This window comes from Callospermophilus lateralis, chromosome 10 (assembly GCF_048772815.1).
Source record: "Callospermophilus lateralis isolate mCalLat2 chromosome 10, mCalLat2.hap1, whole genome shotgun sequence".
Classification (NCBI taxonomy): Eukaryota; Metazoa; Chordata; class Mammalia; order Rodentia; family Sciuridae; genus Callospermophilus; species Callospermophilus lateralis.
This window is the reverse complement of record NC_135314.1, coordinates 19,380,189-20,533,621: the sequence shown is the minus strand read 5'-3', so window position 1 is coordinate 20,533,621 and position 1,153,433 is coordinate 19,380,189. Positions and strand designations below refer to the sequence as shown.

The following is a 1,153,433-nucleotide window of genomic DNA, read 5'->3' as shown; positions in this document are numbered from 1 at the left end:
AAGAATACATTTTATAATTATTCTTTATCCATGAAAAATAAACTGAAAAATTCCATGATGGATCAGTGTAATATATAGTATTAGGCACAAAACTGAGTAAGAATTGTATTTTCTAAGTATAAAAATTTTAATAAATTGCACCAGGTTGTATTTTATGTTTTGGATTTGATAAATTAAAAATATATGGTTTTTGGTATTAAGGTAACATATTTTCAAGGTCAGGACATGTAAGCATCAGCTTAGCAGATTCTAACGGTAGCTAACATTTTCAATAGCCTGAAAACCATTTGATTTATAGTTTTAAATACAAAAAAGAGTATTTTATATATTGATTTTTATTGATTTCCTTTTATGAAATGAACATAACTCTTCCTTTAAGACATGATGAGCAAAATTTCCTCCATGCAAAATGATATTTATAACAGACCGAGGCCTCTTACTGAATTATAGTTTAGGTAAAATACATTTATTTTAGCTCAGAAAGGGGAAGCTCTCTGATCAGATATTCTGAAATGTTTGATATGTTATTCTCCTCTTGCAATTTCTAAGGCTCTCTAGCCTTTACAAACCTCTGAAATAAATACATGGTTGTTGAAATTGCAAATTCTGTACAGGAGTTCAATTCGATATTTTTTGCCAACTTTTTTTGTAAAATCATGAAATGCCTAACACCTGAAATACCAACAAATAAAAAAGTTAAAAAGCATTGTCCCATTTTATAAGCTACACAGATTAGCAGGATAGGACATCACTGGGAAGCAGAACTTGAGCAAGCATCTGAGGAAAGCTTAGACGTTGAGAAGGGAACATTGGGAGTGGTATGTGGAGGCAGAGTGGTGCAGCATGAAGGTCAAGATAATATCTTGGGAGTACAAACATTGACTTTGATATAAATGAGGTGTTTTTCTGAAAATAAATAAGCAAGAATGAGAGTTAGGAAGGAAGTGGGTTGTGTAAGTCATGGTAAGAGCAGCTAAGCCAGCAGAATGGTGATATGGACAGAGCCCCTGGAGTGGATATCAGAGGTTCTCTTCCCTTTTTGAGGTTGATGAGTAAGAATGGTCTGCAGGACTGTTTCTGAACTTCATTGCCAGTCATGGTGCAAAACAGTAATGCCAGTTATGACAGGTACTTGTACTACTTCGTGATTCTGAATAAATTCCAATTAGTTCATATTATATTATAAATTATATTTATCTTTGTATCTCACCAGATATGTGTAAATATGCTGTTATTTCTATATAGGGAAATTTCATTGAAAACTATTCCTTACATGCTCTACCTATTAAATAAATTCAGCAATGTTACCAAAAGCATCCTGAAAGGTAATTAACACTTATTTAGGAAAAAAAATCATTTTTACTTAAAAAAATTGAGTTTAGTCTTATGATTATGATAATGATATATTCACTGTTATAATATTTTAATGGAAAATAAAACAATACAGTAAAATCATGTTTTATAGCAACATGTTCAATGCATGAAATTAAAATTTAAATCATATCTATAACTGCATGAGAGTTATGCATTAAAAGAATAAATAATGCATTGTAATAAAATGTTATTTTGATTGTTCTAAAATATATTATTGGCAAACTGTATTTATTTCAATCTTTTACAATTATATAATAGAAAATTGAATGCTTTCATTATCAAATAAAATAAATTAAAACAATCCAGAACTACCTGACACTTCTTTTTGTGGAAAGAAATCCATTATCAGACTAATGCCATTATTAGATTAGCTACAGACTTTTTGTATAATAGTGTATATGGTGTATATATTATCTATATATCTACATCTGTCTGTCTCTCTCTCTATATATAGTGTGTGTGTGTGTGTGTATATATATATATATATATATATAATATATATCTACATCTACATATAATATATATTATATATATAATGGAAAGTAACTTCCCAAAGAAAGGATGTATCTGATTTTTTTTCACTACTGCTTTCCTGATACCTAGAAGCATGCTTGACACAAAATGTGATCAATGAATAAATTAATAAATAGAAGTAAGCGCAGAGAGAGCCTAATGGTGATGGGACACAGAAGAAAAAAATCTCCATAGATGCAGAATATCTGATCATACATGGAAAATGCTGAAAACAAATTTCTAATACCATGAACGAGTGTCACACATTTTAAAAGAAATGGGCTTGAAGATATGATACAGGAGGCATCAATATTGAGAGGATACAGCTTCTATCCCCAAAGTGGTCTGCTTGGAAGATGTAGGCATACTTTGTACATGGTACTGAGGGAAGAAAGAGATAGATGATGGACATGAAGAAACCAAAAGCATGATAAAAATGAAAGCAAATCAATCCCCAAATGCTACCAATTAATCACCTCAGACTTAAACCTGGTAAAAGAGAAAACAGTATTTTATGTGATCAAAATACAAATCTGAAATAAAAAGAAAAGACTAAAATTTAATGTGAAACAATGAACATAACATTCAAAGTGATATTGTTTTTTTACTGAATAGAGAAACAATAAATTTAATTCAGTTTATGGTAAAGTACTCTGATGATATTCCTTTAATGAAATTTATTTGAAAAACAAACAAACAAACAAACAAAAAAAACTAGACAGTGATATTGAATTTTATGTAAAAGTAGATTTTTTTCTGGGGGCAGGGATGGTACCAGGGATTGAACTCAGGGGCACTCAATGACTGAGCCACATCCCCAGCCCAATTTTTGTATTTCATTGGAGACAGTGTCTCACTGAGTTACTTAGCACTTCACTTTTGCTAAGGCTGGCTTTGAACTTGCAATGTTCCTATCTCAGCCTCCCAAGCTGCTGGGATTGTAGGCGTGTACTACTGTGCCCAGCTAAAAAAAGTTTTTACAATTATATTTGAAAGTCGACTTGCACATGGGTTCTCACAGTCTCATATGATAGTTATATAATACATATATATGGAAATACATTATGTATGCATGAATATATATTTATCTATGTATTTGTATATAAAATATGGCCATGAGGGGTAAGAATATAGCTCAACTGATAGAGTGCTTGCCTTGCATGCATAAGGCCTTGGGTTCAATCCCCAGCACCACCAAAAAAATTAACAAAAAATAAAATGTGGCCATGAAAGTACTTTAAAATGGATGTTGTTAATGAGTAGAAAAGCAATATGAGAAAATTAAAAAGCTGGAGGATACTCAAATATTATTATACTCATTTTCTTTATTTTCCTAACATAAAATTGAAACTTGAATTTTATGCTACTGGACCACAGTCACTCAGCCAGTTAAATGTCTGAGTTGCAGTCTCACTTCTTGTTTTATGTTCTTTCTATGTTACAGTGATGATTCAGGATTTAAACTGAAGATATATAAGAGTATTAGAATATTCAGGAAAGAGCACTTTATTTATAGAATTAGGTTTATTATCATTAAATTTCTCTGAATTCATGCTGATCTGTAATTGTTAATGAATTCTATTTCTATACATGTTGATTGAAGTTTTCTTCATATTTATGGTGTAGACATAGGATATTCCTCTTCAACAGAACACAGTGAAAGTCATTCTTAAGAAAAACATAAAGAACTAAGATGGAAATATTGTCTTACTGTACAAAATAGACTTGTTTTAAACAAGTATTTTGATGAAGGGCTTTGTAGAGCAAGTTACATTATTCACTTTTAAGAAACGCCTATTCATGGTTTCATGTACTAACTTATTCCTTTCAGAATTGTTAATTTGGCATTGTGATGAGGCAAGCTGGGAGATTCAACACTTTTAAAATTAAATGCCAAGAAAAGAGAGGGGGGAACGATTATGTAGTGCTTTTGAAACTGAAGAACATGAGAATTAAATACAAATGTTGGAAGTTTTCACTGCACATTTTGTTGGAAACATTGCACTTCCTAAATGTAGAGACTATAGAAACCTACTTTTGCTCTGAAGTAGTCTAAAGGAATGTTAAGTTTAATTTGTTTTATTTTAAACTAAAGTATGTAGTTACTAAGTTGTGTTAAAAATCATATGATTATTAAGGTAAACGAAATCAGTTTTCACAAATCAGATTATGAATGAAGTCCATTCACCCAAATCAATCTATCTTCTATCTATCTATCTATCTATTTATCTAACTATGTAATTTAAATGTAAATAACAGAAAAAAAAAATTGAAACCTAAATCTATTCATGGTACCCTTCATGCTGAACTCAAATAGATTTTTTTTGTAAGTTCATGGGTACATAGATGAAGGAAGAAAGAATTGTCTTGAAAAAGGATGGGTTTATTAATTCATACTGAAAAAAGAAACAAATTTGCTAGGATGATGAAGCACAGGCACTTATGGGGGTGTTTGAAGAATGTGCTAACATTTTTGTCTAAATTAAAACTCTTGCTGAAACCAGTTGAATATAACTTGAAGCCTGTTCCACACCACTCTATTTTTTTCTACCAGTATGCTACACAAAGCTTACTTCAGTGCTTAATAAATGCCTTATTTTTAATTTCAGTAGATAATTATTGAAGAATTTACTAAAATACAAAAGGTTTAAACCTTTTAGAAAAAGATTTTTGGGGATTTAAAAAAAAAATTGCTCAGTCAATACTATAATCATAAGATATTATAAATTTCCAGACCAGTTTAATGTCAAGAAGACAACCAAAAGTTTCTTAACTCATTTTCCACTATGCTACAAAAGTCATATATTAGGAAGGAAGAGAAATTCAGCTAAATTCCAGGAATAAGGGATTCTTCTAACTCTTTTTAAAGACTACTTATCCTCCCTTTACTTTCAAGATATAATACTTTTAAAAGTTTATTCTGAATTCTATGATGTACAATTTTCACCTATCCTTCTATGTTACATTTGAATGTTGGGATTTCATCAGTCTTCTTTCCCTCTCTCTCTCTCTCTCTCTTTGGTGATGAGTATATTCCATGCTGTTAAGTGCTATGTAAATGTTGAATATTAACATACTTAAATATGATCATTTTAGAGCTGCCTCACATTTAACACTTTTAAAACAAATTCCATCCACCCACAAAACTGGTGCTTCCTAGACCTTCAAAATTGGTACCACACTCCTCCAGTAACAGATTCAAATATAATTTTATAAAAGAAATTGAAATAAAATATTCTTATTTTCCTCTTGGCCTCTCTCATCTGTTCTCCATAGGTCATCTACAGATATCTTTAAAAACTGATTAGCCGGTGTTCACCATCCTATTGCATAAAATCCTTCAAAGATTTCAATTGCCTTCAAATAAATCCCACACTTGTTACTGTGATCTGGAAACTGTTTGAGCTAAACCTTCATCAATTTCTAAACACATATTGTTGCACTCTCACTTGGTCACACCATGTTTCAAACTCCATAGTCTCATTTTCTAAAACACACTGAGTACTACATTGGTGTAGGGTTTTTTAATCTGTGACTTTTCCTTTATGTGGAATATTTTAAGAAGTCTTCACCATTCTGATCTAGTTATCATATATATCTACCTACCAATAAATATTGCCTTGTCAGAAAAATTTTCTTTTAAACTTAAATTATTCAAACATCATTAATATTCTTTACATCCATAATCTATTTTTATTTTTATGGGATTAACTGTAATTGATTATCTGTTTTTCTTAGTGTAAGCTCCATGAGGATAATGTCTAGAACAAGTGATTCCCCACTGATTTTAGTGACTAGAATAGTTTCTCACACTTTGCCATTTGCATAATAAATGTCAGAGACATTCTGTAATTTTTCTTGTACAATATCCATCTCACAACAGTTAATGGTATTTTTATTTATTTCATATATATATATATATATATATATATATATGTATGTATATATATATATTACTATTTTAGAAATTACTACTGATATATTGACATAACCTCAAGGAAACATTAAAAGATGACTTTTCACTCCTGTAATCAATGGGTAGACACAAAGCTAAGGCTGTGGTTATTATGTGTGCTCTTTCTAGCATTTACATTTACAATAAAATGACAAGTAGAAAATGAATATATTCCATTTTATTCAGAATATTATCATAAAATTGCTTAGTACCTCCTCTTTCTTGTGTTACCCTCACTTTTCTTCACACTCCAAGGTTTTTTTCTTGGCATTTGTGATCATTAGGTATCCTGCATTTAGCCTTTTTGTGTGAATTTTATTAACAGTGTCAGTTCAGATGACTTTGCTTACAACACAAAACCAAAATGAAGTGGAATTCTTAAAAAATAATTACTCTTTTACCTTATATAAGTTTCTGAGATAATGAATATACATATTTATTTAGTTTAGTGACTCAGTGCTACCATCAAAGACCAAGGTATTTTCTTTCTGTTTTTGTCATCCTCCTATTACTCAGCTCTCAAGGTAGTAAGATATCTGCTACTGAAAGGAATATTATATCTGTCTGTTTTTCTTTCACATTTCATTGTTCAGCATCGCATCATACATTACTTTTTAAGGCAATCAGTTTATGAAAAACAAATAATTTGATTGGCTTAATAAAATTATGGTGCCATAAAATTTTTCATTAGGCTTAAGGAAGACTGTGAAGAGATGAAAAATGAACCTCTTGAAATGGAATTTCTCCATAGATTTCACTACATATCTCCTTTCAACAGTTTTATATCCCAATCAAAATAAATGGAACTTCTCAGCTTACAGGGCATAGAAGCACTGGATGGTGTTATATGATGTTGAAACCCCATGGATAAACCAGTTGAAATAATTTCTAGTTCTATTTTTTTATAAGTGTATGATATTGAAAGGGTTATTTAATCCTTTGGTGGTCTCAGTTTTCTGATTTGGAAAATGAGATGGCAGTAGCAATTTTATAAGTATCCTTTCAGTTACAACATTTTCTAAATCCAAAGCTCAATCCTTATACTGAAGTACAATTTCCATTTTTTATTTCTTTATTCAACTTCTTATTTCTTATAACTTTGCCATTCAACATTGCCTAACATTAAAAATTGAAACTATTCATATTCATTCAGAACCATAGTTTACATGATAACATATTCCAACATTTTTATAGATGAAGAAACTATATATGGAACAACAAAAAATAAGATCTTGTTCAACATACAGATGCTACAAAATTAATGTTTATAAGAAGAAATCTAAAATCTACTGTCATACTAAATCCAAAGGAGTTTCCTTTATTCTGAAAGCCAAAATATGTTACTTTTATTTACTTTCTACCAAGAATGATTTTTACAATCTTGGAAGATAAACAGGAAAAAAATGCATATACTTACTTACAAGGATACATAATGAATTAGCTCCTCAAATGTCACCTTTAATCATTTAAATGACTTTGTTCACAGACTGTGTCTCATGTCTTATGTGAAGTCTTGCTACAGATCTTTAAAATTAAAAACAATGGTTTATTCCTATTTTGATGAACAAAGTCATGTTAAAGATCTTGGAATATATTCTGTAATTCTTTAGGTAAAGACATAAGGTAATTAAGATTCTTTTCTATTTTCCAGAATGAATCATTTCTGCTATTTGTTTCAGAGAAAAAGCTGCTTTAACTTGTATTCAAATGTGCTAAGAGGTTCAATTTAGAATCGATATATTAACTCCCATAGTTTTGAGTAGTGAAGTTAAAAGTGCATAAAAACAAAGTAACAATAGTTTCACAGATTTTCAATCAGCAAGGGAAGGAAATCAAAATGGAACTTAAAAACTCATCTGCTGATTAATCAGCAAACTGTCAGATAAAGAGAAGGTGACTTAGATGAGGCACCAAGAAAGTCTTGAGGATGCTTGTTATCAAGTTGATTATGAAAGTGCAGTTAGGGAAGCAATGAAAAATAGAAGAGTTGAGAGATGAATCTATAACAATCCACTTAGCCTTATCAGCATTAGTTGACTTAAACATCACAACAGTCTTATGAATTAATGTTGCACAAAAGGATAAGGTGATTTTCCAGTTAATATTTCATGAAATGGGAATTTGCACCCAGTTTTTCCTGTTTACTAATGCTTATATGTCCTTTAAGTAACTACTAAACTATTGCATGGGAGAATCAAGAAGTCAAAAAATCATATATTTTAAAAGAGAAAGGCAATTTAAAAAATACTTGTGTAATACAGAACAGTTAATTCTTAAGCTTTTGTGATATTTGACTTAAATTATCACCATTCATTATTTACTATGGTTAGATATGATTAGAGTTTTTTTTTTTCTACAGAAGTTGAAATTTAATCATTTTGTGAGATATTAAGAGGATAGTAAAACAATTCTGTATTTACTAATTTTAAGGGAGTTCTTTAGGAGGTGTTAAGGATTTGATAATATCAACAAGGTTGTGCCCCATGATTGAATAGTAGAGACATTTAAAGAGGGAGGGAAGGAAGGAGTGGGGGGGAGAAAAAGAAGAAGGGGGGGAGAAGGACGATGATGATGAGGGGGAAAAAAGCATGCTCTCTTGCCAAGTAATACAATGCATTCTTTATGACTCTGTCAGCAAGAGGGTCATCAGCAGATCATCAGATATGAGCCCTTGTAACTCCAGAACTGTGAACTAAATTCACACTTTTTCTCTGTGACATTTCCCATATTCAGGTATTTTATTATAGTAACAGAAATAGAATAATTCAGAAAGTTGGTAATTATAACTGGGGTTGTACTAACATCCAATACCTGAAAATGTGAGTGTAACTACAAATGGGAAATGGACAGAAGTTGGAAGTTGGAAGAACAGTACAGAGAAAGCAATAGGAAGCTATAAACACAGTATTAGAGGCAATTCTAGTGAGACTTCCTAAGGTAAGGAGACAGAGTAACAAGTCAGAGACTGAGATCAGGATTCTATTAAATTCTACTAGAAATTTTACTGAAGGCCAACTTTGTTGCTGAGGAACCACTTGGAAAAGGGATGAATGTGGATTAAAGGGACCCAGTTGCTTTGTATTGAAATATTCTCAAAGGTATCTTAAAATTATTCATGACCATCCCTCCTGTCAGAGGCTCAGAGACTTTGCAGGATAGAACTGTTTTAAAAGAAGCACCCAGGATCCCCTAGTGACTTGCTGCTTAAGATGTGGATGTGTAACCCACGTGATTCTGCAATCTGTACTTGGGGTAAAAAAGGGAGTTCATAACTCACTTGAAGCTAATGTATGCTAATGTATGAAATATGTCAAGAGCTTTGTAGGGTTTTGAACAACCAATAAAAAAATAATAATTATTAAAAAAAAAAAAAGATTTACTTTCCTAATTTCAGTCTCAACACTGCATAGCTAAACCTATGGTTCAAGCAGGCCAGGGGCAGACCTTGCTGGTGACAGACCCTGTCATCCATGTTGTGCTGGATTTGCAGGTACATAGAAGACAAAATTTATAGGGTCATGGAGGCTGCCCCTGAAATTTAAAGAAAAGTCTGATAGGCTGGGCAGAAGTTAGCACCTGCAGAGAGTCCCTAATGAGTGATGCCTACTTTGCTCATAATAGTGGAATTATAGAGGGAACCCCAGAAAGGTATAGCTACCAGCAATGTGCAAAGTCTGTCAAAATCTGTCAGGGAAAAGCCTCAGACAGTAGATACAACCAGCCTATGAGAACAATGATAAATTATGTGACCAGCAAAGCAGAGAGGCAGGGCTGCTTAAGAACATGGAAGGCCACTTCTCAGTCCAGTGTTCATGTGATGTTGGAATAGAAATTTAAGATATAAGGCCTGGGTTTTGTTCTTGTTTTGGACTGGTTATGCCTTTCTACTTTCTTATTTCCCTCTTCTGGGAAAAAACATGTTTATCCTATTTTTGTCTCATTATTATTGTATCTTGAAGATATATAATGGATTTCTTAGTTTTGCAGAAACTCACATCTGAAAAAAATTACCGTTATACTAATATCGGATTTTCTAATTTGTACTCTTGAATTGACTTGGACTTTTGGAGATGAAATGATCATATTGTGCATTGTGAGAAGGACATGAAACTTGGCCAGGGGTGGATATTCAAATTGGTGATAGCTTAAGTATGTTTCTCAAGTGTCCATGTGTTGAATTTTAATCCACATTGTGAAGTATTAGAAGGGCAGAAACTCAATCCAACTATTTTGTTTAGTGGTGGAATTTTGTGGAAGCAAATTAGGTTCGATAAAATCATCATAGTAGAACCCCATAGCTGAATACTGATGACTTTATAAGAAAAGAGAGAGAAATCAGCAGAGAAAAATACACACCTATCTTTTAATTCTTGTCTTATTTATGATTCTTGTTTTACCTTGTCACTTTGCCAACAAGAAGGTCACTATGACATTGTGACCTTCAACCTCCAGAGTATGAACCTCAAAAAGTTTTCCTTATAAAGGTTCCCAGGTTCATGTATTTTATAAAAGTTACAAAGAAAAGAAAAGAAAAACAGACTAATATATCATCAGAATTATGTTAGAAAATAAAGATTCATAAATTGATGAACAGAAAAAATATAGCATCCTTAAAGTCAATCAAAAAGTCAAATGTCGTTTATCAACGACATAAAGACTGGAGAAAATTCCCAGAAAGTGATTATTTGTTGAGTGATTAGGAGATTGTTAGTTATTTTCAATACATCTTTTTAGTCTATATTAGGTTAACCAGAAGCTCAACTTAAAGTTTAATGAAGTACTTGGAGAAAAATTTTAGAAACAGAATAAAATATATTTTGAAATACTGTATTTTAGAAATTAATTATGTGAATTAATAATATTTGACATTGAAGGAAGAGTGCAAATTGAGCCACTTGATGCATGAGAAATAAGAAAGGGTCTGCAAACCCTTTTGGTGAGAAGACATCTTGAAAGAGTAGGAGTGAGCAAATACCATTGTGAATGTGAAAGAAAATATAATATAATTGGTGAGAACAAAAAAAATAATAATTTTGTAAGATAAATCATTCTTCACATTAAAGTAGATAGCATGATTGTCAGCCAATAAGAGGGAGAAGGAAGTGCGAGTGTATTTTGAGCAGAGCAGTGGTCTGAAATTGTGGTGTAGAGCATTCAGCTGCCAATCAATGCAAGATGAGAAAGGCACTGCTAAGCAGTTTTAGAAACCTGCATTGTATATGAACTCGTCTGGCTTCCAAAAAGTAATACTAAATTTTTCCTGATTTCACTGTAAACTGTTGAAATATAATATATAAAAACAGGAAGAAAAGCAAATATAAAAGGTGATTCAGTCTCAGAGGGGCAACGCTCAACAGAGTTAAAAACAAGGCTACTTCCAGATGAAAAAGATTCCTTTGCTCCCTATTTCCCACTGATTGAAAAATATGTGACTTAATGCTGATCCTCCAAGCAATCATAGTCTATCTCAATATACTTGATTGTCTTCTTCACACTTTACCTGTCTGGATGCCCTGAGCTCCATTCAACTTAAATTGTCTGACATCACCTAATACAGTCCATGAAACACTCATTTGCTCCTGCCATCCACAGCATCTAAAAACCTCTTTATATCCAACTCCATCCATCAAACACCATATTAATTTTCAAGAACTACCTCAGACAACTCTAAATGATGCATTAATTTCTAACTTAACATAACCTCCTTTTGAATATTAACACCACTTTATTCTTCATATATAGTAATCATTCTAAACTCAGGGGTTTGGTGATGAGTGAATTTCTGTTCCTTCTCCACCTTCTAACTTCTTCCATGTTGCTAAGCACCTGAACAGTAAAGTGTCCTGATTACCTCTGAATCCTAAGTAAATACTCTGGGAATTATTATCTCTATATAACTGAACATTCTTCACTAATTGAAATCATATTTATGCCTCTTGCATTTATTTTCTGTCTCCCTGAACATTTCCTTCTATTTGTCAGTCTGACAAATGAATATGTTAAACATGAAAGAAAAACACCTTTTCTAGGATTGCAATGTTTTCCCATAAATGTTAGGATAGAGTTTGTTTAAAGGATCATATTAGCTTTTTAATGGGTTTTAAAAGCTTTTAATTAAAGTAATCAGGTTTCATCTGGACCATTAATTCTAAACTACCAAGTTTCATTCTCTACTTCTGAATTATTTATATTCAAGGAATATGTTAGTAACACTATTGGAAATGATTTGTTGGTAGAGATCTTGAAGTCTGGGTGAATTTATTAATTTCCTAGACTTTTTTTTTGAATTAAAAAGTTTGCTACTTAATATGGAAAAAATATCATTATTTATTTGAAATAAATAATCCTCAGGTATGTGATACCAATAATATATCTTTAAAAAACACATAATGCCAGAGGGAAATGTTTCACAAATTTCTTAATGTATGCAGATTGAGCATCCATAAACCGAAAATCTAAAATCCAAAATCTCTCCACATCTGAAGCTTTATAAAGGCAACATGATGCCACAAGTAGAAAATTCCACCTGGTATCATGCTCCTGGTTATCTAGGATCTTTATAAGTGTCTAAGGTAATTAGAAAAGGTGGTTTGTGTCAAAGATTCTTTGATCTTTTTTCTTGTGCTTTTTCTACAAGCAAGGTTTGACCAGTGCATATTGCCAAAATCCAGATGCACTAAAAATGTTTAAGTATTTGCATAGGGTGTATATGAAACAACAACAACAAAAAAACACTTTTGTAAAGACTTGGGTTTATCTCTCAGAACAATCTCATGTATATATTCAAAAACTCCAAAAAAATCTTAAAAATTCAAACTCCCGAACACTTACATTCTCAAAGATTTGGGTAAAGAACAATTATAATTTTATTTTCATGTCTATTTTTGTAATCAAAAGCAACATATCAGAATGTGAGTTTTAGAAATAATTTTATGCTTAATGAAAATTTCTATCAGTATTTTATAGTAAAAAATATACATATACATAGAAAGTTTCTTTCTGGTTTGGAAAATTATGTTACAAAGGTGTGTATATATTCAAAGTTAAGGTTGTAATAATATGTTATACCTTTGAAATATTTTTGACTAGAAAGTGCTACTCTTATCTTGAAAAATATTATCTATCTGATTTATCTATGTCCTTTGTTTCCATAATACTCAAACTATTTATGTAGAAAGTAGAATCAGAGACACAAGGACATCTTTGTGACAAATGTTATTCCATAATTACCTTAGACCCTTGATTCTAAAGAGCCTAAAATATGTGGAAAAGTGTGTGCCATGTTTTATGAGACTATTTAATTCTGATTACCAGAGCTGTCTTTATTATTTTCCTGGGGGTCTATGACATTTTATTCATACTTTATAGTTTTCTATCAGGTTACCTTAATCAGAAATGTTTAATTATTAATGCTGGCTACATTTTACTTTAGATACTGACATTAGGATAAGAGGAACTCCCTAGTTAACTTATAAGCAAACATATCTTACATGTTCTATTTTGGTGTTTCTGGTCAAAGTTGAAACAAGGAAAACATATACTTAAAAAAAAACTACACTTTTTTTTTTAAATAGTGCTTTGAAAATATCAAGATGAAATAGGATGGTATATCTTTATGGCTTATATGATTCCTAAGATTTGCTTCACATTATTCAACTAAATAAATAATTGAGAACAATTGGAAGTTCTGTATTTACAAGAATGTCTGAGAAAGTTGTTAATTCAAAGATACTGAAGAGATTACCTGGAAGGCTGCCCAGTTCTTTCTAACTTGTGCCACTTTGGAAATATCTTTCTCCACATATTCTTGTTATATAATAATCCTGTCTATTGACCAAATATCAGACTTATATTCAGACAACCTTTATTGATCACTCACTTCCGAACAATGATAAAGTAATAGTTTTCCACATCTGTATTCATGGAACAACTCATTCATTCAGTAGTTTGATAAATGTGTACTCTGGATAAGACACTTGGGATGAGCATTAGGAAATATGTGATCTTTTTGAAGTTTGTTGTTAATAAGAGATTTTTGCACCAAAGTCAAAGCCACTCAGCTCACTCTGGTATTTATCTGAAGTAGGCATTTTTAAGCACACTGAATCTTTGACAATTCATAGAAATTTTTTCAGCTGTGGCGTAGAAGTCAGAAAACGTTTAACATTTACTTGTACCTAGGCCCCATGGAATGAGACAATTGCACTTTAACAAAACAAATAGAGCAGTGTACATCATTGTCCATCTGAATTTGTTTATTGTGACTTTTTAAATTTGGTCCATCTGACATTTTGATTGATAAATATACTCATAATTGATAAATCATTATGAAATTGTATGTTATAACATTTCATTTATAATAACATAATTTCATTTCCACAAAATGAAATCTGGGAAGCCTTTTCAAAATGAATCTGGGAAGCTCAAAAAACTGCATTAACAAGTCTTCGTTCCATTAAAATTTAAATGATTTACAAATCAAATAGTAAAGATCACAGGAGAGTTCCTCAGTGTCACACAGTAAATAGAACTGTACTCCTTTCCTCTGACTCTTATTCCAGACCTCTTTCCCATGGCAGAGGGAGTGAACGCTGACACACTAAAGATGACCCTGATGACCATTAAAATAAGTACTCATGTATTATTATATGAGTATATATGTATATTTTCTAATGCAAGTTTTAATTTTTATATTCCAAGTCAATTTTTATGTGAAACTGAAATGCAATAGTCAATTTCTTCTAACGGTACAAACACATGGTATGCAATATTATGTAAAAAATACCAATTAATGAACCAAAAATAAATTTTAACTTATATAATAATCTTTTTTCACCCAACTGGTTGAAATAACCCATGTCGTAACCAAATAATTCCCATTATTTTGTTATATATATATATATATATATATATATATATATATATGTAAATATATAGAAATATATGTATGTAAATATATATGATAAACAAGTACATAATCAAAAACCTATTTTGATAGAAAAATATATTAATCTATATCTTCCTAATAATTCAGTTATAAATGACAAAATGAATGACTTGCCCACATTTCAACCAAAGCTAAACATGCAGTATGAACATTGATAATGTTGATTTTTATCTGAAAACTAATTAGAATATTACAAGGAATCTCATCAAAATCATCCTTGCTGTCTTGTGTTTTTTACTCTCTCTGAGCTGGTAATTACCCATTAATCAACTTGACAATTCTAGATGTTATAACAAAGATCAAAGTGACACATTATTTATTTTTAATGTTTTTTTTTCTTTTAATTCTGTAATTAGACAACCCTTATCTTCAAAATGATGAATTTGCTTTATAGTTAAGTAGCTAATAAAGACTGAGAGAAAACGCTATCATACTTTAAACATTTTTTCATAGTATACATGAGAAAAGTTATCTTAATTGTTACAGAATGAAATTTAATATAAAAGTATTGTATATGTACATCTCACATAAAAGAAAAAAGTAAAGGTTAATTTCATGTTAATATTTATTTATTTTATTTATTTTATTTTTTTATAATTTTTATTGTTGGTTGTTCAAAGCATTACATAGTTCTTGATATATCATATTTCACATTTTGATTCAAGTGGGTTATGAACACCCATTTTTACCCCATATACAGATTGCAGAATCACATTGGTTACACATCCACTGATTTACATATTGCCATACTAGTGTCTGTTTTATTCTGCTGCCTTTCCTATTCTCTACTATCCCCCCTCCCCTCCCCTCTTTTCTCTCTACCCCATCTACTGTAATTCATTTCTCCCCCTTTTTTCCCCTTTGCCCTCACTTCCTCTTGTATGTAATTTTGTATAACCCTGAGGGTCTCCTTCCATTTCCATGCAATTTCCCTTCTCTCTCCCTTTCCCTCCCACCTCTCATCCCTGTTTAATGTTAATCTTCTTCTCATGCTCTTCCTCCCTACTCTGTTCTTAGTTACTCTCCTTATATCAAAGAAGACATTTGGCATTTGTTTTTTAGGGATTAGCTAGCTTCACTTAGCATAATCTGCTCTAATGCCATCCATTTCCCTGCAAATTCTATGATTTTGTCATTTTTTAATGCAGACTAATACTCCATTGTGTATAAATGCTACATTTTTTTTTTATCCATTCGTCTATTGAAGGGCATCTAGGTTGGTTCCACAGTCTTGCTATTGTGAATTGTGCTGCTATGAACATCGATGTAGCAGTATCCCTGTAGTATGCTCTTTTTAGGTCTTTAGGGAATAGTCCGAGAAGGGGAATAGCTGGGTCAAATAGTGGTTCCATTCCCAGCTTTCCAAGAAATCTCTATACTGCTTTCCAAATTGGCCGCACCAATTTGCAGTCCCACCAGCAATGTACAAGTGTACCCTTTTCCCCACATCCTCGCCAGCACTTGTTGTTGTTTGACTTCCTAATGCCTGCCAATCTTACTGGAGTGAGATGGTATCTTAGGGTGGTTTTGATTTGCATTTCTCTGACTGCTAGAGATGGTGAGCATTTTTTCATGTACTTGTTGATTGATTGTATGTCCTCCTCTGAGAAGTGCCTTGGCCCATTTGTTGATTAGGTTATTTGTTACCTTATTGTCTAATTTTTTGAGTTCTTTGTATATTCTGGATATTAGGGCTCCGTCTGAAGTGTGAGGAGTAAAGATTTGTTCCCAGGACGTAGGCTCCCTATTTACCTCTCTTATTGTTTCTTTTGCTGAGAAAAAACTTTTTAGTTTGAGTAAGTCCCATTTGTTGATTCTAGTTATTAACTCTTGTGCTATGGGTGTCCTATTGAGGAATTTGTAGCCTGACCCCACAGTATGTAGATCGTAGCCAACTTTTTCTTCTATCAGACGCCGTGTCTCTGATTTGATATCAAGCTCCTTGATCCATTTTGAGTTAACTTTTGTGCATGGTGAGAGAAAGGGATTCAGTTTCATTTTGTTGCATATGGATTTCCAGTTTTCCCAGCACGATTTGTTGAAGATGCTATCCTTCCTCCATTGCATGCTTTTAGCCCCTTTATCAAATATAAGATAGTTGTAATATTGTGGATTGGTTTCTGTGTCCTCTATTCTGCACCATTGGTCCACCCGCCTGTTTTGGTACCAGTACCACTCTGTTTTTGTTACTATTGCTCTGTAGTACAGTTTGAAGTCTGGTATCGCTATACGCCTAATTCACACTTCCTGCTTAGAGTTGTTTTTGCTATTCTGGGTCTTTTATTTTTCCATATGAATTTCATGATTGCTTTATCTATATCTACAAGAAATACCGTTGAGATTTTGATTGGCATTGCGTTAAACCTATAGAGAACTTTTGGTAATATCGCCATTTTGATGATGTTAGTTCTGCCTATCCATGAACAGGGTATATTTTTCCATCTTCTAAGATCTTCTTCTATTTCTCTCTTTAGGGTTCTGTAGTTTTCATTGTATAAGTCTTTCACCTCTTTTGTTAGGTTGATTCCCAAGTATTTTATTTTTTTTGAGGATATTGTGAATGGAGTGGTTGTCCTCATTTCCATTTCAGAGGATTTGTCGCTGTTATACAGGAATGCCCTTGATTTATGCGTGTTGATTTTATATCCTTCCACTTTGCTGAATTCATTTATTTGCTCTAATAGTTTATTTGTAGACCCTTTTGGGTCTGCTAGGTATAGAATCTTGTCATCTGCAAATAGTGATAATTTAAGTTCTTCTTTTCCTATTTTTATGCGTTTAATTTCTTTCGTCTGTCTAATTGCTCTGGCCAGTGTTTCGAGAACTATGTTGAACAGAAGTGGTGAGAGAGGTCATCCCTGTCTTGTTGCAGATTTTAGAGGGAATGCCTTCCATTTTTCTCCATTCAGAATGATGCTAGCCTGAGGCTTAGCATAGATTGCTTTTACAATGTTGAGGTAAGTTCCTGTTATCCCTAGTTTTTCTAGAGTTTTGAACATAAAGGGATGCTGTACTTTGTCGAATGCTTCTTCTGCATCTATCGAGATGATCATATGGTTCTTATTTTTAAGTCTATTGATGTGGTGAATAACGTTTATTGATTTCCATATATTGAACCAGCCTTGCATCCCAGGGATGAATCCTACTTGATCATGGTGCACAATTTTTTTGATATGTTTTTGAATCCGATTCGCCAGAATTTTATTGAGGATTTTTGCATCTAGCTTCATTAGAGATATTGGTCTTTAGTTTTCTTTCTTTGAAGTATCTTTGTCTGGTTTAGGAATCAGGGTGATGTTGGCCTTGTAGAATGAATTTGGAAGTTCTCCCTCTTTTTCTATTTCCTGGAATAGTTTGAAAAGTATTGGTATTAGTTCTTCTTTAAAGGTTTTGTAAAACTCTGCTGTATACCCATCCAGTCCTGGGCTTTTCTTAGTTGGTAGTCTTTTGATGGCTTCTTCTATTCCTCAATTGATATTGGTCTCTTTAGGTTGTCTATATCCTCCTGACTCAATCTGGGCAGATCATATGACTTAAGAAATTTAGCGATGCCTTCACTATCTTCTATTTTATTGGAGTATAAGGATTCAAACTAATTTCTAATTATCTTCTGTATTTCTGAGTGTCTTTTGTGATATTGCCTTTTTCATCCCATATGCTAGTAATTTGAGTTCTCTCTCTTCTTCTCTTCGTTAGCATGGCTAAGGGTGTGTGGATCTTATTTATTTTTTCAAAGAACCAACTTTTAGTTTGTCAATTTTTTCTTTTTTTTAATATTTTTTTTATTGGTTGTTCAAAACATTACAAAGCTCATGGCATATCATCTTCCATACATTTGATTCAAATGGGTTATCAGCTCCCATTTTTACCCCAAATACAAGTTGCAGAATCACATTGGTTACACATCCACATTTTTACATAATACCATATTAATGACTGTTGTATTCTGCTACCTTTCCTATCCCCTACTATCCCCCCTCCCCTTCCCTCTCCTCTTCCCTCTCTACCCCATCTGCTGTGGTTTAATTCTCTCCCTTTTTTTTTCCCTTTCCCCTCACAAACTCTTATATGTAGTTTTATGTAACAATGAGGGTCTCCTTCCATTTCCATACAGTTTCCCTTCTCTCTCCCTCTCTTCCACCCCACTCGTCTCTGTTAAATGTTAATCTTTTCCTCATGCTCTTCTTCCCTGTTCTGATCTTGGTTGCTCTCTTTATATCAAAGGAGACATTTGGCATTTGTTTTTTAAGGATTGGCTAGCTTCACTTAGCATTATCTGCTCTAATGCCATCCATTTCCCTGCAAAATCCATGATTTTGTCATCTTTTAGTGCTGCGTAATACTCCATTGTGTATAGATGCCACAGTTTTTTAATCCATTCATCTATTGAAGGGCATCTAGGTTGATTCCAAAGTCTAGCTATTGTGAATTGTGCTGCTATGATCATTGAAGTGGCAGTATCCCTATAGTATGCTCTTTTGAGGTCCTCAGGGAATAGACCGAGAAGGGCAATAGCTGGGTCAAATGGTGGTTCCATTCCCAGCTTTCCTAGGTATCTCCATACTGCTTTCCATATTGGCCGCACCATTTTGCAGTCCCACCAGCAATGTACAAGTGTACCCTTTTCCCCACATCCTCGCCAGCACTTATTGTTACTTGACTTCCTAATGGCTGCCAATCTTACTGGAGTGAGATGGTATCTTAGGGTGGTTTTGATTTGCATTTCTCTGACTGCTAGAGATGGTGAGCATATTTTCATATACTTATTGATTGACTGTATGTCTTCCTCTGAGAAGTGTCTGTTCAGGTCTTTGGCCCATTTGTTGATAGGGTTGTTTGTTATCTTATTGTTTAATTTTTTAAGTTCTTTGTATATTCTGGATATTAGGGCTCTATCTGAAGTGTGAGGAGTAAAAATTTGTTCCCAGGATGTAGGTTCCCTGTTTACCTCTCTTACTGTTTCTCTTGCTGAGAAAAAACTTTTTAGTTTCAGTAAGTCCCATTTGTTTATTCTTGTATTTAATTCTTGGGCTATGGGCTATGTGTTCCTATTAAGGAATCTGGAGCCCGACCCCACAATATGTAGATCGGAGCCAACTTTTTCTTCTATCAGGTGCAGAGTCTCTGGTTTGATATCTAGCTCCTTGATCCATTTTGAATTAACTTTTGTGCATGGAGAGAGAAAGGGATTCAGCTTCATTTTGTTCCATATGGATTTCCAGTTTTCCCAGCACCATTTGTTGAAGATGCTATCCTTTCTCCATTGCATGCTTTTAGCGCCTTTATCAAATATAAGAAAGTTGTAATTTTGAGGATTGGTCTCTGTGTCCTCTATTCTGTACCATTGGTCCACCTGCCTGTTTTGGTACCAGTACCATGCTGTTTTTGTTACTATTGCTCTGTAATATAGTTTGAAATCTGGTATCGCTATACCGCCTGATTCACACTTCTTGCTTAGAATAGCTTTTGCTATTCTGGGTCTTTTGTTTTTCCATATGAATTTCATGATAGCTTTATCTATTTCTACAAGAAATGCCCTTGGGATTTTGATTGGCATTGCGTTGAACCTGTAGAGAACTTTGGGTAATATTGCCATTTTGATGATGTTAGTTCTGCCTATCCATGAACAGGGCACATTTTTCCATCTTCTAAGATCTTCTTCTATCCCTCTCTTTAGGGTTCTGTAGTTTTCTTTGTATAAATCTTTCACCTCTTTTGTTAGGTTGATCCCCAAGTATTTTATTTTTTTTGAGGATATTGTGAATGGGGTAGTTTTCCTCATTTCCATTTCAGAAGTTTTGTTGTTGATGTACAGGAATGCCTTTCAATTCTTTTGTTTTGATTTAATTGATTTCAGCTCTGATTTTAATTATTTATTGCCTTCTACTTCTTTTTCTGTTGTTTGCTCTTCTTTTTCTAGGATTTTGAGATGAAGTGTGAGATCATTTATTTGTTGGTTTTTCCTTTCTTTAAGGAGTGAACTCCATTCAATGAATTTTCCTTTTAGAACTGTTTTCATTGTGTCCCATAGATTTCGATATGTTGTGTCTGTGTTTTCATTTATCTCTAAGAATTTTTTAATTTCCTCCTTGATGTCTTCTATAACCCATTGATCATTCAGTAACCTATTGTTCATTCTCCAAGTGATGCATGATTTTTCCTTCCTTCTTTTATTGTTGATTTCCAGTTTCATTCCATTATGATCAGATAAGATGCATGGTATTATCTCTACTTCTTTATAATATCTAAGAGTTGCCCTGTGACATAATATATGATCTATTTTTGAGAAGGATCCATGTGCTGCTGAGAAAAAAGTGTAACTGCTTGATGTTGGGTGGTATATCCTATATATGTCAATTAAGTCTAGGTTATTAATTGTATTATTGAGTTCTATAGTTTCTTTTTCAACTTTTGTTTGGAAGATCTGTCCAGTGGTGAGAGAGGTGTGTTAAAGTCTCCCATAATTATTGTATGGTGGTCTATTAGACTCTGGAATTTGAGAAGAGTATGTTTGATGAGCATAGCTGCACCATTGTTTGGAGCATGGGTAAAGTGCTGGTTTTGAGCCTCAGTATCACATAAAAATAAATAAATAAAGTTACTGTGTCCATCTACAACTAAAATATATTTTAAAAAAGAAAAGCATTTAAGCATAAATAAATAAGTTTAAATAAAAGAAGAAAGGAAAATATGCATTATATTTTTTACAGATTATATAACAACAAAACAAAATTCTTTTTATCTCATTTATATTTAAAAGGCTGTCTCTTTTTCATTTTAATAAACATAATAAGTTAAATTTTAAGCATACCAAATTTCTTACAGTGACAAAGCAAAAAGTAAAGGAATTCCATGTATATAGTTTTATAATGCTTACCAGATATTTATTGATATTTTATAGTCTATTCCAGCAAAATGACAATCCTTTGTTAACAAAAGGCTTTCAGAAAAACTAATAGAACATCAAAACAGTAAACTATATTCTGCTTAACATTCAGATTTTTTACCACCAAAGACACTGCTCAAATAAATATCAATTCATACAAACTCAGAATTTTCAATAACATTGTCATCTTAAATAAGTTACAGGCTCAGTAATATACCAAGCACAACTATGAAACCCATAAAGGATATTCCTTAAAGACAGATCCTGCTGTCAAATTGCTAGGAGATTAGCAAGGGACATAGTCAAGTTAGCAAGATTTCCAATAGCTTGTGACTTGTTTAGCAGTGAAATCAAGATATGCTCACATTGCCATAAAAAACAGAAGAGTGATGACCCAAAATTAGAGAAGAGAATGACAAAATTCCCGATTGAATAACATGTAAGGTGAATTTTAAATAATAAGAACCATTTAGAAAATCTTAAAAGAGCAAAAATGCATATCAGACAGCACGAGGGGTTGGATTCAAAAACTGGATGTTCAAAAAACCAGCATTTGTCAATCTGAAAAGTTGAAAATTGTTCAGAGTAAGTGGAACTTAGTCTGATACATGAGATTGCAGTTTTGATTGACCAGATCAGTAAGTCATGTATGTGCTATACCATGTGTTTCTCTTATTTGAACTTCTTATATTTTTCATTTTATTTAATTTTCTCAACTGCCTCATGTTAATCTGGCATGTATAAACAGATAATATTATAGGACTGTGATTCTGAAGATCTCATTTCAACTTTTCCACTTATTCACTGTGTAATACTAGCAGACTGACAACCTATATGAGGTTCATCTTTAATTGCACATAATTTTGTGCATGTCAATAATACAGAAAAGTCATTTATTGCAGCATAAGAAAGTGATCTTGAGAAATAAACATGAGTTTAAGTGGTACTCTGATTACTTAATATTTTGCTCAATAATTATATATATACATAAAAATGTATATATATATTATGTATATATATGCAAGTAATTGAATTAAATATGAAAATGAACAAAGAGTAAGGTTTCAAATCTTTCAAGTAATATGTAATATAGAGTTTATATTTATCGAGCAGCTACTATCAAGTCTTTATAAAAGTGAAAGAGCATTTCAGTGTGGATGATACATTATTTTAAATTGCCTTTTGTCAAATTAACCAGTTGTTTGGGATTACTGGGAGAAGGGATCTTTCCTAATTAAAGTTAGACCCTTCATAGATCTCAATCAGATAAGTGTCTTCTACATTACACATATTTCTTTGCCGCTGTCTGGCTGGGCACAAGATCACGAGCCACTCAAACAGGAACAAACTTTATTTGAAAAAACTGCCAATACCACGTCCGTGCCCGGGAAGCTTCCCGATCCACCCACGCGGCATTCCGCCGGTTCCTTTTTTTTTTTCTTCCCGGAACTCCAGCGCAAGCGCCTCCCCCGGAATTCCCTCCTACTGCACTTTCCCAACCAATGGGAACTCTCCAGGAGTCCCGCAGCAGGAGTCCGGTATCCATATGAATGTAATTTTTAACATAATCATATCATCTCAATGGCTAGCTGGCATCACCTTTCAATCAAAAATGCCATGCATCATATTAATTGGCTGTGGCTCCCAGCATTTCTTGATTCTGTTTTCCAAAGAAACTGTTAATATTTGGATTCAATAAACAGAATATCTCCAAGTCATGAGATTATTTTTACAATTTTAATTTTGATTAACACACAATTATTATACATATATATGAAATTTAGTGTGATGCCTTGATAGTACATAAATTTTATAATCATCAAATTGGGGTAATTACCACACATCACTTCAAACATTAATCATTTCCTTGTAATGTTTGCATTCATCTTCTGTTCTGTCTTAAAGATATAAATATTATTGTTAACTCTAATGATTCTACTGTGTAATAGAATATAACATAACTTATTTTTCCCATCTAACTGCAAGGTTGTGCACATTGACCAACCTCTCATATCTTATCCCCCCATATACTTTAAGCCTGTGATGTGCACTTTTCTATTCTTTGCTTCTATGAGACCAGAGTTTTGGGGGTTCCATATATGTGTGAGATTATGCAGCACATGCATTTCTGTGCCTCTTGTTTCACTTAACATATTATCTTTCAGCTCATCCATGGTTTTCCAAATGATGAGATTTCATATTTTATGAAATATAATGGATGTTTTATGCATTCATCAGTTGATCCACCCTTAGGTTGATTCTATATCTTGGCTATTATGTATGATGCTGCTGTAAAGAAGGGAGTGTAGACATCTTTTCCACATATTTATTTCATTACTCTGAGTGTGTAGATTGCTTTGGGTAGTATGGGACTTTAACAGTGCTAATTTTTCTAATTCATGAATCAAGGAAATATTTCATCTATTTCTGTTTTCATTTACTTTTATCATTGTTCATAGTTTCACACAGAGGTCTTTCACCTCTATAGTTAAATTTATTCCTTGGTATTTTATTTCATTTTATAGTAGTTTTTGCAAGTGAGATTTTTATCTTGATTTATTTTTTACATAGTTTGCTAATGACATATAAAATCATTAATGATTTTTGCATGATCATTTTGTATTCTGCATTATTATTTTTGTTATTACTTTATTAATTAACTTGTTAGGTCTGACAATTTTCTGATGAAGTATTTAGGGTTTTATACATATATAGGCATGCATATAATATATATGCATATAATCCATATATATGCATGCATATATATGGATTATATGCATATATATTATACATACATGCATATTTATATGACATCTGCAAACAGGAATATTTTCATTTCACATTTTCCCATTTGAATACTCTTTGCTTATTTGCCTGTCTAATGGTTCTGACTAGGGCTTCAAATGGGCATTCCTTTTTCTTGATCCTGGAAATTTTTAAATTTTCCTGTTCAGTATGTACTGACTATGTCCAAACAATCACGAGAAACATTTATAAGTAACTGCATACCAACAATTGTTTTCAATTTTATTTGAAAACATAAAGAAATGAATTAATTTCTTCTTACATATATACTGATATTGAAATATGAAGAAGTAGGAAGCTTGAACAGACTTAAAAGTTTCAATATTAAATCAATGTGAAAACTTCACATCAGATGGCTTTGCTAGTAAATTCCACCTAAGAATATATATCATTCTATTTGAAAAGATTGAAGAGACAAAAATCATCCTAATTTTTCCAACATTACCCTTTTATGGAAACCAGGTAAGGACATTCCACCCCTCTCCCAACAAACAAACAAACAAACAAAAAAACAGAAAAGCAAACAACTCAAAAAAGCAAATAAACAAACCAAAATCTGCAGCCAATAGGCTTTATGAGGTAGGAGGACATGTCCTCAAAACAATCACAGGACACTAGCAAAAAAAAAAAATTATTCATGATTAAATTGATCATCCATTCATTCATTTGTTCTAGGGATGCAAGTATGGTTCAACATATAAATTCAATAAGCATGATTTCACATTAACACTATCAGAGACAAAAACAATATGATCATTCAATTGATACAGAGAAAGCATTTGAAAAAATATCAATTTTCAATAAAAACTCTTAAAATTAGGGTATAGAATAAACATAAGATAATATAAAATAGATTTATTTCATATGTAGAAATAGAAATAGATGTCCATTAAGATGATAAAGTCATGAAAAATATCACAAGCACATTATTGTTTAATGCAATTTGCCTTTGCTATAAAACATTAAGTTCAAAGCAAAGGTTAAAAGAAGTGATATATATTTGAGCCTGCTTCATTGAATTTATCTTTTCAAGTATAAACATAAATTTGTGTTGTAAATTTGTGTAAACAAATTGAAAAAGGAGAAAAAATTCAAGCTACTTAAAAGCACTAAACTTTTTTTGTGTAAAGAAATTTTGAATTTGAGGATACAGAACAGAATGTTGGGAAAAATAAGAAATTTTTAATTATAAAAATACTAATAATAAATTTGCATCAAGCAACTGTATCAATCAGAATTTCATAGTACATAGTTACAGGATTATTTTTAAATGACTTAGGGAAGAATTTGAATCAAACAACCACAGTTCTTCAGAAAGAAAAACACCAACTATTGCCAGCAAAAAGCTCTCAGCTCTGCAGTGATTTCTATATGTGAAACTAGATGAAAAATTACCTAGTTTCCTTTTTAAAACAGAGACATTTTACATAGAAATCATGTAACTAAAATAGAAACAAATGTCTAAATTTAAGATTACTGGAATATTTTAAGATCAGTTTCAATTTAACATCTTAAACTTGTTACAAACTGTCAATTTTGATGCTAGCTTAAGTTTATGTAGACATCCCTTATTGGTTTGGGAAAATTGCTTTCATTTTAAGTCCTCACAGTTTTTATCATTAATAGACACTGAGTTTTCTCAAATGATTTTGTTCATCTATAAAAGACATCCTGTTCTATAAAACTAATATTGTGTGCCTAATTTGTTAAAATAGTTTTCAAAATAATAATTTTACTTAGAGACTAAAAGTTTCTTGCCTTCTTCCTTGATTTGGGTTTACTTATGAAACTTCTTCATAGAAGATAAAATTATGGTACTTTATCCAAATTACTTTTCTTGTAATCCCCTCAATCTTTCTATCGATCACAGAATATGAGGGAAAAAATAGAGAGAAAATTGAGTTAATATATCACCATATTTTCCCACATAAACTCTTCACTTTAGAATACTTTTAGATTTGCAGAAAATCTCAGAAGATAGTACAAAAGGATCACTTGCACACTTACCCTAGTTTAGATTCTTGTTCACATATTATATTAACATTAATCATTTGCCAAATTTATTTATTCATTTGATGAGTATTCTTAGCTCTAGGAGTATATTCTAAGAAACTAAAATTTAATCACCACATTTTAATATTCAGTTAACATTTCTGATAATATCAGATACTTATTCTTCATCCCCTTCCCAGGTAAGTTCTGAGAATTCACCTCAGTGAAGTGAAAAATACAAAAATAACAAATTTGACTTCATTGAAAGTAAGAATTTATTATTTTGGTACTGGAGACTAAATACAGCGACAGTTTACTACCCAACAACATCCCCAGTTCTATTAATTAATTCGATTAAATAGCAGGTTCTAAGTTGTGGAAGGTCTTGTTAAATTGCTGAGACTGGCCTTGAATTTGCAAACCTGTGCCTCAGTCTGCCAAATGCCTGGGATTATAGATGTACACCACCTTATGGACTACAAACAGTATTTATACCTAAACCTGTGGTAACATTCTAGTTCTAAGAATATAAAATTGAAAAAAAAAATATTCAACATGGGATGTACATAATAATAAGCTCAAAAGAAAGAAACTTGAAACATTCTATACCATTCAGATTATCTGGTATTGTAGTGCATTGGAAGATAATAAATGTTACAGAGAAAGCAGGCAAGGGAGACAGAAAAAGGAGCTAGTCATGCAGTAATGTTAAAGAGGGTGCCTACAGGAGGCCATGTTTGGCTGTCACTTTTCTATTTTACTACATGTATCTTTATGCTTTACTAAGGTATCTACATTGTATGGAGATAAACCAAACTGTTAATTTGTAGACCAGTCTGGGATTTTCAGTATATTTCTGATAAAACTTAAGTACATGCTCTGATGTCTCGGGTGTGTGTGTTTAACATTTTACTTTTTTTTTTTTATAAACTCAATTTAGGATAAAAATTAATTTCCTTTTTCACGTGTTGCTCTTTCTATGAAAATTATTTTGGGTAGTGAATTAGAAGGAAGATGTTTTAAGAAATTTCAGCAAAACTGCAGCTGCTACTTAGGCTGGAAGTTGATCAACTGAGTGGAATATGGAGAAATGGTAGCCCATATGACTGGTTCCTCTGCAATGCCCTGTTCCTCTCTGTTCCTTTCATATGAATTTAGAGATGCTGCCAGCCAATTCCTTCCTACTCCCTTAAATAATTGGTAGTCATTTATTCTCCAACCTCTTCCTATCTGCCAAAAATTATTCCTCAAAACTTAGTGGATGACTACCCTTGAACAATTTTCTATAATCTTTTTAAAGTAAATTTTCATCTTCATCCCCTGTGCACATAGTTTTTGAATTGATATGGCCATACCTATAATCACTTAGTAAAGACACTTTTTCTTCACTGTATTTGTGATCAGACAATACAATTTTAGCATTTTGATAATGGCTTCCAATAGATATAAATTTATCCTTTTTTCATATAAAAGTAAGCAGTTCAGGTCAGATTCTGATTTTATCAAAAGAACAATTCTTCTACATTTTTACCCTATCATTGCTAACTTCTACAATCCCATGTGGTCCAAGATAGCTTTTAGTAGTCATACCCATATTCTGACTAGTAGCAAGTAGGAAATGCTAAGCACATGTTTTTTCATTTAGTGATACATTTTGCATGTTGCACACTTAGACAATTTTATTCTTCTACAACAAAATGTCAAAGACTGGGTAATTTATAATAAACATTAATTGATTTATTCACAGTTATGGCGACTGGGAATTTTGATATCAAATTGTTGGCATCTACCAAGGGTCTCCTTTCTGCCTTAGTACACAGGGGATGGTGATAGCATGAGAGGACTGGAGGGAGCTGAGATGGTTCCCTTATAATAATGGCACCAATCCATTCTTAAGGATGGAGATTTCTTGATCTAATTACATTTGTAAGTTCTCCCTCTTAGTAATGCTACAGTGGTTATTACATTTTACCAGGTGTTTGGGAAGGGGCAAACATTCAAGCCATATCATACATTGAATAATTAATACTAGGTTTTTATTTACATGGCTACTTCTTTTAAAACAAAACCTGAGAAATGCAATCTATAACCCACCAATAATGTAAACTCCAGGAGAATGGACACTAAGAGATGAAAAGCAGCTTCTGTGAAACCTTCTACACCTTTATCAAATTTGTATGCCCATTAATAGTTAATAAGAGTACATGTAAGAACAATTTGAAAATATTGTAATTTCTCTTCCCTTTCCAATTTTACATTTTGGGTTATGGTTTTATATTTAAAAGTTTCAGAATGTTTTAAAAATATTAGAACTCTTTATCATATGCATGCCCCATTTGTGACACCTGAAGGAGGTTTAAAAAAGCTTTCGATAATCCTCTATATTTCTAACTTTACTTTCCTGATTTGTATATTTTATATGTAAATGCAAACACACATATATATGTCTATTAAATTTATTTTGAAGTACGAGACAGGGATTCAACCTCAAATTTTATTATTTAGCTTGTGCCTACAATATTTAACAGAAAACCACAGGTTTTTTTATAATTTAAAATTGTACCTTAATATTTGTATTTGCATTTTTTTGTATTTGGTCAAAATGTTCAGTACTTTTTAGTTTATTTTTTATTACCTATTTCATTTAATTATAACATTAGAAAATATGTTGTAATCTTTACGTTTTATTTACTTTTCAAATAAATTTCCTCTTTATTCTTCATTTTTTTTTGTTTTATGATAATTTTTCAATGATGATTATCTTTCATGTTTTGTAGAATTTCCAAAGTTTAAAGGTGAAAGGTACAACCATGGAATAATTTAAAATGTTATCTTCTAAGCAAAGTTAATTTGGGGGGAAGTTGGGGGGTATCAGGGATTGACCCCAGGGGTGTTTAATCACTGAGCCATATCTTGGGCCCTCTTATACATTTTATTTAAAGACAGGGTTTCTCTGAGTTGCTGAGGGACTTGGTAAGTTGTTGAGGCTGGCTTACAACTGGTGATCATCCTCCCTCAGCCTCCTAAACTACTGGGATTACAGGTATGTGCCATTATGCCAGGGCTAATGATTTTTATTTAAATCTCCCTTGGTACTTCTCAGTACAGAATGCCCATTTAGGTGGGACACCTTTCTTAGATGTATTCGTGCATACTTTATTCTTATTTTTGTTTAATATTTAGTGATAGTTGAATTATTTTGCATATATAGAACTGCACATGGATTTCTATTTTCATAGTATATATAATCATGCTAGATCCAAATGTTATTGGTATTCCTATTATATTTTGTCCTTTTAGGAGTTACAATTATCAGTATTTTCTATATAAATTGTAACTTTTTTTATTTTCTGCATTCTTTAAAAACAGACAACTTTCTTAAATTCAGCAAATATAATTTATATAAATAATTTTACAATTACTTGTGTCTGTAATTTATATTACTTTGCTCTTTATAGTTTTGTGAATATTCCTATTTTATCATTTTTATGGGTTTTTTTTTTGTTGTTGTTACAGAGAGAGAGAATTTTTTAATATTTATTTTTCAGTTTTCGGCAGACACAACGTCTTTGTTTGTATGTGGTGCTGAGGATTGAACCCAGGCCACATGCATGCCAGGCGAGCGCGCCACCTCTTGAGCCACATCCCCAGCCCTCATCTTTATGTTGATATAGTTATGTAATTTTAATATTTTCCAGGTTATGAATAGTTTGCATTAGTCATGCACTTTAATTTTTCTCCTAAAAACCGATTAACTTTTCAAAAATTATGAGTTAATAATCTATTTAATAAGTTAATTTATTTTTGTCTCTCTAGCCTGGCTTTCCAATAGGAATATTATTTTAAAATAAGACATCTTTTCTTCCTGAGTATTCTTACACTCAGAATGGATAGGTTCTGAGTTTCAATGGTTTTGATAATGAATACTATTTTTTTGTCTTCTATAGTTTCAATGTAACTCTTCTTGCATAATAGGGTGAAACTGAGCTAAGTTTTTTAGTTTAACCTCTTTTTTGTTTTTAATTAGTCCTAGACCACGCAGCTAGTAAGTGGTAAAAAAGTATTTTCATCTAGAGTCTAACTTCAGAGACCATATGCTTAAGTATTATACTAAATTGCTTGTGGTGTCATTTAATTGTTCTTAACTGAGAGTTTTTGGGTTTCATTACATCTAACATGATCATCTAAGAAAAAATTGTCATTGTTTTTGAATTGCATAAAATATCAGGCTAGATATCTTAATCTTTTTTCAACAAAGATGCCAATAATTTCAGTTTTTTATGTTCCACAACTTGCTTATTGTGTAAAACATTTTAAGAATTGGATGAATTTAGGCTATTCATAAATATTTTGGGGGAGTCACCAAAAAACACCTTGCAACAAAGAAATATGAGACTTAATTGCTTCTTACTGAGCACAAGCAACTTATATTTGGCATAACCCTATAGGAATTCTAGGCAATAACAAGGAAATGGAACACTTGGAAGACTTGCACTAAAGTTCATTATACAAATAGAGTAGCCAACAGTTTCCCAGAGAGTTTCTAAAGATTAATTTAGTAATTTCCTAACTATAATTCTGGTATGCCCCATTTGGCTCTTTGCCAAGAAATGCAATGACCATCATCTAGGCAGGTTAAAACTTGATAGAACTGAAGATGCTGTTCATGTGAACAGCTTTATCAGTCTAAGCTCTCAGATAGAGAAGAAAGATCCAGATCTAGGGCAGCGAAAGGGGAGGTATTAGAGATATGGTCTCAGAAGTAATAAAAAGTACAAGAAAGAGCAGAAGGCATTTCTAACTCATAGCTTTCATGCCCACTCTGCATTTGAAATTCCTTTTGAAACAAAATATACATCCTGTTAATACAATTTTCATGTCTTCGTGGTTAAGGTTCTAAGATCTGTGTAATAAATTTTATGCTTCTGGTACAAAATAATTCTGTCTGTGACCCAAATTTTCCAAAGTCACCTGCTTCCTGTTTTGTTCCTGTCTCTGAGTTGATAAGTGAGGTTCTTTCTCTGATTTTTCTTTCTGAAGAACATTTTAGGAAAACACAGTAGCTTGTTTAGATGATGTAAAAACCAAAATTTCATCCTTATTTTAATGTCTGAATCTTTTAGTTTCTTGAATATAAGAAACAATTTTTTAAAAATGTGGAACATTTTATCACATTACAAGCTGCACATTCAGTCAAGGAAAGCAATAATGTTGCAGCTGCCATGTTTTTTTTTTTTTTTTTAAAGAAACACTTTAAGCCATCATTGTTTACATTTGAAATTGAAAAAACCATCAAAATCCTACAACCACCACCAATTAAAAAAAAAAAAAAACAGGACCAGATGGATTTGGATTCTCAATCAGACCATTACAGAAGAACTAGTACCAATTCTCATGAAATTTTTCCATGGAATAGAAAAAGAATGATCTCTTCCAAACCCATTCTATGAAGCTGATAACACCCTCATACCAAAACCAAAGGAAGAAACATCAAGGAAAGAAAACTTCAGATCAATATCCTTGATGAATACAGAAGCAAAAAGAAATTAATAAATTACTGGCAAATCACATACAAAAACACATAAAAAATAGTACACCATGATCAAGAAGGTTTCATCCCAGGGATGTAAAGTTGCTTCAACATGCGGAAATCAATAAATGTAACTCATCACATGAATAGACTTAAAGACAAGAATCACACGATTATCTCAATAGATGCAGAAAAAGCATTCAATAGAAATTCTTAATTTGCAATGTAGGTAAAGAGCAATTAAATTGCCTTCTTAACTCATTATTATTCCTGTAAATTTTATTTTTATATATTTCCTTTGAGAATATTGCTCTTTTGTTTTCATAACCTTTTAAAGACACATTCACAAGGGTTTTATTGCCTGTCACCCATTTTCTTTCATTAGAAAAATCACAGGGTTGGTGTCTTGATTTAATAATTAACTGTATTCATTAAGGCAACTGACCAACTGAAGAATCCCTGCTGATTTTATTCACTGGAAAGAGTTCCTGGAGTTTCATGTTTAATTCACTCCACTTTTCCTGCTTCATAAAGCATAAGAACATTTATTCAGTACTTATCTTGGTCTTCTCACTGAATCTGTTTTCAAGGAACAACATACATGTATATTTTTTCTTGCAAGAACTTATTTTTTAATTGCTGACATGAGGACTGACTAGGCTAAGTGCTTATGTGTGCCATTTGTGCATTTGTATTTTATTATATCACCTTAAATCCTCATGATTCTCATAAACATCTATGAGGAAATGAATACTGGGAAAACTTTTAATTTTTTTAAATAACTATTTTATTTTTTTTCACATTTTGGTTGGTGCACTATATTTGTACATATCGATGTGATTTGCTTTTATATATTCATGAATGTGCACATTATAACAATAGAATTTGGCCAATATTATACCTCAGAATTTCCCTCTCCCTTCCTGCCTCTGCTTTACTGGTCTCACCTTAGTTTTTAGGAACTCCTTCTTCACCTTTGTTTCCCCTTTTCCTCTCTAGCTTCCACATATGAGAGAAAACAGATAGCCATTAACCCTAGAGTTTGACTTAAAATATATGTATTTTAAATATATACATTTAAGGCTAATTTGTTTTAATTAATTGTTGCAAGTAAAATCATATCAAAAGAACTTTAATGAGCACTTTAACAATTTTCCTTTTACTATGCAGTCTATTGTGTTAGCTTTCCATCACTATAACAAATACGTGAGATAATCTACAGATAAAAAATATATATTTTGTCTCATGTTTTTGCAATTTTAATTCCATAATCAATGAATCTCCTTACTTTGCATTTATGGTGAAATAGGACATCATGGTGGAACTGTGTGGAAGAAGAAAAGTGCTCACCTCATGGCAAGTAAATGAAACAGAAGATGAAAGGACTTAGGGTTAGTTTCTACAATCCTGATCAAGGGATCAAGGTCACATCCCCAGTGACATGAAGCCTTCCATTAGAGGGTTTACCTCTTAAAGATTACAACATCTTCCAATAGTGAGACTTGCTGGGGACTTGAGTACATTTGGGAAACAATCAATAAATATCCTTAGGTGTGGCTCTATTTTGGACAATTTTAGATAGCACTCTAGATAGAGGAGTGAGTCAGGGGTGTAGGCTAGAGGGAATGAGAAATCCAGTTTTGTTAGTAGCAATTATCTACTTATATTAAATTGAAGTGTAGACTAACTTAAATAAATGTAAACAATGAAGAGTAGCATTTGAGCATTGACCTGTAACTTATTACCAATTAAATTTCCATTTTTTTAATATCATATTACAGTTACTGCTGTACTGATTACATTGACTTTAGGACATTTCTTTGTGTGGTTTTCAACCCACCTCATTACTTTTCCTCATTTGTTGTTCTCAAGAACTCCATGTTGCAGCAAGGAGCCTACGGAAAACTTTTGCTTCCAGCTTTGGCTCTGAATCCAAAACTATTCTATAAATATAAAGTCTATTAATTGTATTAAAAGAGAACAACTCCAGACTGTTCTAGGAATGTCATGTCCTAAGATAAGAACATACTGCTTGGAAAAGTCTGGGATCTATTTTAGTGATCTCCTGGATAAAGTTTGTTTGTTTGTTTGTTTTTAAATCAATGTGATCACAGAGCTCTAAGGTATAAAACTTGAGGTATTGAGGTATGCTATTTTCCAGGATCCCTCAGTTGTGGTTTAAGTAACACACATTAGACTCCATGAATCCTGTGCAGCATTTCTGAGCTTTGGGGTACTAGCTTACAATAAACATAAGGTTTTTCTGTTGTTCTTACTGTTTATCTAAAAGTAATGATCCTATTTCATGTAAGTCATTGTGTGTGCTTATTCAGTCTCACTGGACTCAGACAAAGTTGGAACCAGTGCATAATGAACCCACCTCATGTTTAAAATCATCACTACTATTGTATATTTATACTTCTGTCACAAGAATTCATTATTGTTGCACATATAACTGTATTTTAATATACAGCACATATAACTGTATTTTAATAGTTTTAATAGTTGAATATATTTCAAAAGAGGTGTTCTTTGTCATCCTACAAAATCAAAGTGAATAAACAGATGAGAAGGATAAATCTAGACTAATATAAGAATATGAAACCTTAAAATTTTTCTTCATCAAAGGCTAAAATCAGGAGAGAAAAGAATATTTCTGGAAGCAATTTGCAAATCATATAACTGAGAGGAAGATGATATTTATAATATATAAAGAACTCCTACAACTCTACAAAAATCAGACAGCACAATTAGAAAATGAAAAAGAATTTATGTACACATTCCTGTTGAAAATGCTATGCAATTGATTATCAAGCATAGGAAAAGGTGCTCAATATCACTAATCACCATAGAAATGCAACACAACTGATATTACCTTGCACCCATGTTAGAATGGTATATCAAAAACCAATAACAGAAAAATAACACGTGTCAACAGAAACGTGGGCAAATTGCCATTTGTATGCATTGTTGGTGGAATTATAGAATTATACAACCACTGTGGAAATTGTATGTAGGTCCTTCAAAAAAGTTTTTAAAAATAGTACCATATATTATTTATAAATTTTATTCAAAAGAAAAAAAGGAAGATCTCAAAGGGATATTTGTATATACATATCTATAACAAGACTGTTCACATCAGACATGAGGTAGGAGAAACCAAAAGTTCTTTAGTAAATGAATTGATAAACAAAATGTGCTATGTAGATACAATGAGATATTATGCAGCTGTAAAAAGGAAGAACATTCTATCACAAGTTACCGAATGATGACCTTCAGCATATTATGCTGAATAAAATAAACTAGCCACAAAAGAACAAACACTACATGAATCTAATTTTTTGAGGTATCTGAAGTAGTTAAATTCAGAAATACAGAAAGAAAAATAGTTGTTACTAGGGACTGGAGAGAGGGTGTTGCCACCATTTATGTTAAGGAGTCCTTGCTTCCTCAATGCTGAAGAATAACACCAGAGAAGCACATAGGCTTTATTAAAGGATTGCAGAAAAGATGTTCCCACAGGAAGAAGGCGGAATCTACGGAAAAGGGAGGTCTTCTCCTTTTTATATCTAAGGTCTTCTGTAGTTCTTCCACATTTCTGTCCTTTATTTCCCTCTATCTTGCATGTGATGGTGGATGCTGGTAGGAAGGCCAAAAGGTGGAAAACCTGTGGATCAATGGGGTAGGGAGGAGTGATCTGGGTAGGAATTGCCTAGGGTGGTTTGATTAGAATCTCCCAGCTTTCCTTTAGAATGGCCAGGGCATGGGGACATTAACATTTCAATTTCCCAGGTTTTGTTCTGGTTTCCCAGGCTCAGATGGGACTCCATTTTCCTTATTAGACTCATATTAGACCAGATTTACCTAACTACACTAACTACCTATCTTTAAGTCTGGCTTCAAGGGGACAGAGGAAAGTTTTGTTTAGTCAGTGTAGCATTTCATATATGTAAGATAATAGTGCTCTGGATGTCAGTTTTATATGGTAAATTTAACTAATATTCCTGAAGAATACATTTTAAAAAATGATAAGCTGTATGGTATATGCTTTACCCCAAATAAAAATATAGAGAATGATTATCTGAGCTTTATAATATTTGAAATAGTTTTACATTCCTAGAGTTCTTAGAATTTAATAATATTGGGAAAATATTATTTACATGTTCATACTATTTATTATGCAAAAAGTTTATTAAATTTTGTTCTGGCATGAAGATACTTTATAAAATTATCTCAGAGTTTATAAAATTATCTCAGAACACTATGGATTTTGAAAAGACTATGGCAAGATAGTACCCCTTGTCAACAGAAACCTAGACTGTCAAATATACACATCTGGAAAATATTTGGAAATAATCAGAAAAAAAAATTAGAAATCCCTCTTTCTTCATACTGATAAAGTATTTAACTGTCTTCGAATTTATCTCTCATTTTTTTTTTTACTTCCACAAGAATTTTGAAATCCTAGTTAACCCACATTTTAGGCAGAACTCTCTTTTATCTTTTAGAAAATACCAAGTATGTGGACAAATAATATGACTATATTATTAGAACTGAGTTTTTGTTGCTGAGCTTTTGAATAAACCAAGATTTAATGTATTAATGAACTCTATAAAGCATTTTTGTACACTGACTCTCTCCTATTTTTTTTTTAAAAGGCACATATTTGGAAAGTAGTTTATAAGTTCCATCTCAGATACCAATACTAACTTGCAATATAGGGCAAATTGATGGTTCCTCTGTCTAGATTCCTATATATATTTAGTACTACTATTATTGACAATGGTGATCCTAATTGGAAAATATTGAAGTATGAGTAAGTGGTTGTAAAAACTGAAATTTCAACCTGATGATTTCACATGTGATAACCTATATTCATAGAACTTCCCAAAAGGACAGAAGTGGCAATTTTAGAGATCATATTCAAACAGATTTGGCCTGTGGATTTTATGTTTGGAAGCTACATTTACACAAAAGGGCTCATTCAAAGAAACGATTAACAGAACCAAATAAGGTTTTATTTTTTGGAAAAAGAATGTCTAAGGATCAATTCTCTTAACCTTTGCTACTAATTACTATAGTGAATGATGAAATGTTATAACTTTTGAGTTTGATTATGTTCTGACACGAAATAGAAATTTAAGGAGGGCTTGAGACCAGTCAGTTATTTTATTTTATTACAGAAAGCCACTGGGATTTGTAGAGTAAGGCAAAAAAAAAAAAAAAAAAGACAATAGAACAAGAAGAAAGACAACAGAAATCCTGCTGCAAACAATAGCAGTGCCATGGGAAGCTGATTCTTTTGGTGCCTGCCAAGTGGTGCTGTTTGTCTTCTTGCATGACAAACTGAAAGGAAGAAGCTTGGGGCATTGGTTCAATGTTTCATGTCTCTATTAGATGAAGTTTCTGAAACATTTTCTCCTCCACATTATTGGATTGTGCTTATATTCATGATGAATGTGCTTCTACACTAATAAAGGGTCTATATGACAAATAAGGGATAAAAGTAGTGGTACACACATAAAGTGATATTTTGCCAGCATGAAGAGAATCTGATGCAGACCAGAGTTGCTTGCTAAAAAGGGAAATGTACAAAGTGCAGGTTATATAGCAATCTAAAACTTTCTGGGGCTGCCCACCCCTCATACTACTTAAAGTTACGCAGTTCGTTCTTTCGGTTAGTCTACGAGAAAGTAACAAGCAGTAAATTCTCTGATATTTACAGTTCTAAATGATATTACTGATGCTAAAGGTCATAACTGATAATCATCAACTCTGTCCATTAAGACTCTCTACTTTTCCCGTATTGGTTGTTGTATCTGGTGTGATTCAGTCTTTTCTTTTGCCTTTTGCAGGCCACAGTTGTTGGAATTATTCATTAATGGTTTTCTCAGAGCCTGAAAACGCCAAAAGGAAATATATCTTTTATAATTTTTTCCTTTGCTACATTTTTGTCCTTGTAGCCATAGCTTTGCTTGCTGGGAATGAGAACTTTTAATTTAGTAGAGCTCAAAACTTCAAGAGTAGGAAGATTAAATTCACCAATTTGGTTCCGTAGCCCGCCCAATCCAGCACGGGCTACGGAATCAAAGTCACTCTTGTGAACTTGGGGTCACATGAAAAGACCATGCAGACATGGAATACCTTTTTCTGAGATTCAGGATGGCTTCCTTGACTCCTGGCTCAAGCTCCCACAAAGTGGGGCAAGAGGCTGACAAGGAAGAGAGAGAGAGAGAGAGAGAGAGAGAGAGAGAGAGAGAGAAGAACTGGAAGGGAGAGAGGACAGGAGGGAGTGGGGGAGAGAGGGACAGAGAGCACACAGTGTGCACATGTTCTGGAGCTGGATTTTATTGGGGAGTGCTGTTTCTTAGAACATTCTCTCTGAAAAAGGAACAAGTGAATGTAAATCAACCCCACCTTGTGATGCCTACTCCTAGAGTCACACCTCATTAACTGATTGGGGGTGGTGAAGTACAATATATTGCCAGGTGCAATAATTATTTAGTACCTCTTTACTCAGGACTTAAAGGTGTATACACAACTACAGTCCAGTGTGGCTCCCCACAACCAATTTGAATGCTACAGGGCAGTAAGAATGTTCAATCTTGTCTTCCCATTTATTCTGCTTTTGGGGGCATACATTGTAATCAGCAGTTAAATGAATAAACTACATCATAAATTACAGAGCCTCAAAGGTATTGTCCCCAGAGATGACAGATTATCTGTACCTATAAAAGGACATTCTGTTGTTCCATTAATCTGGCCATCTGAAGATGATATGACATGTGCTTCTGTCAGTGGACTCCATGGTAATGAATCATATACTGTAATTTTTTCAAACAATGGCACCCTGGTTCTGAGATGATGATGTACACAATCCTGTTTTATTAAATCAAGCCTTCTTAAGGTTTTGAATAGTGGTCTTGGCTTCTATTATGGTAAAAATAAATAGTTGTCATTATACATTATAAGGTACAGTGGGTTGGATAATATTGTTTCCATAATCATGTCTATTTAGATGGAACTACCTGGAATGTGGTTATATTGTAAATAGAGACTTTGTAGATGTCATCAGTTAAGGATCAAAATAAGGTGACATTGGCCTATTATAGGCTTCAAATTCAATGAAAGGTTTCGTTATGGAAAGAGGAGATGATACAGAGGCAGACAGAGAAGGAGGCCACAAGAATAAACATTGAGAAAAAGTTTGAAATTATTAGCTACAATCAAAGAATACCTGGGAACGTCTGAATCAGTAAATGACTAGTAAAGACTCTTCCCTAAAGCTTTTAGAAGAAAATTTCAGTTTTGCTGAAATTTTGATTTCAAATTTCTGGTCTTCAGAACTATGAGAGAATAAGATTCTGTTGGGTGAAGCTAGCTACAAAACTTTTGACAGTTTTAAACAGCAGTCCTAGGACAGTAATACATGAATGATCTGATGTTACTGATATCGGGGGACTGTAGAGTGTCCTTATCAACTTGGACTCCCCCAAATATTCTGCAGCTGGCAGGTATGTAAACCAAATATTTTGCCCTCCAATTCTTACTGTCCACATTCTTTATATCCTTCAGTGCTGAAATATGTATGTAGGCATGGAATTATTGGGTCATATGGTAACTTCATCTTTGGTACTCTGAGAAGCTACACAAATTGTCTTCAAACTGGCTTCAACATTTTATGTTCCCAGTGACATATGGAGACTCTATTTGTACTATTGCCTGTTATTTTATGATAGGTTCTAGGGTTGAGGAAGTAGCACCTCCTTGTTTTCTTCTGCAACTTCACAATGAAGAGTAATGCAACTGAATATCCCGTCTGAATTATTTTCTTTGTTATTTTTTCAAGAACAACACCATAGACCTTAAATAATCACATTATCGGTAGTATTCAAGTAGCTTTATTTCTTTAAATTATGGAAATTTGTTTTATATAGCTAAATTTCTTCTTCTCTCTTTTCTGCTATTATTCTCACATAAATTAGATCTATGTATGCTTTAAAACAACCAATACATTATTTTAATTTTAATACAATCTTATTACTTACAACCATTTTAGGGAAAAAAGATTAAATGTATTTTTTTGGACTTTCATATTTATTTACATATGTACCTTCATGGTGATCCATGTAATTATTTAGATTTCTAATTTAACTCCATTATGATGATCCTTGTTTCAGATAACAATAAAACTTTCCATTTTTCCTATCTGGAAGTATATTTATTCGGTGATTTTGGGTTCCATTATAACTTTTTATTCCCTTAGTTTACTAAGATACAATTGACCCGTTTTGTATATATTTGCTATATCTAATATGATGTTTTGAAATATATATACATTATGCAATTATTATCAAAATCAAGCTCATTGATTTTGTTTAGGTTTATCACCTTCCATGTCATTTTTGTGGTAAGTGACGCTTAAGAACACTTAAGATCTAATTTCTGAGCAAATTTCAAATATGAAATACAACATTATTAGCTACATCTTGAATGTATATCGGATCTTCAGAATTTATGGATAAATTCTTTGATCAATATCTTTAATCAATATATGCTAATTTCTTTCACCCCAAAGCACCTGGAAGCCATCATTCTACACTCTTTTCTATGAATGCAACTATCCTAGTTACCATGTTTAAGTGAGAGCAGATAATATTTGTCTTACTTTGCTTGGTTTGCTTTACTTAACATGATAAGTGTGTCCATGTTGTGGTAATTGAAAGGATTTCTTTTTTCTTTTTTTTAACACTGCATAATATTTCTGTGTCTCACATTTTGTTTATCTGTCCTTCTATTGAGGGACACAAAGATTATCTTGGATATTGTGAATAATGTAGCAAAAACATGGAATACAGACATAATTTATTGATCCTGCTTTTATATATTTATATACCTTTGCATATATACATAGAGGTGGGGTTACTGGATTATATTAATTTATATTTATCTTGTTGAGTGTTCTTCATAAAATTTTCTATGTTTTCTGTCCCCATTCAAATGCACACAATTAGAGCACAAAGTTTCCCCTTGTTCACATCCTTAAGGATACTTGTTATATTTTATCATTTGAAGTGACTATTCTACCATGTACAATTTATATCTCATAGTGGTTTGAATTTGCATTTCTTTGATGATTATGAATGTTGAGCACTTTTTCATATGTCTATCTCCCATTTGAAGATTTTATTTTGACAAGTGTTTATTCAGGTCCTTTATCCATTTTTTAGGTTGTTTCCCTGCTGTGGAGTTCCTTATATATTTTGGGTATGCATCCTTATCAGATTTATGACTCATAAATATGTTGTCTTCTTCCATAGTTTCTCTCTTCACTCTGTTGATGGTTCCTTTTGTTTTTCAGAAGCTTGAATTGGTTGAAATCAGATCTCTCTATCATGCATTTGTTATCAGAGCTTTTAGATTTCTAATTTCATTCCATTATGATCTGATGGGAATGCAAAAAATTATCTACCTTTTTATTTGCTAAGACTAGTTTGTGTCCTAAAATAGGGTCTATTTTAGAAAACATTCTATGTGCAGCTGAAAACAAAGTGAATTTAGCTGTTGACAGATGGAATGTACTATAGATGTCCCATAGCTTCATTTGATTAATAATATTGTTTTTAGTTATGAAGAGTTTTTACTTTGTTTATGTTTGAATGGCCTATACATTGGTGAAAGAGGTGTATTAAAATCAGCCAGTATTATTTTATTGAGGTTTATTTGATTCTTTATATTGTATAGGGTTTGTTTCAAGTATATAGGTACACAAATGTTAGGGGTATAAGCATTTACAAGCAGTATGTCTTATTTTTAATGATTCCCTTAACCAGTTTACAGGTACCAAGTGTGTCTCTCCTGATAAATTTTAGCTTGAAGTCTACTTTTTCAGATATGAGCATAGTCACTCCTACTTGCTTTTATCTCTATTTTCATAGCGTATCTTTTTTCATCCTTTCAATATCAGTCTGTGAATATCTTTGCCTGTAAAGTGAGTCTGTTATAATCTCTTTTAAACAGTATGATTGGGTCTTGTGTTTTGATCCACTTTCTGTCAATCTGTTTTTTGAATGGAGAATTATTATAGAGAGATGATTTTTCTTTCCTGTCATTTAGCTTTATTTCTGATGCTTTATGGAGACTCTGTTCTCCTTTAATTGATTATACTTCTAATGAGATTTATCCACATGCTTACTTTGATATTTATTTTTTATTCCTTTTGCATAAAACATCTCATTAAGTATGTTTTATAGTACTGGGTGATTTTTTTCTCGTTCTGCTATATTAATTATCGTTTGGAATCAATTTACTGAATTTTTAACTTTAGGTTTTTGCTTTTTGACTCAAACATTTCTATTTTTGTCCTTTTAGATAACTTCTTTGTATTTATTTATACTATTTTTGAGTCACCATAGTCACATTAATTATTTAAACATGGTTTTCTTCAAATGTATGTTAAATTTTTTTGATTACTGAATGATTATTACTGAACATATTGTATTTATTATATGAAACTATATATAATATATAATTACTATTATTCTATATATGATTCTTCCAAATTTTAATCAGAACAGACCAATATCTATGTCTCTTTAAGGACACTTTTTATTAACAATTTTTTTCTGAGTATTGTTCATATTTTTTGTTGCTTTCCATCTATCATATTTCTATCTATTCTGTGGTTGTGGTTATTAAAACTATTCTTTTAAGAAACTATTTTTGTTGAAATTTGGATATTATTTTTCACACCTGAGTTTTTTCCTTTTTATTTTTATTTTTGATGTTATATTTTATTTATGTTTATTCTAACTAATTTTATTTTATAAATTTAATTGTTTTACTCCTGGTATATGTTTTCTGATATATCGAAGATGATGGTTGTAAAACCTTTTTAACTTTTATTCCTGAGTTTATATGGTATACTAGTTAATTAATGATTATTCAAAAGTTGTGCTCAAATACTTCAGGATGATAACCTTTTTTTCCCCTCTAATAATAGTCTATGTTTGAGTTATACCGAAGTTTCAGATTCTGTTCTTTTCTGAGCCACCCCCTTCTTTTTTCTTTCTTTTTTTTTTTTCCAGAACTGTCTCATATTTTCTGTACATGGCACCAGTCACATGGGACTTAACTGATTAACTACATTATCCACTTTCTCCTGTGTCTTGATGATTTTTCAATCAGACACAGATGTCTGTCAAATAGAAAAGCATTTTACTGTTGTCATATCTTCCAGATCTTTCCAATAAATAACTGCCCAGCAAGATATTAGCTTGCTCCATTCAAGACCACAATCTCAGATTCTCTGAGTCTCTCCCTATTTTCATTGCTTACCATGGAACTGCTACTATTACTAATATCTCCTCTGCATACAGAGTGTTTTGCACTCTGTTCTTACTGAATGACATCCCTCATTAATAATGCTGCTGGTTTTCACATCCAGCCTGTCATAAGTAGACTATAATGCCACAGAATGGGGAAGAAATGGGACTGATTTTAGGCAACAACATGCCAGAAGGCCATCGTGCTTATCCAAAATTCAGAACTTTCTCAATAATAATAAATTTCCAAGTTGTTACATATCTTTGGTTTCCATGTAAATTCAATATTTGTTTTGGACTTGTCAGATTTTTATGTTTTTTTAAGGGGGGGAGTGCAACAGGAAATATCAAAATCCACACTCTGCCACTTTATACCATATTTTTCAATCCAAAAGATTTTGGAATAAAAATTCTTGGTCTTTTTTGTTTAAATCAATAATAAAAGAATTTTGTTTATTCTTTCATATTTATTCTTAAAATGACAGCATTTGAAAAGAAACATTCATTGGACCTAGGTGGTAAATAGTGATGGATATTTATCCAGGAATTCTAAGAGTTAGTAAACGTTTTGGAATAAAATGAATTAATTCTGTAGATAAATATCTATATATGAATAGTACTATTGTCAACATTGCCACAATTTATAAATGATTTTAATCATTTTATCAAAGTAGTAAAATTTTTTGTTTATTCTGGTGATGGTAATTCTTTTCTCTGATTGAAGTATTTGATTAAAAATGGGGCATTAATTCTGGATTGCTATGCAAAATGTGTCATTTTTTTCTGGAGACAAGACTTCCATGCTAAGTATATAGATAGTTGGCTATGTTGAAGAACTACACCAGAAAGCCTTCTTCAAATGAAGAAGGTTGTTTGATGGTGCATGTGTTAGAGAAAGAAATGAGCCCAGTCAAAAAAAAAAAATGCCAATCTCTTTTGAAAAACACAGTGAGTTATTTTAGTGATGCTTATTGTGCAAAAATGCTTAGTAACATGAATACTTAGTAGTGCATTCTTTCAAATGTATTGTGCTATTAAATGTGACAGATTTGAATCATAATTTCTACATATGATTAAAAAGCAGCTGTTGTATTTATTTTCCTACAAAATTCCTCTTATAAATATACAACATTTATTTAAAAATCTGGCATAATCATTCAGAAGAAAACTCATTTCAATATTATTTTCACTTTATGATTGCAGGTGATCAGATTGGTCACTTTTCATTACTTTGTGAATGTAAGTTTCAAAAAGCCAAATGTCAATAATATGCAGCAAATGTATGTAAGAGTCTTAGGATAAGTACATTGGTACTAAGATGCAAACATCTTAAGGATCTCTGTTAAAAAAATTATGATATAAACTAACAATATGTGAATTTAAAAAACAGAAAACATGATTACAAAAAATTTTTATTTTAAAAATAAAGACATAGGTATATAAGAGCTAGATAGCAGATTGTCTTTGTTCCTGTGGGAATCATAATTTATAGGTGGAAACTTCATAGTGTTAAAGAATACCTTCCACAGAGATAGCCACAAAAGAAAAGCACAACTGGTTAAATAACATGACAACAGGCATACACAATCATGGGAAAATTGACTATTTAAAATAATAGCATCATTTACATATACAGCTTATATTTTAAATCCAAAATGAGCATGGGGTAAAACTGTTTGATGCAATAAAATATGCTCAGTAAATAGGACTAGGAAAAATAAAAAAGGGAGAATATTTCAGAAATAGGCAAATAACCTGAAAATATAGGAAGATGTAAGCCAGAGTAAGTTAAAGAAGTACCTAGAAAGCAGTTTATTCTTATATAATTTCCAATTTCAGGAGATTTTTAAAATCTTAGACATTGATAGAAAGACACGAAAAGTAGAGTTTAGGAGAGCAAGCAGAAGGTCAGTATAGAACAAATAAAAAAATATTGCCTAGAGGTAGTCTTCCAAGTATTAAAGAAAAAAAAAAGTTCACTTTTGCATATTATTTTGAGGTAGAGCAGACAGAACTTTTTGATTGGTAGAATACTGAGATTTATACCATAATATGAGGGAAAGAAAGGTACCCAGTCTGACACCTAGGTTTTGGTTTTAAGCCCAAAGTTTACCTGGTGGTGTCAATTATAGAATCAGAACTGCTGCTATTGGCATATCAATTTTGAGATTCTTTTTGTTTGAAATTAAAACTGAATTATTGGATGTTGGCTTTGATATTTAAGTCAAGTTCAAACAGGAGATATGGACTAAGTAAAATAATGTGTACATCATAAGGTTATATATAATTTAAAGACATTTTGGAACATGATGTCTAGTGGGAGTGAATGCTTTTAGAGAACACAATGTGGGACTAATTCTTGATACAATGTAATACCTACAGATTGGTTGAAATATGACATATTGAATTTGCATTATTTTACTAACACCAGTGTTATGGTTTGTATGTGAGTTGTCACCCAAAAGCTCATGTGTTAGACAATGAAATAAGATACAGAAGACAAATGATTGGATCATGAGAGCCTTAACCCAATCAGTGAGTTAACCTGATGGGATTAACTGGGCGATAACTGAAGGAAGATAGGTCAAGTTCAAACAAGTTCTCCTGTTTGAACTTGACTTAAATATCAAAACCAACATCCAATAATTCAGTTTAAATTTCAAAAAAAAAGAATCTCAAAATTGATATGCCAATAGCAGCAGTTCTGATTCTATAATTGACACCACCAGTCATTGGGGTCATGCCTTTGGGACATATATTTTGTATCTGGTGAGTGCAGTTTCTCCATCTTTTCCTGGTCATATGTGAGTTGCTTCCCTCCACCACACTCTTCCACCATGGTATTCCACCTTACCTAGAGCCACCCTTCTGTGGGCTGAGACCTGTGAAACCATGAATTCCTCAAATATATTTTCCTCCTCTACAATTGTGCTTCTCAGGACTTTTAGTCACAGCAGTGCAAAGTAACACCAGCAAAGGACAGAATAATCATTTAAGTGAGATGGCTATCCCCTTCTTTAGATACTCAGGTGATACTAAACTCTCACTTCTCAGCTGAGTAGATCAGACAGAAAATGCCAGCATACATGTTGCTCCTGATTAATGATTTCAATCATCCTTGCTCATCACATCTACCACTATGTAAATGGACTATCTCATTGCCTGCTTGTTTTTTGTACACAAATCTTTTTTTAGTTCATTTCATTTACTTTATAAAATTTAGTTCTTTGCACCATAAACTAAGGTGTTACTGCTTTTATTTTTCAGCAGAAATTGTATGCATATATTTCTCTTTCAGGCATTTTATCCTGATACTTCCATTGTGGGTTTTCTTTAGCTTCTTGGACTTTCAGTGCAAAAGGGTGTAATACTAACTGTGTTCTTATCCACCCAGTGTTTCTTTCACATCATTGATCTATGATCTCTTGTGAACATTTGAACTCAAAACCTTGTATGAATTTTGTTCATCCTTTTCCATTATCCTGGCTGACTATGCTCTGGTGAGGTCTTGTCAAGTGGTACATATCAAGATGTAGAATCTTTTTCTTCACAATGACCTTGACATTCAACTGTAGTATTTTAGTATATACATTGAGAACTATTTTGAGTCTTTGATTTTAAAATTCCTCAAACTCCTTAAAAGTATGCAATTTAGCTTTCTTTTAGATCACCATGACCTTAATTACTACATGGAGCAGAATTTTAAGTGGTATTTCTCCTTTCCAACAGTATTAATACTATATCTCTTATTCCAATTCCCATCCATATACTAAGCTTGCTTTTGTTTTCAAACTAGTTTGCTAATTAGATTCTGTGAATTTTCTAATATTTTTTAGTCCATTCAAATATTGCATTAAATTCTAAATTTAATTGTCATTGAAACATAAATGCGAAGAAAGGGCATGAAAGTGAAAAAAAAAACTCTATGGAGAAGAAGTGTTATAATATACAATACCTGTATTTTCTAGGGCAGAAATCCCTGCCCCAAGGAACCCGATATTTGGTTTAAGTCATTCTCTCTCCCTATTGTAGTAATACTTCAAAAAGTTAATAGAAGAGATCCTCAAAGGAATAAGTCCAAGGAACTTATGTCATAAAATTGGAAAAATTGTATATTTTATCCTCTATACATAAAACATCAAAATATAGGTTTTTCCAGGGATAAACTGGAGCTGTCTGGAGAGTCGGGCTTCTCCAACAGGGATACATAAATATGCCACATGTACAAAGTAGAATGCCAAGGGGACACTTGGAGGTCCCTTTTGTCTAGTTTTAGTTTATTGCAAACAGCATATATTCTAAGGCTTAGGTCTTTTTTGATCAATTATGTCACTTCCACTTCTTATCAGCTAAAGGTAAATTATAATAATGCTTGTCATATCTCTGTTGCAGTAGTATTTCCACGATCACACTGCTATGGTTTTGAGGTACCATAGGATCTCTTCCCTTTTGGTTATTCAACTGAAAATATAGATCTAAACATTTAATGGAATGGAATGGGAGCTTTGTTTAGAAAGTCTTGTAACTCATAACTCCTAAAATGTCCTCATGGTATTTTGGAAAGAGGAAGAAGGCCTCAGGCTGAAGAATGCCCTTCTTCTCTGCAGGTCCACTTTACCTAAATAGCTGAGAATGAGGAGATGTAAGCTTGGCCTTGCCTTTCATTTCTGGTTTCTTCCCACACAGCAGCCAGTGTGCCACCATGAGAACTGCACTCAATTTGGATGTTCCTCTGTTAATAGAAGAGGAAAATGTAGTTCCTTCAATGTGGAAAGAAGGTGAATGCCTTATCCACTAAAATATCAGGCAAAAATCTGATTAATAGAGGTATCCCATTCCATGATATAGGTGAAATCATATAGAGTTTTTACAAACTGGAATTTACTAAAAATATTAATAGTGTTTATTCTTTCTTGATGATTTTCTATTACAGAAAGAAGACATTATATGTAGCACTTAAAATGAATGATATGGAATATCTTAAAAAATAGACAAAGTCATGCTGCAGGTATATACATATAAAAACACAAATTAAAAATGATATGTGCTTAATTGACCAGTTTAAATAATCACTTTCCCCTAAATATATTGACAACATTTATACATTAAAGTCTGAGTCTTCTGAGTCTTATATTTTCATTTATAAAATCAGAGGATTATATTTGATGAAATCTGCATATCAGTTTATTTCTTTTCCCCTTGAAATCTTAAACCTTGCAGCTGTTTCAGTAGCTGGAAATGTCTCAGAATACCCTGCAACCACAACTGATGTTTAATTAAGTGGAAGATATCATACTACATTTCTTCTTTCCTCTCTTTTCACAATGACAAAGTTTTCTAAACACTATGGATATTTTCAAAAAGGAATTATTAGTAGAAAAACTGCAAAAATGAAAAAAAGAGAAAGGTGCAGAAGAAATTCAAACCACTTATCGGGTTTATGTTAAGAAAAATATTAAGCTTTTATTTTCATAGAAATGGCTGAAAGTTTCTTTTTCTGGTACTCAATAATACTCTGGGAATAACTAAATTAATATCTAGCTATAGTTAATTTGCAGAAATCGCTTAGTTATTACCTATCTCATGCTATTACTTATTTCTTCTAGCCTAAAAATCAACTAAATTTCAGCAGATGATTGCAGATGTGGAATACAAGGAAGTCTAGGTTATTCTAGTGTTGGGTATTCAATATATTAAACAAACAAAATCATCCAGAAAAACTGTTGTTCAAACATTTAATTTCTGTGTTATCCATTCAGTATATTTAAAAATAAAATCTTCCAGAAAACTTTATTCTTTGTAATTGGTCAAATCACTTGATATTTTTTATACCATTTATGGGTAATAAATTACATCAAACTGTTATAAATGCTTAGTAGATTTTTAATTCCTTGTCATTTCCATGAAATTGTTCCAAAAATGTTTCCTATTTATTTATTCTCATAAAATACAATGAACTTAGTCAGATAACAAATATTGAGTGCAAGTGAAATTTCAGGTATTGTGTGGGTACTTAAAACATATAAAAGCTTAGAATTATAGATTTCAGTAGTGAAAAGAAGAAATAGAAAAAAAGGAAACAACAACAAAAAATATGTTCAATTTAAGAACCTCAAATGTTATGGTTTTGGGTATGAAGTGTCTTCCAAAAGCTTATGTGTGAGAAAATGCAAGAAGGTTTAGAGGAGAAATTATTGGGTTGTGAGAGCTTTAGCCCAATTAGTGAATTAATCCTTTGATGGGATTAGCTGAATGGTAACTGAAGGTGGGTAGCCTGTGGCTGGAAGAGGTAGGTCATTGGGGGCATGCCTTTGGGGTATATATTTGGTGAGCTGAGTTTTGTCTCTTTCTGCTTTCTGGTCATCATTTGAGCCCCTTCTGTCAGCTACACTCTTCTGCCATGATGATCTGCCTGACCTTGATTCCCAAGGAATGGAACCTGTTCTCTATGAATTGAGACCTCTGAAATTGTGAGCCTTTAAATAAACTTTTCCACCTCTGCAATTGTTCTTGTCAGGTTTCTTAGTCACAACAGTAAAAAAGTTGACTGTAACATCTAATTATAACTTTGATAATGACTAGTCCCAAAATGCCTGAATCCATTTTGACTTTCTATTGAAATTATTTTTAAGTAAATGTGTAGAATAATTAGTTGTTAGAAAAATGAAATATTTTTACAAAAATGAAATCATATTGACACACCCATTTTTGTAGTATAGTGTAACTGTCCTTGAATAAATTTCTAGAGGATATAACATAATAGCTAAATTAACTAAAAAAGTAAATACTACTTCAAATTCTTTTATATTTTTGTGTAGAAATTTTCTCTTTTTTTAAGGTATTGGTGATCTGACCTCAGATTTTTATTAATGTTACCTTCTTTTTAAATTAATCATAATTAAAAATATAGCACTTGTTTAAATCTAGTCTATTAATAAAAATACTTGTTTTTTAATTGAGTGCATTTGCTCAGAGCATTATTTTTTTTCTAATATTTTTACTGACTGATTAGTTAAGTCAAATGACAGAATTATGTCATTACCTGACATTATAAAGTCATATCCTGAATCCTCTAAGGAATATATTGAGTATATAATCACCAGGAAATATTATTTCTTTCCCATCTGGAACATTGCATTTTGCATGTCAACTAAAGAGGCAGAAGAAAATTATACAATGAGATTACAGTTCTCTTTTAGTAAAGGACCAGTTTGGTTTATTCTAGTTCCTAGTCATATCAGTTATCTAGTTTCTTTAGTAAAGAACAATAGCTAAATCTCACCTGCATTGCTTCTGCAATTTACTGTTTTTTTTTTCATGAATTGAATGGACTTCTAATAGAAACAGCAACATAAAATTAAACAGCATTTAATCACATTTTGATACATAATTTATCAGCAAAGGGTAGAATAAAGTGTGTTTACTAGAATGAGGTCCTACAAAAAGAACCAAATGAATTTCATGATAGATGTGCACTTACTGTCTGGCATTCTTTAGGACAAGAGTCCTTGGTCAGTGAAGGGATCTACTACTTGAAAATTTATCTAGTGGACCAGCAATCAAAGCAGACTATATCATAACACACAGCAATTTTTACAGCTTCCAAGATTTTCCTTTAAGGAAAATAGTTTTCTTATCTCTCATATGAACTCCCTGAAGAACATTAATATTTAATTTTTAATATTTCATAAGATGATTTCTTAAATTCCTGTTTAAACTAGATTTTTAAAATGTCTCACTGAATATCACATTTTAATAAATGGTGAAGCCACTGTTTGAACTAATAGGCTCTGTTTTTCTACTTAAACTTTCTGCTTGTTTCTGCTTTTCTCATGTTGTATTAATTGATCATAGAATTCGTTAATGTCTATTAATAGGTTTGAAGGTCATGTTGAAATTCTAAAATACTGTTTATTGCAAATGATGACGTGACATCTTCATAACTCTCTTAACTCTCGTTTAATTCCCTCTTCATGTATCACTCATTTCAAAGAAATAAATCGAGTTTACCTGGAAGTAAAAAGTCACTTACATTTCTCTGGTATCTTCTGCCAAAGTAAGTACTGATGACATCCTGATACATATCCTACATCAATTAAAAATCATTTTTGATTCAAGTCATGTATAATGCAATATAAGTTTATATATATATATATATATATATATATATATATATATATATATATTAAAGAACACTATCTTTATACACGAATTGAATACATATAAGGATACACAAATGGAATAAATTTAATATATTGGTTTTCTATTGTTTTGTAATAAATTATCACAAAAAAAGAGTGGTAAAACAGCATTTTGTATGTTATAGCCCTAGAGGTCAGAAATCCTACCATTAAGCTGTTGGGAAGTCTAACTTCCTTCTAGACGCTCAAGTGAAAAATCTGACTAACTTTTTTTCTACCTTCTCAAAACTGCTTGCATTCCTCAACTGAGGTTTCATCCCCATCTTAAAAGCAAGCAGAATAGCATCTTCAAACTTCTGCCTGACATTCAGTTCACCGTTTCACTGCTATAGGGACATTTGAGTTGACACTGGACCCACTGGAATGTGAAGGGTTGTGCACAGAGGTAAGTGCAGTAACTATGTGGATCCTGATTTCTAAGATGAATGTAGCAGAGAAAATACACATATAAATGTTTACAACACACACACACATACACACACACACACACACAGAGGCTACCATAGAAGAATAAAGATAAACTGTTACACAATTTCTAAGAATATATAAAAATATTTCCAATGAGGCAAAAATCATGACTATATTCATAAACTCATACTACAGTTGAAGAATAGATAGACTTATGATTTGCCAAAGTAGAGCAGTTGCTAAATCAGATTAAAGAATAGTTTCCCACAATTTTGCCAAGATCATGAATGTATTAAAGTTCTGATCATTTTGGAAGTCTGCTTTGGTTTGGAAGTACATTTCAGGGTGATTAGGTCTTATATTCCCTTTTTATAAATAAATAGATATGTAGGAATAACTTATCTTTGATACCATGTATATCATATATTCTGGATAATAGTGCCCTTCTAGTAGAGGAAATTGAAAAACTTTTCTCCCATTCTGTAGGCTCTCTTCTCATGCCCTTGTTTCCTTTTCTGTGCAGAAGCTTTTTGATTTGATGCCATACCACTTATTGATTCTTGGTTTTATTTCTTGAGAATTAGGAGTCTTATTAAGGAAGTTGATGCCTGCACCAATATTTTGGAATGTTAACTCCACATTGACTCCCAGCATTTGAGGTATTTCTGATATAATTACTAAGTCTTCAGTCCACTTTGATTTGATTTTTTCTTTCTCTTGTTTATTTTTATTTTACTTTATTTTATTTTTTACAGAGTGGTAGGGATATGGTTTCATTATTCTTCATATGGATATCTAGTCTTCCAGCCTCATTTGTGAAACAAAATGGACAAAGAGATTAACTTGGGCGATACCTCTAAGAAGGTAATTTGTGGCTGGAAGAGGTAGGTTATTGTGTTGTCCCTTTGGGATATATATTTTTCCTTGTCTATAGGAAAAGTCTCCCTCTCTGCTTCCTGGTGCCATGATTACAAGCACCACCATGCTGGCTAACATCAATTTTTTAGAGTCTGTGTTTGTGAGCTAATCTTATTATCTGTGTGTTGGAGAAAGCTTGAAGTAAAGATTTGCAAGACCATCTATGAGAGCTTAAACTCTGGACAGTGCTAGAGTAGTTGATTACCAGGAAGGACTGCATTGATATTAAACAAATGTTAAATTGCAAAGTCTGACACAATGTCTCTGAAATCAGTAATTTTTAAAAGTGAAGAATAATACTTATGGACTTTATACTAGCAAGTGTCAGGAGAGCTCTGTTACATTATTTGTATATTCTGGATTCTTTGTGAATTCTCACAGGTTTTCACCTGGGTAGTTTCTGTTTCTGAGTAGTACTTCTTTATTTAATGTCTCCCATGCCCCTTTTTTATGTTTCTCTTTCTTTCTTTCTTTCTTTCTTTCTTTCTTTCTTTCTTTCTTTCTTTCTTTCTTTCTTTCTTTCTTTCTTTCTTTCTTTTTCTTTTTTTTTTTTTTAATTCTGGGGATTGAGCCCAGGGTCTCACACATGCTAGACAAGTGCTTTATAACAGAGCTATATCTTCAGCCTAGTCTCATTAGTTTTTAACTGTATCTCTTAGATGACCTATAATGATCTAATAGTTGCAAGGGCCCTGGCCCTGAGGGTCTAACAACCTCATTGCTGTTATCCTTTCCTAATTAAGAGAAAGTAATTTCAAGAAGTTCAATTAAACCTATCATGGGGACTTTCTGTGATCTATTTACATGAATATAATTCTTTCCTTGCTTTTTGCAGTAGAACCCTAATAATGAATGATATCCAAGATAGTTCCTCTTATTGAAAGCCCTATTGATTTCAGTTTCCAAATATTTTGTTAACAGTCAATTTCATTTGTGATGTCCAGGCTATGATTAGCAAAGCCTAGACCCAGTAGGCAAATATTGTGGCCTAGTAAAAAGTGGTGATTTAAAAAAAATGTGGTCCTATTAGGTGAGGCAACATTGCTTTTCATGACTTATGAAATACAGTAGTGCTTTAACTACCTCTAATATATGAGGGAAAAGAACATCATAAGGTACATAATAGGTTAAAAGGTAGGCAGGGACTGTCATCTGCTCTTCAGAGAAATTGACGTATCAATTTTATGCAAATATGCCTTCTCTCTCCCTATTTTGTGTGCTGTCTCACAAAAAGATTTTAGGACTAATTGTTGTATCTGCCACTTACTAAATCTGTTTTCTAAATTACAAATTCAGCCTTCACTGCGGGTGTACTGCCAGCCACTTCTTTCACAAAAGATCTTTGTACTAATTGTTTTATCTGCTGCTTGCTAAATCTGTTTGCTAAATTATACCCTTCATTGAAATAACACCAAAACCTACTCAGGAAGCAATTAGTAGGTATTGACATTTTTTTTTTTAAAGCAGAGCTTATATGCTTTAGATTGTGTGGGAGGGCCTGAAAGATAGATGTACAAATAATGTATCATTCAAGAAACTACAAGGTTTTTAGGAGGACATAATGTTATTTCACAAATGCATTTTCAATGATATTTGCTAAAAGTAGGTCTCTTGATACTCAGTGTGCCTAAATCTATGTAAGCACCATGTAAGACATCTTCTGTGCTGTTGTTAAAAACAACTCTTTTATATAATCTGTTCTGAATTTAAAATATGAGGTTCTGCCTTTATTTTGAAGTAATCATATACTTAGTTCTTTAAATGTCTGAGTACATTGCAGTATTGTGTCAGGAACAGATATACTAAGAAATATCCATGGGAGAGTTGTAAAAGTCATAAAAATGAAGCATAAAAATAATCTTTTATGATAATTATTATATATTAGAATGTTTAAATTTCAACTCTTAACATTATACTATTTTTTCACTCTTTATGAAATCATTCATTCTTGATATTTTTAAAATATGAGGAAAACAGTGTGTACCAACAATTGGTAAGTGAATGTCAAGTGAACTATCTGTAGTAGGAAAGTGAGACTTTCATTGATTCCACAAGTCAGGGTCAAGTTTCTAAATTAACCACATGATTTATTCTACTTTGTGCATATTTCTCAAATGTTTCACATGAAGGCATACAGAGATAATGTGGATTTTCTCAGTCCAACTGAATTTACCTAGTAGCAGAAAAGCTTGGTAATTTCACACACAAAAAATAATCTTTATGTGCTTAACTTTCTCAATAGAAATATCTTTTAAATTCATTGCACATATTTCAATACTATATGAGCACTGATTTTAAACCTTCTTAAACATTTTATTTACTTATTCTTTTATCTATTTATTTTAGAAACTGTAGTTCCTTTTATTAATGACTATACAGAAACCAAGATTTGGAGCTATATTTCCTCATTATTACTGGAATGTTGGCTATTTTTTCAAAGATGGAAAATACCCAGAATGAGTGAAGGCATGGATAAGAAGCATACCTTCTCACTTGATACAAGAGAAATTGCATCAATATAGGAGGGACATTTGCCTATACCTATAGAACAGTGTCAAGCATGGACATGCACACAGCCATTCCCTTGTGGGGATCAACTCATTATGAACTAGCCCCATATACAAAACACCAGCACACTAGAAACCACCACAGTGTCCATTCGCACACAGTCAGTTAAGAAATCATGATGTTCTCTTTCAAAGGAACACAGCATATTTGGAGAGTAAGGAGTCAGATGAGTTGATGGTAGAAATTACTATTGTGAAAGAAGCAATTTGCACAGTGGCATCACAGTTTGATTTCTTACAGATCAAATAAACTACGTGAAAGTGGTTTGCATATGTAAGGGAGTTTGTGTAATATGTGGGTCATACATTCTTATGTTTGTGCAGAATGTTGGTCTTCCCAAACTCATGAATGTGTTTGTATAGGGAAAATTATAGGATATATGCCCATCTTATGAACAAAGTTATCCTTCTGAGGTTTGGGGTAGTTGTGGTTATCAAGGTGAAAATATGGGAATGGAAATGTATATTTTGATTTTATACACTTCTCCACAATTTAAGGATTTTACACCATACTTACATTTATTTTACAATAATAAAATTAATAAAATTGTTAAGACATAACACATCAAAAGAGGCAATTGCCTCCCCCAGGTTATATGTTTTTTTAAGTTATTTTTAAATTATACAGAAAACCAAAGAAATCATACATTTTCATTAGATACTGTGTGATAATTTGATACATGTATACATTGTGTAATCATGTTAAGCATATCTATCTCAAACATTTATTACTTCTTTATGGTGAAAACATTCGAAAGTCTTTTATCTTTTCTTTCTTGCTTACTTTTATTCCCCCTTATGAAAAAACAATACAAATGTCACTATCAATAGTCACCTTACTGGCCCTAAGTGTGATAGCATACAAGAACTCCTCTATACTGCAACTCTGCCACATCCACTCCTCCACATATCTACCTAATCCTATTCTTACCATCATCTGGAAAACACCATTATACACAGTTTCAATTCCCTGCACTGGCTTTGTACTTGGTTTGTTCTTAGTTTCTAACATCTTGTGATAGCTCATTAGATTATTTGAGATTTTTCATATTTTTTAAAGCATGCACCCATAGTTGTAAATCTCCCTTTCAGAATTGCCCTTTTGTATCCCACAAATTTTTGTATATTGTGTTTTTATTCTCATTTGATTCTAAAAATATTTTAATTTGTTTCCCAATTTTTTAAATGACCCACACATCACTTAAGAGTGTATCCTTTCATCTCCATGTGTTTGTAGTCTCTGCAGTTTTTCTTGCTGTTGAAATCTAATTTCATTCCATTGTCACCTGATAAGATACAAGGGAATATTAATTTTTTTATTATATGCTTTGTCTTGATTTGTGGCTTACTATATGATCTGTTTTGGAGGAAATTCTGAGCAGTAGAAACAAGTATGCATTCAGGTGTTGAATGATGAAACATTTTCTAGATGTCTATTTAATATTTATCTAAAGTACTGTTTAATTCTGTAGTATCTTTTTTGATTTTGCATTTATAACTGCATAACCTATCAGTGAGAATCTGTACAAACTATACCTGCAAAAGCAGCCATAGACTGAAAATGAAAAGATGGAAAATTATAATCCTTTCAAATCAAATAAAATCCCCAAACAATACTGGTGTATTGAAGTCAACCACTATTATTACATTTGGGCCTCTTTGTTCCATTAGATTGAGCGACGTTTATGAAATTTGGTGCATCAATATTCAGGACACATACTTAAAATTGTTACATATTATTTTTGGTGATCCCTTTACCACTATGAAGAAACCTTCTTTGTCTTTTCAGATTAATTTTTCCTTGATGTCCGCTTTGTTGAATCTAAGAATACCTAATTTTGCTTGCTTTGGGATTCCATTTGATTTGCATGTAATATAATTTTTCATCCTTTCACTTTCAGTCTATGGATGTCTTTGCCAACGAGGTGAATTTCTTGAATAAAACATAGTGTTGGGTCTTATTTTGATTCAACCTTCCAGTCTATATTTTTTAACAGAAGAATTGGGACCATATACATTCAGTATTATTATAGATAGAAACATATTATTTTTTGTCATTTTGCTTCCTTTCAAATATTTAATTTGTTCTTAGTTTTTATTTGCTTACATATATTTCTAATGATGTTTATTTTTTTCCCATGCTGTTTTAAAAAATCTTCTACTGAATATAGAATTCCTTTAAGTTATCTTTTGCAATATTGGCTTAGTAGTAATAGATGCTTTTAGTGCATGTTTATGTTTGAAGGTTTTAATTTCTTCTTTGATTCTGATAGATTTCTTGGTGGATATAGCACACTAGTTTCTCTGATGTTCTCTTTCAATGCTTGAAATAAATACATTGTTAAAAACCCTCTGGCCTTCAGCGTTTCTGCTAAGAAATCTATTGTTGTTCTGATTATAAATCACTTGGCATTTCTGTCTTGCGGTTTTTAAAATTTTTTGTGTGTTCTGTATTTTTGACATTTTAACTATCAGGTATGAGAGAAGGTTTCTTTTTTCTTTCTGTTTTTGTAAATATCTAAAATACCCCCAGTGTCTGAATATTTATCTCATTTCTAATGGTTGGGGAATTTTCCGTTTTTATTTCATTGATTAAATTATCTATTATATTAGTCTGTACTCCTTCTTCAAGACCTATTAGTCTTATATTAGGTTTCTTAATGATGTTGCAGAGTTCTTGGTTATTTCGGTCAGTTTCTTACATAATTGTGTTTTTTTAAATTTCTGTGTAAATATTAGAGCTCACCTGCCTTCCTTATAAATTCTAAATTCATTAATAATTTAAAATTTTTAAAAGTTTTTGACTTTTTAGTCATTCAATATCCATCCATGTATTCAGTTTTGAGGAAGTTATAAATAGTTATAGTTATAAGTTATAATTAGTTTCTGATGATTCTACAGTGAGATATGCACATCTGTGGGGATGAATTTTTATTCCCCTACTGTATGAGAGTTATTTCAGTGAGTGGTTATTACATTACAGTGTGCCCTGGGGTGAAGATTTATCTCTGCATATATGTACTCAGTATGATCTAAGTTCTAGGTTCAACTGCCACTACCACTTTGAGAGGAGAGAATAACCACTAGCAAGAGTGATATTGTAAAAGTAAAACAAATACCAGCATAGGGTAAAATCTACAATTCCAGTTATACAAAGAAAAAAGAGGATGAATAATGTAGAATAAGCTGAAAAATTAGACATTAATTTAGTATACTTATTATATAGATGGAAAGGAAAAAATAGAATACAAGGGCTAAGGGAAAATAGATGTTAAAAGAAAGATAGAAATTAAAAGAGAAGAAATAGACCTGAGAAAGAAGAAAAGAGATATCAAGAAAAAGATCTAATTAATTGAGAAAATACATAAAATTAGATTAAGATATTAAAAACTAAAATGATGTAGGAAAACAAAACAAAACAATTTACAAAACAAAAGCCAAAACAGCAACCAAGTTTGAAATTTCTCCTTGTTGAAGTCATTTAATAATAAAATGTCTGATTCCAGGATTTAAGTTTTAGGATAAACCAATTCTGGGGAGGTTTGTAGAACACAATTATCGATCAGTTTGTTCCTTCTCAGCCCCATTCCAAACAGGCAAAAACTTGGCTGGAATTCCATTCCTCCTTGCCTTCAGCACAGAAAGTCACAGAACAAACTCTTTATGAATGAAGTGATGCAAACTGGACGTACCAACCTCTATTTGGGTGTTACGTTCACTTTGAAATTCTCCTTTTTGCCCCAACCAGACCCTGAACATGGCCTCTCTTTTTCAGAAAAGAATAGTTGGAGCAAATTTCTCAGTTCTTTATTTGTAAAGTTAAGTTTTTGTGTGAACTAGGTTAAGATAAAACTTACATGTGCTAGACACTCTAGACTTACTTAGAACTTTATATTGGAAGCCCCTGATGTAAAATTTCACTTCTTGGCAGGGAGAGATACCAGAGTTGTTGGATTCCTTTGACAGTATTCTCCCTCCTTCCCTATCTTTCTTCCTTCCTTTCTTTCCCTCTCCCCTCCCCATATCTACACAGAGAGAAGGGAGAGATTTATTTTAACAACACAGTCTGTTTTAGAGAAATATTTACCCACAATAGCTCTATTATTTCACTCCTGGAGATGGGACATGGCAAATAGTAGGCGCCTCTAGCCCAGTCTTCTCATATTTGGAGCCCCTGACAGATCCAATGTTTTGTATCTCATGACCCAAGTACCTCAATTTATATGTGGGGGAGGGGGCATAGCAAGTGTCCAAGTTGTAGTGTGGAAACTCTTCCAAATGCCTTTGACCATGGACAGGGCCATGGGGACTGTGACAGTGCTAGTGTGGGGTGTCACAGGACAAAAGCTTTTTGTCTGATCCAGTTTTGGCACACCCATACAAAACTTATACCATATCCAAAACAGCTGCTCTTGGACCTTTTCACTAAGCTTGGACTGCCAATTTTAAAAGACCTACAATCATTCTACTACAGTCCAAAGTTCCCAATGGACTCATATCACAGTTCATTCCTAAGACTTCAGTGATTTTTGAACTGGGCATCTGTTAACCAAATGAAATTAAAGAGTGACCATTGTATAATAGAGATTAAAAAAGTAAGACATACAAAAGAATTCAGGAATTTATGATCTCCTGTGCAGAATGCATATTCAATGAAGACCCTTTTAAGATGGTTCCCTTTCCAGCTCTCACTGAATACGCATGGAAGTAAATGGAAATGCATGTAATCTCTTCTTCTACACCATCTTTCTATGCATTATCTAGTCACCCTTTAGCTCTTATTGTAGATTTTCCTGTAAGTGGAGTCTTTATTTCTTGAAATCTTTATGAATCCTTATTTTAACTCCCTGGAGGGGAGCTTTCCCTCTTGGGCCAAATAGTTATATGTCTGGTGTTGGTGCATCCTATTTCTTTTTTTCTAAAAAAATATTTTTCCTAATTATATTTTTATTCTAAAAATAAATCCCAAATGACAAACAAATGAAAAAGTATTTGTGGATTTCACCCAGTGGCTGACTTTCAGCCACCAATATTTCTAGTATCTTTCTGTCCTCCTTTCTTCACCTCATTGAGCAGCTATACATCTGATTTGATTCATTCCCAGGTAGCAACCAGTATGCACTGGATGCCACTTGCCAATCTCATTATTTGCTGTGTAACATGGGATTAGGTATTTATTCAGTCTTTGAGGACTTGATTTGTTTATGCCAGTCTTTTCAGAAATTCTCAGCAACATGCTTATCTTCTCTAAGCCTATTCTTCTATTTCAGCATTAGGTAGCACTCTAAATCCAGTTTTCTCATGTCTCTTTTGGTGTGTTGTCACAGTTTTAGCACTAGAGGATAATCTAAGACCCATGTTTGTCTGCATTTTGAACTTTTTATGATTTTTTTTTTTTTTTTTTTTGCAGGAACAGGTAAAATACCTAGAAATGTTGGCCTCTCTCTGAAGCTATGTTATGCACATAGATCTTATGTTAGGCACATAGATCTTATCCATAGTTATAAGTTTGTGTTTAGTATCGTGAATTTCTGCTTAGCTTTGAGCAAATACACTGGGGAGGTTCTAGTCCCAGGCTCTTGTGCCACGCCTGTGGCTACCAAAATCAGAATGCTGTGTCAGACCTTGATCCCAGTCCACCTATTCTTGTGCAACACAATGGCAGGACTAATAACTATACTACTCTGTGCTGCGTATTGCTGGATTAACCTTGTGGCCCAACACTGCTATAACCAGTCAGTGGTGATCCTGGACCAAATAGAAACCTAATAAAAACCAGAAATAAAAATGTTACAGATGAATAAAAGAGAATGAAATTGGGCATTTTCAAGTAAATGAATGGAGTTGGAGAATATCATGCTAAGCAAAGTAAGCCAATTCAGAAAAACCAAAGGCCAAATGTTTTCTCTGATAAGTGAATGCTAATCCATAACGGGGGTGGGGGGGAATGGCATGAGTGGAGGATCTTTGTATTGGGCAAAGGGAATGGATAAAAGGGAGGGGGGTGGCATGGGGATAGAAAAGATGGTGGAATGAGACAGATGTCCTATCTATAGGTAAGTGTATGATTACATGAATGGCATGACCCTATTTTGTGTACAACCAGAAAAGTGAAAAATTGTGCTCATCTGTGTACAATGAATCGAAGAGCATTCTGCTGTCATGTATAATTGATTAGAACAAATAAATTTAAAAAAATTAAAAGGAGTTAAAATGAGACTTTTCCCACAAATGTTAATGCAAAATGGAATTAAATATTCAAATTAAAATCTCTTCTCAACTTTTAAGCCAAAACATAAATTTTAAAATAGTATTAGTTAATGTGGCAGTACTTCTTTTAGTTGAGTATATAAGAATGCAGTAAAGTTTATCTAACCTTCAGCTAATTATATATAAATGATATATTTAATAAAAATATTCAAAACACTTTTTAAAAGTTTGCTTGTAATTTATTATGTTACTTAGTTGAAAAATAGTCTTACATAAAAATTCCATTATTTTAAAATTTTACTATAACATATCTTAATTTTGACCTGGTTTATCATTATTTTACTATCTGCTCGAAAAGCACAGTGATCTAAATGTTGACTTGTAATTGTACCTTTTCATCCTTACTTTTATTGTACATCTTAATTTTATTTTATATTCACTTTTTATTTACCACCTGTGACCAGGTTAATTTTTATTTTAAATTGCCAACACTTAAATTTTAGGCTTCTCTGTTGATATTGGTACAATGTTATGGTTTAGATATGAGGTGTTCCCAAAAGCTCATGTATGAGACAATGTTAGAACATTTAGAGGTGAAATGACTGGGTTATGAGAGCCTTAATATAATCATTGCATTAATCCCTTGGTATGGAATTACTGATTGTTACCTGCGGGCAGGTAGGGTGTGGCTGGAAGAGGTGGCTCATTGGGGGCATAACTTTGGTGTTTATATTTTGAAGGGAGCTTGCTCTTTTGAACATTCTCTCTCTTACTCTCTGCTTCCTGGTGCCATGTCCTTAGCCTCTATTTTCCACCTCACTCTTGTACCTTGAAGTCCTGCCTCCCTTAATCCCAGAGAAATGGATTTGGCCACCTGTGGATGAAAACCATGATCCTCAGACCAAAAATTTCCACCTGTAATTGTTCTTTTGATGTGTTTTGGTCACAGCAGTGAAAAGACTGACCAGAACACACAACTTAAACAATACATATTTTAATTAATATTTTTAAATTTTGTTCCTGAATATATCTCTTAATAACCACATACTCTAATAAGAGTTCTCTATACAGATAGGTATCAGACCTTTCATGCATTTTCTCATGTCTTTGAAATCCACTTGCTTATTACCAACTGCCTATGAACTTAGAATGCTAAAAATAGAAACTATAATCATTTATTCAGACAAATCAGAAAACTTATTTATGTCATTAATAACATTGTACACCTATGTCTTTATTTAATTGTTTCAGCAACTGAATTGTTTATAGGTCTGGATTTGTTGACTATTTTCAAACCTGATTAGTATTTTCTAGTTCTTAATATTTAAAACTATTTTTTTTAGATTTTATGTTTAAGATTGTATACAAATGAATCATAGGTTATTTATGCTTTGAAATAGGCCTCCTCTAAATCAAAACCACACTGAGATTTCACCTCACTGCAGTGACAATGGCAAATACTTAGAATGCAAAAAATAGATACTGTTGAGTACACTGAAAAAAAGGAACACATAATAGTGTTAGTGAATTCTAAGCTAGTACAACAACTATGGAGATCATTATGGAGATTTCTCCAAAGACTAGGAATGGAGCAAACATATGATCCAAGTGTATATCTTTTGAGTATTTATCCTAAAAAGTAGGTCATCATTCTATAGTGATACATGCAAACCCATGTTTATAGGAGAATAATTCACAATAGCCAAATTGTAGACCCAACCTACGTGTCTGTCACAGATTAATGAATAAACCTATTAAGACAGGTTTTCTGTCCTTAATTGAGTCACTATAGGCTTTGTTTGTTTTCTGACAAAAGGGCTTTAAAAAACTGATTGGGCCTTGATGCCATTGTCCAATTTAGAGTCCTATCTCAGCTCTTTGTCCTGACCTTAATTTATCTCACATGGGCTCTAAGGTAGAAAAGACCTCATAAGTGAGTGTGAACTCCCTTCTGCATGGGGTTCCTAGAAATGCTAAATTGTCACTCTACATGATATCTGATGAATTTGTTAAATATCACTTATTTTCTGCTTTCACATTTCCCTCCATTCTTGTTTTGTCATTTGTGTCTATTATTGTTTCTTCTGAAAGAGACATGTTATTTGACTCACCTGTTAACTCTGAACTTATAACTCTCTGATTAACTTGAGGAAAGTTAGGACACTATTGATTCTCTAGTTTCTTATTTTAAGGATGGAGTGATGTTCTCTTATGGCTTCTACACACTAGGAGGAAGCAAACTTTGTTTGCATGCCATTCATTCATGAGGTTTCTTTTGGAAATGCCACTGAGTGGACTAGGAGTTAAGCAAGGAGTGAAAGAACATAACACAACTTTAAGAACAAGCTGTAACTAAAACTGATTAAACTCTGAGAGACTATACAGAAATATTCTCAGATTTTCCGCCTCAAAAGTAAGAAATCTGATGTGTTATCAACCTAGTATTTTTCTTCATCATTGTTTAAGGATTATTCACATAGCCATATATTTGGAATGGTTCTCTGTTTTGAAATTTCCTGCCTGATTTTCCCAAAAAAGAAATATATATAGATACACAAAAATCATACTAAAAATCACTGCTTATAACTGATTGCATTCTGAAGTTCCCAAATTGGAAATATTTATTATAAAACATTCCCATCACTTTTCTTCTTGAATTAATGCACAAGTATTTGGGGAATAAATTCATTATGAGAGAAACAAAAACTAAAATATTTGTGTTTTATTTAAATAAAGATATATTTTATTTATGAGGTTAGGCATCATTTGAGAAAAATATTTTTTCATTTTCACTTCCAAATATACAATTTTGAGAAATGGCTATCAGAATGTAATTTTTAAATACTTGTTAGCTGAAATTTTTAACAATCTTGAAAGATTTCTGTGTTTTTCACTTAACACAAATCAATGTATTTTTTTTTAAAGAGAGAGAGAGAGAGAGAGAGAGAGAATTATTTAATATTTATTTATTTATTTTAGTTTTCGGCGGACACAACATTTTTTTTGTATGTGGTGCTGAGGATGGAACCCAGGCCACACACATGCCAGGTGAGCATGCTACAGCTTGAGCCACATCCCCAGGCCACAAATCAATGTATTTTTAAAATTATTCTCATAAAAAATTGATTTATTGAGAAGGAAATATCTCTAAACCATTATAATTCTCAGGTTGATTTAAATAGTATTTTTCCATTTTTATTATTAATCAAAATTGTTAAATTATTTATGCTTTTAATAAATTTATGTATTTTAATGCCTTTATGATGGTACCATGTTTTTGGTAAAATTAATTTTAATTAGAATAAACTAGATATATTTTTAGTATTTATATTATAGTTGTTCCATCTTATCCATATGGAATATTTTGGAAAATAATCTAATGTTTGTTTGAATACACAAAGAGTACCAAACCCTATAGAAGATTTTTTTTAACAACTTCAACATATAATTTTATTCTTTTTAACTTGAAAAGTTTCAGTTTTTCATCCAAATAAAGCATTTTATAACTTTTAGCATAGTCTAATTGCCATAATTGCCATTACTTCTCTTCTTTGGTTCCATGATTCCATAAACTAAGAGTTACTTGAGGATAAGCACTGCAATATGTCAATAATGGGATAACTGAGATAGCCCCTGAATGATTAATAGGCGGGTAGTATACACAGACAAAAGGATTGCTGATCCCAGGATGAACTTAGTATGATAGTGACAGATTTCATCATGCTACTCAGAATAGTATGAAATTTAAAAATTATGAATTATTTATTGCTAGAATTTTTCATGTAATATTTTTTGAAAGTGATTTTACATAGATAAATGAAACCACATAAAGTGAAACAGCAGATACATGTAAAGTACTGTATGTATTATAGAGTTAAACTTTATTTGAGTTTTTTTAATTTTATAGAAAATATGAGATTTTTTATTAATTTTTGGTGCCCATGTACAAATGTCTTTTAGTATGTTATCTGTGTATCAGCTTTAAGAATAAGATGAATACCTCTGTAGCACAGTAGAGTTTTTAATTTCAATTTTGTCTGTTATTCACTTAGTGTGGCAAATGGATACAACAGGAATTGCAGTCATTGCCAAGTGTTTAGTTGGGAAGAGGAATAAGTTTGTTTTTCATACTGTAATAATTTAGTTTGATGAGATCCTATGACTGCTCTTGCTTGAATGTGTAGGTATATTCTTTAAGTAATTAATATGTTATGTTACAAGACTTCTAGGAGTTTAAATATTTTAATGTTAAAATGAGCTATTTCAATAATAAATAATACAAGACCTATAGTAGATAATTTTAAAATCAAGAACTTAAATGAATTGGCTAGGGATATGGCTCAGTTGATAGAGTGCTTGTATCACATACACAAGGGCCTAGGTTCAGTCTCCAGCACCAAAAATAAATAAATAAACAAACAAACAAATGAATAAATAAATAATAAAATGAATAATTTTTTTAAAAAATAAAAAGAACTTAAATGACAATGATAGTTTTGTAAGATGAATCTAGAAAAAGAACACTTGCATTTGGTGATATGTAGGCCACACAGAAGAGATTTTTCATGCATTGATAGGTGTAACAATAATTAGAAATGCTTTATGAGAGAATCGAGTCAGATGATGAAGTAGAAGTAGCATTTATTCTTTTCCTGTGAACAGGAAGACAGAATTTAGTGGCAGCTAGTGTAGGGTGTTTTATGTGTTTGTTACTGCTTTTGGGAACAACATGTTCTAATATTGCAGTAAAAATGGGCCATTGATTATGCAAGATAATCCAGTTTAAGTGTTGGAATTATGATCTTGCAGAAGATAAAGAGTGTGAAAACTAGTAAACAATATAACAAATGGGTTGTTGTTCTGTAGGAACAAGACCAAAATAGTTAACTATTGCATCATTTGTAGATATTGAAAAGGGATACATTACCGGGCTCAGGATCTGTTGTGATGATGAACACAAAGGTTCTGTTGACAATCCTTACTTTCCTGTCAAAGTCAGAAGCAACGGGAATAATTAATGCAAACAAATATTGACATATTCAGAATATTATTATTTTTAAATTAAAATGTATATTTTTTGTTCTAGTTCTACACATGGTCAGAACTTTAAAATGGCTAACATTAACTAATATAACTAACTGAATTTCTTATTAAATTAATTATATTATTTAGTACCCTGTGAAATCATTTCTTCTGAAATCTGAAAAAGACATAATTATGTCCCAGTATAAAAAAGATTCCTTATTCTTATATTAATGTAAATAGAAGACTTCCAGTGTATCAGGCTGTTTTGATTTTTTCCTTTTAGAGAAAAAAAAATATTTTTTCCTAGAGTTCTCCTGCTGTTTAATTCTAGCATTCTCATGATTATAAAAATAGACAACTTTGACATATAGAAGGTAAGCAAAGGTCATTTTTTTCTGCAGGCACGAATGCTTTAGAATATCTTATGAACTGTAAGCTGCAAGCATAGTCATCTATTCATAGGAAGCAAAGTAGGTGAGAAATATGTGCAGTAATATTTTCAATTAAAATATCATGTTGTATAATAGTTTTTGAGTAATTATCAGAGACTGACACAAGGGAAACGTTCTCCTAATCAAAGACTTTTGATTAATCTAATCAGTCTTTCACTCTGCCTATGCAAATAATGTCCCACTGGTGTTCTAATTTGAAACAACAGGTTTCTTTTATTAATGAATAAAAGGAAGTTACCAGTGGTAATGACAGTATTATGACTGAATGTTGTGATTTAAGAAGCAATATGACAGAAATAATAAAGTTAATGACTAAAAGAGGACACTGATAGTACATTGTTAGTATTTACAGAGACAAAATTTTAGTTACCATTATCCAGGGTTGTGCAGATAATTGAGAAAAGCATTCTCCAATTTGGTCTCCTGTTTCTAGTTCTGAATCATTTGCATGCTAATCATTTCATTCCATTTATAGTTAAATGACATTTGGAGTGTAAATAAATCCCTTTAAAGCAATTTTAAATATTATTAAAGATACTGTTATTATTTCATAGACGATACTGTTATTATTTCATAGACTGATAATTTTATCTCTCTCACCCCACATCTAGAATTATCCATGATATGTCAGTAAATACAAAGCTGATTGAAATAAGTTAATTCCAAAAATGTATTATAGGCATATGACTAGAATGTATAATAGTTTATTTCTAAAAAACGATGATTTCGATAAATCTACATTTTGAAATATATAGGTAAATTCAAACCCAAGATGCATCTAAACTAAGATGCAGAGATGCTTTATACCATATAAGAATTTCTGATGCTCCATCTCATGGCCACTGAAACATGATGTGGGAAAGATACTAACTATATTTGAGTGGATAAGTGAACATCATTAACATGAATTTGGCATTATACATAGAAAGAGGAGGCAAGAAATGAAAACTTTACCATTCAAAATTTCTTGATTGCTATCACCCCTTACATTCTTCTGATATTTTCCTGTCCCATTTGGCATCACAAATGGCAGAGTCCTTACCACCTGTGGTGGTAATATTACAACCAGAAGGGGCTTTCCCCATCTTAGCCAGGAGGACTTTGATTCTTTGCAAATGGCTTCTAAAAGTAAGTACCTTCATAATTCAATTTTACACAGTTTGCCTTATGCAGGACACAGCATCCAAATATTTCATATTGTGTGCAAGGCCTTTATCCAAACCCATTCAGACAACAATTATGCTAAAGTTTGATAGCTTTGACATTCTCACCAAAGTTGTATGCAGTAACAAAGTCAACAGACTTCACATCATCTTCTCACTTCTGGACATTAGTTCCCTCTTCATCTAAACATGGAGGTATAGATCTCGATGTTGTTGAGCATCTTAAAGAAGGTCTACTCTTTCCACCTCCAGGAGTCATGTCATGACTTCACCACTATATTGATGATCAGCTGGCTCCTCTGCAGACTCAGCCATACTACAGAGAGCTATCAAGGATAGCTCTGGGATCTACAGAGACACATCACAGAAACTCTTTAACATGGAAAGCATGTTCATCCCTACCATGAAATTGACACAGTGAGTATTCTCATAAATATGTTAGAGATAGAAATCCCCCAGTTTGAAAGTAGAACTGAGAATGCTTCCACTCTAGCAATTTCACTTTATGTTTCTTTCTGAGAGCATCTTTGCTCTTTGCTTATCACTCTGCATAAAAACAGAAATTCTCCAGTATGATGATAAAAAAGCAGCTAAGTCAGTGTAGGCTTTTGCCATTTCTGAGCCAATCTGGTCCTTCAGGAGCTGAACATGCTGCTTAGCAGGAATTCCAGAGCTATAGCAACTTGTTCTAGAGAGCAGTCTTCTGGCACAGACACACCATCAGTCTGAAACAATAGGTTCATAAGAATACTAACCTTCATTTTATTGACCCAAAATACTTAGAATGGTAGCCTTTAAAAACCAGTTGTAGGTTATAATGATTAATTATAGAAAACTGAAGCTGGATTTTATAATTTTCTTGTGTCCCCTCTAAATATATTAGAAGAGACAACTAGACAATGGCAGAATCTCTGTTGTTCATTTAGAACTTAGTATTTTTTTTAATTTATGTAATTCACATATGTTTTTATATGCCTATAAAATTCTGTCACTGATTTTCATCTCTTCATATTGCTTATTCACTGGAGATATTATTTGAATGCTATATGGTTAATGAGGAGATGAAATTATATACTGATTGAGAGGATGTTACATCTCTTATATTTGGAGATGGATCATTTTATGAGAGAGCAGCCATATATTCCAGGGTGTCCAGTATGATATTTATTCATGCCTATTTTTCTCTCATAATAATTATTAGTGTCTATTATTACCTGAAGTGTCTTAGCATGGATGCACAAGATAAGTTTAGCTGATATTTTGCAAAATGTGACATGGTGAATGATGGATGCATTAGAGTTCACCAGAAGTTTAGGTTTTATTTTTCAAAGTATTACATTGTTCATGATACAGGCAGAAAAACAAAAAAGTGGCACTATATCAAAGTAATATGTGTATATACAGTAAAAAAAAAATGTGAACAGATAGAAGAGACCACCCATAGAATTCGAGAAAGTATTTGCAGACCACATATCATGTTAGAAATAAATATCCAAAACATTTTAGGAATAACTACAACTCATTTTCAAAAATCATAGATACTACAATTAAAAATGGAATGAAAAATTGAATGGACAACCCACTAAAGAAGATATACACAAAATCAAAATATTTTAAAAAAATAACATTAGTAATCATAGAAAAATGAAAATCCAAGCCACAACAACACATGATTTAACACAGCTAGAATGGCTATACAAAAAAATACATTTTGGTGAGCTAGTGGAAAAAGTGTAATCCTTCCATATGTTGGTAGAATGTGAAATACTATGACCTCCACTGACAATGATATTGAGTTTCCTCAATTAAAAATAGACCTGACACATGATCCATAATGCCATTTCTGTATATATGTCCTGTTATGGTTTGAAAGTGAGGGGTCCCCCAAAAGCCCAGGAGACAATGTAGTGATTTTTCAGATATGAAATGATTACATGATGAGAGTTATAATATAACCAGTGAGTTGATCCAATTGATGGATACATAATTTGAAAGGACCATTATACAGGATACTAACTACAGGCAGGTGGGATATAAAAGGAAGAAAGTAGATCCTTGGAGGAATGCCTTTGGTCTTTATATTTCGTCCCAAGTGCCTTGCATGCATTACCTCTCTCTCTCTCTCTCTCTCTCTCTCTCTCTCTCTCTCTCTCTCTCTTTCTCTTTTTCCTGAACAGCTTTCCTATGCCATACCCTACTGTCATGATATTCTGTCTAACCCCAGGATGGATGTTTTTGCATGTAAATCTGCATTAACTGATTCTGCTAGCTTTCCATATCAACATATTGATATCACTTCAGGGATGGTTGACTGTGGAATTATTGATGGTACATATATATTAAGTTAATGTTGTCCAAGTGAGAAGACTATAGCATTATTCAAAACAGAAATTGAAAAATCAATGTAATGATATATTTGATCCCAGGAGAAGAAAAGAGAAAGGTAAGAATACTTCTTGCAGCTGGCCAAAATCTATACTTATGTAATGCTATGATAAATTTGAAAGAAGAATAATAATGTAGGAGAAAGAAATAATACTTAACCTCATTAGATAAATTAATGCCATATGCATTTTACTAAATACCACACTGGCTCCCATTAACATGTGCAATTAATTCATGCTACTCAAATATTCTAAAATGGCAGAAATGTAGGACAGCCAGGAAAGTGATATTGTATCAGAGTAAATGTTTAGAAAGATCTTCCTAATACAGTGTGCTTTTGGTCTATAAGAGTTGCTGACATGATGAAACCCTTGGTATGATAAGACTAATTCCTCCTTTGCAAATAGATGTGTTCAGTAAAGAGTATATTCATGTCTATTGCCTGAGAATGTTCTGATGAATCAGAGACAGAATATGAATAAAAACCCAGTTTATAGAAAAGTACGTAAACTCTAATGAAGTATCTTGTTTTCAGAATAGAAATAAGGCAGATATTAAAAAATATTTTCCCTTCTTACCTTTTTAATTTCTTAAATTTTAGTTAATTATAGTTATTATCACATATTAATTATACAGTTAGTGAGACTCACTCATATTTTCATACATGCATAAATTGTGCAATGATCATGTTCGTCCATCTACCCATCTTCTACGTTTGACCCTGCTCCTTCTCTCCCCCAGCACCCTATCAGGCTCCAGAATTCCCTCTTAATGTGTTTCTATCCACCCTGCCCTTTACACTTTTACATCTCCAGTGAACACTGTTATATTCTGTATTTCTATGGAGTTGATTTATTGGTTTCCAAAAACGAATGAGAACATATGATATTAGAGAACTTTATGTATGTTCAGTGAAACAAGCCAGATACAGAAAAACAAATACCAACTTATTTTTAAAATACTATCTTATGCAAAGGTTTCTTTGAAATAGCAACTTATGCAAAATTTTGGCAAAGGTGTGCAGGGTTAGGGAAGTGCTGATGAAAAACTACAATATTGAGAGCAAATTTTTTGAAATAAATAAGTAAATGTGGAAGGACAGAAGTCCATATCGTTACACTATTAACTACAGAAAATTACTAAATGAAATGCAGAAGACAGAAAACATCATAAATTTAGATATTCTAAGTAAAATTAAAAACACAGTTTAGTAAGCATTAAAGCTCCAAATTATGCACAGGTATAAAATCTTAAAGGCATGCTTTCTAACAAAACTTTGCATAAAAAGCAATATTAATTCAACTTCTAATATTAATTCAACCTCTAAATTCAACTTGTAAAACTACATTAATAAGCAAAACACATGTCTTTTAAAATGTATATGAATCCATGACTATATCAATATTGATATGTGAAAGAACTAACTTATTAGACGTTTGTTTCATAGAATAGTTTAATATGCTAAAATGCTTCCCTTGTGTATTTGCAAGTTAACACTAAAAATATATTTTTATGATTTATTTTTTAAAAAGGAAGATTTAATTAAATTTAAAAACTCATTTTTAGTTATACCAAAGAGATATCAACTATTTTATAACATATTAAAATTTTACTGTTCAACCATGCCTATAAATCCAACCAGCATTGATTTAGAAGAAGTAATAGTCAAATTTGTAGTTATAAAGAAATCCAGATTTCAATATATTGTAAAATGTGCAAAAATATTTTCATTCAAAGAATTATATGTCTAAGCAAAATTTATAAAAGATAGTTACTTATTTTCTTTTCCTGCAACATTCTTATTTGTTCCTCTTACTGGTATTAGCTTTTACCAAGGTTTTTTGATGTGCAAGCCATTTAACCTCAGCTTTTTCAATAAAAAATTTTAATCTGACACCATTAGCTGTATTATCATATTTGCATGTGTGTTTTCCACAGTTTAAACTGGTGTCAAAAATTACAATTTCACAATTTGATAATTTTTTACAGAAAATGTAGATTTATTTAAATTTAAAGATCACATCTTATTTTTATCTAATTTTATGACTTTATTCTTTGTTCTGATAATTTTTTTTTGTTTTTTTTCCTTTATTTCTTTTAGATATATATGACAGTAGAGTATATTTTGACAAATTATGTATACATAGAGTATAACTTATTCTAATTAGGATCCCATTCTTAATCCCATTCCTATTTATGAAAATAAGAAAGTTTTGTCTGATTCATTATACTGTCTTTCCTAATACCCCAAATAACATGGCACATTTGGAGATTGGTTTTCAAAATTTAAGCTATTGGTAGCTTTGTTGGTGGATAAGAAATGACTTATCTGCAAGGCATATTGGCACAGGCCTGTACTTCCAGCAATGAGGAATGTAATGTAGGAGGAACACTTAAGCCTCAGAGCTGCCTCAATAATATATCAAGACACTGTCTCAAAAAACAAACAAAAAATTGGTCATCATTATATACAGTAAATTAGAACATCAAAAGTAATTAGTAAGTAGTAAATCAAACTAATAACAAAAATATTTTTTTCATTCTCAAACACTATTAAAAATACATACACAAACAAGACAGGTGTGCATGTTAGGTAGCAGTTAGATATGATCATTTGGTCAGCAGTTTAAGAAAATGGTTGACACAGAACAAATAAGTCAATGAACAGACTGCCTCAGTGGCACCTCAAGGTTTGACAAGATAGTTATTTCAGGATTCTGTCTGATCTCAACCCTATATAAACCATTCCTTTTACAATAGCAGAAAGTGTAAAGGCACTTTTGTTTAGAGCACCCAATTGTTTGGACATATTAAACAAGACTCTATGCAAACCACACAGAGCAGAAATTTCCAGATCTAAAAAAGCAAGATGATTAAGACTGAAGTCTACTCATGAAAACTTTTGTGAAACCACTTCCATTTAACATATGTCAGCCAAGACCTGTCAGGCAAAACAGACCAAGACCAAAAGTTGCCCTTAGGCAGTAAACTAATATAGCTTGTCAAACCAGTATCAAGAAGTGGTACTTGGATGAGAATTTCTAACAATCTCCCTCTTGACCCAGTAACAACTGGAACACATAAAAAAGTGCTCTCTTCTTTAAGACCAGTTATCTCCCTTTAGGATGCTTCCTTCCTTTCTTCTTCTTCTTTATTTTCTATTAAACTTTGCTATTTGTTTTTTTTTTTTACTAAATCTGATATCTTGCTTGAAATATACTATGCAAAGACACAAGAGCCAAGAACACAACACCATCTCCAATAAGATCTTAAATATGATCTCACTATTGTTATCACAAAAGAGAGTATATGTATGTTTGATTTTCATAAAAAACTGTGAAAAATATTGATAGCATTGGAAACATACCTAGAAATTGGAACTATTTCTCCATATTGAATGCTGTTGACTCTCCAAAATACATATTTTATACTGAGAAAGATAAAATTCCAGTTTAAGATGATGATGGACTGATCAGATGAATTGATTTTCATTATTTGTTGCTTCAAAAATTAGTAACATAATAATAACATACAAAGTGGAACCCATTCATAATGAATGAACAAGTTGACTCAGTTGCCCAGAGTTTGATGAATTTTGGGAAAATAGCATAAAGATAGAATCTCATGAGAAAAAAAAAACTAGTGTTGAAAAGGTCATTTCAGAACATATAAAGAAGAAAGATATGCAGCTGGGGAGTAAGGTTTTAGAAATGAAGGTATTGACTCAATGATTGTCGGGAAATTTGTTTTAACCTAATCTGTTTGGAAAGTTACTTTATAGGTAATTTGAAGAGATCTATCTTATATTGGCATTTTTTTTCCTATAAAATTGATACCCAAGCATTATTCTCCTTTTTTTGACACATCTGTTGGTTTGTGACCCAATTTACACCCTTGAGTGAATAATCATGAAACATGGCCCTTGGCACATGCACAAGCTGAAAATGAACTCTGTAAGTGGAGGAAATTGGCAAAGGAATGGAAAAGGAAGCTGATACTTCCAGGAATAAAGAGATTCTCTTAAGTATAAATAAAAATGAAGGGACCTACATGTTACAAAATATACTGAGAAAATAAGGACCAAAATAGAGGAAGTGGCAAAAGAAATAATTTCTATAATATTGAAATGTAATTCAAAAGTGAGGAAATAAAAGAATATATATAAGTTACCAACAAAACCGAATGGAATGGGATTACCAGTAGACCTTTTCTCAGCAATAGTAGATTGCAGAAGTTATTGCAAAATACTGTCAAAGTTCTGAGGGAAATACTTTTACAATTTTAAGACTAAAATAAGTATTTTTAAATGTATATATCACACATACTTTCTGGAAAATAGTTCTTGTGTATGCACTCTAGCAAACCAAAAAAGTAATCTAAGGTAGAAGAAAACATGAGAGGAATTAGAAAATGTGAAGCAGAAGAAAAATAAATCTATGATATCAACTTTAAGAAAGTTCAACCTGATAGTCAATCTAGTTTGAATAGTTAGAAAATAGTATGAGTAAGAAACTGTGTAGTAAAACAGTAAAGAAATTTATCATTCTCTTATAATAATGATAAAGGAGAGAAGAATTTAAAAAGTCAAGTATGTGAGCATGAGAAGAAAGACTATAAATTTATTGAACTAACTTGATATTGGTCAAGTGAAGATTCATCAGTAGGAGGATTGGTTCTTATTCTCTGAGATCCTGTGTGTAAAATCTTCTCTTAAAAACAACAAAATAACTTGTTTTAGCTGTGAATAGTAATGTATAATCTTTCAAATATTTTGGAATATGTACATGCTTAAACTGTTACACTTATTTTTTTAATTCACTAAAATCAACCTACACACAGATCATGTATGACAACTGAACTTCCAAAAAATATATAGTAATATGTGTGGTAAATCTACTGATAGTGCTAATGAGAAGAAGACAAACTGTATGCAGAACATTTCCTTAATGTATATGATAGAGTGTTAACTTGTATGTCCTAATATTATGAAAACATGATACTAAGTTTTAGGATGTGGTTTACAAGTGTTAAAAGTATCACAAAATGTAAACGTGCATATATTAAATATTTAATTAGTGAGACAGGCATGGTGGTACATTCCTCTAATCCAAGCTACTCAGGAGACTGAGGCAGGAAGATTGCAAGTACAAGGCCAGTCTCAGCAATTTAGAAAAAAATCTAAGCAACTTAGCAAGAGCCTGTGTTAAAAAGAAAAAAATAAAATAAAATAAAATATAAAAAGGCAGGGGATGTGAATCAGTGGTGAAATGCTCCGGGAATAAATCCTCTGTGCCAAAAAAAAAAAAAAAGAAGAAAGAAAGAAAGAAAAGAAAGCAAAAAACTAAATTGAGAGTGTTTAAAGTTATTATTTAAATAAGCAATATTTTTTTGTCTTTTATGTATGGGGCAGAACTAGAAGTCTATTCGAAAAATAAATGAAAGCAGTAAAATGGTATCCATCAAGAAGTTTACTGTCATTTGATATATTAAAAATGAAAAAAGTCAAAAGTGTTCTTCTGTAGATAGGAAAGAGGAAAATGTTGGGCATTCAAAAAATTTTTTCTTGGCCATTGTTTGATTAAATAACATAATATTAATAAGTAATATTAATTCAAATATAAAAAAACAAGTACTAATTTGTACATAAAAACCTATTAATATTACTTTATAAACAAAATTAATGAAAAGGTAAAATTAATAACTATGAGTGTGAGACAAGAGACAAGAAATAGGAGAAATTTTAATCACCATTTATCTTTATCTTTTTCATGCTTTTAACCATATTAAGTAAAAATCACAGATAAAATATTAAATATGGATATAAATATCAAAATCATCTAGGCAAACAAAATGAAATAAAGTTTATTTGTTAAAAGTACTAATTATTTCAATGAATAAAAATAGTACAACTTACACATTTCTACAATTGTTACCTTCAGCTAGAATCCCATGTCTGTCATCTCTTTCATGTTTTTTAAAGCTTGGGGGGTTTTTTGGACAAAGCTCATATACTGTTTTTCATAATTCTTTATTTAATTGGGTTAGGCACCTAAGTGAAAGATATTTTTACAAAGGTTTTATCTAGAAAAGTAATTTCTGTCTCTTTAAAACATGCTTATATGTTTAAGGAACATATGAATTATGTTATTCAGAAATATACTCAGAATAACACATCTAATCATGTAATTAATAGAATGAGGTTCTTATTAGAAAGAGATATATTCCATGCTTGTATGATTATTTCAGAATGGATTTTATCATCATGTGTAAATAAAAGAACCAATATTATAAAAACAATGATAATAAATGAAAAGGGCCAGCAGAGGTAGCTTAGTTGCAGAGCACACCTGGGTTTTATACCTAGTACTGCAAAAACAAACAAAACAAAACAAAACAAAAACCCCACAAAGAAACAAGAGCAACAAAACATTAAGAAACAAAAACAGCAACAACAGAGAAAAACCATTGTCTGGCTGGAGAATAGCTCAGTGGTAGAGGGCTCGCATAGCATGATTGAGGCCTTGGGTCCATCCTTAGCACAAGCAACAAAATAAGACTAAAGAGTATTGCTAACATCATGTTTTCCAGTATGGCATTTCCAGTCAGTCTCTTTGATCCAAATATTTGAGGAGTTTTAAAACATCAAAATGTCTTTGATTTGGAAGAGACTTAATAGTTACAAGTTTTAACTCTTAGAGATGAAAAACAAGGTAACTTAGAACTAAAACAAGTACTTAAAGATTTACTTATTTTTTTTAATCTTAGAGCTAGTTTTATTTTGTATCTTAATTCTGGACCATTTAACATTCTGGATGTATCATAATCCATTTGCTTATATCTTTCATAACAGACTTTTAAATTGCATACTTGCTTGATACTCTTAATACTTGCCGCCTAATAGGAATGAAATATAAAATATGCCAAGTTTTTTTTGCCAAATTGCTGTGATAATTTACACTCCGAGTTCACAAGAATTCACATTTACAATATGTATGCTGCAGGAATGTAATGTTAAATCTGTACAAAATAGTATTTTTTATTCTATTTTTCTTTTTCCTAATTTGTAGTCATGTACAAATTTTAATATGCTATTACCAATTTAATATATAATCTTTTGACTTTCTGATTCATGATGCTTTGAACATTTTTTTTCCTTGAGTTCTATTTATATTTTGAAAAATTTTAATATTTATTTTGTTAAGAGTTTTGGGAAGTTTTGTGTTGAAAATATCTTTGGCAGTTTTCAGTTTGTCTTCTAATTTGGCTCATGATTGAGTTCTATATTAGTTGAAATACTTCAGACAAATCAAGCATTACTTTTACTATATTATCATGTTCCATTTAAAACATATAACTATCTTCATACTAAAAACATTTTCATCCAAAAATTTTGCTTTTTATATCTACATCTTTAAATGTATAGAATATCAATATCTAATGTAACTTATGCAAAATATTGTCACATAAACTTGACAGCTATCAAGGCATTATTTTTTCTACCCTTTTCTGAACTGACTTGTAATGAAAACCTTGTCATATCAAAAGATTCTGTGCATTTTTGATCATCTGTATAAACTTTCTCTTCTGCCTAATTCATATTTTGTTTACATTAAACATTTTTGTCCATATATTTGTATTATATATTATACATTAAGTGCTTATAATATATTTTAATATTAAAGAATATTTGGTGGGACACACATAGTATATATTAAAATCATTTCACATATATTTAATTTCATATGTTATATATATGTATACATATATATAACCATAAGTTTAGTTGTAATTGGCATACCTATGTTTCTCATATAATTTTTTAAATATTATTTTTTTTCAATTTCAAGGTTACTATAATTTTTTCATTATAGTCACTAAGCTTGTTTATGTTGGAAACTTCCTCATATCATTCACATATTTTATTTATGGGATACAAGTATAGCTCTATTTAGAAAAGAGTCTGTTGCACTGTAAGTATGTGTTTAAACAAGGTTAATATTTAAAAGCAATAATCTTACCTTCTACTTATGAATATGGATAAAAAAAGTAAATCAGGGGCTGGAGATGTGGCTCAAGCGATAGCGCGCTCGCCTAGCATATGTGCGGCCCAGGTTCGATCCTCAGCACCACATACAAAGATGTTGTGTCCACCGAAAACTGAAAAATAAATATTGAAATTCTCTCTCTCTCTCTCTCTCTCTCTCTCTCTCTCTCTCTCTCTCTTTCTCAAAAAAAAAGTAAATCAAACATAAGTAGAAGAAAAAAAAGAATAGAACTCAACAAAATAGAGACAAGATGGACAATGCAGAAAATCAGTAAAATCTAACTATGCTTAAGTGAACAAAATAAATGTTAAAAAAATCTAATTAATATAAGAAGAGATACTTTGAACTACAAAAATTCAGTAACAAAAGAGGGTCCATGAATATATACAAAATGTATACAAAATTTAGTGTAAATAAAATTAATTACTTTGGCAAACCTTATACCCAAAATTAACCTGTGTGAAATGCAGAAATTACTAAACTTTAAAAATTAGAATATATAATATCATATTTCTAATTGAGACTGAATTCATTGAAAATATTTTTCCACAAACTACTGCAGATTCATATGACTTCATTGATGACATTTACTAAACCATTTAATAAGAAATAATACCAGTGATGTAGAAGCTTTATCAGAAAATAAGAGAAAATAATACATCTTGACTCATTTTTAATATTTTAATTTGAAACAATTTTTCACATGATTCTTGCAAGTATAGTACATGAATTTCCCATGTGTTCTTCATGCAGTGATCCTCAATATCATGATGATAATGCATCGTCAAAGGAAAGAAATTGACATTGCCTGGCACCTCAAGTCAGATAATGAAGACTAGATTTTTGTATTTCTCAAGTTTTTACATGTACTCCTCTTTTAAAAATTTTTTGTGTATAGGTTTATGGAAATTTATCACTTGTGCAGTTGCATATAGTCATCAGCACAAATCCTACACAACATTGGTTCATGACATGGAGAAATTCCTTTGTGTTGCATCTTCAGAGTCATGGATTTTCCAAATATAATGCCTGAAACCATTAGACTATTTTTTATAATTTTGATTCTCAGAGAACATGATGTAAATTGAATAATATATTATCTAACCTTTTGTAATTGGGTTTTTTTTCACTCATTAATTCCCTGAAGTTTCACCCTTCCTGTCATATATGTCAAGTTTGCTTTCAATCATAAAATGCAGTTTAAAATCTCTAGAGGAGAATTAAAATCTATTCATTTATCTGTCCATTTCTTTCTTTTGAATTTTTTCAGACATCCCAAATTCATTCTCTTATCACTAACTCTGTCTATAGCTTCTTTTGAGCCAGTAATGCAGCTATTTAATTTTATTTCTATTACTTCCTCTAAAAATATATCGTGTCACCCTCATTTCTGAACATTTTCCTTGGCATATACATCTAGGTTGTCAGTTACTTTCTTTTACACTTGAAAAATATTGTGCTTCTTCCTTCTGGCATCTGTTTCAGAATCCACTGGCATTTGAATTATTCATTCCCCTATAGATTGTGCATCACTTCTTTGATTGTTTCAATATTCCTTTCCTTGTGTTTAGCTTTCATACATTTGATTATGATGACCCTGGACATAGATTTCTTTATGTTTACTCTGTTTGATAATCTTCCTAAGTTTGCACTCATTTCTTTTACCAAATTGGGAGCTTTTCAGCCATGTTCCTTCACATATTTTAAATTCCTTTGGGTCTTTGATCATTTGCTAGTGCCTTCCGTGTCCTGAGGTGCATTTTATCCATTTGGTAAAAATCACTCATCTTCTTTACACTGGCTAATTTATATTAATTTAAATTCAAGTTCACACATTCTTTCCTCTATCAACTTCTTTCTGCTAATGAGTCACCTAAAGACATTTTTGAGTTAGTGTGCATTGGGTTTGATTTCCACTCCATTTTTCCCATATCATATATTTCTGTTCTGAGATTCTATATTTTATCATTTATCATGCTCATACTTCTTTCTTGAAAAATTTACTTATTATAACTGCAATATAATTTTGTTCAGTAGTTCCAATATGTGTCACCTTGATAATATGGTTCTATTGTCTTTTCCTCATTCAAATCAAAATTTCTTATATCTTTTTTTAATTCTAAAAAATATTTTTAGTTGAATATGGACATATAACTTTATTTTATTTATTTATTTTTATGTGGTACTGAGGATAAAACCCAGTGCCTCACACGTGCCAGGCAAGCACTCTGCCACTGAGCCACAATCCCAGCACCCCTTTTATCTTTGGTATATAAATAACTTTGATTATATACACAATATATTCCATGTATTATATGAATCTGATTACTATTAAAACATTCTAATTTAGCAAGGAGTCATTGTGATTAAGTTTCAAATACACGTTCTGGCATACTTTTGTTAGTAGTGGACTAAATAAAATTTAAAATAGATTTATATTTTATTGTATTCTGTCACAAGTTTAAACATATGATAAAACTCTTCCCCTGGTCTCCACAGAATCATTTGAGTAATGGAATAGGCACTGCTACATTTCTGGAAGGTTATAGAGAAATAAGTGTTTTCCTTCTAGGCACTGAGAAGCTGGCCAGCTCTTACTGCATGATGGGTCTTTGCCTACAAACTTGGCATGGGAAGTGCAAGGTTTTGTCACTGCAGAGTGTGGGTGGAAGTCAGGGTTCAACCCATGCACTTGGTTGTACAGGGGTACAGCTTCAATATTGAAAGGGAGAGTGAGAAATATATGCTCTGCCATTGGAGAGGTCTGCAATAGAAAACCACATCCAAGAGCCAGCTTTTTCTGACAAAGAACAGCAAGCAATACTTACTGATGATGTTTTAAGCATTTTAAAATAAGACATTGAGAGACAAGTTTTTGAGTTTGCAGGAAATTTCCATTTTTAAGAAAAGTTTTATCTTGTCTTCTTAAGAAGAGAAAATTGAAGATCCTATGTCAATCTGAACAATGCAAAATAAAAGGCAGAAAAAGGAACCCAGATGTGAGAAGGAATGCAAATCACCATGCTAAGAAGCTGAGAAAATTACTCAGCAGGATCCAAAAATAATTAGGAACTGAGTGAGCATATTGGTAAAATATTAAAAGTACTTTGAAAACTTTTATGTGACATTGAATTTAAAAGATATTTTCTTCTTGGACATTATTATGAAACTTTTCTGAAAATAGGGGGTTGACAGCTGTTGCAACATTTATTTTTCTTTTAAAAATAAAACAGAACTAAAATGTGAGGTTTATGTATGATAAGTCTTAATACAGAGAAAAGTTTCAATGTTTTGGAGTGATATATATATAAAATTTAAAGGCTAGAAAAAATAGAATTTCAGGCCCAAAAGAATTTTTTTTATCCTTATAAACATGAGGAAAACAAACAAAAATATGAAACACCAAACAACCAAACAAAACTTCCAAGTATGAGTATACCTGGGCAGAGTTGCAGAGCATTTTGCTGCCATTATGGATTTTTGATTTGATGGAAAATGGAAATTAACAATATTTTTTATCTTAGTAAAATATCAAGTATGTATATATCGATTCTAGTGGGATAAACTTTTACTTTGTTGGTGGATTAAAATTTGGAATAATAGGCCTGGGGATGTGGCTCAAGCGGTAGCGCACTTGCCTGGCATGCATGCAGTCCAGGTTCAATCCTCAGCACCACATACAAACAAAGATGTTGTGTCCGCTAAAAAACCAAAAAATAAATATTAAAAAAAATTCTCTCTCTGACTCTCTCTTTCTCCGTCTCTTTAAAAAAAATTGGAATAATATTAGAATTTGCACTAATATTTTAAAATTATGCATAATATAAATTTTTAAATATTGAATATTTCAAAGGTATTAGAAATAATTTTCCTCAATTTTGAGGAAAGGATAAGAAGTAAAAAATCCAAATAAATAACCAGAAAGTAAAGATCAACTAGATAGATATACCATAAGAGAAAATGTATAACTAAACATAAATCATAGGAGGGAAAATAGTTTGCAGTTGGTCACTGAAGGATTTGAGGTAGTCCATGAGTAAGTCGAACAGAAAACAGCAATGAAATAGCCAAACAACATTTGGTATTCATAAACCTCAAGGTCCTCTTGAATGCTCAAATTGAAAATTTAAATGCATAATAGCCTATATTTCTCTGTTCTACTCACATATTCAACCTTCATTTCTTTTTTGAAGAGAAGAGAAGAGAGAGAGAGAGAGAGAGAGAGAGAGAGAGGGAATTTTCTAATATTTATTTTTTAGTTTTCGGTGGACACAACATCTTTATTTTATTTTTTATGTGGTGCTGAGGATAGAACCCAGTGCCGTGCGCATGCCAGGCGAGCGCGCTATCGCTTGAGCCACATCCCCAGCCCAGCCTTCATTTCTTTACTTAATTTTATATTATGGAATTATACAGTCACCAGATGTATATAGTATATCAATTTATCTCCATTATTTCTCAGAATACCTTTGTTGGTATTGCCAGGAAAGCCTTCTAGAATGGACTCACTGCTCTTTTGGATAGTGTTGTTTCTTATGGCCTCCGGCAGCCTTCAGAAATAAAATTTTAGCAGTATTACTTTATGCTAACACTGCACAGTTAAGGTATGAAGAGTAGTTTATTCTACACACACTCAAAAATTGTGTGTGTGTGTGTGTGTGTGTGTGTGTGTGTGTATTTGGTGTCAATTTGTCTAGTTAGGTGAAAAAAACAATATACAGAAATCTCAAATATCTCTGAGTGAATGCTTGTTTCTGTTCATAAGCACTTAGTATATGAGACTTAGGAATATATGTTGGGTAGTTCATTAATCAATTTCACAAAACCTATTATGACCCCTAAATTCCTCAAACCTGTTGTTTGAATATTTTGTCAGGTGCTTGGGCTCCTTCTTGTCAAGAAATTCCTAGACATCTTCTATGTTTCCATATACCCTTAGGTTATGTGCTTCATTTTAAACTTTCATGATACTAATTTATTTGAGCCTGCTTAATAACCATTTGTTCTAAAAGTCTATGATAAAGCAGAATAAAAACATGTCTTCCTTTTGGGTTTCCAACCTGAAAATCTGTGATTACATTGCCTGCATTATGATAAAAAAGTGGTGTAATTGAACATTATTCAACAACCACAAATATTAAGTGATAAAATATCATCTTTCTTACTTGCCATGTGACTGCAAATTTATAAAAAAAAATAAGACAGCAAAGTACTATATGTCAGTATAAATATTTTGAATCTGTTTATATACAAAAAGCTTGTTTCTTCACTTTTGTTTACATGTCTACATAGTATGTTCATTTTATACTATTTTTACCTACATTTTATACCATTTTTTTTACCTCTGAGCTTATCAATTTTGTAACTGAAAACTCTGCAATCGCTTGTTATAAAAGTAGTACAAATAAAATTTGTAAAACCCAAATTGCTCAATGCATTGGCTTTAATATACTTACTAACTATTTCATATTAGTTGAGTGCAGAATTCAGAAAAATACAATGACACAAATTCAGTTTGTAAATTATTTTTCCAACACAAACAGGATTAGAGAGGGAAGAATAATTCAATTCAATAAGTCATCATCTGGGTGTAGTATTTGTCAGTCAACTTTCATCTATATATCTCTTTTTGGGGGTGGGGTACAGGGGATTTAATTCAGGCATGCTCGATCACTGAACCAAATCCCTAGCCATATTTTGTATTTTATTTAGAGACAGGGTCTCACTGAGTTGCTTAGTGCCTTGGTTTTTGCTGATGCTAACTTTGAACTTGTGATCCCCCTGCCTCAGCCTCCTGAGCTTCTGGTCTACAGGCATGAGCCGTCATGTGGGACATTCACATTTATTTTCGTGCTATTTTTTTTTTTTTTTTTTGGTTGTTGTTGAATAAACTACTCATTTGTCATGTTGATGGTCTCACATTCTTGACTTGGCAATTGTCACCATTGTGATATTCTCTATGTCTCTATCTCGAGATTTTGTAAAATAACATTTAGTCCTAAAGTTCATAGTATAATCAGTCAGGTCCAATTCATTGAAAATAAAAATGTATAAACCATCTTTTAAACTTCTTGTATCTTTCAGGAGACACATCTTGTCCAGCCATATTTACTTTAGTGATGTTTATATGGATCAGTGCACTTTGGTGTTGTCATCTTTATTTATTGGCACTTTCCTCATTAATCTTTCACCTATCACTTCAAAAGTGATTGATGATAGTTGCTTGGATTCATTATTTCATTAACATTTGCAAACAGGGAGGTTTTAATTTTAAAATTATTTTATGTTTATTGCTTGGAATTCTTGAACAAAAACTTTACCTCATTGGCTATTTGGTTACTTTGTTTATCAAAACTATCAAACCTTATAAGAAAAACAGAATAAATTATTGGTTGCTTCTTTCTCTGCACTTATCAATAATAATTAGCTGAATCTCTAGAAATCTTCAAAAATGATAAATTAGTTTTCTAAAGTATAATTAGAATCTCCTGTATTTTTTCTCTATGTATATTTAATGCATTTGAATCCATTATAGGTATTTTTTTTTCTTTTCAATTTCTAACAGGCAGTTTTATTAGATGGCTCTGAGATTCTTGCACACCAGTATTTATGCCTTATATAAACTCCTGCCCTTGAGAGTGAGTGATACTCAGACATATGATGGGATATCAGACATGAAATGTTAAGTGGGGTTTTACAAATATATCTGAGGTCCAAAATTAGTTGACTAAGATTATTCTGATGAGGTTGTACCACAAGGGAAAACAACAGCAGTAGACACTTTATGACTGAAGGAAAGAAGCAAACAACACTATTTTGATTTGCTTTTGATACAGAACCTGGCATGAAATTGAGAAAAAAATTTAGCAGCTGATAGGATTTTCTCAGTGAACAAACAGCAAAGAACCAGGGTTATCAATTATATAACAGGAAGCAAATTAATTCTGTCAACAACCTGTGAATACAAAAGAAATCCTCAAGCCTCAGATGAGATTTGAGATCCAATCAGCACCTTGATTTCTGTTCATAATGAACTCTTAGGAGGGGACACAACAAAAATCATGCATGCTTTACTCCGCCACTAAATTTGTGATATTTAATAAAAGATTCGGACTGAATGTTGTAATGCAAAATGGCCTTTTATCCCTTGACATGTATCCCAGGTCTCCAAAAGGCAGTATTTTCAATGTGTTTTGGTACTGTATTCTCTTTGAAGAATGTTGGAAAAAAGAATAAAATTGTACTTAGGTGAGATTTGATATGCATATGTCTACTTTATGAGAAGTATGTCTCTCTCCATCAGAATGTTGATATAAATGATATACATTTTTAGAATTTGGTGTGTAGTTTTCCTCCAAAGACTCATGTTGAGAGCTCACTCCCCAATTCAATAGTGTTCAGAATTGAGAACTTTGTGAAGATGATTACAGCGTGGCTTTAACCTTATCAGTGTGTTAGTCAATTAATGAATTCATAATTTGATTGCATTACTGGAAAGTGGTAGAAACTGTAGGCAGTAGGACCTAGTATTAGAAGAAATTGAGTCCTTGGAGACATGCCCTTGTTGATGATATTTTGCCCTGGCCCCTTCCTCTCTCTTTTTTGTTTCCTGGCTGCCATTGGATGAGTAGTTTTCTTTTCCAATCTCATTTGCCGTGATATTTCTGCATTGTAATCAGCCAGTCATGGTCTGAAACTTCTGAGACTGAGATCCAAAATAAACAATTCCTCCTCTAATTTGGTTTTTATTTGTGTGGGAAAAAAAAAAACTAAGCCAAAAACTTAATATCAGAAGTGGGGCGGGTGTTCTAACTATACATGATGAAGTGATTCAGAAATCTTTGGAATTCATTTGCAGGAGGAGATTTGAAAGGTTCGGTGCTGCAGTATAAGGAAGTCCTAGAATGCTATAAGCAGAATTTTGTAGACAATTATGGTGCAATCTTGGAAGTCTAGCATTTCAACAGGATTATTAACAGTAAAGAATGCATTCATGAAGTTTTAGATGAAAACAGGACTTTATTGAGAATTGGAAAAAAAACTCATTCATATTATATTCTGGCAAAAAATGTGTCTATATTTTTAAACTATTTATTAATTGAGTTATTTGTCTTTTTAGTATTAATATTTCTGTGTGTGCGTGTGTGTGTGTGTGTGTGTGTGTACTAGGAATTGGACACAGTGAGATTATCCCCAGCTCTTTTATTTATTTATTTATTTATTTATTTATTATCTAACTGCGTAATAAGATTGTTCTAATTATGCAGCATACACATATGAATATATGACAGTGAGTTCTACCTTTGTGTATATCTATAAAACATCAATTTAAAACAACTAAATAAATAGAACTAAAATCAGTAGAGAAAGGGGAACAAGGAGAAATAATAGGGGGAACAAGGAGAATAGTAGTGGAGGTTAAGAGGAAGTACTGGGGATAGAAAGAATGCAAATTATATTTCATGCAAGCATGATTATGTCAAAATGAACTCCACTATTATGTATAACTATAATGCACTAATTAAAAAAATTTAAAATATTGTGTTTCAGGAAGAGAAAAAAATTCTGTCTGGTAATGGTGGCTCATGCCTGTAATCCCAGGGGCTGAAGACGCTGAAGCAGGAAGATTTTGAGTTCAAAGCCAGCTTTGGCAAAAGAGAGGCGCTAAGCAATTCAGTGAAACCCTTTCTCTAAATAAAATATGAAATAGGGCTGGGGTTGTGGCTCAGTGGTTGAGTACCTCTGAGTTCAATCACTGTACTCCCTGCTCCCCACCAAAATAAACAAGTTCTGATTATATTTCTACGAAAAATATAAGTAATGCGTAATATTAATAACCATAAAAGTTTCAAATTTGCAATTTGTAAGACATTATCAATAAGGAAGATTATATGAAATTATTGTCTACACTTTTTTTCCAATATAAGCGTATTAAAAATTACTCTAATTTATTCTATAAAGTAGTATATTTCTAGAAACTATTAGACAAGATATGAATGTGTTGAACAATGCTTTAAAAATTTGGCTAAAACAATCACAACACATTTATTTCTACAAACTGTGTAAAATTTGAAGAATCGTGTATATATAATAAAGAATAATTGGTTTTGAACATATTCATATTAAAAACTTACCCATTCTGAATTTCAAGAACTCCTAAGTCCAAATTTTCAGCCTCTAAGTTTATAATCAGAGATGATTATTTAATATTGTCTTTTTATATTTTCCTTTTGCATATTTATATTAATTCATTTATCTCTTTGAGTCTTCACATTGAATTGTTACTTGAATATAAGGAGACAATACATGTTAAATGATCAATTTCTAGTAAAGAATGACATATTGTGTGCCTCTACTGTTTGAGTTCTACATATTAATACTTATGATATTCTTTAGTTATATATATAGTTATATATATATATATATATCATTCATTAAAAATAATTAAAAATAATTGGTATTGGTATGGATTTTAATTTAAAAATTTATTTTTTGGAGCAGTTTTATGTTCAGAGCAAAATTGAACGGCAAATACAGAGTTTTCAAATATTCACTGTCCCTAAGTACACACAACATTATGCTCATAAGTGCTTCATTTGTTAAAATTGAGGAATCTTTAATGATACAACATTTTTATCCATACTCCAAACTTTACATTATTGTTTACTATTAGGGTTGTACCTTCTATTAATTTTGACACATTTAAAACTATGTATGTGACTGCTACTGTTGTATCATACAGAGATGTCAGTTTTCCTAAAATCATTTGTGCTCTACCTTTTCATTCCTTCTGCAACTTTAAGCCCTATCAACCACTAATTTTTTCATCATCTCCATAGGTTGTTTATTTTTCAAGAAATTCATGTAGAGGGAGTCAACAATTTGTAGTGTTTTTTTTTCTTTTATTTTGCAGAATGACTTCTTTCATTAGTTACATAAATTTAACTTTTCTCCATTTTTTTTCATGGCTTTATAGCTCTTTTGCTGCTGAAAAATATTCCTTTATCTGGATGAACCACAGTTTATTTATCTGTTCATCTATAAGAGGATATTATGGCTATTATAAATATAACTTGTAAAGCATCTGTGTACAGATACATGTATGGACACAAGTTTTTAATCTTTTGGGGTAGATATCAAGGCACATGATTGTTGGAGCATATGGTAAGATTATGTTTTATTTCATCAGAACCTGCAAGCTGTCTGCCCTTGTAGCTATGTTTTTCATATGAGAGTTATGTGTATTCTATGTCTTTACTAAGATTTAACGTTTTCTGTGTTTTGGAATTGAGTCATTTGAATAGATAAATAATGGCAACTTGTTGATATTTCATTTTGTGATTCTGTAGTAGCATATTATGCTGATCACCTTTTATAAATTGTAATTGGTTTTATTCAGTCTTTTTCCCATTTTAAAAATATGATTGTTCATTGTGGTTCTTTATTCTCTTATTGTTGATAATTTTTAAGAGTGCTCTGTGTGTTTTGGTCAATATTTCTTTATCAAATAAATATATTTTTCTTTCAACATGTGGCTTACCTTTTCCTTATCTTAAAAAAATGCATGTTTTAAAATTAAAAAATCTACATTTTTTTATCCTTAAAATTTTAAAAACATGTGGTTCTTTTGGGAGACCAACCTTGCAAGTGACTGGGTCACACTCCCTGGCTGGGTGCTGAGGCTGGCAGTATCTCTTTTCCATTTATATTCTCAATACCCAATGTCTTTCACATTATTTTTCTCCAATGACTACCTCTTTACTCCCTCTTTAAATCAAGATTTGTGGAGAAGAGTATCATAAACAAGTTAGAGAGATCTGTTCCTTACTTATTACTTGGATTCTTAAAAAACCTACTTGCCATACAAATGGTTCTTGTTAATTTATGAGAAATTTTTTGAAATTGTTTTAAGCCATATATTAAAAAGGAAAAATTTACCAATAACCACTGAAGTATATTACTTTTAATTTTTTTTTTACTTTTTTGTTTTACTTTTGCTTTCAAAACTTATATCTAAGTGGAAAGAACAATTTTTGAAATGTCATCTGGATACACTTTAGAGGTCATAATATATACTATGTTATGATGCATAAAAATATTCTTTGTAAGCACATGCATGCACAAATAATTTGTGTGACATTTAGCTACCTCCTTGTCCAATAACCCATAGCAATTATTCCACTACAACTACCAATAACAACAGTATAATGTAAAGGTCTATATGGTTAATGAACTGCTAAATTAGTGGTAGCATTTTTCAAAAATTTTAAACTCAGTTGAAGGTACAAAGTGTAAACAGTATTTTCTCATCAAAAGATTCTGTCTGAATTTGTATAAGTAAACCTAAAATATACACATGGTTACATTTTGCACTGTGAAATTTTCATTATACTATTTCTGCTATTGTGTAGCAATCATGGTTTTAAATCTAGAAACTATGAGAGATGATTTGTTTTTAAACATTATTATTCTTAAATACTTTTGTGTTTCATTAGTTCTTTTTGGTTTTTTAATGTATTTATAAACAGATGGTGACCATTGTGATCAAGAAAAAATGGAACATAATTTAAATGTGAACTCTGTTATGAATATAGCTTAATTCCACATATTAAATTACTAATTCAATGTTATTAAAATATCAAGTCCAATGGAAATACCATTATGTAAATAGGAGTAGGATGAGAAAAATGATATGAGCTGTTTAAGCTGTTGCCTTTCCAGTGTTCTATGTTAAATGGTATTTGTCACCATATTTATTTTTCCTCAGTCCACATCTCACATGGCCCATTGAAAGCATTGGAAACCTTATTTTCTCTTATCTTTCACTTTCTTCACTTAGCTATGTAGAGACCATGCCATCTTGCTTATTCTCTCTTTTCCACTAGTTTCTCCTCATCATCATCTTTGTGAACCCTAATATTGAAGTGTCTCATTGATAATTCAACAATGACTCCTTAGTAAATTTAATTAATTACTCATGTATTGCAATTATATAAAGCATCTATATACTGATTTTTTAGAAGGTAGTTCTCCATAAACATTTTCACCTTTACAGTCTAGACTTTCTGGGAATGAAGTATTGGCAAACTTGGTTCAAGATGATTGAGGAGTAAACATGTTTGTGTGGTAGAGAGATAATGACTCCCAAAGATTTCTATTTCCTAATTATAAATAATCATAAATAATGTATAATACAAGCAAAATGAGAATTAAAGACAGAATTGAAGTTGTTAAAAATTGATCTCAAAATATTGATATTATTCTGTATTATTTACTTGGTTGGATTCAATATAAACTTAAGTGTCCTTAAATGTGTAAGAAGAAAACTGAGAAGTAATTGAGTGAAAAGAAATACTATACCAGCCATTGCAAACTTTAAAGATATAAAAGCTCATGATCCATGAACCATGGCATATGGGCAGTTTCTAAAGCAGAAGAGGCAAGAAAATTAATTCTTCCCTAGAGTCTCCCGAAAGGAGGGTAACCCTGCCAATGCCTAGGCTTTTTGCCCAGTGAGAACTGCCTCAGACATCAGACTTACAGATCTGGGAGATAGTTGGGTTTTTAACTTTTAATGTGTGCTCACTGATATAGACACAAGAGAAAACTAATATACCTTGAAATCTAGAGATGACATTTTGCTTCAGAAAATTTAGAGAATTATATTCTCTCAATCCATTGCATCACATTGTATATTGATGAAACCATATAATCTCCTCTATCTTCTTTCCTCCTGAACTTACATTTGTTCAGTTTCTAGAATTAAGCATTCCATTTCTTCCTCTTTTCAATGAGAAGGGGAAGGTGTGACTGTTGATTTATATGAGCCCTATCTTAGAATTAGGAGATTCTCTATATTTGTGCAGTTCTGATAGATATAGATTGTGACATCATGTTTTGATTACATGATCCTGTGAGGATTGAGGCTCAAGAACCCCACGTTGAGATCTCAGTGAGTAATAAATGGTTTCTTCTCTGGCCTAGTGACTTCAAATCATGTGTATATGAATGTGGAAAAAAGAAAAAAATCACCAATTTATATTGAGGACTCCAGAGGAACTGCTTTTGTCATATGATAAGAAAGTCAAATTATTTTCTAAATTTGCATAGCAATCCCTGGATGTTCTCAAGTGCATTGGCTTTTCTGTTCTCTATTCAGAAATCTTAACATGGGACTTTTTACACAGTTGGTTTTTCTATCTCTAGCGACTAAGATTTAAGGATAAAGATGATCACTCTAAGTAGATGGACTTTGCTTCTCCACCAGGAATACAGTAGTACTTTTTTCACACTCTGAACATTATACCTAACATATTTATCACTGAGTTCTATCATTACATATTTTTATTTTATCAGAACATTTCACATTTTAAATTCCACTTTTGAGAACATACAGAGTTTAAGAAAAATGTTGGGTAAAAACAATCAAGGTCATGTGTGTAACTTCAGAGTTTTATTTTACTTTCATTTTCTGTGTCATGATGATTAATAGCTAAAAAATGAATAGTATTATTACTTTTGATAATAAAATCAAGGTAGTTTGATCAGAATATGGAAATGTGTGACATTTTGTGACAGACATTTTGTCTAAGAGACTTTATTCTTTTCTCTTTCAGAGTGTATTACATTATTTGCATATTTAGTGTAAAGATAATAGGTTTCTCTATGGCAAAACACTTTTGGTAATTTATCCATAATTGAATTGGGCTTGGCATCTCATGTGCATGTGAGTTTATGTAGTTTAGCAACTTTGCATTATATTGCATGGGTTACTGCTTTACAGCATTATGCACCAAGGAGATAAATGTCAAGCTCAAGAAGTTCAGATTCATAATTAAATCATCGGCCGTTCTCCTCACATGTGGTGCATAGCAAATTGCCCTTTCACTTTTAACTAATGAGGAGTTACTCTATTTAACTTGACTAGCTTTTCTTAGCTTCAATATTACTTATCTGATTGGAACTTTTGGTTTTCAAACATTTTAGCAAAAGCATGTTGCATTAAGTGTTCATTTTAAAAGATGTGATCATCTTCACTCCCATGATATTTTGTAGGGTTTTGTGAGTATTGCATAGTAAAAAATGACAGGAAGCTTCAGTTGAGTGCCACATTATCTCATGAATTATTTTAAAATGGGGAAATAAATATAAGTTGACAAGCATCAATATCTTTGCAAAGCAATGAAGAAATCATTGATATGTTTTATGAAAATTTTAGACCCCCATTAGGTTTCAATATGAGTCTGTTTGAATGACTGAAATATTACATCTTTATCTTAATCAGCTCAGATTAGAGAATATAAGAAATATAGAATCATTACCTTTGTGCTAGAGGATTAAATATTTCAAAGAATGAATAACAATCATTTTTAAATAGCATTAATAGTCTCATCACACCAATTTTGGAATAAGCTATCCCTATAAACACTGAGAAATTAAAATAGACTTACAAATTTATGAATATTATGTAACATATGAAATTGGGCAACGAAAACATGAGGATATAGGGTCTAATTATTGTTATCCCTACAACCTTTCAGAAACTGTCAATCTTTAACTCTATGTAGTTAGAGTAAAGTTATCAGTTCCATGTTCCTGCCTTTCATGCCATAAAAATGCATACATCTCTAGGAATTAGAGAAATGCAATCAAACTATTCTAAGATTTCATCTCACTCTTGTCAAAATGGCAATCAAGAATATAGGCAACAATAAATGTTGGAGAGGATGTGGTGAAAAATGTGCACTCATACATTGCTCATGGGACTGCAAATTGGTGCAACTACTCTGGAAAGCAGTATAGACATCTCTTAGAAAATTGGGAATGGACCCACACTTTGACCCAACTATCACTCCTTGGTTTTTATGCAAAGGAGTTAAAATCAGCATACTACAGTGATGCAGCCACATCAATGTTTATAGCAGCTCAATTCACAATAGCTAGACTATGGAACCAACAAAGGTGTTCCTCAATATATGAATGGATAAAGAAAATGTTGTATATATACTCAATGAAATATTACTCAGCTTTAAAGAAGAATAAAATTATGAAATTTGCCAGTAAATGGTTGGAGTTGGAGAATATCATGCTAAGCAAAATAAGCCAAACCCACAAAACCAAAGGTTGAATGTTTTCTCTAATATGCGGATGCTAATTCACAATAAAGCAAGGGGCACTAGGGAAGAATAGAGTTACCTTAGATTAGGTAGAGTGAAGTGATGGGAGGGAAGGCGAGAGGATGTGGGGATAGGAAAGATATTAGAATTAAACAGACATTATTACTGTATGTATATATGTAACTGCATGACCAATATAATTCTGCAACATGTACACTCAGAAAAATGAGAAACTATATCCCATCTATATATGATATATCTAAGTGCATGAATGTTTTCTACTTTCATGTAAAACTAATTAAAACAAATAAAAAATAAGTAAAAATGCATACAAGACCCAAGCTGGATTAAACCTACATAAATCTCTTTTCCTTATAGTGATTATGATGGGTCATGGTTAAATGACTCAGCACGAACAATTTTTTTTTTTTTTCTGATTGAATGTTGCTGATAATATATGCTTAAAGTGAAAAAACATAGTTTTTACATAGTGGATTTAATTTCTCAAGAAAACAGTAAAAAAAAACAAGCAGAATCAATCAATGGAGAAAGATGTATAAGGATGTGAGATCATATATGTATGTGCATATATATATATATATATATATATATATATATATATATATATATATATATTTGGATGGGCTGGGTGTGGTGGTATACAGCTATTGAGAATTCTTAATATGAGGATCATGAGTTCAAGTCCATACTGGGCAATACAAGCATAATAAAAGTTAAATATACAAAAGCTTTCAAAAAAGTCAGTGTAGTTTATTGAAAAAAAAATGTTTTGCAGGTATTATCACTGGTTTTTACAGTGGTTTGAGGAAAATGTGTAATTTTTTGTATATGAAGGAAAAAATTTGTGGAAATTTTACTTTTTCATCTTAAAAGTAGAGTTATCAGGAGCTGATAAAGCCAATAAAGTGCATTTTAGGACCAGGTGTTCTCTTAGCTTCCTATTTAATTACCTATTTTTATTTTTCCACTTGATAGATTCTTTCTTCAAGTGCTTTGCCAAGTACCCAATGGATTTGCAACTTAGATTTGGCTCTTGATTATCTCCTGAGATTAGTACACTATAGATTACCTGTAACAAAACTTGCTTTCAGAATTTATTGACATTGCTATCTTCTCCACTTGCAATTAAGTCATTTCCTGACATTCAGGCTGTTTTTCTAGCCAGTAAAGATAGTTTTAAAAGTGAAACTAATTTTTGACTGCATTTATACAAAGTGAACAACTACCAGTCATCATACTTGAATAAGGTTTTCAATATACCAGGGGATATTATCATCTATCCAAGAGGATACATTTCATAAATCAAAATGTTTAATTGCCATATTCAATTTCAAATGCCAGAATGATATGGTCACTGAAACATAGGATCACAAACAACACACTTTATAAAGCCTCCTTTATGTTGCAGGTTTGACAATAAGAGGAGACTGCAAAGGATAGCTAGCCACTTTGAACCTTCTCTCAAAGCATCTTTGCCAAAGATTTGCTGATTAAAAAAAAATAAAATACAGAAAATTATTTATAATTATGTATAGAAATTTGCAAAGGACATATGCACAGGACAGGCATCAAGAAAGATTCATCTAGAAACTGATCTGAACCTGGGGAGGCACATGCAGAGGCTCTGATTAGGCACAGGTGAAAGGATGGGTTTTTCAGGGTGTATGGAATATAGCACTAAGTTTCACATCAGTGGCAGCAGATTCCCCAAACACTTGGCATTAGAGCTGCTGGAAGGATGTAAAGTTGAAGCATGGTGTGTATTAATCAGTATTAACCTCCTATTGAATTTTCCAGCTCCACAGATGGAGTTTTACAGGAGAATGTGAAGCTGTCTCACCATTGTGGGGAGGCGGCTGCTATTTCTTAACCAAGCAGGTCTTAGCAGAGAGGATGTATATGCAGCTTCCCCAAGATTGCTGGAAGCTTCCAGATTTGCATGAGAATAGTCTTGCACATTAACAAAGGTATGTGTCAGAATTCTACTACTCAGATGTTCCAAAAAATGAACTGACAGAGCAAGATATAGAAAGTAGTGAAAAGACAGAATCATAGTTACCTGCTAAAACTACACCTGGGGGGCTGGGGAGATAGGGAGATAGCTCAGTTGGTATTGCCTCACATGCACAAGGCCCTGGGTTTGATCCCCAGCTCTCACACACACACACACACACACATACACACACACAAAACAATAACAACAACAAAACCACTACACCTGGGCTTCCATCTGAGATTATTTCTCCTACATCTGGGATTCATCTTACCCTTGGTAGGACTTGAGGGCCTTCAGACAGAATCAGTGTATCAGTTTGATTCACTGATTTTACAAATGACGACATAAACATGAAACAAGCTACTCAGAGTCAGATTTCCAACCAATAGCGGTGAGATGAGGTTAGGCAATAGAATTGAAGTGTTCAGTGAGCTGCGTTTTTGTATGCTTCATTAAAACCACTGGGAATGTTGTTAAAAGTATAGGTTCCTCAGCTTCAGAAAGAAAAGGTCAGACTATGGGAACAGGGACATTTTGTAAACCTGTGTGATTTTTATACACAGGAATTTGAGAAACATTGGTCTGAGCTTTGCTTCCACTTGACATGGTGCCACAACAGTGTCTAAAAAGAGAAGCCATCATGAATGTTTTGTACCAGGCACTGTGGCACACAGCTGTAATCCCAGTGGCTCAGGAAACTGAAGAAGTAGGATCACAAGTACAAAGCTATCTACAGCAATTTGTCGAGGTCTTTAGCAACATAGCGAGAACCTGTATCAAAATAAAATAAAATAAAAAATTAAAAGGGACTGGGGGTATGGCTCAGTGGTTAAGCACCCCTGGGGTCAATTGTTGGTACCAAAATGAAAAAAAAAAAAAAAAAAGAAAAAGAAGAAATTCACCAAGCACAGTGGTACATTCCTGTAATCCCAGTGGCTCAGGAGGCTGAGGCAGAAAGATTGTAAATTCAAAGCCCGCCTCAATAAATTTGAGGTGCTAAGTAACTCACTGAAACCTTGTCTCTAAATGAAATACAAAATACGGCTGGGGATGTGACTTAGTGGTAGAGTGCCCCTGAGTTTAATCCCCAGTGACCTCCCCCACCAAGAAATAATCTCTAATATAAACAAATATTTATCTAATCGAAATTCTAAATATTTATATCTGGCACTGTTAAGATTGAAAGAATATACAGATTAACTCTCCCTTTTTCCATTCACCTGCTTTCTAAGGATTTCATAAGACTGTGGCTTTAAATGCGTTCATTGCATTAATAGCCGCTGTTGCTAGCTTGACTCTAACCTCGTCTTCTTCACTCTGAAAAATGCCATCCTTGTAATTCCATCTACAACCTTTTATTTCCTATCATCTTGAGCATTGCCCTATTTGCTTATTTATAAATTCTATAATATTCCTTCACACAGGTCAATCCAATTGCACAGAGATTATGCATTTTTATCTTGTCCCTTTATGTGATTTTTTTCCAGAGGAATATTACTTTTCCAACATACTCTACAACCAGTATTCCCAAACAGTAAGACCTAGTCAAATGGGGACACGTGCTCACAAGTTATCACAGAACTGGCACTGCCTGAAACACAGGCACACGGAGGGCAGGCAGCCACTGTCATTGACTCAGTACAGCTCCTGAGGTCCATAAAAACAACATTGATGGCTTCAATGTAGGTAGGTACATGCCCTATAAAAATTAATAATATGTAATTACATATTTTAATGTGTATATATAGACATAAATGTATACATAATTGTATATGAATTTATTCACATACAGAAAAATAATATATATTATGTATATATATTACATATATTAACATCTTAATTATATAAAAGCACTGTACAGATTTAATGCAATTCCAACTCCTGAGAGAGAGCCTAGATATATATATATCTCCTAACATCTACCAAAATAGATAGTCTTAGTAATATATGTTAAGGACATAATTGGTGGTGGACATTATATTTTAAGTAGAGTTGGGAGTTGATAGATTTTTAAAAAATACTGTTTTCACAACTACTTGAAAAAACAGAATTAAATGACTTATGTAAGTGAACAGAAAATTTTAAAGACTATAAATGTAACAACATATGTACAGGCAGGGGTAATTTCTCAAGTTGTGATATCTAGTGCAGACATTTCTAGTGCTGGTATATGATAGAAAAATCCTGAATTTGAGTAAGTGATTTTTGATCTTGATCCCCACCCCCTCTCTCATTTTCCTTCATCCTTTGCTCTCCCTGAACACATATTTCATCCCCTCCAGCAAAACAAATCTCTTTGCCCCTTATCTATCATTCTTGCTATTGGAAGTAGTTGTTTCTTATGAAGATTAGGCCATATCAAAAACTGTTTTTTGCCGATATATTCAAAATTCTATATTTTCTGAGTTAATATTATCCAACCTTCAAAGCCCTAAATCTTATTTTAAAAAACTCAATTATCATTTATTCTCAGGTGTCAAGGCCTGGGAATTATCTGTTACTATCGCCTCTGCCTCTAGGCCAGAGGCTCTACCCACATCATCACCCTTTCTTTTTCATTAAGAATATTGTACACCGGCATCTGTGTAGCCCTTGTCAGCCTGTTTCTGCCTGGAGAGTTCTGGATGTTGACCATGTCTGTTTTTTCTGAATCCCTTTCAGTGCAAATTGGCAAGTATAATGGTATAAAATTCTCATAAACTCTTTGGGTTTCCCATATCTGTCACAGAGATACAATCTTTTAAACAAGAGTCTTTTCCACATATCTTTCTGAGATATGTGCCTCTCTACTCTCTAAAGATTTCTGAGAGATCTCTGTCATATGGCTAATCTCTTCAAAATGTCTTCAGTGCAACTATGTACTATCATTATCTATTGCTTCTGAAGAACTGGGAAAGATTTTACAGCCATATTTTTAGTTTTCCCTCCAGAATGCTTCTTTGTGAAAGAAAATCTTCTATTTTAGTTTTTCTTGCAATCTTGATAGGGTACAGATTTTCCTGAAACTTTAATTTCTGATTATATATTACATAATATTTCTCTTTTAATTTACTTCTTTCCTCTTTAATTTCACTAGAAACAGCATACATACACAAACACACACAAGTTGTGTCTTTAATGCTTGCTTAAAACTTTCCTCCACTAAACATCCAACTTCACACCTTAAACTCTGCTTTCCACATAATAGTAGAGTTCAATACAGTTTCTATCATAAGTATGATACCAAGCATGTTAGAGATTTAATATTTAAGAAGCAGAAAGAGAGTTGAAAAAAAATTATGTTCTTTTGTTATCAACTTAGGAGTGAAGCATATAAAGCAATTTTTTTTGAAAGGATCATCTCCACATTTGGAACAAATAATCAAGAAAATAAATATATAATGCATTTTGGGGGGTTACTCTTTTTATAAGGTTATAAGTTGTACTTTGAGTTATAGTCTTTCCAATCACCTGGATAATTAAAATTTTAATGTCTTTGATTACTTTTGACTCCTTTTTGAACTTTTTATTAAACAATAGATATTTAAACATGTATTTACAGTCTTCTGGTGATGCCCTAAATCTACACATATATGTCAAACAATAGATAAACAGAATAGAAAACTAGGAATTCAATCTTTCCATATCATTATAGTATAATCAAATTTGCATCATTATTTTATTTTTTAATTTTTTAAAGAGATTATCAGAAAAGTTTGGCATAAGCATCAGTCATTAACATAATATTACATAGTCCACAAAGTGAAAATTCAACATAATTTGTTCTGAATAGTATTAAAAATTACACAGCACAGGACTGCCCCACCAAACCAGCAGACCCATTCCAGAGCCCAGGCCCAAGCCTAGGACTGTCATTGCCAACCTGAGAGAGAGCCTAGGCCAAGGTTTGGCCCAAGACTGCCCTGCTAACCAGCAGAAATACACTGGAGCCCAGGGCTAGCCAATTTCCATCTTGGGACACAATAGCCTCCACCTTGGGACAACAGATAGGGCCTGGAGGAAGCTGCACCTCTGCACAGGCAACCCAGCCCTTCAACCCCATCTTTCAAAGTGGTTTCAACCTTCTTGGACACCTCCACTGCTATTTTGAGTTACCACCACTATTTCTACCGTCACCTTTAGTTGCAGTAGTGTTTATTGTGGGACACCAGCCAGGGAATAGAAGCCCAATGCCACGATGAGGTACAGGTCATCTGCAGAGACACTACAAGATTATAGGGTACAAAGTGTAATACCTCAGATCTGCACTGTAAGAAAGGGAGACACATAGAAAACATGAAAAAACAAGGGAGGAAAGTGCCCCCAAACAAATGAAGATACTAAAATAAAAGAGTGCATGGACAGAACAGTTGATGAAATTTCAGAGAAGGAGTTCAGAATGCACATAATTAAAATAATCTTCAAATTAAGGAATGACTTAAGTGAGCAAATACAGGCAAAAATTTATCATTTCAACAAAGAGAGAAGAGAGCAAATACATGCAACATCTGATCACACCAACAAAAAGAGAGGTAGCAAAAGACTACTTTAAGAAAGAGAGATTCTGGGGGGAAAATGAGAAATACTTGAAATGAAGAAAACAATAAACAAAATAATAAAACTCAATAGAAAACATCACCAACAGACTAGATCACTTGGAATAAAGAACATCAGATAATGAAGACAGAATATACAATTTTGAAAATAAAGATGACCACATAGTGAAAATGGTAAGAAACCATGAACAGACCATCCAAGAATTATGGGATAGCATTAAAAGACCAAATCTATTTATTTATTTATTTATTGGGATAGAGAAAGGCACAAAGATTTAAAGTAAAGGAATGTGCAATCACTTCCATATTTTCTTTTTTTTTTAAGAGAGAGAGAGAGAGAGAGAGAGAGAGAAGAGAAGAGAGAAAAAGAGATAGAGAATTCTTTTAATGTTTATTTTTCAGTTTTCAGTGGACACAATGTCTTTTATTTGTATGTGGTGCTGAGGATCGAACCCAGTGCTCTGCGCATGCCAGGCAAGCACATTACTGCTTGAACCACATCCCCAGCTCTCCATATTTTCAACTTAACAAAACAGGTTAAAAAGAAAAAAAAAAAACACGAAAACTACAGAACACTAAAGAAAGAAATTGAAGAATTGAGAAGATGAAAAGATCTCCCATGTTCTTGGATAGGCAAAATTAATATTGTCAAAATTACCATACTACCCAAAGGGCTATACAGATTTAATGTAATTCCAATTATAATCCCAATGTCTTTCCTCAGAAATAGAAAAAGCAATCTTGAAATTTATTTGGCAAAATAAGAGACCCATAATAGCCTCAGCAAACTTTAGCAGGAAGAGTGAAGCAGGAAGCATCACAATACCAGACCTTAATCTATGTTACAAAGCTATAGTAATAAAAACCGCATGATATTTACACCAAAATAGACATGTAGATCAATAGTAAAGAATATAAGACACAGAGAAAAACCCACATAAACACAGTTATCTCATATTAGACAATGGTGCCAAAAACATAAATTGGAGAAAAGATAGCCTCTTCAACAAATGATGCTAGGAGAACTGGAAATCCATATGCAGCAAAATGAAAATAAACCCCTATTTCTCACCATGCATAAAACTCAACTCAGAGAGGATCAAGAACCCAGGAATTAGACTGGAGACTCTATGCCTAATAGAGGAAAAGATAGGCCCAAATCTTCATCACATCGGATTACGCCCCATTTTCCTTCACAAGACTCCTAAAGCACAAAAAAATAAAATCAAGAATCAATAAATGGGATGGATTAAAACTAAAAAGTTTCTTCTCAGTGAAAGAAACAATCAATGAGGTAAAAAGAGAGACTACATTTTGGAAGCAAATATTTGTCTCATACACATCAGATAGAGCATTAATCTTCAGGATATATAAAGAAGTCAAAAAACTCAACACCCCCCAAAAAACAAATAACCCAGTGAATAAATGGGCTAAGGAGCTGAACAGACACTTCTCAGAAAAAGATACAATCAATCAACAAATATATGAAAAAGTGTTCAACATCTCTAGCTGTTAGAGAAATGCAAATAAAAACTACTCTAAGATTTCATCTCACTATAGTCCCAATTGCAATTATAAAGAATACAAAAGAATAGTAAGTGTTGGCAAGGATGTTGGGGAAAAGGCACACTCACACATTGCTGGTGGGACTGCAAATTGGTGCAACCACTCTGGAAAGCAGTATGGAGATTCCCTAGGAAACTTGGAATGAAACCACCTCTTGAACCATCTATCCCATTCCTCAATCTATACCCAAAAGACGTAAAAATCAGCATAGTATAGTAATATAGCCACATCAATGTTTACAGCAGCTCAATTCACAATAGCTAGTCTGTGAACAAACCTAGATGCCCTTCAATAGATGGATGAGTGGATAAAGAAACGGTGGTATACATACACAACTGAATATTGCTCAGCAGTAAAAGAATAAAATTATGGCATTTTCAGGTAAATGGATGGAGTTGAAGAATATCATGCTAAGCAAAATAAGCCAATTCCAAAAAACCAAAGCCCAAATGTTCTCTCTGATAAGAGGATGTTGATCCATAATGAGGTGGAGCATGGGAAAAATGGAGGAACTTTGATTGGACAAAGGGGAGGATAAGGAGGGAAGAGTGTATAGGGGCAGGAAAGATGGTGAAATGTGATGGACATTATTATCCTAGGTACATGTATGACTACACATATGGTGCGATGCTACATCGTGTACAACCAGAGAAAATGAAATATCGTTGGTTATTGATTTCTACTTTTACATCATGCATTTATGTCTATATTCTGAATTGTTACTATATATAAGATTACTAGATATTTCTAAATAATATAATGGTATATCTCTAGAACATGGAAATTAAAAAAGGTGCATAAATAATTTCTCATCTTGTGAGTAAATGTTAAATTTAGATGACTTGTTTATGTCTTTTGATTTTCCTGCATTGTAATTTCCAAAAGTAGGGCTAATACCCACTAAGCATTCTTAAATGTCATAGCTAAAAGGATAAGTTTGCAGTTTTATTTTCCTTTGTCTTGATGTATGCTTCCTGACTGGTTCTTTATCTTTCTGCATATTTAAATTTACCTTCAAATGATAAACAAATTTTACCAAGGTAATATTTATTAAAATATTGAAAAATAGTTCTGTGCTACTTGTGTTGGTTTATGGATATATCTAACACAAAATTTAATAAATGCCAACACGTATGCCAAACAACTTTCTAGGCGCTAGACACAAAGTGGTTGTAAAAGAGAAAGAGAAGATGTTTGTTCTATTAAACTTACTGATTGGAGCAAATTACTTACAGTAAGTTGACTTTAAAATATATTTGATATAGTCATAAGTACTATAAAGATTTTTAAAAATTAAAATATGATCAAGAATAATTACAGTAAAACTTTATATGGTGGTTAAGGGAGATATTTTGAAAGACTTTTATTTAAACAGACCAAAATAAGAGGAGAATACAGTAGTGAATATTTGGGGAAGAATATTCCATTAAATTATAAGAAATTTTGAACAAAGGAGAATTATATTCATATGTATGTATTACATGAGTTAATATGATTTAAGAAATAAGAGTTCAGTGTCAGAGGAATGTGGTAGAATATAAAATGGGAGAAAGGTAGAGAGTGAGTTCTAAAGGGAGAAAAAATTTATGGTAAGGATTTTAAATTATATTTGATGTATGAAGACACTGGGATGTTGAAACAATGATAAAAATTGATACACTTGAAAAAGCTGCTTATGTGGAGAATATAGTGAAGGAAAAGTAGAATCATGAAGAGTAGTTTAAAATTATTGTGGTGGATGCACTGAATTATTTTATTGAGGGATGAGAAAATATATACATTTTACCCAAAATAAGTCACCTTGATTGCAAAGATTGTTTTTAATAAAATTTTCACAAAATACAAAGAAACACGTGCTCTTTTCAGATTTAATATTTACCCATCATTTGAAGAAATACAGGATGAAAATCTTTGGGCATAGTGTTTTTTGTTTGTTTTGTTTTGGGCATAATGTTTTTTAAATAAAAAAACTATGGATGATAGATACGGGAATCATACACATCTTTTCAACTTCAAAGACCAAAGTTTTTTTTTTTTTTAAGTTGGTTGCATTACTGGCTATAACACCCTTTGCCATTTCTTTTATCTATACTCTTTGGCACATAACTTTAAGTGCAATTTGTAATGGACAGGGTTTGCTACAATGTACATGGATTCTGAATTCAGTCATTTGATTCACTTTGAAAGGTTAAGCATATCACAGAGCTAAAAGATGATCATTTGATTATTTCTGCTTCTGCTTTTGCTCTCTGCTATCAACAATGTGCCTAGGTTAGTCTAAGATGAAGTATTAGAAATACCTGCACCAATCATGATTCCCTCGTGTCTTAGACAGAGCCACCAAATATCAACAAAATTTTAACCAACAACCACTTCTGGCCAATCTTGCTTACATTAGCTAAACTCCTTAGATTCCTGGGCTAATAATTTATTTGTTTATTTCACTAAGGTTTCAGGATTGTGATGCAACATAACTGTGGAAATACTTAATCAATAGCTATGGTAAGAATATGTGATTATAAAAAGTTTAATATATGAAATTTCTCTTAAAGTACACTAATCCATTTTGAGAATTACAACTTAGTATTTAGAACTCTTAGGTATTAAAAATATCTAAACCACTATATGCATATGAATTAAAATAGAAAAGAGAATAACTTTCCTACTTTTTTCTTGGAATCCTGGGAAAAGTCTAACAACATGAGAGAGCTCTAGTATATAGAGAGATCAGGAAAGATTAGTACAAAAACAGTCTCAAAGCTTATATACACCCCGAACACCCATTTAATGCCACATACCCATGAAATGGAATACAATCGTAAATTTAAAGAAATTGAAAATTCTGGAAAAGCAAGTATAAACTAATAAGAAGAGGTTGAGTAAATCTATCAATGAATTAAATCAGAAGTGATTGTTAGCTGGGCATTGTGGTTCACACCTGAAACCCCAGAGGCTTGGGAAACTGAGACAGGAGGATTGCAAATTCAAAGCCAGCCTCAGCAATTTAGCAAGGCCCTAAACAACTTAGTGAGTCCTGTCTCAAAATAAAAGTAAATAAATAAAAAGGACTGGGGATGTGGCTCAGGAGTTAAGCATCCCTGTGTTCAATCCTAGATACCCCCCAAAAAGTCATTTTTTATTTAAATAGATCTGAATAGGTATGATGGTTGCTTTCTGAGAACTGAATATATATATGAAATGGTAAGGAAGTTGTATAGTTAGAAAAAAATTATTTCTGCATATATGAGTTAATCATTTAAAATTCAAAACAGTATCAAGTATAAATACTATATTGCATATATTTAATGATATTTATTGTCTTCCTATGATGAATGGCTTTTACATTATTATCTCTATGTAGATATCTGCATTGGAAAGAAACTCTACAAAAGCAATATAAATTTAGAGACTAACAGAACATTTTCCATTACTAGAACATACACTTTGTCACAACATTCTTCTTTACCTGTTTTTCTTAATGAAACATCCATTTCATTCACAAAAATACTGATCATTCATTTCAGTTTCATTATCCATGTATGACAATGATAATATGATATAACTTTACAAGCATTTAAAATGTGTGAAGATCCATAAAATTGGGCTTTGTTTTTGCAAAGTTCAGGATGTCTTTTTTAGTGATACTTATATGTTGGATATGGCAGAACCACAGTTATATCATTTTTAATGAGAACTAACACATAGTTACTGTTGTCCCAGAGGAACCCTGATCGATTTTGTTTTTTCTCATGTAGACTCTCACTTTTGTAACTACAAGCAGTTATTGCTAGCAAAGCAACTCTAAGAAAACATTATAAACCATTAAGCAATAAGTGTCCCTGAGCTTTTATTTTAATACATAGGGTAATGTGAAGATTGAGTTTGAATTGAATGAGTCAAATTGCCAGATCTGTTACAAACAGAACTTTAAACAATTAGATCAAAATAGAAAATACATATAAATATCTCACAACTTCAGATCAACAAATACATAAATGTTTTGTCCATTAACCTGGGAAGTGGAATGAGTCAAGCATTATCAGAAAGCACCTAAGAATTGCTTGTTTAATATGTACTTACTGCCTTCTATGTTATGGATCTAGACTCCAGGGATAGAGAAATGATGTTTTGTTGTTGTTCTTTTGGTACTGAGGATTGAGTCCAGGGTGTTTTACTACTGAACTACATTCCCAGACCCCTTTTTTATTTTTACTTTGATATAAGATCTTGCTGAGTTGCTTGGGGCTTTACCAAATTGCTGAGAATAGCCTTAAATGAATTTTTTTTTAAAGACAAAACTTTGTTCTTTTGTATATTTTAGTATAGTAAATGTTTTCCTTCTTTATTTTTCCCTGTTTTCTTATCTATTTCACTATATTAAAGACCAATGATGAGACAATATTATACTTGTACATCAATCTATTTTAATAAATAGGACAGGTTTTTTGCCCTCAAAATACTGCCAATTTGGAATATTTGCATGGTATCTAGAGTTATGCAAAGATAAGTCAATTGGCTTTTCCTTTCCAAAATACAGTTGCTTAAGTTTTGCATTCAGATTTGTAAAATGAGAGATAAATTTAATGAATCTAAAATTCTTAATTGTGAAAGTGATTTGAGTGTTGGGAAGTAAAAATACTATGAATCTCAAGTCTATAGTAACTCTCTAATATATCTACAATTTAACATCCATATGAAAATGATAACCTCTTTTGAACTCCTTACTGCATATAATAGGACTTGATATTTGTGCTTTTAAGAGAAACATTAGTAGTTAAAATAACTTAATTCCCTGCATCAAAGACAATAAACCTACTGCTATTTATGAAATCTCTCTGGCTGAATTATTCACTTAATTGCATCCACAGGATGGACAGGACTGTAAGGCACAAAGAAGCACATTTAGTGGAGTCTTGACCCTGGTCCAGTTAGAAAATCTCTTCTTGTTTCCCGTTCCTGCCACTGTATGCATGGACAGTTGACCGACTTTTACTTAGAGACTTCAAAATTGTTGCAGCTATCATCAGTTCACAAATTGCTCTTTTTCCCATAGCAAAGACAAGTTCATTTTCTGTAAGTTTGCAGAGACTCTTCACTGGAATATAAAGTGGGGCTGTCAGAGGTGGAGGGGGGGGGAGCATGCTTTTCCATCAATCAGAATCAATAGAAAATGAAGTCTACTGTAAAATTGTGCTTCTGTCATTCAAGGTCAAGGGATTGTTAAATAACATCACTCAAAGGATTCTGAAGCAAGTCTTCTCCCTTATCCCTGTTCCTGAATCTATGAGATGGCTTCTTCCTCTTAATGCACTTTACCTAGAAAAGTGGGAGCAAAACAATGTCATAAAGGAAACTTTTATTACTTAACAGGAAAATTACATTTTCATACTACAGAATATATATATATATAAAGCATTAACAGAAAGCACCTAGGAATTGCTTGTTTAATATGTACTTACTGCTTACCTTCTACACTTGAGACAAAGTATTCATCTTTCCTCCACCCATCTAAATTTTCTCTGATTCTCCCCTTCTCTATTCCGTGCTCTGGGACCTTGACATTTATATTCTGTTTGGCTTTCTTGTCCTCTTACTATTGTTTTGATACAGTCATGGAAGTGAACATTGGGAGGTTGTTAAAAAAAAAAAAAAAAGCAATGGGGGGGTGACTATTTAGTGTTGGCTGCATTAAAGATGAATCCAAGGTAGAGTACCTATACCTTTTGGGAAATTTTATAGCTATTATTCTGTCTACTCAAACTCAGTCTGAAAAGACTGTAGCCATCTGAAACTAAAGAGCTATCTGAAGTATTAGTGTTCTGAGGCTAATAGTGCCAAGGAAACATAAAAGGAAGGAAGATTTTTTTATTGGTTTCAGTTCACCTTGGTTCCTCAGGTGGAAAGTACTTTGGAACAAAGTATGGGATGATTTTTAAAACCTAATTCCACCAAAAAGAATACACATAGAATAAAAGAGAGTCCATAACTGCAACTGCCTTGTAGAACAATGAACTAATTTAGAAAATAAAATATAGAAAAAAACAGACACATTGGCTAAAATAGTTTTATCTCATCATCATTATTTTTAAGGAAGTCTAATGCAAATTTCTCAGTTTTAATTTTATTTATTATCCTTTTTTATTATGATAAGAACACACAATATGAACTTTTCCCTCAATAAATTTTAAGTATTATTCACAATAAAAACAATGTTCCAAAACAGATCTCTAGAGGGTTTCCGTCTTTGTTAACTAAAACTTTATAGCCCTTGAGGAATAATTCCCATTCCTCCTCACTGCATTCCTTGTAAACCACCATTCTTCTTTCTGCTTCTATGAATTTGACTACTTAAAGTATCTCACATACAGTAGCATATAGGATCTGTTTTTCAGTAACTGACTTAACTTTATTTAATATAATGTCTTCCTGGTATGTCTATGTTGTGCATATGATTGGATGTTCTTTTGTTTTTAAGCCCAAATAGGATTCTGTAGTATATAATCCATTTTCTTTATTCATCACCTCTGGGATATTTCAGTTGTTTGAACAATTTAGCTTTGTAAATCATGCTACAATGGACATTGACATGGTCCTGATTTTAATCATTTTGGCTATATATTGAGATGTGAGATTACTGGGTCATACAGTCATTCTATTTTTAATTATTTGAGGAAACTTTATACTGTTTTTCATAGCAGCCTAACCATTTTACATTTACAGCAGTTCATAAGGGTTCTATTTTTCAATAGCCTCACCAACTCTTTTTGTTTTCTGAGTTTTTGTTTGTGTCAATAGTGACCATCCAAACATGTATAAGGTGATACCGTTGGGATTATAATCAGATTTCCTTGACTAATGTTCATGTTGAGAAATTTTTCATATGCCTATTGGATATTCATGTGTCTTATTTAGAAAACTATTAATTCAAGTTGTTGGCCTGTTCTTTAATTGGGTTATTGGACTGGTTTTGATAATAATTTTTTGTCTTGTTTTGCTATTGAGTTGTAGGCCTTTCTTACATGCGTTGAGTATTAACTCATTACAAATAAATGATTTACAAATACTGTCTCCTAGTTATAGATAGCTTTTACATTCTGTTCATTATGCTTTTTGCTGAGCAGTAGATTTTTATTTTAATATAGTGCCATTTTCAGTTTTGCTCTTGTTGCTTATGGTTTCTTGTATTGTAGCCAAGAAATCATTGTCAAGATCAATGCAAGAAACTTTTTCTTTATGTTTTCTTCTAGGAGTTTTCCAGTTTAGGTCTTAAGTTTAAGTCTTTAATCCATTTGATTTAGTTTTTGTGTAATGGGTATGATAAAGTTTCAATTTCATTATACTTCATGTGGCTATTCAGGTTTTCAAATATTATTTGTTGAAGAGATTCTCATTTTCCTGTTGTGTGTATTATTAGCACTATTTATACAGGTCAATTAACTTTACATACATGGGTTTATTTCTAATACTTCCATTCTATTCCATTGATCAATATTTCCATCTATAATAGTAACATACTGTTTTAAATCTTGTAACTTTGTTATATGTTTTAAAATCCACAAGTGTGACAGCTTATCTTTGTTAAAAAAATCAAGTTTGTTTTGACTATTAAGACTATGATTCCATATAAATTGTAGAATTTTCTCTTCTATTTATATAAATGCCAAATGTCATTGGAATTCTGATAGGATTTATTCTTGGATTTGTAGCTCATTTTGAATAGTATGGACATTATTACACTATTAATTATTCCAATTCATGAGAACAGGTTATCTTTTTTTATTTATTTATAACTCCTAAAATTTTTTCCATCAATATATTATAGTTGTACATTGTATATAACTTCCTTATTAAATATATTTCTAAGTATTTTATCATTTTTAAGCACTATTTTATAATTTATCTTTCAAGGTTTGTCATTCATTTACAAACAACATTTATTTTGTATATTGGGCTAGTACTCTGCACATTGACTGAACTAGTTTACTGGTTTTATTAGTGTTTAGGTTAAATTCTTAGTTTTCTTTACATATGTATGAACATGTTACTTGTGAAAAATGACAATTTTATTTCTTTCTTCCTAGTTAGGATGCATTTTATTTCTTTTTCTTGTCTAATTGCTATAAGACTTCGTAATATGTTGAATAGAAGTGCAAATATAGACATCTTTGTTTTGTTTCTGATTTTAGAAAAACATATTTTTAGTTCTCCTTTCAGTATACTATAGCCATAGATTTTTCTTATATGGTCTTCATTATTTTGAGACAATTTCCATCTTTATCAATTTTGTTGAAAGATTTTAGCATAAAAGAGTTACAACATTTTTCAAGTGCTTTTTATGCTTCTTTAAAGAGAATCATGCTTTTTCTTTCCTTTTATTTTGTTAAAGTAGTAAATCACATTAATTAATATTTTGATAATTAACCTTCTTTTCATCTAAGCAATAAATTGTATTTCATCATAATGCATACTCTAAATGTGCTATGGAATTTAGTTGACTAGTATTTTGGTATTAATGAATTCATGTTCATCATCCCTACAAGTTTCTTTATTGGTAGTGTCTTTGTCTGGATTTGGTGTTAGAGTAGTGCTGGCTTCATAAAGTTTATTCAGAAGAGTTTCTTTCTTGTTAGTATTTTGGAAGAGATTGGGAATCGTTATCATTAATGCCTGTTTAAATATTTGGTATAATTCATCATTGAAATCATTCACTGCTGGAGTTAGTTTTCTTTGTTGAGGGGTTTTGAATAGTTATCTAATCTCCTTAACAGTTACAGCTCTCTGTATATTTTTGTCTCCTCCTCCTCCTCCTCCTCCTCCTCCTCCTCCTCCTCCTCCTCCTCCTCCTCCTCCTCCTCTTCTTCTTCTTCTTCTTCTTCTTCTTCTTCTTCTTCTTCTCCTCCTCCTCTTTAAGAATAAAGTAACATGATTAATTAGTGTAATAGAAATGAAGAAATCACAGCCCTCATAGGGAAGGTGTCCCAAGAGAGGGATACCTCTCTCTTTCTCTTTATACTCTTCATTTTCATGATTCAATCTTGGTAAGTTTCATGATTTTCTAGCTTCTATAATTGTTGTCTTATAATTTTTTGTTACAATTAGTGAATTGTCTATAACTCATTTAAGCTCTATCAATGCTGTGATGAACAGTAAATATATATTTATAAATGCTATATCTTCCTGATAAACTTACTATTTTATCATTATGTAATATCAGTTTTTGCCCTTATGATATTTATTGACTTAAAGTCTGTTTTGCCTAAGTATGCCCATCCCTATTTTGTTTTGTTTACTATTTCTATAAAATATTTTTTCTAAACTTTCACATTTAGTCTATGTGCCTTTAAATCAACACTGAGTATTGATAGGCAGCATATAAGTTTATATTTTTTAATCTTTTTAACCATTTTATGCCTTTTCATTTGGGCCATTCAATTCAATTACATGTGAAGTAATTATTGATAGGAAAGTATTTTTACTGTTGAATTGTTCATTTTTTTCTGTCTTCTGATCTTTTTAAAATATTTTTTTAGTTGTTGATAGACCTTTATTTTATTTGTTTATATGCTCTACTGAGAATCAAACCTAGTGCCTCACACATACCAGGTAAGTGTGTACTGCTGAGCCCCAGCCCAGCCTTCTTTCTGTCTCTATTTCTTCAATCCCTCTTTTCTTTTGTTGTCTTCTTTTGTGTTTCCTGATTTTTTTTGTAGTCACAGGCTTTTTCCCCCTCATTTCTTTTTGTGTCTCTTATTTAAGTATTTTCTCTATCATTGTGATAGACTTATATAAACATTATATAGTTATATTAAACAGATAATAATGTCAAAGATATTAAAATTCTATACTTTTTCTCCCTTACTCCTATTTCATATCATTGATGTTAAATCTTGCATCTTTTTAACATTTTATTCATATATATATATATATATATATATATATATATATATATATACTTTAGTTTTTAGTTTTGCCTTTAAATTTAAATTTTAATTTAGTTTTGCCAGAATGAAAAGTGATTTATATGCTACTTTCACAATATTTTGCACATATCTATATGTTTACCTTAACCAGCTTATTTCGTAAGCAATTGTATTGCTGTTTAGTGCACTTCTGTTTCAGAGCTTATAAATTCTTTGTTCCTATGTGAGTCATTGACAATATTTCTCATTAAAAAAAATCCCCTTTACTAGTTGTTCTAGTATTTATTCATTAAGAAGAAACAATAATAAAAGAACAACCACCTCCTCTCCCTGTCTTCATGGTTTGACCTTACAACAGAAGACACCAATTAGCTAAGCTAGAGATTATGGACCTCTCTACATTCTCCATTTATATTTACCTTCTTAGTGTGTTTTGCTGCTTCATTTTCTCAGGAGTTTGTCATCTTTTGTTTCATTCTATTATCTGTTTGGTGTGCATGGGTCTTCTGGACTAGCAACATTCAGGAGATCTGTTTTTGTATGTGTGTATGGTGGGAATGGGGGGTCAATGACCCCTGGGAATCCATCCATACAACAAGATGGATAAGAATGAAGTCAGTTCCTGGGGCAGACATGTAAAAATAGTAAACATCTGATAAAGGTATTAGTCTTCTCTTACTTCTCCAAAGTAAGTTACTGGGAATTTTCCTGAATCTGTCATGTTAAGCTGACAGAAGTTCTTTAATAGGTGAATGTACATTATCCCATAATTTTGTCTCTGCTCCCAGCAGCCCCTGGACATCCAGAGTATATCAAGCCTTTCCAAGAAACACATCAGATGAAGGCTTGTCACTTGGAAATTTTCCTAAAATGTTGGAACATTACAGAATGGTCCAAGTCTTTCCCTCTTCCAGTAATCATCTATGAGCTTGGGATAACGTCTCAATCATGTGGCATTGTGCAGGGGGTATATGTCCTGGCCAGGGAATGAATATTAGTTCAAGTTCTTACCATTTCCTATTCTTCTGAGGCTTGTGTACTGTGTCTGATCATATCAGCAGCTTGAGACAAGCAAGAAAGAGCTCAGTTCCTAGGACACACCTGAAAATTTGAAACACATAGCCTATAGTCTCACCTCTTTCTCCAGGGAGAAATTGGGATATGAGGATGTAAGGTTTTCTTCTAGCTAACCCTGTACTGATCCAGGAGAAGAACCTCTAGCAAATTCACATGTGCAAGTAAAAACCACCATATATGTTGTCATCGTTTTCAACATGGAGTCTTTTGTTCTCAGTGCTCAGGTTCAGTAAGACAGAAATATCATTTGGGTCATATGCAGAAAGTCAGAACATTTGACATATATAACAGTATTTTCTTTAGCTTTTCAAAGAGAGGTTTTTTTTTTTCTGGGGTTTTCCTCCTATAACAGTATGTTCTGCAAGGGAGTGGGGTTATGGTGACAGGGTGCTTTGAATTTTCCCATCAGCTTTGGTGCCTTTGCCTTTGTGCTCCACCTCTGGTACAGGAGGCTTTGAATTGATTTCTGGATTTCTCACAAAGGGAATTATTCTATGCATTGTTGTTGAACTGTTGCATCCATCTGGGAAAAGAAGGTCTCTATTCTACCTTTTTGTTGAAAGCATTTTGCAAACTTATTTTTAAGGCCTATTTGCTGTTAATAAAATTTCACTCACTTCTGAAATATTTTATTATATAAAGTATGCTTTTTATTACCTAGTGTATATTTTTAATAAAAAGAACAAAAATTAATAAGTGATGATGATAATAATTTTTCTACAATTATTGTAATGACCTGTCATCCTTAACAAGATTTATCTTCAAATGTTAACTAAAAGAACTAAGATGGTTATTCCAGTTACAGACATAAAGTACTAAAAGAAAGTAAACATGATAGAAAGAGACAGCAGTAATAGCAAGCTTGAGATGTAATAACCTAAATGCTGCCATTCTGATAATGTATATTCTGACTAAAGAGACTACAATCTGTTTCTATTAAAAAAAAAAAAAAAACACGTATGATGTCATTTATTTTAGAAGATAGACATATGTACTTTAGGATCTGGCTCAGATAGTTTCTTTAAGGTTCTAATAATATTCATTATGATGATAGTTTATGTATAGAGTCCTTGTTTGTTATAAATATTTAATATGAATGCATTTAATAAATATATGTAATTGAATATTGATATGGTAAACTTTATACAAGGAAAGACTATTGAGAGCCACAGCCAAGTCGGGATGGCGCCTGGCATTTTGCCAGAAGGAGTGGTTGGGAGGTGACATCAGCAAGCCATTGGGATGAGGGTGATTAAGTTAAGCTGTGTATAATTATTGGGATGGTGACTGATTGCTGTAACTGGATGATGCTGGATTGGGGCAAGCTGTGTATTCAGTTGTGTATGTGGACCTCTGCTGTCCAGCAGTGGGACGGCTCCTGCTGCCTCTGGTGCCCGCTACTGTTGAGTTCTCGTGGAGTTTCCGTGGAGTTCTGGAGAGTTCCCATGTGGTTCTGGCAATAAAGTAGTTCCTGTTTGAACTTACAAGTGGCTCGTGACCTCCTGGTTATTTTGTGCCCAGCCAGACTGTGGCAAAAGACTTCATATTTTAAGATGTATTAAAGTGATTTAAAAGTTTTGGAAAGTTCTGATAAGCTCATAAAAAAGTTGGTTATAGTTTTTAAAGTTTTCATGAATATTTTCTGCATTAAATTTTTAAAATATTGAAAAAACTAGAAATAATACACTTTATAGCAAACACAATTACATACATTTAGTTTGTCATTCAACAATATGACTCATTTTTTTTTTTTTTGGTAGTTTCAATATATAGCAATGGATAAAGCCTGTGCTGAAAATAACTGACACTAATACCTCTTTTCTCAACAAACTCAATCAGAACCCTGCCATAAACTCCCACTGAATGATTTCTTACTTTAATAAATATTGCCTTTCTCTTGCAGGCCTTTGCAAATAAATGCAGATATGTCATTTGTATTATTGCTTTGGGAGAGGTTGTGTGGATCAGCAAAGAAAAAATAAATAGTACAAAACGTGTTGATTTGTAAAATAATAATAATAAAATTAGAAAATGTTTGTTACCTTTCATAAATGTTTATTATTTCTGGAAATAAAAACTTTGTAATTTACATGGGAACCAAAAAACACTCTCTTTTTGTTCTTTCATTATCAAAAGTCCATAGGTGTGGTAATTCTTCTCTCTTTACATCCTTAAACTTATGTACCTTATTTTACCTATTTCTTAAAATCTCTTGAGTTAAACAAAACATGGAAAGAAATGTCTTATCTGATGCCATTCCTTGAGTTACATTACAATAATATGCACACAATAAAGCAGTTTGCTTACCAAGCCATGAAAACTGCTGCTCAGCTAGAAATACAAATGTTCTCCTTGATTGAGTTTTAATGAAGATAGATCTATACATCTGTAAATGCAGAGAGGGAAAGGAAGAAGGGGAAGGCTGAACATGGACTTCAAGTGAATGCATTTACGAACAAGCAGAACCTGCAGGCTCTCTTTTGTCTGATAGGATTGTGACTCCTGAGTTTGAATCTAAGTGAGGTGCTAGTTTTCTAGGGCAGCTTTTCCTACAATTCTAATTTCCTATCTTGCCTTCTTTTCGGGCTAGCATAAAGCTTTCAGACTAAACCCTCTTTTTCTGATTTTTTTTTCTGGTTTAATTATAACAGTCTTTTCTCAGCAATGAACATCAGTGTTATACTCCGTGAAATTGCCTTGTGTTTTAAAGTGTAGCAGTTGCCACCCTTATTCACTTTCTCCATTTCACTTAGCCAAATGCAGCTATTCTTGTCTTTTCAGAGGACCTACATCCCCTGACCAGGAATGGATAGATTTAGATTCAGGTCTTCATCAACACAGCAACTTTAATGGCTTTTAAATCTGAAGATGTGCATTGAAAACAGCACATGAGCCTGGCAGCCAAATAGAAAATAGTTTCTAGTCTGTAAAGTGATATTTCTTTTTACCTTCCTCACACACATAAACCTGCACAAATGGATACATGTATATATTTCAACATCTTATATCATTTTAGAATTTTCTTTATTGGGTTCAAAATTTTGGCTAAAGTATAATCATCCATATCATCATTAGTTCTCAAAAGAGGGAATAACAATATAATATTTAAAGCAGATACCTTTTATCTTTAGCATTTTCTATTTTTTTTTCTTGATAATCTAATTTTCTTCCCCACAGTTCACCGAGGCTGTAAACTTTAAGTGAAGTGGAAGGGCAGGGCGATCAAAATACAGAATACTGAAAAGGTTGAAGTAGTAAAGCACCTTTCCCAGGATATATAAGACATTAAGATTTTGATATTTTATGTTAGTGCAGAGATTACACTAAGAAAAGAAAATGGCACAACAAAAAGTCAGTATTTTTAAATGATGATTTCATGAGGATTCTATATTAGAAAACTGACCTTTTTCTTTAAGTTTCATCTTGAATAGTATTTTAATCATAATTTGAAGTTAAATCTAATTTAAGCAACCTAATACATATATGATGTATGTTAAATTTGTATATAATATAGTATTTATATACAAATAATAATAATTAAGAGTTCAAAGTGCTTTTTTTATCAGAGTGAAAATTCTTCTTGCATATTTGTGTGGGAGTTTTATCTCACTTATTGTTTCAGCCACCTTCTCTTAGTCTAAGATTGAAACTGTCATGGCAGTGTTTACTCAGTTCTTTCAATGGCTGTCAGCTGAAGACTTCTGATGAAAGTGAGTGTCTGAATATAGGGGTTTTTCTAATTATTTATTTCTCAATATGGCACTTAGTACAGTATCAGCACAAACTTTTTCTGGCAAGTTGTAATTGAAGTGCACATTAACTCATCCAAAAGCATTATTTTGGCATGTGATTTTCTTCTGGGACTTTTGCTTTACAGTAGCAATTATTTGAAGCATCAACTTTGCTACAATTCAGGAGTTTGGGAGGTAAAAAATATTCATACTAATACCATGATGGTATCTACCTTTTTCACTCTCAATATCTCAGATGTATATGGTAAAGCTTTCTAGGAGGTACATTATATAAAATCAATATAAGAATCCAGTCATTTCTTTAGAAAGTTAAGAAATGTACAAAAATATAAAGTTGCTTATTTTCAACAAGAATTTTTACTTTGAAAAATGTAATCTTTTAAATAAGCTACTTTTGTTAATATTAACTAATGCATATGATAAAGAGAGTACCTAGCAGAAATAACCAATAAATAGTGATGTTTTATTGCCCTGACTCACTTATTTCCAATTTTTCTATTGAGATGCAAAAGATCCATGATTATACTTTTTAAAAGTTTTCATCATTCTCTTTACTCAGATGCTGTGTGATTATACATGTGTAAAACCTTAGCCCCAGATGAAGGACTAGATATGTAACTTTTTGTAATTGTATAGCTTCTTTTTTATTGTACTCCTTTATTATTAACAGTATTCTCACAGCAAAACCTTGAAATATATCTGTTTACTGGTTAATATTTTAATGATCTTCATGTGTTTTCTAAATATTTTCTATTAGAGGTGAAGGGATCTTGATAATGGTATGCCTTTGTTTTATAAGGCATTTAAAGTATCTTAGCAAACTAATATAATCCTCATAGCACCTATGGAAGATAAGCAATATTAACTATCTACATGTTATAGACAAAAAAAGGTTCAGAAAAGTTGTAATTTTCCCAAAATCATAGACACAGATAGGAGCCTGATAGGACTGCAGTCTAGGTGTGTCTAATTTTAAGACAATTGTTCTTTCTGCTCTACCTGGGCTAACTCTTGAGTCAAATATCACCAAAGATTAAGCAAAATTATTTGGGTAACTGTTTTAAGGAGTATCTATTGCAGATTAAGTAAATTAAAGCTTTTCAAATGCTTTCAGCATTGTTTTCAAGGGACAATCAAATCTTACTACTCTTTATGTTCCCATATTTCGGTGTCTTTTTAAGTTCCACTTCAACTCAAGGTACTTTACAGCATAAGAGGCTAATAATAGAAGGATGATTAAGTTTCTTCATTTAACAAATTTTCCCCAATTATCTTGCCCAGATATGTAATCAAAAGGTTTGTAACATATATATCTAAGACGCTTTAAATTAATCTATATAAATATTCACTTTGTTTTTGAAGCTGTCTTGTATCTACTATACAAAAAGACAATATCTATCTACATTATATTAAACAAATTATATCACTCCAAGTCTCCTTTTCTTTTTCACTTTGTTTATTTCCTTTTTCTTTTGCTCTAAAAGTGAGCTGATTTACTTTTTTCTCATAGGAATTGATTTATAATGGCTAGGATTGTATGTTTACCCCCGGCTTTGGATACAGACTACTTTGGTTGGAGGTTCAACCTTCTCACATGTTACTTATTTTAAAATCTCTTGATATCTGTTGTTTTAAATCAATGAAATGGTATAAATATAGGTTAAAACATAAAATGTTTGCATAAACTTACTGGCACAAAATTTTCAGCAAATATTTGCTGTGATTTCCTTATTATATTCTTAAGCTCCAACACCTGATCCTCATTTCTTCCACGGAAAATCTCATAGTATCCTAATGAAATATTTTAACCTAACATATGCATATATTTAAAAAATATATTTTAAAAAATCACTCATGAAACAGACACTGACTATATAAGACCAATTGGTATTGGCTTTTTAAATGACCATTATTATTTTAGTATTTTAAATTTCAGTTCTTAGTTTGCTATTTTAACTGACATGCAAGAGATATTTTGTTATTTATTTTTTAAACTTGAAAACAGACTATGATCAAGATATTTTTAAGCAAGAAATAAAAAAAAAGAAAATAACTATAGCAAATCAAATAAAATCAAACATGATCTAAATGTGAAACAATTATATTTGAAAATTTTTAGAAGGTGTATATCTTTTACTAAAAAGGTTTGCTCTTAAAATATAAGTGAATTTACAATTTAAAATTTACAAAGATGTCTCACAAAGCAAATTCGGGTATACCTTTTACTGTTAATCATGCCACTAATCACTCACAAATGCTAACCTTAAAATAAAAATCAAAATCATCTATTTGCTCTTTGCTTATTTATTTACTTATTTTTAATTTGTTAGTTTTAAATTAAGGTCAGTTGAACAAGTAGGTGATTTTTTATAGTAGGAGATTTTGGCTGAGAACTGACCTAACTTCTTTGAGTCTAAGCCTTTGTATGTTCAAAAACAATATATGTTACTTTTACATCTTTACATTGGGAATGTAACAATGGATTCTGTTTTATAGGTTCAGTTAAACAGATAAAACATTGCTCATACATAATCCTAAGCCCCTTCAACTCTTCAATTTGTTTCTTAAATGCCAATTTCTTGGAGGACTTATTAACACCCTGCCCATTCAAGCTACCTCCCATTCTCTGTCTCTTGTGTTGATGTATTTTTTTTTCACAGCAATTACAATTAACGAAAAAACATGTTCCTTAATTTTTCTCTTGTTCATTACCTATCTTCATTAGAGTGTATTCTCAATGAAAACAAGCACTTTTTTTCTATTCTCTGTTGAGTATTTCCAGGTTCTAGAAGCCTTCTTGGTACACACTCATTTCCTAATAAATATTTGTCCAAGAGTCAGTGAATCAGTTTGCTTAGAAGTGGCAAATTGAAAAAAAAAAAAGTTATTCATACTTAATATGTTTTAAAAATTCATTGTAATATATATTTTTTATTATATCAAAGTACAAAAATAAAGAAAGCAATGAATATATTTATATATAATCTATATATCTAAACAAATTATGCATAAACTAAAATGTATGATCTGCAGGATGCAAGCATAAATGTGCTTCAGAGTTACTCTCTAAATAAATATATTTCTCATAAATTGCTATGGATTATATAAAGGAGAAGTCTATATTTTCAAATTCTTTGGAAAGATTAAGAAAGTAATTTTATTCATCTGTTTTTTGGTAATTTATTTTCCAAAAATTCAAAATGAGTATGCCCCATTTAATTAAGCAAATATGAGTATTAGTGATTAGTGATTGGTTATATTTTATAGCTTAAAAATTATACCAGAATTTTTAAAATAGACATCATTCTACCAGTTGTTTGGCTTCCCGATAATTGTAGAATAATAGATACACATGTTGTTTTTATTGATAGCACTATCTAATAACTGTAAAATTCTAAGATATAGTTTTGCTCAAAGTATTTATGAATACAATAATTTTGCTTTTCTTTGATACATCATTAAATATGATAATCTTCTATAATTTTGCGTGTTATAGTGCTATCATCCACTTCAGTTCATAAGATAAATGAAATGTTTGAAATAAACTTAAACTGAATAAAGAATGAGCATTTTATTAAAAGGAGCAGACTTCCTCCAGCACATCTTAAAATGGATTATAAACGTCCTGATTTGTTAAAAAAAAAAAAAAAAAAAAAAAAAAACCAGGAAAAATGCCAGAAACATGTAAATACCTCAGCAAGATCAATTAAGAGACAGTTGCAAATATGAGATTTGTGACAAGGCTGCCAGATGTCCCACCATATACATGTATTTCTTTTTCTCTAATGATATAAATTCTACCTAGTATTAACTAAAATTTGATGAAAGCTTACATTTCAAGCCTCCCTGCAGTTTTATGAAGCTATTTGACTATAAACCGGCCAACAAGACTGGGAGGAAATACTTTAGGCAACATAAGAATCATGTCTTACAAGATCTATGGCCTCCCTTTTCCCTTTAATCCTTCTTGCCATCTAAAAATAATTCTTGGTGAGTAGGTAGAATATTCATCTCAGACCAACTTTTGAAATTACAGGTTGATGCGAGTACACTAGGAAAGAAGTGCCTTGGCCCCTGGATGGCCTCATAAAGTGTGTACCATTAACTTTGGTTCTCAGTCTCTGAACTTCAGAATGTATAAAAGCAAAATTCTGTCTTTTGATGTTCACTAGTTTCGTTCAGTCCTTGTTATGTTATCATCAACTTTGCTATTAACAAGTTTCAATCTAAAATTCATAAGCATAGATATTGCTAATTGGGTGAAATAAAGCTTTCTTTTCCTTTGGTAATGTGGTGAATTATATATAAAAGTACTAGCAATAATGTATTTTTTTTCACATGATCCATGGGTCACTACAAATAAAAATCTTATATGTTGATATCTACATGCACTACATTTATTAAGACTGGTAATGATACCTTTTGGGAAATGAGAAAATTGGGTTTGGGCAGAAGGAAAAATTGAAGTAATTCAGTTACAGGAGAGACCTTAGTAGATATCTCTGGCAGTTCTGGTGTCATTCTGAAGTCAGGTTAGTGAGCCAGACATCTGTGCTCTTATAACAACCATTTTTGGATCCAGAATGCCCTCAGTAAGCAATTTGCAATGAGGTACCCCACTTCTAGATGATATCTCACCTGGCAACACGAAATGGAAGTAGATCTGTTTTGAAGGGTGAATCTGGTTGTTACAGAAATCATAGAGTCCACCATTTACACTGCTCAGATCTACCATTTTCAATTATTAAGTATATTCCCTTTGAGAACAATTGCACCAAGATTATTCTTTCTCATTTTTCCTGTATGGAAAATAAAGAGGGTAATGAACTAACAGCACTTGTATCTGCAATAGTAGATTGTCTTGAAACCACAACTAAAAATCATCTTCTTAGATTGGCTTATGTTTTGCAAATGCTATAGATGGCTCATTTGTTAAGTATCTCAGACTTTTTTTTACCAGGAGGGATATGAGCCCTTGTACAACATTCCTTTTCAAGTAATAACTCCTGCACTTCTCTATTCATCATCAACATTAAATAAAGTAATCCCAAGAAAGATTCCAGTGGGTTAATTCATAGAAACCATCATTCCTTTGGCCAGTTTTATAATAGCAATTTTGCCCACAGTAATTAATCTTGATTAATTAGTTGGAATCAACACCCCTGCCAAGAAGAGGACTTTATACTCTGTTGTTCTTTTAGAAATTAAGTGTCTGAAGAAGCTGAGTGGTAACGGAAGCTTAATATTCAATGGAAATTTTACCGTTTATTTATGATTGTAGCTTTATACCTGCCATGCCCCCCAAAAATGCATGAAGATCACAAATTCTGCACATAAGTTACTAAGAGTGGTGATTAACAGAGATTCTCTTTCTTCCACTTTTTATTGGCCCTATATTGTTTACCCACTTGGATATGCAAAGTTACATAAGGAAAAAATCAAAGATGAGGGCCTAATTTTTATTTATATCACTGGTTAGTTGGTGCTTAAAGAGAAAATGGGTATGGGGATTAGGGAATGGAAAATGGTAAACTGGATGTGACTGTAAGAACTATATCCAATTAGAGATTACAATGAGAGGAAGGTATAAATGCCAGACTTCAGGAGAAGTGTGTTGTATACATAGGTGCTTATGTTTAAGTGCATGAGCAAATTGATATAATCAAACATGTGCTAAGGTAAATATCTGGCATTTTTAGTCTTTCAATAGTATATTGTAACTTTCATATTATGTTTTATTGATTTTTCATGCAACTTTAAATATTTTTACATTATTATTCTTTTAAACATATTTTTCTTTAATCTGCCACATTTTTCTATAATCCACCCAAATTCTGTGTATCTTAATTTAAATTTGCCAACTTTTTCTGATTGATTGTTGAGTTAGCATTTCTTAGTGAAAGAGAACAAAAACACCAACATATAGTGATACAGATAGTACCACAGATTCAAATATAAAAGAGGGACAATTGTTGTAGAATTGGTTCACACCATGATGTAGACCAAAAGTTTCATGATATTTGGTCTTCAATCTGGAGAAACAGAAGATTGTGCTACTTTTCCGTCCAAATCAGGCCTGAGAATTGATGGCCAAGAGCAGGAGGTACATACTAAAGTTAAGGAAAGAGAATTATCACTTCTCCATGTTTTTATTTAATTTGATCCCTCAGTAGAATGGATGATGCCTGCCAACATGTTTGAGGATGGATCTTCTTTAGTTAGTGCACTAATCGAAATGCTAACCTCTTCTAGAACCACACCTACTGACACATCCATAAATAATGTTTTACCCACTTTCTGCGGAACCCTCAGCCCAGTCAAGGGGACACAAAGAGTAATAATCACAGCTGGTTTTAATTATTATTTATCATTTAAAATATTATAGTTACATTTATTTACATCATAGGAGTTATTTTGACAATGAAAAGAATCAGAACTGGAATAATCTCTATTATTTATTCTTAGATTCAGTGTTTTAGTGACTAATGTGACTGTGTTGCAATTTGCTCAACATTTTCCTCTCATCTATGTCCCATGGATTTTCATTACTCTATTACCCATCCTATCACTTCACACCACATCTGATTCTAAAATGTTTTGTAAATGTTTGTTTCTCATTCTCTAGAATTGTAATTACTTTATTTTAACAATAAATTCATTTTAAAATAGATATTTATAGTTTATAACTATTTAAATTTTGAAGTATTAAATTAAAAAATAGAAATATTTTATTATATCTATTCTATTAATTTTAATAAACTTTGAAGCACTATTCCATCAAGATTATTTTAAAGTATTATTTTTTTACTCAACCAAATTTTTTCATTGTTATAAGTAACATTACATATTAGATAAGACATGTTATACTACAAATGCAAAAATTGTGGATACAGGGTTCCTGCCTTTCTGGAGCCCAGAGTCTTGTACAGAATCATTGAATATTTGTCTCTGTAAGGTTTCTATTCACTTTTTTTTAATGAACACAAAGGATAATTTTAATCTGTTAGAACTCTCTGTGAGTACCTTGGATATACCTTTCTAATGCAGCTGTGTATGTACCATGAAGTCATTTTGTAATTTTTCTATTTTCTTAGGCTGTGTATGCAGTTAAAGTAATTATTTCATCCAGAGGAATAAATCAATTCTTGTATAAAAATTTAAATGAGGGGCTGGGGATGTGGCTCAAGCGGTAGCGCGCTCGCCTGGCATGCGTGCGGCCCGGGTTCGAACCTCAGCACCACATACAAACAAAGATGTTGTGTCCGCCGAGAACTGAAAAATAAATATTAAAATTCTCTCTCTCTCTCTCCCCCCCTCTCTCCCCGTCTCTCTCACTCTCTCTTTAAAAAAAAAAAATTAAATGATTTATATTGTATTTGGCTTCAGAAGCAAATCAAATACAGCAAAATGTTTTTTATAGCAAATTAAAAATAAATCCTGAAACAATTCAATATTTATTCAAAAAACATATATATATTTTACTATATACCATGTGTCAAACAGAATTCCAGCCACTGAGAATAAAGCACCTAATAGGACCAACAGCTTTCTGCTCTTCTGAAGCTTGTGTTAAAAGTAAACAAAAGCAAGAACCTGTAATACTACCAATTGTAATGAATGACACACAAAAAAGCAGGGCACAGGAAGCTGAGAAAGACAAGGGAGCATTACTTTGACCAAGGTGGCTTTAACAGTGACTTGAGAAGATCTATTTATAAAGTGATATTTTAGCACATAAACAAACCACTGCACCATGTTAAAAAACTTTTGCAAGCAGAAAGAAAAGCACATGCAGAAAGTCCGAGGAAGGAGAAAATCTGGTATATTTCTTAAATAGTCAGTGGAGCAGTATGACTGGGTTAGAAAAATATTAGGAAAGAAGAAGTTAAAAAAAAAAAAATGCTTAGCAGTGTAGGAGGAATGGGCAATGTAAGCCATTATAAACTTGGACTTTTTGCTGGGTGTATGACATGTCATGTTACCCCAGTGATTTGGGAGGCTAAGGCAAGATAATTGCAAGTTGAGGCCAGCCTCAGCAATTTAGGGAGTAAGACAGAGTTTCAACAAACGAAGGGAACTGGGGATATAAATCAGAGGTAGAGTATCCCTGAGTTTGATTTCTAGTATCAAAAATAAAAAATAAAAAAAAATTGTAAAGAGAGAGAAAAGAACAAAAAGCTCAGACTTTGTCTGAGTGATATCTAAGGACACTGGATGGAAAAAGAGAAGAAAAATGCTCTGAAATTTATTTTGAAAACATGATGTAGAAATTAGACCTATAATAGACTTCAGAGAAACAGGAGTTTGTCTTTTAGGAGACATCATTATACTTGAGGAAAATGACAAAGGTGCCAGGACTAAAATAGTGATGGTGGAGGTGATGGGAAGGACTTCAATTCTGAATTTGTTTCAAGGTAGACATCACGAGATTTGCGAATGGACTCAATGGCCTGTGAAACAGAAAGAACAAGTACAAGAATGACTCTAAGATTTTGCTGCAGGTAAAAAGAACAATGAAGTTGTTATTAAAACAGGAACAGCTTTACAGGAGATAGGTTTGTGATGGATGGTGGGAGGAGTGGTAGAGCAGGGGTTTCAAAAGTCCAGTATGGAAAATGTGAAGCATGAGAACCCTGGGAGATTTTCAAGAGGATATTTCACTTCCTCAGATGAATTGAGGGTTTAGTGTTGAGAGAAGATTTTATGACTAGTAATAATTTTTTTCTTCATCCACACATAACAAATCTGTGTACTCACATGCATTCCTATGTAGACAAGCATGTAATATGATACATGACATGATAGTTATTATTCATCAAATGTCACTTCATATGACATAATTTTAACTTACAAACATAATCAGAATTAGAAGCAAATTTTAAAGAACCTGGCACTCAGTTTATTTAAAAAAACCAAAAGATTATAGTGTATTTCTTCTATTAAAATTGTGTGTTTGTGTATATGTATGTGCAAATGTGTTTTGAGGAGAGTGCTAAGAAAATGAAAACATTTGTGTTAATAAAACACTTTAATACATATAGCCATCTAAAATCTGTTAATTAATGCTCTGTTGGACTTTGTCATTCTCCACATACATTGCCTAATTTTTTCATGTCTATAAATATTTTATATAGATATAAAATCTGTATTAGTTTTATTTTATTCACATTTTTAAATAAATGAGTACATTTGATGTAATAAATTTAGTCCATTCATTATATGTAATACTCCTTCAACAATTTGAGCTTTCTGCTAAGTTCTAGGAAAGCACTTCCTCAATTCAGTTCAATATTTAATTTTAAAGTTTGGTTTAAGCTTGGTAACTCTTTTTTTCCCTTGAAACATAGACAGTTTAACTAGATTATTATAAATTCCTCATACTTTTGAAATATAGAAATCCTATTATTTTTCCTGGAATTTTGAAAATAGGTGAATAGCAGTGTGGGTGATGTGTTTGTGTGTGTGTGTGTGTGTGTACGTGTGTGTGACAAGCACAAGCATTTGTGCATATTTGCATGTCCCCAGACTTTACTAAAAAGGAAACAAGAATAAAACTTCAGTAATATTATGTATTTTACTATAAAGCTTCTAGATAAATCTTCATAGCACCCAATTTTATGACTTTTGACATATTGAAATGCTTACTTAAATAAGCAATGAGAAATTATAATACTGAAGTTCTTATCAGTCTAAACAAGGCATATCAATACTTCCTTAGTTTAAAATGATCTATAATCTTTTGATATCAAATGGATCCATAAAAATCCAATTTTAAAAAAGAAGCCCAACATTTTTGCCAGTACAGATTCATGCAGCCTGTGAAACAAGAGAAAATTCTTTGACTCAATAGGTCCCAAATTGAGTACTTTAGTGTTGTTCTATAATTTCTTTGAAGTTATTATATTAGCAGTTTTAGTATATATTATCCCACATAGAGACACATAGACAGGGATTTGATGACAGGAGTGGTGTCTGAATCACTATCACTCCCTAAATTTACAGAATAATTCTGGTTTTTGATAAATTCATCAATGAAAAAATGAAGAAAACAAGTACTTATTCTATTAGTGATTGACATTGTGGGTTCTTTATTTAAAATACTTTTAAATTCAGCCAGCTAATACATCTACCACTACAGTTTGTTTTTAGGAATATTTAGTTTAAAATATGTTTATTTGTAAGGCCTAAGTATATTTTTTCTAACTGTTTTTGGGAAAATTAATTGCAAATAATAATAAATTTTTCATTTTAAGACATATCTACCTTTGAAAGAATGATAATTCCAATATTAAGATACAGTAAAAAAATATAAAGGAATTGTCAAGTTTTATGTGTGAAAATAGCATGACTTAAAGACAAAAAATAAATAAAACATACTCCAAGTATTAAATCACTCTAAGATCTGTAAATAAAAAGCAAATATTAGAAATTAAAATTGGGAAATATAGTATTTGAAAGAAAAATAGTCTCTCACTGACAATGGTTCATTGTATATATGAAATGTGATTTAATATCAACAAATGTAATGTACATAATTCACTTTATTATCAATTAGGAAACAGGAATATGACTATGTCTTTACCTCATAAAGAATTTTTTAACACTCCTAAGGCATTTTTTTCCAACCAAAGTGCATATCATAAAAGGACTTTTAATATATAGATGTTCTTTCCCACAGAGGAATAATTCCTTAAGGTTGTACACATGATATGTCCCCTAAAGATTCAATCTAAAAAGTTTTAAGAAATTATTGGACAATAAGATTACTAATTTTCCCAAAGGATTCATCTCTCATTGCTGAATGGACTGTGGAAAGATAGACAGCATCATAAGAGGTGGAACCTACTTGGAGGAAGGACACATTGTAGGCATACCCTTGAAGACTATATCTGTTTTGCATTCCTTCTCTCTCTCTCTCTCTCTCTCTCTCTCTCCTACTTCACAATTTTCATGAATTGAGTAGCTTTCCTCTGTCACACCCATCTCCTATTATATTTATATCTTGGAGCCAGCTGACCTGGGCTGAATCCTCTGAAACTATAAGCCAAAATATTTGTTTCCTACTCAAAGTTGTTCTTTTCAGCTATTTTCATCAAAGTGACAAAAAGATAACACAAAAATTGGCACTGAGATTGGGGCATTGCTATTACTATATCTGAATATGTTGTTCGGAAGTTTTGGATCTGGTTTATGGGAGGAGTTTGAAAAAATTAGGGTTGCCAGTTACAGAAGCCTTAGAATTTTGTAAGCAGAGTTTAATGAGCAGTTTTGGAGAAAGCATGGAAAACCGGAATGCTGATAGAAATGCAGACAGTGTATACTGTGCTCTTAAGGATTCAGATGAAAATGAGACCTCCACAAAGAATTGAACTATAGAACCTTCATGTTTCATTTTCTGAAAGAATTTATCTACATTTTGTCCATCTCCTGAGAATTTCTGGGAAGTTGAATTTAAAGGTGATCTACTAATTAATATGGTGGAGCAAATTTCCAGGCAGCAAAGCATTCAGGCAATAGTGTGGGTGTTGCTGGCACCTTCTAGACAGGGTTACTGTTAGAATCAAGACCAAAGAACAGAACAGAAAGACTAAAAATCTGGAAATTTGGTCAAAACATCTTGTTAAAAATTGGGGCCAGGAAAATTGTGGTTGTTGAAGTTTCTATTCCTCCCTTTTGGAATGGGAATATTCACTGTGTGCCATTGTATGGTGGAATCAAGTAGTTTTAACAGTTGCTCACAGCTAAGAATTTGTCTTGAGTCTCAAAGTAACCTTGGAAATTGGATTTTTAAGTAATGCCCAAACTGTTTAGATTATGGGGACACTTGGGAACAAAAATCTTTTGCATTATGAGATGGACACTATCCTTTTGGAGTCAGGGTTTGAATAGTTTGGATAGGAAGAATCCATCAAAGTCTCATTGTGGGATTTTTAGGAATGATTGGATCATGGGGGTACTAACTTCATCAAGGATGAATCCAACGTAGCTGAATGGACTTTGCAGATTTAGAATTGAAGGAGGTGAGACATAATTGGGGGAAGTGGTTAGCTTAGGGCATATTCTTGGGCACCATCTTTGTCTCCTCCCCATCTCTGTTTCTTTTTCTCTTTCCCAACTGCTGTGAGTTAAGCACTCTTTCTCCACCATAGCCTTCCACCATGATGTTTCTGCCTTGGAACCAGCTGATCAAGGACTGAAAAGGTGGTCCAAAATAAATATTTTTTCTTCACATTGTACTTGTAAGATAATTTGGTCATAGCAATGAAAAGCTTAGTAATACCAGTAACTTAAAAGACAAAACACTGTAAGTATTTCTTATGTTTATGATTATAAACATAAGAAGGATGCTCAAGAACTAAATTGTTCATTTTGTTCATGTATACTGTAGGTAATCTGATAAATTCTAGAACAAAAGCATATATTTGGAAAATTATGTGATTATTGTAATTTTTCTATGATGATATAGTTTTCATTGAAAATCTGACTCATGTTAAAAAATCCATTTTGGAAAAAGTGAATGGAGTAAGACAGGCACATTGGACAAAAATAAAAGTACTTACTATTAGCAACACAAAGAAATAAAACAAAACACAGTTAAAATGATAAAATATGAAACTATTTTATGCCTTTAATAAAATACAGTATATTTTATGCAAATCAATTTTTGTCATTACAGCAAATAATAGTATATTAAAATGTACATTAAAATAACATATACACAATAGAAAACAACTCAGTTATAAAATGATCACATCATATAATTTGCAATGATGTACACTGAACTGAAGATTATTATGCGAAATAAACCAGGAACAAAAAGACTAAGTACTAAATGATATTATTCATAGGCAGTTTCCAAAAATGTGAGTTTCATAAAATTTGAGAGCGGAATGATGATCACTACAGGGCAGAGAGAGTAGTGTGGTACAAGTAATGGTAAATACTGGCCAATGGGTACAGTGTTATAATTACAGAAGAGTAAGAAGTTAGGGTATTGTGTTGATTGGTAGGATGGCAACATGACCTGTACTCTTCACAGAGCTAGAGAAAAGAATTTTGAATGTTTCTACCATGACAAAATGGTAACTTATGTGGAGATAGATACATTTAACCTGATTTAAATTTAAAAATATATACATGTATCAAATATTATATCATACCATGAATACATTTTTTGTTTTATTTGTCAGCTAAACATGTTTAATTTAAAAATTCATCTAAAACAGTAAGTATTATTGAAGAGAATAATAAAGACCTGAAAAAGAAATGCTGAGGTTATTTACCAGAATAAATAAATAAATAAATAAATAAATAAATAAATATCCTCCCAATGCTAAACAAAAATCAATTTTGATATTGGGCTAAAAATAGCAAATAATTTAACAAAACAGAAGAGAGAATTCAGGGATATAATTATCAGCTTAAATGTATACTGGGAATATGTGTGTGCAATGTATATGTCTATTCATGTGTGTGTGTATGTGTAAATATATATATATATATATATATATATATATATATATATTTCAAATGTGAATTTCTGTGTGAAAATGCTGTTTTGATTTGATTTGTTAAGAAGAATCTAATAATAAATATAATGCTGGCACAATTGACTACATATAAGAAAAAAATAAAGTGAACACAAACACATTATAAAAATTAGTTTCAAATGGATTAAAATATTTAATGTGGCGTGGCATGGCACAGTGTTGAACACCTTTAATCCCAATGGCTCAGAAGGTTGAAGCAGAAGGATCACAAATTCAAATCCAGTCTCAGCAAAAGCAACGTTCTATGAAAGTTAGTTAAACCCTGTTTCTAAATAAAATACAAAATAGGGCTGGGGATGTAGCTCAATGGTCAAGTACCCCTGAGTTTAACCCCCTGGTACTCCCCAAAATAAAACACTTAATGTACAAACAGGGCTGTATCTTTAAATTATGCAGAGGTTTCAATAACAAGAATTAAGGGACATTCTTAAGAATACATAAATACTAGAGATATATAAAACAAATGTGAGACATATATATTTAATTTAAATGTCAAACTTTCAATAGAAAAAGAGAACCAGCTGACAAATAAATGAATGATTTTGGGGGAAACACTTTAAGTAGAAAATAGAGGTTAATGTGTATAAATAAATATCAAAATTTAGCAAAAAGGGACCCAAAATTTAATATATATATATATAAATAAAGAGAGAGAGAGAGAGAGAAGCAAATCATGCAATAAAAAAATAAAAAAATAGCTGAGGTCTAAAGTCAGGAGCAAAAAAATCATGCAAATGTATATCAACAAATTAGATGTAATTCATATTCAACAGAAGTATGACTCTAAGGAATAAATGAGCTAAAAAGGCTATCACTATAGAGTAGTGGTACTATAATGTTTATAAAAAGCATAAAATTTAATATTAAGTTTCTACATGACATTAACTTAATGTTATGGTTCGGATCTTGTCCTCAAGATCTCATATTGTGAAACTATGATCCCAATGCACCAAGGCTCTGAGGTGGGGCTTTTAAGCAATAATAACTCTTATCTCACCATTGAATTAATCTATTAGCTGAATGTACTTTAAGGTGGTAATTGTAGGCAGATGAAATATAAGTAGAGAATGTAAGTCACTGGAGGGACAAGTATCTGTCATTTGGATGTTTGTGTCATTTGCTCCTTCCTCCCTTTTTCTCCTCTAGGAGACTGCTGTGAGCTGCATAGCTAACCTCTGTCAGGTTCTTCTGCCATCATATCCTGCTTCACCTCAGATCAGAGCAATGGAGTTGGCCTACTATGAATCAAAACTCTGCAACTATGAGCCAAAATAAACTTATCTTCTTCTAAATTGTTCTTGATAAGCATTTTAGTCACAGCAATTAAAATATGACCAACACAGAAACTGATACTGTAAAATGCTGTCATTCTTCTGACATACCTCATCATGTGGTTCAAAAACCTTTGAAACTCTTCTTTTGGGAGGAGTTTGAAAACAAGTTGGTGATCCAGTCTGGAGAAGCCTTAGAATAATGTAATTAGTGCTAAGTGGGCTATTCTGGTTGGAGCTCAGAAGACCAGAATGTCAATAAGAATAGGAGATAAAGACTGTGCTGATGATGTTTGAGATAGTAATGAGGATTCTATTGGAAATTGCAAAAGACATGTCACATTCTGGTAAAGAACTTGTACACCTTTCATCATTACCCTGAGATTTCCTGTGAGGATGAATTTAAAGGTGATTGGCTAATAAATCTGTCTTAGAAAATTTCAAGACAGCAGAGTATTCCAGCAGTGGCATGGGTATTGATGGGTCAGTTTTAAACAAGCTTATTGAGAATTGGGAGCAAAAGGAACAGAAAGACAAAACAAAACAAAACAAAAACTAGCAGTTTGACCTGAAAAGCCCATGTAAAATTGGGGCCAAGAAAGTTGTGGCCACTAAAGGGAAAATGATTACTTCTATGAAAGGGAAGCTTAGTACTTTGCACTCTAAAAATAGGAAGGATGCCTTGATAGAATCTCAGGAATCAGCAAGGCCACAACTGTGGCTGTCACAAAAGTGCAAAAAGCAAAGTACCTTTGAAAGCCTTTATTGTGAGGAGCAAGTGCAGGAGCACACTGCTCATAAACAGAATCCCAGGAATTTGTTTCCCAGAATTTGTTTCACCATGATCAGCTGCCTAGAAACTCAGAGGTCACTGCAGTGATGGTTCAAGAAAGCCTGACTGCATCTCAAAACTATCAACAAGTCCTTGGCTTTGCATTTGCAGAGACAGTCTTGCAGGAATGCAGAATGTTGGAATTAAGTGGTCATGAAGACTTCCATTGAGATTTTAAATGAAGGTCTGAGAATTCAGATAAAACATAACAGGGTCACAATTCATGCAGGCAAGTCCTGAGAGAGCAATGAGTGAACCTGTGAGAGAGTATCTGAAGTTAGAATGTAGAGGTCAGGGATTAAAAGATGTCAATAATGTGGACCATCTGTCAAGGAAAGCTGCTTCTTGTAGACATAACCAACCTAACAGGGAGACCACATGGGCTGCAATCTGCAAGACCATAGCGGTGCAGCTTTCAAGCCCTTTAAGGGTCCACTTTTCACCACCATAGGCCCTAGATGGTGGATTTGGAGCTATAAAACTTAGTATTTGCCCAGCCAGGTTTTGGTCTTGCCTTGGTCACACCCCTTTTTTTAATGCCCCTTTGGGTGTGGGCATATTTACTCTTGCTATTGTATATTAAAAACTTCTTTAAATTTTTACATAGACTTTGGGGTAAGGGTTTGCATTGGGTCTTGGAAGAGATGTTGAATTTGGACTTTTGAGCATTGCTGGAAATGTTTGAACTATGGGAACTCTTGGAAATGGACTGAATGAATTTTGCATTGTGAGATGGGCATGATCATTTTGAACCAGGGAAAGATCTGGTTTGAATCTCTAATTGTGCCCAAACATCATATATTGAAAGCATGATCCCCAGTGCAGCCAGGTTCAGAGGTTAGGCTTTTAGACAAAGATAAGATTAAGTTGCTTGATTAATCAATTGATAATTGAAGGTACTACTGGGTCATAACTGTAGGCGTGTTGGACATAGAGGAAGAAGTAGGTCACTGAGGATACTATCTTGAACTACGTTTGTCCATCGCCCATTCCTCTCTTTCTCTGCCTCCAGGCTTCCATGATCTGTACAGTTTTCCTCCATTAGGCCCCTCCACCATGATTTTCATCCTTACATCTGAGCAGAACAATGAAGTCAGCTTACCTGAACTGAATCTCTAAAACAATGTGCTTAATATAAACTTTTCCTCTTCTAGTCTTGTTAGATATTTGAGTCACAACAATAAAAAGGTGATTAATTCCTTCAATAAAACCATGCTTGGAAACTTTGAAAATAAAAGAGCAATTGCTGCTACACATATCATGGTAGGAAAAAGAAAAAAAAATAACTGGTAACTCAGCATATACCAAATGATAGAGGAGTAGTTGAAAAAATATAAATACTATTCACCTGTAAGAAATAATGTACAAAATTTATGGAGATTATGATGACAGAGTAGAAAACAAGCTTTAAATACTCCCTCTTCTGCAGTTCAGAACGAGAAACATCTGGAGAATGGTGAGGTGGATGACTTAAGGAATAAAATGAAGTCCAATGTTAGACTGAAAAAGACTTGGAGAGACTCAGAGATTATGGTTACTGAAATATGGAGCCAAAACACAGTTCTTTTGACAAATAGTGCTAAGGAAACTAGACACCTATGTTTAGAATAATGAATTTACACTCCTAAGCCTTAAGTTGTACAAAAGTCAACTCAAATTATATCAAAAACTTAGATAGCATATATTGCCAGTTGTACTGCAAATTGATGCAACCACTAAGGAAAGCAAGATGGAAATTCCTCAGAAAACTTGGAATCAAACCACCATTTGACCCAGTTATCTCACTCCGGAACACATACCCAATGGACTAAAATCAGCATCCTATGGTGACACAGCTACATCAATGTTTATAGCAGCTCAATTCACAATAGGTAAACTATGGAACCAAACTAGGTGCCCTTCAACAGATGAATGGATGAAAAAAATGTACACACACACACACACACACACACACAATGGAATATTACTCATGCATAAAGAATGAAATTATGGCTTTTGCCAGTAAATGAATGGATCTGGAGATTTCATGCTAAGTGAAATAAGCCAACCCCAAAATACCAAAGGCCAAATGTTCTCTCTTATATGATGTTGCTAATAGACAATAAGAGGATGGTTAGAATCGAAGTTCATTATATTAGACAAATGGAAATGAAGGAAGGGGAAGGGGGAAAGAAATAGAAAAAACAGTAGAATGAATTGAATATAACTTACTTGTGTTCTATTATGAATAAATGACCAGTGTAACTCCATATCATATATAACCACAAGAATGGAAAGTTATATTTCATGCATATATAATATGTCAAAATACATTCTATTGTCATGTATATATAAAAAAACAAAAAATTAAAGAGACTTAAATAAAACAAAATATCAGAAATAAAATAAAATACCAAAAATTTTGCAACCTGTAGAAGAAAACTGTGGAATCATCCCAATATATAGGTATAATGATTCCCAGAATTAAACTCCTATATCTCAGGAAATAATAGCAAGAATTGATTAATGGAATGGAATTTAATTAAAAAGTTTTAACACAGAATGATACAATTATAGTATGAAGAGTGAACAAACAGGATTGAAGAAAATATTTATCAGATACTCTTCTGACTGAGGATTAATATCCAGAATATATAGTGAACTCAAAAGACTTAACACTGAAAGGATATAATCTATTGAGTAAATAGATTAACTGAACAACACTTCTCAAGAGAAAATTGACAAATGACCAACAATTATATGAAAAATGTTCAACATCTTAGCCATCTGGGAAACACTAATCAAAAGTATATTGAAAAACATCTTGAATTTTAGAGGGAATGTTATTTGGCACAGCAACTGTGGAAATTTCTCGAGAATCTAGAAATTGAACTACCATAGGATGCCATTCCACAACTCCTCTGTTTTGATTTGAAATTATTGAAGGAAATCAGCATAATTTGGAGATGAATGAATATTATTGTTTATTGTAGAACAATTCTCAATATCCAGGTTATGGGGTCAGCCTAGATGTTTGTAAACAAATGAATGGATAGATACAGAAAATGTAATATACACACAATAAATTTTATTTTGCTGTAAAGAGAAAAAATATTATACCATTTGCAGGAAAATATATAGGAATGGAATGCATCATATTAGTCAAAGTAAATCGAACTCAGAAACACAATTATTGTGTATTTTCTCTCATATGTGGCAGCTAAAAGTAAAATAAGAATAAAAAAGGATATTATAAGGGTAGAAGGGAGATTATTAGGATAGAGAATTGAGACCATTGAGAGGGAGGTTTGAAGAGTGTGGGAATTATTGTGGAATGAGATCAATCAAATCATGATCTACAAATATATGGATAGGCCTTGATGAAGCCAATTATTCCAAATAATTAATAAGTACAATTTTAAATAACCAAATTTACATTTCTAAGCCACTCTTCTTTAATCTGCAATCTGTTATTAAATCTATAGTAATCAGAATTGAATAACTAATACATGTGACTTTATAAGATACACTGTTATTATTAATAATCTCTTGAATCTTAGCAGATGAACATTTCTAGCTTACTTTAGTTTTATATATAATTAAACACCAAAAAATTAACGTAAATTCATCTGAAGCTAGATTTCTCACACCTTGAACTTTCTTTTTTAAATTAATTTCTTTAAATTTATATATGAAAGTGGAATTCATTACAATTCATATTACACATATAGAGAACAATTTTTCATATCTCTGGTTGTATACAAAGTATATTCACACCAATTTGTGTCTTCATACATGTACTTTGGATAATTATGACCAACACATTCCACCATCATTGCTAACCCCATGCCCCAGCTTCCCTTCCAACTCATCTGCCCTATCTAGAGTTCTTTTATTCCTCCCATGCCCCTTCTCCCTACCCCAATATGAATCAGCCTCCTATATCAGAGAAAACATTTGGTATTTGGTTTTTGGGGATTGGCCAACTTCACTTAGCATTATCTCTTTCAACTCCATCCATTTATCTGCAAATGCCATGATTTTATTGTCTTTTATTGCTGAGTAATATTCATTGTGTATAAATGCCACATTTTTATTTTATGCATTTGACTGAGGGCATCTAGGTTGGTTCCACAATTTAGCTATTGTGAATTGTGCTGCAATAATATTGATGTGGCTGTGTTTCTATACTATGCTAATTTTAAGTCCTTTGGGTATAGACCAAGGAGAGGGATAACTGGATCAAATGGTGGTTCCAAGTTTTTCAAGTTTTTCTCAGGAATCTCCATACTGCTTTCCAGATCAGTTGCACCAATTTACAGTCGCACCAGCATTTTATGAGTGTGCCTTTTCCCCTATATCCTTACCAACATTTATTGTTGTCTTTATTCTTGATAGCTGGCATTATGACTGATGTGAGATGAAATCTTAGAGTAGTTTTGATTTAAATTTCTCTAATCACTAGAGATGTTGAACTGTTTTTCATATATTTGTTGATACTTGCAATTATTGCTTATCTATTGCTATTTGGTATGGATATTGAGCTACCATTTTTTTACATTTGCTATCCTGAAAACCACTGTAAAATCTTTATATATCTATCTTGCTCTCAATACATTTTATGTAGTACCTGCCATGTGACAGATAGTAAAATGGGCATCAGAAACTCATGAAATAGAAAATTTAAACTATTAATGAATAAAATATTTGACAAATAATATATGCTGTCTCCCAAACATAAATTAAATTCTTTCATCTAGAATTGTGTTCAAAGTCTCTGAAGCTTTATTTTATTTAATATCCATTCCAACCTATTAAGTAGGAATTATCAACATATCTATTTAAAAATGAAAACCATGATTCTATCTGCCTGAATCTAAAACTCTCTCTCCTAATTATGAAATCTACAGAAAAGAGTTTAAATTTCCACTGTTTTATGTAAGATAAATGGTATTTGTGGCATATACTTGGAGTACCAACCTTACAATTGGTTTAAATTCGCCTTACTTTATTTCAAATCAATTTTCTTGATCTAAATGATATTCTCTTGGTTTATGATAGACGTGATAATAAATTGCATTGAGTTTCTACGTGGAACAAGAGAAAAAATAAATAACATGCATCTGACAAAATAATAATATGTAGTTTTCAAGCCATAAATTTGACTTTTTTCTAATTTATTTAAAATTATAAGCACTTTTTTGGGGAGGTCAGGCTACCCGGAATGTTGCTGAGAGTGATGGAAAAAAAGTCTGCTCATAAAATATACTATTGCTATGTTATATTAATACATTTACATAAATTTTAAATATATGCATATAATTTGTAACACACTTTTAAAGCAGTATTAAGTTCATAGGAAAATTGTACACAAATTACAGAGAGTTCTCACATATTTCCATCACTGATGGTCAACACACACAGCCTTTCATCAGCATCCTCAAACAGAGTGGTATACTTATCACAATTGATAAACCAATATTGACACATCATCTTGCACAGTCCATTTTTCATATTAGAGTTCATTCTTGGTGGTGGGCATTGAATGGAATTGAGTGAATGCTTAATGGCATTTATTCACCATTACAGCACCAAACCAAGTAGGTGCATTGCCCTCAAACTTCTTGCCTCTACATCCTTCTCTCCAGTTCAACCAATAGTCTTTTTACTTTCTCCATAGTTCTGCTGTTTTGAGAGTGTAATATAGTTTTAACATTATACTTTACAGCATTTTCTGAAAGGCCTCTTTCATTTACACACATGTATTTAAATTCTTCATATCTTTCCAAGACTTCATAGCTCATTTCTTTTTAGTACTGAATAATATTCCATTGTCTGTGTACTAGCCAGGTTTTGTCTCTGTGACAAAAATACATGACAACAATAAATGGTTAAACTGTTATTTTACTTCACAGTTTCTGAGGTTTTAGTCCATAACCTGCTGGGTCCATTGCTTTAGGCCTGATGTGAGGCACAGCATTACATTGGAAGGCATTGCCAGAGAAAAGCTGCTCATCTCATAGTGCCCAGAAAGCAAGGAGAAAGGAAGGGTCTGGGGACAAGATAGAGACCCCAAGTGAACTCCACCAAGTACTCATCACTCTAACAATGTTCCATCTCCTACAATTCCAACCAGCTCCAACTTTTATTATCAAATTATTAATCTGTCAATGGATTAATCCACTGGTAAAGTCAGATCCATCAAGATATAATCATTGCCCCACAACCCTTCTGCATTGAAGAATACATGAATCTTGGTGGGGTGCTTCATACTGAAAATCTAACAGTTTGCAGGCAGTTTATTTCTTCGTTCGTGTGCTAAAAAAGGCACATCTTGGTTGCTTCCAAGTTTTGGAAATTGTCAATAAACCTGTATGAATACTACTGCATCACCATATATTTATCAGCTTTTGGTGTGGCCAGTATTCTGAATTTTGGTCATTGTAATAGATTTATTCTAGCATTTTGTTTTAATTCACAACTTTTGAAAGATATGTAATGTTGAGCATTTTAATGTGCTTATTTGACAGATGTAGATCTTCTTTCATGATATAGCTCTTTAGCTTTTGTTCATTTTTTAAATTGAGTTGTTCACGGTCTCATTGTTGAGTTTTGAGATATTTTTGTATTCTTCTGTATTTTGGATAATTGCCTTTATAAGATAAGTCTTTTGCAATACAACATTTATTAAAGATAATATATACTCTTGTTTAAAAGGCAGGGATTGAAAACATTCAAATATCACTTTTTCATTAACTTTCCTCAATTTACTTAAGCTACACTCAAAAAAGCTGATGACTTAATTCTTAATCATTCCCTGAAAGCATCTTGGAAGAATTGGAACTAGTTAATCACATAGTAGTTTTCACACTGGACCACTTTAGCATCATGGTGAAAGAAGTCGTCATTAGCTATTTTTTAAAAAAATGACATAAACATAGTACTCTTATGTTCACCAAAGCATAAAGCTCTGGAAAATTATTAATTTGATTTGTATTTCATTATTTTAGAACAAAGAGAGTTAATTTTTATCTGATAAATAATTTATGATTTTTAAAAATGGTAGATAACTTCTGAGTACAGTTGATCATTTGAAGACAAGTCTGGATAATTTCTTCTGCCTTCTTATTATCTTTTATCAGCCACTTGAGTGTGATTTGATTGAGTAAAGATACTTTTAGACAGATATATATAAGTCTCTTTTACATAATATCTTACAATACAGATTATCAATGCATTGAAATTTTTAGTTTCCCCAAATTTTGAAAAATATACTTGAAAAGACATGATTCAGTGTTGTGAAATTCCTTGTACTTTTAGCAGTTTTCTGATGTGTAATGAGATATGATGTATGGTATATTCATATAAAGAGGTTGCATTTCCTTAGCTAATCACATAGTAGTTAATCACATATTAGCTTTCTGGATCAAGTATGTGTTGGCATTTCTTTACACCATGAATTCAAGAGTGAAATAAGAATGCTGTGAAGTTGAGAAACTTTTATTTTCGCACTTACTTTTACTTTTGATATTCAGAATACTTTTATGTCTCTTTTTCCTTCTTTCAGTCTCTCTTTGATCCATCCTTTTTATCCTTTATTACATAAAAAAGAGAGCTTCTTTTGCAGAAATATAATTAAAAATAAAATCCCCTAAAGAACATATCTAGAAATTTAGTAGAAAAATAGTTTTGTCACTGAATAAACATTGAACCAGAATGTGATGAGCAATACACACAATCCTCTGAGATTGCAAAGAGAAATCTCACCTTATATAGCTAGCAGACATGTCTATCACATAATTTTCTTATAACAAACAGTAACTAGTCCCCAAGTAAGAAGACCTAACAGTATATACTAATTTTCATACATATTAAATTTTCATGTAAATTAGGATGACTGACTTCTATGTTAGCTAATTGTCTTTTACAAATGAAATCAATTTCTCACATTTTTTATTAAAAAGAGTTAGATTTGCAGCTTGGCATGAGCCACCAGATAGGTGGGCTCCTATCCTCCATCAGAATACAGTAGGCAGGGTACCATCTTCTCTTATGAATACATTACAAAGATAGCATTTCCATGTCCTTAAGAAAGACATTACAATATGTTAGATCTAGCAAGAGGCTTATCTAGTTTTTCAAAGTATTTATGCTCATTTTTAAAATATAGAGATAGAATTTTCCTAAAGTAAATATTATTAGAAAAGGAAGTATGGAGAAATCTTTTATTCCATCAAAGACAATTCAGCCTCCTACTTTAAATTTAGGTTTTTACTTATATACTTAATCTCTGTAAATGTATTCCAGGAAGATTTTATTAACCAATAACAATTAGTTGGCCTTGAACACTATATTCCATATAAATATAAAAATGGTATTTTCTGAAATCCATGAGTTAACTTTATAAAATATCATTCTAGATGCTAATATTGAAGGAAAATATAAGATATTTATTTTGTTTATTTAAATATGATCATAGATGGTCAATATGCCTAATACAATATTCACAGAAAAAAATACTCTTATGGTTTTTATGTTAAATATCCCCCAAAGTCCATGTGCAGAAGGCTTGCTTCCTAGCTAAGGAAGATTTTAGAAGGAGGTACAAATACTAGCGAATGAAGCATAGTTGGAGAAAATAGGGTCATTGCAGGCATAACTCAGTCCCACACCCACAACCCCTTAGCTACAATGAGGTGAGAGGATTCCTCTGCCATACCATTCTACTATGATATTTTTGCCTTGCCACAGATGGATCAAGCCAAACATGGTATGGAATCTCAATAAAAATAATCTAAAAAATAATTTTTTTCCTTTTATATTGCTTTTCTCCATTATTTTTGTCACAACAATGGAAAAACTAACAGAGAAAATTGGTACCAAGAAGTGAGTCATTGCTATAATTGTACATTACCATGTGGGTTAGAAGCATTTGGAACAGGTTTATGGATAGAGTTTAGAAAAGTTTGAGAAGCAGTGACAGAAGGATTAGAGCATTATAAGCAGAGATTAATGGGCAATTGTGATGAGGATTCAGAAGGAAAAAATGCTAACAGAAATGAAGAGAGTAAATACCAACTTCATGAAGTTTCAGATGGAAATAAGGACTCTATTGGGAACTGGAAGAGGGGGCAAGTGACTTCTCTACTTTTGTCCATGCGTTGAGATTTTGTGTGAAGCTAAGTTTATACAAAGTTGAAAGTGACAGAATCTGATGAAGAAAAATTTAAGGGAGTACGATATTCAGGCTGTGGCATAGTTATTTTTATCTTATTTTAGCCAAATTCAAAATGGGAATTGGAAACAAAAAGAAAAGGAAAAGAGGATTTGGGGAAAATGGACAACAAGCAAACAACCTTGTAGTCTGGCTAGAAAAGAAGCATGTAAAGTTGTAGCCAGGGCTGTGTGTAGTTTCTGAAGAGATTAGTGCTATTAAAAAGAGACCAAGTTCTTTTCACTGGGACAATAGAAAACATAGCAAGAAACCACTCCCTTGCTGAAAGGTGGGACAATGTAGAGTCCTGTATAGGATTTTTTCTTTGATAAGAGAGCCCGGGCCTGTCTTGCCTGAACATAGTTTTTTTCTAAGGAGTTATTTTTCCAGGATTGATTTTACTTTGTTTAGTCACCCAGGCACTCTGAAGCCTCTGTGGCCATGTTGCAAGTGGGTCTTGAGACTAAGACAGAATTTGTCATCATCTTTATAGTACTGGTTTTGCAGTTATGCTGCTGAAAGAGTCGTGGGGTCATGGGGGTTTCCAATAAAATTTCAAAAGAAGGCCTAGGAGGCAAGGTAGAATCTTCCAAGCTCATTGTCCCCAAAGATATCCTCTGAGAGAGCAATGCATAAAGCTATGAGGATGAATAATGCTTAATTGGAGATCCTAGGATGTTAGAGACTTCAAGAATGTGGAATATCTGCCAAGAAAAGCCACAGGTAATGAGAAAATCCATCTCAAGAGAGAGGTCACGTGGGCTGCAGAAAGCAAGTCTGTAAGAGTTAGGCTTCCCAAACTGATTGGAACTCATATCATATCACTACATGTCCAAGTTGCCAGATATGAAGCTGTAGGATTTAAAATTTACCTGACTGAGTTTCAGTGTTACATTATTCCCATCTTTTTTTGGTCTACTCCTATTTAGCTCCTATTTATCTCTTTTGAAATGGGAATATTTGCTCTAAGCCATAGTAAGAAGTTTACAGATTGTGTTTTGATGTTTATGGAGGATTATGTTAAAAAGTTTGCCTGGAGACTCAAAAGATACTTTAAATTTGTTATTTTGGGCAATGGTGATTTTAAGACTGTGGGTACATCTGAAGATGAAATGACTGAATTTTGCATTGTTAGAAGGGCATAATCCTTTAGGGTCGGGATTGGAACGCTACAACTTAGATCTGGAGTGTCCCTCAAGGGCTCATGTACTGGAGGCCTTGTCAAAAGCTGTGGGTGCTACTGGGAGCTTATGAAAAATTTAGAGTGTGAATCCTGCTGGCAGAATGTGTTCTAAACAGCAACTCTCTTCTTCATCATGTCATAATGTTATGCCTCATCAAAGACACAAAGTGATAGGCCAAGTGACCACCAACAGAAACATCTCAAACTCTCAGTAAAAGTAAATCTTCCTTATAAGTTGATGTTCTCTGGTACTTTGTCACCATGATGAAAAGGTGATGAACATAAATACTTTGTTTTCTAAAGTAAAAGAATACAAACATCTTGGAAGATAATTAATGACCTCCTCTGAAAATTTTTCTTGTGTTTTCATTAGAAATCTTAAGGATGACTTGAAGGCAGAACTATGATGATAATATGATATTTAATTAAACTGTTTCTAAAGAATGATAATTTTAATCAGTGATTTTTATATGTATGTAAGGATGTTTAAAAGGAAGCATAAAAACATATGAAAAGTTTCATGAAACCACATATTTATACCATTCTTCTACTTTATGGTGCTCTCTGTCATTCAATGAATTTCTGCTAATTTGACTGGCATGCATACTTATCATCAGAGTCTTTTAGAAAATATGTAAATATTGAAATGCTGAATTTTATTTTTTATTGAAATTAACTGATATTCTGTGCAGTGCATACCATAAAAACAATTATTGCTAGGGAACAAGAAACAAATTCAGAAATAAACCTGAATAAATATAAGAAAAAAATACTTTTAAACATCTTTTCTAGATACCTTAGAATTTAGTAGATATTAAATCAAACACAAGAGAATAAAAACTTTGATTGAGAGACAAGTGCAAAATCCTAATGTCAATAGAGTAAATTAATAAAATGAAGAGAGAGAAACAATATGTATGAGATACGTTGGAATAGAGTTTTAAAGAAAGTAATATGGTTAAATTTAAAGAACTTGACTCTTCTCTATCTTCATTGCATTCATTCCTTTCATTCTTTGATTTTCTTACCATAATCCATGTCACAGCAATAATTTCTACTGTGGACTCTGTGATGGCACATGATGGAAAGCAGAGATTTGCCAAGGTTTTTGTCAGGCATTTCCCACTTGAAGAAGCACCAACATTGAGCACACTGGTCACTGTGTCAGTGATACTGTTATCTTCTCCAAGGGTACTACTTCAAATGTGGGAAATTAATGGCTTTCATATGGAGCATACTTAATGTACTTACTGTGCTTTACGCTTTTCCAAAATCTCCCCCAAATATCTCTGAGACACTGGTTGTATCATCATTTTTTATCAATATATAGGTGAAGTAATTTGGGATTACCCAAGATCATTGTGATAGCAAGTGTCAGATCCATGTCTTGGGTCAATATGTTGCCACACCATGTGCACTGTGCTGCTTTCACAGGAGTTATATTTTTAAAGTCTTCACAGGCTGTATACACATATATCTTGAAAACTGATAAATCCATTCTCACCTCTTTTGACACTCCAGTTCAGTGGTGCTCTCCCTTGAAGTACATCTGACCCCACTGATCTAAGTCCCAATACATCAAAATGTTAATTACTTCCTAACCCAATAATTTATATCATGTATCACTAATGAAGCACCTCATTTGATTTGACTTTCATTTACAGTGTTTATCCTTCAAAGTGAGACATTTAAAGTATACTAACAACAAACACGTGAGATATCCAATATTCTCCCTTCAAAATTTATTTCCTTTATTTCATTTTTCCTAGAAAAACTCTATGTACTACCTAAAAGAAGAATAGAGGCCCTTACTCCCCTAGACCTGTCTGAATTCTTATGAGAATTCAAGCATGTTCAAGCAGGTTGCACAAAATTTTTGTAGATCTCCAAAATATTTTGTAGTATAATATTTAATGTAATGATTGTACTACTTTAGTTATAAATTGCTACTTAAAGAATATTTATCTTTAATAATTTTAATTCACAATTAAATAAATTATATAATTCTCAACATTGTGCCCAGTATTTGATGAGAATCAAGAGGATTACAAATATATGATTTTATTTGCTAACAACCTCTTACTGATCTCTGGTAACTGATGGTCTAATTTCACCTTTTATGAGATCAGAATTTTTAGATTCTACATATAGTAAGAAGAAAGGGTTTTGAATACGCTGACATAAAGAATGATAAAACTTTAAACTGAGCTACATGCTAATTATACTGCTCTGATAATTACCCAATGTATACGTGAATCAAAGTATTGTATTGTACTTCATACATTAGATAAATTTGCTACATGTCAAACAAATAAATTTAAAAAATGTAAAGTGATATAGATTTGTTTTTAATCTTTTAAAATGTAACTATACACTTGTTTTTGTTCAGATATAAAAGTGTAGTGTGTACAACATGTTTTTGTCCAAAACATGAGTAAAAGTACTAGAAATGCAAAAAATTTAAACAAGTCAATCTTTCTGTTTTGTTAACTTTTTATAAAACTTTATCTCTACACAAAATATTATTTTATCCCATTTCCATTCAACCAATGTTAATTTTTATTGTCTTATTCCTACAAATTATCCTATGCTTCTTTTGCCATGAGTGTTATTATTTAAGTCTTTGCAGACATGATGTTTAGACAGAAAATGGAGCTAAAGAATTTCTGTTTAGCTAAGACAGAAAGAAAGTTGATATATAATTTTTATTATCCATATATTTAGAAAGAAAGTGAAAGACTTCCTTGGAAGCTCACCTGGTATGCTTTTAACACCAAATTATCTAGACTCCCAGAATTTAGGAAATGTTTTACCTGCCTTTTTTTTAGGATCATGAGATAGGAATAGTAATTTGTAGAACATGAATATTTAGGTCTTAAAATTTCACTTCAGGAGAGAGAAAAATAATCTCCCCATATTTTTTGTCATTCAGAGTTAGTTTGGCGCACATCCTAAGAGATGGCCAGAAAGAAGTGAGACATTTCAATAGTGGTGGTGTAAAAATTAGGGGTGTTATCCTTTGCTGTGTGGTAAGATAATAACTGGCAGACATAAGGTTATCTGAGAAAAACCTATGATGGTTTTTATACAATGCAATTCTTATAAGTTGCTTTTCATTGAACTTTCTTTCTATCACTGGCTAATGCAAGTCTTTAGTATTGTCAGCAACACTTACTCCATGTATATGTGTGTGTGTATGTGTGAGTGAGAGAGAGAGAGAGAGAGAGAGAGAGAGAGAGAGAGAGAGAGAGAGATAAATATCAGTGGTACTTGGGGACCTAAATGTGTAGTAAATTATAAGAAGAATCCAACATTCTCTACATCCAACTTTTAGCTCAGCAAACTGTCAACTGCATGAGGGCCAAAAATAAGTGTGACATGGGTTGAAATAAAGAAGCATTGCACCAAAGGACCACAGAAATTTTGTTGAACATTGATGAATCAGATTACTGGTAAATTGTCAGCACTGGTTGGCAGATAAATCTAAGGAGATTACTTTTTTTTTTTTCAGATGAAAATAGGGTGGGTGCAGTGGAATGATGACTTCATGATTTGGGGGAGGTACATCTATATTTCAAGAGATTCAACATGGAAAGTATATGCAATCACTTTCTATAGTAATATTTTTGTATCTTCCCTGTCTGGAAGGAAGCTAATATGATGAAGTGGCTGAATTAAAACAGCATGAAAAGATGCTAAATAATAGGATTATAACAACACATAATTCATTCATTTATAAGGTAGTTTTACCAATGTGTGAAGTAAATTGGGTAAAAAAGTTACCTGGGGAAAAATAACACCAAGCCAGTGAATGAACATCAAATATTAATATTTAGTTATTTTGTGACACATTTTTATTTATAAAGCATCAAAAACTTAGATTTCAGTGGCTTACCAGAGTTGTTCAAATATTGTCTTAATTTTAACAAAAGATAAAAGATTTAAATCCATATGCACTATTTATTTTTCAATAACTCATTTTATTTAAAAAAAAATCAGCACCAATTTGTATTACACTACATACAAAATCATGGAACAATATCTATAAGAACATTTTTGGCAAACTGAGTTTGAACTTACTCAAAATGAGAATAAAGGGGAAGAATTTATTTTGTCATTTACTGATATTTTGATTTATCTAGGCAAAGCCCAAGATTACTTTTTAAATCTAAATGTCTAGATTACTAAGTGGTAAGAAGTGAGACAGGTTTAAAAAAAATGACTATCAAGTTTGAATGAAATCCAGCACCTATTGAAATTGGCTAACCAAAGAGCTCAGTTTTTTAAGAATAAAGCAAATCTTAAATATACCCCTACTGGAACTATTGTCATGCTCTCTTTTGGTTTTTCAGCACTATTTTTTTTAGGAAATTTGCCCTTTCCAATTTCATGCAATTTATCTGTAATAGACAGTGAGGACATCACAATTTCCTTAAAGTCAGATGCACTCAGAGGAAGAGAACATGCATGTTTGCAATGTTTCCCACATAGTCCAAGAGGAGACAATTGGATATTTCTGTGAAAGTTATGAGTATATATATATGTTATTTTACATTCCAATTATGTGACCCAATGAAAGTGTTTCATCAAGGTATCATGAAACTGAGGCATGTTGTCAGTTATCAGTTATACATGGATATTATACTTTAATACATACATATTCTTTCCTATTGCCATTCATCTACTTATTTGAATTGTGAGATACTATTCTACCTTTCTGTCCACTGGAACTTCTCAAAGACCATTTCTGTTATTAAAAGTCAGATAGCCTTATCCAACAGAAGATACATTATAAATATGTTGCCAGAATGCAGAAGAATAAACTTCAAGTATGTTAAATCTTTCATGCACTTCTTATGAGTTATCCTACCAGCAATGTATTATCATGGAAATGCTAACCAAAATCATAGTTTCAAAGCAAGTATGAGATGAGACTTTATTGAAAGCAAATGATTGATATATACATGTGTTTATCATTCGTCATATACATATGAAAATAAACATATTATTTCTCTTTAAAAAGAGGATATAGCTTTATAATACATTGGGAATTGAAAAGTAATTCAATTTTCTTAAGTGGAGATGTTTGTGTAATCTGAACAAACAGAGAAACAGACTCAGAAAACCTTGCACTACTACTAGTTTTTTTCTTATTCTAGAGGACTTTCCAAGGTAGGGTATCTCATCTAACAACATTTAAATTAATAAATTTTATATATTTATTTAAGAAAATACATTTAAACATTTTTATTCTGAAATAATAATGTATATAGTAAAATGTAAATCTAAAATTTTGAGGAACTACAAGTAGGAAATTATATTATGAAGGCATCTCCTATATGTACTATCCTAGTCCTAAAAGAAGAAAAAAAATTACCTTTTCCCAATTAAATTGGGCAGAAAATTTCTTTTATAATGATTTAAAATTTTTTCCATACTTACATTTTTTCCAATTTCTTTACAAGCTAATGTCATTATGGAAGAGTGATGTATTAAGCTTCTCTTCCAAGGCCTCTTTCAGGCAATTTCTTATTTCATGACACATTTTTATTATAAAGTATCAAAAACTTAGATCTCAGTGACTTACCAGAGTAGCTCACATATTGTTTTAATTTTAATACAAGATAAATATTTAAATACAAATGCACTACTTCTTTTTTAATAACATTTTTTGAAAAACAGCACTAATTTCTATTATACTACATTCAAAATCATGGAAAATTAATTATAGCTGCATTATTTTATTTTTTATTGCTGCTGTAAAAAATTACTATAAACTTAGTATCTTAAAGTACTGCAAAGTTCCAGAGGTTAGAAATCTTCAACATGTCTTATGAAATAAAATCAAATGTCTGCAGATCTGTTTATTCTGAAGACTATAGAGGAGAATCTGTATTCTTCAGCTTCTAGAGATGCTGGCATTCCTTGTTTTCTGTACCTTTTCTTCATTTCAAAGTGCATTATTCCAACTCAAATCTTTTAATAAGCTCTCCCCATTCTTATTCTGATATTTTTTTCAAACTTTCACAAAGATCCTTGAGTTTATATTGGGCTCATTCTTCCAAACAAAAGGTTCTCATTTTTTAGTTGGTTCTTTTTAGTTATACATGACAGTAGAATCTATTTTGATAAGATTATACATGGATAGATGCTATCTTATTCTAATTAGGACCCCATTCTTGTGGATGTACATGATAATGGGATTTGCCTAGGGTTTTTTATATGTGTATGTAGGAAAATCATGTAAGGTTCATTCCACTGTCTTTCCTATTCCCTTCTCCCTCCCTTCCCTTCTTTCCTTTTTGTCTAATCAACTGAATTTCTATTCTTCCATTCCCCCTTTTATTGTGGATAATCACTTCTAGGGAATCCCTTTTTAAAAAGTTCACAGTTAGTGGAGTTTAAAATTAATTTGAGGAGACATTACTAAATTTGTGCTTTTTATCAAACTTTAACAAAATGCATAGCAAAAAAAAATTATCAAAGAAAAATTCTGTCATTTTAATTCCATTGAAACATCTGTTTTGTTTAAGCTATATAATATTAATCTTTGTAGGTAAGAATGTTCCTTTGTGCAAATAGGGCTGTTGTAAGGATCAATGGCATGGCTATTGTAGACATCAAAATAACTGAAAGAAAAAACAGAAAAGTTAATATGCACATAGATAGAGAAGACATCACATCTTTCCTTAAAGTCAGATGCACACATAGGAAGAGAACATGCATGTTTGCAATGATTCCCACACAGTCTGAGATGAGTCAATTGGACTTTTTCTGTGTAAGTTCTGAGTAGATATATGTTATTTTTTTCAGAAATTCATATAAAACTAAAAAAAGAAAAAAAAGTTTCAGTAGTTGCTAATATTACCCAAAGAATTACTAGAGAAAAAAAAGACTGTATTTCTAAGTGATAAGACAAAAAATAATAATTGCGAATCTAATAGGTACTTTAAAATATAAAGTGAAAATTTATTTTTAAGAAATGAAAATGAGTTAGGTTTTTTCCCTTGAAATTAAAGACGTAAGTTAGGCATATTATCATTCAACTTTAATTCCAGTGATCCAGGAGATTGAGACATAAGGATCTCCAATTCAAGTTCAACCTCAGAAAATTAGAGAGACCTTGTTTAAAACAATAAATTAAAAGATAATTCAGTGATAAAGTGCGCTGAGTTTAACTCCCAGTACAAAAAAATAATATATATATATATATATATATATATATATATATATATATATATATATATTAGGACAAGTAGAATTTTTATAAAATGAATTATTTTGCTCTACAAAATACATACAGAGGACAGAAAGACAAAGAACAGACTGAGAGAAAATATTATCAAGTCACCTAGCAAGTAAAATACTTGTATTTAAACAATGCAAAGAACTCTTAAAACAACATTATGAAGCAACTCTTAAAAAAATGAGTCAAACATAAGAAAACAACTAACCAAAAGATATTTGAGCATCTAATAAGTTTACAAAATATGTCCAACATAAATTTTATGAGGATCATAAAAATTACAATAACAATAAGATATGAGAACATGCCCTCTGGAATGATGAAATCCACTTCCTCAAACCTGAAAATCCCTATTGTGGTCAAGACTGAAGAAGCACAGATTTTTGTTTGTTAAAGGTGAAAATTCAAAATTGTACAATCATTTTGGCACATAATTTGTTTCTTGCAAAGATAACCATAATTTCACAACATGATCCTGGAATTGTATTTCTATATTTAGCCAACTGACTTGAAGACTTATTTTGACATGAAATTGTGCACATAGATATTTATACTAGATTTTTTTCATAGTTAATAAAACTGGAAGAAAACATGATGTTCTTTAAGGTTTAAATGATAAAACACACTTTGGTACATTAATACACTGAAATATTAACTAGAAATAAGAGAGCTGAGTACCAAGTTAGAAGAAAACTTATGTAAAATTTAATAAGTACCAGAAAGTGGGGGGTGGGGAATAGTATAAAGGTTGTAAACTGTATGATTACATTTAGATGACATTCTCAAAATGGAAAAAATGATAGCTACATTAATCTAAGCAGTAGTCATCATGAGTTTGGAGAAAAGGGTAGTGGACTTGTTAGTACTACATGAAAGATTTGTTTGTACTACTTGAAAGATTCTTGAGTTCATATAAGTGTGATTAAAATCTATATTAGTGTGTCAGTGAGCTATTGCATAGTCTCCTAACTAGTCTCGTTGCCTCTGGACCCTTTCATTTTTCATTTTTCTTACATAGGTAAACATTTATAGACAAATATGTGATTGTTTTAGTGACATGATTATGAAGTCACTAAATCTGCTGCAGCAGATTCTTGGTTGTACATAGAATCAAATCTCAACCTCTCCATCCATAACACTCTATCTCCCTTTCCTCTATTACATTTTGCATTGAATTCACTTTCAGAGATGTTAACTCTTGAACTTCACTTAGATTGTTGCATTACTCACTCTTTCTCATTTCTGTCATTTTACCCAGGATGTTAATCAACTCCAAGTCTTCCTGTTGAAATACTGTGTTGCTTCAGCATTACTAGTGCAATTTTGTTCCATTAATTTTCTTCCTGTTCTGAAGTCTTACATGTCCTTGGTGGTATTCTTTTGACAATATATAATCATTGTATTACCATTCTTATTGGTTTATAATCCTTGTGATTATGAAAAATGCACATGGAAAATAGATCATTCTTTTGTACTTTTCAGAAAGAATCTCAAATGGAAGAGATACTGAAGAAAAATTAAACAATATTATGAGAGTTCCCATTTTTTAATTTATCATGTTATGAAGTGAATTAAACTGTGGATAAAAATTGCTTCTATAGCAAGATGCTTTATATTGGCTTTAAGAAATGTTTATGATGAAGGTGGCTCTGATGCATGCTGTTAAAGAAATAACAAAATAGAGTAGTTCTGATACAAAAGAGATTTCATACATATGTATGTATATGATTCATTTATACTAAATTTTATCATGGGTACAAGGTTTTCATTTGGAAACATCTTTTGCTTGTAAATGTGTTGATGTTACTATATTATTTGTTGAGTAAATTTTATTTGCTTGATTATATTGCCTTTTCACTTTGTCAAAAGTCAATTGACTATATTTATGTAAATCTAATCTGTAATCTGTTCTTCTGCTCTCACCTATTTATTCCTGTCCAGTTCCACATCTTTAATACAAGAGCTTTATAACATGTCTTTAATTTGGAAAGTGTCTGTCTTCCAAATTTGATATCCTTCAGTATTATGCAGGCTGTTATGGATCTTGTGCTATTCCATATGAACTTTTGAACAGTTTGTTACCATCCAAAGTAACTTGCAGAGATTCTGATTCATATTGCTTTGGAGTCTATAAACCAAGTTGGGAAGAACTGACATCTAGATGATATTGATTCTTCATATTCATAAACCCCTTTTCTACTTATTTCTTTTATTTGTATCATCAAGGTCTTTTAGTTTTCCTCATTTTCCTATGCATATTTCATTATATTTATACAAAAATAATTTTTTGGGGGGGTTACAATGTAAAAGGAATTTATTTTAATTTTTTTAACTTTCATTTTTTCATTGCTGCTCATAATTACATTTAAATTCAGAACTAGGAGATAATTGATATTAAACATAAAAAAGAACATATTACCTATTTCATAGAAATTATCATGCTTTACACTTTTTCTGATGCATCAAATATATATTATAAGTAATTTGCTGAAAATAGTAAGAGTATCAATAAAATCAACAAACAAAACATTGGTAAAACTTCTAGTATCTCCTGTAGAAAGCATTCATGGATATTAATGATGTTTCGTGAAGTTCAGCACCAGCTATGCAGTACTTACTGAGGATTTGCTGATAATTCTTTCCATGATGGCATCCCTCAAAGATTTCAAAATATTTCCAAAATAGTTTTGTAATTACTTATAGAATAATACATATTTAATTTTTTGTTGCTAAATTTTTAAAATATAGTAGATATATTTTATTTAAAATATCATTAGTTTTTAATAAAATATAGAGATTTTTTTAAATTATAATTGCCTAATCCCTAGGTCCATTTCATCTGGTGCTGATAATGATCTGTTAATGTGAATCTCCACATAATCGTAGGGCATTTTAAAAAAATATTGGACTTTTAAATTCAATCACTGTTTTAATCAGTGATATGTTTTTATAACCATATTCATATTGATTTGAAAAAAATGAAATAGTATGCCTTCAATTTGTGAGGAATCTCTGTGGGGTATATGTTAGTGGAAAGGAGGAAACAAAATAGAATTTTTTTCAGACTATGAGCCATAGTGTCTGCATAATGAAAAAAAATTTTCAAGTAGCACAAAAAAGAATAAAAATATTAAACAAATAAATGTACAATGTAGTTCTAGGTATTAATGAGGGATTTTAAAAAAACACTAAAAAATGCAGATTAGTTGGTAAGATTTTCAATTTTGTGGAATGTTAAAATAGAGATTTTTGCATTGTCTTTTTAAACAACTAACATTGTACAATATCTATATAGTCAGTTCAAGAATAAATGGAAAACTTGAATTGTCTAATGATTAACCATAGAATTGTTAATTTACCAAAATCTCACAAGATAAGCCCATCCCATATAGCTTCATCAAGGAAAGAAGACACTGACAACCAGAATGTAATCTCACTCCATCTCAGGTTTATACCATAAACTCTAAGAATAAATGAGCTTGTGGTTGACATAAGACAAGGCTCTTGTTAACATTTACTGAGTAATGATGGAAGAATACACCTGTCAAAAATATTCCGTGGCCTGTCAGCATAGGTTATTTTACTTCTGTACAGTTAAAATGCAATTAAAGAAATGGCTCTAATCTAACAGCTCAAAGGCTGTTTCCTGCTTAGTGGGGAGTGGAAGAAAAAGGGAATAGAAATGAGTATTTTTTTCCAGAATTTAGGGGGTTCATATACCCTTCAAACCTTTTGTTATTATGATAACAATGTATATCTGCCGCAGTTCGGCTGCAGCAAAATAAACAGGGGGTGATGAGCAACTTGTGCACATTGATACAGCAGGAGTGGGAGCCGTTTATTGTAGGACAGGAGGGGTATATATACATTCCACACAGCTTATCTTAATTAAAATAAACTAGATACAGCAGTCAACCAATAAGTAATCTCCACACTTAATGGCTTGCTGGCATTACTTCACAAACAACTCTCCCTGGCAAAATGCCAGGCGCCAACTTGACTTGTTTACAGACTCTAACATATATCCTTATGGGTTATTAAAGATATAACAATCCATGTGGGGGAGAGTTGCAAAATATACAATATATTATTGCTGAAAGTTAATCAAATTTGCTGCTATGTGTAATCAATTGTTCTACAGGTTACTATATCAATATGAATTAAATAACTATTTTGATGATTGCACAAATGCCAAAAATATAAGTAAAAAAAACAAATATCAATTTGAATCAAATTTTTACAAGCAATGAATAATAAAGAAATATTCTATAAATTAACATAAAATCATCAGAGCAATTAAAATAATATACGAGACATGGAAATTGAAATATTGAGATCAATTATATGTTTACTAATTTAAATATTTCAAATAAAATGGTAAATGTAATGAAATGCTATGATGGGAATGCAAAAATGCTAGGTTTATAACAAGAAAATAAGGTTACTCTAAATTAAAAGCATTGATTGGTTTGCTACATTGATTTTTACCAAGATTAAAAAAAAATCCTAATGAACATATAAACAACATATGAAAAAGCTTATATTTTATTAATATAATTTTGTAGATCTTTCTTTTCAATTCTTCTTTTGAGTATAATTAAGACAGGAACATTTAAATGACATTTGGAGTAATCAAGAAAAATTGTGCCAAAGCTAGATTAGAGGTGATTCTGAGTTATTTTCACAATGATATTGTTTGGGGATGTGAGAAATTAAATAAAGATTTAACAAACCAATTCACAAGTGAAGAACCAAGCATCAAAATTCAGTGCAAACTACACTTTGATACCTTGCCCATCTTTTCTTCCCTGTGCTGGACCTGCATTGAGGAACCTTAGTTTGGTCTTCTACATGCATTGGCCATAGAGTTCTGCATTCAATGAACTTGAAAAGGAAAATGAACTGAGATTGGATCCCAGCAGTTGCTGAAGATTGAGAACCTGATAAAACAGATTCAGCTCTGAATGATGACAAGAGTCTCTGCACCAGGAATATTTGTGTTGACTTTTCCTCTTCAGGTCACCTAGGATATCTGGAAACAATAAATCATGGCTATAAACTGCTAGCATACTTCAAGTTGGTAAGAGAAAATGAAAAGCTCTGAAATAAAATAATTACAACTGATGTATCAAATTACATATGTAAGTGATTGTTTCAGTGCATTGTTCTGAGCAAAATCAAAGACAGCTATATAAAACGAAATAAGTCAAAATGAGAAGAACAAGTTGAAGACAGAAATAGACCCTAAGGCACTTTAGTTCACAAAACTATGAGATGCTATCTATAAAACACATCATTATAGTGTTTTCCAGTCATTGTTAGGAAAAAACTAACCTTGTTATTTAATCTGAGTCTTTGATTTAGAGATTTTATTTTCTAAGAGTGAAAACCTACATAGAGTAAGTTATATTCTATGTATGTATCAAAAAATGAATATTGTAAAAAATTTCAACACTATTCCACTGACAGAAAGAAGCTGATAGCATACAGAAACTTGAAGTGCAAAAACTTAGAAAGAGGAAATCAATATCAGAGTAGCTATGAAAGTCAAGTAAACACACAGCAATAATGATATCTATTTCATTTTATGGCTGTGTATATATGCGTGACTGCATGACCAATGTGATTCTGCAACGTGTACACTCAGAAAAACGAGAAATTATATCCCATATATGTATGATATGTCAAGGTCATTGTACTGTCATGTGTAACTAATTAAAACAAATAAAAAAATTAAAAAAAGAAAGTCTAATAATATGTTACTCATTTATATGAGTAAATATAAATGAATATCCATTGTGAATTAATATTAATTGTAATTAATGAATATTAATCAAAATAGTGTATTGGATTTAAACATATGCATTTATAGAATTAAAGCATATAACATAATTGGCATATAATTTGTAGGGTATAAGTGGAGTTAAGGTCTTCAAAACAACTAACAATTTTGGAAAGGAAAGTCAAGTTAAGGAAAGTATACTAGTAATTCAGAGATTTGTATTTTAATTTTGTGGTAAAGAAGGGTCACAAATAATCGAAAGAAAATATCCTAATGAAACAGGAAAGCTTTCACTTGAAATTTGGATTAAAAAAATAATGGCCCATCCTTCCATTTCAGTTCAACCTGATAGCTTAGAGAAGAATGGCAAGAATATGAAATAAATTATAATGATGAAATGAGAAAAATATTTCGCTATTATCACTGACACATTCTAGGCTACTAATAGGTGATAAAGAAAGGATGGATTCTTGTGGACTTTAAAAGACTAATATATAGAATTTGGCTCATTTCCATTGGTTTCTGTGGAAAATAAGATTGATGTTCCTTTTGCAGCTTTTCCTAGGATACTGTTTTACTGTGTCACCATCAAAAATGGTTATACTGTGACTAACTCACTGAATTAGGAATTAGAAACAAAATCATTTGAAGAAATTAAAGTCACATTTTCAATAAGTCTCACATTTAGCTATTGAAACACTTAACACAGTTAAAGAGAACAAAAGAAAATCAAGAACTCAGAAGGGGGCCTGGGGATGTGGCTCAAGTGGTAGCGCGCTTGCCTGGCATGTATGCATCCCGGGTTCGATCCTCAGCACCACAAACAAACAAAGATGTTGTGTCTGCTGGAAACTAAAAAATAAATATTAAAACTCTCTTCTCTCTCTCTCTCTCTCTCTCTCTCTCTCTCTCTCTCTCTCTCTCTCTCTTTTTCTCTCTCTCTCTCTTTAAAAAAAAAAAAGAGAACTCAGAAGGTTTCTGTATGCTGGAATTATTTATTTTTATAAGAACTACATAACTGGGCTGGGGATGTGGCTCAAGTGGTAGCGCGCCCGTCTGGCATGCGCGTGGCTTTAAAAAAAAAAAAAAAAAAAAAAGAACTCCATAACTATAGATAAGATAAAAATGGCCACTGAAAGAGAAAACATTACCATTTTTATAAAATATCCTATATAGGAAAGGAATCAAGGTTCTGTGAATCAGGTTATAGTGTTGAAGATAAAAGGGACTTTCTGTTGAGGTAGCCCATGCTGTCTGGATTAATGACCCTTTGACCCCATTACCTTATGGAAAAGCATCAGCATGGCTCCGTGAAAAATACAGCCCTGTACATATACTTTTATTTTATTAAAATAAAAATAAAGTTGAATAGTATTAGACTGGAGTAGAAAGTTGTAGGTTGGTTCCTAATTTTTCTACTTAGTGTTCATGACAGACACAATTTCTGATTCTCAATTCCTGTTTGTTTAGGGATGAAAATTCTTCAAATGCCTAATGTGCAAGGAATATCAGGGTAAAAATTAAATAAAAGAGTAAGTGCTTTATAAGTTACATGATTTTATAACTGAAAATATTAAACAATAAAACTTTTAAATAAGACTAAATAAAACACTGTACCTTTTATTAATTATTACTTAGGTTAATAATGTTATTAGTATAGATTTTATTAATGTAGAACTATTAATATAGCTTTACCACGTTAAATGTTTCTTATAATGCTTTTTACCATTTCATGTCACAGTTGTGATTTTTAAAGTTCATTGATTCTCTATACAGAATGTCTTAGAAGTGTCAATTTTTGTCATTGAAAATACAGGTTGTGCAATGAAACCCATATGATATAAGTGATATGATAGGGTCAGTTGTGAATTCTAATTCAAAAACTTTTGTTTGTTTGTTTGTTTGTTTTTACAATAACATTGCAATAGTAGTAACATGGTTAAAACAATAAATCAATATAGTTCAATACTTTTATGCAAAATTATGATGGTCATTTGTATTTTTGTGATTTTTATTAGTAATAGGTCATTCAAACCTTTAATGCTTTAATATAAAAATGAATTACATATAAGTTAATATGTAATATATAAATATTATTGTTATAACTATAATGTTATAGTTAATAGGCATGTAAGCTTATTTACTTTAATTAACTTAGTTAATTAATAGGTACATAAAATTATTCTAGTCATAGAAATGTATTTTATGACCAAGATATGATTCCTATTATTTCCTATCACTGTTTAAAAACATAAAAGTTATTTTGGGGGAATTTAGATAGGAGAAGGAAATCTTAAAAAATAAAACTGACTTCTGAATTGGCATTATGGTAATTTAGATATTTTTATAACTAATTGGAGAGGAAGAGGAGATGGCTTATTAAGAAGAAAAATGAAAAAGTAAAATTGTAATACTATATGTTGCTTAGAAATATCAATTTATATATCTATCACTTATCTAATCTAACTTTTTTCTATCATCTATTCTTATCATCATTTGGCTCCATGCTAAATCGATGATTTACTAAATAATTTCTTCCCATTTACCCATGATCAATTTCATGTACACCATGTTTTATAAATACACTCTTAAACATGTTAATTGCTGTCACTACCAAGCTTTGATCCCAGTATAATTTGGGATACAAATTGTATTAGGAAAAAAAAAAGTTGTATTAGAAAATACCTCTGTTACGCTAATCTAACTGATTCCTCATGACTTTTCATGAATAATAAAACAATTTAGTAGTCTGATCTTATTTTTTGAAGAAATATTTTATGATTCTAACATAGTGAATAGTTATAGGACTAATTTTGAGGTACTTAAAGCAAATCATTAATTAAAAAATTTGTTCATTCTTATTTAACTAGAGATTGGGGAAAGAAAAATATCAAAGGAAACAATAAAATATCACTTGACATCCAATTGCAACATATGAATTAATGAAATTGCATTGCTTATGACTGAGGTCAAAATTGTAATTTAAAAATTTTTAAACAGAGTATTTGCTTATTCTCTAGCATATAGTTGTATCACATTTTCATTTGTAGTCCATCTATAAGTTTGTATCTCTATAATGTTTACACTATGCTGGAAAAATTTCATGTTACCCAAAAATACCATTTGAAATTTTAAGTATGCTTTTAATGATGTTACTACAAACAAGACAAAAAATAAAATAAATCACAAACGTAAAGAGAAAAATTTAAAGCATTATATATTTTATATATTATGTGCATAAATTTTGGAATAAATGTATTTAAATAATAAACCAATATTAGAAAATTTTTTAAAAACATGAATAGATTTTTGTTAAAATACAAATAACTGTGGAATAAACCATATTTATTTCAATAAAGCATATTAACAGATTATAATAACAGAGCTAAATAATATATAAGAAATGCCTTGTATATTAGATAAAATGAAGTCAAAAGAAAAAAAATGACATTATTATTTGAGAGTTTCCAAATTTTACCTATCATCTTTTAAATAAGTTACAAAATGGCATGTAGATAAAAAAACAAGTTACAAAATGGCATGAATTATGATGCATACTTTATAAAATTCCTTGTGCATTTGTGGCCATATGTGGCAAGAAGAATCAAACATTTATTAGCATTAACTTCTCTCAAGAAAAATTAATCAGAAGAATAAAGACCAGCTATGTCAGAGTTGTCTAGGGTACATGGGTAAAGGACAAGTAGCAAAGGTGCTTTTATTCTGAGGGGAAAAAAAACAAGGTTTGACTTGGGAAATAATTCTATAACTAATAATTATGGAACACTTGCCATATTATTGGCATTCTATTCACTCATTTCAATTCTTATTTTTTTTCAAGTTTTAAACAGAAATCCTGCCAATTGAATAATAATAAAGATGAGAAACCAAATGCAAGCAGATGTTGTATAACTTACCCAAAAATACAAAAAGTAGTATGGAGCTGGGATTCAAAACAAGTTTTTTGTTATTGTTCCAAAGTCTTTTAAACATATTCTTAACAATAGCAGGAAGGAAAATAGCCAAATTAAATAGATCTGTAACATAAGCCCACAAAACATTAATATAGCAAAATTTCTAAAATAAGAAGCGGTTTTATATTTCAGTTTTCTGGAGTTTAATTTGCAAAGTAAGTAAAAAATTTTTTTTTGAAAATTAAAACCAAAAATAAAATTGTATTGTGAATCATAGTTACTGAATTTTACAATTATTCTTCATTAGCTATTTACTATATTGGTGAGACAGATTTTCCTATATGTCATATGTGTATTGACCAAATGAATGGTGATTAAGTTAGAAAAGAAAATAGCAATATTTATGCTAATTACTCAAAAATAAAATTAGAAAAGTCTTGATTCATTATACAACTTATGGAGGTAAAATGTCCATCTCTGTCACATTCTATGTAGTCTTTGAAATGAATTGGTTGCTTTCCAATTTTACCCACAAAGTATCAGGTGCACAAGGAAAAACAAGGCAAGGCAATTATAAGAATAAAATATACATAAATATATGCATGAAAAACTGTCACATGTATCAGATAATATATTAACCTTTTAAATATGTAAATTCATAATCATACCAATAGTCTATGTCGTATAAAATTAACTTACATTTCCTGTGAAAATTATTGCAGTCATTAGCCTAATAACTTATTGCATCAATACACTTATTACTAAAATTATAAGTGCATTGAGGATACTCTAATTTTTAAAATCAAAAAATCAATTATTTAGTAGTTACTTATATTTAAAAGTGATATACCACAAGAGTATCATGTCAAATTCTCAGGGAAATAGTAATAATAGAAAGATGTTTCACGTTACACAAGACAAGGTTTTTATAAACTGCTTTCATCAAACTCATTAAAAATTCACAAGACATTAGGGAATGTACACTATAAATGAGTACACTGGATTATTCTCAAAAGTAAAAAAAAATATTTCATCATGAATAAACACAAAACTGTGTATCTTTTTGATTACTTTATGTTTTATTATTTTGAATTTCTCAGTGTTCTGAACATAAAAACATTCTGAATAATTATTGTATTATTAAATGTAGTTCCCTGGTTTTAAACAAACAAGAAAAATAACTGTTGAGTATTTGCCAATGAACCAGCAAATATTTTTGTGGTAATATACTTGAATGTTTTCTTTCTCGACATCTAAGATTTTTCTAGGATATTTAAACAATGAAAGAATATCATGAACAACCGGTTTAAATGATGATGCTTACTACATAGTCACTAAATCTGCAAGGGTTTGCTGGCATTAGATCTCTGACAACTTGGTCTTTTGAGGCAAATGCTTCAAAAGTAGTTAATGATTAAAGATCAGTACAATTAGATCTATGGAAGTTTAAGCATTTACCACAGAGAGAACATGATATCAGGTCTTAGATTGCTCACTCTAGGAGAAAATAAATGAATGAATAAACCTTAATACCTTATGCTTCAAACTACAATGCTTTCAATGATTTCCTCTGCTACAGTCTTAATATATGTCCTCTAATTCATGCATTATAAAGTTGATCACTAAGACAATAATGTCATGAAGTGAGACCTCATGAGGGCTATGGATTAATGCCACTATAAGAAACATTTGTGCTTCTTTTCTATTTCTGCTCTTTCTCCTGTGTAAGAAATTGGCATTTATCCTCTCTTCCCCTTCCAACTTCCACCATGTAAAGATGCAGTAAGATGGTCTACACCAGACGTCAGTGCTTTCAACTTGAATTTTCTGCCTCCAGTGATGAAAGAGAATAATGTTTTTTTATCCTTATAATTTATCTCATCTTTGGAATACCATTTTTAGCACCACAAATGAACTAAGATACTTAGCAAGTGAAAAGAGGTGACATATCATGTTAGCCTCCCATTTTGCAACTTAGGGAATTGATATCAAGCATAAAAATATGTATCTAAGATCATGTTATGTTTTAGATAAGTGCCCTCCAAAGGTTCATTGGTAAAGTTTGAGAGGTGGGGGCTAGTGGCAGGTCTTTAAGTCATTGGGGAAGCCCTTAAAAAGACTTTGAAAACTCAAATCTCCTTTCAAATATTGCCCATGAGGCAAGCAGTGTGCTTTTGCCATACATTCCTACCATGATGTTCTGCCACAAGCACAAAGCAAAAAGACCAACCTATCATGGACTAAATTGCCAGCCAAAACAAAAGTCTTCTCTTTGTAAGTTGATTACTATAGGTATTTATTAAGTAATATAAAGTTAAACAACACAGATAATTCAGCCAACTAGTAGTGGAAAATGTTGTAGAACTGATTTCTTTCCAAACTAATCTGTTGCATTGATTATGTTTTGCTCCCTTAAAATTCATAAATGAAAGCTCTAGTTACTAAGGTGAATATATTTTGATATATATGGTTTCAAAGGAAAATTAAATGAAGTCATAAGATTTCTCCTTCATTCAACATGGCTGGTGTATTGACAAGAAGAAATATGAGGGATGTGTAAGGACAAAGAAGGACAAACACAATGAGAAAATTACCATCACAAGTAATTTGATTTCTCCTGAGAACAAAAAGAGAGGACCCATATTATCTGTGAATGCATATGCATATATCCTCTCTCTAAGCATATATCTGCAATATCTCTCTATATTATATCTATGCATATTCTCTGTATGTGTGTGTTAGTGTGAGGGGGTATTTGTTTGCTTTTACAAAGAACCATAAGCAGATATTATCCATACAGATTCATGAATAAAAAGGAGGCTTTAGAAGTTTTAGTTATTAAAGAGATGAATCAAGATTTGGTGACAAATTTGATGTAGAAAATAAATTAGAAGAAAGAGCTGTTTTAGTCAACTATTTCAGGGGCATCATTAAAAAACCTGACAAGAACAGTTTTAGACGAGGGGGGAAATGTATTTGGGGCTCACAGTTTCAAAGGTGTAAGTTCATAAATGGCTGACTTCATATTTCGGGGCGCTAAGTGAGACAAAATACAATGGTAGAAACGTATGGAGGTGGAAAGAGGAAAGTCAGGTTATGGCAAAAGGAAGCAGAGAGCTTCACTCACCAGGAACAAAATATAAACCCCAAAGGCACCTCCATGGAATTATTACACCATCTACACCCTGCCTGCCTATAGTCATTGCCCAGTTAATCCATAGCAATGGGTTAATGCATTTATTAGATTAAACTTCTCTTAGCCCAATCATTTTGCCTCTAAGCTTTCCTGAATTTTGTCATGTATGTGAGCTTTGGGAAGACATCTCATGTCTCAAACATAACTGGAACCAAAGATAACCCCCAGGTTCCTGTCACTAATCATTTGGTGGAGTCACTGGTAAAGAAAAGGAGGAAACTTAGAGATAAAGGGCATGAATATTTCATCATGCACAATAGAATTCAGCTCTCCCACCATACTTCGAATTACATCGTATTGTAGAATATTCTAGATTAGAAAAATGCCAAAAAAATAGCATTTCAGAATGTTAACATATGGTAAGAAAAAATGACATGTATATACCAATAACATAATTAAATCTAAAAATATTTCACAACATAGTCCTAATATTTCAGTGAGTTTCATATTTTCCAAAAAGATTTATAGAACATGTCTAAAATTATAAAACAGAAACTACATTTAATGCAATCCAGTAAACAGGATTTTTTTTTGTAAAGCTACTCATTACTATTTTTTTTAATGTGAAAATAATTTCCAGTTAAGTCAGTATTCATAAAAATAGTGGCTTACCCTGAATTACCCTTTCAATACTTAATGAAATGAAAACAAAAATAAAAAAATCAGATTTTTAGCAAAAAGAGAATGATAATTAAAGGCTCTAGGGGTATAAACTATAATGAATCTGAATGACAAAATGGATTTTGACTGTTCGGAACTGGCTTAGAAATCTATCTATTAAAATATTATCAGGTGATTACTCTGTTAGAGCTGGAGAAGAATAAGAGATGTGAACACACAAAATTACAGCTTTGAAATTTCAGAGTAATTTAAATTTGATACATTTCTTTTATTTTTTTCCTTCAAATGTTTTTTTTCTAGCTGAAAATTATTCTAAATGATATTTTTTAATAGTGACCTCAAGGCCTTGAAATTATATGAACCCAACCATTTATATCCATTATTTCTGAATTTATAACACAACCAAGAAACAAATTTAAATCACATATTGTCATGTGAAGATATCTGGTTTTGCTATAGTTTTAAAAATTAGATTACAATTATTATAATACATGGTTTCTATCTTCAACCCACACTCTAAATTCCTGTATCTGGTAGGCACAATTAGATAATGTGTACTGAATGGCACTAACAGTAAAATATTCAGAAAGATGAATTGCTTCATATAAATTAAAGATGGTAAAGCCTGATTAGTTCACTTTAGGTTAATGCATCTTGAGAGTCCCTCTGAAATTCTATGAGAAATAATACCTGTAGTTATACATTAGAAGTAAATTACAACAGAAAATGAATAGCTTAGAAAATAATATGTCACTGGTTCATATCCCTTAAATATTGTGTTGCTTTAACTTGTCAATATGGATTTTAATAGGTAATTTCAGCTCAAATAAAGCCTTATTTTTCCATCTAAATATTTAGAATTAATTTAAACTCTGATTAGTACTAATTTTGCATACCAAGACACTTCACTAAGATAATTCAACATTTTTTTTGTAAAGTGCTGTTCATATATTTTATTTTTATTTAAGTTAGTATTAATATTAATATTATTACCAGCAAATGTTGTACAAAACAAGCAAAATACATTTGCAAATGTATGCACTATTCTTTAGCTGCATAATTAATATCATTTCCCTTATGGCTTGTCACAGAATAAAGTCTTATTTCTTTTTGTAAAAGTTTGAATTTTGAATATGTTTACCTGCATAATTTTGTTGTGTGTGTATATATATATTATTATATATTATATGATACTTTAATTTTAAGCTATATTATGTCATTAATTATTAACCTATATTCTATTTTTGTATTTATATATGACAGTGAAATGCATTACAATTCTTTTTACAGATATAAAGCACAATTTTTCATATCTCTGGTTGTATACTCAGTATATTCACAGTAATTTGTGTCTTCATACATGTACTTCAGATAATGATGGCCAACACATTCCATCATAATTAATAACCCCATGCTCCCTCACTTCCCCTCTCATCCCTCTGCCCTATGTAGAGTTCATCCATTCCTCCCATGCTCCCCCTCCCTATCCCACTATGAATCAGCCTCCTTGTATCAAAGAAAACATTCAGCATTTGGTTTTTTGGGATTGGCTAACTTGACTTAGAATTATCTTCCCTAACTCCATCCATTTACCTGCAAATGGCATGATTTTATTCTTTTTTTATTGCTGAGTAATATCTCATTATGTATATATGCCACATTTTTATCCATTCATCTATTGAAGGGCATCTAGGTTGATTCAACAATTTAGCTATTGTGAATTGTGCTGCTATAAACATTGTTGTGGCTGTGTCCCTATAGTATGCTGTTTTTAAGTCCTTTGGATATAGACTGAGGAGAGGGATTTCTGGGTCAAATGGTGGCTCCATTCCCAATTTTCCAAGAAATCTCCATACTGCTTTCCATATTGGCTGCACCAAATTGCAGTCCCACCATCAGTGTATGAGTGTACCTTTTCCCCTACATCCTCACCAACACTAATTCTGACTAGAGTGAGAAAAATATTAGAGTGGTTTTGATTTGTATTTCTCTAATTGCTAGTGATGATGAACATTTTTTATGTGTTTGGTAATTGATTGTACATCATCTTCTGAGAAGTGTCTGTTCAGGTCCTTGGCCCATTTATTGATTTAATGTTTAGCTTTTTAGTTCTTTATAAACCCTAGAGATTAATGCTCTATCTGATGTGTGAGTGTTAAAGATTTGCTCCCAAGATGTTGGCTCTCTATTCACCTCACAGATTGTTTCTTTTGCCGAGAAGAAACATTTTAGTTTGAGTCCATCCGTTTATTGATTCTTGATTTTAATTCTTGCACCTGCCACAGGAGTCTTATTAAGGAAATTGGAGCCTCATTCCACATGATGGAGATTAGGTCCTACTTTTTCTTCTATTAGATGCAGGGTCTCTGCCTTTATTCCTAGGTCCTTGATCTATTTATTTTTATTTTTATTTTATTTATTTGTTTTATTTTTATTTATATTGATCCATAATTTTTTTGAAGTGTTCAATTAAAATGAAATTGGAAGAAGATCAAGAATTATAAAAAGCTGCAAAATTTGGAATGTATTTTTTTAAGTCAATTCTGATATCTAGAATATTTTCCTGGTTTAGAATACCAATTCATTTTGTTATTGTTGTTATTGAAACAGTAATAAATAAATTTGTAAGCAATTATTTAGAATTATACATGATGTTGTAAGGTTTAAGGGTTACATATATGTGCAGCTGCTAAATTTGACAGGTTGGATCAGACAGACAGTGGCAACACTCTTTATACAAGATAGTGCTTATTTTAGTAATAATACAAAAACAAGGGAATAAAGCAAAGGTAAAAGGCAAGAGAAAAAAAAAAGAAAGAAGTGCATCACTGACCAGGAGAAATACACCTGTGGTCATGCAGCTGGGGAGTCCTGGGGCAAACCTTCAGGGTTCAAACTGGAAAGGCCCTGGCAGAGGGTCCCCTCCACCCTGAGACTCCAAAGTCTTATTCCCAATGAGACTTAAATTTAGAACAAAGAAAGCACCATTCCAACAATCTATGTAACCTAGTAATACCCCCAAGGACTCTTCATCCCCCCAGGGACTGACTAGATCCCCAAAGGGATAGTGAATGACTGTGAGTTGCCCTGACTGAGGCAAACCCACCAAAAAGTCTGCATTATTTTAGATGTTCTATCAAGGATGTGCAGAGGTCTTGGCAGGCATATGAATAGGAAAAACCTTTAAAATTTTTTTAGCTTTTAGATGTAGAACTGAGAAAATAAACCCAATAACTTGATGTAGTTCATGCATAAATCTGGAAGTAATTTTGAGTCTTATATTAAATAAATCCTATTATCTTGTCATGAAGAACAGATAAGTTTATCTCCCTGAAAACCCAGTTCTTCGTTTTTGCTCTTTAGACACTGGGATACTGACTAAAGATATTCCCATATGTATTAATAATTATTTATTGGTGGGATTTTTGTTTATTACTAAATTTCACAGGCAATTATAAACTTTAAGTTGACCACTCAATTTAAAATCTGTGTGTGTGACTTGTGTTTGGAAGGAGACTTTAAATAATGATTTTGCAGAAAACAGTGAAGTGGGGAGAAAAAAAATGTTTGGCCACAGAAAAATATTTACAATATTTTTGCTTTCTTCCTATCCCAAAACTAGGGATGTCCTATCAAGAAAACAGAACATGGGATGTATCCTGGGTGCAGTTGGGGACTCATGGCTTGGCTTCAGATGATGGGATGTGTGGCAGAACTTACTCTTTGAGGGAGTCATGACTGTCCAGAAATACCTGCAGATACATGCCATGGCCACCTACAGAACTTAGATCTAAGACCATTCCTGGGCAAGTGAAGTTTTCTAGTGAGGTTCAGACACATCTATACTAATTTCAATAATTCCACTAGGGGCCTGGATGACTATTACTTAACCCAAATCTTTTATGATGGTCAAGTACATGCATGATCACTACTTGGAAATATAAGAATGGTTTATGAGAGCGGATGATGATGTTAACATCAAAGGAGATCGTCTGGAGTTTCCTGATGAGTTGAAATAGCAGTGAGTCCCTATTTCTGGAGAAGACAGGATGGGGCACTGAGGAAGAAATGGGGAGACAGGCCCTTGAGCCTGGTGAGAAATTCTGCATGGGGGGCCGGTGCTTCAGAGAATGTTATCACACATTGGCAAAATATCTCTGGGAAATGGACACTATGCACGCAGGAGCATGAAGGAGAGTGAATTGTGTCCCGAGTTTCATAGGCGTACATTGTTTAGGATCTTATGAGATGAAACAGTTTTTAAAATGAGAATTATGAACAGAAGAAGAAGGATTACATCAGAGATATCTGTAACAGTAAGATTTAACAAGCTATCCTGTTCCACTTGAACAAAAACCCACCCTACCAGTATGGACTGGGTAGCTATATGCTCAGTTGCAAAATTGCAAGGCTAAGTCATTGCACAGTACAGCTCCACCGAGAAATCATCCTGATGTGCAAATACGGCAATACAGGAAATCAAGAAGAGGACCTCCGTTGGGGAATCCCCCCTTCTTTCCTAAGTTTTCAGGCCCTCCAATGAGAGGAGATACTGGAATGGGAATTTCTGACAGGGAAGTATTTGTATTTGGCTGTGGAAAGTTAGCAACCCTCCTTCCCTGCACTCTCCTGAGAGGTACAGACTCAGCCCAGAGGAAAGACAGGGAAGCCTTGAATGGCCCCATTGTGCAGGTGATGGAAATGATTAACACCAAAACCTGGAGGTGCAGCATCTATTTCAAGGATACCCAGTATGGCTATTGCCCAGTGAATCCCAGGTATGAGATACAGTGCATTTTGGACCTGCTGCTTCTGTACAAGAAGCACAAAGTGACGAAGGTGACAGTTCCCATGAGGAGGCATGGTAACTACACAGACTTTCAGTAAGATCCAGTTTTTGGAGCATAAGGAACTAGACATACAGGACATGGCCAATGGAATCAATCAACCCAATCTTTTCTCTTAAATTTCCTGAAGAAGCTTGTTCCGTTCCAGCTCCCTGAGTCCAATAATGAGCACAAAAAGATTTCATCATGTGTACATTTTTGACACGTTGGTGAAATTTATGGTAAACTTGGGAAGACATGTCTCACCCCAAATCAGAATGTCAAACACATTGTCCTTCTTTTCAATTCTGACTCCAACCCTGGTAAGACAAAACAATTTGAACTGATGAGAGATTATTTCATTAAGTACTCTAGAGCTGACGTGCAGATTTTGTTGGGTCCCTAGAATTTTCAAGAGCACTGGCCCTCGCAGTGAGATCTTCCCATTTAATAACAAATCTTTGCTCTTCTTCTGTGACTTTGACCTCGTATTTACTATGGAATTCCTGCAACAGTGTGGAGCAAATACAGTTTTGGGCCAACATATTTCCCAATCATTTTAAGCCAGTATGATCCAAAGATTATTTATTGGGAAAGTTCCAAATGACAACCAATTTTTCCTTTTACTCAAAAAACTGGCTTCTGGAGAGATTATGGGTTTGACATTACTTGTATTTATAAGGGACATCTTGTCTATGGGTGGCTTTGAGGTTTCTATCTAAGCTGGGCATTGAAGGATATGGACCTCTTCAAACAAAATTCTCCATGCAAGTTAAGATGTTCTGAAGCCAGGAGGTAAGAGTAGTGCATACATAATATCCTGTCTTCTTTGACCCCAATCTGGATCCCAAACAATACAAAATGTGCTTTGGTCTGAAGAATCAAAAATGGGTCCATATAGCAGTTAGCTGAAATATGGCTGGAGAAAAATGTTCCAAGTTGCAGTAAAAGCATTAATAGTGGTTCTGTGCATCTCTCCTGGAAAAAGAAAATATTTTAATTATCTAATTTATTTTCAAAAACAAATTTTTGTATGATAACTTTTTGAAGTCTATGCTAGGAGTCTATGCTAGGATATATTTTCCAAGTGGTTTTCTTACATAGGACTTCTTTATGATTGAGCTTTTTGAAGAAAATTATGACCAATATTTGTCTTTAAAAACATTTTTTTGACATTATGTATCAGACCTGATTAATTCTGACTTGAAACATCCCTGCTGAACAAACTTCTTTGTGTTTTTTGTTTTTGTGTTTTCATTTCCTTTCCTGGCCTCTTGTTTATAGTCCTATGGCAGAAAACATGACCATTCTTATGAGACATGATTGTATCAAAAGAAACAGAAAACCAACTCTCGTAAGTTTTGTGTTGTGACTATTAACCTTTCATAGAGTCTTTCATCTTTTTTTGTTTTTACAGGCGTTTTTTTTCTTTTTTTAAGCCATCTGACGTTCTACTTATAAAATAAGTAAATGTGATAATATCTGTGTCATCATCATCTTCAGCATAGCTTTCCACTGTTTTTTCTTTCCCCCATACTATACTCTACCCACTGAGGTCAAGTAAGATTTTATAAGCAAGGAGAGTGAGGACTGCATGGCAGAGCCAGAGCTTTGGAAGTTCCTGTTATGCCTTTATCTAAATAGACCTGGCACCACATTACATGAAGCATTTGGCATTTCTCTCTTGCTGACACTCCTTTTAGAGGGCAAAATATTAATATTTAGGACAACAAAGAAGAATTACTGTCATGATTCTAATGTGTGCAAGCTAATCCAACAGAAACACCCTAATGAAAACTTTGGGGGCTGTGTATTTGGTTTCATTCATTTTGTCCTATCTGTGTTGTGGAGATGGTGAGTTCATTCTTTAATTACTGTTTCCTTTAGCTTTGGTATCTGAGTGCCTCTAATTTTTTTTAATAGCAATTGTTTAGAGCTCTGCCATTTCTTGAGTACCTGTTAGTATGAGTATTTATGTATACCAGGAGAGTGGTTAATATGTTGTATTTGCAGTAAACACATTGCAGTAAAAAGAAAAGAAAAAAAAAGAAAAGGAAACAGAACATGTGAAAATTAACTTGTATGCTAGAAACCAAAGTAAGGATCCATATGATGAAATAGAAAAGTATGGAGCTGACTCACATGTAGTTTTTAAACATTAGGTAGAGACAATGTTAATAATTGTAAAATATAACAAAATACATCAATTCTGTGGTCCTATGAAGACTTCTATAAACAATAATTATTAGAGTGTGAAAAAAGAATGTTTCAAAATATAACTATTCACAAAGCATAAAGAAATAAGAGAGTTTACCTTGAAAAAACTGCCACTAAATTGTCGGTTGTTGTTTTCTTGACTCAGGAACTTTCTACTCTCTCTGACCAGGCCATGAAGAGTCAAATACACACAGTCCAAGGAATAACAATTGGCAGAGCAGAGCTTGTAGTTTAGAAATTAAACAAAGAGAGTTCAATAGAGAAATCCTGGAAATAATTTGAATATAACTATACTAACATGTAATACTGAACAAACACTAATGCTCAGAGGAATTTCCAGAGGTTAAATCAAAAACCCAAAAAACAGTCAAGAAATTGCTGCTGACAAAGTGATACCAGGTATTGGTGGTTGGTCTTTGTTGTGTTTAAATGCAATACATTCTCCTATGCTGTTCACTTTGTAAAACTTAGAGGACTTAAGTAACTAAATTTTAGAAATATAAATATTCCTAAATCCAAACAGGAAAAAAAAAAAAGGAAAAGACGACTAATAATAAGTAAACAGTCTTAAAACATTTGTGGAATAATGTCATGGAATCCAATGAGAAAAAGTACTCATGTTTTGAAAAGAAAAGGTACGTAAAGAATAGACAAATATTTAAAGAAATATTGCCCTAATAATTCCCAAATATCGTGGAAAACATTGATATTGAAGGCTGATTTCCAGAAAGTACTGGAATATGCATTATGAACATAATCTTCTTTTTATCTTGAAATTCTGCTTTTTTTTTGTAATTTGGTAAGCAAAAGTCATGTCTTTTCATGCATTGTATATAGAAGGGGGAAATGCAAACTGACTCAGAAAGCCATGGTCAGGTGCCAAACAGGCTAATTATGAGCTTGTTAATTTTGAATAATAAACCAGAAATCTTATCTACAAGAGGACAATAAATTGTTTGTGCATGAATGTCCTATAAATTATATGTGGGTATGTACTGAATCAGGTATGCTGTGAACTTTACATTCAGACACTTCTTTAAATGTAACAGGTCTATAATGTTTAGCATTTAGTTCAATTTGGTCTGTTTTTAGTGGACATAAATATTGTGTGCATGTGTGTTTAAATTTTAAAATCCAGGTTAACTATTGATTATAATTATGTTACCATAAAAATATTTGCTGATGCATTGGCAAATACCCACACAAATTATTTACACTGTGTGTTTAAAACCAGGGAATTAGTAGTGCCTAGTATTAGATCCTACTGCGACAAGACCTAAGTGCCTTCTATATACCCATTCCCTCCTCTGTGCTTTCCTAACTGGTTTTGCTGGGACAGTCAGTGGACTAAAACTCTTCACCTTAACTCCATCACAAATCCTGGTGGCTTGGCCTTGTGTAGAATTTTGCTAAAGGAACACTACTAAATGGTTTCAAAGAGAGCACCTGCTTCCTGTCAAAGGCCCTTGTTGTTTTATGTTCTTACTTGGAATATATGTAAACGTAAATGATATAGCTATATTGAAGTCACAAAAGAAAAATAAAATCTAACATAGAAAATTAACAGAGATAATGAAAAATAGAGCCTGAACCTAATTCTGTAACCAGGTTTGTAGAATTTCTAATTATTTGCTACTAATTAATAGACCAGAACATGCTGTAGTGCATTTATCTTTACAACACAAAGAGTCATCTTGTTATAAGTAATTTGCTCACTGGTTAAATCTGACTTTCACTTTCTTAAGTTTACACACTGATATGTTTTAGGAGACAAGAATATTTTTAAGATTAGTCCTTAGGCTTTCCAAAAGAATAGTCCTTTCTTTGCTCGTTTCCAAGGGTAAACCATTTCCACTGTCATAGCACTGAGAGATAACTGTATTTAATCGCAGAAAAATCATGACTCAGAGAATATGTCAAAAGTAATATTTTAAACTAAAGTTTCACTTTAAGCTTTCAAAAATGTCTGAAATACAACCTGTCATTTGAAAGAAAAATAAAATTAACTTTCCTTTTTCCAGAAAGGTAACAATTTTAATATGAGTTTTCCCTGTTTATGAAATTTCACAATGACAATGAATACTAAAAATAATCCATTTTTTCTTACCAAGTAGTACAAAATTTATTTTAAGTCAAAATTAAGTCAACATTAAGAAAGGTAACAATTTTAATGTGAGTTTTCCCTGTTTATGAAATTTCACAATGACAATGAATACTAAAATAATCCATTTTTTCTTACCAAGTAGTACAAAATTTATTTTAAGTCAACTTAAGTCAACATTAAGCTCTTGTTTTTATTTACTTTGGGCTAAAAGTTTAAAGTTCAGTATAATTTTAAAAAACATTGCAAATTAATTTGAAGCCTTGTTTAATAAATATAATCATTGCATTTTTTAAAAATATGGGTTTGAATAGTTTTTATATCATAGATTACTACGATTCTGGAAATCCATTTTGGAATTAACATTATAGAATTTTCTTACTCTCTTATATAATAGGATATTAAAATCATCCTATTTTGGTTATGAAATTATAGCTATCTCACATTTAATAATCAGCTCTAACATGAATGTAAACTTAAAGACTCTCTAGTGATGCCAAAAAGAAATTAGAAAGTATATATATATAATTATATAGTTCATTCATTAAGAAATTATCTAATGATCAATGATGATTAAGCTATGTATTATGTTAGTATTTTGCAGTGCCTTATTACTGAAATTTTTTATCCCATGATATTTAAATTGTCATAATAGGAAAAAATCATGCTACACAGAATTTAGGTAAACATTTACATTTTTAAATTATATAAACTTTTACACAAAGAGCTTTTTCTAGAACAAATGGAAACACTAGTTCTGGATGTCTCTGACAGATAAAATCAAATATAAAATAAAATCATCTAAGACATCATTGTAAACTACATAGATATAACTTTGTACTGCCTTATTCTCAAGATTATTTTGTCTACGATCCCTTTAGTTTTTCTTTAAAATATTTGTTAATTTTTAAATGTTAGAGATTTATAGGATAACAGTGTAAAATAGGTAGATAAGTGAATATTTTCATTCTTTATTATTTGTATGTGTTTTAGTAAGTCCTTTACACATATGTGAGCTCATTCTGCTTTTCCCGATAGTAACTGGGGTGGGCATTATTCTGATAATACTCATATTACATATGAAGAGACAGTGTGTCACCAAAAGTGAATACATTGTGTGTAGGCTGATAAGTTAATTAAGGGAGAATATACTATAAAGACAAGTTTAAAACATAGGCAATCTAACTTCAAAGATATCATGCTAACTTATTTATATACTATGACTTATTTGGGCATAAGAAATAGAATTACATTTCAGAATAAATTTTCTCATACCAGATCTGCTGGATATGTAATTTATTTTTATTTATTTATTTTAATTTTTTCTCATACCTAAAATTATTTTTTGTATGTTTGAATCATAGTGAATAAATGTGTTACTATATGTTATATATGTAATATTATTACATGTGAGTAAGTAAACATCTATAGATAGATGATTTCCATTACCACTCTCTTTCACTATTTTAGGAGAACTTAGACTTATTAATTAACATCTCTTTGATTTATCCCTATTTCAGTTTGAAATTGTTGGTGATAAAATAGATAACTCTGGTGCTTCTGTGTTTTGGTTTAGATATTCATTGTCCTCCAAAAGATTATGTTTGAGATAATACAATAAAGTTTAAAGTTTTAACCCAGTGCATTAATCCCCTGATAGGATTAACTGGGTGGTAACTGTAGGTTGGTAGGGTATGATTGGAGGAGGTGGAACCCCAAAGTGTGCCTTTAAAATTAGTTTTTTGGTCTTCATTGAGCAGAGCGCGCTCTCTCTGTATCTCTCTCTCTTTCCTGATATCATGTTCCCAGCTGCTTTCCTCCTCCACACTCTTGGACCATGATATCCTCACCTCGTGCCCTGAAGATGGAGCCAGCTGTCTATGAACTGAAATCTCTGAAACCCAAAGCACTGAAATCAACTTTTTCCTCTACTTGTTCTTAACAGGTCTTTTGGTCACAGTAGCAAAAAAAAAAAAAAAAAAAAAAAATGGCTGAAACATTGTGAGGATAAATGCACTATGTGCTTAGTTCTATTAATTTACTACAAATAACAGAAAGCCTGCAATACTGATTTATAAAATTGAACTCAGAATCTATGATATATCTCACTATAACATTCAATGTTAACTTCCATGATGGATATTTCATGATCAAAACATGGCTTTAGTAGCTACATTTTTTGAGTGCCTGTATCAGGATTCAAAGACTTCTCAGAAACTCTTTAATACTGCTTGACCAAAACTGTGTATGGGGCCAATCCACCATGATATATGATGGAGCCAAACAGGTAAATAGTTAGGATGAGTTCACTGTCCTTCCAGAACTCTGTTAGGAAAAAGAGAAGAGAGAATGGGAATTTGGAAGGGATAATACTGTTTACAATGAATCACACAGTAAATCAAATTGATTGCTAGCTATTTTTATCTGGTTAAAATTTGGTGATGGAGTAATTAGAAACAATTTAATATTTAAAAATCAATAATTACAAAATATTCACATATATCTTTGGAAATTTTAAATATGTTCAACCTTTGATCATTGATAAGAATTTTAACTGGGATTCAGTAAAATTTAATTTTTACATGTAGGATCAAATTAAAAGGATTCTGATGTAATTTGAGTGGCTCCATAAGATCAATGTTAGAAGAATATCACTTACCTAGCTGTAATTAATACTATCAGTTTATTCTACCTTTGTGTTAGACAATCTAAACTTGTCATATGCCTTATAGAAAGGAAGGAATAAATTTTAAAAAATATTTGAAGAATTATTTTTAATATAAAACATTCTGCTTCTGTAATTTGGTAGAAAAAAATTCTTATGTATTTTTTCCAATGTGTAGAGAGAAAGGGAAAGGCAGACTTTCTCAGAAAGCCATGGTCAGGTGCCAAACAGGCTAATTATGAGCTTGTTAATTTGGAATTACAAACTGGAAATCTTATCTATAGGAGAAAAATTAATTAAAGCTGAGTGTAAATGTCATGTACATTATATATGTGGCCTTGCAGGCTGAACAAGGTATGCTGTGACTTCACATTCAGATACTTCTTTTAATATAACAGATCTATAATATTTAGCATTTAATTCAAGTTGGTCTATTTGCTTAAAACAGGAATATTGCATGTCTGTGTTTATACTTGTATATGTGCACATAAATATGTATGTGTGTGTGTGTATATATATATATATATATATATATACAGAATATCTATCAACACACATTATAAAGATATATATCTGTCAGAAAAATGGGGATATACCTGTTATGCAACCATATGAGAGTAGATTAGAAGAGAAGGTGTTAGGTTTTGAAAGTACTCTGGTTTTGTTCTTTAAGGAAAACATCAAGTAACAAGTTGCACTGTGAATTGATCTATTGATTAGCTTGTGGAGGTGGTATAGAGAGATGGCACATTAATTAAACTTAGACTATGTTAATTAATCTTATTGCTCAATTTGGCTTTGTTTGTGTGTATTCATGTCTGCCACTGTGTGAGGGTGTGTGTGGGTGGGTTTACAATAAGAATAGAAAATAGCTCTATTACCATTATTGCGGTTAATTAAAATCTGAGATAAGTTGAAATGATTATCTCTCCCTCTATCCTATTTTTCTTTTAATTTGTTTTACAAAGTTATTTACCAACCAGTAATGAAATAGTTGGTGGTCGTTTGAATGTACTTACCTTTCATAAACTAATGCTGTATAGTCAGTTATTTTTATTAAGTTTCCAATCTTATTTATTTATTTATTTATTGACTCAATGTCTTTATTTGTTTTTTGTGGTCCTAGGATTGAACTCAGTGCCTCAAACTTGCAAGGCAAGTGCTCTACCACTCAGCTACAACTCCAGTCCATGTTTCCAATATTCTTGAGATAAAATATTCTAATTCTTACATTAAAAATATAAAGCAAATACAATCCTAAGAACAGGATTTATTTTGATGTTGAAGAAGAGGTATTTTATTATATAAGAATAGATTAGATATAAAATGAGCAAAATTATCCACTATTATTCTTTCATATCTGGAGAGAAAAAAAAGAAATATTAAAAATTAATTATGCTTTTCAGTTGATTTTCTTGTAAAATCTTTCTAAATATCCCACTTTAATGACACATTAAAATGTCTGAAATTAAATGTTAAACAGACATTGATTATTGTAGGGCGTGGCTGCCCGCTTCCTGGTCTTGAGGCCACACTTGTGGCTGGGACAGCTCCTGGTGATCAGCCAGGAGGCGGTGCTGTGGGCAGTGATGGAGGAGGTGGACAACCTCCAGGATAGGTCCAGGACTCTTCCGCCCTTGTGGACAGCTTGTACCTTCCCTTATGGACTATGAGATGGGTGTACAGGTGAACTTGCTCCACCCCTCTGACCTTTATTCTGATTGGCCCCTGTGCAGTATATAAGCTGTGTGTACTTCCTTATTAAATGAGATCCTGCTTTGACTGTTCTCCCTGGCACATCTGATTGTCCTCCAGGGAGGGAGGGCTGGGTGTGGGCGGCCAGTTGACCTTTACCTTTCTTGGCTCCTCTTGGTTGGGGCGTGCTTTTCCCGCTTCTCCCACTGGTCAGGAGGAGACAGGGGCTAAAAACCCTGACAGATTATCCACTGTATTATTCTCATTTTGCAAGTAAACAAATACAAAGATTTTAAAAGCAGAGCTGAGAACTTAATATATATCACCTATAGTCTTACCCAAATCATCCTAAGGTGATCTCTTAAAAATGATATTTAATTATCTAAACCTCTTTAAGACAACATAAATCATCATTTTAATTTTCTATCATATGAAGAAATAGAAGAGCATGCTGCCAAGACTTTATCATAATATTTTTGATACAATTTTTAAGGATATTCAGAATTTATCATAATGATAAGATTTTATTTATCCTAATTTTTCCTAGATTAAAACTTATATTGCATTTCAGTTTTTGCTTTCCCTATTTAAAATAATTTATTCAATGTAACGTCTTTAATAAATGTGATATTTACATTTTCTTTCCTCCAAACTTAACCATATTTACTCCTCTTCTCATTCTGTGTCCCACCAAAATTTAGTGCTTGGAAAAAAGCACTAATTGGATTCATAAGTGTGTTGTTTGGCAGTTTAGGTGATTGGTCTCATCTGGGGTCATCAATGCTCCTGGTAAGACATTGGTCAACTCAGGATCTCAACTTCTGGCTCTTGAATAGTTACTGAGGTAATGATCTCATGTAGAAAATTATCCTACATTACAGCACATGGTAGTGATAAATCAAGTGTGAATAACACCAATAATTAGGACAAGGCCTAATGTGTAAGTGATTGTCAAGTCTGTGTTTATATGTCATGTTTGCGATTGCTTTTTCAGATCACATGAGATAAACAATCCCATAGTCAGCACATAAGAATTCAATTCTCAAAAAAAGACTGGATAACCAGGGAGCCATTAGTGAGAAAATCTAATACAGTCTGCCTGTAACACCAAAAATATTTTTTGTTTCCCACATGTAAACTGCATTTTTTCCACAAAATCAATAAATAAAATTATCCTGTACTCAAAATATCAGGCTCTGCATTGTAAATCTTGATACACTGTGCTACTAGAAGTAGAGGAGACATCATATTGACAAGATGTGTTTTCTCCTATACGAAAACTTATCTTATTATGGTGAGAGATAACCAAATAACACAAGAAATGGTACCATTTTAAAAGGAGGAAAGGGGGAAAAAATCAACTCCTAAATAAGCAATTCTGGAATATTTTGCACATTTCAGGGACATGAATGCTCTGATCAAACCCCCACGGTGTTTTGATAACTCTTCCTATCTTCATGTACCCTAGCTCTATTGCCTCAGGATTTCCATTGTTTTGCTTTTTCATCCTCCTTAATTCTTTTTGGAGTACTGATTAGAAAATGTTCTGTTAGAGCAACTTTCATTACATATTTCTTTTACATAGAGATGTGGTACCAGCAAATTTGGGGAGTTTCAAAGTCTCAATACCTTTCAAGAAAGACTGCCAACATGTTTGTTGGCATAATTCCATTAAACATTTGGTGAGTTTTCTATGAATATTATTTCTAGCACTCTGTAAGTCAAAAGACCTGTTAAAAATCCTTTTGGAGAATTGCCAGTTTTATTTATTAACTGAAGATTTATTAGTTGAAAGATGTTAATTTAGGCTGCAGAGAGCCACATCTCTTAAATCATTGGATTATTGTTTAATTGACAGTAAGAAGAACTGATTTTATTCTTTGGTAAGTCTTAACAAAGGATCTCACAGCCTTATCATTGGTTTGATGTACTCTTCTAGGTTGTATTTTTATTTAGTAATCTTTTATACATTTATTTATCTTTGTATTAGTTTATTAGGCATGCTTTATCAACACTAAAAACTGTGTAGGTTTAACAGTAGAAGTTTATTTTCTCACATCCCTCCATATTAGAAATCTGAGGTGGACATATTTTCAGGGTTGTGTTCTTCTAAAGTCTCTCTCCTTGGCTTATAGATGACATTCTTCTTCATGAGTTTTCCTCCGTGTCTAAATTTCTTCTTCTTAAAGTGAAACAAGAAATACACGATTCATTCCCAACATAATGACCTCTCTTAACTTCATTATCTCTGTAATGACTTTATCTCCAAATAGATTCACAGTTGAAGTATAAAATGCTAAAATTTCAAAATAAGATTTTTGGGAAGACATAATATAGATGATTAAAATCTTCATGTTAGAAAAACTGAATAAAGGATTTTATTGCTTAACCCATCAGAAGTGATATCATAATATGCCTTAATTTTGTTTGCAAACTGCCTGTTAGATTTTCTTTTTTTTTTGTATTTAATCATAAAAATTTTTTAAAAAAGTTTCCCTTTTTAACATTCTGCCTAGTGATATACTTGATTAAATACAACAATTTAGATGATACACTTAAAAAAATCTTTCAAATACAGCAGGCAAATGGTTTTTTAAAGGTTTCACCCCTGTGTATCAGGAGTACAAATTTTACCAGATTGCTATAGCAATGTTATAAATATTTTGCCAATCTCTGCCTGCCACCTTGATGCAAAGTCATCACTCATAGTAGGATTTATTTTAAGTAGCAACTTCTAGGTGCTAATGAGTAAGTCATCTAAGGCTGCAAACCAACATATCCTGATATTTATTTACTTAAATAAATAATCAATTGTTATGATTATGATTCTTTCATTGTGGCCATTCTTTCAAGCTGTATTCAATTTGTTCGTATTCTTTTTGAGTTGGTTAATTTATTTATCTTAATTCTATGACAAGCTGCATGTTAGCTATGTTTCTTGTGATTCTCAGGTATCGTTTTAGGGCATAGAGAAATGGGACACTTCTCTAAAGATTTTACAAAATTCTGCTCATGGAGGCAGAATCAGAGAAATTAGAACAGCAAGGAGAATATCAAATGCCAATGCCTTAGCACTTTTCTGCAGTTTGATTGTGTGATGTTTGGTATTGTACCAGTGAACAAACAGAAGAGTTCATGAGGGTAGTACAAACCAAAAAGAAGACAAAGAAGGATACTAACAAATTGAGATACTTTTGTGCAACATCTTATTGAATTAATTCCCAATTGATGATACTGCTTTCTATATCATGAGGGAAAAAAAACAATTGTACCAAAAATAAAGCATTTCCATAAATAAATATCATCAAATCAATGCAATATCAAACATATTTTATCATTAAATATAAATGATAGAGAACTTGGAAAACTTGAAAATCAAATGACGTTCTATGGTTGCAGCATTCAGCCCATGTCAATTTCTGCAAGTTTACTAAGGATGCCTAACATATACATTTTGTCTACTGTAGGACAATGTATCTAACTCCAAACATCTGTTCAAAAGACATGCAAAAATTTCCAGAAAATTGAGTATTTCATATTCAGCACTTATTTTTTTTACTCCTTTACTTTGTTCTTTACTGAATTTCCTATTAATTTGTAGTGATTTTTTCCTAGTTCATAGCTCAATAAATTCTGACTACTGATTTAAACTATAATCAATATGCAGTAATAGGCATCTGCTAATAAGGACATGCATAATCATAGGGGATGCTAAATCTGGTGACAATATGGCTACTATGGAAACGTAGTTTAGTATTGCTTCAGGAGTTTTTTTTTTTCTGTGTATAGCTCTGTGGGAATCTTTAATATCTGTTTTATTTTAAAATGGCTATAACTAAGAAAGAAACATCAATAAGAAAACAGTTGATCTCATCACTTTATGTGTGCAATTTTTTGTTTACCTACTTATTATTTTTATAATGTGTCTAGACAAAGAAATTAAATACAATATTACCATAAGTATGGAAACAGTATTTTACCATAAGTATAGGTTTTATGATAAGTCTACATTTCAATAGATAATATGGATTCTCTCTATACTTCTTCCTAGAACCAAAGATGTTAGCATAATTCATAGGAATGATTCTTTTCTGAAGGACATATAACAATTTAAAGGTAAGCTTTAAAATCTTTTACCTATCTCATTAGCAATGTTCTAACTCCATGGATAAGAATAATAAATCAGAGAAAAAATCTCTGTGAGACTGTTTTATGATAATCCTCTCTTTCAAGTATAAGTTTTTCACTAGCAGAGCTCCTTTCTAAGGGTATAGATAAAAGTATACAGTACTAATTCAAAATAGATATACTTCTATATTAATGAGTGACAGATTGTAGTGACTAAAATAATCTACCATTGGGATGGTTATGTTCTTCTGTTACTGTTTCTTGTGGTCAGGGCAGAAGTGGATATGCTGGAGGCTTGCGAGTAGCCTCATATACAATTGGGAGTTTTATGCAAATAAGAAATCAAAGAGAATCTGGTATGGTTTAGATATGAGGTATCCCCCCAAAGCTCATGTCTGAAACAATGGAATAAAGTTTATAGATAAAATGATTGGCTTGTGAAAGCCTTAACCTAACCAATGGATTAATTCACTGATAGGGATTAACTGGTAACTGTAGACAGATAGGGAATGGCTGGAAGGAGGTCACTGGGGGCATGCCTTTGGGGTTTGTATTTTGTCCATGGTCAACAGGGGCTTCTTTGCTCCCTTGTTGCTGTGTCCCGAGGTGCTTTCTTCTTTCAAATATGACCTTCTGCTTCACCTCAGTTTTGTGCAGCAGTCAGTCATCTATGGACAGAAACCACTGAAAGCATAAGCCCAAAATCTTTTCATCCTCTTGTCAGGTCTTTTGGTCACAGTGGCAATAAATGCTGACTAAAACAAGAACCAAAGGTCCAAAGTCAGGTATTTTATGGAGGAAGTGATGGAACTCTTTCATGTCAACCACCTTAAAATTAAAATGAGTGGAAAAAATGTCAATTTATCAGATTACCAAGAGCTGTTAAATTGTAAAGCAACATAGTAATATCCACACTTAATTTTGATAGTTTGAGTATCTTTGACAACAGTGGAATTCTATTCACTTAGTTATTAGATATAACACCATAAAATGTTGGAATAAATTGCTTGTAAAAGAATCTGGCATTTTTAAAGTTGCTTAAGTTTTGAGAAGGAAGGATAAAAGAGGAAGAAAAAAACTATTACAAAATATAATTGCAACTTGTGTATTTCTTATACCTGTGAGATTGTTGAGTGCAAAGAGTAAAATAATAATAATAATAATAATAATAATAATAATGACTATTATTAACAGAATAAGGTAATAATTGGTATAATTATCATATATCAGTAACAACAAAGTGGTACAATAGAAACCCAATTTCTGATTAAAATATTTCAAATTTCAGGTGGAAAATTATCTTTGCAACATGATAAATTGGTTTGGAAATGAGAAAAAGCTCAGATCAATTAAACAATACAAAATATGCATAATATCAGACACTGAGTCAATTGTCATTATCATTCTGATCTTTATGCACCTTCCATCTATATATTCATGACTAGAGGTTTTATGGTGTTGATTTTTGTGACTGATAAAATCTTTTAAAAGAATTTAATTTCCTAAATTGATTCACTGTTTGACTGAACTCATTGATTGTTTCAGAAAATATTCTCTACATACACTCTGCCCGAATTCTGCTGTTTTGACTTATTGTCTCAGAGATTCTGTGCATATTTAAGTAGCTGAAAAAATCATAGGGCATGTCCTTGTTTTCAGTCAGTGGCTCTGCACCCTTCTCCCTCCTTGTCCTCTTCCTCCTCTGCCTTTTCCTCTTTTGTTTTGAGTCTAGCTTGTCATTTTTTTTTCACTTATTTTTTCTCATTCAACTGTGTTATTCCTTTCTTCTATTTATCTGATAAGCTAAGATTTTGTTTCAATGGCATTGGTAAATGAAGACAGATTATTTTGAAAAATAATTATTTTATAATTATTGCAATTGAGATATTTGACTTTGAAATCTGAAATCACTATTTAAATTTTAATGTATATTTCATAATTATTAATATGATTTGCTTTATTGTGATAGTTTAAATAGCTATAATACTTATTAAGAAAGTATGTGCTAAAACAAATTGCATTCACTTAATCTGTGTTGGAAAAGTAATATGGAATTCGTCAGATCCCATAAAAGGTGTGAAAGATGCCATCATTCCTTGGAAGAGAAATTTTTCAAATATCATGCTGTGCTTTAGGAAGGTGATTCCTTGTGGAAATCAATGTAAGGACTGAGTTTGACATTTACTTAATAAAGGAAAACAGTAGTATGGCCTGATATAGAATCAAGGAGACAAGAGGTAGCATCAGCAGGTAATGTATGCTGGCAGGCGTAGGGGATGTTCTACAGCTTCTTCAGTGTCTAGAGTTCAATAAGGGCCCACTGAGTCAGGTTATACTTATGCAGGAATATCAATCATATAAAACTACTAATATTATGTTGATTCTCATCATAAACATCCTTATTTTGCTCTGGGATAACAATAGAATTTTGGAATTAAAATGTGAATCTAGATTGCTTTATATTTCCTATAATATCCAAAAGGATTTATACTCAACCATTATCTATGAACTCACAATTAAAATTTCTGTGCTTTAAATATCCACATGCTCTTTATATTCTTTTGTGCATATAATTATTACCAAAACAATGATTCAATAATTTCTACTGACATTTCTCTCATTATATCTATTTTACAAGAAGCAATTAGTTACCTTATATATATTTTAAGTTCCTACTGTGATACTATAAGAAAACTCTTTAATATAATTTAATTAATATAGTTGAAATGTATATAAGGAAAATTGATGATAGGTCAGAATAGAACTATGTTGGATGTGAACTGCATTTGTATTTAAGAAATGCAAATCAAAGCTAAAAAAGTTTATCTCATGGAAGTTGAGAGTAAAATGGTGGTATTTTGGTCTGAATGTGAAGTGCCCTGTAAATGCTCATGTTTAACAAAATGAAAGAAAGTCCAGTGGTGAAATTATTGAGTTGTGAAACCATTAACCCAATGAGTAAATTTATCCCCTGATAGGGATTAACTGGGTGGTAACTGTAGGGTACAGCTACAGGGAGTGGATCTCTGGGTGCATGCCTTTGGGTCATATATTTTGTCCCTGGTCTTCAGTCTCTCTCTCTGCTTCCTGGTTGTTTCAAGCTGCTTTCCCCTGCTACATCCTTCCACCATGAAGTTCTACCTCTCCTCAGGCCCAGAACAATGAAATCAGTCATCTGTGCATTGAGACTTCTGAAACCCTAAGTTCCCAAATAAATTTTTCTACCTTAATTGTTCTTTCAAAGTCTTTAGTCATAACTGTGTAAAAATTTGACTAAAATGGGTGATACAGAACATGGGGGTTAAAAGTGGGGGAATATATGGAGAAAGGTTGATGGATGGGTAGTAATTCATAGAGAGAAATAAAATGTTCTGCTGTGCTGTTGCACACAAAGAGTTTGGCATGGAGGTGCACATTTATAATTCTAGCTTCTGGGGAGGCTGAGGCAGAAGGATCATAAATGTTTAGTCCAGTCTTTACAACTTAGCAAGATCTTATTTCAAAATAAAAAATAAAAATGATTGGGTATGTAGATTAGTAATGGAGTACCCCTGGTAGTGTATTTTATAAAATTAAAACTCTGGGAAAAAGGATTTTGAAAAATTTTACCATATAGAAATAACAAATTTAAAACAGATAAACCTAATTACAATGTTACAAAATATACATGTCTTTTTAAATATCATATAGTACCCCAATAATATGTACAATTTTAATGTTTTGATGTATCCATATAATTAATTTTAAAAATACAGACAAAAAATAAGCATTGTTGTTTGTTCTGGAGGTCAACAACTACCATGATTTGTTTTTCCATCCTAACTAAGTAAAGTAACTGAATAATTAAATAAAAAATAAACTATTTAACAATAGAAGCAATGAATTTTAAAAGTAAACATGTTCTTTACTTTTATCAATATGGAATTTATTTTTTAGGATGTAATATTTTTAGGTGCCCTTTGAAAAGAGCTTTTTAGCCTTATACACTAAAACATTTGATTTCTCATTTGAAAAAGAAAAAAAAACTGTTAATTTGGGATTTTCTGTTCATTTAATGAATGTCTAGTTTGGGACCAATTATTTTCATCTGCAATGTATACCCTGGTTTGATCAAAGAGTTTTAAAATATATCTTCTTTTCTCTCTTATTTACTTATTTATTTTTAGTATTAGGAATTGTACCTAAGGGTACTTTACCACTGAACTACATACTCAGCTTACTTTACTTATTTATTTATTTAGAAACAAGTTCTTGCTAAGTTGTCCAGGCTGGCCTCAATTTGCAGAGTCTGGCCTTAAACTTTTGACCTTTGGGACAGCCTGGATTAAAGGTGTATGCAATCATACTGACCCCGCTATTCCTATTTCTCAAAGGCAGATGGGGAAAAAAAAGCAGTGGAAATACAAGTAATGAGACTGAAATGCTTTCTAGTTTACATATTACAAAACTCGAACCTATGTTTTATAACTATCTGGTGCTTACATAATTTATAAATAAACATAAGCAAGCTCTCCTGGCTTAAAAAAAAATTCTAGAAAGTAGAAAAGTAAAATATTTTCCAAAGAAAATCTTTTAGGTTTAAGTTTAACAAATTATGAAAACATGATTGTTCATTTAACACAATTTTGGTTCTTACAAGTAATTTATATGTACAATCCAATTATTTAAAATTCCAGAGTTGAATTTCTTAGAAACCATATCACAATATCAGCTTTAAAATATTCTTACATGAAAAAAACATTGCCTTATTAAAAAAACACAATAATAAATTATCTAATTGGTTAAATTAATGACTTCATTTCAGTTCTATTTTATTTTTCAGCATCTAGATGATTTGATTATATTTAGCATGCTTCAACAAAATGCTCTGAAAAACTCATTAATATTCTTCAGATAAAGCTATACTAATTCTGAATATACTGAATATTTACATTATAAAAACTGAAAATTATATTCTTGATATTTTAGCTAATGAACAAGAAAGACCTAAGATTTATTTGCTTATACATATTCAATTCAATTATATGCCATGCCAATAATTGATATGCAAATTGTTTATAATCTTAGTTCATAATAATATTTTTATCATTTGGAGTGCATTCCTTTGGTTTTAACTCATTAACATGAGTTTAACATAATTGTACATATGCATAATGTAAAATTTAAATTTACTGATCAAATAACCACAAATATTCCTTTTGACCATTTTAACTTTTAAGAAGTATAAAATACTAAACTTAAATCTTTCTGAAATATTCTTAAAATTTACATTTCTAAGCTTGACAAGGAGTTATTTATTTTAGAAGCTGCAATTCACAGATGTTTAAGTCATACAATTGTTAACACTACTACACTTGCACAATACAATTGTCTTAAAAAGTACAAGTGACTATTGAATAATTTTCATATAATAATCCGTTCAAGTTACATATCTTTCTTTACCTATTATTATTTAAAGGAATAATATAGCCTTTCAGCCAAACCAATAGCACAATCGTAATTTACACACTAAACTCTATAATATTTATTATATTATAAACACTTTTCTTTTCTTTATTTTAGTAATGAGTATTGAACTCAGGGGTGCTTAGTCACTTAGTCACTTTGCTACATTGCCAGCCCTTTTTAAAATTATTTATTTTGAGACAGGGTCTCTCTAAATTTTTTAGGGGCTTTGAGGCTGGCTTTGAACTCCTGATCTTCCTGTCTCAGTCTCCCAAGTCAATAGGATTACAGGCATGCATCACCATGCCTGGTACATACCATTTACTGTGGTATTGATACTAAAATATGAAAAACAATCTCTTTTGTTTTTATCATTCTTTGTAAATAATCTAATGGTAATAGATACAACAGGACTATGCCATGGTGCAGCAAGTACAGTACTTTTTAATCTTAAAAACCAAATAGGAAATAAAGATAGAATTATGAAGATAAATGAGGCAAAAATAAAATTGAAACCTCAGTAAAGTAGAAAACTTTGTGTCAAAATCATGACAATAATAATAATGTTTCTTGACTGAATAATTACTGTATGTTTGGGGTTAAAAAATGATTAAGAAATAGAATTGATAAATACTTACTAAATGCTGAGACATCAAGCTCTCTCCCCATACTTAGTTTACATAGCTAGTAACAGCCAGTTCTACATATTCTTTGAACAACGACTTGGATGAAAATTTTCTTGGAAATCTATTTAGTTCAACAGAAAATAACATCAGAAATAGCCCAGTATATTACAATAAATAGTTTGGCTAACAAGCCAAACTCATGATTTCAGAGCCTTCTTTTGGCTTTTCAGAAGCCCACCCTTAAACACATCAGAACCCATCTAAGTACTAACATGAGAGAGATGGAAACAAGAGTTAAAATGAACAGTAGCCATCCATGCCTTGGATAACACTCAGTAATAAAAATCAAACCATTTATTGATATGTACAACAGTTTGGACAATCTCAGAGAATCACTTATGGAAAAAAAAAAAAAAGAAAACATCCTGAAAGCTTATACATTGTGTGACTCAATTTATATGATGTTCTTGAATTTATATAATGCTCTTAAAAATCCATGAAAAACATAGATATGGTGATAGATAAGTGGCTTCAGAGTTTGGGGACAGAAAGGCAGGGTCTGGTTGTGGGTGTTCAGAGGTACCACAAAAGAGCTCTAATGATCAACATTTGGGGATCATCATGATAATCAGGGTTAGACAAAGCTACAAAAATGATAAAATTGCACAGAACAAAGCATACACACATTTATGCACCCACAAATATTTGTAAAACTTGTTAAATATAATAAACTCTGTTGATTATGCATGTAACAGATTACTATTTTTATAGTATATTATAATTTATGAAAGATGTTAATCAGGAGAAACTTAATGAAAGGTGCATGAGACCTCTTTATATATTTTTAAAGCTCCATGTGAATTCGTAATTATTTCAGAATAAAAATTTTTAAATATAGTAATATATTAAAAATTAATTAAAACATTTGGAAAATATATTTATATGTTCTCCAGAAAAAAAGAAAAACATGTATGGAAAACAGAAAAAGAAAATTTAAAAATTAGTTCAGGAAGTTTAATAAGTGAATAAAAAACTAATGTAACGAGAAAAAAAATAAAGAGAGGAAGATTATTTGAAGGAAAAACCTGCACAATATTTTAGATTTTCTGGTCCCAGAAATACTTTAAATCTCTGCTCTCCCAAATTAATTCTAAATTTAACACATAGTGGGTACCAGTAAGTTGTTTGTTCTACATAAGTTGTGGTAGGCAAATGTTGTTCTGGGGACCATATCTGGCCCGCCCTTTGTCTTTGTGAAACCTTCAAAAATAAAAAAAAATATTGAAATGTGATTTTAAAATAATATCAATTAAAACCATGCTATAATCTTAATATTTATATAGATACTTTATATAGTATCTTCAATTTTTCATTTGGCTTTTGGTTTATCATCTGGCTCTTGAAGAAAGTATGTGTTCCAATGTATGATTTTTTTTTCTCATAAAATCAAACTGCCATTTCAAAATTAAATTCACACTAGTAGCAGAATTTGACAAATTTATGACAACAACAAAAAATGAAACTTGAAAATTTCTTGGAAAGTGAAATAGATAGTAGTCCTGAATCACTAAATGCTACAAACTCCAACCCAAATTGATAAACATATATAGTTAGTTATATGAACTCACAAAAAATTTGGTGTGAACCAAATTCATACGGGTCCTTAAAAAGATCTTTTTTACCATATTTAGACACATCAAATACATCCAAAGGAAAATAATCTGTTTCAGTTTATTTTATATGGGGTTATATTTTAAATGCACATTATTTTATTATGCTAATATATACTACACAGAGCTAATAGATTCTTTTTGGTCAAATACAAATTTGTTTTCTTAGTATTAATAATTTGGAAAAATTGAGTTACAGAAAACAACTAAACACATTGATATTTTATCAAAATACATTTGTGTATGTGATATATATTGAATAATATATGATGTAAATATTTGTAGTGATAGCAAGTGCTTTATCATGTTATATTTTACAAGACAGTTACCCAGAGCAGAGTTCCAGAAGTAGATGATAAAACAGGTTTTGGAATACACAATGTTTAGTATGGATGAACACTTATGAAAGTAAGAGTGGAAGCAGGACAGGGAAATGAAAAAACTTGAATTGCAATGAAGTGCAAAAATTGTCATCTACCCTTATACCAGGGTTTCTAAGAAAATTTGGTATGAAATAGAAAACTTATAGTGGTTCCTCAGCCCAGAAATATTTTTCTGGATATGATTTCTTAACCTCAAAGAAAGATTTAATGCTTCATTCAAAAATAAATTTGGTATGAAAAATATATTTTAAATAGTTATTAAAACATTAACACCAAGATTCTGTGAGCTAGATAATAAAATCTCAGAAAAAGAAATATTTTTTCTTAGAACAAATAAATTATGTGCACAAAGTGGAATTGGGACAGTTAATAAAGCTCAGTGTTTTGAAGCAGACTCTTCTCTTGATAAATCTACGAATAGTTTTCTCTTCCAAAGTTAAAGGGAAATTGAGTTTATGTATTTTACTGAAATGTTTACAATTATAGCTAATAACTATTATAGATATGTTGCTATAATTTTTATTGACTGGTAGTTCAATAAGCCTGAAAAGAACATTAACCCAGGTTTTGTGGAAAATTAACAAAAGATCATGTATTCACTAGCATTTTGACTTAAAAAATCTCAAATATTGTCCATATAATTATGGAGCTTTTCATTTTATACCAAGGATTTTGAATAATTCTATATAATAATACTATGAAAATTTTTTCTTTGAAAAATTCTATCTGTAATTCAATGCTTAATTTATAGATGTAGTATCATCCCTACATTCTACTTAAAAGAGTTTGCTGAAGTACTTTGATGTTTTGTTGTGAAACGTGAACATACTTTCTTTATAATTATGACTTGAATAAATTCAATCAAAAAAGGGTCACACTAGAACTTTTTATTTTAATATTCCATGATATTTTCTTTTGTTCCTTTTAAATTTTACTTCATGTTCCTCATATATATGGTTTGTGATTTTTTAAAAGTCAAATAGAGTTGTTTAAAAGTCAAGTAGCTCGACAAGCATTCCTTCTTCACTACACCCATTTCTACTTCCCAGAGACAGGGCTATTCTATTTGCTCAATAATAATATCAATTTTATTTTACTTTATTTTGCATCAAATAATTTACCAATTTTATATTCATAATGGAACCTCTCTTTTAGCTCTGACATTGACTGGCAGTTTCTTGGTTAGCACATTATGTTTTATTTACCTCCATCCTAGCTTGAATCTTATGCTTCCTTTTAGCACATATTTGCCTCTTCTATCACTTCTATTGTTTCATCTTGTGAATTTTTTTCTGTTTTTTTTTTTGCTATTAATAATTAAGCAAAAATTATTTAACGTATTAAACCCAACAAAATGCTTCTTTGATTTCTTCTGATGAGTCATCTAATAAGCAGACACATTAATCCCATCCCACCTATTATGTAAATTATTTGGGGGATGCAATTATGGAAGAGATATTTTGCTGTAAAAAATGATTAGGATGAAAATAACTAATCTTTGTAATTAAAGCAAAATCTTTTCAAACCATTCTGTTCCTCAGACCAAGGCTTCCCACTGTTAAGAAGTAAATTACTTTGGAGACATTTTGGGGATCTAAAGTCTTCTTTGAGATTCATTGGGACACACAGAGTTCTCCATCACATGGCCCCAGGGAGAGCTTCACTTCAGAACAGATGCTAATGTTTCATGCAATTTAGCAGTGGATATGGTAATGAAACAATTTTATTTAACTTCAGTCTGTAAGGGAGACACAACCTGCAGGATTTGATAATGTTCAAATTGAAACTGCCTTAAGGGTATGGGAATTGACACATTTCTAAAGTTGTTTAAAATTTACAAAGTACTCAAAATGTCTTTTTGTGAATAAAAATGTTCTTTACTCTTACCTGTATTTGAACTAAAGTTTGTATCATTTTTTGCCATATTGTAATTAGTGTTTCAGAAGCAAGAGGTATTGTTTTATCCTTCTGTATGTAGCATGTGTTTTTATAAAGTAGAATTATCTGATAACAATACATATTTTATAATGAAAAGTCACCGCAACTGAGGAAGTATGAATATAATATGAAATTATCTAGAAAAATGTATCTCGAAAAATTAGTGGTTTTAAGTGACTGATGTTCACTTTTCGTGAGCAGTAAAATTACCTCCAAAGTTGCATTACAGAATAGACTAGATTTGGACTTCCAAAAAACACCAGCGTATGATATAGCTATCATCAATTATCAGCATCTCATGACAAGAGTCCAAGTGTAAGAAGGTCACACTAGTTTTTAGGAAGATTTTACAGTTTCCCATTGACACCATATATTTAATAAACATGATTAGCTTATTAAACCAGATCTTTAAACAGTTATACCATCATATTCTGTCAGTTACTCAAACTTTTATTGTGTTTGCTAGCTGTGGTGCAGTCTAAATATTTTCTCTGTCATAAGAATAAAAAGGGTATCCTGAAAGGACCTGAATGTTATAATTTGATTATGCTTTAATGAGGAGAAACAGGAACAAATTGTCATTTTAATTTATCAACTGGCAACAACACAGATGGCTCTCTAATAAGCAATCATGAAGAGTTTAGAGGGACTGTTTAGTTACCTGAGCAGCTAGGGTTAATCAAATCAAGAGTGATGTTACCATCTACTGGACAGAAGGGAAAACAAGTGAAAGATAAGGAATAAAGAAAGACAAGGAGCTAGAGCTATACTAAAACCCCACAACACTTTTAGATTTCTTTTAGAGACAAGAAGCCACTTTTAACCCAGACCCATTGTAGTCCTGAATTTTCTCCCAAATGGTGGCAGAACATGACACCCCATGTATGCTACTTTGGTGTAGGAGTTATTTTGAGATAAAGGCACTAGAAAAAATTAAAACATGCAAGAAAACAGGAGACGAAACTCAGGTGAAAGATGCCCTTCTTGTAACAGGAGCTAAAAAACATTCTTGTCACCAGAGAAGGGGTGTTGAAGACCAGAGAAATCTCACCATTAACCCTGCTTAACTAAACATTGTCTTCTTATCTCTTTTCCTTTATTAACCACTCACGTCCAAGATCCTCTATCTCTTCACAGTATCACAATATACTAGTCTTGTCTCAGTATATATTTGACTCTACCTGTTTTTTGGGGGTCTGCCTTTACAGATGGGGCTTCATTTGCCTATAAAAGATGTACATTTTACTCCTTTTAATATATAATGACAACTTAATCTTCAGGCCCCCGGAGGATACATGAAGTGGGTAAAGTAAAGTTGTACCTCTCCTATAGAATCCCATTACACAAACACAGTGAGACAAAGAAAAAGAACCTTGTTGACTTAGTCTATGAATTCAGCCTTCTGAGATATAATCAGGATGAAGAAGGTTAGAGGCTGAATCTGGTTAAAGAAAGATTCTGTAAGGAGGGATTGGTATTTTGTCATTTTCAAAATTTCTTCCAACTTTCCTATTTCTGCTTTATCCCTTGTGTAGTTAAAAAAAAATACAGTTGTCCCCTTTTATTCATGGGGAAATGATTTCAGGACTCCATCTACATATAAAAATACTAAAATCTTCAAATTCTCAAGATACAAATAAATGCATGGTATTTGATATGTACATGATAAATTTCGTGCATGTTCCCCTATATTTAAAATCATCTATACATCATTTATAAGTATGAAAATGTTATGTAAATAGTTGACAGTACTTTATGTGTTAAGGAGCAATGATTAGAAAAAAACAACTTAGTACATGTTCAGTACAAATGCAATATTTTAAAAATAGATTTGATCCATGGTTGGTTGTATCCATTGATGTGGAGCCCACAGATAAGAGAAGACAAGTTTATACAATTTGAAAATTTGGCATGAGTAAAATAATGCTGCTCTGTCCTCCAAAGTTCTAACTTGGCCATGGACAATATGTGCTCCCTATTGACCATGCTGGACTCCAAGCCTTCATGACCTACACCATTGCAAATCCTGAATGTTTGCCTAAATTTTTCTAATCCTGAATTAGAGGTTGCAGTATTTTGGAGGGTTAACCTATGTTTTCTTATCTGATTCTTTCCATGGCAAAATTAATATTTTGAATTATTCAGGGTTATAGAGAGAAAACAGAAATGATCTGTACTGAGGATCTCTGGGAATCTCTCTTAGCATTCACTCTATGTGGTACTTCATTGTTATAATTTTTGTTTTCTTTATAGGGATTCATAACAGCCTACCTAGGAGTATGAAAAAAATGTTTCGTCTCACAAATGAAATGAAGTTTATGATAGGGGGTAGATACCAGCCATAACCCCTCACAGGCACTGAAATCAGTCCTCAGAACAATATTGCTATCCCAAAATGTGGTATCTCATAACCATCATCAATAGAATATAAAATAATATGCTGACCTTAGAAGAGAAAGGAACAGAAAGCAAGATGGTCCAATTCATATCATATTGTAGAAATACCTAGAAAAAGCTAGGAGACCATATAATTTGTAGTAGTAAAATGCCACAACACTCAACTAAATCAGTCAGAGTCACTGCAGGTGAATTGGGCTGGCACGAAATAATCACACAGACACAGAGAGTACCTATTTCTTGGGGTTCATTGATGGCTTCTTTGCCCCAGCTCCCACAAGGTAGGCAAGAGAGGCAGGCAAAAGAGAGCGAGCACCCCTAAAATTATCCTATTTATTGGGAGGAAGATATTCGAGAAAGTTCAACCCAAATAAGTCATGGTATTGGATTTCAGGGGGTTGCTTGGTGATGTTTTGTGGTCATCAGATTTGACTGACATCTTGGAAGGCCACGTCCATCTCAGGTGCTGTGTGGGATCAAAGACAGAGCAAGCGAAAAGGACACATACGTCACATAGCCCAGTCAGAGCAGCGTCAGTCCAGTCCCCTCTTGTGCTCAAATGCTCATAGATCACACACACAGTACGTGGCTGGCTTGCAGAGCAAAAATCGGAAGGCTGAAGTATTCATAATTTGCCTCATATAAAGAATTTTCTATTCTGTCAGATTCACTATCAAGCCCACTTCTTTCTCATCCTTCATGTAGCAATAAACTTTAAAAGTTATATTTTCCCTTTAGTTAGTCTTTAAACTTGGTATAGTCCTACTTTTTCATTTATTGGGTTTTCTATCATACATAGTACATAGTATGGTTTAGATCTGGAATGTCCTCAAGTCTCATGTGATGCAAGCTTGGTCCTCAAGGCAACAACGTTCAACAGTGGGACTCTGGGGAAATATGTAGATCATGAGATCTGATCTCACTAACAGATTAACACTTGATGGATTAATATGATGGATTAAAAATCTGATGACATTATTGGGAGGTGATGGAAACTGTAGTAAGTGGGGCAGAGTTAGAGGAAGTAGGCTACTAGGAGTGTGTCTTCAAAAGGTATATTTTATGTTCTCTCTCTCTCTCTCTCTCTCTCTCTCTCTCTCTCTCTCTCTCTCTCTCTCTCTCTCTCCTTCCAAGCTGTCAGTAGGTAAGTAGTTTTCCTCCAGCCTACATTTGTGCCATGATGTCCTGTATCATCTCAGGCCCAAAGGAATGAAGCTGGTCAACTCTAGATTGAAACCTCTGAAATCATGAACCAAACTAAATAATTCTTCCTCTACGTTGTTTTATTCTCAGACTTTAGTCCCAGAAACAAACATCTGACTATCATAGTACAAGTTACATATTCTGGTTTACAGACCTATTAATTTTTTTTCAAATGCAAACATACTCATGTTATCATGAACAAATATCAGGACAATATATTTTGGTTATAAAAATTATACCTTTGTTTTTTATTTCCAGTTAATGCTTATCCACTCTTGGGCTCAGGCAAACAGTGAACTTCTTTTTGTTACTATACATTTGCTTCAGTGTTTATAATTTCATTCATATTATTGTACAATATGAATGCAATTGAATACATTTTTTGTCCAGTTACTTTTCACTGTCTTTGATACTCATATTGTGGGTTATATCAGTAATTTATATCATATTTTGCTGAGAATCACATATTTTCATGTTGATGTGAATTTTAATTTTTTTTACAGTTTTTCTATTACTTTGAATAAATCCATTATGAAATTTAACATGTAAATATTTTTGTGGACTAATGTTTTCATTCATTTGGGGTAAACATCTATTATAGAATTGAAATGTCAGGTGGTAAAAGTGAGTTTAGCTTTACAAATTTATAAGTAATTTTCCAAAATGCTTTCTCCATTTTATTATCCCACCTGCTTTGTAGGATATATGGGTGGCATTGAAAACATAACCAACATAGGATATTGACAGCAGTTACTATTATAGCTATTTTGATGAGTCATTAGTAGTATCTCATTGACTTTCATTGATTTTAGTAACATTTAGGAAGCAGTTTTTATGTATTTTGCAAAGTATAGGGAATTGTTCTTATATATTTATACAATGTATTTTAAAATAAAACTTCCTTGGTTACCAATGAATGATGGTAACTCAACAATCTACAAAATAATGCTACTGTGTGTGAATTAATATTTCATTTTAATTGGGGTAACTGTGAAAACTAATCCCTAACTTATCATGCTTCTTGATGTTATACGACACTTATTCTTGTTAAATAAGAGTTGCAACTTATTTAACACTTAATATATCTTACATAATTTTATAAGGGAATGTATATATATATATATATATATATATATATATATATATATACTCACCTCATTTTCAAATTCATCCTAAAGAAATTGAGAAAGGTAGATAAATGTGTTTGTTTCACTCCTGTATATGCGTGATATCTACATATTTACACACACACACACACAAACAGAAACACACATACACATATACAACCATCTATTTATATTTATTTTTGAATATCAGAAAATCTACTAACCCCGGCATAAAATTTTCCATATAACCCATTATAAATTTACCCTCATTCATAAACGTTTGTGTTCCATGTGGTCTAAAGACACTATAAACCACTCTACTTTTCACTCTATTTTGATAAATTTTAGAGAAAATATCTCAGCAATATCTATCACATTACTGTTCTAAAACCACATTGATGGATCAATGACAGTTCTTTCTTTGACTTTCACATATAGACTAAATGCAAGGAATACTCAATTCTCTCTGGAGATGAAAACAAGACAAAACACAAACAAAGTGCAAAGGGGGCACAAATCTGAAACATTCTATTATCATACTTTCCATATTTTCCCTTCCCTCTGTTTCATAAAGAAAACCAATTTATAGTTAATGAGAACAAAGTTAACATACAATAAAATCCAGTTATTTGTACTAGAGTAGATTAGTTTTTATGGCTGCTGTAATGAAGAACCATAAATTGGGTGGCTTAAAACAAAATAAATTCATTTTTTTTCACAGTTTTTGAGGCTGCAAGCCTGAACTCAAGGTGTTCTCAGGCTATATTGCATTTGAAGCCTACCAGGTACTGTGTCCTGGTCTTGTCCTAGATCCTAGTTATATGTAGATTGAACTTGACTTTCTTTGGTTTACAGCTGAGTGACTCCAATTTCTACCTGTGCCATCACTTGGTATTCTTCTTCCGTGCATCTGTCTTATATAGAACTCTTTGGAGAACACCAGTCATAGTGTAATAAGGGCTCAACTATTCTTTGCCTTAACTAGTTACAACTGGAAAAGACTCATTTCCAAATAAGATCACAATCTGAGGCACTAAGGGGTAAGAGCTTTAACATATTTGTCTTACTTGGAATAAGGGGTGGAGGCACAGTTCAATCTATACCATGCAATGAGAAGAATATTAATTAGTTTTGAGAAAAAAAATATTGGAATTACTAGATTCATTATGCCTGTTGCCAATGTTATGAAATATATAGTCCCTGAATATCCAGCCATAAACATTATAGATATGAGATCTAATAAATACAACTTTTGGCTTCAGCTAGCTTACCAAAAATAAACTAAGATTAATAAACTTCTAGTTTTAGGCATCCCTATTGCTCATAATCAATATTCATAATCAATAAACTCTTGGCTTTCCACAGAAACAACCATATGTTGCCCAATGCAAGATCTGTTATTAAATGATCCAACCTCTTAAAGACTATTCAAGAGTTGGGTACCTTCTTAGTACATGAGACTTATATCAATAAAATGAGTGTCCATTGTTCCCTGAAGGTTCTGTCAGACTAGAAATACACTACCAAAATTCTTAACTTTTTATTCCTTTTATCATGTCTGTAAATCAATTAGTTAGGGGAAGTTTACTTGTGTCTAGTTCAGGGTTTCTCTGATATATTCTAAACAAAGTAGATGAGATCATAACCAAGAAATGGAAATTTTATATATATATATATATTGTGTGTGTGTGTATATATATATATACACACTGTTCAATGGATAAAGAACACGTGGAACATATGCACAATGTAATACCATTCAGTCATAAAATGGAATGCAATTTTGTCATTTGAAACACCACAGATCAAACTGAAGATTATTGTGCTAAGTTGTATACACCAGGCATAGAAAGATAGTATGCAATCATTTGATTCTTGTAGAAAACTAAGAGTTAATCTCACACAAATTGGGAGTAGAATGTTCATTACTAGAAGCTGAGGAAAGTAGAGATGAGATGGAGAAAAGTTGATCAATGAGTACTCAATTACATTTAGATAGAAGATCTAGTGTCCTATTGCAAAATAGAGGCAATTATAGGAAATAATAATATACTGTACATCTCAAAAACCTAAAAAAATAATTTTGAAAAAAATAATAAAAAGAAAACATTTGCAGAGATAGATATGCATCAACTAACTTAAACATCACATGATGAATATTTTGAAACAAGACGTGCATGGTACCCACTAACATATTCAATTTTTATGTTTTCATATATCTGTTAAAATAAATTTTTAAAAGTCATCTTATTCTCCTTAAAATTCCATAATATTTTTCTTGATTTGGATATACATTACATAACTTTTAGAAAAAATAAAATAAAATAATCTCTTATCCAAACAAGAAAAAGGATTCTAATCTCTTGAGCGTCACCACTATGAATCTCTGAACTAATTTATGGGACCAACTTACATGAGATTTGTGTCCACAATGGCAACTATGTGTACGCAATAATATGGGGAAATCTCAAGAGACTTTTCTACATGAAAGAAGCCTTTATTAACAGACCACATATAGTATGATTCCATTTTCATGGTATTTAAAAACGGAAAAAACATATGTAGAAGGGGTTGTGGTTGAGCTCAGTGTTATAGCAGTTGCCTAGCATATGTGAGGCATTGGGTTTAGTCCTCAGCACCACATAAAATAAATAAATAAACAATGATAAACAAATAAAACATAATATATAAAAGCATATACAGAAAAAATCAGATTGGTATTGTTTAGAGCTTCAGCTGGTGGAAAGGGTTGGTTACAAAGCAGCATGAGAGAATGAACATGAATCTTACACTTGTTCTGCACCATGATTGGGATGATTGAACTGGTGATTACAAAACTATGTGTACTGAGAAAATTCAGAACTATGAATGGACTTAAGGAGTCTATTTCCCAGCATGTAAGTTCTCACTCGATTTTTAAATAAATTCATTACCTGAATGTTTCTACTTTTCCCTTCACTTTCTGAATTTAATGTTGCTGCTGCATACTTTGATGTAGATAATTTATTGTATTTTTATTTTGAGATGTTTCTGTTAACATTACAAAGTGCCTGTCTATTTTGTATTTCATAATTTGTCTCATTTCATAATTTCACCTTATATGATAATAAATTTGTAATTTATGTTTTAGTTTTGCTTGGACTTATTTCATATTACATTGCCTATAGATTTCTATGCAACTTTACATAATTGTTTCCTTTCATATATTTCTCTCTTTTGGTGGGTGGGAGGAGTGTACTATGGATTGAACTCAGGGGTACTCAACCACTGAGCCACATACCCAGTCCTATTCTGAATTTAAATTAGAGATAGGGTCTCCCTGAATTGCTTAATGTTTCACTTTTGCTGAGGATGTCTTTTGAATTCATGGTCCTCCTGTCTCAGCCTCCCAAACTGCTGGGATTACAGTCATGAGTTACCACCCCTGGCTACATATTTATCTTATATTCAGCATTTGGTTAGGAATATTAACATAACCAATATACAATGCTTGTTCTTTTTCTAGGTAAGTTTAATGTCTTCCCAACACTTATTGTTATAAAATGAAGAATGCAGAATGATATTTAGTCTTGGTAGAATTTTGAATTCAAAATGGTAAGAAAATGATGATTATTCCACTTAGGATTTCCCCAATGTATCAGATAAAAATAAAGATAAAACTTTCTACCCTGCTGCAATTGCTTATGTCCATTTGACCGTCTTCCTGAATGCATTTGACAGTCTTCCTGAATGCATTTGACAGTGTTGATGATCTGCGAGCAACATTACCATAGCTATAACCTCACAGAGATTTGTGAAAATAGTACCCAGATAGTTAAGGAAAGACCCACATTTAGTTATGTAGTCCCAAACCATACATTTTATTTAGTGCATGTGTAAGAAACCATATGCTTCAGTGAATGTAATGATGAATTATAAACCACCCATGAAAATAAGCACGAACGAGAAGGCAAGAGGAAATGAGAAGCTAATACAAATCAAAGTGCAGGCTGAAAAAAAATTGAAACTGTTGCACTTTCATTTTTAATACAGTTTGTATTTTTTAGCAAAATCTTATATTGCAAAAGTTAGCTAATTTTGTATTCTACCTCTGATTTGGTTTAAAGAAGAGCATGAACATTATTCTAAGTATTCTGTTTTTTTTTTCCTGATTTATATCATATATTTCAGGTAAATGCTACTGTTTTTTAAATATCTGATGATTATTTTCTAACATTGTGGGATTGTTTTCTGATAACATGTTACTAGGAAATTAAGAATTGAAAGATTGTCACTCTTTGAGATTTTTATAATGAACTTTATATATTCATTTACAGCTATGATTATGATATAGAAATCTTGCCAATTCACTGTGTATGTGTCTTATACTTAGTGGGAAAGGTCTAAAATTTTTTATGACATTTGCATAGATTTCAGATCTGTTCTGAATAGTGGTAAAAATTTTCGTCTTTGTTTCCAAGGACGAAAGCAAGAAGAAATTAAGAAACACACTAAAGAAAATCTGCTGGCATATAAATGAGTATTGGCTTAGTCTATTATATCTTTGTATTTATGTCATAATCCCTTTAGTTTCCTTGGTAAATTGAAGTTGATAATAACTCTTGCAAATATAATTTAGAATGAATTCCATTGTTAAAGTAGACACACATGGAAAAATCCATGTGAAAAAAGTTATATACTCTTCTTATGGATACTTTGTATTGCACCATTAAAATTATACATCATGGCTGCATCTAAATGTTTCTAATTCAATCATATTAATTATTTTCATATTTAAATATGCTCTATTAAAAATGAGAATAACAAATATATCATTTTTAAGATATTGATATTTGAAAAGAGAACATAGCAGATTTTAATTGACTCAGAGTTAATATGGGAGGTGACCACTGCCCTAACCTGCATTGCATTCCCTTTTGGAAACTGTCCAGGCACTAGAGTATCTGAGAAATGATTGCTACTGAAATGAGCCAATGAAAAATCTTTTTGGTTGTTGAATATTGGTTGCCAATCATATGTAATTGAAGTGTCATATCATTAATAATAGCATAAGCAAAATACCCAGAGTCAAATACAACATTTGTATTCATAGTGGGGTGAAATGGGAAGATATTCGAAAGAAGAGATGGGGTAAGCCAGTTTAAATTGTTTTTAAATGTGGATTTCTTATGAGAATATAGGTATAAATGTGCATACCTCCTTAATGCAAGTTTAGTATACCCTTGTTTTTAAGGGTAACATCTTATTAATAATAATATCTACAGAAACTTTCAGGGAAATCTCTTTTGTTTAAATAAGGTTTGAAAAGCTGTGTGTCTTCACAAGTTAGGAATTTTCAATCGAGTCTGAAAAGTTTTTATTTTCAAGAGTAACACAGGCAAGTTTCTGACTTTATGACAACTCTACAACCCTATAATTTTTTTTTTAATAACTAGTAAGAGAGACCTGGGCAGCAGTAACAGGCTTGCAGACTGTCTGAGAACACCTCCATATTTCTTTTCCTACAAGGGACACAATTGACCATGTTCTCTAGCATAGTCCTTGGAAATCCTCATGCTGTCACTAAGGCCAAGACTCCTATGAGTAAGTGCAGCAAAGGTCCTGGAGTCCACACATTCCTTATCAGCTAGACTACTCTGTAAGTTAAATGTGGCTCAAGAAATTTTTTAACATTGAAACATAGAAACATAGAAAGAGGCAGTGTAAGATAAGTTTGTTCATTTATTTGTTTTTCTCTCTTACTTGGGGTCAGATTTGAATCGTGCATTCTAAAGTCCTCTCTCCCTAATCCTTTTCACACAAGTCTTTCCCATGAATGATCTCTGGGCATTTCATTTCTTCTGGCATCTGTTTCTCAAAGGACCTAGATTAAGAGTGTTGGATGATATATCTGTTTGTAAGGAAGATATGAAACTTTTATGCTATTCCACTGATAATATATTCTCCTGGAAATTCTGCATATGTGATACTATACAATTGGACATATTCTCCATCACAAATCTATCTTGAGGGTTTATAACTTAAAAGAGAAAAATTATGTATATCAGCCCAAACTTTATCTAGAATTACTATAATAAAATGTATTGAGATAAACATACACAGACACACACACACACACACACACACACACACACATTTTTACCAGTATATGAATATATAAAGTGAGGACTTCTAATGAAAAATTTTATAGATAAATAATACAAATTGGAATTTCCTAGTAGAATTGAGAGATACTTTAGAGATCATAGAGACCAATTTTCTCATTCTACATCTGAATAAATGGAGAACCAATAAGGGGTTTACCTGTATAAAAAGACTTGGTACCTTCACAAATAGAAAAAATACATTGAACATTTACAATGTATAAAACACAGTAATGGGTACTTACAAGGAAATTATAGCATTTCAACTGTAAAGCATCTCCATAAGGAAGCCATTAAAATATCATTACATACACTTGATTATCTGAAAAAATATTTCTCAAAGTTATTGAAGTAACTTGCTTTTAGTTTCACATTAGAAAGTTCTAGATAAAATTTAATTCCCATATTACAAGCTAAGGCTTGAACAAATTCTTTGCCTGGTGGTTGTAAACCTCATTTAACTTAAAAACAAAATAAAAGAAAACGAAAACTTCATATCAAGTGTACTACTTTCTGTTAATTTATTTCGCTGGTATTATCAAATTTAATTTAAAGTAATGTATGTGAAAATGTAAAATTTCTCCATAAAATAAATACCGCATACCTCCTTAATGCACGTTTAGTATACCCTTGTTTTTATGAATCTTATCTGAATCTCCTAGGGCAAGAAGTGACTCAGACTTTCTTTTTTTTCAGATATTGTGATATTTGCAAATATATAATGAGATAATATTGGGGATGGGATGCAAGTCTAAACATAAAATTGTTTATGCTACTTACATACCTTATACATGTAGCCTGAAGGTAATTTTATATTGTATCTCTAGTGTACCTGTGTTTTGTCTATGATACATCTTGTGAGTTCAAGCATAGAATTTTGCACTTGGTAATAACTGGCACCCCAAATGTTTTTGGATTTTGAAACATTTCAGAGTTTGGATTTTCAGTTTAATGATGCTCACCTTATATAAAATTTGATTGCTGTTATAAAATTCCCATTTTGAAAATTATGTTAATATGGACCATGGAATGACTAGAATTTTATGAGATAAAATGTATTGCTTTAAAAAGTATAGGCAAACATGTCTTTATGTAGCTGTCACAACATGCTGTGAATATAACAACTTGTCATATTTTCACTACTCATTTTTTAATTAAATCATTTTTATTTTCTTCTTGCTATATACTGTGTCACATAGACAGACATGAGAAAGAAACTGTGACCAAAATATTCATAAAAATTACATGGACTTATGGTCTATGGTTTAGTGTTTCTTATAATCTGACATATTAGTTGTTCTATCTTAAAACCATGAACAGTTTAATCAAACTCTTCAAAAGGTGGATATCACTGTCAAAATAAAAGAATTGTCTATTCACACTATTGATCAACGTTTTTTGGTCTCTTTTTCACTCAACTAATGCTACAGAATTAGACCACATATGGTGTAGAAAGAGCTTCATAGGTCCCTTCAATGAATCTATGAAGAGGTTGACATAATGTGATTCTAAAGGCAGAAACTAAGTAGAATTCTCTAGGGAAAAGACCCTTATGAACTTTGTTAAGTGGAAAAAGAATGGTAAGCAATCTTGTGTGTGTGTGTGTGTGTGTGTGTGTGTGTGTGTGTGTATGCACATGCATATGTGTGCTGGACATTGTTCCTAGAATAGACTTTTAAGCAAGGTTTAAAAGGAGGATTGTGTGAGATCTTGACATAAAGAGAAGCACCATTTCAAAAATTTCCCTAATATTACTCTTGCCAGTTCTTTGTCCATATGGTCCATCAACATTCAAAAGTCATATCACTCAGACCTACAGGAACTTGTTAAATTAATTTAACTTTCTACAAAACCTAGATCCCTGAATAACTGATTGTTTGTTCTTAATATTAAGCTATTTTCACGTAAATTGCACACTACTGAGTTATTCACACTGCCAGATTTATTACTTGTAACAAATGTATGAGGTAGGTACTTTAGCAGCATTTCATAGACTGAGAAACTGAGATGTGATACTTAGCAAACTGCACTATTATTACACTTTGGTGAATGTATACCTTGAAATATGAGTTGCATGAAAACATAAGAGAACAGAATTTTTGTCATTCTTACCTTCATTTTATATTAATGACAATAGATATGCAGACTGTAGGCCTAGTGTGGTTGCACATGCTTGTAATCCCAGTGACTCCAGAGGCTGAGGCAGGAGGATGGCAAGTTTGAGGCCAGACTCAGAAACTTAGGGAAGCGCTAAGCAATTTAGTGAAATACTGTCTCAAAACAAACAAACTGAAAAATAAAAAGGGGTGAGGATGTGGTTCAGTGGATAAGTACCCCTGGGTTCAATTTCCAGTACTAGAAAAATCAATCAATCAATCAATCAATCAGGATGCGATAACTCTTAGAAACAAGCTCACAATTGCAAAACTTTGCTTATGCAAATTAGTCTGTTTCCACATATTCCAGATATTTTAAGGCTTTTCACTCATTTGGACAAAAATAGTTCTGTTTTCACATTGAAACATTCCGGTTTCTCTTTTCTGTTTTCCTATTAGAACTCCATTTCCTATTATGACTCCACTTTAAAAAAAAAAAAAAAAAAAGAGAGAGAGAACATTTGCTTTATACTTGCATAGATAAAAGGTACATTTAGTGGTTTCATAAAAAAGAACGTTATAAAAGGTGATTTCTTCATATCTTGAAAGACAGAAAAGTTCTCATAGCCTTAGTGGCAATGTTAAACATTTTTAATGTCTCCTCTAGGTAAAGAACTGAGTTTTGCTAATGTTGATCCTCATCAGGAAATAGTGTTTGTCTGGTTTTTAATTTTTATAAAAATTAAGGAGGGACTGGGAGTGTGGCTCAGCGGTAGAGCGCTCACCTAGCACGTGAGAGGCACTGGGTTCGATTCTCAGCACCAAATAAAGATGAATAAATAAATGAAGATATTGTGTCCAGTTACAACTAAAAAATAAATATTAAAAAAATTAAGGAAATATTAGAATTTATTAGAATCAAAAATGTCAAGTAGAACTGCAAGTGCTTGGTCCTGAATATACATTTGTGTTTTCTCCCAGCATGGATAAACTTCCAGGTGATAAAAGACACATTCCTATGGCTGGAAACTTAATTTCAGCACCCATAAAATTGTATTAATTTTTGTCTCAGAGATTAAAGTATACAAAATCCTAGTTTGTTGGATGGAGTTTTATAGTCTTACTTGAAGAGAGAAAAATAAATGCTAGATTATGTGGCTTTCCAGGTAACAATCTTTTCTGCTTTCTTTAATCTTTATTTTGTTGATTGAGTTTAATTGACAAATTAAAATTGTATGTATTAGTAGTAAACGATATGATGATTTGGTATGTGTGTGTGTTGTGAAATGATGGACTCAAGATATTTAACATAGTATTACCTTCCCTTAAAACATTTTCAAGAGCAGAAAATGCACTAAATACTTAAGTGAATATTCCTTACATCCAATGAAATTCAAGAATCAATGAATTGCACTTCATGATATTGCTGAGGTTTTAATATGGCTTATCTGGTCTGATACTTACATTGACAGGTGTTCCCCAGTATGACAGCATTGAATGTTGGTGAGTCCCTTAAGCAGTAATCCCATCATTAAGAAGAGTTAATGTGTTTCTTGCAAAATGTGACTAGTTACCATGAGATTAAGTTGTTATAGGGTTGCATTTTCTCTCTTTCACACGTGCCTGCTTTTCCTTCTGCTTGTCCACCATGTTATGAGGCAGATGAGGACCCTACCAGATGCAACTGACAGATGTTGGATTTCTAATCTCCAGAATCATAAGTCAAATAAACTTCTTTGCTTTTTAAATTAACCAGTATCAGGCATTCTATAAATAGATTTTACACTAAAACAGGCATACAAAATTAATGAATAAAATGTAAACCTAAAATAATTCACTATCCTGAACTGATCCTGGCAAGTGTAGACTAATCAGTCCCACTTCTTAGGCTAATTTCCATTCCTTAAACTGAATCATTTCTACAAAGAGTGGATGAATTATATTGGAGGAAGCAACTACTAAATCTGCTTTTGTTCACTATTAAAACCCAAGAAAACTCAGAATTTATGCATTTAAATGTATCTCACTCTTAGAAAACGGATTGACATGCATGTCCAGTGAAATTTAATTACAATTCTCCTTTTAAATTAACACATTTCTATGCATTATTGTAATATTTCTATTTCTATCATGAAATCAATGACTGTGTGGCCTCTGTATGAGAACAAAGTATGCACAAAACATTGACAATCTTCTAGAAAATATGACATTATCATTTATTTATTGGCAGATCTTATGAACAAAGAAGTATTACCTTGAATGCAAAATAATGTGTCATCTCAACAATACTTATCATCTATCAGTTGAGTAGTAAGAGTCCATTCATAAAAGACTGCCAAAAACTGAAAACAAATAAGTTTTAAGTAGAATACAAAAATTTCTGAATGCTTTAAAAAAATGTGGGAATTTCTTCACTTTCAATAGAAATCAAATCATATAGAACAGAATGAGAAACTTTAAAATGACTAATACTTCCAACAGTGGTTACTACTCTGACAGAAAACAAACAAGGGGCAATAGCAGGAGTTAAAACAGAATAAGAAAAAAGCCCTTGCTGATTCTTATGTCCAACAGTCAATTGTCACTAAAATCTGAGTTCCAGTAATACGTCAAAATTACCTATTTTCAAGATTTGAAATTATACATGGGAAAAAAATAGTTTCAGAACCTGAGGAAATAAGTGGAAAATGTGTGGATGTAAATTATGGGAGAATAACCTTAAATCTTGAGGTTACCATGTGATGCCACCAGTAGATCTCAAGCAGAAATATTAAAAAAGAATTTACATGAAATATCCATCACAACAAGATCACAGCAGTAATTGTTTTATGCAATCTGCATTGGGAGGAATATCTTAAAAAGTGATAGAGGGAATCTCTGTGACATTCATTAGATGCCACCAGCATAATCCTGGTAAAACTATTGTTTCATATAATAACATATCGGCTGTGTAAGTTGACCAAAGAATGTCATAAAAGTCTCTTTGTTCTCATATCTCTTTAAAGTCAATGGATGGAGACTTCATTAACTCAATGACTTTTTATCAGTCTTTGACATTAGAATATAAGTAAGAGTCAATTTACTTGTCAAAACACAGTTCTCAGGAAGTGAAATTTTTATCCAATATGTTTACTGTGCTTCATTTTAATTGTGCTTAATGAAAGATAAGATTTCTAATGCACTTTATTCCCCTAATTTTGGGGTTCCCTGTGTACTTAACGAACATAATAAGGTCCTTCTTTCCTCTTTCTGGCCCACTCCCCCCTCACTCACTATATTTGTTTCATATCTTGCCTGAGTTTAAAAATGGTGGCGAGAGATGGGAAAATGAAAGTGAACAACGAAGTTCTCATTTCACCTTTGTTCTTCAGTGGACATTTGCATGGGTATTTCATATGTTCCTCTGAAGTGGAGCCTCTTCATCTGGCTTCTACTCCCCTCTCAGTGGACAATATTATTTAGGTTTACCTCACACAGATTCTACTTTATGGTCCTGCCTATGTATAGCAGGTAACTTGAGGTGAGATTCCTTTTGAGATGAGGTACTCATAAATAGCTAGATAGAATTTCTTAACTAATTTTTAGAATTCATGTTTCAAATACTATTTACAGTTGTTACAAGGAATTGCAGTTAAATATCAAGTCAACAAAATATCCCACAGCCACCAGCCAGTTCTGTTTTCTCTCTTCAACCCATCTAGTCCTTGAAAGACATGTCACCAATGACTGATGTCTTTATTCTTATTTATTTAAAAAATATTTTTTAGTTGTCGATGGACCTCATTTTATTCATTTATTTACATATGGTGGCAAGCATTCTACCACTAAGCCACACCACCAGCCCTGACTTGTGTCATTAGATATCAAAATATGCTTAGCTAAGCCCAAGACTGCAGGACACCTGGTTCCAATTCTCTAGATGGTCCCCTGGAAAGCCCTTTCATTAGGCCTGGGGAAATCACCTTAGTCCTTCATTTCCTGTGAATGACAAATGATCAAGAATTTGGAGGGTCATTTGTAGAAGGATGATAATTTTCCCCATGGATATGTCTTCAGAAACTCTCAGTTTACAACCTATTCTTCATTTTTTTTATCACCTTCATAAGTGAGGGTTTTCAAAAGTTTTGAAAAAAAATTACTGAACTGTTTCCTTGGAAATTTGTATTTTGGCTTGATTCCCAACTCAATTTAGAAGCTGACATCTATTCTATCACAGCCATTCACAGGAAATTTCCAAATTAACATCCTGTCACAAATGTTTCAGAATTATACTCTTGGGAGAGGAGGGGTGGGGAACCTGACTGTCATCAGTTTAAAAAAAATGAAAGAAAAAAAAATTAAGTGAAGGTGGGAATACATTTTTTATTTCTGCAACTCATTATCAGCTTATTTAACAAAAGGTAATAGATTACCAAATGAAAAATAAAGTTAAAATATGTAGGGATACTGTATTTTAAAAGGTATTTATTAAAGATTTTTCAAATAACTTATAGCAATTACATGCCACACCCACAATGGGAATGCATAATAGCTGCTTTTTAATGGTAAAGGCATCCATAAGTAATAAAAAAAAATCTGAATAAATATTTCAGGGGCTTCTGCCTTTATATTTTTGCATTTTCAGTTCTCACAAATCCTGCCAACCAGAGACTGGAGCGCACTCATGTGTCCTACACAACATTGCTACAATATTAATATTAAGCCTCTTTTGAAGTATATTGCTCTGAATGTAGAATTAGAAATGCATATTTTGGTGTCACACTCTATACTCTTTGGTCCTGTCACTAAAGTTTAAATGCCCTCAGACATTAGAAAGAGGCTTTTTAACTTTTTTTCTTTTTAACCTCATTTTCACTCTCTGAAAGTCTAAATATGCCGAACTAACGTCATTTGTTAAGGTTGACATTTTAAAATGCCATCAAATCCTCACAGTGTAAAGGATCTTTCACAGTTTAAGAAAACGCACACACAGAGTAGATTTGTTTTTGACCAATTAGTTAGCTTAGATATCTCACAAAACACAGGATCCCTTCCAGGCAGCAAATACCTAGTTAAGATGCAGTCCAGTGACAAGGAAATGCAGGGTTCCTGAATTTTTCCAGTGTATGTATATGTATAACTTTAAAAAAATTCAGTAGACACACGTCTTCCAAGATATTTCTTTTATAAAGGAAAATGTTATTTTGGTATCATGTTGACTTATGTCTAAGATGTAAAACCACCTAGAAATATATGAATGAAGACCTGCTAATTTCTTATCACAACTCCTGTTGAGAAAGAAGACTGTATTTTTATAATACATGTTATATTAACATAATTTAAATGATGTAACACTGAGCCATTTACATGAGAACAGTTTGCAAACTTATGAGATTGGCTTAAATTTTATTGATAAAATGAAAAAAATGCTATAATTTTCTAATTTTATCATTTTGCCCCTTAAATGAAATCATATTATATCAAATTCTAACCAGATTTCAGAACTCATTCCAAATGACAACTCCATCCTGAGATATTAAAAAACTGTATTAGTAATCCCACTAAATGTTAGGTATTTTCTGAATATCTATACAGTTATAAAGGGTAAAATGTTTTTGTGTCGTGTCCTCTTTTTTAAGACTATCTTTCTGTGATATTCAAATCTGTATCACACCATTTCCATTCTAATTTTTATTTAATGATCATCATCAAAATTTCATTTATGCTGCTGAAATATGTGTAAATATATTGATTACTCAGTGAGTAGTGCATAGACGTTTTAAGTGGAGATAATCCTGTATACGCTGACATATATGCAGCTTTGATTTCTTCCTTTGTCTGATTTGAAAAATCAGGATTTTGAAAGCAATATGCAAATTCAGTGGAAAAGTTAATCCTTAATAATAATTGAATTTGGGTAATTTTTATTACCTGAATTTATGACTATAGTTAAAGCACTTGTTGATAGTGTAAAAATGCCTAAGCTCAAAATTTATTTTCAATTTGAAAATATAAATATATAATTTTCTAAACCTGGTTTTAGCAAACTTTCCTGTAAAGAGTCTAGAAGTAAGTATTTTAGAATTTGTGGTCATCCAGACTCTATTGCATCTGCTCATTTCTTAAAACTTTAACATAAAAGCATTTTAAATGATAGTATGTCTTTCAATTCAATTTTATTTCAACCTCAGTCACAAAGATGTCTTGGTCTATGAGCTAAGTCTGCTACATTTAATGTAATACATTGTTGTAGGAAAAAAAAATCAAGTTCTATCATACAGAGTATTTCTTATGCTATTTTTAAATTGTATCACATTATTAAACAGGAAATAGAGGAAAGCAAAGGATTTGGGGGGATTTTACTTTAAATTATTTTTCATTAATGTCCATTCCAATTTGTTTATACTCCTTTTCACAGTCATATGGAATTCCTAGTCAAAATGTATTTGTCCTTTAGAATGTCTTTTGGAAATTTCCTTGAATTAGAATTTCAATTCTACAGGCTATTAGAGAGGTAGAAAAAAGCTGTTTCAAGCATGCCTTAGGGTTATAGGTTGTATTTAGTAAGGACTTAGAAGAAGTAATTAAGTTCAGACAACTTAGTCTAATGCATGATCAAAGATAACAGAGAAAAGAGAATCTTTATTTTCCAGAACTTACAGATTGATTGGATATCAGTGTTTCTTCATCTATATCAAATTATAGTTAAATTTAATATGCAAAATAAAGGCAAATAACTACCCAATCTTAAGTGTTATTCACGGATTAAGACAATCACATTTTTAGTTTTGAAATAATGGCTCCCAGAAAATTTTAATGGGTTTTTGTTAATCTTTACTTATGATAAGTTTTCCCTATAAAGTCTCAGAAACATAAAATGGCAATTCTAAATTCATATAGAATAACAAAATCTTCTGAATAATCAGAGAAATCCTGAAAGAGAACTAAGCTGGAGGAGAGGCATCAGAGTTTCTTATTTAAAAATGTATAACAATGCTACAATACTTAAAACAGTATGGTACTGACATTAATACAGACTTACAGACCAGTGAAATAGAATACAAAGCCCAAGAAAAAACCCTTTGATGAGGGTACCAAGAACACACAACAGAAAAAGTGTAGTGTCTTCAACTAATGTTAAGAAAACTAGATATACACATGTAGAAAAATTGGGCCTTTTCTTATACCATTACACATAAAGCAACTCAAAATGTATAAAAGACTTAAACATAAGAACTGAAACTGTTATACTACTATAATATACACTACTATATACTCCCACTATAAGATACGTGGGAGAAAATCTTTTTCATATTATTTTTTTTTCATATTTTAAAAAAAATTAAAATGTTGTGAGGATGTGACTCAATGGCTAATTGCCTTTGGTGCCCTTGGCATCAAAACAAAACAAACAAAAAAGAAACCTAAAAAGTACCCCTTTCTCAGTGCTGAGACAGAGGCAAAGGACACATAGCCGATTATCAAAGACAAGGAAATGGGTAGATAGTACTTCTCCATCAACTGAGAGAAGGGAGGATTATTCTTTCCAAAGCAGACAATTACCCCCTGGATGACTCTTTTCCTGCCTTTTGTTTTTTTTCCTATCTTTTGGTCATGTAGTCATGAAAAGAAAGGGAATCTAAAACCTATAAAGGGGAAAGACACCCCCAATCCCATGGGCACTACCTCTGTGTCCCAGCTCCAACCTGGAGGGTGCAGGTACGCTCTCCCTCTCCCTCTCTCTCTTCTCTCTCTCTCTCTCTCTCTCTCTCTCTGCCCCCACTCTTCTCCCTCTCTTTCTCTCTCTGCTCCCCCTCACCTATCCCTTTAGTTTTGTACTCTTGCCTTTGAGTTTCTTGGGTGTTTATACTTCTTGCTGAACCTACCTTCTTTAAAACATGTGTACCATACAATGGGATACCATTAGTTCAGCTGGTTTGTGATCAGATGATCAAATGTCAGCAATGCCACAGCAGTATTCATTTGATTAAAAGGTATGAGACAAGTTTGTTTGGGGAATATACACAGGAGGTGATACTCGGATGATTAGGAGTGTTGGAAAGTTGAATTCAGGTGTCGTGACCATTCCAAATGAACTTTATCCATAAGTTGATTTTGATTTCATATATACCACCTGATGTTTCTGTTTTTATTTTATGTGTTACGTCTGCATTTTCACTTGATTTTATTTCTCTTCTTTCTCTTCAATATGAATGCCATAAAAAATGCTTAATTAGTACCACTAACAAGTTTTTTTTTCTAAACCAAAAAACAAATAATAGAAATTTCTTTTTGCAAAACCTCTGATCATTACAAAAATATAAGATCTGTGTCTTTCAGTTGGCAAAACCTTGGAACTTTCCACATGATTTTATACACACTCTACAAAGGCCAAGCCATCTGACCTATTCAAAAACCTTTAACATGCAGCCTCTGAGATTGTCTGCCAACTTTCTCTGTTTCTGTATCTCAGAAATTAGCTGGTATGATAATAATATTGGTGGATTCATAATTTGCTATTTTCCTCTCCATTTTCTTACAAAAAAATTCCACAGAAACATTCTCAGTTTCTCCTTGGATGTGGACCAGTAAATATGGGGGAATTACATTTTGACTAACTCTATACTCATGTGAATTGTTTTAAGATTTACAAGAAGATCATCAATGCAAAAAGTCCACATATGTGGAGACTGAGATGAACATTAAAAGATGGGTACATGTGAACCCATCAGATTGTATGATGAACGTAATGACAAAATGACCTCATTTTTTTAAAGCAGCTGTGACAGAGGATATGGTATTCATTTGATCAGAGCCTAATTCTCTCTGCTAAAAATTGAGGCTGTAAGTTAATTCACTAGAACAGTTTATTGAGGCAGGTAATAGTTCATATGCAAATGAACTCAAGGGAGTTAGCTATTTGCAAATAAGCATGATACCTAATACTTCTCTAAATTCATGGTCCAGAAACTCAGCATTATAATAATTAATATTTTATTTCTTAGACATTTACTTAAAAAACCTTACTATATGAAATTTTTCTTCCATGAATCTTCTTTTGTTTCAAAGAATTTACTCTTTACTTCACTGAAGTCATAGAAAACATGGTCATCAAATAATTGCATGTTGCTAAATCCATAGGAACTTTGCAATCCTCATGCGCCTTGATATTTCACTCATTACTGACAAAATGGAGCAGTTCTACCTTAATAAAAATTATCTGTCTCATATGACATTTAATTCCCTTAGGTTTCTCTGTATATCTCTGAACAATCCTTTTATTCTTCATTATGTAAGTTCTTACTCGTCCATTTAATGTTAATTCTTGGAAATCATTGATATTTTGAGCTTTGCCTTTGATTCTCACTCAAATTTTTTCCTAAAAAATTTTTCAATTACTATGAATTCAATCTATTTATAAGCTATCAATTCTCAAATATGTACCCTCAAATTACTTTTCTTCTCCTAAGATTAATATAAATAGAGCCATATTCCTATTTTAAAATCCTAAATGAATGATCTAAATTCTTCTAAAATTGAACTTGAGCAAACATAGAAATATAGACCTTTATTAATTCTAAGATGGCTCTTCCTATTATATTTCATGTTTTTTTTCCTATTCAGTTTGTAGGTCTACTTAGAAATCTAGGAAAATTTAATAGTACTTAACTCCTCTTTCATTCCAATGGTAAATTGTTAGTTATATATTATAAAATAATTCCTAAGTCACTTTTAATTACCTCTCCTATCAAACTAGTTCAAACGACCTGAATTATGTATATATTTTCATGACAGGTTTTTTATGTGTTTATATTTTTTTCTTTCAAACTCATTCACAACTCAGAAAGCAGTATTATCTTTAAAATCCAACATTAATGGTAATAATAACTATTATAAATACCACTATGGTTGCCAGATGTTTTTAATATAAAGGTGATGTCCTGCACAATCTGATAGCTCATTCCTACTTCTGCCCACATCAGATATGTACTGAATGCCTCTCAAAATTCAGTGCAGGCTCTTCACCTGGCCTCTCCTAGGCTTTGCACAATTCATTCAACTTGTCTCTTTTTCTTATTTCAAAGCACTATTTTAGCCCTGGTTTGGTATGCTTTCTTCGGGGAATCTAAGAATGTCTTTGAAGTTAAGACCTTGAAAACTGGTACTTCTCATAAAGTATTTCTGTCTTATTAGTTAAAATTATTATATTTCTCTCCTGATATGAAACTTAGCACATGAAAAGTATTGAGTGATTATAAGAAAAAATAGTGAATATATAAAGCGTTAATTTCAGGATTGTGATTTGTGTTATTTTATTTTTTAGCTCTTGAGATGTTTTTTATCTAATTCCATTTTATAAATTTCATGACTATTTCACAGAAACCCATGTTTTAAATATGCCTATCAACATCAGGTAGTGCCTGAAGCAAGTTGAAAAAATGAGGTTTCTTTGTTATTTTGATCTTTTAAAGGATGACTTCTTAAGACATTAACATCTTTTTTCTTAATATCTCATCTAGTGATTTTTAAATGTAAAATATTAGAAAGTTTAAATAAGTACCAAACATGAAATACAGATTTTCAAACTGAGAATTTGTTAAGTGAAATGAAAAGCAAAATTACTTTAATAAAGGAATATACCATTTGTCTCAATTTACTTCTCTATTCTTTGAATCCTATAATCAAAGTCAACTAGGAAACTTGACTAAAGAAGATAGGGAATACACATGTCGGAATGATGAAGTTACCTACTCAGTCTCTGTTTAGTGTGTTTCTTTCAGAATATAAAATTTAAGAGGTGCTATCAGCTATTTAATAGAAATTTGAGACTTTCATTGTGTTGCAATGCATAACAAATATATCAATAATATTATAGTTTCACAATTAATTTTATGTGAAATTGGAGAGCATTAGTCTTATCATGTAAATAATAGCCCAGTTTTTCATATTTTAGTATTTCCTGAAATTTATTCCTCTGAATTTTTCAAAATCTGAAAGCTAATTCAGATGGATTATTTATTGCAAACTTGGCAAAACTATTCATCTTATTGTTCCTCTCCAAAGTCAGTAGATTTAATCTAATAGTTGCTAATAATACACTAGCAACAATGTCTTACTAGGTTTTTAAAGTGACTAATGGAGTAATATTTGAAGGATTGTCTATCACCTCCCTTTCAAAAATCATTCTTATAAGAAAATGTTGTATACTGGTTTTGGGAACTCTGTGGTAGTACTACTATGGAGAAGGCAGAGGAGTATGTTAGATGTTGGCCTTTGAGATATAAAAGATTATTAAAGCAAAGAATAAAATAACTGTTTGAAAATGCATTTGAAATTAATTAAAGCCAATCACTGGAGAATATTCCCTGTTGACATAGCATGTGCCTCATGAAAATATGTGAAAGTCACTTCTTTTATAATAAGAATATTTTACATTTAATTAAGAATTTTAATAGAATTCAACAAAGAAGTCCTATTTTTAATACAGTAAAGTAAGGAGTGTGAAAATTTACATGTTAATATACATTGGCCTGGCCATCTAGAAACCAAATATCAAATAGAGAAAGGAGAGTAAAGAAATGGCAATACCTAGTGAAAATTTCTCAATACACCTATGAAAAGGAGACTCAGAAAAGAGAAAAGGAAGGTTCATTATAAAAAGCAGCTCAGCTAAGTAGCCAATGTCATAGAGACCATCACACTATCCTTCTAGAAGAAGGAATTTTAGGTGAGCAGCAAAGTTGAGCTGGGTTATTGACTCAGCAGTAGATACAAATGCTACAGGACACAAGGTCAAGCCCAAGTTTAGAACAGTAAGAAATACAAGGCAAAGTGTAAAATTCTAATCTAAATTGGATGTGACTATTCTCCAAATACTGACTAAACATCTTTTATGTACCAAGCTATGTTCTTGTTACTGAGGATTCAGTCATCACCAAAAGAGAAGTCATTGTTCTTACAGTTTATTATATAGTAAGGGTAAAAGTGGAGGATGGTAGAAAAAGAAATTTTAAAATTTCAAAAGCAATAAAAACATAAAACACAATTTTAAGAACAAAAATGGGATGAACTGCAAAAATTTTCTGGGTGTGAAGCCTATGGTATGTGTTTACTTTGTGTCATGTACTGTATTAGGTACTTTATAACAGGCCCTTTTTCTTCTTTCACCTTCTCTCCAAAATGATTTTATATTATGTGCACACATATACATCTACAGGTACAAATGCATTAATAAAGGAGAAAGTATCAGGGGACTTCTAAAAAGAAAATTAAGGAAAGAAAATCTATCACTTAAATTCTATCACTAAGTAACTATAAGCCTATAAATTATGCATTTTCCAATCTGTATTCATTGTATGTTTGGTGTGATAATAGCAGCTGACTCATGCTTAATCTGTGAGAAAAATAAAATAAAATAAAGTGTACTTTGAATACTATAGAGGAAAAAAAGGATATGTAAAAACATATTCACTTTTAAATCACCCATTTGGACACATGTCTACAGCTCATCAAAATGAGAATACTATTAACAGAAATTCCTAGTAATTAAACTGGTATCTTTAGCTATACTACTACAATGAAAGATTTATCTTTCATTGCAACCTAAAATGTGATTATGCAGGAAATTAAGTGAATGGGAAAATTCTTACTGCTTATACTCAACACAGAAGCTAATTTTTTTCACATAATAATGGGTAGCAAAAATAACATTGAATTAAATTATAAGCAAACATTGACATATATACATACATGTGAATATCTATATGTATATATATACATATATACATACACATATAATCATTAGTTTTAATATGTACAAGTAGGTTAACAGAGTACTTTGTGCATACAGGTCTGTTCATTCTTCCTTCTTTACATTGTACATTGCTCTAGCTAGAGCACTGGCTGAAATAACCACCAATGGTTGACTGAGAAACTAAGTATTACAAAGTCAATATTTTTTTAACCTTTTTTATGGATTGGAATTATACAACTAAGTAGTGGGCAATGTAAGCATAAGTGTCATGAAAAAGATTATTTTTAAAGATAGTTAATAGCACATACTTTGATACTTTTACCCATGATGCTAACGTCAAGTGTGACTGTTGGTAATATGATAGGAAGAACATTGAGATATGGTTCTCAGATATACTATTTCAATATTTTTACATCTTTTTTGTTTCAATGTCTGTTTCTGACAGAAGAATAAAAATATAATAAAATGTATCTAGAAAATATTTGAGAATAATTAAAGAATAATTATGTAATTAAGAATGCAAAATCTTGAGAAAAGTATGCATATTTTTTAAAACACCCATTGGGGAGAGATTTTTAAAAGTTCCATATAAATTCTATGAAAGATTATGGAGTGGCTACTATCCTATTTTCCTACCATGCTGAAAGCTATGAAGGAGACCAGGACTGGTTTCTATTTTGATGGTAATAATTAAGGATAAGTCACAAAACTCTATGTCAATTTGGACAGTAAACAAACTACTACTATTTTATAGAATGAGGTCTATCTTTATCCCACTGCATGTCCTGCAATAATGGGAACTGAGAAGGTACTGCAGAGATAATGTTCCTGGACTCAATCAGGAAAGACCACTCCTGCAAATAGTCACAAAAAACACACCAAAAGTTCCTCAGTATTAGATAACTACTCATCATAAGTAACTTGCTTTTACTTTTATTTTATTTGATTATTAGTACAAGATTTTTTCTTGCTGGTGGTGGAACCCTGGGTCTCACACATGCCTGGCAAGCACTCTACCACTAAGCCACACCTCTACAAACAGCCTAATTTTAGAAAGTAGGATTAAAAAAGGAAAGCTACATCAATTATGTTTTTAACTCTGTCACATCATTCTGAAGAACACTTTTTAGTTTTTGCTTGTTCATTTGATTAATATACCATAAATGAAAAAAATCTTCAAGGAGATAGTCACATCCAGAATAGTGAAGATGTTAGTATTCAGGACATGTCCTAGAAACTAGAGGTTGTTTTTTATTTTATTTTATTACATTATTAGGGGTATCCAAAATATATGAAATAACAGAAAGCAATTACTAAAGCAATTTATTTCTAGAAAGTACACATTTCAATAAAAATTCAAATAATATAGTCTCTCCTATATAAAAATATGTTATTTAATCAGATTATATATTTACATATATAATAAATAAAAATTATGAAACAGAAAAACATGTTTGATCTAATGCAGTTCATTTGTACATGACCTACTTCAAAATTTTGACAGATTTATTATGCTTGGAATGAACTAAGTTTTTTTAACAGGAAGTTTTAGGTGAAGAGAGAGGCTTTATTAGGTGTACATGGGAGCAAATTAAGCACATTTAGTTTATCCCAAATCTCTCCAACTGGGAAGGTTTCACTGTTACGTTAGAAAAACACGATTTGGTGTTATCTAGAAGAGGCAGTAGACAGGTTTGGAGCAAGAATCTGAAGAAAATATGAAGAACCCCTGGGTTCATTGTGATTTGTTACAGCTAAGGAAAGGATTGATGTGTTGTGTTGAAATTTAATTCCTGTATGCAAGGCCACCTCCTTATGCATCTCAGCTTGGAGGATTTTAGCAGGCCTATTAACTTATAAGCCCTGTGCTTCCGTGTTCTGCATGAATCTTTCAGTGTGAATTTACATTCAGTGAAGAGACATAGAAATAAAATGTGCTATTTATGCAACTAAAGGGAAAAAAATAAAGGTATTAAAGTTGGCCTAAGTATACATGAATAGAGAGAATCATCAGATTTAAAATGGGATACAATAGACTCACACAGAATGCATGGAATATATGAGAAAAATAAAAACAAGATGTAAATCAGAACAAGATATTTAACAAAACACTAACAGGAGTTAAGAAATTCTGAACAGAGAACAAGAAGCAAAAGATACAATCAATAAGTTAACCTATAAATTGTATTTTCTATTATTACTAGCTTTAATATATAGTAATAATAATCTGGCTATTTCTACTCACCTCCATTGCCACTAACCTTTCTTGTCTGTACTATTAACCTTCTAATTGTTCTTTTCCTATTGCAAACATATTCTTCCTTCTGTGGTCAGTCCCAAGAGGGTAGCCAGTGGTGCTGTTAAACACAGAATTGCCAAGACCTTAAGACACTCCTTGTCTATCTAGTGTCCCTCAGATCAATCAAGATACTATCTAACTCCTCTCAATGTCTTGTACTTCCTTCCCTTCTTATTCTGTCCTTGTCTCTTACTAATCTTTCTCAGATCATTTTGCTCTGCCACATAGACTATGTTCAAAGATCTCTGCACCATTTCTTTTACCTATTTTTCAAATATTACATGACTCACTGCATTACACATTCTCTCTCTCTTTTCCTACATTTCTATTGGTGCACTGTAGTTGTAAAAATGATGGGATTTGTTGTTACATTTTCAAACATGCACACAATACAACAATATAATTTGGCCAATATAGTCTTTCTCTTTAATTTTACTCTCCATAAAGACTTTCTGTGTCTTCTCAACTAAATGGAGCCCCACCCTATGATTGTACCTTGTACACTTTCTTTCTGGATATTACTTTCATCTAAAATTCTCTAACTTGTTTGAATTTATTTATTTGTCTATAATTTCTTCTTTCACTCATTAGAATGTGAGCTCCCAGATGACAAGATTTTTTTAAAAAATTGATTACTATATTCCCAACAGCTTAGCAGTTCCATAATGAATAAATGTATGCTTGATAAATTATTTCAAAGATGATGCTTGGATAAATAAATCAATATTAGCATATAATAAATGCAAGTGTCATAATTAGAAATATAATTAATATTTTAGAATGGAGTTTTATAAAGAAAATTTTAAAGTATCCAGAAAGAATTGAGAAAGAAAAATTAGGAAAAAAAAGTAGTAGTTATTGATTAAGGATATCTATTCAGATTGCCTTTTTATCTTTCATTTGCAAAACATCATCCCATTCCTTAGGAAAATCTATGGACATATAAGCAAAGAAAAATATCAAAATTGTGTAAAGAAAGAATAAAGGTATAACCTGCCTGGTATTCAAAAATTTATAAAATTAACTAAAATTAAATACTAAAATGCCATATTTATGGCATATCCTATATAATAATAGTGTTTTGTTATCAGGATATCTATAAAATAATTAGCAAGACTGTTGGCTTCCCACTTTTGCAGTACATTTAGCTTATTCATAGTAAGCACATCTTTTCTCAGGGCAGGAAACTGGAAATTCAGGAGTGATTAATCCATATAAATTCTAACATTATTGACTCTTCTAATGCCCTCTAATGTATCCTTTCATTCATCAAAATAACAAATAAATATATATTTCATAAAAATAAAGGAATGACTGTATGCCAGATATTAATTATGGTCCCTGAATTCATAATTGCTATTAGAGCTCTGAGGAAAAAGACATGGTTTTAAAAATAATTTTAAGGTACAATTCTTATCTTATACCAGGAGTAGGGTTCCTTGCAAGAGCATTTCACTTAGGAAGGCTGATTTATGCTTATTCACTTAGGAAGAAAAGAGGTTAATAAAGATCACTGTTTTATTAATTAACAAAGTCAGTTGTCAGACACATTATATAACCTATATTCAAGTGCAATCAAAGGTTCATTTGAATGAGCTACATTTTTTTTTGTCTTTTCAAATATTCACAATTATCCTAACACTTTGCACTTGGCTCTTTGCTATTCATACACTTTTGACAAGCTGTTCTTATTTCAAAACCTTATATCATCAGTAATGTTAATGCTGCTGAAACATGAAATTTGCTATTACATGGTTTTAAGAAGACAAAAGTTGTACCAAATACTCTTATTTTTATTTTATGCAGCAAGAATTATTGTTAAAATACTTGATGGCTCAATATATCTTCTTATTTATAAATGGACTTTAGATAATTAGTTATTTGCATCAGAAGAAAAACAAAATTAGAAGACAGAAGCTTAATATACTCTAACCAATACAATGTGTATAATGAATATGTTTAAAATATGCCCTCTTGCAAATATATATTGACTCAAGCTAATTATATATATTGCCACAAAACTCTAAATAAAATTAGTCTAATGAAATTTTTTTTGACACTGTGAGCAGAAAGAATAGGATAAATAAGGCAGAAGGAATATGTTGAGTCCAAGAGATGAATATATAAAAATATGTGAATATGTACAGAATATGTACATATCATTTTAAGTGTCTATCTATCTATATATCTATATATGTGTGAGTGTGTGTGTATGTTTGTGCAATGACTTCATTGATATTTGTGTTTTAAAAGATTTTGGCCCTTAACTTTCAAAAAGGAGAACCTTCCTAAAACTTTTGTAAAATAACAATTATTTGATACTAGGAAGATAATATCCATTCTTTTTGTACCAGAAAGCAATTGTGGGATGAGAGTATACGCCCTATAAAATATGAAATTTTGTTAATGTAATAACTTGATTTTTACTTGCAAAGAATACTCTTGAAAAGTTAAAAATGAAAATAAATAAAAATACAAGTATGATATAATAAATTTAATTAAGTAAATATTCTTAAATATTCTGACCTTTTGGAATTACTCAGATGTCATCTGTAACAAATATTTTCATTTAATAACTAAAAATCGAATGCAAACAATCTGAACTTTAATTCAAATTTTCTGGTAAAGGGCTAACATAAGCTTTCCAAGTAGTGATTGTCTCATTTATTTCAAATGTTAAAATTACAATATCTATTCCTTGAAATTATTTTTCTCATTATCTTCACCCAAAATATCTTTATGGTTTTCAAATTTACTTTCATTTTTATTGCATTTCCTTAATATCTCCTTTTCTTTATATCTCCATTCTCTAAATATTCACTAACTACCCATTTTAGGTTTGTGTGTGTGTTAGTGTGCTTTCAAAATAAAAAGCAAACTTGAGGGCCCACGCACGAAGCAAATACAATGTTAAATGAAAGAACTGGGGGAAAAATACACACACACACACACACAGGAGATGAGAATATAATTTTTCTTCTCTTTGTTTATGTTCTGGTTGATAGAGAACATCTATGTGTAAAATTATCCATATCTAAATATGAAGGTTTTACATTTCTTTTTGTTAAATAAGGAAGAATATGAACATATTGAAGACATTCTCAATTCCATATAAGAGGACATCAATTTCCAAGTATTATCAACTGTTGGCAACTGCTGGGAAACTGGTAAAGGACTAGAGTGTCCACAAACTTTGAGCAATGGGGTCACTATTTTATGCAGCGAGTCAAAGGAAACCAAACAATAAGAACATATTCAAACAAAGATGCCTGAAGTTTAGAAATAAACTATAAAGACTACATTTTCATTTATCTTCTAATATGTACCACTCCCACACATAATATTTTGAAAATGCTGTGTTTTTTGGTAAATATCTGAAAAACATAACATAGTCTTAGTTGAACTACAAAACACTCATTATACTTTCTATTTCTATATCAAAATATAAGATATATAATTGTCTCTAAGGAGAGAATAAGATTTTCGTCCTCGCTTCTTCCCTCCCTCTCATGACTGCTCTTCTTTAGCTCCCTTAGCAATTTAACTTTTATCAATGGTTTTAACAAGAAACTACTTGAAAATTAAGTCATGAAACATTTGGGCTTAGAAGAATTTCACTCAAAGTGTATTTATGTTCAGGTTTTAGGCTTAAACTTGTTTTCTGCTGACAATTTGTGTTCTCCTGCAGAGTCAACATTACCAGGACCTATTCAGCAGAAAAAACTTATCTGCATTTCCTGACCCCAAGGAAGGATGCCCAAATATAATAGTAATGAATGCTCTTAGTAACAAACTCTGGTGCCTTAATGCATACTTTTTAAAAAAGTCTCATTGTGAATAGAGCTTTTTAGTAGGTGACTAAATCAAAAACACTGCATGGGTCTTCTTCTGAAAACCAGGATTTTCCCACTAGGGGTGTCTCATGCTATTTGTACTATATGGGTATTGGAAAATTCATATTAAATTGGGAAATCATGCTCATAGAAAAATGTCATATACTTATGTTTAAAATCATATTCATATTCCATCAATATAACAAATTCTTTAAAAGGTGATGGTACAAATAATAGGAAACAAAAGTACCTAAGGCTCAAAATAGAAGCTAGTTCTTTGTGTAAATGCTTCTCAATGGCTGCAGAGAATTTATGTATTTATATTTACACTCTCCAAAACAAAAACACTCATACGGGAATGACTGAATGGAGGATGATAACAAAGAGTCAAGGTAATGAAAAGTGAAGGATCAATGAAGCCATAGGTTCAAACTGGCTTACATAGTTTCCCAAAAACATCTACCAAGAGCATTAGAAAGAAAGTTTAAGGTAACACAAAACTCACCAGTTTATAAAAATATATATCTACATAGATGTAAATATAGATAAAAGATATACATATATATGCAAAAATATTTGAGTAATTCAAAGATATGGTTTTAAATGTATTCAGTTGAATAGCAGAAAAATTAAAAGAAAATCCTAAGAATAAAATATTTAGAAGAAAAATTTATTTCTGTAGTTTTCATTATTATCATGTGATAAAGAAAATTCTCCTTCTGTGTCAATGTATGTATGAACATGTAAGCAAACATGCTTCAAATACCAACATTCTATGCTTCACTCAATTATTGAAGTGCTACACTAGATCCTTAAGATAAAATGTGAAAAAAAAGCAGTTCCTGTCCCTAAAATAGTGTGTTATAGAAGCAATTGCAATGTGGTATTCTACGAGAAGTTTTCAGTTTAGTTGATCATGGACCTTGTATTTGTCAAGTATACATACTTTTAATCTACAGACAGAGTGTTTAAAATATAATTTAATTTGTAGGTAACATAATTCGCAGCATTTTCTGAAAAAAAAGGAAAGAGGGATTAATATCCCAAGTTTCTTTGCGTGTGTATATTTAACTTATGCATTGAAAACTCACTCTTTTAATTATAAATTTGTGAATTTTATGAAATTTTATAAGGACACTAAGTCATGTAACCACAACCATGATTAAGATAGAGAAATTTCCATCATGTCATCAGAAAATTTCCTTGTGCTTTCCCTTTGGAGTTAACCCCTTTTCTCACATTTTACCACCTTCACTCATGGGTATTTTCTCTCTCAATAGTTTTATCTATTGCTAAATTGAATACAAGAAGAATCATGTAGTTTGTAGCCTCAGAGAGCTTCTTTAAATTAGCACAATACATTTGAAATTCATCCTGGCTGTTTTATATTCCAGAGCTTATTCCTTTTATTTTATTGATTGATATTCCATATTATATGGCTGTGGCATATTCTATTTATTTTTTCACCAATTGAAGGACATTTGAATTGCCTTCTGATTTTGAGATTGTGAACAAACTTCCTTTAAGCATTCACATGGAGATTTCTTTTTTTTTTTAATTTAAATCTTCATTTCTTTTGAGAAAAGATCTAGGAAAGAAGATGTTGAGCCATTTGCTATGTATGCTTGCCTTTTTCTTTGTTCAGACTACAATAACAAAATACAATGAACTCGGTGACTTTTAAAATACAGAGATTTATTTCTTGCAATTATAGAGGCTGAAAAGTCCAAGTTCTAAGTGCTGGTGGATGTGGTGTTTTACACCATGTCTTCATAGAAGGGAAGGCAGCTGAGAAAGCCCTCTGGTGGCAGATTATGAGTCTTAATCCTGAAGCGAGCTCCATCTCACACATTTATTTTCTTCAAAGTTCCTGTCTCTTGAAACCGTCATATTTGGGGTTAAAATTCCAATATGTAAATTTTGGCTCCAACAGTTTCACAATTCATGTACACCTGTTTCATGTATCATTTATGTCCTTTTTTTTTTTTTTTTTTAGATTTTACATAAAATTGTAATTGCTTTTTAAGAGAAGTACTAGGGGAGCTAACAGGAGGGGCCCTTAGGTAACTGGAAGGAGAAGAGGTACCGTAGAAGCTATTTTGAGATAAATCTTTTAGAATGTATGGATATTATTAATATATCTTATTTACAATATTTCAGGAAGAAAGAACCATACTCTAAAAGAGATAGCAGGGAAATAATAATATTTGAGTTGTAGAGATTTTATCCTGGCTTCTTTCACCCTTATTCCCTGTCAGGAAGTATTTTTCAAAATAAAATCTTCAAACTCAGAAAACCTCTCCATAATAGTAGAAGAAAAATCAAATAGATTCATAACTGAATACACAATAAACTGGAATACTATGTGTATCACTACCAATCTGAGAAGGGATTGCAATGATAGAAGCAATATCAGCTTTTTGTATAGTCAAGTAGTTACAGGTCATTACCTACATAGTCCCCAGATAAATTATAACTAGTGCTCAAGTAAATGGACTTGACAGCACTATTTATCATACACATTAGGCATGTGGTTTATCTTACACACATCTGGTAATTAGGCCAGATATCTACTCATAGGATTTATCCAAAGAAAAAACAAACTCAGATCTTCATGAAAGACAGTAGTTTCACAATTTGGAACAAGCTCCCTCTTGAAGTTAGACACAAGTTTTCAACAGAAATAGAAAGATGGGGCTGTAACTTCTTTTATGATTATATAACAAAAATGATGGTTCCCAGATCCTAGAGAAGACATCCCTGAGTCCTCAAGGTGTCTAGTGTTTAATTCAGGTTTAAAAAATATTATATACATTTAAAAAAGACAAATAAAAAACTTGCAGTTACTTAGAACAAAAATTCTTAAAGACTCTAAGAAAAACAAAGAAGAAAAAGTCTATTATGTATTGGCAACAGGGAGAATTAAAGCTCCTTTTTAAAATTCATATTTGTCCTTAAATCTCTTAGAATGATGTTGTAGCACTCAACCAAAATAATCCTTCTAAAATTGAAGTATTATCAAGTCATTTCTCTGACTGTAAGTCTCACAATCCACTCACAGGTAAAAGCAAAACTATTAATGAGAGAACTCAGTTTTCCACTCTTCCTGGAGTCACATTCGTCCAGGTTCACTGGGATCTTTCCCTGGGAGTACATAAATTTGTGTACAAATTTCTGTTTCTTACTGAGATTTTTCTCACATAGTTTGACTGTTCTAGTTAAAATTTCAAATGCTTTTCATCATATATGTCCCTTGATCCAGGCTACTTTATTAGTTCAGCATATTTAAAATTATTTAGGTGAAAAAAACATAGTGTCATAGTTGATAAAAAAATGTTTGACTTCAAGGCATGCAGTTTACATTCAGTAAATATTTTTGAAGTAATAATTGAAAAACTGCAGTAAAAGATTTCAATAATAATAAAGGGAATATTTTTAAAAAGCTATTTTAATTCTTCGGACAATACAGGCTTGTTACTTGAATTTTAGCAAAAATAAGAAGTTGATAAAATATAAATGGATCAGAGATATTGTGGACATGTAGAATTAGGTAGACATGGTGGTTGCCTGAAGTTGGGAAAAAAGCAAATAAATAAGTCAAGGTACATATTGTGATTTTAGAATGAGTAATAAGACAAGTAATAAAATCTCTCATTGAAATACAAAATGAAGGGAGATTGAGGGGATAATACCAACTTCTACTTTAATTATGAGGTTAGACACAGATGCTGCCACTTATAAAGACATATTCAAAACTTCCCATATTTCCTTGTCCCTCAAGGTCCTTATGTAAAATGAGTATAAAAATAGCATTCACCACAAAGAGTTCTTGTTACTATTATAATAATACCTGTAAAGTACTGAAAAAAGTGTCTGACATAGAATAGGAATTCATGTTCACTCAATATTTTGAAATTGTTATTATATTATTCTAATCATTATAATCATCTTTCAGAGAAAAACTTGATTTATAGACATTGTGTGTTTGACAAAATGTACACTTCTAAGGCTGAAAAAATATGACTGAAGAACATAAATAATAATTGAATCATTGACTAGTTCATATGTAATTATCATTCAAGAACAGGTCCAACAAATAAAATATTTCAGAAGATTAAAAACTATAAATGAGGTTGAGATAAACAGCTACTTGAATTCATATAATCAAGAGGAGAATGAGGTTTCATCTAAGATGAAAGAAAGTAAAAATCCCAATGTCAGTTTGGGAGGTTAGTGACTATTTTTGCTTGTGTACCCATTCTTCTTTTCTTAACTTAGTACATATGTTAACTTTGTGACACAACTTTTATGTTGCTTGTTTAATGAGATATACTTTAAATCACCTGTGCAGGATTATGACATGTTGAACATTCACTAAGGAGCCTATCAGGACTTAGATCAATGTGTTTATAGATAGGCTTATAATTCATGTAATTCTGTGAGCTTCTTGTAGTCAGAGCCTTTATTTACCAGCTGTTAACAGAATGAATCATGTTCCTCAAAAATTCATATATTAAAACATAAATGCCTCAGAATGTGATTGTATTAGGAGACAATGTCTTAAAGGTTTATTGAGTTAAAATTGAGGCCATTCAATAGGGCCATCATTCAATGAGAATTGTGTGTTTCTAAGAGGAAATGTGGTCACAATAAACACATCAGAGATGTGTGAACTCAAAAAGATCATGATATATTCTTCAGAAAGATGGGTAGATATAATAAACCCAGGGAAGAGGCCTCATCTGATCTTGAATTTCCATCATCCAGAACTTGAGAAAATACATTCCTATTGTTAAAGTCGAGTAGTCTGTTTTTTTTTTTCTTTTGTTATGGCAGTCCAAGTAACGTAATATATTTAGTTTTAAAATGAAATGGTGATAGAAATATTGGCCAAACTCTTTTAGAGTATAGGTAAAACATTAAACTATGTGAATGTTTATATCTGCTCTAAGACTGTAATTTAGCTAAATTTTTATTTGTACATATAGTTGATTTTAGACATGTGGCTTGTCTGTCCAACTGAATAGAAGTTTTGCTTATATTTGGCAAAGATCACATTAACATTTGCCTCAGCTTCACTAATCTTTGGACTGGAGTCTTCCATAATGTAGGACCATGACTTCCCTTTTCTTATAGCATTTACTTTAGAAATATTACAAGTATAATTTATTTCTCTGTCTGCTTGATATTTAAATAATTTTTTCTAACTGTTCTCAGTTTTACAACTGAGAAATGTGTTCTAAAAAACCTGGAAGCCATTCCTTGGAAATACATTCATCAACAAAGAGACCACAACGAATTCTGAGACTTGAGGAAGAAGGAGCCTAACTCTGATAATCACCCATTGGCAAAAGGGTGTCTGTTCACATTGGCCAACCTTCCCCCAATGTCTTCAATTCATTTCTACTAGCTTACCCAAATTATTGGAAATTTTTCTAAAGTAAACCACAGTCCTCTATCATAAGATTCTTGAATAAAATCTTCCAAGCTTGTTGAACTTTCCTGGTGCAAATTTTTACTGGTAAAATAAAAAATTGAACAAAAGAATTTATTAAGAGTTTATTTTTATTCATTTATTTATTTTGTTCCTAGGGATATGTAAGCATATTTGATTAAATAATGTGAATAGAAATATTTTAAACATATTTTACCATATACTATGTTTATATCGTATCCTATATAATATTATTAGCATTGCTTATATTATAAAATATTGAAATATAAAAGAGATTATTTATATAATTGAAAATATTTTTTTTAAATCTGTTTGGTTAGTACTTTCTTCCCAGAAGAATAAAAAATAGTGCTTTCATGAAAAATGCTAAAAAGAAAATACTCCCACAGGATTAAAAATTCATAACCCACTTGAATCAAATGTATGAAATATGATATGTCAAGAGCTTTGTAATGCTTTGAACAACTAATAAAAAAAAATTCTTTGCCAGCATTCTAGTTCTGAAGACTGGCTCCAGAGGTCCCAACTAACTAGGTCGAGCCACTCACTCTAAACACAAAACAAAAAAGTAATAGTGAAAAGCAGGAAAGTTGACTTTAATGGATATGACCATATTGGAAAGGCAAATTGAAATCCAGCATGTTAGCGCTGTCTTTGGGATCCTGACATGGGCTTTAGGTTTGGAGTGGAAGAAGAGTTAGGGCAGGGCACAAGATGTACATGTAAGTGTAGAGTCTTTGTCAAACTGGGGTCCAGTTAATCACTCTCTCAGTTCTGGCTTTGCAGCTTATCTCTGGAGAAATTCATATATAGTTGAGAGGGCAATTTCCCCTTACTGCTCAGGATATTTGTCAATCAGACCTGTGATGCTGGAAGGAGCAAAGACTGGAGACTACTATGCACTACTTCAGAGGTCTTAAATAGAATGGTGTATTTATTAATAAAATCTATTTTTATAATCCTAATGCTAGCATTGTGCATGGCATAGGAGGCATAGTAATTATCAGACAGGAAATATAGTATTACAGAGAGTGTTTACAATATACTGAAGGCTAGAAGCATTGTCAGTGCTAAATCACAAACATGAAAGGTGAAATAATCTAGGTGAAAGTGACATTAAAAATATGTCAAAATTTCATTAAGAATTTCAAGATATAGAACTAGGTAAATGACACTGGCTCAAATGTATAGAAACACAGAGTCTGAGAAAACTTAAGGAACATACATTAAGATAAAGCATCCCAATCCTATTTTAATGATTAAATTACTAAAGGTTAATATTCTTTATTGTATTATTTTCAAGTTTTAATAAGAAGAACTTACATTTGTAAGTGTGAATTGATGTAAAAATTCTAAAAATACTAAGTTTCTTTTTATCCATTCATCTACTGAAGAGCATCTAGGTTGATTCCACTGTTTAGCTATCATGAATTGTGTTGCTAAAAAAATGTGGCATATATATACAATGGAATATTACTCAGCTATAAAAGAGAATAAAATCATGACATTTGCAGGTAAATGGATGGCATTGGAGAAGATAATGCTAAGTGAAATTAGCCAATCCCATAAAAACAAATGCCAAATATTTTCACTGATATAAGGAGAGTGATTCATAATGGGGTAAGGAGAGGGAGCATGGGAGGAATATAAGAACTCTAGATAGGGCAGAGGAATGGAAGGGGAAGGGTTGGGGCATGGGGTTAATAATGATGGTGGACTGTGTTGGACATCATTATCCAAAGTACATTAATGAAGACACAAATTGGTGTGAATATACTTTATATACAACCAGAGATATAAAAATTTTAAAAAATACAAGGTTTATTCTCTGATATAAAAGAATAATGTATTAACACTAGAAAAATAAATTTAACAATCACTGCACACAAAAAAATACAAAAATACAATTGTGTTTTACAGGCAGAAGTAAACTTATGCAAGCTCATCAAGATATAATTTATTAAGACAAATAATAAATACTATTGATTTATTATAATTCATTTGTGAAACACTCCCTTCATTTTCATACATTTATGTTGTTTATAATCACAGTTTGTAACTGGTAAAATAACACCAAATTACCCTTTTACATATAAATTAAATTATTTCTCTGGTAAAAAATGAAATTCAAAGTTTCTTATCATTATTTAACAACACTAATAATTTCTCTCACTCTCATTATAGTAGGAATATGTTATTCAGGACAACTTTGTCAATTTCCAAAAGTATAAGAAAGATTTAATTATAATAGTGCATTGGGAAATGATTTAGTAGCATTAAGGAGTCCAGGGTATAGATTGTAGGTTATATATCACAGTGTATAAAGCTTAACTTGTTTAGAAATAAAAAAATATATACAGATTTTACCATCCCTATATGCCTGTCTCTTTGCAAAAAGACTTTCTTTTTGTTCTGATTGAGTTAGAACGTGTGGTGTGTTTCCACCTTGGAGAATGACTGCTCATCTTGTCATTTGTGTGGAACAGAAAAATGGAATAGAAATACATTATGGAAATTCTTGATACTAGTTCTGCAGAAGAATGGAGTTCTCCATTTCACTCCCTAGGCAAATTGTTCTGAGGCTTTCACGTAAAATATCCTGATTCATTCTATTCGATTATTAAAGATCACATAAAACAGAGCTATAAACATTGAATTCTTCTATAATTGCCATCTGATTTCCACTATACCACCAGAACAAATAATATTAGACATGTAAACCCATCTTGGAACACCAATCACAGAACAATCAAGAGATGACTAGAGCTTTGAATGTGGCCCCCACAAAACTTAGAGGAGAACAATGCAAGTCCATTCCAAAAAACTGACATATAGGATTATGAACAAAACATAATATACATAAAATTAATTGGTTGTTTAAAGCTGAGGAATTTGTGGTTGTTTATTATGCAAAGAAGAATAAATGGTAAATTGCTGAGAAATGCTTTCTGAAATAAAATCTCTCCAGGAGAACATGAAATAGTCCTTTTGAATAATAACTAATAGTAAAATAGTAAATAATATTTATTTATTGTTATGAATTGTGTTATTTTATATTTATTACTTCCAAAAATCCCTAAAGTAACAAATTAGTTCTTTCTTCATCTCTTCTTTATGGATTCTAGAACTTTGAGAGATATTTAAAATTTTGCCCAAATTTCCACAAGAAAGATATACAAAAGAATTCAAATCAAATATAAATTTTAAGGCAATTTTCTTACCTATTATACAACACCCTCTCTTCTTCCTCTTTATTGCTTCATAAGTTCCAAACACATTGCCTAAGGCAAACAATAAAAATATCAAAAGAGAATGATAGTGCATATTAGGATGAGAGACAAATAGACAATGGGATTTAATCAGGATTTTTTTTAATGTTTTGTCTCTGTGCTCAGAGATTGAGAATGGCTTCCTCAACAAAATTTCAGTAGCTACTCCTATACTAAAAATGTATTATTGTGTGTGACTAACTGAATATTTATCACTTTATAAATATCAAGTGCCCAAATTCAACTGGTCCAAAATTAGAGATGGAAATAATTAGTGCTTAATCAGGAATAAAAAATCTTTATATATTTGTGATTTATAAGTTTATAATTTTCTTAAATTGTATTTTAACTTCACCTTTGAATTATTCTTTCTTAATGCTTAAAAATAGCACACACTCATGGAGAAAAGCTTTCCCAGTCTCTGACTCTATCTCCCTCTCTGTCTCTCTCTTCTCTATTCACCTGTATCTTATCTCCCTCTGTCTCTATCTACCTACTTATAAACATACATACTTATTTTTTATTTATACAGACTTATTTTATATATATATACCTATATATTCATGTATAATTATATATAATACATTTTATTTCCATATTCCATAAAAAGCAAAAGTTGAATAAATAGAAATATCTTAAAATGCATGTAAACAACACAATAATATAAATATTAAATGTCTAAAATAATTGAGTTTACGAAGACACATTAAAAGATACACCATGTTCATGGGATAGACAACTGTATGTTATAGAAATGCCAGTTTTCCTGAAATTCATCTGTAAGTTAAACATATTCTATTCAAAATTCCAACCAATTTTTATATAGAAATAGAAAAGCTGTATCTTAAATTTACATTCAAATTCAGGGAAAGCTGAAAACATTGCTATACCAAATATCAATGAGAACATTCAGCTGAATAACCATTATGCATTCCTGATTGGAATATAAAATATTACAGATACTTTGAAAACAATTTAGACATTTATAAATTAAACACATGCTTATATTATTGCTTAGTAATTCTGCCTTTTTATATATTATTTTGTTATGTCCTTGAGAAAGTTGTGGAAAACAGCATCAATTATGGCTTACATTTTTTCTAAGAACAAATCAGAAAAAAACACAGTATCCATCATGTAAAATATGTATAAAATAAAATTTTAAGAAAAATACTGATGATAATGGTTCTTGAAATATCAGATTTGCCCTTTATTTCATTAAAATTGTAAATGACATGTTGAAATATGATTTGTAGCTACAAACAGGTTGTTAGGTAAAGCTATCATATTAAAATCCATATTAACTTGTATAATGGAAAACTGAAGTATATAAGGTGAGTAATTTCCTGATGATTTATTTCACTAGTCAAATCACAGTAATATAAAAAAGATTTTTAGTATTATGCTTATTTTTTTGCTCACAAGAAACATTGCATTTGAACTCTAAATCATACTTTCATTGTAGTTTTCATTTTAATTTTCACTTAAAATAAAGAAATATTACCTTACAATTTTATCTAAAGGGTTTTATGTGTATGTCATATATTTTAAAGTGGAATATTACAATCCTCAATAATATATAAACACAAACATAATAATTTGCACTTTTTTTGATTTTTAGAAAATCTTAAAACTTTTCACATGATTTTTTCAGTCTAATGCACATGATGGAAATTATCTTAAATATTCACTTAAATATGAAGTACTAAGTAAATATAGGTATTTATAGCTGCATAAGTACAATAGAAATATAGATATTTTAAACATTTTCTACAAGTTAAAAGTAGTTGAATATACATACAATAAAATAATGAAATACTGTAAATTCTTAAAATGGCATTAAACATGAATACAAATATAAATAATCCAAAGGCTGAAGGTATCGTCAATTGTATTTTAAAAAATAAATCATGATTACATCTCATAAAAAGATGTCCAGAAATAATGTGATTCCCAATGTTGCATAGGTGTTCTATGAATTAAAGCTTGCAAGTGCTTAGAACCAGATTGACAGATCTCTTTTCTGAGCATGTAAAAAAATTTCTTCATAAAATATTTGTCTCCACTATGAAATCAACTTAATAGTGACTTGCCTATAGAATTGTATGTATGTGAAATAAACAAATCGCAGGAAATCAGGTGGAAGTGATGCACACACATTAAAGTTCATTATATATTAGCTATTACATTTTTAATTAATAATATTAAGAATATTAGCAAAAGCTGTTAGCATTATAAGTAGCAGCAGCTGTAGCAGTAATTAGCAGTCTTCATTGTCTAAGTTAAGGTTCTTCTGTTCTTTCACCCTTTCATCTTAAATGTTTCCATTTTCTGACTGGTGGCAATATACTAAAGAACACCCAGGAATTGCCTTCATTAAACATAGTTGAATAAATACAATGGATCATCCTTTTGCTAAAATCAATTTTGCCTAAATATGTTATTTTGAGATATGAAAGGTTGGCATTGTTTGTTGTTTTGTTTATCCAAGGTTATGTTTTTTGTCTTTATTTCTAACACTTATTTTTCTTGTCACCATTAGTATTACTCATTCAGGTATGGATATTTGTTTTTAAGAATATAAAAATTAGGGCTGGGATTATAGCTCAGTGATAGAGTGCTTGCCTAGCACATGTGAGATACTGGGTTTGATCTTCAACACTACATATTTAGATACATAGATATATAAGTAGATAGATAAAAGTATTTGTGTAAAAATATAAAAATTAAATTTATTTATTAGTTTGTGCTAAAGACAGTAGAATGAATCCTACATAACTTTCCTTTGCTAATATATGAATACACGAGCAATGTAACTCCATATTATATACAACCAAATAAAGGGATTTTAATTGGAATGAGTTTTACTCCATGTATATATAATATGTCAAAATGCACAGTACTGTCAAGTATATCTAAAAACAGCAATAAAAATAAATAAGTAAATTGTGCTTATTATACTTAACAATGAAAATTTATCTGATTTTTTTAGTGTTAAGATAATTTTAAATGAACATTATGAATGACATGTATTTACAATTTGGGTATTTATTTTTGAGTGTTACACACTTCTGAAAAACAGTAAAATATATATCATAGAAAGATTGTAATGACCTCTGCCTCTGTTTTAATGTTCACTTTTTGTCTGAATTGGACTTTATGCCTTATTTTAAATGAATTCAATACAAATAAAAGTGATAGAATCTAATTTTTGAAATAAATTATGAAAACAGTTGAATCATCTCCCTTCCCCTCACCTTTTTTCTCCCCCTCTCTCTCATGCATTCTGATTATTAACTCCTATTTTGTGGGGCAACAAGTTTCAGGTTTGTTAGAAGTCCTGTGGAGAGGATCAGCTTGGAAGGGACTTATATTTTCAAGCCAAAAGCCTCTAGGGATCTAACCTCTGCCAGCAGTCACCTGAGTGAGTTTGGGAAGACCCTCAAAGCCAGGAGATCATGAAGCAACATTTAACAAACTCTGAAAGAAAATGGATGCCAACCAAGAATTTTACATCCAGCAAAACTAAGCTTTAGATTTGATGATGAAATAAAAAACTTCCACAATAAACAAAAGTTAAAAGAATTTACAACTAGAAAGCCTGCATTACAGAATATCCTCAGCAAAATATTCCACAAAGAGGAAATGAAAAACAATAATGAAAATCAGCAGAGGGAGGTATTACACTAAAAGAAAACCTAATCAGAGAAGAACCCAAGTCACATTGAATACCAAAAATAAATGAAAATAGCTGGGAATACAAATTATGTCTCAATAATAGCCCTGAATGTTAATGGCCTAAACTCACCAATCAAAAGACATAAACTAACAGTTTGAATAAAAAGTAAAAAAAAAAAAAAAAAAAAAAGACCCAACAATATGCTATTTCCAAGAGAATCATCTCATAGGAAAAGACATACCACTTGCACAGACTATGGAAACAAGCAGGGGTTTCCATCCACAAATTTTTATTTCTTAGATTTCCAATAAAATATTTGGGCAGGTGTGATTCTTTGTGGTTTTGTTTTCATTTTATTAATGATTAATATATTTCTTTGTTTTCCATATATTTCACCTTGTTTGCTTATGTCTGTCATTTTTAACATTGCTTTACTGAATTTGTTATTAAATATCATGTATTCTCTCTCTCTCTCTCTCTCTCTCTCTCTATATATATATATATATATATATATACATATATATTTATAAATATATATATATTATTTATATCTGTGTATCTATCTATAGATAGATACACTTTTGTAAATGCATTTTGGTATCAGATTCATTTTATACAATTTTTTGTCAGCTTTAAGAATCAGATTTTATTAACTTGATAAAGTTCAATTTATCATATTTCAATTGATTGGTCTTTTGATGTAATATCTAATTAAACTTGCTTTGCAAAATTCAGATTTTTTTCTGTTTACTTCTGGAATATTTAGAGTTTAAGTTAATAATATATATTGAGTTATTTCATTTTATGAAACTGAAAATGGATTTGAGTAGAGAATAAAATATATATGTGTATATATATATACACATATATAAATACACAGACACATATATCTATTTATTTGAATTTAAGTCATATTTTGGTCATTGATCTATTTTGAATTCCATTTTTTTAACTCAAATAGTACTTTGAATACAGACTGAAATTATTTAATTTGCACAGCATTTATTTACTACTTGATTCGTGTGTTTATTAAATATCAATTTGCCATATGCATATATTATTTTCTTTTCCTGTATTCTCTATTCCATCCCAAATATCTATTATTTTTTCCAATAAAAATCTATCTTGAATAATGCAGTTCTATCAAAGACCTAATAATCAAGTAGTGATGTCTTCCAACTTTGGTCTATTAAAAAATTGTTTTGGTTTCCAATTTTTTTTGTCATGCCTTGAATGTATTAAGAGGAAGTTGAAGATATGAGTACAGTATGTATCTACTGAACTGATGTTAATCATAATGATTCAAACTTATACATTATTATGACAATTAACAACATTTACTCCTGTAAATATATATGAATACACACACACACACACACACATACACACACACACCCCTCTACTTAGAGTTTTTAAATTTCTCTTTACTTTCTAGATTTCACCATACTTATAGTGCCCATGTATAAAAATAATTATAAAAAAGGTGGTTTTCCTCATGCTATTGTACATGTGTTTATCTTTATTTTGTTTTCTAATTTTTTATTGCTTTGTAGAAAATGAAATTTAGTTTTGTACTGATACCATACTGAATTTTGTATTTCCCTTTTATTGTAGAAACTTTCTGTTTATGTTTTGGAATTCTTAGGAATTTTAATATATACAACCAGAATGTCAGGAAATAGACTTTTTATATCTCTTTTAAATATTTATGGCCCTGTTGGAGGATCTTCTTCCATATCCTAGGAACTTCAACACAATATTAAATAGAAAAGGCATCCATACTGTTTCCCAATCTTACAGGGAAAGTGCTCAATCTGTCCATATTACATGTGAAATTAGCATAAAGTTTTCTCAGATGTACTTAATAAACTGAGAACATACTCTTTTACTCCTAGTTTACTAAATATTCTTATTGTGGATAGATGCTGAATGTGACCAAGTTTTGTTGTTGTTGTTGTTGTTGTTGTTGTTTTTTCCAGAATGAGATGGTTGCTTTTGGTTAATCTGTTTACATTGAGAATTGTGTGTGTGTGTGTGTGTGTGTGTGTGTGTGTTTGAATATTGAATAACTCTTGCTTTCACAGTATAAAATATACTAGGTTTTATTTATTATCCATTTTACATTTAATTGAATTGAATTTTCGCTTTTGTTGTTGTTTGCTTGTTTGCTTGCTTGCTTACAATTTGGGAATTGAACCCTGGCCATCACACTTGCCAGGCAAACACTCTACCACTGAGTTAGTGACAACTCCAAACTTCACTAAATTATTTAATGAAAAATTTTGTACATGCTCTTACAAATAATATTACTTTAAAACTGTCTGTTCTTGTAATATCTTTACACACTGTCTTTTTGAATGATTTGGAAGTATTTCCTCCTTATCTATTTTCTGAAAAAGTTTATGTAGGATTTGGTACATCAATGTTTGATAGAAATCACCACTAAAACAATCTTATTTTAAAAATATATGGTTTAAGGTTTAATTTGTTCATTATATCTAATGTTATTGCACAAAGACAGGGTTTGTTATTCTCAAATATGTTCTCTGATATAACAGGATAATTTATTGCTTCACAATTTTCCAATGTAAAATTTAGAATGCTTACCTGTTAAAGTAAACCTTGAGAGACATATTTATTTAAACTTGAAGCTATTATCTTCAACATATTTAGTTTTTTTTTATTTTTTTGTTTTTATAGTCTTTAATATTTCTAAGAATGTAAAAGCCAATTGGTTTACCTGATATTTTCTTCTTTAGTAGCTTATAACAATTTATTGCTATTATTATTATTTAAATTTTAATATTGGCAAAGAAAATTCCAATGTTGAAACAATGTTTATTATACTGTATGACTTATGTTATTTTTTTGTTTTATAAATGTATTGGATATATATACTCTAAATGGGACTGCTGGATCATATGGTATATTTTTTTACTTCCATACTAATTACATAATGGACTCATCATTTTATATTTTTATTAACAGAACATTAGACTCAAATTTAATTGCATCCTCACCAAAACTTCTTATCTTTTGGTTTTTGATAATAGCTCTTACAATCTTATGAGAGGGTATCACATTGTTACTTTGATTCGCATTTCTCTGATGACTAATGTGGAAGATTTTTTCAGATGTTTATTGGGCATTTATATGTTTTCCTTGGAAATATATTTGAGTCCTTCACCCAGTTTCTATTATATATATATTTTCAAATACTTTCTCCCATTATATAGTTTACATTTTCACTGTTTAACTGTAAATATATTCTTTTGTGGAGCATTATAAGTTTTCAAGGCCCAGTTGTTTAATTTCACTTGTTTTGTTCATTTTTTGGTGTCAGATCCAAGAAATCTCTGCTGATATTAACCTCCTAAGTTAGTGAAACAGTAAAATAGGAAAGTAGTAATTATGTTTATAGTTATTATTACTCTGTAATCAGAGATATATTAATTTTATTACCATTTTTCTCTCCTCTCTTTCTCTTCATCCCCTTTTCAGTGGAGATTGATTAATGATAGAAAACATTTGATATCTAGAGACATTTTTAGTTATAGTGGTATAGACATATATGTATATACATTATTATTTTATAATCCAAAATATGCTCAATTAAGGTTATCTGTAGTCTGATTAACTTGAAAAATCAAACTTCAAAAGAATTGTTCTGGTATGTGAAGTAAAATGTTTACTGCAGGAACAGAAGAGGATTATTTTCTGAACTTCATAAAACAGAGTTCACAGACCATATATAACTGTCACTTTTAAAAACTTAGTCCATTCCCAATTTTTATGAAAGCCATTTTGACACTTTTTAATATTTATAGTTAGAAATACATAAATACAATCCAATATATAAATGAAATCTTATAAAAAAATATAAAAGTTAAATCATGATAAAAAAGCTTGGTAGGATTTAATTTGATTTGATATCTTTGTTGGCACTTTCACTTTTTTTCTTCCAGGAAACTACATCTGTGACTGATAATCCCTAACAGTTTTAATGTAGCACTGACCAGAGCATTTTCTATTACTTTCTAATTTGTCTTTATCTCCTAATACAAGTGTCTTAAAAACAGAAACCATATCCACTAAGTCAACACTTTATCTGCAAAAATTAAGAAAAACTGTACTTAAAAATTTAATACCCTAGATCACAATATAACCAGTTATTTTTTAGTAACTTGTAGGGGAAAATTGATGCTGATTTAGGGGAAAAAATCAGCAAAATACATACAAAAAGTTTGTGAAAATATAGTTAGAAATAAAGAATGCAGCATATGCTCAGTTTCAAAGACAAACAGAGATGGAATGATTATTGATAAAGCATGTAGACCAATTTCTCCTGCCACTACTCCTTGTGAGTCAAGGCTGAAATGTGAAAAAGTAAAAGCTGCTTTTAAATTCCTATGTACTGTTTATAAAACCATTGTTTGTTTAAAAAAAAGTATAAACAAAGGCTTCTATCATAAAAATGGAAAAATAATTCATCATAAAATGTAAGGAGCTGGATTTTATTTTAGCAGAAAACTTTTCAATGTATTAATCCAGTCAATCAGTGGTAATAGCAGAACACGGTGTCAGTTTCACCAACAAGATGCTTTTTACTTCCTTTGGGTGGCTGTATTGCAATTATAGTCTCTAAACTCTTTGTGTGTGTGTGTGTGTGTGTGTGTGTGTGTGTGTGTGTATTCCTGTAGTTCAGTCTCTGTGGTTCACTCTCAAATACACCATTATATATTGGATATATTAAATCAAATATATATATATATATATATATATATATATATATATATATATATATATATACACACACACAAACACACACACATATATATTCTTTACATATATATTCTTTAATACATTTTTGTGAAAATTTCTAATGTATGTTTTACTTGAAGGACACTATTATTTTTTATTTTGAAGATAATAATCATGAAGTTTAGATAACTAATGTTAAATTTCAACATGATATGTCTCTTAATTTTCAAAGAAAGCATTTGATATACACATATATCTATTAGAGATATATATTACAATTGCTTATAAACCTGAAGAAATTTCCTAGGGATAAGAAAAAAATATGTGCAGTCTTGCAAAACAAAAGTCTTCCAAACCTTTTATAAAAGTTTAATACAAATGTGTAACATAAGGGGCTGGGTTTGTGCTTCAGTGGTAGTGTGTTTGCCTCATATGTGTGAGGCTCTGGGTTCAAACCTCAGCACCACATAAAAGTAAATAAATAAAGATATTGTGTTCATCTACAATTGGAAAAAATTTAGAGAAAAACAAATGTGTAACATAAGTTTTATGTTATAACTTGGCAATTTTTTTATTTTGATATTTCTCTAGGATGGTTTTGTGAAAAAAAACCCTCTGATCTCTTTCCATGATTACTCTTTTTTATAGAAAGATTAATGCTAGTATTTTTTTAATCCAACATATATACATTATTTTCTCCAATTTTTACAATCTTTAAGAGAATATAATCAATCTTAGAAATGAATTAAGACCATATTAAATTGCATTGTTTTTATGTTTTTTTAAGTAAAGTTTGCAAAATTGGCCAAAATTAGGTATGTAGAAAATCAGATTCCATGGTAAATCTAGGTAAAAAGCTCAAAGTTTTTGGCTTCTTAAAACAAACACACAACTAATACTAATAAGCATCTTTACAAAGATAAAAACATTGATTACTCTTTTACATAAAGTTCATCAGCGTTAGATCAATAACGTGTTTTTATTCAATTTCTCTTCTCCTTTTTCCAGATCTTATTAAAAAAAGAAACTTCTGATTTTCTGTGTTTTATTTTTGTTCAAAAAGTTACTATTAGTCAAAGCATATTGAAACAATAAAATATTGTTCTTTGTTGTAATATAAATGAAAAAAATATGCCATATAGAAATCATTTAAAAATATACTAAAAGTATTTGTTCATACTATGTATTTTCTTTATTAAGCTATCAATATAATGTTTAACATAAAATATTATTTATTAAACATATTTTGTTACCAACTATGTATCACATATATTTGCATTCCCTACTCTATTTTTATAGACAAATTTGCAGGGCACTGTTATTTTTTATTCTGAAGATTATATACATGAAGTTTAGAGAAGTAATATTAGTTACTCAACATCATATTGTTATATATTATCATAGAAAATATTTGGGTTAATATTTGATGGATACTAAAGTTTGCATCTTTAACATTGCATTGTTCTCTCATAAAGACATTTGAAGACAGCATATTCAGTTTGCCTGACCTACCATCGTGATTTATGTGTAATAATTATTTTGTTCCAGATGCAAGGAAAGCCATACTATTTTACTAGGTTGGGTAGAATGTAATCAACACTCATCAGATTTCTTCTTCAAATTCCCTGACATCAGCTACTTGATGCAGGGATTCTCAGTAGTTTTGCTGGCATATCTTTCTTGATGAATATAGTTATTGATATGAGCATTGTGAATGGTTTCTATTGGATAAAGACTTAGCTGAAGCATAGGTTTTTTTTTTTCTTTTTTTTCCTAACAATGGTAATTCTTTGACATTAGCATTACACTAGGCAGATAGGATTTCACATTGAAGTCAAGTAAACATGATTAGGAAAGTGTTGGAAAAACAAAGGTGTTGGTAAGTAAAGTCCAAAGAAATAAAACTGCCAACCAAAAGTAAACTTTATCTATGTACATCACATATATTATTTATTGCCTATGACAGGGTTTCTCAATTTCAGCCCTCTTTATATTTTGGGCCAGATAATTCTTCCTTGCAGTATGGTCCTCTTTATACAGTAAAAATGTTTAGCATCATCCCTGATTACTATCAACCAAATGTAAATAATGCTTCTCCTGTTCAGGTAAAAGCAATCTGTGAAAATCAGAAATGACTCCAGGTGTTTGAAATATCTCCAGGAGTTCAGGACATCTGAATTTCAGGTGTCTACTTAAAAATTATTTTTTACTGGGCTGGGGTTTTGGCTGAGCGGCAGAGTGCTCGCCTAGTGCATGTGAGGCCCTGGGTTTGATCCTCAGCACCACATAAAAATAAATAAATAATACAAAGGTGTTGTGTCCAACCACAACTAAAAAATGAATATTTTAAAAAATATATATTTTTCACTAAAAACATTGTATTTTGATGTAAGAGAACTATAATTTATTATTATAATATGCTATACTAACAATTTTTAGAGATGGTAGGAAAATGACTCAAAAAAGAAATAATAATACATGTATCTTTCAATAATTTTCTGATAATTACAAAAAATTTCTAGTTTACCACAAAATTGTCCCAGGGCTTTACAGAAAACTCACAGATACACTGAAATTTAAATTTTTATTGAAACAAAATGTGCTCTTTTGGAATTTTGAATGTTCCAATATTATCCATAATCACTTTTTTTGTATTTTATTTTTTAATGAACAAAAAATATTGTACATATTTATTGGGTATAGATTTAATTTTATCCATATATAATGCATAATGATCAATTCATGGTAATTCAAATTCTTTAGAGCTACCAGTTATTTATTTTGTCTTGGTTCACCAATTAACAAAAAGTTTGGCACCTATATCTAGTGATTTTATAGCTTCGTGCAAGAGCTTAAAAATAATACACTGTTGAATTGGCTTTGAAATTAATATTATCATTTATATTAAAAGAATATTTTTATGACTTAAATCAATTAATTTTATTGAGACACGAGAAAAGAATTATTAGATAATAAATACAGATTTTTTACAGAGGAAACTTTTTGCAGAGGAAACGTCATAATTATTCTAAATGTGTGTCTAAACTTAATTTATATATATTTTAGGAACAATAAAGGGAAAATTTTGACAAAATTTATTTTGAGTTTTTTTAAATTTTGTTAGAATCCTAACTTCAGTACTTAATAAATTTATTAGTAATAAATTTATTGCTGTAATTTTAATGTTACATATTAATGTGATGCAGTGTTATGTTTCCAAATGGAACAAAGGTGTACTTATCAAATCAGATTAAGATTTGTATCTCTATGATATTTGGAAACTGAGTTTTTCTCTTCTAGTCATTCATAAAATATATCAAAGATTATTGTGAACAATAGATACACCTCTGTTCTGTAGAACACTAGAACTTCCTACTACTATCAAGTTGTATTTGGATAACCATTCAGAACAATTTATTTATCTTCCACATATCAGTGGGAACATACAGCATTTTTCTTTCTGTGTACAGTTCACTTAAAATAAGGCCTTTAAGTTTAATCCATTTGGCCTAAAATGATAGGATTTAACCATTTTTAGCTGAATATATATTTCACACATACACAATGTAGTACAAATAACATATTTCCTTTATTCATTCATTCACCAATGGGTACATAGTTTGTTGTCATATCTTAATGTGGATAGTGCTTAACTAAACATGGGAACACAGGTATGTTGATTTCATTTCTTGGGCTATATACACCCATAAGTTAGATAGCTTGATTGTATGTTAATTTTAAACAAGGTATTATTTATTCAAAGAAGAGAAATCCCGTTGACCCACAGAGTAGGGTGTCATGTAGAAGCTTGGGAAATAACTTAAGGAGGTTTACAACACAGAAAATAAATCACAAGGAAGAATGATCTTAAAATTAATTCTAATAGAATCTATTTAAAAGTATTAAATTATAAACAGAGGACACCATATGGCAAAAATTCTGAAGGTAAAATGAATATTTATTTGGTCATCATACTATTTGACTATAAAATTAATCACATGACTTTAGTGCCAGTAAGCAGCATTTTCATAGTGTGTTAGATGCATCCCACATCAGTTTAGCAACATTTTGAAGTTGTGTTAAAATGTTTTTTGGTGTTTTTTTAAATTAATATTAACTTCAACTAATTAATACTTTAACTTTTTGTAGTAGACCAATGGCATACTATGTTTACAATGTGATAACTTAATGAAATATGTTTTTTGATGATCATCTAAAAATTGAGCACAGTCAGAGATCAATTTTCATAATTCTTTTAAATTATGAGTGTACTTAGGATATTAATACAGGGTTGAAATTGCAAACCCACGGATTAAGTGAGTATCTAGTACCTTTCTGAAACTATACATAAATACCTCTTATGTATTATTCTACCATTACTTGCCTCATTTTTTTTCTTTTCTTTCCTTTTATTTTCTTTTTATAGTTTTTTTTTTGGCACAAAAGTATCTATATATCAAAACTATAGTTTTGTTCCCTAAACCTAGATAAATGTTTGCCTACCCCATCCATTTCAATGCCTCCTCATTTGAAAGACGAGAAATAAAAGACATTTCATATAAGGAACTTCAACAGCAAACTTAGGTAGAATAATTCTATTCATAAAATTTCCTGTACAAAACATGGTCCCTAATGCACAATCAGGAAAACGTATTTCCTAAAATGGAGGTAGACTCTCTGCAGAGTTTCTTTTGATTAGATTTCCATGGGCAATATTTCCCCGCATGATTCTGAGATGGATAGATTAAGCATGACTTTATACAGGGTTCATTTTCTTCTACCTCCAACTAGGATGATTACATGTAGAACTGCTCTGGTCTCACTTTAAAAGAAAACCCATATTTCAATAAATAAAAATTTTAAAAAGCTTTAAGCTCTAGAGGGAAAGTAATCTATCTTTCAATACGAAAAAATAAGGATAAGTAATTTCATCATTTATGAAATATTCCTGTTAATATTAATATCCAACCTTTAATTGGTTCCTCTGGACATTCAATCAACTCAACATATTCAGCTTTACTGAGAACACAACTGTGAATGTACTCAAAAGTTTCAAAGAGTACAACTGTTAAAAGTGCAGACAGGAAATTATGGTCATTAAATCTCATACAGCTTTAGTTACTTTGAATGTATTTTGACATTCTATAAATATATTAAGGAATCATTGACGTAAAAATTGTATGTTAAGTTAAACTGTATTATTATATTTTTTAGGAAAGCATTCATCTTTGACAGGAATTAGTTTCAAAGGAAACTTGCTGATATGATTTAGGATACTTGTAAACATATGTGTGCTGTACCATTCATCTGGAGTTTTTAGGGTAATATTCTACCTAAAGGTTTTATTTCAAAATTTGAGGTCCTTTTAAAATTCTGAAAAAGATATTATATTGCCACCTCTGGTGTTTGACCAAATCCATCCCAGTATGCAATGAATAGGGACATAACATTACTCAGATTCAGACAACAAAATTGTTTCCAGGATATCATTTTCTGTGAAACATTTTCCATTAGAATAAATTCCATTCATATGTCAACACAATTATACAAATATCACCATCGTATGAAAAACTGTCTGCACTATTTTCTACCTCCATTATGTACTTTTTAAGAAAACATCTTTCAGTCTCCTATGTTGACTACTAGGATGACTCTGCCTTCACAGGAACAGGATTGAGGTTTGAGTAGGTTTACCTCTCTTGCTATAGCTTGCTAACCTCAGAATTGCTAAACAGTTAAATACAGTTTGTCCAATTTTTCATCATTTAAGTTTTCCAATTCAGAGTTTCTAACTTTGAAATATTACCAATATCATTTAAAATTTATTTTAAAACAAGTTCAAAGAATTTTTTATTTTGAAAAAAAACAATTAGAAATATTTCTAAAGATCTATAATATTTAGTTTCTATTTGAATATTCATATATAAATTATTAGTGTAAAGAAAATTACTGTGAAAATGTATCTGAAATAATTTACCTTATTTTGAAGCTCATCTAATAGGCCTAGATAGAATACAACCCAAAATTTTAACAGATGATAAAATATTTCTCCACATAATTTTGGGGTTTCTTTTTAAAATAAGTTATAATATGGTTTTTACAAGTTTTGAACATAATATATATTTGTTTTACACTCATTAATATTTCAAAGTGAAATTCTTAAGATTACATATCATATATTACTATTCATATTACAATATTTCAATTTGAAAGTTATTTTTTCACAATATATTCACTTGGATATGATGGGATTTTTTTTTAAAAAGCATTGAGCGTTGAAATATTTTACCTGCATAATATTCCATCCTATGAATATACCATAAGTGGTGCAAGATCAGAGAGTCTGTGGCTTTAAATAGTTTAAATAAAAAGTTAAGCTTAAAAGAGCCCAGCATGTAAATTGGGTTTTATGACCTTCTTTCTTGGATTTTTGTTTGTTTGTTTGTTTGTTTTGTTTTGGCTATAAACCTGTTTGAGGATTTTTGATTATTTAGGCAAAATACATAAAGCAATCTTGATTTATATCTACAAATTATGTTCTAGAAAAGATTTTTGCATAGATGAGAGCTTGAGTAGTACTGTTTTATTTGTATTCTATTTATACTTAAATTATTGTTTCTAATTAATATTTTAACTGCTACATAGAAACATAAAAACTACATACATAACAATAGAGTAATTTCTGATGTCATGAAACATGCCTGGTTTCAATTTGTATTATTTTATAATGCAGTTTTTGGGATTTAAGATTTTCAGTATAGATTTTTTTCCCATTTAAAACCAGATTACTATGAGAAATATGATTTGTAAGGTATGTGAATTGCATTATTTCATAATGATGAGATAAAATATTTTTCACATTAAAACATCATACAAGATAAAAATTAACTGTGACATTAGGGGACAGGTGTACTGGTCATAGCAGGTCACAAGTTTTAAACTGAAAGAATGAGAAAAAAATAAATACTTTTAAAATTATATTTTAAGCATATTTGAGAGATATGCACACTCTTAGTGAGAGTCTATATTCAAATTATGAATTTAATAGTAATGAGAATATTTTAAATTATATATTCCTAATTTCTCTTTCATATTTTGTGGCCTTTTATTTTTATATACCATATACTATGACAGTGCATTGATATCATTTTAAAATGATCAGTAATAATAAAGTGTCATTCATTTCTAACTAATTGCACTAATTTTTTAAAAGATATTTGCAAAGAAAATCAAAAACCACAAAGATAAAGCTGAAAATAATTATCTTGGATCTTTTTAAAATTATAAAGGAAACTTCCTGTGTAATCTTATTTATATAAAACTGTAAAAAGAACAATCTTATCTACAGTAACAGAAAGCACATCAGTGGTGGTCTAGGGTCAGCAGGTAGAAAGTGGGGATGAGGGATATTTGAAAGAGATGTGAAGCAAAGGAAACAATTTAACAGGGATGGGATGTAGGAGTTGGGAATTATTTTGTATAACAACCTTGAACTAAACATGAAGTAAAATAAAATGAATCTGAAATTGTTCTTTCCCTTTCTATTTCATAGAATAAATTGAGAATGACTGGTACTGATTCTTTAAATTTTGTTAGAACTTGGATGAAAATCCCCCTGATTGTGAGCTTTTCTTTGTTGGAATGGTTCAATTTCTTTGGTTGATATGGATCTGCAGGAGTTTTCCATATCCCCATGGTTCAATTTGGTTCATTCACAGGTGTCTACAAATTTCTGTATATTGTCTGGGTCTTCCTGTTTATGTAGCAAAAACTTTTAAAATAGATTCTAATGATCCTTTGGATTTCAGAAGTGTCTGGAGTCATAACTTATTTTTCATCTCTAATTTTTATTTCTCCTCTGATTTCCACTATGATCTATTTTTCATCAAAATGTACATTATTTAATCTCTAGGTGTCAAAATGTTTTCTGTATTTTATCTTGTTATTGATTTCTATTTCATTTCATTATAATTTTATAGGATGGAAAAAATATCTCAGCATTTTTGTTTTTGCTAAGACTTGCTTTATGCCCTACAATATATATTTTCATTAAAAAATTGTAAAATTTTATAAAAATTATTAAAAAATAGAGAAGGTTTTGTATGCAGCTGACAAGAAAGTAAATTTAGTTGTTGATGGATAGAATGTCCTACACATACTTATTAGGTCTATTTGAATAATGATGTTTTTTAGTTCTAAAGTGTCTGCACTTAGTTTGTCTGGATACCTATTGATTGTTAACAGAGATATATTGAAATAACTCAGAATCATTTAGTATTATTATATTTGGTTCTATTTGATTCTTCAATTGAATAAGGTTTGGTTTATGTATATTGAAGCACCAACTTTAGGAGCATATTTATAAATATTATGTCTTGTTGAATGATTTCTTTAAGGAGAATAAAACAAACTCCTCTGTCTCTTCTGATTAATTTTGGTTTAAGTTTTATTTTATCAGATATGGAACAAGCTATTCCAGCTTGCTTTTGGTCTCTATTTGCATAGTATATCTTTTCCCATCCTTTTCCGTTCAGCCTGTGAATATCTTTGCCTATAAGACAAAGCCTCTTGTAAACAATGTGTTGTTGAGTCTTTTTTTTTTTTTCTCTCTTTGGTACTGGGGATTGAACCCAAGGTCACTTGAGCCATATCCCCAGCCCCTTTTTATATATTTTATTTAGAGACAGAATCTCACTGAGTTGCTTAGACCCTCAGTGAGTTGCTGAGGCTGGTTTTGAAGTCATAATCCTCCTGTCTCAGCCTCCTGAGCTGTTGGGATTATAGGCATTTGCCACCATGCCCAGCTAATTATCCACTACTTTTATTTATTTCTAATATTTAATTCAGAACTGATTATCAGTTAGTTGTTCTTTCTAATGAGATTCATACATACACTGGCTTTGATATTTATTTTGCATTTCTTCTGCATGAAATATGGGTAATATTTTATAGTGATGACTTAGTGCTTATGAGTTCTTTTAGTTTCTGATTATTATGTAAAGTTTTGTTTGTTTCTTTTTCAATTTGACTGGATATAGTAATTTGTTTGGCACCTGTTTTCTTTCAGGGCTTGGTGCATATTACTCCAAGTACTACTGGCTTAGTAGAATATGGGCTTCTCAGCTTTGAGGTTTTCCAGTACTGTATTGCTGTTTTGATTTACTCTTGTGGAGCTGTCCCCAGTGTGATCACTCCAGTCTGGAAAAATCCCCCATCCTTCTCTTCTAGTCTTTTTTGAGCCTCAGGGCTCAACTGGAGAGTGGGTTGCATTCTCCTCTGTACCTGCCTTGAAAACCCTTGGATCCACTAATCCCTACAAGTGCTTTGGGATCATGATTTTATAGGTGCACTTTAGATGTGTTGAGCATAAATGATGGCTGAGCAGAGTGGAAGCACTTGATAAGTATTCTGCAGTTCCCTCAGGATCTAGAATCAGCATAAACTCTTGGAGGTGGATCTCAAGCTCAGTTATTGACATAGAGGCTGAGAAACACAGAGTATATTTTGTGTGCAAATTTGTCTACTGTGATTCCCTTTCTCTTTGTGTTGCCCCTTAGTATCTGTGATGACTGTTGCTGCAAGGTTCAAATATACTTTTTTATATGCTTTGTTCATTATATCAGAATCTCTGGGCTTCTTTGAATCTCTGACAGAGGTAACCACATGGTTAGGAAGACGTTTTTCTTTTTTTCAGATTCCAAATAGCCGAATAAGTGAGATGTGCCTCCTTTTTCTACTCCATCATCTTACAATCTAGTCAGAATTTTTTTTAATCATGGAAATGGTGAATGAACAATTAGGATAATATACTACTATTAGTTTTAAAAATTCAATTGTTTTCCCATACTTCAGAAATAAACTGTCATAATTTGAAATTAAAGAGGGGCAAAATATCATCTATAAAACATATAAAAAATGAAAAAAGACATATATCTAACAAGATATATATTTTATGTACAGATATGTGTAAAACAATGAAGAAATGTATCAAAGAATATCTAAATAAATGGAAACATATTTTATTATGTGAATCAGAAGGATTATTAGATTAGATAGAATTGATTAGATATCAATTCCCATCAAAATCGCAGTGGTAATGTTGTCTACATCAACAAGTGGATTCTAAGTTCATGTAAAAAGACAAAGACGTAATATATTCAACACAATATTAAGGAAAACAAATGTGGAGAACACACTACTCAGTTTCAATATTTTAAACCTACATTTATCAATATAGCATCTTAATGATAAAAGAGAAAGCACATATGTTATTGTTTGGGTGGGAGATAGCCCCTAAAAGCTTATATGTGAGACAATGCAAGAATGTTTAGAGGAGAATGATCAAGTTATAAGTGCCTCAACCCAATCAGTGAATTAATCCCCTGATGAGATTAACTGAGTGCTAACTGAAGGTGGGTAGAGTGTGGCTGGAAGAAGTAAGTAATTGGGGTTTACCTTTGGGGTATATAAAGGTATATAATTGGCATGTTGCAAGTGATGTCTCTCTTTCTACTACCTGATCATTGAGTGAGCTACTTAATACCAGCACACTCCTCAGCCCTGAAGTTCTGCCTCACCTTAAACCACAAGGAATGGAGCCACTGTCTATGGACTGAGTCTGCTGAAACCATGAGCCCCAAAACAAATTTTTCCTCTTCTAAAATTGTCCTTGTCTGGTTTTTAGTCATAGCAGTGAAAAAGCTGATTTAAACAGAAATAGGTACCTAAAAGTGGGGTGATTGCTGTGACTAAACTGAACATATAGTTCAAAGGCTATTAGAACTTTTTAGAATTTGTTCCTGGAATTTTGAAATATGTAACACTGCAAGCTGGAAATGCTTTAGATTGTTGTAAGTGGAGCTTAATGGCTGATTCTGGTGGGAACTCAGAACACCAGAATGCCAATAGGACTATGCACAGTAAAGACAGGGCTCAAGAGGAAAGGACAGTATTGGAATTTGAAGTAGAGACCATTCATGTTAAGTTCTAGTTGAGAAGTTGTCTATGTTTTGCCTGTGTCCTGAGAGTTTCTGTGTAGCTAATTTTAAAAGTTATGGACTTCTTAATCTGGTGGAAGAAATTTCTAGACAACATAGAATTCAGGCAGTGACAGGGATATTGTTGGCAGCTTTTAGTCAAATTTATTTTGATAATCAGGAACAGAAAGCAAATTAGAAAGATTAAAAAAAAACTTACACTTGAAAGGTGGGAGTAAATCTGGGGTTAAGGAAATTGCATTTGTTAAAGATATTAATACTAAAAAAAGAAATATTAAAGGCTTTGCCCAGAGCCAATAAGAAAGATGGTCTGAGGGTATCTCAGGAATTGGCAAGATCTTATCCATTTCAGACTCAAGGTAGTAAAAGTAAAAATTTTCTTGAGACGAAACCAGCGGGGTACTCTTCTTGCACAGGAGGTTTAGGAAATTCTTTCAATATGCTCAGCTACCCAAGCACTCAGAGGGTCCCTGAAGGCCTGGGTACTACTGGAGATGGTGGCAGACCTTGGCATCAACCACATGGTGCTGGATCTGCAGGAATACATGATGGATTTATGGGGTCATAGCGGCTTCCACAAAGATTTCCAAGGAAAGCCTGGGAAGCCAGGAAGGGTTGAACTCCCTATGGGCACCCCCTGAGAGGGTGAGGCATAGAGATGTGAGGAGGAAGCCAAAGCTGCAGTGGAGACACCCAAGATTACGAAATGCCAGTAGTGTGGAATGTCTGCAGAGGAAGGCTGCAGGAATTGAGCTAATAAGTAACAGAAAGACCACTTGGGCTGCAATCAACAAGGCAACTGGGGTAGGGCTGAACAAGTGATTTGGATAAAATATCACCATGTCATTTGCCCTAGATGATGCCAGACAGAGAACTACAGGACTTGTTTGCCCAACTGTATTTCAGTTGTGTGATGCACCCCTTATTTCTATGTTCTTATTTTTTTTCTGAATAGAAATGTTTACTCTGTGCCTTTATATATTGGATACTTGTAAATCATTTGATTTTTATAGGTACTCACAAAGGAGATTTCTCTGAGTCTCAAAGACTTTAGACTTAAACTTTGGGGCAGTCTTGGAACTGTTGAGACTATGAAGACTTGCAAATGCACTACATGTATTTCCTATTGTGAGATGGTCATGAACTTTTGGGGGCCAGGGTGGAATGTTATGATTTGGATTTAATGTGTCCCCCAAAAGCTCATGTGTGAGACAATGAAAGAAGGTATAGAGGAGAAATGATTAGGTTAGGAGAGCCTTAAACCAATCAGTGAACTAATTCCCTGACAGGATTAACTGAGTGGTAACTGAAGGTGGGTGAGGTGTGACTAGAGATGGTTCACTGGGGGCATGCATTTGGGGTATATGTTTTGTATCTGGTGAGTGAAGTATCTCTCTCTGTTTCCTGATCATCATACTGAGCTGCTTCTTTCCATCTGCCACACTCTTCCTCCATGATGTTCAGCCTCATCTTCAGTCCTGAAGAATGGAGCTGCTTTCTATTGACTAAGACCTCTGAAACCATGAGCTCTCAAATAAACTTTCCTCCTCTCCAATTGTTCTGTTCAAGTTTTTTAGTCACAGCTACGAAAAAGCTGGCTAAAACAAGATAGATTAATGGAGTATGGCTGAGAGAACAAAAATACACCCATGCATATAGTCAACTGATCTATGACAAAAGAATAAAGGTTATTAAAATTTTTAAAAATCATATATTTTTTAAAATTGGAGCAATTGGCATTTATATTTTTTAAAAATTGAACTTAACATAAACGCTATGCTCTTACAAAAACTAAATTAAAAGGCTCATAAGCCTTAACATAAAATAGAAATTATAAAATTTATGCTGAACATAAGAGAATATTTTATATATATATATATATATATATATATATATATGTGTGTGTGTGTGTGTGTGTGTGTGTGTGTGTGTGTGTGTTTGTTTGGTTTTAAATTACAACACCAGTACTATGATCCATTAAAAAATACACTGATGTTTAATATGACTAACATGTAAAACCTCTTCTGCAAAAGACTACAGAAAGGATGAAAGAAAAAATGAACCAGCAAACTTAAACACAGTTTCAAATATATATATATATCTAATAAAATAAACTGTTAGAAAAGTATAAACACATTTTAAACTTAATGTGAAGACATAAAGTAAGGCACCTCAGGAAAGATAAGCAATAATGCCAAATGTTAACAGTAACACAGAGCAACAGGAATACTGATTCATGTCTGAAAAGAGTGGTAAATTATACAGACAACTGAAACACAATTACCCCTTTTCCTAAAAAGTTAAATATTCTTACTATGCAAACCAGCAATTAGGCTTCTTTGTATTTACCCAACTGGGGTGAGTACATAAGTTCACAAAGAATCTACATGCAAGGTGTTTATTGCAGCTGATTCATAAATGCAAAAAACAAACAAACAAAAAAGAGATACAACCAAGACATCCTTCAATATATGAACAAAGTAACCCTCCATGACTCATCTGTACAAAGTAATATGATTTAATTATGAAAAAAGACATAAATTATCAACTCCCCAAGACAGTGATGCAACTATAATGCATATTGCTAACTGAAAGAAGCCAGTTTGGAAAAGCTCCACAATATATAATTTCAATTATATGAGTTTTTGGAAAAGACAAATTCATTGATTTAATAAACAAATCATTGCTTTTCACAGATTCCATGCACAGAGAATTTTTTAGGGTAGAAAACCTACTCAGTAAGATATTAAAATGGTAAATCAAAGACTGTTAACATTTTTCCAAACATGTAGAATATTATACTTACATTAATTTAGATCTGGAATATCCTCCAATGTCTATGTGTTGAAAACTTGGTCCTCAAAGAGAAATGATTGGATTATGATACCTCTACCTCATTACTGGATTAATCCATTTCAAGGATTTATAATTTGAATGTACTACTGGGAGGTGATGGAAACTATAGGCTGGTGAGTCAAATTTGAAGGAATCAGGTCACAGGAGACATGCTGTTGGAGACTGCATCTTCTCCTTTAGCCAATTCCTCTGCCCAAAGTGATTAGTTTTCTTCTTTGCAATGAGCTGAGCAGCTTTCCCCTGCCATGCCCTTCCACCATGAGGTGTAATTTTGTCTTATGGCTTGGAGTAATGCAACTATGGTCTAAAATCTTTGAAATCATGAGCAAAAATAAATATTTCCTGATCTAAGATGTTTTTCTCTGGTATTCATCACCGAAACACACAGCTGACTGACACGACACTCTGATGAATAATCCTAGAATACTGAAAGTTAAAAAAAAATTAGAGGATAAAGATTTCAAGATGAAATGGAATGAAAAATAGTGTGACAAATTATCAAGATGTGCTTTAAATTACTAAGACAAACTTGCTATAGGAGAGGGACAATAAAGTAAGACTTTAACCAATTTTGGAAAAAATATTTTATAAGATGAAAGGTATCTCTAATCAGTATATAAGTGCTATTTTAGCCATTGGTGTATTATTAGCCATTGGTGTACTATTGTGAAACTACAATACATATGTATATTGAAATTAAACAATTAAGTAAATTGATGGTGGCTATTGGGGGCTAGGTTCTCTAAACTGTTTGGGAGATATCATGTGTAAAAGGCTAACATAGCTAATATTTCCTGGGTTAGCATTGGAGACACTGGTATGAACTAATTTTAGTTTAAGATAAATACAGATGGTTTTATATAGAAAAATTTACACATTATATAGATAGAGTGCATTACTAAGCAATACTCTTTAGCACATGAAGAATACCATTTTACAAACATACACACACACACACAAACATACACACACACACAGAGTCATTTGGGAAGAAAATATTCCAAGAGGAATTAGAATGTGTCTTCTAGTATAAGAAAGTAACAAAAAATTTAAAAAAGAAAACAACTAACTGATAAAATATCTAAAGAAAAAAATAAATAAACTCCCAATGACCAAAGTTGGAACAATTAAAACAGTTCAATAAATAAAATCATGTTGAATTTTAACCTAAAAATATGAAATAATTTTCCATGAGTCCATAATAACATAGTAACTAATAAATGGCAAAATAGATCAATACATTGAAGAAAAAAAAACAGACTATCTTCAGTGTAGGAAAATTCCAAATAATTAATATAGATTTTCTACTCTTATCAAAGAGGACCATAACTCTCCATACATCACTTCTGTGAAGCACATACCAATTGTCATACAGAGAGGACCATAAGGAAAGAGGAGCTAAGAGTACCTTGACATTGGAGAAACCTGCCAAACACACTCCAACCAAGAGATCAAAGACAACATGGAAAGTGACAAATAATATTTATACTGCATATGCTTGAAATGAAATGATAACAATAGCACTTTACCTAGATGACTTTTCTCCCCATGACAGGAGGACAAAGCCCAGTTGAAGAGCATTCTGGAACACACCTAAACAGTTCTTGAAAATATCAAGATCATCCAAGCAAGGTAAGTCTAAGAAATTGTCATATCTGTTAAGAGCAAAAGAAGACCTGATAAATAAATGTAACAATGGATCTTTCAGCAAAACAATAACAAAAAGAAAGGATTTAGAAAACATAGGAAATCCTGAGTTAAACATAGTAATTAAAAGTAATATATCAGTGTGTCACCCTTGAAAGGAGGACATCAAAATACCATGTTTTTCAGGTGTCCCTTTCTATTCCCAAAAGTCTATTCAAGTCAAGGGTACAATGAAAGCAAGCCTGAACCACTATGTCCAGGTAAGTAGTGTCATAAAGGACATGGACTCTCTCTCTTGTGCACTGAAAACTATAGCTTTATGTAACAGTGAATAAAATGAATCTCAACATTGTGTACAACCATGATCATGGAATCCTAATTAAAATAAGATATGTTTCATGTTTGTATAAATATATCAAAATTACAAATAAAAAATGCCCAACAACAACACTTAGAGGTGGATAAGGTTATTCTGACTCACAGTTTAGGAGATTCAGTCCATAGATGACTGATTGCTTCATTTTGGGCCCCAGATGAAGTAAACCATCATGGCCTAAAGGCGCAGCAGAGGTAAGCTGCTAACCTTATGGTGCCAGAAAACTAAGAGAGAGAGAGAAAGGAACTTCAGGGAAGATGAACCGGCTCAGGGCAGCCCCCAGTGAGCCACCTCCTTCAGAAATGCGTTAGCTGCCTTCAGTTACCACCCAATCATTCCATTCCAACTGGATGAACTGCTTAGGTTACAGCTCCATAAGCTAATCATTTCACCTCTGAACATTCCTGTATTAACATAGAAACATTGGAGAAACGTTATACCTTCAGCCTATATCACTATGGGAAACTAGTGATATAGTTATACCTCCAGCCTCTATCACTATGGGAAACTAGTATTATCTGTGGAAATTTTTTTCTTACATTTATGTTCACATCTTGTCCTTTGCAATGCTGGTCATGAAATGAACCAAATACGCTAATGATGTCATTGCTTTTGTAGGCTCACCTATAAATCCCTTCTCACTATGATAAATGACAGAAAACAGAACATTATGGAGAAAATAGGTGCTCATTCATTTGGCTTCCTCCACGTTTTGCACTAAGATGAACAGAGGTACTACTTGTATAGCCTGTCACCTCTGTGTCTTCCTTAAAAGCTGATGCCTTACATGCTGTCCCTGGGTATCTGCTTTGGATATTGGCAACATATCCCACTGCCTATCCCAACTGGACTGTGAAGAGTACTGTGAAAAATGTATTAATATAATATATAATAATATCCCTTGTACATAATAGTAATATAATAATAAGAGAAAATAAATGTGGCATATATGAGGACTCTATACAATCTTCTCAATAATACTGCATTTCCACAATTGTTCTAAAATTAAAAAGAAGATTTTATCCAAAGCAATTTGACTATCTTTAGAAGTACAATGATATGAATTAGTAGTGCATACATTTAAATGTAATCCTCTTTTTTGAGTAACTCATCTCTATTATTTCCACATTTAATGTCAAGGAAATATTATTTCCTCCAAATCTCTCTTCATTTTGCATTGTAGATAATTTTCTCTGTGTCTGTTGCTTACTAAACAATCTTGAACTCTCTTTACTATATCTAATATATCCACAAAATGATGTTATTTAGTTTTTTATCTTGCCCATCAATTTTTCTAAGGGTTTGAGAAAACAGTAAGTCAAAATAGATTTAATAAGAATGGTGATTCATAGTGATCCAGAGATGTCATTAATATAATTAATAATGCATATTTGCTGTGATAAAGAATGTTATTAAAAATAAAAAAAAATTATCTTGAAATTTGAACACAATTTGGAATTCTATTTTTAGTTCTTTAAAAGTTTGAATGTGTAGGGCTGGGGATGTGACTCAAGCAGTAGGGCACTTGCCTGGCTTGCGTGCGGCCTGGGTTCGATCCTCAGCACTACGATCCTCAGTACTACATACAAAGATGTTGTGTCCGCCGAAAACTAAAAAATAAATATTAAAATTCTCTCTCTCTCTCTTAAAAAAAGTTTAAATGTGTAAAGTTAAACTAATCAATCATGTGATATCTTCCCTCCAAACCTGTAACACAATTGATAAATCCAAATAATTGATAATAAAAAGTCATCAAAATTTAATGTGAGAGGAGGAGGAATTTTGTTTAGGTATATAAATATATACATTTATTTTTATAATTACATGGACAAGTAGATCCACAAAGTGATATTTTAAAAGTTTAAATATTAAAAGTTGATTAAAGAAATCTTATATGGACTTTTTACATTGTAGATGTGTTATATTGAAAGGTACTCAAAATACTTAAGCAGTATTTCAGTTAGTTTTTTTTTAATTTTTTAGACCTATTGCATATATAGTAACTAGTAGATAAATATCAGTAATACTCTAGTAGAAGATATAAAGCTAAAAATGAATGAAAATGTCTGCCTTTAAAGATATCAGATAAGTGATAACAAACAAAACTAATGAAAAACCATATGGCAATATTGAATAGCTCAGTCTTATTAGAGAAGAATACTAATTAGATGTTTGTGAACTTTGTGGCAAAGAGTTCCTGCATGCATGCCCATACATACACACAATCACAGAAAGATACTATGTTATTCATTTTGTATTTTACATTTTTGCTCATAATTTTTCTACCATGTAGATTTTTAACAATCCTGGATACATGACTCTCCTATCTATCTATACACATTTTTACCCACATACCCATTTATTTTGATAACTGTTGGGTACAATTCTACTATGTGCCAACTATAATTCTAAGCACACTTGGTCCTCCTTTCATGGAAATTTTCTGATACCCACTTTAGCAGCAGAGGCTTAAGTCATTACTGAAACTTTGATTTTTGATTGAAGAGAATATACTTCCTAAGTTGACAGATAATCAGAAATGGTTTTCAATATCTTACATGGTCTCCATTCTTCAATTAAGAACCTTTTCATAGATCATTGCCCCTTCTGGTAGATGCAGTGGCAGTCCCAATAAAACCTAGCTACTTTAAATTCAAATATTCATGCTCATGTAATTCAAAAAGATAAAGCTTTAGGGTACATCTTTCACCACTTAATAATAAATAATAGTACATTAGTTGTAGAATTTACACTGGTACATAAACTTATGAAAGGACTGAGGCATCCACATTTTGATAATAAATGATTAAAACTAAGATTTGTTAAAAGTGGGAAAAAATAAGAATTTTATTTTTTAATTAACCCAAACTTGGACTAAGACTTGCTTTTAGAATGGAAACATTCTCTAAGAATCTAGATTTGTATTTAATCTATACTCCATTGAGTGAATTTTCAGGACGATAAGCTCCTATGCATACCAAAGTTATTAATGACAATATTTGTCAGAACACTGTCATAAGAAGGAGAAAAAATGAGTATTATAGAGTGAATTTAAAATAACTCTCAAATTGTTTATGTATAAATATATATATATATATATATATATATATATATATATATATATATATCTTCAAGAGTGTCTTGAAATAACAAAACAAATCTTCAGTTTCTCATTACGAAGAAGTGAAACTTGATCTTAAAAGGAAAAGAAATTGTAATATCATTTGAAATGGTTATGCTGAAGAGAACTAATGTTTATAAAAATGTACGTAATATTGTTTAGGATTTTGTTCTGTAAGTGCCTATTGATAATTGAACCCTCTTTATTGGAATCATTATGCACAGGAGTCAGAATAATAGAATATGTGGCTTTGATACTGAGTATAATATAGACCTTTGTTAAATCAGTGCCTCTAGTACACTAACACTTGAGGTCTTTTCAAACAATCTGGCTTACAACAATGAAGAGAAAAATAACCCCTTGATTGGATATTATAATCTGGTTAACAGAAACCATCTGCATGCAAATTAAACAATGAGGTAAACAAGAAAATTTGAGTTTTTCTTCAATAAGCAAAATCATATACTAGAGGTAGAGAGATCAGTAGTACTCTGCATTGAGAAGTCTGCAGAGGTCAGATGGCAAAAGGAGAAAATAGCATAAAAGAATATGTGAGAAGGAACAGGACATTTAAGTAGAATAACTCTTAATAGAAAAAAGAAATAAGATGAGAAATCAGTAGAGCACCTGGAAAAAAGGCAATGTGACTTTTTGGTTTAGCAAGATATGGATGCTTAAGTTATGAAGAAGCAGCTCAGAATGATATTAAAATTAAGTATTGGTCTAATACATGTCAGATTTCACAAACAAAAATATATTTTACATTTTATTATGAAGGTATTTAAATCCATGCTTATTGTGTTAATCAGCTTTTCATTCCTGTGACAAAATACAACCTGAGAAAAATAAGTAAAAGGAAGAAGAGTCTATTTTCAACTGGCTTCATTGTTTCTTGGCCTGTGCTGAAGCAGTGCATTGTGATAGGAGGGCATAGTAAAGAAAAGCTGCTCACCTCCTGGCAGCCCAGCAGCAAACAGATAGAAAGTGAAGGCAAGATATAGGTCTCAAGGGATAACCCTCAAGAACCCATACCCTTCAACTATGCCTCATCTTCTATAGAGTGTACCACTTCCCATTAGTCCACTTAATTATGAAACTATCAGTGGATTTTTCCATTGACAAGATCAGTATTCCATGATCCAATCATGTTCTGAAAGGATTACCTCTGAAAAGTACAGTATGGTGGACAAAGCCTTGGGAAACAGTCGAGATCCAAATCATAACAGTCATGGATAGTAATTAAAATACTCCAACTATCTTTTTTAAAATGTCCTTCTAATAGTTATGTGAAAAATGTAAAAATGGAAAGGTGGTCAGTGGGTACATTCAGAGCCTAGATGGTTTTTAATCACAGCTTGTTCAAGGACAAGTGTAAAAGAAGACAAAAATGTGAACTTATATTCCTAGTATATTTTGGTAGATGGATAAAATTGTTGCTGATAAGTTGGAGGAAATGAGAGAAAAAAGTAGAATACATGCTAATTCCTTGCTTTGTGGTTTATCCAATAATTATAAAATAAGGAATTTGGGAAGTTGCAGAACTTTATAGATTTTTTTTTTTCTTTTTGGGCATGCTTCTTTGTCATGTGACATATAGCTGAAATATTGATTGGGGGATGCATGATTCAGAATGCAAGAATATTCTGTTCAGTGAGGCCAGGCAACCTGAATTGGGAACAAGATCATGTATAATGATATTTAAAATGATTTCTTTGTGTGATTAAATAAAGAATAAAAATGCGGAACATTAAGTTCAAGAACTAAACTATTAGACATTCCACTGTGAAAATTTTTATAAAGAAAAAGAAGGTAGGGGAAATTATTTAAGTCATATGGCTAGTGATCTGAAGACAGAAACAAGAGAATACTGAAATGTTATGGGATAAAGAAAATGGGGTGCTCAGTATTACTCTTGGTTCAGGTAAATTGTACTCTGTACAGAAAAATAATGATTTCAACTCAGAACCTGTCTTTCTTGACAATAGATGAACAATTTACTGAGATGGCGTGAAGGAAAGAATGATTTATTTGTCTTGATAGAATTCAAAGGTAGAAGAAAGAAGGAAATGTAAGCCCTGGTTACAAATACCTACTCATAGAAGTTTCCCTATGAAAAGGAGAAAACTAGAAGTAATTCCTGGAGGAAATGTTATGCACATTTCTAGAATTGTGAAAAGGTATAGAGATAACATGTTGATGAAAGATGATCTTAGAGAAGAAATTAGTGGGTAGAATCCGTGACATGTGTTAGGAGTTAGGATTCAAATAGTAGTAGATATCCTTCATTTACAATAATAGAAAAAACAAAGCCCAGAGTTTGAGTTCAGATTAAGCAGATTGAGTGATAAGGAGATTAGGAACACTCAACCTCAAATTCCTTTTATCTTCTAATTTGCTGTGTCAAACACAGGTTAAGTCTTATAACATTTTAACACTTGATCATTATCTTTTCAATCCTGGCCAGCACATGTATTGCTTTTCTGAGAACCAGAGACCTTAAAGGGGAAAAAAATATTTAAATTGATGAACACTTTTGATATAAATTTGTTATTGAAATTGATACAAATGAAAAAAAAGATAACAGTTGTGAAGGATGGTAACAACTCTTTCATCCTTAAAAACCATTTTCCTTCTGAGAATAATAGGAAGCTGTGTACTTTCTGAATTCGATTTGCCGTAAAATTAGTACAGAAAAAAATCGTAAAGTTTTTGTATTCAAATATCTCTCTTTTCTTTTCACAATGTCAAAGTAACTCAGATTTCTCTAGGAATGTTTAGGCAGAGAGACTGAACTTGGATGAATTGTATTCCTGTAGGGAAAGGATCACTGAATTTCCCTAAGATATTACCTATGAGAATTTACTCTTTTCCATTGACTTTATTGAACCAGAGAATGAGACTTAGTGTTTTATCCATTTGCATTCTAGTCACTGAAGTAATAATAGCTATATGGTACCTAAAGTAGAAAATGTGCTTCAAGATAAGGACATTCTCTCAAATCATAATAGTTTCCACTATAAAAACTAAAGATGGTTCTTCCTCAATCCACTGTTTCAGAGAACTGTTATTAGTGGAGTCAAAACTTTAAATGGCTTTTGTTGTAAAATAAACAATTGGTATATGACATTCGATGAGAGGGATGGTTTATTGTGACAATGCAATCACTTTTAAGTATTAAATTTCAGAATGAAAACCATAAATCATTCACCTTGCCATAGTGAAGTTTGACTTATTCCTGTGGTCAACATCACTTATGGACACCAAGGACAAATGAGTCAAAATGACTTGAGGAAAAAAGTTTAAGCAATAACTACATAGTTTTCATCACTTGCATAACTTTAAGTATCAAATCTTCTCTGCTGTGGATTCATTAATGGTCTATTGGCAATGATTATTTTTTCTAATTCAAAATGGATATTACTTTATGGTATAATATAGATTGACATATGATATAATTAAGGCCAGATAAACATACCATGATTGTATTTGCATACAAAAGTATATGCTTGAGTTTTACCACTAAAAACATTTTAGGACTATCTGCAATGAACTAGTACATTCTTAATAACATGGAAATAAATTTATGCTTATGTTACAGGTGTAAAGTAGTTTATTCCACACACTTTATTAAAATAAATGTGTCAGCTTATACTTTATTTTAGTATTAAACTTAATATTTATGCTGAGTGTGGTGGTTCATGCCTATAATCCCAGCAGCTTGGGAGGCTGAGTAAGGATGGTAAGGAATTCAAAGCCAGCTGAAACAATGGTGAGGCACTAATCAACTCAATGAGACCCTATTTCTAAATAAAATACAAAATATTAAATAAATATGTAAATAAGTAAATAAAATACAAAATAGGGCTGCAGATGTGGCTCAGTGGTTGAGTGCCACTGAATTCAATCTCTAGTACCAAGACAAACAAAAAATATATATATATTTATTTAATTCTATTTGTTCATGATGCTCTAGAGTTTCTAAAATTTTAATTTGTTTACAAACCACATCAGATCGTATTATAAAGCAAATTCTGATGTATGTGAGGGAGAGGCTTAGAATTTTGTTTCAAACACCATTGTATTACCAGTTCTGCCATTCTGCTGCTCACAAGTATCAAACTAGTGTAAGCTTTTAGATATCAATAGATAAATGACATAAAATATTTTCATGGCTAACAATAGTTAATTACCAATATGACTTTGCCTTAAAAGAAGAGGCAAGAGGCTAAGTACAATTTTTAGCTCTTCTTGTTTCTATTTCTTATTTCAATTTTAAATAGCTACTATTTCCCAATCAGAAATACGTTTATTAATTACTCATCCTAACATAAAAATTAAAAATACAGCTAAAAATATGAGCATATTCAGTATTAATGTCCTTATTTTGGGAATTTGTGACTTTTTTTTTTTTTTTTTTTTTTTTTACCATGCTATTAGTCATTCTCACTTCCTGCTGCATAAGAATTTGCATAACAATTTGCTTTATCTGCACAAGGCCCATCCTTAGTCTTGTTTTTCTAAAAACAGGAAGCATGGTAGATGTTAGTGCTGAATGTCAGGAGATTTTAAAGTCACATATGATCTCTTTACTCTTTCACTTATTTATTTCTTTGGGGCTAATTACTGAAATACCAATATTAAGTGTCATTCAAAGTTTTTCTTTCAAACATGCAGTATCATCTAAAAGATGGATTCAAAACAGACATCAGAATGGTTAAAGATGCATCATTTGGGGATTTTAAAGGAAAACACAAGTATTCTGATTGTACATTTTTATTCAGTATTTTTCTATGCCAGAAAGTACAAAAAAAATGTGAAATATACATATATGCATTTTAACAAATATATAGTTCTTATGCTTACTATAAAAATGTTGTTATATAATTCTATTCTTCCTAGACTTAGAGTTTTCATAGTACGAACAACCACATGTAGACTTCACAGTAATGGAATTTCAGGTCAGTGGTTGCAAAAACAACAGCTGTTAGATGATTTTTAGAGGAGTTGGAACCACATCTCACAGGTTCATTTAAAATGGGAACAAAAATTAAATGCATATTGTCTCAACCAGATAAATAATAGTGATAAAGATAAAATATAATACAGAGTTATATTTATCACATTTGAATGTCCAGTCTTATGTTTTGTCATGATCTCTAAATATGCTATTTAAACTCAATTATATTTATAAAAATAAATCAGACTTGATAGTGAGAGAAGAATTCAGATAACAATAAGGTATAAATATGCCTTAATACTTTCTTTTTTTAGAATGCAGCTTAGGGTTTCTAGATCTTCATATCTAGTGACCCATCAATAGCATATCACTGACCTAACTGAAATAATTAATTTCTATGTAATTAAAGTAGCTTATCTTTCACTTAATATTTCCAGTTATATGAGTTGTTCCAAAAACTCAGATGTCTATCCTTTAGTATTGTAAACTTTTCTTTTTTATTGACCAAATGATAAGTAATTATGCTTAAGGGCACAATGTTTTGAAATAGTTATACATTATAGAATAGCTGACTGTGAAAGACCCACCGATTCCCTGTCCAGGAAAGACGCACGAGGCACTGGCTGCAAATGCATGAGGTTTATTCAGACACAGACGCCTGTGGGTGCTCAGCGAAACCTCAGCCGGAGCTTCGGTGAGCTGGCACACCGGGCTTTGGGGTACAGGTCTTTTATAGGGTCAAGGGGCAGGTTTCGCGCGCGCGGTAAGCAACAGGTTTCTTATTGGCTATTTTGAACCCAGCATATAGGTTACCTAAAGGGTAAAGTTATTTTTCATTTTATGTTCCTGGAACAATACCACATGACAGTTACATATGAGCATTCTGATTTTTCTGTTCCTGCTTATTAGCCCCTGTTTATTCAGGCATGCCCTGGAATCTGTTTTTCTGCTCTTTCCCAACCATCCTGTTTTTCCCTTTTCAATCGGTCACACTTAACTGATTATCTGAAAAACACATTGTCTGCAGGTTTGTGACGTGCCCTAATAATTTTTAACTAAGCCTAAGATTGCTGGGCTGGGGTCTTTCAACTGAAGCTAATTATATATCATCTCAAATAAATATAATTTTTTTCTAATGTAGACATGAAAAATCTATATTCTTGAGAAACTTTCAAGGATACAATATATTATTTATACTTCCAAGCATTAGAATAATGATTTTTTTAAATAATTTGATTTGTTAAAGAGACAAAAAAATATAGCTATGCATTCTTTGCTCTGGAAAAGGGAACTTTGAAGGTGCACATTCACTTAAGTGAGAGATGTTCCAGCATCTTGCAATGCTCTCCGAAGCACAATCACAATTATTTCTCATATGGAGAAAATCTTGGGCCCAGAACCATTCGTAAGCAAATTGATTAGCTTTTTTTCAATCATATTACCAAGCAACAAAAATAGAAGTCAGATTTTTTTATGATGATAATATCATAACAACAAAACAAAGTAAGGAAAATAATACATTATTGATTCAATCTAACTTAATTATTATAAATAAATGAAAAGTTGTAAATATGAGCACATACATTAATGACTTTGTAGCTCCTACTTATTTATTATACCCCATTCCATCTGATTTTGATTCTGAGAACTATCAAAATTTTTCCTTCTTATTTTTCAATTTAGTAATTTAGTTTATCCTTAAGTATAATTATTGTGTTAAATATATCTGAATTAATCTTAACATATTAAATTGTTTTATTTTTAACTGACAATTTTTCAATAATATATATTATTTTGGTTATTAGCTAATTTACAGCTTATTAGCCTAGAGCTCTTAGAAAAAAATCACTATAACTTTATCATCAGATAAAATTTCATCAAAAATAAATTGTAAGTACTTTTTGCACACTTGTTGAAACCAATTGGACAAGAAAATGAAATATTGCTAATCAATGAAGTGCGGCTGGCTATATGATCATTTTTTGTCTCAACCTCCTTTCAATTTGAAGTCATTATCCATCATGTAATCAAATTTACTTACTTTTAATCTTAGTCTAATCAAAATTTTTATGCTTAATATTCTTTATAATATTTTAAGAAACGTTACACATTTTTCATCTACTTTAGATATAAATATACCCTCTAAAGGAAAAGGTTAAAAACTGCTAAATAATTGGAGAGATGAAATTCTTGTTCAGTTAAGTAAATAGTATATATATAATTGTAAGTGAAAAATATTTGTAATCATCAACTTTTAATTTTATTTTACTTACCACTTCAACTTCAATTCCCAAATACATTTTGTTAGGGAGACTGTAGTAGCCATAATCATCTCCAATATTTTCTTGTATAAAATATGCCATTTGAAAATCAGTCAGTTTCTACAATTGTCAGGGAGAATTTTACTTCAGGGTAGCTCATGAGTTGTTATTTTCTCATTATGAAATGCATGAGTTACAAGGAGTACTTTACAAACTAAGACTGATGTCAACTATAAAATTTAAATTCTTATTAAAAAGCATGAAATTTATATTAACCAAATCATAGTGGAGTCTGTAATGAACAATTTGTTGTCTTTTAGGCCACAAGAGACTAAACAAGTAGCAATGCAGTTGATGTTTAAAAGACAAAAGGTGTAAGACAATCATATCTTTCATGGATAAATTATATTCCATTCACTAATTTTATGACCTTGAAGTATTTACATAACCTTAGTTATCCTCTTCATTTTCTGCATGCATTTATTACATAACATTTACTATTATACTACATTGGCAATGGAGATATTAGGCTATTTGTACATATCAAAAACAAAATAAAACATTTATGCACCTTTGCATGATTCTCTACATGTTATGCTTTGTATGTGAGGTTTCCTCCCAAAACTCATGTGTGAAAGAATGGGAGAAGGTTTAGAGAGAAAATGATTGGATGATAAGAGCCTTAAATCAATCAGTGAATTAATCCCTTTATGGGAATTAACTGGTAACTGAAGGCAAATAGGTGTGGTTGGAGGAGATGGGAATTTGCGGGCAACCCTTTAGGGTATATATCTTTTATCCAGTGAGTGGATTCTCTCTCTGCTTCTTTATCATACCATAAAGTGAACCCCTTCCCTCCACCAGATTCTTCCAGCTGGATGTTCTGCCTCACCGTGAGCCCTGAGAAATGTAGCCACTCTCTGGACTGAGATGTCTGAAACCATGAGAACCCAACTAAATTTTTCCTCCTCTAAAATTGTCCTTGTCAGGTCTTTTAGTCATAGCAGTGAAAAAGCTGACCAAAACAAGACATAACCTCAGGAAGTACTATATTTTGACAGATTCCATCATGTTCCAGGAAGTTCAGAAAGGCTATTAAGTAAGATGGTAAGGAAACTGCACTCAGGAAGTATATAAGCAGCAGAGTAATGTTCTATTTCTCTCATTTCAAATATTGAGTTTGAAGTTAATTTTCCATCCATTTACAAATTTATAAAATTTATTTAAATATATGGAAAATCATTAAAGTAAGTCAGGAAAACTTGAAAGTTTGCTCATGTCAATTTAATTTCCATTCTAGGCAATTTTCTAATTAATCTCTTCTCTCTGACTCAACATTCATTCTTCAATTAATACAGTTTTGGATCTGTTTGCTAAATAGAAACCCTAATATTCTGTATGCACAATATAATTAGTTTGTGACTCTTAAGTCCCTTAAGTGATATGTCCTATAATGGAGAAAACCCCCAAACCCTTGCAGTTACTAGCACAGTTCCTAAAGGAATATTCAAATACAAAACAATTATTATAGTGTTCATTTTGTGAAAGTATGAGGGTATGACAGTGTTGAGTGTGAGTAGTGAAATATGTGTTAAATATTTCTTTGAAATAATAATAGCTCAAATTGAAAACTATAACTATAAATTGTTTATTATTTTTTCCTTAGGAATTATGTGTTTCACAGATATCAAAAAGCTTTTAGCTTCAACCACATAGTCTGACATTACTTCATGTTATTGGTTTTGAAATTTCAAAGTTTCATAATTCTTCTAGCTATTTCTCATGTGAGAAAGAGTAACTGTTTACATGACAAATGAAACCAAAATATATACCAAACAGTGGTTGAATTTCTTCTGTTTTTTTTAATAAACCTTTAATTAAATTTCAGAAAGTTAACTTTTTCCTATGTAATTTGAGTCTGTAAAAAATGATAGCACAGGGTAATTGCATAGTCCCATGTTCTCAACCATACTAAACAGAAAGCAAACACACAGGGCATATAACACAGGTGTAAATTAAATCTATTTTTATGTTTTAGAGCCTAGCAATTTTCTTAATGCTATTTAACCATAGTATAATGTGAAAACTCTACTAATAAATTAAAGGGCAAAAAAAATGTGCTTCAGGTGTTACTCTAGAATTTATGCTAGTGATAGACATTTTCTGCATTATTGAGCAGCAATTATCTTGCTTCACATATTACCACGATATTTTAGTTTTACTTTCATCCGAAATGGCTTCCAGTACCATGAGACCTAGAAGTAGATAAAATTTCATGGCATAGTGCATTTTTTAAGAAAACAGAAACTGATCAAGCCATTAATCCAGAATTAGATGATTCTGTATAGATAGATTTGTTGCTAGAGATATGAAGGCACAGATATGTTTGTACATCAATGTAACTTTGTGAAAAGCATGCTGTACTTTTTTTCCCTTGCAAAAACATAAATAGTGAGTGAAATTACATTTTGCTATGGCTGATTATTGTTAGTGCTTGCACAGTACTTGCAAATGCCACTTTAGATTTAAAATTTCTATCACATGTAATTAATTAAAATACATAAGTTATGCAATGCTATTTAATTGTGGTTTTGTATTTTTATTAGAATATATTATTTTATTATCTACAAGATGCTTTTTGTAAAATAATATGATATATATGTAACTTTCACATGCATACATGTATGTAGTGGGGAAAGTGACAAAATATATACAAATATATATATTTAAACTTGGTAAATTATGAATATCTTATTACATAAAACATTTTACTGATTACCTATATTATGTATCTTTATATTTATGCTATATAATCAAGATTGTATATGTAAAATGATATACATATGCACATACAGAGAGATATGTACAGGGATATGGTGGAATGGTGCATATATGTATATTGTAATTATTATGGTGTTTTCTCCAAGGTTTCCTTAAGGCACCACCTTATGTTGTTATTTTTATTATCATTTAACCAATCTTGAAGTGATAAAACAAAGTGAATATGATCATTGTGTGTATATAAATGACTAAGAATTGAGCAAGATGAACAAGAATTAAAGAAACAAGAGAAATCGAGGATAATTTCTAACTACATGATTTCTATCCTACCTGAGTAACTGTGTGGATGATTTAGAGATACATTGTTTTCGGGAGTAAGATACTTTATGGGTAACTCAAGTGGTCATATTTAGAATTGCTAAAATGTTGAAATATTAGTATTTCACTTATTTGGGTTGTTATTTATTGTTGAGTTGAAGGAGTTCTTATGTTCTGCACATTAATCCCTTGTCAATTATATGATTTGCATATGTTTTCTCTCATTCTTGTAGAGTAGATTTCCACTGTCATTTGTATCTTTTGAGAAGTATAAGTTTGTAATTTTGTTGTAATACAGTTTATCTATTTTACTTCTATTTCCCATGCTTTACTTATCATATTGAATAAATCAGAATATAAATCATAAATTTAGCAACTTAAACCTTTTGTCATGTTTTCTTCTAATATTTTTATAATTTTAGATCTTAACATTTAGGCATATAATGGACTTTGAGTTAATTTCTGTATACAATGTAATAGAAGAGTACAAATTCATTCTTTTGCATGTGGATATTCAATTTCCCCCAAAACAATTGTTAAAGAGATTATTCTTTATTTTAGTATCTTTGTCTTACTACCTTTAACTTTGTTAAAATTCATTGACTCCATATGTAGTTTATTTATGTGCACTTCCAGTGTTATTTAAAAATCTATATTCCAGTGATTTATTGCTAACAGAAATATGATAAATATTATGAGATATGTACAGAGTGAACACATGTAATTCAACAACAAATATTCTTTTGCACAGTTTCTGAGAGTTTTTTCTATATATTCAATGTATTCTGCACATTTTTCCTTTTTCATATATTGTGAAGAGAGCGAATGACTTTGCCTTGTTCTCAATCATTAGGGAAACATTTAAAAATTGTTAAATAGCATGATAACTGTATGTATTTGTGCTTTATTAAATCTGATATTAATTCTTTCTATTCCAGTTTGCAAAGAGTTTTTATCATTAATGAATTCCATATCTACTTTTAGATTTGCACTTATTCTACTGAGATAACTATATTACTTTTATACAAGTATTTCTGTGGGTTCAGAAATATGATGATTTTTTATTATTATTAAACCAGTTGATCTAATGGAATAAAATGGGCATGATCTTGGTGTATTACCGTCTTTATATTTCAGGAATATACTTGATAATATTTTGATAATGACTATTGCTGTAATGTTCATGAAAAATTCTGGCCTATATTTTTTTCTTGCAATTTCTTAATCATGTTTTGTTTTCAGAGCCATGCCTGTCTCAAAAAAAAAAAAAAAAAAAAAAAAGTAGCTTCACCTTATTTCTCATATTTCTAAAGATTTTTTTCCTTAAACATTAGGTAGCATTCTATATTAAGATTTTTTCTGACCTGGAAAGGTTTTTGAAAAGGTTTGTTCATAAGTTCAATTTTATATTATAGAGTAAGTGCTACTTAAGATTTTTTTTTGTTATGTCTGTTGGGTTAGTTATGCTTTTTCAAGAAATTTGCATTTTTCTTCAGATATTGAAATTATTTTAAAATGTCAAGTCTGTCTGTATATTTCTTTATTCTCATTATTTAAAATATCTATAATCTAGTGACAACTATGTCTTCACTTCTGATTTGGGAAGTTCGTTCTCTTTCTATTAAACCTTGATAAAAATGTTAGGGTATATTTATTTAATTTTATTTTTAAGAAATTAAGCTTATTCTTTTTAAAATTACCCTTTAAAAATATTTTCTGTTGTTTTATACTTTATTGTCATTAGTTGTCTCTTTATGATTTATTACCTCCTTACTTTTATTATAATTTTTCTTCTGTTTCAAACTTGTAAATGTGAAAACATGTTATTGATCTTAAAATTATTTACATAATTACTATTTTCATATTCAAATCTCTGCATAAAAATTGATATATTTTCCAATGCAAATTTATCCATTTTCCAATAAGCACTGTGTAGTTAGTTGCCTTACCCATATTTTAGTATATGTATTTCCAGGTCATTGAGTTGAAAATACTTCCTAATTCCACCAAGGTTTCTTATTTAACTAATACATTATTTTATATTGCATGTTAATTTGCACTTTGGGATTTTTCCATACAACTAATTGATAGTGCCTTTTGTTTCTTACTATGATTGTTTTATTTCAGTACTTTGAAATGTTGGAGAAAGATTTTAACGTTCTTTCTTGTACATAGTCTGTTTTGGTGAAGTTTCCATAGCTGAAGTGAGCAGGTGACAAGAAGTCTTTATGTTTAGAATTACCTCAATATGAATTGATTGAGGTCCTAAGAATATTATTGATATCCTGTATTGACTAGCTTTGTTTTTGTGCTTCTATTTTTAATTACTTAAGGTAGTTTATTAAAGTTTAAATAAATATTTATGAATTAATTTTATTCATTTCCTTGAAATTTCTTGCTTTGATAACATCCGAATCTTCCTTTCTACAATCGTTTATTGATTTTAATAACAATTATTTAAATAATTTTGTAGTGTTTGTACTAGAGCAGTCTGTGAAACTGTATCCCATCAAACTCTTTGTGGTGATGAGAATTTTCTATATTTTGCACTGTTCGATATGATAGCTACTAACTACAAAAGACAATATTTTTACCAGGTGTAGCTGGTGCATGCCTGTAATCCCAGCATCTCCACAACAAAAGTGATGCACTAAGCAATTCAGTGAGACCCTGTCTCTAAATAAAATGTGACTCAGTGATCGAGTGCCCCTGAATGCAATCCCCAGTACCCACAAACAAAAAGAAAAACAAAACAAAACAAAAATTTAAAAGGCATTTTTATATTCATAATGTGACACATGCAATTCAGCAACTGAATTTTACAAAGTATTACGTTCTAACTAATTGTAACTAAAAGAGCTACATGTAGCCTGTGTATACTACAGTCTACAGTATATAATATGGATCAGAACTGAAATCTCTATTTTCAAATGAAATACTGTTTCACACGATAGTATCCCATTTCAAATTGAATGCTGTGATTGCAGATTTAAGGTGAAACTGCCATGTTTAAAATAGGTTTTGATCAAACAATTTTCTTACAAAATTGCATGGAAGAGTGTTAAAAATATTCTACAGAGTAAAAGGTTTTCTAGGTTGTGAAGAAGTTGAGACTTAAAAGTTGATATAGTTTTTGGTAAGACAAGATTTAATGTGGGACATTAGTTTAAGGGTCTAAAGTGAACTGGATGTGTTAGGTAGGTTAGTTAGCGATGAACAGGTGGGTAGGGAAAAGGACCATGATGTGCAAATAAAAAATACAGGGGTATAACAGACAAGCATCTGGAAGATGGGGACTGGTATGTCAAGAGCTCCACTAGGTTTAATTAAGAAAAGCTACAGTTTCTGGACCATGTTCTCAGTATCCAATCCTCCAGAACTCTCTTTTATCACCAAAACTATATCACAACTCCCAGTTACCCTGCTAGCCCAAACATCAAAACCTTCAAAGAAACTCAATTGAGGGACTTCAAAGGTAATAAATTAATTAAGGAAAGGACTTTACAACAAACCCATAGAGGGAAGAATAAACTCATTAAGGGGACCGAAATTGAAACAAAAACTGGGAGGACTAAATTTCCTTTTTTCTCCAATTCTGTGAGCACCACACCAATTCTCTCTTTAAGGTTGTACACATAATTATTATGCTATATATTACACTACCTTCTCACTTCCATTATTAAACTTTTGTTTACTACTCTGTGTTTCAATCAAATTCTTTCCAGTGAAGTCACAAGAACTGGTATACAAGACTCAGGAGTACCCTGGCTCGCTGGGGTAATCTCTTACCCTATAGCAAAAGCAAGTATTACTATATTTTAAAAAAGTAAAATAATATAAACCTAAGAGATAATTTTTAAAATTTATTTTTTTCACAACAATGTGAACTTTAAGCATTTATGGCAAAAAGAGTAGAAATTGCTTAGACACCAAATAATGGCTACATTATCCTTTTTACTGCAAACCACAATTTCTGAAGGGTTCTTGTAAGAATAATATAAAAATATGACTATAATACATATATGTCAGGTCCTCTAAAATGCGATTTAAGTGTTATTTTTTCTATTTCGTATTTCTAGTTTGCAAAAATATTTGGTTTTTTAAAGTGTATTGTTAATGATTTTGATAATCATGATGGTAATTGATACTGGTGGTGTGTCCAATTGGGGTTCAGGTTCTTGGCATTCTTAACAAAGAATCGAGCAAGATTTACAGGACTTAAAACAGCACAGATTTATTGAAAGTGAGTGACACTTCATAGATAGAGTGGAGTGAGCTAAGCTAGAGAGCAGCTCAAGGCCTGGAAGCCTGGGCAAGTCTTCTCTTATATGCTGTTCCTTGGTCCCCTCTCTGTACAGACCTGATCGAAGACCTTGCTCCATTTGTTCCCATTAGTTGCTTTATTTTCACCTCATTAGAATCCAGCTTCAGTTGGTTACCTCATTTCATCTGATTAAAACACATAACCTGTGGCAGAAATTTCCAGGGTGATAAGCTGTCAATGGTAGAGTTGTCATGGTAATAGGACTTATCCTAAACAGGACATGAGGATTCATCTTTCTGTCTTGTACTCCAGCTGACATTTTGCTTCCATTCTCCTTCTGCATTTTGACATCCATAAACTCTTACCTCAATAATGACCATGATGGTGATTACTAATTAGTAACGGTTAAGATTGTAAGATCCAAAGAGAACGCCCCTAAACTCAAATTTTTGCATTCTTTCATAGTCACAGTACATAAAAACTGAGGAAAATAAGCAGACTCATCTTCTTAGGAATCTTGTGACAATGAAATAAATTCAGTAAGTATAGCTGGTCCTAAGAGACATTAAACTATTTCAATTTGTTATTAATCATTGATAATTAGTATTATGTACCTTCTCTTGGTTGTCATATAAGAATTTCTGAGGTAGTATAAATAATGCTGAGATATGAAAGATGTGAAGAATAAAAGTTAACTAGAAAAGAAAATGAGGTAGAGGTGGTTCAAAGATAAGACTAGAGCAGTTTGTAATGCATAATAGGAAAACTAGTGGATTTTAGTATGGCAGAAACCTGGAAAATAGATAAGAAATTGAGGCCTGTGGAACAGAGATCAGACTAGCAAGAGAAAAAGAAGATGTACAGTTTTGCCAGAGAGCAATAGAGATGTATTAAAGTTTTTAAAATATGGATGTATTGCTCATTTACTCTAGAGTCCATACGTTCTATTGTCTATGTAGTACAGGGAAGCAGCACAGATGTGTGAAGCATCAAGGGTAAGACTCTGGAATGAAGTAAGAGGAGTCACACCATTTACAATATTTCACACTCAGAAGAACACATCTAACACCACCATATTCCACAATCCAATTTAAGATAAAATCTACCACTTTAACCAGGTAAATATGTTATGAAATTAATAGGTAAGTAAAAATTTCAAGATGATAATATATATCCTAAGTGCCATGGCATGAATATTTGTGCCCAACCCTTACTCATGTTGGAAATTAACTTGTTGAAATCCTAATCCTCAAGGAGATTGGATAGGAAATGGGAGTTTTGTGAGGTGATTAGGTCCTTAGGGTAGAACCTTATTAATGCAATTAGTACCCTTATTATAGAGGTCCCAGAGAGCTGCCTCATCTTTTTCCACAATAAGAAGTTGCCTTTCTTCCATGAAACAGAGAACATGTCCCCACTAGACACTGAATCTACTGATGCCTTTGTCTTGGAATGTTATGTTTTCACTAGTGAAAAAGAAATATCCGTTTTAATTCAACCACACAGTCTATTATAATTCCCTATAGGAGCCTGAATGACTGATAAAATTTTGATATATGCACATTTATCCTCTTTCATAGATTTGTATATACATTTAATTTTAAGAAACAGAAATAGTTGAGATATAGTTAACCTCAGAAAACAAAAACAACAGAGAAATACATAGAGGATGTTAATGTGTAATTAAACACCTTATTACTTGTGAGTTTTCTCTTTCAAGACGTGAAGTACTAGGAGAGAAAGAATGTGGAATAAACTATAAAAGTGTGAATACTCTGACAGTGGATGTTATGGATCAAATGTTTTTGTCCTCCCCAAATCCACATGTTGAATAATATTTCCCATGAGGTAGTAAAAAGGAGGAAAGACTGTGGGGAACTGGTTAGATTCTGAGATAGAGCCCTCATAAATAATTAGTTCCCTTATTAGGAAAAACATAAGAGCTTTCTCAGCTTCTCTCTCTGTCTTTTTCAGTCCCTCTCTTTTGCCTTGTATTTTTCCCTACCTACTTTCCTCTTCCCCTACTTCCCCTCTCTACCTTGTATGGATACAAAGCAAGCAATCTGCAAATCAACAGGCAGGCCCTTACAATATATAAATCAATGGAAGTGTAACTGATGTGATTCTGCAATTTTTATACGGGGTAAAAATGGGAGTTCATAACCCACTTGAATCAAAGTGTGAAATATGATATATCAAGAACTATGTAATGTTTTGAACAACCAACAATAAAAAAAAAAGGAAAAAAAAAGAGTTTTTGTAGTTATTGCCATCTGCTGATTGAGTTTACATTTAAAAAAAATTTTTTTTGAGGAGTCATATCCTCCAGGAATTGAAATTGCCATATTAATATTGTTCACTGAAGGTTTTGGATAATAAAAATAGATAGGATTTTTAACTTGTGACTTCATAACCTCAAGGTGAGAGCTTAAGAGGAAGAAGGATAGAAAATATGAATTATTACTATTGCAATAGTAAAATCAACAAACTTTTAAAAAATCATATTTTAAGAAAAGTAGACGTGTTAAGATACCAAAAGGAGAAATAAAAACAATACTCATTATTATGGAACTTAATATCCAAGTAAATTACTGCTGAAATAATGCTTCAAGCAATGAGAAATTAAATGTGAGAAATTTTGTCTCAATATCTGTCTCAGACTGGAGAATTTAATTTCTTCCTAATGCTTTGAATTAAGAAAGTGGACAATGGTTTAATTTTATTTTTAATGATTAGTTATTGAAATAGACATTATTTGTTAGACTGAAGCTTATTTTTAAAAAATAATTAAAATATTACAGTTTTTCTGGGTCTTTTTTGACATAACTTAAACTCATTATTATCTGTATGACTCTCTAAATTGAGAACATTTTGTACTCATAACTATTTATGATCAAATGATAGTTGTTAAAAATTTAATTTAAATTATTTTGTTTATCATAGAAAAATAAGTTATTGCCTGAGCATATATAAATGCACATTGTCACATATACTGTAGTAAATATTTGTACTGTGTACAATATCTTGAATGTCAAAAGAATATTCAAATTGTTATAAGTAATATTTCTCAATATGGTTATACTTCCATGGAAAACATTCAGTGATTACACTGGTTGGCATTTGAAAAATGGGTAATGAAAAATGTGAACTATCATAATTAATTTTAAATATTCTGATTGCTGTTGCTTTTAAATTTGGAAAGGAATATAGCCTGACCAAAAACAAATTAATTAATATTCTCACCCAGAAATATATTTCCTTGTTTGTGCGAAAATATGCTATTAAAACAAATAGGCTTTACATGCCCACTGAGCTGATGAATCCCATCACTGACTCACTTTTCCTTATGGCATATTTTTATGACTGCTATTCTGACACTGTTAATAACTTGCACAATAGTAATCACAAGCTTTCCCCCATTTTTATTGTGCTAAACATCCTGTTCTTTATGCAACAGCTAACAAGAAAATACTGATGGGGAGCCTCATTTTGATAGTAACTAGAGTATTTTTATATAGAAATTTTACTCTACAGAAATGAATAACATTAATGTGGGTTTGGGTTTAAGATGCACTTTCAATATACTTAATACTATTATTTTGACCTCAGAAAACCTTTGGCAAAGCCTGTTTAAGAGATAATGTTTGCACATGAAAATAGAGGAGAACATGCAACATGACATTGAGCTGCTCCTTATAGAGTCCTATACTTACAAAAGTAAAAGCCCATAAAATGGCTGAGGTGATACATGTAAAAATAATCCTGGTTCTTAATTTTATCATCTGGAATGTATAAGAAAATTATATTCATTTGCTGAATCTAATTATAAGACTAGGAAGACAAATTTGATCACTTGTCCACATTTCTTAAATGAAAATCTTGACTCAAATTATGCTTATGTATTATTTCAGTGTTAGACACAAATTTGAATTAAGAAAACATAGTGAGAGAAATTGATAAATAAAAATAGTCATTAAACAGAATAGAAGAAAAATTGTTTTCTATAACAGGTACTGGGATTATTAACTTTTCATATGTATGAAAAATAAAGAGTAACTCGTATTTTCTACCTGAACAAAACTCCATTGTATATTAAAATTTAAATTGAAATCATATATCATAATATATTAAAATACATTCATGATGTGCAAGTAGTATTTCTAAACTACTACACACAAAATCTCTTACACAAATGAACTGATTAATTATTTAAACTATTAATATTAAAAACATCAACAAAGGAACAAAAGAGAATAAAATTGAAAAGTGTCCTTACAGACAATATTCACAACTTATATAGTTAATATGTTATGAATAAAATATTGCACATATCAGTAAAATATTGTGCATATTTGCATATGCAACTATAGGAGAAAAAATAAACTATAAATTTGGTAAGACACTTACTTTTAAAAGTAGGTTAAATAGGTTTTCCTCAAAGTCCAATATGAAAAGACCCTCCCTCTAGTTATCAAGAAATTTAAAAAGCAATGAACTTATGCTTATGACTAAATTTCTAAAAAAGAAAAGGATTTTCAAAAAGAAAAAAAATATATATATATCTCCAGGGAAATATGCATTTTGAAGTGAACTCACCAAGCTGATACATGATTATAATAAAACATTGTTCAGTATTACAGATGAATTTCTGGTAAATGTAACATAAAACTTTAAAATTTGCTTTTGTTTAAATAAAAAAATGTTGTTTCTAGTTTTTCAATAAAACCAGTTAAAATTTTTAGCTTCATAATGATTTAAAATTTTATTTTAACACTTATAATAAACTTTTAAAAAACAAACTTTAAAAAAATAGAAAATGATATGGGAATTGACCAAATTTATTATTATTTTTTTAATTTTTGAAAAGGCAGCTCTAAAATTATTATAACAGCAGCTTGAAGAAACCATATTCAGTATTGCCCTAGCATGTTTATTAAGGTACTTCATACAGCTCTGATTATTCACCTATAGTCCCATATATTTTCATAAGTAATTAAAAATAATAATGATAAGTGCCCATGGACCACTTAACTCAGTACAAACATAGTTTTGAAGTTTCCATATTGGTAATCCTATTTAACCATTGCATTTGCCCTGTGATATAGATATTATTCTAACACATCTTTGTTTTTCTCATGCAAAAATGTATGACATGAAAGGTTAATTAACTTGCCTCCAATAATTCTTAAGTGGTAGAGCTTGAATTTTCCTTTAGATATTTGCTTTTGCATCTGGGCTCTCAAACACTATTTTGAACTCTCATCACTATAAGATATTGTGTTATAGCACAAAGCTATAAAGCAAAAAACCATAATATAACCAGTTATTTCCAGTTCTTTTTTTTTTTACCATCTTCTCTTCTGCTGAATTTTCCTTCTCTGGAGAATTTTAATTTGCTGAATTAAATTGATTCTTCAGGGAATTTTCACTTCATTTAGGAGCCTGGTGTAAGATTACAAAATGCCAGCAGAGACCTTGGACAGTAATTATCTTGTGGTGGAGCTTTTAGTCTCTCAGTGGAGAAGGGCAAGTCTTTACATAATTCACCTAATGTAAAACATTCAACATTCTTATTGTAGGACTTCAGAATACAGGTAACCAGAAAATTCAGATAATCCTGAGAAAAAAATAAAGTAGATCACAGATAATGGATTGGAGTATTATGTCCCTTTTACATAGGCAGCAGCATTAGAGGAATGTTGCTATGAAATAAAAACAATATCCAGTCTCAATTCCCAGATATCTAATTTTTCAAGAGATTCATAATATACAAATGTAAATCAGAATATAATAATTTATATGAAAAATGTGATGATTATATTTAGCAAAGAATGCCTATAATTTCAAGTTATAACATTATTTGATATAAAATATATTTACAAGCTAATTTGACATGCAAGCAATTTTATTAAATTTCTGAATATATAAATTTCTACAGATCTCTTTTGTGACCAGAATATACATACTTAAATCCACAGACTTTTTCATATACATATATATATACATATATATATATATATATGTATGTATTTACACACACACACACACACACACACACATATATGAAATGGTCTGTGGAGTTCACTATTTATATTCTTGTCAAAAAAGAGAACTGTGGAAATATAAAAATATTATATATATATATATATATATATTTGGAGGGGTATACTAGGGATTGAACCCAAGGACATTTTACAACTGAGCTATATCCCCTGTTCATTTTAATGTTTCAGTTTGAGACAAGGTATCACTGATTTGTTGAGACTATCCTTGACTTGTAATCTCCCTTTCTCAGACTCCAGAGTTGTTTGTAAATTAGGCATATACCAGTGTCAGAAAGTATTTTAAAGTGTCTTGTCTGATCAGGCCAGGTTTATCTAATAACTAATGTTCATTCAGTCCCTTAAAAAATCTCCACACACAGATAAGCATATAGGATTAAATTTATTATTTAATCATCTGAATATATTTATTAATAATACTTATTAATTATTTAATACAATTACTATAATTTAGAAAAGAAACTGAATCAGTACATTTAAATTATTCTCTGTGTAACACTGGGCCAACTAGTGGATCAGAGAGTCAAAAATTGTTTTAAAGTCATATCGTATTTGCTCTACTCAGAAAATTCAACCAATAGTTTTGTTTCAACTTCAAAAGTAAACAAACTCTACAAAAGGAAGTATGAATTAGAGAAGTTTATTAAAGTATATTTTACTACTATTGGTCATTTTCTAATTTCTCAGCAATAATTAGTTCCTCATAGTATCACCTAAAAAACTTTGTAGATTATAAAACAGAAGTGACAAATTTAGATTTGTGATTTGGCTTCATGTAAACACATACTTGAAGAACAATCACAAAGCCCAGGTTTCATTGGAGAGATGTCAGAATACATTAGGGGCAGATGTGAAAATGAACATCTGCACACAGATAAGCATACAGGATTTCTAAATTGAGTTTTGTTTTATTTTCTTATGCTTAATTTTGTTATCAATATGAATTATTTTAAAATGCATGGGTAGGGTGGAGATATAGCTCAATTGGTAGAGTGCTTAGAGTGCTTTCCTCACATTCACAAAGCCTGGGGTTAAATCCCTAGCAACACACACACACACACACACACACCCACACACACACACACACACACACACACTGCATGTGTAGGCTGAAAGTTTTATGTTTCTGTATATCTAACTGAATGACAAATGAACAGACTTATATCCCAAACCACTATTTTTAGCAAATGAGCTAGATGAAAATATCTTGAAGAATTAGTAACAGAGAGTAAGTTTGATTTAGGGGGAAAAAAGACAAGAAAAGAATATGTGAAGTCTGCTAAAATATATAAAATAATTCATTAAATATTTAAATTAAAAGTAGGTGATATCAGTGAATTAAGTGGTTTTTACATGTTATCCATGAGCCAGTAGCATTGACAAAACATGGGAAATATAAATTATTATGGTTTGGATGTGAGGTGTCCCCCAAAAACTTACAGGGGAGACAATGTAAGAAGGTTCAGAGTAGAAATGATTGGGTTATGCCCTTAACATAATCAGTGAGTTAATCCCTGATGAGGGACAAATTAAGATTATTATACCCTCATGCAATTAACTGAGCAGTAACTGGATGCAGATGGAAAATGTCTGGAGGAAATGGTTAGTTGGGTGCATGGCTATGAGGTATATATATTTGTACCCAGTGAGTGGACAGCCTCTCTCTGCTTCCTGATCATTTTGTGAGCTGGTTCCTTTTGCCACACTCTTTTGCCAGAATGTCCTGCCTCACTTTTAATCCCAAGGGATGTAACCTGCTCTCTACAGATTGAGACCTCTGAAAGAATGAACCCCCAAATAAACCTTTCTTCCTCTATAGTGGTTTGGATCATTTTAGTCACAGAAGCAAAAAAACAACTACAATAGAAATCTTTACACTTCATCCCAGACCTATAAAAAATTAGTCTGAAGATAGGGGTGAAAAATCTGTTGAAATTAGATTTGTCTGGCCCTTCTAATGGTCAGATTGCAAATACTTCCTTCTATTTACATTAAAGCATGAAAGAGACCATAGGCACTTTTTATGTTAAAAGTATCTTTGCACAAGTGAACAGGTGAGACTGGTCTTGGATTTTTGATCCTCTTTTCTGGGTCACTGGGGATATGTTTTTGGCATACATATTTTGTTCCTAGTGAGCCAGAGTTAGTCTCTCTCTGCTTCCTGATTGTCATGTCCTGAGTACCTTTCCTCTTTCCATCATGTTGTTCTGCCTCATGTCAGGCACAGAACAGTGAAGCCAGCTCTCTATAGACTGACCCCTCTAAACTGTGAGCCCCCAAATAAATTTTTCCTCCTCTGTTCTTTTCATGCCTTTTTGATCACAGTAGTGAAATAGGTGACTAAAACAAAGACCATTAATTGACATGGGGCGTTTCTCATTGCCTCTTTGTGCCATAAAATTATTACTTAATCAAAAGCAGCATTTCATAGGTGGCAGGGCAGTGAATAGAACAGGTGATAGGACACCAAGTTCACATATAAGTGTATAAAAAAACAGTAGCAACAAGGAAGAGAAATCCATATTAAGAATAATTCATTCATCTAATAAAGAAAAAAATATCTCTTCTTTAATTTTGTAACCAACCTGCCACTGATAATAAATTTTTGTTGCTGTTTTTTTTTGTTTGTTTTTGTTTATTTTGTTTTTTATTCATGTAAAATATCTTATTAATGGATCAGCACAGGTCTGCACATTTGACAGATGGTAGATGTCTCATGAATGCTGGTAGATGTCACAGTCAGTCATAACTTAACTACCAGGTATAACCATGGCTGAGCAAAGAATCTGATATTCATGATAGAGCTGGCTCTTTGGTTTTCCTTGTTATCAAGATCCTCTTCTATAATGGCTGAACTTTGTGAGCATTCAAAGAAGATACAAAATATGATCAAAATGTCTACCTCACTATTAATGTGGAATATCTTCCTATGCAAAACTAAAACTTACTATTAAAAAATTAATGCAAATTTTTTGTCCAGACATATTCAATACAAAGGAAGATGAGCATCAAGAAGCATCTTTGACTTTGTGAACACTGAAAGAAATTTCTCCAATTTTTCTACATACTCACATAAATATGAGGTTTAATGCTAACATCAGATTTCTTCAGTGGTGACAAAAGATATTGAATTTGTTTATTGCTTTTGGTAATGTAGTCATTTTAACAATATTGAGTCTGTCTATCCAAAAACATGGGAGGTTAACCCATCTCATAATAGCTTCTTCAACTTATTTCTTCAGGGTTCTATAGATTTTGGGTAGAGATCTTTCACCTCTTTAGACAGATTTATTCCTAGGGTTTTTATTTTTTTTAAGCCACTGAAAATAAAAAGAATTTTCTGATTCCTTTACAATCAGGCTGATTTTTGATTCAGAAAAAAAGCTTTCACTTTGAGAATGTTGATTTTGTACTCTGCTTCTTTGCTGCAATATTTTTTTTTATCAGATTTAATGTCTTCTGTAGGAGGTCTCTGGGTCTTCTAAACATAGAATCCTGTCATCAACAAACATAATTTTACTTCTTATTTTTCTATTTATATCACTTTAATTCCCTTCTCTTGCTTGAGTACTCAGCTAGAATTTGAAGAGCCATATCGAATACATTTGGTGAGAATGGACACCCAGATCTTTTGCCTAATTTTGGAGAAAATGCTTTCAATTCTTCTTCATTCATTATTGTGATGGCTTTGGGTTTGTCATGCATAGTTTTTATAACTTTGAAGTAAATTCCTTCTATCCCGTACTTCCTCTATATTTTTAACATAAACAAATAATAAATTTTGTCAAACACATTTTTGTGCACCTAGTTATTGTTCTTAATTCTACTGATGTGTTAAATTATGCTTCTGGATTTGTAAATGTTATCTCTATCAAAATACTACTGGTATTTTTCAACAGAATCATGAAAATCAGCCTCAAAATTCACATGGAAGAACAAAAAACCTAGAATTGCAAAATAATTCTGAGCAAGAACAACAATGCTGATGTCACATTATACTACCCAGCTATAGGAAAAAAAATGCTATAATGTTGACCTAAAAGCATGTATGAAGACCAATGGAGTAGAATATAAGACACAACAACATATCCACATAGATATAGTGAAAACAAAAGCGCCAAAAATACAAATTTGAAGAAAGACAGCATTTTAAACAAAAGGTACTGGAAAAACTGGATATTGATATGTAGAAGAATGAAATTAAACCCCTATCTCTCACCCTGCATCAAAGTCAATTCAAGTGGACTGAACACCTAGGAATTAGAGAAAAAAAAAAAAACCCTGCTACATCAAAAAGAAAACAGGGATAACATTATATGATATAGACACAGACAATAACTTTCTTAAAAATACTTATAAATCTCATGAAATAAAACCAAAAATAAATAAATTGAAGGGCATCAAATTATTAAGCTCCTGCACAATAAGAGAAACAATTTAGAACATCTCAAGAGTGAGCTTACAGAAAGGGACAAAATCCTTGCTAGCTACTCTTCTGACAGAGGAGTAATATTCAGAATATACAATGATCTCAAAAATACAAAAACACAAATAGCCCAATCAATAAATGAGTATATGCTCTATACTGACATTTCTCAAAAGAGAGTGTGAACAAATGAATGAAAAAAAGTTTCAATATACTTAGCAATCAACAAAATGCAAATCAAAACTGCATTGAGAGTTTTGTCCCACTCCAGTTAGAAAGGCAACCTCTAAGAATAAAAATAATAAATCCTAGTGAGAATGTAGTGAGAAACACATAAGTATACATTGTCGATGGGACTGTAGATTAGATAACTACTGCAGAAATCAGTAAAGAAATTTCTTAAAAGAATAGGAATAAAACTATCATATGATATAGCTATTTTTCCCCTGATATTTATTCCAAAGAACTAAAGTCAGCATACTGTAATGAATACATGCACATCAATGTTTATTGCACAAACTTTACAATAGCCACATTATGAAACCCACCTAAGTGTCTGTCAATAGATGAGTAAAGAAGAGTAAAGGAAAGGTTGTGCATACACGCATGTGTGCCGCGCACACGCGCGCACACACACACACACACACACACACACAGGGTCTCACTAAGTTGCTTAGGGTTGGCTTCAAACTCATGATCCTCCTGCATTCGCCTCCAAAGTTGCTAGGATTACAGGCATGTACCACCATGCTAGGCCAACAATTTTTTATAGGGAGTAATTTTTTTTCTCACATTACTGATGGAAATGTAAAAATTACAACTACTTTAGAAAAAAATATAGAATTTTTTTACAAACATAAATTAGCATACAATTCATCCATTCCACTCCCATCATGTTTGCTACACCTTACCTATGCAATGGCTTTATAATATTGGAACAAAATCTCTCTAATATATATTTGAATTCAACCTCTGAATAATTGGTTCCTAATTCTACCTGCATATGAGAGCTCTCTCACACAAACCCATTGCTTAGGTATATCAGCAAACTGAATTAGGATCTCTAGGAATAAGTCTAGCCATCATTGTACTTAATGAAGCAAACCCAGTAGGAGATCAGAGCTATGCCACACATTATCACAAGAGACATTATTACAACTTGCATCAATTTTTCACTCAATTAAATAGCCATAAGAACATTCTTTGGCATATTTTGCAGGCAAATCTTAAGATCACTTATTTCAATTGTAACAATGACCAAAGTACTTAATTATTTATACCAATACAATATTTGAAGTATAAGAAATTAAGAAAACTGATATATTTTTATTTGAAATCTAGTCCCACCAATGACAGTTATTTATCATTTAAAAGGTGAATTAGAAATTCTATTTCACATGTAAAAATACTGTTTTCTAAGAATACTCAGATAAGTGTCACAAAATAAATGTAATCTACTTAGAAGAGTACTTGTTAGTTTTAAATGTGTTATAATAATAATAATATCTCAGATTCTTATTAGCATCAGTATCATTTTTTGACTGTAGCCCTTTCATTTATTTATTTTTTACTTTTAAAAAATTTGTTTGTTCAAATTATTTATACATGATAGCAGTATACATTTTGATTCGTAGTACACAAATGGAGCACAGTATTTCACCTCTCTGGTTGTATAAAATGTAGAGTCACACCATTCGTGCAATCATACATATATCTAGGGTAATGATGTCCATCTCATTCCACCATCTTTTCTACCCCTGTGATCTCTCTTCCTCTCCCTCTCCTTTGCACTATCAAAATTTCCCCCATTCCTCTCATTCTCCCCCCAAAAAACTGCACCACATTATGGATCAGCATCCACTTATCAGAAAGAAAATTTGGTCTTTGATTTTTGGGGGATTGGCTTACTTTGCTTAGCATAATATTCTCAAACTCCATCCATTTACCTGAAAATGCCATAATTTTATTCTCTTTTAATGCTGAGTAACATTCCATTGTGTATATATACCACAGTTCTTTATCCATTCTTCTATTGAAGGGCATAGAGGTTGGTGCCAATACCATGACATTTTTGTTACTATTGCTCTGCAGTATAGTTTAAGGTCTGGTATTGTGATGCCACCTGCTTCACTCTTCTTGCTAAGGATTGCTTTGTTTGTTTTGAGTCTTTTATTTTTCCAGATGAATTACATGATTGCTTTATCTATATCTATGAGGAATATCATTGGGATTTTGTTTGAAATTGCAATAAATTTGTATAATGCTTTGGTAGTATAGTCATTTTGGCAATATTAATCCTGCCTGTCCAAGAACAAAGGAGAGCTTTTCATCTTCAAAGCCTCCTTTAATTTCATTCTTTATCATTCTGTTGTTTTCATTGTAGAGGTCTTTTATCTCTTTAGTTAGGTTGATTCCCAAGTATTTTCTTTTCTTTTATTTTGTTTTTGAGGCTATTGTAGATTGGGTAGTTTTTCTAATTTCTCTTCCAGAGGATTTATCATTGATGTATAGAAATGCATTTGATTTATGGGTGTTGATTTTATATCCTACTACTTTGCTGAATTTATTTATTAGTTCTAGCAGTTTTCTGGTAGAATTTTTCAAATTTTTCAAATCTTCTAAGTATAGAATCATGTCATCAGCAAATAGTGATAGTTTGAGTCATTCTTTTCCTATTTGTATCCCTTTAATTTCTGTTATCTATCTAATTTGCTCTGGCTAGAGTTTCAAAGACTACGTTAAATAGAAGTGGTGAAAGAGGGCATCTCTCTCTTCTTCCAGTTTTTAGAATAAATGCTTTCAATTTTTCTCCATTTAGAATGATGTTGACATTGGGCTTAGTATAGATATCATTCACAATGTTGATTTATGTTCCTAGTATCCCTAGGTTTTCTAGTGTTTTGAACATGAAGGGGTGCTGTATATTGTTGAATGCTTTTTTTTTTTTTTGCATCTATTGAGATGATCATGTGTTTCTTATCTTTAAGTCTACTGATGTGATAAATTACATTTATTAATTTCTGTATGTTGTACCAACCTTGCATCCTGGAATGAACCCAGAATTTTATAGAGAATTTTTTCATCCATGTTCATTAGAGATATTAGTCAGAAGTATTCTCTCTCTCTCTCTCTCTCTCTCTCTCTCTCTCTTTTTTTTTTTTTTTTTTTTTTTGATTTGTCTTTCTTTTCCTGGTTTGGGAATCAGGGTGATATTGGCATCATAGAATGAGTTTGGAAGTTTTGCCTCTTTTTCTATTTCCTGAAATAAATTGAAGAGTGTTGGTATTAGTTCTTCTTTAAAATGCTTCCATATAGGTCTTGTAGAACTTTGCTGTGTATTCATCAGGTCCTGGACTTTTCTTGGTTGGTAGGCTTTTGATGGCATCTTCTATTTCGTCACTTGAAAATGATCTGTTTAAATTGTGCATATCATCCTGATTCAATTTTAGCAAACTATATGATTCTAGAAATTTGTCAATGTCTTTGATATTTTCTATTTTATTGGACTACCAGTTTTCAAAATAATTTTGAATTATCTTCTGTATTTCTGTAGTGTCTGTTTTTATGTTACCTTTTATTATCATGTATATTAGTAATTTGAGTTTTCTCTCTTCTTCTCTTCCTTAGCATGGCTAAGGGTCTGTCAATTTTATTTATTTTTTTCCAAGAACCAACTTTTTGTTTTATCAATTTTTAAATTGTTTCTTTTGTTCCAATTTTATTAATTTCAGCTCTGATTTTAACTATTTCCTGTCTTCTGCTGCTTTTAACTGTTAATTTGTTTTTCTTTTTTCTAAGGCTTTGAGATGTAGTGTTAAGTCATTTATTTGTTGATTCTTTCTTCTTTTAATGAATGAATTCCATGCAATGATCTTTCCTCTAGAACTGCTTTCATAATGACCCAGAGATTTTGATATGTTGTATCTGTGTTCTCATTCACTTCTAAAAATTTGTTAATCTCCTCCTTGATGTCTTCTGTAACCCACTGTTCATTCAGTAGCATATTATTTAGTTTCCAGATGTTGGAATAAATTATATTTCTTATTTTACCATTGATTTCTAATTTCATTCCATTATGATCTGAAACAATGCAGAGTAGTGTCTCTACTTCTTTATATCTGCTAAGAGTTGCTTTGTGGGATAGTATATGGTCTATTTTTTAAAAGGATCCATGTGTTTCTGAGAAGAAAGTGTATTCTCTCATTGAAGGATGAAATATTTTATATATGTCAGTTAAGTCTAAGTTATTGATTGTACTATTGAATTCTATAGATTTTTGTTTAGCTTTTGTTTGGAAGATCTATCTATTTATGATAGAGGTATGTTAAAGTCACTCCAAATTATTGTGTTTTGGTCAATTTGGCTTTTGAACTTTAGAAGAGTTTTTTGAATAACAAAGATGTTCCATTGTTTGGGGCATATATATTTATAATTGTTAAGTCTTGTTGGTGTATAGTTCCCTTGAGCAGTATGTCGTAACCTTCTTTATCCTTTTTGATTAACTTCAGCGTATAGTCTACTTATTGATATGAGGATGGAAATCCCTGCTTGCTTCCACAGTCCATGTGAGTGGTATGATTTTTCCCAACCTTTCACTTTCCATCTGTGAATATCTTTTCCTATGAGATGAGCCTTTGCAGGCAACATATTGTTGGGTACTTTTTTGGGTATCCAATATACTAGTCTATGTCTTTTGACTGGTGAGTTTAGGCCATTAACTTTCAGGGTTATTATAGAGACATGATTTGTATTTCCAGTCATTTTTGTTTATTTTTGGTATTTAATGTGATTTGGTTTCTTTTCTGATTAGGTTTTTCTTTAATGTAATACATCTCTCTGTTGATTTTCATCATTGTTTTTCATTTCCTATTCATGGAATATATTGCTGAGGATGTTCTATAGTTCCAGCTTTCTAGTAGTTGTAAATTATTTTAACTTTTATTTATCATGCAAAGTTTTTATTTCATCACCAAATCTAAAGCTTAGTTTTGCTGGACATAAGATTCTTGCTTGGCATCCATTTTTTTTTTTTTAGAACTTGATATATGTTGTTCCATGATTTCCTGGTTTTGAGGGTCTGGGTTTAAAAATCTGCTGAGGTACGCATTGGTCTCCCCCAATATGTGATCTGATTCCTCTCTCTTGTGGCCTTTAAGATTCTATCCTTATTCTGTATGCTAAGCATTTTTATTATAATGTGCCTTGGTGTAGATATGTTGTAATTTGGTGTCCTGTAAGCCTCTTGTATTTGTTTTTCCAATTTGTTCTTCATGCTTGGGAAATTTGTTGATATCATCACATTGAAGAGATTGAGCATTCCATTGATTTGAAACTCTGTGCCTTACTCTATCCCAATAACTCTTAGGTTTAGTTTTTTGATGTTGTCTCATAATTCTTGGATGTACTGTTCATGGTTTCTTACTATCTTCACTGTGTGATCAACTTTACTTTCCAGATTGTATACTTTGTCTTCATTATCTGATGTTCTTTCTTCCAAGTGATCTAGTTCGTTGGTTATACTTTCAATTGAGCTTTTTGTTTAATTTATTGTATCCTTCATTTCAATTTTTTTTTCAGAATCTCTATCTCCTTATTGAGGTAATCTTTGCTTTCTGTATTTGCTTCTATAGCTCTTTATCAAAATGATATTTTTTTTGCCTATTACTTGCTCTCTTATATCATCCTTTAATTCTCATAAAATTGTAATTATTTACATCCTGAACTCTCTTTCTCTGACATTTCTTCTGCTGTGCTGGCAATGGATTCTAATACTCTAGTATTTTGGTTTGTTTGAGGGCTTTCTTCCCCTGTTTTTTTTTTTTTTTTTTTTTTTTTCATGTTGTTCATGTTTCTTCTCTTCTAGTACTGAGGATCTGAAGTGTTACAGTTTTTACCCTATAGGTTTATAGTGTCCCTGCAGGGTTCCAATACCTCTCTTTTAAGTGGGAGATCAATATTAAAATATCCCAATACAAACAATGTACAGCCTTAACCAAATAGCTCCTATTAAGGTATTTAGGATTTGGTCACAATAGACAGAAATGTTGAGTTTGATTATTATCTACAATATTAATAGTAGGTTTGCAAAAGGCATGACAGTTTATAATGGTGGATAATAAGAGAATGGGGAGTGTTGAATGAGAATCTAAGAAGGTAGGAGGTGAGCATAAAGAGTTATTAGATCCTAGAAATTATGAAAGAGGAATCAATAGAAGTTGACTTACTAGAAAAGAGACTTTGGAGAGACAGGTAAGTGAGAAGAGAAAGAGAGAGTACAAAAAAATTAAGTAAAAGAAAAAAATGTAAAAGTAAAAGATAAAAAAAATTAACAACAAAACTGTAATATATTATCCATACATCCCAGTTCTCAGTAGCCTAATGCAGTAAAAAGCACTTGGTTTCACAAATGTTGGGGATGTGAGGGAGGAGGGGGGGGGAGGGAGTGAAAACTCAAAGGAAAATTAAAGGATTGTTCTATTGGAGTTCAGTATCTTTCCTGCTTCCTTTTTCATCTGGTAGGTGGGGTTATCTGTTGTTTGCTGGAGTCTCCACTCTCAGGATTGTGAAGGTTCTTAGGTGAGAGTTTTGGTCTTGAAGGTGAAATTCCTGGAGGTGGGGTATAGCGCTTTTTGGTTCCTGTTGGAAGACTACACCTCAAGAATATACTTTGGGCCAGCTCGTGTATTGTGGGTACCTGGTCCTATCCCCTTATATTGTCTTTAGACCTCACAATCCCTTTTCTCTATTTCAGTCTCTTAACTATTCCTCACTCACCCCCTTCTTTTCTACTTTCCAATCAGGAAACTTTCTCTCTAGAGGTCTTATGGACTGCACTCTGGAGAACTGTTTTGTATCTGGCAGATCAGGACCAGGCTTTGTGAGCTATGGTTCAGCCACATAGCTGCAAGTACTATGCAGGGTTAGTGCCTGTGGTTGGCAGGAAAGAAGTTGGGAGACTATAGGTACCTTGATATTGCTTCTAGGCCTCAGCCAGTGTTCTAAGATGGGAGTTGCCCCAACTAAATATGATGATGGCGATAGCAAGTATAGCCCAAAATGGTGACCAAGGTGTCCCAAGATGGAGGAGAACTTTTTCAGAGATGGGGCATTGGGGGGGCAGGAGGTGGTTTTGGGAAGCTTGTTTGCAGATGCAGCTCTGTGCTATGTCATGCTGTGGCTGGTGACTATCTCCAGACCTTTTCCGTGTCTCCAGCTGCAGGCTACTTACTGCATGGAGGGGACTGTAGCAGAGGTTGCAGTGTATCAAGATGGAGGCCACCAGGAGAACCCCATGTTGGTAGATAGAGGTCTGCTTGAGTTTGGCTGCCAGGAATCCTGCAAGGGAATGGCTGTCAGGAGTCCTCTAACAACTTGCAGAGAAAGTATACACACTGCTTGAATCCCACGTCACAAAGCTATAAGGAATGGAGCTTCCCTCTATTCTGCTATCTTGAATCCTTCTCTAGTATCATTATTAATAGTAATATTTTTCTGAAATTTATTGGTTTCTTTTCAAAATCAAGATAAAATGAAGTATAATTCACCTGCAATTGTTAAACTTATTTTATTTTTAATTCTGATTTTTGCAGTAAATATATGTCACAAGAGTAACAAAAACTGATTTTAGCTCAATCTCTATATTTCTTATATAAAACAATGATATAGGCTGAGATATCAATGATGTCCTATATTGAGTTGAGAAAATTAAGTAGAAGCTAACCAGTGAATGAAGATATGAATTATTTAATATGTATTTAAAAACTCATGGTAACAAAAAGATGGGCTGTCCTCATATAATGTGAATGAAAGTTTCAGTCTCATAGCAGTACTTTGTATTTGTGATACATACACACACAAACACACACACATATATTTTATACACACACACACACATTAGGAATTCAACCCAAGGATCTTTAACCACTGAGATACATCCACAGCCCTTTTTAAATTTTATTTAGGGATAGGGTGTCTCTGAGTTGCTTAGAGGATCCACCTGCTTCACAACAGAAACTCAATTTGCATCTTCCACAAGTGATTTCCAGGCACAGAGATCCATGATAAAAATTACTTTGTGAAGTACAAGTGTGTGTGTGTGTGTGTGTGTGTGTGTGTGTGTGTGTATGCATGCTGCAAGCTAGTTATCTCCATGGTCAATTATAACTAACAGTTTTATTTAGCTGTAAATGAATAGATATTCAGTTTTTAATTTAAAAGCTATAGACAAAACAACACTCCAATTCTTATTAGAATCATGGACCTGATTATGTTTATATCAACATTGTATTTTTTTGTTATATTGAGCTGTTCATTAATGTAGCTAGAGAAATAAGAAGAAAAAGTAGTTGAAATGTGTAAAATGTTTTTCAGAATGTATATGTCACTAGTTTCTATTTGTTGCTACTGAGATTTATATTATGAGCAACAATTAAGTTTCAGGGTTGATGTTCACAAGCTAAGTTTAAATGATCTTTGGTAATATATAAATTATAAAGGAAATAGTTTCTGTCTCTGTGTATCAACAGTGATATCAGCCACTAAATCCCAAATATGGTAGTTTTACTTTTTATGTGCCAATCCTTTTTTTTTCCCAAAATACTGTTTCCAAAAATCAGAAAATTCTAGTGAATTTTTTTCTTTATTAGATCTCATATTGATTGTCTCCTGTAAAACATTACAGCTCCATAATAACCTAGCTGGATTCCTCCAGTGGATAGGTGACTTTTTTTTTCCTCATCATCAGTCTCAGCCAGTTCAACTTATTTCACTAATAGATTGACAAAATAATCTTCATAAAATATATCATTCTGATGTGAATATGATTGTAGAACTGTAGCATCATGTGCAAATTATCCTCTTAGCCTTTACTCTTAGGACAATTTCTGCCACCTGGTATAAACAAGAATCATTTTATTTAATTCAAAATATTTTCCAATTATTGCCCCAATTTTCTTCATAAAATAAGTACTAAATCCATCAAAGACCTTTAGGTTGTGCCATGGATGTTTGTATGAAATATATGAAAATCTATTACAGAGATAACGTCAGAAGTATTCCAAATAAACATATCCATGAGAGAGAAGGGAAATTGCATGGAAATGGAAGGAGACCCTCATTGTTATACAAAATTACATATAAGAGGATGTGAGGGGAAAGGGAAAAAAAACAAGGGAGAGAAATGAATTACAGTAGATGGGGTAGAGAGAGAAGATGGGAGGGGAGGGGAGGGGGATAGTAGAGGATAGGAAAGGTAGCAGAACACAACAATCACTAGTATGGCAATATGTAAAGACGTGGATGTGTAACTGATGTGATTCTGCAATCTGTATAAGGGGTAAAAGTGGGAGTTCATAACCCACTTGAATCAAATGTATGATATATGATATATCACGAGCTTTGTAATGTTTTGAACAACCAATAATAAAAAAAGAAACCCATTTTAGTGTTCTATGTAAGATGTCATATGGTCAATACAACTTATGTTTTGAGAAAAGAAAACTAAAAAATTATGTTTTGCTAATTTTAATTTATTGTTGCTAACAAGAATTCTAATAGCCCTATTTGAGATGGCAGTTATATAAGTATGGACATCTGGAGGCAGATATAAGCTAGAGCTATATATGTGTTTCCTGAATTAACCTCTGAATCTCTGTGTTAACACAACAATATTCATCTCTTTAGCCACATTTCAGTACCCATTGCATGACTCACTAAGAAATGCACTATGGAAAGAGTCCCCTGTCATTCTGTGATGTCATCTTCTTATACATGGTCTCTGTAGCCCACAGACGACAATAGATAGCATATCATATTAGGTAAGGGTAGTTATGCCTAGTCCTGAAGGGTTCATAAACTTATTTCCCCATGAGATTGACTAGAAGTCAGTCATCTGGAGCAAAATTAATTGAAAAAAAAAGGCTGAAAAATGTTTTAGTCTATCTGTTCTTGAAGATAAAATGTGAACAATAAGCCCTTGACTTGGCAATATCTAACAACCTGTGCATTTAATGGCAAGTGATGAAGGATCTCTACCAGATTAGAGTTCATTGTGGTTAGTTGTTTCTCCTTTACTCTGTAAGGAAGGGAGGATTTATTTTGAAACAGGTGCGTTTACCAGGGCACAGATATCTTATATAAATAGACTATAATTACTAAGAACTTTGTCATAACATAGAAAGCTTTCAAAAAGGAATTTTGAAAGAGTATCTTATGCCACAGTGTCAGACTATTTAAACATGAGTATCTATGTCACAGGGGTTTTTTATAGGAACATTTTATATTAAATTGCTGTGTTGTCTTAATTTAGAAAATAAATTTTGACAAATGTTACTTATAGGCTAAGCTGACTTCTGAGAAATGACCCCTGAACTCAACATTTAGAGGCTAATTGCTCCTTGAGAAGATTGGTGGGGACCAAGTCTGTTCAGAGTGAATTCAAAAGTGAACAGAAATATCACAAAAGGAAAAATAAGAAGAGAAACAATTTTTAGAGGAGATAAAGGGTCATGCAAGGGATTTATTTTCTTTCTTGTTTCTTCATGTACATTTATAGGACTGATTCAGTGAAGGGGTAAATGTCCATCATTAAAAAGTAAATGGAAATAAACGCTTATGTATTGAGATTAAATAATGAAATATGTATTCCACCCAGTGCACAGAAGGACTTATCCTTCCACAGGAGAGTAAATGTTGCATCATTCAAGGAAGGCAGGGAAGGAATTCTCAAAGTTTTCACTATAATACAATTATAAATGTTTGAGAAGAGTGATAAGATTAATTTGAGTTAAACATAATACAATGCACACATATATATTCAGATATTATATGTTACCCCATTAATATGTATAATTTTTATGTTTAGGTACTAATTACAAATGATTAAGGAAAAAGAGGAATACAGCTGAAAGTTTTATGCATTTTAATTGGGTTTTACTACTTACAACCAAAATTCTCTGAAACTGAAATACTAGAGTACTAGAGGGGATGTGTTTGTAAGATATGAGTGCAGGTGGGAGTGTGGAAATATTAAACATCTTTGAAGGTTTCATATTACTGGTAATGGTTAGTCCCAGGATTTCACCATGAAATGCACTGAATAAGTGAAAGGACAGATATTGGGTCATGAAGTCAAATAGTTGAAGATGCATAATCTGTGTAATTATATTAAATATAACTTTCTTTGTTCAGGCTTTTCCCAAAGACAGGAGAGTCATAAAAATAAACCAAAATTATTGATTAGGAAACTTAGCATTCAAATATCTCCCTAGATTGTGTGGGCTCTCTCTCATCCATCAAGAAGGTCCATGGAACTGGGTAGAGGAAAGTGTGGCTGCAGAGTTGCTACTCAAGACCTCTGGAGACCAAGCAAGAAGCAGTTCTAATTTGATTGTGCAGTTACCATGTACATATACTCAGGCAGTATCTAAGCAGGTTGTAGGTAACAACCAATGCAATGTCTACTCCATGGCCCAATCGAGGAGTGGGCCATGGAGCAAGCACAGGGACTGCAACACATGGCCTCATGCCAAGAGCTGTGCCTCTGGGGTAAGTGGCCTGCCACTAACACGCCTAGCATGAGGGAAGTGGCCTGCCACTCAGACGCCCTTAACATATGCCATGTATGCAGTACTCTATGCACTTGTCCCCACACTAGATATTTTACTGTCCTGATTGATAACAAGCATAGAGAACTCAAATTTAAAAAAATTAAAACTAGAACTGAATGATTAAATATCTTATTTTTTTTCTGTCAATTATCATATTGATAATCAGTATGTTATAATCAAATGGAAAAATTCACTACTTGTATTGTCAATGTCAGAACATTTATCCATCTGAGATACAAAAAGTAACAGCAGTAAATATTTTCTAAGATGAAAAATTTTAAATAAATAGGATTAAAGAAAAATTGAATGTGCATAAGCAATTCTAAACCAGAATTTATTACAAAGTAAAAAATTTGGAGAGTATATAAATTGGTCCCAAACCTTACATTTTATTTAAATATTGAGCTTTATACACTGGGTCAATTATCAAATTACAAATATGTGGATATTTTAGTTTATAAACCAAAAAACAATCATATTTCATACAGTAAATGTGAATTGCTTTTAATACCAATATATGAGTTACTCGTATACGTCCTAAAAAAAACATATAGCCTAGAAAATAATGAGATAAAAACTAAAGTACAAAAATGTTCACTAGTTGAGGTTTTTTTGTGTTTTTTTTTGTTTTGTTTTTTTTTTTTTCCTGCAGTGTATCCCAGCAGTTCAGGAGGCTCAGGTTTGAAGTCAATCTTAGGAACTTAGCAAGACCTTTTCTCAAAATCAAAAATACAAAAAGAGCTGGGGATGTGGCTCAGTTGTTAACCACCTTTGGGTTCAATCCCTGGATCCCTGGTACCAAAAACAAACAAACAAGCAAACAAACAACACCAACAATAAAAAACCCTGCATTGCAATATGTAACAGAGTGGATGGCAGAGAGACACAGGGAAGGAAGATGTGAAAAAGAGAAAATCCAAAGATGAATCTTGCAGTTCTAAGAGCAGTGATAAAATGGTACAATATAAATTTAAAATTGAAGAAACGAAAGATCCATTCACTTTGTTTCCATTATTCTGTCTGTCTGGAGTCATGCCAAATGTCATTGTCAAGGCAGCTATTTACATATAGCACCATAACATGGCAAGCTTAAAGGTTAAAGCCAGTAGTAGAAAGAACTTCATTAAAAAGGTCATATTTTAGAAATAGGAAGGTCCTTTTACAAGTAATGTTAAATGAGGAATTAAGGCAATGACCCAAATAATTAAAGTAAAATAAACCCTATGTATCTGAGAGAAAAATAGAACTTTGAGCCTTAAATCATCACGAATACTGTCTACATTCATCAAATTAATGGGATAATTACTCAGCGTGCACTTTAAATAGGATCTGTATCTTCAGACTGAAGCAGTCTCTATATGCAGACAGTGATTTACTTATATTTTTTTTCTTTCTCAAAATTTCCATGATGGATCTCTTTTAATAAAATGAGCTAATTCTGATATTGACAATAGAAAAATTCTATAGTTAATTTATACTACTTGTGTTTGTTTTGGTTTTAGAAATTCATATAATAAATGGGTCAGACAAATGTCAAGCTTGTAGCAAAGTTAGAAATTTGATAATAATACTTTACTCATTTAACTTCTCTAAAGTGTGCAGATTAGAAGTACAATACCGCAAAAAATTCTGCACACCTGTTATTTCCTGATACCTTTTTAAAGTCAATGTTGTCACCGACAACTATGTATCTCAGTGAACAGACAATTGCTACACAAAGCAGTATTCGAATTTCTCTGCTTGAATTGCTGATTTTCCTTTTCTTCTTTCTTCCCCTCATCTTCCTCTCTCCTCTTCTCTCCTCTCTCCTCTTCTCTCCTCTCTCCTCCTCCTCCTTTTTCTACTTCTTCCTTCTTTCTTTCTCACCCTCTCTTATTTTTCCTGTCTTTGTCAAGAGAGAAAAATGGAAAATAAGAAAGAGCAATAGTTAAATGAAATGCTGGCTAAAATTGATGTACAGCCTTGGAGTTTGAGTGTTTTATGTCCACATGATTTCACAATAATTTTTTAAAGGAGATTAAAAATTTAAATTACATGAGAATTTTATGTGTTCTCACTACAAAAAAAGAAGATAATTATACAAGAGTATGCACATGCTAAAAAGTATCATTTTACCATTCTACAATGTATGCCTACTTCAAAACATATGTTTTGAACCATAAAATATGTAGAATTTTTCTTGTCAATTAAAAAATGGCAATTTTTCAAGGCAAATTTGGAAACAGAAGAGAGAAATAATTATACAAGGACAAAAATATTGTAGAGGAAGGAAATAAATTAAAACATAATTTGAATAATGTGAGATTATGTGAGTCTGATCTGGGTGTGAGGCAGAAGTATAGAACCTTAATAAAATACCTAAAAATATTTTGAAAATCTCTACAAGAGAAAGTTACAGTTTTGAAACTAACTGAATTTCTGGGCAGGTTTGCATTCTGTACCTCCTCTAAGTCCCCAAGGAAATTTGAACGACCAACAGTCACTTTACTCTTTGAAAGATACTGAGGCATATAGTGTCATTGAGGTAAAAGGCATGAAGTTAAGCATTGATAAATGTAAGTATATTCCCTTTTCCAGGCATGATGAATTAAGGAGGATTCAAGGGATAACAATTCAAATCTCTTTAATGACAGATTTAGTAACATGATTAATGCTAGTATTGTGTGGTTGTTTTGGGGAAACTTTGTAACTTGGAGGTGAGGTGTCAGTGTGGAAATCGGAAATATGGTTAAGTTAAAACTAACAATTATTTGCTATTCTTCTGTCCTAAAATACCTCCTGAATGATAACTGTTCTGGGAAACCTCATGTAACATTTAATTTTTGGTGAACACAAGAATACATGATGAGCTTATTGTTGTGGATAAAACTTTTCAATGGATAGTATAGGTAAGATTTTTCTCAAAGGAAAATAAGAAAGATCAAGATTTAAAATGTAAGGTTGGTATCATTTATGTCTAAAATTATATTAATGTTGAAAGAAGGTTAGAGAGATTATCTATATTTAATTTTAAATGATGGGAGGAAACATTCAAGCAAGAATTAAAATAGCACTTGTATGTCAGCAACTGAGAGATACATCTACCTACCACAAGCAACAGTTTAGGAGATGGAAATGAATTTCAGGATATCACATGAGATTTGCCTAATTTGCTAGATAATGTTGCATCCAGTCCAGTTCCTGATTTGTTATTTGTGAAAGTTAAAAGAGAATGTTTGGAGAAGGAAAGTTAGCTCATTATTCAGGTAAAGTTAAAGATGGATTGTCGGATTCTTATGCAGAAGAAAGGATGTGAGAAAGACAGAATGGCAGAGAAAGTTGGTGTTTCTCAGAAGTGAAACACTATGGAGCAAGATGCCCATGGTGTTTAACTCTGCCACTACTCTTGAAGCCAGAATGAGTAATTAATGAAATTAGGTATGATGGGGAATTATTACTTATTTGAAATGAAAATTAGGAATAGGAAAAAAAGATAACTAGAAAAAATGTGCTTATAACCATTACCTGTCTCTCAATGATGCAGAAATTACTTTAGAATGTGCTCATTCTTAGCACTGAAAAATTTTTATCTTTTTTCCTTCTTTTGGTGCTGGGGTTGAACCCAGGGACTTCTACATCCTAGGCAAGCATTCTATCACTGAGCTACATCCCCAGCCCTACTTTATTTATCAAATGATGCCCCCCAAAACACATATTTACACTTCTTTGCCACATAAACTATGATCAGCAAAAGGGATCATTGGTATCACAAGAGTTTTCAAATGAAAAATCTTATCCCCCCCTCACATGTTAAATCTGAATTCATGCATTTAAAAAGATCTCACGTGGTTCATGTAGACATTAAATTATTCAAACGCTTTCGGCAGTACCATGAATAAATGTAATTGAATAAATATAAAATTGAGGTCAGGCATGGTAGTGCACACTGGAAGTCCCAGCAGTTTGAGAGGCTGAGGTAGGAGTTTAGGGAATTCAAAGCCAGCCTTAACAAAAGTGATATTCTAAGCAACTCAGTGAGACCCTGTCTCTAATAAAATACAAAATAGTGTTAGGGATGTGGCTTAGTGGTCAAGAGGCCCTGATTTCAAACCCTGGCTTCTCACCCCAAAATGTAAATAAACAAATTAATAAATAAATAAATAACTTACAGCTAAAATATGGAACTATCACACAAGTGGGGTTAATTTTAGGGTTTACATTGTATAGCAATTACCATGTAGTTATGTGATGTATAAAATATAGAGCCAAAATCTTCTCTGGCATGTATGTGTGGATTGAAGTCTGAAACTCATGTATAAGGGAGATTTGTGGAATTTCTTCTTGACTTTATTTCCATTTTATATTTTAAACTTAGGAGATAGACCTAAATTTCATGCTTCATAAAAACAAAATTTACATTAATTAATAATATTCAATGATCATGCAAACATATTCAATTTTACTACAACAGACATTATGCTGTAAAAAAAATGAAAAGATACTGATGTTGATATTGGAAAGGAGTTTACCAAATGGGTAAATAAAATGTGAGTGAATTAACTATAATTTAGATAACTAATAGGCTTTCTACTTCACGAATTTGTCCTCACATTCACAGTCTTAATAAATAAATAAATTTGAACTCTTACGGTCCTATGTTTTTTAGATCTCTCCAATATCATTCTTATTTATGCCACACAAAGTGAAATTTAACTTAAAAGGCAGAGTCTTGAAACACTCATCTTTTAATAGTACCTCTTAAATCTTACTGCTAAAAATATATCAAGAAACAAAACAAGACCTTTTGCTTTAATGGAACTCAGGCCTTAGTGGGTGGTTTGCATGTGATAAAAGAACTAAGCCACTTTATCTAGCTACATTCAATTAAAATAATGACAGCCTTGTTAAGCCAAGGTAATTATAAGATCTGTAAGGGTTTTTTGTTTGTTTATTTTTCAACTGATGTGTGGCATATATGCAGAAAGCACATGAATCTTAAGTGAGCAGTTTGATGTTTGATAAATAACCATGTAATTAGCCACACTGCAAAAGACAGAGCATTACAGCATGCCAGAAGGCCATCTCATAGTTTCTCTATGGCATTATCTAGTACCTTGGTGAACAAAAATCACTATTTTTGTTCTGGAGATTACTTTTGTCTGATGTGGAATTTCTTACAGTGTGCTTTTTTTTTTTTTTTTGTTCCCAATTTTTACCACTCATCCTTGTATCTGAGAGATGCATTGATGTTTGTGTGCAGTTTTCTTCTATTTGTTGCTACAGAGTATTCACTTATATAAATGTCATAATTAATTTCTATATTCAACTGTTAGAGATCATTGGGGTTGAACTCAATTTTGTAACTATGTAAATAAAGCTTCTAAGACTATGTGAGTTTTGTCTGTTGAAGGGCATACACATGGCATTCTTGTCTGCTGGGTGCTCACCTTTGAGAAATCCTGGGTCATAGGTTATGTGTCTATTTAATGCTAACATGATTTCTGATTTTCAATCCCACCCATAGTGCATGAATGTTCAGCTGTTCCATAAACATTAAGTTTCTCCACACTCATATCAAAACTTGAAATGTTTTTTAAAATTTATACAACTATGATATTTGCACAGTAGTATTTAACGTTGTTTTTGATTTACATTTTTTTCTAAAGAAAAATTAATTACCATTAAAATAAGTTTATATAATTTTGATCTCTGAAATATTATTTTTGTATAAATTATTTTTATTAGATTTGTCTTTTCTTATGAATATGTTACTAATAAGTTTTGACACAGTATCAGATATACATATGGCAAAAATGCATGCACTTTTCAAGATAATAGTTTTTATAGCTTTCTAGTTTTGTTCTCTCAACTGAATCTTTTAATGAGCATAATTTCTTAATTTTAATATAATGAATATGAAAAATTTTCTTTTATGTTTGTGTTTATTTTCTGTTTAAGAAAATTTTACCCCCAAGGTAGCTTAAGTCTATTAGGAATTATGGTTTAGGATAAGTTGTCCCCCAAGAGCTCCTGTGTGAAACAATACAAGAATGTTCAGAGGTGAAAGGATTGTGTTATGAGAGCCTTGAACCAATCAGCGCATTAATCCAGTTGAATAGATTAATTGAATGGTAACCATAAGCAGGTAGGGTATGGCTAGAGAAAATAGGTCATTAGAGGCCCTTGGGGTATACATTTTATCCCTAGTGAGCTGAGTCTGTCTCTCTTTGCTTCTTCCAGATCCATCTAATGAGTTGCTTTCCTCTTCACCTTTGGATCTTGAAGTTCTGCCTCTCTTCAGCCCCAGAGCAATGGAATTGGCCATCTATGGACTCTGAAACTATGATTCAGGTAAACTTTAATCCTCTAAAATTGTACTTGTCAGGTATTTTGGTCACACTAGCACAAAAACTGACTAAACATAAAGATAATATTTTACGTTTATTTCTAAAAGTTTTATTGTATTACAATCTGGATTTGGGTTTATCAATAGTTGAAATTGAATGATGTGTGTAGTGTGAGTTAGGGAGAAAGGGTAATATTTTTGAATCGAGGGTAGACAACATATCCATCACAAATTAGTATAAAGATCTTAATTTCCCTGTTTGAAATGTTGTGGTAGCTTTGTTATAAATTAAATATCTGGTCTCTATTTCTGTGAACCATTGATTGATTTAGACAAATCTGATAGCACCCTGACAACAGTGTTTTATTTAAAATAATTTTACTTTTTTTTTTTTTGTCATGTCAACCTGGGTTATTTACATTTTACAATTTTTCTGTGTTTAAGATTGTCTTTGAGCAAAAAAAAAAAAAAAAAAAAAAAGATTGTCTTTGAGGGCTGGGGATGTGGCTCAAGAGGTAACGCACTCGCCTGGCATGCGTGCAGCCCGGGTTCGATCCTCAGCACCACATACAAACAAAGAGGTTGTGTCCACCGAAAACTAAAAAGTAAATATTAAAATCTCTCTCTTTCTCTCTTTAAAAAAAAAAAAAAAAGATTGTCTTTGAAATTTTAGCACTAGTTTGTCAAATCTTGGAGTTATTTTAAATATCTAGACTTCATTGTCATTTTTTTCTCTCCACTAGGCAGATAGAGTACAGAATGTATTTAATTTTAAGTTTTATTCAGAATGGAATGCTAATTTTGTCTAGATTAAATTTAAAAATCTCTTTAAATGTTACATAACAAGAGGTCTTTTATGTAAAAATATTGTCCAGTCATGTTCTATATTGAAATTCAGGAGGCAAACACAAAGTCAATCAAAATATTATGTATTCATTCTTCTGATGTAATAGACATCTATATGTGTGTATCTACTTGCAGCCATCATTGGTGGATAAACCAATTTTCTCCACTTCATTGTTGGAAATTTTAATATAATCTCACATTATATTTTTAGGTTTTCTTACCAGGAAGTGATACTTTCCTATTCAGGGAGAAAAATATAGAACCGTTTATATTCTCTCATGCTCAGGAATGAGTTAATTATTTGTTACAATTCTAAACAAGTAAATATGAACATTTAAATGTTGTTTGAATGTCTGCAAAAAAAAATTAACATTCAAGCTAAAACCACAGCACTTTAATATTCTCATCAGAACTGGTCAGTTAACAAAAGTGGGTCATTAGAAAATAACAAGCTAGGCATTTCATTAATGCATAAATAAGCCAAAATAATACTTACAGTTTCTACACTTGCCTGATATGCATATCAACAATAGTGTTCAAATACTGATTCCTTTTTTCCATGTTACTGAATTTTTTTCATTATAAATTATATTTTTATTCATGTGTATAAAAAGACTAAGGAAAGAGAAAATAGTAGAGCCACAAAATGAGTACTTTTTAAGTCTTTTTTATTTTGATGTAGATGTCTTTTTTTCTTCCAGAAAACATCCCCATTTGGTGGCAAAGTCCTTAAATCCTCCTAATTTTCTTTCTTCTTTTTTTAAAAATTATTTTAGGCGATCAATGGGCCTTTTATTTTTATTTATTTATATGTGGTGCTGAGAATTGAACCCAATGCCTCACACACATCAAGTACTCCACCACTGAGCTACAACCCAGCCCAAACCCTCCTGATTTTCTTGCTGCCTTTCTCGTTTTCCGTATTGTGTATACTCTCTGCTTTCTTTGAATTATTTTCAATTTTCAGTCTCACCAGTGATCTCTAAACAGAGATAATTTTAAAGTGCATTTTTTAAATACAGGTGAAAACTTTTAAGATAATTCTGAAAATAGCTATGAGAACAATGGTAGTCAGGGTTAATGTTCCACATGAGAAAGTGAAAAATCCATCTCTGTAACAGTCTTAAGAAAACAGACTAAGGGAAAATTTACAAGTACTTCTTGTGCTGGTCTCTTTATTGTGATGGTCTGGATAGGTAAGTCTCTATTAAAATAAAAAACAACAGGTTTCATCCTTATCCACAGAGCTTCCAAACACCTTTGAAACTATCTTAATCTTAATATGAAGACAGAGTCAAATCTCTCCATGTAATTGCAGGAAATTTCTTACATGAAACACATATATCAAAACAAGAAAATACATAAAAGGAAGCAGAGGGTAGGGCGGGGGAAGAGAATATTCAGGAAGCAGGAGAAAACAAGAAAACAGTAAGTAAATAAATAATATAAATAGGATGAAAAAAAAAGAATATGGGGGAGTCCATGCAAAATACCAGTAGCCTCTTCAAAGAAACAGTGAGAAAAAATTCAACAGAATCTTCTCCAAAAAATTAATGAAATTCAGCTAAATCAGCTGAAATTACTTAGAAAAGTCTTTTCTTATGGAAAATTAAGGAGCATATTTTATTGTTGATACACAAAGAAGTAAACAGAAAAAGAATATATTATTGTAAGAAAAATCAAATTCTGCATGGCAAATAATATGATCATAATATAATTTGCATCCTTACATAATAATTATCTATTTTTGTAACATTAGTATGTAATTCTGATAACACAAAATTATGATACATTAGGTAGAGGAAGTGGTATGTACACCCATATGAGGACAGATTTAGGAAAGCTAATCATATTTTTTCTAATTTTTCCCTTAGTAGAACTATTTTAAAGGAGAGAAATACTTTATGAATTTTTTTAATAATGGAGAAAAATCCAAGGAAAAAAGCAACTAAAATCTGTAAATCCTTTATTTTTGAAAGATAAGAATTGGAGAAGTGAGAAATGCATGTGGGGTAGGTAGGTCATTATTTATAAATATCTGCTGGATAAAACTCTATTTATACAATGTACAACACTGATAGCTTTTATGCAAATGACACAGGAAGACATATACTAGTGATCAGGTATCCTTGAAAGACTTGCACATAGAAGCAAGCATATATTAAGTAAACATATTAATTATTTAGGTAAGGAAACCAGAGAGCTTGGTTTGAATACTACAGACTAGCTATTTTGTAAAAATATTTCTCTGCAATGATTTTCGAAATAGTAACAAAAGTTTTACTTTGCAATAGCTGACTTTAAATAAAATCTTAGAACTAAACATATTTGAAAAGGAGAGTACAATGAATTAAATTAAGGTATTTTTTTCTAATATAGATCTAATTAAACATATGTGACATGTAATGATTCAATAAGGAATGCACACATGATGAGATCCCATAAGATTTTATCACTTAAGGAGGTAATAGCCATCTTACTTTAGCTATTTTCTATGATAGTTGCACAATGGCAAAATTACCCAGCACCTTTCTCAAATGCATTCCAATTTTTAAGTAATGCAGGACTATACTTATTTTCTTTTCGAAAGATGATGTGGTGCCATAGAATTTGGCATAATCTGATGTTTTGAATACAAAGCTATACATTTTTAAAAAGTAGCATGCATCTTTTTCTGTAAATTTTGGCAAATATATCACTATACATGAAGTTTTACCCACTATATTTATGATTATAATAGGATGAATTTTAAAATAATATTTCAAATGTTGTCTTCAGTGTCTAGTCTCAGACCAGATGGCACTAATCAATTTTTCTTTTCATTTACCTTCTAATACAAATAAATATTCTGGGAATAATTTTTTAAATAGCTATAAAAGGACTGTGAGATGGAAAGAAGAGACTACTGACTAGCAAGCTCCGGACATGAAGAATGGCATGTGGTAACTCACCTCTTCATGTTTGTTTTTTCCTCCTATTTTTATCACCCACATATATAAAAGTGTGCATCTGTGAGGCCTCCAACCCAAGACAGCCAAAAAGAATATGTTAAATCAAACAAACAAGGAGACACAACAAATCAACATGATCCTAGACTCTTCTTTCTAAACATTAGAAAAGAAAAAGTCTAGTAGATCTAGCAAGGAGACGCATCTCATGACCCACACCAATGATTACAGTAGCCTGATGCACCTACAAAGACTGATGGGAACAAAGAAGAGTAGGCCAGGATGACCTCTCCCCTGTGCTAGAGCAACCATCAGAGGTCCCTGACCTGTTTTAAAGTGTCTTTAGCCAATATCTGACTTTCCCCTATACCTAATAATGGTGGTGGAGCTGATTAGTCTGCACTGGAATCTTGATGTGCTAAGGTATGATCTGTCCAACAAAAGGTGACAATAGCAGGCTTGATCTGTCCTCAGGAGTAGGCAGTATACTAAAAACAAGGTGGAGTGACCCATCTTCCATCCATATCATAGTGAATGCGGTAGACTTGATTCAGGACCCTTGCAGAGTCAGTGATCCCAGGTAGAGGGAACCATACATTACTCCATGACATGCAGAAACAGGCACATCACTGAAATTGAACCTACATTACTATAAAGTGTAGTTTATTTTGATTCATCACTTTGTGGGAGAAGACAGCAACAACCTTGCATATTCCAACTTCCCTTGTCATACATAACAAAAGAAAAACCAAACCCAGTGTTCCATGAACTTCCACACAGTGACAAGAGTTTTTTTAATGTAGATATTTTTTGGCCATCCACACAAAAACAGAATAAAACCAAAGTCACTGACACTCCCGTATCAAAAAGCATCTCAAGTGAATTCTTGGTTTCAAAGAGATACTAGGAAGCCACAGACATACCATACCACAATAGATAGATTGGGGTCTATCTATTCTGCAAGCTAACCATCTGCCTCCTCCTCCATCTGGTAACATCTGACAACTTTGCCAACAAGATAGATGAAACCAGCATGGATCCAGCAGATTCTCTGCTGAATCATTAAGAACAAAAAAGAATAGTATTACCAGGGTTCAGATTGCTGAATTGGAAATACAGCTTATGAAAGCATTCTGGAACTTATGCACTGAATTTAATAAAGTTATTATCTACTAACACAGATTTGAATAGAATATATATATTACCTAACATATTTTCTAAAATGTACAGGATACCACCAAAAAGCATTTTTCATACCAAGAACGATTAAATTATAAATTCATTCAGGAAAGAAAATCAACTTATATTCATACTTAAATGTGTGAAATATTGCAAATATCTGAAAAAAGTACCATTGTAAAATTTCTTTGATTATCAAACACAAAACTGTAGAACTAAGGAGGAGATTAAGTATTCTATAGCTTGTAGTAATGATGTCCTTGGATGACAGTAAAAAGAAATAGAGTGTGTCCAAAAAAAAAAAAAAATTTTATTGGAAAAAATAAGGGCTGCAAATTCACAAAATCTAATTGAAGACATAAACCTACAGGGTTATGAAAATGAGAAAAAAGTAAAAATAAGACGAGTACTCCCAAACATGTGCCATATCATACCACATCATAGCAAGACTAACGAACTCTCCCCTATCAGGGAAAATCTCTTAAGGATGATCAGTTCCACATAAGAACATGTGGGTAACATAAGGAAGTGGTGCACAGTTGTTCAGCAGCTGAAATCCAACAATTGTCATCCAGAATTTAATACCAATCAATTTCTTTTTCAGCATTGAATGGAAAATCAATACATTTCTAGCTTGGGGAAATACTGTCTGAGATTATGTTACAAAGAATATATTCTTAAATAATAATTTATCTTAAATAGTATCATAAGTAACCTCTCTAAACAGAAAATAAAGGGCACCAGAAGGGGCTTGGGTCTTCAGAAAAAAATATAGAAGAATAAGTAAAAATAGATCTAAGTATAATTTTTCTCCTTTTACTTAAATTATATTTTATGTTTAAAACAAAAATTATACAATCTCAAAGGTGTCTAATGTACATAAATACTTTTTAAAATTAAATTTTAAAATGGTGCTATATAATTCTGTATCTTCATTGTAATGATGGTAACATGAATAGCCACATGTGATAAAATGCAAATAATTGCACACTCATTTATGACACATGCATGAATGTATGTATATTTAAATGATGAAATATGAATAATCTATTGATTTGTTTCAATTTTACTAAACTAGTTTTATTGTAGTACTTTAGTTGTGCCAGATATCAATAATGGGGAAGTACAAGAAGGATACATCATACCTCCTTATAGTTTCCTTTGTAATCTCCTGTACATTTTGTAATTACTTCCAAGTTTAAGAAAATGTATGTAATAGTTATGTGATTTTTAATATTGACCTAAATATATATGTTCTTGGGATGATGAGGGTCAATATTCTACTATATATTGACCAGAATCACTACAGACTAAGCAAAAATATAAAATGGTAAACAAATTCTCCAACTAAGTACAGTACTTCATTTATAAACACAAAACTTCATCATGAGCACACTCATGTTCTGTTAAAGTTTTACAGAAGAAACGAAAATAGTGCCACAGTGAAATTGCAATCTGCAGCAATCAAGAGACTACTCCTAAGTGGGAAGTGTATAAATTGGTTAAAACAGATATTCATTTTCTTCAATAAATTTCTTCAATAGATGATTAAATTATAAAACAAAGTAATCATCATGCATTGTGGAAAATTAAAATATCTGAATATGATTGCAAAAAGAACCACAAAAGGTAGAAATATCATAAGGTACTTAAATTATAGTACAATATTCTAGCTGAAAATTCTATAGTATAATATTAATCCAATGATAAGTATAACAATAAAATTCACCTTCAAACCAAAATAAGTACAATTCTTAAGGCTAACATGAAGATTAAATGAACTTAAAACTACTCCATTCTAAAAATGCAAAAAAAATTAAAAAGTTTATCATAGTATATCTAAATGGGCTGCACAGAATCACCTTCATGCTGTGCACAAGAAGCAATTTTTTTAAACTGTCACATAGTTAGAAAAAAGGGGAAATTATTGCATATATTTTCTATGCAACTATAATTCACTAGAAATTTGATGAAATTATATTAATATTAGATAATCTGAGTATCAAAACCAGTTTTTTGATTATGAGTAAAGAGAGAAGAAACATAATGATAGAGGGTCCAGTCCTGGATAAGCCTATTCCTAACTGAAAACTTCGGTTCAAAAAGAAAATAAATAATGATATTTCCTTTATGTTTTTACACTCCTATTATCCCAACAAAGACTGTTCTAGCACATGCATCCCATATCACATTTCTTCTAGAGCTGGTAGTGCTTTCCATTATCTATAGGATAAAATTGAATCCCTAAGACTAACATATAATATGTTCCATATTTTATTTATCTTTGTTTTTTTTTAGAAATTTCCCTACAGGAATTACAAACTGATCTTCAGGAAACATATAGCACCTTGCTGTTTTCTGAACATAATATACATTGTCACATGTTCCTGTGTTTGCACAGTATTGAGAATAACTCAGGAGACAGTTCTTTGAGTGTGTATTGATTTTTAAAATATATTTCTTGTTTATAAAGTTGTTTAATTATAACAGCTAAGATACTATTTTCAATTAGGCCATAATGTCCTAGAAATATTTTTATAACTTGAGGGATTTTCAATAAATATCTATCATGAAATAATATTTTTAAAAAAAGGTAGAAAGACAACTCCATGAAGCGAGTAATGCTTTGGATTAATAGTGATAAGACAACTAGATATATACATCAAAAATAAATTTAATTGATTTTATATATCAAAATTAATTAGATATCTAAATATAGAAGCTAAAACTTTGAAATTCTTAGGAATAAATCTTTGTGAGTTTGGATTAATGAAACCAAAGTTTTCTTAAACAATGCAAATAAATAAACTTTTATCAAAGTTAAAAAAAATGTTTCTCAAAGTTCATCATCAAAAGCAAATGAGGTAATAACTTGGAACAGCAAAATGTATTTGTAAATTACATATCTGAAAACAAACTTGCTTCCAGAATATATAAGGAACACTTCCAACTCAACAACAACAAAAGACAGGTAATCCAGTTGAAAACAGGAAATAAATCCTAGACATTTTCTCATAAATGATGACCAATGACCAATCAGCCACAAAAAGGTACTCAATGTCAATAACTATCAAGGAAATTCAAATCAATCCATAATGAGATTTCTTTTGAAATTTAAAATGTCTACAATTAAAATGATGATAATATCAAATATTAACCTGGAAATGAAGAAATTAGATCCCTTAAAATACTATAAAAAGGTATACTACCTTAGAAAACAGTTTGATATGAAATAAAAAATGTGTGTTAAATTTGTTCTTATTTTTATAATTGATGCTATGAATGACCTGACATTAATTATAAATGTGGACACCCAATTGATTCAAATTTTAATATAGTTCATTATGTTGTTTAAATAGCTTTTGATCCTCATGTAAATTCTAATAGACAAAATAGTTGCTATAGTTTCCATTTCCTTGTTTCCTTCCTAGAACAATGTAGTATTATTCTCCTCGCTCTTAGCACTTTATTTGAAAATCAATATTTCATTAAGTATGTTGTAAAATGTGACAAGTTAGTACTTAGTCCTAACTAAGGACTAAGTACTATTATTTGAAGTACTAATATTTGAAGACAAACTCTATTTTCATATAAAAATACATTCAAAATGAGGTTGAGTAATTAGCTTATAATAAAGTATTATTAATATTGCCCTTTCTTTATAAAGTGGTATGTTTGCCACATATTTCCAGAGAAATTTAAGTTTTTATATTCAAGATAGAATATTTTTATTTCACTATAATTCATTTTCAACTATTATTTTATGTCGTTCTTCTAACACTTTATTTTTTTGCCCTAAGATGACAGCTAAAACTGAAGAATAGAATACAATGGCATTTCCTTCTTAGATTTCCTCAAATGAAAAATTCACTCTAAGCAATTCACCAAAAAAAAAAAAAAAAACTATAGATGCTATGCCTAAAGAGACTAGAATTAATTTCCAGTTTGCCTATGAAAGAATAAAATTGATGTGAGATTTTGATTAACTTCCTCTACCTTCTGATCATTAATATCTATATATGTAAAATGTTGATGCTGACCCTTCCTTTTAGGGTACCAGGAACTAATAACCAGTTGAAAAAATAGAATAATTAAAAAAATATCTGACACTTGGAATTTAGCTATATATTATAATGATTTTGTTATTGTATGTGTAGTATTCCATAACATTTCAAGCCACTGAAAAGCATACAAAGAAGCTTATTTTAGGAAAATTGTATCAGTGAACAACTCTATTAAATAGTAATAGTTTGAATGCACCGATAAAGGGTGTCACAATCAATTTTACATTTAGGTATAATTACAAATTTCTGTGGATGTATTACAACCACATGTCATTCTGTCCTATCTTTATATAGATAACAGATGGTAATGTTCTAACTCTAAAAGCTCATTTAAAGATGAAAGCACATGAAAGAGAATGCAAAGAGAAAAATAAAATGGGGGGAGACCTTAAGGACCTGCTTTATTCAGCCTCAGAGAAACATATCTTCAGGGGGAAAATGGCAGGGCCACCATGATGAGGGTCTGGCTTTTATAGGGCCTTAGCAAAGCCATGTCATGGGAGGAGTTAGATACTTTTGGCAGAACCTGTTTGTGGGCAGGGCCAGCTAATGGGGGGAGTTTAGGTGGGGCAGAAGGAAAGGTAGGCAACCATATACTTCAAGACATTTTCTGTGTCTGCAATTTACTGCTTATTTGACCAGATAGCTTTGATAGTTTCCTCTCAATATGTTTATATAGATTTGAATAACTATATTTAGCTTATTATTCTCAATTTGCTCTTTTCTGAGGTTTCAAAGGGATATACAAAAGACCAAAACTGATCTTTTCATGGAGAGGTATGAAACTTGAACATTCAACCCGTATTATATTTTGGTTAAGCTCCCAGTTAAAACTCTGTATTCTATTCAGCTTCTTCATTTCCATTTCTGCTTTACTTTTCCAAGGAGTTGCATACCCAACAAGGGAGAAATCAAAAAGACTCTTTCTATACCTGGCCTAGAAGCAATTGCATTTGCAGAAAGAGAAGTACGTCAATAAACAAGATAAAAAATTAATTTGAAGTTTGTATTTAAGATAACAAATATCCCTGTATTTGTACATTCAAAAGAAAATATTTAGAGGTCTTGAAATTTTCTATGAGTATCAGGAAGAAAAGACAACATTTAAATCTAAAGATAGTGTTTTACTCCTACAATTTTATTGTCACCATTTTTAAAAATATTATTTTAATAGTATGTTGATTAACCTGATATTCACAGTATACTTTTTTGCCATTTATTTAATAATACCAACATGAACTTCTGAAAAACTGGAATTTGTATACCATATTTCCTATGTACTATCCTGTTTTCAAGAAAATATAATGCTACATGCCAGAACAGCACAACCAAATAAATATAGTCTCATTTTAAGTTACATTAATCACGATACAATGTCAAAGGCTTTGAGTTCAACAAACAAAACATTCATTATATGAATATCTTCGAATTTTACAATGCCTACCATTCAAATTCTTAAAAGAAATGGGCAGAGGATCTACTCTTCTTGATAATTTATACTTAACTAACAAATTATTATGAAGAAAAACAAAATATTTAAGTGAATCAATACCATATAAAAATATTATCATTTTATACTTAAATTCTCAAGTGTTTTACTAGCAGTGTTTATCTCATTCATTATTTCTTTGCTTCCAAATGCAATATGAACAGATGAGTCAAAGGTTCTATGATGTACTGTCTAGTAATATGAAAACACATAAAGTTCAAAATTCCTATTAACTTTCCAATTCAGTTTCCCAAATTGCTACTTCTTTTATTTCACCTGATCATTGCAGAGTTAGGTCTGAACTTACACTCCCAGTTAAATGCCAGATTTAAAATTTTTATCCTGCCGGAAAAAGGAAAGCATCCTTACCTGACAGACCTAGCATAAAAGATAGTCTAATAAGAAAGAGATGTCAGCTAGATTGTCCAAATAGAACCACTGCTTAAGATGATAGGGAATGTGCTTAAATATGCCAACATTTGAAAATATTACAGATGATATTTTAAAAAGAAGACAGGTTTTTTGTATTTCTTAAAAAAAAATTGCATTATTGTAAAAACTACATGTTTTTGTACAAAAGCATCTAGCTGTTTTTCTACAATTTAATTTCAAAATTTGGGCTAAGGAAGTCTAAATTAGTTGATTGATTTTATAAAAAGTTTAGTTTTCTGTTATATATAATGTATATATGTGTGTATGTATTACATGTTCATACATGTGCATTAAATTTAGATTCATTTATTTTTGTTTGATACGCCATTACGATATTAAATGCTAAAATGAGAATTACTGTAGTCAGTAACCAGCAAAATATTCTTTGTTGTACAATGTATCCCTCAGTGGTTTTTGGAAAGAAATAAAAATTTAGCTAAATATTAGAGTAACTTCTTTTTAAACATTTAATTCATACAGAATGGATGAAAATATTGTTTATAGGATGATTGCTGGGAGTGCATGGCACGAGTTTGTAATTCAGTAACTCGGGAGGATGAGACAGGTGGACTAGGTCACCAATTCTAGTCCAGTCATAGAAATTTAGGGATATCCAGTCCCAAAATTAAAATAAATTAAAAAATGAAAATATTATAATATGGTCAATATAAAATAAAATTATCATTTACATTCATGATATTGATACTTCTTTTAATTTGAATATTTTCAAATGTATAGTATGAAACTTTGAGTTAAGTAATCAGTGTTATAGGAGTTTTTTGATATTCATGTATTATTTTTATATAATTTCTGTTAAAATTAAACTGTCCTAAAGTGTTTCCAAGTTTATTTTACAAGCTACTATATCCATGGCCATTTTGTACCTTTGAATTTTAGAGTAACTTAATTATTTGTATAAACATAAAAAATTTCGTCTAGAAGTGTACTAACAGTATTCTTTAACAATGAGATAGTAATAGGATCCTTAAATAATTTCATGAAATTCTGCACCTTTTGTTTGAAAAAATAGACATTACTATATTTTATATCTTAGGATTTCTTTTAAAAATGCTGAGGAAATTGTTAAAAAGTAAAACATGAAAATATTCTCAAATGAACCATACTTATAATAAATCATCAATATTAAGAAATGTCTATTAGCATTTGATTTAATGTGTTTTTTTTTTTGTTGTTGTTGTTGTGAAATAAATAACTGGTGAAGATAAGGTTTTAATTATACAATACTGGTTTTCATTGCATTTAGTCTAGGCCAGAAAGTAAGATCGGAAATTATCTGTTAGCCATAAACACAGATGTTGCAAAAGAAAATCTGAAAGTTATCTTATTATCTGCAAACACTACATTCAAAAATTCCAAGGTCATGGTGTTCAGGATTCTGTAAAGAAAAATTAAATTATTGTTTTGTGAATTATGGTCCTAAACCATTTTGCTCAAAGAAAGTCAATTTGTTCAATTAAACCTCTGAATGGATTAATTCAGCACAGATTCCAACCTCCTCTTACAAGTAGGTCTTCTAAAAGATACCTAACCACTAACAAGAAGTGTCTAAGGGCAGACAGAAATGCTGTCAGACTTGGCAATCTAAATCTGAGCTTCCATCATGGCTTTTCATTTAGCTCTTGAATGTGAGTTTAGATTTTTTATTGATACATTTTAGTTATACATATTAGTGGGATTTAATTTGCCATATTCCTGCATGCAAATAATTTGATTAATCTCATTGCCCAGTACCTCTCCTTTAATATTACTATTAATGTGAGCATTCAATTCATGTTGCCATAATCTAGGATAGAATCAAGGCAGAAGGCTGATTTGTGTCTTGAGAATTGTAATATGTAGACTGCACGTTGTGCATTATAAAGTTCCAATTACACTACTGTGAATTCTGACTGGTTGTGGAAGGTATATAATAGTGATTCCTACAGCCTATGAAGGATGAGGGGAGAGCAATAGAGGGGGGTTGGTTAACGGGTTTCCAAGTACAATGAAATAGAAGTAGTAAAGTAGCAGTCTATTCACAATAAACTATAGTATATTTTATGAATAACTAGAAGAGATACATTCAAATGCTACAAAGTAATAATTGGGAGATATTATTATCAGATCACTGATTTGATCAGTATATTTTATGTACATTGCGTACACATCATGCCCCATGATTGTGCATAATTATTACATATTTAAAGTATTAGAAAATGTTTAAGGAGGTAGAAGTGTTAACTACCCTTTCTTGATTATTACATTGTGTGTGTGTGTGTGTGTGTGTGTGTGTGTGTGTGAATGTGTATATATGTATGTTTTAGGGAAGAAGGTAGGGATCTCACATCATGTCTCCTAAGTTCTTCCCTGCTACCAACTTTGTGAGTGAATTAGTATCTCCTACACCACTCTCTCACCTAAATATGGTGCAGCCAGTGACTTGCAATTTGACCCTGATCACTACATTGTCAGTTATTTTTGTTATTACTATCTGGTGCTTTTGGTTCCTATACAATTTTTAAATGGCTCATATAGACTGGAGCTGTTTTTTATCTTCTCCTCCCCACTATCCTCTTCATATTTAGAGGCTGCTTCTTCCTCAGTTATGTTCTGCTACTCTATCAGTGCACTCAGTCCCTGCCACCATCCAGTCTGTCAGGACTGGTAAGTGACCTAAGTTGGAATAGATAGACACATTGTTCAATCTTCTCATCAAAGTCATTGGTTCAAGGAGTCAACACAAATCTTAAAGTTAAAAATTATTCTCTAGGATTGTGATATAAATACTGAATTATTTTGTTGTTCTACAATGTAGAGAATAATGCAGAGAATATTTATTTATAGAAAAGAAACCAGAGAAGAAAAAGGACAGGGACAAACTGAGGATAAATGTCAGTAAGAATTATGATGTTCAGGTTTGGTGAGGTCCTTAGATTTGTTTTACAATGACCTGGAATAAATCATTATACATTTTTCCATTCTGTGAAATTCATATAAGTTTAAATTATTTTTTCTTATTGAGACAGTATAACTACTTTCTAAAAAAAAGAGTTATTTAAGAAGTAATAATGACACTTCTATGTCTTTTTAATTTATAGTTTATCAGCTACTTCTGTGTAAAGTAGCCAATTTATTTTGATGGAAATTACTTCTTCCTTCATCTTAAATAATTTCAGCAATATGTCCTCTGATTAGGAGCTTGCTTTCCTCATGTACAAGATGTTAAGATAAACATTATTCTTTCACTTTCTTATGTCAATTTTACAAACCAAAGGCAGTAACATCAATAGATCTTTTATTTTTTAACTTCCTGTTCTATAGAGATGTATTATTCTTGTTTATCAAATGATTTAGTAAGAAATATTTACTAGGAAAATTATTTGTTGTTCATATTTAAAAGGCCATGAAAAGGACTTTCTTTAATTGTTATAAGGAATTAGAAATACTTTGGTAACACTCAGACTATGTTTTGTATTTCCAAAGCATATTCACATTATTCACAAATATTTGTGTCATGAAATATTTATTTTAAGCTTAAATCCTACCTCATGTGGAATGTTTTTTCTCTACATTATGAGATGTGAGAATTTACTGACCACAATCTTGAATACTTTTAAATGATTCATTATTTATGTACTTCATTAAAAATGTGCTAAGGTAAACAGAATCTTAAACTAAGTGTTATTAAAAAATAAATAAATATTAAACAATGCCATGTTTTGGGCTAAAATAATATTTCCCTTCTATAATTTTTAAAAAATATTTCTTATGGAGTAGGAAAGGAAACTAGGTGATCTGCAACTTAAAATATTATTATTTTTAGCTGAGAACAGGTGGTGAACACATATAATTACAATGACTCTGAAGCCTGAGGCAGGAGGATCTCAATTTTGAGGCCAGCCTGGGAAACTTAGAGAGATTCTTATATGAATTACAAAAACAAAACAAAACAAAACAAAAACTTAGAGAGATTCTGTCTCATATTAAAAATAAATAAAGAAGAAAATGGGTTGTTGGATATAGCTCAGTGGTAGAGTACCCTGGGTTCAATCCCCAGTAACAAAATAACAATAATAATTAATAATAATAACAATTAACAAGATTAATATTTAATATATTATTATTATTAAAATAATTATTTTTATCAATTTTATACTAAAGAGTTATGTTTATATCAAGTGTCAAGGAGAGTCATCAATAAATAATAATTTGTTCCTGAGAGTTTGTCTAATGAATAAATCATCAAAAATCACTCTCTAGTAACTAATTTTACCTTGTTTAATACCCATATAAAAAGAAGAAATGCAATCTGGAAAGACATAGGTTGATATACATCATCATAGCTCTACCCTTTTCTTCATATCTCTCTTATTTACTGTTCTAGATGGCCAAGTATTGATAGGCAGCCCTGTCATGAGTGGCGAATAATTTATCTTTGACTGCCTAGTATCAAGGTATCACCCAGAGGGGATACCTCTCTTGGGAATTTCTCAGTGAGAAGACACCCTTGCATATTGTCTATTTGTATGTCTGTTTGTTTTTTTCCTAACCCCCATCTCTGCTTTTCTGGTTTCCTGAATTAACTATCATGCAGGTTGGTACATGTTCTAAACAAATGTTTCTCAAATGTGGCTCATCACTTTGTTCCCATTATCATTGTCCAAAGCTCTGCTGTATTCTCAGCAGCAACATAGTAACTCTCCTACAGGTGTGGGAAATCATATGCATCATATGCATCACTTGATCATATCTATCCTTATCAAATGAAGAAAACTGGTAAGTAATTATGCAATATATTCATAGGTACATAAAGACATGTCACGTATTCCCATGTGTGTGTGTGTATATGTGTGTATGACCCTCTTTCAATGTTTCCTCATACCCTAAAGGTATAAAAGCAACAATTCTACATTTGTCATGCAGGGACTTTTATAATCCAATGACTGTTTAGTTTTGGAAACTAATAAAACTAGTTTATACAGTCAGATTTTATGTATATATATATTATATATATAAAGCACTCTCAGCATATTCATGATTTGTACTTCAGTCCTGTTTTTCTGAATATTCTAAATACAATGCACCACCTAAGTAATTCTTGTACATGAACATATGCTCACCTATTTCCTTTTCTCTATCACTCTCTTCCAAAGCAAGTTTTAATACACACTGTTTTGACAGTGTCTGTGTACATGTGTATTTATGTGTATACACTTCTGAGTGTATTTATGTTATTTTTTGTTTCTACACAGCTCTAAGTTTCTGATCTCCCATTTTAATTTTTACTCTGTTTTCAGAACCTCTTTACAATGTATAGAATATTAAATTTTCATAAATGTTATTATATTTAATGAAATAATCTCATTAAAATATACTCAAAAGATTGTTTTAAAAATAAAAGAATTTATATAAAATGTATACTGTAAACTTTAGGAAATCATGGAATTTTATAGAAAAACAATATAATGTACATATATCTTATGGATGAAAAATAATTTCAAATTCACTTATCCTTCTGCTACCCTACTATTCTCAAACTGAAAGCTTCATGAGTTTGAGAAATAGAAAATATTTATGCAGGCGTGCTGATTGTTTAATGATGAACTGATTTGCATTCAAAAAAGGTCAGATGGTTTTTGAATGAAAATCAGTGTGCTTTCTGATATCCATTATTAGGCTTCATTATGTTATGAAGGACTTTTTGTTTAGTTGTAAGTTTCAGATCCTCATTGTGTTCAACAGTAACACTCAATGATTGTTCATTAGCAAAACAATTTGTTGGGATTTTAGAGTGAAGACTGTATTAATCTTTGCAAGCATGGTTACAAGTCATACAATAAACTATTTAAAAATAGAATTTTTATTATAGCACAGTTCTACTATAAAAAACAAAGAAGGTAGAGACATATATTTTATATGAAGTACAAAACCTTTTGATTTTTATAAATGAGCACTTATTCCAATCATCAGATGAACAATTGGGTATATCAATGTAGTACAGCATTAAAATGTTGTATGTTCTAAAATATATACAGAATTAAAAAAATTTATTGAATAAAGAAGTTATAGATACTTTCATCAATAAGTACTTTATGCAATTTTTATGGTTTGGATCCTGAATGCCTTCCAAAAGTCCATGTGTTGAAGGCTTGGTCCCTGATGAATGGCAATATGGGAGGTACTAGAAATTTTAGGAGGTGGGGTGTACTTGGAGGAAATAGATCACTAGGGCTTTGCCGTTGAAGGATATATTGGGATTTCTGACCCTTCCAGTCTCTGCTTTCAAGTTGCTGTGAAGTAAGCATCTTTGCTCCATCATGTTTTTTCCCACTATGATGATTTTTCTTTATAGACTCAAAGCTATAGAGCCAAGTGACCATATATTAAAGTCTCTGAAACTGTGAACCAAAATAAATTATTCCTGTTTTTAAGCTGATTTTTCTTAGGAATTTTGTCATAGTGTCAAAAGCTAACTAACACAGCGATCATCTATAATGTAATGTGATTTTACTTCTCTAAATATACACAGGCATACCAAAATACAAATTTTGTTGGGCTATACACACGGGAATAAAATAAGTTAACCATTTGTTAATTTAAATTATAGAAATTTAACATATATTATTATTTAATGTTAATACCCTCCAATCGAACTATTCTGTGATATACCAATGGTAGCAGCCTTAACTAGGTTAGATCAGTGGCAGCAGCCTTGGCTAGGTTGCTAAAACTTTGCATATGAGACCAGGACAAAGTGTTTTCAAGGCTTTAAAAATTAAGCAGATTTTTATGGGAAAATGTGCATGAATTGCACTCATCTAAACAAATATAATTCTCTGAGTAAAATTATTTTTTGTACTTTTTATTTTTTTTTTTACTTATGTTGAGATGCAATATAACATAGCCTTACTTTACCAAACAAATTTTACTAATGATTTACTTGAAGGACAGTACCATGAGAATGTTACAGTTATATATTTTTGGAGTCTGAATATCTGAAAACAAATTCTAGCCTCTCTATTTTCTAGTTGTGTGAACAAGGTTATGTCATTCAATTCCTTGGGTCTCAATTTCTTCATGTGTAAAAATGGAATGGCAAAGTATCCACAGAGATATGTTATGAACGTATCATAAAAATAGTTCAAGTGTTTGCTCATATTATTCTTATTTAAAATAATAATTTAGAACATGCATAATCATATTATGCATTTTTATGCAAAATTTCATATTCTGAAGTTTCAATTGTGACTGGTTGATTTATATTTGAAGTAGTATTTTACTTAATATAATTTGTGTCTATTTTGTTAAGTTTCAAACTTGTTCTTGTTTCTTTGTTTCCATTCTGTTTGATATGCTTGCTTAGTCAGCCTTTTAAACCATCACCAAATGCAAGCAGGGACTCAGCCATCCATTATGTTAGCTCTGTTATTTAGGATCAGTGGTTAATGGATTTCTCATGTAGATGGAAGTTTTTGTGTAACTGAGATATCACTTTGACAGATGAGGTCACGATAGCTTTAACTGATGTTCTTTCAAGCCTAAGGAGTGCTTGCTTGCATGGATATAGCTGAAGCATTTGAAAAGTAAAGTGTGGTATCCAGCAGCCTAGATTAGGACAAAGACACATATATTACTATGACTTAAAAATTTATTTCAAGGGTTATAACAAGCTTTATAAATTGATAAAAGGAAAAATCTTGTTAATTAAACATAATATTTCAATGGAACATTTGAAAAGGCTAGACATCCTCTGTACAATGAAATGCTGCCTTTGAATTTAAATGCATTAAATCCAATGTCTTTTATCCAAATAAATCCCTGCTGTTTAATTTATATGGTTATGTTTTTTGAGTAAAAGATATTTTAAAAAGTTATTAAAAATAGAATTTATTATAAAGCCTCTTTTTTTCTCCCTTTTAAACTAATTGCTATTGTCACAGACAAATTAAGGTATGGTATTATTTTGTTGAGAAAATTATGGCATTAAAAGTTTTTAGAAAGTTTTCTTTATTAAAAAATAGCGCAAAATTGCAAAAATACATTTTAATATTTTTCATCTTAAGTAGCAAAAATAAGAATTTATGGTTAAAATGAGACACATTTAACATTTTTTTTTCAATATTGAAAAGAAGCACCATGAATGTTTATACGTTGAAAGCTGAAAATAATGTCTTTTCAGGCAAGTGGTCCAAAAAAACAAGCAAAACAAAACAAAACAAAAAAACTATATAAATTTTGTAGAAAGCAATTAATTTTAAAGCACATTATGTTCTAAAAAGATTCATACATAAAACACCACAAAAAATAATTTTGTATGGATTTTATATTCAAATTAGTGTATTTCATATTGTCATTAATAAGAAATAAAATAATGTTTTCTTATTTGTCTCTCAAACTCACTTGACAGATTTGTTGAAAATATAGATTATATTGAAGATTGTTATTTTTATTATTTATTTTATTTTATTTTTGCATTGCTGGGGATAGAACCCAGGGCCTTGCACATTCTAGGTAAGCAATCTATTGCCCATAACCCAACCAGTAAAGATTTTCTAAATTTTTTTTAATTGTAGATGAACACATACCTTTATTTTATTTGTGTATTTTTATGTGGAATGCCTCACATTTGCTAGAAAGTGCTCTGAGCCACAACCCCAACCCTGCAGCCAGTGAAGATTATTGATTGCTTGGAGATCTGGGTTTACTAAAGACTAGTGTGGCATGATCACCTAAATCAGAAAAAAAAACACATTTGAATATGAATTTTTTTGTTTGATATCTTTTCTGTAATTAATATAGTAGATAACACATGAAAATAGAATGGTTTTGCCATGTGTTCTAACCATGGGAGAAATGAGCTTAAATACCTGCAACAACTGAATTTCAAATATAATGAACAGTAATGGAAATCAACCAACCATAACTCATGCATATGTTAGAAGAATTCAGATGAGGAAACTTTTCACTAAGGATAGATTCCTAAATATTTACAGAACAAAGGATAAAGCTTCAATTCAGTCTTGAAATTTTGTTTTGTATTGTTTTGTTTATTATTAAACATTCACTAATGTGAGAAGGACAGGAATGCATCATATGAAGAAACCACCTCATTGAAGGCAAGGGGAGGAGGATGCAATTCATTTTTAGAAAATAGATGAATTTCACTAGAACCACTTTCTTGCAAAGGAGCATGACAGATAAGAAAAGAGAGTTTAGGGTATACTCAGATAGTGTGTTTGTTTCCTTCATACAAAGGACAAAGAATTCAAAGAAGAAAACAAACAAAATAAAGATCTATACCCAAGGAGTTTACAATTTTGCGTGGAAACACACTACCAAGTGTTTTTTGTCACAAGAAAGTGAAACACTGGAAGTACCCTAGTAGATCATGAAACAGCACCTCCTGTAGTCTGGTGAGGAAATGAGGAGTTCAGGGTTAGGGAAGAGTTTCCTACCAGCCTGCATATAAATCAGAACCTGAAGTGGAAACTTCACAAAATATCATGTGATCATGTGTGTGTGTATGTGTGTGTGTCTTCCTATACATGTGTATTCGCATATGCAACTGTGAGTTCAGATTGGGCTAGGCATTCTAGATAGAGCAGTCCACCTGAATCCAGTCCTCCCAGATGTGAACTGATACTCCCACATTTGAATTTCAATGATCTCAATATAACTGAAATATGAAAGAATAAATTTCTAAGACTATGACATAAACAAATAATAAATGAACAGAGCAAGTACACATAGTATCAAATTTTACGAATGGCAATCTCTATCAATGAACAGAGCAGTTTTCAGGGAAGGTGACTATGAACTGATCAGTGAGAGTCTCAGTCATGGTGAGGTTGGGAAAGAGGTTACAAGAATGCAGTTGAGGTTAAGATCCTTATGTAGAAAACCTTGAACAGCTTGTGCAACAGCAAAAATGGTAAAGTGTGAGCATAATATGGGTAAAGGGGAAATTGTGAGTGAATGAGAAAAGTAGGCACAATGATTGTGATTATAAATAAATATCATAAATACACATAACTATGTCTTTTATTTATAAAAAAAGTAAATATCAACCAGACTTAGTAACTAATTCTGTGTGGAAAAAGAATTAGAGGCATTCTTCGTCTTCATCATCATCATCTTCACCACAATCATCATAATATATTTTTGACTGGTAAATGCTGTTTTCACTAATGGAGCTACAGAATTTCTGTGTTGCAGGGAACGGTGAGATGTGGAAGAAGCATTTTCAGTATAAGTGATGGAATGCACTAAACACATTTTTTTAAAAGAAAACAACAATCAAATATATCTTATATTTACTGAACAATGTACCATTTACAATACTCTCCATTTGTTGTTGCAGGTCTAAATTTCCAGGCACAATAAATTTTCTTATGTCAGAAGAACTTCCTTTCACATTTCTTATAGTCCATGTCAGTATATCATGGTTTTCTATGGAACAAATTGTGTCTGTCCCTCCAGAATTCATATGTTAAAAATCTAACAACTGTGAAATGGTGTTTGGAAATGGAGCCTTTGGGATGTAATTAGGAGGATCCAATGGGGAAATGAAAGTACAATCCTTGTTATGAGATTAGGGTCCTTGTAAAAAGAAGCCATGTACCACATGAGGGTACACCAGAGAAGGTCTGCAAGTTTGAGAAGTTCAGGTCCATGTGCAAGCCAGACTAGAGTCTTCATGAGGTAGAAAACCAGCCAGCACCTTGATATTGGACTTCCCAGGCTCTAGAACTGTAGGAAATATCTGTTGTTTAAGTCACTCAGTCCATAGTATTTTGTCATAGCTACCAGAACTAACTTATGAATTACTTCAGCTTTAATACCCCAAAATATTTTGAGCAAAAAAAAATTTGCTTCCAATTAATCAAAGTTGACAGTGTTTTTCTTTCCATGTTTTAAAAATGCCTGTCCTCTTTCTATGGTTTGCATTTTTGACAAATTGGCTATCATTCTTTTTTGTTTGTTTGTTCTTCTAATACCTAAGGTATAAATGTTTCAACATTTAAATATTGTTTTCAACATATTTTAATCTTTTCAGTTTGATTGTCAAGTATATCAGCAGACCTTTCTTTGGTTGATGTTGATTTGGGATTTTTGAAGCTTTTAAAGGTATAAAATAGGAGACATTCATCATTACATAAAATACATGTATGAAGATGTGAATTTGGTGTTAACATACCTTATATACAAACAGAGATATGATAAATTGTGGTATAAATGTGTATTAAGAATTGTAATGCAATAATAATAATAATAATAATAATAATAATAATAATAAGAGATCATGTATAATACCATAATTTGGTGTGAACATACTTTATATACAGAGTTACAAAAATTGTTCTGTGAATGGATAATTATAATTGTAATGCACTCCACTATTGTCATGTATGTAAGAAATAAAAATTGCTTTTATAAATAAAAAAAGCTATAAAATAATGTTTTATCATTTTTTAGAAAAAGTACGTTGTCATCATTATTATTATTTCTAGTCTTATTTTTTATTACTACTCCTCCTGAGATGCCAAATACTCATATTTTAGACTGCTAGATATTATAGGTCACTGATTTCCCCCTCTCTTTTTTCCTCAGGTCCTTATTTTGGATAACTTTTAATTGTATATCATCACATCCAGTGTTCCTTTTATCTGAAGTGTATACATCTGTTCCTACTTATGTAAAGTATCATTTTCATTTCAGATATTGAAATTTCAATCACTAGATGTTTCCCCTGAATTTTTATTTTTCTATTTCTCTCCTTAACATGTGTATTTCACCCTGTTTTCTGAATCATAAAATATATATCACATTTATTGTAATTATTTTGAATTTTTTTCTGCTAACTCTACCATGTTTGTTATTTCCTAGTCTGCTCTGGGGACTTTTTACAAGTACACGGGTCTTAATTTCCTATTATTTGTACAGGTGACACTTTTGCTTGGGTGTTAAATACTGAGAGTTTTATGCTTTTGGTTTGTAAGTTTTGTTGTAAAATTTTAAGTGATATATTTATAACTGAAGTGTTATTAAATTATTTATAGTAATTGGATCATTTAAGGCTTAAGTTTTTTAAATTAATAAATATTTTTAGAATGGTATTAAGCTCTCACATATTTACTATGAACACTGTTAGGCTTACAGATATTTCTGAGATACATTATAGTGCAGGTTAATATATGAACAATTTTCTCATTTTTTCTGCATATATTGCTAATAGAGTAAAAATATAATTTACAGGGGGCAATGAAAAATAAACTGTCTTCCTATAAAAAAACAATTAACCTTAAAAAGAAAAAAAAGCCTCATCTTTTTGAATGTCAATGTTATCTGTGAAATTGTTTTTAAAGGTAAATAACACAGCTTTATGACTACTCCATTGGATATCCAAAAATTTTGAAGTACATTGTTAACTCAAATAATCACATAGAATTCTAAATGATAAGTTAGTAGAATCTGGAGATAAATAATGCACACTTTTCATGTTTTATCTATTAATTGCCAGAAACTTCTATGATTTATTCTATTGCTACTCTCTCCCAAAACTTATTTAGTGCTTTTGAAAGTGATCATTTTGTTCTAAAACAAACAAACAAACAAATAACACAGCAAGAAAAGAAAAACAGATTACCTGTATTTTCTTAATTTTAGTGTCAAAATGTTATCAAATAAACAGGTAAAATTCACTGTCAAATCAACTTAGAAGTTTGCATTTTCAGAACAAATTTTCAAATATTTGTTAAATGAAATCCTTAGATAATTAAACAAGATTTGTGGATTTTGTCCATATTTGACCATAGTATGAACAAAGTTGCATTGTTAACACATATAGTATGTATACCTGATATAGATACAATGTGGAATACTTAAGAATAAATAAAAATAGAAAACAAATGTCTACACTTTTTGCAATATGAATTATTTTCCATTCTATTCATAGTCTATTCTATTTCATGTATTTTTAATTAAATAATGAGATTGCAATTCATTAAATTGATTCCATAACCATTAACAGGGTTTGACTTATATTACAAAAAAGCATTATTCCTTGTAACCCTCTAACACTGTATATAGCAAGGCAAAGCAACTTTAACTCACCATTATTAGAGAATGAAAGCAGTTAACGGCCAAATATGATTTACCACTCAATGCCAGGCATACTTCTAAGCACTTTTCATTTATAATTTTTCAAAATGAATCCTTTAAGGAAAGTAGTAGAGCTAGGTTTCATTTCCTGCATTTTTAAGGCTGTATTTTTTCATCTCAGTGCTGGGAATTGAACTGAGTTCCTCAAGAATGCTAGGTAAGTGGTCTACCACTAAGCTATATCCCTATTCTAGTCTCTTGAGTTTTAAATAATATATTTCCAAGGTCTAGGTCATTGTTTATTTTCCATTTTTCAGAATGTCTTATTGATTTTTTATTATTTTTCCAAATATTTTGATAGAAAAGCATATTTTAACACAGAAGAAACACACATTTATGGCTTGTAGCTTGAATATCAAACATGAACTCTTATAGTGAAGAACTAACAGTTCTTCAGGGAGTAATTGTATTTATTTAGAACACAGATGATAATAAAAATTATAGTTTTATAAAGTTATAATATGCATAAATGGTTTTAAGAGGGAATGGAAGATTGATCTCATAGGCATTTACCTGGCAACTGGGTGTCCTGTATCTATATCTGCAATGCATAAAATTATGGTCACATTGATTGAATTATATGAGTAGTCTCATCACCAACATACAGACATTATGTAAAGTGAAGGAAAGCTGTTTCCAGACTCATAAACTCTTTGAACTGGAGGTATTGGTCAGTGGTAGAGTGTTTGTCTAGCATGTTCTCTGGGTTCCATCCCTAGCACTGAAAAAAAATTATTGTCCCATATATAATATTATTATGGTTTATGTATGAGGTGACACAAAAACTTGTGCGTGAGACAATACGTGAAACACTTGGGATATGAGCACCCTACACTAATCAGTGTGTTAATCCAGTAGAAAGGATTAACTAATGGTAACCATAGGCAGGTTGCATGCAGCTAGATGAGGTAGGTTTCGGGGGGCATGCCTTTGGGGTTTATATGTTGTTCCTGGTAAGTGGAACTCTCTTTGCTTCTGGATTATTATGTCCAAAGTTGGTTTCCTCTTCCACACCCTTATACTGGCGATGTTTTGCCTCACCTCTGGCACACAGCAATAGTCTATGATCTGAAACCTCTGAAACTATGAGCCACAGATAAATATTTCCCCCTCTAAAATTGTTCTTCTCAGATCTTACAGTGGTGAAAAGCTGATTTAATATTGGGAAAGTAATTTTGTAGTTGGTTATGAATTTTAAAATGTAAGTAAACACATATCCTGCATATTTTCTTCCCTTCGAATGTTTGTAAAGTTCCTAAAGCTGTTACTGAAAGAAAGCCATTCCTCAATCCTAAAGCCACATCTTTCCGGCATCTTGAGAACCACTTGTCTCGTTTTTATTCAGTGCATCAACACATATTCAATAATACCAGCTCCCAAGAGTATCCAGGAAATATTCAAGATAATCTTATTCAATTGCAGCATCCTGTAGATGGGAAATAGGTTCTGGAAAGAAATAGGCATCTTACATTCCAAAATTTTCACTCCTATCTATGAATATATCTACAGTTTATTACTTTCAGATGCTAAACTTTCACTCCTGCCTCCTGGCCAGAGTTCCTGTAAGATTATGCCAAAGTATTCTCCAGCAAAGCAATACAAAATTATGCTCATATTTTGTTTTAATGTTACAAACACTGTCTCTCTTGATGTTAAAAATAATTCTTTGACTGACTTGTGATTAGCAACATTTTAAAAGAGCAGTGTGTGGAAATTTTGACTGATATTCCTCCATTGGCTGTTTTACACATTTTTCTATGAAAAAACTGAGAACATTTTGGGTACTGCTTTTCATCTAAATAATTGAGAGGAGAACTAGTCAATGAAATGTGTAGGACAAATAAGCAAATCTATTTGGTAGTATTGACACATTAACTGGGTAAAATGAATGTGTAAGATGCTCCCTTGATTTGCAAATAGTCAACAAGGTTTTCTATGTAGGGCACCATTAAATTTGAGTTAAACATATAAGTCTTATTATAGATAACTCACATTATATGGAGGAGGAATAATATATTTTCACCTTCAGAGGATGGGTACATAATTCAGGGGCAGAGCATGCAGGAAGCCTTGGGTTCAATGCCCAGTACAACAACAACAACAACACCAAAAAGGATCATCATACTGATAAATTTCAACTTTACACATTATGTGTATGAAGTATAAGCGGAATGAATGTTTGTATAATCAATATTTGCTACATAAGTACAGTACAACCTTAATCACATACTTCTTTTTACATTAATTGGTGTCATTTGAACAACAATATCTACTATGGGTCAAACAAGATTCTAAAATGAAAACATCAAAATTTTCTGATATATCTGCAATCACTACAGGGCAAAATAAGAATCTATTTTCTGCTTTAAAATATGTTGCTTGAAATATATTCTTAAAATGATTTAGTAGGCGACATAAATTTGAAGTCAAAAGAAATTAAAGTGAAAAGAATCTCTATTGATGTTGTTACCCCCTCAAAAAGAGACACATGGTAAAATATAACTAAAGTTATACGCACTTTTCTTATATTAACAAATAAATTACACAAGCTATTACTACTAGAGCATTTTATGAATAAAATTAAATTATTTTATAGTAAACCACAAGAAAATAATGTGTTGTATGTATAAACAATAAACTTGCATTAGAAAAATAAAATTTAGATTGTTTTTGTGTGTGTGTGTGTGTGTGTGTGTACACTATATATATGATGTATAGTGATTGAACTCAGACACACTCTACCACTGAGCCACATCTCCAGCCCTATTTTGTTTTTTATTTAGAGAAAGGACCCCTCTGAATTGCTTAGCGCCAGGCTTGTGCTGAGACTGGCTTTGAATTCATGATCCTCTGCCTCAGCCTCCTGAGCTGCTGGGATTAGAGACCTGTACTACCATGCCTGATCAGACTGTTAATTTTATTTCAATGTTAAATTCTTTTTATAGTGATTGACCAACTAATGTGGAGATGAACAAAATTGTAAGTCATTAATGAATCTAGCTTAGAAGACAGAAGCAGAGTTTTTAAATTATGTCTTGTGGCTTCATATTAGCTCACCACTCTTGGGTTATTTTAACTTTGTTTTCTGTCACAAAATGCACAGCCAAACTTTTTCTCATTGGTCATGAAACAAACTCATTAGTCATGAGGCTAGTTTGAACTCACAATCCCCCTGCCTCTGCAATGGTGAGGCACTAAGCAACTCAGTGTGACTCTGTCTTTAAATAAAATACAGTATAGGACTGGGGATGGGGTTCAGTGGTTGAGTGCCTCTGAATTTAATTCCCACTACCACCCCCCCAAAAAAAATATTATTCCAGGGATCTTGTTTTTCTTCATGCCTTCCTTTTATTAATGAATCTATCTTCTAAATGATAAGTTACATAAATTTCAGCTTAATCAAAGACATTTAAAAAAATCTCTAGTTAGACCAAATAATAAGCCATATTGTACATGATAATGTGCATTATTGGGGCACAAATTGTATGAAATGTTATAATTAAGATTTTCAAGTATAATAAACTGAATGGAGTAAAACTCATGGAAACAAATCCTCATAATAAGTCTCTAATTAAGAATGATTAATTGAAAGATACTAAAACAGGGTTCCTGTGAACTCTGTTTATGGTCAATACTTCAGGTGAAATCATACTGTTGAGATTTTTGTTTGTGGATTTATAAATAACTTAATATTTGTAGTATCCATATTCATCTGTTTAATAAATTTTATCTAAGTAAATCATAGGGTTACCCTTATAATACTTTTTAGTTTTCATTATATAATTTCTTTCTTTCTTTTTTCTTTCTTTCTTTCTTTCTTTTTTTTTTTTGTTACTAGGAATTGAACCCAAGGGAATTTTAATATTGAATTACATCCACAGCTACATTTATTTATTTATTTATTCATTCATTTATTTTATTTTCAGACAGGGTCTCACTAAATTGCTTAGGGCCTCACTATAATGCTGAGGCTGGCCTCCAACTTCCAGTCCTCATGCTTCAGGTTCTGGACTGGATGGTTTTCCTGCTGAATTCTACCAAATATGTCAGGAAAAATTAACAATATCTTCCTTAAAAAAATAAAAAAAGTTTTCAAGAAATTGAAGATGAGGAAATATAGCATTACATTCATACAACATCCAAAAACCTTAAAAGGCCATACTGGACCAATGTTTCTGATAAGGACACCTGCAAAAATCCTCTGTAAAATAACTACCAAACCAGACTCAGCATTGAATTAAAGAGATTATTTACTATGAGTAAATGAGATTTATTCTTTGAATGAAAGGATGGTTAAACTTATGAAAACCAATCACTGTAATACACTACAAGAAGAGAATGAGAGAGCACTAAAAGTTTTAGCCAGAGCAATTAGGCCAGAAAAATAATGGTCATCAAAATTGTAAAACAAGAGGTAAAATTTACTCTGTTTACAATTGATTGATCTTATATATAATCTTAGAGTGGAAAACCTGAAATATCACACACTCCCACACACACACACACAAAAAAAATTGGAATTAAGAAGTGAATTAAGCAGGATACAAAGATTCAGTATACAAAATTCTTTAGCATTTTTACACAATAATAATAAATAATCTGAAATTAAAAATATCATTTGTAACAGGAAAAACTAAAATAGTTTTAAATTAACATAAGAAAGAAGATACATGAAAGTGACAAATATAAAAGGATAAAAATATAAAAGGATGTATAAGTTCTTATTTCAATACTTACCACAAAGGTATATATTTCCTGAGTTGGTGTTGTGGTTTCTGGAGCTGTATTTCTAAATTGGTTAGGCCAAAATCTGCTAAATAAAAATCCCTCTTTTTTTGCAGTAGGGAGAGCACTGGTGATCAGTGGTGAATTTGTTTAAGTAGGTATGTGAAGTGAATGCATTGGATGATCCCACATCTCCATTTGTGAGAGGAAAGGGGTCTAGTAACTCTATACATGGTACTTTTGAACATTTCTGGAAAACTAAGACATATGATATTGGCTGGTTGCTCCACATTTCACTGAATAAAAATATCAAGAATAAAGATGAACTCAGAGATTTAATTTCTTAGTGCAAGATGGGCATAACCAACATAAAGGCTACTCAGTGTACTCTGAAGGTGAATCTTCAATTTAACACCAGGTAAATTGAGGGCATTGCTTATAAAATACTGGGACACTATAATTTGAGGTGGAGATTTGCGAGAGGACCCTGATTTTGTCACAGGAAGTGACCTCCCCAAGCTTATTGGAAAAGGCATCCCCATCTTTATTATCTGTGCTATTGGCTTCTCCACTGTCCCTGAGGGAAATAATCCGGCACTGCCTGTGGAAACACTAATGAATTACTTGTTCGGTTGCTGAACAAGTAATGCTGGTGATCCTCAGAACCCATGCTTACCTCCCAAGTTTGCCTCTAGACATTTAACTAAACGTAAGACTAAGCAGGTCCCTAGAGGTAAAGTACACAGCATGACACATGAAGAGGTGTAGGGAGAGAACTGGTGATCAGTGGTGAATTCAAAGAAATTCTTGAGTTTTCTAATTTATACAAGCAGAGATAAAATGTATGGAACTAAATTTTAAAGGTGTGGGGCTGAGGATGTGGCTCAAGCGGTAGAGCGCTCGCCTGGCATGCATGCAGCTCGGGTTTGATCCTCAGCACCACATACAAACAAAGATGTTGTATCTGCCAAAAAATAAAAATATATATTAAAATATATATAATATATATTAAAATATATATAATATATATTAAAATATATATTAAAATTCTCTCTCTCTCTAAAATAATAAATAAAAAATAAATTTTAAAGGTGTTTGATAATGGTTGATGAAACATAAAATTAAACTATGCTGATTTTATTAATATGGCCTTAGTAAGCAGAAATTCTGAATTTTATTTAGTAGCTCACATTTTCTCTCTCTCTCTCTCTCTCTCTCTCTATATATATATATATATATATATATATATATATATTTTTTTTTTTTATTTCAGTTAGTTGGCTAAAGTGTGTATCAAAAGTTAGCTTACTGTGAATGAACTGAAAATGTCTGATATCTCTTGACTCAGAGAGATTGGAAACTGGAGTGGATTTGCAACTTAGGATATCATTTGCACTTGGAGGCTCCAGAAGATTCTCCCTCTTCACCAATACTTTAAGAAGGATTTGTGAGCATCTTTGAAGAGTTCTATTATTGCACTGCTCTGTATGGCAGACTTTACTGTGAGAATCACAGTCACTCAACTGGGAAAACTAAACGTGATGGATACAATTGGATCCTAGAGTGACGAGGCCAAGTGGTGGCACTCAACCACCCAAAGCAAGGTGGTCATGCTTACCCTAATGGACAGCCAAAGAGAAACAATGAACAGAATGGATCTGACTCATGTAGATTTGTGGCATTGCCTAATATATCATGGTGTTCCCAGTAGTGAAATAAACAGGAAAACACACTAAATTCTTAGTTTACCTAAACTTAAAACTTCCAGGACAAATGTACAAAAGTATGCTTTAAATCATAACAACAGTGAATAATGGTCTGTCAACCAATTTCAAGACTTGTGCTAGTTTATGGTCCAGAAATTCCTGAATGGAAAATAAGTTCAGGTCCCCTTGTGGAACTACCCTGGTACAATACCAAAGTGTTTTATTCTTAATTATTCTTCTGTCTTTCTCCAAAGGGAAACTATTTTACCAGGGTAATTGTTCATTGGGGGAAAAGGCTATGAGCAAACCTTTTGGGGACAACTAGACATTGACTCTGAACTGATGACTTTTCAAAGCATTATTATGGTCCTCTGAGCAAAATAGGGAATTATGAAATTCAGGTGATCAGGTGCATTTTTAGGCTGACTCATGGTGCATCCAGTGGGTCCTCAGACTTATTCTGTGATTATTTCTCCAATTCTATTATGCATACCTGGAATAGATAGACCTAGTGTTCAAAAAATTCCCCACACTAGTTCACTAACCTGTTCAGTGAAGGCTATACGATGGACAAGGCCAAATGCAAGTAATTAGAGCTGCCTTTACAGTTGAAAATAATAAATCAAAAATAATATCATATAACTGGAGGGATCTCAGAGACTAATTCCACCATCAAGGACTTGAAAAATGTAAAGTGGTGTTCCATTTAACATTATAAGAAAGAGCTAGATAGAATTCCAAAGCAGTTGCCTTACTTTAAATTTCTATATGAAAGTTCCAGTTGTAAAATGTGCTAGCCATTACGTAATATTATTGAAATTTTTTAATATTAGATTTTGTAGTAAGGGTAGAGAACTATTTCCATGTATTACATATTTTTTAAATAACCGAGAATGTTTATTTTCATTTCTTTGTGTCATATATAATCATATTAGTAAATTATTCAAATATTTGACCTGCATATGTTTTATGACTGAGTTAAAAGCGAGATAGTAAGAAATTTTATATTGATAAAGACCTTCATGGAATGTTAAAATACCAGGTATGTAAATAAATCCTTCTTGAATTTATTTTAAAAAGTCACTATAAATATGTCTAAAGACACATCTAAAATGTTACATATTACGGTAATATTTTGTTTAAATTTTTATGAGATAAATTTTTTTTCTGAGATAAATATTTTTAATTGTAAATACTTTATGCCCTATGTTGACTTTAAATTTCTCATTTTAAGAATATCATCTTAGTCCATTTTTTTCTTCGTACAACATAATAGTTGACTTGAGACTGTGTATAAATAAATTTCCCATGATTCTGGAGTCTGGGAAGTCCCAGATCTATGTGTGACAGAAAGGGCTCGCTCCCTACTTCCAGGGTGTTGCCTTCAATGCTGTATCCTCTGAAGGGGAAAGACACAGAACCTTCTCCTTATATGACAGATTAGCGTGAATCCCCAGAAGACCTTTTAATTTTTTTAATTAATTGTTTTCCTGAAAGTTCTTTTTATACTTGCATTAATGCATTTATGATGGCAGAAACTTCATGATGAAAACAACTACCTCCCACCTCTCAACACTGTTGCACTAAAGATGTTTCTAAACATAATTTTCAGAGAAGACAAAAAACATGCAAACCATAGCAAACACATTCATTCCTCCTTATAATACTAAAAATGTCTCTTCCACCTTCAAAATGGCAATAACTTTGAGCATATTTGCCATCATAGCTGGCAATATTGTGATAAACTCAGATAATCAATTATGCAAACTTTCACATAAAATATAAAATCCAAATGAAACATAATTAATTATGAACATAGGTATAGTCATCATAGAAATAAGTTAATCTACCACTAGAATACTAAAAATAATATTAAATATATAAATGATACATCTGATCCTTTAAATAAGAGTCATCATGATTTAAAATATGATGTAAATAAAAGGGTTTTAAAGAATTTCAACAATAATCAAGGGAATTTGTACCAATACTCTAAATGTAACATGTTCTTCAAAAAAATACATATCAAAATCTGTATGTTTTCCTAGGATAAAGTGCACACAAGAAAAATCTCATCTAAAATATGCCTCATAATAATTGTCAAACATAATGTATTTGGTTTACAAACCTCTGGTCTTAGGCCTCAGTTTCTAGATGTAACACTTTTTTATGATTTATATTCTTTATTCAATGCATAATTTAATGTAGATTGACACAAACTGATGCAAAACTAAAATGTAAATATCCATGTTGAAGTAAATTTGAAAAATAGTCAATTTCCAACATGTAAAATTATGAGACAGAAATGTTTCAGAGTAAATATTTTTATTGGAACATTTGTGGTATAAACAGTTCTTGTACAATTATATAATAATCACTGAATTGTGGCTTAATAACTAACACATAGAAAAGGGCCAAGAACTTGATCTTTGTATTTTTCAGCTTGTTTCTTATAAAATAAGAAGGTACATGAAAAGTGTAGTTATTTTCAAAATGAACATGATTTTACCTGGTAAATGCACTTCTTTTATTGTTGCTCTGTGTCAATTAATAATGTTATCATTCTTACAATTATTTATAGGTCAAACATTGAAGAGGTTATTTTTGTAGTGACCCTTTAAATATCTGTCCTCATAGAGTTAGTTATAAGATTTTTAGGTTTATAACTGAAAAGCATTACTTTTGCCCTGTTTTCTCTGAAGTATTGTCACTGGAAAGTGTTTATGTAGGAATATCATTAAACAATTAAAAATATAAGTCTGACTCACAGAATGACAAAGAAATTTACTACTTGAGTGAAGATAACAGCAAGAAGACAGGAGAATAATGTACTTCCATACCAAAACTGACTGCTCTTAAGATAGGGATGTGGATGTGCAAACAGTTCTCCTTTCAGAGAGTATAAGGAATATATAAAAATACTCTGAATATTAATTAACAATAATGTTTACAGAAAATAGAAAGGATTGCTATGAAATTACAGCCATATGATATTATTCATAAATGTAACTATTTACACATACACAATAACTGTTAGTAAATTTAAGAATCAAAAGCAATGTTTCAACATACATCTAAGAAAAATTGTATGCTTCAGAAACAAATAGGTATATGTTACATTGTTTCCTTATAAGTTCCATACTTAATATTAAAATACTAGAATGTTTCATGAGTGCCAAATTAATAAATCAACATTGATAAAAATGAGCTTTGAAATTTTCTTTGTAAAATTATGCAATTTCAACAGTATGAAAGAGAACTAAATGTTTTGGAAGCAAAAAAGAGAAAGTGTACCAATATTTTTTCCTCAGGTCATTGTTCATTTCATTATATTTAAATCACAGGTTAAAATTACTGTCTTTGTTCTGAGGCATGAAAAAAAATAAAGTGAATTATGTAGCTATCAAGTCCTAAATCTCTAAATCTTTATAAAATATTTATGGTAGACTGAAAAAAGAATCATAGAATAATTGTATTAATATATTCATTTAAAAAATAGTTTGAACTCTGGCCTGGTTGGGTGATACAAGCCTTTATTTGGTGACACATTATTTGAAGCCCATATCACACAATTAAAACTACCTCCATCCAAACTTGCATGTGTATAATAAACTGAGACTAGAACTTAATGTGAGAAAGAAGCAAGAAGAAAGTGATTTTACTTTACCCACTTGTGTTTACCGTCCTGAACTTGTATAATTGGCATACATCACACACAGAAACACCCCGTGCACAGAACCAGGGCCTTTTTAAAGCCTCAGGAACCTTTAGCTGTGAACTGTAAAAGTGGGAGATCTGACAGTTCGGTAAGCTTGCTGCTAAACTACCAAGTTGTTAAGTTTGTCAGCATGTCTTCTTCAACATCCTTCTTAGTTTCATTTGTTAAGACATACCTTATTTCTCCATTGAAAAAGTTGCTTTAGTGTAGTTCATGAAGTCATTTAGACTAACTATTTATTATTCCTTACTTCCTTACCTTCAAATATGACCTAAACTCTTTAACGCATTTATTTTGTAAAATGGAAATACTTGCACACTAAGTTGGCATAAAATCATACTTATATTGAACCCACAATGTCTTTTGGATTGCAAAAAATAATTGAAAGACTGATTCCTAAGAGGAAAGTTGATCTGTTTATTCTATATTTATCAGAGGAATTTTTATTGTGGTACAATGTTTGTTCTCAAATTAGATGTCAGGTTAGAATCATTTGTAAGTTTTTAAAATTCAAATACTCAGATCATATTTCAGGCATTTAGTATTTTGTAAATTTGTCTATCCAGTATCCTGGATATGATCATGCTAATGTGCATAGGTTTTGCCAAAGGTTAATGGTTTCAATAATTTTTAATGGTGGATAAAATATCTATGTCCACATTTCAGAATTTACTTTAAATTACTCAAGTTACATGGTAAATTTTATGCCTAAGAAATGGCTAGTTATTAAGTAAATGATGGGTTACTTAATACTATATTTTGCAAATGAGGGTTTTGTTGAAATTTATTATTATGTAATTAATTGCTTAAAAACTTAATCTGAATATTCAGAGACATCTGAATAGATCCTTAAAAAAAAGCAGGGGTGTCAGTGGAAAAGTTGCTTTTTGCTTGTAGGTAGGATAAAATCTCCTACAAATGCAGAGTAGTTTTGGACAAAAAATAGAAACTCTATTCTTATTGACTGCGCTCAAATTAATTAAAATTTCCCCTTAGGCACTTAATGAAAAGCACAACATTTCTCAGATCTAGATCAGATATCAAGGAGTAATTTTCATTTATTTTTGATCAAGTTTATTTTTGATGAAGGTATAATTGAATATCACCTATTTACATGATCAGTTAGGATGAGGATCATTTCTTGACATTTACAGAGTCTGCACAGAATTAAAGATCAGACATACCATCAGTGCCATTCCTCTGCTTATGAAGAATGGATGAGAAGAGTATCATCAGTCTTCATTTCCATGCATGCATCCTGATTGACAATCTTTCCTTCTGATTATATCCAGTAAAACTATTTTTTTCCTTTGCCCTTTGGGTAACTGTAAGGTGGATAAAGCCAGAACTATATTACAGAATCGAAAAAGAGGTGAAGATCAAGGAATGCTTATGCCTTTGTCTGCTTCCCCATTATATAATAAAGCACATTATCTCAAAGGAATCGAATAGTTCTATTTCAGGAGTACCATGTCTATTTGGGGAGGAAACAGTGTTAGATAGTATTGCAGAAAGAAGCTCTCCTGTGTAAGTGAAGCAGAACTGTCCATGGGTACCCTGATACAGTTATTCAGACTGATGCCTAAGTTCTTCCCTGTCATGGTATCTAAACAAGAATGATTCTGAGACAGTTATTGCAATACACAATACATATGACTACATGTATGTATCCTTCAGTGTTCCTTATAAATATACTAAATCGCCAATGGTAAATTCTATAATGACAAAGGTTGTCATCTATAATTAAGCTGAAACAAAAATACATATTAACTTAATTTCAAATTTCACACTATATATTGCAAAACAATTAGAAACATAAGATGTATGTTTGAAAAAAATTTAATTATAAATTCAGTGTGCTCATATACTCACTGATGTAAAGAATAAACTGCGTACTTGATTCAAAGGAGTTTCCAATTAAAAGTATATCTGTTTGATTTTATTGTCCATAGTAGCATACTTAGTTGTTTTGTTCTTTTAATATAAAAGTGATAGAAAATTTTTAAAAAGAAAAAAAATATTCTCAAATTATTTTTCTTCTTGAAAAGTTTCTACAGAAGTGTTAAGGAAAGTTTTCTACTGTTATTTATAAGTTAAAATAAATCTGAAAGTTTCACAAGTTAGTAACTTTATGTAAATCAGCCAAATGTTTGGCAATATGAAATATTTGAAAACAATGTCTGGAAGTAGAAGTCTGACTTTTCAAAATACTGAAAATAATTCACCTATAAACATTTTTATTACTAAGATGTACTACCTATGAATACTCTTATTGTAAATATAAAAATAAATATATTATCTAAATATACTTACATATATATATATATATATATATATATATTCTACACACACAGTTCTCCTATATATTCTAATAAAAATACATGGTGTTATAAAATATACAGGTGTGTAGGTGCCAGCCACATACACATATGTAATATGTCAAATCATTTTTTAAATATTATTTTCATTGAAGTTATACTTGTGGAATCACTAAATTTTACAGATATAATTAAATTTATCATTCTTACTTTCTATTAAAATTCCCAGGATTTTATGTATGAATGTAAATTTATTTCATTATTTTATAGCTAATTTTGTTGTTGTCAATCAAGTCTATATGGTTAGTTGATATGTATAATAAAATGGATACAATGAAACCAGGGGTATTAGGACTTGCTGCAAAATTACATGTGCACTTATTATACTAGTTTGCTTGTGCAATTCACAAGATCATTGAATTTAAAAATGGGAACTGTTTGAATCAAGTCCATTTAAAATGCCCTGGTTAATCTCTCTCTGCACCAGTCCTCATCAAGGGCAACCTTGCTGATTATCCATTACAGCTTCACATAAATCCACTGCAAACACCCAGTGCTGAAATTGACCCTTAACCACATGACAGCCTTGATCCCTTTTAGTGATCTAATAATTCTCTGGTGCAAATATCATTCATTTATTTTAATGACTATTGCTAAGACATTGTTTTGTGTGAACATATAAAAGCAGATGAACAAGAATAGATAGTCTTACAAAAATCAAATTTTTTTGGTATTAATGAGCTATAATCTGCTATTACTTTCATCTTTTAAAATAAAATGTTTTTTGTATTTATTCACATGGGGGAGAATGGGAAGACATTTGAATGTGTCTGACTATGTTATTTGTTTCTTTTAAAAAACTGGCTGACTTTATTGGGAGAAAAAAATAATAAATTTACCCCATTCTTGTTTAAATGCACTATTTATTGTTATTAAATGAATTCATAATCTTGTGAAACCATCTCCATTGGTCATCTCCAAAACTCTGAAATTTTGTACCTATCAAATAATAACTCCCAATCCTCCTCTCCCTCAGCTACTGATGACAACCATTCTACTTTGTGTATTTTCTGATTATGACTACTCTAAGTACATCATATAAATGGAATCATACAGAATTTGACTGGCTTATTTCACTTAGTGAAATGTCCTCAATTCATGTACATTCTCTGTTCCCTTCCTTCCTTTATATAGCCACATTTTACTTTTCTGCTCATTCATCAATGAATATTTGGTTCACCACATGTTTTAGCTATTGTAAACAATGCTGTTGTGAATATAGGTGGGCAACTATCTCTTTGAGTCCCTGCTTTCAATTCTTTTGGGCATATACCAAGAAATAAAATTTCTGGTTCATGTTGAGGGTTAATTTTTAATTTCTTGAGGAACTGCCATACTGTTTTTCATAGTTGCTGCATTGTTGCTTTAATCAGTTTTTTTTTTTTTTTTTTGATGCTATGATCAAAAGACCTGACAAGAACCGTTAGAGGAAAAATTTATTTGGGGACTCATTATTTCAGAGGTCTGAGTCCATAGAAGGCTGGCTCCATTCCTTGGAACTTGAGGTGAGTTAGATCATCATGGAGGAAGGGAATGGTAGAGGAAAGAGTATGGGGACATCACACCAGGAAGCAGAGAGAGAGCTAAGTATATACCCCAAAGGCACTCCCCCAGTGACTCCAGCTACAACATATCAGTCTACATTACCACTCAGTTAATACCTATGAGGAGATTAATTTACAGATTGGGTTAAGCCTCTTATAACCCAATCATTTCACTTTTAAACTTTGTTGCATTACCTCACATATGAACTGAGGGGAAACAACTAATATCTAAACCATAACAATTATTTTATTAATAATGCAGAAGTGTTTAAATTATTTCACACCTTACCAATATTTATTCTTTTTTCTTTGGTTTTAGATTATAGACAGTCTAATGGGTGTAAGCTGATATGGCAACATGCTTTTGATTTTCATGTCTCTGAGTATTATTGATGTGAATAACCTTTTCATATGTATTTCAGACATTTGTAAATCTTCTTTGCAGAAATGTTCATTAAAGTGCTCTGCCCATTTTGAATTGGGATTTTTGTTGTTGATGAATATGAGTTTTATAAGTTCTCAATATACTCTGCTTGTTAATTTTTATCAGATATATTAGTTGCAAGTATTTCCCTTAAGTCAGAAATTGCCTTTATTCTTTGTTGATACTGTCTTTTGATATGTTATTTAAAATTTTTATGAAGTCAAATTTGTCTATTTTTTCTTTTTTGTCTGTGCTTTTGTGTCTTGTATATAATAAAATTGGACTGTACATAGCAGTGTAGAATGAACACAAATGCTGATAATTTGCCAAAATCTGTAAAACTTTAAACACATGGAGGGAACATTAATGTGTGCATATTTTTAAACATAAAGAAAGAAGTAGGATGATCTCAGAATGGAATGCAATCTGTGCAGTAGAATATACCTAAACTAAGAATACATGAAATAATCTCATTAAAGAATATTGGGGGAAAGGTGATGAATGAAGAAAGTTTGGACAAACTTTAGATAACATGGCTTATTTTAGTAAGACTAAAGACAAAGAGAATCATACATACAGTTTTCTAGTTAGTAAAACCTTTCTCACACAAGTAAATGTGAACAGTTCTAAAACAGCTGTGCACAAACAGAGAAACTGAACAATGAGTAAATGGATGGCAGAAAGTGGGAGCCAGGTTTCTTTGTGTTTAGAAGACTAAATGCCCTGTGTAATACTAGATTAGATTCAATGGCATAGACAAGTTTTTTTTTTTCTCAATTATTTTCCCTTTTTTAAAATTAAAACATTCTTATTATCTATTTAGTAATTATGAAACACTTTTTAATGTGAACACTTTTTATTTTTCTCAATCATTCTAGCAGTTTATGAATTGTATTACATTTCACAAACCAACATTGACTTGTTGATTCTCTGCTGTGCATTTATTTCCTATTGCATTGATTTCAGTTCACAACTTTATTATGTTATTTCTAATTTCAGAGGTGTTAAGTTATTTTTTAATTATTTTGCATGAATACATTATTGGTTAGCTCTTATTCTAATATGCTTTAAAGTGATAAACTTCTTTCTGAGTAAAGTTTAGCCTTACCCATACACTTTTATATTGTTGCAAGACTTGTATTTCAATATATTTATCAATCTAAAGTATTTCTGATTCCTTGTCTGATTTCTCTGACATGTATTATTTTCAACAGAGTTGCAAGAAAAATGAATATTTAGGAGCTCTTTATTACTTTCTAATAAAGCCCCATTGCAGTCTGAAAACATGTTAAATAACCTTGGGCATCAATATATATATATATATATATATATATATATATATATATATATATATGGGGAGCTATGTGAGTGTTCTCAATTAAACTGAGTTAAAGATTATTAAATTCTTTACCTTCAGAGAATCAGCCCATGTCTCTTTAAAAGTACTAGAAAAAAAGAATAAAGCCTTTCTGTTTATACCACACAAATTATTTTTGAGTCCTCATTGGGAATAGAGATAAAAAGGAACATGTCATTCTATTTGTACTAATATATAACCATTAGTCTTCTCCTGACTATAAACTTTGAAATTAAATGTGACTCACACGTAATGATAATTTACAAAATAAAGTTGAGTCCTTTAAGCGGTTTTGCATTCAATTGTTACAGTTAAATTCACTTTTCCCTCCATAGATATCTTTCCATTCCAATATGATTATATTTTTACTATACTTTATAAACAAGCAATATGTTCCATTTTGATTTTAAACATTAATCTTCTTAATAAACATCTAATTATCAAGGATAACTGTTTTAGTTTGTTTTTCATTATAATGATGAAATATGTAAAGTATACTAACTTTATAAGAAAAGAGACTTACTTCAAGTGCTCTCACTTACTTGGGTGAGAGGCCTGTTAACTGAGCCACACCATGGCAGGAGCCCATGGATAAGGAAGAAATCACATCACAGAAACAGGAAGCCAGAGGAAGATTCAGTGGTTTACTGCCATATCAAGTCCCTCTCCAGGAGACCAGTTTCCCTTCTGAAGATAGCACCCCCAAAACATGAGGACCATCAACTAGGTCTTAACTCTCAACATTCTATTGTCTCCCACATCTAAGCTCTAAGCACCAAGATTCTGACACAAGGAAACTTTGGAAGATGCACAAACCAATTCCAAACCACAGCAGGAATTAAATATACCTAACATGACATAAGCTAGTTTCATATTTCATAGTACATTTTTACATATAAGCTTGTAGTATGTTATTATTATGACTGGTGGTCAGAATAATTCAGAAATCTTTTCTATAAATCACTTGTTTGATAATTTGGCACTATAAGCATTTATACACGAATTGATAGTCATTACTTGAATAAAAGGGCAAAACACTATAAAAAGCTTGTTTTTTAAATCAAATCTACTGAATTATTTCAGGGGATTCAAAAGTTAACTCCACTGTGTTAAGTTATATTCATTTAGTTAAATCTCTTTTTTCAATATAAAGAGAGAGTTTTTGTATCTCTCTTTAATGTTCAGATTTCTCTTCAAATCAAAATGCCCTGAAAACCTTTATAACAAAAATTGTCAAGAAATAATACATTTTATTTTAATAGCAAATGGTATCAAGTGAAATAACAGCAAATGCATTTTTTTAAATGGAGCACTTAAAATAAACCATGGGAAGTGATAAGTGGTTGCAAAACATTAACATCTTTCATTAAAAAATAGGTGTCACATTGTATCATTTCCACCATTTGTATTAATTATCAATGACCCAGTTGTCCTTTCCTCAAAGTAGAAATGCAAGTTCTTCCAATATTCACAAAGACTTTGGACAACCTTGCCTCTGCTTATACTCTCATCCATCAGCTACCACTTGTCTGCTTTACTTCATCCTCCAGACACACTATTCTGCCTGTCATTCAAACCTGTTCTTCCCTTGGATTCAAGTACTTGCTGTTCACTTAATCCCCACATAGCTCATGCCAATGCCCTTTCAAACTTTTTGTCAATGCTAACTCAAAGGATGAGGTCAATCTGGATGATTTAAAATGTTGAATTGCCATCGAGAATTATGGTATCTTCTATTTTACAAAACGAAATGGCCCCTTCTATTATATGTATAATTCACATTTAAGTTTTATTTAATTTTTGTGTTTTTTTCTGTCTACTAGAATATAAACACTGTGTTTTAAAATATATTTGGCTCCTTTGTTCACTGATAAATCTCATGATCCCAAAGTAGCACCAGATTCAAAGTTTTATATTGTATATATGTTTTATTTAAATGAAGGAATGAATGTCACCAAGCTTAAGAATAAGAGAAGAGATATGTTTATGATAGTACTAGAAGAAATTTCTTCAGCTTTGTCATTTTGATTGTAACCAAGTTAATGCTGGTAAGTTCATTGAGGTCCCCACATTTATCATAAAGACATGTGTGACTTAATGATAAAAAGTAAATGACTCACATAAAGGAGGAAGTTATGCAAAGTTGCATTATTATTTTCAACAAGTTGAACTATTTATACATATGACTTGCACAGAAACATGAAAAGATTTTTTAATTATTTCTGATAATTAATTGAGGTAAAAAATAATTGATTCAAAAGAGATGACAGAATCACAAAGTGTTGATTGATTCTATATTATAGAACAGTCTTGATAAAAACAAAGGTAAAATAAATGAAAGGAACTTTCAAGAAGAATAGTTTATTGTTTTCCATATCAAAACTAAACTATTACTAATTAAAACTTATTTTGCAATGATCTGTATTGTAAAATTCTTAAACAGAATCCAGGATGCAGAATCAGACTTTTATTTGAAGGACTTAGATTAGGAACTTAATGAAAAGAATAAACATTATCTGAGCAATTGAATTAAAATATTTTAATCATTTAACAAAATGAAACACTGGGAACCAAAAATAGTTTAGAAGACAAGCTATCCTTATTGTGAATAACAGATGGAAATTTTAAATGTCCATTTTCCCTTTAGGATTGTGACTTCCCAGTGCATTATTATTTCAATGAGCTTTGCTCCAGACTTCTGTAATTGTCTTGTGTTACAAATGCATGACTTAATGCACATGCATGTAAAATTCATTCATCATTGCTTGAAATTAGATAACTGTAAAATAAATTATATAATGCTAAATGATTCACAGCTAGAAATATAAAACAGGTTTTATTTGCAGTCTTTTTTTAAGTGCATTTTCATCCTTTTATTTTTAGTTTAATGCTAATGTTTCCTGACCTGTGTACTTTGTTTATCTTGGGAAGGTGAAGTTTCTGTATCCTCAATAGGTACTAACAAGGGACTTAATTACCACTGCAATCTGGATTAATTTAATTCCATTCAAATGAACATTGATTGGCATCAGCATTATAATTAGGACATTTCTCAAAATGACTCAACCTCAAATATTTTCTTTGTTTATATGCCCTACATTTAACCTTTTCATAAAACTAGACAAACTGAAATATAAAATAATAATTATTTATCTCCATAAAGTAAAAATATTCAGAATTTTTATGCTTTGGCAAATGGAAGATTTTAAGGGAGAAAAATCTAAAACAGTTATGTTATTTTCTTAAAGGGAGTTGACCAGTAACTAATTGGGCTAAGTGAGATGATCAACAACCGATTGCCACCTTTGTAAAAGCTAATAGGTCTATAACATAATATTAGTATATATGAGCATGGGGTTAGTGATAGCAGCTATAGGTCTAACAAGTTAATATTAAAACATCATTCCATAAAAGTAAACATGTCAATCTGTCTTGATATCAATGTTCAAGCAGAAGCTCAGGAATAAGCTAGATTAAAAGAGATAAAAAATATACCTAAACATACAACATCAAAGAAAGAGAGAAGTGGTTCTCTTTCTACCTCCCATGGTCTTTCTGTTCTTGTAGTTTGTTAGTAGAAAATATAAAAATATAAACAAACATACAGCTTTCAATGTATTTTAGCTTCATTCAAGCCACTTCTGTGCCCATGACATTTATTATTTACTTATTTATTTGTTTCTATAGTGCTGGAAATAGATCCCAGGGCCTCACACATGCACTTATGTATGGTGTTCTACCACTGAGTTACATCCTTAGTACTGCCACTGACATTTTATCTGATGGAGATTTGTAGATAAATTTGATAATACCATTCCATGTTCCATTTTATGTGAGATTAGAGCCATAACTTGGGTAAATCTGACACTCAGTTACCTATTTGAAACTGTAATGCTTGTTTTGCTTTGTTGCCAAATATTTTCTCTCTTCTTTCTTACTTGATGATACTTCATCATTTACTACTTTCAGTTTTTGTCTGCCATCTGTCCAGTTTAGGACACTTAATTTTACGTGGAAATGATGCGAGACTCTGACAGCCTAGAGCATTTAATTGTCAATAGGAAAACCTACTGACATCTCTTTTCCCTGCCTTAGTGACAGAAAATTTCAACTAATAGCTGCTCTAATGGCCGGCATCCTGGTGTGAGGAGATCTGGAGTACAACCCCTTGTTGTACTGAAATGGACATGTAACAAGAGAGAAATTAACCTTTGTTGTCAATTATGTAGGAGCAGGTGACTTTTAGTCTGGGATTGTATTTTTACCACACCATAACCTAACCTAAATGATACCTACAATAATTTAACAACTATTTGCCGAGGAAAAAATGCCTATATGCCTAGTACTGTTCAAGTCACAGTACAGAGGTGAGAGAGATTGACAAACTTTATGGTGCAGTCAGCAAGGCCATAATGAATGGATGACTTTTGTGTAAGTTCATGGCATCTCTACAACTTGGAATTAAAGAAGTACCAATATGAGCATTGGAGAAACTATATATTAGAGATATATACAATTTCTTAAAATGTGTATCATCATGGTAAATTCAGAAAATGGAAGAAAATCCTTTATGGTTGAGGAGGCCCAGAAGAATAGTTTAAAGTTATTGGAGAGAGAGAGAGAGAGAGAGAGAGAGAGAGAGAGAGAGATATTGAGAGAAGGAGAGCAAGCACACTTAAGACCATGTAGTACAGCATGAGAAGCAGCATGCAATCTAAGTTTATTGGAACAGTACAATGAGCAGGAGAATCATTTGACTTCAACTATATTTTGAGACTGACTCGTTGTTCGAGAAAATTAACTTTGGTCAGGAATAAATGAAACGAAAAACTCTATGGGACAATAAAGTGTGCAGAAGGCTGTTTTCTCATACTTTATCAGTCTTTTGAATGCCACTATGAAACAGAGTCAATCAGCCTTAAACTACAATTGAGAAAACATAATCACAGTATTTTTAATAAACAATGTTGGTAGCAAATGTTATAAAGCTTCAAAATTTCCACTAATAAAGTATTATGTTTAATATCTCAGCATACTGTATTTTACTTAATCTTTTTCCATGAAATACCATCATGCGCTGGAAATTAGAAGGTGAGGTCAAACGAAGCTGAGCTCCTTATGTCACAAAAGTGATATTAAAAGTAGATATTTAAATCATAGTAGGGGGCCAGAGGAATATGAATATTTTTTAGAGAATATTCTACAATGTGATCCTTTTAACTTCTCCATTCTAGAGATAACAGATTAAGGGAATTAAAAAATAACTTCAAATTTCATGTGATTGTTTCTAGTGGCCATGTGTAAGCCAGAGAATTGTGGACCTAATAAGAAACTTTCTCAATTTATTTACTGATAGTTGCAAAAAGAAGGTCACTTTGTATGAGGAAGCAAGAATAGTGTACTCTCCTCTCTTCCTCATTTGCCAGTAAAAGGATTTGGTGACTTTTCCATACCCAAGGCCACTTAAGACTATTGTTGATCTTGTTTTGTTATATCACAGTTCAATGTTTCTGAGGTATTTAAGGTATTGTCTCTTAGTATCAGAAGTATATTTTCACATGTTATGAATACTGTTTGAAATCTTTGAGAAATCAGAATTACCAGGATAAAGAAACATTACATTCACCAAAGGGTCTGCTCAACTTCTCATCTTTTACTTTTCCCAACTTATTTAAAATTCAGTTTCTATCAATCACTACCAAACAGGAGTAATTAAAGTGAATTACATAGGACAAGCATTTTTATTATGGTATTTCAACAGGTAAAAGTACATTTCCCAGGAAGTTAAGTGTGCTATCATTAGCCTCTAGCCCGTAACATTAACTGTCTTTGTAAATAAAAGTAAGCTTGATTGCTTAACCCCATGATCAGGAGGAACAAAAAGTCACACATTTTCCTTTAAAACATGAACAAATTTTATTATAATAACTCTACTTCTGTTAACATTTAAAATGCTATAGTAACTTGATTCTTTAAATTTCCATTTAAACTTTAAAATCAGACTATAAATCCCTTTTCTGAGGAAATATACCTTTCTGAAGATTTGCTGTGGATTTTATTAACTCTAACATAATGTTTCAAAATAGAAATGTTTTCCAACATGCAAAGCATTTTCTTATTTTGCATAGAAATTATTTATCACATCTTGCTTAACTTTGAAATATTATCTCATTCCCTCTTACACATATTTTACTTTTTTCCTAATTTAAATCCACTATGGTCATTGCCACATTTCTAAAATTTATTGACATCTTGTGATCTGAGTTGAAATTACTCCCCTAAGCAAGGACAATTTTCTTTTCACCAAAGGCCCAACTTGACCAATACTGAGATAATGATCAATCAGACCAGAGTGTGAAAAGTCAGTATCCATAAAGACAGGGATGGAAGCACTGTTTGCCCTGTGTAGCTATACTGACTAAAGTTCCTTTCCTGCTTTTACCATTACGTTATCCAGGTTGGAAGACTAGAGGCTAGAACTATTTTGTTGAGAATCTCAGTGTGAGGTTTGTAGTGTGGGACTCTGGTAACAAAGGAAGATAAGAAGTTTGGAAGCATTGGGAGAAAACACACTAAATAAAGGGCAAGAGAGGCTGTAAAGGAGACCTTCCTTGTTCCCAGTAATAGCAACCTGGGTCTTATTAGCAAATTCATCTCTCAATAACTAAATTTCCAAATAGGTGAACAATGAGTAAATTTCCAGATAGATTTCAAATACTAATAAGAAATCCAAAGCATAGAGAGAAATATAATCATTCCTGCCAATGATTTTGAAATTAGATGGAAAACTAATTATAAGAATAATCACAAAAATTGGTTGCAAAATCAACTTTTTATTGTAAAATTTGATATTCAGGTATCAAAAGTGTTGTGAATATGCTGGAATAAGTGAACCTGATGAATCAAAAAGATAGTGCAAAGGTAATGAAGAATAATTAGCAAAAAAAAAAAAAAAAACCTGTGGGCTTAGAATTGTAAATTCTTCTTTCATTTGATATTATTCCCTGCATTTCTCCTTATTTTCTAAAGTGGTTAACTATTAATTATTTTATTAAACATATACATGTGTGTATGTATATATATTATGTAAGAATTTTAAATATGGAGAACTTCTTATTTCATATTTTAAAAAAATTTAATGAACATAATCTATTAATATATTTAGTAGCTAAATAGATATGAACAGAGGTATGAACATATCTATAAATATATTTAGTAGTTAAATTTTTGTCACTTTAAAGTCACAAAAAAATGATATACTTTATTGCCAATTACTAAGTCATTTACTTTCTCAGCTGGTTTCCTTTTCCTTTTCTTTTAATATACAACTAGTTGTGCTATACTGTGATCATCTAATTAACACTTCAGACACATATAATTAGCAAACTATTTATTGCTTTTTATCTAATTACCTATTCAAAAAGTTTAACACTTTATATTATGTTGTAGTAACTGAAGATTGTTAAGTGTGTTTCTTTGAAATTTTAGAGTATCAGCTTATCTGGGGACAAGTAATGTACCTAATTGGATTTGTAACTGTATAGAATTTACCATAATTTGCAGAAACACTAGAATATACTTTCCAAAATCAAAATGTTGAAATTGCAATGAACTACGTTCTTTAAAAACTTAAGGAAATGTTTTCTTTAAAACTGTTTTCATCAAAACTTAGCTACATGCCATTTCAAGTTACAAAGAAAATTGTTAAGAAAAAGCAAAGTCTGGGGAAATTTTGCCTAAATCTTTGTCAGATATTTATAATTAATTTTAGCATTTCAGACAATCTGAAGCATTACAATGTTACACTTTGCTCAAAAGACCACTGTATTTTGACAAAAGCCCTTTTGCTGATGGGTGATAAATTCCTAAGTATGGATCACCTTCAGAGTTAATTGTCATCCATATATGCTTTCCAAATATACTTGATTGAATTCTTTGTAAGTAACTCAGCATTTATTTACCTTTTTTAAAAAGAGTTTTATTTTACTTAATTTTATTTTACTTATTTAATTAATGATTTTCTTAATGTTGTATGATAAGATGTCAAGATAGCATATTTTTGAAATATATCTATTATTAATATTTATGGTACAAACCCTACTATACTATTCAAACTTTCAGAAAAAAAATTATTTTGCTAGTTTTGAATAGTAAAACATTAAATTGAAAATTTGCTTTCAATTAATGTGGGGAAGAAAATGTTTCTGTGAAAGTTAAAATGAAAGAGAATAAAGAGACAATGTGAAAATTATTAGAAGTTGTCATTTCCAGTTAGAGAAAGTTTTATAGGAGCAGATTTTATACAGGCAATTTTTCTTAAAGAGTTCTTTTTAAATTTTCTTTTTCTTACACATATGATAAAATAGTTTAGCTTCAGTTCTTATTAGTCTGTACTCAATTCAGATACAAAAGAAAAAGAAAGAGGTAAGAAAGAAGAAAAGTAATGAGTCACCAGGCAATATTTTAAATTTAAATTAAAAATTTAAGTAGAGTTTAAAAAGTTAAGAATAATCCTTAAGAATTATAAAACAGGAAAAAAGGGAGAAAACTGAACAACAGCAGAGGAGGTAGAGAGGGAAGATGGGAGGGGAGGGGAGGGGAGGGGGGATAGTAGAGGATAAAAATGGTAGCAGAATACAACAGTCACTAATATGCCATTATGTAAAAATGTGAGTGTGTAACCGATGTGATTCTGCAATTTGTATTTGGGGTAAAAATGGGAGTTCATAACCCAATTGAGTCAAATGTATGAAAGATGATATATCATGAGCTCTGTAATGTTTTGAACAATCAATAATATATATATATATATATATATATATATATATATATATATATATATAGAATTATAAAACAATGAGAATTATATAAGAAAAAATAATTGCCTCTAGCTAAGTAAAATGCTGATTAGAAAGAGAAAGTTGTTTATTTTCTATGAATAATAGCTCCTAGGAATCAAGAATATAAATATTCATCATTTTTTCCCTACAACATTTATATCACTGGCATATTCAGACTTAATAAATTATCATGTCACATGTGTGTGTGTGTGTGTGTGTGTGTGTGTGTGTGTAGAAAAGAAATTTGAAATATTTTAGGATAAAACAATCTAGTTTCCCATTTCTGACTCAGAGAACAATGAAATAACTGAGTAGTAAACATTTTAAGATTTACATAATTATGTATAGATTAAATAATTCTGTCTTTAAAGTGATATTGTGTGTGTGTGTTTTGTTGTTGTTGTTGTTGTTGTTTAAGCTGGATAAGGGAAGAGAAGCAATGATGATAGTTCAGTGTCAAATAGTGTTACCAAGTCTCTCTTAGAAAATTTGCAATTTTCTTTTGAGGAGGTAATTAGAAAGTATATTAGATTGAAATTTTACAGTGGATTCCAGAAAATTTTGTATTTGCACGAAAAGACTAAAAATGCATTCAAATTGGTACATTATGAAAAATAGCACCATAGAAGATGAAAAATATCATTTTTTTGCAGACTTGGAGGAGATTGCATAGAGAGAATCATATTTTCTCTCATAAGAAACCTCTTAAGGAAACTCTGTTCCACTCAAACTATTGAGGGTACACATTATATGCCTTGTTTAAACTGTGCTAGCTTTGATACCCAAATAAACCATTGTTATTTCTACATAGAATAACTAAAGCAATCAGACTTGGTATCAAGGAATGATCAATTCTAGGTGTCAATGAGTTTATGCCTTTGAAGAAGTAGAGTACAAATAGCTACATCTATATTGAAAATACTGCAGTTCTTAGAGAATTGAATGATGGGAACCAGTTAGTGTTAGATATGATTCAGTCAGTTCTCTAGGCTTGGAAACTTCACATCTATTTATGGATAAATTAATTTAACTTACATAGAAGGAAAAAAATGTAAATATGTCACCTAAAATGAACCAGGCCTATCTTATGTAGATGTTGGGGCTGGAGGTATGATTAAAGATTAACATCTTATTTTCTTATTTTTAAATTAATATTTGTTAGGGGAGATAAAACTGTATTTCCAAAATCATCTTCATTTCTTCTCTTCTCCTTTCTGTTTCTCTCTCTCTTCCTTACCTTCTACAATATATTTAATAATGTTTCTATTTTCTTAATTGCATCAAAATTAGTTTTCTCTCTTTCTACTAAATTATTTATAATAAAATAATTATAAGCATTTTGACTTTTATAAAATAACGTCTTTCTTAGGGCATTACCTATGAAAATACCTTTTGAATGACAACCCGCTGAAACATACCCAGCTTTTGAAAGTTATGTAGTTAAGAAAAAATAATATAGCCATGATGGAGCAGAGAGAATGAGTGACATTCTCAAAAGCTGTCCTCTAAGTGATCCTTGCATGATTTTTGCATCTCAGGGGTAACAGAAACAAACTGTGTCATCTTGGAAATGATCAACAGGGACAATGATCATGCCTTAGCACAAAGTAGTCTATGGGAATTTTTTTTTTTTTCAAATAAAACAAGAAGATTGATGGAGTGGGTTTGTCTCTTGAGTGCATAGGTATGTGTTCTGTATGTGTGTGAGAGAGAAAAAGGAATAGATATAGAAACAGATAGTGGTGAGGGCTTCAGATGTGGTCCTTTAAGTATTGATATGAATCTCCCTTGTTTTCATATTATTATCCTCTCTGCACTCCTCCTTGGCTGAGCTTTTTATTAGCCATAAACATTCATATCTGACATATTAAAAACTGTTGGTTTTAACATATTTTTAAACACACTTTTATTAAATCACTTTATACTCATTGTTTTTTTCAGTTGGACTTGTGACTTCTCAAGTCAATGATTATAATCTTAGCAAGTTATTTTAGTTTTAGATGTTCCAAAAATATTTATGCTTTATCTAGATAAATCCAAGATTAGAATGGGCTACTAAAAGAAATCTGGGACCAATTTTTTTTGAAATGAAAGAAAGCAAATGGGTTTACTTTATATACTTCCTTCTCTAAACTTAAAGTGGCTTATTATAGTATCTGCATTTAAACACCTTGTTGACTTTCATGGATTATGTGAAAAGACTGACAATATCAATAGTGACAGGTTCTGAAGAATCCATATAAAATCCTAATAGCCATGTAAGACAGAAGTCTAGTGAGCAGGTGCTAAGATACAACAGTTAGATGTGCATCTTAAGCTCATTAAGAACATCTGGGGGTGGGAAAATCAAAAGAACAATTTTACTATTCATATAAAAACAAGGCCATGAGCTGGACCTCTTCTCAAAAGACACCACTGTGTTTTTATTAATGTAGAAAATTGTTCTATTCTCAAATAATCATGCTCTTAAATAAATGTAAATGTATTCACTATAAAATAAATCAATTGATTCTATTCCTCTGTACATATATGAAAATACCTAAGTAAATCCCACCACCAGCTACATCCACAAGAATGGGGGTCCAAATTTAGAATAAGATATACTCAATCATGTATAATTTTAACAAAACGGATTCTCTTGTAATGTACAACTAAAAAAAGCAACAAAAATTTAAAAATAAGTTCTAAATAATTATTGGTAGCTATTTTTTGTTATCTTATATATTCTGGTGTTATATATTCTAGAAATATGATGCTCTAATAAAATTCTCAATATTAATGAAGCCTTGCCTCTCAATTCAGAAAACATAAAAAATATTTTTTAACATATAAGAAAAGCATTGAAATTAAACAGAAAGAAACTAAAAACAAAGAAAACAACACTGGATGGCTAATTACCAGAGATAACCATTGACAAAAGTTATTTTATTAGTAGCAATCCTAATTTTGGTTTCCATTTATAGCAATGTTAATTTATGGCATGTGCTCTGATTGACTCAAGCTCTATTTGAATTTGTATTTATGAAACACATTTTCCAATTTTAAAATTATCATATAAAATTACTTTTCATTCAGTTATTTTAGTGGGTTGTATTTGCATTAGGCAGGTTTTTTTTTTTTTTTTTTTTTTTTCAAAAAAAGCAGTACCTGAAGAGGAGGGATTGGAATGAGTGCTCCACATTCTTATTTACATATACAAAAATACTGGGAAACCAAAGTAGACATAATTACCTAGAAACTATTGGAGACTCATACAAATCTACAATAGACTGATGCTTTCAGTCATGATGAAATAACTGAGAAAAAATGTACTTTTCCAAGCTGAACAACCACAAAACTAGAAAACATAAAATGAGCATAGGATAACGCAGCACAGTGATCTGTGACAGAAGAAGTATTCTGAGCACCAAACACTATTCCAGCTTGCTGTTAATAGAGTTCAAAAGAGCTCCACAGGTTAGCAGCAGTAGAGAGCTCCCAGGAGTTCTCTATGCTAAATAGAAAATTTTCAAAGGGAGGGAATGCAAAGAGAGCTAGAATTTGAAGGACAAACTATTAGAAAGATAGTAATTGGGCTGAGAAAGAGAGTTCTTGTGATCTGAAGAGACAGCTCCTTAAGTATTTGGCTAACTGCATATGTACAAATTGCCTGAGAAAATAATATAAATATGTTATGGAGTTACTTGAAAGGAGTTAGGTAAAACTACTTCTTAAATTTAAGCAGAGCCAAGAATGGCTGGATTTCTATAAAAGTCATAGTGAAAAATTTTCAAAATGGATAGTGCATTTTTGGTTTTGCACTTTAAAGTCAATCTTCAAATTAACTTCAAATTACTGATTTAAGTAATTTAGCTATTACAGGATAAAGTTCAAATATAATGAAAAAATTCCACTGTCCATTATTGTAAAATATACCATATCCAAAATTTAATCAAGAATTAACACACATGCCAAACAGCCAGAAATATTACCACAAATCAGGGAGAACATCAACTTGAAAGGGTATTCTAACCAGAAAGTAGCAAAGATAAGAATATAGAATATGTGTCATGAGACAGACAGCAATGGAAAGATATTGCCAAGCCTGAAAAATAAAGCTGAAAACTACAATTTTAAGGCCCCAAGTAAGTCCCCCAAACTATATGTATCTATGCATACGTAAATAGTTTTACACAACATATGTGTGTCCCAAATTATTTCTGAACACACACAAACACACACACACACACACACACACACACACACACACACCAAAATAATTTCCATTCAGATATATAAAATCTGAATTAAGTCAATGACAGTTCTCTTAGTACATTTTTTTGGTTGCTATAATAGAATAACTGAGACTGGCTTATTTAAAAATAATTGATGTTTGTTGGGTATCATGGTCCCAGGCAACTTACAAGGGACTCATACTGAATAAAAACATGGCAGAAAAAAGCAGAAGGCAAGCAGGCAATGAGAAGAGAACTGTGTGTGTCTATGAAAGAGAGAGAGAGGGAGAGGAAGGGAGACAGAGATTGAGTGAGAGGAAGAAAACAGCAGTGCCAGACATGTTTTGTAACAACTCTAGTGGCAATCAATCCAGTAGGTCAAGCAAGGACACATTCTAGGGAGAACAGCATTAATCTATCTCAATGACCTAATGACCTAAAAGATTTTAACACCCTTCAGTGCTACGGCATTGGGTTTCAAGGTTCAACCACAGTTTTGGTGAGGATAAACCATATTTAAACCATAGTACTTACTTGAACAAAATAATAACTACAGAGTTAAGACAACATTCATAGGAATATTTTCTATATCAGTCACTTATATTGGCAAGGAAGAGCACCTCACAAAAGATAATAAGCAAGGGAGAAGAGAAGACCAAGCACAAAGCAAATAGGAGAGAAGCTACAATAAAGACAAAAGTAGAAATCAATAATATTAAAAGCTTAAAATTGATGAAACCAAAAGCTCATTATTTAAAGATCAATACAATTGATAAACACCTGTCCAGGTTTATAGAGCAAACAAGAGATGAGACACATTGTCATTATCTAGAGTGGATGAGGACATATCCTCTATCAGATGCTAAAATGTTTTCAAGAATAAGTTAAGAATGATTCTATATGTATGAATTTGACAATATAGATGAATTAATTTACTTGAAAACCACAAATAACAAAGATCACACAGAATAAAATAGATAACATAAAAATCATTTATATACGAAAGGGATAAAAATGTGTTAAATTTTGCCTATAAAGATAATCCAGGAAATATAAATAAGCATCAGGTCAAAACATGAACATTTCTACCTAAATTTTAGCAAAATGAAATGCAGTAATATTTAAAAATAATTCACAAATTTAAGAAAAGTTCATCTCACATTCTACATTTGAAATTCAATCAATGCAATTCAAGATATTAACAGAGTCAAAAATACTTAATCACCTCAATAGTATGCAAAGAATGTTCAATAAATTTAAACATCCACTCTTGCTAAAAATTTTACACAATTAGTAACAAGAGAAATATAATTTAACCTGATAAAAATATCTATGAGTATCTATAGCGAAACTCAAACACACACACACACACACACACACACACACACACAAACACACACACACACATATGTAATGGCCTATGAATAAAATGTTTCACACTTTCAAAGGAAACATATAAGAAAATGATTTTAACTTGTAATTAAAACCAAGATTTCCTTCACATGATATCCAATAAAGCACTCTTGGAAAAAAATACATTTGTTTAAAAAATTTTGCTAATGATTTTGAAGAATTAGGTAAAATAAACAAATTTCTTAAATGATGTACATAGTTAAATTGACAAGAAATATATAATCATATTGTTCCAATGTTTATTAACATATGTTTAAAAATAAAGCATTCTTGGAAAAATAAAACAAATGTATTTCACTAAAATTAAAATGTATGATTCTCTAAAGATGTTATTTTTAGTTTTTAATAAATTTTCCACAGTACTGTGAATTGAATGCACAGGTACTTTACCACAGAGCTCCATTCCTAGCCCTTTATAAATTTTTTAAACTTTGGTACATCTTGTTAAATTGCTGAGATTGTCTTCAAACTTCACTCCTGCATTAGCCTGTTTAGTAGCTAAGATGCAGCACTGATTAATAAAATAAAACATCTGAAAAATTAAAAAAATTTAAAGGACAACCTTATCTTCACAAAGGGCATTTATAGCTAGCACTATTTAAAATGATGAAAACAAAAATAGCTCTTTATTAAATCAAGAGCAAGGCAACAATATTTATTTTTCTCAATCTTTTTCAAGATTTTTACTCAAGTTCTAAATTTATTGAACAATGCACACAAATTTTTACCAAGATCATATACACAGATAATCACAGAGTTTGAAAATACACTTCAAACTACTGGACAAGTTTAGTGGTATTTTAGAAAATAATTTCAAAATATAAAAACATACTTCAATTTGTATGTGCTAATAGGAGTTAAATATAAATGGAATCAAAATGAAGTAAAAAACATACCACAGGCAGTAGTGCCAGATATTTCAAAATATTACATATTAAACTATAAAAAATGTAAAAAATGATAAAATCTTTAAAATATTGAAGTCATAAAACTCTAAATAAATGTAGTCTCTACTGTTATAGACAAATATTTGGTATCATTAAAATGTGACTTTTCTTCATTTTCACCTCCAGAATTAGGAAACTTCAATCAATGTGTCAGGAGTATTTCCTTACTTTTTGAACAAGGTGATTAGAATAGCAAAAGTGTTAGAAGAAGAAGAAAGAGGAGGAGGAGGAGAAACATAATGTAAATGTGTATTGGTGACTTGTCATGATTTGAAGAATTATTGTAAAATTAGAAAAATGCAAACAGGTTAGTACTGACAAAAAGATAGGCCCCTCTTTTTTAAAGAGAGAGAGAGAGAGACAGGGAGAGAGAGAGAGAGAGAGAGAGAGAGAGAGAGAGAGAGAGAATTTAAATATTTATTTTTTAGTTTTCGGTGGACACAACATCTTTGTTTGTGGTGCTGAGGAACAAACCCGGGCCGCATGCATGCCAGGCAAGCGTGTTACCTCTTGAGCCACATATCCAGCCCTGAAAAATTATCTTTTTACCTTATCTGTCCTATTTTTAAAGTACAATAAAAACTTCCTTAAAGACTGACCTTTCTTTTGGGCCTTTAAATCATTTGAATTTAGTGAGATGGATTCAGTATTTTATTCTGAACATAAACCGCATAATGTTTCTCATCTCTCTTTTATTCCTCATTGCCCAAAAGTAATTGACTAAAATAAAATTAGTTCAGCAGATTTTTCTTCAGATTGTTGAAGTTGCAGGCATTGATTCCTGAACTAACAACATTTTTTATAATAATGATATAGATAAAGATCAGCATCATTAGATTATGGAGTGTAGTTCCCTCAATATTCTCAGGAAAAAATAAATTGAAAGAAGTTATTAAAACTATCCTCAGCACAGTTCCTTGAAAATACACAGAATATCTCTTGCAAACTTGGATACAAACCATTACTTTGCTATTAAACAATTTTAGTCTAAATGTCTATAGTTTAACACAATTATTATCTCATTACACAGGATGTTTACTTTATGTACTATACAGTTCAACTGGTTTTCCATTTCTAAAATGGAACATAAATTATAACTTCAATAGAAAAAGTATTCACCAAATTAAAAGGAATTAAATCTTTGTACAAGCGAAAGATAACTTGACAAAGAACTCTGTAATACTATCTACTAAAATAATTAAATATTCAAAATAACTAAAATAACTATGCTTACCACTGAATCAAGGCTCAGTTAAGAAAGCATGAACATGAATAAAATACTTTAAATATCAGCATGTTTGTTGCAATCACTGGTGAATCATTTTAAGTATTTAGTGTTACCAAGAGAAAATTCTTAATTTAGTTGAGACGCTAAAGTGTGACTATACTGAACAGCAATATGAAGATTGTATTGTAGTTTTTCTTCCATTCAGGGACATCACTACAATTTGTGGCATAATTAACGTGATTTTACAAGCAGCAAGTCATTAAGTTATTTTAATTTTCTATCTTGAATGAGAGAGAAAAAGCTCTGCAGCATATGTATTGTGCAACTATCAAAACAGTCTAAATCTTCAAAAGTGCCTCAGGGATTTTTTGTATAAATGATCCTTGAGAACCAATGAAAAATTAAACAATTTCTTCCCAAGCCTCTTTAAATGTTTTATTGAGTAAAACAAAATCTTTTCTAAATATGGCTGGTGATGTGAATATTTCCCTCACTCTCCCAAAGAAAAAATGTTGAAATTCTGACTCCAGATTCTTATCCTGTGACTTTATTGGGATATAAGGTCAATGCAGATGTAATTTATTGAAATTGAATGAGGTTGTACTGTAGTAGATGGGCCCCTACTCCAAGTAACTCATGTTCTTACAAGACTACATGTAAATATGGAGAATGCCATAGGCCGAGATTATATTCATGCAGCTACAAGCCCAGGAGTGTCAGTTTTGCTGTACAACACCAGAAGCTGGGGAGAGGTAAGATAAGATTCCCCTAAGGGCTTCCAAATGAGCATGGCTCCATTACCTTGGTTTTGAATTCATAGTTTCCAGAACTTTGATAAAATAAATTTCATTTTATTATGACAACCATTTTGTTATGTCTTGCTTCCAAAATTAATAAAAGTGATATTTTCATATTTTCAGTCCTACTTCTACTGAAGTAAAAAAAGAAAAGTGATTCCAAATTATTGTTAGCAACAGATATATAATACATAGTGATAAAAATATTTGTTATGCTTATATATGTCTTCAGAAGCAAATATATTTGTTGTTTTCATTGTACAGATATTTACACTAGATATTTATTTCAATGATATCTCTTTGTGTCTATTACTATCAGGTCTATATAACTACCTTCCAATGCTGGAAGTAAAGGAATTCATATGGTTTGAAATGGTTGATAATCCTTCAAAAAAATGACTATCCTGGTCCCTTGTTATTAAGCAGGTGTTACTAATTGCAGAAAAATCAGTTGGCTGCTGTTCTTCTAGACTTGCATATATTCTTTTATACTATCATCTACAATTTTTTAGAAACTGAATTTCTAACCTACCTCTGTGTTTTAAAGACAAGACTTATAAATGGATTTTCTAATTAGTATCATCTCTTAAGCATTCAATAGACCTCTCAGAATAAACGTTAACAAAATTAGATTCTAAATTCCAATCGCATCATCACCTCCCCTTACCTCTTTACACTATATGGCGGCTCTGCCCTTTTTATTGCTCAAGTCTTGAGAGCAAGTCTTTTTCCTTTACTTCTCTTATTTCCATATTTTTAGTCTATCAAGAGAGAGACTTTTCTCAATTTGAATAATGTATCCAAAATCCAAACACTTCTACAATGAGTATAATGTACCATTATATTTCCCTAAAAAAAATAGCAATATTCTTCACTTGGTATCTCTACTTTTTTCTCCACCCTTATGTATTCTCAACATATCCATGAGAGTGAGCCTTTAAAACTTAAGAAAGAGGGCTTCCAATCTGGATAGATGTCATAAACAGGGTGTTGTCGCATAGGCCTTTATTTACAGCTATTCAAGAGACTGAGCAGGAAAATTTCAACTTTGAAGCCAGCTTTGGCAATTATACAAGATCCTGTCTCAAATTAAAAATTAAAAAGGGCTGAGCATATAACTCAGTGGTATGACACCCCATGGTTCAATCTTCATACCAGGAGAGAGAGAGAGAGAGAGAGAGAGAGAGAGAGAGAGAGAATATGAATGAATGTAGGTAAATTTTTAATTAAATAAATATATCAATATCAGAAACAATAGATCTTGAAAACCTGGAAAGGAAAAGGCAAAACAGTTAAGGGCCCCAGAAATAAAGGAATAGATTTCTACCTTTTGGTCAGGCTTCCACAATCAAAAGACACCTTGGCTAGGTGTCACCCTCCCCACAGGTGCCCAGCTGGGAACTACAGATTCTTTCTGAAAGCTAAAACTTTGTTTGTCCATCTAAAGACAAATGATGAAGCCCCACTGGCCTTTACAAGCAGCAACAGAAGATAGACTAATTGGATCTTAGCAGCATAAGATTTAAAAAGCTTTAAAAATGATATTACACAGACTATTAGAGTGATATGGTCCTTGGGAAAAGGTATCAAACTGGAGTAGGATCTATATGCTAAGCCAAAATAATCATAAAAAAAAAATGAAAAAAATAAACAGGAGCCTAATAAAATAACTAAAACAGGAAAAAAATAGAGAATATCTATTAAATCAAGGGACAAGAATCTCACAACTTAAATAAGAAAGTCCAATGACATTGACCCAAGGGGACTTAAATACTATAGTTATGAGAAAAGGATTTTAAAGTTACCATTGTAAAAATAACTCAACAAGTAATAAAAAGCTATCTTGAAAGTCATGAAAAATAAAAATATTGCAAAATTGAAAGTTAAATAAGATATTTAAATGGAAATTACAGATCCTAAAAATAAAGTTTCAGAAATAAACATTAATATAGATAATATTAATGGTCAATAAATAAATTTAAAAATATAAAATAAATAAAATCATAAAAGGTAATAAAATCAAACTGGAAATAAATAATAAAAGACAACAGTAAAAGCAACATTCTTGGCAATTAAGTAGCAAAATAGTGTTCTAAATAACCAAGGTGTCAAAGAGGAGGTATCAAATGAAAATTTTAAAAATCCACAAAATTAAATGAAAATGAAAATGCAACTTCTCAAAGTATGTAGCTTATATAAAAGAATTGCCAAGATAATCACCTATATTAATAAAAATATATGCACATATACTGTACTTCACAAATTTGGACAATAATTGTATGTTAATAAAAAATAAATTTTCTGATTTGGAAATATTAACTATCTTGATTTGATCATTACACATTGTACATGTGTATAGAATTATCACACTGTACCCCACAAATATTTACAACTAAATAATAATAATTATAATAAAGGAAATGGGTCCAAAAATCAGTGTCTTTTTACCACATCATTAAAATGAAGAGATGGAATAAAATAGTTAATAATGAATGACTAAATTCTTGTTCACAAATATGAGAAGGAAGGCAAGAATGTTTATTCTCCAAAATCTTATTCAACATCGTGCTGAATTTCTAGGCACTGCACTAAGAAGAAATAAAAGGTGGATATATGGGAAATAAGAAATAAAATTGCTGTCATTTGAAGATCATATGATTGTCAACATAGGAAGACCCAAATAAACTACAGAAAAATATTTTGGAACTAATAAGTGAATTCAGTAAACTTGCAGGATATATAATCAACAAATATATTCACACTTCTATGCACTATGAATTAGCATGTGGTAAATAAAACTAAAGGCTCAATACCAAGTACTCCAATAAAAATGAAATTCTTCCTTAGGAATACATTTGAAATGCATGAGACTACACTCTACAAATTACAAAATTCTGATTAGTTTTAAAAATGTAAATAAATTAAGACAAATCATATTAGTGTATTGGAAAATACAACATAGTTAAGGTTTAAATTCTCCTAAAATTCTCTGATAAGTTCAATGAATTCCTAACAAAATCCCAGCAGAATTTTGTAGACATTGAAAAATTTACTCTAAATATCTACATGAACAATTACAGTCCCTTTTAATAAAACTATGTTAGAAAATTAACAATAAGGCATGAATCATTTTACCTGATATCACAAACATATTATAAAGCTGGGCACAGTGGTACATGCCTGTATTCTCAGGAACATGGAAGGCTGAGGTAGGAGGACCATAAATTTAAGACCAGCTTCAGCAACTTAGCAAGAGTGTGTCTCAAAATAAAATATAAAAGAGGTCTCGGTTGTATCTCAGTGATAGCCTGGTGAATAACTAAAGAAATCAAGACAGTGTTGCATTGGTGGAAGAACAGAAATGCACATGGATATATATCAGACATAGAAAAACAATAGAAGGCCATTTCCCTACCACAGATTGATAGAGACACTGCAAGTAACTACAGTCTAAAAGATGCTGTATGTACACAACCTAGGTTTAGTCAACTTGGAGGTGGAGCTACACAAAGCAGTCCTTGAGGGAGGATCCCATTCCCAGATCACCTAGTTTGATTAGGGCTTCCCAAAGCTATGGAGGCAGGATTTCCATTCTATGGAGAGACTGGATTTCCACTGCACTGTGTCCAAGAGTGGGAGCACCTGACCTCTGTAGGTCTGGAAGGCAGAAAGACCATCAAGGTAAAAATTATTTTCAAGACTTCAGATTTGATATTGCTTGATATTTTTTGGGGGGTTCTCTAGAAACTGTTTTTCCTCTCTTTTTCCCCCCATTTTTCCTTTTTGGAAGGGGAATGTCTATCCTAACACCTATTGAATGTTGGAAACACAAGACATTTTTACAATTTCACAGGTCCAAGCTACAGACAAATTTGGCTCAGGGTGAATTTACCTTGAGTCTCACCTGTATCCCTTATAATTTTTTTTTTAATTGGCACTAGAGGAGTTAAGATTATTGAAGAAATTGTGATGGAATGAACATGTATCTCCTCAGCAGAGTGTATATTTCATAAATCATGTTTTATTCTTCACTCACTTCTCTGTGCCAATAGTAAAAAACAGATGAGGAGGAGGGCAACTGGAAATCTCCTCACCACTGTTTTAGGCATGATGCAGCAAACAGAGTTATTGTCACAGAGAGGTTTGTGTGCAGAAAAAAAAAATGAAATGTATTGCAATGAAAAAAAAAGAAGCCACCAATATAAAACCAAAATGTACAAAAAAGCAACAAAATAAGTCACTTTTACAGACTTCGACAAATAAAGACATAAAAGTTTCCATTAAAGGAAAGCCATTGACTTAAGAAACAATAAATAAGGTGCCATTATTTTCTCCAGTAATAGTTAATGCCAGGGGGAAATATATTTATGTGGATAGCTTGATTGATTGATTGAATTTATAGGCAAGAAAAATGTTCAGAATTGTGAGAGACGAGTTCAATCTATGCCCTGAGTCTATGGCAATAATAGGTAAGTTAAACCCTATGGAACTTAAAGAAAGAAGTTCTCACTGAAGAGTTTTTTTAGAAAGAATAGGAAATTATATATCTGAATGTTGTTACATAAATTACAATAATCACATATAACATTTTATGACCAGTGGTTATATTAAAACAGGACAGTAGATTTGAATACAGAATTCAAATAGCTGGACAGAAATAAAACATTGTGAGAGTAAAGAATTAAATAAATTTCCAAAGTAGATTTCTTTTATCAGAAACATGATATTATTGCCAATATATTTTCAAATAAGTATATATTTATGATATTATATTTTTCAATATTCATACGATATATACTTAAATTTCTTCTACCAATTCATAAAGAAAAAACTGCACGAGTCTCTTTCTCGTAGAAAGCAAATTATTGAAAGAATATTAAAGTTCAGGGTTTTTTATATATTCTGGAGCCTACTTCTCCTCATTAAGTAGGATCAAAATGAAATCTCAGTAAACTTGTGAACTTCCTAGAATGGAAAACACTTTATGTCTAGACATGAAGTGTTTTTTTTTAACTATGTGTCATCTAATTTTCACATATATAAATTAACTAACTTAGTGATTATATCTATGTATGGCTAAATTTTGCTACTCAAAGAACATGCAAAATTTAAATACATACTTAAATTTACTAAAATTCATTACTTACATATGTAACATAAAATACTTATTTTCTGAAGTAAAAATATAAGCATTGTTTAATGTAAAATTTAGTGAATTTCAACAGAAGGAAATTATAACCATCAAAATGTATGACAGAATATGAAAATATATGATACTTCACTAGAGACAAAATGTGAGAAATACTATCTGAAGATAATGTAATGTGGATCTAAGAAAAGCAAAAATGAAATGCCAATTCCTCCTTCTACCTGCAGAAACTAGATTTGAAATCCATTATTGGACCAGTTATCCCACCCAGTTCCTGGTATATATCCAAAAGAACTAAAACCATGAAAATTTTGACTTTATTTTCTGACATATGTTTTTCTTTCTTTTTTGATCAGGCACTTAATTGGGAATCAGATGAGAAAGAAAGGAGCCATTAGTAATAAATAGAGATGAAAACTTGAAATTGGGAATCAATTATTAGTACTTCCACACTAATTTTTAATCTTTCACCTAATAGAGAGATTTAAATCTCCAAAATTGTAACTGTTTACTTATAACTACAAGTATAGTTTTTGCACTCTATCAATGAAATCATATTACATATCTTAGAAAATTCCATCTGCTATCAAATATGTGACCTTATGAATTCAGAAAATGTCAGTTAGAAATATTGTTATAAATAGAAATGTGCTGTGATTCTGATGTTAAATTTATTTCTTCAAAAAATCATTAACAGTATAGGCTTAATGGAATTTGTGAACTAATCTTGTAACTTTGGTAATTATTAATTAACACTGATTACATTAAAAACCTATATGGAAATATTGGGAAGCTTTACACATAAAATCCATGAACTGCATCAGGCAAATTTATTTTTGGTTGAAGAAAATAATGCTTTGTATGTAATCATTATGAATTAATTAGTACTTAACACAACTGAAGTGAATACATTGACTGTAAAATTGCATTTTCAGGAAATAAGCTTAACTATTATAGACAATTTTGTTGCTATTAAATTTCCATTTTACTTCCAAAATCCTTTTTAAAAAATGCTTTTTAAAACTTAGTCTACAAGTAGAAACAAAACGGACTGTCAATTTTTTCAACTAGCACAATCCGTATAGCTATAATGAAAATTTTATGAAATAAGTATAAGGAATACAAGCAATATGTTCTAAGGTCTAAGTTCTAATTCCCCAACTCTTTATACTTTTTTCACATTTGACCTTGACATTGTCTTTCAATTTCCTTACATAGAATCACCCCTGCTCATTCAACATAGCTAAAAATATTCTACTTAATTTTCCTAATCATTGTTTTAAAATATATTTGAGAGTTTGGGTAGAATGTTTATCTGATAGTTTGCTGATAGAATTATCTCTCTTATTTGTAAACCAATACAAAAATTTTCAACAATTAGCAGCATATTCTTCTTATATTCCACAGCAGCTTCAGTTATTTACAATAAGAAAGCTCAAGATTCATGTCATGAATTGACACTGGAGTTCAGGTATGTAGAAATCTTCAGTTCAGCATTGTTGCCCTAATGTTTCACAGTTTTGTCCCTACCAAGCCACAACTTATCAGTTATGACCAAACTATAGCAAAATTAGGGTCTCTATATTTACAGAATGTACCATGATATAGTTCCACCAAATTAAACAATGTTCATGTGTATGAGTGGGGTATTATCTTTGGCTTCAATGAGTCATGTCTAATACAATCAGAGCCTCAATATTGTACTTTGAGAGGCATCATCACAAAACAGTATTATTTTTAGGAAAACCATTTTTTCAAACTGGTTAGACACCAAAATAAATGTGGAATGAATCCTTGTCCCTGTTGCTTAGGTTCTCTGGACTGTAAGCTTTCTATTTGTTTTATATATATGTATATTCATTCATTCTTGATTATCTCCAAGACTTTTTAAAATAAAAATCATGCATTCCATGTTTTATGGCAGTGACTTTAACCCCATCATTTAGGATGCCACATAGAGTTTATCCATGTCAGCAATGTTGTTATATAATTGCTGTTTCAGTTTGAAACACAACTCAATAAGAGAAAAGAGGCAGTGAAAAGTAGAATATGATTATATTAATGAAGAAATATTTATTTTAAGTCTACTAATTCCTTTATTGTTTTAATATTTGTATTATTCATCTCTAACATTTCCAGAAGGATTTAAGCACTCAGATGTGTTTAGTATTTTATTATTCTTATAATCATGCTTTCAGTGGTGTTTTTAATATGGTGCCATATATTTTCATTTCTTTCTGAGTTACAAATCAAATCACACATTGCAAACAGCCAGGTGAATGTTGGAACCGTTTTAAGCATAATAATTATAGCTCATGTCTTTTACTGTCATCTGAAATGGAGACTAACAGGCTGTCTTATGAAGAGGCCTGTTTATTGATTTTACAAAGACTTAACAGAAGAGTCTGTGGTCCTTTTGGTAACTGTAACAGGTTCTACTTGCCTACATTGATTACTTACTCTTCAGTGTTATAGTAAATTGCTATTGTGGAAGCATAATGATGCTGAACATTTGTGGCTCAGATGATAGGGTAATGTTTAAACACTGCGTGCCCTGTTCTTTGTGAATTTACTAATAACCTATTTAATCATTTCTGCTCAAAATGCCATGGATTCTGAAGCAGAGACTTGCTTAATGATACAACTAATATATGGAGCATACCATTTAATAATTTGAAAAGAAATAACATCAATTATTTTTTCATCCATTAAACAATACTACATTTTTTTCTAATATAGAATATTTCTCATAGTCCTAAACTAATTCACAGAAACTTTGTTTCTACACTTTTCTTCTTAAACCAAAGTAGCTTCTATTTTCTAACAAAAATTATGTACTTAAAGAAGAGATTCATTAAAAAATTACAAAATTAGCCCATTTTTAATTTAACAATCTGAGAAATCATGGTATGGTGAAATAAGGTATCACATAAAAATAGTTTACTGTGAAGAATATAGGAAGATTATAATGAGAAATGTTACATCTTACTCTAAGTTTTAAAATAAAATGCTCCAATAATATTCATTAGTATCTCATCTATTATATAGATGGAATTACAGATATTCTTTGACTTAAGATGAGGTCACATATCATCAAACTCATTGAAAATTTCATAAGTCAAAAATGCATTTAGTATACCTAAACTATAGAACATCAGAACTTTGCAACACAGTAGACTGTGTGGCTGGCTGGGAGCTCAGGCTAGCTGCTGCTGCCCAGCATCACAGGAGAGTGAGGTATACCACTAAATTGGGAATATGCAAAACTTCAAAATTTAAAGTTCTGTTACTGTCAAATGTATTTTTATTTTGCATCACTCTAAAATTGAAAAACTGTCAGTCAAACTATCATAAATTAAAATCCATCTTGAGTTCAAATAAAATTAATTATTTGGGATAAAAATCTTCAACTTATAATGAATTTAAAATGCAATATAGATGAACTTGAATAATGACAGAAGAGTTAATAAAGACAAAAAAAAAGAGTTAAAGCAAATGTGAAAAATGAAATAAGTATCATGCACATATATTAAAATAAGAATCTTAACATATTAATGTCTATGTTAAAGCAATATGAACATGATTTCATTTTTTCTAGGAGTAGTAGCCAGTACAATTAGATTAGCTGCTGTTTATTTATTATTAATTTTATGTTAATTTTTCTTATTCTTACTTCCCCTATTCTGTAATCAATCTTGGAATGAAGAATGTCTAATTACATCAACTGGCAACCAACCAAACAGCCATTTTGGAAAAAAAAATTAATGATGGGACATGCTTTAGTTTTTTCAAAGCATTTATTACTTCTCTATTTTATGTATGATGATGATGAAGTCACAGACTAGATCTACTAAAAAAGAGAACCCAAGCTTTAAAACTTGTATGTAAATGTATTTGTAGGGACAAACAAAATGTATCTATATGGAGAGTGTTTAGAATATTCAGATCAGGCTTCCATGAAGAGGTGTCAATTACATTGATCCTTATTGGGCTTCTTCATTTAACAGTGACTTGATTTGTTATGTAGGATCAAGTGTTTGTTAAATATCAAAGAGAATAAACTTAAACTTTATAAATCATAAATCAAAAGGTACACAGAAATGACCTGTATAAATGTATTTCTTAGAATATTCGATATATTTTAAAATTAATTTTGACACCAGGCATGGTGGCACACACCTATAATCTCAGCTACTCAGTACACTTTGGCACAAGGATCTAATGTTCAAGACTAACCTGGGCAATTTAGGGAGACCCCATGTCAAAATAAAATTTCTTACAAAAGATTTAATGATGTAGCTTGGGGATAGAGTGCTTGCTTAGCATGTGTAAGGCCCTGGATTCAATTTCCAATAACATACACACACACAATTCATTTTGATATAAAATTTCAATATAGTAATAAAACCATGTGTAAATATTTAATATGTAATGTACATAGAAATCATTCTTTTTTTTTTAAAGAGAGAGTGAGAGAGAGAGAGAGAGAGAGAGAGAGAGAATTTTTTAATATTTATTCTTTAGTTATCGGTGGACACAACATCTTTGTTTGTACGTGGTTCTGAGGATCAAACCCCCGGGCCACACGCATGCCAGGCGAGCGCGCTACCGCTTGAGCCACATCCCCAGCCCTAGAAATCATTCTTAATTCTCACCCATTTTCTGTGCAGGAAATGGAAATGAGGTTCTCCTTGGTGAAATGGGCTGGCTAAGATATAAAAGCTAAGAAAAACAGAATGACAAAAGAACCACAGGACACAGAAAGTAGTTTCAAAAGCTGAGGCAAGACAGGCAAGCTGATCAGACAGATCTAGCTTCTAGATTCTGGCAAAATGTAGCCCACACTGGACATCAAAGGCAGGATTAAGGTTTCAAGGACCCAGTTTTGCTCCTTGATGTCTTGCAGTCAGCAGGTTGATTTGCCGCAGTCCCGCTGCAGCAAAATAACCAGGGGTGACGAACAACTTGTGTAGATTGATACAGCAGGAGTGGAAGCCATTTATTGTAGGACGGGAACGGTATTTATATATTTCATATAGCTTATCTAATTAACATAAAATAGATACAGCAGTCAACCAGTAAGGAATCTCCACACTTAATGGCTTGCTGGTGTTACTTCATAAACCACTCCCTCTGGCAAAATGCCAGGCGCCATCCAGACTTGTTTACAGACTCTAACATTTCTCTGGCAAAATGCCAGGTGCCATCCTGACTTGTTTACAGTCTCTAACATTGATTGACATCTTAGTGGGTCACATCCACCTCAGGTACTGTGTGGCATCTCTGGCAGAGCTTGAGGAGGAAGTTCCTGCATCAGGCAATCAATCCCTGTGGGGGTGCCATGGAAGGTTCCCAATGCCAGACTTATCCTCTCATTAGGATATACACACCACATACTCCACACACAGCCCACAGATGGCTTGTGATACTTAATGGTATTTGTGAATTAGTTTTTAAATTTTACATTTTATGATGTGTCTAAAATTTTTTTTCTAAAGAACTAATTGGTTTTCATGATAATCAGCAGAGTATCTACAAACCTAGAAACTATTATGTTTAGTCTTATGAGTCCTTTAAGAGCATACAATATTTCTATTTTAACTGTCATCAAAATATGTAGACATTACCTTGTTGTATTGTTGTTGTTTTTTTTTAATTGACAAACTATTTTAGAGTAGTTTCAGGTTCACAGCAAATTTGAATGAAAACTTCAGAGAGTTCTCCACACCAAACACAACCTCCCACACTATTGATTTTTCTCATATTCTTATAATATACTCAATTCCCTAGATGTTAACTTTAGAAAACTCGATTTTTTTCCCTGAATAATCAGAAGATATATGTAACAGGAATTCTAACTTTAAAAAATGATTGCAACATTATATAGGAATAAATTGTACATAGTTGTATTATTATTCAAGGCCAAAGTGAATATACTTAAACACATTTTAAAATCTTTACCTAGATAAAATATTAAGATGCCAATTGCCATTACATATAATTTTCAAAGCTATATGTGTTTACGTCTATCAATAGTTTCAAGATTTCTCCTTTTTTTCCTACATATGTGTTTTCACTACCACTTCTGTGTACTTCTTGAGAATTTAAAAATCTATAATCTATAGTATTCTTAATATTGCTGAGAATCAAATATAGAAGCTTTAAAGTTTGTGTTAAATGGTAAATGAGTTTGCCTAACAAATCACAAACTATTCATTGTTTAGAAAACAATTTTTTTCTTTGCTCTATATCTATACAATGTATTATAACTAATTTAAAAATTGAGGTCTTATAATGATCTGCTAATTTGTAAGGTACACTTCACACCATTCTCAATGGATTTTTATTCTTTTTGTTTTTATTCTTTTAAATTTTTTTCATATCATTTTTTAAAAAAAATGACTGAGAAGTCCTCACTTGAAAAATAGCTGACTGATGCTACTATGTTCATTATTGTCTACACAACAAATATTTAATGAATATTTACCTATACTTTTAACACTCACTACACTACCTCTACTCCAAGTCACATTTCATTCCATTGCAATACCATCTGGTTTGAATTAGTCCCTGGAAGCAGTTCTCAGGAAGGCCACTAATAAATATCCAGCTTCCGATCTTTGTCTGAATTTTAAGCTGATAATTTATAGTCTATTTTTATATCTTCAAATGATCTCTTCCCTAGTTTTTCATGTAATTATTTGGTTGTCTGCATATAAAAAAAAAATTTGTTTGTCTGGGAATATAGCTCAGTTAGTAGAGTGCTTGCCTCACATGCACAAGGCCTTGGGTTCAATCCCCAGCAACAAAAACCAAACAAACAAAAAGTCTTTTGTTGATAGGAATTCTCTGGCTCCAGGACAAGGTATAAATACAGTTTGACTAAATATATATCTAATCGACTACATACTGTATTATGTCACCACTAAGCAAGTTAAATTATATATACAATTTGATTCTAGAAAGAAATCTTTGTTATATAAGTCATATATATATATATATATATATATATATATATATATATATATATGATCTTGTATTTAATGTTCTTCAATTTTGTTCAACATTCACCAAAGATTATGTTTTTATATTTTAATAGTGCTGGCAAAGAGTTAAAAATATTGTTCCTCTTCTGTATGAAAATTTTAACTTCAGTTAAATTTCCTAGTTTAGTTTACCTAGAACAAATAAGATGCACTCTGTCAACTAAGTTACTAAGCAACATTTCCTATGGGAAAATGACCCTTAACTGTAGGTTGGATTTAAAACAAGGGAAACAATAAGTGCTTGATAGGAAGGACTGTGTTTGAATTTCCCTGAGCGTGGTAACTTTTGAAACTGGGCATGATAGTGTAGGGTCCTTGAAAGCTCTGTGGAATTGATAAAAAAAAAAAAAAATGATAGCTTCTTTGGAACATGAGGCTCTTAAGCAAGGGTGGGTTCCACACCTGTGGATTGTGCTCTTGACACTTGAGCTGTAACCTAATGGGAAAATAGCTGACAATTGGAGTTATGGGTCTTTACAAGAACTGTTACAGGATTGCCACTGAGAGAAACACACAATGTGGCCCTTCTGGCGAGTCAAAGTAGCTGCATGGAATCCTTTTTAGTATATTGGTGCCTAATATCACTTGTTGAAGTCATGTGAGTCTGAATGCTCAGTTTAGCCTAAGAAGAACTATTACTTGGTGGCAATGCTGATGGTACTTATTTAATAACTAACAATGGCAATCTGGAATCAATTTGCAGATACCTGTACTCTTCCAGAATCTCACCCTCTGTATAAAATCCATTCTGTGATTTTTCTCATCTATGCACAATATTTATAAGTCAAAAATTCTATGAAAATTCTTAATAAAATAGCAGATATATCGTACATTTAGACTTACACACACTGCTAACTATGTTTTTTTTCTCAAAATTTCCTTGTTTTATAGTTTCTTTTATGACCATTATGACCTAATTATTATTCTATAGGGGATATATTGTGATCTCTCTGTTATAGAGAGAAATTTCAGATTATAAATTGGAACTTAGAGGAAGCAGGATAGGAAACAGAATAGTATCACATCCACCAACACAGTATAACTGTGGAATAACAGAGTATGCCACGACTTGTGTGTTTTATGGAAATAGAATCAGATTTTAGTTTCACAAAGAGTACATAGATGTTGGAAAAAAAGTGTACTCAGTAACCTGAATATTTTATTCAAAATATACATAATGAACCATCTTGTTAGTTCGTCTTCAACTGTAATTTATTGTTGAATAAATCATTGATTCAATTTTTATTGATATTTATTCTTCATTTCCAAATTATAATTGGAAGATATGACATATGCATAAAATCATTCATGTTTAGAAAATATTGGATAACAATGTCAGAAATAATCTTAGGCCACAAGATAATCATAATTAATATTACACAGGGTGCATAAATTTCTCTATTTTTAAATTGAAGACAATCCTCTGATGCTCTAATTATAAATTAAATCAATTTTCAAAATGCTAAATGCAGGGCTGGGGATGTGGCTCAAGAGGTAGTGCGCTCGCCTGGCATGCGTGCGGCCCGGGTTCGATCCTCAGCACCACATACAAACAAAGATGTTGTATCCACTGAAAACTAAAAAATAAATATTAAAAAATTTTCTCTCTCTCTCTCTCTCTCTCTCTCTCTACCCCTCTCTCTTAAAAAAAATACTAAATGCATTGTAATATTTAATATAAATGTCCTTTATAGCACATTTGAGCATTATAGTGCAATTACATATTAAGCAGGTAATTAATTATTTTATTAAACATGCTTCACACAATTTTAATGTTTTCCTCTTATTTGTTCTCAGTTATTTTTTTTTTCTTTTTTCTTCTGTTAATAGCTTGTTTATTTTCAACTTGTGGACCATGCCTAGAAGAAGTATCCATAAAACACCTGCTGGGTTTAGTTTTGAGTGTTTAATTCATAGTTAATTATGATAAATATTTGGTTAGTGTTTGAGTTGCTTGAACAATGCTTATTTCTATTCATTTGGTGAATGTTCCTATAATTATCATCTCAATGTTTTTGTGTCCTTCCTGTGCCTGTGTTTTGAGATATTTATTTACATCTCCAATTATTTTATAGGAAAAGAATATATTCTGTGACACAACTGAACAAATAGCAAGTACAGTAGCTTCCAAGTAAAGTGCTTTCTTAGAATATCAGATGGTTTTTGTTTTTTTTTTGGAACTATAAAACAGCAATTTGTTCCATCATAAAATCATGACCTATGTGATGCTAGCATGTTTGGTAGTTAAACAAATTTCAGTTTTGAAGAGATTAGAATTGGATTTAATTTTTTTAATTTAAAACTCTAAGCATAGATTTTATGATTTCTTTTAAAAGTAAACTTTTTTTAATATAAGAAAAAAAATGAGTGTCATTTATGCCAGGGAATGCATTAAGCTCCTGGACTACTTAACTAAGTATGTAAATAAATGCCTTTCAGTTTGAATGAAAGTTAAATAAATATATTTGTGAATACAGGGGTGGTAATTATAGTCATCTGTGGCATGCTTAACATATCATAAGCTAGATTTGTATTTTCGCTCTACCAGGCTTGTAGCATCAGGTTAAACACACTTCAGGAAAACCTACATTCATTCTCCTTAAGAAGGAAACAATTCTTGAACTCAGTATGATAATCATACCTCTATGATGATAATAATAATAGTGGCAGATCAAGACATGTGAACAGAAAATAAGATACAATATTTATTCTTCTCTGCTATAGTTCAGACTGATTCTCTAGAGTGATAAAAATTATAGTCAGATTGCCTTCATATGTTGTACCTAGAATGTAACCAAATATTCAAACTAAAGATATTCTTGTCAATAACTGAAAAATGTGAGAGTTAGACAATTATATAGAAAGAGGCTGAATGATATAAAAATATCTCATTTTCTGAAATAAAAATCATACAAAATGTGAGCTAAATATTCAACAAAATGCTGGCATCACCTTATGTAGAACAATACAATTATCCTACATGACTTAGAAATGTAAATAAAAATAACCAGAAGTTTAACAAATGAATTGTGATCTAACTACATCATGCAATTAACATATTCTAGATTCATATGATTCATATTCCAGATTTTAAATTGAAAAATAAAAAGACCCGAGATACCTCTGGGTTTTCCCTCAGCATGAGAATTGGAATTTTCTCTTCCTAACCAAAAGAACAAGATGGAAAAGGTAAACTGACAGAGAATATTGTACCATAACAGGATTCTTGACTAAACAAGACACGTGATTCACATTAGTCTGAAAAGAGACCTCCACTGTGTGGTCCATGCTTGTATACTTGAAGGTATATTTTTGAAACATTATTTTTAAATATTAAATAAATTTTTAAATATTTTCAATATTTTTATGTATATAATTACCCATTTTTGGTAATTATTGGTTTCCAGAATTTCAAAAGAAAATACATAAGTACTTAAATCACTAGTTCTTAAAGTTTGAAATTGTTATTATGTCTCATCCCTAAGACACTTGAAGTCCAAAAAGTCAAAACCATATTCATAACAGTACTAGGACATTATTTGCTTCTTTTGTTCCCACTCACACTTTAGCTTCCATAAACTTTTCCAGGGGATGAAAATTTCATGAATTAAAAGAAAAAGAGAAAGAAAGAAAGAAAGTAAGAAAGGAAACCAGCTTTCTTATTTTAAGTAATATATAAAAAATATATGAAAAATTTACAATAATATTATTATTCCAATTAATTTTTTGGTAAAATATAGACATTCTCAGGGGAAAAATATTTCTTATGTTGATATTAATTTATTATTATCTTTAAATCATTTAATAAATTAATAAGGCAATAACCCATATTACTTTCAAATTTAATAATTATTGATATATATAATTCATATAAAAACCCTTTAGTATGCTCAAAATATTTTTATTATTTTAGTTCCTAAGAAATAATGTCTGAGGTCAAAAAGTTTGACAATAAATTAATAATTAGATCACAGCTTTATGATTTGATCTTAAATATCAGTAATATGTAAAACTCAATTATAAAGTACAAAAATTATAATTATGTAATTATAAAGTATAAAAACAGTTACAAGCAGTCATGCTACACAAAAGGATCCTGAATGTATCAGAAATATACATCATCAGGTGTATCTTTTGAATTATTTAGGGCCTCACAAATTTTAAGTAATGTCTTAGAGAATTTGTATTATTCATCTATAATTGCAAAAAAATATATACAATTAGCACCTTAAGAAAACACATATTCATCATCTCATAGTTTCTGTGAACCAGGAATCCAGGCAGAACCTAAATGTTTCAGGGTCTCTCAATATTTACAGTTAGATTACAACCCCAGGCTATATTCTCATAAAGTGATCTGTCTAGGAAGAAATCTCTTTCAAAGTTCATGTGATTGCTGAGAGAATTCAGTTCCTCAAGGACTATTGGACAAATGGCCTTGGTTTACAGCTGCTTCTGGGCTGACTAATGCCACCAATACCTTCATAGGGGGCTGTATAACATGGCAGCTTGCTATGCCAAGTGTGGTAGATAAGGTGCAAATGGAGTTTGTTAAAAAGACAGGAGTCACATCTTATGTAACCTCATCATGGAAATGACAATTCATCCTTTTTGCCACATTTTATTGCTTAAAAGCAAGTCACTTGGACAGCCCGATTCTACTCAACAGATGGGGATTACACCTGGTACAAATTCCAGGAACTTGGAACCATTGAAGTTCGCCTTTTGTTTGTTTGTTAATTTTTTTTCTACTGCTGGGCATGTAATTCAGGCTCTCATGCGTTCTACCATTGAGGTACATCCTTAACCTAAGAGCCAACTTAAACCTGGCTTAAGATACCATGGTTAGAGTAAGACTATCACACCTAGAAAAAAATAAAGTGGGCTGATCAGAAAAAAAAAAATATTTCACTCATCATGAATATTGTATTTAAGACAAATTCTGTTGATATGAGTTAGCATGAAAAAATGACAATTACCTCCTGTTTAGAATAAATTTAAATTTCCAAGAAAAGGGCAAAAAATGATTATTTTCTGTGTATAATGGGTACACTGAAGAATAGTGTTTCAGGTTTACTAAGATCATTACTCAGGCAACAATAGAGTAACTCCCAGGGGATTGGGGAGCATCAGCAAGGAATAAAGGATCTTTTAAAAATAAAAGGAACTCATGGACATATAAAATACCTTGAAACTGGGATAATTAGGTCTTAGGGCTAAATCATGGAATGGGCTTTAAAAGTTAGTAAGAGTCAGATTATAAAGAGATGTGTTTACAAAAGAAGTCATTTTGGGGAAAGTTATTTAAAATATATAATCTTTATAAATGGTAAGTTGTACTTACACCAGGTAATAAATTAGTTAATTTTAATATTTATGAATATCATGCTAGCATTGATGGGATTAAATGACTAGGGGAGTTGGATTTTTATTAGCATAACATTGAAAATCTCCTATAATTATCTAATAAGAAGTTTTGAAGATTTAAAAACGGACATAATATTGAGAAACAAGCAATCACAAAAGAAAGATATTCAGAAGGCATACTGCTAATTGATAATTCCCTTTAATATGACATGGTGATAGAGAAAGAACCATGCAGACAATTTTCCTTCCTCAACACATGGTTTAATGTGAATTCCATTCATGTTCAGCCTTTGTTAAAATCTGGTTTTGCAGGTATGGAGGAGAGACTGATATTCTGCCTTTGTAATAAGCTCCCAGGTGATGTTCATACAAATTCTACTTTGAGTAATGCAAGACTAAATTACTCAAAGCTGAAAGTTTTCATGATTAGAAAATAGCAGGAAAGATTAAGGTAAAGCACACAGGGGACAGACATATACTCATACAGATGCATGGCATAATTGTAATGTGAAGGCCATAGTATGAATAAAGACACATAAAGACTACAGCACCAAAACAAAAAGAACCTGATGTTTATAACTAAAATTATAGTTACCTACAACCATCAAGGGAGAGGGAGACCTCAGGGATTCTTTATCCATTGTAGAATAATTTATAAGCTCACTTCAATAATATAGTCTGTTTTAGTATTTGTTAAATTTTGATTCAAGAAAATAAGTGCCCATTAACTTACACAATTGAAAAGGAGAAGGTTAATTTTTGGAGCTGTGTTGAAAGGAGAGAAAAGGTATAACTGGCAAATGGCACTCACACTTGAACACTTTTGCGATTTTCTCCTCACTTTCTATAAAGTAGGATTCAAATCAAACTCCAGAATAGAAATGAAAATGTCAAATGAATCAAAAGGAATGATTTAAACATTTATCCTCTGATGAGAATAAAAAAGAAAATTTCTATTCAGGCCAATAAATATTACTACAATAAACTGACTTGTGTAGTTGACTCCTGGGACTCAACTTGAAGAAACCCAGATGTGCACGACTGTGTACATATCCCCCTTCAACACAAATGCCGTTTTTTCATCTAACCTACAGACCTTCTTTTCCTGCAGGAGCAACACTCTTCTGTATGATAACTGAGGTTTCTTCCTACTCCAAATATGTTTTCCACATTATTTCTTCTTCTTCATTTTTTTTACTTGACTCTCTACTTACAGGTCATAGTTGAATACAGGAAGTATAAGAATCATTTTCCTGAAAACCATTAAACTGAAGCAATATTTGTATTAGTCTCTGTTGGAATTTTTAATATTCCAATTAAGAAAGCTGGTTGTTGTGAAAGAAACATTTTCAGTTTTTAGAAAAATGTAGGCATATGAAATGAAGAAAAAAAATGTTGGAATCGGAATCTCTATGCTGTATGTCCCTGTCACTTACTGGTTTTTCTTATCTCCTCAGAGATGCTATCATCTAACATACCACAAATACAGTAAGCAAATAATCACTACCTCATCTTAAGAGTCTATTCCCAGGCTGATATGAACTCCCTTTGCAATGAAAAATACATGACAAATTTATCCTCAAATAGCATTACTCAAAGTAAAATGCAAAACAAGAAAGACATGTATTTTCCACCTGTATTTTTTTCAGATTTTTGTCATAACCACTACTCTGTAAGGTTCAATAAAGTTCATTTTTATGTCAACCAAACTTTATTGATTCAGTTCAGCTTCACGAGTTTGCACTGAAGTATTGCTCACCCTAAAAGAATGCTAATCAAGTAATTCTATGACATCTATATAACCTTGCAGTAAAAGGCATACCAGTGTAAAGGTGGGTGAATTACAGTCTATTTGATGCTTGATTTACTCTACAGCTGTCTCCTGCAATGAAATATAGGAGCTAGGAACTAAAGCCTCTGTGGTTTTCAAACAGATTAGGAGTTATTTGGTGAAGAAAGTAGATCCCTAGGGTAACAGTGGGAATGGTCTGTGTTATTTTAAAGCTTCTCCCCGCCCCCCAGGACCCGGTCAACATTTGGATATACTTCTGAATAAACTACGCAGTAAGGTGATGAAATCACATATATTTAATCTTTATTTGCTAAATTATGATACTGAGAAATATTTCATCCAATGTACTGTATTTAACCTAAAAAAATTTATTAATATAAAAAAGAGGAAAGAATGAAAATCAGGAGAAAGCCTATTTCCACATCTGCCACCTCTACTTAATGTTTGTTCATTGTTCACATCCCCCAAGAGACACATGCTTTGAGTATTTACTAAAATGCTGAGCTAGATAGCATGTTTCTGAAGGAGAACAATACTGTCAGATTATTATAAAAATAAATAAGCTTCCATTATCTATAAGACAAGTTCTAAAAATTTAGCAGAGGCTTAAGTTTCTAATGTATTTTTTATAGAACTGCCATCATGATAAAAGGACTATTATGATAGCCTACCTATATCTTTAGGCACATAATTTTACTTTATGAGCATTAGGGAAATAATACTTTATCTTATTTACAATACAGGTGCTTAAACTTTAGTCAATAAAATATCTAATATTTACGATTTCATGCAGCGAAATATACTGGTGAAATATTTCCTTTAAGTGTAGTGTGTGTGCATGAAGTTATTTTATTATGTTATTGCAAAAAGGAATACTTTATGAAAAATGCTTTAATTTGAAAACAATAGCACTTTTTTCCTGTCTGAACTGTCAATTTAGAAACAGTATTCATAATACTTCTACAAATTTCATCATTAAATACATGGAAAATCTTGACAATCGTAAATGTTTTAATAATATGAAGTTCATAACAGAGGTGGAAAAATTTAAACATTAAATATTAAAAATTTGAGGTAAAATCAACTTTTAATAGATTTGTGATTTTACCTAGATATTAGACAACATAACTTTGTGAACATAGAGAATATGGAAATTGCTATAACTTGGGATTTGTCCTTCAGCAAGAAAATAATAAAATATATTTAATATAAATTTTTAAGAAAATCTGGTAAAGTTTTTAAGATGAAGAAATAAATGATATTTTAAATTTTGATTCCTTTATCAATAAACAAAAATCTAACTTTGGATATATTACATGGTCTGCAATATCCTCTGCCTTGCTTTACTAATATCACTTTTTGAGGATATCATCTAACATTGTTTTCATAATGTATTTTCTTTTTAATATTAACAAAAAATATAGCAAATATTTATGTTAAAAGTAGTTCACAAAAATTTTATTAAACTGATATTTCCATTGTTCTTTCCCATATACCATTGATTTTCTACATATATTTCATAATTTTATTTCATAATTATTAACATTGGTTTAATGACTCAGAGTTAATGTTTTGCTAATATATTCTCATTTTTCATTGCTTTTGTTTAAAATAATTTTGAATTTTACAATATGTTTTCATTCAAGATCACGATTTTCCAATTTATTGGGCAATATGTTTATATAAATACCTTTCATTAATAATGGTTTCTACATGTGTGTTGGGGGCATCAAACCCAGGAGTTTACATATGCTAGATAAGTCCTCTGCTATATAGAGATATACCCACAGATATCCCCACATAAAAAATAATAGTGGTCTTTTTTAAAAAACAATTGTCTCAATGCAGGAGTATATGTAACAACTTAGTAGGTAATATATATCCCCATAAAGGAATGTGATTCTGCCAACACCTTTAGTTTGCTCATTGCAAAACATTTCAGAATTCTGATTAACAAAAAGCTTAACTCACTGAATTAGTAATAACTTATACATTGTCAATATAAAACCAATAAATAATGGGAACAATGGTGATAAAAATAAAATGATTACAGATTTATTAACTTATTAGGGGTGTTATGTAATATAGATAACAACTGACATAATGGTTTGACTTCAGATATACTTCATGTTGGTGCAAAACTAACATGCATTCAACAGAAACTATAGTTGGAATTTCAAATTTTAATGTTTTCTCTAACTACTGATATGTTTTATAGTACTTTTTTGGTGGGGGGGATTTAACTCAAGGGCACTTAATCAATGAGACACATTCTCAGACCGTTTTATTTTATTTGTTTTATAGGTTGTTTACAGTCTCGCTAAGTTGCTGAAACTGCCTTGGAAACTGCAGTTCTCCTAGCTCAGCTTCCCAAATTGCTGGGATTACAGGCATAGGCCACCCATTGCTATACAACATTTTAATATAATGCTAGACAATAGCAGTGAGCCTCAGCTCCCAGTCAAGCATCTGATCACTAAAATAAACAACTGGTGTTCCACAATATACTGTTGCTAAGCTCTGATGTTCCATTTATGTATAAAATCCAGTTTCAAATTACAATGAGTTTATAGGATGTAACATCATTGTAAATAGAGGAACATTGGTAGTGCCAAAATTACAGAAAGCTAATTTCCTCATTAACTTCAGTTTTGTTTTTTCACGTAGAGACTCTCCTATTCTGACACTATAAAATCTGAAAAAAACATATATTTTAATATCACTCCATCTATATTATAATATGAGATCATGCTCAAATATTTCCAGTATGTAGATAATATCTTGTGAAATATTTTAGTGGTTAAAACATCAGTTTTTATTATTATTGTTCATGTTAAAGATTAACTAGAAAGAGGGAAGTAAATGACAATCCATCATAGATATTAAGGTTTTTAATACTTTATCATTCAAAATGACACTTTCTAAAGTACATATCAAGAAATTTTTATCAATTTACATTTCCACCAGCCATTATCACTGCCAGCTGCTTCATACATTGATTCTAATTAATATCACTGATTTTTTTCAAACTTTGCTAATTTGGAAAGTTTAAAGAAAATATTAAGTGCCATTCTTTTATTTTTTTATGTAGGCCATTTATGTTTTATTATTGATTATTTGAAAGTAAAGTTTTAAACTGCTTTATAAATAGAAAATCCACATAAAAGATTATAAACACCATATTCCTCATAATTCATGGTTGAAACATGTAAAACTGTCATGAATTACATGAGATAAAACAATGGCCAAAATATTTTTAATAACTCAGCTGTTTTAAAATACTGCATTAACGAGAAGATATATGAAATTTGAGGTAAAGTTTACAAAGTGAAAAAGATGTTTAACACAAGTTGAATATGAAAACAATGTAGTTTTAGAGAATTGGAATATTCACAGGTTTATATAAAACATTTAAAGTCAATAATATATCACAAGAACTTGGGGAGATATTCAACTTATTATTGTCCTTATGAATGTAACTCAGTTTATATAATGTGTTTATTAATAAAGATTATATACAATTTACAGATGTATAAATTGTAAAACTTTAAATATTCCCCAAGGTAAGGGATTTTTTTTTAAAAAAGCACTAAAATCAAAATTTCTGAACTTATAAAAGATACATATTATTAACGTATTAACTCTATATCTATGTAAATCAAGAACATGCATCCTTATATTTCAGATAGTGATTCCTGAAATTAAAATACTGATGTTTAATAAATTAATAGCAAACGCTAAGAAAAATAAATGAATAGTTGATTTAATATTTTTAACATTTAGTGACTTATAATGAAAAGATTGACATAAACGACAACTTTACTAACATTTGAACATTCTATGTTTTCTATTGATTTTATGTTTTTCTCTCTACATGGATTTGCTTAAAACAAAAAAGGAACATTTGGTTCATTTAACATTCTTCTCATGAACAAGCTCTGAAACTGTAATTACAGAAACCTTTTTCACATGGGTATACAAGAACCATAGGAAAATATAAATAATCAGAAAAGCAATTGAGATGCAGTCATTAACACAGTAATGATAAATTTTGTAGTTTCTTAACTTTCAGATTTCCTTTACATTGTAAATGATGAATGACATATTATGATTATAGTTATCCACTGTCGTACATGGAGAGATTATTTAATTAAGCTATCTTCTACATTTTCACATGAATGAAATAAGAAAGATGTTATGAACAAATTCACAGCATTTCCCACAAGCTACTTAAATAAGTAAATAAATCAAACAATTATTTCCTAATCACTTTAGCAACCATGAATAGCTTAAGAAAAACCATGCAGTAGTAATCACCTCCTCAGGCTAGCTATTTAATTTATCATGGTGTCAGTATAAAATGCAAGTTTCTGAAAAAAATCTCAAAAAAAGAGCTTGTAAATTATGGCCAGTAATAGTCTACTATTAATGGAATATAACCATAGAAGAAATTTAAAATGTTTAATTAAAATATTAATGAAGCACTATTGGTGATTAAGTGTGCATGATAGTGTAGTACAGAAAGTTATTTCTGAAGTTTTCAATGGAAATATCTATGATTGACTCTATAGAGAATATATATTGTCAACATAACACCAAAATTTTATTTGTATTAGCTCAATCCTCCCATGATATGGTTTTCTTCAAAATTACTGCAGTTAGATTAATATTAGGTATAATATAGTTATACAAGATAACGCATATCTAGCATGCTCTTATCACATATTAGTCTTGAAATTAAAAATTGTATAAGACTATCTGGAAAAATGTACTAGCATGCTAAAATGTTTTATGAGATTTAGCAATGTTCCCAGTGTGAGGAACTTGAAGAAATTATTACTATTAACAATGAGGCACTAATTGTACTTATATACTATGCACACATTCACTGTCTGTTTGAAAAAGTGACCATGACCATGAGGTGATATTTAAGAAAAATGATCAAACTGAGTATGAATATGAGGGTTTACCATAGATTTTTGAAGATTCCATGTAAAGCAGATTCTGAGGATATAGGGGTACTAAACTGCTTCACACCTTTAACAAAATGTTAATTCACTAATGAGATTATAAGATGAAAACATGCCACTGGTTGTATTATTCAAACCATGTGGAAAGACTATAAATGACAGGTGATAAAGAGTTGTGATCTAAATAAAATCCTATCTTGTAAAAATATGGTAATAACAACTTCATAATTATTGACCTTGAAAAGTAATATGAATATTTTTTAACTGAAACATCTATCTTAATTGGAATGTTTAGAAATATTTTAATACTTTTGTGTACAATCCATAATGAATTCATGCTGATTCCACATCTAATTTGAAGGAATGTAGAGAAAAATTATAACTCTATGAACTACTTCAAAAGCATTTAAGTCAGGTGTCTAATGTAGTCAGCTAAAGCATTCCTAACATGAAGTCGCAAACTCACAAATGCTCCAAAATGTGAAACTTTTTGAAAAACTACATGATGCCATAAGTGCAAATTCCACATGTGACCTTATATGATGGATCATAGTTAAAACACAAGATCCCCAAATTCTATAAATGTTCTTCAAACTATGGTTACAAGGTATGCATGAAACATTAATGAACTTTGTATTTAGAACTTTGTGTTTAGATTTTGTGTTTCTCCAAAATATCTCATTATGTATATGGAAATATTCTAAAATGTGCAAAGCTCTGAAATTCAAAACACGTTTGATCCCAAGAGTTTGGAATAAGAGATATTTAAGTTTATATTTAAAGTCAAAATCATAGATGATTCTCTATGACATTAATTCAATATTCACAAAAATAATTTGCTTTATAATTTTATAGTCATATTTTCAATAGAATTCAGGAAAACATTGTAATTATGAAAGGAAAACAAGTATTTGTGAAAAATAACCTATTTAGGAATAAGTATACAGGGATAAAATAAATGAACAAAATTTCTGATTCCTGTTGAAGGTAGTGAATAAAAAGTTATCTCTGACAAACATTGACCAGTCATGATGTACTCTAGGGTAGGAGTAATCGAAAGCCTTGTATTCTAAGCATGGTCCTGAACCCAGAGCAGCAATAATTTCTTCTAGAAATTTATTTCAAGAGTTAAATCCTGGGCTTCACTCCATAGAAACAAAAATCCTATTTTTCTTCTTTTTAGAAGTTTCACTTAGTCTCATACGAATTAATAATCGTAAGCATTATCCTAAAACTGAAGGTTCTAGAGAAGCCGGCTAGATTATTATCCAAAGTCTTGCAGCCAGTAAGCACAGGGAATAGAAGCTGTGAGAAAATATGGAGGAGAAATTATTACTGAAAAATTTGTGATCAAATCTGTTGAAAAATAATAATGATATATTGTTTCTAAAGGGTTTTTTTTTTGTATGTAATCTAAATTATTTTCACACATGCTCTAATTGGTATAACACCTTTCCACACTGTCTTTAAGTTTTTACAATGTAGATCTTCATAGACCATTTTTTTGTTATCCTTAAAAATTACTTCTTAATTGTGAAGTAATTATCACATTAATAGGGGCCTCAAAGTTATTCTTTAAGCATCCCATTTTCTTTTAAGTCTTTATCTTTTTTATTGGCAGAATATAATGTTCTGAAATTTGTTTTCAATGTCTTCCACTTATTTTTGTTTTTTATTTGCTTATTTTAATTTTATGTAGATAAAATTAATTTTATCTAGTAGTTTACAGAGTTTTTGAAAAAGACGAAGAATCAGTCTTACAAGATACTTATCCAGGAATGATACTCAAAGTCACATCTTACAAATGATTTCTTAGGGCACAATTGCCATTATTCCTGCTGCTAGAAATTCTGTACTTTGACACTCTTTTTGTTTTGTTCAACTTTATACATATCCAACCCTTTTGTACAGGTCCTGGTGATTTGAAAACTGGCCTCTGGTTTCTATGACTTACTCCATTTAGCTATAACAATCTGCAACTTTCTATTCTCAGTAAAACATTTAAGTAAATATCCTATTAAAACATGAGGAAGCAGATATATAAAAATGGAAAAAAATTTAGAGATGAAGTATACTGAGATGCAGGGGGAAAAAAACCCATTAGAGGCAATATATGAATTATAAAAAAAATATATAAAAAATGATAGGAAGGTATAAGTAAAATTGTAATTTTGCTATTATAAATCTAAAAGATAGCTATTAAGAATATATTATAAGCAAAAGTGATAAAACAACAACAAAAAATAAAAAAATAAATAAAAATATTTCCATAACCAAGAAAACAAAATGAAGCAGAACCATCACCAGATAAAAACAAAGAGAGAAAAGTCCATAGTAAGCTGCAGAAGTAGTTTGGGTTCTATACATAAAAAAGGATATGAAAGACTAAAGAACCAGGTAAATTTTTGAAACTAATGACTTTACAATAATAAGAATATTACAAGAGAGTTTTGAGATTTTTTTTAAACATGAGAACAGTAAGTATTAAATGCAACAGAATGTAGAATTTTCTAAAAACTGCTTAGTATATAGTTGACTGAGATAATGGAAGAATTTCAATGTTGAGGAAATGACAGAGAGATTGACTTCATAATTTCATAAATGGGTTTCAGAAAATTGAAAACTCAAACTTACATTTTTAGCCAGGCTTTTTCTTTTCTTTTCTTTTTTTAATATGGGAAAATCAGAAGTAGAATTTGAAGTATATTAAAGAGGCTATTCATATGAAAATATTCTTATTATTCAGAAAAAATAAATTAAATCAATGATACCACACACATTAAAAATAAAATAAGATCTTCTTCTACTTCTCTTTTTAGGGTTTTGTAGTTTTCATTGTATAAATCTTTCACCTCTTTTGTTAGGTTGATTCCCAAGTATTTTATTTTTTTGAGGATATTGTGAATGGAGGATGTGGGGAAAAGGGTATTCTTGTACATTGCTGGTGGGACTGCAAACTGGTACGGCCAATCTGGAAAGCAGTATGGAGATTCCTGGGAAAGCTGGGAATGGAACCACCATTTGACTCAGCTATTGCCCTTCTCGGACTATTCCCTGAAGACCTTAAAAGAGCGTACTACAGGGATACTGCTACATTGATGTTCATAGCAGCACAATTCACAATTGCTAGACTGTGGAACCAACCTAGTTGCCCTTCAATAGATGAATGGATAAAAAAATGTGGCATTTATACACCATGGAGTATTACGCAGCACTAAAAAATGACAAAATCATGGAATTTGCAGGGAAATGGATGGCACTAGAGCAGATTATGCTTAGTGAAGCTAGCCAATCCCTAAAAAACAAATACCAAATGTCTTCTTTGATATAATGAGAACAACTAAGAACAGAGCAGGGAGGAAGAGGAGGAAAAAAAGATTAACACTAAACAGATACATGAGGTGGGAGGGAAAGGGAGAAGAAAAGGAAATTGCATGGTAATGGAGGGAGACCCTCATTGTTATACAAAATTACATATAAGAGGTTGTGAGGGGAATGGGAAAATTAACAAGGAGAGAAATGAATTATAGTAGATAGGGTAGGGAGAGAAGATGGGAGGGGAGGGGAGGGGGGATAGTAGAGGATAGGAAAGGTAGCAGAATACAACAATCACTAATAGGGCATTATGTAAAAATGTGGATGTGTAACCTATGTTATTCTGCAATCTGTATTTGGGGTAAAATTGGGAGTTCATAACCATCTTGAATCTAATGTATGAAATATGATATGTCAAGAGCTTTATAATGTTTTGAACAACCAATAAATAAAAAATAAAATAAAAATAAAAATAAAATAAGCCTATAAAATACATAGATTGATGAGAATTAACAATTTTGAAAGTTCAAATATGAAAACTATGAAATGATTTAGCCACTTTAGAGAAGAATTTTTCACTATTTAATGGATCTCAAATTCTGGGAATATACTCTGTAAAACTCTATCAGGGTCAAAACTAAAGGACATGTGTGATAATATTAATGTTTATATCATATATAAGGGCAAAGTCTGGTATTAACATACATGCTTGTGAAATATGGCATATCTCCACAAAGTAATACTAAAGTACTCAAAATAAACAGATTATTTTTTCTCAGAGCAATGTTGACAGGTCTAAAAAACATTGAATAAAATAAATGAGAAGTAGAGGAAGTGTTCCAGGACAATTCATCAATGTATATTACAGCATATTTACAAAATTTAAAACAAAAGATAAAATACAACATATTCACTAATTCATTACTATATAAGTACCAACATGAAAGACTGATTATAGAAACACAAATTAATTACAGGAAGCTAGTTTCTGTTTAGAACAAGGCATATATGGGTTGAAACACATGCAGATTAAAAACCTTGTATTACAGTGTTAAGAATGAATTTGAATTTATGGTAATCATCGTATAAAGTGGCCTTTTATTCTTCCCTCATTGAAAGGTTTATTTTCATAAAGGAAAGATACTTTATGGGGGAGGAAATTTCAAAGAGCTAAAAAAAACTTAAAATATCTGAACATGGCATCATTTGCTGATGCCTCAGGTGAAGTGAGAGTGGATCTCAAATCTTAAAGGGATGTGAACAAAATGAGTGTTAGAATCCCTGTGGAGAGTTGTGAAAAAATTAAAGGTATTTGAAATTTTTAGTAGCTATGAAAAGGGATTGCTATGGTGAAGCCTGCTGTTTTCTCTTAAAACATGGCAATAATGTGTAAATTAAATTGCAACAGGAAGTTTATACTTCTAGAATACTATCCTAGTTGTTTTTCTTGCGGATGTGGATAAATGGAAAATATATGATAATTACATGATAAAAGAGTAAAAATTATATTTAATCAGCTTAAACCTTTTAAAATTAACTTCTCATAAAATACAGACTAATTTAAAAATCAAACTAAAAATACTGTTTTCAAGAAAACAGAGATAAGAGAAAGATATATTGTCCTAATATATTACTAAATATAAATAATTACTAAAATAAGGTATATGCTATTAATCACTAATAAATGTTTCTTATGGATTAGAAAGGGAAAAAAGAGCAGCCAATTTGGAACTTAAAGTTCCAAACTATTGGAACAATTTGAACATACATGGATATGAACTTTTTTCCTTATAAAATAGAAGTTACAAGATTATACTCTGTGAAATATGCCAAAATGAAAATTACTTCTTTCCTAAAATACAAAAAAAAAACTTAGTAATAAAACAATAATAAAACTGTTCCCCAAATTATGTTCTTTGAGTCAAAGTATTTTTGATCAAGTAAATTAAGCCTTTAGAGTTGACATTATGTGATAATAGTATGATACTATGTGATAATAGTATCATATGATACTATGTGGTACTGTGATAGATTGACTATGTTATTGCCCTCGTTTTTAGATAGCAGATTGATGATAATGACAAAATTGGACATTGTTCTTTAGAAAATCTAAAGAGACCAAAGATTATATCAGAGATCAAACCATAACAGTAAAGGCAAATTTCCTTAGATTTGCTGTCGAATGTCTATTGTCAGATCCAAATGAAAAGTACAGCATCTTGATTAGCATCCACTTTCACACCTGTGCACTTCTTGGTGCTCTCCATGCTACTGTGACTGTAGATGCTTACTAACATTATTTTCCATTGTGTTCGAGATGATGTTTTTGAATAGAGCCTACAGAACATGAAGGGACAGATCATTTTCTCTGCTCATAGTTGAAGCTTTCCTGATGTATTTTCTGTGAAGAATTGCAACTCTTCTTAGCAGCTTCCTCCTTTCTCCTTCTTATAGTCACGACCCAGACAGAGCAGTTTATAACTGTTTTAAGATATTGCTGACCTGGGAATAAACAACAGATTCTGGGGCTGAAAGAAGGGGTAAAAATGACTATCGTCCTCAGATATTTATTTAGATCAACAGAGATCTCTCTTCCCAAAACTATTTCATAAAAATATTAACATGTCATTATGTTATATGCTTTTATTTCAATGATGACAAATGTCTTAATGATGTGAAAAAATGGGACAAAAGTTTCCTCAGCTTACATTTGATAATGGCAACAGTTGACCTAGTAGATGTATTCTTCAATACTGCATACTCATGGGGGAAAAAAGGCCCACTTAAATGGAAAATTAGAGAAATCATTAATTTAATGTTAATAGTTTAACATTTTAATGTTATTTTGGTGAAATAGTTAATTTTCTTGCATCTCAGTGTTTTTTAGTAGTCTCTGTAATGCGATTAGCAATGACATGAATTTTTGCTTCATGCCGATGTAATATAGTTATTAAAAAAAGCACTTTTGAAACAATATTTAACAGACAAACTGTGGTTATTAAGAATTGGGTATTTGGCATACCTTCTCTTGAAAATGAATGAAGTGAGACTCTCATTTCAAAGAAAATGAAAGATTTATTTCCAGTAATAAAATTTAAGCTTTTAAGTACTGTAGAAAACTAGCATCGGCCACTTTAAATTTGATATGTTCTCAACATTTAAAGAATTGTCTGATGACATTGGTCATGATGTTAATAATGCATATGACCTTGATGTTGTTGAATGCAGTATATCAGTTTCTGGAAGATCTGCAGAATCATTGCACCAAGATTATTCAAATGCCAATGCATGATACTGTAAAATCATCCATTAATAAAATATATATATTGAATATGCAAGCCACATCAGTAGACTTTAAAAAGAAACAGAACAAAAATATTCTCATCTATGGATTTTAGTTCAATATTGTAAAAAAAAAAAAAAACTTTTAAACTGCAACTAGTTAAAATCTGGTAATAAATTAAAATGAAATATTTACAATTACCTTTAAAAGCAATTACAATATCACACCCATATGAGACCAGGTTTCATTTTGTTTTTATTTTTTCATATACTTGTAACAAACAGCATGTAGCAATGTATTTCATCAAGAAAGGGATAAGAAAATCTAGTTGTTTTCTATATATTTTAAAGACATATATTGATCATAATGCATAACAATGTTACTATTTTCATACTAAATATTTATTGTAGAAAATATATCTTTTACTAAAAAATAATATAATGTTTATATTAATAAATATCAGCATGAGTTAAATAATTTTTTATATTTCTCCTTTAATCTTCAATGTTGCATTTATTTATAGAAATACCTGACATAAACAAGAGCACTCTGTAGTCCTGAATAATTTTAAGAGAGTTTTAAATCCTGAAAACAAAAATTAAGAACTGTTATTGTACTACCTGGTCAGTTACAATTCCTTCAGGGAATGCTCTGCTAACTATATATCAATTAACTGACTTAGTACACTATTTATATTTTCTTTATCCAATAAGTATATTATAAGAATCTTTGAGTTCATATTTATATCCCTCACAGTGAGGATATACTGGCCTGTACTGACGAAATGTTAATTTTAGAAGTAAATGAGGGGAAAAAAAGTAAACTTGGAACAAGTAATGTTTCTTTGGTATTAAATTATCCTATATTAGCATTTTATACATTTAATACAATTGATTTTGTAATGTACTTCAATAAATTTTATTTTTTTTTACTTAAGGATTTCCAAGTTTATATCTTCTGATCAGCAAAAATGTAATGCTTCTATTACATGTATTTTTCAATTTATTTTTATTAATTCATTTATTTTTTTGAATTGGGTAGTACTAGAGATCAATCCAGGGCCTCCCACGTGCTAGGCAAGCCCTCTACAGACCCAGTCTCCCTTTTATTTAGATGCATATTATTGACACAGGGCAAAGAACAGGTAGCTGATTATCAAAGAAAGGAAATGGGCAGAGATTACTTCCCTTCACCATGTTGCTAACAGCCTCCAGGGGAGGGATTGCACTTTCCAACACAAGCAATCAATCCCTGGACAGCACTCTTCCTGCCTTTTGATTGCCTTTTGCTCCTGTAGGTATGAAAAGAAAGGAAATCTAAAATCTATAAAGGCGCAAGACATCACCATTCACTTGGGCACCACCTCTGGACCCCCTCTTCTCCAAAGGAGTCTCTGTCTCTGTCTCTGTCTCTGTCTCTCTCTCTGTCTCTCTCTCTCTCTCTCTCTCTCTCTCTCTTACACTATTTTGTTTTTTAAATAAACTTTACTTTTTACTCTTGCCTTGGTATTTCTCAGGTGTTTAATCTTCAACCACAGGGGAATGAGGACCTGATCCTGATTCTTTGATAGTGGCTGGTATCATTATCACAATAGAAGAAAATGTGACTTTTCAATATGTGTCTTTTATTTAACCATATTGTCAAAATCCCTATATCAACACAGAGAAATACAAAATGAAATTTGTATTCCTCTGTGTTAATAAAGGCCTTTCATTAGATATTCTTGGAGTCATTTCAATTTAATTATTTTTTCCATTAATTGTACTATGGCAAGTGTTACTTTCTAATATTTGGTATTCATGTATTTTTTTCATATTTTATGTCATAGATAAAAACAAAAATCACTCATCTTGAGTAGCAAATTATATTTATTAATTTTCAATATTTATTAGTTTTCTCTTTTACTTTATTAAGAATTTGTGCAAAAAAAAAAAAAAAAAAAAAAAAAAAAAACGTTTCCCATAGCTAGAACTTGAAATTCTTTAAATAAAATGAAATGGTTACTTTTTCAAATATACAATGAAACTTTAATTCCTAAATCATTTTTAATAGGAAATATTTTTCACTTTTTCAAATTTTTCTTTTTAACAGACATCTAACTTTATTAATCTAACCAGTTTTACTTGGATACAGCCACTGTTTTCAACTCCCAAACAACTTGAAACAATACTAATTACTTTAATATTCACCTTTTAAAAATATAATTTAAATATTCGGCTCTTTACATTTTACTATGTATATATTCACTTAATACCTGAAATTCCTCTTTTTGGTCTGTTTTTCTTTTGGTTGCCTAAACTTTTATATTAAAAATATATGTGTACTTAAATATATATGTGTGTTTATATCTCTTTTTTCCTTTCCTTTTGATTAATATAAAAATATATTTATACTTTTTATAATTTTATATTTATAGTTTTTAACCTATTAAGACTATTTAGCATATATGTATATTAGATTTGAGATTTTTAAATTCACTCTTAATGTCTTTATTTTAATTTATATTTTAATTAGCATTTCCTGTAATCGTGGATATGTTTTGATGCCTCCATTAGTAATTATAAAATGTATAGAAGGTAACTGAGCAAGGAGAATGGAACAAAAGTCACTTCAAATACAAAATTGAGCTTCAAAATTATTTATTGAGAATAAATATATGCCAGGGAATGAAAAGTTATGTTTAAAGTTGATGACAATGATAATATGGAAAATAATATCAGTATATGTAGAGAGTTCACCTTAAGAAGTCAAGGTGATGATTTGTCTCTCTATATAGACATTTAAGCCTTCATGGACAATGAAAGAATAGAAACTAAAGCTCTGAGCTAAGTGCCACTGAAAAAAATGGAAAAATACAGGGTTGGATATTAAGCAATTAAATATAATAAAGCTGACAGACTAAACATAAATGAATCATTCTTGTTTTGGGATATGATTTTATTGGCAACATTAAGCAAAATTTTGAATGCTTTTTATCATTTTCAATGGAATGGATAGACTTGTTCTTGAAAAAAATTCCACATTTAAAGAAAAAATTATTTATTATACTTATACTAGTAATTTTCCATAGTTCATCCATCTTCACCGGAAATTTCACTTGTTATTTTGGAACCCTCCTTTGTCAAATAGGAGAATCTACAAAAATTATAGGACTTGGTATGATTGAAAATGCAAAGACCTTTGTTTAAAAGTCATTAAAAACATTGACAGTGGAAAAAATACCATTAAACAATGCATGGATTCTTTCTGATCACAGGTTTTGTGTGACCACACAAATGACATACCCCTGGAACCAGCTCTGATACCAAGATAAAAACATAAAATATCCTCCAAAGAAACCATTTTTGTGGTGCTGTGAAGCTAATCCTAGGCATCACGCAGATGCTCCATCACTGAGCTAAACTCCAGCCCTGAATTTTGTCTTATTGATGCTTCAGGAAGTTTTTGTTTTGAATACTACAACTTATGTCTGGAGCCCACACATACAGCACTTGTCACTTATGCTTAGAGAAAAAAATGCCATAATAGAATGACATAAACAGAGAATTAAAGGGTCAAAACTGAGAATTTTGCTGCTTAATCACCTGTTACATTTTTAGCTATCACTTCCCCTGATTATCCAAATCGTGTAAAGAATCCCTACAGTGTGTTTTGGATATTTAGTTAATGCCAGATCTTCAAATGTTGGCACGAGGTACTGTTTCAAATTCCTCCATTTACTCACTGGTTTTAAATTTGGTTTAAAGTGAAAATTGATTTTTTTTTCTTTTTGGTTTCTCAATCTCAGCTTATGTCCATGCCTAATTCACTTGGAAATTTTATCTTGAATTTAGTAGATGTTTGTATTTTCCATTTCCTATTTTCTGGGAAGCCCATAGAGAATAAGTGTGATTAATAGGTACTTTTATTATCTCTATATCCTTAGGTAAATATGACCCAATGACATTTGATTTTTCATATATCCTTGTCCCTTAAAGTGGCTAATCACTGTCTAGATCTTTGAAATACTTCAAAAATTTCGTGGTTTAACTACAGAATGAATTAATCCCATCTCTGACATCAAGAAGCTATATATAAAAAAAATATATATTTCCTGTGCCAAGTTTGCAGGAAAAGGGCATTGCAAACAATATCATCTGTCTTTTGAAGAGACATATTCCCAAGAACAGAGGGAGAGACCTGGTTAAAGTCAAGCATACTGTATTAATTCATAAATGGGTAACTGACATTTCAACAGAGGCCCCACAAGCCTTTGCAGCTGCAGCAGCAAGCCTTGAATACATTTTAGAATTGAGAATTTATGAGTAGAGAATGAGGAGATGAGGTAGCTAAATCATCTTATTATTATTTTTTTTACTTCTACTCCTTCCTATATAAATAGTCTTAAATTTAAAAAGACCAGATGTCAAGAACAGCTAATTAGCGTAGACCATATGTTGAAATAAGAAGGTCTAAAATAAACTACCCATCATGATGGAGCAATTATAAATTTCATTTTTACTTTTTCCATTTAATTTTAATATACTATTTGATTTAATGTGTAGGGCTAAACATTCTTTAATTGGAGCTTTAAGGATTTAATCATCAGTTTCTATTTTGTTCTTTGACTGAGAAAGTCTTAGGGAATGTCCCTCATGCCACACATATATTTTCTATAAGTTAGTCTATCTGACCTTAAGTTTGACTAACCATGTGTTCTAAGGATCAAGGGTGCTAGGTGCAGATTCACTTAGAATTTATGAAGAAACTGACACCAGACAAAGATATCTGATGTAAGGCAAGTTTTAAGTGATAAGTGATAAGAAAACCATACCAAGAAGGATAAGACTGTGATATTCGGGTGAAGATGGAGAAGTGGAATATTACAGGCATTGAAATGGAGGAAAAGTAGAAATCTAGAATAAAGTGATGAGTTAGCTCTGGATCACTGTTCCTCCATCAGAAGTAGGTTTCGACCTGGTCTCAGCTTTATCTCTATAAGTGTCTGCATGTCTTTCTTAACAACCCATCACTTCTCTCGAGTTTCTAGGGTTCAGCACACAGATTGCGGCAAGATAGTATAAAGTGTTGGGTATAAAACAAGAGAATATTCAATAAATATCTAAGAACAAATAACACATGAGCTATGACTGCATGTTCTGTTATATAATATACCAATTTAAATAGCATTGTCATGGGTTAATTTTTCATCAATTTCTTTTTCTCTTTGTTTAAACAATGTCTCCAAATTTAAAAGGTTTTAAATCATACTAAGTATGTTTGTTTCCTATGAAAGAATTATATTAGAAATCTGCAACAGAAAGTTTAAGTCACACATATGTGTAAATTAAATAACAACATGCTAAATAACTAATGGACCAAAGAGAAACCACAAGAAAAATCGGTGAATACGTTTGGGAACATGAGAAAAGAAAGAAAGGAAGGAAGGAAGACAGACAAAAGCCAAGCCTTATGCAGTACATTTAAGGCAAAACACAGAGAGATCTGTATAGCCATAGAGAACTATATTTAAAAACTAAGAAAGACCTCAAATCAATGACCTAATTTTACACTTTAAGACACTAAAAATATCCTCTAGAAAATAAATTCTAACAGTATTTCAAAAGGATTATGTCCCATGATTGTGTGAGATTTACCTCGCTATGAAGGAAAGATAGGTTGCACATAAATAAGTTAATTTAATATACCATATTAATTGAACAAAGGAAAAAAACCACCACATACTCTATTAAATAGAGTAAGAGAAGCCATTTGGAAAAAAATCTCATACTTTTCATAATAAAAATACTCAATAAGCACAAAATAGGAGAGAAGTTCCTCAACCTGATAAAGCACATTTATGAAATGCCTACAGCTAACATCATGGTTAATGGGGATGTAAATAAGTAATGTAAGGAGATGTGCTCTTACCACTTGTATTCACAATGGGAATGAAGGTGCTAGTCAGAGCAAACACACAAGAATAGAAACAAAATACAACCAGATTGCAAATAAAAAATAAAGCTGACTTGACTTTTTATATGAGTCTAAGAACTCCACAAAAACATAGAACTAGATTTCAGCAAAATTAATAGCTTAATGTAATAAAACTTACAGCCCAGAAATAACTTGAAGCCATTTCTTCTTTAATTTTTGTATTAATTACTCATGCAAAATCACTACAATTCTATAAAACAGCTATAACCAATGCATTTGTTCTATATAAAGAAACTGAAGTCTACAGCATAAGGAATATGTCCAAGTTAAAAAATTGACATTCCTATCTGAGGTATAAACCAAAAGGTTACAAAGGTGACTTTTAAATATTATGACCTTCCAGCAAACAATGGTAAATTATTCACTTATAAAAGGCAGATACATCCCATTATATAATGCAATATTCAAAAAAAGGTAGCAATAATAAGTAATTTTTAGAATGGCAATTCTTCCATTTTATATTTCTTCCTATAATTGTCATATATTTTTCAAAGAAGCAATATTTTTAGTTTCATTTTGTTAAGTAGACAAATGAATGTTACCTCAGCTATTTCATAGACAAACAGGAAGCATAAAACTAATGCTTGAAATGTTAAAATAATGCTATTCCTATTATATCTTATTTCTTGAAAAACTCACAATAACTGTTGGACAGCCTAAAATCACAATGATGCTCTTATAGAATATGAGATAAAGGATACTGAAGTTTTCTCTGTTATATATAGAATTTTTACACAACTCCATACTTTCAAACCCAAAGTTTCTCTTATTTTGTGCTGATGTGACAATCCATTCATAACAAGAAGTTATAATTCAAGGTATTAGAAGGGTATTAATTCACACTTATATTTAGGTCAACCCTGGTCTCAATAGTGACAAATTCTAGTAACAGAAAATTCTCAGCTATTCTCAGTTTTAAAATTATATCATGGAACTTGGCAATTCTTTTTTTTGAAAGCACTTTATAATGAAATTAATAAAATAAACTGAACTTTTCCTCCCCCAAATTTCATGCAAATAATTTTAATTAAGTTCATTTTGTTAGTAGTAATAATTGACATTGTTTTCTTGGATGGGTAATCAGTACATATTAACTATTTACTGATGTCAGGTAGTGTCAACAAACTTCTTTGTGGTAAGAGAGCAGACATTGTGGTAAGAAGTGTGTGAGGTTTCTATTTCCTAAATAGATAATATATTTATAACTTTGCATTTTTATTATTTCATTTTAAAATCAATGAAGTACAAAGAAGTTTATGGATTCTATATTTTCACTTTAATAGCAAAATTTTAAGTAATATAGCTACATTTCCCTAAATTTAAAATGTATGTAGTAATTGATGAATTGTATATTTATTTTTAAATTAGGTAGATTCTTATTTTTATTTTACAAGCATGTATTAACAATATGTTCAGCATTATGTCATAGTTAAATAAAGTAAAAACATTAATTTTCAATCATTTATTGTATGTGTTTTGCAAATCAGTATTTACTACATAAAATTTATTTCTTGTAAATAGACTCATTTTTATCACAAACCCTGTGAGGATGACACTCAAATCTCAATAGTTATTGTGAAAAGTTGCCCTTCATTCAGAAAAAGAAAAAAAAAATACTGTTTCTTCATAAATTTATTTCTTTAATGTTTAGAGCAATTATAAAAGGAAAAAAAAGGTCAGTTATTGAGTTCTACAAAATATGTTAATTGTAGCAAAATTCAGTGTATATGTAAAATATTGAATGGAAATCAAAACTTGAACACTTTAAAACTGAAAACAGCTTCTTAGGTTTGAGTTCATCAGCACAATAACTTATATAAGCCCACTAAATGATAGTCACTATCATTAAAGCATGTGTAAATGTGGAAGTAAGTACTGCTACTCTCCTTCTTTACCTTTGTCCTTCTTGTCTTCCATCCATGAATAAAAAATTATTTCTCTTTACCTTGTGCCAAGGATTAGGAGAAACCACATTTCTTAGTTTCTTTTTTATATGTTCAGTATGAGAAACCATTAAGTAGATCTAAGAGAAAGTTCTACAACAGTAACTTAACTAGCATCTAGAGCAACTATCCCACTTAGAGATATTCATATGTAAAAATCACATCAAGCTTAATTTGCTATTTTGCTAGGAACTGAACTCCTGCATAATTCTGTTTTTCTCTCTTTCTTTCTTCATGTTGGGAGAGTGTATTTAATCAATAATTTTTGAATATACGTTCCTAGGATATTTATGGAAAGAAAAAGACAAAGAGGATGAGAAAGGCAGATGGCAGAGGAAAGAATATATGTGAACAATTCTGTAATTTAAATGGTAATTGAACTGTTCACTCATAGCAGCTTATTGTCTCTAGCAAAAAGAAATTCTAATGAAGAGAAAGACTAAAGAAATTCTAACAAAAGGAGAGACTAGCTGGGCATGGTGGCTCATACCTATAATACCAGCAACTCCAGAGGCTGAGGCAAGAGGATCACTACTTTGAGGCCAGTTTCAACAATGAGGAAAGCCCTTAGCAACTTAGGGAGACACTGGCCGCCCCCCCTCCCCAAAAGGATTAAATTAAATATACCTAAAGATAAACTCAATGTTAATTGCAAGTGCTCCTAGAAAATAAATGCAGGTCCTTTTAGGCACGATTTTAATTAATTTCAAAATTATAGAAATAGCATAGATAAAACTGTGTAAGTATATCACACTAAAATAAAATGTCAATAATATAACTATATTTTTAAAAAATGGGCCAGGTGCAGTGGCACACACCTGCAATCCTAGTGTCTCTGGAGGCAGAGACAGGAGGATCTCCAGTTCAAACCAACCTCAGCAAAAGTGAGGCATTAAGCAACAAAGTGAGAGCCTGTCTCTAAAAGAAATATAAAAATAGTCTGGGGATGTGGCTTAGTGATCCAGTGCCCCTGAATTCAATCTCTGGCACCCCCCAACCAAAAAAAAAAAAAAAAAAAGAAACTAAAAATAAATATTGCATGATACATTTAAACCACATTAATTATTTGTAAATGTCAGAATCAAAATGAATCATTTACTTTAGATCCTAAACAAAATAAATAAATAGATAAACATGAAAGATCATGAAGGAGGGGTCTTCATGCAAAGATTTCTAACAAAAAGAACTATCACAATAGACTGCCAGAAGCACTGTCTTGCAACCTTACACCAAACATGGTTCTGCAAGCACATCTGCTCTGCAATTGCCTGTTCTAACTTGGATTGACATAATTTTTATTATTGATCCTGTATCCTAGGATACTAATTTCAAAATAATTTATTATCTCTGAGAACTCCTGTCTCACTTTGCCTCCCTGAATGCACACAAATTATGCCATGCCTTTCTCTATTACAATGTTGATTCTTGAATAAATTCATTATTTTTGTAGAATCACTGTGCATTTCTTATGTAGTTTGACAACTTTATACACCAAAAACATATAAGAATATCTAGAATAAATTCATATCATACACACAGACAAAAGACTAGTGAAAAAATGACATTAGTCTTAGTGGGACATAACGGCACAGAATAAGAATAATAGAACTAAGTATGTGTTAATTTAAAAATTAAAAAGAATGGGCTCAGGTTGTGGCTCAGCTGTAGAGTACTCGCCTAACATGTGTGAGGCCCTGGGTTTGATCCTCAGCTTCACATATAAATAAGTAAAATAAAGGTGTAAAAAATTTTAAAAAATTAAAATTAAAAAGAAAAGATATATTCATAAATTTAAGTATTTAGTAAAGTAAAATACAAACAACTATGACCTAAGGAAGACTAGGAAATCAATAAAAAAATGTAAAAGATAACTTATTAAACAATAATATGATGTAAAATACAGTTGCAAATTTAAATGTTATAATACAAATAAAATAACTATTGATAAATATATTGAAAATGCAAACACTCAAAATAAGAGATATTTCTTAGGATATTTCATCATATACAAATAACTAAGGAAAAATTTAATCAGCTTAATATTACTATTCAAAAAATTTATGGATAAGAATAAAAAGTATAAAATTCTAGGAAAGCAGAAAGTACCTAGAAAATTAGCATAGAAAAATTTGGTAAAAGAGCTCCAATATTGAATGGTCTATTGTGACAGCCTATAATGTTAAGCCTAATTCATTTTCACTGACAAATGCTCTATTAAAAAGTATCTTAATGTTACTGCATATTCACAGAGAAAGATCATTTAAGAAGGTTTTCCCTATTTCCCTTAACACCTTTGATGTAATTTAAAATTTAATTCTGATTTATTATTTATAAGTGTTTTATTTTATGATATAATATATTTTATTGTGCTATATGGTTGTAAATAATTGATTGCTATGGCCTGAATTCTGCCCCTCTTCATAATTTATATGTATAAGTCCTAATCACCAGTGTGATTGTATTTAATTTAAACAGGTAATTAAGGGTAAAAGAAGTTATAAAGGAGGGGCCCTAATCCAATGGGAATGGTGTCTTTATTGAAAGAGGGAGAGACATTAGGTGTGTGCACATGGGAAAAAGATCATGGAAGGATACACAAGAAGGCAGCATTGGTGAGTCAAGGAGAGAGGGTCTAAGAAAAAACAAATGTATACAAAATGGGATCTTGGACTTTCAACCTTGGAAGCTATGAGAAAATAATTTTGTATTTTTAAAACCGCATTGTGATACTTTGTCATAGAAGAATTACATTTCATGAAATGATGAATAAAATATTGAGAGATGTATTTTTATAAGACAATAGACACTTTCTCTGTATTTTTTTTCAAAATTATCCTTTCTCTTTCTAGTTGAGTGGATTTCTACCTTTGTCAAGTCATCTGAAGTTGCATTCAGTTTTAGATTTTAGAGCTTTTTTTTTTCTTTTTTGGTGAATAAAGGCATATGAACGTTCATTTATCTAACAGTATTTATTTAGTGCCTTCTATAGGCAGACTTTGTTCTAGTCACTAAAGATACAGAGGTGACTTGAATTGAACCAGTCTCTGCCCCAATGAATTTATAGGTAAAAGGAAGAGAGCAATAACAATTATATGACATTTGGGTGCATAGCTAGGAAGGAGAATTTGTTGGGATAAGGGGAGCATTTGAGATGATGTTGCATAGTTTCTGAGAGAATCTTCAGAGGAGTTGGCATCTCAATAGAAAAATAAATTATTTCCTTAAATGATATCATTATTTGAAGTGCAGTATTTGTTAGGGGGTAATTCTGCTTGATTCATGCAAATATGACAGGATCAATCAGAATATTTCACCTTCCTGGAAAGTTTCCCCAAATTTTGGCATGGATTAAGCCCAAAATTGTCAAGTTCATCCAATGTCACCTATTTTAAGGAGAAGATTTGAAACAAACAAACAAACAAACAAAAACCCACCTAGTCTACATCAAGATATCCAGGACAGAAGGTCAATACCTTGAGGCTAGAGGTTGTGTTTATATCTTCAATTCTATTTAAAATTTCTTCTTCTTGAAGAGATAAGAGGGCTTGAAAGATAAAACAAATTAATTACCTGGATGATGAAGGACATGATATAAACTTCTCCACCATGTTTTTAATAATGTTTTAAATTGTTTTTACATAAACCTTCTGATAATATTTTTCTGAGAACTTAAGAAAACAGAAAAAAATCAAAATAAACAATAGGTTAGGTGAAAAAATAATTTTTGTACTGAGAAATTTAGATTAGATGCAGCTAAGAGATCTTCCTCTAAGAGTCACTACATTTTTTTCTCTAAATTTCAAACTTAGTATAGGTTCTCAAGGGCAGAAAGGTCAGCAAATAAAAGGGTGTCTGTTTATTCTGCCACCTGTAGATGAGAGAGTGTTTAAACAGGACACAAATAAAAGACTGGACACCAATTTTAAACCAAATTAAATCAAGCTTATAGTGTGTACACAAGAGAGAGCTGGCCAGTGACTCTCTCACCCAAAATTGCAGGGCCTGAGATCAGCACCCCCAGCTCTCCAGGATAAATGTTTTATAGCACAAAAAGCTACAAAGGTTGGGGAGGGGTGTCTTGGGAACTTAAAGCTAGCAGGTTTTTACAGCAAGCATAATAGAAAGGAAGATAGCATGTTAATGATCTACATGGCTTAACATTTCAAGGTAGGGAGTAAATTGAGATTCTAACATCCAAATTTATGAGGGGCTGCTAAGGCTTTAGGAGGGTTGTTATCTGGTCAAGGAGAGCTAGGCATGGGTGAGTTTAGAGCACAGGGAGGAATTCCAAAGGAGATTAACCCTCAGAGTATTGCCAGGCCAAACAGACATCTTAGCAAAACAGAAATGAACTTTTCATCACTTTGTGATGAGATGGCTCCCAACCTTAGGATTGAATTAGGTTGGGTTCATCAAGAGTTTTTGCTCACAGTACGGGTCTATGATCCAGCAGCTCCTCCTTGTTGAGACTCTACCTTTGTAAAATACAGGGTATGGGTGACCATGTCATTGGGTATCAGCTCTTTAGCTTGGTTACCAAAGTGTCTACATGTACATGTCATTGGTTTAGAGATCTTTGGAAACAGAGACTGCAAAAGGCTAAGATTAGCTATTACTTTTATGCTTATCACTACTCACCTATGTTAGGTACAAGAATACATTAGATTAGATACCTCCTAAAATTATATGTATATACATATGTGTGTGTTTGTAAAGCTCATACATTTAAATACTGAAGTTGGATCTAATTTACCAAAGCTAAGAATATAAAAATACAACATTTAAGAGTCTACAAATTAAGAAACAAATTGTTTTATAATTGCAAATTGTCACTGTTCTAGTCTAAAAACAACTTGAAAACAGTAATTTAAAAAATATAAAATGTACCTAAAATTATGTGTAGCATTATTTGCCATTAAGGAAATAAAATTAGACACAAAATTGCAGCCACACTGAAAATTAAGAGTGCAGGTTTATATTTTGAGCCACCTGGATGGAATTGACAGAATGAAAGTTTTGTTACATTATAATATCCTTGGAGGTACAATTTTCTCTCAAAGTACCCTTTCATTTTCAGTATGGGTGGCTGAGAAATATTACTCTAGTTCTAATTTAATAGGCACATATTTTAAATACCTTTGGAAAAAAAATACAGAAAATAATCTCAAAACAGTTTACTAACAGAGACTGTCACACTGCAGGAACGTAAAGAGATGTAGCCAGGGGAATCAGAAACCATGATGAGCAGGACAAGAACTGAACCTCAAATAAGTATTGGGGTCAGGGTGCTCATTTCTCTCTGTGTCTTGTTTATAATCTTTGTTTCTGACTGCATTCTTTCCTCCTGCTGGTGATTTCTCAATACATTTGGAAATATGAGCACCAAAAGTAGCAAATTAAAGCATTCAGTTTCTGCCATGACAGAAGAATTCATGATATGGTCATACAAAAGAAAAATATTATACTGGCAAATGAATTGTTTTTTTCTGTTGAAACACACAGACCATTGAACTGTGGTGGGCTGTGTAAGCAAACACCTTCAGTAATTATATTCAGTGTCCACTTCAGACTCAAATTGTATCTACAGTTGTAAAGTTAAAAAGAAAAAGTTTACCCCATTATGCTACTTGTTTGGGAAGAAATTAAGGGTAGTTCTGATAAGAAAATAACTCAAAGAACAACATGAAAATCCTGCATAAAGGACCACTATGAATATTGTGGCCAAATCATTTTATTTGACCAGTTCAAAACATTGCTTAATTATAAGTAAAAATCTTCCAGTTACTCTCAGACCTCAACTAGGAAACATTGCCAAACAACACATTAGGTTGCTCTCAATATCTTTACACATTTGAAAATGCATTCCATGTTATGCACCATAGTTCTGTGTTATTGCATTTACACCTCAAAATCCTGCTTATTTTCTTCCTGAATGCACTCTTTCTTGATACTCCTTCCTTTAAAATTGATGCTCAAAATTGGACAATATTCCCTAGCTATGGGATAATAAATACAATATATTGGAAAAATGTAGCTATTAATTCTGTATTGACACTACTTATCTATTTTTATAATTAGAATTTACATGTCTTTCTGGCCATTTTAATTTCCATTCCCTTTTCATTTTTTATTTCTTTGGTGGTACTATGGATTGAATATCCAGAGTCTCACTTATGGTAGGCAAATGCTCTATAAAGAACCACGTTGTCAACCTCTGTATTTCCAGTCTTAAAGTTCAGAAATATTGGCATATTTTATACATATCAAAATAATTTCTTTATTTTTACTATATGAAATATTATCAAACAAGATCCACATAGATAATTCCAAATATTTTTTCTTCAAATGAAGACTATCACTCATATTTGTTTGAATCTCTTACTCAATTTTTTAGTTACCTATTAATTTATTTTCATTTCATTATTTAATCTTTTTCTATTATCAAATTTAATGAGCAAGAATTCTATGAATGCATATCTCATTTGACTAAGGGACATACTTCAAATTCACAACCTCTTATGTAATATTTGTTGTCAGCTACATTACAATAAGCCAATTGCAACTTTGACACAATTCTACCCATCTTAGCATATTAAACACTTTCAAATATCTAATGCAGGTATAAACTTGTATATGTATAGTATTTTGAGTAAAACCATTAGGTAGTATTTGGTGGTAAAAACTACATATATAACTTGGTCAAAAACACTCTCTGTTTCTAAATACATAAATAATGCATTGTCATAATATATAATTGAACATTGATCACATTAAGCTATATTTAAATAATATTCTGTGTTCTGCTCTGTGTGCAGCACTGTTTGCTTTATGTATTGTCTTGCTATGAAATATTCCTCATTTTGCAATGACATTTGTAAACTATTTCATATGCAAGTTAAGTGAAATTTAATTTAGAAACAATGACTTTTTAAATAGTGATGTAATATTTTATTGTATTCTTTCTTGACAATATACTAAATACCTGTTTATTATGCTTATCTTATTCTCCTCTGATTTCAAATATTTTTTGCCTTTGTAAAATAAATGGCATTATTATTAGTAGAGAATTTTCACAGTAGTGAGCTCTCTGTTGATACACAATGCTCTTCTCAAACATTAATTATTTATATTATACTCACATAAATTATTTTGCTGAAGGCACAGTGCTGTCTTTATTTTACAAATCCATTAGTCTTTATATATTTTTTGGACATAGTAAATTTTCTGGAAATTGTCATGTCTGGGATCTCTAAAATTATGCTACTATTTATGACTTATATCAAACAATTCAAATATATCCAGTAAATTTTCTTGTAAACTTCTGAGCTCATTAGTCATTTTCTTTTAACATAATGATCTTTAGAACTTCTGAACATATAAAAATTGTAGAGACACTTAAATTTAACTCTTGGTTAGATAATCAGAAGAATTACCTCTCATTTTTATTACTGTCAATGATCCTTTTCTCTATATTAAAATTTTAAAGTATGTTTATGGATGATTGAAAAGCCCCCAGATAGGCAGCCTAATAAGACATATGTGCTACTAAGAAACAGAGACACATGAATATAGCCTCTTGCATCAAATAAGATGATAAGCAATTCTAAACACAGAATTATGTTCTCTTTAGAGAAAGTGTTATTAGCATCCATATGGGAAGCTGAGCAATTTTATGGTTGTTCAGTAAATAGCATTCAATTTTTCTTTATATCATAAAAAGGTGAAACAACAATATCATTTACCTTTCTTTTTATAATGCTTCATTCCTTTCTTCTAAGACTTTCCTCCCAAGCTTTTGCAAGTATTTTAACCACCAATGATGTTCACATAGTACTGTAGTTCCTTTTACTTGCCAAATTGATTCAGCTTTTAAGCAATCTTTATAATTAAAATAAAATTCACTATTTTGCTGACTCTAGATAAATGCTATTCTCATAAATCAGTCAAATCCACTATAAATCACATTTAAAAAGAATCTGCACTATATATAGTTGCTAAAATTTATATCATTAGTGTTTATTTATGCTCTTATTTTAGATTACTCATTTTAATAAAAAAGTGTTTGTGCTATAATAGTTCAACTACCTTAGGCTGTCTTTTAACCTTCTAGAGGTCCATATGGGTAGCATTTAAGAAAAAATATTGTCAAGAAATATTCTCTTGGAGGTGAAGAAAATTGTGTGCCTCTATGATGATGCAATGGATGTCATAAAAAGCTTTCATTCACATGTTCACTCAGATCTTAAAATAGATTTGTTGTAGCAAGCCATTTAGGCTTCTTCAGTTTGACAAATGTGAGTTTAATTTTTAAATCTGTCACTTATTAATTAGCTCTGTGGTTTAGTTACCAATTTACTTGGCTGTGAAATGAAACTCTATCTTCCGAACCAAATTATGAGAGTTAAATGGTATGTACATTAAAAGTTTGGTATTTATAATGTTTTCAATAAGTGTTAAGTTTATTCTTGGTAATAATTGAAAAAAACAACAACATGAAAAGAAAAAAAAAAGAAACAAAGGAACAAAAATACCTCCATCACTGGTTGGAAGTGCACCCAAACCTTTCTCTTTCTAATTTAGTTGTTATGGTGGCAATGACAAAGCACCATAAACTGGAGAGATTCAAATAACAGAAATACTGGTATTCATTTTCAGATTTGGAGGCCATAAATTTGAAATCAAGACATCGAAAGGATCACATTTCCTCTCATGCCTTTAGCAGAGAATCTTCTTAGTACCTTTTTCTTGGCTTCTGTTGGCACTTGACGCCCTTGTTAATCTTTGATTTAAAGCTACATGAACACAGTTTCTGTCTGTATCACAATGCGGTGGCTTTTCTTCTGTGCCTGTGTCTCTGTGATTTCACAAGGGCTTCTCTTCTCTGATAAGGGCACCAGTCGTGTTGGATTAGGACACACACCAATCATGTCATTTTAACCTGACTACATCTTCAACGACACTATTTTCAAACCAGGTCACTTTCACAGGCACTGGGGATTAGGAATTCAACATTTGGGGGGTGAGAGTGGACAGTATACAACCTACAGTATATTTTATTTCAAGAAAAAATATTCCAATTTCATCCTCTACAGTAGTATTTCTCTTCTTAATTTATATATTCTCTGCTTGCTCTGATTTAAAAATCAGATGAGGCTCAACCAATTATAGAAATAATATATTGACCTTTTTATTATCAGGTAGAATGCTTTTCTTCTTTATTCATTTTTGTAGCACAAAATATAATTATGTGGAGAAGAAATCTTAAATCGTGACTGCAAATTACTAGTTCATTAATCTGTAAGGTATATAAGACACATTATATTAAATATTATAGAAACTAAAACTTTGGCCCTTTCCATCAATTTTTCAGAGGAAAATAACAAAACTTCTCCCTTCTTTGATATATTTTGTCCTTTGAAGCTACAGTGAACTGAACCATTAAAAAGTAAAACACTCCATTGAACTGAAAAACAAACTCTGATTGGGAAAGCTAATGCCTTAGGATAAAGTAGGTTTTGTAATCTCTGCTTTCATGTCTCCTTGTATCTTTGATGGATGATGACAAAAGTTAAATTCTAAACAAAATACCACAGTGACTTAAATATGTTTGTAGATTTGCATATGAACATAAATTTTAAATATCCACACAAAACAATTCTAAGGGCAACTGGACAATAAGAGAAATAATCACATTAAGTTTACTATTTTATAGTTAATTTCCTAGTAGAAAATAAGACTTATATTTTATGGGTCTTCAACTCAATTTGAAAAAAAAAAAAAAAAGGAAAACAAATATGCTAACATGCTCTTGAAATTTCCCACAAGTTGATTTTTTCCAAGTTTTCAAAAGTAAAACTAATTTTATAATAACTCACATTTAATATGCTGCTTCATTTTATGTTAGTTTAACAATAGAAATTGATATGACATTCACTAAAAGGTACCTTTCTGAAGGAGATAATTTGCTAATTAATTAAAGGATTCATTTTAGAGAGTGTTGTTTATAAAGAACAAACTCCTAAGCAATCATAATTTGAAGGCAGATATTGTCTTAGAATATATATTAATAACCCTAAATGTGTGACTTAGACATGAAATTAATAAAAGAAATAGAGCAATGTAAATAGGAATTGACATGTCAAAAAGGATAGGAGTAGGTGAGAATATCAAATTGGGTAAACAGGGAAAACGTTAACTGTGATGGTAAAGTTTGGTTAAATGCATGAAGAGGTTTAGGTGATTTGGCTACACTGATATCCAAGGCAAGCAATTCCCAGGTAGAGTGACCAGTTAGAGCAAATGCCATAAAGCAGGAGTTCCTGGTACACATAAAGGAAGAAAAAGAGGCTACAATATAAGCAAAGCAGAGAGATGTAGAAAATATCAGGGAGGGCACCAGTCTCATGTATGTGAGACTATAACTGTGAAAGTCCTACAATTTGTTACCGTGGATTTTAACATGAGATGTTTTGCATTAAAATGATTATTTTAGTTGCTATGATAAGATATATGGAGCAAGTAATATATACAAAAACTGATGGCATAAAGGAAATTATCTTAGAAAGTAGAAATGATTGACTGTATTACCAGAGTAGCAAGTGAGAACCTGTAGGTTTTTACTTATTTTGAATATAGGTTTGGCTTTGCTTTCTGATAACATAGATATAGAATGAAAGAGAGAATAAAATTGACACGTGTTCTCATCTATGTGCTTGTGTGACAGCAAGAAAGGCACAGAGAAAGACTCAGTGTTGTAGTTTGAATTTTTAAGATTCTCTAAAGGATTGCAAGTCTGTGGTTGCCATAGTCCGGCTGCAGCAAACTAACCAGGGGATGACGAGGAACTTGTGTACATTGATACAGCAGGAGTAGGAGCCATTTAATGTAGGGCAGGAACGGTATTTATACATTCCACACAGCTTATATAATTAACATAAACTAGATACAGCAGTCAACCAATAAGAAATCTCCACACTTAATGGCTCACTGGAGTTACTTCACAAACCACTCCTTCTGGCATTTTGCCAGGCGCCATCCAGACTTGTTTACAGACTCTAACATTAACCACTCCCTCTGGCAAAATGCCAGGCACCATCCAGACTTGTTTACAGACCTTAACATGTGGTGTTATTGGAAAATGCTGGAACCTGTTGGAGGGAAAGTGCTGAGAGCCATAGCCAAGTAGGAATAACGCGTGGCAATTTCCTTGTCAGCCTACCCAATGTTGCTTAGATGGAGGACTCTCCATTGTGGAAATGGGCTTGCCTTGGACCCAGGTCATTTGCAATGACATTGCATGAACGTTTGAGAGTTTTGATTTGAAAGGTGACTTTGCTCAGGGATTAGGGTGGATCTGGATTTAGGGTGGATCCTCCTGGTAATAGGGCATATCCTGCTGCCTCAGGCGCCTGCTCCTTGAGTTCCTGTTGAGTACTCGTGGAATTCAGAGGGTATTTGGTACGCAGAGCCTGGTGGAGGGTGTATTTTCCCAGGACGTGCCTGTAGAGTGCAGGTGACGGTTCGGGAATAAAGAGCTGCTGTTTGAATATACAAAGTTTTTGTGGTGGCTCGGTTATTTTGTGCCCAGCCAGACTGCGGCATTTGGTGGCCCGTACGGGGAACGTCTAAAACTTGGAGGTAATGAAATTTCGCACCCTTGAGGAAGAGAGAAAGAATGGGTGACCAATTCAAAAAACAATGTGTTCTTGTTTGATTTATTTTGTTTTTATTTCAAGTTGCCTATCCCTAGAACTTTCTCAGGCAAACCTGGGAAAATGGTTGACTCAAGGTTTGAAGTTGTTCACCTCCGAGGAAGAGAAATTGTTAGAGGAAGGAGGCACCCCAGTAAGATAAGGGCAAATACAAAAATGTAGCCCCTGGATTTTTAAAGATGAGTTATTAAGTATATCAATGGGACCATCATGGTATCCTGTAGAAAGATTTTTCTTCAAGAAGAAAAAGATGGCTAATTCTGTTTACTACACTTGTCTAAGATCTTGGTTTTTACAGACATTTGATTAATTTACAAAGCTAAAGTGTTAAAATATCAACCACTAAATATAAAATCAAGTACTCTTTACTTATTAAGTTCCATAAGGTAATATGTTTAAACATTATGTGTGTTTTCATAAAGTGGTAAATGAAAAAAGGTTTAATATTGCTTTGTGTCTGTGCCTTTGCTAAAAAAATGGTTACTAAGAGTTAAGATTCTATCAGGTGTAATTTATATACAAAGAGTAGAAGAATTTTCAGTTGGGTTTCAATTATAGTATATTAGTACCATAAAAAACATGAAAATATTTCATCTTATTAAAGTGAAGTAATTTGTCTAAATTCAGAAATTTTATAAGGGTTGTTTCAGAATGTAAATTTATAAAAAGGGTTAATGGTTAAAAAAGAGATATAAAAAGATTCAAGATGTGGATATATATTTTAATATAAAAGGTTAAAGGAAAAAGAAATATTTCTAGATGAGATAATCTCTGTGTGGTAAAGTAAAAAGTTGTAAAATGCCATTCAAAAGATTTTGAGGAAACTAGGCTTACTTTAAAAGCTTGAGAAAGGAAGAAAGAAGAAAAAGGTATTTGTACATGGCAGATTGAGACAAAGCTTCTTAATGGAGTAAAAAAAAAAAAAAAAAAGCCTTTAGTTGAAGGGCAGCCATGTAAACTAACATTAAGCGATTTAAACAGAATCTAAGTCTCGTTTAAAAGAGTGAAGCTGTAGGTGGTGAAAAAGTACATTTAAAATTTCAGTAATGTGAATTTATACAAAGGGTTAACAGCTAAAAAAGAGATATAAAAAGATTCAAGATGTGGAAATATATTTTAATATGAAAGCTGAAGAAAAAAGATTTTTAGATGAGATAATCTTTGTGTGATAAAGTAAAAAGTTGTAAAAAGTCTAAGTAAGTTGCAAAAGGCTTTAAAAGGTTAAATTGAAGGTGGTTAAGATGCCTTCGTGACAGCGGAAAGATTGCATCATTTGAAGCCTAGTTAATCTTAAAAGCATTACTTAAAAAAAACATGAAAATGGGAAGATAATAGGATAAAAGCAATTTGGAGAAAGAATATTAGAAATTTGAAGTAAAAAAACTTTGAAGACAGAAGTACAGGAAGGTGAAAAAAAAAGATAGAAAAAATGTAGGAAGATAGAGAAGATGTAGGAAGACAAAAATTTTAAACCCACAAAATAGGAAACAAAAGAAAACTAGGAGAAAAAAAAAGCAACTAAGGGTGAATGTACAAACCTTAGGAAATAAATAAAAACTAGAAGATAGAAATAAGATAGAAAATGGTTGAAAATGTCAAGTAAAGGTATTTCAGATACAAAATTCAAAAAGCTAAGACAACTATTAGATACAGACATTCAAGATAGAAAAAGGTAGAAGAGAGAAGTTTAAAGTCAAATATTGAATATTGGATAAAATAAAAGAACAAGGAGATTATTAGTAATTTTTTTTCAAAAAGCCCATCAACTTTAATTTCTGGTGGTGCAGAAATTAGAAGTCTCAGATGAGGGTGTTAAAATTTATAGACAAGAACCAATTTAGAAAACATTAAACTAGAAGGAAATTGGTTTAAAACCACATCAAAAAATTAAAAGGACTAAAGTAATTCTAAAAACTAAGGCAAAATGCTTTTGGAAGACTTGAATTTAAAAGGATCTTTAAATTTCCAAAGAATGAATATAGGATATTTTGGAACATCATCCCTGAAGAAAAACCAGTTAATTTTTTACTTAACAGGAATCCTATACAATCCACAGGGACAAGGCGTAGTTGAAAGAGCTCATTAAACTATTAAAATGTTCTTATATTCTAACAGGACAATGGAAAGGTCCTGACCCAGTGATTGTCTGGAGTTGGGGTTCTGTTTGTGTGTTTCCACAGGGAGAGCAACAGCCGATTTGGATTCCAGAGAGACTAACCAAAGCGATTTCTGCAGACCAAAAAGGAGATGATTTGACTCAAATCCATAAGAGCTGATATCCAGAGCTCCAGCTTGGCTACTCTTACATCTGTGACAGTGATTAACCATGATGCTTTTTTCAATATCTATTTTATTATTGCATTTTTCCACATCATAAAGTTCTATTTTATTTTTTGAGCTCATACAGACATGTTAATGTTTTTCTGATCAGTTTTATTTTTTGACTGTGGAGTTTTTAAACATTACAATGGAAATTTCACCTGTGTAAAGCTACAAGGCCTTTACTATTGTCTTATGTGTTGTATGTTTGTGTGTGCGTATGCCCATATATCATATATGAGGAGCGCTCATGAAAAAATGGATCTGAATTTTTTATTATTCACGTGATTTAAATGGTTTAATTTAAATTGGGTAAACAGCTGTTTAGGATTGCTATAATATGTGTACAAATAAGGAGGTTAACAGACCTGTTTGTTTATTTTCACCTTTCCTTTTCATTATATTTAATAATTCTGTTCAGGATAATGTAAATTGTTCAGAAAATTGTTTTCTTAGTACCTGTTGGAATGTTACATAATTTCTTTTTAGCATCATTGCCAGAATTCCTATCTTCATCCCAGTGCCGGTGAAGACAAAGATAAAACCAAACTACAGCTTCTATGATAGCTATCACAGTAAACTGTATAAACTGATGCATCAATGAATAATAACTCAACAAGTAACGCTCAATCAAGGAGTTGATTTACTTTGGGAGGAAATGGACATATTGATAGATTCCTCTGCTTTGAACTGCTTGCAGAACTTGCCTGGACTATGTATCACTTGTATACATTGTGAACTATTGTTTGTTGTAGCGAATTGTGGTAATGCTGGAGTATCTTTGCTGATGGTGTCACCGGTGATACAATTTTTCCAAAGGAGCTGTCAATTGGCTTGGTGTCATGGCATTTCTGTATCCTCCTCCCTTCTGCTAGTGATGGTCTAAAATTTGGGGGCCAACAGAGGTGAGGCAAAGAACCTCACCCCCCCACTGGCACCAAGGCCAAATTTGGGGGCCAACAGAGGTGAGGCAAAGAACCCCACCCCCCCCATTGGTGCATAGGCCTATCCACAAGTATGGCTGTATGCTGGACTGGTAGTCAGTGATGGGTATGATCCAATTGCAGTGGTGCCAACCTAAGACAGGAGGCTGACGCCTAGAGGTCAGCTCATCTGATGATGGGAAAGAACCATATGTTGAATTGGCAACCTAACAGGCACAGTGCCTAAGCCATATTGCTTGTTGTTTAATTAATCAGAAGTGGGGAGATGTTGAGAGCCATAGCCAAGTAGGAATGATGTATGGTAATTTCCTTGTCAGCCTACCCAATGTTGCTTAGAGGGAGGACTCTCCATTGTGGAAATGGGCTTGCCTTGGACCCAGGTCATTTGCAGTGACATTGCATGAATGTTTGAGAGTTTTGACTTGAAAGGTGATCTTGCTCAGGGATTAGGGTGGATCTGGGTTTAGCGTGGATCCTGCTGGGAATAGGGCGGTTCCAGGTTTAGGGTGGATCCTGCTGGGGATAGGGCGTGTCCTGCTGCCTCAGATGCCTGTTCCTTGAGTTCCCGTTGAGTTCTCATGGGATTCAGAGGGTATTTGGTATGCAGAGCCCAGTGGAGGGTGTATTTTCCCAGAATGTGCGTGTCGAGTGCAGGTGACAGTTCAGGAATAAAGAGCTGCTGTTTGAATCTACAAAGTTTTTGTGGTGGCTCGGTTATTTTGTGCCCAGCCAGACTGTGGCAGGAAAGCCTAGTGGAAGAAAGTTAGTTCATTAGGGAATGCTCTTGAAATGATGGAACTCAGCACTTACTTACTTCTTTCTTTCTTTCTTTCTTTCTTTCTTTCTTTCTTTCTTTCTTTCCCTTCCAACCTGTCTATTTTTTCCCCCTGGTCATTATAAGGTAAATAGGTAACTTCCTGCCACATGCTTCTATGATGATATACTTCCTTACTGCAGGTCCAACGCAAGAGGGTCAAGACACCACAGATAGAAATCCTCTGAAACCCTGAGTCAAAATAAACCTTTTCTCCTTTTAAGTAGATTTTTCAGACATTTTATCACAGCAACAGAAATCTAAACTTGCACTGACAGAGAAATTCAAGTCCACTTCTAATTCTAAAACTTGAATCTTAGCAAATGGAAAGATGAAATTATCTTCAACCCAGAAGGAGAGCATGGATGGATCAAATGAGAGTATATGTATGTGATTTTGCAGTGGGGATATTACAAGTTGAGCTTTGGATCACTTCAGATAGAAAAATCTATTCACCAGTCATCTAATAGCACTAAATGACGTCATAATTTTGTAATTTGTACTCATTCTCTTGCTTGTGTCCTTATGCTGATGGGAGAAGATTAGAGGACAGAATCAGACTTCCTTTTCTCACTTCAGATTGTAAATTGAGCCATTAGTCCATCCAAACCTTACTAGAGAAAATGTTCTCAAATGAAATGAGAGAGATGAGATATATATTAGACCAGATTAGGTATTTATATATCTCAAAGTAACTGAACATTTTTTTATTTTGTTTATTTACTTATTTATTGACATATAATAATCATACTTATTTATTGGCTAGAGTATTGTAAATTGACACATGTAAAATGATAATTTAGCTAATTTGCACTTTCATATCTTCAAATATTATCGTTTCTCTGTGTTAGGTGACTTCTGACTCTTTCCTAATGCTTGAAATATTATAATTAATCATTCTAGAACATAGTTACCCTGTTGTGCTATAGAACATTAGAACTGCTTTTATCCTGCCACCTTTAGATAGCATTGCAGAGCATACCTCAGAAAAATCTTAAAATAAATACAGTATTTTCCAGTTTTTAATCCCAAGAAGGTAAGTCAAATTTCCAAATCACTTAAATATCTTTAAAATATATAATTACAGGAAATTATAGAAGTAACTTGAAATTATATATATGTATATACACACATACACAGGTGTGTGTGTGTGTGTACATATGCGTGTGTAGAGGCATGCAGTTTTAATTATAACATAACCAGAATGAAAAATATTAAAAATAAAATATTTCTATTTCAGTGGGACAGCAAGCTCTGTTTCTTAAATGTATGATAAGGATAAAGAATGGTATTTTATAGTTAATGAGAATATGATTTTTAATGTAGAATGAAACTTCTTACTTCATTAACAGGAGACATTTCACATATTTTTTTTTTATGTTTTTAAAACTATAAGAAATTTAACTTGTGTTTAATAATATATAAAGTTTATGGAGAAATATTTCACAGTAAAGTAACCTAAAAGCATGGGTTTGAAAGTTTTTAAAAAATTAAGTATAAAAAGGCTTATGGTAGAATAAAATAAGTGGTAAAATACAAGAGAAGTTAACAGATAAATAAAAGTAACTGCTGTGGGTCATGGTTTTATTGAAACAAGATTCAGGGAATTTCACAGGCAACAAAAAAATATCCCTGAGAAAAAACAACAGGGTGATAACTGAGGGACTAAAACCAGAACAAACAGCAAGTAGAAAAAAAAAAAAAAATACTTGTTTGCTTTGAGTTGAAAGAAGGCAAACACATAAAAGGTTCACCTCAGATAATTATTTAAATCCTCATCCTTGATTTTGGGTTATGCTTAACTGAAACTTGGATTCAAAAGCCTGTTAATGCCAAAAAAAGAAAAAAGAAAAATCAATTATTTTACACAGGAAGGTCTGTCAGAACCATGTGTAAGTACTCACTGAAGGAATTCATTTTTATATAAAATTATACTCAAAAGAAATATATAGATAAATTTCTAAGAAATAAGAACTCAAATACATGTAACTAAAAAACCAAACATCATTAGAAAGCAATCCAACATGGGTGAAATAAAAGTGAAAAAAAAAAAAAAGTATAGAATCAGAGATTTTGTTTATTAAACAATAAATAATTTAAATATGAGGAGAAAATAAGAGGTAAATAAAACAGACCAAGAAGACTTAAGAATTTAAGAATTTAAGAATTCCTAAAATTGAATAGGTAGAATCTATATAATAAATAGATAAAGAGAGGCAGACAGATATACATATGCTATGTAATGAAGTTCCATTTATTGCTATGATACAAAAGGATATGAAAATCTTCTACTCCTATTAAAAACAAACAACAAATCATGAGGTAAACAAAACAAATACATCAATGTACTATAATGTGGTGTGATTACCTACAAGATGTAAGTTACGATCTAAGTTCTCAGGCAGGGTTGGAAAGTGCAATGGGCTCTCCAGTGCTAGAAAGCATTTGTTCAGCTTCGGAGGAGCCAGGGAAACTTTAGATAAACCTGTGTGCAAAGCATCCAAAATGATTCTGAGATAGCACAACAGGGTAACTATGGTCTATAATGATTAATTATAACTTAACAAAAAGAAAACACCTTTAAGTAATCTTTTTTTTTTTTAGAGAGAGAGAGAGAGAGAGAGAGAGAGAGAGAGAGAGAGAGAGAGGAGAGAGAGAGAGGGGAAGAGAGAGAGGGAGAGAGTGGGGGGGAAGAGAGAGAGGGAGAGGGAGAGGGAGAGGAAGAGGGGGAGAGAGAGAGAGAGAGAGAGAGAGAGAGAGAGAGAGAGAGAGAGAGAATTTTTTAATATTTATTTTTTAGTTTTTGGTGGACACAACATCTTTGTTTGTGGTGCTGAGGATCAAACCCGGGCTGCACGCATGCCAGGCGAGCGCACTACCGCTTGAGCCAGATCCCCAGCCCTAAGAATATAGGTAAATAGAAGCCACCCTGAGAATCCAGTTTCACAGTGTCCTGGGGATGGCCTCTTATAGCTGTGTGGGTTTCAATATTTCTCAGTTTTATGATGTCTGGCTATGGTCTGCCAAGGATAAATTTTTGTCATTTTTTTTCTTTACCTAGGAAGTCTCAAAATCCTGCCAGATATATGAGCAAAAGAATTCAAATATTCTGTCTTCAGGTCTTATTGAATAGTCTAGATTTAATGGTCTTTTGTTTTTAGAGAACCGTGACCCAAACCCTGAACTTTGTGGGATTCAAGTGTTTGTTGCTTGAATATCCTAGTAACCATGCCTGGCCATATCTTTAACATAGTAGAAACCTAGCTTCATGCAATTTAACTACTGATGAAAACAAAGATATGATCCTAATAACAACAAAGAAAGCTGGGTCCTAGGGTGAAACAGGAAAAAGTATTTCCTTGGACTCATGATGTTTGAATCTCAAAACCCTACGGGAATGATTAAGCAAACCTATCTGCAAATCTGATTGATCCTTTACATCAGTTCTTCTCCTTTGAAGTCCAGCAGAGGAAAGGACACTTTCCTTCTCCTAGAACTGAGGAAAGTATGGACATACACCTGCTTGAACTTCAGAATTGCTCTGGAGTTACTCTAATATTTCCCCCATTGCTCCTCTCTGCTTTTCAGTGGGGGTATTTACTTTGATTACCCTGTTTCTGACTCACAATTGTGTGTTAGATATATTGTAGTAGAGGACAGGAAGGTTATGTCTCCTGTCCCTTTTTGTGAATAGCTATTTGTACCTTTAAAATCTTGTGTAAGAAGCTTTCCTTAATGGTCTAAGTATCATCAGGATGTAATTTAGATAATGAAGTCTAAGATTGAGACAAAACATGGAGGATCTTGGGAGAGTGTGATTTTGCATGACAGAACTTACTTATTGTGGAAATGCAGTTTTGAAGGAATTAAACTGGCCATGAAGTACACTACTCCCACTGCAAAGACACCCCTTTTCCTTTCCTTCAAATCTTGGCTGGATGTGTGCTGTGTTTGCAGAGTGGAGCAGAAGCAGCACTATGCCAGTTCTGGATCTGGGTTTCAAGAGCCCTGGAAATGTCTGCTTTCACTTATTTGGAAATACGATTTTTCTGAGAAGAGTGAAGAGTGGAGAGACAAAACAGATACATAGAGACAATGAGAGAAAAACAGAAACAGACAACACAAATGAATATTACATGAATTATAAGCACTATTTTTTTTAACTCAGGCAGTAATCATAATAATGTAATTTGAATATGCAGTTCCAAGAATCATATGACAGAAAAACATCTTCTTACCTGAACTCAACCCATAATGCAGATTTTGAGCAAAATAAATGGTGGCTGCTTTAAGCCACTAGGGTAATGGTTCATTTTATATATATTTATTGATAATATAAATCACAGTTTTGCAAAGTTAGGAAATACTTGAGACCCCAGAGTTTTGATTTCTATCATACAAATTTTGAAAGAGTCTTAACCATTTCTTATACAAACCAAGACTCTGTACTATCTTTCTAAATTCTAAAAAGTTGATTCTTTAAAGCTAAGCATTTAATCAGAAGTTTTTTTCCTTTATTACTTTAATAATCAAGGCAACAATTTCACTACAAAATCAAGGTAAATTTGTATGATTGGATACAGTAGAGGATAATCATTCTGGTATTTTAGCCCATGGGTTAGATTCAAAATCTGGTGGTATTACTTCCAGAAGAATACCAGGGGCTTTAGTAATGCTGGAGTGCTTATTAGAGGCTTGCTTTTTTACTTTCAAAAAGCTTTTTCTTTCATTGTTTTGATTTTTTATTTGCTCCGTGTTTCTTTTGGTTTATGTCTATTGACCTTGAATCCATAAGCTTCTTTGGAGTAAACATTTAAACATTTTTTAAGAGGCCAGGCAAGAGTTGAACTTCTATTGAAATTTTGACTATAATTCAATCATTCACTTGTTTCCCGAGTTGGGGTAGATACACACTCACAAATCAAGAGAGCAATCTGTCTGCAGACTATCTTTTGAGTCTAGTAAATTTTAATTGCACCTCAAACTTTAGTTGTTGTTTTTGTTGTTATTCTTAGACAGTTGCGGTACTTTAAATTTTATGGAGAATAATTAGAAAGTTATAATATTCTACCTATTCAAAGACTTTTTTTTAATAAAGTCAATAAAGGTAGAGTCCTATTAATGATATTGAAAGTAAGACCACCTAAGGAAGAAAGCTAATGAAATATGGGAAAGTGACAGAAATTCATTGATTGATCATAGGAGAAAACATTCAAGAGTCATAAGGCTTGAGTTATTGTGTGTTATGGTTGAGATATGAGGTGTCACACCCCCCCCCAAAAGCTCATGTAAATGCATGAATGTTCAAAGGTAGACTGATTATTAGATTATGATAGCTATAACCTAATCTGTAGATTCATCTATTTGATGAACTAATAATTTGAATGTACTAACTGGGCGGCAATTCTAGGCACGTGGGACATGGCTGGAGGAATCACTGGGGTGTGTGACTTTGGGAATTATATATTATCCTTGGCTCCTTTCTCTGTCCTTGCTTCCTTGTTGCCATGAGCTAACAGCTTTCCCCCACCACGTCCTTTCACCGTGATCTCCTGCCTTACATCTCAGGCTCAGAGGAGTGGATCAGCCTACTATGGATTGAACCTCTAAATTCATGAGTCCAAAATAAACTTTTCCTCCTCTAACTGGTTTTTGTTTGTTTGTTTTTGTGTTCTGGTACTGAAGATTGAATCCAGGGACACTTTACCTCTGAACTACACCCCCAGCCCTTTGTATTTTTTATTTTGAGACAAAAATCTCATTTAGTTGCTTGGGACCTCACTAAGTTACTGAGGCTGGCCTTGAACTTGCAATTCCCTGCCTCAGCCTCCCAAGTCACTGGGATTACATGTGTGCACTACAACATCCAAATCTAACTTGTTCTTGTCATGTCAGGTGTTTTGGTCACAGGTATAATAAGCCAAAACACCATGTAATGATATTTGTCCAATAAAGTTTACAGAAATTTATCAAACACATTATTATTATTATGTAGTAATAGCTTATTCAAATGAGCACACACATTCACATAATAAATCTTTATGCATATTAGTCATATATATTATTTTTTCCTTTGATTTGTGTGTTTGTGTGTGTGTGTGTGTGCAAATTTAGGACAAAAAAATATCCAAAGTATCCTTAGGAATTTTAGAGTCAAGAGTAATTCAATTTCAGTGTGTACATGTACATACACATACATATACACATGCACACACACATACACACACATATATATATATATATATATATATAATTAAATATGCATATTCTCTTCTTATTGTCTTGAGGATATAAAGGAATGAGGTAGGGATCTGAGAGAGTAGCTCACTTGATTGGATGGTATGTGGATAGGGATACAAAAGTTTTGCACATAAATTTGAAAGACAGCCCTAAAGAATCTCAAAAGTTTGGTTTAATATTTTATTCTTCCAGAGTTCATTTGTGTTGCCATTCTAATTTATGTAAAAGTTTTGTGCCCTCAAACCAACTGAACATCAAATTAATTATGCTATAAATTATGGCCTGCGAGGTTGAGCTCACTTAAAAAAATCCATAACTTTTTCAAAATTCACAGCTATCATGATTGAAACTGTTAGAACTGCTTCTACACATCATATTTTATGTCTTTTTTAATTTCTCAAAAAGTTTAAAACATTGGAAAAAATAATGAAAATTTGTCTAATTTGTAGATATCCATTTATATAGAGAAGATATATCCTCAGAGGATGTACCTCAAATACCCCAATTGTGAAAGGGTTTCATAAAGCAGTGTAGGTTATACAAGAATATAACCCAAAGTAAAATTAATGGTGTAGGATAAATTATTTTTAAACTCTCATATAAACAAGAGATTATAAAATGATTGTCTTCTTGCTGTATACATTTTCTTCATTAAAAGTGGATTCCATTCAAGCATAAAGCTGTTTTCAGTCCTCCTAAATGTCTGGCCATACTAACAAAATTCCCTCTTTCAAAGTTATTCCTGACTGGACCATGAATGTGTTAGCATGACTTCCTATATTTATTGAACCATGTCATGTTCCAGCAAACCAAATGGACTGAGCCCAGATACGGGAACTTGTTAACACATAGGGCCCTCCCTTACTCAATACATGCTTTCTGATAACTTAGAGTATGATTTTGTAAGATATAATGCACATCTTTAACATCAGCATGAATTCTTGCTTTACATATGTCTAATACTTTTAAATAATTTTGGTAGTAATTTGAGAGGTAATTTAAGTGAAGTCAAACTTAAGTTTGAACTGACAGCTGGGACATAATGACACTGGAAAGTCTTACTGTTAATTTTTATATTTCCTCCTGTATGTAGGTCTTTACTCAGGATTCACGGAAGAAAGATACTAGGAGAATTAACACTAGTAACATCCTGTCTCCAGCAGAACATTATATCTATCTTTGATTTTACATTCTCAAGGGAGAAAAAAAATTTCCTTTAAAGATAGCTCACAGGACTAGCAAATAGAATCCTATTAAAGACTTAGAAGACTTTCAATCCACAAATAATTTTACAAATTCCCTGGGGAGGCATTAGAACTCAACTCTCACACACAACACATGCAAACTGAATTAATTATTCTTTGCTCTCAAGAATCTCAAAGCAGACAATACCTGGACTTTTTTAATACTCCTTAATTCATGCAATTTAACTTTTAATAATTTAACTTTATGCATACACTCTTACTCTTTATACTGCAGTGGAAAAAATATAGACAAAAAAAAATAAAATTAGTCAAATAAAATAGGTAGTTCCATCCTAAAAATCATACTTTGAGATATACTGCTCTTTATGTTAGTGATGATGAAAGTTATGGTTAATAACCCTTATACAATCTCTTGTTGAGAGATATAGCATGAGACACTAAAATATCAAATTGTGGAAAATAACTTATTTACTTTATGTTTTTTACTTTATCATAAGAAAGAGAAGATAATGAAGATTAAAATAAATATAAAATTTGTGGAACCATTAAAACACAAAAGACCAATGGAACAAAGTACAGAGCCTAGAAGCAAAACCACACATTCTAGTTAATAATTTTTTTTATGAAGGTGCTAAGAAGATGCATTGAAGAAAGGCCAGCCTTTCAAATAAGTAGTTTTGGCAAGACTGGAGCCTAACATGAAGAAGGATGAAACTGACCCTCTGTCTCTCACCAATAACAAAGATCAATTCAAAATGTATTAAAGTACTATACATAACAACTGAAATTATAAAACTATAAAAAGAAAATAAAAGTAAAATGCTTCAGGATATTAGAATGGGCACTAATTTTTTTGGATGAGACCCTAAAACCAAGCAAACAAAAATTAAAATAGACAAATGGAATTATATAAAACTAAAAACTTCTACACAACAAAGCAAACAAACAACAGAGATCAAAGACAAATGATAAAATAGGAGACTGTATATGCTACATATGCAGCTGTCAAAGGGTTGATATCCAGAATATATAAGGTACTTAAAAGTAACAAAAAATACAATATTTTCATTTAAAAATGTGCAATAAATTTTAACAGACATTTGTTAAAATAAGATATACAAAAGAAAAACATGTACATGAAAAAATAAACAAAAGAAAAATATCAGTAATAATAAGGGAAACAATAGTCAAAGGCAATAATTATATATCACACTCCACAAAACACACACAGAGTAAGAAAAACTGTTACCCAAAAGACTAAAGATAATGTATTATTCAGGGTCTCTAGAGGAAGAGAACTAACAGAATATATCTATGTCTAAATTTATCTATCTATTATATATTATATGATTATAAAATTGAATTTATTTGATTGACTTACTTGATCTGAAACTGGATAGTCCTACAGTAGCTCTTTGCATGCCACAGAGATAAAAGAACCAGTAGCTGCTCAGTCAAAGAAGCTGTAGTCACAGAACAAGAAGGAAAATTTTGCATCTCCAGTCAGAAAGTGGAGGTTTAGGAACTCCCTAGAGAATAACTGGTCAGAGTTCATGCTTTGGATTTTAAAAGTTTTCGACATAAAGAATACATATTTGAAGAGATAACATTTAATCTGATCTAAACATTACATAATATATGAAAATATCTAACATTTTCTAGTACCTCATTAATATGTTCAGGGTTTAAGCTTTTATGTAACATTTAAAATAAATTAAAATTTAATAAAAAGAAAAACGTGGGAAATGCATAAATGATACATCAGTATGAAGGCTAATATTTAGAAATTCACTAGATTATGTATTTTCAAAGGAAATAAAAATTTCAGAAAATTTCATGTGTGTGCTAAAGGATAAAAAATGTACAAAGTAATACTTTCTGAAAATAATAATGTTATTATTCATGTAATTATTTAAAACAGATCTATATATTGTCAATACTTATATATTAGATGTTTGCATTCCAAATCAATAAATACTAACCTTGTAATTTTTATTAAATAACAGAGTAAAAATTAAACTTTTCTCAGACATTTGCCTCAGAGTTATTTGGTAGTTAATATAGTCTACAAATTTTAGCAGTTTTTATGTTTTGTTTTAATTGTGTGTGTGTGTGTGTGTGTGTTGCTGAGGATTGAACCCAAGACGTTTACATGGTTAAGTATTCTACCAATGAAGTACATACAAATCTCCAATTTTAGCACATTTAAAGGATACAGCAGGAAGTATTTTCAGCTTAATAAAACTGTTTTTTTTTAAAAGAGAGAGTGAGAGAGGGAGAGAGGGAGAGAGAGAGAGAGAGAGAGAGAGAGAGAGAGAGAGAGAGAATTTTAATATTTTATTTTTTAGTTTTCGGCAGACACAACATCTTTGTTTGTATGTGGTGCTGAGGATCGAACCCGGGCCGCACGCATGCCAGGGGAGCGTGCTACCGCTTGAGCCACATCCCCAGCCCCATAAAACTATTTTTGTCTGTATAAATACCAACAGATGGGAATAATACCAACAGATGGGAATGGAGTAGTACTTCCACTCCATGCAGTATTTAGACACTCAATAAGATTTTTTTTTTTTAATGTGTCTCTCATCTTCAACATGGGCATTCAAAAATCTCCAAAGGCATCATTGCACAGCAGGGTAAAGAGGAAGAGAAAGGGAATGACTTGTAGAATAATTAATTCATGGACCGGGCGTGGAAAAAGCACACAAGACATTGGTATCTATGCATTGAATAGAATTTATTTACATTGTCATATTTAACTAATACAACCTGGAAAATGAGGTCTTGCTACATTTTCACAGGAATAAGAGATGAGTTTGCTTAATAGCCACTTGGTCTCAATTGGATTATCTCTGCTTTCATACTTTCTATATTTTAAGTCTACTTTCAATATCAGTAATACCAAATTTTCTCTTAAAATACAGCACCAAACTTGCTAGCTGGCAATTTCTTAGTATTGATCCAAAGTATTTGTTTTCAAACTCTGATAATTGTAGTTCTATCAAATCAAAGAATTGTACAGATCTGCATATTTTCATTTTTTTTATAAAATGTTGAGCATTATAATGGATTTTTCCAGTTTTTTAAATATAGTTTAATTTTTAACTTAACATTAGGATTCTTCAAAAGAAGACTTCATAATTTACTAAAAGATCAGAACTACTTCATATAGGAAGATATTTTTTCTTTTTCCCCAGTGAGTGACAATTTAAAATAACACTTAAATGCAAATGGGTTTAAGAATATTTTCACATAGATGCATCTATAAATATATTGTAAGCACAAAGAATCTTTTACGAATACAGATATCCCTAGTTTCTCAGATATTGGAAATCCTTTCTTAAATCAATAGTTTTTTGTCATATCTAGTGTAATCATAGAATGACACTAAGGAGATCTAATTGGAAATTCTTTCTACTATCTTTCTTTTAAACTTCTTCAGTGAATTTAAAACTATTGTAAATTTGGAAGTTTTTCTTAAATTATAAATGAAGATTTTTGTGAAAGATGGAGGAAAGAGAAGGTCACGTTCCTGGCTGTTCCATAGCATGAAACCAGGAAAACAGAGAGGCAGCTTCACTGTAAGATGGATGAACAAAAAAATCTGGGGTTACTTTACTGGAATTTGCAACTAGACATTCATAGCAGACTGGGGACACAGGATGTTGGAAATAATAAAATACGGAAAAGATCCTCAGCACACAGCTGCTGCTTTAGTTAGACCATAGGTACCCCACAGAGTTGTCCCTTCATGAGCATAGTAGAGGGATAGGAGAATTAAACCCACTCACATTTTTGGGAGGACCAAGGCATGCCTTGGTACAGAGCATTTAGATACAAAGGACATTGCCCAACTAACCTGAAAGACATGCTGCACAATATCTGGGTGCAGAGAAATATTTTGCCATCTTCCAGGCAGCATGTAGAGAACAAAGGAAGAAACCATGTGTAGCCCCAGTGCAGGGCCAGCAACTGGGAAAACCGATTCCTGGCAAGCCCAAATTTGGCCCAAAATGCAGGCCCAGAAAACAAACATAGCACAACATAAAATATGCTTAAGTGACCAGGAGATTGTCAAATGTAAAGAAAGATTTAAACAGAGGACAATAGATCGTAGAAACCTGCCAGGCTTTACCCCTCCCCCTCCAATCTGACTGTTTGCAGGACCTGCTAGGACAGATCATCTGGCCAGGAACTTGGAAGGGTAGGGGTGGGATAGATTGTTTCAAAACTGAACCTGAGACCAGATAACATGGGGCCCACAGGTAATATAGGGGACTAAAAATTAGCTCCCCAACCACATGAGTGAACCCCAGGGGAGATACCTGGGGAAAAATATTCCAGCATGGACCAGAAAGTACTAGGCACTGGAGATGTGCTGATTTAAAATCTCCAGACCAATTCACATTCAGTGAAAGGCCTGGAGCCCACCTAAGCCTAAGCCCTGCTTCCAGGAAATCGGTCTGTGGGAATACCTCAATCACTCCAGCAATTCACAGGGTGGAGCATCATACTCCAGAGAACCTCACCTAAAACTGCTTCAAAGAGAAGCTGAGAATTCTCTGAACTCCAAGGGAAAGAATCCATTAACTTTTCATTAAAATTTTTTCTTTTAATCTTTTAAATTTCTTTTATCTATTTAATCTTTTGCTTCTATCTTCTCTTCTTCTCTCTCATAAACATCACCTCCTATATCACTTCTGTTCTCTCCCTGTCCACCATTTGAAATTGCAAACCCTTTGGCAAACTTGTTATTTTTATTACAGGTAAAAACTGATTATATAATTTCATTATTAACATTGTGATAATTAACATTGTAGATAAAATACTGGGAAATATTTGGTTTAATGCTATATGTTTCTTGCTTTGGTTGTTATTATTTGTCTCCCCCTAAACAGTGAGGTAATGGAAACCTTCAAGAACACTATAAATCCACAGGGTAGAAACTCCACTGCCTCAGATCCATACTCTTAGATGGGCAGACACACAAACAACATGAAAAAGCTTGGAAAAAAATTACCCCAAGTAAACCAGGATACCCCAATAACAGAATTCATCAACATCAGGGTTGAAGAAATGTGAGAGGAGTTTAGAATGTACATAGTTAAACTGATCTGCAAAGTAATTATACATCAACAAAGAATTATACATCAACAAGACATAACAATCATAAATATTCATGCCTAACCAATATAAGGAATAAAAACAGACAGGAAATAAAGAAAGTGAAAGATCACTTTAATAAAGAGACAGAGTTTATGAAGAAAGAAAGAAACAAGCAGAAATCCTCAACATGAAGGTAACAATAAACTAAATTGATAGAAATTATCACCAACATACTAGAACACTTGGAAGACAGAAACTCAAGAAATGAAGACAAAATATATAACCCTCAAAATAGAATTGATAATGTAGAGAAGATCCAAGAATTATGGGATAACATGAAATGCCAAATTTAAAATTTTGAGGGAGGGATAGTTGAAGACACAATGATACAAACCAAAAGAAAGCACAATCTTTTCTATGAAATAATATCCGAAAATTTCCCAAATCTAAAGAATGAAATTTAAAATCAAATATAAGAGGCTAACATGACCCCAAATGTAGAAAATTACAACAGATCAACAGACTCACATCAAGGCAGATCAAAATGAAAATGCCCAGCATACAGAATAAGGATAGGATTTTAAAGAGAGAAAAATATCAAATTACATATAGGGGGAAATCGATTCATATCTCAGCTGATTTCTCAACCCAGACCCTCAAAGTTAGGAGGTCATGGAATAATATACTCCAAGCTATGAAAGAAAATGGATGCCAACCAAGAACCCTGTATCCAGCAAAATTAGGTTTCAGATTTGAAGATGAAACAAAAACATTCCAGGATAAACAAAAGTTAAAATAACTCACAGCTAGAATGCATGCACTACAGAATATTGTCAACAAAATAAACTATTCCATGAAAATAAAATGTAAAAAAAAAAAAAGTGAAACTCAGTGAGGAAAGAAATGATACTAAAGGAATAGTCAATCAAAAGAGAAACTATTTCAAACTAATAGTAGAAATAAACCAAATTGACCTGGAAAAATCATATCTCAATAATAAACTTGAATATTAATGGCCTAAATTCATCAATCAGACATAGACTGACAGATTGGATCCAAAACCAAGACCCAACAATATCCTCTCTCCAAAAGACTCATCCCATAGGCAAAGACATCCACAGACTAAAGGTGAAAGCACGGTGAAAAATTCATCACTTACATGGATCATATAAACAAGAAGGGGTTTCCATCCTCATGTCAGATAAAATGGACTTCAAGCAAAGTTAATAAAAAGAGACAAAAAAAACCCCCACATTTCATTCTGATTATGGAATTATACATCAACAAGACATAACAATCATAGATATTCATGCCTAAACAATGTAGCATTTTTGCACATCAAGCAAACCCTTTTCAATTTCAAGAATCAAATAGACCACAACATAGTAATACTGGGTGAGTTCAAAATATCTTTCTCATTACTGGATAGATCCTCCTAACAAAACTAAACAAAGAAATTATAGAACTAAATAATGCTATCAATAATTTAGATTTAACTAACATATATAGAATATTTCACCCATCAATGGGTGAATATACTTTCTTCTCAGCAGCACATGGATTTGTCTTTAAAATAGACCATATCTTATGCCTCAAACAACATTCAGCAATTACATGCACACAAAAGAGATAATACCCTGTATTCTATCAGGTCATAATGGAATGAAATTAGAAATCAATGAGAGAATAAACAGTAAAAGCTAGTCTAATCCCTAGAGAATACATAATACACTATTGAATGATGAATGTATTACATAAGAAATCAGGGTTGTAAAAATACTTAAAAGTATAAGAGATTAATGACACAACATATTAAAATCTCTGGGATACTATGAAGCCAGTGTTAAGATGAAAGTTCATTACATGGGTTCATTCATAAAAAGAATAAAACATCAATGAATAAATGACTTAACTTACATCACCAGTAAAAGACAGGAAATAATTAAAATCAGAGATGAAATTAAAACAAAAGGAATAATTTACAAAATGAAAAATTGTTTCTTTGAAAAAATTAATGAAATTGATAAACCTTGACTATGCTAATGAACAGAAAGAAAGAGAGAAACAAATTACTAAAATTTGTGATGAAAAGGAAATATCATGACAGAAACTACTGAAATGCAGGAGATAATTAAGCATATTAAAAATTTATACTCTAATAAAATAGAAAATTTTGAAGACATTAACAAATTTCTAGAGACATAAGACCTATTCAGGAGGACATACAAAATTTAAAGAGATCAATTTCAAGCAATGAAATAGAAGACACCATCAAAAGCCTACCGACAAAGAAAAGCCCAGGACCAGACATATTCTTCGCTGAGTACTACAAGGCTTCAAAAAAGAAATAACACTAGTACTTCACAAATTATGCTATGAAATAGAAAAGAAAAGATCCCTCCAAACTTGTTATATGAGGCTATAATCATCCAGACACCAAAACCAAACAAACACATATCAAGGAAAAGAAATTTCAGATCAATATCCCTGATGAACTTAGATACAAAATTCTCAATAATATTCTGGAAGATAGCAGACAAAAACATTTAAAAGATAGTGTACCCCAATCAAGTGGGGTTCAGCCCAGGGATGCAAGGTTGGTTCAACCTATAGAAAACAGTAACTGTAATGCATCACATCAATAAACTTTAAGACAAGAATCACACACATGATCATCTCAATAGATGGAGAAAAAGCATTTGACAAAATGCAGCACCCTTTATATTCAAAGCACTATAAAAACTAGGGATGATAGGAACATACCTCCACAGTGTAAAAGCTATGTGGGCTAAACTAAGGCCAACATTATTCTAACGCAGGAAAGCTAAAAGCATTCTTTTTGAGAACTGGAATGAGACAAGGATGCTCTTTCATCACTTTTATTCAATACCATCCTTGAAACTCTATCCAGAGCAATTAGACAGACAAAATAAATTAAAGGTTTACCCATAAGAAAAGAAGAACTCAAACTATCACTATTTGTCAATGACATGATTCTCTATTTAGAAGAACCAGAAAATTCCACCAGAAAGAATACTAGAACTAATAAATAAATTCAGCAAAGTAACAAGATATAAAATTAACATCCATTAATCAAATGTGTTCCTATATATCAGTGATGAATTCACTGAAAGAAAAATTAGGAAAACCAAATCATTCACAATAGACTAAAAAAAAATTTAAACATTTGGAAATCAATCTAATAAAAGAGTTGAAATACCTCTACAATGAAAACTATAGAACACTAAAGAAAGAAATTGAAGAAGGTCTTAAAAGATGCTCATGGATAGGCAGAATTAACATTTTCAAAATGGCCATACTTATATAAAAATCATTATACAGATTTAATGCAAATCCAATTAAAATCTCTGTGACAATCTGCTGCAGCCCGGCTGGCTGGGCAAAATAACAGGGGGTGAGGAGCAACTTGTGTAGATTGATGGAGCAGGAGTGAGAGCCCTTTATTGTAGGACAACAGAGGTATTTATACATTCCACACAGCTCATCTTAATTAACATAAACTAGATACAGCAATCAACCAATAAGAAATCTCCACACTTAATGGCTCGATGGAGTTACTTTATAAACCACTCCCTCTGGCAAAATGCCAGGCACCATCCAGACTTGTTTACAGACTCAAACATTTGCCCCTTTTGTTTAATTTAAATAACGACCATAGTGGTTTTTACACAAACACCATAAATAATCTGCTACAAGCAGAAGGGGAGGATACAAAATGCCACAATATCAAGCCAATTGATGGCTCCATGCAAGAAGCCCTTGGAAAAATTATACCAGCAATGACACTGTTTGCAAAGATACAGTTACAATTTGTTGTAGATTACAGTTTGTTGTCTCAGTCCAGGTAAAGCAGTGTCTCAATAGATTAACTCACAGTCCAGGTAAATCACAGTCCACTTAAATTCTGCAGGCAGCTAGCTTGAACCGAAGTTTCCTCTGGTTCTTAGTCGAAGTTTCGTCTGGTTTTCAGCAACACTGGAAATTCTTCCACCTTTGTTTTCACCAACACTGGGAGGAAGGCAGGAACTCTAGATGGCTAAAGAAAATCTTGAGGTATTCCAGCAGGCGCTAAGAAAACAACCTTCTGAACAATTTAGTACATTATCTCAAGGTTTTTTACACTTGAAATAAGCCTTAATAGTACTCATTACTCATCAGCCTCCAGGTGTGGGAGAGCCCTTGTAGTTGTTGACATTGGATATTATCAAACTTCAGGGATGCTGGTAGGGTCTTCTGGGGCTGTAGGTTTCCGGGCAGCCCCAGATGGCCCTGGAGAGAGTCCCAGTCTCAAACTGCTTCCGGGCACAGGGAGCAAGAGCCTGGGAGACTATGCCTAGATTTGGGCTCTCACAGTGGCATCCCGCTTGCTCCCCCAGGCAGTGGGGCGGGGAAGACCCAGCAACTGTCGCTTGGAAAATCCTTGCTGCACCATGACCAGCTTGGGCAGGTGGCAGCTGCTGCGCCAATTTATGCACCCTCCAATAATGAAAAGTATTCAGTAATAGCCTTTTGCTGCAACTTTTTTCCTGATAATCCTTCCTCCTCTGAACTTTCTTCTTTCTGACTAGAGTTCCTGGGCTTCTATCAACACATGCCCTAACTATTCTTGGTTCCACTGGGGTGCTTCCTTCCCTTAGTAATTTACTTCTCATCCCTTCCATATTTTCGTCATAAAGACAATACAACATTTCAAGACAAAACAAGACACAAACATACTGTATCAATCTTCTCCATTTTCTCAAAATGGCCATTTTTCCTCTCGCCCTATCTATCTAGGGATGAGCAGATTTGCTCCCGTCCTATCTATGGACAGGCAGCTTTTTTTTTCGTCACTTACCCCCAAGTGTCCCGGGGCTCCCCATAATGGGCCACCATCTGTCACAGCCCGGCTGGCTGGGCAAAATAAAGGGGGATGACATGCAACTTGTGTAGATTGATACAGCAGGAGTGGGAGCCCTTTACTGTAGGACAACAGAGGTATTTATACATTCCACACAGCTTGTCTTAATTAACATAAACTAGATACAGCAGTCAACCAATAAGGAATCTCCACACTTAATGGCTTGCTGGAGTTACTTTATAAACTACTCCCTCTGGCAAAATGCCAGGTGCCATCCAGACTTGTTTACAGACCTTAACATTAACCACTCCCTCTGGCAAAATGCCAGGCACCATCCAGACTTGTTTACAGACTCTAACAACATTCTTCATAGAACTAGAAAAAGTAATCATGAAATTCATTTGGAAAGTTGAGACCCAGAATAGCCCAAGCAATCCTTAGCAAGAAAAATGAAGTGGGAGGCATCACAATACCAGATCTTAAAAATACTACAGAGCCATAGTAACAAAAATGATATGGTATTGGCACCAAAACAGATACATAGACAAATAGTACAGAATAGAAGACACAGAGTCAAACCCACATAAATATGTTATCTCATACTAGATAAAGGCACCATAAACATATGTTGGAGAGAAGATAGCCTCTTCAACAAATGGTGCTGGAAAAACTGGAAATCGATATGAAGCAAAATGAAATTAAATCCCTATCTCTCAACCTGCACAAAACTCAAACTGAATCAAGGACTTAGGAACTAGAACAGAGACCCTGTACCTAATAAAAGAAAAACAAAGGCAAAAATCTTCACTAAGTCAGCTTAGGAACTGACTTCCTTCACAAGACTCCTAAATTGCAAAAAGTAAAAATCAAGAATCAATAAATGGAATGGAGTCAAACTACAATGCTTCTTCACACCAAAGGAAACCATAATGTGAAGAGAAAGCCTGCAGAATGGAAGAAAATGTGTGTCTAGGATAGAGTATTACTCTTTAGGGAGTAATACCTAATATAAAGAACTCAAAAACCTTAACAAGCAACCAAATAATCCAGTAAATAAGTGGGCTAAGGAACTTAACAGACACTTCAAAGAAGAAGAAATAAAATCCATCAACAAATAAATTTTAAAAATGTTCAATATCTCTAGCAATTACCAAAATGCAAATCAAAACTACACTGAGATTCCATCTTACTTTAGTCAGAATGGCAATTATAAAGAATATAAGCAACACTAAAGTCTGTGAGGATAGAGGGGAAAAGGTACACTCATATGTTCCTGGCTGGACTGAAAATTGTTGCATCCACTATGGAAAGTAGTACAGCGATTCTTCGGAAAACTTGGAATGAACCATTCATTTGACACAGGTATCCCACTCCTCAGTTTACACCCAAAGGACTGAAAATCAGCATAATACCATGATGCAGTCACATCAATGTTTATACCAACTCAATTCACAATAGCTAAACTATGGAACTAACCTAGGTGCCCTTCAACAGGTAAATGAATAAAGAATTATTGGTATATACATATATACATATTATACACCTACAATGGAATATTACTCAACCTTAAGGAAGAATAAAATTATGGCATATGCCAGCATATATATGGTAATGGAGAACATAATGCTAAGCAAAATAAGCCAAAACCAAAGAATGAATGGATGAATGTTTTCTCTGATATGCAGATGATATTTCACATATTAAGGGTTCAGGGAAGAATAGAGGTACTTTGGTTTAGACAGAGCAGAGTGAAGTTAAGAGGAGGAGGCATGAGGTTAGGAATAATAGTAGAATAAATCAGACCTATTACTCTATGTGCATATATGATTACACAACCTGTGTAACTACATCATGTGCGGTGAGAAAAATGAGAAGTTTTACTTCATTTATGTATGAAGTGTCAAAATGCATCCTACTGTCATATGTAACTAATCAGAACAAATTAAAAAAATGAAAACACTTTTGAACATGTATCCATAAAACTTTCCTCTGATAAAATGTGCCAAAAATTTAAGATATGACACACAACCAATAATAACAAAGTTTATAATATTATTTAATACCACCATCATCTTCAAGGTCATAATAGAAGAAAATTAAACTAGCATTAAGTCATTTCTAGAATTTAACTAAGAGTGAAAAAGATTGCCTATACTGAAAGCCAATGGTACTTTCTATAGACTCCTGCAGAAAAACTTCAATATCACCCTGATGCTTTAACCTAGAAGTATTTGTTTGGTCTAACAGAAAAGCTTATGTAATTAATAAAAAATTGTTATTTTAATAATGTAAGAAAGTTTCCACTTATTTTTTCTTAACTTTAAAATAACAGCTAATTCTAACTATAGGATTAAAATATCTCAGGCATAGAGATACACAATGCTGAGTGAAATTCTATCACCAGAATGTCTCCTAATGCCTGAGCTGACTCAAGTGAGTAGCTGGTAGAAACATGTATAGCAGATAGTGCATTAGTGTGAGATGATAGGAGGAATACAGCATAAAAATGGATGTTCTGAACATACACATATGATGAGAAATAAAATTGCAAACTTTTGCTATGAAATGCCTTGTTTCCTTATTTAACCTGTCTTTTCCTAGTTTACCCAAACATTTGGCAGTTTGTTTGTACTGTGGTTGATTAGGGAAAACAAGTTATTGCAAGTTATTGAAAGAGATGCATATCAGAAGACTAAAAATTTTAAATATTACAACAAAATATTAGAGAAGTTGTGTTCATTTTTGAAACTATTCAGGTTTATATATATTTTTTAAATTAATTTTTATTGTAGGTTGTTCAAAACATTACATAGTTCTTGATATATCATATTTTACACTTTGATTCAAGTGGGATATGAGCTCCCATTTTTAGCTTGATCCTCTGTGTCAAACTCTGTAATAGCTTCTTCCATGTTCATTAGCATATTCTACCTTTCACCTGTAGTTGCTTGAACTAGTTCCCATTCATGCTAAAGGTTTCCTATCTCAAGTACTTGGTCCCTCTTTTCGGAATGTGTCTCTCAACCTGAGGGACAGATTTGAATTTCAAGGGATTGTTAGCATTCTGTGGTCCCCTTTAATGAGAAAGGGAAGCAGATGTATAAATATTCCAACAACACTAAGCTCTAATTGCCCATGGCAATAACATTCAAATTAACTCAAACTTGACTTCATTTCTTCCTTCAGGGTTTCTTTTCCCCATCTTTCAGTACTTACTGGGATTACTACCTAAATAAACTAATTAAAGCATAATCCTTCCTGTGGGGTCTGATTTGAAGTAGACATAATTTTTGCTATAGCTATAGCCCTTAGGGAATGAGAGGGTTTAGATTTATAAAAATTATTGCAATGCATGCTATAAAACTTAATGTTATGTATTTTTTGTACCTTTATTTTGTTTGTTTGTTTGTTTTTATTTTAATGTGGTGCTGAGGATTGAACTCAGTGCCTCCTATGTGCTAGGCAACCTTGAAACCAAGGAGCCAGAACCCCCGTCCCTATGTAATGTATTTTTATATTTTGATTTATGTCAGAATCAACCATTAAGTAAAATAAAGAAATTAATTAAAAAACCACGAAGACACTGAAAATATTACCTAAGAATAAAGGTAATAAACACTATAAGTGATTTCTAAGACAGAATTGAAATTGGTTTTTCATTTGTCTATAGTATTTATTTTAATTTATTCTTTCTTATATATAATTGTTTTATGTTGTGTTTGTTTGTTTGTTTGTTTTGGTACTGGGCATTAAATTCAGGGATACTCAACACTGAGCAATATCCCCAGCCCTATTTTGAGTTTTATTTAGATATGGGGTCTCACTGAGTTGCTTATTGCCTCACAGTTGCTGAGGCTGGCTTTGAACTCAAGATTCTCCTATCTCAGCCTCTCAAGCCACTGGGATTACAGGTATCTGCCACCATGCCTTGCAGTTTTATGTTTTTTGTAAACAAACATAGGCAGACAAAAAATAATTAAGTGAAAAGATGTCTTCATTTTTCCCTAGCTTTTAAAAAGAGAAAATTTTCATAAAACAATATATGGCATTAAAGTAAAATTGTAGTTATATACATATTCAAACAGGTAAACATAGATAATGAAAACAATATATTTCTATTTGTAATATTTGAAAGATTATAAAAAATTGAAAAACTTAAAATTGCTTAATAATTCATATTATCATCTTCTATCTTTACTTTTCTATTATCAATGATAATGTTCACTTCCTCCAGATAAAACTTTTACATTCAACACCTTTCCTTTCAACGTTGACCTGTACAAAGAAAACAATCAATAATGTGAAGAGAGAGCCCACAGAGTGGAAGAACATCTTTACTATATGCACATTAGACAGAGGACTAATTTCCAGGATATATAAAGAACTCAAAAAACTTAACACCAAAAAAGTAAATAACCCAATCAACAATTGGGCTAAGAAATGAATAGACACTTCTCAGAAGAAGATATAAAAATCAATCAACAAATACATGAAAAGATGTTCAACTTCTCTAGTTATTACAGAAATGAAAATCAAAAATAATACAAAATTTTCTCATTCTAGTCAGAATGTCAATTATCAAGAATACAAGCAATAAAATGTATTGGGAAGGATGTGAGGAAAGAGGTACATTCATACATTGCTGGTTGGATGGTGGATTGGTGGAATCACTATGGAAATCAGTGTGGAGATTGCTTAAAAAAACTTCTAATGGAATCATCATTTGGCCCAGCTATCTCACTCTTCCATCTGCACCAAAAGGACTTAAAATCAACATAATATAGTGATGCAACCACATCAATGTTCATAGCAGATCAATTCACAATAGGTAAACTGTGAAACCAACCTAGATACCCTTCAATAGATAAATGGATGAAGAAAATATGGTATAGATATATAATGGAATTACTTCCATTATATATCTATACCATAGCATTGAAAAAGAATGAAATTATGGCATTTTCAGGTAAATGGATGGAGTTGGAGAATATACTCCTAAACAAAGTAAGCCAATTCCCCCCAAAAAATCAAAGGCCAGTGTTCTCTCGGGTAAGTGGATGCTGATCCATAATGGGGGGTTATGAGAATAGTGGAGGAACTCTGGGAAAAGGGGAGAGAAGAGAAGGAAGGGGTTATGGGGATACGGAAGACAGTGGAATGGGATGGACATCATTACCCTAGGTACATGTGTGACTGCACAAATGGTGCAATTCTACATCTTTCACAACCAGAGAAATGAAAAGTTGTGCTCCATTTGGGTACAATGAATCAAAATGCATTCTGCTGTTATGTATAACTAATTAGAACAAATAAAAGAAAACAACAAAAAAAGTGTTTACCTGAAGTTTTGTATTTGCTACATGGGAGAGTAGTCACAGGGAAGATTGGATTTCAGGAGAAGTAGAAAGTCTGGTTGGTTTTCAAAGGAGTAGCAAGCTTCAGTAACTTTGAACATTCTTGCAAAACTTCCAGAAAATGACACATTTCAGAAGGGGAATATGTTGAAATTCAGATTTTGTGTGTTTGTGTGTGTGTGTGTGTGTGTGTGTGTGTGTGAGAGAGAGAGAGAGAGAGAGAGAGAGAGAGAGAGAGAGAGAGAGAGAGAAGGGAAAATAAAATAGGATATATGAACAAAAGTGTGATAAAGCAGGGCCATGTCACAGATTCTACTATCCAGAGGCCCTAATTTAGCATTACTCCTCATATAAATGACAGATGATTTCCACATAAGAGCTCAGCAAGAATTTTTTTTTTTAAATATCAACTTTAGAGAAAAATTATGAGAGAAGTTTATGGAAAAAAATGTGACAAAGAAAAATGAGAACTTACTGAATTTGTAGTGACTTCATATAATAAAACAATAAATGTTTTTGATGCAATTTTCTTTATATTTCCTGACTAATATAATTGAAAAATTGAAGACACCAGTAACTCAGCTGGCTCACTGCTCATGCATAGATGATAAATACTACAAGAGGTAAAAGCTTATCTGGAAATGAAAAATACTAAAAAAGGAACATTGATGAAAGAAATAGCTTTAAATTATACAAAGCTCACATTTTCTGTATTACTATTCCCCCTTTCAGTGGTTTTCTGTAAATGACTTACCATGTAATTTAGGAACCCCCTCTATATGTTGTATTGCCTACCCCATATTTAATCTAAAATCAGGGAGCATCCTAATATATCATAGAGAAAAGAAATTTAAAGGAGAACTGCACATAAACTTCTGAGATTTCTCCAAGAAAAATGCATCACCTATTTGTTGTGTAAATAAATTGGACCTTGATCTTAAGATCTATGATTAAGATCTATGATCCTGGCTTGACAATTTAAACTTCTGTATCATAATGTTCTGATTTTAGGAGTGAGTTTTTGTTCAACTAAAGTAGAATAAGACACTTAAGACTTGGTGATTCTTGTTCAAAATTTACATTTTAATTATTTGCTAGTAGAAATATATTTGAATGCTAAAACATATCTAGATGTTCTATAAAAAGTTATAACCTCATGGCTTTCAAAATTAAGTGATTGAGTTAGGTACTAAACATGTATAATAAGGCACAGGTAGAGAGCAATGAAGGCACAGCAAGTGCTGGCCAGGTCAAAGAAAGGCTGCCGTAAAGTAGATATTTGATTGAAATTCTGCATAAATTGAAGCAATAAGAATTCCATCTTTCTGTGTGACAGAAAACCAGGTAGAAAGAAGAAAGAGTCCATCAGATTGAGACATTGAAATGATTACGTTGCTTGTGCTTCAAAGATAGAATGCTATTGTCTCAGTATTCAAAATATTTGCCAGAAGTCCTTCAACAAAACACCCTGAGACAAATTTTTACCTGCAGATTTGCCTACTTTTGGAAGTGATTCACTGTCAAATGTGGGAGTCAAGAGATAATAAAAAATTTACATAAGTGAAGATAAATTCAAGTGCATTATGAAGCCTATCTCAGCTACAGCTTAATCTTAATTGAGTCTCTTCTGGGGAATCATGTATATTGGACCTCAGAATTTCCCATTAAAAACAAAGAATATATAATTTAATCTACCAGTAGTCATACCTCATTGGTTAAGATTTACTTCCTTGGAACAATTTCTTCACATTTTTAGGTTTTCAAATGCCATACTAGCGATGTTTTTCTACATGGAAAAATAATAGAATCCCCTTGAGCAAACATCAGGGTATATGTATTAAATCTCATGCAAGTGCTCTGGGTGTCTGGGTGCAGCTATTTGTTAAAGCAATGGCAAGGGTAGAGAGGTGAACTAGATGCATGGGTAGGATATAATTGATCAATATATTCTACCCTTCTCCTTAATCAACTTCAGCCCATATTTTTTTTTATAAATTCTGATATATTTTAGAGTATTAAAGATTGTGGCTTGCTTCATTCTCTTGAAAATAGAGCAAATGATTTCTGACAATATTTAGCATTCATTTACTTTAGAATTTTTACTTCTTTGGGCAGACCTTCAAGGCGTCTAGATTTCTGGAATAGTGGGATGGTTCTTAACAAACAGTAGTTATCTTTATTTGCTTATACTTGTTCAGGTATTTTTTATCACAATTGACTATTTTTCTGTGAACATGAAGCAATCCTGAACATTCTTGGGAATGCCCTGGAGTCATAGTTGTTTCTTATAGTTTAGATAGGAGGTGTACCCTACAATCTCTCATATGAGACAATGCAAGAATGTTCAGAGATAAAATTGATGTAGGGCTGAAGAGGTTGAATGCTGGAGGGATTTTTAGGAAGACTGTTTATTGACTGCAGAATCCAGAGAAGCTATTGCCTAAAACATTCTCTGGACAAAGACTCTGGGAGGAGGGGCTTGAAGATTTACATTTTTACAAGAGTCTACATAATAGTATCATATATGTATTCTTGAGTACACAGAAAGTACTTTTTGTTCCAGTTTTTAGATTAGTCAGAGTTTTTTTTTTCTTTTTAAGAATTTTTATTGTCAAATGGACCTTTATTTTATTTATTTATATGCAGTGCTGAGAATCGAAACCAGGGCCTTACACATGCCAGGTAAGCACTCTACAACTCAGCCACAACCCCAGACCCAGATTAGTCAGAGGTTTTACAACAAAAGCAGAAGTGATTTCATCAAGTCTGTGGCCAAACTTTTTGCAAGACCAAGTTTTTGCAAGACCAAGTAACTTAGTCCTCAAAAGTAATCAGAAGTCCTATACCACATTGAGGTTTTTTTTTTTTTTTTTTTTTTTTAATAGAAATTTTTGCTGAGATGCTGTTATAAAGCTTTTGGACAAGAAGAGGAACTTACATGTTTCAAATATGGTGGGTGTTTCTGCTTAATTATGGTAAGAATCTTTGGGATGTGGGTCTCTTGTCTGCTTCAAAATGATGGATTATGAGAACCTAAACTTAATAAATGCATTAATCCACCTTAAAAGCTTAAGAGTGGTAACTGTAGGCAGGGAGGGTGTGACTGGAGGAGGTAGATCACTGGGGGCATGCTTTTGGGGTTTATATCTTGTCTCTGCTGAGCAGAATACTCTCTCTTTCCTGTTTGCCACATCCTGAGCTGAATTATACCCCTGCAGACTTCTGCCATGATGTTCTGTCTCACCTTGGGCCCAAAGCAACAAAGTCAGTCATCCATGGACTGAGATCTCTGAAACCATGATTGCCAAATAAACTTTTCCTCTTCTATGTTGCTCTTGTGAGGTCTTTTGTTCATAGTCATGAAAAATATGAATAAAACAATGTATTTTTCTCTCCACCATTGTGTAGTAGCAATCTTATGTCTTTGAATACAGTTGAGCTTCTTTCTCAGTGGTAGGAATTTCTGTCTTTGATCTGAAAACTGGGTATAGATATCAGTTTCTACTATGGCAGCTGAATTAGACATCTGTTCAGCAGCTTTAAATTTTTTTCTGGTTGTAGAAATTAATTAACACTCTAATTAGCTTCCCATCTGTCCCAACATTAAGAATATTATGATTTATTAGTCATTACTACAGATCATTGTGGGTAAAGGCACTGGTTGATTCTCTAATCATGGTACTTATTGTTACATTTACATTGAGGTTATTCCTGATGATAAGTGTTGATCTCCTGACTTCTACAATTCTATAATCCATACCCAGTGGAAGTAAGGATTAAGTTCTATGCCAGCATCTTTTAATATTAACACTGGCTTAGATAAACAAGCATACCCGGTTTCCTCAGAAACTACAGTATATTTCTTAACAGTTTGTTATTGGGAATGAAATAATATCTTTTGGGATTTTTCATGGAATTAATTTCATTTGTAGATTTTCTTACTATAAATATTGAATTCCTTCTCTACATTTTCCTCCCTGAGACTTCTGACATGATTCAAATATTAAATCGCATTTACCATAGATCATCATTCTTTTCACAGTATAAGAAACAATTTAAAGCATTGTCTCCAAGTGTCTCTGCCAGAATATTAAACACTGAATCACAATACAGTGTCCACAAGCCAATAATAAGCCAAATATTTAGTTGTTCTTGTCCAAGCCCTTCCTTCCATATACATGACTATGTGTGCTCCATAATACCTTTCAATATTTATTATTCTGTTATTTTATTTATTTAACATTTTTTGTCTTTGTCTTTTAACTTTAGAGAAATTAATACACTATTTTGCCTTTACTTCTTCAATTTGTCCTATTTAGAGATTAGGAAACAATGAGAAGGGAACAAGTCAGACATTGAACAACATAAGCATAATGTTACAGAACATATGAGTCAGGTAAGACTTCTAATAGGATTTTATGTGAATAAAGGTTTACTATGAGGAAGGGACCTGTTTTATTTCAATCAAGACGTGGTTTTGATGTGAGGTGTCCCACAAAAACTCAAATGTGTGACAATGTAAGGAAGTTCAGAGGAGAAATGATTGGGTTGTAAGAGTCTTATGCTAGTCAGTGAGTTAAGTAGCAATTGAAGTAGTAAGATCTGGCTGGAGGAGGTGGGAATTAGGGTGTGGCTTTGGGGTATATATCTTTATGGGAAGAATGGAGTCTTTTTCTCTCTCTCTACTTCTTGGTGTTCAGCCTCATCTTGAGCCCTGATAAATGGAGCCAGCTTCCATGGACTAACACCTCTGAAACCATAAGGCCTCAAATAATTTTTTCCTTCTTTAAAAGTGTTCTGGTCATTCTAAGATTTCTAAGAAATCTCCATACTGCTTTCCTGATTGGTCACACCAATTTGTAGTCCCACCAGCAATATATGAGTGCACATTTTCCCCCACATTCTTGCCAACATTTATTGCTGTCTGTATTCTTGATAACTACCATTCTGACTGGTGTGAGATGAAATCTTGGTTTTGATTTGCATTTTTCTAATTACTAGAGATGTTGAACCTTTTTTCATATATTTGTTGATCAGATATTTATCTTCTTCTGAAAAGTGTCTTTTCAGCTCCTTGGCCTATTCACTGATTATGCTGTTTGGTTTTTTGGTGTTAAGTTTCCCATTTGACCCAGCTATCCCACTCCTCGTTCTATACCAGAAGGACTTAAAATCAGCAAACTACAGTAACACAACCATATAAATGTTTATGGCAGCTCAATTCACAATAGCTAAACTGTGGAACCAACCTAGATGCCCTTAAATAGATGAATGGATAAAGAAACTGTGATATATATATCACAGTTTCTTTATATATATAAAGATATATCTATATATATAGATATAGATATATATATACACACAGTGGAATATTACTCAGCATTAAAAGAGAATAAAATTACAGCATTTTCAGATAAATGGATGGAGTTGGAGAATATCATTTTAAAAAAGGTAAACTAATCCCCAAACCAAAGTGCGAGTGTTCTCTCTTATTTCTAATGAGGGGGTCATGAGAAAAATGGAGGACCTTTGATGGGGCAAAGGGGAGGGACAGGATAGGGAGGGGTCCTGGGAGCAGGAAAGATTGAGGAATGAGATGGACATCATTACCCATTGTACATAAATGACTGCACATATTGATGCAACATGGTGTACAGAGAAATGAAGTTGTCCTTCAATTGTGTACAATAAATCAAAACACATTATGCTGTCATATATACTTAATTAAATTAAATAAATTAATTAATAAAAAAGGTTCTGGTCAGATCTTTTACTCACAGCAGCAAAAAAGCTGACTAAAACACAAGATGTTCATAAAGAATGTAGGAATTCAAAATTCATAGGCATTTTCACCAACTGGTCCACTTCTGGTAGAACTTATTTGATTGATTAATTAGATAATTAATTAATATTTGTGTAGAATATTTGAGGCTCTTCAGACAGGGTCTTAAAGCTATAGAATCTTTATATTTAAATCCTGAATCAATTTTTCATCAAGGTCTACTCTGTTCTAATAGAATGACAACAATATTTGTTTTTGATAGTTTATTAATTTAAATATACCATTTTCTACTATCCTAGGCATCAATAACAGTCAAAAATATTAGCAATTACAATGATCCTACATGTCAAGAATTATTATCATTTACCACTGGCTTTGGAAAGCTTTTTGGAGCATTCTGTCACTTGACATCTGTTACCAAAGCAATACAGATAAGCATTATTACTAATGTATTAGAATGGCTTACAGAGGAAGAAAAGTCTGATAAAAAGGTTGGCATATAACTAGAGCAAAAATGAGAGACCAGAAAAAGTACAGTAGTGACAGAGGAAAGAAGGAAAAGCCAGTCCAAAGGTGAGCAATTTTTTTTTCCACAATCACAGTGAGTAATCAAGCTATAATCCAATTAGTAATCTCGGAAGAACAGTGCAAATTACATTTCATAATTGTCCCAAAAGAGCTAGAACAGAGTAATTGTCAACTTCCATCCATTGGTCATAAGTTATAACATGAGGTCTTAAAAATCTTGCATGCTACTGTGGATACACATCCTGAATTAGTGAGCAGCTTCCTGTAGGCATCTTGGTGATAGTAAAATAAAAGTACTTCTTCATATAGTGAGAGATACATGCTAAAATTGAGGTAAGTGGTTGACAGATTATCCCTGTATGTAGCTGGTTGCTAATGAAAGAGAGTTCCAAGAAAGTGGGTGTGATTGGAACAAGGCTACCGACCGAAAAGTATCAAAAATGTAACTTTTATTTGAAGCTTATAGGAAGTCATTATTAGGGTGCTATAAGAAGTAAAATAACATGATCTAATTATATATTAAAATCTGACTCTTGATAGCCTGGAGAGGAGAAAAAGAGTTAGCAAGGGAGACCAACAGAACCTGAATAAGTTGTCCAAAAAATAATGTGACTAGTGTTAAGGGAACTAGTGAAGTTTGACCTAATAAGCACTCCATTTTGACAGTAAGCTCAATATCAAATATAAAGACAAAGTAAGACCCCAATGGTGACTTTGAGTCTTCCCTGTCAATTAACTGAATAATATTGTATGTAGTAGAAGAATTGGAATATGCAAATACTAAAAATCAAGATTTGTTTTGGACATGTAAAGTATGCTTTTTTGGCATCTAATTATGAGTCTTTGATACAAATGTAAAACTTGGGGAGAAATGTAAACTGGCTATAAATATCAGGGAGAAATCAGTAAACATAAGTGACTTGAAGCAATAGAATATGAATTCGCTAAGAAGGTTGTGGTGTGGTTTTAGGGAGAAAGGAATGTTTTGAGGAATGCTTTTAAATCATTTTAATGTTTACTAATTAGGAAAATTACTAAAATTTTGGAGATTAATAGCAATTACAAATGGGGTAGTGAGCAAATTCTTTGGAAACCAGGAGACTTTCATGTCACAGAATCAAGTGATGAGCTTAACAAGGGAAGCGTCATCTATGTTTTCAAATCTCATTTTTAGAATCCACATGTACTATAGGAATTTTAAAATGTTGAGATTAACAAGAATGGTTTCAGTTACTTGACTTTGATAGATGTTTAATTGCTGAGGTCTAGAGAGAATGCTATGATAGTTAATAAGTGGTGATCATATATCTTATAACTATATACACATATGTCTATGTCAACATATACTGTTTTAGTTTTTTTTTTTTTTTTTAATGCTGTAACCAAAGACCTGACTAGAAAAATTGGAGGAGGAAAAGTTAATTTTGGGTCTGAATCGTTTCAGAGGTCTCAATCCATATTTGGCTGACTCCATTGCTCTGGGCCTAAATTGAGGCAGAACATTGTAGAAGATATAGTAGAGGAAAGTAGTTCGGGACATGGAATCAAGAAGGAGGAGAGGGTGAGGAGCACTTCTTCTCTCACCAAGGACAAAATCTATACTCCAAAAGCAATGCCCCAATGACCCACATCCTCCAACCATACCCTACCTGCATACAGTTACCACCCATTTAATCCCTACCAGCAGATTAATGCACTGATTGGGTTAAAACCCTCAAACCAAATCACTTCACATCTGAAGTTTCCTGCATTGAATTACACATGAGCTTTTGGAGGATACCTAATATCTAAACCATAGTATTCATATATGCAGGTATCTTTAATAGCTTTTTAAATGAACAATCAAAGGCAGAATTTACTTTATATTAAATTTACTTAGTGTCATGTAGTGATAAAAAGCTCCAATAAACAAAATATGTCATGACAGTAGAATAGAAAGCACATAGGGAAAGACATTGATTAGGTATGTTAGTATGGGAATCAGTGTACAAACAAAGGAGGTAACTTTAGATGTAAGCAGTGGCAAATGCACCTATTGGAAATAAATACAAAGGACTGATGGGGCTACAAATTTCAAAAGATAGTAATTTGATTATAGTATGGTCAGTTTTTCACTTCTAATTGTTTCTATAATCTCACTGAAAAAATAATGTTAGCTTAGAGTGAGAAAATAAAGAGAGGTGAAGAGTTCTCTCTCTGAGTGGCTAAGTAATAGGCTTCCACAAAATCCTGAGGGTACAGCAGATGTTTGTGTTGATAAATGTAAAGTGACACTAGACCATATCTTTGTGTGTTCATTTGGGTGCATTTTATTTGCACTTAAATACACTGTTATAGTCAAAAAATTATAGAGAAAAGATTTGGAATTTGCTAAGGGTAGACATAAGACTGAAGTTGTGTGACAGATAACAATCACACCTCAGTTAATATACCATGGAATCTAAAGCCATGCAATAAGTGGGAATGAACAGTTGAAAAAGTGGTAAAATTAATGCATTAGAGTTCTAGATAGTTTTAAAGTTTTTTTTCTTTTTTTTTTTAATTGGAAAAATTAAACAACAGTACTTTTAATGTAGAAGCAGTGATTCATAGAAAAGGATGCATGATTCCAAATTTTTCTAGGTGATACAGCACTTGATAATGATAAACACTAAGTATAAGGATATAAGTGTAAAGAGCATGAAAGAAGAACACTGTATTATTGATAAAGAAATCAAGAGACTGGAAAGCCAGAGAGTTAAAAGTGTGGAAAATTAGTGAAAGAGGTTTCAGGTGCTGCATTTCCTAATTTTTTTGTGGATATTTGGCCTGACAGAAAAAAATACAAAAGTATTAAAGCATTAAATTTATTACAACCTATAAGAGAAATAAACATGATTATACTTTCAAAAAGAAATGTATCTTTCTGTACTAAACGTTCTGTGATAGAAAAATGACTGCAAATTTATTCATTCTTTTTAAGAAGTGAAGTCTATTTCTCTAGTTTTTGAATCTGTAGTGGCTACGAGAATTACTTTAGCTAATATGACATTAGCAAATATAATAAAAAATATTTTTAAGTCCTTGAACATTGGGGTTTACCATATCTTGCTATACTTTTGACCTTTGAAGGACCATGTGAAGAATGCCAGACTATCTTTCTGTAATATGAGACATATGACCAATAGATTCTAGTTTTCCAAGAAATTGTTACTCATCAGTGATATGATCTTGTCAATTACAAACCATCATGCTAATTCCTGACAGCAGGGAAAGGACCCACCAAGTTAAGAAGGCCTAACCAAGTTAAGAAGGACTTTCTTATTAACATATAGAATTAGGAGATACATTCATGATTACTGTGTTAAATATTGCAATTTGAAGATTGTTTTTATATAACAATAATTGAAAGACATATTTCACTTAGAAATGGTATTTACATTGAGAATGGAAGGCAGTGATAGCTGGGATTAGCTATTTATTAAGTAAAGGTGGGAAATGGTGCATAATATATTAAAGGGGAGGCTGAACTACCAATGAAAAGGTTACTGTGGTAATCTAGAAAAATGGTGACCCATGTTATTTTGTAGTAAAACGTGGCAAAACTACAACCTTCTTGGAAGGTTTCAATAGATCTGTCATGTGCATTTCTAGCACATCTTTGAATACTGCATGTTTATGGGAGGAGGAATATTTGAATGAAGAGGAATAGATCAAAGATGGCCTTTTAGAATGATTTTAGATCATGGAAATTTGGATTTAACTCTAAGGGCAAAATTGTATAAAACAGTTTGTATCTGAGATAAGAGGAAGCATATATCCCATGTGATAAAAATATAAATAAATTGCAGTTAGAGGGTAATTGTGATTGATTACCAATTTCCCACAATTTTCTTCCTTTTGGTGAAGGTGGAGAAATGTTTCCATCTCTTGAATCAGGAATGGTCAGGTAGCTTTCTTAGTAACAGGACTTTATAGTGAAGTAAGACTTGAAAAGTGCTTCTGTATTATACATGGATTTTCTCAGCTTTGGTAAATATGCAATCAGTATTTGAAGAAATTCAGTGTAGTTTCCTGGATGATAAGAGAAATAAAAATTAGGTGTATCACCACCTTATAAAACATCCTGTGAAAGTCATGCTTTGATAAATGATAGCCCTATTTTCCATATGCAAGCTGTACTACCCATCAGTACCAAATGAGTGGGAAAATTGAATAGCCAACTATTGAGTTCTTCCCAGCTGAGAAATCAGACAGTGGGTTTACTTAACTGTGAGCTGAAAAAATGGATAACCTCTAGATATTAGGATGCTTCTTTAAGCTGTAAGAAATAACCATAACACTAATACTTCTTATCTTTAGGAATCACACTGCTGCCAGTGGGCTTTGAAACCATCTCTGTATTTAATCCAAACATAATCATATAAGAACATTCCCATAACATGGTAATGACATTGTCTTTTTAATTTACCACAATGATATGCATTTAGAAAACTAAACATAAAACATAATTATCTCAATGTGTAGGAAGCTTATGAGAAATATAAAAGAACCAAATCTATCCTGGCCCCTTTTTTGTACTATAAAAGAGTTGTATTTTTGTGGAAATTGTTTTAAGTATAAGCTTCTAAGATCTGATTATACACATAGTAATTACAGTATTATCTGTTAGATTCCTTCTTGCTATGTGCTGAGTTTTCTCTTAGTAAAAATAATTTGTACCCAAGAAACTATACATTAAAGATTTGTAGCACCTTTGTTTGTCATAAATAAGAGAAACTTAAAACCCTTGAAATGATTTAAATGATTATATTTATACTAATAATTTTGTCAATATGTGAAAGAAAAAGACAAAATGATCATACATAGAATTTAACCACAAACAATGTGAGAAATAATGCACATAAATGTTAAATCATCAAAGATTTAAAAAATTATCTAACAGATTCACTTGAACTTGCTGATATATATTTCTAACAATTAGACTTTGAATGGACACAGAATATATTTCTTTTCCTCTTACAATGCTATTCAAAAGATATGCTATCAATTTTATGTCACTCTCCCTGGAGGAACTAACATTATCTTAATTTCATATTGAATATAAAAGAGGCACAATGGAAATAAAAATAGATTTTGACATGTTTTTCCTTCCAAAAGAATTCAGACATTAGCAGTACTGAATCTCCTCAGAGCAACACCCTGAAAAAGGCTAAAGTGCAAAATTGGTCCAGAATCTGTATACTCTATAAGAGTAAGAAAATAATATTAAATGGAGTTTACTAAATATATTTTTACTAAGTTATGCATGCAACGAATGTGGGTCATCTCTGGTTTTAACTAACTGTACTGTAAAGAACTGCATAAGACAAGTTGCTAAATATAGAAAACACTTCCACTATCCTTAGAAGTCCATTAAAACTATTCAATCAATTTTACTTTATTTCCTTTGGATGCATAAAAGTATTTATGTCACTGTATCTTCATTTTTAACTCTTTGAAGAATCTCTATACTGGTTTTTATAACAGCTGTATTAATTTACATGCACACTAACAATATAAAGCTTTCCTTCTCTCCACATCTTTGTCAGAACTTCTTTTGCAATTTTGATAATTGTCATTCAAACTGGAGCAAGATGATATCTCATTTTAATTTACATTTTCCTGATGACTAATACTAATGAGCATTTTTTTCATATACCTGTTTTCATATACCTGTTTCATATACCTGTTTTTTCATTTTCATATTGAGAAATATCTATTAAAATCTATTTCTTACTTTAAAATTGGATTACTTGTAATTTTGCTATCAAATTCCATTCATCATCTACAACAAGCTGATTGTTGAGAACAAATATTTGGGGAAAGACAGTCTATTAAACAAATAGTGAAGAAAAATTGAATATCCATATGATGAAGAAACATAATAGAACAATGTCATTCACATTTAAAATTGGATTGAAAATAAACATTTAAGAATAAAACCCAACATTGTGAAATGGCTAGAAGAAAACATAAAGAAATAGTTTCATGATGTTACAGTATATATGTATTTTGTTGTATATACCCCAAAAGCAGAGGCAGCAAAATCAGTAATGGACAAATAGGATTACATTAAACCAAAACCTTCTTTTCAGCAAAAGAAACCATTTAAAAACTAAAGAGACAGCCTACATAGTGGGAGAAAATCTTTGCAAACTATCAAGCTGTGTTAAACAGAATTTTATAGCCATGAACAAAATTTTAGAAAAATTTAAGAGGAGGGAAAATTTAATTTGGACTAATAGTTTAAAAGGTTCAGTCCACGGTCAGTCAACTAGATTGCTCTGAACCCACAGCAAGCCACATCATTGTGGAAGGGCATGATGAAGAAAAGCTGCTTATGTGCTGGGAAGTAGAGAGAAGAAGAAGAAGGAGAGAGAGAGAGAGAGAGAGAGAGAGAGAGAGAGAGAGAGAGAGAGAAGAGGTTAAGGATATTAGCCCCAAGTCATGTCACCAGTGACCTACTTCCTTTAGTTACATCCCACTTGCTTATAATTAACACCCAGTAGTCCATTCAAATTAGCCTGTTAAATGTATTAATCCACTCTTAAAGGTATGGTGCCCATCATTCAGTTTTTTCAATAAAGTCTTACCTCTGAACCTTGCTCCAAAGGGGACCACGCTTTTAACACATTTGCTTCACAGGGAACAGTGCATATACAAACAATAACTTTCACCACTGGCCCATAAAAATCTCATGTCTAGCTCACAATAAAAAATGCGTTCAACCTATCTACAAAACTTCCCATAGTCTTCACAGTTTCAGCTCTGCTCAAAAATCCAAGTCCCAAGTCTCCTCTGAGATTGAAGACAAACTTTTGGCTATGAGCCCCTGTAAAATCAAGTTACATATACCCAATGTACAAGGGCACATAATAAGCATTCATATTCCAAAACTGAGGGGTAGGGACATAAAAAGCAAGAATGGAGTCAAAAGAGATAATATGTCCTATATAATTATGTTCAGCATCAGAAGCACAGGGTAGTAAGATGTCAGCACCAAAGGACTTGGTCATTCCAGTGCTTTCGTCTTACTGGTTGTAGCCCACATGGCCTCTCTCTAGACCTAGATTTTATTACTCCTGTAGCTTTCTTACACAGATGTTCCATATTACTTCCATCATTTAAAACCCGGGGTCTTCATTGCATCTTTAGCTTTATTCTCACAGTATCATGCATCACCTTCATGGAGGATGCCTACATGTATTCCAACCCCCCTACATTTTGTCTAGCCTCCCAAGCCTTTCTTTAAATCTTGGTGAAGCTTTCATTATCTCTAACTCCAGAATTTCTTCCTAAGGAGTCAGTCTGATGTGGACAATGACAAATTATGCTAATAGTTCAAGCAGTTGCCAAGCCCTTTGGAATCATACCTGCAGAAGCCTGAGTGCCAGGGCGACTGAAAACAATGAAAATAGTCCTAGAAAACAACTTCCTAGATAGCCCTGTTGGATCAGGTGCTCTCTAGGATCTCTTAAATGAGTATTCAATTTTACACCATTGAGTCTGTCTTAGGTATGGTCATGGTCCCATTGATTCCTGAGAGGCCCATAAGAAATCTCTCCTCTTGCATCTGTGCAAAGTACTCACCTACTCTTCATTAACTACAACTTCGTATACTCCAATTTTACACATAGGCTTTTCTGGACAACATACAAGTTTTAGAATCTTTTTCTTTCTGATTTCTGCTCCAAATTATCATAGTATATCTGGATTAAAGATACCTGAAGTACCCATGTAAATTCTGTGTTAACTTGGAATTTCCTCTGCCAGATTAACTAGTCCATATCATTCAAACTCAGTCTCACATACATGAGAAAAATGTGGAAATGTTCTTTTCCAGGATGAAACATGAATGGCCTCTAGTCCAGTTATCAGTAGAGCCCATGATCCCATCTGAATCTCATAAGCACAGTCTTTCCTGTCTGCAGTCTTTTCAGCATACCCCAGAATTGGTCATTAAGCTCTGCTTTAAGAACTGTAACACTTCTGCAATCTTCAAACTTCAAAATTTTTCCCTAAATCCAGTTCCAAATATTTCTGAACCACTTGTTTAGGAATTGCCACTCAATGTCCCCACACAATAGGTACCAGTTACTGTGCTCATCAACTTTACATGACTGCAACCAAAATACCAGCAAGAACAATTTAGAGGAAGAAAAGTTTAATTTGAGCTCACAATTTTTTATTTTTAGTTGACAGTCTGGAGCTCCATTGCTCCCTTCCTGAGTTGATGCAGAATATTATGGCAGAAGGATGTGGTATAGAAAAGTTGCACAGCTCATGGCAATTGGGAAGCAGAAAGAGAGAGGAACTGTAAACAGAGTTTCCACTTCCATGCCCCTGGTTACCTATTTCCCCAGTCATGCCCCACCTGCCTAAATTTACCACACAGAGTATATTTTTAATTATTAATCCTTCAAATGAATTATTCTACTGCTCAGCTTGCAGCTGTGATAATTCAATCCTTACCTCTGAACCTTGGTGCAGTGAGGAATCAAACTTTTAACACATGGACTTTTCAGGGGATACTTTATATCTAAATCATAACAGCATTAATTAGTGTTTAATATTAGAATACAGAAGGTGATATATTTTCTATACTCACTACCATTCGGAGGCTTAGGCCCTGTTACTCAAGAAAATTTGAGAATGGACAAGTCATCAGTTTCTAAAATTTAAGGCAAGTTATAGGAAACATGAAATTTTTCCCAATTTATTTTTAGGCCAAAGATTCAATTTAACAATTTTAGATTATGTACTTTCATATACAGACAACTTCTGAGGGAAAAGATACCTCCTGTACACTGATTTTCATGCTAATTTATGTGAGAACAATATTCTTAGTACCTGCATGAAAAAGAACTATCTGATTGTAGTCTCCAAATCCCTGTTTCTACTTTAAACATGCTACTGAAATGAAATAGGATTCAGAGCAGGGGCAGTAAAATCAACAGAACCAGTAAGAGAATTTTCCAAGTGTGCTTCAAATGCTTTGTTTTTTATTAACCTTCCATTCTTATTCTAAATAAGCTATATGTGTTTGATCCTCCTATTTCACTAGGCATTGTAATTCACTCTTTCCTATAATGATTCTGATTTCTAGATTTTAAATCCCCTTTTCACAGTCTTCTTGCAAATAAAACTCAATTTTATTCACAACTAGAATTCAACAAGTGAGGTCAAAAGGCAGTGTTAAAAGGGTTGTGAAAAGCAAACATAAATGATCATACAGGGAAGCAACTCATAACAAAATGTTTATTAAAGAGCTTTAAGTAATTAAAAAGCATTATTAGAAACCATAAATTTTACAGATGAAAAAAATTTCTTTGAAAATCTTGCATTTTCGTATTTGAAACACTGTAAAATATAAAATGAATACATCAATGCATAGTTAAAGCAAACAAAACAAGAATAAAAACCTTCACACTACAGAAGGCTACAAATTCAGAATAGCAGTAACCTTTTACAGCATAAAAATTAGAAAATATCAAAAAATTCATACAAAATACAATAAAATTTTATTGCACTAATAAAGTAATACTCAGGGAAGTAGAATATACAATGTTTCTAAGTGGGAAGGCTAATAAAGACAAGCTGTCTAATAATAGCCACAAATTGATTTATAAATTGAATTCAATTCCAATAAATCTAACTAGACAATCTAATTGTAAAATGAGTTTTGAATACTCAACATCCAGTAATACCCAAGATAAGTTGTATGTGTGTATGTATATGTGTGTGTGTGTGTGTGTGTGTGTGTGTGTGTGTGTGTGTATATATTTCCCATGGCTTATCAATATATTTTGAACTCCAAAGCCTTTACAAACAGTATTGTATTGGCATAGAAATAAAAGGAGATATAAAGATGAATGAACAACAGATGGATCTGGAAATAAAATGATTCCAAATAGTAATTTGGCATAGATTAAATGTGGCATTAGGTATCAGGTTGAAGATACATTCCAAAGAAATTGTCAGTAGGAATTATGATATCATATATAGAAAAATAAAATAAAATAAATACATCATACAAAACTCATACATAATTAAGGCTACACAAAAGAAAATATACACACACAAACTATTTAAAGAGGATTTATTTGTCTCCCATTAAAAAGATGAAAAGCATTCATACTCTTCTTAGCAGCAATAAATCTCCAAACAGATTTAAAATGCATAAGCATATTTTTTTCTTTAAAGACATTGAAGAAATATAAATGCAAACAAAGCATAAAAAATAAACCAAAATCCAGTCTTTGAAATAAGCCCTTTTTGGGTGAGCTAAGTATGTGCAGAATGTTGATTGCTTATACCCCTGGTACCAGAGGCTTATAATGAAGAACAAAGAGTTGCAGTGGTGTTGCAATCAGCATTTTTTACTACTGTAACCTAAACCTGATAAAAACAATTTGAGGAGGTAAAGTTAATTAGGGCCTCACAGTTTCAAAGGCCTCAGTCCCTAGATGGTTTACTCCATTCCTCAGGGGCTGACATACGTGAGGACATCATAGTGGAATTTTGTGACATAGGAAAGCAGCTGAGGACATGGCACCAGGAGAGAGAGAGAGAGAGAGAGAGAGAGAGAGAGATATCCTAACCAAGAACAAAATATAAACAAAATATAAATATAAAATATATAAACAAAATATAAACCCAAGGGCGTTCTCCAGTGGACCCACCTCCTCCAGTCGCCTTCAACTTTCCTACAGTTACCACCCACTCAATCCCTATAGAGAATTAATGCACTTATTAGGTTAAGGCTCTCATAACCCAATAATTTCACTAAACTTTTCACAGTCTTATACATGAGCTTTTGGGAGATATCTCATTTCTAAACCATAATGAGGGGCATGTATGCTTAATAGGAAGTCTTTGCTTGCACTTGGAGAAATCAGGTTAATGTTGGCTAAACCATGATACAAGCTGGTAGATTTGTTATCAAGAATTTCAATTCAGAAGAAATAAAGAAATCAAAACAAAACAAAAAAATAAAACTAATATGAGAGAGAGAGAGAGAGAGAGAGAGAGAGAGAAAGGAAGCTAGAAAATTTAGTGAGAAACAGGATTAGAAATGGAACTGAAAATTATTGAGAATTCACAGTTTCAGGGCCCTCTGATCTTCCAGGTAAACTATTTTAAATTTTCACAAAAGGCCATGTTCATGGTTCTTATTTCTGTTTGACCTTTGCATCCAAGAAATCCTTGGTACCAATCTCAATAAGATTGGTTTTTTCAGATAAATTGAAAACCTTAACTTGCTAGACCTAGAGACTGCTGGAAATTTGAACCTTCAGCACACATTAGGATTATAAGGTAGCAAGTCTTCAAGGCTGAGAGCTAATTAAATTTTGACCTTATGAGACCATGATACTGTAGACCAGAGATATACAATATAATTTATCAATAAGTAATAATCAATGACATACTGCTGAGTTTTGTACTATAGTAGTTTATATCACAAATACACAAACACATATAGTAGTGCAGCATTACATGGTAATAGTCATGCACTGTATAATAATGTTTTCAGAAATATATGTATATATAATGGTGGTGCCATAATTCATGGGGTAACATGGTAGCCATCTTTTTTTTTTTCCTGTAAGTACAGACTATGATACTCACAGAATAAAGAAATAAACTAATGATGCAATTCTCAGAAAGTTATACCTGTTGTTATGTGACACAGGACTATTTTCTCAGAAACAAAATGTGGTAACAAATCTCCAGCTATAAATGTGAATTTTGTGCATTTAAATATAAACCAAATAAATCATTTCTCTGACTTTGTTATTTTCATCTTGATCTTTAACATGTAAACTCCATATCTTTCTACCTCTCTGAGTATGCCCCCTGTGTATAATCCATATAAGTGTGTATTATGGCAAATAATTGCTATGTACTCTCTCTAGAGTCCTCTTATTATTTGTATTTATTGCTTTAATATATATATATATATGTATATATATATATATATATATATATATATATATATATATATATATATATATAATTAGAGGCAAATTTTCTAGAGGGAAATTGTAAGTGTATAATTTTACATTTCATTTTTATAAGAGAAAATTATGACTTAGACTAATTATCTAATAATTATTCCAGGAAAACAATTGTGTGTGTGTGTGTGTGTGTGTGTGTGTGTGTGTTTAGGAGTGGTTTTGGTCACTTAACTTTTTTTTTTCTTCTATAACACTTAAGGTACACATTATATGCTCAACTTTTAATTTAAAAAAGCTCAACATGTATTAACTGAACTAAAAGATTATTTCTATTACAGGTGAGCAGTTTAAGGTAGATCCTATCACCCTTACCTCTTTGTATTATCTCAAGAAGGAGAAAAGAAGTTCAGGCAAGTATTTTAATGGAGTCAACAAAGAGGCTTTAACAGCATTTCCAGTCACTTAATAATGGCCAGGAATAATGATCATTTGCCACTCAAAATATTTAAGATACTGAAGTATAATTTTGAATGATTTGGCATTATCCTCACCAGTAGTCCTCAGTGAGAGATGTTCTATGACTTAAATAAAGAGGGAGTGGATATGGAGGGCAGTTAGCATTATTTGATACAGTTAGTTTTACTTAGTTCTACATATGGTTCCCAGAGTGGTAATATTGGGTAGTATTTTTTTTCTTATTTTATTCTTTTAAGCTCAGGAATCTGTTAAAAATCACTCAATCATTATCAAGAGTATTTCAAGCCTTTGCCTGAAATTTACCAAATAAGCCTGATTAAATCACTTTTTCATAGCCTTATATAAAATCCTGGTTACAAATTATCTTTTCTAAGCTAACACAAATGTCAGAATGTATGATCATACACTGATAGCATTCCTAACCTGTTGATTATTAAGCATGTGTAATATAAACATCATGGAAAGGACAAATGATCTAAAAATGTTTCTTTTAAATGCAAATTTGCAGTAAAAAACTAGATGACATACTGTCTTAACATTTTTTGTTTTAAATTATAAAGAAACAGGTAAAATTTGATCTAAGTGAGCTTCAGTGACTTGATATAGATCTGAAATACTAGATATTTTCATAGAAAATGGATTAGATTATTTCCATAATATAGGCTAATTTTTTTGATGATATGAATTATTAACATTAGCAGGTGAGGAATTGTAGTTTTCTAAATATATAGTACATGTGTATGTGTAATATTGTATTTAAATATATGAAAATATATAGTGAATTACCTTCTTCATCAGAGTTACTAGTAAATATTTGTATAATACTTGATAAAAACAGCATTATATGAACAGAATTAAATTTTACTTCCAGTTATACTTTTAGTTTTTCAAGTACAGATAATTCCATGCATAGCTAGGATTGATTTAAAACAATACATTTATTTAATAACAGAAAAGAGGTTATAACAAAATATCAATTTGTAATAAAGAGGATAAGACTACCTAATTTTGTAAAAAAACATGGAACTCAGCTTATTCTCCTAATATTTGACAATACAAAAGAAAATATTTCCTATTATGTCCTATGCCTCAAATTGCATATCAGTCTCAGTGTAATATGTTGCTTGAAAAGAAACAAAGGGTCAGAAACTAATAATGTAATCTTGATTTAAAAGAAAGAAAACTTGGGGCTGGGGATATGGCTGAAGTGTTAGCGCGCTCGCCTGGTATGCGTGCGGCCCAGGTTCGATCCTCAGGACAACATACAAACAAAGATGTTGTGTCTGCTGAAAACTAAAAAATAAATATTAAAATCTCTCTCTCTCTCTCTTTAAAAAAAAAGAGTAAGAAAACTGATGGTACCTTTTTGACTATTTTAACCAAAAATGTTCATTGCAATTCTAACATGCTTGTACCATCTTTGATAACTAGGCATATGCTGTGACTTTGAATAATAAAGCAAGGAACAGCTCTCAACATGGAGATGAGCAAGAGGAATGACAAACAACTTCTACCTAGAGATAATGAGAATATAAGGCAAAAATACTGATGGCAAAAACGAAAACTTGCTGTGAGGCATTATGATGTAAACCTTACTTATATAGTTGATACTTTTTGAAATTTTTCTCATAATGACATGATCTATAAATACAGACTGTTCAATTCCTTCAAACTTTATTGTATTTTCCTATTGTGTGCTGTCAAGGACTTTTGGGGAATGATTACACAAAACTACATTATTCCTTTGTAGAAGCTGTTAAATAAGTACCACCATAGAAACATCGTGCTGGGAATACCTATATGGGAAGTTTTTTGATTTGTTTTGTTTTAATAAAGATAATACGTCTTTAATGAGATTCAGATGATAATGACTATGGTTTGCTTCTCATGTGTTTTTCAAGGTATTTGTCTATTTAGTCTCAATTTTCAAATTTATTGGCCTAAAATGTCTGTGATATTTTATTAATATTTTAATATAGGTATAATTTTTTAGTGTTATTGACCATTTTATTCCTGAAATAAGTAATTTATGTTTATTTCATTTTTCTTGGTTGATTTTGCTCTGCATATAATCAATTTTTTTTCCTCCCACAAATTTCCCTGTCATATATGGCAGCCATATTTTATTTTGAGTTCTTGAAGATATTAACAATCATTGCTTTAAAGATTTTGTCTGCTAATTATAACCTTTTGATTATCTTGAACCAATTACAACCTCTTGATATACTTGTAGTGGCTTTCTATTGAATATCTGTATTGTTTTCAATGGGTCACATTTTTTTTCTATTTATTTATATACCTAGTAATTTTTAATCATGATTATATTGTGTGTCATATACTATAGATTGTCTGATTCTATTATCTTCTCTCCATTAATTATGATTTTTCAGCAGACAGTTAACTTTGCAGGTTTGAATGCTAGATTCTTAGTGCTCTGAAGTGAACAACAGCAGCAACTGATCAGTTATTTTATCTGCCCAGTGGCTGTCCTTAGCTGGGACTTTGGATTCTTTCCCAAAGCTGCATATCAGAAGGGTCAAATAGAAATTTGGAAAGACTATAAGCAGACATTCAAGTTTTCTCTATGTGGTTTCATCCTTTATGAGATCTCACTTTTCATTTTCTCGATGCTTCTCTTACCTCACAGTTACTGCTGGACTTCTCACACCATAAGGCTGTGATGCTGTTCATGTCCTACAAAGCTCACTGTGTGTAGTGTCCCTTAAGTAAAAGCCATATGCATGTAAATTTTTGCAGTGCCCTACTTTTAATAGTTAACTCCTTTCCAATTCATAACTTTTTATTGTGCTCTCATGCGTTCAAATAACTTTCATTTTAATATTTTGTCCAGATTTTTATGAGTGTTTACTGCAGAAAGTTAATGAAACAAAAGTTGCTCTCTCATTGCAGGAAGCAAAATAACATAACGTTTGACCTTCATTTCATAATTCTATTGCTTACATAAATATATGAGTTATATACTTTAGATATTTACATCATATAAGATGTGTGGACATATCTGAATATCATTGCACTAAAATATGTATGCTATGACACTAAGAGAGCATGAGATGGTTTTTTATTTTAAACGGAATGGTTATATACTCATTTTGTAGAGAAAATAGAGGATGAAAACATTCTCTTATGATTGTAAGAGAATATTTTTTGAAATACAAAAATTTGCACTCAAATATTGATTATTTAATTTTGTGGATACATCATCTGAAGCAAGTCACTGAACTTCTGACTCATTTTTTATATTTGTAAATTAGCAGAATAAACATCTGTGACATTTGACTCATAAACTCTAATGAAGGTCAAGTGACTTTGGTATGGCAATTTTAGGTTTGGCAAATATCTCAAACCAGTATGTCATCTATTCCAAACTTCCTAAGTTGACCATGACACCATGACTTTTGAGTAGCAAAAAGGTGAATGGAAATAATTTTTCTGGCTATAACCCTCACCATAAAGAGTTTATGACAGAGTTCTCATGCATTGCAATCATTTAAAAAATCCACACTGGGTAATGTGCTTTAATCAGGAGGGATATTGATGGGAGTTTTTGTCATCTTTTCACCAAAATAAAATGAAACTCTGAGGAGACTAGGCTGAATGTTTTATTTTTACCTTCTCTTGACCATGGTGGAACAAACAAAACTAGAAATGTTTCTGGCTATTTCTTGAGAAGACCATATCCATACTTTTCACTTGTCAACCGTGCTTACAAAGTAAACTCTAAGGAATGATCTAAATCTTTTGGAAACTAGGGGTGTATAGCTCAGTGGAGGAACACTGGCCTAGCATGAGTGAGATCCTGGGTTTAATCTTCAATACTGCAAAAAATAAATACATAAATAATAGCTATTTTCCCCAAATAACACACCTAAGTTTTGTGATACATATTTGAGATCAAGAGATTCTAAATGTTTAATTTGACCACAAATCCTTTGTCTTCCATCATTCCAACAGCAGTGGCTATGAATAGTTCCGCCCCTAGTCTTCTTCCTTTTACAGTAGGATTCAAACATGACTCACACCACTCTGAGTACTGCTTTTAAGACACCCTAAGTTTTCCTGGGCCTCCATGTACCCAAGAACCACTATTGAGAAAATTGGAAGCAGCCTCTAGGACTCTAAGTTCCTTCCACCACAATCTTAATCACAATACTTACCCCTCTCTGTCTGATCTGAATCTTTCAGAAGTACTATGCATAAGCCTACCCCTTCAGAGTTTCCATATCTTAGAAAAATGAATATTTCGTTCTTCCAGTTATTAAGGACAAAAAAAATTGAAGTCAGCCTTGACTTCTTTCTTTTTCTCATACTTCCTATCTATTTCTTTGGCCTATCCCCTCAAATCTCCTGTTAGAACATATTCAATAACTTCTTCTTTTCCACCAACATCTGGAACCAATACACTGTCATCACTATGGGGAATTTTATTGCCATTTAGCTAGTCCCACCATTCTATCCTTTACTCCTTAACATCTATCATCAAAAACAATAACAGAAGTGATACCTTAAATTTAAATGAGATCACTTCTAGTTTCTCAGAGCAAAAATACCTTGCAGCGCCTTCGATATGGTAACAGATCTGACTGCAGAGTAAAATAAGTAGGGATTGCAAATATTTTCAAATTTATATTGCCATCCTCAATAAAATCAGAATCTCTGTAACCCTGATTATTTTTCCTTTACTGCAATCTTAACCTAGTAAACCTACTGCCTCACTCTGCTCCAATCACACTAGCTTCCTTGGTGCACTTGAAACTCTGAGGCACAATTTAGGATGAGCTCTTTTGTTCTTTGTTCCTCTTTGTTATTGCAATAACTCTAGAGCCTTGAAATTGTCTTGACACATGCTAGGTTCTTATAAATAATTTATAAATGAAAAGAAGTACAAGTGTTTTTTGGATAGGGTGTTTTAAAAAAAGAAAATCTAGTAATATTCCCATAAGAAACAGTATTCAATATCTGCCAACTCCTGAGAAACTGAAACAGTTCTAATTTTGTTAAGTTTAAAATTTTTGTTCATGGATTCTGTTCTTCACTTTCTCAAAGTTTCAACATCAGAGAAGGCATAAGTTAAAACTAGGGGAGATAGGTCAGGGTGTGGAGGGGTCACAAGTTAAAGACACAAGAAAACTACAGAAGGCTGTCAAATAAGTGGAAAGGAAGGGAAATTCAAACTTGATAAAGTTTACAATTTTTCTTATTTTAATGGATATAATAATCACTAAATTAAGACTATTTCTTGAAATATATGGCTGAAGAATGGTAGATTGGTTGATTGATTGATTGATATCGGGGAGATTGAGCCTGGGGCACTTAAGCACTAAGCCACACTCCCAGTACTTCTTTTATATTTTATCTTGAGACAGGGTCTCACTGAGTTTTCTAAGGCCTCCCTAAATTGCTGAGGCTGGCTTTGAACTCATGATGTTCCTGACTCATCCTCCTGAGCCCTTGGGATTAAAGGCAGGTGCCACCACACCTTGATGTTTTAAATTTTTAACTTATAAAGAAATCTTGTGGGGCTTATTGAAGATCTCATCTGACGGATCACAATCAGTTACAAGAGCAGTTGTAAGAAAAGAGTTGCTGTTTCTATTTTACACTCCAAAACCAATTGAGAAGTAGAATATTTAATACTAGCTAATATTAGTAATTAATAATACTATATTTGAAGCTTGGGTTAAGAGAATATAAAAATAAGCAGACATTATTATTTATTTAGTTAATCCATTTTAAAACATTCTCACATAGCTAATTATTTTCTATTTTTTTTTGTTTATTGTGTAAGAAAAAATATATTATCAAAACATGTCCACCCAGTAATAACCAAAGATTTTTTTAAATTATGCAATTATGGTCAGACATTTATGAAAAGGAAGAACAGTTTTGAGACATAATTTACTATTACAGTTTCCCAAGTAACTTTTTTCCCATTGCAGTTTTTCTCTACTCCATTTTTATTTCTTCTCACAAAGTGCTTTCTCAATTTTACCTTAATATTATAAAAGCAATTCCTGGTGTGAAGGGTGATTTCACAGCTAAAATTCTCATCCACCAGTACTTTCTCTTTTTGCCCTAAATGATGATCTCTGTTTCTCCGTTTAACAATTTCGAGAAAGCAACGGACCACATTCTTCTGTCTTAACTGCTGTATGAACCAAGTAGCCAAAGGTTTTTCTGATTATAAATAAGGACAGTTTGAACTTAAGAGGCTGTTTCCTGGCTAATACCAAATAACAATTGTATAAATTGTTACCTATTTTACACAGGTAACAATTAATACTTTTTATCTGCATAGTAATGTAAAATCATCATCCCACAAAATAAAGTTTTAATAAGCAAAGTCTTGTGGAACTGTCTTAAAAAGCAAGTCAAAATTATTCTTCATTTAACTCTTCTTGTGAGAAAAGAATAAAATTTGGTCATATATGTATGTACACATGTGCATGTGTGCATATTTGTATGTGTGAGGGTGATTTGGTTACTCATCTAATGAGAATTATACCTTCCTCAATTATTCCATATGAAATATGAAATGTCATATAGATGCTCTTCCAGAAATGTTTGATAAATTTTAACTGCCTATTACTGTTCTTCTCAGTTTTTCTGTGAACTTTGCCAAGGAAAGTATTTATTATGCTATAGGACCTTATCTCACAGATGAAGGAGAACATATTGCACATTCTCCTGCATAAAGTTCATAGAGTTTGCTGTCCTCACTAGTGTTGACAGATGAGCTCAAGAGGCTTTGTAAGTCCTAACAAGAGTCCTCAAACCAGTGGATTCAGCATTCCTATATATATTTAGAAGAGATGTCAGAGTGCAGATATATTTTTAATGAATTTTTTGTAAAAGATAATAAGAAAATAAATTTCTTCTGTTGGTCATTGAGACATTAAACGTGTCTATCATCAGTCAGCAAACTGCAGGTGACAAAGTTGTGTTTTCAGTCATATTTTATTTTAATGTTATGTCCCTACACTTTGACATTTCCAGCAGTCTGCGTTTGCATTGCCTCCAGTTTCCTGGGGCAGGTGCATTCCTCCTAGGTTGTATCATTTGGCAGGCAATTGTGAGCTTATAAATTTTCAACAGATGTCTCCAATCAGAAGCATATGCATTGTGTAGTCAAAAGCTGGATCTGGAAAAGCTGTTCTCAACAGCTGAGGGAGGGATATCCAATTCCAATGTTATTTTATCAAAAATTTACATCTGTTTTTATTTGAAAGTGTTTCTTTTTATTTCTAGGTGAAAAATCCAAGTAAATTAAACAAATAGGAGATTATCCTCAAAATGCATTCAACTGAGAAATATACTTTTAAAATTTAATTCTTTTATTTGTCTCCATTTTCTTGATAGGATTAAGAAAAATGTTTATTTACAAATAACTTTACTTCTGTGCACGGATAAGAACTTTTTATACAATCTGTGGTAATCACTCTGAAAAAAAAAACCATTTTTAATGCTTTTATTCTTTCCACAATAAAGCAAGCTTATGAAGGGAGATGACTACTGGGAGAATGAATAATTGGAATGATTGGTTAGTTAAACTGCAATTCTTAAACTTATTTTTTCCAAATTGTTAGATTAATGTTTTATTCTGATTTCGTGATTTGAAGATAAATACTTTCATTGTGGCCACCAAGACATAAAATGTATTGTGCTTGAATATTGTTCAAGCATATTTAGTAATATAATCTTCACAATACTCATTTATGCAGAGGCAAATGTGTGTTATTTATTGCTTTATATGACTCTAGATAGTTTTTCTAATGCCTGTATCTTGGTCACCACTAGTATATACTGGCCTAAGTCTATGATCAGTACTCTATACATCCCACTTTCTTCAACCCCATTTTTTCACCCTATCTCTATATTGTATTATGTTTACCACTCCATTTTTTTTCCTACATGACAACCCATTTCAGTTTATATAATACCTATTTCACACACATACTCACCACTACATACACATATATCCATGAAACCATTATAAATATATACACAAATACTCAGGAATTCATATGCATGCATCTGGGATAATAGAATGCATACCAGTTTTTGCTTTATTGGTGTTTTATTTCATTATTTTGTTCCTATTCTCAATCTCATCAAACACTCAGACATGCTTGTCAATAAACAAATATATCCACAGCAAAAATATGAAAAATAAATGTTGACACATTTGTACTAGGTATGATAATTTGTTGCTAATGTCATATCATGTATGATCATAGTATTGTTTATAATATACAATATTATGATCTACATATGTCTATTTTAGTATTTTAAAATAAATCTTACCATTGTTCATTATCCAATCAATATTAAATAATGTTTTCCTGTATTTTGACATTTTTACCCTCATTATTTGAACATTAATAATGTGCTGAATATCTAGATAGTGTGGATATAACACTGAGCAAAAGAGATGCCATGTAGTTTACATTAATGAAAAGTTCTGTACCTGGAAAAGTATCCTTTCATTATGATTTTCTTTCTTTTACATTGAAGAGAAAAATATTTTAGACAGATTTGATTCAAAAATATTAGAACCACTTTTAGTTTTGGTTCTCTTATAGTATAATTTTTTAGCTATTCACACATCTGCCTGAACACAAAATGAGCAGGTAGAGCCCACTAAATCCTAAAGCATATAGTTATTACTGCCAGTATCATCTTATCATTAGCATATTAATTGCAGTATTGTGGCAAAGAAAATTTAAATGGTTTGGTTTGGCAAGAATCCCAAAAGATCAGATGGTTTATATTATTTCCTGGAATCTATGTTTTATTATCATTTCATTTTTGTCTCAGTTCAAAAATCACTGGAGAAATTTATCTAATGATAGGGATTTTTTTTTGTCCCTCAGAAAAGAATATTGAAAACGACTCATGATTTGAAGTTTAACTTTAGAGGAAATTCTCTTATGTATTTATTCTACTGCTCATATTTTATTATTGAAAATTTTGGTATAGTATGCCAATTTCTTTAAAGTTGGGTCAAATATAAATTATATCAACATGTGTTTTTTAAATTAAAAACATTGAAATTAAAAAATATTGATTTCCTAAAATTCACAAAAGAAAATCAAATGTATTCATTCAAAGTTTTTAACTATCAAAGCCTTTTCTCATTAACCTGAACAGCATCTTAAATGTTTCTGTTAAATACTCCTCCTTTTCTAGTGCCCTTCAGTCACTTTGCAATTTTTGAACTGAAATTGAGATATTACAAATCTGTATAAGTATAGTGTGGAAACTAATGCAGGAGATATAAAAGGCACTGACTGGCAGGATAAATTGGACTTTGCACTTAATAGCATTGCAAAGAACTCCTAATGTCTCAAAATGTTCCTCATTGCCACCAATATTGTCAAAATAAGAGGCTGAAGATATAAAAATTTGCATGTTTATTTAATTAATAATTGGTAATTGGGGGAAGGAATCATTATTCTATTATCAACAAAGCACAACTATTTTTATTTGTTTATTTGATATGCCTTAGAAGAGAGAAGTTCCCTGATGAAATAGAGCACAAGACACAGAAGTTTGACTGAGATTGAGGTGAGTTGAGTATAGTAGAAATTGGTATGGATAGAATACAGCAGAACTTTCATATTGTTATATGAAAATGAAAATGTAAATGTCTTCTTCTATAGATATTAGCCAGGAGCATGCCATTTATACTTAAATATAAATTCATATTTTTTGAAAAATACTACTTTCATGGGAGTCCAGAAAATAATTAAGTAGATGTGCGATGAGTAGGAACTCAAGTGAGAAAAAAGAAATATTTCAAATAAAAGTAATTATAAAAGCTAAGATAATAACCACATATATACACACATAACATATATGGCATACTTAAATTTATGTTCTCATGTAGAGAGAGCCATATTTTGACTTTCACAACTATTCAGTATAAGCATGATTGATTGTTCTTAGCTCCATTGTTGGCAGCAAGAAAAAAAATGTTGAGATATATAATTTTAAGTAGAAAATGCTGAGAACCAATAAACAATGTGGAGTAACTCGATTCAAAATATTCTAAAAATTAATGACAATTTCCAATTTTATAAAATTTCAGTTAATGTTTCCTAAAGATATAATTCGTATTCAGTATAATATCTTTAATGATAAAACCCTGTAAAATCATAACCAAGAAAAATAGTACATGTCATCTGCTTACCAACGTTTGAACAATTCCCCTGATAGAAAATCTCTTAGATTAAATTAATAGACTGAGTTGGAAGTTGATACAGGATTTATCATTAAAAGAAAAAAAAACAAACATGAAAAAATCTGGAGGACTGAAAGAATATAGTGTGCTGATGTTTTGTTTATCTGACTGTCTATACCACAATTCTGTCATGTTGGATTACTTTATCTTTTTCCACGATTGCCATTTTTCACAACTCATTTTATAGCTCTTTTTATAATATATCTCCCATATAAGGTAACAACTGTATGTAGCAAATCTAGGGATCAGTGGGTAAAAAATTTGGATTTATAAATTATGAAGGGATTAATAATCCAAACAATTCTGTGTATAAGTATACAAATTGTGGAACACTGTTTATCATGACAAATACTATTGCAATTTTAGAATATATATTTTTGAAAAGATTATCAGAATATAGAAAGTGAGAGAATATTCCATCTTAGTAGCACCAGAGTGAATTTAAACTATACAGTAGGCAAATAATTGCATTGATTGATCTGTCTAATTTTCATCTATTACACTGAGAAATCCAATGACAAAGATAAAATCCACCCCCTATAATAATTCCTGCAACTAATTGACACATTATTGTAATTAATTATAAATATAATAGTTATGAGAGAAATATATTCTTTCTTTGATACATAAAGTTCTATAGCCATGAAACTTTAAGTAATATGACTGAGATCAAATAGTGTTTGTCAAAGCAAAGGAAAGAAAACATATAAAACATTATCCCAATACCAAAAGAACAAAGTTTACTAAACAGTGACAGGATTATTTAAATAGTAGAAGGCATATACAAAAAAATGTTCAAGGTTTATTAAAGAAAAGGAATCATAGATCAAATTTGCCCAAAGATGTCAAGCACAACAGAGAAAAGAAGGAAAAAAAAAAAGAAAAAAAAAGAGGTGACATATAAAAATTAGCAATGATAAAAAAAAAACATTGAAAAAGTAACTTTATAAAAAAATAGAAAATGTGTTTATGCCTACAAACAGAGCTTCAATACTCAGGAGGCAATAATTGAGAGAGATGAAAGAAAAAGTGATTTTTTTAACTCTCTCCTCTTAAATCTGTAGAGCAAGTATAGAGAACATCAGTAATGTTAGAGAATTTCTGACTAACACCATTGATGAATTGGTTTTGGACTGGGATAGAGCCAGCTGGTAGAGCACTTGCCTAGCATATGTATTGTTGATGCCCAACACTGGGGAAAAAATAAATATATATATATTTTTTGCCCTTTGTAGAACACTTCTCCTCAACCACAGAATATAGTTATGTTTTGATCTCCTAGACCATTTATTGAAATAGACTTATTTTAGGCCCTAAAACAAGCCTAAAAGTATTTACAAGAAAATGATGAAATTATAAAAATAAATTATAAAATTAAAAAAGCATATTTTTAGAATGCAGCACTGTTGCAGACGTAGTCAATTAATAGAAGATATCAGGAAATTGTGCAGATGTTTTGAATTTAGACATGTTTCAAACACTTAATAACTCTAAATCCTGAGTCCTAGTATAAGCTGCTCCTCACATAATTTAATAGATATTAAAGTTAATAGAAAATCAGTAGGGCAAATTAATGCAATAAAAAACTTGTTTGGGGAAAAATGAATATATTTAATATATATTGGGTGATTCTTATCAGGAGAAGAGAGAAGATAGAAATATTAAAAAGCAACAAATGAAACAGATGATTTTGCTATAAGAAATGCAAAAGGGTAAATAAGAAACATTATTAACAACACTATTCCAACATATTTGATAACAAAGATGAAATAATTAGATTGAAAAAAGCACATGCATATCAATATATATTAAACAATGTATATGCTTCTCTGTATATAATATTACAGATAAGTGATTATAGTAGAACAGTCATACACTTTCGAAAATATAAGGATTCTTTACCTCATTCCTTACAAAAATTAAATGTAGGTTAATTACAGATTACCATGTTGTCTAAATTAACCTAATTTTGATTTAAAATCCTAATGATTCACAATCAATAAATTGTAATAAATTGTCATCTGGTTTTCATCTCTTTTTGAATTGTTTCCTGGTAAAAAACAATGATTTTTCTTTCAGTTTGCATGAACTATATATTCTCTTACTTGAACACTCAAAAATTAAATTTAAAATTCTCTATTTTTTTTTTTACCTAAAGCATTCTCTTTGCTACAACTTAATGAGTTCTTCTGTGTTTAAATTTGTGTGTAAATATCAACTGTGATTTTTAATAAATGAGACTTTCTCTTTTGGAGCCATAAATATTTTGGTGCTTGATATTCTTCAGTGTAAAAGTTGAGGAAAACATTGACTCCTTCCAGCTGAGTTCTCTGGGGGCAGACTGGTGCCTCTGGAGTCAAGATTTCAGAAGCACCAGAAATTACACCTGACTTCCCAGGAAAACAGACAACCCAGTTGTTTTCAGCATCATCACACTTCAATGTGGGGAGATCTCAGTTCCCATTGGAGAATATCACAATCACTGAGTATATTGCTAGATGAATTTAGTCTCCCTCCAGCTTATTCTTTTTCATTTATCCATGATGACTTCCTTATTATTTCTATGTTAAAAAATAATGGATGAATATGAAAACTCTTGTACATAATACAAATAGTATGTATGAGAAAGTGAAAATAAATTTATTTTTTTTCTGAAATGGAATTTTTATTTAGGGAAAATTTTATATGTCAAACAAAGTATAAATAATGTGTGGAACTGAATAAATAAATGAATCCATGCAAACAAGAGTTGAATGGTGGTTACCAGGGGCAGGACTAGGAAGAATGGAGAATGTAGAAGAAGTCTTTGCTTTGTTTTATTTTGTACTGTAGATTGAACCTAAGGTTGCTTTGTCACTGAGCTCTATCCCTAGTACTTTTATTTTATTTTATTTTATTTTTAATTTTGAGACAGAGTCTCCCAAGTTGCTGAGGGTCTTATTAGCTAAATTGCCCACACTGGCCTTGAACTTTTCATCCTCCTGCCTCAGCCTCCTGAGTCCTTGGAATTAGGCTGGATGAATAAGTCTTCAGATCAAATGCACTAGAGTTAACAATATTGTAGCATGCAGTGGAGATTTGCCAAGAGAGTAGATTTTTTAGGTATTCTTGCTATCCACACACACAAAAAAAGTGTTCATGTGAAATGATGAGTATGATAATTTTTTCACTATAGTAGACACTTCACAATGTATATGTATATTTAAAATATCATGCTTAATGTTTTACACATAAATTTATATAATAAAAATAAAGAATAAATCAATCATGTCATGTTAATTAAAACTTTACATATGTTGCTTGAGTTTAACTTGATTTGAAAATATACATTATTGCTATGATAATATTGAAAAATAAACATTGAATGTTTGAATCCATAAAATTTTCTTATCTTAAAAATATCTGATGAGGACATAAATAGTAATTTATTATTATCACTAAATAAATTCTTATGTGCATTACATATTAAGATTAGGACTAAACTCATAATGTATATTTATTTGTGGATTTATGAACATTCAAAGATACTACTATGGCGAATTATTTTGTTTTTCACCTACTGATACATAAGTATTAAAGCTTAGCTATAATTTTTTACATATATCAAACATTTGTTAACTTGATAATGTTAGATTAGTTGAAGTATTAAAAAGTTATATCAGTTTGAAATTCAATTCTTGAAATTGATTTTGAAACTTGTGTGTTTGTCCAACACTATTTTTATAAAGTAAGATTATAATTAGGTAAACTTCCAAATGCTTATTATACTAATTTCACACATGACTGAACAATTTTTATTTTAGAAAATACTAAAAATTAAACATAATAATACTTTTTTCAGCTAATGAACTTTATAAATTGAAGTCTGCAAATATTTAAAAAAAAAAACACTTCCTTTCGATCACTATTTTGATGTTAAGTAAGTAGGCTCTGTGTAATTTTTAATTCTTTTTCTACTATTAAGCACCTGGGCATTTGACAATAAGCAAAATATATATTAATTCTGGTGAGTAAAATACTACTTTTGATTTTTCAATTGAGTTTTCTATAAAAATAAAATAAACAATAAATAAATTCTGCAGGTTAGATTAGCTAGGTCCTAAGGATTCTTGGTAATATCTGCAGATTTGGAGACAATGAGAGTAAGTACTCACTTTTTTACAAAATCAGATTAAAAAATAATGGAAATACCTTCTAGGAAGAAGATGAGAATAAATGAAATGAAAAATAAATACATCTGACTTGAAAGGACATATGTAAATTATTAATCACCATTCAATGAATTAAAAGAAAATATAAATCTTTGGCTGTCATCTTATTAATTTACTTCAAAAGCACTTGATAAAATTTCAGAAGAAGAGCAAAGGCTGCTTTCTAATAAGTAGAACATCACATTATTATATTTTTCCTTCATTTATCAATTTCTCAGTTCAGTTTATGAAAAGTAATGTACATAGCAAAACATTTTCATTTCTTAAATATTAACAGAGAAAACAAATTCATCTCTGAATGTTTAAAAATAACCACTGAACATGGAAAAAAAAAAGGAAAATATTTAAAAAACTTTCAAATATTTAAAAGCATCAATTTCAGAAAAACAACTCAAAAGAAGAAAAAATTAAAAGTGGCACAAATTTTTGAAAATTAACATGAACATAATAACATTTTTGAAAAAGCAAAAAATAATACTGTAAACAATGAGATTGAAATAAAACTGTGAACCTATGAAATAAATTTTAAAACCAATCAACATTGGAGAAGTAATTAATGAACTGTAAATCATGATGAAAAGAATAATTATTACTGAATATCAAAAGGCAGATGCTATATAAAAGAACAGTGTTAATTGTAGTGAAAACACTAAGAAATTTAAGGAAATTAAACTAAATTAGAAGAAAGTCAATAATAATCTAACAAAAAGCAAAGCATCAAACTAACAGAAACCCATATGCATTACATTATCTAGTGTAAGAACATTTTCCTAAAATAAGGGAAAAAAGGTAATGTCACAGAAAATACTATGCTTTAGACCAAAAAGAAAAAAAAAAGAAAAAAATGGAAATAAAGAAAAAGAAAGAAAGAAAGAAAAAATATAAATAAATATATATGTATATATACACACACAGGCAGATACATGCATTTAATATTCTTCAGCACTTAATTCTTTGAATACTTAACAATATGATTTAAACATTTTAAAGCAGATAAACTAATTTTAAATTTAAAATAGAATCTGTCAAAGCAGTCAGTTATTAAGTAGTTAACAACTCCAAATGTTTATGTCCCTAATATAAGAAACAAAATCTGATAGAACTATCCAGAGAAGTTGGCAACATCTCAAAACTGAGATTTTAATGCATGATATCAAAAATTGATAGTCCAACTATACCAAAAATTAGGAGACTAGAATTATCAATCTCCTAGATCTTATTATGACTGTTATGGGCCAGGCAACTAAAAAATAGAAGACTACAAAGTTGTTTCTAGTGATTACAGAATATTTACCATACTAGACTACGTTCTGGGCCATAATTTGTCTCAAATTTATCATAATTCATACCATTTCTCTGTTTATACTGAATTAAATTAGAGATTAGTACCAGAAACATTTCTGCTTTTAAATTAAATCAATAGGAAAAGAAGAGTATTTTATAATGAATAATTCTGTAAACACAGTATGTTGAAATTTCTGGGAGGCCACTTCAGCAATCATTTGGGGGAAACCCATGTACTAAATCTATACTCATATTTCAAATAAGAAATGACCTCCACTTAAACCAACAAAAAGAAAGCAACAACAACAAGAAAAGAAAGAAAAAAATCCAGGTGTAATTTCTATGACCTGAATATAGATCATTGTGAAATTTTTACATGGTGGGTTTATGAGGGAGAATGTATGCAATCCACACCTGTCTTGGTGCAAGGCCAGTGCCTTGCCTTGTTTCTCTAGAGTTCCACATCTATGCATGTCTGCCTTCCTAACACAGATGTCTTTCTTTAGGTGCTACTTCATGGGTGCCTTTGCTGAGGCCATATTCAGGTAGTTTTTTGGGAGAACTGTTTGAGGAAAGGAAAGGGAACTGAAATTTCACAGTTCTTAACTCTGATTTTTCCACTCCTGGGACTTCCCCTTCCATCCCCTTAATCCAGGTCCACAAAACAGCAGAAACATTTTATTTGAGTCTACTACAGCAGGGAAATGACCTTGACCTACGTGCTCAATCACCTGACTCAACACAAGTGGCCCTTTCATAAATGGGGACTGTGGAATAGGAATAAAGTGGAGTATTTTCTGGTTTATTATCTTGTTTATACTGAATGGGTAAGTGAATAAAGGTGTGAAGGCTACTTTCATTTCAGATTGGCCTGGTTTATTTGGCTACACTGACACTTTGCGGCTCAGCATTCACCAGCTCGGCAGAGCTCCTGGCAAAAACAGAATAACACACTCAATGTACATAAAAGAAAGAAACTAATGAAAGTCAGAGTCAAAATCAATGTAATAGCAAACAGAAAATGGATGGAGAACAAAAATAAAACCAAACCAAAAATGAATCCATTTTCATAAAGATCACTGAAGTTCATAAACAGCTAAGTAAACTAAACCAAGGGGGAAATGAAAAGGAGAGTAGCAATGAGCAATATCAGAAATAAAAGGAGTGATTTTATTAGAGTATACAAACATCAACAAGAAAACAGATGTATAATAAAAAACAATATGGCAATGAATTTGATAGCTAAAATGAAAAGAAGAAATTCCTTGATTAGACTTTCTAACCTTATGAAGAAGAAATTTACATGAACATAAATACTTCTATATCTATTAAATCTGTTAAATTTGTAGTTGAAATTGTTTCCCCAAAGAATTTCTTCCATGCTCATATGACTGCACTACAACAGTAGTAATTTTATAAAACATTGAATGCAATAATGATGTCAATTCTAAACAAACCTGTCCAAAAGATTGAAAATCAGAAAATTCCCCTATCATTCTGAGACTGATATTACACTCACACTAAAAGCAGAAAACAGGATTACTGAAAGCAAACACAAACAAAACTACAGGTTGATATCCCTTATGGAAACAGATGCAAACATTCTAAATAACATTTTAGAAAATTGAATTCAAGAATAAAAAAATAATGCATCATTATCAAGGGGGTTTTGTCTGAGGAATGAAAGTAAATTAGAATACCCACCTATCAATTTCATTAAATTAACAAAAAGATATAACTCAACTGTGATCATCTGAATAAATTCAGGTTAAATCCAACATCTGTTCCTCACAAAATGTTCTTACAACTAAGAATACAAGGAAAATCCTCCACATAGTCAAGCATGTCTATCACAGTCCACGAGTTAAATAACACCTAACAGTGAGAGGAGATATATATATATATATATATAGTTACCAGCAAGATCAGCTAGAAGATAAGGATGGTCATGTTCATCAATTCATATTCATCAATTTGACATTTTAGGATTTAGAGAGATTGTAGCAAAAAAAAAAAAAGGAAAATAAAAGGCAACCAAATTGAAAAACAAGAAATAATACTTCCTTTAAACACATATACCCATGTTTTAAACATATCAGGAATGATAAGTGGTCTTCAACTATTTTTTTTAATTTTAGCTATTTAATAGTGTGATTTCTTTATTTAAAACTAAAAGCCATTTAATGGTAGCAAATGTCACTTAATGTTCTAGATAAAACTTTCAAGAAAGGTACTAATACAAATTATTCTCTTTTAATCTGAAATTAAAAGTATTACAGAGACACCTATAAGGTATTTCATCAAAAATATTTTTAATTCTACCAAGCACAAATTCTGCATTGTGAAAGAGATAAGAATTGAATTTTCTGATTTCATATTTAAATATTATATTGTTAACTGTCTAAGGTTTATACTTACATACTATTCAAAAAAATAGTCTGAAATTTTCAATGATCTGATATTCTTTCTAGTATAGGCTTTATTCAAAACAATCAGTTTTGAAGTCTATAAAAAAGATCTTTCTTTAATATAAGAAACACAATTTTATGCTAATTGTTGACTAATAATACATTTTCAAATTTTATGATCATAATGTATGTGCTAGTATTCTTCAGTTAAAAAATGAGAAAGGAAATTTTAAGCAAGTAAGTATTCATTCTAGGAATAATTTTTTAATTGAATAAATATATCAACATTACTATCATACATTAAATTATGCCTACATTAGTGAATGAAATCAGTATTTAAATAATTTCACAGAATTAGCCTGCAAATGTTATTACTGTATGAGTAAATACCATTAAACAGGTTTTCTTTAATTTCAAAACTTATCTTACAAAAGAGACTAAATTTTTCATGCCAATAGCCTTATTGTAAAACTATTCAGAATGTTTGACAGATATGCATGCAAAATAGTTTATAAAAACATGCAGGGAATGCTTTCCATATTGGTTGCACCCACCAGCAGTGTATGAGTGTACTTTTTTTCCCGCATCCTTGCCAACACTTACTGTGGTTTGCATGGATAATAGCTGCCATTCTGACTGGAGTGAGATGAAATTTTAGAGTGGTTTTGATTTGCATTTCTCTAATTGCTGGTGGTGATGTGCTTTCTTTCATATATTTGTTAATTGATTTTACATTCTCTTCTAAGAAGTGTGTCTTCAGGTCCTTGGCCCATTTATTGATTAGGTTATTTGTTTTTGCGGTGTTTAGCTTTTTGAGTTTTTTATATACCCTAGAGATTAGGGCTCTATCTGATGTGTGAGGGGTAAAGATTTGCTCCCAAGATATAGGTTCTCTATTCACCTCACAGATTGTTTCTTTTTCTGAGAAGAAACTTTTTAGTTTGAGTCCATCCCATTTATTGATTCTTGATGTTAATTCTTGTGGCACAGGAGTCTTATTAAGGAAGTTGGGGCCTAATCCCACATGATGGAGATTAGGGCCTACTTTTCTTCTATTAGATGCAGGGTCTCTGGTTGTATTCCTAAATCTTTGATCTGGTGGGACTGCAAATTGATGCAGCCAATATGGAAAGCAGTATGGAGATTTCTTGGAAAATTGGTAATGGAACCACCATTTGACCCAGCTATTCATCTTTTTAGTCTAAACCTAAAGGACTTAAAAAGGCATACTACAAGGACATAGCCACATTAATGTTCATAGCAGCAAAATTCACAATAGCTAAACTGTGGAATCAACCTAGATGCCCTTCAATAGATGAACGGATAAAACAAACCTGGCATATCTACACAATGGAATATTACTCAGCAATAAAAGAGAATAACATCATGGCATTTGCAGAAAAATGGTTGGAGTTCAAAAAGATAATGCTAAATGAAGTTGTCCAATCCCAACAAACCAAATGCTGAATGCTTTCTTTGATATATGTAGGCTGATTCTTAGTGGGATAGGGAGAGGGAGCATGGGAGGAATAGACGAACTCTAGGGCAGAGGAGTTGGAGGGGAATGGAGGGGTATGGGGTTATTAATGATGGTGGAATGTGATGATCATTATTATCCAAAGTACATGTATGAAGACATGAATTGGTGTGAATATACTATGTATACAACCAAAGACACGAAAAAATTGTGCTCTAAATGTGTAATAAAAATTGTAGTACATTCCGCTGTCATATATAAATAAAAAATATGCAGGAACAAAACTGGAAGCGATGACATCAGTGAACATATTGGAAGTTGGTTTCTTTATGTTTACTATTTCAATTCATTTAGAGATAACACCTCTATTGAAGTAGATTTTGAAGTTTAATGGATCCATTTTCCACAAGGATTATCTACTTTTTGCTGCCTGGTAACACTCAGTCACAGCAGAAGTAGCTTTTGATTCCAGTAATCACCAACTAATTTCATTTACCAATTTCAAAACATTTTATTTTACTTCCCAAGAGCAATTTTTATCTTTTGCTCTAAAATTTTTGTATAATGAGAAATGCCAAAATATATTCATATACTTTTTTTAACTTCATGAAACTTAATATGTATATATGCTATTCTATTTTTCTGAGGCCAGCAGGAAGAAAAAAAAGAAAAATGAGAAAAAAAGAAGCACTCAATTAGTAAGTCTTTCTTCATGTATCCTAAAATTAGTCCATAAGTCTGATAATTTCTAGTCCATCTTATCTTTATTTCATGAGTTTGGCATGGTTAAATGGTACCTGACATGTAATATAAATGAAATATGATCTCTTTAAAATAGTTTTCATTTTATGTTATTAGAGATAGCATTAACAGTACTCAGTTTATATGTTCTTAGCCCAAACCTGAAGATAGGCAAAATTTTAGTATATGTATAAATGGACACTTTTACCTCAGTGTGTTTGGTCCGTATATATGGATAACCTAGAGTCCAGATTGGTAATGATACAAGGTGACTCCATATTAATGAGAGGGAAGAGTTAGCAAAAAAATATTAATATATCTTCAACCAATAGAGCTATAACTTGAATTATAAACTTAATAATTTTTATTATCCCAGAAAGTTTATAGAAGAATTGACCCCTAATAAGAGCCATGCTCCTGTGTTTATTCCTTGTAGGCTTCCTTCTTTTTCATCCTGCCTTCTCTCCCTCAGTCATCTAAAAGGTCTATACTTTAGGATTGCCTTATGAGTGCACTACTTGTCTCAGGGCATACATTTAGAGACATAACTAAGCCTGTTATGTGTAAAACAATGTATGTCAGAGAGTTCTACAACTATTATGAATCTGATACAATAATATTGGAATCTGATTGTTTATTTTGAAATACAAAGTATACAGTTTTGATGACTATTCTGACAATTTACTTATTCACTATGCACAGATTCTTGTATATACTGCAAAGCACAATGGAATATATAGAAATATTGAAATGTTTATATAAACTAAATAATCATGAAAAGCTTAAAACTTCATATAATATAAATGATACTTCACAAAAAAGAAAATAAATTATCATTTTATTATATTCCTACCTTATTCTTATTTCCCAAGAGTAGGTACACTTCACGTTTTGAAGCAATATGTGTTGGTAAGATTTGAAAGCATTCAGATTTAAAATTAAGTGCAGTGCATATTACTAAGCATTCTCTCCTTTCCTCAACTATTCTCAGACTATGATGAGCCTCAACTTTGACTTGTATACTTTCAGTATAGATAACCACATCTGATCTGTTCCTTCTTCCTCTATAGACTTGTACAAACATTAGTATAGTTTCTAATGGCTCAAGGTAACAACCATAAGGAAATGCATATAGTACCCTAAAATTCTTTTCTGAGGAAGTTTCAGGTTGCCCAAAGAATTGATTACTATTTGTTCCAGTTAATCCTTAATGAGAGATCCCTTGTCTCCCAATCTGTGGGAAAGTGGTACCTTAATTTTAATAAACTCCATTTAGCAAACTATATGACCAAGTCACATTAAAAATCTTCCCTTCCTGATTTGAATAAATGTCCACTTAACTGACTCTGTTTAAATTTCTGCATTCCAGCTTTCTATTCCTTCATTCTCCCTTGAAAACACTTTGTCATTTATGTACAAACCCAAGTTATGTTAAATTTATGCTGGATCCACTTCCCCATGAGAATCGTTTTGGAATAAAATCTATCTGCCTTAATCAATGTTCAGCTTTTTCTACTATTACAGTATATTTTTTGTGATTTTCAATATTCTGTTTTATCCCAGATTTTTGATGTATTCAATTAACTTTATTAAATGTACTCTATATGAAAAATTCTATCGACACTGGGATATGGACATTATTTATGATCTCAAAAAAGTGTTATAGTATACAAGCAAACAACAACAACAACAAAAACCCCTGCAAATTAAAAAAAAAAAACTACTACAGGTTATCACACCCCTTCTTTTAGGAGACCTACATATTCTGCTTGTCTGATTGGCTATCCAAGAAACATGTCAGAGCATATGATACTCCACATGACATGTAGGAAATCAGAATAAGACATACAAAAATTTAAGGGGAGGAGTGCTTAAACCACAAAAGTCAGTAACAGTAATTGTAATAAACTAGGCAATTCCCTCTCCCTCACCTCTAAGCTTAGGGACCCATCGGAGCAATAAATTGGTGAGAGAATTTACAAAGCAAAAAGAAAAAGATCCAGGTTAAATTTAGGACATAGGTACAGACAAATTGAGCAAAGACTTTTAGCCACATGAAAAGTTTTGTATTTCTTTGTCAGTGTGATGAAAAACAACTGGAAAGTTTTAAGCAACAGGATTAATGTGATTGATTCATACTTTAAATAAATAATATGAGTGTAAATATATTGAATTTGCACAAATGAGTATGGAAGCAAAAAGAATAAATAGAAGACAATTGTAGTAATTCAGGATAGTTGGTAACACTCAAATTTCATCTCATCCTGACTATGATGAACTCAGAAAGTTATAACTCAAGAATTGGGGGCTGTAGTTAAATAAAGAGTATACCTTAGGTTGAAAAATACCAGGAATGGGTATGATGAGCATGACTTTGGAAAATTCTGGAAAGGTGATCAATTTGCACTTCGTAATATTTATAGGATGCAACAGTATTTTATTTATTTGTCACTTCATAGTCACCTTTATATTGGTCAGGGTACAAACTAAAATATCTGCTAATTTGTATGAAATGGTGCTATAATGTTCATATTCAATATAGGTTGTAAGTAAAAATTTATGTCCTTCAGTTTAGCCACTAAATTTTCCTTGTATACATATAGTTTTCAATATAACTATAAATTAGAAATGCAACCATAAGGTTTACTACTATGAAGTACTTACAATGACAAAAACATGTATCTGAAATGTGTTCATGCAGAAAAAAAGACTTCTATGATTAACTTAATAATTATCATGTAACAGGTAACCTCAGAAAACATTAAGTCACAGAAAGCTGTATATTTTATATCGTATTTCCATCATGAAACATAAAGATTAATTGTGTATTCATTAATTGGGCTTCCTTGCATTTCAGAGCCTATGTCTATTAAAAATCACCAATAAGATATGAAAATAACTGCTTGAGATTATAATACATCTATCCAACAAAGAACATCTTCATAGAAAATATAATAAATTATTTAAATAAATAAAAATTTAAAGCCTATTACAAATCAGTGAGAAACAGACAGTCTATTTAAAAAAAATTAAAAGCAAACAAACAAACATGAGTAGTCTTTCTCAAAGTGAATAGCAATATGGTCATTGAATGTAAAAGAAATGCATAAATTTCTTCTTTTTGAAACTGAATTGAAATTATGACAAAATAAAACTATATACTCATGTAAAGGCTAAACTATAGACAAAATTAACATCTAATAGGGATCTGAAACATAAGATATCTTATATTGTAATGGTCTAGATATAAAGTGTTTCCCCAAAACTCATATGTTTGAAAATGCAAGATTTTTTACAGTTTAAATGATCAGGTTATAAAAGCCTTAACCTAATCAGTGGATTTAACTGGGTGCTAAACCTAGGGAGGTAGTGTGTGGCTATAGGATGTAGGTCACTAAGGATTTGCCTCTGAGATTTAGATTTTTCCCAGGTGAGTAGAGCTCTCTCTCTATTACCTGGTTCCATGTCCTGAGCTGTTTTTCTCCTATACTCCTTTCCACCATGATGGTTTGCCTCATCTCTTGTCCAGAGCAATGGAGTTGGCCTACCATGAATTGAACCTCTGAAACCATGAAAGCCAAGCAAACTTTTCATCCTCTAAAATTGTTCTAGTCAGGGCTTTTTGTCACAGCAGAAAAAAAGTGCATTAAAACACATGTTTTTAGTAGAAGCTTGAATTATTTTAATTACTTTTAAAAAACTGTGTGATAGCATTCTTTGAAACTGAAGTTAAAGAAGAAATGACTCAGAAGCTCTAATTCAGGGCCTATTCTCAAAAGAGTGCTTGTGTCAACAATATTAACATAATTGGTTGTTATGTTTTATCTTTGTTAAAAGCTAGAAAAGCACTAATATATTCTAACTAGTACATTTTATAAATAAATCATGTTAGATTCATAAAATGAAATCTTCAAAGATTAAAACAATTGTTGTTATATAAAATAATATGAAAAAATCATCAGAAGTTAATTTTGATCACATTAAGACAATTACATAAGTCAACAGTTCCTATTACTCCATTTGTAAGACAAAAGCCTAGATCTTTTAAATAATCAGAACAGTGGTTATCTTTGCATGTCAGGTAGCATTAAATACAAGCAGAAGAAGAAATCCTTGAAGAATCCTAAAAAAGTTCTAGTTTTTACTCTAGATTTTATGCTACATAGATAGATAAGTAACTATTCACTAAACTTTCTGTGAAGTTATTATATAATATATGTAAATTGTGCCAAAACTAAAAAAAAATCATGCATAAATATGTACTTAGAATACATTTTTAAATATGTACATATAATTATGCAAAGAAATGAACATGAGCAAAATTTTAATTATATTCATATCATTAAGGTTATCCAGTTTTATGGACTCCAAGAGAACTTGGTCAATCAGCATTAGAGAGGAGTTCTATTTCTGGTAAATGTGTATTTTAGGGTGGTGTAGCAGAAGAAATGCACGTGTGGTTGGGCAATTTTAAAATTACAATTAGGTGAAAATGTAATTTTTAAACAAATATAAAGAAATTATGAATTAAAAATTAAATCTGTAAGATTCTTTTCAATAGGAATTGATGGCAAAATCTCCCAACATATGGCTGACCTTTAGAAACCAAAGTGAAAGCTGTCTGGTTGAACTGTTTCCTACATCTGACTTGGGCATCAAAATACAAATTTCTCTAAAAATATTCAAATATAAGAGCTATTTTGTTGTTGTTGTTTGTTCTGGGAAACACTTGTATTCTCTCACCTGAAGTTACATATACATTGAAGAGAACTCTGATTCAAATCTTACACTTGATAATATCTAGCTATTCACCTGTGCCCCTTCTTGTGTTAAAGTGTTTGCTGATAATAGAAGCATGCCACTGTTGGGATTAAAAATGGAGACCCTACAGTGAGCCTGCCAAGTTTCTAAGCCTGATGCTGCCACTTTTTGTCCATTGTGCTTTAGAATTTTTTTTAATCTTTCTTAATATTTTTTTTCACTTCTATAAAATGAAGGTATACACAGATTGTGTCATAATGTTTTTCAATATTAAATGAGCTAACATATGGGAAGAAATAACCAGAACATTCAGAAGTTAATGAATATCCAAAATATTTGTCTATTTTAGTATTATTTGCATAAAATTATTATTACCCAAATGGAGATAAAATAAAATTTTCTAAAACCAAACAAAGGAAAATAGTTATGTTTTTCTTTAATAGGTTCATTTAAGTATAATTATAATACAATATACCATACACAATTAAAATGTACACTTTATTAAAATGTGATATATACGTGTGAAAAATTGTGAAATAAGTTGTAAACATATCCATCAAATCCCAAATTCAAATACTTCTCTCACACTTGTTGATAGACTTTTTCTTTATTTCCTGTATAATTTTACAATCAATTTTAAATAGATGGTATTGCAATTCCCAAATATAATTTTGTTTGGAGATTCTCTTTGAAGCACAGAAATAATTTGCTGCATCTATTTTGAAATTATGTTAGTAGGTGCACACATATTTAGGCTTTAATGTCGTCTTGAAGCATCACTAACCCATTTAACAACATGAAAAAAATTTATTTCCATCCTGAATACTTTGATATTCACTAATGTCTAGTTTGTCTGATACCAGGTATATGCCATTTTAATGCAATTTACTTTATTGAATTTATTTTTACAAACTAAAAATATGTGACAACCCTGTAATAATCAAGTCTATTGGTACCCGTTTTTTCAGCAGCATGAGCTTACTTTCTGTCTCTATGTTAACCTTTTGGTGATTCTCAAATTGTTCTGGACTTTTACATTATTAATATATCTGTCATAGTAATTGGTGACCAATGATCTTTGATGTTATTATTGTAATTGTTTTGGGTCACTAGAAGTCATGCTCATATGGCAGTTAACTTAATTTCTACATGCTGTTTTTTTTTTTCTTATTGTCCCACTGAGCAGTCATTCCCTATATTTCTTCTTCTCCTTGGCCCTCCTTATTCTATGAGACATGACAAAATTGAAATTAGACTAATTCCTCATTAAGGCTTTTATGTTTTCAAGTGAAAAAAGGATTCTCTTGTCTCTCATTTAGAAATGGTTAGACATAGTAAGGAAGACATATTGAAATCTTAGATAGGTCAAAACTAAGCTCCTTGCATCAGTTAGTCAAGTTGTGAATGCAAAGAAAAAGCTCCTAAAATAAATGAAAAATTCTACACCAGTGAGCCCATGAATGATAAGAAAGCAAAAGAACTTTATTACCAAAATGAAGAAACTTTTAGAGGTTTGAATAGAAGATCAAATGATTCATAATACTCCCTTATTCAAAAACCTAAACTTGTGAAAGGCCCTAACTTTCTTCAATGCTATGAAGGTTTGAAGAGGAGAGAAGCTTGCAGAAAAAATGTTTAAACCCAGCAGAGATTAGCTTTTGAGGTTTAAGAAAGGAAGCCATCTCTGTAATGTAAAAGTACAGTTCTAGATTAGCAAGTAGTGCTAACATAGAAGCTATAGCAAATTATACAGATAACTTATGATAATTGATTATGATGGCTATATTAAACAACAGATTTTCAATATAGATGAAATAGCCTTCTATTGGAGGAAGATCCCATTTAGGATTTTCATGGCTAGATAATCAAAGTCAATTCCTAATTTTAGAGCTTCACAGGACAGGCTGACTCTTTAGTAAGGTACAAATGCAGTTGAGGATTTGAGTTGAAATCAACACTCATTTGCTGTTCTGAAAACCCTAGGGCCCTTGAGAATTATACTCAATCAACTCTGCCTGTGCACTATAAATGGGACAACAAAATGCGAATGACAGTGAACATATGTTTATTACATGATTTATTAAATACATAAACACATCATTGTGATCTACTGATCAGAAGAGAAAGAAAGAAGAAAAGAAAAAGAGAAAGGAAGAAAGATTCCTTTCAAAATATTACCCCACAATTATCTCCTCACACAAAGGCTCTGTACAATAGAGATGTACAATGAGAAATATTAAGGTTATTTTCATGCCTTCTAATGAAATATTCATTCTGTAGCCCATAGTTCAAGAAATAATTTGACATTCAAGTTTTATTTAAAAAATACGTTTAGTCAGACTATAAATGTTTCACAAGGTGGTTACTAAGATAGATCTGGACAAAGTAAATTTAAAAACCCTTCTGGAAAGGATTGATCATCCGAGAGGACATTAGGAACCCTCAAGATTCACAGGAGGAGGTTAAATTACTATTACTAACAATAGTTTGGAAAAAGTTTATTCCAACCCTCATGGAGGACCTTGATGGGTTCAAGACCTCATTGAGTGTGGAAGGAACTGCAGTGTGGTAGAAAGAGCAAGAGAACTGGAATTCAAAGTGGAGACTGGAGATGCAATTAAGGTGCCCTAATATGAAAACATGGTAATGGATCCTGGGTTACTTATGGATCAGCAAAGACAGTAGTCTATTGAAACAGATACTTCTCACTGAAGAAACTGGTAAAGGGACAACAAAGAACTTAGAATGTATCATATACTTATTTGAGAAAGCACCAGCTGAATTTGAGAAATTGGGTTTAAAGAAGATTTACTGTAGGTAAAATGCTATCAAACAGCATCATACACTACAGGTTTATCTTTATTAAAAAATTTACTGTTTATATAATGGATGTACAAACTTCATTGTTATCTTGAGAAATTGCTACAGTCACCCACACCTTCACCAACTACAATCCTGAACAGTCAGCAGCCTTCAATACTGAAGTAATACCCTCTACCAGTAAAATATTAAATTTGCATAAGGCTCAGATGATTACTGACAATTTTTTTTAACCCAAGCATGCTTAACCACTGAGCCACATTCTTGGCCCTTTTTATTTTATTTTATTTTATTTTATTTTATTTTATTTTATTTTGACAGGGTCTTGCAAAGTCATTTATGGCCTCACTAAGTTGCTAAGTGTAGCTTTGAACTTGTGACCCTTCTGCCTCAGTCTCCTGAAACACTTAGATTATAGGCATATACCATGGCACCTGTCTTGATTACTGACAATTTAAATTAAAATAGATGAATTGACTTTTTTAAACAGGATGCAATTGCACAATTATACTATGGTATAATCAGATCTCTTATATGCACTGACAAGTTAAAACATTCATGTGATCCACTTTATTGACATATTTGGTTCATTGTGGTGAACTGGTACCAAATCCTCAATGTCTCCAGAGTATGCATTTATTAACACATGCTCCTACAGCATTATTTTTCGTACATTTAACATGATATCATATTTATATTCTCTGGTTTAGAACTTGGTTATGTTTTTGATCAGACCTTATATCACAACCAGTTTTTAATTCGATTTTCCAACCTCTATAGTTTAGTTGATTTTTTAAAGTTTACTGATATGACTAGGTTTAAGTCAATCACCTTGATAATTGCTTTTGTGCTTACCTTTTGTTGTATCCTTTCACATCTTTCTGACATTGTTTTTGAGTACTTGTAAATTTTTTTTCAGTCTATATTTTACCTTCTTAGCTATTGTATTGTCTATACACCTTGAATTGTTTTAGTTGTTAATTTAAGATTTATAGCACATTTCACTCCTGATCATAGCCCACAAACATGCACAATTTACCACTTAACATAGTATGTATCCATTCAGTTCTTACCAGACTTCTTGTGTTATCACACATTATTTTTCTACTTAAGAAGCCCAGATGATGATAGGTGATGGTATTTTTTGTATAGTAATATTTTAAAATATTTAAATAATTAGAAAAATTTGCATAGCTACCTATTGCTACAACATTATCTTGACACTAAAATAATAGAATTATGGAATGGGAATAGAAAACTTTTAACTGACTCCATGGTGAGAACAGGTGGGTAAGAACAGGGCCTGTTTTGATCATATATATAGGGATTTAATGTAGAAATCTTATACCAAATGATATTGTTATGTATATGACAGAGCCTAATATTCACCATGATACACTGTAGAGATGAAATCTGCTTGTAATACTTAAACACTTCAGTCAAGTTGGTAAATAGCTGTCATTAATCTTCACCCTCAATCATCTGAGGACTCAGTAGCTAAGTCTCTTTCCCTGGACCTATAAATGCAGGGAGTTTTAAAAACCTCATGTAATGGGGATTTAGAAAGATCCTTTATCTCTGAGTCTGAGGTCTTCTATCACTTTTGATTAAGATGTCCAGTGCTATAATTAATGTTGAAAGTATCGTGTGTCCCCCAAAATGGTTCTTTTTTTTTTCCTTTTTTTCCTGATTGCTTTGAGTTCCACTGAATTCTTTCTTTGATGTGTTTTGTTAAACCTTTGTAATTATCAATTATCACTTCTTCCTTTAGCAGGCAAACTTTGCTAATAACCATTTCTACTAAATATAACTTTCCTCTCAACTTGATTATTTTACCCATGTTGTAATGAAATATTTTCAGGATAATGAAATGGGAACCAACCTGACATGAGAAATCAATACATGATGTTTTCTCTGCTGGAAAACTATAAATAACAGGAAAGATGATGTGAATATTTTATGACTAAATTTTAATATGAGAAAGAATAATATAGTAAAGAAGTAAAGTTCCTTTTGAAGACCTCTTACTTCCATTCCACCTCCCTCTTTCTACTTCAAAGTTTTCTAATTTTCCTAGTCCTATACTATGTCTTAGTACAAAAGACATAGTTACAGATAATTATATTTTGTTTTCCATTAAATAATTTTAATATTTTTTTTCTGATAGAAGTTTTATATTATGTAATATTTATATTTTAATAGTAGTTTTTGGAAATGAGAAATTTTATGGAGCCTAGAGAAAGTATTAAATATTGCATTCTATACATGAAAGGAGTTTAAAAATTCACTTGTGTACATGTAACAAATTGTTTTAATTTAATTCTGAAAAAAATAATTTAATATAATTCTAGGAAACAGACTATCACTAAAATGTTTCTTTATACAGGCAAATCTCAACCTGTGAGTTTTATAGCATCTCATGAATCAGCATAGAGGGATTCAAGGTGTTAAATCTTTGTGAATCTTAATTATAAATGTGATAGTAATTGTTACTTAAAGTGTTTCTCTAGTTTATTAATATTTTCTGATATACTTGGGGTTTGACTTTTTTGTTTACTCTTATAATTATAATTTAAATTTTATTTGGTAGGTTTGGTTTTCCCAAATTACTGTTTCAAATTGTTTTTACGATTATTTTTTTCTTAACAAATCAATGCTTTGCAAGAGAAGAAATAAATGAATAAAAACATATTCAAAACCAACACAAACTACTTCAACATTTTAAAAATTTTTTTTCAGTTAATTTAATTTTGACCTTCAATTTGCAAAGAATTTCCTCTGAAGTTTTTAAAATTTTAAATTAAACTGGTAAAACCTAGCATATTTAACATTTGTTAGGTTCTTAAAACTAAGTGTCCTTTGAAAGTGTAAAGTCAGCACAGTGTTTGAAGTTTCAGACATTTTTGTAGTCATTTCAAACATATTGTCGACCATATAAAAGGTTATGCTTTGCCCTCAGTCCATGCATATAGAATTCTGATTGATGTCAATGGAAGCCATGTGCAAAGTTTTCAGACACTGTACTTTGAAACTTTATGGTGTTTTCAGAATATCTTTGAAGTCTAGTTTCTGTGGAAAAATATAAAGTCGAAAGAGTAGCTCTTCAGGGCTTATTCTTATCCACTGAGAACATGTTTAGATTGCCTGTTTAAAATGCAGAGCTAGGTTGGAATTCTGTAAATGGAGTATGCTTATAAACGAGTTGATTACTACAGGATTATTTTCATCGAGTTCAATTGCTAGACTTGGAGACAATAGTGACAAAATTTGTACTGCTAACCTGAGTGTTTTACGTATTATCTCTGGGTATGCTTCTGCTGTAATGGTGAAAGGTACACATCGCATAGTTTGCATGTGTATGTATGTGTGTGTGTGTATAAAATAGACTAATGTTAAAATTAAATTCATCACTACCATTAATTTTATCTGTAAATATCTTGAACAAAACAATGAATTATCACTTTTGCATTGACATATCCATTGGAGACTTTGACTTTTACATTATGAATACAGAAGATACAACTTTTTAAGAACTTTTTTAAATTTAGATTTATTTTTGTAAATATAGTCAAATGAAAACTGTTAAGTTGAGGAAGAATAACAAATTCACTTTACTAATATTTAAAATGCTTCATTGGGCTTGCAGTTTCAGAAGTAAAATTAATTTTATGTAGAAATTTTTATGAATTTTTTTCCATGTCAAGACTCAGAGGTTATTATTCAAACTCTAATGCCCCAAACTGTACTTTCTAGCTAACTATTTTTGTTTTGAAGTACAATTAACATACGTTTAAATTTTCTGAATCTGTGAGATTTTTCTGAAGCAATCTATGACTCCTCAATACCTAAGACTAATTTGCACAATTCAGGCTTAATATCCTTGACAGCTCAATAAACATGAGACTGATAATCTATCTCATTGTAACTGGAGAAAAATGCTGAAACAGCACTCAACAACTATAACTCTTTTTGAGAGAAAAGAAAGCTGAAGTGATTCTTCCACAGGAAACAAACCTTCATTGTGTTGGGTGTTTAAGGCTGATTGGAGTTCAGTATTAAAACAACTGAAGACACAATTCAAAGATTTAACATGGAAATATAAATGACATATTTTATTTGCGTTTCATTATTGTATTACATGGAAAATTAGATTTTCTGTGGCATTAACTATTCTTCTAATTACCTGTTGGTAAGAAGTTGCTTCAACAGTGCATAAAACTTTACATCTCAGTTTTCCTTTAGTTTTTCAAACCCTTTCTAAAGCCATATTATCCACCATAAATTTACAGGTGATCAGTGTCTTTCCTGATGCTCTAAAGACCTAAGAAAACAGAAGTTTTGGAGTGGATAGCTTCCTCAAAATATTACAACCTTGAATTATATCAGCTCCTAAAACCATGAGACTATGTTCTCTCACTATTGCTACTTGTAAAGGCATAGTTCTTTTTCATCTCCTTCTCCTGGATATCAAATGAATTATTTTAAAATTTTCTATTCTTTAAATTATTTAAAACCATGCACTTCAAGATACCTTTTTTTCCCATGCTGCAAAACATCTCTTGAATCAAGAAAATACAATATCTTGGTTAGAATCCTGTAGTACATGGATCATAAAAAGAAAGCATAGAATAATAAAAATTTTCATCTTAAATAATCCATCCATAGAAAAGCAAAGTAATTGATCTAACTCAAACACACACACACAAAATGCCTCCTGAATTATTGTATCTCATGATCCTGAAATTTCTATTTCCATGTTTTTATGTTAGTACTGAACATGGGGACAAAACTTGCAAAGAAAACACATGGGAACTAATTATTACAGTCAACAGTGGTGAGCAATTCTTTTGATGTGCTTCTGTATTATCAAATTTTAAGTTTCTAAACATAAATTCTGTGACATCACCCACCCTCAATTCCATTTGTTTCATTTTTATAAAAGACACTACCAAACACGCTTTAGTCAATATGTGCTGTTCTGGTATGTCTTGTCGATTAGTGTAATAATACTTAAATTGCAACTTAATTTGAACCAATACTGTCCAAAATAGGAAATTCTGTCAGATTGAAAATATAAGATTGTGGAAATAAATAAAGTTCAACAAAATGAGAGCAAGCAAGAACTATGCATTTGAAACATGCTATGAGTGAGTAAGTGACAATCATGTTTGGCATATTCAAAGGCAGGCAGAGGAATTCACAGTATAACTTTATTGTGGATAAAGGGAAGCTTCATGTCTGTCCTATTGGAGGCTGTGGGTACATATTTTATGTAGTCTAATATAAAAATCTAGTTCCTTTTTGCAAACATTACTAGCAAAATAGAAGCAGCCTGATCTAATGATTGAGACATGATCTGGGTATTTATAGCCACCTCCTGTGTGATCTTGAAAAGATCATGTGACTTACATTTTCATGGGTGTTTCATTGAATAAATGCATTACAGTAGCAGCTGTGTATTATTGTTGTAAGATGCAAATAAATTAATAACACTATGCATTTAGAATATTGTCTAAAATATTAGAATTGCTCTAATTAATGAGTAAGAAAATGTTTATCACTTAAAGAAATGGACCCTAGAAAAGGAGTTAGGAGATATTTATTTATTTATTTATTTATTTATTTATTTTCGGTACCAGGCATAGGACTCAGGTGTACTCGACCACTGAGCCACATCCCCAGCCCTAATTTTTTGTATTTTATGTATAGACAGGGTCTCACTGAGTTGTTTAGTGCCTCACTGTTGCTGAGGCTGGCTTTGAACTTTCAATCCTCCTGTCTCAGTCTCCCAAGCTGCTGTGATTAGAGGTGTGCATCACCACACCTGACCCAGGCAATTTTAAGTGTAACAATAATTTTATTTCTTGGGGGAAGAAAAATCACAATTCTTTTTTTTTCCTTTTTTTTATTGGTTGTTCAAAACATTACAAAGCTCTTGACATATCATATTTCATACATTAGATTCAAGTGGGTTATGAACTCCCATTTTTACCCCAAATACAGATTGCAGAATCACATCGGTTACACATCCACAATTTTACATAATGCCCTATTAGTAACTGTTGTATTCTGCTACCTTTCCTAAAAGGGAAATTGAATGGAAATGGAGGGAAACCCTCATTGCTACACAAAATTACATATAAGAGGTTGTGAGGGAAATGGAAAATAAACAAGGAGAGAAATGAATTACAGTAGATGGGGTAGAGAGAGAGGATGGGAGGGGAGGGGAGGGGGGATAGTAGAGGATAGAAAATCACACTTCTTTCAGGTTGCTTAAACAGACATAGAATATATCAAAGTTCTGAGTTTTTGTTCATGTGTCTAACTTTAATCAAACTTCTAGACCAAAAAAAAAAAAAAAAAAAAAAAAGCTAAGTCTTTATCATAGATTGGTCCAACTTTAGATATATATATGTAAGTCTTTGACATAGAATTGTACCCCAAGGGCTCAGATACTAAAGTTATGGCTAGAATCTTGGAGTGATATTGGAAGGAGGCAAAACCACTGGGGGGAGGGGTATACTGGAAGTAAGTTAGGTCATTGGAGAAATGCCACTGAAGGGGACATTGATATTCAGACCATTTTTCTCTTTTTTTTTTTTTTTTACTTCTTGGCTTCCAAAACTTTTGAGTTGCTCACTTGTCTACATGTTCCCCTCCATGGTGTTCTTTCTGCCTCACCCCAGGCCCAAAGCAATAAGTCCAAGTGGCCATGGACTGAAACCTCTGAAAACATGAGCCAAAATAAATCTTCCCTGCTTTTAAGTTAATTTTCTCAGAGATTTTGTCACAACATGAAAATCTGACTAACACAAAGTATGAATAATTTCTAGACACAGCTGAACAAGTCTTAGATATATTTACAAGTGATACACTTGGGTTGTGTCATTTGGTTTCATTTGCCCTAGCAACCATGACTCAGATAAGCCAGCTGCTCTTACTTCTGTTTGAGATCCCCAACTTAAAAATATGCATTTGGCAGCTGAATTGCCCTCCCACTTTTTGGGTGTTTTTGGATTTAATGATTTCTCAGAGAAGTTATAAGCCAAAAAGAGAAAGAAGTAGTAAAGCTACAGAAATGAACTTACGAATGGCAAAGTGACTGTGCACAAGGAGTTTGCTAAGAAAATTTAAAATTTACAAAATAGACTATAAACTCTTGAAATGACAAGGAACTAGTTTAATAATATTCAATATATTTTCAGGTGAAACAGAACACTGCTATTTCACAAGATTATTGAAAATATATAAAGAAATACAGGGTAGATCAAGTAATCTGATGACTTGACTACACATGGGAAGGAAATGGTACATCAGTTTCAAATGCCTCTAACAGAAGTTACAGAATCATTTCACACTATATGGATGCAAGTCAGACCAAAGGCAACTTTCCTTTTAAAGAACATGGGAAACAACTTTGAATACAGAAAATTATTTTAAGTTTGAAATATCAATAATCATTTTGATAAATTTAATGTTTTTTGTAAGGAAAATAAAGGAATTGATACTATATTAAAGCCTGCAGTAGAATCTACCAAATAATATAAATCCCTTGGTTTTGTGCTATTCATGCTATTCAGGAATGAGAGTAGACTATAGCACCTCTTTCTACTTAAATGTATTATATTGATTATTGTTATCAGAAATATTTAAATATTTAGTTAAAATGTTTTGCTTGGTTCTTTTCCAAAAGCATTCTATCTTCAAATATTTTGTACCTATTATAGTTCATAGTACTTGCTGCATTTTTATTTTTTGCTAATGTGAATTCCTGCATGCAATTTATAAACTTTCACATTATATATTTTTTCTGACATTGCTGTACACATATACTTACTAAAAATGGTTTCATAATTAAATCTCAATTATTTGTCTGAAAATATATTGTCTACCTGGTAATATTTGCATTCTAGTTGTGCATGCCTTCACTTGCCTATGGGGGTCCCAATTAACATATTGCCCTACAAGGATCAAAAGAATATAAAAGTAAATATGAATTGTGCAATAATGATTGTACTTAATTTATTCGATAATAGTCCTGTATTAAGTACAATGGGATACTGGATAGTATTGGATACTACTGTCTCTATACACAGGGTTTTATATCTCATTTCTTTAAATAATACTTTTTAAATTTTTATTTATTTATTTCAGGAAAGAAGAATGTAGCAGTCCACTTTTTGTTTAGTGATTCATTATTTATTAAAATTATTATCATATGATTTCTTGGTATTTGCTGCCACAACTCTTATTTTGCCAATGAATTTGCAAGTGGAATTATTAGTTAATAACTTTTAAAAATGTATAAAAATAAAGGCTTAGGTGCATAAAAATGCATTTGAAAATAATTTAGAAAATTAAACTTACAATATATATTTAGTAGAATTTCCAAGTTTTAACCAAACTTCTTGAAAAACTTGTCTTTTATTCACATAGAGATGCAATTATTTTTCTCATGTCTTAGGGTAATCTGCATTCTTGTTTAAAAATTTATGAGACGTGGTGTTTAGGTTTCCCAAGGCAAATTAAGGCTCCTAAGAATGTATGCACACACACACACACACAAACACACACACAATCTCCAGGTTTTTAATGCATCTATAATCTTATATTTCATTTGAATCAACATAGACCTTTCACCTGCTTTTATCCTCCTTCCTCAGTTATCATCTTGCAGAGCAGGGACGAGGTCTCCTCATTTTCTTGTATAGGACTCTATATTCAATGACTTAACAGTTTTGAACAAACATTCTAGTTTTGATTAAATATAGTAATTCATCCATATTTAGTGTTATTCTACAACATATCTTGTTAATTTTGAAAATAAAATAAGTCACCCGGTGTTTCACTTGAAAATGTCTCAACAGAAGCCAAAACTTTTATCCATCTCAAAATAAGGGATATTTACATATCTTGGTTAAATTTTCCCTATAACATTTTAACTTATGTTTTAACTTTAAGTCACAATGGGTATTTTTATGATCTTTTAAGCTTTTCAAGATCATGTAAGAAGCAGAGATTTCAAATAAGTTTCATCTGTGATCCTTCCCAGCACAACAATGTGGGTAGTTTTAAAATTAAAACCCATGATAAATCTCACTGGAAGTCCCTCTATTACATTCACTGACATTTCTGCAGTGCACAGATGCATTCATAAGAGAACTTAGTACAATAAATTGAATTAGATTAATGGAAGAGAAGAGGAGTCCTAATTCCATATAGGCATATTTTGTTGAATCTATTTCTCTGCAAGTTCTTCTTGACAGAAGGAATTCTTCTTTAAATGTCATGCCAAAAACTATTTAAAAGAGGACTTGTTCTAATTCTAGGTATGCTCACAAGAATGCTTTACTCATTCAATCATTAAAAACATTTAATGATCATTTATAGTACATTGAATTTTATTTTGGGGATATCAAATTTCAGGTGGATATTGGAAAAGCACATAAAATCAAACATCTATTTTTGTTGTTGTTGTTTTATGCAGTACATTAAGCACATTCCTCTTTTATAAATAAGTACTTTTCCTCCCCAAGACATACAGTTCTCAGAAGCAAAGTTATGTGATTATATTACCAAAATTGTTTTTCATAGCTTCAGAAACTTTTAGATGGAGAAAAAACAAAAATATCTTAAATGATGAGTCTATGGTACTTAACTAATTATATCAAGACTAGTATTATGTAGTTTTATAATTAATATTTTATATTATTTTTATAGCCAATTATGAAAAATATTTTTGCAACTTGCTCAAATACATATTAAAATATATCATTTGTGACATATAAATACAGTTACCTCTAAATTATTTTCTTATTTGTCTTTGAAATTCTTTGTTACATAAGAAATAAAAAAAAACAGAAATAGATATATTTTAAGTGTAAAACATATGAGATTCTTTCATCTGGGTTAGCAAGAACATGATGTTAGTAGCTGTTTGTAGAAATTAATAAAATTAAACAGGATAATAGTGACTGAGTTGGTGAAGAAGGGGGCTATCCTGGATAGATAGCTACAAATTTGACACAGAACTATCTAATTCTCAGACACCCTCTAGGTGATAAAGCTCCATTTTCAGAACATGCTTTTCGAATAGCTTTGAGTTAGAGTTTACTAATGAGAGAAGGAGGCCAGGTTGAGAGGCTATAATTTGGGGGAAGGTGTAACTGGCAAATGATGCAGCATTGCCATATCTCAGTGTAATAATGAAAAGGGTCACATAATTGGACATTGTGATTTATTTTAAACAATTATTTCTCAATTTTGGTGGTTAGATACAGTGACCTTTTAGGCCTCTTCTCTAACTTCTCTTTTGTGCCCATGACAATCAAATGCAGTAGTTAATTGGAGCACCATTTCCAACTTCAACTTCCTCAACTTTGCTATAGCCCAGCTCTTTAGCTATTCCAGTGTTTTCTGGATAAAGTAATAAAGGCCTGCAACTTTTATACTGTCACTCACTCATCATCTCCCACCTTCAAGTGAACCCTAATACTTATAATAAATCAATGTATGATTGGTCTATTTACCTCATCAATCAAATCTAATAAATTTGTTTATCTGTGGATATTATTAAATACTCCACAGTCTAAAATGTAATTTCTTTAAATTTTTTTTTTTTTTAGTTGCTGATGGATGTTTATTTTATTTATCTGTAAGTGGTGCTGAGAATCGAACCCAGTGCCCCACACATGCTAGGCAAGTCTTCTACCACAGAGCCACAATCCCAGCCCCAAAAGTGTCATTTGTTAATAAAGACAATTGAGTAGTCAAAATTTTCTGATACAGAAAGGTAAAATACTGTTGTTTACCAAAAACATTTGTAAAAGCATTGTAGCCCTCTGAGTTATTCAACCTCTCCAAATGTTTGAAATAACTTTTTATTTTGTGTGGGATATTATTAATAATGTCCAAATCAAAGTTTATAAAAGTCATATAAATCTTCATGGATATACCAGTCACAAATAATGACACAAATAGTTGAAAATTAGCTGTATATCTTTTTCATATCAATCATACATGCACAAACACATACTTTATAATTATATATACTGGTATTTATAGTTTCTAACTATGTATAGATATCATTTGTAATTATCTATTAATACTCCACTAGTTGCTCACTAGTATGACTAACAAGATAGTTTTCATATCACTTTTAAAATTTTTATTTTGATGAGAACCTTATAATAAAAGTAACTGAAAGGTCATTAAATGGATGAGAATGAGCACACTGAGTTCTCCAGTAGCCATTTTTTATTCTAGAGGTACAAATTATTTTGTGTATCTTCACATAATTTCATTCTGTTTTACATTTTCTCCCTTCTTACTTTCTTAATTATGAGTTTCTTGGAATACAAATTTAGGCCTATAAAAAAATTCTCTGTAAATTATCTCTGAAAAAAATAGACATTTGGAAGTGTGTGCTGTTAGAAGAGTGTGAAGCCTTAAATAGAAGATAAAATTCTATTTTCAAGTTGAAAAAGTACCCATGTATCTTTGAAAAAGATTTCAAAACATTCCCGATCAACTGATGATTTAGAATGTATTTATAATATCCATGAAAATATCATTTAGCTCATAATTTACTTTTTTTAAAATTGGAAATGTTATAGTACTTACACAATTTATGTAAATTTACTATTAGTATAATGATATAAATGATATAAGGAATGAACTTTTTATCATATGTAACCTAGAAATCTGTGGCTATCTAATTAACACAATGGCAGCCAGTATGCTGCTTGTATTAGCTCTAACCTGAGAATCTCATTTTATTGCTGTCAACTTAATCAACCAGTAGAATAATTAAAAACAATACATTGCTCATACCATGTCCTTTGTATTTTACTTTATATCTTTGTTAATATAAAATTAACATATTATGTCAATGATTACATATTACATTTAATCATAACCATATTATTCATCTTTTTGTCTCTGAAATAACTCAAAAGAGAAAACAAGTGATTATAGATGACCTTGTCTACATCAATTTCTCATATACATTACATATATTGACTCTCAAATAATTAAACTTCTCTTTCTTTTTCTCTCCTTTTCTCTCTTTCTTTTATTCTGCAAAGATAGTGACAGGAGGGCTGGGGATGTGGCTCAAGCGGTAGGTAGCGCACTCGCCTGGCATGCGTGCGGCCCGGGTTCCATCCTCAGCACCACATACAAACAAAGATGTTGTGCCTGCCGAAAAACTAAAAAAAAAAAATAAATATTAAAAAATTCTCTCTCTCTCTCTCTCTCTCTCTCTCTCTCTCTCTTCTCTCTCTCTCTCTCTCTCTCTCTCTCTCTCTCTCTCTCTCTCCACTCTCTCTTTAAAAAAAAAAAAAGATAGTGACAGGAAAATTATAAAACAGACTCATCCAAAGTAGTTACAATTAGTTGTATAAGGACTTTGTTTTCTAGTACCATCTTTAAGTCATATCTTTTAAAATGTAATGTGGCTGATTTTTATTTGTGAAAATTAGAAACTAATGCTAAAACAGGTTAAAGTAACTGTAGAAATCATAGTTCTAACCAAATTGCTCAATTAAGGTAATTTTCTGGAAATTACATCCTATATGATGGTTACATTTCTAATTATTGCCTAGTTCAATCCTGTTTGAGAGATTATTTTTTTTCTTTAAATGCTCCAAATTAAAAAAAACTTACACTTAGTCTAATTTAACAGTGGGAACTATAAAATAGCAAAATTGCCAAGATATTAGAAAATCCTAAGGATCTTTTACAAAATATCCTGTACTTTATTTTAGTGGAGTTACCTAACCCAAAAGGAGAAATGAAATATTACCCAGGATTCTACTGGTGTGTTCATTTGAATCACAAATTGAAAGGTGGAAAACTATTTACCATGAAAATCTAAAAGCAATAGAGCAACAATCATTTAAATTAAAGAATGACAAAGGTAAGAGTCTGATGGAGACCATAGGAGCAGAGATCCCAAATCCTAGTTTAACCACACTTAATCCAAAATTTATTTCCTGTCACAAAGCAAATCCAATGACATAAAAATACATAAAACTCATCTTTCTTGGACAGAGATATGAAACTTTTGGCAATTTATAACCTTTTTTCACTTTCTTCATCTTTCCACACATTCACATTTAGAGACTAGAAGGTAAAACTAGTATAAAAATGCACTGAATAAATAATACTACACAAGTGTCTATATCAGATGTGATCAGATGTAAAGTAGACTGGGAAAATTTCTGAACATCTTAACTGTCACGCAGAGAAATTTGTATTTGTTTTCTTTATTTTTTGCTAAAGAGTAGTACTTGTGGAGGCACTTAGTGACACGGGAAAAGTAGTGAAGCCAAGTCTTAGTCATGGAGCCACGCAGTGGTGCCTAGGTGAACTGGAGTATAGGCAGCAAGTACAGGCCACCTCTGCATGGAGCCTCCCATGCTGGCCTGTCACCTCCCTATGGCCTGGCTCAGGCCCATTTAGACACTTACTCCATACATTAGGGCATAGCTTTGAACTACCAACCTCCACCATCCACCATCCAAGGACCTCATCCTTCTGCTTCCCAAGAAGCAATAGGAAATGGAAGTGGGTTACATGTGAAAGAGATTGCAGGGCTAACAATAACATTTGTACTTTTCCAAATCCTAATTAGAATAGATTTAGACCAACAGTATTGACCCAGTACTATATAAATGCCTTGACTAGACCCTCAAGTGCTGCCCACTCAACTGAAATATGTCACTCAGTGGTAGTGGAGCAGCAATGGCTTTCAGACTGCAGAGAATTGAAGCATATGCAGACCACCACCTGCCAGAAGAAATGGAGAAACTCCAGTTTTCAAAATGTTGTTAGTAAATCTATTAAATAAGTGATTAAATGGTCTAATGGTAAAATCTTAAAATTGTTGATGAGGTAGGATGAGAGGAGTAGAGGATAGTAAGAAACAAAAAGATGCTACAATAGAGGTTGAAGTAATATCAGTTGCTTATTAATTAGATATAACAGATAAGAAAGAAGGATGGATTGATTGTAACTACATTTTTTATAGCCTAGGTAACTTGGAGAAAGATATCATGATGAAACTAAGATGATAACAAGGAGGTTGTATATTAAATTGTTGGGTGATTTTTATCATTTTCAATCATATTAAACTCAAGTTAATACTGAAAAACAAGGAAAGGAATGTTGAAAAATTAGAGAAGAAGCACAAGAGAGAGCTATGGAGTAGATAAAACCTTAATATGTATTGAGAACATAAATGCTAACAGGTCTTGGGAAATATCACTCTGACTTGAATACAGAAAAGTATGGTAAGGGCAGAAAAGAAATAAGCACAAGAAGAAACAGGTTATTTTAATTTCTACACACCAAAAAGATAGAGTCTCAGGAAGTTCATGTTTGTTTGCTCTAAATGCTTCTGCTGTGAATGAAAGAGAATTAAAGCACATAGATCCAAAACATGAATTAAGTGTAATAGTAGAGTATAAGCTGGGAATAGAAAAAGTGTTGAGTTACACTTACTTTTATACTGAAACATTAATTTCCAAATTAGCACTGTTTTATTTTTAAATGCTAACTTGTTAATGTAAAATTAATAAACTCTAAATTGTTTCCTTGAAAAAATTTTGAGAAATAACTATAATTCTTATGGACATTGCATGTCTAGGAAACTAATACTTATTCTGAATGTCAATTTTTAATATTTGTTCACTTTTGGAAAGAAATACACACAAAATTAAATTGTAATCTATACTGATTCTAGAAAATAGTATACACTTTGCAACACTTACTTTATCTACTCTCATCCCCTTTATATTTTGATGAATATTTTAAAGATATCATTTCATTTTAATGGATCTTAAATACATTTTCCTGCAAAACCATAGGAAACCTGTCACATCTAACAAAAATAATAAGAATCCATCTTTGTAACCAACGTAAATTTAAACTGTTAGAATTACTTTTAATAACTCATTTTATCATTAACTTTTTAACTGTATTTTCAAATGTTATTATTAGGGCTCTTATCATGGCCACATAGTAAGTAACCCTAATACATCACTCAAATACAATAATTATCATCACATTCCAAAATATGTTTAATTTATACTTTCACCCTCTCTATGATTCTCTTTGAAAAATTTTAAAGTTATAATCATATTTCTAAATATTTCTATAAATATGACTACAAAATAAGGTCCCAGGCCACATAACCAAATACTTTAAAACATTTTAAAACATCTAGCTAATATTCTAGTTGTTAATTGCTTCATAAATATTGCACACACATAGAGAGTGTTGTCTGTATAATGTTTCAAATTAAGCTCACATGTTGAAATATATTTGTCTTTTCTGTTGTTTTAAACACAGAAAATCTTCTCTAGTCTTATATTTTACTTTATAAATTACTTGTTGAAAAAACAAAACAAAACAAAACAAACAAATAAAACCTCCATGTGTACGAAAGCAGGCCTAGGCTACTCCAACCCTCAGAATGGCCATAGTCTTTACAACTGGCCCTTCTTTGGGTTTTTGAAAATAAATATTAAAATTTTTAAAATATTTTGCCTAATAAGAACGTTTTTGTCTGGCAATTTTAGGCAAAGGGCACTAGTTTTTTAAGAGAGTTTATGCTAACAATGTTGAATTTCCATTTTTGCTCTAGTTAGCTGAAATCTGAGTGACTGAGTTCATGGATGTGGATGCTACATATATAAATGACTGATCCCAGTGATGTCGTTGGACAGATAGGCTCAGGAGAGTTGGGAGTAAGAACACTTGGCATGTGTTGTCATGCATAATTTCTGGAAACAGTAAACACCTCTGATCAATTCCACTGGGGGAGGACACCTGGAGTTTGGTCCTCAGTTCCCCAGACTTTATGCCACATGACATTTCACTTTCTGATTTTTAATTTGTTTATTTTACTGTAATAATACTGTGGTTCCTAATAAATATATCAAATTTTGTTAGTTCTTCAAATGAAGCATAGACCTGGAGATGGTCTTAGGAACTTTTGAAAAACTATGTTTTCTATGCTTTAAATTTCTTTGGATCTGGGCTTTGCCAACCAATTGATAATAAGGGTCTGTCCAGACTATCTTGGCTACTGACTAGAGAGATGCCAAAATCTTCACAGTTAACATCTGAACCCTTGCATCCCATCCTAGCCATGATTCATTGAGAAAACTTTGTTAAGTCTCAATTTAAAAATTAGAGTCCTGTGGGAATAACAAAGACTCCAGCTCTCAGGGACATGTCTTAGATGTTTTCATATTTACTGCAACATATGTTTTGTCTTTTGTATAGCACAATGAACATTTGTTAAATCCTTGAGTGACAATGTTCTGTGAAGTCTTGTGAATTCTCCCAAATACATGAATCTAAGTAATCTTGACTTACTAGGTCTACTCCTAGATATATTCCTAGTAATCTTACTCCTTACTAACCCTAATATTAGAACATTTAAATGATAGTTCTAAGTACTTATGATCTAATATTGATCATACTGAATACCAAAAGAAATGAACTTGATAGAAGTCTGATCAGATGCATATAAATCAAGACAATTCTGTTGTCATCTACAATCTGTTTATTTTTAAGTAGAAAAAAAAAATAAATTTACCTGTGTCTATAACGATTGAACCCAGAGGTGGAACAAGATAGCTGTGAAATATAAGAACATTTATGTCTATGGGAAAAATTTCAAAATTTGATTATCATAGTCTCATGTATAAAAATAAAAAGCCTAAAATATTGCAAAGCTAAAAGGCATTTGCTATGGAGGCTTGAATAATTATATTCTCACTAGAGCTTTGTCAACCCATATTTTAAATATTGGCTAAAGAGCATAAAATAGGATTGAGAATTTTTTAAAATCTTAATTATAATTTGTTTTCTAAGATCACCCAAAGCAGCTGTATGTGAAATGGAAAGTAATTAAGGAATTTCATACTATTCCTGCCCATAGAACATAAAAGCATCAAAAATTAATTGAATAATAAATATCACAACAGGGAAACAGCATTATTTGAATAGTACCATACTCCTGGCATGAGTCCCAGAAAAAAGTGAACTCATGGTTTGCCAAAAACAGGAAACAAGTCATAGGTTCTCTTTCAATTCTGCATGTGAAAAACATAGGTTGTTCAAAAATGTCAGTGCTAAAGTTTAGAATACTCTCAAATCACTTGGATAATTTGAAATGTGTAAAATATTAGAATATGTGTATTGATACAAATATTTATACTTGATTTATACATAATTGCTTTAGATAAAAATGTTCTATACTAATTTTTGAAATACTTGTTATTGTGCTTGCTTTTTACCACTGTTAACCAAATACTTGACCAGAACAACTTAGAGGAGGAAAAGGTTGTTTTGAGTTTACATTTTCAGAGGTTCTGTCCATGGGAGGCCACCTCTGTTGCTCTGGGCTTGAGATGAGGCAGAACATGATGATGGAGCAGTGTAGCAGAGGAAATCTACTCCACTCATGGCAGTCAGGAAAGAGAGATAAAACCCCATCTGATTCAAACGTATGGTATGTCAAGATCATTATACTGTCATGTGTAACTAATTAAACCAAATTAAAAAAAAAAAAACGGAAAGGGAGATGCAAGGGGCAAAATGCACCTTGGTCATTAGCCATTCTTCATATTTCCACAAGCACTTTGTCAAAGCTTATTGTTAGTCAAAGAGAGCACTGCCAGATTTGTAAAGGGCTCTTATGGCCATTTCTGTTTTCTCATTGCTACATGATAATCATTCACTCTTTCCATGCAGTATTCTCAAACCTATAGCGTTCATGTTCTCCTTGACATGATCGTTTGTTCATGGCTCAGATCTGTATTTCCAAAATATACTAACTGATTGCACCTTCTCCAGTTTGTGCCCAGTTTCTTTATTCAGTCCTCTGTTTCACACTAACATTTGCAATCAAAGCATGAGACTAATGTTATTGGACTTGCTTTTCTATCTCTCATCATAAGATAAAAAGCTTCCTGAGAAAAATGGGAAAGTTAATTTTATGCTCCAATGTAAAGTTAATGTCTCACACAATGACTAGAATTAAGTAAATAACTACTAATTATTTAATTTTGAAAACTAAATGTTTTCATATTGTTTGACTTGCCTGCCTATTAGAAATCAGTTCTCTTTTTCAGATATTTTTCTCAAAATTACTATTACTCAATAGTTTTTTCTGTTGAGAACATAGATTTTATAATTTCTTAAATATTTATTTAATTTCTGCCTACCTAATATAAAATCCTACTTTATATACTCTTATATATTGAAAATTTCTCAGGTACTCTGATGCAAAAACAAATTAATTATAGATTATGTTTTCCTTACTACTTCTAGAAATGACCTTTTGCGCCCATGTACCTCACAGGCTGTGGAAATGGGGTTCCTCTTGGTAGAATGAGCTGGCTGCGAATAAAGGCTAAGAAAAATAGAGCAATGAATAAAACACAGAACACAGGATTTTTTTTTTTTTTTTTTTTTTTTTTTTTTAAGCAGAACCAAGACCAGCTAGCAGATCACATGGTTCGAGCTTCCACAATAAAAGAGCAAAATGGAACCCGGCTTGCTTTATTTACCTCTGGCAGAACATCAAAGGTTTTCCATGGAATGTTCTTTGCCAAAAAAGATAGAATGTGTGCCCAATTCCCAACAGGTTACACCTGTCTCCAGAGCCACTGAGAGATCTTCCTAGTAGAGTGGAAGTAAAGATCATATGCCTTGGGCAATCTATTGAGTGGGAGAAGCCACAAATAATTTCCAAGGTTAAACCTAATTTTCCTTGGCTTCCGTATGGAGTGAAGACTCTTAAGTAATTCACAGGTGGTTTCCAGCAACCTGTTTCATTTAGTTTTCTACAAACATTGTACATCATATATTATTATAGATCAATCCATGCAATTTATTAAAATTAAAAAATAATTAAAAATTTCATAAGTAACAAAGTTCCACCAGTAATATTTATCATTCTATAGTTTTTCAGTGATCTCAGAATATACAACCATAATTTCAAAGAGATTCTTGTCAGTAATCTGAAGGTACAAAGATCACCCTAGCAACAAATTTTTAAGCCAAAAAACAAAACTTACAGAAATTCTTCCTATTTCTTTTAGAGTCTAGTCAAGTCAAAATTAGTTCTACTAAAAGCAAAACCAAGCACTCTTGACAAGAAAAATGTATCCTCAAAATCTCTATTTATTCTGTATTTGACATTGTATAGCCCTTGCAGTTAGTATCATATGAATTAAATTTTAGCAGCTAAATATTTAGAAAAGGATTTCCAAAGTAGTGCTACATATGTACTTTATAATTCCAAGAACACATGATTCTAAGCAAAAGCTTATATTTTTTGACCAGCTGGTATGACTCATAGTGTCCCAGTCAGCCTGGTGGTTAGAAAGCAATATCATATTTCTTATGAATTTGTTCCTAATGATGCACATCTTTTAAGAAAAAAACATTTAATTGACCCATAAATGAAATTTAAAACTTCAGGGATCATTTTTGGCAGCTGAAAGTTGCTATTTGCTATCAAGGAAGTAGCAAAGTTCTAATCAACTTAGAATCCTTAAAATGAGTATTTTGTTCTATATTATTACCATGCGACCATCCTATAAATATGTGACCACTGACATAATAAATATCCTGAAAATAAAAATTTCGTGAATAATAAATATCAATGAAAATCAATTGCAAGATTTGGATCACTACAGTTCGTTCAGACTAATGAAAATTCAATAGGCAGCAACAAATATGAATGTACAGACTGCAGGGCACGATATTATGCAAAGACATCTTTTGGCTCCACTTGAAACATGAGGCTGTAAAAGCCACTCTAAAATCATACTAGAGCACATTGAAGTGTGAGAAACAGTTACATAATGTGCATCTAGAGCCTGAAAGATTTCTGTGAAATGTAACACTTTTTTTTTTTAACTTAGGATAATTATCAAAACTCTTCTTTAGATACTTCTCATTTAAACTCATTAAAAATGCTACTATCTATGTCTGGTGTCAGAGATGTGAAGTTTAAATTTTTTTTCTGGGAATGGTTGAATACAAAAGAATTGTTCACAGTATATTTACATTAATGATAAAAGTCTGGTATTCAGACTGAAGTAATAAATTCTTTACATTTTAAGGAATATCAGAGGACATTCAATGCAAAATATATTGAGTAAAATAAGAATTATTTGTGCTATAAATTGAAACCAATTTCTCACAAGGCAAACCATCTCAATTGGTAATTTTTTTTTTCATTTAAAAAACGGTCACTACTGTCAACAGAAAGATGTTTCAACAACATCTTCCTTTTGATCCTCATAATGCCCTCAGAATTATGTAGAATATTACTTCTTCCTGATGTGACAGCCCTTCAAATATATGAAGATACTTAATCACAGTTTTCAGGGTTTTCTCATTTTTTTAAAGCTTCATCTTGCTTATCTACTACTTACTATGTGAAGGGATTTAGCTCTCTAACCTTCTAGGTATTTTCTCTCTGGAAATATCCCATTTTTAAAATTATCTTCATAAATATATAGTTAAGACATTATTCTGGAAGCGTATCTTGGATTTCTATAAATGCTAGACTTTTATTTATTATCTAGCCTAGATTGCCACTGTATTTGTGGAATGATAGAGATTGTAAAGAACTAAACTTTTGCTGGCCAATATTATACAGACCACATTATTTTTTGTTCAAACAAATGGGATTCAACCTTGATTCATACTAAATTTTAATTTTATTTTTTATTCTACTATCTTTGACATCAAGATTCTTTTAAATCATTATATTAACTTTTATTTTTTGGAATATCTCCTACCACACACACCTTCTATGTATTTTTCCTTAAGAGGTCATTGACAGACAACACTTAACTCTATTGATAGAGAAAAAGCTTTAAAACAACAACAATAAAAAATAAACACAAGCAGTTATCTTCATTTTTTGAATACTTTTTTTAGTTGATGGATTTTAGTTTGTTCATTTATTTATATGTGATGCTGAGAATCAAACCTAGTGTCTCACACATGTGAAGAAAAGTGCTCTACCACTGAGTCACAAACCTAACGCTGTTATCTTCATTTTTAAAGATAATTTGTCACACTGCCAACTGAATGTGTTCTTAAAATCCTTTGGCTTAATAAACTTTTCAAATAAAAACAGGATTGAGGGCTGGGGCTGTATGTAGCTCAGTGGCAGAGCACTTACCTACCATGTATGAGGCACTGGGTTCTATTAGCACTGTATAAAAAACTAAACAAATAAAGGCATGCTGTTTATCTACAATTATAAAGATAAAAATTTTAAAAAAGAGGATTGAGTTTATTATAGAACAGAAAGAAAAAACAAACCAACAAACCAACAGACATAGACCTTTTTCATTCTCCATCTAAATTTTACCTTGGATGCTTGACCATATTATGTGTTTAAGAAATGTCTTATCATTTTTTATTTCTTTCTTATGTACACTATTCATTTTGGTCTCTTCTATTTGATATTTGGAAATAGGTAGCAGTCGGAATTATGCATGTGTAATTTAGACTCGGTTAATCTCCAAAAGTAGCCCTTCTATAAAGACAGTGCTTGTAACTAAGACTAAGTAATTAAAATTTTCCTAACATTGTGTAGAAATGCAATTTTAAGAAAGGTAGTCAGGAAGTCATGCTATTTTAAGAGATTTGTTTAACTTCTGATTTATTGCTTGTACAATTTCAAAAACAATCTGATATTTTTCTGTTATTAAAATTTTTACATGTATAACTCAAGAATAAAGTATAAAGATATAATCTCTCCATAATCATTTGCTTAATAGAGCATTTACATTTTTAAGAAAAAGTGAATAAATGGGAACATTTATTAATGTTGAATTAATTTTGAACAACAAGGAATAATAAAGTCACTATTTAAAAATAGGAATTTGGAGGGTCTAAATTTTTAGTATGAGGGACACCTCTGTTTGTTGTGAACCAATGAAAAGGGAGCTTCTAGGACCCATTGATCAATTTCTTCTTCAGTCTTACCCTCTTAACATAGGTCATTCTTAAAAATGTGACCTCTTCTGGTTATTTGTCATGTAAACAGATGGATCAAGATATGATGACATTAATTGGAAAAATATATACATGCCTTCTTCCCAGAGATATATTTTATGTTGTTATTTTTTTCAGAACAGCAACCTTAATCATCGCCTACAGAAAATACTCACCTGCTCATTTCCTGAGATGTATTCAAAGTGAACAGGGACTTATAATGCTATTTTTAAAACAGGCTGTCATTTTTAGACATATTAATCATGTTTATTGATTGTAAAAAGTCAAGGTGCACTAGGGCAATTTAATGAACACCATTAAAGTAGAACAAATTAGGATATGGTCTACACATGACAGACTCTGTGAACATTACACTCCATCAGGAGATCAGGAGTGGTCATAGTGAAATTTACCAGGCCCAAAGGCAAAAATTCACACATTTGGCATCTGATGAATGATTCATTTATTGTGCTCATGAGCTTAAAATATAAAATCTACATGTGCTTTTGTAATAATATATTATTAAGATTATGAATTCAATATGAAATTTTCTATCTCCAACCCATACAAAGTTATAAAATTATTTTATTCTAAGCTCTAAAAAAACTATTCATGTTACATACCAAGTCTCCATTTGTCTTCATTGTAAGTCTTATGCTTTGATCCCTGAGACTAAAGTTGTCAAATTCTTAATAAAAATGGAAAGAGAGGAATTATTCCTTCCCCAACACAATTACATATACATGCTCAAGCATATTCCCTGATAAAAACTTGTTTTCAAGTACAGTGCAACTCTGCTTAATTACATGTCAGCAGAGAGGTTTTAGAAACTTCCTGAAATTGTAATCAGAAGTCATGATTTTAAGAAGTTTGAAGAACAGAGTCTCATGTTCTAGGGCAGTGCTTGACAAAAATTTTCAGTAAAGTATCTAATAGCATCTGTTTTGGTCTTTTTTTGCATATGTAGTCAAAATTACTAAATTCTGTTACTGAAGTATATAAGTAGCCAGATAAATAGATGTGGTACAATTGGTCCAAAACCCCAATTACAGTAGAATTAATTAGCACTAATAAAGGTGGAAGTTGGAGTTTAACCAGGACCCTTAATATTCAGATCACACATAAGACTAAAACATCAAAACACAGGAAGAGTTTCGAACACTGAAATTATGGTTGCAGTGAGACGGAGACCGTAGCCAAAGAAAGGTCTAGTTGAGACCTCCTATTTTAAACATTTATATTAATAACTGTTTTGATAAAAGACAGTGGTACACACACATATACCCTGACAGCTGCTTGCTTAGGTGGAAAGTTAATATAACTAATTGTTCTTATCTATATTCCAATCTCTGAATGTCTGTGTCCCTCTCAAATTCATATGTAAAAATCATAACCACAAAGGTAATGATATTAGGAGGCACAGCCTATAAGAGGTGATTTGGAGGGAAAAGAGCCCATATAAAAGAGACTCCATAGAGTTCATTTACCCCATCCATTATATGAGGACAATGAGGACACAGCAAGAAGACACCATTGAGGATTCAAAATTGGACAAAATCTACATATTAAACCAGCTGGCACTTTTTTTTTTAACTTCCCAGCAATCAGAATGGTGAGAAATAAATTTCAACTGTGTATAAACCACTCAGTTTATGAGGTTTTGATATATTGTTCAAATGGACGAATAGGGTAAATTTCTGGCCAGAAATTTCTATGCTCTTAAAATTTGATATATGGATGATATGTGAATGTGATACAGATGTTTACAGATTCCATATTTAGTGTTTTGTAAATCATAAATCTTACCATACTTTTCTGTTTTAGTCAGCTTTTTCACTGCTGTGACTAATGGACCTGACCAGAACAACTGTAGAGGAGGAAAGTTTTAGGTAGGAACCCACAGTATCAGTGGTCTTAGTCCATAAGTGGTTGGCTCCATTTTTCTGTGCTTAAGGTGAGGCATGGACATTTCTGCAGATGAGTATGGCAAAGGGAAGCAGGTCACATGATGATAAGGAAGCAGAGAGAGACTGCACTCTCCAGATACAAAATGTATACCCCAGGGTTTAAGCTGCTTGCTTAGGTGGAAAGTTAATATAACTAATTGATCTTATCAGGGACATCACTACAGATGAGTATGTCAAAGGGAAGCAGCTCACATAATGATCAGGAAGCAGAGAGACTGCACTCTCCAGTTAGCCATGCCCGCAATGTCCCACTGGCTCTAGCCACACACAACCAACCTTCAGTTTCCATTCAGTTAAACCCTATCAGGGGATTAATTCACTGATTAGGTTAAAGCTTCCACAACCCAATTATTTCTTCTCTGAACCTTCATACATTGTCTCACACATGAGTTTTGGGGAGACTTCACCACACCATTTCACCTCTGGACCCCAAAAGCTCATATTCATCTGATAATACAAAATATATTTAATTCATTCTCAATAGTCCCCAGAGTCTCAGTAGTTCTGAAGTTACTCAAAGTTCAAGTCCAAAGTCTTCTTGGAGGCTCAAGGCAATCTCACATTTTAAGTTCCTATAAAATTAAAAGCAATATACAAGCATTCAATATATGATGGTACAGAGTAAACATTTCCATTCACAAAATTAAGGATACAGAAAGAAGGGATAGGACCAGAGCAAAACTGATATTCAGCTGGGCAAATAAGTCTTGTAGCTCCACTTCTGGCATCTGGGCACATTGCATCATGTTCTGTCCAAAGGTCTTATGTAGCTTCATCCCTGTGGCCTTGTTGGTTGGAGCCAAGTGGCCTTTATGTTGGTTTGTCTGTGCTCAATTCCTGCAGCTTTCCTAGAATAATGCCCCATGTTACTGGCATTTCTTAATCTCTGGGAGTCTCCACTGCAGCTTTTGCTTCCTCTTCAAATCTCCATACCTTGCCTTCTCAGGGAGTATCCATAGGGACTCCGATTGGCTGAACATATTGAAAAAGCTTCTTAGACACCTTGTGCAAGAAGGATACTCCACAGTCTCTTCTCATGGGAATTTTTACTTTTATTCCCTTGAGTCATAGAGCAGTATAGTCCTGCCTGCTCCTGAGATGCCCTCAAGCCATCTTTTTTTAAATAGTCTCTGAGCAAAGTCTTTAGATTTCTTTAGTGGCAATAAAGTCTTCCTTAGTCCCAGTTTTATTCCTCTCTTTCAAGTCCAAGATTTTCAAATCTTTTTATTCGGCTTTCTGTTCCTGAATATCACAATAAACTTAGCTAAAAGACTTCAGCAATATACAGTTCCTCTGGTTAAATGCTATGCTGTCTAAAAATTTCTTCTGCCAGATTAATAAGTGCACTGATTTTAAAGTCAGCTTCACAGAAATGTCTCAGGACATGGGAAAAATGCAGACAACTTCTCAGCCAGAACATACCTCCAGTGGCTTCTAGTGGAATTACCAATAGAGTCTTCCCTTTCCTCTAAACACAGTGAGCCCTCTCTTCACTGTTCAGAGTCCTGTTATCATTCTGGTCTTCTAAGCTCCCACCAGAGTTGGTCACTAAGTTCCACTAAAAACACTCTAAAGCATTTCCATCTTGCACTGCTAAGTATCTCAGAATTCCTCCCACCAATTTCACAAAGCTTCTGAACCACAGGGTCACATTAGTCACAGCAACGACCCCATTCTCTGTAAAAATTTCTGTTAGCTTTTTTAATTGCCATGACTAAAGAACCCAACCAGAACAACTGTAGAGGAGAAAAATTTGTTTGGGGGCTCAAGGTTTCAAAGATCTCAGTCCATGGCCAGAAATTTCCTTTCCTCAGTACTTGAGTTGAGGCAGAACATTATGGCTGAAGAGTATGGTAAAGGGAAGCAGCACACATGATGATCAGAAAGTAGAGAGATAAACCACTCACCCGATTTAAAAAAAAAGGAATTTATCATGTAAAATATTAAAAGAACATTCACAGTTAGCCTTATGGCCAACAAAACAAATCTGAACTATGCAGGTATGCTCAACACAGTAGGAAATCTTCAACTTTGTATGGCTTACATTTTTCTTAATATGTAAATAGTGAAGCTGGCAGGCAAAAGACAGTCAATATAGTCAATAAATAACTGGGTCTGATCCAGAAAGTGGGGGCTGGTTGAAAAGGAAAGACAATCAAATTCTGCCCTTTCCCCTTCTTCTTTTCAAAGCCCTTCTCCTTGCTCCTGCTCTAACCTGTTACTAAGGTAAACTGCCCCAGAATTGCTCTTCCCTGCAGGGATTTATAAGAATTTTTAATGTTCCCTGACTATTACCTTAGTGTCTAGATAACTCCATTGCTTGGCTTTCCCCTTTGCCTGTTTGGCCCTTTTGGCTCACCATTAGGTCAAGTATGCAGAATGGGGAAGGATAAGGGAGAAGAATGGCAGAAGTACAAAAAAATCTAAAATTTATAAAAGAGGCAGAACATTCCCACGTCTTTGGATATCAATTCTGCTCCCCTTCTTCCTCTTGTTTCTATTCTTTAAATAAAACTTGCTTTCTAGTCTTGCCTCGGCATTCAGTAATCAACATATGGGAAAATGGAACCCCTCATCAGCAGTAAACAGCAGTATCAATAAAGAACATATTGGTATGAACATACTTTATATACAACCAGAGATATGAAAAATTGTGCTGTATATGTGTAATAAGAATTGTAATTCATTCTGCTGTAATTTTTTTAAAAAATCAATTAAATAAATAAATAAATATAGCATATTTTATTTATTTCTTTTTTTAATTCAAGATTTAAAATCGCTACAAAGAAGTTAAGTGTTCCTTAGTCTTTCATTGAAAATTAAAGTCTAAAAATTCTGAACCCTTAGGGAGTTTAAATATTAATTTCCTTTTATAACCACCTGCATTTAACCTTGGTGAACTTCAAGGCATAGGGCAATACTTACTGCCCCATTCTTCGGTGCCATGTAGATTAGAAGCTCTGATGTCCATAAATAGCATGAGAGGGGCTTTGAAAGATCACGATTTTGCAAGCCTTTACCTAGTAATTTGGAAATAGTACATCTGTAATAGGACCCAAGGAGCCTGCTTTTTAAAAAAGCAATAAATAAATAACTTTAAAAAATTATAACCTATAATTTCATGATTCATAGTTTGAAAAAAATGAGAAAAGATATAAAGAAATGGAAATAAAGGTTATTTAAGTTTGTGATTAGAACCACTTTAAATATATAACATTTCTACAAGTCCAAGCAAAATATTACAACCTAATATGCTTATTTTGTTCCTTTTGTCCTTGTTTTCATTTTCTAATCAACCTATCATGACCAATCAAATAATTTGGAACATAACCACATTTCAATTTTCAAACTAATAAAACAGTATGTGAAATTTGGTATCAAACAGACCTATTCTCTTATGTTTGTTTTGTAGGGAAAAAAAATTTTTACCTCTTTCTTCTAGGATTTTTGACTGAGTCTAAGAATTAAATTGAGCTTAAGAATTAAACTGACATAAAGTAGATTAACAAAGGAAATATATACATATTGTTATAGTTAAACCTTCCTCCCAGGGTTTCATAAACTGACTTCCAGACCACTCACATATAATCGAATCAAGCCTTTATTGAAGCACAGCGGTGGTGGCTGACCACAACATAAAGCTGTTCCCCTGATCAGCCCTGAACAATTGCAAGAGCTCTCCTTATAAGCCTGAAAACCGCAAAAGGGATGTTCAGGAGGCCTAGCCAATGCAAGCAAGCCAGGTTACAGAAGCGGGACAGTGCAGTCAAGCGGAGGGAAGCCTAACCAATCACAGTTAGCCCAGTCACCCCAGTACAGAAACAGAGCCCCGTTACCCTAGTTTCAGAAACAATACCCCATTAGGTAGTTCCATGTTCTTAAAGGTTTCTATAGCAAAAGGAAAAGAACATCTTGCTCCAGTCATGACTCTTCTACTTGGCATGGTTGTTTTACAGGATGAAGTCGTAAAACAAAATGGAGTCACATTTGCTCCTACTATCACACTATTTATTTAAGTTTTACATAGCATGGGATGATCAAATGGAAATGAAGACCTAACGTAAAAAATATAAAGGCTTTTATATTAATATGAAATAAAAGAAGCAATTTTAGAAAAGAAATAAAAGTATTGGGGGAGGCTAAAGTTGGAATACATTTTAAACAAGATTTGTTAGTACTTAATTTGCTCAACTGTTATTTGCTATTGAACAGTTTTTATTTTCTATGAGTACAAGGAGGGTATCCTCACACGGGAGTTTTTAGGTTGAATGTTCCCTCTGATATGTGGATGCTAACATACAAAAAAAGTATCAGTGGATTAGACAAAGGGAAATGGATGGAAGGGAGGAGAGACAGGAACAGGAAAGACAGTGGAATGAATCTGACACAATTTCCTATGTTTATATATGAATACACCACAATGAATCTCAATATCATGCACAACCACAAGACTTGGATCCCAATTAGAATAAGATGTAATCCATGTTTGTATAAATATGTGAAAATATACTCCACCGTTATGTCTGTCTAAAAATAACAAATAAAAAAGTGGGGGAAGGGGGTTAGAATGCCCTTTTTGTAACTGGTGGTTTTCAAATGGCTTTATCTCAAAATCTATATACTAAAGAATATAGGTGTAATTTATGGTGACTTACCCTGCCATCTGTCATTTTAATTAGTGCTATATTAAAAGATGGACTATTTTTATAAAGCAGCAATTGCACAACACTCATTGTCCCAGAAAATGCAAAGTGCTTATATTTCACATTTTATCTCCATAAGAAAAAAAAACTACCTGTAATACACTTTTTCCTTCTTCTTTTTATCCATACTTATTTCCCCCATCTCCCACCTCAACCATTTCTTTGTACCTAATTTATTAGACATGTGATGTAAAAGTCATATTAAGTTTCCCTTTATTGAGCTCAGTTTTATTCATCTTTATCTTTCTTTTTTTAATTTTAGTTTTCATGTAATTGTGTACTGTATCCATCATTTAGAAAAATCTCTCAAATTTTATTTTTACCGTTTTTTTATATATAAATTTTAAAGATGAGTCATATTGTCTCTAGGCTTCTTTTCACTTCTCAAATTCTATATAAATATTCTGCTTCAGGGCCTGTGCATGTAAGTGGTGATACATTTTGAATTGAAAAAGAAATTTGGGATCCTACTTCCAACACTAAGATGGAGTTCCAAACAATATAATGACTATCATTTATTAATAAAAGCGGACTCAAATTATTTTTTTCTGATATGAATATAGTACTAGGGTTATCAACCAATAGCCTATAAAGCTAGGCAGTAGCTATTCTAGATAGGATCTGCATAAAATACACAATTTTTATAATCCCTGCTAATACAGAGATATCTCTGTGTTATACACACACAAACAATACGTAGTTTTTGTCATTGCAAAACATAATCTGGAAATATAATAAATTTTCAATGTAAAATTATGGTTGAAACCAGATTACATTATGTCAAACTTGCACAATTATTTCAACATCTTATTAAATTCTGGTGAAGTGGAGAGTCAATTGTTAATTAAATATTTTTGGTTAACATTAAAATTAATTTAGATTTTATTATATGTTTATTATTTTAGTTTTATTTTTTTCCATATTGGTCATTAAGACTTTCTCCAGCCACAAAAGTTGATTAATCTTTTCTTTATTATATTTATTATATTATTAATCTTTTCTTTATTATATTTTATGTTTGTAAAAGGAATTGACCATTGGTGTTCTATATTCTCACAAAATTCTCTGATGTTCACATAAGAAGTTTTACCTGAACAGTTTTCCACTGATATTTCTATCTTTTCTTGATAAACTCTCCCTATACCATTTTACATGTGCTTCAATATATTTTATGTCAAAATACTAAATCCTAATATGGATCAGCAAGGTAAAATTAACACAACACTTTTTACTCATTTGCCACTTATTATGTAGATTGGTACATTTAGGATTGAGCATTTTACTCCACTATAAATTGTTTTCCCAGTATTGCTTTCTGATGGCACTCTTTTTAAATCTTTGGGAGAAAAGCTTATTGTGCCTTTGTGTGCGTAGAAAACATTTCAGATAATTACTGTGAGTCAAATAAAATGAACTAATGCAAAAGGAAGTTATTTATAGGCTGCAAAGTGCATTGAAAATAAAGTCTATTACCATAACTTAAATATGACACCAAATAATGCTATTGGTTTGTGTAGTGTCTATCAAGTTAGCTGAAATCACTTATTATACTTACTGTTGATTTAGTGTGAAAAAACTACAAATGATAATATAAATAATAACATTCTAATTCATAGTATACAGCTTATTATTAGCATTTGAATAAAGTGGATATAAACTGTAATAAAAATACTTTTTATGTGACACTACAAAGACAAAACATATTAGAAATTAGAATTTAAAATATCAATTAGTAATATTTGCCTTGAAACGTTACAGTTAGTAAGTATAAAACGTTACTAACCCTGCCAATATTTGTGTGTTGAATTAATACCCAGTGTTATGGAATCTTAGTTTGTTTGTATCTATCTCAAAACACTGGGACTAGGTAACTAATAAAAAGCAGAATTCTTTTTCTTGCAATTATGGGGGCTTGGAAGTCTATGCCTAAGGTGCTTGTATTGGTACCAGGTGAGGGCTTCTCTCTACTTCTAATATGATACCTTGTTGCTGTGTCCTCACTTGTCAGAAGGTGGAAAGTCAAGGGTGTGCTCTCTTTCATCTTAAACTCTACTATAAAGTGCTATTCCAATTCCTAAAGACAGAATAATCAAGATTTTTATCACCTCCCAAATGAAACACTTTTTAAAAAGATTTTTTTTGTGTGTGATTATGTTTTGAAATGAATTTTGGAGGACATGATATCAAAGTAGAATAGATGATATATGGAGGTGGGATATTTGTGAGGTTAGAGGTCATGAGGGTGAAACACTTCTGAATGAATTTAGTGCTTTTATGAAGGAGATGCCAGATAGTTACCTGGTTCTATCTACCACATGAAGACACAGCAGGGAAATAATTATCTATAATCAAAGAAGAAGCCCTCCTCAGAGAGTAAATATATAATTGCCTTGCTCTTAAATTTCAAGTCTTCAGAATTTTGAGAATTAAACTTCTCTCATTGTATAACACATTTAGTTAATTGTGTTCTGTTATACCATCCTGAATGCCCTAAATTAGGTATAATTTGACACAATATAATAAAGCCATTGTATTTTAGCTTCACATCTACACAGTTTGCACAAGTATTGTTGATGGTGCTGTGGTTTGGGTTTAAGTTGTCCCCCCAAAAGCCCAGAAATGTGAATTGATTGGATTGTGAGAACAGCATCCTAATCAATCCATCTTCATTTGAATGGACTGTAGGGAGGTCAAATTTGGCTGTAGGAGACGGGTCACTGCCTTCAGGTGCCCGGGAAGGGTGCATCTTCCTATGGCCCCTCTCATCAGTTCTTTCTAACAGTGCCATGACTGAGACATTTTCCTCCATTGGTCCTTCCCCCATTATGTGCAGCTTTACCTTGGGTCCAGAGCTAGAGAGCTTGGCATATGAACTGAGATCTCTGAAATCATGAGCCTCAAAGAAACTTTTCCTTCTCTAAGTTGTTCTTGATAGGTATTTTGGTAACAATGGTAGAAAAATTGACTAAAACAGAGAGCTCCAACAGCTCATGCATTCAGAAAACTGAGGGAAATTAGAACAAATATATTTTACAGAAATCATTTCTAAGATTTTTTTAAATAAAGAAAGCTATACTTAGTGTAAGAATGTAAGAATCTTCCTGTAAGTGTAGCCAATTTTCATAAAAGGGAAAAAAAATAAAAAAGAAAGGAAACGACAGAAAAAAAAGATGAAAGAAAGGAAAAAAAACAAACAAGATGTTTGTCTTTGAATTATAATAATTGTCAATTACTACATGTAAGCAAAGATTATACACAAGTACACAATAAAACCCACTATTAGCAGCAAAATAGATGGAATTGAAGGACATTATGTCAAGTAAAACAAGGCAGATATAGAAATAAAAAATAGCATTTCCTGCCTCATATAGATGAAGAAAATTTAAGCAGATGGTTTAATAGTCATTACCATAGGGTGGAGTAGGTGGGATACTGGCAGGTTGAAAAGTAGGTGCCCAAATAGAGTTAGACAGAAAATAATGTTTCAATATTATGCAGAACTGTGTACTATAGTTCACAATAAACTTTCATGTAATTTATGAAGAGGGGAGCTTAGAATCACAAAATACAACATATTTGTAAAGGGATGGTATTACCTGATCTTATCATCACATGTTGTATACATATATTTAAATACCCCATAACAGTGTGCAACTATATCTTAGTTTTCCTTAAAAATATTTGAGATAGAAGTGTTAACTACCTGATCACATGCACATATTAAATTATCACTCTCTAACCCACAAATTTTTATAATTAATTGAAGTTTAAAAAAATGATGCTATTGTAACTAATATAGCTATTTTATAGATGCAAAACCTAAGTGGCTTGTCTCAAGTCCTACTGCTAATGTTAAACAAAGCCAGAAAGATCTTTGGAAACAATAATTTTTGTGATCTTCACATGCCAAGTGTCTAATATTGCCTACTGCCCCATAGCTGATTATACATGAATGTTTGTTAATGAAATGGGTTATTCTTACAGATTTTGATGTTTTTACTCCACTCCCACCCCTTTTTAATGTCTTTTTATGAGGATTCATCAAAAGTCGGTTCAAATTTTATTTAATTTTTAGATTCACCCTCAGTCAAAGCCTTATCAAGTCTCAAATAATTTATTATGTCCTCCTCAATATATCTCAGAATTCCACATGTATTTCAGTACTATAATTTAGTGTTTTATTTTGTTTTATTTTTCCAAATCAACATCCTCACAAGTTTCCTTCAGTGTATTTATATTGATTAATTTATTTTTGTGTCCAATGTCTAATAAGTATTTAATTGATTAAATGATCTAAAAACATCAACCATCAACATCTTAAAAATTAATTCTTATTTTGTCTTAAATATTAAGCAATAATTTAATATTGGCCTGGTGTAGACTCTACATGTCAGATAATTAAATTTATTTTAAAATATATTATTAATTTTAATACACAAAAATCATACAGATAAACAAAAGTGCATTTAAGAGTCTATGAAGGACATTTAACCCTTCAATGCATTGTAAGTCATAACAATGTAGCTTTGCACAATTTAATGGTGAAAAGAACAGATTTTAACATAATAATTTGGTGCTATCTCAGCCAGTTGTTTGAAAATCATGTCTTTCACCACATCACCTTACCTTTCTTTGCATTTTGTATATAGCTGTGCAAGTATGTAAAATCACTTTAAGAATGAACTAAATTGAGGGAAGATTCTTGTAAAGTCAGTACAGTTTGAATAAAATTATGTAAAGTGCAGACCTAATTTGTACAGTATTCTATGATTTATCAAGTTCGTGACAACCCTGTGTTGAGCAAGATTATTCGCACTCTTTATTCCAATAGCTTGTGCTTTGTTTATATCTCTTGCACATTTGATCATTCTCAAAAAGCTTAAAAATTTTTCATTGTTATTATATCTGGTCTGTGAATCTGCAATCAGTGATCTTGAAGGTTACCATGGAAACTTCAATCAATAAATATTATGCTTCTTCTGATAATTCCACTGACCAGCTGCTCCTTCATCTCTCTTTCTCTCCTCATGTCTCCTTATTCTGTTGGATGCAATACTGTAATTAGACCAATTGGTTAATCTACAATGGCCTCTAAGGGTTCAAGAGAAAGGTAGTCACATGTATCTCATTTTAAAAGATAGAAATGATTAAGCTTCTGAGAAAGTCATGTCAAAAGCAAAGATATGATTCAAGCGAAGCCCCTTGCACCAAAGATTTAACAAAGTATTGAATACAAAAAGAAGATCTTGAAGGAAATTAAAAGTGGTACCTTTGAAGACATGAATGATAAGAAATCAAAACCATATTGCTAATATAAAGTAAGTTTTAGTCATATTGGTGTAAGATCAAACCAACTACAATACTCCCTTAAACCTAAGTTTAATTCAGACCAAAGTTCTAAATCTTCTCCATTCTATAAAGACTGAGAGAGGTAAGGATGTTACAGAAGAAATGTTTGCATCTAGCAGAAGTTGGCTCATGAAATTTAAGGAAAGAAGCCACCTTTATAACATCAAAGTGCAGGTGAAGAAGCAAGTGCTGATATAGATGTCAACTATCTGGAAGACCTAAATAGGATCATTGATTTCGGTATTTACATTAAACTACAGATTTTCAAAGTACGTGAGACAGTCTTATATGTGAAGAAGGTTTCATACAGGATGTTAAAATCTAGAAAGATGTTGATGCCTGGCTTCAGATATTCAAATGACAGACTGACACTCATGTTAGGTGCTAATGTAACTGGTGACTTTAAGTTACAGTTGATGTTCATTTAAAATTCTAAAAATCTGTGGCCCTTAAAAATCATACTAAATTTACTCTGTTTATTTTTTTAAAATAAATGAAACAACAAAGCCTGAATAATATCTCATTTACTTACCTCATGTTTTATTAAAATGTTAAGCCTATTTTTTAGATGTACTGCTAAGGAAAAAAAGAAAAAAGAAAAAAAATTCCTTTCTAAATATTACTGATAACTGCCCATCTGACTTGTAACTCAAGAACTGTGAAGGAGGTATATAATGATATTATTTTTGTTTTCATGTCTATGAACATACCATCAATTCTGTAAATATAGGGTCAAAGTGTAAATTTGAATTTTGAGTGTTATTATCTAATATAATAACTAATAACCTTTTGGTTTTCCTATAACTAATTTATATTATTTAACTTATAATCTTTTAGTCAGGTTATACTTGACATAAGAAATGATTTATCAGAGGATGTAGCTGAGAAAAGTCAACTGAATTCAGTATGTCATGAACATTCATGCTTCTTGAGAAAAAGTAAAATAGTGACATTGACAGAAATTAATAAAAGTTATTTCAAATTATTATGGCATGATATAAGGTGTCCCCTAAAATTTCATGTGTGAGACAATGCAAGAACATTCAGAGGTGAAATGATCAGATTATAAAAGTTGTAATCTAATCAGTGGATTAATTTACTGATATAGATTAACTAAGGTGACAACTTTAGACAGGAAGGTTGTAGCCAGAGGAAGGAGGTCACTGGGGTAGTACCTTTAGCATTTATCTTTTTTCTCTGGCGAGAGGAGCTTTGTCTCTTCCTTGTTGCCACGACCCCCACCATGCTCTTCCGCCATGATGTTCTGCCTCATCTAAGGCCCAGAGGTATGGAGTTGACTGACTAGTAACAGACCTCTGAAAGCATAAGCAAAAATAAGTATTTCCTTGTCTATGTTTTCTTCTCAATTCTTTTGATCCCAGCAATAAAAAAAAGCTGACTAAAACACCAACACAAATGGAAGATTTTGAGGAGTTTAAGACTTCATTGGAGTAAGCAACTGCCAATGTGGTAAAAAATAGTTAGTACTAGAGCTAGTATTGGAGTCTAAATAAGTTATTGCATTGTTGCAATTTCATGGTAACACTTTAATGGCCAAAGAGCTGCTTCCAATAGATTAGGAAAGAATCTGTTTCCTTGAGATAGAATCTACTTGTGGCAAGTTGTGTGAATATTGTTGAACCAACATCAAAGCATTTATAATACTAGGTAAACTTAGCTAGTAAAGTAGCAGCAATGTTTGAGAGAATTACATCCAAATTTGAAAGAAATTTTACTTGTTATCAAGTGACATGTCACAGAGTCATCTTTAGGGAATGAGTCAATTAATATATCAAAAGTTATTGTTGCTTTATTTTACAAAAATTCTCCAATAATCCTGATGTTCATCACCACCATTCTGAGTAGGCAACAGACATCAATATTGAGGTAAGACCTTTTACTAGCAAAAGGTTTACAACTTACTAAAGACTCAGATGACAGTGAGAATTTTAAGCAATAAAATATTTTTAAATTAAGGTATGCTCATTTGTTCAGACTTAATGATATTGTTCACTTGGTAGTTTACACTATAAGACAGTCATAGCTTTTACACACACTGGAAAAACAAAAATATTGCATGAATCATTTATTGTCATAGTCACTTAATTTTGATGGTCAGAAACCAAACCATCAATATCTCTGTATCTCTTCAAAACCAAGTAATTTCTATCAAAAATTATATGCATTACTTTAGATTGTATAATTAGATTATGTCACTAGAACAGTAGGTATAGTTTTACTATTTTTCAATTGTCTGAAACAATTGGCAAAACTGACATAAAAACTTGTTTGAAATTATTATAGAATGAGTACACAGTTATAATAACAACGCATCACCCAGATAGAAAACTGGGCAAGGGATAGATGCCAACTGTAATTAAACTATTGAGAACTTTATGAGCCTGAGAGAAAAGATTTGTTTCCAGCATTCTTCCTAATAGAGACCCATTCTCAGACAATGGAAAGCACAATTTGTAAAAACTATTGATTCAAATGAAACAGGGGGAAAGCCTAATGAAGAAGATGTAATGTACATGGAAAGAAAATAGATATATGCTTCTGAGTTTTAAGAAGTAAACGAGTGGATGGTAAATCAGTAATTTTCTCTAAGAGAAGATCACTGGAGTAGGCAAATGAATCAGTACATATTTTTAAGGAAATAAACATGTTCCCAATGCTGGGAAATGGAGAAGGCTAACAGTAATATAATCACATTGAATTCAGAGATATAATCACATTGAATTCAGAGAAGCAGGAAAATATTTTTGACTGTATGAAAAGAATAAATACAAACTCAAGAACACAGTGAGTTTTAGTGAAGCGAATTAAGTTTGATGAAAGTTCCAAATGCTTGATTAAGTCTTAAAAATTGGAAACTAAACATAAAAAAGAAAAATATAATTAGATTGGAAATAAAGTAAAAGGTGGTATTTCTGTGAAATGTATACTTCATGTCTATATTTTCTAAAAGAAACCAAAACAACAGAACCAATTAAAAAAATGATCACATAAATCTCAGCTCTGAAAAAGTGATAGGTGTCAAGAGAAAGGGAAAGGTTGTTGGTGGGGTAATGATACTTTGAGACTGTTGATTTATACTATTGTTGGTAATTGGAAGTAATTAAGTCTGCCATCTTGGCTGAAATAAGTCTTGATAAAACCACTAGGTGTCTGAGTGTTTAAAATATCTCATAACTGAACATGGGCCTATCCTGGTTCTTCAGCTTGCCCTACCTTTATTACGATCCTTTCTTCTTCTTCACCCATCACTTTGCCCAGAAGTCTGACTTAAATGGACTTTACAATCTATCTTTAGTGCAGTCTGCTGGCTTTGGGTTGGTCTTGGCCAGCAAGGAGCCCTAGTAAGAAATTAGAAGAGTGTGAGTTCATTTCATTGTCTGTATTACCACCTGAGAGTGAATGAATCCTCACCTACTCTCCTTTTACATTCATTAACTACTCATAGTCTTGATTCACCAGACCCAGGGTTACTAATGGTGTTGTACTGTCAGTGGGTCTAAAATATTGTATTGCATCTGTTACTGTTTCCCCACAATCCATCCGCATGGCTATGTGTAGTATTTATTAATCTTTTCTAAAATTTTTCAGTTTATCTGTGTTGTCTACTTCATGTTATACCTGGATTAGCACATAGTCATGAGTCATTGAGTTAAAATTTCATAGAAACTTAGATTTTTATTTTAAAAAATAAAACAATTTAAAGAATAAAACTATTCAAAAAGATTGGGCTCAGTAGAAAATAATAAGAAAACTTGTGAATTCTGAGAAATATTTTTGTTCCTTTTCATAATTTTTATCATTATATATATATATATATATATATATATATATATATATATCTGAAGTGCACATTTTCTTTAGAAAAACAAAATGTTACTTTTTCATTCCAAATATCCTAGTCTACTTGGCAAAAAGCCTATTCATAAATATCTAATTTTTTCACACAATCTCTTTGTCATCTTTGGCACTTGTTATCAGCTACCTTATGTACTGTACTGGCACTTCTAGACAAAACTGAGGTTCATGCATAGTTAATTACTATCTACATAGATTTATCTAGCTTTAATTAGGAAATAAAACAATGTGCTTCCCATTTAGAAAAGGAATGAGTTAATGATATAAATTCAGACCCGTAAAATAGGGAGCAAATTGCTAAATAGGAAATTAATCATCAAGTTAAAAAACTGATATAAATATCCCTGAGAACTACAAACCTAAAAAAAGCATAAGAATTATCCCTTGGGCCAGTCCTCCAAGCTGCTGAGCGTACAAGTGGCTAATGTGGTTGAAAGTTGGCCTTGGTAGGATGGTAGGAACCAAATGAGCCTACATAGGAAAGGTGACTACAAAAATCCCTAGAAAACAGTGTGGTTGGTCCCTGTTAATATGACTATATTTTGGTAACTGAAATAAAGAAGCAACTTAGAACCAGTAAATTTGAATCATTTAAGTACTATATTGAAATTTTAATAAATATTAAAGCAAATTTGATATTAAGGAAAAATAATATATAGAAGAGGAAATATTTGGAAGTATGGTAAGTAGATCTAAATAATTAATACGAGTTTCTCCTTTGCATTATTTTCCAGCATTCTTTGTGTAATATATTGAGAATATGGTTAATTAGATAATAGAGTTATGGAATTTCAGAGCTAGAAAGGGCATGGCTAAATAATTTGATATTATACATTTATAGATCTGTTACGTCTGACACATGAATAAAAATTAAATATCTTTTCCAAGTCCCACAAGAAATTAATGAAGAAGACACAATTGCTAATCTTTGGATACAACCTCCCTACTTTCTGCAGAGATTATGTCATACTTTCTTTAATTATACTGGCAAGTAGATACTTAAAAGAGTCATTTCTCATTTCCACTGCATAGTTTTTTTTTTTTTTTTTCAGTTTCTAAAAATTCAATTGTTAGAGGAAATTTTTCAGTTCCCAATCCTAAATCCTAAATGTATGGTACATCATAGTACCTATGCGAAACATTTTTCAGAAGTTTAAACAAACAAGATTATTTTTTCTATTTTTTGGAGACTGCATCACTAAAAATGGATCAGCAAAAATAATTCATGAAAACTTTTACTTGTGCATTTGTCATTTACTTATAAGAATTTATAAATTAGGGGCTGGGGATGTGGCTCAAGCAGTAGCAAGCTTGCCTGGCATGTGTGCGGCCCGGGTTCAATCCTCAGCACCACATACAAACAAAGATGTGTGTCCACCGAAAACTAAAAAATAAATATTAAAAAATCTCTCTCTCTCTCTCTCTCTCTCTCTCTCTCTCTTTAAGAAAAAGAATTTATACATTAGGTATGTGCTTGAAACAGACTTAAAGACTATTGACAAAACATTGGCAGAGGGAATTTAAACATAAGATAATTTCAGATAATGGTGAGCAAACTGTTTTAAAATAAGTTGACAATGAGCCAGACTAAATCCTAAATCAGAGAATACTAGTTTAGTCAGCCAAAGCATTTTCTCATTTATTTGAGACAGGTGATTTATAAGATCATAATCAAAAGGTTAAACAAGACTTACTATTGAGTAAAAAAAAATCTGTAAAAAATTAAGTAGCCTAAAAATAGCAATGAAAACAGTATGTATGGTGACACACACCTGTAATCCCAGTGGCTCAGGTGGCTGAGGCGGGAGGATAGCGAGTTTAAAGCCAGCCTCAGCCAAAACCAGGTGCTAAGAAAGTCAGTAATCCCTGTTTCTAAATAATAATAATAATATTAAAAATATGGGGCTGGGGATGTGGCTCAGTGGTCAAGTACCCTTGAGTTCAATACCTAATTACCAAATAAAATAAAATAAACAGTATTTGTGAAGTAGAATAGAAAAAGGATGGCAGAATTTTGTAAATATGAGACTATATTAAGGTATTTAGGTTTTATGCTATGAAAAAAAGAGGCAAATGTTTGGAATTTTTCAAGCTTATTTTCCTAAGCAAGTTTGGGACAATACATGGTTGGGGGTTAAGAACACCACTTCTTATTACATATTGAAAAAAAAAATTCAGTCAATATTAAAAGAAACAATTCCCGACTGCACATATTGTGATATATACAAATTGCCAAGAAAGTTATGAAAGATGTATAGTGATTTTAGCCATCAAAGATGAAAATTTTCATAAATATTACAGAATCAGTACTCACAGACATGGTTGGTTTTAGTAAATTCAAGCACTTTGCAAAACTACCACTGTATATGAACACTGCTCATTTATAAAACCTATACCTTGGCAGGAAACTACTCCTACTTACATTACTTACATGCTCAGAAAAGCAAACACATATGTACATTAGTTGACGTATTCATGAATATTCAAAATAGCCATACTCAACTCCTATCTAAACTCTACCTCCATATCCATCAACAGCAAAATAAGAGGAGTATGAAAAAGAAGAGTTGAGAACAAACTTTCTATCTCAGACCATCCAAAGCCAAGTTCTTTTGATTCCCAAGCAGCTAAGTACCACCTCAGTTGCCCCAAGGCCAAAAATAAAGGCTGAAAGGAATGTTAAAGAAGATACAAGATAAAGCACAAAATACAAAGAAGATCCAAAAGGTTTTCTTCTAAACCTGCTCCTCCAAAGTCAAAGCCCAACCCTAAAATGGCCCCTGTGAAGAAAGAAGAGATGGAATCCACAGAAAAGTGGGAAGAGCTGATAATATTGGTGAGAATGGCCAAAACAGGCTGGGCATAGAAAGGTGAAAGTGTTGCAGATGCCAAGTTTTGTGTGCATTCTTATTTTGCTTTGATTTTTGGTACTGGGAATTGAGCCCAGGGACACTTTACCAAACTGAACAACCTCTCCAGTCCCAGTCTTTTTTCTTTTTCTTTTTTTCTTTTTTTCCCAGTCTTGAAACAGTGTCTCATTAATTGTTCAGGCGGACCTTACATATGCTATCCTCCTGCCTCAGCCCCCTAAGTGGCTAGGATTACAGGTATATTCCACTATTTCCAGCTAAGTGTGTGCATCTTAAAGCAACTATGTACTTCTGATTATTGCACTGTTTAAAATTATACTTTTACTAAGTTATATAAAAATGCAGAATTTTTTAAAACTATGTTGTGAGCATACAAAGCAGTTCCTTGTTGTTTTGGAGGAAGGAGCTTATGTCAATAATAGAATATTTCCAAAGCTGGATTTCTACATGGGAAACTAACTCCCATGCTAGATTTCAGAGACTTTTCTTGGGTTTCAGGAGGAAGAATCCCTGACCTTGGCACACATAGCCAACTTGGCACAAATGCCTTGTGGTATGGAAAAACTCAAATTCATCTTTATGTCTTCTCCCTGTCTGCCATCAGCATAGATATATTTAATTCCCCTAAACCAAGGATGTGTTGGAAACTGACCATCTAAAATTGATTTTACTAATATATTAGGCAATCTGAACTTTCCACTGATATCACTGATATGGTGTTCCTCAAAGGAGCAGCAGTTATTTTTCTAGATTGTGGATCTTTAGATTGATAATTCTGTCATTTTCATTTCATTTCCTGAAAGCCAGTTGTTAAACAGCATGCTAATTGTGAAATGTCAACCCTTGATCCAAGCTTTCCCTATTCAGAGCATCAAATGAAGAGTTCACTGGACTTTACAATGACTTTCTGATTTGAATACAAAGTTATTGTATACTGCCTGAAATACTATGATTGTTTATTTTTAAAAAGTATCTTTAATAAAGCTTGGTGCAGTTTGGCTTGGGGGAATAAAAGAGTTATTTAGATTCCTGAGTTTTGCTGTAGTAATGCAATGAAGAACAAGAAACTGTAAGTATGCCTACCACATTTGGGATGATGCTCACAAAGAAAGTTGTATGGAAAAACAAAAACAAAAACAATTACAACATTAATTTACAGAGTGCTTAGAGATGGGGAGTGCTTTCTGATCATGGGATATTGACTATATCTGAGATCATGCTAGTATTTTATCTCTTGGTAAAGGATATGTCTAGATAGGTATTATAGTTTGAAATTTAAATATCCCCCTGTAGGTCATGTGTTGAAGGAAAGGTCCCCAGCTGAAAGTTAATTAGATGGTAGAAAATTTAGGAGACAGATCTTAGAGACAGAAGTTTGGTCACCAGAGTTATGTTCTTAAAAGGTATATAGAGATCCTTACCCCTTCCCTGCACCCCCACCTCTTATGTTTTAATTTTCAGCTGACATGAAGTAAGCAATTTTCTCTGCCATACAGCATGACCATGATGTCATGTGTTTCCACAGGCCCAAAGTAATGAGGTAAAGTGAAAATGACCATGAATAGAAATTTCTGAAACTATAAGCCAAAACCAATCTCTCCTTATTTTATTTTCTCAGTGAGATGGAAGGCTGACTAGCATAATATGTAGATACAATTTTAAGGACTTCATCAATTCGCACACCTATGATTTGTGCATATTTTGTAGAGAAGTTTTTCACTTTAATAAAATACTGAAAAAGAGAAAGTTCATTATCACCTCCATGGGAAAAAAGATTATATGCAGACAGAGAGGAAAAAGGATACTGCTGAAATTGATTGCATGATTATGGTGGCTTGAAAATATTGGAGGATTGATTAGATTCATCATAAGTTTTGGAAGCAACACATTCTGTATCAGGGTAAATACAAATATTTGTAAAACCCAGTATAGATCTTATTTCTATTTCTGAGTAGAAGTTGTTTCAGTAAGAACATAAAGAAAATGCAGGATTTTTTTTTGACTTATAAACAAAATGGCTTCTATGGAAAATGTTCTTTCTTGTTCTCAATTATTTTTAAATTAAGAAAAATAGCATTATAATTCCTAATCTTGCACGACTAATTCGTTAAAATGTGCTTTATTTTACCCTTGTAACTATTTTAAGAATACGGTCATTCTAATTTTTTTCTCCCTTCTTCAATAAGACATTTTAATTTTGCTTTGCATCTCCTCTACTAATTGTTTTCTAAATCAGGCAAGTTAATATATCTCAATAGTCCAGAATTTCCACTTTTGGAACAAAAGAGTCTGGAATAATAGCTTAGGTAATAATCTAATGGCTATATTTATAGTACAAAAACATTAGGAAGTTGCCAAATTGCAGCAATTTCTGGAAGAATGTCAGTGGATTAACAAAACACAACCTAAGTAGCTTCCTTTCCTCTCACTTCTCATTCTCTGCCCTTTTCTACCCTATTACCATAGACTTGCAATGATAAAGGTTATGTCAAGCTGTATTAATTTTTGATGAATTAAATTTTTAAAAGAATATAAATTTAGTAGTTTCAATAAACATACATTAGTTAAGTCAAAATTTCTGTAAGATTTCTGTGCATGTTTTAAATTCTTCTTCTACAATGCTACAATCAAGGTTAGACTACATTTGGAAGCATAGTCCACCATAAACAGACCTCTGTCCTCCAAAGATTCACATCTGTCTCACAAGTAAAATACAGTTATTCTCCCTGCCCATAAAATGTCATCAAGAGTTTTAACCCAGTATAATATATACTCAAAGTCTAGAACTCATCTCTGAGATTACAAATGAATAGGTTTATTATCCTGCTGTTGGAAATAGGATTTAGAGCATTTGACAATCTCTCTCTCTCTCTCTCTCTCTCTCTCTCAATTTTATTTTGTGTGGTCTCCAGTACTAATTAACAGTGTTTCTATTAAAATTATTTTCTTAAGAACTTTATATTTCTCCCATGGAATTAACTAAGTTTTACTCCATTACACAAAACACCTATCCATAATAATTTTAAGATAAAGTCTTCTTAATCTGGAGTTCTGGCTCAGATGGCTAAAGGAAAAGAACCCAAGTTGGCCAGATAAGTTACAGTTTGACAGCAGGTTTCTGCATACCTTTAATCTCTTTGTAAAGCAATTTGAATGGCTAAACACTCTCATATTTCAACCTTCCTGAGGATTAAGAAAAATTTGTAACTTAATCTTCTGGTCTTTTTCTGTAACTATGTTTGTTGGGAGTTTTAAAAAGACACCTGTAAATTTTAGCGTCATTTTCCATCTGGAGAAACTGAGAATATCCCAAATCATCACATGCTGTTGTTGTTTTACAGAACCTCCTGAAATTTATCTCATTCCTATTCTATTTTATTACAAATACCAAGAAGAAACCAGACAGTATTTTTCCACTCTGTTTGTAAATATTACACTCATTAGGCATAATCTCAACTTTCAACATTATTGCAGCCAATAATGTAATTAATTTTTTTCTAATAACATGCCTGTTATTTACTTTGGGGGTTTCACCTATAGCATCCTTCAGATCCAGATATGTACAAGCAGTCATCTTGCCTTAATTGCAGCCTTAACATACAGATTTTTAACAGTGTGTCCAAGTTGTTCTTGTTGATCTTGTTCTTCAAAAATTTTCCCATCTACATCTGCTCCCCATTTCCAAAGTCATTCACACATTTTTAGATATTTCTTTTAGCAATATTCCACCTTCATGAACTAGAATCTTTATTAGTTTTAATTTTCTTAATAACAAATTATCACATGCTCAATACTTAAACACATTTTAATATCTCATAATTTCTATGGGTCCTAGTCTTGGTCATGGCTTATCTGAACACTCTGCAAACTGCAATCAGAATTGTGGCTATAGGTAGGTTCATTTCTGGAGACTCAAATGGAAAGAAATCTGCTTCTGAATTTGCATTGTTGTTGACAGTATCACTCATCTGTATCTCCCAGAGACTACTTCAGTTCCTTGTTATTGAGACTACTCAATGTAGTTGTTTTATCAAAGGTTTTAAGGGAACAAGAGACTCTAGTAACACAAATGCAACATTTCTATGCAATATATACCCCTATAGTCAGGTACAAATAATTATTCATGCAAGAATTTATATTTGTAATTTCTTTAAATTATGAAAGTAAAAATATGACTTTCATACTTGAAACCTTTGTAAGTGTACAACACAGCATTGTAAATTATACATGATTTTGTACAGCAAGTTCCCAAGAGTTTCTCATCTGGTGTGGTTATGACTTTTCACTCATTGAAACACAACTTCCTATTTCCTCTCTCTCCTTTCTGGGAAATCATCATTCAAATTTCTGAATTGATGAGTTTGGTTTCCCTCATGTAAATAGAATCCTACTGTAGTTGGTTTATTTAATTTAGTACATAATCCTCAAGTTTCATTCTTCTTGCAACATAAGACAGATTTTGCTTTTTTATTTCAATAATATTTCATCATATGCTTATGCCTTAATCTCTTTACCCATTCAACTATATGTGGACTTTTAGGTTATTTCCACCTCTAGACTACTGGGATTAGTACCATAGTACACTGGAATGCAAGTACTCTTCAAGATATGTTTTCAGTTTTTTAAAAAAACCATAATGGGTTATATTGTTGGGTCATATGTTAATTCTATTTTTTATTTTTTAAGAAAAGTTACGCTAATTCTATACCAGCTTTACTAATTTAGAGTCTTGAAACATTGCATAATGATTCCACTTCCTCCCCATTCTTTCCTACACTTATTTTCTATTGTTTTCTTTCTTGTGTTTTGAACAGTAAGATGACTATATTTAAAATAAGGTTTTGTATATCTCAGAATAATAAGAAGAGGGAATTTTTTTAATGTTCCCTTCACAAAGAAATGATAAATATATAAAGCAATGGATATGCTCATTATCCAGATTTGGTAATTGCACATTGCTTTTGATTTCAATAATTGTCATCCTAACAGGTGCGAGTTATCTCATTTTAGTTTTGATTTGTATTTTTCTGAAAATTAGTAATGTTTTATATTCTTTCATATACTTGTTGGTTCATTTCTATGGCTGCTTCGAGAAATATGTATTCTAGTCCTTTGTCCATTTTAAATTGGTGGTTGATATTTTTATTTGCTAGTGAGTTAAAGCAGTGCCTTATATATGTTGGAAATTAACTCCTTATGAGATATAGGACTTGCAAATATCTTCTCCTATTTGTTATCTTTAATTTTTACACTGTTTATTGTTTTCTTTTTTTAAAACAGAATATTTTGCACAGTATTAATTACTGAAAGGGGAGTTCCCTCCACCAGTTAGTAATTGGAGAAAGATTTGGGAGAACTCTAATTTCTGCAGAAGTTCTTAAGTCTGTCAGAATGATTTGCACAAATCCATTTACCAAAGTATGAGACCCTTGAAAGAGAATACTTAAGCACTGTTACACAAAACCACTGTATTATTCACAGAAAAGCATCAAGATTCAATAGCAGAATAGGAAGAAGGATGAGCCATTCCACCTTGGTTCAGGAATTATGCTGCTATGGTTTGGATAATAAATATCTCTTAAAGGTTTCTGTGGTAATGACAATGACCCTAAAGTGACACTACTTGGTGATGGTAGAATTTTGGGAGCTGAAGCCTTAGGAGAGGTCCTCTGCATTGCTCTAATTATTATTATTTTTTCCATAATACAAAGTCATTAGTTGCTTATGTTATTTTATTTATCTTAGAATTGATAAGTTATTTTTTATTACTAATTTGTTTTTCTTTCTTTACTTTCTTTTCTTTTTTGAACTTTTAGCACTTTGATGATGATATCCCTTGTGTGTGCATTTCTTTTCATTTATATATTAGATGGAGTTGATTTAGTGATAATGGTTATTATTTTTCATTAAACTTAGAAAGTTTTCAGCCATGTTGATGTTTAATATTTTCTGCCTCTTTTCTCCCCTCTTTTTATACTTTACTTTTTATGGTATATGTTGGTGTATATCTTTCCTGTTTTGTCCACTTTTATTTAAATGTGTAATTTTCATTCCAGCTAATATTGGATTTTCTCTTCTCAGTCTGACTCATTTACGTCTTTTGGTTAGTTTATATAGATAGGAAGCTTAAAATGCCTGCCCATCGGTTAGCACTCACATTATTATGTTTTGTTTTGTTTTGTTTTTGATACTGGATATGGAACCCAGATGCAACACAACTGTATCTCCAGCCCTTGTTATATATTTATTTATGTATGTATTTATTTAATTTTTGAGTCAAGATATCATTAAGTTGTTCAGGCTGATCTCAAACTTGTGATACTCTTGCCTCAGCCTCCCTTGTAGCTGGAATTATAGATATATGCCACCACACCTGGCTCATGTTGTTTTAAACTTCCTAACATACAAAGTTAATACAAATTTCTACAAATCTCTCTTGCATATCTGTTAGCCTCACAATGTGTTCATTGTAATTTTTTGTAAGTATGTTTATCACCCACATTTCCCCTTTTTATTTTGGTACTGAGGATTGAATCCAGGGGCTCTTAATCACTAAGCCACACCTTCAGCCTTTTATTCATTTTGAGACAGTGTCTCCCTAATTTGCTTATGACCTTGCTAAATTTCTGAGGCTGGCTTTGGACTGGTAATCCTCTTGTTTCCATCTACCTCCTGACCACTAAGATTACAGGCATGAGCCATTGTATCAAAGTTTCTTTTTATTTATTACCTATACAGCATGTTTTCTTTTTTACTGCTTTGTAAATATTTAATTTTCTGGATTAAGAATATCAAAATTAATTAAGATTTATTATTAATTAAAAGTATATAAGTGAAAATAGATCATTATTTTAAAGTATTATTGATTTAATGAACAGGGGTTATTATATGTATATATCAGTTAATTTGGAATGCTACCACAAACTTACACAAAATGAATGGATCAAGAAACAAATAAATTGAAGCCAGTGACATAATATAATCTCCAAGGATAAATTTCCAGTGACCTATTTCCTCTAAGCACACTCCACTTGCCTAAAATCATTACCTGATAATCCTTTCAAATTATTAAATCTATCAAGTCAGTTAACCCACTGATCAGGTTATGACTCATAATTGAATAATTCCACCATGGATCATTGCTCCAAAGGATAATACATGAGCTTATTGGGGGGATACCTAAGATACAACCAAAACACCTTCTTTAATAATAATAAGATTTGTTGTTTTTAATCAAACAGATTTTAATCCTCTTTAGAACATAACTTATTTTGCACTTTATTTTTGTATCATCAGTACTTAGTGTAAGGAAAATAAAGACACAGAGACAAGATGCAGAGGAAGGAAAAATGGCAAAATTGCAGGATGCAGAGGAAGGAAAAATGGCAAAATTGCAGAATGGCCAAGCTGCCAACTTTATTTGTATCAATAGATTAAGTCATTGTCATCCTCAGTACATATTGTTCATTGTATTGCTAGGCAGGTTACAGACTTAGTAACATTATTATGTAGCTTATTCCTCAGTTACATACTAAGTTGCAATGTGCAATGTTAGGAGCTTTGTGTAGCTTTCAGGAAAGTCCATTGTATAAAGTTACTGTTATGTGGGTAGGTTTAGGCTCAATGAAACATTGAGGTTGTCTAACAATAGAGTTCCTTTATTCCCAGGAGCTATGTTCCTCAGATCAAGGTGGAGGCTGATAAGACTCTAACACAGTAATTTAGCTAGGACCTAAACAACTTAGTGAAAGCATATCTCAAAATAAAACATAAAAAGAGCTGGGAAAGAGCTGTTAGGTGCCTCTGGTTCAATTTCTTGTTCCAAAAACAAACAAGCAAAAAATTCTTCACATTAGATTTTTATTTAGGTATATGTTGTGTTTCAATTATATTTGATTGGAATAAAATATTCAGATTGAATGAACAGCTGAATTGTTACAGATGCTGGACTTGGAACTCCAAGCCTAAATTTCTGGGGAAACCATAGCTGGGGCAGAGTAGGGATTAGGCCTTTGTTACAGAAAAGAATGCTGAATGTAAATTTCTTCTTAAGTTAATAATAGCTTCCTGAATTTTATCCATCCCCTGAAGTCCAATTCATGTGTTACTATTGAAGTATCATGTCTCCATATTGTTAAGATGACATTTTTCATAACATTTCTGAGTTATTTATAAATTGAATCTATTTGTGGATATTTGTGTACTCTTTGAACAAATGATAAACTTTGCATTTAAAGTCCACTTGTAATGTCTTTCATACTTTGCTGCTTCCTGATAAAGTTTACCTAGAGTGTCAAAAGGGAGCCTGTAACCAAAAAAAAAAAAAAAAAAAAAACTAAACTGGAAAATCTTTGCACTTGGACAGAAAAGGAATTGATATCAAAGTTCTGTTCCTATTGTTCTCTCATGAGAACCTTATAGTTACAGGAAAATCTAATATGTAAACAATGTATCTCAATGTAAGAACACCTACATGCACATACAGTTATACACTCATGTATATACAAAAGTGCACGTCTATGTTTATGCATACAAATAGAAGTCTTTGAAACCTTAGGTGGTGTATTTCATATAGAAATAGACATAAACAGTTTATTATTCATGCAAAGATAATAGTATTTGTCTGTAAAGAAATGCAAATATAAAATAAATGCTTAGAAAAACATTACAATTGTATGGAAACCATCATAGTTATTGAGATTAAGTGATTAGAAATATGAAGTGCAATTTTTGATATTAAAAGAACTACAATCACATTTCTTAAATAAATTTCAATTAAAAAATATATATTTTTTAGTTGTTGATGAATCGTTATTTTATTTGTTTAATGTGGTGCCGAGAATTGTACCCAGTGCCTCACACATGTTAGGCAAGTGCTATTCCACTGAGCTACAACCCTAGCCCTATTATAATTTTCAGTTTTTTAAAGATTAATTTTGACTTCAGTTTGCATTCATAAGACTCAAAGATATATCTGCAGAATTGCAGACATTCTCTGTGACAAAAATTAAGTTTGTGAAGGCATTTATTTGTATATTCTTAGATTAGTGTGCACATTTTGCAGAGTTCCTTACCTGTTTTGTTTTTGTTATCATGCATTTTTATTATTTTGTACTCTTTGAACAAATATAAAGAGTAAATATACCTTTTAAATCACTGAAGAAATACTATGTGGATATATTCAATTTATAGTTTAGGAAGATGTTAAGAACAATTACTCTTAGATGCTAGGATATATCATTGAATGTAAAATAGTTATATCATCACAAAATATTTTGCTTTTTAATATAGAGAAAAAAAAATAAAAACCTAGTTTACCTGTATTAAGTCACTATTGCTGCTCATTATAACTGTTTATGTATACTTTTTCAATCTACAAAATGTCTTGAAAATTTTCTTGCAAATATCTTAAATATGATTCAGAAATCAGATTTACTTTATGCTTATTTTTATGATGATTGCAAATGGAACAGATGGCATTTTATTTGTAGAACACTATGCCAGAAACGACACTTAGAATCATTTAATTTGAAGTTCAATATTCTTGTTTAAAATAGAAAAAAGTTAAAATTATTGACATAAATTATTTACTTTTTTCTTTAAGATATTTCATCACGATTATTGTAAATTTGGTATTCAAAATATATATATATATATATGTGTCACTGCAATTTTTAAAAAGTATACTTAGTTAATATTTAAGAGATATTTTAACGTAAACACCACTTCTATGACCCATCATTTTATTTGAAATAAACACAGGAACCATCATAATTTGAATTTTGCTTAAAAAACTATGAATTTTAAACAAATAATGAGTAGCAAAGCAAATCTCTTTGTCTCAATTTGACAATTCAAATAGTCAAATGAGAAGCTAAACTTTCTTTAATGGTACTTCCTTTTGTCAATCCACAATCACGTTTATATACACAAATCTTAAATAATATTTTCTTCTACATACATGAATTGAATTATTTTCTTGCTATTACAGATTTGACCTTTTCCTAGAGACTGACCAAGGTCAACTTTAAATCAAGTTGTTGATGAATTGGACAACTAATAATTAACAAGCTTTTTGATAAATTGAATTACTTAAAGAGGACAAAGCAGGAAACAGAGTAACTTACATTTTTGCACAAACAATATAATACCCAACAGGGACGAGAAGAGTCCAAAAGATCTCCTCCATACACTCCTAAGCCTGGCCATGTATTAGTACTCCATGTGGGTTACTCCTAAAATAAGGTGGAATATCAGATCTTTCTCACTATTACCAAGAGATGGGATACCATCTTTGGATGACATTAAAAATATATTCACCATCTCTGTTGTTATCTTTACTATATGATCCTCCAAATTATTTCATGTAGATTACTACAAAAGACAAGAGTCTTTTAGGAAAACTGTTTCTAGCTTCCACAACTATTTCCTTAAAGCCTATTCTTAACAAGGAAACAAATATAAAACAAAGCTGTCTTATTTTTTCTATTTTTTTCCCTCAAAAGTCTTTTTCTCAGTGAGGAATACACTAAAATTCTATTATTTTTATTCTCTTTCTTGGAACTTCAGTTTTCTTTAGTTTGCTCTATTCTATTTATTTTTATGTATAAAATTTTTCAGCTATCATATTAGCTAACATGATTCTGTTTTGATTCATGGTCTGTTTAACTCTGATAAGATATAACTGTACAAACATAAAACTCAGCTTTAATCACTGAACTTCTTGGTATATAATAACATGAATTACATGTTGAATAAATGGATGGGTGGATGAAAGACTGTGATTGGTATGTGAAGAGTCAGTCTTATTCCTGCTTGAGTATTTGTTGAGTAGACAAAAAGGAATCTATGCCAAGTTTGTCATTCACTGGAGGGGTCAAATGTTTTTCTTGCCAAAATTGTAATTTTGTAAGGAGTTAAATTGAAATAATTTGTAAGATGTTAAGCCAAAATAAATCTATATAGTCTTGTAGTATAACCAAGATCTGAAAAATTAAATTTAATCCAGACATACTATAAGATGATAGAGCAAGATGAGAAAACTGGAAGATGGAAATAAAATACTACATTCTCCAAAAAACACATTTTATATCACTTTTACAACTCTACCTATGTATCTAATTATCTATCATTATATGTAATCTTCATATTAGTTTAAGATCTACAAAATTCTGTAAGTAATATATTATACCCCTTCTTCTCATCTTCCAATCTAATGACAAGATCTTTTGATTTTGATTTGCAATAGAGTAAGCAAAGTCATTACTCAAATACATCATTGGACTTTTTCTTTTGTGTTATAACATAGGCAGAGGCTTTTTTAAAAAGGCTATTTTATTTAAAACATTTTATTTTTTATACCATTCAAAAGTTATTGACTATTATATGCCTAGAGAAATCTATGATATATGATTATATAATATATAATATAATATGTAAATTAAAATGTAACTATTAAATATTTAATGTTATTGAACATAATAAAATGTTAGGAGAAAATGAGAGTTAGCTGGCTAGAAATAGATATAAAATGATGACTATAAAATCATAATTATCTTTTCTATATGAAATAAATTAAGTCTGAATTTAGGAAAAAAATCCCTTTTAAGAACAGAAATTCAAAAGTCATTATAATCATTATCAAACAAATATGTTAGGCCCTTGACAATACAGTTCCTCAACACTAAACAATTAAATCACTTCCATCCCAAATGTATGGAAACCAAGAATAATGGTGTCCTATCGTTAAAAAAAATATATTTTCTATGTAAACAAGGCAAAATTGTAACTCTAAATCTATTTAGAAGCCTGAATATATAGTAAAACAGTATAGACCCTTGGATATTTGGGATTATGTTTCCTTTTTGTTCTAAGGTAGAGTTCAAGTGAATTGAAGAGCTAAATTGTTCATGTATGTGCTCACCTTATATGATAAATCTGAAGTATTCTTTTTTTTAATAACTCAGGAAGATGAACACATCAATTAAAATTATACTGTGAAGACTTGCAGGATACATCCATCAGTTTCAGTGGGAATGCAGATTTGGAGATGATCCAATGGATCCATTGAGAACCACAGTATTCAGTAAGAAGGATGTTTACACAACAGTTTAACACTGGAATGGGACCAAATACCAACAACCTTCAACTTTGATTCTCCTTAAAACCACAGTTCTAAGCAATTGAAACTATAAAAATGAAGTTCTTAGGGGGAAAAAATGCATGGAGGGAAGTTCTTAAAAGGGATTGAAACAATATTTGTTCTAAGTTTGTCCCAAGTATGTTGCTCTGGAGTACCTTGAATTTATGAGCCATTAGAACAGAAACGAAGATGAAGATTGAATCAGTTCAGTCTGTGCGCATTTCTTTTCCACAGACTCCTCTCTCTCTCTTTTTTTTTTTTTTTACAATCCCTTCACTTTTATTTTAAATCTGCAGTTTGTTACAGAGGGACCTGTTATTCATCCATTTACTCATTTTACAAGCAGGGAAACTGAGTTTTTGAGAGGAGCTAGGTCCTGGATGGAATCACGTATGCTGGTGGTAAAGTCAGACTCACAGACCAGATCTTCTGACCCAGCTATGGTCAGCCTGCTAAAAGATTCCTTCTCCCTCCTGGTTTCCCTTTCATCTCATAGGTAGAGAGGGCCTCACTTAAACATTCTGGGGTCTTAGTCTTTTCCCCACCCTTATTTGAGTGGAGGATTTGAGTAAGAAGACAAAAGAGCTCTAAGTTGAATGAAAGGTCCATGTGTGAGGAAGGCATGAACTTTGGAGCATGTTGGGGGCAGAGTGACCCCTGGACCTTGCCCTCCTGTCTATAGCATTGTAAAAGGATGAGCATTTTCCCTTGCATCCTCTCAGCTCTCACCATATGATATTTGTCCCAGCTCCCAATGGTCTGTGACCCCAAGTCCTCTCTCAGCACATGCCACCAAGGGAAGCAGCAAGAAAGGCTTGTAACGGAAGTTGTCAGAAGACCAGTCAACCCCCAAGATCAAGAAGAAGCAGCAGCCAGAGATCAGGGAAGGCTTAGAGGGAGCTATTTTATCAGAAAAGCCCTCCATGCCTTCCAAAGGGACATCAAAGGCAGACAAAGCAAGTGGCATCCAAAAGGAAAAGAAGGGGAAGGAATTTTGTGACCCCCAAGGGGCCCAAAACAAGCCAGAGGGGAGCTGCGGATGGTGAAGGTCAAGGTTGGAGATCCAAATGACCCAAGAAGCAAAAGCAAGAAGAAGAAATCTGATAAAGATAAGTAAGCCCGTGTCCTTAGACCCATGCTGAGTGTGTCCAGGCCCCTCAGAAAACTGTTGGTTTTCCACCCATACAGAGGAAGATCCCTGGGAAGTGATTTGTTCAGGGTCTTGGGGGCAGCTAGTGGCAAAGCCAGGAAAGAATCCAAAGCACCTGGTTCTATGGGGAATGCCAGCTCCTCAAAGCCCAGAAATCTCTCTTTGCATCTGGTAGTCACATTCATTTCCAGCTTCAGGCTTCTAGTAGGTCCAGGCTCAGGCTGCATCCGGACCATTGCAGAGAATGGTATCCTCTACCCTTGTGGCCCATGTCAGATTTTGGAAGAGCCTGTTTTTTCAGCCAGCTGTGGGGTGCTTATTGGACCAGAACGCCTGAGTCCTTTTCATCTCTCTAGACTTCATTTTCTCATTTATTGATACCTCTGCTGGAGTCTGCACTCAGTGGGTCCTTGTAAGTCTTCACGCCAGCACAAGTCCTAGAGAACTGAGGCTCAGAGTAGCAGTCTTCTCATGGTCACAGGTCTTCACTGGCTCCAAATTGGCCACCCTTAGCACACTGTGGGCATTGGAGTTTAACCAGTTTGACACAGATTCATTGTGAATCTCTTCTTCTTTCCTCAGGATTATTTGTGGGTGTCTTCCATCGAATGGCATCTGTTAGCCTGGGAGGGTTCATCTTTCTGGGTGCCTACGACCAGACCCACTGCCGGCTGTCAGACATGGGCAGAGAGTTCCTGAGTGGATGCCAGTCGTGCACTTCCATGAAGAAAGGGGCCCCCGTGAGAGCCCTGCCTTCTGGGCAGCAGCAGAACCTGTGCTGAAGCCCAAAGATGCTGTGACTGTGACCCTGGTACCCAGGGTCAGACTGGCTGGAGTTGTCATCAGGGTGCCACAAAGAAGAATGTGTGTCACGGTGGGACTCTGAACAGCCCCTCAGAACCCCTTAATAAATGTGCCTGCAGTGCCACAGCCAGCCTGGCAAAGCTTGCATTTGATCTGTATATGATGTGTCATTTCCTACCACCTGGTGGTGGATGCTGTAGAGAGATTGTTACAATTTGAAAAGAATGACAAGGGGAAGGGGGAAGTGGGGTGTGGGCACAAAAGCTGTGCATGTGGGCATTTCTCCCTGGGGTCAGTTCCTGTGGTGTAAGGTTAGAGCTCTGTCTAAAAAGCACCTCCGGCAGGTGCAGACAGGCATTCTTCCTGTTAACCAGGCGCTATGTTCAATGACCCTCAGGTGGCACCTAACAGCACGTGGTCCAGTGACCCATGTGGTGTGTGAGAGGAAGTGGGCATCTGCAGCTTCAGTGGCTAAATAGGGACATGAAGTCCCTGAGGAAGGCTTATTCCTGCTCCACTGCGCTGCCTCCAGGCTTAGACGCGACCTGGACCAGTGCTGGAAACAGCAGTGCTTCGTCTTCTTAGTGGAGTCATCCCATCACTCTCGATGTCCTCATTGGCCCGATGGCCACCATCAGTCCTGACCACAGTTTCTTGCTGGTCAGAAAGGGTCCCCTGAGAAGAGAGGTAGCTTGGAACACCTGGTGGCACAAAGGTTTCACCTGTGTTGGTGACGCTGTGCTGCTCGCTCTTCTTCCTGATTTGGTAGATGATGCACACCCACACCACAGACGTCAGAATGATCCTTCCTGCAGCCAGGTGTGGGCAAGATGCTCAGCTGGCTGTGAGTGCGCTCTGTGCCAAGGAGTTAGATATCTCACAGGTGTAGGGGCCTGCATCCTCCACCACCATGTTCTAGACCACCAGCAGCTGGCTGCCAGGGGTGAAGTGGCGCCTGTGGGTAAGGCTCAGTGGGCGGTCACCCTTGAGCCAGGTGATGTCGGGTGAGGGGCTGCTGGCCACTTTTCACTGGAGGGCTACCATCTCCTCAACAGACACCACACAGTCTTGCAAGGGAACCACCAAGGATGGGGTCTCTGCCAGAGGTCAAGAGACCTCACGCTCACTCGGGGGCCTCAGCGCAGTGGGTCTGCTTGGTTCTCTAGACATGGCACAATCCCACCACAGAGCTTCTGTCAGAGAAGCAGATTCCCTATCTCAGGTCACAAAGATGCTCCTGTTCCCAAACTGGCCTGTGTCCCTGTTCTCGACTAAGACCACACCCCTCCTGCATGCTGTCTGGTCTCCAGTTGCTCAAGGCTCTGGCATTGCACTGTCCTTTAGTATTTTTAAAGAGATAGAGCCAGATGTGGTGGCACACGCCAGTAATCCCTACAGGTTGGGAGGCCGAGGCAAGGAGGATTGTGTGTTCAAAGCCAGCCTCAGCGAAACCAAGGCACTAAGCAATTCAGTGAGACCTGGTCTCTAAATAAAATACAAAATATGGCTGGGGGTGTGGTTCAGTGGCTCAATGCCTCTTGGTTCTATCCCCAGTACCAAAAATATTTTTCTTTAAAAAGAGGAAGAATCCTAAAAGCAGCCCCAAATTTTACACAGTAGAAACACCTTCCATTAACCCCTAGGCTCCAAAGAGCAACTCCACAGCGTTTGCCCTAGGTGCTACTTAAGACCCCCCCCCCCCCCCCACACACACACACATACACACACTCGGAGTACATCAGGGGTTGAACCTAAGACAGTCAGGGTGACATTCGCTGACACAGAGCCTGCTGAGTTCTGGGCAGTGCAGCTGTAAATGCCCATTTTCACATCAGTGATGAAAACACACGTTGTCTTCTGGAATGACATGCATGTGATGTTTCTGAGCCGCAGGGAAGACTCAGCCTCTGTCCTTCTGCCAGGCAATCTGGGGTTTGGGATGGCCGGTGGCAGCACACTCAAGGGGAGCCCTGGTGCCTGTCCGGATGGTGATGTCTTGGGGCCTTTTGGTAAATGATGGCAGCACGTTCACCGTGAGCCGGGCCTTATGAGAGTAGGCGGAGCCAAGGTGGTAGGTGATAAGACACTGGTGGTGGCCCTTATGCCACGACGTGACAGGCCGGAGGTGCAGGATGGTGGTGTACTCCATCATTCCCCATCCTGCACGCGTTCATGGGAGAAGTTCGTGTCTGCATTGACCAGAAGCTCATTGTCTTTCTTCCAGGCAAACGTCTGGGGGAGTTGCTGCTGCTGACTGCTGAGCACGTGAACTGGATGTCCTTGCCCACTTTGGCTGTTGTCCTCTTTGGCTGCACGATGATCTGTGGAGGTGCTCCAGGCCTTCCAGCCCCATGAATGCTCTCTTTGCCATGGACTTGATCTTGTTCCCAATGAGAGTCAGCTTGCTGAGGCTGTCAAGGCCTGTGAAGGTGCCCCTGGTGTCCTGTATTGTGCTTGAGATCTCATTATGGTCCAGGTTCCTGGCTCCTCGTCGCCCTCCCCTCTCCGGGGCCTGCGGGTCAGGCCACCTCTTCTCCTCTGAGGTCGCGGCGCAGGCCACACGGCTGAAGCCACCGCATCCTGAACAGGACCCTGCAGATCAGAACCCACCAGCTGTGACCAGCAGCTCCGCTGAGGAGAGCCCTCAGGTGAGGACCAGGACAGCGGGGTCGGGGTGGGCGCTGTGGGGACCGCCCTGGCGGCTCCGGGGACAGGCAGCCGGGACCGAGGCTCCAAGGCAGCGGCAGCGTCCTCCCGGGTCGCACCCTCGTGTGGGCGCCTAGACCGGGGCCGCTCCTGGCAGCGCACCTTCTCCTGTCACGGACCCCTGGAGCCAGACCCGACATCCGGGACCTCAGCCCCCACCCCAGACTCCTCTCTTAAAGATGATAATTCAAGACATTGAGCAAACAAACACCAAATAAATAAATAAATAAAAATTAAAAAGAAAAAAACAGATAGGTAGTTGGAATTCTATGTTAGAATGCTAGCAGTTAAATTTCACCAATAATACAGCCAGTAGAATTCAAGGTATTAGAAGCTAAAGAAGTCTAGCACTAACAGGCTCCATGGAATATTCAGAGCCTAGATTCAGGGGGAAAAAAGTTACCCAATTTAAGTCCAAGCTCCATAGTTTTTGGGGGCTTCATGTGAAATAAAAATCCAGGTGCTTTTGTTCAAACATCAGAAAATATGTGCTCTTATAAGTATTAAAATATATCTATCTATAGTTTGTCATGATTCCAATGTCATTCTAATTAAAAAAAAATTAAAAATGAATAATTAGTATATATTTTCCCATTTATATTTACATTATGCAATGTCAGTATTATCAGTTCTCTCTGGTTAGGCTGTAATAATAACAAGATACCATAAACTGGATGGCTTAAGCAAAATAATTCTTTTTTTTTTTTTTTTTTTTTTTTTTCAGTTTGGAGGCTGGAAGTCTGAGGTAGGGGTATCAGCATAGTGCCTTACTGGAGAGAGCTCTTTCACTAACATTTAGATGACAGACTTCTGGTTGTGTCCTCAAAGAGAAAAAGAAACTGAGGCAGAGATACAGAGATCTTCCTATTCATCAAAAATCATAATCTAATCAGGGCAGTGCCCCATCCTAATGACTTCATATAACCTAATCACTTTGTGAAGACCCTTTCCCCAAATAAAGTCACCTATATAGAATTGGAGCATTAACTGGATTTTAGAGGGAAATGTAGGACTGTTCCCTTTAGAGGGAAATGTAGGAAATGTAGGGAAATGGTAATGTAGGATTGTTACCTTGCACTCAGAATAAGCCTACTGCTAGTGGATGCATAGGTTCTTAATACAGTAGTGGCAATGATGCATAAAACTCACCCAACTGTCCTTCATTTCACTTCTTGGTATGTACAAATCTATCAACACTGTGTTTCGCCTACCAATGAGCAAGTTAGGACTGAAAGGAAAAGGATCTATGAGTTGCCTGTGTTTCCCATCCTTTCTGTATCAACACTTTGGACATATGGTTGGTTAATTTACAGAACCAAGATGAGAAAGAAGTAATTTGATTAAGTTCCTTATTAATTTTTTCTCCAAATACCATTGTCTTTCTTCTATGCTAAAAATCAACATGCTGTTTCAAGGGGATGGTTTGACCTTCTAAGCTGTTAGCACCTGCACAGAATCTTAGAAGTAACACATAACTAAGAAGCCCTTTCTGATTCTAGGGATCCAATCAACCACTCTTTTCTAGGAGTATTTAGTGTTTTTGAAAATTCTTAATTACAAGTTTTATTCTTCCCCTTCAAGATATAAATCTTTTAAAATTTCTCTTTCAAATTTACAACCCTGATCTGGCTTTATCAAGCATGAAGAAGCTGTTTCTTTGAAAATAATCATGAAATAAAACAGTGCTCCTATCTTCCAGTCATTATAAGAGAATAGGAGTATAAATATGGTGGGTTACTTGATACAAGTTTTAAAAGAATCCATTGCCATGAAGGTATAAAAATGCTTACTTTTCTTCTCAGTAAGACTAATAAATAAGTATGGATGACTCACAAAATTCTTCCCAACCAGCCTTAAAAAAAACTCTTCTTCCTCTTCCCCTCCTCCTCCTCCTCCTCCTCCTCTTCCTCCTTCTCCTTACTTCTTTTAGCAGAGTTGATTTCAGAATACATTCTTGTTTTTCTCCCTTACATTAAAGTTTTCTTGTTTGATTAACTCTGTCTGGTGCAAATTTTGCCTTGACCCTCTTCCTTATTTTAACATTCATTGGCTGAATTTTCATTAAATATACATCCACTGGGATTTTGGTGCTAATGGAGCTTGTGAATACAATACATGGGTGAGGATGAATGCTGGTCGCCTATATTACATATATCTTCTCTATCCACACGTATGCTCTATGTCCCATCAGATATTGTGCTATAAAAATGAACTTCCTGATGTAAAGCAACTAAAATTTTCAGGCTGGCTCCTGTGTACTATTAAGTCACATTCTGAAAAAAGATTCTCCCTACACTTGAAACTCTATGTAATGACAATGGGTCACATGCTCTTGAGAGTACTAAATATAGAACTTAGTACTCAAAGCAGGATTATACATAGTGGATGGAAACTCAAGAAATTTCAGATATGTACTATATTATCAAATCAGGAACAGAAGTGAAATTCTCAACCAAACTATGTAGAATTTCCATACTTTTTAAAGACCAATAACAGCTCACCTATGCACTTATATTTATTTAAGCTTACAGCAAAGAAGAAGATAAACCAGAGGAGCAATGAGCCATAATGTTAGAAGGGTTACAAGAACCTTATTATTTGATGGGTCTTGTTTTAAAGGTGATTCTAAAGAGGGTATATAGAAATTGAGGCCAGTTGTAGACTTAATGCTGAATTCAAATGATGGATAATTAGATGACTTGAGATTTCTATATATATTTAAATGAGGATGTAGGAAAATTATATTAAGAATGGAGTTTCAATTAAAAAGGTATTCACCATTAATGTCAGATAAAATTTGAGACATTTAGTTATTTTTGTGATTGTAAAATTTCCAGGGGTCTTTTTCCACTATTGTTATAGAGTGACCTTGACTGATTATATCTTTATACCACTAGAGTTTTTAATTTTTAATTGTGTGTATATTTATGTATAAAAATGTATTTTTTCTAAGATAGAAAAAATCTATAAGGTTGTTTAATATTTATCTGTAAGTCCTTGGGCTTATATTTTAAAAATAGGAATGGATGGATAAATTATTCAGTGTATTTTTTATTGCTACAGACTACCCAAAAAAATGTATATTTAAAAATCAATGATTCTATAGAACAAAGGGGCAAAATGATGAAATACTTTACATCTGGACACTTCAATTAGCTACTTAAACTATTGGAAGTAATCTTTTTACTGTTTGCCTAGATGAAGATACTACTTTATGATTACAATTGGGCCATCAAATAAAATGACAGTAGAAAGTCACCAAACTTACCTCTGCAACTAAAATGTACCTGCATAAAGAATTGTCAATGCTCAAGGGAAAGCTTATACAGGTTTTGTAATGATATCCTATTTAATTAGTGAATTTTTACTAGTTTCCAAACATGTGGATACTTCATAAATAATAAATGACTTAGAGTTTCTTAATGGTAGAAAGTATTTCTTAATGCATCTTTTAAATAGTATTTTATTATTATTTTGTAGATATTTACAATAGGAAAATCATAGCCATGGACAGTAGGTGAAAATAGTAGAAAAGTTTTATGAGGATGTGATTAAACATTCCATAAAATAGATGTTTCACAATGGTCTCCATTAATATTTAAATAGTGTCTAAGATGAAAAGTACATCCTGGCACAATGATTATGAGCAGTGCCTGAAAATGTTATTTAAATTTTATTTTTCTTATGAATTTCCCCTCTAATAGAGTATATCAGAAAATTTTATTACTATAATCTGCTTATCCCTACACCCCTGAGCATATCTGTAATCTATTCAACAAAGTAAACACAAATTATATTAATTCAATATATTAAAAAATTACTATACAGCACATCCCTTAAGTGCTTAATAGGTAAACTTTATGTGGTAAAGTACCATTCCTTAAATACTACTATAAACTAAAAACACAATTATGTTTTACTAATTTCCTAATTGAAATATGGATTTTTTAAGATTTTTTATTGTTATTAATTATTTTTTATCACATTATTTTACCTATACCATTTATTCTCAGAATGTATGTCTGACAATTTTCATTTTCATCATAACATTTTAATTCATAATTCTACACTGACAATCTTAAATAGAAATTAATTGCTTTATTTCCTAAGAATGGACACAGTCAGTTTCACTAGATCATAAAAAATGAGAGAGTGTTTATTCTCCAAATGAAAATTGATGCTTAGTTACCATTGAGGTGTAAGTGAAATCAAGGCAGCAATACTAATATATGCCCTAGTTTTTTTCTGCTGTAGTAAAGAAAGATAAAAGTATTTTCAAAATCAGTAATTATATAGAATTAAGAATTTGACTTTTTACAATTGAAAAAGAAAGGAGATGCTAACAAAAAGGATTATTACAAAGTGGCACATGCCTATAATTCCAGTGTTTGGGGAGACGGAGGCAGGAAAATCTCAAGTCTCAGAAATTTAGGGAGTCCCTAAGCAACTTAATGAGACTCTGTCTCAAAATAATAATAATAAAAAAAATCCATGGGAATTAGTTCAGTGGTAAAAGCATCCTCGGGTTCAAACCTCAGTGTATTCAGCACTCCCACCACCAAGCCCCCTCCAAAAAAATTATATATATATAATTTTTATATAATTATAAAATAATATAATTTTCTATAATTATATATATAATTTATATATATATATATATATATATATATATATAGAGAGAGAGAGAGAGAGAGAGAGAGAGAGAAAAGGGAAAGAATTGATTTTTTGGCTATCCTACAATGCATGAAAGGAAAAATAGGCTTATAGGAATAAAGTGATTTTGTTCAACTTTTTTGATGAGTTTGAAATATTGGTGAAGAAAAATCTTGAAATTGGGAGAAATATTACTCAAAGACTGCTGTATGTATATATTTTATATAATATTTTTAACATTTAAAATGATGGCAAAATGATTATTATAATCAACCAGATAAAATAGTATGTATTATGATATAATAAATAACTTATTTTAAAAATAAAAGATCCTGGTGCTGGGTGGATACTACAGAAGTAGTTTGATTTGCGTTGGGGGTAAATCATGCATATCCAAAGGATTTCAAAATTTTGTCACAAACTATATGTTGTGTCTTTGCATACTCATGTTGCATATTTTCTTCCTGTGGAGTTACACTGGTCATGTATAAGTTCTGTTCTGAGACTTTCTTTACACTGAAAAATGTAGATCAAGTTCCAATATAATTTCCATTAAATGAGTAAATGAGTAAAGCCAATCCTGCAAATTATATGTAACAGAAAAATCAACCAATAATTACTAAGTATGTTCTAAAGGGTAATAATGTTTATCAGGGTGAATATAATCTGTTCACTCACAACCTACAATCTGTGGCTCCCTGCGTTCAATCATTTCCATACTTCTGCATTTTCTTAATAGAAGCTTAATGAACTGACAAACGAAAAAAGTTGAATTTTAGGTTATATCTCAAGAGCATCTTATATGTCATCTCAATTATGAACATAATTTAGGTGTAAGAAAATTTTTTCTGTTGTGTCTTGAGACTTGGTACATATCAGTTAAGAACAGACAGTTCTATGAAGAAAGAAGAGTCCAGGTCTCAGCTTGTATACAAGAAGACAAATTCGATAATTAATTAAGAAATAGAAACTAAACTACTTGATGATTAATTACTGTTGGTAGAAATAAAGAATTTGAGGACAGTTTATTTATTTTTTTATTTGAATAATTGCCTGAATAAGAACTCCACTCACCAAAAAACACAAAACATCAATGGTTTGGAAAAAAGAAGAAAAATGAATGTAAGATGCAAACAGTACAAATAATTTATACATTCATTTATTCTTTCAACATGTATATTTGTTTTTTATTTGTTCTTTTTAATTATACATGATCATAGAATGTTTTTTGACATATCATACATATATGGAATATAACTTTCCATTCTTGTAGTTATACATGTTGTGGAGTTATACTGGTCATGTATTCCTATATAAACATAGGAAAGTTATGTCAGGTTCATTCTATTGTCCTTTTTTGAAATGTACTTATTTTATATGGCATTCTTGGATTTCTAAGATTTTTTTCGTATTTCTAAGATTCACACAATCTGAGGTCTAGAGATGTGGTGGGGGAGTAATGCAGATATATGATCCCTCAGTGGGAGAAAGGAACTTTTCTCCCAACAAAAATTTAGGTATAAAATCATATACAAAGATGACTGCCCAAGAAAGTCAAAACTAGAGCTCTGTGTGCTAAGTGAAATGAGCCAATATCCAAAAAAACAAAGGGAGAATGTTTTCTTAGAGATGGCAAAGCTAACCTACAATATGGAGTGGGGGAGAATAGAAATTCAGTGGATTAGACAATGGGAATGAAAGGAATAGAGTGGGGATAGCAAAAGGAAAGAGAGTGGAATGAATCTGACATAACTTCCCTATGTACATAAATGAATACACCATAGTGAATATTACCATTGTCCATATCCACAAGACTGGCTCTAATTGGAATAAGATGCATTTCATGCATACATAATTTTATCCAAATGGTCTCTACTGTCATGTATAAATACAAATAACCAATAACCTAAAAAAAATAGAGAGCTATTGTAAAAATCTGGGAAAATATGTGTGAGTTCAGTGGCACAAAAGCATCTGAAGTATCAAGTAAATATTGTCCTTGTAAACATACAAACACACTTAGTAATTAGATGGTTACTAATGACTTCAGACAAGAAGAGTAAGTTAAGGATTAAAGAGAAGCTCTAGTGATTTCAATTAGGTTCCTATAGGAGAAATGTTTTTATTAGGTAGAAAGACAAATGAGATAACATAGTGCAGTCATTTAAGGGTAACATAGACTGTCTTGGTAGAACCAAGAAAAACTACAGAGATAAACAAAGAACAGCTGAAAGAGGAGAGATAGAAATTATTTTATTCAGAGCTTGCTATAGCAAGTAATTCAGTAACCATCATTTGTGTGTGCTGAAGACTCCAAGGCAGGCACAGTGTGAGAACATTTTCTAAGAAGGAAAAGAGAAGAATTCAGGTATGCTCTATTGCAATTTTTAGCACAGATGGAAATAAACACTACCTAAATGAGAAGAAAGACTATATATTCAGAGTTTGCTATAACATTACAAGCAGTGGTCACCATCACTTCCCTTTTGCAAAGAAACAGGGTGAGGAAAGGAAAAGCTTCATAGCGGGAAAAAAAGCGAAGGGACAGGCAAGGTCTCATTAGAAAATGTAGGCACGCAGAAGCCGAGGGGGCTAATTGGAAGTAGTTATTTTATGTTCTTGGTGTGGTGAGCATGTTTGCCTTTCTCTTTTGTTCTAGAACAAAAAGCAAAACAAAACAACAACAATAATGACTTAACTGATATTGACTAAGTCCTGATTCTTTAAGTAAACAGCTGTAGAGGTCCAGCCTTGGCTTCCTAGGAGTGTTGCTATAGAGGTTGGTGATTACATCACATGTAATCTTGTCATTCTTCATTATCAGTCTGTCACTTGTGCTGTTACATTGCTCTAATTCTCTTTCTGCAACTGAAGGAGCTATTCCTTCAGCTTCTGAAATTGCCCTCTAATAGACCAAAACCCATATCTCCTTTCCTAAGAGCAGATTATATTCACTACTTGGATGACATTCAGCTGTAAATACCCAAGTCACTCTCTCCAAATTCAGGAGACCATTAAAGAACACATCAGCTCTGGAGTGGTTCCAACGTTTTGCAAAGGCTTGCTATGACTACCTTTCACCTCCACCTTTCTCTCTGCCCAATTTTGATTCTTTCCCTTGTCCCACAGTTGCTTATCACGAGACTATCCCCTGATTGATTTCCTTCAAGCTTCTATTATTCCAAAGGAAGTTAACATGCCAACTTTAAATAATAACATTCATGTGTAAAAGTTGATAGTTAACATACTTTTCAACAAAAGATATCCCCATCTCTTGGACCATGCCTGCATGCACACAAGTAGTTATCTTTAAAGGGGAATTTTTTAAGGGTTTAAATTTTTACTTAAAGTTATTTAAAATAATGACGCATCAATGTATTTTTCAATCTAGAGAAAATAACTTTGTAAATGGGAAAATTTTATTCTCTGCCAAATAAGGTCTCAATTTCCCATCCTTATCAGATTCTAAAATTCCAGGACAGTTTTTATGAGTTATTCATTGGTTTCTCTATTTCACTATGCTCTGTTTTCCAAATTCTAGTACCCACACTCTGTTAATTTCTTAATTCCTACCTTTCCATCTTTCTTTTGTGATGCATTAATATGTGACAACATTTGTTTTCTTAATGAAGTACAAAGTAATCAGTTGTGCTACACTGAAAGCTAGTTAGTTTGCCCTCTATCTCTCTCTCTCTCTCTCTCTCTCTCTCTCTCTCTCTCTATATATATATATATATATATATATATATATATACACACACACACACATAAATACATATGTATGTATGTATGATTTTTACTTAGTTCTTGTTGTCATTTTTTTTTGGTTGGTTGATTATTATTATTATTATTATTATTATTATTATTATTATTATTATTATTATACTAGGGATGGAACCCTGGGGCACTCAACCACCGAGCCACAACCACAGCCCGTCTTTTTTTTGTTTTGTTTTGTTTTTTTAATTTTATTTTATTTAGAGACAGGGTCCCACTGAGTTGCTTAGCACCTTGCCATTGCTGAGGTTAGCTTTGAACTTGCAATCCTCCCATCTCAGCCTCCCAAGTAGCTGGGATTACAGGCTTGCACCACCACATCTGCTTCAAATTTTTACCCTAATATATTCTAGGTATTGAAGGCAATGAATGTTAAGAAGTTATAAAATTACTAGTTTCTACATAGGCATAAATATATTTCCAGGTATTCTCCTGAAATATTCATAGGATCGATGTTTACATTTGTATTATGGTTATTCAATAGGAATGAGATTCCAAGTCTGAGGAAATAAAAAATACATAGTGAACCATTGTAGAGCTCATTGGAGACAATGATTAAAATTATATTAGAATATATAAATACTATAGAATACCTGATCAACTTACTCTTTTTGTTACATATGTATCATTTGATTGTTATGAAATAAACAATGGTAATTGAAAAAACAATAATATAAAATAGCTAATAAATAGACTCTATTCTTCATATTTTATCTAGGAAAGTTTACTGTTTGCAGCCATGACATATCATTTGCCAAACACTTTCCAGAAAATTTCTCATTTAGATCAGCTTTCTTGAACAGCAGGCAAACATCATTGTGCAGTTTTGCAAATGCAATACCCCAAAAGCAGAGTTTTACCTAGTTATCATGCAGTGCACCTGGGAATAAAACCAGTTCTTTCTGTTGGCAAGGATTGTGCTTTTTATCATTTCCACCACATTTCCTCTCAATATATTATTGAATATTTTCATGTATTGGTAACATTTTTGTCCTACTATTCTATTATTAATACAAATCTAGAAATGAATAGAATTTGTAACCATGCATTATTTGTTTACTATACTGGAAAGCAAGTCTCTAAGACTATCAAAATCATTTTTTATGCACTTTGCTGATGCCAAGCAATGAATTTCAGTTGAATTCTCTTGAATTGGTTTCAAAATGTAGTAGCTTTTAATTAATCTCGCCTTTACTATTTTTTTCTACTTTATAATACCCATTAACTTTAAATAATGTGTCCCAGGCCATCAACTTTTATGCTTTTGTTTTGTTTAAGAGTTTGCATAAATTTAATCACTGAATGCTTTCCCAAGGGTTCATAGCATTGGTGGATACATTTCTTCCTTTATTTATTTATTTTTCTTCAATGTATCATGTTGAAGAATGCAATTTCTAGTATATTCTTATGTTTTCTTCCATGGGATGTGTAAAAATAGGTGTCATTATTCTCAGCAAGCACAACAATATACAGATGAAAATATTCACATGTCAGGCATTCACGATAGCAACCACCATTGTATTCATTTTGATTATTTATGAGTTTGCTTATATGCATATGATCTATGATCTGTCAATCTTTTAGCTCACCATAAATAATGAAAGCTTCAATAATTTTTCTTAAATACAAATATGTATATTTTTATCATATATAAAAAATATAGTAAAAATATAAAAATCATATAAAAAAAAGAATAAGAGAGAAGAAAAGGACACAGAGAGACCAGTACCTGTGACTTCTGTTCACTTTAATAACTCACAATCATTTGCAGAGCCAAAAATCTGAAATTGAACTTTTTATATAGTAAAAGCAGTTAACATAAGAACTGTCTTTTCATTTGTCTGTCTTCATGAAATTTTCCTACCACAACATGCATGCTTTTGAATTATAAATCAAACATTAGTACAAACAAGACAAAACAAAAACAAACAACAATAACAACAAAAACAGTGTTCTGAACACATAGAAAAACAATGAATATCTAGAGCATTGAACCTATAAAATAGTATATAGAGATACTCATTTCTCTGACCACTATCTCCTATTTAATTTCTTCATTTTGATTCTTTGTCTACAACTTCTCTATGTAAAATGTCCAGTCCCTGAATATATTTTCTATCACCATCTGCCAAGTTTAATTTACTTCTCTGTTCAGCTGACATGGGACATAAGTGATTTTAACTATTCACAAAACATGTGAAACATTTATCCCATTGGTCTTTAATCACATTGGCCTAGTAAAAACACAATTCCTATGTTGATCCAAAATTTCTCTATAGTATTTGCAATATAAAAATTACACTGTAAATAAAAGGACACAAACCCTCCAAACATTTTTATAAGTTTACGGTTTCAAAGCTGCATTAAGTTGGTAAGACCACAGGAAATATTTTCATCCTTCCCAATTCAGCTCTTTCAAACTATTACTCTACTGCATCCATTTAAATTCTATTTAGATGATCTCAATTTCTTCTTCACAGATATATTAAAAGCTAGAGAAATGAATTTTCCAAAATGTTCCTCTCTGCATTACTTTTCATCCTTTCTCTTTCCTGCATGTACAATGAATGAAATGTCACTCCTATTTCTAAGTCTAGTAGTTATATCATAATCCTTACTTTTCTTGGATTCTTTTCAAGAATTATTCTACTGCACACTCATTCCTTTCTGAAAAATCGTCTTTTCATTTTGTAACACTGTGATGTTGTGATTTGGGGTTTGCCTCTTTAGTCATTCGTTTGAAATATTTTCCTTTTTATAGAGTTCTCTGACAGGCTTTATATCCAGTGATTCTGAACAGAGTTCCTCATTTTCATCACTTTAATTGTCATTATATTTTCACTTTCTCCAAATTGATATTTCTAGGCCAGATTTTTCTTATGTGAATATCTTTGATTCTATTTGCAGACAGAGAAAGCAAGAAAGAGAGAGAATGAGAATGAGAAGAAGAAGAAGAAGAAGAAGAAGAAGAGGAGGAGGAGGAGGAGGAGGAGGAGGAGGAGGAGGAGGAGGAGGAGGAGAAAGAAGAGGAGGAGGAGGAGGGAAAAAAAGAAAAAAGGAAAAAATCCAAGAAAGCTCAAGTAGGTAGTGTACCACTATAACTGCCTCCACAAAACTTGTAAGTTGTCTCTGCTTCAATTTGACTTCCCAGGCCTAAAACTTCTCATCAAGAGATTCAAAGTGGTTAGTAAATTCTGTTCATCACACAGTCCATTCTTATTCATTTGTAGTTCCACTACTCTGACCCAAGAGAGTATTATCTTTCTATTATTTTGCTTTTTTTCATTCTTAATTTTTCTCCTTACTTCAAATTTTACTCATATGGGAATCCTGCTGCATCCTATCCATTTCTATTCTCACCTTTCAAAATCATTCTTCACATTATGTCATCAATCATTTTAAATTCTAAAATAGTATAAAAAATATTTAAAAGAGTTGTAATTACATGTGAATTGAGTTGTCTATTCCTCAAATTCATGTGGTAAACTCCTAACACCCAGTCCCTCAGAATTTAACCTTTTTTGCAGAAAGGTCAATTTCTATGCAATTTGTGCTTGCAGTTTAATACAAGGTCACAGGACAGTAGACTTGACCCTAAAAAAAAAAAAAATAGTGTTGTTACGTAAAGTAGGAATTTTGAACACCATGCAAATTTAGCAGCAGAGATTGGGATGAAACAACAGAAATAAAGGACCACCAAAGATCATCAGCAGACCACCAGATACCATGATGGAAGAACAGAAAGTTTCTCTTTCATAGCCATTAGACTGAACCAACCCTCATAGCCCCTTGATCTTGGACTTGTAGCCTCAAATATTTTGAGATAATGCATTTTAGTTATTTTAACCCACAGTATGTGGTACTTAGTTACAGAGATTAGTAACGTTTATTAAAATATTTTAGGCTAAATACCAAATACTGAAAACTTTTCACAGAGACAATAGGAAAGATGAATTGGAGGCACCTCAGAAATTTGCAAAACCACATTCATTGCAAGCTCAAAGGTTTCGAATGGAAAATTACTTTAGAAAAAATCATGGGGCCCTGTTTTCACAGAGAGGCCTAAGAGGTTATCTCATACTCAGTCACCTAGGTACTCAGAGACCAATGCAGCCATGACATCAGGGATGTCACCATGGCATAATCTGGCAGTAAACCTTGGTGTCATCCATGCGTTTCTGTTTCTGCAGGAATGCAAGATGGCAGAGTTAAGGGATCAGGGTGGGTTCCACCAAGATTTTAAAGGAAGGCCTTAGAATCAAGGCAAACTATATCAGGGTATAAGTCCCTATGAGCTGTCACTGAGAGGGCAATACCTGAAACTGTAAAGATGAAAATGAGGCAGAAACGAAGAACCAAGGAATTTCGAGATGTCAATAACTTAAACCATTGGCTGAGGAAATCTTCTGGCTGTGGAGAGAGCCAGGCTAAGAGAGAAGTCTCTGGCAAATCTCACCTGTATGGTGAGGAAATAAGTAACCATGCAGAGGTGTAATCAGGCTGGAAATAAAATTCTGAAAAAAAATAGTATTAAGAAATAAAAACAAAGGACACAAGGAATATATTGAAAGTGGGGCTTGATGGGTAGAAAAGACCTAATCCTAACAAAGGGAAAATGCTAATAAATGCTGTATTTATAGTGAAACACACCAAAGGAATTTATTGTGAAAAAGGATTCTTTCAAGGTAAGGAGAGAGGCTGTGGGGAAGTTGGCCTGGTTGGGGACTTGTCACTTGTGCAGTAATTCTTCCTCCTCTGGGCAGCTGGCTCCTCAAGGTAGTTGGATGCACTGGTATCTCTTTCCAATTCTGGGGAGTTGCATCTGAACCTAGGACTATCTGAACCAATAAATTCCCTGCCATTACAGAATTCTCTTTGAGCAGGACTTTGACTTTATAGGCAAAGCCAAAGGGACAAGGCCACCCAGTCCCTTTGTAAATAACATCTCAGTGTCATGTGTCCTAGATGCTGAATATGGAGTTTTGAATGGAATTATGTGTCCAGATTGCCTGCAGGATTTTGGTCTTGCTTTGACCCCATCCCTTTTTTCTATGTCCTTATTCCTCCCTTTTGGAATGGGAATGTTTACTGTTTGCCACTGTATATTGAAAATATGTAACCTAGTTTTTGTTTTTACAAGGGCTCAGCACCAAAAGTTTGCATTGAGTCTCAGAGGAGACTTTGGACTTACAACTTTTGGGCAATGCTGGCACTATAAAACCATGGGACTCTTAGAGATGAAGCAAATGCATTTTGCACTGATAGATGAACAAGGGTTTTGGGGAGCCATGGATGAAATGCATATGAGGTGTCCCCCAAAGCTCCTGTGTCAGTACATCAATGTTCAGATGTAAACTGATTAGACTGCTGAAGCAGTAACCTAATCTTAGATTAAGTAGAATGACTTGGTAATAACTATGGGCAGGGCAGTTCTGAGCCTAACCAGAGGCCACTGAGGCCACAAGACTGTAAAGGGTGACCTTCAGAGTGGCCCCGCTCTGCTTCCTAGCTCCCATGAATGGAGCAATGTTCTTCCACTTCCCCCTTCAACCATGATGTACTGCCTCACCTTGTGACCACATCAATGGATGAGACCATCTTTGAACTGTGACCTCTGAAGCTATGCACACCAAATGAACTTTTTCTCCTCTAATTTGTTTTTGTAGGATATTTTGGACACAGTGATAAAACTGACTAAATCTATGACCTATTAATATATAAAAAAAATTATGTTTTTATGTATTAATTAAGTTTTAAAAATAAATTTAAAAATAAATTTTCTATTATTATTTTAAGATCTCCTGAGAAACAAAACTAGTATATAGTAACACAATATGGATATACAAATTGGGTTATAGTCACACAATGGGTTATTTTACAATTAGAATAATTAATAAACTATATAGAATATGAATGAGTCATGCTAATTAAGGTAGTATCAAAAACTTGTACAGGGCTAGGGTTGTGGCTCAGTGGTAGAGTGCTTGTCTTACCTGTGTGAGATACTGGGTTCGATCCTCAGCACCACATAAAAATAAATTAATAAAGATATTATGTCCATCAACAACTGAAAAAATATTAAAAAAACAACTTGAAATATGAATAACTTCCTTCATACAACTATGAAAATAAAGTCCTAAAATGTATATGAAAGAATAAATAACCCAGGATAGCCAAAGCAATTCTAAACAGTAAAAGCAATGCTGGAGCTAACACAATACCTGACCTCATATCATACTACAGAGCTGTACTAACAAAAAACAGCATGTTATTGTATAAAAACATACTTGCAGACCATTGAAATAAAACACAAGACAGAAACAAATCCACAAAGATTTGTCATCTGATCCTTGATAAAGATGCTAAAACATACATTGTAGAAAAGATAGCTTTTTAACAAATGGTGGTAGGAAAACTGGATATTTGTATGCAGAAGAATGAAACTAGCCGCTGTCTTACCATAAGCAAAAAATCAATTCAAACTAGATTAAAAACCTGGAAATTAGACCAATTACAGTGAAACAGCTAGAGGAAAATGTAGAATTAATACTCCAACACAGGTATTCACTTCCTCAAGTTTCTGCATGGAAAAAAAGAATGTGAGTGCATAGAGAAATTATACATTATAGGAGAAAATCTTTACCATTTGCTCTTCTGACAGAGAACTAATATTCAGAATATATAAAGAGCTCAAAACCTTAACACCCAAAACAAAATAAAACACAACAACCCAATCAATAAATGGAAAAATAATTTAAAAAACAGTTCTCAAACAAAGAAATACAAATGGCCAATAAATATAGAAACCAAATGTTCATCTAAGTGCAATTGTATACCCCTGTATTCCCAACAATTCAGGAAGATGGAACAGGAAAATTAAAGTTCAAGCACAGACCTGGTAACTTAGTGAGACCTTGTATCAATACAAAAATTACAAAGGTTTGGGGATGTAACACAGTGATAATGTGACTATGACTTAATCTCTAGTATTCAATATCTTTAGCAATCAGGTAATTACAAATTGCAAGTACACTGAGATTTTATCTCACTCCATTTAAATAGGGAATTAACAAGAATAAATATAATAATAAATGCTGTCAGAATTTGGGAAAAAAGAAACACTCATACCTTGATGGTGGGAATGCAAATTAGTACAAACATTATGGAAACCAGAATGGAGATTCCTCAAAAGACTCACCACATGACCCAGTTCTACCACTCTTTAGTGTTTATCCCAAAGAGCTAAGAAAATTTGCATAGGCCAGTGATACATGCATACTTATGTTTATAATATTACAATTTACAACATACAAGTTATGGAACCAGTCTAGATATCCATCAATAGATGAATGGATAAAGAAAATGTGGCATTTAAACACAATGGATTTTTACTTACCCATAAAGAATGAAATTATGTCATTTGCTGGTAATAAATGGAACTGTAAAACAACATGCTAAATGAAATAAGTGAAACTCAGAAATTCAAGAATCATATGGTTTTTCTAATATGTGGAAATTATAAAGAAAATAGAAATAAATGAGGATTGTATAAAATAGGGACAGCAGTAGAATAGAGAAATTTGGTGGCAGTGGTAGGGAGAGGGAGAAGTAAAAGAAGAAGCAGGGCACTGGAAAACTAAATCAACTAAATTTATGTGCATGTACAAATAGATCAAAATTAATCTCAATTAATCTCACTTTTATGTATGATTATAGTATACCAATAAAATATTAATTTTTACAAACATGTATCTTTTATGATTTTTTCAGTTTCATATCAGAAAAACATTCTAGAGGTGACCAAGGTCATAATTTTGGCTACATGTGGGGCAATAATCAGAAAAAGGCAGAGGGAAAGTTCTGGAATAATATAATTTTATGTTTCTTGATGAGGAGGTAAATTATATAATTTGGTCCATTTCTGAAAGTTCAAAAAATGGCAAACTTACATGTATTCTATATATAAAATCAATGAATTTTAAGAGCAAACATCAGCATGAGAAAGATAACATATTTCATTCTAGATTGGAAAGATTAAATGAACAGAATTTGATGCAATTCAAAAGAGTAAAATGATTTATATACCTTCATCAAAATTGGCTAATTTGATTCAGTATTAGCAGGACTCAGGGAGCTCTGAGTTTTGCAATGTATCAAATTCTGTTCTGAAAAGCACTGAAGTATTAGATGAATGATGGGCTTGTTCCAAAATATAATACACATAAAATATATTAATTTAATTTTTTAGATTTAGTCTTTTAAATAAATGAAGTTGGAAATTTCATTAGAAATCCTTTTTTTTTCTAGAAAATTTCAATGAAAGATTCAAATATCTAATTTCATAAAATATGACTTTCTTATTTGTTAACTTTGTAAAACCCTGGGATTTTACCATAGAAAATGAAGAGTGATCCTCAAGAACATTTTGAAAGAGAAAGACAAAGAGAAAAAGATCTTTGTGACCCTTGATAAATCATGATAACAAAACAGTCTTTATGGAAATTTAAAAAAAAAAATTGTCCCTCTAACCAGAGATGATTAAAATAAAAGTACTTCCTTTTGTTGGACCAAGGAAAAATGTCCCTTTATGCTGAATAGAAACACAAGTGAGAAGGAAGATAATGGGTTGCTTTTTATCTTCTCTTGTTCTGTTATTGATGTTCTATATCACCAACCTGTGAAGCTATCCTTTGAGGATAGCAGGAAAACAAGATGGAAGGAAATGTCTGTCATAAAAAGATGCTATCAAATCTTCTTGAAATGCTGAAATTAGCTTCCTAAAATCTTGTAAAAAAAAAAAAAAAACCCACCTAATTTATTTAATTAACTAGTGTATTTTGAGTGACTGTTACTAAGACCAAGTCTGTAAAAATACTGTTGCTTTTTTGCATAGGAAAACAAATATCCAAACAAATGAACAACTAAAACTAAATTCTCAATAAGAATGATAAAATACAAAGAATGTACAAGGAGGAAGAATTCATGTTCCTGCTATCTCTGGAATTGATCTGTTCATTTTTTGAGAGAATATTTCCAAAGATATTTTCTTTGTTTAAACATTGTGTGTAATATCACCCTGGATATCTCAAAGTAAAGCAATCAACATACTGGAGTGTATACATAAGGCTCAAAGTTGGTCTCTAATGATAATCTTTTTGCTATGTAATAGTGTAGTAAAAATTTCATATTTAGATATTGACAGCCAGGATTATCCTTTTGTGAAAGTTTGAATGATCCACATTCATAGTAATGATAAGGACTGTTGTATAATATTAGAAGATTATATATATATATATATATATATATATATATATATATATATATATACACACATATATATAAATCTCCATGAAAACAGCATGAAGTGTAGGTGGATACTAATGAGTTAATTAGAAACCTGAAGTTCAGTATAGACATTCTGATTGCTTTTTCTTTCTCTAGAGAATAAAACAACTTCCTTTAGAATTACTTTTTCTTTTTTGTGAAAGTATTGGTTTTGAGACTGCCACATTATCTGCCAAGGTCATGACAAAGCTTGCCAAATGCTTCATCAGCATTTCTGAAACAAGCTGAAAATTCACTAATGGTAGTGTTATTGTCTAATGTTATTGTGAAGATGAGTCACCAATTTACTACTTGCCAAAAGGTGAGCGCTAAAGAGCAGAAGAAAATTAACTTTGAGATCAAAATAATTATCTTTAAAAGGATTTGAGAAACAAAAATAATAGATCAGGAAAAGGAAAAAAAGAGAGAGAAAAGAAAAGGAATTTAAGAATAAAAAAAGTGATCCATCAACTATAGCAGTCCATTAACTTAAAATGTTAGCCTATGGTGCTGTTTAAGGTGGTGATTTATATTTACAACTAGAACCAGTTTGAATCACAGTTTACTGAGTTTTCTAATTACTCTGTCCCCGACTTTTTCTTTTTTGAAAGGCTTGGGATCTGCCATGACTGCCTCAGGTTTAATTAATTTTGTATTGCCAATAAATATTACTGTTTACCCATTTGTAAACATGGTGCCAAACTGAACATAAACACTTCCTGTAGAACCAGTGAAATTGGGATATTTTTAATAAATTTAATAAATTTGTTTTACTTGCTTATATCCAATAGTTTTTTTTTTTTTCACTTATTTGTAACAAACTGTAAGGTTCATATCTTACACAGGAAGAGCTGTAAGCTGATTTAAACAGATTTGGGAAGATGAATGTGTTTCTTAACATTTCAGTGATTGTTTCTGATCTAAAAATTATCTCATCTACGTTTCAAATGAGGAATTGTTTTGCCTCATAAAGAAGCTCAGATGCAGTCTGATTTCCTCTATCTGATGGTTTTTTAAAACTCTGCTAATGAGGCTTAGTGGGAAAGAAATGGCTTTCTGCAGAGTCTGATAAACCTACAGGAAAAAGGGAGAATGCCAAGATTATGGGAATGTACAAAAATGAGTTTTTGAAACTATGCCCTGCTTGATTTTCTGATACAGTATCAGAATTCAAGGTGGCCATGAAAAGAGGTACAGATGGCAGGGGGGAAATATGGTAATTAAGAAAGCTGGTAAATTTCACAGTTACTTCTTCTTATAGGCTGAATGGTATGGCAGTGCTAATGTTCTTCCCATACCTGAGAATGCTGCCCTATTAGGAAATAGTGTTATTAAGAAGGAAATTTAAAATGGGGTCATTCCAATGTGACAAGTGTCTCTAATAGAAGAGGAAATTGAAACATATAAACAACAGAGACATGTGTGCAGAGAGGAAAAAACAAAACAGCTATGCATCAATAAGCAAAGAGAGGCTGCAAAGGAAATCAAATGTACTCACACTTTGACTTTGGATTTTCAGCTTCCAGAAATGTGGGAAAATAATGTTTATCATTAAGCCACCCATTCTGTGTCATTTTGTTGTGTCAGCCTGAGCAGACCAATAAACCCTTAGATTCTCATGAAGATAAAGTCATTTAGGAATCCACATATCAGAATAGAGAGTGATGTATTGAATCAAAGAATTGTCAGGATCAATTTTTCCAGTAGCAAAAATAAATAAAAAAGAGAGTTAAATAACATCTTACTCTTCCTTCCTGTGCAATGTGATATATTCTGTCCCTGGGACTGATCTGATTTTCGCTTTGTTAAAGTGAATCCTAAATGTCTTTTCTTTTCCTAATTTTTGATTTTTTAAATTCTTTAAATTGTTGATTTTTATCTTGAATTGTTCATATGTGTTCAAGTGTGATAATTGCGTACGAGCATACCCTGTGTAATGACCAAATCAGAGTAATGAGCATTTCTCTTTCCTAACACACTTTTTGTTTCTTTGTGTTGAGAAACTTTATGTTCCTCTCTCCTATTTCTCTAAGAATATTGTAAGATGTACATTGTAAGATGTGGGTATTCTGTGGTTCTGCAAAACACTAGAACTTATTTCTCATGTCCTTTCAACTGTGCTTTGGCACCCCATTATCCCAACATTTTTTGTCCCTCCTTCCTACCCTTGCTAACCTCTAGTGACCAATATTGTACTATGTTTACCTAGTGATGGTACATATAGTAAAAAAAAAATAAATAAACTTTTACCACCTAGTGCTATTCTTTTAAACACTACAACAATAACATTTAAGAAATACCAGGTAAGACAGAATTGGGTGTGAGTCTGAAATTACTAAGAATTATGTTCATGTCCATAAAAACCCAGAGTGGCCCTGACCAATACTCTAGTAGTCAGCTAGCAAAGATAGGCAAGGTCATACAGCAATTATTCTGTTCCACCACAGAATGACTGTAAATATATCTGAGAAGTCAGGTTGATCTAGCTATCCCCCCCATCACCACCATGTCCTCCCAGCAGGGGATCCCATATGGGGCCTTCAAGATTTTTACCCTTCCTCTTTTACTCAGTGCTTATGTCCTGATTGGCCAGCAAAGATGAAGACCCCTGATTCTTTAAAAATATAAATTGCTGTTACTAAATTTGTTGGAAAATATATAAAGTATTTTAAATCTTACCTTGGATTTTTAAACATTTTTACAAATCTTTGTGTTAGCACAGAAAGAAGAGGCAGGATGAAAACTTCATGAATCAATGCAGCTCTTTTATTCAGGAACAAAGTTTCACACAAAAACAGGGGATGCAGGGATGGAATGACCCCTTGGACTCACTCTCCTGGTGGAAAATAAGGCACTGGACCAAGGAAGGGGCTGGGCTTATACAGGCCATACTGAGATTTGACTTAGGAATTTGGGGTCTATCTTACTGGGCAAGATGGGGAGGGGACTAGGGTCAGTGGTCAGTCTTCGACACTCAGGAAACAGATTTGTGAGAATTTGAAAATTTGTTTTTACTGGGCAATATGTTTACTTGGAGAAGAATGGAGGATCTTGGGTCAGCATTCAGAGATTATCTTTGCCTTCAGGGTTCCATTGTACTGTCACTGAGAAAGGATTTATTTGGGGAAGGATCAATGCTTTGGCTTCCTTTCTAGGGATTGTTCTGTCCCTGGGAAAGAATCAATACCATAAATGTCTGCTTTTCTCTGCAGTCCCACTTCTCAGGCTATATTATTTTGAGGTTTGTCATTTTCCATATCTAATACTTTGTTAAACCAAACTTTGCGTTAATTAACAAAACAAGGTCATAAAAAAAAGTAGTGACATTGAGAAAAAAAATTGCTTTTTTTCCCAAAATCCTGGAGAAATTTGGGGAAATAAATAGAAGAAAAGCAAAATACCCAAGTAAATTTTCTATCAGTAAAGAAAAACAGGACTCCAAACAACTTAGTTTGAAATGTCATGTATGATAAAATGTCTTGAGGTGGTTGTAGAAAAAATTAAGAAAAATTAACTGTTCACAGATTAGAATCACAAGGCAGTCTTTGTAGACTAAATTGTTGTTTATAATGGATTATTTGACTATTCAGATGCTGATTTTATTTTAGTCACATAAAAGAAACATGAGGATGTATGTAAACTTCTAATATTATAGAAATGTAAAACAAAGTTATTTTAACAGTAATAATCATTTAAATTATCATTTTTAATATGTAAAATCTATTATTTCTCTAATAGTTCATTGTTTTTACCTTTGTAAGGATACAGCATATCTAGAAGTTGTGTACTGTTAGTTCAGACTTGTTCTTTTTTCAGTGTCATATTGACTCTTCTGGGTCTTGTTTTTCAGTTTGTTAAAATCCACAAAATAATATGCTGAGATGTTTTTTGTTTGTTTGTTTTTATTGAATCAAAGCATCATTTTGGAAGAAATGATATCTTGAAAATGATGAGTATTGCTATGTCTCCATTTATTTAGGTAACCTTTCACTTCATTCAAAGTTTTATTTAAATCTTATACATATGTTTTTAAGTATATACATAAGTATTCCATTTTCTTAGGGCTAATGCATATGATACTATGTTTTTTTTTTAATTCCAAATGTTCATTACTATTCTATGGAAAAGATAATTCCTTTTTTGTTAGTTATTTTGTTTTGTTTTGGTACCAAAGGTTGAAGCCAGGAGTGCTTAACAACTGAGCCACATCTCCAGCCCTTTTTACTTTTTGAGGCAGGGTCTCACTAAATTTCTGAGGCTGGCTTTGAACTTTTAATCCTCCTGACTTGGCCTCCCAAGCTGCTAGGATTATAGGTATATGCCACCACACCTAGTTAAAACAATTTCTTTTTGTATATTAACATTTCAGCCTTAGCTATAAATTTTTAGTTCTAAGGTGTTTTCTTGTTGCTGCTGTTGACTCTTGGAGATTTTTCTACATAAACAGTCATGTCCTATGTTCAGAAATAAAATTTATTCTTTTTCAATCTGTGTACATTTTATTTCCTCGTCTTACCCTATTCCAGTATCATTTTTAACAGAAATAGTGAGAGGAACATACTTACCTCACTTGTCATCTTAGTGGAAAATTATCTAGCTGCTCACTACTCTGTAGAATATTAGCTATATGTTTTCTATAGATGTTCTCAATCAGTTTGAGAAAATTTTCCTGTATTAAGCTAAAATTGTTCATATTGGGGATGATTGTTGAGCTGCTTTACAAGTGAGTTACAACCCCAGACTTTTTGTGTTTATTTTTTATATTGAGAAGGCTGGCCTACAACTTGTGATCCTCCTGCCTCAACCTTCTAAGTTGCTGGGATTACAAGCATGCACTACCTTGCCCATCAAAAGTTAAATTTTAGAAGACTAAAAATTTAGTCTATCATGTTAATGAAGCAGAACTTATAATTCCTCACAGTGGACACAATTTCAGTGGAATAATTTTTGGGTTTCTCTTTTCTGTGTGTGTGTGTGTGTGTGTGTGTGTGTGCGCGTGTGTGTGTTATTTTATACACAAACGTATGTGTATGTATATATATATATGTATGTGTGTGTATATACAAATATATATGTTCTTTTTTTACTTTATTTTTCGATTTTTTTGAAGCAACTAGCTTCAAGTTATGCAAGATAATCCTATATAATAGTGAATATTCGAGAAATTTAAAGGAGAATAAGTTATATTCAACATTGGCCATTGGTCTTTGCCCTAAGTCAAGATCTTTTAGATATTTTCTCATCTTGTGACTCTTGGTCATAAAAATGTACTCTTACTATAGATATGGAAAATGTAGACCTTCACTATCTTGAGTTGCTTTGGAGGTAGAATATTAGAACTATATAAAGGCTTCAATGGTCAATGTACATATATTGTACTTAAAAATTCAGACATAATATAACAACAATAACAAAAGAGCATACATAAATAGTAATTGCAGAGGCAGCAACTAATTATAAGAGCATCAATACTAGGGTAGCAGTGTTGGTGGTTCTTGTTCCTTACAAGTGGGTGGTGTAACTACTTATAAACTTTTAAAGCTTTTCTTCAGTTTCTTCCAAATTCTGACAGCATCTTACATTTTTGCTTTTGGTTTTCAAAATCCTCCTACTTAACTCTTGGAGGAGTTATGTTGAGTTTTAACTTCAGTTTTGTTGTTGTTGTTGTAGTTGTTGGTTGTTTGTTTCTGATGTTTAAGATTCAATATGAAGTTACCCACTGAAATTTTAATCATTGTACTATTCTATTCATATATTTAGTTTTATGGTTTAATGAAACAGAGTCCTTTTTTTTTTCATTTCAAAAAAGATTCCTGTCTAGTAGACTGGCATTGATAATATGCTTAGTACAAAATACTAAAACAATAGTTCTTTGAAATTAAGAGTTATAATGGACAGTTCTTAATCTTAATCACTGTGATTTAGATGGAAGTGTCAATTAAAATGGCATGGGTATTTAATCAAAATTTTACCAAAATGTAACTGTAAAAAACATGTTACATTGACTTATTCCTAATTCATGGATATTATAGACTAAACATGAAATAAACAATGAATGGATATCTTTGATTTATGACTACATATGAAGATTTCATAAGACATGAAGTTGAGGCATTTGGGTAGGAAACACTTGAGGAGGCCAAATCCTATGAGGTCAGTCTTCTGTTTGACTTTTTATGGTCAAGATACAGTATTGATTATATTCATATTCATTAGAAGTTTGCTGAATGAAAGAGTAAATTTAAGAATGAGTAGATGAATCAATCAAAACAATTTTAATAGTGAGGAAAACAAACATCAAAATATATCTAATTTTTTTCAGTAGATATTATATTTGTCTATTTGGGCTGAAAGATATAGTTAGATGGACATTAAATATTAACCAAAAAAATCTAAGATTAAGTCACATTGAATGAGATTGAAGGAAAGGTCCAAAGCTTTCAGTTTTATCAAGTGAGAATCAGAGAGTAATTGAAAGTGATTAATGTTATATTTCAGATATTAAAATTAAAATTTAAATCTGCAGGTAGTGAAAGTAAATTGAGATATTTTGTATTACCTACTTATGGTATATGCTAAAGAGCATAATCTTCCATTATTTCAAATCTCCTATCACATGTAGGTTTTTTTTTTAGTTGTAGATGGACAGAATATCCTCATATTTACTTATATATATTTTATGTGGTGCTGAGGATTGAACCCAGGGCTGCACACATGCAAGGCAAGCACTCTACCACTGAGCTACAACTCAGACCTCACATGTAATTTTTACACATTCACAGAGTCCAGTGTGTGTGTGTGTGTGTGTGTGTGTGTGTATAATTATATATGCAGAGAGAGTGTGTGAGAGAGAATGTTAGTTGAAGATTTTTTAACATTGGACAGATCAGTAACATTCAAAAGTATTGATAGCTGTTAATAATTTATACTAAATCTTCCATCCAACTCAAAATGATTAATAGACTACAATTTCTTTCCTTGTGCCTGCCTTAAGGTATAATTGTCCATGGAGATGTAAATATTAGATATATCGGCATGATGTCAATGCGTGTGGTTGATCAGACAGACACACACACACACACACACACACACACACACACACGTGCATACCTTCATTATTTTTCTTTGTCAGATTTGTATTTCCCTGATTTGTTCTTTTTATTTTCATTAATATGCTTGCCTTACAACATATTTCATATAATGAAAGCTTATTATTTCACTATGGATGCTGTATCTATATTTTAGTCATTATTTTGATATTAAGTACCTGGAATCAAATCATAGATAGAAATTAGAAAATATGAATAGCCACAATTGCATATTTATTCTAATTTACAACGTAAACTATATTGATTCATAAACTCCTAAAGTCATTTTTAAATGTAGAAACATTCCAAATTCACACATTTAAATAACTATAAACTCTAGGGCTGGAGATTTTAGAGTCTTCATTTTGATGTCATTTGTTCTTATCACCATGTAAACTTCCCACATAATTTGAGCTTTACACTGTCATATTTTGGCATATCTTAAAACATAGATACGCCAAACAGAATGAAGAAATAAACATATGAAAGACATGACAACTTAAGTGGTATATACATAGTACTTCACTGTATAAAAATAAAAACTCATCAGATACTTCATGAAAAGTAAAGTAGCATAAGATGCTTCTCAATGGGAATAGACTATGTTGGCTTTTTGAAAAAGGTCAAAGAAATGTTGAGTGTTATGACCCCCATTTGCAAAAAATAGGTGCACATTTAACATTGTCAAGAAATTTAAATTCATGCATGATAACTTCAGTCATAATATATATTTGAAAGACACTGGTGCAGTTTAAAGATTTCTTATTCTTCCAGTAACTAAAGCAATGATAATATTCCAACGGATGTCTGCTTCTGTTTGCTAACATAGTACTTGTTCTTTGAAAGTTACATATTGGGGATAGTATTATTTATTTTTGGATACTCAAGAAAATTGTCCTTGCTATTAAGTTTATGATAAAGTCAAGTACAGTTGTCGAGGGTCGCATTTAGATTTTTGACCAGGAAGAAGGGTGAAAAAATATATTTTGGAATTTTTGTTTGCTTTCTAGACTCAGGTAAAGATCTTTGTGTGGGAGGGTACTAATTAGCAAATCATAGGATCCCTCTGTCCTAGTTTAACCCTCTCTTACCTTCCAGGTATGGAATCACTTTTTTTGATAGAGAAATATTACTAGCAATTTAAAGGAGTCAAATCACAATATCAAATATTTACTAAGATATTTTGACTGACTCACTCATAAAACTTACACTACTTTTAAATAATTTTATTGCAACCAGCCAGTTCCTGTGACATAGCTGGATTCATTTCAAATGAAATGTGTGAAAAGATATTGCCAAATTTACTTCAGTTAATTTGATATGTAACTTTAAAAATATGATAGAAATTTTTGAACAAAATTGTTTTCAACAAAATAAATATAAAATTACCTGCATATTTACTTCATGAATACATTCCATAAGGGTGAAATGTGTCTTATTAATTAGAAACCATTTCATTAGTGTAGTAATGGCTTTTAAAACCATTAATACTTTACTTGCAAAACCTGAATAAAGATTGGCACTTGTATTTTATACATACTTTTCCCAACATTGTTAAAAAATTCCATTTTAAAAGAATGTTTTATATGTACAGTGACACAAGTCTGTAACCTCAGGAGTCTGAGACAAGAGAATCTGAGCTTTGAGTCCAAATTAAGCAACTTAGGAAGACACTGATTTGAAAAAAACAAACAAACAAAAAGGCTTAGATATAGCACCCCTGGCTTCAATCCTCAATACCTAAATAAATAAATAAATAGAAAAGGAACAAAAGTTTATATATGGTTATATATAAAATGTATCATTATGTGTGTGTGTATACACACACACACACACACATACACACACACACACTCACACACACAGTGATACCAGCCTTGGAAATAAGGAACAGGTCCTCATTCCCCCATGTTGAAGATGGATCACATTGGGCGATGCCAAGGCAAACATGGAAAGCAAGTTTTATTTAAGAGAGGAATAAAAGTAGAGGTAAATTTCTCCAGAAAGAAGGGGACCCAGTGTTGGATGCCAGCAGGAGTGTGTGTGTCTTACTCTTTTATAGACCCCAGGAATGCCCCCACCTCCTCTTTCTTCTTCAAGTACATGCCTAAGGGCAGGAAGGAGCTGCACAGGGATAATAAGTTGTGTTGAGAAGTGAGAGCCCTGGAGATGTTAGCAACCCTTTGGTCCCCTAAGGTTAGCAACTCTTAACCTCATGTTCCCACCTTCTATCCTCATCTATTTATACCCTTACATTAGTTCTAAATAATATTCCCTTCAACGCATGCATAATATTTATGTTAAAATTATTTTTGAGGGAATACATTTTCCATTTTTACCATAGATCATCGTATTAATATCATTAAGCATTGTTTGAGTTGATTTATATTTTGAATATTTGAAAAAAAATCAGGGTCAAAAATTAATAATGCATGTATAACATTTTTAGGACACCTTATTTCAAAACCCTTTTGTTGCTTTACTTATTTCCTTTTGTTATCAAAACAAATGATGAATTGAAAATTTCATGAGACAGTACATTAAACATTTATTCCCTACCCTGACTGTTCTTTTGCCGCCCTGGTCTCACTAGTACATGATTAATATTCAGTATATGTTGAATGAAAATGTGAACGAGTTAATATATAAATTCATAAGAAGGAATATTACTCAGCAGAGTAACATTGCTACCATTTCAACATTAACACACTAATTTACTATCATTAAATTATGAAACAAATATATTAATGTTATTAATGTTGGATTTTTTGCTTTTTTATTTATGATGTCCATTCAAATGTGTATTACCTGGAAAGAAAATTTGAAAAAATGTTAAATCAGAACATTTAATTATTGGAAATTGTTTGACTTAATTTATATATCAAGCTGCCTGTGTTGCTGGTAGTTATATGAAACTGTAGCTCTTGAGATGGAGAGATTAAAAATATATCACTTTTCTGCATGTGAAATAAAATATACCTAATTGATGTCTATAAAGAGGGTATTAGATCATTATGATAAGTAAATCTATTACCTTTGTAGAACAATAAGAAAATGTGATTAAATCACTCTCTCATCATTGTACAAATTGTTTTCACATCATTTATCTCATAGTACAGTGTTAAACACTCAGATGGTCTTTATTCAAAAGCTATTTTTTCATAAATATATGAAGACAATACTTGATTTAGAAATTCATATTACTAGAGAGAGAGTAAAATAATAGTGAGCTATCAGTGTCTGTAATTTTCAATAGAATACCAAAGCCACAGGAAAATTAAAAGCCTAAAACATCTTTGTCAAGTTTATATGACCACTTTCTATCTGTATAGTCTAATTACAGCATAAGTTCTTTGAATTAGTTTATCTCTATATAAAGCACATTTATAATTTAAAATTAAACCATTTCAAATTCAATTAAAAACATTTCATGGAGATGTTCATTTAACAATGCAACATGAGTGCAAGAATTAATTTAGTATTACAGTGGCAATAAAATATTTTTTCTGAAAAATATTAGTTATTAGTGTCCAATAATTTACATGCATCAAATAGGAAACCTGGAAATGAAAAAAAAATGCCATTAATCTCTTTTTTCTACAAATATACTCCTAAAGCAGTTATATGCCAGATATTGTACTAGCACTAAGTAGAGATTAAAGAATGTAATTTCTGTTCTCCTGGAGCATAAATGATGGAATTAAGTATTTCAAGACATGCAAGTATTATCAAAAGGCCACAGTACATAGCAAAAACCATCACAAGTAAAATTTGATATGGAATTATGAGTCAATGCTCTTCTGATTGAAGAAATAATAATGTTAAACCACAAGTTTGATGAGCAAAGAGAAAAGATAAAATCGTAAAGTATTTTACAGAATCATTAAAAAAATTTAGAATTAATCATGTTTAAATTTTATACATTATTGGAAGGTAATTTACATAGTATCCACATATCAGACCAATATGAGAAAAAATTAAATAGAACATTTTATTATCATATTTTGTTAAACATGAAAATGAATTTTTACTTTATATTTTTAAGATAGATATTTCTTTTATTTATTTTTTTATTTGTTCTAACTAGTATACATGCCTACACAATGCATTTTGACATACTGTGCACAAATGGATCACAACTTCTCATTCCTCTGGCTGTACATTATGCAGAATCACATCAGTCATGTGATCATACATGCACATAGGGTAATAATGTGTGACTCATTCCACCATCCTTTCCTTTCCACCCCAACAGTCCCTTCCCTCCCTCATTCCCCTCTGCCCTATCCAAAGTTCCTCTATTCTTCTCTAGTTGCCTTCCCAATCAATATCTGCATATATATATACATACACACACACACACACACACACACATACACACACACACACACACACACACACACACACACATATATATATATATATATATATATATATATATATATATATATATCAGTATCTGCATATCAGAGAAAACATTCAACCATTGGTGTTCAGGGATTGGCTTATTTTCCTTAGCCTGATATTCTCCAGCCTATCCATTTACATTTACCTGCAAATGCCATAATTTTATTCTTCTTTAATGCTGAGTAATATTCCGTTATGTATGTATATATGTATGTATGTCTGTATGTATATATATATGTGTGTGTGTGTGTGTGTGTGTGTGTGTGTGTGTGTGTATATATATATATATATATATATATATATATATATATATATATCAAATTTTCTTTATCCATTCGTTGTTGAAAGGCACTTAGGTTGGTTCCATAGTGTAGCTATTGTGAATTGAGCTGCTATAAACATTGCAGTGACTGAATCACTTTTGTATGCTAATTTTCAGTCCTTTGGGTATAAACCTAGGAGTGGGATAGCTGGGTCAAATAGTGGTTCCATTCAAAGTTTTCTGAGAAATCTCTATATCACTTTCCATAATAGTCACACCAATTTGTAGTCCCACCAGTAATGTATGAGTTTACTTTTCCCCCACGTCCTCTTCACCATTAATTGTCACTTGTATTCTTGATAATTGCCGTTCTGACGGAAGGGAGATGAAATCTTAGAGTGGGTTTGATTTGCATTGTTGAACTTTTTTTTCGTGTATTTGTTGATCAATCATATTTCTTCTTCTGTGAAATGTCTCTTCAGATCCTTAGCCCATTTATTGACTGAGTTATTCATTTTTTTTTGGTGTTTTTTTGGGGGGTTCTTTATATATATCTTGGATATAAGTACTCTATCTGAGGTGCATGTGGTAAAGATTTTCTCTCATTCTGTAAGTTCTCCCTTCATGTTATTGTATCTTTTGCTGAAAAGAAGCTTTTTAGTTTGAATCCATACCATTTATTGATTCTTGATTTTATTTCTTTCAATTTAGGAGTTTTGTTAAGGAAGTTAGGTCCTAGGTTGACATGGTGAAGATTTGGTACTACTTTTTCTTCTATTAGGCACAATGTTTCTGTTCTAGTGCCTAAGCACTTGATCCATTTTGAGTTCAGTTTTATACCTGGTGATGGAAAGGGGTTTAATTTCATTTTGGTGCATGTAGATATCTAGTTTTCCTAGCACCATTTGTTGAAGAGGCTATCTTTGCCCCAATGTATGTTTTGGGCACCTTTGTCTAATATGAGATATTTATGTGGGTTTTTCCCTGTGTCTCCTACTTTGTACCATTGATCTACATGTCTATTTCAGTGTCAATCCCATGCTGTTTTGTTTACTATTGCTCTGTAGTCTAGTTTAAGACCTGGTATTGTGATGCCTCCTGATTCACTCTTCATGCAAAGGATTGCTTTGATTATTCTGGGCCTCTTATTTTTCCAAATAAATTTTATGATAGCTTTTTCTAGATTTATAAAGAAAGTCATTGGGATTCTAATGGTAATTGCATTAAATATGTATAATATTTTTTGATAGTATCACCATTTTGACAATATTAATTCTGCTTATCCAAGAACAGGGGAGAACTTTCCATCTTATAAGGTCTTTTTTAATTTCCTTTTTAGTGTTCTGTATTTTTCATTATAGAGAACTTTATCTTCTTTTTTTAGATTGAGTCCCAAGTATTCTATTTATTTGAACCTATTGTGAATGGGGTAGTTTTCATAATTTCTCTTTCTGTGGTTTTATAACTGATATATAGAAATGTCTTTGATTTATGGATGTTGATTTTATATCCTGCTATATTGCTGAATTAATGTATTAGTTCTAAAAGTTTTCTGTTGAATTTTTTTTTGGATCTTCTAAATATAGAATGATTTTATTGTTGACTTCTTACTTGATTCCATTAATATTAATAGAATGCAGGTAGAATATCTCTCTCTCTCTCTCTCTCTCTCTCTCTCTCTCTCTTTTTGTATTTGTTGAAAGTTGCCTTGTGGCATAAAATGTGGTCTTTTTTAGAGATGGATCCATGTTCTGTTGAGAAAAAAGTTTATTAGCTTGTTGATGAATGAAATATTCTATATATGCTTGTTAAGTCTGGATTATTGATTTTATTATTTAGTTCTGTAGTTTTTTTATTTTATTTTTTTGTGTGTAGAACATATATCCAGTGTTGTGAGAGGTGTGTTAATGTCACCCATGTTGTGGTCGATTTGGTTCTAGAAATTGAGAAAGGTATGTTTGATGTACATAGATGCTCTATTGTTTGGGCCATAAATATTTAAGATTATTATGTCTTATTGATGTATAGTTTCCTTATCCAGTATGAATTGTCTTTGTTTATGCCTTCTGACTAACTTTGGCTTGAAATCCACTTATATGATATAAGGATGGAAACCCCTGATTGTTTATCCAATCCATGTGAATGATGTGCTTTTTCCCAACCTTTCACCTTCAGTCTGTGGATCCCATTTTCTAGGAATTAAGTCTCTTGGAAGACACCTGTTAAGTCTCTTTGTCACCCCTGTTCGGTACTAATTTTCTTCTCCAGGTCTCAAGAAGTCTTAGCATTTATTTCATAATTCTGATACCTAGAACTGCAATATAATTTCTAGGCTGACAATTTTAAATGGGAATTTTATAGTATAGGTGTATATATGAATTCTGTTATGTGTTCTGTACATTTTCAGTTCTATTTATAGAGCAGTGGGGGAGCTTCCCATTTATAGATTAATTCAGTCAGGGACTTATAGATTATTGGAGTGACCAGAACACTTGCAGCCAACTCTACTTATTACTGACAAGTAATTTCCTAAAACTAGCAATGGAGGTTTGTGGTTCTTTTGGTTCAGTTGGGAACATAATGCCTGCATTCTCTTGTGGAAAGGTAATAAATAAGATGAGGGGACACCACTATGTAACACATTGGTGATAATGTGCCTCGAACTAAGTGTACCTGGGTCCACACCCCTAGGAAGAGAGCAAAAGGAAGGCAACCCAACTGCAGACTTTTGTATGGGCTACAGACTGGTCATGTGCCTGACCTTGGTGAAGCAAAATGACAGGAATATTATTGCTCATGGGGCAGTGGGCAAGAATTTAGAGGTTTAATATAGTTTCCAATCCTCTTAACAAGATCATATTTTTCTCTCAGCTTCATGTGTTCCCTGAATGTAACAGTTACAGTTGTATGTTTGATTTCCACAGTAGACTGTAAGCTTGGTGAATAGGAGCTTATTCAGCAGTGTAGTGTCAGTGCCCAGTGCCTAGTGGGTACAAGGCTGTCTATAAACATTTGTTTAGTTGAACTGTACCAGTCCTAATTATTGGTAAAATCTGGCTCATTTAGGTCACAGATAGAACCTTTATATATTTTTATATAATAGCTATTGTTGTTATGTATAGCTTACAAATAAGAGCTCTTCTACATTTTTTCTTTAGTCTATTTAAATTAATACATCCAAAAAGAAGAATAATAATAATTCCTTAAAATTTATCATTGTCTTTCTAATCATTAATTTTGAGGGAAAAAAAGAAACTGTTGGTAATATTATAATTAATTGGCACTTGAGATAATATTTCTTATAATAAATTTCTTAAAAAATAAACCAGTTATATTAGAAAATATGTTTAGCAAAATCTGCAGGGTGATATTAATTTTGAAATGAAACAAGATATTTCAGAGTCTTCCAAAAAGTTTCCTTACTTTCACAAGGGCCTATTAGCATGTTCTATTTAATTGCATTGGATTGAGAAGGTGGATGTGGAGACATCTTAAAATTCTGTCTAGAATTAGTTTTGGTGTTCAGTAACCGTAGAAGTTAGAGGGTATCAAGAAGAACTGATGATTCAAAATCTGTTATGTTGTAGGACTTAAAGTAGCATATAAAGCCCTTTGTTATATTTTGAAATTCAGAATTTGGCCTTCACTAGGGGTGAATTTCCTGACCGTTAGAATGTCATCAATTTCAACTACATTAATATACAGTTGCTGGGGGGCAGAAAATAAATTTATATTGAAATGGAGATCAGAGATTTCTAGGTGAGATATTTCTTCTCAAATGCTAGAAATATAAATTATTGGATAAATATTTATGGCACTGATTTTAACAAAAGCTTTTAAAATAAGTTAGCTTTCTGTTTTGTGAAGACAAATATTTTCACCAAACATTACCTTATGTATCCTTTCTAAACTGGAAAAACATCTCTCATGGCTCATACTGTTCTATATATTCACATGCTTATAGATTATAGCAAAAGAAGAAAAAGCTAATGGACTAATGTTTAAAGAAAAAGGGTAGAAAAGTGAGCACATTTATGTTTTGTGGTGTACTCTACCTTGTGCTTCTACCAGCTCCTGTACTGAGTACTGGAGCTCTTTTCTCTTCATTGATCATTAGTGTCAGTCCATATGTTATGAGTACATGAACTTCTATGTATTAGTGTAATGTTCCTACCTTTGGATTCCTCAGCAGACACCCACACTTAATTTCTATTTTATAAACTAAAACTTATAAATAAGGCGTGATGCCTCATTAAACTCCTCTGTAGTGAAAAAGTCAATGAGACAGAATTTGCTGGTTGTCCTTATAAAAGTAGTTGTTTAGCTCTGACCAGTTATGTACCTGCATCTTTCACATTGTATACATCTTTGTTTTCCTCCTGATAATTCCAGAGAATGCTTTTATTTAAAGGTATCATTCTAATTACATGAATTTATTCACCTTGATTTTAAGCCTTGTATCCTATTTTTCAGACCCTATCCACACCAAAAAAAAAAAAAAAAAAAAAATGTAATACATTCTCTCTTTGGACTTATTCATTGTTTAAGCACAATTCCAGATGATCTTGCTTTTGCAAAATTACATGTTCCATATAATGGTAAGTTACCTTAAACCACTAAGGTTCAGGGTTGTTAAAAGCAAAAGCTTTGGGTCTTTTTAAGAAATCTAATCTGTCAATTACGTCTTTTGATTGATGAGTTTAGGCCAGTAACATTCAGGTTTATTATCATTATTATTTTTTAATTGTTTTAATTCTTCATAGAACTAAAAAAATCAATCATGAAATTGATTTGTAAAAATCAAAACAAAACAAAACAAAAAATAAAATAAAAATAAAAACACAAACACAAAGCAATTCTTAACAAGAAGGGAGAAGAAGGAAACATCACAATACCAGACCTTAAATTTTTCTACAGAGCCATAGTAAGAAAAATGGCATACTATTAGCACAAAAATAGACAGGTAGAACAATGGTACAAAATAGAAGACACAGAGAAAAACTCGCATAAATACATTTATCATATACTACACAAAGGGACCAAAAACTTTCATTGGAGAAAAGATAGTGACGAAAGTAACAAAATTAAGTTAAACTTCTATCTCTCACCATGCATGAAACTCAACATAAAGTGAATCAAAGACTTAGGCTAATAAAGGAAAAAAAATAGGCCTAATAAAGGAAAAAAATAGGCGCAAATTTTGACCATGTCAGCTTAGGATCAGACTTACTTAACAAGAGTCCTAAAGCTCAAAAATTAAATCAAGAATCAATAAATGGAATGGAATTAAACTAAAAAGTTTCTTCTCAGCAAATAAAACAATCAATAATGTAAAAAAAAGCCTACTGAATGGGAAAAATCTTCACCTCATGCACCTCACATAGAGTATTAAACTCCAGGATATATGAAAAACAGAGTTATTATTGAAATATGATTTTTGCTCCCAGTCATTTTGGTTTTTAACTTGACTTAGTTTTTCCTTTGATTGACTTTTCCTTTAGTATAGATTCTCTCTTGGCTGGTTTTTGTTTTTATTTTATTTTATTTTCATTTCTTCCTCATGGAATATTTTACTGAGAATGTTCTGTAATTCACTCTTTCTAGTTGTGAATTCTTTTAATTTTTGTTAAAGGAAAGTTTTTATTCACCTTGAAATTTGAAGCTTAATTTAGCTGGACATAAGATTTTTGATTGGCATCCATTTTATTTCAGAGCTTGACATATATTTTTCTAGGACCTCCTAGCTTTGAGGGTCTGGATTAAGAAATCCTCTGAGATCCAAATTGGTTTTCCCCTATATGTAATCTTATACTTTTCTCTTGTAGCTTTTAAAACTCTATTATTATGCTGTAGGCTTTGCATTTTCAGTATAATGTGCCTTGGTGTGGGTCTGTTGTAATTTTGTACATTTAATATCCTGTAAGCCTATTGTCTTTGATTTCCCACAATAGCCTGTCCCATCTATATTTGTGCACAGCTCTCTCCAGCCTGTTGCAAGATGATGGCTATTGGCAAACCTAGCAGGAAGACCTCAGGTATAACCAAGCCTAAAGGCAACTTGATGATGGTCTTCCAGGCCTTGGTTGGTGTTTCTAGATGGAAGCAACTATGACCCTAACTGGCAATGATGGAGTTAGTTGCATATTTTTCTATGACCTCCTAGCTTTGAGGGTCTGGATTAAGATAACCTCTGAGATCCAAATTAGATTTTCCCTATACATAATCTTATACTTTTCTCTTGTAGCTTGGGGCAATGATTGTGGGCAACACAGAGACAGTGGGGAGCCAGTTTGGAAACAAAGTACTGTGGTGGGTGGTACTATGGCAGGTGACTACCTCTAGGCCCTATCCAGTCACCATGTTTGTAGAAGGGGAGTCTGCTGCAAGGGTGTGTGTATGCCTGGGCCTAGTTATTTCTATATGCTATTTTTAGGTCTCAAAAAAGAAAATAATAAGAAAGTAGTGTGAAAAAATATAAATTTCCAACAATTATAATAAACAGATAAAATTTTAAATATTTCAATTTCTTTTACCACTGAGAAAATTATTCCTATACAGAGAGGTTTTATTCTAAATTTTACATTTTTACTTGTATAGAAAATGCAATCATTTTTTCTTTGAAATATCCTTCAGATTCTAATTCTGGATAAGATGCATTCACTTCCAGCAAATCAAGAACAACTAGAAAACCAAGAGATATATATATATAGTTTTAAAAACACGATTGCAGTATAGGTTACCAGGATTGTAGGGGCTAAGTAATAAACTGACATTTTGTGAGCTTCCTTTGTTTGTGGGGTGTTTTCCTCACTTGACACACACACAGATTACAAATAGGAACTGGACAAAGCAACACAAGTTTTATATTACTACACACCCAGGAAGATGGAATTGAGGGTCAGAACTGATGAAGCCACCAGGACCTGAATGACCAAGAAAGGAATTGAAAAATGAAAAGAGGTGGGGACATTGCAGAGGGATGAGTAGAGTAGCATGCATAAGATGAATGAAAATTACAACTAAAACTGATAAAATTCAGTATGAGGAACCATTGACTTTAAATAAGAAATTTTTTCCATACTAACACAAAAAATTAAATCAATCTATAAGCATCAGCACTGCTTTGTTTAATTTTGAGCATATTTCAATAATTACATATTAATTTTAAAATTCTATAACAAATCAGGCAACTCTGAAAGCATGTGTAGTTTCACTAATACAAAGGGTGTATATATGTATCAATGTGGAAATGGTATTTTTAAACTTTTTTTACTGTTTGAAAATATTTTTTATTTATTTATTTTAATTTTTAAAAATTTTTATTGTTGGTTGTTCAAAACATTACATAGTTCTTGACATATCATATTTCACACATTTGATTCAAGTGGGTTATGAACTCCCATTTTTACCCCGTATACAGATTGCAGAATCACATCAGTTACACATCCATTGTTTTACATATTGCCATACTAGTGTCTGTTGTATTCTGCTGCCTTTCCTATCCTCTACTATCCCCCCTCCCCTCCCATCTTCTCTCTCTACCCCATCTACTGTAATTGATTTCTTCCCCTTGTTTTTTCCCTTTCCCCTCACTTCCTCTTGTATGTAATTTTGTATAACAATGAGGTTCTCCTTCCATTTCTGTGCAATTACCCTTCTCTCTCCCTTTCCCTCCCACCTCTCTTTCCTGTTTAATATTAATCCTCTTCTCATGTTCTTCCTCCCTATTCTGTTCTTAGTTGCTCTCCTTATATCAAAGGAGACATTTGGCATTTGTTTTTTAAGGATTGGCTAGCTTCATTTAGCATAATCTGCTCTAATGCCATTCATTTCCCTACAAATTCCATGATTTTGTCATTTTTTAATGCAGAGTAATACTCCATTGTGTATAAATGCCACATTTTTTTTTTATCCATTCATCTATTGAAAGGCATCTAGGTTGGTTCCACAGTCTAGCTATTGTGAATTGTGCTGCTATGAACATCGATGTAGCAGTGTTCCTGTAGTATGCTCTTTTTAGGTCTTTAGGGAATAGACCGAGAAGGGGAATAGCTGGGTCAAATGGTGGTTCCATTCCCAGCTTTCCAAGAAATCTTCATACTGCTTTCCAAATTGGCCACGCCAATTTGCAGTCCCACCAGCAATGTACAAGTGTACCCTTTTGCCACATCCTCACCAGCACTTGTTGTTGTTTGACTTCATAATGTCTGCCAATCTTCCTGGAGTGAGATGGTATCTTAGGGTGGTTTTGATTTGCATTTCTTTGACTGCTAGAGATGGTGAGCATTTTTTCATGTACTTGTTGATTGATTGTATGTCCTCCTCTGAGAAGTGTCTGTTCAGGTCCTTGGCCCATTTGTTGATTGGGTTATTTGTTTTCTTATTGTTTAATTTTTTGAGTTCTTTGTATACTCTGGATATTAGGGCTCTATCTGAAGTGTGAGGAGTAAAAATTTGTTCCCAGGATGTAGGCTCCCTGCTGGGAGCCATCAGCCAAGTAGGTATGACAAATTCCTTGCCAGCTTACTCCCATGCTGTCTAGTGGAAGGACTTCTGAAAGGTGACCTTGCTCAAGGACCAGGGCAGGATCCGTGTTTAGGGTGTTCCCCCTTTAGAATAGGGCAGTTTAGCATAATAGGAGAGTAGGGTGTTTCCCCTTTAGAATAGGGCGGTTTAGTAATAGGAGATTAGGGTGTTCCTCTTTTGGAATAGGGCGTATCCTGCTGCTGAGTTCCTCTTGAGTGCTTAGGGTCAGACAGTATTTTTTGAGAGACAGAAGCCCATGCGGTGTGGATTTGGGTGTGGATTTGGGCAGAGTGAATTTGGGCAGAGAACGTGGATTCCCCCAGAACGTGTTTGTAGACGGCCGGTGTGAGTTCGGGAATAAAGAATTGCTGTTTGAATCTACAAGTTGTGTGGAGACTCGTGATTTGTGCCCAGCCAGAGACTGTGGCATTTGGTGGCTCGTACGTGGAACATCTGAAGCTTGGGGGTAAGTGAAATTGCTCGCACCTGAAGGAGAGCGAAAGAATGGGCGACCATTTCAAAAAACAATGTGTTCTTGTTGTGATTTATTTTGTTTTTATTTCAAATTGCCACCAGATGCCGCAGTCTCTGGCTGGGCACAAATCACGAGTCTCCACACAGCTTGTAGATTCAAACAGCAATTCTTTATTCCCGAACTCACACCGGCCGTCTACAAACACGTTCTGGGGGAATCCACGTTCTCTGCCCAAATTCACTCTGCCCAAATCCACACCCAAATCCACACCGCATGGGCTTCTGTCTCTCAAAAAATACTGTCTGACCCTAAGCACTCAAGAGGAACTCAGCAGCAGGATACGCCCTATTCCAAAAGAGGAACACCCTAATCTCCTATTACTAAACCGCCCTATTCTAAAGGGGAAACACCCTACTCTCCTATTATGCTAAACTGCCCTATTCTAAAGGGGGAACACCCTAAACACGGATCCTGCCCTGGTCCTTGAGCAAGGTCACCTTTCAGAAGTCCTTCCACTAGACAGCATGGGAGTAAGCTGGCAAGGAATTTGTCATACCTACTTGGCTGATGGCTCCCAGCAGCTCCCTATTTACCTCTCTTATTGTTTCTCTTGCTGAGAAAAAACTTTTTAGTTTGAGTAAGTCCCATTTGTTGATTCTTGTTTTTAACTCTTGTGCTATGGGTGTCCTATTAAGGAATTTGGAGCCCTACCCCACAATATGTAGATGGGAGCCAACTTTGTCTTCTATCAGATGCAGTTTCTCTAATTTGATATCAAGCTCCTTGATCCATTTTGAGTTAACTTTTGTGCATGGTGAGAGAAAGGGATTCAGTTTCATTTTGTTGCATATGGATTTCCAGTTTTCCCAGCACCATTTGTTGAAGATGCTATCCTTCCTCCATTGCATGCTTTTAGCCCCTTTATCAAATGTAAGGTAGTTGTAATTTTGTGGATTGTTCTCTATGTCCTGTATTCTGTACCATTGGTCCACTCGCCTGTTTTGGTACCAGTACCATGCTGTTTTTGTTACTATTTCTCTGTAGTATAGTTTGAAGTCTGGTATCGCTATCCCGCCTGATTCACACTTCCTGTTTAGGATTGTTTTTGCTATTCTGGGTCTTTTATTTTTCCATATGAATTTCATGATTGCTTTATCTATTTCTACAAGAAATGCCGTTGGGATTTTGCTTGGCATTGCATTAAACCTATAGAGAATTTTTGGTAATATCACCATTTTGTCGATGTTAGTTCTGCCTATTCATGAACAGGGTATATTATTCCATCTTCTAAGATCTTCTTCTATTTCTCTCTTTAGGTTTCTGTAGTTTTCATTGTATAAGTCTTTCACCTCTTTTGTTAGGCGGATTCCCAAGTATTTTATTTATTTATTTTTTTTGAGGATATTGTGAATGGAGTGGTTGTCCTTATTTCCATTTCAGAAGATTTGTCGCTAATATACAGGAATGCCTTTGATTTATGCATGTTGATTTTATATCCTGCCACATTGCTGAATTCATTTATTAGCTCTAATAGTTTCTTTGTAGACCCTTTTGGGTCTTCTAGGTATAGAACCTTGTCATCCTCAGATAGTGATAATTTAAGTTCTTCTTTTTATATTTTTATGCCTTTAATTTCTTTCATCTGTCTAATTGCTCTGGCCAGTGTTTTGAGAACTATGTTGAACAGAAGTGGTGTGAGAGGGCATCCCTGTCTTGTTCCAAATTTTAGAGGGAATGCCTTCAATTTTTATCCATTCAGAGTGATGCTAGCTTGAGGCTTAGCATAAATAGCTTTTACAATATTGAGGTATGTTCCTGTTATCCCTAGTTTTTCTAGAGTTTTGAACATAAAGGGATGCTGTACTTTGTCAAATGCTTTTTCTGCATCTATCAAGATGATCATATGGTTCTTATTTTTAAGTCTATTGATGTGGTGAATAACATTTATTGATTTCCATATATTGAACCAGACTTGCATCCCAGGGATGAATCCTACTTGATCATGGTGCACAATTTTTTTGATATGTTTTTGTATCTGATTCGCCAGAATTTTATTGAGGATTTTTGCATCTAGGTTCATTAGGGATATTGGTCTGTAGTTTTCTTTCTTTGAAGTGTCTTTGTCTGGTTTAGGAATCAGGGTGATGTTGGCCTCATAGAATGAATTTGGAAGTTCTCCCTCTTTTTCTATATCCTGAGATTGCTTGAAAAGTATTGGTATGAGTTCTTCTTTAAAGGTTTTGTAAAACTCTGCTGTATACCCATCCGGTCCTGGGCTTTTCTTAGTTGGTAGTCTTTTGATGGCTTCTTCTATTTCCTCAATTGATATTGGTCTGTTTAGGTTGTGTATATCCTCCTGACTCAATCTGGGCAGATCATATGACTTAAGAAATTTATCAATGCCTTCACTATCTTCTATTTTATTGGAGTATAAGGATTCAAAATAATTTCTCATTTTCTTCTGTATTTCTGAAGTGTCTGTTGTGATATTGCCTTTTTCATCCCGTATGCTAGTAATTTGAGTTCTCTCTCTTCTTCTCTTCATTAGCATGGCTAAGGGTCTGTCAATATTTATTTTTTCAAAGAACCAACTTTTAGTTTTGTCAATTTTTTCAATTGTTTCTTTTGTTTTGATTTCATTGATTTCAGCTCTGATTTTAATTATTTCTTGCCTTATACTTCTTTTGCTATTGTTTTGCTCTTCTTTTTCTAGGATTTTGAGATGAAGTGTGAGATCATTCATTTGTTGGTTTTTTCTTTTTTTAAGGAATGAACTCCAAGCAATCAATTTTCCACTTAGAACTGCTTACATTGTGTCCCATAGATTCTGATATGTTTTGTCTGTGTTTTCATTTATCTCTAAGAATTTTTTAATTTCCTCCTTGATGTCTTCTATAACCCATTGATCACTCAGTAACCTATTGTTCATTCTCCAAGTGATGCATGATTTTTCCTTCCTTCTTTTATCGTTGATTTCAAGTTTCATCCCATTATGATCAGATAGGATGCATGGTATTATCTCTACTCCTTTATAATTTCTAAGAGTTGCCCTGTGATATAATATATTATCTATTTTTGAGAAGGATCCATGTGCTTCTGAGAAAAAAGTGTAACTGCTTGATGTTGGGTGGTATATTCTATATATATCAATTAAGCCTAGTTTATTAATTGTATTATTGAGATTTATAGATTCGTTATTCAACTTTTGTTTGGAAGATCTGTCCAGTGGTGAGAGAGGTGTGTTGAAGTCTCCCATAATTATTGTATGGTGATCTATTAGACTCTTGAACTTGAGAAGAGTTTGTTTGATGAACATAGCTGCACCGTTGTTTGGGACATATATATTTATAATTGTTATGTCTTGTTGGTATATGGTTACCTTGAGGAGTGTGTAGTGTCCCTCTTTATCCCTTTTGATTAACTTTGGCTTGAAATCTATTTTATTTGATATGAGTATGGACACTCCTGCTTGTTTCTGAAGTCCATATGAGTGATATGATTTTTCCCAACCTTTCACCTTCAGTCTATGTATGTCTTTTCCTATCAAATGCGTCTCCTGTAGGCAGCATATTGTTGGATCTTTTTTTTTTTTTTTTTTGATCCATTCTACTAGCCTGTGCCTCTTAATTGGTGAGTTTAAGCCATTAACATTTAGGGTTATTATTGAGATATGGATTGTTCTTCCAGCCATATTTATTTATTTATGTTAGTAAACATGGTTTGTTTTCCTCTTTGATTATTTTCCCCCCTTTACTGTACTACCTCCCACTGTTGGTTTTCATTGTTATTTTCCATTTCCTCTTCCTGTAATGTTTTGCCAAGGATGTTTTGAAGAGATGGTTTTCTAGCTGCAAATTCTTTTAACTTTTGTTTATCGTGGAAGGTTTTAATTTCATCCTCCATCCTGAAGCTTAATTTCCCTGGATACACAATTCTTGGTTGGAACCCATTTTCTTTCAGCATTTGAAATATGTTGTTCCAGGATCTTCTAGCTTTCAGAGTCTGTGTTGAAAGATCAGCTGTTATCCTGATTGGTTTACCCCTAAATGTAATCTACTTCCTTCCTCTTGTAGCTTTTAGAATTCTCTCCTTATTCTGTATGTTGGGCATCTTCATTATCATGTGTCTAGGTGTGGATCTCTTGTGATTTTGCACATTCGCCATCCTGTAGGCTTCTAGGATTTGGGATTCTGTCTCATTCTCAAGTCTGGGAAGTTTTCTCATATTACTTCGTTGAATAGATTGCTCATTCCTTTGGTTTGGACCTTTATACCTTCCTGTATCCCAATGACTCTTAAGTTTGGTCTCTTTATATTATCCCATATTTCTTGGATGTTCTGCTCATGGTTTCTTAACAGTCTCGCTGAGCTGTCTATGTTCTTTTCAAGTTGAAATACTTTGTCTTCATTGTCTGGTGTTCTATCTTCTAAGTGTTCTACTCTGCTGGTAGTATTCTCATTTGAGTTATTAATTTGGTTTATTGCTTCCTGCATTTCTAGGATTTCTGTTTGTTTTTTATAACCTCTATCTCCCTGTGTAGTTGATCTTTTGCTTCTTGGATTTGTTTATGTAATTTATTGTTGAAGTGATCTTTCATTGTCTGATTTTGCTGTCAAATGTCTTCCTTGAGAATCCAGATCATCTGAAGCATGTATATCCTGAATTCTTTATCTGACATTCCATCTGCTGTAGATATTACCTCTTCTAAAGTTGAGTTGACCTGCATTGCTTGTGGTCCTTTCTTTCCTTGTCTTTTCATACTGCTCGCCTTTCTTTCTGCTTGGTGAAACTGTTGTGTTATTGAATTTTCCCCCTATATATTTATATTGCTCTCGTATAGTTGCAAAGTCTCCCTTTTGTGGAGAAAGACAATGTTAAAAGATCTCAATATCAATAGTACATCATCTAAGCACACGTTTTCCTTATTACTACATTTATAGCTAGACTCTATGTCTACAAATGTTGGTTTCGATTATCATTTACAAATATAGTCATTAGTTTCATGAAAGGCATACCGTTTCTGGTAGCTTGAAGAAAACTGAATTTCAGGTGTAGGATGTTATGTTTATGGGGAAAGGAGTGAGGGTATGGGGTTAATCTAACTTAGTAACTTTGGAGAGCTCTAACAGATAGATGGGTAATTTATGGAAGAATGTATAGATTCAAATTCCTATCTGTATTTATAAGATTAGCCTACTTTTGAATCGTAAAATTTAGGGGGTTGCAAGTGGGATAGAGGGAGTAAGAGGGAGGAAAACAAATAACAAGGAAAGGAAGAGAAAAAGAGAGTGGGAAAATGAAAATACGAGAAAAAAGAAAAGAAATAAAAACAGGGAAGGGAGGTGGGGCATATGCAATTCCTCTATAGTATATTATTCTGGTAATTCAGTTGTTAAAGACCTTTTTCGTGCACAATTTTTGGTTTCACATATGTTGAGGTTGTGAAGACCTGAGGGGGAAGGGTTGAGGAGACTGGGTGAATGGCTGAAAAGAGAGTGAGAAGAGAGAAAAAGAAAGAAAAAATAATGTCTCTCAGAACTCTGTTTTCATTTCTTCCAGTTGGTGGCATTGCCTATTCCTAGCTTGAGTCTCTGGGTTCAGGATGGTGGTGGTAGTCAGTGTGAGAGGACTTGAGCTTCCACCTGTCGCCTCTCTACTCTTATTTTCTGAGATGTAAACCAGGTACCTGATCCTCTGCAGAACCACACTGGTAGCGGTGCCAGCCAATCAGTTGTTGGGTTTTAAGGGTTGGTTGGATTTTCCAAGATGAGTTCCATCAGTTTTTCTCATAAGGTGTTTGATGAGGTGGGGGTGTTGTGGATACCTTATGTTTGTCAATAGCTCGGTTAGGTGACCTCACTGGCGGGCAGCAGGGCCCCTCCTCCAGTTGGAGTGGTCTGTCTACCGCACTGGTGGGAAGCTGGGCTCCTCCAACTGGGGAGGACTGTCTATCGTGCAGGCGAGCTGCTGGGCCTGTTCTCCAGGTCGCAGGTCTTCCTACCATGCAGGCGCAGGCGGCGGTTGTGCCCCTCCTCCAATTGGGGTGATCTGTCTACCTCGCAGGCGGGCTGCTGGACCCCTTCTCATAACTTCTTTTAATAAAAGAGGAGAAGGCTCATTTCAGAGGCTGTCACAGCAGGAAGGTGTACTTCCATCACTGAGGCAGTGCTCTCTGAAAGCTTTTTGTGGGTTTCCTTTAAACAAGCTTCAAGACAGTTTCTTCACTCTTGGCCTCAAGCTCACCAAATTGGAGAGCAAGAGAAATTCATGAGAGGCCTTATCATCAAAAAGGCCCAGATGTCAGGTTGGTGGAGGTGGCTGAGGAACAAAGCACCAAGCAACCTACGTGCTCAATCAGGCACTCTGAAATTATTTTTTAAAATTAAAAGAATGCTATAATTTGCTGCTTGTATGGTTTTTATCTGTTATTTACTCTCTTGTAATTATGTGTATATAGTTCTTCAGATTTGTTTAGCATTTCCTTTGAAGCTCCCAACTCAAATACTGAACCATGACAAAGGAATATGGAATACACAATCATGAAGTGAAAAAGTATATGCTAGAGGCCTTCACATATGAGATGATAATTTATTGATAAATATGTGACTCTATAGCTAAGAAAGCAGGCATGTTCTGGACTGGTACAAAAACCTCAAATGTATAAAAACCAAGTATTTAAATCTCTATTGGACTACAAAGCATAGAATTCTCAATTTATGAGTTATTTAAGATGTATTAAAGTTTATTAAAAAGGGGGTGGTGATGAAAACTGATAGGGATTTAGAGAATCATCTTAAAAGTGAAGAAAACATAATTTGTGTAAATTTATAGGATTGTTTCATATATCTTGCCTCAATGGTGACATTTTTATTTCTAAATATTTTTTTTAATTGAATAATTAATATTGGATGGTTTACATAAACAGTCTCAAATAACATCTTCAAACTGTGCTATCAAATTTTCTTTTTATTATTTGTTTGATTATCCAAATCTTATTATTAATCAGTAACCATTGCAAACTCTTGTGAATTCTAAACAGAAATTCTATCTTTATTCTCTGTTTTCCATTATTGACCTACAACTGGTATATTTTCCAGAGTAAATACCCATATTACAAATAATAGTTCAAGGTATGGCCATTGTGGATATTAGGAAGACAATATAGTTAATATTATGTAGATATTTCTGAGTAACTTTGGGATAACTGTCAAAACTAGACATATCATTCTAAAGATCCTACTAAGGAAAGCATAATCAGTAAAAATGGGCCTACTTTTCATTTGAGAGGACTGTACCATAATGCTGAGATGAATTAGTTATTCCCTGCCTGTCACAAGCTCTGCCCTGCTGAACTGAAAATACCCAAAGTCTGACAGCTGTCACTGCAGCCTGTAGTCAATGGACTGAGTCAGTGCATGCTCTGCTTGGCAAGGTTGGCAGCAGCACCAACTCTGGAGTGCTACTGTGGCTAGACTGGTGGAATTACAGTACCACGTCCTAGGGTAGATATAAAATTTTAAGGGTCATATCTACTCCTCATGTTTACCTTTAGTCATGCCAAGGAATTTCAAGGAAAGTCTTCAAAATCAATTCAATTACATTAAATGCTATATTTGATCTCTCAAAATTTTCTCAAAACTCTGTCCTGGCAGAAAAGCACATCATATTACCATTATTACATAATGAACATCAAAAACTTTATCACAGTCAATTATGAGCAATATTTATCTAGGTTAAAAATAATTATTATTAATATTTATATCTTAATATATTTATATCATATATGTTAATATGATATAAATAAACTTGTAGGAGATTTACATTTTCATTCTATGTAAACATCATTCCCCATCTTACAGTATCTAATGGACATAAATTTTAATTTAAATATCATTGACCCAGTAAAGAAAGCCTGAATTACTCCTCATTCTCATGAAACTTACATAGATTATTTAAATACACATCTTCAATCATGGATTCAAGCTTGAGGATTAAAAAAGAACTGATGAATTTTATAATCAATTTACAAATATTCTGATTCGGATTTTACTCATGAATACATTGCTAAATGTTTAACAATTAGTCTTCTTATGGTGGAGAAGACCTTAATTTTATTTGTTGATTCCCACAGTGTAAGTACACTTGTCACAGCTAATTATAAACTACCTGAAAATTTAATAATAAGCTTCCAAGAGTAAGCATGATCTGTCTGAGTACATTGTTGCTTATAGCTTTCTATAGAGAAAAGAGATGACATTAATTGATAGTTTATTAATTTGTATATTTCTTTAGTCTCTATAAATTACCTAAGAGATGCTCATTTTTCCTCTTTCTATTGGTCATTTTTCCAAGTTCTAAATATTATGCTAACTTTTTTCTTGTGTATTTTATTTCCATATAATATCGGGTGATCCTGGAAGGAAATGACCGAATGCTTGACTTTTTTGCATCTTATTAACATCTTTTAGTATGCACATGGTGAGAGTTAAAACATCGCAAATGCTGATGGTGATAATGACCAAACACAAGTTAAGGTCTATTTATTTTAGGCTAAATATCAAAAGACTGAACTACAAAATGTCAGGATTCATGGAAATTGGCCAAAACCCGACTACTTATCATAATAAATTTCATGCAACCCTAGGATTAGGACTGGACATCAATACATGGGTTATTCTAGGAGACGAACAGATTCTTCCTGAATAAAAGATAATCAACTGATAAAAAGAAGGCTGGTGTATAGCTTCTATCATATCATAATGTGGATATATTTTAGACAGTCATCCCACCAGGAGAGAGTAAAACTTTTTATTAATTATTCGGCTTGAAAGCCCCACATCCTTATGGTTGTGACCTTTCTCTCTGATTCACAGGACCTGCCTACTATGTCAGGCTTTCTATTCTGTTCTCCTGTGTGATGGAGAAGACAGGATCCTAAATATTTGGCAATAATTATTTCTATATTGCTGTGAGAACAATTAGTTATTTATTTGTAGGTAGAAGAAACCTAAATGTATGTTATCAAGGGGGCACTATTATGCTTTTATTTGAAAGAAAAAATTAAACACTTTAAATTACATTAAAACAATTTACATGATAGTAGTAAGAAGAAGAATTTTAGGAGATGCATAGTATAAACTATGTTTGATCTAAATAAATAAATAAAATAAATAAATAAAATGTATATGGATACCAGCTGATAAGCTTCAGAACAGAGCACAAAACTAAAGATATATGGTTTAATTGTCAGTTTACCCTGCCACCTTAAATATTAGCTTTGCAAAAGTAGCTTACTAATCATTAGTGTAGTGTAAGGCTCATGAAATGAAATGCTAGTCTACTTTATTTCAATGTTTATGAACTTTATCCAGTCTGCTTTAGTAGATTATCACTATTTCCCAAGGAAATTAAAACAAATATTCAATAATTGGCTTAAGTTAATAACATTAATAAAATCACATTCTTGAATGGAGCATTTGTAATTTTTCTACCTCAGAAATAGCTTTACTTGAGCACATAACTGACTTTGAGATATGATAAAAAATATTAATCCAATAAGCACATTGTACTTGGTTTTGTCCTGTGAATTATATTCCTGTGTTTGGAATGTGTAGTGCTATTTAGCCTAAAGGCATATTTTCTTAATTGTTCCATTTCTATTATACCTATTTATGTTTCATTGGTCCATGGGATATATTTGCATGTCCTGAATTACTGTAATTATTCAGGAACTACCCAGCTTATCTTTTTGCAAGCACACTCTGCACCTGGATAATTTATTTGCATATTAGGTACATCTTTCCCTTCCCTGATGCTGTAAATAGGAACAAATAGGACTCCTTATGACAAGGGGTGAGTCATTCCCTTCCCTCTACATTAAATTCTGTTCTGTTAAACAGTTCACTGTTTTGTCTCTATAAAAATGATATTTTTCACTATAATTTGAAAAAAAAGTTCTGTGTTTGGCCCAATTATTTGTTTGGGGCTTTTATCCAGAAAAATAGAAAAGAGAAAGAAGAGAGGAGAAAAAAGAAGAGAAGAGAGAAGGGGAGGAAGGAAAGATTTAAAAGAGAGGTGAGAGAAAGTGAGAGCAATTTTGAGCCCAAATGAACCCTTAAAAGATTTATTTTGTTAGATTGGCTCCTGATACAATTGTATACAATATATATATATATATATATATACACACACACACACACACACACACACACACACACACCTTAGTTAAACCTATTCTTTAAATCTATTCAAACTCATATATTAAAACCTATGTAAACTGATGTTATATATATATTGATATATTGAATATATTAAGAATATATTGAATTGGTTTACCTAAGATTTAACCTTCAAAATAATATATAAATATTTTAATTTTTGTATGTTCCAATTGAAACTTGAGAAAGCTTTGCAGATAAAAAGAATTAATATTCCATAAACTTATTTTATTATCTCAATTAAATTTATTTTATTATCTCAATTAATTTTTTCTTTTGAACTACAATCATATATATATATATATATATATATACACATAATATATATAATACAATCATATATTATAAGATTGTATTATATATATAATATTCTAAATAAATACCAGGAAATGATACCTTATTTTGTCAAGCCTCTTTAATCTGTCCATCAGCACAGGTCAGGCTCCTGGTGCTTAGTGCTGTGTATAGTTCTGCCTTTATATGCATTAGTGTGAAGAGGTCCACATGAAATGAAACAATAATTGACTGGGGCTTTGGAACCATAAACTTCTGATCTTGAAGTCTGAATTTCAATTATGTTTGAAATTCACTAGCTAAATGGTCTTGGTCTCAATTACATTATATCTCTGGTTTTAAACTCATGCAACACAACAAACAAAACCAAATTATTTATCATCAAGTAATATTGGACATATGAAGAGAAATAAAACATAGCCTCAAACTCCACAGAAAATGTACGACAGAGCACCGTAAGGCAAGGCAAGAGCCTGAGTTGGTTGGCATGCCAGAGAAGCCCTCTTCACGTGGTCTTCCTCCATCAAATACTGCACCTCCGCAGCTAACAGTCTGATGGCATGATGTGTCTGCCAACATGCTTCCATCTAAAGTGCTGGGTATCCATGATTCTAAAATGTTTTCAAACACTCCTAAGAATATGAACAGGCATACATTTTCCTCTGCTTCAGTTCTCCCAAAGGCAAACTGTGCTACTCATGTACCCACACAGACTGACAGTAGTTGAGAAGCTGGCTACTGAACAACTCAATAGCATACTAGGGCTCTGCAGAGAAGGAAGAAAACAAGGTCAAGAGAGAGGGGGCTGGAACTTGGAATTAAATTTAATCTAGTGTTAAAGTCTTTGGATTTGTATTTATCAAGAGAGATGGACATAATAACTGTGTTACAGCAGTTATTTGCTTGACTTGTCATCTTTTTAAAAAATATTTTTTAATTGCAGGTGGACACAATACCTTTATTTTATTTTTATGTGGTGCTGATGACCAAATCCAGTGCCTCAAGTATGCTAGGTGAGAGTTCTACCACTGAGCCACAACCACAGCCCATTGATTTATTATCTTTATGTGTTGCCACACATGACATAGTTCTCTTAGGAACTTTTATTACATATTAATCTGTAAATCTGAATTGAAATCCTAAAAGTATTCAACAAGGATCTGATAAGAAGAATATCTAACTCTATTTAAACTAAAGTAATCAGAAAGACCATTTTCTTTCAGGTAGAATCAGTGCCTGGATTTAATTTACAAGGATAAATAGAAAGGACCTAGTTAAACTAAAGAGACTAAGAGAGTCTAAATAGATCCAGATGCTTGAATGGAGCTTTTGAGGAAGAGAGCCAAGATGATGTTAGAAGTCTCTGGATGAATAAAGGCAGGCCATAGGTTTTAAAGAGAATTTGCCATTTCTATTTGCAGCACCAAGATTTCTTTGAAAATTCTAGAAAATGTTATCTGCATTAGTGGTTATTTCTTTTTGTTCAGCTTCAAAGCTTTCTTTTTGCACTTCAAGGAAGACAAAGAAGAGAACCAGTGTTTTTGAAAATATATATTACTGAATTTTAATTATTTTATAATTTTGTTAGTGAGATTATCTAAAGATCACATATCCATTAAGGTTACACTTTTAGAGGTCTATCAAGTTTGGGGGCCAAAGGCTTTTATGAATAAATGCCTTTATTAATTCAGTTTTTCAATATGAGTGAAATGTGATCTTACAATTTCTGTGCAAGCAGATTAAAGTCATAAATCTGCGTTTATCACACCACCTTGGATTAGGCAAGAGAGCAAGAACTCCCTTTTCAATATGTGTACAAGAAATGGAAAAGTTAAACATGTCACAGTCCAGACAGAGATTTCATAGAGGAGATTTTCAATCTTTAAATCTACGTAGTAGTGTGGAAAGAAGAAATAGAAAACTTGGCTAAATATTCTCCAACCTGAGTGGCCAATTCAAAGCTGAATAATTATTAGCCAGGTAACTTGACTGTGCACTAAATTCAATAGATTCTAGAGTCTCAAACAAAGACCAAATTCTATAGATGAAGATGTGAAAGATAAAGTATATTTTTACTTAAGAAGATGAATGTAAACAATATTTTTGTGTGTGTAAAATATAAAATTTTAGATTTATTCTTCTTTTACCACATTTCCTCAGATAATCATTCCTATCTCTGAACACGTGAATATTTTAGCTACATTGGCTTGAATACAGCTTAAAGTATTAGACTAACTCTATTCTTAGCAATTTGTTTAAAATTTAGCACAAAGTTAACATTCAAAATCAAGGAAACAAGCAAAACAAAATGTTCCTTCTCAGTCTCTAACAACTGAGAATTAGAAAGATAAACCTGCAATCTTTTGCTTGTTTTTCGATTTGCTGATGAGGATTTTTTTTAACCTGAGTGAAAGTCTGAAATTTAAATCTCTCTGCCAGGAATTTCAGAACTTTATTGATTTCTTCAGCACATTCCTTGTTTTCTTTATATAAATTGGTGTTATTGTTTTACAAATAGATATCATATGTTCAATGTGATCACTATCATATAATTCATATAGCAAAAAATGCTGATTAAGCTGTTTTGAAGAATAGATTTTTTAATAATAAATGGTTAATTTATTGTTTGATCACATTCAAAGAAATATATTTTATACTGAAATAAACAAGAACAACAAAGGAATACATTTTTTTTTCTTGTGCAGCATCTTCTAGGACATTTTCATTAGGATTGATAATCAGGGCTGGGGTTGTGGCTCAGTGGTAGAATGCTCACCTAGCATGTGTGAGGCACTGGGTTCAATCATCATCACCACATAAAAATAAAATAAAGGTATTGTGTCCACCTACAACTAAAAAATAAATACTTTTTAAAAAAATATATATAATCAGTATTTGTTTCTTTAAATGAATTTGTGGCATGCAATATGCTTTCACATGTGGAACAGCCCGAGTAGTGAACTAAAATATCAATCAGAAATATCTGGGTAAAACACCTCTGAACACCTGTATGTTTGGGGGAGGATCTTGTAACTTCATGTATCAGGTGAAAAGATGCATATTCTCTCCTCACTCTTTTCTATGTAAGCTGTGTGCAGGAATCTGAAGCTAGGGAAATCGTTATTCTGTCTGATTTTTAATTGTTAAAAAAGCAACACAAAGATTCTACATAGTTGGTGGTTACTAATGGCTGGCCTGAGAGTCCAAATTCAGGAAGAGGATGTACCCAAAGAAGCAAAAAATGACTAGGTCAACAGTGAAGATGACTGAATATCTTGGAGAACTACTGGCAGCAGCAGCTCTAATTCCAAGAGTTCTTAATATTTGAGATGATATATTCTAGATCTCATTTAGCTCCTGGTTATTTCGCATGCATTTATTGTATTGTTTCAAAAATTCTGCTTCTGCTTAACTAGATTGCCTTTCAGTTTGTTTCTATGGAAGACTGATTTATAAAGCAAAAGAGCAATTTCTTAGCACAATATTTTCTGTGTTATGATACATTGCATTGTTATTTTTGCTGCTGTATGTACTTTTGCCTTGCCTTAAACACAATAGTATTATTCACCTTAGCTCACATTGTTTCCTCATTTTTTATAGATCTCATGCTTCTTTTGTGTTCATCTTGAAGAAAGATTTAACAATTGCTAACTCAGTGACATTCCTTCATTTTATTGATCAAATGGAGCAAGTCTCTTGAGTCAAGGTAACATGAGGAGGCCCCTATAAGAGTCTTGTTTAGACACCTGCAAGTATGGAAGCCTACAAAGGATGAATTTCACTGGATTTTGATGCACAAGGATCCAAAACATAGTTTGTCTTTTTCATAGCATACAAAACAATAATCTTGCTTTTACACAGTAGGACTAAAACATTAAGAATTAGAATGAGATTAGAAAATAATTGGACTAATTTATTAATAATTTAATAAAGAAATTAAGATATACTTTGTAGGTTTTGCTACATAGTTTTTGAGATAGCCCTTGAATTTTCAAGTTTTTCTCCTCCTTATAGCTATGTTTACCTATATTAAAATGAACTTGGAAAACATATTCTCCCTATTTGATTTATTGAAAAATCACTGGGTGAATTTCACATAATTTAGTGAAGTCCCTTTGAATCCATACCAACTCTGATTAAATTTTATTTTCTTGACCTTATTCATCTCTAGGTTCATGCACACTGTAAGATCCTTAATTTAGAGCACAACTATACTTGAAAATAGACACAGGTATATAAAATGCATCTAAAACTTGTATATCATTTTAGATATCCTATAAAACCATTAACTGATTAAGCATGCATGAAGATTTTACACTTTCAGTGGAGAAGATAAACTTTGGCTAACATACTCATTTAAGCTCTGTCAGCAGGAAATTTTGTGCTGAAATAATGCTATTATCTAGATGAGCAATTATAAAGTTGTTTTAAATATTGCTGGAGTGTATTAGCTCCAACATACCAGAGATATATTACAGCAATCCACATGAAAGACCATCTACACCTATTTTAGTATCAGCTAAAGCTGTTGCCAACATTTGTACAAACCTATTAAAACATAAAGAAAATTCAAAGATGAGAAAATAGAAATTATACTTTAGATATTTTTATCTGCACTTCTGAGAAAACATTTTTTTCTAGAATGAAATTAAGTATGATCTTTCAGAAAAAATTATGATTCCAATTTTTTATCATGCTTGATTAAAATGGATGTATATCTGATATTCCTAACCCAAAGTATGATTTTAATAACAGTGCAACCACTAAGTGGCGGTGGTCTTTACTTTTTAAAGGTTTTTTGTGTAAACACTTGACTAATTATGGCAAAAATTTACGATGTATCATTTTACATGAGATTATGCATGTTCTTGTTTTACTAAGCCGTATTTTATTTTTGTCATTGCTTTGTATAGTTAATATCCTCTGGTTGAAAAGTGTTTATTTATTGGGAAAAAAGTGCATCTAGAAATTCAATAGTTCTATGAAAAATCAGACATCTTTTGAAACTTACTATAGACTTTTAAATTGCCATTTATTTTTTCACTTCATAAATTCTTATTGATCTATAGTGAATTAAATGTATAAATTTGGTTGCTTGGACACAGGCTATATTTTCCTTTCTAAGAAAATCTATAGAACTTACAATTTTTAAAATAAATTGTCACAAAAGACTGTGTATTTTCATGTTAAGGGTTTTAAATTGTTCTTTTGTGCATAAAAAATTTTGTTACAATTACTTTTAGAATAAAAAAGCACTATATTTACAAAATACTGTGACTTCTAATTGTTTTCCTTTTCTAATAGGGGAATTCATGAAGCCACTTGTTTTGTATGATTTATGCCACAGCATTGGTCAATTGTTTGGTAGTGATTATGTGACTTTAAAAAGAAAACATAAAAAATTATGTGATGACTTTCATGTACTTTATCTTTGATCATAATAACTTTCATAAAATTGCATGTTAATCAGCAATTCTTAGTCTGTATCAGGTAACATTTATGACAAATTAAAGAAACTATAACATTATGGATTCAGTCCTAGTAATTCCTAACATTCCTTGGGAAATACATATGGATTGGTTGATATCTTCGTTAGTGTGAGCGTTTAAATTAATTTTTGGTAATTTTTAAAAATAACGTTACCCAAAATATACATGTTATTCTGACTTCCTAAACCTAATATTAAACCTAATATTTTTGCTCTTCCATGATTAGGTCATGAAGGTGGAACCTGAATAAATAGAATCAGTGCTTTTATAAAAAGTGACCTCAAGTCAGTCTCAATGGAACCTGCCTGTAACCCAAGGGACTCAGGAGGCTGAGGCAGGAGAAAGGATAGGCAAGCCTGGGCATCTTAGGAAGACATTGTCTCCAAAATTAATTGATTAATTAATTAATAAACAAACAAATAAATAAAGGCTAGAGATGTAGCTCAGCAGTGAAGAACCCCTAGGTTCAATCCCCTACTACCATGAAAATAAAAATTAAAAAATAGGACTCTCTCATCCTTTTTACACTTTGTGAAGATACAGCCAAGAATACCAGCCTGCCAAGTGGACAACTACCTTCACAGAACATGCTGGCACACTGATATCAGATTCCTAAGCTCCAAAACATTAAGAAATAAAGTTCTGTTCTTGTAAGTAACCTGTTCCTGGTGTTTAGTCGTAACAGTCTTAACTGTTATGAAATCTCAGTGTAGTTTTGATTAACACAGCATTACATTTAGTTGTAATCTCTCTTTAGCCTTGTGGCATTCTCAAAGACTTTTCTTATTTTTGCTAGTCCTGATGAGTTAAGGTGTTCTGGTCAGAGAGTTTTAAAACACATTAGCCTGTTTACTTATTAGAAAGGCAGTTATGTGACGCCTTTCTAATAAATAAACAGGCTAATGTGTTTTAGGGAGAAGGACCATGACCACGAGTGTCATTTTCTTAATATAACTAGGGTACATCTTTTGGCATTAATTATAGAATCATTTTTTAAGGTCAAATTATCATTAAGTTACTTTTTGAAGAGATCTTAAGTAGCAACAAGATGAAGAAATTGTTTTTATTCAAGCAGAGTCCTTATCTGCCTTATTAATCTCTTTTTAAGAAGGAGTATTAAAAATTACTTTGTGCATATTAAGTCAAATATGTAGAACTGAAGAAAAGAGAAAAGAAAGAACAAAAAATGGAAGAGAGCAAGATAAAGCAAGCTGATATAAAACACTTGAAGAAAGTTCTCTTCATGATTTCGAATTGCTTATTCATTCACAGTTGATTTTTTAAAAAGTTTTATATTTTTATTGATTTCAGACACAAATTGTATTTTCTCAGTAAGTTATCTAATTAAGATTTTGTGCATTCTTTAATAAATAAAAACAAGTCATTGGATTCATTATATACATATGCATATTTAATGCTGTTTAATAATATGTTGTGTGACTACTGTCCCAGGCCCCTTCCTAAGGACTGGAAATTGCACAGTAGATAAAAAAAAAGGCCAAAATTCCTGCCCTTCAGGTTTCACATTTTAGTGAGAATCTGAAGTAAGTCATATAGATGCATGAAATATACTATATGGTATTTAATAGCAAAAGTTTAGGAAGTATAGGTAGCTTAAGAGGTATGTAAATGTATACATGGAATTATGGGGAATGTTAATGCAAAAGCTGAACTCAATCAAGAGGGATCACAAGGAGTGTCACAGAGTCACTGCCTCTGCTGAGCTGCCAACTTTGGAAACTGATCCTGGAATGAAAGGAGAATCCATATATGCGGTTGAATGCCATTATAAGTCTTTCTATCAACATCTTCCAGTAACCACAGACTTCCAAGAACAGTGGCTGTAGCTACACTTATGCCTTCTAAATCTTTCAGTAACACTGACACATTATTATATGTGTTCTTGAAAATTACCACTCATACTAGAGTCAGGTGAAATCTCAGTGTAGTTTTGATTTGCATTTCCCTGGTTGATAGAGATGCTGAATATATGTGTGTGTCTGTGCGCGTGTGCATGTGCGTGCGTGCGTGTGTGTGTGTGTGTGTGTGTGTTGGTCATATGTATTTACTAAGAAGTGTCTGTGCACTTCTTTTGCCCATTTGTTAATTAGATAATTTGTTTGTTTGTTTGTTGTTAAGTAATTTCAGTTCTTTTGATGTTCTGGATACTAATCCTTTGTCTGAGTAGCAGGTAGCAGATATGAGCTCCTTTCATTTTGTAGTTTCTCTCTTCATACTTAATTAAATGAGCCCAGTGGTTCTTAGCTTAACCACTGAACCACCTCCCCAGTCTTATTTATTTATGCATTTAAAGACAGGGTCTCACTAATTTGCCTCCGCCTCCTGAGCCACTGGGATTAAAAGTGTGCACCACCACATTCAACAGAAGCTTTTTAACTTAATGCTGTTCCACTCATTTATTCTTGGTATTATTTCTTGTGCTTTAGGAGTCTTGTTAAGGAAGTCATTGCTTATACCAATAAGAACAAATCCTGGAGAGTATATGGGGAAAAAGGTACACTCATACATTGTTGGTGTGACTGCAAATTAGGAAAACAGCATAGATATTTCTCAAAAAACTATGAATAGAACTATCATAAGATATAGCTATTCCACTTTTTGATATTTATCCAAAAGGTCTAAAATTATCATACTATATGGATATAGGTAGATATCAATGCTAAGTTATGAAATCAGACTAAATACCCATTAATAGATTAATGAAGAAAATAAGGTATATATAATGTATATAAATGAAGTATATATAAAGGAGTTCAAATCAGTCATCAAGAAAAATAAAATTATGGCATTTTCTGGTAAATGAATGGAAGTACAGAACATTATGCTAAGTGAAATAAGCCAGACTCAGAAATTTAAGGGTCTGATACGTTTAATAACATGCAGGGTATTCAGAGGACCACCCAATTGCAAGAGGCCACTGTTAATAAAGTATATTTCATGCCTGGGATGGTATTTGTGAGTTCCTAAGCTGTGAGTTCAAATGCCAACTGCCTAGGGATAGAAGATATATAGGCATGCTCATAGCTGTCAGGCACCAGCTGCCCAGAGGTAGAGAAGATATCCCACATATAAGCCCAATTAGTCTCCTTGCTCACAAACCTCATTTTTGTTTACCTTGAAGAAGTTTTCTCACAATAAATCCTTTGGCTATTTAAACCTATATAATAAATATGCAGAGCCCCTCTCTTTGTTCACCTAGACCCCATCAGGGTTGGTTCACCAACAGGGTCCCACTTTCATGTCTCCCCCCACCTTATTATCCCTATATTTTCCATCCACACATCCTGGGCCTTTGGAGGGCTGTTTTGTGCTGTGTGGTTCACACACAGGGAGAGGGATGAGGGAATAAAAATTGGAGGAATAATGGAATGAAATTAAACAAACTATCCTATGTACATATATGAATATATACCAAAGTGAAATTTGACTTTATGTTAATCTATAAAGCATTAATTTAAAAAAATAAGGTAGACAAGTAGAAGAAAGATCAGTAGAGCAGAGGAAAGAGAAGAGGCGGGGGGAGGAGGAGAAGGAAAGGGAAAGTACTGGGAAATGTATTAGGGAAAATTATATTCCATGCTTGTATAATTATGTCAGAATGATTCCCAAACATTCCATATAATTATAATGCACTAGTACAAAATGAAAAAAACTACTTACACATTGACCCAATCTAAATTGATACTGAACGAAAATATCTAGTTTTAGTCCAAGGTATCAAGTCAGTATTCATACATTACCTTTTAACTCTATTTAACTTCTAATCAGACATCAAAAATATCATGTCCATCAAATATAATGCAATTACTGCTAATATCAATGATAAACTAATTTTCATAAAAAAGTTGAGTTAATCACTCAAATTAGTTCACTTTTGAATATTATTTTTTTTACTTCACTCATAATTTTCTTATCATAGTAAGTATTTTGAAATTAAATATTAAGATACACAGGGTAAAACACACGTAACATTACTTTATATGGTATTCTATTTTGATAATTAAAGAGAGGAGGGAATACAATTTTCACATCAAATCAAATAAGATATACTCACATATTTTCTTTTCTTTTACTCTTCGCATGGTCATAGCAGGTATTTATAGTTTTTTCCAGTGCATAGTCCATATCTGTTTTGCTCTCAGCAAGCATGCAAGATAATTGTGATTCTATGCTTGGTGGGTGACAGCAGCCTTCATTCCTGTAGAGCTTGTACCATTAGCAGCCATGCCCTTAATATATTGTTGAATTTTCTATTAATTTTACATAAGCTTTTGAGTAGTAAGCAGTACTCCTGAGAACATTCTGAGTTGTAACTGTATTTCTCCCTGCCCCCATGGTGTAGTAGCAACCCAATTTCTTTTTGATAAAAGAATTTATTACCTTAGCCAATACAGTAACCCTTAAATGTCTGCTGTCTCATTTAAAGGAGGAGTCCAGAGTTCTTAAGTGATGATCTCCACGTGCAGTTAAATATAATTCTGACCTTTCTTGCTGACTTAGACCTCTAACCAGTGGACACTAAAGGTCAGTGATGGCAACATGAAACACCATGTAGTGGGGCCACATAAGAGCAGTTCTCAGGAAGCAGGATGAACCAAGCACTTGAGGCATTTGTACAGAATATGGAACAGAATGTGTTGCAGGACAAAGAGGAAAGTGAATTTACTTAGGGTCAAGATGGAGCTCACAAGCAAAAGGGATGAGGATATTTCTAATGTATTCAAATGTCACTAAGTTCCAGTTAAAAGAGAGCAGAAAGTTGAACCTGTGACATCACATATGATGTAGGGTCATAACTGATATGACAATAGTGTACCTAGTCACCTGGGTAGAGTAGTCACAGCTGGTTCACTGAGATGTTGTGTCAATGTTAACTTAGGAAATTGTAAAAATTTACAAGACACAGATGTACTTCTCACATCCCTATCTCTAGAAACATTTCCTTTCACCACTAAACTTCAGGGCTGATGTTGGGTGGGATTATAAACCAACATATTTCATTCACAGGTGAGTCAAAACATCTGAAAATTCCCCCTGATTTCTTCTTCTTAAATTAAATGGCAAGAAGAATTTTTCTTGAGGATACAGGTAGAGGTTAATGAAGAAGTACATACAATTATTTTAAGCCACAGGAGGCATAGGGATTTGTTTGTCAAACATTGGGACCTGATTTATATTGAAAATAGATTACACCTGTCTCAGTTGGGCAGTGTTGCTATTGCACAGTTCATAACAGATAATTCGTGTTGCAAGTTAATTTGGTGGCATATGTTCACTTAGCTGGCCTCATCTAAGGTTCATAGAAAGATTGATAACTTTTCTTGAATGAAAATAATTTGCTTCACATAATGAAATAAATTTGTACCTAAATTCTATAATTATGTACCAAGAACCATCTATAGAAACTGTCAAAGCCTTTATCAGTAGGATTATCTGTCAGAGATACTTAAGAACTATTGAATCTACTTGGTACTCTGTAGCACAACATCTGTCTTCTGAATTGGATACTCATTAATCTGGCAATAGTTAAGGTTGCCTGATACATGTTGCCTGAAAGTTGAAAAAATATTACTAGTGTTGTATTTCTTTTACAGTTCAAGAAAGAACTAGATGCAACAATTGCCCTTTATTTCAGAAGGTATACCTTGCTATTATCTAGATAGAAGGACGCTCTAAACACTTCATGAGATGAGATTTCCACTTCATGAAATCATTCTTGGGTTTATTCCCTTTCCCACCTTTTGAAAATTTGTCCCTCTTCAGACGCCTGCATTATTTTCTGCTTTATTTTCTCCAAGTCTTATCAGCATATCAACCATATAATGGACCTGCAGGATGTCACCAGCATGTATCTCACACAGGTTACTTGTAACAAAGGAACCCATTGCAGAGGGTGCTTCATGAAACAGACTATAGAAGTGACATGATCAAATTCCTGTGAGCCAGTTCCTAGCAAAGGCATACAGTTTATCTGCTTCCATTTTTTTTTTTTTTTTATTTTTGAGTAATGGGGATTGACTCAGGGGCACTCAACTACTGAGCCCCACCCCCAACCCTATTTTGTATTTTAGTTAGAGATAGGGGTCTCACTGAATTTCTTAGCGCCTCACTGTTGCTGAGGCTGGCTTTCTACTCAAGATCCTCCTGCCTCAGCCTTGTAAACTGCTGGGATTATAGGCATGTGCCACCAGGACCTTCTGAGATTTAACTGAGAACATGAATTATTATATCATACAAGTGCAAAAAAGTGGTGTTAGGGATTTTGCCTGGTGGTTAAGTATCCTTGCGTTCAATCTCCTGGTAACAAACAAACAAACAAAAAGAGTAAGGAAAAAGGGCTTCTGTTAGTCTCATTATTAAAATAAATTAAGAAAAAAAGTTTGTCATTTAAGAATTGCACTTAAAGTATTTGGACCGCTATTGATTGTCTTCAAAACATGAAAACAAAAACAAACAGCATCTGGAACTTCAAATATAATTGGAATCACTACTTAATTATATTTATTACAAATTGCAGGCAACTCTTCAAGACCATTCTGTCTTCTATAGAGTCCAAATAAGTAGCTTGATTTGAGATTTATGATAACCATCTGTGATCTTCAAATATTTTGGTGGTACTAATCTCTAAAATTCATCAACAAATGTAATGCTGATATATAGAAATGCCACAATGAAAACAATTAACTTGTACAATTAAGACATGTTAATAAAAAAGAAAATAATTGCAAAAGTAAAATGCAAGGCCAAACCAATGTTCTAGAGGTCCTTTTATGTATTCTGTTATTTAGGACTTCTATCCCATTTTATAGAGTCTCCCTTACTTCACTATATACTGCTCCAGAGGTGAAGGACAAAATAGGGACTCTGTCATTAGCTAAATATGGCTATTTTAATTATACTTTCTGTAGCTGAGAAACTAACGGTATGTTTGTATCAAGATCACACTTGTTTCACTGTGAAGAGGACTTGAGTCAAAATGTTATTAATGATCAAACTTTCAGAAGTCCAAAATTTGCCTACATTAACTGGCCGTAAGACCAGGAATTAGTCACTTCACAACCAATTTCCCGTAGCCCATTTATGGTACTTTCATTTCTCTAGTTTTCTTATTAAAAGATAGCATGCACCTTTCAGAAAGACCAGAATAAATGCTTTCAGTAAACAACTGGCAAGTGCAGCAGAGTTCATCCTCAACTAGTCCAACAAATCTTCTTCATTATTCAAGAAATTTTGAGACTTAGAGTTCACTCATTTCTGGGAATGTGGTAGGGAACATGAATCTCTACTGTGTTCTATATTTATTAGATCTAAATATTGTGTCTTATGCACAGTATGTTCAATTTATTAGTTAAAAAACTATTTCATGGGCTGGGGTTGTAGCTCAGTGATAGAGTGCTCACCTAGCAGATGTGAGCACTGGATTCGATCCTCAGCATAACATAAAAATAAACAAAAGTAAAGGTATTGTTTCTGTATACAATTAAAAAAAAACTATTTTACCCTAAGGAACACTATGGTAATATAGCTACCATAAAATATCTATCTTTGTACATCTACTCCAATTATGCTGCCCATTCTGCTAGCCAGCCATGTCCACCATGTCTTGGGCAGTGAAATTCCACTATCTCTCCTCTGATGTTCTCTATGCCGTCATCTTCACTGAATTCAAGGAATCTACATGGATATCATCATCTCACATGCTTTTTCTTGGCCTGCAGAGAGCAAATATCACAGAGTACTTAAGGATAATGTTACTCTTCTAAACAATGTATTTCCAAAAATATTTATGAAAGAGTGTTTTTTGAAACCTCTTAGGGGTGGTGATAAAGTCATGCAAATAAGTTCATGATACCTATAGAACACTTTCTCCAGAACTATACCAGATAATCTCATATTTCACCTTCATTTAATGAAGTCCATTATTGTGTTTAGAATTATAGCAATTTTATAATGATTTAAAAAATTGAACTGATATAGCATTACAGCTTTCACCTTACTTAAAATTCTTTTAAAACTGATCAACATTTTTTTCAATAAAAGAATGAAGAAATTTTGCAATTTAATTGGTGATTATGGTAGCTTATCTTATACCTGAAATGAATTAGTCTGCCTGTAGTTCTAGAAACAATGATATAGTATCATCTTAAAGGACAACAGCAATCATTGGGATATGTGATAAAGGAAGGAGATATAATAATAGAGATACTAAAAAATGAAAGAAAAAAGATAATAAAGACTGCAGAAATTGTTCCTTTATCCAAGCTGTGAATAGTCCATATTTCTTCAGTGACTATCCAAGAATATATCACAATTTTATGCAAATGCAACACAAATTCTTACATGTAATCTGTAGCTGTCATATGTTGTTTGGTTCCCAGAAGGGTAGGCATCCAAATATGGTCCATGATGAAGACTGTAATAAAAATTTGTTATGTCTAGAATGTTTATTTTTCCTTGATCTTTTAGAGGAATTATAAAAAATAATTATAAAATCATATAAATAAAATAATCATAAAATTATTCTGAGAATTTTAAAGTGGTAGGTATGTGAATTATTTATTTTACTAACTTGTCTGCTAAGTACAAGCAATATTTTTTTCTTTTAGTAAAGATTTTTTAAACATGGTTTTCACTGATGTTTGACATGTTGTTGACCAACATATGAAAGTGCAAGATCACATTTCAAAGAACATTCTGTAAGCTCTGAAGCTGGAATGAGAAGTGATCACAGCAATCCAATATCTACAATTTAATGGCATTTAGAAAATGACTTCTTTACTATCCATTCTTTTCTTTCTTACTCTATGGGAAGAAAAAAGCTGAACAGAGGGAGTGGAGTCACTATACTATACCACGTATGCTTGGTTCAACAATTAATAATGTATGATTCCTGTGGACAATATAGAATAAGAGCACAGATTTACTCACAAAACGAACAAAAAATGACTTTAAATGAATAAAAATTTTGAATGAAAACCATCATGCCATTGGTTATCAGGCAATAGCTACCATTGACTCAAGGGAGAAAGCAACCAGGTCTAATGAGGGTCATGACTGTATTTCTAGAGGATACTTAACAGACCACAACATGGCCAGGAGGAGAACAGGCAGTCAGTAGAAGGCTACCTGAGGGGAGGAGACAGAGCTGGAAATCCAGGGAGGTGACAGAGTTCACCAGGAACCACAGGGGAGAAGAAAAGCAGAAAAAATGAAAGAAAACTCTGGAGATCTCTAAGGACTCTGCACAGAACACTCAAGTCAGTGCAAATCAGTGGTTGTGTGTGAGGCCAGCTCCAGAATCCCTTAAATTCTCTCACATTTGAGAATTTCTTTTTTCTTTTAAATTATATCATTGGTAATTAATAGTTACGTGTAATAGTGGGTTTATTATGTAATATTCACATAAGCACATGACACAGTTTGGCCAATTTAACCCCCCAGTACCTCTACTTGCCCCCTGTCCTCTGTACCCTGATCCCCTTCTTCTACACTAATGATCTCCTTCTATCCAAGTTAACTGAGTCACTATATTTTAATCACACTTTATTGCAGGCATGTTGAAAATTGAGGATCCAGATTCAAGACTGACTTTATTAGAACGTGGTCTTTTGTAAATAGACAATTTTCATTATTTGTAGCAAAATCATCTATATTTTTCAGGGACTCTGTGACTTGTGATTTATTGAGATTCTGATCTTATTTATGCATGGCTTATTACAGTAGATTATATTGGTATTTCGTCTATATCACTTTTGTTTCTAAATTCAGTCTCTTTTCTAATCCCCCTACATTAATTGTAATAATAATACTTTTGATTCAATTATTGGGTACTTCTAAGTTTCTGTGTATTTTACTGTACTGAAATCTGTAATAGTGTCTCATTTAGTTGCACTGTAATGACACCCTGTTTGGGTCTTGAGCTCAGGTTAGCATAAAGATAGAATGTTGCAACATGAGACCTTTCAGGAAATATTTCTGCCACTATGTTTTTGAAAATTATTGCATTCTTAATCCTTTTGCAAGTTCACTCTTCTTCTGTAAGAAGCTTCTATAATTGCTGTATTATTTTTTCCAGTGTATTCATTGTTAATCTTGAATTTTTATTAGATCAAGCAGAGATATAGTATTTGTCTTCCTATAGTATAAATGTGTTAGTATTTTCCACGCATAATTTCTCTATGTACCTATCTTTAGAGCTACTCACTTTGGGGAGGGTGCTGCTGTTTGATTTTCCTATTGAGTGTGATTGGAAATAAGGTTGGGAAAAACTTACAAGAAGGTATCTATGTATCTTGTTTGAAAACAGAGTTCTATTCTATATTTTTATATTATTAAATTGCCTTATGCAGATAAATTTCTTTCAGTTTCATGGTATTTCACGTGCTTCCATAATTCAACACAGTGTTCTATAAGGTACTTATGTGTATGTGCTTATACCTCTTCTTTGGTTACCTTTAGTTATAACCAAAGAAATAACTAGAGCCTTGAAACTTAAACTTATAAATAAATAGATATTATTTTGAACATTTGGCAATATGGAGAATGATAATATATTTGTAGCCAAATAATATAGTACAAATTAGAAATACTTGCCTCAAGGAAAGCCATAGTAAAAGTGGATAACTGCATAAGATAGTTCACGCATGAAAATGGAAAGAAATGAATTATATAGTTTTCATTATCAGGCACCCATGTAAATATAATTAAGCTCTTATTTAGACATGAGTGGCAATGTATTTGTGTCTTCCCTTTGGGTTTTAACCGGGTGCTGATGCTGTGAACCATATGTACACATTTATAAATAGCAAACATTAACTCCCTTGCTTTGCAGAAAGTATCAACATAATGTTAAGTATAATTTTTATTAGTTCAGGCTCATTATCCTAACAATTTCAAAGAGAACAGAATTCTCCAGGAGATGCTATAAGCCTTCATCCTGTTATAATCAAAACCTTAACAAATTGACATATTGGCTGTCCAACAGGACTATAAATATTTGTTTGTCTTTCCTACTGAGAAATATACCCTCATATTTTCCATGTATAGTAAAATAGTAGTCAAATAAAGAGCATGATTTATAGTCTCTAATTTACTAGTAAAGTAAGTATACATATTTGAAGTTACAAAAAAATTTTTGTAAAAATTTTTATTAGTACAGGGCAGTGTCCCACCTTTTTGAACCTATATATGTTTTGGGGTGTGATGAGCATATATTTAAAAGGCATTAAATGAGATAAACTCACAAGCCAGGCATGGTGGTCCATGCCTATAATCCCAGTGGCTCTGAAGGCTAAGATAGGAGGATCATCAGTTCAAAGCACTTAGAGAGGCCCTAAGCAACACAGAGAGACCCTGTTTCTGAATTAAAAAAAAAAAAAAAAAAAAAAGCAAGGGCTGGGTTGTGGTTCAGTGGTTAAGTGTCCCAGCATTTTAATTCCCTGCATCAAACAACAACAAAAAGTTAAATATACACATATATGTGTGCCTACACATGTGTATATTCCATACACAGACCACTCTCATTTTTGGAAGATAAATTTGTATGATCATTATTTGTATGAATTTATAATCTACTTGAAGAGCTCGAGCTAGGAACTATAAAGGTTTGGATTCCAGAAAATCTAATATAGAGTATAAGATAGCATGGAATCAAATACTATGTGAGTATAATAATCTATTGTGAATGTGATAATAGAGTTGTCAATGCTTGAGTTAAATGCTGATATACAAACAGGACATTTCTGAATAGGTAAATATTGAGGATGAAAACACAGTTTCTGGTATCTGGGAAAAGACTTGACCCTAGCTGGGAGACTTTGGTGCTGCTTAGAGGTACATGACTCTTCTATATAGGCTTCAGTATCCTTCTGTTGGATGGAAACATGGCAAAGAACAACAGTGAAGTTCACAGTATGCTTGTGGTGAGGTGAGACCAAAAGCTAACTAGACAGACAAAAAAAAGTTACCATTTCAACAACCCAAAATATCATACAGGCCCTTCTCTGGGTTGACTTGCTTTTTGCCAAAGTAAACTTCAAAATGTCCTCATGTTTTTATCAACATTTTTTTTTCTCCTTGGTTACATGGATTAAGATTTGTAATCTCAGCCTTCCACTTCTTTCCTGAAAACACACACCCAAAGCAAATCTTGCTTCCTGATTCATTCCCCAAATCATCTGACAAGCCCATTTTCTCCCCTAACATTTTAATGAGAGGTCTCCTAGTTCTCAATGATTCATTTTCTCTCACACCCAACTTTGTTTTAAAAAAATCAAATACAGGTGTCTTTCCAATGTTTTTTTAAGCTGGACAGCATAGACATGTTCTGGTTCATACAGCAGTTAGAATATTGTTGGCTTCATGAACAGCATGATATTACAAGCTCTACATATGGATCATAAAAGCAGAGGAATGGTATAGTTGAGAATTAATGAAAGTTGAAAGGATCCTTTACAAATCTTGAGAAGAATTAAGAGAATAAATGTGTTGGCAAAGCACACAAGAATAGTAGTGTCAGAGACCATATATCCACTCAGTCCTAATACACCAAGGATGCTATTCTGCACCTAGAACCAATGCTACAAGAACTCTGCTCTGAAACTTCAGTCTTTCACAGACAAATACAATTCTTGCCAAGCATTTTGGTATGTAAATTTTCATTATCAGAGGTTTATAAAAATTTGGACAGGAGTAGAGATTTTGGAGACTGGATGCGTGAGGTAAATAGAAAATATTCAGTACACTAACTGTAGATGTCTTGAACAAAATGTCCTCATGTTTTTATCACATGTATAATTCTGAGTCATTTTAGGGTATTTAAAATCAAAGCTGATTTCATGGTTGTGTAGCCTGCGAAGTCACATGAGTTGCCACCTGCTAAGGTTTAAGGCTGTGTCCTCAGCATCTTATAATTTTTAATGTTTATCTTGGAACTTGAAGGTAAAGTCTTATAGACAATTGAGCATGTGAGCAGGGCAGCCAACAGCAATATGCATGTTGCTATTTCTTTCTCCCATATTCTGCTGCTCCTTGCAACCCATTCATGTAGACATTCATGATAATGTCATGAACACAAAATTTTCGTGGATTCATAATGTGCAAAAGTCACTAAAACTCATAGCAATATAAGGTAAACATGTTACAAAAGTGGGGGCACTAACAGCCCCAGAAGGACACACTTTTGTTCAAGCAAGAACATGCTTCAGTAGCTAAAAAGAAAGTACTGGTATTCCAAGCAACATGAGCCTTTATGGAAACTTGTCACGTCTTTTGTATTCCAAGTATTAACCAACTGCCTACACTAAAAAGGAAAAGGCAGTGTGACCTGTAGGTTTTTCTTCTTTCCATTCCTTTCTTGCTCATTAATAAGATGAAGGAAGACAGTTTTGTAAGAATGCATCTATATAGAGACTGAAATGAAAGCAACTGAGCTAGTTTTAGCAACATTTTTCTGTTTTGATAAGAACAAAGTACATGAGTATACCAACTAGAGAACATGAATTGTATAATTTCAGTGACTCTATGTGCATGTTAAAAGCTTTTATATTAGCAATTAAAATGGAAATTATACAGTGGAAGCTACATTGTAAAATGTTGGGAAGTATTAAGAGAACAAATGAGATGGTGAGGCACACAAGAATAGTAGCTTAAGAAACCATTTATCCCCTCTAGTCCTGAAACAACTTTACTTACAGATATATTAAACAGAAAATAGGAAAAAAATGTCAACAGAAAATATGGACAGAAGAATATTTTATTTTAAATATTATAATTTAAAATGTTTATATATTATAGTCATTATTTTATCACTTTTAATAACACTTATATTCTGTTTTATGGTGAAGTAATCTAATTTTTAATTTAATTTTAATTTTATATTAAGCCTTCAAAATTTTGTACCCTGCCCTCTCAGCAGTTGCAAAAATGTAAAATATCTAGATTAGCTTTATTGTAAATATTGAGACCTTCTTTTCTCCCAAATTTATATCATGGCTAGGGAATTTCTAAGAAAACATTCTTATACAGTATTGGCTAAACCCCAAAGTTGATGAACTTATCCACATGAGACTTTCTTTTTTTATCAGGAAGAAAATTTAGTCTCAGAAGTCTCCCAATCACCTACAACATGGCCCTAGGAGTTGATTTGTGTTCTACTAAAAAGAAAGACAACTATTTGAGGGTCTGACATTGTTAATTTCTTGAAAGGGAGACAAGGACAGGAAGATGAAGCATGGGCAAAATATTTTCATAGAATCAACAATGTGTGTCACCTCCATGATCATCTATTAACTTACATAAACTGATAGCAAGTGATTGCCAAAGGTGTTCCAGCTATCTTTCAGTTAACTTTATTTCTCTTTACCAAGCATTAACCAGTGTCTCTATATATGTCATTTAAGTATACATATACTTAAATGACAAGAAAATGTCCTAATAGTAGTAACTAATTAGAATTTTCTTCATCCAATGCGTAGCTATATACAATGCATAAACAGGAAAATCTTCCTAAAGGTATAGACTATCCTGTTTTTCTTTTAAATATTTTAATTTTACATATAAATTTATAAAATACATGTTTTAGTTAATAGAATTTTGAATCGATTAAAAAAGGCAAATAATATTTTTATTTTCTTTCCTAATGCCTTTGTCAAAATAAATATATAATATTATACTATAAATCACAAAATAGTGCAGGATGTTTTTCATGTAAGTTTCGTATATTTTGTCACTTAAATGCCAGGTAAGTTCAAGCATTTTATATTTTAAATAATGATCAGCTACTGCCACCTCCTGTTTACTCAAAATACCATTTTATTAAAATTGAATGTGTCCTTGTTTCACTGAAAATTTAAGATATGTAAAAGCAAGCTTTGCATTGTTTAGGAGTTTTTCCACATGGTGAGAAACACCCATCATCTTAACACAATTTGCTGCCCTGAAGATTTAAAAAGCATTATTATCTTTATAGAACCTTGAGATTCTTAAGTTACAAATGTTTTAAAATTGCTTTATATAGAATAAATAATTTGCTTTCTTGTGAATATACAATGCAATAATAAAAATGATTAACTCTAATTTCAATCAATAGCTAAGCATACCCTCTTGTTTTCTGTGCTGTGACTACTGACAGTCTGCCTACTACATAAATATATCATTAGAGTCTTTAAACATACTCAATGTTGTATTCTTTTGTCTACAGAAACATTTAGAATAATTATACTATTAAAATTACTTAGCCTAATCCAACATCCTTATTTCTTTTTTCCCCACTACTTATCTTATTGAAAATAAATCTTCATCTGTGATTTGCTTGCAGTATTTTCCTTAATATCATGAAGAATGAAACATAATGGCCATTTTGTTAATTTTGACATACACACAAATTATCTGGAGTGCTTAGTTTGAATAAACTCTGTTCATTTATCAAAAGTTATTTTTTCTTATTATAAAGCACCTTGTGAAGTAGTAGCAGAAGACATGATTAATAAATTAGTTAATGTATATTTTGTCTCCATAATTTTTCATTTTTTCTCATAAGACAATCACTGTATGTTTTCCTTGATCTAGTTTATTTATTTTCTTTTTCACTTTTCCCTCCTCATGGCATTTTTTTTCTCTTATCAGATTTTATGTGTTTGACTCTTCCATCTGGTGATCATATTTATTTTTAGACTTCAATTAACCTACCTATGGTGCTATAAAATCTACATTTATTTCCATGTGTTTAACTATTAAAAATGACCATCAACCATAAACAACCAATCAATAGTAACAACAATAACATCCAATCTTAATATAACCAGATAAAAATAAAGACATTTTGCACCATATTCTAAGTATAGAAGATACAGCAATGATGAAATGAGAAGGTTGCTACCGGCATGGATATTGCTGCAGTGAGGTAAAGACAGATCATTAAAAAATACACTGTAATTGCCAAGATATCTGGTTAAACATTATTTCATTCATTTAGACTCATTTAAGATTAAATTTGTAAACTTATCAAGTTCCCTTCCAATAGTTCTCTTTCAATGTGGTTGAGTACCAACCACATCACTAAGGGTCTGAAAGAAGTAGAAGGCAGAGGAAGATTTCTCTCACTTCCTGGATGAGTGGTTGGGATGTTGTGTCATTCCTTTCCAATGGAATTTACACCATCAGCTCTGAGTCCTCTCAGGTCTAGTGGACTTGGACTAGAACTGTTACCATTGTTTTTTGTTTTTTTTTTTTTGTTTTTTTTCAGTTCTCAGGCTTTTGAACTCACTATAACTATACCATTGAATTTCCTGTTGCTCCAACTTGCAGATGGAAGACAGTGGTTCTTCTCAAACTCCATACTTTCATAAGCCATTTATTCAACACAAATCTCTTTTTCAGTATCTGTTTCTTTTCCTCTTTCCTTTTCTTTCTCCTTGAGTTTGTATAGACATATAGACTGTTCTACTGGATCTGGAGAACTTCTGCATATATATACACACACACTAAGAGATAAACTTCAGTTTCAACATACCAGCCAGAGAATGATGAAGGAATAGGAAATGGTGGAATTTGATTGGGACCATAACATGGGCAGATTATATATTTATTTTTTTCATTTAATATTAAGACAATTTTGATATAATTACCATCATTTTTCTGTTTTATTTCAATAGCTTTTGAAATAAAAAGGGTATGATCTATAAGAGATGGAACAAGAAAGTATTTGATTGTTTTTCACATATATATAGTAAAGGTTATCAAAAAAAGCTAATTGAAAATGTGAACATAATCATAAAATAAACAAAGACAAAATAACTTACATGTTGGAGCAGGAGAATTGTAGAGAGAGGAGGAAATCTTCAGGGAAAATTTGTGTTAATGTGAGTGAAATAGGTGAAAGTTCATAGATAAAATATAAAGAGACCCACAAAAAGAGTGGTAGCAAATAATAAAGCTATTGTGATAATACAGATGGAAAATTATGGTAATTGTATCAATTTGGGTAATTGATCTTGTCAAGAAATTATCAATTTTTGGATATGTCTTTAATTTCTAATAAGAAAAATGCACATATGTACATGAAGAACAAATAGAATAAATTTATATATTATATATTAGAAATAATCTCTATACACACACATCTATAAATTTCAGTAGTAAAATTATCTTAATTTAATTTTGTATATTAATTTATCTCTGTCTAATTTATGGCAATTATTATTGAGTATAGTCATATCTTTCTTTTACGTAGAATAAAGGCTATAAGAATATTTGCAAAAAGTATGATTACATATTAATAAAGAATGATGAATTAAGTATAGACCACAATATTATTCTAGCTGGGAGTGGAGGCACATGCCTGTAATTCTAGGTACTTGGGAGACTGAGGCCAGAAAACCACAAGTTCAAGCCTATCTAAACAAATTAGCAAGACCCTATCTCAAGATAAAAAGATGTAAAAAGAACTGTGGATTTAGCTTATAGGTAAAGGGTCCCTGAAATAAATCCCCAGTATCAAAAAACTAAAATAAATAAAGATAAAATGACACTTTTTAATTAAATTACAGTTTTGCTCAGAACATAAAAACATATTAAAGAAAAAATGAAAATATTGGTACATTTCCAATTCACTAATAATTTTGTTTTGATGACTGGTCATGTCATACAAAAGTCTCATTTTTATTTTTTATTTACACATCCTTATGCTTTTTAATTTGATATGTAAATGTTAACTTTTCCTATCAATTTTGGAACATTTTTGATTTTGATAATGAGTGGTATTTCCATTATTTTCTTCATAATCCACATATAAAATAAGAAATCCAATTTTATTTTTCTGAAAATAGATAATTACTTTGTGCTAATTTTTTTATCAATTTCAATCTGCATTTTGTAATATTGTAAATATTCACTTGTATTCAGATAACTTACTTAATTCTTCTTTTTGGCAAATATTATTTTACTCTCCTTCAGCCACTAACTTATTATTTTAATTGCAATTAATATTATTGTTCTTAAAATTAAAATCATATATAACTATTTTTTATTAGTCATTTGCTTTAAAAATTATTTATCTTCAACAGTGTTTCAACTGAATTATTAATTTTAGAATTTGCACTTTTGATTATTGCTTTAATGCACACAGTATTGTGACATGAGTGAAGTTCATTGACATTTTGATGGGTATTATCTCCCACAAAAGGTGTAAAAAAATATTATTGTGAGTTATTAACAACAATATGACATAATTATACTTCTCAGATTTGGCAGGGAATAAACAGATAAAATGTATTAATTAGGAGGTAAGTCATTGGGCTGTCAAATGAATACCAAAGCCTAGAAGTTCACTTCTCTTTGTGTCCAGGATTATTACTCAATGTTAAGAAAAGGAAATTTGTAGACTTATGAACCCACAATTTTTCCCTCTTGTTGCTCTGTTACAGATAATATATAGTCCCAAATAGCTCTTTCTTTGTCAGAACAATTATTGTACTAGAGTTTATTCAGGACATGTAATTTTTTGTTCCTTGAAGGCAAGGATTGGAGCTTTAGTCATCACTTCTACCCTAATCTGCTGGTCACACTCTAGGTCTAGGGCAATACCTGCAATAAAGACTAAGAAAAATAGCTATAGGGAGGTGCCCATGGGTTCATCAGACACTTATACAAGTATAGAAAATGCAGATAGCATGTGCCATTATTTATTTCTAATAAACAGTATTAGAAAATATTAAAATTTTAGCATTAGAGTTCATTTTTAATCCATGATTCTAATATCCTACAATATTTTTATTCATACATTGCTGAGAGACACAGCTGAGTCGGAATGGCCCCTGGCATTTTGTCAACAGTATTGGTTGACAGGCGAGGCATTACTATCCGCCTTGGCCACTACTTTGGAGTTCTCGTGGGGATTCCCGGGGATTCCCAGGGATTCCCGGAGAGTTCTCATTGGTTGGGGAAGTGCAGGAGGAGGGATTTCCGGAGGAGATGTTTCCGGTTGCTGGTTCCTGGACCAGCCACATGGCTTTGGGCAGAATTCCCGGGGAGCGTGTGTGAAGTGTGCTGGTGGAGTTCAGAAATAAAGTTTGTTCCTGCTTCAGTGGCTCATGATTTGTGCCCAGCCAGACTGCGGCAATACATTTTTTAAAAATGATCTTGTTTATTTGGGGTAATGAAGCCTCGTGTATGTGGATATCCATCTCATTCTGAAGGCTTAGAAAATTTTCTGTTATTATTTCTCTGAAGATGGTATGCATGCCATTAGCCTGCATCTCACAAGTTTACTCAATTCTGATGATTCTTAAATATAGTCTCTTCATGTTTTCCCAGAATTCTTGTATATTGTGATCATGGTTACTTATTTTTTCTTTAATATCGTCTGAATGTTCAAGCCTGCTCAATTTGTCTTCCAGCTCTGAGATTGTGTCTTCAGCATGGTCTATTCTATAAGAGAGTCTTTCACAGAACATTTTCTTTGATTTATTGTGTCTTTTATTTTCAAGATCTCTGCTTGATTCTTTTTCAATATTTCCATTTCTTATTGAATTTATCATTCATATCCTGTACTGACTTCCTTAATTACTAGTTTTTATGTGTTCTTCTGGAATTATTTGATCATTTTTGAATGATACTTCTGAATTCTTTATCTATATTTTATCTATTTCAATATCTTTGAGGTCAGTTGCCTCTAAATTTTATTAGCTTTAGGACGTATCATGTTACCTTGTTTTTTTTCATGATACTTGGGAGCTTTATGTTTATGTATGGGCTTTCATAGGACATAATTTTCGTATGCCAAAAAGTCCTAAAGTGATCTGGAATGAAACCCCCTTGTAGGTGTGGTGTGTTATTTCTGATTTTGCTATAGCAATGGATGTCTGTAGGTGCGACCTGGGATCTCACCCCTAGTCATTTCTAAAATTTGGGGGCTTGATTATTAGTTTGGGTTTTGTCTCTTCTATTCTTTGTATTAAAATATAGCCAAAGATTGAGTGTTATTAATTTGTATGCAGAGCAAGGTGCACTATCTTTGGCTTAGTTTAGTTAAGCAGGAGAGTCTCTACTCTGTGTGCTTGTAGAGTCCCTGCAGGTTCCTAGGGAAAAACAAACAATAGCAACAAGTGAAGTAAACAATACACAGAATTAAAATAAATTCGTGGTTTCTATTAGGACATCTAATCAATTGCCAACAGTAAAAACAGTAAGTAACCATAAACAGGACCTGGCATTAAGAGCAGGTGTCTATTGTGTCATATATAAGTTAAAATTGCCCCAGAATAAATGATGAGGACAGGAGTTTTGTAAACCAATTAGTTCTAAAATATGGTAAAAATGCAGTTAATTAAGGTAAAAGAAAATGTGATAGAAAGGAAGAAAGGAGTTCATGACTTTAAAAGGTGTCCAGAGAATGGAGAAGAGATGTACTAGGTGACACTTATAAGGAAGGAACACTCAGACAATATTAAAGAAAAAAATAAGTAACCATGATCACAACATACAAGAATTCTTGGAAAACATAAAGAGACCATATTTTAGAATATCGGAACTGAGTAAAGTTGTGATATACAGGCTAATGGAATACATACCATCTTCAGGTAAATAATAACAGAAAGGTTTCCAAACCTTCAGAATGAGATGGATATCTAAATACAGGAGGCTTTATTACCCCAAATAATAAATGGGAAATGAAAAAATAAATGGGAGAAACAAGGTAACGGGAGAAAGAAAGAATAGAATTTGGCTATTATCAGGAGAATAAAAGAGAGAAAGAGAAAAAAATAAATGAAAACAATACAAAACAAAACCAAATTATACCAACCAAAAGCCCTAATCCTCAAAAGACCAGGCAAGGAAAAATAACTACATTTAAAAAAATGCTGAAAATGAGAAAACAAATAGGTATAAGTATATATGTCCCTGAACCAGTCATCAAACTGAGAAAACACAGACACACAGACACACACACACACACACACAAGCACACACACACAGGAAGAAAGAAAGAAAGAAAGAAAGAAAGAAAGAAAGAAAGAAAGAGAGAAAGAGAGAGAGAGAGAGAAAGAAAGAGAGAGAGAGAAAGAAAGAAAGAAAGAAAGAAAGAAAGAAAGAAAGAAAGAAAGAAAGAAAGAAAGAAAGAAAGAAAGAGATTCTTACTGAAAATCAGGAAAACTTTTCCACAGAGGTGGTTGAAATTGTCATCGAGACTAGATGTTCACTGTCTGTGACCAACTGCCTTGTCTCTATTTCTTCTTAACCTATGTACTAAGTGCAAGAGCCAGGGCTGGGGTTGTGTCCCATTCCTCTTTCAGTGTTGCTCTCTGAGCTGCCAGTTGGATTAGCCTAAGACTGAAGCTGGTTGAAGTAAATCTCAACTACCCTCTCACCAGTAGGAGGTAGGAAGGGATTCAAAGTGTGGTCAGTTGAATTTTTGTTTGCACAGACCAGACTGGTGAACTTCCAGGGTGGGGCTGCCACAGAGTTCTAGAAGGGGAGTTCCTGTGGGTGGGACTAAGGGCTAATCAGGCCTTAATCAGGCCTCCATCTCTCAACAGAGGTCTAGATTTCAGGAGCCTCAGAAGAATTTTACGCATGGAACACAGAAGCAGTCCTCCAAACACTCTGCTGCCCATGAATACCGCCTTCCTACGGTTAATCACAGAGTATACTCTCACCCACCTGTTCAGAGTCCCAAACCACTTCAGCGGGTCATGTGAGCTACCAGACTCAAAGAATAAGTGAGTTGGGCTCCCCTTATCTTTTCAGACTTTAATTCCCCTGGGTACAATCTTCTTTGGGCCTTCTTCACTCACACTCTGCTAGATACACCCTAGGGGGCAGGGTAGGTTCCTGCCAGAACAGCCTGACAGTGTTTGCTCTGATCTCCTAGCTTTACAGCTACAGCTGCAGCACAGCCGCCTCAGCTCTTGGAAGCCAGTTGGGAAACACAGCACCAGTGCAGCCTCTGGATGCACTAAATTCAGGCTGCTTTTCTGATCTCAGGTTTTCCCACACCAAATCTGGTTCACTAGGTTCTCCAACTTGTGCTGAACCCCACACTAATATTTCTGCTGCTGCAATCGCCTAGGGTCTGATTTGGTCTGTCTTCTTTATGTAATGTACCCAAACTTTTGATTCTTTAAGACAGTCTGACTGTTCTATATTGAGTTTTAGTAAAATCCCTTTCATCCACTGAGCTGAGAAGGAATACTCCAACCGCTTGAATCGTGAGCAACTAGGAATGCAGCCTTCTTCCAGAACACTATAGTAAATCCTCTCAAAACTTATTTTTATGTCACACACACACACACACACACGCACACACCAAAAAAAGAAAAAAAAACTTCTCATTGTTTTATCTATTTATTTTACATCATAAAAACTATTCACAGCCACATCAATGTTTATAGCAGCACAATTCACAATAGTTAGACTGTGCAACCAACCTAGATGCCCTTCAATAGATGAATGGATAAAAAAAATGTGGCATTTATATACACAAGGGAATATTACTCAGCACTAAAAAAATAACAACAACCTGGCATTTGCAAGGAAATGGATGGCATTAGAGCAGATTATGTTAAGTGAAGTTACCCAATCACTAAAAAATAAATGCCCAATGTCTTCTCTGATACAAGGGGGAGGGTGACTTGAAATGGGATAGGGAGGAAGAGCATGAGAAGAAGATTACCACTAAATAGGGAAGAGAGGTGGGAGGGAAAGGGAGGGAGAAGGGGAATTGCACGGAATATGGAAGGAGACCCTCATGGCTATACAAAATACATGTATAATGTGTGAGGGAAAAAAAGAAGTGTGTCCATTAGTTTGAATAGAGAAAAGTGATGGGAGGGGAGGGGAGGGGAGGGGGGATAGGAAGGACAGCAGAATAAAATAGACACTATTATTGCTGTATGTATATATGTGACTGTATGACCAATGTGATTCTGCAACCACTACATCCAGAAAAATGAGAAATTATACCCCAATTGATTCAAATGTAGGATATATCAAGATCATTGTACTGTCATGTGTAACTAATAAAAATATTAAAGTAAAAAAATTATAACTATCACTTTTGTCCATTAAAACAATGGCAATTTGATAGGTTATGCAGCAATCTATTTATGAAATAGTTTAAAATTATTTATTCAAACACATTGTTGAGATTTTAAAAAGGAAAGAAAACCTTGTACATAATATTAAAGAAAATTTCTTTACAATTTGATTGACTTAATTTATTTGTTACCTGAGTTCCTTATTTCTATTAAATACTTCTGAGGTAGGTCCTGTGTTTTAGTGACTTTTCTGTTCTTTGCTTTTCAAGATTTATTTTGGTTTTAATTGACAAATGATAATTGTATATATTTGTGAAGCACAATGTGATGCTCATTGTATGATTCAAAGACCTTTAAAGTAAAATTGAAATCTTTGATTTGCAACTCTTCCTTACCTCACTCTCCCTCACCATATGAAGTCTATATACTCCAGTAGGATTAATTGCCTGATTACAGGGACAAAAAGAAATGCCTTTTCAAAGATTTAAAATTTGTTTTTCCTGCAGTGGAGATTTTACCTGACCACCTGATCTCCACAGTTTGTACCTATTAAATAAACAAAATAAGCATGTACTTGGGAACACAATTTTAACCTTATAATAAGTGTAACACAAATGCACTATAATTTTAAGTCATTTTGTATTCTTAGAACTAAGTCTGAAGTCATTATAGTGTTTAATCTCTATCCATAACCATTTACCCTCTCAGAAATAAGCTTCACCTTTATTGTTTTAATTGTTTTCTTGGTACAACTTAGATATGTAACAGAAAATTCAGCAATAAGAGAAACAGTAACAAGTTTAGATCTACAGCACCCCATAGGAAATTTTCCAGCCATTAAATTTGATCAATTTTATATACAGATCTCTGGAAATAAAAGGTCTTGTTTTAATATGCCTGGTAAAGAATCATATTTCCTCTTATTAACTGATATATTATAGGGTATCACATGTGCTTTACCTTTGGGATAACCTGTTGTGTTCTGACTCATTTAGATTAGAGGTGCATGCAAGATAGCACTGTTGGTTGTATACAAGTACACCTGCAAATAGTCTCAGAAATAAATGTTATGAACAAATATGTGAGATTACTTAAGCAGTCTTGTGTGATGTTACTGGAACTATCATAATGTTGTTATTTTCATGTATATTTCCATGAAGTATACATGGAAAATATTTTACAAAAGACAACATTTGAAGGATAATTTTAAAGAGAAAGAAATATGAATGAGTGCAGGGAGGAATCAGTCAAGTTCAAGCAGACATTGTGTCTGATAAAGTTAACTGATTAAACAAATTCTTTATATATAATAAATCAGTATAAAAAAATTAGTTTGGACTATATTTTAATTGGCTTGCTGTTTTCTTCAATAAGCATCACTACGTGGGGCCTTCTTCCTTCCTCTTCATGGAAGAAAATAATTTCATGCTCCTGGTCACAATGAAGGATTCAAATGTGAGAGAAGAAAAGAAACATATCTTCCTAGATATCTGTGTTTCATAAATATAGAGCATTCATTGAATTAAAAAATCTTAAACAAAGTGCTTGCTGGAAATGGATCTGACTAAAGTAGGAAATCGCCTTCAGTAATTAAGGTGGAATAATGTTCTGCTCTGGACATACACATCATGATGATAAGTGAAATAAGCCAAGCATAGAAGCATGATTTCACCACATGTGAAATGTAAAATTGTTGATCTCATGTAAGTTGGGAGTAGAATACTAGTGACCACAGGCTGGAACAATTAGGGAATGGAAACAAAAATTATTTATCTATTTATTTTAAAAAACATTTTTTTAAGTTATAGATGGACACACTACCTTTATTATTTTTACTGTTGTGCTGAGGATCAAACCCTGTGCCTCACAAATGCTAGGCGAGCACTCCACCACTGAATCACAATCTCTACACACACACACACACACACACACACACCCCGATTTCCTTCCTTCCTTCCTTCCTTCCTTCTTTCCTTCCCTCCCTCCCTCCCTCCTTCCTTCCTTCCTTCCTTCCTTCCTTCCTTCCTTCCTTCCTTCCTTCCTTCCTTCCCTCCTTTCTTCTTTCCTTCCCTCCCTCCCTCCCTCCCTCCTTCCTTCCTTCCTTCCTTCCTTCCTTCCCTCCCTCCCTCCCTCCTTCCTTCCTTCCTTCCTTCCTTCCTTCCTTCCTTCCTTCCTTTCTTCTTTCCTTCCCTCCCTCCCTCCCTCCTTCCTTCTTTCCTTCCTTCCTACCTTCCTTCCTTCCTTCCTTCCCTCCTTCCTTTTGCAGTTATTACTAAGTTGATCCACTCACACCAGCCTGAGCGGGACCGAGGCTCACCTTATGCTTGGTTCATCCTGCCACCTGCAGATATCCTTTAGAACCCAGCCTCCTGCATGGGACCGCCTCTTCCAACCTGTGCAGGACTCAGGTTCACAGTAGGCTCTGGCTCATTCCACGAGGGGCAGACACCCACCAGAGCCCAGCCTCAGGCACAGGACCGCCTCTTTCTACCAGCAGATTACCACTGGAGCTGCAGCTCTGACCAGATCTACCCTCAGGGACTTTCAAGGGACTCAGGTCTAAGATCCACACTGCAATATTTCCCAAATTCTGAGCCATAAAATGCCTCGTTAATTCTCACATGATAAATATCCTGTGTAGTTGGCATTCCTAGTGTAAGTGTATTAAATTATAAACTAATTACAAGAAGTTGTCTGTGAATTCCTATAGCTTAAAAATTAGGCAACACATTGATAAAATCTGGGATGAAGAAGAATAAGACACAAAGAATATTAGAAAATATAACATGATTAAAAATGTAAAATATTATATTTCAAGTTGTACCCTAAGCAGTACTTAGATGGAAGTATAGATATTCACATAATTGTTTTAGAAAATAATTAGTGTATGTAAATGATTTAAGCCTTTATATTAAGAAAGAATAAAAAGATGGTTAAATACCATTCATGAAATTAAAGATTCTTAAACAAAGTGCTTGGAAGAAATGGATGGAAAAATAAACAGTAGAAATCAATAAAAGATATTGCACATGAAAAAAATTAACAAAAATTTAGAAAGACTTGGAAAGATTAATGACACAAAAGAGTTATATAGAAAAAATACATAATACTAAATATCAATGTAGCTATTTGAAAAGTGTAGAAATAAAAATAAGATAATATGAATATAAGCATTCTAATGCCAGTAAGGTTATCACAATAAATGTAATGAAGGAAAACTACATACTATACTACTTTATAGTAACACAGGAAGAATCAGGAAAAAAGAGTGCGTATCTGTATAGTAAAAAAAAAAAAAAAATTTATAATTCATTCCAACCTCCTTCAAAGAAATCTTCAGGCTTAGTGAGGCTCACTGTTGAATTCTATCAAATACTATAAGAAATAATAATCACATAATGCACAGTCTCAGGCAATCAATAATGAGGTTATAATTCCCAACTACTTTTATGATAAAACAAATCAAACAAATCCTGATAGCAAACATGACAAAAAATATTACTGAATAAAACCCAAATAACTTCCACTTCAATGTAATACAAAAACCTTCAAATAAATAGTAAGACTTTAAATTTAAAAATAAATAAGTTAAGTAATATTTCATGGCCATGAATATTATTTAAGGAACTAGATACTCTAAATCAGAAAAGAGTAATAATAGTATTGACTATATCAGAAGCATAAAAAGTAAATTATGTCAGAGATGCAGAAAAGTTAAAAAAAAAGTTACGTAGCTATTCACTATTAATTTCTAAATCTCAGAAAAGTTTGTAATAGAAGTTGCTTTAATTTTCTAAAATGCTATTAAAATGTACAACTATGGAAGTTAAGAACATACTGTTTTAGAGTTCTGGAAGCCAGTCTGCAAACAGTGTGTCAGCATGTTTTCATCCTTCTGAAGAGATTAGAGAAGGGTATGTTTCAGCCTTCATGATTCCGGTGGATTTTTTGTTGCTGTTTATTTTTTGTTTGTTTTTTGGCCCGTGGTAGCAAACTGGAATCATTACATAGTATTCTATTTGTTTGCATATTTCTGTCCTAGTTTCCCACTTTGTAAGGATACTAGTTATATTTGAATTAGGAGTCCATACTAATCCAGTGTGACTTCATCTTGTCTTAACTGATTCCATCTGCAAAGACTCTATTTTCAAATAAAGTCACATTATGAGGTAAAGAGCCTTAGGACTTATGCATTTTAAAGGAAAATTATTCAATCTGCAACACAGTGAACCTCTTCTTTTTATTAAAAAGAGTCTATAAAAATGCCATTTATGTCATAATGTTCAAACTCTAAATATCATCTTTGTATGAAAGAGATAAAAGAAAAGATATTCAAGCTTAATGTTTCTCCTTAAAAATATGCAGTAAATTCTAAAAAGTAAGATGAAAAAGAAGACAAAATATATATATAAGTATTTTTACATTGTAAATGTTATATTGTAACCTCATAAACATTACATTGCAAACATTTGCATTACAATGTAAACATTCACAAAGACTGGGAAAAGAAGATCTAAAATTGTTTCTTTCATTTATAGATACACTTATTTATTCATAAAGTCCTAAGGAATACTCAAATACAAGTAAAGTTGACAGTAGATTACAGGAATGTCACAGGTGAAAAAATCATTTTTTGTGTGTAACAGTAACAAATGATAAGTAATTATTTTTTAAAAGCCCACATATGGTAGTATCAAAGAGATAAGATACATGATATTGTCTGGTTGTGTCTACACAAAATTTATAATTGGAAACACTTTTCAATGGGAAAATATTAACAGATTGGACATTTAAGAAGTCATAACATCATGACAATGGAGCTCTCATGAATTCAATTATGAAAGGGATGGAGAGAACCAGCCAGTTCATTTTACCCTTCCAACAAGTGTGAACACAGCAAGGTGCCATATTAGAAGACAAACCAAGCCCTATCAGACTCTGAACTTACTGTGGCTGTTATCTTAGATTTTCAGGACTCCATAATGGAGAACAATAAATTTTTTTCCCATTTATAAATTACCCAGTATAAAATATTTTCTTACTTAAACAGGAACACACTAAATAACAATACCCAAGAATAAAACTGATGAATGATGTACCACATCCAACCTTGAAAAAAATAAAAGAAAAACAAGGCATTGCTCTCATAAATTAATGAAGACACAAATAAATGGAAATGTACCATCTATATTCAATAGAAAACATAGATTGATATATCCATTTTCTCCAAATCAATCTAATTCCATGATAATTCCAATTAAAATAATAGTAAATAACATTCACTTTTAGAGCATATAGATTAACAGAAATCAGAGTTATCCTACTTCATGTATAACCACAACAAAACAATTAAACAAACCTAATTCAAACAAAATATATTATCCAGTGTTGTAAAAGACAGTGGACATCAGGTAACAAATGTCAGTGATCACTGATCAAAAAGAGGTGAAAGACCTCCTTTTCACTCTAGCATCATTCTTGCTTAGTGTCCTAAGGAACAGCACTTAGTGATGGTGCGAGGTGGTGAACAGGACTGAAGTTGAAACTGTGTTTAACAAGGTACAGCTGAAAGTCAGGGAGACCAAGGAAACTGAACATTACAGAATGAGCTATCAGGAATATAGAGCTGTACAGAAAGAATCCCAGAGTTAGTCATAATTTTCCCCTCAGGTATGGAGAATATGATCAATGTATCCATGTGATAAAAGTTCCTCAGGCTTAAACTAACACCATTCATTTTAAGGCTGTACACATTTTAATTTACAGGTTAATTTTACTCAAAGTAAGTCCATCCTCTGGCAACTTATTATTCTAAGAAAAATTATATTTTAAAATATTAAGTGTTTAACTTTAATATCACAAATATATCCACCAACGGGCACAGACAACAACCCAACATAATGCCACAATATTGAGTATGTAAGAATGTAAGATCCCCAGATATATTCAAATATAGATACTCTAACACACAGTAAGGAATATTGCCATCATCAAAGTATGTGTGGTTTTATTATTGTTTAATCATTTTGTAAAATATCATAGATAATTCAGTATCCAATCATGATGTATAATATATTTATCTATAAAAGGAACTAAAATGGAAGACATGTGAATGGGTTTGTTGGCTCAATTTTTCATTGTTTTAAACCACACTGTAAAGCTTCAGTCAAATGCATTAGACCTGTGGTTTTCTAACATCCTCCCAAAGTAAAGTTCTTTATTATTCATGCTCTAGTGTAGCATAAAGGAAGAACTCATGAGTGATGGTCAGACAAAACATAAGAACATGCTCAATTTCTCTAGCTTGTTTTTCTTTACACAACTTGTGAAATTGTGAGTAAGCCCTAACAATTCAGAATAATTACTGCATGGAAAATTAGATTGGACAAGATTTACTTTGTGTATGTGATTTTCTTATAAGAAAATAATAATAATCATCATGCAAGATGATCTTAGAAAAACCACAAGATTTTGTTTTGGTCATTAAAATGCATGATTATTGGTTTTAATTGTTATTTTTAAGTTTTAAATCATCTTTTGATTCTTCCCCATTACAGAAATACTCATGATGTATCATCCATATTTGTCATTAAATAAGCCTATACTTATCTAATTAAATGAATTTGTTGCTAAATTTTATTTATTATTATCTTTATTTCCAAATTATCATTACTTTCTTTACTTTTAATACTCTTCCAAAAATCTTATATATTTGCTCATAGAGTGATCTCTGCAAAAAAATCCACTTGTTCAATTAGAGTTGTATGTTGCTTAATAATGGGGATTTGTTCTTGGAAGTGCCTGTTGGGCAATTTTCCCCGTGGCCCATTGGATAAACAACAAAAACTGTACTTATCACAAATCTGCATTGTGTAATCTAGTGAACATATAGGTTATAAGGCATATGCATATAACATAGCCTATTGTTCCTATGACCATTGTGAACAAAATCACTGTAAACTAAATATAGCACAGGAGAAATTTATGCTACCAAGAGACATAGCAAACACTGGAGGTAATAGGATACTGCCAGCATAAAACAGCATACTGAACTTTATTTTTCTTATAAGAAGCAGTACACTCTAAAATAACAATAAAGAGTATAGTATATGTCTTACACAAAACAGTAACTTAATAGTTTATTATCAAGTACTATGTACTATACATATTTGTTTGTGGTAGATATTTATACTCAGCATTATTAGAAATATGTGATTAATATATTGCATTGTGACATTATCATGATTACAACTGCAGTAGACCAAATGGATTTTTTTAGCTCCATTATGCTCCATGGGACCACCATTTTATATACAATCTGTCATTAACTGGAACAACATTATGCAGTGTGTGACTGTATTTCCTGGAACAATCTTGTTCATCCTGCAAAACCAGCATAAATTGGATTTTTACTTTTGAAAATTTGATGGTAGTACCAGCTTGCTATAATCTTCCTTATACTCTACAAGTATCAGTATATTCAAGGAAAACTGACTGTGATGCAAATTGGATGAGTAAATTGCTTAAAGCTAGAGGTTCTGTGTCAGAAGGGATTACAAATTTAATTTAGGAATAAAACATGCATGCATAAACAGGTTTTTAGCTAAATATTTTTTATCTGTAACATATGGGGTGGCATTTTATACACCATATAAGCAAAAGTTGTGATCTGGATGGTTATTTGAATGATAATAATAGTAGACAGAAACAGGTGTACTTTTTGTTTCAGTATCTCAACCAGAAGACTCAGGGATCTGCAAGTTGAAGTTCTTTTATTCTTTTTTCTCAACTGATTGAAGTACTCACTTGTTGATGAAGCTCATTTTCTTGGCCTCCTTCTCTCTGCCAGTTCTGTTTTTCACAATATTACTGGACCTTGTTTCCAAATCTTAGAAATTCTTTTGCTTTTAAAATCACTTCCCTGTGGTTGACATCAGCTACTGATATTGATTACATGCATCTCTGCTTCTCAATCTTTGGCCTACATTACTGAAGGAGAAAAATATCATTCACTCCAATTTGAGTTCCTTCATGCCAAAGCGTGGAACTGATTTGTTTGTCTCAAACACTGCTGTGTTTATTAGCTTTTTTTTTACACTGTGACCAAAATATCTGAGAAAAACTATTTAAAGGAGGAAATATTTCTTTTGATTCATGGTTTCTGAGGTTATAGAGCAAGGTTGAGCAGCTCCATTTCTTTGGGACTGAGATGAAGCAAATCATCATGGTGGAAGGGCATGGCCGGGGAAAACTCTTCATATCATGGCAACCAGGAAGCAAAGGGAGAGAGAGTAAGAAAGAAACGAAAGATCTGGAGACAAAATATAATCTTCCAAGGCATGCCTAAAGTGATTTACTTCCCTCAACTACCACCCACCAAAATTTCCACCACCTTCCCATAATGCCACCCAGCTATGGATCCCTCCATGAATTAATCCACTGATGAGGTCAGAGCCCTCAAGATATAATCACTCCTCAAAAATTTCACCTCTGAGCTTTGTTGCATTGAGACTCTATCATTGGGCATGTAAGTCTTTAGTAAACATTTGAAATCTAAATTTAACAAATGTCATTAGTTCACGTTTTAAAAAATTATTACTTAACCACACTTAACACAGTGGTTAATTATGCAGGTTTTACAGGCAATTCATACAAAACATTGGATATGATCCTGAACTCTCTGAATTATAGTTTGTAACATTTCTAAAAAATTATAATTATGTACTCATCATTGGGCATTGAAAATTGTTAAGATCATGTTAAATAGCATAGATGAAGTGCTTATCTTACAGCTAGACAAATAGCAAGCTTTCAATAAAGTGTAGGAATACATTATTAGTAATATGAATTAATAATGTACATTATTTTCACATTCATTGAATGGACTTTATAAACTAAGTAATAGTCGAATGTTTTCATATAAGAGAGAAGTGAGGATCTAAATTTAACATAATTAAGAAAGTTTAAGGTTTGCTGAGCCACCCTATGATCAGTAGACATTATCAGATGTGCAACTCCTGCATTAGACCTGGTTGAGTACAACTTCATACACCATTCTTTGTGGGTAACTTCTAATAATCCCAAAAGGTTAACATGCATGATAAAGACTGTATTATAAAACAAAGAATCAGCAAAATAATATTTTATTTTTTAGAGAAAGCTAAAACCTAAGTGTGAGTCTAATACATTAAATAAATTTGCATTTTAAAATGAGAAAAAATGGCATTTTATAATCCTAAAAATTTAATCTCAACGAACATAATACCAGGAAATAAACTATACACAGGGAATGGAAGACAGAGGAAGAATGACAGAACGGAAATGTCCAGAAGTCAAGAATCTGTTTTAGCCCTTATTAAATAATTGTACTTACTAATTTAACTATATTCATGAGAATTATACCTTGTTTCTCAATTTCACGTAACAAAAACTCTATACTGTAACATGATCATAATTTACTATGAGAAAAAGCTATAATTTTTTTCAGGTCATTTTTGAACTATCATCAAATATAGAGGCAAAAAAATTATTCACAAGTATAGCATTTAATTTAGTTAATTAAAAAAATCATTCTTAACCTGGAAGTCTTCTATGCAAAGGTAGAAAGAAAACAATTTAATGGAACAAGTATCAAGCTATACAACAACGTGCACCACACAGGATCTACTAAACAACTGAAGAAGCAGATAGTTCACTCTTTTATATAATCAAGGAGATACTCCATATTCCATACATGTTCTAAGAGATGAAATGACTGGTCTTCAAGTGACAGGACACTTCTGAAATTCACTGGGCAATCAGGCTCACCATCTGTTAGCTTACTAGTTTACTCAAAGGTAAAACAAAACTTCCATGTTTTTATGACAAAAATAGTTTTGCTACTTGAAGTGAAGTATCCCTGTAAGTTAAACTCACCCTCCCACACAAATAGGAAGAATACTTGAGAAAACTATAAACAGTATTCAAATGTTGATTTTTTTTGTTCTAATTTAGATATATTGGAAAAAATTAGACAGTGTGGTTGCAAGTTTGAGAGTTAAGCATTTCCAAAATTTATAGCATATATATTCTTACATTTTTATATTAAAGAAATCACTCAACTAAAGTAGGCAGATTAAAAAACAGTGAATGCCTTTATTGTAATAATTTATTTAATGATCTTAACTAATATAATAAAAACATAATCATTGCCTTGATTTATAACTTCAAAAACATGAAGAGAAAAAGAAATAAATGTATCAGTGCACAGATTATTTTCTTGCTGAATTTTATGTTGATTTCTTGCTGATTATTATGCTCTTCTGTAAAACAACATAATTAGTAATTCTGTTACAAAATTAAGTGTCTTTTTAAATGTCAGAGAATTTTGCAATATCTGTGCATATTTTAAATTAAAATGTATGAATAATCTTTTTGATATAGTTAAATTTGGTTTTCTAGTATTTCATTGAGAATTTTGTAACTATAATAATTAAAGCTATTAGTGTGTAATTATTTTTATTAGTTTTATCCTTGTCTGGTTTTGATATCAGATTAATAATTGCTTTATAGAGTTCAGAATTCCTTCTTTTACATTTTTTTTGAAGAGCTTAAAAAGAATTATCCATACTTCTTTTTAAAATGTTTGATAGTATTCAGCACTGAAGCCATCTGTTCTAGGATTTTCTTTAATTAGACAGTCAATTTTATTACTAATTTATCCTCATTATTCATTGTTGGTCTTTTCAGATTCTCTATGTTTCCATTTTTTTTTCAATCTTTGTGAGGTATGTTTTCAGGAATTTGTCCATTTCTTCTACTTTATAAAATTTGTTAGCATGTAGCTGTTCATACTATTTTCTAATGATCCTTTGCTTCCTATAATGTTAATTATAATGATTCCTTTCTGCTTCTAGTCTTATTTATTATATATTTTTACTTTTTATTTCATTCATGTTTGCTCCCATTTAAATATTTCTTTTCTTACTCTACTTTGGGGTTAGTTTGTTCTTTTCCTAGATCCTGAATATTTAATGAGAGTTTGCTTACTTGAAATCTTTCTGCTTTCTTGAAACAGGATTTGATTTCTGTAATGTTTCTTTTTAGTTATAATTTTGTTATAACCATAGCATTTGTGTGTTGCATTTCACTTTAATTTCTTTCAAAAAACAATTAAATTAAATGTCCTTGACACATTAATTGTTCAAAAGTAAGGTTTTTTTTATATGTTTGTATAGATTTTCATATGTTTGCATCTATGAAAATGTAGATTTTTTTTCACAAAATTCAGTATTTCTTCACAATAAAAACACTGATCAAATTGGTTGTTTTTCTTCTATTGCATTGTGGGAAAATAAATAATCTCAATAAAAAGTAAATTATTTAAATTTTTTTTACTTGTTTTGTGGAATATAATGTAATCTTTTCTGGAGACTGCTCCATACAATGTTTTGAGGAATATGTATTCTGTAGAGATGTCTATTAACTCTATTTAGTCTAGAGTACCTTTTAATTAGCTATGTCTTTGTTGATTTTCAGTTCATATAGCCATTGATTCCATAAAGTGTGGTTTATAGTCATATGCTATTGATGTATTAGAATCTGTCTCTCCCTATAAGTCTACAAATATTTGCTTTATATATCGGTGTGTTCAAATACAGAATGTATACACATTTACAATTGTTATTTATTCTTACTTACTGAATCTGTGCTTTTATCATTTTTAATGACTTACCTAGGTTTTTTTACTCTTTTGAATTAAAGTCTATTTTATTGATAGAAGATGGTGATTCTTGCTTTCTTTTCAATGTAATTGATTGTAAACCCACACATCTTTTGTTTAGGTCTACATTAATTATCATTAATTATGGTGTGGTAATGATGGCAGTAACTTTAATTTCCTCTACATTTACATTGTATGTATGATTCAAAATTGAAGGAACATTTAGGTTTAGCCTACAATTGGTTTTATATATTGGAAGGGCAGTAAAAGTCTATCCGCTCAGTAAGGCTTGGCATCTGAGCAACAATGGGTCTTTGGAAGCCTGTATGTTTTAAAGTTCAGAAAATGACTTTGTGATCTGTAAATCTTTTCTTTTTACAGCAAATTTAGAGAAAACCTTTTTGATTTTCTTCTCACTATGCTATTCATCCTACTTTCTAACTTCACCTTGTGCTTTCTCCAACCACAAATCGTCTCGACCTTACTACCCTGTGCCCAGCATTAGTGATGTACCATGGTCCAGTAAAAATAAATCCCGGGGACAGTGGTGACATTTCTGAGCTCGTCTGTCTTGTAGTCAACGTGTCATTGATGAAGACTTCATGTAACTGAGAAATATTCCTGTGATCCTCTTTACCTGCCCAGAGCCTTCTTCACATTTTTGATAAATACCTGGAAAATGCTTCATAAAATAGAAATGGTGCCATGACTGAGGAACACTAGAATTGCATTCACACCAACACACAGCTGCAGGTGAAAGCCCAGCTCTTCTCCTGATTCTTTTCTGTGGCAGTTTGTTTTCTCTTTGCCACAGTTCTAGAGCTACAATCAACCAAAGATTCCTTCCTTGTTAGGTAAGCGCTTATGTGGTAGTTTTCCATTGTTAAAAGGCAAAGAAATATCTCTCAGACCTTTTACTGTCTTATTGGTAAGTAGAAGAGTCTTAATTGAATATTAAACCAATTATTTTGCACCCAAAGTATAAACATTTCCAAGATACTGAGATGAGAATGAAGCTCAGTTATGGAAATTTCTTGCCTACTATGTGTGAGGCCCTGGGTTAAATTCCTAGCACTATAGGGAAAAACATTTCCAACGTCTTGATATATATATATAAATATATATATATATATATATATATATATATATATATATATATTTGTGTATTTTTTTGTTGTTGTTGTTTTACATGGGGCCATGGATTAAACCCAGTGCCTCACACATGCTAGGCAAGCACTCTACCCTGAGCCACAACCCTGGCCCCTCCAATGTATTAAATGATATTTTCATCTGCTTATATTAAATTTGCCTCCAAATGCTAGAAAATTTCATGCCACATGTCTAATCTTCAACATGCTGTTACAGTTAAATACCCAAGGAAGCTTTGTAATAGCAAGACAAAGCAGAAGGTACAAACTATTCTGATGTAGTCAATGCCTTCAATTCCTCAGATATATAAATGATATGGGACATATTCTTTGTTGGTTACTTTACATCTAAACTTAAGTTTATATTTAGGTTATATAAGTATATATAAATAAATAAAATAAATTTCTGTGAAAACCCCCTTTGAAAATTTTCAAGCTATAGCCATAATTTCTGTATTCTATTTTCTATAACAAAAGTATGCACGAACCTGGAGGTATTTTTTTTTTCAAATATGCATATCGGCCTTAATTTTTGTACTTTTTCTGGCACCCATGACTACTTCCTTTAATTTTTTTTTATATTTTTATTGTTGCAGTGTAGTTGTGCATAATGTTAGGATTCATTGTTACATATTCATTCATACATACAATATAACAATATAATTTGGCCAATATCATTCCTGGTATTAGCCCTTTTTCTCCCCACCCCTGGTCCCTTTACTGATCTCCCCTGCATTTTCATGATATCCTTTCCACCTTTCTTTTCCTTTTTCCTCTCTAGCATTTCCACATATGAGAGAAAACATGACCCTTGACTTTCTGAGTTTGGCTTATTTTATTTAACTTAATGTGCTCAATTTTCATTTATTTTCCTGCAAAATGACATAATGAATCTCCACATCAAGTACAACCACAAGACTGGGAACCTAATTAGGATAAGATACACTCCATGTTGGTATAAATATGTCAAAATATACTGTACTCTCATGTGTATCTAAAAAAAAGAACAAGAAGTGCATATATATCCAACAGACTTTGTTCATCCACATAGGAGAATAAAATTATGTCACTTCCTTTATTTATAATAGTTTGCTTTTCTTCAAGCTTTTACAAAAATAACAAAAGCAAACAGGTAAAACGAAATATAAAATTTTTTGCTGCTTTAAGACAGATATTTTTTTAGAGCAAGTATTTATCTAATGTTATACAACAGATTACAAGAAAAATACCTCATGGATATAGTATTTAATAGAGTGCAAGATTGTTTATAAAAAGCAGTTACCTCATTACCCTTGGAAATCGTAGGGAACTGATATAATAAGATATCTAAATAAATATCCTCTCTCTCTTTCTTTGCAAAAGACATTTTTATTTTATAGGAAATCCAGCAAACTTAAAAAAAAGTCTCATGAATCAGTAAAGCAAGTTGTTTCTGGGATAACTTAATAATTGTAGTCAGGTGGTCTATCGCTGATTTATTAGAAGTTATTTTGAAAGAAAAGAGGGAGAGAGAAATAATGAAGCACTTTCATTTACGTTGTCAGGACTGTCATGAAAAATGCATAAATTATGGCCATGGAATAACCTATTCTTCAGTATAAATTTATTATAATTACTCCTACTTTACAGATAGAAAGCTTGAGACTATTAAAAATTACTTTCTTGCTCAACCAATAATAAAATAAGTGAATGGCTATTAAATGAGTATCAAAGCATAAACCTTATTCCATTGTTAAAACCTGATAATTTACAAATTTTTTCTCTTACATTTTCAGTAGAAATTTTTCTAACAAATGTATATAATAAAATCTTCACAGTATTGATAATTGACATAAACCTTACATATTCTTTTTGCTTTCCATGTATTTGACTATGAATTACTAACAACTTCAACACTTTTGGCAGTAAGACAAAGTGGGAAAGAAAAAGAATGAAGTCTTTATGAGGTTGATCAGATGCTTTGAAAAACAGACTCCTAAGAGCTTGGGGAAGCTTTAAATGAATGAAGGCCATAAGAAAACTGTCAGTGATGCAAGGTAGACTATTAGATAATGAAAAGTGGGTTTCTCGGGAAAGAGAATTGGTGTGACTTCTAGAGACATTCATTCATGGATGTCAGTAGTGTTCTTGAAGACATGTTGAGACTGTTTCTTCCTTAGACATCATATTGCTTGCCCAGTTTCATCCTGATTATTCATTGTTATCAAATGGACCCCAATTTCAACAGAGACATCTACATAAATAATTCAGATTCAAATTTTAAAATATGGCATGTTCTAGTGTTACGTCAAATAGAAAATCTCAGGATTGCTTCTCATTGAATAAACAAATAAATTATAATCATTTATATTATGTGCAAAACTATGATGGGAGGTAGGAGATATGATTACTATATCTCAAGGTGTCCCTTCCTCACATTGAGCATTCAGCATGGGTATAGGAGACATTGAGCTGCGATTTTATCACGGTATCATCTTTTAATTCCAGGAGTTGAACCCAGTGGTACTAAACCCTGAACCACTTGCCCAGCCCTTTTTATATTTTAGTACCAGGGATAAAACCCAGGGGTGCTAAAACACTGAATGTCATAAACAGCCCTTTTTATTTATTTATTTATTTTTTTTACTTTGAGACAGGGTCTCGCTGAGCTGCTTAAAGCTTTGCTAAGTGGCTTAGGTCCTCAGTAAGTAGCTGAGTCTTGTTTTGAATTTGTGATCCTCCTACCTCAGCTCCTTGAGATGCTGGGATTACATGTGTGCATCATTGTGTCTGGCCATAATCATCTTAATTAAAGAGAAATAAACAAATGATTTGTCCTTCCAAATAACTGGGTTTTAAACTGTTCTTATAACAATTTTTCATTTATAAAATATGATTACATTGGAAGATACTTTATCATAAAATTTTCTTCAAAATATTTGTGTGTTATAATATTAAGGGGCATCACACTCATTTATAATATGCAACTTCTAATATATATATATATATATATGTATCTAGTTGAAAAATCAACATTGGTCATTTGCCCTACAAAATAAGCTTTTAGCAACTTCATCAATTAAAGCCTTATTACAATCCAATATCATTTCTAAATCATGTATCTTGGGAAAAATATCTGAAAAGTGTCTCCATTTGAAAACATCATGATATGTGTAAGTCATAGCTGCTTGTTGTGTTCAAAAGTACCTTTTCTGGAATAACAATGCCTATTTTGAAAATAATGCTTTTTGTTGAAAATTAGAATTTTTTTCACATCATTGCATTTAATAATGAATGATTTTTATGTATAACCCATTATTACATAATTTATTTTATAACAAAATAGAGCTGTAACGGTTTACAAACTTTTATTCTTTTTATTTTTAATTTTTTATTTATATATGAAAGTGAAATGCATTACAGATTTATTACACATATAGAGCACAATTTTTCATATCTCTGGCTGTATACATAGTATATTCACACCAATTCATATCTTCATACCTGTACTTGGTGTAATAATGATCATCACATTCCATCATCATTAATAATCCCGTGCCCCCTCCCTTCCCCTCCAACCCCTGTGCCCTATCTAGAGTTCATCTAATTCTCCCATGCTTCTGCTCCCTATCCCACTATGAATCAGCCTCCTTATATCAAAAAATCATTCAGCGTTAGTTTTTTTGGGATTGGCTAACTTCACTTAGCATTATCTTCTCAACTCCATCCATTTAACTGCAAGATAACATGGATTTTATTCTTTTTTATTATTGAGCAATATTCCATTACCACATTTTTTTTTTATCCATTCATCTATCTGCAAATGACCTGGGTCCAAGGCAAGCCCATTTCCACAATGGAGAGTCCTCCCTCTAAGCAACATTGGGTAGGCTGACAAGGAAATTGCCATGCGTCATTCCTACTTGGCTATGGCTCTCAGCACACATAGGAAAAGACAAACTCAAATTGGCACTATTTGCTGATAATATGATTCGATACCTAGAAGACCCCAAAAGTTCCACCAGAAAACTTCTAGAACTACTAAATGAATTCAGCAAAGTAGCAGGATATAAAATCAACACCCATAAATCAAAGGCATTTCTATACATCACTGACAAATCCTCAGAAATAGAAATGACCCCATTCTCAATAGCCTTATTAAAAAAATTGGGAATCAACTTAATGAAAGTGGTGAAAGATCTAAATAATGAAAACTACAAATTTTTATTCTAAAAAGGATATTGCATCTGAAAAGAGAAAGTACATTAGTAATTGTTATGGCATTAAAATAAAATCATGGACTTTAAAATGTAGCCACTCTGAAATATACTATGAAAATTCTCACATAATATCTGACTTTCAGCTGTAATTTTTATATCAAATATTGCTAACTCTGTAACTTTTATCAAAACTATAATTTGAAGGTTATAACATCATATTATAAAATGTGATTGTTCTGTTCATTTGATAATTTTGAATACTTTATTAAAATAAATATCTTGACAGTAAAAGTGGAATTTCTGGATACAAAAGGTAAATTCTTTCCTTTCATGTGACAGGTCCTCATATCTCTATTTATCTCAATATTCATGGAATGAAAGGGAAAACTAGATGCATGTGCACTCACTATTTGGGCATTTGCACTACAGGGAACAAACTAGAAAATCATGAACCTTAGCATTTAAATATGGCATCTTACATACCTGCCTTACTCCGCTGAGAAAAAGGGAAGACTTTATCAAGATTCTAAGATTGCTGGGAGCCATCAGCCAAGTAGGTATGACAAATTCCTTGCCAGCTTACTCCCATGCTGTCTAGTGGAAGGACTTCTGAAAGGTGACCTTGCTCAAGGACCAGGGCAGGATCCGTGTTTAGGGTGTTCCCCCTTTAGAATAGGGCAGTTTAGCATAATAGGAGAGTAGGGTGTTTCCCCTTTAGAATAGGGCGGTTTAGTAATAGGAGATTAGGGTGTTCCTCTTTTGGAATAGGGCGTATCCTGCTGCTGAGTTCCTCTTGAGTGCTTAGGGTCAGACAGTATATTTTGGGAGACAGAAGCCCATGCGGAGTGGATTTGGGCAGAGAACGTGGATTCCCCCAGAACGTGTTTGTAGACGGCCGGTGTGAGTTCGGGAATAAAGAATTGCTGTTTGAATCTACAAGCTGTGTGGAGACTCGTGATTTGTGCCCAGCCAGAGACTGTGGCATTTGGTGGCTCGTACGTGGAACATCTGAAGCTTGGGGGTAAGTGAAATTGCTCGCACCTGAAGGAGAGCGAAAGAATGGGCGACCATTTCAAAAAACAATGTGTTCTTGTTGTGATTTATTTTGTTTTTATTTCAAGTTGCCTATTCCTAGAACTTTCTCAGGCAAACTGGGGAAAATGGTTGACTCAAAGTTTGAAGTTGTTCACCTTGGAAGAAGAGAAATTGTTAGAGAAAGGAGGCACCCCAGTAAGACCAAGAACAGTTAGGGCATATGTTGATACAATACAAAAATGTTGCCCATGGCTTTTTAAAGACGAGTTATTAAGTATATCAATGGGATCATCATGGTATCCTGTAGAAGGATTTTTCTTCAACAAGAAAGAGATGGCTAATTCTGTTTACTACACTTGTCTAAGATCTTGGTTTTTACAGACATCTGATTAATTTACAAAGCTGAAGTGTTAAAATATCAACCACTAAATATGAAATCAAGTACTCTTTACTTATTAAGTTCTATAAGGTAATATATTTAAACATTATGTGTGTTTTCATAAATTGGGAAATGGAAAAAAGGTTTAATATTGCTTTGGTCTGTGTCTTTGCCAAAACAAGGTTACTAAGTGTTAAGATTCTATCAGGTGTGATTTATATACAAAGAGTATAAGAAGTTTCAGTTGGGTTTCAATTACAGTATTATAGCACCATAAAAAACATTAAAGTTTTTCATCTTATTAAAGTGGAGTAATTTATCTAAATCAGAAATTTTATAAGAGTTGTTTCAGAATGTGAATTTATAAAAAGGATTAACGGTTAAAAAAGAGATAGAAAAAGATTCAAGATCTGGAAATATATTTTAATATAAGAAGTTAAAGGAAAAAGAAGTATTTCTAGATGAGATAATCTCTGTGTGGTAAAGTAAAAAGTTGTGAAATGCCATTTTAAAAGATTTTGAGGAAACTAGACTTACTTTAAAAGCTTGAGAAAGGAAGAAAGAAGAAAAAGGTATTTGTACATGGCAGATTGAGACAAAACTTCTTAATGGAGTAAAAAAGGCCTTTGGTTGAAGGGCAGCCATGTAAACTAACATTAAGCGATTTAAACAGAATCTAAGCCTCACTTAAAAGAGTGAAGCTGTAGGTGGTGAAAAAGTACATTTAAAAGTACAGTATAGATGATAATTAAAAGGCTTTAAAAGGTTAAATTGAAGGTGGTTAAGATGCCTTCATGACGGAGGAAAGATTGTGTCATTCGAAGCCTAGTTAATCTTAAAGGCATTACTTAAAAAATATATATATAAAAACCATGAAAATGGGAAGATAATAGGATAAAAGATATTTAGATAAAGAAGATTAAAAATTTGAAGTGAAAAACTTTAAAGACGGAAGTATAGAAAGTTAAAAAGAAAAAAGATAAAGAAGATGAAAAAAAGATAGAAAATATGTAGGAAGATAGAGAAGATGTAGGAAGACAAGAATTTTAAACCCACAAAGTAGGAAACAAAAGAAAACTAGGAGGAAAAAAAAGCAATTAAGGGTGAATGTACAAACCTTAGAAAACTAGAGGATAGAAACAAGATAAAGAAAATGGTTGAATATGTCAAGTAAGGTATTTCAGATAGAAAATGCAAAAAGCTAAGACAACTATTAGATACAGACATACTTATTAAAGCAAAAAGAGGGAATTGGAAAGGGGTATATATCCCCCAAAGATAAACTTAAAATAACCCTTTTTACTTTAAACTTTTTAAATTTGGATTCATCAGGACTTTGTGCTGCAGAAAGGCATATGTATCCAAAAAAATGTTCATAAGCCTAAGGTACTTTGGAAAGTGCTGGGAGCCATCAGCCAAGTAGGTATGACAAATTCCTTGCCAGCTTACTCCCATGCTGTCTAGTGGAAGGACTTCTGAAAGGTGACCTTGCTCAAGGACCAGGGCAGGATCCGTGTTTAGGGTGTTCCCCCTTTAGAATAGGGCAGTTTAGCATAATAGGAGAGTAGGGTGTTTCCCCTTTAGAATAGGGCGGTTTAGTATAATAGGAGATTAGGGTGTTCCTCTTTTGGAATAGGGCGTATCCTGCTGCTGAGTTCCTCTTGAGTGCTTAGGGTCAGACAGTATATTTTGGGAGACAGAAGCCCAGTGGAGGTGTGGATTTGGGCAGAGAACGTGGATTTCCCCAGAACGTGTTTGTAGACGGTCAGTGTGAGGTCGGGAATAAAGAATTGCTGTTTGAGTCTACAAGCTGTGAGTGGCTTGTGATTTGTGCCCAGCCAGACTGCGGCATAAGATAAACAGATCTTTTCTGCATCACAGAAGAAGATCCCTTTCTTCACTACCATTCAATAATGTAAACATGTGTCTTGGGAAAGATAAAGTTGTAAACCTTTATAGAGAAATGTATAATCTCTACCTTCCAAGTTATTTAGCCTTTACCCCTGGTTGCCAGTGATTTTATTATTTCCAAAGTCCAGAACCAAGGATACAAAAATATTCATGTAGCATTACTTCCAGACACTGCTTTTATGCATAAGAGCCACATGGCTCTAAATTATCAACCACAAAATAACCAAGACAAAATAAATAGACAAAATATAGGAAACGTTCATTTTTGACATTGATCAACAGGCAGTAAAAAACTATCATCCAAATAAGATATTATCACACAGGCTCTTTGGTTCTGGCTAAATATATCACCTGAAGTTCAAGAAGAAAGACAAAAAGAGTGCAGCATTTTCATTGAATTGATGAAATAGATCAGAGTTGAAATACTGAAAGCAGTTATAATTTGAGGAGAAAAATTATTTAAATGGGATTCAAGGAGTAAGTAATTTATTTGAGATGATTCAAGAGGAGCTCTTCCAGAAAACAAATGAAAGTCTCACTGGGTTTTTAACTGGTCATTTATTTGAGCATGTGTAGGTTAAAATACTATGAGATTTTAAAAAAAAAATAAAAAACAGATTATTTTTTCAGGAAACAACAATTACAAGCTAGCTGCATGTTTAGTAATTTAGAAGAGCTCAAAGAATATCCTGTCCATATTGAAATATTATGTTAAATGCACAGAAAATTCATAGAAAACCCAAGCTGGTCATACCTAAGAAATCTGGTTAATTAGGCCTAGTGGGGGAAATGCAAAACAAAAACTGGTTTAAACCAGTTCTGAAAGCACTTACAAATCAGCATTTAAGGGTTTAATCTGACCTTCATGTATTTTAACTTTCAGAATAAATCTCAATCTTACATAAAGAAATATGACTGAATTCCAGTCTATACTGTATAATTCATAATATCTAATACCCAAAATGAATAAAGAGAAAAAAAACTATGACAAATAAAACTTATGGAAAATCAGTCAATACATAACAGGAAGGGAAATGATAAAGAAAGCAGCAAACACATATGCTAAAACAGCTTTTATTTATGTCACAAATTCATATTTACTCAATACATATAATAAAATGTACATATAAGGAGAAAAAAAATGAGGCTGTAAAGAAGAACCAAATACAATGTTTTGAGTTTTAAAAAACACCAATTTTGAGAGTAGATAAAATTGTAGTATATTCCATTAGGTTTAATTGTTTGAATAATTTTTACTAACTATATTTTAAAAAGATGTCTTGTCTGGCTATGGAATTTGGGTTGACTTTTTTATTTTATTTATTTATTTATTACTATTGTTAAATAGAATACATAAAACTAGAAAAAAAGATAGGCAAAGAAACTGGGTTGATCCTTCTTGACATGCAGGCAATTACCAGTCAATCTCTTTCTTGACTATGTTAAAGAAAAGAGGGTACAATAAATAGTGAAGCAAGAATTGCAGCAAATTTTTGAAATTTGATGGAAATTTTAATCACACTGTTCCAAAAGTCTCAATAAACCCAAAGCAAAATAAATAAACATAATAACACTTTAGAGCACTAAGCACCCCAAACCAAACTGTTGATAGCAAGAATTAAAAAGAAAATATTAAATATACAGAAAAAAGACACATTATAGATTATCAGTCATATTCTACCTATCAGAATATGGCTGATAGGATATGGATTAAGAGATAGGATAATACTTTTACAATAACCAAAGAAAGCCATTGTCAACCATAGCCAGAAAAATATAGGTGGTAAAATCTATAGCCAAACAAATGTAGGTGGTTAACTTTTATGAAACAAATAAACTTGACAAAATATATGGATATTAGTTGGTAATTAGTATAAAATTATATGGTAATTAGTGTATGAATTATAGTTAATCATGAAAGACTAATCACTGTCTCCTAAAATTTGACAAAGAAAAGAGATGTCAATTCTATTTCTAATTGTACTGTGTCCCATTCACTACAACAAAGACAGAGAAAATGTAGAACAGAGATTGTGAAGAATGACACAAAACCATGCTCCTCTTCAGATATCAGTATCATTTACTTTAACAATCCAACAAAGCTGTAAGAACCATATTAGAACAGATGAAGTTAATAATTTAAAAAGAATTAGGACCAATAACCCAGATCTTCTCTTTTAATATGTCAACATAGAAAATTTAAAACATTAAAATTTAAATGTCACTTGTAATTAACAAAACATAAAATATTTAGAAATATGCTTAACAGGACATTGCAACTAAAATATAAGCATTTAATAAAGTACTGATGATATGTACTATAAACACACAAATAGATGAAGAGATATACCATATTCATGAACAGAAAAAATCATTATTGTTAAAGTATTGATTCTTCTCAAATATATCTATAGATTGGATACATACATTTATTTTTAAGTATTATTATTAAAAATAAGTATATATGTCAAATATTTTAAAAATCACATTTACTAAAGATTAAAATATGTTCCATGTAAATAGTTATGTAGATTGTTATTTTCTCTGCTCTCTTCTATATTCATCTCCACTCATATCTGTAGACGTTACAGGTATTTTTTGGCAAATTTTCTGAGATATGGACTTTTTCTAGAGAGAATACAAAATGTTTTATAATCTGATAATTTTACAATTGAAAATACAAAAAAGAATGTAAGTTAGAGATGAGATCTGTAATTATTTCTTAGTAATATCATTAAAAGAAAATTTAATAACAGTGGATTTGGATTAATTTAGCACTTTTCAAATGTCTGATTAGTTATATTCTCTTTTAACTGATTATATAATATTTTCTGGGTAATATAAATTGCAAATTAGCATCAAACTTGATAAAAATATCAAGAAATTAATTTTTTTCTTATAATTAAATAATATTTATACACATTTAATTTACTGTGGGAGATTATTAACATTACTCTATTCACTTGAGTCTCATTCAACATATTTTCAAAACAAATAATCTGGAAACAAATTCCATTAGTTTCTATGGTAGTTAATTTCTATTCACTGAGGACTACAAAGTTCAGGTAAGTCATTACAATTAATATCACATAAGTCCAGTGCTGCAGAAATATGGATTATTTTGCTTTGGCTATTCTATTTAATCTTAAAATGAAGATATAATTTATAATAGATGTAATGTGCATATGCAAATGTAAATATAAAAATTTAAGTAGAATAAGTCATACAGATTAGGAGGTTTTCTTAAATACATGAACTATGAATATATTATATGAATATAACATTTTTGACTAAAGAAGGTAAAATTTCTCAATTATAGTCTGTGAATTTCCATGATAATTTATACCAAAAGATATTTAATTGTTATTCAATTTTTTTATTAGTTTATCATTAAAGATTTTATAATTTTATATTAGAGGATATTTACACAGTATTAAATTTTTCACTGTCATGAATAAAACTGTGATAAATATCTTTGCAGCTGAAATGTTGCAAACTTTCACAAATATATTTTGGAATGCCTTTATAAAACCATGATTTCCATGATTTATTTATTTATTTATTTATTATTGATTTTATTATTTTTTTAAATACATGACAACAGTGGAATGCATTACAATCCATGATTTATTTTTCTAACACTTTTAATAGCCCCCAGATATGTTTTGCCAATTTTGACTCCCAACAACAGAATAGTAAAAGATCAAATTTCCTATTTTCTTTCAACAATATATAAAATACTATCTTATTTGATATACAAAATCTAGCTGTTACATGAGCTAACAATTTCAAAAATGTGTCTATGTAAAATTTATGTAGATTTTTGTGTAAAATTGAAAACAACATGAAACTAATCTAATCTACTTTACAGTGGTCAGAATAATCTATTTGAGGAAAGGACAAAGGAAAACAAGTATATATACAATGATATCACATTTTAAGTGAATCACAGTTTTTAATTGATTTTTTTGTTTACTTGAATGCTCTAAAGGAATAAATGGAAATAGCTTCCCATTAATGAATATATCCACAGTAAATCAATTCCATTCATACCGTTATGATGGATGAAGAGATTCTTTCCTGTAAAATAAAAGCCAAATATCTAAACTATAGACTGGGATAAAGTACAAAATATGTTAATATGTGATGATAAAGATGCCAAAACTTGTTGATTAAGAAACATGTTATGCTTATATTATCTGGAAAATTTAAAAAAAAAAAAAAAGGTAAATAGAGTTTTGTGTGTTTTGTTCATAACCAAGGTACAAAATTGAAAAAAAAAATCATTTGGAAAAACCTAATATGTAAAAAGGGATTAATATAATCATAGAACAGTTCTAAACTTACTTTTGCAAATAAAGTACTGAATCAATTTTTACAACTAAATATTTAAAAGAATAAACTGAAATCGAGTACATTTTACAAAATAAGAAAGGCCATACTACCACCTAGTGGTTAATTGTGATGCTCAAGGGTAATATTTCTACCTTCAATTATTAGAAACTGTGATCAAGGGAGGTGATGGCAGAATATTCTATAGTAAAACAAGTTCAGTAGATACCAAAGTTGATTATTACTCAGTAATTATTATTAAACATTTTATATTTTATTGACTTTACCTTATAAATTTGAATAAATTATAGGAAAAACATAGTTGATAGGAGGGGTAGAAGTAACTATAAAAAAATTATTATGACATCTTAACTTCCTAAGAAACCAGCAAAGAAAAAAATTGCTTTTGTGAAAAATATGCCAATTAACTTTTAGAGAATACTAAACTTATATATGCTACATTTAAGACTTACAATGTTAAGAAATAGACCTATACTTTTTTCATATTTTGCCATATATGATGTATATTTGAATAAGCTATATTAATAATAAAATTGAACTTTAAAATTGTATTTAATGTTTAAAGAAAACATATTTTGAAGATACTTAAGAGAATCATGCAAGAGAACAAAAAGAAACAAATAGGAAAATATTTTTAATGAATCAGTTTATATATATATATATATATTCAATTGTGATCTTTTCCACTTCTTTATATTTGCCTTCTGGTGTATGCACATATGTTTGAGAACAAGTTCATTTTGTATGTATTAGGTTATGACGCACAAAATTTAACATAGGTTAACCATAATATATCTTCAATTCAATTCATAAGCCATTACTTTAAGTATTAGACATAGAGTGATTATGCTTTTTAAAATAATTTTTATCAAATTACTTAATTATTAATTTAACTAAATATTTAATAACATTTATTATTTAGAAATCATCTCTTTTCTTAGTTGTTTATGTTTACTAACTTTGAGTACTATAACAGCATAAGCAAGAGATGTTGGGGCTTTGGGGGGGAAAAAAACTGTGTACAAAAGTTGTTTTATCAAAAATCAACATCCTGCTACAAATTCACTGAAGTATAGAATGCTTTGTTCTTTATAGCAAGCTACAACTTTTACTCAGTACCATGGTGCTAGTTCAAGAAAAGGAGACACATTGATTAATTTATTCATTAATTCATCAAATATATAATGAATATATTCTAAGGGCCATCAATGTGCTAGGAGCTGGGGATGTCAGAATGAAAAACTGAATCAAACTCGAAGAGTTTCTGTTCTTCTGGACTTACTTTTATTGGAACAAAGAGACACATATAAGAAAAATGTAAGATTAAAAATGGAAAACCTTAGAATTGGGGGAAGAAACAATCATGAAATATCTAGAGGAAAAGCATGTTTCATTAGCCATACTGCAAATGTGTTAATGGAAAAGAAATGGGCCTGCAATGCTCAGGTACTGTAGAATATCTCTTTACATCAGTAAGTGGAGGTAGGACAGGTGAGAATGACAGCCTGTGGTTCAGTTAAGTAGCTGCAGGGGCTGAATAAAAAGATCATTTTCCCTTGCATTGTCTCTGTGATGATTGTTAGGAAGTGACATACAAAACAGGAATATCATCTGTAGTCATTTCAAAGTATCATTTTACATTTATTTCTTAATATGAAACAGTGTAAATGAATCTTTGTTGCGGATAGATATGGCAATTGCCACCTTGTTCAACCCATAAATATATCATTGGTGATAGTGAGATAATCTTATATTATGCATTTTCTGACATGATTTTAAATAAATACACTTACAAGTTATTCTTACAACAGTCCCCAAAATACCCCAAAATGTTTATTTTATATAGAAATGATCACACAAACCCAGAATTGTAGAATGACAAACAAGGGATCTGATTTGGATATGGCATAATAATCTATTTCATGTAAATAAAAAAATCAAAGAAGCGTATCAATAGGGGAAGGGAACTGGGATTCTTTTTTCTTTCTTTCTTTTTTTGCACTAAGGATTGAACCCATAGGCACTTAACTACTGAGCAAGATCCCTATCACTTTTTTATTTATTTATCTTTGTTTTGACACAAAATATTAGTAAGTTGCTTAGGGCCTTATTAAGTTGCTGAAGCTGATTTTGAACTTGAAATCCTTCTTCTTCAGCCTTGAGAATTCTGTACAGGCATGTGCTACCATGCCGGGTGGGGATGGGATTTTTAAGATTTAATAGAAATCTAATCTAAGTAGTATGTGAGATAAATAGATTTTGAAGGATGCTAAATTAAAAGCAAGAAAAAAAGAAATTCCTTGAGATAATTAGGAAAATATAAACACATAATAAATATTTGGTGATATTTAAAATTAATAAAAATTTTGCAAAGCAAAAACAGTAAAGGATTATCTCTTCATTATTAGGTAATGCATGATGATTTTTTTGATGATTTTTAATTATGATATTCTCCAAAGGCTGTAAATGACATATGGTTGATTTCAAAAACATCCAAGAAAGATAGTGGAACTTCTAGTAGGGAAAGATGGAGTGGTTGCACTTTACCTGTCCCTAAGCAGAAAAATCTGAATATTACTGTTTGTTTATACTTCACAAATTTGTTGGTATCTGTTTATTTTTTAAGACTATTTTTCTTTATGTTTTATTTAGTTATCTATTGCTGTGTTCTTAATACATTGATTTTCTTTTTATTTGCTTGGTTTCATTTACTCTTCATAGAAAAATACAAGAGGTACAATTGAACATTATTAATATGAAATTTTGGTAGACATTAACAGTTCCTCCAAAATGACTGTACTGATTTACTGGCAGTTTACAGAGAATCCTCTGAAGCATACCTTTTGCACAGCTCAATATGCTTCACATTTGCTTTGTCTGATTTTGGCTACTTTGAACTTAAAATATTTTAAAAAATATGCAGTATTATTATCTCAGCATAATTTTATTTGTATTTCTCAGGTGGTGAAAATTTTTATTATTCTTTTGCATATATCATTTATGTGTGTGTGTGTGTGTGTGTGTGTGTGTGTGTGTGAGAAATGCCTTTTCAAGAATTTGGACCATTTTAAATTAACAGTCTCATTTTTATTTTTTTGTGTATGAGGGATATGTGTTTATACATGTATTGTAAATATTTTATCCTGGAGAATTTGTTACTAGTATCTTCTGATAATGAGCAATTTTGATAAAACTAATAAATAAATTAATTAATTGAGTACACTAACTGACTTTTATTTTCCTTTTATCATATGTGTTCAGTATCATTTAAAAAGGTAAATGTTGTTCATTTCAGATTTAGATGATATTCCCCATTGCTATTTCCCACTTTATTTTTTTGACATAACTTCCCTATTTACATATATGAATACAACATTGTTTACATACACGATTGGGATCCTAATTAGACTAAGATATACTCCATGTTTCTACAAATATGTCAAAATAGATTCTGCTGTCATAAAAAAGAATAAATATTTAATTTTAAAAATAAATATATTGGATGGTAATTAATACTTTTGTTTAAATCAGCATATTTCAATAACAGGTGTTCCTTTTGCTTACTATCTCTTCAAAGTGTAACCCCTCTCTTGAAGTCTCATAGAACTCTGGTTGGTAACCACTACCCTGATATCTAATATGTGAAATATGTCTGGGAAATGCAATCAATATCATATCTACACTTTTGTGTCAGGCTTCTTTTTATTCATGATTTAAATGACATTTAGTATGCTCTCATCTTTATACAGAGTTGTACTGTTTGGAAATACCAGAATTTGTAGACCATTCAAGAGTAGAACACTGCATAATTTACAGATTTTTATTATTATGAATGTTAATAAATTTGATGATTTTGGGTGACAATATTCCAGTTCTGTTTCACATACAAATATTAATAAAGTGGTTGTGACATAATATATATTTTGTTTCATACTAGTAGGCATAGCCAAGTTTCCAAAGTAATTTAGTAATTTATATGCTCAAAGCAATGTAGGAGGAATCCAGTTGAACTAAATTCCCACCAACTTTTGACCTTCCTTTTAATTTTAACCTTTCCACTACAGGTGTGTGATGATATTTTATTATGGTTTAAGTTTGCATAAATACTGATGCATAATGTAGTTACATAAAATATTAATTTGTTATTTTATCAACTAAATTTGTATGCATACGTGGACTGAGTGTTAAAAACTTCCTCCATTTTTCTATCAGATTGTCTTACTGATTTTTATGAGATTATGTAAATATAATGTTAAGTCTTCAGTCCTAAATGGTTTAAAATATTTTGTCTCTTTAGAGTTTCTTTAAATCTTATTGTTGGCCATACTAAGAAATGATTTTTATTATTTCATTTTCAGGTTGGGATCCATAATTCATTCAGAATTGAAATTTATCTTTGATGTACAGTCATGTTCTGGAAAACTCTTTCTATAGTTATCAAATTGATCCAATATTAGATTATTATTGAAAGATTTCTAATTTTAAGCTTGCCCTGTGGTATAACCTTCATTATATATTTGTATATTTACATTATTACTCCATTCCATTTTCTTATAATTTCGTTTTGTTTGTCTCTCTTTGTTAAGAGCAGAGAGAGTTACCATGAAAATATTGTTATAATTTTACTAGATTTTAAAAAATTCATGCTATTTGGTAATTTATATTTTCTGGCTTAACTTATCTTCTTAATTAAGATTTACTTTGACTTATTATTGATTTTTTGCATTTATGTATAAAAAGTTTATAATTTCTATGTTGAATCTTGTAATCAGAAGTTGCTGAGTTGTCATGAATAAGTGAATATGAACAAAACTGGGTAGGAAATATATTTTCTACTATTGAGCCAATTATGTATGAAAAACTATATTTTGTATTTCTTGAAAATAATTTCAATTTATTTGCATTGTATTGAAAGATACTGCATAAAGTTTTTATTTACATTTTATTATTATATTTGCATTTATATTTGATCCAAAGGAATGAAAATATTAGTGATTTTGTAGGTTGTATTTTTTTGAAAATATCATTTTCCAACATTTTCTAATACTGAAAAAAGTTCTTTTTAGTTGATTTCGTTGATTTTAGTTCTCAATTCACTTAATTGTAATTGTATAACTATGGTCACTTTGATTGTTCTATTGCATAATTATGTCATCCATAATAATAGTTTCATTTCTTCTTTTTTGACCTCTTTAATTTTTATTCATTTTTCTTTATTTTACTAACCAGAATTTCTAATTTTGTACATATGGACAAAAAAATTTCAGAATTAAAAATGAATACTCTCAATGATTGGAACATGGTTCATGTTAACATGTCAAAAGATTTATGACAGACATAATTAAATCATAAATATACTTATATAAGCAATCACATTCTCAGAAATCAGATATTTTAAATTATTTTTAGAAAAATTTTTATTATTTTCCTTTGAACATCTTTCATTAGATATGAATAATCGTTACTTATTATGGCAACTCTGGTAGATTGTGAAGTGAGTCTTTTTGTTAAGTAAAAGAGTTACATAGATAGAGGGAAGCAAAGTGAGTATGGCATATAAAGATATTGTAGGGTACTATTATGGAATGTCAAGTAGATCTATGGATTGTAATAGTAATGGTTTCAGAAACAGACCCACATATGCATAGATGGCCCACTCTCCTTCGCAATAGAAAAAGTATAATTTTATGGTATGTGCTCAAAAGCATATGCACAAAAATGATCCTCAAATATTATACCCTGCTGTAAAGAGATATCAATTTAATCAAATTCTGAGTTTTCAATATGTACTATAAAAAATATACAGCTTTTACTTGAAAACAATACAATAAAAAATAATTCTCTAGTTCAGACTGCTATAGCAAGATGCCATAACTGGGTTGCTTCACTGACAATCATGTATCTTCCACAGTTTTGGAAGCCCAAATATCCAAGACCTATAATGTATCACTTATCCAGTTCCTGGTGGTGCTTTAGTTGGTTTACAGAGACCATCTTCTCATTTATTCTTATATGGCAGAAGAGAGAGAAAGAAGGGGAGAAAATGACCTATGATTCCCTTTCTCTTCTTACAAGGATGCTAATCTCATCATGAAGGCTCTATCTTCATGAAAAACTATCAAGTACAGTATGAAAATGTTAAATAGAAAATTCCAGAAATAATTCATAAGTTATAAATTGTACACTGTTCTGTGTGGCATGTGGATACATCAGTCCATCCTCTATCATTCGCCTGGGACATGAATTATACTTTTGTCCAGCATATCCATTCTATATATGTTGCCCATCTGTCAGGATCCTAGTAGGTGTCTCAGTTGTGAGGTCAGCTGATACAGCACTGCATTGCTTCTGTTCAAGTAACTTATTTTGCTTAATAATGGTCCGAAAGTGCAAATGCAGTAATTCTGAGATTTGAGATAGGCCACAGAGAAACTATGGAGTGTTTTTTTTATGTGAAAAATAAAAATTCTTGACTTAAGAGGAAAGAAAAAAAATTATATGCTGAGATTACTAAAATGTACCGTGAGATATTGCCAATCTCATAACACACCCAGTTTAAAAATTAAATTTTAGCATAGGTGTGTATAGGAAAAAAAGTGCAATCTAATACTGATATTTTAGTTAAGGATGTGCCATATATATATTGTCCCCCCAAATTATATCACGTTCTGACATTGTGACCATTGCAAACCATAATTTGTAAAAAAAAAAAAAAGAAAACAAACAATCAATTTTATTTGCACATTGACTACATCCCCACATAAAGAAACATTTTTTGGAACCTATCTATATTTTTTTGTGACCCTTGACTGTATGTATATATGAGGTTTGGTACTACCCATTCAGGTATCCTGGGATTGGAGTGTTTAGAACATATCCCTGTGGATGAAGGAATATCACTGGGCTTCTGAAGGGTGAGGGGTTCTACATGAATATTGAGGAGAAACAAACATGCAGTTCACATCAATTTAAGGTATTATAATAGAGAAAGATTTCTTATTTAATTTAAAAAGTTGTTTTCTTAAAGAAAAAAATCAAAAGCATACATATTAAAATTTTTGAAATGGTTTCTGAAAAGACACATTAAGAAAATTAAAAGAATCATAATAAAAATATATGTTTGAAACATGCCTGTGTAAAAAAAATGTATATGCAATATACATAAAGAAACATTACAAAAAACATATAGATTATTTTAAAATAGGAAAAATATTTAAATAGTCACTTTACAAAAATGTATAATTATAAGACCAAAGCATATGTAAAAAATATTGCTCAATATCATGAGTCTTAGGAATGCAATCTCACATCTATTGTTGGTGGGAGTATAATTTGCTACAACTTTGAAAACTGTTTGGTGATGTCACTTTAAATCAGTATTATGAAACCAATGACAGAGCAATTTCATTTCCAGTTTTATTCCCTGTTGAGAGCCACAGCTGAAGGGGCCCCAGCAAACCTTTCAGACTGCCAGCTGATAATTGGCTCACAGCTGCCCCAGCAACATCTAGCTGATTGGCTCCTCTGCAGTGATGCTCATTGGGCTGTTTCCCTGCCCTTTCAGGCCTCGGAGCTGCTCATTGGGGGACTTTTTTGGCACCGCCCACGCAACCCAGTCAATAGGCCTCAAGAGCAGGAGGATTGTGGGAGGTGGAGAGGCTTGTGGTTGAGGGAGAGGCGTGTGGGAGTGAGAGAGGCTGGTGGCAGTTGGGCTCTGAGGGTTTTTTCCTGAGGAGCTGTTTTGTTTGGCATGTGTGGTTCTAAAAATAAAGTTTGTTTCTTTTGACAAGTGGCTCCTGAATTGTGCCCAACCAGACTGTGGCAATTCCCAACACAAAATAATGTCTATATATTCTCCAACACAACTGTATCTCGTGTCTGAAATGACATTTTTCATAAGTATATAAGCATACACAAGTAACCTTGTCATATTTCAGTTACTGAAATTGATATATTTTGATCATGAAGTATTTAATAACAATGACAAAGAATGACCTATGCTTGTAGACAATTACATGAATAAACCTTGCAAATTATTATTGAAAGAAGCTAAAAAAAGAAAACATACTCATATTTTATTTATGAGTTTCAAATCATACAAAAATGACCTATGTTTTTAGAAATCAAATCATGGTTCAGTGATTGTAATGAAGCAGCATGTGCTTCCAAGGTTTTGATAATCTCATTGTTGTGCCTTTGATCTAAGTGTTTATTACATGGCATTTTTTTTTTCACTTCCTGATCATGGTTCTAGGTGCACCAACCATATTTGCATTTTTTATCACTATATGTGTATTTCAACTCAAAAATAACATTATTTTAAATTAATATAAATTGCTTAAAATGCAACATTTTAATAGTCTTATGAGATTAATAGTAATAAACTTATGACATTTATTTATGAAATAATTTTATATAAAACCAACATCATAGAATAATAATTACTGTTAAGTATTTCCCTAATATGTTCTTATTTATGTTACTTATTTCTGTACTATATTTTTTTGATCAATCCCTTGTCATGATTTGTTTATTAAAAAAAAAAAAACATTTTGGAGCTAATGCATTTCCAGCTCCATTTCATGAAATGATATTTGAAGAAATAGAATCCCATGTATTTCAATCCAAGTAATCCTGAATCAAATGGCATCTTTTAGAGATCAGATGCTAAATGCATATAATTTGCCTTCTCAAATTTATAGTTGTGAAGATGTTAAGAAAAACTCAATGTAAAATCTTATATATGAACTCAAATACATTTAGGAAGGATTGGGAAGGACCAGCACTCTAGTAACTAACAGCCCTGGCATTCCATTTGAGCTGAACACTGTGAACTTCTGTGCTTCCTAGATCTACATTGTAACCAAGATATCCCCAGAGGTATAAAGTTACCAATACAATAATCTTCTCACTAATGTCGTCCTTATTGGCCTTTATTTCTCTCTCACATAAAATTTTTTGTATCAAATGCTTTTTTCAAATCAACTTAATTCAATATTAACCGTGTAATGGAATGAATCTCATATAACAAAAGCTCAGTAGTACATTTACTAGATTGATGATTTTTTGGAGAAGAATTTGACAAGAATTCACAGTTGTTGCCTTAATGTCTTTGCAAATGTATCAAATCATAAATTAGGCTAAGAAAAAGAAAACACAAATAAGCTCTATGTGTTTATGTTTTCCAAATTAAAATTGTTTCTATTAAGATATATAGAAATAAATTGCTTTATTTTATTTATAATTGAGAATGTATTTTTATTGAAGTAGTATTTGCTGTTTATCTTTAATGATATATAAAATTTTCTTTATTATTTTGTTCTTTATTTATCTGTGATAAGCTTTTTAAATAAGAGTATAAACAGGATGACAGTGGGCTATTTTGTTAGATAATATGTTTTTTTTCTTTCAAGAATCCAGATTGTTGAAGCCAGGCAGTCAGAATATGATAGGTAAATCGAGTCAGGTGGAAGCAAGGAGGCCAATTTGAGTGAGTCCAAGAAGTTGGAGGGATAGAAATGCTAATGCCTTCAGAGTCCTTCCTTCACCCTTATCAAGATAACCTGCCCCTGCTCCAACCTGTTGTTAAGGTAACCTGTCCCAGGGATTGTACATCCCTATGCTCCCTTCCTGCCCAGATCATACCACCATGGTCTCTCCAGTCCATGTTCTTCTGAACTTTTGTCCATCCCACCAAGCATCTCCTGTGCCAAGTCATGATGCAGAAAGGAGAGAGATACAAGGAACAGAGCAGGAGAACAAAGGAAGTCTAAGACATAAAAATGGCAAAACCCCTCAGTTCTGGGAATATCAGCTATGGCCTCCTTCTCCCTTCTGGGAGAAGTCTGTTACCCCTTTCTAAATAAACCCTGCTTTATATGTTCTCCTTGGCATGCTTCTCTAATGTTATACTTCAACATGTGAGGGAGCAGAACTCCTCACTGATAAAGAGTGTCATCAATGTCACTTTAACTCTGTCAATGTATAATATACAGTAACTGTTATTCTATCCATTTTTTTTTCCAAATAATATTTATTATTCCTTAGGAATTAAAATGAGTAGGATTTCCCATCAGCGACTCAAATGCATGTGGAAAAAAAAAAAGAAAGAACGAAAAAGCAAGAGCAGCAACTGGAGCAAAAATTAAGAGTTTATTTGGAGGGTCTTTGCTGCAAAATTGACTTTTTATTTTCCTATATCAATGACTTAAGTTACACTAAAGAACTGTAAGTAGTTTACATCAATTCTTGTTCATTCAACTACATTGTCAACCATAGCCAAAACTCCTAACAATAAGCAAAGAAAAACAAAAGGACACTTAAATATCTACATATTTTAAGTTTACAACAATTTAGAAACACTACCAATAACTCTGTTACAGAGAATAAAAGTTCCACTGTTTCTCATGCTCCACTAAAAACAGAAGTTAAATTGGTGAGGGAATACATATTTATTCAAAGTTGGCTTCTGGGAAGATTGAGATTTTTTTTTTGCTTCAAATCTCCATCTTTAGGGTTTCAGAGACTTAGACAGCTTTTATGAGAGGGAAGCCCAGTGCGGAAAAGTCAGGAAGACTCATCCTCTCCCAAGAACATCACCTCTTCTACTACCTCAGTCTCAGAATCTCTGAAATCGTCTGTTATGGTTTCGATATGAGGTGTTCCACAAAAGCTCATGTATGAGACAATACAAGAACATTTAGAGGTGCTGGTGCAGTGGCATGCGCCCGTATTCACAGGGACTCAGAAGGCTGAGACAGGAGGATCACAAGTGCAAAGACAGACTTAGCAAAAGTGAAGCACAAAGCCTCTCAGTGAGACCTTGTCTCTAAATAAAATACAAAACAGGACTGGGGAAGTAACCCAGTCATCAAGGATCCCTGAGTTTAATCCCTGATGAAAAAAAAAAAAAAAGACAGGAAAAGCTTTTAGAAATGAAATGATTAGGGTTTGAGAGCCTTAACCCAATCAGTGCCTTGAACCATTGTTACACTTTAACTGCATGGTAACTGTGGGCAGGTGGCAGGGTGTAGCTGCAGGATGTGATTCATTGGGGTCATCCCATCGAGGTCTATATTTTGTGAGCTGAACTTAGCTTTCTCTCTCTGCTTCCTTTTATGATGTCCTGAGCAGCTATTCCCCCCTTTCACTATGATGTTCTTACTCACCTTTGGCCTTATGGAAAGGGGCTGGCCATCAATGGACTGAAACCTCTGAAATTGTGATTGCCAAATAAACTTTTTCTTCTTTCAAATTGTTCTTTTCAGGTCTTTTGGTCACAGTGACAAAAATATCTGACTAAAATAAACATCAAAGAGAATCTAAACCTCCAGGTCCAGCATCCACATTTTCCTTTTAAAGATAAGAAGAGATCCATGAAGAGGGCATTGCTTAAAATTTGGAATACCATTGAGAAAATACATTAAATATAGGGGAATAGATTAGGGAAAAGATTGGGAGGCAAGAAGAAGTAACATTAAGAGAAACAACTTTCCAAAAGAACGAGAAGATATAATTTTGTTTAAAAATGCTGTTCCAAATTGTTCTGATATAAAAGCTTAACTTCCACATTCACTCTCTCCCTACACTTGCAATCATGAAAAAAAAAAAAAAAGCATAATCAAGAAGCATTCATGACTGGTGGTCTAGAGGTCTCAGCTTACTTTTCTTGGTTTATTTCTTCTGTGCTAATTGGAGATGCTGAGGTGAAGGAGCAAAATGACAGCAGGAATTAGAGAAGGATAGTTGTGTACTGTCAGGGCCCAACTAAGAGCTGGTGTTTCAGATGAACAGATTCATGATCACACATGATGCCTTATATTCCACATCTTTTCAGCATGATGCCATATTCAGAATGTTGAAACCCTTGTGTTATTATCTCAAGAACTGTCACATGCCTCCGGCAATATGGTTTTGCAATGCTGGGTGAAAGCAGTTTCTGTGTTTATCAGACAGGGGGAAAAGACTCAAGATTAATTTCTAGATATCTGATTCAGTGAATAGAATTGATTAGGCCCTATTAGAAAATTTCTGAACAATACTATAATCATAGAGGCAACACTATCCCTACATTTTTCTAATTTTTGATAATGGCACTGAAAGTACTAATAGAGATACTTACAATCTTTCTCACAGCTAACAGCACAGACAATGGAAATGGGTGTTTTGTAAAATTTATTATTTTATTAAGAAGGAAAGATTCCAGTCATTTGTACAAACCCTATCATTCAAATAATTAGGCCTTACTTCATTGTTCATGGTCTAGGGAAATAAATTCAGGAATCTTTTTCATTAAAATAAATGGGTTTTTATCACCAGATACTTACAGTTTCCTTTGTGTGTTAGGCCAGAATAGCATCCTGGGTCTTTAAAATCAGCATCATTTTATTAGGTAGTAGTAAGTAATAAACAGTGAAATGTGAACCGACAACATAGCAGAATCATAGGGTTTCTTGAAATTGCCTTTAATGAACAATCAAGTAACTGGTAGAACAACAGGTGTACTAACCCTGAGGAGTAAGAGGCGGAAATAAAGGGAGTCAGTTAAGAAATGCACCAAGAAGGAAAGATCAATGGGAATAAGTCCTAAGAGGGTCTACTAAGGTCAAAGTAAAATTAGGATTTATACCCATAGGTTTTTCAAAATATTTCAGAAGGAAATTTTATTAATAGTGCAGGTGAACTAAGATGAACTCTTCCTGGTCATTGACCTCAGCACACACATTAACATAGAATTGACTTGTAGAGGAAGCCCCTCTGAATGGAATAGTCACCATGATAGTTCTGGAAAAACCAATCAGGGTCAAAAACTTCCCCAACAATGTGAAGGAGGTGTAAAATTTTTGATGGGTAAAGAATTCAAAAGGTGGAACCCAGTTTTCCAGGTAAATATCAAATGGTAATAAATTTGTTAGTAAGCATTTTTCATTCTCTGCTCTGAGATCTCTCTCTCTCTCTCTCTGTGTGTGTGTGTGTGTGTGTGTGTGTGTGTGTGTCTGTCTGTCTGTCTGTCTGTCTCTGTCTCTCTATCTCTCAATAATTATGCTATTCTTTGGGCAGAGTTACACAGGTAAATACTCAGAGATTAGAAACTGGGAAAACTGGAGAAGTGAGCAGATTACATATGTATGGTGATTCTTCAATGTTGATTTTTAGAGAGACTGAAAATTAGAATCAGTTTGTGCTGGGAAATTGGTATGTGAATTTTACACTTTAAATTTGATGTAGGTTAATTCTGGCCTGTGAACCAAATCTAGTTCCATGCCTATTTTTCAAGGAAAGTTTTATTGAAATGCATCCAGTCATTTATAAATAGTCCATGGTTTCTTTTACATTCCAATGGCACAATTGAGTAATTGCAAAAGAGACCATGGCCAACATGGTCATAAATATTTATCTATAATGTGTAGAAAAAATGAGATAAGCTTTGCACTAAATATGTAGGTGTAATTTGACTTCCTGTACCCTTCCTTTATCAGCTATAGATTTTCTTTACATAAATCATTTTTATTGTCTATACTAGTATATATATATATATATATATATGCATAATTATTATACATCATAAGAAACTTATATATAACATTCTAGTATTTTGTAAACATGTAGAATCCTAAAAAAATTCATGAAAATATATTCCAAAGTTCATTATGGAATACTTTGATTTAGCATTTCTGCTAAATTCTATATCTTTTTTTAAAGAGCTAAAAGTGAAGATTTTGAAGATTTTGAGAAGATCAGAGGAGATATTTGCAGACAACTTCTCATTTAATTTGCCTTGCTATTAAGAATATGCATCACAATTATGCCAACTCAGAGTTCAATGGCTAAGTTCTTCTAATTAACGTCTATCTACAAAGCCCTGACCTCCAATGAGTTCAGGGAGTTTGATTCACTTGTAACTTCTCCAGGTCACACTCTCTGAAATTTTCATCTCACTAAAATTTGATAGGCATATACAGTAGGTCAGAAAAACATGTCCCCACACACAAAGTAGCAGATATGAATGTGTGTGTGTGTGTGTGTGTGTGTGTGTGTGTGTGTGTGTGTGTGTTTGCATGGGCATATGTATTGGGTATATGAAGTTTGACAAAGATAACTCTGTTTCACTGCACTTTCTGTCCATTGTATATTTGACTTCTCAGCAGTAAGGTATATATTTATGAAGAGCTATAAATACCACACAATTTGTCATTCTTTCAGTCTGTAAAATATAAGCCCTAGCTAAATGCTTTCTTTCCAAGTAAATACTGATAACTATATTTGTTAATATATGAGCTTCTTACAAGTTCCCGTTATTCCTTGCATAATTTTAAAACTCTTTTATATGACTTGAAAGGTCCTCCAAGAGTAAGCCCCTGCCTATAATTTAATCTAATCATCTAATATATGTCCTCTTGCTCAATCACAGAATAAAACTTGGTGTCTCTAGTCAAGGACGACAGATATAATGATCCATTTCTAGAATTATTTTCTCATGTTTTCCTCTCATAATGTTCATTCAAATTACTTACTACTTAAGACACACTAAAATACATCTGTAAAGAAGCTGTAATATCTGCTGAAATGCAAATTATATTTGAAATGACTTAGTGGTGGAAGTTCCTTGAGAGATGGGAAATTGCTTGTTAGGTAGTACCTAGATAATTAACTCCAAAAAGTGGGCAAGGGGGGCAAATATATACATGCTGAATACAAGGTCTTTTCTCCTCAGTATCTTATATTGTTTTTCGTTGTTTTTTATTAAAGCCCTGAAGTTAAATTTATTATAAAGTTAACATATCAACTGGTTTTTTAATTTCAAAAATTGAACTATGATCTCCTTATCAGAGTCTTTCCTTTTTTATTCTCTATCTACTATAATGTTTGAAAATATGAATGAGTTCTCAACACTGTTTTAATAGATGAGTTGGTATTAAATAATTCCCAAACTCAAGATACAATTATATATTCAGATGACTTATAGCTATTTGGACCCACAAATTTAACAGATACAGCTGGGACCTGTTGAAGTTCTCTAATAAGTATTCTGGAAACACACTTATGAATGTAAATAAGAGACAGTACAAAATAAGATTAATATCATAATATCATGGTGAGTTGCATTTCTTTTTCTCTAACCAACATATAAGATTATTAAGTTTACATGCAAGACATGCTCCCATGGGCAACCTAGGCCTATGACAGAGAAACAAATCACTACAGAATCTCAAAGCAATTATTCACTGCATTTTCAACATCTTGTACAGCTATAACATTAAAACAGTACAATTTTATTGAAACCAAATTTCCAGTAAATACAGCTTCCTTTTCAATTCAATAAAGCATATCTAAAAGCAATTAAGAATATTATCTGGGAAACTTTAATATGTTCCTTCATGAATAAGCTTTGTATAAATTGCGTTATTCTGCTTGTCATTACAAACGAATTACTTGCTGTAATCTCATAAGTGATGGTAACAAAAAAATGTGCCAAGAAACCTGTGTTTATCCATACTACAACAAATAAATATATAATTAATTGCATGTTTGTCTAATGTATTTCTTTCCCTCTCTACCTTCCAAATAGTTGGCTTTTCAGAACAGTTTGTGTGTGTGTGTGTGTAAGAATATGTAGTCAAAGATAATTATTATTTAATATTATGAACTTACTGTTTGAGTCCTTCCCAAATCCATATTTTGAAGACCTAATAAAAAATGGCCTTTGAGGTGGGCATTTGGAAAGATTTCATGAGACCTTGAAATTGAGGCTGAAAGACAAGACCAGTGTCCTTAAATGAGGAGAAGAAATGAGAACTCTCTTTCCATGGTACGATGTGAGGACTAGATAAAAATTTCTATAAACCAAAGGTAGGCATCATCAAGTCAGCCAAGTACAATATGTTGTTATAATAGTCCATGCTAAGATACTCATAAACATATGTAATGCTAAAAGAAAATTTTGTGAGCAATTTTTAATGGGAAAAAGGGAAGAAAAGTAAAGAAAAGCAAAAATAGTAGATTCTTGTTATAATTTAAATTATAGAATGAAAATCTAATTCATTTAAGTCAATTAAATTTATCCTGTTAGTCCCTGTGTGGAGAGAGAATATATGTATGGATTAGTGGGTTAGATCCAGTTACTTCTATCTTATCCAACAAAGTTAATGTATATATGAAGAAAATCACAGGTGAAAGTAGTAACAAAAATAAAGAAGTCAACAAAAAATGGTTCTAAGTAGATGTCATGTGAGTATAATGCATTTTTATTTCACTTATAATATCTCTGTCTTTTAAAGCTGCATGGCAGATTTGAATCAACACAAAAACTTCTGACAAAGTATACCTTAATTGCGAACAAAGAATTCAAATTCGCTGGAAGGACATATGGGTGGGTGCAAGACAGACTTTTTCCATATATATATATATTTTTTTTCATTAAGCTAGAAAATAATGTAAAGTGTCTAAAAGTTCTCCAGGGCTTTCTTCTGTACAATGTAAGTTCTATTTGATCCTGGGAAAGTATGATAATTTTAGTAGCTGCTTCAAATTTTTATACTTCTATTTTAAACAAAAGAAAATTTGCTGAAAATGAATAAATTACTTGAAAGTAGACTGCTTTTGACCATACACATTTCTTCTAAAAGTAGTATAATGTCACTGAAGTTTTTTATCATCATTATAATAAAAGGGTTAATGTCAGAAATTGAGAACTAATATAGTTAATTTAAAATTTAAAGATTTTCAAATAATCATTTTCAAGATATTTAATATATGCATGCAACTTGAGTTTGTGAGATATCATCTCACATTTAGTAAGTGGTTTATATAAAAGGAATGTTTTTCCATTGAGAACCACCATTTTAAAATCACTGCATCTCTCTCATAGAATACTCTTTTCCTAATCACAAAAAATACAATGACTACATCTGTCAATTATGTAAGATTTTCAAAGTTTATGTCCTAATTTTATCATGGTACTTAACCTTTAATTTAAATATCATTGCATTTTCCTCAAAATACCATCTTTCTTTAATGAGCTCTGCATATCACAAGCAAACCTTTTGTTAGTAAAAACTTGGATGAATAGTTATGATCTCATTAAAATGCAAAGTCTTTAGGGATTTTCCTAATCATATTCCTGCTTATTTTCTAGTTGTTTAAGTTAGTGCAATATCTTTCATCATTCTAGAATTGAAGAGCAATAGCATGTTCAATCTATGTAAAATGTACAACATTAAAACATAGGTCACATTTGATGTCACTTCATGGTCACAAAAATAATTGCCAGGCTGTTTCCTCTTAGAATGCTTGTATATAAAAAATGTATAGATTTATGGTTTCTCAATCTAAATAACATTTGAACATAAAGTTTTTGACTTACTACTTTATGAACAGCCTCAGATTCATATCTGTAAATGGTAAAATCTAGTTATAGAGACCATTAGTTTTCTATGCTTGAGAAGTAGTAAGTACCAGTAAGTTTAAATCATTTCACCGAGTCCTTGATGCAGCATAGAATCTCTATTGAATGTTTTTTTGTATGGTGAATTTTTAACTTTAATAATTTCAGTTCACTTGAGTATGTTCACAATATATCTAAGACACTTCTGTTGGAATAAATTCTAGAGTGTGGCTCCATCTTATTCCCTTCAAAACACATCTGGAAGTGATAGCCTGAACTATGTAGCATGTTGCAACAGTCACAGTCTTAAGTCTTACATCACTGAACACTTTCTAAACCTGACGCTTTATCAGGAAACTGTTGAGTTTTATGTGTGTGTGTGTGTGTGTGTGTGTGTTTATTAACATTGACATCAAAGACAAATGAGTATGGGAATGAAGCGCACCAGTCAGATCCAAACTTTCTCTTCTGAAATTCTATGGACAACACAATCGTCAAACCTCTCTTAATTGTGTCAATTAATTAAATACAGAGGTCTTAAGATTCAGAATATGTATTTACAGAAAGAATTATTGCAGCATATTAGTCACCAATTATTCCCCTTCTCTAACACATTTTTACTGAAAATCATAAATTTCTATGTCCCACAGCAGACGTAAAACTTTGCAAACCTGATTACTGTGATACTGCAAGGTACTATATCGTTGTGTAGTGTTGCATATCAAAATACAGTAAAATAGAGTAGATTTTTACTTATATGACATATTTATTTATCTTTAATGCAACAAAATTGTTACTTTAATTATAGTTCCTTTAATTATAAAGTTTAATGAAACATTTTACATCATTTTTTATTACAAAGATTTAATCCACAGGACTACTTCACAATGCCTATATAATTCAGTTGTTCATTAAATAAATGTATAAATGTTAGCTCATATTTAGACATTTTAACTTTGTGTAGAACAATAATATTACTCTCTACATTATGGAATTGAAGTAATTGGAAGGGAAGAAATGTGGATGTGACAATAAAATCATAAACTACTGAGAAATATATATGCAATTTTCATAAATGATGAAATGTTCACTTTTAACTATTTTTTTTTCTGTGCCATAATAAATGTATTCAGCAGTACCGTAACTGAAAAAAAATACTACTTTTTTGTCCAAGTAAATCTACATGTACAGTACAGAAACTATTATCATCACAAATTGATTTGTAAATCTGCCAAGAATTTGAGGATAATGATGAACAGAAAAATACAGATCAAGGGTGGTTTCTCAATAATTCACATAAAAATCCAAACCTTTCCATCTCAGAATATTAAGCTAGGTTATATGGGGGACTCAATGAACATATCTGAATATGAGGAAAATTTTTATAATGACATAACTATATAACTTGAGAAGAATTTGAAGTGAGATTAATTACATTATTACTTCCAAGGCACTTGCAACACAAAGAAATATTTGAACCCAAAGCACTTTATTATATTAGAATTATCTGACAGTATTTATAATTTTGAAAAATTTCCTAAATAATGCTTCATGAGAATGGAAATATATCATTAAATATTATATTAATTTACTAAATAATCTATCTAGAAACTTTTCAAAACCCAGTAAAATTTTGATGTATTTTATTGAAAATCAACTCATAGGTGCTAATTTATCAGTTAAAAGTGATAGTTTTAAGTTGTGTATATATAAATTGAAGTAAAACTTTTTTTGTTGTCCTTATTAGAATACACTCCAAATAGCAAGTTTTTTTTTTTTTTTAAAGCATCTTGCATCATCCCTCTTTAAAGCAGTTAACTCTCTCCTAGGTATAATTAAAGTTCTATTTTCTAAAAAAACAAGTTAGTGTTCTTTGAAAAATAATTTTAGGAAGAAATATTAACATATTTAAATATGTTAATAAAATACCTTTAGGTCTAGAAACAAGTATAATCTTATATTCAACATTATTTTTATTGATTCTTTTTAGTTGCATGTGACAATAGGGTTCATTTTTAACATCATGATTAAAGGCATGGAATATAATTTATTCTAATGCATTCACCTGTATTTCCCCTTTCCCTCCCCTTGTTCCCTTCCCTGTAGTCTATGGATCTTTTTGCTATTTACTTATAGATTTTTTTTTCTTTTTTAATTAGTGTCTTGTGGATGTACCTGATGGTGAAATTTACTTTGGTATATTCATGTATTTACATAGGAAAATTAGGTCAGTTTCATTCCACTGTCTTTCTCTATCCCATCTCTTTTCCTTTCCCTTTATAACTGTTTTATAACCAAGAATTTCTAATGAAATATCAATATACTTCTTTGAAATTTCACAGAGTGCAAAGACAATATTAAACAATGTTAAATTCCTTCTTATTTTGGCATATTAAATTGATTTAAGCAAGCCAGCTCCACATATATTATTTATTCATTTATTTTTCCACAGTTATGACTATATTAGTCAGCTTTTTCACTACTATGACAAACAAGATTTGACAAGTAATATTAGAGGAAGAAAAGTTTATTCTGATGCTGACAGTTTTAGAGTTCTCAGTCCAAAGATAGCTGCCTCCATTTCTCCAGGCTCAAGGTAAGGCAGAAGAACGTCATGGCAGAAGGGTGTGGCAGAGGAAAGCAGATGGGAACCTAGCAACAGGAAGCAGAGAGAGAGAGTTCTGCTCAGTAAGGACAAATTAAAACCCCCAAAGGCACACACCCAGGAGCCTACCTCCTCCTGCTACACTACTTCCCTATAGTTACTACCAAGATAATTCTGTCAGGGGTTTAATGCACTGATTAGGTTAAGCCTCTTATAGCCCAATCATTTTAACTTTAAACTTTCTTCATTGACCCACACATGAGCTTGAGAGTCACCAAATATCAATACCAATACCACTTTCTGTGCCTACAGGTCTCTACCTCTAGATTCAAATAGGAATTTAATTTTACTTATTCTCAAAGAAATGCCTTAACTGAAGGTGTGATTTGGAGAATAAAATGTACACAAATAATAACACTAGCGCGCCAATTGTTAGTTTTGTGATTTTATGTAAATAATTTATTTAGCTAAAAACTCAGTACCTTAAAAATGGTAATAATAATAATAAGAGAACTTAAATATATTTAAGAGTTCTCACACTGAGAAAAGGAGACCATTTCTGGTATCATGTATCTGGACTAGTTTTGAGTGATATAGTGGATCTGAATTGAGACATATCCAAGTTCAGTAGTATTCAAGGGCATTATAGTAACTTGACCTTGGGAACCCAAAGCCACTTTGTATAAACTTCAACTAACTTGCTGAATCACCATGTAAATTCAAGTACCCAATCAAAAGAGTTTTAAGAATATACAGAGAGTAACAGTGGTCCAAATGTTTCTGGCCTTTCAGCTACCACATCCCAGTTCAGACATGAACTTTTGGAACCTCCATTTGTAAGCAGCCACCAACTGAAGGTCATCTAATTAATATTAGGAGAAGCAAAAGAATTGCTCAGTTCAACTTATTAACCCACAAAATCAAAAGGCAGAAAAGAATGTTGACATGTCCCTATGTATGGGGGAATAGTTTTATTTAAGTCGACAACTAGAAAAATAAAAACCTTGAGTTTTTTGAGACTAAGAAAGTATATGTATAATCCTTAGCAAATTAGAATTACCAGGAAATGCATTTTCTGGTAATTATTGGTGAATATTTTTGCCATGAATTCAGTAGAGTAGGAAGAGCAGAGTTCTTAATGGGACTCAAATCAACACCAGCTTTATTAAGTTGTCTGCAAAAGCAGTACCAGGAAATTTTTAAAAATGTGTAAATGAAAGAGGCAGGGCTAGAGGTAGTTTCTAGTAGTATTGAAGAGCTTTAGCTGTGAATAGAAAACACAGACTAGGGAAGGATGTTAGACATATGGAGTGGTGACTTCTTCTCAAGTGTAGATAAGAAAGAGAAAATAAAGATGAAATGGGGAATGCAAGGATAATTGTGCTAGTCTAGGAGCTCATCTTTACAGTGGATGACAAGGATCCTCTAGATATACATATTGTGTCTGACAAATCTTGAGGCCTGCCTCACATCCCAGTAGTTCATTTTCACCTGTGAATTTTATAACAAATACTGAACGTGCCTGAGTACACTGACCTTATTTTCTCTGCACTTAGTTATCCACTGCTTTCTTTCTCAGAAACTCTACAATACAGATGATGATGGAAATTGATCAGCCTTGAGTGCCATGTGTAAACCTCAGGAGGAAATGCAAATCTATTGTACCAAAGCTGAGTACTAGGGAAAGAAATTCAATGAATTCACATTTTCTTCTAAGATTTCAGAATACTGAGATTGGTATCTTCCAGTAATACTGAAAATTACTTCTCTCTAAGGATTGTATAATTGGATTTGTAATTTCATAGCTGATGTTATTTAAGGGCTATTTTTTATTAGCAAGAAATGGGCAGTAGCTTCCCAAAAGTTGTCCTCCATAAACATTTCTTTCCTACTCTTCATGGCAATTGAACATCCCACTCAGTCAGACATTTTCTTGTTGTTGCTCATCTAATGCCTATAACTCTCCGAAATTAGAAAGTGACCAAAAACTGAAACAAGGTCTGCAGACCTCATGTCAGCCAGAAACTTTGTGGTGACTTTCTGTGAGGTAACATTGTGATGGAGATTATGGCTATTAACTAATTCACACTGATTAGTTGATTCAAAAATAGAGACAAAAAGCAGCTAAGCTATTTTAATTTATCTTCTGTCTACAGAGCTAATTCCCTGTTTGGAAATTACCTGCTTCTCAAAATTCTCTGACTTTTGAATTCCCTTGTTTCCCTTACTCTATCTTTCTTAGCCTTTGATACCTGGTATATGGATATGGAATATAGATTTTATTGTCTCTCATGTCTTGTCATCAGCTATAAATCAGAGTTCTGACTTCTGTGTTTAGAAATACAGCAGTGAAATATAGAATTCATTAAGGCAATCAAAACATCTATTCTTTTTCAAATGTTTATTAAATATAGTTGTAGTGACCTCACTGTATAAATTACTCTACTCTATTAACATAAGAAATTTTTTACCAATATCTTTGATCTTAATTTATGATATATATTTGTGAAATACTTTTTGTGTAGTCACTATGTTATTAAACTAGATATTTATTTTTAAATTAGCTGTCCAAATATCTATAGGAATATAAAAGTAAGCTGAAAAAATAATGAGTCACAATTATATGAAAAACTGACTTAGTTTGTTCTTGTTGATGACTATGCACATATATCATTAATTAACTCTTAAGCCATGGAAAATAAACTTAGTAAAAATGTAACAATAAATATTATTATTCAATTTTGTATCATAGTCTATTAGCAAGAAAAAGAAAGAGGCAAATATGGATTCATACCATATACCATTTTTTTCTGTAAGGAATTTATAACTCATGTATAAAATCTTAGTCATACAGTGAAGAAAAGAACATTATTCTCTATAAAAACATAATGCCAGAATGAATTTATTTAATGTATTTTAGTTCCCATTTAATTTGTAATTATTTGAATGTTTTCCTTGCATTTCAAATGTGGAAATTTTTTTTGATATTTGAGGAGAGAGATAAAGCAATTTATATTTTTTTTCTGGATCAGAAGTTCCTCCTAGATTATAAACTGTATAATGGCCATGACTTTTTGTTTTAACTTCTTGTTTACCAAAGAAACTCCAGAGGTTAGTACATTAAGAGTAGGTACTCCATAAAGCTTATTAAGCACATAGTATCCTTTTTGGGCTTTCAAGTATGTGTCACATGTTATGATGACAAAATTGAATAAAACTTGACTGCAACTCAAGGGCTATAAAAGTTTCACCTCTGGTTTAGAACTGCATGGTATTAAAAGCTACATCATCTTTCAGAGGTTTTTGTAAAATTTTCTCCTGTTTTTGCACCATTAACAAAGAAAATGATAAGAAAAATAACATTTGTTACATATAATACTGTACATACGAAAGGGCATGGTATCTTGTTTATTTTAATACAGACAATAAAGCATCCATTTTCATGAAACTTAAAAAAAGGTTTTAAAATTAATGACAAGTATGTAAGTGAGCAGAGCAGAATTTTAAATAACTTAAAATTCTTTTAGAGTAATGCTTTTAGAGTAGCAATAAACATTTATAAAGGACAACAGGTAGATTTGCACTCATTGTAAAAATTAAAATAAAATTAAGAAATTCATAATTGATGAAAATACATAATTCAAATACAAGGAAAGCTCTAATTTTTTAAAGTAAATTATATTCATAACACGTAACTAAGGTATGTTAAAATTTTTCAGCATTCATGGAAACCTCTGTTGCTGGAAGTTCTACCTTATGTGAGTAATACTTGTTCCGATCCAAAAGCATGGCATAGTTGACACAGCAACATACCATATCAAACATGAATTGGTCAATACAAAGTAATGAGTGTGCCTTTCCTCTTTCTATGTGTTCTTCCTTTTTTGTTTTTTCTTTCAAAACACAAATGATCACAAACATAAAGAAATGTTCACAAAGATGATATTCACATGACTGTAGGTAATTTTTTTTTAAGAATTTCAATTTTTGTATGTCACATTATCCACAAAAACTGTCGAAACAGACTTCTCAGTCTTGGCAAGAACAAGATGTAATAGGCATTGTATGCTAATTGGTGAACTGCCGTGTAACTTAATAAATGTTTTGAAAGGCAGTATGTCAATGAGATTATGCAATTCTACTGTATTTTTCAACATAGTAATACTGTAGATGAGACTCATCATTGTGACAATTTGAATTTAAACAAAGTTTATCACAGAGCATTAGATAATAGAAGAAAAATGGGAAGAAGATATAATGTCAGCTGATGTGTTGAATGGATAATGTGAATCTTGTGGACAAAATTGAATTATATAGAAAATTGGTAGTGGTACAATATTGTGCAATAAAATATCTAAAGTATATTTTGCCTAAGGTTCTTTTTTAATAGTAATTTAGGAGTGATCTTGCAAATTTCCTCCAATATCAGATATTGTCCTGCAGAATTTTCACAAGAATCACAAGTCAGTAAACAAATTCTAGATTTTCTCATATGGGAAGGCAATTGTCCAACTAACATCTTTAAAAAAAAAAAACAACATTTCATTTACCTTTACTGTGCCTGAACATACAAATAGATAATAGAAATTCTTCACTATGTTTCATATTTATTACTTTTATTCTTCTCAACAGGAAAATGCTGCCACTGAAAATCAACCTCTCTTCTCCTCCCCCAATGAATTAACTCATTTACATTTTAAGCATAGAAGAAAGAAAATATAAAGAAATGGGTTAACATTCTATAATAGTTGTATCAAACAAAGAGAGGAAATTGGCAAATAATTTTCCTGTTTATTATGCAGGAAAATGAGAGAATTATCACACCTATTTTTCCTTGAAGTGTATTTCATTTAAAAACATGTTTAAAAATGGAATTGGGTATAAACAAATTCAACATTTTTCTCCTATTGAGGTGGCATTGCAATAATGAGTGGTTATGAACTGATTCTTTATACTGAACTATGCTTCTCAAGTATACATGCTGAGCCTATATTACTGTGAAATTTAGAAAAAAATTATGAAGAAAAGTTTCTTTAAAGTTAATAGGCATATTGATATCTTGAGCATGGTGATTTTTCTCTGAACTATTTCATAAACAGCATTTCCAAACAATGACTTTAAAATAACTTTTAACAATTAAGTTTTGGGGAAGTAAACAATTTCACTCTCTATTTCTGCTATGGTTTGGTTGTGGTTTGAGTGTCCCCCAAGGGTCCACTGAAGCCTTCGTCTCCAGTATTGTGGTATGAAGATACGCTGTGGGACCTTTGAGAGGAAGGGCCTAGTGGTAAGTTCTTGGGTCTCTGGAGTGTGAAGGTAGATCTCCAAAGAAGGTCATAATAAAGAGCAAAATTAAGCATGGTCCTTGTTATTCTCTCCACTATTTTCATAACTTGCTGGTTTCTCAAGCACTCCCACTACAGATATTTACCTTGCAAGGTATGGGAGTCAATGGGTCTCCTTTGCCACACAGCTTTGGCCTGTCTGTTTGAACTTTGAAACTCCCAAACTGTGAAGTAATAAACCACATTTTCATAAGTAGCCTGTGTCAGGTATTTTGTTTTAACACAAAGCTAATACAATTTCATGTAACAGAAAATGCCTGCAAAATGGACACATAACTTATTCATAGGGTTTTATTTTGCACTTATATTTATGTCATTAAAATCTGATATATAAATAGATAAGCATGAATCTTGAGCGCAAATATATTCATGTTTGTGTTTGTGTGGGGGAGGGGATAAGGAAATTGAGAAAATAAAAAGCTAATTTTTTTTTTCAATAAACACTTTCATAAAATGTCTGATGATAAAAATTTTATTTTTTAAATTTTACTTACAGGAGTGCATACTGCACACTTTAATCTGTTTGATTATTTAAGATTTAAAATAAATCGAAAACAACTTTTTAGGTTTCCTCATCTCAATTTCAATACATCAACAAACTCATTTACTTACTGGTAGAATAATTTTTGATGAAAAAATTAAATGATATTTGGAAAATAAACAGAACTTTAATAGACAGTGTAATTCCCAACTTCAAGGGAATATGTGGAGTGAAAAAAAAAATAACTTCCAATAGCATAACTTTTTTGACATCATGAAGAATTTCATTTTCAGAATTTAAGGAGGGAATTAGTCTCAAATAAATTATACATAAATTATGGAAATAGGATAGTTATGTCTTTCATTATCATTGCAGGTTGGAATTTTAACAGCTTCTCTTTCTATCACAATTGAAGATGAATTAGAAGAATACAGTAATCCTTTCCACATTTGAAAACCTATTTTCCTCCATCCTGTTAGCATGGATAATAGGTAATGTCAGTGCCTGTCCCCATGAACACTATGATAAAGACAGGCATGTGCATTTGATTGATCAACACAGAGTAATTGGTGATGTCAGTGATCTTTCTTGCTTTCTGATGCTCAGCTGTATTATTCACTAGGATTTTACTTGGACAGTCAGTGTTTTATATCAATGTCAGAAAGTGATCATTTTTTCTTTAGTAAATAGGATAATGTTTTGAAAAAGCTGAAAGAGACAGCAAACATTAAAACAATTTTAATCTCCAGAAAATACATATTCTGACATAGATTGATAGCTGTTCTACTTTTAACATAATTATAAAAATCAATTTTCATATTGTAAAAGTTGTCAATATGCATTAGCCTAGTTAAGTCCACCAAGAATCCCCAAGATGTCTATCACATTTGTGCTCCATTTCCTTAAAAACAGACTGATGTTATAAAAGTAAATATATATTTCTATATTGTCTTTTATTTTTCCAAATGACAAGCACTTAGAGTATATTATGACATAGAAGGGGAAAGTGGATATACACATGGTCAGAAGTTGGAACATGTGGTTTTTATTTCCTTCAAAGCCTAAACCCAAGCCCCTCGTAAGAGTGACACCTAGAAAGGCAGAAAGACTGGAGTCTGAATGCCCCTGCCCTCAGCCTTTGAACTAGACCTTAATCTTTGTTTGCAATGCTAAGTAAATCTTGCCAATTGGGATAATGTTACTCATTCTGACAAGTAAAAGAACTAGAGGGATTCTAGAAGAGTTATTGTAGGTTATTTAAAGTAACAAATAAATAACATTTCCTATCACATGATCAGTGTCAAAAGGTTAAGAGTATTCAATGCAAAAGTGTTAAAAAATAGTCTATAGGTATAATAATGTATTACAGTATGTATGATATGTAAAAGATGTAAAGTGTAATGTTAATAACAAAACCTTCAATTATGATAAATTAAAATGTGGAATTACTGTTGGTGGTCAAATTTAAATTGCTATCATCTTAAAATAGATTGCTATAATTTAGAATATTATAATTTTAGCATGTTTTAATAAACCTCATGATAGAAATAATAACAAAAAACCATAGTATAGTATATATACAATATATATACAATAGTAAATACACAAAGCATATATACAAAGTATAAACTTTGTATATACCTATAGTATATACACAAAAAATAAAGAAAATAAAACAAAGCATACCACTACAGAAAATCAACAATTAAAATAGAAAGATAACAAGAGAATAAAAATAGAAAAAAGAAATTCTAAGATTCAGGGAACAACAAAATGACAATAGGAGGATTTTTCCTATCAAAAATTACTTTAAATGTAAATGGATTAAGTTTTCCAACCAGAAGACAAAGAGTGGTTTAATGGCTAGAAAAAACGAACAAACAAACAAACAACAGAAAACTAGATTTAACTAAATTCTGCTTAAAGATATTCACTTTTCTTTAATCTCACATATGGGCTGAAAGTGAAGGGATAATAAAGGATTTTCAATGTAAATTGTAAACAGAAGGGGCCACATTTAATTGAACTTCTATTAGCAAAATGGACTTTAAGTTAAATATTGTCAGAAGAGAAAAGAAGGTCATTACTTAGACATAAAGGGGTAAAATTGATCAAGAAGATATAATAATTATAAATATAAATATACCAACATTAGAGTTCCTAAATATATTCAGGACCTATGACAAACTAAAGTGAGAAATAATATTATATTTACAAGGAATTCTGTACCTCACATTCAATAATAAGTAGACCTTTCAGACAGAGTCAATAAGGAAATAGATTTCAATAACACATTAGACCAACTCAATCTTACAGATACAGAAAATTACATCTAACAGCAGTATAATGAACATTTTCCTCAAGTACACACAAATATTCTCCCAATTAGGTAAAATGTCAGAATATAAAACAAGTGTTAATAAATTCAGGAAAACTGGAATCAGATTACAGTATGTTTTCTGGAAACAATGATACAAAAGTGGAAATCAATAGCAGAAAGAAAATTGGAAAACTCACAATTATATGGAAATTAACAACACATTTCTGAGTATCCAATGTGGTAAAAATAGTATTCAAAAGGAAAATTGAAAACTCTTTATATAAACAAAAAAATAGAAATTCAGCACAAGAAACCTTAAGGAATATAGAAGTAGTTCTGTGAGGAGTTTTTAAATTGATAAATGCCTACATCAAGAATTTGACCTGGAATTAAAAAAACACTAACAATTTATCTCAGAGTATATTAAAAGGGTTATATACTATGATCACAAATGATTTATCCCTTATTTAAGAATCTTTCAACATACATAAATCAAATAGAATAAAAGATAAAACCATACAGCAATATCAATAAATGCATAAATATTAAAAAAAAACTTTTAGTGATTAAAATATCTATACATAATTTAGGTATAGAACAAATACATTTCAACATAATAAATTACATATGTGACAAGACCACTACTAAACATTATACTTAACAGTGAAAACCTCAACATTTTCCATAAAAATCATATAAACAAAAGTTGTCTACCTTTATTTCTTCTTTTTTTAAAAAATAATACTGAATGTTCTAACAGAATCATTAGTGAAAAGAGTAAAATAATCTAAATAAGAAAGGAAGCAATAATTCCACCCAAAATCTTCAGATCAAATAAATTGTATAAGATTGCATGATACAAAATTACTATGATGCCTTCGGTGTTTCTGTATGCTAACTATGATCTAATCAAAAAGAAAAAGAAATTTAAAAAGATAATATTTTTTACAATATCTAAAAAAAGAAGTACATAGAACTATATTAAACAAAAGTATTTAAGAAGGAAGTGAAGAAATAAAAGTTTTTATGTTGTAAATCATAAGATATCAATGAAAGAAATTAGAATAGACACAAATAAATGGAAAGACATACTGTGTTCAAATATTTTAAGACTCAATATTGTAAAATAGCCATGCAACCCAAAGTGATATATAAAATCAGTGAAATTCATACTAAAATTCTAATGATATTCTTCACAGGTATAGAAAATTCAGTTCCAAAATGCATATGACTCCTCAGAAAACCTAGAATGTCCACAGCATCTTGAGTAAAAAGAGCATAGTTAGAGGCATCAGTGCATGATGTCAAAGTATATTCCAAAGCTATTGTAACTGAAAGAGTTTCTGGCATAGAAGCAGATGTAAGGACCAATGGGACAGAATAGAGTGACTAGAAATAAATCTGTACTTTTACAGTAATTGGTCTTCCAACAAAGTCACCAATAATACAAGTTTTACAATAAATCATGTGAGAAAAATATTGAACATCGTGGGCAAAGGAATGCAATTTGATGCTTATCTTATAGAGAAAACAAACGACAACTTAAAATGGATTAGACAAATGTAAAATTGTAAAATTACTAGAAGAAACCACAAAGAAAAAATTTTTTAACAATGACCTTGGAGCTTGACCACACACACACACACACACACACACACACACACACACACACAAAATATATATATATATATATATATATATATATATATATATATATATATAAATATAAAATACTCGTCTAATATACCTTAAAAAATCTGGAGAAATTACTTTCAAATATGTTTGTGTGTATATTTGTCTGTTTCTAGGTACTCCATTCTGTTTCTTTGCCCGCCCTCCTTTCCTTCCTTCCTTCCTTCCTTCCTTCCTTCTTTCCTTCCTTCCTTCCTTCCTTCCTTCCTTTCTTTTTTCTACTATAAAAGATTCAACCCAGAAGCGCTTTACTGCTAAGCTATACCCACCCGCTTTTTATGTTTTATTTCAAGAGAGAATATTAAGAAGTTATCCATACTGGCCTTAAACTTGCAATCCTCCTGCCTTAGTCTCTCAAGTAACTGGAATTACAGGAGTAAAACCACTGTTTCTAGCTTTGTTTTATTATGAGTCACTAAATTAATAATATTGAGAACTTTAGATTTTAATTCCAAATGTTTTATTCTTGCTGCTGAGTATTTTTTTAAGTCTATAAAAACCTATGATTTCTGTTAATAAGACATACTGAGGTTTGGTTGTGACAGTCACATATTTAAACTTGTATATTCATTTGTTCTTGGGATGATTGCCTATTCTCTTTTCTTATTTTAAAATATTATTAATACTCATTGTTACCAACTATTTAAAAATCAGTATTAAACACTATATATGTTATCTACATATCCTTTAGATTATCTACTTTTTGCTTACATTGATCTCTGAGTATATGTATGTATCTATATATGCTATGTACTAAGCATATTTTACATGTATTTATATATAATATAAACCATTTGAATGCATTCAGCAATATATTCATATTCTGTATTTTTTCCTTTTTTAATTTTTTATTTTGTACTAATTTGTTATTTATGACAGCAGAATGCATTGAAATTTATATTACACATGTATAAAACAAATTTTCATATTTCTGGTTGTATAAAAAGTATATCCAAACCATTTGTGTCTTCATACATGTACTTTGGATAGTGATGTCCATCTCATTCCACTGTCTTTCCTACCCCCATTCTCCCTCTCTTTCTGCCTATCTGGAGTTCATCTATTCCTTCCATGCTCCACTTCCCAACCCACTATGAATATGCCTCTTTATATTAAAGAAAACATTCAGCATTTGTTTTTTGGGGGGATTGATTAGCAGCATTATCTTCTCTAACTCCACTCATTTACCTGCAAATGACATGATTCTATTCTCTTTTATTGCCGAATAATATTTCATATTGTATAAGTGCCACATTTTTTTTCATTCATCTACTGAAGGACATCTAGGTTGGTCCCACAGTTTAGCTATTGTGAATTTTCCTGTGATAAACATTGATGTGGCTTTTGTCCCTGTAGTTTGCTGTTTTTAAGTCCTTTGAGTATAGACCCAGGAGAGAATAGCTGGGTCAATTGGGATTTTGATTGGAATTCCATTAAATCTGTATAATGCTTTTGGTAGTATGGTCATTTTGGAACTATTAATTCCAAGAACAAGGGAAATCTTTCCATCTTCTAGGGTCTTCTTTAATTTCTTTCTTTACTGTTCTGTAGTTTTCCTTGTAGAGGTCTTTCACCTCTTTTGTTAGGTTGATTTTTCAGTAAATTTTGAGGTTACTGTAAATGGGGTAGTTTCCCTTCTGGAGGTTTTGTCACTGATGTTCAGAAATTATTTTGAGATACAGGTGTTGATTTTGTATCCTGCTACTTTGCTGAATTCATTTACTAGTTGTAGACGTTTTCTGGTGGAATTTTTGGGGTCTTCTATGTATAGAATCATATCAAATTGGCAAATAGTGCTAATTTGAATTCTTCTTTTTCTACCTGTACCCTTTAGTTCCTTTCATCTGTCTAATTGCTCTGGCAAGTGTTTCAAAAACTATGTTAGATAGAAGTTGTGAAAGAAGGCAACCCTGTCTTGTTCCAGTTTTTAGTAGGAATGCTTTCAAATTTTCTCCATTTAGAATGATATTGGATGTTTTCTTCTTCATTATTTTCATTAGGTACTTGCAAAATTTTATTGTTTGTGAATGAAGAGCCAAATAGTAAATTTTTTCAGTTTTGAGAGCCATAAGTTCCATTTTCACCTATGTAATTCTGTTATGGGAACACCAAAAAAGCCACGGAAATATATAAAAGAATGGACATGACTAAATTCCTAAAATACTTTACAAAGATGTAGTGAAATGGGGCCATAGTTCACACACCCTTGATCTACAGGATCATTCCATATAACTTACGGTTTCATGAATTTATACTGTAAATTTTTCCTCTTTTTATGATTATTGTAAAGATATGAATGTGATAATACATGTTCATGAACAATATCATACAAATACATCTTTAAAATTAGCAAAGACATTTTATAGATGAAGAAATTAAGGATTCAATATGCTAAGGAACATTCCCAAGGTCACAGAACTGAAATGGAAGCATATTCTGCCAGAATGTATACTTAATGACCAAACTTTATAAATCACTTAACTTACTTATTCTATAAATATACACTTATAGATTATTATAAGTTTATGCGCTATTTTATGCATGTCATTGGTCTTGTCAGATGCAGACTCTGGTGCAGACTTTACATTTTGTGACCTGCAGAACAAACTTATAAAGGGTTCAAGGGAAGCCAAGAGGATTATTAAAGTATTAGTCAAATCAAAAGCCCTTCAAGGGAGTTTCATGGTGATTAGAATAATTCTTAAGGGGAGCAAACACAAATTGACTTAATTACACAGTATCCTTTACGCCAAGGAGTAGGACAAGTTCATTGTCATTTTCCTGAAATAAAGAGAGAGCTTAAAGTGGCCAACAAGGAATTATATCAAAGACTATTTTAAAAGAAACGAAAAATTGCAAGTGAGATATCATAGGGGATTTGATTTTTTTTCCTTTGTAGATCAATGGAATAAAAATGTTCTTACTCATAAGAATATAATAGGCTGATTTTAAAGAAGTCCTTCCATTTTTATTTGGAAGAAAATTTTCACGTTTTTGACTTGAAGACTTTAAACCGCAATATTTCTGCTTGAGGAAGGGCAAATACTAAATAATAAACAATCACTTTGTCCTTGGCTCTTTAATTTTTATTATAAATATTAATTTATATTCATGGTACAAATTAATGGGTTTTATTGTGACATTTCATATGTGTTTGTGTCATGCTTTAATTATATATACCCTCCTTCTATCCTTTATTTTCTCCTCCTTTCCACATTCTTGTAACAAAAAAACGGTAATAAAAATTCAGCTAGTAAAAAAATTACAACAGAAACTTCCATATTATCTTTTTATTTATGAAAGTTTATAAAATTATATTTGATAATTTTGAACGTTGTTTAGAGCCACTTAACTATTTTAGGTCCTGAGGGCATCATTGAACTAACTACTGCTTCAATACACTAAATGGTACAAAAGTGGCCTCAAAACTGTAAACCAGTTTCTAGCAGTGCCTGAAGAACCCCTGGGGAATAGGGTAAGTATCTGGAGGACCCGGCTCATTAGTGCATTGATTTAACAGTTTCCATAATCTGAAGCTTGCAAACTTCGACATATAAATCGCTTGTAGAACTTTTCTTTAAATATATTTTGTATCTCTTTATTATCTCCTTATTAAAAGAGCAAAAAGACATATTAATAATTGTATGTGGGCAGTTCTGAATAATTAGAGATATGAAGCTTAAAATAGAAATAGTCATTAAGAAAAAGTTCAGTACAGACTTAAAAATAATAATATCAACTATTTCCCTGATGCTGTCTTTTGCAAATAGATATTCAGACTATTTCACACCTAATAACATTATTAAAAGAATACAATTCAATGTTCAATGTTGATATTGAGATTTATTAAATCAAGATAAATTACATTCATTTTTAATTTTAAATAAATAAATTTTATGTAAGGTAAGAAAAAAAAATACAATCCTGAGCTGTGTTATTCCAGATATTATGTCTCACAGGCTGATCCATTTTAGCTTTAAAATAGTATTATGATGCTTCAGTTGCCTTCACTTTGAGGGCTGTTGTAGAATGGTCAACATCCCAAATTATTGAGAAACTGAAATTTCAAAATAACATTTATAATCACCTCTACCACATCATAATATTTAGGTGAATACTTAAGAATACATATAAATAAACCCTGTAAATCATCTGTATTCTGAAAATTAAACAATCCTGATGAAAGTATACTAAATAAAATATAATAATGTCATTATTTCCCAGGTTGAATTATTAATTTAATGTAATTTTTATAAAAACTCCAAGATTTTTGTAGAAATATATAGGCTTATTGTAAAATAAATTTTAGTCTACAAAAATTTCTAAAAGACATTTAAAATTGACTAATGATGTGAAATGGTATAGATAGATACACAAACAGACAACTGTAGTATTTAGGACTGTGGTATTGAGGAAAGGATAGACAAACAGAACAATATGAGAGATGAGAGAATTAAGGAACAGATCCAGAGAAATATGACCAATTGAGTTTTACAAAGTTACACATACAATTCAATAAAAAATAGCAGTCTTTCCATCACATGAGAACCTGGAGAACATGGACACTAATAGGCAAAAGAAGAAAAAGAAATTGGACTAAATATCTTCCATCATACAAAAATTAACTCAAGATGAATCATAATTTTTACTATGAATAAATCATAACATTTATTATGAATAAATCTGCTATAAATATCCATGTGCATATTTTTGTGGGGGCATAAAATTTCATCTCATGGACTAAATGTCAAGAAGTATGATGGCTACATTGTATGGTAAGAGTGTTTAGTTTTCTAAGAAATTTCAAACTCTACCAAAATTTCCAAAGTAGACACTCCATTTTTATATTCCAACCAGCAATGAGGAGAATTCCATTTACTCTACAATCTTGCCAACATTTGGTGTTGTCAGTGCTATGAATTTTGGTCATTCTGCAAGATGTATAATGGTAACTCATTGTTTCAATTTACAACTCCCTAATGACATATGATCTTGAACAAATTTACATATGCATATCTGCCATTGTATATCATTTTTGGTGATATATCTGTTCATATCTTTTGCTCATTTTTAAATCAAATTATGTTCTTATTGGTGAGTTTTAAGAGTCCTTTAAATTTTTTGATAAAAACCTCTATCAGATACATATTTTATAATAATTTCTCTAGTCTATGTCATGTCTTCTTATCCTCTTGAAAAGAATATATTTATATTATATTTATATTATAATTGGTAATAATGCCTTTTAGCAGAGTTACTTAAAAATATGATGAAAATATTTATACTGAATAATCAGTAAATATGAACTGGGTTGATTTATACATTTATGTGGAAATTAATGTATTTCTATCATGAAGATATAAGCTAAAATAAGAGCCAAAATACATCTTTCATGATAGTTTCCAGAAGGGCAGAAAATAAAATCTACATTTATTTGATATTATCTTTCAAATAATATCTGTAGGAAAATGCATTGTTCCACTGCATATATGAACAGGTACATGAAAGCAATTTAAAAGAGAGTAGAGCTATTCAATTATTAAATACATTTTTGTGAATAATGTTTGAAAAGCTTTTGTTTACATATTCTGTTTTCTGTTGTATTTGAGTGTCAAGATAGAATTTTAATGTAGTCAATAGAATGATATTTAAGCTATTTATTTCAGGCTTCAGAAAGCATGTATCCTTGTGCTATTAAATTCTCAGAGAAAGCAAGTCATCAAAAATGTTTGTCAAATGTTTATATTGTTAATCATATCATTTTGACTTTCAAAATAATATATAACTTGATATATGTTTATTTTAACATCTGATATCTATATATAGATACAGATATAGATATAAATTTTACCAAAAACTCTGCATTGAATTGGATTGAAGAGTTACCTAGAAGAGTGGGTTTGAAATTAGCATGTTTACAGTATATAAGTGTCTGTGAATGACAGAAGTTAACAGTTACAGCAGTATAATTTTATGAGGTTTGCAAATCACAGAGGATCTGACAGATAAGTATAATGTCTATTTTTTTTTTTTTTTTTTTTTTTTTTTTTTTTTTTTTGCAGAGGGATTGTACCTGGGATTTAACTCAGGGGCTCTCAACCACTGAGCCACATCCCCAACCTTATTTTGTATTTTACTTAGAAACAGGGTCTCACTGAATTGCTTAGTGCCTTGCCATTGCTGAGGCTGGCTTTGAACTTGCTATCCTGCTGTGTTAGCCACCCAAGTTGCTGGGATTACAGGTGTCTGGAACATGCCTGGCTGTACAATGTCTATCTTAAATTTCCTTGAATCTACTAAACAGAGGATTACAATACAAAATGCTACTTTTCATTTTATAGGCCTTCTTGATAGAACATATTTATTAGTTAATCAAGCATTGTATTATATATAATTCAAAAATATTTATTTTTATCTTCTTGTAAATGTCTTTATAAAATTCTCAAATTGCAAAGAGATTAATGTTATATAAATTATAAATTATATGTTTTATGTGATGTCAAATGCATAAGAAAAATTGAAGAAATAAGTAAAATATAAAAATGTTGTTAAGAGACATATAGAGGTCTTTTTGTTTTTTTATTTTTTTGTTTTTAATTAGCTGTGCTAGGGATTTCTAGTACAATGTAGGATCTACGTAATTCCAGTAAAATGTTTAGAATTTCAACTAGATAGTAATTTTTACACTGCATGAGAATAAATATTGTAAACAAAACCAAATACGGAAATTTACCTTTAGAACATAAACAAATATGCAATTTTTTCATTTTTAAAAATTTCATTATACATTATAATACAGAAATATTAAAATGATTATGATTTAAAAATCAAAAATTGAGATAAATTAATAATTAGATATTTTCAAACTAATGTTTGAGAAAACTTCACTTAATTTATTCCTGAACCCTAATTCAAGTTTCTTTAAGTGATTCAAATGAATTCTATGTAAGGGGAAAATGAACTTTCTGAACAAACTACAATTTTTTAATTTTTTTTTAGTTGTAGATGGACACATACCATTATTTTATTTACTTTTTAAGTGGTGCTGAGGGTGGATCCCAGTGCTGCACACGTGTGAGTCAAGTGCTTTACCACTGACCCACAACCCCAGTCCTACTATTGGTTTTTAATTTTAGACTTTTATCTAAAATATTTATGTATTTCCAGTATACAGCATTAAAAAATATTAAATGGAAAGTTGTATTTTTTTAACAATGTCCCACCTTCATTTATATTTCTCTTTTCCTACCTGAGAATTAATGAAGTGGAACAGTTTCTGGTGATCACTACAGTATCCACATTTTGGTTGGAGATAGCAGGGGTAATGAGTCAAAGTTTTAATACAATGAACACAAATTCACTGTGAAAGACACAAACAGTTTAACAGAAAGGAAGAGTACCGTTGATATACTCAGAATGGTATAGCAGATATATGTACAGAATAGAACAAATTTTATCTCTACTCCCTCAGGATCTTTTTGGCTGGGTTGAGAATTAAATTTGCATAATACATATCAACTGAAGGAAAGCATACAAATCTATTTAATATATGTCTTTTATTGTATATAAATTGTTTCTTTAAAAAAATGAAAATCTAAGACTGCAGTTACAGTTTCATACTTATATACACTGAATTGGACAAAGAGTAGTTAATTACAAAAATGTTACAAGGCACAGGGACTTTTAGCAATATCAGCACAGCACATTTAGGAGTGAATATGGTTATTAACTTTGAAAAATAGAAGAAAAAATGAGTTGCATATATCTGGGGGCAGTAAAAAATAAATTTAAACCATATTTATTCTAAGTTTACTATGTTTCAAGTACTGATGCAAGCAAATTGTGTGCACAAATATTTTTACTCTCCACAAGAAACCTATAATGTTAAGTACTCTTTTTGGCTTTCTTTTATATAACCTGTCCAAAGTTTCAGAGTTAGTAGATTTGGAGATAATAATTCTGACTTACACTTATTCCTTTTCATTTTTCTGTAATTTCAAGTACTATAATGTCCAAAGAAATTTAGCAACTATTTTGCTATTTTAAAAATTTATCTCTTAATTAAATTTTGTGAGAAACAAGGTCATGGGTTATTATAAGACTTATAGTTTTTAAAGTTGAAGGACATTGAAAAATTCAGTGATGGAAATGGCATTTTAAAAGGCAGAATTTACAAGACCAGAATCAATGGGGCAACAGAATATAACTACTTCATTATTTGATACATTTGGGAGAAATGTTCAATAAGCATATTTCCTTGAAAACCTTTGCTAAACACACTTTTATTAAGTCTATCCTTTGTTTAAAGCATTTTCTGCATAAAGCATAAAAAATTCCTTTTGTAATGTTCTGGATTTTGACTACATACTTATTCATACTTTTTCATTTTATCAGTCATAAGATTGTACACTATCATTTTGAGGATCATTGTTCATGCAGAGAAAGCCAATTGACAGGTAAAATTCTGCTGGTGATATTTGTTAAGACAATGTCTCACACATGAATGTACAATTAATGTTTCATTACTGGAATTAGAATATGCTATCTCTCTTTGAAATATAGAATGCATTTTAAAATAAATAACAGTTGGAGAAGTAAAATATTGAGATGGCATTATCAGTTTTTACCCCAAAGCTATAAATCATGTTTCACCTCAATGTGTTCAATATATTCTAGTGCTCCCATTATGTTTGAATAATGAACAAAGTTACATTTCCACTGATTCATTACTCTTTTGGAAAGTGAAATTTTGAAAGATTACTCTTATGTGCAATACATACAATTTCATACAAATATATAATTTAGTCTCATAGTGTATACTGTCAGCTAAAACTAAAAGTAGTCCAATATAAAACAGCAGTATGAATACTATGTTGAAGAGATGTTTAAAAAAGAGTGATGCATGAACTATTTCAAACTTGGTTAATTCATCACACTTATCAAAAATGTTTAAATTTGTGTTTTATAAACCTTTACCCTAATCTATTACATTTCACATCATTAGTCAATAAAATAAAAAGTACTTAAACACTCTGATATTAATTTTATTAAATTATTTCCTCCAAAAATATATAGTTCACTTTTTATAAATGTTGACTATGACAATGCAAAGTGAACTGGTAAAAATCTAAACACTTCTTGATAAAATATTTGTATTTAAAACATAAAAATAAAGCTAACACAGAGATGTTTCAATTATATTGAATTTTTCCTATTTGTATGTTAGTATTTGTGAATGAATCTGTAACATTATGTATGAAAATGAGAGTAAGACTAGTCACAAAAATATCCAATATTATTCTGTTTTCTCCAAGTATATTTTTAAAAATTTTGAATATTTACTGGAATATAAATGCAGTATATAAGTATGTATTTATATGTGCATATGTATCATGCTAACTATTTATTCACAAGCACATTCATATAAGAGAGAAAGAAGGAGAATGCATGGCTAAATATAGACACAAAGACACATAGAAAAAGAGAACTTTATATACAATTATAAAATCCAAGATGAAAACATTCTTGAACTGATTCCTGAGTAACAACATCAGTCTCCTCAAAGTTGTCATTGTCATATAGTTGTAATTTTTATTGGATCAAATTTTCTTAAACTAGCGCCTATATTGAAGATTTAATTCCTGTGATTATGTCACTGTAAATTTTGATTGAAAAACAAATAGGCCAAAAATTTCTAATTATGGGCTGGGGATGTGGCTTAAGCAGTAGCGCGCTCGCCTGGCATGCGTGTGGCCCGGGTTCAATCCTCACTCTCTCTCTCTCTCTCTCTCTCTTAAAAAAAATAAGTCTATGTCTTTGGAGAACATATTAAAAATATTTTAAAAATTTCTAATTATGTACCTAATATTAACCATCATTCATCTGCTTTACACATTGAACTAAATATGAATTAAGCTTAAAATAAACATATTCTGCTTTAAGTACTAGGTACAATGGAATTTCAGATGCTTGATATACTGTACAAATTGTGAATACAATGGTGAATTAGAAAGATATATGTGTGTGTATATATATATATAGTAAACCTATAACTCTTAAAACTAAAATGGCTGAAAATAGTAAGCATAATTTAAAGTTACATATAAAGATCTCTGGGAGCAAAAATAAATTGGAAAAAAATTGCAGACAAAATTTGGAGATTATGCCATGAAACATATGCCTTAAGGAATGTATTATTAACTGATCATTAAAAATAATTAAATACCTAATATATACATGTATTGTGCTTGAAAACAAAACAAAAAAAAGTGCGACAGTCAGCTCAGACTAAGGGCCAAATATCATGACAAGTTAGAACTACAAACTGGTTAAAATTTCAGCTCTTTCCCCCATTAGCTTTGAAATCTCAAATACCTGAGTTCCAATGTGAACTCTGTCACTGAAAATTAGTGAGAACTATATATAAATGACACATATTTGCAAAACACAGATGGAAATTCTCATTCTTAGAATTGTCACAAGTAACAAAGCATGAAAAGGTAGAGAAAAGTTTGGCAGATAGAACAAACAAAGCAATAAAAGAATGATAATAGTATTGTTGTAATAGGGACACTTTTATTCATTCAATCTCCTCTAAGATTCAAATGCTAATGGATTTGTCCTTACCTGAAAGTTTCAAGGGAAATATCTGACATTATTTAATTATGATTCTTACCTGACTGACTGTAATTATAAGCACCAATTGTAAAGTGCTTTCCTATTTTCAGCAGTGTTAATATATATATATATATATATATATATATATATATATATATATATATAAAGGTTCTTTAAAAGTGATGATATTAAGTATTATTAATTGTATTACTAATAAACCAACAATAGAAGTTCTTTGAAGAAACTCTGCAAGGGACAATGGATTATACTGTGTTAACTACAGACCTGCGGCAGTGATAGTGTGAATGTGTTAACGGCATTTAATAGCTAGGTGAACTTGAGAAAAGCATTTATAAGGTTATCGGAAAGATTAAATATGATAATACATAGATATATGTACCACCTTATCTGATATACAATTAGTGGTTTAATAAATTCTGGCTTTAAAAGTTATAATGGTGTGAAAATATTCAAAAACTTCTGTGAACATGTGCAAGTCCTCAACATTCATGTGTTGGAAACAATCCCTAGACCAACAATATAGGGAGCTGAAGATGATTGGAAGATGTCAGGTCATGAGGACTCCCCAAAGAGTAAGAATGTTATAAAAATCTTTGAAGGATTCAAGCATGGTGGTGCACACCTCTAATCCCAGTCGTTTGGGATTCTGAAGCAAGACGATTATAATTTCAAAACCAGCCTAAGAAATTTAGAAGAACCTTGTCTTGAAATAATATATTAGAAAAAGTCTGGGGACTTGGCACAGTTTTTATCCAGTTTTAACCTTCTACCTTTAGCCAGGTGAGGATGAAGCAAGAAGGACCTCACTAGAGGCTAGTGTATTGATTTTAAACTTCTCAGCCTTCAGAAATGTGATAAAGAAATTTTTGTTCCTCATGAATTGCCTAATCCAAAGTATTTTGTGGTGAATGCACAAAAGTGAATAAGACAACATATATTAGTTTCATAATTTAAAAATCAAATAAAAAATTAAAATTTTCAAGAAATGGGATGAAAAACACATTTGTTAGCTCATATACATTTTATTTTCTATATGTGACGTTTTGTATTAGGGTTCTGCAGAGAAGCAGTTGAGATATACATATATATTTATATATACATATATATACACACATACACAGATAAAATATATATTTCAACTTCTCTCTATATATGTACATGTATAGATATATATCATTATAGACACAAAGAATCATGCATTATGTAATGAATTTTTTGGTCAACAAAAGACTCTGTATGATGGTTGTTCCATAAGATTATATTTCTTAGTGACATTATAATTGTGTATGTATACTCCGTGATATTTGTACAATAACAACATCACCAATATTAGTCAGATGTTTATTGCTGTAACAAAATACTCAAGACAAGAAACTCATTGGGGAAAAATTTATTTTGGCTCATGGTATTTCTATTGTTTCAATTCATAATCAGCTGAATCCATTGCTTTTAAACCTATGATAAAACAGAATATCATGGTGGGGAGATGATGTTGCACAAAGGTGCTTACCTCATGGTGGCCAGGAAGGAAACAGAAGTGTGAGAGGGAGACAGGGACTGGAATCCCAAAATACACTTCAAGGTCACCCTAGTGACCAACATTCTCCAAATGCCCCACCTCCTAACATTTCTACCACCTCCTAAGAGTTCTATAAGCTGAGGAGCAAGCCTACAACATACGAACCTTTGAAGAACATTCTAGACCAAATTGTAACAGTGCCCCAAATACGTTTTTCCACATAGATTCTAATCATTAAGCAATGTGGGACTGCGTACATATAGTTGTATATAAATATGTACTTTTATAATTTATAGATAGGTTAATATGCCTGTGTATATAGATAGATATAGATATAGATATAGATATACCAAGACAGAGACAGAGGATTAGAGGCAGAGATTGATTTTTGATGAGTATTTGACTGACCTAACTGGAGTCAGAAAAATCTACAGTATGTTTTCTTCAAGCTGGAGGGAGACCCAGGAAATCCCATTGTGTAATTAAGACCAAGTTCAAAGCCAGGAGAACTAATGATATCAACTCGGTGCAATGACTGTAAGAGATGAGATGAAATGTCCCAGATCAACCATTAAAACAGAAAAATAAAAGGAGTGGATTTCTCCTTTCTGCCCTTCTTGTTCTTTTAGACCCTCACCAGACTTTATGACACTCATCTATTTTGGGGAGAACAATCTACTTTAATTTATCATGAATTCAAGGGTTAATCTAATCTGCTCATATTCTCACAAACACAAACAGAAATCAGTGTTAATCTGGGCATTTCACAACTACTCAAGTTAACACATAAAATTACGCACCTTCTACATGAATAAAGCATATTACTTAAGAATTTCAGAATAAAACCTCTAAATACTTTCATATAGATAAGTGTTATTCAAGAACTTCCAATTCAACTAAATGAACATGATGCCATTACTTGAAATTAAGCTTTATCTTATTTTCAAGCAAATTGTCCTACTCTTGCTTTTCTTCATAATTATTGAAAGTTGATTGTTCACAATTACTCTGAAGGGAAAATATTACTTTTTAGTCTACTAATTTTTCTTCCACATAGATGCATTAGGTCCTGATAATTGTTGAACATGTTTTACTAGGGAGAATATAGTAGTGAAACAAACAAAAGAAATTGCAGATATGATACAAATTTTTAGAGAGAATGAACACATATTTTAAAGAAATGTGATACATTTGAAGATCTCAAGTACTATTGTGAAAAATAATACTGGTCATATGAATCCAGTAGCTAGATGGATGAGTACTCACAATTTTAAATAAGCTCATAAAGAGAACACTTTCTTAGAAACTGTCACTTGATCCAAGACTGGAACTGAAAAAAGGTTGAGCCATATGGTCATCATACAAAAGAAAATTCCAGGTAAAAAGTGGGAGAAAGTGCCAAATTCCTAAGGTGAAACATCACTATGTGTTAAGGAAAGAGCTTCAGGGGAATTAGCAAGGAAGTAGTGGCAGGAGATAGGTACTGCTGCAGACAGCACGGGTGCTTGTCAGTTGCAAAGACTTTTGACTGGCATTGAGTAGAACAGGAAATCAATGAAGGGTTTGATGGAATTTATAGATCAACAGTATAACTCTGGCTTCTGTGTTGAAAATAGACTGTGGAAGAACAAAAGTAGAAGCAGACAGCTAAGAAGGTAACTAAGCTAGTCCAGGTAAGGGGCAAGGTGACATCAATTGCTAATTTATTTTGAGTCCTCATCTTCACTTTTATAACACAATTGATTGTTCACTCCTCACTTGTTCTGCTTTTTTTTTGTTGTTGTTCTTGGTGGTGGTGTATTTTCCTGCTTATCCACTTAGGTCACAAGATTTACATGTTTCTTCCCTAGGAGTCTAGTGCAATTTTTCTCAAAATGGGTCTATTTCGTTTCCCTATCTCCTCTCCAACACAGACAATGATATCTGTTGGTATCTGGATAAAACTTTGTTTCTCCAACTTAAGGATAGGATTTGCTACTGGTATCTAGAAGCTAAAGGTCAATGGTGCTGTTACACATCTTACAATATATATGATTGTCCTTCACAGCAAACACTTGCCTAATAGAAAATATCAGTAGTGTTCAGATTAACAGTGATCCATGTTTTTTGCCTGATTCCCATTAATATCCCAGACATCTAAATTTTGCTGTGGGCCCTTCCCATTTGTTGAATGTCTTCTTCTTCCATATGTTCCCACTTTCTTGGTAATCTCATTCAATCTCATGATTTAAAATATAATCTGGTCATAAAACTCTTAAATTTATGTGTCAATCCTAGATTTTTGCCAAACTCCAAACAATGCTCTATCAAATAAATAATCAATTCAACATATCTGACAAATGGTTTTTTTAGATCTTTTCAAATTAACAAGCCACTAAATGAACTCTCTATTTGTTCCCAGAAATCCTTCTTCCATATTACTTCTATCTTCATGACTAATTTTTCTAAGTTTTCTATTTATTTAAATCTGAAATCCTAAGACACCACAGATTCCTTTCTTGTCCTAACACTCAACATTGGGTCCTTCAGTAACTGCCATAAGTTTACTTTCCAAATTCATCAACAACTCTTTTACTACCTGCCACACCCCCAATTCTCAAATTATTTAGGCCTCATTTATCTTGGATTTATGACATTTCAATAGCTCCTTAATATCTCACAACCATTCATTTCTCCAGTGCTCAATCATTTATTTATGCAAAGTCCAACAACTGATTTGAAAACTTGAGATTTTTTTTTTAAAACCCTTTGATTTCCTCCCTTGCCCTAATAATGAAAAGGTACTTTAAAAATGGTATTGATACTTGTTGCAAGTCAATTAATTCCCAGATGCAAGATGAAAGAGGTTTCTACTAAGATTGATCAGCCATGACAATATCTTCAATAGTACCAACAGTTCTTAGATGTTATTGATAAAAGTAATAGGAGGAGACAAAATAATTGTAAACATGAAGGTCAATACGGTCTTCCCATAAAAAAAAAATAGAAAAAAATGTATAGATGGGCATTTTAGCCAACTCTGTCATGTCTTTTTTTAAATATGATTTTGGAAAATAGAAAAATAATTGGAGTTATTGAATTATTCTTTCTAAAGTCTCTCTCTACATCCCTGATTCTCTGAGAGGACGCAATGTTTACTGGAATTACTTTTATTTAGACAACAATCACATTTTCTCAAACTGCAAAGGCAATAGTCAAAATGTCATGAAAATAAAGTTTTGAAAACTTACTGAAAGAAGAAAAAATACTTTTAGCCTATTGCAAAAAAGGCCACTGGAGCTATATGGGGAGATTTTTTTTCAGGTGTCTGAAAGAACTGAAAGTGGTAACATTTCTTTGCATCATTTGTAGAAGTTTTGCAGAATTTAATGTTAGCAAGATGACATTTTATATGAGTAAAATATTCCAATATGCAAATATTATAATACGTACAACACCTGCCTGTATTTGTTAGTACTGATTGTTTTTATGCTATGAAATCATACTGAAGAAACATCTTATACAGTAATCATGTTAATCCCATCTCAAATGGACTTCTCATGATCAATTGTACTATTAGATAATATCTATGATCACAGTGACAAAGTCATGAGGCATAATGCAAATGTAGCTGGAATAAACATAACAAATTTGCATCAGCAATATCTCTCCTCTCTGTTGTTCATATTTTAATATACACATTTTAAGCATACAAAAACTCAGTATATACTCATGCATTCTGTGAGATTAATGTATATAACTAATTATGGTTTCCAAAAGATTTGATTATAAACTAATTCACAATAAAGGAAGTCAAATTGAGCATATTATATTTCTCTTTCATTGCACAATGGATTGATTTCCCTTGCATTGACTCTATTTATAACAGCATTAGGCAGGATAAAATATTTTGAAAGAAGTAGAAAATGTCCTGATAAAGGCCATCATGTCAGTATTTTATTTCTCTAGGTAGTGAAAATTAGTACCAAAGTAAAACAATAATCCAGCTCCTTAAATATCTTAAACATATTGTACAATTGATTACTAAGCCTTGCAAACTTGTTTGTATTTAATTAAAGCAGACTAGGCAGAAGCATATTCTTTTTAACAGCATGCGTGTATTTTTAACTTCTATGCTCCTTATTATTTTGAATGAAAGCTGGTATAACTAATACCAATGTGTTTGGGGGTTCTTAAAGTACTTTAACATAAAGCATTTCACTGGTTCTAAAAAATAATGCATGCCACCAACTGTTAGGAAACTTCTTTCAGAAGTAAACCAGAGGTTTATTTATAGAACTATATTAAGGAAGATGCTGGTGTACAACTTAGGACTCACTGAAAGATTATCTTCTTTCTTAATGAATATGATTTTAATTAAACCAGTAAGTGAAACTTTCATTATATTTTTATTATATTTATTTAGTAATGTACAATTTCTGTTTGTTTCAATTTTATTCTTGTTTGTCTTGTGTTCCTTTGTTTAAAAATCCATAGTCTTTCTATAAAGATTGTACCCAAAATAGAATTCTTACAAATATTGTTATGTTATTGTTAATCAACCATACCACAGCCATTTATTTCAGGTCTGATACATACAAAGATATTAATCAAATAAACCTATTTAAAATAACAAAATTTTGCCAAAATAGCTCTAAATTTAAATATTATCAGGAGACAAAACAAGTGTGCAAATTTGTAATATTGTAGTCAAAAATTACATTAGTTTATTTTTGAAAATAAATTTTATTTTTAAGAGCAATTTTAGGTATAAAGCAAAATTAAGCAGATTATACAGATGCCTCATAGCTCCTCTTCCACCACAAATCCATAACTTCCTCATTTATCAATACTACCTGCCATTTTCAGATATTTATTGCAATTGTTAAACCCTTTTTTGACTTAGCAATATCACTCAGAGTCCGTAGTGTACATTTGTGTCAATATTTGTTGTTGCATATTCTATAAATTCAGACAAATTTATAGTGACATATATTTACCATCATAGTGTCATACATTAAGTATCCTCTATGTTCTGCCTGTTCAAAAAGACATGTAGTGATCTCTCATTAGTTTTAACTTATTTTCATCTTCATCTCTTTAATAATATTTTTAATAAGCTGAATATCCAAACACAGAAAATTTGCTTAGTAATTTGTAACTAGAAAAAAAAATGTTCATTTCAATTGCTTCATAACATCAGTGGAAGACCAACTATTTTTTGTCTTCCTGGCCTATTACTGTCCTCAGGTTACATCCTTTCTACACAGCTAAAGAAGATTAAAAGTATGTCCCTATTCATTAGTCAAGATTAAAGTATGTCACTATTTATTCCAAAATTGTCAAAAGGAGAAAAATAATAGAATGATGCAGGTTAATTTTCTGACTATGTTTCACTTTTCAAATCACAGAATAAAATTTTCTTCTGAAGTTCAACTACAGGGTTCAGTGTACATTTTATTGGCCAGAAATATTCATGTTCAAATGAGAAATGATCATTTGATCTGCCACATACATCTCCATTTATGATCAGATAATGCCACCTCAAAATACTGTAGTGATTTAATTTAAAACTGTTATAAGATGTTGGGCTTATTTGTAAAAATTGTTTTAAAACTAGCTTCAAATTTATAAAAGCTGACTTCAAACATTTATTGTTGGAACTATAGAAAAACAGTTAATGTGTCTACTTATATGCAAATCCACTTTTAATTGGAAAACCTTAAAGCATAAAGGTACACAACTATGAAAATAAAAGCACCTTCTTTTGCTTATGTTAACAATAGAATATTTTATTCCCTAGAGAGTTATTTTTATGGATATGTTGTTTGAAGAAATGAATATAAATTCAATGACTACTAATAATATAACTTCAAGTATGTCATTATTTGTTTTTTTTTGTTGTTTGTTTTGTTTTAATAAGAAATTTTCTCACAATAATTATAGAACAGAAAATAAATCATCTGAACCTTATGGATCAAGGAATCTGATTAACAAAGGCAAACAGACCTTCTCTAAAGGATACACTGGCTTAGAGGGACAACTCTAACCCTTGTCACTGTTTTTGAACAGCAACATGAAGGCCTAAAGTGTATAATGTGCCAGTAAGAGCAAAGAAATTTGAATAACATTGCCACCAATACTATGTATGTGCAAAGAGTTTGATTGTCCTAATAGGTAAACTAGACTTCTTTCAGTATTAAAAACAGAAGGAGTTAAAATAAATGCCTTATATTTTATTCTTTGATGATTCAACATCCACACACTATTGTTAACATTCACTTATTTCAAAATCATACCAGCCAAACACTACCTGCTTGACAGAATTCACACTCACCTTCTACCCTCAAAGGTTTAATGTGCTGTGTTCTATTTCTTGCATTCTAGGACATATGGATAATGCTTTTTCACTCTCATATAATGCCTTTGTCCTCTTTTAAGGTAAAATCAAAGAAAATTGCGCTCATAGGGACTTTTACATAAAATGGTGGGGTGAGGGTTGAAATTTAAAAATGAAAAATATAAGTACATGCCTACAAACACATGCATCCAGAATAAAGAAAGGAATATAAGCACAGCCTGTGGTCTTCATGTATTTATGCTACTAATTACCCTCTGAGAATGGATGTGAAAACTTCCCTTCATACCCGCTACATGTCCCTTTGGCTTTAGCCAGTATATCAGATGGCAAGCTGCTGGATCTCTATTTAGCACCAGGGGGAGAAATAGCTTTGATTTCAAGCATTTTTGTTGTTTCCATCTGTATCATTTTCTGTGCTCTTCCATAACTGTACTGTTGGCATGACAGGGAAAGAAGCCATATTAGCACACACATTCCACAGATATGTTTAGAAATGTCTGACACTACCTTGTAACTTGAACCCTGATTTCCCTTTGAATAAACTTAAACCTTCTTTTACTACATATTTACTTAAAATGTTAAATTAATCTGTTTTCCACTCAATCACCTCAATTATTTTTTCATGATGTAAATATTGCTATTTGGAATATCAAAATTTCCAAAGAACAGAAAACATTTGTAAGAGAAATTGATAAATATTCTCAGAACAGCATTTTTCATTATCACTTTATCATGCACAGTATTTTCATTTACAATACTGGAGTGTTATTTGTGTTCCAAGATGTATGTGGCTTCTCATTCTCATTCTTCTGTCTCTGTCTCTCTCCTTTTTATTATTGTGTGTGTATGTGTGTGTGGTACTGGGGATTGAAAAATCTGGGGCCTTATACATGCTAGACCAGCATTCTGCCACTGAATTACATCTCAGGATTTTTTGTTTTGAGACAGGATCTTTTTAAGTTGCCCAGGCTAATCTCAAACTTGTGATGCTCCTACCTCAACCTCCCACTTAGCTGGCATTACAGGTGTCTGCCACAACTTCCAGCTATTTGTTCTTTTTTCTTTCTTGATCTGTCTTTTGACTTATAGTTGCCCTTCTTCCACTTTTCTCCTGTCTATACCATAGCGTTAGTAGATTTATTGATTTAGTGTTTAGTATAAGGATATTTAGCTTTAGTTTTTAAATATTCACAAACAAATCAAGTTATATTTCTATTTTAATTTAAAGTTATATTTTTAATTTTTATTTATTACTTTTAGATATACATGACAGTAGAATGTCTTTTTAATACACATATATGGAATATAATTATTTTAATTCGGATCCCATTTTTGTGGTTGAATATGATGTGGAGTTTCACTGATTGTATATTCATATATGAACATAGTAAAAATAAAAGTTCTAGAAGAATATGGTTCTCAATGATTTTTAAGTGTTTTTCAATATAGATACAATAATGTGCTTTTGCATTCTTTGAAGTATTTTTCATTTTGAAAATGAATATGAACACACAGCCATGATATAACACAACTAATTCAATGTTAAGAAATTTATAAAGCATATTCATTCTAGAAGTATTAGATAGGTATAAAGAAAATGGCCCTAATGTTCAAATTTAATTTTGGTTCTTATACATATACAAAGAAATGAAGACTAAAGTAAAATTATAAATTTGGGGATTTTAGTCTAAAAAGAATAGAAGCACCTTTGAGTTCTCATCCTTATAAAGCAAAATTTTTCTGTTACATTTTCAAGGTCAACAGATTTAAAGTATTGAAACGGAATTTCAAAATGCTTTCAGCAAAACTCACAGATGTGAGACATTGTAATATAGATTTGCTTAGGGCAGCAATGTAGAAAATTATGTAAATGTATAATTTTTGCCCTTTCGCAGGACAAATTACTGACGAAGTTCTTTGAAACGTTTCCCCATGTTGCAAATCTATGGAGGTAGAATATTTTGAGTTTTCTTAATGCTATAGCCTTTGTGTAAAAGAATTATCACAATTTTAAACATGTAATGCTGCAAACATGAATGAAATAATTTCAGGTAATATTATTTATAAAATTATCTGTTTATTTTACACAGAAATAAATTAACCTATAAATATTATATATATATATATATATATATATATATATATATATATATATCCCAATAGCAAGGATTCATACTTTCTCTCAACAGCTTGAAAACTAATTGGACATACACAGTTAAATAAGAAAGAGACCTATGATATTATTTCCTTCGGGAAACATGTGCTAAAACTAATATGTCCCTCTATGATACACACTTGATAACTGAAAGAAAGCAAATTATATATATATATAAACTTAACATTTAAATACAAATATATTTAAACTGCCTTTTTAAAAAAATATAGTTTATCTCTATATGTTTCTCACTGTTTTTTCATACACAAAAACAGTCACATAATGATAGATTCCTCTAGGAGAAATAGAAGTAATAAAGATTATAGAAACACATGTTTTATAACATTTATCAGGAGTTTGCCACGTGAAGTGGATTCCCATAATGTCATTATTATGTGCTTACACATTATATATATAATATGTTTATATGTTAGATATTTAAAAATATAGCTGAACATTTTAGCATTGAGAAACATTTAGGCTTATTTCAATCTTTTAAAAAATTTCTTATGGTATTGAAATATACCTACAGTAGTCATTTCTTTGTTTTTCTTCCTTCCTTCCTTCCTTCCTTCCTTCCTTCCTTCCTTCCTTCCTTTCTTTCTTTTTTTGTTTCTTTTTAGTGCTGGTAACTGAACCCAGGTCCTTGTGCATGCATGACAAACACTCTATAGGACAAAGGGGAAAAGGGAAGGGATCAGAAGGGAGGAGCCATAGGGGTAGAAAAGACAGCAAAATGTAATGGTTATCATTACTCTAAATACATATATGAAGACATGAAGGATGTGACTCTACATTGTGTCAACCAGAGATATGAAAAATTATGCTGTATATGTGTAATATGAATTGTAATGCATTAGGTTGTCATATATTACAAATTAAAAATTAAAAAAAGAAAAATACCTACATTAAAACACATAAACTTTTTTAAACTTAACCAAAGAAATCACAGTATAAAATAATTGTTAAATCAGATAAATATAAACTATAGACTTCTTCAGTCACGTAAAAACAATGAAGAACCATGTTTTTAATTTTAGTGATAGGATTCAAATTTCATCAATCATAACATTTGAAGCATTTGTTAGAACCTTTATAGAGTTAAGAATATTTCTGATTATTGGTACCAAAATAAAAATAATAAAGCCAATGATGTATTCAATGTATAAATTTTTAATAGTATTTACTTAGGAAGAATGTAACATGTTACTCAAACATAATGTTGCTTATTTTCAAAAATTTTTATCCATGATAAGTGATAATTTTATGACATTAGAAATCACAGACTTCAAATATAAAAAAATAAGAATATAAATTTTGCTGAAACAAAAAAAAAGGAGGAAAATAAAAATTAAGGAACAATGCAGATAAATATACATCTCCATTAAGGATTAAATAATTATATTCTTTGGAATTCCAGATGTAAAATAACATTCCCATGTTTGCACATATGTTATAGAAATGTTGAGGTGTCACTGAATATACATTGCCAATGTGTGTGCTTTCATTGGGTTACAAAACTTGTATTTGCATCCAGAAATTGTTTTTTCTTTATAAAGTCTCACCATGAATTTTTGTCTCAAGGATCCATGCAACATTTTTCAAGACTTGAAATTTGCTAGTTATTGCTCCTATTTTGCCACATATTTAAGAATTCTAAGGTATGTCTCCTAGTAGAAAATGCTTAATTGAGAAAAACGTCCCATTGTTTTTGTTCAATGTTCATAAAGTTTATATTATGCTAGGTGAGTAATCTAGTTATGCACTTATACAACATGTGACCTGTTGCATTTTAAAATTTGCTGAGGGTAATTCTTATATTGATTATTCTTTAGACACAAACATGCATGTGTATAGAAAAGAGACACAAAGAAACTGGGGAGGTTTTGGACATGTCTGTTACTTTGATTATTATATTTTCATAGATGTTTGCACATATGTAAACTTATAGTTTAGATAGGGCACAGGGGTGGGGGATGGGAGGGAGGGGGCAGGAGGTTAGCAATGATGTAGAATGTGATGGTCATCATTGTCCAAAATACATGTATAAAGACACAAATTGCTGTGAGCATACTATATACAACCAGAGTCATGAAAAATTGTATATGTATAATATGAATTGAAATGCATTCCACTGTCAGTTATTTTTAAAAAATCAGTTAAAATAAAAGACTAAACCCTAATGTAAACTATGGACTCTGGATAATAGTGATGTGTCCATGGTGGGTCATTCATTGCAACAAAGGTACCCCTGTGGTGGGGGATATTGTTAATGAGACAGGCTGTGTACTTGTGGAGCAAGGAATGTGGGAAATCTCTTTATTCTTTGCTCAATTTTGCTCTGAATGACAAGTGCCCTGAAAAGTAAAATCTATTTATTTTAAGTAAATGGCAGTTAACCACTGTTAAAAAAAATAAAAACGTGCATATTATAATGTGTAGTGCTTTTTGTATCAAGTATATGGTGATAAAGCTGTTAAAATATTTTTAAAAATCTGGATTCAAGCACCTGTCCTGTTCATTCATATATGAACCAGTGAATAATAAGGCAATATAACTGAGAAAAGCAAAATTGGCTTCCATGTTTAACAATTATCACGTGTATACTCAGATTTCCTACATTAGAATCCTCGCTGGCATCTCCAGTTGCAATTTATGTGCCAATATTTAATCTGGTTGAGCTACCAGTGTTTAATCTAAAAAAACTGTGAATAGAAATAACATTAATGTGATGAATATGAAGATTGAATTATCAAATTTATGAAATGTAATTAAGTATAGTGAAAATAATTCTAGCACTGAAAATTCTCAATAAATAATATTATTTCTTAGGTACTCATTCTAAATATACCCAATTATAAACATTGTGTCTTTTTAGATATTAAGGAATATAGAACTGTTAAAGAAAATAATACATTATTATAATAATAAGTTCCTTTTTTTGGAGCAGGATTACTTGGAATCTTCCATGTGCCAGCTGTGGGACCTTATATTGGCTACTCAGGCTTTTAAAATATAAGTATCATTTTATATAAAATGGAGTAAAATGTGATTGCTTAACTCTGACAGTTGTATGATTAATAAGGAAGAATATTTAAAGCAGTTTAGAGTATAGGTTGCATCATAGTGATACCATACTATTAAATGAAAAATGTATTTGTTCTTCCATATTCTAAACTTATCAAATTGCATTGTATATATACTTTACTAGCAAATGAATTTAAAATGAATTTAAAATTACTTTTCCCTTAAGAGAAAACATCATTGTATTTTTTTTCTAATTAAAAAAAAAAAAAACCTTCCAAAAATCTAATTTTGGGAAGAATGCCAAGACTAAAACACATCAATTAATTTTAAAAACAAATGACAACATCAGAGAAAATATCCTATCTCCAAGCACAGAGTTTTCTTTAAAATAACAAAAAATATATAAACTCACTTATTATGACGTTTTTAAAATTTAAAACTGGTCTTTTTAAGCTGATACTATAAAAAAGCATGCAAGTACTTAACATAAAAATGGAAAGGAATGGCTAAAATAAAAGATATTAAAATTCTTTTTTTTTTTTTTTTTTTTTTTTTAGTAGAAATGTTCAACAAAAGAGTACATAGAAGCAAGGAAGAAGGGAAATAACTGCAACAACAAATAATAGGCAGCCAGCAATTTACATGAAAATACAACATGGAAAAGAACCACTGAGAAGAAAATAAAAGAATTATTATAAAGATGTGCATTTTAAAATAAAGAACATACTTCAATGCCATCTTGAGAAATAATTCAAAATCATATTTAATGCTATAAAAATTTTTAGCAAGGCAATTATAGCACATCACATGCATGCCTATTAATATTTTCTTTATGCTGATCATTCATGTGGGCAGAAATGTTTTGAATAGTTTTTCACTTTTCTTCATCCTGCCTGAGCTTCACTGTATTTAGCTGAGTTCTGATTATCACCTCTCGAAAATCCATTGACCATTGAATTATTTTTCCTCCTTCTTTCTTTCATTCTCAAGTTAACTTGAGTTATTCCACAGAGAATAGTATGAATGTAAGATAACACACATTTCCATCTCATCCTATGGTCCCAAGAATTGTCAAGCACAGTAGTGATTTGCATTTTGTTTCTATTATGATGTGAATAATTTTGTTCATTATGTATTGAAAAGAATTAGACATTAAAATATGGGCATGTGAAGCATGCACAAAAGATGTTTTGTGTAACACTTGGAAATTCAGGCCCAGGCTTTAATGCTAAATAAATAAATTTTGTTCTTTTACAGAAATTATTTGTCTTTCATTTTCTCTTTTGTTAATGAACATGCTGAGTCACAGGATAAGAACTCGTGGAGTACTCACAGTAAATTTGCAGTGAGAATTTGAAGTTGGGCAGTTTAAATCCTGAGTCTGTTTAATTAATGTCATACCTATTAAAAATCACCTAATGTTTAAATACACAACTACCCTATAATTTATTTAACCAAACTATACAATTGTATGATACCTTTTATTTAAAAACAAAATTGCCATTGAATATTTTTTGCAATCAGACAGAATAGATGTTTTCTTTAAGATTTTATAAAATTTTCTTCAGATTTATAAAATTCAATACAATATTTCAAATTTTAACTTAACTTGCATTCCTTGAATACTATGTGTGGTAGACTTTTGCAATTCAGTTGGTAAATGTAATTGTTCTGTGAATGAATTTTTTGAGTTTGCTGAGTTCTCTGTGTAGCTTTGGCCTTTTCTTTCCTGTGCTTCTGAGTTCCCCTTTACTTCCTGAAGGACATGAACACAGACTCCATGGCCATTGCTTCCCTCCCAAAGACAAATATAAATATGCTTACTGAGAATCATTGACTGTGCTTAGGGCTTCTGTCTAAATATAAATTTATTCTATGTTTGTAAATATTCATGTATTATTATCAGAAATAAAAAGGACACATGTGAAGGTGATATAACAGAACGAAATATAAGGGACCTGAATAAATATCTGGCATTACATGTCTTTAAAAATGATAATCCATGTAATAAAATTATAAGGTTCTTTTCAATTATTTTAAAGCCAATGCAACAAAAATGAGCAATATGTGTTTGGGGAAAGAAGCAGTTAACAAGATAATTCTAAAGTTAACCTGACAAATTGAGTGAAATAATATTATTTTTTAGGGACTCATTCTAAATGTGCCAAAATGCATATAACCATGGAAGTTCAAGAAAAGAGAGATAAAGAAGAGGATCTACTACTAGATAATAGAGCATGATAGAAGAGTATAATAATTGAAACATTATACCATTAACTGAGGAAGACAAATCAATTAAAAAAATTAAAATATAGAAAGAAATAGAACCAATGTGTGATATGAATGAAAGATAAAAATCAATACCACTAGAAGATTTGTCACTGTAAATGATGTTGGAAAATGTTATTAGGTATGTGGACATAGTCACAGTAATGAAAATATTTATCACTACTTTTATCATAATGCTACATTTTACTTAAATTTTACTCCAATTTGATAACTATCATTATACATTCAATTTGAGAGTATATTTCTAAGGATGCCACAAAAACTAGAAAGATAAATGTGTCTACATAACAAATAGTTCTCTAGTTAATAAAAAAAGCAAAAAATGTAAACATTTAAATGGCACACTTTAAAAATGTATCACATCTAAAAGATAAAGGCTAAATAAATCAGATATGTAGTAGTTAGAAATCAACATAATAAAAAGGGATAAATATCTCTATCAAAAAAGGAAAGCAAGTGCATACTATTTCACTCAACAGTATAATCAAACAAATAATGAAAGCTATTTCTAAACTAAGACAAAGGAGTGGAACTGAAGCCAGAATTAGACTGGCAGTCACTATAGATAAGTAAATGGAGTCAGGTCAGATCAAGGAGGCCAATTTTAAGTGAGTCTGGAAAGCTAGAGACTGTCCCATGAGGGAATGAAATGTTAATTCCTTCAGAGCCCTTCTACCACCCTTATCAAGAACATGCCCCTGGTCCAACCTGTTGCCAAGGTAACCTGTCCCAGGAATTGCCTCTCACTACAGGGAGCTATAAGGTTGTTAGTGTGTTCTTGGCTACTCCATCCTGCCCTTCTCCCTTCAGCCCACCTCTTTTCTACCTTTTGGCCATTCCACCAAGCATTCCTGGGCCTAGTCATATATCAGGAAGGAGAGAGATAACTGAAGACAGCAGGAGAACAAAGGAGGCCGAGGACATATGAAAAAGGGCAGAATGCCTAGCTTCTAGGGACACCAGAATACCAACTATGGGCCCCTTCTCCCTTCCCGAGAAGTCTGTGTTACCCTTTTAAAGAAAACCCTGCTTTACATGCTTGTTGGCTTGTTTCTCTAATGTTCAAACTTCAACAGTGAGGGAGCAGAACTTGGCAACAATGACCAGAGGGATCAGAAAGATTCCAACATTCATCTTCATACTGCCATATTCTTAAAAATATTACCAATACAGAGTATAGACAAAATTATACAAAAGGAAGCACTCTGTATAGCTTTGAAGATAGTATAAATTGGCTTTAGGAGTCATGGTAGTCAGACAGGGGTGTTGCAGAACAGCCAGAGTGATAAATATTTCCCCAAAGTTGTGGCAGACTCCTGAAGCCCCAGTGGTCTTACGACATTGACCCTTAGAGAAGACAACCTTCATCTGACCTTTGTTGTTGGAGCCTGAAGTGGGTGTCTATGCAGGGGAAGTCCAAGCACAGAAGATAAGGATCTGTGACCCAACCAAGGTCCTGGAACCTAAACCAGAAGTGGAGCACATGAGCCCTTTCTTTCAACCTTACATCTTGGGAGGAGGAGGCCTTGGTTTCTGTTTAAATCTTTCCTCAAATTCAGGGTTTCCATATCAATATCTGGTAAGAATTATGTTTCCCCAGATTGTGGAGCCCATTAAAAAAATCCAACCAGAGAACAAGATTTTACTTCACCTTCTTAAATATATTTATCTTTGTAAGGGCTCTCTTAGAGACTTCTTCTCCTGAACTGAATCAAGATAGAAGATAAAGCACTCTGTTTTATGGGTCTGAAAAGCCACAGTGGCAACGTTCTCCACAGGACATTTAGAAAATAGAAAAACAACAACAACAACTACAACAACAACAACAACAAAAACAGTGTATGAGTGAAACAGAGGTTACACAGTAAATTGTGGGGATATGCAGGACTGAGAACCCTTGTCAAACCTGCTTGTCTCCAACAGGCTTGTGCTTTGGAGCTAACATTTTGCTGTCCTGATCCTGCCATGTGTTAGAGTCTGTAAACAAGTCAGGATGGCGCCTGGCATTTTGCCAGAGAAATGTTAGAGTCTGTAAACAAGTCTGGAAGGCTCCTGACAAAGTGCCAGAGGGAGTGGTTTGTGAAGTAACAAAAGTGAGCCATTAAGTGTGGAGATTCCTTATTGATTGACTGCTGTATCTATTTTATGTTAATTAAGATAAGCTGTGTGGAATGTATAAATACCACTCCTGTCCTACAATAAAGGGCTTCCACTCCTGCTGTATCAATCTATACAAGTTGTTAGTCACCACCACCCCCACCCCCCCACCCCCACCCCCCGCCCCCATGAAGCCGGACTGCGGCAGCCATGCTTCTTCCTTCTTGCCTTGCTTGGGCCTATATTTGATATCCACATGCCACCAGCTTACTGTTAAACATTTTCCAATCTGACATTAGCTTGATGACTCACTGCCATTTCTATACTTTGTGTGAGTAGACTCTCCTTGGAAAATGAATATACCATGGAGTTCAAAATTTCTAAGAACAATTAAAATAACAAAAGGAACTTTACTTAAAAGTCAAGATTATTTATACTTCAAATCATTTGAAATTTACAGAATAATATATTTGAGATGGACATAATTATAGACCAAAGGAAATATAAACTGCCCACAAAACTTCCTTTTTGGCTAGATGTTTTTGTTTGTGGGTAATTTTCACTGCAGGTAGCTGACATAAAAAAAAAAGTTTACTTATGTTTTTGAAATTATTTGTATTTGAGATATAAATGATAAACTTACTTCATTTACTTTTTATGGTGCTGAGTTTCACAAATTTTACTTATCACCTTTCTTTAAAATCAGATTCCAAAGGTGTGGTTGAAATTTGTTATCAAGGTGAATTAACAGTGATTAATCAAATAAGCTAAAACTACACAACTAACCTTTTGCTCACGAATTACTCCTTAAGCAGCCTATTGATTATGATCATTGACTATCATGTATTCCATAGTCTTATGGCCATGGTGACTGTGCATCTTTTGTCTGTTTATTTAGACAGCAAGCATATATTTGAGTTGCCTTTTCGTCTCCAACTGATAAATTCAAGTAACATTTCACAAAAAAAAATGGATAGTTAAAAAATGCATTTGATCAAGTAAATTAAATGCTAAAAAAAGGAAAAGAAAATTGATACTATTGAAAGAGAACTATATATAGTGTCAAGAGAATGTTGATATTGCCACATTCCAGAAGAGAGATTGATTCTAAATGCATAAAAAGAGGGATTCAGGCAAGAAAAATTTGTTTTAAAAAATGAAGACTCTAGTTATGACCAAAGGGATGAAAATGGTATAGCAGAGGTGATTTCAGCCAAAGGTTCAGAGGAACACTCAAAGATGTTTCATGATAATGAAAGCTTAAACAATTAACTATAGGGAGTCTATTCAAGCCTAGGAGGAGTACAGCAATTTGCCCAAGCATAGAAAGATATTCTATTGATAAGTTACACAATCATGAGAAGGGTAGAAGATTGTTTAAACTACTCTGAAATTGACTGTTAAATGTGTACACACATGTTCAATAAAGTAACGAAATGCCTTAAATCCCAAAATTTTAAAGAAAAATCATTTTAACTATCTAAGCATCAAATTATTGGGACTTTTTCATAAATATAATAGAACATGATTTTTTTTTTGTCCTCTCCTTGATGGATAAGTAGAGCAAGAAACTAAGTATTAAGAAAAGCAGTAAAAATCAGACACTAATTCAAGTTGAGTATAATGGCATGACAGAATTGAATGTGGTTATATGACCATCTTATGGATATCCCCATGCAATAGACAAAAACAATTTTATTAATAACTCTAAATTTCTTAACATTTTTCATGTGTAGGGCACATCCATCAATTCATTTTGCTAATTTTTTTGATTTTTAATATATGTCACTTGATTGTCATGTTTAAATATGTTCTCAATTATTTCTTGTTAGAAATAAATTAACTAAACATAAGTGTAATTATGATAGGATTTTTAAAGCTTACTGTTTTTGTATGGCTGTCCTGTCTACTCATAAAATCATACAATAATTATTGAGTAAATTGAGCAGTGAATAAATAAGCATTTTTTTCTTTTAATACATTACTAAAATCACTGAAGAACACAGGGGAAAATAAGTTATTATGGATAAGGGTTGAAGGCAAAAGTATTCTGTTTTATGATGCAGTTTCTTAATAAGACCAAGAAAATAATTTCAGTTTCTGTATTTTAAAATCTTCAATTCTAATTAGGATCCCAGTCTTGTGGATGTACACAATGTTACGATTAACAGTGGTGAATCTTATCTTATTTATATATATTTATACATACACACACACACACACATTCCTATTTCTATCCCCCCTCTGCTCCCTTCAAATTAAAGCATATAGTATCTTCTTTCTCAATGTATACTACAAGCCAAAGGATATGTTTACTAAAGCAACATTTACATTTGTAAGACAAGAAGATAGATAAATTCATGGCTGGAAAGTTAAATGATCACAGAAACTAAAATTTCTTTTTCTTTTCTTTTCTTTTTTTTTTTTTTTTTTTAAGTTCTCAGGACTTAAACCAGGGCTTCCCTCACACATGCTAAGCAAGCACTCTTCCAATCTGGCTACATTCCCAGCCTTTTATTCAATTTGCCAGAAAGACCTTGAACTTGTGAATCTCATGCCTCAGTGTTCCAAGAAGTTGGGATAATCGGTATGCACCAAATGCCTGGCAGTAACTAAATCTTAATTAGGAAGACATTTTGTTTCTTAACTTGTAATAAAAATAATTCCATTTTTCATAAAATGTGCAGCATCTAAAATCAGTCCAGGGTAAGTAAATGTATAGATAAGGAAAAAATATTGATTTAAATAATACTTTTTTACATAAAAATCCAACAACAGTTTGGATCTTTGACAAATATTCCAATATCGATGATCACTAGCTATAAAGACCATTAGGTGCCCATATGCCAATGTGTTGTACCTTAATTAAAAGTTGTAAGTTGAAGAACCCCACATTAACCTAAGCTGCTTTTGTTTTCTATCCATCTTGAGATTCTTAATAGAAGTACTACAAGCTCTACATGGGGATAAGCATTTAGTTGTGTTGTAGTTTGTGAAACACCAGATTCCCACATTATAATGAAATGTCAGTCCTAGAGCTATTTCTACCAGGAAAACAGTTTCAGTCTCATTTATAATGGCAGCAGGGAACCTGAGTGTGGCCATTGAGACACATGCCACTACTTTAGTGAAATAGAAAACAAAAATAAGATGTGCCATCCTAACAAAACAAATGCTCCCTAGTGATTTTTAAAGTAGATATATATATATTTAATTTCCTTGAAAAAGGACATTATGTTCTTAAAAGCAGCATTCTAAAGAAATATATAATTTCACAGAAAGCCAAATTTTAAAATTCCAGACATGCTTCTTTGAGCTAAACTGAAAAATATGTAATAGTGTCTGCTTCCAGTTAGAGTTAAACCAACAAATGAACTTTTATATAACTTCTGAATTTTTGTAGCATATTTATTTTCATAATTTTGCATATATAAGTTCACATTAATTTGAGCAAAAAAAAATTTAATGAAAATTGCCTTTGAATTTTTCTAATTCAATGTTATTTTGGGTCCCTTTTATTTCAAGAATTCATGTAGTTTTTTTTTTTTTTTTTTTTTTGTTGTTGTTTTGTTTTTGTTTTTGTTTTTTGGTATTAGAAATTGAACCCAGGGACTCTTTACCATTGAGCTACATCTCCAGCCCTTGCAATCTCAGAAGCTCAATCTCTATCTCAAAAATTCAAACTTACATTTTTAAACAGATATTAATTGAAATAGTTAGAAAAAAAACATGTTCTGAATTGAACTGCATTTTTTATATCTGTCTATTTATCCATTAAAAATAAATGCAATAATTTATATAATTATGTTCATCAGCAAAGACAACTCTGGAAATATTTAAAATGAGAATTTTAAACACGGAGAATAAAACACCCTATTAGGGTGTTTTTAGACAAAGATAAGGTTTTTAAACTCCTAAGTTTAATATAGTCCAATACACAAGGGGAAGAGAAATAGACAGGAAAAGAGAGTGACAGAGAAGTGTGAACACTATCTTATTGATCAGGATAGTAATGGTATCCTTTATGTGGGATAACAAATATTACAATGGTAGAAGTTAACTTCCATGTATCATAGTACACACTGAAAGAGAAGAAATGGCCAATTTATAGCTTGAAGAGACGTTTATGTAAAAAATATCTTGACATATTTAATATGCTAAATCTCAATAGGAGATGTTTTCTTATGTCAAGTTGCTACCGATTAAGCAAAACTAGACAAAAAGACCCTCCCCTCACCTGGCCTCCTGGTCTCCCAGGACTGAGGGCCAGGAATCAGAAAACTGGCTTTTTCCCAAAGATAGTCTTAATAAGCTAAACTTAGACTAAAACTCCTAACAAGAAATGATTCCCATTCCACACACGTGTGTGGAGTCTTCTGAGCCTTCACCTTTTCTGGTGTATTTCATCATTCAAACTAGAAATGACTATGTAGGAACTTCAATCCATGGCAATCAGAAGTCAAATTCTTCCATAGAAAGACTTTAAAGGAAAATATTCTGGCATGTTTCAGTGAGAAGACTTAAGATGCAGAGATAAGGGGCATATAGAATACTGTGGATATTTAATACCACCCCCCCAAAAAAATAAGCAGATTAGTCATCATCAAGATTATGGGTTTCAATCTTGTTTGTTGGGTTGCTCAGTGCTTTTATGGGAAGGTAAGAAAGGTAATTCATTTTGGGGTTCATGATTAGTAAATTAAAAATTATTTTCTGGTGCTTTATGTATTGATTTATTTGTAAAATAAAGTATAATTTACAGTGGGCTTCCAAGGATAGTGTTCAGTATCAGTGGAAAGTCAACTTATTTTACTGCTATAAGGTTCAGAGTTATGATTTAATTTCAAATGGTTGGGATGGCTTGTACTGTGCCCATTTTGTGTTGCTGTGACAGAATGCCTACAACTGCATGATTTATCAACACAAATCTTTTGACTCATAAATTGAAAGGCAGGAAGTCCAAGATTAAGGAGTTGGTATCTGGCAAGGGCCCTCTTGCTGTGTCATCCCATGACAAAAAAGTGGCAGACAAGAGGAGGTTGAACTTGTCCTTGTATAAAGTGGCTATAATACTGCTGTGAAGGGAGTGCTTTCATGGCCTAATTCCCTTTGAAGAATATCATATCTTATAACCAATAAAATGGTAAGTAAGTTTCTACATGAGATTTCAAGGGAACAAATATGGAAATCATAGCAGTCTACTTTACCAATATTAAAAAAAAAAAGAAAGAAAGAAAAAAAGAGTTTTCTTATTGCACCTTTGGAGTTTTGGAATTCAGAGAAAATAACGATGCCCTGTTCCATTGAGATATTGAGGGGAAAGGATTTAGCTGTGTTTCAGCTATGTTTTAACAAGTTTGATTCTTAAGGCAAATATGAATTATTAAAAGCCTAAATAATGTATACTTACAGAAAACAAGCATTATTCCTTCACAAGCAAATCTTCATAATTAAAAAAATATCAAAATTATACTGTATGTCATTAAAGAAAACCCATGACAGAAAATGGTTTGCAGGGCCACAGCCAATTTCCCATTTGGAGTTTGTACTTTATTTCCCAGAGGATGCCAACAGATACCACAAAACTCAGGATTATGACATCATTAAGTTTATCCTGTTATTACAGTTATGAGAGATACTGAAAATGATATAAGGAAGAAAAAACATTTTCCACATGGGTTGTAAGTTTCATGACTGAAAAGCCTAAAACAGACAGATTAAGATAACCATAAAACCTTTCATATAAGATTCATGGCAACCTTCATAAATTAAGAGCCAAATGTCCACCAAAAAAAAAAAAAAAAAAAAAAAGGTGTGTTTTTTCGAAGTTATGGAGCAGTATGATTGGAAGACAAAAGATAGTATCTGATGGTTATGCACTGGGGAGGGGGTCATTTAGCAAGGCCTGCTTGTTCTGATTATTTCTGGAGCCCCTGTGCAACACTTTTTCTCTGTGGAGTAGGGTAAGGTCCTCATTTAAAGAAGAGGAAAGGAAAGGTTCAATTTGCTAGGTTTTGTCAAATTATTTTATTTTAAAATTACTTAGGATGCCAAAGTGCCATATTTTTGGATGTAATGTTCTATGTCCCCAAATGGACAATCAAACTAGATTATAAACAGAATTTAGAAAATATTGAGGACAATTTCAAGGAGCCACTCCATATAGTATAGTACTTAATGTGTTATAAACACATTATGAAGCAGAACAAATTTAAAAAAAAAATTATAATTATCTCAGAAAGTAGATCGAAAATTTGAAAGTTAAAATACTTTGTTCTATAAGCATAGCCAGAGGAGATCCTTAATATATCTCCTGAAATGCAGATGAAGTTTCTACATTCAGGTCTTCTCATATTTGACTTGATAGAAAGCATTCTTGGTCTCACAGAAGGATTTGTTTAAATAAAAACAAAATTCACCTCTCGAAAAAATATTAAGTACAGATTTTATATCTTAGAGCAAACTAGAAAAATATCATTTTTCCCATATGACTATTTTAACATCGTGATTTTTTTCTATTAATTACTGCTAGAAAATTTAACATTTATTATTTTTAAAACAAAGAAATTAGTCTTTTAAAAATTTTAGCTGAGTTAAAAACTTTTGAAAATTTCTGTATATGATGCTATAAAACTTAATGCAAGATTAGGAGCCCAGGTCAAAAAGGCTTTTCAAATGATGGGCTTTACTCTAAATTGGCGAAAGTGAGAACTGTTCCCCACTGATCTGTTGAATTTGTAAATCATAGTTATGTGAAGAAAAGGCAAATAATTAAAAATAGAACTGGAAAATAAAAGTATAAGAGCAGAAGAAATAAAACAACTTTTCTTGAGATGACTAAATCCTATAACAAGATCTTGTCTATTTACAGATAAAACTATAAATTTACATGTCACCGCTGTCTTGTTCATAGCTACAATTACAAGTAATCAAAAGAATTTCTAAGGAATTTCCTAATTTTTCAAAATTAAAAATAACTTTGAAACCAAGTTATTTTCATGTATCTTTTAAGCACACAAAATAAAACAGCGATTTTATGCAAGGTACTCATATGTTTACATTTTATAATGACTGCATTCTACATAATTGTTCATGTGGTAGCATTTCTCTTAGAAATCATTGTCTATAATTGCTATATTTATGTATGCATAAATCTATATAAAGCAAATTATATTTTTAAATGAAGGAAGTGAAAGTCAGCTTTCTCTTATTATGACAAAATAAGTGAAAGATCAACTGAAAAGGAAGAAAGGTTCATTTTGGCTTCTAGTTTTAGAGGTTTCACCTTTTATTTTTGAGCTCCTGGCAAATCAGCAAATCATGGATGGAACCTGTTATGGTTTAGATGTGAGGTGTCCCCCAAAAGCTAATGTGTGAGACAGTGCAAGAAGGTTCAAAGGACAAATGATTGGGTTGTAAGAGTCTTAACCCAATCAGCGATTTCATCCTCTAATAGGGATTAAATGAATGGTAACTGAAGTGGTAGGGTATGGCTGGAGGAGGTGGGAACTGGGGCATGGCTTTGGCTACATATTTTGTAGCTGGAGAGTGAATTCTCTGCCTCTTGATCACCACGATGTGAGCTGCTTTTCTCTTTTACACACTCCACCATAATGTTCAGTCTCATCTTGAGCTTCAAGAAACGAAGCTGGCCTCCTATGGACTAGGACCTCTGAAATCTTGAACCCTCAAATAAATCTTTTCTCCTCTACAATTGTGCTGGTTGGGTCCTTTAGTTACAGCAGTGGAAAAAGCTGACTAAAACTAGAACCACATGGAAGAACAACTCACTGCAGCCAGGAGAAAGAAGAGAGAAAAAGGCAGGAGCCAGTTTTTCAAACTTCAGTTCAAGGCCATGTCCTCAATGATCTCATTCCTCCAACTAGGTCCCACCTCTTACAGATTCTACATCTTCCAATAACATCCCAGGCTTGGGACCAAGTCTTTCACACATGGACCCTTGGGGGTATATTTAAGATTCAAGGCATTGCAAATGATGTTATGGTGGATAATTACTTTACTGGAAATAATTGGACTTATTTATATCATTTACTTTTTTAAAAATTAATATTTTTAAAAGCAAATATAAACCTGAAGTAGGTTAAACTAAATCTCTAGAGACCAGGAGTTTTCTAACAGAAAAGGTTTTTCCATCTCATTCATTATAGATGTTAGAAAAAGAAGAACCAAGTCCTGGAACAAGTTCCCACCATAACCAGCCCCAGGGCTAGGTAGTTGTTAGTAAATGTCCACCTGTCCAGGGCTAAGAGCAGTTTTTGTAAAATTTGGGGAAGAAAATACTGTAACCTACAGATAAGGGGGGTGGACCAGATGAATGAAGCAGGCAAAGTTTTGGAAAAGGACTGTAGTCACTAAGGAGCAGGTGCTGTTTCTTAACTGGTTAAAGTTATAAGCAGCTTGCAGTGGTGTCCTGATGGTTGTCCTTCTGGGGTTCTGAATTAGGGTTTCAATATACAATTAGGTAGAGCAGCTTTGTTGTTATAGCTGGTTGAGCCCAAAGCTGTTAGAAGAATAGCTTCTCTCATCTCTCCTCTTCTTCATCCTATGGCTCTCTACCTAAATTTAGGACATCTTAGAACTTCTCTTATCAAGTATACAGTTTATACCATACCAAGCAAGCTTTTAGTAGCTAAGTTAATAACTTCAGTTTTATGACATCCTTAAGGACCCTCATCTACTGGATGGGAATGTAATTCAAATACATATTCTTTTTCTTCATGTCACTGATATTACAAAACAAACCTCTTAGGAATGATGCTTCCTATCCATCCATGAGTTTTATCCTATGTTTGTGTGCATGTTTAACTATCCTTTTGAATAAGGATATTTAAATATGGCCTCCTTAAATATTTAATATGGTTCTATGAAGTGCAATTGTAATAAATGGCAATTTGATGTACATAATTTGATTGGCCTTGGATCATACGGGTGAACACATTTTACTTGAATACTGAAGACATGCATAAAATTACTATTGTCAATTTAAAACATGTATCTTTCCATTGACTCTTCCATTCTATATACAATTACAAATTTTATGAAAATAATATACTGTTTTTAAGTATTCAATATCATTTAAAAATTAAAAAGTTATCCATAGTTAACTAAGATTTATTTATTTTTTCTTTCTTTCCTTTGCTTAATAGCTTCACACTAAAATTTAATGAAATAGTTCTCTATAATTATGTATAAATGTCAAATTACTGTGTGAGTTTTTCTATGGGAGTATATTGAAATACTGCTGAATACAACCTAAGCATTGTGTATCTTGAATTTTTACTGCAATGGCATTTGCATTTGAGCAATGAAAATAATCAACTTAATTTGCCCTCCTAGAGAGCATAGAGTGGTTTTGATTAGCCTATTGAAAGCTTGTGTTGTTCCCCTTGAGTATGGATGCAGGGGGTAGAATTGCCAACAAGATGCACCCCAGCAGGGATCCAGGGTGTCAAGCCTAAAGTTGACTATATTAAAGAGGAAAGAGAAGGTCACTGACTTGGAACTAACAAGTTGCTTAAGCTGAAGCTTTCTCTATGCCTTCTGAAAATAATTGATCTATGTTATTGTGTTGTAATCACTAGTGCACAGGTTGTTTTAGCTTATTGTTTATTCTGGATATTTTTTGGAAACTACTACTCAAAAACATTAGAACTATGGTGCCCAGTACTCTAACAGGGCTGTGCCTGTTCTTGCCAACTCCTCTGTACAGTTTCATAATTTGTGAAATATTAGGTATAAAAGAAGGTCTTATTTAAATATTAGAGAACAAGAAGTCATGGAAGGAGGATAGAATTTAACCTGCCTAAGCATATCACAAAAAGTGTTAACTATTTTAAAGCAGCTTAGGGGAAATCCCCCTAAAAATTCAGAAGTTGTTCTAGTTGTTCTAGAACAACTAGGTAGTGTCCAGAACTGACTAAGTGATCGTTCATTTACTTCTGACTTGTCAATTTTTGATTTTATTGAAAACCTAAGAAGAACATTTCTGTCATCTTTATTCAGCTGGTCCTTTCATTTCTCTTCAGTATTTTCATGTATCTCCCATGATTATCTTTTTGTGCAGTTATTAAAAAGCATTCATTGTTAAAAAAAAATGAATAAATAAAATAAAAAATAAAAATTCAGAAGTACAAAAGTAGCCAGCACTCATCAAGGTAAAATTCTCAATATCTCGATCCAATTAAAGGCCATGAAGTATGCAAAAAACAAGAAACCATATAACATGATGGAAATATTTACTCAGTGAAAATAAGCCCATGATAAACACCTATGTTATGTTTACAAATATATTAAATTATTAAAATAGTTATTATAACTACTTTGTATGGGCATAAATGTTTACTTTTAAATGAGAGGATATGCATGTGTGTGCATTATATTCACATATATAAATATATTGAGAAGTAGATGCAGAAAAAAATAATAGATGTGTTTGTATGCATGTTTTATTTCCTATATATGCCCTTGTCTATTGTAGGGGAGGAAGAGTAGTTTCTCTTCATTTTCCAAGTTTCTTTGTTTTGTCTATTATTTAAATTGATGTAAGTCAGATTAACAGGAGAAAAAAACACACTTAAATATGTATATATATATGTATATATTATATTATATATAAGTATGTTATATATTATATATGTATATATAAACAGTACAATCTTTCTTGAAATACATTTGAAAAGGACATAGATGGATTTCAATTTATGTGTTAATTATTAATCAATTCAATGGCAAGAATTCTCAGGAAAGATAATTAATAACCTTTAGTGAAAATAAGCAAAATAAATAAAATATTTAAATAAACAGAAAATTAAATGATTTACAATATTAATTAATGTAACAGAATATAAATAAATTCTCTGAAATATTTTTTTATCAAAATTTCTTTAAACACAACTACAAATAGGAACAATTTTGCTGCAAAATCATAAAATGGTATACAATGGTTAAGAAAAGAAGCTACTTTAGTGAACTGAATTAAAAACACAGCTTTGTATAAATAAAACTTAAAACCTTGATAAACAGTTGAAATTCTCATTAAATCATCTGAATGTTTAGAATTTTATGAACAGAGAACATGTACTAAGCTTGTGTGTTTTGGAAATGAGAAATAGGAAATTCAAAACATATACTAAATTTTGAACATGAGCATAGGAAAAGGGTGTGATAATCAATACTAGCTCACAGAAAGGAAAGGCTTCGAAAATAAGGTTGTTGTAAACGTAATGGCTGCAAAGTTCTATGTAATATTTGAATTTAAATTTTTGGATTGTGTTATTTAAAGACTGAGTTGTTGGCTAGAGAAAGGAGAGCACAGTCCAGGATTCAGAAGTCCTACATAGTTTAGGAGATTTAAGCAAGACCCTAGGAAAGTAAACCTCAATCTTTTCCTAATGCAGGGTTTCTGATTTCTGGGGTCTTTCCAAGGCACAATTCATGTTGATAGAATTGTAAAGAACAGATGTGTTTAAGAAATTATATGATTTGTTACAGATATTAATTTTGAATGTCAAAACAGTGATGATCAGGAACATTCTAGACCCTGCAGGAGATGTTAGAATTCTTTGGTACAGGCAGTGTTGTATTAAGGGTTAAGTTGACCTGCAACCTAGACCATTGTTTGCACTTTCAGTAATTCATGCTCCAAGGGTGATTAGCAAGCATTTAATTAAAAAGTCACTTTCTGGGAGGTGGCTGTAGGAGTGCTTCATTTATCTTTTTAATGATCAGCTTCATTGACTTGCTAATTTGCAAAATGAAATTTTGATATAGCCCTTCATTAGTGGAATTGGTGGCAACAGACATAGGTAGGCTGCCATGGATATTTTAACTATCAGCAGTGTCTGTATATGATAAAGGAGAACTTAGGAGAGTTGCAGTGGTTAGCCTTAAGAATGATGCCTTCATTTTGGTCCCTAAATGGTCTTTGTCACTAAGGGGCCATCATGCAAATCTTGTTCTTGTGATATGGTAATACTCACCTTCAGTAAAACTGTTCAAAGTCTTTTATTTTCTTTTTTAGTGGATGGAGATATGGATAGTCATTAATCATACAAGAGATTGAAGGACAGTTCTGTGACCACTTGCTAATATAATACATGTCTATAAACATAGCAGATCTGAGGTTGTTTTAGTTTAGTAGCAAGGTAAATACAAAATTCACCCCTCAGTGTCTCCTAGATTTTGAAGACTGTCAAATTTGGGCAATCAAGTAAAATATTAAGTAAAGAAAAATAGAACCTGCATTCACAAAAGTCAACTCTTATAAGTTTAGACATTTTCCATTTTATAACACTTAGAACTTTTCCTTGCTTTTATAACTATTTTCTTCTCTATACATACAGACACATAGTATGTATTTCAAAATAGTCTTTTGTAATTCTTATGATAGGTATGTTGACATCACTCTTTCATTTTATTTTTCAACTTATCCATGTACTTTTTGATTGACCTACTGTAATGCTATTTTGTCTTGTGAATACAAATTCTCGAGTGCTCTTTGTGAATTATGACATTTATCAATACAGTATTTTAAGGCATTAGGCATTAAATCTTATGACTGCTACTTTGAATCTGACAGTATTGTCTTTGATTATTTTTCTCTTTGTTTAACTTTTAATTTTGTGCCACTTTTTATTTTATTCCTCATGATAGCTATAAAACTTAGCTTTTAAAATACTTATCTGAGATTCTGTTTTCTTATTACTAAACATTAACATGAATATTTATTAGAATAATATATATTTGGTCTTATTAGTGAGCTTAGATTTTATGTTTTATAGTTACTTTTTCCTTTTAGTCTTGTCAACTTTTTGAACTTAATAAAATTGTGCACATAAATCAAGTTGATAAAATCATGGTGTTTGGGGGACTCAGAAAATGGCATCTCAAAATACAGAGTTTAGGCATACTGAGTATCAGAACCCTTTTTCCCCCCAAAGATAGCCACAGAACCTTTAAATAGAACTCTAAATTTCTTCCAACATTCTGTTTTGGAGCTGGCAATAAATAAATTTCCTGAGTCTATCATGTTTAGTTTTAGTTCATAAGATCTCATTCTAGAAGGTGTCCTGCCCTATAACTAGGAGATATAAAAGTCAAAGGAAAAACATAAAATAGAATAAAAAAGAAATAAAAAAAACCAGAACCAATAGTCCTTGCTGATATTCCCCATCAATGTATTATTATTAGGTCCCTCATTTTCTGTGTAATCACATTTTTATAAAACTGGTCATTCTTCATTAAACTTAAGCTTCAAAATAACTTGAGTCTTTGGGTCTTTATTTATTAAAACTCCCATGTCATGTATAACTTTGATTACATAAATATGGTATGTGAATCAGTCAACTTTGTGTTACTATCATGAAATATCTCTATAATTAACTTACATATTCTTTGGAGTAAAAAAATAACTTATGAAATAAAGTGGTTTATTTTGGCTGAGTTTTGGTGTTAGTCCAAGATAGATAAACTCATTGATTTTGGCCTTTGGCAGAGGTACTGGATGCCAATGGTGGGGAATGTAAGAGGAAAGAAATTACCAACTTTTCAGAAGGAAGCAAAAGAGAAAAAGCAGCTGACAACTTCTATTCCCTTTAAGAGAATGATTTAAGAACCTCCCACAATGCCACAGTCTCTGGCTGGGCACAAATCACGAGTCTCCACACAGCTTGTAGATTCAAACAGCAATTCTTTATTCCCCATCTCACACCGGCCGTCTACAAACACGTTCTGGGGGAATCCACGTTCTCTGCCCAAATCCACACTCTGCCAAAATCCACTACTCCTGGGCTTCTGTCTCCCAAATATACTGTCTGATCCTAAGAACTCAAGAGGAACTCAGCAGCAGGATACGCCCTATTCTAAAGGGGGAACACCCTAATCTCCTATTATGCTAAACCTGGGACACCCTAAACATGGATCTGCCCTGGTCCTTGAGCAAGGTCACCTTACATGCAATGTCCTGCAAAATGTCCTATTTCCATGAGTCCTTCCACTAAAGAAACATGGGGGTACGCTGGCAAGGAAATTGTCATACCTACTTGGCTGATGGCTCCCAGCACCACAAGGCTGTACCTCCTATAGGTTCCATCATCTCCCAATAGTGCCACCCTAAGAACTAGACTATCCCCTTAAAACATGAAACTGTATAGAATTATAATAAAGAGGAGACACAGACAAGGTACAGAGGCAGGGAAGGTGGCAGAGTGGCTCTTTGTCCCAGTAGCCATTTTTATTTATACCAATATGTTATATTAGGTCATTGTTCCACAACCACATTACTATTTAGAGTATCAGTAAAGTTGTTTATGCTGCAGTTACATTTCACAGTTACAATATGCAATGTTAGGAGCTTTGTGCAGTTCTCAAGGAAGTCCATTCTCTGAAGTTACTAGTAGGTGGGCAACTCTAGAAGCACCTGAGCTTGATGAAACATTGTAGTTATCTATCAAACAAATTCTTCTTTTCCCAGGAGCTATGTGCCTAAGATCAAAATCAAAATCTTCTTGAAGAGCATCGCTACAGTGGCCAGGCATTCCATTTCTTTGACAAGGGAGTTTCCCAGTAGCCAGGTATTTGGCACCTTTGCAGAGAAAACTTCCTAGCCACCAAGCATGCCACAATCACAAAGGGTATCAGAGAACCAATCCCAAACACAAAACTCCTACATGAAACCTTGGTAGACACTTTTCCATAATATAGAATTATGCTCATTTGTTAGGTTTTTATGGAAATCTGTCTTTTGTTATGGGAATATCAGCCAGGACACTCAGGACAGTGGAAGAAAGTTTTCATATCATTCTGCCCCCACTGTGTTTTATTCTCCTTAGCTAAAGTGGTCTTTTTTGTACCTAAGCTATAGATAAATAAATAAATGCATTCCAACTACATTTTATGAAGGAACAAAGTCAGACATTTATTTAGGAAAGTAGATACACATTCAAGGAAGAATGTGGATTATTTTGAAAAAGAAAAGCTTTGGGGGTAAAGCAACAATACACATTCAATGGAGAATGTGGGCAATCTGTAGACTGAGAAAGGCCTGACTACAGTTCTTACCAGAACACTTTTCACAATTCTTTCCTTATTGAATAAAATGTGGATATAAATAGATAAAAGGTTTGATTCATTATTTCATCTGTTTGGAAGAAGCTACCATTAAAAAATTAAAGTGTATATTCGAAGTTGATATAAATAGAAAGAAAGGGAATCTTTGCCATGAATATAATCCTCATACAGACTTCATTGTTATTTCTCCTCTGCCTCCTCCTCCTCTTCCTCACTCTTTTTCATTTGTAAGTAAATTACCTGAGTCTATCATGTTTAATATTTAATGTTTAATCTTAGATTCATGTGAAAAAGATATAACTTCATTCCCATATATTTTTTTCTAGAATGATACATTCTATGCCTTGCATATGAGAATCTTTAACAGCTCCCCAAGTAATTCCATATACAACCATTGTTAACGAATTATCTTTGGGCATAGAGTAAAGTCATGGATTATCTGATTCCCCTCATATCATACAAAGAAATACTGAGTTTTGTAGATTTTTTATTTTCCCTTTCCTTTTGGTGTTTAATTGTTGAAATCACCTGAAATTTCAGTATGAGATTATTTTGTTATGTTTTTACTTTATTATTTTTCATTTTTATCTCTTTGATTTAAACTTTGCAATTAGGACTGCTAAAATTAAGCTTAGCTTGTGTGTGTGTGTGTGTGTGTGTGTGTGTGTGTGTGCATTAACCGTGGATTTTTTAGTGTGTTTTGTGTCATTATTTACAATTACTACCTTGATAATATATTACTTTTATTTGCTAGTTAAATTGATTTATTTTTCTCTCATTACTTCTTGAGTTCTGAGTTCAGAAAAATTTATTCTGTTGTAGAATGGTTGTTGGTTGTTTTACACTACTCAAAAATAATCCTTCCCTTCCCAAAGTTGAGACATCAATAATATTCTTTTGTAAGTACACCCTACTCATTATACATTATTCCTTGTCATTTTGTCTGCTCCGATATAGTGATAGGCATAAGAACTAAACAATTTAAATAAAACTCTCCACCTCAAATTTGCATTTCAGAAAGCATGGATCCTAGGGTAAAATCTAAACATCATTGAAACTAATTGCAGTGTCCTGAAGAGATAATTCAGTCATATAGTCTAACTTGTATTCATCAAAGACCTGATTATTTTTATACTATTCCTAATTGTTTCAGAAAAAATACATGAACATAGTGTATGAATTCATTTGTATATATATATATTTTAATTAGCACAAAATCAGATTTTTGTTATTTAAACGTAAAATACAAAATAAACAGGGGAATTGGGGCTAGGAGTTTTATTAGGTGAATCATTGTTGGAAAACAAAGATTTTTTATAATTTTTAAGTTTTCTATAAGGCAAGCCTATTCATACTTATATTAGAAAGAGAATATTTGCAATTCCTCACAGCCAAGAAAAATCTAAGTTATGATGTGTGCTATCCTAGAACTCTGTGCACTTTTTGGACATAGCTATAGAAAATATCTAGCTGCATCAGGAAAACATGCAAGTTATGATGCTCAGAGTCATGGTGAATATTAATTCATTGTTAAAAGAGTATCAATATCAAATAATTAAAATCCTTACCTCAAAACATTGCATAAAATGAAACATCATTTTGTGCTTGAGCTGAATTTATGTGTAACTATTTTAGTTGTAATACTGAGGGGGAAATAAAAGGAGATAATGTGCGTTGATGAATTTCATCAACTGAATTTAGAATCTAACAGTTCTGTGGTACTCTATTATTGACTTGAATGTAAAAGGGTGACTTACATTTCCCCACTGACTGGGTATATCTTTGCACTCCTGGAGTGCATGGGTCACCTTTATCAGGAATTAGTAAACTGTTGTGCATGGTCATGGCAGACCACAGTTGTATTTTTTTTTTCTTTCAAATTGCTAAGCTTGAGCTAAGAATGGTACATTTTTAATGGAGTTATACTGAAGGAAATATAGAATATGTAACAGGCATATATCCAAGTCCTAAAATATATACTATATTAATTTTTCAGAAGAAGTTTGCTTACCCTTGACTAATTCCCCAGAAGCACTTTGTAATAGGTCTTCTTTGTCAGAGTAAGAAATAAATCTCCCTAATTCTTATTCACCTAAGTCCAAATCCTGTATCAAGAAACAAATGTCACCATCATTGTTAGAGTAGAATGTGAAATCATTAAGGCAGGATAATATTTCCAGAAAGAATTGTTGGAGTTTGATTTGTGTTGTCAAACATTTCTGATTTCTCAAATTCATACCAAGAAAGGGAATGCTTTACCCTAAAATAGATATATATTTAAATATAATATATTTACACATATATGTGTGTGTGTGTGCCCATGAAAGGTAGTATTCATATGCATTTCAGTGTGCTAGTTGATATAAAGAACTGACACCCTAACAATGTGTACCTTGAGAAGATTCTTAACCACAAAAATAAATTGAAGTTATTATAAACGAATTACACTCTTCTATCTCGGTAGGAATGGAGTAGTTTTACAGAACTAAGATGGTATCATTTAAACAACTCTTAGTTTCAAGTTGAAAATCTTGAGTTATATAATGGTTTAGGTTGACTTGAATTACGTTTTTATTCTCTGGGGAAGAAGGAGCTGGGAAAAGGGCCATACTTAGTGCTATCATCAACTGAAAAAAAAAATCAACTCAAGACTTCAAATTACATTTGCTGTTAACTATATCATATCACAAAAGCAACAGCACTAGTAGTCCTACTCTTTATGTGAAATGTCCTAGGGCAAGAATAACAAATGGGCATGCACATAAATGTCTATTATTTAGTGCATTTATCATGCTAAAATATATTAATAGCATGTTTGTAATATAGACTCAAAACTCTATCCAAGTATATCTTCAAAATGACAAAGATGATAATATTCAAACTTAGAATTTTTGATTCTTTAGCATTCTAGACAAGGACTAGCTGGCACAGGATAAGACCATCCTGTGTCCCATCACCTCTTTCACAGGTTGTACTTTTCCTGCTACTGGGGGCCTTGAATGGGAATTTGTTAAAATTATATTCTTTCAAAAGCAAATTATCATCAATATCATCTTAATTATTAGGATAGATACTTTAGAACTTATTTCAGCTGCATGTATGATATTTCTTTTGAAACTCAGCTGGGTAGAAAATGAAAGCTTCAGTGATTCATTTGTTCAATTATTTATTAGAACACATATTCGATTGGAGTTTAGAATATTATTCTATTCACAATACACATCAATACTGATGAGGAATTTAATACAATTTAACACCTGCTTAAACTCTTTCAGTAAACTAGTCACAGTTGAACATACCTGTAACTCCATGATTTAGAAGACTGAGGCAGGAGGACTTCAAGTTCAAGGCCTCGCTTCTCAACACATTGAAACCCTATCTCAAAACAAACAATAAAAAGTAGCTGGGAATTTAGCTTTGTGACAAATTTCTCCTGGGTTCAATCTGCAGGACCAAAATTGAAAATTAAAAATAAAATAAAATAAAACTCTCAGTACACTAGTGACAGAAGAGAAATTCTTCAACATAGTAATGGAAATCTATTTAAAAACTTGCAACCCACACCATTATAACGATGAAATACTGAACACTTACTAATACTTTATAATTACATAGAAGATACTAGCTAAAGACATTTAGATTAGAATGAGAGAAGTAAAAATATTCACAAATATTAGTATACAAGTAGAAAAGCCTAAGTAAAATACAACTAAAAGAAAATAGGAGACAGTTCCTGTTACCTTAGGACAAAAAAGAATCAGTAACAAAAGAAACAAATACAAAAATAATTTTGGTGCTATTTACAAACTGAACTTTGGAGTTCTGGACTTTGACCTACCTCTCATTTAGCCTCATCACCTGCTGTATTAGTGTCCTAGAGCTGCCTAACAAATGTTCATAGGCCAGGTGACTGAAAACAGTAAATGTGTGTTTTTTCATAATTCTTGAGGGCAGAATTGAGAAATCGGGGCATTGGCAGGACCATGTGTCCCTGGAAGACATTAAAGCTGTATCCTTCCTGTCATTTTCTTAGTGTCCAATGGCTTGTAGTAGTAATTGATATTCCTTAATTATTGGTGTCTCTTCACTGGTAGCTGTGTCATCCCAGTCTTTGTCATTATAGGAACTTCTTCCTTCTATCTCCACATCTCTTCTTGTCTTAGAAGATATTGATTTTATAGTCCACTCTAACCCAGGGTCCTCATCTCAATTCAATTAATTACTTTTACAAGTCTATGTTCTCATATAAGGGGTCATATTTAAAAGTTCTAGAAAGACACAGATTTTAGAGGGACACTATTAGGCCCTCCCAAAAGAACCTACCTAGGCTGCTTTGTTTACTTGCTTAGAGTTTCTCCTGTGAATATTAACAAGTTATGTCTCTAGCTCTACTTCTAATATATTTAATGTAAAATGAGATTATATCTTTAGAAACTATCAAAGTTTTCGACATATAACTGTCACACAAATTGTGTGTGTGTGTGTGTGTGTGTGTGTGTGTGTCTTAATCAACTGTTCATTGCTAAAATAGCTAATCAAGAACAACTCACTGAAGGAAAAGTTTATTTTGGCTTTTGGTTTCAAAGGTCTCCATCCATCCACCGACTCCATTGCTCTATGCCTGAAGTGAGGCAGAACTTTGGTGAGGCAGAAAATTAGAAAGGTGTGGTGGAGGAAAGCTAATCAGCTCATGGCTGCCAGGAAGGGGAGGGGAGGAGTGGCAGGGGGAGATAGAAACCATAAACTCTCCCAGAGTAGACAATCGGTGACCTACTTCTTCAAACTTAGAAACAATTTCTTGAGAGAAATATTGTTTTATTAAATATTTAAAGTCACTAATTGAACATCATCTTTTAGGTTTTCAAAATATATCTGACGTTCAAACTGACATATATCTCAGCAGTTAAATAGCTAACATTTTAGAATGTTAGTGGGAAAATACAGGAAAAATTAACTTGTATAGAAGTGAGAATGTTATGAGTGCTATTAAAAAATGGTCATGGTTGGGCTGGGGTTGTGGCTCAAAGGTAGAGAGCTTGCCTAGCATGTGTGAGGCCCTGGGTTTGTTCCTTAGCACACGTAAAAATAAAATAAAACTATTGTGTCCACAACTAAAAAATAAATGTTTAAAAAAATTGGTCCTGGTGAAGGTGTCTGCTGCATAATGTGTGGTGGAATAAGGACAGTTTAGTTTGCACTGTAGTACAGTGTTGTTTAAGGAGATGGCCAGGTGATAGGAGATGCCCAATGATAAAAAAGGCAGGAAAATTTGCAGGAGCTCAAATGCCTAGCCACATGGAAGATGGCAAGGCAGTTATGGGGTGATATTATTTAAAAAATAATAATCCACTGAAGCTTTGAACATGCCCCAAAATGAGTATAATGGTAAATTTTATGAGTAAACTTGATTTGGAAAAGTATTTGCATATTTGGTTAAATAATATTTCAGGGTGTGTCTATGAAGTCTGGATGAGATTAACATTGGAATGAGTAGAGACATTAAAGAAAATTGCATTTTTCAATATAGGTTGCCTCATCCAATCTGTTAAAGGGCTGAACAGAATAAAAGCCTAAGTAATAAAGAATGATTTTTCTCTTAGGCTGGAGTACCACCTCCTCTTTGAGACAAGGACTTAGGCTGTAACCACATTTCAGGTGCTCCTGGTTCTCTAGCTTGCCAACTGCAAATCCTGGACTTAGTCAATTTGTGAACCACTTCATTTACATATTCAACTATAAATATAAAAATGTCTTTCTGTTTATCTATCCAATTGTTTGTTTCTCTGGGGAACTCATAATAATAAAACTGTTTACAGATTTCTATTTCAAACATGGCACTGTGCTTAAATTCCATTTTCTTTAAATTACTTCCAGTTATAGATTTTACCCATTAAAGAAATATTGGAAGATGCATTACTTGCAATCAGGGTGAAGATGTAAACACCATTAAGCAATGTGTAAAGCTAACAAATGGATGGGTGAGACATTGACTTGATGGAGACTTGTCAAATTACAGTATCATATTTGTGCAGAACTCAAGCTTAAATTACTTTCCATGGCACTAAGGAATGCAAATGTAAAAGAAGGTCGTTTTACAAGGCATTTAAAATTTCAGTAGACTTGTTTTAATTCTTTATAATGGTTTGTTTTCCATTATGCCCACTAAAATATTATTGCCACAAATAATAACCCTCAGTTAAGCTGTAGAGTCAAATACTACATTTTGAATTACGACAGCACAATCAACCATAGCCTCTCTAAATCACTACAAAAAAATTGAAATCAAAGAAATTGAAATCTAAGTTGATCATGTATAAGAATATATTTTTAGATAGTAGAATATGTTGGAGTAGCAAAATAATTCCACATTCCAGCCAATGTGGCTATACTAGCTTTTTTTGAATTGCCATCTTATTAATAGACAAATCAAATATCTCTTTTACAACAGTTTCATACATAATAGTAAATAGCAATTTAAAGTGTATTTTTGATAAACTGTCTTAATTAATTTTTCTGCACATTTTTCTGCTAAATGTATTTTTTTTTTTTTTTTTTTGGTGCTGGTGCTGGGGATAGAATCTAGGGCCTTGTGTATGCAAGGCAAGCACTCTACCAATTGAGCTATATCCCCAGCCCTAAACGTATCTTTATTCACAAGTTCATTCCTCAAATTATTTATGTGTTTAATTCTCCAAATCTGTTTCTACAGAACATTCTTTTAAAGTATATATCAATAGTACTCCTAAAAGAGTTATTAAATAATTACTTTCGATTTTCTGTTCAACTCCTCCACCTCATCTGTACCATGAAAATACAGTAATGTGCAAAGGGAAACTCTTGTTTTGTTCTCCCAAGTGACTTTTTTTAGTCCTGCTTAGAATTATGACTAAGATAAATTTTATCCACAGATCCACAGAGACTCATGTTAAACAATTGTCCCATCATTAGTTCACATGACACATTGCTGATTCATTATAACATACTGTCAATGAAATAATCTAATTTAAACCCTTAATGTAAGAAGATTTGGGGAAGGACATTTTTGCAGAAGTTGCAACAAGTTTTCAGATACAGGAAAAAACAGCAATTCCAAATTCACTCTGGCTTCTCTAAGGAGTTTCATGTCAAAGAACAATACAATGTTAAAGCTCATCTCAATTCCCCAGTGGAAAATACTACTCTATGGTAATAAGGCAAACAAAAAACAAAACGAATTCTTTTCATGTTAGGATTCTGATGTTGAGTAGTTTATTTCTTGTAATTAAAGAAATGTTTAAAAAGTTTCTGGTTATTCTTTGTGTGGGACTGTAACTCCAATAAAAATCCAGAATGACCCTTTTTAATATTATATGCATTCCATTTTTTAAATAGTGCCATTTTCACAAACATTTTCAGACTCAGACCTCTGCCTTCATGTCAAAATGTCTCTGACTATGATCACAAAAGAAAAACTGAAGTAGCTGAATGCATTGGTGCTGTCCTGTAATCCCAGCATCTTGGGAGGCTGAGGTGGAGAAGGATCACAAATTCAAGGCCAACTTCAGCAACTTAGGCCTTAAGCAAGTTAGCAAGAGACCATCTCAAAAAAAAAAAAAAAAAAAGAAAGAAAGAAAGAAAGAAAGAAAAGAAATGGAAAGAGAGAAAAAAAATAGAAAGGCCCTGGATGTGATCCAGAAGTTAAGGGACCCTCGGTTTAATCCCTGACACCAATAAATAAACACAAACAACAACAAGGGAGTATTTTATGTTCACCACATTCTAACTATACAACCTTGTGGTATTATAGTTTTAGGAGACTATAGGCTTGTTAAGTATAGGTACATGGATACTTTAGGAGTAACTTCAAGTTTCATTCCAGCATGTCAAATAAATTATTTTATCTGATCAGGTCAATCAGGACCCTTGGGATTATGCTAACCACATTAGAATGTAGAAGTGCTCCAAAGGAGCAAACAACTGTTTTATTGTCCTGATTCCCACATGAAAAGATATACCTTCAGTACCTGCCAGCCCAGGAGAGGATTCCCAAATCAAAGGGAGAGGGAACAAGAACATTTTTACTTACAGAAGAAGATGGCACCTGGCTCATTCACCCTTAACTCTTAGAAAAATTATTGACTTGTTTGTATATTTAAAGTAACAAAGAAAATACTCAAAGAAAAATTCAGGTATTTTCAAGACTAATTTAAAATCTTTAATTTCAAATGACAGCTGAACAAAAAATGTTATGCTGTTAGCTAACATTGTTTGGATAAATGATAGGCATTTACATTTGAGACGGATATCAGTTTAATAGAGGGCAGGAAGAAGCAAACTGGCCTTGGTAATTATGTAAAATGCTGTCAGAGGTGATCAAGGAACCAATTTTCAGAGGTGGCTAACAGCACACTGTTCACTGTGGATAAATTTTTATTGTTGACAACAGTAAAGAAAGCCAAACATCAAACAGGAGACTTTGCTTGGCTTTAATATTAATTTTATTTAAAATTAAGATGGCATGATTTCAAATCTGCTATTATTTAATACTAGAATAACTTCATAGTGATAGCATACTTCTTAGGAAACTTAAACATTGTAATAAAGTTGAGATATTGTTAGACCAGGACGCAAGAAAAGACCACTGACTGACTCCAATTAAAATCAAATTAAAGCAAGCTTATTATTTCGACCAGCCAGGCTGCCTCTCCCTCCCAAAATGGCGGGAACACGACAGCCCAGCAGCTTTCCTGCAGCCCAACTTTATAGCCCAGAAAGTTACACAAAGAGGGGTTACAGGTAACAGAACTCTGACAAGCATCACACTAATGGTAGTTTACATTTTTTGCTGGCCCCAACATCAGAATTTATGAGGACCATTAGAGCCTCAGAGAGGGTAGTTGTCTGGCCAGGGAAGGCCAATATTTATGAGGTGTCACTAAAGTTTCAGAGAGGGCTGCTATCTGGTCAGAGAGCCAGGCATGGGTGAGTTCAAGACACGGGCAGGCATTCCAAGCAGGTTCAGAATTTGCAGTAATTTATAGTAAAGCCAAAATTATCTTTTCATGGCTTTGTGGCGAGACTACTCCCAATTTTAAGAAAAGATCAGGTTGGGTCTATCAATATATATTATATAAAATTGGGATTTGGCACTGATATTGACAGGTACATATAACTGTATATGTGTATATTTGTTAAACTTTACACATTAAAAGAAAATCCTCATCATCAAGTTGTTGAAGGGTGAAAGAAAGAATGTGAGTTGCAGGGGTGTGCCTACTGCACCATGTGAAATATACTAGTTAACTTTTCTTCATTTGTTACATTATCATAAATAAGATATAATTATGACCATCTATGCATAAATGCCCAAGTACCACATCAATATAGAAGAAACCATCAAGATCAAAGTTAAAAGTGGTACTATATATAGAAACTGTGCATCTCCACCTCAAAAAAATAAAAAAATAAAAAATTGTTACTAGGTGATTTCGCATAAAACTTCAATAGCAGAAGAGATGTGAAAATTGCTAAATTAATCTTTGAAAGGCCAGTAGTACTTTCATTATTTTCTTTAGAAAACAAGCATCCATTTTAAAGGTTATCATTAAATGAACAGTACTGTCAACATGTAACACATATTAAACTCTTTTATATCTACCAAGAACACCAAGGTAGCATTTGAGCAAGACTGTAGAAGGAAGGAGCCATATTATTGCTGCACAGGTGAAGCATGGTAAAAACAAAATTGAGATTTCTAAGCTCATACTCTCATTGAATTCATCTGAGTGCACTTGCTTCCTTTATGCAAGTATTCAGGGTGGTCACTTTTTCCTCACCATCATGCTGAGTGTTTCTTGTCTACCTGTGGCAAAATGCTATACCAAGATACTGCAGAGTAATTCTTTTTTGTTGCTCATGAGTTTTCTAATTAAAGTCTATTGTCTAATTGAGATTCTGCTATAAAATACAATTGAAAATGTTCCATCCGTTTTGCTCTCAATGGTAGGTGGCAACAATTACGAAAATGCAGTTGTCAATTGCCTTTAAGTTATACATTGTATTCTGCTGATGTTATACACATAAGATTAATTGAGTTCAATGAATACCTGGCTTAATTCTTTGGTATCTTTTTTTAATATTCAGAGAAAATAAACATAAGAGAAAGAAGTAAAAACAGATGAAAATAAATGCACTTTCCTACCTTGATGATGACCATTGATTGTTAAATGTATAAATCAATTTTTTCTATTCAGATTGTCAGTGCAATTATGATTATTTCTTTCATTCCAAAGGAGCAAACAACTGTTTTATTGTACAGAAATCAGACATTAAAACAAGATCATTCCTTTAGCTTTATCAAGAAGCATAGAATGGAATATGAGAAGGTTAATGATTTAACTCTGGATTTCACTAAATGTTTGTCCAAGACAGGGTACATTTCTAGATCTTCATTTAAATGAATGTTGAGGAAGCACGAATAAATGACTTTTTAAAACTATTAATTTAAACATTTTTGTGATTCTACTTGTTAATCCTAGGCCAGCTGCAATTGCACAGGTAGGACTATATTAAAACCAAAATATTTTTTGTGGGGGAGTGGCATCAGGAATTGAACCCATGGGGTTTAATCCTTGAGCCACATCCTCAGCCTTTTAATTTTTATTTTGAGGTCTTGTTAAGTTGCTTACAACTCATGGAGACTCACATGGAACATGTAATCATCCTGCTTCAGTCTCCCAAGCTGCTGTGATTACAGGTGTGTACCATTGCACCTGACAAATAAAAACACACTTTATAAATCAGTAATTACAGTCAAATAAAAGGATTTCTGACACATAAAAATATTTTTCTGTAAATAAATTATCATTCATTACTGTCCATGAATTTATAGCAAACTTAAATAATAGTATTAATATTCTAGATATTGTATGGGTCACAACAAAACACTACACAAAAAGTCTTCTTTGCTTTATAGTATTTCCTATAAGTCCTACAATGATGAGTGTAACTAAGCCCTTATATATTTTATTTTTCTATTTATGAAAGTTTGCAGGGTTACATTTAGATAAGGGCAGACAATGTTTATTTGCATCATTCTATCTCTGTTTTCTAAGTCAAACAAATTTATTTCAACATATTTTCAGCATTTTTTCCTTGATAACTATATTCTCCTTGCTTCTCAACCATTCCTGTATTTCAATACCTACACATTCCTGCCATTGGCACAACATATAGGAAATACAACCACTTTAAGGTCTATATACAAAATATTACTAATAATTTATTTTAAATTCATAAACTATTTGTTTTTGTATAAATGCTAGTTATAATTGTGTGTGCTACTTTTTGGGGGGTACTGAGAATTTAACTTTTTAAATTTAAATATATATTTTTAAATTTAATATATATGTCCTCACCAACTTCCTGAGGCTGACCTTGATTTGGGGAATCTCCTGCCTAAGCTTCCTGAACAGCTGGAAATATAGGTATGAATCATGGTGTCCAGCTACCTGTTTAATGTTGCTGTTTCTTATTGTCAATACACAAATCTAGTATAAGCACCATCTTCATTCCAATTTCCCTTTTAAGTACCCCTTGATTCTCTAAATTTCCTATGAATCGCATCTCCTGTCAGGCTTTCCTTTTCCCGTTCCATGACCATTTTAATAAACCCTTAGTTCTTACTGTTATTTTTTCTCTTCTTCACTCTTTCATTTTTAACTATAAAATTGAATCCCTTGATATCATGATCCCAGTAATGGTCCCTTTATGAATTTTTGCCATTTGCAATGCACTTGTGATCGCTGAAGGAGAAGGAAGGAGTCCCTTTTTAGAACGTGAAATGTTTTGAAAACTTATCCCAAACCCAGTTGTTGCTGCTGCCATACTTCTGTTTCCTATTATCTAGTAGTGAAAAATTTCTCCATTTTCTCAAACTCGGGATTCTTGGGATTCTTATAAAAGCATCTGCACCTCTTCATTCATGTTTTTTTTTTTCCTAATAAAATACAACCACAACTTAAAGTTCTGAGGAACCTAGTTCAAATATTACCTTCTCTGTTCCTCAGATTGAGATGGTCACATTTTTATCATTATTATTTCATGGAATTTTTATAACGAAATGCAATTGCTTGTCATGATATCTGCTTTTCCCACCAGAGGTAACTCTGCTGCCTCTATAATTTTAGTGAAATGAGTGTGAGGTGGTGATGATGGGAATATGGAGACAGAGAGAAAGTGAATGAGCTGTGATAGTTGAAAAAAAATACTTATTACATTGTAGGCACCGTTTGCTGGGTACAATGCTAACTAGAGCAATACTAACAATAATTTTTAAGTATTTATTCATCCCAGATTTTGTTTATTAAGCTCAGTTATACACATAAGCTTTCTACCTTATAGATTATTAAAATTTATCCCTCATCAGACACCCAGAAAATATTATTTTTCTAATTTATTTCATAGAATATAAAATACATTAACTTGTTTTGTCCCAACTCATAAAGCTGGTTCATATTGATTTATCAAAAGTACAAGGGATATTTTCAACTTTGAATCATAATTAACAGAATCGTTCTATTCCATTCTGTTTTATCCTATCTCATCCTATATATCCTTTCAAGTCTGTGCTATTTCACTTGCTTCCCACTCAAACTGCAAGGGTCCTGAGATGGAGGGAATGATGCATACCCTTGGATGAGAAAGATTGGGATATTTGAGTTGAAAGAAGCTAGGAAGGGGGGAAATTTAAGATGAGCTAATTTTCTTCAAGAATTTGCTTTACATAGTTTTATAAAGTATTATCAACTACAGATATTAAAGTAATTGTAGGCTGCCAAAATTATGGAGGGATAGAAGTAAGGAATTGTAAAGAAAAATGCAATTACGTTTTTTTTTGATCAGGAAATTAAGATATGTATACAATGAAGTCATGGTACTTTCATTGGAAAAATATGTTATTTCCAACTCCATATGCACAAAGACCATCATCACTATTAATAAAACTCAGATCAAATGGAAGGAAGTAAGTCTGAGAACATGTGTACAGGCAATTTGATTTTAAATACGTCAAAAGTACAGTATTTGTATATCTTAAGTAGAGTACATGTATATCTCTTAAGTACAATGTGCGTTACCATTTTCTTCTCTGTGAAATTCATGTTAAGTGATTTGAGGGTGAGTAAGAGAAATTTTGGAGAATTTTAAGTCTTTGAAGAAACATGGCATTTAATTCACTGGCTACTAATATGACTACAAAGAGGATTGCATTTCATGTCTGGCTCATGGAATGAGGATCATTATCTCAATATTAAAGTCTATATAATGTCACAACTATATATGTCCTATCTTTTAATCTATTATTATTATTTTCTTCTCAGAATAACAACACTATCATTAAAGGATATAAAAAGTTGATTCTTTCAGCTATATAAAACCTAAAATTTCATACTATCATTTCCTGACATTTACCAACTTTAATAAGTTTAGCTACTAACTCAAACTCTCCTTTTGAAGGAGGGCCAAGTTTTATAAAGATTTTATGTCTAGATAGTTTCCTGTGTCTTTCCAACCAACTCCATAAGATATATTTACTTCTGCCTTGTATGTCATCAAGCTTCAGTGCTACAAGGATTAAATATGTACCTTTAAGACTTTAATTTAATAAAATAAAAAGAAACATAGAAAATAATATTTCTTCTTTCGGTGTTAAACAGCTATGATATATCTGAAAAGAGAGAGAAAACTATAAATCGAATGATCAATAGAATTAATTATCTAATTGTTGCTTTAAATTGTATTTCCCTGATGCTATATAATGCGGAAAAAACATCTTCACATGCTTATTTGCCATCTTCTATATTTATATTTTAAACTATACATTCCACAAGGAGAAGACATACATATTGTGATATATCTTTGGAATATTTAGAAAAATAAACATGAACATGTATTTGGGTAATATATAAATTTTCAATAATTGCAGCAGATTTTTCAGCTTTTATATTCTCAATATAAAAACACATAGAAATATTATTTGTGTGGTCAAAATCCAAATATACTTGGTTTAATACTAATAAAATCATTGAATCAAAGATAGTTATATTTCCCCTTTTTAAAACTATAAATATTAAATTTTGGAAAAAAATAAAGAAAAATAAAAACCATTCTGCAATGGTTTACTTACAACAGTAGTGCCTAGAAATATCTTTCAAGATGTATCACTTAATATGAATTTCTCAATTTAGCTGAGTTTTATCTAATTTCAATAGAACATGCAATTGGTGAATTTTAAGCATCTAGGCATTGAAAAATATGAAAATATTTTAATACTAGTTTAATTAGTTTATAAAAATTTTAATAAAAAGACATAGAAATATATCCCCTGAAAGGAAAGTAAGAATTAATTTCACACATGCGCGAGCACGTGCACACACACATGCTTGTATTAATCAACTTTTTCACTGCTGTGCCCAAAATATTTGTGAAGGAAAATTTAGAGGAAGAAAATTTTATTAGGTGCTTAGGATTTCAGAGGTAACAGTTCATAGAAGAGCAGCTACATGGTTCTGGGCTAAAGGTAAGACAGAACATCTCAGCAGAAGAGTGTGGTGGAGAAAAGGAGCTCAGTACATTGTCACCAGGAAGCACAAAGAGCTCCAGTCACCTAGGACAAAAATTTATACCCCAAAGGCATTTCCCCCAGTGACCTATCTCTTATAGATATCTGACTACAGTTACCATCTAGTTAATTCATTCAAGTAGATTAATGCACTACCATTTAACTTTAAACTTTCTTGCTTTTGGGAGACACCTCATATCTAAGGCATAACATCACATCCCTGGCCCCCCATAGCACATACCCATTTCACAATGCAAAATATATTTTGTTGATTTTAAAGAGTCCCCGTAGTCTTAAGAGTTCCAGAATTCCAAAAATTCATGTCCAAAGTCTTCACCATTATTCAAGGCAATCTCTCAGAGTTTGTTGTAAGTATTAAAATATTTGAATGAAAATAATTATGCTTACTTTGAAAAAAAAGTTTCAAACAAATGCATAAAAATACACAGTAAATATTTTCACTCAACAAGGAAGAAATAGGGCCTCATGAAGAAGATAAGACCAAGGCAAAACTGAAATCCATCTGGGCAAACAAATCCTATAACTCCATGTCCAGCATCTGAGGTACATGGCACTGTGATGTTCTCGTCAAAGGGCTTATGTAACTTCACCACTATGGATTTATTAGTTTTAGCCTACTTGACATCTCTCTTGGCTTTTTTCTGCTTGATTTATGCACTTTTCCTTGCCAGACATCCCACCATACTGGCATCTCTTAATCTTGGAGGTCACCAATTTAGCTTTTGCTTCCTTCTTACTTCTCTATGCATCACCCTACCAAGGGCAGCCCACAGGCACTCCAACCCTGCTATATATTTTCTATCCTCCAAGGCCTTCTTTTGAAATGTTGGTGGAAGCCTTTGTGATTCTCCTAATGCCAATAACCTGCAATATAAAAAATTCATCATTGTTCTAGTTGTGGTAGTGCATGCTTGTAATCCCAGCAACTCATGAGGCTGATGCAGGAAGATTGTGAATTCAAGGTCAGTCTCAGCAACTCAGTAAGGCCCTAAGCAAGTTAGACCCTGTTTCAAAGTAGAAAATAAAATAGAATGGGGATATGACTCAGTGGTTAAATACCCCTGTGTTCAATCTCTGGTACAGAAAAACAATTTAAAAAATCATTGCATCCTAGAAATTCATGCCTCAAACACTTACCTAGCCTATAAGATAGTATACTCGAGGAATTATGTATTGACTAATGTTCATCACAATTTGCATTGTCTTTTTACAAATGAGTTTGGTAGGTGTCATAAGAATTCCCAAAAATGTCTAAGTCCTAAATACTGAAATTAAATGGCAAAAGGGATTTTACAGATTAATTAATTAATGTAAATTAATTTATTTTTGCAGATTAATTAATTAACTAATTAATGGACCTTGAGATTGTAAGATTTTCCTGAAATAGAACTAAAAATTTCAGCAGAACTAATATAATCACACAGGTATTTCAAAACTAAACTAAGCACCTTTCCAGACTGTCAGAGATTGAATTGATAAAAAGAATAAGGAGATTTTGGTAGCATGAGAGGAACTCAGCCTGCTCACTTTGCTAACTCTGAAGATGGAGAAAGAGGATCATGAGGCAGCTACTTCCCCTGGAGTAGCTGGGGAAGGCAAGAAAGAAGATTTTTCCCTAGAGCCTTGGAAAACAAGTGCAGTCAGCCTGCACATTGGCATTAGCTCAGTTAGACTTGTACAGGTTCAAGAACCACAAGACTCCAAGACTGTAAGGTAATTATTTTGTGTCACATTAAGCCACTAACACTGTAGCAATTGGTTACGGCAGCAAAACTTATGCAAAGAATAAACAGTAACCAGGCAACAGTGGAGAAAAATTATTATGTCCTGGGTGAGCATGAAAGCAAGGGACATGACATACTAAAAGAAGAGGAAAGTCTAGTGAAAGTGGAACACAATTACCAAGAGTTGGGTTTCGTGAACAGTGAGGATAGCCAGTTAGACAGACTAATTATACAAGTTTTGTCACCATAAAAGCCTTGGCTTTCATTTTGAGAGGAATGGTAAACCATTGTATAATTCTTAAAGGTATACTAATTAGTTTGTTTGGGTTGGTGTGGTCATAGTCCAAGGTATAGGTAGAGCTAGATCACAAATTCTCTGAACTGTAATTTTGCTTCAGAACTACAGGTAAAGCAATATTAAAATATTCAGCAATAGAGATCAGACATATTTCTCGTTATATCCTTAAGTTGATAATATTTATTATTTATGACTAGTTTTAAAGTAAAAATGGTAATGGAAATTTATTTGTGACTTATTGTATATCATTTTCTGAAATGGATTACTACATACATGAGTATATTTAATCCTAATTATAAGGGTGCCATTGGTTTTATTATGAGGGGACTGGGAATCATAATGGTTAAAAGTAAATTTTTCCAAGTTTAAACAGTTTTCAAAGACAAATCCAAAAATTACCCAGGACACTTTCAGTAATTTTCTTTCCAATATTATCCAAACATTGAGAAATGAAGAATCCCAGTTAGCACACAAACAGATCTCCTAGAGTTATGTCCCTGGACAGGTATAGAAACACACTTAAGTGGTTTGAACATGGTTCTCAGACACTTAACCTCCATGAGATGCAATAATGTTCAATGTTGTGTGTGTGTGAGTGGACAGTGAAATACATTTGTATACTGTACTTTTTTTAGTACATAGGAGTAGTAATTTAAACTCAGTTTTAAAATATAGCGTATGATATAAGCACTCCAATTTAAAAATTGAAACATTATATTATATAGAAATAAAAAAAAATTGACATCATTTTTATGTGTACAGAGTATTCCAGTTCCTGCATTAATTCATAGTATTTTTCACTTTTTTTCAAACCATTTCTCTTAAAACTAAATGCAATAAATAAACAGAATTAAGTGCTCTCCTGCTAAAAATTCCATGCTTAAATATTTAATGCTTGAGAATTAATATCCCTAATGTAATTTAGTCAGCACATAAATGTTTAATTTCACTTCTACAAGCTTTTGGACATTGGGTATACTATGCTGGTGATGATTAGTACTAGCATGTATAGAAGTGAAACCTACTCAGTTCATTGTTGCTAATGGGTTGAGACTTTTTCCTTCAAATCTATTATTAGAACTATTTCTAGGGAAATCTAGCTAACTAGTTCTCTTATTTTACAATTGTAGTGATTAGCTACTAATGAATGAGACAATGGGATAAAAAAGAGATTAAGAGGACAATGGAAATGAAAACCAGAAAAGGCAGGGATAATTCATACCATGCTTAATTATCCCCTGACTAACCTAACAACTGCCTATACACTTAGACTTTGTTCACATGATGTGGACATAGATAAAGCCATGACATAAGAAGTGAGGTTGTCTTCCATTAAATCCGAAATTCCAACACGCTGTCTTGTATGTTAGAAATGTCACTTCATCTGCACTGCCCCAACATCTCCCAAGTTTGGCACTTCAAATATTGAGACACCCTATTTTCATGAATTTGGGTGAAACTCCTATAATGTCAATCCTCAAGAAACCACCTCAAAGACTTCTAAACATTATAAACATTGTAGTAGAAATTTGCATGATGTTCCATATTTTTCAAACAGATAGGTGTCTAATATCTGCAAATCACTTATTTGTAAGTGAATAATTTTACAACAAAGGAAAAATAAAATGAAGATTTTTTTCAAATTTTAATTTGTTTTTTTTCTGACCCTCACAAAATAGTGCATTAAAACCTGTGATGATTGTTGTGACATTTGGTACCTACATGAAGCAAATATTTTTAAATTTGAAAAAATAATGCAAAATTGAACACTGCTAATGAAAGCTATTTTTCCAAAAACCATATAAGAATAATTTGTGCCTTAAGAAGATATTGTGTCACATCCATTAGCTGGTGAGCAGTAAAATTGTAAAGAATCTGTAATTGCTAAATCTATGATAAAAAAAAAAATATGTGCAGCTTAATAAAGTTTATAGGTCAGGGGATTGGCTTCATGATTTCAAGCAGAAAGGAAAATAGATTTAAAAGAGCTGAGCTTAAAAACTACAGTAACTACAGAAGAAAAAATTAGAAGACTATAGTCAAATACCTTCCTCAAGAGTGAAATCTAACATTGTATTATGATCACACAAACAACATTTACAAGAAAAATTTAAACAGCAGCCAAGGATGGTCACATAGCCCTTAAGTGGCTAAGTGTTGAGACCTGTTTCTGTGTCCCACAATGTCTGAAAAAAAATGTGTGTATAAATCTGGTTTATTTTACTTATCTTAGTAAGATATTTCCTACTTTATTCAACTATGAGTCCATAGGAAAAGCACAGGCAATCAAATTCATGCTTTTCATTATTGGTTTTGTGTTTTCATGAGGAATTTTCAGATTGTTCACAGAAGCAATATGAAAATAATTTAGTAATACTACCTACTATTTGTTGTACTAAATGCATTGTTTAATTATGCTGATATGAAAGAAGATATAGACAGAAAACACTATAGTAACAGTGTCAGGGACCTTCTAGAGGAATAAATATGCATTAGTAGTGATAAATTTAGTGTGGTCGAAATGAAAATATGGCTTAATTGTTCAGTTTTTTTATTTGATCAACTAGAATTAACTCCTGAATCTTTTCTTCCCTGGCTGAAATTTTTGGTATATCTTGATATTTTTCAGTATCCCCAAGCCTACTAGAACTCCATCATCTGAACATACAACTTATCATTGAGGTTCAATGGCCCTCAGTTTTGAAGTCTGATGATTCTGCTAATTTTAATCATAAACTTTAGTATACAAAGCTTATGACACAAAGGTTACAAAGGTTGCAAGGATGAGAAACCCACATTTTATTTTTATTTTTTTAATTGTTTTTAAGAGAGAGAGAGAGAGAATTTTAATATTTATTTTTTAGTTTTTGGCGTAGAACACCGGGCCACCCACATGCCAGGCGAGCGCGCTACCGCCTGAGCCACATCCCCAGCCCGAGAAACCCACATTTTAAATCTTGATTTTAAATTCAGATTTTCTTTAAAGTCAACACCCCTTTCCCCCTGCTTTTTTTTCTTTTCTGTCTGTGAAGTATAAGAAAACAATGATTTGGAATGGGCAAGTTTTTCAGAACTCTCTTAAAAGGTAAAAGAAAAATGTTCCTTCACCTATAAACATGTTTTGTTAATCTCCTTCCCTCCAGTGTCTTAGTAAAACCCTCAATGAGTTGAAGTCATGATAAATAATGAGGTATTTATCTTTTCCAAAGAATATTTTCTAAGGAAAAGATAATAAAAATAATAATACATAGAACATACTATATCTTAAAACTTATAGGAAGGTTTGAAGCCACAGCTACCAAAAGAGGGAAAATTAAACAACAGATACAATATTTAAAGAATTATTCTGCAATGTATGTGTGGTAAAAATAGAGAGGAACTGTAAAAACCTAGGTAAGAAAGGGATTGAGGAAATGCAGGGAGATGAATGAAGCTGATTTGCTTCCATGACAGTAGTGCAAAACAGAAGATATTCTAGCTCTCAAATAAGGCATTGTCATGATTTGAATGAACAAATAGTTGTCAAGTTTTAGCACTGACTGAAATTGCATATTTATTAGATAGCTCCTAATTAGGCAGTTCTGTAATTGGTAGCTTTATCTACTATTTTTATAAATATATTTCACATGCAGGCCCTTTCATTTTCTTCAAAGTCAGAACTCAATTTATGTGGTGTGTTTTTTTATGTTAGGAATTATTATATATTTATTTTCACAAAGCTTCTAAAGTCACTTACAACATCAAATTCAGATTAAAAATAGAAGGGGTTATACATCAAAACATACTCCTCTCCAAAAGAAAAAAGAAAAAGAAAATCTATAGGAAACAAAAAAATTGTTGTTTTAAGTTGTTTTTAAAAGGGTTTCTCTTATATTCTGATTTCTCTACTGTAAGAACATGTATTTTTTTTTTTATTGTGGCAGGTTAGAGAAAAAGAAGGCCATAGAATATTGTTTTAATCACTCTATAAAGACAGAATTTCCAGTCAGCATTGATATTAACTTCATGCTATAAATCATACTTTTGAGCTTGAGAGATCTAAATTCACAACCATAAAAAACCTTTTTCCCCATCAACAGAGAAATATATTAATGGACATGTAATTATGATGTGGACTTCTAATTCATTTTTAGTCTACAGATAAGTAACAGGACAAAATACCACTAGAAAGATAAAGCCCAATTTCATTCAAATCATTCTGTGTATTTTTGATATTGCTGGATAAATAATAAGAATTGTATTCATTCAGCCATTTTATGTTTCATGGATTTTTAGTGCATATTTTCACATTAGAAATATTGAGATGAGGAATTCATGATGAAACTGATTTATGTAAAAACTTCCACTTGTGTTTACTTGTTTAAATAATTCTACATTATTGTTTTGTATTTATTTGCTCTCAAGTTACATAATGTATGTAAAATTACACAACATATGTAAAATTATATGTGCCTCATCAATTCAACTTGACCATAAATCCCACTATGAATGTTTCCAATCATAGAAGGATTCTCAAAGAAAAAGCATGTATATCCATGAGCCTGGATTTGAATACCGGCTTCCACATTTTCTAGCTATATGATTTTGGCAAGTCGCATGACCCTGGATCATTTAAAGTATATCATCTGTAATATAAGGATGAAATTGAAACTCATTTTAGAAGACTGTTCTGAGAATTTAATGAATTAATATATTTAAAGTCTAACACAGTGTTTACTGTCTAAATCAGAGCAAATCACACATATAATTTTATTGTTTTATAATAATAGAGAAGAGTACTATCCCTAAGTTTCTAGACTAGAGGTTGGCCAATGCTAATAGGTCAGATAGTGCCTATTTAGTTTTAGAAAGACACAAATATTTCTAGTGCTCTTTTGTTCATTTTGTTTTCATAGTCCCTTGAAATATAAAAAAGAAAGGAAGGAAGAAGGAAGGCAGGAACTTAGTTTTAGCTCCCAGGCATGAAACTAGTGGCCAGATTTGTTCCCTGAGTTATGGTTCTCAGTTCATAGTCCAGAGATCATGGTCCTTGTACATTCCACAAATAACAGACATAAGGAAAAGTAACAGACCAAGGGAAGAGAGTCAAGTGTTCTGTTGTTATTTCTTGTGTTTAATCCTTTTTTACTAATGAGGACAGAAAAGAATACATTTGTTAGAAACCAGTTGCAGTACAATAAGTGCCAAATGCTGCACTGGTTGCTCTAGTGAAAAAAACCCAGAATGGGCAAGTACACTGAGATTAAAGTTTAAGTAATCAGTTAAGTTTCAAATACTCTATATTATCCAGTCTGATCTGCCTGGTGTTGAATGGGCTATGATGGGGCTTACCATTTGTCAATCCCTTCACTGAAAGTAACCCAGAATAAGATATTGGTTATGCTTTCTTTTCCTGGTAATATTTCCTCATATGAGGGGAAAAATATGTGGATTTTGTTTGTTGTTAATATATTTATTCTCATTAAGCTAGTGAGAACTAGGTAATTGATCACCAGTAGGAAAATCAGAAATATTCATTTGCAATGGAGTCTGGTCTGGCACTCCATTTCTATCCTGCATCCATAAGCTCCAACACTCTAATGAGGGGCCATAAGAGCATTCTGCTCCTTATTTTCAATATCAATATCAATATCCATCAGAAGTTCTGGGTATTCAGTTTCTTTTAACATATAGTTATGTAAAAGCCTAGATCTTTTTAGAAAACTTGTGGGCCAGTGTGTGTGTGTGTGTAATAGTGGTTTTCTCCCAGTTCTTTTTTTTTTTTTTTTTTTTTTGAAAGGACACATGTATGTTATGATTTGGGTATGTTATGTCCCCCAAAACTCATGTGTGTGACAATGCAATGCAAGAACATTCAGAGGTAAAATTACTGGGTTATAAGAGCTTAACCCTATCAGTGAATTAATCTGCTGCTGGGATTAACAGAAGGCAGGTAGGGTGTGGCTGGATGAAGTGGGTCAATTTGAGAGTGACATTGGGGCATATATTTTATGTCTGGTGAGAGGAGTCTTTCTATGTTTCCTGATCACCATGTAAGCCACTTCCCTCCAACACACTCTTCTGCTATGATGTTCAGGCTCACCTCAAGCCCCATAGTACAGAGCCGGCCTTCTATGGATTGAGACCTCCAAAAACCCGTGAGTCCCCAAATAAACTTTTCCTCCTCTACAATTTTTCTTGTCATGTCTTTTAGTCACAGTGATGAAAGGATGACCAAAACAATTTCCCTTTTGGTATACTCGCTATGTATTATAACATTGATTCAAATATAGAAAAGGTCTTTTAATTTTTCTTTGGCAAAGCTGACATCAGCCTGTTTGTTACCCATTTTAATGGCTAAGATTTCACAATTTAGAAGTCAGTGTCATAAACTTATGCGATGAATTTCATCAGATCAAGATCTCGAGGTTCCCCCTGTGGCTTTGCTGCTCATTCTGATATTTATGCCCACATTGCCTCTGAAGTTTAGGGGTCAACACTGCATTTCATTATTGAGATACCTTGTCACTATTCTTAACTCCAGAGGGTCTCAATCTGTGGGAAAACGTCCCACCATTAACCCTGATACAGAACAAATTCTCTAAGTAGCTGTATGATGATGTAGGTTCTGCTCCTCACTGCCTCAGTGGAATGTATCAGTGAGAAATTTTTGGAGATAAGAATGTGTCTATGAATCTTCTAAATTCTTCTACAGAAGAGTTCTGCCATCTGTATCCTGTGGTACTAAAACATTTCCAAGCATGAATTTCAAAGGATCATCCTAGAAGTATACCAAAACTGGCTCATGTCATGGATGGAATATTAAATCCTGACACATAAGGGCAGGGCTCTCCTGACTCCAAGACAATCAATATTGTTCTTATGGTTCAACATAGTCAGAAAATACACGAGTTCCCACTCTTTCTATTGTATCCTTGATCTAGTGACTCATTTAGAAAGTAAGTTCCTTTCTCTTGTTTCAGACAAGCCCGCTTCTTCCTGCAGTTTGTACTGTGGCCTCTCCTCAGTAATTAGTCTGGATGCAATAGAGATAACCTGCAAAGACACTGAAAGGTTCACTACTATTTAGGGCCCTCCATGTAAGCAAAGTGTTGTCAATATTTCTGGGAAAAGTGATGCTTGCCTTCTCTCACAAGGAGAGGGATGTTTCTGTAGGGCTAAAGTTCCAGAACAAGGAGTCATAAGATTATCAATATATCCACAAATATTTCCCACCCACAATATTAGTGTTTCACTTCTCCTCTATATGTGCATTGAATCTAGAATAGGTTATCTCTCACAATCATGCATATTATTCTCCTATTTTATTTTTAAAATATTTTTCTACTTCTTTTTAATGCAAATTTTTTTTAACTGATACAGAAAATATTCAAAAATTATACATATTCATGGGAGACAATGCAATGTTGTGATACATGTACACGTTGTGTAATGTTTAAATTAGATCAAACGTCAATTTATTCCAACATTTATACTTTCTTTATCCCAAAGTTTTCAAAATACTTTATCTTCTAGTTTTCTGAAATGTGCACTTAATTATTGTTACCTATGTCACCCCACTGTGCAATTGCATGCCATATTTTCTTGTTCCTTTCTAACTAATCTGGTGCCCACTGATCACATTTCCTCATCCTCCTCTACACCATCTCTCCTTGGCCCCTGGTAATCACCAACTCAACTTCCATGAGATCAATATTTTTATTGCTTGTCTTTCTATGTTAGTTTTAAGATTTAATTATTTTTAGTGGATGAATAATGTTCCATTATGCATATGCATCACATTCACTAGTTGATTGACACATAATTAATTTTCATTTTTTGGCTGTTGGGAAGTAGTGCTACAGTGAACATGGGAGTTAAGAAATCTCTTGCACTCCTTGATTTCATTTTATTTCTATATATACCCAGGGGTGCTACTTCTGGATCATATGGTAGTTCTATTTTGAATTTTTTTGAGTACAATACTATTTTCCATATGACTGTATGAATTTGTATTCCTCCCAACAGTATGTAGAGGTTCCCTTTTCACCATATGTTCACCAGCGCCTGCTGTCTTTTGCATTTGGTATAATGATTCTTGGACCAATTATATATTATTTGTCATGCTGTTTTAGAAAATAAGGCTTTTTTAAATTTCAGATATTGAAGATCAGTTTACTTTGAAATTTTAATTTCCAGAAGTGAACCTAACACTTTATTTTTTTTCCCCTGACATTTTATTTTTTCATCAGGTCAACCCAAATCACAACTCTTATATTATTATTGAATCCTACTGATCATGTGCTAGAGTTATTGCTTACTTCAAAGACTTCTCCTCACTTGACTTTAATTGTAATTTACAGAGGCTGAGATTCTTGGTAGTTATTATTCTGCAATACATGGAGAGAGGTTAAAAATCCACAATTTAATAACAATGGGGGTTTTTGTTGAATTTGGTCTAATGAATGAATGAAGGTAAAGCCCTTCTTAGTAATTTGTCTTCATCTCTAGTTTTAGGAGACATATCTTAGATTGGACTTAGCAAAAATAAAATCATTGAAAAATACTTGGAACAATTTTGTGTATTTGAAAGGTGATGATAGAAAATAGAAATAAAGAACAAGCAGAGAGAGTTAGAAAAGGATGAAAACATAGTACATGGTGAGTTACTTATCTGATTATGTGGCAGTCACTGTTAGTAACAATGGGACCCATCTACAGAACAATGTGAAATGCCTTTTAAAATTTTTCTACTAAAAGAATAGAAGTTCGGGACAGTATTTATCAACATCTGCCACATATTATTTGTAGGTTGATCACAGGCCATTATTCAGTTCAGTCCTAGATGGCATGTGTGCACATTCTGAAAGTGCTGTAACGACTTTGGTGAGAGTCTAGGAACAGAAGTGTAAAAAGATACACTGCAGCAGGTTCATAGTATGAGAAAAGTCACCATACACAACACTGTCCATCAAAATAGCAACTATAATCATAGATAAGCCAAAGGAGGCTGTAATAGAGATAACAAAATGTTCACTTCATCTGGAATTATTTATTTTGGTTATAATGCTGTCATATCTTACAATGATAAAACCACACACTTAATAACATTTTATTTTGTTTTTTAGTGACTCATCACTAAGAGTGTACGAACCATACCATAGGCTGGTGATGGAGTTCAACAGTGGAGTAATCACTTGGCATGTGTGAGGTCCTCTACTCAATCCTAGCTCTGAAAATAAGAAAAAATAAAAATAAATTAAAAATTAAAAATAAATAAATCACGAGATGGATATCATTACCCTAAGTACATATATGAAGACACGAATGATATGAATATACTTTATATACAACCAGAGCTGTGAAAAATTGTGCTCTATATGTGTAATATGAATTGTAATCCATTCTGCTTTCATATAATTAGAATTATAAAAGAGATTAAAGGAACAAAAATTCAGAAAATAAAGATAATAATTTAAAACTAAAAAAACAAAATAAATAAATCATAAATAATTTTATTTATTATGTATATTATAATTTAAAATGGTTTCATGCTTTATTTTTGAAAAAAATTAAGTAATTAAAACAGATTAAAAATAAATCGAAATACATGTTTTCTAAGTCAAATAAATTTCCCTGGGCTAGAGATGTAGCTAAATGATAAAGTACTTGTCTAGCTAGCTTGAACAAAGACGTAAGTTCAGTTCCCAGTAGAAAAGGGACAGAAAAAAAAAATTTAAAAAGATTTCTGGTTAATCTAACAATGGTAAATGTCTTGCTATTTCTAGAAGATTTTGCAATACAAACACAACAAAAAAATGTTTTCAAATATATGAATAGATAATTTTTTTCAACCAGTGACCATCAAAAACCTAATTATTATAATTTATCTTATTTAAACATATTATAATGTAACCTTTCAATATTTATAAGGTAATTTAATAACTCTTATTCCTAGCATTACTTTTTTATATAAATTTGAAATTAAATTTTTAGGAAAATATATATATGTATATATATTTAAATATTTAAGTTTAATATCTATGCTACACAAAAATATATATTGATATACTCATATTAATGTCACTGTCATATGTCAAATGCTATTAATCTTCTCTTATTTGGCAAAGATAAAAATATTGCCATATGAAACAATAGAGATTTTTCTCAAAAAGTAAGAGTAAAGCTACCATATTATTCCACTATAGGCATATATCCAGAGGAAATCAGTTTACTAAAGAAGCATCTGTATTTACCTGTTTACTGTAGTACTGATCACAATAGCCAAGATATGAAATCAATCTAAATGTCTATCTGAAGATGAGAGTATAAAGAAAATGTATATATATATATATATATATATATATATATATATATATATAGAGAGAGAGAGAGAGAGAGAGAGAGAGAGAGAAGATATAGATATTTTTCAATCTTTAAAAAATAATGAAATTCTCTCATTTGCAGTAACAAAGATGGATGGAAGTGGAAAGTTTTGTGTTAAAAATAACAAATCAAGTACATCAAGAAAAATATCATATATTCTTACCTATGTGGAAGCCAAAAATTAATCTCAAAGGTGTATAAAATAGAATAGTGGCTACAAGTACCAGGGAAATATACAAAGGACTGATGCAGAGATGATAGACCCTGTGGACAGGGCTGAAGTTGCAAAGGAGGGCTAACTTCAAATATTCTATGATTGACAATTGAATATTTCAAAATAGCACGAGAAAGGATTTTGAATGTTCTCAAGACAAGCAAATCAATATGTCCTAGGTAATAATTTGCAAATCACCCTGATCTGATCATTACACAGTATGTACATATGTTGAAGTGAAGTGCCAAACTGTTTTCATTATATATGTAGAATTACAATGTGTCAATTAAAACAAAAATATATTAAACCCTCCTATTTAAATATTTGGTAGTTTAACAAAACAAAAGTTTTCATATGGCTATTTTTATTTTTTTTAAAGAGAGAGAGAGAGTTTTTTTTTAATATATATATATATTTAGTTTTCGCGGACACAACATCTTTATTTGTATGTGGTGCTGAGGATCAAACCCAGCGCTGCACTCATGCCAGGTGAGCTTGCTACCACTTTAGCCACATCCCCAGCCCTAAATGGCTATTTTTAAAGTACCATATTTTACTCAATACAAAGTTAAATTATACTTCTTCTTGAATTTTAGTTAGAAAAACTATTTAATTTCTGGTTGAAATTTTGTTGCTTCCTTTGGGATCATAAAAGTTTTGGGTTGCATTAGTGCTGAATATAGTTAAAATTTATTCACACTAAGACTTTTATGGCAAATTCAAATAAGATCAATGCACATCAGATGATTTCAAATTATGAGGTTGAAATTTTTGTGAGAAGAGAAGTTAAATTTGCCTTCCTGATGCAATGTATCAAGTTTGATGCAAAGCATGATGAAGAAAATGCTAGAAATTAAGGCAATGTTTTAATGGGATGCCATTATTAAAGTAATTTAAATTTGATCAAATGGGAGTAACATTAAATACATGCAGTTAGTCTGTTCATAAGGCTTATTTCCATTATAATGCCTATTTTAAAGTAATAAAGCAAATTAGCTTTTTCAACCACATTGTTTAATTTGATAAAGACACATAAACATTTATATGAGAATCATTTTGTCAATCTTTCTCTCAATATCCATATTATCTACTTTATTTTTCTCAAGAAGAGTTTTCCAAATTTTGTGTGTCATGTGTATGCATATATATGCATATACACTTCAATGGTTTAAATTTCATCTTAACAAGTATTAACTCTATTGTATTATCAAAGTTAAAATCCAAATATTAGAAAGCAATTCTCAGAAAGGAATAAAAATGCATAGCTATTACATACATATGTTCACAATATGGAACAATGTTAAAATGCACTATATATATATATACATATATATGTATACACACACACACACACACACACACACACACACATATATATATATATATATATATATATATATATAAATTGACTTGGAGCATGAGAGAAATAACTAAATATCTACATATTGCATTGCTGCTTCATTTCAGTCATGTTCCTTCTTGATTGCTGCCAAATTTTTAAGTCATAGAATGGAATAGGGAAAACCAAAAAGGTTGTAGTAGCTATGAATTTCTATACTCCCAAATAATTTCAAAAGAGTGAAAGAGGATAATGAGCTCAACTCTTCCTAATCATAGATTCTTCTAGACTTAGGGCTATGTATTAAACAAACAAAACAAAACAAAACAAAAAAAAACAATAACTTTGGCAATCACTTATCTGTGTACTTTCCCATTCCATTCTTGACTAGTCTGTTCTGATCATATTAAGTAGGAATACTAAAGCATAGCAACTCTCAAACAAACACCATATTTAAGTCTATTAAAATTTTAATTTGGCCATTGTTGTAACTTAACCTACGTTCCCCAAAATTCTGCTTTAATTTTCCTAGTAACTTATCCCAGACCCACCCACAACACATTTGCTTCACTAACATCTAGCACCTCCTCTCATTTTTTAAAATAATTGTAGTTTTTTTAATAATCCACATAGTATATGATTCTAGTTTCAAATACTGTATTTATTTTAATTCAAATTATCTTTTTATTTGTGAATGTGATTGTTTTTAGGTTAGCTGTTATCTATTTTTCTCCTCCTCATATTTTGTCTATTTTTCCATGAACATTGTTGATTTGTTCAAATTGCCCTGAAGCCACAAGCTTTTCATATACTATTTCAAACATTTAATGCCCAATGCTTTTCCTTCCTCCAATACAAAATAAATGTTCCCCCCAAATTATCTAGCTTTAATGGACATCTTTTCTAGAACATTTATGTTATATTATACAGGGAGGTTTTATTTATTATTTTATATTTTACCAAGCATTAAAAAATTCGGTACTATGCCAAACGAAGTTTGATATTTTCTCTAACAAGAGAAACTGAGTAACCTTTCTAATGACTAAATAATTATCATGTGCTATTATATATAGTGATAAGAAAGTATCTCTGTGTCAGACATCTCATTTTTTAGTCCTCATATATCTTACTCAACTTGTTCAATGTTTTTGTGTGTGTTTGTATAGAGACGTAGACAGGGACACAGAAAGGGAGAGGGGGAGAAAAAGGACAGGGAAGGAAAAAGTTGTTTATCTTGCATGAAATCTGGATTGTCAACATATACAATTTAAAATTTCTATATGTATGTAAATAATAGATATTGCATGAAGATAGAAAGGATTAATATGCAGCATCTGCTTTTGTTCTCACGAATATGTGAAAATATGTACTTAAATGATTTAGTTTATCAATCTAAAGTTTGTCAATAAAAGGATAAGTATCTAGGTAAACAGATTACTCTTCTAACATTAATTACATTTGTTTGAAATAAATTCACATCACTATTTCTAATAACTACTGAAGAAATAGAAATTAAGCTCTTTATGTAATTAAGAAAATTTATTTTTCATTAATACTTTCCAAATGCAAGTTTTTAAACATATATTTTAACTAAAACATATACCAACACTTCCTATATGTTCAATATCTTCACTGTGGATCTTAAAATTTCAGAAATATTTAGAGATATTATTTTATTTTAATAGCTTAGGATAATTTGTAGGAAAAAACGACTATGGCATATAATACTATATCAGAAAATGTTTTTTGATGTAAGACAAAATGCTAAACAATCTTGTATATTGTTAGTAAAACAAGATTTCAAGGAGAGAAAGATTATAAGAATTAGGAATAAATTAGTATTTCTGGTAATATGTCATATATAATGTTTGAATGTAAATTCCTTATATGTTAATTATTTCCTGCTTTGTCATTTGTCTTAAAAACTGCTTTTTGAAAAAAGTACTTTGTTCAATATAAAGTTATTTTGAATACCTTGCCTTTACAATGTGAGAGAGGCAATGAAAAAATGATCTTAGTATTTGAAATCTTTGAAAGTTTGAAAAAAATGGAAAAATATCCCTTTAATTATTACCTTTCTTATAAAATGTTTAAAGTCTTATTCTTTATCTTTTATTTCACCGTTTTATTTCCCAGATGAAGGAAGCAGAAAAAATAAATGTAATTAATTTTCAGTAATATCTTTGCATGAATAATGGTAACTCTGGAGCAGAATATGTTTGACACTCTAGATCAGAACTGGAAAGACATTAAAGCATTCATTTCCCTAATGCAGATGTAGACTGACTGACAACAAACTAGACCCCAAAACACACCTGTCAGATGCTTTGCAGCTGCAGGGGAAAAATACATTTTTAGTCTGAATTACAATATAAGACCAATATCATATAATTTGTATGTAACAAAATAATTACCAACTTTTAATTGAATTATTTACACAATCCATTTACAATATTTTATTATTAATGCTTGGTAAAAAGTACCCTCATGGGCTGGGGATGTGGCTAAATTGGTAATGCACTCACTTGGCATGTGCGGGTTCAATCCTCAGCACCACATACAAATAAAATAAAGATGTTGAAAACTAAAAAATAAATATTAAAAAAATTCTCTCTCTGTCTGTTTCTCTCTCTCTCTCTTTAAAAATGTATCCTCATTCAATTCTTAAAGATATTAAAAATATACTCATTCAGTATATATTCTTTGAAATTTTACTCATTAAAATATTACAATGTTATTCCTTCTTTCATTTTTAGGATTCTTTAACAGTTTGTGATTTCTAAAACTGAATAGTTCAATTATAGGAGTAGCCCAGTTCTTTGTCTCATTTCCGTGTATTGCTAATTTTTTTCACAATTTGACTTTTTAAGCCAACAATCAGGATCTTTTGCAGAGGAAGTGTATTTTATTTATTTATTACAACCATAAGTCACACTCATCACTATGTTTTTTCCATTTGTCAATAGTGTGGGTAAAGACCTATATCCTTTTGGAGGGGCATTGACAGTTGGCATAAAATTTCTGGCTATGAAATAGCTTATTCTCTGATTTTTGAAAACCTAAGAATAACTTCTTATTATTGGTTCTAATTTTAATATTTATTTCCTATTGCTATGTAATCAATTTTTCCACATAAAACCTACTATTTAGTGATATTATTTCTAAGACCATTTCTATGTAAATATATATTTACCTCAAGTTCTTAAAATTTCAGAATATGTGAAAAAAGAAATCTATTTCAGTTTCATCGTGCTTTGTTTTTTTATTTGTAACAGGAAGGTGTTTATGAGATTTACAAATATGTTTAAACTTCTTTGACCTCACTTGAGAAACTTTAAGCAAGTGTTCCCTATTGTTCTTTTAGAAGTGTACACATTCAGTTACATTTTTTATTGATCCAAATGTGCTTTTTATGATTTGAATCATACAGAAAGATATTAGAAAACATTGTTTAGAAGATATTTACACACTTTTTCATGCTTTCATTCCTTCCACTACCTCACATTTTATATACAAAATAGACACAAGATCAAGCCACTGAGAATATATTGAAATGTTGAGATAAATGGAAAACTAGGTCAAATAATTCAGGAAAACACAGACACAGAGAGATGTATAGCTGACTTTTCCTGGGATGGATGCTGAATCAGTTCCAGTGACTTTAAAACTCTAATCATAAATTTTGCTGTTGAAAAAAATTTAAAGATTTTAGCAACATTTCTCCTTCTGATAATGGAAATGGAAATCACCATAATGACCGCAAATTAATTTCTTTCCCAATATAAGAGGAATAAATTAATTCAACATTTTAAATCACTAAAGCTTCAGGTAATTAAACTTGCTGGCTTTCCTTTGGAATTACCTTACATAAGCATTTAGATGCAAATTTGTAAAGCAAAATTTCATTGAAATGCATCTCTCCCACCTTATAAAATGCTGGTTATTCATATGTAATCTATGGTTGAATTTCCACAGATGATCTGGATTGATTCTAATACTCCCTGTCTTCAGTGGAAACAGAGAAGGGGACTACTGTTTGATCAAATGAATTAAAATATTCGCATTATATTCTTACCACACAAGAAAATTATGACTTTAAACTCATGCCACAATCTTAATAATTTATATCAAAAAGCTCAAATATAAAAAGAAATATCTCTAGAGTTTGAATCTGGAACATTTGCCAAAGGCTCCGTGCTTTACAGGCTTGGTCACCAGCCGATGGTGCTATTGGAAGGTGGTGGAGCCTTTAAGAGATGGGGCCAAGTGGCAGGTCTTAGGTCATCTGGAGCATGCTCCCAAAGGGGATTGTGGGATCCAGTCTCTTCCCTTGTCTCTATTTTATTTCCAGGCCAACATGAATTGAGATGCTTTTGTCTACCACATGTCCCCTACCATGATATGCTGCCTCATCACAGTCCCAAAAGTAACGGGGCCACTTTACCATGAACTGAAACCTCTGACACCATGACACTAAATGAACCTTTCTTCTTCCTAAGGTGACTATGTTAAGGAATTTTTTTTTTAGTAATGAAAAGGTAACATAAATACCAGATGACCAAATTAATAATCATCAAACTAATTCTTCCTAATTAGATAAGAAATTTCCTCCAGTTTGAATCCACTTTATGCACTTTGGATGAGGTTTGTTTCTCCAAGACTGCTTTTATAAGAATTGTGCCAGGTAAAACTATGATGTGTACAGAGTATAGTTTTAGCCTGTCCACCTAAATCAAGGTAGAATTTAATAGTGAATGAATAAATGAATAAGGCTTATGGGGAAAAGTGAGGCATATTTAATATGAGGCAAATAATAGGGTCAGTCCTGGATCTAGCTATAACTAAAAAAGAAAAAAAAAACTTTTTTTCTTGAAAATTTATAAAAAAATTGATTTTTAATTTTCTTATATAATTTGCATTGTTATTTTGAGTTGTGTTTTATTGCTTGTTTTTCCAAAGAAAATAATTAAGTATAGATACTGACATATGACAGAGAATTTGCAGACAATAAACCTACAATATGTAATTAGCTGAGTTGTTGTGAAATCAAACTAAGAACTCAACGATGTCCCCATTCCCAGAAGGCTTGTTGAGGACTTTGTTATATGGAGTCAAAACAATTATATGAAATGTTCACTGCAGTGCCTTGAGATTCAGACTCATTAAACAAAAACTCACAAGAAATTTTGTAGAAAATTACCCAGATGTTTATGTTTTGCCTACTTGTGTTTTGTTTTCCGTAGAATAAGAAACTCAGAGTGTGATTTTACATAGCAATGTTTAGTCATGCAAATAATAATAATGGAGGGTAAGTAAGTAGCAGGGCAGTTACATACATCAGATGAAAACGGTACTTCTCACCTAAGCACAACTGCCATGTGTCTCAACCTCTTCTAACAAGATAAGAAAGATGCAAATGTAGTTATTATTTAAAAATATTCAGAAAGTTCAACTTTATATACATTATGTATATTATATATATATTTTTTTATGTATATTTGTGTGTGTGTGTATAATACATCTCTGTTTCTTCAACTCATAAGAAGTATGTAATTAAATGCCTAGATAGCAATGATATTGAACACTTAGTTACATTTTTTCAGTAAAACATAAGCTGGTATTGGACTAAGTTCAACCCAATACAGGAAATGCGTTTGCCATAGACATATTTATAACTCAACACTTTCTCAGAAATTTTTCATGATGTCTTCTCATTGACGGGTGGCAGAATGTCACAGTATTAATGGACATAAGATCTTAGGTTCTTATGTGAGGGGGTGATGGATGTTCTTATTTTGTTCTGTTTCATTGTCCAATATTTCTCTTTGAGTAAATGCTGAAGACTGGAATCAATTCTCATCATAATTCTAGAAACTTTCCTTTATAATAAGGTTGTTTGGATATGACTGTGCCAGCACTTTCCAATAAAATTTCAATGTCAAAATGTCAATTAAAGTAAAATTTGTCAGTTTGTCTAAAAGTTGGATTGATATTAATTATGCCCAGAAATAGATGTCTACTGTGATTTGTAGGGTTTTTTTTTAATTGAGAATTATTGCATTGGGAAGAATATATTTATTATTTAAATACTTTATTTTCTATAAAAGCTCAAAGCATACAGAAATTACCATTTTTATTTTGATTTGAAATGTCTTGTAAGTTACATTGCAGTACATGGTAAATGAGATTCTAGTCTGTTAAAAAAAATCCTGTTTTTCACCTTATCATTACATTTGTACACAGACGGTTAAAGATGATCAATAGATATAACAATGGAAATAGATGATAGAGCTGTATGAATAAAATGTAAAGCTTTTCAAATTATTTTTATTATGGAAGTACTTTTTCCCGTTACAACTTTGTCAGTAAACCTAAAATGTAAAGGCTGATTATAAGAGCGGGATCTGAGATCACAAAAGGATTAGAACTTTGTCTTTGTCATCAAACTGCTCTGTGACTTTGAATAAGTTGTGACATTCTGTAAATATCATTTTCTTTTCTTAAATAAGAGAAATATAATTGTTTAATGTGAGAAATAATAGACATACATTATTCAAAGCTATTGGAAGAGCCCTTATTACCTCATTAACTGCCATAAATGTTTGTTTATGTTTTTGTTATCATGTTTGGGATTCTTTTTATTGGTATTATTCAATGCATATTATTTATTCAACAGACTCATCTGAAAATTGTGTCTGTATGGAAAGATATATATATATATATATATATATATATATATATATATATATATGTATTCTGCATATATTTATCACAGACAATTTTCAATAGAATAGATATACATTGAATAATATATATGGCATACATATAATAGTATATATTGTACATATAATATATATGTGTGTGTATATATATATATATACACACAAATACATAGTTCTTGGCAAATTATAACATATTATAATATCCAATTATAGTAATACTATTTTTTGTAGTAAAACTGCAAATTTATAAACCAGTGATTTCTTTAAATTCTATATTATTTATGGATTGCATGTTCATGTTATCTAATAAATTGAATGTAATATCCACTTAAAATTTTAATATTAAATGATATATCTTTTTTAAAAAGTTTCTCCTGTATTTTTCTAAATCAGATATCCTTAGAATAATCATGATTATTTGGCATATGAAATTTTATAAAATTTCACAGAATTTCTGAATTTACAAAGACACTTATATTTTAAAATGAATTTTAAATCTCTGCAGATATATTACATTAAAAATAAAAAAAAAATATGTAAATGTAAAAATTTAGAAGTAAATAACACTAAGTATGGCAACTAGAGAAAACCCTTACTGAAATTCTAGTTTGCTTCCTTTTGGGTCCTCCCTGGAACTCACATGCCCTCAAATCCAAAAGAGTGTCTCATTCCATGAGTCTCAGGACATGTAGAAAAGTGGATTCTGGTTTCTAAAAAATTATTAAATTTGTCATGTAAATATTTTATTTACTCGCTAAAATTTTCTACTGTTCTAGTTGCTTACACACCAGAGTTAAAAGAACCCTCACATTCTTCTACCTCCTAAACCATTCTCCTTAAGTCCTATTCTACTTTTGTGTCTTAAAACCAACTTTCTCCACTCTACTATCTTTCATAAAGCCTGTCCTCTTGAAGCATTCAGGCAACTTCAATTTTGATACCTACTTCTCTAGGAGAACAAAACATTGATCTTTAAAGTACTGTTTTTCTTGAAAAAAAAAATGTCTTGTGAATTTTTATTTACTCAGAAATCAGTATCACTTTACATTTTTATTAAACTATACATTGTGAAATATCACTTTAGCAGCAAGAATTATAAACATAGCCATAGATAATTACAAGATTTGGGTGTGCTGAGCTTATGAGTAATACATTTTTTCCTATCATTCTTGAATATTTAAAAAACTAATATGCATTGATTTTCTAATCGGAATACACTATTTCAAATGGTTTTTAAAAATATATCAATATCCTTTAAGCTGACAAATGATTGTAGCAAAAAAATAATAATAACTATTATTATTATTATTATTATTATTATTATTATTATTATCATCTCAAGAATGAAAATGCCAGAACTGCATACCATTATTTCTCATTTAAGATGTTCTTTTTGATACCATCTAACATCTAATGTGTGTAGTCATGTTATCTATCCATCTGCAGTTTGCAGAGAGTGAAGTGAGTTAATAGAAAGCAAAGTGACCCATGTCAAAATCAGTTTATTTTATTTTGATTATAGAGAAAGTCTCTGAATTTTATTCTAAGGGATGTTAACAAAAGTTTTGTATAACTCATTGGTCCATTCAATATACTGTACTTCCTTAAGATGTATAGGTTTTATTAGTGTTAAAATATTCGCTTTCCTATGTCTTACAATCATTTTAGTTTCATCTTCTTTCAATTTAACAATTGTAAAAATTATATATATGAACTAGTCTGTCTTCAGTGCTTGGTACCTAAAGTTTCCACTTACTCTTGGATGGGGTTAAATAGGAAAACACTTTGAGCAGTTAAATGAGTTCATTCATCAAGTGTCTCTGTTTATCAACCTGTGGTTTATTAAGGTATTTCTTTGGTATGATAACCCCCACCTTCATATAACTTTGTAACCCCAAGTTTACTTTTATTTAGAAATATTATTTCATAATAAAATTAATTGTGAATAAAGTTAATTCTAAATAAGAGCAGATAGTGTCAACATATCTTATTATAATTCTGCAATTCACCTACCTACCAGTTTTCTGTTTGCCAATACATGCATATTTAATCTTATAAAAAACTAAAATTTATTTGTATCAAGGAATATCCTTCTTAATAAGACTCCTTGGTGCAAGAATCAAAATCAAGAATCAATAAATGGGATGACCTCAAACTAAAACATTTCTTCTGAGCCAAAGAAACAATCTGTAAGGTCAATAGACAGCCTACATCTTGGAAGCAAATTTTTACCCCTCACACATCAGATAGAGCACTAATCTCTAGGGTATATAAAGAATTTAAAAAGTTAAACATTAAAAAAATCCAAATAACCCAATCAATAGATGGGCCAAGGACTTGAATAGACACTTCTCAGATGATGATATATATAATCAATCAACAAATATATGAAACAATGTTCATCATCGCTAGCAATTAGAGAAATACAAATCAAAACTACTCTAAGATTTCATCTCACTCTAGTCAGAATGGCATAAAAAAACAATAATAAGTGTTATTGAGGATGTGGAGGAAAAGGTACACTCATATAACTGCTGGTGGGACTGAAAACTGGTGCAGCCAATATGGAAAGTAGTATGAAGATTTCTTGGAACATTGGAAAAGGAACCACCATTTGACCCAGCTGTCCCTCTCCTCCATCTATACCCAAAGGACTTAAAAACAGCATACTAAAGGACACAGCCACATCAATGTTTATAGCAGCATAATTCACAGTAGCTAAACTGTGGAATCAACCTAGATACCCTTCAAAAGATGAATGAATAAAAAATGTGGCATATATACACAATGGACTATTTCTCAGCAATAAAAGAGAATAAAATCATGGCATTTTCAGGTAAATGGATGGAGTTGGGAGAGATAATGCTAAGTGAAGTTAGCCAATCCCAAATAACCAAATGCCAAATGTTTTCTTTAATATGAGGAGGCTGATTCATACTGGGATACGGAGAAGAAGAATGGGAGGAATAGACAAACCCTAGATAAGGCAGAGTGGTGGGAAGGGAAAGGAGGGGGCATGGGATTAGAAATGATGGTGGAATGTGATGATCATTATTATCCAAAGTCAAGTATAAAGGCACAAATTGGTGTAAATATATTTTGTATACAATCAGAGATATGAAAATTGTGCTCTATAAGAATTGTTATTCATTCTGCTGGCATATATAAATTTAAAAAATAAAAAATAAAGCAAATTAAGAAATAAATAAAATAAATCCCCACCCCCCAAAAAAGAGAAAAATCATATAGGACTATCAAGAAATACATCCTCAGGGGAAATTAAATATGTATTACTATCTACTAGGATAAGAAAACAAAAATTTAATTCTACAGAAATTTAGAAAATGTTGAAAATTTTTTTCATCTTCCAAAATAACACATCGTCTTCTGAAAATTTAATATAACTTAATGAACTTTGACATAAAACCTGAATTAGGCTTTCATTATTGAACACAAATTTTAAGAAAATAATAATTATTCTGCTTTGAATTTATAATTATTGGTGATTAGGACTGTTTGATACATGAGAAATATGAACTATAAAATATTTGTTATACTTCATTTCAATTTCACTGATTGTTAAGTAGTACATAAGAAGACCTATGTAAAATTATCATGTTTCCTAAAAAGTACTTCAATTTTATTCAGCAGCATGAATAATAGGTTGCATTAAGCATCTGTATTATTCTATACCTATCCTATTAAAATCCATTTTTACTTGGAAACTTAATTATGTTCACTTTATCATGTCTAATTATTCTCAACACCTTTGTCCTACTCGTTGACTTCATTGACTGTGTTCTCTAGCATAATCTGAGGTTCTACAAGAATATTAAATACTGAAAAATAATATAAAATGCTACTACCCTAACCATAAGTATGATGAGTATAAATTCACATATTCTATATCATTGCAAAAAACTTATTTAAAAATAATATTGAGTTTTATTTTTAGGATTTAAATTTCTCTTGTGCTACATGATTTTAATAATTCAAACCAGTTGAAATTATTGACAATTATTTATAACCTATCCATTACCAATGGGACTACATTATTCACATTGACATATATAAGGATATGGTAAAATATGTATGATCAGGAATTCAAGCAACTCTTTAGATATTTTCACAGGTTAATATTTTTCAACCCGCTCAAGTTTTCACTCTTAATACTCCAAACATTTAATTTTGCTTTTGTTAGTGTTCATATATTTTTTTTTTAAAAAAAAAACCTATACATTAGGAGTTAGCCCAGTCTACCATGTGTAAGGCCTTATGTTGTAATCCTGATACTACACACAAAAAACTATGGATTAAAGTGTTTTCTAATCAAAATGATGTATATTTAGTAACATTCCAAATCTAATTGGAATAACATCAGAATTGTATGTGGTTGTATTGAGAATTAATATTATTGTCAAAAAAGTGAGATCACAAGAATGTGGAGAAAAATGTATATTCATACACTGCTGGTGGGACTGCAAATTGATGCAGCCAATACGAAAAGCAATATGGAGATTTCTTGGAAAATTGGGAATGGAACCACCATTTGACCCAGCTATCTCTCTCCTCAGTCTATACCTAAAGGACTTAAAAACAGCATACTGTGGGGAAATAGTCACATCAATGTTCATAGCAGCATGATTCACAATAGCAAAACTGTGGAAACAAACTAAATGCCCTTCAATAGATGAATGGATTAAAACATGTGGTATATATACACAATGGGATATTTCTCAGCAATAAAATATAATAAAATCATGTCATTTGAAGGTAAAGGGATGGAGTTAGAGAAGATAATGCTAAGTGAAGTTAGCCAATCCCAAAAAATCAAATGCCGAATGTTTTCTCTGACATAAGTATGCTGATTTATAGTGGTGTAGGGAGGAAGACCTTGGGAGGAATAGATGAACTCTAGATAAGGCAGAGGGGTGGGAGGAAAAGGGAGAGGGTATGCAGGTAGAAAAGACAGTGGAATGAGATAGACATCATTATCCAAAGCACATGTATGAATACATGAAGTGGTGTGACTATGTTTTATATACAACTAGAGATATAAAAAATTGTAGTCTATATATGTAATAAGAATTGTAATGGTTTCCATTGTCATATATAAATAAAAATTAATTAAAAAATGAGATCAGAAATCTGAGCTGTTCTCACAGAATACCATGGATTAGGTGGCTTATACAACAAATATTTCATTTTTAAAATTATTTAATGATAGTTAAAACATAAACATTTATTTATCAGTGGGTACTATGTAATGTTCAATGCATGTATAAATTGCATAATTTTTAAATTAGGTCAAACATGGTTTTTTATTTATAATGTTTTTATGCTGAAAACTTAACAAAACCCTTTCCTCTGGACTCTGAAAGGTAGTGTACATTATTATTATGTATAGTCACCCTTCCATTTAACAGTATATGAGAGCTTCTTGCTTATATCTATAATATTATAGTCATTGATCAAACATTCCCCACCCTCACTCCTACATTCCTTGGCTCCTGCTCACCACCGTTCTACTCTCCACTTCTAAGAGCTCAATACTTTTAGAACCGCACATATATGTGAGATTATGTATTTGATTTTTTGTGGCTCAATTTTTCACTTAATGTAATGATCTTCAATTTCATCCACACTTTTATAAAGAACAAGATTTCATTCTTTTTTAAATTTTATTTATTTTTTTATTTGTTCCACTTAGTTGTTCATCATAGTATAATACATTTCAATTCTTCCTACACCAATGGAGTGTAGCAGAAACAGCATTCATTCAATCATACATGTACCTAGGGTAATGACATCCTCTCAAAACATTTTACCATCTTTCTTACCCTCATAACCCCTCCTCATCCTCCTCTTTGCCCAATCCAAAGTTCCTCCATTCTTCCTTTCCCATCCCCAATTGAGAGATTAGCATCCACTTATCAGAGAAAACATTTGGCCTTTAATTTTGGGGGGATTGGCTTACTTCACTTAGAATAATATTTTCCAGTCCCCTCTCTTTACCTACAAATGTCATAATTTTGTTCTCTTTTAATGATGACTTAAATTCCATTGTGTGTATATAGTTTCTTTATCCATTCATCTATTGATGGGCATGGAGATTTGTTTCACAGTTTAGCTACTGTGAATTCAGCTGCTATGAACATTGATGTGGCTATGTCAATATACTCTGCTGTTTTTAAGTCCTTTGGGTAGAGAACAAGGAGTGGCATAGCAGGGTGGTTTCATTCCAAGTTTTCTGAGGAATCTCTACACTGCTTTACAAAGTGGTTACACCAATTTGCAGTTCCAACAACAATGTATTTCCTTCCCCACATCCTCTCCAGCAATTATTATTGCTTACATTCTTGATAACAGCAAACACTGAATTAAGAGAGAAATGCATGACCACTCCAACAAAAAGATTTCATTCTTAATATGACTGAATTGAATTTTCTTGAATATGTAACACATTTTCTTTATAAATCCATCATTAATGGACACTTAGGTTGTTTCCATTTCTTACCCAATTTGAGTAGTGCTATAAGAAACATAAAAGTACATGTCCCTTCAATGTACGGATTTCATTTCCTTTGGATACATAAGGTAATGATGAGATTGCTAGATATTATGGTAGCTCTATTTTTAATTCTTTGAGGAACACAATACTGTTTTCCATTCCCACCACCAGTGTGCAGTGGTTCTCTTTTCTCCATATCATTTTTACCTTTGTTGTTTTGATAACACTCAATCTTACTGGAGTGCGGTGAAACCTCATTGTGATTTTGATTTGCATTTCTCTGTTGGTTAATGATACTGAGCTTTGTATCATATACTATTGATCATTTGTATGTCTTCCTTTGAGAAATGTCTCTTTGTATCTAGAGTCCATTTTTAATTTTATTTATTTTGGTATTTATTATTGAGTTTTGGATCCCGATACACATTCTGGATATAAACCCTTTGTAATATGTATGTTTGCAAAGTTTTCTCCACTTTTGAAGGTTGTCTCTGCATTCTTTTGATTATTTCATTTGTTGTGCAGAAGCTTTTTAGTTTGATATAATCATTTTTGTCTGTATTTATATTTTTTTGTCTGTGTTATTTTGGGATCTTGTACCAAAATCTTTGTCTATTTCAATGTCCTGAAATATTTCCCTTATGTTTTCTTCCAGTAGTTTCAAATCTTGCATTTAAGGCTTTAATCTATTTTGTGTTGATTTTTGTAAGGGGTGAGGGATGGAGTTTAACTTCATTCTTTTGCATATAGATATCTAATTCTCCCAACACAATTTATCAAAAGATTCTTCAATCTCCAATATGTGTTTTTACCACCTTTTTCAAAAGTCAGGAGGCTATAGATGCCTGGGTTGCCTCTAAGTATTCTATTAGGCTTTATTGGCCTATGTATCTACTTTGTACTAATAACAATCCTGTTTTGATTACTGCAACTTTTCAGTATGTTTTGAAGTGAGGTAGTATGATGCCTCTTGTTTTTTCTTTTGTTCTGGATGGAATTATCTTCAAGTTTTTTTATGGTTCCATATATATTTCAAAATTATTTTTGATAGTTCTGTGAGAAATGCCAACAATGTCTTGATACGGTTTCATTGATTCTGAAAATTGCTTTGGTAGTATTGACATTGTAGCAATATTGGTTCTTCCGATCCCTGAACACAAATGTCTTCCTAATTATCTGTGTCCTCTTCAATTTTTTTCTTCCTTCCTTCCTTCCTTCCTTCCTTCCTTCCTTCCTTCCTTTCATACTGGGTATTGAACCAAGGGGTAATTTATCACTGATCTGTATCTTAAACCCTTTTTTATTTTCTTATTTTAGAGAGGGTCTCATTAAATTGCTGAAGACCTCACTAAGTTGTTGAGGTAGTCAACAAACATGTGATCCTCTTCAATTTCTTTCATCAACGTTTTATAATTTTTGTTCTAGTTATCTTTCAGTTGGGCTGTTTAAAATTACTCCTTGTTATTTTATTTTTTGTAGGTAAAAATATTTCCTGTTATTTTATTTTTTGTAGGTATTGTTAATTGGAGTGCTTTCTTAATTTCTATTTCAGAAATTTCACTATTGGCATATATCAATGCTACTCATTTTATTGATTTCAAAGCCTGAAACTTGACTGAAATTTTATTGGTTGTAATATTATTTTCATGATGCTTGGGGATGTTCTATATATCAAATCATGTCATCTGTGAAGAGTAATACTTTGGGCTCTTTCTCAATATGGTTGTTCAGTGATCATCTATTTCTCATAGTTTCAATATCAGAAACTACAGATGAAGGAACAAGCCCATACAGTGGGTTTGGCTTAGGTAATCATGGAGGCTGAGTAGTCCTACCACCTTCCCTCTGCAAGCTGAAGAATCTGGAAAGCTAGTGGTAGTGTGTTAAAACACAAAGGCTTGAAAACAGAAGAAAAAGCTGTTAAGTCTTAGTCAGAGTCCAAAGGCTTAACAACTAGAGGACAGGTGTCTAAGGACAGGATAAGATGATGACATCCTAGCTTAAATAGAGATAGCAGATTTGCCCTTTCCCCATCTTGGTATTCTGCTTGGCCTTACCAAGGTTTAGGTGGTACTTACCCACATTAGTGAGGATTAATTATTCTTTCAGTATGGCAATTCAAATGTTAATCTTTTCCAGAAATACCTGAATAGATAAATCCACAAAGTTTTCCCATCTATCCTAGCATCTTTTAGCCTAATCAAATTGACACACAAAATCTACCCTCATATTTTAGAAGGGGGAATAGGTAAATCTTGATGATTATATATACATAGGGAAAAGATGAAATAAAGGAAAATACTTATTGATAATATATAAACTATTTATGGTAATTCTATTGTAAGCATAAATATTATTGTGACTACTATAGTGGTAAACTGGTGTTGGCTCATGTCTGCTCCCAAGAGCCAAATTACTAATCTTTACAAAAATTTACAATCAGGTTGTTAGCTTGAAATCTTTCATGTTGGGTATATAATACTTATGTAGAGAAACCAACAAATGACATATCAGTGTTCTTACACAACACTATCTTTTAAACATTTACCAGCTCACAATTTTTTGTTTTCTCATCACCTAGTAATTTCTATTTTTTGAAACTTTTGATATGATCAAGAACAATCTCTTCTTATTTTTCATTTAAATATTTCTCCTTATAATGTCTTTGGTAAAATATTTCTTCATGAGAGTCTTATGTGTTTTCATAATTTTGATCACATTATCATTTCCATAACTTTGGAATTCATTATAATTTGCAGAATATCCTCAATCTCCGCTCAAACACTTTTCCAAAGTTTATTAGAGGTACACATGTGGACATATTAAATTCTACAATTATGACCAATTTCAAACAAAATTTTACTTTAAAATATCAAAATAATTAACAGTACTTTATTGGGGACAAAATGGTCCACATAAGTTTCTTTCTGTTTTGTACACATAAGCCACCCTGATCTTTATAGTCCAGTTCTTCACCAGGCTGAATCCATACTGCTTTGATCAATAAAACATTCCAATAATGGCATGTTTCTGGTCATTCATTAGAATTGACTAATACTGAGTTCTATTCATGGAACCATGAACTGCCATATTATAAGTCTTGGTTGGATAGGACACAGGAAAAAATTTAGAACAGTGAGAAATTGATAAAACACGTAAGCTAGTCTTTTATAGCTTTCAGATTGTTTTCTGTACCCCTTCCAAAACTTCTGGTTTATCCTAAGAACCTATAAGAAGACCTGGTTTAAGGTCAAATGAATTTATTGCTGATACTTAAAAGATCTTTGCTTATAGAACATCTCTTTTTAAAGGAGAACTAACTTCAGTTTCTGAAATCCAAATATATCGGATTAAGTTTTTTCCTGAGGCAGATATTATCTTCCATTCTCCAGCAGGTAAACAGGAGTCACAAAACATTGTACTTCTTCTAACAAATTCTAAACATTTGTCCTTACCAACTCACTTTTTAAAAATTTTAGTCTAATAAATTAGTACTCACTCAGGCACAACTTTTCTTGCTCAACCCTTACCTATATAAACTGCTTATGTTCACTCTTGACTGTTGCTCATCTTTTAGGATCAATGTTCAACAACCTATTTCCTTTGCTCACCAAGCTTTCAACATTTGCTCCTCCTCTTATTCATGGGTAATCCTACATTACTCAAAGACCATTCCATCTAATTTTGTCTCTTGTTTGCTTTCATATAGTTGTAGCCAATTACATTTATTTTATTATTGCTAACCATTAAAGCTCACTAAGATATCTATCTGTTTAAAGATCTCTTAGAAGGTTGGCAATTATATACATACTTTGCTAACTTAAAAGGATGAATTCTTTAAGATATCTTGGGGTGGGGGTTAAGATTCAGTGGTAGAGCACTTGCCTTGCACTTGTGAGGTACTGGGTTCAATCCTCAGCACCACATAAAAAATAAAGATCAACCACAGAGGATGTCCAGAGTAATCATGTTCTTTCTTGGTCTCCCTTATTGTCATGTAATGGTCTACTTCTACATGGGCAATTAAAAATCACTATGTGAATGACTCCTCCAGATTTAGCCAAAAGTAAGTATAAATAAACTGCTAGATTATAATTTAGCATGTTAAAAACTAAATTTATTGCCTACTTCTTTAAATAAAATTGTCCTCTATTGTCCCCCACCCCTTACTTTTCCACTTTTCAATAAGATCTGTTTGGTTCACCATGCTTCATTTTCTAAGGTGTTCAAGAAAAAATGATAAAAAAATTATATCATTGTCTCTTTAATTTTCCTGTCCCAGATCCTAATTGTTTTTTAATCACAAGCATATCTTATTCTTTGTCTGAAATACCACACCTAAATCTGAGTCAATTACTGTTGTTAATTCAAATTGTATTTCTTCATCATTCCTTCCACTGGAGAATTGCAATAATGCTGTTTCTCTATAGCCCTTGCTAGTTCATTCTTAATTCTGCTGAAAATGCCCAATTAACTTAGTTTCATAGTTGGATTATCTGTTGCCTGTGGAATGTATTCTATGTTTCTGATATAATTCATCCCATTATTGATCTAAGCTGCTGCTGTGTATACATGAGATGTCTCAATGGCTGACAAATAGACTTTTTTTTGTTTTTGTATTTGTGAAGTCTAAACCAGTGTAATTATTTATTTATTTAAAATAAATATTGTTTTTAACATACCACGCTAATGTATATTCAGGCAAATATACAAATATTCATATGATATAAAATGTAAGTGAAACTTTCTAAAAGTAGCTTATTTCATAATTTAATGTTTTAGTAGGTTTTACTCATTTAAAAATATTAAACCTGATATTTTAAATTTATAAGATACATTCTTCTTTTTTGGGGTTTAAAGTGGACCTAAGTCACATTGATTCTAAACATGTGAAGTAAAATATAAATTATCTTGCAGATCCAGGTTATAGCCTTACAAGTACGGTACAATGAAATTGCTTTTAACAGGTCAGGAACTCTGGGAGTTTTAATACTACTTCTGTCACAAACTTGCCGTGTGACCTTGGCAAGTTAATCTATGTCTGTTTATTTTACAGAAATAGTCACTGTTGTGCCTGGTCACTTTGAAAAACATGTCATCATAATACAGTGAAATACAGAAGGAAAAATCACAGATCCACGAAATATATGGCCTGAAAGAGAATGTGAGAGAGTGTCCTCGTTAGACCTTGAACAGAAACAGCTCTGCACATAAACCACTAACCAAAGGATGTTAGATTGATTGTCAACAGTGGACAGAATGAACTACAAGAGATATCTATTTCAAGACTTAAAGAAATTTAATTTCTTACATATTTTGTTGTTTGATTATAAAATTTAGTAACAATAATAAATTATATAAAATTGTCATTTTTTCTCATACTTTGCTTTTTATATGCATCTACTGAATTATTAGATCTTTGAAGATTAACTGTCAAATTCATGTTTTTGTTGTTGTTGTTGTTGTTTTCTTCCAAAGTATGATTTCTTATTTGACTTGTCTATTTTCCTATTAGTATCTAAACTATTTCCTCTATTTATATTGGAACCCCAACCACAAATAATTCTTTCATATTTGACTAAAGCAAATAGGCTAAATAAAACTTAAATGTTGCTCTTGGGCATGTAGGTTTCAGAAGAAAGTAAATCTTAGGGCAGTCTTAACTGGCTTAGATTCATATAGCCACATTCAATATAGAATAGTACTAAAATTGACTCTATATAACCAATGTGTTCTTTCATCAACATTCACAAATATATTTTCCTTGTAGTTCTATATCATTCAGCCTTAAGCTAGGTATTTTAAACAATCATCTGGTTATAAAGAAATAGAACAATATGGCAAAATCAATTGATTTTGAGAAAAATGCCAAACCATCATGGAGGAAAAAAAATCTACTCTGAGCAAAGAACTCTTAATTCCTGACAAAGTTGTTTTTTATATGAAAATTTAACAGTTTTAATTTATAATAATTCTGAATTAAAAGCAGCTTCCAATTATTTATAAAGCATAGTAGATAAAAAATTTTGAGTATAAGTTAGAAAATTGACTAAATCAACTAAATCATTAATTTAGCTATGAAGAAGGCATACTAATAAAATTCATAATACATAATGTTTAATTTTTCACATTATAATTTACTAGGGTGACCAGGGAAAAGAACAGGTAGCTGATTATCAAAGAAAAGGAAATGGGTAGCTAGCACTCCTCATCACCAACAGCCTCAGGGGAAGGGGAAGGATCCCATTTTCCAACAGAAGTAATCACCACCTGGATCTCTCTTCTTGCCCATTTGGTCACTTATAGTTACATAGATAAGAGGGGAGGAAGGGTCATGAGAAATAAAGGAATCTGAAGTCTATAAAGGGGGAAGACACAGTCACTCCCTCAGACTCCAGTTTGGATTCCTTCCTCTTCAGAAGAGTTTCCCTCTGTCTCTCTGTCTGTTCTACCTTTTAAATAAAATATTTTGCTCTTGCCTCAGTATATCTTGGGTGTTCAATCAAATCTTCAACACTGGGGAAACGAGGACCCAATCCCAATTTACTTTCAGCAGCAGTATCACTAATACATACAACTTTTAAAAGTAAGTAAATGGGGAATAATATATTCACATGTAATAAAATGCACCTGTTTAACGTGATAAGTTTAATAAGTTTTGAAAAATATATTTACTTATACGAATATTACCCCAATAAATTTTCAGAGCATTTTTATAGATTCTCAAATTTCCAACAGCTCCATTTATACTCAATCTCTAAACCATTTCTTGATATAAGCAGCCATTCATCCTTTTTTTTTTTTTTTTTTTTTGGTCTCAGTGAGTTTTATATGTCTTAGTATTTGTTTAGCTTCTTGAATCTGTGGGTTTAGATTGTAACCTAACAAAGAATTTCAGCTGTCAAATATGCCAGTAATCATTAGAGTCATAATTAGTTTTATTTTACAGATAAATATATTACGATATCAATAATTCAAATAGTTTCACTGCAAATTTTTGGCTGGTTAGAATCAAAGTAAATCACAAAGGCTAATTGCTCTAACTCCCTAGAAAGGGATCTGTTATCTTTTTACTCAAAATGCATTAAAATAATGCAAAATAACAGTATATGATGAAAGCTTCAAAGTCATGATTTCTTTATATATTGTCCTAAATATTTTAGAAATAAAATAGCTATATTGTGTCTATTTATATTGTTAAAGAAAAGTGTTAAATCTATTAACATTACAAATAAAGGCTGTGTTTTCTTTCAAATGTTAATCAGCAATATTTTAGTTCTACCAACTTGGGTTACTTGTGAAGCTAGTCTTGGTTCATATGAAAATTTTCTTCCAGATGCTCTGAGAGTAGCCACAAATTTACTTTTATAAGAAAAAGTCACATATTTTAAAACAGGCAGAGGAAAATTGTCTTTTATTTATAAATAAAAGTCCTGTCCCTGATGCTTATTTTGAGAAAAAGGAAAAAAAGAAAGTTCATTGCTTTGCTAGCAAAGGAGAAGCACAGGGGATTCAGAATTCACTTGTTGAGAGGTAATCACTTTCTAGATCTTCAGACATCTTCTTCCTGTGGTGGGTGTTTCCTCAAGGACTGAAAAGTCAAGGAAATCTTGTTTCCCACCTTCATGTTAGGGACGGAGAGGAGGAGAGGAAGACCAGGAAAAGAAACACAGGTCTCTTTTACAATAATCAGCTAGGACTATATTCAAAAGGTGATGTGGACCACTATTATAATTTGATTCTTACATTAAATAATAAAATATCTCCATCATTTAGCTCAATTGGTTATCAATCAGCATAACAACCAATTTGTGACAGGCAACTTTGTGTAAATAAACTCTATTTCTAAAATGTGTTTTTAAACATCAGAATAAATCTTGACAATGAATGTTTTAAAATATTTTAAGACTGAAAATAACAGAAAAAGGAAATGCTGAACATTATAATATATAAAAGAATACATTATTAAATCATTTATACTATTAAATATCAAATAAATAATACTGAAATAGTAAATTTTAAACTTGTTAATTATATGACTATTAGGAAATGTGACAAATTTTCTCTTTATGTTTATTGTTTCTTAGATGGCTAGGTAGTTTTGTACTACTACTCTATCTGGGCAGAAGACCTAAGTCTGAAGTGAAACTATACTAAATTTATTTTAAAAGTACTCACTGAAACTCTAATAAGTACCATGGCATTTTCTAGGGTTGAACATACAGAAAGGAACAAATTTCACATGTTACTTCATGAAATATATTCTGTGGAAGAAAGACAACAGATATTAAAATAAAAGCAAATAATCAAATTTTATTTGTGAATTCAAGAATTAAAAGTTGGGAGTTGAAAAATAATTTAGCCTGATAAGGAAGGAAACAAATACATTCCAGTAAGTGGCTTTCTCAAACTGCTCCTTCCTAAAGTATTAACTACTTAAGTCAAAACCACCAAAGATCCCAGATGTAAAGTGGATGCCAACATAAGTATTATAACCAAAAGTAAATATATTTGGAAGGTAAAAATATCCATCAGAAAAAAAACATTTATATAAAATCAGATGATTTACATCTAGTTTGTATTGGGAACCATGGTAACAAAATGAGGCAAAGGAGGAGGAGAAAAAGATTTTGAAAAGGTCAGAGTGTTCAACTTTGTATAATGCTGTGAGAAATGTGCTAAGAAGAGAGAAACACTTGAACTTAAGAACTTAGAACACTAAAGGATGCTAATGAGAACAGTTTTTTCAAGTGATAAATGCTAAATTGAGATCTGATTTGATTGAGTGGAAGCAAGTTAATAAAGTGGATATATCACTGGACACATCTTTCAGGAGTGTATATACTGGAAGTAGTAAGTTTATGGACAGGAACTGCATTAGGGTTAGGGTAGTTTTTACTGCTTTATGAAGAGAAATTTATGACAACCTAGGAATCAAGAGACTGATTTAGGAAACAGGGAATACTAGACAGGAGAAACTGATTAGAGAAAAACAGTTTCTGAAAAGATGAAAATATCACAAGTGAAGAATTTTTTCTTGTGTTGGAGGAAGAGAGTAGAGAATTAAAAAAAAAACATGTAGATTTGATGTTGGGATAAGCAGTGATTATGGTTTTATGGATGATGTTTATGAAGTGTGAGACAGGACCATTAGTGTGAACAAGGGCAAATCTTGCAATTGTTCAAAGAAAGTACAAAATGGCTTCAGAGGGTAATTTTGCTTTTTCTTTCACCTTTTTTGAAACTGGGTACTTTTACAATTTAGGTGTGACAACAGCCCATTATTATTTTGGTTTCAAATATTGTGTGTGAAATGGTATTAGAGAAAAAGTTGAGGATAACTTTAGCTGTGTAATCTCTCCTTAACAAAGCCAAGTAATGAAAAAACAGTGGAAGTACAATTATAGTATTTTTTATTTTATTGTATCTTTTTTCACTTGTTTGAAACACTACAGCAAAGAAATATGCATGCACACTCTCACAAATACTTATCCAAAGACCAGAGCACAACAGCAAGAGGATCTCCAGAATTCCAGTGATTTTATGCAGAATAGAGTACTAACTATTCTCAGTCTAGAGGACAAAAATAAAAATATTAAATAGTATATTTTAAAAATATTGTCACATTGAATAACTTATACTCTTGGAATCATTTTTCTTAAAATGATTCTTGGGTATTACAGTATTTACACCCACAGTTTGTGCTTTTTCAATCATTAAGATAACTTTTTTTAAATGGGAAGCATGTTGTATTTTGAAATATCCCATTGGTGCCCAGTGTTGTTTCGTCAACTGCTCACTATTGGCCTTTTTTTGTGGATATTTTTGGACTCAAAATAATGAACAGGTGGTCTGTCGGTAAGAAGCCATGTGGGTGTTAATGTGGCATCGTTTCCTGCAGAGCAAGAGAAAGCATTTTCAGCATTTCAGACTGCCAATCTACTTAGTTTGGCACCTGCAGTCTAAACTGGAACACCATTTTGAAGGCAGGCATGTTGCCATCATAACAGATGGTTACGGGTATTGACAGCCAAGTGATCATGTATGTACATCGGTTGTGGGTGTTGAAAGCAAGCTGCTCACTTAAGAAGGTCAAATAGCATTCTGTCCTGAGCTTCCCACAAATATTAGGAGAGATAGTTGTCTATTGCTTGTAATCTATTAATGTTCATTTTAGCTCATAAAAAGACTCAGAGAGCTCTGACTGAGAATTTTCTATTGTAATCAATAGACCTCAGTGGCATAGCAGATGTCTTAGATCTAAAATAAATTTTAAAAATAATAATTATGTTAGCCAAAAATCAAAAAGACTTTAATGTTATATAAAGTGGGTGGGAGTTACAAGTAATTTATTTTTTTTGAACAGGATGTTCTATCTGGTAAATTTATCCACAAACAGCCCTAAAGTTTCCACTAAACTGACTTGGCTTATTATTTATTAATTTTATAAAATCAACACATTACCCCAACCAAATGAAAGATCTGCAGTGCATTCTACTAGCTCACTTTTCCTAAGATGTATTCGAATACTGGCAATCTACGTTGCATATTATTTATACAGTTTCAAATGATTTCTCAAAAAATCAGGAAGCATACTAAAATATGTTTGTTATCAATTACTTATACTCAATTTGTTCAGTTAACAATATATTTTACTAAAGAATAAATGAATGCTTATCTAAGACTAGCATGACTCACATTAACCCCAGGTTTGATATCCACCTTCTTTTAAAATACTGGCCCTTTGAACTCTGATTTTATAATTAACAGAACATGGCAAAGATGGTGCAATATTACTTCTATTATTATGCTTGATGGGTTTTTTTTAAAAACAGGCTGTGAGGAAGCAAATGATTATGGAAAAAAGAAAGATTTATGAGATAAGGAATTGAAGGTTGCCCCTAACCATGTATCAGCAGAAAGTGAGGTGCAATCATCCATTGATAGAGAAACATGTGTCTCTAAATTCAGAATAATGAGCTAGCTCTTACCAAAAGCCATAAGAAGTTGGAAAGTGATTCTTCCGTACTCTAGTCTTAGATAAAACTCCAGCTCTGGAGATAGCCGGACTCCAAGGTGATCCAGTCCCTGGTTCACAGTAGAAAGTTCATTTATGCTTAGAATTCATGCTTAGATTCCCAATGCAGAGAAACTAAAATAATAAATATGTGTTTATTCAAGCCACTGAGTTTAATCATTCACAATTTGTTATTCAGCAGTTCATAATTAACACAATGCTTATTAATAAATCATATTTTTAAATCAGGTAGTTAAGAATGAAGTAGTCCTTAAAATGATAAAATAGATGTTATCCCTTGAAAACAGAAGTAAACACCACATTTTTATAGATGCTCTTTTTTATGTTTGGATTCTTGTATATGTGCTGAATGAGTAGCATGTAGTAGATTTTGAACAAATATTACAAATAATTTCAAATTGATGGAAAATTGACAGCATAAGTACTATATGATAGAAAATAATAATACTGATCTTCTGGATAAGAAATAGTTGATGAATAATTGGTTAAATATGGTTGAACATTTTTGGCAATACTTTTTATAAGAGTGGTAACAATTGGTATTAACTTGGTATTTCCTGTGTACATTCAATAAGCAAGTTTTCATATACATTATTACATTACATTTAATGCTTATAAATTATGTTTTATTCCAATATACACATCAGCATATTAAGTTAATTGTGCAAAAGTTTGTTTTTATAGATGAGCCAATGTCAATCTCAGGGCTATCTGATTTCAAAGAGCATTTTTATATAGGTTCACACATTATATGACATCAAAACTGGGTAATATCGTTTTAAATTAACAATGGGATAAATATCAAAGAACAAAAAATGGCATAGTTAGGTTATGATCCTAGGTCTGTGAAGATAAAAGTATGTAATTCACAATATTTCTGTGATAAAAATTAGTGTTATTCACTAAATAATCTCATCTTCTCCCTATACAATTTTTTAATTATAGAAGAGTATTTAAGGCACATTTTTAGAGCATTTTATTAGGAAATATATATACATATATTATATATAAGATTATATATATAATATGCATAAAACATTTCTTTAGAGATTGATTAAATTAAAAGATTACACTTGAGTTAAACCATTTTATATTGTACTTAATTTGTTTGATAATCACAATATTATTTAAAATAATTTATATAAACTACAATAGAAAAGTATTTTGTGTTCTCAGAAAGTATGGGGAATGACAACCACTGCCTCCAATAAGAGGATGGAACAGATAATTTTAGTGCAAAGGGAAGTATTATGTTTAAGTAAAGACACCTGTCTCATTGCATAAGAGAAGAGGAAGATGGAAAATATCAATTTTAGTGGTGAAATTTTGTGAAATTACGATATTATGGCTTTTATTATCATTTTTAATGTAAAGAAAGATCAGTTTATAGGGAAGAAATCAAAGGAAAACAACTGAAAATCTCTTGTTGCGATAACTGAAATAATCATGAAGAGTGAACAAAGAATCATGTTCCTAGAGCATCACAAAAAATAATTTGAGATTATAAAGTAGTTTTCATAAGGATTATTACTAAAATATACAGCAATATTTGGTTGTATGGTATGAGGTCAAGTTGAGAAAATTTGCAGAGATAATTTATACATGACAAGTATTTCCAGGAAAGTTACAAAATGATGGAAAGACAATTGAGTTAATACAACTGAAAGAACAAATAAAAAATGGTCTATGAATTTTAGTTATGTAAAATCTTATACCGGTAGGGGTAAAATATGATTTGCCATTTAGAAATTCAAGAGTAAATTCAAGAATGTTTTAGTTCCCACTGAACCAGCATTGTCCATAGAATGGTGTCAAAAATGGAAGAAAGTTATTTAAAGATGTAATTTTTTTTTTCTAAAAACATAAAGTTATCCTGGTGAGTTGGAGAAAATTCTGCATATATTAACATTATATCCATGAAATAGGAGGATTATGTAGTAAAATATACCAATGTAGCATAACAGTGGAATTTGTAAAATGACAGAGGAAAGATAGTTTGGGAATAAGGAAAAAAATAATACTACATATCAATGTGAAGTATATGTAATGTAAAAGAATGGGAACATCTGTTAGGAACCAGAAAAAACTTCTTGGTGATTATACAATATTGACACCTGAGAAGATGTAGTGTCCATAACATCAGAGTTACAAGTGGTGGGGAAATGAAGAACACTACTAGGGGAAGGAAATTACAAGAATTACTGGAGAAATATGAACGAATTTACAAGAGTGATGTTCCAACAGCTTACATGTTGATCCTTGACCAAGAAAAATAGTGATCATAGTGCAGTTGATTTAGTTTTTATGTTTGTTTGAAAAACTGGAAGAAACTTTATGTCTAATGAAATTCAGCAGTAGCCTGACAAGTAGAGTGCAGAAAATATGGAATGCAGGTGGGCATTGTTTTTCCTGAGTTAGTACAGCAAAGACTGTCAGCAAGACCCAAATACCTTGCAGGTGTGAGGAGACAGTAGCTTCATTTCACTATCATGTAGTTCATCTATACTGGAGTAGCATCCTGCTTGTTTAGAAATTGAAAATATTGGTTCACAAGATTTGCCATGTGTCATGGTCTTGTCCTATGTAAAACAGATTTTGTAATGATTAAAATTTTTGCATTACAAAAAAAAAATGATAACTTTAGAGAGTCAAAGTAAATTTCCAGTAATTACCAGAGAAATATTATGGAACTGAGGACGTATTTGTATGTATACCCAATGAAATAATGCTAAAGAAATGCTGCAAAGCTTGTTCCAACAGCCATTTCTCAAAAGGACACATGAGCTTTTAAAAAATTTATGGCATATAGAAGGAAAGAGAAACATTAAATTCAAAACACAAAATTATACTTGAAGAAAAAAAAATAATACTTAGAATTGAGAGAAAAAAATATTTTGCATGCTTTTTTGAAAAAAAAAATAAAGGGAGGATCAAAAATGGCAGATTGGAGAAAGAGTGCACTCTCCAATTGGTCATCACCTTGAGATTCAGCAACAGAGATGCTAGTTGGGTGAGAAACACAAAGAATTCAAACTTAACAACCATGAGAGAGACAAAAACTCTGACCCAACAACCAGATCCCAAATATGAACTGCTAGACATAGATCTGAGCTTTCACTCCTGGATATCTGCTTATACATAAAAAAAAAGAGAAAGAAGTCCCAAGAACAAAGAAAAACTACACACCAAATGAAACAGGATAAAAGAGGAAGAGGAGTTCATCTCAACAAATACACAAGTCTAAGTCCTCTAAAATAGGAGGAAACAGGTAAAATGAAAATGCCCTCCCACCAAATTTGCAATCAAATTTGTAATCCCTCAACAAAAGAACCCACAGATATGGAAGTGAATAAAATTACAGGAAAAAAAAAAAACTATAAAAACTTGATTATTAAAGTATTGAATGAGCTAAAAGAAGACCCAAATAGTTAATAGAGGGCAAATGTAGGAGGTGAAAGTCTATTTTAAAAAAATATTGAGAGATACTAAAAATAAAATAATCAATGATTCTAGAAATGAAACATCAAATGAATCAGATTAACATTAATTTGATATAACCAAACATTAAATTACGTAGAAAATACATTTTAAGTTCTTGAAGACAGAATTTCAGGCCTTGAAAATAGGGTGTATTAACTTATATATTCTGTATGAAATAAAGGGAAAAAAATAAAAGATCATGATCATAATGTGCAAGCACTCTGGGACGAAATCAAGAAACCAATTTTGAGAGCCATTGGGATAGAATGGAACATGGGGATACAGGCTAAAGGCATTAATAAACTTTTCAGGGAAATAACAGCAAAAAATTACCTTACCTTAGAAATGAGATGGACTTCCACATACAGGAAGCACATAGAATCCCAAATGGACAAAATTAATAAAAGACTTTTTTAAGACACATCATAATCAAAATGTCTCACATAGAAAATAAGAAAATGATATTAAAAGCCACAATAGAAAACATTCAGAAATAAACATTTGGAAATAAATCAGTAAGTTTCACTTCTGAATTCTATAATCAGGCCCAAAAATCAAGGAGGGCTTGGAATGAGATATTAAAAGAACTGAAAGAAAAATGAAAATTCCCAGACAAGTTTTCGATATCGAACAATACTATCTTTCAGAACTGAATTAAAATAAAATAATTTTTCATGATGAGGATAAACTAAAGGATTTTTTAAACTACTAAGACAGCACTACAAAAATATTTAAAGATATATATATATATATATATATATATATATATATATATATACTCAAAAATGAATACTAAGGATCTCAAAGGGATACCACTCTCTAGAAGAAAAACTAAGTGAAAATTAAGACCAAATTAAATAGAGCAGGAAATAACAAATATCTACCCATGAAAATACTGAATGTAAATGGTCTCAACTTCAAAATTGAAAGAAATAGATTGGCAGAATAGATTAAAAAAACAAGATCTAAGTATACATTCTTTATAAGGCACTTATCTCACAAGCAAAGTCATCCAGAGGCTAAAAGTAAAAGGATGGAAAAAATGTTTCATGCAAATAGAATCTAAAAACAAGAATGAGTAGCTATGCTTATATCAGACAAGGCAGATTTCAAGCAAAAATCAATCAGAAGACACAAGGTCACAATATACTGCTAAAGGGCAGAGTACAAGAAGATATAAAGATAGAAAATAGTCATGCTCCAAATCTTAATTCACCCAATTAAAAAAACAAAACAAACAAACAAAAAAATACTAACTTGACACCAAACCTTAGATCAGCTACAATAAAAAAATACTGGGTGATTTTCACATCCTGTTCACTAATAGGTCAACCTGAAATAAAATCAATAAAGTTACTTCTGATCTAAGTAAAACTAAAAGCCAGATGTACCTCAACAATATATGAAATATTTCACCAATAAACACCTGAATTTACTTTTTTCTTATCAATTAATGGAATATTCTTTAAAACTGGCCATATTTTAGGTCATGATGTAAGTCTTAGCAAATTAAAAAAATATGGTATAATCCAGCTTTCCATATGAGATCACAATGGAATAAAAGTAGAAATCAATAGCAAGAAAAAATATAAAAATTACAAAACAATATGAAGATTGAAAAATACATTTTTTAAATGAGGAATGGATCATAGATAAATGAGGAAAGAAATCAAGAAAATTTTTATAAATATTTGTTATTAAGATTTTTTTATTTTTTTATTTTTTTTAATTTTTTTTTATTGGTTGTTCAAAACATTACAAAGCTCTTGACATATCATATTTCATACATTAGATTCAAGTGGGTTATGAACTCCCATTTTTACCCCAAATACAGATTGCAGAATCACATTGGTTACACATCCACAATTTTACATAATGCCCTATTAGTAACTGTTGTATTCTTCTACCTTTCCTATCCTCTACTATCCCCCCTCCCCTCCCCTCCCATCTTCTCTGTCTACCCCATCTACTGTTTTAGCTCAAGCGGTTACTTCCTCAAGCCAGGCTTTCTAGCTGTCTTAAGATTTTTTAGATGGACAAAATATCCTTATTTTATATTTATGTGGTGCTGAGAATCAAACCCAGTGCATGCTAGGCAAGCACTCTACCACTGAGCTACAACCCCATTCCTGAAATCAAGAAATTTTTAGAAACAAGTAAGAACTTAGGTGTTAAGGTCTGTAAACAAGTCAGGATGGCACCTGGTATTTTGCCAAGAAATGTTAGAGTCTGTAAACAAGTCTGCATGGCGCCTGGCAAAATGCCAGAGGGAGTGGTTTGTGAAGTAACAAAAGCGAGCCATTAAGTGTGGAGATTCCTTCTTGGTTGACTGCTGTATCTATTTTATGCTAATTAGATAAGCTGTGTAAAATGTATAAATATGGCTCAGGTCCTACAATAAACGGCTCTCACTCCTGCTGTATCAAGGTATACAAGTCATTCTTCACCTCCCCCCCGCCCCGGCAGATGGTGGCCCGTACGGGGAACCCCGGGACACTCGGGGGTAAGTGACGAAAAAAGCTGCCCGTCCATAGATAGGACGGGAGCAATCTGCTCATCCCTAGGCAGATAAGGCGAGAGGAAAAATGGCCATTTAGAGAAAATGGAGAAGATTGATACAGTATGTTTGTGTCTTGTTTTGTCTTGAAATGTTGTATTGTCTTTGTGACGAAAATATGGAAGGGGTGAAAAGTAAATTGATAAGGGAAAAAGGCACCCCAGTGGAACCAAGAATAGTTAGGGCATGTGTTGATAAAAGCCCAGAAATTCTAGTCAGAAAGAAAAAGAAAGTTCAGAAGAAGAAGGATTATCAAGAAAAAAGTTGCAGCAAAAGGCTATTACTGAATACTTTTCCATACAGGAGGGTACGTGAAACGACAAGGCGGCTGCCACCTGCCCAAGCCCATCATGGCGCAGCAAGAATTTTCCAAGCGGCAGTTGCAGGCTCTTCCCCGCCCCCCTGCCCAGGGGAGCAGATAACCACTAGGAGCCCAAATCTAGACCTGACCTGGAGGCACAGTCTCGCAGGCTTTTGCTCCCTGTGCCTGGAAGCAGTTTGAGTCTGGGACTCTCCCCAGGGCCATCTGGGGCTGCCTGGGATGCTACAGCTGGCAGAAGACTCTACTGGCGTCCCTGAAGTTTGATCATTTCCAAGGCCAATAACTACAATGGGTCTCCCACACCAGGAGGCTGATGAGTAATGAGTACTATTAAGACTTATTTCAAATGTATAAAAAACCTTGAAATAATGTACTAAATTGTTCAGAAGGTTGTTTTCTTAGTGAAATGCTACAGGATTTTCTTTAGCCATCCGGAGTTCCTGCCTTCATCCCAGTGCTGGTGAAAACAAAGGTAAAAGAATTTACAGTGTTGCTGAAAACCGGAGGAAACTTCGGCTGAGAACTGAAAGAAACTTCGGTTGAGAACCCGACGAAACTTCGGAGCTGTTGCTGTTTCTGCTGCTACAACTTAAGCTAGCTGCCTGCAGAACTTACCTGGACTGTGATTTACCTGGACTGTGAGTTAATCTATTGAGACACTGCTTTATCTGGACTGAGACAACAAACTGTAATCTATAACAAATTGTAACTCGGTATTTTTGCTAACAGTGTCATTGCTGGTATAATTTTTCCAAGGGCTTCTTGCATGGAGCCATCAATTAGCTTGGAATTGTAACATTTTGTATCCTCCCTTTCTGTTTGTAGCAGGTTATTTATGGTGTTTCTGTAAAAAACACTATGGTCCTTATTTAAATTAAACAAAAGGGGGAAATGTTAAGGTCTGTAAACAAGTCAGGATGGCACCTGGTATTTTGCCAAGAAATGTTAGAGTCTGTAAACAAGTCTGCATGGCGCCTGGCAAAATGCCAGAGGGAGTGGTTTGTGAAGTAACAAAAGCGAGCCATTAAGTGTGGAGATTCCTTCTTGGTTGACTGCTATATCTATTTTATGCTAATTAGATAAGCTGTGTAAAATGTATAAATATCGCTCAGGTCCTACAATAAAAGGCTTCCACTCCTGCTGTATCAAGGTATACAAGTCATTCATCACCCCCCGGCACTTAGGAACAACATTTCAAATTCAAATTACACTATGAAGGCTGTAATAAATGGAAAAGTATATAACACTGAATGCCCACATTAAAAAAAATAAAAAAGAAAGAAAGATACAAAATAAATGATCAAATACAATAATAATAATAATCTAATGTTATGCCTCCAGGCCCTAGAAAAGGAAGAACAATCTAATTCTAAAATCAGTAGAAGACAGGAAATAATTAATCTGAAATGAAATTCATAAAATTGAGAATAAAAAAACACAAAGGGTAAATGCAACAATGAAGTGCTTCTTTGAAAAGATAAACCATATTGAAAACCCTTAGCCAAACTAACCAAAAAATGAGGGATAAGACCCAAATGAACAAAACTAAAGACAAAAAGGAAATATCATAACAGACAGTTGTGAGATCTAGAGGATAATTTGAATTTATTTTGAAAAAGTTATACTCCAATAAATTGAAAAACTAGGAAAAACACTGAAAAATTTCTACACACATAGACCTGCCCAGATTGAACCAGAAAGATATAGAAAACTTAAAGATAACAACATCAAATAATGGGATTGAAGCAGCAATGGAAGATCTTCCAAACAAGTAAAGCCCAGGGCCAGCCAGGTTCTAGCAAACTTAAAAACGAATGAATGCTACTATTCCTCAAGTTATTTCATGAAATGGAAAGGAAGGGAAAACTCCCAAACATATCCTTTGAAGCCAGTATCACCCTGATACAAAAAAAAAAAAAAAAGAGAGACAAATCCAGGGAAGAAAAGTACAGAGCAATATCTCTGATGAATATAGATGCAAGTCTCCTGAGTAAAATATTACCATACGTGATCCCAAAACATATTGAATAATGGTACACCATGATCAAGTAAATTTCATCACAGGAATGAAATTTTGTTTCAACATTTGAGAATTAGTAAATATAAGGGATTACATGAATAAAAGTAAGGGCAAGAATGCTAGAATTACCTCAATAGATGAATAATAGGTCTTTGACAAAGTTCTGCACTCATTCATATTAAAACTATTAGCAATAGTAGGTATAGAGGGAACTTATCTCAACAGTATAAATACTGTATATCACAAGCCCAAAATCAACATCATACTGAACAAAGAAAATTTGAATATAATTTCTATAAAATCAGGAACAAGTAAAGAATACTCACTTTCACTACTATTATTCAAAAGAGTCACTCAAAATTATAATCAAGCTGGAAAAGAAAATTAGAGATATAGAAATAAGAAAAGGAGTTAATTTTTCTCTGTTTGCTGATGATATGATCCTTTTTCTAGAAGAATCCCCATTCAAAAAAAGTACAAAATGTCCTCAGGCAGAAGACATCTCAAGATGAAAAGCAAAAATGAATTCAGCAAAGTACCAGGATGAAAGAGCAATCCTTACAAATAAGTTTTATTCCTGTATTCTAATAATCTATATGCTGATAAAGAAATCATGAATATTATTGTGTTCATAATAACCTCAAAAACAACTATAAAAACTGATAATAAATCTGACCAAGAAACTGAGAACCTTCAACAACAAAAACTATAAAATACTGAAGAAAGAATTTGGAGATATTTGAAGATGGAAATACCTCACATGTTCTTGGACAGTCAGCATAAATATTCTGAAAATGACATAGTACAAGCCACCATTTGACCCAGGTAGCCCTCTCCTTGGTCTATATCCAAAGGATTTAAAACAGCATACTACAGGGACACAGCTACATCAACGTTTATAGCAGCACAATTCACAATAGCTAAACTGTGGAACCAACCTAGATGCCCTTCAATAGATGAATAGATAAAAAAATTATGGCATATATACACAATGGAATATTACTCAGCAATAAAGGATAAAATCATGGCATTTGCAGGTAAATGGATGGAGTTAGAGAAGGTGATGCTAAGTGAAGTTTTCCAATCCCCCAAAACCAAATGCCAAATGTTTTCTTTGATGTAAGGAGGCTGCTTCATAGTGGCGTAGGGATAGGGAGCATGGGAGGAATAGACAAACTCCAGAGGGATTGGAGGGGAAAGGAGGGGGCATGAGGTTATAAATGATAGTGGAATGTGAGGGTCATTATTATCCAAAGTATATGTATGAAAACACAAATTGATGTGAATATACTTTGTATACAACCAGAAATATGAAAAATTTTGCTCTATATGTGTAAGAATTTTAATGCATTCTGATGTCATATATATATATATATATATAAAATAAATGTGAAAAAATAAAATTCCATAGTATCAAAAAAGTTATACAGATGCAATTTAATTCCCATCAAAACGCCAATGATATTCTTCACAGAACTAAAAAAAGGCAGTTATGAAATTCATTTGTAAAAATAGGAGACCTAGAAGAGCCACAGCAATCCTGATCAAGAAGAACAAAGCTGAAGATATCATAATCCCAGATCTCAATTTATACAACAGAGCTACAGTAACAAAACAGCATGGTACTTGAATTAAAACAGACATGAAGACCAAAGAAGAGAATAAAAACACAGAGACAGACCCAAATAAATACAGTTTTCTGATACTAGACAAAGAATCAATATATGAAATAATACCTAATGTAAAATGTTGTGAACAATGAAGGAAACAATAGAGTGTGAAGGCACAGCTTACAGAATTAGAGAAAATCTTTGCCAACTAATCCTTTGACATGGGATTAATATACAGAATATACAAATACTCAAAAAACCCTAACAAAACAAAATAAAGCAATTAATAAGTGAGAAAAATAAAAAAACCTAAACAGACATTTATCAAGAAGAAATAAAATGGCCAATGAATATATAAAAAAAATGATCAAAATATCTGGCAATCAAGGAAATGCAAATCTAAGTACATTGAGATTTTATTTTACTTTACATAGAATGACAATAATTAATATTAAAAATAATAATAAATGCTCGTAAGTATGTTGGGGAAAAGGCACACTCATACAAACACTTTGGAAAAACATTATAAAGAATCCTGTAAAGAATAATAATGGCATCATCACTTGAGCCAGGTATCCCATTTCTTGTTATTGAAAAACTGAAATCAGCATAGTATATTAATATAAGCCCATCAATATTTATAGCAGCACCATTCACCATAGCCAAGTAATGGAATGGCTTAGGTGTCTATAAACAGAAGAGTAGATAAAGAAAATGTGGTATATAGACACAATGAAGTTGTATACAGACATAAAAAAGAATGAAGTTATGGTATTTGCTGGTAAGTAAATGGAACTAAAGAAGATCATGCTAAGTGAAATGAACTAGACACAGAAAGTAAAAAATTGAATGATTTCTGTCATATGCAGAAACTAGCTCAAATTAAGGGGTAAAAGGTTGGGGTGGGTGTAGATTCCACAAAAGAGGAATGAGATTAAAGAGGAAGAAGGAGGAATGGGAAAAGGAAGGAAAGTCAGGATGTGATTGACAAAATTACACTATGTACTTATATGAACACACTGTAGTGAATTTCACTTCTATGCATAATTATATAACACCAATTAAAAATAGTAAACAAATAGATGGAAGACATAAAGAAAGGAAAATGGGATGAAAGGAGGTAAGGGAAAGAGAAAGTATTAGGAACTGAAATGGAGCAAATTATATTCCATTTATGTATGATTAATTAAAAATGAACCCCACTGCTAGGTAAAATTCTAATGTGGTAATAAAAACACTTACAAAATAAACCAATGGAAATAGTAAAACATGCCATTCAATTGAGCTCTACAAATAAAAGGAAAGAATGTTCCAAAATTTTAAAGCACTGTATATAACGTGTGCCATTAATCATTTGGGTTGCTATAAGAAGGAACATAAACTAGGTGTCTTATAAAAATAGGAGCTTTTAGTTTTGGAGAGTAAAAATTGTATACCAGGGCACCAGCATGGTCAGGTTTGGGTGAAAGTCCTCATCTGGCTTCCAAACTGCTTTTTATTTTGTATCCTCACATGGAGGGAAGATGGCAGATGATATCTCTGCATTCCTTTTGTAAGAGCAGTAATACCATTCATAATGGTGTAATTTTCATATCCAAAATGTTTTACATTTTAGCACCATTACTTTGGGTGTTATAATTTCATCATGTGGATTATGGGTAGACAAAAGGATTCAGTTCATTACATGTACCTTAAGCTGAAAATTGTAAAACTATTAAGACACTGTTAATAAAATCAGTCAAGCTATTGATAAAGCTGATACACTTTCATTTATGCTTATGCATATTCCTATACAAAATTTGGAATTTTCAGATAAATACATATATCATTTGTTCTTTGGTACATCATTCATAAAAAATTTTTGTTACATCAGATATTTGACAAACTGATGTTGAAACATTAATAAGTTTTTGGTTTTCCATGATAAGGAAAAGTACTAGTACATAGCTAACAAAACTTCTCTGAAAGAGATTCAAGTGTATATGTTTTGCAATGTCTGTCAAGAACAGCCATATGTTACTAGAAGTGAGGCAGAGGGATGGAATATGTCCTTTCAGAAAATTTAGGAACCCAGCAAAAGACTGGAAGTATGCTAAAATGTACAATGTACAGTCTTATCTTCTTCAGAAAACTGATCTGTCACAGTCCACGTGTTCCGATAATATTTATGAATATTACAAAGTTCTGTGTCATAGAGATCTGATATAATAATTTTTAGTTTGAGAAATATTTCAAGTGATAGCCAATTATTTTTTTAAATAATTAAATCCTCACAGTAGTCTAATTTAAGTTATATGGTTATGCTTTGAAGCCTTTACAATAAAGGTTGTAAATTGGACCATTATATTGGATTGCTGAGCATACACAATTGAGTACTAGAAAACAACTAGCAATGAGTATGATTTTGCTTTTAGAATAATTTATGATAATCCTTGAGTCCAGACAATAATTAGAGAGACAATTGTCTATTAGGCCACTCTGTAATACTGCGGGAAATAACACCATATAATTGGAATACAGAAAACTATCAATTGTCTTAATTTTAATAATAGAGTATTAGAGTATGGCACTTCCAGAATTAGAATTAGTATGAAAATAATTTTTGCAATTTAAAAATCATGTATAATGTAAAATTACAAAAGATATTCTTGCACATTACCAGTATTATACTTGACTGAATTTTAAAGAGACAGCATTTTGTATGATGATTTGGGGAAGGAATTTTTTGATCAAAGATACAAGGAATAAGACTCTAAACACTTTACACTGCAATGAGGTGGCCTGGAAGAGTGTTTTCAGATTAATGTAAAAAATTATATATACATATATTAGTATATATGTATATATAATATATTATTTCATTTATATATGAAATGGTCATTCCTAAGCTAGTGATGTCAGAAATTGTGAATTCAGGTATAGAGAGGTATGAAATGCCAGGTTATAACCTTCAATTTTAACACCCCTTTATTGTTTAACATCTCTGCTATTATTTGCAGGAACAACCTTTGCATGCCTGGAGTATGTACACAAGAGATAAGCTTTACACCACTATTCAATTGAAATTGAAGCCCTGTTTCACTGAAATTAAAACAGCCTAAAATATCTTTCAAGCAGTGATACATAACAAAAATCTTCAGCTTTTGAAAAATATTTCTTTGGACAGGAAATGGGAATTTCTCAGGCAGTTTAGCTATTCTCCTGGGTCCTCATGCATCAGCAATCTCTGGCTGCTGTTCATTTGGGAGAGTATTTTTTCCATGTTAACAGGATGCTCTCTCTGGTTCCTGTGAGATCCCTGCCTATGTTTAATTGAGATTGGATCTTGAGCAACTGCTCCTCTCGGAGCTGCTTGTTTCCTGAATAATACTAGGTCAGCAATCTGAGCAATTTTTACTAGGTGAATGGACAATATTTTTTATAGATTTACAGGTTTATCTTCCCAAAGAGTATAATAATTAATAAGAGATAACAGAAGCATAGTGTACCATTCAATCAATACTGTTCTTTTTCAGAAACTTAACATACATATATGTTGAGTACTAATGTTGACATCCAGATTTTTTTTGAGCAATAATGCACACATAAAAGTTTGAAGAAGTACAGAATGATGTGAATACTCAGTGATTGCCTAATAAGATTTACACATTAAAACTAAAGACCTTTTCTGAATCTAGAACTAAGTTTTTGCATCAGTTTTAATATGTTTAATATATGACTGAAAAGAAGTATTGTTAGTAAATAACTTATCATTTATACTTGTACTGCTTTGGGCTCAATATGATCAAATTGAAAATTTGATAGTCATATGAGTTTTCTCAGTTGAAAACATTTAGTATTCATTAAGTAGCATTTTTCATCCATTGAATAGCAGACAGCATTTCCTGTTTATCCTAATTTTTTCCTGTTTATGGTAGTCTGCTTCAACAACATTTCATAGTGAAAATGGAATATTTATTCTCATTTTCTTTGATTTAGTTTTCTGAATAAATATTTCTTCATCTCCAGCTATTTATGTGGAATTAGGAATCCCGTTTTGGAGCAGAAGAGATTATGGTAATGTAAAATGAGAAAGTCAGTAATATTTAAAATACTAGACTAACTAGACATTCCCCCCAAATTAAACACTAGAAATTTTTGTTTGCAATGCATAAACAAATCCAAATGGTGTGAAGAAATAATCATCAGAATCGGGAGACAGTGAAGTGGAAATAGGCATCATCCCTCAACCCCATCACAGCACAGAAATATCTGGCCAGAAATTGGTGACAGAGTAAGTATTGTACACATCAATGTTGGAGACTTGAAGACACTGGAAGTTGGATTTTTGGAGCAGAAAATAAGGACAAAAAATCCTTAACCCTGAACCTGGACCACAGCGGAGTTAGGGTGAGGGTCAAGAGAAAAAAATCAAAGCATGTTAAGTTTGCTTTACCAACAACACTGGAAAGAAAAGCAAAGTAAGTTAAAACATGATAGAAAAAGCAAAATTAGTGAAGGAGATCAAACAGTTTAACCCAAATTGTGGACTGAACACCATGCCAGGCCTGGAGCCTGAAATCCTAGAAAAAAATCAAATCAACACAGCATATCCCCACTTTCAGATAGCAACAAATAAAGACATAGGCCATTCCTCTTAAATAGAACATATCAATAACCCATCTAGAAGGAAATCTAAAAGCATTACTGCTGACTGATAGTTACTGAATCCCACTGCCCCTCACCATGAGCAAGGGGAGTGAGGTGAAACAGGTGTGAAAAAATGATAGTCCTGACTTTGTGCTCAACACAGCCTCCCCAGGAGCTCAGCAAATACTGGAGTGGCTTTGATTGAAAGCCATGGGCAGTAACAACTGAGACTCAAGCAGAGCAATGGTCTCTACCCCAGTTAATGGAGGGGTGATTCACAACCACTTGATCAGGCTCCAGTGATCAGCCTCTGTGACACTTTAAAGAAGACCCTGTAGGGGAGCAGGTGCACAGTGACTCAGGGAAATTAAACCAACAGCTCTAAGCCCTGAATCCTGTGCTCCTGTACCCCCCACAAAACAGGCAACAGATACGATACCCTCCAAACATGCAGCCTCAGGCACCTGGACTGACAGATAAAATAAACAACTAAATAAAAAATCTACACACACACACACACCACACACACAAAATATTTGGCAAGAGCTCCATAGCAACCACTGAAGTATCCCCCATACACCAGCACTTCTAGGAGAATCCGAAACCAGAGATGGGAATCTTCTAAAGGTCCTAAATTTTGATGAAAAGCAACACAGGAAGACTCAATAAGAAATCATTCTGCCTTGGCACGGATTATTATAAACACCTCTAACATCAATTACATACATACATACATACATACATACATACATTACTCTTCAATTTGATTTAATATTTGTTGCTTTAGTATATAATATTGTGCCCTCATCCATCTGGATGTACTTATTCTAATGTTTTAAAGGATTAACTGGAAACATTCTATAAGTGTTTTACTAGCTCAGGTTTACACTTGCTTCTCTTAGTCTCTTTTTCATCTTACATCCCCTGCTATGGTCTCGAATGCTCCTGTCATTCTTTTTTTTTTCTTTTTTAACTTTTACCTTAGCTTATATTATCATTCTATAGCTTTCTTTTTCATCCCCTTTCTTTTCCTTTTTTGTCCTTTGCCCAGATAGAAGAGATGGAAATCCAAATACAAGATACAATGGATGCTTAAAACAGCAATATAAAAAGATATTTTTTCCACAAACATTATAATGAAAATGCCTAAAAAACAAAATATGATAGAATTTTAAAACCCACAGGAGAAAAAGTGGCTGGTCTAATTTAAAGTTAGACCGATTTGTATTTAAACTGGATTTCTCAGTACAGATCCTAAAAACCATGAGAGTTTGGAATAATGTATATCAAGCCTTGAGAGAAAAAGGGTATAAAACAGAAAACTATATCTAGTAAAACAAAACCTTTCATAATAAGCAGAAACAAAAAGAATTTCTAATGATTAAGTCTGAAGTACAAGCATACTCAATGAAATATTTCATGCAGAAGAAAATAAAATAAACTGAAAACAATCATAGGGATAAGCTATATTAGCATAGTTAATTAAAGGAGAATCAAGTCTGAATTAAGCATTAGAAGTAAATTAAAATGTTAGAAAATAAAACTCATTTCTCCCAAATCATAAACATTGAATATAAATGATGAAAATTCTCCAATCTAAAGAAAAACATTTGCAGACTGGATTAAAATACGTGATCCAATCATATGTTTTTCATACGGGGCTCATCTTACAGACAAAGACATACACAAACTGAAGGAGAAAGAATGGAAAATATATATAATGCAAATGGAAACTGAAAGAAAGCAGGAGTAGCTATTCTGATATTAGACAAAGTAGACTTCAAGCAAAATATAATCAGAAAATTAAAAGAAGATCACTTCATAATATTTAAGAAAATAATCCAACAACCAGATTCAATAATTGCAAATATTTATGCCCCAAACAATGGTCCATCTAAGTACTGAAAACAAACCCTATCAATATAAGGAATTAAATAGATAACAATACAATAATAGCAAATGATTTCAGCATACCTCTCTCACCATTAATTAGGTCATCTAGATATAAACTAAGTAATTATTCTTTGGAACTAAAAAATACCATTAATCAAAAATTGACATAACAGATATCTACAGAATATTTTACCAATGGACAACTTGATTCACTTTTTTATCAGTGGCACATAAAACTTCTTCCAAAATAGATCTTATGTTAGGGGAAGACAAATCAAATCTTAGCCAATAGAAAAAAAATAGAGATAATTTCTTTCTTCTTTTCTTTCTGTTTTCATCAGTTTTTTCATCACTGTGATCAAGAATCTGACAAGAACAGTACAGAGGAGATATTTATTTGGGGCTCGTGTTTCAGAGAGATCAGTTCATAGATGCCAACTCCACTGGTCTGGATCCAAGATGAGGCAGAAGATCATGGCAGAAGGTTCTTGCAGAGAAAACAGCTCCAAACATAGCAATATGGAAGCATTCAGTGATCAACTCACTAGATATGAAATATAAATACCAATGGTAAGTCCCCAGTGACATACTTCTTCCAGCCCCACATGTAGTCTACTTTACCATCAAGTTAATTTATAACTGTGGACTAATGCACTGATTAGGTTAGGACTCTCATAACCTCTCATTTTACCTCTGAATTTTCATGTATTATCTCAAATGCTTAAGATAATCCAGAATAATTTCAAGTGCATGTAAATAAGAACCCTAATAAATAGGCTTAAATAAAGTAAGGGAGGAAAGTGCAAAGCGTTCCTGAGACCCACATGCTCTAGTAGCTGTTCAATCTCATTTACATTTACAATGGCGTGTCTCAAATTGTATTCTATATCAACTCAACATTTTTGTAACTTACATTCTCTAATTATAGCTAGTTTAGACTCAAATCCCCAAATGCCTGCTAGACTTCCATCTCTCATGTCTACAAAAGTATTAAATACAGAGTTTGTGATACCACCCAATGCAACCTGTCCTATTTCGTTCCCCATTTTTGCTCATAAAAGCAAGTGCTCATTACTCAGGTGATAAGCAAGCTTCATGAACATTAAGTTCAATTTCTTCTTTTCTTCAATTTGTAACTAGGATTTCAATAATAAAAAAAAATTCCCACCTGCACTCTTATTACTCTACTCCAAACAAATCATCTTGCCTCTTCTGTATTATTACAACAGTTTAATTTCATCTTTTGCTTTCTGGTGTACATGGGAGTCAGAATGATATTTTTAAAAATCTGTCCAGAGTTTACTTTTGGGGAATATTTAAAGCAATGGAATGATATCAAGTTTTCACAGGAATTATAATAATATAAGCAAAGAGGGTTAAAGTTTAATTCTAAGGTAATCCAGCATTTAGAGGAAAGGAAAAGACTGGGAAACCAAAAAAAAAAAAAGAGTCAAGAAATAAGTGAAGAGTGATGTAGCAGAATAATAAAGATATTAGGTCTCCAAAAAGTATTGAAAAAAAGCTTTCCAAAAATCAGAGCATGATTTAAGGATTAAAGCTGTTATAACTGAATTTTAAAAACAAATTATCACAATAATTAATAACAAAAGTAGCACCCATAGTAAGACAGCATCCACAGAATAGTAAAAACAAGAACATTCTTAAAGTACTTCTTGCTGGACATTTGTGGTGAGAAGAGTCCATGAAGAATTTTTGTTTATTTTTTTGCTGAGAAAGTGCTTTTATATTTACATGCTAATCGAAATTAAGTGTGTTGGGGGGGGGGTGGAAAATAAATCAGTAATGTAAGAGAGAAGTGAACAAAAAAAAGAAAAATGAAGAGAACTTAGTTTTTTATTACTGGACATGGAAATTTTCAGCTGCACTGAGGCAGAGTTTATAAGATATATGAGAAGCAAAAGAAAAAATAGTGGAATTAGAAGAAGTTGGTTTAATTTGAGTAAGGAAGGCAACCCCAAGATAAGAGACTGTGTAATAGGAGACTTTTCTTTCTGAGTTAAGGCTATCAATTTCTGTAAGGATGTTTGACTGGAAAGTGACATTCAGAGGTGTACGGAAGATATCTAAAAGCTAACGGTCTGTCTGTACCCCACAAGACATTTGGCTCAAGAAGAGCCAATGAACAGAAATTGTGATTAGAATAATAGGTTTTTGTTGACCAAAATTTACTGCCTCTCTGGATTTCTGACAGCATTTCATACTGCTATAACAGAATTTCTTACACTGGATGCATAATAATAAAAACAAACAACAACAACAACAAAAGATGTATTTCTCTCAGGTCTGGAGACTGGAAAGTCCACAATCAATTTCCTGGCATATGAAGACATCTCATGTAGGGTGGAAGAGAGGAAGAAGGGAAAGTGAGAGCAATGCTGTGCTCAGCAATGGCACAAGAGTAAAGAAACAGTACTACTCCACATGAGGGCAGAGACCTCATGACACAAGCACTGATCCACAAGTCTCACCTTCACACTTTGTTGCAGATGAGATTAAATTTACAACCCATGAGTTGTCAGGGAAAACTTCATATCACAACACTGAATTAAACCTTCAAATTAAAACATAAACAATGTAAATTCTAGAAGAAATTTTCTTGAAGATACAAATATCCTTCTATATGTTAGGGAAAATTTGAAAGATACAGGGAAAAGGTGAATAGACTTGGACCTCTAATATTTTTAATTTATGACAGGTATAAAAAAGGAGAATAAGTAAGAAAAATATTATATTTGTCATTATTTGCAAAAGGTAAAATAATTCCATATTTCCATACTGATTTCAAACAAAGAACCAGGCTATGCTTCATATCAGATAACATAAATAGATTCCATTTTTTTCTAAACTAAAATCAAATTAAAAAATCTTAAGAATCAAAACATTGAAAAGCAATAGAGCAATTTTATTGTTACTTTTCTATATTTAGATACATACAGGAAACTTACAACAACTGTGCTACAATTATTCATTGTATTAATTGGAAAATATGTTATGCCATCTTGTATGCTATATCATTCAGCTTAGATGTACAAGACTGTATCATAAAGGTTTGTAAAGGGCATGTTACGATGTTCATACAATGATAAAATCCTTGTTATAGCACAGATTTGGAATATCCTGAAAGCATCCTGTATTGTAGCCTACATCAATTCAACTATATTCAGAGGTGGTTTTTAAATAGTGATTGGATCATGGGGACTCTGAACTAATCAGTGATTTAATCCATTGATGGATTCATAATTGGATGGAATATTGAAAGATGGTAGAAATTATAGGAAGTGAGAGTACTTGGTGAAAGGTAGCCACTAAAGTATAACCTGGAAGGGTATATCTTGTGCCTGGTCCCTTCCCTCCTACCTTCCACTCTTTGAGGTGAACAACTTTGCTTTGACATGACTTTCTGCCATAATGTACTGCCTTACCACAGACCCAGAAAAAAAAATAGAGCCTGCTGATCATGGATATTGCTCAGTAATAGTGAAGCAAAATGGATCTTTTCTCCTTTAAGATGTTTTCCACAGGTATTTTTTAATAGCAACAGAAAGCTAACTCAATCACCTAATGATGCATATATCCAAATGGGCCTGTTACATTATCCATGATTTTATATGTAAATATTTGTCCCTACATATATTCATTAAAAATATAGCTATATATAAATGTTTATCACAATAATTTTCTATATCTGTAGTTATTTATTCTACTTACTCCATTTTCCTAGACCATTTACTTCAAAACAATGTAAGATCTTTCTCTTTCTGTGAATCTATGCCAAACTTTATATAGATAAATTGAAGGTCTCACCAGCTTTCTAATCCAATTGTCCTAGACTATCTTTTAGATATGTAATCATGAAGAAAGACATCAACCGCATTCTCCAGTTGCTATAGAAGGTAAGATTCTAATTTCTGTGGGGAAGTTTTGCTTCAACTTACAATACTCAATAAAATTGCAAACTTGCTCCAACTTGCAAACCTCATTAAGATATCATAAAACCCTGAGAAATTAGGTTGAAGCAGAAGTACCAAAACTTTGAGATGAGCCAAAGTAATTTAGTGAGAATCTGACTCAAAATTTAAATATATAGAGCTAACTGGTAACACACTGCACAGAATGTGTGAGCTACTGGTTTCAAACACTAGCATCACAGACACACACAAATTAGGAGTTCATTTTTTTTCCTCTTTGGATAAGGTCAGTGGAAAGCACAACTTATTACCTCAAATATCAAGTGAGATTCAGAGAAACCAGGAGTGACACTTGGTTTCCAGTATTTGAGACTATCATTTATCTTGAAAAATATGAATGTAAATGGTCATATCTGCTTTGCTATGAAAAATGGTGAAATTTCTCTTCATCTTTGCAATTTCTTAGCAGATTGACTATAATGCCAATCACACTCTGCTATTTGAGTAATGAAACAGCCTTATTTTTCTTCTACCTTTGTGGAGAGGCTTTTTGATTTGCGAAAAACCCTTGTTTTCATTCTTGTTGCTCTAAACTGCCAATTGCCAAATAGTTTCAGTTTCAGGTATTTACATGATGACATAATAATGGTGAGGTTATTTTGTTTTTTCAATTTTCTTTATTTGCTTTGTATTACAACCCCTAATGACATAAATTCTTCAAAAATTCAATCTGCAAATTTTGAACTATTAAAATTTTAACATGCAACTTATTTATGTATTTTCACTCTTAATTTTTTATTGCATTGATCCATGGAAATATAAGACAAAATCCTGGAAGAAAAAAAAATTAAATTTTGTTTTAGTTGTGATTGGACACAATACCTTTATTTTATTTTTTATGTGGTGGTAATGATTGAACCCAGAACCCCGCATGAGCTAGGCAAGCACTCTACCACTAAGCCACAACCCCAGCCCCCCAAAATAAAATATTTTAATAGTAAAAATTTAATAATTCACATAAACCAAACAAAACATATTTTCAACTTTTAAATAAATCCTGACAAATGCAACTAAAGCAGAAGGGAGGAATTGTAGTTATGTATCAGGGAATTAAACATAACTGTTTTCCAAAAAATCATTGATTCATCATAACTAATAAGAAGGTCTAGTTTACCTGAGCTCGAGCCAACATAACAAAATGTCCTTTATTTTAACTCTATAGAGGAAATAGCTCTTTTCTTCCTATAATACCTGGTTGCTTTTCTCAAGTCACTTAACAAAAGCCAATCTTTAAACTGAACGTGTTTAAAATATGTCTTTTGACAACAGTGATTCTTTGTAATATTTTTCTATTGATTTAATTTTCTGTACAATTGTTACCAATCAGTGAATACAGTTAACTGGGCAGCAGTGATCTCCACCTGAAAGATGAAGTGAAATTACTGGAGACAGAACTGTCTATAGTCATTGCTTGTCATATTTTATTATGTTTGAGATATTGCAAAAATATAAAATTAATATTTAGTGACAAATATTAGGCCTCTCGATATGAATAATAAACCACTAAAACCCAGAGTAGCAATAACAGAATACCATAAGACAAAAAAGACATTGAAAATGCTAGTCTCTGGAAACTAATTAATTGTGAAGACTGAAAATATTGTAGTAGGACCATATATGTAAGAATTTAGTAATCACATAAAAGAATTTTAGAGATAAAATCCCAGTGACCCTCAACTGTATTCTTCATGTTTATGATTCTCATATAATAATTCATAATGTATAACATATAATTCATAATATATAATTCTCATATAATATTTCATAAAATATATTTAAATTACGATCATGATTTCTCATGTATGACAAAAATATACATTTTAAGGAATAAAGACATCTTTATTTTATTAATAGCTAGAATGCTAAAATTACCAAAATTAATTTTGCTCTCTATATGCCACTCACTAAATCCCTTCCCTTACTTTAAAAAGGTTAATCAAGGAAGTTATTTTGAGTCAAGGACAGAGTTTTATATGGGTGTTTCTCCTCACCTCTTTTTTAGATGTTTTCTATATTTTTGAGATCCTTTAGTCAAGCTACATAAAATTGCTTTCAAGATTTACTTACTACATACATTTGTCTCTGATGACATATCTGTTATAGGTGTCTGTATTTTGTCGGTACTATTAAATCAAACTCTAAATTCTTGTATGCCAAGTTTGGTGACATAGTAAAAAAAAAATTTGTCTGAAAAATTCAAAAGGAAAGTCTGGGAATAAAATGTTATGTGTTCGCACAAATGAAAATAGGTTACATTGTTTTGTATGTCCCTCAAAACTCATCATACTTTACACTGAAATCTATTCATTACAATTGAAAACCTAATGAAATACAATTTAAACAGAAATACTAAACAGATACTTTATTTGATTATCATATTACAAGAGAGTTTTCTTAAATACCTGACATATTCCAAAGTATCAAACCCAAATATTCATACAGAAGAGTAAATCTGCAAAGTGGTATTCTAGTGTAAGAGAATCTTTCAAAGGGCTATTTTACTATTAAATTCTTTTTTCTGGTTAAGAAAATAGTCAGCTGGTAGTGGTGGCACATGCCTCACTCCCCACAGCTGGAAAGGTGCTCAAGCAGGAGGATTGCGAGTTCAAAGCCAGCCTTACCCACTTAGTGACGCACTAAGCCACTCAGTGAGACCCTGACTCTAAGTAAAATACAAAAAAAAAAAAAAAAAAAAAAAAAAGCTGGGGATGGGGATGTGCCTCAGTGTTTAAGTTCCCCTGAGTTCAATTCTTCAATTCCTGGTTCTTAAAAAAAGAAAAAAATAAATAAAAGAAAATAAGAGAAAGAAAAAAAAAAGAAAAGAAAATTACACATTTTTAAATAAAGTTAATACAACCTTCCTATGTATTACATTATAAAGAATTACAATGTAAGGATATTTATATCAGGTGGAACATTTTTTGTTTTGTTTTTTCATTAAATCAAGAAAACTTTAAATTGTTTAAAAATCTATTTCAAAAATTTTAAGATTTACTATGGAAGGTAATTAAAGCAATATTTAAAAAAAACAGACCTTATTAAAATCTCAATTCTAATATCAACTTCATGGGCTCATCATGTTTATAAAGATAAACTCTAATTAGACACTTGGATAATTTCCAGAGCTAATCCTCCTGAAACAAACACAAGATAAATTGAAACTAGGCATAAATATTCTCTGTATTTTATTGTAAATCAAACTATTATTGTTCAATCACACACAGAAGTCACATCAGATCATAAGAAAACATTAATATTTTAGACCTTTAATAGTCTTATACTTTTAACATATTAGCATAACAGTTTTTTTCCCCCCCAGAAATATACTGGTTACTCTGGGAAAAGACATGCATAGAAATTCACATTTAAGTAACACTGTAATGGGTTGACATGTTTCATTTATTTAGTAAACATAGATTATTACTAGGCTCATGGGCAATCTTAAAAATATAAGTGCTATGAATAGACCAAGGTGGGAAGGGGATATTTCCTGTTTTTGTAGAGCTTGTATGTTTGAGCAAAGGAACCAGACAACTTGGAGAAATAAACATTAATATGTACTATGTCACATGTATACATTCTTATAATAAAAAATCAAGATGGTTAAAAATGTGGAAGAGTGGGAGAGGTATTATTTGTAAATATGCATCTGATTAAAAAGAGGAAACAGATGTGCATATAATTGGTTTACCATAAAATTGTGTTTGCACACTAAGGATATGCAGGTCTCCTAGGTTTTAGCCAGTTTAGTTTGGGCTTAGATGTACTGCTCCACTTGATGTTGAGGACTAAATGAATTTGATATCTGTCTATAAAATTCATCTACATCTGCTCCCCTAGACCATTCCTGAACTTGTAACTTTGTGTTACCCTCAGGAAAAAAATATGATAGACAGGAAAACAAACCACAGAAGTTTATTTTATTGCCTTTATTAATATGAAATATGATTGAGCAAGGCATATCACATTGCTAAGTTTAATATGGGAGAGAAGCATTTTAAACCAAAATGGTAGAACACTGCAAAGCTACATAGCAAAAGATATGGGCTTATTATCCTAAAATATTAGAAACAATTACTCAGTGTCCTATGGTTCAGAAGATGCATATCTTCTAATCATGGTGAAGGCATTATCCTTTAATTTTAGTGAGATATGAAGCTGTTGCAGATTTTTGAGCAAAAGAGGGATATCTGAATTATGTCTTAGAAAAATAATTTTGATTATTTTTTTGCTGATAAATTGTCATGGAACAGGGAAAATACTACCAGATGATAAGTGGACAACTGTGTAAGCATAAGGAATAACAGTTACTAAAATTTGAAAAGTATTCATCTTCTCTGCTGCATTCCCAGACTGTGCTGAGACAGGTACTTGTAACCACCACAGATATTCATAGTTTTAAAATGAGAAAACCAGAGGTATGCCACAATCACTGGTCTATGTTTATTCTGAAATTTCTTTGGGAATATTTATTAGTTAGATTTGGGCTCAGAGTTTTTCCCTATGGCCTTTGAATCTGCATACTAAACTTCTAGTTCTTCCTTCTAGGTCATTCTTCTTTTTCCATAAGAAAAATCACAAGTTTCTACTTCTGGGTAGTTTTTAAATATCCCTTTTACTTGTACAAGTTTGAGGGTCAAAAGCTTCTCTTTTATTTTCTATTTTCCTTTTACGTCTGAGTTTATGGAACTTCTTTAAAAAATTTAAGACACTCCCATATATATTAATTCATGCATCAATCCAAAGGTAAGTGTAACATCCATAAATGTTTTTTTTCCAGATTATTTCCAGTCTACTTGATCTTTCAGTAGTACTGCTATGAGGTACTGTGTCAGAGTCTTCACAACTGAATTATTTAATAGAGAAGATCTGCGGGACATAACCTTATAGAGGAATTTTTATTTGTCTGGAGGGCTTATGAGAATTCATCTTAAATATCTTTTAGGTTCCTAGTACAGGACCTTGGAGTTCTACCTTGGATTGCCTAGAAGCTATTTCTTAATTTGAGAATGATTTGCCATCTGGAGAAGTTGGCAAGAAAATGTGGTTTTAATTTAAACACTTCAAACTCCAACTATGTAAGTACTTAACCATTCATTCCTTAACTCATCTCTCTTCTCTGCCATTTGATTTTGAAGCAGAGAAAAGGCCAGGTGGCATCTTCAAAAATTTGCCTAGAGATTTCTTGACTTGATAATTGAGTTTATTAGGTGTGTTTCCTCTTTTACAAATTAATTCAGGAAAGAGTGTAGCCAAATTTCCTAGTACTGTATGGCATTCAGAGAGAGTGCTGTCAGATTTCCTAGGACTGTGTGTCCTAATTCCCCTTCCAATTTCCCTTAATCTCCTTCAAGCTTTCACTGACAGACTTCTTCAGGGTCCTCTTGTTCCATTAGTACCATTCTAAACTGCCTTTTGGTTTTCATGAACAGGAACTTCAAGGCTCAGAGAAAACAATCTTATGTTTTAGACGGTCTACTAACACTGTCATAATAATTTATTTATAAGTGCCTTTCAAATTAACCTAAATTCTGTTTGAAACAATGATCTTATTATTCTTACAAACACAGTGGTCAAGGAATTTGTAAAAAAGAAAGAAAGAAAGAAAGAAAAATGCAAATCTCAGAGGCTTTATCTGAGATGTCCTAATTATTGGGGAAGTAATCGTGTGGACGCTTGTTCACTCACATGCCTGATGCTGAATGTTTACAGTAATCAGAGATCTGTGCTTGGTTTTCAGCCAGAGCACTGCTTTTGGGCTTCCTCAGAGTATTCTAACTTTGGACTTCTCACTTTGATGCTCATAGCTCCAAAGTTTTCAAGTATCTCATATATGAACCGGCTTCAGACTTTATATTATGTGATATTTGCCCACATCAGAAGCCAATGAACCAGATTCAAATGAAGAAATATAGACACTCATTTTTCTATTGGAAGAATGTCAATGTTGTAAGTAGAGCATGTGTGATGGGAGATAGTATTGTATCTAAAGAACAAACACTTGTCATACCTATCTAGCTAAAACAGTCTTCCCGTAAAGACTACATCATCTAAGAAATGAGCTATAGAAATTGTTTCCTGAATATGTGTATTAGTGAAATTTTACAAATGCATAAAGCAAGCTAAATATTGAATGAATTTTAAAAATTCACTTATGAATTAATTATACCCTTGGAATGATTGCTCAAGGTCCTTTGATTTCAGTAGATGTGATGGTTAGTTTTATGTGTCAATTTGTGACATGGAATGTCTGGACATTTGGTCAAACATCATTATGGGTGTGTCTGTGAGGTTGATCCTTTATGAGAGTAACATCTGATTCCACAGACTGAGTGGAGCAGATTCTTTCCGCCCCCCAGGTGTGTGCAGACCCCATCCACTCATTGAAAACTTAAATTGCACAAGTCGTCTGAGTAAGAAGGACATTTTTTGGCCTGTTTACTTAGACATTAGTCATCTTCTGCTCTCAAACTGGAAGTTATCTCTTCTGTGTCACCAACTTGTTGACTGCTGATTTTGAGACATTTTAGCCTCCATAGTCATGTGAGCAATTCCTCAAATATTATTAATACTGTCCTCTCTCTCTCTTTCTCTCTCTCTCTCACACACACACACACACTCACAAACAAACATCTCCTACTTTTTTTTTCTCTAAATAACACTATTACAGTAGATGTCAATAATACTGAAAGAAAAAAAAATACAGTTCTTTAAAAGTGAAAGTGAACTATATTAACATAATTTTTGAAGTCATAGAAAACACACATCATAATTTTTTTTATTTCACCAAGGGAAATAAAATCCAGTCTCATACAAATTGAAATATAGTTCTCTCTTGTTAAGCTCAAAACTCTTTATTTTTAAACTAAAATAAAGAAATCCTTTGTTTGTTTGTTTGTTTTCCCTTAGGGGAAGGTATTAGGGATTGAGCTCAGAGGCACTCCACCACTGAGTCAAACCCTATTTTGTATTTTATTTAGAGACTGGATCTTGCTGAGTTGCTTAGCACCTTGTAGTTGCTGAGGCTGGCTTTGAACTCGTGATCTCCCTGTCTCAGCCTCCCAAGCAGCTGGGATTACAGGCATACACCACTGCACCCACCTAAGGAAAACATTTCTTAATATTGAAAATAAAGTGACATTTATTTTTCAGGTTTCTACTTGAGGATGATACATGAAATTATTCAATAAAATTGTTATAAATGCATATGATATCACATCTTTTACTACCAGTTCATTTATTTCATAAGTGACTAATAGCCCACATTCTCAACTTATGATTACCAGAAAAGAATTTACCAAGACTAGGTGAGATTTTAACACATAAAGAATTGCATTTAGAAATGGTGATATTTTATGTAAATTAACATAATAAATAAATATGATAGAAATCAGAATAAATCATGTACTTTTTAAAAAATTTTACTTAAGAAAATACATATGTGTTATCTATTTGTTAAACACTTTCCTGAGCTCTTTAAAAATCTAATATGGCTTAATTATCATCACCCAATATAGCCAATGTTTTGGTCTTATCTCCATTTTACAAATAAGAAAATCAGACATCAACATTATGCAAAATTGTCCAGTCTAACAGCAATAAATAACTAGAATTTCTAAGGAGCCAGAGGATATGATGTTATTGTTGGATGCCAATATTAATAAATTGTTAGATCATCTTTTGATTTTTAAGAATTAAGGAGATATTTTTACAACCTGCCTATGTTAGCATTCTTGTATCATTTTGGTAGATTTCCATTGCTCTCACTGTAGTAACTACAACCCTTGCCCAGCACAGGAAGGCCTATGTGATGCTATGTCTATCTCATTGACCTCTTTCCACTCTGCCCTGCCATCTCTCCTGACTCAGGGTTCTAATTTATTATTATCTTGTTGTTCACGGAACCCAACACGTTATTCAGCCCCTAATTCAAATAATTGAGAATGAGCAACTGAGAGCTTGGGATATAGTTCAGTTGGTAGGGTGCTTGTCTTGCACGCACAAGGCCCTGAGTTCAATTCCTAACACCACCAAAAGGTAAATAAATAAAGAAAGAAAGAAGGAGTGAGGGCTGGGTACGTGGCTCAAGGAGTAGCGCGCTCGCCTGGCATGCATGTGGCGCTGGGTTCAGCCCCAGCACCACATACAAATAAAGATGTTGTGTATGCCGAAAACTAAAAAATAAATATTAAAAAATTCTCTCTCTCTCTCTCTCTCTCTCTCTCTCTCTCTCTCTCTCAAAACAGGAGTGACTGATTGAATAGAATTATGAATTAAACATACCACAGGATGAAGAAATTAAAATTTAATCTCCAGAGGAGGAAATACATCTCTATTTAATTAGATTGTACTTCTCCTTAAGAAACTACTCAATTCTCTAAAAATACGCATTGTACACATAAAAATACTATTTCATACATGTCCACCTTAGTTTTCAAGTCTAATATATGTTTATTACTGAGATTATATACTTGAATAGGAAATTTTTCAAAACAAACTTTATATAAGTCTCCATTGGTCTATGATCAGTAGTGTATGCAAGGGCCATAAAAACATACAAGCCTAATATTAATTTGCAAATTTATCATAAAAATTAATAGTAAAATTTTTTATTCATTTTAACAGAGCTGGTAATAACTAATAGAATGAGCTGGAAATACCCTGAACCAGGACAAGTTTTCAAAAGGCTCAAGAAAAATTCTAATTGTGAAAGTAGACGTATTTGTAGGTTGTCAAGCTCAAACAGCATAGCTGACAATGTTAAAATTTTATTAATCAATTTTTTCATGAAGATAAGAGATATCTGATGAGTTATTCTTAAAATTAGTAACAACTTTTCAAGTTTTATGATTTCTGAAGATTTTTAAGTCTGCCTATTTTTAAGAATTAATATGGGTGTTCATGGTGGAATCAGCATAATTTGTCAAATGTACATACTGTGTTGATCAAATGGAATCTTTTAAGTGTTTAAATCTTTTAGGAATCTTGGTAAATGGATGTGCATATTATCAAACACTTTGTCATTATGTGAGTAAAGGTGTTTTCAGTCACAGCTGGCCATTATTATTAGCAACTTATCATTGTGGTATGTGGAGATGGGATTCTGTTTAATTTTAAGTGTATTGATAATGTTTGTGTGTAATATTCTATGCCAATTCATAAGTAAAATTGGATTAATGAACTCAAAAAAAATGAATTCAAAAGAAATCATTTCTCCCATTTATTAATAGTTTTTTTGTTTATTTGCTTTGCAAAAGAACTGAAGGGGTAGCTTTGCTTTTAGATTTGTTTTATAAATAAGAAACTTAGGCTAATTAAATGACTTCCTCCCCAGCTTTCCAAGGTAGAATGTGGAAAACCAGGAATTGACCCCATTCCTTATAAATTATAATCTCATACCCTTTTAATAGAGGAATTCTTCTTTTTATTATTTTACTATCTTTAATTCACCTCTTTATTTTTCTGCTTCACATTTTTGATCTTTTTTTAATGAAACATCCAGCTCTGTATTTTTCATGAGAATTTACTTTATAACAGGGCATTGATAGCTTCTTTCAAAAAATATGCAATCTAGTTGTGACAGCCATGAATAATTAGGTAGCACTTGTCTTTCTGTAGAGACCTAGGAACATCACTCAATATATACAGATTTTGATTCCTTAGAGGTTTATTTTCCTACATCATTTGGTGTTCTAATAAGAAAAAAAGCTAAGTTTCTCTAAAAGTCAGGTTTTCTGCAGTTTTTTTTACCCATCTAGAGGCAGAATACCATGGCAGAGCTAATAGAAATATTTATTTCTAGTATTTTCTACATTTCAATTTTTTCTTGTGTATTTAATGGAGATCAAGAACACACAAAATAGCATTGGGAATTAAATAGTATCTTACAAAACAGTTTTACAGATAATTCAAATAATCTTAGTCCTCCTAGTTCTGAATTGGCTGAATTTGTAGATTGTTATATTTTTCTGTACTGTATTATTTGTAGAGAAACATATAAAAGTGTTGTATATCAAAAATTGAAAGTATTTTAAATTTAATAGATTAAAAATAGTTTGACTAAACATGCAACAAATTAAATAATTTACATTTATAAGAGTTTAGGTAGCAATATTAAAATAAATCAAATAACTACTTAAATAAATAAATACATACATAAATAAAAGGGATAATAACAGTAGCCAACACATAACATTGTTGGTCATTGTTGGATCACATAGTAATATTCCTGCAATTGACAGTTGAAAAAACTGGGGTACAGAGAGTGTAAACTTGGTCCATTATTCCAACATTGCCAGGTGGTAGATCAGGATTCACAAGACTATTTGTTGCCAGAGAAAATACACAATCCATTCTGCCCAACTACTCACTTTTCTTGTTAGGGACAGACACATTTCTAAAGTTGACATTCCCACATAAGAACATCCCATAGAAGTCTCTATACACTGTCTCACTGAGGTAACCAGGGGCTTGACTGCCTCAGTTTACCATCTTTCACTCTAAGAGCTCCCAACTTACACCCTGGGCAAGAAATATATCCTGGTATTTGCATTTAAATGTATCAAGCCTCTTTGCATTGCTACCTCAAGAATTATTAAATCATTTTCAACTTATATAAATCACAGAATTTAGCCAAATGTTAGTCACCGCTTCATGTGAAGTTTGAATGTGAATGTTTATTTTTCTTTTGGAAATTTAATTGAATATCTAAGAAAGACTACTTAAATACAGGAATACTAACAGTAGAGTATTTTGTAAGAAGCAAGAACTATGTAAAAATTGAAAGTAACTAGAAAACTTCTAAAAAAATATGGCCTTCAGGGTACTATCATAAAGATAACTATTTCAGGCTACTTAAATTTAGATAAATCAGCACTGGTGAACTTAGAGAAAATTAATACCTGGTGAGGATCACAATAGCAAGGTGAGTATGAATGCCAACCTGTCAAATCCATATTTGAAACAGAAGTTTTGTTTTGTTTTAAATAATTAAAGAAATATCTTTACAATCTCTTCTCTGCTGGAAAACATATCATATTTGGTTTAAGACATTGTTTCTAACAATTGGTACGCAATATTCTTTTGTCCAAGTATGAAAAGCAAGAATTAGTTAGCAAAGCAGTGTATATATAAAATTTTTGAATTAAAATAAAATAAAGTGCTTGAGAAAAGTTTGTATTATTTTGTATGCTTCCTTGCTTTAACTTCTCTAATCACCCAAGAATTCTTCTATTCTTTGCATTAGCTTTGTATGCCAGAAGTTCTCTGAGTAACACAAATTTTAACTAACCCAAGGATAAATGTGAATTTTAAAAATGTGTATGTATGTGTATAACGCTGAGAATGACCCCTGAAGGGAGAACTCTAAATGTGCATACACTTCTTGAGGTGAGAATTATTATGTTAGTACTAAGGATTGACTACTTTCTTCTACTTCAAGAGGAAAGCAGAAGGGAAAAGATTTTTAAAAAAGAAAAGCTACGCCAGGTCAGGTCAACCTTATGATTTCAGTTGTTTCATTCTGGGTCAGAATGAAACATTTACATATATGAAAGAGTGCCACCCAGCACAGAAATGAAGAAAACTGCAAAGTATAAAACATGGTGAAATAATAAAGTATAAAACCACCTTATTACTCCCTAATCCTATATAATTTATTTGTCAAGATTTAAAAACTTGAGCTATTTTTAATATATTTTCATGTTTAGGAACCCTTATTTGAATTTATTTCAGATTAAAAATTGTACTAATCTCTAAGTACTTACTCTCTATAAATTAAGTGTATTTTATAGCACACTTACTTGCACATAGTTTAGAGGGTTATAGTAAACAATTACAAATAATTTTTTAAAACCAAGTTTCTGTAAAAACTAAACAAGCAAATTTGTTAATAAATGCAAGAACAATTTATATTAGTCTTTGTAACTCTTCCAGATTTGGAATATTTCTCTCTATAAAAGTAGATGAAATAAAAAGCCCAGCTTTCCATACATAACTGGAATTATCCCTTAGCACAGTTTAACCATAATGATGTTTTATTAATCATTTAATAAATCTGTCTTCTGTAACAAATAGAATTTTTAAGAAAAGTACCAGGAAGGAAGAGTGTTTGATTGGCTCCTTCAAAGATTACATTAATAATATTGATGAAGGTAAGGTTACGGAGATTCAGGTGACTTGAAATTTTATGTGTAGAATCACTCAACCATCCATCTCTGTAATTATCTTTTTAAAAGTACACCATCATATTTAATCTGTTGTTTTGAAAACTTTTCACATATTGCAGAAAGAAAGAAACTCTCCAAGTTCTACAATGCTACTCTCTTTGCCTTCATAATCTGAAAATAATGAAAAAATTGTAAAAGATGTTCTAAATGTGTAGATTAACTACACTGTCTGAAGAACTGGATATATTTCCCATGACTTAGTACAATCAAAAACATCCAATACCCTATACAATTTTATGTAGAACACATAGAATGCGAAAACAGTAATTTTCAAATCATCTCTTTTCTCCTTTCTCAATTTTAATTGTAATAGAGAGGAGGGGGCAATATTTTTGTTATAAATGGGTTTAACTGAAAGTCAAAAGTATGCTATGAAAGGGTATAATTAACTGATTATTATGTACTGATTGTCCTCTAAGTTTAAAAAATTAAAAATAAAAGTAGAACCCTAAGTAATGTATCCACTCAGTATTAATTACATGCTGGGAAACAAAAGCAAAAATAAAACCAAAGCACAGAATATCTTGGTACAAGAGTCTATGCCAACTATTTTTTCAACATCCTGAGTTTCCCTTCAGCTTGATTTATTTACATACTATTTTTGTTTGTATTCTCTTTTGGCAGATTTTGGAAACAAGGAAGGAAATACATGTCTTAGTACATAAACCCAGGCTGTGATGGACTTCTGTTGTTTATACTATCTAGCATTCTTTCATATTCATTTTGACAATATTTTGGATAACTCTCAAAGTTTGCTGGGATAGACTTTGCCTTCACTTCTGTATAGACTAAATGGCTGACTTAAACCCTTCAGTTTAATTATATCACATTGCTTCAGGAAAGAGTCTCACAATCTTCTAGCCACTGAGAACTAGGCTCAGTAATTTCCCCTGGAGGCTCTGAGAGTGGCGCTTTTTCTTTGCTGAAGAGTAATGACTGACATCTGTGCCAGAAGAGAACTTGATGCTGACAATATAGGATCCATGGGCACTCCACAGGTTGCATCTGAGAGAAATAGGGTGTGCTGGACTGAAGCTGAGCTTTAGTGATGTTGAAGAGGAAATTGTTGACTTTCATCGTCACCTTTAACTTTTGAGTTAGTGAAATGTTACGAACATTTTCTTCATTGTTTGAAGTACTTTGAGTTGGATTTTTTGTTGTTGTTTTTTAGTCATTATGAACAGAAATTTCTATCACAGAGAGATAAACAAGAAATACATCCTATTGGTCTCTGACTTTGCTGCACGGAACTACTTCCTCAGGTTGAATTAGAAATGATGATGAATTTATAGGTATGGAGCACTTTATCTTTAATTGCTTTCATTATGAAGAATTACATTTATACCTTATGCTGAAAACCAACCAACCAATCAATCCAAGCCAAAAATAAACCTAATGTTCCTTTCTGTCTAATTGCTTTCTTTGTAACTTATTGAATGGGAATATTGAACTAATAAGATTTTTTCTTCATTTTTACTGATAGCAATATCAGAACCAAATTCTCAGCATGCCACAAGCAACTATATAAAAGATGATGATTTTCTCATCTGTGAATTTAATTTATTTTGTCATCAACTTGTTTTAATATCCTTGTTTCTCCTCATTCTTATTTTTAAATCTATTTCATTCTCTGCATTTGCATTAAGTAACTCAACTATTCTTGGTACTAACTTTGGATAATGATGTATAAATATGACAAACAAAAGAATCACCATAGAAACTAACAAACATTTGTCAGTATCTGGATGCTATGGACTGTGAATGACAAAAATATGACTCAATTATTTTCAGAAATAAGAAAAACATAGTGTAAGTCCTCAAGAAATCCAAAGCTGGCATAATTTCCAGGTTGTTTGTTCATTAGGCTAACGGTGTTTTCATGTGTCCAGGTTCATATATCTTGGATGTGCCAGCCTTGGACTTGGCTCTACTCTAGCACATGTTGTAAGATGGCTATCTCAACTCTTGTTCCCCTTCTTCTAGCATGACAAGTACAGACAATGGAAAGATTAGTTCTTCCTCATGACTGTTTCACAGGAGAAATAAAACATATTTTTCCAATAACTGTTTCATGTTTTGTTAGCCAGAGTTTTAACATTTTCAATTCTAAAACACCCCAGGCCAGAGAAAGTAAATTATCACAATATTCCTCCTAAAATAAGGCCTCCATTTCTATGGGTTCTACATCAATAGATTCAACCAATCACAAATGGAAAATATTTGAAAAAAATGTAATAATCCTGAACACATACACACTATTTTTCTTATTTCTTATCATTCCCTAAGCACTATAGTATAACAACTATTTATATAGCATTTGCATTGCATTTGGTGTTATAAGAACCATACAGATGATTTAAAGTATAGAAAAGAATATGCATAGGTTATATGTCAATATTCTACTGTTTTGGGTAATAGATGCAAGCATTAGCAGATTTTTATTATTGGGGTTTTTTGAATCAAGGCTCCATGGATACTAGGGAAATTGTGTATTAATTTATAGTTGTCTAGAAATTGGAGCACTAGACATTATGTCTGTAATCAAGCATTTCTCACTTCTTGAATTTATTTCTACCAGTGGTAAGACTCTGTTCTCGATGTTAAGTATTTGATTTTCTGAAAATAGAAATCTCCAGTTCAGCAGGACACACTGAAAACTATTACCATTTCCCCCTGGAGAATGAATTCTTAATATATTCCAAATTGTTAAAACAAATAACAACTTGAAAAACTATAATGTACCAAGCACAGCTTTTCTTCCTGTTGATATGAAATTATAAAGGACACTTTTTGTCTTTAGGATGTTGTAATCTGTTCTAACTTATTCAATTCAATAGATACTTCTGAAAACCGATTTTATGTCAGGAGCTGTTCTAAAAATTAGAGAATAAACATTTAATAAAACAAATATGGTCTTTAAGAAGTATACATAAAGTCTAATTTTCTACAAAAATAATCCTGAACTCTTCACTGTATTTTATAGAATTATACTAAGCTACTCTATAAATCTAACTTTGAAAATAGTTGTGTGGAAGTTGCATCAAATGGAAATTGTTTTAGGCATCTTTTTCATTACTGCGACCAAAACACTTGACAAGAACAAGTAGAGAACAAAAAGTTTATTTAGGGGCTCACAGTTGCAGAGGTCTCTGTCCTTCAATGATTGACTCCACTCTCTGGTGCTCAATGTGAGGCAGAACATCATGGCAGAAGAGTTTCCTGGAGAAAAGCAACTCAGGACATTGCAACAAGGAAGCAGAGAAAGCTAAATTCAGCTCAAAAAATATAAACAATGTGATTCTACAACCTGTACACTCAGAATAATGAGAAATTATATCCCATCTGATTCAAATGTATGATATGTCAAGGTCATTGTACTGTCATGTGTAACTAATTAAAACAAATAAAAAATAAATAAAAGCAATGATTAATAAAGAGAAAAAATATAAACAATAGAGGCATGGCCCCAGAGACCCCCCTCCTCCATCTATACCCTGCCTGCCTACAATTACCACGCAGTTAATTCTGATCAGGAGAGTAATATGCTGATTAGGTTAAGGCTAACCCAATCATTTCACCTCTGTACATCTTTGTATGGTGTCGCACAAGAGTTTTAAGGGGATACCTCACAACTAAACCATGGCAAAAATGAAGGTGGAGACAGGATTACAGTTAAAAAGTAAATAGACTATGATGACTATGATGCTGCTCCAAAATAGCAATAATGTGTATCATATATTTGCCAGACAGAATTTTTATCACTAGAGAACATGGAGTGCAGGTGCATGACAGGATAGAGGAATTTAGAACTTTGGGGAGTGAGAGGAAGCTACTTACATTTGTATGACAACAGAGACTTCACTTTCTTTATGCTGACCCATTAGGCCTCAGTATGTCCAAGCCTTTACATGTTCCCCAATGCCTAACTTCTGGGGTTTCTGATACTCAATACTATGTAAGTTTTCTTTCTACCAGGAATCACCATTAATGGTGTATATCTTGATGATTTCATCCAAAACTAGAACCTCAGAATACAAGAAGTCTGAAGCAGGGTCACTGAGATCTTCAAGGAAGAATATTACTACACATAGTGACACTAAATTCTAGACTCTCCTCCACCTTCCGTGTGGAGGAGATCTGAGGAGTTATCTCCCAGCACACGTTAGAGAAGAGCTCACTCCTTCCCAAGATGCCACTCTGCCCTCAGCCCTTTGAAATTTTGTTCTGAATAAATGAAGTCTAAACACAATTAAAGGAAGAACTTTCTTAAGCTTGACAATGATAGGAATAAGAAGCCTACTTAGAGAAATCTAAGTGGAAGAAATGTGTAGGAAATCTTATGGGATGTTAAAGTTCAGAAAATGAATTAAGCAAGAACTTATAAGTATTTACCTCATCTATATAAATTATAATGGATATGATAAAGAAACAATTTAAATATTTTTGATTCAAATCACTATTTAAAACAAAGACTGATTTAAGCATTGGCAGATTTTTCCCCTATTAAAAATTATATGAATTTCTGTTATATCAAATTCTGCTATAGAAGATCACTGATAATTTTACTCCCTCATTTCTGCTACATACTGGCCACAGATCCATAAACAAATTTACAAAAATTTTGACAAACTAATGAAATCCTAAGTTTAACTACTGAGTCATTGATTTAAACATTTTGGCCAGTTGTGACAATGCATGAACCCTCTCCTCCTACAGCAGGACTCACTGAAACAAACAAGCTGTAGGAGGAGGAGTTCTCCATATAGTGAAGAATGAAATCAGGCTGTATGTTACACGCACAACTTACTTGCAGGAGGAGAGTATTTTACCATTTTGTGCCTATAAAATTCTAGTGGGAGAAATTAAATTATTGACCCCGAGGAACTTATTTTTAAATGGAAGAGTGAGTTTACCTACCCAACCATTAATCAAAGAGGAAGAGGTGGAACTTTAAAAGAAATAAATTTCCAGAGCAAACCTGAAGATTGAAGTCCTACCCAACCTGCACTGTGATGTTAAAATAAAAATGGCCTTGCCTGTGTGCGGTTTGCCTTAGATCCCAGCTCCAATAAACTACTCTGGCAAGGCCATCATCATAAACAGTGACAGAAGGATATGTGATTCTTCATCTTCTCTCCAGATTATTTTGCTGCAACAATCTAGTGTCACCAGAAGGCATATTTTATATCTTGGATGAGGAATGAATTGGAAAGACGTCTCTCTCCTGCCCACATAAGAACTTCTTCAAAATAAGAAGACAGAAGAAGACAAAGAGAGATAGGAGAATAGGTAGCAAAAATAGTTTGACCGGATAAAGCTAAAAAGGAACTAAAAAGATAGCTGCGGAATTTTAAATGAATACACATACAAATTCATAATTTTGAATATTTCTAAATTCTGTTACATGATGTGTGATAAAAATGTTGAAAACTGTGACGGAATTTGAGGAAAAACAATAAAAAAACCTACAGAATAGAAAATGAATTGTCATATAAAAGTTGAGTATTTTTAAAGAATACTAATGGAATTTTTAATGTTATTAATTTGTGAATTTATAGTCTATTTGCTAGAAACTTTCATAAGTAAGTTTTTTGATTATTGATAGAAATACACATCATCACTCTCATTTTAATACCTACTTTAATCAAGTAAAATATTTCAGTTATCTCTGTTCATTCTGTGTTCTGTGCCGCAGTCTGGCTGGGCACAAATCACAAGCCACTGAAGCAGGAACAAACTTGATTTTTGAACTCCACCAGCACACTCCACACACGCTCCCCAGGGAACTCTCCGGAACCCCACAGGGCTCCTCTAGGAACCAGCCATGGGAAATATCTCCTCCGGAAATCCCTCCTACTGCACTTCCCTAACCAATGGGAACTCTCTGGGAATCCCCATGAGAACTCCAAAGTAGTGTGAGAACTCCAAAGTAGCAGCCTAGGCGGATAGTAATGCCTCTCCTGTCAACCAATACTATGGCAAAATGCCAGGGGCCATTCCGACTCAGCTGTGGCTCTCGGCAGTTCTGGTTCTTTCTCACTTTGTGTGCTTTTAAAATTTTTGTGTGCTTTTAAAATTTTTTTAGTACCACATATTTTGGTACCAATAACACTTAACCACCAAGCCACATCCCCAGCCCTATTTTGTATTGTGTTTAGAAACAGGATCACACTGAGTTGCTTAGCACCTTGCTTTTTGCTGAGGTTGGCTTTGAACTCATAATCCTCCTGCCTCAGCCTCCAGAGCCACTGGAACTAAAGGCATGCATCACCATGCCAAGCTCATTTAGGTTATTTTGTTTGTTTGCTTCTTTTTTCATTTAATCATTTTTATTTATATATGACAGTGGAATGCATTACAATTTTTATTACACATATAGAGTGCAATTTTTCATATCTCTGCTTATATACAAAATATATTCACACCAATTTGTGTCTTCATACATGTATTTTGGATGATAATTTCCATCACATTCCGCCATCCTTTCTAACCCCTTGACCCCTCCCTTACCCTCCCACCCCTCTGCCCTAGCTAGAGTTCCTCTAACCCCATGCTCCCTCTCCCTACCCCACTATGAATCAGTCTCCTTATGCCAAGCTCATTTTGTCCATCTGATTATGTGATTATATTGTCTCTTTCTTCATTTTGTTCCTGTTCTGATGATGTTTTGTTTGATAAACTGAGAAGCAGAATCACATTTGGAAAATTAGGAATCCTATAACTTGATGAAATACTATAGTTACAATGACGAATCATGTGAAACTTACAGACTAGATACTGCTCTACTGTTGTGTACTGATAGGGATAATTATTAAGATATCTGGGCAATGGCATGATGAAATCCAAAGCAAAGTTAACAAAGTTGTGATCTGGTTATAACATCATAATATAAATTCTTAATAATATAATTAAATTCATCAGTAAGTAGACTTATTGTTGATTTTGAAATGAGAAATATATCTATCAACTATACAAACAAATTAGGCAGCTTGTTCAACTACATGTATTAAATATTTGAAAATGAATAATAGTTAAAATTCTGTTCTCAGAGACACCTACTTTTAATATTTTTACAACTTTGAATTTTTCAATTAAGATATGAGAATATAGTAAATCTAGTATAATAGATATAGTGATCAGAGGTGGGTAGAGAAATGAAAAAAGAAGGTCATGACTGTGTTCAGTCAGTTCTTTTGAAAAAGTGAATGAATTACAAGGTACCTAACAGAGTGACATTTTACCATTGAGGAAGGGATATAATAGATATAGAAAATAAAGAGGAGTCAAATATTTACATTACTAAGTTCCATTGATTATCTGAATAATCCATCACCAGGTTCATCATCCTATTTATAGGTATAAAACCAAAAAGATGCAGCCAATTCCAGTTTTAATTTCAAATATATACTTCATGCTTTTTAATATTCACAACCTTAAGCTGATAAGATGTGACAGAAGCATGAGTAATACTGGGATGAGAAGAATGATTAAGTACCCCACTGTTTGTACAGTCTCTATAAGATACTGATATGTTAAGTCATCATTTAGGTTAATCTATGCAGCCTTTGCTTTCCAAAAAGACTCCCTTTCAATAATTGTTTTCTTGCCTTTGCTTCGATTCTATGGGTTATCTCATATCTTTCCAATAAATTACTTTAGTTACTAAAGATTGCTTGAAACAGAAGATTCAAAAAGATGTAGACACTGTTTATTAGCTATCATTGATCTAAGGACTGCCAGAAGAGTTACCATCATAGTTTTGTATAAGCAGTTTGCTCAGGGAAATCAATGTGATGTTTTGCTTCAAGCATAAAATCAGTTAAAAGGAATGCTGTTGAGAAAGTTAAAGCACTTTTTATCCTCTCTAAAATTATGAGGATAAACAATCAATTTTCTTATCAAATGCATATAGAGAGCAATTTCTGCAAATCTATTATTTTTATCAATAGGACTTATTTTGTACAATGTAGAAGTAAGTCAGAACAATGAATACATTTGTGAGCTCTTAGAAGGTAATACATTCTGTTCCCTCTTACAAACTCCAACATCTCCTCATCCATCATTGTCTGCCAAACAACCTTATTTCTTATTGTAACATGAAACCAGAAGTAATATGAGGGGATTACTAAAAGCTCTTATTAGTCAACTTACCTATCTACCCACATCTGTCCCCACATGTTCCACTGGCTCTTTTTCAGATTCTTATCCCTCCACTCATAGTTTAGATCCCAGACAGTCTCACATCCTTAAGGTCACTGCCAAGCAAACCATCTCTATGTCATTGTTCTTCCCCAAACATGCTGTTATCTCTGCCTCCTTGAAGACACATTTTCTTTTTTTTTTTTATTGGTTGTTCAAAACATTACAAAGCTCTTGACATATCATATTTCATACATCAGATTCAAGTGGGTTATGAACTGCCATTTTTACCCCAAATACAGATTGCAGAATCACATCGGTTACACACCCACATTTTTACATAATGCCATAATAGTAACTGTTGTATTCTGCTACCTTTCCTATCCTCTAAAACAAGGAGAGAAATGAATTACAGTAAAAGACACATTTTCTTGACCTCACTTTTCCTACTAGTAAAGGGTTCATTTGTTTACAGAAAAACACTCCAAAGAATTTTCCTAATTTGCTGTTAATTTTCCATTCAATTGTTTTTTTTTCTTTAGTCATCTCCAGAACCAACTCAGTTCAGAGTTTTAATTACCTCAGTTCATGTCAATGTTAACAACCATTGATTTCTTATATTTAATGATCAAGACTTAATCCTCTTCATCTTTTATCTCATCAGCAGAATTTAGCAAAAAAAGGTCAATCTGTCCTGGTCCATACTCTTTCCCCCTTCGTCTTGTAAATACCACTGTCCTCCTTCACCAAAAAATCTCTTTGTCTCTACTTATTTTCATGTCATTTCCTTTTTCTCTTTACATTGGAGGACCTGAGGGATGAGTTCTTGGATACTTTCTTCTCATATATACATTCTGTGATACCAATTAACTTTATAGTTTTAAATATAATCTCAGTCCAGATGATAGGGAAACATATACTACCTGCATATAAATATATTCAGAACTTCCAGTGGCATGTCTGATTGTTTTACGTGTATTTCCACCTGGACATCTAATAGACATTTTAACCTAAAATGACAGGCAACACTCATAATGGTTTCTCCAAATCTGCTTCATCTGCAATCTTCCTGATTTGTTTTCAAGAAAGTTCAACTTCATTTCTTAGTTCTTAAAATTTGTGTCATAATTGAATCTTATCTATTTTTACATTCTATAATCAAGATTAATTTGATAATACCTCTGGAGTTTGTATGTATTTTACAACATTACTTGCCATCAGCCAGGTCTAAGTCATGAAAATATCTGTACAAGTTTAATCATCTTCTAAATATTTTCTGTACTTTTATTCTTTAGTTTCTCTTTCCAGCACAGCCCCTATGGAAACCTGTTAAGACTTACATCAGGTGTCACAAGTTGGACTCCTCTGGAAGCAGTTTCTGAGTTGGGTTTTGATGTGCAACATTCTTATTAAGGTGCACAGTGTTCATGAATATCTGTGGATGGGAGGGGGAAAAACTGAGAACTAGGTTGACTGATTAAATAGATGGATGAATGAAGATGTAGGTAAATGCATAGGTAGGTAGCTAGAAAAATGAGAGATGATGAGTCACTGTGGCAATGACTATCAGCATCTAATAAATATCATTCAAATAATTTCTAAAATATCCATAGAATTTCTATGAAATAAGAGAAAAACTCACAATCATCCCCCCCACACACACAGAGACATGAAAACACAAGTTTATATTTAATCTAAGTGCAGATTCTAGGTTATATTATTATATAAGAGATCCACAGACGCTACAAAGGCAATTTTAAATTCACCATGTTAAGCTTTTCAAAACAGTAAATCAAAAAACTTGTAGAGTAAAAAAAAAACTTCATTGTCTTTCATCTCAACTTGCTACCTTTGAGTTAGAAACTACTGGGATGTATCTCTGAAAACTAATATTATAAAATAATTGCTCATGGGAAAAACATGCAATTATTGTAGGAACTTCTTTTTGAAGTAACTAGAATATGTTGAGCTCACTTCCTATGACAAATTGCTATGTAATGGTACTCATATCCCTGGCATTTGTAAAGAAAATTGTGTGGCTCTGTGCTGAAAGGATAAGTATTGTATATAATGATGCAAAAAATGGCCTTGCTGATGTGCATAGTGAACTGGATAAACATGCTGAGAGAGAACAAGTAATTATCAAAATCACTCCAACCCCTTAAACTAAATGTGAAGCACACTAAATTATGGTAAATTTTCTACATTGTTAATTGACTTCAGAAAAGTAAAACCCATCAGAATCTCCATTAGTAAATGAATAGGTTTTCTTTTTCTTTTTCTTTTCTTACTTTCCTTTGGGTTTATGGCTAAAAGTCATTTGGGCATAAAATGGAGGCATGTAGTGATTCCCATAGAAAAGAGGTATGATGTAGTGATTAATAGCATAATATCTGGAGAAAAACCATCATTGCAATCTGGATTGCATTCCCCCCTTATTTTTTTATAAACTTTGGGAAAAAAAGTTGCATCTTTACATTTCAGATTGCTTGTTTGCAGTGTATACCTAACAATCACTCCTCATGAATTGAATTTTCAATTTTAAGGATATTAAAAGAAGTGAAGTCATTTGAATAGGTTAATATTCCAAACACAAAACACCTTAGGAATAACAAAGATTCCTCCTCAGTTTAGTGGCACTATATGATGAATGTGGGGAAGCCTTTGAACAACAACACTGATCTAGTTCTACATCCAAGATAGCAAACTGAGAAGCATTCCTACATATAGGAGAAATATGCAATTAAAAAAAATGATTTGCTGTTTAGCAGTATTGTGAAATGGTGGTGACAATATAAATTTCAGATACTTCCAAAAAGGAGAAACCTCACACAAGACAGTCATGTTAATAACAAATAATGGCAAAAAAGTAAGTTGTGTAAAATTCTAAATCATGTCTAAAACTTCTGCTTATAAACACAAAGGAATAATTAATTTAGGGCAAAATATACTCTCATTATAAAGCAAAAACATCCACAAAAAACTGAAAAAACATTCAAACGTTTATATTTTATTCTTCTCTTGCTGGAATATTGCAATCACTCTTCATTTACTGGGACTCATTTCTGTATCATCTTAGACATAGGAACATTGTGTACAAATTTAATGTTACAGCAATTTACATGCTGTTGTATTAATTTTCAGAACTAAAACACTAAACATAGTCATTAGAGTTCTGCCAATCTAAAGCAAAATTATTTAGCACTTACTATCTTACTAAGGTGCAACTTGTTTCTAGAATTTAGACTGCCAGGCCAAAGGGAAAGGATACAACCTGGTACATTGACAAAGGGGTGAGAGGAAGCAAGAGTGAGTCTGCTAAGGACAAATCCCAAAGGAATGGGCACTATTAAATCAGAAGATATCTGTCTACCCTGTTCCTGTTTTGCTTACTCCCAATAAATTCTTTCATTATTTTCTCCAAATCATGATTGCTATCCAATGCAGGTTGGTGGAAACTTCTGTCCTGGTTAGGACTTAGGTATACACATATCTCTGAGTGTTGTAAGTGTGATTTTTACAGTTTTCTTAATCTTGGCTGGCTTTCATTATGGGTTCAGCAGAATTTCACCAGTCTCTTCCTCTCTCCTACCCCACCCTTCCTTCTTTCCCCCACCTTCATATGACTCTAATTCATGTGTTAAGGGCAACAACACAATTTTTTCTGTAGTAGAGATGGAGAATAGGACCTAGGCCAAGGGTTTGACCTCCTGAATTACTATTTTTCCTATCCCCTAAAATCTTCACCACAAGGATACATCAAGTCTTTTTTCTGTCTTGTGAGAGTTTGATGGGTTCATTGTAAAAAGATGCAGAGTGTTCTTGTCCTTGCAGACCCCAGGGGTTGCATCTTCTCTGGTCCATCTGCAATGAACCTTACTAAATATTCAGGCTAAAATGGTTAATTTTAATATTTACTTGATTGGATTAAGAAATGCCAAGGATTAAGAGTCTTCTGGGTATGTCAATGAATGTGTCTAGGAATGATTGGCATGTGGGATAGCAAATTGAAGTGGAGACCCTCCCTAAGCTTGGGAAGCACCATCCAATAGGACAGTGACTGTATGGAAAAAACAGTGGAAGAATGAGGAAGCATCAGCAGCTGCAAGCTCCATTTATTTTGAACAGGTTCTTGATTTCTTGCTTCTGCAATCTCCTGAGGTTTTATGAAACCCTAACTTCTTTATTCTTCCAAAGTGGACTCTGCCAGTGATTCTCCAGGAAGGGTCCAGAAGCCTTCAGACTTGTACTAAAATAACATCATTGATCCCTCTTGTTCTGAGGCTTCAGCCTCTTGGACTGCGCACCTACTTTTTCCTCCAGCTCTCTAGCCTGCAGACAGCCATTGTAGACTATTCAGCTTCTGGTTGTGTAAGTCAGTCTAATAAATCTCCTTTTTATCATCATACTTCTTGTTGATTATGTTCCTCTAGAGAACTCTTACCAATACACAGGCCTTCAAGCCAAACTTTTCCTAGAAGTGTGAAGTCATGGTCACCCCAGGGTGGCAGGATTTTGTATGTCTTTTGTTCCGAAAAGCCTAAACTCTCCTTAGATTTTGAGCCATTTGGTTTCAGTCTATCCTCCACATTCCAATATGTTAAAAAGTATTATGAACTTATAGTTAGTTAGATCATTTGTCATTGTTATGTTGGAAGCAACTTTCCTTTTAGTTTTCTATATACTAAGGCAGAAGCCCAAATTTTCCCTGTATCATTTTTGTAGTCTCTCATCATACTAGTAAACACATGGTCTATTTCTCTGATTCATCTATTCAAAGAGATTATATTTTTTTGTATTCTTTTTGAAACGTCATTATCATCATCACCACCTTTATAGTAGGCTCCTCTTTTTTCTATAAAATAAAAGTTGTCTATCAATTAGATCTTTCATTCACAACAAAGTTAATCTTTTGTAGTCTCCTGTCGTTACCATTCATTAACTTTAGGATCAGCAAATTTATTCTAGGAGACTTATATATTTACTCAGCCTGTCATACTGAACTACGTTCCTGTGGTTTTTGGAATCCTGATTCTACTCTCTAAATCCATTCCTTTTCAATGCTTTACTGATAAGACAAAACTTGATTTCCCTTGCTTCTCACCTCCAACTTGTTAAACTGCCACAATGACTCAGTTTGAGAAGTCCAATATATTGTGTGAAAGATGCCCTACTTACTTGCAGTAATGAACTTTAGAACTCTGTCATCAATCAGATGACATTATACTACCCCAATTGGTCCTGACTATACAACTTTCATTACTGGAATATATTCAAGTGGATTAGGATATTGTGACAGTAAGTAATTCCATCAGATAAAATAAAAGATCATTAATAATTTTGAGGTTGTGGATTATAAAAGAGAGAAGAAAAAGACAAGTCCTATTATATAATAATGTATATCATGAAGATACATGCTGAGGATCTTATGACAGTAATATGGATAGATAGAATAGATTCTCTTCTCTTCTTCCTCTAAAATATTATTATACAAAAATATATAGCCATGCACAGTGGTGCACACCTATAATACCAGTGGTTTAGAGGCTGAGGCAGTAGTATCACAAGTTGAAAGCCAGTGTCAGCAACTTGGCAAGGCCCTGAGCAACTTACCAAATACTGTCTCAAAATAAATAAATAAATAAGTAAAACAGGTTGGGAATGTGTCTCAGTGGTTAAGTGCTCCCTGGGTTCAATCCATGGTACCAGAAAAAAAGAAAAACAAAACAAAAAAAGATGAACAAGTGCATTGTTTTGTAAATTATGTTTAATTTTAGTTCAAGAGAAAGGCTTTGTTTCTACAAAGATTATAATTCTTTAGAAAAATTGATTACTATCTGGAGGAGATATTACATCAAAACTACTATTTTAAGAGGAAGATGTGTTTCCCCTGATTGATTTTGAAGAGGAAGATGTGTTTACCCTGGATGACCTTGACCATTTCCCCTTAAGTTCCTGAGCCATTCTAAGGCTCCTGAGTTTCAGGCTCAACCAAAGGTGATCAAACTTGCCAAGTATTTAATATCCAAAAACAGCACTGTGTTATCAAGAGTGTAATTCTGTTTGCAAAGCTCAGTGTCTCCACAATTGATCTATTTATTCCCCTCTATGTAAGATGTCAAGGGATCTGATATCTCCATAATACAGCCTCATCTGTCTGCCTTGCTCAACTTTTCATCTCCATGAGCTGTCAAATTTAAGGAATTACAGGATTCTGGAATCCCAATAAACCCTTCTCTGTAACTGTTTCTTTTAATATTTTCATTTCATTAATTTTATTGTGACCCTGAAGCATAACATTTGTGGTATTTGTCCTTATCCATAAATGACATTATTTTTATACCTCTATAACATGTAATAAAATAGTTTTAAATGGAAAAAAGGTATTAGGAATGGGTAATTCATATAAATTTTTTAATCATATGATATAAAAATATACAATTCTCTTATAGGCATAAAATCAACAGAAAATAGAAAATTATTTTTAAAAATTATCCATTCTATAATGAACCACATCAAAATACTTCTGTATGTTTAAATGCCATATAGAATATTAAGAGACAGGTAGCTTACAGGAAAACATAATTGTGATGCAACTGACTGTGGTCACTTATACTATTTTAGATTGTATATATCTTACTAGTGATAGAATAAATTACAGAGTAATATAGTGAATTAGAAATTCAATAAATAATTAATCATCCTCATTGTGTTCTCAATGCTAAAGTTTATAAAAATAACAGAGAAATACAGGAATTTCAATATTTCTGCTAATTGCTTTCTCCTGAAAAAGTATGAAGTATGAAAATGAAGCCCATTTTTTTTAAAAAAAGAGAGAATTAAATATTTTTAAAATATGCAAAATAACTGAAGTACTTGGATCTGATATTCAGTTTTAGTTGTATTCTAAATAGAACTGTGATGTAAGGTCTCATTGTCATAGTATCCTTCAAAACTCCTTGCTATACACACTTGAATGCATTGTGCAGAACATTTCTTGGTTTTGATGTTGAAGAAAAGAAATCACTAAAGAGACATAGATAGGATTTTACCAGAATATCAAAGAATGGATTACTTACAGATATGGGGTACAGAAATATAATAAAGTGTAATCTTTTTATATTTTGCTTTTCTGCATTTTAAAAAAAATTTCAACTTTACTAATATATTTACTTTATAACCAAATTAAAACTGTGCTATGTTAAAGTAGCAAACATAATTTTACCAAAATTTGCAATGATGAAAACAAATGCTAAGTGATTTACATGGTTAATCCAAAATGTAATTTGGAGAATGAATCAAAAGTACATATAAGGTAATTTATTAAATTAAATGGAGGATTAATCAAACATCATGCACTTAATGTATCTGAAATACCTATAACAGGCAATTGATTAACAGTTTAAAGCAATACCAGGTGAATTGAATCTTTAAGCCCTACAATATACCTAAAATAAATGACATGTATTGTAATTACAACATGCATGATAAAATGAGAGACAAAATCCTAGAAACTGTACAATACTTTAAAAGACAGTAAGTGGGTTTTTAATTCAAGTATATTCAGATATACTTTTGGGATTTTTTAAAAAAGATACTGTCTGGGAAAAACTTTTTACTAGATTATTCAAAAATTTAATATGCTTGAAAACCAGTTTGGAATTTTGGACTTCCAGAAGAAAAGAAACTTCAAAGAGAAGAAACATTTATGTTTCTCAAATTCAATTTCCCTTTATCTTCTAATTTTAACCATTAAAATGTTTGGAAACCTCTATTTTGTATAATATTCTTTTAATTAGATTCTATAAATTTGCCCAATGTAATAGATTGTGGTACATTGATATTTTCATTAGGAATATATTTACTCCTTCTATCCCTAAGGATATCTATGAGGAATAGTTGTTCATTCTAATCTTTTTGTTTATTTTCCTGGCAATAATTTGTTTTAGAATACCCCTAAAAGTAAATTGCATATACAGAGTATAAGAGACTAACATTCCCCCTTTTTTTCAAATTTTCATCTTACTTTTATTTCCTTAATCATCAATTTGTCTGGGTGATGTGAGAACATTCTTACAGCTTCCTGTCTGCTTCCTGCATATGCGGCCTAAGTCTAAAGGCATCATCTCTAAATACATTTTTTCACCATGGGAAATCACATGCAGTTCTGTCATCCTGTAAATATCTTCACCCTGTGACAGTTCTAAAATGTTTAGAAACCTACCACTTATACCTAGGGATTTAGCAATGGGAGTAGTAGAACAAAAACCATAGGCTGATTTTTTATTTTAACCCACCGCCATCAATGATTTTGTCTCATCTGCTGATCTGCTGAAGCAAGAAAATGATCAGATGTGTATGTAGGTTCTTTGGGAATTTTGCAACATCAGTCAAAACTTCTATCTTACTTTTTTAAGGGATGGTATCAATTTATTATGAATAAAGATGTTGGTTTGTCCTTATTATATAATATGCCATATGCATACATATTTATATGTATATATATATACACATATGTATAATGTAAACAAAAGTCATAAGTTAAAAAAAATTAAAAACTTGTTGAATTTAATAGTTTGTAAATTACCTATGTATAATATTGAATGACTATTTGACAGTAAAATATTGTGGAACTGAACAAAGTCTCTCTTATTATCCTATTTCACCAACATTGAGCCCAATTTCAAAAGTCAAACTGGCATTTAAAGTATTGTAAATAAGAGAAGGAAGGAAACAATGAGTGTATGAGTGAAGTACAAAAACTGTAATAGGAAATTAGTGCCAAAAATAAAATTTAACACATTAGAACAAGTTTTTATCAAGCACTGAAGGTGCTTTCCATCTTTATTAAGTGTTGCTTAGAAGCTGATAGATTGTATTTTTCTAGATGTCCCACAATTGAAACTTTAGTGTTTAATTCTTTAAATACCATCTTCATGTCAATCAGACAAGCAGATCCTGGTGATGGATACCCAGTACACAGCCAGATAAACATGTGCTGAATCAAATAAAATTGGTTTGGATTAGTTGAAACTGCACTAACAATATTGGCTATTTCATGAATAGGACAGAAAACAACTTATTTAGTATTCTCCTTCATCCCCGTAAAAAATTGTTTTATTTCATCTAATTTTCTCAAACTTTTAAATAGAATTTGGTTATTAGGTATACTTGCTTAATAGAGTTGTTTTTAAAATTTTTAAAAAAGTACATTTGTTGGAAGACACATTTACATTAAAAGCCTTGGGCACTTTGACAAAGAAAGCGTTTTGTAAATCCAAAACTACATCAAGAATTAATATTTGTGGTTTCTACTAGATTTGTAACTGCAGGCATCTGTAATATGTCAATGAGATATGTCTGAATATTACTGCCAAATTTTCACAGTCTAATGATTTTCTATGTAATAAAAATAGGATTATCAATTAAATACTTCATCATATCCCAAATATTATTTATTAATTCCAGAGTTTTAATTTTGTTATTGAATGAGAGAAAATAATTTTGATGTGTGAAAACTGTTTTAGCATTTAAAAAACACTCATATCTCTCAAATGAATATGGATTTTTCTTTGTCAAAATAACAATCTTCTCCAACATTCTGTAGTCTTTTTACTTTGAAGGAAATAAATCATTTTGAATATTTTGATAGCAGGCCTCATGCCAATACCAGATTGTTTGCATATGCGGCTGTGTTTTGATCTGTGTCTATTTTCTTGCATATTAGAAGTTACATGCCTGTTTTGTTCAGATGTCATACTCTGCAGCTAGAACTGCTTGAATCTCTACCTGAGAAACTAGGTCAAGTCACTCAACCATCCGGAGCTTTCATTTCCATACAAAAAAAAAAATATGAATAGTGATAATATTCATTCTATTGCACTATTATGAATAATAAAGTAATATGTGCGAAACACTTATGAACAGCAAGCTTTCCAAGGCCCTGCCTACACACTGTTCACTCCAACACATAGCAATGATGGGAGTTGAACAGTAAAATCCCAGACACTCTCTAATTTTGGTGTTCACACACTGGGTAATGCCAAAAGGGTTAGAATGGCCCATATAAGTAACAGAATGTATTGAAAATGATATCACATGAATTCCAAGCCTTAGTTACAAAAGACATTCAGACTTCTGCTTTTATTTCTCTTGGATCCCACGCTTTGGGAGAAGACAAATAAATTGTACTAGGACATTTCAGTAGCTCCATGAATAAATATATATGGATCAGTTCTTGTAATTGAACTCTCCTGGAAAATGCCAGCGTCAGGTTATAATACATGAATGAGATTTCTTGGAAGTAGTATTCCCATCCCCGTGAAAGCCTTTAGATAATGGAAACCCTCACCAATATCCTGACTGCAACTAGGAAAATCCTTGATCTAAAACTACCAAAGTAAGCTGTTGCCTAAATCCTGCCACATAAAATGTCCAAAACAAAAACAAAACAAACAAACAAAAAACTACTTTGTTTCACTGTTTCAGACTACTAAAATAGCAAAGAAATTTAACATAGCAAAGAAATCTAATCCAAATATGAAAGGGATAATTATTCCAGATTTTCAGATGTCCATATTGAGGATCAAATATATTGGAGTATTTAATCATCATAGATTCAGATTATGATAGAACAGAGATTTGAACACAAAGCCACTTTTTCTTACACAGGAAAGCTTCATACATAAGTACTGGCTGAGTCTGAGGTGGATCAGTGGTAAAACATTTGCCTATATGTGTGAGGCCCATTGTTCGGTTTTCAGACCCAGAACTGCAAAACCCAAACCCAAACCACAAATATTTGACTGATGAAAATGAAACAAAGAATAATTTTTGTTTGTTTGTTTTTAGTTGTAGATGGACACAATATCTTTATTTTATTTATTTATTTTTATGCAGTTCTGAGGATCAAACCAAGTACCTCAAAGATGTGAGGCAAATGCTCAACCACTGAGCTACAAAGGAGCTCTTTGAAGTGGAAATATATTTCTTTTTTTCATGTGCTCTTTTTGCTCACCATTGTCCTGAAATATTGAAGGTTATACAGATACTTACAAGATGACCAGAAGTGAATAACTTTCTTCTTTAAAGTAATTCATCTGCATATCTCAGTCTAATATTTATAAAGTAAGGAATATCTATACATAAGAATATAAGAAAAAGATAAATTCCTGGCATCATAATGTTAAATGCACCAGAGATCTATGAAAGCAGCAAGTGGTGGATAAACTAAAATTTAAAAGAAGTGAGACCAATTCTGAAGTGAGTTGATAATCTGAGATTTTTTCCTTCCCTATGGTCATCACCACAAAAGAAGTGGAACTATGTTTTGTAGTTAAGATATTTTTATTTATAAAAAAATTAAAAATTTAATCCAGAAGTGGTAGTGCACACCTGTAATCCCAGTGGCTCTGGAGGCTGAGGCAGAAGGATCACAAATTCAAAGCCAGATTTAGCAAGTTAGGAAAGCCCTAAGAAACTTAGTGATATCTTGTCTCAAAATAAAAATAAAAAAGGCTGGAGCAGTGACTCAATAGTTGAGGATCCTTGGGTTCAATCCCTGGTACCAAAATAAATAAATAAGTAAATAAATAAATAAATAAATAAATAAAATGAATGAAAATAAAAATTTAAAAACAAAATTTTATTTATAGTTATTGAAAGCAAAGCAATCGTTTAATGAAGGTTGAAACTTACCTTAACTATAGTACTATTAGAATTGGATTCAAGATTCATTCTCATTGTATGCTGCCCTGATTTCCAGAATGGGAAGATTAAAAATGCCATAGCCAAAGATCAAACATGCATAATAAACAGAAAAGAACAAAACCATGTATTTGGTTTGGGGGCCAAAATAAATATCTCCTTTATCTCTATTTCAATACTCCCTTTGTTCTATACTTTAAATCCCCTTAATTTTTATACTGCCATGATGCTGAATAACTGCAGGCAGAAGGGGTTTAATATATTGTGGGTTTAAAGAAAAGTTTTACATAAATGCACACAAAACAATAGGAAATGCATTTTGTACACTTTTATTTCCAATTTTAAGTGAATATCTGAAAAAATAAACAATATATTTTTGAAGGAAGGGAGGAAATGGAGGGTATCCACTTGTTTAAAGAAGAAAAATAGCAAATTAAAAATAAATAGTGTATCAGTCTTTAGAATCTACCACCAACTCTCTTGACAATCAATTTCTGAAAGCATAGGAAATTTGTTTTGACAAATTGTCAGTTTGTACATATATGTTATCTTTAAAAATTTTCTTTATGTGTTTTCAGTTATTGTATATGTTTTTTAGTGAATGTATGTTATGCAAATGCACATTTTTCTTTAACAAGTGCATAAAAAATGTTGCAATTGTATTTACATCTGTGAGTACATGTCATGAGTATGCCAAGTAATCATTAAAATTATGGCTTTATTTTTAATGCAATTGTGAATGTAACTGTCATTAAGTTGTCATTGTCATTTTATCGGGTAGTTCTAATAGAATTTTATATGCACATTTATGTCTATTGCCACCAAATTGATTGACCTAACAAATAAGTCACCCAAAAAATATCTTTTATGAAGAAAAGTGAAAGAAATAATAGCAATAATTAAAATATAATCTGCAATGTTAATAATGAAGTAAAATTAAATAAAAATATACACAAAAAGCATGATTGGTTTTTATCAATTAAACATAACACATTATTTGCCTTAAAATGCAATTAGTATGAATTGTATTGATTTTGTAGGATTTTAAATTTTTAATTTATTTAGGTACTTGAATAAACATGATAAATTGAGCAGCTAAAATCCACCATTTTTCATTTTTGGTGTGATAATGTTTGTAGGTATTTTAAATATGAATGTGTTTCTTTAAATCATCTTCTTTATTTACAACATTACTTTTTTACACTTAGTTCCCATTTTTACTAAAAAAGGCAGACCATTGCATTCTAGAAAAAAACGAAAACCCTGGAATTGTAATTTTATGTTTTGGGGGCTTGAAGGAGTCCGAGCCTTGTCTACATAGATTTGAGGGAACAATATTGAGATGATCAGATTTGCTGCAATGAGAAGGAAATAACTTTCCTACACATACAACTACCCACAAACATACACTCACACAAACATAGCTGTCCATGATTGAAAATTTTTAAAAAGAGAGCAAATACAACCAGAGATATGAAAAATTGTGCTGTTTACATGTAATAAGAATTTTAATGCATTCTGCTGTCATTTTTTAATCAATAAAAAATAAAAAGTATAAGCAAAGAAAAAAAAAGAATAGTAAGATTGTTCTCAATGTATGTTACCTTGGCAATTCAACACCTTTTCAAGTAGTGATATTTGGAAGCATTGTGTCTAACAAATATAGCAAAACAAAAGAATGTTTCTTAAAATAAAATGCAGGGGACTTGAACCAACTGCTTATATTCCCTAGGCCATGAAAAGCCTCATTTGGGAGTAATTTTGAATCATTTTTTTCTATATTCATGTACTTATAAAATACTCTTGTAATTCTTATTTGCTGAAAAAGACATTAAAAAATAACAGTTAAAATGACCAGGAAAAAAAAAAGAATAAATGTAGAGTGTGGGATTTTGTGTCTTGTCAATGGTCCTTCGTATGTCAATAGAGAACAGAAAGCATCCGAGTTCCTAGGCAGGAAGCCAGAATACATGAGCGAAGTGACCACCCAGCAGCAAGACGGCATCTATGTATCAGTGCAGCACAGATTCAGTGGATTCAGTTCCGCCTGGAGTTTGAGAAAGGTGGATTTCATTCTCCAGGTACTAGGATTTCAGATGTTAAAATATAGATGGTTTTCAGCACTGAGTCCATACATAGGTTGAGGTTGCATCATGCTTGGCCTTCCAGTCCCCACTAAGTATGCCTACACACTCAATGAAATGAGAGAAAAGAAAAGACAAATTTTAGTTGGGTATTGCTTGAAAAAAATATTTTTTAAAAAAATTCTTGTTGTTAGCAGAATATATGAGTCAAAAAAGTTTTATTAGCTGCACGTTTTAGGAAATATGTTTTGGCTTGTGTTAGCTCCTTCAGAGGTTAATAGAGATTCCAGAAATTTATAGGTTTTACTTATATACAGTATGCTTTAATCCTATTAGATTTTATTTTATTTTTCTAAATATTCAATATCTTTGCTTATGCAAACTCAATTCTAAAGCTATGCCACCAGGCAAAAGTCTTCTATCCTTTGCCTCAAAAAATAAAAAATAAAAACTTAATGCTTAAGAGCTTGTTGATAAAAGGTCAATTATTTCAAAATGTTACATTTATATGTGTATCATCCTTGTGTATGTAGGTACTTTTTGTTAAGGTCTGTAAACAAGTCAGGATGGCGCCTGGCATTTTGCCAGAGGGAGTGGTTTGTGAGGTGGCGCCAGAGAGCCATTAAGTGTGGAGATTCCTTATTGGTTGACTGCTGTATCTAGTTTATGTTAATTAAGATAAGCTGGGTGGAATGTATATATACCCCTCTGGTCCTACAATAAATGGCTCCCACTCCTGCTGTATCAATCTACACAAGTTCCTTGTCACACCCCCCCACCCCCCACCCCCGATTATTTTGCTGCAGCTGGTCTGCGGCAACTTTTGTCCTTTAACTTACATTTAAAGTCAGACTGACCATGACATATGCTCTATTGAATACATATGGATACCCAGCCTATAATTTATTTTAATGAAGTGAAATCAGAAAATCCATTTCCTCCTAACACTTCTTTTAAACGCTTCTATTGACTTATTTGCTTACAGGTTTTTTTTGTTTTTTTTTTTCACAGAGTCCATATGGATATTGAGACTCAATTACTGCATTTTGAACTCATTTTCAAACTATATATTGCACTTATATCAGGATAATCATGAGGTTTAAGCTGGTTGATTTTCTATCATCTATAGTGCTAGACATCAAAAAAAGTTTAATTTGTGGGAAATATGTTTCCCTGGTTGTCACTATGTTAGAAAGGTAAGACTTTTAAAGGTAGAATTTTAAAAACAAAATTTTAAAAACAATATGTCCCCTGTATTTCTCAAGTTACAAAATCACTGAGCTGACTCACCCACATAAAATAATATGTATTCTTAAAAGTCAAAGTGCATGAGGTCAAATGGATTATAGAGAAAGTAAGAAATAATGCAGACAGTTTGAAACATTATAGAGGATGTTTTAGAAAAAATCTTTTAGTAACTCTATAACTTCATCACATCACTTGATTTCCCTGTGTTTATTTATAGAGTCTTCATGACTCACATTTAATGTACGTGGAAATTACTTACAAATGAATACAAATAACAGGTGTCACCAAACCTGTATGTTTGTGCTGACTTCCCTATAGAGTCAGCACAAATAAGTAAACTTCTCTGAGGTTCAAGGTCATTAATGTTCATTACTGCAGGTAGGATACTTGATAGTAAAGACAATTGTACTGAGCAAGTTTTGTCTTCAAAGAAGTCAAATCCAAAGTTTTGTTTTAATCTCAAATCCCATTGACATTTTGATGGAGAAATTTTAAGACATAGGTTCTGAATCTTTCCTCCCCACATCGTAACTCAGAAGAACTGTGAGATACAGAATTGAGGTTTTTAGGAAACAATCTCAAAATAATTCTTATCAAATAGTCAAAATACTGCAAAGGAAAAAGGTTCCTGAAAAGGAAATGATTATTCTTTGTAGAATTTAAGTGCCCTAATAATCACTTTCTCACATAATAATATGCTTTATTCTGATCTATGGGAAATTGTTTTCTCCAGAGTCAAATTAATATCAACTGCATCAAATTCTGTGTGTAATGAGACTTAATATCCAATTATAAACAAATAGAGACTTTCAATTTTATGAACAATAATTGCTTTTCTTTCTTTCAGTGATTCTTCTATTATTCCAATATTAAATTCTGTACTTCTTAACAACTTGGAAGACCTTAGGTAACATATGTAGAACTATCCTATGTGGCTAAAGCACAATATGGTTGACTGAACAGCACTTGCTGTTCTTTAGCCTGCATGAGGGCTCTGACCCTGTGGTTTTCCTAACCTACAGCAGTCATCTGTCCTTCTGCCAATCCCTGTGCTCATTGTTCAGTTCTCACTATAACATTTGCTTTCATGTCGTATTTCAGGGAAATCTTGTCCAATTCCATAGACTGTGATACCTATAAACAGCACCTTCATTGTTTTCAGAATATTTTCATAAGTACTCTGTGATAAATAAATCAATTTAAGATAAAGAAAGAGCCATATTCTAAGAAACAACTTGGATCACAATTCAATAAACATCTATATTATGCTTTTTTTGTGAATGACATTTTACTGTTGTTAAAATCTGAACTACACTCTAAATTTTGAGAATCAAGGGTTAATGTTTATCTTGTTCTCAAGTGCATCTTCAACACCAAGAGTGATACCTTACACATTGTCAGCATTCAATAACTATTTACTGAATGAATAAGTTCAATCAGCATATTGGAAAAAAGTTGTTATATCCAGTCTTCTAATCAAAAACACTCGATGAAAATCAAGAAAGACATATTCTACTTAGTATATCTTTATTTATTCCTTGCAAGATGAGGATGGATGCCAATCTACTTACAGAATAGTAGAGTTGTTAAAATAAACCATCCATGAATCTTTAATGTCAATGTGAATTTTTGATAAATATTAGTGATAGGTGATATGTACATTAAAATAACACCTTAATAAGGGAGACAACAAAAATGGACCAGATTGACATTAATACAAATTTATTTTAATATTTGATATTGGGAAGAAAAGTTATATGATCTTTAATATGATAAATTTTAATTGTGCATAGTAATTATATAGAATAGTGAGTTTGTGGCATATCTGTACATGCACATGATATAATTTATTTCTCCAGTCCCCTTCCTTCTCTTCCTTTCCTTCCTTCCTTTTTAAAAACAAATATTTAGGCTTGTTCTATATGTCATTTATACAAATATTTAAAATTGAGATGGACAATAAAATATTATCTTTTAGAAAATAACCCTAATAGAAAATATTATCAATATTAAATAAATATAAATAAATATAAGCATATTATTAATCCAGCAAACGTGTATATTTTTTTTCAAATTGTTAACTTCTATAGAAAGAAAAGCTTGGGTAACAGTACAATTGGAATAATTTATATTACGCAATTTATATTACAATTAAGTACCATATTCTAAGAATCTTAAAATGCATTCATCTGTTATTTTATTACCTAGACCTGATTAGAAACCATCTCAGTCCAGCAGCTAATATACAGCAGTGATCATGAATCAGATGGTTATCAGACAGCTTTCTGCACTTAATTGGTCCAAAGAAGATTTCATTTTTCTCTCTGTGTTTCATTCTAAACACACAGGAAAGAGTCAATCTGTTGCCCATTTAAGTTAAGTACCTATGAGTCCCAGAGATAGAAAGAAAAGATCTAGAATTGGTAAACAGATATTTAATCATTACCATTAATGGTGGTAACTTATATATTATTTTAATATTAGTTGCATGAAATTGTGTGTAGGTATGCATGTGGGTGTGATTTTCTCCAAGTTTATTTCTAAATACCATGATTAAATTGGGTACTTTTGCCAATTTGAGGATGGAATTTTTTTATTGATAATGATTTTCTTTTATGCTTGACTGCTATTTTTCCATCTTCCCTTAATGCATAAGTACACATTTTCTTTAGTTTTATGTTTGTTATGTTGGAAGTGTGTTCATTTAAATTCACCAGCAGAGATCATAAAGTAGCCTCTATCAAAATATTCCTATAAAGTATTTAAGTTTTTTAAAAAAGAAAATTGGTATAGGTATCTTATTTTAGAGAGAATATATTTTCTCAAACATGATATAAGTTTTAAGTTCTCACTTGCATAAACACCTGTTCTAGTTGTTGTTTCCAGTTTAATGAGTTTAGGGAGGTTTATATCTCTGAACTGAGAGTAGTTCTATCATTTTGACATTTAATTTTGTTTCTCTTTTATAAATGTCTTGTAAAAAGAGAATCATTTAGCATCTGTTTTGCTACCTTACAACATCTGTCCTGGTTATCCACTGTAACAAAAAGTACACACTTTTTAAATCACCAGTTCTGAACATAAATACAGAAATTATTTAGACACAAATAAGTAATTCACAAAATTTAGGGAAGATTCCTCTTTTGAAATAAGTGAAATCATTTGTAATGTTAGAATGTGGCTTCTATTTCAACCATCCATCTTCAATAAATCATGGCGTAATTTCTCAGTACTTCAAATGAACATTCCTGAATTAAATCAGCTACGTACACTTTAACCTTTGTTATTTTTTCTTGGAATCCAAACTAATGTAAAAATAATTTTGTTCTGTTTATAATGTCTCTGAAATGATTATCTTGAATGCTTTCAGATGATCAACCTAATTTGAGTTAACATTAAAGTGTGTGAAATCATCAAACTAATTTCTTCCCAGATAAGGGAATTATTATAGAATCAATGTCTGTGCCTCCTCCCCACCACCAAATCCATGCTGAAGACCTCATTTAAATTGCAATGGTACAGTTCTTGGAAATGGGGTGCTTGGAAGCTAATACCAGTTAAATGAGTTTGTGAAGATTGTAATATTAGTGCCTTTATAAAAGGAGATTCCAAATAGCTTTTTCTGACCCTCTTACCCACCCTTCACTTACTCCTGTATTATTTGTGCACACATTTAGAAATGGGTCCTCTCTCTGCAAGTTAGTATAAAGACACTCATCAGAAACTAACCTTGCTGACACCCTGATCTGGGACAGCCAGTCTCCAAAATTGTAAATGAATATATCGGTATTACTTAAGTTACCCTGTGGCATTTTGTTAAGGCAGCTTGAGCAAACTAAGGCACTAGTACAGAAAATCACAATCTGTAAAATACATTTAGTCTTTACTGAGCTTAAACTTCTACTCTTCAGAAACATAGGGGTGGACGTGAGCCGTTCGAGGGAAGAAACTCGAAGGAGGAGAAAATTAACTTTTGCTAATTCATTAGGCATCTAAATTTCAGTGGTGTTTGGGACACAAGAAGCATTGGTGCAACTGGCAGTATCATTTATAACAGTGGTTGCTGCTAGGGCTCAGTGGAGCAATGCCAGTCACTATATTTCCATATTAAAAAATTTCTTCTCCATCATTTTGTTTAGCTCTGAGGCTCATTCCAAGCCTACAAATAATTCATGTTTTTTTTTTTTCTTTTCTTTTTTTTTTAATGAACTGTTTTTCCTGCTTAATTAGCCAAGTCATTGCTATTGACTACTATTAAGATTTCTGAAGGATATAAGGGAAATTAGCAATAAGATATGTAATGTATCATCAGATATTTCTACATGCAATGAAAATTAGCCAAGACAAAGGCAGAATATGATTTGGTTAAGATTTATCATAAGGATGTCAAGAAAAGTTAAACCTAAACATGCTTATATTTCTTTGTGCATTAGTTTGAGGTAAATGGCAATGTCTAAAAATACTTGAATTGTAATTTAAGAATATCCCCCAAAATCTGGACAAAAGTTATTCCTTGCCAAACTAAAAGCCAGGGGAAATGTCTTGAGGTATATGTGTACTTGCTATACATGTCAGAGTATAAATTGTTCAGAAGGCTTTTTCAAATAATAACAAATTACAAAATATGTTTGTTAAGTATATTATATATGCATCATATTTTATTCAGTTAAAATTACAAAAGAATATACCTTCTTTTCTTAGAATTTGAAAGAAGAAGCCAGAAAAGTTATCATTATATACAATGCTTCACTTAAGCATATATATCATGCCTACAGCACAACATTCATAACATTAACTAGATTTTAATTATACAATAATGAATACTGAATATTTTTAATCATGCAATTAATTTCTTTTTGTACATGATTCACTTATAGGCTTATAATATTCTTGTTAAATTTTAGAATGCAGAGCTATGTATTCTTCTTTATTCATCAAGAATGTAGACAGAAACTGGGACAACTTCCCGCCAACCTCAGACCAGCTATCACCATGAATGCTACAGCTGCATCTGCAGTCACAGCTGAATAATAGAATAGCAAGTGTAACATAGAAGTGTGATACACACAAAAATGTAAACTGAAATCTAACTTTGAGAAAGCTTACGACCATGTGAGTCTTGATAGCTGGTGACTCTATGCACTAAGAGTCCCACACTAAGAAAATAGGCTTCTGAAATTCCCAAACCTCATGAGAAGGATGGATGCACAGATAAATGCCTAAATTAATATAGATAAAAACATGTATGAACATTATCTTATCACCAGTGTTTGAAAATCTGATAATCTTTTCCCTTATGATATTCATACAATATCATACAAGCAAAGGATTCATGAAATGGGTTCATGAATTTCTTCTTTAGTCTTTTTCATGGTCCAAAATAAAACTGATATGCACTTTGACTTCATTGTATGCCAAATCTCATACAAAACACAAGACATATGAAAAAAAGGTCCTAATTTCCTTAGTTTTTCCCCAATGGAAAATTTTAATGAAGATGATATTTTGGTATTCCTTTTAAATAACAGATTTAAAATGAACTTTAAGAAATGATGATGTCAATGGCATATGATACTTTCTAACTTCTTATGCTGAATACAAAAAGAAAACTAAAAAAGTGCTGGAAAATCAAAATTTAAACAGTGTTAGGTTGTTCTCACTAGATGAGGAAAGAATTATCCTATCTGCCCTCATGCTGTAACTGACAATTTTTATATCATAGTATTACTTTCTTGTTCCCTTAAAGATACAAGATTATGCTCAACAATATATAGTGTGTAATTCCTATCTACAAAAGTAATAAAATTACAGCTTCATATTTAAAGTGTAATAGTTTCTTCACATACAATTTAATTAGTGGGTTGAGTAGAATTACTGGCATCTTAAATTCTCTACTTAATATTAAAAAAAATGCTTTCTGATAGAAGGAAAAAACATTTTTTTCTCAAAATTGAAAAGTGGTACCATGGATCAAGTCTTATATTTAGAGCATAGTTTCATAAAAGCATTTTCAGCAACATACATAAGTCAGTAACTATAAGTCTAAATTAAAATTTACCCTGATTACATTGCTAAACCTATTTGGTTAAAAAATAGAATATGGTTACCATAATTTAGAGGGAGTGAAGGAAGCAAGAGATTGGGAGATGCAATCACTGAGTAATAAGTTACTCTATAGATAATAAGTAATAAGTAATAAGTTACTTTATCAGTTACAGACCACAGTACAGAGTGACCTTGTAGAGTAGGGTGACTACAGATAAAAATAATGTACTATAAATTACAAAATGCTAGAAGAAAGAATTTTCAAAGCTTTTGTATAAAGAAATTATATAGATTTAACCTGATTTAAACATGAAACAATTGATGCATGCATTGAAACAATATTCTTATTATCAGTTAAGAATAAATCCAATTAAAGACAATTTAAAAATTTGCTTAATAATTCTACATTAAAAAATCTTCTGGATATATTTATGATGAATAGAATTAGTTTTCAATTAAATTCTTCTCAGTATGTCCTCAAGGATTTCTTGTTACTTATTCTGTAAAGCAATCAATACCCCCAAATTTCATCTCTGTTCAGGTAGAATGATAATCACCAAGAATTCAAATAGAAATAATTGCTAGTGAGCATGTAGGGAAAATATACACTTATACATTGTTGGTGGGACTGCAAATTAATACAACCACTTTGAAATGCAGTATGGAGATTCTTCAAAAAAACTAAGCATGCAGTCACCATATGATCCAGCTATCCCTCTCCTTGCTATTTATCCAAGAGAACTAAAATCAGCAGAGTGATACAGGTGCATAGATGTTTATAGCAGCAAAATTCACAATAGTCAAAGTGTGAAACACACCCAATAATCAACAACAAATTAATGGATAAAGAAAATTATATATATATATATATATATACAATTTTCAGAAAAAAAATATATTATGCTATTGCTGGTAAATGGATGGAATTAGTGTGTATCAGACTAAGTGAATTAAGTCAAACACAGAAAGTCAAGGGTAAACTATGTCTTTCATATATGAAAGCTACAGAGAAAAAAAATTTAAAAGGGAATTACACAAAAATAAAAGGGGATCAACAGATTAGAGGAAGAGGATAAAGAGCAAGGGAAGAAGAGACCACATGGGGAAGTACTGGGATATAAAATCTACTAAATTATGCATATCAATGTACGAATATTCTACAATAAATTCTGTAAGTATATACAATTATAATTCACTAATTAAAAACTAATAATAATAATAATGATGACAGAGATCACTATAGTAGAACAAGTGGATTGGGGAAGGGATGAGAGCTGGAAAAGGGAAGGTACTAAGGAAAAAGATTGACCAAATTTTGTTATGTAAATATGGTATCATGTATCCCACTGTTATGTATAATCATGATGCATCCATAAAAATGATTTTTTAAAACGAAATCAAAACCAACATCCTGTTCTGTTCTACATCTTAAAAAACCTTTGAGCTTATGAATAATTGTCAGTGACCCTTAATGAGATTTTTATTTTCATAAAATTTTTTTTCTTTCTATTTTTTTCCTTTCAGTCACTTTTTCTTTTATTGTTCCAAGAATGCTTCTTGGCTATAATATAAAATAGAAAACACAGAATCACCAGATATTGGGAGGATTTTTTTTTTAATGCCATAGGGAAGACAGTCACATTGCTAAACATTACATAAGCTCCATTTAATCATTGAGTACAGTGACTCACTTTCAGGTAAGACTTTGCTTGGAGTGAGATTTTCCCTCTTTTAAAAATGATTCAAAAAGGCTTGACACTTTCACTACACATGTTTCACTAGGATCTCTCCCATCGCGCGTGACTTCTTCATTTTATAATATTAAAATTACCTGGCCAGACGATTCAAGACAGGGCGCTGTGTTGGAGCAAAACCAAATTTTGGTAGCATTGGCCTTTGCATATGAACTTCTCTTCTCAATATAAATATGCACTCAGATGCATTTTCATAATGAACAAAGGCAACTATTATTTTTTCTATATTTTTGAATACATCAATCCTAATTATAAAAACACATTTTCAAATATCTCAACAACTGACATTCTCATATGCTTTCAAGTTTGATTTTAATTTTATATTTAGTCAAAAACTTTCTGGGGCCCTCCCTGCTCTGCAAACTAACATTAAAGAAGCATTAAATAAGTTGGTACATGGAAAAGTACATTTGCTTTTGTGTATCTTAATGTTTGATAATAAAACTGAGTGCAAAATATGTATGATATAAACTGAATTTTAACATTTTTCAAATATAACCTAGGTGAGAAAGGAAACAAAAGACCTACCCACAATTTTTAAGGCAATAATCACTCTTTTACTTCTGGTTAATGAAAATCCACTGTCTTGTTCTGACAAAGATTGAATTTTATGTATCAGTGCTAAGGTACCTTCCTGTATCAGATGTTCCCTTACCTGTTTCTTGTCCTGGTCTTTTTCAGTGCATGGGCGTTTCTCCTCCTCCTCCTCCTCCTCCTCCTCCTCCTCCTCCTCCTCCTCCTCCTCCTCCTCCTCCTCCTCCTCCTCCTCCTCCTCCTTCTCCTCCTTCTCCTCTTCCTCCTCCTCCTTCTCCTCCTTCTCTTCTTCCTCCTCCTCCTTCTCCTCCTTCTCCTTTTTTTAATGCACCTTGTGCCTCTTCCTCTGTTTCTAATGCTTTTCATTCGGTACCACATTATGACCCTCACTACACAGTGCCCCCATGTACAAATTAGAAACATGAGGAAGTTAACTAAGTATCTGGATGAATGGGAACTTTTAGCTAAAGTATAAGATCTTACTCCCTTATCACCTATGAACAATTTAGATAGTTAATTCAAATCATAGATAATGTGAGGAATCATGTAATTAGCAGTACTAATCAGGAATCTACAATGAAAATGAGTCTCCCATTCTCTCTGTCTATTCCCCTGACCTTTACTACTGTCTCAGGAATTGAAATCCCTATTAAAGTAAAAGATTTGAGTGACTCTGAGGCACTATTATATGATTACACAAGTGATGACACTACTTGTGCAATCATAAATCATATTTTAAAAACATAATTTGCCCTAATATATATTATTTTAATTGGTGTTTAGTAAATTTACATATTGGGGTATTATAGGATAATATTTTAATGCATGTTTACTATGTGTAGTGATCATATTAGATTCACAGGCCTATCTATCACTTCAGATATTACACTTCATTGGGTAGATTAAATTATTATGCTAAAAACACTCTTCTTTCTTTCTTTTTTAAAAGAATATTCATAGAAATGAGATAAAAGAAAATGGGAATTTTTTTCCTAGAAATATTTCTGTCTACAATTTTCTCAAGATCATTAAAACACATATTTTTAAAAAATAGAACCCCAATCTTTTGGCAAATATGTATTTAATTATTCAATGATTATGTACTATTTATCTGTTATATGCCTATAAATGAAATACGTGTGGACAAAATATTAATCAATACTAAAAACAATAAAAATGTGAAGATTGTCAAATCATTAGAGATAATTTATTTTTGCAGAGTTCTGTATCTTAGCAACCCCAGGATTCCACGATTTTTTAAATATATGTTACAAACTAAATTCAATTCAATAAACAATTGATTTTTTTTATTCATCAGAATAAGAAGTGAATTAATATTAGATAAAACTTGAAGTGAAGAACTATATATAATATGGTTCAGTACTAGACCAGCCTGAAACAAAAGGGCAGAGTGTGATGTCAGGAATTATTAAGATAAAAACTAACTCAAATTATTTATATACTAGAGAATGTTAAGAAATAAAATGTGCTTTATTGTATCAAATAAAGAGACATATTTCTTTGAATTTGAAAAGTGAGCATTTGTAGGAAAAGAAAAAAGAGATGATTGTGATTAATATCTTACCTTACCCACTCCTTATGTTTTAAATGTGCATGTTCATTATTATTAGAACAATGCTGTCCATCCACACACATTTCGGTTGGAATGAGCATAAGAATAAAAGATGTGAATCATTATTTTTGTCTGTGGCATAAAAATTATTTTGAGGTAGATTATTAAAATAATTGTGTTTTTATTCCTAAAAAGTATGTTCAAGTTGTTGTCAAATGTGTGTCTAAAAAATGAGAAGTAATAAAACAGTTTTCAAATCTATAAGGAAAAAAAGATGAAAGTATTTATGTTTTCTGTTATCTGTATTTAAGTTGACAATAATGCTTAAAAATATTTACTTCCATAGAACGGGATGTTCTTTTTAAAGATAGCCAGTCTTGTAACCATTTTTAGAATCAAGTGTCTAATTCTCTTCCAATGCTTATGAACATCAATGTTTCTATTTTTTTAACCTTAGTTTTTTTCATTATTATACTATATTCAATAGGCAATATTTGTGATTTATTTACATGAAACAAAAGCTAGTCAATTTTCTACTTTATATATACTCAATATCATGGAAATGCAATCCTTATATCATTTTAATGGATTGTATACTCTGCATTATTGGAATGAAGATGGAATAAAATGTCAAATCAGAAGCCATGTCTATTATCATTCATGTTGCATTTGGTTAAAAAATATCTCCAGTTTTAAATGTTACTTCAATTTGCATTGCCCGGTATTTTTCCCAGAAAAGAAAATTATAATGCTTATTCAGGTCTTGGCACACCCTGTTTCCTAAAACTGAACTAAAAAAAAAAAAATAGTGGCAATGCATTTATTTGACAAGCTAATTGAAGTTGCACAATAAGTCAGTCTGATTTCCAAGGACAGAAAGGTTAATGGAGTGTGCTTCTCTATACTTGTACAATAGCTGAGTTTTCTTTGCTAAAATAACTGTGATTTCCTATATTAGTAGTTACATTATTCAAGCAGCAAAGATATATTTGAAAGGAAAACTTAATCATTATAAAATAAACCCATTTTAGAATATGCAGTTGAGAAACTTACTCTGAATACATAATGTCATGTCCTTGTCAGATAACACGAAATGCACAGTTCTTATTTTCTCTGTTATAAAGTGTTGTGATTTCAGCCTAAATGTATTTAGTGGGACAACACAACCAGAGAGCATTTTAGACAGGTGGTATTTAGTCTGTTATATTGAAGCCATAAATGAGAAACATGAGACCTTTTTCCTTGATACAATTCAGCTCTAGTTCAAAATAAATGCAAAGCAAATGTCAGTGGCAATTTTTCCATAAGAAGATAAGGATGAAAAACCAGGTGACCACAAAGTGGAGTTCACTTGAGAAATAAAACTGGGTAAGGAAGGACATTCATGAATATAGATCCAATCAAATCTTTTAGTGTAGTGATTTTAAAGTTGAGATGAGAAAATTAAGACTTTAAAAGTTGAAAGAAGAGCAAAGCGTAGTAATTTCTATGATCAGTGTATTAATATTTAAAATAAATTTATATGCATTTTACATGCATCCATAAAGTTTTCATCACTGGGGTTTATGTAAACATTTCATTTAATATTTCCCTCTTCAAGTTGCAAATATATTATAGGATTAATCATGAATGTATGTGGTAGGTACTATTGTAGACCCCGTGGTTTCATCAGAGAACAAAATAAAGAAAAAAAATTTTAGCCCTCATAGAACTTGCAAAAAAGACAATAAGCAAGAAAAACAAGTATATTAAATATGAATAAGATAACAGTAAGTTCTAAAAAGCATAAATAAAGGATAAGAAAAGATAATAAGACAGGACATAATGGGGAGAATTCAATTACGAGTTTAGGGAGACTCAAGTAGATTAGAATATAAAGAAATTGCAAAGAAAAAATGTTTCAAAATCTTGGTTTCAATCACAGTTGTTCAAAACTGTCTAGAATGGTCTTGTTAAATATCTCTTGTAGAGAAGAAAGGACAGAAAGCTTCGTTAAATATCTGTTATAGAGAAGGAAGTGAGGAAAGAAAGGTTCAAGGACAAAATGGTCATATTAGAAGATGCCTCAGATTATAACCATTGCTACATGTGTGACTTTATTTACCAGTGCTGGGTGCATAGTGGGCAGATTCTTATGTGGAGTATGCAATACTATATATTTAGAAACAATTGATATATTAAAAGTAGAAGTAGTAGAATAATTCTTTTTGCAGATAGCTTTCAAAAACTGAAAAAAATCTCTTACATATTTGATTTTCAATGTGCATACTTAATGAAATATATCCTTTACAAAGATAATACCATATATGCTTTATAGAATTAATTTTTTTTCCTTTGAAGATATTTCTAACACTTTGTTTGTTGATCTGAATTTATTTTAAAATTTTCATTGAATAATAATAATTTAAATAATTTAATGAATTTTTAAGTTCTAAGTCTGAATATTATTTTTAATTACACACTAAAACTTAGATACAAATCATGTGTTACAAACTATTAACAATTTCAAAGATGTTTTTTAAAAAAATTTTGTGTAAATTTCATTTTAGCTTTTTGAGAGATAATTTATACATAAAATTTGAAAATTTTATGTACATACTTTTAGAGTTTGGACATGTGCACACACCTATGATGTCATCACTAAAATCATGATGTTAATTATATTCATCTCCTCTTAAATTTGCATTATTCTTTTGTGTGTACAGATTTCTTTTTTCATAGTAAGAACATTTAAATTGACATCTGTTCTATAAATTACATAAAATGGTATTGTAAACTCTATGCATTGCATTGCATAAGAGATCTTTAGAACTTATAAATCTTACATAACAATGCCCCATTTTCCTCTCCTCCAGCCTCTGAGGACTACTAATATTCTGTTCTCTGCTTCTATACCTTTGACTATTTCAGACATCTCAAGAGAATTCATGCAATATTTGTTAGTTAGTGACTGGTATATTTCACTTAGCATAATATTCTCAAGGTTCATCCTCCTTGCCACATAATGCAGGGTTTCCTTTTTAAGGACAAATGAACTTTGATTATATGCATACATCATATTTAAATAATCCTTGTTAACCATTGATAGACATTTAGTTTGTTTTCATTTCATGACTCTTTTTTTTTACATTTCTAAGACATTTATTTGTGTTTATTTACATGTATATGTATATATAAGTGCCTCAGTTATAAAGCAAAAGACTCTACATTTCTTTGCATACTTTAACGTTTGAAACACAGAATTCAGGTTAGATTTGTCATTCTCAAATTTTTCTAATTATCACAATCATCTGCAATCTTTTGAAAAATACAGGTCCCCAATCTCTATTTCTTTATTTGTTTTAATTAGTTATACATGACAGTAGAATGTATTTATGCACTTTTATATATCACACATAGATGGGATATAATTTCTCATTTTTCTGAGTGTACATGTTGCAGAATCATATTGGTCATGCAGTCAAACATATACATACAGTAATAATGTCTGTTTCATTCTATTATCTTTCCTATCACCACATTCCCTCCATTCCCCTCCCATCGCTTTTCTCTACCTAATTTAAGGTAACTCTATTTTTCCCAAGTGCCCTTCCCCTTATTGGGAATTAGTATGCCATATTAAAGAAAATATTCAGCCTTTGGTTTTGTGTGATTGACTTATTTCACTTAGCTTGATATTCTCCAACTCCAACCATTTACTGCAGATGCCATAATTTTACTATTCTTTAAAGCTGAGTAATATTCCATTGAATATATATATATATATATATATATATATATATATATATATATATATATATATCATATTTTGTTTATCCATTCAACTATTGAGAAATACCTAGGTCAGTTCCATAATCTAATTATTATGAACTGAGCTTCTATAAACATTTATGTGGCTGCATCACTATAGAATGCGATTTTAATCCCTTTGGGCATAAACCAAGGAGAGGTATAGCTGGGTCAAATAATGGTTTTATTTCCAATTTTCTGAGGAATATCCATGCTGCTTTCCATAGTGGCCGCACCAATTTGCAGTCCTACCAGTCTACCTTTTATACCTCATCCTTGCTAACATTTATTGTTGGCTGTATTCTTGATTATTGCCATTCTGACAGGAGTGAGATAAAATCTTTCATTTCTCTAATTGCTAGAGATGTTGAACACTTTTTCATATATTTGTTGATTAATTGTATTTCTTCTTCTGTGAAGTGTCTGTTCAGTTCCTTAGCCCATCTGTTGATTGGTTTATTTGTTTTTTGAGATCCAGAAGAGCTAAAGCAATCCTTAACAAGAAAAGTGAAGCAGGAGGCATTATAATACCAGATCTTAAACTATACTATGGAGCTATAGTAATAAAAATGGCATGGTATTGGCACCAAAATAGACATGGAGACCAATGACACAAAATAGAGGACACAGAGACAAACCAAGATAAATATGGTTATGTCATACTAGGACAAAGCTACCAAAAACATTCACTGGAGAAAAGACAGTCTATTCAATAAGTAGTACTAGAAATTTGTGTGTAGCAAAATGAAATTAAACCTCTATCTCTCACCCTGCACAAAAATAAACTCAAGTGGATCAAAGACTTAGGCACTAGAATAGAGATCCTGTACCTAATAGAAGAAAAAATAGGCCCAAATTTTCACCGTGTTGGCCTAGGTTCTGAATTCCTTATCAAGGATCCTAAAGCTCAAGAAGTAAAATCAAGAATTAATAAATGGGATGAATTCAAATTAAAAAGCTTTCTCTCAACAAAGGCAACAATTGACAAAGTGAGGAGAGCATCTACAGTTTGAGAGAAAATCTTTAGCATATCCACCTCTGATAAAGCATTAATCTCTAGGATATATAAAGAACTCAAAAAACTTAACACCATTGCATGACTCTTGTGAATAGTGATACAATAAACATGGTAACACTGTCTCTTTAGAATCCTGCTTCCAATTTCTTTAAATAAACACTCAGAAATGGAATTTCTGGATCAATTTTATTTTTCAATTTTGAGGACCCTCCATTCTGTTTTTACATAGTTGTTGTACCATATTGTGTTCCCATTGACAGTGTATAGGGATTCTAATTTCTATGCATTCTTCTCAATTAGAAAAACTAATGATGAGAATATGAGTAGGTCAAGGCATATAATCATTTTAATATTCTAATACATCTTAACAAGTTTACATGCAGAAAATGTCTTTCTATTTTACTTACTTGCTTTCACCTTGTGTTTGTACACCCTGTTTGATTTTTAAATAATACTTAAATTATTTGTATGTGTTTTCCCCATTAGCAATTATAAGTATATTATTACACTTTTGGTCATCAAAATGAAATTTTATATTCTCTAGCTCTTATATCAAATATTTATTCTTAGTTCTATATGAAAATATACATTTAATATTAAGCAAATATCATTATTATTGTGATGTTTCTGTATACATTTTAATTATGTGAGGTTCATTCTATGAACCCTCAAGGGTTTATTCTACAAACCCTCAAAGTACTTGTTGGATGACAGTTTTTCTGAGGCTTTTGTACTTGAAATTAATTAAATCAGAACATAAATCCTTTGCACATATTTTCTTTCACTGACATTTACAAACATAATATTCCCTTTTCCTGTCTCTGTCCTAAGTGCTGATCTTGGAAAGTCTGATTATGAATCTCTATTTCAAAATTCCTTTGTTTTGATGTTTTATTTGTCTAGATACCTTAGGAATTTTCTTTTCTTTCTTTCAATGTCTATGGCAGGCATCATAAAATTCCCCAAAAACATTCATCTCCATATATCCAGACCTATAGAGATTGTCTTACATGGAAAATAGGACTTTGCAGATCTGATTAAGTTAAAGACTTCAAGGTGAGGTGATTAAACTGGATTATCTGGCACAACCAAAGTAATAAGAGAGTCATCATAAGAGGACAGGAGTCTCAGAGTGGGAGAAGAACATTTAATGGTAGAAACATTGGGTTGATGGTAGAATATTTGGTTAATGTACCAAGAATGTGAGCACATGTAAAGCTAGAAAATACATGGGATTCTCCAGAACCCCCCAAAGGTACACATTTCTGTCAAACTTTGACCTCTATGACTACAAGATAACAAATTATTTTAGCCACTATATCTATGGAACTTTGCTACAATAGCCAAAAAACAAAAAGAAAAAAAAAAACATGAAGTTTAACTACACTGAAGTATGTCTCAGTGTTAGTTATTCTCAACTAATTTATAACAATAAATTGGTTTGTCCTTTCAATATGCAGTTTAAGGGAAGATTTCTTGAATGAAAGCATTTTTTAACTTTCTTTTTGCTTTTTTTTCCCCTTTTAGAACAATCTATTAATCTGTTACTTGTGAGACTGTGTGTGTGTGTATGAATATTTTAATTTCTATATTTGTTTCTTTTTCTTAAATCAGCCTTATAGCTCTGTCTTCATTTCTTTGTTATTCAAAAAGCTTTTTAAAAATCTTTCTTTTAATAAGAGACATGATTTGTTGTTTAATGTCTTCAAGATTTTAAGTAAAATCTTCATACTTAAGATAACATTCTTTCACTGTATTTTCTTACACAGTATTTTTTCTTTATACTGTTTTTGAACAACATATATCATTTAAATTCTATAAAATATTTTGTACTTTTAGTGCTTTTTTGTGCATTTAATGACATACTTTTGGGTATATTTTCCTTGTTTGTAAGGAAGTAATATTGGTTTCCTTTTATTTATTTTTTTTGGTAATAACTTTGTGTGGAATTTGTTTTTAATTATTTTTAGCACATTTTACTTGAAATTAATTCTAATAATTTTCAGAAGAAAATTGTTAAGATTACTCTTTCCAACTTCATAGATGGATGTAGAATTTCCTATACTAGTAGTTTTGTAGAGTTCCAAGTTATTAGCTTAATTATTTAGTCTCCTGGACTTGCTAACATCCCACAATTTTATCTAAGTCTTCCTTATGTTTTGACTCCATTAACCATTTCCCACATAATTGTGGTCTTTTACCTTAGTGTTCTTCAGTGAAAGATTCTGGCTAAGGATCCAGGCATCTTCAGATTTTTCAGTTTACTATGAATAACTAGCATTCAATTTTGAGTGTTCACCCTCACTAATTTGGACAACTGATCATATTTCATCACTGCAGATTAATTTTGCCTAAACTAAAACTAAATATAATTAGAATGATAATGTATATACTGACTTGATCGTGATTTAATGTGTTTATTACAAATTTACTTCATTCCTAAAATTTAGAAACAGAGTTATAATTTTTTTTACTGTGGTCATTTATCCTTTGAAATGTCTACCTATTTGTTCCAGTAGTCATTTTGTGTCCCTTAAGATTATAATGTCTGTGAATAGACTGATTTGCTTTTTTTTTTAATTCAAAATAATTTTATTTATCTATTTTTCCCTTACATTTGTTTGCAGCTACAGATCAATGTTGCATAGAAGATGTAAGTATACGCTTATGTTTTGTATTCAACATGAAAATAATTCATTAATTACTATTGTTTCAACTGAAAGTTTATCAATAGATATAATTCTAAAAAGCTAAAAGTAGTAACCGATCATAATGTAAATAGAATTTGCACTTTCTGTTACCAACTACCAATTGTTGAAAATATTGGAATGATCAATAAATTTTAATTATACATAAGATGTAAAACTGCTTGTTATATAATTTTATAAAGTAAACTTCATAATAATTGGAATCACATGTATAGCATCACCAGCTGTCATATATATTTATTATAAATTTTTCAGATAACAATAATTATTGTTTTTTACTAAAATAAAATATGTTCAACATAGACACACACACATATATATACATATATGTATATATATATATATATATATATATATATATATATATAGAGAGAGAGAGAGAGAGAGAGAGAGAGAGAGAGAGAGAGAAGAACAATGAATAAACATTAAAAGCAGAGACTTTCTTACTCTATCAAAAAGTACATAAAGGATAATCATTGTTCATTCCTTAACTCAATGGATTTCTCCAAAAAGATAGTTCTTGTAGAGAAAAAACTTCCATTAAAAACCCTTAAACATTATATAGAAAATGTAGAAATCGTGGCGATCAGGGGACATAATAGATAGAGCACTGGAGTAATGATGGACAATTTTTTGGAACTTTCTCTTGTGAATTAATATCATATATCTTAAATAGATAAATTCATATCATGTAAGTAATCAAAATCACTGTTTTAGCCAGGCCTGGTGGCTCACACATGCAAATCCCAGCAGCTCAGGAGACTAAGGCAGGAGGATGGCCAGTTCAAAGTCAGCTTCAGCAAAAACAAGGCACTAAGCCACTCAGTGAGACCTTGTCTCTAAATAAAATATAAAGTTGGGGTGGGGATGTGGCTCAGGTGATCATGTGCCGCTGAGTTTAATCCCTGGTATTTCCCCCTTATTAACTTTTCTTCAGGAGAATGATGCTTGCTAGAAACAAGGGAGGAAGAACATACAAGTTGGCAGAATTATAGGTATGCAAAAAATGTGAATCTTAGGATGTGTTGTGAAACAGTTAAGGAGTGCATTGCAGGTAAGACCCCTTACAGTGAGAAGAAGATCTCCATGCTATTGTGGAAGAATGTCATTGTGTACAGGGAGCAGGGTGATTTCAGAAGTTTAATCAGAGTAGATGATCAACCATGATGACCTGGGTGTTAAGTCATTTCCTAGCAAATGGAATCATAGCAGTAGAACTGGTGCTATAGTAACAGCATTAGTAGCAAGAGCCAAAAAATTCTCTGCAAAGATGTTCTCTGTGGTATAATGATTTTATGTATATAATATAATGGATTTAAAGCCATGATGTTAGAGTTAGATATGATAAATAAAGTTGCGAGAGATTTTAAATGTAATCACTATAAAGAAATTATACAAGTTTTAGGTGCCTTATACGCTAATTATCCTGAATTTATCATTGCTCAATCTATGCATGGATCCAAACATACATTATAGTCCATTAATATGTTCAAGTATTTTGTGCAAATAAAAATTAAATTAATTAATTAAAAAATCATAAGCTGATATTCTCACCCCAGGATAAATAAATCACTACTTTTCAACAGCTGGTGGGTAGAAACAGATAAATTATACCCATATTTAGAGACTACATTGCCTTTTTTTAATTAATGTGATTTGTGAATTGTATAGTTTATTGAGATATTTTCTGTGGCCTTAGTATATTGACTTTCGCTGTCTCTTCATACATTTAATGACTGTGTTCCTGAAGTCAATGCAGATTTAAGAGTCCTTCTTGAAATACACGCAGAGTGAAGTAAAAGATTTGAATAGAACTCTCAAAACTAAAGTTTATGAAAAGAAAAAATGGGTTAAAAGATTGTATGATAAATTCCATTTAAGGAAATAAAGACAAATTAATACCAGCAAATACACACAAAATTAAAAAGAAAAAAATGTTCTATAAAATGTGAGAAGGAGAAAGAGATAAAATTGGCATAGAGAAACCAAAAGAGGTTCAAAAAGAGCTGGGTAGAAAAGAGAAAGAAAAACATTTCAAAACATAATGAATGCTATTAACATTAATGATATTTAAAAATGTGAATCAATCATATATACCAACAGTAACTGGTGTTATGTGGGTAAAAAACTATATCTGTTTTCAGAATTTGGTGAAAATTAATAAAAACCTCAAAATCTAATAATATTCTAGTGAAGATATAAATCTGTAAAAAAAAAAAATTACCAGTCTGAAGTACACCATAAAGAATTCAGATTAAATACTTGGGAATAAAAATCAGCCTTTACCTTAATATTGAATATTAAAATACAAGTAAGAAATGTATTCAGAATTATGATGAGGTAATTCAGTGGAAAATGTACAACCATCAATCAATAATACATTAATAATAAAGTATAATAATATCAATAATAATAAAGGAAACCATAACAATCACAAATTTCTCCTTTAATAACATGTCTTTTAAAAAGAGCTTAAATAAGAAAATACAAAAAAAATAGAATAAGAATAAATAATATATGAAGACTGTTGAAAACCATAGTCTAATATAATAAAAAATTACTTTTTAATAATTGAAATATTTTTTAGAAAAAAAAGGTAGACATTAAAAGATGATATACCTGTAAAGAATAATGTTATGAAGAAAGAAAACCATTCTTCTATACTGCAATGATTAAAAGGAATGTCACAGAAAAAATGAAGAAATTAAACTTAAAACGGATTATTTGTACACACACAAAGCTTTTAGTATATTGGAGTCATGAAGTAAATAGTCACAGAAATATGAACTGACTTATTTTTTGGAACAGTATTTATGTCACACTATAAAGATCAGAGGACAAAATAGAGAAAATGTATTCAACTTTCATAATTTCATACTTAATGATAAAGTAAATAGAAATGTTATTTACCCCAGGTTATAAATATTAAAATAAAAAAGAAAACATTGACAAATATGAGAATAAATTGAAAATTAACAATTAGAAGGAATTTAATATACTCCTTCAAAAGTTTGATATGCAAAAGTGAAAAGAACCTCATCATCCTATAATTGGTAAATTTGTAAAATCTTGAGTCATAGATCTTAGAGCTCTAAGTCAAGAAAAAATATGTGATAATTTTAATGATTAATAAATGTCTTATTTCTGGATAATTATGGATAACTATGACATTGCATTAACACAGAATTCCATGAAAGAAAGTATACATAAAAAATCAATACCATATGGAAATACTTAGACATTCAAAGTAGCTTCAAAAAATTTGTGTACAGAGGTATGTAGTTTTATAGGGCTACAGTAGACAAGTACTAAGAATTATTTTCTCATCATCTTGTAGTCTGCAAATCTGAAGTTAAGCTGTGTGCAGATCCCTGCTTCCTCTGAAGGCCAGGGAAGAGTCCTGCCAGGTACATACCTTTCTTTTAGTGGTTAATGGCCATCTAGTGACCCCATCATGTGTCCTGCCTTCACTCCAATCTCTGCTTCTGCGGTTACATGATTCTGGGGTGTTCTCACTGTTTTACCATCTGATCTTAAAACAGTAACAGTCTTTTGGGTTAGTTTTCACCATAAGTGTTGTGACAACATCTTAACTAATTCCCTCTGTAAAGATATTTTTTTTCCAAAGGAAGTCACATGAGATAATGGTAGACATGGGTTTGGCAGAGGGGAATTTAATGTCAATGAACTTGGTAACATATCTTTTTGAAGCAAAATAGTTGCATCATAGTGATTTGAAGATATATTTTAAAACACATTTTTATCTTCAAGAGACTAATTATTTTATTAAAGGAATGTTCACATGAAAATGGATAATTAGTATTGAATAATTGAGAATAAATAATTTACCATAACAAAATGGCCAAAGCTAATCTGGTTGAAATAGCAATTATACCTCTAGCTTTTCTTCTAAGTCTCTAGAATATACAAATAGGTTATTAGTTGTATTAATATTAAGCAGAATGTAAAAGACAAAATACTCTTAAAATATTATATGAACTGAGATTTCTTTTAAAGTAGCAACAGAATTTGCTGACAATAGTTCTGAAAAACATAAAATTAACAATTTTCACAGCTCTGCCTTTTTTGGCATGAAGTGATTCTGTGTTATATTGCAGACATTCTGCCTTACCTTGGGTATTTTCAGAAAGTAATGAGAAATGTCATTCAAGGATGTTTGAAGAACCACAGATCAGAGAGCAAAAAGCCCTTTGATCTTTCTTTGAGTAAAGGAGATATCGAATTGGCAAATGTTACTACATAATACAATAGAAATTCCATTAACTAAAAAAAAATCTTATATTGGCACGACACTCAATAGGAAGTACGAAGTTTATTATCATATAACCTTAATAAAAATTCAAGCTCTACGGGAAAGCTCAAAATCATCTGGATTATTACAGCCTTTCAAGTCACTACACAATAAGTCTTCCATTCATTGCTTTAAAGTTGTGCTAAAATATTATAGAATAACTTATAAAAATTAAAATAATCAATAAGGGTTTTTGTAGTTTAACATTGACACTAATTAATAAAATGTTTGAACAACATAGTCAATTCACTGTTGTCCTATATCTTTCAATATTTTCTTGATGACACAACCAGAAAAATAGGTAATATTTTCAATTATTCAGTGATGATCTGAGTCTCTAATTACACTTTTATAATTTAAATATTACTATTTATTCACTAGGGATAAAGGAACATCCAATATGTTCTATTTAATCTGCTGACTCATTTGTTATATATAAGAAGCTATGTGTATTAATTCACTCCAGACTTATTAGTAGAGATGTAAGTTTTAGTCATCATTCTAAATGACAGAGATATCTGAGTGAGAAATATTTTTTTAAAGAAACACTACATGGAAATTGAATGTTAGTTTGAGAGGTAAAAAATAATAAAAAAGTAAGTTATATATATTATAGTGGCTTGAAAATACATACAGAACAGTATTAAAACAGGAATTTGGAATTTGCTACACATTGGGGGTGTTATGAATTACAACAAGAAACACTGAGAAAATTTGAAAGAAGTTAGGGAATGGCCTCTTGAGATATCTATGAATGAGAATTAAAGGTAGAGAAAAGCATTACTTATAGTCATAGTGGAAGCCCTGAGACAGGAGTATATCCACTGGGTTTAGAGATTAGCCAGACAATAAGACTGGTCACAGTGGAGTCTGCATGTGCTGGCTAGGAGATAATAACAGGTGAGATCAGAGAGATGACCAAGGGCCAAGTCATAGACATAAAGCTGTGGGGCTGCAGTCATTCAATCAGAAACAAATATGAAATATTCTGGGTGCCATGATTCATATGACTCAACTTTTAAATGTTTTTCTATCTCATAAACTATATGTTTTTACATATATGTATTTTTAGTTAATTTTATATTTAAAAACACAAGTGTATATATTTAAATACTCTATAAAATATGTTTTTCCTTTATAATTGCAAAATTTTAAAACTGTACTTAGTCAAGGCATCATGATTTCTTCTACTTAAGATACATTTAAAAATATATTTGATATATGTTTTGGCAATACTTTTATCAAAAATTACCCAAATTTTTTTTTTATGTGAGAATAATTAGGACTAATTTTGGTATAATGATTTCAAATAATAGTGTTTATAGTACCCAACCTTCAAGACCTCAGTGACAACTCCTGAAATTTCTGTTCACATTGTACTGTTGCTCTGTATGGCAAGTAGCATGTGACAGAAAAAGATATGTGTCACTGTTAACATGAAGCTCCCCACTGGGGATCCTTCTTTATTTTCTTTTTCTTTTCTCTCATTCTTGTGCCACCGGGGAACTCTAGTCCGCCAATATCCATGTGAAGGAGGTTGGATATGGGTTCCCCACTCCCAGCTGAGCCTTGAGGAATCTGAAGCACCAACCAACAATTTAGATATAACCTTATGAATCATCCAAAGTGAGAAATTCTCAACTAAGTCTCTTCCAAAATCTTGATCTTGAGCCTCCCTAATTCCATAAGAAACTAAATGTCCTTTGTTTTAAGCTACTATCTTTTAAGATTAATATTCATGGAAAGAAAACTTATATATATAGTTTGGAACCAGAAGCAGAAAAATTGGTGTCAGAGTGGTCCATCATGAGCAACAATTGATTGGCCTTCGGTGACTTTAAAGATAGGAAATGTAATTAGAATAGGCAAGAAAATAGATTCTACTCTAAAACCTCCAGAAGTAAATAAAGCAATCTTTATACTTGATTTAAGTTTAGTCCAGTGAGACATATTTTGGACTTTTGTTCTCCAGAACTATAAGATTATAATCTTACATTGTTTTATATTGGAGTTTATGAAAAATTATATTACAGCCTCAGAAAACTATTGTAGACTTTTGTGCCCATAACTTATGCATTAATGTAACATAGATCCAGAAATTTAGTTGTTGCTTTAGAACTGGGAACTAGCCAAAGGTGGTAAATTTTGATCATGCTAGAAAGAGCTTAGATTTCTTAAGTTCACTATAACACATGTAGAAATTTAAAACTCCAGAGGTTAAGGTGAGCATGGCATAGAAAACATATTAACTTTTAGAACTCTTAAATTATTATGCCCACAGTTAATTAGAAATATGAATATTAGCTGGATGTGTAAATAAGTGGTAGAGCATTTGCCTAGTATGTGTGAGACCATGAATACCATCCACAGCATGGCAAAAAAAAAAAGAAATACGGATTTTAAAGATATTGTTGGAGAGGGCAACTGTTAGGGTCTGTAAACAAGTCAAGATGGCACCTGGCATTTTGCCAGAGGGAGTGGTTTGTGAAGTAACGCCATCGAGCCATTAAGTGTGGAGATTCCTTATTGGTTGACTGCTGTATCTAGTTTAAGTTAATTAACATAAGCTGTGTGGAATGTATATATACCCCTCCTGTCCTACAATAAACGGCTCCCACTCCTGCTGTATCAATGTACACAAGTTTCCAGACTGCGGCAAATGGTGGCCCGTCGGGGGAGCCCCGGGACACTCAGGGGTAAGTGACGACAAAAGCTGCCCATCCCTAGAAAGATAGGACTGGAGCAAATCTGCTCGTCCCTAAGCAGACAGGGCGAGAGAAAGAATGACCATTTTGAGAAGATGGAGAAGATAGATGCAGTATGTTTGTGTCTTGTTTAGTCTTAAAATGTTGTATTGTCTTTGTGACAAAAATATGGAAAGGGTGTTAAGTAAATTACTAAGGGAAGAAGGTACCCCAGTGGAACCAAGAATAGTTAGGGCATGTGTTGATAAAAGCCCAGGAACTCTAGTCAGAAAGAAAAAGAAAGTTCAGAAGAAGAAGGATTATCAGGAAAAAAGTTGCAGCAAAAGGCTATTACTGAATACTTTTTGTTACAGGAGGGTCTGTGAATCGGGTTGGTGGCTGCCACGTGCAGGAGCCGGTCACGGTGCAGCAAGGACTTTCCAAGTGGCAGCAGCCAGCTCTTCCACTGCCTGGAGCCCAAATCTAGACTTGACCTGGAGGAACAGTCTCCGGGCTCTTGCTCCCTGTGCCCAGAAGCAGTTTGAGTCTGGGACACTCCCCAGGGCCATCTGGGGCTGCCCAGGAAGCTACCGGCATCCCTGATGTTTGGTCATTTTCAATGCCAATAACTAAGCTATAATGATTCTTCCACACCTGGAGGCTGATGAATAATGAGCACCATTAAGGCTTATTTCAAATGTAAAAAACCTTGAGATAATGTACTAAATTGTTCAGAAGGTTGTTTTCTTAGTGGAATACTACAGGATTTTTTTAGCATCATTGCTGGAGTTCCTACCTTCATCCCAGTGCAGGGAGGACACGGGTGGAAGAATTTCCAGTGTTGCTGAAAACTGGACGAAAGTTCGGCTGAGAAAAGGAGACTTCAGAGCTGTTGCTGTTTCTGCTGCTACAGCTTAGGCTAGCTGCCTGCAGAACTTACTTGGACTATGATTTAAGCTAGCTGCCTGCAGAACTTACCTGGACTGTGATTTACCTGGACTGTGAGTTAATCTATTGAGACACTGCTTTACCTGGACTGAGACAACAAACTGTAATCTACAACAAATTGTAACTCTTTGCTAATGGTGTCATTGCTGGTATAATTTTTCCAAGTGCTTCTTGCATAGAGCCATCAGTTGGCTTGGTATTGTGGCATTTTGTATCCTCCCCTTCTGCTTGTAGCAGATTATTTATAGTGTTTGTGTAAAAACCACTAAGGTTGTTATTTAAATTAAGCAAAATGGGGAAATGTTAGGGTCTGTAAACAAGTCAAGATGGCACCTGGCATTTTGCCAGAGGGAGTGGTTTGTGAAGTAATGCCATTGCAACCTTTAATTCCTTCCAAGATACTTAGGAAAAAGGTTTGCAGTCACATCTATGGATTTCTAGAGCATGTTTTACTGACAGCAAACATTCAAATTTAGAATTTTTTTGCACTCATGATCTAGTTAGGCTGAGAATTTCTAAAATTTTCCTCAGTGTGTGACTTTCCTTGCACATTTTAACTCTATGCAGTTGAAGTATTCAATCTACATCTTTAATACCTTGCTTAGAAATCTATAGCTTATCCAAGATTGTCTTTTACACATTTTTGCTTTCCTTATAATATTAGGACACAACTCAACTAAGGTTCTGCTACTATATGATAAACATTTCCTTATGCAAACATAAATCAGTGAGGCCAGGAATATCTGCAATAGTGAGCCTCCAACAGGGCTTGCAATGATCCCTGTCCTGTCCCTGGGAATTCATATCTTTTTATAGATGCCTCATATTTAACCAGGGTTTTTCAATGTACTAAATAGTGAATGGCAGAATATTTCATTTACACACACATTTATATTCTCTCTCTCTCTCTTCTCTCTCTCTCTCTCTCTCTCTCTCTCTCTCTCTCTCTTCTCTCTCTCTCTCTCTCTCTCTCTCTCTCTCTCTGCAGATATATGTCATCATACTTTAAGCAGCAACATGAAGAGTCCCATTAGTGAGAAACTAAGGACTCAGAGTCAGCAAGGAACTAGGAGCTGCCAGCTAGTCATCAGGTGAGTGGGCTTGGAAGCTTTGCTTAGGTCTTGAGACCCCTACTGCCCCAGCTAAGAACTGTGGCATTGTTATACTACCTTTGAAATCAAACCACCTAGCTCAGTGCCTTCAGGATCCCTGACAGGAAGAAACCATATGAGAAAACATTTTCTGTTTTAAGTGACATAATTGTAGAGTAATATGCTAAGCAGCAATATGACTTATTCACTATTTTTAAAAAACATTTTATTAGTTATTGATGGACCTGTATTTATTTATTTGCTTATATGTGGTGCTGAGTATCAAACCAATGCCTCACACATGCTAGGCAAGTGCTCTACCACTAAGCCACAACCCCAGCCCTACTTATTCACTCTTGACTTAGTTTTTCTCAAACGCTATACTTCAAAACAGAGATTGTCACTTTAAGAAACAGAAATATTATTGGTCTTATAAAAAATACAAAAGCTTGAGTTTTCCTTTGATAGGGTAATAGAAAACATTTAAATAAGTTTGTTAGACCAATAAAATTTAAATGATAAATATTTGAGCAAAACTCAAATGTACAGCTTATTTTAAAAAAGATAAGTATAAAAGCATTCTAAATAGCACTGAATATTTTTTGCTTTTACATTTATTTGCAGCACTTGTTTTTGTATTGCTGATTTTGCTGTTTCTTTAACTGTGAATAAAAAGTAAACATTAAACTGCTGACTACATGAAACATTACAAATGTGACATTTTCCTGCCCTTGCTTTAGAATAAAGTGGTGAACACACCTAAAGCTTTTGCAAATATTTCCTATTTATGCTTTGAATTTTACAGAAAAAGAAATGTACATTTACATGAAATAAAGTGTCATATGAAAAATTAAGAGCTTTTGTTAAGTTGAAAAAATCCAGAACTTAAAAATAAAATGAATCTTTTAGCATAATTTATAATGCAATTTTAATACAGAGAAAGTAAAGCAGAAAATTTAATTTTAAAGATTGCTTTTCTTCTGTGGTAATAATATTTTTGAGTATTTTAGTGCTTGGGTAAAACTTTCTAAGTATGTAATTCAAAAAGAATCGAAAAATGCCCCATTTGTACTGATTAGTGTAATCCTTTTGATAGTGTTTAAGTGAGAGCATCTATTGTATTTTGTTACCAGGTATGTTTCTTTTCCTATTAAATGTCACGGTTTCATTAAGGTTGTTTTTACTACATCTTAAATTCACTACAATGCAATTCAATTGTCTCACGGAAGATGGGAAAGTGAGATATGGAAATATTTAAGTAACTAACCTTAGCCCAGATGCTATTTAGTGTCAGGGAAAATTTGAATTGTTATTACTTAATTTTAAAGCTTTTTGCTTTCCTTTCTTATTCAATAGCTTAGAAAGCTCTCCACTTATACCTTTTAAAATATCTTCCTTTAATAAGTCTCAATTGTTCTGAAAAAGTCATTATTTTGTATTTCCTTGTATTTTCAGTAACTTAGGCATTTATAATTAATATGTAAAAATAAAAATACATATCAGGAAATAATTGTAAAGAAGAAAATCATTAAGTCTCCAACATCTTTAAATGTCATGTGGTTTCTCTTGTCATTTGTTCATTGGTGAATAAGAATACGTGATTGTTTCTCTTTATTTCTCAAAAAATTTCTCCATTTGACAAAAATAAAATATTGATATGCATTTTTATTTTATATGTATCCTAATTGATCTATTTATTAAAGAATGAAGAACATTTTATAATTATAATGTTTTCTCTCAATTATAAACAAATACCATGTATATAAAATTAAAATATATTTTTGATAGTCTGAAGAAAAGCAATCATTCTATTATAGATTTCTATATATAATCAATTTTTAATTTTTGTTAGTGTTTCACCAGTTTTCATATTCAAGCTTTATAAATAATGGGTGATTTGTAAAATTTATTTTGTCAATGCATGTATCTACTTGAAGTCTTTGTTGTTGTCATGGAAACTTTAAAAAAGTTTACTCTTCCTATGTGGAATCACTTTCTAGTTGAAAATAAAATGACACAAAAACATATAGAGAGACCTTCAGTGTTGCTTAGAAATAGTGCTTCTTTTTTCCAGTGTTAGAGTCTGAGTGGTGGGTGATTTGTGTCCTGATCCTCAGAATTAGGAAGAGCTTTGATTCTATGTCTTGTCAATTGGCCTTTTACAGAAGTGAAATGAGCCTGTACGTGTGAGCTCTTATTTCAACTCTAGCATTACCCTGTCCCAGATTCTAGGCAAGGTGCAATACTTGCAGGAAAGGACACAAGACAGACCAGATCGCTGGATCTCTGTGAGTAGGACTGCTACCCTGATCTGCTTTCAGGTCCAAATGTTTTGTGTGAAGAATAAGTAAACTTTTGTTATAGCTTGTCTTACAGACCTTCAAATTATATACCTTTCTTTTTAGAAACTGCAAATGACCTTTTCCTTGAAGAATCAGGGACAGGACTTGGAGAACTTAATGTGGGCGCTTAAGGATCCCTGTTGGCACTCCCCTCACCAGTCCCCCTTGGAGGTCCAGTGTAGACCTATGCTATGATAGAGGTGTGTTGCTTCCTGCCTTACTCTGCTGGCAGGTGTATTTTAGCCATGGAAGGTACTCAGACGGTGTTCTTGCCTATGTGCCTTTGCAGAGTTTTAATGCATAGGAGTGTCCTTTAAGCAATGCAGTCTGTGAAATGGAAAATAAATCGCCCAGCTTCTTTGCCCTTTGACAGAACAGATCTTTGTTTATTCTAAATTGTGCCTTAGATAGATTAAGTCACAATTTCCTATTCAGAGAACCACAAGTTACAAATCACTTCTTTCTTTCTTTCTTTCTTTCTTTCTTTCTTTCTTTCTTTCTTTCTTTCTTCTTTCTCTCTCTCTCTCTCTCTCTCTCTCTTTCTTTCTCTCTCTCTCTCTTTCTTTCTTTCTTTGTTTTGCTTTTCTTCTTTCTGTTTTGTTTCCTACTTTCTGCATATTTTCTGATGTGACCTCTCAAATCAAATAGTTAAATGCAATTAATTGTGTCTGGTTCTGTGTCTAGACTATTCCAACTTAAAATGACTAATATGCTTCAACTTTCAATGATAATGTATAGAGACAAAAGAAAACTCTGTTTTTTAAGCTGTGTTTTCATCACAGACTTTTTAATAATAGCACCTATTCTACTGACACTGACTCTGCAGGAAATGAAAATTGAGAGCCCCTGGCTCAAGAGACTTGAGAGGAAGGTAAAAGATCAAGAAGGCAGAATCATCCTATTTGTGTGGAAGTGACATATTTAGACACCTGTAAATTTTTATAACAAAAAGATTTACTTTTAATTTCATATTATAGACTCAAATGTTAACAATAAAATATTTCATATCTTTATGAAGTTGTAGAAGGAACTTGTTAGAATCCTGGATTTGTCTGAAAGTTAAAAAACAGAATTTATACTTTAAAATTCTCCCTTTCCTGACTGGTCTCCTAGAGTCAAGAAACATTTGATTATTCACTTGTTCTTCTATAACTTAAAAGAGCATCTAGAATACATTTTGAATACTTATGAATTATGGTGATTTTCAATTCATATGTATTATCAACTATAGTAGATTTAAGTGCTATGGTGTTCTAATATCTCCAAGCAAAATTAAAACAGTGATGGACTCATGCCTCCAATTTTAAATTGAAAGTAGCTTTTGAATGAATTATATGTGTTCATTATTTTCAAGTCATATAATTATGCTGCATATATAGAGATTAAAGCATCTAAAATTCAGTAACTCTTATAATTATGCACTTAATGTTTTCTATGTTATGAAGTTGTTTTGAAACACAAAATGATGATCATTAAGGCTGCATAATTATTATTGTTATTATTATTAGTTTTAGCTCAGTAATACCACACTTCTTGCAATGTTTTGTATCTTAAAATCATAACTTTCTATATTTACTACTGCAAATATGAGTTTAGAAACTGTACATATCAATATGCTCCAGTGTCATTTCTTCAATAAATTCTCTTTCTTTAGGACCCTGCCTAGAAGACTTGGTTGTGCCTAGAAGACTTGGTTGTGCTAGAATAGAAATAATAGCCTGTTTTTAAAATTAAAAAGTGAAAAAAAAGTTTTAAATATTTGTCTTTAAAGAATTAAAGAATTTGCATGGAAAGCAATTATTTTCAGTTCAAAAATATAATTTCTAGCATTCAATTTTAAATAAATTATTTGTAGTCTTAAATTTAAATATTACCTGTACATCATTAAAGCTTTTGGAAGCAGTTTGATTTCTTTTAAATTCTTGTTTATAAATTAGTTTTTAGATATCTAATGTTTTGAAAAATAATAGGCTAATGTCACATGTAAGACATTTTATGATTAAAAGCATGTACAATCCTACTCATTTCTAAATAATAAATATGTCAAAAAGATGTATTTTGGTGATTTTAAGATGAATGATAAATTTTGAAAGATTTAATAAAAATAAAAAATTGTCATCTTTAATGTAATAATAATAAAGAAACAATATGAATTAATATATCAAAGAATCTATAGAATCAAAAGAAAAAAATCTTTTTCTTTAGTATACTAATTAATAGGAAGATACTCAATTCATGGCAATTTTCCCATTGAATTAACTTGTCGATATAGGATCAAGAATACCACAAGGTGCTAATAGACACTTTGATTATTTATAGAAATGCATTTTTAAAATTTTATAGAACAGAGAAATGCAAGAGAGAACAAAATTAAAAATCAAATTTTAGTATTATAATAACCTATTAAGGGATTCTATAATTATATCTCAAAAATTGGAGTTTTTCTCAATATTTTAGTATCCTTTTTCTCATTTTTTAAAAGCCATTTTAGTACAAAAAAAATGATTAGCTAACTCAAGGAGTAGAAAGTATAGTCATTAAAATTTCTCAACTTGCAATGTTTGATCACAATTTATGGTACAGCACATATTGTTATTTGACCAATTGATTAACTCATATTTTTCCTGTGACTCCTTATTCATGGAAATGCTTTCTCCCTCTACTCTTTAATACATCCAGTGGCGGGCACATGAACAGTTTCAGTCATTGGGACTTAATGCAAAGTTTGTTCAGGGAGAATTCTAGGGGAAAAAGAAAAGAAAAACAGCATTAGTTGTCAAACTCAATTTTCTTTTAACCCTTTTTTTTTTTCTTATTTGGGTAATGTGCCTGGGCTAAAGTGATATTGAGAGTTGGTTTCAGTTATGTTGAGACAATGAGAGAAAAATCAAAGGAAACCGAGATGTTAATTTAGAGACCTGAGATATCACTTCAGAGATGATCAGACCAGAATCTTCTAATCTAGGACAACGTGTTCTTGGAGTCAAATGTATGCCTATTTTAAAAATACTTGCTGCTTAAAGCATTATAGCTTATATACAATACTTACCCTGAGACATAATTTAGAGAAAATCCTTGGCTATATTAAAAAATGTGTTGAATTTATAAGAAAAATAACAGATATAAAATTAGTATTACTGTTTATTTAAGTATGTTTTAATTTATTGTAAAAAAGGAGAAAGGAACTAATGAATAAAAACTTTTAATAAACTTGAAAACAAAAGATCATAGGGAAAGAATAAAACTAATGTTTCTTTTGTTTGTTTAAAGATCAATAAAATGTATAAATCTCCAGTCACACTAAGTATAAAAACAAAAAATTGGCCCAAACTGAAGTATCAGTGATAAAAATAGATCATTTTTATATATTACTTAGACATGATTATGAGATATATTGAAAAAAATCTATAAAAATACATTTGGCAGCTTTGACAAAATGGACACAGTCCTTGAAAGATACAAAATACTAAAGAGTAGTCCAAAAAAAAGTAATTTGTAATTTTATATGTTTGCAGATCAGGTTTTTTTTTTTTTTTTTTGGTAGTTACAAATTATACCACTGGAACCTCAAAAACTAGAATTAGAACACTAAAGCTATACAAATCTTAACCTCAAAATCTCAATAGCAAATGGTACCAAATAATTAAGGAAATAAATAGTATCAATTCCATGGACACTCTCAGAAAAGCAGAGGGAATAAATCACAATTCATTATATGAACCCTGAATTATCATGACTCTAAAAAGAAAAACTATAAGAAGTTAAATAACAGAGCAATATGTCAGAGAATAGATGCAAAAAACTGACCAAACAAAAGAACCCCAAATTTAACAATATAGAAACATAGTAATTTATAAACATTAATTTGCTTATATAAGGAGTTAGTATACCTAAGACTGAGATAAAACACTCATTTTAAAAAAAAAATGTCTCTCCATACTCCTAAGGCCCTGTTGGGCAGGGCATTTTCATGGATCACTATATGGCAGAAAAGTCACTGTGGTGCTGTGCCTAAAGATCTTGCTAAAAATCTACCCTTCATTGTGTTAGCATAGGTGGCCATGAAGTTTGGTCTCCTGAGAGATACTCTCCTACAAAACAACTCAAGGGGTATATCAGGTCAAGCTGTTGCGTGTTTTTGGCCATCAAAGTAATAGAAACATCCTGTACAGACTTGATTCTGCAAATACCTACTATACTATAAGAGTTTTGCAATATGAAAACTGCACATGGTATGGGCTTGGTGCTGGAAATTCACCCCTTGCTGTAACACTGGTCCACCCCATACTTTAAATATAACCCTGTGGCTCTGCCATGGAGGCTTATTTGAAAGGGGACATTTTCTCTCTTTCTCTCTCTCTCTTTTTCCTCTCCTCCTCCTTAACAAGTTTAGGGAGACAGGATTATCTTTTCTTCCCCAAATTAATCCCATTTGCCTGTCCTTGAGCACACATCAACCACTGGAAGCAGATGTCCCTGGAAGATATAGGGTGTGACTAGACTATCTCCCAAATTAACAAGAGTATTTCAACACACCATCAGGGTACATTTGGAATGCCCCCTCCCCCACCTGACACACTTGAAATGTAGCCTTTGAATCTTTAAAAAGAACCCTCTGTTCTCTCTGATGGGCAGAATCACAGCCTCTGGGACAGAAGTCCCTTGTGATTCTCCTTTGCTAGGAAAGCAATAAACTTTCTTTTCCTTTTTTCTTAAAACCATGTCCTTGTTATTGAACTGGCATCAGAGATAAGGACTCAGCTTTCACAAACATTGCTGTGCAGGACCCTGGGGACAGAGATTCTGTACATTCTATGGGAGTCTATGGTTTCAAATACCATCCATGCTACTGTACCCTGGTACAAGGGGACATTAAAAAGTGAATCAGATTGGTTATAGCAATTCAAACTTTGCTGCTGGACATGGATGCATATGTTCTATAATCTTGACGTCAGAAATAAAACCTGTGATGAAAGACTCTAGGACAAGAGGAGTTCATATGCACCAGAATCCCAGTGCTGAAGAAGCTGCCCATAGGCAGTCACTGTGACCTGGACCTGTGCTCACAAGTGCTCAGGAGACAAGTGGTATCACAGTAAGAGAGGAAGGGTTCTGGGATTCATGGGAACCAGGAAGCAATACTGTTTTCATGTTTAATATCTGCAAGCATTTTTTATTGAGAAAGATAAACTAATTTTAATGGAAAATATGTAAATTCTCCAGGTCTATTTTCATAGATAAGCATTGAGGAGTGAATTTGAGGTGGGAGGGAAAAAATTAAAAACTATAACAACAGAGAATAACAAAAGCAGAAAAAAATAGTATTTACAAAAATAAGACATTTCTGGGAGAAAGATAATGTCTATGCAAATAATTAAACTTATAAGTATAAAATATTTGTCAGATAAATAGAAGAATATTTAAATAAACCAAGATAAAATTTCCTGGTAGATTGTAGTAGACAACATTTTTATGATCTAAATTCTTTCTTAATTGAACAGTATATTCAATGCAACCAAACTCAAAATCTTAATATAATTTTTTGGAAGATGTTGAGCAGATTGCACTATTTTTAAGAAAAAGTAATTATCTGACACTAAAATAATTCTTAAAATGCAAAAAATGCATTGCTGTATTTATTAATTTCATAACGTTACAACAAATGAATAGTGTATGGAAGAATAGAAAAAAACATTTAGTGGAGCAGAAAAGAGATTACAGGAAAAGTAAATAATCACCTTTCAAAAAATGATGCTGACTATCCATATGAAGTAGAAAAAATAGAAACCAGCTATTGTGGTGTACCTGCACATTAACTTGAAATGGATGAAAGACCTAATACAAAAACTGAAACGTTAAGTTTTCTAGCAGGAAAACAGGTCAAAAATCTTCACAAAGTTGAGATAGGAAGGATTTCTCAAACAAGATTAATAACAATACACAAGTAAAACAAAATTCTGAGAATAGACTTCAAATATATTTATATATATGTCAAAATATAATGGGAAACCACAGACTGAAAGAAGATAATTGTATGTATCTCATAGCAGAAGTTTATGTAGAATATAAAATAAACTTCTAAAATTAAACATTAAGAAGATATAAAAACCTAGTAAGATGGCAACAGATTTGTTTCTTTAAACATAAATTGTAATATAATTTTATGATGAAATCCTACTCTACATTTAAAAGAATAATGGGCAATATATTTCAACAATATAGTTAGATTTCAAAATCATTATCTTAAATAAGTCAGAATTCATTTATATGAAATTGTGAAAGACCAAAAATAAATAAAAGAATAAAAAGCATAAAAGCTATTGTTCAGAGCCTAGGATAGGAGTGTCTCAATGGAGAAAAGAAAAAAAAAATCCTTATTTAGAATCAAGTGCAGTATATCATCATAGGAGGATCTTATTTAATAAATCTGATGTTTTGTATGTTATACTTTGTAAATCTTGGTATTTGTAATATATTTCAATATATTTTAGAATATATTTTAGCCCAAATCTTTAAAATAATAAAATGTTCTGATATTCAAGGAGATAAATGCAAAATATCAGAGATGTTCAATTATTCATGAGAACTTACTCTCAAACTATGACATATGTTTGTCTAAGGTAAATATTTAAATATATTGTAGCAAGTTTGATTTTGTATATTATGAAAACAGTATTAACTGCTTTGTGTTTTGAGGTAAACTTACCTATTTAGGGTCAGTTTATACCTGAAGAGTTAGAAATAAACACACTGACAAAAAGTTAATGTATTTCAGAAAACTAAGTATAACCCAAAAGTCAGGTGATTGAAATTATCCACTTTAAAATCACAGAGATGATTCACTGCCAATTAACCTTTTCAAATTAAATGATATGATCCAAAGATAGACAGATAATGACAAGCAAAATGGTAATCATAAAGTCTTAGCTTTTGACTAGAATTCTCTTTGATGAATATGTAAGGAAACTCTTTAATAGGAACTAGTTCAGATATGATCTTCTTTGAAGATACACCTGCAATCATCTGTCTGGTGGAGAACATACCTGAATTATTCTATTTACAATCTATATTTTGTTAATATTGGAATTAAGAGAGAGATAGAAATGATGATAGCCATAATATTCCCTGAAATTACTTCTTTCCATGCAATGAGTCCATTCTGAACGAGTGGCAGGAAAATGGTAGATACTGAGTGTTTAATACCTTCACACATGTCAGGAAAATAAGCTCAGCAATAAAGAATCTTGATATAATCCCTGTTCCTTTTGTTATTATTTAGGACCAAGTGGAAAAGAGAAATCTGTTTTCAAGTATTTAGCTGCCATATGTCAGATAAGAAATGTCAGATAAAAATGAGAAATGCCAATATGTCATATGAAAAATGTAATCGGGGAAAAGATAAAAATGTGAAGAGTTAATAGTTATAGTGTGCCTTTCACTTTACATATAACCATCTTGTCAAGTTTGTCAGTTTTCAGTATTTCCTATTTCAGAAGTTGAAGTTTATAACATTCAAAAATTTAAGTCATTATAAAATTATTTTTCTTTAATATTCGAATATAAGCTTCTCTTCATTGAAAAAAACCACCTTATAATTCCTGAACATTTTGCCTCTCTCCCAATGGGTCAGTCATTCCTCTGAGAAGGAAAAAACTTCTCACATGAGACAAGAAACTCCTCACATGAGACAAACTCTGAATTCCAATCACAGGGATTATTTTCTTTGTGACTTGAAGTTTGAAGTAAATAGACATATGTATTTAATGCCCTGCTTCCTGTTTCTCTGAAGAAGATGATCCTAATTTCCAATTTGGTTTCTGCAGTAGACATGATCTGACCATTGAAACCTTAAAATGCCATATTCTGGCCTTTTCCTTTTTAGATTTCCCTCCAGAGTTGGATGAGTTGTTAGGGAGACACTTACCGTGTCTCCTAATGATCTCATGTCTCACATTTACTAAGGTCTCATGAAGAACAAGGTAATCAGACAATTAATAACATATTTCTTAATATCTTTGATACATAAAGAGAGAATAAATTTGGATGTGAAAAAGTGAATATTTAGTAATATCCACTGACTTTTTGAAAGTTTGTTATATTTTACATGATTTATTCCTAGAAGAGTTTTTAAAAGGGAAATGCTAAGGTTCATATATATTTATTAGAAAAAATTAATAAAAAATGAACAATTAAGTCATTAATTTCAATGTTTATACATTAGGAAGTAGACATGAAGCAGTGTGTATCTGACTAATATATCAACAATTAAAACAAAAAAATAAAACTTTTTTTTTAAATTATATCACAGTTGAATCCATAGTGTACTTAATAACACAAGCAATGATAAAAATTTTCCACTTTGAGTAGAAGTATAAGAGAAGATTTCAATAAGGATGTATGAATTTCACTTTCTCTTCTAAGATAACTTTCTAAGGTTTCATCTAAGATAAAAGTTTTAAACTCTACCTAAAATACTAGATGTAGGAAAAATAAATTTGACTTATACAATTCTATTATGAAAAGTCTTTAAGTTTTACATGACAAAACAAGAAAATCAATAAGAAATAGTTATAAGCTGGAAAGAATAAATATAAAACATACATCATGGAAAAAAGGCTTATTAAATTAATATCTAAGTAATTGTTAAAAACGAATAGAAAGAAAGAAGAAAAACCCATGAAAAAACATGCAAAAGGTATAAACAGATAATAAAAATATAAACATAATCTTTAAACATAAGCAAAATATTTAACTTTATTCAATAAAAAATTGCAATTTAAAAATATATTAAATTATATTCCCCACCTATCAGAATTATACAAATACAAAATTTTGATAAAATAATGTGCTAATGAATCCATGACAAATTGTCATTCATAAATTGATGCTATTAGAAAAGATTAATGCAATCTCTAAAGTTGAGAGTGGAGCACTAATTGTCACAGCAAGTTCATATCTCAAGGAAATTCCTTGAGTTTACACTTCCAACAATGTGAAAGAAATCAGTTATTGTCACAAAATAGTAAGGGCATAACATTCAGAGTTGATTTTAATGTTTGCACATAGAAAATTATCTAAATGAACTAAGATATACCCATACAATTTGTATAATATAGAGACAAAAACTTTTAAAAAATGAAAAAAAAAATCAACTGTTAAGGAATGATAGCAAATATGTATTGTTAAGTAACAAAGAGTAAAGTGTAAAGTAGTATGTATATATAATGCATTATAGATTGCATATAGTTTGCATTGCATTGTCAACATACAAATCCTATGTTTATTCAATATTTATATTTTAAGTCATATTTTGGTACATGGCACAAATCTGCCTCCTATTCAAGAAGTTCCCTACCGGGTCCCACAGTTCTGTAAGAGATTTCCATTTATCAGATCGCATTTTGGGAAATTAGTGATAAAAGCATGAGAAATACGGGTGAAAGAATAGAACCTTGAAGTCCAAAAGATGAATGTGAGGTTCATAGAAAAATTTAAAGTTACTAAAATTCTAGAAATGGAAATAGAGAAAAAAATGCAACAGTTGTATAGCTTGAATTTGGGAAATTTGGTGGGGAGTCAGAAAGACTTCAGTGTTGAATAATTGGAATACTTCTGAACAGAGAACAGGAGGAGACAATAAGGGGATTTTAACCTGGGACAAATGAGTTTTTTTCATGATTCTCCAGATGCACAAGGGATGAATGTGAGGTTTTTTGAAATGGGTGCAATGAGAATAATGTCTCTGCTGTTGTTAAGCTGGATTTGTTCATTTCTCTGTTTAACTAGGGTTCACCCAGAGGCCTTCACATCAGTTATTTCCTCTAGGCAAGAGAAAAAAAATCATAATTTATATAGCTCTACTTATAGGTACTGCTTAGAAGAGAGAATGTTTGCTAAATCAATTTAACTTGTCAAATACTCAAGCTAGGAGATTGAAATTGGAATTCTCTCAAGGATACAGGGCCTTCCACTTTCACTTGAGGACTTCCAATATGAATCATGTCATGTTATTTTTGAATGTTGTCATCAACATGACATTATTGAATATTAACAAAAATCTTCTCAATTTATTCCCATGTAATTATGAAAAGAAGAAAGCAGCATGACAGGAAGTGAAATACCAAAACCTATTCCTATATACTTCCTCTACAGACTTCCATTATTAGCAGAGGTATCAATGAATTACATAATTTAATAGTACTCAGTATCTTTTTTCTAAAATTAAAGAGAATACTTAACAATTAAAGATCAACTTGTGTACATATGTATAAGTTTAAGTGTCCGTGTGTGTGTGTGTGTGTGTGTGTGTGTGTGTGTGTGTGTGTTTTATCATTTAAATGATTTGGTGTGGTTTTCTGTGAGAATTTTCTATTGGAGATTTTACATCATGGTTTAATTTGATGATCATAATCATTACTCATGAAGTATTCCACTCCTATTTTCAATTTTTAAAAACTTTTTCTAGTTTGGACCATATCACAACTCTATGGGAAGCTACACACATTAGAGTGAGTTATAAAATATCAACATCGAAGAGAAAATATTAGCAGTTTCCAGTGGAATAAACACCTATCATTTAAACAAGATTAAATAATGAAGAATTATCAAAATGTCAACTGTGAAAAAAATAGTCTCAAATATAATGCAGAAAATAAAATTAGGGGCTAGGGCTGTAGCTCAGTGGTAGAGTGTTTGCCTTACATTTGTGAAGCACTGGGTTCGATCCTCAGCACCACACAAATAAGTAAAGATGTTGTGCCCATCTACAACTAAAATAAGTAAATAAATAAAGAAAGAAAGAAACCTAGACTTTTGAATGCAATAAGACTATGATATAAATATGACAGCAAAAAGTGTTCAAATTAGAAGAAATACTTAGAAAATTGATATGGTTTCTTTTTTGAATGGAATTTAAAGGACTTATTTAAGCAGAAAAAGAAATAAATCTGGAATGGAAAGAATGTAATCTGGATCATGAGTGAAACTAAATTTCTTAAGTATATGATTACTTAAATAAGATTAACGTGCAGAAGAGAGTGATGGGAGGGGTGGAGGTGTGGGGATGGGAGGATGGTAGAATGAGACAGACATTATTACCCTATGTACATGTATGACAATACTACTGCTGAGACTCTGTACCATGTACAGTCAGAGGAATGAGAATTCGTGCTCCATTTGTGTACAAGGTGTCAAAAATGCATTCTACTGGCAGATATGACTCATGAGAACAAATTAAAAAATTAAAAATGAATAAATAAATAAGATTAATTATGGAAGGTGGAAATAAAAGAGAAAACAAGGATAAATTTATCTTTAAAACTAGAAATTCTAGGGTTCACAAAATTTTCAAGTGACTGAAGGTAGAAATAAAAAAACCACAATATTTATTTTCTTTCATTAAACTTTCATTAACGTTTTATGCTACTCTACAGGAGTAAAGGATAACATAGGTTTTTGTCTACTGTAGATGCAAATAATTTCTTTCTAGTGAAACAAAAATCTCAAAAGTTTTTTTAACTATTTTTCTATAGATTTTTTCTATTGATCAGAATTTCATATTATCATGAAACTTTGAAAAAATAGATGACTTTTCCTTCCAACTATTCTCAATATTCCTGTTTTCGGTAAATCTAACCCAGATCTTTTTTTTTTTTTTAATTTTTTTATTTTTGTAAAGAGAGGGAGAGAGAGAGAGAGAGAGAGAGAGAGAGAGAGAGAGAGAGAGAGAGAGAATTTTAATATTTATTTATTTATTTATTTATTTTTAGTTATCGGCGTACACAACATCTTTGTTTATATGTGGTGCTGAGGATCGAACCCGGGCCGCACGCATGCCAGGCGAGCACGCTACCACTTGAGCCACATCCCCAGCCCTAACCCAGATCTTTGTAGAACAGATTCTGCAGCATATTTTTTTGGACTCATATAAATTGAGACCTTCTGGTTAGTCCATGATGAGACTTCATACTATTCTCATAAAATTACACTCAAGAAATTTTGTTATTATTAATATAGCCAGTCTGATTTAATTTAACTCTCACTTTCTGAAATGTTCACCATACTTAATATTTCACAGAATTACAATTTTGAGAAACTGACAAAGATGCATGTAAGTCTACATTTTCTCTGTGTATATTTACACATTGGAAACTCTTTTAATATAAAATTTGTAATGTTAATTTCTTATTATATTTGTTCCACAATAGAATATTTTAATCTCATGAAATTGTATTTTACATAATAGTATCCTCCTGTTAAGGCCACATTTCTAGGTTATGGAATTCCATCTTTGATGTAACTTTAAAGACAGGTCAAGCTGTGACAAATATAAATTCTTGAAATGCTTCATTAATTTGTCCCTTTGAGGTCATTTATATTTGCAGTTTATACAATAGTGTTCTTTTAAGTATAAAGTCCAGATAACACCTCCTGCAAGCTTGACCTAATTAGAATCTGAAAGACAGTTGTTTTTCAGTGCCAAGTGCCTTTAACCTTGATCCAAAGAGTGGACTTTATTTTAATGGCTGTTAGAGCCCATACATAGTGTTAAGGCTGTGTTGTGACAGGCTTTTTACATTGCACTAGTGAAATCAAGGCAAATATTAAGTAAAGAGTAAAGAGTAAAGCTACATTGTTCATAATAAATACCTTACATTATAAATCATGTCATGAAACATAGGTATTGCATATAAGCTCCAAATATTTTTGAATTGAGGAAAATAATTTTACTTAACTTACAATGTAGTTATAAAATTAGTGCACAAATACTTTTAAAGTGTAAAGAATAGTATTAATACCTCCAAAATAACTTACACTAACATTAAGTTTCATATTTATATTAGTGAATTGTGGACACAATGTAGACCTGTTACTGATACCCTCTTACATCACAGGTCCTAAGATAAATCTTTCATGTGGTCAATTTAACCACTCTGTAAAAATAGATATTGAGAGGTATTGTTTCTATTTTACAATTCAATGAACATCACTAGATTGACCTATAGTAAACAAATAATGATCATATAGCTTGCCTATTCTAGAAAGTTGGTTTTAATACTTTTGTAGTTTTACCTCAGTTATAATATTTATATATAGTAATAGTGAAGAGTTCTTAACTTAGGGACTAAGAAAAAGGAAAAATAATAATTATTGTCCTCAAAGGTAGAATAAGCATTTTATGATGATAACCTTGAGTTTACTATTCAAACTCATTTATAATCAATTATAAATCATAAACAATGATTTCCAAATCAGTATATATTAGACTTACCAAACAAGAATACTTTAATATCATTTTATTCCTGTTTACTTATTACAAGTATGCATATACTTATACTGCCCATTACAAATATGTATATATTAATATATATACATACAAACATGTATATATCTCACACAAAGTAGTTTATCAATCAGATCAATAAATCATTATGTATAGATACAAATTTCCACATGTAAAAGAACTAAAAATTTTATCATGTTTATAGGGACTCCTTCCTAATTCATTTTGAAATTAATATATTATTTAACAAGACCACTTGTAATTGCAAACATTAATTTTCACCAAGTAACAAAGTGATATGCAACTATAGAATTTATTTCTATTCTGGAAGTTCTTATTCTGTTTGATTTCCCTATCTCTCTATTGTAAGATGTCTCACCACCATTATTTAAAACAAAACAAAACAAAAAAAGCTTGCATTTTGGAAAACGAAAAATAAACAATAGAACACTTAGTACTAAAGCAATAGTTGAGAAAGGTGAATTAAAGTTAACTTATAAGCTGAGCCAAATTTGATAGTGTTGGATTCCTATATGTACAATAATTCCATTCCTTCCCCTGAATTATTCTGGCTTTGAGACATTTTTAAACATATATTTCTTAACATTTTTCTTCTGGGTACTTCAGATGCAAGAGAAAATATAACCCAGTAATAGGGCATGTATGGAAATTACTTATGAAATACAATTGATGATCTTCTTATATTGAAAAAATAAGATAAACTGAAGAAACATCTGTATCACGTAGAATACATTTTGCTTAGAACATATGCATAAGTGGTAATATTTGAATATTTGTTAAGCTCTAAGCCTTGAATTTTCATTGCATCTTCGAAATGTAATTTTTATATACAAGATACAATACTTGCATCAAAATAATTAACTACACATTTTTGATAAATCAACTTGATAGGAAGGATCAGAGAGAAAATCTTTTTCATATGCACAAGGATATCTTCTGAAGGGACAGAATGGTGGTGATAAGATGGTGAGGAGACAGAGGGCATAGACATTAACCAAGAGGACACTTTCCTAGCAAATTTATCATCAGTTACAGTGAATCAGGGCATGGAAATAATTTACTATTGTATCAGTGGATGGAGGAAAGTGAGGGCAAGTAATAGATAATGCTTGAAACACCAATCATTAAAACAAGTTAATGCTATTAATGGTCTGCTTTCTCTACTAAATATCTGATATTAAGTGCATAATCAGAACAACTATAAATAATAATGAAGAAATATTGTTAACCAATCTGTTAGAATAGAAAGATTTTTTTCTTCTCATTCAAATATCTCTGCCTGATATTGAAATCATGCCATGATATATTAATAGAAGTTCTTGATTAGTGTATTCAATTATTTTTTGTTTTTTGTTTGTTTCCTTTTAATTCCACTTTAATTCAATTTTCTGGTGCTTTTAACTAAACTGTGTGCCTCTATACATATGTAACTTGATACTTTCCTTTCATAGTTGCTATAGACTTCTAAGATCACTGTGTGGCTAGAATTGACTTTGAACTTCAATCAGTAATGTCTTGGAACTATGCATTTAAAGTCAATTCTCTATTAATAAAATTCCTAACTATATTTTTACATTGAGAGAACTCCATAACAATCATGCTATCTTCTCAGCATTAAATGTTATTGCCTTTATCTCTATAATCACTGGCTTTATTTCTGTCCCAAACCGTTTGGTTATCTTCATGTATTAAATGAACAATTGTGCTGTAAGATGTGACTAAACTCAAGTGACTTCTGGAATTGACTTAAATCAGTGTAGGATTTCTCACATTGAGTCCTGCCAAGTGAATCATGTATTGTTAATCATCACATTTTTTGTGCTCATTATGATAGATTCTGGACAGAAATCATTTTATGATTATCACTGAAAGATAAAGTAAATTCTTTTATCCATCATCATATGCAGGCCTCAAATGACTTCCTTGAGCAATCATAAATAGTTGGAGTGAGTCCCAGGGCTTTCAAGATAAGGTTGCATGAAGACTGAAAATTACTCTCTCAGCTTTTAGAGAGACAGCATTTTGAAGCCATGGGAAAATCACGCAAGTTACTAATTTGATGGCCAGACTACGTGAATCTCCTGAAACAACCTGATATGTTGTGTGATCCAGTTGAACCCAAACTTCCAATAAAGCCTACCAAAGTATGAGATAGTTGGCTGACACAGGTTTAGTCCCTATAAAAAATATTTACCTAAAGAATATCCTATCTAGTTCTTGCACCTAGAAATGTGAAATATAGTCAATTTTTGTGACAATTAGATGTACAGCAACACATGACTATATTCCTTCTATATTTGGTGAAAGTTATAACTTTACCAGTGTTAAAATCCTCAAATCTGAATTTATTCTTTTCATTATCTTCTTCACTTAAAATAGAAATATTTGATTTTTCATTCTATTTTTTAAGCCCAGATTCCATCTTCACAGCTATATGCATTCTGTCATGGAAAAGGGATAAATAAAATTCAAATTGAAACAAACCCAAACATACTGATAACCTGTTTCCTCAGTAAAGTTTATTTTTTTATGGCAGCAATAGTCACAAGTTAAGGTGAGAACTTTTACTTTTGGGGGAATATAGATATCTTTTTTAAATGTGTTCAATTATTGTCTTTTCCAGACACCTATTTTATACTATTAAAAAAACCCTGAAAGTTTACTTTCACCTTATAAAATACACTTTCATACACATATGTGAAATTTTAAACTAGGAATAGTCACATATATAATGAGGAGAAATAGAAATGGAAACAAAATACTTCAAGTTATTACTTAGAGATCACCATAGAGAAAAGGAATTCCAGAAAACAATCGTTTATCAAGAAACATACACACACACACACACACACACACACACTGGCAAAAACACAAACACACACACACATATACACACACAAAAACATGCACCATATTATTAGAAAATTGGAATTACTAGATCTTCCTGGAGAGATACTTTCCTAAAAAATGATTTTAGGAGTGTTTCAAAGAACTGCAAATGGATAAAGATAAATACTGCTGGAGATACTGAGATATAATGGAAAGAGTAGATGAAGAGGAAGCAGCCAAAAATAACTAGACTCCCGGCTGTGACCATCCATTACTTAATACATGATATGGCACAATTTTAAACCTTTTTTTGTCTTCTTTCTTTACTTGGAAATATGCTATTCACTCCTGGTTTATTCCTGCTGGGTGCATTTATAATATTATCACCTTGATACATATTCATTAAATTTGAATTGATTATTAATTTGTACATGTGCCTGGAAAAACAAACAACAGAGAATCTGAAAGCTGTGTCCTGCCCCTAAACAGTGTCTAATCCATGCCTATCTATTTTGAGAATTAATGTTACTGTATTTCCAGTTCTTAAATCAATAAAGTTGTTTTATTCAAATCAAATGAGTACTAAGATATCCTTTACCCTTTAAAACAAGAACACAGTTCCATATACTTACAAATTTCTTGTAATTCAATATATACCTTCTACTTTTTTAAAAATAGGGCATATCCAAGTTTCCATTTACTCATGAATCAAAGTAATTTTTTTAAGTCTAGGGTATTCAAAAAGTATATTTTGCATCTATTTTTATTTAAATTTTAATATAGGCTCTCATGACAAAGGATATCTCCTGGTTTCTGAAAAATTTCCCTGTCAGATTTGATTTAGCTTAAGTGACTTGATTTTATGACATCCCAATGTGGACTAGAAATCATTTTCAAAGTTAGATATAGTTTATTCTAACTAATTCTGTCATTCATCATCATTTTAAGTCTCTCTTGTATAAACCACAGTTTGAAACAAATTATACAATATGGTATGGGAATGTGTCCTATTGTCTAGAGGAGGATAAAAGCCACACTATCAAACTCTTTTCAATTAGGATTTTGTGTAGAATTTGAGTTAGAGTAAAACCCATAAAATAAAATTTGCAGTTGATTTGAGAGAGGAATGAAAATTTTGGGTTCAGGCAGATGTGCTGTTATGTTGAATCTTTCATAGTTTTATCCAAAAATGTAAAATTTACCTGAAATATTCTAAATTATTTAATACTATATGGCTTTATGTAGAGTAAAAAAATAAAAACATTAATATGAGAATTAATCATTTGATCAATGAGTTTGAAGTGCACCCTATGTATTTTAAATAATTTAACTTTTCCTGTATTATGACATTTTTTATTATTCATTCTTTTGTCTTAAATTATAAACACTTCATAAGTAAGATTGCTGCTTTTCATTTTAATGAGGGAGACTTCCATTAAGATGGAATAGCTCAGAAAAAGATAGTAGTGCTACTGGTATCTTCTAGAAGAACTGGATAAATAATGAAGACCTAGAAATGATAAAAATAAATGGAGATAAGGAGCTATAAAGAGATGAGTTGATGTAGTTCCTCTCCCTAAAGGTATTATTGAATCTCTGTGTGTGCATAAGTCTGAGAATGTATATTTGGTCTCAGTAGAAGACTTTCCTAGAGTGAGAGAACTTTGGGAGTCTCACTAAATGCAAGTAACAAACTAGACCCTCAATATGTCCAAATACTTGCTCAAACTCTGACCCTGCCATCCACCACAAGGTCAAATTTGGTTCAATTTTGAAATATGGCAGAGTAGGAGTCTAAAATATTCTCAATAAAGTTCGGGAAAATCAAATACAAAACTATCAAAAATTAGTGCATTATGATCAACTGAGGATCATTCCAGAGATGCAAGTTTGCTTCAACATATGGAAATCAATAAATGTAATTCATCACATCAAGAGACTTAAAGATAAGAATCATATGATCATCTCAATTGATGCAGAAAAAGTATTGCACAAAATACAACAGCCATACATCCTCAAAACACTAGAAAAACTAGAGATAACAGGAACCTATATCAACATCATAAAAGCTATCTATGCTAAGCCCCAAGCCAAAATCATTCTAAATGGAGAAAATTGAAAGAATTCCCTCTAAAAACTGAAACAAGACAAGGACACTGTTAGGATCTGTAAACTAGTCAGGAAGGTGCCTGGCATTTTGCCAGAGGGAGTTTTTTGTGAAGTAATGCCAGCGAGCCATTAAGTGTGGAGATTCCTTATTGGTTGACTACTGTATATAGTTTATGTTAATTAAGATAAGCTGTGTGGAATGTATAAATACCCCTCCTGTCCTACAGTAAATGGCTCCTACTCCTGCTGTATCAATGTACACACGTTGCTGGTCACCCCCCAGTTATTTTGCTGCAGCCGGACTGCAGCAAGACACATTCTTTCACCACTTCTACTTAAAATAGTTCTTGAAACACTGGCCAGAACAATTAAAGGGATATGGATAGGAAAATAAGAACTCAAATTACCACTATTTGCCAATGATATGATTCTATACCTAGAAGACCCCAAATTTTCCACCAGAAAACTTCTAGAACTAATAAATGAATTCCTCAAAGGAGCAGGATACAAAATCAACACCCATAAATCAAAGCCATTTCTGTATATCAGTGACAAATCCTCTGAAAAGGAAATGATAAAATCTTACACTTACAATAACCTCACAAAAAATAAAATACTTATGAATCAACCTTTTACAATGAACACTACAGAACACTAAAGAAAGAATTAAAGAAGATCTTAGAAGATGGAAAGATCAACCTTGTTCTTGGATAGGCAGAATTAATAATGTCAAAATATCCATACTACCAAAAGCACTATACAGATTTAATGCAATTCCAATCAAAATCCCAATGATATTCCTCATAGAAATAGTCAAAGCAGTCATGAAATTCATCTTAAAAAATGAGAGACCCAGAATAGCCAAAGCAATTCTTAGGAAAAGAGTGAAGCAGGTGGCATCACTATGCCAGAACTCAAGCTATACTACAGAGCAATAGTAACAAAAACAGTATGGCATTGGTACCAAAATAGACTTGGTAGACCAATGGTATAGAATAGAGGACACAAAATCTAACCCACATAATTGCAGTTATCTTATATTAGACGAAGGTACCAAAAACATACATTGGAGGAAAGATAGCCTCTTCAACATGTCCTTGGAAAACCGGAAATCTATATGCAACAAAATCAAATTAAAACCCTATCTCTCACCATGCACAAAGTTCAACTCAAAGTGGATCAAAGACATAGAAATTAAACCAGAGACACTGTGTCTATTAGAAGAAAAAGTAGGCCCAAATCTCCATAAGGTCAGATTAGGCCCTGACTTCCTTAATAAGACTCCTTTAGCACAGAATTAAAAACAAGAATCAATAAATGGAAATGATTCAAACTAAGAAGCTTCTTGAAGGCAAAAGAAACAATCAGTGAGGTGAATATAGAGCCTACATCTCGGGAACAAATTTTTATGACTTGCACATGAGACAGAGCACTAATCTCTAGGGTATATAAAGAACTCAAAAAGCTAAACACCAAAAAAAAATGGTCAAGGAACTGAAGAAATACATATCAGAAGATTATATACAATCAATCAGCAAATATATGAAAAAAATGTTCTACATCTCTAGCAATTAAAGAAGTGCAAATCAAAACTACTCTAAAATTTCATCTCACTTCAATCAGGATGGTAGCTATTAAAAATACAGACAATAATGTGGGTAAAAGGGCACATTCATGCATTGCTGGTGGGATTGCAAATTGGTGCAGCCAATATGGAAAGCAGTATGGAGATTTCTTGGAAAGCTGAGAATGGAACCACCATTTGACCCAGCTCTCCCAATCCTCAGTCTATACCCAAAAGACTTAAAAACAGCATACTACAGGGACACAGTCTCTCTTTAATTATTATGTATAGGGTTATAAAAATATATACCATATGTTATGTGTGCTTACATATCAAATTCCTGTTCCTTAAAAGTGTATATTGAGGAAGATGTGACTGTGTTTATGTGAAATGTTTATTGCAGCATAAATCACAACAGCTAAACTGTGGAACCAACCTAGATGTCCTTCAGCAGATGAATGGATAAAGAAAATGTGGTATATATACACAATAGAATATTACTCAACAATAAAAGAGAATAAAATCATGGCATTTTCAGATAAATGGATGGAGTTGGAGAATATAGTGCTAAGTGAAGTTAGCCAATCCCAAGAAATCAAATGATGAATGTTTTCTATGATATAAGGAGGCTGATTCAGAATGGAGTTGGTAGGGGGAGCATAGGAGGATTAGACAAACTCTAAAGGGCAAAGGGGTGGGTGGGAAATGGAAAAGGCATGGGGATTAAAAAGATGATGGAATGAGATGGATATCATTACCCTAAGTACACATATGAAGACATGAATGGTATGACTCTACTTTGTGTACAACCATAGATATGAAAAATTGTGCTCTATATGTGTAAGATGAATTGTAATGCATTCTGCTGTCATATATAAGACAGTAGAATAAACAATTTTTAAAAAATAGAAAGAAATAAGAAAAGAAGACAAGTGCAATAGTGACTGGTGTGATTGTGGAATTTAGGTAATTGATAGGCAAGTACACATAACATATGGTATATGTTTTTATAACCCTATACATAATAATAACTTAATTCCTATTCCTTAAAAGTGTACATGGAGGAAGATTTACTGAAACCCAAATCCACTGTATATAAATCTATAAAAATGGGAAAAAAAGTAAAAGATATTTCTCTGGCCTCACTGAAATTAAACTGATAAAATAAAATTATGAGAATTCTGAAAACTGTGCATATATGATACTATGTTTTCATTTATTTTGTTATGGCAATGCTAACAAAATAGGAAAATTCTTATTCAAAAGAGAAATATCAACAAAATTAAAATTTTAAAAATGATAATGAAGATACAACATATAAAAGATAATAGAAAAAAACTCAGACAGAGCTTTTGATAAATATTACAAGGAAATCCATAAAAGTACCACATTCCTGTGAAAAACTAATGTTAAATAATACTATATTTTTAAAATCTCAAAACATAAAACAAGTATAGAAATGTACATGTAAAAGCAAAGAAAATATTAAGCCACAAAGAAACATGATTACATTTTGCATACTATATATGTGAAGCCTATTAAATATAACAAAAGTCAGATTTATAACTATATCAAAAACCTGATTAACCCTTCTCAAGAATAATTTAAAAACAGAGAATAAAATTACCGATCTCAGAAAGGTACAGTTGAACACATCTATATATTAAGAACATAAAAATGGCTATTATGAATAACTTTAAGCCAAAAATGTAACATCTGAGATAAAATAAATAAATTCTTAAAGATAATATTTAAATCTGGTTAAATTTAAAAACAAAATGTTGCATATACAATAAATGTCAAATAAATGGTATACATCTTTAAAAAGTGACAAAAAGAAAAATTCCAGTCACAAAGGACTCTTGTATACATGGGAAAAGAATCACTGAGAGTACACAAATATTTATGTGGAAAAAAGAAAACAGAATTGGAAACTATTCAATTTTTTTATGAGAAAACCATCACATTTTAAAACTGGAAAAAGACATTAAATTAGTGAAACATCCCTATCAGTAGTGACATACAACTTAAATAATGGGAGAAAATATTTCAAAATCACATGTCTGATAAGGGCTTGATACCCAGAATATTTAAGAATTTTCTACAACACAAACAACCTAACTAAAAAACATAAGAAAACTTGAATACATATTCTCTGAAGAAGTTATTCATACATTCAATAATTACAGAAAACACTGCTTAACATTAGTTATTAGAAAATGCAAATTGAAACAATGAAATATCACATTTAAATGACTAGAATAGTTATTAAAAATAAGTGGGAATTGAGGCTCTTCATATGTTGATGGTTGAAATGTATATAAAATGGTGTAGATATCATCAAAAACGGTATGGTGGTTCTTCAAAAACTGAACATGGAATTGGTGTGTGTCCAACATTTCTGAGCATACATACAAATTGAAGATAGCACCTTTAATATAAATTTGTATAACTGTATTCATGTTAGTGCTATTCACAATAGCCCAAAGTTAAAACAACCCAATTGCATCATCAGAGATGGATAAAACATATGGTGTATACATGCATGGAAAATTATTCTACCTTAACAAGGAAGACAATTTTGTCAGATGCTACAAGAATAAAGAACCTTGAAGGTATTATACTAAGTGAAGTAAGACAATCATGAAAGAATATTTTATGAGTTGGGTTTTAGAAGTTACCCAGGATAGTAAAAGTCATAGGCACGAAAAACAATGGTAGTTTGCAGGCACTAGATGAAGTAATAATGCAGAGAGTGTTCAATAGTCACAGAATTTGTTAGTTTTCACTACTGTGATGAGACTCTCTAATCAGAACAATTCAGAGGATGGAAAGTTTATTTTGGCTCACAGTTTCAGAGTGAGGATTTTCTACATAACAAACCACCTGTAAAAACGATAAGACAATTTGAATAGATATTTCTCTAAAGAAGATATACAAATGTTCAAGAATCACTCAGCTTGGTCAGCTGAGTCCACCATTTTGGGTCCCAGGTAACATAGAACATCATGGCAGAGGAACATGTGAGGGAAAGCTCTTCAACTCATGGGTACCAGGAAGTAGAGAGAAAGAGGAAAGAGAGAGGCCCTCAGGAGAGATGAGTGAGCCCTTCAAGGCACAATTCCCAGTTACCCCTCTCTTCCAGCCACACCCCACCTTCCTACAGTTCCACCCAAAAAATGAATGATTAGGTTACAGCTATCATAATCATTGGACCTATAAATAACACTGCATTAACACAAAAACTTTGGGGGGGGGGTCACATCATAGTTAAACTGTAACAGAATTTAATTAGTAGAAGTTACACTAGTTCTATAGATGGATAGTAATATTTGCACACTATAAAGAATATACCTAAAGCCATTGAAAATATCTACTTAAAATCTGTTAAAATGGCAAATTTTAATAAATATATTTAATAAAAGTAAAACAAAAGTTAGAGAAAAGAGATATAACACTCACAGAATGATTTAAGTCTACTTCTCATTATATTCCAAACTCCATTTGACATTCAATAATCATACGTTACCTGGTTCTTGCCTACCTCTCTAAGCTAATTCCACAATTATTTATTTCTCATAATAACATCTCTATGTTTCAGGTACTTTGGATACTTTTATGATTCATATTCTAATATTCATAATTTTCCTCTCTCACATGATATTTTTCTGGATCTTGTTTTAGTTGGCTTATTCTCAATATTTTATTCTCTACTAAAATATCATTTATACAAGGAGATTTTTATGATTTGGATATGATAAGTCCCCCCAAAGCTCCTGTTAATTGAAGAATGTTCAGAGGTGAAATGATTAGATTATGAGAACTGTAACCTTATCAGGACATGGCCCATTTGATGGATTAATAATTTGAAAATGCACATGAAAGCAGGTTACTGGAGAATTATGTCATGGGAATTATATCTTGTTCCCTGATTTCTCTCTTTCTGTGCTTCCAGGTTACCAGGAGCTACACATCCTGTACAGTTCATCCACCTTGATATTCTTCCTTATCTTAGGTCCAGAACATTGGAGTCAGCAGACTATGAACTGAGACTGCTAAAACTATGAGCTAAAAATAAAGTATTTCTCCTCTAAGTTGTTCTTGTCAGATATTTTGAGCATAGCAATGAGAAGCTGAGTAACACAGAGATCATCCTGATTAACCCCCTCCCATCCTACATATAGACCATTTTCCTATCTCACATATGAAAAATCAATGGATAGTTATTGCCTAAAATAATTACTCTACAATGTTTAGTATAATATTAAATGCTTTGCACTTTTTTATTTACTTGTTTTTATTCCCTGATTTTTCCCTCTAAACTGAATACAATATCATCACAACCTGGAATTGTATTTATCACATTTAATAATAACACTTAAATGTGAAACTGAACTGTCAACTAAGCATATTTAATAAAATATGTATTGATATTACTGACATTATCTAATTACATGGTTTTATTATTTATCAAATATACATTTGTTTGTTTTAGCAATATGTATAACATACTATTTTCTGTACTTAATATTGAAAGATAATCCAATTAGTTTATGTGTTTCTGTTTTGGATTAATTTTAACTAATGAGCTCAATAACATGTTTAAATCTAACCTAATAAGTGCTAATCCATTACATAGTGAGTCATTAAAATTTATCTTAAATTTAATTTTAAAGAAAACTTGACAATATTCATATTTCAATGACATACTTATTTAAAAATGTTACTAACTTGTAACAATACACATACATATTTAATTGTATGTAAGTATATTATTAAAATTATATGAAACATGATTTTGTCTAATGAAATATGTGTATGTAAATCTATATATTCATATACATACACACACATACACCGAGAGAGGTGAGAGAGAGAGAGAGAGAGAGAGAGAGAGAGAGAGAGAGAGAAAGAGAGAGACAAAAGTACTCCCCTCACCAAGGGCAAAATATATTGCCCCAAAGGCAATTCCTCAAGGACCTATTGATCTAGCCACACCCTACCTGCCTGTAGTCACCATAGAATTAATCCCCATCAGAAGATTAATGCACTGATTAGGTCTAGGCTTTCATAACCCAATCATTTTACCTCTAAACTCTTTTGCATGGTCTCTCATATGAGCTTTTGGGGACACCTAATATATATATATATATTATAATATAGTGCATCTCAGAAAGTTCTCCTTTTTTGTTTAATAATTCTCAACTCAATTTTATTCCAAAATTATTTCAAGAAAATCAAATTTTGCCTGTTTATTTTGCAAAATTCCTAAAGTTTATCAAGATCCCAACTGGTTGTAATCAAACTCTATTAAATGCTAAAAATGAGATTTTAACATTACATCTTTTCTCTTACAGATCTTTGACTATAATGTCACTTTAAGAAAACACTTTCTGATTTTCTTTCTTACAAGAAAGAAAAAGAAATACTCTTCATAATTCCTTCTTATTGATCTATGTAAGATTTATAAAGCAGCTGCCTATCATGTCTGGCAGACCAGATAAAGGCTTAAATATTTCTTCTCTTCTGCTGATATATGAAAGGCTCAAGGAGAGATGGGATTTCATTGAGATTCTCGTGAATGCTATGACTTTTTAAAACAGAAGAACATAAACTCATAACTATCAAGACTTGTGAACATCTATGTCTTGAATTTTAAAGTGTATAATGGAAAGTATAGTGTAGAAACAATTCCTCTGTCAAGGGTACCACTTATTAAACTTTAAAATATATTTTAAAAAATAAGAACATTAAAATATATTTAAAAAATAAGAACATTAAAAGAATATTTAACAGCAAACATTATTATAAAAATCACACTTGAAATTTCATATTTCAAGAATTTTTGCTGTTGACCATTAAGTTAGAGGACTCAGATCCACACAATATAAGTGTATGTGGAAGGAAGAACAAAAAGAGAAATTTGGTGGAATGCCTTGGGTTTATACCTGGATATGAGTGTGAGGATTTTGATACCCACTTTGTCTGTAGAGTATTGAAATGACACTGTGGGCTCACTAGAAGCTTAAAGTGTATTTCTGGTTATGAGATACCTTCACAGAATAATGCCTGATTTATGGCTAAGACAGCGATGACAAGAGTTACTTTAGGCACAGTCTTCATAATTAGAGGTTTTGGAGTTGTAACAAATGGGGCATAAGAGACACAGAATCAGCTCAGTGCCATTTTAAGATGAGAGGACTTCAATAGTGGTGGTATGTGTCCTGGGGCTGATGGCAATGCTGTAGATGGGCTGCCTAACAGAAATTGCGATGGTGGTGGGGACAGCATATAAATTTCTGAAGAGCGTCTAAAAACATCCAAAACAGTATCAGGCTTGCACATCTGGCAATGCAGAGTGTGAATCAGCTTATTCAACTACCTTTCAGATATTTAGAATATTCTTATTCGCCTCTTTGATTCCTCTCCCACCTTTTGTACTGACTGTTTACAAAAATAACACATGTGGTCTTCTCACTGTAAGTAACAAGCCCTATCCTTGATTTAAGAATAAAAGCTTTTCATCAATATTACAATTCATATTTCAATCACCAATTAAGAATAAAAAAAATCATCTTTTTCTTTTCTCCGTCTGCTGACTGCGGTTTGAACCACCTTCCAGGCAAGGGTGAAATTGCAGGCAAATCCTAGAAAATTATACAGCAAGACTCTTCAGGCTAAAAGCCTCAAAATCCAGGGGTTTTGGTGTATAGACTGTGAATAGGAGATTTGGGCAGAACATAAAAGAATTCACTACTCAAATGATTCTCAAACATAAGGCATCAAGAGAATCCCTTCCAGGGTTTACTAAAGTACTTCTGGACCTCAGCTAATATAATTCAGTGAGGCTGTGGTAAAGCAGTTAAATTTGAGGACCCATGTAATGCAGACACTTATAGCCGGGTATTATATCAGAATTGCTACACTCAGGTGTCATAGATAAGATAGTTGCGAGTAAAGCAACCCAAGACATCCAAGACCTGGTGAAACACTTGAACTAGGGTTAGAGCTGGTATTGGAAGCTGCCCTGATTATGTTCAAGGACAAAGTCAACTAGACCTTGACTTTGTCCTTGAACACAATTTCACACAACACCAGCATCAGTTAAATTCTCTTACCAAAGCACACATTTGAAGAAAGCATGCCATTTAAAATTAGAAATGGAAGACTTCTAAATAAATGTTCTTGTTTAAGCTGAATTGAATATGTATAGGCATATTTTCATAAATGATGGATTCTAGAGATGAGAGTCAAATCAGGTTTCCTAACCCAACCCCACACTATGGCTCTGTACTTAATTGCTTAATAATAATGATATTTGTTTATATACTCAATCATAAGTGAATGTTGAGGAAAAAAAGCCTGCTTTATGCTAGAGGCTTTGATAATTTATATTTTCAGATGTTCATCATAAATTTTGATAAACAAATCTTTACAAATGTTATATAAAATTTACTGACAACAACTATATAACAATATAATTCCAGGGTACTTCTGCTATTGAATTTTGTGTCCTGAATGATTTTTTGAAGAAACAATGTAAACAGTCTTTTTTAACCTACATAATTACTTACATTAGCTTTTAAATTTGTTTAGTTATGTTTCAACCAATAGCCTTTTAATTATTTCATGTATTTTGTTCATAAATATCTATCATGTGTTTGTACAGATTAGACATATATTTGTATTAGATTTATATTATGATTTTGTGTAACTTATAAAATTTCATTTTCTAAGAATTGCTTTTCTGAAACAGAGAGGTAAACTCACTCCCATCAGCCTCACTTGTTCTACCTTAATATTATGTTCAAAGACAGAAAATTCTGCAATTCAGAATAAATTAGTGTAAAATATAGGTCTATAAACATAAAATTGTTAGAGATTAGATCTAATTATGAAACACGAACCTTGACAAATTATATTGGATAAATTAACTTTATGTCTTTTTCTGCTGATTTTTTTTATATTTAATGATTGGGAGAATATAGGATTCTATTATTAGAATGGGAATACTTGGTAAAATTCAGATATATTGTGGGATCTTGACTTCTCAGATCCTAAGAAATTATCACTAATTAAGCCATGAAAATGTCCTTTGTGCATTATACGATAGTTCCAATTATTCTCTCTTCTTTATTGAGTGTCATGTTATTAAATAAAAAGCATAAAATATAAATTTAAGAAAAAAGACATAATTTTTTGTATTTTATCATTAATAAATATAGAAAATCTGAGGGAAAATGATACAGTTAACTAATAGAAATCAACAAAGGAGTTACATTCAAGTTCTTACAAAACTGCCTACGATAATACCAAATGTTAGGGACTAAGCACAGTTACAATATCAGGGATGGCTGACCCTCACATGTCATAGGCATAGGGGAAAATTGACAAACTCATATTGGCCCACATGACTATTGGTTGGAAAATTCTTCCAGGAGCAGAACCATGTTTGCTGAGTTTACCTGAACAACAACAACAACAAAAAAATGATTTGTTCAAAACAGCATCATTTGGATACCAGTATATTTATTAATCTTGTGATAAAACTCATCATTTATATCTCAATTAGTATTTCCAAATATTAGTGTAATAGAATATAATATAGCCAGGGCTTCAAATTTCTAACACAATTAAAAGACTAGATACATTATTACAAATCAGAACTTTATATATACAGAGGAGTAAAACAACCCCTGACATCCAAGACCTGGTGAAACACTTGAACTAGGGTTAGAGCTGGTATAGGAAGCAACCCTAATTATGTTCAAGGACAAAGTCAACCAGGCCTTGACTTTTTCTTGGAACATAATATCACACAACACCAGCATCAGTCAAATTTTCTTCGCAAAGCACACATTCGAAGATAAGCATGTCATTTTTAACTAGAAATGGAAGACTTCTCAATAAATGATCTTGTTTAAGTTGAATTGATATGTATTAAGCAAATGTAAATTAAATTTGATTTTCAACACTCACCATATGCAAAAAATTAAAAAAGCAAATCAAGTATGAAAAATCTAAATTGTATCAAAGCAATACCAGCATGTCAAATGTTGGGGAAAGAAGAACCTTTTATAAGTAAGAAAATAAATAAAATATAAAATGTAAATATTATATTTAGAGGCATGGATATTCATATTTTCTTTTAAAGAATTCAGCCTAGTCCTCATTCTAATGATGTTTATAAACATGAGTTCTATATACATGTGATTAAGTGTTCAATTGGCAAGAGTCTACAAACTCATATGTACAGTTTTAGTAAAAATGTATATCTGATTTTTATCAAAATTGTCATGACTTAAAATTTATCTTGTCTAGAGTGGAATGAGACATTCTTAGCAAATTTTGTTTGGCACAATATTCCATACCCAGTGGTAAACATCAAAAGAAAATGTTCCTGTATGTATTCATAATCTCATTTTTATAAAAAAATTATGAAAAGATTATATTGATAATTTTATTCAGCAGCACCTCTACAATTAATATGGCTCTCTGCTAGAGAATGTGTCTTTTGTCCACATGTAAAGCTTGAGTACACTATTTTTAATTGCATGAAAACTAAGTACCACTCTTGAAAATAAGAAAATTGTTCTATTCAGTTTCTATTTGAAGCTTTCTTTTAATAATATTTTCTCTAGATGGGCCCCAAGTCACATCAATTGCTGAATATTAGACTGTGTTAGCTCTTAATTGATATATAGCAAAAGTTGTTAACATTTGTACTTCATGCAAAACCTATCAAGAACAATCTAGTCTGTTTCTATCAGGCTCCTCAAAGTTCTCCCAGTGTCATCCCTTGCCAATTTCCAAAATCATTCCTAAAATATAATATATTTATTATAATAGCAAACCACTAGTAGTATAAAAATCTGTAAAAGATATTAACTGCTACTGTAGCAAATTACCATAATCCTAGCAGATTAAACATTATAAATTTATTATTTACAGTTTTGGATGTCAAAAGACCAGAATGCATCTTGCAATGCCAAACTAAAGCTTCAATTCCTTTCTGAAGATTTGAGAGGAGGATGTCTTTGCTTGACTTTTCCAGCTTCCAAAGGTGTCTTATGTTCCTTGGCTGGTGGGTCCTTCCTAAAGCTTAAAGACAGGAAGTATGGATCAGATATCACTTCCATCAAATCACTCCTTCAGGCTCTCCTGATTTTTTCTACTTTCAAACCTTTATGAAGTAGAACATTACATCTTGTCCACCCTGAAATTATCAGAAAATCTATCTTTGGCTGGTTGATTAACAACCTTAATTCTAAGATCTTATTTTCCCTTTATCAAGTAACCTCACATATTTCAAGGTTGCAGGGATTTGGACATGTGTATCTTTGGGGTGGGGAGGCATTATTCTGCCAAAACCACAGAAATGATACACTATCTGGATTCTAGTATTCTTTCCTTAGCCACTGTCTTGTCATAGTCCTGATGAAGACAGCCCTACAAGACAGTTTCTTCAAATGCCAGAAAAGGTCTCTTTACATTAACCATTTGGGTAATCTTACATGTTTCATTCTGTCATGCTGAGCACTGGAACTGCAGTAACTTCACTGTGGATGTCTTTGGCTATTTAGAGGAATGTCCACAGGAACCTGTTGAGCTGTTTCCTTACATGGACTTTGGGGATGTAAATTAGTTAAAGATATTAAGGTGGACGGATTATCTTGGGTTATCTGATTAAAGCTATTATAATGACAAGCATTCTCAGGGATGTCAGAGAGTAAAGAGGAGATAGGACAATAAAAGCAGAGGTGATGACAGCCAGGCAAAGAGATGGAGAGAGAAATAGATAGCTTAAAGATCCCTTTCTTCCTCTCTGCATATTTGTATATGAAAATTCTGCCCTGCTGCCTTTGAATATGGAGTACAGAGCATTAGCTCAGGGATGCAGATGGCACAGAGATGTTGGCAAGGCAAGGAAAAAACTGCCCACCAATGCCTCCAGAAGGAACGCCACACAGCCAACCCCCTTCAGGCAACTGCCCTCTGGAACCATGATAATGTGTGCTAATTTTAACCACTCCATTTATGTTAATTCATTATAGCAGCAATAGGAAACTAATATACCCACCCACCACATTATAGTGTTTTAGTATATATGGAAAATGGTTGGAGTAAATTAAAACATGGAGCTAAGAAAACTACTGCCTGATACAGCCAGCTCCACATGGTTTCACAGGCTTTCAAGATCTCAGTGTCTTCAAGTCTATATTCTGAGAAATAACATCCCTAATTTTAATGTAAATTTTAGAAGATTTTCATGTATCTTCCATTGTAAGTTCAAGAAATGCATCCTGAATATTCAAAGATGTTCAACATTACCACAGACTTGTTTCAAAAAACACAGACTCAGCCAGACACAGAAGTCTTGTCAGTTTTGAATCCAAATGGCCACAGAGGTTATTGCCTTTAGGTGGATCATTTGGCAGTTCTGCTTGTGGGAATCAGGTGCTTGCCATTCATGCACCATTTTCTAAAATTATCAGAGATGTCTGACCCTGGCTAAGGCACAATTGTTTCTTTCTCTTGAGAGGAAATTGTATTAAAGTAAAGCAAAACAAAAGCAAGCCAACAAAAAATGCTTTCATCTTATAGTTATGGCAAGCCACAACTTCATATATTTTTAAAATTTCATTGTTTTATTTTTTTTCTTTTGAAAAACATTCTTTCTCAGATCTGCCCTAATGTTAACACCTTGTTAGTCATATTCAATGAAATATTTCTATCTGGGATTGGATGGAATCCTCTTTTAAAATGCTCCATTTTTCAGGAGAGTTATTTTTATTTTGTTTTGTTTGAGACTATTATCAGAATCTGATATAGATACTGAAAGAATCCCTCTTGCTTATACTTTCTAAGCATTCTCTTAGTACTAATATGGATCATAATATCATTCCCAGAACATTACTGGCTACATTCACATGTTCTTAACTTCCATTTTTTCTGGAAATCTTTTCAGTGTTTGAAAACATTTTGAAGTTATTTTTAAAAGTGGTCTCTTCACCATCCCTTGGAATTCAGCAAGCAAGCCATGCTTTTGGAATTCCATGCTCATCTCTGCAAACCATTTCCAACAGAGTCATAACCATCTGTCAAAATAAGCTGACTACGATTCTAGGAGTTTTAAGTGTCCCATTATGCAGAAACTCCCTGGCCTGAGATCTTAGAAAACCCAGATGCATATCCTACATGAAATGGGTACAGATCATAGTTTAAAAACTATGAGATGTGCTATAGATTGTCATTTTAAAATTTAAAATAAAAATTCTGTTACACAATTTAATCTTGGCTCTAAAGCAAATATTATTCCAAAGCTGATGGTGAAAGAATTCAAACAGCCTTGTAGAGCCTATCTCTGCTGGACCTAGTCTAAGTAAATAAACTAAAATATTATATGGATACTTCTCCAAATAGAGTCCATCATTTAAAAGATGTGAATATTTAAAAAATATTCAAATACAATTGTTTCACAAAATGTTAACATATGAAACCTGTGAAAGTTCTAAATATGCCTTATTAAACCTTTCATTCTTAGGTTAGTGTGACTGTTTCAGGTGAGGATTGGTCTTTTATATATATATATATATATATATATATATATATATAAAGAATATTGCCTCTTTGGCTCTAAAATTTTACTTCAAGTGACTTATTTTAGAGAAGATCAATTTTATATGCTAATAAAATTCATCCATACTATCACATACTTATTAATTTACATACTGCATCAACAGAATTTTCACTACCCACTCCCAATGAGGACCAAATGAACTGAAATGTAACACTATTGCATGTAATATATACCTTGTGTTCATCAAATTTTCCTTTCTAGAAAACAACTCCTAGGCTTCTGCCTCTCTGCTTCCATCTGTGACTTATACACTGTTCTTAAACCAATAAACTAAATTTAAAAACAAAAGAAAAATTGCAGTGAGTTTGAAGTTAATGGAAAAGCCAGGAAACTTTTGCTTTGCTTTTTCTTTCACTTTTGCTTCTACGTGATTCTACTTTCCAAAATAAGTTTTTGCTTCCCACTCTGCTTTGTGGAATCCAAGGCTCAGATGTAGGGGTTTGATGTTAATTTCCCTATGTGTTGTACTTAACAAAACAATTTACCATCACATGGTATGCAATACTAACATCAGAATTATTGTTATGTAATACTAACATCAGAGCTGATTGTTATTAGCTCTCGTTTTTAAAATTACAAGACCACAGAATTATTCCTACCCCACCTATCTAAAAATATTTTCTCTAATATCACTGACTGTCACTAGTAGGAATATGTATTGGAATGTGTTTGTCCTGCTGCCAGTCCAGTGTCATATGTGCTGTGCTTCACCATTAGAGTTGTATTATTGGGTCACAGACACTCTGATAACATGTCAGATGCAGTTGCTTTGATCAATTCTTCAAACATGTTCTATAGTTTCTTTCTTTACCTACTGTTTAGGACATAAGTTAGGATTGGATTTAGCCAATAGAAGTTTCCCAAGAATTTGTTCATAGTAAGATTCAAATATTTTCTTTTTATGTTTATAAAAGAAATGTAGTCTATATTGTAAAGACAGCTTGGAAAGGTCATACGATAGTTCGTACCCTTCTACCTCAATGCTCTACCGTTATAGTACTAAGCAATAAGGCTTCCATCTCAGAGTCAAGATGGCCCCTTGGGTTTCAGGACAGTTACAGGCAACAGGATAAGAAAACAGCTGAAAAAAACTACATATATTGTATTTTTCCTAAAATTAATATTCATTTGTCTTCCATTCTTTGTGCAACTCTGATGGATTCTGCCCTTTCAGTTGGAGATCTATTATCCAAATTTCGGAACTTGATCTGAAGAGAAGAGCAGAGTCAGGTCATCCACATCAGAATCTGAGTCTCATATTTTCTCTCTTTTAATAGAAGTTATTCCCCATATCTTGTCTGGTTTAGAAAAGAAGTAGTTGGAAGAGGCTGGCAGTAGGGATAGGTCTGGAAAAAAATAAAAGAAAAATATCTAGCTCAGCAAGTAATCCTTAGACATTTATTTTGTCTCATACTGGAACCACAGCTTTGGGGAAAATTAAGAATCAATACCATTTCTTGTTAATTGCTTTGGTGTTTGTCATTGACACATGCAGTTTCAGTATGCCAACAATATTCAAGCAAGATGTTGTAGATGTTTTATAGGTGTTGTAACAAGTAGTTTATGTTGAACTCATTGATTTGTGAAAACATGTATGTGTGAAGTTTCTCATATTTGTACCCTCACAGAAGTGATACTGAGTCAATATAATCAAAGTTAGGTCCAGCTTATAAATGTTCTAAAATCTCCAGATAAGTATCCCCCCAGTTCTGAAGATAATCTCATACATAGTGTATAGGTACTGGACAAGAGGTATTTATTTTTCACTGTTATGTGAATACCTGAGCTCAATATCACAAATACTTTTTTGTGTGGTGGCACATGACAAAATCAAGCATTTTCAGCAATGTTTATATAATATATATATATATATTAAATTAACACAGTTATCAGTTGAACTTTAAGAGGAGCTGACACTTTTGTGTTATAAACACTTTTCTATTGCTGAAAAAGGGAAGAATTACCAGGAAGTTTTTTTTTACTGGAAAAACACATGTGGCTGGGAAAATTAGAGCAAGATTTGTGAATTCACTTTGCAATTATTTTTGCATGGTCTAATTTGTACATAAAGAGATCATGTTCTTCCATAGATATGTATCTTTAAATGATTAGACAATGTCCTAAAATTATATTCTAGTACACATGCTTTCTGTGATAACATGGTTTTGGTGCAGTCTATTGAAATACATTTTTCATACTAATTAAATCTTTTTAGAGATGAGGGTCTCTTCTTTTGTGCAGGTCACCCTCTGTGTATCTCTGCCTTCCTCCTATGAACTAATCTGGAAAATAATTCTTAGTAAGAAGGTGTTCTCTCTTTATATTTGTATACCTCCATATATATATATGTATATATATCAAGAGGTACAAGAATATTAATTTTATTATATATAAAATATGATATTATATATCAATAAACAATGTATTATTAATAAATTATATTAACATAACATATTATTAATATATAATATTATATTAAATATAATACTGTATTATAATCAATAAATATATATTTATAATATATATTGTAGATATTAATATAATATTAATGTGTTAGTATGTAATTAATGGTGTATAAATATATTATTAATTTTCACATTATTAAATATGGTGTTCAAATTTTTCTTTACTATATATTATGTGATAACTTATTATATCATATTAATATATAATTGATTATATATTAATTGTAATAATATACATTATTACACATTATTACAACAATGTAATAAAATTTGTATTTTTTTACATCTTATCATATGTCTTCTACAAATGGTTGTTAAATTACTGTATTTATTATATTGCATAATATTGACTATAAAGTTGCCATTACTTTTGACAAACTCAAAAAAATTAAATGATAAAAAACATTACAAAATCCAAAACAATATCACTATAATGCATATTAAAGTTACAGGCTTGAAAATGTTGTATTACAACACAAAGATATTTTAAGGATAAATTTTCTTATTCAAAATAAACTATAAGATTTGCAAATGACACAAACACATCATCAGTGTGTCAACTACTACTAACCGATATTGCCCAGTATCCATTACTCTGGAAATGCAAAGTATGATTATTAAGAGAAAAAGTCATAAGTATAATCTGTCCTCTTGAACTGGACCCAGTACTCTTTGTTCTCATGATATTTTGAGTAATAAATAATGTAATTATTTGGTATTCTTGGTATTTGTGTATTTGTGTGTGTGTGTACGTGTGTGATGTGGAGAATGCTCTACATCTGAGCTACACATATAGCTCAGCTGCTATTTATTGAAGATAAATCAACTTTAAAATCCACTATATTCTCTTACAGTTGATAAATGTTTACTTTATTAATTCCTACCAATATTTGTCCCATTCTTTACCCATTATAAATAAAATCCAGTATCTTCATGTTTACTTTTAGAGAAAAAAACATACTTGAAACCTATGTTTTATGGCATGGTGGAACTCTGTGCTAGTTTGATAAGGGAAAAGAGTTTTAAAAAGAACTTGAAAATTATGCTTTTTAAAATTTATTTGTTAATGAAAGATATGTATTTCTATGTCAACTTTTCTGATTTCAATACATATGTGACTTGCCTATTTTAAGAGAATACAATACATTTTTTCAGTGTTAGTACAAAAGAAGTAAAATAGAATAAAATTAGTTTTAAACAGTAGTCAATTCAGAGGCAACTTTTGTTCTATATCATTTGAAGTAGAATATAGATCGATGGTAAATATGCCACAGAATGTTCATTTCAAATAAACAAAAGTTAGGAAGTTCAATGGTTCTCTATTTCAGCTTAAAACAACTATATGCATATATTTTGAAAGTTGTAAAAGCACTTTAAAAATAAAACTTTACATGCAAACCATTAATTCTAAAAGAATAAGATCTAGAATGTTCCTTTAGCCAAGCAGTAGATTTTTCAAATATGTTAATTCTCTAAAGATTGGCATATAAATACATTAAACTATCAAAACACTATTTTTTGCCTAAGTTGAGGAAATTATTATGAATTTCATCCAAAGTATAAGTGAGTAATGCACAATAAGAAGATAGGGAGAGAGAGAGATCTGGCATTTCCACATGGTATACTTTAGAAAGCTGCTATAATGTAAAAATGTGGGGACTTGTGCAATGATGGATAATAGAAATACAAAAAACAAATCCAGAATAGATATCCATCTCTAATTCATTATGTTATACTTTAGACATTCATTATTCATGAAGTCCCACCAATATAACTCCTGTACCTTTCCCCGAATTGAATGGAAATGTATTATTTATGTGCAGTTCAAAAACGAGCTGTGTAAAAAAAGTTTGTGTGTAACATGTTGGCACTTTATTTTCCTATTTTAATAAAAGTAACATTTAAAATTGTAGTGAGATATGAATAATTTAATACATAATGTTGGGGTGATGATATTGAATTATAAATGTAATATAAATGGGATTTATTGTTAAAAAAAACCCTCATAATTACACAATTCAGAAAAGATCATCAAAAAAATGATTCCAGGACAAAGAGCAATAGAAGGTGGTGATGATCTCAGCTTTAGTTTCAAACAGAAAATGTGTACGTCTCTTTCTTGATATGCAGAATTGCTGATTCTGTAACCATGTTATGTCCCTACTGGAATCTTTTGAACACAGCAATGCACCAGGATACTTATGAACATTCCCAGACACAGCCATAGCTAGAACAAATGCATGAATAAAGATAGCAGAGCAAGTACAGAGACAAAAACATTTGCCCAGATACAAGAAGATATATGGAGCTGAGAGGAAAAGTGATGAGGCAGTTCGAAAGCCCAAAGTTCCCCTTCCCTGCCAACTTCCATACCTTGGATGTTGGATACTAATGGGAATTTGTGTCTCTCATATGACCAGATTAATATCTGATTTAGAGGACTTAGTAGGCAAGATGAATACATTGGGTTACAAAGGGAACCCACAAATTCTACTTGGGCTTAAAAACTTAAATAGACATATTCTTATTAACAGAAGTTGAATTAATCACCCTTACTCTTATAAAATCAGTCAACAAATTTTCACTAAGATATTTTCACTAAAAGGAAACTGTCTTTAAGGTAGAAAGCTGATATATTTTTTGGAAAATATTCACCATAAGAATTCAGTATTTATATGCCTTTGATAATAATTTAAAACCTCTCACTTCTGGGAAATAAAAATGACCAAAATGAGATAATAAAGTATTGAATGAAGATTATAGATTATACATTAATGAGAAAGAGTACATCATGGGCTTAACACTATTAAAATTGAACCAGCTCAGTCTGTACAAAATTTTAAAATGTAAAAAACACAAGACAAGCAAATGAAAATTTAAACAGAAGGAAAAGGTTAGATACGGAGAACAGAATGCACCTTCTGAAAATGATTCCTGAGTAACTGAATAAAAGCAAAATGAAAGATGTAAAAGTAATTTTATGAGCTGTGGAAGAAACATTACAAGATCTAAATCTATACAACAGAAGGGTTATTGCAAATGAGAGTAAAGTAATGGAAAACAACGCAAGGTACTTTTGTAGAGATAAAATTCTGCCTTTTTTTCAAAAAGTTTTTTCTTAGTCTATCATTTCTAGCTTGATAGAGCTAAAATTATTACGAAATTAGCACAACTTTACTGTATACATGTTGATGGGTTCTGTTATGTGAGTACAACGATAACAACATCACTAAACCAAGGCATGAAACACAAACACTACAAAGTAATTTTGTTTTCCTGTCAAGTTTTTTTTCCCAATTCTCTTTGTTTAAGGTGCAAAATACCACATTGTTATATATAAGTTCTGTGTTGTACATAGGGCTCTAGACGTTATTCACCTTGAGTCACAGAAATTTGATACACACTGAAAAAGAACTTTCTCTTTCATCCTAGCTGCAGCCACTAGTAATCTCTCTAATTTCTGTTTCAATGAAATTGACTATTTTAGATATCTCAATGAGTACAATCATGAAATATTTTGTCCTTCTTTATATTTCACTGTGTGTAATTTTCCAGGTATAAGCATATTTTGCAAATGGCTCAATTTTCTTCTCTTTTAAGAGACTGAAAAATAGTGTTGTTACAAGTATCTGAAAAGTCCTTCAATGGTTCCTAAGTTGAAGATTTGTTGTCCAGCTGGTGGTACTCTGGGAGGTGGTGGCATCTTTCCAAGGTAGGAGTTAGTTGACGAAAGTAGGTTGTGGAGGGGATTTTTTAGACAGACTTATTTTGTCCCTATTTTTCTTTATCTCTGCTTTCTGACTACTATGAAGTGAGAATCTCTACTGTGTCACACCCTTCCCAACAAGATATTGTGATTTATCACAGGCACAGAATCAATGAAACTAAATAAACAGAGTGAAACCTTTGAAACTTACTTAATGTTGATTTTCTCAAGTATTTTGTCATAATGACAAAAACTAAGTAATACATTATTATATGGGCATACCATACCCATATTTTCTATATCCATTAATCCATTTATTAATATATTGGTTGCTTCCATATTTTGGCTAATGTAAATGACATTCAGTAAACATTGAGGTAAAGATAACTCTTTATTATATATTTGCTTTTCCTTTTTCTTTATCAATTTAATCACTTTTTAATTCATACATAAAAACATTAAAGATAAGATTTTATGACTTAGCACATATAATTTTAGTATGTGTGTGTATAATGCACAAATTTATCACTTTAATCCAGGAAGAATGCTTTATTATCAAGAGGGTCAAATATAACAAGTGCTGGCAAGTATGTGCATAAAGGATACCTCTTGCACACTCTTTAGGGGAATATAAATTAGTACAGCCATTATGGAAATCAGTATGGAATGTTCTCTTTCTTTTTTCCCTACTGGGAACTAAACCCAAGGGCACTTAACCACTGTGCCACAACCGGAGGCCTGTTTAGTACTGAACTTGTCACAAAGACTAAGTAATGGAAGCAACCTTAGTGTCAATCACTTAAATGAATGAATAAAAGAAATAAGAATTCACATTGGGACACTATTTAGCCATAAGAAAATCAAATTCTTTCATGTGCAACAATATAGATAAAACTGGAGATAGTGATATTCAGTGAAGTAAGCCAGGTACAGAAAGACAAGTACCACATGATCTTACTCAGATGTGAAATCTGAGGAAATTGATCTCATAGAAGGTAAGAACAGAATGCAGATAGATTTATTAATGAACACTATTTTATACTTAGTAGTGAGACATTCTAGTGTGTATTATACAGTATGATGACTATAATAATGTACATGACTATAATATTGTACAGTATGATGACTATAATAAAAAATTATAATATTGTACTGTTTTGAAAATTTTTAAGAAACTTCTATACTTTTTTGATAGTATCTGGCAGTATAAAAATCAGTTTCTCTTGTCATTTATAAGCAGTACTTTATGAAGTCCCAAAAGCTTAGTTTCATCAGATGTAAAATTTCTGAAATGCAATCCATACTATACAATTCCCTTCCCCAAATATTTCCCATTTAACTGATATTAATATTAGTCAAGATCACCATCATTCATCCATATAGCATGCTGGACACCAAGTTGTTCTTGAAAAATCTTTTTCTGCCATCTTTTAATTCCTAATATTTTTCAAATGTATATAATTATTAGTTTTAATATATACAATATACATGTTATATATGTATATATACATAGTTATAAATATATGTGTATATGTACATAGTTATTAATATATATACACACACATACACACACATTAGTTTTTCTCAATTCTACATTTTCACTTAATTTTTGCTACTGTCATCTATAAACTATACTCTGGGAACACCCTTCAAAACAATCTCAAAAAACAAGAAATTAGATTTGTAAGGTATAATGGTTATACTAAATTGACAGATATTTATAACTCTAGTTCTAACACAATTATATCAAAATTCAGCAATAGCAACAATGATAAATATGTACATAGTGTTTACAGTAGTCTTAGGTGAAAAGCACAAGTATTAAATTTCAAGGACACGAACAAAAGTTTTAAAGAGATTGTGCAACTTTTTTAATAGCATACTTTCAGAGAAGAGTTAAGGCTTAATGAAAATAAATGTACTTTGATGTAACGTAATACTTGCTCAGAATCAGAGTATCTTTCAACATCAATCTTTTGCAAGTTAAAAAAAAAAAACATGAAACATACCTTGGGTTACAAAAACCTTTCGGTTGTTTTAGAAATGCGTATTTGGTCTAATCTAAAATGCACTCTAAATATCTTCTATTGAAAATATTTTATTGTATGCATTTATTATCTTACCATTGGTCATATACAAAAAATGTCAACCTATATTTGAGCAAAACATGCACTGTGCAAAAATATTATATTTTCAATTTTATTTTACATTAAAATATAGTTTTTCTTTAATTCTCTTTCATCATTCATAGTTTAAGAATATTTAAATTTAAATTGCATGTGTGGTGAATGGTTCTTTTAAGTTAATGTCAATTCAATTTGCTGGTATTTCATTGAGAATTTTTTAGTTCATCAGGGATATTGGCTTTTATTCTTCTTTTCTTGTGTTCTGGAATAACTTTGTTATCAATGTAATTCTGGCCACATAAAATTTATTTGGAAGTATTACCTCCTCTTCCAATTTTTGGAAAAAGTTGAGAAAGATTGCTATCAGTTTTTTAAATGTTTGGTAGAATTCAGCCATGAAGTCATCCAGTCCTAAGATTTTCTTTGATGGGAGACACTATTTTTTTTTAAGGTGGTGAATTTTACTTTAATTGTTCTTCATAGACAAATTTTTTTGTTATTTTTAAATTTTTATTTTTTTTTGTTAACCATGACAGTAGAATGTATTTTGACATATCATACATACATGGATTATAACTTTCCATTCTTGTGGTTGTACATGATGTGGAGTTATGCTGGTCACGTATTCATATGGGAACATAGGAAACTTATGTCCCATTCATTCTACTGTCTTTCCTATTTCCATCCCCCCACTTGCTCCCATTCCTCCATCCAATCAGGTGAACCTCCACTCCTCCCTCCTTGCCACTTCCCACCCCCACCTATTATGAGTCAGCATCCACATATCAGAGAGAACATTCGACTTTCAGTTTTCTGTGATTGGTTTTTTTCTCTTAGCATGATATTCTCCCACTCTATCCATTTACCAACAAATGCCATAATTTAATTCTTTTTTATGGCTGAGTAATATTTCATTGTGTATATATACCACATTTTTAATCCATTCATCATTGAAGGGCACCTAGTTTGCATCTATAGCTTAGCTATTGTGAATTGAACTGCTATGCACATTGATGTGTCTGCTTCACTATAATATGCTCATTTTAAGTCATATAGGTATATGCTGAGAAGGGTGGTAACTGGGTCAAATAGTGGATTCATTCAGGTTTCCTGAGGAATCTCCCAACTGCTTTCCGGTGTGGTTGCCCCAAATTGCAGACCCACTGGCAATGTATGAGTGTACCTTTTGCCCCACATCCTTGCCAACGTTTATTGTTACTTGTATTCTTAATAATTTTCATTCTGAGTGGTGTAAGATGAAGTCTCAGTGTAGTTTTATTTTGCATTTCTTTAATTGGTTGTAATGTTGAACATTTTTTCATATAATTATTGACCATTCATATATCTCCTTCTGTGAAGTGGGGAGACAATTTTTTAACTGATGAAATATCTTTGCTTGTTATTTATTTGTTCAGATTTTCTATTTCTGCTTGATATAATACTTTAAATTATTCCATTTATCTAGATTATTTAATTTGTTAGCATGTAATTGTTCATAGTAGTCTTCTATAATTCTTTGTATTTCTGTACTGTAGGTTGTAATATTTCCTCTTTCTGTTCTGATTTTGTTTGATTATTCTGTTTTATTTAACCAAGCTAAGTTTTTTTAATTCATTTTTTTTCAAGAGATAAATTTTTTTTGGTCTAATTCAGTTTTTTCTGCTCTGAATAATCATTATCACTTCCTTTTAAGTTTGCAGAATTGTAAAGTTTGTATTGCAATTTTGCAAAATGCTAGCAAATTGAATTTATTAGCACATTAAAAAGATAATCCACCATGATCAATTGAGATTAATCCCAGAAAGTAAGGATGTTTGGATGTTGCAATTTATTCAATCTATCAGTGAAAACACCACATTAACAGGATAAAATTCAAAATCATATGATAATTTTAACAAATGTAGAGAATAAATTGTACAAAATTCAAAATCTATTCATGATTAAAAAAAGAACTTCAAAATATTTGGTATAGAAGGAAACTCAATGTAATACAAGCCATCTATGACAAAAAAGCAGCAAACATCACATTCAACAGTAACAAAATGAAAGTCTTTCCTCTAAGGTGGGGAATGAGGTAAGGATGCTCACTCTCAAATCTTCTAATACCAGAAGCTCTTTCCAGAGAACTTAAAACCCTTCCCAAAATCACATAATATGAGTCGTAACCTTACAGCAAGACCCTTGTAGTTTTGTTTTATGGACAAATGTATGCATGATATCATTCCCTTTGATGCAACAAATTAATAAACCCAGATTTCATTAACTTAGTTGTATTCCAGGTAATATTTTGGAAGTGGATTTTAATAGGAATATGAAAAAAAAATAAGTCCAGCTGGGTTGAACTTAACTTTAAATGGAGAAGTATATGACAATTTGGAAGCACTAGAAAGGGTCAATTTATATGCCAGGTCAAATATAAATCATTAATGTTTCTTTACTTAATTTTATATTTCTCAAATGCACAGGTTAATTTATACAGGTTTAAAATTAATATCTAATTAATATAACATACAGTTAACATTTTACTATATATACATATATGAATGTTCATGCAATGTATACAGATATAAGTTCTTTTTTTATTATTATTTTAGTGTTTTAGCTATGGCCTGTTCCCTCGAATTCAGCCGGTATCTGTATTTAGTTTTATTTTTCCAATGGCAGTTTAATGGGGCCCTGTGTCTTTATGTTAATATGAATTTCTACTTTATTTTTAACTATAAAAATTATTCAACATAATGATATGGTTGCTGCACGAATGTGAAGCAGGATATTTTCTGTCACCTAATTTTCTGTCACATAATTACAGAGTTATGTCACCAAGTAGAGAACCAGTGTATAACAGTATGGAATTTCAAGGCTGCCAGCTTGAAAGGAAAAAACTACTATTGTCCTAACATCTTATGATGTTCTGCAGAAAGTTTGATATGGAATGCACAAAATACTGGTTTCTTCAATTTATCTTGAAAATGAGAGTAAAGGAAGCTGAAAATATTATCATCCTTAATATACGAAGAGAAACATTTTGGAAATTGCTTTTTGGAAAGAAATAATGTTTGGTTGTCTCTGTCCAAGGGAAGACAGTTTCACAGCTTCTCAATGAATGAATATAATGCCTTTATAAACAGATGTTGGGTGTTTCGGTGATCCAGCCAATGAAAAGGTAATATTTCAATCCACAGCTGTGATGAGAGAATTAAATAAGGCACACCATTACTGAGCTGGTAAATGCAGTGGCCTAATATTGAGATTGTAATATAGAAGTAGTAGACAAATGATTCAGGATAGATTTGTAAGGGGAAAATAAACCAGAAAACAGATTAATTTATTCCTTTTTTTGAAGATATTCAGGGTAATGATAACTGTCATTTTATTTATTTATTTTTAATGATAAGCCCCACATACTGTTATTAAGCCATCTAATCTCTGGGAAGTCAGCTATCATTCATTGTGGCTGAGTAAATTACCAAAATTATACATCTATTCTTCAGTATTTACAATACCTTCTAAAGAAATAAATGCTCCCTAATCAGATTTCCAATGAGTTAGCTACTGTTCAGAGAGAGAACATCTAAGTGGTACCATAAATCCCTGAGTCTGCTACCACACCAAACAACAAATTCTCTAGGTCATTCAAATGCATATATCTTAAATCTATCTGTGTCCCTTATTTTCAAAGTCTCTCAAACCTAATCCTTCCCACTGAGAAAACTCTTTGGCGGTGGGGGTGGGTACATGACTCTTCTTCATCCTTCTAAATATAGTTCTAGGGTCAAAACTTCACATGTGAATTAGAGCTCTCTTGGATGGACAATTACTTATGCTATGGATGCTTATCCCTAGCAGCAAAACCTCCAAAACATTCATTATGTTCTAAAAATGTATTGACCTAAAACACAATGTGCTTTGCAAGTTTTTTTCCTCATGATCATTATGACATAATCATTTATTTTGTATCTTCTTTCTTCAACTTTACTTTTGTTGTATGGTCATTTTTCATTTAACTGTTTTAATCCAACTTTTAATTCTTTCTTCACACTTCAGCATTTTTAAGGCACTGGATTCTGCTCTTCATAGAAGGAATGTCTGATTGACTGGTCCAGTGGGAAGAGAAAAAAATATCAACATGGGAGAAGGGAGAAACTGGATTATTTAATTTTAATCATGTCTAGAGGATGACAAAGAAGCCACTAGACAGGATAAGGTCCTGCAAGGGGATCATATCTCTCTGAATTGTCCAATATTAGTACTAGAAAAATCTTAATGCAAAATTAAAAACCTTGTTATAGTCAGTTTATTAGATCAAAACTTGCCATCAGTTTATATGACACAGCTACAATTTTAGATTCTACAATTTTTAAAAAAATTATCTGAATCAAATTATGTATAATGTGTTAAGGAATATTTAATAATCCAGTCAGGAATGGTGACACCTGTAATACCAGATACTCAGGAGGCTGAGGCAGAAGGATCTCAAGTTTGAGGTCTGACTGGGCAATTTAACGACTTTTATTTCTGTTTTTTAAATTTTTAACAACTTTATTGAGGTATAATTTATGTACCATAACAGGCACTGTTTTAAGTTTACAATTGAATGGATCTGAGTAAATTCACACAGTTGTGAGACTATCACTACAAGGCAGTTTTAGAACTCTCCCATCTCCCCAGAAAGAAACTTCATGCCAATTTACAGATAGTCCCCATTCCTGCCCCAGCAGGAATTTTAATTTTTTTTAATATTTATTTTTTAGTTATAGATGGATACAATATCTTTATTTTATTTTATGTAGTGCTGAGGATCGAACCCAGTGCTTCATGCATGCTATGTGAGTGCTCTACCTCTGAGCCACAACCCCAACCCAGGAATTTCAATTTTTTAAAGTTAAAAAAAAATAAAAAGGACTGAGGATGAAGTTCAGTGGTAGTCATTGCCTAATAAGCACAAGGTCCCATTTTTAACCCCCAGTACTGGAAAAAAAAAAAAAAAAAAGAAGAAGAAGAAGAAAGGAAAACAAATGAGAGAAGAATGAAAAGGAATATTTATTGTTTTAATAATTCTAAAATGTAACATTTAATCTATTTTAGAAGACTGAGGGAAAATTCAACCTCCTGTCATTTTTTGGTTATTTGGTTTTGGTTTTAAATCGTCTGTATGGGCCCATTCATTAATTTATACATAGATACACTTCCTTTCATATTAAATGACAGAGTTTAATAGTCCTGACAAAATCTAGTCTGCAAACTTAAATTTTTTTTCTCTCTCTGGCCCCTTAACAAAAATAATACATTGACTCCTATGTTAAGGGAATATTTTAATAGAATCCCAAATTTCAAATATGGTTTAAAAATGAGTCAGTATTTTATTAGAAAGAAAGTTTCTACATTCGTACAATTTAATGTTTCATAATAATTTCATCATGACAAACAGAGCTTTATTTTGGGATGTATTTCCCTTTCCAGTGAAAATAGTTATTTTTCTAATTTTCATGATGAACTGACATTAACATTATATCAGTATAAAACCTATTTGTTTCAAATAACACCACCCTCAGCAAGGCCAATCCAGCTGCACAAGAAGTAAAGCTTTATCTAATCTCGTATGATTTGCAGTCTACTCATAAACTTTTCCCTTTATTTGCAGATACTTCTGTGAATAATGTTTACCCTTGCTATCAAAGGTCCTTGTAAGATCTGCTTCTTTATCTTTAGTTAATTCCTCTCAAATTAGGCAGATTTTCTATCTTGTAATTCTGTCTCTCCTTCACTGTGCTGCTGAAACTTTAGTTATAGGTCATGGTATTTTGGGAAATGTGTATATCAGTTGTTGCACTTCTTACAGTAGCATTCAACTAGATTTTGCAGCCTGAGATAGTGTAGCCTTAGAATTACTGCTCTACCAGTAGAACTAGAGCATCTATTCATCAGTTAGACTCCTTTCATTGGGTTTCAAATGACTTCCTGCTTTATTGGGAGAATTCCAATTCTCTTTGCATGTGCTAGAATATTCCATTGCACTCAAAGCAATCATGTTTCTTCTGAATAGTTCCTTGTTAATTCATATTTTATTGCCACTTTCATTTCCCCCAAGGGGAACAAAACACAACTCTACCAAAACTTGTCTCGGAGATATTTCTAATAACAGATAGGTTGGTAAATTTGAATATACTTACACCTCTGTTTCATAGTTTCAGGGTTCTGTTTCATAGAACTCTGAATCATACTTATTGTACCAAATTAACTTACTGAACTCATTTTGTTGCTATTGTTGTTTTTGTTTGGTTTGGTTTTGGTACCAGGGATTAGTACCCAGAGGCATTTAACCACCACATCCCCAGATAGTTTTATATTTTTATTTGAGAAAGGGCTTTATTAAGTCATTTAAGGCCTTGCTAAGCTGCTAAAGCTGGTCTGGAATTTGCAACCCTCCTACTTCAGTCTCCTTAATCACTTGGTTTACAGGCATGCATCACAAGAGAAATTAATGGTTTTAAGATTAGTAAATTCATAGATTTCCCTTCCTAGGGCTAGAGTGTCTTAAACTATTATAAATTATTCAGTGTTAATTTAATTTAGTCTCAAATTATAATTCTGCCATTAGGTTACTCCAAAAATAAATGTTCACAGACATTTAAATGGTGAAATTACACAACTCACCATATATAATGTTACCAAACCCTGAGAGAAATTTAAATATAAGGAGTCTTACTAAATGCTATGGAAAGGTTGGGAGTTACAGAGAATCCTCAGAACACACTGCAAAACTGATACATAACTTAATTAGTTATTAAAAGTTTTGTTTACAATTGGGTGCCATACAATTTCATTAATAAGCATTTATTGATATCTATTTTGAAATTTTTACAAAGGAACATCTAGCTTTCTTTTCAAGGATTCTGCTATTATTGTTACAGTACCCATCGTAAAGCAAAACAAAGGACTATATGGGGTTTCACATATTTTTTATCCATGTGAATGCTGAGAAAAGCTTCAGGTAGAAACTCATGTTTAAACTGTGAAAAATGGGTAACATTCTGAAAAACACAGTTGGAGTAAAATAGGCTTTAAGATGCCCAACCATGGAGACAAAAGTTTGGTATTTGAGATTATAGGGCAAATTCAGAATAAATGTATAGTTTGGTTTAATTAATATATATAATGACAAAGAAGTAAAAACAGAGCAGATACATACTACACAATGTCTTGAATGCCCAGAGAATGTTTTTTCTTAATGTGTTATGACATAAGAGACTATAGCATTTTTTTAGACTGAAGAATATATGATTGGAATTTTTAAAAGGATTAGAAAGAATTACATGCATTATTTAAAGAGAGGCTAATATTTTATTTATTTCCTTAATATACCTCTTTTTAGTTTACATTGAAAATTGGATCATTGGTAAGGTTGCTAGTTTGACATTATTGTAAAGGGATTTTAAATCAGAAAAGCAGAGAATAAAGTACTTTTGGGCTATTGCCACTTTTGAAATTTTATGCACTCTGATATATTTATATAATAGTATTATAAAAGCACTTTTGTGCTCCATAAATGGGTCCATGCCGCTGCACTTCATAAACTGGTTCATATCTCCATGCTATAACCAACCAAATGGCATACTTCCTGAAATTACCCATTCAAGGTAAAAATAAAACTAATACTAGAAGCGATTTGGTAGAGAAGAGGATTTAAGGCTTTATAGGTTTAAACCTCAAACACGTTATTTGTTTTTAATCTACTGATAGCTTTAGTAAACTAACAACTTCAAAAGTCAAATGCATGTCTTATATCACTATTATGAAAGATATTTTATTTAAATAAATAATATAGTCAATAGAAACATATGGAATCTTACAACCCTTATTTTTGCATAGCTCTGGTGTTCATTGTTTTCCAGAATGCTTTTCTTCTGTGTTGGGTTATAGGCAGGCTGTAGATCATTTTACAACCTTCACTTCTTTCAAGAAAGCAAAAATTCCTATAAATTGCATTGTAAACATGTGATTTACTTGTTTCCTAATATAAAATATGATTTCTAAGTCTTCTTTGAAGCACTAAAATTTCAATTAGTGGAGACAATTTCTAAGCATACAGACAACAAAATCAAATGCCATATTTTGAAAGAGATTGTGTATGGGCATATGTGCCCATTTGTGTCTTTATGTGAAAAAAGAAAACATGTTTCACATTGAATATCAGACAGAGAAAATATCATGTTTTGGATAATAGGATTTATGAATTTAAGAATGAGATCTTCTGCTTTTCTTACTGTTGTTGCTCTTCTTTGCCAAAGCCTCATAATCAATCCCTCTCTATCTAGATTCTCGGGTCTTAATCATGGATAGGTATACTTTAGTGGTCAGTCAGTTATGATTCAGAAGTTTAGAAAAGGTTCCTGAAAGATTTGAGCCAGTAGGTCTTTGGCAATGGGATCTTGTAGGCATTGAAACATGTCTTACCAGCCAGGAAATTCGCACGTATATAATACATATTTCCTCACTATGTTTGTCTTCAGTGTTAATAAGAACTGGGTAACCAATGCCTTCTCAGTTGTTTTCTCAGTAAGCACAGAGCTTTCTTCATGTTCAGAGATGTGTCAGAACGTTCAAATTCTCTTCCCCAAATCTTCCTTCTACATTTTTCTCTTATGTCTTTTTTGTTCATACTCATAGTTTGCATGCATCCTGAGCAAACTCTATGTTGACCAATTATTTCTGAGATTTTTTTACAAATACCTAGGATAGCTGAGCATGGTGGCTCCCACCTGTTTTCCAGTGACACAGAAGGATCACAAGCTCAAGGTCAGCCTAAGCATGTTGGTGAGAATCTGCCTTAAGAAAAATAAATAAATAAAAAGTTTATGCCTCCAGTGTCTAGGAGACTTCTGACTTGCACAGCTACTGTGGGTGTGTGTGTGTCTGTTATTTTTCAGGGTTTTCACAGAGCATTGAGAGTAGTTCAAGTTACTAAGGTCCACCTGTTCTTGAATAAATAGCCTTCAAATTGTGGCAATTTTTTAATGAATTCCAAGAATTCTTCAAAAAATTGAATTTTGATAAATTTTCAGTGACTTTAGTTGTTTTTATGTAGAAACAGTTTTACAAGGTCTGTATTCAGCAATTTTCAAAGTCTGACACTTAAACCCTGATCTTGTTATATGGATGGAGCCAGGCTTTACAAATAGGCTTTACCCATCTTCCCCAGTCACACACCATCTGCATGCAGTTACCACACAGTTATTCAAGTTAGAGTGGACTGATTACGTTAAATATCTCACCATACAATCTCTTTACCTCTGAACATTGCTACATTATCTTAAGGCCTTTTTGAAGAACATCTCATATTCAAGCCATATTTGCCCCAAATCCCAAAAGCTCATATCCTTCTCACAAATCAAAATGCATTTTCCATCTGCAAGAGTTCCATAGTCTTAACAGTTCTACCATTTTCTAGAAGTCCAACTTGAAATCTCCTCTAGGACTCAAGGAAACTCTTGGCTGTGAGGTCCTGTAAAATCAAAAACAATTTATTTGTACCCTATACACAGTGGCACATTATATCATAAGCATTCTCATTCCAAAAGATAGATATGTGGGGCAAGAAAGAAGAGAGAGGAAAAAATAATCAAAAATCCAGCTGGACAAACAGATCCTATACACTTTGTGCAGCAAGAGGACACATGGCTTGTGTTATTTCCAAATGCTTTAGTAGCTCCACTCCTTTGGCCTTGACAGTTGCACCACACAAGTATTCTCTTTCAACCTCTCTGTCCTCTGTAGCCAATAGCTTTTCTTGGCAAACTATCTGCATTACTGGCATCTCTTAATTCCTTGGCTCTCCATTCCTCCATTGGCTTCATCTTCACAGCCTCACACATCACCACCTAAACGACTGCCCAGAGGCACTTCAACTCTGCTGCACTTTGCGTGGCCTCACCAGGCCTTCCTGTGAAGTCTCAGAGGAAACCTACATAACTTTTTAATTTAAACATATTTTATTTGAGCAGAAACAGGATCATGTAGATGATGCCAGGGTCTGCTGTTAGCTCATGCAGTGGACTCTGAGTGACTGACTGCATGCCTCAACATGGTAAAAGAACTTTCTAGAACCCCTGTACAAGCAAGTCACATGATGCCTTTTTAAAGGAATGTTCCTTTCTACAACTTTGATTCAGCAATGTGTGTGGTCTAGCAAATTCATGAGATGCTCTTAAGACATTTCTATTAGTGTCTCAGTGCAAAGTACTTAGTATCTTCTTATAAGCTATAATCTCTTCAACAAGCACAAATTTATTAGCCCCAGTTTTATGTGGAACTTTATTGGTTAAGTTGAAAAGGTCTTTACCTTTGTTTTCTGTTCTTTATTCTCAGAGTAAACTTGTCTAAAAGCTGCCAGTAATAATATCTAAGCCAGTGACTGAAATTTTCTCTGCCAGGTTAATGAGACTATCACTTTTAACTTCAGCTTCACACAAAATTTCAGAACATTGGCAAAATGTAGGGAATTTATTTGCAGAAAATAATAGGAGTAACCTTTAGTCCAATTCCCATTGGAGTTCTTATTTTCCTGTAAAATCTCATGAGAATGGTATTTCCTATCTGCATTCTGGTCTTCTGAGCTCCCACTAGAATTTCCTTTTAAGCTTTTCTTACAACATTTTTGTCCCGCAAAAGCACATGGGTAAGACAATCAAAAGCTTTTCCATTTTGCACCTCTAAATCTTTCTCAATTCCTCACAAAAACCACATCTGAAGGCTTCTGAATCACATGGTCAGCTCAATAGTAAAGACCCTATTTATGATGCCAATTTGTGTTTTAGTTAGCTTTTCATATCTGTGACCAAATTATCTGACAAAAACAATTTAGAGGGAAAAAAGTTTATTTGAGGCTTGTGTCTTCAGATGACTCAGTCCTTAGATGCCTGACTCCTTTACTATGAGTCTAAGGTGTGGCAGAATATAATGGAGGAGGGATATGACAGAGGGAAGTTGCTTCCATCACAGTTGGTATGGAAGCAGTTTGGCAGAAAATGACTTCAGAGAAAATGCACCCTTTCAGGGAACCTCCCATGTGACCTGTCTATTACAGCCATACCCCACCAACATAAATTACTACCCAGTCATTCAAAGTAGGATGGACTGGTTATGTCTCAGCTCTCACAATCTAATCACTTAAACCCTAAATGTCCCTGCATTAACACAGGGGCTTTTGGAAGCACACAACATATCTAAATTATAACACATCCTGTTAAATTAAATAAAATATTACACAGAAATTCACCAGCTTTGATGAATATTCTAAAATCCTCCATGAGCCCCCATTTAAGTCACTGTTAGCATTTAAATGTTTTCTCAATATATTCATTTAGGAAATATAATATAGGGAAATAAATAATTAAAAGATTATATTCAAGAATCAACATTTTCATGTTGTTTGGTGAGCCTAGGGAAGATAATATTCTAAATGATTTGATGCAACATAGAACTGAAGAAGACTTATCACTTTTTATGGTTTAGATATAAGGTGTACCCCAAAATCTCATGGTAAGACAATGCATGAAAATTTAGAGATAAAATAACTGAGTTTGAGAGTCTTAACCTAATCAGTACATGAATCCACTTGAATGGAATTAATCCAGTGGTTACTGCAAACAGGTAGGGTGTAGCTGTAGGAGATAGGTCACTGAAGTGTGCCTTCATGATTTATATTTTTTACAGAGCTCTTTATATTTTGAACAGAGCTCTTCTCTCTCTGCTTCCTGATTGTCATCTCCTGGGCGGTGTTCTTCCTCCATACATTTCTGCCATGACATTCTGCCTTACCTTGGGGTCCAGAGCAATAGAATGAGCTGTTTGTACACTGAGACCTCTGTTCTCTGTTTGTCCCAAATAACCTTTTTCTCTTCCAAAATTATTCTTGTAAGGTCTTTTGGTCACAGTGGTGGAAAACAGCAAGAAAAACAACAACAACAAAAAAATAGACTAAAACAAAACTTAGAACACACTCATTTCTTGGGCTTATTCCACAGCCATGGTTGGGGTTGGGCATGGGTGAATACACCTGAGATCTGAATGTACAAGAGTGTTGAAGAACTCATACTTTTTTTTTTTTTTTCATTTTTTAAGTGACATAAGGGTAGAAGTAGACACACAATAAGGAAAGAGAAAATTTAAGTTCAGGCACATGTTAGAGCTACTCAGACAAAGACTGGAAAGTATCAGAACATGAAAATGATAGTTAAATTTTATTTTGTTAGGTGATATATATTATTTATATACAGTATTTATATTTATTTATAGGGTAGAGTGAAATGATACCATTGAAGCTTTGGCTTGATAAAAGGAAAGTTATTTATCATCCTTCAAGTAAAAGAAAATCCAAAAGCCTGGATAACTTATTGTCATTCTCTTCAGCAAGAAACCTGGAGTCAATTGAAGCCAAACATGTTCTCCTCTGTCAGTTATATAGTTTCTCATTCTATTAAGAAGAATGGAATTTTAAAAATTGAAGCAAAAATTATAAAACAAAAATTTGTCTTAATACAAAATAAAACCATAAAAACCATAGACACTTTACGCATAGTAAAAAAAAAATAATAAAAACTATTTATGGAGTTCTAACCGAACACACCATTTTAATGTCTTTACAAAAAATTAATACAAGTCAAAATAACCCTCAAGACTGTTTCATTAATACTCTTAATATAAATGAGAAAACAGAGGTGTAGAGAGTTATGGGAAGAGAGTTATATAAACTGGTCCATATAGATGGTGCTTTGAGAGGCAAAAATAAATGCAAAACCTTTGAACATCATATGCTTATCTAGAATTGTGTTTCTTCAAAGAATATCTGTTGTGAAGCCTGGAAGACCCATTTTCACATTGTTATTGTCTTTCTTTGATTAGTGGGTTCAGAAAATTTTAGCTAAATTCCTTGGGTGTTATACTGAAAAAAAAAAATGTGTCCTCCATTGATTGTAAAGATGCTATGAGAAAAAATAAAGAATAAACAGTACTCAGAAAACTATAGTGGGATATGTTAAATAATTTAATCCTTAATTCAAGATTTAGAAAAGATGAACTAGCTGTTCTACAACACAATAAATAATAGACTTTTTGCTGAATATAGTGGCACATGCCTTTAATTCAAACAACTCAGGAAGCTGAGGCTGGAGAATCAAAAGTTTGAGGTCAATCTCAGCAACTCAGGAAGGCCCTACGTAAATTAGTGTGACCCTTCTCAAAATAAAAAATGAAAAGGGCTTAGGATTTGGTTCAGTGGTCAAGAGTCCATGGGTTCAATTCCTAATGCACATCCCCCACCCTCCCCCAAAAAGAAAATAATAGACCTTTTTTTAAAACTTCCAAATTTTTCAGGTTTCTTCTTTTAACAGATCTTGGGGGTTTATGCCAGATGCAAACATTAAAAACAAATGTTTATTACAGAAGATAAGAAGAATTTAATTTATACATATTATCACATATTTCATAAAGAGAAAATAGATACAACAAAGGTAGAGAACAAATATGAATAAAATATTTTAGGAAAGTATCCTCAAATAAGAAAAAAGAAAAATTAGGATTGATACATAAATCAAATGGCTAGGTAGATTTAAATCATCATGTCAATTAAGAAATATTCTTGGAAAATATTTTGACTTAAAAGAACAAGAATCTTTTGGAGGACCAGGAAAAACAAAATTATATAAAATGTAAATCATTTATAAAAAGTTTTAATAGATAGTTTGCTTTCTGATGTATTATGTTAAAAAATAATGCTCACTTCAGATAATTTCATTTTTTTTCTATTCTAAAGAACCAGGTTTCTCTATGCATAAACAATAACCACTAAAAATTCTATCTGCTGTTACTGTTGTATTATTGACAACAGTTGTATTATTTACTATTGTATTACTGCTGTTGTATTTCTCAGAAAGAAAATTTACAAAAAGAAAATTTATAGATAAATTTTTATGACATTCAAAAGACAAAACAAAAGACCCTAGCAAAATCAGCATTCTAGAAACATCTAGGTTTGTTGTTATTGTTTGTTTGTTTGTCTTTGGTTTTTTAAATTTTCTTTGGGTAGAGAATGACATTGGCAGATTTTTATGCCATTAATTTAGAAGTAACTGATAAAATTGAGAAGCAGCATATCACTAATGAAGAAAAAGAAAAGAGAAGCCTTGCAGGGTACATTGTGCATACCAGTTATCCCAATGACTTAGGAGGCTGAAATAAGAGGACCACATGTTCAAGGACAGTTTTCGGTAATTTAGCAAGTCTCCAAGTAACTTGGAAAGACTTTTGTCTCAATAAATAAATAAATAAATAGATAAGAAAAAGAATGGGGATTTGTTTCAGGGGTAAGATGCCTGGGGTTCAATATTAATATCTAAAAAGGATGGAGTTTTATGTAGGTCGCTGGTGAGCCCTAGCCTAGCAGGCATGAATGAGGTCATAGATTCAATATGCAGTAATGCATATGCACACACGTACACACAAGCGCACGCACATGCAAAGAATGAAAATAAGAAAAGAAAATGAAGAATGAGGACATTAAATATAGAATGGACAGGTAATATAATACAATTATGAACTATCATGATTGTTTTTATTTCCTTTTAAAGGATTTATTATATATTGCTGAAAATTCAGTACAGTCATAAGGCACAGTCTGGGGAATCCCTTGATTTTTACCCTTGCAAGAAAATAAAAAAGAAAATGGAAAGCAATGCACAGGAAAGGAGAATACCAGCAATTCTAAAGTTATTTCCATTTCTATTAAAAAGTGCCTCTAGGTTTATATTTCTGAACTATTTTACATGACAATTTTAACATGATAATTTTTCAAGTAAAAATAATGGAAGGATATTTTTGTGCTTTCCATCTGATTATAAAAATGCAATGAACTACCAGATTTGCTGTATTGTTTGGGGAACATATTTTGTGCTCTCCAAATTTAAAAAAAAAATTAATTCAAAAATAATGCATGAATAAATTACATGCAGTGAGATCACAATAAAACACTTTCTTCATTGAAAAATGCTCTGTATGTGACAGATGTTTTGACAACCACACTTATTATCTCTGTATGCATCCCTCTCTGTCCTTCCCCTTACTAACATCTACTGACAGGCAGTGATCAGTGTTAGCAAACAACTCCACTGGTGCTGAGCATTTACCCAGCCAGCCTCCTGCAGTTTACAGGCAAAACAAAAATCCTTCATTGAATAACTGAATAATTAATTAAACTTGGAAAGTCTATTCTGCTGTTCTTACTGAAATTGAAAGGACAGTAACTTAACCTGTGATGGTATGCCTGAAAAAACAAGGACCATATGTAAATGAACATTAATGCTATGTTGCAATATGCTTTGCCTGTCTGCTAGCAAACTGCTAATGTTATTGTGGAGAAAAAAAAAAAGAAGAAGAAGAAGAAAATTGCCCTTTGAGTTTTTATCATTGTCATGTAAGATTTATTAAACACTGATAGTTTAGATAGGTCTTTTCCGAGCAAGTTTTATAAGCCCTGACATTTAAGAGCTAGAATTTTAAACCAACCAATGTTGATAAAGTTGATTGTAAAATTCTGGTACTTGAATAAAAAGAAATTTTAAAAAATGGATGTGGGAAAGGAAGTAATGTTAAGGGCAGAACAAAAAAATAAAGTAAATAACCTTTGCTTTTTAGTTCTAGGAGAGTTAAAGCTGTAGTAGGAAAAGAAATGTGTGCCCCCAAAATACCTTACCTTGAATGTGTATTCTTATATACTAACAAATAAAAATAATTAAGAATACTAGTTTGAAGACTGATGGACGAAGCTCACCATGAAGCAAAATATGTAAGTTATAGTCATGATTTGACAGAAGGTTATCCCAAGAAGAAGTAAAAATTGTACAACTATTTGTATGGGCGAAGGAGTTTGAGACTCTTAAGAATTATCTAGAATTGTTTTATTTTGATTGTCAGTGGTCAATGGTAAGTATTTATTTTAATTAAAGCTTCAAAAGATGTTTCTTCCATGAGTAGCCAGGATTGTCTCTCAGTAGATAATCTTCATAAATGGTATGATAGAGAAGAAAGTAAATTAAACTAGAGAAAACATTGGTTGATTTACAAATACACTTAAAATCACATTCAATTTAGAATTTTACATTCTTTTTTGTACTGAATTGTTTACATAAATTTGGAGAACTAGCCACCAGGTTTAATGAGTAAAGATGAGTAAATCTTTACTTTAATGAGTAAAGATAAAATAATTTCACCTCACATTTTTTTTTTCATGTCTTCACTTTCTTTCTCAATGGGTTCTGTTTTTGTTTCAATGGGTTCTGTTTTTGTTACTATTCTATTTAAAATGATGTTTCTTCAGATTCATAAACATTTCTATGAATTAGGTCATGTAACATTACACTCAACTCATCAATACATACTAATTTTGTTTGTTAGAACAATGCTGTTCTAACCTGGTGAGATGGTCTGATCAGAAGAAAGATCATCATATGTCAATCATAACTTTTACATCTACTTTTATATCAGCACTATCATCTCTCTTCCTTTTGGATGTGACAAGAGATAGATGATAGAGAAGATATTTATATATATTACAATGAAAATTCTGTCAACCATGTAAAGATGAGTTATGAAAATCATTATGTGACACTCTCTACAAGCACAAAGCATTTAGAAAATATTTTGCTTGTCTTTTATGAAGTATTCTAGACTTTAAGAATATTTTTTATATGGGGAAGGCATTTGAGACTCTTAAGTCTTATCTGAAATTAGTTTGATTGTCAGTGGTTAGTGATAAATATTTATAAATACACTTGAAAAATAGAGTCATGAAAAATAGAGTCACGTAGACTAATATTGATAAGGCATAATTATGTAGGCATAAATATTGTGGGATTGGATTATATATTTACTTGAAGAAGACTCACTAAATGGGCCCAGGATACTTTTAGGAAAGTATTTCAATAAAGATGCTGTTGTCCAAAGGTCACGTAATCAGTTTCTCAGCTACCATATCACTTATAGAGAGTCATTATTTCAGAAAACTCACATGAACAACACTCACAAAATTTACTTTTAAAAAGCCATCAATTCATTGAAATAAATAATCAAAGTGTCATGAGAACACACAAATGTTTAATTATAATTATTTTTTCTAACTAATAAATCTCTTTCTAAAGTTAAGTTTTAAACAGTATTACTCTAAACTCTTTGTCCCTATTCTTAATTGCTAATTTTCTTCATCATAGTCTATATATACAAGTTAAAAATTCCTTACATTTTTCAGGGCTGAAAGCATTGAACACAACTCAAAAATATTGAACTACATCATCTGATAGCTACTATCAGTGTTTATTTTCTCTCAACGTGTAAGTTAATGAAGAAAACTCCCCAAGTCATTTAAAGAAATGTTGAGTTTCAAAAAAAGGTAGCCACACTATTTTTTAAAATAAACCATCAAATGCATTCCTATAAATTTAATTTTCTATAAATAAAAAAGAAAAATTTTAGGAAATTCTCAATATGTCAACTGAATATGATGAAGATTGTTGTTGGATCTCTAAATCTAGATTAAGGAAAAATAAAATTATGAAGAATTGAAACAAGATAAAGTCATATGTATCGTATAATATGAAACATGGAAATATGAATGAGGGTACAATAAATCAATAAGAGAAGCTTAAGAAAACACCTGTGGCTGTAACTCACTGGAGGCACTGGATTTGATCCTCAGCATCACATTAAAAAAATAAATAAATAAAATAAAGGTATTATGTCCATCTACAAATAAAAATATTTTTAAAAAAGAAAAAAAAAAGCTTAAGAAAATGATTAAGGAGATGTAATAAACTATAAATTGAAGTTTCTGAAATTCAAAAAGTAGACTAGATAATTTAGAAAAAATTTTGACAATTCTTATAATATTTACTTCTAAAAAACATTATCAATGAATACTAACATAAGTCAGTGTAAAGTTTAGAAATACAGGATATTTTTATATGCCAAATTTCCCATCACATATTAAAGCACTTGATTTTTTAAATACTTATTTGCAGATTGTGAACATTTTGTTTTCAGTAACATGTATCATTATTTAGTTATTGTCACTCTCTGTGTGAAAATACTCAGGAAAGTAAACTTTTCATCCATCCTGAGAAGGAGTTAATTTTGTCTGGAGTATATAATGATGTCACTTCCATTCCCCTTGCCAGAGAATGACTTTGAAACATACACATTACCCACTCCCAGCAATTAAGATGCTGGGGATAATTTGTGAGTGAGGGATACCTACTTAGGAAAATTTCCAAAGCTGTGAGTCAAAGTGCATCCTGCTGTCATGTCTAACTAATTAGAACAAATAAATAAATTAATTTTAAAAAATAAATAAAATACAAAAATACAAAAAAAAAGAGTTGAAAAAATGAAAAGCAGTCTTCTAATATTCTTCTAATTCGAATCCTGAGGCCAATCAAGGACAAAAAAGAAAGTTTACTAATGTTTGCTTTATAATTATAAAGCAACTGAAACCTTAAATAATGTACCTCTACTTTGGCAATTTTTGCATGAGTAAATCAAAGAAAACAAAATCCCACTTTTGCAATTTTCATGGAGATTGATCATAAAACTAAGAGTGAGAAGCAAACATGTAACAATGACTGAGACTTGATATCCAGTAAAAATACGTTACAGATCCTTGCAGGTTTCTGATGTTGAAAAGTATCTCAGCTTCTTAAAATTTTTTTGCAAGAAATGAGAAGTCCATATCTTTACATTCATCAAACAGCCTCACATCTAACAAGACTTTTCACATATTTGACATAAGGTATTGGGAACAAATACAATAAAAGCATAGTATTTTAATGTTTTTCAGCATTTTACAGAGTAATCTTTAGTAGTAGTAGTAGTAGTAGTAGTAGTAGTAGTAGTAGTTTGGAAATACCAATTTATTTACAGAAAAAGGGATTCTATGTAAAATATATTTTTCTATATGATAACAATTCTCTAATTCTGGTCTTATTTATTATATTAAAAGGTAGGTTTATATTGCTAACATATCGCTATTTGTTATGACAATGAATTATTGTGTCATATTCATCCTCTGAAATGCTTTCTGTATCTCTTTCTTCCTGTAGTCTCTGACACCTTATTATCATGTGTCTTTGCATTTTTTTCGGAGGCATATTGGTACACAGCTCTTCAATGACCCTTTAGTTCATATCTCCTGAATCTCACATTAAATGATAACTCTTTCCTAAAACTTAGTGCTACCACCTGCATGATCATTAATTCAGAAATCGGAGAGGGGCAATGAGGAGAAAAAGAAAAGACAAACCATCAAATAAAGAGAGAAAAAGCTGAGCACAGACGGTTCTTTATCTCCTAATGAGGAACTAATGACCCAGAGCCAGCTCAGCATGTTTATTAAATATATTTGAAAAACAAAGGGATTTATTGTGAGAGAGTTTCTTTAGAGCAAACAGAACCCAGGTTGTAGGTATGTGCAGCCTATTCTAATTATCAACTTTGCACTCATAATTCTATACCACGGGAAACCTGCATCTGAACTTAAGTTCAAGAACAGATACTCCTGTGGCAGGCAAGGAATCTCCTTTTGAGCAGGGCATCACCATAGCAACTGGGCTGTCACATGGAAAGTTCCCAGAAAAAGCATCACTTCTGTCATTGAACAGCTCAAGGACCACAATTCAGTAACCACTCCTGACAATTTAGGATTTCTATTATATCACATTAAAATTTTAAATAGATTGATTCTGATAAAATGGATTTTGCTGAGGTTAATCAGCTGACTGCTTTTCAAACTCTTGAATAGTTTTTATCCTTCTGTTTACCCAAGTCTATCTCTCCCTAATTTTATGACTTGCAGTTCTCCAGTATGAACAAGTGAAGAGAAGGTACTACTTGGAACATGTAATGCAAAGTGGCTTTTCACATTCTCACAACTTCCTTTTCTGCTGCTTGATATCCTTCTTTCATTATGGCTCTTTCAATCATCAGATCAGTTGATGCTGAACTTAAAGGCAAATTTCTTATGAATCATGCATTAGGATCTTTAATTTATAAAATCTTTATAGTATCTTCTGTTAGCATTGCTCACATAAGCATAACAATTTATTCCTTGTTACACTTTATTGTATGAATTTTGCTTCCCTAGTAGGATGGTAGGTAGAAAGACCAAGACTGTGTAGCCAAGAGAGAATACAGGGCTGGAGCTGGGACTCAGCCGAAGTGCACTTGCCTGGCAGGTGTGAGGCACTGAATTCAATTCTTAGCACCACATATAAATAAATAAAAATAAAATAAATGTTTATTAACAACTAAAAAAATTTTTAAAAAAGAGAGAGAATACAACTATATCCCCAAGTACCATTGATACCGCCAGTTATTGTGACAAGTCCTTGCTTCTCTGAATGCTGAAGTATAGCACCAAAGAAACATGTTGAGACAAATGTAGAGTGGAAAGTAAAAGGCTTTTTTAAAGGAAGAGAAATGACTTCCTTCCAGAGGAAGAAGGGGATCCAAAAGGTGGAATCCATGGGAAGGGAAGGTGTTCTCCTTTTTATATCTAAGGTCTTCTTTTGTTCTTCTACATTTCTGTTGTTTATTTTGCTTATCTCCCTCTATCCTGCATGTGGCGGGCAATGCAGGTGGGAAGGCCAAAAGGCTTGATATCCTTCTTTCATTATGGCTCTTTCAATCATCAGATTGAAAGAGGAGGGGGAGTGACTTGGGCAGGAAAGGCCTAGGGTGATTTGACTATCATCTCCCTGTCTTACTGGGAGCTGTTTCATTAACAGTTCTTTGGGATGGGCCTAGGCCTTGAAAACATTAACATTTCAGTCTCCCAGGTACTGTTCTGGTTTCCCAGGCTCAGATCAACTCCATTTTCTTTATTAGACTCTATATTATACCTGATTTATCTATCTACACTAACTGCTTATTTTTAAATCTGCCTTCACCATGAGGGCAGAAGAATTAAGGACACATCGTTATTTTTATCACAGAATCCATTCTAGCAAGGAAACATATATTAGTTTTTTTTTTTTTTTTTTTTTGGTTTTGAAATAGTGGATGTTTTGGATAAATGCGATTTAAAGATAATTATGCCATGGAAAGCATGTTTACTTCATCATGTTTAAGCTGCCACCACTCATTTTCTTGCATGCCCTGGTACTCTAAGATCCTATGAAACACACCCCCCCCTCAAGGACTACCAAAGGGACAGTTTAGTATGAAGCATAATCTGACTGTAGTGAAATGTGATTTTACCAGACCTAACATGGACCTGTCAAATTCAGCCTCAAGTCCTGACATTGTCTCCAGAAAAGTGAGGTAGTATTTGATTGACCTGTGTCATTACTGAATGTTTGATATCACTCAACTTAACCCCTGGTTTCAAAGCTTTGAATGAGTTGATACCTATCAATCAACATATATATGGATATGTGTATGTAGTGGTGTGTGTGTGTGTGTGTGTTTGTGTGTGTGTGAACTTCTGACAGTCCTATGGCATTAATATTACAGAATCTTTCGTGACAAGTCAAATGTATGGGCTTCAAATGTAACACCTGTGATACATTAAATTTTGGATATGTGCAATTTAAGTTACATTTCAAAATTTGGTATAAAAATTTGTGTTCAAGTAATAAAACTTTGAATAATTTTACTTTCACTGCCTAACTATAAAAGTTTTGAAACTTGTAAGTTGTAAGAAAACAATAGGGAATGACAGGCATGGTGGCATAATCCCTGCAACTTGGTAGGTTGCGGTAGGTAGGAGTATCATAAGTTCAAAGCCAGCCTTAGTAACTTAGCAAGGCCCTGTCTCAAATAAGGGCTGGGGATGTGGGTCAGTGTACAGTTGGTAAGTGCCCCTGGGTACAATACCTAGTACTAAAAAAAGAAAAGAAAAAAAATTGAGGATGTAGCTCACCGGTATAGTGCTTGCTTAGTATATATGAAGCCCTGAGATTAGTCCCCAGTATTGCCAAAAAAAAAAAAAAAAGCAATTATAGAGGATGAAACATGTTCTACATGTTCTAATAAACAGTTTTTATCATTACTAATTTAACATACAAATGACTTTTGAAATACCTGGTTCATTGCTAACTCAAATTTGTGAATGACATTTTGGTGAAAAAATGTCTTGTATAGAAAGCTAGTTCATTTTGTTGTCCATTTTTATTTCTAAACAAGAATATTAATTATTCAACATCATATAGTTAATTACTTTATATCATATTTCTTAAAATCTAAGATTTTAGACATTCAGCAGTAACTAATATTTTTGCATGATGAATAAAGAAAACATAAATGCTTCAAGCTGAACCAATGAAGAGAATAATTTATGCTATTTTTAAAACTGAATACTTTTTTGAAAGATCCATTTTATTTTTAAATAGAGATTTTTTAAAATTATTTATTACTCCTGAATTGACTAAGAAGGAACAAAATTATTTGTGTTAAGATATCCCTAAACATCTTCATGATGATTGTTAAACTCTTTTAAATTACTTGTTAAAGTCAAAGTGGTTGATGTTGTATTTTTCACGTAACATCATTTTGCATGCCTTAAATACTGCTGGGTATAGAAAACTCTTAAAAAGCATTTAGTTGTGGTTTCTGAGGTTTCTTATCAGGATTATGATACCCAGTTTGCAAATTTTCTGTACACAGAAGCAGGCAATAAAAACAATATTCTGCCTATCAAGAACCAACCATGATTAATAGATGAATTTTGATTTCAGAGATATTTTTTATTAGTTGCTGAGATAAGCTATAGTAGTGTTTTTCTTCCAGTTAAACAATGCTAAACTCTTTTTGACAAAATGCATTTAGAGATTATTTCTGAAATAAGACCTGCCATTGTTTTCTTAATCTTCATTGTAGAGGCAGCTTATTCTCATAAAATACCCCATAGATTTTTGCAAGGATGCATCTTCAAAATAAAAATGTCCTTGCAATTAATTTGAGTCATATGACTAGTTTTCATCAATAAAGTAAGCACAGAGAATGTGCCTCAATCTGGATTAAGGGAGTTAATATCCATTATATCCCCAACTTCTTCCCTTTTTCTCTTCAGTCCTTAAACACCACAGGCTGAATCCCTGAATTATATGATTAATGAGAACAAACCTTACTGAAGATTTTCCTGCAAAGCCATTGAAGTTGAGAGATTTTTTTTTCTTTACTATGATCTTGGTAGTGAGTCTAATGACAAATTTCCATAGAAATCGTGTTCTATATATTATGTGGGATAATTTTGAATTTGAAAAAAAAATTCTATTCTAGTATATGCTTCAAATTTATTTATGAAATGACAAAATTTCAGCTGTAAAGGAAATCACTTTGATAATACTTGAAGTAAGAATGGTTAATCCTAATCCCCCTGCTGCTGCTCTATTAAATACACAATGCTTTCAAGATCAGTAAATAAAACACAAAATACTTAAATTATATGAAAAGATTGAAATATGAGAAAATGTTTTGTACAAGTTTTTGTACAAGTTGACAACTATAATGCTTAAATAAAAAATAAAATAAAAATAATAGTGGTAGTATTTAAATCAGTGATAAAAATTGCATTTGGTTTCTGAAGAGACATAAGTGGTATTTTCCCTTCCTATTTTTTTTTGTTGTTGTTGTTTTACATTTGGTGGTATTGCTGGCACAATGTATTCAGAATGAGTAAAGTATAATCTCAGTAACAGAATGTCCCTGGGTTCTAGCCTTTCTCTTCTTGCCTCAGACTGATATCCATGTTTGAAGTGAAAAAATTCTAATAATTAAATATCCACCTGTGCAGAGTTGAAAGGACTACTGTTGTTCTTAAATCAACACTTTGTGTTCAGTTTAAAAAAAACACCTAAAAATACAAATACATGTTAAGCTCACAAAGCCTGAATATATATGTAGATTTTAAATGTATCTTCCAAAATCAGTCTGTGAATTTTTAAATCAGTTTTAGAAGACTGGAATATCACAAATACTTTAAAACTTGTAATTTAAGGACAGTTATCATTAGACTTAAAACACTTGAAATTTTATATAAATGAATCACTTACGGTACCTAGTCCATATAATATTGGTTTAGTTCACTTTGGACAAATTCTGTGTTTAATATTAAATGATAATAATATTACAATAGATTCTTAAGTGATTTATGAAATATTCTCTCCAGTATCACTTTTGTTGCATTACATTTAAAAAATTACAAAATGTGAATTCTGCCTATCCAAGAGCATAGGAGATCATTGCATCTCGTTAGGTCTTCTTTAATTACTTTGTTTAGTGTTCTGTAGTTTTGCTTGTAGAGGTCATTTACCTCTTCTGTTAGATTGATTCCCAAGATTTTTTTGTGTGTGTGCGTGTGTGAATGGGGTAGATTATCTAATTTTTCTTTAAGTATATTCATCATTGACGTATAGGAACATGTTTGATTTATGTGTGTTAATTTTATATCCTTCTACTTTTCTGAATCCATTTGTTCTAGAAGTTTTCTGGTGGAATTTTTTGGATCTTCTAAATATAGAATCATGTTGTCAGCAAGTAGTGATAGTTTGAGTTCTTCTTTTCCTATTTGTATTTCTTTAATTTCTTTCATCTGTCTAATTGCTCTGGCTAGAGTTTCCAGGACTATGGTGATAGAGGGTGACAGAAGTGAATGATGTTGACCTTGTGTTAGCATAGATAGATTTAACAATGTTGGGGGATGTTTCTATTATTCCTAGTTTTTCTAGTGTTTTGAATATGATGTGGTACAGTATTTAGTCAAATGCTTTTTCGGCATCTATTGAGATGGTCATATGATTCTTGCCTTTGAAACTATTAATGTGATGGATTATATTTACAGATTTCTGTACATTAAAAAAAAATTGCATCCCTAGAATGAACCCCACTTGATCATGGTGCACTATCTTTTAAAGATTTTTTTATGAGATTTGCCAGAATTTTATTGAAACTTTTTGCATCTATGTTCATCAAGGATATTGGTCTTAAGTTTCTTTCCTTGATGAGTTTTTGTCTGGTTATGATATCAGGGTGATATTAGCTTCATAGAATGAATTTGGAAGGGTTTCCTTATTTTTTATTGCATGGAGTATTATGAGGAGTACTGATGTTAATTATTCTTTGAATATGTTCTAGAAGTTGGTTGAAAAACTGTCTGAACCTGGGCTTTTCTTGCTTTGTGGTCTTTCAATGTCTTCTATTTCATTGAAAGTGTTATACAGATTTAAAGCAATTACCATTAAAATCCCAGTGGCATTCTTCATAGAAATGAAAAAAAAAAAAAAAACAACCATGGAATTCATTTTTAAAAAATAGGAGACTCAGAATAGCAAAAGCAATCCTTAGCAAGAAGAGTGAAGCAGAAGGCATCACGATACAGGACCTTAAACTATACTACAGAATTATAGTAACAGAAATGGCATGATATTGGCACCAAAATACATGTTTACCAATGGTACAGAATAGAAGACACAGAGACAAACCCACATAAATAAGTTATATCAAACTAGACAAAGGCACCAAAAACTTTATTTGGAGAACAACAGCTTCTTCAATGAATGGTGCTAGGGGAACTGAAAATCCATATGTAACAAAATGAAATTAAACCCTTATCTCTCACAATGAACAAAATTCAACTCAAAGTGGATCAAAGATTTAGGCACTAGAACAGAGACCCTGCACCTAATAGAAGAAAAAGTAGGCCCAAATCTTCACCATGTCAGCTTAGGAACTGACTTCCTTAACAAAACACCCAAAACACAAGAAATAAAATCAAGAATCAATAAATGGGATAGATTCAAATTAAATGATTTTTCTTAGCAAAGGAAACAATCTATACATGAAAAGAGATTCTAAAAAATAGAAGAAAATCTTTACCACATTCAACTTACATATATCATTAATCTCCAGGATGTATAAAGAAGTCAAAAAACTCAACACCAAAAAAACAAATAACCCAATCATAAATGGGCTAAGGAACTGAACAGACACTTCACAAAAGATGAAACACAATTGATATCATGAAAAAATGTTCAACATTTCTCATATTTAGATAAATACAAGTCTAAAGTACTCTAAAATTTCATCTCATTACAGTCAGAAAGGTCATCATCAAGAATCCAAGCAACAATAAAGGATGTGTGGGAAAAGGTACGCTCATACTTTCCTGGTGGGACTACAAATTAGTGCAACCATTACTGAATGCAATATGGAGATTCCTCAGAAAACTTGGAATGGAACCACTATTTGTCTGAGCTATCCCACTTCTCAGTTTAGAACCAAAGGATTTAAAATCAGTGTACTACATTGATGGACCCACATTGATGTTTATAGCAACTCAATTCACAAGAGCCAAAGTATGGAACCAACCTAGATGCCCTTCAGCAGATAAATGGATAAAGAAACTGTGGAATGTTACTAGCCTTAAAGAAGAATAAAATGGATACAGCTGGAGAATATTATGCAAAGCAAAATAAGCCTACCCCAAAGAACCAAGGGTGGAATGTTTTCTCTGATATGCAGATGTTAATTCAGAATAAGGGATAGGGGTTTGGGAGGAATAAAGGCACTTTGGATTAGGTAGAGGAGAGTGAAGATCTGGGATGTTGTATAGTGGTAGGAAGACTAGTAAAATGAATTGGACATTATTACCCTATGTACATATATGATTACATGACCAGTGTGATTCTACATCATGTAAAACAAGAAGTATGAAAAGTTATACTCCATTTATGTATGAGGTGTCAAAATGCATTCTACTGTCATGTGTAGCTAATTAGTACAAAGGGAAAAAATATATATATATATATATTTGTTCTGGCAGAAAGTTAAAAAAATGAAAATGTTTATTATAGACAGAGTGCAATACTTATTTTAAGAAACTGGGAACTTAGGAGCATGTCAGATTTCTATTAAGTAAAATAATTCTATATTTACAAATATAAAATAAAATTTCAAGATATGTTGATGCTATTAATTTCAAAGAGGAGATTAACTTTCCTTAATCTTACAGTTTTTGAGATGCAGTATTAGGAACCAATTGAAAATGTTAATTCAAATTGGTTTAATTAGAAGAAAGGAAGCTGCTCCTCAGTGGTGTGTATGGAGAAAAATTTCACTGAAGATTTTGCATTTAAAAAATTATATTGATTTTACAAGAATATCACAATATCATCTTAAAATAGAATTTTAATACCTAAATATTCATGAAGATTAAATATTCAATTATTAATGCAGGTTATTTTGAAATAATTTGAAAAGCTTTGAAATGAATTAAATATTTAACAGACACACTGAAGATTATATATATATATTCAGAGTTTTCCATATCATATCCTCTTTTGTTTAATTTTTATCAGTGCATTATAGTTGTCATAAACTGGGATTCATCTGACATATTTTTAATGCACATAACAGTTTGCTCTACTTAAAACCCCAGTAACTTCCTCTTCCTTCATCACTCCTATTGATCCTCTTCCTCTAAGTTTTTCTTCTCTTTGTTTATTCATTTTAATCATTACATTATACTTACATATAAAATTTTAATTCACTGTGATATATTCATGCATGCAAATAGTAGGTTGGTCAACTGAATTTCCTAGCTTGTTCCTTTCCTTAACCTCCTCCCTCTCCTCTGCTTTCCTGCTTCTACTCTAGTATTAACCCTTCTATTTTTATATCTCTTCTTTATATTTCTAGCTTCTGTATATAACAGAAAACATTCAACTCTCAACTTTCAGAATCTGGCTTATTTCACATAGCATAATTTTTTTCAGTTTTATCTACTTACTAATAAAATATAAAATATCATAATTTTGTTCTTTTTTTCTGATTAGAAAAACCCATTGTGTACACATACCAGAGTGTTTTTCTATTTTTTTTAATCTATTTGTTTATTGACAGACATCCAGGCTGGTTCCATATATTTCCTATTATGGGCTCTGCTGCTATAGATATTTGGGATGCACATATCACTATAGTATATTGATGTTAGCTCTTTAGAATAAATATCGAGGTGTGGGATAGCTGGATCATATGGTCGTTGCATTTCTAGACTTTGGAGGAATCTTCATTTTACAATCCATAGTGATTATACTACTTTGGTGAAACAATGTGTAAATTCATTTTTTTACCTAATATCTGTGCTAACAATTATTATTTGTATTTTTGATGGTTGTCATTCCAACTGATTGAGATGAAATCTCAGTGTAGTTTTGATTTGCTAAGGACATTTATCTCATTGATAAGGATATCAAACACTTTGTTCATATATTTGTATATGGCCAAATATATTTCTTTTTGTGAGAAATGTCTGCTTAGATATTTTGTCCATTTATTTAATGGGTTATAATATTTTGTATCTGTGTTTTTTGAGTTCTGCATAGATCATTTATATTATTCTTAGAAGAGAAGCTGGCAAAGATTTTCTCCTATTCTATAGGTGATCTCTTCATGTGCTTATTTCCATTGATGTACAAAAAACTTTTTAATTTAATTCCATCCCACTTATTCTCAGTTTTGTTTCTGGAGCCTTATGTGTCTTATTAAGGGCATCGGCACTTGTATCAATATGTTGGAGTGTTGCTCCAAAGTTTTCCTATAATAATTTTAGTGTTTCTGATCTAATTCTTAGGTCTTTCATCCTAAGTATTTGTTGATAGTATTGACAGTAATAAATAAATAATAAATAATAGTTTTATTGATTTATTTCTTCTCAGTTTTATTATTGAAGCATAAGAAAGCTATTGATTTTTTTATGCTGGTCTTGTATCCTGTTTCTTTTCAGAATTTGTTTTTCCAATATAGACATTTTCTGGTAGACTGTTATAATTTGTATATTTATTTTTGCGTATGTGTGCTTTAGGTACAGAATCATGTCCTCAGAAAACAGAGAAGGTTTGAATTCTTTTTTTTTTTTCCTTACTTGCATCCATTTAATTTCCTTCCCTTGCTGGAGTGCTCTGGCGAGTATTTCAAGACCTATATTGAATAACTATGATGAGAGTTAGCATCATTGTTAGAGGAAAGGTTTCAGCTTTTCTCCACTGTGTATGATATTGGCTTTAGGTTTGTCACATATAAGCTTTATGATGTTGTGGTAAGTTTCTTCTATCCGTAGTTTCTTCAATGTTTTTTATATGAACGGCTGGTAAATTTTGTCATTTTTCCTACCTCTATTGAAGTGATCATGTGATATTTGTCCATGATTCTATTTATGTGATAAACATTTACTGATTTATGTGTATTGAATCAACCTTGTATCTGTGGGATGAATTCAACTCAATGATGGTGAAAAATCTCCTTAATGTGTTTTGAATGCAGTTTGATAAAATTTCGTTCAGAATTTTTGTGTATCTGTTCATTATGGTTATTGCCCTGCAGTTATCTTTCCTTCTTGTGTGTCTAAATGATTTTTGAATCAAGGGAATACTGACATCAAAGAATAAGTTAGAGAGTGATCTGTCCTTCCCATTTCATGCAAAAAACGAAATGTGATGGATTCAGGGTCCTTCTTCTTTAAAGGTCTGGAAGAACTGTGTTGATATATCCTTGTCATGTCTAATTTTATTGGTTTGGGTTTTCTCTCATTCTATTAGATAGGTTTGGTTAGGTTTTCTGGGGGTTTATAAATGTTGTTTATAGGTCCTTTTCTCAAAGGACCAACTACTTGTTTCCTTGGTCCCAGAGATTTTGGCGTGTTTTATCACTGCTCTTGTTTGATTCTGGAAATTTTTAATGCTTTTCTCTTATTTCTTCTTTGATTCATCCCTTATTTAAAAGAGTACTGATCAATCTCCTTGTGTTTATGTGATTTTATAAGTTTTCTTGCTGATGATTCCTAATTTCCTTCTATTGTGTTCTGATGAGATAGAAGACATTATATCATTTTTTTTGTGTATTTATAAGACTATCTTTGTGTCCTAAAATATAGTCTCTTTTGTATTTTGCTTCCATGAGCTGCAGAGAATAAAAATTTTAACCATTGTTGAATAAAATATTTTATAGATTTCTATTAGGTTAAATTGACTGATAGTATCATTTAGGTCATAAATGTCTTCAATGATTTTGTGTCAAAATTACCTTTCATTTGTTGAGAACAGTGTGTTAAAACTATCCAGAAATATTGTCCTGGTTACTATCAGGAACTTAAGTGTCAGGAAGTGTTTGATTTATTTAATTAGGTGCAGAGACATTTATGCATAAATGTTTACTCTCAGTTTATGTTCTCATTGGATTGTTCTATTTAACAGTATGTAGTGACCGTCCTTGTCTATTCTTATTGTCTTTAAATATACACTGTTAACTATTCATGCTTTTTTTTGAATTCTATTTACATGGAATACATTTTTCCATCCTTTTACTTTCCGTCTGTGGATGTCATTGCCTGTAAAATTAGTCTCTTGTAAATAGCATATGGTCAGGTCTTATCTTTTAGTACATTCTTATATTTCTTTCTTTTTTTTTTTTAATTAATTTTTATTGTAGGTTGTTCAAAACATTACATAGTTCTTGCTATATCATATTTCACACTTTGATTCAAGTGGGATATGAGCTCCCATTTTTACCCCATATACAGATTGCAGAATCACTTCAGTTGCACAACCATTGATTTACATATTGCCATTCTGGAGTCTGTTGTATTCTGTGCCTTTCCTATCCTCTACTATCCCCCCTCCCCCCTCCCCTCCCCTCTTCTCTCTCTACCCCCTCTACTGTAATTCATTTCTCCCCCTTATATTTTCCCTCCTAGTGAAACCATTTGCTTTCCAAGTTAATATGGAGTGCTATTTATTATTTCCTGTCTCTTTTATTTATTTTTATTTATTTCATATATTTAGCTTATTCTCAATTTCAATTGCTTAATTGCTGTTTTGGACAATGTCATCCATTTGAGATCTCTGGGGTTTGTTTTTGAGGTCTTTTTGTGTGGTGTTTCTTTAAGTATTTACTAAAATGCTGATTTAGTGGTTATGGATTCTTTTACTTTATCATTATCATAGAATACTTCTTTTTTTTCCTTTGGTAATGAATGATATGTCTGCTGTAGATAGCAGCTTTGGTTGGCAATTATTTTCTTTTAGAGATAGGATTATCTCATTCCAAGCCCTGCTGACTCATCTGAGTTGAGAAGTACAGGTGATTATCAATAGTCTACCTGAAAGGTGAGCTCACATTTTGTTTTCTTGCAACATATACAATTCTTTCCTTATGCTCTATGTTATGAATTTTGATTATGTCATGTCTGGGAGAGGTTCTTTTCTGATCTTATCTATTTTGGGTTTTACATGTTTCCTATATGTGAATGGACTGTCCCTGTCATTCTTAAGGTTTGCAAATTTTTCTATTATTTCCCTGAAAAGATCTGCAAAGTCATTAGCCTGTATTTCTATGCCCATTCTATCCCAATGAATTTTAAGTTTAGCTTCTTAATGTTGTCCTGGATTTCTTGTATAATCTGATAGTCATTTATTTATTTTTCTTTATTTCCTATTGAGGGACTTAGCTCAAATACCCTGATTTTGAGGTATGAAGTTCTATTTTCTATTTAATCTAGTCTGTTGGAAATACTTTGAAATAAATTTTTATTTGATTAGGGTGTGTGTGTGCATGCACGCGCATATGTCTTGATTAATCTTTTTCAGAATGTCTTTTTTGAAATTGTCTTTCACCTTTTTTATTTTATCTCTAAAGTCACTTATTAATCTGTTCCTTTTATCCTCTTTTAGCATATTAATTATTTTGATAATCTATTTGTTAAAGCTCTTCTCTGGAATTTTATCATATTCTATGACTTTGTGTTTGTTTAGACGTTTGTACCTTTTGGTAGAATTTTTCTTTTCCTGTTTCTTCATGTTTTCCCAGATCTTGGATTTGCACATCTGTTGAGATGAATTCCTCTTTCTCATTTGTGAGGATATAATTTTTTTCTGTAGTTACTTCTGTTGCAATAGTTCCTCTGTTTGGGGGTTTCTCCTAGCTTCAACACATAGGTTCAGTGTAATCCTAGTGAAATCATAGTTTGAGTTGCCAGTGCCTCTCAGTTTGCCACTGCAAAACTTCTGATTTAATTCAATCTTGAAGGACTGCTGTAACAATAAGTTTTTCTAAATCTTTTCTAAACCACTGATTTTTGGGGGGGGGGGGGCAGGGGGAGAGGATTGTGTTTGTTTTTCTTTTGTTTGTTTGTTATACTGCAGATTAAATCCAGGAGTACGTTTACCACTTAGTTATATCCCTGTACTTTTTATTTTTTTTTTTATTTTGAGGAACAGTCTTATATTGTTGCTGATAGTTTTTCTAAGTTATTGAGGCTGACCTCAAACTTGCAATCCTCCTGCTTCAGTCTCTCAAGAGTTGTTGGGCTTACATAGTGTACCACTGTGCTTGGCTAAGTCAGAGTTCTGGAATTTTTCTCTGATTTTGCTCTAGGAATAGAAGTTCAAAAGTGGTGCCTGATGTTCCCTCTAGTCATTCCTACCTGCAGTCTATTCATTGGTTTGTAATACTTTGTTTTCCTTATTTCATGTTTTAAAGTATTGAAGTTTGAGTGGGATTAGGTTGTGTGTGGACAAATGTGTGCTATCATTGTGCTGAGTTATAGGTGCAATACAGCCATGGTGTGTCTATCCTGTTTCTCAGAAGAGGAACAGAAAAACAACAGCAGCAACCATAGTTATCAACACACTGCATTACAATAAATGTCTGTTGCCTACTATGACATGTGTATCATTAACTACTGCACAAAGAAGAATTATAGGTTCAGTATTTAGCAACAATAAAAATAATTACCCATGAGCTAAATCATGCATTAAAATATACAGTAATGTCAACTATAAAGCAATCAAAAGGAGACAGAAGCAAGGTGCAGAGGCAAAAAATGGCTGCTTATCTAAGTAGCCAGTTATATTTATAACATCAGGTTACATTAGATCACTGACATCATTAGTACAATATTGTTTATTATATCACTAAGTAATTTACAGTAGGTTACAATGTAAGATGTTTTGCTTATTATTAGATATGTGCTCCAGCCAAGCATGCATCGGTTATCTTATGAGTTTCTGGGGAAAACTGAAGAATATTCCAGCAGCAGGAAACAGGATGCCTATTATTCTCTGAGAGTTTGCTCACCAGAGAAAACTTGCTGTACTGTACTTTCCTGCAATCAGAACCTTTAAAGTCAACTATGCTCTACTAATAATGGTAACAATATGAATGGGTGGGGTCAGGAATTATATAAACTGATTTTTTTCTTAAAGATAATAAAATTATTTTTAATTAAGAGAAAACAAAATGGAGTAAGGAGTCAAAAAAAAAAAGAAAGAAAGAAAAAACTTTAAAATATTCAAAAAGCAACCAGCGGTAAAGTATGATAGAAGTAGTTAGTGATAGCTATAAAAAAGGAGGAGGAAAAATAGCTATAAAAAAAGAGAGAGAAAAAAGGAAAAGTGAATTTGACAATTAGACATGAAAGAGAGGAGAGTGTGAATAATAAGAAACAACAACAACAACAACAACAAAAAAAAAAAAAACAATAATTCAACCCAAATAAATAAACAGAAAACCCCAATCTTCTAAAGTCATGGCAAGGCAAACAACAAATTCATGGAGAAAGGGAAATCAAGCTTCAATCTTCTTTATATGCCTGTCTGAGTCCCCCTGTGCACAATCCCTTCTATGTCTGGCTCAGTTACACCTCAGCAGACAGACTCCATGTCTCAGGCAGGTGTATGCAGGAGTGGCCAGTAAATGCTTTTTATAAACTCTGGGGCTCCTTCACATAAAGCTTCCACACAAGACACTTCAAGGTGGCCTCTCTCCTCAGATCTCTGCTCTCCAGCCAGGAAGCATGGAGCAGCCCTCATACTCTTGATCACCACACCGTCTCTGGATCTTATAAGCTTGGAAACCACCTCTCTGTTTTGTAGGTTCCTCTATGCCAAATTTTCTTTGTAGGTTCAGACTCTCTTCTTTGGTCACCCATCCCTCTGGATTGAACAGACTCAGAAGCATTATTTACTACATTTCTGAGCTATTCTTTTCTATGTTCAAACCTCCAGTATTTCTAAGTCTCTGCGATTTCATGTAGAATTTCAGTGTATTCCTTCTGTCACCCACTCCTCTGGGAAGCAGCATTTTTGTTGCTTAAATTCTGAGCTATGGAGCAACTGGAAGTTGAAATCATACTCTATTTTGCCAGCTTTCCCCCTCTTTTTAGCACCGTCTTCAGTTTTTCTCAAGAGTCTACAAATTTTAACAATTTTTTCAGAGAGAACTTGTAGTTTGTGAAAAATATTCTTATGTCCTCTTTACATTTAGAAATCATTTATCATCGTCTCTCAGTATTTGAAAAAAAAGAGTTTATATCTATTTAAACACTGGCAACATAAATAAAAATATGAAGAATATCTAGTTGTCCAAACAATTCATAGTACTTGGCACAAAATTATATTACAAGCATGGCTAATTCTCCTTTCCTTAAACTGCTCAAATATTTAAGAAATATTTTATTGAAAGTGAGATCTTAAAATGTTGACAAACTCTTCTAAGTTGCAAATAAAACACTGCACATTAACAGCATGCTCCTGAGTGATATTTAGCTCAACTATCTAAGGAGCAGATTTTATCATAAGTATTTGTTCAAATTGAAACCTAAGTTTTGCTTAACTTTCCAATCACATGACTCACATAAAATTTTCTTCCGTCAAATAAAACTCTATTATGTATTATCTTTTTGGTTCTCAATTCTGTGCATTTTTTCTAAATCTTTTATTTTTGTTTTCACCATTTTCTAGACTCCTCCTTGGAATTCTAACACATATAGTAAATTTATCCCATACATATTTTTTTGAATTTTTATAAATTCTGAGAGCTTTAAATACTGACTAAAATTTCATATTCCATTTTTCTTATGATAAAGAAATGTCTGTTAGTTAAAAAAACAACTTGGCACATATAATTGAGCAAAACTTTCATTATCTATTGCTCTATTGATTCATGTATTGCTAATTATTCTGTTTTTCTTTCCTCTATCTCTTGCTTGTTTCTACCTCATTCCTAAATGATCAAATATAATATTATTGCTTATATTTTTTATAATTCATGCAATGCAATCTAAGTACAAAATTTATATTGTATTCTATTTTATAAATATTTATGCAATATTTAACAAACAGTAGTTTGTGGGAAATTATTATACATTTCCCATTTTTGATTTTTATAAAAATATGATACAATAACAATTTTATAATTTCAGCCTGATTCATTCTTTGGAGAATTTTATATTTAAAAATATGACTAATTTTCAAATAGCTTTAAACTGTAATATAACATATATTCCATCTTAAAAACATAACAGGAAAACAGACACAGGAACATCCAATGAGGGAGAAAATTACCTAATCACACTTCTCTAGTCTAACTATGTTTTAACTATACTTCTGTGTCTTTTAGTTTTCTTCTCCATGATATTTGCATTCACAGTAAACAAATGTTCTCACACTATATGTATGTTTATGTGCCATTTTGGAACCAAATTTTTCACATTGTAACAAGTTGATAACATTCACAAGCCAATCAACCGTTCTTTCAAACATGTCTTAAATAAATGAAATTATATGAAAATACCAAAAGTACCTAACAACTGTTTGAAGTTAAAATTGTGATTGATATGTTGAAACTTTGTAAATATTCATGATAAAATAATCAAAGTATAATATAAATTCTTATGGTTATCTAGTTGCTCTAATGCAATTAACCTTATGCATTGGTTAGAGACTTTAGGAGTTAATATTTAACATCTACTTAAATGTCTTTAAAAAGTACTTCCAAAGGTACACTAAAATAAAACTTACAGTAATTTGTATTTCTATCAGCACATGGTTTTCTTGCTTTATCAGCAGTTACAAACTTGCGTGTAGTTTTTAAATCTTTGTAACATTTGAAGATGAAATAATGCAGAATAATTCATCATATTTGATGACTTAAATACTGGATAAGTAGAACTTTTATTTTTCATCTTTTCTGCATTTGTTGTTGGATTTTTGTTAATAATGCAGGAAACACACAGACACACACACACTAACTTATCTCAAAGGGAAAAAAAAAACATATTCTGAGGACCTTTACACATTTATACACTATGATCCATGCGTAAGGGAATTACAGAGGACAGTCCAGAATCTGAAGACTGGTAAAAGCAGGGGGAGCTGTGGACTATTCTGATCTAAAACAACATGGAGAGATGACAGTCACCAAACCCAGACTAGATCTGTGTGCAGAGGACACTTTGATAGAAGCTGTGGCACTGAGTCCAGCTATACCTTTGTGTCTGCCAAGCGACCAGCACGCAAGCTTCATAAAAGAGGTTCGAAGCATAGAAATTAACTAGTGAGTTTTAAAATCAGAGACATACTCTCATTACCTTTAATGCCAGCTCCGAAGAAGGCTTCTCCTAGCTCCCGCCTCCAGCCACCTAATGCTGTGGCCAGGTTTACACAAGAGGCTAGCGAGAGAGGAAGAGCTCGCCAAGGAGTGAGCTTTTATTTGGGAACCCAAAATTCAAGGGAAAATTCCATCCAATGAAGGTCGAGGGGGCCAGCATTCCAAGGTCAGGGGCAGTGATTGGTCTTCGGGTCAGTGGCCAGGCACACCTCCACATTGACAAGCCCTCACACCTGGGACAGGGTGGGGAAGGCTCTGACACAGTTGAATCTAAGCGCCTCTCACCCAGCCAGGGAGGTAACTCAAATCACGTGGGAGAATGGCTTCCCACATTCATGATCTACAGGGATGGAGGAAGAAAAATAATGATACCCACTCTTTCCTCCTAGGGTTCTTATGGGATGCACTCAGTCTGACACCAGTGCGGGGTGGGGACAGAAAACAGAGTGGAGCTGGATGGATTTTGAATACTCAGAGTTAAACAGAAGTCATCTATCTACAACAAAGATCCTCACTGAGTCTAATGACAAAGTAATGATATTCTTGTCTTTTTGTAAATCTACAGTATAAATATTTATATCTCAAATATAATGAACTTTTATAATATGTGGCAAAATATAATTTCCAATTAATTATTTATATTTAAGATTTGGTGTTTTTAACATGAAGTCATTCATCTTTACATCACCCAGTGAATATTTTTCTTTATGATGCCTTCCATTTATAGCAAAGAAATAAACATAGAAACACACACACACACAAATACACACATTTTTGCCTCACTCAATTACTAATGTAGGTTTACTTGGTTTCTGTACTGTTTTCTAGCCAGAGCACTAGGTCATTAAAGATATAAATACTTATAAATACTTACGTTTCTGGAAATCATATTTTTAATTTATGGTATAGGTAATAAAAATTAAAATTGGTATATTTACTACTTCTAAAAATTGTATATCACAATATTAAATATCTACTTAAATAATTTTATTTTTATGGAAACTGTTGAGAGCCATTAGGTAATTTTGTTATCTAATAATATATAGTTTCATGCAGTGGAATAATATGCAGTCAGAACACATAATGAAGAAAGAGAAGACAATGAATGAAGGCAAGATAATGCATAGAACTCTTAAGAATAATGGTAAATGAAATGCATACAATGACTATGATTTCATTTCAATGACAACTGGTAAAGACAAACTATAAGGAAGTGTATTCTAACAAAAGACACATGGAAATTTTAGGGATGTTAGAAATATACCATATCCTCATTTTGATGGTGATTATATGAGCTTGGAATTATCACACACACATACAGACACACACAAACACACACACACACAAACACACAGTATAAGAGCTACATGACAGAGTTAAAAGTCTACAATATAATGGAATATTGTTAAACCATTAGAAAATAATAAAATCCTGTCAATTTTTACTACATGGATGAAGCTGAAGATAATTATGTCACACTAAGGAAGTGAGACACAGAAAGACAAGTACTGAATGATTTCATTCATCTGTAGAATCTAAAAAGTTGAAGTCACAGAAATTTGGAGTAGAAGGGTTGCTTACCAGAAAATGCAAAGAGGAAGGGGAAAGGAAGACTGAAGAGAGTTTGACCAATGGGGTATAAGTTATAGCAATATTGAAACATTGAGTTCTGGTGCGCTGTTGCTCAGAAGGATCCCTATAGATAATAATATACTCACACACGAAGTTATTCATCTTTATGTCAACCAGTGAATATTTTCAAATGCATTACAAAATGAAAGATGAAGAGATTTTGAGGATTTTCACCATAAAGAAATATGAGTTTCAGTAATAAGACATGCTAAAACTTATTTCAACATGTGTAATGTATATATATAGCAAAACATCACATAGTTCCAAATAAATAAGTAAAATTGTTCTAAATAACTTAATTTCAAAGTCCATGGTACTGGGCAATTTTAGCATCCAATGAAGAGGATGAAATATTGGTCAAAATAATATTTAAAATAATAGTGAATAAAAATTTTACAAAAATTTATCAAAGTATGTCAATTTAAATGTTTAAAAATCTCCCCAAATTCCATGTAGACTAAAATCATCTCCTGACACATCATAGATATACTAATGAAGAACAGTGATAAAGAAATTTTTAAGTATAGCTGGTTAAAATCAACCCATGCATTCAAAATAGCAATGACCAGATTCATAATAGATTATCAGAACTTATGAAAACTGGAAGACAATCAGATGATATGTAAATTTTGGAAATAAAAAAATAATCCAACACAAAATTCTAAAGCTAGTAAAAATATTCTTTAAAAATAAAAGCAATAATAAAATTACTTTCTGATATAAAAATGATGGAAACTTTTATTAGCAACATTTTGCATTAGACAAAGTACAAAATGATGATTTTTAACCTTAAAGAAATATTATGGAGTATAGAATTAAAAATAGGTACAACAATTAGAGAAAAGAATAAAGTGTTGTAAATGCAAAGTTATACTTTAAATACCAATCATCGTCGTCGTCGTCGTCGTCATCATCATCATCATCATCATCATCCTGTCTTTTATGCATGGTGCACAGAGAATGAAAAGTCCCAAAGAGTGGAACTTCTTACTATAAGGTTCTTGCATTTCTCCAGTGGCAAATAAATAATTTATTTTTAGAGTGCACTGAGTCAAGGATATATAATATAGTTTCTAGAGCACAAAAATATAAGAAATTATATAAATATTTAAGCCAATGTAGAAGATAACAAGGAACAAAAAATCCTCAAGTTACTCATAAAAAATAAGAAAGGCAGAGGGAATCAAAGACAAAATCAATCATAGTTGATTTTTATTTATTTATTTTTTTTTTGGCAGAACTGTTCTGGTCAAACAGTCTATTCTTTTTGATGATTGGCAATTTTAAACAAACAGAAAAAACATCATTGTATGTTCTGTACATCTATCTCTAGGTGGTAGAGTTTCCACTGCAACTTATATGTTGTAGAAACGGACTTGTTATATTTTATAAACATTTAAATATTTTAATTTCATTTAATTATATTTAAAAGTGATACTATGTTAATTGCACTGGAATGAATTTACTGAATAAAATGAAACATTTAAAAAATAAGTATCATATTGTCCAAAATAACTCTAATATATATAAAAATTCATTTTTATATTATCCAAAGAATAAATTATATAAAACATTTCATGTTTATGACAAATGTTGAACTATTTAATATACTCTGATTCTATTTAACTGTGTATAGATTAGATAGTTATCTCTTTAATCACCTATATTTAGAACTGTTGTGATAGAGAAATCACCAAGAAATAACCAAAATAAATGTATTTGGAAATGAAAGCAAAGTTCTGTATCTTTTGCTGTTTAATTTGCTGAGTTCTCTTATCTACTTTTTAATGCAGTGGTTCTTGATGTATTATGTTTCATGGACACTTATTCACAACAAAAAACATAAGAGAAAATTAAATATTGATGTTCACAGTAGGATAGTCGCAATATTTCTTAGGCTTTTTACCAAATAAGCAGCATTTCTACTTACCAGGACGTCCTGTGTTGATGAAAGATTATTTTTCTCAACACTCCAAAGGAAATCTGAAAAGTCATTTAAACTATATTTAGTTGTTATGGAACTATTTACTACTTCTTTCTAGAGGCAAATCGACAAAATTCAATAGAATTCTTGGCTAAATTGGCTTTTCCTTTTGACAAAGCAGATGATTTCAATGTTTTTAGAAAAAAGCATGCTTTTTACTTTTTGTATGTAAAATGTGATGATTGTTTCATAATCTTAACAAGTTTCTTGTTTAGTACTAGATTCTCTTTCCACTTTCACGCAATTTTCAAAATGCATATACGAAAATGCTCATATTTTATCAAAGCACTGATGTCTACATGACATCTACAGATTAAGAAGTATTTTTGAGATACAAATATAATTTTTCATATCTAATTTGGAAGATAAATATATACCAATTCTCTATATTAAAAAATTTGAAAATTTATTTTTTAATGTCTGTGGATATGTTCTAGATTATAACATTAATGTCTTGAAGCAATTCAATAAACACTACAACTCTCCTACATATTCTCTAATGATTTAAAAATCATTATGAAAGAGGGAAATGGATGCAGAAATGAGTGCTGCTTTTTATTTTACTTAGGAAATCTCAAGAAAATTTCCATAGGATAAAAAATCAAAATAAAAAGGATTACATAGACTGCAATGTTGAAAACAAATGAGAAAAAGAAATGAAAATGTTTTGTAGATTAAAAGAGATGTTATAAAAGAAAATTATTGGAGGTTTTATCAAGGCACTACAGAGGGTTTTACCTATGTACAAAAACATATTTAGATTCGTTCAGTGGAAAAAAACTGAGCCCAGTCTGTTGAATGACAGGACTATATATAGAATACCCTATCTTTTTTTTTTTTTTTAACCACTGGGAGCTTCCCAATGATTTAAGTAAAATGAAATGTATATGCATTTTAAAGGTATAAAATACTACTATTTTTGATATGTACCAAAAGTAACACGAAAGCGAGAAGACTAGATTTTAGGGAAACAAAACTGCCATAGTTGACAACATAATATTTCACTGTGGGCTTGTATTTTTCAGCCACCCCATGTTGATTAGCATATAATGTGCTGGATAGTGTTTTTTTTTTAATATTTTTTAAATTTTAGTTTTCTTTTTTAAAAAGCTGTTCTTTTTAGATATACTTGATACTACAGTGTATTTTGACATAATTACACACATGGAGTACAATTTCTCATCTTGTGGTTGTAAGTGGTATGAAGTTACACTGGTCATGTATTCAAATATAAACATAAGAAAGTTATGTTCGATTTGTGCTGGATACTTTTATCTAGCTATAGCTTTTGTAAAGAAAATAACTTTGTGCACTAAAATGTATGGGACATTTTAGCTTTCAATAAAAATATTAAAAGTGTATTTTCTGGATCAAAGGCTTTGTCTGTGAGTTTTAAAAGAAAAACTGATTTTCAAATGGAAGTAAGCTTGGCTTTTGTACTAAATATCAAATAGTAATACTTTTATCACAGACCTTACAGAAATAGAACTTATGATAATTTATTTTAAAAAATCACACTTGCAAATTAATTGCTGAACTACAAATTTATTTTTGACTCAATGTTAGTGAAGTTTAGCATTATAGATTCTGAATTGAATTTTGAAAATTGACAAACATATCTTTTGTTTGTTTTTTATATATCTTTTTTTCTTCAATTTATAATAATTCTTGGAAGATTATGCATGATCCTAAAAGTATCTTCAGCTCTTAAATTACTTTCTGGGAATCTAGTAATAAATTGCTTAGAATAATTTGCTTAGAATTCTGGATATTGTTTTTCTAATTCAGGAGGGTGTCTCAGTTTGGCACAGACTGCAAGTCAGTGGCAAAACTCATGGTAGTTGTCTGGGAAGGGAATGATTGAGCAATCAAGATTTAACACATGATTTTTTTTTTTTTTTTTACACCCATATAGTCTTTTGCCCGGAATCACAATGCATTGGAAACTAAAGCAAATTGGAAACTATGACTGCAAATTCTCATGATGGCACTTAGGAAATCAAAACCTGACACAGCCAGAGTGTTCAACAAATGAATAAACAGACCAGAAAAGAAAGTCCTGAAGACAGTAGTAGATTAATGTTGATGTTTTACAACTGCTCCTCACCTGGGAACACTCTGGAAAGGAAGCCAGGTATAGAATGCAAATAAGCTTGACTGTGCTTTATGTGACTGAGAAACAATTAACAAATAGGTGGAACTAGAGAAAGAAAACTGGAGACATGTGAGTGAGCTTCTAAGCATGGAGAATCTCACTACCAAGACCTTAAGCAAACTATAAAATAGATTGCAATGAAAAGTTGGTGACCTAAGATGACACATTCTGAAGAACAAAACAAAAACTAAGTGAATCAGAGCAATGAAGACAAAATAATGCTAAGCTCCAAATCAAAAACTTTGCTAGAGAGTCCCATTTCACAGCAAAATGAATTTGACGAAACCCCATCCAAGTTAGAACCCAACAAAATTCTTGACCAGATTAATGGATTAACTTGATCATATTTCCCAACCTACATGTACATCCTAACCCCCACTCATCATATTTCCAACATAAGCAAAGCACAACCCTGTTTAATAAAACATAATTTGGAAGGGTGTGTGTGTGTGTGTGTGTGTGTGTGTGTGTGTTTAAATATGTTTGTACATTTGGCAAAAATAAAATTAACTAGACATTTGGAGAGGCAAAAATATATGAACAATAAACAAAAGAATATGAATCTAGTATTGACACATGGATCCAATGAAAACCAAGAACACTTAGGAGTAAGACATGAACATCTTTTAGGAGAAATAAAACCAACTCTCAGTCTTATGGGGTTAAGAGCCATACTAGCAAATTAGGAGTTAAAATGTGCACTTGTCTTCAAGTGTTTGGAAATGAGATAACACATCAGGATACAGAAGACTGGAAAAGCCAGCTCAGTTTCTGAGACTATGGGGTTAACAGAAATGCAACCTCTGAAAATAACATTATAGTCTCTCCTAGATGATCAGGACAATTCCAGGGGGTGAGGGGCAAACAAATGGAGGGAATATCACTGAAGAGCACTTTAACCTTATTAGCATAGGAAACCATACATCCCAAACTGGAAGCTTCAGATGATAATAAGACATGTTACACATGAAAACACCTGATGAAGGGCACATGTGAGGCTGAAACCCATGAATGCCTGCCTCATTCCTGTCTACCCTGTAAGTGCCATAATATCTGTGCCCTGTTGGTTTTGGCTAGAGCCAGCCTGGGGTCTCTGTTCTCTGTGTGCTATCTCCTTCCTGCTCCAGGAAAAGTCCTTAGTAAAGTTGCCCATGTTTAAACTCTTTCCAGGTCCATGGTTCACTTCTACATGTCTGGATCCAAGAACTCAAGGTTGGTAACAGTAGGTCATATATTTGAAAAAATTCTATTGTCATCTTAGAGAAAATACAGGAAATTTTGCCAAAAAGTTTGGCAATGCCTAAATTAGTCAAAAATTGATAATTACACAAAAGGAACAAATGAAGATTCTAAATTTGTAACATACAATTTTATATCACAAATTAAATAAATATTTCAAAAATAAATTGAATACAGTGAAATACTGGGTTATAGAATTGCAAGGCAAGTTTAAAAACTATTTAATGCATCACTAAGAAAAGCAGTGACTAAAAATGTCCACATACCGAGTTGTAACAGTCTAAAACATTAAATTGGACTCCTAAAGGAGTTGAAATAGAGAATGAGCCAAAAGCAATATTTCAAGAAGTAAATACATATGTAATATATAAAGTCACAAAATACTGAAGGTCAATATGTCAAATTCAAATAAAACAAAAACTAGGTATATATGTATTTTAAAAATAACTCAAATAGGATATATTTGGCTAGTAATTCTCATTGTATATATATGTTTAAAGTCACTAAAACTTTACCTTGATAAATATGATAAATTACTTAGCATGCAATAAGCCTGTCTTTGAAAACAAGCTGTGTTGACAAATGTGTGATCAACATGCTTACATGTATGTGTTCCTAAGTCCCTTTGTGGTCGATGGTCACTGGACTACCTCAGTCTCTGGGGGGTGGGGGTGGGGAGGTAGAGACGCAGTGTCAAAGCAACATATGGACACCAGGAGCTGGTGAGAGCTGGCAAGTGACAACCTCAGTTGACCTCCAAGCAAGCTCCTTTGTTTTGGGAATGCATACTGCTGTTATAGGGTTCAGCTAGGGTGTGCCTGCCAATCACACATAAGCACCTTAACATCTATAAGCCAATCATCTTATGCCTAATGTAACCACACTATGAGAAAACACTAAATATTGCCGTCATGATGGCCAGTCTGAAAGGGTCTTTGTCCCTAAGAGATGGGGGCTATGAGTTGGGGGGTTACATGACCTGAAAGTGCCACAGTCCGGCTGCAGCAAAATAACCGGGGTGGGGGGGTGACGAGGAACTTGTGTAGACTGATACAGCAGGAGTGGGAGCCCTTTACTGTAGGACAGGAGTGGTATATATACATTCCACACAGCTTATCTTAATTAACATAAACTTGATATAGCAGTCAACCAATAAGGAATCTCCACACTTAATGGCTTGCTGGCATTACTTCACAAACCACTCCCTCTGGCATTTTGCTAGGCGCCATCCTGACTTGTTTACAGACTCTAACACTTGACTCTCAGTTTCCTGACCTGGTAGTCTGGTAGTTTGGCGACGCTGACCACAAGTACTGAGGATGTGGTTTCACAGAAGGCTCACTAGAGCAGAGTGCCCTGTCCTGCAGGTGTTCCTGTCAGGCCTGTAGGAGCATAGGTTTTCCTAGCATTCTGAGCTGCTCATAGCTACTAGCTGTGAACCAAAAGTTATTCCAACACTTACCCCTAAAGATAAGCCACTTGCTGAAATTTAAAATAGTATTATTATAAAAGTACTAAGTAGCAACATATTTAAATAAAGCATTTCTGGAAGTCAGTGACAATTTTTATACATTCTATTTACCATCAGGTATAAAGGGCAATGACAGGAATAGTTTAAATTTACCTGTTAGTGTGCCTGGTGTTAAAAATACTGGGTTATCCAGGTATAAGTCCAACCTGATGATTAACATCTGTGTTGACTATGACTATTAGATACTGCTTATAGGACCAATTTATCCACTTTTGCAGACCTAGGCAAAGAAATATGCAAACAGATGTATTCTATGTATACTAGCAGGGAATGTGGGAATGGCATGTTTTACTTCTGCCATTATAATAACAAAATTTATAAATAATAGTTCAATGTTTTCCATTCTTTTACCCATCACCTTACGTTTACCTTGCTCGAGACTGTGCATATACCTTCCCCAAACCTTTACAGTGATTATAATATTAATTTTGAATAAAGTAAGATACTGTGCACCAATTGGTGTTATTGTCAATTCGTTTATTCCAATTTATTTAATTAATGTTATATTTTTGATAACATGAAATATCAACATCATTTCAATATTTAAAAAAGAATGCTCAGAAAAATGTCAACTTTATCGTATAGTTTCTTTGCCCCACCCTTTTCAGTAGCTAATTTCATTGTTTTCTCATTACACTTCCTAATGTTTCTTTCAGTGAGGATAAGCAGATATATGTGAATTTTCTTATGTTCTTATACGCAATATTTCTTGAAAAGAGAAATAAAATATTCTCCTGATCAAAAAAACAATGTAACCAGTGATTATACTCAACAGAAATACAAATCAGTGTGGTGGTATTTCATTGTCATCACTGTGAACAGAAGCTTCATTCATCACCTTATGAATAAATGATACTTTTCAGAAATATTCACATTGTTTTTTGTAAATAAACAGTAATTTTTCTACTTAGGAAGACTACAGTTTTCTTCTTGGTGGGTGATATGTAAAATTCAAATTGTCATAAATCTAGGGATTTCTAAGTTTCTCCAATATACCAATGTTCACTTAAATAAATTGTTTGAAAATACCCTCTAATGTGAAATTTAAAAACCCCTTAATCACAGTTCATTATTTTCTAGTTTTTACTCTGACTGTACTGTTGATAAGTTTAGTAATTTGTCTGGTATTATTGTATAATACTATTTCTCTAAATTCCATGTTTAAAAACCTTATTTAACTGATGTTAAGAACTTAATGCAGAATAAGTATTTGACTCAAGTAGCATGTTTTCATAGCCTCTATTATATTTATGTTCATTTAACTCACAACAGTCTCAAGAGATCTGAATTTAAAAGTGTGACATCTGTGTTTTTTACTTTTTTTTCTGTACTAAGTTAAAGTCACACTGTCCTCGTTTGGTCAAATAAATTTTATTTTGGGGTGGGGTTAGGAAATTAATTTGTAGAGAGCAAAGCTGAACACAGAGTGAAATAAATATAAGTTGGCTGGTAAACAAAAATTCCTACAAATATTTTTTTTAAAATGTTTCTTATAATTACAGTTTTTTTCTTCAGTGAAAATTAATTTTATTTGCTTGCCTCATCAATTTTAACCCTGAGAATGCATTTCATTGACTTGCTTGAACATTGTTATCATTAATATTTACATGAACTTGATTAATGGAAAATGTGGCAGCAGAACTATTAGCTTTATAATATTCTCCAACTTGAATAGATGTATCACTTATTGGATTTCATTTTAAGATGGATTTCTCATGCACATTTTTAAAACAATATTTTCCTCCATCAAAGAGAATTACTCTGCCGGGCACTGAAGAAAGAAACATTTTCCTCTGTTACATCTCATTTTGTCCTCTCCCTAGGAAAGAACTGGTAATAAATGGTACAATAATTATGGTTCCCAAAGAATTATTCCCAAAAACTAAGTAGAAGAATTTTGAATAAAAATTCAATGTATTCTTTAGAATACTGTGTAGAAAGTGAAAAGGGTCTATTAGCTTCTCAACACATGTGGAAGAGAGGATGGTACAGAAACTTTCCTTTGTTTATGGAGAATTCTTCAAACACTAGATAATGAAAAGTGGATAAATATTTCTGGGTGCATGAAAAAAGCCAAGAAATTGACAGATTGAGAACTAAGCCAGCCTAATATAGTTCAATATTATGGGCTGTTCTTTGGAGAATTTTTGTGCTTAGCAATAAAAGACTTAACCTAATGCATAGAAGAAAACTTAAAAAGCAAGTAAAATAAACCACCTACCACACAAACAAGAGTAGCCAAAACAAAAAACATAGTCTACCTCAAAAGTAAAGCTAATTGTAATTAATGGAAGAACAGATATATGAGAAAATACTACAAGGATTGTAACAATTTGTTATAAAACTGACCCAAAATTGAGATATCTGTTATCAAAATAATTATATTTTAAAAAAATATAATTCAGAATATTAAAACTGATGGAATATCTGATGATATAGAGAAAATCATATAGAAAATAAAAGAAGATAAATAATGACTTGGAAATACATTCATTTACTAATTACTAGAAACTCTAAAAAGAAAGAATTGAGATAAAAGCAAACATTAACTATTAGATTTCACAGTTGAAGAATGAGCTATGAGCTAGCTAGTTCTTCATATTGAAAGAGATGTCAAGTGCTATGTTCAATGAATTTGAAATAATCCAAATTTAGGTATATTCTCAGAGTACTTAGAACAGTTAATGTTCTGAGCAAAAATGCATAGGAAATATTGTTAACACAGCTAACAAACTCTAACACAGCTTATATTCATGGACAAATTACAGTGAGGTCCAATCATCACCCCTAACTTTAAGAATAATTGGAATGGTTTCCCTAGAGGAATTCTGTTACTCTATATTCAATATTTTTTTATATTCAAGGCGATAGTACAAGAAGCTGTTTATCTACACTTAATGGTATTGTTTCTCATATATAATTTGTAATAACAGTTGATAAAAGTAGTGCTTCTCAGAATTGAATATATATATATCACCTGGAGATATATATATATATCACCTGGAGAATGTAAAACATCCTCTTGAGTTCCATCTGGTAATCTAAAAGACAACCCTACAAACAACAAGCTCTGAGGTAATAATGATTATGGCAGCTATGGACAAATCTTTGAAGAAGAGTCTTGGGAGATCATAGAGGCAATGTACAAAATTCTGAAAGAAATGTTTTAAATCTTGAATTATATTCAGATCAAGATACTTTTATTTCCTATTCTTTTTTATTTATATTAATAATTTCAAATAAATTAGTGCCTTTCAAAATTTTACTTTCTGTATATTAAAAAGTATAGAAATCAGTTGAACTTAAAATATTGTTCTCATTTCAAGCAATCCTATTAAACCCACCTCTTAATATATGATCACTACATTTTCTAAATGATTATATGATTTCCACAGATTTTAAAGATTTCATTTTTTTTCCTCTAAAAATTTGTGAGGAGAGTACATTTCATTTCATCATTTGTTTCAGTATAATAAGCAAACTGATTATTTTAAATAAATTAATTTTTTTCTACCTAAGAATAAAGAAATGGTAGCTGGGATGGAATACTTACTTATAACAGGAGATTGCCAAAAGAAAAAAAAATGAATATCCAGTACACTGTTATTTTAAATTAAGGCTTCTAGTAATAGGCTTAATTGTCTACATACCTAAAAAGAAGAAAACAAAACACATGCAATACCATTAGTCATGAATCAAAGTACATGATGAAACTATAATCCTTTTATATTATGTGCATTTATTTTTCTGTGAGAACAATGAAAAGAATTATGAGTATTTAAATGTATTTATAGAACTGGGGCTATAGCTCAGTGGCCTAGCCCTTGCCTAGCATGTGTGAGGCACTGGGTTCAATCCTCAGCATGACAGAAAAATAAATAAATAAATAAAGGCATGATGTTCATCTACAACTACAAAAAAAATTTTTAATTTTTTTTAAACTTTCTCTTAAATTGTTCTAATAAATTCTCTGCTACAGTCTATCAAGTAGATGATTGAAAACTCACCTGTTCTTAGTGAATGAAGGAATTCTATGTGTACAAACACCACATATTGTTTCATTGCACTGAATTTATTTGTATTTTTAATTTCAATCATCACTCTTTTGCTTTAAAAACATTTTGAATATATTCCAGTTATTTGAAAAAAATCATCATGATTTTCTATAGTCCTTTATGGTATGCTGGAAGTATGTTTAAATGATAACTAAAGTTAGGAATTTTTAAAAATTCTATCAATTAATAATAATATTTCTTATTTAATTTTCCTATCTTCCTTATGTATTATATTTTTCTTATGATTTCTTATATTATGCCGCTTTTCCTCCTGTTAATTTATCATATCAGAACACATAGCTTGAATTTTATGAAATTTAAATACTGGCACTTCATGTATGAATATTCTTGAATAACTCTAAGCCAAATGATAAGTAAAATTTAAATATATGTAAATATATCCAGTATGACCTTTATAATCCCAGTAATTTGCATCATTATACATATGAAATAGCTAGAAGTGCTACTTCTAAATTATTAGTGATAAAAGTTTACCTAAAAGAATAATTATACTAATAACAACACATGCTTAATTTTTATAATTGAAATCTTCTAAAATTAATGTTATATTATGAAATTCTAAAATTAAACTTATATTATGAAAGTTAATAGAATCCCCAGAAACTTAGTTTCGAAATATATAATTCAATCACTATAACTATTGTTCCAATCTTGAAATTCCTTTAATCAATATTCAATTTGAGAACTTACTAATAAAGTTTATTTAATTTAACTTCTGTTGATTGTACCCCAAAATGTATTTTACTAAGTAAGTCCTGTATTTATAAAGAATGGTAGTTTGTTGGAATGTGCTTAGCAAGCACACAATTATAGTATGATTTTAAATTTATATGAATTATGATTATATCCTCTCATTGTTCATCTTTAGATTTCAATTATATTTTTTGATATGTTTTAATGAATATATGTGATTTTCCTTACCTTTCATTGTACTTAACACACATACATGACAGCTGCATTCCCTCATAAAATATCTCACAATTAATATTGAATAGTTAGTATTTTATAATCATTTTAAGAGAATATGAATTTGATTCTTTTTGTTGTTCTATGTATAACAATATCAGATTTGTGTTATAAACAATTTTGAAGTTCTGTGCTGTACTAAGTGTATGTAGTAGCTATATAATTTGAGCTATATTTAATTATTTCAAATGGTATCTCTATATGAAGTTCATCAAATTTTAATACCTGCAATGTATATTTAGGCTTATTTTGTACTTTTTAAAGTTTTTTTAAGACTATTGAGGTCAGTGTTGCCAATGGCTAGCATTTATTTAGGATTTGATTGAGAGGACTAATATCCTTCTACAAAGAAAGAAAGTAATATCTATCTTAATGGTCTTTTGAGTGAAAGAAAAATATTTCTAAATGGGTCATTTATTATTTCTACTTATTTCTCATCAGAGATTCCATAATATATCCCATAGTGATGTGTCATAAGTACTTAAGGAAACTACAGATTATCTATTCTGTGATTGAGGAAAGTGCCAATGCTAGGTTTAGTTGAATTAGCATTTCATTTACAAATATCCTTATAACAACATATTTCATCATTCATTATCATAACAACTATATTTTAGAAATGTTTATCAAATTTGTTTCAAAATTAAGAAAACAAAACAATAAAACTACAAAAAACAGAAACTATTTCTGAGGAATTTATGCAGAATTTCATGAATCCAATTACATAATACTTTAGAAGGAAATTTAAACCTAACTGAGTGTTCAGATTTCAAACATTTGGCAAGGCAGATTGCCGCAGTCCGGCTGCAGCAAAATAACGGGGTGGGGGGGATGGGGGGGGTGACAAGCAACTTGTGTAGATTGATACAGCAGGAGTGGGAGCCCTTTATTGTAGGACAACAGAGGTATTTATACATTCCACACAGCTTATCTTAATTAACATAAAATAGATACAGCAGTCAACCAATAAGGAATCTCCACACTTAATGGCTCTCTGGCATTACTTCACAAACCACTCCCTCTGGCAAAATGACAGGCGCCATCATGACTTGTTTACAGACTCTAACAGCAGATGAATAAGATGATTATGCTTCACCTATGGAAACATTACAGAAACCAGCACAACCAGTCTGAGTGGGTTCCTACAACATCAGCTGCATTGGAGGCTTTGTCTGCTTTATACAAGAAGCAAGCATCACATAAATTGTTGGAGTTTTTCTTACTACACAGGGGTATCCTCACAGGCTTCAGTGAAGTCAGAGTTGAATATGATTGAGTTTCCAATGTCATCCAACGTTCTTAGGAACACTTCTACATTAAAGGTTAAAGTTTAAAGATGTATAGTAGATGTTTCCTCGGGATAATGAATGTTAAAAGCAATCATTTAAAAATGTAAATCAAGCTCCTTTTTCTAATGGCCTCAGGGTTTTCAATTGAAGTATGCACATCTTTTATGGAAAACCATGACAGATAAATGACTCTTCCCTCCAAATCTCTTTTTGGTTATCCAAATAAATATTCCCTTGTTTATTCAAATATCAAAATATTACTGGGGTTCCTAATATGATATGCCATAATATATGGTTTCTTGACACACTGAGTACTTAATAGTAAATGCCCACAAAGAACCTCATAAGCAAGGTTTTTCTTTGATTCTTCTGCCCTTCTGTCTCATGCCCTCTTTTCTCTTCCAAGCATATCAGATAAACCAAATTCTTCTTATTGTATTAGGATGGTTCATAGAACTCCTATCCTCCAAAAACAAGACATAAAACTTATCAAGGAAACTTTTGATTCTTTTTTCTCTCCTTTCAAGACCCTTGATCTAGATGAGTGTGCTTTATATCTGGGAGGAAGGCATGTAACTGAGAAAGCCCAAAAAGAGTCTGAACATTTCTGATTTCAGTCTCAAACCTTTCTGAGCTTCCTCCTTGGTTGATTATCATTAGGTCACAGCTTTTAGCCCAGTTGAATTTTATCACAGCTGTCCACTCTTCATACAACCTAAGCAAATACTGGGTAGTTTCCCAATTCGTTATATCTTCATTTCTAAAATCTCTCAGGTCACATAAAATGTTGATTAAATTAATTGTGGTGTGATTTTTCTCTTGTTAACATGCCTTTTGTTATAGGAGTATCAGCCTTAACTCTCATGATGGGTGAAGAAAAGCATCACACGTTTCTCTACTGAAGTATATAACACATAAAAATATTTTACCCTAACCCTAACCCTAACCCTAACCCTAACCCTAACCCTTTCCACAAGAGATCATTCTGTGTGGATTGTACCTCTTTAGTGATGTATCTGTGTCAACACTTATATATGTACCCATTGTTTAATAAAGCATAATTTAATTAATAAGTAAAACTAATGAACCTGATATACTGATTATGAGCTTTTTGTGTACATATGACAAAAACAGAGATACAAAGGGAAACACAAAATGGTAACACAGAGATAAAAACAGACCAAAAGAAGCTTGGAAGAACAGTTTGGAGTAGCTAGCACTAGAAATTTTATTCTAACCTCATATCATTGCACATATACTCTTGCCTTTTCATTTTATTTTCCTAGAACAACAACCAAGCTCTAAAATAAGTTTGTAGTGAGCAACTATCCTAAAAAAAAAAAGGAAATAAAATGAGCTAAAAGCATTTTGACATCTTTCCTAAGAGTCATTAGAATGTGTCGCCCCTTACACTGAAACTTTTTCCATGATGTGTAGCAATATAGAATTTACAAATCTGTAGAACATTTAGGAACATCATTTTCTCCAGTTCAATGAGAAATAAATAGTATCAGTCTTTCCCAGTAGAAACTATTGACACACAACACAGGGACAAAGTTCAAAATTCTTTCCTCTCATTCTCTCATCCTCTCATAATTCCAGTGGTGACTTTTGCTTGTTTCCTTTTTTTTTTTTTAACCCTACCTTTAATGATTTTATTTTCATTGAAAAATCCCATGAAATAGTGTAAACTTAAAACAATTATTGACTCATTATCTTTTAATGCTCTAAAATGAAACTTTAAATGATTTATGAAAAGCTTTTCCTTCCATATTCCATGGAATGTTTATGTCTCTTATTTAAGTATTTCAACAGTACTGCTAGGGTTAACATTATGCAACTTTAATTAATTAGAGTCTACCTTCCTATGTTATTATAACAGTTGGCAGCAAAATGGCATTACAATATATGTCAACAATGAATTCTTCCTATTATTTGTGCTGTTTTTGCCATTTTATTTTTTTATATAAAATAAAATACAGTGTATAATACTATGAATTTTCCTGTAGTCTGTCATATTTCTTAGGAGCAATAAGAAATTAGAAAATTTTATTTTACCTCACTTAGATTTTTCATTTTGAAGACACTTTTAGCCTGACCATCAGGCTTTTGAAAATATATGCTAACAATTCTGACAATATCTTCATTTTAATTTTACTAGCAAGTTAAATTTGCTTTCTATCAAAGATTAATTTAAGTCTTTTGCACTAAAAAAAAAAAATTTGGCAAATAACCATATATTTTAAGTTTTAACTTATATGAGCACTCATTTTAATGTAATCCAATTTAAATACAGTTTTTTAAGTGATTTTAACATGTTGACACTATATACAATTGGTACATATGCATAAACACATACATGCAAGATTTTATAGCTTTTGTTTTAGAATTTTAACCATAGACACAAGAACATAGTAATATGAACTCTTCAGTTTGTGAAAAGAGACGTCAGGAGTAATTAAATTATTTTTTCCTGATAAAATGAAGCAAGGCAATGTCACCATTTGCATGGCTAACATTTTTGCCAATATTTTTGGAGAAAAACCTTGAAGATTTTTCTTTTGCTAGTAATAGAAGGTTATGCTTCAAAATTTGAGTAAAACAGTTTACATTTAAGGATTTAAATTTTATTAACAATTATTGTTTCTCCTTTTCTATTATTAATTTTGCATTCAACTGTTTTGACACCTTAAACAATTGTTGAGAGAGAGGAAGGTAAGTTTACATCATAACAGAACTACTTTTAGGTCTCTAGATTGGTGGTTGCAACCAAACCACCAATTTTTTTTTTTTAAACCACTAATTGAATTTTTTTTTCTTTACCTCTATTGGCTGTAATAAGAAAATGCTTTTCAAATTGGTCTTGAAATCAGCAATAGCACATTCCTTTTTTTGTTTTAATTTGTTATAGAGTTTTATCTTAATATTAGCGAAAAGTCAGCAGATTAAAAATAAGGAGAACAGCAGCACTGGAGAGCTTAGAAGTTTCTACATTTTGACCCTATGGTTATAGTCTTTTAGTTTTGAGAACCTATCTTTGGTGTAATTTGAACCATTATTTTTAAAATTCCACAAAAGTGTACCTATTTAAGTCCCCAAAAGGGAACTTCTTTGTATGCTACAGAATTTGGGGATCCTGTTCTATTTCTTATGGTTAGGGAAAAAAAAATCCTATGAGTTCCATGTTTCTCCTTGCTCCTGAAAATGTTCACTAACAAGGAATGAAAAACAAAATGAAAAAAAAAAAAAAAAACCCACATCATTTGCAGATGCATATAAAACAATCAAAATAGAACTAAAACAATGTTGACAATTATTAACCAGATATACAGGTCAAACAAAACAACATGTCAGACATACAGAACCAAAAGTTATTTCACAGAAAATTCATGAGATCTTCAATGAGAGAACATACATTTTGTATTAAACCAGTATTCTTCAGAACAGTGTCTTAATATGAGAAAAAATTGTCAGAAAATACTAAAACTACATTTATAGTCCAAATTAAGATCCTGAATAAAGTCAAATGGACTCACCAAAGGAAGAGTCCAGGATCCCAAGTTTCGAAGATTCAATTCACACAGTCAGAAGAAAGCTAGCTGTGAAGGAGAGGGTGTAAAAGGGCCCCAGTGGTCACTGTAGAGGTTCCAGGGTCACTGGTCCATGTACAGTGACCTTAACTTTGACATTTGAGATACCATTATGCGAACCTCTGTAACAAATACAGAGATCTTCTTCAAGGAGTAATAAGAAATTTAGCAATAGCATTGCAAAGGAAATACCATGTCCTAGAAAACTATCAAATAAGTTAAGGCAACGGGAATATTTTTAAAGCAAAATTAGGAAGATTGCCTAATTTTTTCTGATACAATAATCATTGTCTACATAGATTAATATCAAGAGTGTTCAGACACCAACAAGATTAGCAGAAAGCCAAAGTTCAGTAAACAGTTGCTGGCTAGATGTCTTAGCATTATAATCTGCATAATGTGTGCTTTTCTTTGTGTAAGACTGTGGTTTTGTGGAATTTCTTATAATACTTCTTATCATCAGGCAACTTGTATGTGAGAGTCTTCCATTTATGGCCTCCATAGATTCCATTCTGTCATGGTTTGACACTAGCAACTCCATTTTGAATTTTAAAAATTTTTACAGATTAGAGCTATAAACAAAAATAATCCAAATGATTTCAGCACCATTATGGAAGCACAAATAACCAGGATGGAAGCTCATCTCTCAAACAGATCAGCATACTCTCTTTTATTCTGCAGAAGAGTCAATCAATCAAGTATTAGAGGGGCTCATTTTCAGGGTGGAAAATGGCAGCCAGTTACAAAGGGGCTCTGAGATTTATAGGTTAAAATGAAGGTGTATTAATCATTGGAGATTGAAGCAGAATGTGTTGGTTGGGGTAGTCAGGAATAAAGTTGTAAAAAGTCCACAACTTATTATTATTGGCAAGGGATGAAAGCTCAGAACTCTGCTGGAGTTCACCATTTCTATTCTTCCCCCTGGGACTCGTTGATATTCAGAGTTTCACTATTTGCTTTTCTCCTTCCAGGATTCATCAGTACTAGGAAAGGGTAAAAGTCCAGGGCCCAGGATTTCAGTATCTACCTCTTCCATTCAGGACCCATTGTAGTTGGGAAGGGATGAATACTTGCTTTTGGTGGAGATGCTGGAGATTGAACCCAGGAAGGAATTAAAGTTTTTTGTTTTTTTTTTCCTCCCCTTGTTGCCCATTGTACTGGGAAAGGATTTACTGGAATAAGATTAATGATTGTCTTCCTCCTCCTTCTTCCTCCAGGTCAGAAAGATTTGGGAGGTTGTCATTTCCCATCCTGAAGGTTGTCATTTTCCATATCCTTCAAAAACAACATGAATTGTTCTGGTTGGGTATTTGGGCCACAACAACACAAAAGAGACTAAAACAATAATCAAATACATATCAGCTATTTTTATATTGAAAATAGTGTTATTTGTTACAACAATTAAAAATCAGAAAAGTAAATGTTCTTATTTTACCTTAAGAAGAAACCAGAAGTCACTGAGATGACTAATAAAGATCATGATTTATTATTTAATAGAAGTTAGTTGAATAATTATGGTCATGCCTTCAGCATTTTGAGACAGTGATTTCTACAATTATTAATTGTGTGATCTTTTGTATATGACTCTTCCCTCTTCAAGTAAATTTACTCATCTCTAAAATAGAAAATTTACCACGTATCTGTACAAATTTTAGAAAATTTCTTAAACCTTTATAAACCCTGATTAATATTAATTAATATTGTCAGTCATTATTATCTAGGCTGCAATCTGATATTGGACACCCAAATTTTTTAGATTTTTCTACCTCTACATACTGGTTATTAATATTTTCAGGTATCCATTCAGGAATATAAATAATATTGTCAAATAATATGTCCCATAGTTAATTTTTCTATATTTAAAAAATGTAATTATCAAAACCAGAAGATATTCAAGATTAAAACTTAAAATATGAGGTTTCACTAAGTATGCTGATTATACAAAATAATTTTTAAAACAAAAATATATAATGTATTATTTAAATCAAAAAATATGTAATGTAGTATTTAAATCAACAAAATTTCAATAGATACAGGCCATCATGTTCAAAAACTGACATTAGCTTTTTTATTGTTTTTTTCCCAACATAGAAACCTCATTTGTTTTCTCTTTTTCAGTCATCTAAAGAGAAAACTAAAGCATATTTCAATATTAAAAGTCCTACCTTAAAACTGCTTTTGTTTACTCCTCTTCACAAACATTAAATATTTCTTTAAAAAACCTTTGAAAGGACACACATCAAAATACATGTGGAAATATGTTAACACAAAATAAGTATTAGCCATTAACATGCTATTTAATATTTTTTTGTTGTAAAAAAAAACCTCTCTCTTAAAGCAGAACACAAGTAAATTTCTACATACCTAGAACTCATGCTATTAAAGAATTTTACACAAAATTCACTTTATTATACTCATAAAAACTTCTGATACTTCAATAAATAGAAATCTAAAGTTAGACATATATTAATTTTCATTTACTTCTTTATTTTGGGATATTCTCAATGACTGTCTACTCACTGCTTAGGTTGATTTTATCAAATAAATTAATGAAAATTGCTGGTGGTCAAATGTGTCTTTAATGTGCTACATTAAATTAACAAAGTTAAAATATAATATTTTCTTATGTCTCTTTTTATAAAAATAAACCTTATTTTTATATTTTACTGCACAATAATTAAGAGTATAAATTAAGAAAAAACTAAATTGTAGGACTTTCTTAAGAACTTTGATGGTATTTACTTATAAATAAAACCCAGAATAACCCAATATCTTTTAAAAAATGGCACTCTGGTTTTATCACTATTTTTAATATTACTGGTAGTTTGAAATAGTTTAATCTATTCAATAATGAATTATTAATTTTACCTAATCCTACATACTTTTGTATCATATCCATGGAGATCTTGTAATAAATATAATTTCTTTTACATGTAAATATAAAATTATAAAGGCAGACTTGTTGCTTATGCAAGATTAAACTATGACAATTCCAGGTACAGATTTTTTTTTTCTGGTAAATATAGAAATAAAAATAGTACCAACTTACCTTTGAATGGTCCTTTAAATTGTCTTATAAATGCAATATTATAGTTCAATAAAAATGAGCAAAACATTACTACACAGCTGTATCTCTACTTAAGTTGGTTCAAACTATTTTAACTACCCAAAACTGTAATAGCCACACTTTGAAGAGTTAATATATAATTTTCTCTAGTTGTATCATAATTTATTAGACATTGTTTACAGTATATTGCGAGTTTGACATGGTTCGATGTACTTAAAACATTTTGAAGCTGCTGAAAGCAATACAATATGCCTAACAGATGTTTTATTACAGCTATAACAGGTTTCTTGTGGTAATCATAATAGTCATAATAAAATACAGAGAATAGAAATGCTACAACTTTCATTTGCAAAATTAACACTATGGATTTAAGTAAGAAAGTTACGATATCTTTTATTGCATTGTTCCAAATATTCCCCAAACTTATTACTCAGACATATGAATGACATTTTATATAATCTGATACACTTGATCCTTCTACACCCACTTTGATTTTTTTGCCTTATAAGTGGAGGGAAACCATGTACTATGTAATCATGAAGGGCATCTTCCATTTCGCTTGAGTAGAAGTGGAATCACCTTCTGCTGCATTTTGATCTCCCATGAAATTATGTATAAATAAAATCTCTTCTCACCAAGCTAGTGGCCAGTTGATGCATTATACTCATGAATAAAGTAATGTGTAATTACTGAGAATAAAAGATGACTTTCTATCTAAATGACAGTGATTTTTTAATAAATTTTAGATAAATTCCAAATCTGTTACATTTTAACTTTTAGTGGAATTCATTCTGTTTTCCTTTGTTCTTGATAAGAATAACTTAGTTTTGCACTGCTCTAAGTTCATTTTTTCTGTTAAGGCTGGCTGATGTGAAATTTCTGAAATTTGTATTTCCATTTTAAAACGTGTTTAACTCTTTGCTAATTTTCCTTTCTGAAAATTTCCAGTTTGGAGTCATAATGCTATCTAATGCTATTTTTGAAAACTATAAAAGTTCTCAATTCAAAAGTTTTTCATGTACTGAATTTAAATGGATTATTAAGTAGCACTATATTAATATCTTCATTTATAAATTATTATGAGTTGTAAGTTAAAAAGTATAAATTATAAAAATCCTTTGTGTGATATTCAACAAAGTTTGAAATATTATTATGTCAGAGAAATTACTGTGTAAAAATAATTTTTAATATAAAATTCATAATGTCATAGAATGATATAATGAAAAGAAACATATTGCATAGTTTCCAGAAAAAGATATTTTAGAGTAATAAACAGAGCCTCCATTTGTCTGATTATTGCAATTTTGGAGTTAATTAGTCACCCAAAGAAATCTTTACTTTTGTTCTAATCCAGCTCTATTTTGACAAATTAATTGGTGATGAAAGGTACTTATTTTTCATTGAAGTGAATAATTCAGTGTTTGTTTTTCCAGAGTGTTTTATAAAAAGCAACTTCCTCCATGTCCTTTTTAATTGCTTCTAATAGAATGATTTTGTTATAGCATTCCTATAGTTTATTTATTCTGTTTTAATATTACCATGGCATGACTCAGGTACAATTTCACATTACATTGTTATGATCATTTGTCTATAAAACATAATCTTGTCTTTAAATATATAATCAGTATAACTAGTCATCACATGACCTCTCAAAATTGTGTAAAATTTAGAGAAACAATGTTTTTAGAGCAAGTATAGATTTGCTACTGTCTTTACATTTTTCTTTTCTCTTTTATACAGATTCTCCTGGAAGAAGATGGAGGATACCTAAAGAGCAGCCTTGTTCAATCTTAGACACATTAGGTGTCAATTTGGTACCTTTAAATATCTTAACAGTACTACATTATTTTCCTGTTTCTCATTGGAATATATTTGATAATGTCAAAATTATGATAATCTCATTTTTCAATATCTAAACTGAAATGAACAGTAAAATAAAAAAAAAATTTCCTGACTCCATTTGTGTTGCTATAAGAAAATACCACTGACTGGCTCATTTTTAAAGAAAAGAAATTTATTCTCTTCCAATACTAACAGCTGGTAAGTCCAAGTCCAAGCCAAGGTGCTGGCATATAGTATCTGGTCAGGGGCTCTTTCCCACATCATTATGTAATTGAAAGTAGAAAATAAGTGTCATGATTTGGATAAGTGTCCCAAAAGGCTCATGTGTTAAAGGTTTGGTGGTACTTTTGGCAGGTGGTGAAATCTTTTTTTTTTTTTTTTTTTAAGAGAGAGAGAGGGGGGGGGGGAGAGAGAGAGAGAGAGAGAGAGAGAGAGAGAGAGAATTTTAATATTTATTTTTTAGTTATCGGCAGGCACAACATCTTTGTTTGTATGTGGTGCTGAGGATCGAACCTGGCCGCACGCATGCCAGGCGAGCGTGCTACCGCTTGAGCCACATCCCCAGCCCCGTGGTGAAATATTTGATAGGTAGTGCCTCATTGGGGTTCTTTAGGTCATTGACAGCATGTCCTTTAAGGAGATTGTGGAACCCTAGACAACCTACTCTTCCAAAGTGAGCAGTTTTTCACTGTTGAATATTTCCACCATGGTGTGCTGCTTTGCCACAAGCCTAAATTAGTGGGGCTACTTGATCATGTGTGGATTCTAAACTGTGAAACCAAAGAAAACTTTCCTCTTAATTTAATTATCCCACACATTTTTTTTTTTTTTGGTAGTAATGCAAAGCTGACCAATATGATAATTGAGTGAGCTCCTCGTGGAACCAGTTTTAGGGGAAATTAATCCTACTCATTTGAGGAGCCTTCATGGGTTTAATCACCTCTTAAATACTGCATCTCTGAATACTGTCCCAGTAGCCACATCTGAACTGGGTAGAAAGCAGAAGCAAACCACAGAAGACAAAAATCTAAAAATAAAACATAGGTCACATGATATGGCTCTCTCCAACATGAATTTAGTGCTATGAGAATTTCTCCTATGTGAATAAATTGTCAATTATCCAGAATTTATATTAGTAACTCTATAGATTATTTCTTTATCTCTGATGTTAATGTTGAGCCTTTCATCTTGAATTCAGAGGCCTGTTGGATTAATCTACATGAATGCTTAACTGATGCTTTAAAATCAACATTTTAACTCTAAATCCCAGACTTTCTATATATTTCTGAATTTTTCTCATAAAGCTGACAGATTTCATTAAAAAGGGGAGAAGCTTAGTTTCTAAAATGAGCTATACTGTTCTAAATGTTTAATGATTTGAGACTGTTATTGCACTTTAATTACTTCACACCTTTATATTTCAAACAGTGTGATTATGATAATCAAATTCAATTCTGTTAATAAATCAGTAGGGATCACAGATTATTATATATTGGGTGTCTTAAGAAAATGTATTTAATTTAAATGACAATGCCATTGTTTATAAATATTAGATTTTGTGGTGTTCATCATCCTTTTATAATAGAACAATAACAAAAAGAAACTTGAACCGGGGTGGTCCTGTCAAGCATGAACTCCGAACGTTCTAATATGTTATGGAGATAATTATCAGGAGTACATTAGAGAACTACATAGACATTTTTTTATGGACGTGTTTTCTCTAAATTTTATTGAAGATAATGTTGTTTGTTTTTTAAATAATATTTCTCATAAAGAAAGTCATCATATATTTATTGTTTATAGTTTTTTTTCAAATACATAGTAATTTTCTTACAGTTATTTATATATAAACATATTTAACAGCTGGGTGCAGTGGTGCACACCTATAATCCCAGCAGCTTGGGAGACTGAGGTAGAAAATCACAAGTTCAAAGCCAGCTTCAGCAAAAGCTAAGCTGGTCAGGGAAACCCTGTCTCTAAATAATATACAAAATAGGACTGGGGATGTGGCTCAGTGGCTGAGTGCCCTGAGTTCAATCTCTAGTACAAAATATATATTTATACTTAACACATATCAACATTAGCATTAGATTGCTACTATGATATTTTCAAAGACCTAGTTTTTTGTATATTTCCTTCTACCATTTTTCATATAAAGTTATTATAAATGTCTAAGTGGCATTCACTTAAACCAATATATTAAGCTCATAGCCACTTATTATTATACTTACAAATTGTCAGAAATTTTAGATTCATTTAGTGTCTTTCCTAAATTTTAACAAAGTAAAAATTACAGCAGGACTTTTGAACTTGAGAGCCAAGTCAGAAAGCAAATATCAAAATCATGGATCTATCTTAGAAAATAAAAGGAAAGAATATTGTGAAATACATACTGTTCAAATGAAATGTATTTGAAATGAACAGGATTTTTCATTTTACAATTATAGTCTTGAATATATTTTTGATGTGTTGTGTTCATATATATCAATTCAACTTCTCACTATTAGTGTTTTTCATGTGTGTCTTGTTATTTATCATTTATATACCTATTAATATTTACATCTAAATATATATATGCATTGAAGCTTTACTTTTTATTCACTTTTTCATCATAAGAGTGAAAATGCTTATTACAGACAATTTGGAAAGAATGTAAGATGTGAAATGCAGTACAGATACTTACTCATAAGTTATTGGTGACATATTCATTCTAAGTTAACAGTATATCCTATCAAAAACTCTTTATCCTCTTTATTAGAAGAGGCAATTTGGGTAATTTTAAGATTTAATTTATGAACTGGGAAAAGTACAAACTTAATTTTGAATTGAAAGTAAAGGGCATAATAACAAAAATAATGAGAGTTTCCACTTGGATGCCTCAAAAGTAATAATTATTATTAGGATTTATTGTTGTTGTTATTTTCTGGCTCAGAGCAGAAACTAGAAATGCTTTAGAGTTTTGGTTCTGCAATGACTTCAATTTACCATCTTCCCAACTTTTAGTAACACACTAAGATGTTAAAGAATACAGCCATGAGAATCAAATTTTTATTATCACCAAGAGACTGAAACTCTGGGGCCACACCATTTTTTGTCTTTCTTGAACTGCGATAGTGTAAGAACAGTATTCTACCCAAAGAATTAAATAAACTGATTTATGATCTATTGATTCAGTTTTAAATGCATTGAATGTGGTTAAATACCTATCAGACTCTATATGTTTACAAGAAATGTACTATTTCAGTGTATTGTGAGAACTCCTACGCTTCAAACATTAAAATTACTTATAAAATCAAATTAGGCATAAATAATTAATTTACCTCTCATTTTGGAAATGTTGTTATAAACTAGTATGAAGTACCAAATCTATCTTGGTATAACTATCATGTGATCATAATTTGAAATTTATAGATAAAGGAAGAGTAATACAGTGATATTCAGTGAATTCTCCAAATTATCACAAATGTTTAACAAAGGCACTTGAATAAAACGTTACATTAATTTTTTTAAAAATTATTTTCCAGTTTTTTCTCTATAAAACTCTGATTTTTATATTCACAGGAACATTGATTTCAGATAAAGATAGTGCATAAGTAGTTACAAGCAGATTTTATCTAGAGAAAATCTATCAGGAAAACAATAGTGATAATGATTGGCAGCCACCAGACACATTTATTTTATGTATATTTCCTATCTTTTACACTTTGACTCTCTATGTTATTTGTCAGTAATCTCATTTTGCCTAGAAGCACATTACATTTTTGGCTTTCTGTTAATGGCCAGCATGTGTTATTTAGCAGAAAATTGCTTTGATTTTTTTCCCAGAAAATAAATAAAAACTACTTTATGAATGTTCAATACCAGTATTGAACAAATGCAAAGTCTCAGAAACAAGGGTCCTTATTGGATGTTGTAATTATTATTTCCAGAAAAAAATTAAATGTGTGTCAGCATTTTGTGGGCCAAGACAATTAATATCTGTTCAATTTTCTTCTTGCCTCAATATGTGATTAAAGCTACATTTACTTTCTTTCAGCTGGTCACATTTCCAAGTCAAATGAAAATATTTAAAATGAATAATGCATCGACTAAAATAGTTAAATTTAAAGAAATCATCTCAGAAATGCAATCTAAGTGTTACCTTAAGCAAATTCACAATCTTGGAATTTTTTTATTGGTTCTTTTTAGTTATAAATAACAATAGGATTCATTTTTACCTAATTATAAAAGCATGTCCTAATTCATTCTCCAGTACTTCCTTTCCCCTCTCTTTCTCCATTCCCCATTTTCTTATAGATATACATGATGTTGAGAGCTACTGTGGTATATTTGTACATGTACAAAGGAAATTAAGGTCAGATTCATTCCAGTGTCTTTTCCTATCACACCTTCTTCCCTTCCCTTCATTTCACTTTGTCTACTCCACTGATCTTCTATTTTCTTTTCTTTTTTTTTTTAAACCGCCATCCACCACACACACCTTATTTTGGATTAGCTTCAGCTCATCAGAGAAAAAGTTGACCTTTGACTTTTACAGACGGATCAAACTCGAAATGTACAGTAGTTTTTATACATAATTTTACCTTAATGTATTTTAGGAAATTTTATTTTCTTAACAAGAAAGTTGAGTTTGAACTGGTTAGTGCATGTGTTTTAGTTACTTAGGTTCATCTAACTTAATGTTTTTTTTTTTACTTAAAGTTTCCACATATAAATACTTTGGAGGGATGAGTTTAGTTTCTGCTAATAGATTTAGTTTATCTTTATTTGTAACTTCAAGAATATTGTAAGTTAATATTTCAATTTTTTTACTTAGTAAAATATATACAAAATAGATTTGGTTTAAAACAAAAGCTTTAATATTAATATTATCTAATTGAAAAACAGTAGCAAGGATGCTTAAATACTTCCACATTTTTATTCTTGTTGTGACAAAGGAGTAGCTTTGCCATTTGAGGGAATCTATTGTATTAAGGAGGAAATTAAAATGATTAATTATGCACAATGGACTAGACTTGGTTTTTTTAATTTTCAATGTGTAAACTTAGAAAATAGCACTACCTCTTTCTTTTCCCAGATATACCAGTAATTATACAAAACATCCACCTGAAGTTCTTATAATTCTCTATGCTGTTTTAAAAACTGGGCAAATATATATAGTTCAAAATTGCCAAGTTCTGAAACACCGTCTTGCTTGTTTGTATACAATCTACTTGCATTTTAGACCACATGCATTACTATTTTCTCTTATACAAAAACTATAAATTTTAGACATATTGGTAGAGGGATTGGCAGCAAGTATATTTAACATTCTATAACTTTCAGAAGAAGTAATATATATGCATATGAAGAGGATGATATAATAGAAAGATTAACATCATATTTTCAAAAGACTATAAGAGAGTTATATAAGTTTCCAATTTTGTTTCATGGAATTACATCCCCCTGTAGAAATTCGATTCAACATAGAAGGACCATAGTCCTTTCCTCACATGAAGCATACTAATGAAGTGAAAATACAATTTGCTACATTTGATCTCAGTGACCATATTTTTTATAGTCTAGAAGAATCAGCTGAATTAAATATGACATTTTTGAATGATTATCTTTGCAATAATAGCTAAAAGACTATATCGTCTTGCAAAAAGCATTGGGAAGGAACTCTTTCTTAGAATTTTTAAACTTCTGGTTCTGTTAGTGAAATAGCAGGTGAATTCAGCTGCCAGGGTCAAGGAGATGACACAAAACATACCAAGAGAAACTTACAAGTCAGCATTAATATTATCTGACTTTTAATAGGAAACAGGACTGGGGAAGTTATTTGAATGTCTTTGTCAGGTTAAATATTACTTAAAACCTATTGTTGGAGTTACTGTTATAATAAATAAGCTATTAAAAATAAATAAAGCCAGAGAAAGAGACAGAGAACAAATAAGGCCAAAGGAATATGCTGCTTTTCCTCCTCTCAACAGTTTAGTTTCCTGAAACCTACATTTCCTGGTATTACAAAGTGAATTATACAGTGTGGAAGAAAAAAGCTCCATCCCTGAAGCATTATGGCAAACCTGAAACAATTTTAAGTCTGACATTTCCTGCAGCTGAATCTGATGAGAAACAGATCAAAGTCAAGGTGAATGCTTTCCCTCACTTCCCCCTGAGAAGAGAAGCAGAGTTAGATTCTGTAGCAATTGGTACAATAACTTGCTAGCAGCAACAGTACAAAAAGATCATCTGAGACAATCCAAGTTTATCAAGAAAAGTATAAAAGTATTGTTTTTTTTTTAAGTTTAGTTTTGTCACAATGAAATTTTACTTTTCTCTACTGAACAAATTAGATGTCACTAGATAATTGCATAGCACATATCTAGCAGGTCCTCTGTACTCACGGGTTCCATATTCATAGATTCAACAAACCACAGATTGAACATTTTTAGGAAAATATTCACATCTTTACTGAAGACATACAGACATATTTTCTTCTCATTGTTCCATAAACAATGCAATATAATAACTACTTACACAGTGTTTACATTATACTTGGTTTTATAAGTAATCTGTAGGTTATTTAAACTATATGGAAGGTGCACACAGTTTATCTAAATATTGCACCTTCTTAACTTGGAATTTGAACATCTGTGGATTTTGGTATCACATATGGGTCCGGCAAACAATCCCTCATAGCTCCATAGTGACAACTATGTTAAATCTTAAAGTACTTTCCATTTTATATTTGTTTTCTGTTGTGGGTAAAGAATATTTAGCAGTGGGATGTAGATTTCCCTTGAAAAAATTTTGAGGATTTATAGGGATGAATGACATAAGGAAATTAATGAATATCAGATGTAGTGATTTTTTAAATTAATTTTTATACATCAAACTTTTGATAAATTGTAGGCTAGATGTTCCTAAATTATAACTAGCATTAGCCTAATTAGGAGTTTAAATAACAATTTGAGAGTCTTATATTCTGAGATGTTCGTTTATTGTTTCAGATGTAAGTCTGAAGTAAAATTTCACCTGAGAGGTGATTTCTGATGCAGATGTTGCATGTAACATTTTTAGAAAACACTATTACAAATGATAATCCTATGATATAAACAGAATACCAGTAGAAGGAGGTGAAGAAATACCTCTACGTGCAGAGCAATGACTGAATTTCTGCTTCCTGAAATGCCCTTGCAGAGCTGTTCTTCCTCTATAAATATTCTTCCCTTACCCAACCTCTCATGATAACTCATAAAAAATGTGATATTTTATAATAAAAGAAAAAACCCACAATATTTTATAAGATTCAAATCACAAGTAATGTTAACCAACAAGTTTCCGTTTTTTTTTTCCTTCCAAGTATTTGAAGAACTAATAATTAAACAAATTTAGAAGGATGTAAATAAATTGTGTGTTTTTAAAATATTCTAATTAGTAACTATTCAGTTTTCAATCTATATTTAACTGCTCAAGACTCATCCTACAAAATAGAACTTGAAAATTTCATTTTAGAGCAAAAGAAATGAATAACCCATGTCATTGTTGGTTTATCTTTGCTGCTGCAGTCTTTGGAAATCTAGTGAGGTTTTGTCCCCAAGTAGTTGTTAGAATCAGGCAAAGCAGTTTTAAAAACTGCTATTGGTTATTTCAATTTCATTTAATAATCTCTATTTACCATGATTTTTGATAATGTACTGAAATCACAGATGTTATTTTTACCCACTTTTTTCAAGAAAACAAATCATATAGAGGCCCAACATCTTACTTAGCATCTTTTGGTACAATTACCCACAATAAACCCTGTATTTTAGTTTGCTGTAAGGTTGAAAATAATATAATCAGCTCATTAGTTTAAAATGTTCATGGTACATATGTCTGTCTTAGGTGATTCTTTGTTCTATAATTGCATATTTTAAAATATAAAAATTTAACTGCAAGTAAATAGGTACACAAATTCAGGTATTAATACTAAGTTTACTAATAAAGAGATATGGATATTTTTATCTCTCAGGAGCTTAAAAATATCATGGTTTATTATAACTTTGACTTTCTCAGTTATATTAATATTTGTTGTGGTGATGCATTTTTGAGTTACATAATAGTATTCATACTTAAAGAGGTGACAGAAACCCAGAAAAGAATCTCTTTAATATTACCAAGGTATTAGCTGGTCACTCTGGTGTACACTCCTGTAATACCCAGGGGCTCAGGAAGCTGAGGATCATGAGTTGAAAGCCAGACTTAGCAAAAGCAAGGCACTAAGCGACTCAGTGAGACTCTGTCTCTAAATAAAGTACAAAATAGGAACAAGAATGTGGCTCAGTTGTCCAGTGCCCTTGAGTTGAATCTCCCGTACCGTCCCTCATCCCCTTAGCTAAAAAAAGATGTCCAAGGAATGCACCTAACACACATAAAAGATGTGGATAATTTGAAGTTACTATTTGAAATACAACCACATGCACCCAGAAAGTAAGAGAAAATTTCAAATACCAGAGTTAAGCACAAAGTCTTTTCCCCAAATTAAAAAATCCTATTGTCAACAAATGTTTTTAGTTCTTGATCCACTTTCTGCATGTTCTTAAGCAAAATTAGTAAAATAAGATTCCTGTTTTGCTTGGAACAGGGTGTTAACTGGCCTTAGTGCAATATCTTGGCAGCCTATGTTCAACTTACTGATATTATACCTTCTGTGTGTGGGTGATAACAAAAATCCCAATATTATCTTTCCTACATTGGCCACCATGACATTTTTTCAGGCAAAGCAATCAGAACACATGAAATTAAATTAACATTTTTAGAAAGCTGTATAATTAAATACATGATTGTTACTCTTCTAACATTTCCAAACATAGGTATGCATTGTGCATTAATGGAATAACAATGCCTATGCAGTTAAAATGTGTCTGCCTCCACTTTAATCCCAAGGTGCCCATAACCACAAATTAGAGATTATTATTATTAAAAAGCTTAGTGTATGTAGATATAATCTTCACACATTTGGTTAAAACTTAGAGAGACTTATATAGATCTTTTAATTGTCAGGCTATATTATACCAGGCTTTAATAACTGCTGCATAAGGCGATTATAAGGATGTTAGTTAATGTTTTGAAGAGTTTAGAATAGTCTCCATCACTTAAAAAAAAAAAGTTTTGTAGGATATTCTATTACAGTACATATGCCTTGATCCTATGAAGTCTGAGAAGCTGAGTCATGGATCATACATGTGTGGTAATGGCTATAGTACCACCATTCCTGAGGGCTATTGCTATGCTATCTGTATGCCAGAAATGACAGTGGGAAATATTTTCATTGAACTGAACGTCCCTATTTCAATGGCATTCTAAAGTAAGAGGAGATAAGAGTTACCACTCACTTGTCAGAAACAGATGAATATGACTGCTGCATTAGGAAGCAATTCACAGTTAAACCTGCAATAGTTTTACCTACAGAGGTATTTTACATTGTCTGATTGGTCATAAGAAATCCAGAAATGCAATAAAAAATCATAATAATATATAATAAATAGCATATCACTAATGACAATAACTAAAGATGCTTGATTTATAAAACAAACATGTCTAGTCTGACTTGAATTAATAATAAAAAGTTTCAACTCAATACCCAAATTAGAAGGTTATATTAAAAAAAATGAAATTTTTGAATGAAGAGGGAGTCGAGTACCCTTTAAAGAAAAGACAATATTGCCTCCCCACACCCAAATTGTAATATAGTTTCCTACAAACTTTTCCTAAAGTGGTATTTTTATATTTATTATACTATGGGGGAAGAGACAGAGCAGCTAGAATTTGGTATAAATATAGGCAAAGAGGAAAATGGATAATAATTACTGCAGACACAGAATTTTAGCTCTTTAAGCCAGCTTTGTTGCTACTGGGTAAAAAATAATACATGACAAGAACACTTTTCAAGGAGGAAAATTTTATTTAGAGTTCACAGTTCAGAGGTCTCAGTCCATAAACTCCAGCTCTATTGCTCTGTATACAATGTGACCAAAGGGCAAGGTAGAGGAGCACAGCTCCTCACATTACATCAGGAAGATAAGAAAGAGACTTTTTCTCTCACCAAGTATAAATCGTATACACCAAAGATATGCCCCAATGACCCACATACTTCAGCCAACCCCCCCCCCATCTATAGTTACTACCCAGTTAATGATGAGGTTAAACATCTCATAACCCAATCTTTTCACTTCTAAGATTTCTTTCATTATCTCACACATGAGCTTTTAGGAGACACCTCATATCTAAATAACAACATAAGCTTTTAGAATTAAAGTTATTTAGGAGTTTTGGATCCTGATGGGTACAGCAGGTCTCCAAACTCAACTGATGTTTGTTTTATCAACATCTGAATGTACAACTTCAATACATGTATTATACAACAATCAGACACCTCACTCTGATATTTTGAACCATGAAGTGAGGGATCTTTATAGAAAACCAAGTCAAAGCCATTAAAAGTAGTTGTGTTGACCAAATAGCATCCTAAAAGCAATGATACAAACCTAAAGAATTTTCCAGAAATATTGCTATCATAAAGTGACACCATCTGGAACATGAAAGATGGTAGGAGAATGATTTCTAACACATATCATGTATTGATTATATTATATCTAACACATATCAAAATTGATTATTATTAGTTAGAAGAAATGATTTATGCAGTTGATATCATCCTCTGTCAACATCATCCTGAATCCTTGAACCATCATTCATCCACACAGTGCTCATGGTGTTAGAGGTGAAGCTAATGCAGGTCTCTACAACATGGACTTATATTTTCTTGCAATGAGTCCACTTATACTCATCAGTGCAAAACCCGCCTGCATGAGGAGACAAGTTCAAACAAGAAAAAAAGCTTATTTTATTGCTTGCATTGATTAATTCTGATTCTCAATGGGGGCTAAATGGGTGACTTTATGAGACATCTCTTATATTCCTATTTATTATGATAGAACTTGGTAGACACATCAAAGAGTCCAGGAAGAACCATTAATTTCTTAGACATTCTGAAAATAGGACTTAGGTCATAGCAACAAGCAAGTCACCAGGAACCACAAAAGTGCTTGTTTAAGGTCTGGTCAATGTCAACTGGAAATTAAAAGATGAATCTACAAATATGATTTAAGACTATGTGATTTATGCAGAAATGAAAACCATGGTAGTTTTGTATATTAATATGTATTTATTAAAATGTTTCCTCCATATTTCTCTTTTCCAATTTTCTTATTTTCTCAAGAAATATGCAAAAATAGTAATTTGTTTCATATAACTGTATTAAGTTACCGTTATCTTGTTAACCATATTGGTACAAGAAATAAAAGAGAATGTGACAAAGACAATGGATGAGGCGATGTATGAGCAGAGGTGTGCTGGTAAGTTTTTCATTATCAGTCTTGTATTAAAAGAAAAAAAAAGAAGGCATTTGTTGCATTGTCTGGCTTCAATGCTGTCAATTCTCTGATTTAAGTTGCTAGCATTCACTGAATGCAAAGTTAGGACAAGATGAACAAAGTTCATTTTCTTGAGCCAGTGTAAGGTGGCTCCAGTGCAACTCTGCAAAGATAGTATTTCTTCACTCTTTCTATGATGTGACTTTCCTATTCCTCTTATCAGGGACTGGACTCTAACTTCCCTTTTATGGGGGTTCATGTTCATAGCAGAAGTGATGCTATACTTGGTCCTAAGAGCCAGTTAATCTTCTTCCAGGATCTCTTTAATTTCTTTCTGGAAAAATAGTAAGAACTATTCTGTGAAGGAGCTCAGGTAACCACAAAAGAATGCTATATGTAATCATTCCACTGGTGTCCCAGGCTGAGAGGATAGGTGGATAATAGCCAGTATCACACAACACTCACATGATGGTGTGAGCCTTCTGATGATGAGTAGAATAGCCCTTTATAAAACTATGTGAGAAAGAATAATATCTTAAAGGAAAAATAAAATACACATAAAGCATACCAAAATACAATATAGCTAATGTCAAAATTTGTACGACAATATCTCCTAATTCTGGAGATAGATCTTTGGCCTATATGGAATATGTATGATATATGGGGCCCAAATGTGGCATTTGTATGGTCTTGATTTGAGTATCATCAAATGCTTTTCAAAATTTTTTTACAACAGCATCTTCTCTTTCCCATATTCACTAGTGCTGCACCAACAAGTAGGCACAATATTTGCTGCTTGCACCAATCATCTGTCCTTGTATGGATGATCATTACAGTAAGTATAGATACGTGTGCCCAAGTTTCAGAATAAAGATAATTGGTTTCAGTGTGAAAGAACCTGTACTGGGAAAAAATATTCTCAGGTCTCTGGTACTTCTTCACATCTTGCAAAGCAAGGCATTGATTGCCTCTTGTGGAAATTGTTGTCAACGAGGTGTGTATGTTAGTTTGCCCTGAGAAGTAGAAATGTCTCCCTCCCACACAAAATTCATGTTTGCTTACATTCTATTATAAAATGTTTAGGTTATTTCATTTCATAGAAATCCATTATGTGTGCAGTCATAAACGTTACTTTTCATGTCATTTTGTGGAAGCTGGGTCAAGGAGAATCCATGGAATTAATCCAAGTGCAATTCTGCCTGCTTTCTCTGAAACCTGTAGCTCTCTTCTGCAATTCAAGACTCATCCTCTGCATGGTCCACAAAACTGTGACAACCTAATTTTTTGGCTTGAATTATAATAAAATCTGAAATCTTTCACTATTTTTGACAATATATGGTCTAGGATGAGGAGAAATTTTGGACAAGTGTGATGAATTTAAATGTCTTTCTTCATTTGGCTTCATGTTAAAGTTTTTAATAATTTCTCAGAACTTTGAATCATAGGGATTTTGGGACTGTTATTTTCAAAGACTTACAAAGCACGTAGCTTAGAGTGGTATTTTGTCTTAATTTATCATTCTTTAATTTATCTACTAAAGCATTTTTCTATACATTTTTTGTAAACAGCAGTGAAATTAAAATAACAAATAACTTTCAAATTTTTGTAATACTTTATTGTCTAGGAAAAGACAATTGTTTTCTACCATTCTAATTTAATTTTCATCAAGATTGTTTTGTTTGGTGTTTTAATTATGCTTCCAAACTACTCCATTTTATTTAAAATTTACTTTACATCAATGTTTGTATGCTATTTAAACTGCACATTTTACAACATCTGTTTCAATTATGCTCTCTCTTATTATCATTTTTTCTGCAGCTGTTTCTATCATGGACTGCCTGATGTCACAAGTTTGTTTTGCTTGATTTTTCAATTTTGTTTTCTTGTTTTAGGAGAAAATACTTCTTAAAAACTATTTAGATTAGGGCAATCATTTTCTTGTTATTTTCTTTGTGTTTCTGTAGAGTAGTTTATTATTTGCTTCAAAGGAAGTAATTTGAACTAGTCTACAAGGGAACACTCACTATGACTAGAGCCACATGGAAAAGATTCCACATGTGAGGCTGTGAACAGGGCATCTCCTCATGTCTGGGACCTCTAATCAATGACAGTACCAACAAGAATCTGTGAGTGTAATAGCTCAACCTGGAAGCACAAAAACCTAAGGTGATGAGCTTCTTCAGACCATGTCCAGTTCACACTATCAAAGTTTCTTAAATATAAAATTATTAGGGCATAATTAAGAATCAGATAAACATAGATGTTGTCATTTTATGCCACAGCTTTTTTTCTATGAATAATTTTGTCAGTTTGGTTCTAAAGGGGTAACAAATCAATAAGCAGAATCTATACATTTGAATGCTGCTATTACTGTACATATTATGTCATCATTTCCATCACTACGTATAGTGTGTTATATATGATGTCATTATTTAAGGCATATGAAATAAAAATATCTTGAATTCAACAAACATTTGATAATTCTTTCATATTTGAACTTTCTATTAGAAACACCCAAAATGAAATTGTTCATGATACTTAAAGGATGCTCTTTGATAGGCTAATGAACCTGAAATTAACTTCATAATTACTATAGCCTATAATCTTCACTGTAATAAGGAACTTTTATGGACCCCATTTTGTGAAAAAAGAAGGCAAATTGAGAAAGTTTTAGATTAAGTATCCTTCCCATGTCACAAATGTGTTTTGTAATGGAAGTGGAAAAACCCTGGTCTTTGCCTGAAAATAGAGTTCCTTTCACTTTTATTGGAAGTATTATAAACACCACTTATCTGAACATTTGTACTAACTCATTAGAATTACAGCATTTATTTCTAATGGCAATTCAGTTAAGAACTGCATATCTGCCAATGGATATATTTTTGATTTGCATGTATTCATTTTTTATGAAGACACAAAATGGAGAAGTATGGATCAATGATTTTCTATATTACTTTTAATACTAACAATTTGTAGTTTCATGTTATTTCAAATAACTCCAATTGTTCTAAATATTATCAGATAAAGCATATGCTTAGCATTATATCGGACATATTTTTCAGGCATACTTAGGTGCCTGTAGATTGCAATATATTTTATTTAATATAAATCCTTGTTTCTGTGAAGAAGCTTGTGTTATTATCCAAACTTGTATAGAAATAATTATTGTTGAAATTTATATATTTTCTCATAATTCATGCTTTTTATTTATAAGTCAAACTAGGTAGTCTTGATCCTTCAAATCATGAATTTTTTTTTTTTTTTGGTGGAGACTATTAAGATACCTGAAAGATTTTGACGGAGATAATGTCATACACAATAACTCATCTTGTTTTCTAATGCCATTTTCTCTCATTTGTAAACATAGTCAGCATTTTATTTGCCATTGTAATAGTGTTGTTAATAAAAACTGAAAGGATAGAAACCTAAACAAAAGTTTAAATTATTGTATTATTAATGGTGGGAATGAAGATAAAAATGTACTATCCAAATCATTTTTAGTTAGCCAGTTAACAAAAACTAAGGAAAATTACATTTGATATCTATAGTCACTCGTCTGTCTTAAAGATTTAGGAGTCTTGTGAGGCAATTGATTACTTTGGATAGTTTATAATTCCCATAATAATATTCTTGAGGTTTACATTCATGAAATATACAATGAAAAATTTCTTTATAAAATTGAGAAAGGGAATAAAGCAAACTCACCATACTAAATTATTGAAATGATACTTGAAAATTTTTACATGAATAGCTACACTAATTGCTAGGGCCATTCCTTGCTCACATAGCTATTTATCAAAGATGAAATGATAAATATAAGCTATGGTTTATAAAATTATTTTGAAAATATTAAAATAAGTGATTTATATTGTGAATAGATGACTAAAAATGGGAGTACTGTATTATGTATTTAGAAATTTTTTTCTTTATATGAATTAAAGTGAAGTAAATACCCACAGTAGCTTTAAATGAATTATTGGAATGATTAACTTTGGGGAGGCACATAAAGTATGAAAATCCTGAGAAAGCATCATAATAGATTGCATTCAGGACTGTAAGAATAAGTTTTAATGTGTAATTCACAAAATTATGAAATTTACTTTTGTGAGATTATAAATCTATGGCAGGAAAATGATAAATGCTTATAGTTAAACATCAGAACATCTTATTTTCTTCTTATTATATGAGCCCTGTGTATCTACAGTTGCTGACACTATCAGCATGAAGTCTATTAGGAACTTCAATCTTTTTCAGTTACCAATGCTGTGAATAATACCCATCTAGGAGTACTTAGAAAAGAACACTTTCATAGAAAAAATTACTACTTTTATCTGATAATATTTTATGCTACTTTAAACAACAAAATACTGATGTTCACTGCTCACACAGTTTTTAATGATATGAACACTGATAATTTATAAGTAGAAATAATGTAATACAATGAAAAGAAATAATTGCATTGGGAAAAATGAAGTTCAATATTCATAAAATGTTCATTAAAATACTCTTACAAATACTTACTATCTTGAACTTTATTTGGGGGCAAGTTACTTGGGTGGTTTCTTTAAGTTATTTCATAGAAACACTCATCTTTGCTTCTCAACAACATATTGCTTACATTTTAAGATATAGAATAATGAGAATGTTTCTTTTTCTTCCATTTTGTAAAATAGGGGTCAGTGAACATTTGCTGTAAACAGCCAAATGGTAAAAAGATCATGTAATCTGGGATCTACCATCTCTATAATGGTTACTCAACACTAAACAGTTCAGCCCAAAGTTTCCTAAAGCAATCCTAAATGACAGCATGGCTGGATAATAATAAAACCTCATTTTCAGAAACAAGGTAGCTGCACATACTTGGCCATAGATAGACGTTTGTTAATCCATGTAAAATAGGACATTAAACAAACAAACAAACAAAAAACCTCAAGCATGCCTAAAGCCTTAACATAAGCCTTAACATACCAGAGATATACAATGTCTGGAAAGTTCTATAGGACTCTTCATCAATTAAGGTATTTTATCAGAAATACCCAGGGAATTGTTGAGGATGCTACATGTTTGGACACTGCTGAAAGAAAGATATGCGATCTTCCAGAAGCGTCAAGAGGGTCCAAGAAGTTACGTCCAACTTACTTTCTCCAACTTTCTTTGTGTATTTTATAAGGAAGTTTCTTGGATCTTGATGGGATTGTCTTATATTTTGGCAAAAGGTTTGTTTTGTGTCCCGCATAAAATACCTTCTACATAACTGAAATAGCTGAATGGTAGTAACTGAACTCCTTTAATTCACAATTTTGGACAAATGATGTGTCTATACAATGGAGCTTCAGAGTGTCTTTGGAGAGAAGATAATGCTCTGTTTCTCTCTCTATAATATTTCTTCTAAAAAAGATTGTTAACAGAGTGTTATTTTAGGGAATAAGTATATTTTGATTTCATGACAACACAATGACTTATTATCAATGTTTACAAAATTTATCAACATAATTTTTTTTTACCTTTCAAAGTACATCATAAACAAAATATGAGAAAATAGTGGACAACATAAATAAGTAGTCAGTCGAAGTTGTACATAGTCAGCCAAATTGTATTTAGGTGGCCCACACCTGTAATCTCAGTGGCTTGGGAGGCTTAGGTTAAGGCACATGTTCAAAAGATAGCTTCACCAATTTAGTGAGGCCCTAAGCAATTAAGTGAGACTCTGTCTCAAAATAAAATATGAAAAGGAGCTGGGGATGTGATTCAGTGGCTAAGTGCCCCTGTGTTCAATCTCCTGGTACCAAAAAGAAAAAAAAAGTTATACTTAGGTTAATTGCTATGGTATATCAAAGCATTTGAAATGAGATGGTGATGTCAGCACTAAATCAGATGGTGATGTCATCTTTAGTTAATTGTCATTTGTTTCTTTGGGTTAGCCATTTATTTAATACATAGTCAAATATGTTTCTACAATTGTATCATTATTCTTAATTGTGTGAATTAACATTTAGGAGCTGAGGCTATTAGGTTTTGTGGATGTACTTTTACTCAGAGATAAGTTTCTGTACTCATTTCTTATTCATTTAGTTTTCACATCCTTTTCCTCCTTTTCTGTCTATTATTAATTATCATTTACAGAGTTTCATTCTTAATAATATTAAGATGAAAATATCTATAAATTTTTCTTATCCAGAAAGTACAAAAAGTTCTGTAGTAGATAGCATGATTAACACCTTAAAATAATTAAAATTAGAATTTCTCCACATAACTAAAAAAGAAAAATGGAAAGGAAATTAATATTACTATTTACCTGGTACCAAACTTAATTCATGAACCTCAGAAATTGCTGTGAATAGAGCTATAGTGAGTATATTTTTCTAATGTTAAAAAAAATAAAATAGACATAATAGTACAGAGACAAACCTTACAACGCCTAAGTTTTGTGCTACATTTACTGAGGGGGAAAAAAAGGAAACAAGGAAGAAAAGAGAAGAAACTAAACTAAGAAATATAAGAAGAAGCAAGAAGTAGTTGAGAAATTAGGTATTACACCTGCTGTACCTTGTACTCTTAGTCCTGTGCTGCACAGTGATGTTGTCTGAGTATAGAAGACCAGAATGCAAAAGGACTAAAATTTCAGGAAAACATCACTTCTTTGATCCTTCTTTGATTTATTTAGCTAGAGATATTAAATAGTTTTGATAAATCAATGGACCATAATGTTGGTTTATCCTTACAGCAACTACTTATTTATTTCAAGTGACCCATCTTACTCTGCTTTTTACTTCTTCAATTCCAAATCTTTGTACGCTATGAATTCACTTTGACACTTGGACCCTTTTCTCTGACGTTTTTTCTACTTTTTCACTGTCCCAAACAGGATTCCAGGAATTTCTTTTGTCCCTGGGTGGGAGATGTCAGGGATCAGGAAAGCAACAAAAAATATAGATAGAAATATTTTCTTTTTCTAAAATTTTAAAAATTATTCTAAACTGAATCTGTCTCAAATCTGGAAAGATATCTAGTATTCTGACTTGAAACTGGGAGCAGAGAAGAAGAAATTCATAGCAGGGGAAAGAAAAACAAGAAAGCTGAAGTCAACTTTAAGACTTCAACCTTATTTATAAGGTTAATCATATCTAAGTTATTTTCCCTTTTGGCTTTATTACTTTCTAATATAGTTTTTGCAGCCCTGAAGACAATTTCCTTATTTTATCTCATCATAAGAGAACATACTGACATCAACCTGTCTCTGATGAAAGCATTTCATTTCTCAGAGAGGAATTAGCAAATGCATTTCTGAGACTTGAATGTGTGCCAGACCTTGTGTCAGATGCATTAGAAATGAACATATCTAAACACTGCCAATTTTTCAATGCCAAGAACAACACTGGAAAAATGCCTTTGACTAACTTCTTAAATTTATATTATTTCTCATTTCTGAATTACAATCACTATCAGTAATAAAGCTGAATATTTTATTTCCTTTTGCATTGAACCATCAATGTGTAGTATAAAGTGATATTAAATTTGTATCTCATTGTAATAAAAAATTATATGCTTTTTACCTGAATAAAATTTCATTCCTTTTTTCAACATTTACTTTCCTTTAGTTTAAAAGTTTAAAAGTGAAGAACCTATCTAACCAATTATATTCCACTAAATATACATGATGCTGCTCTACCTGAGGTCAATGTTTGAACCACTGTGACCCAAATCAACATGTAGGAACTTCTAGGGAGTAACTCCATCTGAAATTGGGAGTAGTGTTATATCAATATGTAATATTTAAGGCTCTCACATTTGGAACAAACCTGAATGATGTTGCTTTAGAGTTTGTATCATTATTGTACTTTTAGGTGAAGCATTCAAAGATATTGTTTTAAAAGAACATGAAAGTAAAGTATGACACTGGTTGAGAAAGAGTAATTGTATAACAATAAGGAAGCAGTTTCCAAATCAACTGTATATCTGTCTGCCTTTTGGATAATACTTGCTACAGAGATACTAACATATAGGTTATTCTTAATGAAATTTGGAAAGGGTAGGAGAAATGAGGTGTTTATCAGAGATAATTTGATGAATGACAATTAGGATAACAGCTAATTTGTGGGTGATTTTAAAAAATGTTCTAATTAGTTTACATGATGTTAAAATATATTTTGACATATCACACATAAATGGAGTATAACTTCTCAGTCTTCTTGGTTGTACATGTTGTACAATCATACTAATTATGTAATCATATATGTACATAGGGTAATAATGTCCAATACATTCTATTACACATACTTTAAAAAAATTTCTCCCATCTATATCATTATCTTCATTTGTCATATTGTAGTATTTGGTAAATACCATGACAGTACATGAATCTCAAGAGGAAATGTACACCAAAGATGAAAACAGTCTATTCCCAATAATATGAAAACTACTATATACCAAGAAACTCTTGAATCTGGGGAAAGAAAACAACAGCAACAAGTAGAATCTGGATAAAATAAAACAAACAACTTCCATTATATTTAATACTAAACTATCAAAAGGGTGAAGATGCTTCCATATCCAAAAAAACAATATAGAGCAAAAGTGACAAGGCAGAAACAAGCATTAGTGCCTATTTTCACACTGAGAGATTCTGATGACCCTTGTAAAAGCTCTGAAATCAACTGAACTGAGTGTAGAAAACAGACAAGAAATCCATTGACTGAGAGCAAGTCAGGAATGTAAGAACAGAATCCCATGTGTAGGACTTTGTCTGAAGGATTTTAACTGCAGTTGGAGGACATTCAACAAATAAAGAGAAAATGACAGCAGGGAAAATTACCTGAGGATCATTGATTCTAGGAAAAGGATCTCTCTCTCTCTCTCTCTCTCTCTCTCTGACTCTCTCTCTCTCTCTCTCTCTCTCTCTCACACACACACACACACACAGTTGTAATCACAGAGTAAAACTTATTACTTGAAATGATTACTATGAATAAATTTTTTCCAACACATGTGATCATATAGTTGAAATCAATAAATTCTAAAGAAATACAACTTATAAAAATTGACTCTAGAGGAAATAGAGCAATTAAATGAACCCAACATCATAAATGCAACCTAATTAGAAATTAAGAAAACACTTGACACAAAGTAACACATGGTACAGTATGCTTTACAGATGAGTTCTACCAAATATTAACAAATATGTTTCTAAAATTAGAAAAGCTCTTGGAAAACAGGAAAACTAGACATTTCCCTCTCATTTTATAAAACATGAATAAACCTTATAGGAACACAGTTAAATTATATTAAAGGAGAGCAAAGTAGACAATAATATCACCAAAGATATATTGATAAATATAAAAAATTACTGAGCACTGGCAAAGAAATATACACTCATTATGAGAAAATTTATTCTAAAATATAGAATAAATAGTGAAAAGCACATTTAACATGGAATTACCCCCTTTAACGTATCAAATATTATTTTAACAAGTGTAGAGAATATGTATAATATTTCAAAATCACTTAATACTTAAAATTATCAACCTCATAAAAAAACTTTTTTATAAAAAACAGGAATAATATATCAAATGTCATAATAAATGATGAATTTTTGAGAGTATACTTCTTTAGAATTATTAAAAATTTGGTAATTATAGCTTTCAACATTTTCATTTCTAACTATATGTATTCAAAATTCCTATGATGATTCAAAATTAAGAAACTAACTGAAAGATACTTATTTGAAACAAAAGAAAGTTTAGGATTTTGAAACAGAAAATTCAGGAGTTTTCATAGAATATACAGATAAAATATTAAAATTTATAAAGTCATATGTAGTTTATTGTTGACAAAATTAACCTGGCTCTCAAATGAATTTTTGTAAAACAGTAATGATCAGTCAAAGAATTTAATTTTAAATCGATACTTTTCAGTTTTAGCAAATAATATAAATACATTATAAAATTTTAAAAAATTGTACAGGTATTCTTGAAGAATGCTTACAATATATTAATAAACATTAACTAATTTCTAGGGGCAAATACTTGTGTGTGCATGCAGATATTCAACTTTAAAAAGCAACAAAAAATAATAACTTGTCAATTTGGATAAGGACCATTTCTTTAGACAAAGTCAAAGAACTACACACTATTTGGAAATAATTGATAATATTGGCTTATTTTGTGTAAAACATTACTTATTTAAAATGCATAATTATAAAAAATCTAGCCCCCCCATTGCCAGAGTGACACCTATAAATAATAAAAAAAAGTTTTTCAAAGTATATAATCAACATATGTAAAATAAAAATAATTACTGAATTAAGTGTTTAAAAAAATGGTACTGTACAGAATAAATGCAAATAAGCAATAGTTTGTCTTTTAAAAAAAGCATAACCTGTGACTATCAGAGAAAATAACTTTAAATCTAAATAAAATTCAAATTTACTATTAGCAATTTTAAAATCATTAAAAGTAAACTAAAATCTCTCAATATTTAGTGTGTGTGCCAAGTTGTGCAACAACTAAAAGTTTTTATTGTACAAACAGTGAAAGTCTAATAGATACATATTTATGTGGGTTTAGGTCATTTTTTGCAGGGGAAGGCAATTCAAATGAAATGAATCTTCACGTTACAGATATTATTTGAGGTTATCTGGGATGCCATTTGTTGACATTCAAAGAAATTTCTTAATTTAAAAAAGGGATACATATATTTAAATTTTAATAATCAATAAACTGTTAATTTTACTGAATTTTACTTGTATTATGTTTTACATTAGAATGTTCAAAAACAAGTTAAAAATATTTCTATAGTGATATTGTTCTTTCTCACTACTGTTAACATGAAGTACATTTGAAATGTTTGTTTTTTGTTATAGTTATTTTAACATAATGGACTATAAGACATACTATTTGGAAAAAAGTTACAAATTCAATTTATATCAATAACTGATATCAAGTGGCACTGACAGTTCGCTGAGTTCCATTCTCTCTGTATATATAGTCATCTACTAGTCTGCTGTCACATTTTATAAAAACAATTCTGACAAGCCTGTCTATCCATAGTAATTTAATACAGTGATATGGAATGTAAATGAACTAGAAAATAATACATTAGAACCTCCACATACATAAATTAGAACGGATATATTAATATTGTCATTTTTGCTAACTGCCAGCATTTTCAACAGATGAATACATGTGCAACTATGATTTTAGAAAAAACCACAATGATGCTAGCCTTAAAATAAAAGGGAAAGAATGTAACATAAAACTCAATATAAAAACAAATATAACCAATATCCCTAGATATATTAATTTTTAGTGGATAGTAAACTTATTTCAAGGAGTTAACACACATATTTCCAAGTGTACCACAAATTTTAAAAAGCTTATAAAATCAAATTTAATATCTTTTTTGGTAGGTTTGAAAATTTCTTTTTTTCTTAAAAGAACTTCTAACAGAAGGATCTTTGTAATGTTCTACAACATCGATATGTTCTACTTAATCAGGAGATTTTTTGTAGATTTTTTTTTACATAATGTTCAACCAACCATCTGCTTTCTTTTATTTATCTTTTGATTATGTCACTGTAATACACTATTTTAATCATTGGGTTTTGTACAGACATCATAATATTTTAATTGATCACTTATTTAAAAATAAGTGATCAATTAAAATTTTGATAATCAATAAACTGTTAATTTTACTGAATTTTATTTGTATTATGTTTTACATTAGAAAGTTCTTAACATCACTCTAAGCATTGCTGAAGCAGCAACTTTTTGCCCCCAATAATTGTGCATTCTAGAAGGAGAAGTTATTTAACTCATGTGCAAGAAACATCAGAAACCAACCTGGTGTTAGATTAGATAATAAAGGATGGGCTGATTTATGAGCACCAGTAAGTAAGTATAGCTTCTGTAAGACCATTCCCAGGTGTGTTGGCTGATCATGAGAGCATTTAGTGGATTATGACTAGTATTTCAGAATGAAGAATGGCATTGTGGGTATATCAAAGAGTAGCATAGCATAGTACAGCATAACACACAAGAAAAATCAGGTGTTCTGACCTAAGAAGAATACAGACGTTGAGAAAACATTTTGGGTTTTCAGCACCTGAGAAAATGCTTCCATTTGTGTATGTGTGTGTAATAGATCATGATATAAAATTCATTTCTTATCAGTAATCCAGAGTAATATATATTCAAAAAGTACCAAAAATTATAAACACTCTTTTACAGAAATAGGCTTGTATACAGCAATTATTTAATAATTTCTATATTTTGGGATCACTTCCAGATGTTTCATTTTTTTTTAATATTTATTTTTTAGTTTTAGGTGGACACAATATCCTTATTTATGTGGTGTTGAGGATCTAACCCAGTGCCCCGCACATGCCAGGCGAGCATGCTACCCCTTGAGCCACATCCCCAGCCCCCAGATGTTTCACTTTTAATCCTCACAATATTATTCTATTAGATTATTATTATGCTCATTTTGCAAAGGCAGAAAAAAAGACAACAATCTGATTAAGTACTTTCTTAAGAGAAAATAAGAAATCTAAGGGATTATTTCTGCCAAACCAATTATATTTATATTCTTTATGCACATCCTGCCCAAAGCGTCATTTACTAATTGCCACAGTCTGGCTGGGCACAAAATAACCGAGCCGCCACAAAGCCTTGTAGGTTCAAACAGCAACTCTTTATTCCCAAACTCTCACCAGCACTCTACACACACTTCCCGGGAACACACTCCCTCCACCAGGCTCCGCGGGCCAATTCTCCCAGAAACCCATGAGAACTCAAGGGGAATTCCAAAGTAGTGGGTGCCCGAGGCAGCAGGATCCATCCGCTCTAATCCTGGAAACACCCTATTCCAGCAAGATCCGCCCTAATCCCCCGGAGCCACCCTATTCCTGGAGCAGGGTCACCTTTCAACCATTCCCTCTGGCAAAATGCCAGGTGTCATTCTGATTTAACTGTGGCTCTCAACAACTAATACATTACCTGTGGGGAGCCACATTGAGTTACCATGGCTTCCAGTCCTAATGTACCATGGGGGTCTGAAAGATTACTGTAGACTGGCATGGTAGTGCCATGACTCATGAGTCAGTACCCCCCCACCATCTTGGATAGCAAGGCCAGTCTTCTGAGTAGGCATACCCCTGGGGTTGAGCTACACCCACCTATTCTTTTGTAATCTTACACCCTTTGCCCTGTTGGGACAGTAAATTCCATAGAAATGCCCTTTGTGAGTCACCTTCTCTTGCTCTGCCTTTGGGTGTGGCCTTCCTAGATGTCAGTCAACCTGCTGACAGCCATCATGAAGCTACACTCAACCCCCTGAATTTTGACCCCTTGACTCATTTGAATGGCTTCTCCCTAATAAGTGGGTTCAGCATGCTCGCTCTCTCTCTCTCTCTCTCCAAAGCACCCTAAGGTCGGAGACGCCATCACAGGATCCAAAGAAAAAGATATCTCTGTCTCTTGTGAGATTATTTTGTGCAGCCGAGTTCATCTGGAGTGATTCTGAGTGTTTCAGTTGTGAGATGCAACAATTACCTTTTTTTTTTTTTTTTTTTTTTTTAGCTTTCAAAATAGAATTATTTTGTGTGTGTACTTTGCCTTGTGAAATTTGAGTGCTTTGTTGGTGACCTTTGTCTTTGGGAAAGTGTGACTTTGTCTTAGGGATTAGAAGACACAATCCTTGTGTTCAAAGTGTATGTGTGTGTGTGCGTGTATGTATGTATGTGTTCATGCACATATGTATGTATTCTTTGTGATTGGTGCAGAATTTTTAAAAAATTACCTTTCTCCTAAAATAGGATTCTAGACCCTCCTTTCTAAAGTATGACATGATTTCTAATGAAAACATTATTGAGCTTAAGACATTGATTGATGTAATATTAAAAACTTATTATGTATCAGGAATTTTATAAACATTTTTATTGGCTGTTCAGTCATCATAAAAGGCATCCATTTTTTTGGAGGTTCTTAAATTGTTTTATACTTTTCTGTATTCAGATGTGATAATATAAACAGGTAATTTCAAACGTGTTTCTCCTGGATGCTAAAATGTGTATTTTACCCCTTAACACCCAATTGCTGCATTTCCTGTTCATTTTAACTTATAAAGCAATGCTTGTCTTGTCTATATTATTAATTTGAAACTTAACTATTGTTATATTTCTAGAACTTAGCACAGAATAACATAAATAGATATACAGCATAAATGTGCCTTGTAAGAAACATTTAAGTATAAATTTATGTAAAAAATGGTAAACTGTATAAATATATGTATACATGTACCTCCATATGTTTTTTACAAGTTACAATGATATGCAAAGTTTAATTGTATTACATTAAAAATTCAAATATTATAAACATTAATATGATATGTACCTTTTTGTATCTTGTCAAATCTTTATCTACCAAATATTAATATTATCTCTCTTACTGATAATGTAGTTGTTAAAGCTTTCTTTAAAATTAAAAAGAACAAAAGCACAAAATTTCTCCTCTAGAAACTGCTGATATGCTTTGTTTCCTTACTTTACATTCCAAAGTGCACATTTTTATTTCACATAAAGTGCGTATTTCCCTGTTTCATTTTTATCACCTCTTAAAGTAAATATCTGTGTTATGTGGCCTCTAGTTATGGCCAAGGAGTAGTGATGTGTAACAAACTCTAGGTTGATCTCAGGTGAAACAAAAATGTGAAACAGGTCATGCAGGCAGAGCAAAATGACCTCATGTTTAGAAATTGAACATGGAATTACCTTAGAAGCTACATTAAGCAATTTTGTTGCATGGATAATATTATGTAGATAAGATGGCAAAATATTAAAAACAGATTCTAGGATACTGTAGGTTGGTATATTATCAATCTTTTTTTTTATTTCTGTAATTTAACTGACTAAACAGCTGTTTTTATGAAACATAAGTAAATTACTTGCTGTCCTACTGCCATCACATTTATTTTTCCTCTTGTCATAGAATGAATGTGCTTGTAGGACATCTGATAGCTCAGAAAAATAAATAAATAAGGTTTCAATTTTTCAATTTAGTGGTTTTGTTTGTTTGTTTGTTTTTTGTTTTGATTTGTTTTGATGGCTTTCCACATAAGTACTATATATTTTGGCAATGTCCATTATGATGTGGAACACAAACAAACAGAATTAAGGCCAATATCAAGAGAAAGAATTCAGGCAGCGGGAAGGTGTATGATGGAAAGGCACAGAAGCTTGAATCCAAAGGTACATAGGGCAGAGGAAAGTTTCATACACTAAAGAATGTAGGAATATGCTACTCCATCTATCCATAGCAGAGATCTAACATAAGATTCTAGACCCTCCTTTCTAAAGTATGACATGATTTCTAATGAAAACATTATTGAGCTTAAGACATTGATTGATGTAATATTAAAAACTTAATTTTAAATTCAATACACTCTATGTATCAGGAATTTTATAAACATTTTTATTGGCTGTTCAGTCATCATAAAAGGCATCCATTATTACTCCTACTTTTACTTTTAAGAATTTATGTTTGAACAGTTTGAGAAAATTGCATGATGTTAGATGCACAATCAAAAAGCAAAAATTTTCTTTTAATATCTCATGTAATCTGCAAAGTTTGGAGAGATGTAGAAACCTTCACTGGGAAATACTATAAGTTACCCTTGTTTATTTGGGCCATTTAAGATCACTCTTCCTGTCTGTGTGTCAGATCTTTTGCCATTTCTCTTTATTAATTTTCTCCATGGGCTATCAGTAACTTCTAGACTCATATTTTCTAGATTTTTCCAATAGATAATGAAGTTATTATTCTCTATACCCCAATTTATATAAATCCATGAGAAGAACCCTAAATGGCCTTTAGATTAGGCAACACATTCAGCCCCTTAAACTGTCACTAGGCATATTAGAAAGTGTGTATGGTTCAATATGAATTAGATACCACCCTTACTCCCAATACTGTCTTCAGGGAAACAGAGTCATGAATGAAGAGGGTTTGTATAAAGTTGTATTAATCCTAAAATAAATATGCTGGTAGAAATGGTTCTTCTGATGACCATGAAGCAACAATTTATTCCAGGCCTTTCTCTTTGAATCACATAGCATTACCTTTTACCTGTGTCTCTTCATGTTTAATTGTTGTTATGTGTATCTTTGTTTTCAATTTTCCCCTTCTTATAAGGTCAAATGTCATCTCAGTTTAATTTGATTTATTGTATTAAGATTGTATCTCTGAGTAAGGTCATATCATGAGGTAGAGTTTACGACTTCAATATATGGTTCTTTTAGTGGGAGGGGAACACAATTCAGTCTATAGTAATGGTTCCTATTTGAACGGCATCATTGAGATTTCCCAAAACAACACAAAATGCACTTTCCTATTTAAAAAGTTACTGACAAATATACTCAGTAGCTCTAACCAAATGGTATAAAATCAATAAATGTATATATAAGTCTACCCTAACTAAGATATGATAATTAAGTGTTCTTTGATGTTTTCTGTATTTTGTCACTATTTTTTCCTTTGTTATTTCAAATGCATTCTGCCTCTCAAAAATTATTACATTATATCACAATATATTATATAACCTTTATTTTGCAAAAACTGAAATATGGATACAATTGTTTATATACAACTTTTTTCACAGCATTTAGATATTATACTTAAAAGCACTTTGTTCCACCTATATTGTTTACATTACAGAACAAATAAGGCACCTGCAGATGAGAGTGCTCCAATACTGGTTAATTAATTTGCAGTATCAGCACTATGTTTTGGATGGATGACCAAGTTAAATGAGTCTGCTATCACCAACCAGCCAGCATGAAAGAAACAGATCATTAAGCTTGTAATTTTCACAGGTAATAAAGATCTGAAAATAATCACAGAATGCTTTACCCTATCCTACAATTATATATTTAATTCCCAGGATGCAAAACCATAAAGCTAACACATATTTTGAAAGATGAGCCTATAATACGTTTCCAATATAGTATCAAATTCCATTTCAACCAAGTAGTTGCATTAATAAAATCACCTGTTTTATTTTTAATGGCTGTGAAGCTGTGCTTTTGGATGTGACTTCACTGTGAATATATTTGTCATTAAATGACAGGGAAAGATTGACAACAAAGATTGATGTGGAACCAATCTGCCAATATTAAGTGCAACTACCTAATGAATAATTGATAAACAGTGTTAAAGAAACATTGTATAATGTAAGCAGGGGAAAGCCTAAAGGTAGATGATGGGTCTGCAGACACGTTCAAATAATGTCCTAAAATACAAAGGAGAGCGAAACAGCACAGATAGGATTGCTGGGAAAATGTAGGTAGAATGGCCCACTCTGCTTTTCAGCCAATGTGACTCTGAGTAAAAGCACTGATATCAGATTGTGTGAATACCAGCTGCAGATGCAAACTAGGAAATTGAGAATAATACAAACATCAGCTCTTCTGGCTGCAAAAATAGCAAAGAATTCCTGCCAATAGAAAGTGGTTCTTTTCTCCCCAGTAACATTGGACAAAAGAAAGAGAATTAACAAGGGAAATTTTGAATCAGAAAATCTCATAATTAGAGTGAAAATATATCAAGAAGATTGATCTTTATAGTTCCCAGTTCTGAGTATTCATCATCACTTGGTGAAATTTTGGAATAGTTGAATTCATTCCATTCTAATTCCTTTATTTTGTTTTGATAAATTGAGACCAATGCTTGGGAATGTGAATATTTAAAAATCCTGCATGTTGAACTACCTATTCTTCTGTTAATTTGCACTCTCACTGATCTAGTATTTGCATATGCTAAGTGATGAGACATTAGTATCTGCTCAGAGATCACTTTGAATAAGGAAAGTATGGGGAGGAGAAACACCATATATTCTCCAAAAAGGCTTGTTATGTATTTTTGTTGTTCCAAGTCGCTTTGATGTCATTGACAGTTTGAGTCTTCTTCAGCACTATTCCAAATTAAAAAAAAAAAAAAAAAAAAAAAAAAAAACTCTTCTTCACACCATACAGGAAGGAATGCTCTACATGGCCCTTGGGCTCTGATCAATTAATCATCAGACTTTGTTGATTTTTTGCTGTATCCAACTTGTGGTTTTAATTCAAGTATGATTTGATAAATGAAATGACAGCCTAATCATTTTTTACCACAAGAGCATTATTATTAAATCATAGATGTGACCTACTAGTCAACTATTTCTAACCCTCATGAAAATTGTATTCATTAAATTAAACCTTTTTTTTTTCAGCAACAGAATTAAATCAATCTCTTATTTACATCACTTGCTGTTTTCTGTATTGTAAATACACCCATCACAGCATGTTTCAGCATACAAGTATGACCTTAGTTAGTGAGTCAGGACACACATTAATTTCTTAGGGCTGTCATAACAAGTTACTATAAACCAGATGACTTCACAAAAGAGAAACCTTTTTTCCCACAGTTCTGGAACACAGTACTTTGAAATCAAGGTTTCACATAGACCACATTCTCTTTGAATGCTAGAGAAGATGTTTCCATTCCTAGCTTCTGGATGTGGCCAGAAGTCATCAGTATTTCCTATCTTGTAGCTACATCACTCCAGATTCTGCCTTTGTCTTCTGATAGCATCCTTCTCTATGTCTCTGTGTTCAAATTTCCTTCTTATATAAACACCAACTCTGAAGTAGGACTGGTTGTATTCTACTATGACCTTATTGTTATTAGATTCCATACAAAAAAATTAAAGTTAATAACAACACATTCACAGACTCTAGTTGTTAGGAATTCAACTAGTCTTTTGGGGCGGAAACAAAATAGTATTATTTTCATTGATTTTTGCATTGATAATCTAGTAAATGTTTAATTCAATTAGGTGTTTCTTCAAATTGATTGACTAAATTAATTCACTAAATCAATAATTATACAGCAAATAGCTGATATGCAACAGGTATCTTTCAAGTCAACTGGCAATATAAATAGTCTTGAGTATCAATTATGTAACAGGGTTTTCTGGTAACTAAGAATATATTGGAGAATACCAAAAAATCTCTCCACCCACAGAGTTCTAGTAGTTGTAATAAGACAGGGAAAGATAGTTATAAAACCTCTGTATTTTTAAGTAATGCTAGAGTGCTATTGAAAACAGAAACTCTAATCAGAGAGAAATATGGAAATGTATTTTAGTGTGGCTGGTCTAAAAAGTTCATTTTCATGTGTTGGCCCTTGAGCGGGAACCTCAGTAGAATGAGGTTGCAATGAAAATGCTTTTTTAAAGTGAATTGTAATAGTTGTTTATTTAAAAGCAGGGCATCTGAAGCATGAGCAAATGTGGCATGTTCCAGGAAGACACTAAGGTCAAAAAAAAAAAAAAATGTTAAAAAGCCATTTGCAGAGATATGCATGACAGAAAATGTAGTAGCTGAGTTCTTAAGGACTCAGATCAGTAGGAACTAATTTAAATCAGGGCAGACTTTAGAGATATTAACTTTGGAAATATGAACTATTTCATAGAAAGATCAAGTAAACAAGTTTTGCCCAAAGACTGAATATAGTTCAGAGAGTATGTTTCAAAATGGAAACTGGTTCAAATAAACTATGTTTGTGCCGCAGTCTCTGGCTGGGCACAAAATCACGAGCCACCACACAGCTTGTAGATTCAAACAGCAATTCTTTATTCCGGATCTCACACCGGCAGTCTACAAACACGTTCTGGGGGAATCCAGGTTCTCTGCCCAAATCCACCACTCCACCGGGCTTCTGTCTCCCAAATATATTGTCTGACCCTAAGAACTCAAGAGGAACTCAGGCAGCAGGATATGCCCTATTCTAAAGGGGGAACACCCTAATCTCCTATTATGCTAAACCACCCTATTCTAAAGGGGGAACACCCTAATCTCCTATTATGCTAAACTGGGGACACCCTAAACACGGATCCGCCCTGGTCCTTGAGCAAGGTCACCTTTCAGGAGTCCTTCCACTAGACAGCATGGGAGTAGCTGGCAAGGAAATTGTCATAACTACTTGGCTGATGGCTCCCAGCATGTTTGATTATCATTTGGAAAATACAGGCCTATGTTCCTTAATATAAAGTATCCCCCCAACATTTTAGAATACAAGTATAGTGTAGATCCACTTCAAAGTATGTCATCATGACATGTCTAGTTCTTCCTGAGGTTGAGCTGAGTCATGCATCTGTTTATAGCCAGAGGTCTCTGTCTTTATTCCTGTGTGGGGTAGTTACCAGAACTGGGAGTCACTCTCTAATCGAAATGCACGGTTTGAATGTAGAGTACAATCACACAAAAACTAAAACATTTTTATTTCTCACTAACAACATAGTGTGTTGTTCCTCTATCATGCCTCACATTATGCTGCCTTCTCTAGAAATTAGACCCTGAGTGAAATGTCTCTGTAAAAATAAGGAATAAAAAGACAAACCTAATTATATGGTATTAACTTAGCAATTGAGTGGTGGCAGTTAAGAAAACTGACATCCACGCATAAAGAGATGGAGAACCATATGAACAGAAGCAAAACATGGGGTAAATTGTTGCCAGCAATCATCTAGGAAGCAAATCCTATAGCTCTAGAAGAAGTTAAAAACCATGAGGTTAATAGTGTGTGAGTGTAGATGTAGCCTGCATTTAGGAAGGCCTTATGAGAAAGTGACACGCTCTAAAAATGATGGGTCAAGTTACAGTGTCAGAATAACAACAAATCTCATCATAAGGAGGCCTTATTTGAAATATTTATTACAAGTGGCAGGAATGAGACTGCTGTAAACAGAAGGAGGGGGACTCTTGCAATATGGAGTACATTCCAACCATGAAGTCTGCAAACTTCTCAAAATGTCAGGCAGAAAATGGTTTTTGGTTTAGGGAGGAGTAAGAAAAGTTAAAAAGAACCAAGTATAGAATTGCAAGCTGATGAGAAAATGGTGTTCCCTGAGGTCAGCACATTCTCTTTAAGAAAGGACTATATGCCAGATATGGGTGAGACTGGCTCAATATTCAGAGTCCTGTCTGGGGGAGAGGAATCCAACTGTCAAGTTAGTTAAAAAGTACTTTTTTCCAATTGAAGAGTAGGGATAAAAAAGTTCATCTGATCTTTCATGAGGAAAAGAATGGGAACTTGGAGAGCCTTGCCAATAAGTAAGCAAAGGGTTATTTTCTAAATGCTTTATTATGTCATAAGTGGAAGGGTATTTCTTTGCAACTAACCTTTTCTACAATACAAAAACATGGAGTGGGAAATTACTTTCATCATGGGCTATTTTCCAGGGGCACAGTTAAGCAAATAAAGTTTAACATTGTCCCAAGTAAAATTTATGACAAATTCAGCAATTAAGAAAGTTAGAAAGTCAATTCCTCTTAAATTTCAGTGATAGTGAAGCCAGAATCAGACAGGCAGGCAGTATACATAGGTAAATCTAGGCAGGTCAGATCAAGGAGGCCAATTTTGAGTGAGTCTGTGAAGTTGGAGACTGGGAAGTTGGAGATTGAAGTGTTAATTCCTTGAGAGACCTTTCTCCACCTTTATCAATAACCTGTCCCTGCTCCAACCTGCTGTCAAGGTAACCTGTCCCAGGAATTTCCTCTCCTTACAAGGAGTTATAAGATTGTTAATGTGTCCTTAGCTACTCCTTCCTGCCCTTCCCCCTTCAGCCCACCTGTTTCCCACCTTTGGGCCATCCCACCGAGCATTCCTGGACCTAGTCACTGTACACAGGAAGGAGAAAGGTAAGGGGGGAAAGGCAGGAGAACAAAGGAAGCCTAGGACATATGAAAAAGGCAGAACACCTCCCCTCTTGGGATACCAGGATACCAGCTATGCCCCCCTTCTCCCTTGCAGGAGAAGTCTATGTTACCCTTTTAAAATAAGCCCTGCTTTAATGCTTGCCTCTGCGTGCTTCTCTAATGTTCAAACTCAACATGTGGGGAAGCAGGACTCATCACTGAAAACCATCAGTATCAACAGGACTACCAAAAATGTTGAGGGAAAAGTCTAGCAAAATACCTCAACAAGTAGAACTAATTAAACTTTCCATTTGTCATAATATAGTCTCTATTAATTAAGAAATTAGAAGGGACAAGGACATGGACTTTCCAAGAAATAAAACATAATTTAGCAAAATATCTCCAAAGAACTTTGAATGTAGTAATTAGTGCATACAGATTACTGAAATCAAATAAATAAGGAGACTAACATTTTTATATATTCATATAAAATTTTTATATATTTATATTATACACACACACACACACACACACACACACATATATATATATATTTTTTTTTTTGGCAAAGAACTCAGAAGACTGAAATGGAAAGCTTAAAATGAGATTTAAAACCAAAACCAAACAAACAAACACAGTTGGTCTCTGAGCTTCTCCCTGTAGAAACTGAACTGCAAAAACTGCACTTTAAAAAGGCACATTTAACCCACACTTGACGCATAGATAGACAAGCACTACAAAGCGTGTATAAATCCCCAGAACAGAACAAGACAGGATCCAGGAGAACAAGGACCTCTGAGAGAACAGACTGTCCGGTCTTAGTCATGAACTACATCCTCAAGGTTAGAGTAAAAGTCTTTTGAAGTCTCTTACCAGTGGCATTTTACAATTGCTTCAAACAAGTCACTAACAGGATAGCACTTCAGTTACACCCTTCAGGGAAGGCATGAGAATATTCTACTTATGGGAAAAGGATGAAAAAAAAAGGATGTGTGGTGAATAGAAAATAGATTATATGCCTTCTTTATCCTTTTTTTTCTTGCCACAATCTGTTTAAATATGGGATGCTCTGAACTATATAACACAGACTGCACAAGAATGAGAGATATACTGTTAATTCGTTATTTGCATAATTATTTAAATGTTCAATCGTTATTGCAACATAATTGAATATTTCACTAATTAATGTAAATTATACACCACATTAACTAATACTGTCTTAACTCCCAACCTGAGTTTACTACTTGTTTTCTGATGTGTTTTCTATAAATTTACATATACAAGTACATCCATTTATATGTATTTTTATATTTCTTTGTTTTATTTTTACCCTAAGCACTTATGTTCCTGTCTTAAAAATTTTGTCTATTTATGACATTCTCAGTGCAATATCTGTTCAACCAAATATTTTCCAAAAGTATATAATATATATTGATTTCATCAATGTTATTAAAAACTTTTCTTTCCAAAAGGGTCTTTAGCTTATCACAAACTCTAAATTTGTAATCTACTCATATTTCTTGCAAAGACTTTAAGCCTTTTAAACTCCAGGTTATAAAGAAATGTTCTAATGTAGTTTTGCTATCATAAATAAAGTTAAAGAATTAAAGAAAGTAATTTTTGTTACAAAATAAGTCTAATATTGCTCATTGGAAACTTGGTACAAGAAGAATGATTACTCTATTAAACAGAATAAACTGAACTATATTGTCATAGTCATAATATGATCTTTGTAACATATAGATAAGCCTATACTAATCAATTGTTAAATTAAATAAGTTACTTCTTGCATTATCATTTATTAAAACATTCATGACAAAAATATTACTTTTGTATAGCAAAGCAAAGTACTCAGTGCAGTAAACTGTTACTAATTTCAAACTAGTATTTCTTACACGTGGACATGCTTATAATGTTGAACCTATTAGACATGAGATAAAAACAATGATATATGTGATTTCATCTCATGGTAATACATAAATATTTCTACATTATGTTATAATTTATTATGGATCAATGAATCCTAACACACTCACTTTAAATAATAATACTCAGGACCCCTTTATCTATTAAGATAAGTTTAGACTAGTGCAGGCTTTCAGGAAATGCCTCATATGTAAAGATATTGATCCAAACTCTACTTTCTTCCTCATATTTCTAGACTGAGTTTGATCTCTAATAGCATGACAGAACAAGACAAGAAGTTCTTAAACTCTATAATCCTTTGTATTCAATAGATTAATTTCCCTTTGATTTTTGGTTTAACTAAGGGACTTCATTAATATCTAACTATGCTTTAGTCATAGGACTTCCCAGGGACTACAACCCGAAACCACTTTGAATATCTATATTAAAAGAAATGAGTAATCCCATTTTCTATGTTCTTGCTAGTTAAAGTTAAATCTATTCATTAGCCACAGTAGCTTTCTGGAAAAATAGAATCTTAGATATCATCCAAGACTTACCAAATCATAATCCACATTTTAAGAAGATTTCTGTTTGACTTCTGTAGGCACCTGATTGTTGGGAAGACATGCATTTTTCCTTTTGATATAGAGGTCATAATGACTGATAAACACTCAAATTTGCCCTGATATATTTATAACATGAAAAAATTGTTTACGGAACTTCAATGAAACGGCAAATTTCTGCCTACACACCCTTTCTTTCAAGTTTGATGAACACTAAAACATATTTCTTCCATTACCCATTAACAACTTTTATGGAAATATAGTACATATTAATGTAAACTCTCAAGATAATTACTACCCTTCTAAATAGTAATTTTAGATTGGACCTTAGCTTAAGAAAAAAAAAAAGATTTATCATTTCAGTGTATGTGTGAGAAAAAGAAAGAAGGAATTTTCCTCTCAAATCGGGTCTTCACATTTATGACAAGCAGGAGAAAAACAAGGATAACAGGTATATAATACTACAGTAATGTGTTGTATACAATATGCTATTTGTACCATTACTTTTTCATTAATTCAGAAAACCTAAATTTCATTTTACATAGAAACAATGATTTTTATAAGAATATTTTCTATAGAAATCTTGAAGAAGTTGTTTATGTTATATAATTAGGAACTTGCCTAGATACAAATTCACTGAACTAAAAAATATGTTCTGATTGCCATTCAAGCTTGAAAACAGCAAAACATCAGTTTGCAAAACATGAAAAGGGCCTTAGAGAGCAATAAGAGAAGATGAAAATCATCATTCTGAGTGCACTAAAGTAATTAGCCCTAAGACAGGGCCCTCCCAATGATATTTATTTGTATCTTAAAAGCAGTATCAAAATTTATTTATAGGTGAATGCTTTTGTAAAAATTCAGCAAAAAACAAACAAATAAATAAATAAATTGCAGCTCTTGATTTTCTACTGGAAAATTTCACTTTATTTTTAGAAACACGTGTCTTTTAGAGACATCCAGTTTAAATTGAACAAAAATGTCATCATGACAATTAAGTCTTTGTCTATAATGTATGTTTGTGAGATAATGAACCATATTTTCCCACTGTGTAAACTATACCACAGGGAGTAAGAAGCACTTTAGAAGTTGTGCAAACTCTTTTAGGTCACTAGGATACCACTTAGAAAATTATCACTCATTAGACTAAATGATTCTCTAGTGACTTAGAAAGGTCAACATACCTTTCAAAAAATTATAACTTCCTGAGAGCAATTTCTCAGCTGAGATCATATTATTTGCACTGATTTTGTCTTGATATTTGTAAATAAATATTTTCTTGCAGTGTGGTAAATGAGAGCATATTTGCTGCATAGGAATGGAGGCTAACTTGCATACTTAAAACAATGATCCTTATATGTTTCATAAACAAACCAAAAATACTTGATCACTTTCCCTGAAAAAACTTTTTCAGAAGTGTTATATAAAAGATCACACCTAAAAGGTCCATGAGATCCCAGTTCTATACTTTACTTATAGTCATAAACAGTGTATGATTACACACACACACACACACACACACACACTGAATGACAATATGTTAGGGTCTGTAAATAAGTCAAGATGGCGCCTGGCATTTTGCCAGGGGGAGTGGTTTGTGAAGTAAGGCCAGCGAGCCAATAAGTGTGGAGATTCCTTATTGGTTGACTGCTGTATCTAGTTTATGTTAATTGAGATAAGCTGTGTGGAATGTATATATACCCCTCCTGTCCTACAATAAATGGCTCCCACTCCTGCTGTATCAATCTGCACAAGTTGTTCGTCACCTCCCAGTTATTTTGCTGCAGCCGGATTGCGGCAACAATATAGCATTTATAACTACTATTCAAAGGCATTAAAATGTGATTAATACATATTATTTCCATTTTATAAAATAGAATACATTAAAGGACTGAACTTGGGCTGGGGTTATGGCTCAGTGGTAGAGCACTTGGCTAGCATGTGTGAGGCACAGTGTTCAATTCTCAGCACCACATATAAATAAATGAATAAAATAAAGGTCTATCAACAACCAGAAATATATATTAAAAAAGAGACTGAACTTATGTACAATATAAGTAATTAATATTCATTGAAATATTAACTGTTGCAGACACTTTCTAAGCAACTATGTGCTTTAGTTTATTGTTTATCCTAATCACTCTTTGAGGTGTGCATGGAAATTCCTATTATGTGCTTACACAGGGCAAATATAAATAATGGGCCTCCATGAGAATAATTAAGTGTGTAGATTTAGACATAAAATTAAAAGATAGCTTGAAACCCAAGTATGTCTTAACATTTGCTTGGATTTTTCCACAATAAAGACAAAAGCAGATAATCAAAAACCAAATGCCGAATGTTTTCTCTGATATAGGAGGCTGATTCATAGTGGGGTAGGGAGGGGGAGCATGGGAGGAATAGATGAACTCTAGATAGGGCAGAGGGGTGGGAGGGGAAGGGAGGAGGCATGGGGTTAGAAATAATGGTGGAATGTGATGGACATTATTATCCAAAGTACATGTATGAAGACATGAAATAATTGGTGTGAATATACTCTGTAAACAACCAGAGATATGAAAAATTGTGCTCTATGTGTGTAATAAGAATCATAATGCATTCTGCTATCATATATAAATAAAAAAAAATTTAAAAAAAGAATTCAATTTTCCTGAGAAATTTCTGATGCTTTGAACTTTTTCAAAATTAAATTCAATGACAGTGCAAACTCACTCTAGTTACATTGCTTAGAAGGGAGTTTTTTAAAATACTCTTCAATTGAACAAAAATGGGCTTTTCAAACACATCAAACCCTAAGCCTGCTGAAGTAGTCATTTTCCAGGCATGCAACATTATTAAAATTGCCCTTTGTTATGGTTTGGATGTGAGGTGTCACCACTAAGCTCATGTGTGAGACAAGGCAAGAAAGTTTAGAGGTGAAATAATTAAGATATAAGAGTCTAAAACTAAACAATGTATTGATCCATTGATAGGGATTAACTGGGAGTAACTGCAAGTACGGTCCCTGAGAACCTGCCTTTGGGATATGTATTTTATCCTTATTGAAGGAGTTCTCTCTCTCTCTCTGCTTCCTGGTTTCACATCCTGAGCTGCTTTCATTATCCACACCTTTCCACCATGATGTTCTGCCTCACCTTGAACCCAGAGAAATGGGGTTGGCCATCTATGGACTAAAACCTCTGAACTATGAGCCCCCAAAATAAACTTTTCCTCCTCTAATACTCTTCATATCATTTTCCCCCATAACAGTGAAATAGCTGAACAAAACAGCTATTTATTTCCTCATTTCTTGTTTTTTTTGGGGGTGGGGTGGGGTGGGGTAGATACCAGGAATTGAACTCAGGGGCACTCAACCACTGAGCCACATCCCCGGCCCTATTTTGTATTTTATTTAGAAACAGGTCTCACTGAGTTGCATAGCACCTCCTGTTGGCTGAGGTTGGATTTGAACTCATGGTCCTCCTGCCTCAGCCTCCCCAACTGCTGAGATTACAGGCATATGCCACAGAGCCTTCTTCATCTCTTTCCTAAACCTGTTTCAGTCAACAATCAAATTTCCAGTGATACTACTTATGATCTAATTATTACCCAACAGCCCCACTTCTGAATACTGATGTATTTAAAAGCAACCCTTCAATACATAAACTTCTGGGGTTATTTCAGATTCAAGGCATAACCATTACTGATTTACAGATTGTCAAATAAGTTCCTTCCAGACTCACTTCCTAAAGAAATTCTAAAAGATAAGATTATCTCAAATGAGGTATTTATAGAAAGGAAATAGGTGACATAATATTTGATAAACACTTATCCAGTATAAGAAAGAGACAGAAAGGGAATGAACAAGAAAGGTAGGATGACATCTATGTATAGCAAATCCATTATAATTGAAGCAGTTTACATCCATTATAATTGAAGCAGTTTACATGGTCTGGGAAATGTTTCACTAAGAATGTAACACTTTTATAAAACCTGCCTGTCTCAACATGGTAGAGGGAATTGAAGCCTTTGGTTAGATGATTTGGAGTTGGAATGGTGATCAAAACATGATGCAGAACAAATTAAATCAAACTAAAATACTTACAAATGTCAAAAGCATAAATTCTTTTAGTGATGCAATTGTCTTTATAGTTTTCTACATTAAAATTTGAATAGCATTTATAAAGCTATTATGACATAAATTTGAATATTTTATTTAACCAGTTTTTACCTAAAACCTTTCTGAAAAGATAGATGGATTGGAAGTACACCTTACATTTTAATGCGAGAAAAATTCTTATGGGCAACAGGAGGTAAGTTTGGTTTTCTCATCCTAATGTTCTAGTTTGACATTTCAATCTAAGGAGCAATAATAGAGTTACATAAATAAGGCAATATTTCTTAACTAATACTAAGTTAGACTTTGATGGAAAAACAAGAGATTATAATAAGAAAACATGTCCATGTTTGTCCATTTTACAGTTTCAAGACGAAATAGAAAATTACTCTCCTCCCTCGGTCTCATCATTATTGAAATCCCTCTCATAATCCCACCAATATGTTAGAACTATGCAGACTCATTTATTTTCATTATTTAATTACTGTATGATTAATTTTTATGTTATTTGTTCACTATGATTTTATTGTCATCAGATGACGGAGCCTCATTTTATTAGTAAAACATACATGAAGCAGTTTTAATTGGAATTTCATCTCTGCCATATTCTAATTTAACCCTCAAGTTTAAAATGCCAAGAAGAGGCTAGACTGAGCATGGTGGAAGTGTTCATGATATTTTACTCATATTTGTCAATTCCCATACTGGTGTAGCATATCATAATCATGAAGAAACCTTCCATGAAAGACACATCCCAGAAAAGTTTTGAGAGATGCTAGAATCTGTAGTTATATTCACTGATGAAATTATTTTTTTCATGTCATTACATAAAGGTTAGGAGAGAAAGCTCTTTTTATTCACTTACATAAATCTCAAAAAAAAGAACATAAACATGAAAAATCAGGGGAACAACAGAAATAAAAAGTAAATAAACACATATTTAGAAACTGGCTCTCAGATCTCTGAGTTATTTGACAAAGTAACTAAATAGCCGGACATGGTGGCATGTAATCCCAGAGATTTGGGAGTCTGAAGCAAGAAGATCACAAGTTAGCCAGCCTCAGCAGCTCAGTGAGGTCCCAAGCAACTTAGTAAGACCCTGTCTCAAAATAACAAATAAAAGAGCTGGGGTTGTGTCTCTGTGGTTAAGTACTCATGCTTTCATTACCTGGTACAAAAGATAAAAGAACCTAAACAACTTTCCTAAACATGCTTAGTAATTTAAAGAGAACAAAGAAGGGCAGTTAAATAAAATAAGGAAAACTGCATGAATACAATGAAAATATTAACAAATACTAACAATATAAACAGAGCCCAAAAGAAATTTTGGAGCTAAAAAAATACAATCACTCAAGTGAAAAATTAAATAAAACTCACAACCCATCTGATAAGATGAAATAATCCTTAAACTTGAAGGAAGTTCTTTTGCAATTATTGAGTGAGAGAAAAAAAATAAAAAATAAACATTAAAAAGAAAAGAGTTAACTAAAGTCAGAAAAAAAAAACAGCAGCCATTTTAATGGAAATCATATAAATAAGGTTTTGTAAAACAACAATATAAAACATTATATATTAATAGATTAGAAGTGAATTCAGGAAATTTTTCTAAAGACATCAGTAAATGAAGATTGAATCATGAAGAAATAGAAGATTTGATGAGACTCATAACTAGTAAAGAGACTTAATAAACAAGCAATAATATATCCATAAAAGATAGTCCAGTACCAGAAGTTTATCTTGAAGATTTTACTAAATAATAATTATTAATTAAATAATAATCAGTACAATTCCCTCATAAACACTTCCAAAAAATTAAGAAGAAACAGCCCTATACTTACTCTGTGAAATAGCAATACCCAGACCAAAAAAAACATGAACAATTAAATGATAATAATAACAACATATAAACCATTTTGTTGAGTAATGTAAAAATCCATAAAAATACTAGAAAACTAAGTTAACACCTAAGTAGGAATTTTCCCTGGAAGGTAAAGATGTATTATTCATCATATAAAATTCAATCAATGTAAGAAACCCTATCTCCAGAACAAAGAACAAACCACAGAGTCAATTGATGCAGAAAATTCATTAGACAGAGTTTAATACCTTTTATAATAAAACACTCAAAATTAGAATGAACTAAAGATACCCAAACAATATAAAATCTATTTATAAAAAAGCACAGCAAAAGTCATTCTTGATGGCAAAAGAATGACAACTTTGCTTCTCATGTCAGAAATATGATAAAGATTCTCACTCTCACCACTTTCAGTATGCGAAAATAGGGAATGAAGAAAATAAAGCTATTCAAATTAATGAAGAAATATATATATACGTATATATACATATATATGTTTAATTTTGCACATCACCTCATCTTATACATAGAAAATCTTATTGATCCCACACACATACACACACAAAATAAACAACAAATATAACATGTTAGAATAGACAAACAAAATTTAGTCAATTTTCAGAATATTAAGTGAACATACAAAAATCAACTGAATTTCTAAATATTAACAATGAACAGTTCAAAATTGAATTATTAATTCCATTTATAATTCATCAAAATGACTAAAATGCTCATATATGAATTTAACCCAAGAGAAAAACAATTTTTACACTGACAACTAAATAAAATAACAAATTTTCTTAAAGAATCTGAGAAATAAAAATAAATGAAAAGACACACTATGCTTATATATTTGAATACTTAATAATCTTAAGAGGTTCATACTACCCAAAGAAGTCTACAGATTTCATGAAGTCACTATCAAAATCCACATGATATGTTTGCATACATAAAAAAAGTATTATAAAATTCATGTGGAATCGCATGGGACACTGATGAGCCACAAGCATTTAGAAAAAGAAAAAAAAAGGATTGACTACACCCCCTTATTTTAAAACATATCACAAAGTTCCAGTAATAAAAATATTGTGACACTGACATAATAGTAGGTATACATCAATAGAACAACAATGAGGCCAGATGTAAATCATTTATATGTGACCCAATAAACTCCCCAAAGTATTCCTTGATAACTCTGCAAAAAAATGAAAATCTCTTAACAAATGATGATGAAAAAGATGAATATCTGTGCATAAAATAATGAGGTTCATAATCCATTTATATAATCTACAAATCATAACTCAAAATGGATTAAATATTTAAACATAAGACCTAAATTTATAAAATTTTTGAAAGAAATATCAGGGAAAACTTCATGATATCAATTCTGACTTGAATATTATCTCCTAAAATTAATACCAAAAGTACCAGCTAGAATAGCAAAGAGAAATAAAATGACATCAAACTTAAGAATATCTTTGAATCAAAAGAAAAAGTCATCACAGTGGAAATGCAACATACAGACAGAAAAAAAAATGTATATCATAGGTCTGGAATATGTTTAGTATCATAATATATATTTAGAACTGCAGCAAAAAGTTCAATATTAATAATAAACAAATAGCTAGATTGAAATATGCAAAGAAAATACACAATATCCAACAAGTATAGGAAAATGTACTTGGCATTAATCATTAAAGAAATTCAAAGCAACCCCACAATAAGATATTACTTGACACCTACCCATTAGGTTAGCCTACCCATTAGGTTAGCTTCTGTCAAACACATTGATATAGAAAGTAGGAGGGTGGTTGCCATAGTTGGGGGAAAGAAATGGTGATTTACGAGTTAATGGATAAAGTAGCAGCTTCTCAAGATAAAAATTTCTAAAATCTGTTTCACAAAAATATGAATAGGCTTAGCTCTACTGAACTCCATACTTAAAAATGGTGTTTGTAGAGAAAAAATGAGATTATGACATGTGGATTCATTGAAAAAAAATGAATGGGAAGGTACTTAGTGATTACATAGAACTATGAAAAACTATTTTATGAAAATAATATTAACAAAAATGATCCAAATCAGTATTGTCAGCACTCTAGAAGTAGTTACTTGAAACATCTGTTGACATTTAACACAATAATCATTGAAACACTTAAATCTGTGCAATAATGTGATGTTTAATTATTCCCAGGCCCTTCTTCTAGCTCATCACTAACCATAAAAACTGACATTCCCCAAATCACAGTGAAGAACAATGATGCAACAAGAACTAGAACGGCAATATCCTGATAATGCTTAAATATGAAATTTTCAGAGAATTATAATCATTTGACTTGTCTGGGAATTCCCTTGAAGCCCTAATTGCATAGCTTGTCTTTAATTGACCTGGATCACTATGTTCCTAGTGTGAGCAACCTTTCCCCAAAGGTGTTCGTTAAAAATAACCAGTACTTTTATCACTGCAGCTGCCTGGGGCTACAACAACATATTGGGCAAATGAGAAGTCAACTAAAAATTATAAAGGAAAAACTGGGGAATAAGATGTCAATAACAGGCTTTGAAAATTCTTGACATATGAAAGGTCTGCTCATGCCAAACCTATAAACAAGCCCATAAAGGAACTCAGAAGGTAGTAAGTTGGTGTCTCTGAGGGAGACAGAAGTTTGTAGAAGTAGGAAATACATATTAAGTCAGAGGTCTTAAATTATCTTCTAGAGAATGGAAAGCATCAGACAACAAAGACATTGAGTACCTTGGAAAAGTTAGGGAAAGATTTGTCACAATATTTAAGTTTTGAAACTCATTTCTATTTGTCAGAAGCTTACCAATACTAATTTTGCTAAGCAGAGACTCCAGTGGTCACCCATGACAGAGGTTACAGAACTTAAATAATTTAGGAAAGTCACTGAACAACAGTAACCATAAAAACAACAACATATGAAAGGAAGGAAGAATGTGATCTATGATTTATATAATTATAATTTTGAAAATATTGTTTTAATAAACAACAAAAATATACATGGAAAGAATCAAGAAAGTCTGCCACAGACATTGGTAGAGAAAACTATTCATCTATAGAAACCATCTCTAAAGAAACTGTCATTGGACTTACTAAACTAGGATTTTAAATCAAGTGTTATTTAAAATAAATTCAAAGAGTTAAAGGAAACTCTGCTAGCAAATTAAGTGAAAGTACGAAAATAATGTTATACTATAAAAATAGTATAGTGTTGCAAAGTAAATAAAAAACATAAAATTGAGAAATTCAACAGAAATGTAAAATTCATGAGTGGCAGGCTCAACAGCTAATTTCAGCTGGCAGAAGGGAAAAAAAGTGAATTTGAAGATAGATCACTAAAGTTTATCTGGTTTAAAACACAGAAATAAAAAATCAGTCCCATAGTGAATCATGCATGGATCACTATCAAATATATAAAAAAATACACAATGAACGTATAAATGAAAAGGAAAGAATGAGGCAAACATATGTGAAAGAATTTGCTGACAGAAGACCAGAACTACAAGAAATAGCAGGAAGGAAAAGATGTTAGATAGAAACTCAAATTTATAAAAGCAAATAAATACACAGATTGATTTCTGGGTTTAGAACTGAGTGGTAGATTTTTTGCCCATCATGGGCAAGACTCTGGGAAAAATCCCCAGTACCACAGTGAATATATGAACATATGAATGGATCAATAAATCACATGATAAAAGTAAATGCAAAGGCAAATTTTAAAAGCCACCACGGAGGAACAGGTAATGAAAAAAATGCAAAAATCATCAATCATTAGGAAAACACAAATTAAAACCACAGTGAGATATCACTTCATCCAGTAAGAATAGCTATCATCCAAAAGACTAAAGAAAACTAGTGCTGGCAAGGATACAGAGTGAAATAAAAACTTGCACACTATTTGGCAAATGTAAATCAGTTTACACATTATAAAAATAGTATGAAATTTTCTCAAAACATTAAAGATAGAACTGCCAAATGATCCAACAATGCCACCAGTAGTATGTATGCAAAGAAAATGAAATCAGTATGTTAAAGAGACATATGCACTCCTGTGTTCATTCCAGCAATATTCAAAATAGCCAAGACATGGAAACAAATTTAATGTCTATCAACTGATGAGTGGATAAGAAAAATGTGGTACATTTACACAATGGAATAGCATCTAGTCTTAGAAAACATAATGATTCCATTTGTGGCATCATGGATGGAACTGGAGATCATTATGTTAACTGTAATGAGTCAGGCACAGAAACAATTAGCACATCATCTTACTCAGATGGAATATAAAAGAATTGATCTCATAGAAGTTGAAAGCAGAATGGTGATTACCAGAGGTTGGGGATGGCAGAGGTGGATATGTAAAGGTTGATCCGTAAGAACGAAGTTATAGTTGAGAAGTTCTGGTGTGCTATTGCACAGTGGCAGGATTATAGTATATAATATATATGTAGTATATAACAGTAAGGTACGATATATTTCAAAAAGTTGGAAGACAGGATTTTGAGGGTTTTGCCATAGTAAATGATAAGTTTTTAAAGACATAGATATGTTTAAACTGATTTAATCATTACACACTATGTACATGTACCCAAGCATTATATAATAACTTATTACAATTACTATGTATACTTTTAATTCTTTATGTATTAGTTAAACAATAAATAGAAAATTACCAAAATATATGTTTGTTTGTAACTCATTTCTGCTGCTGATTAAAAAAGAATTCACAGGACTCAAAAGTTGTAAATTCATGTAAACAGTGTCATAAGCTAAAATGATGCAGTTTGAATGTTCTTATTCACGAAGAGTGGCATAAAAACTTATTAATTTTAATCCTCTGTGCAAACACCAAAAAGTGTTTCAAGGAAAAATGTAAGAAAACTCCCAGGGAAACACTATAGTCCACTTAAAATTTTCTATTGAACAGAAAATTAATCTTTAATGGACAAATGGCACACTGATCATAAGACACATAATAAACAAAGTAAAACAAATAAGTCACAATAAAGAGTAAGATGTGAGACCTTAAAACATTAAATGCAAATGGACAAAAATTTAATTACATATCTTAGATTGACAGAATGTACTTTTACAAAAATGGTAGATTCTTTGATTTATATTAAATTTTCACTTCAGATATAATAACATGAACACATAGAAAGAGAAATGATGGAAAAATTATGATATGTAAACTGTAACCAATGAAATGTTATGTAGATAATTCATCTGATAATAAACTTTGAGTCCAAAAATTACTAGAGAGAAAAGTCATTTCTATTGAGATGTAAGTTCATCATTCACAAAGGCTAAATGACTATAAATATATATAAACCTAAAATTAGAAGCCCAAATTACTGAAGGAAAAAATAAATAATCAAAATGAGAAATAGACAATTCAATAGTAATCATTAAAGACTGGAAAATTCACTTTCTATAATGAATACAACAATTTGGTTTAAAATTAAAAGATAATAAAATATTTTATCTATGCTATAAAACAAGCATCCCTAACAAACATATATTGATGACTCCATACAACTCCCACAAATTGTATTCTTTTAAGATGTAATTGGATTGTTTTCCAGGAAGAATATGTTAGGCCAAAAAATAAGTTTCTATATATTAGACTTAATCGAAATGAAATGTGATGCCTCAGAGACATGTTTCTTAAAAGTACAACAGAATTGTGGGTTTGGCTTAATAGTCAAGTGGAAAAAAGAGAGGAGAGAAGCCCTGAACTTCTAAATCAATACAATTTACTCAATCTGAACAATAGATTAAAATAATACACTGTTAGGGACGAGTAGAGCAAAATCCAAAGAGTTAATATTTGCATTATTGAATACACAGAGGAAGAGTAGAAACTAGAATCAGAACCATATTCAGAGTCTTCAAATCTATCTCTAAGCTCTATCTCTTATGTGTAGGAAGAACAGGTTTTTCTCCTACATAGGTGCTAGAAGATCTACAGGGAGAATGCCAAGTCACTTGAAAGCCAGGACATAAACGTTATTACACGATTATACCTGGATTAGAAGAACTGTGGAGAATAGTGTCAAGTTTCTGGCTTTTTTTGAGGTTAACTAGTACCTGACTTTGCTCTGAATTGATTGTAGTACATAGGGTTCAATGCCTTCTCTCAAGGTGGTGCTGATACTGGGAACAGCAGAGGCCCCCACACATTTAGTCAAAGTTCCAATACCTATATATTTACCCACCCCAGAGCTCTTAACAGAAAGAAGGTCACAAAATAGTTTCTTGCAGAAAATAAGAAATGCAAATCATCTCAACAGATGGGTAAACATACAAGCAGTATAAAAAAGCAAGAAAAAACTCTATGCCAAGCAGCCTATAACACGTCAAAAACTGAACCCACGAGCACCACAGTGGAAAGAATATCAGGGCAAGAATTCAGAAAGTTCACAGTCATAATGTTCAATAAACTTAAAGAAGATGTAAGAAATGGACTTAGAGAGAAAATGCAATAAGAAAAAGTTAATTTCAATAAAAAGAGATTCTGAAAAAAGACCCAAACGGAAATTCTGGCAATGAATGATGCAATAAATCAAAATTAGGAATTTAATGTAAAATATCACCTATAAATTAGACCACTTTGAAACAGATTTTTCAGCCCTTAAAAACAAAGGAAATGATCTGTAAAGTCAAGTCAACAATAAAAAAGAAAGATGTTAAGAAACCATGACCAGAATATTTAAGAAATCTGTGATAACTTTAAAACAACACATTTAAGAATCACCGATGTAGAAGATGATGTTTTGGATATGAGGTTTCCCCGCAAAGCTTCTGTGTTTATGAAAGGATATTCAGAGGAAAAATTATTAAATTATGAGAACTATAAAAAAAAAGCAGTCCATCATAGTTTGAATGGACTAACTAGATGGTAACTTAGGCAAGTGGGGTGCGACTGGAAGATATGGGTCATCTAGACATGCTCTGGATGGACTCATGTTCTCCTGCAGTCCAGTCCCTTCTTCCTTATGTTTTCCCTCCAGACACACCTCCCCCTCTCTCTCATCTATCTATCTCTGTCTATCTCTATTTCTCCTTCCTGGCACCATGAACAGAGCAGCAGCACTCCTCCTCTTCACTCTTCACACTTCCACAATACTGTTCTGCTCACTTTATTCCCAGGGCAATAGAGTCAGTTGACCATGAACTATGTCTATAGAACCCTGAGTTCAAAATAAACTTTCCTTCCTCTAATGTGTTCTAGTCAGGTGTTGTGGTTACAGTGAAGACTAGTGAAGACTAGCTGAGTAACACTGAGGGCAAAAGAAAGTGCATAACTGTTTTCAAACATTAGAAGAAAAGAAACTCTGAACTAAAAATTTTATTTGGATAAGCTTTGTTTTAAAAGAATTATAGAAAAATACAGACTCAGATATGGCTTGAGAGGCTGAAGCAGGAGGATTGAACGTTCACAGTCAGCCTCAGCAATTGTGAGGCCCTAAGTACCTTAGTGAGACCCTGTTTCTAAATAAAATACAAAATAGGGCTAGGGATGTGGCTTATGGTAGAGCGTCCCTGAGTTCAAACCCTGGTGCCCCCCCCCAAAGAAAATTCTCAAAATAAAAAGATGATACCAAAAAAAAAAAAAAACCCCTGATATTTCAGAAATAATATAAAGGCACTTGGCATTTGAACAAGAGAGTATAGACTAGTTTATACCTACTCTTTCCCACTGACTACAAAAGTTCCAAATACTGTGAGATCCAGGGAGAATTCTGACAGGTAGTAAGAGGAAGTAGTATTGGTATGAGAGCATAGAACTGGAGGAAAAGGAAAGCAGTTTAGCTTCTCACCCCTCTATCATGAGAAGTACATGACCTGGAACTGACATTTCCTGTGTCTAGGTCAGCAATAGAAGACAGCTCAAATAGGATTCATTCAAACAATGTAAGACTTAACTGAAATCACTGATAAAGGGGATCAGTCATAAACTCTAGTAATCATAAATCAATAGTAGATAAATTGTCCTTTCCCACCAAGGATAAAAACACCCTCATTGGACAGAGACACTGGAGTGGTTCCCATAAGGTAATAAGGATCTTGACAAAATGAAGGTAGACCAGGGAACTCTCCCCACCCACCACAAGAATTTATGACACTAATATTCAAGCCTGGAAAGATCCATGGTTGCCTGCCCTGGGCCACATTTAGCATCAGATAAAATCAGACTTAACATTAGACTGGATACAGCTCAGTGGCACTAGAACACCAAGGAGAAAAAATCCATACCTCAAAGGTTGCAAAGTAAAACAATTGTTAGAAATACATTCTGAAAAAAAAAAAAAGTTTAGGATTTTCCTGCCAAACCTACTTAAGGTGATTATCCTTTAAAATAGAAGATTTCAAAGAATTAAAGATTATGATATTAGATTGTCTCTGGTACATTAATATGTTCCATTATATTAAGAACTAAGAACAACACACCATGAACAAAGAATATACTTCAGAAAAGAAATGGAACTAACAAAAAATATAACAATTTAAGAAAAGGGAAAATTATGGGTAAAATATATTAGATCATCCTCATGAATTTCCCAAGTAATATTTAATAATTCTAAAAAAAACATCAAATATTATATTGATATAGGTAGATGAAACATTTAAGACAATTATATTCAACAACAGAGAGAAAAGGTATCTGATGCAAATAAGTTTTCTATACTTTACATGTAGTAAAATTTCAATAAATTATGCATGTAAATTATAATAGTCAACATAGCTGAAAGAAAACTATGCTAAGTGATATACTAAAACAAAACAAAAAAAAGCAAACATTTTAAATAGATCAAAATGAAAACCTAAAAAAATAGTTAAAATAACTTAGAGGAAGAATAAAAAAAGAAAAAGAAACAAAATAATGAGATATTGAATGAACAACATAAATGATAAAAGTAGCAATTTAAAAATTTTCCTTTTTAAATTCCACATATTAAATTTTATACTTATAGGAAATAGCATGATCATTTAATGTTCCTATGCAATATCTAAGGATCCATTCAGTGTAATGAGCACCTCGGTCTTATTGTACACTACAATTTCTTTGTGATTAAAATCTTTGAACTCTCTTTGAGCTTTTCATAAAATATATAATAGATAATTTTAAATAATTTTCACCCTACTGTGCCATTGGACTCTAAAATTTATCCCTCTCATCTAACTATATTTTGATGTTCTTTGTACAATTTCTTCTACTTCCCACTTCTTCTACTTACCATCACTTCTTGAAGTAACTATTTTACTGTCTTGTTTGAGAGCATACTTTTTACCTTCTTTTTTTTTAATTTTAATTTTTTTTAAATACATGACAACAGTGGAAAGCATAACAATTCTTATTATACATATAGGGCACAATTCTTCACACCTCTCTATGTAAAGTATGTTCATGCCAATTTATGCCTTCATACATGTACTTTGTTGTTGGGTATTTTTTGCATTACAATTATTAATACACATATATACCACATTTTTTCGTATCTCTATTTGTATATAAAGTATGTTGACACCCAATTCAAGTCTTCATACATATACTTTGTATAATGATGTCCATCATATTCCACCATCTTTGCTAATCCCGTGCCTTTCTTTCCCTCCCACCCCTCTTACCTGTCTAGAATTCATCTATTCCTCCCATGCTCTCCCTCCCTAACCCACTGAGTCAACCTCCTTATATCAGAGAAAACATTCCGCATTTGTTTTTTGGGGATTGGCTGACTTGACTTAGCATTATCTTCTCCAATGCCATCCATTTACCTGAAAATGCCATGATTTTGTTCTTTTTTAATTCGAGTAAAATTCCATTGTGTATATATACCACATTTTTTAATCCATTCATCCACTGAAATACATCTAGGTTGGGTCCACAGTTTAGCTATTGTGAATTGTGCTGCTATAAACATTGATGTGTCTGTGTCGTGATAAGTGAGAACATTGATTTTTTTTTTTTCCTTTCTCTGCCTGGATTATTTAATTTAATGTCCTCTACTTCCATCTATTTTTCCACAAAAGATAGGATTTCATTTTTTTCTGAATGAATAACAAATGTAATCCCTAACATTTTCAATGAGTAATTTAAATGTAATGATTTAATACATTAGTTAAAAGACAGATATTGGCAAAATGAGAAAACTATTACAAAAATATGTTTGTTATAGGAAATAAATTCAATCAAAATTATGTAGACAGGTTGACAGTAAAACAGCAGAAAACAATTTGCCATGCCAATATTAGTTTTAAAAAGAAGCGTGGACACTCACATAAATATCAGATAAAGCAGATTACATAAAATTAAATTACTGGAGGGGAGGTACCTTTCTTAATGATAAAATGGAAAATCCACTAGGAAGACAATCCCCCTAAACATGCATTCACTAAAGAACAGAATTTCATACACATATTAGTGATAAGCAAAAACTGATAGACCCCAAAGGAGGAAAAGACAATCCATAATTATAATCAAGGTCACTGACATTTCACTCTTAACAACAATCAAAATAAAGAAACAAAAAATCAGCAGGAATATAGGAGAACTGAACAACACAATCAAATAACAAAATCTAATTCACATTTATACAACACAGAACTACTTTATTTAACACTCATGTAGAAAGAAGTCACCATATCCTGAGTCAAAAAATAAATTGACTGACTTAACACAATTGAAATCATGCATACTTTATAGTTCTTGATGATACTAGAATCAATGTAGTTATCAATGACAGAAAAAAAAAACAGCAGAGAAATCTCTGAACACTTTGAGATTAATAATATACTTTTAAGTAACCTGAGCTGGGGTCAAAGAGGAAATTCACATGAAAATTTTAAAAAACAACAACATAGCAGTGAAGAAAAATGGAAATAAAACAACAAAACATGGGGGGGGAAACTCTGGATGTCTGGACAGCAAAATTTATAGCATTAAATATTTATATAAGAAAAGTGGAAAGATTTTAGATTCATACTCTGACTTCTTCTCGATAAAATAGAATAAGAACAACATACACAAAACAAATAAGAAAAGTAATAAACATCAAGGCGAAAATCAATGCAATTGAAAACAGGAAAACAATAGAGAAGAAAATAAATGATAGAAAACAAATGTAATTCAAGTCTGTTTTAAATGGTTGCAAAAGGCTAATGCATAATTGGCATATTCCTTGAAGTTGTCCCCATTAAAACAAACAATATGACATATTCTCCTTGACACCAAAGTCCCTAAGTTGTAATATACAGATAAAACAGTGTTTTCCACATGTGAATGAAAAAATACAGGAAACTGAAGTGAAAGCTTCCATAAGCAAAGTAATGGGAATGGCAGAAAGGAGCTTTGAGTCTATAAAGAGGCAAATAGGACTTAGAATGTTTTTATTCCTCACTCATACCAAGAGGGACAAATTAACAGTATTCTGAGCACATTGATGTGCAGAGGTTTACTGCCTGTGCTTAAGGCTGTTATGCACATACTTTTGTTCACATTATAATTTTATGGTATTATTGACTGGTAAATATGGTGACACTTAGGAAACAAATAAGCCCAAATCACTAGCAGAAATCTAAAGCTTAGCATGTAGATTTTTAATTAATTGCAAAATAGTTAAAATCATTGCCCTCTTCACTTGTTTTAGTGTCATAATTTGGTAATGTTTTATTTTAAAGCATTTCTTAATTTAGTACTGTAAGTGAACATCTTGGTTTGGCAGTTAGAGAGGACTTATTTATGACATTTATTAGCAATATGGAGCAAATAAATTTTATAGATGCATGTTGTTGGTGATTAAGTACAAGAGAAAATGCAAACTATGTAATTTTATATACCTAATGCATTTTTTCTCAATTTGTGTTTCATTTTCAAAATTGTAATGCTAAAAGATAGCAGACAAAATTAACCATATATGGGATATTAATGTAAGCTTGTAATAGGGATAACAGCTTTTATAGAGTGGGATGATTATTTTTATAACCCAATTAAATTTTAAGAGTTAGTGTTCTTTCATTACTTAGATTGGATTTTCTTTAATTCTGAAGTTTCATATATTTTGCTTTAGAGTTTATGCATATCCACATTTGGAAAATGGAGGCAAAAACACTTGTGCTTTAATTACCATGGTTTTAGATAAAATTTAACATTGTCCTTCACATTTATTTTAACCATATAAAAATCCAACATTTTACTAATCACTATTTGTTTCTTAATAGATACTCAGGAAATAAAATGGACATAATTGAAAGCCATGTTTATATAAAAAGCAGTCTTATTCAGCTCTGCTGTGTTTGTCAAACTTAGTTTTATTTATTGAGCCTGATTTTTGAAACCTGGTGAAGGCATTTAGAAAGTGCCTTCACTTCAATTTACTGAGATCTGAAGAAGGAGCCAGCTATACTCAACCTTCATCTCTAATTAGAATAATAATGAACAAACACAATTCTGTTGTTTTAAGCCACAAAATTTGGAGTGGGTTATTTTACAGCAATAACTAAACTTCTATAAATCTATCTTTAAAACTAAAAAGTATGTGATATGTCATTGGCCATGATTATTAAAATAATGAAACTTCTCTTTTTAGGAGTGGATAGCTTACATTATGTTTTTATTGTAAAAATGAAAAGTAATATTTATTCTTCAAATCACTTTACTTTGCGTCATTTTAAAAATTAGATGAACTAAAGGAGTGAAAATCGGGATTAATAATTCAACAAAAACCTGAGTAACACATTCACTTGGACAGTGTAAACACTTGACAAAAGGTCTGCATGAAGAATACTGGTTCCCAGTTCCCAGATTCCAAGGTACATATAATAATATCACTATGTATTACATCACTAAAATAATAATTAAAACATAATATGGGAAGGAAATATGCTCATTCATAATCAAAGAAGCCTTACCATGGTGTTACCTTCAATAAATGTGGCCAGTTTCCCTTCTGTTTCTTTCATTATCATATTCCTAGAAATCCTTCTTATCACACCACCAGGAAAAAGCCTTTGAAGGCAATGATATGTCCTTTTAAAAATATTTAAATTTAATTAATCCAATTTAATTTAATTTGTTCTTTTTAGATTTACATGGCAGCAGAGTGTTTTTTGATATATTATAGATACAAAAGTATAACTTACTCTAATTAGGATCCCATTCTTGTACACGATGTGAAGATTCACTGGTAGTGTATTTATATATGAACATAGGAATATTATAGTAAATTCATTCTACTGTCTTTCCTACCAACACCTGTTCATGAAGGAGAAGCTAGATTGGTCCAATTGTCTCTTTAAATCTCCCTTTTTATTTCTATTGTACCTGTGATTACATTTTTATTGTTTTCTTTTTTAGTCATACATAAGAGCAGAATCCATTTTGATATAATTATATAAGGATGGAATATATCTTATTCTACTTGGGATCTCATTCTTATCAATGTATATAATGGGGACATTCATTGTGTTATTTTTTATATATCTACATGGGAAAATTATGTCAGGTTTATTCTACTGTCTTACCTTTTCCTGTCCCACCTTTCTTTTTTGTCTAATCTACTTTACTTCAAATTCTTCCTCTCCCCATCTTGTTATGGATTAACTTTCACATATCAGAGAAAAAATTTGACCTTTTTTTCAGGGGGACTGGTTTATTTTGCTTAGCATGATAATTTCCAGATGCATCCATTTGCTGGCAAATATCATAAAATTATTCTTTATGGCTTAGTAATACAACATTGTGAACATATAGCATATTTGATCCCCTTATCCCACTCCTCAGGATGTACCCAAAGGATTTAAAATCCATATACTACAGTGATTCATCCACATAAATATTTATAGCAGTGTAATTCACAAAAACTAAGCTAAGGAACCAACCTAGGTGCCCTTCAACAGATTAGTGGATAAAGAAAATGTGGCATATCTGTCATTACACTTTAATACCTAAAATTTTAGAGGAAAGATGCGCAAACCATAGCAGATGTGAAGGAAATAATAGACCATATAGAACAATTTGTAATTATTTTTCTCTACTTTAGAGGAAAAAAACATCAAATACTTTGACACTTTCAAAGTTCTATAAATCTATCTTTAAAACTATTTAAATCTAATAATACAATAAAATGAGATAGATCATAATAACATGGGTATATATTGTGAATAATGCTGTAACTTACCACTTCTCCCTCTACCCTTGGTGCTTTCAAAGTTAATTTAAGTTCTTCCTGTCAAGAGTTAAGCTTACTTCACCATTCCTTTAAGGTAGATTGGCCTTGAGACTTGCTTTGGTAAATAGAATGCAGTGTTTTTCTTCTATGCTTTTCTCTACCCAATCCTTCTATTCTTCTCTGTATCCTATCCGGTACCCTGTTGTTCTCTGTATCCTTGTATTCAACTCTATGTAAGTATACCCCATAAAACTTCTGATGGGTGACATATCATTTAGAGGACAGCTAACTTCTCCTCCAATTTTGAAAGGTAGAATCTCTTAGCTGAATCACAGTAACAGCCATGTGGTGCTTTTTGCTAAGATCTGAAGAAGGAGCCAGCTATACTCAACCTTCATCTCTAATTAGAATAATAATGAACAAACAAAATTCTTTTCTTTTAAGCCACAAAATTTGGAGTGGGTTGTTACACAGCAATAACTAATTGATAAAATTCTCAGTGGAATTTTTCAAAAATGTACACTTTAACATAGTTCTTTCAACATTAATTTATATAACATAGACTTTCAAAGAGTCACATAGAACACAAGACAGTCATGATATTGGAAAAATGCTTAAATACAACTTGCTTAGAAAGAGTGACCTATTTTATTTAAGGAAATGTCAACTGTTTTTAACAGGAAAATTTCAGGACAATTTGAATTTATTCCTTAAATACAGAAGCTTCCTTGATGAATCCTCTTTATTTCTGTTCTCATATTTTCTCTTTATATATTTAATATTCAGAAGTTTATATACAATTATATTTTTAAGTTCATTCTTTTTTTGAAACCATATTTTGTTTACCAAGCTGTTGATGTGCTTCCCTCTAACCTTTATATAAGCAAATGTTGGGGTCTATAATTTTATGGATTTCTTCCATATCATTACATTTCTTCATCTATTAATTGATGATTATCCAAAATTTATTAATTACTGGAAACAAATTTTGAAATGATAATATTTTTCCATTATGATCAGATAAAATGCATGTTATTATCTCCACCCCTTTATATTTACTGAGGGTTGCCCTATGGCATAATATACGGTCTATCTTTGAGAAGGATCCATGTGCTGCTGAGGAAAAAATATATCCACTTGATGATGGTTGATATATTCTATATATGTCAGTTAGGTCTAGGATATTGATTGTGATATTGAGCTCTATAGTTTCTTTATTCAACTTTTGTTTGGAGGATCTGTCCAATGGTGAGAGAGGTGTGTTGAAGTCACCCGTAATTATTGTGTTGTGGTTTATTTGATTCTTGAACTTGAGGAGAATTTGATTTATGAACGTTGCAGCACCATTATTTGGTCCATACGTATTGATAATTGTTATGTCTTGTTGGTGAAAGGTTTCTTTTAACAGTATATAATGTCCTTCCTTATCCCTTTTGATTAACTTAGTCTTGAAGTCGATTTTATTCGATATGAGGATGGCCACCCCTGCTTGCTTATGAGGACCTTGTGCATGGTATATTTTTTCCCAACCTTTCACCTTCAGCCTGTGTATGTCTTTTCCAATCAGATGTGTCTCCTGGAGGCAGCATATTGTTGGATTTGTTTTTTTAATCCGTGTTACCAGCCTATGTCGCTTTATTGGAGAGTTTAAGCCATTAACGTTTAGAGTTACTATTGATATATGGTTTGTACTTCCTGCCATGTTTGATTATTTATCTTTTTTTTTTCTAATTTAGTTTATTTCTCCATGATTAGCTTTCCCCCTGCCCTCTGTCTTTACCGAGGCACTTCCCACTGATGGTTTTGGTTATTGTTTTTCATTTCTTTATAGTATTTTGCTCAAGATGCTTTGCAATGCTGGTTTTCTGGCTGCAAATTATTTTAGCTTTTCTTTATCATGAAAGATTTTTATTTCGTTGTCATATCTGAAGCTTAATTTTGCTGGATACAGAATTCTTGGTTGGCATCCATTGTCTTTCAGGGTTTGAAATACATTGTTCCAGGATCTTCTCGCTTTCAGCATCTGTGATGAAAAATCCGTTGTTAACCTTATTGGTTTACCCCTGAATGTATTCTGTCTCCTTTCTCTTGTAGCTTTTAATATTTTCTCTTTGTTTTGTATATTGGATATCTTCATAACAATGTGTTTTGGCATTGGTCTACTGTGATTTTGTATGCTCCGTGTCCTGTATGCATCTACATTTGTATATTCGTTTCCTTTTTTATTTCTGGAAAGTTTTCTGTAATTATTTCATTCAGCAGGTTACTCATTCCCTTGGTTTGAATCTCTATACCTTCCTCTATCCCGATGACTCTTAAATTTGTTTTTTTTATGTTATCCCATATCTCTTGGATGTTTTTCTCGTGATTTTTTACCAGCCTTCCTGAGTTGGTTAGACTCTTTTCAATATGATATATTTTGTCTTCATTATCTGACATTCTGGCTTCTACTTGCTCCACTCTGTTAGTGATACTCTCATTTGAGTTTTTAATTTGGTTTATAGTTTCTTTCATTTCTAGAATTATTGTTTGATTTTTTTATATAATCTCTATCTCCTGATAAAGATGCTTAACTTCTTCTTTTATTTGTTTATGTAATTCATTTTCAATGTATTCTTTCACTGTTTGAATTTGCTGTCTCGTATCCTCTTTAAGGTTCCATTCCATCTGTCTAAGGTATTCCTTGAGTTCCTTATATGACCATTTTTCTGATGACTCTAGGTCTTCCTGAATATTTAGACTGTCCTGCATTGTTTGTACTCCTTTTCTTCCTTGCTTTTTCATGCTGCTCATGTTACTCACATCGATGTTCATAGCAGCACAATTCACAATAGCTAGACTGTGGAACCAACCCAGATGCCCTTCAATAGATGAATGGATAAAAAAAAATGTGGCATTTATACACCATGGAGTATTATGCAGCACTAAAAAATGACAAAATCATGGAATTTGCAGGGAAATGGAATGCACTAGAGCAGATTATGCTTAGTGAAGCTAGCCAATCCCTAAAAAACAAATACCAAATGTCTTCTTTGATATAATGAGAGCAACTAAGAAGAGCAGGGAGGAAGAGCAGGAAGAAAAGATTAACATTAAACAGAGACATGAGGCGGGAGGGAAAGGGAGAGAAAAGGGAAATTCATGGAAATGGAGGGAGACCCTCAGTGCTATACAAAATTACATATAAGAGGTTGTGAGGGAAATGGGAAAATAAACAAGGAGAGAAATGAATTAGAGTAGATGGGATAGAGAGAGAAGATGGGAGGGGAGGGGAGGGGGGATAGTAAAGAATAGGAAAGATAGCAGAATACAACAGTTACTAATAGGGCATTATGTAAAATTGTGGATGTGTAACCGATGTGATTCTGCAATCTATATTTGGGGTAAAAATGGGAGTTCATAACCCACTTGAATCTAATGTATGAAATATGATATGTCAAGAGCTTTGTAATGTTTTGAACAACCAATAAAAAAAAAGAAAAGTTAATGTTTATCTCAATGAATGTTCACATAGTAAGTATACCATTTAACTAAGTAATAAATATTACTCATATTCCCTGAAAAAAAAAAGAAATGATATATCTTACATCATTATAGAATGTGTGTGTGTTAAAATGAATCTACATCATAGAGACAAATAATTCTATTCATTTATAGACTTGAATCCAAAACCCAAAAATCTATGTGTCTATTTGGTTATAGCCCTTCAGTCTCTGTCACTGGAAATTTATATTTGGAGGTATCTATAAACTATGTGCTTAATATATTCTCATCTAAATCACCTTTTGAAGACACATTAATTATCAATAATAATAAAAATTGTGTTGTGACACCATTAGTTGTTAATTTTTTATCAGCAAATTCAAAGTCTTTTTCAAATTTTTTTTTTGAAATTATTTGTTTTATCAATGGGGCTCTTTTGCCTACACAGCTTTGTAGAGCCACTTTCAGAAGCAAGAATTTAGGAATGTACATTTTAATTTGTACTAGTATAATGCTAGAAATTTTTGTTATCAGTGGTAGAATAAGCTCCAATGTGACCTACCAGCTTTAGAGAGGAGACTCATTGGTGGCAGTAGATGAAAAAAATAGCTTATTTAATATTCTTATTTTATCATAATAAAGAGTCACTTAAATGTGCATTATTTACTCATAAAATTTAGAATCCCCAATACAAAATGTCTCCTCAGCAAATACAAATAACACCTAAAATACCAAAACATGTGCTTTTTATCTTCAAGGTTGTTATTTTCAGATTTAGGTTCAGCCTTCTCTAGAGGCTGTTAAAGAATGCATTCATTTTTGCTGACATTTTATCACAGCAGTAAAATGAGATGGGGAGCTATACTCAAAAGGCCACTAAAATCAGTCAGCGTGTTTACTGCAGAAAACAACTGCTTGCCAAACACTTTAGAAAAAAAAAATCACTAAAGTATGACTAGATTTATATGTTTGCATTTTCACACAAAGCTCTCAATTTGTAGCATGTTTTACGACCTTATAAATATATTATGTCTACTAAAAATAGTTTCAGTTAATACTATTGTTCTTATAGCATGCTTATTTAGTTAATGACAAGTTACCCATGGACAGCCAGAGGAAATTAGATTTATATTGAAATTTTTAGTTTTAAAAATCACACAGAAACCCACACGCACATCAGTGTCCTTAACTCTGTTTTCCTGTTCAATCTAATATTTTCATTAGTAAGGATTATTTTACCTGTTAACAGTCCAAATTCTCATCTAATTCTTCTAGGAGTTCTAGGAAATAGTTGGCAATATTTCCAATTGTATGCAACTGAAACCATCTACAGTAGGAAAAAATAATCATTTAAATACAAACGTACTCTGAATAGAGTTGAAATACTTATGTAGCAAGCACACTGTACATTTTGGCCATCGTATAAGTTTTAATTGTATAATCAAACTAAATGAAGTGTTTTATTATAATTTATTAGACATATTTTAAGAATACAAAGCAAAAAGAAATCTGAAAACAAAATTCATTTAGTCATTAACAGCACCATACACACATTACATTCCTATTAGCAAAGGTCAAATACAGAGCTTCACAACATAATAGAACAGTCAGCAACATCTTCAAAACGTATTCCTGGATGTACAATGGATCAAATCAAACCTATATCTATTTTGCCTATTAGATAAACACTTGGGTTATGGTTGTCATAACTTGTATATACGTGCAAGTTTTTTGTTGTTGCTGTTGGCTTTTCTGGTTATTGTTGGTGACAAATACTTAATTGTAGTAGCCTGAGAACAAATACAAATAATTTATTGAATCATAAACATTGATAATGTAGACCTAGTTTCTAATAAAGATTGACAATGAAATGACATATTTGTTAAAAAAGAACGGTCTACATTGTCCTTTTTTTAAATACTTATTTCTTAGGTGTAGTTGAGCACAATATCTTTATTTTATGTATTTCTTTTTATGTGGTCCTGAGGATCAAACCCAGGGCCTTGCACATGCTAGGCGAGTGCTCCAACACTGAGCCACAACCCCAGCTCTTACATAATTCTTCATCTCAAATAGGTGCCTTGTGGGTAATATACATCCACTTGAACCCTGATCCAGTATAATTTGAATTTATTGGTAATGAATTTTTTCTAATCACCATATATATGAAATTTTAGGATCTCAATAAATGTTCTTAGGGCTTTAGAAAAAGATGATGGGAAACAAACAATGGGATGGGAAATCAGGGTCCTTTTCTTTTGTGGTCATCTTTATGAAATACCATTCCTGTCCAATTCCTTAAGAATCATATGAAGTTTTGAGTATTTTTCATTCTTTATGCATTTTTGGCTATCCCATCTTGAATAGGTAGGAAAACATTTATTATCTGTTTCTATATATTTCTTATATTCTGTACTTTTTTCGGGTGTTAAATATTTCTAAGTATTAGGACTTTTTGTAAACTTAACAGTCCCTCCTATAGGCCCATTTTCTTGCCATCTCTTTCATTTTCCTGGTGTTTTATTTGCTATTCACTCACTATTTGAGAAGAATTTGAAATATATTATTTTCAGTCTTTTATTCTTTTCTAACATATCATATGAAAGCTATAAGGGCATGGTTTGATATATATCCCACAGTATTTTACTATTAAGAATTTAACTCTCATTCAGATTAATATATTTTCCATTATTTGTTTTCAGTTCTTTATTATATTTAAATAGAAGTCAAACACTCTTATGTGTGTGTATGTTTGATTCTAATTTAACTGCACTGTGTTTAGGGAATATATTCTAGGTTTTGCTTCTAAGACCAAACTCTTTTAATTACAGTTTATACCCAAAAATGTTCAAAACTCAGAAGTATAGAATATTACTCATATCCCAAAAGTCTCCCTCATCCTGGTTTCCACTCACACTCAACCTAATGTTCATTGCTACCTCTACCAGTCTTAGTTTTGCTCTTTGCTACCTCCACCAGTCTTAGTTTTGCTCTTAGCAAATTTAAAAGATTGAGACTTTACAATTATCCCCCTTTCATGTCTGGCTTCCAATATTAATATTGCTATTTGTTAGTTTTATCTAAATTTTGTTAACAGTTTGTTAATTTTCACTTTTAATACCATTCCATTTTATTAATAATACATCTAGTATAGATTATTTTCTTCCCCGATATTGTCAATTACTGGTAATGTTACTTTAGTATTTTTGAATTATTCTATGTATGATATACCCAGGCATGATGTTCTGTTGGATAAGTATCCATAAGCAAAACTACTGAATTATAGGGCACACAAAAGTCAAATTGGCAAGGACAAATGATTTTCAAAGTTTTCATATATTTTGCATTCCAAAGAATAATTTATGAATGTACCAGTTTCTCTGCATTCTTATGTAAAAGTAAAATTTTCATTTAAATATTTTTAATATTTTAACCAATATGATGTTTTAGTATATTAAAATGTTTAATTTCATTTTCTGTTGTCCAGTAATACTGTATACCCTTGCATTCATGTATTATGACAATCATGTCTTTGTGAAGAATGTTCAAGTATTTTGCCCATTTTTGAACATTTAGGGTGAATATGCTTAATTTTTGTTTCTGCAGGTCAAATTATTAATTCATCTAATTATTGAGATAATCATATTTCTTGTTCCATTGATGTAATGATAGGCATTGTTTTTAATACTAATTAATTCTTAAATTCTAGTGGAAATCCAGTTCATCTGTAATAACTTTTATATATTAAATAAAAAAATAAATATTATTATTATACATTTTGTTTATATTGTTTATATTCTTGAAAGATGTTAGTCTTTCAGAATTTTATATCAAGGATACAAGGGTATTAGAAAGAGTTGGGAAGAGGTGTTGTGTCATATTCTCTAGTGCTATAGTTCATATATTTGGGAGAGGAATTATCAAATAATAAAGGGAGAAGAATTAATTTAAGAAAAACTCTCAGGTCAACTAAAGATTAACTACAGACCAATGTCTTATTCAACCTCTGGAATACACACTGCACACAGAAAAAAAATAATTCTGGAAGTTATGGAAAAAAGAACATTTACAAATTTTATTTGCTGACATTAACTGAGATTGGGGAATGGTTATGCCATTTGATAAAGGGAAGCCTGGTAAATTATTTCAACCAACATAGTTCATAGTACAACACTCACACAATTGTTTCCCACAAGAGGCATAGTCCATCTTGGCTAAACCTTAGCAAGATTTTATTTGATTGTAATTTGTATAAAAATTATGGAAGAGGTAAATGGAGCAAATCTTAGGTCTACTGACAGAGTTGGTTGTGAGTCTATATTTGATATATTTGATCTTCATCTTCTATATCCCACTGTAATTCCATATTCCAGTTAGCTAACCCTTCTGTTAATCAAAGTGGCTTGTTATTTTGATTGACTCAGATATTTTCTTTTAAAAGATTGTTTGCCATATTTTCATTAGGCTTTGTTATCCATGCTCATTTACAGATAGTACTGCACATGGGAATATCATAAATTGTCTTAATTAGTTATTATCTCTTCCACTCTAGCTCCATTACATAGTCACATAACAACTGAGCTACATATGTATAGTGGCTAAGGCCAATTATCCTTGTCAAAATAGTAACTTTTCAATCCCTGCTGGTCTTGTACCAGGAGTCACTCAAAATCAACAGGCACAAAATGCAGTCTTAAGTTTCTCTGGTGAAATGCTTGGTCTTGCTATTAGTTGTTTCGACATATTTGAATATAATAAATTTGCTTTAAATTCCATGTCTGATGACTTAATTACTGGATAACCTGTAGAGCTGTTTCTATTGTTGGTTTTCTCTTGTTTTTAGTGTTTTGATTTTTGCTCATGCAAATAGTGAGATTTGTTAAAATTGCATATTATACTCTGTATTTAAAAAATTATAAGTCTTTAGATATTTTCACTTTTTTTCTTGAGGAAAGAAAAAAAAATTTGCTCTTTGACAAAAGCTAAAATAATAGTATGTTGTCTTCTCAACAGACAGCCTCAAGTGTTTTGAGCATGTGTTGTGGGATGTATCTCTTTTTGGTTCAAAATTTAGGGAATAGCCCTTCTGAAGTCTCATCTGAACATGGTCTGGTAATTGCTGTTCTTTCTTCTCACCCATACTGCAGTCCAATTTAGTGTCCCTGAAACATAAGATTACTGGAAGGGCTTAGAATTTTAGTCACTTAGAAATTGCTTTCTGATTGATTTGTTGACCTCTCACTCCCATCTCTTTTAGGATTTACCAATGACCTAGAGCATTAAAGCATTTAGAATTCTGGAATTATTTCTCTGAGATATTTTTTTTTTCTTCCAGAATTCCTGTCCATCACATCTTGTATGCCTTATTACTTATAAAAACAAAATTTTACTGCCTCTTATAACAACATTTCAAGCTCTAAGTTTCTGCTTTCTCCTGAGCTTTCTGCCTTATCCCGAGATTTAGAGAAACAATCCTCAACAAAGATGGTATATTTCTGGCTCCCTGCAATCTGTTTGTTTTCTCTCCATCCTCCTGTTCTCTCAAGTTTTAGTTACTTGGTGTTCGCTGAAAGTGAGTACCAGATGTGCTTGGCACTTCCTCAGTTTTATGGATGTGTTTTTCTGATTCATGTTATTCAGAAGTAATCAGTTATGCAATGACAATTTATATTATTTCAATGCAATGAAATCTTTAGAACTTAATGGGCCAGCATAGGAATTATTTTATTTTATTACTAAGCATATATTTGAATGGGGAAAAAAAGATTATATTCTACAATTACTACAAGCTGGTTTTCACATAATTAAATCCCAGATCCTACTCACTTATTAACCTAAAAGAATTGGATTTTATTTCTTTAATCAGAATTTTAACACTATAAATCACTTTAGATATTGGAATTTCCATTTCAATATGAAATCTTAAACTGCTATAATATTATTATTTTTTCAACCACAAAGGTAATAAAATACAAAATGTTTGATTACATACTGTTATGAGTACACATGTGATCCCAAAAAAAGATATTAAAGTCCTCACACCAGGTGCCTGTGTATGTGATCTTACTGGGAATCTTTAAAGGATCTATGCAGATTATTAGATTGATAAACTTATAATCAATGAGAGAGTCCTTATCCAGTATGATTCACATCCTTGTAAAAATGAAGATAGAGTGAAGATGACGTAAAACACATCTACAAGTTAGGGACTATCTGAAGCTGTCCAAAACTCAGGGAGAAGAGCAACAACAGATTCCTCCTCACAGTCCACAGAAGGGAGCCAATCCTATAAATTTCATGATTTGACGTTTCACCTTCCGGAATTGTGAAACTAATTGGATATAACCCATCCAGTTTGTGTTACCTTATTAATACTGCTATAGAAACCACACACAATAGATCAAGCATGTGAAAGTGTTGCCTCCAAACCTAAAACCTACACAAATTACACATACAAATACTCCTGGATCCCTTTATACATATTCAGAGAGAAGTCACTAATTGGCTTCCATATTGGCCTCTAATGAAAAGATCTAAAAAATATATTTTAATAGAAAATATTTCTTTTTAAATACAATTATTTGAAATTGGAAAAAAAAAAGTATATAGGAAGAATTGATAAAGTATAACTAATAATTTTTAAAAGTTGAAGGGATTTTAAGCAACTTAAATAAAATATATCAGTGAGTGAATACACATATTTAATTAGTGCTTAAAATTAGATAAGGAAATCAACCTTAGCTATGAAACAAGAAATGAAAAGGGATGTCCTTTTTGTTAAAAATGTCTCAGTGTTTGTGTGGAATCAATATTCTCTGACTAAATTTGAAGAAAATGTCTCAGTAACATAAGCCAGTTTGGGGGCTGGGGATATAGCTCAGTTGAGTGCTTGCCTTGCATGCATAAGGCCCTGGATTAAATCCCCAGATCCACATAGACACACAAATTGGCAAATTATACTGTATGTTATTTGTACCTCAATAAATTGACACAAAAAAATTAAAAAAAGAAAGTAAAAGATGACATAAACTAGTTTCTATGCTCATGTAAATTTTATGGCAGAAATTTTGTACAATAGACAAAAATAATTTCACAATATCTCTTTGGCATCCCAAGAAAGTCAGGCTGGCCATGCTGATATGAAAGTCTTCTTCCAATTATCAGTTCTTCAGTATTAAATTGTGTTTCCTGTCATGCATAAGTAGTTTCTTTGGTCCTTGACATTAGAACTTGAATTCTAACTGCTGTGAATATGTAATGTGAGACAAATGCCTTTCATCAACCAATTACATTTGAATATATAATGAGTATTTCAAGTATGAGAGGTTTTAACTAATTAGGTAACTTTCTATTTGAAGAACCTTCTATAATGATTCATTATATTGCTCTTTCCTTTCAACATTTCTACATGGTCAAGATGATTTAACTAAAGGAAACTGGAATTAAAAGTCTTTCTATGCAATGAAAATAGCAATGTGATAACATAGATTAGTATTTAATAGTAATTTAAATGAGACAAGATGACAAGGTTGGGGACCAGATGGAGGGTTATTTGATGTGAATCTAAAATAATTGCAGAGTTTATAGCCTATAGATCTGAAAAGGCCACCTGTGATGCTAATCACTAAGAGACACACAAGATGATTCTTCATTATAGATAAAAAGGGGGAAGTCATCATTTACCTACTTAAGGCCACACTACTGGATCATCATCATGTCTTTAATTTTCAAATACTAAAAACCCACCAATCTTTTATACTCCTTTCCATTTGTTGGCAATTGTGACAATCAGGAATAATATTGTCGATAATGATATCAGAATTAAATGTTAGATTATACAGACTGAATGGAAAGACCTACCTAAATATATTAATATGAAATATCATAGAGTAAATGGTCAGTAAATCACATACTTTTTAATGAACTGTTAAACAAAAACATAAACAAAAATAATCAGAACAGATTTTTTTATTTATGAGATGTAGTAATGTATTTCCTATAGTAAGAATTCTTAAAAAAAAAAAAAACTACAGAAAAATGTAACCCAGTATAAAAGTGGAATGATGTCACAAAGGAAAAAAAATAGACATTTCATAGACAAGGAGTCCTTTAAAATTAAAAAAAGATAAAGAAAGAGTCAGAAACAAAGTCACTCCTATAATTTTTATTATTTTATTTGATCCATAAAGACTTTAGTTATTTGCAACTAAGTTTTTGTAACTCAGTAAAGCACAACTGACTCATTAACACAGTTTTTTCATGTGTTGAATTCTTCATTGTCATTAATATCTAAAGCCAAGAAAAACGTCCTTCTCATAGATAAAGTGTTGGACACTATCATTTTGAATTTGTATTAATTGTAGTATGTAATAAAATGCCAAAGGCAATTAGGTAAATGGTTATCACTAATAAAGTCATTCCACTCTACAAACTCCACAGATGTTAAAAATGTTTTACTCTTTATTTTGAATAACACACACTTGATATTTTACTCACACTTGAGTGAAATCATTCCTTTATGTACTTGTATACTAGTACATATTGAAAGAAAAAAGAAGAAATATATTTATTTTATACTATTTTTATGCATGCATCAGATATGTATGAAAAAATCTAAAGATAGAGTATTGCCTATCATGTTTTAGAACCTTGGTTCAATCCCCAGCACTGCAATAAAAAAATAATAATAATAAACAGAAAAGGTAAAGTTAATTTTCCAAACTTTGGATGCATGCCCAATACAATTTAAGTTGCATGGATAATCTAGTATAAAACAATTAATCATGAAATGAAATGATATTATTGTTAAATGTATGAAAATATATTTGTAATGTTATCCTTTTAAAAAAATTGAACTTCTACTTTCCTATTTTTCCTAATCATATATCATCTATCTTTATTTTACTTTTACCATTTTCTTCTAAATAAAATATTTCTATTGAAATATGCAAGATACACGAAATCTATCAAACAACAACAGTTAAAACTTACTTTATGTCTTTTTTTGTTTGCTTGCTTTTTGGAAAGGCAAGAACATTAGGAAAATATCATCAGAATACAATAGACTGTTCATTTCAAATAGCTACAAATTTTGTTAAGAAGTAAGTAGGAACTTTGAATATTCCTATATTAAATGAATGTTTTGTTCTCCACATGTTAAGATCAAAGACTGCACAATTCGATTTGATTTCATATATGTCTGTCAGTAGTTTTCCAACAGAAAACTCTGTTAAGTTTACTTAATTTTAGAACAATGCATTTTCCACCCTACACAGAAATCTATTTCCTCTTCTTTTTTTTTTCTTTTCTTTTTTTTATTGGTTGTTCAAAACATTACAAAGCTCATGATAAATCATCTTTCATAGACTTAACTCAATTGGATTATGAACTCTATTTCCTCTTCTTTCAATCTCCTAAGATGACCAGTTGCCTACTCCTCTTGCAGTTTTTAGACTTCAAATTTAGATAATTTTTGAGGTGATTATTTTATTCTTAATTTTAAGAACCTAAGATATTTCAATCATATCTTATATTTTATGTTATATATCTACTTAAAATTGTCTTATAAATAGAAAAAAATTATGAAATGAGAATTGAGTATCATACAGTCAGCCTTGTCAAAATAAGCTAGGTGCTTTGTATCTCACATTTTTGCTTTCCTAGTGTCTTTTATTATCCTCAAAAGATACTCATACATAAATGTTCTGCTTTTAAAAAGCATATTTTAAAAACAAAATAGTGTTCTAATATTATATTGCCATTTAGTATGACAATAGACCTGAGCCAGTGTCTATACTTTCATATAAGTCATTAAAACAGAAACATTGCCTCTTTGATTGTTATGAAAGAACAAATGAAATGTGTTACATTCAGTTTATTTTTATATTTAATTCATTCTTTATATATTTTACTAGATCATGAACTTTTTGTTTATAATAATCACCTACAAAAAATGACCAGCTGATAAATATTAAATTACATTGGGACTGAGAAAATGGTATATTTAAAATTTATAGCTCAAATATGCTTTAAAAGTCTTTTTTACCCCAATCAGTTAAATCATGAAAATTATAAAGCAAATTTTATCCTTACCTATGAACTAGGGTGGGAAATCTGATTTACAAGATTTCCAATTGGTGTTATAACTTTGTTTTTCAACACAAATCAAACCTGCATTTTGGAATGACTAAATTTTCCAAATTATTTACAAGTACAATGACTCTTGATGAACTGTTTTCTTCGCAATTTGAACTCGTACATTTGAACAAACACAAAAGTTTTATTTTTGTATTTGGATCAAATAGCTGCTTCTCTCAGAAACACTAGTTCTATTTTTTTCCCATTCTGCAATTTTATGAAGTTATTTCATAAAGCACAGGTGACCTTATGTCATCAGGTAACCACAAGCCCATTTTAACTTTGTAGCAACAGCATCATGTGACTCCTGACTGTGAAGTATTGGTATTTTGAAGCTTCTTGAGATCAGCCATTCCCTTTAAAAGTCTAGGTAACTTTCAAGTAAGCAGTTTGAATAAAATTTAGAAATATTTAAACAAATAGTATACTTTTAGGTTCATGAGAATAATCTGAAAAGCAAAAGTACATGACAATTGGGATAAATGTAAGACAACTATAGAGTAAATATATGAGAAAGTGAGAGTGGACAGATTCCAGCAAATATTCTGGAGCATGAATTTTCTAGTAAAGCAAAACTGTGAAGAAGGTAAAAATATTAGTGTTTATCGGGGCTTTAGGGTGAAGACAAGAAGTTGAAATACGTAAGAAAAAGAGATATTTAAAGTAGTAAGACGATTCTGTATGAGTATAATGGTGGATACCTGCTATTATACATGAATCAGAGCTCATAGAAAGTCCAACATAATGAGTGAAATGTCATGCAAATTATAAAACATAATTAATAATGTTATCAATATCAGTATACTAGGGCTGGGGATGTGGCTCAAGCGATAGCGCGCTTGCCTGGCATGCATGCCGCCCAGGTTCCATCCTCAGCACCACATACAAACAAAGATGTTGTGTCCGCAGAGAACGAAAAAAATAAATAAATAAATGTTAAAAAATTCTCTCTCTTTCTCTAACTCTCTCTCTCTCACACTCTTTCTTTAAAAAAAAAATATCAGTACATTAGTCGCAACAAATATATCAGTTAATATTACATTTTAATAATAGAAATAATTGGAGTAAAAGCATGATGGGTTATGTGGAAAACCTACTTTCTATTCAACTATTAAAAGTTATAACATATTATTAATTTAAACATAGAACATGAAACTATCATTATTTTTAATAAGATGTTGTGTTTAAAATGCGTAGAATAGGAAGGAATGGAATGAATCTGACATAACTTTCCTACATATGTATATGAATATACTACATTGTATTTCAACATTGTGTCCATCCACAAGACTGGATTCCTAATTAGAATAAGAAATAATCCATGCTTCTAGGACTATGTCAAAATAGATTCTACTGTCATATATAAGTACATAAGTAAAAATTTAAGAATCAGTGGTTTAATAAAATTCAACTATTGAATTTAGTTTTTATATGTATAGCAGCATATGCTATCACCAATTAAAAGGTTATGAAAGATATTTGGGAAATAATGTTGAGCAAGTACCTTTAGTATATTTTAGCACATGTAAAATTAGCACAATAATTTAACTACATTTGTTATAATATGAAATGTATAGACTGTGTTCTTAGAAAACAAGTCATATTCTGTCTAATGTCTTTTCAATGATATACATACATTTATATATTACTTTGCCAGCCTTAAATTCAAATTCTGGTGCCTTGAACATGAATGATATTTATAATTTACTAGTAATGCCTTGTACTTTTCCATGTATTTTGAATTTATTTACAACTGATACATTTTCAGAACAAAGATCATGATGACTCAAATCCAGTGACTATTTTTTTTATTTATTTCTTACATACATGACAATAGTGGAATGAATCTGGCATACACACAAATGAATCTCCTGTGATTTAATTGTAAGTTCTACTTACTCTGTTTATGGCACTTGGGTTTAGGTCAGAGTACTCCTCTGCTCCATGACCTATTACCATTTAATTTGTAGTACTGGCAAACAATATCTTACTTATAATACAAGCTCTTTATTACCTAGGGAGTACCAACTCAGTTAAATTAACCACTGCTAAAGCAATTACCATTTTAAAGATTCAGATCCCTTTTGAAAAACTCCAATTATACTTGGAATAGAACATAACAGGTTTTAAAACAATTATGTAGAACACCACCATTTATACATGGTCAACAAAAAAACTAATTGACTTATAAATTAGGTGATTATTCATTTATAATATGTGATAATAGTTCTTTCTGCTTTTAGGAAAGCATGACTTCTTAATGAATGTGACATACTTCCAGATCTGGGAGTCCCTTTATCTTATCTGGGTTGAATCATTTTCTACTATTTAAGTTTTTTTTTTCAATATTCTAATGCTTGCTTTTCCACCCTTACATCCTTGCTTGTTTTTAAATTAGTCCCTCTGTGACTTAGCCATAGTGAAGTTTAAGCTTCTTAGTTTGTCCTTTAAAAACATATAATTCCCACACTCTCTTTTTTATTTTTTTATTTGTTTTAATTAGTTACACATGGCAGTATAATGATCTTGACATAACATACATTTGAATCAGATTGGACATAATTTCTCATTTTTCTGAGTGTACAGGTTGCAGAATCACATTGGACATGCAGTCACATATATACACACAGCATTAATAATGTCTATTTTATTCTGCTGTCCTTCCATTAACCCCTTCCCTTCCCCTCCCTCCCATCACTTCTCTCTACCCAATCTAATGTGACACATTTCTTTTTTTTTTTTCCTCACATCTTTATACATGTATTCTGTATAACGATGAGGGTCTCCTTCCATCTTCCATGCAATTCCCCTTCTCCCTCCTTTTCCCTCCCACCTCTCTTCCTTATTTAGTGGTAATCTTCTTCTCATGCTCTTCCTCCCTACCCCATTTTGAGTCACCCCCCTTATATCAGAGAAGACATTCGGCATTTGTTTTTTTGGGGGGGGGCATTGGCAAACTTCAGTTAGCATAATCTATTCGAATGCCATCCATTTCCCTGCAATCACACTCTTTCTGGAATCTTTTCTTTTTCTTTAATCTTACTTAACATTTTGATTGATGTAATAGTTGTTTTGGGGTACAACCTACAGCTGTGTAGTAGATTACTGTTCTTACGTATTTCATATTTCCTTTTCTTTGATGATGTTAGACAGCTTCCCATTGCTGGAATACAATACCTGAGAAAAAACATGTTAGGGTGAAAAGTAATATTATTTCTGCCTCTGAATAAGACGCACAAGTTCCTACTTTCAGAAAGAATATATAAGAAATAAAGTGCCACATCATTACAGATATGCTTTATAAAACAGTACTCTATGTTTTAGAGTAATTATATTTATGCAAACACTACTAATTAGCATTGCCAAAAACAAATCATGGTATGATTTGTTGAAATACATTGCTTGCATATGTATTTTAAGGTACTAGTTTCCTCAAATCTCAAACCTGAGTTTTTTTAATGAAATAAGAAAGAGTTACTGGAAGTATCCTTGCTATCTGTTGTATACATATATTCAGCTGATTTTTATAGAAATATTCATCTAAAATCTCCAGTTTTCTGATAAAAGAAAATAAAAGACTTTTTAATATTTTAACAAAATTAAATTCTAAATGCTTTAAAGTGACATCAATATCAGTGTAAACTACATAAATAAATTATTATTAAAATATATAACTTTTCTTAAAATCAGAATTCAATTTTAAACTTCCCTTAAATGCACATCTTTCTTAAATTCAAAGAACGTGATGATTATACACTTATGTTCAAATGTTTATCACTTTGTCACATAGAAATGTACACATTTATGCATATAAGTCTTTATTTACTTTTTTTTTTTTTTTTTTTTAGAGAGAGTGAGAGATGGAGAGAGAGAGAGAGAGAGAATTTTAATATTTATTTTTAGTTTTCGGCGGACACAACATCTTTGTATGAGGTGCTGAGAACCGAACCCGGGCCGCACGCATGCCAGGCGAGCACGCTACCTCTTGAGCCACATCCCCAGCCCCTACTTCTTTAATTAATAACATCATTTTAAAGACTTTAAGAATTTAGAAATTTATACTAGCAAATACATAGCAATTGATTATTTGAATTAGAAAATTTATCTTCAGAATGGAAATAAATATTAAATGAGCACTGTTGCAGTATACTACCCTGAGCCAAAAGACAAAAGAAATTGCTTAAAATGTAAGATAAATAACTCATAAAAAGTAAAGAACAGTAACCTGACCCTTCAACAGCTTAATTTGTACATTTTTTACAAAACTGAAGATTATTAAACTTTTGAATTTTTCTGTTTATTATTCAAACCAATGACTGTTAGCCTTTTATTTTGTCAGTTCATTGACCTGATTCTTCTTGTTGATTTACAAAAGCAAATTACTTTTGTCAAGAGGATTTGGAATTCTGTACTCACCTATGTCTTCCAGTCCTCACTTTCTCCATTTTCGTTAGCAATAAAATATAAATATAAAATACAAATTAAAGTGTAGGAACCTTGTCACATACATAAGTAGTGACATTGGAGAGGAAATAGTCCAAGACTGGATACTAGGAAGTGATTGGAGAAGGAAAACAGCTTTATCACATGTATAGGAGCTGATAGATCAAAAGGACATGCATAAGAACTGTTGGATAAGCATATCAAAACCCAGAAAGAAAAAGAAAAGAGAGAAGTTAGAATTTTCTAATTGATTACTTTGATGCCCTAGAGCAATTTGGAGAGTATTTTGATTTTAAGAGTATGAAGTCTTATAATCCAGGGCCATCAGATATTTTCATATTTGTTTAAGTCTTCTTAAATTTGTTTTTTAGAAATGTTTTCTAGAACTCATTGAAAATACTACACCTAAGTATTTTTTGATGCATCTGTAAGTGGAATTGCTTTCTTTATGTTTAATTTGTGAATTACACATTACTTATGTATAGAAATAAATTTTATTTTATATGCTTTTCCATATAAATTCCTCTAAATATTCTTTTCTTTTTTTGTTTTTTGTTTTGGGTACTGGAATGGAGGGACATTTAATGACTGAGCCACATCCCCAGTCCTTTTACACATACACACACACACACACACACAGAAAAATGAGAAATTATGTGTGTGTGTGAGTGTATATATATATATATATATATATATATATATATATATATATATATATATATAAGAGACAGGGTCTTGCTGAGTTGCATAGTGCCTCAATAAGTTGTTGAGGCTGGATTTAAATTTAGGATCCTCTTGCCTCAACCTCCCAAGATGCTAAGATTACAGGCATATACCATATGCCTTGCTTAGATTTTTATTGTATAAGATTATGCCTTCTTAATTGACAGCCTTTTACTTCTTTTCTTGTCTGGATGACTTTCATGCTATTTTATTGTCTAAATTCATCTGCCCCCCCCCAAAAAAAAACAATTTTAAAAATCATAAAAACCTCTATGTTGTTTGTAAGTGACAAGTGTCCTGATGCTGAATTTAGGGGATAAGCAGTCTTTTATTTTTACCAGTTTGGGAAACAAACTGAGTAGCTTAAACAATGAGTGTTTATTAAGTTCATTCCTCACACTTTTGGAGGGTATGAAGTACAAAATCCCATTTACACCAGATCCTGTTTCTGGTGAGGGACAGTAGTTTTCAGATGTCTACCTCATCCTTGTATCCTCCAATGGCAGAGAATACAGAGAACATGCCAGCTCTCTATAGTTCCTTCTCCTCCTCCTCCACCTCCTCTTCTACTCTTTTTTTTTCTGTAGTCCCTTCTTCTTATCATTCTTCTTTTTACAGAGAATGAACCCAGAGCCTTGTGCACGCTAGATGCGCTACACTGCTGAACTGGCCATGGACATAGCTGATATTTCAGCCTGAGAGATATTCCAACATATATACAGAATGGTGGGCCTGTCTGGTAAGCCATCACTTTCTCAGCTTGACTAACAGTATGGAAACTCATTCTACAAGTGAACTGGGACAAAGCCTATTGAGTTCATGTATTTTCTGCAGAAGGAATCCATAGATAAATGGAAATGCTCACTTTTTGATCATGCTTGCCTGGAGTTTAATTTCTATTATATGTAGTTGAGGATGATGAGAAGTATTGGCTACCTGTCCCCCATAGGGAGGTATCACTCACTTTAGCTTAAAGCTGGAGAGAGGTAGAATCATGTTATATTAGCCATGATTACTGGGAATGAAGAACTTTTCCTATAAATTGAGAGGTGTTAGAGAAAAGTGTTAAGATTATTCTAAAATATTACAGACTTTCCTTAATCTAAAGGAGATTTCAGAGATCTTCTTAAATAAATATTTTTGCAGTTGGAGTTTGCCCTTAGGAAAATTTCTGGATACTTTAAAAATATGTGGTATTATTTATGATAATTTAACTGGGAAAGAGGTCTGCCACCATTTCAGAAGTACATGACCTCCTTAAGAAGTGGAGTTACCCTTTCCTGGAGTTATCCTTTCAATACACGATTCTAATTTATTATTACCTAAGTTATCATTATGGGAAATTATTTAGAACACTGCAGATTTTCAAAGCCATTCCAGGAAGTGTTATCTCTTGCAAATATTTCTCTATGAGAAATATAATATCAATGCAGTGATTATATCAGAATGATTTTCAAACTTGTAAAATAAAATTATATTTCAAATAAAATCTTATTTTGTAATACTTATCAAACTTATATTAGCACCAGATAAAGCATACAAATTTTATTTTAAGTACAGAGGATAAAATATTGTATTTAAAAAGGTTTCAATCTCGATCTTGTCATAAAATTTGTTCCTGCTTAGTATTTTAAAACAATGTGAATAATGATAGATAAAAATGAAATTCTCCATGTTTAATAGCCTCTTTCAGATACCACATTTATTTATATTTACAAAGCACTAATTTAAAATATACTATAAATAAATAAATAGAAGAAGAACCAGCAGAATAGAGGAAGGGAAATGGGGAATGGAAGAGGGTTGGGAAATGCTTACTAAAGGATTGGAGACTGAAGTAGAGCAAATTGTATATGTATGACTATGTGAAAATGAACCCCATATTAGTTATAACTATATCACACTAATACAAACATAAGATATCAATCACTATCTCTTTTGCAAAAAAATGGAACAGAATAAAATTGCAGCATTAAATAGTGAAAACAACTACATTTCTTGCTAATGAATTGTCTGAGAAGTTTTCATATAAAGTATACACAAAAATTTTAGTGACTTGAAAAAGATTGTCACAGAAGGAGACTAGAAACTTTCTAATTTTTCTGTCAAGAAAATTTTCCAGGTTTCTAAAATAGAAATGGGTGATTTTGGTAAAATGGATACTTATATTGTAACAGTTGTTATAAAGACATTTAAATAAGATTTTTTTAAAAAGTTTATTAAATTAATGTTTGCTGTTAATGAACAAAAGAATAGATGTGAGGGTAAATGTTCTTTCAATGTACAAGAATAAATTAAAATAAGTTTTGAAAATACTCATGTCAATGATAATTAATATTGCAATTAATAGCCTGTGTTATGTGTTCAAGCAGTGATGCTCATATCAGTCATTGCTTCCCTCCTCATATTAGAGATAATACTACTGACAAATTATGAAAAGAACATACTTTTCTCCAAAAGAGAAAAAAATACAGAAATTTGTCCCATTCTATTTTGCCCTAGTTTATTTTCTATCACTGTTTCTTTGTAAAATTTATCATGTTGTTGAGGGCAGCAGAAGTTTGTTCATTGTCTTTACTGCATAGTGTTCTTTTGTTTGAGTACAGTGCAATACAATACATATTTATCCATTTTCAATGCTAGGTAGTATCATGATTTGGAAATGAGGTGGCCCTCAAAAGCTTCCATTAATGTAGCAATATTCAGAGGAGAAATGATTGCATTGCGTGAGCTATAATCTATCAGTCCCTCCTAGTTTAAATGGGTGGTAATTACAGGTAGGTGGACCTTGGCTGGAGTAGGTGGATCCCTGTGGGAGTGCCCTGGAAGAGCTATTCTTCCTGAAACTCCTTCTCATTCTTCCCTCTCTGCTTCCTTGCTGCCAAGACCTGAGCATCTTCCTCTGTAAAGCCATTTCTCCAGGATATCCTGCCTAACCTTGGGTCCAGAGTAATGGAATCAGCCCTCTATAGATGAAGCCTGTGAGCCCCAGATAAACATTTTCTCCTCTATGTTGTTCCTGTAAGGTATTTTGGTCACAAATATAGTAGAGCTAACTAAAACAGTGTTATATACCTTATTTTTAGTTACTATGAAGCTGGTGATGGTAGAAACATTCTCCGGCATATTTTTGGTTAACACATGCACATATACCTTTTGTGTAAAAGTCAAGAAGAGAATTCTTGTCAGAGGTATAGATATAGGAAGTTTTAATAGATACAACTGAAATGTTTAAAAAGTAACTATATAATTGTATGTTTACAATTCCACACATAATAACAATGAGTTCCAGATGTGTCATTGTCTCTTTTCTGGTCAATCCTTGGTATTATTCATCCTTTAAAATCATGTATGTAAATATGTGTGTGTATAATGCTAAAATTTTAACTGATCTTATTGTCAACATTTAAACATTATATTATATATACGTATATATATACATATATATATTATACATGCTTAATTTTTACTATTCTTACAGGCCTTTATTTGGTTTTTATAAATGTTTAATTTATATTTTCTTTATGACTAACATATTTGAATACATTTTCCTATGTTTAAATATAATTTAAATAGTTTCTGGGAAATTGCCTTTTTTATGGGGTGGGGGAGGTAGTTAACCAGAAATTGAACTCAGGGGCACTCAACTACTGAGCCACATATCCAGACCTATTTTGTATTTTTTTTTAATTTAGAGGCAGTGTCTCACTGATTTATTTAGGGTCTTGCTTTTGCTGAGGCTGGCTTTGAACTTGCAATCCTCCTGTCTCAACCTCCTGAGCCACTGGGATTACAGGCGTGTGCCCCCATGCCTGGGCCAAGGAATTGACTTTTAAAAGAATTTGTCAATCACTGTTATTTTTTTGTATTTTACTAACTAATTTATATTGTGTTTAGCTGATTGATTTATACACCTAGTTTTGTTTTGGGTTTTTTTTTTTTTTTTTTTTTTGGTACTGGGGATTGAACTCAGGGGCACTGACCACTGAGCAACATCTCAAGCCCTGTTCTGTATTTTGAGACAGGGTCTCACTGAGTTGCTTAGTGCCTCACTGTTGCTGAGGCTGGCTCTAAACTCTGATTCTCCGGCCTCAACCTCCTGAGCAGCTGTGATTACAGGCGTGTGCCATAGTGCAGGCCCACACCTAGGTTGTAAGATATATGTCCTAGAAATATTTTCACCCACTTGTTAGTTGTCATCACTCTATGGTGTCTTTTTATGAACAGATATTCTTAGTTTGAGTGACATATTATTTACCAATTTCCACTTATGTTTAGCACTTGTTAAGTCTAACTTTAAAATATTTGCTTATATCAATAACATAAACATATCTTCCCATTTATTATTCCAAAAACTTCATTGGTTTGCATTTCATATTTTAGATAGAAATCTATCTGAAATTGATTTTATGTAGGTTTTAAGTTAGGGTTAGGATTATTTATGTATTTATACAACACAATTCATTGAAAAGATTACCTTTGCCTACTTCATGGGAGTGTCACAAACATTATCTCTTTGGAAATGATTAATGTATTAGCCATTTATAGATTCTTTCTTATTGGTCTCAGTAGCTGTCATTTTGAAAAACCACATTGTATTAATTAGTGCACCTATAATACCGCCTCTCTATGATGTAGTTTGAGACCTGTAAAGTGTCTTCACAGATTGTCTTGACTATCTACTCTTTACATCTTCATAAAAGTACAGTGTCAGTTTGTCAGGTTTGACCAACTTTCTGGAAATTATTAACATTACAAATGTACAGAGTTCAAGTACTATAAAAATGCTAAAAGTATTCTAAATAAGAGAGTGATTTTAGAAAGATACTTGTTCCATGAAAGATACTTGTTCCATCAGCTGCCTGTATATTGTAGTATAGGCTTAAGCATAGCTAACAAGAACCAAAAGAACATTGTGAAATTGAAAAGATGAGCAGAGACTGTGAATAATGGATTTATGTCACCAATAAAAATAGTCCGAGGATATTAAGTCAATATAAAGAAAGCTTTATTGAAAAGATGGTTTATAGATAATAGCAATAGAAGAATTTTAATAGTGAGGAGGGCTGGTTGGAGGGCTCCCATTTCTCTAGAAGTCAGCAGCAGAAGAATAATACAGCAAATAAGCAAATATGTTGTTTGTGATATGAATTTTATTAAACTTCCAAAATTAAAAAATCTCAATTTTGACTCATGTTTTGAAGAACATATTTAAATAAGAGATTTTTATGCACCTACTCTTCATTCTTTTGATGTTAATTAATCTGTCATTTTCTCAATGAAGACTGTATGTGCCTAATACACTGAGAACATAAGCTACTGTGGTTCTCTACATTGCAATTACCACCCAAGTAGTCTGCATATCTTATAATATCCACAGTTTTTTATGGAAAGTGGCATTTGTTATATGAAATCTTTTAATCCTTTCTCTTTAAAATACTGACAGGTACATGCCAATAGCCATAACATAAAAGCTATTATTTATTGAATATTTAAATTTTCAAATTATAATTTTATTTGTTAACACAGTATCTATGAATAGTATTAATATGATATTCAAGAGATATGTCATTTTCATACTCTACAAAAGAACTATCTTCAAAAGTGAAAAAGATATGAAAATTTTATTTTAATAAACATTAGGAATAATGTGGATGAATTTTATACAGCTAACACTGTTTTTCTTTTTGCAATTTTATTACATCTTTATGGTTTGAAACGCATGATATTAGCAAATGTGTTATAATGGAAATATAAATCATTTGGAAATAATATCTTTAAATATGCTGCTTTATCAGATTTTTATGTATCAAACATAAAAATTTCCATCAGTGTTTTCAGTAATTGTTTACACATAACTTCTCTATATCAGACTTTCTTCAAAAATTTAGCAAACTCTACACCACTGCGAGAAATGTATGCAAACTGCCTTTTTGGGGGTGTAAAATAAGTTGGGGAAAGGAGTGAGAATGACCTGAATTTGAAAAGAGGATATTCAGTATGGAGTGTAATGCACTTGGAGGGACCATGGGAACACAGGAGCAAAGGCCCCAGTGGTGGAGAGGTGAACAGAGAACGTAAATGAAAAGGAAAGTGCCAGAGGCATGCACATCACTTACAAAGAAGCCCAGGCCTGGGTCTTGAATTTCTTCCACATTCAAGAGAGGAAAGGAGTAAATGTGGACAATTCTTTCATTTCCAGAATCTCTACCACTTATGAATGCATAGATAACCCTAAATATTAATGCAAGGAGAGGAATTCACTCCTTTCTCATTTACAGTGAAATTCCTTAAATGTACCTTTCAGGAAAGTTACTGTTCAACTTAACACGATTGTAAAGAAGAAATAAGGAATCCCTCCTCTTATTGAATGATTACTGACCTCACAAAGAAAAATAAATTTGTAATAAACTTGCAGTTTTTGCCTTTGTAAAAAAAAATTAATAAAGCAACATTTTATGGTCAAAGCACTACTATGAGTTATAAGTGAAAGAATTATAACTATTCTGAAGGTAAAACTTTGAGAAATATCAGCTTAAGGAAATTTAGGGGGAATATACAGGTAGCAGACTGTTTCATAACTTGAATTTTTAAGTTTAAGACATACTTTTTAGTTATACCAAGGTAGAATTTTATAATTTCAGTTTATTTTTAATAAAAATATAGAATGTTGAATTTTATGTAATTTATTTATTTATTTTTTCATTGCTGGCATCAAACTCAGGACTGTATACATGCTAGGCAACCACTCTGCCACTGAGCTACACCCTCAGTACTTACCTTAATTGTTTAAAAAAATGAGTACAATCACCTTAATGTCTTAAATAAATACAAATCAATAATTTTATTCAGGTGCATGATATGAGGTCAAAGAAGTCTTTTAAAACACTGTTGATATAAAAGCCAAGTAGTGAAGGTTGGAAAAACATGAAAGTGAAAGGAAAAGAAACAGAAAATGCTGACTATGCATTATAGATACTAATAGCTCTGTTTTTCTGTGCTGTATTTTCTTGGAGAAATTTTGATGAGAAATCTTTTAACTGGGGTGTATATTTATAGCATATTTCCATTTTAAATTTCTAATAGTAATTCTAAGCATCAACATTTACCCCTTTGAGTCTAAAATAACCTAGATTATAATATACACTTTAACCCAGTGGCTCAAGAGTCTGAGGTAGGAGTGTTGCAAGTTCAAAGCCAGCCTCAGCAACAGTGAGGTGCTAAGCAAGTCTGTGAAACCCTTTTTCTAAATAAAACACAAAATAGGGTTTGGGATGTGTCTCAGTGATTGAGTTGCCCTTTAGTTATATTCCTAGTACACTGCCCCCAAAAATATAATACACCCTTTAAACATAACATTTTTTCACCTGTATTTCTGGTGTAGTTTATCAGTTGTTTAATACAATTCTATGCTTTTATTGTTAATAATCCAAGATTTAAGGGCATTTTGAAGAGGAGAGTAAAAACATGAGCAATATATTACAAAGTAACATGCTTTAAAAATAATAGTTTTAGAGAAACAAAGAATAATCTATATTGCATATATCTGTATTCACAAAAGATCTTATGTTTTCTACAAATGATAAAGACATAATATATTGATTAGCCAATATGAGAGAAATTTGTACAATATCAAATGATAAATAAAGGAAAAGATGCACTAATTTATTTGGTATAGACTTCAAACAACTGGTGGATAATCTAAAATCCATTAATGTGATTCAATTTCAAATGATTCTTCTGATTTTATTAAACCTGAACTATTGTCATGGCATTAATAATATTATGACTGTGATGTGGAACGTCATATATAAGGGCCCCATGAGAAAAGAAGAATTTAGAAAATTGAAACAGAATGAATTTGGGAGCCCCTCTGAAATAGACAGTTACTCCCTGGTGCTGAGAGTAAAGGATAAAGATCTATCATGGAGGAAAACAACTAGTGGACACAAAGGAAAATGAGAATAGAGGTTGCCCCTTTCCCCAGCCCATCCATTCCAGGCAGGCTAGATCTACCTAGTGTATCCCTGGAGCCTTTATGTCTATTAGGAAGAGCAATCTAGCTGCCTCTCCCCAGTTCGATTAAACTGCATAAAATCTATTTTTCTATTCTTTGCCTATTTATAAAGCGAAATCCAGCCAACAGGGTTCAGTCAGTATCCTTGGACTGGGCTTTCAGAAACAGCATCAGTGATGGAAAAATGTGAACAGGAAAGGAAAATATAGGGACAATTAGAGTGAAATAATTCATTATCCAAAAATACCTAGGTCAGGATTTTCTAAGTCTTCCATATGTGAGGCACAAGTTCATAGTTAAGGTAAATGATCAAATTATCAAATTAAAATCAACCAAAAATTTAAATTAATTAACCTACATTTTAAAGGTTTTGTTTAGAATTTGGGTAAAACAAACATCTTTGTACAATTTACAATGGAAAAAAATTGCAGTAAGGTAATAGGTGGTATTTTAGCATATATCGGAGGACAGAATTTCACCCAGAAATAAAGAGACCAAAATATCAGAAAGAAATACTATTCAAATTTATTTGCCCAGGTACTTCACATAAACAAACAAACAAACATAACCAAACTACTTGGGGCACAGTTAAACTCCAAATATAATAACAATAGTAGCAAAGATGTACATCTTCCTTACCTTCTTTACATTTAAGGAAAATATTCACACTTCAGACAAATATTCCTTCAGAAATTGAATAACTACTCTCTAAAAGTCCTTGATACTTCAGTATTTTTCAGAAAGCCTCTTTTTGGTGGTGCTGGAGATTGAACCCAGTGCCTAGTTCATGTGAGGCAAGCACTTTACCAACTTATAATGCTGAAAAATACTTCTCCTCTACTCATTTAATAAGCTTGATCAACATTTTTACCTGAAAGAACTTTCTTTCTCACCCTCTGCTATTTATACATAGTACATGACAGAAAATCCAAAAAGATTTCTTTCTTTTATGCTGAACATTTTAACTTAGTAACTAAAGAGTGGTCAAACAAATAATAATAATATGTAACACATGACTATTGTGTTATTTCATAAAAATCCTAATTTAGTAAGATCCATTTTTCTCTTATTTATCTTTCATTCCAGAAATATATGTGCGGGTCTTTTCATGATAAAGGAAATAATAGGAACAAGAAAAAAAAAGGAACATTAATTCCTCCAGGTCTCTTTGCCTAGGAAGTAAAAAAATAAATGTAGAGAATTTTTGTCTAATGTGCAATAATAGAAACACATGTTTTTCATTTTATATTATCATTGAAGTACAAAACAAACCTATGATACAAATAAGTATCATTTTGATTTATTGAGCAGAAGTCCAATTTTATTTATTCTTTCTTTCTATTCTCAACTTTTAAATATTCATTAAGTCAATTGTGAATTGTTAGTACTTTTTCTTTCAATTGACACTTTCATAACAATGTCTCAACAGGATTATTTCAACTCCCTACATTCCTTTAATTTGCCTTTTTCATTCTATCTCTAAACTCGAAGCTACAGTTACTCTTGTAGAGTACTTGTCTGCAAAATAATTTGTCATGATGAACATATTTGATAATTTCCCTGTCTAATGTGTAGTCATGAGCCACATATGGCTATGAATCAGCTGAGAGCATAATTTTCCATTTCATCTAATATTAACCAATTTAAGAGTATGCAAATGTGCCTATTGGCTAAATCCAGCACCAAAATACAAATGCTTCATCAATGTTCACAGAGTTATCTGCTACCCTCAGTATAAAGTTGAACTATTCACCATAAATAAAATCAATATCAGTCTTGACCTTTGCTTCTTTGCACAATTCCTCTCTATTTACAAAGTTATGTACCTCATTAACCTGTCAAAAAACACACCCAACATATAATGATGGGACAAGAATAGGATGTTAGCAGAAGAAATGAGAGTTCTAAAAGTAAAGAAGACAAAATGAGTTACTGGTTCGTACCTCATTAACCTGTCAAAAAACACACCCAACATATAATGATGGGACAAGAATAGGATGTTAGCAAAAGAAATGAGAGTTCTAAAAGTAAAGAAGACAAAATGAGTTACTGGTTCATGGCAAATTTTATATATTTATTTATTTATTTTCTTTTTTATTGATGTTCTTATACTTGATAGTAAAATCTATTTTGCTGTATTTACACAGACATGAAATATATCTTATTCTAATTTTAAGCACAGCTATTAACTGCTAGCTAAATTGTTTGCTTTTAAATCAACTGGAAAAACTCATCCATGTATCTCAGCAATGTCCTCTGCAATTTTAGTTTCATCCGTTGATTGAAGCTTCCTTTTTATATTAAATTTGCCAATGTTTATGTCTTCATTTTTATTAGGCTTCTGGCATAAGAATTTGTGGAATTTTCTTTAATTGTTTATGTTCTCTATTCCTTTTTAGTTCAGTTTAGGTTTTGCTGAAATGATATTTGTAGGAAATCTGTGGGCCTTCAATGGATTTCATTCTGTCTTTTTATTCCATTAGAGATAGCTGAGAGACTATACCTTTAAATTTCCTAGAGACTGATTTGAATGATAAGATGTGAAAGTCTCCCTCATGATCTCTTGATATTTCATTTGTGTGACAAAATACTCTGACCTTTGGCATTTCTGAGACTTTAGCAAAACATTATAGTCATACAGTCTTACCTTTAGACTTTTCTCTAAAGCATACTTTTCTGACAATGATGAATCTTTTAATTCTAACTTGGAGAAGCTGATAATTTTCAAAACAATCCAGTTCTGTTTTACTGTTTGATGCCTATTCATTATATTTATTTTTATTTATTTGATTTTGCCATAAATAGCAAGAAAAATAAAACCCCATCTTCTAAACTTTGCTTGAAAGTCTGATTAGCTATATCACCAAATTCATTATAACTTCTGTTTTCCACAGAGGAACAGGGAAAAATATTTTAAATGTTCTTCCACTATATTAGTTGGGAACTCTTTCTCCAATTTCTAACAATATGTTCCTCATGTGTTCAATGGAAGCACCTTAACATCCAAATTTCTCCTTGCAGTTTGTTAATGGAGATCTAGACTTTTTATAATGTTTTTCTAAATGATCTATTGCCTGACTGAAAAGCCAACTTCAGATTTGGGGCACGTATTAGCACTGTAGCCAACACTCATACACTGTCCTCTGTTTGTTTATATTGGTTGAAAGCAAATCCCTAGTGTTAATATTCACAAGAGTAGAGATTTTATAAGTTTCGACTAATTTGAGGTCATTCAGAGAGTGTCTATCACAGTTATGTCTGTACCAGTGCCAATTATAGGCATATTAATAGGAAAATATTTAAGAAATATATAACATCAAGAAATTATATTCAAAATTACTATCTTTAGATGTCTGATGCTTTCATGCATTGTTATGAAGGATATAAATAAGAAATTATACTAATCAGTTCACTGGAGCAGTTGATACACAAACGAAAGATCATATAAACGTTGATGTGTTTTGAAATGTGTGATGGTAAATTGCAAATTGGCTTTTAATTTATGATAGCAGTTTGATACTTATAGAAAAGAAAATATCTTTAGTGCATCTTGCCAACCTTAGCAAATACTGATATTTTTTCTATATGGCAATGTTAAAAAAGTGTGCAAATATAAAACATGTTGCAAAATAGTTTATGAAAGATATTATGAATTGAATTCAGTTATTTAAGCATTCGCATAGCATGAATTATAGATTAATCACTACTTTGGGGAAAACAGATGATTTAGTTATGGTCTTCTAAGAGACAATGGTCAAATCAAGGAGATGAGAAAAAATAAAATATCATTAGTCAAAAAGTTACAAAACTAGTAAAATATATAGTGTCCATAGAAGAAAATAACAAAATCAAAATAGATTTTTCTCTTTTTTGAAAGAATGATTTTGGTAGAGATAGACATCTGCCTGATTCCATGAAAACTAATAGGAATGAACTTGAGTGAAGCAACTTCTCTTATGAGTCAGCCTCTACAAAGTCACTTGTTTGTGAATTCTGAAAAAGTATTTGACAAAGGATCTAGATACCTGGAAAGAGAAAGTGGGGTCCTGGATTATATAATTGTAAAATTCTGGATTATCTCACTGGTAGGTAAATGATGCATACTAATCCTTCTAAAATTATTTTTCTCTTGTCCTTAAAATAAAATTAATACCAAGAGAATCCGTATCAGTGGCCTTTGTATTAGTTTCCTAATAACCCAACAGAATTTTGTAGAGCAGAAAAGATATTAAGTCTCCACTTCATCTAAGATTGGGGTAGACAGAATTCAAGGAAAGTTTGAGGTGATCTTCAATGATCAAAAAGAGAATGTGGGTGCTGAAAGCATAAGTCTATATTTACCCAAGTCCAAAAATATAGATAGCATCAATTTATATTGTTAATATAAAATCAAACATTTTCTTAGCATTGCAAAAATACCAGAAAATTCAATATGATTTTCACATATTTTCTAATTTAAAACTCATAATATTTTAAAATAAGTAGTTTTCACTATCCTTATATATTTTTCACGTATTGGGTCTTGAACCCAGAGCCTCATACATATCTTGGCAAACACTCTGCTTCTGAGTTACATTCCGTTTTTGACATATAAACAGCGAAATAATTTCTTGAACATTATGTATCAGATAAAATGGAATAGGATTTCAATCTATGCAAATCAATTCCGCTAAGCTACTTAAAATTCATCACAAGGTATATTTTCCCTATGTGAAACAAGAGTAATTTTATTCTTCCTTGCATTATGTGTAAAAACAGAGAGTCTCAACTAGCATCAACATATGATTGGGTCTCCATGGTGGAGGACTCAGGGACAAAGTAAATACTGGGAAATAGTAGAGTTTACTAAACTGTTGTCACTCTGAAATAAAGTTTGGAGTTTACTTAAATTCCATTCCATAGTCTTGATTCAGTGAAAAACTACAATCATATAGATTCCTTGATAAAGATTTAAAATTTTTAAAAGGCATGAAAAAAACATTTGCTAAAAATATGGATTTGAAACTAATAATTTATGCTCAAAGGGCATATTAACTATACCAAATTCACATAAACTATACACATATAACATTTATAGTACTACATATTATATCCTAAATCTAGAAGTTTGATAAATACTTAACATGACTCATCATAAATTGTATGAAACAAACACTGAAATTCCTGGAAAAAAGCAAAATATTTTCTCAATGAGAAACTAGTCTATATTAAAAGAATCTTTAAGATTGAAATATATCTTCTTTTATTTGACAGAGATTGAAATCAGGAGTAATTATTTTATGTACTTATTCATTTATTTATTCATTTTGGGTAGATTTAGAAAACAGCTACAATGAAACCATTTATCTTACTTCAATATATATTATTCAGTCTGTATTTATTATCCCATAACAAAATAGACTCTTATTTTGATGTACTTATCAAGCTTGTCTTTAATAATATTTTATTTTAATCTTTAGCCCAACAAAAAAAATAGTGGGCTGAGCATATTGTTCAGTGTTAGAATGCTTGCCTAGTTGACAAGAAGACCTGAGTTCAATTGAAAAAACAAAAAGCAGATTGAAAGCAAAAAGAAAAAAAAAATGTAATATTGGAAACCGCCCTCAGATTTATAGGCTATTAATATGTATTTTTAATCTTTTAAATTATGAATCATAAAAGCATTATTTTGTTTTACTTTACTTTTTTGTAGATATACATTTTAAACATTGGAAATTCAAAATAACCTTCACACAATGCAAAGTTATATAGAAAAGCATATGCATGCTTTAATATTTTACATATATATATATATATATATATATATATATATATACATAGAGAGAGAGAGAGAGAGAGAGATAAGTACAAAATTTCAGTTTATGAGTTAAAAATTATGTTCTTTTGTCATCCATTTAGAATGGATGACATATAGAATCCACTATCTAGAGTCAGAGAATCTAGAGATAAAATTTAGAAACTTCAGTTTCTCAATCACATCATCAGGGTTGTGATAAATTGAATAATTCATACTTCTTTCTCTGGCTTTCCAATTCATGCTGCTCAGTATATTGAGGATAGAGTGCCTTGCAATGTTCATATATTAGACAGTGATATAGTTCTTGGAGGATGGTACCTTATGTATACCTTCAACAGGCATTTTATTTCTCTATCAGACACAAAAACTAGCAGCTTAATATATGATAAGTTTGGGAGATTCACTTCTGTAAATGTATATTCATCATAAATTTCATGTGATAAAAAGCCCTGGTTGAGCTTAAAATTTCTAATTTCCATGTTATAAAAGATTCCACTATAGCCCATTCCAGTGTACCAAAGTGATATCAAGGCTTGAAATACACCTGAACCTTTAAATAAGAGAATGGGCCAGATTCACAGATCCTTAAAATGATCCCAAAAGCATGTGCCCATATAATGTTTTCTGTAAATCGTGTCTCTTGTTCAATGTGATTGTGTGCACATCCTTGTGTTGAGAGTTAAAACATTCTGTAAACCTGAGAGGGTGATGCAGGTAAAGCCCTGGGGAAAGAAAGGCAACCATATCTTGAAATACATTTTAATCACAGTCAAGAAGAGTAGTTCTCCTTTCTTGTTGATTGAGAATCTTATTACCTCAGGAATCAATTCCAGTCTTTGAGAAACGGTGCCCTAAAAGTGGCTCAATATTGGTGAATATCACTGGCACATTTGATATCTAGAAGTAGCAGAAGGTAGTATATAGCTTTGATTCATAAAAGACTTATCCATTCATCAACTGATGAACACTTCCATTACTTCCATTTTTCAGCTGTTGGGAATAATGCTGTAATAAGCATGAAGGTGAAGATGCCTCTTTGACATACTGATTTCATTTGCTTTGTTATATATACTTATTAATGGGATTGCTGGATCATAGGATAGGACTATTTTTAATTTTTCTAAGAAACCACTACACTAGTTTCCATTATGTCCATTCTAATTAACATTTCCACCAGCAATTTGTGAAGGTTCCCTTTTCCCTCATCTTTACTGGCACTTTTTACCTTTAGTATTTTTGATAACAGACATTCTTACCTGAATGTCATAATATCATATTACGTTCTTTGATTTTAATTTCCCAAGTAACTACTGATGTTGATTTTTTTTCTCATATACCTGCTTGCCATTAGTATGTCTTAATTGAGAACTGTTTATTTAGTTCTACTGCTTGTTATTTAATTTTTTTTCTGGTTTCTTTGCTATTGAGTTTTTGGAGTTCTCATATATTTTAGATGTCAACCTCTTATCAGAAATCCAGTTTTTGAATGTTGTCTCTGCCTTCTAAGGGTTGTTTTTTGTTTGTTTGTTTGTTTGTTTGTTTTGTTTTGTTTTGTTTTGCTATGCAGAAGCTTTTTAATTTCATTAAATTATATTGGTATATTTTTATTTTTGCTTCTTGTGCTTTTGGGGCCTTGTCCAAAATTGACATTGAGGTATAGAGAGCTGTGATCTTGGTCTCTGACTGCACCAGAACTTTCTGTGTAATTTTGCAGGACAAGATTGCCCAGTTCCTTTGGTGAAACCCTCCTTGAGGAAGTTCTGTGCTTGTCATGGAACGATCAGTCTTGATCCAGAGTTTGGAAACTAGCTGCCAGACATAGAGAATTATAAGTGCAAGTAGATAATTATATTTGCTTGCAACTCCTTTGACCTTCAAGCCTGCCTGCTTTGAAGAAACTGTCTCGCAAAAACCGTTTTGATGATAAAACCTGTATAATAAACGTGCTAAACTAGCTCTCGGTAATTATTCCTCCATCAGAGGATAATGTCTCACCTGGTCTCAGCTTTCTATCTATAAGTGTTTTTTTTCTTTCTTTCTTTTTTCTTTCTTAATCCCCCATTGCCTCTTGCTGGTTCCTAAGATTTGGCCATGCAGGCTAGGAATCTCATAGTAGATTTACATGTGTAGGAGGATGTGTATGGGTTATATGAAATTTATATATATATATACACAAAATACCTGAGCATCTTGAGATTTGAGATTTGAGTACCATGGGGGAGAAGTTCTGGAACCCATTCCTCTCAGACACTGAGGAACAACTGCAATTGCAATGGGCAGGAAAAATCTCTGTGAGGGCCAGGGAGGTACATGTGCATATGCATAAATGGTCCTGAATTTATTGGCTTCTATATGCCCCAAACCTAGTTCCTCAGTATTAATGATGCTTTGGATTCTGTTGTAGTTAACTTTTTCACTGCTGTGATCAAAAGAACTAACATGAAGATTATTTGGGGTTCAGGGTTTCAGAGGTCTGGGTCCATAGACAGCTCTATTGCTCTGGGCCCAAGTGAAGCAAAACATCATGGTGGAATAGTGTAGTGGAGGAAAGAAGCTCAGGACATGGCCACCAAGAAGAGAGAGAGAGAGAGAGAGAGAGAGAGAGAGAGAGAGAGAGAGCAGCGAGTGCTGCACTGACAGGGGTAAAATATATACCCTCCAGGCACACCCTTAGTGAATTAAGTCTTAAGTCCTCTGGCCACACCCTGCCTCCCTACAGGTACCACCTGGCACATTCACTGAACTGGATTGATGCACTGATTAAGTTAAGGCATTCAACTCAATCATTTCACCCGATCAATTCTTGCATTGCCCAACATGAGCTTTAGGGGGACACCTCATATTTAAACCATAACAGATTGTACCTCCAAATCCTTTGGAAGAACTCTATCAGAATCTACGCCAGCTGCATTTGCCATTGTTTTGCAGGCTCTTTTCTCCAGGAAATTTTCTTTTCTTTGAGTCATGTTATTCTGAACCTGAACCTCCGGTTAACTTTCTGCGTAGGAATATGGGGTTCTTTTATTTTATTAGCATGGTATCCCAAGGTGCTAATCATGTATCTTTTTTCTTTGAACTTAACCTTTGTTGACTGTCCATTTGCCTTGTACCTTAGAATATCTTACTTGCTTAGCCCATCACTCTTGGTGTTATGCATAACCTCCTGCTTGACCTTTTGTTCTTATCCTTACCCTTCCATTAACATAATGTGTCTGCCTTTTTATTTTGTTTTATTTATGTTTAAGTATCAACATGTGACTTTAATATTGCAGGATTCTATCATCCCTTTTTTCTCCGGAATTCCAGTTCTGGAAAAGTATTTCCAATGGGTAGTCTGGCCTATAGAGGACACTCAATATTGACCTTTCTAAGAAGTTAGTTTTAATTGAAAACTAAAAGTTCAGGTCAAAACACTACCTCATGTTTAGAAAATCATTCAGATGTCAATAGCAAAAGGAAATTATACAAGAATTCTCTTTAGGGGAAACAAATGTAAAGCATGCTCAATATGTTTATGAAATAATAAAATGGAAAATGAAGTTGTCACAAGTATTCACAGAGTTGTAGGACCTGATGATCTGTTTATAAACATATATTTATGTATGTGTATGTGTCTTCAGAATAAAAATAGACCTAGTTGGAGCTTGAGAGCAATCACAAAACTTTAATATTATAGACTATGTGGTGAGAGAGATTTCTAAAATTATGATAATTTATATTACTCATCTTAAAATGTTTCCTCCCTGTTTGAGATTAAAATGTAGAATATGGAGAATGGAAGTATTTAAAGTTTACCAAGGAACCTAATTCAGAGAATAATTTGCATGGTAACATGGAATTGAGTAATTAGTGGTCAATAATTGGCGTAAATAAAAATTTATAGGAAAACAAGATCTCTTGCTTCAAAGAGGTAAAGTTTAAATTTCAGCAATGAACTGATGAGAAATGACAGTAAAATTAAATGAGTGCTTTTATTTTCTCTGTTGTTGTGGTGGTGGTTTTTCATATTTTGATTGGAGACTTTAAAATTAAATGAAACAGAGAATCTAAAATAATATTATTGGGACAATTGAGAAAATCTTAATATGTTTTTAATATTAGATAAAATGTTGTATTAAAGTTAAATTTCCTGAGCAAAATATGTATTTGGTAGTTATATAAGATAAATATCCTCTTTCTTAAGATGTGCATGCTAAAGTATTTTCGCATAAAGTTTCATGGTGTCTATAATTAACTTTTAAATGGTTCAGCATTTTTTTAAGCAGGTATTGAACCCAGAGGTGCTTAACCATTTAGCCACATCCGACCTCATTTTAATTTTTTAATTTGAGACAGAGTCTAGCTAAGTTGCTGAGGCTGGCTTTGAACTTACAATCCTCCTGCCTCAGCCATCAGAGCTGCTGGGATTACAGCCAGGAAAAAAAAATTAAATATAGAAAACAAGATCAATAGGACATATTTGAAAATAGAGCAGATGGAATTTGTTAATAGATTTATTTCATACTCCAAGAGAAACTGAGTATTCCAGGAAAATTATAATGTCTGAGACTGAGCAATGCACAATAAAGTTGCCATCAAAAAGATGGAGAAGCCAGGTGTGGTGGCATACACCTGCAATCCCAGGAGCTCAGGAGGCTGAGGGAAGAGGACTGTGAGTTCAAAGCCAGCCTCAGTAACTTAGGAAGGCCCTAAGAAACTCAGAAAGACACTGTCTCTAAATAAAATATACATTTAATAAAAGGCATGGGGATGTTTCTCAGTGGTTGAGGGCCCCTGGGTTCAATCCCTAGTACAAAAAAAAAAAAGGAATAAAAGAAAAAAGAAAGAGAGAAACAAAATGTGAAGAGAAATAAGTTGTATTTTTTATAGTATATGGACAAAATACCTTTAAATACCTTTATTTTATTTTTATGTGGTGCTGAGAATGAAGCCCAGTGACTCACATGTGTTAGTCAAACACTTTAGTGAGCTATAGCCTCAGCCTGAGAGTTAAATTTTGAGAGAAGAAACAATTTATTTTTAAACAATTACAGTTTAAACTGATTATTAGCCATCTAGTATATTTGTATACACTTATTTTTGGAAGTTTGTAATTAAAGCATTTTTTTCAAATTAAAAAAAATAGATTTCACTATCATTTAAAGACGGGCATTATACAAAGGAAAGACCTGAATGATTAAAAAAATAAAATAAAATGAGTGGATAAGTAGATAGAAGGATTAAGAGCTGTTACCTCAGAGACAATGGTTATTTCTGAAGAGTATAGTAAGAATACAATTAAAGGAAATCTGTACTCATTTATGATATATTTTTCAAGGATGAAATTCAAATATTATTTATAAATTGTTTTAAAAAAGCCAATTTTCTCCTTCTCAAAAACAGAGTTGTAGATAATAAATGAGAATTGATCTTTAAAGGTATTAGAAACCAAAACTATAATCTCAAAGCAAAAAATAAACTAAATCAGTATGTCAAGGAGAGAACTGCACTTTGAAGTTTATTGCACTACTATTCACAATAGCCAAGAAATCAAAACAATCTATGTCATCAACTAATGAATAAATAAATAAATGCAAAACAATCATATAACAAAATTTATTCACCTCTAGAAAACAATGAGATCCTGTCATTTGTTACAACATGAATGTTACTGGAAATAACCAGGTACAGATAGACAAGTACCTTATGATGTCATTCAAATATCGAATCTCAAAATTTGATTGCATAGAATGGAGAGTAAAATGGTGGTTAACAGAGGCTGGGGAGAGTAGCGGTAGAGATGGAGACACTTTGCCCAGTAGAAGCAGTTAGATACAAATAAGAGATTCTGGTGTGCTATTGCTCATAGGATATCTGTAGATAGTAAGAATGTATTATACATTTTAAAAAGCGTGAAAAGAATTTGAAAATGTTTACCACAATGATATGATAATGTTGGTGGAGAGTACTAGGCTTGACTAATTTAAATATTATGGAATATATACAAGTATCAAAATATCTCTTAGTATCCCCTGAATGAGTATATTTTTAGTTTGCAAGGTACACCATTATTATGCATGTTCTTGTATTTCAAAAAAAGTAAATAAAAAATTAAGACAACTAGTTTCATACTTTTTTCCCCTATAATCACAATGATATTCAATGTAAAAGAAAATACCAAGTGAACTAAGGCCCTAAGTCATTCTAAGCAAGTAAAATATTAGACATATCTTCTGAGGTCCATTTTAGGATTCAACAATATTAGCAAGAAATAGTAGGAAAAGTATCAATAAGTAAAAAAAATACAAAACCATAGTGAAGAAAATAATTTTCAGAAAAATAAATTAATGGTTATATACAAAGATTACTATGAATACCTATAGATATGAGTAAATAATAATGTATACAAATTACTACAAGAACAAGGTATACTTGGTTACTTATTCTTTATAATTGTTAGAGACATCTAAGAAATATTAACTAAATTGTTCCCATAAGCTATGTTTAAGACACCTATTATACCTTTGAAACTCTTATAACCTAGAAGGTGAAGTATGCAAATTACTAACAATATCTATATCCTAAATAACTAAAATGAATTTTTAATGTCATATGAAACAAAGGTTTATAGTATTAAAACCACTTGTAAACCAGACAAATGTAAAATAAAGGTATGATAGTATCCTTGTTTATACAATTATGAATATAAATTTATGAATAGTAATTTCATTTCTAATATTCACATGCCCTATTTTGGAGTGATATTTAAGAGGGAAAAATGGAAGCATTGAGCAATCAGTCGGACGCATGGGTAATGCCTTAATTTAAGTTCTGAGATCAAGACTCATATGCAGGGGCATTGCTGGTTCTATGTAGGACAGCACTGTGCAGACACCTCCAGTAGCCACTGACCTAGAGGGGTTCATCTGCAGTTTTCTTTGCAGAGGAAATCGCAGAGGGGTTCAGCAAAGTCATAACCACTGTGTAACCTAGACCTACATCTTCCCTTTCTAGTAGGTTCAAAGAAATCTCTATAATAAGTTCCCTGAAATTGGAAGTGATCCCACTGTGAGAAAATTGACACATGTTTGTTTACCTGCTGGGTAGAAAAATTGAAAATACCAACTTAAGGACATATTTGTTTTGATCTTGTATTTTGCTTGATGATTACGCAGCAACTGGAAACTGGCTACATGGCAAGAAATCAGGAGGTGGCCACACACTCAGAAGGGGTTCAGTGCTGGCAAACAGATATTTCTTTGCTGCCAATAGTTTCCTGCTCACCAGAAAGCTGCCTGACTCCAGGATATTTATGCAGCCTAAAGCTGCAGCATGGCATATAACTCAAATACTGGAAAGAGTCTCCACATCTCTATATCTAAGGGATACAAACAGGAGCATGCTAAATGAATATACCTTTTTGATTTAATGCTTTCAAAATTCTGGCTTAAGCATTCAAATTTTTACTAAAATGATACTGTGTGGGTGGTAAAAGAATTTTGACTACTGAAAGCCTATTAAATTATGCTACTTCAAGTATTTCAGGAAACTCCATGTTTATTATAAATCCCTTGGTATATGTCAAGACAAGCTTAGACACTTCTACTTAAAGATTGCATGATTCAATTCACTTGTATTGGTAAATACTCAAAAAGAGAAGAAAAAGTCTTTCTTATGAGGAAATAAAAAACACCCCAAAAAATAGTTTAGAAAATGGCCCAAAGTCTTTGTAGATTAAGAAAAGCTACGAGCTTGAGTATATTGCAGATGGAATTTTAATGTGCAGGGAAGTGGTTTGTATACCTCAAGCACAGGAATTGAGTATATTTTAGAATAAGTAGAAAAGCACAGAGGACAAAAGGATGTATATATTATTTCTTAAGAGATCTGTCCCATTCAGCAGCTGTAATGAAACACCAGCACTTAAGGACCTATGGAGAAATCAATTTCACAGGAGCAGTAAGGGTAAGTGTGTATGGTGCTCACTACATATTAATGGAAGGTTAGAATAAATGAATAAAGTGTAGAAGATGAGAGTTTATGTAGGTGTAAAAATAAAGTGAGGATAAGGAAAAAAAACATTTTAACAATATAAATAGCCTTATTTATTTGAAAACAAATTAAAAATAACTGTTTCCAGAAGTGGTGGTGCACTCCTATAATTCCACCCTCTAGGAGGCTGAGACAGGAGGATGGTGAGTTCAATGCCAGACTCAGCAAAGTTAGCAAGGCACTCAGCAACTCAGAGAGATTCTCTCTTTAAAATAAAATACAAAATAGAGCTGGCTTAGTGGTTGAGTGTCCCTGAGTTCAATCCCTTCTACCAAAAATAAAATAAAATAAAAGAAGAAAGAAGAAGAAAAAGAAAAAGAAAACCTGTTAATTTGAGTCTGAGGAGACACTTGGTAATGGATATTTGAGGTGTCTTTAATTCTCCACTTCCGTCTCCCAGTCAGGGAATTAATTCACAATTCCACTATGCTCATGTTTTCTTACCTTCATGCATCCTATATTAATCACCTTTTTTTTTTTACATCATGTTCAATATTTTCTATTGCTTTCAAAGCATTCTGTATATTACATTCACTTACTGATGGATTATCTGCATAGCCAGTTAGATAAAGTCGTTATCACTATGTTTGTATGACTGACATTGAAAAAATATAATTAGCTCTCACTGGTTTGTATATGAATAGATAGGCATATAAATAAATTGATAGATTATTGATGACAGATAAATTATAGAGATAAATTATAGAGATGAATGATAGAAATAAAGACATAAATTAATGTAGATATAGGCATATATATAGAAACATTTATAAATTTAATATTTAGCGTTCTTAAAACTTACAAAACTAAAATTATGAATACAGCCATCTTGAGCCATCTATAAGGTGGTTTAGAAACCATCTAATTAGGGATCCTCTACTTATTCCCAGATCATATTTTAAAATTCAAGTCATATTTACAGTTATTTAGAAAAAGTGATGCAACATCAATTGATAATTTCATGGAGTCTATATTCTCTTAAGCTAATTTTTACCCTCCATAATGAACCTAAGAGAAAGAGAACACCCAGAGCTTAAAATGATTTCTAGCTCTTAATCACGTGAATATTGAAATGCATTTCCTGCAATAGATGATTATGAATTCACACTGAAAATTGGGCAAAAATTAGTTACTATATATTTTAGAGATTGACCATTCATCTGTGTCAATCCAATCAATCATTTTTATGATGAGAGAAAAACAGGATTATTTCTATGAAGTTTTAAGTCGTTCTGCAGTGCAAAAAGAAAGATCTTACTGATTACCTGGTCATGACAATGAGGTATGTTGATATTTTCTCTGGACATTTTATCATTTACAGAAACTCATTAATCTTCAAAGTCTTAAATAATTTCATTTTTGTTTCTAATGATGCATACATCATCCCCCATACAATGCCATACTGAAAGAAGAACTTATAAGAGATTTATATCCTACTTATTTACACCATTTTATTTTACTCTTTAGGAATCATAGTATCTCAGAAGTCCATCAGTTTGACAAAGGCTGCATGGAAGAGTGGGGCTATGTCAGGATTAAAACATTACTGCTAGATTTGAATCAGTGTCTTATACATTCTATGAGTGGTTACCAAACTTCCCTGAACCCAATGGAAAGGGAAATGAATAATATTAAGACTCAACATTTTCTTAACATTCTGGTTCTGATTCAACTGGACATTGTGTTTTGTTTTATCCCAGGATCCTGCTTTTATAGCAAATTTTGCTGAAAAAAACATTTTATTTCTCTAAAATATTCAGAATCGTGTACATAAGATAGTAACTCTTGAGTACAATGGATATTTTTCAACATATATTCCTCTTCTTAGGGAAGGAAATACCAGACTGCATATGGATGCAGATATGAAACTAAATAATATACCTAGAAATGATGACAAAAATGTTATGTTACAGCATGCCTCAGAACACTTGACCCTAAAATTCTGTTTTTAATCAGCAGAATACCTAATTGATAAGAATATTTTACAATAAAGAAAACTGAAAGGAAGGCTTCGTAGGTGGAGACATCTCAGAGGAATATAAACCACAAGTATTGTAGTTGGACTTTAGTATAAGATAAGAAAAAGCAGCTGGTAAGCAGAGGTTAGCCATCATGAAAATGAAGCAAGAAAGAAGGTATAAAACAACCAAAACCAAGAAGTAAATCTGAAGAGTATGAATTTGTTGAGAAGAAAAGTTTTGTGTGAGCTACAAAGAGTTCCACGTGTAGGGGAAAAAGTGCACAAAGTCATACCTTATTTTTCTGTATGGCTTTTCTTCCCAGTACATTTTGATTTATTCCTCAAACCTATATACCAAATTCTTACCTTAAATATTTGTCTATCAAATGTTCATCTAGCCTGCCATTCTCCTTATTCTAGTATTATGAAATCTTTGGGAAGTACTATCAACTCTCCATGCCTTAAAACTCAATTTGTACTCATTTATTATTATCAAATCAGATAATGCACAAAGACCTACTTTCAGGTATCCCAAGGATGAAATCTTGAATAGAGAAGACATTTATCACATGTTACAGATTTGTGTTCCACAGAAATGATGAAATAATGAATTTGTATTTTTTTAAGTTAAAAATATGTGGTCATTTGTTGCACAGCATTTGAAAACTAGTGACACACATCAAAGAAAAACATCTGTGCCACTTTTCCTACAAAGTCCATAGAGCTCTAATAACACATATCTACACAGAAGTGCATTAAAGAAGGGAAAGTAAAAATGACAAATCAGCAATTTATTAAAAACTAATCCATGTAAATAAAGCAATCAGTGTAATTTACACATTACCCAATTAAGTACCCCAGCAGTAACTTTTCAACTAAATTAACAACTATTTACAAGGGAAAATTTTCAATATCTCTGGAATATGAGTTTAATACTAAGTCTAGACTATGTTTTAGTAATACACTAACTCTAAATTGAAATGCCTAATTTGAATAGAGGTAACTCCTAACTCATGTAAATTCTGGAATATGTTAAGCATCTCTTCGGGGAAAATGTTCTTCCAGATGATAACTCAAGAATCCTGGCTATTTCTCTCTTATTTTAGAGAACAGCCATCCTATAGATAAGTGTGACATAATAAATAACCATTCAAGCAAAGTTCCTAAGCAGACGACAGAAATCTGTGAGAAATTGGATTAATGGAACATTTCTAAGTTTAAATTTTTTCTTTTCTCTTTACCCGTTTTCTTATCCAGACAATGTAGTTGCACATAATGATGGAATTTATTGTTATGTATTTTTACTCTAACACAATATAACAATATAATCTGGTCAATCTCACTTTCTAGCACTTTATCCCAAGTTTAATTTTTAAAAATATTTTACAAATAATGCATTATTTGAGCATTCAGCTACCTGACCAATATGTATCTCAAAGTTCATATTTTGCTCATATTCAAATCTAGTTGTGTTAGACATCTTTTTGTTGCTGTAGCCAAAAGACTTGACAAGAACAACTTAGAGAAGGAAATGTTTATCTTGGCTCATGGTTTCAGAAATTCAGTCCATGAACATCTGACTCCAGGGTTTTGGGCCCAAGATGAAACAGAATATTTTAACAGAAGGGCATGTTGGAGGAAAACTCCTCAGTTCATGGCAGCCAATAACCAGAAAGAGCTAACTACAAGGAGCCAGGGATAGTATAATCCCCAAAGGCAATGCCTCAGTGACCTAAGTCTCCACCATGATTTATCTGCTTACACTTAAGACACATTAACACATTCAAATTATTAATTCATCGAATGGATTAATCCACTGATTGGGTTACAGCTCTCATTGTCTATCCATTTCATGTTTGAACATTACAGTGTTGTCACACATGAACTTTTGCAATACCTCATATCCAAACCATAACATTTCTTGCAAAAATATATCCAATATTCCAGGTCATGTTAGGGAAAAAACTATGTATCTGAGGTAACAGAAAAATAATTTATGCCTAATTGTGAAAAAAACTAATAATTTTTATGAAAGAAGTACATTCTATTAGAAAATATTTAAAGTATAAATAGAAATTTCAAATAGAAATTTTAACTACATACATGCAAATTAAATAACAAAACACTATTTTTTACTAACCAGATTAGTGAATAGACTATAATGCAAACATATTATTCCACATATGTGGACTATTAGTACATCAATCACAATTGCTTCCAATACTGAAAACTGGGAGTAATTATCTTATGTAAATGACTCTTAGTGGAGAAATCATTTAAAATTGAAATTGACACCTTGATGGAATGATGTACAATTATCTGTAGACAAATGGAAAGAATAAAATTCCTCAAAATGTATCACCAATTTACAAAAGAGGTCACTACCTAGCAAATGAAATGTAATTCAAAATCAAAGATCCGCAATATCTAGAAGAGTATAAATGTTGAAAAATTACATAGAAAACTAAATTAAATGAAACATAACAATGTATTCATTCTTGTTCGATCTTGGGTATTTTATTTAAAATTTTCTATAGGCTCTTGGATCTTTTTTGACAAGAATACATTCATGAGCTCAAAGTATGTGTCAGTGTAAAATCACTTTCTAGTATATATTAGGTCCTGTGATTGAGCTTCAGCACTTTAAAACAAAATAAATCAAAACTAAGAATACATTTATTTTTACTTAAATAATCTACAAAATAAAAATAATCTAGGATTATTTATACTTGAAAATATGCGTTTTAGCTGTTTTGAAGAACTAATGCTACAGATTGTTAATTTTTTGTCAAAAAGAAAAACACAACAATAAATTCATATTATGTCACATGATGTGAAGTAAAGCAATATCACTCCTTGATGTAACAATTTTCATTTTTGATAATATATGGATCCTGGTAAGGGTTGCACTTATTTACTATATAGGACAAATATGAATAAACGTGAAATAATTTGCATATATTGTAATTTTTTAACTGATTTAGGTTCATATGCTGATTATTATCTGTGTATTATCTCAATATACTCTAAATTCCAAAATACTTCAGAAACACTTGAGGCAGGTCAGCTTCTATATATTGGGCCTCTTTTAGCACAGAATTAAGTAGGAAAGTAAGTGTCCTTTTTTTTTTTTTTTTGAATTTTTTAATGTTTATTTTTTGGCGGACACAACATCTTTGTTTGTATGTGGTGCTGAGGATCGAACCCAGGCCGCACGCATCGCCAGGCGGGCGCGCTACCGCTTGAGCCACATCCCCAGCCCGTAAGTGTTCTTAAATACCAAAAAAACTCAGAGGACACAGATCCCAGTCTCAAATATTCAAACAAATCTAACAGGAGAGGATGGTAGTCACAGTCAAATATGAGCAATGTTGGGAAGGTGAAGTCAATGTTATGCACCAAGAACCAAAACAGTGCAAGACAGGAATTCTGTCAAGAGTCTATGATACTGACAGAGAGATTCAGTCAAAGAAAAACTGAGTCAACATGACAACATTTAATTAGAGAACATGCAAAACTTTCAAAGAGCAAGGCAGGGCCTTCCCACATAAATAAGAAGTCCTGTGTCATCCCTGTGGACATTCATTGCCTCTGATGTTTGGGTCCTGTTGATTCATTCCTGAGCAGAAATCACTTCTTATTGCCTGGAATTGTGCTCCCCACTCCTGAGGCTTTTCATGGGCTGATGGTTGGTTGCTGGTAGGTGTCTCAATACAAGTCTGTTAGTTCTCAGTCTCTTAAATTAGGACCAGAATCAGCAGAAGAAACTTCCTGAGAGTTCTGATATTTCATTACCAATGTCTCATCCATGACATTGTCTTTCGGGGTCTGGATCCTTAGGGGAAGTTCTGAATGTGCTTAGGAAAATAGTGGGGAAAGACTGTTCTTGTTTTGCCGCATTAAACACACATGCATAACACACACACACACACACACACACACACACTGTAAAAAGAGAGAGCAACAGTAAAGTGGGGAGAGGAAAGTGATGATTAAAAAATTGCTTTATTTAAAAATGATTCTTGGTGTATCCCTCCAGTAGGAAAGTCTCTAAATAAATATGTTGATTGCATTCTTAGGTTAATAAGTAAAATTATGAGAATATATATAAATTCTATCTGTAAGGTATGTTTGAAAATGGTATTTTTAACTTTATAGTTTTTGATATATAAATAATTTAATAAATGTAGTGAGTAAATAATTATTCAATCAGGATATCAGTGCATCCTTTTATTATTATTATATTTTCTCCTATATGTCAGTATCTTATCATCACACATCTGCATTTATTTCTTCAAATTTTATTTGAAGGAACATTTAGTAATCTTCCAGTGCAGCATACAAATGTGCCTGAAAATGTTTGCTTTATCAATAAGAAGATAACTATCTTCTTACCATTTACCTTTTGAGTAGCAATACCTCATTTGAGTACCAAATTCTGAAGCAATGTTGAATGTAAATGTTACTAGTTAAATACAAGAAATTAAACATTAATAGGAAATGTCTTATCTAAAAATTCTGACAATTTTAGTAATATTGACAGCGAGAGATACGAGCAAGACAGAATATGAAATGGCTATCAACTAAAACACTTCAGATTGCAAGCTCTGACTTCAGAACAAGTTCAAATTGCTTTTCAAACTCTGTATTGGCTTTTTCTCCATGCGCCCTCAGCACCTCGAACTATCTGAACATCTGATAAGAAATGGAAGCACTAAGCTAGTCTGTCCTGGTTTTTGTGTACAATTTTTGACAGAGAAAATAGCCACCAATCTTTTATACTCGGAAAAAAAAGAAACTTGTTTATTTCTTCTCTCTCTCTCTCTCTCTCTTTGTAATTTAAATCAAAAAGTCCAACTAAATAGAAAATCGCTCTATTTCTTAAAATATTATTTATTGATGTAGTAAAATAATACTTTTTCATTTAAAATGATTCTGAAATAGTTTAAAAGATAAAACTTTAAATTAAAATATATATCAATTGCAGCCCAAAATACAAACAATTAAAGAAAGAACAAAGACACTTAAATTAGGAGAAAAAGGCTTCAACAAGTACAGCTGATTTGCTAAATGCAAATTTTCTGTCATCTCTCTATCATCATTGTCAGTGGGAAATGTAGTGGCCCAGATAATATGATATGTCAAGTCAACTGTTCATTTTAGTTAGCCTAGGGATATCTCATAGTATTTTGTTTTACGTATCAATAAGTTACAATGAATAATCAGAATATGAATAATGGTGAGAAAATGGTATTATTTTATTAATGCATTCCTCCAGTTAGTTCATTAACTGGTTTTACATACATAAAACAGAAAAAAAAAACTGTTAATGAAGAAACTGTGGTATTTTGTGGAAACGTATTTTGTGTATCTCATTCACATTCAAGGAAACGTATAGATAAGTAAGCAGTAAATATATTAGTGAAAATTATAACCTGTTTAGTCAACATTTTCACTGCTCTGACCAAGACCTTTCAAGAACCATTAGAGGAAGAAAAGTGTATTGGGGTTCACAGTGTCAGAGGTCTCAGTATGTAGACAGGTAGTTCCATGCCTCAGGGTTCCAGGTGAGGCAGAACATGATGGGAAAGAGTGTGACAGAGAGAAGCAGCTCAAGACTTGGCTGAGAAAGCTCTGCTCAAGGAGGACAAAATATGAACCCCAAAGGCATGCCCAAGGACCCAACTCCTGTAGCCACACCCTACCTGCCTAGAGTAACCTCTCAATTATCTCTATAAGGGATTAATGCACTAATTTGGTTAAGCCTCCCATAACCCAATCATTCATCTTTACTACTTATGATGGCAATGACACAAATTACATATAAGCTCACACTATGAGATGGTTAAAACTTCAACATAAAACTGGTGTTTAAAAGTTCAACATATGAAACTGAGGATAAAGTTCATTCCCTAAAAATCAGACAAGCAAATATCCTTCAGATTGACCCAAGGAGAAGGTATCTGCAGTTTAAGCTAAGATTGGAATAGTTGGTTAAGGTATGCAGGGTTTTTTTGAAGGACAAATATACAAAGTATGTTGACAAGCTTCAGTGCTTATAATTATTCCCAGTAAATATAATTATAGTTAATCCATTATTATTCCAAAGAGAATGAGCTCACTTTGGTTAAATAAAAACATACAATTCTATTTGCCTATGCAGATTCTATAATTTTAAATTATATTAAAATAACTAAGCATGGACTGTTGACAATATTATTCTTTTATAAAATTCAGAAAATATAGTATTCTTTTTAAATTTTAGAAAGGAAGTAAAGACATGAAATTATGGTGAACAAATTAATTTGTCAGAAAGAACATTTTATGTTAAAGAGTTTATACATTAAGAGGTGAATATTTCTAGTTCTATAACGGGAGGGTGACCAGATGCAAAATATTTTCTACCTGATAAATTATGACCTTCTTCTCAAAGAAACTTCATGCTAGACCTATGTATAGAATCATTCCTCAGTCAAATACAATTTTGTTTACAAGATACAAAATAAAATTGAGGTCATGCTCATGATGATCTATGGTTTATTCCCATAAAATAAGTCCTTTCTAGAATCCAAACTGATCAGAAGGAAAAAAAGGTCATGCAGGCACAATAAGAAGGGGAGAATAAATAAACAAAGAAGATATTACAATTTTTCAACCAAATTAAAACTAATGGGCTTTGATATTATACTGGGGAACTCAATATAATGCTTGTTGCAAAATTTCTTTAGCAATTAATAATCAATAGTAGTCAGGTAGTAACCTTTAAAATGTAAGACCTTCACTTAATGCTATTACTTCTGTGCAATGTTCTAGCTAATTATATTCCCTGAAGTTTCTCCAATCAAATCTCTATCTTAGGCTCCTCTTTATATTTTTGTTATAATAATAAATTTTATATTCCATAGAAATGTACATAAGACTTCAAGATTCAGTATACACATTTCTATGAAAATGACAAATCTATTGGCAGGTAGAAATGAAAGCACAAAATAATGTGCAACAATAACATGTAAAGGAAAATAACAAAGATGTAAAAAGATTATGTAAACTCAATACATTATAATGATTAATCTTTGGGGAAAATAGGGAAAAGAGGATACAACTAAAGAGGGTACACAAAGACTTTTACTTGCATACTTTAATATTTGACCTGTAGGGGCTGGGGATGTGGCTCAAGTGGTAGCGTGCTCGCCTGGTGTGTGTGCGGCCCGGGTTCGATCCTCAGCACCACATACAAACAAAGATGTTGTGTCCGCCGAGAACTAAAAAAAAATAAATAAATATTAAAAAATTCTCTCTCTCTCTCTCTCTCTCTCTCTCTCTCTCTCACACACACACACACACACACACACACACTCTCTTTAAAAAAAAAAATATTTGACCTGTAGAAAAAATTATAAAAAGATTACCAACCTGTTTTTATTTGTACATTTATAATTCTAATATTTAAAAGGAGGACATGAATACAATATTTCTAAACAACATAAATAAAAGCAGAATGGGCTACTAATCTTATGGATTCATAGAAATGAACCTAAAAGGCAATAAAAGATGTCTTAATATTTTTGAAGCAGAGTTCAGAAAAATTTTCCCTTAAATTTTGACACATATTGACACTAAGTTCAATTTTTGTGTTGTTTATCTTCTTTACTAAAATATGAGCCTTAAATTATACTGCGTTTTCTTTCAACAACACAAATTAATCATGAGCTACAACATTAATGTTCTGTTTATGTGTGGTTATGAGAAGTTAATATAAATCAATTTGGTTTAAGCAGACCTTCTGTTAAAATTACATGAGCCTGAAGGCTTGACATACTTCTCTTCCTTTCAGTTCCATAATACTCTAACTTGAAGGGCGTAAACCATTCCTGTATCATGGAACATTTAATATCTTTAGGAAAGATGTATCATAAAATGGGGGACTTTCCAATTTATTCATGTTACTATAAATCTTAAATGAAATCTGAAACTTTTGTTGCTCATTAAAGGAATTATAAATAAAAGCACAGTATTTAATCTTCAAGTTGAAATAAAGGCACAATAATTAATCCAGGAAAACATAGGAAATTAAAAAATTATTGCTAAAGGAAAATTATATTATCAATTATATAGTACATATATAATGCAAAATGTAGTGTGTATAAGTCATGCATCTCTAGTGTAAAGTTCATAAGATAAAATTATTAAAGCAATAAATAATAATTTATGATGGTTGCGCATTATAAAATATAAATTGTGGCATCAAAAATGGGGGGTTGTATGTGAATGAAATTAGTTGTTATTAGCTAAAATAGAGATATGATCATAATTTATTTTATGTGAGCCTCATAGTAACCATGAAGCATAAACCTAGAGTGCATGCACAACAGATAAAGAGGAGCTGGGATGACATCATGTTAGATGAAATAAGAAACAGAAAAAGACAACTACCCTAAGTTCTTTCTCAAATGTGGAAGTCAAACAAAGTCAACCTTCATGTGGACTAATGATTACTGAGGTTAAGGAGGGATTAAAGGATGGGCGGATAGGAAAACCTGGATTTGATTAGTGCATACTATATGAATATGTTGAAATATTAGACTGAATTCCATTAATATGTGAAATTAATACATTAATAAAAATGAAAGAAAATAATTTTAAAAGATAAAATCTTAGAAAAAAATAAGAGGAAAGATTCAGCATATGGCAAGGCAGAATATCATTAAAGAAATCAACAACAGAAGATGAAAGGAACAAAGTATACACAACAATACCCAAAAAACTATTAGCAAATATTAGTTCTAAATCCTTGAATGCACATTAATTAATTTATTTAACTAAAAGACATAGAGTGGCTCAATGAATAGAAACCAAAAGTACCAACAGCCAGTTATCTCAAATAGAACCATTACTATAGTTCAAAAATATAAAAATAACTAGAAATAAATAATGTTATCCATGGAGACCAAGTCATGTACAGTAAATAATACAAATATTGGTAAAAAAAAAAAAAAAGAGAGAGAGAGAGAGATCACTATAATGTGAAAGAGAGCAAGTGATTATAAATTGAAATAATCAGTGTTGTTAAAATGTCCACACTACACAAAGCAATGTATAGATTCAATATAATCCATCCGGCACTCTTCTCAGAATTAGGAAAAACACTCTTGAGACTTGTGTGAAAACCACCAAAAATCCTGACAAGCCAAAGCAAACTTGGGCAAAAAGAAAAACCAAGAGGAACTGAACTACGTGTATTTAAAATACATATAATGGATTAGTAATCAAGGGAGTATTTTTCTAACATGAAAAGAGACACTAACACCAATGTAACAGAATAGAGAGCCTGGAGGTAAACCCATCAGTTACAACTGATTATTCACAAAGACTTTAAGAACACATATGGAGAAATGCATCTTTTTGATAAACAGTTCTGGAAAAATTGTATATCCACAGGCAGAAGAATGAAACTGGACTCTTATCTCTCACCTGTTATAAAAATCAGTTCAAAATGGATCTGGAACTCTGACAGTACTAGAAGGAAACAGGGAAAATACATTTTGTCATTGGAATTGGCAAAAGTTTTTTGTACAAGAACACAAAAGCACAGGAAACAAAAGCAAAGATGGACAAACAGGAATGCATGAAACTAATCAGGGTGAAAAGACAAATCACAGATTTGGAAAATATTTGCACAAAATTAATATCCAGAATATGTAGAGAACTCCAAAAAACTTGATTGCAAAATTAATAAAAAATAATTTCAATGGTTGATATACCAACACATTTCTCAAAGGAAAACATATAAATGATAAACAGGTATAGGATAAAATGCTCAACATCACTCATCATCTGGGAAGTGTATACAAAACCAGAATGTGTTATCACCTCAAATTATCAAGAAGAATAGCTGTCATCAAGAAAGCAAAAATTTAGTGAATCTTGATGATGATAGTGAGAAAGGGAACATTTGCATATGCTTAGAACATAAACTAGTATAGCCATTGTGGAAATTGGTATGGAGATTTCTCAGATAAATGGAGAACTGTGATATTGTCCAGCAATCCCATTTCTGGGTATATATCTAAAGGATATGTAATCAGTATGTTAAAGAGATATATTCATTTTCATGTTTTTTATTTTTAACAGCACTATTCACAGCAGCCACAAAAGGGAAACAAAATAAGTATCCATCTAATGATGAGTAAAAAATTGTGGTCCATATACACAACAGAGTACCATCCAGCCATAAAAAATACAGCCCTTGGGCTGGGGTTATGGCTCAGTTGTAGAGCGCTTGCCTAGAATGTGTGAGGCACTGGGTTCAAACCTCAGCACCACATAAAAAATAAATAAACAAAATAAAGGCATTGTGTCCATGTACAACAATAAATAAATAAATAAAATACAGTCCTGTCATTTGTGATAACATGGACAGAGTTGGAGATCATTAGGCTAAGTGAAGTAAGCCATGCAGAGAAAGATAAGTGGTATCACTCCTGAACATCTGAAATAATCAGTCTCATAGAGTGGAGAATAGAATGATGTTTATCAAATCCTGAAGACTAGAGATGGCTATGAAGGGGCTGACTAAATAGGAGCAAGTAGTTCTGGTGTCCTATTGTGCTTTAGGGTTACTAAAATTAAAAAAAAAAAAGAAGAAAAGGAAAGTAATGTATATTTTAAAAACTTAGAATAAAGGAATTTGAATGATTTTAACATAAATAAATGATAAATATTGGAGAAGACAAATAATGTTTAACCTGAGTTTCATATACATTTATTACATGTATACATTCAATAAACATTATAGTATCATGTAAACATAGATTTTTATGTTTTTACTTATCAACTTAAAGCTAATTAAAATTTATATCATGGCTTGTAGACTTTCTGTCACTTAAAAAAAGATTAAAATATATGTGGTCTGTAAAGAAAATGTTATCAACGTGTCACATACAGTGCCTAGTAAGGTCTTAGAAATGCTTTACCTAGTACTTACAATTTCTGAATTTTTTAACATCTCCTCATGTCATTATTCTTGGTATCATTGGCTTATCTCTTACTTTTAATAGCACCAGCTCATCCTACTTTATATTATCCTTCGTAAGTACTGATTTTATATAGGGAATATGAGACTTCAGTTATGATCTCTTGAGAAAAGAGGGAAAAATGAGAGGGACAGAGGGACTGGTATAAGTCACTAGGGTCTTGAGTTGAACTGACTTGTTGGAAGTTCAAATAATATGAATAGTCTAATTGAAAATTAGTTGAATATTGACTTCTAAATTCTATTTTAAGAACAAGTAACAGAATACTGAATATATTATCCAAATAATCAATAGACCTGAAGACTAGAACTCAGTTCAAGTTCTCTTAGATTCAATCCACATGGACTCTGTTTACAGTATGCATCAAATATTTTCAGTAGATAAATGACCCTTAAAGAAGGCAAGCTCACCAATTGCTAAGAATAATTGTACTACAAAATTAGTAAGAGTGAAGAGATGTGCACCTCTTTTAAGAAGTACATCAGATTATTGATAACTGAAATGAGGACAATTAAAGTGAAACTTTAACTGTGAAACGTGAACTCATATAAATCATGCAATCTCCTGGCTAATGTAGTTACTTGTTCAAAAACAATGCAAAAACCTTATCAAGGACATATTTACTTTTTAGCAGATCCTCTTATGAATCCCACAATAAATTAGAATGATGAAAGCATCTCAAGGCTCACAATTAAAAATAACAATGAAACATCCTTTATTTCCAGTTGAATTCTGATGACCCCCTAATGATTTAAGATTAGACCCAGCATTACTATTACAATATAATATGTTCTGCACTTTGCTCTTCTAATATGACACTTTCTAAGTTTTATGGGAGTGTGACAACAGACAAAATAACTTATTGCAAGCTCTCAACTCTAGGGAGTCTATTATCTTGGTCTCACTGATCAATTGTGATGAAAACACTTAAAACATGGATATTGAGATAAATTCATTTCATTTAGCCCATAAAATGGTGACAAGTCATATTTCAAAACAGTAGATTTTGAAGTCTTCCAATAATGAAATAGAAATAACCCTAAGCAAAACCATACATTTTATTATAAGCTAAACATTATGAAAAAAATGATGAACATAAGCATACGTAAGCACATCAAAGTTTTTTCTAATATTTTCATACTTTCAATTGCCTCTATAAACATAATTTTTGATGTTAGAATTCAATGTAGAGTTACTGAAAACACTGAAGGAGTGAAAGTGTTTTAGATTTAGTTTTAAAATTTCAATGCACATGAAAATGGACAAAGCAGCATAAGTTTGTAGTTGATGGGAAATGATCTATAAGTTTGAGAAAGTGTGGCATTAATCAAACTGTCATTAAAATCATATTGTAAAAGATTAATCTACTTAAAATATCATGCTTGTGATTTCTCTGTATAATACCATTCAAAGTTACCTAGGATATGGCCCAGAGTTTTCACTAGAGCATACATGCCCATTTGGTTAATCTAAATAGCATTAGTACTTGACTTGTTGAATGAGTTCAGCAGCAAGTGTTTTCCTTCATGTCCTCAAAAGTGTCTGTGTCTTGTTTCCAGTGTTTTGAACAAGCTAGTCACTATACACACAAAGTTTTCTTATCCCCTCCCATTTGACTTTCTGTCCTGATTTTTCCAAGGAACTGTAATTTTCTAATAATATTCCATCTTCCTAGAGAGCCTTCATGGTTCTTTTATATTTCCAGGCCAGTCTCTTTATTCTTTTGTATAGTCTAACTTCAATTTTTATCTTATTTGCCTCTTAGAATTTCCCTTTTGCAGACAAGAATATAAACTGCATGAAGCTAAACACCATGTAAAACAATTCACTCTTGATTCCCCAAACCACATACATACTAAGAACTCAGGAAGTAACTCCATAAATATTGACTTCATAAATAAATGAACAAACAAAAGTTAACTTGAAAGGGTGAAACAAAAATAATCATACTGTGGAGATGGCGTTACAGCACATGTGATTCCCATCTCCTTGTATTCATGCCCTTGTGCAATTACCATTCCCCTTAACTGTTGGTTGGACTCAAGAGATTTATTTTTCTAACCAATAGAATATGACAAATATGATGGTGTGTTACTTCCTTTCATGTTGGAGGAGGGAAAAAAGACTGTGTTGACAGAGTTGCTAATTTTGCTGAAGCAAAGTGCCATGTTAAAGGAAGCTGCTCATATTGCTGAAGGCAGCCTCTGTCCAGTAGCCAAAAAGAAATGAATGCCCTTAGTTCAGTGTGATTAAATAAATCCTGCCAACAGACACATATGTGAGCTTCGGAGTTGATTCCTCTCCTGTTGATCCTTCAGAGGCAGCCCCAGCCTTGGTGTGGACATTGTGTGCAGCACCGTGAGCGACCTGAAGCAGAGGACCCACTTAAGCCACAAGTTGACTCATGACCCACAGAAACTGAGAAATAATAAAAAAGTGTTGTTTCAAAGCCATACATTCTGTGCTACTATTATATACTGTTGTAGGTAACTTAGATTGTAACAGAGAGTCTGCAGGGAGCAAGTTTCACTGTTTTATATAGAGAAAAATGAAGTAGAAAAGACACACAAAGGGGCTGGGGATGTGGCTCAAGCGGTAGCGCGCTCTCCTGGCATGCGTGCGGCCCGGGTTCGATCCTCAGCACCACATACAAACAAAGATGTTGTGTACGCCGATAACTAAAAAATAAATATTAAAATTCTCTCTCTCTCTCTCTCTCTCTCTCTCTCTCTCTCCCCCTCTCTCTTAAAAGAAAAAAAAGACACACAAAGAAAAGAAAAAATGGAGGATGTTGGGTTTGCGCAAAAAAGAAGATAATTTCTGCTTGTGTTTGTTGTCTTATATTTCCTGTGCTTGTGTATCAGTGATATTTTCTGACTTATGTGTAAATTCCTGATTTTATTGGGCTAGTTTTCATATTATTTATTAGAATTGAATTAACTTCAACTAAGACAATGTCAGTTTTTATATAATTAATAATATAAGCAATGTTTAAATAACTAATCAAAAAAAGGAGAAAATATATGGGTACTTAGATGATACTTAAGGGTTAAGATATACTTTTAGAAAAAAATTATAAGCACAAGATAGATTAAGAAAAATATGATATTGAGCAAATGCAATTTGGAGTGATGAGGCAGTGGTGCTCATTGAGGAGACAAGGAAGTGAGTCTAATTATTTAACCCACTGGATAAATAAAATCAATGCAGTGGTAATTTGGTTGATTAAGCATCATTTTCCTTTATAATGTTCTACGTAGCTCAAATTAGCTATGTATTAGTTAAACTCATTTGCATGAATGGGAAGAAACCTCAAATTGATTTAATTGACTTAGGTTTAAAAAATAAGGGAATAGGAATTTCCTGAGGAATTTAATTTCATATCAAACAATTTTACTAAAAAAAACTATGGGGCAGAAGTGAACATCACTATCTATTGTAAACCTCTGAATAATGAGAACTTTATCTCTTGCTTTCGATTCTCTTTTTATAATAGTTTGATTCTAATTGAAAATTTTGTTCATGAAACAGAAAATGTGACTACCAACAGTATCAGAAATTTGTCTTCTATACCCTTGGGTACCACCAGTAACCTCATGTACTCAATCTCAAATTAGGAGTCGTATGGAGGACACTCAGTGACAAAGATAAAGTGTATGTGTCTGGGCCCATCATCAGTCACATAAGAACCCAGCATTAGTAGTGGTCATGTGAATTTTGGACATAGGAGTTTAAATAATAAATGAATTCTATGTTAGAAATAGCACTGGAAAACAAAGACAACAAAATTAAAATTTAAAAAAATTTATCAACTTAATCAACAACTAAAATCAATAAAGTGAAAAACAACACAACAGATGGAAAATTGTGAATCACATATTTGATAAGAGGCTGGTATCTACTATATAAAGGACTTTTATAATTCAACATCAAAAATGCAAACAACACAATTATACTATTGGTCAAGGACTAGAATAAATACTTGTATCTAAAGATATACAAATAGGCAACAAGCGCATGAAAAGGTGCTCAATATCAATAATCGTAAGAGAAATATAGATTAAAATTGCAATGAAGCTAATCACACAGGGGCATGCCTGTTAATTCCAGTAACTTGGGACCTCCATACAGGAGGATCATAAGCTCCAAGCCAGTCTCAGTAACTTAATGAAATCCTGTCTCAAAAATTAAAGTAAAATGGGCTATAGACGTAGCTCAGTTGTCAGGTAACCTGGGTTCCAACCCCAGTGCAAAAATAAGATAACAATGAAATATGTCTTCATAATGGGATAATACTACTAATAATAATAGTAATCAGGAAAATTAGCCTGTGTTGGCAAGGATGTGAGAAACTGGAACCTTAGAAAATTGCTGGTTGGAATATAAAGTTGTTTAGCAGCTATGAAAACCAGTTTGTAATTTTCTCTAAAAGTTGCACATAGAACTGTCATATGACCCACTTGTTCTCACATTTATTTCTAAAATAACTAAAAAGAGGCATTCAAATACTTGTATATGAAAACTCACCACTGCACCAATTCTGGTAGCCATAATCCACATCCAAGTGTTTACTTATAACTTAAGTGAGCATAGGATATTTTATGTTATTCTGCACTAGGATCATATTTGAAAAGCACAGATGCAATGATTCATCAGACTATATTTGATATTTTTTTAAAAATATTTTTAAATCTATCACAATTTGAACACCACTAAAGAATGATATTTTTCCCAAACTGGGCCCTAGATACTGAAGGCAATTACCACAATTTTTTTTCAAATTATTTTGAGTTATATCAATATTATTGAGATAAAATAATCATGTACAACTTCATATACAAAAATTACTGTTCTCACATAAGTTTTGTTTGTGTGTGTGATGCTTACATTATTTGATTGCCCCACTTTGTTTTTAGCAAAAGTATTAACATAAGACAGATGAGGCTGGACACCCAAGGAACTTTCAGGAAGCAGGTTTATTTTAGCTGCAGCGAATCAGAGGTTCTAAAGCCTAAAAATCTCTGGACTCTGAGTCTGGCCATTCCTTAAAATGTATACTCAGTGGGGTGGTTACATCTCAGTGAGTGGGTACATAACAATTACTCTTTGTTCAATGTTCTCTGGCAAGGCAGATGTTTTACAAGATTTTTACCAAAAAAAAAAAAAAAAAAATCGACACATAGTGTCTTGCATAGCAGCAACAAGCTCTCTTTGAGCCAGGCTATCACACCTTTTGTCTGTGAAGCTAACACAAGAAGAGGAAGCTTCAAACCACAATGCCCTCTACAGAAACCCTGCTGACATCCTGTTGACACTCTTTATAAAATTTTGGTGACAAGTAGCATAATTATGGGGAGGTCTTTAGAGACTTATGGCAAGGGTCTTTTGGGTGGGGGTCCCTGGTCTGCTTCAGAATCTTGATAACTCAGTCTTAGAATAGTATACTCATTCATTATTCTATGGTGTGTGTGTGTGTGTGTGTGTGTGTGTGTGTGTGCGCGCGCGCGTGCACAATTATGTGCATGCAAATATAGAGAATCATTTATTTGAGGCCTAATAATCCACATTTTAATCAACTACGTATACTTTGAAAAGTCTAGGTCAAAAATTTGTATGTGGTTTTACTCTTTAGGCTTAACCATATATAATTACAAAGGCTCTGCCTGAAAGGCCTCCTGAGGTAAAGGCCTTCTCCACCTCCACTTTGTACTTAGTATTTCCACCCTGATCTCTTTCCCTTGTCCCTCCTAATCATGTCCCACAAAAAAGAAACAAAAGTTAGGAGCCTCTGCATTGAGGTTTCCTTGGCAATGAGACAATTACTCTGTCTGGTCAGCGGAATAAATAATATATTGAAGGAAATAATGATTTTCCCTTCTATCTGTACAACCACAGTAAGTGATTAAAGGGATAACTCTTACTTTCATTATTTTGCTGTTTCATTTGACTATTCTTCATGCCAGACAGCTGTTTGCTTCATCTTAAGACAGCTCTTTATACTCCATCAGAAATTCTCATACAGATTTCCACAGGATTTTTGAAAGACAATATATTTGAATAACTTCAATAAGTCAGGATCAGATAGTCCACTTAGATCAGATGCTCTGTGCTCTGAAGGAACTCCATATCTCCCCCACTCATCCACCTGTGCTATGCATCTGGTCTCTGGCCTCTGTCTGCCTGTTTGCTAAATACAAACACTTAGTGAGTCTGGGTGTATGACATCTTTCTCTCTCAATTGCCCCCTTTCACCTACCCTCTCTGGTAATCTTAATCAATTGATGCTAAGTCAACTGAGCTAGCTCCTTTGTCTGGAGTTTGGATAACCTCAAAGGCATAATGCATGCTGCAGATCTCTCCAAATCAGTGTATGATGAAGCATTTCTAGACACGTTCTTGCTTGGCTTCTTCCTTCTCCCTTGTCCTGCTTCTCTCCCCTCAGAGTTGTTCTTAATAAATCCCTGGTGCAGGAATTCTCATCTCACCTTCTGCTTCAGAGGGCTCTGACACAAACAAGATATAAAGTAACAGTTAGAGATAGATAATTTTCCAGCCCCCCCCCCCTTTTTGCCATAGAACTTTGAAAATTCATAAAAAAAATGACAAATTTCTGAAAAAGGTTTAAAGAAGCTAGAATAATTCTGATTCAACCAATTAGTATAGCATTGCTTTAAATGGTAGAAAGCACAATTCAAAAAGCTGGAAGAAACGATTTTAAAATTGTTCACCATAAATAATTAATAGATTTTGAATGGAGTGAATATTTTTAAACTGATTTAATTATTACACAATGTAAACATTTAAAAATTACATGGTTACTTTGTATACAACCAGAGATATGAAAAATTGTGCTCTAAATGTGTAATAAGAATTGTAATGCATCCCACTGTTACATATAAATAAAAATAATTATTTTTTAACGGTAACAAATTAATGTATATACATTTTTGCTGTATCTGTTAAAACAATTTTTTTAAAGTAGAAATATTTTTATTTCCCTCTAGAAAGACTTCAATTCCAGATGTTTTTTAGCTTTATTTTATTAATTTTATGATATATATACATATATGTGGGTTTTTGTGTTTATCTATGTATATACATATGTGTGTGTGTGATTATGTTATTTAAACTATTGACTGTATAAATGTCAGTAGTCTTAAAAATAGTTTGAGCTGGGCTCTGTGGCATAGACTTGTAATCCCAGTGACTTGGGAGGTTGAGGCAGGAGAATTGTGTGTTTAAAGACAGCCTCAGCAATTTTAGATGTACTAAGCAACTCAGTGAGACTCTGTCTCTAAATAAAATATGAAAACAGGGTTGGGGATGTGGGTCATAGTTTAAGTGCTCCTGAGTTCAATCCCCAGTCCTAAAAAGAAAAAGCAAGTTTTTAGAAGAAACAAATTTCATAGCCATGATGCTAAAATGGGACAAAGATATGACAAAATACAAAAACTATTGTCCATACTTACTACTAGACCCATGTCCAATTGCTTATCACTTAACAAGCCAACTGAGTCAAGAAAAAGCTACTGAATCAAGTAAGGAAACTATTTTTAAAAACTGGGTTAGACAATAAAATCTGGGGCTCTTATCAAGAAGCTCATGGGCTGGGGATGTGGCTCAAGCGGAAACACACTTGCCTGGCATGCGCGGGGCACTGGGTTTGATCCTCAGCACCACATACAAATAAAATAAAGATGTTGTCTCCACCTAAAACTAAAAACTAAATATTAAAAAATTTTCTCTCTCTCTCAAAAATAAATAAATTAATTAATTAATTTAAAAAACTCATCTTACAGGGAAGCTGATTTAAGAATGGTTTATAATGGCAGGTAATGGATGTTCCCAGACTGTAGGTATTTTTTCATAGTAGATGATGCATGCCTGATCCTAATCATCTTGTCATGAGATGTTTTTCAGTTCTGCAAATATTAAGGAAAGAGATGCTTTATTTCGTCTTGCTATTCTTGTCATTAATTAATTTGCTACATGGTTCCTAACATATTACACAATGGATAGGCTAGAGTAGGTAGCTTCCTCTGGCCCTTTGCTGGTCCTCCAACTCATGAGCATCCTCCTTCATATGAGAAAAAAATATACTTCATTTGACTAATGTAAAAGCAAAGATCAGGTAAGGCCAAATAGAGAGTTGGGCATGAGATCTGGTCTCAGTGCTTAGCTTTGATCTTACTTGGAACGTCAGAAATCAAATTTTTAATAAAATATTAGCAAATATATAAAACCCACTATTTCAAAAAGTAGACACTTAATAAAGCTAGCTAGTTTTTATTGTAACAATAAATAATATTTTTAAATTAGAAAATACATTAATATATCTCACCAAATTAAAGAAGTAAAAAAGGAATTCCTGATCATGTTGGTATATGAATTTGGTACATTTATTTTAATGAAAAACAAAAAAAGCTTTACTTCACTATGATAGAGATATTCCTTAAGATATTGCTTAGATGAAAATTAAAAACTTTCCCAATAAAATCAACTAAACAGTGTATTATTAGAACTAATTGGAGAGATTAATATAAAGCAAGACAAATATGAGATTGTTAAAAATATAAACCAACATTTAAAAATATTAAGTAAAGATCTATATATATTTGTTATAATCCATTAGAGTAAAATTAATATGTAATGATACAATTGAAGGAGTGACATTATAAAGTTTGATTCTCTAAACTCACAGAGGTTTTATGTTGTAAATATGTCAACTTATTTATATTAATTTTACATACTTATTCTTCTAGATTAGTTTTTTAAAGGATCAATTTCTAAAGCTAAAACTGTTGGAAGTTTTATTGGAAGATTGTTGTTATAAAATTTATTATTATTTTTTAAATAGGAAAGATGTTTAATGAGGGTGAATAAGAAATTTCTAGAGTTATACATGTTAATTTAAATTGAGCTGATATAATCAAAAAACTTTATATGTTCTAATTAGTTATACATGACAATAAAACACATTTTGACACATTGTACAAAAACGGAACACAACTTCTCATTCCTCTGGCTGTATATAGTGCAGAGTCACACCAGTAGTGTAATCATAAATATAGAGAGAGTAATAATGACTGTCTCGTTCTACCATCCTTCCCATGCCCACAACCCTGTCCCTCTCCTCAGACACTTCACAGAAGAAGGAATATAGTTGATCAACAAACATATGAAAAAATGTTTATCATCTCTAGCAATTAGAGAAATGCAAATACAAACTACTCTAAGGTTTCATTTTACTCCAGTCAGAATGCAATTATCAAGAATACAAGCAACAATAAGTGTTGGTGTAGGGGCATTTACTTCACAATAGCTCAACTGTGGAACTAACCTAGATGCCTTTCAACAGATTAATGGATAAAAAGCTATGATCAATAAACATATTTATATATCAATTTTATATGATATCTTATTAGATATTGAATTATTTAATAAAGGTGCTCTGAATATTTTTTTTCAGACAATTTTCATTAATTCCATTTCATAATTAATTCCCTAAATAGTTTTTTTTATTTCCTAGAAAACTTTAATAAAGCAACAAGAGTAGAAAAAATTACCAATAAATGAGGTAGAAAATTATAATAGGAATTTGCATTTCTTTCAACAACTATACTGAGTGTGTGAAAATATTTCATTTATAAGTATATTTAGTATTTGTATATACAAATACAAATTTTAGTAATTGCATATACAAACTTAAAGGAGATTTCACAGCACTATACAAATGATGAAATTATTTGTATAAATTCTCCTAGCAATTTATATATATATATGTTATATATATATATATCAAATATGTTATATATATATATATATATATATATATATATATATATATATATATTCCTTTCTAATACATCATTCACCAAAAATAAACTTCATATGCAATCATAAGATTAGAAAAGTATGAAAAGATAAATTCTTTTAAAGTGAAGGCCTAGACTAATTCCAAATTAGCTAGGAACTAAAAGATGTACTCCACATGTTATCTAATATATTAAAAACAAAAAATATACTTATTTTTATTATTAAACTCCCTTTCATTTTTAATTATATCCTGTTAATAACAAATTGTAGCATTATATCTCTCAATAGTACTGAAATTACAGTTTTTGGAAATTAGTGTCAAACAGTATACATGCACTAGGAAAAAGACTGCTTTCAAACACATTTATATTATATCAATCTTTTGGGGTATTTTAATTTTATTTTTATTTTAAAATAAGTACTAATAATGCCCATAAATCTCCTAGCTATATAATTTTGAAATTATTATATCTCTCACCTCATTACATTGTATTTCTCCAAAAATAAAACATGAAATCTCATATTTAGAGTAGACCACAAAAATAGCTGTCATTTTGCTTAACTTTTTCTTTTATTAAGTAAACAAAAAGAAAAATTATAATTAGAATTTACATCAGAATATTCCCCATCTAAAAAATAAAAGGATTTTAAATTTTAAACATACACATAATAAAATTATTATTATAGGGGCTGGGGATGTGGCTCAAGTGGTAGCGCGCTAGCCTGGCATGCATGCGGCCTGAGTTGGATCCTCAGCACCACATACAAACAAAGATGTTGTGTCTGCCAAAAACTAAAAAATAAATATTAAAAATTCTCTCTCTCTCTCTCTCTCTCTCTCTCTCTCTCTCTCTCACTTTCTCAAAAAAAGTTATTATTACAAAGAATATTTAATCTGACTCATTAAAAGCTCTGAAGAATATTCATACAAGAATTGGTGAAATTAGTATAGGGATTTTCATAGTCAATCAGATAAGCTGATGAAGTATTTTATCTTCTACTGGAAGGTAAATAACCAACTATATTTTAAGAGACTGAGAAAAAGGAATGGAATGTGTTGAAAATGGCTTATGAATTGGTTTTGCACTTTAAATGCCAGCCAACTGTTTTGTACTATTCATTCCAAAGACATTGAGTTGTTTTCTTTCCTATAAGAAGTAATACAAGTTGGCATAGCTCAGGAAGAAAATGGGGCCCCTGATGATTGAGTCTGATGTACAATAAAAGTTACAATCTGATTCTTTTCATTGTTTTCCTAGGCAGAAATTGGTACATGTAACTGGCTTCCCAGATCTAAATTTTAAGGAAGAAATGCATGTAAAAAGTTTGGAGAGAAAACATAAATGAATGCAACTATCAGGAGAAGAAAACAAATACTATAAAAGAGATAGTCTTTATTTAGATACATGTCATACATATTATAGTGTTATTTTTAATTTATTCTAACTCTGTATATAAAATGTTAAGATGTAGAAATTGCTGGTTTGTCACTTTTTTCCTTAATTAGTATTTTTCACTGAAATACAACATTTCTTTTTGTTAGCAAGTTATTTAAAATAGTTTCTTTGTTTTCCATTTTAGTTTTCTTCCTTGAGACAATTAAATACAGTAAAAAATAAATGAGTATTTGCTTTAAGGTTTCAATTTGCTTAGATGTAACTAAGCAGTGTTTCCTTTACAGTTAATATCATAGGAAAACATATTTGTAATAGTGTCGACTTTTGATTTTGCAATCAAATTCACTTAAGCTATACTATGTCATCAAATTATAATTTATTTGAGCAATAGGAGCAAGTTGATAAAAAATAAAACATTTTAAAATTAGTAATTAAAGGTGGTAAACATATACTGATATTAGCACCCCCAGAATCAGCTGTTGTCTAATTAACTTCTTCATTTTTTTTTTCTTTTGTACTAGAGATTGAACCCAGAGGTGCTTTACCACTGAGCCACAATCCTAGCCCTTTTGTATTTTATTTAGAGAAAGAGTCTCATGTGTTGCTTAGGGCATGGCTAAATTGATGAAACTGGCTTTGAACTTGCAATCCTCTTGCCTCAGCTCTCCAGACCACTGTGATTACAGGCATGGGTCACCACACCTGGCTAATTAACTTCTGATACATACAAATTTTAATGTAATGATTTTATTTAGTAACATTGTTCTTATCCAGTTTATATACGTATATAATTTTATTCGCATAGATTGCAAACGAGAATAAATTGTTTTCTTAAAAAATTACTGTTTTATAAGTCATTAAAAAGTCAAAGTAAGCTAGTAAGATATACAGATAAAACTCTTTTCTTGAAATTATTGTGAATCAACAGATCTGAAGATTATATCAGCTGTTGGAATGTGAGTAAAGTTTAACAATTGGTTCTCTAAGAAAACAAACTAGGTATTGGCAGTGTTTGCTAATTCTGTGATTTAATGACTTCCACCATGGACAAGTTCAAGGTCAGCAATACTGCAGCAGTGATTGTGGAGTTCAGAAAGGAGCTCATATGGGACTCTTGTGATACAATGCCAGTAACTTGAACACATTGCTGCTCTGGATGATTTTCTTATTATGATCAAATGATAGCAGATAATGATGAAATTATAGGGATTAAAAACACTAGAAAATCTGTAAATGGTCAGTTCTTTGATGACTTTGTGTAAGAGAAGGGGTTGCAAGAGTTTCAAGATCTTGATCTTACCTCAGCTGACTTTTTCCTTCCTATCCAGATTCCTTGCCTACAGATTCCTCTGCTACATTCTACACTGATACCTACTCTTTGGCTCTTCCTACAGTATGTTGAGTTTATTTCTCTCTTGGGATCCTGAAGTTTCTTGCAATATTCTGGTATCTTCAGTCCATATCATTGACAATACTGTTCACCTCCTCTTACACTTCAAAGGATGTTAATGTACTCCAATGCACTTATCCTCTAAAATTTTATTATTTATTTTGAGTTCAGATATCCATTACCTGTACTAATGTGATAAAAGATCCCTGAAGGTAAATGAATCATTTTTTTTTAAATTGCTTAACTTTTAAATTGCTTAACTTTATTTTTAGAACCACACAAGATAAACAAAACAGCTCCTCAGGAAAAAACCCTCAGAGCCCAACTGCCACCACCGGCTTCCCACAAGCCACACACCCCAACAACCTCTTCCTCCCACTATCCTCCTGCTCTTGAGGCCGATTGGCTGGGTCGCATGGGCGGAGCCAAAAAAGTCCCCCAATGAGCAGCTCCGTGGTCTGAAAGGGCAGGGAAACAGCCCAATGAGCATCACCGCAGAGGAGCCAATCAGCTAGATGTTGCTGGGGCCGCTGTGAGCCAATCATCAGCTGGCAGTCTGAAAGTTTGCTGGGGCCCCTTCAGCTCATCAGCTGGCAGTCTGAAAGTTTGCTGGGGCCCCTTCGGCTGTGGCTCTCAACAATGTAAGAATACCGACAGGGAGCTAACCCGGTAGAAGTTTTCTTGGGACAGGACTCTGGAAAGGATTCTCTATATGGGGTCTAATTCAGAATAAAATTTAGATGTCAGTCATGCTTATGACCTCATAAGAGAAGCTCACTGGCTGTTAGAGAATTCCTTTTTTTTTTCCACTTATAGGACTATGTTTCCTGCTTTTTCATTGGTTATCAGCTAGAGCCATACTCAGCTTCTAAAATTCATCTACCATCCTCCACCATATAATAGTCTCTAGAAGTAGAAATTTGCTTCAAGTCCAACAGGAGAATCTTTCCCTTCATACTAAAATTAAATGTTATATTAGTAACATAATCAGTAAATTATCTTTAGTATAATATATATATACACACATATATACATGTATATAAACATATGCATATATATATATATATATATATATGTAAACATATATAAACTTGGTTTGTTCCTGGATCTTGGCAGAAACACCTTAAAACCCTTGACATTTCCTGGATGATAACTTTTTTATTCTTATTAGATGACTCCTTGGGAGAGAAAGGGATAGACAGCTTTGGAAAAAGCACCAGTCCCCATAAACACCAAGCACATAATGAGAGAATTGGAACATTCCACCCCACTACCCAACCTTTGGTGTCAGACAAGTGGTTGGGAATTGAGTTCAGTCATCAATAGTAAGTGATATAATCAACCATGCTTCCTTATTGTAACTTGATTAAAAAAAAAAATGGAAAAGCATGATTTAGGAGAAATCAAGGTTGGTAAACACATTGACTTGCTGGCAGTGTGGCAGGTAGAAAGTGTGGCTCCACAGAAAGAGGCTTCCGTGCTCAGTATCCTTCTGGACACCACCCTACATACCTCCTCATTGTGTCTGCTATTTGTATTTCTTATAATTAGATTATAATCACAACTATAGTCCCTTTCTGAGTTTTGTGAGTCAATATGAAAAGAGTTCACCTGAGAAAGGTCAGAGATCCCCCGAATTCATAGTCGACCAGGAAGAAATGTAGGTTGCCTGGGGAATTCACTGCAGCCAGCCTCTGGAGTGTGAGACTGAAATACAAAACCTGGAATCAACTACCTGGATAGAGGCAGAATGTAATCAAACTGCAGTACACCCACTTGATATCAGCAAACTAAGTAACTTGTTGCTGTATTAAAAAAAAATCAAAGCCTCTTTACTTTTGCTATAAAACAACCCAATTAAAAGAGAAAACGCAGTTGTTCTTCATTATCCAAGAAAAACAGGTAGAAGATCTTCCACAGACACAAAAGTGCCAGAACTTTATTCTGATTTATAAAATGTTGTGATTTTTATACATAGACTGCTCACAAGTTCTCATATACTATGTAAACAATTAGTATTATTTAGGGAATAATGATAAGAAATAAAAGTCTGTAATGTTCATAATAGATATATTTTTTAATATAAAGAGCTGACTGTATTTTTTACTCTCAGAAGTTTCATCCACCACTCAAGAAAATTAAATTTTATAAGGTACATACAATGAGAGGGGATCAAGGGCTATTTCAGAATTCTTCCAACTACAGTGGAGACATCGGATGTCTAATATCTAAAACAATGTTCGAGACATGATTTAGATTTGCTTCTTGACCCTTAATGTTTCTTATTTGATGTATTGTATACATAAACAAAGAGTTATTTTGAAATAATTACACTATTAAAATCATCCTACTAACCATAAATATAGATAGGGATTATCCACATTGAGATCAATGTAGTAATTTTTTTGGCGGGGAGAGGTACTGGGGATTAAACTCAGGGGCACTGGACCACAGAGCCACATCCTCATCCTATTCTGTATTTTATTTAGAGATAGGATCTTACTGAATTGCTTAGAACCTCACTTTTGCTGAAGCTGGCTTTGAACTTGGGATCCTCCTGTCTCAGCCTCCCAAGCCACTGATATTATTGGTGTGCACCACCATGCCCAGTCTTTCTTCTTTGTTAGAAGTAAATGTTTGTACAAAGGTGACTGAAGAATCATCTAACTATTGCATTAATGATTTCAAAATTTTATGATTGGTAAATTGAAAAATGATTTGTTTCTTCAAAGGTCACTTTTTATTACAGGGAGTGAGAGATATCACATACAAATTACCAATTCCTGTTTTCTATTCTATATAAATACACATATTCTAGTTGTTGCTGTTCTTTAAAGATAACAGAAGATTGTCTTTCAAGAGTTGAGGACTTTATCTTTCTCTTTAATGTAAATAAAATAGTTACTGAAGTACTACCTGGAATGGAACACCTTTTTCACGAAGTAAAGAATCAAATTCAAGATTAAAAAATATGTTAAATAAATGAGACAATTCTTGGAGATAGGTATTTACCATTCTCAAAAAATTTACTAGGTGTTATATGGGAAAAAATAAAAACATATTCTCTCTTTCTATCTATATACATATGCACATACATATATAAACATACATGCATATATACATACATAGTATATGCATATTATATTTATATATACATATATAAACATAGTATGTATATAAACACATGTATATTACATATAACTTAAAATACATGTGTATGTATTAAATACACTATATATATGGATATATACAATATGGATATATACAATATAATGTATTTATGGAGATATATATATATGCCTAGTAGTAAATCCTAAACAATTGACTAAATGACTTTTAATAAAATCATAACATTATTTATATCAAATAAAATAATGTTTTTGAAGTCCTTGATATTTCCATTTTTTCCTCTGTAGACAAATCCACATATTATATTTACTTTTAAAAAAATATATGCAGTTAAGTATTAATAGGATTAAAATAGATTAGATTTATCTTTAACGATTTAATTTAATATCTGCAGGATGCCAATATGCTGTAGGGTAGGTTACTGGAGGGCACAGAATTTTGAATTGCCTTGAAGTATGTATGTATTTGTGTGTGTGTGTGTGTGTGTGTGTGTGCACGCGCCTATGTGTATGATTTTCACATTTTCATTTTTTCTGATCAGGTAATTGTATATCTGCCTGTTAAAAGACACTCAAAGTTGATAATATGGGAGAGATGATACCACTGAGTGCTTTTGAGGATGTGAATTACATTTAAGCCTAAGGTATTACGCTGAACATGTGGATACTGACCCTGGGGCTGAACCATAACTCAAATTTTGCTGAGCTTTGACCATTCATTGCAGTGACAAATGGGACAGATTCTACAAACTGCTTCACACAAATAATGCTTTCAGATTGCTTGTTGTGCTCACTTGCAGAACTAAAAGAACCATTTTTCTTCTAATCCTTAAGGACAAAAATGCATTAGGCTTTCCACTTCTCATCCAGTCGGTGCTATTTTTCCTCTCATGAGTAAATGGTTTTGTGGAATCTCTGTTAGTCATTGAAACTACTGACTTATGAAAGCCTCAATGCAATTTGGAACTTCTCTATTCTCTATTACTGTTCAATACAACACTTTAACCTTAAGTAAATATCAAGTAGTTCAGAATAAAGATGTCTTAAAAATATTATTAATTAACTTTGTATAATTATTTTTAAGATAAGTATGACAATTAATTTATAGAAAAAAACCAAAAATATCAAGGACTGCAAAATATACATTTTATTTGATATAAATAAATATTATAATTTTATTAAAAGTCATCATAATCAATTATTTATTATTAGGCAATCAGTTTATATGCACATACTCATGACCCCTATAATATGTACATATATTTAAAACTCTCATTTAATAATTTATAAATCAAATTTCTTCATATTTTTGAAGTTCATACCAATTGATATTCTATGATATCATTTTTAATAATTTAAGTAACCTTTTTATTTTATTCATTAAATCCATGCTTATTGAGGATTCTGTTTTTCCTGATCTTGTTGTCTTAAAAATTCAAAATCTGTACTAGATCCAACTAAATTTGTCATCCAAAAATGAATGAATAATGGAGTTATTAATAAATTAGTTTTTAATAGATTTTTTTAACTATTTAATATCTGCAGGATGCCAATATGCTGTAGGGTAGGTTACTGGAGGGCATAGAATTCTGAATTGCCTTGAAGTATGTGTGTATTTGTGTGTGTGTGTGTGTGTGTGTGTGTACATGCACGTATGTGTATGATTTTAAGTAGAAACTTAATCAATGGAACTGTTAGTCAGCTTTCCATTGCTATGACAAAATACCAGAGAAAAACAACTTAAAAGAGCAAATTTTAATTTTGTTTAACAGTTGCAGTCCATAGTGAGCTGCATTCATTACTTTTAGTCCTATGACGAGGCAGAGCACCATGGTGGAAAGACAGTGGAGAAAAGCTGCCCAAATCATGACAACCAGAAGCAAAGAGTGAGAGAGCAGGAAGACAGAACAACTTACATTCTACAAGAACATGCCCCACTTGTCCTATTAAGTCCAACTAGGGCCCAGCTAGTTTCTACTACATACCAATAGTGCTGGTTACTAAACTTTCAGCACAATCATTTGGGGGTACATTTCAGATCCAAAATACAACATGATGCTCCTGGTTCCCAAAGACTCATGCCAGTTTCAAGACTCTCCAAAGTCATAGTAGTTTCAGAAGATTTCAAAAGTTATTCTTCAGGGTTTTGACTCGGGTTTAAACATTACATCTTCTTGGGTCTTGAGCTAGTCAGGTTTTTTACAAGAACTTATTTCATCATTTCTCATTGTTGTTCTTCAATCTTTGGACAAGAATTTGAATACTGTATCAGTTCTCTAGCTTTCTTCTTGCAAATGTATGTGTTCTTAGTTTTGATACTCACATGAGCCAGTAACTTATTATTTTAAATGCATGTGTACCTATATGTATTATAAATACTTGCATATATATTTTTTTTCTATAAAGAACCTTGACTAAACCAATACACTTTAGATGGCAAAAGGCTATCTTCAAGACACATTGTTTTCAAATAAGAAAACAAACCTTTTAACTATAGCTTCAAGTTTGATGTCTTGGGAAACTGTTTAGATCATAAAAAGACAATGAAGATTGAAAAGAAGGGAGGGTGAATGGGGAATGGAAAGACAGAAAAATGAATCTGATATAAATTTTCCTAACTTACATGAATATACTGCAATGAATCTCAGCATTGAATACAAGTAGAACATGATGCATTCCATGTTTTTATTGTTATGTCAAAATGGATTCTACTATTATGTATAACTAAAAAGAACCAATGGCTTTTTAAAAACTTAATGATGAATAAAAATGTTTCCACATAAATTATTAGAAATCTCACAAATCATATAAATATGTGGTCATGGTCAATACACCAATCTGGATAAAAAATATTGTCAGTTATTAAAAAAAAGAATAACATATTCTATCAGGTACTGAATGTCACCTTATCTTATTGTTGACTGCTTCTGTTGCAGGTTCCCCTCTGCATTTGTGTATTTTTTCACTTACAATACAAAGTGGCAGAGAGGAACTTGTATTATCAAGTGGCATATAACATATTACTAAATGGCATTTCTTTTGTTTGTCTAATTAGTGATTTGAAATGATTCAGAATATTATATTTCTTTTTTTTTACAAGCTTCAGACTGAAATTGTCCCTTTTTATATCATAATTTTCTCATAAAATGCCAGACATGATTTTATAACAAACTTCCTCATACAATAAAACAAACCTGCATAATAAATGAACAGAAAAAGCTCATAAACATTTCACAGTATTTTATGTCTGAACTGTATAAACCACATTTTCCAATATTTACAACAAGAGCAAATATGAGTGGAACGAATAACCTAGAATACATAAAATCTTCCTTTGATTTTTCTCCTACACCAGTTTAACATGTTCATTCCAGTAAATGAGTCAGTAGCCTCTAAAAAGTTGGAGTAAGCTATCCTAGAAGGAGAATGAAATGTCACCTCTGTGCAATGCTACACTCCCTGATTTCAATGGCTTCTACTATCTCATATAGAGCTGACTCAATCAAGTAAATATGATACCACTGAATAATAGATGCAGGGTGGGAAAACCACCAATGAATTGTTAATGGGATTTCTCAGTCACTGTCATTATCCTCAATAACAGAAGTAAATATCTATTTTTTTTAAATTTTCTTTTTTATTGGAGACAGAACACAGAGCCTCCCCAAGCATGCTTTCTACCACAGAGTTATAACTCCAGTTCCTATTTCACTCAGAGTTATATTTCCAGTTCGTATTTCACTCATATCATATATAAATCCTGTCCTAGATATAAAAAAATGCCTAAATTTTTATGAAGATATTACATGTTCCTTCCAATCTCCATTCCATATGCATAGCATATATTCAAGCAATTTATCCAAGTCACTAATAGAAAAATATTCATACATTTTCATAATTTGAATTCAAATAAATTACATAATTATGCCTAATATGCCACTTCCAAAGTAGAAATCTTTATCTTAAACATCATAAATGTAATGACATCATTATTATTATTATTATTATTATTTATTTTTTAGGTATTTTGGAAAATGCATTTTTATTAAAAATAAACAAAATGTTTCTCTTGAAAACTCATTTTCATGTGAAAACACATTAAATTCCCAAATTTAAAACTAAACATCAGTACAACCACATTAAAATTATCGTGTTTGCCTGTGTACAACCAGGAAATTGAAATGTTGCATTCCATTTGTGTACGATGAATTGAAATGCATTCATTTTTATAAAGAAAATAAAAAGTTCTGGTAAGTCCGTATTTTGAGGAAATATTTATGGATAACATGACATAATATTTGGAATTTGTTTCATAATCATGAGTGGGGAGTTGACTGATATAGATTAAAATTGCAATAAGATGATAATTGTTGAAGGATATAAATATGTTTACATATAATTTACTTATTTATGAAAATTTTACCATGAGTTTTATAGTGAGAGTAAAATTTTTAAAAGTAAAAGAATGAAGTGGATAAATCAACATATATTAAGAAGGTATTACTTTTCATTTAGCATTGACAAAAATAAAAATGTTTGCATCAAATAAATAATAAAATATATATATATATATATATATATATATATATATATATATATATATATATCTTTTGTCATATTACTGGTAGTAAGCTCCTTATTAAAAAGGAACAACAAAGTAATTTGAGCATTGCTTTTATTTATCAATAAACAATTAAAATGCATTTTATAGTAAATTATATTCTAAAATTTATGTTATTTTTATTTTAAATTTTAATTCCTTTTGAAAATAAGTTGTAGGAATATAAATATTATGAGTAAATTATGTCATTCCAAAATTTGTATGTTGAAGCCCAAACCTCCAATATTTCAAAATGTGACTGTGTTTGAAGATAAGATATTTAAAGGCTTTAATAAGTTAAGATCATTAATGTGGGCCCTAGCTTAGAATGCCTGGTTCCACATAAGAAGAGATCAGAAGTTCACAAACAGAGAGGACCATGTGAACACAGAGCTAGAAGGCAAACATACAGTGACTTTTCTAAACTTTTCTTCTCTTCTACAAAATCACCTTTTCTTTTAATATGTGTATTGGTTGACCAAGGCTGCCAAAACAAAATACCACAGAGTAGGTTGCTTAATCAACAAAAATATGTTTTTTACTGGTCCTAAAGCAGGAAGTCCTTGTTCAAGGCGTCAGAGGGTTGGTTTTCCCTGAAGCTTCTCTCCTTAACTTGTGGATCATGTATTCTGTGTCTTCACATGGCCTTGTGTATGTGTGTGTGTTTATTTAGAGTCTGTCTCTTCCTGTTATTATATGAATACTGGTAATACTGGATTAGGGCTCCCCAAATCAGGGTGACTTCATGTAACTTAAATGTTTAAAAACTTTTTATCTAAATACAGCCTATCTTCAGGGTTAGAGCTCCAATTTAGCAATCTGAGGTTGGATATAATTAAGTTCACGGGATATGCTTATAGACATGGTTGCTTACCTGTTTAGTTGATTTGTAACGTATATTTTGTATGTTCAGGAAATGAAAAAAAAAGATTAAAAATTTTGCAAAAGATACCCAATTCTGACACTTATCTGAAACCTATTTCTGCTATATTATAAATATCCAATCTGTAGATAGTCTTCCTTTTCCTATTGTTTCAAGATGCAAAGCCAGCATTTTAGTTCCCAAGAGAACATCTACCTCCTTTAAAATTCAAACTCATTAACCTTACATTTTTGTTTACATGACAGATTATATGATAGTCCCTCTCTCTGAATGCACCCCTAGCCCACTTTGCAAGTTTTTTGTTTTTCAACTGTGAGAAAATCTTAGCACTCTTTTTACTTAAAACTGCCTCCCATTTGAGTCTCATGAGCTGTGAAATATAGTTTGGATACAAGGAAGATAAATAGTTTTCATTTTTTAGCCTACAGAAAATGGTTTGTTCTGCTCTGGGAACTAGTAAATCTAAAAAACACCCTGACATAAATTCTCTGTTCTTTTAATAATGATAAGCATTTAAGTGAATGGGTGAATTCCTTCAGATTCCATGTAATTTATCAAAAAAATCTTATTAAAGATGCAATGCTTTAGACAATATTCAATATCAGTCCTTCATTTAAGATTAAACACTTTCTCTAAGGCAGCTTTTGATAAATGTTATAATAATTTATAAATAAATATTGAATATTTATTCTTAGTATTCATTATATACATATTTTTGTTATTTAATTTTAGATTTAGAGAATGTATTTAATCGTTTTTTAGAAAAATATGAACTATAAAGTTTTAATATTGAATCCTTTTTATTCACACCCTTTATTTGCTTTGTTTAGCATAAAATAGGTATGTGTATAAGTAAACATAGTACAATTAAGTGTGCATATTTAAGAAAAAGAATGGTTATTCTTGCCTTACATTAACTATATTGATATGATCAGATTACTAATTTTATTCATACTTTTCCTTTGCCTGTAATACATGTAATACATAGTTGTAATACATGTAATACATAGTTGTTGTGGAGTTAATAGGACTATATTTAGGAAAGCATAATAATTCAAATTTAATTAAAATTTTGAATTTTTTATTAACTTATTTAATACTGTCATCATCTATCAATTCAACTACCAAAAGATCTCTTAAGTGATATATCTCTTGTGTGTGTTTGTGTGTGTATGCATGCATATATATATATATATATATATATATATATATATATATATATATGCTGTACATTAATAGAAAACAAATGGTTTTTCTTTTGGGTACTGAGGATTGAATGCAAAGGCATTCTACCACTTAGCCACATTTCTAGCCCCAATTTGTATTTTTTTATTTAGAGACAAGGCCTCACTGAGTTGCTTAGGGCCTTGCTATTGCTGAGGCTGGCTTTGAACTTGTGGTCCTCCTCTCTCAGCCTCCTAAGCCACTAGGATTATAGGTATACAATGCTTTGTCCAGCAAGAGAATGTATCTTTAAATAATATTTATATGTTTAATACAAGCTGAAAGAAACAAGAGACTGACCAAATAACTAAAAAGAAAAAACAGTAAATAAAATCCCAGTACAGGGCTTTTAAAATTTCTGATTTATCTAATTAGAATATTTTCCTGAATAAAATGCACTTTCACACTTCTAGAGGATAGCTTCACCAGGTATCCTCCCACCCTTTCTAAAACTATGATTAATTTGCCTATTTCTATTTTACCATCAATCTCAGTAGTTTTTCACAAGCTGATTTCTCAGAATACATCCAAATGTAGTTTGCCATCCAAACTCCAGTTTTTCATCTGATACAATGTGTATATCATAGACTGAATTATAAATATTGAGTACTCTGTGAAGATTTAATTATATACCCAACCTTCCTTGGAACATAATAATTATTTCTTCTTTAAAAATTTTTGATAGTAAAATATTCATATAAATGATTAATGCTTCTACCTTCCACCTGATTATAATTTTCATGAGTATAAGCACTAAGTTTTTTCATTCATATTATATCCCAAATGTACAAAAGTTTCTAAAATATTAGTTTTTCATTAGTACCTGTTGAAACGGAATAATAGCAAAAGAAAGAAACAGAGACAGAGAGAAAAAGAAAGTATTTCAGGAATGGCACACTATCTAAAAATCTTATGCTCCATAAAAATAATGAAATTAACATATTGGAAAAGCACTTGAAACAGTCAAAATCAACTCTTTCGGGACTCTGAAAATTAGCCAAAATTTTACAGCAGTTTGAGGAGCATTTATTTAATTATAATTTTAAAAGGGCAAAACTCAATGAGACCACTGAAATTTGTGGTGTTTTGCCTGATGCTATTTACATCCCTCTTTCCATAGCTCTATAGTAATCTTGAAATCTTCCAGGACAGCTTGCTTACAGTCAACTAGAGGAAGGAGACCAAGATTGGAGCTACCTAAAATACCATCACCATCAAAATGTATTTATTTGACTAAGTGTTCTCTCAGCTCAAACAGCCATAAGCCCAGGCCATTTGTCAAAAATAGTCATCAGCAGCTGTTTATCTCTGTAGTCTCTCCAGAGAGTGACAGAGCAGAAGCAAACTGGAGATTGAGTAAATAAGTGTAAAACAAACAAACAAAAAACAAACAAACTGACAAACACAAAGCACAGAAGGCATTGTTAAGTCCTGACACGTTTTTCTTGGGAAACTAGGGCATACACATGTTCAAGGATGCACACTTGCTAAGGAAAGACCTGAGTAGGACTTAATATCGTACTTTTGACTGAATGTAGAACCAAGAAGTGAAAGCTGAATGGAAGATGGAAGATGCAGTGGTGCTGAATGTATGCCTGAAGCCCACAGAGACATTCAGCAAATTCTGAAATATTTTTTGGTTCAAGGTGTTGGAGGAAATCTGTTGAAAATCATTAACTGACTAAAATAAATGAGTAAAGATGTCAGTGGCCACACACAACAGACAATACAGAGATTCCCCCCCCCCCCCAGGGAAAGTTTCAAACAAACAGCAACAGCACAGACAGCTTATAGGGAAAAGGGAGGAATCTGATCTCTTCAGAAGCAAACAATATTTTTAAATGTCCAGGTTAAAACAAACAAACAAACAACAACAAAAAAAAAACAAAGAGGCTTACATTGCAACAGGAACAGATGGCTCTTATGTAAGGAACAAATAAACAAACAAAAAAAATTCAATAGGAATTTTCCCACAGCAAGCACAGATTTTGAAATTAATAGAAAATATCTGTGATTCAGATATTATATTTATGTTCAATAAATGAGAGCAAACACAGCTCAAGAAGTAAATAAAAAAATATGCTAACAAATTATTACAAAATAGAAAGTACTCTAATGAAATAGAGTAACGGAGATAGAAATCACAAAAGTCACAGTTACGAGAAAGGAGTTATGGTGACCTGATGTACTTTATGGTGACTGTAGATAACAAAAGTGTACTGTACATCTCAAAAAGTAAAGAAAATTTCATTTGCTTTTACCATAAATCAGTGATAAGTATTTGAAGAGAAAGATATGTTTGAACTGTTTCAAATATTACACAATGAAATGCATTGCATAGCATTTCATTGATATGTACAATGTTTATGTCTATATGTATAAATTCAAAATAATTTTTAAAAAATTCTGGAGTAATTAAATGCATTAACTAAAAGTAAAAATTTACTAGAGTGGAATAACAGATTATTACACCTGGAGAAGAAAGAAAGAATCAATAAGTTTGAAGATAGATAAATTAAGATTGTGCAGTTTGAGTAACATAAAGAGTAAAGAAGGAAGAAAACAAAACAAATTCAGACTGGATTGCAATAACCTTGCTGACTTATGCATAACAAAGTTCTCAGAAGAAGGGAGATAGAGAAGGGAGCACAAGATTCCTGTGGCTGCTGTAATATAGATTTAGTGGTTTAACATAACAGAAATTGCCTTATCTTGGATCTGCAATGTCCCTCAAAGAGCTCATGGTTGAAAGCATGATCCCCAATGAAGTAAGTGGGGATTCAGAGGTGGGGATTTTAGGCAATGATTAGGACTCTGACCTCATTACCGGATTAATATATTTGCTCCATTATCCATGGAGAGCTGACTGGTAATGGTGGGCAGGTGGGGCATGGATGGAGGAAGTAAAGTGTGCCCTTCAACTATATCTGTTCCTGTTCCATTGCTCTCTCTCCTCACTCTTTGTTTCCTTGCTACAAAGAGAGGAGCAGTTTACCTTGCTACAAATAGAGGAGCAGTATGCCCTTCTGCCGTACTATTTTTGCCTTGAAGCCAGTCAGCCATAGACTGAACTACAGAAACCAAGAGCCAACATGAATTTTCCCTAAGTTGTTATTGTCAGGTATCTTGCTCTCAGTAATTAAAAGCTGACTAACACATAAATTGTTATGTGTAAATGGGGTCACAATGCTTGACCAGCTATGACCATGTAGTTCAGAAGATTTGAGAAGTGGTTTGTGGGAGAAGTTTGGAAAAGTCTGGAGATGCAGCCTTAGAATGAGGTAAGCAGGACTTAGTGGGCAATTCTGGTGTGAGCTCAAAAGATCAGAACACCCATAGGAATGCTTACAGTAAGCATCACCCTCATGAGGCTCCAGATGGGAATGAGTGCCCTAATGGAAATTGGGTTAGACACCATTTTTGTTATGTTCAGTCACAGAATTTGTCTCTGTTTTGTCCATGTAGTTAGACTTTGTGTGAAACTGAATTTAAAGTGATAGACTAATTATCTGGAGGAGGAAATTTCAAGGCAGTTCAGCTGTCAGGTAATGAAAATGGTGTCGCTGATGGCTTTTAGCCAGTTTTACTGTGAGAATCAGGATAAAATGGAGGGGAAATACTTGGAAAACTTGAAGTGTGGCTGAAAAAGCACATCTAAAATTGATCCAAGGAAGATGTGGTTGCTGAAAAGATTGGCACCACTAAAAAGAAGCTGATTAATTTCCCAAAGAGGTGATAGGAAAGAAACATTTAAAGCAGTAAGGACTAAGCATAACTCCCTGTTAGCAGGTTCAATAATGTAAGAGTGAAAACTCCTTTGAAGGACATTGCTTTAACAAGAGATTTTGAGGGTGCCCTGCTAACAGTGGTGTGCTTAGGAAATTATTTTCCCAGGATTCATTTTACAGTGATCAGCAGTCCAGGCATTCACTGTCTACTGTAGCTGTGGTCCAGGGGATTCTGCTACTGCTAGCAGCAGACCTTGGCATTATCCATGTGGTGCTGGTTCTGCAGTAATACAGAATGCTGGAATTAGGGGGTCATGGAGGCTTCCACTGAGATCTCAAAGGCAAGATTGGGAGACCAGGCAATATGCATGAATGTCAGATTACTTGCTGGTAGCCCCTGAGCAAGTAGTGGATGAAACTTTGAGAAAGGAGTCAAAATTGCAAAGGAGACTCAGGGAATTAAGAGATACCAGGAATGTGGACCATCTTAGGAAAATGGTCAGAAGTGAGAAGAGCCAGGCCAAGAGGGAAGTCATGTAGGCAAGGCCAAAGTGTTTCCATTGCTCAAACACTTTGGAGCCCACATCTCACCACCACAGGCCCCAGTTGCTAGAAATGGAGCTACAAAACTTTTTGCCCAGCCAGGTTTTGCTCTTGCTTTGATCTTAACCATTCTTTCTTTGACCCTATTTCATCCTTTTGGAATGCGAATGTTTACTCTGTACTATTTAAGATTAGAATTTTGTTACATGCTTTTTGAGATTTTTGGTGTTCTCACCAAAGGTTTTCCTTGGGTCTCAGAGACTGAACTTTTACTTTTTAATCATGGTGAAACTATTAAGACTCTGGGGACTCTGGAAAATGGATTGCATGCGATTTGCCTTCTTAGATTGTCAGGACCTTTTGGAGGCTAGGGTGGAATGTTATGCTTTGGATATGGAATATCCCACAAAAATATTTTAGGTAAGGCAAGGAAGTGGCATTCACACCTGAAAAGATTGAATCATAAGTTGTTAATTAATCCATTTGATGGAGTAATAATTTGAATGGACTACTCACTACTGGTTGTTTACTGTGGGTTGGTGGGACATGGCTGGCAGAGGTGGGTCACTGGGGTTATGCCCTTGGGGACTATAGATTGCTTCTGGCTTTTCTCTCTCTCTCTCTCTCTCTCTCTCTCTCTCTCCCTCTCTCTTCCCCCCTCCCTCTGTCCCCCCCTCCGTCTCCTTGTCTCCACTCCTTTCTCTATGTCTGAAGTTGCCATGAGCTAAGCAGCTTTTCCCTACCATATGCTTCCACCATGATGTTTCTGCTTTGCACCCAGTCAAGAATGGGCTAAACCTCTGAAACCATGACCCAAAATAAAATGTTACTCATCTGGTTTGTTCTTGTCAGGTGTTTTGGTCATAGGAATAAATAGTTACTTACAATATTGATTCTGGGGGAAAAATTATTATCTAAATAAAATACTTTTTAATGAAGGGCACATAAATAATAAATTGAAATGGCTTGTTAGAGGTTAAGAGATGCAAGAGCAATTCTAAGGCTGATTAAGGTACTTTCTAATTGTATTGAGAATCCCCCCCCCCCCACAGACAATTTAGCCCTAGTCTTGCAATGGCAGGCATTTTTTTTTTTTTTTTAAATGTGTGTGTGTGTGGTGCTGGGGATTTAACCCAGGGCCTTGAGCATTTGAGCATGCGAGGAAAGTGCTCTACCAACTGAACTATATCCCCAGCCTAGGCAAATTCTTTACCACTGAACAACATGCCCAACCTGAAAAACTTCATGAAAATTAAATAACATATAGAAGCCAGAAGTGCCATATCAGGACATTGAAATACAAATATTGACATGAAAAGTTACATGGATACTTACTTTCTTTCTTTATCCAATACTTGACTTTAGACTCCCAAAATATTGTACAAATGTTCTCTTATCATACCTACTTAATAAATTATAATAAAGTCACAAATCACCACTGAAACCTAGTAGTAGACATTTTTATTTGATCTCTTCATTCATATAGCTTTAAAACTTAAATCTCTCTAAATGTGGATATACTGAATAATTTCAATGATTCTTAAATCAAGCATATTCCAGGAAACAGACATGGCGTCAAAGTTTTCTAGAAACTAAAAGTTAATGCTAACTCTAAAAAATTCCCCTAATCCAATTCCAATTATATACAGGGCACATTTCCTACCTTTACCTAGCTTAGGTCTACACTGAGATATTTTTGGTTCTCAAAGACTTCAGAATGGAAGACTTTATATCATATATTACATAGGTATTAAATAATACCATTTATTGTTTTCTCTGATTATCTCATACATAAACTGAAAAAACCAAAATAATTATATGTCAAACTTTCTAAATAAATATATTTCTTATGTATATATTACATAAGTATTTGAATACTTAGCTACAAGCAATAATTTTAAGTTTTGTTCTCAAAAGTCCAAATTTCCAATAACTAATTAGTAAATGCAAACTCATACAAAAACATATACATAAATATATTGATGTATTAGAAATAAATATAAAGATATGATGTTCTCTCCATGATTACATTTATACTTGTGATGTTCTACATGTGGGTTTATTTTGTTTTTAAAATTAAAATATGGTTGTATCATGAGGCATCTTAATTTTCTTCTGTGATCATAGGAGAGAATACATTCTTCATTTTGATAATATAAGTTCCAAACAAATCTTGTTAAATAAAATAATTTTCATAGAAAATTTTCTAATGAATTTGTTGCATAAACTTTAAATAAAGCACATTCTCTTAGACTGAAAATGGATACTGTCCTTCTACTCTTATGAGAATTGTGTGGGTGTTTTGAATTAGATTTTAGCCATGTCATAATGTGTTTGATATTGAAAATAATATACAGAAGAGGAATGTGAAATGTCATTTATAAAACAATACATCAACTATATGTTTGCAATAAGCCCATTGTATTGTCTTGGCAAATGCATGGCAACTACTTCAGCAACACTTATTTCTGAGTAGCATCTGTGGGTCATGAATTGGCTGTAGCAAATTGAATCTCAGTGGTTTTATTTTGGAAAAGTTCTTTAGAATCCAATTATGCTTTGAACACTTTCACTTTGTATCCCTAAATACATAATAGATGGTAGTGAAAAGCTGAATGATTATCAGGAAGAGTCATTTCCTATAATATGCTTGAAATGATATTCTGAAAAATCTGAATGCTATGGAAACATCAAAGATTTATGTTAAATAATGATTAATGTCATTTTAAATGTATGTCTTTGGTATGAATAAAGTCTGGGGATATTCACAATCAAAAATTACACAGTTGGCTGGGGATGTGGCTCAAGCAGTTAACACGCTCTCTTGGCATGCATGGGGCGCTGGGTTCGATCCTCAGCACCACATAAAAATGTGATTCTGCAATCTGTACTTGGGGTAAAAAAGGGAGTTCATAACTCACTTGAAGCTAATGTATGCTAATGTATGAAATATGATATGTCAAGAGCTTTGTAGGGTTTTGAACAACCAATAAAAAAAATAAAATCAATTATAGGTGAACAGTAAAAAAATAAATAAAATAAAGATGTTGTGTCCACCGAAAACTGAAAAATAAATATTTTTTAAAAATTCTCTCTCTCTCTCTCTCTCTCTCTCTCTCTCTCTCTCTCTCTCTCTCTCTCTCTCTCTTTAAAAAAATTATACAGGAAAAATCAAGCAAGCAAAGTGATCTTTAAAGCTAATAAAACACTGAGAATCTAAGATCTTTGATTTTTTTTTAAAGACAGAATTGAAAAGAAACGGCATGAAGTAGAATCTAAAACCTTCACATATATTCTGACCAATAAGATTTACATATTCATTGAAATAAAGAACTAGAGAAATAAAATTAATTTCTTAAAAGACAAAAGGAAGGAAATGTGTCTGCTTGACCTTGTTTGGGTTAATGTTGGGAAAATGTCTCTCCAAATTAACTCACAAATTTTACAGCTCTGTCCTCTGGGTGTGTTTTGATCAGTAATTATGAAATTATGTGATTATAAAATAAAAGATGCATATTTAATCTTTATCATAAAAAGTTAACCTGTAACTTAAATTGTTCCCACTAATAAATTTATAGTTCATATGATTTTACTGTTTAGTTCCAGTCAACATCTTATAAATTAATAAATATTATACAACATCCTCAAGAGAATAAGAGAAAATACTTCCCATCTAATTGTATTATGAATTCTTACTACCAAAGGTTAACAAGGACCAGCAAAAAATAAAATAAAATTGCAATTCTCTTCAATAAACATAAAGGCAAAAGTCCCATAGAAGCCATAAGCTGAGATTAAACACTCCTGTAACCTCAGCATTTGGGAGGTTGAGGCAGGAAGATCACAAGTTTCAGGCCAGTCTCATCAGTTTAGCGATATTCTGTCTAAAAAAAAAATTTAAAAAGGTCTGGGAATGTAGCTTATGATAAAGTACCTCTGGGTTTGACCCCCAGAACCAAAACAAAATAAACTCCTATACAAAAAAATTAGAAAAACAATTATCATTCTATACAAAATCACTCCCAATTATATTTCTTAGGATTTATTCAAGATTGTCCTGGTAGATTAAAATTCATTTACATTATAAGAACAAAAATGAGGAAAATACAGTATGATAATCCTAATAGATTTCTAAAATTACTAGATAATATAGGAAAATAAATTGTATCAAATAAGAAAAAAGAGCCTATATAATTATAAAGGATATTGATTAAAAAAAAAAAACAACTGAAACAGAGGAAAAAAACACACAGAAATAGAAAATGTCAAATGTTTATTCTTAAAATCCCTTTAATCAATTATTTATCAATTTATTTTTTTAATTATTGCAGTATATCAAGAAACTATAATGTCATTTTAAATTCAATAAGATGAAGAAATATCAGGATTTCTATAAAAGACAATATTTCAGTTTTATTTTTTGAAATTATGTTGTATATATAAAACACCAAAGATTTTCTTGAAAACAATTATAAATCTGAACTGAATTGGCTTATTTTAAGCCTGAAATAAAAACCTAAATTACATTTGTGTCTATAAATAAAGTTAAATAATGTAATTAAAGCCGAGTTATATAAAAATTATAAACAAGAATAAGGTTATTTTGAAATGAATTTAACAATATTGTGGTATTCACTCATGAAAAAATTGTCTTCTCAAAGACAATTATTAGAAAAGACCTAATTATATATACAAAAAATGCTGGTAGTTTGAAAGATCCATGACTATAAATACATCAGTGTTTTATAAGTTCATCAGCTGAACACAATTTAAAATTGCTTCAAATAATTTACTTTTAATGGAAATTGAGAAGATGATTTTGAATATTATAGATAAAAACCAAGATTCCAAGTTCAGCCAAGATGCTCCTGAACAATAGGCTGAACTGTCTTTCCAGTTACCAGTTTATGTAGAATCTATAATAATTAAACTTTTGCATTATCTATATGATTCTAGAAAAAAATAGACATGAAAAATATTCAGGAACTCATAAATTAAATTGTTATAGTTTGAATGTGAGGTGTCTCCCAAAACTCCTATGTGAGACAATGCAAGAAGGTTTAGAGAAGAAATAATTAGCATATGAGAGCCTTAACCCAGATAGGGATTAACTGAAGGCTGGCAGGCAATGACTGGAAGAGTTGGGTCATTGGGGGTGTGCCTTTGGGGTATATATTTTGTATCTGATGAGTGGAGTCTTTATCTCTTTGCTTCCTGATGAGATGTCCTGAGCTGCTTTCCTCTGACACACTATTCCTCCATGATGTATTGCCTCACCTTGAGCCCCAAGGGATGAAGCCTGCTCTCTATCGGCTGAGACTTCTGAAATTGTGATCTCCAAAATAAATTCTCCTTCTCTAAAATTGTTCATCAGGTCTTTGGGTCAGAGCAGCAAAATAGCTGACTGTAACACAAATATTCCTTAGGTTAACTAAGAATGCAGGTGAATATCAAGTTTCTAGGTCCATCATAATAAACTGGTGTCCCACTCAGGCAGGAGGAGGTGATATCACATTTCTACTGCTGGAGTACTGAAAGAGAACACTATTAATGAACAAATCTTTAACATCACATGTATCATCACATAATATCAAAATGTCCAGATTATGTTTGAACATCTCATCAAGCAATATTCAGGAACATCTCAAGTCAAATAAATAAAGAGACCAAAAAAAAAAAAAAAGATGAAAGAGGGTGAAATTATGAGAAAATAAATTTAAGGTAGCTATAATTAAATGTTTCAATCAGTATGAGGCTGGGTCTCAATGTGATGATGAAAGTGGGCCTAGTTGTTCATCCTTAGACCAAATGGTGGCATACCCCTAAAAGGTTCGTGAGACTCTGGGCTCTCTGGATTCCTGACTTGCCATGTGATCTTTTTCTCACACACTTGCTCCCAATATTGCCATCTACCATGAGGTCATGCAGTAAGTGGTGTCCCTTGTAATTGTTTGCACAATGTGTTGAAACTTCTACCTTTCTATTTTGAGCAAATTAAATCTCTTATTTACAAAGCTAGATTAATTCAGTTATTTCATTAATGAAAAATGTGATGATGTTGAGAAGTGGGTTCCAGTGTGTGGTCCCAATCATATAGCCACATATGTAGAGTCATAAAACACATCAACAAATGAATGAAGATTGAAATAGAAGGAATTTTATGATCATGATGTAAAAATCAAATTATATATTGATAAGGAAAAATGTTTAAAACTATCTAAATACTTGAGAACTAAATAACATTTTTTAATTAGTCCTTGTTCAAAAGCAAAGACTTAGGGGAATTTTTTTTTAATGGCAACTAATAAAAATGCAGAATGTCAGAAATTATGAAAGAGAGTTAAATGATTGATTAGATAAAAATTTTCTCTTTACATGAGGAAATACAGGAGGATCTGCAAACATCAAAAACTAAGACAACCAGAAGCCCAAATTTTGTGGAAAGAAGGAAAAAATAAATAATAAGGAAAGAGCATAAATAAGTGACATAAAAATAAAAATCAAACACATAAAGGAAACAAAAAAATAGATCATGAAAAAGATTAACATAAATGATGAAATTCTAGGAAAAAAAACACATTAATTACAAACTAAAATCAGAAATGAGAGAATAGATCCTATTATTGGAATCTATTTTGAAGATACCAAAAGGATAATACAGAAGTTCTATAAACAACTCTACACAAGTGCAATCCAAAATCCCATATATTCTCTTATTGCTGAGTAATATTCCATTATGTTTATTTGCCATATTTTTTTCATCCATTCATCTATTGAAGGGCATCTAGGTTGGTTCCACAGCTTAGCTATTGTGAATTATGCTGCTATAAACATTGATGTGGCTGTGTCCCTGTAGTATGCTCTTTTTAAATCCTTTGGGTATAGATTGAGGAGACAGACAGCTGGGTCAAATGGTGATTCCATTCCCAATTTTCCAAGAAATCTCCATACTGCTTTCCATATAGACAAACAGATGGAGTTAGAAAAGATAATGCTAAGTGAAGTTAGCCAATCCAAAAAAATCCAATGTCAAATGTTTTCTTTGATATAAGGAGGCTGATTCATAGTGGGATAAGGAGAGGGAGCATGGGAAGAATAGATGTACTCTGGATAGGGCAGAGGGGTTAGAGGGGAAGAGAGGGGGCATGGGGTTATTAATGATGGTGGAATGTGATGATCATTACTATCCAAAGTTATAGGTATGAAGACACAAATTGTTGTGAATATACCGTTTATAAAACCAGAGATATGAAAAAATGTGCTCTATATGTGTAATATAAATTGTAATGCATTCCGCTGTCACATATAAATAAAAAAAGTCCACATAACATAAAAATATATTGAAAGGATTACCTACACAAACAAAACAGATTATTTAACGAACTATAATATTATGAAAGAAATAAATGTTGATTTTAAAATTCCTAAAAATGGATTAATTGAAGAATTTAATTGACTTTAATAAGAAATTAATATTAATTCTACAGAATCTTTACTAGAAAATAGGGGAAATTACATTCCCACTTAATTTATGAAGTTAATATTATTCTGATATCAAAAACCATACCAAAAATATATATAAAATGAAAACCACAGACTATTAACTCTCATTAATAAAGATGCAAATTTCTTAACAAATTTAATGCAATAGAATTCAGTAATATATAGAATTAAACATCATTACCAACTGAAATTTAGAGAAGCAAGACTCGCCCAAAAAATGAAAATGTTTAAATGTAATTTATAAAATTGAAATGGAAGAGAAGAAAATTCTCATGAACACATCTGAGAATGAAAAAAAATATATATTGTCAAAATTCAATAACCATTACTTAATGAAAATACTTACAGCTCTAGGAATCAAGAGCTTTCTCTTGCATGTAAAACATTTACAAATCTCCTCTGCCTAACATTGCAATTAGTAGTGAAAGACTGAGTACTTTCCTTTTCTGATGAAGAATAGCTACTAATATTCACTCTCATCACTGCTATTCAACATAGTACTGGGAGTTCTAACAGCACAATGAGGGTGAAACTGACATATAGGTTGATACTTTCCATATTTGTAGATGACATACAATTCAGTTTTAACTTTTTATAGACTCTATTATTTGCTCAAAATAAAGATTAAAAATATAATTATATTTAGAATTACTCAAACTATAACATAGTTAGGTATAAATTGAATAGAATGTGTAGTGTTTATGTGATGAGAACTACAAAATTAAGAAAATTTAAGTAAATAGAAAGGCACGCCAAGTCATAGATTATAAAAACCCTAATAAAATTGTAAATTCTCTTCAAGTTGACAGACACATACAATGCAATGTTATTCCTGCCAAAACTTCAGCAACATTTCTACAAATATGGATAGAATATTCTAAAATTTTTATAGTGAAATACAAGGAAATAAGAACAACTAAGACAATCCTGAAAAAGAACACAGTGGGCAGAATCACACTATCAAATGAGAAAACTTACTGTACAATTGACAAACATGACAGTGTGATACCAGCAAGCAGAGCAAAGGTAGACAAGACAGAATGAAGAAGAATTCCCAAGGAAATGTAGCTAAATGATTTTTTTGTTTTCAGTCCTGGCCTCATTCATGCTATGTAAGCACTGTACAACTGAGCTAAATCCCCAGACAACTTTTTTTTTTCCTTAAACATAAAGACCAAGCATTTCCTGCAGCAAAAATAACATTTGTTGGGCATGGTGATGCATGTCTAGAAGACCAGTGGCTCAGGAGGCCAAGGCAAGAGGATCACAAGTTCAAAGCCAACTTTAGCAATTTAGCAAGACCCTGCCTCAAAAAACAAACAAACAAACAACTAAAGAAAAAAAGAAAGAAAGAAAGAAAGAAAGAAAGAAAACAAAAAGGGCTATGGATATGGCTCAGTGTTTTAATGCCCCTGGGTTCAGTCCCTGGTACCAAATAAAATAGATGAATAAAAAAACCAAACAGATAAATAAATAAATAAATATAACAATTTTAACAAATGTTACTAAAGTAATTGGATATCCAGGGGGGAAAAAAAAGCAAGAGAATAATCTAACTATGTTGTAAATGAATATTAAATAAAAATGAATTATATTTAAATGTTAAATATAAAATTTAATCATAGAACTTTTAGAATATAACAGAGGAATATTATCAGTAACCACAGTTCATGAACATGTCTTAGATATCCTACCAGATATGAACAATTTTTTATAAAATTTTTTACTTCATTAAAATTTGTTATTTTTCCCTGAAAAATGCTATAAGGATAATGAAATAAGCAAGAGACTGAAAGAAAATTATTTTAAACCATGTTTCTGACAAAGGATGTTTATCTAAATAATATGTAAAGAACTCCCCAAATATAAAAATAATAAAATCTGATTTTAAATGACAAGATATATATAAAAGATTAAATAAAAATGATGTTCCATGGTAAATAAGCAGATTTGAAGATGTTCAATATCACTGGTCATTAAGGATAGGAATTTTAAGACTCCAAAGATTATTATTGTACACTTGGTAAAACGCTGATTTTTTTAAAAAACCTTAAGGAAAATGCTAAATATCAATAATAATACAAATGCTGAATCTCTCATATACTGTTAGTAGAAATATAAAATGGAATAGCCACTTTGGGAAGTTTCTTAAAATATTGAACATATACCTATAATATGATCTAACAATTGAATTCTTAGACATTTAATCCATGGAACTGAAAATTATGTCTATGCAAAAATTCCTACACAAATATTCATAGCATCTTTATTTGTAATAACTCCAAATTGGAAACAACTAAACTGTTTTTAGACAGGAGAATGATTAAATAATCTATTTTCATATGTTGAAATATGACTTAAAATAAATAGAAATGTACTAGGGACACAAGCAACAGGTTTAATAAATCTCAAGAGCAAAATGCTGAGTGGAAAAAAAAGAAAAAAAACAATTACAAAACATTGATTATTATGAAATCAGTCACCACATTATATGGAAAACAGATTAGTGATTTTCCAAGGGTAGAGATAAGGACTAGGGAACAACAATGATGTAACTGTGAGGAGACAGTCCAGTGGGAATCTTAGTGATGATGCAATAATTCTGTAGCTTGATTGTGCTGGTGTTGCATGAATCTGTACATGTGATTGATGTAGAATTATACCCACGTGTTGTAGTAATATCAATTTTCTGGTTTTGATATTTGTAATGGTTTAGATATGAGGTATCCCCCAAAAGCTCATGTGTAACAATGCAAGAATGTTTAGAGGCAAAATGATTAGGCTATGAGAGCTTTAACCTAATCTGGGAATTATGAAATAATTGGATAGTGATTATAGGAAAGGAGGGTGTGACTGTAGGATGTAGATCACTTGGGACTGCCTTCAGGATTTATATTTTGTTTTTGATGAGAAGAGCTCTTTCTGCTTTCTTGTTGCCAATGTCTTGAGCTGCTTTCTTCTGCCACACACTTTCCACCATGATGTTCTCTCTCACCTTTGGCCCAGAGCAATGGATTCTGTGATCTATGGACTGAGATCCCTGAAACTGAGCCAAAAAAAATTCTTACTTTTCTAATTGCTCTTGTCAGGTCTTTTGGTCATAGTGGTGAAAAAGCAGAATAAACAATATTATTTCATAATTAGGAAAGAATGAAGCATTGAGAGAAAGTGAGTGAAAGGTACTGGGAACTCTTGCAACTATGTTTGCCTTTATAATTGTTTCAACAATATAAAAGTTTAAAAATACGACAAGATTAACAAAACAGAGACAGGCATAAGTAAATAGTATTTTATTTGGAGATTCATACATATGTAAGAAAATTTAAACATAAAAATAATTTTGGAAACAAAATAGAAGACATCTTAATCAGTTATGTTGTGATAAAAAAAATCTGAGACTGAGTGCAAGAAGGAAAATATTGGAGACCTAAAGCTTGACAATGCACTTTTTCTAAGCTGACAGCCTGTTTTCATGTTATCAATGCCATGCAGTTGATATAGCATATATATATATATATATATATATATATATATATATATGTGTATATATACACACACACAAATATGTATATATTTGTACAAGATAAATATATCTTGTACAAAGGATCATGAGTAAACATTGCTGACACAATTTTAATATATAAAATATAGTTTGTTACCAGTTTTACAATCAAATAGCTTCAACTGCTTTTGGACAAAATTTTAGGAAAAAAAAATAAGGTGAAATAAGAAGTATGCAGCTATCCCACTCTTGGGTCTATACCCAAAGGACTTAAAATCAGCATACTATAGTGAAACAGCCACAGCAATGTTTATAGCAGCTCAATTCATAATAGTTAAACTGTGGAAGCAAACTAGATGCCCTTCAAAAGATGAATGGACAAAGAAACTGCAGTATATATACACAATGAAATATTACTCAGCATTAAAAGAGAATAAAATTATGGCATTTGCAGATAAATGGATGGAGTTGGAGAATATCATGCTAGGTGAAATAAGCCAATCCCCAAAAGCCAAAGGCAGAAGGTTCTCTCTGATAAGTGGATGTTGATCCATAATGCAGGGGAGAGGGTAGGCATGGGAAAAGTGGAGGAACTTTGGGCAAGGGAGAGGGACAAAAGGGAGGGGATATGAGGGCAGGAAAAATGGTGAAATGTGAGGGACATTATTACCCTAGGTACATGTATGACTGCACATATGGTGTGATGGCACATTTCGTACAAAGAAATAAAAAGTTGTACTGCAATTGTGTACAATGAATCAAAATGCATTCTGCTGTCATATATACCTAAATAAATTAAATTAATAAATTTTAAAAAATGAAAAAAAAAGCAAACAAGTATGCAAATATGATGTATCAACAACAATTTCCTTAATTAGTAGTAGGTGGACTCTCCAGTGTCAACATGGTATGTGGCCATATAATGCAACTGAAGGGCAGCAACTCCTTGATAGAGCACTCTGCTTGCTGAATTGATAGCATTTATGTTTGAGTAGGGTTCCATAAGAAAGAGGATTTGCAATACAACCAGTTAATCATCTGTATTCTTTTATGCTTTATGACTTCTTTTACACTACTTCTGGGCTAGTGCAACTGCATACAATTGAATGGTACTTAATATGTTTATAAAGGTGTACAATTTCCATCTCTAGTCTCATAATGGCTTCATCATTCTAAAAGCAATCCCCATGTTCATTGCAAAGTTGCTTCCCATTCCTACATTCAAACATTCCCTGGCTACTGGATACTACCAATCTGCAATTCATTATACTTCAGATATTTCACATGCATGTAATGATAATGTATCTGAACTTTCATTTCTGTCTGCTTTCTCCTGACTTATTTTTAAAGATTAGCTACATTGTGACATGTTAACATTACTTCATATTTAAGTAACATAGTCTGTTTTTATTGTATGTTCATGCTAAAGTTTATTTATCTATTCATCTATGGTTGGGCATCTGGGCTGATTTCACATTTCTTCTATCATGGATAGTCCTGTCCTAAACACATAAATACATGCATTTGTGTGACTATGTTCTTAATTTCTTTAGGTGACTATCTAGGAGTGGCATTTCTGGGTCTTTTGTTTTGTTTGGCATGTTTTTATGCTTTGTTTTTCAGCAGTTATGCTACTAGGCTGAAGGAGTGTCTCCTTTTGGTTCTGATTTGGATTTTACTAATGGTTAATGATGTTGAGCATCTTTTCATGTGCTTTCTGGCCACACATGTAGCTTCTTTGGTAAAATGCCTCTCCAAGTTTTTGTCTATTTTTTAATGGGATATCTTTTTGTTGTTATAAAATATTTATATATGCTGAATACCAAAACCACTTATCATAGATAAGATTTTAAAATATTCTTTCCCCCATATAGGTGGTCTTTCTACACTTTTCTTGCCTCCTCAGTCAAAACAGTTTTATACATGATAAAATGTAATGAATCTTGTTTTTATTTTGCTGCTCATGCTTTAGGTGCATGAGCCCTAATTTTAAAGGCATTCTGCTTATGTAGTTTCTGCTTTATTTTCTGACATAATTAAAAACTCGATCTATTTTAATATACAATTCATGTTAGGTTCTATTATTTTACAGACAAAAATTTAGCTACTCTTATTTATTATAAACATATTGTTGTCCATTTTTAAATATAATTTGAAGAAACTGTAATGGATAAAAATACATTATTAATGAAATACTCATGCTCACTTATATTATGATTCTTGAAGACATTTTTGAGTGGGTTTTTGAGAAATACTTCATTTTTTTCAAAAACTCTGGATCTTTAAATGGGTAATTTTCAAATTGGAAGTTGTTCAGATTAAATGAAAGATTGACCAGAAGATGATCAGAATTTTCCTTTGAAGCCTCTATTTGTCATTGCTATTTGACCTTGAAAAGTTTACTCATTCACACCTGAGTTACTCATTGTCTCAAATTACAATTGGCTCTTGGAAATTATAATATCTGATCTAATTACCATAGTGAGTATTTTTCCAGAATACAAAAAAAATTAAAGTTACAAAGAGCTTAATAAATAAAACAGGTTAAGTAAATTGAGGCTTTATTGTCATTTGAACATTGATATTGACACAGTAGTATGTAAAAAAAGAGGGTATCAAAATACAAAGAAAAGTTTGATACCAATAATTTTGAATTATTTGTTAAAATTTGGGTAATGTAAAGGGAAGAAGTGTCACTATGTGTTGATTATTTTATAATCTGTAAAAAGAAACCCAGATTACTCCCATGTCAGTTTCTATTTATGGTGAAGTACAAAAGTGTGTCACATCACTTCACAGGTGGAGAAAGAAACATTGATAACATAGCAAATCATTGTGGCTCCACATTATTACGTTCTTATTGCTAAAAGTCTTTATGACAATTTGATGATGTTAAATTGGTACCCTTCTACTCTAGCTATTAAGTTGAATTGATATTTGATCTCTTTACCAAAAATAAAAAACAGGAAAGAAAGCACAACTCTTTAATCTCTTTGTTTTGAAATCTGACACTTATTTAAAGAGAAGTCAACTAAATTAAGTGGATTCACCAAATAAAATACACTGCTCATCTATCAAGAAAACACCAATATTGCTTCATTAAATTTCTTAAGTCAATACAATTCAACCCCTAACATTAGAATTTTTTAATAAAAATATATTGTCAGTGACTCATGAATTGTTTCTTTCCTTCTTCTGTAATGTAATACTCAATTTGTTTTACTGTCTTAGCAATCTTTTTAAAAACGTTTGTATTTCTCTTTTGTCATCCTAGATGCTCTAGATCTAAAGGTTTTGTTTTGGTAAAATCCAGTGTTTCACTGTTTATTGAAAAATTAGTTTCATGCTATTGTTCTACAGAGAGGAAGTTTGGGAAAAACGTATATATCTCATTGCATTGATTTAGCTTCATAATTAAGGAATATATCCAAAGGCTAAGTATGTACTACAAAAAGTATATTAAAGGCTTTCTAGAAATAAATGTTCTCAATGAAATGGTGACAGAGGATGTAATATCCCATAGCAGCACACTGGGTGATTTCCAACTAACTCTGAGCCAGCTGTCCTGAACCACAGCAAAAGGCCCGAAGACTTGTTTTCTACTCCTGTCATTCATCAGTTGATACACATTTTATAGAGAAGGAATGCAAATTATAGTATCCTAATTTAAAAAAGAAGAGAAAAAGTTGTCTTCAAATTAAATTTTCAGAGATCTCCATAGACTTGTCATATACAAAACAGTTAAGAAATAATGAGAGTTAGATGGGTGAGGGGTAAATAAAATATTTGATTATTACTTTATAATAATGAATCAATAGTGCCATCTATTGCTTAGAATACAAATCCCCTTAAAGTGCAATTTTTATGTAATACAATAATAAGAATATATTATGTATATACATATATGCCTTTGGGACATTTTATGTAACTGAAATATCATAAGATAAATAGACTAAAGTTGTAATTTATAATGTACTATGTGTTACATATAACATCTACTTATTGCATATTGTATTGATTATATTTAATTTTTAGAAGATTGCTTCCCTTGTCAGAATTTATGCTGTTCTATACAAAGGTGTGAGCATAGGGCCTTATGAGGTATATGATGTGTGAATATTAAATACAAACTCTGTATGCTGCATATGAATGTTGTTTGGTTTAGAAAAAGCATAGAACAATATGAATATTTGTAATTTATACATCCATAATAAGAATTTTTCTGCTCCATTTTGTGCAAAAGCTGCTTGAAGGAAGTGAAGTGAAAACAAAATATTCCAAAATCCTCTAAAGATATGATCTTGCAGCAATTTTGCATCTTGCAGTGTTGCTCTGGGTTACATTTCCTCACATTTAACCTAAGGGAAGTGAGTGTGTTTAAAGCTTAGCTGGCTTCTTGAGATCTACTTACCTGCCTAGATCTATGCATAATATAGCCATGGATACCAGAAAATAATGATGTCCTGAATATGTTAAAGACAAAACAAACAACAGAGAGAGAGAGAGAGAGAGAGAGAGAGAGAGAGAGCTCAAAAACACCAACCTAGAATTCTATGCCAGTGAAATCATTCTTGAGAAAAGAAAGTGAATAAAAGACATTTCCAAAAACACACAGAAGACTTTAATGCCAATAAACATGCACTATAAGAAATACTAAAGAAAGAAATGATCTCTGATTGAAGTGAGTTACTGCAAGAAGGAAGGAAGTAGAATCAAAAAGAGAAGCTTTAACAGAATATGACTACTTAAGTAGCAATTACAATTGCCTCATGTAGGATTTTCTTTCATTCTTATTTTTAAGGTATAATCTATACACAACAAAATTCACCAGTTTTAGTGTATGGTTTTATAAGTTTGGGGAAATTAATGAAGTCATGTAATCACCACAACAAACATATACATAATTTCCATCACCTTAGAGATTCCCCTAAAAGTCTTACATAGCATCCAATTTTTGCATTCACCAGTATCAATCAGTTTCAGGTCTCATTAACATCATGTTGTCCAGAATATCATATAAGCAAAATTACATGATATCTAGCATTTGTGTCTGGCTTGTTTCATTTATCATCGTAAATTTGAAATTAATATACTGTTGGGTTCATGAACAGTTTGACATTTTTGTCCTTTGGTAATAATTCCTTGTACGCACATACCACAGTTTTTCAATTCCTTAAAGTACATTTCTATTGTTTACAGTTCTAGTGTATTATTAATAATGCTTTCATGTTAGGGTCTGTAAACAAGTCAGGATGGTGTCTGACATTTTGCAAGAGGGAGTGGTTTGTGAAGTAAAGCCAGCGACCCATTAAGTGTGGAGATTCTTTATTGGTTGACTGCTGTATCTAGTTTATGTTAATCAAGATAAGCTGTGTGTAAAGTATATATACCTCTCCTGTCCTACAATAAAGGGCTCCCACTCCTGCTGTATCAATGTACACAAGCTGTTCGTCACCCCCCGGTTATTTTGGTGCAGTCGGACTGTGGCACTTTCATAAACATATTTGTGCACTTTTTTGTTTATATAAGACTTTATTTCACTGATTACTGAGTCATATGGTGAGTGCACATTTACTAATGTAAAATATCTGCCAAGTTACCTTCCAAAAAAAGCTGTAATATTTTCCGTATAAGCCGGGATTGCTTGAGAGTTCATTTATTGTGTTGTTGTCAGCATCTGGTGTTTTAGTCAGCTTTTTCATCACTGTGACAAAAGGACTAGACAAGAACAATTAGAAGAGAAAAAATTTATTTGGGACTTTTGGTTTTAGCAGTCTCAGTTTACAAAGGGTCAACTCCATGTCTCCAGAATATCTCTCTGTCTCTGAGGTGAGAGAGAATCATATAAGAAGGGAATAGAGGAAGAAAGCAGCTCAGAACATAAAAACAAGAAAATGGAGAGAAAGCTCCACTTGCCAGGGTCAAAATACATACCATAATGCTACATCCTCAGTGACTTACCTCCTGCAACCACACTGTAACTGCCTACTGTTACCACCAGGCTAATCAATATCAATAGATTAAGCTATGATTAGGGCACAACTCTTTTTTTTTTTTTAAAGAGAGAGAGAGAGAGAGAATTTTTTAATATTTATTTTTTAGTTTTTGGTGGACACCACATCTTTATTTTATTTTTATGTGGTGCTGAGGATCGAACCCAGCGCCCTGCACATGCCAGGTGAGCGTGCTACCACTTCAGCCACATCCCCAGTCCAACAACTCTTATAATCTAATCATTTTACCTATGAATGTTCTTGCAGTGTTATACACATGAGCTTTTAGGGCATACAACATATCCTCACCAAAATGTTCTGCCTCTGATTCCCAAAAGCTCAAGTCCATTTTACTTCAAAAGAATTTTTTTACCAGGCAGGATGGTATGGTACATGCCTGAAATCCCAGTGGTTCAGGAAGCTAAGTTAGGAGGATCACAAGTTGAAAGCCAGACTCAGCAAAAGTGAGGTGCTAAGCAACTCAATGAGGTCCTTTCTCTAAATAAAATACAAAATAGGGCTGGGGATGTGACTCAGTGGTTGAGTGCCCCTTAGTTCAATCCCTGGTACACCATCCCATTTTTTTTTTTTTTTAAATAACTTCATTTCCAAGGGCTGGGGCTATAGCTCAGTGGTAAAGCATTTGCCTCCTATGTGTGAGGCACTGGGTTTGATCCTCAGCACCACATAAAAATAAATAAAGATACTGTGTTTTCAACTACAACTAAATATATATTTTATAAAATAAATTCATTTCCAAGAATCTAATAGTCAAATTTTAGCATTGTGCAAAAATACAAATCCAATAGTTTATCTGATACTCAGGACAGACTAAACTGTGATCTGTGGGAATTTACATATTTTCAATAGGTGATATCACCTATTGAAAATTATCCATTCAAAAGGGAAAAAAATAAAATACAAATAAATAAGGGCATAGAAAGAAGGAATAGGAAGAAGCAAAACCAAAGTCCAGTTGGACAATGTTTGGAAGCTTTATATCCTGAATCTGAGGCACATAGCTTCCTGATGTTCCTGTTGTTCCTACAAAAGACTTTTGTAGCTCTGCCCCAAGAGCCTTACTGGTTACAGCCCACATGACTTCTCCCTTGGCTTTTCTTTGATCAATTCCCATAGCTTTGATGAGTATATATTCCATGGTATGTACATCTCTTATTCTTAGAGACATTCACTGTATATTTGAGTTCCTTCTAATTTATTCACATATCACCCACTCAAGGGCTGCCCATAGGGACTGTGACCTTGCTGAACTTTGCTTGGTCTCTTAAGCCTTCCTTTAAAATCTTGGTGAAATCTTCTACTACCTGATAACTCTTGAATCCTATAATCCTACACAATCAGTACCATGTGGCTGATGCCCAGATCTGCCTCCATCTTAAAGAGTAGCCCAACCTCCTGGGACCATTATAGGGTATTAATTTAACATTAAAGCGGCCACCTTGTGAGATAAGTTTCACTTTCCTGTACTTCCTCTTCCCTGAACTCCCCGGACCCTCATTAGTGACCTACCCCATGTTATCATAACCCTAAGCCAATTCCAGAAGGACAGGACCTCTTTGCTCTGGAAAGCCCCTTGGTGCCATCAACCTAAGCCAATCCCATGCTATTCCCATCCGTCTAGCTCTGATGCAAGCACCCTGAGCTTCTCCCATAGAGTCACAGCTTCAATTCCAAACCCCTACCCCACAAAAGCTGAGCCCCCAGAACATCTCAGGGCCTCTATCACCTTTATTTGTCAACTCTGACAAATAAACTCTCATGTGTATCTCTACCTGGACTTGATCCTTCATTTCTCAATTACCTATCTCTTGTTCCTTGCTTTCCCTTCAACCATGACTACAGCAGCCTCTGAGTGCCTGCGAGGCTGAACATGTTGAAACAACTTCTTAGTTCCCCCTGTGAAAGTCCCTCCTGTGAAAGATTTCTCCATGATCCCTTCTAACAGGAATTTCTACTTTTACAACCATGAGTATAAAATGTCTATTGAAGCCAGAATTAGATAGGCAGATAGGCAAGGGCTGGATCCAGAAAATGGAGGAATTGAAATGTTTATTCCTTCAGAGCCCTTCCTCCACCCTTTTCAAGACAATCTACCCCTGCTCCAACCTGTGGCTAAGGTAACCTGTTGCAGGGACTTTCCCTCCCTTCAGAAAGTTGTTAATTACACTCCCTCCCTGCCTAGATCTAGGTCCCATCCAGCCCATCTGCTTCTCACCTTTTGATCATCCCACCTGAGCATCTCCTGGGCCTAGTCACATATGCAGGAAGGAACAGCTATAAAGGGAAGAAAGCAGGAGAAAAAAGGTAAAAATGCCCTCACTTCTTGGGGTGCCAGGATACCATCTGTGGCCCCCTTCTCCCGCCCAGGAGAAGTCTATGTTATCCCTTTTTAAATAAACCCTGCTTTATATGCTTGTGAAGCCAGATTTAAAATTAGGTAGTCAGTGTAGTTAGGTAAATCGGGTCTAATATCGAGTGAAATCTAAAATGGAGGCCATGCTGGGAATGACTCAGGGAAAACGCAGGACAACTCAAGGAATGTTAATGAAGTCCTGAAAAGGCCCTCGGCCAAAGTCCACCTCAAAGAAATGTTAATGGAGCTCAGGAAACAGCCCCCAACAGATTTGGAGATAGCCCATCCCAAAAGGTGATAATTAAGCCCACCTGTGTCCCACCCCTCGGGCCTCCAACCTACATTCCATCACCAAAACTATAAAAAGGGGAAACAACCGCACTTCCACGGATTCCACCTCTTGGGTCCCCTTCTTCCTCCGGGAGAAGTCTTTTCTGCTGTCCTTTAATAAACTTCTAATTTCTACTCTGACCTTGCCTCGGCGTGTGCTTTCTGGTGTTATTCTTCAACATTGGGGAAGCAAGAACTCGTCACCGGTCAACAGCGGTTTCATATTGGAGGTCCCATACCGAGATTCTACACTGAGGTAAGTGCACGCACCCCATGTCTTTTTGAGGTGCATCTTTCTCTCTCTTTCTCTCTGGAGGGTAAGGTGGGCACCCGACGGCTACTTAAACGCAATTAGAGCAGCCGCCACTCTTCAAGACTCGGGTGAGAGGTTTCCCGGCCTAGGCAGCTCTTAATCACCCGTTCAATACAGAGCAGGCATGTTGGGTTCTGCCAAAGCCGCTTCCAACTTTTCTGTCTGGGCCCGGAGAGCAATTGGCGTGAGTACACGGTGTCCCGAATCCCGATCTGCCTCGGATGCATGGAGGTGGGGGAAGGAGTTTGGAACAACTGCGGAATTCAGGTCTGGGCTACACTCAGACGATTCCTAAGGTTCCTTTCTCTTGAGCCTCCTCCCGACAGCCCCCAGGGGTATCTAGGGTGATCGGTAGATGGATGGCACTGAGGGAAAGCCCCAATCACATTTGCCTCCGTATGGGCTACGCAACACTCCAAACCCCGCATCCAATCCCTCCTGGATGCTCCCCTTCCTTCGCAGGTCAGAAATGTTAGCAATTCCGGTTGAGACTGAGAAAGGCATGAGATAATTAGTAAAATCTGCCCAGGTTCCCTAAGGTGCATAGGTAACTTTCAATAGTCTGTTTTACCACCAAATGTTTAAAATGAGCTGTGCTCTCTTTAAGCTGCTAGAGAGGCATTTTTAGAATCAACTCTTCAGGTAATCTGCTAGTCTACAGAGCAAAGGCAACAAAAGAGAACATGTTTCTCTTTTACAATGGGTTTTTAGTGGCCAGGAGGATGCAGTAATGCCCTTAAGTCTGAATCCTCCCAGTGTCTCTGGCACAGGGCAAACTGAGACCCTAGCACTTTGCTAAAGGGGACCAGAAACCCCTTGGCAAAGCAAGGTGAGAGACGGGTTTTCTGGACCGTTTAGGAAGCTCAAACCTAGGGAGACGTCCCTAATGAGAACAGTTTTCTCCGGCGCAGCAGCGTGGGCGCCTGAGTCCTGTTTTCTTCTCACTCAGACAGGAGCTTCTCTCTCTCCAATACGCCAGGTGCACCACTAGCCTGCGTATTGAAAAATTGGGATAGTTTTGAACCTCAGACGCTCAAGACAAAGCGCCGCATTTTCTTGGCCTGGCCTCACTACAAACTCTGATGGAGAAACCTGGCCACTTGAGGGAAATGTCAATTTTAATACAATTTTACAGTTTGATAAAATTTACAAAAAGGAAATGGTGTGAGGTGCTGTATGTTCAAATTTTCATTGCTCTAAGGGAAAATCCTAAATTATGCCAACAGTGTAAAATAGACTTAGCTATGATATCTGCTATGAAGAGAAAAAATCTTGGACTCACTGAGAAAAAAATCAAGAGAAAAATTTGAGCTGATCAAAGTACATACCCTCTTCCCCCTTCAAGACCTAAGGCAGATAAAAACTGACTCTACTGGAAAAGTTAGGAGATATGCCAGATTGCCTGGCATTGGGTCTATCCAAAGGTGCTAATCCTATAAGTAAAGGGGAGACTGAGGATTTCCCAGCAGCTGCCAGAGCCATTTTCGCTTTGGGGAATTTCCTCATTCTTTCCCTGCACTGTAAGGATTACTCCACCTGAATGCAGTAAAGTCAGTCACACCGAGGCCCTTAATTTTACACCTATAGTTGCCCCTATGTGAAAACATCTGGTCCACTCATGGGGAAATCTATGGTGCCACTGATAGGAGTCATAATTAAATGGAAGTTCAAAACCTGGAGAGATATTTTCTTATCTAGTTGTCTGATTGTTTCTTGGGGATAATCTAGGCTAAATGTGTGTCTAAAAGATGTTTCATTGTAACATCTGGTATCTAAATGAGTTTGAAGCATTGCACAATCTTGCAGTTAAAAGTTAGGGTTAGGTAATTGTTTAGTTTGTGATTTCAGATAATTCATGCCAGAGAACTTAGATACTTAGAGTTCTTTTAATTTTCTATCCTATTTCCAAGTTGGCAAGTAACTCCCAATCATTCAGTTTTATTTTTTCATCAATTTTGAACTGGGTAGCCTGAAAAGATTTCACTAGGTGTACCAGTGCATTAATTTGGGCAAGGATAGTAAATTATGATTTGGTATCTGTTCCCCTTAGTGTGTAAGATTCAGGAAAAGAAAATGTTGGATTAGGACGTTGGTCTGGCTTATTGAAATAACATTGAATAACAACAGTCTTAAATTTTTAAAGCTTAATTTGGGATATACATGGTAGTGTGTGGTTCTCTTTTAAGATTTTTTCCAGGTGATTTAATGGAACTTAATACTACTTTAGGAACTTCAGAACAAAGAAAGTGACTTAATGATCCTAAAGAAATTTCTTCTGATGGTAGAGATCCTATTTTCAGTTTTGTGTGAGCAAGTTTTTCTAGTGTAGGAAAATGTAAAGGTATGAAATTTTATAAATTGTATCTTAGACTTGTATCATAATTTTCAACATCCAAACCTGGAAATTATGACTTATGGTTAAAATGCCTTAGGCATGAGGTTTCTGCTCAGAATTCCGGTTTTCTCAGTTCCTTCCAGACCTCAGTCAGGGCTTAAGCTGATATGCAAATAGAAGAAGCCTGGAGCACGCAGTAGGAGACAGATCTGAGGCCCAAGAAGAAAAAAAATAGTAAAAGTGTCTTTTTATGGGAACTCAAACTAGATTAAACCAGAGAGTAAATTGTATGGCATTTACTAATTACTGGCCAGTCAATTTTTTCTAGGATTTTTGCTTTTTCCTTAGATTTTGTATTTTTTTTTGAGCTCATGATTTTGATCCTACAGATAAGTTAATGTTTTTCTGATAAGTTCTATTTTTGATCAACTATGGAGTTTTTAAACATTGCAATGAGATTTCACCTGAGAAAGCAACAAGGCCTTTACTATTGTGTTGTGTTACACTTGTGTTACGTGTTGTATGTCAGTATGTCTGTATGTGTGTATGTCCATATATCATGCAGTGATATGACAATTGACAGATGAGGAGCGCTCATGAAAAATTTTAAAAATGGATCCAAATATCTTTGATTCACGTGATTCAAATGGCTCAATTTAAATTAGGTAAACAGATGAAAGTAAAGATGTCTTTAAAATTAAGCTTATAAGTTTTTCTAGATATTCAAAAATAAAACCTAACAAAATGTTGATGTCTATAAAATAATCTGATTAAATTCAAAATTTACAAGTATTGTTTCAAAATGTGAACAGAAGGAGGTTAACAGATAAAAAAGAGAAACTAGAAGGTCCTAGGTATGGATTTCATAGAGGGAATATGTTTCTGGATAAGAGTCTATATGTTTAAGTAATTAAGAGGGTTTAAGTAAATGATATAAGCTTTATAAGTGTAAGTTTTTGAGCAAGTAATCTTAAAGAAATTAAACAGCTGGTTAAACAAGTGCTATTGTTTTAGAGAATTGTGCTATGTTATCTCTTTAAAAGCTAAACTTGGTTAATATAAAAACATCAATGTAATTGGTGCTATTAATGTGTTCACATCTTCCAGGTATACAAGTCTGTTAGGTAGAAGCTTTAGAAAGAGCATTATATCAAGCTGTGTTCTAAAGTTGTATGGTAATTTTAGGCTTAAAAGAAAGACATGTTGGAGATATAATTAAATCATTTGTGTTCTATAACTGGGCTTGTTATCAATAAGATATGTACAGTTCTATGTTACCTTTTTACACTGAGATACAACAAGTGTATTTTTAAGTTAATGAGGGCTTAATCTATGTAAAGGTTTTATTGTAAAACACAAAAGTACTTTGCTACTTTTCTACAAAAGGTTAGAAGCTTTCAGCCTTTCTTTAATTCATGTTTTAGATGTGATATTATGTTGTGTTTGCTCAAGTTCACAACAATTTATGTAAGCTTTGTAAAATGATGTCTAAAAAGCAAAGATCAGTTTCAGAACTATAGTATTTAAGATCTATGAAGAGCCCCGCCTTACTTGAGATAAGACTCTATGTCTCATCTCACTGCATGTGAAAGTGAGTATGGAAGAAGTAGGCCAGATTTCAGTACATTTAAAGTTGTGCCCAAAAGTTGTTTTTTGTCAAGATTACTAGGGTCTCAAACAGGGGATATAATGTATAACTCCACCAAAATTCAAGGTAGCTATTATATGAACTAAATATGTTTTTACTCTTGATAATTTTATTTTGTAGTTTTCTTATAAATGGTCTAAAGATTGCCTGTTTTGCAGAGGTACTGCTTTAAGAACTCACAACCTGGGTTAATTTAAGATAAGGAGTTATCACCTACAGGATAGAGAGATAGACATTAAAGCCCAGTATTCTTAATATAAGGCTGTTGAAATTTATTTGCTGGATGTTTAAGATTAAGTTTTAAAATTAAAGTTAAATTAAAAGGGCCAAGAAAACCAATATTTGGCTCTTGCCCTCTGAGTCAATCTGAATCAGGGAATAGGGAACTTTTCCAAAGAGCTTTGCAACTCTAGGCCACATAACCTCCCGATCAGGGAGATTAATGAGACCTCTCCAAAAAATGTATAAAAATGCTGCAAACCCTGGGTTCGGGGCCTCTCAGCATCACCAGTTGCTGTGTGTGCGTGCGGAGGACCGAGATAGCTCGCAATAAACACCTCTTTGCTGCTTACATCGATCTTGGGTCTCTGGTGCTCTTTTGGGGGTCCCGAATTTGAGCATAACAAAAGAATTCATTGTGACAGCACAAAATTTAAGTTTAGCAAGACTACTTGATTTGTGAGAGTCAATTTTCTTCATTACATTTAGCAACTTAAATATTTGATTAAAGTTCTGTATTTTTCTACTAGCCACATTCTTTAGTCTTTCTTCTTGCTAAAATATATTTACATACAATTTGGACACTTTTTTTTTTTTGGTGGGGGGTACTGGGATTGAACTCAGGGGCACTCAACCACTGAACCACATCCACAGCCCTATTCTGTATTTTATTTAAAGACAGGGTCTCACTAAATTGCTTAGCATCTCACCATTGTTGAGGCTGGCTTTGAACTTGCAATCCTCCTGCCTCAGTCTCTCGAACCACTGGGATTATAGGCATACACTACCACATCCAGTCTAATTTCTTTTTAAATAACTATTTGAGATAATTTTTTTTAATAAGATCACAAAATCTAAAAAAAAAAATTAAATGTAGACTATAACATGACATTGATTTATTCATTTCTTAAATTTTTTCAAATTCCAGAAAATCTCAGGGTTGTATTAAATGAAATGTATAGGTTCTATAAAATCATCTGTTATATTGAAGTGGGGACTTCCTGACAATAGACAAAGGCTGAATATTTCACAAACTTAGAAAATTGTCAAACGATAGTAAGATATAACATTGCTGATCTGGTTCTGTAGACAATTTACAACATTCCCTTCTTAACTCCATCTGCATTAGGAAGTTGGTGCTCACTACCTTCCTGAACTGAGATGGTTGAGAGCCAAAAGATTAGTATATCTTTTCTGAATCTATTGTAATTCATTTGTGTGTGTGTGTGTGGTCCTGGGAAGTGAACCCAGACCTCTTACATGCTAGGCAACTATCACCAGGCTATCTCCCTATCACCTACAGTTATTGAAGTGACACAGAAAACCAAAACATAGCTTTAATCTTAGTAGAAGCCACACCCACAGAAAAGAAAGACAGATGGGCTGCATGATTGAATACATAGATATCTACTAGCTCCACACCATAATTTTGAATTTTAAGAGAAGTGAAATTATCCTCTTTGCAGGAGTTTGATCCAGAATTGCTCTTCAGGATGCTAGCTTCTCTTTGGCTTAATAAACCTTATTTTTCTCACATAATTGGTTTTGAAATGCTGTCAAAAACAGGTTCTCTACAGATATTTTATTTATGTAAAATGATTTTTGTAAAGTCATTTATATGTTACTAAATTATACCATAATTTTAACTTACACACAGAGAGACCAGATGACTGAATGGCCACTATAAATAGTTTCTTATTAAAGTATATTCATGATAAATTGTAGATTAGATAGGCAGATAGATAGATAGAAATATAGATAATATGTGAACTGACATATAGAAATAACTAATGGAACATGGCAAGAAAACTACAATTAATAAAATGTCCCCACTATTATGTAAGAGTTAAGATTCATTGAATTTGTTTAGCATTTATTAACTTATTATAATGACTGATGGTGTATAGGTAAAGCAGCTAAATCACATTGATTAAAAGTAGTCATAAGTTTATCTCTCACCTAACACTATAGCTGCCCTGGTGGCTTGATATCAGGGAACCAGAGTTCATCCAATCTGCCATTCTGACATGCTGTTGCACACAAAGTCCATCATACCAGGTGAGCAAACAAACAAAAAAGAGGACAGCTCCTGTCTCTTGAATCAAGTAACTAACAACTTGTTCATATGCTGCTTATATTTGATTTGCCCAAATTTACTCACAAGATACCACATAATTGGAGAGAAGTTAGAGCAATATGGTCCTTATCTGGATAACCATATGCCAAATTATAACTTCATTAAAATAAGAAAAAACATAATATCCAGAAAAACTGATGATAAAAGTCAAAATATTTTATGTGAGTCTTTTAAACATTAGCAATCACCTCCCTTCTCAACAAAAATAATCCAGTTTTTTCTTCTTCTTCTTTTTTTATTAAAGACAAAACTCAAAATAGCTACATGAGGAAAATATTATTCATCAAGTAGATCATTTTATACTATGTAAAAATTTTATTCCCACCAAATCATTCCATATAAAATTTTACTGTAGAATAGGCACTACATTAAAAGTTTCCATTTGGAAAAAAAAAATGTTTGGGAGACACAAAAGAGTATTTTATCTGTCAAATTTCAAAACATGCTGAGTAATTGCAGTAAACTCTCTACAATGAGCTTGGTTTCATCTATGTGAAGTTTTGAGATATGCCCCATGGGAAACTTCTTGTACATTTTCCCCCACTGTGCCATTTCAAAGTAAGCATTTGAGAACAAAATCGACTTCTGGTTGGAACTAATGGGGATGTCTATGGATTGCTTTAAGAGTTGAATAATCACAGGTATTTGGAGCAAGGCTTTTCTTCCTCAGTTGAAAGTGCAATATAAAACCCCACAATCCTCATAAGTTTCCATTTGCTTGAATCCAGTAAGTTCCGCATGCTAGTAACCACAACCAAAAATAATTTCTTTAAATAGCTGAAGTCTTTGTTGTTTTTGTGCTGTGGCTTACTTTTTTAAAAAATATGTCCCCCAATTTATTCAAGAATATGTTCTTTCCCCAGTCCTGTGGACTTCATTTGATGGCAGATAATTTGAATAAGTCACTGTACTTTCTCTAAAACATTTATGCAGATTAGGAAAAAATACCCCCTTAAATTGACAAAAGAGAAAAAGTACTTCTAGTAAGTTAAAACTGCTCCTCAGGTACTCTCCTTAATGAGAGGTTTGTTCCTTTGTGCAAATTAGATTATAAATCTTTTTTTTTTTTTTTTTAGTATTCTTTAGTTGTAAATGGACCTTTATTTCATTTATTTATATGTGGTGCTGAGAATTGGACCCAGTGCCTCACACATGCTAGGCAAATGCTCTACCACTGAGCCAAACCCCAACCCCAAATTATATACTCTTTTCTAAGGGTAGACATAGACTTGCAGCAGAATCCAAGGATCAGCTATCTGAAGCCAGACTAAATTTCATTCTCAGCTTGCCCTAATGGCCAGGAGCTTCTAGAGATTGAACAAAGGGTACAATAATTCACAGTGGCTTTTTTTGATGTCATCTGAAGAAATAGGCTGAGAGGATAATAATCTGCATATCTTGATATTTACTGGTTTTCTTCCATTCCTAAGATAGAAATATATAACAAAGGGTGCTAGGCAAAGACTTGAAGTGGCTCTTCTTCAGAACAGTCATTCTTTGTACAAACATCCTAAATTCAACCATAGTAAAACTCTTATTACAGAGGTAACAAACAGCACCTATACCACACATGCTTTTCTATTTAGTTCTGGTATGTTTTCAGACATTATTGTCACATGACATGTCTTCCAGAATATCCCAAGGAAATTTTTTTGCTATAATGTAACAAGGTCATTCAACTTTACTCCCAGTAATATTTGTTGTTTTTTGCTCCCTAATTTTTAATACTCTGAGGAATTTCTATAAATATCTAGTAGGGCCTATTTATTTATTTATTTAGCTTGTGGTATTGTTTTTGTTGTTGCAGCATGTTAACATATCTTTGCACAAAAATCCCTCTTTGATAAGATAAAGTTACCTATTAATAAGTGACCCCAAATGATGATTAAAATGATATTGGAGTTCATGTTTTTCTTTTATATAACTCTAGATAGTTTTTTTTTGTTCTTTTCTACCTAATATGTGTTAAGAGTCTCAACAACTGATGATACCTAACCACCAAGCCAGCATGCTGACCTTTGATAAAGAAAAAACACAGAATGTCTATTTCCTACCAAGAGACATTTTACAGTAACATATCTCAATTATACTCACAATCTCTGTCTAGATTCTAGGTGTATGTCCACAGTACCTGTAACAGAAAGTGTGAAATATAGTCTTTAGAGGAAAGCTATGAAACAATAAAACAATTCCATTGCTATGAAAGAAGAGAGAACAGGTTTTAGACATACAATTAGAAGCTAATAAAATATATAGTATTTTAATTAGTCAACAATTAAATCACAGAATATTTTGGGTGAACTGAATGAATTTTAACTTCAATAAGGTATATTGTCAGGCTCCCCCATGGGGACAAATTATCCATTGAGAAGCTTCTTATTACTATTTTTTAAAAAATACAGATTAAATTTAGATGGTAAAAATATTACTTTTAATAAAATATATCAATTTTTGTTTTAGGGTATCAACTTTTAAGTATATACAAACACATACAAAACATGACACTTAAAAGAATATGATAAAAATCTGAACTGAAACAAATGAATTGTGTGTCTATAATTGAGTTTTCCTAAAAATATTTTCACTCTGTTTCTTTAGAAAGGCCCCTCTTAATCTCCCACGACTGCTGATTGTCTGATTAAGGCCCCTTAAAATGCATAACTTGCTTTTATGAATGACCTGAATTTTGACAGATAAAAGTATAGGCAATACTATATGTGACAGAGTAAACATAAATTATCTATTGCTAACATGAAATGCAATATTAGACATGACAACATTCACAACAAAGAAACCTTCTTCCTTTTTGAATATTTCAAAAAGACTTTCAGAATGTGTTTTACTTAATCTTCTCTGAAAGATTACATCTTCTAGATGAAACAGAAACAAAATACAGACTGCTTCAGTTTACACATACTGAAACACAACATTTTTATGTTTTCAATCAAAAACATAAGTTACAATGTGTCACAGGAAACTGGGATAGATACTTTACTGTCAGAATAAGATGTTACTGTTCACTTCTCCATGTTTGAAGATAAGTTAGATGAGTAGTAGTGGAAGAATTTGTTAAAAGAGCAGTATCAAACTATGTTTAGAATGTGTAATAACTATTCATCTTTAGAATTTGGCTGATTTTACTATTGTGATATAACAAATCCACATTCTGAATATTCAGCTTTTATTCTCTATTATAATATGGATGAAACCAAAGAGTTAATGCATTCAATGTAGATGAGATACTTAAAAGTGCTTGACACATGGTGAGCATTTTGTAAGCATTCATTACTGTGGTGTCTTACAGATTGGATTATTTCTAAAATGAGAGAATTAACCCATAGCTCTTTCTACTTGGTATGAATTAATTTCAAAATACTCTAACATCCAAATTATCACAGTTGCAAAAGTATTTAGGAAAATTAATACAATTCAACAAAATTAAGTACACATTGCTTTCGGTGTAGTTAGAATATTTATTGAGTCAGAGTTGTGAATTAATTTACGAAACAATAGCTCCATTCGTGAGACATGATATAGCTTTGTGAAACGTGACTATCTCAGTGGGAATTCTGGCTATCCTTTCACTAATGCTGGGTCTTGGATTACTTTTGAATTTTTAGAGGAATTGGTTTCTTTGCTGTTAAAATAAAGAAATGGACAGCAAATACTTCCCAGTTTTAAGCCTATGACTTGTTGAGAAGAGTGTTTGGTAAAGAATGAGAGTACAATTAAGTGATGGCAGCTTTTATTGCCATTGATTGTTTTTATTTTTATTGCTATTTCCTTAAAGATTGATCAGCAATGAACGAGAGCCAAATTGGACTATGCATCTTTAAGTCTAATAATTTTATGTAATTGACTTTTTCTTTCAATAAAATAACCTGTTGCTTGTAAAGGCATTGGTTTTCTGTTTGAAATAAAAATGGTAGACTTGAGATGATAAGTGGCTTGTGTCAAAATTATTTTGTTTCCAATTTTGTTCTTTTTTTTTTTTGGTGTGTGTGTACAGTATATGAATATAACAGAGTGCACAAGAGAATATAGAACATGTAATGTCCTCCAAAAAAGCGCAACATGATAAAGTAGACTTCCTGTTACTGTCTAAGGGTGCTGAGTTCATTGTCTCTGTTAAGCAAAGAATTGTAGAACAGGACACAGAGATAGCAAGGAAGAAACAGGTTTATTCTAAAGGCCACAGAAATACAGGGATAGACTTCTCTGAAAAGAGGCTCCAGAGCTGGGAATCTGGTGTGCGAGTTTTGCCTGTTGTTTTTATGATATCTTCCATTTTCCCCTTTCCTTATCTCCTCTCCTGCCCACACACTCCTATTATTGATAGGTGCCCCTGTGTCCACACAACTGTTTTATTTTCCTATTGGATTCCCCCACTTAGCATGTGTGGAAGTGTCTGTCTGGTTGGATCCCCTGCTTGTGTCCATCAGTGCTTTCATCAGCTAGCAAGCTGGCCTGCCCAGAAGACCCTCTCGATGCTCCTTTGGTCTGGCTCTTTCCCAGACCTCCTCACTGGCCATCTTGCCCTACCTGCCTAAGCCCTCAAATGTCCCTCAATATCTTGGTGCCCAGATGATGTCATTATTGGGAGATGGCAGAAACTCTAGGAGTTGGGGCCCAGTTAGAGGAAATACGGTATGACATGCCACAAAGGTCTTCTGTGTCCTCACTCCCTGCCCCCCACCCCCCCCCTTTTTTTTTCTTCCTGGCTGCTATGAGGTGAGCAGCTTTGCTCTACCATGAACTCCCTGCCATGATGTTCTGCCTCTCCACAGGCCCAGAATCAAGGAAGCCAAGTGATCATGAGTTGAAACCTCTGAAACCATGAGTCAAATGAAATCTTTCTTCCTCTAAGTTGAACTTTTAAGTCTTCTACACCACAGCCACAGAAAGCTGATTAACACATCCTCAAAAAGCACAAAAGCTCTAGGTATAATCAAGAGATTATATGAAAAAAATATTTTCTCTATTCAATATATAAACATGACATTGAGTTTCTTTTCTCATTTCTGAAGACCAACATTCAAGTACATGTGACATTGTGGACACTGTTACCCTCCCAAACTGGTGCAGGAGAATTTTTATGGACCATGGTAGAATTCCTGCTTACGTTCCCAAGCAGTAAAGCAGAATCTATTTTTCTATTTTTCCCTTTAAAAATTAGAAATATATTACAAAAATATTTTTTGTGTACTACTATACTTAACTACAGAGTTATTTTAAATATTATTTATTAATAATGGTGATAGTTTTTGGAGAATAAAAACATTCAATATATTGTATTTATACGTTACTTTAAAAAACAATAATAACCTTCTAAATCTATCAACTCCAATATATAAAATAATACAAAACATACCTCAGTATCTCACTTAAGGTTTAAGATTATCCTTTCTGATACTGAGAAAGTCAAATATTTACAATACATCACCTAGAGTCAACTATGATCATTAAGTAGGTAACATGATGATAAAATAACAGTGATATGCTATAGGTATTTGCAAGTGAAAAATAAATAATAAGGGCATATTTTTCCTTCATACAAGGGAAAAAGAAGGGCACTACCAATTGATAGTCCTTAGTTAATATTTTGCTTTAACTCCTAAAATTTCTTAATATTTCTTGATGTTAAATGGAGTCAATATCACCTGTTCCTATGTATTATGGCAAAGATATTAAGTTAAATGAATACATATTGAACTTGTTAGGAAAAATTATTGAAACCATTCATGTGAACTCTTCATGTTATACTTTGGGGAAATAAATATTGACTTTAGCATTCATGCATAATAAAACAGTGAAAAGACATGAAATATATTTAAATTAATCCATTTAAATGGACTACTGTAAATATTTTCTGTTTTGTACTCAATTATATGTCTCCTTATATTATTACAGATTTATTCCTAGCATATGAAGCAAATTTCATGTTGTTTGTATACATTTTTTTTAATTGAAGAAAGCCTCAGCTGATCTGTTTTATGAGGCACTGTCCTAAAAATCAAGACTTCAGAGAAACACAGGTTACATTTCTATAGTCAACTTGGCTGCTTTCTTTAAATCTACAGAGGAGTAGAAGGATGAAAGTATTTCTGTGTTTTCTTGACTTTGTCTTCATTTACCTGCTTACTAATTAGAACAATGTAGTTCAACATTTTATCTTTGCTGTTATATCAAGCAGAAATCTCACAACAAAGTAATGTCAAAATTGAATGATTGGGCTGGGGATGTGGCTCAAGCGGTGGCGCACTTGCCTGGCATGCATGCAGCCCGGGTTCTATCCTCAGCACGACATACAAAGATGTTGTGTCTGCTGAAAACTAAAAGATAAATATTTAAAAAATCTCTCTCTCTCCTTCTCTCTCTCTCTTTCTCACACTCTCTCTAAAAAAAAAAAAGTTGAATGATTTAGTAGATACAAAATACCGCCTTTCTTTTTTAGCATTGTTTTTATTTTATTTTATAGTATTATATATGCTGTTCCTGCTTTACCACGTATGCCATAAAAAAATTAGAAGAACATAGACATTTAAATACACATTTAAGTACACACATATGCATGAAAACGGATTATATGGATGATTAGGTAAAGATATTAACATTGACATTATGGTTCCGTATAGACACTTTTCCCTATTAAATGGCTATATATATTTTAAATGGCTTACGGCTCATACATGTCTGAACTTCTCAATTTTGCCACTGTAATCAGGATGCAGTCATCCAAAATTTGCAAACAGAAGAATGTAGACAACTTTCAATAAAGCTCTATTTAGGAAAACATTTACTTTCAGAATGTAGTTTTCAAATATCCAATATAAGTTACGGATATAGTTATAAAAGGGACAAATATATGTAATGAACTTGTGTATGCATAATATGCTTTCCTTATTAATCCACATTCATCTTCTATGAGCTCTTAAATATTTTATAATTGACAAAGCATAACATAACTATATATTTAAATCCTTGGAATAGTCATATGAATCCAATTACTTCAGGGACTACTGTAATCCCTTCATGAAATTAAAGAAATAAATTATATACCATTTTTGGTGTTCATATTTCAATCTTACCCTTTAGAATCTTGCAGTGAAAATGATCAAGATGAAAACAATGTAAAATTGCACAAGTTTATCAATAAAATTAAGTATAAATGGCTGGGGGGGGGGTGAAATTAAGACCACAAAGTGAATATTCTGTGCCTTCTGTTAAAAGAGTCTATTGTTATCCAAATACTTTAACCACCAACTTTTTTTTTTACTGAAATAAGATTAAACTGCACTATAAGTTTAACCTAACTTTTTCAGTTGTAAACATCACAGATTTTAATATAGAGAACTCCAAATTCAAGGAAAGGTAAAGATTTAGAAACAGCAAGGACATAGTAAACTTCAAAAATGAAGAATACTTAATTCTGGTGTGTGCAATGATGCACACTTGCTTGAACAAGCCCTCAAGATAGTCAGGGAATGATTGCTATCAATAGCAGCATAGTAGTTAACCACTGGAGCCAGGACAGAGATGATATTGGTTTTGGGAACAAAGAGGATCCTCTGGAATGGTTGGAAATACTGTATTTCTTGTCCTGTATAGGGGAAAAAATAAAGTTGCTTTAAAACGAAATTTTAAACCAAGTAATTTTCACAGGAATTCATTCAATTTCCATTATCACAAACTTTAAAACAAAAAAAAAAACAACTGTGAAATGCTATGATTTATTGTACTCTTTCTCTTATTAAATAAGCTTACTTAATCATTTTATAGATTTCATAAAAATACATGTAAAATTCTTCACTATTTGATTCAATCCCATCTAAAGATCGTATCTTGCATCATTTGCCATGTTATTGTCTTTTCACACATCCTGGGAATTAAGTCATATCTCCTGAACACATTTTACATATGAGCACAGAAATCACAGAGAATGCCTCTTTAACTATTGAATGAGTTTAGGGGAATAATGCAAATGATCAACTTAAATTTAATGTCCTTTTCTCTACTAAGGTTTCAAAAGCACAAGGGAAAATGAGGACAGCTATGACATAAACACTGTGATAATGATATGCCATTTTTGGCAGAGTAATTTGTATTGCTCATTAAGTTCTTAATATATGACTTTTATATGTAATTACTAACCGGTTAAGAAACAATCAATGAGAACATTTCCTACCAATTAGTGCTCTTTCCCATTAAATATTTAATTGCTCACTGGAACTAAACATCACATATTCTTCTACACATAAGTTTTGAAAGATGAAAGATAAAACAACACATATCAGTGAAATGTCATCTCTTGCATCCAAATTGCCTGCCTTTTATGTCCAGTGGCTTCTTTAACTCCTTTCACTGACTGGTTAGCCTGGGGTGTTTTGTATTTAGCTGACTAGATACATTCCTAAGGATACTTATGGAAATCCGAAAATTCCTTTTAAATTGTCATAAATTTTTATATGAAATTTGTGGCAAAAAACCCCACATTATCTGATCTAATATAAGCCTTGGTTTTCACAAGTTACCAACAATTAGTTTAATTTACTGATTTCCAATTGTAATAATCAGTGTAATATCAGATACTGTCTTGCTTATTAAAAAAAGTTAACAAAAAGATATTGTGTCCACCTAGAGCTAATAAATATTTAAAAAAGAATAAAAAAAGTTAGAGATTAAATTAATTTATGTAAACAATGGTCATCTTTTTCTTTGAACACTATATATATTATATATATATATAATTTTTGATAATTTCACAATTTGACACAACTATCAATCTGCTGTTATTATACAAAGTTGCCATAAACAATGTGTCAGACAAATTTGCACTTATGTTTCCAGTAAAATTTTGTTTATAAAAACAAATGCTTGTTGAATTTATTCTGAGCAATTCAGATTGCCTGCCCCTGACAAGAAGAAAGTTTCCTTACATCCATTCATTTATTAAATTATTCAGCAATGTTTATTTCATATCTACCACATACTCTATTGGTGGTAAATCATCAATAAATACAAAAACAAGTAAAGTGTGCCAATTCAGAAAGCATCAAGTTTTGTGAGAAAAAGCAGGAAAGAGAAGATGGTGATGAGGTATGGTTGCAAATAATATGTTATGTGGTGGTCAGTGAAGAACTCATTGGTATACTGCAGGTTCATTTGAAGGATGAGAAAGTGTGATACATTTTCTGAGTATCAGGGGAAACCACATTTCTAAAGGACATGAGCACAAACATTTTTATGATTGAAGGACAGAGAATCAGCTAGCACAGCTTAAAGAAAAGAGGGAGAAGGCCTAATGTGAGTCCAGTATTACTGAGGTGGAGGGCAAGTCACATTTGAGGAGCACATCACATTATCTATTTATAGTATTTCAGAGACTGAGTAATGAGGGGATATGGCATGACTACAAGGTCTTAGGTGAATCACCCAAGACCTTGTTTAGAATAAAATAATACTAAGAGAAAGGCAGAGTGGAGGGAGTGAGACATTTTAGAACATAAAATTTCTTTAAGGATAAAGGTTTAGAAACAGCAAAGGACAGAGTAAACTTTCATTTATCAAACATTTCTTGTGTACTGATGGGACATTTTGAATTTCAGTATGGATAAGAGGTATAATTGAAACACATCATAAATCCATGGGTTCATATTAATGTAATAAAAATTGGTCAACTTCTGAGAATATATAGTGAAATATTTCATTTTGTGAAAATTGAGCAAATGCTACTAAAAACACGTGTGCTTGTCCTGCCTTTCCTCTATGAACTCTATCAGTGGATAACTAAATAGAAAGTGAAAGGTAGCATTCCTATGCAAAAATTTTCTAGGACAAGAGTATAAAAAATAGTAGGATTTAGAGGGGAAGGGAGGAAACATGGGATAAGAAATGATGGTAGAATGTGATGATTTATCCAAAGTACAGTATGAAGACATGAATTTGTGTGAATATACTTTGTATACAACCTGAGATATGAAAAATTGTGCTCTATATGTGTAATAAGAATTGTAATGCATTCTGCTGTCATATATAAATAAAAAAAAAAAAGATTTCTATAAAAATTTTGCCAAAATCTTTATATTCCTTAGATAAAAATCCAATGGTAAAATTAACTTTTAGAATAAATTTTTACAAATTCTTAAAATTGGTAATGTAAAGATAATACTTAATAAAGAACTACTGAACAATCTCAGTTGGATTTCTTGAGAGCTTGGGCTAGAGCAGCAGCTCCTTAGGTGGTAAGAAATTGTATAAATACTGATTTAGAATAATGTGGGTTTCTGAAAATAGGCCCCCAAAGCAATTACAATTAAACTTAAAACTGAAAAGCATATGAGCATTGTTATTAAAATTGCATTGTATTATACAAAGTCTTTTTGCCCTAAGATATTTTGATTTATACATATTTATGTCAGTGATCCCAAATAATAGAAAATGGCCAATATTCACAAAAATATAAGCATAAAAAGCTTTAATGCATATTATTGAAATTAGTCTTGTAAATATACAGGCCACAATTTTTTCAGAATAAGAGAAAAATGATAAGAAAATGTTTTCTTACCTTGGAGATTGGTTCAGCAAAACAGAGGGTAGAGAAATGATATTGTGCATTTCTGCTAGATTCAGCAGTGCCTAACTGTGTTATTGGAAAACTTGAGGTTGCATTAAACCTTCTTGGTCAATTTTGAAAAATTGTTTTAATGATATGCTGCCATTTTTGTTCCATTGTGATTATTTTTTGAAAAGCATCAGAGATATTAAGGAATTTATTAAGGAATTTCTAACAATAAAGTATTGACTTTAAAATTTTTAAGGTTCACTGTCATTTCATAGATGACTATGTGTAATAAGTGCTAATGCATTAACTAAAAACTTTGCTGAAAAGAAAATCTACAAAGGAAGATCTGAAGTGAATAATAACTTAATATATTACTATTAGTTCTGTGCATATCTAAGTTTCCACATCTAAAGGAGACAATAGAAGAAACATGTAGGAGGATTTTACTTAAATTGCAGGAGATTCTTCCAACCCCACATATAAAATAATTGCTTTTATTTTAAAAGTATACAGAAAGAGTGACTGACATTTTTTAGTGTTAATGGACAGTTAATGATTCTAATTATTTTCATCTAAGGAGACATTGCTAAAAGGAATAATATTTATCAAAAATTTATATCAACTTATAAAATGGAAATTTTGATAGAAACTAGAAGACTTCTGTTCTTTAGAAATATTAATAGGATTATTATTGTATCACAACATTTTCTGTTCATACTACAGATAGTTCTTTTTTTTTAATTTAACAAATATATGTTATCTAACTAGAGGAAATTAAACTATTTCCACAAGTATTGTTTTTGATACTGTTTTAGTCAAGATAACAGACACAATTGGAGGAAAACAAACATCAAATATGTATAATAATAAGTTAATAAGCTCCAAGTCATTACTTAGTAAAATGAGATATTTAGATTTTCTATACACCTGACTTTCCAATTGACATTACAACAGTTTTATAAAGCACATGTTAAGACTCTTGAACTCATAGAGCTTAGATTTGGAAAGAATCATATTTCTCTGATAACATAGTATGATGGTGTACATAATTAATGAAAAAAAAATTGTATATTTCTGAGATAGATCCAAGAAAGAGGAGACTGATGCAGCTTAGGAGTTTTCTAGAAGGTTACTTTAGAAAAGAGGAATTGAAGACTACAGAAATATCTGCATGGTAATTTCAGCGTTTTCTAGAATATACCTCAAAATTCTTCTAATCTCTACCCATTAGCAGATCCCAAACTGCTTGCACATTTTTAGTATATATTATAGCAGCACTCCACTGCACAGTAGTAATTTCTGTCTTAACTCAGACTTATAGAGAAAAATATCATAGATTGGGTGATTGCAATGATAGATATTTATTTATTACAGTTTGGGGGGTTGGAAGTCAGAGGTAAAGGTGTAAGCAGATATGGTACTGGGTGAGGGCCTACTATCTGGTTTACAGATAGCCATCTTCTCTCTGTACCTCACATATCAAAATGAGGAAGTACCAATCTCTCTCTCTCTCTCTCTCTTTTTATAGTGCTGGTGTATGATCACAGGCCCTTGAGCATGCCAAGAATGTTCTGTACTGTTGAGCTACACCACCAGCTCCTAATGCCTCTTCTTATAATATGGTAAGCCAATTTTGACAGATTTTCCCTGATGACTTCATCTTGACCTAGTTATTCTACAAAGTTACCACTTACAAATGTCATCACATTTAGAATTAAGGCTTTATTATGAGATTTGAAAGGTCACAGTTCAACCTAGAACACCAAGGACATGTGAGGGGCACCTAAAATTGAGAAAACTTGGGTAGTTACTCCCATCTCTTCTGAATTTTCTCGATGGTCTCTCTAAATCCACACTCCTACTACCATCTCCACATTGGTCTGTGCCCAGGGGGCTGACATCCTAAGACTGCATACCTGAGCTTGTGGTCTTTTTTCTTCTATTTGAATTTATTAATGGAAAGCACAATCAGGACTGTGGATGGAAAGAGAGAGAATACCAAGTAACCTTTGTACTATTGTCACCATAATAAGCTCCAATCTTCTCTTAACTGTTTTCATAGCCCTTCCTAGGCTTCTATCATATATAATATTTGGCAAATAACAAGAGCTCAGTAGTACTTAAATTATAGCTGTGTGTGTGTTTACCTGTGTATTGTTTCTCCCTCAGGAGATTTGTGCACTTAGTATAATGGGTAGTAATAATAAGTGGGTGTTTTCTATTTTTATTCCAAGTGCTTAAATATACTATACACTGGATAATACCCATAAAGAAAGTGCTAAGATTATCTCAATTTATAGTTGAGTGAAATGAGGCTCACTGATATTTGCAAATTGTCCAATGTCAAGTTCACACAGTCAAGCAGCAGTAGGGAGGGGATTTTTTATAGGCAATCTGCCTCTAATTTTGTGCCCTTGCCCTATTCCACAATGTCATATGTGCTGATCCATTACCCCACATATTCCTTCCCTGATCTTCATTCAAACACATTTTAATTTTCAAGCAGTAGTAAACATTTTCAATTCAAATAATATGTAATTATGTTATAGGATAATTTTCATTTTTAATTATTAAATCATATTTTCCTAGAATTCTGATTTTTACACCTCATAATTCTTGCATTGTTTAAATATTGTATGTCTATGTCAACAATTGTACTTAAACATAACTTTCACCTAATTTGAATTTTTAATAGGCAAACAATAGTTTAAAGTTTTAATAGGCCAACAATATTTTAAAGCAAAATGTTTCAGGCAGTCTACTATTTCAATATTCTTCCTGGCCAAGGTCTAGCACAACTTCTCCTGCTTTGTTTTGTTTTGTTTTTCCTCCACTATACAGCTATTTAAATGTCTGAATGACATTTGATTATATCTACTGTTTCTTTTTAATTCTACTCAGTAGAAATATAAAAAGTAAAAATGTTTTATTGTGTTATTCCTCATAATCTTCAAAGACAAGTTTTGGATTGACAATTATAAGTTACAAATAAGTTTTTAAAAATATTTCAAATGGGTAGCTTCTGTTAGCTATACTTTTATTTTCACTCAATTTAATTTATCCACATGTAACAACAGAGGCACACAAGTTAATTTTCAAGTCTTTGGGTATACATCATTTTTCAATTTAGAATTCAGTCAGCTAAAATTAAATAGGCAAAAACTGAACTACTTAAGCCTATTTTCACCTAAAGGACTATATAAAAATTACACTTATCAATCAAAATGTGAATAAAGATATGTGCGAAAAATATTACTAAATGCAAAGTAGATTTTTGCATTTTTCCACAGATATTTTAAACTGAAATAAATTCAATAATAACATCAACATTATTAGACAAATATTCATTTTCTTGAAAAAAAATCTAAAGGGAAATATAATTGCATTCAGTGGTACAAACATTGAACCATACAGAATATCTTATCTCATTCTGCTTGTGAAAATAATTTTTGGTTTCTTACATTAGAAATATATTTCTTACATTAGAAATATAATAGCATGCTATTATAAAAATATTTTTAGCTTTCATACCTCAATTCTTCATCCACTACACACACCACAAACAATAAGTCTTCTTACCTCTGAGAAATCTTGGAAAGGGGGATTTTCATGTTTAAGAAAAGATGGGATCCATTTATTCATCAACAGACACTTAGGCTGTTTCCATATCTTGACTACTGTAAACAATGATTCAGCAAATGTGGGAGTACATGTATGTTTTTAATATTTTGTTTTTTTTAGTTATAGTTGAACTCAATACCTTTATTTTATTTTTATGTGGTACTAAGTATTGAACCCAGTGCCCTGCACATGCTAGGTGAGCACTCTACCGCTAAGCCACAACCCCAGCCCAGTACATGTATCTTTTTGAAAACCTCACCTAATTTTTTTAAGAAATATGGACAAAATTGGAGTTGCTGGGTCATATATTGGGAATATTTTTAATTTTTCTTGGAGGTATTTATATTATTAGTAATAATGGCTCTACTAACAATTCCATCATCAGTGTACAAGGATTCCCTTTTATTGCAATATACATACTGGAATAGGATCTCTCTCTCTCTCTCTCTCTCTCTCTCTCTGTGTGTGTGTGTGTGTGTGTGTGTGTGTGTGTGTGTGATTCAAGTACTAAAAGGGAGGAAACTTTGACATTTTTAGCATTGTGGATAAACCTGGAAAACTTTATGCTAAATAAATGAGGCCAGAAATAGAAAACTAAATACTGTACTATCTCATGTTTGAAATCTAAAAATAGTGACATGGAGTAAAATAGTGTTTTCTAGGAGTGAACATACAGGAATAACGGTTAGATGTTGGTTAAGAGTAAAGATGTTCAATTTTCTCTTCTTTCTTTTTCTTGGTACTAGGGATTGAACCCAAGAATACTTAACCACTGAACCACATCCTGAGCTCTCTTTTTTATATTTTATTATAGACAGAGTCTCATTGAGTTGGATAGGACGTCGCTAAGTTGCTGAGGCCACTTTTGAACTCTCAATCCTCCTGCCTTAGTCTCCTGAGCCACTGAGATTACAAGCATGTACCACCATGTCTGGCTATGATGTTCAATTTTAAGATGATTTAATTCCAGTATCCAAGTATAACACGGTGAGTATTCTTAACAACACTGTATTATTTAATTTGTTAAAAAACTGGACCTTAATTGTCATCAACACACACACACACACACACACACACACACACACAAAGGGTAACTGGTGATGGGAGTGTAGATTAATTTGATTGTGATATCATTATAAAATATATTCATATATCTCAGCTACATGTTATATACTTTGAATGTATACAATTCTCACTTATCAATTATACTTCAGTAATGCTGGAGATAAAATATATATATTTGAATTTGGTTACTTCAGAGATATTGGAGATTTTTATTTTATAGTTATAATCTTCCTATATATTTTTAAAATTTTTCATCTTTTTATAGCCTTTTTGAGGTTCTTGTAAAATTTTATTCTCACAAGAGAAAAATCAAATAGTTTAATTTTAAAGTAAAATTTATTTCCATATTAAAGATGAATCATTTCAATATGTGACATCTTTCTCCTCTTTATATCAGACTATTGTCTTCTTCACTATGTCCTATATTCTTCCACCCCTGACCTATAAAGTAATTTTTATATTGTCACTTTACCACAATTTATTTTAAAAGATATGCCAATACAATTTAATTAAGTATTGTAATTTTAATCCTGTCCTGTCTTTTATATGCTTGGGATTGTTTAGTACATTTATTCATAGATTCTTACAGCTGAAACAAAATAAGTTGGACTGAGTATGTATAATGGAAATGCAAGCAGTTAAAGATCAAGGGATTAGCAGGTTCTGTGTCTAGTGACAGCCCAATCTCTAATACTAAGCTGGTGCTAGGCTGCTGTCTTCTTGCCTGGTGAAAGGGGCAACAAAGAACCAACTGGCTTCATAGCCATTTATAGGGCATTAATACCGTATGTGAGGGCAGTGTCCTCAGACGGTAATCACCTCCCAAAGTCCCTACTCTCACTTCCATTGTTCAGGTTCAACATGAATCTTGGAGGGGACACAAACTTTCAAACCATAGTATTAGTTTGATATTCATCTTTCTGTGTTTTTTTTTTTTTTTATAAAGTAACCTCTAGAATGATTTTTATTTTTATCTTCTATTTTCTGACTCTTTCCAATTGGCTTTTCAGCAATTGCATTAGTTATTCCTTTCTTGTTTTCTCATGCATAGGTTTTGATCTCCTAGGCCCTGAACACTGTTTTGATTCAAGTGTTCGTTTTATTGTATGGAGAATAATGATGAATATGTATAATATTTATAATTAACAAAAATAGTTTTTGTTAGATGGGTGTTCTCTGTTACTTGGACAAATTAGTGAAATTGGAATAAGACATGGTAAGAATTTCAACTCTGTAGGAATTAAAATTTCTGAAAAAAGACTTTAAACTGGAGAATAATTATGACAAACTGTAAAGGAAATCATTCTCCATGACGAAGATTTGACATAAAAGTAGAAAACACTGTTATGAATGATTATATAAATTATTTATTCTTCATTAAAATCTCTCATCACTAACTTTGTAGCCATGGGGAAAAATCAATAATATCCATAAAACACTTTTTTTTTTCCCACAAATGGATAGTTAACTTTGGAAATGTATATGAAAAGTTGTTAAAGTTAATTCAGTTAATGCTTAACTGGTAGTAGCATCTTCTGTGTTTCAAAAGAGCAAAGTTTGACTATCAGATGTGGAAATCTTAATGCTTGACATCATTGTTTGAATAAAAGATACAAATGTTCTCAGGAAAGTTTGTGATTACAGAAGATGTTCTAAAATTACCTACAGCCAGTCTTGGTGCATACCTGTAATCCCAGGTGTTCTAGAGGCTGAGGTAGGAGGATCACAAGTTTAAGGCTCCTTTCAGGAATTTAGCGAGACCCTGTCTCAAAATAAAAGGTAAAAGTCGGGGGGTGGGTGGGGGGGTGGGGAGTGGCTCAGTAGTTAAGTACCTCTGTGTTCAATTGTTGGTACCAATCAATCAAGTAAACTACAAAGGCTTAAAGATAAAGAAAAGGAGAGAAAATACTAGTTCATCAATTTACACAATTTACAGTTCTGAGCTAAGCAAAAACAAAAACTCTCATTCTTGAATGTTTTCTCTAACCTTACCTTAAATCCCATAGGATCTCCTAAACACCACCACATTATGTTTAAAAGTCCAATCAATTCAGAGCAACAATATCCTTGTAGATAGTTCTCCTATCCCAACGATTTGCTTGTTTAGCGTTTTTTACCCTCTCTTATTTGTATGCCAATGTAGCTTGATACACATAAATTATGGCTTTCTTCCTCAACCCTTCATTATAAAAAATGTTTTTAGCTCTAGGTCTAGTTGGTATTTTTTCCAACTGCTTTGTAGATTTGCTAATGCAAGTTGCAGGAACTTGTCCCAGGACCTGATCCTTTTGCTTAATAACATTTATAGCATGTCTGGCTTAATGAATCTTTTTTATTTCAGAGATCCTCCACTCTCAAGAGTTTTGGCTTAAAATTTACCTGGAAAACATTCATCACAATTCAGACTTGTTCAATTTAATGTGATATCTAAATAAGATGATGGACATTTTTTTTTTGATCAGACCATTACAAAGTTATGAATCCACACCAAAGAAAAATATTTCACCCCAATCTTGCTCATGATAAAGCACGTAGTACCCTGATGGACAGTCTATTCAAGGAGTGGAAATGACACAATGTTAATTACACAAACAACATCCCACTTATCATTTTGACTGGCTTGACTGCTTAAGGATTATTATATAATATACTCTGATACAAAATGAAAAATTTTGAAGTTCTTCCTTTTCAATTTCCTTTTTATCTGTCACAAACACTCGTTGACTTCATGTCAAGAAGGTTATAAGTGAATAGATGTCAGCTGAATTTTTTGATTTAATTATAACTCTTGATGCTTTCCTAAAGATAAATCAGGATGTCTGTCAACATATTTATGAATCACTCCCTTCTAATTTACAAACCATCTCTTGCCCAGATGGCTAAGTACATCTAATTATCTTGAATTATTAGCTCTATTTTAGGTGTCAGAGTTTTTGACCTTTGTAAAAATTAAGCATAGTCATCTTTATAATTTCTAATTGGAATCCTCTGAGTATATGGTTATGTAAAGATTTAGGATAATAAATTTATTATAATCAATTTATTTCAGTATAAGTGAAGAATGAAATTTGTATTTGACCTAAGTCATTTTGTAGAAAGTTACTTGGAGTGCTTCAAGTTCATTAGTTCCCAATAAATATCCTAGAAATGGTCTTTATTTTTTTAATTGTGATACAACATGGAAATATTAAAAACTATGTCATTTTAGATACATTTCTAATCTTATTGTGTTCAGATATTTCTCATGTTTTAACAATGTGTTAGTTTCTATTTAAATTTTCAAACAATCCTTCCTCACATTTGTTATCAATATTTAAATCACTCAGTGTGTACTAAAATCACTACATGAATATTTTGTTTACATGAAACTGCTGCCATGAGTTACACCAAACCGGGACTTGATTATTATGTGCTGGATACTTAGAGATCTGACTACACTAAAATATTTTATTTATCAACCTATCTATTTATTCATCATCAGTGTGTTCTAATTATAAATAAACCTGAATACAGATAAAAAAAACACATCTAAAACAGATGTTTATCAATTTCAATGAGAAAAGGCACAAAGTTATTTAAGGGATTTTTTGGTTTGTTTTTATTTCATTTTTGTTAAAAGAAAATTAATACTTAGAACAATATAAAGTATATGAAATATATTCTTCTGCAAGATAGTATTCTTTTGTCCTAATTGCCTATTGGTATACATTTATCTTACTAAAACTAATTCTGTATTAAATATCCAAATCTGAAATACTAATTGATATCATATATGTTTTTTTCTGATTTAGTTATAGTTGTTTCAATATTTATATTCTGTTTGCAATATATACATGTTACTTGATTCCCTAGTACAACCCAATTAAAAAATGGAGAGAAATAACATTCATGGGAAGTTGATAATTTATTTGATAAGTGACTAATTACATTAAAATATATTAATAATCCAAACCAGATCAATTTAGTTGAAGGACAAATTGTAATAAATAAACAGAGAATGTAAACCAATTTCATCTCTGCATTCAGGAATTCTAGATGGCCAGAAGCTGCTAACTGGACACAGGTGGCTGTTTTCTCAGGAGAACATTTCATAATAGGTTTTAAACGAGGAAATGGGAATCATCAGCTTTTGATACTTTTGAAATCTCACAAGTGTGAAAGCCTTCATACATCATAACTGAAATAATGGGAAGTGATTAATAAACGTCGTTGACTTAAATGAGTTGCCAGATGTATCTGATCCTCAAGTGAGCAGGAGAAAAAAAATTTAAAAGAACCTCATAAAATGTGTTATAACAGTTTGTGAAAATTTATGTTCAATTGCAATCATGAGTATAATTTCCAAAAATAATATTAGAATCCTAAGTCATTTACTTTGAGAATATAATACTTTTCTAGTTTAACATATGTAAAAATTGTATTTTTATTTTGTCTTAAAGCATAAAGCAATAAAAAGAATATAGGCAAAATATAGCAAATGTTTCCACTAAATAAACAAAGAATAGCATATAGATAAAGCCCAATTAAAAAGTAAATATAAAAAGAAATTCCTAAATGAAAGTTCATGCTTACAAACTTAAAAATACTTAATAGTTAATATATTAGATTTTAATTTTAAAGCTAAACACTGACTCAAAGATCCATGCCATGACACATGTCATTTAGTGACCATTATCAAAGTTAAATTTTAAAAATCATGTTAAAAGAGCAAGTTTTGTTTTTTTTTCTGATGAGAATGTCAATCCCTCATAATAATTCAATATTTTAAGGCTTCATGAGAAATATCTTTACTCAATTTAAATGGAAACAATATAGCTTAGCCACAATAAAGTAATAAAATCATGTTTAATCATGTTTACTAAATGAACCAATCCCTTCATTTTATTAATCAGGTAAATTTTACACTCATATCAAATAAATGATGTGTCTCTCCATAAAACTCAATGTCAGAAAAGATTCTATGTTTAAAATATTCAACAATGTTCATGTTTTATTTAATATTGAATTAATTATTATTGAATAATGAAGGTTTTCCAATTAGATCCATGTGCTGTTCCACAAAGATTCTGATTTATTAGCCTGGGCAGTGATCCAGGCATAAGGATATTTTACATGCTCTATGGTTTATTTAATAAGCAATAGATTTGTGAGGCACTGTTCTTAGTATTAATCAATATTTCTTTGCTTAAAATATTTTTTATCTATTTATCATATGTACATGTGCATGATTGGTACATCTTTTTAATATATCAAATACAAAGTACTGTGTATCATGAGTAGCATGAAGTAACATAAAATGTTGTCTTATTTGATAAATACATTTTTTATTTGTTGTTTTTAGTTATACATAACAGTATAATGTATTTTGACAGGGAGTATAACATATATATATATATATATATATATATATATATATGGAGTATAACTTCACATTTTGTGGTTTTATATGATGTGGAGTTACAATGGTCATGTATTCATATGTGAACACAGGAAAGTTATGTCACATTCATTCTTCTATCTTTCCCATTTCCATCTCTCCTTCCTTCACCTTACTCTCCCCTGTCCAATCTAGTTAACCTCCACTTCCCACCACCCTATTGTACATCAGCATCCCCATATCAGAGAAAACATTATACCTTTGGCTTTTTAGGATTGGCATATTTCACTTAGCATTATAGTCTCCAGTTCCATCCATCTACCAGCAAATGCCATAATTTCCTTCTTCTTTATGGCTAAGTAATATTTCATTGTATATATGTATCACATTTTCTTTATCCATTCTTGTATTGAAGGACACCTAGGTTGGTTCCTTAGCTAGTTATTGTGAATTGAGCTGGTATGAACCTTGAAATATTGTCTTTTATGAGAAATAGCTTAAAAATAAATGGAAGTTATGAAACTCATTGCTAACTTCATCTACTCTATGTTAAATATGGATAATTCTGAAACCTTCTATTCCCAAAACAAAACTCTTAAATTTCCATTTACTGGTTAATTCTTGATTATGCTACTTGAGTATGCTGCCAGTACTCTGAATTCACCATCATTTAAGGAAGAAGAATCTTCATCTTTCTTAAATTATTTATTCCATCTCATTTCAATATCTTCTTCAAGTGAGGGAATAATCTCCTCTCCTTTTTTTTCCCTTTGTGCTTGGCTGGAATATATCATGGTAGCTAAATCCAGACGAATGATGTTAAATATAAATGATGCAACAAAAATAAATGACTTTGAAGAAACCTATATTCTTCATGTTTTTTTAGCAACATGCCAGCTACAATTTTTTATTAAATAAATCCTGTGAAAATCTATTTAACCAAAACTATTTTGTTCTTTCTGTTTTTTTAAGTAAAATCATAACTAAGATATATTAAATATGTCTTTATAAATTCTGGTACAACTCTTTACCTCTAAATAATCTAAATCTTTAATCATCCTACTTTATATTGTTAGAACATATTTATTAATTTAACAAATATTTAATGTTGGCCTAATAGTGTAATATGTTTCAAGCAGATGTGTAGTACAAGTTTCTATCACCATCATGATAGTTGGAGAGGTTAGAAAATAAACAAGAAAATGTATATTAGATAATACAGTGAAATATAGAATATATCTTTTCTTTATTTAACCTTATAATAAGATAAATCATATATATTCGAATTTGTCTAGTTGAATAAGCAATGCAATAATTTTATTGTTCAAATCAACTTGACTTCATAAAGGAAAATGTGAGTTGAAACTCAATTTGCAAAAACAGTCAAGTGGTTGCTAAAATGGCTTAGCTCAAATATTTATGCTTTAAGAAACATCAAAAAAAATATTAAGTGAGAAAGAAGTCACATTTGATAAGCTTTTTTTCAGAAAAAAAACTACATGGTTATTAGAATTGAGAAATGACTCATATTATCATGTAAGGTGAAAAATCTTGCAACTTAATGGTTCCAGGAAATAATACTTACAAATAAGAATAAAATCTCTACTTATGGTGGTTGGAATTTCTGTCTGTATCAATCAAAGCTGGAAAAATCCATTTTTTCTTTCCTTTGCCACAAGACCAATGCACATATTCAGATTTGTGAGGGCCTGAAAAAGAGCTATGGATCAAATATTGTAAATAATGGTCAAGGAAGGCACCATGGCACGGTTGGCAGAATGATTATTTCAATGAAATTACAATATACTAATTAGCATTTCTTCAAAATTCTGGAGTAGGGTTATCTGCCTAGGAAGTAAAATTCCTACAAAAGGTATTGGCAAAAAGAATGTCAAAGTCAGAGTCAAGATGGAGATACTCATGTCAAATCCTAAACAAAAATATCCATAAATAAATCCAGGATAATATGAAGGGATATCTCATGCACATATATCAGAAACTATCGATTATTACAAGTCAATCTGCCAGTCATAGTCTTCCACAAAGGCCACTGAAATATTGCACAAAAATAATTCCATAAGAAAGTAGGCTCAACAATTCCATATCCAATCTTAGACTGTCATGCACTGGTTAATTGACCTTTGTATTAAATAATGTATTTATTTTAAAACAGCTTCTGAACCCTATTCATTCTAACTTAAAAATCCTGTGTATTACATTTTGTTTGCCTGAATTCACACTTTATACATTCTCCCATTGAAATGCTCAATCTTAATGGAGCTCATTATTTTTGGAGAATATATCTACTTGCTATTTAATTTAATAAAACTAAGGATAATTTGGCTTTGCTTTGTTTCTTTCATAAATATGAGTGACCTACATCTTTTGCTTTCCTATCAAAATTAGAAAGTGACTTTTTTGTACTTGGAAACACAAAGCAGATATTTTTTATTATGGAGATATTGAATTGTAAGTGTCATTTCCTAGAATTAATGTTGTTAATGTTTCTGCACTTGACTATTTTAATCACATAAATATTTATTCACATGTATTAAATAAAATTACATATGTACATGCACATATGTGCAGAATTTTTAATATTTTTAAATAGATTTTTTAAAAATATTGTTTCTTTTTAGTTACATATGACAGCAGAATCCACTTTCATATAATCATACATGCATGGAACACATTTTATTCCATTTAGGACCTTTATGTCAACTGTTTTACAAAGATTGGTTGAGCTGGGCCTGGTGGCTCACACCTGTATATTCCAGTGGTTTGGGAGGCTGAGGCATGAGGATCACAAGGTCAAAGCCAGCCTCAACAAGATCAAGGAACTACACTCAGTGAGATCATGTCTTTAAAAAAAAAATACGAATTAGGCAAGTGACTCAGTGGTTGAGTGCCCCTGAATTAAATCCCTGGTACCAAAAAAAAAAAAAAAAAAAAAAAAAGACTGGTTGAAGCCTATTCTTTTACCATTCAGTCATATTTCAGTTTATTTTACGTTGAGGAGGATATTAGGTTAATCCTAATGTTGATATGTAAATGATGTTCATTTTTTTAAAACTCCAATTAGAACTTTTAAAAAAAATAAAGTTTAGAATTAAAGACGCACCATTTCAGAATCTCTGAAAAGTTTAGTTACATGATAATTACCTGTTTTATAGAAAAACTTCATATCCTTTAAAAAAGCTCAGGTATCTTAATTTTTCTATCTTAGTACATTGTACAAATAGCATAAATCAGTCAATCAGTCAATCCATCAATAATAGTGTGTTGAGGCCTCCAGTTTCACAAAAGGGATCAACCTCAATTAGGATCAATAAAAAATTTCCAGCTAAACAAAATAAAATTAGACCTACAAATGAAGCAATTGAGACATTTTTGTGTGTTATTCCCCCTTCTCTTGTTTGATTATGTGTGTGTGTGTGTTTTAATTAAAAAAATAAGTTTTAAATCTAATGAAGTAATAGGAACATCCTTCCTTCAAAGGATAATAAACATTTTAAATAGCATGAAAAAGCCAATATCATTTTGTGTCACCAGTTTTACAAAATTACATTTTCCTTTGTCATATCACTGAATAATTCATGTGTAATCACAAATGTATTTGAGAAATTAAAAAAAAAATCCTCAAAGGAAAACCAGTGTGCCCTAATAATTTTGTGTTTTATTGCATCTAGTCCAATCAAATGTAATGTTATTTATTGGTGATGCAATTTGATTGTATACCTAAAGCCATGTTAAAAAAAAAACCTGAAAATACACATTCATGAGCAGAAATCATAATTCTTTCCTTTTTGTTTTTATAAATGTGAGTGAGAATATACATTGTTTATAGAAATAAAAATTTCTTTATTTGAAAAAAAAATCATCAGAAATTATACTTTGAGAGGTGACATGTTTATAAAATTAAATCACAGAATGAGTTCTAGAAAAAAGCTGATTTCATCCCACAAGAGTAACTATATTGTTTTTACTAATATTAAAAAAAATGAAACTTAAAAGCCAAGATCAATTTTAATGTAAAATATTTTTGATAAACATAAATTATGTCATCAGTGCTTCCCTGCTCTGTAATATATATTTCATATTTTTTATTGAAAATGGAAGTAATTTTATTAATTGATCACTTAAGCAGAAATAAAGAAGATAGAGGGATGCAGAAAGTACAGACAGCATAATCAGAAAAATGAGAAATCCACATAGTCATTTCTGACCCTGCTCACTTATGCAAATGGCAAGAAAGATTTTTAGAACAAAATTTAAAATCTTAGCCAATTCATTAAAATCATAATCTATTTGTTACTTTCCTAGACTAAAAGCAAAATACAAAAAAAAAATATCTTTGTCCTGATCAATCTTCAAATATGGTAGTGCCTATATGTCTTATAGAGGAGCTTTGAACAAAGTGGCATGTAGGGGTCATTTCCATGGCAACTGCAAAGCACCTCAGTATATTTAAGAGCTCTCAAATCCCTTTTTTATTTCCCTTAAGAATCTAAAGTAAACCTGTATACTTTGAAGGAAAGTTTAGACAGTACATTATTTCTCCAAGGAAGGTAAATTAGAAAAGTGCTAACCTCAGAAATTTAAGAAATACCTGGGAAATTTTCAATTAAGTATTTTGCCAGCTTTTGCCATACATCTGTTACACAACAAGAGAAATTTATGTCTCATAACTGTACTGCTTCTTATATATGTGCAAAGCATTGGGGGGAGAACAAACTCATTCTGGAAAACAGAGATTGCCCCGGAAGGTGTTTTCCCAGAAAACAAATCTGCCATGATTTTCTCAGCAGTAACCAAGACCAATGTCAATGACATAAAAGAAGTCAATTTTCATAATTCATGGTTCATCTTTTCTATTCATCACTGATACCTCTCCTGTATTTTAAACCAATGAAGTGTTTTAGTCACTGTTTTCCAGAGTTTTAAGTGAAATGAAATTAAAATACACCCCAAAATATGACTTGGCTTTTTTCTTTTTGTAAAGAGTCTTATGAGTAGACCTATAATTATTGCTTGAGCATTCACTATGTGAAAACTGTCTAAAAGCATCTCAAGAGATTAAAAACTGTTAGGGTTTAGAACTTGAATGTTCCCTGAATGCTCAGGTGTTAAAGGATTAGTCTTCTATTGTTGGTGCTGTTGGTGCCTAGTAGAAGTAACAGTACTACTGTCACAGTAATGGAAAATGAATACAATAGTTTGCTAATTTAAGTGAATGTATGACAAACCACACCTTTTTAAGCAAAAATTTTCCCCAATGTTTTTGTAGGGGGAATGATAAGTGTGTCTCATCCTTGATAATTTCAGTTTAGCAAATAGCAGTTAAAATTCTACCACCTGCAAGTCAACTCAGAACAGTGTAGTGATTTTAGTGATTTCAGAAGAAATGATTTTTAGAGAGAATTAGGCATTTTAGTCAAAAGATTTCATTGAGATTTTCTACCCTGTGCTTTTTCTAATATTTTTATTCACACTGAAATAAAGAAATCATATGGAAAATTGTTAAGAATGGCCTAAGATCATGCAGTGATATTGTGTCCTGCCAGACCTCTGCGCTACCAAATGTGGAACCATAAATTATTGCATATGAGATTCACATGATATTGGCTTCTGAAAACACAAATACTAAGTAAACACTAAATTTTCAATTTAGGCCATATAAGTCATACTGTATATTTTAAAATTTCATGTTATAACTAATAAATGCTCTTAAAAATATGTATGTATGTCAAATGTATAGGTCTCCTCTCCAAGACTTTGAGAATCCAAGTAACAAAAATTTTCTTGATAAAACAAGACATGAAAAATAATTTCTATTTAATCTTGAAACTGATGTTTATTACAGGGAAAACTGATCATAATAATACTCCCTAAAACTGAAATAGACTTCATTGAAACCTTTTTTTAATACTTCTTCTGTTGATTTTAGAAGCTTATCAGAAAAGAAATACAAAATGTTGAATCAATGAATCAAAACATGGAATATGCTTATCCCAAGGCAGAGGGAGAGAATAAAGAGGGCTGATTAGGAAAAATAGTAATGCCAAAATCAGCTTCTGCTCTATTTTAAGTATCAAATATTTGAGATTCTTTTCCTGGCATTGATTCCGAAAAAAAAAAAAAAAAAAAAGGTTAATATTAATTTGTTGTTCCAAAGCTTAATTCCTATTAGGAAACGCAGTATTCACAATGAAGTTGGAGTAACTTATGGAAGAAGGGATCTCAGGAAGAACTGCCAGGGAATGGGAAGTGTCAGAGTGAAGGGAACAACAGATAACAGTGTCTTACTAAGTAGGTTCCTCCTGTGGGAAATGGTGACTGATTCCATTGGCTGCCTCTGGGAGTCAGTGTAGAGAAAAGGGAGGCGTTTTGATTACATACCAATGGTCATTTATTTTGCTTTGAAAGCCACTGTCTGATTCATCAGGTTTCCTCCATCTTTGACTTGTTCTGCCCTTGAATGCTAGGAATTTCTATGATCTGAAAAATTCCTCAGGGAGAAAAGTACGCCGCAAGAAGCCAGAGGCCAATTGCATTGCAACAAATCAATGCTTGCAGTCCCTCAAGAGAATGTCATTCTTCTTTTCTCTTCAAGTTCTCTCATATCTATTAATCTCCACTTGGGAATGTACCTTGTGATATTGTGGTAAAGAATAAAAGGATATAAACAACAAATGAGGAAATTTTCTACATGAATATAATTTTTTTCATTTACTATTTTAAAAATAATTTTACTGCATATAGTTAAAGGATACAACATGATGTTACAGAATGCATGTAGAGAGTAAAATAGTTACTATGCTGAAGCAAATGAACATATTTGTTATCTCACATAGTTACTGCATTTTTGTTTGTGTGCAATGGCAAGAATTGTTAATTTCTACTCATTTGCAGGAAATCCACATGGGAATCTACATTTCCCATTTTCTTCATGCTTCCATTACCATTCTCTATCTCTGTGTATTTTATTTTCATTTTTTATGAGACAAGCGCTTTAACCAACTAAGCCATACAGCCACACGAGAAACTTATTTTCAAAGAAAGATTCTACATGTAAATGTCATTATGCAAATTTTTTCTTTATCTTGATTATTTCAGTTAGCCTAATATTCTCAGGTTTATTCATATTGTAGCCAATGACAGAATCTCTATTGTCTTTAGGTGTGGTTGATAGTCCCATGTTTATGTACACCACAGATTTCTATATCCATTTGTCCATCAACAGATAATCTGTTTCTCTCCCTTGGCTCCTGTGAATGATGCTGTCATGAAGAAGGCAGTGCAGTTATATTTAGGACATGCTGACATTCTGTTTGGGTCACATGGAAGTTCTATTTAAAATTTACTTAAAAAATCTATACTCTTTTTCATCATGAAACTTTTCCTGTCTACATTCCCACCAGCAGTGTACAAGGGTTGACTTTTTTCTACACTATCTTATATTGTGAATTACCTTTTTTTGCCTTTTTGATAATAGCTATTATAATGTGTATAAAGTAATTTTGCACATTGGTTTAATTTATGTTTCCCTAGTGATTAATGATATTGGCCATTTTATGTTTTATGCGGAGAAATTTCTACTCAGGTGTTTGCTTATTTATTAATTATACTATTTGTGTTTTTCTACTATTGAGTTACATAGGTTCTTTATAAATTTTCGGTGGTAATCCTTTATCAGATATATGTAACAATGCATCATATATCTTCCCAGGACAGGCTGCCATTTCCTTTTGATGATTACTTTTTGCTGTGCAGAAGCTTTTTAGTTTAGTATATTCAAGTAGTTTCCATTTTTTTTAGTCTAAATTTTTCAGTGTAATAACACAAAAGTCAATGTCAAAATCTATTCTAAGACTTTCCCCCCTGTGGTCTCTTGTAGGATTTTTATAATCTCTGTTCTTACATTAACATCATTTATCAATTTTGTTTATCACTATCAGTTAGAGCAGTGGGCTATTAACTGAAAGATTGGTGGTTCAAGTTCATTTAGGGACATGTATTCTGGTGCCAAGATTAAAAAAAAAAGTTAATCATTGATAGAGCACTCATTCCATTTTCACATTTTATGAATATACAAAATGAAATATGCAAAGTTCATTTGAAATGTTACTCCTTTTGCACAAACCATTTTGGGAGTAGATTAAATAATTTTCTATTTAATAAATAGTGAAAGGAAAAATGTCTTAGCCATAGAGAAATAAGAATTTTCTTTAATAGCACATTAACCCTCCACTATAATAAATGCACATGTATGAAAATATATATTGACACCAACATAAGCTAAGAATTATTGTTAAACATATTTTAATATAACATAAAATGGATATAGAAATATACATCATTATAAATAATAACTCAAAGCCAGATGAGTTGAGACTTGAAGTTTCATGAAGATGTTTATGTCTTACTCCATTTTCTGTTTCTGTAGCAGAATATCTGAAACTACATGAAGAACAGTGACATATTTGGGGTCATGGTTCTGGAGTTGGAAATCCAAAAGTATGACTGTGGCAACTTCTCAGATCCTGAAGAGTGCCTCATGCTACTCCATGCACCGTCAGAAAGCAAAAGGGCAACCTGGCACATACAGATGAGAGTAAACACAGAAGTTGCCCTTGGTTACAACAATCTGTTTTTCTGATCAATCAATCCAGTTTCTTGAAAGCAGTTATACTCATTCCCACAATTCAGCATGTAGAGCTCTGCCCACATGACCCAATTACTCCCTACTTAGCCCCACTTCCCCCCACTGCTGCATTAAAGAATAATGAATCAACAGCCTTGTTCAAACCATAAAAAGTTGTTTTATGCAAAATGGTTATTTGACTAACTTCTGTTGCCCCTTCTGGAAATATTTGCTATAATTGTGCAGTAGTTAGTTTATATCCAGTAGTACGTAACCAGCAACTGGTTAACTCCTCCAAAATGAAAAACCTACCCACCCCCCCAAAAAAAACACAATCTAACTAAATTATAGCCTACATTTGTGAGCTAGAAAAACAATTCTAGGGTTAGAGTTCTTACCTCTATATATGAGGCCATGGGTTTGATTCCAAAATTGCAAATAATAATAATAATAATTATAATAATAAATAATTCCTATATCCTAAATTTTATATTTTAAATTATATGGTTCTATAATCATGCTAAAATATATGGCCTTACATAATTGGTTTGTTTCATGACTGTGGATCAAACTATTACATATAATTCATAATAAACTACTCTTTTAATTTGAAAAATTAATCAAATGATAGAAATACAAGTGGCAGAATTCTTGCTTCATTCTGAAATGTATCCAGGAAGAGGAGAACATAGTGGTCTTGCCTGTAAGCCTCCATTATTGCCACATTGACATTAGACCAACCCCCAGAGAGACCAAATGCTTTAAATTGTGACATACACTCCTCTTCTGGCAATCGGTCTTGGCTGACATAATGAAACATAGTTAATCCCTGAACACACAGAACCACAGTAGTTAACTTGCTCAACCATGCCTGTAACAATTCAATTATCAGATCCCTGTGGACATTCTGTACTTCAAAAATACTATCCTGGGATATTTTTACTAGACTTGTTTTCTAATTATGTTGGTGAGTCCGTTTATACAAGAGAATATCATTGCCCTTGCCAAGAGGAAGGGTCAAATTTATTAATTATCCCATATGTCTAAGTTCCTACAATGTCATTTCATGTATATGATAGTAATTATGGTGAACAGAAGCTTTAAATCTTTGCTAGAGGTTAATAATCAAAATCATATTCCTTTCATCTTCTCATCCAGATTTAATCTAGAAGGAAATTCAAACAAATACTAGACCATAAATAAACCAAATTTAGAAATTAAAAACTCACAGTTCACTGTTGCAGAAATACAAATACAAATATTCACCAAAGTAGAAGATAAGAAATCAGTGACTCAATTGCTTATAGCCCATGAAAACTGATAAAAAAAGAAATTCAGTTAGTTGTAAAATAATTCAGACTCCAAAAATAGAATTCAAATCTTTTAAAATTGTATATAAGAAAAGTAATTTTTGACTCTTCATATATTGACTAAGCTGTAGGAAAATAATGAAAATGGATCCATTTGCTTTATTTTCGGTAAGGAATAGAAATATTAATTTACAATTGTCAATACCACATAAGAATTTTCTTTATAATAAATTCAAATTAAGTTTTCATAGCTATTATAAGAAAAAATAACAAAATTAGACATTAACATTGTTGGGTACATATTATCTATCCATTATAACAAGGTCATATTTGTATTATTAAAAAAAAAAGTTATCCCATATCACATATTTCCTTCATTGGAATAAAGGGTATTTGTAAACTATGTAAACTTGTTGTTCCAAAGTATTTCTATATTTTTCAAAAGTAAAATGATGTATTCGCAATTAACACATATTTTCTCTTTTTTCATACTCCACACACAAAATACAATGAAGGGTAGGAAAATTTTAACCTCAACCAGGGGTTAATATTGTAATATTGTAAAAACATTTGTAATAATATTGTAAAAACATATTTTCTTCTAAATGACTATATCCAAGTACTTAATTGCTAATGTTAATAATTCAACCTTTGAAAAACAATTATATTAACTTACAAAGAGCTTTCTAATGAACAAAAAGATAGATTTCTGTACCCCCAGGACTTTAAAGTAACAAACTATTTCCATCTTGTGACATTCCTAATAATTGAAGGGATACTCTCCAAGTTAAATATCTTTAACTGAAACATTAACTCCTTAGTATCATAATTGTCAACAAAGACTATCTTTAATAGCAGTAAAATCAAGATGGTACATTATAGGACTGAGTACATGTTAGAGAACTGTTATACTACAGGTGCCTCTCTATGTATCTTGAATCAATCATTGACAACTTTTTGCATGAAATATAGTGTATTTCATTAAACACCTACTGTGAAGTTTAAATTTTCGGGAATTTCCATTTATGTATTATCTTGATTGTTTCTGTTGGGTTATTAGATAATTTCAGATTAAAGTAATGAGAAAAAATTATTTTCTCTTACATTTGTTTTTGTTTGCATTCTTCATTTCAAATATGAACTAAAGCAATGGAATGAATGTTTGACTTGGGTAAGAAATCAGAGATTGCATAGTATATGCTTACTTATCCTAACACAGCCTAATAAAATATTTAAAAGAAACTATTGCTGTTGAAATTATGGGCATATATTTTTATCTTTTCTAAGCGTTCTGTTCCCTAAGCAACCGGGCAGGATATATAGCTATATTTTAGAGGTTAGCTAAAGTCCTCTAAGCAAATTATTAATTGACAAGGATTGGCTGGAGATTTCTGAAGCTTTATGAATAATCACATTTTTATTATGTATTGTAAAATAATTGGTAGGAACTAGAAAAGGCCCTTTGCTATCCAAAATGAGAGAGACAAATAGAAACAACACTACAATTGATAAAACAATTTTCAGTTCAATAAAATATCTCTAAATTTAAAAGCTGGTGTCATCATGACAATTTGCATCAAAGAAGAGCTAAAACTAAGTCCTTGATATTGATTCTCTGGTAAAAAGATAAATTTTTCTCAATGCCTCATATAATGATATTATATGATTAACAAGGGTTTTAAATCGTTGTTAGAGAATAATAATCAAAAACGTATTTCTTTCATCTACTCATCCAGTTTTAATCTGTAAGGAAAGCTTTGGTCATAAATAAACCAAATTTAGAAATTAGAAACACAATTCACTGTAGACTGAATTCAAATATTCATCAAAGTAGAAGATCAGAAACAGTGACTCATGACTTACAGCCCAAGAAAACTGATACACAGAAATTCAGTGAGTTGTAAAATAATTTAGACTCCAAAATAGAATTTTAAAATTGTATGTAGGAAAAGTAATTGAGTACATTGGTTAACTCTTCATTCTTTATGAATGATACTTTTATAATGATTTTTTTTTGTATCAATTTATTTTGCAATTTGATTATCATTAAAACATATATGCCTTTAAATGGAAAATTTGATCATATTAAGGCTGGTGTTTAAAGAGTATTTTGCTGTTCATGCTGGGGATCATTCTATATGAGTAGTCAATATCTCAGAGAATTTAACATAACCTAGCTATCATTTAGTTAATACTTGAGATCTGAAAAATAACTATACCTAATATATTTAAACAATAGAGAAAAATGATACAATTTTTTAATGTTTATAGGTAATGTAAAAAATGAAATTAAAATAATTTTGTAAGGTGTTTGCTTCACATTCAATTTTTTTATTTAAGACTGCTTTACAAATTTTCCTAATTGTGTAATAATCCTAAATGTGTGAAGCAGTAATTCTTGCTTTTGTAGAACATATTTTACGTCTGTGAAAAGATGAGCACCCAAACTCTTCTTTAATGAACAAATTGAATATTTGAACATTAAATTTCCTTGAATTTGGTTATATGCCACCAAATTTAAGGAGAGTGTCTTTTGTTTGTAGATGAAGAGACTAAATGAAGAAAATTATTTTTTAAAAATAGTGAACTTGGGCTGGGGATGTAGTTCAAGGGTGTAGCACTTGTCTACTTTGTGCAAAGTCCTAGATTTTATCCATGTCATCACAAATGAAAATAAAATAAAAGCTATAGAGTTTAGGTATAATACTCATAACTAGACATCAACATGCAGGAAACAAAATATAATATGTTAAAAATATTAATTAAAGATGTTCTATAATTTATTATGGATTACATCCCAGTGAATCCATTGTAAATTGAAAGTATTATGTCAAATATGCATTTAGTATTCTTAAAATACTGACATGGTAACTTAGTAGATCCTACCTTCAACATGTTTAGAGCACATAATATTAGTCTATACTTGGGCAAAAATCATCCAACACAAGTTCTGTTTTATGATAAAATGTTGAATATTTCATGTAATTTATTAAATACCTATATTCAAAAAGCACTGGCATCATAGAGCACTCAGAGTATTGGTGGATAACCCCTGTAAATATTTGACTGAGTGGTGACTGTAGCTCACTGCTGCTGCCTGGGAGTATGATGGTATGAAAGTTACATAGCTACTTAAGGAAAATCTGAAGACCGTTTTATACTGAGTGTGTATTTGTTTCACACCATATCGAGGTTGAAAATTGTTCATCCATCATGATCAGAAACTGCTTATTTCTGTTACACTGGTTGGATATTTTACTTAATTAAACTGCATTGTTGTTTTTTTTTTTGATTTTGCTTTATTATTGTTTTTTGAGGAAACCCTATACGGAGATTCTGTATCAGACAAAGCCTTAAAGTTAATTATTCGTCCCAAACACTCTTTGTTTGCCCTTGAAGTTATGAGGCTTGCTTTCTGCTCTCAGCTTTTTTCTTCCAGCCAGAGATCCCAGTCACTCCTTTTCTCCTCATCTGAATTCCAACATATGTGAAACATGTAGCCTCAGGCAGGTTGGAGAATAGTGAATAAGGTTCCTTCTGTTCCCTCCAGTTTGGTTCAAGGGAGGGAAATGTGAACTGGACCACTATGATACTTTCTTTATAAAGAGACTAAGACTTCTCAGCATTAGGGAAAAATATGGAACTCCCCTAATCTCTGTGTGTCGGGGGTACATTACAAGGACCCCAGCAGATGTCCAAAAGTGCAGATAGTACCAAACCTTATAAACTGTTTTTTTTTCTATAAGTACATATAAAAAGTTTAATTGATGAATAAGGTCAGTAAGAAATTAACAATAATGACTAATAATAAAAGAGAACGATTATAAAACATACTGTAATACTGCCAGCATCACTACTCTTATGCTTTGGGATCACTGTTAAGTAAAATCAAAGTCCAGGGATGGGTGACAGCCAAACTTAGAAACAAGAGGCCTACTAAGTAATTAATGAGTATACAGCACTTGAGCTACAGATATGCTAGACATGCTGATGATTCACATCCTGGATGGGGTAGAAGGAAGGGCAGGAGATTCTATCAGATTATTCAGAATGGCACACAATTTGTACTTATGAACTGCTGAGTTTGGAAATTTCCCGTTTAATACTTGTAATATTTCCATGCATGTATGCAGCATGGATTGATCTTTTCAGACAATTATATAAATTATATTTTAAGGACATCCTAAATACCCCATAGCATCTCATATTTCATTTGATATTAAAAATAGAAAATACAGAAGTTAATAAAATCTTCAATTTTAAAAAAGGTAAATTAGCCCTATCTTAGTGATATAGATATTTTCTCTATTTTATGTTCTCAAACAGTAAGTAATGGTAATATACCAAATAATTAAGGTTTGCCAAATTTAAATCAAGCCTGCATCAGGCTTAATCTAGGTTTTGCTTTTAACCCTAAAGTTAAAATTTCCTTCCAATACTGAAATATGAAAATTCATAATTTAGTTTGTTTAATCAGATAAATGAAAGTCCAAACTCTGTAGCCTGAAAATAGTGTTCATGATTCAAATCTTTGTCACTTATTCCTTGGACAACAAATTATCAAGTAGTAAAGGAGACAGTGATGATTATTATAGTCCAATATGTTTGGGCTAAGGGATGCTTATAAACTGGTGAAATGTTATTTCTGAGTGTATCTGTGAGTGTGCTTCCACAGAGGTTAGCATTTGAATGAAGAACTGAGTAAAATAGCTGTCAGTCCCCAATAAGAAACAACATCCAATCCACTGAGGGTCTGAATAGAATGAAAATGTGAAGGAAACATGAATTATCACTCTCTTGAGTTGGGATATCCATCTTCTCTTGCACTGGGCACTGATGTTCCTGTTTCTGGGTTTCAAGAGTCCAATAAAAGACTTTTTCATAGACTTTACTGATTTTCCCAATTTTGGACTTGGGCTGAACACCACTGACATTTTTGGCTTTCAACTTTCATACAGCAGCATAGAATTTCTTGCCCTTCAAAGTCATGAGAACCAATTGCTGTAATAAAGCTCGTGATATGTATTTACAAATATCTTCTTAGTTCTCTTTCTCTAGAGAATTGTAACACAGAAAACAAATGACAAATGTCGCCTTTCTTTGTATTCCCACTGATGAAATAGAAAGAGGACATGACTAATCTCAACACTAAGCCTAAGATTATGTGATTATGTCACATGAATATGAAAAAAAAGCATTTAAAATCTGAAGTCCCAAGACATATTTTCCTGGTAGAGTAGCAACAAAAGTCTAATATATAAGCGTATTGCATTAACTATTGTAAAAATCATCTGTTGATGACATAAGACAAATACAATGATTCAGATCTTCACATATAAACAAAATTAATTTCTTATTATTTGAATAAAATTTATAATTATTAAGTACTTAAATCTATATTCAAATATGTGACCATGATTCTGAGAAACAAAAATATATTTTTTAAAAAATTTATAAAATATAGAAAATTATAAAAGACATATTGGCTAGATAGTAAAATAACATTGCTACAGGTTTACCCAGAGCAATAGGTAAAGTTTTAGTGATGAACACATTCATAAAACAAAGGCAGTGTCAAAAAAAATTACATCATTAGCTTGAAGCAGAACTAAGGTAAACACTTTGTCCACTCATCACGCTTCTGAGTATCTCAGGAGCTTTATACGTAGAAATTATCCCCAAGCTCTCCATTCTCAAGTCATCTTGCCATGACATTTCATGTGAGAAGACTTAGAAACAGGATCAATA

General features: G+C 31.9%; 2 pseudogenes; one reads left to right on the top strand and one right to left on the bottom strand.

Annotated features, from left to right (window-relative positions):
• Positions 1-166,542: 166,542 nt before the first annotated feature.
• Positions 166,543-169,297, top strand: LOC143407762 (chondroitin sulfate synthase 1 pseudogene; annotated as a pseudogene).
• A 369,811-nt stretch (positions 169,298-539,108) lies between these two features.
• Positions 539,109-541,420, bottom strand: LOC143407761 (leucine-rich repeats and immunoglobulin-like domains protein 1; annotated as a pseudogene).
• Between the last annotated feature and the right edge of the window lie 612,013 nt (positions 541,421-1,153,433).